The 1,104,667-nt window shown below is 38.2% G+C and overlaps 6 protein-coding genes, 4 long non-coding RNA genes, 1 other non-coding gene and 3 pseudogenes across 27 annotated transcripts in view; 5 read left to right on the forward strand and 9 right to left on the reverse strand.

The window, feature by feature from the left end:
• Positions 1–3,792: 3,792 nt before the first annotated feature.
• LOC147577175 (uncharacterized) lies at positions 3,793–9,538 on the reverse strand. Its single transcript, XR_015255763.1, has 3 exons — positions 9,075–9,538; positions 8,133–8,254; positions 3,793–4,075 (listed from the first exon to the last, which is right to left on the reverse strand). It is a non-coding gene; the product is annotated as an uncharacterized LOC147577175 (long non-coding RNA).
• Positions 9,539–67,095: 57,557 nt separating this feature from the next.
• On the reverse strand, positions 67,096–68,186 carry LOC147577176 (uncharacterized). Its single transcript, XR_015255765.1, has 2 exons — positions 68,018–68,186; positions 67,096–67,506 (listed from the first exon to the last, which is right to left on the reverse strand). It is a non-coding gene; the product is annotated as an uncharacterized LOC147577176 (long non-coding RNA).
• Positions 68,187–190,380: 122,194 nt separating this feature from the next.
• On the forward strand, positions 190,381–409,069 carry PPP2R3A (protein phosphatase 2 regulatory subunit B''alpha). Of its 4 annotated transcripts, none has more exons than XM_086674343.1 (15): positions 190,381–190,521; positions 221,547–221,700; positions 235,556–237,980; positions 267,311–267,577; positions 274,093–274,196; positions 281,343–281,445; positions 328,424–328,498; positions 337,089–337,175; positions 340,955–341,111; positions 343,785–343,833; positions 344,305–344,394; positions 379,536–379,711; positions 380,226–380,344; positions 382,886–382,992; positions 406,490–409,069. In XM_086674343.1, the coding sequence occupies exons 3-15, from the start codon at positions 235,995–235,997 to the stop codon at positions 406,620–406,622; spliced, it is 3,453 nt and encodes a 1,150-aa protein (XP_086530469.1). In that variant the 5' UTR covers positions 190,381–190,521; positions 221,547–221,700; positions 235,556–235,994; the 3' UTR covers positions 406,623–409,069. The 4 variants fall into 4 exon arrangements, with proteins under 4 accessions (XP_086530469.1, XP_086530471.1, XP_086530470.1 ...); XM_086674344.1 differs by lacking the exon at positions 190,381–190,521 and adding an exon at positions 190,656–191,099; XM_086674345.1 differs by lacking the exon at positions 221,547–221,700 and having other exon boundaries at positions 190,387–190,521.
• A 1,411-nt stretch (positions 409,070–410,480) lies between these two features.
• MSL2 (MSL complex subunit 2) lies at positions 410,481–445,853 on the reverse strand. Of its 3 annotated transcripts, none has more exons than XM_086674346.1 (2): positions 445,625–445,853; positions 410,481–413,869 (listed from the first exon to the last, which is right to left on the reverse strand). In XM_086674346.1, exon 2 carries the CDS (start codon positions 413,787–413,789, stop codon positions 412,278–412,280), a length of 1,512 nt encoding a protein of 503 aa, XP_086530472.1. In that variant the 5' UTR covers positions 413,790–413,869; positions 445,625–445,853; the 3' UTR covers positions 410,481–412,277. The 3 variants fall into 3 exon arrangements, with proteins under 3 accessions (XP_086530472.1, XP_025769833.2, XP_086530473.1); XM_025914048.2 differs by lacking the exon at positions 445,625–445,853 and adding an exon at positions 444,398–445,618; XM_086674347.1 differs by lacking the exon at positions 445,625–445,853 and adding an exon at positions 413,981–415,076.
• LOC147577177 (uncharacterized) lies at positions 434,063–444,391 on the reverse strand. Its single transcript, XR_015239993.1, has 2 exons — positions 437,481–444,391; positions 434,063–437,244 (listed from the first exon to the last, which is right to left on the reverse strand). It is a non-coding gene; the product is annotated as an uncharacterized LOC147577177 (long non-coding RNA).
• Positions 445,854–471,194: 25,341 nt separating the features above from the next.
• PCCB (propionyl-CoA carboxylase subunit beta) lies at positions 471,195–565,392 on the forward strand. 3 transcript variants are annotated; one of them, XM_025913766.2, is made up of 15 exons: positions 471,196–471,433; positions 473,815–473,934; positions 474,935–475,003; positions 477,899–477,955; positions 480,454–480,567; positions 508,311–508,421; positions 524,028–524,136; positions 527,231–527,351; positions 529,373–529,454; positions 548,561–548,684; positions 562,082–562,189; positions 562,442–562,542; positions 562,974–563,072; positions 563,848–563,947; positions 565,075–565,392. In XM_025913766.2, the coding sequence occupies exons 1-15, from the start codon at positions 471,251–471,253 to the stop codon at positions 565,194–565,196; spliced, it is 1,620 nt and encodes a 539-aa protein (XP_025769551.1). In that variant the 5' UTR covers positions 471,196–471,250; the 3' UTR covers positions 565,197–565,392. The 3 variants fall into 3 exon arrangements, with proteins under 3 accessions (XP_086530474.1, XP_086530475.1, XP_025769551.1); XM_086674348.1 differs by lacking the exon at positions 480,454–480,567 and having other exon boundaries at positions 471,195–471,433; XM_086674349.1 differs by lacking the exons at positions 477,899–477,955; positions 480,454–480,567 and having other exon boundaries at positions 471,195–471,433.
• Positions 482,555–482,657, reverse strand: LOC112850632 (U2 spliceosomal RNA; annotated as a pseudogene).
• On the reverse strand, positions 549,156–553,396 carry LOC112849383 (large ribosomal subunit protein uL15 pseudogene; annotated as a pseudogene).
• A 5,215-nt stretch (positions 565,393–570,607) lies between the features above and the next one.
• Positions 570,608–974,783, reverse strand: STAG1 (STAG1 cohesin complex component). 5 transcript variants are annotated; one of them, XM_025913742.2, is made up of 34 exons: positions 974,521–974,783; positions 858,236–858,346; positions 848,038–848,140; positions 835,175–835,339; positions 797,780–797,876; positions 754,170–754,246; positions 738,022–738,226; positions 717,646–717,797; positions 715,488–715,561; positions 695,493–695,616; positions 679,737–679,835; positions 678,898–678,977; positions 672,622–672,729; positions 669,517–669,631; positions 661,735–661,852; positions 653,350–653,453; positions 645,626–645,718; positions 645,431–645,520; positions 645,077–645,280; positions 643,811–643,881; positions 641,467–641,554; positions 623,342–623,422; positions 609,169–609,261; positions 606,697–606,871; positions 604,662–604,801; positions 601,896–601,997; positions 598,048–598,196; positions 597,195–597,323; positions 581,338–581,543; positions 577,541–577,715; positions 575,319–575,429; positions 574,641–574,755; positions 572,726–572,806; positions 570,608–572,643 (listed from the first exon to the last, which is right to left on the reverse strand). In XM_025913742.2, the coding sequence occupies exons 2-34, from the start codon at positions 858,262–858,264 to the stop codon at positions 572,620–572,622; spliced, it is 3,777 nt and encodes a 1,258-aa protein (XP_025769527.1). In that variant the 5' UTR covers positions 858,265–858,346; positions 974,521–974,783; the 3' UTR covers positions 570,608–572,619. The 5 variants fall into 5 exon arrangements, with proteins under 5 accessions (XP_025769527.1, XP_086530465.1, XP_086530466.1 ...); XM_086674339.1 differs by lacking the exon at positions 974,521–974,783 and adding an exon at positions 907,862–908,970; XM_086674340.1 differs by lacking the exons at positions 858,236–858,346; positions 974,521–974,783 and adding an exon at positions 837,489–837,590.
• Positions 646,766–652,679, reverse strand: LOC112849382 (large ribosomal subunit protein uL6 pseudogene; annotated as a pseudogene).
• On the forward strand, positions 802,882–802,988 carry LOC112850529 (U6 spliceosomal RNA). The gene has a single exon (XR_003222653.1). It is a non-coding gene; the product is annotated as a U6 spliceosomal RNA (small nuclear RNA).
• Positions 823,141–831,412, reverse strand: LOC147577178 (uncharacterized). Its single transcript, XR_015239994.1, has 2 exons — positions 825,958–831,412; positions 823,141–825,675 (listed from the first exon to the last, which is right to left on the reverse strand). It is a non-coding gene; the product is annotated as an uncharacterized LOC147577178 (long non-coding RNA).
• Positions 974,784–1,038,102: 63,319 nt separating the features above from the next.
• On the forward strand, positions 1,038,103–1,084,320 carry SLC35G2 (solute carrier family 35 member G2). 3 transcript variants are annotated; one of them, XM_086674350.1, is made up of 3 exons: positions 1,038,103–1,038,437; positions 1,040,701–1,040,962; positions 1,082,872–1,084,320. In XM_086674350.1, the coding sequence occupies exon 3, from the start codon at positions 1,082,890–1,082,892 to the stop codon at positions 1,084,126–1,084,128; it is 1,239 nt and encodes a 412-aa protein (XP_086530476.1). In that variant the 5' UTR covers positions 1,038,103–1,038,437; positions 1,040,701–1,040,962; positions 1,082,872–1,082,889; the 3' UTR covers positions 1,084,129–1,084,320. The 3 variants fall into 3 exon arrangements, with proteins under 3 accessions (XP_086530476.1, XP_025769577.1, XP_086530477.1); XM_025913792.2 differs by lacking the exon at positions 1,040,701–1,040,962 and having other exon boundaries at positions 1,038,105–1,038,437; XM_086674351.1 differs by lacking the exons at positions 1,038,103–1,038,437; positions 1,040,701–1,040,962 and adding an exon at positions 1,038,521–1,039,470.
• A 5,397-nt stretch (positions 1,084,321–1,089,717) lies between these two features.
• Positions 1,089,718–1,104,667, forward strand: part of NCK1 (NCK adaptor protein 1) — a 78,314-nt gene continuing 63,364 nt past the window's right edge. Inside the window, exon 1 of one of the 4 annotated variants that reach the window (XM_086674353.1) lies at positions 1,089,718–1,089,866. The gene's annotated coding sequence lies outside the window, so the exon portion shown is untranslated. Of the gene's footprint in view, positions 1,089,952–1,101,031; positions 1,101,839–1,104,667 lie in introns of those variants that run through there. The other 3 variants (XM_025913794.2, XM_086674354.1, XM_086674355.1) reach the window with 3 other exon arrangements.

Genomic DNA, 1,104,667 nt, shown 5'->3' on the forward strand with positions numbered 1-1,104,667 from the left:
TACTATAGCAGCGCTCTCAGAGCCAAGGATTATAGGTACTTAGCAAAGCTTGGAACAGAAATTCCTCTGACAGCTGTCTGGGGCCTTTGCTACCTCTAAATTAATGCTTTCCAGCCGTAATCTCTCATATTTTTTGTTTTTGCTTTTAAAACAACATATAAAAAACATATATACATATATACAATGTGGCTTTATAATGGAGCCATTTGTCTTGGATAAATACAATAATCTTAACAGAACACTTGGCAACACTCCCGAACACTTGGCACCTGCCGTCTGTATCATCCTTGCCTCCTCTTCATGACGCTGGTTGAGCAGTGCTTCTGACCACAGTCCAGACACTAGTGGGTTGAGCACAATCCTGTGCATGCTGTCACCTGGGACATCTCCCAGGAAGGTTGGTTCTCTCTGAGGGCTTCCATGGTGTGAGGCAAAGAAGAGGCAAGAGGCAGAAAAAGCCTCGTCCCAGAGTCCTGGTTCCTGAAAACGTGTTATGGCTCAGAGAGAGAACCAGGAACCCAGAGAGGTGATGGTCAAGGTGTCCCTGGCTCCATCTTACTTACCTAAGTCTGACCAGGATGAGATGGCACCTTAGACAGTTCTGCTATTCACTTCCTTCCAACGTTTCCTTTCTGAACCCTTCTTGTATCTGTAGCTTTTCCTCCCTACCTTTCCAGCTCTGAGATCATTCACTAAAAGCAGCTACCAACAAATTATCTGTGCTAGCAGTATACACTTTAGTGAGAACTATTTTAGCGGTGTTTTTCAAACGGGATGTTTCTTGAACATCCATGGGTATCACTCAGAACTAGTTTAGATGGTGCACAGAAAACATTAATGGTTTACATGTTTATCTTACTATCAGGTAGATAAAATAAAAGCATAACAAACTTGTGATTTCATCACTCTTATTATTAAGCTTAGTAGTTAAAATTATAATAATTTAAAGGAAAGTATTAAATAACATTATTGGTGATACTCCAGAACAACAAATATCATTAAAAAGTGGGACTTGATAACTGAAATTTGGGAAACACCCTATGGATTACCTCCTTTAGGTAACGGTACATTAAGCCTAAATGTGGTTTAGGATGAAAGGATTTGTCCCCTGTTAATTCACATCAAGCAATCCAGGAAGGTGGACCTGGGGAGGACAGCACCCACGGACCACAGCCCACACTGCTGAGATGGAAGGCTACCCTTGTTTCCACAGCACGATGATTGGGAGTTCTGCCAACAACGAAACCTACTATCCTGCAGCTGGTATCTCATTTGTATGAGTAATATGAAAAATGCAGCACAATTTAATATGCCGTCTAATACTTTTGTTCTTATCTCACCAGTAGGGCAGGTGGTAGCACACATGTTTGAAAGCCAATGCAGATTATTACAGGGGGAGGGCCCCAAGAAATGATGTTAGCTGCTATCTGAGCTGAGTAAAATGATCTGAGCACAGATATTATTTTATAAAGGCAATCTCACTTGTATCTTCGCCAGCGAGATCTTAATCACAGCACGCAATGGGAGTGGATACCTCCTTTCCTGGTTATCTGGGTGCAGGATGACAGCATCGCCATCACCGGGAGAATGGTTATCTGTTATTTCACTTGTGAGAGACCAACGAGAACATTATCGGGGCATTTGTAACCAAACGTGTACAGCTCAGAGTGATAAAAGAGGGAGGAGGCAGCTCATCTCCAAGGATGTGGAGATAATGCCACTTGCAGGGGGAGGAGATGGATGGCATTGTTGAAAGTGGTTTCAAATATTGGGAACTGACTAAGAATCTCTCACAGCAGCTCAAATTTTGGCTCAGGAAAAGAGAGAAATAAATAAGAGGACCTGGGTGAAGAAAGGAAGCCTGGATGAAAGAGTGATCTCAACTCCTTCGACCTTAAGAGAAATGTGGTTAAATAAATCTTTCATGACGCTCGGTATCTGAAGATGAACTACAGCAACCTTCAAACTACTGAGGGACACAAATAATATTTCCCCCCTATTCTCGGGCTTATTTATCTTTTCTTATTTTATTTTCTATTTAAACAACCAGGATCTCAAATAAGCCTTCAACAAATAAACCTGCTAAGATGCTAACAACAACAAAAAAAATCAGGGCACAAATTCTTCATTGTAAAAGAGAGTCTAAAAGAACCTCACTACTAAAATACTCAGCATTAACCCCAAAACAGCCCGCATCTCTAATTTATAAGAATAACGACGTCAGGTTAAAGAGCCAGACTCTACAGAACAGCATTTCTCTTTGCTCTTACTGTCTTTGACTTATGACCACTTTTGCCCGTGGTTGAGGAAATCATTGTTTTCTCCCCCATGAGGCTAAAGTCTAAAATGTTAATGCTCTAGCCTGTTTTCTCACCCTCTCTTTATCTTTCTCCCTGCCCCCCTCCCATCTCTCTTCCTTTCTTTTTTTTACTTCACTTCTACCTCAATGGAAAAATGGTATAACAATCCAAACAAAACAGCAACATACAAGAATGTCAATTCTTAGTCTTCTCTTGCCCTCAAATTCACCCCCTTGAAGTAATCAATGTCAGTAGTTTGAGGTATTTGTTTCCATAATTCCTTGTTAGGGCTTAACAATATATGCAGATTTACTGTTTGACCTAATTTTTCCCTATAAGGCGGATCCTTTCCAGCAGAAAATATAAGTCCAAGCCATGCTTTTTAGCAGTGTTATAATAGTCCATAGCGTAGATGTATTGTAAGTTATTCAATCATCTCTGAACCAATGAACATCCACATTACCCAACTCCCTGTTCCTATTTTATACAATCACTGCTGCAATAGTTACTTTTGTGTATTTCTCCCTATGTACTAGCACTTTTATTTCTCTGAAATAGTGGGATTATTTGATCAAAGGATATGTACTTTTTAATTTTTAAACTGGGTTGAAATTACTTTCCAAAAATGTTATCACTATTCACATTCCTACAAACGATGAAAGAACCCATTTCCCCACACCACCCCAAGCTTTGGCAATTCTTCTCAATTATTTTGTTTTGCTGATCAATTGAGTAAAGATGGTGTATCATTCCTTCAATTTGCATTTGCCTGATTTCCAGTGAGGCTGTCCATCTTTTCAAATGTTTACTCACCATGTTTGCCTCCTCAGGTATAACCTGCCTTTGCACTTCCTTTTTTTTTTTTTTTTTTAAGTTTATTTTTGAGAGTGAGCATGAGCAGAGGAGGGGCAGAGAGAGGGGGAGAGAGAATCCCAAGCAGGCTCAACACTATCAGCATGGAGCCCAATGTGGGACTTGAACCCATGTACCATGAGATCATGACCTGAGCTGAAACCAAGAGTCGGAGACTTAACCACCTGAGCCACCCAGGTGGCCCTGTACTTCCTTTTAATGGCTATATGCCCTTTTCTTAGCATTCTGTACAGCTTCTGAGATACTAACCTTGTGTCTATCATATGAGTTGTGGGTATTTTTCCCCTAGTGTTTTGTCTCTAGGTTTTGTTTATGGTACCATTTGACATATGAAAGTTTTAAATATTTATCTCATCAAATATGTTAATTTTTCCTTCTTTGGATTATGGGTTTCCTGGCCTATTTTAGAAGGCCTTCTCCACCCCTAGAGTATATATTGTTCTAACACTTCAGTTTTTCTTAATTCTTAACTTTACTTTGGTAAATCTATAAAATAGAGAAACAGGATATACCTTGACAGGATCAGCTACTTTTGAAGACCCGGTCTTCTTGATATCACTCTATTATAATCTGGTCCTTTTCAGCCCAAACACATGATCTTTCCATCCCTCAAAAAACAAACAAACAAACAAAAAAAACAGATTACAAATAAAACAATTGAACTAAATAAAGTATACAATCTTCAGTGAAGATGCGAGAAGTGCCCTCAAAAATAGGTAAAGCAAATAGTCAAGAGCCCAGGAAGTTGATACTCAGCCTCCACAATAGTGTTTTATCAGATTCATGGCTGCATCCCCACAGGACCTCTCCTAGGTACTTGGACAAATTAAATACTTCAACAAGTGTGCTTTTATTGGTTGGATGGATGGCTGGCTAGAAGGATGAATGGGTTTCAAATAAGCCTGTAACAAATACACAGCCAACTTGAAAACTAACCAGGAGCCAATGAGAAGGAATGAATGATCAGAATTAAACACCTACAGATACAGTCTATATGCAAATAGTAGTTTACATTTCACTCAACTGTATAATGAAATCTATCTCACAGTGATTAAATTGATTTCAAAGAAATTTTTCCAGCTTCAAGTGCCAATCAAAGAACTCTTAAGTACTAATTCTCTGAAGCAGAAACCATTGAGACCAGAAGAAATCTACTTACCCCTGTCTGGTCACTGGATGGCAAAACTTAGCTGTTCTTGATGCAATTTTCATGGCAATAATTAACAACCATGACCTTACAGATGACAAGAAGCTCTCTCTCTGTTGCCACATCTGATTTTCACAACCATTCTTATAGATAAAGGAACTGAGTTCCAAAGAAGTTAAGTGAATGGCCTGCAAAACTAAACCAAGATTCAAATCAAGGGTTCTCTCCCTCTAAATCCCATTCTATTGTCATTGGAGCAAATACATTCACCACCACCAGCCTCGTTTTCTAGCAAAGACAGAAAGCAAGATTATGTGACTATGGTCCCCCAAAGGGGCAGTTTTTACCTTCTAAGCATCTACACTTGAGATCTCTTTTTGCTTTTTTATGTGTCATAAAACCCACAGAACTATCTTTATTCTGCACCAGATTCTTCATCTTCCAAGAGACAGGCATAGTTGGATTTTAAGCAGCAGAGATTTGTGCTAAGGCAACGGATCATAAGCTATGGTTACCCCTCCACAGTAGGGAAGGTGGGAGGAAGCTGAACCCAGTCAAGTGAGGGATTCTTCAGAACAGAACTGTAGCAAATAAGAATGTCCATCCACAAACTCCATGTGTGGAAAATTATGACTCTATTTCTATCAATGAGCTTTAAGCAGGATGGGGCTGGAGTGCAGCTGTATACCTATGCTGGGATCTCTGGAGACATCTGCACCCCTTCAGGTACAGATGATCAGGCCATGCAGGTCATTGCTGGGCCATTCTTCACTCCTGACACAAGTCTCCTCTGGAGCTGGCCTCTCTCTTCTATCTCCTAGCACCTCTCTGCCAAACCCACAGTGATGCCCAGGACACTGTGTGGCTCCATCTCATCCCACCTTTGCCTCTTGCAGCTCTGAGGACCCTAGTGAAAGGATACTTTCTGTGGCTGCCGTTGGCCCTTCCCAACACACCCCACAGCTGGTCTGAGGGTCTTGCTTTTCCCTGGTTCCTATCCAGGAAACAGAATCCCTAAACCAGTGGTTCTCAGCCAGGACTATCCCATTCCCCGTAGGATATTTTGGAAATCTGTGGATGTATTAATTGGTTGTCATAATGATGGGAGTTAAATTACCCATGAATTTCATTTACTTCAAGATAGTAAATAGGACTTAACAAAATATTTACTACATAAAGGAGTCATTAAGTTTTAATAGGACTGAGGATCCCTGCCTTTAACTAACTGCCTTTCCTTCCTCTTCCCAGGATAAGTTGAAGAAGGGTGGCCACAGAGTCCCATGTTCTTGGGACCCTTACCATCCCTTCACTCCTCCCTCCCTTCTGACTCCCCTTTCCCCCTATAAGAAACCCTATCCACTCTGAGGGTTCAGAAAACCTGTGACTCCCTCTGACTTCACTATTTCCCAATGCCCCTTAGAGTCTGTTTTTTACAGCCAAAATCTGGCCAAGGCTTCTGCTGTTACCTCCCTTCTCTGACACAAGGATGCTACCCAGATAGAGGAAGGGTCACCAGGTAAGGAATGGACTAGGGAGAGCACATCTGCTATGATTTCTAAACGTTCTCCCACCACATAATGAAGAAAGATCTCCTTACAAAGTAGTCATTTGAACCAGCCTCCAGACTGGTTTTGTGACCTCATCACAGCCACAGCACAAGACAGGAGAGGTGGTGGATCTCACTATTGCTAACAGTTGCAGCACCATCAAAACACAGCAGACCCGTGGCAACTGGGTGGCTCAGTTGGTAAAGCATCTGACTCTTGATTTCGGCTCAGGTCATGATCTCAAGGTTCTGCACTGACATCACGGAGCCTGCTTGGGATTCTCTCTCTCCCTCTCTCTCTGCCCCTTCCCCCACTCATGCGGGTGTGCATGCTCATGCTCGCTCGCTCTCTCTCTCTAAATAAACATTTAAAAAAATACCCCTAAGCAAGAGGGTTCTAGTGAAGCATCTGGCTTACATCTTCTCACCCTCTCCTCCCAGAGAGTTCCTACTCACCTTCAGGGCCTTGCCACAAATTCCCCTGATCCTAATTATGCAGAACCAACTGCTCCTGTTTCTGCACCCCCATGGCCCATTTGACAGATTTCAATCCTAATGTGCTACGTGGGGTCAGAGTTGTGGGTCACTCTGCATGTCTCCCACTAGGCTCTTCCTTTGGGAAGAGACCTTGTCCCATTTACCTAAGTTTGGCACTGTACTTCCAGTTCATCCAAGGCAAAACAAATTTCAACCTAGTACAGTAAGACAGCTCGGCACCCACCCAAAAAAACATGTCTCTTAGTGTTTCTGACCACATAAATCTGATTAAGCCCCATGCACAGGGGTTGATGGGAAATTCTGAAGGACCTCTCTCTAGCTTCTTGGAGTTGCACAGGAAGCCCTGTGAAAGGTTAGGCATCCCAGAGCAAGTGGGTTACCTGTCCATTCACAGTACACAGAACCAGATACCTAATTTGTAGAGCCCAGTCAGTGCAAAATAAAAATGCAGATCCCGTGGTTCAACAATTATTATGAATTTCAAGACAGTGACAGCAGAGCATTAAACCAAGTGTAACTGCACAGGCCACATGCCCATGAAGTCAGTCCTGCCAGTGGATACCTCTCCCATGCCCCCAGCCCCAGAGCACAAGTGGTCTGTTTCATAGCCTGTGACTTCCCCGCATCCTTGACTAACTTTCCTGCCACTCCCAGGCTGCATATAAATGGGATACTGTGTAAATAGGGGCTGGGTGTCTGCCACACAAGGAATTTGTCCACCCCTTCCCAGAATGAACTCTTCCCTTTCCAGGCTCACAGAAGTCTTTCACCCTCACAGATCAGGTCACTGCCTCCTCCAGCTTGAAGCTGACCATCATCTTCTCCCCTTCAGACCCTTGTTTTGATGAGCCTATCCTTCCAAACAAAGGCCTGGGGTAGGAAGTTTCTTCACAGGACCATGGTACACAAAGAAGTAAGATCTTAAATTTGGGATCTAAACCCAGGGGACAAGGCAGGCAATACAGCCTCATTGTAAGCTGACGATGGGGAGCTATAGGTATGCTGGTAAATGTTTAACAATGGGCTCTCTGAAAGAAAAAAAAAACCTAATTTGTAGCATTTGCTAGTATTCATGGTATAAGTATTCCCACTATGGCTGATCTTAATGATATCGAGCAACCAATGTGAAGTCACTGAACACAGAGTTGAAGATGTGCACATGCTCTCTCTCACAGGCTGGCAGAAGCCAGTTCCGGCACACCAAAGAAAGGGCACCCACCCAGTAATGCCACATGGTTGGGGTTGGCAGATGAGACTGGAGGCTAAATAAATTTTCAAGTTTTATGCCTCCATTTCTAAGTATTGGCTACTAATTCAAACCTTTTAACAACACTCTGGAAGTCAAACTTCAGCAGGCCAAGCAAGAGTCCTGAGTTTGGAATCCTGACCTGGCCAGAGAGCTCAGGTGGTGATGAGATGCAGAGGGAAATTTCACCTCTTAGACTCCTTCATATCTCCTACATCATGAAAACAGAGCATTAACATTTCAGATTGCCCTACCCTGCTAGCCTCTCTCCTGCATTCACCCATCAGCCTCACAGAACATCCCAAGGCTTTCAGTTGCTCAGCCAGAACCATTTCCAGTCACTACCCTGAAAGACACCCATAGTGCTCACTCCAGCGGGACAGACACTAAAATTGGACTGAAAGAGCTCAGAGATAGAGATACTACCTCTTCGCCATCTCCCCGGTGATATCCACAAGGCCGGCAAAGTATAAAATAATTGATAACAATGATTGACGGTGATGATCGAGGATAATGACGTACTTTTAAAAGCATGAGGCTCCAAGTTTTCTGGGTGCTGTTTTTCCCTTTTCCTCTTCTCCTGTTCTTTTTGATGATGCTTTATGTATATTCCATGTCACTCAGCAGCTACGGGAGATGGATGACTATGGGAGCAAAAGATAACAGGCGGGAGTAGTGAGAATTTTCTCTTGCCTGCAGCAGACAGCGGAATACATTTTTCAAGCCTGAAACATCATAGGAACAGAATGATTTTTTAAATGCCCTTTCTTTTATTTTCATTCATTGGCTTTTTGTGGTTTTTTTAATTGCTCATTTTGCTTAAGGAGCCTCAAGGCAAGGAGCACAGCATAGTATCATTAATTAAAATATTTAAAATGATAGCAGTGGTAACTATGCTCCCGAATAAGCCTAGGCAGCACAGACAGCAAACACAATTATTATCCATAATAACAGCCAAATCATCACTACTGTGCTCTACTCAGAGACAATGCATCCTTCCCAGAGTGCTAAGTGACTGTGACAATGAGTAAATCATGACTACCTAAAATGAGAGTAGATGGGATCTCTGGGGCACTCTCGGTCTGTGCAGAAACCCTGCCATTCCTCCTCCCTCATCCTCACCCCACGGAAGGGTTTTCTAGGCAGAAAACTGCTGCATGACAGCCACTCATGCCCTTTCCCCAGCTTTTCCCCAGGAATCTGGGGGGTGCTGAGCAGTGAATCAGCCAGGCCCTAGTGCGCCACCTGGTACACCATAAACATCTTTGTGCTTTTCTTGTACCTGAAAGACCCCTCCGTAGGAAATTATTCCCATTAAATAAGCCCACTACAGTAGAAATAGTGATAATTTATGTTAAAGCTTTTAGACACAGAAATACACAGAACATAACCAATGCTATTCCACATGATGAAGAGAATTCCTTATTCATTCATTCATTAATTCAAGACTTCTTGAGCACCTACCATGTGCCAGATTCTCTCTGGGTCATTTCTTCTTCTAGGTACCACAGAGCTACGGTGATGGAAGACCGGGTCCATGTCTCCAGTGGGCTCAGAGTTTAGCAGGAGAGATGCAGACAGTTAAATACAGTGACATGTGGGTGGGTGGGAGCAAAGCTGAGAGACACTCAACTCACGAGGGGAGAAACAAATGAGGGGCCATGGAGTGCTTCCCAAAGTAGGTGATACCTGACTTGAACTCTAAAGGTACTCACAGAACGTGCCATCAGTTCCCCTCCCATATCTCCCTAACATGTCCCTGCAGGCCCAGCCTCCAAGTTCCTACTGCCAAATGCCAGCAACTGCAACTCTGAGGCCAAGGGCTTCCTCCAGCTGTGGTATAAACTCTGCCTGCTCAAGTGGCAGGCCAGAGTGCCTGAGAATTAACTCCTGAGAGCAGCCTCAGCCAATGACAGCTGGAAGTTGGTGGAATCTTGCCACTCAGGTAGGATAACTCAAAGGCCAGTTCCTCACTGTTCTACACTATTTCCCAGAGTTCTCCAGGGGGACTAAGCCAGTTTCCCATAGAGATAACTTGCTTGACTGCCTTTATTTCCCTATGTCTTACCAATGCACTTCGCTCATCTCTTACCAGCATCTCACAGTGTCATCTAAATGATCTACTTGCACTAAAATTCCTTGCCTTGAGGTGTGCATCTAGGCCATCACAAATTAAGACTGTGCTCCCATGCAGGAAAACCATAGGAAGAGTCCAGACAGAGGCAGGACATAGTTATGAACTGCAAATATTTAGCTGGGTAAGACTGAAGCAAGAGGTGAGAGAGAAGCTAGTCCCTGCAGTAGTGATGGCCAAGATCACACACCCCCCTCTTAAGGTCTTTTTCAATTTGTGCCCTTCCACAAGGAACTCTCATACACACACGTAGGTTAAATATACAAAGTTACTGACTTTGCCCCGTATGCCACTCTGGGTCTCATCTTGGCTCCCCTTCTGATTTTATCCTTTCTCAATTAAGTGGTCTGGCCTTAAACACTTTATCCTGGCACAAATGATCTCCAAGCCCTGCAGGAGCCCCAGTTGTCTCAATACCAGAACTACTGGCACAGGAATAGTGTCTGTGATTGCCAATCTTCACGATGGCTCTGAATGACCCCTATTCCACCCCCATATTTACATCTTTATGTGATCCCAACCACTTTGTTTCAGGATTGGTGTGTTATGGCCAGGAAAATACGGGAGAAGTGATAGCATGTGACTTTCAAGGCTAGGTCATCAGTGACCTTGTGGTTTCTGCCTTGCTCCTGGATCACTTGCTCCATGGGAAGCTGGTTACCATACTGGGAAGACTCTTAAAAAAGCAGCTCTTTGGTGAAATCCAGGTGGTGAGGAATGGAGGTCTCCTTCCTACAAGTACCAAAAACCTGAAGTCTCTAGCCAACAACCATGGGAGTGAGATATCTTAGAAATAGGCCCTTCAGACATGTACCCCAATGTTTATAGCAGCACTTTCAACAATAGCCAAATTACGGAAAGAGCCTAAATGTCCATCAACTGATGAGTGGATAAAGAAGATGTGGTTTATGTATACAATGGAATACTACTTGGCAATAAGAAAGAATGAAATCTGGCCATTTGCAACAACATGAATGAACTGGAGGGTATCATGCTACGTGAAATAAGTCAGGCAGAGAAAGACCGATACCATATATTTTCACTCATATGTGGATCCTGAGAAACTTAACAGAAGACCATGGGGGAGGAGAAGGGGGAAAAAGTTACAGAGAGGAAGTGAGTCAAACCATAAGAGATTCTTAAATACTGTGAACAAACTGAGGGTTGATGGGGGGTGGGGGAGAGGGGAAAGTGGGTGGTGGGCATTGAGGAGGGTACCTGTTGGGATGAGCACTGGGTGTTGTATGGAAACCAATTTGATAATAAATCATATGAAAGAAAGAAAGAGAAAGAGAGAAAGAGACAAAAGAGCCCCTTCAGCCCCAAGCAAGTCTTTGGACTACTACAGTCCCAGACAACATCTTGACTGCAACCTCAAGAGAGACTCTGAGCTAGAAACACACAGATAATCCACTCCCAGACTCCTGAGTCTCAGAAGCTGTGCAAGATAGTATTTACTGTTGTAAGCCACTAAGTTTTGGGATAAGTTGTTACACAGCAATAGATAACTAATACACCGTCATGTGCTCATTCCACATCCAACCTATCTCCACCTCTCATTCAAGGCAGATAAGAAAGGAGGAAGAGATTGTAACAGGAGATGATGAACTTCATTTTAAATGCCATGAGGAACATCCAGGAGGAGATGATTGGAAGTGGGCAATTGGAGATATGAGCCTGATATCTGTGCAGGGAAAAAACTAGGGCTGGGGCTCAAATATATATTAATGAGTTGTCAGGGTATGGGAGGTCAATGAAGACACTATTGTGAAGGAAAAGGCCCAAGAAGTGAATGTGTGGTGTAAATTGTCCAAATTCTCCCTCCATAAATACAGGTAGAGTTAGTCACTATTAACAGTTGGGTTACAAGGAACCAAATATGTGGTAGGTTTTCCTATTTCAAAGGTGAAAAACCCAAAAGTCCTAATCGGGCCTGTACTAGCTAGTACTAATTGCTGCATAAGAAATTATACCATTACTTAGTGGCTTAAAATAATAAACATTTATTATCATCTCACACAATTTCCACAAGCCTGGAACATAGGAGCCACTTAGATGGGTGATTCTGATAATATATACAAGAACATTTATCATAGTGTTGTTTATAAGAGCAAAATGTTGTATTTTTATTAAATTTAAATATTAATAAAAATGGTCAAAATGTACAACAATAGGAAACAGTAAAAAAAACTATGCATCTGCTAAAGCTGGAGTTAAAGAAACTGCTCTTAATGTCCCCAAAAAAGCATGATGTAAAATTATAGAGTATGATTCCAATTTTCTTAAAATGTTCAAATTATATAAAAAGACTAGAATTTCATGTGCCAAAATAGTAATTGTAGTTATATTAAGTTATCCATTAGTAAGTAACAGACCACCCCAAAAATCAATGACTTAAAGCAATAACGATTTACTTGCTCATGATTCTAGTCTGGATAGTTTTTCTGCTGGTCTCTCCTGAGGTCACTTATGCAGCTGCAATCACCTGGTGGCATGACTAAGACTGACCTCTAGGAGGGCTTCAGTCACCTGTTTGGCTCCTCCAGTTGGGAGGCCTGGAAGAGTTAGGGGTTGCCTGAAACTTCATCTCTCTGTCTCTCCAGCAAAGCAGCCAGATCTCTTCACATGGTAGTTCAAGGCTGAGAGAAGTATACACACACACACACACACACACACACACACACACACACTGACAAGTCTGAAATTGTAGGGCAGGCTGACAGATTGGAAATTAAAATAAGAGTTGATGCTGCAGTCTTGAGTCTGAATTCCACAAAGCAGCAGGCTGAAAACTCAGGTAGGGTTTCATGTTGCAATCTTGTGGAGAAGTCCTTCTTGGAAAACCTTGGTCTTTGTTCTTAAGGCCTGCAACTGATTAGATGCGGCTCACCCACAATATAAAGAGTAATCTGCTTCCTCAAAGTCTAGTCTGATTTAAATATTAATCACATCTAAAAAAAAAAATCAAAGTCACAGCAACACTGACCAAACAACTAGGCACCACAAATTGACAAATAAAATTGACAAAGCCTAGCCAAGTTGACAAATAAAATTAACCATCACACATGACCAAGCCCAGAGTTAATGTGGGAGGGGGCTACAAAAAGGGATGAATACCCAGAAGCAATGTTCATTGGCAACCACCAACAGAACAGGTCACAACCTCCAGATATATCTGGATGGCAGGTTTTTCTTTTTCCCTTTCTTATCTGTATGTTTCAAATTTTCTGCAAAGAACATGTATAACATTTTGGAACAATAGTTAATATTATATAATGATTCATACTCATTACTTTAAAAGGCAAGACATATAGAAAAGTACAAAAATATGTCAACAAATCACTGGGAATCTCACCAATCAGAAATGAGTAGTGTTAATATTTTGTGATCTTCTTTACATTTTTATTTATATTTATACAGATGTTAGAAAAGAGAGGAAAGGAAACATGAGATAGAGACCAAAATGAGATAACTGTATGTAAATTAAAAATTGTAATTTAATTTGTAAATTTAATTATTTTCTTGAACTTAACAGAAGAGAAAGAAACTGAAGGAAATTTAAAAGATCTATAGTACATCAAGTGCTTCTTTACCCCTGAGATTAACTTCTTAAAAATTACTCTAAGATTAATAGCACCTGGGAGGCTCAGTCGGTTAAGCGTCTAACTTTAGCCCAGGTCATGATCTCATGGTTCATGGGTTCAAGCCCCACATCAGGCTCTGTACTGACAGCTTGGAGCCTGGAGCCTGCTTCCGATTCTGTGTCTCCCTTTCTCTCTGCCCCTCCCCTGCTCGTGCTCTGTCTCTGTCTCTCAAAAATAAATAAATGTAAAAAATAAATTTTAAAAAATTTTTAAAAATTAAGATTAAAGAAAAACTTTAAATATTACAAAAAATATTAAGAGGTTACAGTGATATTTTTTAACTAGAATTTTAAGTACTATTGACTAACTCGCTGCTCCCAACAGCATGGGAGTAATAATATGCTCACATTTCCTCCAGCTTTCCCTCCCTTGCCCCACCCTGCAATGCCTGGGCTGCCCGTTTGGGTTGGCTTCATTTTGCCAAAGTTTTTTATTTATTAATTTATTTCTTTGCCAAATTTTTTAGAGTAGCATTCTATTCCATTCCATTGCCAAAGTTTTTTAAAGTAGCATTCCATTCCATTCCATCCTATCCTATCCTATCCTATCACCTGACCAAACTTGATCCCATCACCAAAGAGCTCTGGTTTCACACAAGCAGGTATAGTAAGTGCTCAAGTCTGGCTGTGATTTCATGTTTAAGACTGTAACTCTCTGGCTGCATAGACTTTTCTCAGGCTTCACTTTCTAAACCTCAGAACTTTCTAAACATCGCTCCATTTTCTTTGAAATTTACCATGGTGTATTGGAGAACAGCCAAATCTCTCCCAGTGTCAGGGACTACTCTCTGCTTAGATGCCTGAAGAATTCCTTCTTTGTTTTGTTAAGTTCAATAGTTTAACCTACAAAACTTCTTGATGGCAGCCATTCTCAATCTGTCTTCCTACACATGTGCTATACCTGGCCACCTGCAGATCTGCAGGTTTGCATTTTCTCTGAATTCTTCTTGGAAGGATTGTCTATGGCAGGGATACCCGTTACCTTATTTTGAATCATCTTTGCCTCACTTCTTCTTCTTTCTAATTAATCTCTTTTTTCACTTCTCTCTGCACTGTGATCATCTCCAGCTTTCCCTTCGTGCCATTAATTCAGTTTTTAGCTGTGTCTATTCTATTCCTTGGTATTTTATGTTACTTTATTTCAATTCATTTCCTAGGTCTGCGATCTCCTTTTATAACTCATTCTGTAGTTTTATCATCTCATCTTTCAGTTCTTGTTTTATCACATTTATATTCCTACTAATTTATTTTCTAAAGGAAAACATTCACAGGGAAGCTACTTCTATCTCCTGATTTATGTTTCTTCCAGATTTCACCTGACTTTTGACTGATTTTCCTGTGATATGTTTGCCGTGTTGGTCTGATTTTCCTTTACATCTTGCTTGTGCTTAATGTGAGCAACTTTGTCCATAACACTCTTCCCTCCTTGTATGGGGTCAGTTTGTCTGCCAGCCGCCCCACCCCCCCAACTCTGAGTTTCATTTTGAGGCCTGGGTCTCGTTGGGGTAGCTATTTTCTGCAGCCTGAATGAGGACAGAGCTCAGCCAGCAATTAGTTCAGCCTTCGATGAAGAATCTGTGCTCCGAGGTTTCTTCGGAGAGCACTAAACACCTATGACCAGGGCCCACTCCTCATAGTTGAGGGCATGGCTCACTTCTGTGGACTGCAGTTCATCCTCCAATCTAGCCCAATGTCTTAGAAGATAATAAGTCCTCCACCCTGCAGTGGAATTGCAAACTGATACCAGCTTTCCAGAAAACAATTCGGCAGTAGTATCAAGAACTTTATTTATAACATTGATCCAATATCTCTACTGAGAAAAAAAAAAAAGGAAAACAAAGATTCATTTGCAAAGAAATTATTTGGAGCATTATATATAATATCAGTAAACTGGAAACAATTTAAATGTTCAATGTCAAGGCACATTGAAGTAAAGGTTGCAGCAGATAAAAATGTTTATGAAGAGCTTTTAAAGATTAGATGCTTTTGATATAATAAGTAAAAAAAACAAAATGCATACAGTAAAATCCAACTTATGTTTTTTCAAAATGCGTAAGAATCATACCTAAGAAGAACCACTAGACTCAAAACCCCAGGAAGGTAAGAGCCATGACCGTGACTGTTCTGTTCACTCCTCTATAACCGGAAGCTAACATAGTGCTTGGCACATAACAGATGCACAATGAATATTTATGAATAAGTGAATAAAATTAATTCAGCAAAAGAAATTTATCTCATGATTCAATAACCAGAATAATTGTGTTTCTCAATGGCTTTGCTATTATAGACCTTTGATCATGCTCTGACTGGAGGAAACTATAATACATTTGGTCAGCTGAGATAGACTTTCACAAAACACATTTTGTATATCACTATCCGATTTCCTCTGCCCTTATTTTTTCTTTGATGGGAATTCTTTAAGAAAAATAGCTTTATAGGCATAATTTGCATACCATATAATTGACCCATTATAAGCATACAATTCAATACTATTCAGTAACTTTATACAGTTGTGCAACCATCACCACCATCTTGCTTTAGAACATTTTTACTACCCAAAACAAATTCCTCAAAACTTATTTGTAGTCAATCCCCATTACCACCCTCAGCTCCAGATAACCACTGATCAGCCTTCTGCCTACATAAATTTGCCTAACTGAATATTTCATATAAATGAAATCATAGAACATGAAGTCCTTGGCAACTGCCTTCTTTCACTTAATGTTTTCACTTAACATGTTGTAGCATACAAGATACCATCCATATTGCACATCATTCCTTTTCATTGATGAATAGTATATTGTTAAATGAATATACCCATTTTGTCTAACTATTCCTTGCTAATCAGTTGATGGACATTTGGGTTCTTTCCAGTTTGAGGCTATTATGAGTAATATTGATAATGAACGTTCTCATGTAAGTCTTTGTGTGGACACATGTTTTAATTTCTCTTGGGTAGACTCCTAGAAATAGAAATGATGGTCCATAGGATAAGTTGTTTTGTTTTTTTTTTTAACTTTTTAAAAAGGCCAAAGCAGCTGTACCACTTTAAATTTCCACGAGCAGTGTATGAGGGTTCTAGTTTCTCCACATCCTGGCTAACACTTCATGTCATCTGCTTTCTTGATTTTAGCTGTTCTAGTGATGGTATACAGGTTCTCACATCGTATTGCTAATTTGCACTTCACTAATGACTACTGTTGATAATTTTTTCTTGTATTTCAGAGCCATGTGTATGTACTATTTAGTGAAGTTTCTAAGCCTTTTGTCCCTTTTTTAATTGGCTTGTCTTCTCATTACTGAGTTTTAAGAGTTCTTTACATATTCTGGATGGAAATCCTTTATCAAATATATGATATGCAAATACTTTCTCCAAGTCTATAGCTTGTCCTTGAATTTTCTTAATGGTATCTTTTGAAATGCAAAAGATTTTAATTTTAATGAAATCAATTTTTCATTTTTGTTCTTTTTTGCCTTAAGCTTTTGATATCCTATCTAAGGACTCTTTGCCTAACCTAACATCACTAAAATGTTCTATGTTTCTTCCAGAAGTTTTCCAGCTTATCTCTTACATTCAGGTTTTGATAATTTCAGGTAATTTTTGTGTTTGATAAAAGATAAGCGTCTAAGTTAATTTTTATTTTTCCAGATAGATATTCAGTTGTCCCAGCACCATTTGGTAAAAGACTATTTCTCATCCCATTAAATTATCTTGGCACCTTTTTTGAAAATAGATTGATTATAAATGTAAAGAGCCTCAATTCTGTTCCATTGATCTATATGTCTGTTCTTATACCAATACAACACTATATTGATCACTGTACCTATGTATTAAGTTTACAAATCAACTAAGTCCTCCAATCTTTTTTTTTCAAAATTGTATTTCCATATGAGCTTTAGGATTAGCTTGTCAATTTCCCCAAAATTCTGGGGTTATTCAGATTGCATTAAATCCATAGATCAATTTGGGGAGAATTAAGATGTTAACAATATTGAGTTTTTCAGTTCCTAAACATGGAATTATTCTCCATTTATTTTGATATGCTTTAATTTCCCTAAGAAATGCTTTCTAGTTTTCATTGAACAAATATTATACTTCTTTACTAAATCTATTCCTAAGTGTTTTATCTTTTTTGGTCCTTTTGTGAATGGTATTAAGAAAATTTTCATTTTTTGGATTGTTTGTTGCTATGATATAGAAAAATACAATTAACTTTTATATATTAATCTTCTATAACCTCGCTAAACCTGTTTATCAGTTTTAGTAGATTCTGTGTGGATTCCTTAGGATTTTCTACATATGAGATCATATCATCCGTGACTAAAGATAGTTTTACTTCTACCTTTCCAATCTAAATGCCTTCTTTCACTCATTCACTCATTCATTTGTTCACTCATTCTTCATTAGTTTTTGCCCTATTGTACTAGTTAAAACCTCAAGTACAACATTGAACACACATAGCAAGAGAGGACATCTTATTCCAAATTTTATAGGAAAACATTCGGTCTTTCAGCATTTAATATGGAGTTAGCTATAAGTTTTTTTTATAAATACCCATTATAAGGTTGAGAAAGTTCCCTTATTTAGTTCAGTATTTTGATCATGAAAATGTGCTGATTTTTGTCAAATTATTCTTCAGTATCTACTGAGATAATCATCTAGTTTTTGTCTTGTATTACTATGATAGTATACATTAATGGATTTTTAGATATTAAACTTGGCATATCTTAGATAAATGCCATTCGATCATGGTGTATAACACTTTTTATATACTTCGGATTTCAGTTTGCTAATACTTTTAAAGTTTTGATTTATGTTCATGAAGGATATTAGGTCTTTTCTTTCTATATCTTTCTCTGGTTTTGGTATGATGGTAATATTTGCCTCATACACTAAATTGGGAATTGTTCCTACCTTCTCTATTTTTTGAAAGGGTTGAATTCTTTAAATATTGGACTGAATTCACCAATGAAACCATCTGGGCTTAGGGTTTTCTTCGTGGAAATAATTTAAATTACTAATTCTATTTCTTTGCTTATTGCCAGCCTACTCAGATTTTCTTTCTAAATCAGTTTTCATAATTTGTGTCTTTCTAGGGATTTCTTAATTTCATCTAAGTTGTTGAATTTTCTGGCATTAAGTCATTCATACTGTTCCCCTTATAGTCCTTTTAATTTCTGTATGATCAGTAGTGATTTCACCTCTTTTATTCATGATTTTGTGTTTCCTCCCTTATTTTCTTGATCAGTCAAGCTAAGCGCTTGTGGTAGGCAGGATAATGGTCCTCCAAGTAAGTCCACATCTTAATCCCTAGAACCTATTAATATATGTTATGTGGCAAAGAGGAATTAAGGTTGCAGGTGAAATTATAGATGTCAATCAGCTGACTTTAAGATAGGAAGATTATTCTGGATTATCCTAGTGAAGCCAATGTAATCACAAGACTCCTTAAAAGTAGTAGAAGGTGGCAGAAAAAGAAGAGTCAGAGAGATGGCAGTGTGAGAAGAATCTGGACTGATGTTGTTGGCTATAAAGATGTAGGAAGGGGGTCATGAGCCAAGGAAAGCCTCTTGAGCTGAAAAAAGAAAGGAAATGGATTCTCCCTAGAATCTTCAGAAAGGAATCCACCCTGCCAACAGCTTGAGATCCATGTCAGACTTCTGATCTCCAGAACTATAAGATAATGAAATTATGGATTTTAAGCCACAGACATGAGCAACAGAAAATACAGGTTTTTCTCAACTTCTTTAATCTTTTCAAAGAAACAAGTCTTTATTTCATTTACTTTGTATTTTCTATTCCATTGACTTCCACTTTGCTCTTTATTATTTACTCCCTTCTGTTTGCTTTGGGTTTAGTTTTACTCCACCTTTTCTAATTTCTTAATGGGGAAACTAAGGTAATTGACTTAAGACCTTTCTTTTCTTTTCATATACGCATTCAGAGCCATATATTTCCCTGTAAGTACTGCTTTATTTTCATCCCATAAACCATGAATATATTGTCTTTCTATTTTCATTCAGTTCAAAATACTTTCTAATGTCCTTTTCAGATTACTTTTTTGACCTGTAGGTTATTTAGAAATATGTCATTTAATTTTCAAACCGTTGCCATTTTCCAGAGGTCTTCCTTTCTTTCTGTGAATTCAGTTACTGTCTGGTGTCACTTCTTTTCAGCCCAAAGGTTTTCTTTTAGTATTTCTTGTAAGGCAGGTCTGCTAACAACAAATTCTCTCAATACTTGTGTACCTGGGAATGTGTTTATTTCACCTTGATTTTGAAGAATACTTTTGTCAGATTTAGAAATGTTTTCTTTCTTTCATCATTTTGAAAATGTCATTCCACTACCTTCAGACTCCATTGTTTCTGATGCGAAGTCAGTGATCGTATTGCTTCTCTGTACAGGAGGAATTGCTTTCCTGTTTTTACTTTCAAGATTTTCTCTTTTGTTTAGCTTTCAACAGTATCGTAATGATGTGTCTATTTGTATGTTTTTTTGTGTTTATTGTGCTTGGGTTTTATTGAGCTTGGGTTGTTTGTTTGTTTGTTTTTGACCATTATTTCCTCTTTCTGAGATGACCATTACATGGATGTTGGTACTCTTGATGTTGGCTCACAGGTCACTGAGGTTGTATTCATTCATCCTCAACCTTTTTTTCTCCCTGTTAATCAGTTTGGGTAATTTCTGTTGATTTACTTCAATTTGCTGATTCATTCTTCTGCTATTTAGCCACTCTAGTGAATTTTTCATTTAAATCATTACACTTTTTAACTAAGAATTTTTTTAATTGCCATATTTTTCTTGAGATTCACTATTCATTGAATCCTTGTTATTCTACTTTTGTTTAATTCTTTGAATGTGATTTCTTTTAGTTACTTTAAAGTATTCATAATACCTAATTTGAAGCATTCATCTATTAAATCCAACATCTGGGGAAACTCAGACAGTTTCTATTGACTGCTTTATTTTTCCATACTATAAGTCAGACTTTCTTGTTTACTGGCAGGTATCATAATTTTTTATTGAATCTTGGACATCTTAGATCATATATTTTAGCAACTCTGAATTCTAATTCTCCCTACCACCCTGCCCCCAAAGATTACTGTTGCTATTGTTGATTTGTCTGTTTGTCTGTTGAGTAACTTGCCTAGACTAAGTTTGTAAGGACTATCTTCTCCATAGCGTCTGGCTGCTGATGTTTCTGCTCACTTTTGTTCTGATTTTGTTTATTTTCATTTCTAAGCCTAGCTTCCTAAAGTTCACCCTAATGTCTGTTCAACCACAGATTAATTACAGCTGGTGTTCAAACGCCTTGAGCCAGGAAGGCTTCCATTCTCTGCTGATGAAATCAGTATGTGAACTAGGGAGCTCATTCAAAATTCAGGCCACTTTCAAGTCTCTCCTGCAGTTGCTTCCTGCTAGGCCCTCTTGGGTTGCCTCACATACTCCTCAGTACATAAGCACAGGCGCTATTGGCCAGGGATGTGCATGTGGCTTAGGTTCACTCCAGCGTCTGCTGTTTATATGCACACGGTATGTGGAGAACATATCAAGCCTATTACGGTTGTCTCACTTCCAGACCTTCCTGTTAAATTTCTAACCTGTCTGTTAGTTCATTGCATGCCCCAAAGAGACCCACAGTCTTAGACTATCAAAGCCACTAGCCTTCCCTGTTTTCTTGCTGCCAAGATCACCACTTTGACTTGATAACAGTCCAAATCAAGTAAGCTCTTCTGGAAGTGGCAGTAAAACGACTGGTTTTTATGGCCTTCCCACCTACTCTTAATGAACTACTAGTAGACGTGGAGAGGGGATGGGAGGAACCCCAGGTAAGAATACCACAGACTTCTATTCTTAACCCAAATTCAGTAGGTTTCATGAATAAATGCTTTGGTCTATTTCCAGTAAACCAAATGGTTGTTTTTTGATAGTTTATCCAGTTATATAGTTACTTGGTGGGCAGGGGGGGGAAATTCATTGGTTCTTTCACACAGGTTTGCTAGAAGTGAATCAGGAAAACTTTCAAAAATCGGTTTTGTGTTATATGTACTTTTTCTTCACCAAGTCATTTCAAAGCCCTTCTCCAACAAGGCAAAAAGGAAGGACACACACAGGAGGAAGAAAGAAAGGAAAGAGAGAAAGAATTCCCAGAGTAAGAATTTAGGCAAAATTATTTAAAAGGAGATTTCACTGGTTTGTCCTGCTCTTTTTTTTTTTTAATTTTCATTTTCCCATGTTGTAATTTTAACTTTATATTTTTTGTATTTTGTTAAAATGTTTAATGAACATGGATCAAAAATTAAATTGAAAACTAATATCTATAGTCTACCTTCCAGTCCTTTAACCCATTCATGCATATCTCACCCTATTCTTCCACTGGTCATTTATTTTATTTTTATTTTGTATTCATTGTGTGTACTGGCCAAGTTTGTTTATGTAAATGCAAGCATATATGAACATATATTTTTGTTTTTCTCCTTTTTCTAACAGTGAGTCAAAACCTAAAATATACACTGCTCTGCTCTGGCTTTTTTTCACTTTAATAGACCCTGGAAAGCTTTCCATATCCTTCCAATTTCCTCATGCTTTTGTATAGCTGCACTGTATTCCATTACAGATGTAGTATGATTTATTTGATCAGTTCATTACTGATGAATCATACACAGGAAGTCTCTGCCCACAATCTATGTGAAGCTAGGAAAAAGCCCTTCTGCTTTCAATGTTCCTCTAAGCCATTTTTCAACTAGTGGAATGAGGGAATGTCACTCCCTTCAGCTCTTCTCCTAGTCAGTTTGCCTGAGCCCCAAATGAGATCACCAATTAAAATTCGGTAAGAATAGGTGGATTAGAAGAATGTTGAGACCCCACCTCCAATGGTGGAGCACTTCCTCCTGGGAAACCAAGCCAAAGTTGACCTCACTCAGCTCCTGCACTCACCTGTGGATATGTTTCCTGACTCCCAGTTGAAAATAAGGTGCTTATTATGCAGGAAGAAGACATGAAAATATTTTTACCTTTACGATAATAATTTTTAAAAACATGCATTTATTCCCTAAGGTCGTAAGTTGAAGGTTAAGTTAGGAGTCTTACAGCAAAGATGTTTTGGGGAGGCTGATACTATCTCCTTCTCTAGCAACTTATCCCATAGTTGACATTGAGGGAAATGGTGGGGTCAGTAGGCTGCTACATTAGCACCACATGTCCTTGGCCACACCCTCCTCTGTCTGATCCAAGAATGGATAACCACCCCCAAAGAGCATAAAGCTTTGACTAGCCAGGAATAAATAAATTTTTCTCAATCAATAACGTATTCCAGAAGACAGAAGAGGATTAAGAATGTAGGGGCCACTCGAACAGAAAAATGATGTACAACATGGCTAGGGAAGGCCTCTCTGCCCAGAAGCAACATTTATGAGCCTAAATTGAAGGAAAATCCCTCTCCTTGATAACAACCTAACGCCAATTCTCCCATCTGGATCAACTTCAAAGCCCTTCTCCGTCAGCTGAGGCCACAAATGACCCCAGTCAAAGGGTGTTTGCATGGGTAGCAATGTCACAAGCTATCATCAAAGAGTATTTGTTCTGAGTAGCAAGATCCCAGCATATCAAGGTCTCCTTAGTTGCAGCCAATATCCCCCACATCACCCCCCAAAAACACCCTCTGACCAAGCCTGTCCTCCTCTGCCCTTCAACAGTCTCTCCTTTTTGCTCTCCTTTAATTGTACTTGTTTTTGAAGCCCATAGAATTTATTATTCAGAAAACAACCTTCTCTGCAATATCAACCTTAATTAACTGTGTTCTTTTTCTATCGCCTCCCACCCTTCACTTCATGCATTTGAATTAAGGCACTCCAGAGCCCCTGGCCAGCACCCCTCCCCCATCGCAGACCCATCAGTGTCTACCAGCCAACCATGACCAGATAAGGGAAAATGGAATTCCTTATCTCTGCCTGCCAATGTGAAAGGGTCAAGGTTACCAAGGAGAGACCTTCCAAAATGAAGGAGAGGAAGAAAGAAGCCAAGCCTCTCTGGTTTCCATGGAAACAGAAGGTTGAATCATGGCGCATCCCTGAGAGCCTGGCCCGCTTAGCTCTGCTGACATCTTTCCACTTCATTAGCCTCTTTATCAAGTGGTTCTGCATAGGACTAAGTGTATTTTGGTGTCAGGGTGCACTGTAGATGACTCAAAAACAGAATGACCTTTGTCGCAGATGCCCAGTGCCTTCTGGAGCCACAAACGTCTGCACCCCTCCTCCTTTCCGTATTCTCTATGGCTCCGCTCACTACTCACTCTAATCAAAGCTCCAGTACCACGACGCTGAAGCTGGGAGGTGCCCCTAACCGGCAGCCCAGGATGCCGGGACCCCAGCTGTCAGGGATGCACAGCATCCGAGCCAGGAGGAAGATTAATGACTTTGCCCACAGAAAATGGATAAAACGGGCCCCAAAAAGACAATAAACGTGGTGCCGACTGCGAGGAAGCCTCTGACAGTAACAAATACTGACTGACATGGCATTGTGTTCCCTTTCTAGATGACTCTGAGCTGCCGGTGGAAACACAGATTCATTTAATAAGCGCTTCAGTGAGACAAAGGGGCCTCTGGGGGTTAGGATTGATCTCCATCGCATGCGTGTGCACACCAACGTTTTGTGTGTGAAAAGGAATGTCCGCGTTCAGTATCTGTCCCTTTGGAAATCCAAGGAGCGTGCTGTAATTTCCCAATCTTGTCTCCACGCTTCAGCAAATTTGTCACTAGTAGGTTCTCTCAGCCATGAAAATTCTCCCGAAACCAAGAGCCCGGGGCTGAAAGGAAATCAGTTAGGGGACTTAAAACACCTTTGATAAGTTTGACCTCTCTTTCAGGAACCCTTACAGGTCGGTGTCCAAGGGAGAGACTCAGTTCCTCTTGTACATGAGCTACAGTGACCTTTACAGGAAGCATGCTTGACAAAGGAGCAGGCAAGGGAAGCCAGGAGCTGTGGGAGTGAGGCTGACAAGGCGATTCTGGGAGGCCTGGGAGCTGCCTTCCTTGTATTTTGTTTCCTTCTTTCCAAAGTAATTCACAAAGGCTGTGTCATGGAAGTCAGGGAATTTGGGTCCCATGTCCCGGTGCCGACACCACCATCATGTGCTCTTGAAGAGGCCCCTAGAAGCAGCTCTCTCCAGGCCTCACACTGCCATCAGAAGAATGGGACAACTGTACCGCATAACTGCTCAGATCCCTTCTAGCTCTGTTGTGGGGGTCAACCCTAATGTGACCCTGCCCCTCACACCCACACCTCACACGGCTTCCTAAGGCTCTTCCCAAATCCCATCACCTCCACACTATCTCCACCCTCACCTCCCCAGCTCTGAGCCTGACCAGAGCCTCCGCATCTCCTGCTGGACTAGCACCATGACCCCCTACTGGACCCACCGTCTTGCTCCCCTACCATCCATTCTCCAGAGCAGCAGTTCTCAGGGTCCAGTCCCAGGCCAACAGCAGCAGCAGCACCTGGGAACTTGTTATAAATGCAAATTCTCAGATCCTATCCCAAATCAGAAACTCCAGGCTGGGATCCAAAGGCTTGCCCCCCACCCTGCCCCCACAAACCCAGGTCAGAATAGTAAAGCCCTCTTTGATCTGACCCCTCTGGGCCTTTCCGGGTCCTTGTCTGATTACTGCCTTCCTCAGAAAGTATTTACTGTCTAGCAGCACAAACTTGTTATTGCCAAATACACTATGCTATGTCACACCCCTAGCCCCACAGAAGTCATTCCTTCTAGCTAGGATGATCCTTGGGGCTAAGTCATTCTCAAATTTTAATTCAGTGCAGATGACATCCCTCCAAAAAGACTTCCCAACTTCCCCCACCTCCAAAACTAGGATCAGCATCTCTCCCTATATTCCCAGCATTCCTTGTATATACCTCCACTTTGCACATGTCACCTTGTGTAGCAGGCAGGATTCTAAAAAGTCCCCTAAGGTTTCCTATCCTATCCTACCCCACCCTCCTGCCAGTATACACACCCTGCATAACCTCTGGGACAGTGAATATGATGGATCTCACTCCCATAATGCTGTATTGCATATGCTATGTGGTTGACTTTAAAATAGAGGGATTAAGCGGTGCCTAGGTGACTCAGTTGAGCACCCAACTCTTGATTTCAGCTCAGGTTATGATCCCAGGGTCATGGGATCAAGCCCCACATTGAACTCCACACTGAGCAGAGAGCCTGCTTGGGATTCTCTCTCTCCCCTACTTGCACACACATTCTCTCTATATATCCAAAATTTTTTAAAAAGTAAAAAAATAAATAAGAGGGATTAACCAGGTTGTTCTGACCTAAATACAAGAGCCCTTTAAAAGCAGGTTCCTCAAAACGAAGGAAGTCAGAGATTCAAAGCACAAGAGGATTCAACCCAAAGAGGTTCTACATTGCTGAGATAGAGGGAGTGTTTAAGGCAAGGACCTAGAAGCAGCCTCTAGGAACTGAGAATACTCAGCTGACAGCCAACATGGGAATGGGGACTCTACAGGCTCAAAGAACTGCATTCTGCCAACAACAAAGATAGCTTGGAAGTGGATTTTTCCAGATTATCCAGACAGGAATTTAGTCCAGCCAACACCTGGATTTCAAACAGAGCAGATATATTGTGCTGGACCTCTGACCTACAAAACTGTGAGCTAACTTTAAGTCACTAAATTTGGGGAACTTCTGATTCATAGCAGCTTCCCAACTGACTAAGCTCCTTAAAGTAGAAACTGCCTTATTCATTCATGTCTGCATCACCGGCACCTGTCCTGGGCATGCCCAGAGGTTAGTAAATGCTTGCTGGCTGGCTGAATCAATCTTAGAGCACCAGATTCCATTGTCCCAGCAGTTGCTTTGGAACGAAGAAAAAGGAATAGAATGTTTAAAAAAGAAAAGAAAATGTACATAAACAATAAAATCAGGGTGGAAAAAATGGGGTTTGCCACTTTGTTGATTTTTGCAGCATGAAGATATCTTCATCTGTTGAGAGTTTGTCCTCCATTTATCTCTTGCTGCTCAGTACCTCACAGCACCAGGAGCTAAGGATATGTGCCCTGGTGTAGACATCTGCTATTATTCTGTCTAATGCTCCTTCTCTTCGAGGTAATGCTGTTTTGTGTATAATTCTGGTTGGGTACAATGACCAGCCTCCCTACCTAAGAAGCCCAAAGAAGGGAGATTCTGCCTGTCTCAACTCCCTGGAATTTCAGACAGCTGGACTCTCAACCCAAAAGCTAGAGTGAGTGGTATGTGCCAGCCAGGTTTATTCCTAGCAGCTATGGAGATGGCTAATTCCTGGTGTCTCATGGAAGGACAAGCGGTATCCTGGTGCAGCAAATGCTGCACCCTGGCCCAGTCATCCGGTTATAAGAGGGTTCTGACGCAAGCTCTGAGTTCCTGCTTATATTCCAAGCGGGTTCTCTGGCCACCCATTGAATCTCTGAACCTCTGATAGATTTCTTTTCTGACTAAAAAAACTCACACTTAGTTTCTGTTGTCTGCAACCAAGAACCCTGACTGATACAAACTCTGATCATGCTGGAATGACAGCTGAACACTTTTCCTATTTCTAAAAGTCTCAGAGACTCTACAAGCTTTCTTAGTTACTTGTTGTACCAGTCAAAGCTCTTAACTGCAAACAAAAGAATCCTCTGTCCCTGTTTTAGGGAGAAAATAAATGTATTAAAGGATACTCAGCATCTCTGACAGGCCCTGAAGCCAGGAACAAGAGACAAATCATACCACCCTCCAGAATGCTCCCATGGGGTCCTTGCCAGTACCCCCACTGGCACAGAAACCACAGGTTCCAGCAACAACACTGCACCCAGTGTGTTTCCACCAGAAAGCCTGCCATAGCTGCCCCTGGATGCTCAATGTCTCTGCCCAGTCCTTGGCTAGAATGGATTCCTCCTGATACGTGCTTCCTAGCCTCAGTGGCTTCCTAACTGTAGCCTGACCCAAGTGCATCTGGTTGGGAGGATCTTAATCCTGCAGTCTGTTCAAGGGAAACTGGGAAAGCCCATTTCTGGCTTCTCTCTTGGGAAGGCACAGACTCAGAAGGCAAGAAATTCTTCAAACATACGAAAAGTGTCCAAGAGTATTGGGTGCCCAAGTGACTTGACAGATATCCTCTTAACTACCAGTAGCTTGACTACATCTGTTACAGTGTTAGAAACACCTTGCATCCAAGAAAGCCTTCCTAGAGGCTACCCAAACTCCCACCTGCTGCAAAAAGCACTAATTTAAACCAGAGTTCTCTGTATGCTGCCTTCAGTGGAATTCTACAAGAGCTTGCCACTGCCTTCCAAATATTTGAGCACTGACCTTGAGACCCCCTTTTGATTTCATTTTATGCTGGTTAACAAGTAACCATTATTACATCCAGATAGCTAACAGACACATGAAAAGATGCTCAACATCACTCATCATCAGGGAAATACAAATTAGGACTACAATGAGATACCACCTCACACCTATCAGAATAGCTAAAATTAACAAGTCAGGCAACAAAAGATGTTGGTGAGGACGTGGAGAAATGGGGATCCTTTTGCACTGCTGGTGCAAAAGCAAACTGGTGCAGCCATTCTGGAAAACAGTATGGAGGTTCCTCAAAAAATTAAAAATAGAACTACCCTACAACCCAGCAATTGCAATGCAAGGTATTTATCCAAAGGATATAAGAGTGCTGCTTAGAAGGGGCATGAGCACCCCAATGTTTTTAGCAGCACTATCAGCAATAGCCAATAGAAAGAGCCCAAATGTCCACTGACTGATGAATAGATAAAGAAGTGGTGTATATATACAATGGAATATTATTCGGCGATCAAAAAGAATGAAATCTTGCCATTTGCAACAATGTGGATGGAACTAGAGTGTATTATGCTAAGCAAAAAGTTAGAGAAAGACAAATATCATATAATTTCACTCATATGTGGAATTTAAGATACAAAAAAGATGAACTTAAGGGAAGGGAAGCAAAAATAAGATAAAACCAGAAAGAAAGACAAACCATAAGAGACTCTTAACTACAGAGAACAAACAGAGGGTGGCTGGAGGGTTGTTGGGTGAAGGCATGGGCTAAATCGGTGAGGGGCATTAAAGAGGACACTTGTTGGGATGAGCACTGTGTGTTATACATAAGTGATGAATCACTAAATTCTACTCTTGAAATCATTATTACACTACACATGAACTATCTTGGATTTAAATAAAAAAATAAAAAATAAAAAAAATAAAAGTTCTTAAAAAAAAAAAAAGAGGTAACCATTGTTTTCTCCTTCTCTCTTCCTTAGGGCTCCTTGGAGCTTTAGTCACCCCTGAAGCCATTCTCTCAGCTATTCAGACATGTCTCCAGATGCTCTAAAAGTTCCATTCCTTGTACTCTTCTCCACCAGATAACATAGCTGTTTTCATTTTCTCTCTTGTGCTGTCTCTCCAGTTTAGACCCTTAGCTACCTGCTTCACTGAAGAGCATCCCAAGTTGCCTGCGCTCATCCAACTTTACTAGATCGTGCTGTCCTGTGGCAAACCACATAGGAATTTTGCAGTGACCTGGTTTTATGGGGTATTCAGAGCTAAAATCACAACACCCCTTCCACCCCCATGTCACTATGTAGCTACAGTGCATTCCCAGCTCAGAGGTCACTGTGTTAACAGGGGCTCAAAGAAGGTGCAAGTGGGCACATCGCTGCTATGGAATGAAATCTTCCCCAAAGACTCTACCAGCTGTGTGACCTCAGGCAAAGCACCTTACCTCTCTGAGCTTCAGATTCCTCATCTGAAATGTTTAGATAATAATATTTGCTTCACAGAATTGTTTGGAAGGTTAAAAAAAGATGATACATCTAAAGTATATACAGTAAATGCTCAATATATGCCACCTTAGAAGGATGACTTGGAGACCCAGAGCAATCATGGGTGTAAAAAACATGTAAGAAAAACCCCATACAATTTCAGGTTGTTGTTAACACCATAGTTACTAATATTATTTCACAAACTAAGTAAAAAGTGTGGGTACAACCTTAGTAAAATGCACTTTCTAGGAGGATACTAGTGGGTTTCCATAAATTGCCCTGAGAAGTAAGAACAAGTGTGATGGTTAATTTTATGTGTCAACTTGAATGGCTTCAGGGATGCCCAGATACCTGGTAAAACATTACTTCTGGGTGTGTCTGTGAGGGTGTTTCTGGAAAATATTAGCATTTGATTCAGTAGACTGTGTAAAGAATGTGGGCAGTCCTCACCAATGTGGATGGGCATCATCCAGTCTGCTGAGAGGAACAAAAAGGCAAAAGAGCTAATTGTCTTCTCTTCTCGAGCTAGGATGTCCATCTTTTCCTGCCCTCAGCCATCAGAGTTTCTGGTTCTCAGGCTTTTGGACATAGAGGGAATTATACCATGGGCTTCCCTGGTTCTCCATCCTGTAGACAGCAAAATGTGGACTTCTCATCCTCCAAAACCATATTAGCCAATTTCTGTGATATATACATACCACAGAATATTTCTGTTTCTCTGGAGAACCATGACTAATACAGTGATTATATATATCCATTACAGACATTCCCAGAATGGTTGAGCTACCCTTGTGATGTATAGAGGCAGGAACTGAGGGCACAAGACATTGCCCAAAATGGTCAGTGGCAGAGATGATCCTTAAATCTAGTGTTCCTGGCTCAGTCAACAACAGCTCGGCAAAACAAGGCTTCCACATTGACCTTCATGTGTCAGGCAGTGCTTCCCATCTCCATTCAGACACTGCAGCCAGGCTTCCAAGAAGCGCCCAACATCCAGCCCACCCAGACCAAAGCTAACCTTCCACTAACCAGAGATGGTCCCCTTAAACATAATTTGAAGAATCAAGAAAATGTCCACACCAGTAATGCCTCCCCAATTCACCTGCCTTTGAGTCTGAAGTCCCATGCCCTTGTATTAACCTCTTTAGGAAATTTTTAAGTGCACAGAGCAATTCAAGGTGAATTCTGGAACTGTTATTATGCTGAGAATTAGTCCAGCAGATCCCTGAGTAAGAGCAAAGATGGGAATTTGTGCAGGGAGTGCGTAGAGAGTAAATATAGGTTGACATGAAAGGCAGAAAAATCATACAAAGAATATTTCTGATGTGATAAATAGGATTTCTCCATATTAAAGGCCAATGCAGGGGCCACTGGGAGAAAGCAGGAGTGCTATAAGGCTCCCTGGGAAAGTGTTAAAGAGTATCATCTCATAGCTGTCCATCCTTCCAGGCTCAACCCTGATATCCTCTCATTAGGGAGTCTTCCTGGGCCCTCCAGGATTGAGCAAGGCACCTGCCTTCAAGGATTTCATAGCATTCTGAGCCTCCCCATCATGATTCTTTCATTTCCCTAGCTGGGAGCTCTTTGAGAGCAAAATTAGGTTCTGCATCCCAAAAATGCAGCAGAGGGCCTGGTTGGATTTATGGATGGTGCCTCCAGTTGAGTCAACCTGCCTTAGTGCATTTGTAAGCCAGACTTAGAGGAAGGGACCCTTAAACCAAGGTTATTTCTTCTGAGATCTAGGACCCTACTGATGTTTCTAATTCTTTCAAATTCAGAGACAGCTCATGAGAGCATCAACTAGGCAACAAAAAGAGAAGCCTTCCTCTCTGGCTAGCCCGGGAGCCAGCACTCAGGAGCAGCAGCTTCCAACATTCTACAGAGGAAGGACAGATAAGTACGGCAAGCTGGGTGAAGAGGGGCTAGGAGCTCCCTTATCATGGAGCTGGCTTTGCACAGCTGGCACTCAGTTTTTAATGGGATTACATATTTCAGGTCAATTTTTTTTTTATTTTTTTTTTAGTTTCAAGTTTTTATTTAAATTCTACTTAGTTAGCATATAGTGTAATATTGGTTTCAGGAGTATAATTTAGTGATTCATCACTTACATATAACACCTAGTGCTCATCACAAGTGCCTTCCTTAACACGTATCACCCATTTAGCCCATCCCCCCATCTCCTCTCCAACAATCCTGTTTGTTCTCTATCTTTAAAAATCTTTTCTTGGGGCGCCTGGGTGGCTCAGTCAGTTAAGCGTCCGACTTCGGCTCAGGTCATGATCTCATATTTTGTGAGTTCAAGCCCCGCATCCGGTTTTGTGCTGACAGCTCAGATCCTGGAGCCTGCTTCAGATTCTGTGTCTCCCCCTCTCTGCCCTTTCCCTGCTTATGCTCACTGTCTCTCTGTCTCTCAATAATAAATAAATGTTAAAAAAAAAAAAAAAGTCTTTTCTCCCTCTCTCTCTTTGCCCCTCCCCTACTCATGCTCTGTCTCTCTTGCTCTCAAAAATAAACATAAAAAAAATTTTTTTTAAAAAGGTGGCACCTGGGTGGCTCAGTTGGTTAGGCATCCGACTTTTACTCAGGTCATGATCTTGTGATCCATGAGTTCAAGCCCCACATCGGGCTCTGTGCTGACAGCTCAGACTGGAGCCTGCTTCAGATTCTGTGTCTCTGTCTCTCTCTGCCCCTCCCCCACTTGTGCTCTGTCTCTCTTGCTCTCAAAAATAAATAAACAAAAAAAGTTTAAGTCTCTTATGATTTGCCCCTGACTTTTTTTTCCTCCTTCCCCTATGTTCATCTGTTTGTTTCTTAAATTCCACATGAGTGAAATCATATGATATTTGTCTGTCTTGGACTTTTTTTTTAATGTTTATTTATGTGAAAGAGCACCACATCTTCTTTATCCATTCATCAGTCAGTGGACATTTGCGCTCTTTCCATAATTTGGCTATTATTGATAATGCTGCTATAAACATCCAGGTCAATTTTTTAAAAACAAAATTTAAAAATTGCTTTTGTTTATATTTACTATAATGAGAAAATGTCAGTGTCCCTATCAAAGAATACATATTATATATATCTATATATATAAAATATGTATATAATAGATATATATCACATTTTATATATATAACATGTATATATAGTGCATCTTGGGGATGAGGGCAGTCTGGGAAGCCCCTGGGGATGAAGGGAGGCTGTGCCCGTGTCCACCCTACAGAACTGCCAGTTTCAAGGATACCCAACCTGCTGTTCTCCCACTCACTGCCTTTAACTTGAGCCACAAAATGAATCTCCCAGCTCTACCATGGGAAACCCATGGCTTTCACCAAGACCTCACAGCAGGACACAAACAAAAACCAAAGCAGAAAGAAGACACATCACATCCAAACATGGGCCCTTCTGCGGGCCCTACCCTCCACAACTCCAATTCAGGAAGCTGAATATCGATTTTCTATGGGAAAGTGAACTAGGCAAAGAAAAAGCTTGGGGGCAGTCAGGCCCGACAGAGACTAATATCTCATCTCTCTGTGTTATCTTTTTCCACAGTTCAAAAATCAATTAGTGATGAATTTCTCTGGAAACTTCTTAAACAGTGTTATTTCATTAAAGATCTGTGCAAGCGCCATCAGATTTGCTTTCCAGGTGTGAATTAGAAAATTAGCCTTGTCCTTTTAATAATTTCCTCCTTGGTAACGTTACATCAGTCTACACAACATCTAGTACCAGCTGAGCTGAAGCCAGTGGGAAGCACATAATTCCTTTTCCCCTCTAGTAACAGAAATAAAAGCAGGCAGGATGGAAAACATGGGCATTTCCGAAACCAGGAGCAGGAGACATAATACAGGAGAGCCCTGGAGAGGCTGGGAAGGAGAGCCTCAGAAGACAGATCTTCATGGCTACTGGGAGCAACCTGCCAGCAGGTAGCAAAGGAAAGGGGAAGAGGGTGAGCAATTAGGAGGGTGGCAGTACCTAAGAATGGGGCCACAAGGCAGGCGGGGGAAGCGGGCAGCCCGTTGCTCATTGCCCCGTAACGTGCTGCTGGGGCAAGGCCAGCGAGGGCATTTTCTCAGTGCTGTGTAGCTCCCCAGACCTACCCATCTCTATCTATGGGCAGCATCTCCACATATAACAGGCTGAAGACGCAAGTGCTGCTGCGCGAGCAAGAAGGACCGTCACTGTGGCCGGGCACAATGCTAGCCTGACACCACAGCAGGCAACTGCCTCATTCCCTGCTTCCCTCAACAGAGGAAGATGAGCCCTCATTAATTCAGACTAATTTGCTGGAAGGCCAACCTAATAGACACTAGTAAGATGCTCTTAAAGGATTCCATTTTATCACTTTCATTTACACATAGTAAAAAGAACTAAGTCTGCCTTTGATGAATAGATAAAAATGATTAGTAGTTAGCTCATTAAAGCACAATTTAAAAATAACTAACATTTTATCAATTGAACAAAATCACATTAAAACTGTGCCACACAGAGAAAATAACCAAGTCACCATCCCTGTCTTCAAGCAGTGTGCAGTCTGGGTAGAAGGTCAGCATCCAGGTCAGTAAATGACTACAACAGAGTAAAATGTGTTATTAGAGGTCAGCTTAAGGTGGGGCATGAAGGGAGCACAGAGAAGCAGCATCTTACCCAGAGGGACCAAGCTGGGCAGCCAGGAAAAGCTTTTTGGAAGGGCTGCTGGAGCTGGTTCTTGAAGAATAGTTAGAAGTTAGCCAGGTTGGGGGGAGGGAGACAGAGGAGGGGGAGGGAAAAGGAGGGGAGCCACATGGTCATTCTAGGCATTTATACAGTTAAGTATTATATGGTTTGCAAACCTCATAGTTTACCTCCGTTTTCTCATTTTTGACTTTGGAACAGCCCTGCAAAGTGCTGTTATTTCACCCTATTGTAGATGAAGATAGAGTCCAACTGACTCCCCCAACCCAGCTGGTGAAAGAGGAAGGAACCAAGGAATGCAGTCAAGTCCCCTCCACTCCAGACTCCACACCCTGTCAGAAATCTGATGAAAACCACAGACCCTCTTCTCAGAAAAAAATGCACATATGCTCGCACTCACACAAAAAAATTCATATACGGTTGGATGGCACTCAGAAACCCTCTAAAAAAGCTGGGATCAGCCCAAGGATCCCAGCTAAGAGCTCCTTCTCTGAGCAGGGCTGGTCTGAGCTTACACTGCAGTCACCCCACATTGTTTGCATAAAAATGCAGACTTCTGGGCCACTCTGATGATCCTACCTTCAAGCAAGTAACCGGTCACTCTTCCTCTAAATCCATTTACCTGACTGCTAGTGAGCTCCATGTCCTCGGATCAAGCAGAGTAAACCTTCAGCCCCACAATATCAGAACAATCTCAGACTTGACAAGACTTGGAGTCACATCTTATGCTATGTCCATCCAAAATGAATTCTGTCTGCTGGGACCCTGGGGATCCAGAGTCACAGGCTCAAATTTTGGAGGGAAGTTCTGGGTGCAAGGGACTGTGAGCGATCCGGTTGAGGGGGCTGGAGGTCAGTGAGAGAGGCAGGCAGGCATGTGAGGAAGGAAGCCTCTCGGTTCCTTCTCCCACCTCTAGGTCTTACAATATCATAAGCAATTCCTGGGATGACCTCCTAAGCTCCAAAACCTCACAATTCTCTCAGCAGCAGAAGAGAATTTTGAGTGTAACCACTAACCACTCCCCCCAACCCCTCACTGCTAGGAGGAAACTCCTCCTCACCTTGACTGCAGGGTCAGGGCAGTGGCACATCTTCTTGCTCACCCCATATGCGCGGTATGGCTTGGTCCCTGGCCCACAGCAGGTGGCTACTAAATATATACCAAAGTGATATATGAATGATATTCCATACCTCCCCATCACTGATTCAAAATCATCTCTGGAAGTGACAAAAAAGAAAAAGAATTGAAAAAAATCTCCTCCCCTTGAAGGTTTCATGTCTCCACAGCACATTTTCAGAGGTCCCTCTCTCTTACCTGGATATCCACAGACACGATGTTCTAGTGGGCTTGTTCATGCATCAGCTGCCTTGCAGCCGGACAGCCCTCTGCCCACAGCTAGCAAGGTTCCTGTGGGCCATGTCCACGCTCCCAGGAGGCAAAATGCGCACCCTTGTGGCTTCCGGTGAACCAGCAGCCAGCAGGCCCCACCTACAGCCCTCCTCCCCTAGGGTGAGGACACTAACTGGGAAAACGCAGAATTTAAATGATCCCACAGGAAGGAAATCAACATCTCTTAGAGAACAAATTCTAGGACTGGAGTAGAAACTGAACATTCTGGAAGCGATAATTGGTCTCATTTATCTAAATTTAGAAGGTCTGGAAAGGGAAAGAGTAACTATTAAGACAAGTTATTTAGAAGATAAGCCTTTAATCAAAGAGATGAGTCAAACCCAAACTCAAACCAAGATCCTGCTCAAATCAGGGGTTTGAAATATAAGTTCCTTTGGGGATAAAAGTCAGATTTAATCTAACTTGAAAATGAATAAGAACTTTCACAAAAAAAATAAACTCCAGCAACAAAAATAGGCCATCTGATAACTGTGATTGCCACCAAAAATCATTAGTTGTAAATCAGAAATATTTTGAACAAAGGTAATGCCTGTGTGCTGAGAGACTGGCCAAGCACTGAAAATTCACAGTGTTTTGAAATCACCTGAGAAATCAGTCCAGAACAGGTGGATTAGTCATCCACTGCCTTGCACTCTGGTATCAGCCCCATCCAGCTTGCCCTAGATGACCTTGGTCATGCCACTCACCCTCCAGGGTAGGCTCTTCTCTTACCCTCCTCAGTCTTTTCAACAGCAAAATGGAATTGATAACCACTCACATCTCCCCATCTTCAGTTCAGTTTAACAAACATTTCCTGAATGCCAGTTCTGTGCTTGTAGGTCATGCAGATGAAAAATGAATAAGACACTGTCCCTATTATGCTAGAAACCCACCAGTAATTTTTAAGAATGAGGGTAGGGAGATGTCCAGGGTGCTGAAGTAAGGGACCCAGTCTAAGGCTTGGAGGAAGTACCCAAGACGAGTCTAAGGGCTAAAGAGGAGTTGGCAGGCAAAGAAGAGAAAAGGAGAACATTCCACTCAGAAGAAACATCAAGAGCAGGACAGAGGGTGGGACATAATCTAGAGCAGCGAATGAGGATCATAGGTTATTTGGTCCTCTCAGACCCCAAAGGCAGAGCTGCAGGAAGTGGCAGGTGATAAGTCTTGATAGCTGGGAAGGCACTAGGCCAGGAAGCTGGGAGATCTGGGCTAAGCATGTGAACTTTATCCTGTGGAAAGTGGAGTATCGTTTTAGAGTTTCCACTATGAAAGTGACTTAGTCCTTTTGGCGTTTTGGAACGATCATTTTTCCACAAAAAGATATTACAAAGAAAAAAAGTGAAACAATAAGGGTAGGGGTAAATACGTGAGCTTAAAAAACAAAGTCATTATGACATTTATTACATAAGTGACCTTACTTAAGGACAGTGATCCCAGTTAATAGTGGCTCAGAGCACAGCCAGTAGGGGTGCAAGCCTGGACTTGGGAAGAAACTGAGGTCCTCCCAGCATTTCTGTCCTCAGCCCAGCTTGTGGCCACTGCAGACCCACTGCAGACTCCTACCTAGATTTTTCTTTGCTGGATCTTGATGCAATCTGTGGCCCCTGAATGTACCTTCATACTAAGTTGAACACTTGTAACCTGTGCCTGGTACAGCCTATAGGGCAAACTCAGTGTTCTCTACCAGGTCTTAGCTCATCTTTGTAAAGTTCAGAAAGATAACACACCTCAGGTCTTGTCAAAGGCACCTGAAGTGAGAGGGTCCCCGGAGCTTGGAGAGCCAAGGTCCTGGTCCAGCATGGGACACATCTGCACAGGGCACACAAGACAGGTTTCCAACAGGACCTGCCTCCCCACCTGTTAAAATGAAATTCTAAGTTCTACATTAGTCATTACTTCTACCTGTGCAGCTTCTGGAATTGAACATCTTTCCAGATATAAAATTTAGCCTCTGGATGCTACAAAATGCTTCTCTGTATCTTTATTTATTCCTCTTTACTTGTCTTCATAACACTTATCATAATCTGATGATATATTACATATTTGCTCACTGTCTGTCTATCAAACTGTGTAAGAAGAAAAGATTCTTTCTGTTCATTGCAATATCCTCAGCATAGAACAGTGTCTGGTCAAGGTAAAGCCTCAATAAATATATGTGGAATAAATAAATGAATGACCATACTACTAATGACAATAGTGCTATCTTCCACTAGCAGCCTTGATCTTTTTTTTAACTGCTCACTATTTCACAGAATGAATAATGGTACAGATTAGGGAGAAGCATGAATGACTGACAGATTTAGTTACTGTATTCATTTCATTAACTCAAAAAAACATTTCTGTAGAATTGATGATATATATGCCAGGCATTTAAAATATCTTCAAAATTTGTGTACAGCTTTAAAAAAAATAAAAGATCCTCAGATGGTTTTAAACAAAGGGAAAGAATACTTGGGAAATCTGTAGCCTTCAAAATAGGAGGTCCAGATCTCATGCACCCCAGAATGTGAAGGGATTTCACCAAAATTACTTACTCAACCACAATAGCAGATGTGGGGAAGAAAGATGAAAGCTATCGATTGCCATAAATAGCTCTCAAAATCCTTTCTTTCGTAACATCAATCATTTCAAAATAGCCGAAAAATTAGGAGAAAGTCCCTAGTCACTACAGAGGATACAGTGACTTTTAAAGAACTAAAATGCCAAGCAGAATTGGGAGCTTTCAACCTGAATACCAAATAGAAAGGTGGTGGGAATACTATTGATGGAATGCATGCAGCTATAAGAAAAGCATTTGATATAGTGGTGTAAAGTGTTACGCTCAAAATTAATTCAAATTGGCTTAGTAAGGAGCGCTGCCACATAAATTTAAAACTGGCTCAAAGTCTGCAAACAAAGGGTGATGACAAATGGGAATGTATGGAGTTGGGGGGGAAGTAGGGTGCACAGGGGTCATCTTTATTAATGATCTGAAAGAGGGAGAGTAAACAGCATGTTAATGAAACTTGCAAATGATGCTAATTTGGGAGGTGTTGCTCTGATCATTGTGGACAGAGAGAGAATGTAAATGAACCTTAAGTGGTAATAAATATGAAGAGGAAACAACACAATGAAATTCAAGTGGGAAAACACAAACCATGCCCAATGCAATGACTTGCCCACTCCCCCCACCCCCACCCCGGCCCTGAGAGCTCTTTGCCCCTTGCATTTGTGGGATGGGGCTGGGGAGGAAAAAGAATGTAACCCTAACCCAAAAGGTTTAATCTAAGTAATCCTCACTTGTGTAATTTTCCTTCACCAGTGCTTTAAATTTCCACAAAAGGCTTTTCCTGGATTCAGAGCAAGAGTGGTGCCTGCCCTTGGATGATGGGGCTCCGTAAATTACAGTGCAAGAGAGGCTGTTAAAACAAGCAAATAATGAAGGGAATGGGGAAACTGATTTATGAGAAATGACCCAAAGGGGTAGACTTTTGTTAATTGATGGCTAAGTAGTAACATGATCATGACCTGCTGAGATCTCTCTATGACAAATAACCAAGGGAAGGAAAGCTTTAGTATCAGACAAGGAGCTTCCTCCTGCCTGGCAGACAGTGCCTCCCTGTCCCTTGGGGTTTGGGATTGCTACTTCAATACTGAGCTTTACCAGCGCAGTTCTGAGGGGCTTTGCCTCTGAGCAGCCCACCTTCTGGGCCCTCTGCACCCCACCCCTGCCCCACCAGTGCCACAGGACATGCTCTCCTCACTTCTGCCCCTGACTCGATTGACACCATGAATGCAGGGGCCAAAGGGAACTCAAGGAGGGCACAGACATACTGAGAGTAGACACCCATCCCTACAAAAAGGCAGGTGGGGGAGGCAAGGTCTCAAGATGCGTTCTTCTCAAACAAGCCTCCTTGCACTGCAAGAAAATGAATATAATTGCTCTATGCAAACAGATATGATTGTATGCAAATGTAAGTGTTGATACTATGTTTATTTCCCCAGCCGGTCCAGCCACCCAGATTGGTAACTTCATCCAATGGCCGAGTGGCCCTTTGTGGATGGAAACTGTAACAATGTCTCAAGCTTCAGTTCTACTAGGAATCCCAGGAAGTCAGAGTGGAAGGAGGCTTAGAACCTATTTGTTTCACTTCCTTATTTTACACATGAAGACTCAGAACTTTGTCCCACACATTTGCACAGAGAGGCTGCCAGAGGTCATACCACATTGTTTCAGTAAAAAGAGTAGTAGCTTAATACATCTGTCAATCCCTTATTAACATTAAAAATAAAATCCATTTTGCCAACAAAAAACATGGGTTTATTTGGGAATAGCACAGAGTTGCAATTTAGGACATGCAATTTAGGACTATGATGAAACCATAGGCAAGACCAACAAAGGAGGGAGGAAGATTTTTTTACAGAGAAGAAGGAGGAAGTTGGGAGGCGTTTTAAATGAAAGTCCACTGGAAACAAGCAAGAGTTTGGGGTGATAAAGGTTTCTTCTTGGCTGAGCTGCAGGGGTAGTTGATTTCTTATAGAAGATTTAATGTGTATCTTTTCCTTGATCATTGATCATTCTTTCCTGCTGATTCTTCTGTTGGGTCTGTAATTGACAATTCTTCCTGTAATTGACATCAAGAGCTACCGACTCCCCTTTCTAGCCTCAGGATTCCACCTTAGTGAGGTTTTGCTTTATTAATTTTCACACCACATTTTGGAGAAGAGAAGCTGAAGTCTGACCAGTGAAACTTTTGCTCAAGGCCACAGAGCCAGGGTCCTCTGACACTCAGTCAATGGCCTTTCCTCTAACCCCCCTACCTCTCTAGAAACCTGGAAACACTGGGAACTTCTCCTGCAGGAGGAAGGGAACTTTCCCAGTAACTGAAGCAGAGATCTCAAAGTTGAGATTTTTGGACAATTGCTAGATGGATCTGGAATATGGGCAGCTTTGGTGATTTTTTTCATATGCCAACATTAGTACCCACAAGGCAAGTACCATGGCCCTCCATGTCTCCTTCTCTACCCTGGGCTGCACCCTCTTGCCTCTCCTTGGGTCTCCTTGGCCTGGTGTCTCTGGAGTCCTGATGCAGAGAGATACAACTCCCCACACATGGGCCAGCACCACAGAACATTAAAATCGTGTACCACTTTATCAGCTTCTCTCAGGCACCCTGTGAAGCAAGCAGGGTCGTTGTTAATAACCATCTCCATTTATTCAGTCAATGGTATTTACTGAGCATGTGCCACTACTGGGGACAGGCAATAAATGAAATAAGCAAGGTCCTCAATATCATTCCATGTGGAGAGAGGTTAGTCAAACAGAAAGTAAACAAGTACGCAAAAAGACAAGAATGAAGAAGGTTTCAGATGGCAGTTATGTGCGATGAAGAAAATAAAATAGGAAAGTAGTGTAAAAAATGACCAAACAGAGGGCAGCTTCTTCAGGAAGGAGATCAGAGAAGCCTTTCTGAGGGGGTGGTATCCAGCAATGCCTGCATGAGGAGAGGGAACAGGCTGTGCACAAATCCGGAGATGGTACGTTCTGAGAAAGAAAACAGTAAGAACAAAGGCCCTGGGACCAAAATAAAGTCTTGACTGTTTGAAGAAAAGGAATACCAGTGACAAGAAGGTAACGAAGGAGATGTTCTAGTGACAGACGTGGTATAGAAGTGGGTAGAGGCCAGATCATGAAAGACCATGCAGGATATGGAGTCTGAATTTCATTCTAAGTACTAAAAGAAGGAATGAATGATAGCCTAGCCCTCAAAGGGTTTTATCAGTATCCCAAAACATCACTCAGCTAGGCAATGGCCCAGCCAGAACCCAGGTCCAGGAACCGTGACCAACATTCTTCTCTTACATAATCCCTAAGGGGCTTTCATAAAGCAAGGAACCTTGGCTCTGTCTCAATACCTCCCCACTCCCTCTCCTAGATCTCTCATGGACCAGGAAGCAAGGGGAGGGCTTCCTGACCTATGCCATAAAACCTCGAAAGGAGGCAGTCTCCAAACCAAGCAGGACAGAATCCTTCATAGCTCCCACCAAAATGAAATGAAAAGAGGGGCAACTGAGAGTGTGTACCACCCTCTAAGGAGTAGCTCAGATAAATTCTTATTAAGTTCTAAAAGAAGTCAGTGCCCACATTACAGGGACCACCCAACACCCCCATGTCATCTTTTCATAGCATCGCCACCATGGCAGGCCAAACATGATATTCAAATGCAGCTATCTCACAGTGGTGGGGGTGGGGGCAATACAGGGAACATGGAAGAAGGGGGATCTTCTGGTCCAGGGATGACTGTCTCGCTAAGACTCTGCCCCAACTAGCTATGCCCTTTAGATCCAGCCATGGAGGCAGCACCTGCCATGATTCATCCTTTGTCTGCCCCACCCCTCCAACTTTCCTCCTGTAATAAGGGCAGAGAGACCCACACACCACACTGCACTCAGCACAGAAAAGCCAGTGAGGGCCATTACCCCTGTTCTCAGATTGTCATCCAGGAAGCCTCTCCTACTGTCCGGCTCTTAGCTTCCTGCTAATTCTTGCCTACCTCACAGATGCCATGACTCTCTACTATATGCAACCTTCATCCTTGTTTGTCTCATTCAGAGTCCCTTCTCTAGCTTCCAGACTTTAGCCCAGCAACTCTACCCTCTCTCCTAATTCTGGACGGAGGAACCTCTTCCCAGGGCCCTGTGCTCAGCCTGATGGGCTTCCTTAGCCACACTGCCAGGAGACACACCTCCCCAGCACCATATGCCTTGTGTTTGGCCCCCACCTCATCAGTTCAGTCAGTACCTGAACCTAGAAAGGACCCAGACACCTGGACTGTTGACATAGCTTGGGTGATCACACCTTACAGGCTTTCTCATAGTTCAGGATCTATAACAGCTCCCTTTGGTGTCTGAAGTCAGACAAGAACCTGAAACCAGGTAGGGCCAGAACCTCCGGTGACATTGTAAATGTCCAAATTTGCACCAGCCTTGGACTGTACAGCAGCCTTGAAAGTCAATGTTGAATCTAAACTGGCTCTTTAAAAATCTGTCCCAAGGTTTGAACTGGATTTGTAAGAAACTGAGAAGATGCCTGCATTCTGGACTAGACTTCTCCTGCAGCTTGGACTTACCTTCACCCAGCCACTTTGCTGGGTCTGCACATCTCCTCTGGGAAGTTAGTGGCAAACCAGGGATTGGGGTTTAGTAATTCCAGAGTTCGCCAAACACAGTTGTCCTCAATGGTGAGCTCTGAGGCTCTAGAAAATCCATTGCAGACTCTCACAATGGTCTTATGAAGCCACCTATGCAGCAGAATCCATTATGGTCAAAAATATCAACACAGAAGATACAGATATGCTGCTTCGAAGGGGCACATGCACCCCAATGTTTATAGCAGCACTATCAACAATAGCCAAAGTATGGAAAGAGCCCAAATGTCCATCGATGGATGAATGGATAAAGAAGATGTGGTATATATATACAATGGAGTATTACTCGGCAATCAAAAAGAATGAAATCTTGCCATTTGCAACTACGTGGATGGAAGTGGAGGGTATTACATTAAGTGAAATTAGTCAGAGAAAGACAAAAATCATATGACTTCACTCATATGAGGACTTTAAGAGACAAAACAGATGAACATAAGGGAAGGGAAACAAAAATAAAAACAGGGAGGGGGACAAAACAGAAGAGACTCAAAATATGGAGAACAAACAAAGGGTTGCTGGAGGGATGGTGGGAGGGGGGATGGGCTAAATGGGTAAGGGGCATTAAGAAATCTACTCCTGAAATCATTGTTGCACTATATGCTAACTAATTTGGATATAAATTAAAAAAATAAAATAAAATAAAATAACTATGGATAAAATGATATGTCTTGGGTTTGCTTCAACAGTGATTTAAGAGAGAGAAACGTGGGAGAGGATTTAGATAAAACAAGATGGACTATGGGTTGATAATAATAGAAGTAAAATAACTGGGAAATGGAGGTCGTTATACTATTCAGGCTGCTTTTACATATGCCCAAAGTTCTCCACAATAAAGTTGTTTTTTAACTATGTACAATGCATTTAAATATGGAAATAAAAAATGGAACAAATAAATGATACACACTAAAAAGTTAAAAAAAAAAATCAGCCCAGAAGCACACTGATGCTATAGGGATATTCAGATCAGATAAGAAGGTCAGCCTCTGGCAGTGCAGCCTTGAGCCAAGCAAGTGAGAGCAGTGCAGGCAATAGGCCTGGAGTAGTGCCCACCAGCCCTCCTGGGGGATGGAAGGAGAGAGACCTTGAGCTCTGGGTGTTCCATGAGGTGAATCCCAGGTAAACAGCATCCTCAGCCCTGGAAATGAGGACGGGTTTAAGAATGGCCACCCCATGGCAGAGCTCCTAGCAGTATCCACTCCACTTCCCTCTGGCTTGGTCCCGGGACAGATCCTCTGACTTGAGGCTGGCATTTCATCAAAAGCCATTTAACAAGTTCCAGGGCCCCTCCTGCAGTGTGCCCATGGCCACCTCACGAGCAAGAGCCTCAGGGTCCAGCTTTGGACCTTGAGCCTTGGCATCTACTGGGAACTTGAATGCCTCATGAATGAATGGGTAGCTGAAATAGCCACTTGTGCATCATGTCTTATCCACACATCCTTATTTGCTTGCTCCCGGTAAGGATGCCCCTGAACGGTCAGGAATGGTCACACCATCAGGAATGCCACAAGGTCCTCATGATTAGGGAAGCCTGGTTGGAGGGGAAATGTCAGGAGACTTGAGTTCTAACCCTGCTGCTGCCACCTATTACCTGCCACCTATTACCAAGGCAAGTCGCTGTCCCACTCTGAGTCTCTGAGGCTATAAGATACTGGAACAAGATACTGCTTCTACAATTCCTGCCCCACCACCGGTGCCCCTCTCCTGTCTGGCCCTTTCTGGGACCTCTCACTTTGGGAGACTGGACAGTTCCTGCAACCTGTCTATGGGCTCAATACCGGCTATGAGTTGACAGGTAGAAACTGGCCACAGAAACTGAGCTGAGAACCTTCTTTGGATATGGGATCTGATGGGGTTGGTGGGACCCCCCCCAGCATGGCAGCTACAAGTAGAATTTCTCATGTCTCCAAGGACTGAATGATCAGAACAACTCTCAGGTAGTCTCAGTCCCATCCCCCTAGGAACCTGAAATCTGAACAGGAAGGACCTTAAACTATATCACAGGGTCACCAGTACTTGCCTCACAGAATCATCACAAAGATTAAATGAGATACTGCATGCAAATCATGTCACACACACATTGTGAATGATCTTATCATTTCCTTTCTTCCTTCATTTCATGCTACACTTCTCCAAGTCCCTCCTCTGCTCTTTCCAGCTCTCTTGGTCCTCTTTTTTTGTGTGCTGTACTACTACTGTGACAGCATCTGTCTCCTCACACCCTTAGACTTGAGGTTAAGGGCAGCCCCTGGTTCCTCCCAGCACAGGGCCTGGCACTGGATGGTGCTCAGCCGGTAAAGGACACACTCTTTCTTATGCTTGCTCTGCTTCCCACCTACTTCTCCACCTATCATGGCAGAGGAAGGCACAGGCCACAAAGGAGGAAGAAGACCTAACATTTTGGTGATGCACCTTCAGTAGGTGAGAGACACTGTACTTACTAGGTCTTCTCTTGCTCTGTGCTGGGTCCTGGGACTGGTGCCAATGACATCATTATAGTCCCAGACCTAGAGAAGGTCAAAACCTGCAATGTGACCAGATTAGATGCATATGGACAACAAATGCCCTTCTGGCAGGCATGAATCTCAATCCATAAATTCAGGGGTATAGAAAATCGTACTCTATTTTCTGCCATTTAACTTAATTTCTAACTTTTCCACCAGGTTAGTCAGATTAGTTTGGGTTTTGCTGCCAGGAACAAATTAACCCTGAGATCTCAGTGACTTAATCCTACATTGGCTTATCTCTCATTTATGCTAGCACAGGTCAGCTAGACAGTGTGCTCTCCATAGTCACTCAGGGACCCAGGCTGTGGAAGATATGTCATGGGACACATGTAATCTCAACATGTGGCAGGAGAAGAAACTGGAGGGTCAGAGAGGTGCTTTCCTACACTTCACTATAGAAGTGATTCCTGTCACTTCTACTCATGGCTTAATGGTCAGAACTAGTCATTTGTCCAACCTTAAACACAAGAGGCTTGGAGGTACAGTCTTCCTATGTGCTCAAGAGGAAAAACATAGGATTTGGCTTCTCAAACACTAAGTAAACCACAGTTCCTGGGACTATTTCCTACTCCCCTAGGTTGTGACAAATTTCCTTCTAAATTCTTATCCCATGGCCAAGATATTGAAGAGGGAGAGTCCCACCTGACCCTTGGTCATCTGTATACATTTGTTACTAGTGTCGTGGCTACTGTCCCTGTCCACATGGCTCCTTAATCATCTACAGCTCTCTGTTTCTGTTCCAAGTGTTGTATATAAGCCTCTTTCAGAAATGTGGCCAATGGCCCAATCTGTACCACAGAGCTGCTTTTGCTGACCCTCACTGTCTCCCCAGGGCATGCCCAGGAAATTGAGTCCAGCTCTTTGTTGTCTGGGCTCCATCAACCTCTTTCCATCACATTCTCCAGCCTGAGGAACTAAGCTCTAGATTGTATTTGGGGTGGGAATTTCTCCCTGCATGTTTTTCAAAAAACTTTTAAGTTATCCTCTCCCTTTAAGAATTAGACTTCTAGAACAAAGTCCTAGAAGAAATTGTTTTGCTGACATTGCCTTTCACTCTGCCCTGTGCCTTCCTTGAAGCAATGAACACAGAGCAAGTATGAATAGGGAGAAGGAATAGGGGAAAATGCAAGAAGAAAAAGAAAAGCATGAATTAGAGTCTCAAAATCTTATCCAGACACACAAATAGCACCCTCCCAGGCTAGGAAAAGAGAGGCACTGCCCCACATGACAGGCTTGGCTTTAGGAAAGCCTGCCCCAACACCTGCCCAGTCCACCAGTGGCCAAAGGCACATTTCAGCATGCTGATTCCAGGGAGTCTTAAACCCACAAATAACAGGAGGCTCGGGGCTCTCCATCATCAAGAAATAGAACACAAAACTCACAACACAACCCCATAAGCTTGGAGCTAGGAGCACAAAGTCAGATTCTCCAAGGAGCATCACCAGCAGTGGAAATCACCATACAGAGATCTCAGGAGTATGAGCTCAGTCCCTCTGCTCAGAAAGGTGAGGTTTTAGCTGAAACACACAGCTTTGGAACCCCAAACGGGTCAGATGAGAAGCAACTAGGACACATGATGCAAGGTACAGAGTCAAAGGAAGAGCCCCAGCCAGAAAATCTGCGCCCTCTCACTTGCAAAGACTAGCCCCCCTTCTAGAGGAAAATGATGCCTCCTGTCCACTGTATTCAGTGGTTGCCCATCAGAGGCCCTTGTTCATACTGAATTCTTCCTGCATGCCTGGAAAAGGGATGACTAAATGCATAGCCACTGAGGTATTTCAGCTAAATCTAGTCTGTTATCCTCAAAGGGATTCGATTTCTTGAAAATTCACCTTGGATGGCTTAAATTCCCTTCTCTGTTTTATAGCTGACATTGGGTTCTGGGTGTGGCGATGGCTTTTAATGTTGCTTTGTTTATTTTAACCTCACCGCTGGCTTTCATGTGGATTTAAATCGAATCACTCTGCCCAGCAGTGCTCCTCTTTATTGTTTAAAAGCTGATCACATCTCTTTCTGAAAAGCACAGCGTACTTGTTACCTTACTACGAAGCAGCCACAATTTACTGGGCTAAAAATCAATATATGATTGAATCCAACTCATGCTCCTCTCTGGAATTCTTATAGCCTCTCAACTGATGGCCCCACATCACTGTCCCACCCAGGCATTTACCTTCAAAATCTGGAGGGAAAAGAATCCATTTTCCAATGAATAAAAAGAACACTAAAGGAGTGATTTTAAACACCAAAGAGAGATTCAGCATTACTTGGGAGCTGAGCAGACAATCCTTGGGCGAGAAAATAAATGACAAGTTTCAAACTAAACCAGAGGTCTATTCTATAATGTTCAGCTAGCTGGAAGGAGTCGCTGACTGGAACCTACTATGAATTTGCTTTAATGGTGTTTTATCTCTTCTATATGTTTTTAAATACATGATCTGGAAGAATTAGCAACCTTCTATGGAGACATCCTTCTAACCCACCTTGTATGGAAAGTGAAGCTGTGAGAACTGCTGCTGTCTCCTCTGTCCATGGATTTCAGAAAGGAGGAAACAAAATAGTCAGGAACTATGGGAACAAGCTCCAAGTGAAAAACATTATGCACCTGGGGTGTTTCCTGTTGGATACTGCCATCAAACTGCTTCCCTTACAGAGCAGAACCAGAGTGTGGCCCCATATGCCAGCCAGACTTAAAACAGACGACCCCGCTCCAAAAAGCACCAATGAGCTGTCTGAGTTGCCCGCCAATAGATCAGGATAAGGCCCCTCTAACCAATCAAAGCGAAGCACTTTTTCCCTCCTTTTCCTTACTAGCCTATTGGACCCAGGTGGGAACCTAAGCAGGGACTTTCTGTATATAAGCAGGGCTTCCGGCTGTTCGCAGAGGCTAATGTAACTACTCTTTGCTAGTTTCCTCTGCTAGGGTTTCCCTTCAGCTGAAGCTGGAGCCCCGATAAAGCTTCGCCAATGCCGTTGAGTTTTGGGTCCGGCCTGTCACAACCCTGAATATATGAAAGAAAAATCACCCACAGAGACTAACTTACAACCTAAATTTACTACCTATGTGAGGAATACCAACACAATGAAATATAAGGAGGAAAATCAAGGAATTTAAACTATTAGTCCTGAGGAAATAAATATAATAAAACATCTCTTATGTTTAAAGTCCTTAAAGCGATTTTTTAAATAGCATTTACAAAAATGAACCAGGATGTTATGGAATAAGAGCAGGTACAAATGAAGAAAGAACTAGTGATTATAAAAGTAAAGCTATAAAGGGGCGCCTGGGTGGCTTGGTCGGTTAAGCGTCCGACTTCGGCTCAGGTCATGATCTCACGGTGTGTGAGTTCGAGCCCCGCATCGGGCTCTGTGCTGACAGCTCAGAGCCTGGAGCCTGTTTCAGATTCTGTGTCTCCCTCTCTCTCTGCCCCTCCCCTGTTCATGCTCTGTCTCTCTCTGTCTCAAAAATAAATAAACGTTAAAAAAATAAAAAGTAAAGCTATAAAAATAAAAATATAATGAAGAAGTTAAGCTTCCAGCCAAAATGGAGTAATATGAACCAGATTTACAACCCCCCTCCCAGCTTGAAACTACTAAAAATGGACAAAATCTATAAAATCACAATTTTCAAGACATTGGACATCAGGCAATGAAAGTCAGTGATCCCTGTGAGACAATAAAGAAAGAGAAGGCCAATGAGTACCCACCTTATGTTTTGAGGGTTTCTAGGCCACAGCACAAAGAACACAAGTGATGTCCACCAGACTCCTTGAGTTGAGCACAGAGTTGAAAGTCCTGAAGACTAAGGCAGTCAGAGCTTACAGTATGAGACAGAAGAGAGCAGCAAAAAAAGAGTGCTAGAGATATGCAGAAGTTCTGCCATGAGTGTTCATCAGAGTACCGATCAGCAAATGCATGTGAGAAAACTACCTGATGCCAGGGAAAGAGCTTTCCAAAAAGATTAGAAAAGGAAGGATTTGATGGTCATACAGGGCCAGGAAGAGTGTCTGAACTGACCAGACAGACTGGAAAACCTCACATTTATGAAATGTGCAGTAGAGTACTCAAAAATCTTACCTTAGCAGTGGGAAAAAAATTAGCCATAGGTTAAATGTTGTTCTGGTTTTGTCTGACAAATCTTAAAAACAAGAACAATCAAACTGTTTCCAAGTAATTTAACTACATCTCAGGTAAAGGATAGAAATATAAAAATATCAACATCTAACAAGGTAAATTTTGCAATGTCTAAAATCCAATAAAAGGGGCACCTGGGTGGCTCAGTCGGTTAAGCCTCCGACTTCAGCTCAGGTCACGACCTCACGGTCCATGAGTTCGAGCCCCGCGTCGGGCTCTGGGCTGATGGCTCAGAGCCTGGAGCCTGCTTCCGATTCTGTGTCTCCCTCTCTCTCTGCCCCTCCCCCATTCATGCTCTGTCTCTCTCTGTCTCAAAAATAAATAAATGTTAAAAAAAAATTAAAAAAAAAATAAAATCCAATAAAAGATAACCAAGCATGCAAGGAAGCAAAAAAATATAATAATGAGAAAAACAATCAGTTGAAATGACCCAGAACTAAAGCTGAATTAACTTAGATGGACATTAAAAGAGTTGTTATAACTATATTTCAGAGTTGTTATAATTGTATTTCATATTCAAAAAGCTAAGGAAAAGGTTAAAGAGGGAATATCTTTTGAAGGTCCAAATAAAACTTCTTGAGATGAAAACATCAATGTCTGAGATTTGTTTTATAATAATACCATACGGGATTAATGGCAAATTATATGTAACAGAAGTAAATACTAGTAAACTTGAACATATAGGAATAGAAACTATCCAAAATGAAACCCAGAGAGAAAACTCAACTTATATCACTAATTATACTAAATATGGATAAGCTGAAAACCCCAAACAAAGGCAAAGACAGATCAGATAAAAATATCAAGAACCAACTATAACTGTCTACAAGAAACCTACTCTAAAAATAAAAAGACAATGAAGTTAAAAATAAAAATTAAGGGGTGCCTGGGTGGCTCAGTCGGTTAAGCGTCCGACTTCAGCTCAGGTCACGATCTCACGGTCCGTGAGTTCGAGCCCCGCGTTGGGCTCTGGGCTGATGATGGCCCAGAGCCTGGAGCCTGCTTCTGATTCTGTGTCTCCCTCTCTCTCTGACCCTCCCCCGTTCATGCTCTGCCTCTCTCTGTCTCAAAAACAAATAAACGTTAAAAAAAATAAAAATTAAAAAAAAATAAAAATTAAAAAAGGAAAAGGATATACCATACTAAGTCTAATAAAAAGTAAGCTGGGGTGACATATTCACAGAACATATTTTTGAGCAAATTATATAACCAGAGATGAACATGGTCGTTTTATAATTATAAAGAAGTCAATTCATCAGGAATAAATAACAAGCCTAAACATTTATACACCTGATAACATAGCTTCAAAATAGATAAAGCAAAAAAAAAAAATACTGGAAATGCAAAAAAAATAAACAAATCCACAATGAGAGTCAGAGATTTTCATAGCTATCTCCTAACAACAGATAGAAGTAGACAAAACATTAGTAAGGATATAGATACTTGAACAATATTATCAACAAACTCGATCTCACTAACATTTATAGAACTCTCCAAACAATAGCGGAGTACAGACTTTTTGAGTGCATACAAAAAAGTTACCAAGATATTATAGGCTATAGACAAGCCTCAAAACATTTTAAACTATTAAAATCATATGACGTATATTGTCTGAACAAAATGGAATTAAAATAGAAATCTTTGTATCATTAGATCAGGTAAATATTTCCTACATGCCTGCCCAGAAAAGTAGTGTAGTCTAAGGTCAATGGCTGGAGGACTGGAGTGAGAGTAGTGAAAAGGAAGTACCCACGAGAGATCCTACTAGAGTGGTGACTGGAAAATTAGAAGTATGGCATCATCCTGAGGGGCATGAAAATTGTGAGAGGAGTTTGAGAAAAAAGACAACTTCGGTTTGGGTCGACTGAGTCTGAGTGAGCATGAAGCCTAAAGGAAGTGCAGCAGTCAGCTAGAAGTACACAGCTAGAAACTCAGACGTGAGGTCCAGAATTCTAAATTTGAAAGTTATCAGTGTGGCTTAAGCTATAGAAATAGAGGAAACTCCAGAGGGAAAACAATAGCGAGAGAAGAGAAGTGGGCCCAGGGTAAAGGTGTCCAACCACAGCTCCGGTCAGAGAAGCAGTTGCAAGGAGGTAGGCCACATATGCAGATGGTGTTATGGCAAAAGCCAAGGAGAAAGGCAATAATTTCAATGAGCAATGAGCAGGTCAGTAACCAAATAACACAGATCAAGAAAATGAGGGTTGAGAAACTGTTGCCTCTGGGACCAGAGTTCATTAATGTACTTTCAGGAGTTCAGTTTCAATAAAGTGGTGACAACTCTAGAATGCAGAGGGCAAGTGGCAGAGAAAATGGGCCACAGGTGTAGGTCATTCATCCTGGAAGTTTGGCAATGCCTGGAAGAAGCCTGCTGCCAAATACACCAAGCATCTCAACATTCTTTAAACCCATGAGGCACTTTCACTTTTCATTCTCTTCCCACTGCCTGGAATCTTGTGAGGAAACCATGTCTTTCCCTGTTTAGTAAACCTTTCCCATTCTGGGTGCAGAACCTCTTTTTTTTTTTATTAGCATGCATGCATCATCATGGACAGAGCAGGTGTTCAGAGGCTGGCACATGACTACATGAAGAGACCATTGGCAGATGGATTTAAATGCTGGAGGACAGCACAGTGTCTCTCTCCTTGTGAGACTGGAAGTAGAAATGAGACAAAGAGGAGAGGGTGATGGAAATGAAGAGACAGAGATGACAGAGATAAAGATAGAGCCAAAGGTACTTTTAGGGGAAAGGCAGAGATTTTCCTAACATTATGTAACCCTTTGTTCCAGCCATGCCTGAAATCACCACTTCTTCCTTATAAGATAAGCTAACACAATACCTTTTTCCCTTGAGTTATTTTGAATTAAATTTCTATTACTTGCAACTGAAAAAGCCCCAGCAAACAAATGTCCTCTCCCCTTTCCTCTCCCCTACTTCCTTCACTTAGAAACCTGCTGTCTATCTTTCAAGTCCCCAGGAAAATGTTACTCTCTCTGTGATGCCCCAGAGGTGTGTTGATAAACCAGCTCTCAAAAAAAAGTTCCATTTTGTAATGTTTGCTGATTTCCATGATGTGAATGCTCCCACTATGGCCAATTTCAAGTCACTGAACAGAGTTGAGAAAAGATAAACAGAAACAGAGTTAACTCCATCACATCTCCAGATCCTGATGGCAGAACTATAGGGTGGCAGCTATAAGAAGTTACCTAACCCTTGGTGCCTGGGTGGCTTGGTTGATTAAGCATCCGACTTCAGCTCTGGTCATAATCTGATGGTTTGTGAGTTTGAGCCCCACATCGGGGTCTGTGCTATCAGCACAAATCTCCTGTCCCCCATTTTCTCTGGCCCTCCCTCCTCCTCCTCTCTCTCTCTCTCTAAAATAAATATTTTTTAAAATCTTTAAAAAATAAAAGAAGTTGCCTAACCTTGTCAGTACACACTACGTGCAAAAGTCTCTGAGAATGTCCTGTCCTGAATGTCCAACCAAGGCCACTTGTCCTTGCTCTGTTTTCTCAACTGATCTGTCTTTCCACCACCTGTGCTTCTACAAGTCAGTGCTTACTGCTATCCTAGTACAGACACTGCGTATTGGTTACACTTTTGTCTCAGTTGTAAGCTTCTCCATGACAAGAACCGTGTCTCCTCCAGGCTGGACTTAGATAAGATGCCAGGAAACACTTGTGAGCTAGGAAAGTAGCTCTAGCGATTATGGAGCCAAGTGAAGGCAGAGGGGAACCTTTGCATATGTGAAGGCAGAGTGGTTGCTAATGGAAAGGGAAATATTGGGAACTATTTTAAAACTCTGGAAAAGGAAGGAGGTGCCTCAGAGGTTAGGAGAGGTTAGTAGGAGGAGGCAGGATGGGCAATTTGGAAGGGAATGATGACAATCCAGGCATGGCAACAGAAATGTGCCAAAATGAAGAGGAGATAAATGCAGAAAATTGTTCCCCCTTCTTCCAAGGAGGTCAGAGACAGGATGGGGAGACAGAGGCAGGGCCTCAGATCAAAACATGGGGTCTGGATGTGCTGTAAAGATTCAAGACAGGCCAGAGCAAAGCTTTAGCCCAGATAAGGCTGAGCAACTTCAAATTCAGCCATTCCCACATGTGCAGTTCTGCACTGTGTTCAACCTCATGATTTCTAGCAATGACCCATGAACCATACTTAAAGCTGTAATTACTCTCTGAGAATAAAGGGCTGGGCAGTTATCCTTCTCTTCCTCCAAATACGTCTCATTCTCCTGATTTACTTTTCCAGGGCCATGCCTGACAATGCTTCCAGAGCAAGTACTCAGGGCAGCCATGCCCAGCCAACAGGGCGGCAGGGGAGAATTAAACCCAGCCAACTGCAGCAGGCCTGGAGTTACACCACGTTGCCCTGACAACTAATGGGCAGAGCTCGGGAGAGATAGATAGAGATGGCTGAGGTCAATGGGTAATAAAATCCTAGTTAAAGGCTGGTTTTTCTCTCCTTCATTTCTGCTGATATAAATATGAGAAAAAAAGAAAAAGATAATTGGAAGGCAGATTCCCTTAGAGATGTGCCAGGCAGGAACTGCAGATTCTAAACATAAGGCCTTGGGCTGAATGGAGGGTCAAATGAGGACATATCTAGAGCTTCAAAGATCCTGCCTAGAAACAATGGCCTCAAAACACAAACCAAAGGCATTGGGAAGGAAAGACCCAAGCTATTACTGAGCACCTACAGTGTACAGAATATGGCCCTAGGAAGAAGGTATAAATAAGAAGCTTTAAAGGACAGCACACGTTCTGGCAGTTCAGCCTCAGATCTCATCTGTGACATTTACTCTGCCCAAGGAACCCAGCCAGGCCAGATACCCGATACCAGCTCTATCTCAGTCTGAGTCTGTGTAAGAGAGATAACAGTCCTTGTCTCACAGAGTTGTTGGGTGATTGAGGAGATAATGAGTATAAAGGAGGTAGCATAGTCCTGGCTTGTGGTCAGCACTGAATGAAAGGCAGCCCATAATAATAGCTGACATCACTGAGCCCCTGCTCTGTGCAAGCACCATTCTCAATGCTTTATTCACATTTCCTCATAACAATCCTGTGAGATAGCTACTGCTACATATCTTATTTTACAGATGAAGTAACAAGGCACAGAGAAGTTAAGTAGCCTGCCCAAGATTACACAGCCAGTGGTGGAACCAGGGCTTGCACCAGGCCATCCGGCTCCAGAACCTGGGCTATACAACCATATCAATAACACAGAATTGTCATCAAAAATGGAGAAACAAAAAGAACATTGACAGACTATTTAATATATCCTTGCAGATGCACACACACACGCACACACACACACACACACACGAATAATAGCTCTGGAAGGATACATAATTTAAAAATTATAACGTTGCCTGCCACTAGGGAAGAGAAAGGCAAAGAAAGGAAAATTTTTACCGTATATTTACTGTGGATTTTTAACCATGGGAAGGAACTGCCTGGTTTTAAAAATGAATAAATTAAATTAAAATTTAAAAATGGAGGAGTAGGGCAGGAGAGGCCATTTTCAATATTTATTTCTGCAAGCATTTATCCCTGACATGAGGGTAGAGGAAACAGGCCCGTGGACAGGTGACTACAGAACATGGTCATAAATATCCACATATGTGAGTATAATGTGCTCTGCAGGCCCTGAGGAGAATCTGGAAAACTCTCCACATAGTCTGGGAGGCCTCAGAGAGGGGGGAGTTCTAAGATCTTGACAGAACCCATGGTCTGGAGTCAAGTCATACATAAAATAGTAGCCCATGTAAATAAGCCTTACTGCCAGGCATTGTACAAGCCCTTTGCACAGATGATCCATCTGAATTCATGCAACATCCTTTTGAGGTGAGTACCATTACCAGTACCTACCCAAGGAAGGATACATGGCTGGGTGATAGAGCTGGGATTTGAAGGTGGCCTTCACCCGAAAACACTGCTCTCTGTCACCCTAATCCTCTGGTGCTTCTAAATAGACCAAGGAAAGATGGGGTGCCCTGAGGCGGCCCCTGAACTGAAGACAGACCTAGTCCCTGCTGATGAGAGTCTAGGCAGCAGATGGGTTGTGGCCAGGCATGTGGCTGGCAGGGAGGGGACACCAGGTGGAGGGTCAGTCTAGTCCTAGAGCCCCCATTGTGTGATGCCAGGGCCCATTTCTCTGGGCTCTAATTGCTGCCCCTGTAGAGCAAAGAAATGGAAGAGATACTTTCTAAACACTGTCCCTGCTAATCCTATGAAAAATTTTTGGTTGTCTTTGAGGCTTTATGACTACAGGCCTGACCTCTTGCCTTAGAAAATTCATCTGATCTAGGGTGCCTGGATGGCTCAGTCAGTTAAGACTCGGACACTGGATTTTGGCTCAGGTCATGATCTTGAGGTTCGTGAGATGGAGCCCCGTGTGGGGCTCTCCATTGACAGCATGGAGCCTGCTTGGTATTCTCTTTCCTCTCTCTCTGCCCCTCCCCCACCTCTCTCTCTCTCTCTCAAAATAAATAAACATTGGAAGGGAGGAAGGAAGGAAGGAAGGAAGGAAGGAAGGAAGGAAGGAAGGAAGGAAGAATGGGAGGGAGGGAGGTTCATCCTGGGCTTGCATTCTCAACTCTTCACCTAAGCAGCACCTACTGGGTGCCAAGAGCTAGCTAGCTGCAAAAGAAGTAGATGTCTAGACCCTGATCTGGTGGGGAGGAGGGGTTGCCAGGGATTTACTGTCTAATGAGAAAAGAACATCCACAGAAAATACTGCAAAAATCACATGGCTGCATGTGAACCCATTCCAAGCTACACACACAAGGCTGAGGCCAAAGCCCCCTCCGTCCTTCCTAGAACACCTAGGTGTTGCTCTACAGAGGAGCTTCATGTTGGGTTATAAAGGTGTGAACCTGGATTTGATGAGAATAGGCAGGAGGACATCACAGGTGAAAATGGGAGTGAGAGAGATAAGAACAAGACCTGGGCCCCATTCTGGGCTGTACCTGAGAGTCTGTTCTGGTTAGGGATGCTAAAGGATCCTAGTAACATAGGCCTGGGAGGAGGCAGATAGGGCAGCTCAATGCAGGACTGAGGGCTACACTCTCCATAGTAAAGGGAACAGAAAGCCATTGCAGGCTCCTAAGAGAGGGAATAGCTTGATAAGAATCACCTGCAAGGAAGATTATTTCAGAGCTATTCATGTCCTAAATGGATGATAATCAGAATGTCCAAGCTGAAACCCAGGCTACATAATCTAATCACAAAAAGGAATATTTAAAGCCAGGGAAGGGGCATCTGGGTGACTTGATCCGTTCAGTGTCGGACTTCGTCTCAGGTCATGATCGAGCCCTGCGTCGGGCTCTGTGCTAACAACTCAGAGCCTGGAGCCTGCCTTGGATTCTGTGTCCCCCTCTCTCCACCCCACCCCTGCTTGTGCTTTGTCTCTCTCTGTCTTTAAAAAATGAATAAACATTTAAAAATTTTTACAAAAAAAAAACCCAGGGAAGTGTACAGTGAACACATCCTATACTTTCCTCCCTGTTCAGGATTCCTCCACCCCAGCACTTCAAAAGTACCATTTGCATAATACTCCTTCCAAAGAATGAAAACAGTTACTACATATACACATAGATATTACATATATATAGGTATTACATATATACTATATAATACATAATGATACATATATATCTCATGTGAGACATACATACAATTACATATACAATTTTAAAAATTAATACTAACTACAAGCCAGACACTATTTTAAGTGATCCACAAATATCCTTTTATTTAATCCTAGACAACTAGAGCATGTGCCATTAACATTCCCCTTTCACAGATGAGAAAACTGAAGCGCAGGTAATGTTAGTAACTTGCCCAAGATCACTATGAAGGAGCACAAGTTTATTCAGGGAAGTCTGGCTCCCAACCCTGTACTCCTAACCATCAGATTATACCACTTGTCACAATTCAGAAACACCAGGTTAGACAAAATTGAACTATTTTCCATCCCAGGAGATTTTTCAGACCCTTTTGCCCATTCTTCCCCACTCCTTCCCACTTCAGCTGTGACCCAAAACCTGTCAAGGGAGCCTCGAGGAGGTTGAGAAAGTGCAGAACCCCACAGGGCACCCATAAAAGCAGCAGGAGACATTACTTTCACACCCGCACTCCAGGACTGGCTGCTTCATGGTGAACATTGGGAGTTCGGGAAGGAGAAGGCAGATCACCAGGGGGAGAAGAGGGCTAACATAGCCATTCTGGGTCCATAAGAAGGGATGGGAGTTGGGGGCAGCTGAAGTTGCAAGTATTTCTCTAGGTGACCTCCTCTTCTGTGACTGAAGTCAGATATTGCCCCTTTGGTTGCTGGATCATGGGGAGGCCACAAGAGTTCCAAGCCCAAGGACCCTGGGAGGAGCCAGAGTATTGGTAAGGTGGTCAGAGGCAGAAGCTGTTTACTACCCAACACAGAAATGTGTCACTATTTAACAACCAGCCTTGGTTACATTTTACATGTATTCAGCTCCTGACAATATCCAAAGCCCTCTATCCCATTTGATTGATGGGATAATTCTGAGATCTCAGCAGGACAGACTTCATCATTCTCATTTTGCAGAATAGGAACCTGGGACTCAACTAATAAGTTAGAGAACTGGTTCTAGAAATGAAGCCTGAATCTGATGCTCACAATATTGCCACAATACTAAGATTCCTTCCCACCCCAAGGTTCATCCTCAAGTGGGGCATGATTGGCAGGAAGCAGTGACCCGAGAGGTATGCAGTTCTACCCCAGCCTTGTCACCTTCCAGATGCGTGATCCAACCAAGTCCTTTTAGTCCTCTGAATACCATGCCCTCCTCTGTAAGTTCTGTGCTCACTGGCACCCAACTTACAAGGAGATTGTGAAGATTAAAGACATAATATCAGACAGCCCTTGGCCCAGGTCCTGACACACACACAAGTTCAGTTTCCTCTCTGAGGCACGACCAAGTTCACACAAATTAGAAACTTTCAGTCAACAGGAAGAGACAGGTTCTGTATCTGTTCAACATCCACTGGCCCCTCTGGCACCAACATTCCACAGGTCCTTGGAACCGGTCCATTCTCAGGGGTGCTTGACCCCACCCCTGACTCAGAGATGGTCATGTGACCTGAGCAGCCAATTAAAGGTTTTTATCCCAAAGATACAGTGATTGGCTCAGAGATGAACACGTGACCCAAATCCAACCAATGAGATTCACTTTGGGTTTTATATCTAAATTATAGGTAAAAAGTTCTCTTTCTGCCGGGCCCAAGCTGGTAGAGTATAGACTTGGGCATCCCCTCCTAGGACCCACCACCCACCACCACATAGACAGAACCTGCATGTGATCCAACAGCAAGGGTGGTAGAGCTGAGAGACCAAAAGGGCACATCCCAACAGCACTGAGTACTTAAACGTAGCCATGCCTGTGAGTTACGTGTGTGCTAAAAATGTCCACTTTTACAGAACTCGGTTAAATAAATTCCATAATCCTACATATCTAAGACTAAAAGGAATACAGGGTTAATACTGAGCAGTGTGTGTGTGTGCTGTTGGCGGGGGTGGAGTAGACAGTGCTTGTCCACAGGTAAGAAAAGACAGGATATTAGAAACCCACAACTGGCAATTTTCTGATGCACCTTGTACCCCACCTGAACACACTGCATACTCCCCTACACACCAACACCACATATACCCACAGCCCACGTATGCATACACGGACACACACCACATCCTCACACACAACAATGCCCCGCTTTTGCACACGCACACAGGCACACGGCTCTGGGCTCGGGGACCACCTTCATGAGGACAGGGCCTTTCCAGCTCTGTTCTGCTCCCCGTCTCATGCTTCCATCCACAGCCCACCGCTACAGGAAGGCCACATGGTGTGCTATCCCCCTTCAGGCCCGCGATTCTCCCACTAGAATTCTCTCCCCCTTGCTCCCTGCCTGCCATGCCTCCCCCTCTCTCAGCCCCACAGAACAGCTCTCCTACCTCAAAAAGCTGTCCCTGACTCATCCCACTCCATCCCTGCCAAGTTCCTGTCACCACTTGGCTATTTTGCACTTCCACAGAAGGAATAATTTGCACTTCACCCTGTATGGTTTATACATATTTTAACATTATTTTAGATGCAGCATATTGAGGCGGGTGAAGAGGCTGGAGGCAGACCAGGCTGGGTTCAAATCCAACTGCACCTTCACACACTGCGGGACTTTGGGTAAGTCCCACCCATGCTTTGACTCTCAGGTCCCATCTTACTTCCCTGTGAGCTTCTTGCCAGGAAAGAGAAAGAGAAGGCATGAAAGCTCTCGTTAAACAGAAAAGAGGTGTCTGTGTCAGTGGTGTAGATGGGCATATGTTTGGCAGTGTGGCAGCAATGTAACCTCCTGAGGGCTCACTTCTGACCCCTTTCCCCCGCCCTTCTCCAGGTGCTCTCCTCTGCTGGATGTATAGAAGAGCCCATCAGCAGGCTCCCCAGTTAATAGCTGACTCAAGCCACCACATGCTGTGAGCCTTGTGGGTCCAGGGATTAATGACTCTTGGCCACCTGGTGGTGTTAAAAAGCCAAGCTTCCCTCTTAAAGTCTGGGTTGGTCCCTTGGAGCCAGGAATACACACAGGGGCTGAAAGAGATACTTCTACCCTCTGCCTTCACCTTGCTGGCTCTCCATTACTAAGACAGGAATTAGCAAACTGAAGAGAGAATGTGTTTGTGTGGTTTTGTACTGGAGAGAGGTGGACACACGGCTGGCCAGGGAAATGAAGACATCAACAATCTACTGCCAGTACTGTTGAGGTGACTGGCTTGTGCTCTCCAGTGGGACAGTGACTAGAGGAGAGTCTTTGGTCTCCCTCCTGGGGAAGGAGCAGATGACCTAAGGAAGACACTGTGGGCCCAAGGGAGGAGGCTTCGGTTCTCAAATGTGTCTACATTTATATCCATTCGCTCACTGATTCCTGAATTTTTTCATTCAGCAAACAAGAGTCGGGTGCGTGCTCTGTGCCAGGCATTGTACTCAGAGCTGGAGGTGCAAAAATCAAATGAAACCTAGTTCTCTATTCAAAGAAAGCCCACATAGAGTGAGGGAGGCAGATAATTAAATCAACTACTGTGAAGTGAGGTGATGAATATTATGACAGAAAGTAGAACACAGGAGGGGCTTACCCTAGCCTCGGGATTCAGGGCAGGCTTGGAGGGAGGTAATGTTTGAACTGAGTCAGAAGTTGGAGGTGGCAAAGGGTGGAGTGGAAAGAGATATAAAATAAATAAAGAGACTCCTTCTCAGAGGGTATTCTAATCTTGTGAGTAGGAGCTGGGAGATGAGGCAGAGGAGGGCTGAAGACACATCACAGATGCAGGGAAGTATGAAAGGGCAAAATTAACTGAAGATTGACAAGTAGGTTGCGATGCCCGGAGCAAAGGGCCCCAGGAGAGAGGAGGGAAGGAGCTCAGAAGGCCTTGTGTGCTGACCTAAGGAGTTTGGGCTTTCTCCTTAAAGCAGGGGACAGCCCGAAAGGTGGACATGACACGATCACATACAGAATTTCCAAGTAGTGCATGTTGTTCCAAGGAGTGCTGTTAGACTTCACCAAACAGGAAGGCAGAAACAGAATGAGGGCGATCCTCAAGGCCTAAAGAGTGTGGTGGAAAAGCCACTAGGGATAACCCATTTTCCTGGCTTGCTTCCTGCATCGGAAACCTCTCCTCCTCTTTTCTTTCTTCCTCTACTGACCTCTAAATATTGGTTTCCCTTGGGATTCTATCCTGGACCCTCTTCGAGCCTTACCTCACTCTGCGAGTGTGTCTCAAAGTGTGGGCCGGGGACCAGCAGCATCAGAACCAGCTGGAAAGTTGTTAGAAATGCAGAATTTTAGGCCCTACCCTAGGTCTACAGAATCAGAACCTCTGGAGGTGGGGCCCAACAACCTGTGCTTTAACTAGCTCTGCAGGTAATTCTACTATACTCTCAATTGGTCAGAACCCAGGGACTGGGGATGCTAATGAGCTTTCAGAGAGGAGGAAAAGAACCACTGGCCCAGAGCAGTGCTACTTGGACTTTAATGTGCAAATGGATCCCCTGGGGGCCTTGTTAAAATGTAATCTGCAATTAGACAGGCCTGGGGTGGGGCCCAAGATTCTGCTTCTCTAATGAGGAAATACCAATGCTGCTCCTCTATAAAACTCAGCTTTGAGGTTCATAAGGCCCTTTCCAGTGTCCTTGGACCATCAGCTTCAACTACCACCTGTATATTAGTAACACTCACCACATCTAGTCTCCCTTAGTCTTGAGCTCCAAACTGTAAGAAAGGTTTTCAGCCTCCAACTCAACACTTCCCTAATTGACCTCATCCTGTCCACCCTCCCCCAAAGTTCTGCCTACGCTGTGTGTCCACTATCTCATTGAGTCAATCCAATCACCCAATCCAATCACCCAAACCAGGTAAGATGGTGTCCTAAAGCCAGATTAAGACAAAGTTTTAAGAAGGTATTACTCAAAAAGGGCGATCCCAGAGCCCCAGGCACTTGCCCCACCCACTTTCCTGGGAATTCCAGCCCCCTGCAAAGGACCCTCTTGTGTTTGTGGGGTTTCCAAGAGAGCCCTTGAGTGTGCTCTGCCAAGTCTTTGGGGGCTCTGTCACTAGTCGGGGTGATGACAAAACTAAAGGTCCTTGCATGGGAGAGTGAAAGGATCAAAGGATACTTTGGGGGAAGTTGACGATGACAACTTTCTCTGACTTAATTATACTTCCCGGTGTAGTACTGCCAGCCCTGAGCTCAGACTCCCAGGCTCTGTAGGGTTTCTGAGAGCGGCCTGCAGGTGGCCCCACCAGTCTACCCCTGGCAATGACGAGAGTGCAGCAGTGTCAGTTACATGGCCACTCGGCCCTAATCCCACACAGGGCCTCCAACCACTCTTCATGCACCACAGTTTACAGGACCTGTCCTCAGGGCACCCTTTTCTAGGGGTTCTTGACTTTGTGTCTATATTCGTTTCCTACAGCTGCTGTAACAAATTACCGCAAATTGAAAGACTTAACAGAAATTTATTCTCTCAGTGTTGCAAAAGCCAGAAGTCCAAAATAAGGGGGTCTGCCAGGCCACACTCCCTCCAAAGGAACAGATTCCTCCAGGAAAGAATCCTTCCTTGCTTCTTCCAGCCTCCGGCGGCTCCTGGTATTCCTTGGACGTGGCAGCACAACTCCCAATTTCTGCCTGTCTTCACACAACCTTCTTTCCTGGTCTCTCTGCCTCTCAAATCTTCCTTTCCTCTCTCTTAAAAGGACACCAGTCATTGGATTTACAGCTCACCTTAAATCCAGGATGATCTTATCCCAAGTTTCTTAGCTTACTTACATCTGCAAAGACTCTTTTCTAAGTGAGGTCATAAGTACTAGAGGTTAGGACTTGGGCCTATTTTCTGAGGGGACACAATTCAACTCACTACTGTGTCCATCCCTATCAAAACATGGTGACCAGAAGAAAGCTCAATACTCCACTTCCCAAATATGAGTGAATGGGTACACAGGGAGGACCCTCATTTCCTGTGATCTGAATGCCATGTTATTAATGCAGCCTAAAATTGTGTCCCCTCATCCTCACCTCCTGTCACCTCTGATGATCTCATTACTGTTAAACTGCATGCAAAGTCTTCCCCACCAGACACTTGTGCACTTGGTGCTTTTGAACCTAAATATAAAAGCTTACATATATCTCTATTAATTTTCATCTTATTGGTTTCAACCCGCATTCTAGACTGTCAAAATCACTTAGAATCGCTCTTGTATTTTCAATTGTAGAATTTTTCTTTCCAACATTCTATTATCTGCAAATTCAATAAGCATGCCTGAGGCATGCAGCAGGGAAGAAGCCCTGGACTTGGACTTGGGAGTCAGCAAGCAAGACACTAGTCTTAACCTTCTACATAACCGTAGGGAAGCTCTATAACTTCTCTAGATCTCAATAAGATGACTTCTATACTCTCTGCTAGCTCAAAATTCTACAACTATGAAGTATTTAAAAGTCCTAGTCCTGGAAGCAAACAAACCTCTTTGTTTAAAGCCCAGCTCTGTGACTTACAGGGTGTATGACCTTGAACCAGCCATATAACCTCCCTGTGCGTCAGTTTCCTCACCTGTAAAAACGGGTGATGTTATAATTATATAATTATATATATTATATGTTACATATTATATATGGGCCTATTATTACAATAAATATTTAAGTATAAAGTATATAATGATAGTATCTACCTCATGAGGTTAATAGGAGAAATAATGAATTCATGTAAGGTGCTCACCTCATGCCTGGCATAGAAATAAACACTCAGTGAGGGTTTGCTATTTCATTCCAGACAAGTAATTAGTTAAAAAAAATTAGTGGGACGGGACCATGATAGAATAAGATAGAATCAAACAGTGAATCCTATAAGTGTTCTCCGGAAATACCGTGGCCAGATGTCCTGATTTTTGAGGCATGGTCCTGGTTCACTCCTGTTGTCCCAGCATAATTGGTAACAGTGCCCTGTAGCAGACTCACGATGCCCACTCAGGGGAGGACTTGCCGGGCCCCTGTAGGGAGCACTTACCTGAGGGTCTGGAGTGGTTATGTCCTGCGGGACCACTTCAGCTTCTGAGCCAACCGCACTCTGGCCAGTGACTGAGGAGGGTGGTAGGATGAGGACCCAGCTCTTTCCACTCAACACAGGACTCTTCTGATGGTCAGCATTTTCCTGCGAGCTCCCCACCAGAATGACAGAAATTTGGGCAGGTCTGCGTCATAAATCCCACAGCCCCCCATCCAATCCCACCAACCCCTCTGCTTCATTTCTTAGGTTTCACCCTACCCCACCCCCCAGTGAGACATTTGCCTCCTGACTCCTCCTCAGTGCGTGCTTCCCAGAGGACCCAGCTCAAGCTGACGCAAGTCCCCTTTCACTCTCAGAAAATGAACCCATTTAAGATGATAGATTATGTTCTCACACTTGACTTTGCCCCCACTCCACTTCAACCAGTAGAGCCCCCCCCCCCCGCCCCAGTAAGAGAGTTATGTGCAGCACGCATTTTACCATCTTGACCACAGATATATGAGACTGCAAAGTCTCTGCCTTGCTCATAACAGGGTCACACAGGGGGGTCACTTCGGCTGGCCTGTCAATGTGGAGACTGCATTATTCGCTCTGACCCAAACATGAGGGTGGTTTGACAAAGCTCAAAGAATCCGTGGTGTTCAAATGATCACATCTTTCCTGTGTGTTAACAAACTGGGTATCTAATACTCCACCACAGGAATTGTTCTGGATTCTCGGTCTGTGGCCTTGGTTCATGACTCCCAGTTCTCTCAGCAGGGCGTGTGGTTGCTCAGCTGAAGGCTCACCACTTGCTCACACCCCCCAGTCCTCAACATCATCTCTGTGCCTTCATGTCCGTGGCCCTGTGCTCCTAGCCTGCAGGGAGAACTGCAGAGTCTGGGTTCCAGGATGCACGGTCCGTCCCACAGCCCTAACCTGGGCACAGACAGGCCTCCTCTTGATGGATCTTCTCTGTGCCTCCACTTCCCTGAGCCCCTATCTCCCCCCTCCTCCATCCTCTCCTCACTCTGCTCCCCTTCTTCCCTGTCCTTCTGATCATCCAGGCTACTCTCAAGGTCCCGGTCAAGCCCCATCCCTGTTCATGAGGCCTTTCTTGCTTCCATGGTGACCGAATACCATAGATCTATTCCAGCAAACTTGACCATGCCTTTCCCTGCAGGCCACTCAGCATACTGGGTAGCTTCTCTGCCATCCTGGCTGTGTTTGCTGGACTCCCAGTGGTCTCCTGTCAGTCCTAGGCCCTGCTCACCAATGCCAGGCAGCCCAAGGGCCCAGCGGGCACCAATAGAAGAATAGTCCAGGGGATGAAGGCATTTTCTACCCACCCCCCCCCCCCCAAAACTTCCTGTAAGCTCCTTTTCTTGAGGAAGCGTAGCTTGGCTGATGGCTCTTGCAAGGCTAAGTGCTTCCTTTGTCCATACCTTGGCACTGACCATAATGTCCTCCAGTCCCACCACACCTAGAGGCCAGAGAGGTGGGTGTGGTACCCTAACTGCCTCCCTGCTGAAAGACACCAAACCATTAGCAGGGACTCTTGGTCCAGAGCACAGGAAGGAGAAGGAGGGTTGGGAAGTTTAATGATCTACTTTCTGCTGAGGTGAAACTACCCCATGAACATAGGGTAGTGTTCAAACATTCCTGCTCCTTTTGTGGCAGGCACTGGCAGTTCTCTCTCCCACAGACTCACTTGCTTTGTCACCCACAAAGACATTCCTTCTAGTCGTCCTAATCTTTTCTCATCCATTCCCTCGTTGTGCAATGTATTCAATGCCCTCAGACTTCAGCACCCAGAAACTAACTACTCTAATGGCCTCTGGAGGCATCTTGCTGATCTTCCTTCTCCTTTCCAATCTTAAATCGCCTGCTAGCAAGCGCATCATGAGACACCCTATCAGTAGAGCCTAAGAGAATTGTTCTTGAGGACAGAGTGGCCATGACTCACTAATAATATTCATTTGTTTTTTCATTCAGTGAGTACTTATTGGGTACTTGTTATGTGCCAGGCATTGTGCTGACACCTGGTATACTGCTAACCAAAATAGACATCATCCCTGCGCAGACCAGTATCTGAGAGAGATATTAAACAAATAGACCCATGAGTAAGTTTATCATCACAAATGGAGAAAAGTACTTAGAAGAAAATAACAGGCTGTGAAAGAGAGAGAATACAGAATTGGCTGGTTGGGGAAGGTCTCTTAAAGCTGAGACTTGAGGGATGGTCAGGGCAGATGGGGACAAGATGGGGTGACATCTCATTCCCTACCTGCCTTCTTCCCCCACCTTCCACCATGTTCAGGACCCAGAGCAGAGGGCCTCCCCCAGCCCAGCTTCTGCCTACAGCATTCCCTCCTCCCTTCAAAGTCCTGATCTCAACCCAGGGGAAAAGATTACTCCCAAGCTAGGTTTTATGGCATTACTTGTCTTCCAAAGAGCTATCTCATGGCATCTGTGGAAGTGCACTATCAGGCCCGGGAGAGAGGGCTAGCCAGCAGCGGCTCAGCCTCCAGCAGGCCGGGATTGCTGCCCCATCACAGGAGCGGAGCCTCCTTCCAGACAGGGTCTTTGGAATGGCCGCATTAAGAATGATTGTGGCAATAAAGTTCTATTAACCATCTGGAACACTGGCGCACTCTCCAGGGCCAGGCGCTCAGTCGCTGATGGCTGCAGACAGATGTGTGCAGAGAAGGGCTCCGAGGGACAGGAGCTGGTGACTGTCTGGGATGGAGGTCAGGTCAGTTAGAGGGGGACACCAGCGATAGCCAGTCTGAGTGGCAGGGCACCAGAACACTGCAGCCAAAACACCTGGATGAATGCTGTTTCCATCATCATTTAGAAAACAGTTTGCCTTTCCTTGGATAAACATACAAGACACAAATGAAGTATCAGGGATGATTAACAGGAAAGCTCCCTTCTCCTCCCAAGGCTGTTCTCTAACCCTCCCACAAGGGCCACCTCACTTGGGAGTCAGACAAACCCGAATTCAAACTCCATCATGGCCACGAAACTGGCAGTGTGACCCTGAGGCTCAGATAAAATCTCAGAGTTTCAGTTTCTCATTTGTCAAATGAGTACAATAACCTGTCTCTTCACTGGCTCCTGGATGGAGGAGGTGGAGCGCTTAGCCCCTCCCCCACCTTGCCCCATCAAGGCTCCTTTAATGAGAATTATTAGCACTCTTTATCAGCAGCCCTTTCAGGACTACAGTCTTGGCCAAAAGTGGATGCAAATGCAGTTGAGGCTGACAGTGAGGGAGAAGCACCGAGAGCCTTGATGTCCCTGTCCCATTTCAGGTACCTCTGTCCCACAGTTATGGGGACAGTTATTCTTTGGTCGTGTGCTTCCAACCCTCCCCTCACAAGAGTGAATTAACAGGAGCATAAACACAGGTGTCACTATGATTTATGGAGTAATTAATAAACAATTAAGGTGTCTTGGAGCACAATTACACATTTTATTTCAGCCGCCTTCTGTGGCCATGACTTTGCTTACCCGCCGTCGGGGTAGGAGACGGTGCGTGGCCCGTGGCGGTGGGTGATCTGGAAGGCTATGTGGGTTTTATGTAAAACCAAGGTGTGGGGCAAATGCTGCCTGAGAGGCATAATGTCAAATGAGCTTCTCTCAAAGGCATCCAGCCCTAAACCTGCCTTATCCAGGTCTCTGCATGGGCTCTGCTCCATCCAGTGGGTGGAGAAGCCTCTCGGGGTGATCTGCTCACGGGCTGCTAGAGCTGACCAGGAGATCCCAAGGCACACAGACCCGTGCTGTCACTGCCTGCCACTACCACGAGCATTCTTTCCAGGCTTGTGTGGAGCTCTGTTTCTAAGCTTGGCACCTGCCAAGAAGGGAAGGCACCATCGGTCACCTCCTCTCCATTGCCTGGGGGCAATGGCCTCCCACACACTGAAGCCAACAAGGCTCCCTCCCTCCACCCCCATTCTAGTCCACTTACTGGTGCCCTCCACTCAGGGGCACTGCCAGGTGGCCTTGCTGGGCATGCTCCCATCACCCTCCTGCCACACCTACTTCACCACCAAGTCCTATCACCCATGCCAACCCCACCACCACCACCACCACTCCACACCTTACAACCTTTACTGACTTCCCATTGACCTTAAGCTTACACCAGCCTGTGTGTCACCCACCCCACTTCAACTGCACGCTGGCGATTCACCTCCCCGCCTCACCCGTGACACAGCCCCGCCCTCCTCTTTATGGGGAACCTGTCCTGTGGTCACTCTGTGTGCCAAACCAAACACAAACATTCCCCCCTACTGGACCAACTCAGCTCCTGCTCTCTCCTCTGACTTTTTGGGGAGCCCCCTCATCACCCACTTCATGCTTACCCTTGCCACCCACTCCACCAGGCTCCCTCCTTCCACTGGCCCAGGTTGATGTCCTCGCTGCTCATTTCTTTTACCATCCCAAATCCAAACCCATCTGTGAGAACAGGGTTTCTGAGTTTCTTTTGCCAAGAAGCCTTCCCTGGCTAATCTGGCCCACCCTGACCTTTCTCATCCTGACCACCTCCAATGTCACAAAACCTCAGACAGTGTCAGCACTATGCCTTTGGGGCTTTTTTGGTTTTGTTTTTGCTTGCTGCACTTGACTGTGAGGTAGTATGGCAGAGAGGACACAAACTCAGCTCCCAGGCATAGGCAAAGCTGGGTTCAAGTCCTGGCTCCATCACCAGCTATCTGTATGACCTTAAGCAAGCCACTTAAAGTCAGCGTTGTTTTTTTTTTTTTTTTTCCACGTCTATAAAATGGGGATCGTTGTTTTAAAGTTTAAATGAGCTAAAGTGCTTAGCATTGTTCCTGGCATGGTAAGTGTTTGGTGAAAATTAGCCTTTATTACCACATGCCCATGCATGTGCACACACACAGTCTTTATAAAAAGATTTTTAGGGGCGACTGGGTGACTCAGTCAGTTGAACATCTGACTCTTGGTTTCAGCTCAGGTCATGATCTCAGAGTTCATGAGTTTGAGCCAAGTCCCATGTTGGGCTCTGCACTGACAGTGCAGAGTCTGCTTGGGATTCTCACCCCCTCTCTCTCTCTCTCTTTCTCTCTCTCTCTCTTTCTCAAAATAAATAAATAAACTTAAAAAAAGTAATGAGATTTTTAAATGCCACAAACATCAAGACCCATTCAAATATATCTCACACCCAGAGAGAGATGTGCTACCATTCAGAAACCACTCCTCTGGCTCCCATATTGACAATAACCCCATCTTTTGCTTTAAGGTCTCCTTGTTTCCTTCCATTGAAACTCCAATTTTAAGCATCCATCTATAAATGACATCCCAAAGTCCCTGAAAAATGTAGCTCTCCATGGCTCCAGGTTGAAAGTTAAGATGGGAATCAAGTCACAAGGTAAAATACAGGATGCTCATACAATATTTGGGACATACTTATACTGAAAAAAAAAAAATCACCATTAGTATGAAATTCAGATTTAACAGGGCAACCTATATTTTTATTTGCCAAGTCTGGTAATCATAGGTGGGAACTTCTGAGGGACTTCCAGCCATACAGCACTGTCTCATTTCTCCCATTGGGAAATTCCACTGCAACCAAATTGGTTTCCCTGGGGCCGTCTCATACAGACCTGGGATTATGTTTATTATGGCCAACTCAATTCTTCAGTAAACACATCTAAATGCAAATACGCATTAAAACCCACATCATGGTTTTAACAGCCTTCCTGACATTCTCTCTCCACTCCCTGCCCTTATGAGTCCCTGCCTTTATCACATTAGGAGCACACACACTCACAAAGGAAAAATAAATATGATTGATGGGGGCAAGCTACAATAATATTTAAGGTCACTTCCAATTTTGACCTTGCACGTAGAATGTGGTAGAATGCTCACTGGTACCTTATATGTCTAGAATACCCTAAGAGATGATAATTACCTTGACTGGTAATAGGATTCTTAGCTCATAATCCTTTTCTTTAGATGTTGGTAAATATTGTTCAATAGACTTCTGGCTTCCTGTATTGCAAATGAGTCTAATGTTCTTTCCTTTGGAAATGACCCATCTTTTTCCATCAACACCCTGTGACATTTTCTCTTTTCCTTTGGAGCTCAGTGATGCCACCTGATGTCTGTTTGCAACTATCCTGACAACCTCAGCAAGCCCATCCATACTCAAGACCACATCTTTCTTTAGTCAGGAAACGTTTCTTCTGGGATTTCCTTAATTATCATTTTTCCATACACACTTCTAGAACCCTTGGTTTGTTTGGGTGTCCCTTTTATATTTCTTAGTTATATTTCTTAACTTTTTGCCCATGAACTCCACATATTTGTTTTTACTTTGGGAGCTATTTATCCCATATTTTCACCCAGAATGCTAATTTGGTTCCCAGCAGCAACCAGTATCCTGTACAGTTTGCCCATCAATTTTTTAAATTAATAAATTGCTTTTTGGGGGCACCGGGTGGCTCAGTTAATCGTCTGACTTCGGCTCAGGTCATGATCTCACGAACGTGAGTTTGAGCCCTGCGCTGGGCTCTGTGCTGGCAGTTCAGAGCCTGGAGCCTGCTTCGGATTCTCTGTCTCCCCTCACTCTCTGTTTCTCCCCCACTCGCAGTTTGGCTCCCTCTCTCCCTCAAAAATAAATAAAGATTAAAAAACAATTTAAAAAAAAAGAAATTGCTTTTTGTTGTTTTAGAAAATCAATGTTTTCTCTAGTTTTCTTTGAGAGGTCTTCCTTCTATCCTACTAAAGTTCTCTTCTGCCTCATCATTTTGTTCTACCTAAGTAAAAGCCACCTGTTCTAGTTGTTTACTAAATTCCCTTAAGTGGATGATGAGTTTTCTTTTTCTACTCATGATTATATATTCCCTAGGCACTCAGACAGTTTGGGCGGTGGAGGGTCTCTTGAACAAGAAGGCACCAGTAAGATGGTGGATTTTTGCCTCCCAGTAGGCTGGCAGTAAATAAGCTGTCAAGTGATTACCACTCCCCTCTTTTTAGTGGGGGAAGGAAGCAGCTCTTCCCCAACTGTCCCCCCTTACAGGACATAGGGGCAGTCTTCTTCTACCCTGCACCACTGGTCAGCAAGGTCAACCAGCACTTCCAGAGACCACTTGTATCTGGCATTTGCTCTCTGAGGATCCTTTGGGCTCTCTTAACAGCTGGGCCTCTCAGGGGGTTGTAGAATCCCATCTTCTCCCCAGTCCCTGAGAAGGCAGAGCCTTCTCTACCCTGGTCATTCTGCCCTTACCTGAACCAAACTCCCAGCATCACACATGCTTTGGGCTCACCAGCAGACACACCCACCAATCTCTTAGTCCACAGATGGAATTGCCATGGAAAGCGCCTGGAGGCCAAAGGGCTTGGGGCTATCTATCCTCAGGAAACTAGCTGTCCCCCAATCTCCAGCGTAAATACTACTGTCCTACCTCCTCATCACTGTCCTGGAAAGAAAACTGTTCCTCTGGGATAGTTGAATGAAAGGAATAGTTCCTTTCAAGGCAGAGAACGGGAGAGCAGGAAATGACCTGAGTTTGGAAACAAAAGTCTTGGGCTTAAGATCCAACTCTAAGCATTGTAAATGTTGAAGTACATATGTCACCATGAATTATCTCTGTAATCATATTACTGACAAGACTCGTTCCAGACTGGGGTCCTGAGCAAGGCCCTCCCAGTGCTCTCCCAGGCAACAGTTATTTTTCTGCAGAGCACTCCACTCAACTCTTTAGGGAAGGAGAACCATGATAAATCAAAGACTAAATAACAATAGCAGAGGCTACGCCATATTTTCATAGCATGTTTATGAGGACATCATATGGAACAGAGCTAAAGGGCTTCCTGAAGTCAGGATATTTTACGTCTATTGCTTTTGCCTTATCTTCCAGACCTGTCATTCTGACATTGGAGGAAATTAAATTGGTCTGATGTGATTGGTTCCCTGCATAGTCACATTGGTTTTCATCCAGTACCCTCCAGTTTTCTGGTATTTGTAAATTAATTATTGAATGATTTGTTGCAATATCTCTCTCAGGATAATAGCGCCTGTCATAGCACATGACATTTATAATATGTTTTTGAGTTTCTTAGCAATGTGTGCTAAGTAAATGTAAATTATTATTGTTGGCCTCTATCAAAGGTGTCAGATGATCAGGCATGAGGATGAGTCGACAGGTTGGGTTTTCCCCCTGCAAAGGATATCCCACACATCAAAGAACTCTCTCTGGGAAATGGAGCTGTAAAGAAAAATTCTATCCTCATGTAACTTGTAAGATACAGCCATTTTCCCTTACTTTCCTTCCCTTTTCTCATTCCCTTAATTCACCAGCTAATGTACCTGTCCTAGAATATTCATTCAGAATGAAAATACCTTTGAGCACACCCGATCATTGGACCCAAGCAAGGTGTGAGAAGTCTCTACCTTGCCCCAACATCTGCCAATTCAGGGATATTAGAAACCAAAGCCAACTTCTCAATCACGGATATTAGAAGCCAAAGCCAACAAAGTTCAATCACTAACTACAGACAGCAGTCTGTGGCATCTTTTAGGGTATGTTGTGAAAGAGAAAGAAGTCAAGACAAAAGTGTCTTGGGCTCAATGCCCCCATACCTGTCTGGGGCAGATCACATTGTCTCTCAGGACCTATCCAATCCTATCCAATGAAGGGACTTAACTAAACATCTTCAAAGGATCCTTCCAGAGAGTCACTTGACTTGATATTGGGTTCATAAGACACAGACATAGCAGATGCACTCTTCAACCAAAGGAGAACCAGATTCTCTGAACACTGACCTGAAAGCCTAATGGCCATGCTGCCTGGTGGGAAGCCCCATGGCAACAGGGATGAATTCCAACAAATTTTGAACTAGGCAGTGGAAGTCTTTGATGCTACTACTCCCTGACATTCCCATTCTTTAGTGGTTTTCTGTCCCTTTTTCCTTTCACCGTAGGCTCATGAAACTCCCAGATAAGTGTATCTTCTCCACACAATGATCACTGCTCACATCTTTCACAATATACCTGCAGCCATCAAACTTACTTGTCCTCTGTCCCTATAGAAGATCTGTTTGGTCATTCAAACTCATCAAGAAAACAAAATTGGAAATATGTGTGACCAATAGTAGCTTATTGCTTTACATTTTAAGTGAGAACATTGGGATCTTACTGAGGTAATTTTGGGTATGTGACAGGAAAAGTGGTTTGGGTACCTCTCCATGCACTCAAAGCTCACCAGGCCAATTGTAAGACATCCTGTTTGAACTTACAGCTCATCCTCCCACCAAAGGAAGAGAGATAGGGTGGCACTAAGAAGAAGCTCAAAACTGAAAACTTACCACATTAGAAGTGAGAAAATTCCTGACTCTGCTTTGATTTCTGGGTCCCATGTACTGGAGAAGGCATGATTGAATTAAGAGTAACCCTCTTGGGGCACCTGGGTGGCTCAGGTGGTTAAGTGTCTGACTTCAGCTCAGGTCATGATCTTGCTGCTCATGGGTTCAAGCCCCGCATCAGGCTCTGTGCTGACAGCTCAGAGCCTGGAGCCTGCTTCGGGTTCTGTATGTCTCTCTCTTTTTGCCCCTCCCCCCTCTCAAAAATAAATGAATATTAAAAAAAAAATAGTGACCCTCTCTCCCAGTCTGTCATTTGGAGCTCTAGATTGCTGCAAGGTACATAATGAGACAAGCCCAAATTGGGATGGAGGAGTCCTGGGGTTCGATTCTATTGTTGCCACTTATGCACTGGGTTACCTTACACAGGATTTTCTCTTAGAGCCTGCCTTCTATGTTGTAAACCATGGAAGCTGACCGGGGGTCTCTGAAGTCCCTTAATTCTTACATATGTGGTTCTCACCCTCACTTTCCTCCTCCCAAGTGAAGAAATTATAGTTGCAGGATTGGGGGATACTTATTTGGCTACCCCTACTCCTGCTGGCAAAGGATGAATTCTTTTATTCCAGATAGGCCCTTGTAATTTCTATCAAAAGATGTACCCTGGTCTTTAAGAGCTGGTTCCTGCCCAGATTCACTTCTAAGCAGCAGGCCAGGCTTCCTCCCCTACCTTCACTTCAAAATAAATGTAAAATAAAGGTTTATTTTGTTGTTTCAGCAACAACCTACATTCAGAAGAAGGGAGCCTAGTTGTTGCTTTTGGTGATGTGCTCTGCATCCTTAATGGCCTCAGCATTCCCACTAGAAATGTGTCACCTTCACAACCCAAATTCAGCCTAAACTTCCAAGCTAATCAGATAGGAAAATGTCCCTGGTTATGGAGCAAGTGGCTCAGTCAAAGCTCCAGAGCCTTCCTGTTCCAGACCTTATGGCCCATAAAGCTACCAATCCAACATCTCCCAATCACCCCACTGGTTAGCCTCAGGAACGCAACAGCTAAGGAAGTGGCAGTGAGGTCTTCAGAGAAAAGAACTTGCTGAATGATTTCTAGAAGAGTCAGAAATTCTTGGTTCATTGTACCTCTGAGATTTACAAGCTTGTCACTTAACCTCTCTGTGCTTCAGTTTCCTTTTCTGTGAAACAGGGGTACTAACACCTGTCTTGCCTTTTGCAAGAATCAACAGAGATGACAGATGCAAAATAAAACACCTTGTAAACCAATGCTCTTTGGGAAGAGTGGCATTTTAAAATTTTTTTTTATTTTTAAAATTTATATCCAAGTTAGCATATAGTGCAACAATGATTTCAGGAGTAGATTCCTTAATGCTAAAGCCCATGCTCCCTCCCACAATGCATTTTAGTTGTCAAAGAATTGTTTCAAAATAAATATGTCAAATTCCCTTTCCCACTCTCCAAAAATCTAATTTCTCAGATCCAGGGTAGTATCTGGCCATATATATTCTGAAAAGGCCCCTAGAAGATTCTGGTCCACACTGCCCCATTGTGTGCTTTGTGGATATGAGAGGTGATTAATAGGATATGAGCTTCATTCCTAACCAGTGTCTAGATGACTCTGGAGGAAAATATTCAGAGACTTATGGATTCAAAAATCTCAAATACTCATCCATCTTAGGGAAAGGATCATTGCCCATGAGCCCTTGGAAGAGGCCAGGCCTTCTGTCCAGTTGGGAACAAAGCTAGATTAGGGCACATGAAGACAACTGAGTCAAGGATGATACATATTGTGAGATGACGGCATGGATGCTCCAAGCTAGACTTAGTTACCAACAAAAACATGTAACTCCCAGCACTTTCTGATATTTCCCCTCTTTTATTACCTTGCCAAAAGTTGATCCAGTCAGATCTTGACATTCAAACTCCTAAAACAAAAGTCTGTTCCCTGAAATTCAGAGGTCAAAACAGGAAGCCAGATGCACTAAATTTTTGTTCTTCTATCCCAGTTCTGGGATGAGATTCCACCATGCAGACATGTGAATGCAATGGATTAACCACTTCACAGCTGGTCACAGATGCCAGGCTTGTGGCTGGGCTCCCAGGCCACTCCCCAGCAGAAACATCAAAACCTGAGTCTTTCTACCTCACTAGTATCTTTGCCAGCCAATTTCAGCTCAATGATAGAGTTTAATCCCAGACTCTGGACCCTTGACTGTTGTTCACATTGACTAAACCCCTAGCCGACTCATGTGTGCCCATATTTACATATCCATTAATGCAACACAAGGCCCTTAACAGCTATCATTCGTATCCACTATGGCCTTTAGATACCTTCTTAGACACAGGTCCTTTGAAAACTTGAGTACCATTAATGATGAATATGTCAGTGATACCATGCAGGCATGCTTACATGTAAGAAGTCTTGTATGGCAGTATTAAAAGATGGCCTCAAGTCTTCGATATTTCTCCAACTAAGAGGAGGAGTCTATATCTCCTCCACTTGAAACTGCACAAACTTATGACTGCTTCAACCAGTAGAGTTTGGTAGAAGTGATGTTATATGACTTCCAAGCTTGACCATGCAGCTGCCTCTTGGATTTCTTGGAACACTGGCAGAACATTGGAACACTTGGAACATTCTGGCAGAAGCCAGATGCCATGTAAGAAGTTTAACTACCCTGAGATCATCATGCTAGAGAGATCACATGTGGGCACTCCAGTTGACAGCCTCAGGAGAACTGGGGTAGGCAGCAGTAAGTACCAAATGCAACCATGTGAGTGAGCCATCTTAGAATTCCAGGCTTATCAAGCCTTCAGATGATTCCAGCCCCAGCCAACTTCTGAAAGTCACCACATCAGACACCCCAGGAAAGAACCACCCAGCCAAACCCTTTCTAGGTTGCTGCCCCACAAAATTGTGAATGAAATTAAGTGGTCGTTTTAAGTTGCTAAGTTTTAAGGTAAGTTGTTACGCAACAAGAGTCAGTGAAATATCTTCTAATTCCATACATACAGTGGTGAATATGAGAGGTGGGAATTTGCTCAGATCACTTCATCTATCACAGGCAGGCACTCTCATAGCCTATCAGCGGGAATAAAAGTTGGTAAACCTTCTCAGAAGCAATTTTGGCAACACCCAGCAAGGACTGTAAAACACCTGTTCTCTGACCTCTAGGTTGCAATTCTAGGAGTCTGTTCCAGTGAACTGATTATAGATATATACAAAGAATTATCTGAATCAGCTGAAAGGATGCTCATTAGTGTTATCTATAATAGCAAAACACTCAGAATAACCTAAATGCTCCCCTGAGAGATTGGTTAAATAAACTATAATATATTTACACAAGAAAGTACTTTATACATGTTTAAAACCAAGTTTTTTTAAGTATTATTTCATGACAAAATATTCACCATCTAATGGGAAATAAAATTTGAGATTACAAATGATATTTTCCTTATATAAAGACTACATATATCTAGAAGGAAAAATCTCAAATTATAAAAGTGATAGTGTCTAAATACTCATCTCACCTTCTGGGTTTTTTTCTGTATTTTCTACATTAACTATAATCAAAATACATTACTTTTATTTTTTTAATGTTTATTTATTTTTGAGAGAGAGAGAGAATTGGGGAGGAGCAGAGAGTGATGGAGACAGAGAATCCGAAGCAGGCTCCAGGTCCGAGCCGTCAGCACAGAGCCCAACACAGGGTTTGAACCCATGAACCGTGAGATCATGACCTGAGCAGAAGTCAGACACTTAACTGACTGAGCCAACCAGGCACCCCAACATACATTACTTTTGTAATCAGAAGAAAAAGATATTTTAAGGAGAAAGAAAGAGCATGATGCGGAAATTGCCAAGAATGTGAAAAAAAGCCTGTGCATCTAAATACCAGCTACTTGTAAAGGGCTAACAGGACCACCAATCCTAGCTATGGGCAGAACTGAATAGGAAACTGGGGATCCTGAGACTGAAGATCAGAAACCAAAAGTTAAAGCGAAGGTGGGAAAGGAAACAGGATGGAGAACCATCCAGTCCTTTGTCCAACCAAAGCCCCCAGGGCCCTGGTCATATCACAATGAGCAGAAGGTGACACCCATATACAGTTTGCAGAACTATATGGGAAGGTAGGTACTAAGTGTGTGTCCATATGTGGGGAAGGGTTGGAGGAGCTTGAGTGGGGGCCAACGGTTATGAGTTCCTGGGGTGTCCTTGAACACTTGCATCAGCAAAATGCAGGCTCTAGCACTACTACCCATGTGAGCTATTTAAATTTAGATAAATTAAACAAAATTCAAAACTCAGTTCTGTCACACTGGCCACATTTCAAGCGGCTAATGGTTATCGTGTTGGACAGAGCAGCATAGGACTCTTCCATCATTACGGAAAGCTTTCTAACAGACGGTGCTGCTTTAGGGAATTGCTCAACTTGGATTCTTAGATTTCTACAGGAATAGTGACAAATGGTGGAAAGGTGGAATTGGTAGTGAACAGATCAGCTGACACCCAACTCTTGGAGCACCTGTGTAGCTCAGTTAAGTGTCCAGCTCTTGATTTCAACTCAGGTCATGATCTCACGGTCATGAGATCAAGCTCCCTACTGGGCTCTGCACTTACAGAACAGAGCCTGTTTGGGATTCTCTCGCTCCCTCTCTCTCTCTCTCTGCCCTTCCCCTGCTCACATGCATGTGTTTCTCTCTCTCTCTCTCTCTCTCTCTCTCTCTCTCTCAAAATAAACTTAAAAAAAGTAAAATAATTAAAAAGAAAAGAAATCCACTCTCATACTTACCAAACGTGAGATCTTGGGCTCATTATTAACCTCCCCAAGTCTCAATTTCCTTATCCAGCAGATGGGAATAATGTCTACCATATAGTGCCATGACAGAGATTAAATGATGCAAAGACCACAAACTGCTGGATCAGAACTTACACTCAGTAGGTTCTCAAACAGCAGTAGCTATTGCACTAATGAGGGTCCCTGGGTCCTTCCAAGAGCATCTCAGATATCTAAACCAATAAGACCTACTCGGAAACCAGGAATCTTTGCACTCAGAATAAGGCTAGAAATAAGAGGCCCTTTAGCTTTTTAAAAGTTTTTTAAGGTCACTTGGTGTCACACCTAATGTAAGCCCAAGCTGATGAACACCTAGAGAAGCAGGTCAGAAGATGCCTGGGAGCTCTGTGGCCATCATTTCTCCCCTTAGCAAAGCCTTTATCCCTATCCTGCAGATGGGGTTCAGCAAGGTTATGGGTGGTGCAGCTGGGTCTCAAGACCAGGTCTCAAGTGACCCACATATTCCCTGTTACCTACTAAAATATCTTAACCACAGTGGCATTCAGGAGGCCTTCTGAATCACAGTCTAAACCCCTCCTTGGGGAGGACAAGCCTGTCAGGGGAGATAAGGGGCCCCTGGATGCCTGGTCTCAGAGGAGTGGACAGCAGGATTCCTGCTATTCCCATGGAAAGATGAAGAACTGGGTATGAGCCATCGGGGGTTAGACAGAGGACACAAAAAGCACTCCCAAGCATTAGTTAGTGAGGGAAGAAAAAGAGAAATGGAACACACAGCTTGTGGAAATGGAATCAAGTGTCTACGCCAATCGGAATTGAGCACCAACCTCAGGAAGGAGGAATGAGGAATAATTGGCCTTCCAGGGGCAGGCAGCGAGTATAAACACAAGTAACGCTATTCCCGTTCAGCTCCCACATAAAGCACAGTTACGGAGTGAGGGAGCCAATTTCAGCATGACAGGAGTGGGCATAAAAAGGATATGTGGAACTGTAAGCCTCTTCCCCAGCACGGCATAACCACGTTATAACTAGACAAAATGCTCGAATGGGCGCCGCAGCTAATTAACAGTGGCCCCTTTAAAAAGAGAGCTCTGCTTATTTTTATGGACGTGCTGAACATAACTAGTAGGATTTAAAATCAGGCTCTTCTTACTCATTTGTTTTTCCCTATAACTTGAACCGAGTTTTCCCTGGGTTCCAAACTAATGAAATGCTTATTTAGAAGCTGTGGCCATCTGTGGCTGGTGCTGCCCTGTTGGTTTCTGCTCCCCGCCCGCGGGTTGATGAGGTTCTGGGCATGGGGAATTTCCCACGATGCCCGGGCCTAGGAAGCCCAGTTATGTGGGAAAGGATTCACTGGGAAGAAAGACCAGGCCCTGGTACTCCTCTGCTCCAAAGGGGCTGTCTTCCTGCTGCTCTGTGGGGAAATCCTGACAGCTGGCATGCTGGAGGCCTCGCCTGCCACTGGGGCATGTTAAGCCGCACAGGGAACTGGGAGCCTCACTCTAGCACAAGCCATAGGCATGGGCTCTGCACATTGGTATCCCCAGAGGCCGAGGGTACCACTCCCTTCTGCTCCCCACCTTGCTTTCTCCTTCCCTAGATGGGAGAGTACAAACCTATGATGTTTCATCCTTGCTGTTTGATTCTTTGCTCAGGGATGGCTTCCCTCCATTTACCCATCTGATTTTTAAAAACCAGGTGCACTACCCTCCTCTCAGTTAAAACTGTCAGCACCAGGGCCCACCTGCCATTGCTGCTCCTTGCACACTCTCCTGATAATACAACTCCTCCCCCAGCATCTCCTGACCCGTGTCCACTCACAGTGATGGCAGATGTAAACAGCTGGCAGAACACTTGTAGCCACACTTTGGGATAAGCCCTGCGGATGGCAGTCTCCTCATTAATGCTGTCCTTGCAGCAACCTAATCTGCTGTACCCCCTCCCCCAGATGCCCCCACCCACCCACCCACCCAGCCTCAGCCCACAAGATTTCTTTGTTTATGCTCACTCTTCTCCCCTCCCAGTTCTCCACTCTCTGAATGATAACAATAGACATCAACTCCCTTACTGTGCCTCCAATTCCTGTTTCTGGCCCCCTTCCCTGCCCAGCCTCTCTGGACACCACATCTTCAATTCCATTCAATGAATATTTGATGTGAACCTGCTCTGTGCCTGCCATTGTCTAGGCCATTCATCCTCCCTTTTGGCTCCACGAGGGCCAGAGCCCTGCCTGCACTGTCCCTCTCATACCCCTTGCCTGGAAAAGATGCTTGACAAGTAATTTTGGGGTAGATGAATACCTGCATAGGAGGAGACAGCCATGCATACAACCAATAAAGCACAATGTGATCTGTGGTATTAAAAAAACTGAGTACAAAGTCCTTTGGGAACTCAGAAAAGAGAGCAATTAATTCTGTCCAGGGAAGGATGCATTCCAGGCAGGGGGCACCAGACATTCAAAGGAATGACACCGCATAAGTAGAAGGGGGCCAGTGGAGTGGTCAGCACTACTAACCATGTTCTTTCTCAACAACGAAGCTATGAAACCACAAGACTGACCGTGATGTCTCTATATGGGGGTCAGTGTAAACCGTGGTTGAGGTAGCCCTGCCTTCATGATGAGCACAGAAATGCCAGGCCCTAAGGTCTGCTCTGTGCAGTCTTCTGGAATAGGCTCTGGGGACACAATGATGAATCAGACCAGTCACTGCACTCAAGTTGCTCTCTGTTGAGTGAGGGAGAAAGATTAGTTGGGAAATTATAGTAAAGTATGATGAGTATACCTGATGGTTCTGCCAATTCTGGGCACCTGAGCCACACTGGCTCCAACTGCTGTGAGCTCTGAGATGGAGGGAATGGCCAAAAATAGAATATGGAGACACATTTAGGGAGTTAATGTCTTGAGGGAATATACTCAAGAAACTGGTTTGTTTTCAGAAGGGCTGAGAAGGCCAGAGAAGGAATAGAAGATGTCTGTCTAGCTCAGGTCCACTGCCACCAGGGAATAGCCTCTGATGTTGTGAAGGGTCTGTACCCCACCCCACCCCACCCCACCCCACCCCCAATCCAAAGCTGGGCACAGAGAGAGACTGCATCTTCTGCCGGAAGGCAGACACTTCTGCTGGGCACCAGGTGACCTCATCTGACTCCCCTTCCCCTCCGCCCACAATGGTTCTCTCCCTCATTCTTTCTTTCTGGTCTTCTTCCTCCTGAAAAAAAAAAAAAAAAATAGAGGCAAAGTAGAAAGAGAAAAGGAATAGAAAGTGAGTCAGGAGAAAAAAAAGAGGAGCAAAGAAACAAGAGGGGAGAGGTGGTGGCATTGTGAAGGCCACTTGGCATTAAATCAGTGCCCCTGCAGGGCTTTTCCAAGCATACAGCTAGCTGGATCCTAGAGACATCTGATCCAGGGCCAGGCTGGGAGAGAGCCTTCCTAAGAGCCTGCTGAAAGGTCCTGTGGGGGTTAAGGTCACTGCCCTGGGTTCTAGCCTCCAGCCCCACAGGACTCCTTCCCAACACAGGAGATATTCAGCCCTCCAGAGGTACTCTGTACTCCCTCTCTGGTGCAGAGAGCCAGCCAGCAGTGAGGGTTTTGGTTCACAAAGGCTCTCTGGATTTCTCCCCCTCATTAAGTGCCCTCCTGCACCAGAATTCTAGCGAGGCTGCTGCTCTCGCCTGACTCTGAGGAGGGGCATGGTAGGATCCCAAGACCCAACAGTTTACCGTCTTCTGCTTCCGACAATTCTGCACTTCAAATTGCTTCGGTTCAAACTCCTTGTAGTTTTTCTGGGCTGCTGGGAGGAGAGTGCATTGATTCTGTTTTGATAAGGTCAGCAGTGATCAGCTCTGACAGTCAAGTGGGTAACCTGTCCCCTTCCCCCTCTACTAGATATGGTTCCACATGCAGAAAAGGAGGGAGAGAAACAAAGACGGGGAGGAGGAGGCAGTGTCCATTGTCTCCGTCTTTCTGAAAACCTCTTTAAGCCCCATCAGCAAAAGCAGGCTCCTCTCAGATTGCAGTCTTGGAGAAGCGGTAAGGGCACACTTGATCTTTTCCGTGTGCAGTTTCATTTTCCTTTCCCTCCGTGCACTCCTGCCCTGCAGTCTACTCTCCTAGATGGTGACTCACTTTCCTCCAAAGAACCAATTAAGTGCCACGTAACAGCGACAGACTCCCGATGACACTGATTAACGTTCAGAACCTGTAGGATTGTTCAGGCTGAGATGCCTGGGAGGACGGTAGAGAGGGCTCCTCTGAGGTTTCACACAGCTGATTTGAGCTTGATGAAAAAAGTGCTTGCTTGGATCGTTCCCACTTTGCTGAGGTCACGCTGGGGAGGCTGCCTGGAGCTCCCTCTCCAGGAGGAGTCCACAGCTCCACCAAAATGGTGGGCATGTTCCCAACCCAAGCTTGCCAGCCAAGGGCTGACTCTCCTTGGAGACCTCCTCCCAAGTAGCATGCAAAACAGTATCTATGTGCATGTGGATATATGCTTAGAGAGACAATCCAGAAATTTCATCAAATTCTCCAGAAGACCCATGAGCCAAGAAAGGTAAAGAATATTGTTCTATAAAATCCTTTCAAAGATCCCTTAGAAGGTGCCAGGCAGGCTCCCAAAAACACCTCCCAGCTGCAGTGCCATGGCAGCTGCCCTAAGATGTCAAAGTCCAGGACAAAGAGTATGTCTTTTTTTTTAATAATAAAATAAAATTCTGTTCCCCTACAAATGGACCTTGAGAGTTTGTTTGGAGACTCTAACAAGGGAGCACAGCCACTCATACACCACTGACCAAAGAATGGTCCTCCCCTATCAGGGAAGGTTGTCCTCTTTGAGCGAGCATGCAGCTTCAGGAGGGAGGCACATGGAGTGGTGAGGGAGGAAGGGGATACCCACCTAGCCAGCCAGATCAGCTCAGTCAGTGGAGTGACAGATGTCACAGCCAGATCACCCTCACATCCAAGAGTGATGTCTTAAGTGGATCTCAGTATGTTAATACAGTGCCACTGTCCTGGTGTTCTGAGGATCAGCTAAGAACAAGCTCTATGACCATTGACTTGATGGGCCTGCTGGCCAGTGAGAAGGAGTGTGAATACGGTACCCACATCACAAGAAGCAATGATGCCCTGCACTGCTATCAGTTGGATACCAACTACAGACCTGTATTCAGATCCAAGTTCCATTGGATTTGAACCAACCTCAATTTGAACCAGCCTCAGAGCCACTAACCAGGATAATAAAAGGTCTGAAATCACAATGTCAAACATAACAGAATCACGGCTACTGCTGAGTGGGAGCCTTCTCTGCCAGGCACAGTGTTAGGTGCTTCAGACATAGGATCTCATTCAATACTGATAACAACCTTAGAATTTCCTATATCTCCATTTTACAGATGAAGATGAGGAGGTTGGGATTCAGGGAGAATGTGTTCATGATCTCAAAGCCAGTATGTGGAGATTGTCAGATTTGAGCTGACGACTATGTAACTCCAAAGCCCATGCTTCAGGAACCATGCCATAAAAGCAACAAAGTCAGAAATAGGCAGCTTGGAGAAAAGAACCCATGAAAGCACGATAACAGTGCATGGAGTAAGCTATTGTTGCAAAGAGAAGAACTAAGGATAAGAAGGGAAGTTACTAGAAGGTAGATTTTGGTTACCCAGTGTTCTGTCAGGTTCTTTTCCTAACAACATTAGGCAGCAAGTCAAGGTAACTGCCATGCTCACAGTCCCCTTCCAAGAAAAATGTCCCCACAGAAGCCTCTGCTAAGAGAAGCCTTAGGCTGTTTTTTTAAACAGAGATACCCATGGTTTGTTCTATGTGATCCCTTTACCTGATTGGACCAGAAGTAGACTCCTAATTCTGAATAGTCAAAACTGACAGTAGGAAAACTCAGTGTTAACTGCTTGCTGCTGCAACACACAAGCCCAAACATGTATGATGGTTCAGACCTCATATAGACCTATTTCTTACTTGTGTAAAGTCCTAAATGGATGATCCCAATTGACAAGCAGGTCTCCTCTAAATGGTGATTTAGGGACCCTGACTTTCCGTCTTGTGCCTCCTCTGCCTTTAACACATGGCATCCAAGGTCACCATGCTCATTTATATCTAGCCCGCAGAAAGGGAAAGATCTCGGAGAACGTACTTGGGATGTTTTTTTCTAGGCCTGGAAATGGTGCACATCATTTCAGCTCACATTTGCAGGAACTCATTCACATGGTTACACTTAAGTGCAAGGGAGACTGGGAAGTGTAGTTTAGGTGTATGGCAGGAAGAAGAGGAGATAGTGTGGCTCAATCTTTGTCAGCCTCTGCTGGAAGTAGAGAGAAGCCAGGCGACACAGCAGAGGTATAGTTCACACGTTATTCCTGGTCCTGTCATAGTTTTGCAATTCTCTCCCTGAGGCCCTCAATAAGGAAACAAGTGTTCTTCTCTAAGACAATAATCCTCCTGAGAACTATGTACCAAATAGGAAGCCCATATGACCCAGGGCCCCACTAATAGTGAATCATACAGATGGCCATTTTATAAGTTTGTCCCCAACACTGTAGACCAATAGCCCACACATGCAAGATGGTAGCAGCTTAGATCTCTCTATTTTGAGACTTTTCTAGAAGCCTCCCAAAGGGACTCGTCATCTCTCCCTGAGACCTGCTCGTTCTCCCTGTTGGCTCCTGTCCATCATCACTCTGCTTGTCACTTTAATGTCTGGCAATGCAATCCCGCCATGTTAACTACACACTATTCACTCCACCTGCACCAGTTCACTTGGGACCTCCTATGCCCCTCGGGAGCACATCTTTCCCTCCTGCCTGCCTCCTAGAGTATAGTCCCTACTTGCCTCTAAACACCAACCTTCCGAGCCACCTGCACCAGGGCTGTCCAGTTGCACAGCCCCAGAAGCCCCATCCACAATGTAGTCTAGGTGAATGACCCCCCCCCCCCACCGCCGTCCACCAGAACTGAGCTATAGGCAGCCCTAAATTGGATCCCAGGAGAGGTGTCACTGACCCCACATGCCAACGTCTCCAAGCCTTAGTTATTCCTGCGTTAAGACCTCTAGCACATAGATTCCTCTAATTGTTCTGACTGAAGTTTAATATGGAGTAACTAAGGCAAGGAGAAGTTAAGGGTAACCCTGATAGCACAGAATGCAATAGATTAAATTACATTTCAGTTGACCTATCTCTTCTCTCCTGGCAAAGTGTAACACTGACCTTAGTTTCAAGGCCAATTAAGGTGTGTGTGTGTGTCTGTCTGTCTGCCTGACTGTCCCTCTGTCTTAACCTCATTTGACATAGAAATCAAAGTCTGATAAAAACAGAAAAAGTTAAAATTATTAGAATAGAGTCATTTACTGAAAGCACTGGTCTTTAGCCGAAAAAAAAGATCTTTATTCATGCTGCCATCCTGGTCCATAGCTATTTCCAAAAAGACTATATCCTCAGGCCCTAGCACATGACAGGCATTCAGTGAATACTTGTTGAATGAATGAATGAATGAATGAATGAAGCCAAGCTTTTACACAACTGTTCAAAACTTCCCTTAATGAAGGGAAAGGAAGTATTATCGCTGCTCTTTTTACCCAAAGGATGAAAGTAGACAAAGAATTGTGTAAGTCCAAGGCTGAGTTAGAATTCAAGCAGTTCACACTGATGGCCTCCTGCAAACCATGTTCATGCTTAGATCCCCCAACTAACCAAAGCCTCCCCCAAGCTATTCTGGCCCCAAGCACCCCCCAGCATCATCTGCACTCTCCCCACATCCTGCCCCTCCTCCCTTGCCCCAATCCAGGCAGAATTGTATGGTCTCTCACTGCCCATATTAGCTCCCAGGAACTGGTGTAGAGCCCTCAAAAGTCTGAGGGCAGGGTGGTTTAGGAGCAAATTATGAGCACAACTATCTTGGAAACCTCCTCCAACCCCCACCCCAAACAAACAAACATCCTCAATGACTTTAGCCTTTAGGAGCCTGTCAGATCCTCATTTAGGAAACGTGTTCTGGGCCCAAAATCAGAAATGGCGCATAGGCTGGAGCATCTGGGTGGCTCAGTTGGTTAAGCGACCGACTACGGCTCAGGTCATGATCTCGCAGTTTGTGAGTTCTAGCCCCGCATCGGGCTCTGTGCTGACAGCTCAGAGCCTGGAGCCTGCTTCAGATTCTGGGTCTCCCCTCTCTCTACCCCTCCCCTGCTCACGCTCTGTGTCTCTCCATCTCTCAATAATAAATAAATGATAAAAAATTAAAAAAAAAAGAAATGGTGCATAGGCACAAGGATCCACGCTTATATGCTCCAGCTTCATCAATTTAAAATATCAACTCCGAGATGTCACCCCATTTCTTTCCAGACAGAATGTGTTATCCACTCTACAAGATATAGCAGATTAGGAAAGCTAGAAAGGATTGGCATGTCCATTCCAAGTGGACTCTCTGGGGTAGCAGATCTAGAAACTGAAAACATTTCTCTTCCATTTATTGTTCAGTTTTTATTTAAAGGGAAAGTCCCCAAATGGAATTGAGAATGTTTGGGTTGTTTTAAGGGCATCTTTTCTTTCTGTGACACGGTGAGCCTGCTCTCCATTTTTCCAAGCTCCAGAGAGAAACTCTGCTTGCCAACACTTGAGTGATTTCACCTCTAGCGTTTCCATGGTGATACACATCCCCACACAGCCTGGAGAAAAGGTGCAGCTCCAAGTGATGATGAATATGAACGAAGCTCGGCAGCCTCCCTGGGCCTGGGGGGTTCTCCCGGAGGAGCTGGTCTGCATAGAGTGCTAGCTCCGCATGGTCTCTGCCTCAGATAGCCTGAGATGGCCTTCTCCTACCTAAGAGAGTGTGGATGCATTCCCAAAACCTCAGCTGTCAGGGGCCCCAGGGCCTGGGGAGGGGAGAAACCAGTTGTCCAGGAAATGTGGGGAGAGCATCTCCCACAGAGAAAGCTCTAAGCAGCATGCTGCTCAGAATTATACAGTGTTTCCATAGTCCCTGGAGCCTATGGGGCCTTGGGCTTTCTCCTGGCCCAACCCAGACTGGGCTACCTGCATGCTGCCATTACATTATCTAAATGTAGCTATAGAACAAAACCAAAACCAAAACCAAACAATCCTCAAGAAGCTAAGGCTGATCTCTGCTATTTGGTGAGCTCTGCCAAGCTAAGGTAGGGGTCAAGGTTTGGATGCCCCTCTTGCCCTGCCTCAGACAGCACTGGTAATAAAGCTGCCATTTACTGAACACTCGCTATGTGCCCCATACCACACTAAATGAAATGTATGCATTCTCTTACTTGATCTTCACAATAAAAACAACTCTATGTGTAGAGTATTATTATTGTTTCCACTTCATAGGTAAAGAAACAGGGGCTCAGAGAGGTTAGTTGACTTACCCAAGCCCACCCAGCTAGTAAGTGGTAAAGTTAATTCAAGTAGTCTCAACTTAGAGCCTGATAACAGGCATTTTCCTCAGCCTCTGTGCCTAGGTCCAGGCTGATCCTAACCCAAAAATGAACAATGACGCACTGATTTTCAGAACTCACGTTTGTTCAGCCTTCCAGTTTACAATGATACAGCTTCCACTGCTTCAGCATCTTCTATGTGCTAAATATTTATACTTAATCTGATCTGTACAAAAATCTTATAAGTATCGATAGTCCCACATTTCACTTGGAAAAGCTGAGGCCCTGAAAGATTGTTTGCCCAAAGTCTGATGAGTGTCAGAAGCTAGTTTTGAACCCACTTCTGACTCCATAGCTGGCATCTGACTGAGCTTCATTTTTCACATATCTCATTTAATCCATACCTGCCAGGTCTGAGGTTGAGTGCCCAGCTCTCCAAATTTGGGGGAAATCCAGGAGCCTAAGCAACATGGGAACACTAAAGGCAAAGCCACTCCCCTTTTACTGCCGCCTGTCTGGTCTCCTTTGGCCAACTCCCACAGGTGTAATGTATCTCTCTCTTAGCCCAGTCTTTCCTTCTCCTCTTTAACCAGTGTTAATGGAATATCTACTGTGCACGGGCCCAGTGCCAGGTGCCAGGAACACACAGAACAAAAGGCACAGTCCCTGCGTTCTCCCTCAGTGCCTGTCTGTGCACACCATCCCAACATGCAGGCTCTTACTGAATTCTAAACAGCAGCCCTGTGGGTCAGACCCTGTGATTATGCTCACATCACTGGCAAGGAAGCTGAGGCTTGCCATGGCTCCTTAATCAGTCCACAAGGTCGCAAAGCAAGTAAATTGGAAAGCCAGGACAAGAACCCAGAGTAGCAACTGGGCCAGACAGTCTCTGGAGACTTGGGCCTTGTAACCTATTGTGCCTAGCTGTGCAGCAGGGGCCACGGGCATGTGAGCACTGAGAAGGGAGCAATTCTGCCTGGGGCTTCAGGAGAAATGCCTACAGAGGATAGGACTTTGGCACAAAAAATCCAGGAGCAAGGAAGAGCAGAGGCTCCTTATTGGGGGTCCATAAACTCCTAAGGTTAATGGCTAAACCCTCAGGGATTTAACAAACCACCTGAAATGAGAGCAACAAATAGGCACCTAGGGGGAACTCTTCCTTTTTCCGAGAAGAATGACAATGATTTTCTTGGATTCTCAGAAGGGGCCCTGATCCCCCAAAATAGATTAAGGACACTGCCTTAAAATGATGCATTTGGTCTGAGGGGTGACTGATGGGAGAAAGCTGTCCCTTCAACAGATGCAGTGTAAGGATCCAGCTCACGAGGCTTCAACATCCACAAAGCTGCTCCATCAAGCTCAAACCCTTCCCACTCTGTCTCCTGGACCTCATCTTCCTATTACTGGAAGCGGAGGAAGCTGCCACAACGGAAGGGAGGGCGGGGGAGAGGTATCACTCTTTTCAGACCAGGAAGTTACCTTTCTCTGCTCTCTTTTTTATCAGCATCTGCAACCTGGACATTGTTCCTTTGGGCTCCCAGATTGCCTAAAGAGACCAGCCTCCCGCTCTGATCTGATGCATTTCAAGCTGCATGCCTAATGCCCTGTGCTTTCAAATTGAAAGCACCAGTGAAGTGACTTATTTGGAAAGGCTTGTGCCTGGAGCACTTGGTGACCAAGTGACTAATTTGGATGATGTCCACTGCAAAGATGGACAAATAAAGGCCTTGCAGGGTTAATCAGTCGGGAAGGATGGTGCAGCAGCAGCAATGGTCTCCACTGCAGAGCTGATCCCCAAGGCAGGCCCTCACCAATGGCATGGCAGAATTATGCCAAGCTCCCAGGAGCACAGGGTCAGCCTGCTTAGCTGGGAAAATCAAAGCTTTTCCATGATGATTCTGTTTGAACTATGCTCTGCTCACTGCTTATGCACACATTTACAAGGCCAGTCAGACCCAGTGCCATCATCCAATTAGCACACACCAGCATCCAGCTCCCCAGGGCTAAAATGGAACAAGTAGGTTGAGATCAAAATCTAGTCCCACTATTTTAGGGCAGATGTCCACAAGGCACAAGAGGATGCAGAATACACCTGCTGCAGGTAGCTGACAGTGTCACTCCAGCCCAGCACCCCCAGTAAAGTCTGGAGCTTGATACTCCTCCATCAGGACATCATTACTGTGCCCCTTCTCTGGGCCTGGCAGTGAGCCAGGCCCCGCAGAGTCAGAGATGAAAGACAATCTCTCTTCTGAACAAGCTCAATCTAGTGGGAGATACAGCCTGGCAAAAAGGCAATTATAACAAAGTAAGATAAGGGCTATGATAGAGTAAAGCATAGAGGACTACGAGAGTGCAGAGGAGGGGTGCCTGACTCAGCTAGAGAAGTGTCAGGGAAGGCTTCCTGGAGGAAGTAACATATGCGTTGATTCTTGAAGATGAATCAGGAGTTAGCAGAGGGAGCCCCATATTTAGCAGGCAAGTTGCTCAGTGTGATCAAAGCAGAGGGGGAAGGGGTATGCAGACAAATGAGGAAACTAGAAATGTAGATGAATTCCTAAGCCACTGATACTCACACTGTAGTGTGCCTCACCTGAAGAGCTTATTAAATAGATATCTGGGCCCCACCCCCAGAATTTCTGATTTAGTAGGTCTGGGTGGGGGGTTTGAGAATTTGCATTTCTAGTTCATTCCCAGGTAATGCTGATACTGATGTTCCAGGGTCTGCTCTTTGAGACTCTCTTACCAAAACCATTTTGAGATGTTTGGGTTTATCTTGAGGAGTGGGAAGAAAGCTATTACAAGGGACTGATTAGAGGAATGACACCAGATTTGTAATTTAAGATCACTCTGACAACAACTTCAAGGATGGATCAAATGTGATAGGATTCAGGACAGAAAGACTAGTTAGGAGGCAGTTGCAATCATCTCCAGCCAGTAAGAAGGCAGCTTCAGCTGGAAAGGAGACAGTGGTCATATGGCAGGTCCTGGGAGGATCTAGAGGTGGGCTGTGGATTGCAAGGCAACAGGGAATCAAGAACAGTACCAAAGCTTCTGGAACAGAGATTTAATCCACAGTTGGGAGCCACTTCCTAAGACAGAAAATATAGGAGGACTTTTTTTTTTTTTTGCTAGGGGATAAGGGTTTGGGGGTGATGAGTTCTTCTTAGCACATATTCAGTTTGAGATGCCTGCAAGATATCAGCAAAGCAGATATACACAGACTTAAAGATTGAGGAAAGATAGACCTGAGAGATTTCGATTTTTCTACTAGTGTGGGAAGAGAGTGAAAGACATGGAGGAGAATAAGACGATGACCAAGAGCAGTGGGTAAATTGAGAGGAAAAGAGAGCCTAGACCAGCACCTTTGAAACAGCATCATTTAAGAAGCCAGTAAAAAGTAATGGCAACAAAGGAGTATAAGGAATATGTCACTTGGATCCTCCCGCAAACAAACATGGAGATAGGAGAGAACAGAAGTTTTGCTGGGAAAAGGAAAGCTGTGAAAGGAAAAGGAAAGAAGCAGGATTAGGTGGGTAGGGGGTCAGACGGACACAGACCCAACTAAGCCTCCACCACCCAGTGAGGAGCTCCAGAGCAAAGATTTTTGCTAGAGAGTCAGCGCTGTAGGGAAATGTCTGGGCCCCTCTACCACAGTTTTGGTCAGTCATTGGTCCAGGGGCCAACCTAGAAGGGTGAGGTCTTGGCCCAAAGATGCAGGGAATCCTGAGGGAGCTTCACTTAGTCAGTGAATCCTTTCTCAGAGGGGACCTGAGTGCCGCATCTTCATGACCGCCACAAGGAATAAGTAGGAAAACACCATGGAGAATTGTCACAAAAGCCAAAGAAAGAGATATTAGGAGGGAGTCATAGACAATTTCCAAAGCCTCCCAGCAGGAAGATACATCACTTACTCCCCACAGCAGTGAGATGAGCTTTACCACCAAGAAGCATCTACAATGGAGGCAGAAAAGCCCCGAAAGGGAGGTGTCAGGATTTGGGAGAAGGATGTAGAGATAGAGGGAGGTCCAGACAGTGGGTGCAGTTAATTCTTTCAGGGAGCTCTGCTGAGGAGAGAAGGAGAGGTGGAAGGTAGAACCGGAAGGAACACTTGGGAGCCAGGGAACAGGAAGAGGACAGAGAAAAGGGGAAAGGTTCGGGACTCTGAGGTAGCTGCTGATCCTACCTCAATGGCCTCTCCCTCTCACCTGGATCCACCTGCACACCTTGGACGAGGGGGTAGTTGGCTGGCTCATGGCTGGTGAGCAGACCAGGGGACAAGCACAGTGCCCGGGGAAGGAAGCAGCAAAACCCGGCCAGCAGGATGGCTCAGCCCACGTTCTCTGCCATTGATCCAAGTTCAGCCCCTACCTTCATTCCCTGGAGGTCTCACTGAACTGCACAATCATAAGTCATTGTCCTAATAGCTTTATTAAAGGAAAAAGGCATTAAAACCCAGCTTAATGAAGCCAGGACTCAGAAGGCAGCAGGCAGCACACTCATCACCTCACTTCCTTTGGCCTCTTGGGAGTCCACCAGAAAATGCTTCAGTCTTCCGGACTGGGGCCATTAACCCTTGGACAGAAGTAACGCGAGCCATAAATATGTTGTGGGCTTGTTTTCTTCCTTAAAGGCTTTATAATAGGAACAAGCATCTCACAGTAACATGTCATCATGGGGCAAATAAAGTCTGGTTGGAGCGAGTGCCTGAAGCTTGCCTCCTCTCAAATCTCTGCCTTGATCAATAAAAGATCACAACGAGGCAGCTTAGAGCTTAATTATTTACTATTTCTGTGCTTTCGTATAAGAGAAATTTTTTCTAAAGAAATCAAACTGCCTGCTCAGTGCCATATGGAGTCAATATCCTGTGCTCTACGAGGTGTTAATGAATTAATTAATCAACTAATGGCAGTGAAGGTCTTCAGAGACCATGGATGCTCAGCTCCCGAAGGGAACACTTTTGACTTATACTGGCAATAATTTAAAATCATTCTTTATTTCCTAAAAATCCCAGATAATTTCTTAGCCAAGAGCTCGTTGGATTGTGCATATTTTCAGTGTTGATTATTTTGATAATGTTTTTCTATTTTGTTTTTCATGTCACTTCCACTTTAGAAAGCCAACTCCCAATTACCTGTGAAAATGGGAGAATGAGAGTCCATGAAGAAAGGAAACACCTCCTCTTAGCCAGTCAGTGGCAACAACATCCCCTTGGTAGAGGCATTATGAGGGATCTTTTCCCTGACTTCTCTGGAGAACAGTGAAATTAGGGAAAATTCAGGAAATGAAAGACAAAGGAGCAGATATACAGGTCTAAAATATCCCACAAACTAAATTATGAATCCTCAATGTAATATTAATAGTAACCACAGGCAAGAAGGGTAGTTTCAGGTCTTACCAGTAGCAGCAAAGGATGCATGGGCTGGACCTTGCTATCAAAGGAAACTATGAAACTTTACTGGAAGATTTTTTTTTTAATAAGAAATAAATAAGGTGATAGTACGTTGAGTAAGATGTGTGCCAACAAGAGGGATTGAGACAGCTAAGCTGATTTTAAAAGATTCCCAACACTTTCAGAAGCTTTAAGGAAAGAAGAGATTAACCTGGTGGAAGGAGGAATGGCAGGTCTCGAGATGAGAGATGAGGTATAAGGAAAGTTAGGATGGTCCTCACCAAGTGAGATAGCAGTTGTGGGAGAGGGGCAGCAGAAATCTCACTATGTTTTAAAGCCACGTTTTACTGAATGCTTAAAAAATGAAGTCCTGGTCCAAGCTTGGATTTAAATAGTCACCAAACCCCTTTATCAAACCTGTGTCAGTGGTTGGGCTATACCCAGGTGGTAAACACAGCAAATGTAATGAGAAGTGTTTGCATTATCTCCAGTTCAACTACCTGATGGGGGGAGGGCGGGTCGGGAGACAGTGGATGGGCATGGCCAGAGATGGAGATAGGCTGTCTGGCAAATGACAGTATGAGGCTTTCATTTTGGGCCAACCTAGCACTGATTCATTCTCTCTGTCTCTGTCTGTGTTTCTCTCTCTCTCTCTCTCTCTCTCTCTCTCTCTCTCTCTCTGTGTGTGTGTGTGTGTGTCTGTCTGTCTGTCTCTCTCTTTCTCTCTCTCTCTCTCTCCTATTGAGGAGAAAAATGGGGAAATTGGAAGGGCAAAAGGGGATTTTAGCTGCCAGAACCGAATGATGTGCTCTTGGCATTGCAATTGGAATTTGGAACGTGTTTTTCCATGGAAACATTGATGCAGATGGTGATTGAGACCCATCAGGAGGGCAGGGAGAGTGTGAAAACAACCAATGTGGGGGCCAAAGAGACCACAGGGTCCTGGTTTTACCATGTACATGCTGTGTGTCCTTGGGCAAGCTACTTAAGTTGTCTGAGCTTTGTTTCCTTTGACACAGAGTTGTGAGAATTAAATCATCTAGATAACATAAAGATGGAGTAAAGATTCAGGCACATAAGAGAAGCTCAGTAAGTGCGAACTGTATTTATATGGTTAGTAAGTGACAAGGCTGCAGCACACTGTGGAATATGTGGGCTTTTGTGGTCCAGATTTGGAACTCAACCACCATTGTTTCTACAAGAAAAAGCATTCTGAATTCAAGCAACCCACTTAAAAAAAAAAGTTATACTCCCAAATTAATTTACAAATTGAGCACTGTCTGTTCTTGTTTTTTAGCATCCTGTGCAGATCTAAAATCACTTGATACATTTAAGAACATAAAATGTATTATGTATAACTTGGTTGCTCATAAAATTATCATGTTTGATATATTTAGAGATGGGAAGACTAGGGAAGAAAAGAAATTCATAAATATGTGGGGGATTTATTTCCCTGTTTTTCCAGTTTGGGGAAGAAAAGGCAAAGAGCTCTAGGGAGATAAAAATTCTTAAGGTCTTTCCATCCTTACAGTGATCTAACCACCCCTCTCCCGGGCAAGCAGAATCCTGCAGTGTGAGACAAGATTCCACCAGAGGACCAGACTGGTAGACAAGTGAAAAAGGGCCACCTTGATGTGCTCCCCCAAAGAGTCCAAGTCCTTGCCATTCCTCTGAAGTTTCATGAATGTCTTGGTCCACTCTAAAGGAAGAATGGCTCTGGCATTTATCAGGTTTCCATTTCAAAGGTGTTCCTTTGGGATTGAGGAGGTTACAAAGAAGGTTTGTAGAATCCCAGTCACATACATGTCCTCAGAAGGGCAGCCGTTGTGGGATCTCTGTGGACGCCTGAGTTTTCAAGTGTCATCTATTTATTAAGAAATAAGTCTTTATAAAAGAAGGTAAGGTGAGGAAATGGGGAAAGGGGTGACAAAGATAGTGACTATATGTCAGCTTGGAATCCTTTCAGCTTCATGTAATGGAAGACAGTTTTGAATAAATGAGAATAAATCAAATAAGGGCACCTATCTCACTTAACATGAAGTTTGGAACAGGAGCATATTCAGCTTAATTCAGTGGCTCAATCATGTTATCAGCAACCCACTTTCTTTCTGTCTTTTGGCTCTGTCATCCTCAGCATGTTGCCCTTTATCTTCAGGCTTGAATTCTCATGGTGGCAAGATGGCTGCGGCAGCTCCAAGCATCATGTCCTCAAACAAAAATGTCCAAAGGCCTAGGGAGAACATTCTTTTCTTGTCTCTTGTTTAAAGAGTAAGGAAAACATTCCCAGAAATACCCCTACACACATACTTCACATCTATCTTATCGGCCAGAATTCTATCACGTGCTTATTCCTGAAACAATCCCTGGAAAGCAGAATGTAATTAATATGGTTAATTTGTACTAATGGAGATTTATCTCTTGGGGCTGGGGAGAGGCCCAGTGCCTAACAGCTAGAAACCTGAACAAAATCAATTCTGTTTGTAGGCAAGGGATCCATGCAGCGCCACTCCCAAGCCATCTGAAATGTCAAGAAAGCTAGGGAAAGACAGCACTCCCTAGGAACATGGCTCCTTCTGTACAGTCACTGTAAAAGAATGGCACTCTCTGAAATGTTTACCCAGAGCAGGAGACACGAGTGGAACCTGAATCCTCACAAGCCTATTCCTCAGACGCTGTCCCTGGTACTATACAATCTGAGGTTTCATTCAGCTAGAAAGACCCATTCCCTGGGTTGTTCCAGAATCCCTCACCTCAAGCCAAAAAGTCTGAGAGCTTTTAGGGACCAGTGCACAATATTTTTTTCCAATAATCAAAAATAAAATTTCATTCATTTCTTACTAAGGCATGAACTCATTTTTTCCCACTTCTTTCAGACCATTAAATCCTTTGAGACAAGGCATTGGATGGTAACTACCCTCCCTGGGCAGTTTCTGATGTCATTGGCAGGAGCAATACAGGACTTGCAGGCACTATCTTCATTACTCTGATAAGCATTGTGTTTAGGACTAATTCATTGGAATGATATTTCATATCACATTAGGGAATGCACTATATGATCCAAATGTGAAGGCAGTGACGATTTCTCCTCTCCTCTTTTACCTGCTGCTGCAGAATGAAAGGGCGCCATCAACCTGTAAAAGGCAACGACCTCATTCACTTTAATAACCTCTGCCCTTTTGCCCAGGATATGTTCATTCTGTACCAGGGGAGAAGAATTTATGGGCACATTTAGGTTCTAGTCCACCATCACCTTTAGCAATCCTAATTAATCTCTGAGATAATCATTCCCATTTCTTAAAAATGGGCCAAGTTAATTGGCATGAAGTTCTCTTAAAAATTCTCTCTTCCTTCAGATGTTCTACAAGTTTTTGAAGAGAGCCCCTTAGCATGAAAATTAAGATCTGAAGTTTCCCAGCAGGAGGAGATTTGCAAAAGACTCTAAAAGGTGATATATACCCAGATTTACTTTCTTTACAGTTTTAGGTTAGTGCAACGCCAAGGATTGTTCGTAGTGGGGAGGGGCTCCAAGGAGACAGCCACCAGCACCCCTGCCAGTAGGATAGATGCAGCAAAGTGGCTGCTGATGTGGTACAATGCCAAGAGCACCAGAAAATCCTTCCAAATATCTCTGCTGCTCTGAAGTACTGTACATGTCTGCCACATGGAAGAGTCGTTCCTTCCCAAGATGCAGGTGAGGTTTGAAGAATGTTCTCCAAGAGAGATAATACTCCAACAATGTAAATTAACACTGGGGTGTAATTGGCCATTAATGCAAACAAGTTTTCATTAGGGGAAGGGGTACCATGAGAAGGAGAAAAAGATAAAAAACAGGAAGTGGAAGGCAATAACAAGATTTCCTAAATCCCCTCATGGCACCTAGGCCTGTCTCTAGCAAGATTGAGGACAACTCCAACAAAACTATTCTATTTAAAAAGGTAGGGGCGCCTGGGTGGCTCAGTCGGTTAAGCGTCCGACTTCGGCTCAGGTCATGATCTCACGGTCCATGAGTTCAAGCCCCACGTCAGGCTCTCTACTGACAGCTCAGAGCCTGGAGCCTGCTTCAGATTCTGTGTCTCCCTTTCTCTCTGACTCTCCCCCATTCATGCTCTGTCTCTCTCTGTCTCAAAAATAAATAAAACATTAAAATTAATTAATTAATTAATTAATTAATTAATTAATTAAAAAAAAAGGCAGGAAAAGGCCAGACTAAATCCTGTTTCATATTAAGTGAAAAAGCCTCTGTGGCATGACTGGGGATAGAGTGATCTTTCATAGACCCTCCTGGCATAGTCATGTTCTTCTTTCCTCCCCCATTGTTGTTGATCTGCTCACCCAGGCCCTTTCTGATCACAAGCCCACTGCCCTATTTACACTCTCTTGTACTTTTATGGTAAGGTGCTGGTAGGAAACACAAGACTGCTGGGTTGGAGATGAAGGACTACTTATTACTCACAGTAATAGTAGCCAGAGAATTATCGTTTTGCACTATTCCCTGAAGCCCAATTTCCACCAGGTGATGTGAAGGACACCAGCACATGCAATGAGACATGTTACAGAAGAAGTGTATATCTTACAGATCTCAGAAGAATCTGAATCTTTGATCCTTAGCAATATACCTTCCTTTGCTCATGAGGAAGATACCTTTCAAGGCTATAAGCAAATGTGTCCTTTGCTTGGCACAAGACACTATCTCTATCTTCCAAGGCCGTTTGCTCTACAAACAACCTTGAATAGACAATTCGGAACAATAGGCAATGCGTTCTGTGCTCAGAATATGTGCAGAAATATGACAAACCCATAGAAAATTGTCTCCTAACAGAGTGCAAATTGAGAAGGATTTACTGTACCCAGCCTTGATGGGATGTCAATTAGTGATTTCTGTGACTGACTCTGGAGAATGCATTTGCAGCATTAATGCTACATTCCATATTACATGATTAGTTACCAAAAAAAGATATAAAAGTATAAGAATTAATAAGAGAGTTCAGTGGTCATTATAAAATAAATATGCAAAAAATAGCTTTCTAATATACCAGTAAGAACTAGTGAACTAGTTAGAAAATATAATGGAAAAAAAATGACATTTGAAATAACATTAAAAAATATGAAATATCCAGAGACAAAGGTAACAAGAAATATGCAGGACGAAGTAAAAAGGACCATAGATTTTCAAAAAAGGACATTAAAAATTAGAATCAGTTTAGAAACATCCTATGTTCCCGGGTAGAATTCAGTATAATCAAAATGTCAATTCTCCTCCAAATTCTTCTATCTAGTTAATGTTATTCTAGTCCCAGAGATTTGGGTGTTAGAGTTTGCAGAGGGAGGGGTGATCTTCCAGGGGAAACATTTGCTTTTATTGGTTGAGCCCTAGGTTGACGGGTTGTTCCAGTCATTATTAGTTGGCCATCCTATCTAGTTCGTCAAGTTTGCAGAGAAATTTCTTGATCTGCAACTCTCTGAGACTTAGGGAGAAGAACATTAATATGATAGATCCCTTCAAGTTCTGCTTCCTCTCTTGCTAGGAGCAAGTTCCATAGCTGTAGCCTCTGACTCTTTGGCCAAAAGAGTCTGAAGACGAAACCCTCATTTTTAAGATTTGCCCTATTGGACTCTTCCACTGTACCCAAAGTTCTGCAGTTGAGATCTTTGCAGCAGACCATATGTGCAATAAATAAGGGAGCAATAGAAATGGAATTAACTCTATGGTTCCAGCACCAATAAATCTCCAAAAGAGGTTCAATGAGGGCCTTTTAGCAGCTTATCGGTGCCCTGTGTTTTGATCTCGTGGTGTAGACTAAAATGCATCAGTAAAGCTGTTCTAATCAGCCCAACACACACCTACCTATTCCTCAGCAACTTGAGAGTTTTGCTGACCTAAAAATGACCAGGAAATGGGCACCTGGGTGGCTCAATCAGTTGATCGTCCGACTTCAGGTCAGGTCATGATATCGTGGTTTGTGAGTTAGAGCCCCTCGTCCGGCTCTGTGCTGACAGCTTGGAGCCTGGAGCCTGCTTCGGATTCTGTGTCTCCTTCTCTCTCTGCCCATCCCCCACTTGTGCTCTGTCTCTCTCTGTCTCTCAAAGATAAATAAATACATGTTAAAAAAAAAATTAAAAAAAAATGACCAGGAAAAACAATTGAGTCTCCTGGCTCTCTTATTCATAGGATGCTGTCTATTCTCCAGATTCTTCTAATGCTAACACAACAGCTATTCCCACAATTAATTCCATGTCTACCTGCATCCCCTTTGCATAACAGCTAATGTAGATCTAGCACCTGAGACAAGGGAAAAAAGCCCTGGGAGGTGATCACATCACAGGAAATTTACTCTTTCCCCACCCTCTCCACTCACCACAAAGCAGGAGAAATCCCCCTCATCTTTAAAATGGTCATGAAAGCATTTTCCTGCTCCCTGGTTTCCCTGGGCATTATTACCTCACCTCACACAAAAGTTCAAACTAATCAAGTTTCAGGAGCTTCCAAAAAAACAAAACAAAAACAAACAAACAAAAAAAAATCCACTTGTGTGGTATGCTTCCAATTCTGATCACATTTATGCAGGACAGCTACATAATTTGTGGGGCTCAGTGCAAAATGAAAACACAGGCTCCCTTGTTGGAAAGTTATTAAGACTTTCAAGACAGCAAAAGCAGAGCATTAAATCAGGGGTGAGGCCCTTCTGAGTACAGGACTCGTGCAATGGAACTGGTTGCACATCCGTGTCGCTAGTCCTACATTTACATTTTAGTATTGCCGAGGATTTGCTGCTTCAAGTTGACTCCTCTTTTCTGTAGGTTTCACAAGGTTAAGTCTCAGCTTGCATCAACAGCAAGGTTGTAAACAAAACGAACACTAACACTCCCAGTTTCTCCAGATGAGTTCAGACCTGGGGTGGGTGATGTTGGGTGGAGGGCAAGAGTCTGTGTCCAATGCAATTATTGTTGAAACATCACGTAAGCAATAGCAGGTGGCTGCAGCTATAGCCCTATTGACCCAGCCCTGTTCCAGATTTGAAACTCTGGGGACTTGTCACACTTCCAGAGAGGTAGGACTTAGAAACGACAATCAGACTATCCTGTGTGGGGTTCACTAGATGATCATGGGGCAGGAGGGCCATACACAGGATTCCTGCTTCAGAGAAGAGTATCCCAGACTGACAGCTAACAGACCTCATATAGCCAACAGACACACTTTGTTTGGCTTACCATATTTTTAAAACTGTAAAAATTCATCCTAAATCTGGATTCATATTTTCATAAATAATCAGAAGAGCTATAATTTCTGAGCCCACATCTTAGCCCAGCTAGAGTTGAGAAAACACTACCCTTAGACGATATGCTTTCCGGGTCTCCACAGACCCCAGCTTCCATATTATTCTATACCATCCTGATTAACATATGTATGATACCTTGGTTCCTCATGGGCTATTCCAACTCTGAGAAGCCACTGAGGGTCCAGTCTCTAATATGGACCAACATGGGGCAGAGTACAAGTGTATTACAATTAACTATAATTTCTATAGCTAACTATCAGACTTGCTAAATGCAACATGAACATAAGTGTAAAGTACTATTCAAGATGATGATGATGGTAGTGGTTGCCACTGTTAAGTACTTATCAGGCATAGTGTAAAGACTGCATTGTATATTATCTTCTTTAATCATGATAAAAGGTGTGACCCTTAACACAGACACCATCTGACTTAGGTGTTTCCTACTATCACCCAACTTCAGACACCAGGTGAGATACTTCCTACCCCCACTTTACCGGGGTTCACAAAACTCTGCTATGCCAACAGGACAATATATAATGTGTTGCCTTAGCAGCCAGGCCATTCAGCTTCTGCCACTCTCTTACCTGTCTGGGTTGCCGAGTTCCAGCAACACAGAATCCTGGGTCTGCTCATTGGGTCACCTAGTGACTTCTTTATGATGGACTCTCAGAGCACCACATCCACTGAATAGGGATCTACTTCCCCAGCCCAACTGACTCAGGGACTTGCCCACTGTGGAGTAGGGGCACTTCCAAAGTTAGGTGAGCAGGACCATGGGAAATACCACTGCAAGGAGCACCCAGGAGCCAAACCTGATTGGCATCCTCACCGACCAACTTCCCAGCCTCCAGACCAATGAGAACTTCCCCTTCTCCTCCCACTGTGCCATTTACCTCTCCATCTGCCCCAGGGCCTGACAGTTGTTACCCAAAAGATATACTACCAGGTTGCCTCCTAAGATATTGCTGTGTCCTGTCAGGTCCCTTCCTTCAAAGCTTCAGGACACTCTAGGCCCAAAGGGACATCCCATTCATCTAGCCTGGTAGGAGGAAGGCTTGTTCCACCTCTGTTTTGGGGCACTAACCTGAGTAAGTTCGAAACCTTCACAATGAGGTTGTGTTTAAAAAAGCTTCTGTAAGATTCTTGCTCAAACTCATCCTTTGAAACATCTGTTCTTTGAAGTTTTAGGACTAGATGGACGTGCTGGGTTCCTGGACAAAACAAGATTATGGTCTCCATAAACCACCAAGGTCACACAATGAGAAAGGCTCTTTTTCAGGGCCTCCCATGTATGACTACACCAAACGAGGGACCCAAAGCCCATAATCTGCTCAACATCTGAGCAAGATCAGGGTGTTTATCAGTTTCACCAGAGATGATCAGATGAGTGACTGAATTGTAGGAGCTGAACTCACAGAGACTGATTGATAGACCAATATTCCATATTAGCTCCCAGCAGGAGGGTCCTCACTGAGAGAACCCATGCTGGTCATCAGCACTCAGGAGGCCAAATTGCAAGTTCTCTGCTGGGTGAGCTGAGAAGATGAGCCAGGACAGCCGGATGTTCTTTCGGAGAATTACTTTCCAGCTCTGGTTGCTTGATGATGAATTGCCCTTCTCCACTGGAGGGATATTTCAGTCTGAGGAACCAGTACAGGTCATCTGAAGTCAGATCACGCTCTCTTCAGGCAACATTAGAGAAAATCTTTCAAAGTCTTAGTCTCCTGTGTTCCTTTCTCAATATTCCTTATCAGTTAACTTATCTTTCAAAGCCCCTGCCATTATGTGATCTCATGTTACAATTTCCCAGATTACTGCTTGTTCTACATTAGCTACATTTGTGATGGCTGCTTCCCAGAACAGGAAGGCCATCTCCCAATTATGGTGACTTATGACTTACTGCCCCAAGCCATCATGTTTTCATTCTTGTAGCTTCAATTTCCCAGAATGGCACTTCTTAACCTTGTTTTCCAAAGGAGGTAGGTAGAAGATAATGGAAAAAGACCAGGAACCAGAATCAGAAGACCCGGTAAGACAATTTCCTTGAAAAAGTTCTGTATCCACAGTTGTAAATGGAGATAGAAAGGCCTTGCCTGCATGCCTATCTTATTATCAAAAGAAAATCTCTTTGTAAAACAAAGTGCTAAATAAGCCTTGGGGTTATGGCTTGTCTGGGGAGGTTCAGTGGATTCCAGCTCAAGCACACAGACTCTGGAGACCCTGCTCATACCACTCTCTTCTACTGCTTCTCTTAAGCCTATCCAGCAACAAAGCATGCTCTCCCCTGCCACCCCACACCATACTCTGGTAGCTGAAAGGGCCACAGGTAGGCAAGGATGGGAAAGAGGGGAGGAGGGGATAGAAATGAAAACCACAAGCCTAGGACTAGCAAGTTCCCCAGTCATGATCTGTCTGGAGAAGTAGATCTCCACACCCCAAGACACAAACAGAAAGTAACAAAAAACAATTGGATGTTATCATCTCTCAAATCTGGGCCCCACTAACTTCTTAGCTTTGAGATCTTGGAAAAGTCACTTAACTTCTCTCAGCCTTATGATACAACAGAGATAAAACACCTCACAGGCCCTCTCTCCTGAGGATTATATAAGTTATGTAAAGCCCTGATCCCTTAGGGCAGCCCTCCCTGATTTAGTTAGAACTGTAGTCTATCCCAAGATCACAAAGCCAAGCGTTCTAGTTTCCACAGGCTTTTTCAGCAGGCTCCAATATCAATTATTTGTAGCAACTATGGACACTCTAAAATGGCATGCAAATTGTTGTGGGGGTTATGAGTGTGTTTGTTTTTCACGACAAAGGGCCAACAGCCTGTAAAATTGTCCATGAAGCATCAAAATGCCCAGAGTCTCTGCTACAGAGAATGTACCCTTCCAGAGAACAAAAATACCTCTAGCCAGGGAAAGGGTAGACCTTTCTGTTCAGACTTGAGGCTGTGCCACAGACCATCCCACCCAGTGAGTTCTATTTAATATCTTGTCTCTGTTATTTGCAAATTTCCTTAGGTAAATATAACCATGATGACAGATTAGGGTTGTTTGGGGGTTGGTTTGCTTTGATTCAGTTGTTGCTATTGTTTTCTAGCCTCATGCAGTGATGGATGGACTATGACGGCATGCAGTCACATATATTCAACAGAAAACAGACCACATATGTGGACCCACATACATACACAGACTTCCTCTGAGAACACTATGCACTCTCAATTAGAGCAGTGTGAGTTGGGCAAGTGGGAAACTGAGGTTTGGGGTTACATAACTTGTCCCTGAAAACTTATAATACTATGCACCGTTTATCTAGAGCCAATGCCTCCTGTACACCAGGTACTCTGTCTACAATATCTCAAATTTTCACAACAAACCCTTAAGATAGGTAGGTATGATTCTCTCATCATCAAGGCAACTGAAACCCAGGAGGTTAATAACTTGACAAAGAAGATTTGAATTTCAGCTACTTCCAACTGAACTGGAGGGGAATTTCATTAAAAGCCAGTAAACACAGTGTAGAGTGAGACACTTAAGGGTAAAACAGAAACCAAAAGAGCATGCGAATGGGGAAAAAAATGGAGGTGGGCATTGTATAGAGCCTTAAGTGGAGAAAGAAAAAGCTTTTCTTCCAATTACTACTGCTACATAATCAGTAATCTACTATATGTAGAATACAAATACAAATATAAATCAAATCAAATACAAATACAAATCAGATACAGTAGAATAAAACAGCAGCTATTTTATTATGCTCACAGCTTTTGTGGGTTGGAGATTTGGAACGAGCACAGCAGAGATGGCTTGTCTCTGCTCCAGCATGTCTGGAGCCTCAGCTGGGAAGACGTAAAGGCTGGAGGTGACTCAGTGGCTGGGGTCTGGAACCATCCTCGGGCATTTTCACTCATGTCTGGTGTTGATGCTGGCTGCTACCTGGGATCCCAGCTGGAGCTGTCAACCAGAGCACCTCTATAGGCCCCTCCATGTGACCTGGGTTTCCTCACAGAGTGGCAGCCTCAAGGGGGTCGACAGTTTAACGTGGCAGCCCAGAGCCTCAAAAGCAGGTGTCCAAGCAGACCAGGCAGGAACGGCAATGTCTTTTTTGGTTTAGCCTTAGAAATCACACAATGTCATTTCTGGTACATTCTATTAGAAGCAAGTCATAGCCATCTAAAATAAAACCTCACAGCCTTCTATCCATTTTCTAGGATATAAGAAAGATGTAAGAACTAGCACAGAAAAGTGATCTGGGTGGGATTTTGAGTGCTTCAGATTTGCAGAGGCCCTTGGGTGGTGATTATTGTAGAGGAGAATGAGTTGGCAGGATGCCAACAAACGTACATAATTTAAACTTTTTTAAAAAAAACTATTGATTTGGAAAATCAGAGCACAATAAATTCTTCATAGATGGGACTCACTTATTCAAAATCAGGGCTATCTGACCAAGGCTGAGTTAAAATTTCCTCATGTGCTATCTGTACATAAAGGCTTCCTCAGCAATTTAATCATGTAAACAAGATGCAGGGTCAGGGAGGGTTTGTCTATAACCTACTTAGGAAAAACTGTTCTTAAGAACTTTAGCACTTTAATCACCTTAATTGTTTGCATGCCAATTAATTGGCACTGCTAATTATAAATGAGTTATCTGTTCATTAAAGCAGGCTTAGACGAATGCCAGCTTAAAAGCACTTAGCAGTTAGTGTGGATTGTTGTGTTATCTACAAGCAAAAACCACATTCCTTTAAAAATGTCTGTATTATAAGCAAAAATTTAAAAAAAAAAACCATAATTTCTTTTCCACAAATTCTGATTCATCCTACTGGGGTAATATAGTAAGACTGTAGTATATAAAACTGGAACTACAAGTGGTGAGAAAGGCAAATCTTCCAATGAGAAGAACGGAAGACACTCCAATAGACTGACGCAAAAGCAAAATCATGGGAGGAAATGTTTTGAGCTGTGTTTGCAATGAGAGTAAAAGCTTGAAGAGTAAAGAGAGAGAGTGAAAAATAGGGGAAAAGACAAAAGAAGGCAAGTGGCAGTGGGAAGTCATAACAATGAGATCTGGGGTCCCTGTATCATTAGTCTTCTAAAGAAGCAAACTTGTTCTGATTCTCTATTGCTGGCTAACACATTACCCACAAACTGAGTGACCTGAAACAACCTTCTTGTTTGCTGTTATTTGGTATAGTACATGAGGAATGCAGGAAGAGCTCAGCTGGGCACTTCCCCTCTGATCTGCATATTTTCCGCTGTGGCAGCTGGGACAGGATGATCCACCTACAAGATAGTTTCTTCACTCACACGTGTGGCACCTCAACGTTCCTTGTCTTCTCTCTCCACATGGAGTTTTCTCCTCCAGGTTCTCCCCATGTGGCTTGAGCTTCTCACAGCATAGAGACCTCTGGGTGGTTGGGTTTCTTGCATCCTGACTCAGGGCTCCCAAGAGACCAAGGCAGATGCTACCAGTCCCCTTAGACAGAAGATCTAGAAATGCATGGCGTCTCTTACACTCATACTCCATTCATCAAGGCTGTCACAAACCAGCCCAGATTCAACGGCCAGAAAATGGACCTCATCTCTCAATGAAAGGAGTGTCAAAGAATTTGCAGCCATTTGTAATCCACCGCAGGTCCACCATGAATCTGGATGAAGTCATACGATATTTAAAGTAGACAATGAAAACAATGAAGGTATTCTCACCTGGAAGCCTTTTTTGTTTTTCTTTTTATAACAGTTCTAAATTTCTATTTTACCTAAAAAATAAAGTTAGAGTTGTATAAGTGATGACATGTTAGGCACTTATACCCAACAGTGAAAAGGCAAGCTTGGGATGTAAGCTAAGTCTTTGGAAGGAAGTTCTAGGTCTTCTCCATTTAAAGGTTTGCTTTGAATATGGCTTCAATACAAACAATCCCCTTTATATGAGCCAGAGTTAGTCTCTCACCTTGACTAAACACCTTGGTGTGCCATATTGAGAGTGAAGGTGTGTGTCTCTCCCTCTCCTCCTCCAACATACCCTTAGCAAATTAGTCACCAGGTCACATCAGTTCTTAATTTGTAGGATCTCCTGCAACTGTCTCACCCCCTCCTGTTTCCATTGCCTTGCTTTCCAGAGTCCTTATCGCCATGTGCCTAATATGTCATTAAATTTGTTACAGACCTCCCTACATTCTACAACCCCTTTTCACACTCCTGACAAATTAATACCTCTTCCAGTTTAGAAATTACATATTACATCCCTACTCTTTTAGTATTTCCCTTAAATTTTTAACATGGCTCCTTAAAGTTAATGTAGCTACCCTTCTTCTGAGTAATAAAAAGGACCTTAAATGCCTTAAACTTCTAATCCCCTCCCTTTATTCCTTTGTTATTTCTGTCCAGTAATCTATTCTATGATACTTTCATATTCTTAATCAATACTTTTATTTCTTTACCCAGTCAAGGAATCTTTAGATTTATCCACATGTTTAACAACTACTTGGGTTTGTTTCGTTTTTGTTTTTGTTTTGGGGTTTTTTTATTGAAGTATAACTGGCATACAATGTTACATTAGTTTTAGGTGTACAAAATACTGATGCAACAATCCTATAACTTACTCAATGTTCAGCACAGTAAGTGTGGTCACCATGTGCACCACGCAATATTACTACAATATTGTTGACTATATTCCTTATGCTGCACTTTTCCTCTCTGTGATTTATTTATTTTATAATGAGAAGTTTGCACCTTTTAATCCCCTTTATCTATTTTGCCCATCCCCCAAGCTGTTTGTGCATCATTATTTCTTGGGCTCAATTTCATTCTTCATGAAGTGCATCCTTTTTATACAAGTGGTTCTCAAAGTTGACATCACACTAGAATCACGTAGGGATATTTTTTAAATCCCAGTTCCCAGTCTGTACTGCAGAAGGATTAAATCTAAACTCTAGGGGTATAACACAGGTATCAGTATTTTGTAAGTGTCTTCTGATGATTCTAATGTGTAGCCAGATTGAGCACCTTCATTTTGGAAAATCCTTTAGCAAAGTTCTCTTAGCGGTAAATTGTCTCTGGTTTTATCTGAAAATGTTTATAAAGACAGTCACCTTCATATGGAATCATAATGAAGCTGAATTTAAAATTCTAGATTGATAATTATTTTCTTTTAGCATGTAAAAGAAGTTATTCCACTGTCCCCTGGTTTCTATAGTCTCTTTGATGAGGTCTGCTCTCAGGCTAATTTCCTTCCTTAGTAAGTAGTCTTTATTTGCTTTATGGTTGCTTTTATATTTTTGTCTTTGTCTTTGAGGTTTTCAAGTTTAATCAATATGTATCTGAACAGGGAATTATTTTTACTAAAAAATAAAAGTGTTTGACATTTATTATATTTCCTGGATTTAGAAATTCATGTCTTTCAACATTTTGGAAAATTCTCAAGGCGTTAGCTCTTCTAGTATTATCTTTCTCTCATTCTTTCTACTGTGTCCTCAAAAAAAATCTTATTTTCCATTTCTCAGTCTTTTTCATTATATTTCCATGTCTCTTAACCTTGTTTTCATATTTTCCTTCTTTCTAATCTCTCTTTAAATATCTTCCAGTTCACTTCCAGTTCATTCTTCATCTCTGCCTAATCTACTATTTACCTTGCCTTTTGAGTTTTTAGTTTCAGTTTTATAGTTTAATCTCTAGATGTTCTATTTTATTCTGTATAAAACTGGCTGATAATTATATATGCTCTATTTCTTTATTATATTTTTTATTCTTTCTTTTGTGTCTTTAATCAATTTAAACAACTTTACTTAGAGAATATGTCCAGTAATTCCATTATCTGAAGCCTTAGGGACTTAATTCTTTTGTCCCTTGTAGTGGGTTGTCCACTTGTGGTGGATTGGTTCCTTGCATATATGGTAATTTTGAATCATGATCTTGAGTTTGGCAGGACTTTAGCTGTAGAAATCTTGTGCAATCGAATTTAAGGGATGTCCTTCCAGAGTGGTGCTCCATAGGTGCTGCTAGTCTGGAACCAATTTCATGTTAATTTCTTTTCTTGGATTTCCTGGAGCATGAAAGTAAGGACAATACGATTGTCCTTATGAATTCTCATGAGACATTTTTCCCCACTAAGCAAAGCCATCTGGGTATTTTTATAGGGTTCTTGGGGTTTTTTTGCTTTGTTTTTTCCCAGTAACTTTTCAGTCACCATTTTACTGAGAGTGCAGCCCTTTGAAGGCTTTTTGGGGGGAGAGGGGCTTCAGTTCAAACATCTTGCTGTAAGAATGCCCAGGGCCTCAACTTCTTGTGGTCTTTAAACTGAAGTCACTGCTTATTGAGACTGGCAACACATTCCAGGGCAGCTGAACTGAATGTACATTTGCCACTCTAATTTTCTATTTCTTTTTCATGTTTTGGTCCCTGAGTCTTTCCTTTCCTAACCTCCAGAAAATTCTGCAATGCATTTAGGGTGTCCATTCCATTTTATTCAATATTCTAGTGTTGTTTTGTTGTTGTTATTGTTGTTGTTGTCAAGAGAAATTTTCGGCTTCACCAACTAATTAGTTCACCAACTTGCCATAAATGGAAATCCTCATATATATCCCCTCTAAAGTCTGAAAAGAATACATTATAATTTGCACTGTTGTTCGTATTATTAGATGAGCAATGTTATTTATTAATTGAGAGTTAAATTAGTAAGGTCACTTTTTTGTTTACCAAGAGTTTCTGTTTTCAAAGAAGTTACCCAAAAAAAAGAAGAAAAAAAGTTTTGGGCTTGAAACCAAGAAATTCTTTTCAAACTTTTAAATACTGACACAAAACTTTTTGAAAGGGAAATTGTGAACTTTCCTCTTGCCCTTTAGCCTTTAAGAACCCAATAAGGCATCTATTGAGCCAATGTGGTGAAATCACTCGCAGAGTTGTAGCAACCTAAGAAATGAGCTTTGAGCATACATTCTACTCTAGTTAAAATTCATAAAACTAGAGTGGGTATTTTTTGTATATTTTGTTAATAACCCTCAATAGCTCTGAGAAAATTTAACTTTATATTCCTGATGGTGAGATATCAACCTGGGTAGACTTACTTTGCCTTCCATTTCATAATTCATTTAGTAAAACATCAGAGATATGAATGAAATTTAAAAGGGAAAAGTAGTGATATGGGCCAAAATGAAGTTTTATTAATAAAAATCTGTGGATTCCAGTTAGTCAAATTACTTCCAACCCAAAGCAGCTTGGCCCAATGGAAGAAAAGTAAGAATTTCCAGTTAGTCCAAGCCTTCTTTGAATTATTGAAATCCCCCCACACTCCTCTTTCATCCTTCTATATACCTCACTATGGCCATATCTTCCCTTTTTATACTATCATATCTTCAACTCCAAATTCTATAGGGTTCCCTGCCCCTTTTTCCTTCTGAGATATAGATAGATAGATAGATAGATAGATAGATAGATAGATAGATATGCCAGCCCCAGCACTAAATTAACAGCAAAGATAAAGTGCTAAGGGGCTGTGAAGTTTTACCCTATAGAACTCCCATAAAAGTATGGTACAATTATTCTGGTCAGATAAATTCTGTAAAGCATTCCCATGGAGTAGACAAATTGGGAAAATGTGTGCTTCCCTCTGACTGGGTGCAGCTCCATGGACACAAAGATTGGTCAGGGGGCACTGGTGGGATGTCAGCCTTCTGTTATCACCTCAGTGGGGGAGCTTTTGTGGAGCACACCACCTGCACAATCGTATGTTCAAACCTACAAGTCTCTGATTCCAAACCTCACAGTAAGGTCTTTCCAGGCGCTAGGATTCATGACAATGATTCATGATCCCTCAGTGTTTGTCCCTAAAATAACTGGAATTTCACTTGTTTCCTCTCAGTCATCTCCAAACAAGTTAATTTTTCTTTATGGAGAGCTTGAATTGCCTGATCTTTGGATTATGGTGTCCCACTCTACTCACTCATCAATGTCCACTGCTAAAGAGGACTCCCAGAGCTCTATTTCCTTGACCTCTGAGCCATTCTGGTGAGTGGGACAATCACTCTATTATAACTAAGCAAACCACACCTCCCACCTCTCTAGAACAAACAGTGGCAACATGGCTGCACATCTCCAGCCTTAAACAAGCTCTTGCTAACGGAAACTCTGACAAATCACAAAGCATAAGCAGCAATAGCAGGCACTGGGGTAATAATTTATTTTTAATGCCATGCTGTCTTTAACAGTGCAATTTCCTCTAGGGTGTTTGCTTTGAGATTGCAAGATAATTACATCTCAGAAACCAGGCTAATTACAGTTAACAGCCTGAAAACCAAAGGAACCCTTCCCTCCACCCCCACCTTTTTTTTCCACTAGAATACTACACAAATTCCAGTTAAAACGTGCAGCATCATTTAGGAAACCAATTTGACTACAGTTTAGAGGTTCATTCTCCCCTCCTAGCTGCACATGTATAACTTGCATTGAAGTGTATCAGAGGGACCTGAGTAACACAGCCTCAGTGATTAGAATAAATAACGGCACATAGAAAGGAAACAATGACAGCAATTTTCCAATAGAGATGAAAGTCTAAATGTTTCTGGTGGAAAACCAGGGTGGGAGTGTGGATTCGTGCTGCAAAGAAGAGATTACCTGTGGCTTCTAGATACTCTTTAGGGTCTCCTGGAGTAACCAATCAACCAATTCGGGCCATTTGTAGACTTAAGGAGCTGGATGGGAGGTGAGAAATCATCTGCTCAATTGTCACTATTCCATCAAAAATGCAAAGCATCATGTGCTGGTCATAAAAGTCTTCAAGAATGGCAATTCCATGACCTGGTCATTCAATGAGAAAACATTTTCTATCATCCCATAGACACCATGCTTTGAGGTGGGAATATACAAGTGGATTTCCTGATTTTTTATAATCCTTATGTCAAAAAGTTCTCCCAATCTTAAATTTATCTTCATGCAACCTCAGACCTTTTCCTCTACTGTGTTTTAGCTGAGATAAAGACTCTCTTAAAGAGATAGAGCTGCCCCTACCCTCTCCTTTGAATGGTATAATTTTCCATTCCAAGCACTTCCCAACTTTTTATGCAATATTCCCAACATTTATGCAAATGTGCATATTATTTCCCAACTTGTCTCCAGTTTCTATTAGCTTTTGAAATGTGGAAGCCAAACATTACTAGCTCTGGCTCAGTTTGGCATCTCTTAGAAACTAGGGCCTGGATTTTTTCTTCCATTTGTGGGGAAAAGGGGACTGGACTGGGAAAGTGAAGAGGAAATCCAATATTCTGAACTTTCACATGAAAATTCGTTCCTGTTTCGATAGTGTCTCCAGAACTTGTCTACCTGACATCATAGTCTTAAACATAACATAACTAAAGCCAAGCTCCTTCTTCAGGCTTTTGCACAATACTGGTGGAATTCCTCTCCATCCACATCCTATTCAGAAAAGTGATATAGTGGCCCTTCCCATCACCCTCCTTGCTAGAGGATCCTAGTTGCTAATAACATAAAATTTGCATGCAAATGGTATCTCTCTTAGTAACAACTCCTTAGCAACACCACTTGACTTCATTCATTCTTTTAACAAACATGTACTGAATACTCAGCAAGGGAGAGAGGACTTCACCATTTTTGTTCCTATTCAGCTTCTCTTATCAGCTCTCCCTTTAAAGAGGAGGAATTGCTAATCTTATTGATCAGGACAGTCGGTGGGGCCACTTTTTTCTAGCAGACAGGATTATTTTGCTCTAAAATCAGCACCCAGGTGTAGTGCTCGCCTTTTGGCCTCAGACTCATGTAGGTCCTGATACTAGAAGTGGGTCAGCCACCATAATTTAGTCTTCTTCTTCTCTGAGACCTGGCTGGAAAATGTTCTCTGAATCACTCTTGGGACAAGCCACCTTTATCTGCTCTTTGTTTCTATCTCTGCACAGCCATGCCCGAGTATCATGGCCCGAAGATTCAGGTTAGGGGCTGACAGAGAGGTGAGAGGTCCCACTTTCTCCTCAGATCTGAGCCATGTCTCTTTGCCAGTTTCATCACAGAATCCTAAACTGGTATTTAGGTTGCTTGCCTGAGGAGCAAGCTTAATAGCTTCCCAGGAAGACCTTGGGAAGACAGGGAAGATTGACAGAGCATGATTTGAATATCCAGGCTATCAAATCATCACATTAGCCCAAAACCTCACCTCCAGTCTCTAAAATTGACTATATACCATGCCAGGTGCTAAGCTCCAAGGACACGGTTATATGAAGCACCCTCTCCTCCAGGGGCTTATGATCTAGTGGAACATTTTATCTGTCTTGGAAATTAAGTTTGCATTGTCATTATCTGAAAGAAAGCTTATCCTTGACAAGAGAACATTTGAAATGAAATCTAAGTGTGGTTTAAAAGAGATTTCATTGTGGAAATTTGGGAATTTGTGAAAGTGAGGTCAGAGTACCTGTGTTATGCTCTATTAAGATCCTTACATTTTATGGCTCTGCCTCAGAAACTTTACTAACTGGGAAAAAGGGAAGAAATTAGCAAAAGGATATAGTTCTATCTCAAACCCAAACGTCCAGGCACAATTTTGGAGCAATAGAAACAACAGCTGGTGACCAACTGGCTTTTTTTTAATGGGAGAAGAGTTTAGAACCAAGGAGTGTGTAGCTATGAGAACGTTCACATCCAGAAGAGTGTTCTGACCCCCATCACACACAGCATGGTTCCCACCCCCCAAGACATTTCTGCCTCAAAATGGGAAAATCAGAGGCAAAAGTGTGTGAATTAACTCATTAGAGTTAATGAGAAAAAAAGTTCCTACTTGAAAGGAAGCTGTGGGGACAAATGACATGATGGATGTTTAAGGATGCGTCCCTCAGAAGAGTTTTCATTACTAACCATCATCATTTTGAACAACCCTTTAGGGCAGGTAAAGGGCAGGTGTTGCTGAGTAACAAGAAAACCATTTCTGAATTGTTCTCATAAAGTTGGGTCAACAGTCAACCACTGTTACCTGCACTTCCAGGTAACTGGAAAATCCCATTATTGGGGTCTCTGCTGGTCACATGAAGTGGGCAGGCCACAGCGGGTGGTTCAACTAAACAGTCGAGCTGCAACTTACAAGATTCAGGATGAGAGAGAAAGAGTCTAATAACACTCTGGGGATAGAATTCAAGTTGGATGAAATTTTAATTGATAAATATAGGAGGAAAATGATTTGTATAAAATTTAAAATACTCTTAAAGTATCATACTAGAAATTTGGGGTGTTGTTAATTCTCTGTATGCTTTATCTATTTTAAACAATTTAAAATAGAAATCTTGTGCTTTAAATAGGTCTCCTTTGGTCCACGGAACTTAGATCATATAACTCAGTTGCAAATCATCCAAATAGCAGCTCACTTTAATGGCACAGAAAAAATGTAAGAAGAAAGCATAAAAGGACTGCATTCCTAAAGTTATAAAGGGATGATAGATGGTATAATTTTTAGGAATAACCTAGGAACATTTTTAGGCAAGGCAAAACCTACCCTAATAACTTATTTTTCCAAAATTTCCTTGATTCACTTGTAATTCCCCAAAGAGATGCCCCAGCAAGTAAGTACATCCTGTTATAGAATTCAGTAGTGTAGTAAAGATCTGCCTACACCAGGTTTCTCTCTGATCACTGTCACTGATGATTTTCTAGTCATTCATTCATTCATTCAAGAAAATTATTTTTCTCTAATTGGACCACAGATGCACAGAATTGGATTCAACATAATCCTTGATTGATGATCCTCTCATCATAGGTCCATGCCTGAGCTACTTTTATTTAGTTATTTTAAATAATGTGTGAAGCATTCATGAATGCACCACCACCCCCCCCAAAAATGTGGAACTTTGACAGGGATCTAAATCTAACCATATGCTTCCCCCCACCCCTCATTCCATCTTCCTGTTTACTTTCCCCACCTGAGATATAAGCATCCTTTTGAATCCCAATTTCATTCCCTTCCTTTCCTTTCCTTTGTATATAATTTTATTGCATTTATATGTATTATATAAGTACATGTAGAATATAAATTACATATACAAAGCATATGTATATGTGTATATATATTACTGTTTTTAACTTTATTTTTAAAAGGGGTATCATACTGTAAGTAACCTTTGGAAGACTACTTTTTTTCTTAACATGATGATACTTAGATTCATCCATATTGTTGCAAGTTACTGTGGTTCATTTGTTTTTAGATAATAACAGACAATATTATGTCATGGGAATATTTTACCATTTGCTCCCTACTCTACTAATGTTGGGCATTTAGGTTGTTTCCAGGTTTGGGCTATTGTGAACAATGCTGCTATGATCATTCTTGTAGTTGAATCTTGTTATGCATGGGACAAGAGTTTTTCTTGGATACATACCTAGGAAATTAATTGCTGAGCAATAGGAAATGTAAATATTCAACTTTAAAAGACAATGCTAAACTCTTTTCTGAACTGATTGCATGTTCACCTTCAGGAGATTATGTCAAACTCTTTCCCAGAGTTATTGCAAGCCTACTTGGCATTGTCAGACATTTTAATTTTTACCCAATTAAATAGATGTGAAATGATATCTCATCATGGTTCTTATTTGCATTATTCTGTTCACTAATGATGTTAAACATGCCTGTACAAGTTTATTGGTCATATGGTGATTTTTTTCTATTCATTTGTTTTTTTTCATTTTTCTACTGGTGTGTGTGTGTGTACATGCACTTTTCTTAATGATTTGTAGGAGTTATTTACATTTTTTAATGTTAATCCTTTGCAGCTCTATATATTTTCAGTATTTTACCTGTTTATAACTTGTCTTTCAATTTTCTTTAAGGTATCTTTCAATTTTGAATCTATTTGGAGTTGATATAGTATGAAGCAAGAATCCAATGTCATCTTTTTCCATATAAATAGTAGATAAGTACTTTTTTCCAGCTCCATTTACTGATCACTCTTTTTCTTTTACTGTTCTGATATGCCACATCTGTCACACACACACACACCCACTCTGAGGTTTCATCTGTGGTTCCCTAACCTATTCCTCTGGTCCATTTGTCTATCCCCATACCAATCTACATAGTCCTTCCTCCTTGCTCTTGCTTTTCAGAAATAACCTGAGTACTCTTGGCCCTCTACCCCTTCATATGAATTTTGGAATCACTTTATCAAATACCATGAAAAACCCTGGGGGTTTTATTGGAAATATATTGAACCTACAGGTAATAATTAAAATCTTTATGATATTAAGTATGTCTTATCCATGAACATAGTATCTTCCTTTTTATCTAGGTCTGCTTTTTAATGTTTTATTTTATTTTTTAGAGAGATGGGGGAGGAGGGGCAGAAAGTGAAGGGAACAGAGGATCTGAAGCAGGTTCTGTGCCGACAGCAGTGAGCCCAATGCGGGGCTCAAACTCAGGAACTGTGAGATCATGACCTGAGCTGTAGTCGGACGCTTAACCGACTGAGCCCCTCATGGTCTTCTTTAACATTTTTTAATAAGGTTTTGTAATTTTCCCCTAGAGATCTTTCACATCTAATGCTAAATTACTCTTAGATACTTGGTTTTTTTAATCTATTTGGATTTTAATCTATTTTAATTTTGTAGATGTCGTTTTCTCTTTAATTTTGTTTTATAGTTTTTACTGGTATAGAGGAACACAACTTATTTTCATATTAATCTTATACCCAGACACCTTACAAAACTCTCATATATTTTCCAATAATTTGTCGGTAGAGTAATTGGGTTTTTCTAACTTTTATTTCCTCCTTTCTAATCCCTATGCCTCTAATATCCTTTTCTTACTTTATTGAACTGTCCAGAATCATGAATATAGTGTTAAAAAGAAATGGTAACGGGTGCCTGGGTGGCTCAGTCAGTTGAGCAGTTGAGCATCCGACTCTCAGTTTCAGCTCAGGTCATGATCTCACAGTTTGTGAGTTTGAGCCCCACGTCAGGCTGCCCATGCTGACAGTGGAGAGCCTGCTTTGGATTCTCTCTCTCCCTCTCTCTGCCCTTCCTCTATGTGTGTTCTATAAATAAATAAATAAATAAATAAATAAATAAATAAATAAAACTTTAAATAAATAAACATTTAAAAAAGAAAGAAATGGCAATAGAAATATCTTTCATTATTCCTTCTCATTCTGCACTCTCATCCTGGGTGATCTCTTCTACTCCCATGGCTTCAACCGCTATCTAGATCTCTATCTTGACTCATGCATCCAACTGTGAATTTTGTACTTCTTGATCTGAATGTTCCACAAGTGCCTCAAATTCAATGTGCCCATAACTCACCATCTAATCTCATTTCTCAACTGATGCCTACTCTTCTTTTATTTTCTAACTTTCTAGTGGTGCTACCATCTATGTGGCCCATACCAAAAAACTTGGAGTCATTTTTTATTCTCTCCTACCACACACCCTCTCAGACAACTAGTCTATTGGCTCTAGTTTGTTAACCTAACCCCCTTTCCACCCAGTCTACCAACGCCCATCATGTCACACCTGTCCTACTGTCATAAGTTCCTAAACCATCACCTGCATCTTGTCTTGCCTTCTACCAAACCCTCTTCCATGCCAGTCTCTCTAAACTTTAAATCTGGTCATACAGTGCCCAAATTAAAATCCTCTAATGGTTCCCCATAATTTATAGGAAAAACCTAAACGCTTTGCATGGGCAAATATCCAAAAGCCAGGCCTTTTTTGCTCTGGCCCCCATACCACATCAGCCTCGTCTCCTGTTCTCCTTGCTCTTAACACTCTATGCTCCCCACCCCCCCGCCGGGGGTGGGGGGCCTTGCAGTTCCACAAATGCCTGATACACCCTCTCTTCAAGGTTTTGTACCTGCTCTTCCCTCTCTGAATAGAGTGCTTTCCCTTCTCCACTTCCTTCCATCATTTCCTGGTTAACCTCCACTCACCCTTTAGGACTCAGCCTAGACATCACTTCCTTCAGGAAGCCTTTGCCTTACTATAATTGACCTTGCCTATTTTCCCCACTCCTTGAGGGCAGGAAAAAAATCTTATTCATGTTGACATCCCTAGAACCCGGGGTAGTACCTGACATGAGGTAAGAGCTCAGTGAATACTTTGGAAATGTACAGTGAATCAGTACTGCTCCCTTTACCCAAATCTCTGATCTACATTTGTTAAGACTCTTGTCTTTCAAAACTCCTTTCAATGCCTTCCTAATCCCCCCTCTGCCCTCTGGGATGTGCCCCACCACTTTGTTTACATCTCTCCTTAGTGCAGGTCTCCTGGGACTAGGGCTTATGCCTGATCCTCTCTACCAGCTGCTTGAAGGTTAAGGTTTTGCCTCATCCATCTTGGTGTTCCTGCCACCTGTAGCCCAGAGCCTAGCACATAACTGATGCCAAATAGATATCTAAAGTAATAAAATTGAATTCCCTCCTGGAGCCACAAACCAAGCGGAGAACGTGCTTTGGATTCTTCTGTGAGCTGAATTCGTGTTCAAAGTAGAAAGATTTCTGCCAGCATCTCCACCTGCACAGCCTTCCGCCTCTATCTCCCCAGTGCTTCTTCAGTTTTATAATGGAAATCTCTGAAACAATGTCATTCATTTTACATACTATTATTCATTTCACAGGCAATGCCTCTTCATCTTTCTATTCTGTGCTTCAAGGTGCACCTGCATGTTTTCTTGGCTTTGTTTTGGACATTTTTAAGGGAAAAGACTTTATATGGCACTTATTCTAGGTTTTCCTTCCTAGAAATATCACCCCACTCCTCCGTAGCTGTTTATGAGCGTCACGCTCTGCCATTTAAATATTAATGTTATGGAAACAGAAGAGAAAAATCAGTCTCTCATCTGACATGTGATGCTGAGGGAAATTAAGATTAATAAATGGTGACAAGCTCTATAGAGGAAATAAAAGTTAAATTGCCTTGGACTATTTTCAGAAGTTGTTTGAGCAACGAGTATTACGTTGAATGCCCCATAACTATGAACGTTCTAAAAGCCTGATTTCTGACTACAGATCTCAAATGAGAACTCAAACCTTAGCATTACCCTCAGAGGACTTGCATTCTGCAAGTTCACATGTAGGGGAAATCCTTTAAGGGCCGAAACTGAGAAATCTCTGAAAATCAGGCTTTCTTTGTCAAATTTCAAGCAGCCACTGTAATTAGGGAAAAACAAATTTTACATCTAAAAATTTAAGTAATAAATATGTCTAGCAGGTAAAAATATAGGAAATTAACTAAAACTTTCACTTCATCGAGATCAATCACATCATAGACACATTGGCTTGGCCTAGCTAACTGTAGTAGGAGGGTGACCTCTGGTTCCTATTTTGGGTTTAGTTTCCAGAGCCTCTGCTCTGCTCAACCTGCTAGGGCTATTGATGAAAATGTAAGGCAGTGATTCCCAAAGTATGGTCCCTGGACCAGCAGCATCAGCATTGTTTGGGAACCTGAAATACAGATCTTCAGGCTCCAGCCCAGACCTACTGAATCAAAAACTCTGGGAGTGGAGCTCAATAGCTTCTGTTCAACAAGCCCTCCAGGAAATTTTGACGCGTCTTCAAGTTTTAGAACCACTGATTCTTAACCCTGGCTGCACATTAGTATCACCTGGGAAATTTTTCTTAAAAAACTGATGGCAAGGTTCTGTCACCCAGAGATTCTCATCAAATAGGTTTGTGGTGAAACCAGTGCACTGATATGTTTTAAAAGTTACCCCAGATGATGGGGCACCTGGATGGCTCAGTTGGTTGAGCATCTGACTTCGGCTCAGGTCATGATCTCGCAGTCCATGAGTTGGAGCTCCGCCTCGAGCTCTGTGCTAACACCTTGGAGCCTGGAGCCTGCTTCAGATTCTGTGTCTCCCTCTCTCTCCGCCCCTTGCCCGTTCATGCTCTGTCTCTCTCTGTCTCAAAAATAAACAAACATTAAAAAAAATTTTTTTTAATAAAATAAAAGTTACCCCAGATGATTCTAAAATGCAGCCCAGGTTGAGGATTTGATTTCAGGCTCTCATTTGTTACTCTGGTGATGCCAACAGCCTCAGAAAAGATCTTTAGGCTCCCTCCTTCCATCCCTCCCACACCTCTACCCAGAAATGTATCTCAAATCCAACAGTTCTCAAACTTTACTATGCATCAGAACCACTCAGGGGGATTGTTAGAAACAGTTTTCTGGGCCCCAACTTTAGAGTTTCTGATTCGGTAGGTCTGAAGGCCTAAGAATTTGCCTTTCTAGAAAGTTCCCAGGTAATACTGAAACTGCTGGTTGGGCTTCTAACCCATGTATTCTCCAGTCACTCTGGCCTTGGTGAGGAGGGAAAAGTTCTTACCAGAATGAACTTACCCTGTAGAACCTCCAGCCTCTTGCAGATCCCCCAGCCTGTTCCATGGAGTTTCCTACTCCTTACCAGAAGGCAGTGCAGGGTCATAGTCCAGAGTGCAACCTCAGGGTCCAGACTGCAGTATTTAATCCCATAAACTCTCCGTGCCTCAATACCCTATAATAAAAAGAGGGATAATATAGGACCTACCTGAAGGGGTGGCTGTGAGGATTACATGCATTAATACATGCTGTATATTTTAAGTGCTCAAAAATATTGTCATTAGTTACAAACATAAAGTTATAATTAGTTACAACTTCTAAGTAGTCATAATTAAAGGTAAAGACAGCTCTTTCTAATTATTGTATAGCCCCTCCCTCTCTAGAGTATAAAGACTAATGCCTGGGTGGTTCATGTACACCGATGAATCAAAAGGACACATATCTTGCCATCCATACTCAGAATCATTTGTACCACTCCACAAAAAAATGGAAGGGCTGTTAATGGACTGCTAGGAGCCTGAAAAGGGTTCTCTCTAGAGAGGCCCCACCCATCAGTCATGCCAAGCACTGCAGCATCTCTTGGAAGCAAGTGAACAGAGCCCCTAAACAAGTTGAAGAACCTTTACTACAGTTCAAAAGGTGAATATGCCCAAAACTATTCCATGATTTCCCACTGTCTTAGGAATAAAGGTCAAGTTTTTACCATTACTTAATGGGTCCTGGCCCCTTCCCAGCTTCTCATCCTATAACAAACCACTTGGACTTTTCTAAAAACACCCTGCCCCATGAAGTCACTGTGCCTTTGCTCTTGCTATTTCCTCAGCTGCATGCCCTTCTCCCTCCTTGCATTCCTTACATATAAATTTGCTGCTTTATATTTCTTTTTCATGTTCCCTCAAAGTCACCTCTGCCCTAAAACCTCCCTGACCCACTATGCCCCACTTCCCCGTAGGAAGAGATGATCATCTCCTTTCCTGGATCACCTCCCTGTCCTATACAATCCCCTATGAGTGCCTGGGCTGCCACTAGTTACTTACAGCCTCTCTCCACTGCTAGACTGTGAGCCAAACCAAAGAAGCAGGCATGTTCTTCTGGTCATCCTTGACCCCCCCCCACCAAGCGTAATCACTAGCCTGTATTAGGTGCTTCATTATTGAGTGAGTGTATGAAATATCCAATCAATTCTATATAAACTAAAGTCAATTCCTGGATAGTTAAAGGACACCAAGAGAGAAGAGATCAGAAGGGGTACAGAAAGAGGAAAGTGTGGTGACCACCTGAGGTGACACCAAAAATCATAGGTGCATGGGACATAGAGCTGCTCATCAAGAGGAAGGTTCAAACGACCTTTAGTTAGGGCAATGGTTCTCCAACATCTTTTACTTCTTTATACCCTTAAAAGTTATTGACAACACCAAAGTGTTTTTGTGTAAATGGTTACATCCTCCCATTTTTAACATTAGAAATTAAAATGGAGAAATTATTTTAATGTTTCTTCATTAGCTTGTTTAAAAATAATAAGCATGTAAACATAAATATTTTTTTAAAAAGCTATATTTTCAAAAAAAAACACTTTTATTGACAAGAGTGGCATTGTTTTCTTACCCTTGAAAACCTCTTTAATATCTGGCTTATGTTAGTATATCCAGCTTCTGCATTCAACCTGGTATGATATTGCTCATCATGTAGCCTCTGGAAAACTCAGCTATATGTTTGTGAAAGAACGAGTGAAAAAGGCAAATAAAGTTTCAGTACTGTTATGAAAATAGCTCTAACCTTGTGAGCCTCATGAAAGAGTCTCAGAGATCCTCCCCATGGGTTCCAGGACTACACTTTGAGAACCACTGAATTAAGATGTAGGTCATCTGTGGTTGCAGAGAATGAAATAATGGTGACTTGGAAAAGATCAACATATATTTCTATCTTGCCTAAACTTCCAGATGTAAGCAGTCTCTATCAATCATGGCACTCTTTCTGGTTGTCGTGCCATCTCTGGTCTAAAATGGCTCCCCAGGACCCCCTCTACAATCCAGCCGGCAAGGAGGGAAGAGCATGCCCTCTTCCCCTGAGTACATGTTCCAGAAGTTGCATATATCACTTCCCCTCATATTCCATCAGCCCGACCTTGGACAAAGAGTCTATTACTGAGCTTCACAGAAGACTGAGAAATGTCTCTAATCTCACTGGCCATATATTCTATCACTATAGATAAAGGTGAGAACTGATATGGGGATAAGTCTCAGTCTTTGCTACATTGACCTTTCTCCCTAGGGTCAGCTGGGCACAGTCCCAGAAAGGAGCTTAGACAAGCCAGGACTTACTTCACCCCTGCTCAGAAGGTCAAGGAAGCTGGTCCTGACAATGAGCAGAACTCACACAGCAAGATCTCTTTGCCTGTGCATCTGTCGCACAAAAACAAGGAAGTCTCAAAGCAGTTGGGCCTTCAGATAGGAAGTAGGAGCTCACATCAACAGCAGCAGACGGGAGCTAGAGATCGGTCACAATGGAAACTTACTAGTTAAGAGGAAAACCCCGTGCATCCACCATAAAAGAGACTCTGGTTACGATAAAGGCCAAAATCATCAACATAGCTCACAAGGCCCTGCATGATCTCAACCACTTTACCCCAAACCTTATCTCCAGCTACAGTTCATGCCAGTCTCTCCCTCACCTTCCACATTTTGGTCATGTTCAATTCTCCAGTTTAAAGAGTATACCTTAATCTTCCTGTCTGAGGGACTTTGCAAGTGCTGTTCCTCTCCTGGAATACTCTTTTCTCCATGACTGCCTGGCCCACACATGTTCATTCTTCATTGAGGTTTGTGGAATAAACAAACACCCACCAAATGAGAACAAGCAAAGGCTATTTATTCAGAGCTTGCTATATCAAGGGAGTCAACCACTATCACTTGGGAGATACCCAAGTGATATCACTTGGGAGATACCCAAGTGATATCACTTCGGAGATACCCAAGTGATATCACTTGGGAGATACCACTTGGGTGATATCACTTTGGCAGACTCAAAAGCAGGCAGAGGAGTGGGACAGTCTTTTTTTTTTTTTAATGTTTATTTATTTTTGAGAGAGAGAGAGGCAGAGTGCTAGCAGGGAAGGGTCAGAGAGAGAGGGAGACATAGAATCTGAAGCAGGCTCCAGGCTCTGAGCTGTCAGCACAGAGCTCGATGTGGGGCTCGAACCCAGGAACTGAGAGATCATGACCTGAGCCCAAGTCAGATGCTTAACTGACTAAGCCACCCAGGCACCCCAGGAAAGTCTTATAATGCAAAAAGAGAAGGCTTCAGGTGTGCCCTGACTGGAAGCTATTGGTATGAGAAACCAATAGTAGGCAGGATAACTAGAGTGGAACATCCTATGTGATTGGTTAAGTGTACATATTTGGCTTTCTCTGGTTGATCCTAAGTTGGAAGTCAGGACAGAAATTAGGGAAACTGTTTGTTATTAATCAAGTCCCAGCCATTTGTTACAGGGATTATTGTGTGGCTTTCTGGAGCTGGTTGCTAGAGATGGTGGTCTTTCTATAGCCTGACTTACAGATAGCAGGCTGGTTGCCTAAGTTGGTTGCTGTAGATGATGGGTTGGCTTGCTGGGCTAGTTGCTACAGATTATGGGTCAGAGTTCTATTTTATATTTGGTCTTACCATTGTCCATTGGGATATTCAGTCTCTCAGGTCTCAGCTGATAGCATATGCTCCTGGAAACCCTCCCCAGCCCCGGAAAAGAGTAGGCCCACCTGTAATATGCTCCTGAAGCTCCCTGAACCCCTCTTTGTGAACTTCCAGTAAACTTGTAATTACTTGACCAATAGGTTATAAGTTCCACAAGTGTAGGAACTCTATTTTTATTATCCATTCCTCTATGCTCAGCACCAGATGAAGTGCTTAGCCTGTAGTAAGGGTTCAATAAAAAATTATTATATGGATGGACAAGTGAATGGTCAGGTGTATGTCAAACCTTTGAAGAGCTAAAGGCAGTGTCCTGCTGCTTTTCAACTGACAAATTTCCAGGACCCTCTGGAAACAGTAGCTGAAGACATGAGTTCTGTATTAGTTTTGCATCATGAGCCATTATGGCATTTCAACAGAGTCACCTACCAGACAGGATAAGGTCCCATTCCATATTGAACCACGAAAAGTGTGAGCTGTTTCAAATTTAAACAATTCTACAACCATGGGTCCAATCTGTCTGAGATCTAACATCTACCTTGGGGTCTCCATCCTAGACTATGTTTCTTCCTAAGCATGGATCACTGACAATACCCTACAAAACATTCTCTTGGGTCTTGGTGTTGCCCATCTCATGAGAAGATTACTTGTCCTGAAGTTCTAGCATAAACTTGCCAGCTGTAACATATCTTGCTGGTCTGACCCGATGGTGACCCACGGTGCTCTGTGTATGGGCTGTTTTCTTTTATTTTCCATCCTCTGAAGATTGTCAGAATTCTGCCTGTCTAAGCAATAAATCCATCTTTTCAGGGATCAATTGCCGTGGCTGGCTGCAATGCCTGGAAATCCAATTAACTGAAAAATAAATAAAAAATGAAAAATACACTGAAGCTGTGGCATAAATCAGCTAGAAAATGTTCTGCACATTAAAATAAACAAGGAGAAATTTCAACTTCATTTGTCTTCTTTTCCTTTTTTTAAACCCTGTTATTGATAAATTTAGCCTTGGTTCCAATTTTGTCTTAGCCACGATTTGCTCAAGTATAGATCTGTTGGGATGGCTATCTCCGTTCTAATTATACCCTGCAGGCACTCTCCTTAGAGAAGCCTACTCGGCTAGGATTACCTTGTGCCATATGTAAAACTTTAGGCCCTCTCTCCCTTCATCTTTTTACACCACATGTGTTCTTAAAGGGGCATAAATCTGCTCTAACATTGTGTGGGAAATAGGAGTTATTTTGGCTTTCTGGGACATTTTGAAAAGGACAGAGTTTTCATCAGTTGGCTGAGTGAAAGGCCTTATGCCTCACTGCTACTGGGTCTACTGGGCTGGAGCCATGACACGCAGAGCCCATGGGCAATGGACTACCTTCCTGGCATGCCTCACGGCAGTGAACCTCACTCCCAGCTGCATCGCTGGGCTTCCTGTCAATGCCCTGGAAAAGGCCCCACTGGGGTCCAAGGAACCAAGCAACCTGCAAAGCCCACCTGGGAGAGAACTGACCAACAAAGACACAGAGGGATATGGCTGCTTGAGCTCCCCATCTGTAACTGGAACAATATTTGTTTCCTGTGGGTGTCACTGTAGAGGACAGATCCTTATTCACAATCATGGCTAGGGTCCAGAGTGGGAGGGCTCTGCCACTCACTCGCCATATGACTTCAGACAGTCATGAGCTGCTCTGGATGTTTCCTTGTATGTAAAATGAGCAGATTGAAAAAGATTCCCAAGGTCCCTCCAGGTCCCATTGGCCATGATTCCAGGTCTGGTGAATAAAAGCACATTTTTTATTTAAGAAACATTTGATGAAGTATAAATTAGTTCTTACATCCTTCCTTCCTTTTCTTCCTGATACCCTACCACTGTCGTCACTGAATTTGTCACCTCTGGGTTATGAGCATTACACAGACTACAAGAGTTGGTCAGTTGATGTCACCACAGAAAACAAGAAAACAAGAAATTGACTCTTTCTCAACATTTCTCATCAGGAAAGCAAAATGACACAACATTGTTCCCTCAAAAAGCATACTTTCACTTCATCCTACCTCTAAACACTCCCTGGATTAAACAAATAATATCAACAAATGTGAGAAGAAACCTCTCTCTGGCTTCAAAATGTGCCCATGTGGCAATTTTCAATTCAAACCACAAATTTTCTGTTATCTTTAGGTGGTTATTGATTTGGTTTTGCTAAAAAATATTGCTTTATCTTCTAAACTTATTTCAAAATCCTACTTACCCAAAAACAAAACCAAAAGGAGACAAATTGGATGACAAAAAGTCATAATCATTGGAGACATAGTCATGACTACCTAGAGGTAGTTCCATGATCATAAAACTACATTTGCTGCCACAAAGAATAAAAAACACATAGGGATTAAGGTCTATCCTTAAGTCAAGCTGAAGAGATCAGACTTATGCAAGGAAATTACTGGAAAACAGTCCCAATACAACAGAGGGATAAATTTACCCTCTTAGTGCCAAGCCTGATCGCTATAGTATTTATTCAATCATTTATTCTACAAATTTTTCCTGGACACTAACTCTATGCCAGGCACTGTGCTTAGCAGTGAACACAACAGTCAGAGCCTGCCTTCTTGGAAGTTTACAGGGGGTGCTGTATATATCCAGGGGTCATGGAAACAATGGGTCAATTTCAGGGGAAACAACCAGTTATTTAGCATGGTGGAGACACAGTATTGTTTTGTTAACTTATGGCTGCATTTTTCTAGTGGTGTTAGCATCAAAAAGGCAGCAGGAGCCTGAGGCTCTTATCTTTCCAATCCCTCTTTCTTCTCCAAGGCAGGTAGTTACAAGTACCAAATAAGTTTCTATTCTCACTGTGGGGTTTTTTGGTTTAAAACTGTTTATTGATCAATAAAAAAGTAGAAAATCACAAAGTCATTGCCTGGGGAAACTGTACTAGTAATTTTACAGCAGGCTAGATAGTAAGGAAAGATTACAAATGTTAGTAGGCAGGAGACCCAGCTCCTGCTGAAAACAAGTCAATTCTTAGAAATATCCAACCACCTTAGTGACCTTGGAGAGCCTGCACAAGGTCAATAGCAGAGTGAATATGATCATCCTGGTCCTGTTCCCAGTATGTTTACTAGCTCTAGAAAAAAGTGGACAGGCATCATATGTACTCCCATATGCTTAAAAGTAATAAACATTGTAAATAACAGACTCAAGTCCTCAAAGGAATGCAAAAGAGAACATACATAGAATTTAGAACAACATTTTAAAATAGATTTTAAAGTTAATCTTTAAAATAGGACTGTCACTGGGACATATTGTTGCCACTGTAACTATTTATATTAATAACTCTGACTCACCCAATGAGTCTTTGTAAGCTCAGAGTATACTGGCAGTATTCATTCATTCTTTCAGTCATCTTTTCTTCCATCTGCTCAACGAGGACTGCTATGGGTGTGAGCATCCAGAGCTTCCACAGGAATACCATTGCCCTTGTTCTTATTTCTAACAGTGATCTTAAACTTGGCTCCTTTATGGAGAACATTCATTCCAACCCACTCAGTACCTTTCCCTCCACCCACTTGCCTTACTTCTTAAGCTTCTCTGTGCCCATAACCCAGATGTTCCTAAAATAACTGGGGTCAAATATTTCCAATGCTCTCCTATGTCTGTTTGTATCCTCACCTACTTCTCCTTCCTCTGTGGCTTCCATAGGTCACCATGTTCAGTATCTTATATGTATTTTCAACTCCTCTGTTGCCTACTTAATGAATCCCCAGACTTAATTTCTTCTCTCAGCCTTCCTTACTCTAACAGATAGACAATGGTGCCTTTTCAGAGAGATAGCATGTTCTGGGTCTAAACAGTCATCCAACCATAAGTTTTGTTTATTAAGATCCCTGGAGGATGGTGAAGAGGTAAGTGAAGGATTGTCTGTTGATTGTCTCAACAGGCAGGGGCCCCATCCATTCCCAGGTGAGCCATCATTTTCATGTTCATGGTAAGGCTTCAGTCCTGAAACCCAAATGTGAGTATCACCTGCCAGTTCTGACCATATTCCATCAGGAACAGCCAACTGAAGAGATAGGACAAAGTTACTATCATTATTGAACATCTCAGCCAAAAGTGGTTCATCTTTTCCAGAAAAGGCCAGATCTTGATGGAATGGAATCCTGAACAGGTAAAATTTGGTGAGGAACAAAGAAAGAGGATAGGCTCACAACACAGGGCTGTCCATGGCTCATACCAGGTCAGGCAGCACCATCAAGAGTCTTGGAAGACAGGTGGAGCTTAGGGATACACCACCCCTCCAGTAACAGGCATTGAAGGATTGCAGAAGCAGGAAAAAAAATGACAGCCTCATAATAAAAGGCAAGTTCTCCACTTTCCACTTTGGTCAAAGGGAGCCTATCTTGTTTTATGGGAGAGCAGCAAGGCCACAGAACTGGGGACCTCCTTCCTCCTCTTCCATAATAGGATATCTTACACTGTGAGGTACAGTGAGGTAACTTAGGGTTCTCCCTTCTGATGTGGACCACATATCAGGAGCTTGTACTCCAGCTTTGACTCCATATCTAGAATTCATGGGGGTGAAGACTTCAGCTTGAGCCTTAAGACTCAAACCTAACTGATATAGTCATGTGGAGAACTAAGGACCCTCTAGAATAATCTCTATGCTGAGAAAAGAGACAAAGGAGGTGCAGAAGTTTGATTCAAGAGTAATGGATTGCAATCAGATGTGACACACTCAATGGTCCTCAATTCCAGGCTTAGGGACCTACAGCAAGACCTAGAGCAGCAGTGACAAGAGTCGGCATCCTATTAGAGCTAGAGAGAGACTGCAGGAAAAGCACCAAATGCCTATGTACTGATAAGATCTGAGTTTCCCCCAGGAACCCCCAGAGCCATTTTGGGGGTCATGGCATAGAGTCAGAGTGAGAATGCTGGCTTGTTGTCATCACCGGTATGGAAGAAACATGGAGGGGGACTGCCAGGCAAAGAGCCCCAGGTTTTCAGCTCAGTGCATCTTTTCACACAGACATTAGAGAGAGCCCTGGCTGGGATTGTGGATAATGGGTGTCAAAAAGTCCTCCCAGAAAGGAAATGTGTGACAAGTGAGTTCTCCCCACAAATGCAGGCCCTCACCTTACACCCCCCACTCCATAGATGCAGCAAAAGATGGCACCACCTGTTTCAAAGGGGCACATGCACCCCCATGTTTATAGCAGCACTATCAACAATAGCCAAAGTATGGAAAGAGCCCAAATGTCCATCAATGGATGAATGAATAAAGAAGATGTGGTATATATATACACAATGGAATATTACTCGGCAATCAAAAAGAATGAAAACTTGCCATTTGCAACTACGTGGATGGAACTAGAGGGTATTATGATAAACAAAATTAGTCAGATAAATACAAATATCTTATGACTTCACTCACATGAGGACTTTAAGATACAAAACAGAAGAACACAAGGGAAGGGAAGCAAAAATAATATAAAAACAGGGAGGAAGACAAAACAGAAGAAACTCATAAATATGGAGAACAAACTGAGGGTTATAGGAGGTGTTGTGGGAGGGGGAATGGGCTAAATGGGCAAGGGGCATTAAGAAATCTCCTGAAATCATTGTTGCACTATAAGCTAACTAACTTGGATGTAAATTTAAAAATTTTTGGGGGCGCCTGGGTGGCTCAGTCGGTTAAGCGGCTGACTTCATCTCAGGTCATGATCTCACGGTCCATGAGTTTGAGCCCCGCATTGGGCTCTGTGCTGACAGCTCAGAGCCTGGAGCCTGTTTCGGATTCTGTGTCTCCCTCTCTCTGATCCTCCCCCATTCATGCTCTGTCTCTCTCTGTCTCAAAAATAAACGTTAAAAAAAATTTTTTTTTAATAAATAAATAATTTTTAAGTTAAAAAATAAAAAAAGATGGCATCACTCCCATAATGGCTTCTTTGGCTAAAATTACTGTTGATGAACTCTGGTCAAAAAACAAAAAGGCCAAGGGGCCTGGTGAGAAACCAGAAAGACCCATATGACTGAGTTGATTTGATGTAGTTAATTAAGGAAAAGACCAAACATCAAACTCCATCAGACTCTCATTTTCCGTACAATTCTGGCCCGAATGGCTTAAGCTTGGGACTGAAGTCAGGACCACAGTTCTCCATCCTCCTCTGAAAGGTGACAAGGTCACCTGTGCCTGCCACTTAACCTCACTGACTCTCCATAACTTCAACTACGATAAGAAGAAACTGATACCTGTGAATTTCAGAAGGGGTTTCGAGGACTGATGGCATTCTCCAAATTAATTGGGGGTTAGAGGAGTAGGTATTTTCTGAGTCCCAGGTATTATTACAGCAGGATTTAGCCTTCTTAGACCTAGAAATGTTCCTTTCTCTTTATAGATCCTAGGAAACTGACGCTTAGAGCAGGAAAGTGACTTCTGTGAGGTCACATAGCCAGTCAGTGGCAGTCTCAGAACAAGCAGCCAGATTGCCTGATGCATTTCTTCTACTATTCAGCTGGGGCAACCAGATTGACCCGGTGGATTTGGGGGCAAAGAACAAACACACAAACAGCAAACACAACCTGATCCATTCATTGTGCCTGAAGAATGCAGCTTTCCAGAAAAAAACACCTTCTCAGAGCCCTCTCAACTTTGGCTTTCCTAGCCTTACTGCTACTGAAACTTCTTCAGAGAGGCCCATGCCATTTCTTTGGTCTTTTTTCCCAAAGGAATAATCACTCCTCTCTTCTAATTTCTACTTAATAATGTTGCAATAGTGAACTTTTTCCTTCCATACTTCCTCATTAAAGTAATGCTGGGTTGGTTCAGAGGAAAGATGATTTGAGGTCCTCACCTTTGTAACCAAGCCCTGGTCTCTAATGGGATCTCCTTGGCAGTATCCTTGTCGCCTGCGGCAGGAAGACTTCTTCAGCTGGGTTATGAATTCTGATGTTTTTATCTTAAGTCTCAAGGACTCCCTACAAATAAAATTTTAATATAATTGGTTTTGGTGCATCTAGGAGCCTTTTAATTACCCTCTGAAAGATGCTTAGGCAACAGCTTGCTATTAGATTAAACAGTGTCAGCATCTGTATTGTAAACACGAACAGGTTTGTTACATTTTGCAAATCAACATTTGCCTTCTATTTTTTTTATCTCTAAGGAGACTCCTTTGGGGGTACAGCTCCAATCCAATGGACAAAGTGGACACCATGTCAATTGGAACACCATCTTTTCTCTTTACTACCCTCAACGTTGGAACCTGGATATTTCAGACACCTTCATAAAACCGTGGGGCACCTTGTAATAATTCAGGGGCCGCTTACCCAGCAGGGCAGCTCCACAGGCAGGCCCTCCTCTGCTCTGGCGTTGTGCGCCTGGCTATTTCACTGCTCATTAGCCCCTTTTCCAGAGAGTGAGCAGAGAAAACAAGAAGAGATGAAATTCAAACCCATCCGTTTACCTCCTATTAGCTGCTCTGGTTAAAAGTTTAGTGGAGAAGCAGGCTGGAGTGATTAATTGATATAAAGTTTGAGGAGTATCTCTAAAGCTCATTTTTTTAAGATCTTCCTTCTTCCTGAACCATCTATGTAGTGCACAATGTACTGGCCACAGAACCAGGCTGAGGCAGTGACCGTGACCTTGCTGGCCAGAAGGAAGATGATCATGGCCAAGTGGCTGAAGAAAGAAAACCAACATCTGACTTTCTTTCTAACAAATCCAAAACTTTGTTATTGCATACAACCTTTTTGAGTTTTTTAATTAAATCCTAGAATAGACTATCTTGTGGCTAGTAAAAACCAAAATGATTGCTTCTTTCTTTGTCTATTCCATCTTTAGAAATCTTACTACAGAGAAATTCATACTTTCAGAAATAATAAATCTTAATAATGCCATCAGGAAACTGACATTTAGTGATAAAGAATTTACACAAGATACTAAGCAAACATTGCAGCAAGTTAATCTAGGCTTGAATAAACAATTAATAGTGATCATGCAAGATAAGCCCTTCAAAAAGTAGAAATAAAGGTTTGTGCTTTTCAAAAGGAATATTTACCTGTGGATAGAGAGAAATACATATTAAATTTAAAGAAATAGACAAGCTATATCTTCCATTAAACAAAAAAGATTGTTGTCTCACACTTTAATATTTGTTGGTTTATTCTGAACAGTATTTTAATATTTCATCAGAAAATTCTTTTCCCTCTAAGCATGTGTTTTTTTCTATTATATCCAAGAGTATACCCAAACCTGAAAGGTTTTACAGAAGGAATACATCTCTAATCTTTGAAAGACATGATAAAATATATGACTTTGTGAAATTCACTTTATTATCAAATTTGCAAGAATATATCCAAGGCATGCAATGAGGTTTTCCTGCACATGTGATATAGGCTCTAGTTCCCAAGTTATCTTATCTGAAACTCAAGGACAAATCACCCATAGAGCATAGAGAAATTGAGAGACTGAACTGGAATAGAAGTCAGCTGGGGTCTAGCCCTGCTTTGTCTCCCACTGGCTGTGGAAACTTGGACCAAGCTCTTCTCTCCCTGAGTCTTGACGTGTCCTCTAACTCAAAAATTTTGTGTTCTCTGAGAGGATCACATCAGAAGAAAGCCCAGCTGAATCACAGAAGTGCAAATTCAAGGTTCAGCTAAGGATATAAATGATACTACATGACAGGTTCAGAGCTGGAAACCTCTAATTAACTGGAAATGATAAGGGTGGGGTAGGGACAGCATTCTCAGTCCAGAGTCCGAAGCTCAGCACTGGAGTTTTATGAATTTTATTAACTCACTTAGATATAATCAGACTCTCAAAACTCTTTTGCAAGGGGTAGGGAGTATTTATAAGCCATAATGCCAATCTATTAACCTACCAATGGGGATAGATATTTATAGTGACTGAAATACTCCTCATAGCTATTTAGAGTGACTGTTCCTGTTATTAAGGTAACTAGAGCCCTGAACCAGTCATCAAAACATTACCCAACAAGTACAGAATTAGTTAGAGCTGAGCTGGTGCTGAGAGAGGAAGGAACAGCATATGGAACTTCTAAGGTCAGATTAAAGAAAGTGTTCATAACCAAGGGTCTCAGACCTAGGTCTGGGCTTTGAGAGATCTGTGACCCTGCAGAAACAGTATGCAAAACTGCTTATGAATGGGGCCATGTGCATTTTTCTAAGAGTGTCCATAGCATTCATCAGCTTTTCAAAGTGGCCTGTGATCTCTTAAAGTTCATGAACTATTGGGAAACACAGAAGAATACACTCAAGATAGACAGAGAGGAGTCTGAAGCAGCTCTAAGGAGTCTGAAACTAGGAGCCAGAGAGGAGTGACAGGGTGAGGATTCTCAGAGAAGGGTCAGGTCAGGAAGGTGGGGTCAAGCAGAGGCCTGGTCCAGGCCAAATGGGATGCTCCAGCACCAACTATAGGGAACCCACAAGAAACCTCACTTATAGGTAAAGCTGCAAGGCCCAGATCACCAAAGCAGGACTCCTGTACATCCTGCTGAACAGTGCAGCCAATTCTACAGGATTACTCATAAAGAGATAGGAGGCATCAGACTGGTTCCCATTTACCCCCACTTCAGTCTAACTCACACCAACCCCCTCTAACCAAGCACTGCCCCTCTAGCCCATGTCTTTCTTCTTCCCCTAAGTCCATCCTTTTATTTCTCTATGGGCAAAGGGGACACCTTAGGAAGAAAAGATAGGTCTAACCCCATGGACTCCAGTGCAACACACAAGTATTACTTCTCACGAGAGCTTTTGTCAGAGTAGATGGTTGACTCATTGGACCAAGGTAGCCATTCAAATGTAAAGTTTAATTAAAATTAAATACAATTAAAAATTAACTTCTTCAATCACACTAGCCACATTTCAAATGGTCAATAGCTACATATACTCAGTGGCTACTGTTATTGGACAACACATCTATAGGACATTTCCATCATCAGAGAAATTTCTTTTCTATATAATCCAGCACTAAACTCTATGACACAAACAGTAATTCCAATAATGATTCAAAGAAAGGTAGAGCCTGAAATGAGCAGAAATAGCTAAAATGCTTCAAGGAGGAAATTAGACTTTCATTGAGCCTCTGAGGAAGAAATGAAAGCAAGGGAAGGGGCATTCGTTCAGAAACATGCTGAGAACAAAGGTGAGAAGAAGAAGAAATGGGTATAGGCCTGGCTAGAGTCTGGAGCATGTTCATGATGAATATATACTATAGGGATGAAGGAATGAGTGAGTGACAGGAAACAAGATAAGTAGGCAGGGCGGAGGCAGACTGAATAGGAATTTCAATATCAGGCACTGTAATTTAGGCCTGCCCTTAATAGTTACCAACACGGCTACCACTTACTCAATGCTTACTGTGTTTCAAGCTTCATTCCAAGAGATATAGATACATTATTGGTAAATTATTAAAATTTATTATAATTTTATATTATTTATTATAGATAATATTTAATATACGTTAAATTAATGTATTAGTATATAACAATTATACATAAATTTATTAAAATATTAGTAAATTATTAAGTTTACTCCTCACAACACCAAGAAGTAAGTACTTTGAACTCCTATGATGGGAATGACAAAACTGATGTTCAAGGAGTCTAGGTCACTCATACCAAGAACAAGCAACTTGGAAATGGGGGTTGTGATTCACACCCTATGCTCTTGTTGCAGTGCATTTACCCTATACTTTCATGCCCCTGCCTGTCCTCCAAACATTTCTCTTTTTAATTAGGAAGGAGTTTTGCCTTCACCGTTTGCAGTGTATATCAAGTTTCCGAGGCATCTCTTCTGGAAATCACTTTCTCATTTTCTGACACTAACGAGAAAACTCTCTTTACAGGGCCCCTGTCCTTAATTGTTTAGACCATGTGACATCACCAAAAGCAGGAACATGACAGAAGGAGTTTGGAACTGGAAGAGTTTAGTCCTGCCATGTGGATAAGAAATATCTAGACAAAGAGGCTGGGATATTTGAGGCCTCAACAACTTTTCCATTGATGTCTAGGCCAAAAGTCACCTCCCTGATTCCAGAACTCCATCTGCCTATCAGGGATGCAGGACAGTATTCCTGGCTCTGCGGGCTCCTGGCACCTTTGTGGCCCCTTTCATTATCTCTCATTCCTCAGAAAAACCTGCTTGCTACCTTCTTTTGCAGGTTTGGGTTTTGGAGTTTGCACATACCGACTCTTCCCCCTCATAATTATAACTACCAGTTTTGCTGGCTGTTCCTGGAGCATACCTGGCCTTGGATTGTGACTGTAGGTTGGAACAAAAGGTTTCCCACAGGAGAAAGAGAAGTTAACATGTTTTTGCATGCCTCCGTGCTTTTTCTATAGAAATAGAATACTTCGTTAAGTTAACAAAGCATAACAATTCATCTCAAATTATTATAGATAAAAATTGATTACAGCATTTAGAGCAAGATTTACACAAATACATACACCTCGTTGCTACCTTTAGCAGTCTTCATTCACTGCTTGATCTAATCTTGGCGCTTGCTCAAAGCTTAAACTAGAACTCACCCTGTGTCGTTCCTTGGGGTTTAAATCCTGTTTGGGATTGACACTTGGCTCTTTTTTATTTGGGGTATTAGAGATTTTGGTACCAAAAATATTCCACATGGTTTCTCTCCAGCTTTACACAATTTTAGCTACCTTCACACAGCTTATCAGTAAGAAGGTGCCCTGCTACAGAATAGCATTCTAATTAACAGTCTTGCTGTCTAATCGCTCTGTTCTCCTCATGACAGGCTGACCTTCTACTCCGCACCATTTGCCAACAGCCAAGAAGAGAAATTAGAGTCAAGCCACATAGTATATATGGTGTGGAACACACACACACACACACACACACACACACACACACACTGGCTTTTCTCCTTTTCACATAAGAAGGAGGTGATTTGACACAAAGAGGAAGACCTTCTTCAACCAGCCTTTCTGTCCACAGTAGTCAACTGTTTATTATTTTCTTACTTGGCTGTTAATTAATAAGGGCTAAAGACCTCCAACTCATTCACAACCCTCGTTCTACCTACATAATATTTCAACAAAGTATAATATTTTTAAGCCAAGATTAAGAAAATTTTTTCTGCGATCTTATTTTAGTAGGTTGTCAGATATAAGGGTAAAACATCCCTATTCCTGTGCACAAAAATAGAATTCAAATTTGTACATAATGGGAATCAGTTCTTTCTGAGTTCTATGAGGAAAGTTGCTCTTATAACAAAATCAAAATTACAGGGAACACCAAATGCCAACTGGTAAATGTGGGGATTTACAGGAGTTGAGAAATCACTTTGTAACCAGCAGGGCAAAGATTGGTTCAAGCAAGAATCATCAAAGGTTGCTAAATCTGGAGGGGAATCCTGATGAGGAGCACAATATCTGCATGGTTTTAAAGGGTCTCCTTAAAGGTGGGTGAACAAAATTAGCATCACCAAAGAGAGGCAGTCAGACTATACATGCCTCTGGACGTGGCACCATCTGAAAGTTATGCCTGGAATGCATAACCTGAACCTAACTATTGGAAAACATCAGACAAACCCAAAATGAAAAATATTCTTTTTTAAAAAAATACTGAATTCTTCAAAAATACGAATGTCTTCAGAGAAAAATAATGGCTATAGTCATGTTCCAAATTAAAAGTGACTAAAGGGTTGGGGCGCCTGGGTGGCGCAGTCGGTTAAGCGTCCGACTTCAGCCAGGTCACGATCTCGCGGTCCGTGAGTTCGAGCCCCGCGTTGGGCTCTGGGCTGATGGCTCAGAGCCTGGAGCCTGTTTCCGATTCTGTGTCTCCCTCTCTCTCTGCCCTTCCCCCGTTCATGCTCTGTCTCTCTCTGTCCCAAAAATAAATAAACGTTGAAAAAAAAATAAAAAAATAAAAAAATAAATAAAAGTGACTAAAGGGGCATCTGGGTGGCTCAGGCAGTTAAACATCCAACTCCTGATTTCGGGTCAGGTCACGATCTCACAAGTTCATGAGATGGAGCCCCACTTGTCAGGCTCTGCACTAACAACGTGGGCCTGCTTGGGATTCTCTCTCTCTCAAAATAAATCAATAAACATTTTTGTAAAGTGACTAAAACAGCGTAATAATTAAATGCAATGACTGATCCTAGACTGGACCCATTACTAGAAGAGGGGAAACACTATAAAGAACATTACTGTTAAATTAATTGCGTCGTGCATTGTATTGTAATGCAAATCAATTGTATTATGGTCAAGAGGCTATTTTAGTCTGAGAAAATACACACTGAGGTAGTTAAAGGTAAAGACAGTGATGTCTACAACCTTCATTCAAATGGTTCAGAAAAAATTATGTGTGTGTATGTATGTGTTAGTGCACAAGCACACACAAATGATAAAGCAAATCCAGCAAAATGTTAACAATAGGTGAATACAGGGAAAGAGTACATGGGCATTCCATGTTCTATTCTTATTCTTGGAACTGTACTATAGGTTTAAAATTATTTCCAAATCAAAAGTTAACAACCACACACACACACACACACACACACACACACACACACAAACACACACACCCCAAGCACACACAGAAATTTGTGAAGGAAAATTCCAGGAGAACCTACCGTCTCCATCCTTAATGCTCCCCCAGGAAGGACACCTGTCTTCACTTATCTCAGCACCTCACTTCTCTAAAAGAGATGATCTCTGCCAGCATCACAATTGCTTTCGGTGGCATTTATTCTTCCTACCTATCTTGGCTTAAATTTTAATAAGCATCTTTTTTCTCTTGGTCCAACTGAGATAAAGTGAAAATTTTTTTCCAGTTTTTGTCTTTAAAAATTCTTCTGGAAGGGGTGTCTGGGTGGCTCAGTCAGTTAAGCTGACTCTTGATTTAGGCTCAGGTCATGATCTCACTGTTAATGAGTTTGAGCCACACAGAGAGTTCCATGCTAATAGTGCAGAGTCTGCTTGGGATTCTCTCTCCCTCTCTCTCTCTGTCCCTCTCCTCGTGTGCACTCTCTCTCTTTCTCTCTCTCTCAAAAAATAAACTTTAAAATAAACTTTAAAAATAAAAATAAAAATTTTTTAGGGGAAAAGAAATAAAAGGAATAGAAAACACAAGTACAAATACAGGTGAGGTTACAGGCAGATTTCTCATCTTTAAATTGCCAAATCATTGGCCAAATTTGGCCAGAACCATTTATTGCACTCACCTAAATTCACCACATCTCTTACTTATTTAACTTACCCAAAGTTAGTGCCTTCATCTACTTTTCTCAGCAAAGTTTGGGCCAGATTCACTAGTGACCATGGGACCTTATGGCCAGTGCCATCATTCCAGAATTCTCTTTGCCTCATACAAATGACCTCTCCTTCCATTAACAGTTAGAGTGCTCAGTAGTGATCAGAAATGAGGTGTAGCTCTTCATTCCCTGTCCTCAGAGCTCTGTAGGCATCTCAATGTCTCAATGTAATATAGTGTAAGTTGATGGGAGTTTTGCCCTAACCCATGAATTGGTGAGAATGAACCATTAAGTTTGATTGATTGTGGCTAGATTTTGATGAGGTGAATTTAAAGATTGAATGCCATTTACAGTTCCTAATAAAGATTTTCATTCTTTTAGTTAAAAAAAAAAGAAGTCAGTGTTCTATTGAACCAATAAGTTCCTGTTTATGGTCTGTGGAGAGGTCTGCAGCTCATTGGCAGAAGAGAGATGATAGAAATGCGCAGAGCCCAGTGGCCCTACCTGGATCGGGCACCATCTCTGCCCACTTGTCCTTGTGCTCCTGAAGACACATTCAGGAGTCATTCCATGCCCCATTACCGCTACCACACTTTACTTCACCACCACCCCCACACCACTCCTTCACCTCCACTGCCAAGGGCACAGCAAAGATGAAAGCCTCTTTTCCCATACAATATCAATGCATATAACCAGAGAGGGAAAGCCATTTGATCATAAACCTCCCCAGTCCAGATGCCTCTTTCTTAGATCCCCATCTAACCTTGTTCTCTACTTTTGTTTGTTTTTTTTTAAAGGAGACTCCACCCTCAGCACAGAGCCCAGTGTAGAGCCTGAACTCACAACCATGAGATGAGCTGAGCTGAGATCAAGAGTCAGAAGCTTAACTGACTGAGACACCAAGGCAACCCCTTACCTTGTTCTCCATCCTAGTTCCCTTTGGTCTGGTGTTCCAAGTAGTTTATTTTTTGTCTTTCTGTCCAAGTTGAATTTATATTAGTTACAGTAGGCTAAATTGCTGTAACAAACTTATTCACAAATAGAATAACTCAAACACAAAAAGAAATATTAATTTTCCCACATAATTATATGAGGCAAGCATTTCTGAATTAGCAGAAAGCTCTTTTTTTAAAGGTGACTTATTCACTATCCTTTTTTTTATGTTCCTTTTTTTTTTTTTGAGGTAGAAAGAGCAAGCAGGGGAGGGGCAAAGAGAGAGGGAAACAGAGGATATGAATCAGGCTCTGCACTGACAGCAGAGAGACCGACATGAGGCTCAAACTCATGAACCATGAGATCATGACCAGAGCTGAAGTCAGACGCTTAACCGACTGAGCCACCCAAGTGCCCCAGGAAGCTCTTCATCACATACTGATTCAAGGACCCTGTCTCCTTCCAATTTGTGGCTACATTGTCCTCTAGAGCCCCATCATCCTCTGCAGTCTCTGTATTCAGCTGGTGAAAAGGAAAAGAGTTGGAAAAGGTCCACCTGCCTCTTAAAGGCCACAGCTTAAAAGTGGTACACATCACCTCCATTCATATTCCATTGGTTAAAACTGGTCACATGGACCCAGCTACTGCAACAGAATTTGAGAAAATGTAGTCTGTGTCTGAGCAGTTCTTCCTATTAGTAAATTGGAAAAGAGAGGAGATTTTTGGTGGGCAACCGGCAGACCTGCCCACAGACCTTAAACAAAGAAAGGGGGAAGGTTTGGTTAATGGAAATCACATAGAAAAACAAAAGAAGGACTCTGATTACTTTGATTTCTGCTTATTTATTTTTAAGGAAATCTATTCTTTAAAATTATGTTCATATAATTATTTGTATTCTTTATTCTTAATTTGTTTACTAAAAGTTTTGAAGCAAGTGCTAGATTCAAAGAAGGAAAATGAATGGTATTGACTTTTGAAAATTTTTTTTAATGTTTACTTATTTTTGACAGAGAGAGCGTGAATGGAGGAGGGGCAGAGAGAGAGGGAGACACAGAATCTGAAGCAGGCTCCAGTTTCCAACCTGTGAGCCCAGAGCCCAATGTGGGGCTCAAACTCACGAACCACAAGATCATGACCTGAGCAGGAGTCGGACACCCAACTGAGCCCCCCAGGCACCCCTGGTATTGACTTTTGTTTAAGGCCAATGCAAATATTGTAGGTCAAAATGCTTTCCCAGGCAAAAGATGAGAAAACTCTTGGGCAGTTTGGTTTTGCCAGCAGTCTAGTCCCTGACTACCTCTCCAACATTATTTTCCACCCAACCTCCCCTCGTGCATCACACTCTAGCTTCACTGCCTTGTTTACTCTTCTGAGAAGAATCCAAGCACACTCTTGCTCCATGAAATTTACATTTTCCCTTCCTTCTGCCTGGAACATGTCCTCCAGATATTTCCATGGCTTGCCCCCTTACTTAATTCAAGTCACCAAACAGAGGTGGCCACTTTCAAGAGGCATTCCCTGACTTCCCTACGCAATATAAAATAGTATTCTCTCCCCAAATCCCACATAACTTCTACCCTCTTACTCTGCTTTATCTTCAAAATACCTATCACTACTGCTGTATATTAAATATTTATTCATTTATTTGCTTAAATTCATCTTCCTCATTTGCTCATAAGCTACATATAAGCAAGGAATTTGCTTTTATTTATTGCCATATCACCAGCAACTTAGACATGCTTGGCACAAAGTAGATGCTCTGTAAGTATGTATAGGATGAATGAGTGTATTTGATAGTTATGAGCAAAGCCACAGAAAGAAACAGTATCCAAACCACATTAATATTCAAAAAACTCCCAGAAAAGGAAGTTTTGGTGCCTCTAATTTTCTTTTTCTTTATTTACCATTTTTAAAAGTAAATGGGTGATGACTGGATATCCACATGCCAAAGAATGAAGTTAGACCCCTTCCTTACACCATACACAAAAATTAACTTCAAATGGATCATAGGCATAAACATAAGAGCTCAAACTATAAAACTCTTAGAAGAAAACACAGAAGTCAATCTTTGTGACACTGGATTAAGCATTGGTTTCTTAGATGTGACACCAAAAGCAAATTGATAAAATTAAAAATGGGTAAATCAAATTTACTTCATCAAAATTTAAAAACCTTCATTCTTCAAAAGACACCAACAAGAAAGTGAAAAGACAACCCACACATAATGAAAGAAATGTTTTCAAGTCATATCTGTGTTAAAGAACTTATATCTAGAATATAAAGAAATCCTACAAGTCAATAATAAAAAAGCTAATAACCCAATTTTAAAATGGTCTAAGGATAAGAATATACATCTCTCCAAAGAATATATACAAATATCTAATAAGCACATGAAAAGATTCTCAACATTATTAGCCATCAGAGAAATACAAATCAAAACAACATGAGATATCACTTAAGGCCCACTAGAATAGCTATAATCAAAAGATAAGGGTTGGCAAGGATATGGAAAAACTGGACCCTCACTGCTGATGGACATGTAAAGTGTAAAACTTTAGCCACTTTGGAAAATAATTTGGAAATCCCTCAAAATGCTAAATACAGAGTTATCATATAACCCAGCAAATCCATTTCTAGCTATATACCTAAGAAAGATGAAATTACATGTCCACACAAAAACTTGTACATGAATGTTCATAGCAGCATTATTCATAATAGCCAAAAGATAGAAACAATCCAAATATCAATCAGCTAATGAATGAATAAATAAAATATGGTTTATATACATACAGTGAAATATTACTAGGCAATATAAAGGAATGAAATATTGGTGCATGCTACTACATGGATGAACTTTGAAAACATTATACTAGGTGAAAGGAGCCAGTAGCAGAAGACCACATATTGTGTGATTCCATTCACATGAAATGTCCAGAATAGACTAATCTATAAAGACAGAAAATGTTCAGTGGTTTCCTGTGGCTAAAAAAGTGGGGAAGAATGGGGTATGGTTGCTAATAAGTACAGGGTTCCGTTTGGGGTGATGAAAGTTAACTAACAGAGGTACGCACACTGTGAACATACTAAAAACCATTGAATTATGTACTTTAAATGGGGGAATTGTATAATATGTGAATCATAAAATTTTCTAAGTAATAAACCCTTTGTTAGATTTCTGATTCAAGGACAGAATTAAATCCATATCACACTCACATTGTTGGTACTTTACCTAAACCACTTACCATGCTCTAGAGCCATGGTTTCCAAAGCACAGTCCCTGAACCAGAGACATCAGTATCCCCAGTAATTTGTTAGCAAATTCTTTGGCCCCACTCCAGCCCTACCAAATGAGAAACTGTGGAGTGGTACCCAGCAACTTGTGTTTATATAAGCCCTCTAGGTAATTGTGATGCTCACTAAAGTACTAAATCCACTTCTTAGGAGGAACCTAAGATCTCTTTGCCTAGGACAAGTTTTGACTGTACAAAATTCCTACACCACCCTCACCCTCAAGACATTGAATGGACCACTGTTGTTGTTGTTGTTGTTGTTGTTTTAATAATTAGGTAGGGCTACTCTGTTCTTTTCCTTTCTACTTTCTCCACATGCTCTCCACTACAGCATGCTACGTTGTGTCATATTGGGTATTTGATACCCAACTTATTATTGTTCCCAACTAATATTGTATACAGCTCCCCTGAAACTCTGTTGGGAAAAGAGGTGTTTATCAGGCCAAGGCTCCTAGCTGAATGACCTTATAATAATACAAAAATTTCACTTTTAGTCCCAAGTACACACCACCATGACATTTACCATATCTCTAGGACATGTACTACATTTACCCTGCTTACTAACACCTAACCCTCTTATATCAGCCTACTTTGTTTACCCACACTTCCACCTACATGATGAGCATAGTCAGTGAACAGCCATGTATAATTACCTTTACATGCTCACTGAGGCTTGGTGGGAAACTTACGGGCAAGTGTAGTTGGTATAGGGTCTCTGAGAGTCAGTGGCAGAACCCAGTGGTCTTAGGCAACCTAGCTCCAGGCCTACCCACTACAAAAAAGTAAACCCAGGGGCGCCTGGGTGGCTCAGTCGGTTAAGCATCCAACTTCAGCTCAGATCATGATCTCAGGGTCTGTGGGTTCAAGCCCCATGTCAGGATCTGTGCTGACAGCTCAGAACCTGGAGTCTGCTTGGGATTCTGTGTATCCCTGTCTCTCTGCCCCTCCCCTGCTCATGCTCTGTCCCTCTCTGTCTCTCAAAAATAAATAAAAACGTTAAAAATTTAAAAAAAAAGTAAACCCTTGTCTAAGTGATAAATATAGTTCACTTGCCCTCTCATGGGCCATACCACGGGTAAGGGTGACTTCTATCAACCATGCTAAATGTACACACATAGGTGTGTATGTAATATCCAGAGATACGGAAATAAACCCCTCACCAGCTCTTTCTGCAACAGAAAACAGAAATAGAGAAAAATTTAACAACTGTAAATCCAGAGCTAAGTTATCAGAAACCAAATTAAAGCTGTTGGTATTTTTATCGAAACATCTCTACCTCTGAAATCTAATTTCTTGCAACTTTCCATATAGGATCCTGTGTTGTATTATTTATAAGAAAATTATAAGAACCATTTCACAATATATGTAAATGAAACCATCATGCTGTATGCTTTAAACTTATATGTCAATTATTTCTCAATAAAACTGGAGGGGAAAAAAAGAAAATAATATTCTGTTCTCCCTTGACAGCATTTTCTGGCTGCAGAAACCACTGCAGCCATGAAGTAACAGAATGATTTCAGTAATGTTTCCATAGCTACCTTGCTTCGAAGTGAGGTTTATTCTGTTTTAAAGTCTATTGACCTATTCACTTTCTCATTTGAAGTAGTTTCAATCTAATTTCTTGTCTGCCTATTATTGTCTTGTGATTCCTATATTTAAGGAGGTCCTGAATGCATAAATATATAGTAAGCAGGCTTTCCAGTTAGACATAAAGCGTGATGGATTTTTTTTTTTTTCTTTTTCTCTGTTCCTTTCCGATCTGGTGAGTGTTCTTGGTGTCCTGCCCTTGCAACGCAAAGAAACGTTCCCGAGGTTTTTGAAGGTAAAGTCTGTTTAAGGTGTGCTGGTGCCCTCTTGTGGTCACTCTGACCCTGTGGGTCGTTCCCAGAAGCCTATTCTACACATAGACAACTGTCTTGAAAGAAGCTAATGAGAAAGGATCACTCAAAATGCCACTGCTAATTGTCCTTCTGTCCATGTTTTTTGCCCCCTGAAAGCATAAGGTCTGTCTAGAAGGATAGGCAGCCTTTCCTGGGTGGTAGTATAACCCTAAGGGTTACAGGACTCTGTTCTTTCCTCCAAGGCCTAGGCCTCATTATTAATGAATGCTGTTCAAGGGTTAAGCCGTGGAAAGTGACCCACACCCCATCTCAGAGGAAGATGGTACACCAAACAACTCAGAAAGGCTCTGGAATGGAGGCAACCCACAGAAAGGGGAGACAGGATTTTGTTTCAACAGAACATAGCCCATCCTCAGAGGAAAAAGCAAACCTTTTTAAAAGCTGAAAATATAAAGCTCCAGTGCTGGGTGGAAAATCAGTACAAAATAACCAATAAAATTCTAATTGATTCAATGCAACTAATTTTTTTTTTAATGACCATGAGAGTGAGTCAATGATATATGGTCCCATCATTGTCCAATAGAGCTTCCTGTGATGGTGGAAGGTCCTCTAACTGTGCTGTCCAATACAATAATCACTAGCTACATGGGCTACTGAGTACTAGTGAAACTGAGGAACTGAATTTTGTATTTCATTTCATTTTAATTAGTTTAAATACCACATGTGGCTAGTGGCCATGATTTTGGATGACACAGGTTGAGGGGAACATGGACAACTACAATATAAGCAGAGTTTATGGTATAAGAAAGTACAAAGAAAGATCCATGGTGAGAAGGATGAGTTGAGATGGTCAGAGAAGATTCCTAAAATATGAGGCATTTGAGCTACACCTTGAAAAATGGGTTTATCTCATTAGGCAGAGATGGTAAGGAAAGCATTCCAGCTAGCAGGAATGGCATGTGCAAGGTCACATAGGTGGGAAACTGTAAGTAAATGTCCAAGGAAAAGAGGTGTAGAATGTGAGGTACATGTGGCTGGAAAGAATACTGGAAACATCCATAGAAACAAGGAAATATGAAGCCTAGACTGCCTTGAATGGTATTTCAGTTAAAATCAATAGTCAGTGGAAATTGTAATAATCTCCACAGAGGGTAGGAGGGGAAATGAGAGCCTGTTCTAACACTAGGGCTCTGTGGCAGAAGTCACTGAAGGTTACCTATTGTTACCAGAGGTCTAGTTTAGGCTAATTAGCCTAATGGCTGTGTGTGAAGGGATAACAGCACCAGGGCCTCAAGACAAAGTATCAGCAGGGAACCATTGCAACAGTTGGCCCAGGGACAAACAGGAAGGGTTGGGCTCTGGGTCCCCCAGTTTCCAGCATATGATATATCAGAACTACCATGCTACTGGAAAACCCAAAAGATTCCACCTAAAAACTGCTAGAACTGATACATGAATTCAGCGAAGTCACAGGATATAAAATCAATATGCAGAAATCGGCTGCATTTCTATATACTAATAATGAAGAAACAGAAAGAGAAATCAAGGAATTGATTCCATTTACAATTGCACCAAGAGCCATAAGATACCTAGGAATAAACCTAACCAAACAGGTAAAAGATCTGTATGCTGAAAACTATAGAAAGCTTATGAAAGAAATTGAGGAAGAAACAAAGAAATGGAAAAACATTCCATGCTCATGGATTAGAAGAACAAATATTGTTAAAATATCTATATTACCCAAAGCAATCAACACATTTAATGCAATCCCTATCAAAATAATATCAGCATCATTCACAGAGGTAGAACAAACAATTTAAAATTTGTATGGAACCAGAAAAGACCCCAAACAGCCAAAGTAATGTTAAAAAAGAAAAGCAAAGCGAGAGGCATCACAATCCTGGACTTCAAGCTGTATAACAAAGCTGTAATCATCAAGATAGTATGGTACTGGCACAAAAACAGACACACAGATGAATGGAACAGAATAAAAACGCAGAAATAGACCCACAAATGTATGGCAATTAACTTTTGACAAAGCAGGAAAGAATAGCCAATGGAAAAAGAAGACAGTCTCTTCAACAAATTGTGTTGGGAAACTGTATAGCAACATGCAGAAAAATGAAACTGAACCATTTTCTTATGCCATACACAAAAATAAATTCAAAATGGATTAAATACCTAAACGTAAGAAAGGAAACCATCAAAATCCTAGAGGAGAAAATGCAGCAAGTTCAGCCACAGCAACTTCTTACTAGAAATATTTCCAGAAGTAAGGGAAACAGAAGCAAAAAATGAACCTTTGGGACCTCATCAAGATAAAAGGCTTCTGCACAGTAAAGGAAATAAGCAACAAAACTAAAAGGCAACTGACAGAATGGGACTTCTCCCATTTGCAACTGACATATCTGATAAAGGGTTAGTATCCAAAATATATAAAGAACTTATCAAACTTAACACCCCCCCCCAAAAAAAACCAAATAATTCAGCAAAGAAATGTGCAAAAGACATGAATAGATACTTTTCCAAAGAAGACATCCAGATGGCAAACAGACACATGAAAAGATGCTCAACATCACTCATCATCAGGAAAATACAAAATCAAAACCACAATGAGATACTACTTCACACCTGTTAGAATGGCTAAAATGAACAACCGAGGCAACAACAGATGTTGGTAAGGATGCAGAGAAAGAGGAACTCTTTTGCACTGCTGGTGGGAATGCAAACTGGTACACCCACTGTGGAAAACAGTATGGAGGTTCCTCAAAAAATTAAAAATCGAACTACCCTATGACCCAGCAATTGCACCACTAGGTATTTATCCAAAGGATACAAAAATGCTGATTCGAAGGGGCACATGCATCCCAATGTTTATAGCAGCATAATCGACAATAGCCAAAGTATGGAAAGAGCCCAAATGTCCATCAACTGATGAATGGATAAAGAAGCTATGGTATGTATGTATATATACATGCATATACGTATATGTATGTGTATACACACACACACACATAATGGAATATTAGCGCTGAAAAAGAATGAAATCTTGCCATTTGCAACAACATGGATGGAACTAGAGTATATTATGCTAAGTGAAATAAGTCAGTCAAAGAAAGACAAATATCCTATGATTTCACTCATATGTGGAATTTAAGAAACAAAGCAGATGAACATAGGGGAGGGGAAGGAAAAAAAAAGATAAAAACAGAGAGAGAGAGAGAGACAAACCATATGAGACTCTTAAATACAGAAATAAGCTGAGGGTTGCTGGTAGGGTGTTAGGTGGGGGGATGGGCTAAATGGGTGAAGGGCATTAAGGATGGCACATGTTGGGATGTGCATTGGGAGTTATATGTAAGTGATGAGTCATTAAATTCTATTCCTGAAATCATTATTACACTCTATTCTAACTTGGATTTAAATTTTTTAAAAAGATGAAATTAATACACACACAAAAAAATGCTGGTTCGAAGGGGCACATGCACCCCAGTGTTTATGGCAGCACTATCAACAATAGCCAAATTATAGAAAGAGCCCAAATCTCTATGGACTGACAAGTGGATAAAGAAGATGTGGTATGTATATACAATGGGAATACTATCGGCGATGAAAAAGAATGACATCTTGCCATATGCAACAATGTGGATGGAACCAAAGGGTGTTATGCTAAGTGAAATAAGTCAGTCAGAGAAAGACAAATATCCTATGATTTCATTCATATGTGAAAATTAGAAAACAAAACAGATGAACGTAGGGAAAGGGAAGGAAAAATAAAATAAGATAAAAAGAGAGGGAGGCAAACCATAAGAGACTCTTAAATATGGAGAACAAACTGAGGGTTGCTGGAGGGGAGGTTGTTGAGGGGATGGACTAAATGGGTGATGGGCATTAAGGAGAGCACTTACTGGGATGAGCACTGGGTGTTACATGTAAGTGATGAATCACTGGATTCTACTTCCGGAAACCAATACTACACTGTATGTTAACTAACCTGAATTTAAATTAAAAAACAAAACTACCATGCTACTATAACCATAGTGAACCCAAAGACTCAGAACAGCTTCACACCCTAAGATAATGCCATCTAGCAATCAAAAATTAATTTCAAAATAACTTGAGTTCTGGGGGTGCCTGGGTGACTCAGTCAGTTGAGCGTGTGCTTCTTGATTTTGGCTCAGGTCATGATCCCAGGGTTGTGGGATTGAGCCCCACATCTGGCTCCATGCTGAGCATGGACCCTGTTTAAGATTCTCTCTCTCCCCCTCTGCCCCTCTCCCCCACTCGTTCTCTCTCTCTCTCTCTCTCTCAAAAAATGTTTTTTAATTAAAAAACATTACTTGAGTTCTTTCTCACATTTCTCAGACACCTTTGTACTGCCTCTGTTCATACCCTGGCTCCCTGATAGCCACGGCACGCAAATAAATTCTCCCTACTCCCATCTACTTCCCTCATTCCCCACAGCTGCTCTGACACTTCCCCCAAAAACTATCTGGAAAACTCTTCCATCACTAGGCCCTGAGCCTCCTGTGCTTCCTTCCTCTACTTTTCCTCTCAGCTCTCCAGCTCTCTCTCTATCCCCTAGTCTCCATTTTCTGCCCCTGTAAACTTTAAGGAACTAGTTTCCTCATTGTGTAGGGGAGAGCAAAAAGCAGACTGTGCAAAGCCCAAACAATACACACACACACACACACACACACACACACACACACACACTCACTCACACATAAACAGAAGCCTATCCCAGACACAAATGAACATCCTAGAGATTCTGGTAGTTCACTGTCTCCACGCCCCATCTCCCTGCTTTTTTTCATCTTTTTCTGGAGTAACTTCAAAGTGGGAGCCTCAGACCAGCAGCACTGCATCAGCTGGGAGTTCATCAAAAATGTAAATTCGTGTGCCCTAGTCCAAACTACCTAATTACAATCTCTGGGGAAAGGGCCCAGGAAACTGTTTTAATGTGCCTGCAAGGAGATCTTATCACATTAAATTTTAAGAATCACTGGCCTAACAGATTTGAAAGTCATGACTCTCTTGTACCTGCAGAGATGCTGCCGAGTGAACTTGACTAGATCTATCTGCCCCCTCTAATAAATCTTGGGTCTAGGTAATGACAAGTTTCCCAGACAGAGACATGTCCACATTCACACTTAATCCTTCCTCCCTACAAGAGTCTTGGCTAGGGCAGTGTTTCATGACATCTTGTACATCATAGCTAATGAGGAAAATGAGAGGATTTGGAGGCACACAAGTAAATACAATATCCACCAGAGGTGTGTAGCTCTGGACTATGAGGAAGACTATGTACCTGAGAGTAAGCTGTCACAAGATTTCCCTGTCTGCCTTAAAGGAAGCAAATGTGAGACCATCTCCTAACACTCAAATGCTGGGTTCTATCTCACCCATACTGGGGTCTTGAAACACCATGAGTGGAAGCCTAAATAGCTGCCACAATCCTGTTGATGGCCCATTCTGCCACATAAGAAGCACATTAGAGGGATGCAGTTTCTAGTTCAGACCCTAAGCTGCCTCTGAGGTGGGAGAGGAGTCCTTGACTATGGATACTATAATCTACTTCTTTCCCTCAAATGTGAGCTCATTTGAAGATTTCCTTTGGGTTGTGGATGAGCCATACCCTTATCACTTTCTGCTTCCAAATCCAGCCCTAGGATCTCAGGTCTGTACTTGGTTACTTAATCCTGTTCCATGTTAGCTACTAGGCTAGCCTCCCTTTCTCTTAAAAGAGAAACCAACAAGAAGAACTGGAATGAGTTTTCAAGGTGGTGATGAAGTCCTGTATTGTTATCCTGACTAAACCCTGGCGCTTGGTTCTCCTTCCTCTTAGCAGACTACCTGCTGCAGTACTTATTCTAGTAATAACACAGGCAGGACACACTTCTTAATTACTGGCGCATGTGTATGAATCCAGCATGGAAATTATAGTTTTGGTCCACCTTACCACACATCCACTCCTGGGTGTCAGGCAGTCCTGCTCAGTAAAGTCCATCTTTAGTGAGTCTATATTTATCCTCACTTCCTCATTAAGTTGTCAATTTCAAACCACTGCTCTTCATCTCTATGATTTCTTCCTCCCCTCTCTTTTTTCCCTCAGTTATTCTCCCCTTCCGTTTTTCCTCTGCTTTCATATTTTTCCCATGAGGGAAAAAAAAGGTCCACTACATTAGCTGATGTGTACTGGAAAGAGCACCGAACTTGGAATACAGATTCCTAGATTGAAATGTCAACTCTTTAATGATATAAGATGTAGATAATGCTTTTTCTCAGAGTTCATAAAGAGTTACTAAATAGCTACAATGCACCGAGCACTGTGCTAGGTATTGGGGGTGTATTAGTGATCACTAACAATTGTATGCCAACAATTGTGAGAGGTGCTCTGGGAGATGATACAGAGTACCATCACAACATCTAGCATGAAGGTCTGTCCTTTTCAGAAGGAAGCCACAACTGAATGAAAGAACATTGTAAGCTGTAAAATCAGATGGAAATGCAAATTATAATAATTTATATTCTGATCTATTTCTCCTCTTTCTCTCTTTTCCTCATTCCTTTTCCTTCTCTTCTTTCTTTTTTTGGGTCCCTCAAATCAACTCTAGATTCTCAAGCAAGATTAAGAACTGCCAAGTACCCAAACTCATCTATAGATTCAATGCAATCCCTGTCAAAATTCAAACTGCATTTTTTTAAGAAATAGAAAAAATGACTCTAAAAGTTTGTATGGAATCACACACACACACACACAAAAACCTAAATAGCAAAAGCAATCTTCAGAAGAACAAAGCTGGAAGTATCACACTTCCTGATTTCAAACTATACTACAAAGCTATAGTCAGCCATTAAAATAGTGTGGCTCTAGCACAAAATCAGACACATAGACGAATACAACAGAATTGAGATCCCAGAGATAAACCCATGCGTGTTCAATGAACTAATATTTGACAAGGGAGCCAAGAATACTCAATGGGAAAAATATAGCCTCTCCAATAAATTGCTCTAGGAAAACTGGACAATCACATTCAAAAGAAAGAAACTAGACCCCTATCTTACTCTGCTGGCAAAAATTAATTCAAAATGGATTAGAGACTTAAATGTAAGACATGAGACCATATAACTCCTAGAAGAAAACAAAAGGAAAAATTCCCTGACATTGGTTTCAGCAATAATTTTTTGCATATGATGTGTAAAACACAAGCAATAAAAGTAAAAATAAACAAGAGGAAATAAACAAGTAGAAATAAACTACATCAAACTAAAAATCTTCTGCAGGGGTGTCTGGGTGGCTCAGTCAGTTGAGCGTCTGACTTCAGCTCAGGCCATGATCTCATGGCTTGTGAGTTCGAGCCCTGCATCAGGCTCTGTGTTGACAGCTCAGCACCTGGAGCCTGCTTCGGATTCTGTGTCTCCCTCTCTCTGCTCATCCCCTGCTCACTCTCTGTCTCTCTCTCCTTCAAAAATAAACATTAAAAAAAAATTTTAAGCTTCTTCAGAGAGAAAGAAATTGTTGATCAACATAATGAAAAGGCAACCCACAGAATGGGAGAAAATAATTGCATATCATGTATCTGATAAAGGGTTAATATCTAAGATATATAAGGAACTCCTACAACTCAATGGCAAAATAATAATAATAAAATAATGATAATAATACAATTTTAAAATGGGCAAAGGACCCAAATAGACAGTTTTCCAAAGAAGACATACAGATGGCCAGCAGGTACCTGAAAATGTGCTCAACATCACTAATCATCAGAGAAATGCAAATTAAACCCACAATAAGATATCATCTCACACCTATTAGAAGGGCTATCATCAAAAAGACAAGGAATAACAAGTGTTGGCAGAAATGTGGAGAAAATATAACCTTGTGCATTGTTGGTGGAATATAAACTTGTATAGCCACTATGGAAAACAGTATAGAGGTTGCTCAAAAACTGTAAATAGAACTACCATACGATCCAGCAATCCGACTTCTGGGTATATATCTGAAGGAAATTAAATCACTATCTCAGAGAGATATCTGCACTCTCATGTTCATTGCATTATTTACAATACCCAAGAAATGGAAACAACCTAAGGGTCCACTGATAGATGAATAAAGAAAATGTAGTATGTATATACAATGGAATATTATTCAACCATAAAAAAAGAAATCCCCGTCTTTTGCAACAACATGGATGAAACTTCAGGGCTTTGTACTAAGTGAAATAAGTCAGACAGAGAAAGACAAATATGGTATGATCTCACTTATATGTGAAATCCAGAAAAGCTGAACTCATAGAAACAGAGAATAGAATGGTGGTTGTCAGTGCTGCAGGGGTTAGAGGAAATAGAGAGGTGATGGTCAAAGGGTAAAAGCTTCCAGTTATATGATGAATAAGTCCTGGGCACCTGGGTGGCTCAGTCAGTTAAGCGTCCAACTCTTAATTTCTGCTCAGGTCGTGCTAACAGCATGGAGCCTGCTTCGGATTCTCTCCCTCCCCCTCTCTCTCTGCCCTTAACCCACTTGCACTTGTGCTCACTCGCTTGCTCTCTCTCTAAGGCACTTGTTGGGATGAGCACTGGGTGTCATACGTAAGTGATGAATCACTGGGTTCTTCCTGAAACCAATACTACACTGTATGTCAACTAACTTGAATTTAAATAAATAAATAAATTTTAATTAATTAATTTTAAAACTTTAAAAAAATAAGACCAATAAGCCCTGAGGATCTAATGTATAGCTTAGCAACTATAATTAACAATGTACCATATACTTGAAAGTTGGTAAGAAAGTAGATCTTAAAAGTTCTCACCACACACACATGTAAAAGGTATCTATGTGAAGTGATAGATGCGTTAACTAACCTTATTGTGGTAACCATTTCACAATATATGTGTATCAAATCATCATGCTGTATACCTTAAACTTACACAATGTTATATGTCAATTATATCTCAAAGCTGCAAAAATAAGGTAAAATAAAATAAATAGAACTGCTAGATATTTCTATAATCAGAAAAATATATATTTATAGGGAGAATGGGATGGAGAACAGGGTATAGAAATACAAGATGAGGGGCGCCTGGGTGACTCAATTCCTTGAGCATCCAGCTTCGGCTCAGTCATGATCTTACGGGTTGTGAGTTTGAGCCCCATACTGAGCTCTGTGCTGGCAACTCAGAGCTTGGAGCCTGCTTCAGGTTATGTGTCTCCCTCCCTCCCTCCCTCCCTCCCTCTCTCTCTCTCTCCCCTCCCCTGCTCACTCTCTCTCTCTCAAAAATAAATAAGCATTTAAAAAAATAGAAATAAAGATGAATCTTCAAGGATTTTTTAAATAAGGTAAGCATTTATTCAGCATCTATTGAATATCCATGTCTGCCAGCTGCAGTGTCAGACACTGAAGACAGAGTTAAAAAAAAAGACATGTGCCTACCCTCAGAGAGCTCACATCTGGAGAGGAGACAGTCGAGCACACAGCACAATGTGACAAATGCTTTGACATGGGAAGGACTTCAGGGGAGTACAGAGGTGAGGCTCCTCAACCTGCCTGGAATGTCAAAGGAAGCTTTGCAGAGGATACAAGGTCCGAACCGGGTCCAGAAGAATAAGTAGGAGTTAGCCAGCTGCTCAGACTAAGGGAAATACATATCACCTCAAAGCAAACATAAAAATAGCCACGGGGCAGTAAAAGTCTTTAGAGGAATATTTAGAGAGAGCATTTCAAATATTCCAAGGACCAGAATGTCCTCTCTCCCTAGAAAAGCCACCGAGGGAGAACACAAGATGGCAGTGGCGCGATGGGATTGCACAAAGCAGGGAGGCCTTGAAGCATCAGACAGAAAATGCAAATCTAATAGAAGTTGACAAGACATGGGCACTCACTTGCCCCTTGGGGTGGGGGGTGGGAGGAGGGAGGTAACACAACCTTCCTGGAGGACAAGGCATTATGTATTGAAACCCTCAAAAATGTCCATGGTCTTTGACCTAGTTATTCAACCTTTAGAAAACGATCCTAACTGAAGATTTTCACACAAGGATGTTTATAATGGCATTATTTTCAATTATTTTCCTCGGCATTTATTTACAATGCCGAGGAACTGGAAACAAGCCAAGTAATGGTTAGATGAACTGTGGCACAGTAAAATAACAGATGGCAATTATAATCGTGCTCTTTTTTTTTTTTTTAATTTTTTTTTTCAACGTTTATTTATTTTTGGGACAGAGAGAGACAGAGCATGAACGGGGGAGGGGCAGAGAGAGAGGGAGACACAGAATCGGAAACAGGCTCTAGGCTCTGAGCCATCAGCCCAGAGCCCGACGCGGGGCTCGAACTCACGGACCGCGAGATCGTGACCTGGCTGAAGTCGGACGCTTAACCGACTGTGCCACCCAGGCGCCCTATAATCGTGCTCTTAAACAGCACTTAATGATAAGGGAAATGCTCAGGATATGATTTCAAGTGCAAAAAGTAGGATACAAAACTGCATTACAGCATGGTTCATAGTTTACTAAAAATTTATGTATGTATGTGTGTGTATGCAAAGAAAAAAGACTGGAAGGAAAACATGAAAATATCAGCAGTGGTGGAATCACAAGTTGTTTTTATTTTATTCAAGTTTTCTTTTTATTCCAAACTTTTATCCTATATATGCCCTGCTATTATCAGAGAAAAATAATAAACATTATAAAAGAAAATGTTAACAGAGGCTATCTCTAGAAAACGGGGTTAAAGTTAATTTTTTAAATTCTTCGTGCTATCCAAAATATTTTCCCAGCGTTTCATACTAGGACTAGTTATGACTCTTTAAAAGAAACCATTGAAGAGCCTTTTTTACTAGGAACCCAGAATGCTTAGGGAACAAGCTGCTATTTTAAGAGATTAGTGATTAACTCACCTGCTGAGAACAGGTGTCAGCTTAGCAGAGAATGACATGGTCGTTCCCTCCCCTACCCCCAGCACCAGAGGACCTCCTATTGCCCTTCTACCTTTTCTGCCCCATGCACCTACCTTTGAGAATGAGAAGCCAGCAGGGCTTTTGACCTTGTTCTGTAATATGCTGGTTTAACTCTCTCAGGCCTTTTCTCTGTAACCTGGCATTAAGACGATTTGCAGGTGGCGGGGCAAGGCCAGCCCGTTAAGCGTGGCAGATACTCCCATGAGTGCTGGGGAAGGATAGCCCACATAAAGGGGATCCTCTAAAATAAGTACTCAAATCCCTTTGTGTAAATATCTCTTGTCTCCTGGCCATACTTCATTTCTGCACCCAATTAACTAACAAAAATTTTTCAGCAAGCACATCCCTGACAAGCAAGTATTCGGAGGCTGGACCACTTCCCCTACCTTTCCTTCTCCTCTGTATATTAGTTGGGCTCTATGGAGCTTGAAAAGCACTCTCTTGTTGGAGGGGACAGAAACAACACTCGGTGTCATTCTCCCTCGGTCTTTATCATCTGCAAACATTGCACTAAATTCCCAAACAGCAGGCCTACACCTACCATGCTCTACTTCCCCAAACATAGTTTTTTAAAACTCTTTTTCTTGTCTTTACCTTTTTTTTTTTTTAACTACAAGCTTTGGCTTGTTCTGAGCTTTAGTCTTGCTGACACTCTTCTCACAGGTATGACAGGTCTGGGCCAGCCATTGGTTCCCATTGCACCTCGTCTCCATGGGATTATGTTCACCTCACTGTGTAAAAATGTTGAATTCATTTTGTTTCTCAGGTTCTGTACCTGATCTATAGTGCACAGATCTCAAAGCCCAAGGACACTGCTTCTAACCCATTTACTGGATGCTTCCACCTGAAATATCTCTGTTTTCATATTCCTTTTGTGCTATAGTGGTTATCTTCCCTGAAACCTGGCTTCCTGGTTTTATTTCTCCCCACTCGTTCCAATTTGGGGTGGAATCTCTCAATTAGGTAGGTATTCCCTGTCAGACAAGTCTTCCCAGATTTAGTGCAGAGCACTCACTAATCTCTGCCAGAAGGGCTGGTATCAAAAGCCACCATCTAAAACCCAAAGCCTGCTAGTTAACAGTGGGAGTAGCCAATATGTCAATTTTCATTCCTCATTGCTCTTCACAAGTGGCAACCTTTAAAATTGAGGGTGACATGTTTATGGCTTCTGCCCACCTCTACCCTTAGCCTTCCATAGAGTTTATAAGGGCCTTCAAAGCCAATAAACATATATATATATATATATATATATATATATATATATACACACACACATACATACATATATATATATACATACATATACATACATACATATATATATACATACATACATACATATATATATACATACATATATATATATATACATATATATGTGGCAGGGCTCTTCTACCACCAGTGCTCCCTCCTTCATATATAAAGCTGTAGGTGTGACTGTTGATCAATAGGGTTGATATATACTGGTGGGCATCAGCTACATCCTGCTTGCCTGTGTGCTCCAGCCTGACAATTCACCCCTGCTCTCGGTGTCAGCCCACGGGGTTCCCCCGAAGGGAGTTGGTCACCAACCGCCATGACTCACCTCTTCCTCACTGGGCAGGAACAGCCTTGCTGGCTCCAGCTCCTGCCAGCACCCGTCACTGCCATGCTCTCTGGCTGTTGATGAGAGTGGGGCTGCTGAGCAGAGCACAAAGCTGCCCTCTTGGCACTAGATCTCCTCCGCAGGGCTGGGGGAGACCCCAACCAAGGCTTTCACTGTTTCTGCAGCCAGGGAGAACCCAAGGTGCCTGCAGGATGTACTGCTTGCTTATGCAGGAAGCTAAACATGGCATACCCTGCAACAATTCTCTTGGCTTTCAGACTTTCTTCGTCCTTTGTGGCTCTCCCTGTTTAAATGTGCTTGTTCACCAGTTCATCCTCTAGAAAATCCTTTCATAGTTCTCTTAAGAAAACAGCTCTTGGGGTGCCTGGGTGGCTGAGTCAGTTAAGTATCCAACACTTGATTTTGGCTCAGGTCATGATCTCATGGTTCAAGAGCTCAAGTCCTGCGTCGGACTCCACACTGACAGCATGGGGCCTGCTTGGGATTCTCTCTCTCTCTCCCTCTCTCTCTCTCTCTGTCTGTCCTCTCCACCACTTGCTCTCTCTCTCTCTCAAAATTAAATAAAATTTAAAAAAAAGAGCTCTTATTGTATGTCAACTATACTACAACAATTTTTTTTAAAAAACAGCTCTTAAATCAGCTTAATCAGAGAAAATCAACTGCCTCTCACTGTTAATAATTACTCTAGCAAGTTCTCAACTTGATTTTTTTAAATTTTTTTTTTAACGTTTATTCATTTTTGAGAGACAGAGACAGAGCATGAGCGGGAAGGATCAGAGAGGGAGACACAGAATCGGAAGCAGGCTCCAGGCTCTGAGCTGTCAGCACAGAGCCCGATGTGGGGCTTGAACTCACAAACTGCGAGATCATGACCTGAGCCGAAGTCAGATGTTCAACCGACTGAGCCACCCAGATGCCCCGCAAGTTCTCAACTTTAAATGTTTAAGAAGCAACAAACTGAAAACACAGGGACAGCTTAAACACACAATGGTTTCCTCACACCTCTTCCCACTCATGCTCATTTCCTGAGTCTCCTGTAACCAGACATTCAATAGGGGTTTCTTAAATGCCCCCACTCCCACCTACTCCATGTATTCCTTTTCCTTCAAGAGCCTCAAGCCTCATCCCTACAGCTACGGATTTGTTCATATAGAAGAGACCTCCGAGATAATCTCATCAGTCCCATCTTTTTCTGTAGCAGGTAAAAATTTTCACTCACAGACTCAGATGTGAAAAATATGACTTTCTTACACTATAACTGAACTAAGTGCTTAAGTCTTCATTTTTGCTTAATCTTGCCAATGCAGAGTAATTCAGTCACCTTCAGGTTTTTTCTCTTGGGTCCTTTTGGGTTAATACTCAACCAGTTCAGGATTCTCTCTCTGTTCTCATCCCCCAACACCCACACACAATCTAAGGTCAAGTGGGGTGTGAGGAACAGTTAATGTTCCATCCTGGCAACTGGAATGAGGAAATGGAGTGTCATAATCCTCTCTCCATGCTAGTCTCTGCCAAGATAACCAGCTTCTCCTTTGATCCTTATTGCCAGGCACTGGTATCCACTGCTGCTGTTAGGGTTCCTCCAAATTCAAATGGGCTGCATTCTCCTTAACTAGGCATAACAGATTTAGCAAATAAAAATATAGGGGGCAGAAAAAAATTTATACATATATATATATATGCACTCTGTGTGTGTGTGTGTGTGTGTGTGTGTGTGTGTGTGTGTGAGGTGGGTTAAATTTGAATTTCAGATAAACAACAAACAATTATTTTTTTGTCTAACCAACCACCAGCCCTCTCTCTCAGTACTTTCTTATAAAAAAGAAGTGGAGGGACCAAGACTTCCAGGCCTCCCTGACAGAGCCAGGCCTTGACCCAAGTCATTCCTCCTGCTACTATGTGGGTGGAAAGAAAAGCCAGAGAGAAAGCCACCCTATGTGTCTGACATTCAAACACCCTGTGACCTCCTGTAGGAAGCAAGAGCCCATACTCTAGAATCCAGCCCAATTAAAAATCCCTCTTTGGGGCACCTGGGTGGCTCAGTTTGAAGCGGCAACTCTGGGTTTCGGTTCAGGTCATGATCTCATGGCTTTGTGGATTCGAGCCCTGCTTGGGTTCTGCGCTGACAGTGAGGAGCCTGTTGGGATTCTCCCTCTCTCTTTCTCTCTCTGACCCTCCCCCACTTGCACTGTCTCTATCTCTCTCAAAATAAATAAATAAGCTTTTTTTTTAAAAAGTCCCTCTTCATGTTTAGTAGATACGGAGTTTCACTCTAGGATGATGAAAAACTTCTAGAGATGAATAGTGGTAATGGTTGCACAACGATGCAAATGTACTTAATGCTACTGAACTGTACACGTAAAACAGTTAAAATAAAACAGGTGAATTTTTATGTTGTGTATATTTTACAATTATTCTTAGAAGTAACTCTTCATGGAGACAAGGGTAGTAGGGAAAGGACAAACACTAACGTCCCAAATTATGGATTAAAAAGCAGGGATGCATTCCCCTCCTCTGTCCTCCAACAATGCCCTCCTCTATGTTTTGGTTTACTCCTCAGCTGGAGGCAAGATTGCTGCTACCAGCCTGGCCCTACAACCATATGAAACAATAGCTGTCGGAAGACAGCACCAGCGGCTGCCAGGAGCTCTCCTAGAAATTGAAGAAGTCCCTCCCCCAAGTCTCAGCAAACCTCTCCTCACATCTCATTGGCTCAAACTGGGTCACGTGCCCATTCCTTTCCCAGGTTGAAAGTTCATTGGACCAATCAGGCCCAGACTTGGAGCCAAAGCAGGAATCAACTTCCCTTCTGCAATAGATTGTGGGAGAGTAGGCGAGGAAAGGTGGCCTGTTGGGAAGGGGGAAAGGGGAAATGGGTAGACAATCCACTACGGGGGGACTAGGTACAGTGGAATTTCACTGTCTGGTACTTATTAGGGTATTCTGAAAGCTTCGAGAGGCAAGAAGCTGAGAGGCAGAAGCCAATTCTATTCTGTGACACCTCTCATGCCCACCCTCCCTACCCTCACCAAAGATAAAAATCTTGAGTAAATTCTGTTCAAGTAATTGTTGTGAGCTCTGCATGCTGAATCTTCAGGTGCTCTAGCCCTGCTCATTGTACCCCATCCCTACCCCAGCCACCATGGAGCCTGTTTTGCTCAGGGATCCCCGTCATTCCCTGATGATATGCCCTGAAGGACTGATGCCTTCTGTGTCTTCAAACCAGAACAGGTGTGAAACCAGTAGGCTAGTAAAGAAAGCTCTTTTTAACTCTAATAATGTAAACATGCAATTAGATTGATTCGATAGTGACTAAACTTTTGGAATGAGATATGAGATAAAATTACATGGGTTTGGGAGACCTGAAATGAATGTAGGAAACCCAAATGTTATGACCCACTAATAGCAGTAGAATCACCTGAAAATGAAAGTAGAATTCAGTATATAGTATTATTTCAGGTCTGGGGACCCAGAAGAAAGAAGTTTTGTAAGAAGTTTTGAAAAACCAGAGAAAATTGTAGAAGCTCATCTAATCCAACAGAGATTCTTTCTAAAATAAGAAGTGAAAAGGGTGGCTTCCCTAGGGGAAGGATGGAACCTTTCTAATAATATTTGAGTTTAAGTTCACAGGTGCAGAAATGGAGGGGGGTCTGAAAAAGGTAGTTAAAATTGACATTCTGTGCAAGAAACAAAACAGATATGAAGGAACATTCGCCTGAGGACTTTGTGCCCTACCCCCTCCAGTAAATATGTCACACATCATTTGAATACTTTTTAATGTTTAAAAATCTATAATTTTTAGAAAGTGCCTCTTTGGCATGGTAATGCAGACTTATTTGTTTGAGAAAGTGCATTAAGGACTTATTCCACAAATATTTCCTAAGCACCTACTGTGTACTAGGAACTGCCTTGATATGTGTGTCTTGCATATAAATATGGTATTATAAATGTTTAAGAACCATCTGCAGTAAAAATGTTTTTTCCACATTCTTTAAATATGTTTATACCAAGACATTTTGATTAGCTTTACCTGCTTGTTTCTCTATTTGTGCATTGAAAAATTGGACATCAACTTGTTTCTAAATTAATTTCAAGGTTTGTAGCAAAATTATAGCTTTTAAAGACATCAAAGCAATAGCTCAGAGCTATTGTAAAATAAAAATCAATACACTAAACTAGGAAAAGAATGCCATTTTTAATTGAGTTTTCCTGTTCATTATTAAATATCAGAAAAGGATAAATAATATAAATTCTTACATCACACATTTTTACTTATGAAAATAATTATTGTGATCATCTTCAGGTCTGTCATTGATCAGTTTGATAATCTGGTGCTTTATTATCTTATTACTTGTACTAAGAATTTCTGCGTGAACTTAATAGGTATTCCTTGAAAGAAGATCTACAAAAAGTCAACAGGTACATGAAAAGATGTTCAATTAGGGGCACTTGTACCCCAATGTTTATAGCAGCACTCTCAACAATAGCCAAATTATGGAAAGAGCCTAAATGTCCATCAACTGATGAATGGATAAAGAAATTGTGGTTTATATACACAATGGAGTACTACGTGGCAATGAGAAAAAATGAAATATGGCCCTTTGTAGCAACGTGGATGGAACTGGAGAGTGTGATGCTAAGTGAAATAAGCCATACAGAGAAAGACAGATACCATATGTTTTCACTCTTATGTGGATCCTGAGAAACTTAACAGAAACCCATGGGGGAGGGGAAGAAAAAAGAAAAAAAGAGGTTAGAGTGGGAAAGAGCCAAAGCATAAGAGACTCTTAAAAACTGAGAACAAACTGAGGGTTGATGGGGGGGAGGGAGGGGAGGGTGGGTGATGGGTATTGAGAAGGGCACGTTTTGGGATGAGCACTGGGTGTTGTATGGAAACCAATTTGACAATAAATTTCATATATTGGAAAAAAATATAAATAAATAAATAAATAAATAAATAAAACATGAAAAAAAAAGATGCTCAATATCACTAGTCATTTCAGAAATACAAATTAAAACCACAGTGAGATATTTTACCTCACACCTGTTAGAATGGCCATCATCAGTAAGGGGCATTAAGGAATCTACTCCTGAAATCATTGTTGCACTATATGCTAACTAACTTGGATATAAATTTAAAAATAAACTATTTAGGGGCGCCTGGGTGGCGCAGTCGGTTAAGCGTCCGACTTCAGCCAGGTCACGATCTCGCGGTCCGTGAGTTCGAGCCCCGCGTCGGGCTCTGGGCTGATGGCTCAGAGCCTGGAGCCTGTTTCTGATTCTGTGTCTCCCTCTCTCTCTGCCCCTCCCCCGTTCATGCTCTGTCTCTCTCTGTCCCAAAAAAATAAATAAAAAAAAAACGTTAAAAAAAAAATTTTTTTTAAAATAAAAAAAAAAATAAACTATTTAAAAAATAAAAGATAAAAGATAAAAAAAAATGGCCATCATCAAAAAGACAAGAGATAACAAATGTTGGTGTGGATGTGGAGAAAAGGGAACCCTTGTGGACTGCTGGTGGGAAAGTAAATTGATATAGTCACTATGAAAACAGTATGGAGGATTCTCGAAGGATGAAAAATAAAACTGCCATATGATCCAGTAATTTCATTTCAGAGAATATATCCAAATCAAATGAAAAAACTGATTCAAAAATATACACCCCGTATACACTGCAGCTTATTCACAATAGCCAAGCCATGGAAACAACCTAACTGTACATTGCTGAATGAATGGATAAAGAAGTGGTGATATATATACATACAAAGGAATATTATTCAGCCACAAAAAAAGAAAAACCAGGAAATCCTACCATTTGTAACAACATGGATGAAACTTCAGGGCATTGTGCTAAGTAAAATAAGTCAGACAGAGAAAGGCAAACACTGTATGAGTTTATTTACATGTGGAATCTAAAACAAAACAAAACAAAACAAACTCATAGAAAAAGAGATCAGACTTGTGGTTACCAGAGGCAGAGGATGGGTGGAGGGGAAAATGGAGGAAGGTGATCAAAAGATACAGACTTCCAGTTGTAAAATAAATAATTACTAGGGATGTAAAATGTATATCATGATTATAGCTAATGCTGCTGTAGGATGTATAGGAAAGTTAAGAGTAAATCCTAAGAGTTCTCATCACAAGGAGAATTTTTTTTCTTTTTTCTTTTCTTCCTATTGTATCTATATGAGAAGATGGATATTAACTCTACTTATTGCAGTAATCATTTCACAATATATGTAAATCAAGCCATCACATTGTATGCCTTAAACTTATACAGTGATATATGTCAATTATTTTTCAATAAAACCAGAAAAAAGTAATTTCTTTACAAACAATGTAAGCCAATTTTCATGTGCTATCTGATATATACTTATAAATAGAAATTTGCTACATTTTACTGTGCTTGGTAACCTTTCATAAATTGGATTTTTCATTTTCAAATTTAATCAATTCAAATTATTTATGGCTATAATTGTGTTGAGTAGGAAAGTAATTGAAGTTAAGATTTTGAAAAGCTGGCCATAAATTGAGCAACATTAGTTTTAAATGGAACTATTCCATTGTGGATTTTATTATTCAGCCATATGAATGTAATGATAGAAATTATCCATGGTGAGCATAATCGTTTTTATTTAATTGAGTTTTACCTTTGTCAATACACACTCCTGTTAAATATAATACACCTATAAAAAAATACTATTCTTTGGATGGCTGTGGTGCAATCGTGCAATCTTTATGCAATGTCAAGGCAGGAAAAACAGTGTGGAGTATTTAATGCATAGAATTTGGGTTGATACTTTGCAACCCAAATAAAATTGTGCTTACTGGGGTCTTGTGGGAAACAAATTTCACTGCTACGCCTACATCTTTAAATGTAGTTCTGAGACTATATCACTGGGTCTGGAAATGTGATCTAGCAGAAAGCCAAAGACAGAACAAGAGCCCCAACCTCAGTATCCTTGGAGAAGAAAACATCGCAATCTTATGGAGCCTGTGGTTGGATTACTTAAGGATTCAGTTTTCATCCTCATTTTGACATGTGATTAGTAAGTGATGAAAGGAGATCAACAAAGATCTGTCTAATGTAAAAGGTCTGTGCACTTCCACCATTCGCTGCCTTGGCTTTGTGTGACCAGGAATTCAGTACAGGTCACAGGCAATACGGATTTGGGGTTCACCCTTCCTACTGGCCAGTGATCTTAGACCCAATTTTGGACATTGTGTGTAGATAAGTGTCATTTCCATCTTATATACATAAGATGGAATATATACATATATGTATACACACACATTAATATATATCCCTCTTACTCTCCATATCTTTCAAATCACCCTCACCTGCCTCACTCCTCTAATTATGTCTAATTCATTTGGAAAGTTAACCCTTCTCAGTTAACATTTCATCAGCAGTGGGGTATGATAGAAAGAGTACCAAATTTGGCTTTTTATCATCAGATATCTGAATTTGGACTTCAGTGCATCCCACTTGATTTTGGGCAACTCTAACTCCCTAATTTACTCATTGACAAAATGGAGATGATGATGATGATGATGGTGATGATGATGACTATGATGATAAATGGGAATAATAATATCACCAGCCTGTAGTATAAAGGAGACCCCATATTCCAGTAACATTGACTTTTGCCCCTACTCTATGATACTGAGTTCCTGTGTCACCAGATGAAACAGGGAGACTTCTTCAGTTTATTGCTCACCTCATAAGTTTGTATATGGTGATATCTGATACATAGTTTTTTTAATATAAAAAAATGAAACCAGAAAAATACAAATATTTAATGGATTTCAGAATTAGGAAGCCTTTTCAAAGCTTAAAAGCATCAGAAGGAACAAAAAGGAAATTGCTTTTATATAATCCCTGCCTTAGTAAAGCTAATATTCTAGCTATTCTCATCTCTGTATTCTTCCAAGTAAACTCTAGAATAATTTTGTTATCATCCTCCCTAATAATCCCATCAATACTTTGACCAGGATCATGTTAAACATAAGTAGCACTGAGATCCAAGCTGAAGCCAACACCTCTTATCAAGAAAGCAAAGGTTTTCTAAGAACCCCTAGCAATTTCTGCTCAGATAGCAGAACCCAAAACTGTCACAGAAATGACTACCTTTTTTGGTAAAGGAGGTTACAAAAAGGTGGTTAGCCTCCAGCTTCTAGAATGGAGGTGGGAGAAAAGAGATGAGAATGAATGTTGAGTGACTCACCCGCAGGTGTGTCTGCCACAAAGTCACCATGGAAGAGAAGCTGCAGGAGCTATTTCCATGAGCACCTGTACAAGATCAGACACAAGGACTGTTGCTGTGGGATGCAGGCAACATGGTGCACATTGCTGAGAAGGCCACTCTGCCCCTTTTTGCTGTGGGCAGCCAAATAGCTTTGATACTCTGAGGGCTAGGAACAGCCACTCAGGAGAGTATCTGTGACTTACAGACCAAAAAAAGTCCGGAGCAGCCAGCAGAGTGGTGGTCTTGTAAGAGGCGTCTCTCAAATACCTGTGGTATTGCATCTTTGGGCAAATTTTGCTGGCTGCCTACCCAACACCCTTTTCCCCTTCTTCATTGCTAATGGAACCACAGTTTTGTTCTGGCAGCCATGTTCCCAGCCATGGATGAATCATGTTTGATCAAAACCCATCATGCAATTGCAGTCCACCTTGGCCTGATTGGTCTAGAGGTGGGCAATATAACACAGCTTTGGACAAGAAGATATAAGGAGAAGTCTGCTGGGAGTGGTTCTAGAAAGATTTGTCTTGCCTGATTAAAAAAAAAAAGAAATACACCGTCTTGTGCGAAGAAATCCTTTTCGTCCCTGTTCCCTTCTTCCTGCCTTGAATGTGGTTATATGTAGACATTATGCTTGGAGCTATGGTTCTTCTGACTTACATCCACAAGGCAACAGTCTGAGAACAAGAGAAATTTTCCCAGGTTGGCAAAAGTGGAAACACAGAGCCTAGGTCCTTAGTGATTTTGAGAAAGCCAGTGTGCATCACTCCTAGAACTACCAACCACTGCAAAGATGATGGGGAACAATTAAGTGTCTTTATTATTTAAATCACTGATGGTGGAGTTGTTCTATTACTTGAAACTGACAGGATTTCTGTTCCAGCCCTACAAAAAGGAGAGCAGAGCAGAGCATAGTGATTTGGCTTGTTCTTGAATAAAGACCTGAGAGGCAGATGTCAAAAGAAGCAAATGAGCTAGCAAAATCTAGGTATTAATATGAACATGACTTCTGCCCAATACCCACAGGCAGTGAGTCAGCTTATACCAAAAAAGTAATTTGAGAAGAAATGACATTTTTATACAATACAGACTTCCATTTTAGGAAGATTAATGTATTTCTCAATTATGTGAATCTTTCTTTCTCTAAGTTACACATTTTTGCCATATGTTCCCCACCTATGTCTTGCTAGGTTTATCCCTAGATATTTTGTGTTTGGGGATGTTGTCTCTCTCGAGATGATGGGGTTCCCTAGGGATCTGTCTTCTGCCCTCTTTCCACCCCGTAATTACCTTGGATGATAGATACCTCCTCTCCTGGCTCTCCCCTAACGACTACTTCAAGCTGTTCCTTCTCCCTTCTGGGTAAGTATCCTTAACCCCCTAGGTACACAGACTTTTGACTGGGTTGCTTTTTGGAGGTCATCCAACCCTGATTGACAGGAAAAGGTAACATTTGGAATCCAGTGAGCTTGAGGTTAAAACGTGTCATGTCAGCAATTGCTAAACAACAGTACATCAGATTAGGTCAAGAATTTGTGAAATGTTTGTGCCAAGTGAAATGTCAAAGCACAAAGTGTGTGAAAGAAAAAAATCTCTGTGCCAGTCAAATGTCATTCTGTCTTCCAACAAGTAATTTATTCCTTTCTGTCTTTATCGCTGTTCTTGTTTCACATGAATTAATGTTGCCTGTAAGTAATTGAAATTAATAGTGGCATTATCAGTGGGTAAGGGCAAAAACTAAAGAGCTAATTTAGAATCACTCAGTCAATTTGGGTTCATTTTGAAAATGAAATTTGTTAACCCAACCTTAAAAAGGAGCCCTTACCTGATTGTCCAGAGCATTCACACTGCAGCCATTATTTGTTCTGTTAATTTTGGTAGCGTGTAAAAACAAGGCACAGAAAATAGTAAAGAATAAGCATTTTTTAAATGCTGTATCTGAAAACTTGCAAACACAATAGAAATGCTATAGATATGATCACTAGATCAGGTAGCCCTCAACAAATGGAATGCCAGTAGCTCGTTGAGTTGATCATGAAGCAAAGCTCTATAATGTTCGTCACCATTTTCCTACCAGTTTTAATTCTAAATTGCCAGAGCTTCCCAGAAAATGGCTTCTCTCCATCCCATTTGCTTTCTCTGAGAGCAGCTTTCTGTTGCACAGTCCTGGCCAAACAGTGGGAAACAGGTCCTGCTCTTAATGCTACAGCTGCCTGGTTAATAAATTTTTTTAAACATTTATTTATTATTGAGAGACACAGAGAGACAGAGCATGAGCATGGGAGGGGCAGAGAGAGAGGAGGAGACACAGAATCTAAAGCAGGCTCCAGGCTCTGAGCTGTCAGCACAGAGCCAGAGGCAGGGCTGGAACTCACAAACCATGAGATCATGACCTGAGCTGAAGTCAGACGCTTAACTGACTGAGCCACTCAGGCTCAGCCCCATACAGCTGCCTGGTTAATAAACCGAACTGCTTCTCTGTAGGCATCAGGGGCAGACGAGGGCAAGACAATTGAGGTGCTCAGAGCACAGCACTTCAGGAGGCCCTCATTCTCAGGTGCCACCCTGCACTTCTATGGCACTGAGGTGAATGCTTCCTTAAATGTGTGCCTTGGGCACCGCACTTGCCTCACCCCTGTCCTGGCCCTGGTAGGCATTATTGTTGCCTTTGGGATTGAAGAAAAGGACCTGGGAGTAAAGAAGAACCCTGTAAGTCTTCTGACAATGATAACTGAGTTCCTACCCAATTATATTAATTCCACATATTAGAAATTTAACAATGATGAATTTGAAGAGTCATAAGAAGCCCATATTGCTAAGATGAGAGAAATTTCTCAAAAAAAAAGTCCAACTAATGGCTCAGAATGGGTCCAAGAGAGTGAAAGGACTGTGTGGGACCACCATGTTCCAGAGTTTGGGCCTCAAGTTTTGGAGCTCAACTTTATTAGCACAAAGATAGATGGTCAGATTGAAGAAAACTAACAAGAGAATTACAAATATTCCAGAACTTCAATTCACTAAGTTAGAGCTGTAGCTATTTTCCAGTGGCAATATCCTAGTGTTCAATGTTCAGGACACCCCTCCCTAGAGTCAGGGGATGTGGAACAAAGTGTTAATCATCAGACAACTGCAAATGAGCATGGAAAGAGAACAGAGCAGGGGAGGGGGGCTGTCAATGACAGGAATAATTCATCCAGTCCAAGAAAAAGTCCTGCCTCAATCCAGAGTACTCTGTGTATCCATTCACTCAACAAATACATATTGTGCACCTACCATGTGCTCAGCAAACCCTGTCACCTCTACCTTCAAAATGAATTCTAAATCCAGTACGTCCTGCCATCTCCACAGTAACCATTGAAATTGGTTTTTTGTGGGGAGTGCAATTGTTGAAATGACTGGGTTGGGGGTATGGCCCTAGGAGCGCTGAGTGAGGTAGGAATGGAGACAAGACCACACCTGTGACTGGCCAGGGTATCAGACAGATGATCTTTCTTAATATACCCTGGGGCTGACACATGTGTGAGTGACAACATTAGCTACTATTCCCTGAGAAATTCGAGTGTGCCAGACGATCTGTGCTTTCCTCTCCTTTAATCCTCACAACAACCCTACAACAAGCCCAAGAATCAGAGATTGTTATCCTCCAGTTGTTTTCACAAATAAAAAAAAAAAAAAATGAGGCTCATAAAGGTTCATTAACTAGCTCAGGGTAACACAACAATATGGATGCAGCATTCAGACTTGGGTCTTCTAACCCCCAGAGCCACACTCTTTCCTGTGTCTGTGCCATACCTCTTCAACCTGCAAGCTTTAGTCCGCAACCACAAGTTATAAGTGAGTTTGATCAGGAACTCTTATGGCTCAAGTTTTGTTATTTAAGCCTGAGGCAGAAGTCTGATCTGAAAGCTAGATGCTTCAGTCTCCTGAGAGAATAAGCCTCTTTTCTCCCTTATGGGTTAGTGTCGCTTTGGAGCCTTGAAAAACAACATAAAGAGGCAAGTCTAGGGGTGCCTGGGTGGCTCAGTCAGTTGAGCTTCTGACTTCAGCTCACGTCATGAACTCACGGTTTGTGAGTTCGAGTCCCACATGAGGCTCTGTGCTGACAGTGCAGAGCATGGAACCTACTTCGAGTTCTGCGTCTCCCACTCTCTGTCCCTCCCCTGCCAGCACTCTGTCCCTCTCTCTCTGTCTCTCAAAAATAAACACTTTTAAAAATAAAATAAAGGAGGCAAGTCTAACAGCTATAGCCTGTTAGGGTTTGTTTGCTTCATGGGTAACCTTAGTGGCCTGCCCCAGCAGCTACCTTTGTCTCAGTGTAGCAGGATACCCTTGGAGAATCCTGTAGCAAGAGCCAGGGTACTTCTTGGCCATTTATCACATTGTAACCCCTCCTTCATCTGGAAGAATGTGAGGCCTGATACCCTGTCCCTGGTATTCCCAAAGCATTCAACTGCAAGTCCAGGGTTTTCTATCCCCAGGAAGTAATTTCTGCAAGTGATAAAGAAAGAAAGTAGAGACATGAAAGTTTTCACAAAATTCATTTCTTGCTTCAGACGGGAGAAATTTGCATGCATTCTGCTTTGTAATAGTTCTACTAGAGAGCAGAGGAATCCTACCTCTCAGTGTTCCAAATGAGAAAATTGCAGTCGAATGTCATCACTGTGACTCATCGAGACCAGAACCATCCAATAGAAGTTTCTGCAATAAAGGAAATATTCTGTCTGTGCTTTCCAATTCAGTAGCCATTAGTCACATATGAATATTAAATACTTAAAATGTAGCTAATACAATTGAGGAACAGAGTTTTAAATTTTATTTCATTTCAATTCATTTAAATCTCAATTTAAGCCAACTGTAGCTAGTGACTACTATATTGAACTGCAAAGATCTAGATTATAAAACAAGAGGCCAAGCCACTTTACCCCTTTGCACACAGTGACCGAGTTCGCCCACAGAACCTTGCCATGAAGACCCTTGCTTAGTTAGTTCCTCCCAACAAGGGAAGGTCTTCACTGCTCACCCCTTCTGAACAAAAGACAGAAAGCCCATGTAACCATATTCTATTACTGCCATAAATTACCATAAGCTTTGAAAATTGGACCAATCCATATTTACTGTCTCACAGTTTATGTAGGTCAAAAGTCCAGGTACATGTGGGTTGACTGGATTCTCTGTTTAGGGTCTCACAAGGCCCAAGTCTAAGTGTTGGCAAGGCTGCATTCCTTTCTGGAGGCTCTGGGGAAGAATCTACTTCCAAGTTCATTCAGATTATTGGCAAAATTCAGTTCCTTGCTGTTATAGGACTGAGGTTTCTGCTTGCTTGCTGATTGTCCTCTGGGGGCTGTCCTTAGCTCCAAGAGGCCTCTCCCTGGTTCTTGCATGTGCCCCCCATCTCAGATCCAGCAATAGCACATCAAATTCTTCTCCTATGCAGAATCTCTCTGCTTCTTCCTCTGCTCTCAGCTTTGAAGAGCTCACATAATTACATCGGATTCACTCACATAATCTCCCTATTTTATGGTCAATTGGTTAGTAACCTCAATTACATCTACAAAGCCTCTTTTTCCAATTAATACAGCATAAGCACAGGAGTATTATCAGGGAGCAAAAATCTTGGGACCCAAATTCTGCCTATCACAATCAGATAGCAGAGAAAACAGCAAGGCAATCGCTAGCAATTATTCAGTGTTTTCTGGCATAGACAATAAAAAGGACTTGTTGGAAAAAAAATAATTTAAAAAATACTCTTTTGACTATTTTCTCTCAGAATCCTGAGTCATTTGTCTCACTTCATCATTACAAAAAATAGGCAAAGTGGTAGCTATCCTGATCTCTGTCGAGGATCCCCAAACATCTCAGGTTATACTCCTTGGAGGGTCCAGATCTTCAGAATGGCTTCCAGCAGAGAAAACAGAGCTGCTACACCACGTTGGAGGTCATGTCCCATCACAGCAGAACCTACCAGCAATTTTGAGCCCTCTTTCTGGTTTAGCCAGTGTTCGGTTAGATATTAAGTCTTGATAAGAACTGGATGCTGTTAATTAATGAACAAACCTTACATACAAACTAAGCTACTCAGCTCCAGTTAGCAAATTCCAGTAAGAAAGTGAAGTGAATGGAAAAATACTTCCTTCCAATTAGCTGAAAAGAGACACTGAGTTTTCAAGTCCTAAACAAAGAGCTGCTTTGTGTTTGCCCTCTCCTGCAGAGAAGGGAGAAAGATATCTTTGAGCTGGGAGTTCAGAAAGAGAGAGAGAGCTGCCAGGGAGGACCAGTCTGCCACCTGAAAGAGAGCAAATGAAGGACGAGCTGCTGCGTTTTCCAAGAGTAAGCCACTGGGTCTGGGGAGTTCCCATGAGAATTTGTTCAGGGGGCCACAATGTTGAGAACATGTAAGAACCGAGGCCTGGGCAGAGAGGTCACCAGGACAGTTCCAAGCTGTCTACTTGGTACTCACCCCAAGTCTACCAATTCTATCTTCCTTACATGAGGCTGGCCCATGCTAAAGCACAAAATAACCTTACAGCCATGTTCTATCCCTTTGGAGCTTCAGAAAAAGGCATCTGGTTGATGACTAGACCCTGACAGTGGGCAGCACCTAGCCTTGGACACCACCTGACACCCTCTCTGCAGGGGCTTAGAAATCCCTTATGCTGGAAGCCCACACAGACTCTCCAGTCTAGTTAATGCTGTCTTACTCTCCACCACCGGCACAGTTTACCTCCACCCTAAATGCCAGCCCCTCTGATGGCCTGTCTTCCTGGTACTGTCACCTCCATCTTCCCCCTTGGCTCGGCCTCTTACATTTCCCTTCCCATAAACCAACCCTTTCTGCTGGACTTCTGGAGCCCTCATCCGTTGGTAAGCTCCCTTGCCTACAATGTTAAATGTTCCTGCTGGGCTCCTTTCTCCTCCTGCCTTAACTAAAACATGACCCATGTTGAAGGACCCTGCGTTTCGCCTGGGACTGAGGATGCTTATTCTTCCATCCCTCCCACACCCCAGGTGTATGATTTGGGAAAGGGTGTGGGTACTCTTCTGGCTCCACATTACCACGTGCAAACCCTTATTCTTCATTCAGTTGTAAAAACTCTCCACCCTTCGTTGTAACCATGGTTTTCATCTGTCCTTCTCTCGGTCCCTTGTTCCACATTCACTGGACCTCAGTGAAACTCTCCTTACACGTGTAGGTTACATGTGACCTCTGCCTCCTCTCCCCTTTACCAGCCACTCCTGTGGCTTCACCCTGAATGCGATCATTACCCACAACTGTTTCAACTCTGCCCACTTAAACTCTCATACACCATAGAAAACCATTATCACACCATTTTCCAGTTCTCTCTTTTAAGGAAAACAAACAAAACCAACTACTCTTTGGCCTCATTTAAAGTGTTATCCCATGAGTTCCTCAATTCTATTCTAATCTATCTCCCATCTGCTCTCACCATCTCACCTACTTATTCACCTACTTATAAAATAAATATTAATAAAATAATACTTCTACTAGTGTTCACATTATCCAGATAATCTTAAGATTTGCCCAGGTGCTAGCTAATATTTAATGACTGCCAAGTCTGAACAAAAGCACATCAGATGCCTATAGTTAAACTCTACTTGGATTTTGATAGAGTCAGAGATGCCACCATCACCTCCCAATTAGATTTTGAGCAGTGTTGGAGCAGTAGAACTTAGAAGATCCTAGCCAGGAATAATTTAAAACTTTATTATCCAACAAATATATTTTCTGTCAGCCCTATCCTGATGCCTTCTCTTCTTAAAGAATGGTCATAATGTCTTCAGGGAATTATCTCCATCTCAACCTAACTCTCCATCCATCTTATATCACTTTTTTCTTTTACCATAACATAGAAATATATCTTAACATCAAATTATAAAGTCATTTATAGCCAATATTCTTGCCAAAATGTATTAATGCTAACCTTCAAATAAAATCTCTGGCCATAACAGGCAGGCCTTGCTGTTCAGATGTCAAGCACCATTTTCCTCTTCCTTCTTCCCTTTGAGCCATGGCTCTCTAAAGCTGATAACAAGAACTGTATAACCATGACTGTCAAAGTTTGTATCCAGTAAAGAGTTAGGCAAATGGTTGCTAGGAGATTTATTGTAAAAAAGAATAGGAATGGAGGGCAATAAATCTAGAGATGAGGGAAAAGGGGATCGACAACAAAAGACAAAAATCTGGGCCAAATGTAACAGACCAGGGGTTGTGATGGGGGCGGGGGCGTGGGAATCATAGGAAAAGCCCACTCAAAAAACTGGATCAACAGAGTGAGGGGCTCTGGGTCAAAGAGATTCATTGAGGCCTTTCGTTCACTGAGGCACAAGGGCCCAGTCTCAGGAAACAGGCTGGCAGGATCAAGGTACGAAGCAGTCCCCATCCACCTGGCTGACACACAAGGACAAGGCCTTCTACCACCACATACCACTTGGGATGCCAATGATCTGGGCACCCAGGCACAAGAGAACTTGGAAGGAATTACCACCTCCCTGATGGAAGATGACTGCAGAGAGCCTGCCACCTCTGCCTGCAGGTTTAAAAGAGCCAAAATGTGGTGACACAAAAACTATTGGTCTGCCAGTCTCTTTTTGAAAGGGATGGCACTCAAACAGTTCTGATGATTCATTTGGGTAAAGGCTAATAATTCTTCATTTATGGATTATTTACTGAAAACCCAATACATACTAAATGCAGAGCTAGGTGCTAAGGAAACAAATATGACAAAGACAAAAATATAAATGTATAGATATTCACAGCCTCCTCCTCTCCTTATAGCCACACCCTTAGCCCCTGTAAGGAGCCCACATACTAAACTTCTGGAGCCTTGTTGTGCTGATCAAGAGAATGGGTAGAAGAGATAATTGGAAGAAGTCAAAGGAGACTGTATAATAAAGACTTGAGCCACATATAACTGGAGGAGTGGAGAGCAAAGATCGGAGGAGAGGGGAGTGGAGGGAGAACACATGAGTGAGGCTGGAGTTGAGGTGGTGAGAAAATTGGGAGCATGTGGGTCAATGAATGGACTTGTGAAGACGGATCATTGAAGGCCAGAATAGCGTGGAGAGTGTGTGGGGGGTGTGTGTGTGTGTGTGTGTCTGTTTGTAATTTCTGCCCACAGTCTCTTGGAGAGTTTATGAACTTCTTTGTGATCGGAACTGTGTTTTACTCTTGGATGCCACACAATGATAAAGCTGCTAACAAAGTGACCCAACTTTTGGGAGATTATAAAATAAGACATGGCCTCTTCCCTCCAAGTGCTCAAACATTTAACAGGGGAGAACAGCCATTTAACAGGGGCACCTGAGGGGCTCAGTCAGTGAAGCATCCTACTCTTGACTTTGGCTCAGGTCATGATCTCACGGTTTGTGATTTCGAGCCCCGCATCAGGCTTTGTACAGCCTGCTTGAGAATCTCTCTCCCTCCCTCTGTCTCTGTTCCTTCCCCACTTGTGTTCTCTCTCTCTCAAAATAAATAAATAAACTTAAAAAAATGCAGGAGAACAGGCATTTAACATAAAATAACACAAAACCTTGCAAGTGGTATGTCACACATCTATATAGGCATGGGGTGGCAAATGAGGGAGAGGCCACCTAATTTACCTCTAGCTCAAGGAGAGCCAGATGTTCTCTCCACCGGAGCTTAGGAGGGGATTTTTTTTAGCTCCCAAATCAATTACCAAGAGCAACCTATGCCTCGGTGCTAGACAAGAAGAAACAGAAAATCCAAACTGCCTCCTTGAACTGATCAGAATTCTATCACCTCTAAGGCTCACCTGGCTATCAGGCAGCAGCCCACTATGACTAATTGAAGGCTTCCTTTCCTTTTTGACTAAGAGCTCCTTGGGCTGGACATATCTTCTTTTCCACTCCAGCATTACCTAAACAAAGAAAAACATGTGTAGATGGAGGTGTTAGCATGAGAGAACTCAGTACCAAACCTTGTAAGCATGGAAGGGGAAAAGGGGTGAATGCTAAATGAAGCCTGAAATTCTGTAAGTGAAACACAAAGTCAACCCCAGAGCTGCCACAGTATTATAGCTGAGGTTTGCATTGAGTCTGCTACCCCCAGGCAAAGGGAGGATTTAGAGTTTCCAAGCAGAGCTGAAGCAATCACTTTGCTGGTTTGTGCCAGCCAAGTGACTCACTCTCAAACCTGTTTAATATGAAACAGCATTAGGAGACTGGATATAGCCTCAGGGAGATCAGCTGCTAACCAGCTCAGATTATAGCTGCAATCCCTCAAACACGGCCACTTAAAGTGTCTCCACATGTCTTCAGTGGCACACAACACCGTGCAGGAAAGAGACTGTCCTTGAAGTAGAAAGATCAACGTTCTGGTTTCTATTCTGTAGAAAATTTGTCATGTGACTTGGGCCAGCCTCGTATGAAAAAAATGAAGCTAATGCCTAATACATAAAATGTGGCAATACCTTCGCTGCCCACTCCCTGTGGTAGTTTTGAGAACTGAATGAGAAATATGAAAATTAAGTGAGATGATGAAAATGGTAGAGAGCTATATACCAGGTATTATTATCACACACAAGTATCATAAATCTCCTTTTACACTTTCATTGGTACTAGAGGGAATTTCCTTAAATGGCAGGAATGAGGAAATAAACACAACAAAAATTTTGCTTCGTGCTTTAATATCAACAGCACTGAAAGCACCCATGTAGCCAGTTATTGTGGACTTTTGTCATCCAGGCAATAAATTGGGAGTCTTCACGAGATTAGAGCTCCCCTCTTCAGTGTTATCTGAAGCTATCAATTAGACCATATCTGATATTTTCCAGCAAGAACTTTAAAGAGATCCCTTTTAAGGAAATTTGTCAAACTATTTCTGCCATTTACGATTACAAGGACAAGAAAATAAACAAAAGGATCTTTCTTTGTTTTCTTTCTTTTCTTCTTCTTCTCCTCCTCCTTCTCCTTCTTGTTCTTTTTTTTTTTTCCACTCACCCCCCCCCATCCCTATCTCCCAAAGGGTAGAAGTGATGTGGGTGAAGTGAGTGAGGCACTTGCCTCAGATGAAAATTTTAATTGAGCAACAAAAAAATTCAAAAAACAAGATAAATATATTTTAATGAATATTTTTAAAACAAAATAAATGCCAAAAAGCCATGATGAGCAAAATATCAAAATTAAAAAAAATAATCAGTGGCAATGCCATGCCAAGACATATGGAAGCCTCAGGCAAAAGGAAAAATCAGTAATACTGATCCAGTTTTTATTTAAAATTTGCTTTTTTCTTCATCATGGATTTTTGCCTTAATTTTGATGTGTCACAGATAGCAATTTTTTTCTTTCCTGATAGCATCTAAAATTATAATTTGCCTTAGTCTGGATGGCATCTTAAGTTTGGTTAAATGCTTTCCACATGGTATGTAGAACAAGCAAGACTCCTGGCAGTCAAACTCCACTTGGCTTTGTCTCCCGCCATTTCTAAACATGAATTCAGTAGAAGTCACCTTCCCTGCTCCTAAATGAAAACTCTGTGTGTCCCGTGGCTCTTCCACTCACCCTTAAATAACAGACAAGTCCCACACTCATTTTAAATCACAAACACAGTCTCAGTTTAGTAATTCATAATCCCTGAGAACATCAAAACTTACAACTTTACTTAGTGGTAGATCTCCCCCTCCCCCAGCCTGGGCCTGGCAGCCCTCTGCAGGAAAAGGAGTAGGGCCTTGTGCTCTCTGCTCTCTCTACCTGTCTTCCTGTCCCACTTGATACCTCCCCTTTCACTCTCCCCCCACCAAGTAGGGACTTGTCAGTGAAGAAAGGAAGGAGATACACCAGTTCTGACTTGACTGGTGGCTTCATATTCTCTGCACCAGGAAGATGGTTCAATGGGGACTCTCTCCTTGGGCCTTCTTCACCGGCTCATCAGCACTTCCTTCTACCTTCAGGTATCTGGAGTGTTTGTGTCATTTGGATGGTGGGTACTTGGATGTTTATTACATCATTAACTCTACTTTTTTTTTTTAATTTTTTTTATTTATTTTTGAGACAGAGAGAGACAGAGCATGAATGGGGGAGGGGCAGAGAGAGAGGGAGACACAGAATCAGAAGAAGGCTCCAGGCTCTGAGCCATCAGCCCAGAGCCTGACGCAGGGCTCGAACTCACGAACCGTGAGATCGTGACCTGAGCCGAAGTCAGACGCTCAACCCACTGAGCCACCCAGGCGCCCCTATTAACCCTACTTTTATGTATGCTTATATATTCTAAAATTTCTTGAATTTTTTTTTAAAGAACTGTGAGAGAAAATAAAAGGGGGAGAATCCTAACTCTACATGAAAACCATCTTTGCTAGATAGAAACTCCTCTCTCTCTGTCTCTCTCTGTCTCTCTCTCTCATTTTACTACCAGCCATTCTTGCTCTCCCGGCCTTCATTTTTATCACCTCTATAGACCTATAAAATAAACGTTTGTCTAGATGAAGATAAACTTCCATGCCCTGTCACATGCTAGTTTATTTCTCACTCTTTCTGAATAAGCAGAGCAATCCCCCACTGGTTTCTAATTTCTTCAAGAATAAATGGCCCTGGCCAGAATCCAGGCCACTCCTAGTCCCCTGGGAACTCATCAAGAGAACTAGAACATCTCTGCCCTCAACCTCTAAGGCAGAAATCAACAAGAGTCCCACAGCAAGAAAGGCACTGTAAAAAGAGTAGTGTCACCAAAGGTAGAAAACACTTCTTGTACTTGTGCACCACTGACAGTCCCACTGTACTGCCTGTCTCCAGGCACTGGAACTGAAGACAGAAGAATGTTGCAGAGGCTACACCGTTGTCCCCACTTTAGGAAAATAATTGCCTTCATTGTTTAACTTCACAGTGCTGGTGATATATTGTTTATATCCTTGAGCACTCATTTTCCATACCAAGTCTTCAATATTTTGCTTTACTGGTAATATTCAAATATGTGGTTCTACTTTGCCTTCAAGGATCTATGGAGATTGGAACTGGAAAACAATGTGAATCCTCACACATTCCAAAGGGCCTGCCCAGATTCAGGATGTCTGAAGCAAAACCCTTTTCCAGCATGACAAGTTTCAGGATCATAAGGAAGAAAAAACAGCTAGCTGTGGGCACATCTTACAGATAAATCCACAAAACCAATTCAGAGTCCCAGAGGGGCTGTGGCTGTTTTTCACAGTTGGGGAGATGCTTGCAAACAGCTGGCTGGGCCAAGGAGGCAGAGCACTGAGTGTGGGAGTAACAGAAAGGTTGGGAGGGGGTGGGGGAGAATGACAGACATCCATTCCAGGAACCAAGTCTGCACTCACCTATCTCCTTCACTCCTTCAATCTCCTTCTAATACTCATTCCAGAGGAATTAATAAAAATTAACAGAAAATAGTAATAGGAGAGACAAATTTTAAAATGTGGAAAATGTGGAAGAATTTCAAAGAACAGAAACAGAATTCCATTATGCCATAAACTCAAATGGAGAAAAAAAATCACATCTTTATTTTCACTGACCTGTGATTGAAAATGTAGCATTCCCTTTGATTATGAATAGAGGCAGTGGGCCAGCCACAGCTGTGTTAGTAGTACTGATGGCTTTGTCGCTGATAGAAATTATAGATATTTTCAATTAATAATCTGTATGGTTACTGCAAATATCTTGAAACATCGTTTTTGTTCATCATTACTGTGAAATTATGATAGTAATTAAGTTTGTCATGAGATCTTGATATTTAATAGACAGAAACAAGCATATATAAATGTACCACACATTTGTTTTAATATTTTGCTAACTATATTTCAGTAATTGGTTTCCTTTGTGATCCTATGTGATTTATGGAATAGATTTTAGAACATTAGTATAAGAAGAGATCCATAGGTTTCACCAGACTGCCAAAGTGGTCTGTAGGGGCAAAACTGTTAAGAACTCTTTCATTAGGCAGTTGCAGACTAGCAGCATTGGGGGAAGAGGGTGCAGAATCCTATCAACCCAAATCCAAAAATGTTTGAAAAAACGTTTTGGGGGTGGGGGGGGAAGTGTTCAAAATACAATTTTAGGTATGCCTAGGGAACTGTGCAATTCACTAGGTTATGCTGAAAGGCATGTACTTAGGGATTCTGTTGGTTAAAAAGTCCAGCTATATAAGAAGGGATCTGACTTGTCAAGGTGTGGTTCAGGAGGAATAATTCTGGATGGCGAACCTAGATCCAGGGCCCGGGGCCCTAACCTTTAACAAGTAACTCAAATCTATAGGTAGATAATAGTCTCACATCTTCTCTAAGTAAATAATGTTATCTCAATCGGGTACACATCCTTTCCACTCTGGGATGGAATCTAGAAATAAAAATAATAGCAGCCTTTATAACCAATTTTCACGTAAATTATTAAGTTAACTAACATTCTCCATTCCTTCTATAAAAACTACCAACTTGTCCTAAGGCATAATGGGCACTCACAGCCAGTGGGCTTCTCTCTAGTATGCTGGCACATTCTCAAAACTCAATAATAAGAAAATACTCAATTAAAAATGGGCAAAACCCACCCAATTCTTAAGGCCTACTAGATAGCTATCCCTCTGACAATACCACACAGTAATCAACACAGTGTGTTATTGGCAAACAAATAGCCAAATGGATCAATGGAACAGAGTAGAGAACCCAGAACCAGAGCCATACAAATATGCCAAAATGATTTTTAAAAATACGTTATTTTTAAATGCAGTTTTTGATTTACAGAGAAATTAAGCAGATAGCACAAAAAGTTCCCATATAGTGCACCCAGTATCCCTCATTGTTAACATCTTATACTAGTATAGTACATCAGTTACAATTAAGCAACAAATATTGATACATTATTATTAACTAATAGTCACTGTGTATTCAGATTCCCTCTATTTTTAGTTGTCATGTCTCCTTAGGTTCCTCTTGTCTGTGACAATTTCTCAGATTTCCCTGTTTTTCATGACGTTGACAGCTTTGAAGAATATTTGTCATATATTTTGTAGGATGCTCCACTATTGGAATGTGTCTGATGTTTTTCTCATGGTAAGACTGGAGTGATGGGTTGTGGGAAGAAAGATTACAGAAGCAAAGTGCCATTTTTATCACATCATATTAAGAGTAAGTGTTTATCAACATGATTTATGATTTTGATATTGAGTTGGGCTGAGGTAATGTTTATCAGATTTTTCTACTTTGAAGTTACTTTTCCCCTATTTTCAGACTATAGTCTTTGGAAGAAGTCACTATGCACAGCCCATACCTAAGGAGTGGGGATTTATGTTCCTCTCCTTGAGGACAAAGTATCAGCATCAATCATTTGGAATTCTGAGTGGCATATTTGTCTATTCTCTCCCATATATTTATTATTCAATCATTTGTTTCATGGATTCATGGGTATTTGGGCTCTAATCCAATTCTACTTTGTTTTTTGCTCAAATTGTTCTAACCTGGGTCATTAGGAGCTCTTCTAGTCGTTCTGTCCACCTTTGACATACCCCATGCATGTGTTTTTGGTTCCTTACTTTCTAATACTACAAAATGCAACTGTATTATCTTATATATATTCTTCCCTAGTTCTAGAATAAACCATTTCTCTAAGGAGCCATATTCCTTTTACTAGAAAATGGTATTAGAAACCACAATGTGGGCTCTTGGGATGCCCAATTGATTTTTTTAATGTTTGTTTATACTGAGAGAGAGAGAGTATGACCAGGGGAAGGGCAGAGAGAGAGGGAGAGACAGAATCCCAAGCAGTCTCCACTCCATCAGTGCAGAGCCCGATGTGGGCTTGAACCTGCAAAACTGCAAGATCATGACCTGAGCCAAAATCAAGTTGGACACTCAACTGAGTCACCCAGGTGCCCCTCAACTGATTTTTGACAAACATTCAAAAGCTAGTCAATGAAGAAAGGATAGCCACTTCAACAAATGGTACTGTAGCAAGTGGACATTCAAAGGCAAAGAAAGAAAAGGAAAAGAAGGAAGGAAGGAAGGGAGGGAGGGAGGGAGGGAAACCTCACGTATTTGTGTAAAAAAGTAACTCAAATGAATCATGGATGTAGTAAAGAATGTAAAACTAAAACTGTTATTTAAAAAATAGTAGAAAATCTTTAGGATCTAAGGCTAGGCAAATAGTTATTTGACTTAACATGAAAACATGATCCATAAAAAGAAAAATTGATAAATTGGACCTCATCAAAATTAGAAACTTGCTTTGCAAAAACTCTATTAAAAGAATGAAAAGACAAACTACTACAGACTGGGAGAAAATACTTGCAAACCACATATCTGATAAAAGACTAGTATCTAGAATAAAGAAACCTCAAACTCAGCAGTGAAAAAACAGAGAATCTAATTAGAAAATGGGCCAAAGATAAACAGACATTTCACCAAACATAATATACAGGTGATAAATAAGTACATAAAAGAATGTTATTAACCATTAAAGAAATGAAAATTTAAACAACAATGGCATATCACTTTCAGATAAATGAAAACTATGCTCATACAAAAACCTGTATGCAAATGCTTCTAGTAGCTTTTTTCCATAATAGCCTCAAACTGGATGGAAACAATCTAGATGTCTTTCAATAGGTGAATATTCAGATAAACTGTGGTACATCCATAACATGGGATAGTACTAATAAAAAGGAATAGATTAATGATACACACAACTTGGAAGAATCTCCAGAGAATTATACCAAGATCAGTGGCTACCAGGAGCTGGGTCTAGGGGGCAGGGGAAGGGAAGATGTGGAGAGATTGAATACAAAGGAGTGGCACAAAGGAATTTTGGGGGCTGACAGAAATATTGTCTATCTTGATCATGGTAGTGATCTATGTTCTATTTTTGCAAGTGTTTGTCAAAACTCATAGGATTGTTCACTCAAAAGGATACATTTTATTGTACGTAAATTGTAACTTTTAAAATTATGAAAAACAAAGAAGATTTTTAAGCCAACTTTCACTCAGCTCAATCACTAGATTAACCAGCATTCTCCATTCCTTCTGTAAATATACCAGTTGGTACCCAGGAACCTCATAGCTAAGCACTTACAGCTAGTCCTTTTCTAGTATACTGACGTTTTCTGTTCCCATTACTTGAGCACAACACATACCAAGAATCAGGGGCATTTGTTTCCAGATCTACAGATGTTAATTGTGCTTACTACTTTAAATATCTAATTTAATGAAATATGACAAAGGACCATGAAATCTAAGTATGGAAAGAGGGTTGTTGTTTCTATGAAAATTAGGATGAATGCTTTGGAAAGACTAACTAATGGCAACTTACTAAAAAAATTCTTAAATCAAAAGTGGACAAGACAGTTAAAGAAAGATTGCAAGGAAATTTAAAAATTGAAAAATCAATCCACATTTATATTGCTTTGCAAGTAACTTAAACTTTTTGCTCTGTTTTAACATAATCCCAAAATTATGGAAATCCCGAGATAACGAAGGATACTACATGAGAGTGGTTTATGCAGCAAAAATGTCTTGGAACTCCAGTTAACAGACTACTCAAAGAAAGGGTATGGAAAATGAAGTGAATTTACATGTTCTACACTAAACATTTATATGTTCTAAGGATTTAATTTAAAATGTCAAACTATGTATGAACTATTATATATGATTTCTCACTTTTGCTGAATTTTTTCTAGCCAACCTTACGGTCTCCAAATAAGAGTGAAAAAGTGACTCAAACCTAAGATTTAACACCTTTTGTGTTGAATTCAAGAATAGCTTATTCTTTAATCCCCTTGGAAATTTGAATGTATTTTATATTACAGGTGGGGTACTTGAAATGTTGAGTTTAGACTTGTGATTTTAATTTTAAATGTTTAAAGGGATTTAATTTATAGTAGATTGGGGATTTTAACTTGAGATATGTAAAAGTTGAATTGATTATGATTGGATTTTTCAGAGAATCTGAGGTACTAAATCTATAACTTCAGAGTTATTAGGTTTGTAGATAGAGTTTAAGTGCTTAAGAATATTGGTTTATTAGAATTGTAAGCTTGCTTAGTGAATGTTTGAAGTGCTTTAAATAATCAAATATATTACATTTGTAGTTATAGTTTGAAAAATCTAAGAATCTAATTGAGTTGATAATAAATGTTTAGGTAACTTAATCTACCATATTTATAAACTAATTTTAAGTTATAAGAGAATACATTTATAAATAAAATTATAAAATTTTAAGTTACACTAAAGGTCTAAGAAAAACTAGATTTCAAAACTGGATACCTTTGATAAATTTGACATTTATTATATGTGCTGCCGAAGCGAGCACAATAAATTTGACATTTATTAAACAAAAGTAGCTATACATGTTTTCAGGTTTTTTTCCTTTCTGTATACAAAAGCTTGCCATGTACATTAAAAAACTCAAATGATGGGGTGCCTGGGTGGCTCATTCGGTTGGGGGTCCGACTTCAGCTCAGGTCATGTTCTCACGGTTCGTGGTTCAAGCCCCGCGTCGGGCTCTGTGCTGACAGCTCATAGCCTGGAGCCTGCTTCGGATTCTGTGTCTCCCTCTCTCTGGCCCTCCCCCGTGCATGCTCTGTCTCACTCTCTCTCAAAAATAAACATTAAAAAAATTAAAAAAAAATACTCAAATGATGAAATAAAAAATCAACTTCTCCCACATTCTGGTTCTCACAAAAACCATTCCATTAACATTCAAGCAAAGAAAATCAAACACTTTAAACACAGAGTTACCATATGACTCACAAAACCCACTGCTAGATATATAACCAAGAGAGATAAAGGCATGTGTCCATACAAAGGCTAATACATGGATGTTCATAGTAGCCTTATTTGAGAGAGCTAAAAACTGGAAGCAATGTAGATGGCCATTTACAGGTGAATGAATAAATGAACTATAGTATGGCTATACAATAGAATATTATTCAGCAATAAAAAGGAATAAAGTACTGATACATGGTTCAGTAAAACATGGATGAACCCTGAAAATATTATGCCACATATATGAGAGAAGCCAGAAACAAAAGTCACATGTCATATGATTCTATTTATGTGAAATGTCCAGAATACTTATCAATATAAAAAGTACATGAGTGGTTGCCTATGGCTAGGAGGGAGGATGAGTGAAAATGAGAGTGGCTTAACAGTATGGAGTTTCTTTGGGGTTAGTGAAATGTTCTAAAATCGATTTTGATGATGATTGTACATCTCTGTGAATATACCAAAAACCATTGAATTTTATATTTTAAATGGGTGAATTATACGGTATGTGACTTAGGTCTTTAAAAAGCTGTTATAAGAAGAAAGGAAGGAAGGAAGGAGAAAACGAAAAGAAAGAAAATCAAACACAAACTTCAGACTTTTTGGATTTCCCAGAGTAACCACATTACCACATAAGGAAACAACGTCTCTGGATTCTCTTGCAAATATATCCAATGACTTTATTGTGTTGTGTGGATGGCCTGCTTCTTCACATTGTGACTTTTTTTTTAAAGTTCATTTATTTATTTTGAGAGAGAAAGCATGTGTGTGTTTATGGGGGAGGAGTAGAGAGGTTGGGAGAGAAAATCCCAAACGGGCCCCTCACCCAGTGTGGAGCCTGATACAGGGCTTGATCCCATGACCATGAGACCATGGCCTGAGATGAAATCAAGAGTTGGAAGCTTAACTGAGTCACCCAGGCGCCCCTCACATTGTGCTCTTCTTAATTATAATCTTATGTGGTACATTTGAGTAAGCCCTTGATCACCATCCTCTAGCTGCAAAGGATGTGGGGAAAGTGAGTTCTGGATCCCACCTTAAGAGTCAGGGCTCCTAACAGTAGAGATTCCCCAAATAAAGGAAAGCTATATGACAGGTGCTGGGAAGCTATAAGAATGTGAGATTGTGCACTGTTCAGCCACATGTGGAGAGTGAGTTAAAAGAGGGCAAGATGGAGGGCAGAGAGACCAGTTAGGTGGCTAGTACAAGCCCACAAAGAGACATGGCGATGACCTGATCCACTGATCACAGAGGAAGCAGTAATAGAGGCAGAGAGGAGCAAACAGATTTGAGAAACAATTTGAAAGAAAAGTCAAAATTTGGATATTTGTCCTATGAGAAAGATGAGGGAGCAAGAGGAGTTAAGAATTTCTTCTAAGTGACTGAGTGGACAGTGAGATCTTGACCTAAGATAGGAAAGGAACACGTAAGAAGGAACAGGTTGGGGAATTAGGGGAAGGAGAAGGAAATACACTGAATTCTAGACATGTTATTGGTTTCTAATATAATTCCATTGTGGTCAGAGACCACACTTTGTATGACTTGAATTCTTTTAAATTTATTTAAATTTGTTTTATGGCACAAAATCTGGTCTATCTTGGTAAATATTTTGTGTGCAATGGGAAAGTATGTGAATTCTTTTATTGGATGGAGTGTCCTACAAATATAAATTAGGAAAGCTGCTTGATAGTGTTATTCAAGTCTTCTATATCCTTGATGATTTTCTGTCAATTTGCCCTATCAATTACTGGGAAGAAGGTATTGGAATCTACAAAGATTGATTGTAGATTTGTCTATTTCTCCTTGCTCCTATCTATATTTGCTTCATGAATTTTGAATATCTATTATTAAATGCATAAACATGTACAATTGTTATGTCCTCTTGATGAATTGATCCCTTCATAATTTGAAATGAAATTATTTACTCCTAGCGATATTCTTTATGTGAAATATTTTCTTTTGGCTAGTATTCTTATGTTTGCATGGTAAATCTCTTTCTATTATTTTACTTTTAACCTGTTTATGTCTATGCATTTAAAGTGCATTCCTTGTAAACAGCATCTTGTTGTATTTCCTTTTAAACCCAATTTCTTTCTGCCTTTTAATTGGGAGTATTTAGTCCATTTACATTTACTGTGATTATTGGTATGATCTGGTTTAAGTCTATCGTCTTAACTATTTTTTATATTTCCAATCTCTTCTCTGTTGCTTTTTCCTCTTTTTTAGATCTTCTTTTGGATTAGTTGAATTTTTTTATGTTTATATTTTAACTCCTTTGTTGTTTTATTATTGCCTTGTTATTTCAGTAGTTGCTTTAGGGTTGATAGTATAATTCTTTAACTTATCAAAATCTACCTTCAAGTGAAATTATACCACTTCAGGTATAAGTATAGTGTAAGAAACTTATACTATTATGCTTTTATTTCTGGCCTTTTTGCTGTTTTTTGTCATATATTTTAGTTATTTATGTTATAAACTTCAAAATTAGGGCTGCCAGATCTAGCAAATAAAAATACAGGACACCCAGTGAAGTCTACATTTCAGATAAATAATGAATAACTTTAAAAAATAAGTGTGTTTCATGTAATATTTAGAGATAATTATATACTAAAAAAGTAACATCTATCTGAAATTCAAATTTAACTTGGTATCCTGTACTTTATCTGGCAATCATACTCATAATACATTGTTGTTATTTTTGTTTAAGTAGTCATTTTGTTTTAATGAGATTTTAATGTCTTTAAAATGATTTTAATTTTTTATATTTTTATTCATGGCAGTTACTATTTTTGTACTCACCCTTCTTTTTTGTAGATCCATAATTCCATCTAGTTTCATTTTCCTCAGGCATGGAGGACTTTCTTTAGCATTTATTGTAGTGCAGGTTTGCTGTGATGAATTATTTTAGTTTTTGTATGTCTGAAAAAGTCTTTATTTTGTCTTCACTTTTAAGAGATATTCTAGATGACACCAGAATTCTAAATTGATAGTTTCTTTTCCAGTACTTTAAAGATGTTGCTCTACTATCTTCTTGTTTGTATTGTGTCTGACAAGAGATCTGCTGTCATCCTTTCTTTGTTCCTTTGTGCATAATACTTACTTTTTTCTCTTTGCTACTGATGTTGAGCAATTTGATTATGATATGCCTTCATGTGGTTTTCTTTATGTTTCTTGTGTTTAGGGTATGTTGAAATTCTTAGATCTGTGAGTATGTAGTTTTTAAAAATTTTGAAAATTTGGGGGAGGGCAGGATGGATGAAGTAGGTGATGGGTATTTAGGAGTGCATTTGTTATAATGTGCAGCAGGTAATGAAAATAAAAACTTAAAAACATTTTTGGAAAATTTTGACCATTATTTATCCAAATATTTTTTGTCCCATCTCTCTCCTTTGGAGATTCCATTTACATATATATTAGGCCACTTGAAATTGTCCCACAGCTCACGAATGTTTTTTCATTTTTTAAAAAATCTTTTCCCCCCTACATATGTTTAATTTTGGATAATTTATATTGGTATGACTTCAAGTTCACTAATCTTTTCTCTGGCAATGTCTAACTCACCATCAATCCTATCCAGTGCATTTTTATTCAGACATTATAGTCTTCATCTCTAGAATTACAATTTGGCTCTTTTTTAAGATCTTTCATGTCTCTGTTTAACTTTTTAAATGTTTGGAATACAGTTACAGTAACTGTTTTCATGTACTTGTCTGCCAATTCTAATACCCATGACAGTTCTGGGTCTGATTTTGAACAATTGACTTTTCTAACTTAATCATGGATTGTATTTTATTAAATATGATCAAGTCTTTAGTTCTATTATCAGTTTATGAGAAGAAAAGAGGTAGAGAAACATGTTAACACCACAGGGGTGAAATCAGCCAAGTACAGAATGTGGGGAACTCCACAGGATAAGCAATCAATTTCTCCAACATATAAAGTGCAAGGAAAGAAAAGGGTTTAAGAGATTTTAACCAAATACAATGTGAAGAACTTGTTTAGATCCTGACTTGAAGCAATAAACTAAATAAAACATTTTATAAGAAAACTGGACAACTATATGGCCAACTAATCCTCAACAAAGCAGGAAAGAATACCCAATGGAAAAACAGACAGTATCTTCAACAAATGGTGTTGGGAACATTGGACAGCAACATGCAGAAGAATGAAACTAGACCACTTTCTTATACCACACACAAAAATAAATTCAAAATGGATGAAAAACCTAAATGTGAGACAGAAAACCATCAAAATCCTAGAGGAGAACACAGGCAGCAACCTCTTTGACCTTGGCAATAGCAACTTCTTGCTAGAAACATCACTGAAGGCAAGAGAAACAAAAGCAAAAGTTAAATATTGGGATCTCATCAAGATAAAAAGCTTCTGCCTGGTGAAGGAAACAATCAACAAATCTAAAAGGTAGCCTATGGAATGGGAGAAGATATTTGTAAATGACATGTCTGATAAAGGGTTAGTATCCAAAATGTATAAAGAACTTATCAAACTCAACACCCCAAAAACAAATAACCCAGTTAAAAAATGGGCAGAAGACATTTGGCAGAAGAAATGGGCAGAATACACAATTTTCCAAAGAAGACATCCAGATGGCAAACACATAAAAAGATGCTCAACATCACTCGTCATCAGGGAAATACAAATCAAAACCACAGTGAGATACCACCTCACACCTGTCAGAATGGCTAAAATTAACAACATAAGAAACAACAGGTGTTGGCAAGGGGTGTAGAAAGGAGAACCCTCTTGCACCTGTTGGTGGGAATGAAAATTGGTGTAGCTAGTCTGGAGAACCGTACAGAGGTTCCTCAAATAAGTTAAAAATAGAACTACCCTATAATCCAGCAATGGCATTACTAGGTATTTACCCAAAGTATATAAAAATACAGATTGAAGGGTACATGCACCTCAGTATTTACAACAGCATTATCAACAATAGCCAAACTATGGAGAAAGCTCAAATGTCCATCAACTGATGAATGGGTAAAGAAAGATGTGGGGTGTGTGCATATATATATATATATATATATACACACACACACACATTATATATATATACATATATATGTATATATATGTATATGTATGTGTGTGTGTATATATATAATGGAATATTACTTAGCCATCAAAAAGAATGAAATCTTGTCATTTGCAATGATGTTGATGAAGCTAGAATGTATTATGATAATCCAAATAAGTAAGTCAGGGAAAGACAAATATATGATCACACTCATATGTGGAATTTAAGAAACAAAACAGATGAATATATTGGAAAAGGGGGGAAAAGAAGAGAGGAAAGCAAATCACAAGACACTCTTAATGATAGAGAACAAACTGAAGGTTGATAGTGGGATGGGTGATGAGTATTGAGGGCATGTGTTGTGATGAGCACTGGGTGTTGAATGTAAGTGATGAATCACTGAATTCTACTCCTGAAACCAACATTGCACTGTAAGTTAACTAAAATTTAAATTAAAAAAAAAAAAAGAAAACCGGGGACACCTGGGTGGCTCAGTCGGTTAAGCACCTGACTTCGGTTCAGGTCATCATCTCACAGTTGTGGATTTGAGCCCCGCGTTGGTTCTGTGCTGATAGCTCAGAGCCTGGAGCTTGCTTTGGATTCTGTGTCTCCTTCTCTGCTCTTCCCCGACTTGTATTCTGTCTCTCTCTCTCAAGAATGAATAAACATAGAAAAAAAAATTTAAAAAAAACTGGGAAATTTTGAACACTGACTAGATGTTAAGAAATTTTTAATTTTTAAAGACATTGTAATGGTTTTGTGGTTGTTATCAAAAATATACTGTATTGTTTAGGGATACATAGTAAAGTATTTATGAGTAAAATAATCCGCTGCTTATGATTTGCTTCAAAATAATCCAAGGAGAGAAAGAAAAGGTGAGGTTCAGAAAGAACAAATTGGCCAAGGGCTGATAATTGTTGAAACTGAGTAATGAATATGTAATAGTTCATTATATTATTCTCTTTACTTTTGCAATATTTGACATTTTCTCACAATTTAAACAAATCTGATGTTCTCTTGTCTGAGAAGTCTTGCCCTATGCCGTCCTAATAGAATAGGACACCTAATAGAATTAATTGTGCTCAGGACTGTTCCCATCCAAATAAATTAAACCCTCACTTATCTCCAAATCTTTCTCCCTCATTGGCTATAATCCCTGGAGAGCAAATATTGTGTCTTATTTATTTTATATTCTTTGTATTCCCACCACCAATCACAGAGCCAGGGTGCTCAATTAATGGTAGCAAATGGATAGCTCTCTAGCCCATTTACCAAGGTGCCCATGACAGAAAGACTGACTCCATCCTGTTAAATCAAATTTCCAGTTAGGTATTCTGTCCTTTATAAATTTAAGTCATATTGCATATAAATGTATGGCAAAGGGACCAAAAGAGTCCTTATGTAAAAACTCAGGCACTAAAACTGTCAAGGCAAATCAGGAATCCAGTAGGGATTGGCAGGGTCAGCAATACTGAAACTGTTTTATAGTTTGCTACGTACTTCTTCTTCTTACAGGTATGCATTGCACTGTGACCTTTGCAAAACCCTTCTGTCCTGCCCTGCCTTTCTCACAGGACTGCTCTAAATCTAAAATATGATACCATAATTTAAAGGGGCTTCTTTAAAACTGGAAAGCAGTATGAAGTTTAAATCATTATGGCTTCTTCCCAAGGCATCAAGATATCTCACAGAGGACATCATTTTAGCAATTCGAAAAACTGACCTTAGGTGAAATTTTCAATAGGCAAATCTTTGCGAAATAAGTACACGGCACCTATTTCATGCCTGGTGTTGTATTAAGGGCCAGTAACACAGAGTGAGGACAGCCTAGGTGCCCAGAACCTAATCTTTGGCTCCTAGATGTTCCTTACTCATGCTTTTTTGATTGATATTTGTAACTGAGAATTTTACAAATACATTCTAATTGGAGGTTTCTAATTCTGGGGAAATTTCCATTTGTTCTTGGAGAGGTTATGATTATGGGCAGATGGCCTTTGATTTCCTGTGGTAGTTACCAGGAGGAGAATCTTGGGAGGCCCTTCCAAGGCTATGTCTTCCCTGATATGGATGAACTTTTGTTTTTACCCATTTCACATAGCGTTAAATCTGGGGTGTGATTATAAGGGTGTGTATCGCATAATTATTTCATTAAGGTGTGCTTTAGGTTTACATGGCTTTCTGCATTTGTGTAAAATTTCACAACAGTTAAAAATAAATCTTCCTTCAAAATTCACACAGGTTGTACTCCTCACAAGGAAATATGGCACAGGTGCGGGCCACAGGGAGTATCAGAGCGACCAGGGGCGTCGGTCGGTAGCAAGGGCTGCGTGTCCGCCATCTCTGGCCTCCCTGGAACCATCCCGTCTCCTCCAGGAGGGTAAAAGAACCAATGAAGATAACAATAACAACGACTATAAAATGATAATCGCAATAAAATCACAGTAGTAACAAATCTGAGAGAGATATTCGCATCTGACAGATAGTAGTAAGAACGACAAATCGCGTCCCCGCGGAGCCGCCGTACCAAAAGACCCCACTGGCTGCGGATACCGCGGCTCTCGCGGCGCCCCTGGCGGGCCCCTTCCCCGCTCCGGTCGGCGGGGTGGGCGGAGCGTGGTGGGCGGGCGGGGAGGGGCGGGGCGTCAAGCCCGCGGCGGAGGGTGGGCACAAGGGGGAGGAGGGAACGGGCGGGCGGCTGGGCGGCTGGGCGGGGCGCGATCAGGCCTCTGCTCCTCACACGCCGCACTCGCAGCCGAGATCCCGCGCCGCCGAGAGTCCTGGCGGCAAGCGCCGTCTTCGAGCCGAGGCAGCAGCCGGAGGAGGAGCCGCGGGCGCTGAGGTAAGCGCGGGGACGTCCGCCGCGTGGCCTGGAGCCTCGGCGCCCCCGGCCCTGCCCGAGGGTTGTGGTGAGGCCGAGGGGCGGCGCGCGGAGGCCCGAGCGGGCGGGGCCGGGGCCTGGGGGCGGGGACGGCCTGGCTGGCGGGGCCGGAGGGGCCGCGCGGCGCTGGGCCGGCGGGCAGAGCCTTGGGAGTCGGGGTTTGAGGCGGCACGGGCGCCTGTGCACACTCAGCTCTGTCCCGGGCCGTGGCAGCCCGGGAGGTGTGGAAACCGCCTGCCTCGGGGGCGCCCACAGAGGAGGGAAGGCGGGGGACGGCCTTGTCCCTCCCACTTTCGGGGCTCCCAGGCCAGTTCGCCCGCACAGCCCTCGGGAACTTGTTAACAGGAAAGCTTGGCAGGAAAACAAATGCCAACGTTTTGGAAGAAGTGAGAGTCACGTCGTTAGGCGCTGAGGCTTTATTTTCCTTCCCCGCCCCCTCCCAACCTCAACCCGACTTGGCCAAAGAAGGATGTGTCACCAGCTCGGGGCCTCGGGCGGGATCCCCGGCCCGGCTGGAAGCAGGAGTACCTGAAACAAAGGTAAACGGAGGCCCGGCATACCCCGACCCTGCCCTGCGGCCGCCCTCGAACCGCCCCAGTGGGTCTCTCCCGCGCCGACCCTGGCCGCCGCCTCAGAGGGGCTTTCTCCCGGGGGACCTCTCGATGGAAACCAGCTGGCGGGGCTCGGAGTTGATGTTGCATCTGAACTGTCTTGTGCTCACATTATTCCCAATCCCCCAACTCTGGTAAAGCTTAAGGAAATTTTACCCGATTTTAGTGGTCAGTAAATGTAAGGGAGGATAAATTGCTGTTTGTAAATTATAAGCTATTTTCTTGTTAGCAAATGGTCCGAAACATGAAATAAAAAATCTTAACACGTAAGCAAAAAAGAGCGATTTCTAGTGCTTTCCAAAATCTGAAGAAATGTTCCTCCTCAAATCACTCATGTAGAAAACATCCCCCCAAACCTTTGGTGCCAGGCATTTTTCTTTGTTCTTTATTAGTCTCAGGCCTCAGTTTCTTGTAAACAGAGCACCCAGTGCTGAGACCCTAAGAATTGCCATACTAGGTCAGAGCATGTGCATCCTGCTCAGTAGGCAGCAGGCTTGTGTTGTAGTAAAACACGGTTTGCTTTCTTGGTGATACCGTTAAAATTATCGTAGTTTCATTCCTTTCAGAAATATTCATGACTTTTACTGAAAGCCTTTTAAAAATCTGTAGACCACTCCTAATTTATCCATAAAATGTATTCACATTTATTGCATCCAAATGGCTCTCCTATCGTTTCTGACAGAACTTGAGATACTGTGGAGGAAACTCGGATCTTTTATAAAACTGGGAGCTCAGAGATTGAGGACAGGGGGAACAAAGTAGTTTTTTAAAATAGAAAGCTTTGAAGAAGTCTTTACCAGAATCAACCTGGCTGATGAGTTCAAAAATAGTTTTATCCAGGAACAGCCTGAACATTAATCAGTTGAAGGTTTATTTGTATTCATAAGTATTTGCATATTTTATTTTATTTTTTTTTTAATTTTTTTAACGTTAATTTATTTTTGAGACAGAGAGAGACAGAGCATGAACGGGGGAGGGTCAGAGAGAGGGAGACACAGAATCCGAAACAGGCTCCAGGCTCCGAGCTGTCAGCACAGAGCCCGACGCGGGGCTTGAACTCACAGACCGTGAGATCATGACATGAGCCGAAGTCGGCTGCTCAACCGACTGAACCACCCACGCGCCCCAGTATTTGCATATTTTAAAATGCAGCTAACATTCTGGAGAGTGAAGGGGCTATCTGACTATATCTTAGTCTGAATTAGAGCTTAATGTTTTAGCTGAAACCAGCTGCCCTAAGAGAATGAAAGTTTTGTTTCAGCAAGGAGGGAATAAAAGAGATGAGTAATTTTGGAGTATGGATTACTTGAGGGGGGCTCCCGTTCAAACCATAACTTTACTTTTAAACTCTTCATAGACTCCTCATTACCTCTAGCAAACATAGTCTCCACTGTTACAGCCACAGTCACTTTTCAACACACAACCAAAGCTTTTCTTAACATTTACCTGCCACTGCTCATCCCCCAAAAAACCTTACCACCTGGAGTAGTTAATTGCCCTTTTGTGCACTACCATTGTCTAAATTAGAGGTTTTAATTCATGATACTGTTGATAATTTGGACTAGATAATGTTTTTTTAAATATTTTAAATTTTTATTCTCAAGTTGGTTAACATACAGTGTAGTTTTGGCTTCATAAGTAGAACCCATTGATTCATCACTTATATATAACACCCAGTGCTCATCCCAACAAGTGCCCTTCTTAATGCCCATCACCCATTTACCCCTTCCCCATCAACCCTCAGTTCTCTGTATTTAAGAGTCTCATGGTTTGCCTCCTTCTGTTTTTATCTTCTTTTACCTTCCTTTCCTCTATGATCGATCATCTGTTAAGTTTCTCAAATTCCACATATGAGTGAAATCATATAATATCTGTCTTTCTCTAACTTATTTCACTTAGCATAATACCCTCCAGTTCCATCCACGTTGCTGCAAATGGCAAGATTTCATGCTTTTTTCATCACTGAGTAGTATTCCAGTGTGTGTGTGTATATATACATATATATTGTTGATAGCACTGCTATAAACATTGGTGTGCATGTGCCCCTTTGGATCAACATTTTTGTATCCTTTGGATAAATTCCTAGTAGTGCAATTGCTGGGTCGTAGTGTAGTTCTATTTTTAATTTTTGGAGGAACCTCCACACTGTTTTCCAGAGTAGCTGCACCAGTTTGCATTCCCACCAACAGAGCAAGAGGATTCCCCTTTCTCCACATACTTGCCAACATCTGTTGTTTCCTGAGTTGTTAATTTAGCCATACTGACAGGTGTGAGGTGGTATCTCATTATGGTTTTGATTTGTATTTCCCTGATGATGAGTGATGTTGAACATCTTTTCATGTGTCGGCCATCTGGATGTCTTCTTTGGAAAAGTGTCTATTCATGTCTTTTGCCCATTTCTTGACTGGATTATTTGTTTTGGGGGTGTTGAGTTTGGTAAGTTCTTTATATATTTTGGATACTAACCCCGTATCCAATATGTCATTTGCAAATATCTTCTCCCATTCTAACGGGTGCTTTTTGGTTTTGTCGATTGTTTCTTTGCAGTGCAGAAGCTTTTTGTTTTGATTAGGTCCCAGTAGTTCACTTTTGCTTTTATTTCTCTTGCCTTTGGTGACATGTCAAGTGAGAAGTTGCTGCGGCCGAGGTCAAAAAAGCTCCTGCCTGTTTTTTTTCTGTTGGATTTTGATGGTTTTCTGTCCCACATTTAGGTCTCACCAGTTTTGAATTTATTTTTGTATATGGTGTAAGAAAGTTTGGACCAGATGATTCATTGTTGTGAAGGGCCATCCTTTGCATTTTAGGGCTGCATTTAGCAGCCTTCCTGATCTCTACTAAATAGATACCAGTAGTACCTCCCCCCCCACACAATTATAATAGTCACACAACCCACACAGTTATGACAATCAAAAATGCCTCCAGATATTGCCACACATCCTCTGAGAGAACCCCAAATCACCCCCAGTTGAGAACCACTATTCTAAACAGACTGTTGCCTTAACACTAGTGACCCTGTATTGTTTTCATTTGCTTGTGTGTTGATTTTCTACTGTCCTAAACTTGAGGGCAGAGCAGTCGTTCATTTATTTACCAAATATCTGAGGAAAGGCCTACTTTGCCAACCAGGTGCTAGTTTAGGTCTGGCAGTATAGTGGTAAAAGTGACTGCTGTAGTCTTTGTACTCCTGGACATTACAGATGTACCCATGTGTAATGATACAAATACCTCATAAAACTGTGATAAGTTCTGGGAGAAGTACAGGGTGCTCTGAGTACATAAAATAAGGGTCCTGACCTAGTTTGGAAACTAGGGGAAGTTTCCTGGGGAAATGACCTTTAAGTTGAGGTAGACATTAAAGGAAGAATAGAAGTTATAGGGTCACCTGGGTGGCTCAGTCAGTTAAGCATCCAACTCTTGGTTTTAGCTCACATCATGATGTCATGGTTTTGGGAGTTTGAGCCCCACATCAGTCTCTGTGCTGGCAGCACAAAGCCTGCTTAGGATTCTCTCTCTCCCTCTCTTTCTTCCCCTCCCCAGCTCACACTGTCTCTGTCTCTCTCAAAACTAAATACTTAAAAAAAAAAAAAAAAAAAGTTATAAAGTGAATTTTAGGGCGACAGTATTCCAGGCAGAAAGAATAGGGCCTTTCCTGGGACCTCAGAGGCCACTGTGGCTGGAGCAAGGAGAATGATAAGGGCAGGATGATACAAAATGAGTCTGGGAAAGTAGGTAAAGGACTTTTTTGAGCAGAAGTTCTCAGTCCAGCCTGTTCATCAGAATCAAAAGAGGCACTTAATACAGTAGTAGCGCCTGGGCCATGCTCCAGGCCCAGTAAATCAGAATGTCTGCAGTGGGTCCTGCTTCCTTCCCCAGCTGCCGTTTTCCCTACACCTTCCAAAGGGATGACCACTGGTACTAGTTTTGTGTATTGTTCTAGACATTTTTTGTGGGCATTCAAGCAAATGCATATTATTCATTCCTCCTGTTATTTACACATATGGAAGCATACTGTACATACTATTATGCTTGTTTTCAACAATGTCTTGGAAGTCTTTCGATTTTAATATATAGTTTCCTTACTCTTTAATGACTGTATAGTATTCCATTGTTTGGCTATACCACAGATTATTTAACCATTCTTTTATTGATGGACAGTTAAATTGTTTCTAGTAATTTACTATAAATAATAATACATGCATATACCAGATCACATGTCAGTATATTTGTAGGATAAATTCCTAGAAGTGGAATTGTTGGGTCAAATATGTACATACACACGTGTAAATATTTGTGTGTAAAAGATCAGTCTGATCATATTGGAGAGAATGGTTTGGAACGAAATAAGTGCTTATGGGAGATAACTGAGCCTAATTAAGGTTATTTTGTGCTATAGAATGAATTTTGTCTCCCTAAAATTAAATTTTGAAGTCCTAGCCACTATGTGACTATATTTGGAGATAGAATCTTTGGGAGGTAATTAGGGTTAAACAGGGTCAAAGGGGTGGGGCCCTAATTCAGTAAAATTAGTGGCCTTATAAGAAAAGGAGGTAGGAAAAGCCATGTGAGCACACAGTGAAAAGGTGGTTGTCTGCAAGCAAGAAAAAGAAAACTGACCTTGCCAGACCTTGATCAGGACTTCTACCCTCCAGAACTGTGAGAAGTTCATTTCTTTTGTTTAAGTAATCCAGGCTATGGTATTTTATTATGGCAGCCTGAGCTAAGACACTGTGGAGAGGTGGGAAAGAAAAGATGGTAACTGGGACCATGGTAGTCACACAGAAAATGAAAAGCGGTAGATGGATACTGGAGATATATTTAATAAGCATAACTGATAGGACTTAATAATATGCTATAAACAGTAAGAGGGAGAAATAGGTGGGTAGGATGACTCCCAGGGTTTTGGCTTGCCCAACCAGGTAAATGGTGGGGCTGTTACCTGAGGTAGAGAACACTAGAAGAATGAATAGTTTTGAAGTGGGTTTAAATCACAGTTCACTTTGGGACTGGTGAGACCTCTAAATGGAGATTGCACATAAACTTTAGATAATTCAAATCCAGAGCTTGGAGGAGTGGGCTGAACTGGGGACACAGATATTTAGGTGTAAATTGAAGGGTGTGGATGGAATTGCCAAGAGCAGAAGTTGTGAATCCAAAGCCCACAGCTGAATTTGGCTTACAGATGTATTTTGTTTTTCGCATAGGGTGGTTTTTGTTGTTTAATTTTGAGTTAGTTGCCAATAATTTAAAATCTAAAGATTTCCCATGAAAATCTAGATTTGGGGCTTTTCTTTAAAAGTAGGAAGATGTAGCACTACTGAGCTGGCTTTTCCATATGGGAACAATTGATTGGAGCTAAGTCACCACTGATCCCAGCTGCTTTCTGTTTACCAGCGAGCCCTCCGCTCCTTAAAACTTATGCCTGGCCTACTTTGTTTATTTATTTGTCAGACCCTGTAGGCACTTAAGTGTGTAATCCCTGCTTTAGGAAGACAGTATAGAATAGTGATTCTTATCTTGGCTGCACATTGGAAATATGGGATAATTTAAAAATACTGATGCTGATAACCCACACCAGAAATTTCTGTTTTTGTTTACTTGGTCAGAATTGCAGCCTTGTGGGCTCCTGGGTGGCTCAGTGGGTGAAGTGACCAACTCTTGGTTTTGGCTCAGGTCATGATCTCACAGTGCATGAGTTCGAGCCCCACACTGGGCTCCTCGTTGACAGCATGGAGCCTGCTTGTGATTCTCTCTACTTTGCCCCTCTGCCCCTCTCCACTTGCTTTCACTGTCTCTCCTGAAAAAAAAGTAAAAATTAAAAAAAAAATTGCTGCCTGGGATTTTTAAAAGCTCTTCAGGTGATTCCACTGAGCAGTAGAAGTTGAGAACCATTGACAGAGGTTAAGAAGAGAGCTCACGCCCAGTGTTTCACAGTTGGGTAAAGGAGGGTAGCTCCAGGAAAGGGATGAGAAGTGGCCAGAGAGATAAGTGGAATGGGATCTTGCAGGTAAGGTATGCAAACTTAATCCAATACACTTGAAGATGTTTTTAATTAGATGAGAGAGAATGAAGTTTATTTTGCATGTATACTTACTGTTTGTCCTGTATGTCCTGTATTATATATGCTGTTCATTACTGCGTAGAGTTTATGTACACACAAAAAAATAGCTATACTTTATCTAATGGGCCATTTAGAGGATTTCAAGAGTAATTTAAACTATGCTTGATTTTTGTCTTAGGGATTTACTTTAGAATCTAATTCCAGTTTAAGATGTGTCATAAAAGGCAAGGGAAGAGCGTATTTAAAAAAGAGAGAAGTTATCAGGTAAAGATGTAGATTGAAAATGACCTATTGAATATAGCCAGATAGAGTCTTTGACCTCAGTGAAACCATTTTAGATTGGAAGAGGCAGAAACCAGATTGAAGTAGGTAGAAAGTAAAGAAATGGAAAGAATGAATGTTGGGGAAATCTTTTGAGTTGACCCGAGAAGGGAGGTGATGAGGGAAGGTCAGGTGTCTTATATGTCTGTATGGCAGGTGTTCAGTCTGTGTTGGTTACCTAAATGCATCTAACTCTTGAGGGAGGTAACTCATTGGTACCTGATTACCCTTCTCCCCATTTTAGAGGTGTCTTGCTTGTATTTGTTTTGGAGACATTGTGCTTTACACTGAGGAGATAATTTTGCCAGGACGTTAGAGACTCAGATGTTAGTGATTAGGCCCTTAGTCTCTTTCTTATCTGAAAAGCCACAGGGCTCCTAAAGGCCAGCAGGGCTCCAGTGACTCTGACATCATCCTCCCATTGAACTGATGAACAAATATCAGATTGTTGGCTTGTTGAAAATGGAATACTTGGCTATGTCAGGGAATATGTATCTAGCTTTCAGATTCCCAGGAGCAATGTGCAGCTGTACTTTATCCATTTAACTTGATATTATAGCTGGTTTTCCAGTTGCATATATGTAAAATTTCTCATACTTTGAAATAAGTTGGAAGAGGCCCTCATTGAGCTCAAAGAGAAGAGAGCACTGAATAAACTGGTTTCCAAAAGGTTGTGTGAATGCTGGAATGCAGTTACCTTGAAGACCTTGGGTTAAAGTGGCTGTCTAGAGTCGGTTGTCATGCACATGGCCACTACCGATCTGTCTCTTAAACATCTCTGCCTCATTGGCAACTTTAACCTGGCATAGGAGGTTTAAAGAGTTTTGATCTACCAGCAGAACAGAAACCAGAACAGAACAGAACCAGCAGAACAGAAACCAGAGCGGTTGGGAAATGCCAGGGATTATTAGTGAAGAATGGTGTTGATTAGTTGAAGACATAAGCCCCATTGCTATACTCTTTTTGCAAAGAGTGTCATTCTGTGAGGGATTAGTCTTCACAGCTACTATTATTTGATGTGTTAGGTGGATGTGATGGTTGACTTCTGTATAAAGGATTATCTTTATGACATGAATAGCAGACCTCAGTCTACAAAAGTTTATATTGGGCATCTATGATAAGAAAATATTTTGTTTAGAAACTTGTATGTGCTTGGGCAATTGTAGGAATTCTACTGTCATAAATATAGTTAGGTACTGTGCCTGGATGGTGGTAAAGGGGAAAGGTCATTGCCAACGTGGTCCAGAGCTTCTTTGGTTTGCAGAGGAAATAGGATGGTTGAGTGGATAGAGCGTTTGGAGTCTGTCCTTGCATGTGAAACCATGATCTGTCAGGTGTCAGCTGTCTGATTTTTGTGTGTGTGATTTTTTTTTTTTTTGAGTTAAAGTTCACATAAAACTAACCAAGTTAACCATTTTAAAGTATACAATGCAGTGACCCTCAGTACATGCACAATATTATGGAACCATCACCATTAACTTCGGAACATTTTTTAACACCTCAGAGGGAAACCCTTTACCCATTAAGCATTCACTCCCCATTCCTGTCTCTCAGTATTCCCTGGAAACCACTGATCTGCTTCTTTCTCTATGGAGTTGCCTATTCTGGACATTTCATATAAATGAAATCATACAAATGTGAATTATTGTGATTGGCTTCTTTCATTTAGCATAATTTTTTAAAGGTTTATTCATATTGTAGCATGTATTCCTTTCCTTTAATAATCATTGCTTCCTTTGAATAATTCAGTTATATAGATGTACTATATTTTATTTATCCATTTATCAGTTGATGGATATTTGGTTTGTTTATACCTTTTGACTATTGTAAATAGTGCTAGGAACATTTATGTACAAGTTTTTGCTTGAATACCTGCTTCAGTTCTTTTGTGTACACACAAAGGAGCAGAATTGCTGGGTCATATGGTAATTCGATGTTTAACTTTTTTTTTTTTTTTTTTTTTTTTTTAAATTTTTTTTTTTCAGTTTTTATTTATTTTTGGGACAGAGAGAGACAGAGCATGAACGGGGGAGGGGCAGAGAGAGAGGGAGACACAGAATCGGAAACAGGCTCCAGGCTCCGAGCCATCAGCCCAGAGCCTGACGCGGGGCTCGAACTCACGGACCGCGAGATCGTGACCTGGCTGAAGTCGGACGCTTAACCGACTGCGCCACCCAGGCGCCCCATCGATGTTTAACTTTTTGAGGCAGCATCAAAATGTTTTCCATGACAGCTGTACCATTTTACATTTCTACTAGCAATGTTCTGAAGTTCCAGTTTCCCCATATCCTTGTCAATACTTGTTATTTTTAAAGTTTTTAATTCCAGTTAATAAACAGCGTAATATTAGTTTCAGATGTGCAGTATAGGAATTCGACGAGTCTATACATCAGTGCACTCCTTAATCCCCATCACCTATTTAACCCAACCCCCCACCCTCTGTTTTTTTGTTTGTTTTGTTTTGTTGGTTATAGCTATCCTGGTGGGTGTGAAGTTGTATCTCGTCATTTTGATTTGTGTTCTCTTAATGACTAATGATGCTGAACACCTTTCATGTGCTTGTTGGCCACCTGTATATCTTTGGAAAGATGTGTATTGAAGTTCTTTGTCCATTTTTTCATTGGATTGTTTGTCTCGTTGGTGTTGAGTAGTTGTTAAGAGTTCTTTATATATTCTGGATACTAGACCCTTGTCAGATGTATTATTTGCAAATATTTTTTCCTGTATTGTAGGCTGCTTTTTCATTTTCTCGATAGTAGTTTGCATATAAGCATTTAATTCTGATGAAGTCAAATTTATGTCCTTTTTCCTTTTGTTGCTTATACTTTTTTTTAACGTTTATTTATTTTTGAGAAAGAGCAAGCACATAGGCACGTGCAAGAGAAGGTGGGAGGGGGAGAGGGAGGGGTGGAGTGAGGGGGGGAAGAACAGAGAGAGGGAGACAGAAGATCCAAAGTGGGCTCAGCGCTGAGAGCACAGAGCCTGATGTGGGGCTCAAACTCACGTGAGATCATAACCTGAGCCACCCAGGTGCTGCTGTTTCTTAAACTTTTGGTATCATATCTAAGAATCCATTGCCAAATCCAGGGTCATGTCAGTTTACCCCTATTTTTCTTAAGAGTCTGTAGTTTTAGTTCTTACATTTAGGTCTTTGATCTATTTTGAGTTAAATTTTATATATGAGGTAGGGTCCAACTCCATTCCTCTGCATGGATATCCAGTTGTCCCAGCACCATTTGTTGAAGGGGCGTGTGTTCTCAACCCTACATTTTTGATTTGTGAAATGAAAGTGATAAAAAACACTTGTGTCACAAAGTTGTTGTAACATTAAAAAGAGAGGGTGTATATTGAACAGTAAAAAAGTCACTAAAATACTTGTGACTGTTATTGTTCTTCCACATGCATATCTCACTTGCACAAGGCCTCTATAAGTTAGTGTCCTTCATCAACCACCAGAAGTCGTCCATGTAGTGCATAGTGAGTCATGACATAGAGGACTGGGGATCATGTTGTACCCGGAATGCAAAGTCACAGGGTCGCTGATGCAGGAGGTAGTTGGAGAGATTGAACCTATCCAAAATTGAAAGTCTCTTTCCTTGTAGAGTATTTGTCAAATTCTGTTGCTGTTCCTCTCAAATTTAGGTGTCCTGGGTGTGTAAGCATAGTTTTTAAAACTAAAGAGTTTTTAGGCATCGTAGAAGAATAAAGGCAGTTCTTTTTCCTGGACCAGGAATCCTCACATTTCACAGTATCAGCTTTTAAATGGCTAGAACTGAGACTTTCCTGATTCAGTGGCTAGTAATCTCGGTTCAGTCAACAAATATTTCTTGAGTTACCATTATGTGCTAGGCACTGTACTAAATAATAGAGATATAATGCCATATCATACAAGACCAGACTCTCTTGACCCTGCATCCCTCTTTAAATCTGTTCCTTTCTATAGCTGTCTAACTTGCTGAGTCTAATTGCTTTCTCATAGTCCCTCTTGAGTCCCTGCTAATCACATCTTTACCTCCCCTCCCCAACCAAGCCTTCCACATTGTAACTCCATCCAGTGAGTCAGTTCTCAGTCTTTTACTTGATCTTTCAGCAGCATTTTACACAGTTAAGATTGTTCTTCTTTCATTTAGCTTCCAGAACAGTGCTTTCTCTGGATTTCCTCCCACCTTACTAGAGGGTTTTTTCTCAGTCTTTGTGCTAGTTCCTAATCATCTTCCTGATTACTAAAAGTTGGGAGTGCTGTTTACTCCTCAAACCTCTGTTCTTCGTTATCAACCCTATTTCCTTGCATTTCACTTGGTCTCATGACTTTAAATACCATCTATACGTCATCAGCCACATTCCAATGACTATGAGATTTTATCTCAAGTTAGACCTCTCCTCTGAATCTTATAGTCTGATATTAAAGTGCCTGCTTGATATCTCCATTTGGATATCTAATAGACCTCTCAAAACTGAACTGATTTTCCCCTCCAAAGCCCACTCTTCCTGTAGTCTGTCCCATCTCGTAAATAGCAGCTCCCTTCTAGTAGCCCAGACCAAAACCCTTGAGTCATCCTTGGTTGTTGTCTTTCTCTTTCTTCCCATATTGTCTGTCAGCAAACTCTGTTGGCTCTACTTTCAGAATGTATCTAGAATTGGTCATATACCGCTATCTCTCCTGCTTCCACCTTTTCCAAGCCATCGTATCTCACCTGAATAATTGCCATAGCCTAATTCTTTTTTCCCTGCTTTTGTCTTTGCTCTCCTACAGCCTGTTCTCAACACAGCAGCTTGAGGGACCCTATTAAAAGTAAGTTCTTCACTCAGAGGCTTTATGCTTACCTACAAGACCCTACAGAATCTAAACCCCCACTTACCTCTCTGGCTTCATCTCCTGTTCTCCACTGTGCTTACTTTGTTCGAGTCACAAATGGCACCTTGCTCTTCTTCCAACAAACCAGTTATGTTCCTGCCTCAGGGACTTTGCTTTCCCCTCATATCTACAAAGCTTTCTCCCTCACTTCCCTCAGGTCTTTGCTAAAGTTCACTTTCTCCAGTACTCCCTATCTCCTTCCCTTTCAAACTGTGCTTCCCAGAGCTCTCCTTAGTCTGGGTGCTCCTCTTACCCCACCCCCTGAGACTGAGCACTAAAGCTATTCCTCTCCCTCCTGTTTGTCTTTAAGTTTATAGTTGAAGAGTCTCTTCAGTTAAAAAAGCAATTTGAAAACTGCTTGTCTGTGAGGTTAGAAATAAAAAGCAGAGATGAGCGGCAATGAATGGAGAGGGACTTAGCAAGGGCACACTTATCCTTTCCATTTTGTGGATCAAAGGCATGGTCCCTATTTTACAGTCTTGGAGATGGATACTGTAATACTGTTCTGATGAACACAATGCTCCTATTGTATCAAGCCTTCCCCGCAAGTACTGTGGCTCAGGTGTCAGTATTTTGTCTTCCTTCCACATAGTACGTCTTGGTATTCTGGCAGTTCTGTTGGGACCTCTTCCCCATGGTAGGCCCTGCTCAGTGAGTGGAAGAGGCTCAACTGGTACTGGTAGCAGTATTGGGATCTATGTATTAAAGGCAGTTAAGAGTTACATATAATGGAGAGGGAGTGTTGATTCTACTGTGAGATGTCCAGACCCTAAAGAAAAGGGCAAACAGATCACATCTAGTGCCAGTCTCCCTTGATAGCAAGTTCAGAGGCTTCATCAGTTTTTCAACCTGTCTGCATTACATGGGTTATTGTTAGTATAGCCTGGAATGGTGCTTGTTTTGATATACCATTTTTAAAACACAGTGAATTATTTCTAATGAATTTTTAACCAGCAGGTATTATATAAGTATATTCTTCTTGCCTTGGCTCTTTTCCTAGATAAGCTGATTTTCTTTTTTTTTAAATTTTTTAAATGTTTATTTATTTTTGAGAGAGACAGAGACAGAATGCGAGTGGGTTGGGGCAGAGAGAGAGGGAGGCACAGAATCTGCAGCAGGCTCCAGGCTCCAAGCTGTCAGCACAGAGCCTGACACAGGGCTAGAACTCATGAGCTGTGAGATCATGACCTGAGCCAAAGTCGGACACTCAACCGACTGAGCCACCCAGGTGCCCCTAGATGAGCTGATTTTTCTAAATGACAAATGAATAGATAAATTATACAATTTCAGGTAGTGGCAATAGTGCTATGAAGAATATTAATGTCCCATAATAACAAACACTTGGATCATTTCCGATTTTTCTCTCTTAAACAATACTGCGATGAACAAACATCTTTGTACTTATGCAGATGTGTGATGTTTGTATTGCATAGATCTGAAAGATGGAGTTGCTGGATCATCTAATCATATAATCAAAATTTTAAAAAATACTGCCAAATTGGTCCCCAAAGTGTCTATACTAATATTATAAACATAATTAAAAACAGTAATGTGTTTCAGTTTTTCAGTAATATTTCCTTTATTTTTCAGTCACAGTAGCAGTATTGAGTACATTTCTTTATTTAAAAAAATTAACATAAATCTAAAAATCCTCATGCCTTCACTAATTAACAAATTTTTGCCTCTCTTAAAAGTTTTAAAACCTCATGCCCCCTTGTTTTCACTTTTATTTCCCTGTGGTTGAATATCTTTTCTCGAGGTTTTGACCATTTATATTTCTTTTTCTGTTTTTTTTTTTTTTTTTTTTTTGGATAGCACAACAAAGACTGTTAGTTACCTTTTATGATCCGTTCTTCCCTCATCTTCAGTAGTGGGAACCCCAGCTTTTAGCCAAGCCCATTGATGCCCATCTAGAAGACTACATTCCTTGGTCTCCTAAGAGCTAAGTACAACCATGTGAGTTTTAGCTGATGGTACACAAGCAGAAGTGTTTGGTGTGATTTTCTGAAATCTCCTTAAAGGGAGAAGGCACTCTCTTCCTCATTCCTCATACATCCTGTATTGGAACACAGATACAGTGATGGAGCTCTACCGGCCGGCTGTCCTAGGAAAGCAAAACTATCTTTGTAGCTCGATGAGCCAGAAAACCTGGGCCTCTGACCATTTGTTGGAGTCACTGTACCAACTTTTAACTTCTTTTGCATGAGAGAGAAGTTTAACTTCTATCTTGTTTAATCACTCTTATTTTTGGTTTTTCTGTTATATGTGGCATAACAAATATTTATTTGTAGGAGTTAGTTGTGTTGCAGATACTCATCTTTAATATAAAAATGGCACACATTTTTCTCCAGTCTGTTCAAGTTCTCTCCCTTTGTTTGTAATAGTTTTTAATTTTGATCTCAAATTTACCTGTCTTTGCTTTTGTGACTTTTGATTTTGCTTTTTTTTTTTTTTTTTTACTATTTAATGGACATTTTTCCTGCCCTGAAGATCTAAACATAGAATCTTATGTTTTCTTATACTCTTATAGAAAATTTTAAGTCTTTAATTATATTGAATTTATTTTTATGCATAGTGGAAGGAGGAATCTTGTTCAGTTGGCCATTCATAACAAGTAGCATGTCAAATTATTAATGAATTCTCATATGCATAGATTGGTTTTAGAACTCTGTTTAGTTTCATTGATCTTTGGTTCTTTGCCAATAATATACCTTTAGTTACTGTAGCTTTATAATGTGATTTTTGGTGAGGCAAGGTCTTCTTTCTTTGTTCTTTTTTAGAAATTAAAGGTTAAATGGCTGTAGCACAATATTTGGAAAACATGTATAAGGTGAAGAGTATAACAATACAAATGAACATTTGCTCAGTACCCATTGCTCAGTTTAAGGGACATATATTGCTATTACTTTGTCTTTGTCCCCCTACCCTAAAATTGTCTTGACTCTTGCACATTTTCTCTTCCATGCAAAATTTTAGAGTTAGATTATAAGTTGATCTTAGAATTAATTCATACCAGTGAAGGCAGTAATAGTGTCTTTATTAATAACTGCTTTCTGAAAAACAATAAACTAATTATTTAAATGCTTTTACTATTTAAAAACAATTTGATGTGATGTGAACAGTGGTTACGAGATACTAGTTGAATGTGATTATGAGCTCTAGTAGTTGTCAGTTGAGCATTTGTTTTGGTGGCTTTTGACCATTACACTGTTTTTATTGTTTTATTGAGATATAATTGACGTATAACACCATATTAGTTTCAGGTGTACAACAGAATGACTCACTGTACATATATATTGTGAAATGATCGCCACAATGTCTAGTTAGCATCCATTGCCACACAGTTACAATTTTTTTCTTGTGATAAGAACTTTTAAGACTTAGTCTCCTCAACTTTCAAATATACAATAGAATATTATTAACTGTAGTCACCGTACTGTACATTATATCCCCAAGACTTATTTATTTTATGGCTAGAAGTCTGTACCTTTTGACTACCTTCACCCATTTTGTTCACCCCCTACTCTCCACCTCTGTCAACCACCAGTCTGTTCTTTGTATCTGTGAGTTTGGGTTTTGTTTTCTTGGGAGGTTTTTTAGATCTCACATAAGTGAGATGACACAGTATTTGTCTTTCTAACTTATTTCATTTAGCATAATGCCCTTAAGGACCATCCATATTGTCACAAATGGCAGGATTTCTTCTTTTTATGACCGAATAATATTCTCGTGTGTGTGTGTGTGTGTGTGTGTGTGTGTGTGTGTGTGTGTCTGTGTACCACATTTTCTGTATCCATTTATCCATTAATTGACACGTAGGTTGTTTCCATGTCTTCGTTTTTGTAAATAATGCTGCAGTGAACATGAGGGTGTAGATATCTTTTTGAGTTAGTGTTTTTGTTTCCTTCAGGTGAATACCCAGAAGTGGTCTTGTGGGGTCGTAAGTAGTTATATTTGTAAATTTTTGAAGAACCTCTGTACTGTTTTTCATAGTGGCTATACCAATTTACTTTCCCACCAACAGTGCACAAGTGTTCCCTTTTCTCCAGTCCTCACCAGAAGTTGTTATTAGTTGTGTTTTGATAATAGCTACCCTAACAGGTGTGAAGTGATAACTCATTGTGATTTTGATTTGCATTCTCCTGATAATTAGTGATGTTTAGCACCTTTTCATGTACGTGTTATCAAAGAACTTGTTGCCTGTGTTTTCTTCTAGGAGTTTTATGGTTTCAGGTCTTACATTCAATCTTTAATACATTTTGAGTTGATTTTTGTATCTGGTGTAAGATATTGATCCAGTTTCACTCTTTGTGTATGGTTATTGACTTTTCCCATCACCATTTATTGAAGAGATCATTGTTTCCCCCATTGTTTATTCTTGACTCTTTTGTCTAAATTAATTGACCATATGTGGGTTTGTTTCTGGACTCTATTCTGTTCCATTAATTTATGTGTCTGTTTTTATTCTAATTCCACACTATTTTGATTACTGTAGCTTTGTAATATAATTTGAAATCAGGGAGTAATGCCTCCTGATTTTTCTTGTTGCTCAAGATTGTTTTGGCTGTTCATGGTCTTTTGTGGTTCCATGCAAATTTTGGAATTGAAAAATGCCATTGGAATTTTGATAGGGATTGCATTGAGTCTGTAGGTTGTGTAGTTATGGACATTTTGACAATGTTAAGTCTTCCAATATATGAGCATAGAATATATATACATTTATTTATTTGTGTCTTCAATTTCTTTCATCAGTATCTTTCAGTTTACATTGTACAGGTCTTTCACCTCCTTGGTTAAATTAATTCCTAGTTATTCTTTTTTTTTTTTTTTTTAAGAGAAAGTAGTTGTAAATGGTACTTTTTTTTTTTTTTTTTTTAAGTTTATTTGAGAGAGTGCACGCACACGCGGGAGGGGCAGAGAGAGAGGGAATCTCAGGAGGCTCCACATGGAGCCCGATGTGGGGCTTGAACTCACAAACTGTGAGATCATGATCTGAGCTGAGACCAAGAGTCAGTCGTTTAATCGACTGAGCCACCCAGGCACCCCGGGATTCTTTTCTTAATTTCTAATAGTTTATTATTAGTGTATAGAAACACAACTGAGTTTTCTCAGTTGATTTTTGAATCGTGCAACTTTACAGAGTTCATTTATTATATGAGTTTTTTGGTGGCGTTTTAGAGTTTTTTTTAATATATGTAGTATGTCATTTGCAAACAGAGACAGTTTCACTTCTTTCTTATTTGGAAGCCTTTTATAAAATTTCTTTTTCTTACCTAATTGCTCTGGCCAAGATTTCCAATACTGTGAGAAATAAATGTGGCAAGAGTGGGCATCCTTGTCTTGTTTCTGTTCTTAAAGGAAAAACTTTCAACTTTTTAACCACTTTGTATGTTGCTAGCCATGGGCTTGTCATATATGGGCTTTCTTTGTTGAGGTACATTCCCCTCTATACCCACTTTGTTGAGAGTTTTTATTGTGAATGGATGTTGTATTTTGTCAAATACTTTTTCTGCATCTTGAGATGCATTATAAGATGCAGATGATTTTAAGTTTTTATCCTTTATTTTGTTAATATGGTATTTCACAGTGGTTGATTTGTGGATGTTGAACCATCCTTGCATCCTTGGAAAAGATCCCACTTAATCATGGTAGATGATCCTTTCGTTGTATTGTTGAGTTTGGTTTGCTAATATTTTGTTGAGGAATTTTTGCATCTATATTTATCAGGGATATTGGCCTATAATTTTCTTTTCTTGTAAGGTCCTTGTCTGGTTTTGGTGTCCAGGTAATGCATGCCTTGTAAAATGAATTTAGAAGCCTTTCTTCCTCTTGTTGTTTTTTTGGAAGATTTTCAGAAGGCCCATTAGGCTGTTTTTAATTGTTGTTTCTTAGTCATAAGTATAGTTTAATTTGTACTCATAATTGGCTATTGCTTAAAAGTGGAACATGTGTGAAACAGATGTCAAAACGTCATAAATTAATGAGCATAAAAAATGATAATTCTGAAAAACTATTTCAAGATGTCCTTTATGGAATACATAAGCTGCATTCATCTGATGAAAATTTTTATGAAACATCAAGATGTCTCTAATACTAAACAAGCTACATGATTACAGGAAGCTGGATAAAGGATATAAGGGAATTCTCTGTTCTATCTTTTCAGTTCTTGAAATCTGTATTTCAAAATAAATGGGTTTTTTAAAATCATTATAATGTAGAAACATTAGCTAGGCATGCCTTATGTTTACAGTTATACATGTATTCATACATGTGTATAACTGGCATTTGCTATTGCCTATTCTTAAAGTCACTCTAGAGAAAATAATTTTGGATCGGTTCACTAAATATAAATAGCAAAGTAAAGACATGCTATTGAATCTCATGAAATATAGAAGGGGCCTAATCAAATTAAGATGGATTGTCAATTGAAAGACTCCATGTTGTATTAAATAAGGAAGAGGTTTGCTTTAAAATTTATCAACTTAACTATACAGTGGTATTGTAGACAGCTGGATGTTTATTTTATTGTAATTGATCTTCCTCTGCTTAGGTATTTAAAATTCTAAAAAGAAAAACTTAAGCAATTGAAAATGTGAAAAAGGAAAAAATATGGGGTTATTCAATCCAATTTGGCTTTTCATTTATTGGTAAGAAAAATCTACAATGTACTGTTTGCTGAGAATTTCTCTCAAAGTGTAGCATAAAGCCATCTCTCCTATGTTGACATTTTAAAACAACTAGGAGAGCCTTGGTAGCTCAGTTGGTTGAGCATGACTCTTGATTTCAGCTCAGGTCATGATTCCAGGGTCATGGGATTGAGCATGGAACCTGCTTGAGATTCTCTGTCTCTCCCTCTGCCCCTTTCACCTGCTTGTACTCTCTGTCTCTCTCTAAAATTAATTAATTAACTAATTAATTAATTTAAAAACTAACCTTCGACTTACAGAAGAATCTCAAGTATCAGTTGTAAAAATCAGTTTGTTGGGGTGCCTGGGTGGCTCAGTCGGTTAAGTGCCAGACTTCAGCTCAGGTCATGATCTCACGGTTTGTGTGTTTGAGCCCCACATTGGGCTCTGTGCTGACAGCTCAGAGCCTGGAGCCTGCTTCAGATTCTGTGCCTCCCTCTCTCTCTGCCTCTCCCTGGCTTGCATTCTGTCTCTCTCTCAAAAATAAATAAACATTAAAAAAAAAATCAGTTTGTTTATTTTGGATGCTATAATACAAATGAAATTTCAGCCTACATTTCAGTATACTTTTGGTGCTAAGTCCCCATCTTTTTTTTTTTTTTTTCCAACGTTTTTTATTTATTTTTGGGACAGAGAGAGACAGAGCATGAACGGGGGAGGGGCAGAGAGAGAGGGAGACACAGAATCGGAAACAGGCCCCAGGCTCCGAGCCATCAGCCCAGAGCCCGACGCGGGGCTCGAACTCACGGACCGCGAGATCGTGACCTGGCTGAAGTCGGACGCTTAACCGACTGCGCCACCCAGGCGCCCCTCCCATCTTTTAATTTAATACATTTGGTTAAAAATCCATCTTTGAGTTTCTTGATAATTTCACTGGACAACATATGATTTTCTTTACATGATAAAACAGTTCATCGGTGAGTAGAAGTCAAAACTTGTCCTTAGATATTATCAGCATAAAGACTTTACCATGTGAACCTTGTAACAAATCTTTAATAATATGTTGACCTAAAATAGAAAATTTTACTTAAATTTGTTTTATCATGTGTCATACAAAACTTTTTAAATTCCTAAGGAGATTTCCAATATTACTTAAAAAAAAAAAAAAGGGTTTTTTTAATGTTTATTTTTAAGAGAGAGACAGAGTGCAAGGGGGGGAGGGGCAGAGAGAGAGAGAGGGAGACACAGAGTCCCAAGCAGGCTCCAGGCCCTGAGCTGTCAGCACAGAGCCCGATGCGGGGCTCAAACTCACAAACCATGAGATCAGGACCTGTGCCTAAGTTGGATGCTTAACCGACTGAGCTACCCGGATGCCCCTGCAATATTACTTTTTAAAGCTCATTGGTCAAAAAAGGTTAAGAAACACTGATCTGCACTGAAATTGTGCTATTTGATGTCAGCTTGGGCCTGCCTGGATCCAGAATGGCCAGACTGGAAAAGACATGTACTATCATCAAAATGTAGGGATATGAAGTATCCTATGATGAGGCCCTTTAACTGAAGAGTACAACATTGCTACTCACTTTCAAGAGGGTAATAATTTCCCCATTTCAATCCATTTTCAAGAGTGGACAGATAGATGGGCATGTGTATTGCTCAGCTCCCTTCATTATAATCAAAGATTAGAATGTTCAAAAGACTCTTGGCAGCTAAAAACCATGGTAAGTATTCACTTACATATGATGGGTTTTTTGGTTACAGATTTAATGAAGAGAAAGACCAAGTGAAGGAAGGAAGTAGAGTATTATGAAAGCAAGAGCTTAAAGAAAAATAGAGGATGAAGTTGTATGAGTAGAATCAAGGAAGAATCATGTATGTTTGCATGTCAGAGAAATTGGTTTTAAAGAATAAATATCCAGTTAAAGATATGATATCCAGTTAAAGATATCCAGTTAAAGATATGATATCCATATAAAGATATGATAAATATCCAGTTAAAAAGCCTGTTTATAATAAAAATACATAGGACATATATCAGTTTGCTCTAATTTTATTAAGTACAGCCAGCTATCATGGAAATGAAACGTGCTTCTTTCTCTCTGTATTATGTCTGCTCTACTTAATACCAGCTTCTCCTGCCATGTTGCTTATAATGGATGCCCCCAAACAGTGGCCTTAGTCATCAAATCTGAAGGACCTTTAAGATCTAGAACTTTCAGCTTATTACAGTGTTTCAGTGCTTCAGTTCCAAGTAGCCAGGAGAGAAAATGTAATTGGTCTGCCTTAAGTCGTAGGCTCAATGGGGCAGTTCTGTGCATCACATACTTTCCAGTTCCTGGTTACTTTCCTGCTACCACTTCTTGTATGCTTGGCCTAGACTAGGAAAAAAGTCCTCTTTTATAACCAGTTGTGCTCTCTGTCTCTGATTTGTTATAAAGTTGCCTCTCAGTACTAGGGCATTTGTAATGGGGGCCAAGGGTGCTGGTCTTAGGTTCAAAGCATATACTAAACCTTTTCATCAGGTAAGACACAAGATTAAGCTGAGCAGTTATCAGAAATGTCCAAGAGGACCCCTTCATCCTAGATAACATCAATCAATTCCTCCTTAAATTGATGATAAAAGATGACTTTTTAACTAGTCTAGGTCTTGGCCAAGGAAACAGAATAAATAGTAACATATTAGCAAATTGCCTACCCCCTTCTTCCTTCTCTTTCTCATTAAGTGCTTCCTCTGTGCCAGGCACTGAGAGACAGTGGTGAACAGGCAACAAGTTCCTTGCTTTTGTGGAGTGGACATTGTGTTGTAGGGATAATACAGTATGTGTAAACAATAAATAAAACAGTTCCAGGTAATGATAAGTGCTATATACAGACAGTAAACTGGATAGTGGAGTACAGAGTAATGAGATGAACTTGTTCAGGAGAGAGGAACAGGCTGTTGGAGGAACTGAAAAAAGGCCAAGGAGAAAGCAGTGCAAGGTGAAGTAGGAGAAATGGTAGGCAGATTCTGGAGCTATATTAGGTTGTGGTAGAAGAGTTTAGATTTGTTCAAAATGGGGCATTTGAAACAGGAGAGCAATTCACCGTGTTATTTATCACTTTTGTGCTGTGTGGAGAATAACTGGAGTATGGAAAGGCAAGAGTGGAAGCAGAGGCCAGGTAGAAGGCTGTGACAGTAGTGCAGGTGAGAGATGATCATTTGGGCCAGCTTCTAGCAATGAGAAAGTCAAAACTGAGAGATTTTGGAGGTAGGGTTGACCTTACTGAGTGAGTTTATATTCCAGAGATAGCCTATATTTATGGCAGATAGCCATTCCACTTTTATGGACTTCTAAACACCTACCAAGGTACCGGTAAAATGCCCTCAATAACATATTCTGATTGTGTATGCACTGGACTATGAGGTGGTCTGTCTATCCAATAAGTAATTAATAGTAAACCCTTGCTAGGCCTCATCTGCAGAATAAGGAATCCCTCAGTCCCACATGTAGAATGTCAGCTGAATAAAGAACTTTAGGAATGTCTCAGGGGTCTCAGGGTACCTGAAACCAAATGACAAGTCAATGAGGTAGGTTTGGTGGCTTCTCTGACCCTAGACTTGGACTTGTCATTTCAGTCTGACATGTCACATGTATGATCAGCCAATAAAGTCATGAATAAACTTACTTGCTCTATTACAGCAGTTAGCTCTTTATTCTCAACACTCCTGCTGTCAAATTTCTGACTCTGTGCTCAGCCTCCATACCTGCTTTTGGACTTTTGGTTTGGACTTCTATCATGTCTCTTTTGGGCTTCTTGCAGTTGAGCCTTGCTCTCAGTTCTGCCTTCCTGTCTGATCTCAGTATCCACTTCCCCAGCTCCCCCACTGCCACCCCAACAACACTCCTTTCATATATATTGAATGAAAACAATTTTGTGCTGAAATCATAACTACAGAACCCCACCAGAGGTAGTGATTCAGACTTGTGCCTCACGGGTGTTTTATTTAGGGACTCCTCTTGAGCCCACAGGACTACAGCCTTTTTCTTTCGCCTGAAACTGTTTTGTAGGCAGACAGTGCTTCATGAGCTCTTCAGTGGGCAAGCTCAGAGACTTATTGGATCAATGCAAAAATAAATTATCTTATTTGTGATAAGACTTAAGATATGTCAGGATTGATTATTTAGAAGGGATCAGTGGAGCTACAAAATAAAATCCTGAGCTGTATCCAGGGCAAAACATGAGAAGTGGGGAAGCAGTGGGTTCTGTTGAAGGACACATGTGAGACCTAAAGGGACACATCTAAAAATTGTGAAAGTTGTCAGCTCAAAAGAATCTGTATATCCTTTTTACCTGGAGATATTTCCTTTGGGCTTTTGCCCTGTTCCCCTGCCCCATTTGACGTTTGGGGTACTCCACAGCATCTGACAGTTCATACATGAAGAAAATATTGTTGGGGTGTCAGTGGCTCAGTTGGTTAAGCATCCATCTCTTGATTTCGGCTCAGGTCATGATCTCAGGGTCATGAAATTCTGGTTCCATGCTGGGCTTGGAGCCTGTGTAAGATTCTCTCTCTCCCTCTCCCTCAGCCACTGTCCCACTTGTGCTTGTGGTGTTCTCTTTCTTTCTCTCTCTCTCTCTCTCTCCCGTTCTCTCTAAAAAAAAAAAAAAAAAAAAAAAAAAAAAAAAAAAAAACCCCAAAAAAACAAGAAAATACTGTTGCATCCTCTTTTATGCTGTGTGCTGGCTACATGTTGGGGAGATGAAGATGTATAAATTGCACTGGCTTTCTAACCCATCTCTGCTTCATCCCTGATTTATCACACTGCCACCTGAATCCTTTCATCTTCCTGAGAAATGATAGCAGTGCTATAAATGTCTAATAAATACTTTGTGAATAAATGGAAATTACTTCCAAGTTTTTTCTTCTGTCCAGAGAATCTTTGCACTGTGCCTTTGTATTTATGTGTCTTCTCCAAACCAAATCTCTTATTTCACTGTTGTGTTACATTTTTTTTCTTGCCCTGATAATTGCAGTTCTTCCACATTTAAAGTCTTCTGCATTTTCCATTTCTCTCCTGTTGATTTAATCTCACAGGTCACTTGTTCTGAAAAATTATGCTTTATTTGTGGCATTATGGCATGTCTTATATATAATTCTATTTCTGGATATGATCCCTTTTGTGAATATGCTTTTAATTATGTCTGAGTCAATTTTATTGTTGAACAAGCTCATTTTCTTAATTATGATTATAAAGTTTGGTAATAATAGGAATATACTTATAGTCTGGTAATACAGTCTGAAGTTCAGATAGGTAGCATTAATATTATTCATTGGTTTTATGAATCTGACTTTAAATTTTACTCCATTAACTATATCTGTTATGGTTTTCTTTTATATGTCTATTTTATGTGTCACAATTTTATCACTCACTAATAAATTTATTAGGTTTTCGAGCTTTCTAAAAAATAAAATTGGGGCTAAAAAAAACCTTGTTTTTGTAATTCAGGTTACTACAATAACTTCAGTGTTCTATATATTTGTCTCCTTCCTTCCATTCTTCCTGTCTTCTTTTTTTTTAATTTTTTTAAAATGTTTTTATTTATTTTTGAGACAGAGACAGAGCATGAGCAGGGGAGGGGCAGAGAGAGAGAGGGAGACACAGAATCTGAAGCAGGCTCCTCCAGGCTCTGAGCTGTCAGCACAGAGCCCAATGCGGTACTCGAACTCACAGAGTGTTAGATCATGACCTGAGCTGAAGTCAGATGCTCAACTGACTGAGCCACCCAGGTGCCCCCTTCCTGTCTTCTTAATGTCTACCAATATTTCAAGACCATTCTTTTCCTAGAAATTGGGAAATCTGGGAGTATGGCAGGGACCACGTACTGACTACCCCAGCTCCACTAGTCTTAATATGGACATGCTATAGGACAGAGGGGGCTTTGATGTTCGAGAAACCTGGGCCTAGATCAGTATTTCCATTTCAATTTCTCTTAGCCTCTGTTTCTTCATCTGTGGAATGGAGATAATGTTAATCTCAACGTTGGGATAAGAACATTAGATAATACCTTTAACTGCTCAGCACAATACTTGGCGTTATGCATACTTTAAAATGATGATGTAATAATGGTAATCTTCCCTTTGAGAGCCCAGTATAAGAAGGGTCAGTAGGCATAGCAGCATGCCTCTGCCTCTACCCCAACCCTTCACATATACCTCTTCCTCTCATCTAAGGAATACAAGCCCAAGATGAAAGGCCAAAAAGAGGAAGCATACCTAGTTCTTCCTTTCTTGCACTCCTTGTTCTCTGTTGTTAATGGCAGCAGAATTGCTGTAGAGGTGGTCTTATGTCTGATGTATATCCATTCCTTTGATTCCTCCAGTGGGGGCCTACAGAGGGATGGTCTTACTCTGAACTCACCAGTAAATTTTTCTTCAGGTATATGGGTATTAAAAGATACTTTTAGATGTTCTAAAAGCTTAAGGTATGACCATGAGAAAAAGTGGCTGAGACACGGTAGAAAACAATATCAACAAAATTATCATTGTGGAGATAAGGTCAAGAAACTAAGAGGCCAGGATATCAGATGGATTATCTATTTGGTGTTGAAATCAATTAGAGTGTAACAAATAGTGTTGGAGTGACAGTGAACCGAAAGCTAAACTCATCAAGGAATGAAAGGGAAACTTAAATACCATAATAAGGAAGGCTAGTGGGTGGTAGAATCTAGTGATACATAACTCTGAGCAGGGGATTTGGGGAGAGGGATTTGGACTGGAAGTTGCAATGAGGAACAAGAAAGGCATTTACCAGGCCTCGTGTTCGAATGGCATGGAAGAGAAAAAGAGTCATCATCTAAGAAGGCTACAAGGAAAGCAGTGTCCTCAGGGGGAAAGCCCAGAGCCCAGTTTCAGTTTAAATAAGAAGGCAAAGGAAGCTGAAGAAAGCTTCTGAGAAGAGGTCCAGGATATGGGGATTTTGCTGGTATCTCCCTATGAGTCCCACAGGGGTCAGTGGAAGGATTTCAGGAGATAGGAAAGAGGCTTAGATTCCATCATCAGTATTATCATCTGTTCCTTTCAAACATCCTTAATCCCTTTGCACTTCTCTCACTTCAGCAGTCTTGCTTGGCTAAACTACAGTGCTGATTAAATCTAATTCTTTGCCTGTTCCTTGCCTGTAAAACCATGCTGCTGAGCTTGCATTAAATTAATGATCATAACTTCAAGTGGACCCATGACGTTTGCTGGAAGTCATACTAGATTTCCAGTCATTTTCTGTTTCATCTCCTCCTAAATGACTATTGCATATCTTCAATCTCATCATGTCTTCACTATCTCCTCACCACTCTTCAGTTTCAACTGATGACCATGCTTCCTATTTCAGAAAAGAAACAGGAAAAAAAGAGCTTTTACAAGCTTTTACCACCACAGATACCTAGTACCTGCAGCGGTATTCATATACCCTACTTTCTCTCCCATTGCTGTGAAAGAACCAGCCTAGCTAAGGTCTTCATAACTCTTTCATATCAATTTACCCCCTTCTTAATCATTGTCTTACACATGAAAAAATAGGCTTTTATTGCTCCCATCTTCAAAATAATCCTTCTTGACACCACTTTCTCCTCTATTGTCTTATTTCACTTGAACTTCACAGTAAAAGTTGAAAAAGAAATGTCTACATTTTGTTGCTAGTTTTTCTTCTCCCATTTCTTTTTTTTTTTTTACCCAAGCCAAACAGATTTCTGCCCCACAATTCCATCAAAACTGCTCTTATCAATATTGCACTGTATGTTAACTAACCAAAATTCAAATTAAAAAAAAAAGTTCTTATCAGTTACTAGTGATGTCCATATCTGTCATTTCTCAATAATTATCTGACTTAACATTCAGGAGCAGAGTTATCACTCTCCTCCTTGAAACACCTTCTACACTTGGCTTCTAATATCAAATATATAATATCATATCGCTGTTAAGATCATGCCTTGCTTGTAATGTATGCAGAAACATGAGAGACCTGTGGAGAATTGTCTCACAAGCCCTATCTCTCTGGCCACTTCTTTTCAGACTTCTCCCCTGACTCCTTGTCACTTCTTCAAACTAGAGCTGCACTTTCCAGTACTGTAGCCACTAGATACATGTAGCTATTTAAAATAAATTTTCAGTTATTCAGTTGCCTAGCCATATTTCAAGTGCTCAATAGCCACATGTGGATGGTGGCTACCTATTGAATGGAACATATATATAAATATGTCATCATCACAGAAAGTTCCTTTGGATAGTACTGCTCTGTGTATTTGAGTACCGGAAGGCCCAGCCTTTGGATGTTTCTTCTAACAGAAATTTATAGAATCTTGTAGAATATGATATAGGATAAACATTTCTATATATTTCTTTCTCTTTTCTTTCTATATTCCCTCCCTTTATCATCTCCTCTAGTCTCAAGGCTTTAAATGTGACTCAAATTTGGATCAGCCCAAATCTCTCCCCTAAAATCTACACTTGATTCTCCAGCAGCATTCTGCATATCTGTACCTGAGTGTCCACAGGCATCTCAAAAGTAACATCCCAAACTGAACTAGTAACCTTCCTTGCCACCACTCCCTCTCCTACTGACAGTTCTGTTCTTCCTGTGGTCTTTCTAGTCTCAAAATGCCCGTTCTCTTCTTGCAGTTGTTCAAGCAAAACAAAAAAGTAACAGTTTTTAAAAATCAACCCGTAAATTCATCTTGACCTCCCTCTTTTCCACAAAGCTCACACATCTGTTCCGTTGACTCTTGTTTCAGATTCTATTTAGAATCTGACTACTACTCATGCTTGCCCTGCTACCAACTGGTCTGAACTAGCATCATGTTTTGCCTGGATTATTCCAGGCGTATTTGGCCCCTTTTTGGAGTCCCTGCTTTCTCTCTTGTCTCCTGTAGTCGACTCTTACCACAGCAACTAGAATGGTCTTGTTAAAAAGTAATTCAGATCGTGTCATTTTTCTGCTCAGAGTTCTTCAGTAGCTCTGCATCTCACCCAGCAAGAGTCCGAGTCTAGTCACAGTGGCATTCTCATTCTTGTTGAAACAGTTAAGATGTGCTCCCACCTCAGAACACAGAGCCGTTATAGTTGGTTTTCCTCGACCTCCTTTCCCCCCAGCTCATCTCCACACATGTACTTCTTCCCTCATGGTACTGGCCTATTCAACAGACCAGGCCAACTGTCGTATAAAATGATCCATACCTTGAATTTCTCTTGTTTCCTTATGGTAGTAACATATTTTGCTACTGCCCACATCTCCTATAACTGAACATTAGATCTCCAAAGTTGGCTAAAGCTAAATATTTTTGGCAAGAGAACTTCGTAAGTAATACTTTGATCTTCACATTGCATCATATTGAGAGAGGTACATACTATCTGATTGTCCCACAGCTAGTGATGCTGTGTTTAACTAGGGTGTTAGACGGTAACTTTCACATCCCTCCATTATTAATTTACGTTTTTATATTTATTAACACAATCTGAAGGGTGAACGTTATATTTCTTTAATCCTGTGTGATTTTAAGTGTATAGTTTAGCTGTGGAACTTTTTTTTTTCAAATGAAATATTTTTTGGAGATCCAATATATAAAACAGATGAAAGCAGAGCTATTCTGGTTGCAGTGGGAAATGCCTAGTATTGGCAGCTTCCAAGGGAACTCTGACCAGCATACTTTGCAACTCACAGAGCCTGCCTAAACACGAGGAAACGGAGGTGGTCTTAAGTCTACCTAGCATCTCACCAGAAAGGCTTAATATACTGTCAGAGCACAATTTGGGGGGCTCTGTCACTTCCTTGGAAAGCCGTGGTTGTGGATGACCGCTAGAATGGCACTTGGATTTTCCCTGGCAGTCCGCCCACTGTTTTTAGTTGTCTGAGTGCTTGCTTTGACATTCTATCTGTTCTGCAGATGTGAAGATTTGAAATTACTTCATTTTTAGTGTGTGCTGGGTTGCAGTCTCTTTTTTTGTTGTTGTTGTTTCCCTTTTGGAAAGTTTTTATCCACAAAGAATTTCAGATTCAGACATTATTCATCTTATGTCTGGAACACTAAAATCTCATGAGCTCCCATATGTCTTATCTCTTTCCACCTTTAGAATATTCAGAATGCTGCCACAGCTAAAGTCAGTTTTATCATTTTCTTGGTGCTTGCTTCATTTCTATGCCTTACTTATTGTACAGGATAATGTGCCTTAGTAGAGAATTCAGTAAGTAAATTTGGTATATAAGATGTATGATGTACATTTTTATTTTCATGGAAAGATGTTTCCCTATATTAAGTGGAAAAAGCAAGTAATAAACTATAATTCTTATTTTTGTTTTTAAAAAAATCATATTCATGGGGCGCCTGGGTAGCTCAGTCAGTTGAGCATCCAGTTTTGACTCAGGTCATGATCTCAAGGGTTTGTGGGTTCAAGCCCCATGTCAGGCCTTGTGCTGAAAGCTTGGAGCCTGCTTCGGATTCTCTGTCTCCCTCTCTTTCTGCCTCTCTCCCACTTGCGTGCATGTGCTCTCTCTCTCAAAAATAACCATTAAAACAAAAAACACATTCATAAAAATCCTCATATCTGTTTATGTTGTATGTATATGCATAAAGCCAAAAAATGACATTTACAAAAATGTTCACATTGATACTCTCTCTAGGTGTGTGTTTTTTTTTTTGTTTTTTTTTTTTTTTTTTACTCTTTGTGTTAATCGCATGTGTGTACTCTCTTTTTTTGCGGGAGGTAAGTTTTATTTCTATAGTTATTACTTTTATGAAGATTAAAACTGTTATTTAAAAAGTAGGCAACAGGGGCGCCTGGGTGGCGCAGTCGGTTGAGTGTCCGACTTCAGCCAGGTCACGATCTCGCGCTGCGTCAGTTCGAGCCCCGCATCAGGCTCTGGGCTGATGGCTCAGAGCCTGGAGCCTGTTTCAGATTCTGTGTCTCCCTCTCTCTCTGACCCTCCCCCGTTCATGCTCTGTCTCTCTCCGTCCCAAAAATAAATAAACGTTGAAAAAAAAAAACCAAATAAATAAATAAATAAAAAGTAGGCAACAGAGGCACCTGGGTGGCTCAGTCAGTTAAGCACCTGACTCTTGTTTTTGGCTCAGGTCATGATCTCACAGTTTGTGGGATCAAGCCCACATCAGGCCCTGCACTGACAGTGCAGAGTCTGCTTGGGATTTTCTCTCTCTGCCCCCCTTTCTCTTTCTCGCTCGCTCTCAAATAAGTAAGCTTAAAAAAAAAAAAGTAAGCAACAATTTTGATCTGTCAAATCCAAATTGCATTGAAGTCAATTCTAAGCCCCCTCCCTGGCTTTCTTACAGCCATGCCATACTTTGGGATTTTCCCCTATTCTCTTATCATCCTATTAAAGCAGTTGTTTCTATTTATTTTACTCCAGGTTCCTGGTCATCTTCTAGAATTGCCCACTTGGCTCTGACAAGCATCTCTGCTCACTTGTACCAAATTTAACTTGGCAGGAAGGGAAAGGATGATGTAAAAATTATGTTCTAACAGGAACTATCCCTAGAATGTGATCTTCATCAGGGACCAGGAGAGCCTCAATAAATACCTATTGAATAAGTTGACGTATTCTTTTTGTTTCATTTCTTTTATCCCATAAGTTCCTACAAGACAAGAGCTTTGTTTGTTTTCTGTAGTGTCCTGAACATTTTGGGTACTTAATATGCATTAGTGAATAAAATCTCTTAAGATTCATAATTTACTTAATAAAAATGAAATTAAAATCTGTTGTCAACTTTGACCAGAACTTGCCTCGAAGCCTGTCTTCATATTTGATCCTGGAATAATACCAAACTCCTGGTAGCTCCTCACACATCTCATGCCACTTCCTGCCTTGCTTTCTTTGTCCACAAGGCATTTTTCCCTTTCTTCCTGTAGCCAGCTACTTCTACTCTACCCTAGGACTAGACTTTGCAGTCCTCCTTTCTGGGATGCCTTCCTTCATATGAAGGTTAGTTGTCTTCTTTCTCTGCCTACTCGTGTTGTAAGCTGTTTGAGGCAAAAATCACTGAATTCGTGTTTTCCTCATCTTGAAGAGTACCTGGCCCTCAAGTGTTTTTTACATTGTGTTGAATATATGTTATTCCAAAGTGTCAAATTATTTTTATCAATAGAATATGATTTTATTTTTATATGATCGCCTCCAAAATAAGAAAAAGACTTAGAAAAGGAAAATATTTAAATAAAAGTAACGTGAAATACTACTGGCAGAAAGAACTATTGTTGAGTTTTTGAATATATAATAATTTTTAAAAATTATAGAATAGTAGAACTTTAACCTGTAAATTTTCCTTTCAGAGACACTAAAGGATATCAGTAGCTTTTCAATTTACATGCATTAAAAATTAATAGCCAGTTCATTATACTTTTTTCTACATCAAATAATAAAAAAAGTTTTTTAGCAAAATACAGCTATTTCCTAATTCAAAACAGGAAAAAAAAATTTGTTTTTCCTCATGTTCCCTAGACCCCAGAGCCATCTTCTGTCTTGTTTTCCCAGAAGAGAACATCAAATGCCAGTGAAGGAAACAACTTGACCAACTTACTGAGATGGTCAGTACAGAAGCTAAGCTGGGATGAGAAGCTCCTGATCACTGACCTGGCACTTTTCCCCTCAGCCATATTTCCTTTTCTCCACTGGAGTAAAAATAAAGGTAAATTTTTAAACACTTTCTAATTCCCATATGCTCAAAGTAGGCCTGCTGCTGAGATACTCTTATTTTACCTTTAGTCTTATTATTCAGACATTAGCCCTAAACCTAAAGCTTTAATTGTCTTTCATATTCATGTATTCAGTTTCTTGGAGCATCAGAAAAATCTTGCCTTCTAAGAGATTTCCTAATTTACTTTCTCACCTATTTTTGAAGTGAACATAACAAATAAAATACTCAGGTCTCCTTTTTTTATCTTCCAAGTAGTTCAATGGTATATGTTTTTGTATTCCTCTAAATTGTTCTCTTGGGATCAGTTTCCATACTGAGTCATCCACCAAATAGTGCCTGTGTTTTCTAGGCAGACTGATAGTTTTATTATTTCTAAATGACTCATTACTTCTGAATCATCGCACCTTGTGTATTCTGTTAAATAAAAAATTTTTAGGTATTTTTCTATAATTTTTTTTTTCCCTTTTGCATCTTCACGTGTCCCATCTAAATGACGTGGCTGTATTAGCCAATTTTCTTTTGTGTCTGTGATTTCTGTTGATCATTTTCTTCCTGAACCCTTTCAGCAGTTGGGATAAGCAGTGGAAGTTCTGTACCTCATACTCTCAGCTGCAGATGTTTCCTGAAATAGAACACATAAATAGCAACATAAAAAATATGTGTAACACCAATCTCTGTTTTCCATCATTACATTTATTTTGTTTAAGGTTTTAATGTCCTAGATTTTTCCATGAAATTAGGGAGAAACACCTATAAAAGAGAAGCTTTGTTTGCACGCAAAATCTTTGTAATTCAGCATGTTGAAAGAATGAAATACTTTTCTCCCTTGACTTCTGTGTTTTCTAGGCTGGTTTTCTTCCTGCCCTCTAAAAATTCATTCTCTGTCTCCTTCCTTGCATCTTTTTCGTCCCCCTGTACGTGGCAGCCTTCCTCAGAGTTTTGCCTTTGACCCTTTTCTCCATGGGTGCCTGGTCAGTGTTGTCCATGTTGTGGCTTTAAAACCACAAAGTCTGGTGCTTATCCCAAATCTTTATTTCAACTCCTGTCTCTTCACTGCCAAGTATATCCTTCTGCATGAGAAACATCTTCTGGATACTCCACCCAAACCACCATGCCTGAAGCTGCATTCATCTCCCCTATACCCTTACACACACCCACCTCACCCACCTCATGTTCACATCTCTCTCAAACTCATTTGTAATTTAAAAAATTTATTATCAAATATTATATATTATTTCTCATATTAAAGTATCAGCACTTAAAAGACTTAAATATCAGTTTCTACTCCCAAGTTGGCCCACTCCTCAGAGATAACCACTGTGGATTTGTTCTCAACTATTTCTTTTATTATTTGCCTCCATATTTATAAATGCATATATTGCAAATTTGTCATTCATTTATTTTAAACATCAGGTCTTGCCTTCCTACTATAAATTTCAGTTCTCTTTCCCCTTTTTCATCACATTAACAAAATAAAAGGTAAAAATTATGATCATCTCAATAAATGCAGAATAATGAGTATTTGCCAAAATTAAATAACCATGTGAGATTTTGTAAAAACTCAACAAATTAAAACTAGAAGAGAACTTTCTCAATCTGATAGAATACCTATCAAAAAATCTGCAGCTATCATACTTAATAGGTGAAAGATAGTATACTTTTCCCTAAGATCAGGTATAAGGCAAGGATTTCTGAACCAACCACTTCTATTCAATATTGTTCTAAAGATCCTAGCCAGTATAGTAGGCAGTAAGACAGTATATATTGTAAAGGAAAAAATAAAACAATCTCTATTGTCAGACAACATGATTGTCTACATAGAGCATCCCAGGGTATTTACCCAAGAAATACTGTAATAAATGGATTTAATGAAGTGGCAAGTGACAAGATCAATATACATAAATCAACTATGTTTCTACCTACCAGCAATAAACAAATGGAAAATGAAATTAAAATAATAGTATCGTTTGCATTAGCATCAAAAAATATGAAATACTTGGGAATAAATTTAATAAAAGGCCCATAAACATTGCTGAAGGAAATTAAAGAGCATCTAAAATCAATGGAGAGCTATGTTGTGTTCATGGATTATATAGATTGGAGACTTGATATTAAGATCTCGGTTGTCAACACATGGAGATTTAGAGTCAATGAAATTTCAATCAGAATCCTAGCAGGTTTTCTTTGTGGAATTGGCTAGTTGATTCCAAGATTGATATGAAAGTACAAAAGACCTAGAATAGCCAAAACAATTTTGAAAAAGAAAAAAAAATGAGGATTTACATTACTACGGTTGACCCTAGAAACCACATGGGAGTTAGGGGCACCAACCCTCCATGCAGTTGAAAATCTGAGTGTAACTTTTGATTCTCCAAAAACTTTACTAATAGCAGTCACTTTTTACTACAGTATGCAATTTACTGGAGAGAAGAACTACTTTCATGGAGATGATTAGTGTCATATGGCCTTTCAAGTAAATGCTTGTAACACTTGAGCTCATGGCAATAGCAACAGGAGATGGCTACAAAATTATTACAGTAATACAGTATGTACTGTAGTTAATTTTATGCAGTTATGATTTAATATTGCATCTTTTGTTTATGTTTTTCTTGACTGGGAATGGTGCCATGTATGGTTTGTGTTTGTGTGTGTTTTGATAAATTTTAACTTATCTTAATTGATTTGCATATATTTTACGGTAGTAAATGATAAAGTAGACTATCTACATATATTTTATGCATTCGTGACATACCTAGCTTTTTCTTAGTTTTTTCAATATTTCTAGGATATGGGGTTCATCTTTGAGGTTTTTCAAAGTATAATAATTAAGACAAAATGGAATTGGAGTATATAAAGACAAGAGAGTTAAAGAATCCAGAAATAAACCTATGTGTATGACTATTTTTCAACAAAGACTCCAACATGGGGATAGGCTTTGGTGGGGACAGGATAGTCTTTTGAACAAATGGCTACTGGGTGATCTTCAAACTCAACCTATTAACTACAAAAGAGAAATTGATTCATCGGATTATTAGAAATTAGTAGGATTAAGACCTCCTTTTAAAAGCTTCTGCTAAGAAACTGAAAGCCAAAGATCAGAAGATAATACTCATAGCTAAAATATACAAATGTACTTCTAGAACTCAATAATCAAAGACAGCCTAAAAGAGTTGAATAAACACTTCATGAAAGAATATATATCTAAATTGTTAATAAGCATATGAAAAAATGCTCAGTATCATTAGTCACCAGAGAAATGCAAATTAAATCCATAGTGAGATACCACTTCATATACACTAAAATGGATAAAAGTAAAGTAACCGATAAGTATCCAAAAGGATATAGAGACACTACAGCTCCCAAGTGTTGCTGATGAAAATGTGAAATGGTAGAACCACTTTGGGAAACAGTTCTACATGCTTATATAAAATTAAATGTACACATGTCATGACTCAGTAATTCCACTGTTAATTACCCAGAAAAAATGAATGTATATCCACAAAGACTTTTACTTGAATGTCCATAGCAGCTTTAATTCATGCTAACCCAAACCAGAAATGACTCAAATGTCCATCAACTGGTGAGTAGAGAAGACAAATTTTGATACATTCATATAGTAAAATATCTACTAAGCAGTAAAAAGGAATATACAACTGATGCATGCGGTAACATGCCTGAATCTCAAAACCATTGTGTTAAGTGAGAGAAACCAAACTAAAAAGTATGTGTATTGCATGATTACATTTGTATGAAGACCTAGAATCAGATCAGTGATTATCAGATACTGCAGATCAGGGGAAATGATTGGCACAGGGATATTTTTAGGATGGCGTAAATATTTTGTCTTTTTTTACGGCAGTGGTTACATGGTCCTTGTTAAATCTTATTGTACACTTAATATGTACATTTTTATTGTATGTAAATTACACATCAGTAGAGTTGATTTAAAATGAGAGTGAGGCTCCAGAAAGCTGAGAGGAAGCTCTCTGTGGGTAACATTTGTCAATTAATAGACTTCACTGTAACGTGATGTGGTTAGATGGGATTTCTAATCTCTAGTAAAGGATTCTTTAATCCACATTGGTGGATAGGAGGTAGAGGTAATCAGCCTGGTTTCTAGGGACCTAGACTTGGGCAGGGGAAAGTGGGCTTATTCAGAATGTAGACTTACTCAAATTCCAGTCCTTTACCATCCTCTCTGTCTGCCCCTGAGGTTGGTGCTTTCCTGGTTCAAGTTTTTTTTCACCAGCAAATAAACGTTCTCTCTTCAAAAGGGTGAAGGGGTGATTTTATGAGTTTGTGGAGTGAGACTGGGAAGGTCTATTCCTTTGTGGACTTTCAAACAGTCCCCCTATGTGCAGCCCTCTATCCTAGCTCATTTCTTTTTTCTTTTTTTTTAATTTTTTTTAATGTTTGTTTATTTTTGAGAGACAGAGACAGAGTGCAAGCGGGGGAGGGGTAGATAGGGAAACAATCCGTAGCAGGCTTCAGGCTCCGAGCTGCCAGTACAGAGCCCGACCCGGGGCTCAGACTCACGAACCGTGAGATCATGACCTGAGCCAAAGTCGGATGTTTAACCAAGGGAGCCACCCAGGCGCCCCTATTCTAGCCCATTTCTAAACCTAGACCTTTTTTGTGCTGTTCAGGGTGAATTGGTTTGCTTGACATTAGTATGCCTTCCTCCCCTACTCTGCTAAGTCATTTACTAATCATTCCTGCTTCTGTTTTCTATCTTCAAATGTAGTGATTTGGGGTTACAGGAGTCAGGGTCTTTGAATATGGAATTTACATTCCTGTTTTTATTCTTACTGGTTAGAGGATACCTTAAAACTGAAAATCTGTGCTGTACATTTTTAATTTCAGCAATGTCAAACTCATTATAATTCTCCAAACACACAAGGCCTTTTAATATCTCTGTGCCTTTATAGAATTCCTTTTTGAATATAAGGTCTAGTTTAATCCCTTCTTCATTATAAGCTCTTATCTTTCAAAATCCAGTTCTCTCCCTCCTAACTTTTGTCTGCAGCTTCTGTACCTTTGTTTCACAACAAATCCACTTCATCAGAAATAGCCATATAGCAGTTTTCTATGGAGGAATACATGGAGCCACTGGAAGGTACTTGTGAGACTAATTGTAAACCACTTAAAGTGGAAGAACTAATAAGAGCTGAATGAACTCTAAAGTTGGATATGAACCACTTAGGCAGTTTGTGGGTACTAAAGAACCAGGAGAGACAAAAGGCTTGGGAGGTGGGTGAGCAACACACAGACACAGCAAGACCTGAGGTGGAATCAATGTAAATACACAGAATAATTAACTAAGTTCCTGAGACATCTGTATTCTGTTCTCTACTTTCGATACAACACATGTTCAGACTGAAAAATTGTGCTGTATATTTCGAGTCAAAGATTGTTTGAAACACTCATTTCATGTGCTATTAAGACAAAAAATTCATGGGTGCCTGGGTGACTCAGTTGGTTAAGCATCCAACCCTTGATTTGATTTTGGCTCAGGTCATGATCTCATGGTTCATGAAATCAAGCCCTATGTCTGGCTCTGTGCTGACAGTGCAGAGCTTTCTTGGAATCTCTCCCTCTCTCTCTGCACCGCCCCCCCAAAATAAATAAACATTTTTTAAAGAAAAAATTCAAAACTATGATACAATGCTTTCTTATCATTTAGAACTTTTTACTTATTGAAAGAGTTTTTTGGACTTATGTTGACAGGTGTTTGTATTTATCACTCTTGTGCATACATTGTCTTTGGGACTATCCCATAGTCTGGAATTGCTTTGAAATCCCACTTGCTAAGGTTACCAGTGACCTTCACATTGGCAAATCCAGTGGGTAATTTTTGTTTTGCTTTCACGTCGCAGCAGCATCCAATATGAGTGACCTCCATTTTGAGTCTCTCCTTCAGCCTCCGTGAGACTGCTTTCTCCTGGTTTCTGTGTTACTTATTGGCTCTTCCTTCTTATGTTTCCTCTAAAAATTCTGTTCCTCTGTTTAACCCAGAAATGCCAGTGATCCCAGTTCTGTCCTCAGCCCAGAATTCTTCTCACTGTATGCACTCACCCTGAGTAACCTCTCAGGACTGCATTGCCAACCCAGTTCTTTCTGCTGTCCTCCAGATTTTTTTATTCACATGTCAGCACATTCGCCACTTACATATGCCACGGGTACCTCTTCACGCAACACATTCAGAAAAACACTCTATTTTTCTATGGTCACCCTCCCTTAAAACAAAAGCAAAAAGTCTGTATTGGGAGTAGCAACACTAGTCCCCTAAAACCCAAGCCTTAAACACAAGATTCCTCCCTCTCATTTTCTCCTCCTCTTCTGTGAATTCTTCTTCTTTGACTATCTAATCACTGCCCTCCTCTTTGTTAACTACTGCCACCTACTTGGTTTTGATTCTCACCACTTCTTGCATGGATTATTACAATAGTTTCCTAATTGATTTCCATGTCTCCATTCAGCTGCTAGAATGATCTTTCTAAAATATAAATTTGATCCTGTTACTCCCCAGGCTAAAAGGTCTTTTACTTATGATTTTCAGAATTAAGTTCAGGCTCTTCATTTATCACACAAACCAGTCTATGGTCTAGTTCCTGCTGCTCTCCTGGTTTCCTCCCCTCTTGCTTGTCTGCACACTCCCCCCCAGTGAAATCAGCTGGAACTACTTGTAGTTCCAAACTCAACTGTGCCCTGTTAGGCCTCTGAGCTTTCACAAATATGTTTTCCTTTGTCTAGAGTATTCTTCTTTCCTTTTTGTCTAATTTTCGTTGATCCTTCAAAACTAGGTACATCCTTCCCTTACTTTGGGAAGTCTTGCCTGACTCTTCAGTCTAATTTGGATGCTCTCTTTCAAAATAGACAAGAAGGTATAAAGAAAGGCTTCACAAATGAACACAAAATACAGAATGTGAGGTAAATAAAAGAGTGTTCAGGCACAATTTAAAACAATGCGCTTCCATTTTTTCATCTGTCAAGTTAGCAAAGATTTAAAGAGTGATGTCTCTCAAGGAAAACATGGGGAAATGGGTCCAATCCTACCCTGATATTGGAAGTATTAATTTGTCATTTTTCTGGAGGAAAAATTGACCTTGTATATCTAAGAATCTTTAAGATGTGTACACATACATACACAACACTGCTTTTGACTCGGCATTCTGCTACTTAGAATATATCTTAAGAAAATAGGGGTGCCTGGATGGTTCAGTTGGTCAAGCATCCGACTTTGGCTCAGGTCATGATCTCACAATTTGTGGGTTCAAGCCCCTCATCAGGCTCTGTGCTGACAGGTCAGGGCCTGGAGCCTGCTTCAGATTCTGTCTGTCTCTCTCTCTCTCTCTGCCCCACTCATGCTCTGTCTCTCTCTCTCTCAAAAATAAATAAACATTAAAAAAAAGGGGGGGGCACCTGGGTGGCTCAATCAGTTAAGCATCTGACTTCAGTGCAGGTCATGATCTCACAGCTCATGAGTTCAAGCCCTGGGTTGGGTTCTGTGCTGAAAGCTCAGAGCCTGGAGCCTGCTTTGGATTTTGTGTCTCCCTTGCTCTCTGCCCCTCCCCCACTTGCACTCTCTGTGTCTCTCAAAAACAAATAAGTGTTTTAAAAAATTTTTTAAAAAGAATAGACAACTATGTAAAGTGTATGTATAGAATGTCGTTATTTATTTAAAACAAAAAATAGTAGATAACCCAAAAGTATAGCAGTGGTAGATAGCTAAATTATTGTATCCATATGGTAGAATATTATATATCCATTAAAATGATCTAGATCTGTTTTGACATGGAAGTATATTCATGAGATATTGCTAACTTGAAGTAAGTTTTAAAGTACATAGTATTGTCAAATTTTTGTACAAAATACACATTTATAAATTTTCATAAGAAAATGTCGGTATATCTATCCATAAAAATATTAACTGGTTATTTCTGAATGGTGTTATGGGTAATTATGTTTTTTGCTTATGAACATTTTCTATCTTTTCTGAGAAGAAAAGATATTAATTGTGAGAGCAAATGGGGGAAAACAGAAGCCCAACCCTATTGCTCCTGATTCCCACTGTGCTTGATTCTCTCATTGCCCTCAAACAGTAAGTACATTCAGGGCCACTGTAATGAATTATTCTGGGCCTGACTCAGAGTAGGAAATGTTTGATGAGTGAACTAACTATACCAACAACAGCTAACAGTGATGGAGCATTTCTTTTGTCTTAGGCATTGTTCTAAGCATTTGACATGTTCACTTAGGCCTCATGTTATGGGTACTGTTATTATCTCTGTTGTGAGGGTGAAACAGCTGACAAAAATTAACCAGCTTATGTAAGGCCGTTAGTGGCAGGGTGGGGATTCAAACCCATGTAGCCTGACTTTCACTTAGAGACATAAGATAGCATGGGGGTTCTGAATTAGAAAGATTATGATCTCTCTGATTGAGACTGGTTGGATTAGATTCCATGTCTAGGATTCCAGCTGAACAATTGGGCATCAGTTAATCATGGTCTGAATACAAGGGCAGAATTTGACACCCACAGATCTGAACTAAATACCAGGGAAGTAATCTTGGTTTCTTTAGCATTTTATATTAAAAAAAAAAAAACTCAAATTATTTTAGACTGTAAACTTCTCATTCAAATTGGTGCCACCCCTTGGGGTTTGGCTTTGTTACATGCTTCCTCCCTCTTCCAGTTACGTCCCTTCCAAACTTTAACTTAGAGAACTAAATTTGCAATTAGTTCTTTAACTCTTCTTCCCACTTTTTTTCTCAGTGAAATTACCTATGGCAACTTCATCAAATTGCATTTTTAAAACCTGTCAATCTTCCTTTTTGCCATATATTTTTTTCTTCATGCTTTTATTTTTTTAATATGAAATTTATTGTCAAATTGGTTTCATACAATACCCAGTGCTCATCCCAACAGGTGCCCTCCTCAATGCCCATCACCCACTTTCCCATCTCCCCCACCTTCATCAACCCTCAGTTTATTCTCAGTTTTTAAGAGTCTGTTATGATTTGGCTCCCTCTGCCCCCCTTCTTTTTTTCCTTCCCCTCCCCCATGGTCTTCTGTAAAGTTTCTCAGGATCCACATAAGAGTGAAAACATATGGTATCTGTCTTTCTCTGTATGACTTATTTCACTTAGCATAACACTCTCCAGTTCCATCCTTTTGTTGCTACAAAAGGCCATATTTCATTCTTTCTCATTGCCAAGTAGTATTCCATTGTTGTATAAACCACAATTTCTTTATCCATTCATCAGTTGATGGACATTTAGGCTCTTTTTGTAATTTGGCTCTTGTTGGAAGTGCTGCTATAAACATTTGGGTACAAGTGCCCCTGTGCATCAGCACTCCTGTGTCCCTTAGGTAAATTCCTAGCAGTGCTATTGCTGGGTCGTAGGGTAGATCTATTTTTAATTTTTTGAGGAACCTCCACACTGATTTCCAGAGCGGCTGCACCAGTTTGCATTCCCACCAACAGTGCAAGAGGGTTCCTGTTTCTCCACATCCTCTCCAGCATCTATAGTCTCCTGATTTGTTCATTTTAGCCACTCTGACTGGCGTGAGGTGGTATCTCAGTGTGGTTTTGATTTGTATTTCCCTGATGAGGAGTGACGTTGAGCATCTTTTCACATGCCTGTTGGCCATCTGGATGTCTTCTTTAGAGAAGTGTCTATTCATGTTTTCTGCCCATTTCTTCACTGGATTATTTGTTTTTTGAGTGTGGAGTTTGGTGAGTTCTTTATAGATTTTGGATACTATAGATTTTTGGATACTAGCCCTATGTCGTTTGCAAGTATCTTTTCCCATTCCGTTGGTTACCTTTTAGTTTTGTTGATTGTTTCCTTTGCAGTGCAGAAGCTTTTTATCTTCATGAGGTCCCAGTAGTTCATTTTTGCTTTTAATTCCCTTGCCTTTGGAGATGTGTCAAGTAAGAAATTGCCACAGCTGAGGTCAGAGAGGTTTTTTCCTGCTTTCTCCTCTAGGGTTTTGATGGTTTCCTGTCTCACATTCAGGTCCTGCATCCATTTTGAGTTCATTTTTGTGAGTGGTGTAAGAAAGTGATCTAGTTTCATTTCTTCTGCATGTTGCTGTCCAGTTCTCCCAGCACCATTTGTTAAAGAGACTGTCTTTTTTCCATTGGATATTCTTTCCTGCTTTGTCAAAGATGAGTTGACCATACTTTTGTGGGTCCAATTCTGGAGTCTCTATTCCATTGGTCTTTGTGTCTGTTTTTGTCATGCTTTTCTGTTAAAGTCTTAGAATCTCTGAAAGCTACATTCCTATTCTGTATAATATGGTGGCTACTTCTATGTGAGTCTAAAATAATTTCAAAATTAAAAATTTTTTAATAAAAATAAAATTCAGCTCTTCAGTTACACTAGCCACATTTAAAGTGCCCAATAACTCCTCCATGTGGCTAATGGGATTTACATCAGAACAGATAAAGAATATTTCCATCAACACAGAATGTCTTATTGGGCAGTGCTGGTCTAAAAGCACATGTCTGTCTTAAGCCAGTGTTCTCTCTTCCTTAACTATTTCAAATTCTAATACCACATGAATACTTGTGTTTTCTGTCATGTTACCTTATCAACTGGTTGTTTTGGTTATATCAAAGGTTAGAGAAATACTTTTTTAATTTCTCAAATTTCAGAGAAATAGTCTTTATGTTAATTTAGGAATTTATCACATATTCATAGGTTTCTGGATATTTAAATTTTCTAACACTCATGTATTTTGCCTCTGAACCAGTTTTATCACCTATATTATCAAGTGTATTAGGATATAGTCCTAATATCTCTTACAAAATTATCCAAATATACTTTCTTAGTAATATCCCTTGTTTTCCTTTCCTTTCATCCCTTATCATTACCCAAAAGCTCTTGAAAAATTTTGGATTTCTAAAAGATGCATAGGTTTTCACGTTTGGTGTTATTTCTTCCCCCTCTTTTGTGCATGTCTCGGAAAGGTAATTCCTTCTATTGCCATGTTCTAGTATTTTGTCCCAAAACACCTCTTGGCTTCTTTGCATTTTCAGTTAAGAATTACTGGCCACTTCCTTTACTATGGAACTTCTTTCTGCTTCAGCTTCATCCTTCATGAGATCTAGTTCTATAGTTTTATATAAGCCACCATCTCAGATTGGAAGGCAAGGAAGTAGAGGAAAACGCAGTAACTCAAGATCTATTCACATAGCAACAAAGTTAAGACACTGAAGGATAAGAATGGGATGGGCGTGGGGGGGGGTGACACACCTGGGGAAAACCACAAAGACAGAACTAAAGGAATATTGGAATTAAGATTTAGATCTTCCTGGGTAGAAAATCTGAATATTAATAGTGATGTCAGTGTTTCTTCAAAATAATTCATAAGTTTATTGCAATTGTAATGAAATTGCAATAGCATTTTTTCTTAAAACTTGACAACTCAAAAAATACATCTGGAAGACCATCAAAGAATATTTGGAGTATAAAAAAGACAGTGGGGCACCTAAGTGGCTCAGTTGCTTAAGCATCTGAGTCTTGATTTCGACTCTTGATTTCATGAGCTCATGGTTTGTGAGTTTGAGCCCTGCATTGGGTTCCATGCTGACAGTGTGGAGCCTACTTCTCTCCTTCTCCCTCTCTCTCTGCCCCTCACCCCCTTCAATAAATAAATAAATAAACTTTAAAAAATCATAATTAGGGATATGGGAAGCAAAAACAGTAAAACTTAAAACAACCGCAATTACAATAGGGTAGGACTGGCGTAAAAACAGAGTAATCATTGAATCCAGAGAGCCAGGAAATGTACTCTAGCATAAGAATTCAACAAAATAAAAGGTTCTTCATAAGTTAATTGTATGTGTATTCACTAAGTCTGTAATACCTAAATTACCAAAAGATATGAAGAGACAATGTACCAAAGAAGAAATGTAATAAGCAAAAAAGAGTTTTCTAGGATTGAAGAAATAAAAATGAAATTAAAGTTCTTTTTCTCATTAAGTGGATAAAGATTGTCATTGTTAAAATGCCACTGCTTTTGATGGTGTAGTGAAATTGATGCTGTCCTTCATTTCCATCATCATCTCCTTACTATCATTGCTTGACTGCATTATTCTTGGTTTAGTAATACTGCACATCCATCCTTTGCAAATCCTATTTGGCTCTACCTTTGATATAGATACAGCATCTAAACTTCTCCACTATTACTCTCCTGCTCCAAGCCCCCAAGCTTTCTTGCCCAGTTTATTGCAGTAGCCTCTAATTTGTTTCTCTGCTGTTTGTCTTGCTCCTTCACAGTTTCTTCTGAATATAGCAGCCAAAATTACCAATTTAAAATGTAAGTCTGATCATGTTAATTCCTCTGCTCAGTAGCCATCAGTTGTTTCCCAGCTTGCTCAGGATAAAGCCAAATTCATCATAAGAATCTACATATTCTGCATGATTTAGACTCCCACCTTTCCTTTCTGACCTTACCTTCCACACTACCTCACTTGCATTCTCCGTCCAAGTCACTTTAGCCTCCTTGTCATTCTTTTAGTAAATCAAGCATACTCTCACCTCAGGGCCTTTGCACCTATAGTTAACTCTGTCTGAGATGATTTAGCCCAAAATACCTCCTCAGTGTGTTCTCTCTTTTCTTTCAGGTCTTGGTTCAGATGTCAGTGAGGTCTTCCCTGACTGCACATTATAACCCTTCTCATTCTTTCTGAACCCCTGCCCTGCTTCATTTTTCTCCATAGCACATGTCACCATGTTTAAGTTACATGTTTACATACATGTTGTTTTTCTTTTTCCAACTAGATTATTAACTCCATAAGAATAGGGACTTTATTTTATTCACTGCTGTATCCCTAGCACTTAACAAGTGCCTGGCACATAGTAGGCACTCAGTATGTATGTATATATTTATTTTTATGTTTATTTTTGAGAGAGAAAATGAGCAGGGAAGCGGCAGGGAGAGAGAGAGAGAGAGAGAGAGACAGGGACAGAGAATCTGAAGCAGGCTCCATGCTGTCAACGCACAGCCCAACACGGGGCTTGAACTCAACAACCGTGAGATCGTGACCTGAGCTGAAGTCAGCCACTCAACCCACTGAGCCACCCAGGCACCCCAGGCACTCAGTATTTATTGAGCAAGTAAATTGAACCTTTTTAGAAAGTATCCACAGCATGTTTTAAAAGCCTTTTTTTTTTTTTTTAAAGTCAGGATGATTAAGTAAACTCTGTCCATTTGGTAATAAGAGATCTTCATGTGGCAGGGTCTGAGAGGATAGGATCAAGAGCAGTGATGAAGGCTGTTTCTTTCTTAGGTGGTAAGAAAAGAGAAGATGATGAAAGAATAATTTCCAAGTATAGAGGACGTTATAGAATCAAGGACAAGCACTGTGTGTTGGCAGTCTTTGAGAAGATTAGGTTGATGGAAGCAAAAGGTTGGTTCAGGGCCATAGCAGAAAATAAAGTTATAGGTGGATGGGAACAGATGTTGAAAGTCTTGAAAATAAGTCAAATCGAAGTAGGATGCATGATGGAGATCAGGAGTGTGAATTCTTGAACGGTGAGGGATAAAAAAGCCATCTAAATCTAAGCTTATTGGTGTTGTGTAAGGTGGCAAGGAGGGTAGGGTAAGAAATATCAACTGGAAGGCAGTTGTAACAAGGCAGAGTTGAGGTAGTAATACTCTCATAGTAAGGAGTACAGGGTGTGATGAAACAAAGACATGAATCAAAGATAAGCAATGATATGGCAAAGAATAAGTCTTGGTGATTAACTGCAGTGGGGGGGCAAAAGAGGAAATAAAAGAACTCTCAGTATTAAGAAATCGTATTTTTAAAATTCTTTTCTTTTTTTTTAGGTTTGTCACTCAAAAAAAAAATGGATCATTTAAATCTTTGGAGGACTGAGTTATCACAATACTTCTGTACTTCCAACTAAGATTTATGATAGTAAATTTATGACAATAAGTTTCTGCATCATAGAACTGCTGAAGAACTAAAAGACGATTTTATAAACTTACAGTATTATGAGATTACTAAGTAAAACTAAAGAACACAATTAATAAATTATTAAACTTGCTAATAATACAAGCACATATGTGCAGTAGCTACTGTATCCTGACAGTTACCAAACCTCAAATTTAGATGTTTTTTTCTTTGTGGGAAAGGTCATTTTATTTGCAAGAAACCACTGAATATTGTCATCAAGTATATTTTCACCTGAGTGTAAGTTAAGAGGATTTACTTGAAATAAGTTCTAGAAAATTCCAACTCCCATCACTGAGTGGATTCGATATTATGGCAGCAACTTACAGACTTGTAGTCAGTACTGTGAACCACTACAGCAGTGTGGTGATAGACCGACGTTTTGAGCAAGCTATACATTATTGCACTGGAACCTGCCACACCTTTACACATGGAGTTGATTGCATTGTGGTACATCATAGTGTTTGTGCAGACCTCTTGCACATCCCTGTGTCTCAGTTCAAAGATGCAGATCTGAACTCTATGTTTCTACCCCACGAAAATGGGTTTTCCTCAGCTGAGGGTGACTATCACCAGCAGGCCCTAACAGGCATACCCAGGGTCAAGAAAGGATCTACATTTCAGAACACCTGTAACTTAAAAGACATTGCAGGAGAAGCAATCAGTTTTGCTAGCGGGAAAATAAAAGAATTTTCCTTTGAAAAGCTCAAAAACTCTAACCATGCAGCTTACAAAAAGGGAAGAAAAGTTAAGTCTGACTCATTTAATAGGAGGTCAGTTGATTTTGACTTGTTCTGTGGCCATTATAACAATGATGGGAACTCCCCATCCTTTGGTTTACTCCGGAGTTCCTCAGTTGAGGAAAAATCTTTGTCCCATAGAAACTCACTTGATGCAAACTTGACATCAGTGCTTCTTCACAACTTCTCTGAAGAAGACCTGGTTACTCAGATTTTGGAAAAACATAAAATAGATAATTTTTCTTCTGGAACAGACATAAAGATGTGCTTGGACATCTTGCTGAAATGCTCTGAGGATTTGAAAAAATGCACAGATATCATAAAACAATGCATAAAGAAAAAGTCAGGGAGTAGCATCAATGAAGGAAATGGTAATGATGCAATTTCTAGCTCTGAAACTGTCTATATGAATGTAATGACCAGGTTAGCATCCTATCTGAAAAAGCTACCATTTGAATTCATGCAGCCTGGGAATAATGATGCTATAGATTTAACAGAACTCGTCAGTAATATGCCCAGTTTACAACTGACTCCCTTTTCCCCAGTATTTGGCACTGAACAACCCCCTAAATATGAAGATGTTGTCCAGCTCTCAGCCCCTGACTCTGGACAGTTTCAAACTATAGAACTGCAAGATGACAAACACAGTTCTAGGAAAACAGATGCTGTAAGTTCCATTCCAAATAACTCTACAAATCCCTTATATAACTCTGAAGTAAATGATCCCAGAACCCTAAAAGATACCCAGCTTCAATCACAGTCGTTAACCATGAACCCTTTAGAAAATGTTTCTTCTAATGACCTAATGGAAACCCTTTATATTGAAGAAGAGTCTGATGGAAAGAAAGCATCAGATAAAGGACAAAGGGCAGAGAATGGACCTGGTCAGTTGTTAAATGAAGATAAAGCAGCATTTTCAAACCGTATTACTCATCTTAAAAAATGTCCTGCCTCTGTGCAAAATGAAAGTGGTAAGATATTTGAGAAACCAGTTGTTAATCTACCTGAGGAGGATTTTAAATCAAAAGTTCCTAAAGTTGAAGAGGGAGGCCACAGAGATTTTATGAATCTTAACAGCCAGGAGGAGATAGATAAATTGTTAATGGATTTGGAATCATTTTCACAGAAAATGGAGACCTCTCTAAGAGAGCCACTTGCCAAAGGTAAAAGCTCTAACTCTCTAAGTAGTCCTAGTCCATTAACTAGTCAGCTTCCTATAGATCTTGAACCTAAATCTAAAGTCTCTGCAGCCACCGAGAAAGTCTCGCCTTCCTGTCTAACAAGGATTATTGAAACCAATGGACACAAAATAGAGGAGGAGGATCGAGTCCTCTTACTACGAATTCTAGAAAGCATTGAAGACTTTGCTCAAGAACTAGTTGAATGCAAATCGGGCAGAGGCAGCCTATCACAAGAAAAGGAAATGATGCAGATTCTACAGGAAACCTTGACCACTTCCTCCCAGGCCAATTTATCAGTCTGTAGAAGTCCTGTTGGTGATAAAGCTAAAGAAAGTACTTCAGTGGTTTTGATTCAGCAGACCCCAGAGGTGATCAAGGTAAGATCCAACAATCTGGAGTCCTGACAAGTATCCACAGAAATGTTTTAATGTGTGCAGAACTTGTGAATAAATACTATTTGTGTTAGCCATTTCATATTCTACTAAAGTTCCTGCCTTACAGTAGGCATGGTCTCATTCAGTTCGTTAAAAAAAGAACTAAAAAGCAAGGGCTTTAGAGTTAGGCAGACATTTCAATTGCCCTCCTCACACCTTTCATCTCTCTAGCTCTGTGACCAAAGGAAAGTTACTTACCCTTAATATCCTCATCTGTGTAATGGAAATAATAAGGATCAAGATAACTTAGGTGAAATACAAGCAAGGTGCCTTACACAAATTAGGCATTTAATATTAATCCTTATACTTCCAGTCAGCCATGCATCAATATATGCATGTGTAGACTATAAAGTGCAGTGTGGGGTACCAAAAAAGAGAGGACATGATTCCTTAAAGACTTTAACATCTAGTTGAGAAAATGAAACAGACATACCGGAAACAGTTCATGAACATGTAGGCCCTTGTCTGAAAAGGTTGTTAGTAAAATAGGGTCTTCAAAGAAGGTAAAGACTAGAGTGTATGAGATTTGCTTCTTCATGCAAGTGGGAATAAATACCATTCTAGGGTCACAGGATAGTAGTGTTTTCAAAAGGCTTTGAATCTACCCTGCTACTGGTAGTATAGCTTTAATAATTCCTGAAAGGCAGTTATCTTCCCCCTTGGGTGTATGTGTGTATGTCTTAGCACAACAGTTATTTCTTTTTCGTTTTCTATGTCTAACATGGGTTGGCGGTAGGTTCTGCTCCACCTCACTCAGGGACCCAGGGTGATAGATGCTCTGTGTTCCTATAGCTGCCCCATTGTCCCATCTGGAATACATGACTTATAAGTTCACAGAGGATGGGGAAGAAAGAGATGTTGCTTTTTACTGCCTTATTCCCACATGTGACACACTTCCCATCCACTCATAGTCCAGTGATTTCAGCCCAAAAGCTAAGAAACACAGGGAAGCACATAGAATATACCTAGTGAGCATTGTCTCTACCACGTGAATGTATGACATATGGCACATATATCCAAATTAACAAAATAAATTGCAAAATAATGATGTGAATTATTTAGAGCTTATGTCATTGTACAAAAACTATGAAGAAATACTTGGACACACCAAATACAATGTTCAGAACAATGATTAATCTCTGGGGAAAGAAGAGAGATGGAACTGAGGAAGGATGTCCAGGGGACCTCAGTAGTGTTAGTAATTTCATAATCTGGTGGTGAATCATTAGTATTTTTATATTATTTTTATGCCATTTTGTGTGTCTTTATAGTAAATTTAAAAAAGAATAATTGGATGTTAGAGGTGGCATATATATGACCAAGTTAAAAAGTTAATTTTAACATTCTCATTAATATTTTCATTTAAGTGGGAAAAAATATTGTGATCAGGTGAATAATTTTTACATTGTATTTATTTTGTGGCTGTGCTATGCACGTTTGTAGTTATCAGCGACACTAAAATTTAAAGCTATACGTACATACTTAAGGTTATGAAATGATTTGGGTCTAGATATTCTCAAACATTCACTGAGCATTTCTGTGAAATCTGTGAGTCTCCTCATTCATTGATTTGCAACTGGTAATATCTTTAGTGAAGTTGGTCTATGCTGGGAGGAGAAAATGGAAATTAGTTACAAAAATAAGAGGAAAATGCTTTCAATGTACATAGGCAATAGTGATTTGCTTAATATTTTATAAAGATAAGAAAATACCTATATAGAAATCTCAGAATGGTAATAACATAAGAGCTAACAGTTCTTGTAAGCTAAGGCATGCTAAGATATTTAGATATATTATCTCACTATTTCCCCCTCAGTAACCTGTCTGCTCATTAAAAAAAAAAAAAAAAAAGTTCACCATCTCCACTGACCTATTTCAACATCTCACAACCATTATAACCAGAAACTTACCTTAATACAGTGTTTTGAATTTTATTTAACCCTTCTCCCCCATTATCTTCTGTGAGAAAAGAAAAAATTATCTGAAAAGAAAGTAGAAAATGTGAACCTGAGGCCAAGAATAAGTCCCATGTAATACCTCTCCTATGTCCCTGGCTGACAGCTCATGAGCAGGTCCCCTCTGACCCTCCCAATCTAAGCACACCTAACTAAAAATCCCACACTGGGCTCTAAATGAGCTTTCCAATTTTTGAACAAGTATGGACTAAGATCAAATCTTATTAAAAGAGTCTCCCATCACTCTTTTAAATAAGTCCCATTACCATAAGACAGAATAAAATTTGATGAAATTTCTTGATAAAAGTTGAAAAAGTAATTCATAAAAAGCTAATTTAAAGAGAAAAGTGATATAAAATGTTTAACTCCTGAAGATACTTAACACAAGAAAATAAAACCATTCTTCCTTGACTCAGATGCCTTCCTACTTGTTCTCTTTTTTTTAAATCTTTCTTTGCTTCCTATGAATAATAATAATTTGCACATTTCAATTAAAATGAAATAACTAGTATTTTAATTATAATAATAATTATTATTACTATTGTTGTTGTTGTTGTTATTATTTTAGAGAGAATCCTAAGCAGGCTCCATGCTCAGCACAGAGCCTGATGCAGGGTTCAAACTTAGGATCATGATCCCAGCTGAAATCAAGAGTCAGATGCTCAACCAACTGAGCCACCCAGGTGGCTCTTATGAATTATTTTAAACCAGGGTTGGTAAATATTTTCTACAAAGGGTCATTTGTAAATATCTAAGGCTTTGTAGGTCACAAGGCTTCTGTCACTTAGACTTCTTTGTTTTTTTAAACAACCCTTTAATAATGTAAAACTGTTCTTAGCTCTAAGCCTTGAAAGACAGGCAGTGGGCCAGATTTGGCCCACAAGATTGTATGTTGTCAATGCCTATTTTATTTTATTTCATTTTATTTAATTTAATGTTTATTTTTGAGAGGGAGAGAGAGAAAGTGAGAGCAGGGGAGGGGCAGAGAGAGAGGGAGGCACAGAATCCAAAGCAGGTTCCAGGCTTTGAGCTGTCAGCACAGAGCCTGATGCAGGGCTCAAACCCAGGAGCCGCTAGATCACACTGAGCCGAAGTCGGACGCTCAACCGAGCCACCCAGGCGTCCCTGTCAATGCCTATTTTAAACAAATAGAAAAGTATAGTGAATGATAGAAAAAACACTCCTTATTATCACTTATTTTGTCAAATCTTAACATTTTATCATATTTGCTTCAGATCTTTGTTTATTAATATTTGTATTATCATCATCATTGTTTAAAACAAAAATCATCTCAGATATAGTTGAAATCCTAGAGGTCCCCTCCCTAGTTTCCACATCCCGTTCCAGAAATAACCACTACCCTGAAGTTAGTGTTTTATCTCCTGTAAGTTTTTACAGTGTTATTTGTCATGTTTTTTATTCTTGAAGAGCGTGAACAAACAGTAATAGGAAATAAAATCAGAGAGGTAGGTTGGGGCCAACTTATGAATGACCTATGTGCTATGCTAAACTCTTAGAGTGGGGAGCTAAAGAAGGCTTTTGTTTTTGTTATGTTTTTTTTTTAATGTTTTTTTTTTTTTAATTTATTTTTGAGACAGAGACAGAGCATGAGCAGGGGAGGGGCAGAGAGAGGGGGAGACACAGAATCTGAAGCAGGCTCCGGCTCTGAGCTGTCAGCGCAGAGCCCAACGTGGGGCTTGAACTCACGGAGTGTGAGATCATGACCCGAGCTGGATTCGGATGCTCAACTGAGTGAGCCACCCAGAGCCACTCCAAGAAGGCTTTTGTTTTTAATGTTTATTTATTTGTTTTATGAGAGAGCACAAGCAGGGGAGGGGCAGAGAGAGGGCGAGAGAGAATTCCAAGCAGGCTCCCCGCTGAGAGTGCAGTGGATATTTAGACATGGGTCTCAAGCTCACGAACCATGATCATGACCTGGGCCAAAATCAAGAGTTAGCTGCTTAACTGATTGAGCCACCCAATGCCCCAAGAAGGCTTTTAAGTAGAGGAGTCCCACAGTATTTTTTTAAAGAATAAAACTTTTTTTTTTTAAGAGTAAAAAATGTTAAATTAGGCTCTTATTTTTTTTTTAACTTTTGACAGCAAAAATTTACCAATTGTTCAAAACATTTCAATTAAAAGCTTTATGTAATGGGGCATATAGGAGGTGCGTTGGTGACTATCCCTGAGAAGAAAGATTGACTTGATGATATTATATATAGGTCATTAGTATTTTAACATGTGTTTCAAAATAATTTCTCAAGAGGAAGCAGTATTTATTGTCCAAGTATTTTTTTGTCCAGAAATCTAATTCAAACCTGTATTGGGAGAGATAATCAAATAGAAAATACTAATATGATACTGAGGGATTGATAAAGAGGTATCTAGATACTGGTCTAGATCAGGAGTCAGCAATCTGTGGCCCAAGGGCTAAATCTGACCTACGGCCTATGTTTGTAAATAGTTTTATTGGAACACAGCCACACCCATTTGTTTATAGATGATCTGACTGCTTTTCTCCTCCACCTAAGTTAAGTAGTTAGAGACCCTAAAGCTTGAAATGTCAACTATCTGGACATTCATAGAAAAAGTTTGCTGACTCCTCATCTAGATATTATTTGATAGATCAAAAGATTTCTTTTTTAGTGAATCAATATGTATTTTAACAAGATCCCCAGATATTCACATTTAATATATACATGAAAATTTAAGACATACTATTTCCACCATATCAGACCATTCTTGATGTGATATTTTGTTAAAGGCATTGGAAGTCTTGAAAACATCATTAAATATCAATAACAAAAACTAATTATCGATGATAGTCAGATAGTATACCAGTAGAAATAGCAAAATAAGCCCAGAGTTTCAAAATTCTTCATCATGTGTTCTCATCGTGTGTTTTGGTCTACATAGCGTTTCTCCCCTTTCCTCCCTAGTCATGATCCATCTCTGACTTTCCCACTTAAAACAGTTTCCTTTTCATCTCTTTCTCACTGTTAAATTATGATATCATTGACTGGCAAATGAAGGTTTAATACATGCTTTCTTCACAAAGCCTTTAACTGACAGGAAACAACCCTGTAGGTTCTAGAATAGCTGAGGTGTGAAGATGGGCCTAAAAATGAGTTGAACAAGAATAACAGAACACCCTATAGAGGAAGGAAAGGGGGATGTGCCTGAGCTCTCAGAGGGTTTCATTATTTTGGATTAGTGAATTACTGAGGACATGTTTTGACATAGAAGGTAATATAATTTTTTAAAAAACACTTAGAAACTGTACTGCTTTGGTAATTCACATAATAAATGATACCTTAATTCTGTGTTTTATTACCACCAGCAGATGTTATTACAGTCATCTTGGGTCTGTTTTTAGCTGTATGGAGCAATAGCCTGTTAGCGGTTATTCACAAGTTAAAATAATAAAACCTAGTCTCCCTTGAAAATTATCTTTACTTAATTTTAGTAAAAAAAAAAAAAAAAAAAAAATCCAGGAAAAAATTTCTATTATTGTTTGCCTCAATTAAAAGAATGGAGGGAATGAGGCAGGATTCATCAGTGAAAGAGGAAGAATTTTTTTTAAAACTCCACTATAATATTTAAGTCTATTGAAACCTTACAAATTTTAGCTAATTGTGGGGAAAACTGTCTGAATTACTAAAAAAGTACAAATTAAAAATTTCAGTGTTTTTAAGAAATAACTTTATTAATTTCAAGAGTAAAACTACCATCAAAGAATTGCAAGCGTGAACGTTGGCTGGACCTATTTCAATAATGAAGATCAGGGTGCCTGGGTGGCTCAGTAGGTGAAGCGTCTTTGGCTCAGGTCATGATCTCATGGTCTGTGAGTTTGAGCCCCGCATCGGGCTCTATGCTGACACCTCAGAGCCTGGAGCCTGCTTCTGATTCTGTGTCTCCCTCTCTCTCTGCCCCACCCCTGCTCATGCTCTGTCTCTCAAAAATAAACATTCAAAAAAAATTTTTTTAATTAAAAAAAAAGAGGATGTTATAGGGGAATAAAGAACAAGAGCCAAATGGAAAATATCTGATTGGCGAGGGCCACACAATCAACCTTGTCTAGGTTGAGAAGGCCCACAGTTGGCTTGGCGTTGAAGACTTGACTGTGTGCGTATACTACATTTCTGGTCAGGTAGAGCTTTTACAGGGACACGAGTTATCTAAGTTTTGCTTTGCCAGGTGGCATTCCTGGCAGGAACAGCTCCATCTTGGGCTTAAAAATTTATTTCCAAAGTCCTCCATTTGATCATCCTCTTGACCATTCTAGAGGCTTCATCAAAAATATCAGTCTTAGCATGACTCTGAGTTACCATCGCCTCTTCAGGTCTCCATGTAGTTTTCACAAGAGATGATGTCAGGCTTTTATTCTAGGAGCTGGTTATGTTCTTCTGTTCTCTTTTGTCATTCCAGTCTGAGAGAGACCATCGGTCAGCTGGTCAGTGGCTCTCCACATGTATTTAAACTTTGGAGAATATGCAGTATATTAGGGAGATAATTATTATAATAATATATGAATGTAATATAGTAATAATAATAATTAGCAACAAAACAGTCCCATGGTTTGGACAGCACAAATGAGCCAGGGTACCCATAATGCAAACCAGCTAATATCAAATGAGTCAAGAAATGATCCCCAAAGTGGAGATACTTCTTTAAGCCAGTTAACCTGTTTATGTATTTTGTGTAACTGTGTCTCCACTTCCCCAGAAATGTTTATCCAGTGAGCTTGTTTCAGAAAAACTGAGGCACTGGAAAATCAGGGAGCAAACTGTAATGGACAGAGAGAACTACGGATCACCAGCATCTTTGCAAATTCAACAGGTGGGTGGAGGTTGGATTACCATTTAGCAGTGGCCTGAAATACGTGAACATGGCATTATCTTTTCAGGTTTAGACAAGGACAAGGTTGGGCAAAGAATCACCCTTGTGAGATTTAAGCAAAAGATGATCAAAGAGAGAAGAAAGAAACATTCTTGATCTGATGTCTTGGGAGGAAGCAGTCTAACTCCATGTCAGCTATTTCCTAGTCAGTTGGATTTTGAGGTCTCTGGCATTTGCATAGGACCAGATGTTGGGTAGATTTTTCCTCAGTTGTGAAGTAGTCACCCAAGGTTTGATACCTTGTAATTTGGCGGTGGTGTTGGTGGTTGAGAGTACTTGGTAAGGCCCTTTCCATGAATCTCACCTTTGCAAAAGCATCAGAGTAAAACAATAACTATCCGTAAATTACAAAAGACTTAAAAATGCCCATGATTAAAGATCTGATGAGAATCCTTTATACTAGAATTGACCAGGAAATTTGATTATTTCTGTGACATACAACATTCTAAGGTAACTGGAATTATGACTGGTAATATTATACCAGGACATATCAGATTTTTAGGAATTTAATAAAATCTAAAACACTTATATTAATAGCATGCAACCATGCAAATACAACCTAAGAAGGTTTATTATTACCACATTTGAAAATGTTTCCTGTGTGATTTAACATACCAAATAAACCCAATTAACTTAACATCTCTTTTTTACAAGGTAAGAGACAAGTCCCTTTAGATTTTCCAGGGCCTTTGGCAAATCTTACAGTCATTTTGAGGTTAAAACAAAACAAAACAAAAAAAAACTCCATTTAGAATTTGATTTTGGAAAGTTTTCAAAATGTCATAAGGTTTGAACATTAAAATAAATAAGATCACAGTTCATTATGAAATAATACTTGTCTATTTAAGCAAAGTGACAATAGAAAAATTTAAAGATAAATACATAAGGTTACACAGTTGTGAACAAAACTTGGCCCTTTTAATATTGAGAAGATTGGGTTTTCTTAAGTAATCAAAGACCTGATAAAGACAGTGTGAAACATAGTAAATTATTTTGGTAAGACAAAAAATCTTTGCTGACAAGGTAGATTACTTAAAAAGGAAAGAAAAACCCTTGTTTACAATTTTTTTTTTATTAAGAGCAGACTATTAATCTAAGAAAACACTTTGTTCTTCTAACAGAGAGAAAACCAAAATCTAATTTGCATCAGTGCATCAAAGATATTAAAACTCTTTTTTTTTAAACTCACTTTTTTAACTTAAATAAATCCATTCCAATCTTAGCCAGCTTAACCACATGTAAAGTTCTTTTCTCAGGATTCCTTTCCACACACTTTCCATGACTTTTTTTTTATATCCATTCAGATTTTGTCCTATTTTTTTTTTTCTTTCTTATTCTGGAACAGTTATTTTACTTTTGAACAAAATTACTTTTTTTCTCTTGCCAAAAAAGCAAAAAACAAAAATTCATGTCCTTCATACCCTATCTAAAAAAACACTTTCTACTTTCCTTACCAGTTTTTAATATACAATTGTTTTTCTTTTACTCTTATATTTCAGTAGTTCTCATTGTGTATATTAATTAAAATTCTTAACCTTTAGAACCCTTAATTGCTAGTGAAAACTAAGAAGCAAGCAGTAATGGACTATGGACTAGCAAATTTATAAAAACATTTCATAATTTCTAGAAGTATATGCTTCCTCCTAGTAAAATTTCAGTGTGGCACAAAATGTGTTTACTAACAAACCCAATTATTTTAGTTACTGTGTAAAAGGAAGCCAAAAGTAGATAAACTTGTGTTCAGTAATTGATGTTTCATTAATTTATCTTACTTGGAAATGATCTCCATATTCAATGAATAGCCATAATTTAACTTAATTCAGTATAATTTTAAGGTTTCAAGTTACCAAAAATATTTTGGACACTGTTTTTAAGTAGGCATACTATAGAGCATAATTATTGCTGTAAAGTCCATTTATAAACTTTTGCTTACATCCGTTTAACTTACTTGTTCTTAACAATTATGTTAAGATTACATGACACTTTAATGAGGCATTAAACATTTAACCATCATCTTAAATTGTCTTTCTTGCTGACAGATTCTGCAACAGAGATAACATGAGCTCTTTTGACTTTTAGTAAACTTAGGAAGAATAAAAGTTGTATGACTGCATTATATTTAATATTAATAGTCCTAAAGACAAGCCTGTTTCAGTTAAACCAACAAACTTAAATTAGTTTTTCTTCCCAGAGATTATCCTGGATTACGTGAACTTGAAAAACATTTGGGTTAGTTTCTGTATTTCTGAGAGTATATACTTGATTCATATAAACACTTAAAAAATTTTAAGCCAGTAGAGCTTCTTTACAAATTAATTTTGGCAGTACTATCTGGAGGTAGAAAAATATCAACCATCTATAACATATAACCATAGACATACATAAACATACAAATAGACACAAATAGAGATCTTACAGGTTTTGCTCTAAAATTTTAGCCATGAGACAGGGATGATAATGCAAAACTCACTAGTTTATAAAAGAACAATTGGATCCAATTGTGTTTCTGGCAGAAGGGATAAGTTTTAAGGTTTTCTGCACAGATAGCTTACTAATATTTATGGAGAAGACTTTTAAGATTTTTCATCCACCTAGTTTCTAAATAGCCCTTCCTCTTTCTTTCCTTCTGTTAAGAATTACCTTGGCTCCCTGTTTCCGGTTCTGTGTCTCCCTCTCTCTCTGCCCCTCCCCCGTTCATGCTCTGTCTCTCTCTGTCCCAAAACTAAATAAAAAACGTTGAAAAAAAATTAAAAAAAAAAAAAGAATTACCTTGGCTCCTAGAGAAGACCAGGTAGAACATATATTTTTCAAAGGCACAGAAAAAGAATGCAAGTTCCTACAAGAAGGACTTCTGGTTCCTAAGGCCAGAATTTTTACAGTACACTCAAGCCTTTTGAGATGAATATGGGAGGTTTGAAGATTGGTTTAAAAAAAAAAAAAAGAGGGCACCTGGGTGGCTCAGTTGGTTGAGCATCCCACTTCAGCTCAGGCCATGATCTCATGGTTCATGGGGTAGAGCCCCACATTGGGCTCTGTGCTGACAGCTCTGAGCCTGGAGCCTGCTTCAGATTCTGTGTCTCCCTTTCTCTCTGCCCCTTCCCCACTTGCTCACTTGCTTGCTTGCTCTCAAAATTAAATAAAAACATTTAAAATTTAAAAAAAAAGATAGGTGGACTTTTTCTGTTAAAAAGATTTCATTTGTAGGACAGTTGCCTTCTTCAATCTTTAAAGGAAGCAGGTTGTAACCCAGATGATGTTAATGTGTTGACCTACCCATCCAACTATGTTATTGTCATTTTGCTACTTTGTATTAGGGACATCTTCAACTAAGCTACAAATCAAAAGATTTCTGTGTTCTAGATTTAGAGCTGTTTTCCTCTTTGGAATGTTTTCCTTCCCTTCCGGATACATAGTTTCATTTAGCCTAGGGGAGAAGATCTAAAGAAAAAGTTCTATCTGGCTCTAAATATCAGCTTCCAATTTGGCCAGCCTCTTTTTTTTTTTTTTTTTTTTTTTTAATGTTCATTTTTGAGAGAGAGAGAGAGAAACAGAGTGTGAGCAGGGGAGGGGCAGGGGTAGAGAGAGAGGGAGACACAGAATCTGAAGCGTGATCCAGGCTCTGTGCTGACAGAGCCCGATGTGGGAGTCAAACTCCCACACCACGAGAACATGACCTGAGCTGAAGTCAGACACTTGACCAAGCCACCCAGGTGCCCCTCAATTTGGCCAACTTCTGACCATAGAACTACTTAAAAAATCTTTTCAAATATCTTATCAGGTTTCATCTGGGACAAACAGTAAATATTTCTGGTTGTACTAAACAACCCCTTGGATGCGAGACACATCCCCGAGAGGGTGCAAAAGATAGTACCCTCCCAAGATCCAGAGCCACTTCCAAAGATAACCAAAAGAAAGACAGTTCCCCCTAAGAGCTGGCAGCACTTGGTAGGACCCTAGCCACAAATGGCGTGCAACCCATATTTTTTTACAGCCATTCATTGGGCTTCCAATCTGACGATTGACCTGCCTGCATACACAATAACAGATAACCTCTGTGTGCAAGGCAGGCAGAAAGCTAAGCCAAGTTCTGAAGACAACAAGACAAGAAGGAAATAGCTGCCCCTGGGAGAGAAGGGATCAATAACCAACGGATACCCCAAAACCAAATTCACAAGAGTATGCATTAAAATTTTTTTTTTCAACTTTATTTTTTTGGGGACAGAGAGAGACAGAGCATGAATGGGGGAGGGGCAGAGAGAGAGGGAGACACAGAATCGGAAACAGGCTCCAGGCTCTGAGCCATCAGCCCAGAGCCTGACGCGGGGCTCGAACTCACGGACCGCGAGATTGTGACCTGGCTGAAGTCGGACGCTTAACCGACTGCGCCACCCAGGCGCCCCACAAGAGTATGCATTTAGAAAGGAGGGGACAGAGTAAAATTTGACCTTCTTTTCTTGACTGAGCACTACAGAGATCCAGAACTGACTATGGTAAGAATTCTCACCGTTTGCTGGCTTCTGCCAGTTTTCCTAAGATCTTTCTTATCTGCAGGCTCAAGAGCAAATGGGGTTTAAAGTTGAGTGTAGTCCTAGTATCTACTAGAATTTGGCAAGTTTTTTCTTTAATTTTAGTTTCCCCTTAGAGGCTTAAGGGAACAATTGGTGGCAGTTTACCAAGAGGATCCCTCAGAGTCCCATTAACTCTGGGAGGGGCCTATATGGGAATTCTCTTTCAGCAGCAGATATGGAGGCATTTGAATTGGTGTGGAAAATTTGACAAGACCTCTGAAAACTGTCTTTTTTCCCATTCCCATTGATTGCAAATGAGACATCAATTTCTGGGCCACTGTTTTCATGATGGATCCCTATAAGGATATAATGGGAGAGGCCCAAACTTTTAGGTTTCTGGCCTTGGATCCATTGCAGTTTTAAGGCCACTAATTTGGGGGACTTTTGTTTACCCTCTTATATTCTCTCCAGAGTGCAAAGACCATCCAGACACAGGAATACCAGAAAGTTTTCAAATAAAGGATAGAGGGGAGCAGTAGGAGTTACTTCAGTCTTCTAGTGTTTAGGTACTTCTCGTGTCTTTAATTTTTCATTAGCCTTTTGCAGTGAACCTTTCGGTGGAGCTGTTTTGGAATTTTGAAGTCTTTTGGAGGCTCTCACTTGAAATAGGTATCCCCTTCTGTTTGTTTGATTTGAGAACCCTTGTTTTTAAGTGAACTTCTTAAATGAATGATTGTCTAATTGGAATGCCTCCCATAATGGCCAGTTAATTCTAGGTTGTCTTTGTAAGATGTTGCCAGTTTTGTAAATACCTGCAGCTTCTAGGATCACAGTTCTTAGACATAAAATAAGCAGGTGTGTTGAAAGGTTGCATGCATAATTCTTTGAAACTTGAGGATCCCATTTATTTCACTAATCTTGGGTCTCTTGGTGCCAAATTAGTACCTAAGAGGGATGTGCTGCTGGATTGGGTACTTTTTGGTGTTTTACAGTATACCTTGTTGCACAGTTTTCTTGAGGTTGGTAGGTGACCTAATGTCAATCTAACCTTTGCCATGACCAACTTCTCCTAGCACAAGAGTCTTAGAGTTAAGTGATGCGTGCTCTACCAGGTTTTAAGTGCTTGCCCTGTGCCCACCAGTTTTGTGGGTTTAGTTTCTGAGATTCGCATTGGCAGTAGATTGAGTGTTCCTTTCACGAGAAGATTTCTTCATATTGGTGGACACCCTGATGACTCTTAATGGTCTGACTTGTGTCTACTTAGATTTTTATTTTGATGATCAAAACAGAATTTCTTCTCTTATTTTCCCAAGTCCCCCAGCAGCTTATGCTGTGAACTTGCCTCGAAGCTTTGTGAGTCCCCTAACAGCTGCCACCCATTGTGGACTCCTAATATAACTACCCCAAAACCTTTTCCAGAAACAATATAAACATATATACTTTTTAAATAAAGTTTGTTTGGACCAGAGAGATGGACACAAGGGAGTGGAGCTCAAATCTGAGTGACTTACCCCAGCTCACAGTAATGATGAGAGGAACAGTAAACTCAAAGTGTTCAGCAGGTGCCTTGCCAGTATGACTTGTGCCATAGATAGCAGTCAACTTCAGATCTCATTCCTTGTCACCAAAAACTGTTAAAAAATTATTAAAGAAGATGATTTAGGTAATACAAACAAACTTACACACTTTGTGAAGTGGACAGTCTCCTTTTGGAGAACTGCAAAATGGGACATAAGGCAAAAAGCTTTTTATAGAATAAAGAACAAGGAAGAGGCAAGTAGAAAACATCTGATTGACTGGGGCCACATAGTCAATTTGTCTGGGGTGAGGAGGCCCAGAGGTGGCTTAGCTTTGGAGGAATGGCAGTGTGAATATACTGTGTTTCTGGTCAAACAGAGCATTTACAGGGATATGTTATCTAAGTTTTAGTTTGCTTACATGGCACCCAGGCAGGAGTGGCTCTGTCTTGGGCCAGAAATTTATTTCAACATAGTTAATACAGAATTGATATGCAAAATGGAGGTTGCTAAAATACTTTAAAATGCTAAAAATAGCATAAGTATGTACAGCACACAGTAGGAGATAAAAATTAATCAGACAGGACAAGCCTTTGTGGAGCCCACAATCTAATAGGGGAGGTGAGCTATTTACTGTGAGGCAAAGTAGAAAGAATAGATTACATAAGAGACAAATGAAGTACTATAGGAACTCCCAGGAGGGAGAGATACATCCCACTTGTGGAATTCAAGGAAGTTTCCCTGGAGGAGATTGGATTTGGATATGAATACCTTACTCTTATTCAACTAATTTACTTAAGGTCCTAGTTCTTGGTGTATTACAGTGTCCATGATACTAAGATTAGAGGTCTATTTCTCATAGTGACTTAGACCAGTTCCATTCTATTCCATTCTATTCTAAGATATCAAAACGTACCTTAATCCTTTCCATCTGTCTTACATATGTAAGCATTTGGTCTCAAGGAAGACTAGATGGGTAAATCATGAAGCCATTATTTCTGTCAAACCTAAGCTCTGTAGTAGCCTAATCTTGATCAAGGGTGACCAAAATTGGTTTATCAAAACTTCCTTCTGAGAGAGTATGAAGGGAAATATCAGGTTGGTCTGCTTATATTATTTTGAATTCCCAGTTAGTAGAATCCACACTAATAAGATAAAGGGTAAGAGGGTGGGACCTGTTTCCTATCAGGTTTCCAGTTTTAGAGTCAGAATTTAAGCAAGTAATCTATCTGACAATTCATACATTGCCTTCTCTTTTTCCACTTCAGCCTCCAAAAATGTGATCTCCAGCTCCCAAATGTACACCTAATAAAAATTGAATATTAAAATAGGAATTTTCAGAGAGATTTGAGATTTGTGATTCCCCCTCAGGTTTTTGTGTTTGAGCCACTAGCTTCTGTTTGCCTTTATTTAACAAATAGTAGCATTACATAACTATTTGTTGAATGAATAAATAAGTGAATGAATAATCAAATTGAATTATTGCTTGCCTGCTTTGCCTCCTTCTCAAAAGGACACTGCCCTCTTGCCTGAATGCCAGCTCTTTCTCTGTCCTTTGATTCCCAAGGAGGGATGCAAGAGGACCTGAGGTCAGGTCCTAGTATCATCCTAGGACACGAGGACAGTACCTCAGCAAGGTTCAATATCTCATTCAGCCTCTGGCCTCTTTAATTTCTCTAGCTTTTAACACCTAAAAATCTGTAGTGTTTTGGGGAAAGTCCCATCACCTTTCCTGGCAATAGGGGAAAATCCCATAAGAGTATAGGCCATTTCCCTTTACTGCAGGTTGGAAATCTCTTGATTATAGACTGTAGGCATATTGAGGAGAGAGTGCTTTCTTGTTCACCATTGCACCGCCAGGCTCTTATTTTAGAACCTCCATACTAGCTGTTTAAACTCCAAAAATTTATCCTTGCTCTTTAAGCAATACTTACACATCTCATTGTCCTTTTCCCATTCTTATTTCCCATTCCCGTCTTCTTCTCCCTGAATTTAGGTTGGGAAATAATTTTTCAGGCCATTTCGTTTATCAGTACGAGTGGGTTTTTTTGTTGTTGGTTTGTTTTGTTTTTGTTGGGATGCCCAAGAAGGTCAGAGAAAGTTGGGCAGGATTTGTGCTGTTACTAGAACTCTGCTCTCTTCTGACCCTGATCAGGAATTTGTTTCTGAGATATCATTCTGGAAGAATTAAAGGGCCTTCCTAGGGTAATGATCTAACATTTTGGTTTTCTCAAAGTTTAGATATTGTGTAATTTTGTATATATATTTAAATGCATAATAATTATGAAAATAAACTTAAAAATATAGCAAAGCTTACTTTGGGAACCTTACTAAAAGTTTATTCTGGAGCATTTAGAATACATGCTTCCCTCTCTTTACTTTCCAGGTTGATATCTATGCCTCCATTGAGATTAACCAGTCCTATCATTGAGGGAAAATGTGTCTTCTCCCCTAGCTTTATAGGTACTAATGGTTTCTTTGGTTCAGCGTTTGAATAGAAATAAAAACACTCAGGGGTGCCTGGGTGGCTCAGTCGGTTGAGCGTCCGACTCAGCTCAGGTCATGATCTCACAGTTGGTGAGTTTGAGCCCTGCATCAGTCCCTGTGCTGACAGCTCAGAGCCTGGAGCCTGCTTCAGATTCTGTGTCTCCCTCTCTCTGCCCCTTCCCCGCTCATGCTCTGTCTCTCAAAAATGAATAAACGTTAAAAAAAAAAAATTTTTTTTAAGAAGAAATAAAAACACTCAGCAATACAGTTGGAAACCATCTTCCCTCCTATTTCATTTAATCACAGTATAGATTAATAAAAGTAATGGGATCTGGCCAGTGGCAAATACGAATTTGCAGAATGAGTTCAACCTGTATTTCCCACTCCACCTTTAGTGGCTTTTGAGGTCAGGTCGTCTTGAATCTCCATTTTTTCTAACTAATCAACATCAGCTGTCTTGGATATGTCCCCACCTGTATCCAAAAAAAAAAAAAAAAAAAAAAAAATGGTAGATACATATATACTGACGTAGAAAAATGGTCAAGATAAAATAGATGATTAAAAATGTGTAAATTGTAGGGGCACCTGGGTGGCTTAGTCAGTTAAGTATCCCAACCCTTGATCTCAGCTCAGGTCTTGATCTCAGGGTCATGAGTTCAAGCCCTGCTGGAACTTAAAATAAAAGGTAAATTGCAAGACAGATGTATCAGTGTGATCCCTTTTTATTAATATGTTTGTGTGCACACAAAAAAGTTGGGAGTAAACGTGCTTCAAATTATGCATGTTCCCCTAGAATTCTAGTAAAATTTGAGAGTCAGATATCCAGGCGCTCCTGATGAGTGTAGTCCCTCCACAACCTCCACACCACCCTTGGCAGGAGTGAACAGGAGCTTCCAGGACTCAGCTTGCTCCTGTTAAGCCCTCATGCCTCCCTCACAGGTCTGCCCAACACTCAACAGCTTCACTCCTCTCTAAGACCATCAGGGCTAATCTGATAGGCTCTTCATCCCTGTTTACACCAGTTACCAGAAGAAGTCGAGGAATCCAGATTGTCACTCTCCTCCTCACTCTCTTCTTGTACACCCTCTTTTCTCAGTCCATGTCCAACCCTCCCAGCTCATGAAATCTTTTCCCCATTCCCTCTTGACCTCATTCACTGGCAGAATCTCTTATGCCATCAAACTCTTTCTAAACATTCCCTTTACCTCCTTGTTTTAACTGACATCCATCTCTCCCCAAGGATAGCCATGTGAAATGTTGGTATTTTTTCTTTCCCAGTTCACCACCCCTCCATTGGGTCTGGAGGGGCAGTGAATGTTCTTGCCTTTTATTGCTGCTTCTGGACTATTCTTTTTTCTAACTCCCTGAAACTGTCCCCTCCAACTTTGAACTAATGTCCTCAGACTCACCCCCCCACTACCCCTCCTGATTGCAGTCATCTTCTACTCCTAGGACATTTCCCTTATTTCTTGAAGATTTTCTGTCTTGGCTCTATGACACTTTGCAATACTATTTTTGCTGCAATCGTTGTGAGTTTTCAGTAGATAAAGCATCCAATACACACAAACTTTTCAGTTCCTTGATCTCTCCAGTGAGCTTGTCCTGTCCTTCACCTACTCATTCTCTGCTTCTGTGTTTATGTCAGTGGTTTAAAAAGAATGACTCCCATCAAAGATCATCAGCATCACATCAAATCTGATGGAAATGCAGATTTTCAGGCCCCAGCCCTAAATTGAAACTCTGAGGATGGGCCCCAACAATCGTGGTTTAACAAGCCCTTCAGGTAATTCTGGTGCATGATCTTGTTTGAGAGCTACTGCCATAGTTCATCATTAAAATCACTCTGCTGAATATACTGTCTACTTCTTTGCCTTACCCTCATTCCATGGTACTCACCTGGGAAACTACAGCTTGGGTTAAGTTGTGTTCTCTATTTTGAGCTTTTATTTGTGCAGCTAACCTTGGCTTGAGAAAAATCACACAATAAAACCGAGTAGTCTTTGCATTAAATTCATGGCCACAAACCTCCAACAGGCCTTTAGTACTGTCTAGCAGTCCTACTACAGCTCCCTAATCCCTCACTTTACCACTCTGTAAATGACTCATACCTCCTCTCTTTTTGAACATCTCTTCTTCCATTCTTGCCCTTAGTTAATGACCTTATTTGCTATTTTACTAAGAAAACTGGAGCAATCAGAGGGGAGAACTTTAGCCAGCTACCTAGCCATATCAGTACCCATATACTCTCTCCCTTTCTTTCTGTTACTATACGTGAATGATCTGAGCACCTATGTAAGACCAACCTCTGTACTTGTGCTATAGGTCCATCCTCTCCTATTAACTGAGGGACTCTCCTCCTTGATTGGTCCTTTTTTTCCCTCCTGCATTCATCAATTTTTCCCCTTTACTAGGTCTTCCCATTAGCAGATAAACATGCTGCAATTCTCCCATCTTTAAAACAAGACATCTAAAAGGCACTGTGGCATCCAAGAAGCACAGCTCCATCAGCTGTTATATTTGCAATATAATACTCAACACTAGAGTTTTGACCATCAGTGATAGCCTTCTCATTTGACATGTGCGAATTCAGCCTTCACCCAAAATTACTGAGAAGTCTCCCCCTACCCCACCTCACTCTCTCTCTTACACACACCCACCCCAAAGACACTGGGGCAAGGTATTTTATAGTTCTGTCACTCTGTGTTCATTGACAGGTAACATGGTAGTGTCAGTGGATTGCAGACCTTCTATTCCTTCTAACTTCAGTTTTCTAATATATGCTAAAATGAATTCTTGTGCTTTATAATAAGCAATCTAATTGAAGTAATTCCTGAAAGAGGGAAAGAAGAAAAGCAGACGAAGGAGGACAGAGAACTCTAGGAACTAGAAATTCTAGTGATCCAAGAATTATTATGCCTAATAATTTTAGACTCTTAATTGTCTCTCCTTGCCCCAGATCCTAGAAGAACATCTGCCCCCAAGTATTAGGAATACCAAGAGGCAGAATATTAGATTTGTAGGTTCTTTCTGTTATTAGTCACGAAATATGTTCCTGTCATTTGGAGTCAACTGAAAGAAGACACAAAATGCTTACTAGATCTCCTAGTTTGCTGCATCCTATAAAGTTAAGGCTCAAGGATCAGGCCAGTAGCAAAGATGCCATAGATACTGCCACCAACCTTCTTTCCCCACTTTAGTGTCCATTCTTTAAGAGTAAAATAATATTACTAACACGAAACAAGCTATTAAACAATGAGAAATCACCAAGTTAGAGCCTAAAGGAGAAGGACATAAAAATTTAAGATTAAGAGTAATTAACTAATTAGCTTATAATCAATTTCTTCTTTTAAAGCTTATTTGCAATGGTATTTTAAACAAAGTCTATGATTCCAAGTTATTACCTCTTTTAACTACTCTGCCAATTAGAGCCAAGTTGAGGAACTCTTTTTTCAAGATATAATTCGCATAGTATAAAATTCACCCTTTTAAAGTGCATAATTCAGTAGGTTTTAATATATTCAACAAGACTGTGCAACCATCAGCACTAATTCCAGAACATTTTCATCACCCCCCAAAAACCTGTATTCATTAGTAGTTAGTCCTCATTCCCTCCTCCCCTCAGCCTCTGACAGCCACTAATCTACTTTGTGTCTCTCTTGATTTGTCTATTCTGGACATTTCACGTAAATGGAATCTTATGCTATATGCATGGTCTTTTGTATCTGGCTTTTTCACTTATCATTATGTTTTCAAGTTTCATCATGTAGCATGTGTCAATGCTTCATTCCTTTTAATGGTTAAATAATATTCCATGGTATGAGTATACCACATTTTGTTTATCCCTTCATCAGCTAATGGACATTTAGGTTGTTTTCCACTTTTTTTGGCTATTATGAATAACTCTGCTGTGAACATTTATGTACAAGTTTTTGTGTGGACAGAGAAAAAAAGTCTTTTGACTTAGTATTTTAAAATTTTTCAAAACAGCCAGCTAGCTTCCTTTTTTGAATCAGAAGTACCCTCCTGATGAAGCAAAACTTTCTCTTTAATATGTAACTTTTTTTTTTTCCTATAGTATCTTCTGAGCAGAATCTTTGGTGTCACTTCACAGTGACTCTGCTGTATTTCTCAACCTTATTCTATTACTCAGCACAACTGAGCTTACTTCCCAGGCTTGCTGTGCTATGTATTTCTGTCACTCAGATTTTCCCAGCTTTGCTGCCTGGTTTACCCCACAGGCCTTCTTCACTCTTGGTTGATGGTATCATCTCAGTCTTCATAGCCATGTTCAGCTGAGGCTGGTGAATGACTTTACAACTTTGTTTATAAAATAGAGACTAGACTTATTTTGGCACAACACACTGTATTAACTGTTTAGCAGTTTTATACAAGTCAAAATAAGTGATTTGCTTCTTCAGGAAATTGTTCAAATTTGTCACTGTCCTGTTTAATCCACCCATTTTTTTTAAACATCTCTTAGAGCTGATCCTTTCCAGAGAGAGAATTAATATTATATACCACTATTGTCTTCACTAAAAGGGGAAGGGCAGGAATTAGAATTCAGAAAGCTCTAGAAAACCAATCCTGAGTTTCAGATTAAGTGTCAAAGAATGAATTCTACAAAAATGTAATGTGTTGGGTGTCACACACAGCTTTATTCTTCTCTGTCCTTCCCAGTCTCCCCTTCCTTGAGGGCACAGGCTCTTTCAAGACTGACTTCTCAATTCTGTAGGTCCTTTCAGAACATTGTAAGGGAGTACCTTTTCTTGATTTTCTTAGAAGGCTATTCTTCAAAACAAAACAAAACAAAACAAAACAAAAAAACCCTTCGCTTTTTAGGGTGTTAGCAGAGGCCAACCTCTTCCATCTAACCCTGCCAGGGAACTTGTAAAACCCTGTAGCCAGGAACCCACCCCAGCTGGTTCTCCTTGAGAAAGATTTTCATCCTTGCTCAATCACGTTTGCTCTGGGGGAACAAATATAAAGGCAAGAAAGGAACCCCAGCCTAGATGCTGGATTTTGAGGTATCAAGTGATGGATCCCGGTCATCCCCACAAGAGAGTATGAGTCTTTTTCATGCTCTGGTCAAGCTTTCTTAACACAGTGGCCTTGAAGACCCAGGTTGAGCACATTGTCCAATCAGGACAAACCTTTATCTTCAGACAGGATATGTTCATGAATAGTCTACAGGTCAAGAAGAGATTCAGGTAACTGTTTAGGAAACACCTGTTAGCTAGGTATCTTGTTCGGATGGACTTCATATATGCTGCAGAAGGCAGGAGAAAAGATCTCCTGATTTATTCCAGAAGGACATTGGGAAGACCATTACAGTTGACTCTTTCCATTATAATTGCCCACAGTTCCAACCTTGCTGTGGTTTCAAACTGGATTTGTAAACTACATATTAATAGTTTTCTATTCTTCTTCATTCTGGTTAGTCCCTCCAAGGGAAACCTCTGACCCAGAAACACCCAGCCCCATGGATTGTACTTTTCCTATGATCAAGGTAGAGAAGATAAAGTAGATCATAAGCCTTGTTTTGTAGTGAAATTCCTGATACTTGATCGTTTCCCAGTAAAGAAGAGGTCACTCTAAAAACCATGTTCTTTGCAACTGTTTTCCGATTATATACTTGTCGAAACTAAGAAGTTTTAAGACTAACAAATTCTGAGATCCTTTCTAGAATCAAGTACGTATACTTCCATACAAACACAAATACTTCATGGTAGTCTTTTTCCATCAATAACTCCTTGATACAGACCAGTTCTTTCCTAAGCCCTTTGAAGGGCCTGGTCTTTTCTCCCTCTGATTTCTTTGTAAAGCAGTTGAGTAAATAAAAACAGGAGAGCTCACTTCATCAAAATATATGGAGAAATGTTTTCTTACTTAAGAGTGTAGCAGAGGGGCACCTGGGTGGCTCAGTTGGTTGAGCATCCAACTTCACCTTAGGTCATGATCTCACAGTTCATGGGCTCGAGCCCCACACTGGGCTCTGTGCTGACAGTTCAGTGACTGGAGCCTGCTTTGTATTCTGTGTCTCCCTCTCTCTCTGCCCCTCCCTTGCTCATTCTCTGTCTCTCTCTCTCAAAAGTAAAGAAACATTAAAAAAATTTAAAACAAGAGGTACCTGGGTGGCTCAGTTGGTTAAGCATCCAACTCTTGGTTTCAGCTCAGGTCATGATCTCATGGTTCATGAGTTCAAGCCCCACATCGGGCTCTGCGCTGACAGCATGGAACCTGCCTGGGATTCTTTCTCTCCCTCTCTCTCTGCCCCTCCTCTGCTCTCTCTGTTAAAATAAATAAACTTAAAAAATTTTTTTTTAATTAAAAATTTTTAGAAAATGTCGCAGAGCAGGCTTTTAACCACTGTTCTGACTTTGAAACTTTAGAGATTTATGGGAAATGAATGAAATGAAAATATTTGTTGTCCTTTGCTCCAAACCAGCATTGTACTAGGTATGGTAAGGAAAAGAAGAGACCATTTATTTATTATCTCCATACTCTCAGTACCCAGCAAAGTGTCTGCATATAATAAATGGCTAGAAAAATATTTGTTGAGTGACTATAAAATTGACCTTACCCTCAAGAGTTTACATTCTTTGGAAAATAATTCTCAGATTATAAAATACTGCAATAGAAGCACTTTTTACCTGAACATTATTGGGATTGATAGTTACTCAGTAGAGTATCACACATTCTATGTGTATGTACTATAAAGCATGTATATATTAAACATTTTTTTAACTCAAAACAATTTATTCACATCTTTTGATAGAGGGCCAAAGCCTTTTCTTTGAGTGTTATGATTGGAAGTTGAAGTTCCATGACATCTTTCTTTAATAAATCACACTCAGTACATTTATTGATTGATTTTCAGCTTCTTTAAAGTGACGAAGGAACTTAAGTTAGTAGTGAAGCAATTCCAATATGGACTCCTTCTCAATTTTAATGATTTTGTTCTTTATCTCATCTCCACCTAATTTTACAGCAAAAAAATTTTAGTAATAGTTTGCCTTTACTGAATCTATAAAACAGTTCAACTTAGAGGTTTTATTTTCAATTTTAGAAATTTTAGAAACAACTTTTTTTTTTTACACAGTCACATTTCGTTAATTTATGTAACATGTAATTGAATTGAATAATTACTGTAAAAATTACAACCAGTATAAACAAATGGGTACAAGCACAACCAACTCTTAATAAGCATACAACTCAACTACTGCGATAAGATATATGAGAGCATAACAGAAACTGTTAGCCATGAATCAGTGTGTTCCAGGTGTTGGGTTCTCCCTTTTAAAGGAGAAATGGGGGCGCCTGGGTGGCTCAGTAGATTAAGTGTCTGACTTCAGCTCAGGTCATGATCTCATGGTTCCTGAATTTGAGCCCTGCGTTGGGCTCTGTGCTGACAGTTTAGAGCCTGGAGCCTGCTTTGGATTCTCTGTCTCTGTCTCTGTCTCTCTCTCTCTCTTTCTGCCCCTCCCCCACTCGTTCTCTGTTTCTCTCTCTCAAAAATAAACATTAAAAATAATAATAATAGGGGCGCCTGGGTGGCGCAGTCGGTTAAGCGTCCGACTTCAGCCAGGTCACGATCTCGCGGTCCGTGAGTTCAAGCCCCGTGTCGGGCTCTGGGCTGATGGCTCAGAGCCTGGAGCCTGTTTCCGATTCTGTGTCTCCCTCTCTCTCTGCCCCTCGCCCGTTCATGCTCTGTCTCTCTCTGTCCCAAAAATAAATAAACGTTGAAAAAAAAAATTTAAAAAAAAATGCTGTCTAAAAATAATAAAGGAGAAATGGAGATCATTGACTAACCCAGAGAATAGGTTAAGTGGAGGTCATTTAAGGGTAACGCTATTTCATTAAGAGAATTGTAGTAAGAGGGCTTACATAGTCAGGGAAGCTTTCATGAAATAGGTAAAATTTGAATTGGATTTTGAAGGGTGGTTAGAGTATATATCTTTTGAGGAGGAGCATTCTCAGGAAAGGGATGAAAAGCCACCCCTCTAAGGCCACACGTTGCTGCTGGGAAGAACAGAGGGAATGTAATTTAAGATGTGGTTATTTGAAAAAGTGTTAAATCGTAGGTCCAAGACCTAGTGCCATTCACAACACACTTTTTTTGATGTTTTAATTTGGAGGTAAATAATGAAGGAAAAGATCATTCTAGGCAAGAGTATAAGAGTATAGGAAAAAAAATCACAGAACACTGGAGAGCTCAGAGTTAACATGTAAGCCCAGTGATAGGAAACGGGGGGGGTGGGGGGGGGAGAAGGAAGGGCCCAAGTTAAAGCATTAGACTAATGATTTCAGTTGTAATCTTCTGTCAGCCATACTATATATTGAAAGCTTTCATGTATGATTTTGTATGAGTGGAGGATTCCCACAGCTTGAAAGAAAAAAATTTGAAAACCACAGGTTTAGACTTTTAAGCCCAATGTACACATTATCGAGTATTATCAGAATGTCTTGAAAGGAAATCAAGAAAAAAGATAAGTTGTAGGAAACAGTGGAAATCCAAAGAATTTAATTCCCACTAAATTAGACAAAAGTTTAGGAGAAGACAGTTGTGAGCTCTGTGAGCTATTTTTGGTTTAGGGGGTTATTTGGTGATATTTAGTTTATATTTTCTAGAAATAGAAAATAAATATTGATTGAACAATGTGATTGAAAATAAATATTGAAGAGGATATTTGAAGATTTATTTGTAAATGACTAAGGCAGATATTTAGTATATAATAAAATAATAGAATATTTTAAAAATTTGCGATTTCTTTAAAGGTCCTTGAAAAAGAATGTCTCACAAATTCAAGACATATGTCATTGCCATTTGATCATTTTTTGTACCTTTATCATAGCTAGGTTTCACTCACATGTATCTAAAGCTGCTTTCTTATGGCATGCAATTGTTCTACTTTTTAAAAAAAATTTTTTAATGTTTATGAGAGAGAGGAAGAGACAGAGTGTGAGCATGGGAGGGGCAGAGGGAGAGGGAGACACAGATTCCGAAGCAGGCTCCAGGCTCCAAGCTGTCAGCACAAAGCCCCGTGTGGGGCTTGAACCCCTGAACAGCAAGATCATGACCTGAGCTGAAGTCGGATGCTTAACCGACTGAGCCACTCAGGCGCTCCCACTTTTTTTTTTTATGTTTATTTCTTTATTTTGAGAGAGAGAGAAGGAGCCGGGGTGGGGGAGGGAGGTCGGGTGGGGAGGAGAGAGAGAGAATGAGAATCCCAAACAGGCTCCTCGCTTTCAGCGCAAAGCCCAATGGAGGTCTCAAGTCATGAACCCATGAGATCATGACCTGGGTCAAAATCAAGAGTCAGATGCTTAACTGACTAAGCCAGCCAGGAGCCCTTCAGTTGTTCCACTTTCTTAACCAATACTTTGACAATAAATTTCAAATGTGCCCAGAACCAGAATCACTTCCAAAAAAGTATATTAGATAACTAAGATAGTTTTGTACACACAAGCCAGGAAAAAATGATTTAATTTTAAAATACAAGACCAACAGATCTTTCTGTATTAACATTTCAGGATGGAAGTTTGTTTTTCTCCATATTTTAACTGGATATACCTAGAGGGTTTGGGATATTTGCTTCCCTTCAAATAAGAAATAAAAAACTATTCTTAAAATTATAGATTCAAATTTGAAGTGCAGCTTGTTCTTTTTTCAAAAAATACCAAATAGCAAAACCAAAAAAGCTTTACATGTTCTTTTTCTAATAGTTTGAAGAGAAACTGATTTACATGGATTGACACCTCATATACTCTGAGTTTAAGAAGTTAGCATTATCTGAGAAGTCGCTATTTTTAGGTCCAACTGTAATGTTTCTAACTTTGGTGCTAGAGTAGTGGGTGCTTGCTTCCTTTCCCAGAAGGCTCTGTATTCTCAACATGTGCAGGTCAGTTTGACACAAAGCTATCCACAAGGAGCAACAAGCCCATTGCAGGCGTGTTTCTAACTTGAAAATTATGAGCAGGTATTGGGAGCCACTGGCTATATTTGGGAACCAGCTGCATGTCAGTACAAGCATGGATTGTGGTCCCTGGAGACTGGGAGAGCACAATGCTTGAACTTAATTTCTTTTGGAGATAAGAAGAAAATACCTTTCTACCTGACGAGATTGACAACTTACTAAATCTGACTATCTTCAGAAGTGTGCTGGACAGTTGCTAAGTAAACATCCACTTTTCAAAGATGATGATCAAGGAAACATCTCTACGAAGGGACCCGGATTTAAGGGGAGAGTTAGCTTTCCTGGCAAGGGGCTGTGATTTTGTTCTCCCATCAAGGTTTAAGAAGCGGCTGAAGTCATTTCAGCAGACGCAGGTTTGGAACTTAGGTGTTTCTTTTAAAATATTTTTATTACTAATAAAACCACCCAGTGAACTAACTTACAAATAATTTTACAGCTCACTTGATATTAGAGCAAGGAATTAATCTGTGTCCTCTATTCAGCTATTTGCAGAAAGCTATTTGTAGAGAGATTCCAACAGGTTTAAAAATAGACCTTCTGGACCTGAAGTACAGTACTCACATTTTTCTCTTGTAGAGAGGGAATCTAGTTTTAGAGACAATAAATACACCTTAACAAATATTTTACAGTTTACAAATTTTAATAGAAATCTCTGAGAAATTAGAATTTCTTGTTGGCACTTTGAATCGATAAACTATGTTTGTATTAACATACTTACATCTGTAATGAATTGTTTTTAAAGTATCAGTCCTGGTTATCTCTTTTTTTTTTTTTTTTTTGAGGGAAGGACTAGTTATATATATAGACAGTTGTGTGGGTGTGATATAATATATGTGGGTAGCAAAGGATGGCAATTAATTTCTGGGTTGTCCTCCCTCAGCACGCTGTGATAGTAAGTCATTTCTGCCTGTGATGACAACTTTGTGGAACCCATGCTTACTTGCTTATACCCATAGGGCCGGTGTTTTACCAAACAACTTGCCTCACCTTGAATACAATACAAATCAAGGGTCATATAAGTGATGGTCACCCAGAATCCAACAAGAAACCATAGTTTTATAGTTATTCTGATCCAGGGTACTTTTAAATTGAGTGAACCATATGAAGTTGCTTTAAAAAAAAAAAAGTCAAAAATGGTCAAATATTGGAAATGCTACAATGACATAATAGTGTAAGGATATCTAAATGATACTATGTTTATAGGCTAAAACTGAAATGTAGAATTGAGATATTTTACCTAGCTAGTTCTATATTAATGCTGTTTCTAAATTTGAATGATACAGTTTAATTCAAAATGAGCAGATGCTAAACTTGCCAGTAAATCTGACAAATTTCGCATTATTGTCTTTTAATCTATAATATTTATAAAGGTCAGTTTTATTAAACTAAATTATGTGTCTTTCATTGAATTCAGTGGAAAGGAAATTGATAACGCATAAAAGTACAAAATAAATGTATTCTTTTTCTTTTCCCTTTTAAATATTAACATCAATTTTATTAAATATGGATTAACCTATGAATTGATAAATACTTGCCAATCAGTGAATTGCTTCATGTTAAGAAATACAGTAAGGAGAAGAAGGTACCTTATATAATTGAATATTTCCCCTTTAAATAAAAACCGTGACAGGTAGCCAGGGTTTGCTCTCAATTGTTACTTATTTCTGTCAAAGTAAAAGTGTAGAGTTAATATAGAAGGTCTTGTTCTAAACCTTCTCCACTAGCATGTGCTCACGAAACAATTGGGCTTCATCCACACTGGCACCAGTGGTCTTAATCCTATGGTTATAACTGCCCAGGATGTCACATCATGGGAAATATTTTGGGGAAAGAAAAAAAGAATTTTCATGATTGTATACTTGTAGTCTCATAAACCTCTTTCAGCATAGAATAATAGAAAGGGAATGACAGTGATATAAATGACCTATTTATATATAAATGTAAAGCCCCCTGAAGAATTATATGCCTTCTTGTAGAAGTTTAGGAACAGTGTCTACTGTTCTTGACTCCTGGGACTGTGTAATAATATTTACAGATTTAGCATTAAAGCGGAGAGAAATGTTTACTTAGAATACATTATCAATTTGTTAAATCAGAAGTGGCTTGTAAACTTTAAAGTGTTTTACAAATGTAAATGATTATTTTATTTATTATTGAATCTGAAGGATCATGCTAAATTATGTTTAATCTTTTGAGAATCTCATGCTTTGGCCTTATGACTCATTTTCTTAAATAAGGACATATCTATGCCTAGCACTGTTCTGGACCTTTTACCTATGTTACTTCCTGTAATTTCCTGTAATCTTCACAACAACTACTAAGAAGTAGGGGTTATAATCTGCTTTATTACTAAAATTCTAAAAGGTAAAGTAACTTTCCTGAGGTCACAGAAGCTAAGCATCACTGTTTTCTGTTAAGCTTTTCATATTTCATGAGCCTCACTTCTCTCTGTGCCATTTCTTCCTTGACTTTGCTTTATAGGGGTGACATTCTGATACTGCAGTAAAGTCTTGGTGTGACCAACTGGACTTTAATGTCCCTAGTAGTAGTAATGTATGAGCAGACTCCATTCTATGTATTAGTGTCAGATATTAACCTGAGACGGGCCATGTATGACAAAAGCAGATTAAATCACATATTTGTGTGAATGAAGTTTATCTTCCTCTAATACTCATGCTTTTCAAGGGTAGCAAGATTTTTATCCTGAATGTAAAGATCATGTTATGAGCCCATATGTCAAAAGGAAATATGATATTCAAATCTACTACTTCAGAAAAATCATTATTCAAATTTTAGGAATGGCATTAGCACAATTTAAAGAAAATGAATATTTGAGTAATATTTTGTGTTCATGGTAGTTAACAGTCATGTCCATCTCTCATAGTAGTATATAACACAATGCCATGCTCATGTGCCTTGATAGATAATTTGGTCAAAATTAAGAGAAGAAATTAAAACTCTGAAAATCTTAATGGAATCTCTTTTGCTTTTTCTGTTAGGAAGCTCAGAACTAAATTTAGTCCTCAATGGTAAAGGAGTCCTCTACCTGAATGTTAGTGTACCTCCCCTCCCCTAAATCATGGATAATCTTAATCTCCTCATTGCCCTCCTCCCTCCCCTACCTCACTTTTATGCTCTCTCCTTTCTCATGTCTCCATATGGCATAACACATCAAATCCTTTTTGGAAAAAGGAATGATATAAACTATAAGTGAGGTAATAAGCTATGAATGGGGTTTGGCCGTGATGAAATCAATGACGATGATCCTTGCCTCTTAGAGGTTACCAAAAACGAGAGTAATGTGTATCATGGAAAAAAAATGGCATGCCCCAAGGGGCAAGTAAATCAGTCTGGTGGAAGATATCCCGAAAGTAAAATGCTTTAATTTTCTTCACAAGGCTTTTCTCTGCGTCATGGACTGGCAGTGATTTTACCTAGACAAAGTCAAACTAGAGAGAAAAAGGTAAAAGGATACCCCCGACCAATACATTTTAGATTTATGTATTTTGAAAGAACTTACTCTGTCTGCCTGTTGAAGGAGAGGTAGAAATATGCAGAAAGGTGAAGAATAGTCTTCAAAAAGGATTTATTATTTCCTTTTCCAACAGACTAAGAATACAGCTTGAGATTCTTAATGTGTCAACTAACATTACTCTTAAATATCTGGCACATAATTGATGGGAAATGTACTGTAGGATTTTTAAAGCATAAATCTGTGTAAACTCAGGTATTGACAGATAATTAATGTATTTATTTAGTATGGATAGGCATTCCCTAGAAGCACACTTATCATCCTCTACAGTAGAGTGAGCTCTTACTGTCTCTAATTGTGGCTGCTTGTATTTATGCCCAACTTCTTGTTACTGGTGAGGACTTTCAAGAAGTATATGCTGTTTAGAATTTCTGTGTTTCATAATCACATTCTCCTTCCAGATTCAAAATAAACCAGAAAAGAAACCTGGAACACCACTTCCACCTACAGCCACCTTTCCAAGTAGTCCCCGACCTCTCTCCCCTGTTCCTCATGTGAATAATGTTGTGAATGCACCATTGTCCATAAACATTCCACGGTTCTACTTTCCTGAAGGACTCCCAGATGCCTGCAGTAACCATGAACAGACTCTAAGCAAAATTGAAACTGCTTTCATGGATATTGAAGATCAGAAAGCAGACATCTATGAAATGGGAAAAATTGCAAAGGTAATATAACTACTAAATAATGTATAATCTCTCTTTCTCTAGCAATCCCAGTCTTCCTCTCTTCACTGCCTCTTTGCTCTCCTTTTAAGCATGGCTAGGTTTTTTCCTATGTTGAAAAAATGTATTTGATCCTGATATATCATCTGTGGTCCTATTTCATGGAACTCATAAGTTTGAAAAAAATCTTAGTGGTCTTCTAGTCCATCTTCCCATTTAAGATAGGAATTCCACCCATGACATCATTAACACATAAATTCATTCTCTGCTTGAATGCTTTCAGTGACCAGAAGCTCACTATCTTGCCAAACAACCTGTTTCATTATTAAATATCCTTACTTGTTAGAAAATTTTTCCTCGTATTGAATATGAATCTTTTTTCGTTCTTACCCATTAATCATAACTCTTCCCTGAGCCAGGCAAGGAATGATTGGGCCAGCTCAACACTAATTCTACTCAGAAATAAATGGATTTTCCGCTAGGAACCAAGTCTTTAATATTTTCCAGTATACCCAACCTGCTTCTAATTAAGATCTTAGCCTCTCATGCTAGGACAACTGAATATCTTCAGTAAGGGGATCCTCCATCTCCAGTCTTCTAGAACAATTAATACTGGGCAGAGAATCAGATTTTATTTGATCATGCCATTCCCTAGCTCAGCAGTATTCAGGGATTCCTCCCATCTATAGCAGTACTTTGTTTTGTTTGGGTTTTATTTTTATCATGCATGTAAATTGAAGAGTCAGATCATATCTCAGGATTTAGCAGTGGTTTCAGGTGGTGTTGCAAGAGGCAGAAGGATTTAGTAGACTAAGGTTTGCATGTGGGCAAGTAGGAGACCAAGTTGAAGGTCCCAAGACCCCATGCACACTTTCACAGTTCCCCTACATTCAGGAATAATATTTTAAAGTTTGGAAACTACTGATCTTGAAGATAAAGCCCAAACTACTATTACCTGCATGAGCCTGACCTACTTGCCCTCCCACAGGCATGCCTCTGCATTTGGGCTCTCATACTTCTCCCTTCCAAAATGGGCTTCCACTCCTGACAACCCCCACATAACCCATCTTTTAAGACCTAACTTCTATCATGTCTTTGGAGAAGTCCCCAAATCCCTACTCCAGTCATGCCCTGTCCTTTTCTCTACCTGCTGTCAGAACATTTGCTACTACTATTAAATAATTTGTAAATAGAGTGGTTTTAGGGGAAGTGAAAAGGAATTCTTTTATTCCCCCTTTGTTCACCCCCCCATCTTAGAACTTGCTTGTTGATCCCTCAGATGTTTCTAATGAAAAGTAAACTGACATTGCAAAAATAAGAGCTCACCTATCTCTACTTATTTTAGACATGAGGAAACTAAAGTCCCATGAGTACCTAAAGTCACAGAACTAGCACACGTCAGGAGACAAGTCCTCCAACTCCTGGCGTTGTGCTGTTTATACCATATGTTATCTCCCCTGAACATATGCTAACATACCATTAGCAAACTTCCAGTCAGTATCCACCCAAATAAATCACAGGTTCTTTCAGGGCACTGGCATTTTCTTACCCAAAGCTTTGAGAGATGGCAACTCTATGAGCCAAGATGGTAAATTATCTGAATGGGCTGGAACCATGAATCTAAATCCAAAAGACAGAATTCAGCAAGGCTGAATGAAATCTACATTTAGAGATAACATGTTAACTGCATAAATGCCAAACAGGGTTATTTCTAACCTGGAGACTGTGAGAGAGAAACAGGCAGTTATATGGACTGTTTCAGGCAGGCAGACAAGAAGAAACTGTCCAGATTAAGGGACATAGTAGTTCCCTGGTGCTGTGCTGGGCTCACATCTGGAAAGCCAATCCAGATGGCATTTAGTGCCTCACTGACAGAGACCTATAGCCTGTTCTGTTTGGAATACAAGTCCTGTAGGACTTCAGCCTTCCTCTGAATATTCCCAACCCCTGACCGAGGATCCTATTCTCCTCTGCCTTTCTGTTGCCTTGTCTCCCCACTCCTACTCTGGTCCTCCCACCCCTGTATTGTGGTAGCCCTTGCCCTGCTCCATGGTTCAGTGAGAAGAGAGCAGAAAAGCTAAGGACTCCACAGATGGTCAAGAGAGGTGTAGGAAAGAATGTAGTCCAGTCAGGGTAGGGGTCTGTGCATGCTGGGGAGTCAGAGGAAGGACTTTGCTCTTTCTAGGTAATGAGGATCAATCCGTATGTGATATCAGGAAAAACTGCCAGTGTTGAAGCTGACAACATAGAGAAATTTAAAAATTGTGTTTAGCCCTGGTAATAGTAACATATAACAATGTACCGCTTACACCAAATTGTCATGTGGCACAATAACCAGTATACATGTACTGTCTGAATAACTTGTCTGAATCATACTTGATTGTAGCCCTCCATTCCCTTCATGAGTACCAGGCATTTGTGTTCATTGCTCTTAGACCTTAATTGTCAGCTCACGCAGCAGGGTAAACTGGTCATACTTCAAAAAGTTAAAACTAACATTGCATATAAAAATGAAGATGGGTACATAGTAACCTCAGTAGGTATCACAAGTGTATTGGTTTGTCTTGTTTTGTTTTGCCTTACTCTGTTAGTTCATTTTATTGGATTTTGCCTCTTCGTTTTTTAGATCATTTATTTTTTTATGTTTGTTATTGTCGAGGTATAGCTGCAACATAGTGTTAGATATTAGTTTCAGGTGTACAACATAGTGACTTGACAAGCCTATACATTATGCTATGCTCACCACAAGTATAGCTAAAAATCATTTATTTAAAAAGTTTAGTTAATCATTTCTTCCATTTAGCTAATCCACATTTCATCCAGCATTTAGTTGGCTGTGGCTCTTAACATGCACGAAGCAGTCCTGTTTTCAGTTATTTTTTACTATGCAGATTGGTCTTCTCTGACACTAGGCAGTGGACTCTATGCCTGTAGCACCTGTGCTGCACGTGCTTGGATTCTCATGACAAGCTGGTTGTAGGTAAAGGAGAAGAAAGACAGCCTTTAAGGGACAATGAAGCAAGAGGGGGTTGGAGCAATCAGTGAACACTTCTCTGAATTCTTGTAGTCTATAAAGCTCTTTGGAAGGCCAGCTTGAGTTTGCAATCCACTCTTAGTGCCACTTAAGTGTAGCTGTAGGGACTGGGGTCTTTTTTTTTTTTTTTTTTTTTTTTTTTGAAGTGCAAAGAAAACGCTATGTTTATGAAATCTGCATCTGTTGGTGAAGTTTAGCTCATTCATCTTTGACCTCAAACAGCCCTAGAGAAGTTAATCGCACTTTCTGATTAAATTCTCAGTGTATAGTTTGTACTTTTTTCCACAGCTCTAAGTGATGACAGAGAAGAAATTAATCTAGAGAATGAATCTAAGAGAAAAGCAGTGTAGGAACATACATTGAAGAACAGTAAGAAACGTGCTTGTTAGAGACTGGGCCAGAAGACTTGCCATTGAGTTTTGGCCTCTAGCAGGAGGTTGAGGAAGAAGAGTGAGGCTGTCTACTGAACCATACACTGTCAGCTCCTTTTTTCTGGCTGAGGGAGCACTGCCTTGACCTGTCGTGCCTGTGTCCTGTAAGCCAACTTCTCTGTACCATTATTTCTTCGTCTACAGTATGGGCTGAAAATACCTGCCCTCTTCTTCGTGGGGATCATGTGATGATCGAATGAAATAACATTTTAAAATGTTAAAGAACATTGCACATGTTAGGTAATCATCTCTTCCTGTGTGACTCATTAAACAACTTGCTTTCAATTCTTTATGTTGTTGGGCCATTCTTCGATCAAATTATAGATGTTCAGTTTTCCTTGCTCCAGCAACTTTGATTACCATAGACTGACTCTTGGTACCTCCCCTAAATCTGAGTTTCCTAACCCCATTTTCTGTATCTCTCCATATCCCCACTTGTCATCCATTCTTTTCCTTTGCAAAAAGTCTTGACACTGACTTGTTCTCTCCTCTGTTAAAGTCTCTGTTCTCCTGCCCTCGGATTAATATAATTTACTTTTTTGGGCTTCTTATTGATCTCCTGGCTCCCTTTATCTTAATTCTTTGATTTTTGAGCAGGTGCAGCCGGCCATACATTTTTTTAAGTAACCAAAGTGTAACATCTGCATTGCATTTTTTTCCTTTGTCATTTTCTCCAAGGACTAATACTCTCCTGCTGCCTAATACATGGCTACTTAGGGTACCCCACTATGAGAAAAATAGGCCAGCCCTTACCAATCTATTTTAAAACATATCCATTCTATACATTATCTCTTAGAATTTTGCCTTTGATTTTGCCTTTGACATAGAAATTTATGTGTCGGTCTCTCTGTCACTTACTATTCCTTAGGAGCTGACATGTATGCATTTTAACAGAAGTCTTCTAGAGAAAAGAGTATAATTCAAGCGAAAGAAAGTTGTTTAATAGTGAAGGTAGCCCCACAGGATGTAGTCAGCACACAGCCCCAGGTAGTGTTTCAGCTAAGAATGGTAACCACTTCCTGAAGTTGAGCTAGAAGATTCCTGACCCCTTCCAATTCTAAAAAATCCATGAGTGACTATAATGGTGGGAGTTTCAAGCACTTTGGCAAGCCAGTTCCAATCTCTCCCTCTATGTACTTTCTCCGTTTGGGGCTCTACACTCTTGCCTCTATAATACAGACTATTCTTTTAAGCTTTCCTAGCAGTTGCCAGTAGTTGGTCATATCTAAGAACATTTTCTTGGCAAACTACCATTCTGCATGAAAGGGAGAATTGGAAAGTGGATTTGACAGTTTACCACCCAAAGGATATTAATTGTGAGCTTTGTACTTTGGCAATCATAATTTACACAATAAACAAAATCCATTTGGTTGCTAAGCAACACCTTTCCCTCATTCTCCACCTCATTGGTGGTATTTGACCTTTGGACTTAAGAAATCTTAAGGTCTACCCTGTTTGCAGAACATGCTTGCTTTAGTGGCCCAGGCAGGAGCAGCCTCTTAATTCTTCCCTGTACTTACCTCCTATGGCTTGAATTTCACCTTCCATATCCTCATCTCCAGCATGAATCCAGCAACCTTGGGTGTTCTGTCATCATAACTCAGAGTCATTATCTCAGATGAGATACTCTTCCGGCTTCTGTGGTGATTCCACATGCACTGAGACCTCACACCAGGAACAGCTTCTCTAGAATCCAGTATGGATTCACATCTAGTGAGCCTCCAAAGGAAAAGCTTGCATTTTTAGAATGATGAAAGCTCAACAGATTCTGTGTCTAATATGAATAATAAGACTGTCTTTAATTACAAGATGCACCTCTTTGAAGGGTTCCAAATTTGGGAGTATGTTTTATGTGCATATACAAAATTGAGAACATTCAGAGACTATTTCTCAATTTCTCTGCTATTATTTAGATATTATTACTTGAAATAATTTTCCCTCTAGGAAAAAAGTAGGTAAATTTGGTAAGAAGTCTTTCTTGTAAGAGTATAATTAATTGAAAGAAATAGCTTTTTATTGAAGAAACAAAATCAACACCTTTTAGAGTATTCATTCCCAGCACCTCCTAAGGCTTTTATTATATGTAGTCATTTGTGGTTGCTTCTAATATATAAATAAATGATAGCATTTGGTTTTTATCTTTAATCTTTTACCTGAATTATAACCATTTAGAATAGATGCCTGTCTGCTTTGGATTTTCTCTCTCTCTCTCTCTCTTTCTCTCTCTACCCCTCCCCTGCTCATGTTCTGTCTCTCTCTCAAAAATAAATAAACACTAAAAAAAAAAAAAATTGGGTGGCGGCGCCGAGTGGGGGGGAGTTGGTGCCTATGTGGCTCAGTTGGTTAAGCCTCTGACTTAGGCTCAGGTCATGATCTTGTGGTTGATGAGTTCGAGCCCCACATCAGGCTCTGTGCTGACAGTTTGGACCCTGGAGTCTCCTTCAGATAATGTATCTCCCTCTCTCTCTGCCCCTCACCCCCTCATGCTGTCTCTCTCTCTATCTGTATCTCAAAAATAAGTAAATATTTAAAAAAAATTTTTTTTTTAATTAGATGGCTATTTTCTTGAGCAATCTAGACTTTTCCAGTTCTTCCTGACCCTGGGGCTTAATAACATAATAGGCAAAGGAGAGAGGGAGATGTGTGGGAGAGTATATTAATACCAGTGACCAAGTATTAAATGTGGCTGGCTGTAGGACATATACAACCATGACATTCAGTCATTTTTCTTTTTCAAAGGTAGAAAATATATGATGTGAGAGTGGTAGGAAGGGAGACTGGTTACTTTATCAGGAAAGGGAAAGACATATCACTGTAGATGATCTTGGAGAAAAGGTCAGATGGATTTCCATTTCCTTCATTAAACATGGAATCTTCTTGTTTCCCCTCTGTCTCTTTCTGAATCTACCATAGCTGATGTATTTGCTTCTGCCCCAGTTTGGCTCCCTCAAGGACCTGTGACACAAAGGCTAAAAGCCACAAAGGCCCATTGTTTGGCTGTGTCATCATTTCAACACCCCTTGGCTTACACTGTATTTGTGTTTTATTTGCAGCTCTGTGGCTGTCCTCTTTATTGGAAAGCCCCCATGTTCCGGGCTGCAGGGGGAGAGAGGACAGGATTTGTGTCCGCACAGTCATTCGTTGCCATGTGGAGAAAGTAAGTATACGAGCAGTCACTCCAGGGCTAGGCAAAGAATTGTCTGGTTCTCACAAGGTGCTTTATAAAGGTCACTTATTTTACACATTCATTAATTTTTCTTTACCCTTTATTTCAACAAGTAAAATTCAGTGATTCACACTTATTTATAACCACACAAATTTTTTCCATAATCTTTATCTACATGTCTCTAATCAGTGAAAGAGATCTTCAAAGATAACTTTTTAGTAACTCTTTGATAGTTTCTTAGTTTTACTTGTTAAATTTGGGTCTTAGAATTTGACTCTGGTAGCAGTGGCATAAAAGTACAGTCTCCTCAGGGCACCCGGGTGACTCAGTAGGTTAAGTGCTTGACTTGATTGCAGCTCAGGTTATGATCTCACAGTTCATTAGTTCAAGCCCCATGTCCGGCTCTATGCTGACAGTGCAGTTCCCGCTTGGAACTCACTCTATCTTTCTCTCTCTCTGCCCCTACCCCACTCCCGTGTGTGCGCTCGCTCGCTCTCTCTCTCTCAAAATTAAGCTTTAAAAAAAAAGTAGACTCTCCTTTAAGGGGAGCAGACCATATGTGTCATGTGAAAAAATACAGCTTCCGGGGGCGCCTGGTTGGCTCAATCGGTTAAGTGTCCAACTCCTGATTTCAGCTCAGGTCTATGATGTCACGGATCGTCATAAGTGTACTCTTAATCCCCATCACCTGTTTCACCTCTGACAAGTTTTCTTTCATTTTAACCTTCTTTTTTTTTTCTTCCTTCTTCTTTATAAGTTATTTCTTGATATATTTATACATTTTAAGAGAATGTCACAGCTTGCCCCTTCTACCTCTTAACTGACCGGACTTCTTTATATATGTTTATAGCCTTGTTTACATGTGTTCTGCTCACATTTTTTGGGCTAGATACCCTTCCTGGTAAACTATTGGGAAGTGCCATTCACCTGTTATCCTCATTGTCGTCATCATTATTATTACTTAAAATCAACATATAATAGCAGAATTGAGCACACAGATTCCTTCTGTTCCCTTCATGCCACCTAAAAAGCCCTTAGCAGTATAATGCTTGAGAATAGTAGGTGATTGATAAGTGTATTCTTATTTTTAAAAATCTAGCAGCAAGTTGAGTTCACCAAGTTCTTTCTGCATTACATTAGAACAACAGCTATAAGAGTATATAGAACTCCTATCAGTTAATGAACTTTTTGTTAAAGAACCATACCAATGCTATATGTTAAAATGCTTCATTTGTCCAGGTGAATTTTAGTCATTTTGTTACAGGGAATAGTTCTAAGTTGTCTGAATACCAAGAACTAAAAGGGCCCTAGGAGAATCATTCCTCATACACTATCTAGTTGACACTTCACAGTCAGTGTCATGATCACCATTCCACGTCTCCTATAGCAAATAGAAAACTGCTGGATAAAATCTAAAAAATACCTTTTTTTTTTTTTAAATGTGTTGATAAGTAGTCATAAAAGTCAGGGAATTCATTAGAGGCTAGAAATAGCATAAAAGCACTAATTAACAGGAGTGAACCAGCAAAAGAATTGGCATTTCCCCTTAGGGTATTTATCATCAGTATTTCTGGCAGCCTAGAACCTACAGGAAGGAAATAGAGCCTTGGGCCTGAACAGTAGAGAAGTCAGCTTGGATTCCCTCTCCTTTTCCCACCAGTAAAGCCAAGACTTTAGCTGGGTGGTCCAATTATGTGTTAATTATTATTGTTATTTTAAATTAGCATGTAACAGTAGCCGAATTAAAGAACTTGAAATGTATACATGTTCTAACTTTTGTTCAGCTAACTTCTTTCACCCTGGTAAATATCAGGCCCTGAAAAAGCCTTAGCTGGATACAGTATGAACCAAGGGTAGAAAGAATATAGATGCTGCACAACTCTTGTCAGAGGTACCTTTAGCCATTGAGATCAGCATTGTTGGTCATCTAACAAGCTGTGAAAGCGGCAAGAAGTGAGTTATAATTGTTTCAGAAAAAAACTTGGAATAAGCTGAGAGATTGAAAAAAAAGGAAGTAGTCTATTCCAGAAGAGATTAGAGCCAGAAAGAAGTAATTATTTTAGGTCATTCTGAATATTCTAGAACCCTACATTTGTGAGCCAAAGGGTGACTATAGCAAAGGAAAACTTAACCAACTTGAGTTACCTGTAGTTAACCACATAATCTTAATAACAGCCAGGTTTTTTGTCTTAAGACTGTGTCACTGAAAAGGTGGACATTTATGTTGGTAGGTAGAGCAGCAGCAGCAGCAGCCACAACAGCTGTGTCCTTTTTTTTTTTTTTTTTTAAATATTTATTCATTTTTGAGAGAGTGTGAGTGGGGGAGGAGCAGAGAGAGAGGGAGACACAGAATCTGAACCAGGCTCCAGGCTCTGAGCTGTCAGTGCAGAGCCCGATGCAGGGCTCGAACTCACAAACCGTGAGGTCATGACCTGAGCTGAAAGTCATACGCTTACCGACTGAGCCACCCAGACGCCCCTAGCTGTGTTCTTTTATTGAGATGGATCATTTTAATTTTATCTCTAGGGAAAGGATATTTTTACAAAAGGCAAAGGGGAAAAAAGACACACAGCACAACTCTTCATTTTAGGTAACTACAGGAGACTGTTTATGAAGTCATACGGCATGACTAACTGTCCCTGTCTTTTTTCATTTGAAAAAACATTTCTGTGACTAGATTAAGTGTATGTCTGTATATTAGTCTTATTTTATGACCCACACTAAAATGGTTGGAGCGCCCTCTAGTGGGAGCTCCTTTTGGCGTTCTTAAAATGCCTTGTATTTTATTTATTTTATTTTATTTTATTTTATTTTATTATTTTATTTTATTTTATTTTATTTTATTTTATTTTATTTTATTTTATTTTATTTTATTTTATTTTATTATGTTTTTATGTTTTTATGTTTTTATGTTTTTATTTAAATTCCCGTTCGTTAACATACAGTGTGATAGTAGTTTCAGGTGTACAACACTACCATTCAGCATGGGCTTATCACAAAAAGTGCCCTCTTTAAACCCCCATCACCTGTTTCACCCATCCCTCTACCACTGTCACCCCTGGTAACCATCAGTTTGTTCTCTGTTGTTAAGAGTCTGTATCTTGGCTTTTAAAATGCCTTTTAAGGGATGCCTTGGTGGCTCCGTTGGTTGAGTATCCAACTCTTGATTTTTGCTCAGGTTATGACCCCAGGGTTGTGGGATCCAGGCCTGGGTTACCCTCTGTGCTGACCTTGGAGCCTGCTTAAGATTCTCTCTCTCCCTCTGCCCTTTTCCCCTGCTCATGCGCTCTCTCAAAATAGAATAGAATAAAATAAAATAATTAAAAATAGTAATAAAATGCCTTTTAAAAGCAGAGGTGCTTTAAGGGAGACCCAGATATGGCTATTTGGGGAGACTAAGCAGCTGAGCATGATGGTTTGAGTTATCATACTGATCTTGAAGAAGATGTGTGTTTATTTTTGCAATTTTTTTTTTTTTTTACCAATTTTGCCCTTTGCATAAGGTGACTTGGGCTTAAGTATAGTACATTAAAGCTTTCAACTACAAAAAAATTACTGGCAAATAATGACATAGAATTTAAACATATTGGCATATGCATACACAAGCTGACTTGCTCCCATAATAGGCTCTTTATATTCTTGAAAAGTGAAGTCACATGTAAAAGTCACAGAATAACAAGAAATAATTTCCCTGCTATCCCAGTACTCATGGGATGGAGGCTTCCTAGCCCTCCTCCTAATGTTTTGAGGATGAACACCTTAATGGGCTCTTGTTCCCCTGCTTCTGCCCTCCCTCCTTTCCCTGCCTTATTGCCCATTTCATATCTATACTCTGATATCTATTTTCTTACAGTCAGGACATTTTTACATTTTTAGGGGAAAGACATTGCTCCATGGCTTTTTTGAGTTCCTGGATTACCCGCTTTGTGGCAGAGATCCTCTCAGTCAGTCAAGTAATATTGATCCAGCTTCGTTATGCCTTATTTTTACTTACCTTTGAATGTCAGTGTATGATTTGTCTCTTAACAGTATTTTGTTTTAAGAGCTCTGGAAGATACCAGTTTATTTTATTTTTTTTTTTTTTTAATTTTTTTTTTTTTTAACCTTTATTTATTTTTGAGACAGAGGGAGACAGAGCATGAATGGGGGAGGGTCAGAGAGAGGGAGACACAGAATCGGGAACAGGCTCCAGGCTCTGAGCCATCAGCCCAGAACCCGACGCGGGGCTCGAACTCACAGACCGCGAGATCGTGACCTGGCTGAAGTCGGACGCTTAACCGACTGCGCCACCCAGGCGCCCCTGGAAGATACCAGTTTAAAATAGCTATGTTTACCTTCTTTCTCCAGCTTTCACAACTTTTATTTATCTCCTTTTCTCTTCCATATAGAGTTTACCGGCCACTGTCATCAGCTGGAAATCATAATTCACCTTTTCTTTCTGTTTCATGCTTCTGGTCAGAAAAAGCCATTCTTGATTTGCCTTTTTCCTTTCAGAGTATCTCTCATCTGTGCTATCCTTTCTTTATAAAAGTGCTCCTTTACAAAGATCTCACCACCTTTTTATTGTGATCATCCCAACCATTTTCTAATCCTAGGAGGTGGTTCCCATCAGCATTTATTACATACTAATCTTTTTCTGAAATGTATACATGTTTAACTGTAGAGGCCTTGAGAATGCTAAAGAATGATAAGGAGAATTAATATACAAGTTATACTATAACTTTAATAATCACAAATGAAGTCAGTTTTTAACTATACACCCATTAGATCACAAACATTTTTTGAGAATCTTCTGTGTGAAAGTCACTGTGCTGGCTGCTAAGGAAGAAAAAAGACCTGTCTATAACTGTGTCTGCCCTTTAAGTGCCAGTGAAATAAAAACAAACTAATAGTACAATGGTAAATATAATACAATAAATTAAATAGTACAAAGATCAGTAAAGAATTTAGTTATGAGAGAAGGCTTTTTGAAAGACTTGCATTATTAGCTGAACCTTAAAGAATAGCCAGCATTCCAATAGCAAAGTCAAGAGGGATGGTATTCTAGGAGAGTAGAATCATATGAGAAATGGCAAAGAGGCAAGAATGCACATGGCACACTTAGAGAATAATGGACCAGGCCAGCTGTCTGGAGTGGAAGTTTCATTTAGCAAAGCAGTAAGGTAGATAGGTAGGCAGGCTCCCATCTAGTTACAGAGAGCCTTAAATGCTGAACTGAGGCAGTTAGACTATTCGTATAAGTGGTAGAGAGCTACTGAACATTTTTGAAAAAGAGGATTATATAATCAAAGAATGTTTCGGAATGAATTGCCTGTGTTTTAAGGTTGGATGAACACTGAAATCTGTTTTGACCCTTTTCCTTCTGTTGGTCTCAGCATGAAGTAATAAGACCCTTACTGAACTCAAAAGTACACTGGCATTAGAAAAGAGGGAATGGCTGTATAAAACATTTTGAGGAAATATTCCTAAGGACTCCTGTATTCCCATCCTGTATTCCAAACACTTAGGGATCCAAGCTGGAAACCTAGGAGTTGTTATGGACTTCCCCTTACTTTCATCCCTCCACACCAATCAACTACCCTGTCCTTCTCATTACAACCAGATTTTCCCCTTTGTCTTCATCTCCCACTGCTACTATCCATGCTCAGGCCCATAGTTGGATTTTTGCTTGATATTTTTGAAAAGCACATCTGATCTTGTCACTGTCCAAGTTAAAATTCTTCCATGGAGTAGGCCAAAGCCAAGTCTTCCTGATCTAACATAAAAAGGCCAATCCTATATGCTCATGTCCACTTTTCTTACCACCCCAGTGTTTGTAGCTGCCAAAATATTCCACACACTCTCACACCAAGCATTTGTACTTGCAGCCCTCCTGACCCACAGCATCCTTCTTTCCTACTTACCAGTTCTAGGGAATCTCATTGGCCCTCTTGTGTCCTCCCATGACACCCATGCTTATTACTTCTGTCGCATGACAGAGTATAACCTGAGTATGTAAGTATAATCTTAATGGTGTAGCACTCTCATTAGACTATAAACTGTTTACAGAGCACAGAACTGTGTCTTATTTTCTCTGAATCCCAAGTATCTTCAAGGCTAGACACAAGTGGCACACAGTTAGCATTCACTAAATGTAATGAAGAAAAACAAAATGTGGAGACTAATGGGATGTGCATAAAATAAGGAAAAGAAATAAGTTTAAAATGACTTCAAATTTCAAGCCCAGATAATTTGGATATTTCCACCTTTAACAAAAATAGATGTCCAGGAAAAGGACTGGCTTTGACGGGAAGATATAAAATTTGTTTTTTGATACTTTAACTTTGTTGTCAGAGTATAGTTACTAAGTGGAAATGTCCAGTATTAGTTGGGCATGAGGAATTCATAGAGCTTAAAGACTTAAAAGGGCATTCATTCATTTTTTTTTTTCTTTTTTTATTGGCCCTTCAAAGTCTAATTTCAGAAACCCCCTATCAGGTGGGCCCTGAATATGTCTGCCAAACTGGGCAAACAGAAGTCTTTGTCTTATGTGGTGCATAGTAGACCAACTGATATATTCTCTCCTGGCTGGCAGGTAGCTCTAGAGTTCTGGGCCTGGATGTCCTGTGCCAAACCTGAATGGACATTTTCCCTCCCCTGCAATTAGTAGATCCTGTGGTCTTAGCCCCAGAAACATTTTACAAAAATAATATGCCATTTTGTTATTGAGCTTTTCTTGAGGTGTCCCTTTGACGAAATCAAGAGCATGGAGGGGCTCCTGGGTGGCTTAGTTGGTTAAGCGTCTGACTTTTTGATTTTGGCTCGGATCATGATCTCACAGTTCATGAGTTGAAGCCCAGCATTGGGCTCTGTGCTAACAGTACAGAGCCTGCTTGGGATTCTCTCTCTCCCTCTCTCTCTGGCCCTCCCTTCTGCTTGCTCTCTCTCTCTCATTCTCTCTCAAATAAGTAAGTAAGTAAATAAATAAACTTTAAAAACTTAAAAGAACATAGAAAAATTCCCTTTCTTAATCTTTGAAAAGAGAGAACTTGATTCTAGATCTAAATGGCCTTCAGTTCAGGCTGAAATTAGCAACTGTTGATATTGTAGACATTGTTCACAGTAGCCAGACTTCCTAAGCAGTTGTCTCTTTTGTAGGTTGCTGAATAACCATCATGATGATGCCTCTAAGTTTATCTGTCTCCTGGCAAAGCCCAGCTGCAACTCTCTAGAACAGGAGGATTTTATCCCTTTACTTCAGGTAATTTTCATTTCCTTTTAAAAATGGGTTTTATTTTTAGAGTTTCAGAGGTTTTAAATATTTTTCAGCTGTAAGATATGTCAATTGAGATATACAAATCTAGAAGTCAGATTTGTAGAAGAGTGGCTTTCAAGCTCATTTTAGCAATAAAATCCTCTTGTTAAATGAAAATTAACACAGAACCCATAGTTTTAATAAAACAGATAAAACAGGGCAACTCCCACTGAAGCAGAGAAAGGGGTGCCACTCACCCTCCCCCTTGTCTAACCACAGGAAACATTGAAACACCTTCTGAAACCAGACATTTGGCCTACTTGGCCTAATTGACCTATGCCCAACCGAAAGGGCCCACTTGAGGAGTATTTACATCTAGGCCTTCCAATAAGAATCAGTTACAAGCCAATATTGGATCTTTTTTTACTATAGCATTCTTCATAGCCTGATACGTTGCTTATTAATATTCTTAATTTCATGTCTAAATATTTGGCTTTCCTAAGCAGATTGCAAATTCCTTGAAGCTAAGGTCTGTCTTTTCATGTCTGTTGAATGCTTATCATTGTTTTAGTTGTTCCAGTAAATCTTTGTTGACCTGTTCATGAGGATGCCTAAAGAAGGACAGAAAAATATATTAACATAGTTTGTTTTGTTTTGTTTTTTCAGTTGTATTCATGGCTGCCATCATTTTTTGGTAAATTTTTTGTTGAAATATAATATATACACAAAAAACATACAGATCAAAAGTGCACCCAACAATCATGTTTCACACATGAGTGAAATCGTATAATGTTTGTCTTTCTGTGATTGACTTATTTCACTTAGCGTTATACCCTCTAGGTCCATTCATGTTGCAAATGGCAAGGTTTCAATTCTTTTTTATGGCTGCATAATATTTCATCGTGTGTGTGTGTGTGTGTGTGTGTGTGTGTGTGTGTGTGTGTGTATACACACACATACATATAAATATATACCACCTGTTCTTTATCCATTCATCAGTCAGTGGTCACTTGAGTTGCTTCCATAGTTTGGCTATTGTAAATAATGCAGGAATAAGCATAGGGATGCATGTATCTTTTCATATTAGCGTTTTCATATTCTTTGGGTAAATACCCAATAGTAGAATTACTAGGTCATATGGTAATTTCTATTTTTAATTTTTTGAAGAACCTCCATACTGTTTTCCATAGTGGCTGTACAAAGTTGCGTTCCCACCAACAGTACACATGAGGGTTCCCTTTTCTCTACATCCTTACCAACACTTCTTATTTATTTTTTTGATTTTAACTGTTCTTACAGGTGTGAGGTAATATCTCACTGTGGTTTTCATTTGTATTTCCCTGATGATTGATGATGTTGAACATCTTTTCATGTGTCTGTTAGCCATCTATATGTCTCTTTAGATAAATGTCTGTTCAAAAACATTAAGTTTTTTTTTTAATTTTTTAAATTTACATCCAAATTAGTTAGCATATGTGCAACATTGATTTCAAGAGTAGATTCCTTAATGCCCCTTACCCATTTACCCCATCCCCCCTCCCATAACCCCTTCCATAACCCTCAGTTTGCTCTCCATATTTAAGAGTCTCTTATGTTTTGTCCCCCTCCCTGTTTTAATATTATTTTTGCTTCCCTTCCCTTATGTTCATCTGTTCTATGTCTTAAAGTCCTCATACGAGTGAAATCATATGATATTTGTCTTTCTCTGATGGACTAATTTCGCTTAGCATAGTTCCCTCGAGTTCCATCCACGTAGTTGCACATGGCAAGATTTCATTCTTTTTGATTTCTGAGTAATCCTCCATTGTATATATATACCATATCTTCTTTATTCATTCATCCATCGATGGACATTTGGGCTCTCTCCATACTTTGTTGTTGATAGTGCTGCTATAAACATTGGGGTGCTTGTGCCCCTTCAAAACAGCATACCTGTATCCCTTGGATAAATGCCTAGTAGTGCAGTTGCTGGCTAGTAGGGTAGTTCTATTTTTAATTTTTTGAGGAACCTCCATACTATTTTCCAGAGTGGCTGCACCAGCTTGCATTCCCACCAACAATGCAAAAGAGATCCTCTTTCTCCGCATCCTCGCCAACATCTGTTGTTGCCTGAGTTGTTAATGTTAGCCATTCTGACAGGTGTGAGGTGGTATCTCATTGTGTTTTTGATTTGTATTTCATCATTCCCCTGATGATGAGTGATGTTGAGCATTTTTTCATGTGTCGGTTGGCCATCTGGATGTCTTCCTTGGAGAAGTGTCTATTCATGTCTTTTCCCCATTTCTTCACTGGATTATTTGTTTTTTTGGGTGTTGACACTGATGAGTTCTTTATAGATTTTGGATACTAAACCTTTATCTGATATGTCGTTTGCAAATATCTTCTCCCATTCTGTCGGTTGCCTTTTAGTTTTGCTGATTGTTTCCTTTGCTATGCAGAAGGTTTTTATTTTGATGGGGTCCCAGTAGTTCATTTTTGCTTTTGTTTTCCTTGCCTCTGGAGACTTGTTGAGTAAGAAGTTGCTGCAGCCAAGATCAAAGAAGTTTTTGCCTGCTTTCTCCTCTAGGATTTTGATGGCTTCCTGTCTTAGCATTTAGGTCTTTCATCCATTTTGAGTTTGTTTTTCTGTCTGGTGTAAGAAAGTGGTCCAGGTTCTTCTGCATGTTGCTATCCAGTTTTCCCAGCACCACTTGCTGAAGAGACTGTCTTTATTCCATTGATATTCTTTCCTGCTTTGTCAAAGATTAGTTGGCCAAACGTTTGTGGGTCCATTTTTGGGTTCTCTATTCTGTTCCATTAATCTGAGTGTCTGTTTGTGTGCCAGTAAAAAACATTAGGTTTTAATAACAGTTCTGTATCCACCCCTTGATCCATTCTTGACCCTGCGCCGACTCCTACAAACTACATATTTTGTGTCCTCTTCCCTGACTAGCTTATGGTTGGGTCTGGTCAGTGGATCATACTGCCAGGAATGGGCATTTCTTCCCCACTTTGTTTCAGCACAGCAACCATATCTATATGCTGCAGCTTTTGCTGAGTGGCCTCTTCTCCACAGTTCTATTGCCTACCTCGCTCCTATAACTCTTTTCCTTGCCTTGTCCCTCTGGCTGTAGGGATTGTAAGGGTATCTTTCTGTTGCTTGTTCCTGGTGCCTCACCGTTCCCTTGTGTGTTCCCTTAACCTGCCCATGACTTTACACGTAGTCCCTTCATGAAAGATTCACATGGGTGAAGTCTCTTTCCTGTGGGGACCCTATCCTGACTTTTACCAGAAGTTTTAATAAGACCTCTGACAGGAGTTTAAATTAAATCCATATCAAGAGAATTACAAATAATAATAAAACTGTAATTATGCAATAGTGGACATTTATACTTCCTTTGCTTATTAGGAGAGATTTTATTTTTCTTTAACAAATGGACTTGTGGAGTCTTCAGGTAAAGATGACAGACTGAATAGATACATTCTCCTTCCATTCTGTCCCAAACTTCTCTGAAGTTAAAGTCTAGGAGTTTAAAAGAATAAACATATGAAAATAAATAGTAAAGAAGAATGCAGGAGAAAAAAATTACTGTCAAGAGGTTACCATATTTCTTAAGGTAGAAGGCAGAAGGGGCACCAGTCGGTTAAGTGTCTGACTTTGGCTCAGGTCATGATCTCACGGTTCGTGAGTTTGAGCCCCATGTCAGGCTCTGTGCTGACAGCTTGAGCCTGGAGCCTGTGTCAGATTCTGTGTCTCCCTCTCTCTTTGCCTCTCCCCTGCTTGTGTTGTGTGTGTGTCTCTCTCAAATATAAATAAAAACATTAAAAAAAAAAAGAAGGCAGAAGCAAGCTACGGAAACCACAGCCCAGAATGAGGGGCTATGTATGGGCTGTAGTGGAGAAGTGAGCTGCTCTCCTTTATTCTCTCAGCAGGATCCCAAAGTAGCTATAAACTCAGGGTTGGCAGATCTGACGGGAACTATTAGAAATGGGGATTCATTGAAGGGTGGTATATAGAACAATGGACCAGTTGATTCTATTTGGTTCCCAAAAGTAAAGTGCAGCCTGGCATTTTATTCACAAGCATAAACAAAATAACAAACAAGAAAGCATGCTAAGACAAATTCCAATAGACAAGTATTCTAGATAGTACCTGGCCAGCACTCCTCAGAATTGTCAAGGTCATCAAAAACAAGGAAAATTTGTAAAATTGTCACAGCCAAAGGAGCCTAAGGAGATATGACAACTAAGTGTAATAGGAGATCCTGGGTAGGATCCTGGGACAGAAAAAACATATTAGACAAAAACTAAATGTGAATAAAGTAGGGTCTCTCATAATAGTAATATAATATCAATATTATTATAATAATTGCTTATTATAATAAATGCTAATGTAATGCAACATATATGGGAACTCTCATACTGTCTTCCAGATTTTTCTTTAAAACTGTTCTAAAAAATAAAGTCTTTTTAAACAATTACTATATTCAGAGAGATTATCTAAAATAAGAATAGAATATTATGAAAACAGAATGCTAACCACTGGAAAGAGCTGTTAGAATTTTAAAATGTACCAATATTTAAAATTTCATCATAAGGCCTAGAAGCTAAAGTTTAGGATATCTCGCAAGGGCGGGGGGGCAGGGGAGACGGAGGGAGGCGACATAAAGACAAGAATTTCAACAACTAACTGGAGTCTGGAGAAGAAAAAAGGACAAAATGGAGAGAAGGAACTTATCACAGAAATAATATAGAATGGAGGGGCGCCTGGATGGCTCAGCCGTTTGGGTATCCGACTTCGGCTCAGGTCATGATCTCACCGTTCCTGAGTTTGAGCCCCGTGTTGGGCTCTGTGCTAACAGTTCAGAGCCTGGAGCCTATTTCAGATTCTCTGTCTCCCTCTCTCTCTCTCTGCCTCTCCTCCACTCGTGTTCCTTCTCTCTCAAAAATAAATAAACATTAAAAAAAATTAAAAGAAATAATACAGAATGGAGAGAATTGCAGAGACTGGGGTGATGAGTCCAAAGAGCTGGAACCCAGTAGGATTCCTTGGGATCCCTGTTTCCCTCTTTGGGAGAAACACAACATGCTTGTGTAACTAGCATCTAATCAAAAACAGAAATTGACACTCCCACCCCAGTTTCTCTTGCTCCCTCCATTCTTGCCCACAGAATTAAAGAAATTATATAGAATACAAGTCTTTTGCTTGAAAAAAGCCAAGTACAATGAATAAAAAAAAAGAAACAGACATAAACATATCATCTTGAAAGTTTAGAAAAACTGATGAAAACAAGATACTAAAAGTTTTCAGAGAGAAAAACGAGGTTCCTTTAACAGGAACAAAAATTGAGGTGCTGTTAGATTCTCCTTGGCAACTCTAGGGAAATGGATTTGAAATCAGATTTCTAATATCTGCCAAGCTATCAGTCAGATATGAGGTTTAGAATAAAGACATTTAAAATTTAAGAAAGTGGGGCACTTGGGTGGCTTAGTTGGTTAAGTGGTTAAGTGTCTGACTTCGGCTCAGGTCATGGTCTCAAGTTTCATGAGTTTGAGCCCCACATCAGGCTCTGCATTGACAGCGCAGATTTCTCTCTCAAAAATAAACAAACATGGAAAAAAAAACAGCAGAAAGTTTGTCTGCTATCTTCTTAGAGTTACTTGAATATATATATACTATGTCAAATTAAGTAAACCAAGAAAGAGGAATATATGATCCACGAAACAGTGGATTCAATCCAAAGAAGCAGTGAAGGGAAGACCTTAGATGGCAACTGAAGAGCAGCCAGTCCAGAATAGAAAAGGTGATGGGGTTTCTCTGGGAAGTTCTCAATAAAAGGGAATAGGGAGGGGAGGAGCTACTCCATGCAGTACTATTATATTTGAGAAGAGAAACTAGAGGGTATGCTGACAGCACAGCATTCTGTATGAACAAGCTAAAGAAAAGCAATTCAAAACTCCCAAGAAAACTGAAAAAAACTATATAAGACAGTCATGTTTTAAGCTTGAAACAAACTGAAATATGGCATGATTATAAACAACTGATGGAGAGTAAGAAAAGAAAGTCCATTTAACTTCAGTTCTCCTTTGCCCAAGAGACACGATGTTGGACCACTAAGAAAGTAGGAAATTTCTCCTGGAATGGAAGCAGTGGCAGGCTACATTTTTCTTGCCCTCCTGCCTAGCTGGCCCAAATGTGGGTGGGTGCCAGTTCTGACACTCTGCATGTTCCTTGTTAGCACCATTTGCCCCATTCTAGCATTCCCTTGCAGACTTTCCCCAGCAGGCCCCCTCCAGAGTAGCTCCCACCCTGCCACATCCAGTAGGCACCCTAGTCTAGGAATGGCACTTGCCTCCAAAGCCGTTCCCATCCCATCATACATAGTGGGCAGCCTCAGCCAGGACCTGCACCCTCAAAAACTACTCCTACCCAGGGGAGTTGGGGACAGCCCTCCTCACAGAAGTTGTGGCCTAGCCACAAAGGGAGGGAACATGCAGGCCACACAGAGTCACCCCTGGAGATCTGGTTCTGGTGACCAGGGAAGACTGTGTTTCTGGGCCCCACAGGATGCCTTCTACATAAGGCCACTCCTTCATGACCAGGAGATGTAGCTGATTTACCTAAAACATAGAAACAAGGAGAGTCAGACAAAATGAGGAGACAGGAATGTGTTTCAAATAAAAGAACAAGACAGAAAACAACCTCAGAAAAAGAACTTTACAAAATGGAGATAAGCAGTCTAGCTAATAGGGAGTTCAAATAATGGTCATAAAGATGCTCACTAGAACTATAGAGAAGAATGAATGAACACAGTGAAAACTTCAACAAAGAGAAAATGTTAAAGGGAACCAATCAGGACTGAAGAACAATAATTGAAATGAAAAAATACACTAGAGGGAATCAACAGCAGTTAGAGGATGCAAAAGAATGGATCAATGATCTAGAAAGCAGAGTAGTGGAAATTATCCAAGCTGAACAGCAGAGTGAAAATTTTTAATATGAGAATAGTTTAAGGGACCTCTTAGACAACATCAGGCTTAGCAACATTTGCATTAGAGGGATCCTAGAAGGAGAAGAGAGAAAAAGCAGAAAACATATTTGAAGAAATAATAACTGAAAAATTTTTTAACTGAGGAAGAAAACAGACATCTGGGTCCAGGAACCTCAGAGAGCCCCAAACAAGATGAACCCAAAGAGGTCCACATAAGTCACGTAATAATTGAAATGTGAAAAGTTAGAAAGAATCTTAAAAAGCAGCAAGAGAAAAGCAGCTAGCTACCCACAAGGGAACACCCATAAACGTATGAGCTAACGTTACGGCAAAAATTTTTCAGGCCAGAAGGGGGTGGAATGATATATTTAAAGTGCTAAAAGGAAAAATGAAAAACCCCACAACCAAGAGTACTCTACCTAACAAGGTTATATTTCAGAATTGAAAGAGAGAAAGTTTCTCAGACAAAAATTAAAGAAGTTTAGCTTCTTTAATAAAGTGTTTTTAAACTTTTTTGAAGTGAACCAGCCTTACAAGAATTGCTAAAAGAACTTCTTTAAGCAGAAAAAAAGGCCATAACTAGAAGTAAGAAAATTATGAAAAAAATCCCCAAAACCCTCACCAGTAAAAGCAAACATACAGTAAAGGTAGTGGCTCAACCACTTATAAAGCTAGTATGAAAGTTAAAAGACAAATAGTAAAATCGACTATATGTACAATAGTTAAGGGATGCACAAAATAAAAAGTTGTAAAATATGACATCAAATACATAAAACATCAGGGGATGTGCAGAGGATTAAAAATATGGTGCTTTTAGAATATATTAGGACTTAAGCGACCATTAACTTAGAATAGAAAGTCCTCCAACCACCAAAAAACTACCAGAAAACAATGAACAAAATGCCAGTAAGTACATACCTGTCAATAATTTTTTTTTAATTTTTAATGTTTATTTCTTTTTGAGAGAAAGAGGGACAGAACGTGAGTGGGGGAAGCGCAGAGAGAGAGGGAGACACAGAATCAGAAGCAGGCTCCAGGCTCCGAGCTGTCAGCACAGAGCCCAACACAGCCCTCAAACTCACAAACCGTGAGATCATGACCTGAGTCGAAGTCAGACACTCAACCGACTGAGCCACCCAGGCGCCCCCATAATTACTTTAAATGTAGATAGACTAAATGTTCCAATAAAAAAACACGGAGTGACTGAATGGATTAAAAAACAAGACCTACCGGACACAGACCGGAAGATGGCGGCTTAGGAGGATGCTGGGCTCACTGCGCATCCTGCTGATCTCTTAGATTCCACCTACACCTGCCTAACTAACCCAGAAAACCACCAGAAGACTAGCAGAATGGAGTCTCTGGAGCCAAGCGCAGAGGAGAGGCCCACGGAAGAGGGTAGGAAGTGGGGAGAGGCGGTGCGCGCTCCACGGACTGGCGGGAGGGAGCCGGGGCGGAGGGGCGGCCCGCTGGCCAAGCAGAGACCCCGAGTCTGGCTCGCAAAAGCGGAGGGGCCGGACGAAGTGTGTTCCGACAGCAAGCGGGACTTGCTTATGACCTCTGGGAGGTCATAAGTGAACAGCTCTGCTCGGAAAGCGGGAAGCTGGAGGACAAAGGGAGGGAGAGTTGCTGAGCCCCAGGACGACAGAGCCCAGTTTGGCGGGGAACAAAGGCGCTCGCCAGCGCCATCTCCCTCGCCCATCCCCCAGCCAAAATCCCAAAGGGAACCAGTCCCTGCCAGGGAACTTGCTTGCTCCGTGCAAACACCCAACGCGGTGCTTCTGCGGAGCCACCCCTCCAGCAGCAGGGCTGACTCCCTCCAGCTGCCACAGGGCCCCTCCTGAAGTGGAACACCTAAGGAGAAGCGAGCTAAGCCTGCCCCTCCTGCCCCCGTGCACCTTGCCTACCCACCCAAGCTAATACGCCAGATCCCCAGCTCCACAAGCCTGGCAGTGTGCAAGTAGCCCAGATGGGCCACGCCACCCCACAGTGAATCCCGCCCCTAGGAGAGGGGAAGAGAAGGCACACACCAGTCTGACTGTGGCCCCAGCGGTGGGCCGGGGGCAGACGTCAGGTCTGACTGCGACTCCGCCCACCAGCACAGGGGAAGTGCCCTGCAGGTCCTCACCACTCCAGGGACTATCCAAAATGACCAAACAGAAGAATTCCTCTCAGAAGAATCTCCAGGAAATAACAGCTAATGAACTGATCAAAAAGGATTTAAATAATATAACAAAGTGAATTTAGAATAATAGTCATAAAATTAATCGCTGGGCTTGAAAACACTATAGAGGACAGCAGAGAATCTCTTGCTACAGAGATCAAGGGACTAAGGAACAGTCAGGAGGAGCTGAAAAACGCTTTAAACGAAATGCAAAACAAAATGGAAACAATGATGGCTCGGATTGAAGAGGCAGAGGAGAGAATAGGTGAACTAGAAGATAAAGTTATGGAAAAAGAGGAAGCTGAGAAAAAGAGAGATAAAAAAATCCAGGAGTATGAGGGGAAAATTAGAGAACTAAGTGACACACTAAAAAGAAATAATATACACATAATTGGTATCCCAGAGGAGGAAGAGAGAGGGAAAGGTGCTGAAGGGGTACTTGAAGAAATAATAGCTGAGAACTTCCCTGAAGTGGGGAAGGAAAAAGGCATTGAAATCCAAGAGGCACAGAGAACTCCCTTCAGACGTAACTTGAATCGATCTTCTGCACGACATATCATAGTCAAACTGGCAAAATACAAGGATAAAGGGAAAATTCTGAAAGCAGCAAGGGATAAACGTGCCCTAACTTATAAAGGGAGACCTATAAGACTCCTGACTGATCTCTCTTTTGAAACTTGGCAGGCCAGAAAGGATTGGCACGAGATCTTCAATGTATTGAACAGAAAAACTATGCTGCCAAGAATCCTTTATCCAGCAAGTCTGTCATTTAGAATAGAAGGAGAGATAAAGGTCTTCCCAAACAAACAAAAACTGAAGGAATTTGTCACCACTAAACCAGCCCTACAAGAGATCCTGAGGGGGATCCTGTGAGACAAAGTACCAGAGACATCGCTACAAGCATAAAACATACATCACAATGACTCTAAGCCCGTATCTTTCTATAATGACACTGAATGTAAATAGATTAAATGTGCCAACCAAAAGACATAGGGTATCAGAATGGATAAAAACACAAGACCCATCTATTTGCTGTCTACAAGAGACTCATTTTAGATCTGAGGACACCTTTAGATTGAGAGTGAGGGGATGAAGAAATATTTATCATGCTACTGGAAGCCAAAAGAAAGCTGGAGTAGCCATACTTATATCAGACAAACTAGACTTTAAATTAAAGGCTGTAACAAGAGGTGAAGAAGGGCATTATATAATAATTACAGGGTCTATCCATCAGGAAGAGCTAACAATTATAAATGTCTATGTGCCGAATACCGGAGCCCCCAAATATATAAAACAATTACTCACAAACATAAGCAACCTTATTGATAAGAATGTGGTAATTGCAGGGGACTTTAACACTCCACTTACAGAAATGGATAGATCATCTAGACACACGGTCAATAAAGAAACAAGGGCCCTGAATGACACATTGGATCAGATGGACTTGACAGATATATTTAGAACTCTGCATCCCAAAGCAACAGAATATACTTTCTTCTCAAGTGCACATGGAACATTCTCCAAGATAGACCACATACTGGGTCACAAAACAGCCCTTCATAAGTATACAAGAATTGAAATTATACCATGCATACTTTTAGACCACAATGCCATGAAGCTTGAAATCAACCACAGGAAAAAGTCTGGAAAACCTCCAAAAGCATGGAGGTTAAAGAACACCCTACTAAAGAATGAGTGGGTCAACCAGGCAATTAGAGAAGAAATTAAACAATATATGGAAACAAACGAAAATGAAAATACAACAATCCAAATGCTTTGGGACGCAGCGAAGGCAGTCCTGAGAGGAAAAGACATTGCAATCCAGGCCTATCTCAAGAAACAAGAAAAATCCCAAATACAAAATCTTAACAGCACACCTAAAGGAAATAGAAGCAGAACAGCAAAGACACCCCAAATCCAGCAGAAGAAGAGATGATAAAGATCAGAGCAGAAATAAACAATATAGAATCTAAAAAAACTGTAGAGCAGATCAATGAAACCAAGAGTTGGTTTTTTGAAAAAATAAACAAAATTGATAAACCTCTAGCCAGGCTTCTCAAAAAGAAAAGGGAGATGACCCAAATAGATAAAATCATGAATGAAAATGGAATTATTACAACCAGTCCCTCAGAAACACAAGCAATTATCAGGGAATACTATGAAAAATTATATGCCAACAAATTGGACAACCTGGAAGAAATGGACAAATTCCTGAACACCCACACTCTTCCAAAACTCAATCAGGAGGAAATAGAAAGCTTGAACAGACCCATAACCAGCAAAGAAATTGAATCGGTTATCAAAAATCTCCCAACAAATAAGAGTCCAGGACCAGATGGCTTCCCAGGGGAGTTCTACCAGACGTTTAAAGCAGAGATAATACCTATCCTTCTCAAGCTATTCCAAGAAATAGAAAGGGAAGGAAAACTTCCAAACTCATTCTATGAAGCCAGTATTACTTTGATTCCTAAACCAGACAGAGACCCAGTAAAAAAAGAGAACTACAGGCCAATATCCCTGATGAATAGGGATGCAAAAATTCTCAATAAGATACTAGCAAATCGAATTCAACAGCATATAAAAAGAATTATTCACCATGATCAAGTGGGATTCATTCCTGGGATGCAGGGCTGGTTCAACATTCGCACATCAATCAACGTGATACATCACATTAAGAAAAGAAAAGAACCATATGATCCTGTCAATCGATGCAGAAAAGGCCTTTGACAATATCCAGCACCCTTTCTTAATAAAAACCCTTGAGAAAGTCGGGATAGAAGGAACATACTTAAACATCATAAAAGCCATTTATGAAAAGCCCACAGCTAACATCATCCTCAATGGGGAAAAACTGAGAGCTTTTTCCCTGAGATCAGGAACACGACAGGGATGCCCACTCTCACCACTGTTGTTTAACATAGTGTTGGAAGTTCTAGCATCAGCAACCAGACAACAAAAGGAAATCAAAGGCATCAAAATTGGCAAAGATGAAGTCAAGCTTTCGCTTTTTGCAGATGACATGATATTATACATGGAAAATCCGATAGACTCCACCAAAAGTCTGCTAGAACTGATACATGAATTCAGCAAAGTTGCAGGATACAAAATCAATGTACAGAAATCAGTTGCATTCTTATACACTAACAATGAAGCAACAGAAAGACAAATAAACTGATCCCATTCACAATTGCACCAAGAAGCATAAAATACCTAGGAATAAATCTAACCAAAGATGTAAAAGATCTGTATGCTGCAAACTATAGAAAGCTTATGAAGGTAATTGAAGAAGATATAAAGAAATGGAAAGACATTCCCTGCTCATGGATTGGAAGAATAAATATTGTCAAAATGTCAATACTACCCAAAGCTATCTACACATTCAATGCAATCCCAATCAAAATTGCACCAGCATTCTTCTTGAAGCTAGAACAAGCATTTCTAAAATTCATATGGAAACACAAAAGGCCCCGAATAGCCAAAGTAATTTTGAAGAAGAAGACCAAAGCAGGAGGCATCACAATCCCAGACTTTAGCCTCTGCTACAAAGCTGTCATCATCAAGACAGCATGGTATTGGCACAAAAACAGACACATAGACCAATGGAATAGAATAGAAACCCCAGAACTAGACCCACAAACGTATGGCCAACTCATCTTTGACAAAGCAGGAAAGAACATCCAATGGAAAAAAGACAGTCTCTTTAACAAATGGTGCTGGGAGAACTGGACAGCAACATGCAGAAGTTTGAAACTAGACCACTTTCTGACACCATTCACAAAAATAAACTCAAAATGGATAAAGGACCTGAATGTGAGACAGGAAACCATCAAAACCCTAGAGGAGAAGCAGGAAAAGACCTCTCTGACCTCAGCCGTAGCAATCTCTTACTCGACACATCCCCAAAGGCAAGAGAATGAAAAGCAAAAATGAATTCCTGGGACCTTATGAAGATAAAAAGCTTCTGCACAGCAAAGGAAACAACCAACAAAACTAAAAGGCAACCAACGGAATGGGAAAAGATATTTGCAAATGACATATCAGACAAAGGGCTAGTATCCAAAATCTATAAAGAGCTCACCAACTCCACACCCGAAAAACAAATAACAAAAGAAATGGGCAGAAAACATGAATAGACACTTCTCTAAAGAAGACATCCGGATGGCCAACAGGCACATGAAAAGATGCTCAACGTCGCTCCTTATCAGGGAAATACAAATCAAAACCACACTCAGATATCACCTCACGCCAGTCAGAGTGGCCAAAATGAACAAATCAGGAGACTATAGATGCTGGCGAGGATGTGGAGAAACGGGAACCCTCTTGCACTGTTGGTGGGAATGCAAATTGGTGCAGCCGCTCTGGAAAGCAGTGTGGAGGTTCCTCAGAAAATTAAAAATAGACCTACCCTATGACCCAGCAATAGCACTGCTAGGAATTTATCCAAGGGACACAGGAGTACTGATGCCTAGGGGCACTTGTACCCCAATGTTCATAGCAGCACTCTCAACAATAGCCAAATTGTGGAAAGAGCCTAAATGTCCATCAACTGATGAATGTTGATAGCAGCACTCTCAACAATAGCCAAATTGTGGAAAGAGCCTAAATGTCCATCAACTGATGAATGGATAAAGAAATTGTGGTTTATATACACAATGGAGTACTACGTGGCAATGAGAAAGAACGAAATATAGCCCTTTGTAGCAATGTGGATGGAACTGGAGAGTGTGATCCTAAGTGAAATAAGCCATACAGAGAAAGACGGATACCATATGTTTTCACTCTTATGTGGATCCTGAGAAACTTAACAGAAACCCATGGGGGAGGGGAAGGAAAAAAAAAAAAAGTTAGAGTGGGAGAGAGCCAAAGCATAAGAGACTCTTGATCTCGCGGTCCGTGGGTTCAAGCCCCACGTCGGGCTCTGTGCTGACAGCTCAGAGCCTGGAGCCTGTTTCAGATTCTTTGTCTCCCTCCCTCTGTGACCCTCCCCCATTCATGCTCTGTCTCTCTCTGTCTCAAAAATAAATAAACGTTAAAAAAAAAATTAAAAAAAAAACTGAGAACAAACTGAGGGTTGATGGGGGGTGGGAGGGAGGGGAGAGTGGGTGATGGGTATTGAGGAGGGCACCTTTTGGGATGAGCACTGGGTGTTGTATGGAAACCAATTTGACAATAAATTTCATATATTGGAAAAAAAAAACAAAACAGACTTACCTGCACCCTGCCTATATGAGATTGACTTATAAGTGAAGAGATGGAAAAAGATATCCCAAGCAAATGGAAACAAAAAGCTGGAATAGCCATACTTATCATCAGACAAAATAGACTTTAAAACAAAGACTGTAACAAGAGACAAAGAAGGGCATTACATAATGATCAATCCAGTAAGAATATAACAACTATAAATACCCAATGTAGTCTAGTATTTAAATAAATGAAGCAAATATTTACAGACAATAAGGGAAGAATTGACAGTAATATAAAAATAGTGGGAGGGGGGTATTTTTCTTTTTAAGTTTTCATTTAAATTCCAGTTAGTTAACATACAAGATAATATTAGTTTCAGGTATACAATATAGTGATTCAGCACTTCCGTACAACACCACCTGGTGCTCACCACACAACAAGTGCATGCCTTAATCCCCATCACCTATTTAACCCATCCCCTCACCCAGCTCCCTTCTGGTAACCATCAGCTTGTTCTCTACCTTTAAAAGTCTGTTTCCTGGTTTGCCACTCTCTTTATTTCCCCCTTTCCTTATTTCCCCGTTTCCTTATTTCATTGCTTAAATTCCACATATGAATGAAATCATATGGTATTTGTCTTTCTCTAACTTATATCACTTAGCATAATACTCTCTAGCTTCATCCATGTCATTGCAAATGGCAAGATGTCATTCTTTTTGATGGCTGAGTAATATTCCTCTGTGTGTGTGTGTGTGTGTGTGTGTGTGTGTGTGTGTGTGTGTGTGTGTGTGTATACATATAGTATATACTATATCCATCTTCTTTATCCATTCATCAGTTGATCGACAGGCTGTTTCCATAATTTGGCTATTGTAGGTAGTGCTGCTATAAAGATAGAGGTGCATATATCCCTTTGAATTAGTGTTTTTGTATTCTGTGGGTAAATACACCGTAGTGCAGTTGCTGGACTATAGGGTAGTTCTGTTTTTAACTTTCTGAGGAACCTCCATACTGTTTTCCAGAGTGGCTGCACCAGTTTGCATTCCCACCAGCAGTGCAAGAGGGCTCCCCTTTCTCCACATTCTTGCCAACATCTGTTATTTCTTGTGTTATTGATCTTAGCCATCCTGACAGGTGTGAGGTGTTACCTCATTGTAGTTTTGATTTGCATTTCCCTGATGATGAGTGATGTTGAACATCTTTTCATGTGTCTGTTTCCCCTTTGTATATCTTCTTTGGAAAAATGTCTATTCATGTCTCCTGCCCATTTTTTAATTGGATTACTCATTTTTTGGATGTTGAGTTTTGTAGGTTCTTTTTTATTTTTTTTTTAATGTTCATTTATTTTTGAGAGACAGACATAGCATGAGCGGGGGAGGAGCAGAGAGAGAGGGGAGACACAGAATCTGAAGCAGGCTCCAGGCTCTGAGCCATCAGCACAGAGCTGGATGCGGGGCTTGAACTCATGAACTTTGAGATCATGACCTGAGCCGAAGTCGGATGCTTAACTGACTGAGCCACTCAGGCACCCCAAGTTTTTTAAGTTCTTTATGTTTTGGATACTAACCCTTTATCACATATGTTATTTGCAGATACCTTCTCCTATTCTGTAGGGTGCCTTTTTTCATTTTGTTGATTGTTTCCTTCACTGTGCAGAAGATTTTTATTTTGATGAAGTCCCAATAGTTTATTTTAGCTTTTGTTTCCCTTGCCTCCAGCAATGTTGTCTAGTAAGAAGTTGCTCCAGCCAAGGTCAAAGAGATTGCTGCCTGGTTTCTCCCCTAGGATTTTGATGGTTTTCTGTCTCATATTTAGGTCTTTCATCCATTTTGAATTTATTTTTGTGTATGGTGTAAGAAAGTGGTCCAATTTCATTCTTCTGCATGTTGCTGTCCAGTTTTCCCAGCATTATTTGTTGGAAGAAACTGTCTTTTTTCCCATTGCATTTCCTTTCCAGCTTTGTCGAAGATTGATTGACCATATAGTTGTGGGCTCATTTCTGGATTTCTGTTCTGTTCCATTGATCTATGCATCTGTTTTTGTACCTTTACCATACTGCTTTGGTCACTACAGCTTTTTAATATGACTTAAGGCCAGAATTGTAATGCTTCCAGCTTTGCTTTTTCAATGTTGCATTGGCTATTTGGGATCTTTTGTGGTTCCATACAAATTTTAGGATTGCTAGTTCTAGCTCTATGAAAAACGCTTGGTATTTTGATAGTGATTGAATTACATATATAGATTGCTTTCAGTAGTATAGACATTTTTATAATATTTGTTCTAACAATCAATGAGCATGGAATGTCTTTCTATTTCTTTCTGTCATCTTCAGTTGCTTTCATCAGTGTTTTATGGTTTTCAGAGTACAGATCTTTTACCAGTTTGGTATCTTACGATTTTTAGTGCAGTTATAAATGGGATCGATTCCTGATTTCTGTTTCTGCTGCTTCATTATTGGTGTATAGAAATGCAGCAGATTTTTTGTGCATTAATTTTGTATCCTGGAACTTTTGTGCATTAATTTTGTATAGTGTGTATACTATATGTATATACACACACACACAAACGGTATATCATTTCTAGCAATTTTTTGGTGGAGTCTTTCTGGTTTTCTACAGAAGAGTATCATGTCATCAGCAAATAGTGAAAGCTTGACTTCTTCATTGCCACTTTGGATGCCTTTTATTTATTTCTGTTGTCTGATTGCTGAAGCTAGGACTTCTAGTACTATATTAAATAACAGTGGTAAGAGTGGACATCTGTGTCTTGTTCTTGACCATAGAGGAAAAGCTCAGTTTTTCCCAGCTGAGGATATTGGCTGTGGATTTTTTGTATATGGCCTTTATGATGTTGAGGTATGCTCCCTCTATCCCTACTTTGTTGAGGGTTTTTATCAAGAACGGATGTTGTACTTTGTCAAATGCTTTTTCTGCATCTATTGAGAGGATCATATGGTTTTTACCCTTTCTTTTATTAATGTGTATCACGTTAATTGATTTGCAAATAATGAACCACCCCTGAAACCCAAGAATAAATCCCAGTTGGTCATGGTGAATGATTCTTTTAATGTACTATGGGATTCAATTTGCTAGTATTTTGTTGAGAATTTTTGCATCCATGTTCATCAGGGATATTGTTCAGTAGTTCTCTTTTTTAGTGAGGTCTTTGGTTTTGGAATGCTGGCATTAGAGAATGAGTTTGAAAGTTTCCCTTCCATTTCTATTTTTTGGAATAGTTTGAGAAGAATAGATATTAACTTATTTAAATTTTTTGTGGAATTTGCCTATGGGACCATCTGGCCCTGGACTTTTTTGTGTTGGGAGATTTTTTATTTCTGATTCAATTTCTTTGCTGATTATTGGTTTGCTCAAGTTTTCTATTTCTTACTGTTTCAATTTTGGTAGTTTATATGTTTCTAAGAATGTATCCATTTCTTTCAGATTGCCCAATTTGTTGGCATATAATTTTTCGTAATATTTTCTTATAATTGTTTGTATTTCTGTGGTGTTGGTTGTGATTTTTTTCTCTCTCATTGGTAATTTTATTAATTTGGGTCCTTTTTCTTTTCTTTTTGATAAGTCTGCCTAGGGGTTTATTAATTTTTTCAAAAAAACCCAGCTCCTTGATGGTTTCATTGATCTGTTTTACTGGGATTTTTTGTTTCTATATTAGTTATTTCTGCTCTAATTTCTTTTATTTCACTACTTCTGCTGGCTTCATTTGTTTTTTTTTCCAGCTCCTTTAGGTGTAAGGTTAGGTTGCATATTTGAGATTTTTCTTGCTTCTTGAGATAGGCCTGTGTTGCTATATACTTCCTCTTATGACTACTTTTGCTGCATCCCAAAGGTTTTGGACCATCGTGTTTTCATTTTCATTTGTTTACATGTTTTTTTTTTAATTTCTTCTTTGATTTCCTGATTGACCCATCCATTGTGTAGTAGCATGTTATTTAACCTTCGTGTATTTGTGGTCTTTCCAAAATTTTTTCCTTTATTTTTTTTTTATGGTTGACTTCTAGTTTCATAGTGCTGTGGTCAGAAAAGGTACATGGTATGATTTCAGTCTTTTTGTATTTGTTGAGGCCTGATTTGTGACCTAATGTGTGATCTGTTCTAGAGAATGTTCCATGTGCAGTTGAAAAGAATGTGTATTCTGCTGTTTTAGGATTTGAATGTTCTGAATATATCTGTTAAATCCATTGGTCCAGTGTGTCATTCAAAGCCATTGTTTCCTTGTTTATTTTCTGTTTAGATGAGCTGTCAGTTGATGTTAGTGGGGTGTTAAAGTCCCCTACTATTCTTATGTTGTTCTAAGTTCTTTTATGTTTTTTAGTAATTGTTTTATGTATTTGAGTGCTCCCATGTTGAGTGAACAAGTACTTACAGTTGTTATATCTTCTTGTTGGGGCGTCCCTTTATGATTATATAATGCCCTTCTTTGCCTCTTTTTACATCTTTGTTGTAACGTCTAATTTGTCTGATATAAATGTTGCTACTCCAGCTTTCATTTGCATGGTAAATGTTTCTCCATGCCCTCACTTTCAATCTATAGGTGTCTTTAGGTCTAACATGAGTCTTTTGTAGGCAGTGTATTATACATGGATCTTGTTTTTTTTATCCATTCTGTTACCTATGTCTTGTGATTGGAGCATTTGGTCCATTAACAGTCAAAGTAATTATTGATAGATATGCATTTGTTGCCATTTTATTACTTGTTTTGTCATTTTTCCTGGAGATTTTCTGGGATCTTTTCTTATCTTTGTCACCTTTGATCTTCTTTTAAGTCAGAGTCCCCTTTAATATTTCTTACAGGGCTGGTTTAGTGGTCACAAACTCCTTTAGTGTGTGTCTAAACTCTTTATTTCTCCTTCAGTTCTGAATGGTAGCCTTACTGGATAGAGTATTCTTGGCTGCGGATTTTTCCCGTTTACCACTCTGAATATATCATGCTACTCCCTTCTGACTTGCTAAGTTTTTGATGAGAAACCTCCAGCTAGTCTTATGGATTTTCCCTTGTAAGTTAAGGACTTCTTATGTCTAAGTGCTTTTAAGATTTTTTTCTTTATCTCTGTATTTTGCAAATTTAATTACATTATGTCTTCGTGTTGGCCTGATTTTGATGGAAGTTCTCTGTGCCTCATGGATCTGGATGTCTGTTTCCTTCTCCAGCTTGGGGAAATTTTCTGCTATTATTTCTTGAAATAAATTTTCTGCCCCCTTTTCTCTCTCTTCTTCTAAAACTCCTATAATACAAAAGTTATTAAAACAAAAGTTTGATGGAGTCACTGAGTTCCCTAAGTCTATTCTTGTGTTGCATAATTCTTTTTCTCTTTTATTCAGCTTCATTATTTTCCATTAGTTTGTCTGCTAGGTCACTAATTCATTCCTCTGCATCTTCTAGCCTGCTGCTCATTGCATCAAGCGTGTTTCCAATCTTATTTATTGCATTCTTCATCTCTAATTATTTCTTAACTCTTTTATCTGTGTGGTAAGGATCTCACTGATGTCTTGTATTCTTTTCTCAAGCCCTTATTATTGTTGCTTTAAATTCTTCATCAGTCATGTTACTTATATCTGTTTTGCTTAGATCTGTGGCCATGGCCTTATCTTGTTCTTTCATTTGGAGTAAATTCCTCCATCTTGGCATTTTGTCTAAGTCTCTGCCTTCTTCTGTGTGTTAGAAAAACCATGTATGTCTCCTGCTTCTGAAAGTAATGGCCTTATGAAGAAGAGGTCACTTAGTGCCTAGTAGATACTTCAGGGAGTATCTCCAGTGTGTGCTGCATTACTCTGCTATTGTGTGTTGTGTGTCTACTATTGGCTGCTCTGTCCTTCAGGCCAGTTACCTGCAGAGGCTCTCCTTGCCTACTGTGGGCAGTGTTTGGTGCCTGGCATGAATGTGGCAAGTTTTAACTAGGTTGCTGTGGTCTGCTTTTGCAACGAGGCCTGACACCCAACTCTATCAGAACTGAGGCTCCACAGAACTCTCTGGTTGGGAGACATGGTGTGGGCAGGGGTTTGTACTGGTCTTTTGGAGGAGGGACCCACTGCATTGGGACTGAAGCAGCTTGACTGAGAAAGGCAGTCCTACCAGTCAGAGCACAGGGGAGTGGAGCTTGGTGTAATCAACTTAGGACGCCAGTGTCAGCTCTGTGCTTCTTCCCACAGGTGGCTCTATGTTTATGCTGAGGGGAAGGGGAGGAAAATAGTGCCAGCTAGCTCCTTTGTTCCTGAAGAGGCATCTCCATGAACACTGCCTGTCAGGTTCGCACTCTAAGAAGAGCAAATAATCTCCCCACTGTGTGCTCCAGGTGTTCTTCAAATTGCTGTTTCAATACTCTTTACCTTCAGGTTGTTTGCCTGCCTTCTCTCCAGGAGCAGCACAGTCTCTGTTGGCCTCTATCCCAAGCCCTTTGGCCTCTAAAACTCCAGGCTTTAAGTCCTGCTGGTTGCAAGGACTCACAGAATTCAGCCCTCTCGTTTTCCAAGCCAATGGCTTTGGGGAAACCTTCCCCTTATACATCACCCTGTATGCTCTTCTCTCTCTCATCCTTCTCTGCAACCATGGCTCCCTCCCTTCTGCAGCACCTAAAGTCTGTTTCTCCCGTAAAGCAGGTGTGGCCTACCTTCTTCAGTGTGGCCTCTCCTCTCCTTTTAGTTATGGACTTTGTTCTGTCAGTCTTCAGGTTGGCTTCTGGGGCATTTAGGATGATTTGGCAGTTGTGTTCATGTGATGAGATGAGCCTAGGGTCTTCTGACTCTGCCGCCATCTTCCTATCTTACTCCAATTTCTCTTAAAAATAGTAGGAAATTTTAACACCACACTTACATCAGTGGATAAATCATCTGCACAGAAAATCAGTAAGCAAACAAGTGAGCTTAAACAACACATTAAACCAGATGGACTTAACAGATATATATATAGAATATTCCATCAAAAAAACAGAAGAATATACATTATTTTTCAAGTGCACATGGAACTTTCTTCAGGACAGATTGTGTTAAACCACATAACAAGTGTCAGTAAATTTAAGAAGACTGAAATCATATCAAGCATTTTTTCCAACCACAATGGTACGAAAGTAGAAATCAATTACAAGAAAAAATTACAAGACCCATCTATATGCTGCCTACAAGAGATTCACTTCAGACCTAAAGACACATTCAGACTAAAAAAAAAAAAAACAAAAAAAAACAAAAAACAAACACAAACACACAAAAAAAACCCACAAAAGCTAAATAACATAATACTAAATAACCAGTGGGTCAGTGAGGAAGTCAAAGAGGCAATCAGAAAATACTTTGAGACAAATAAAAATGGAAACACAACATTCAGAAATCTATAGGACATAGCAAAAGCAGTTCTAAAATGGAAGTTTATGATGCAAGCATGCCCTAAGAAACAAGAAAATTTTCAAATGAACATTCTAATCTTACACCTAAAGAAATTAGAAAAAGAAGAACAAAGACTCAAGTTAGGAGAAAGAAGGAAATAATAAAGATCAGAGTGGAAATAAATAAAATAGAGACCAAAAAATAGAATAAAATCAACAAAATTAAGAGTTTTTACTACATGCAATATAATGAAACTGGACTACTATCTTATACCATATACAGAAATAAACTCAAAGTGGATCAAAACCTTAATATAAGTCCTGAAGCTATAAAATTCCCAAAAGAAAACATAAGCAGTAAACTCTTAGACATAAGTTTTAGAAATACTTGTTTGGATTTGTCTCCTCAAGCAAGGGCAACAAATGCAAAAACACTTGGGGCTGCAGCAAACTAAAAAGCTTTACACTGCAAAGGAAACCATCAACAAAATGAAAAGGCAACTGTACTAAATTGGAGAAAATGTTTGCAAATGATATATCCAATAGAGGGTTAATATTTAAAATATATAAAGAACTCCTATAACTCAACACCAAAACAAACAGTCCTCAACTTAAAAAATGAGCATAGGACTTGAATAGACATTTTTCCATGGCAGATGGCCAGTAGACACATGAAACGATGCTCACCATCCTTAATCAGGAAAATGCAAATCAAAGCCATAATGAAATATCACCTCTTGCCTGGCAGAATAGCTGGTCTTCAAAAAGACCAGAAATAGCAAGTGTTGACCAGGATACGGAGAAAACAGAACTTTGTGCACTATTGGTAAATGTAAATGGTGTAACCCCTATGGAAAACACTATGGAGTTTCCTCAAAAAATTAAAAATAGAAAAATCATACAATTCAGCAATTCCACTTTTGTGTATTTTTCCAAAGAAAATGAAAACTCTTATCCAAAAAGTTATATGCACTCCTATGTTCACTGCAGCATTATATACAATAGCCAACATATGGAATGAACCTAGTGTCCATTAATAGATGAATGAGTAAAGAAGATGTGGTTTGTACACACAATTGAATATTACTCAGCCTTAAAAAGTAATGAAATCTTGCCATTTACAGCAACATGGATGGACCTAGAGGGTGAATGCCAGAGAAAAACAAATACTGTATGATTTCACTTATATGTGGAATCTAAAGCACAAAACAGAAACATACTCATAAAGACAGTGAACAGATTGGTGGTTGCCAGAGGGGAGGTGGTTGGGGAGATTGGCAAAATAGGTGAAGGGGATTAAGAGGTACAAACTTCCAGTTATAAAATAAGCAAGTCACAGGGATGTAAAGTACAGCATAGGGAATATAGTCAGTAATATATTAATCACTTTATATGGTGACAGATGGTTGCTAGATTTATCATGATCATTTATAATGTATATAAATGTTGAATCACTGCTATACACCTGAAACCAATATAATAGTGTATGTCAATTCAATTTTTAAAAAATCAGGCAAGAAATACAAAATAATGGTTTTCAAGATGCTGGATATCTAGCAACAGACGATAGTGATTGCTGAGAGACAGAAAACTGTAAACAAGGTCAGCTTTAGGATTGTCCCAGCTTACTGCCTTGAAAGAGTTTTCAGGGCACAGTGTGGGAATGGGGACTCCAGGCAGAGTCCATGGGTTTAGGAGACAGACTCCCTGGTTTTAGGAGACAGAGGTGAGAGCTAGGAGGACCAGGGTGGTGAGAATACATCTTTAGAAATACTCCATGAGTATTCATCAGAGTACTGGTCAGCAGATGTATGTGTGGAAAGTAACCAAAGCTAAAGAAAGAGCTATTCAGGGGCGCCTGGGTGGCTCAGTTGGTTGAGCGGCCGACTTCAGCTCAGGTCATGATCTCGCGGTCCGTGAATTCGAGCCCCACGTTGGGCTCTGTGCTGACAGCTCAGAGCCTGGAGCCTGTTTCAGATTCTGTGTCTCCCTCTCTCTGACCCTCCCCCATTCATGCTCTGTCTCTCTCTGTCTCAAAAATAAATAAACGTTAAAAAAAAATTTTTTTTAAAAGCAGCTATTCACAATTAGAGGGAGCAGTACCATACCTTTGGGTCACACACACAGCCAGGAATAGTATTTGTCCCTACCAGCCAGACTGGAAAACCTCATAATACACAGGACTGGGTAGAATAGTCATGGGAGTCTTGCTCCAGTAATGGAGAATAATTAGCCCTAAATTAAGCATTGCTAGGTCCTGCCCAACCAGTTTAGAAAGTAAGATCCACAAGAATGAAAGGATTTCAGAGTAACTTAACAGCATCCAAGAGCATAACTTGAGGGGGTGCCTGGGTGGCTCAGTCGGTTGAGCGACCTACTTCGGCTCAGGTCATGATCTCACGGTCCGTGATTTCGAGCCCCGCGTCAGGCTCTGTGCTGACAGCTCAGAGCCTGGAACCTGCTTTGGATTCTGTGTCTCCCTCTCTCTCTGCCTCTCCCCCACTCATGCTCTGTCTCTCTCTGTCTCAGAAATAAATAAACATTTAAAAAAATTTAAAAAAAAGAGCATAACTTGAAAATATTTATAAAAATATGTAAACATCTATCATCCAAAAAGGTAAAATTCATAATGGCTGATGTCATCAGCCATGCAAAAAAGCAGAAAAATACAATAGATAATAAGGGGAAAAAAATCATTTGAAACTGACCCAGAACTGACACAGATGTTAGAATCAGATAAGTACATTAAAACAGCTGTCATAACTGAATTCACTATATCCAGAAAGTTAGACATGGAAGATTTATATTTTAAGAGGCCCAAGTTGAACTTGCAGAGATGAAAACTAAGATGTCTGGGGTGCAGAATACACCAGATTGGTTTAATAGCAGATTAAGCATTGCAAATGATATGATTAGTAAATTTGACACAACCACTGAAAATAACAGTTACAGCTAAAAAGCAAAAACTTTAAAATTTTTTTTTTTCAACGTTTATTTATTTTGGGGACAGAGAGAGACAGAGCATGAACGGGGGAGGGGCAGAGAGAGAGGGAGACACAGAATCGGAAACAGGCTCCAGGCTCTGAGCCATCAGCCCAGAGCCCGACGTGGGGCTCGAACTCACGGACCGCGAGATCGTGACCTGGCTGAAGTCGGATGCTTAACCGACTGCGCCACCCAGGCGCCCCAAAAGCAAAAACTTTTAAATAAAATGTGTTATAAAGAGTAGTCAGTAAACTCAAAAGGAAGAAAAAGGGGAACAAAGAATGAATGGGACAAGAAACAAGATGATAAACTTAAACCTAACCATATCAATATCAATAACACATTAAATATTAGTGATGTGAATACTCTCAAAAAGCAAAGATTAGACAAAAAGCAAGACCCAAATATATGTTGCTTGAAATAAATGTACTTTAATTATAAACACAAATGGATTAAAAGTAAAAGGAGAAAAAGATATGGCATGCTAACACTAATCAAAAGGAAGCTCTTACAAATAAATGGAAAGACATACTGTGTTCATGGATTGCAAGATTTAATATTGTTAAATGCTCATTCTACTGAGAGCAGTCTATCCAGATCAGTTCAAGCTCTCTCAAAATTCCATATGTCCCCTTCCGCCACCCTCTGGCAACCACCATTCTGTTCTCTGCTTCTATGAGTCTATTTTAGATACCTCATATAAGTAGAATCATAAAGATGTTCAGTGATACAGTTTTAGTTATGCAAGACAAATTAGGTTCTAGATATCTGTACAACATAATACATATAGTTAACAGTACTGTATTGTGCAATTTAAATTGTTAAAAGGATAGATGTTAAGTATTCTTACCAAAACAAACAGACAAAAGAGAAAAAAACAACAGAAACTTTTGGAGGTGATGAATATGTTACTACATTACCTTAATTGTGGTGATGGTTTCCTATGATGGTTACATATGTCCAAACTCATCAAATTGTATATATTAAATATGTACAATTTTTTTGTATATCAGTTATTCCCCAGTAAAGTTTAAAAATACCAATGGCATTTTTTGCAGAAATATAAAAAACAATTCTAAAATTTGTATGAAATTTCAAAGGACCTGGAATAGCCTAAACAATCCTGAGAAAGGAGAACAAAGCTGGAAGCTTCACACTTCCAAATTTCAAAACATATTACAAAGCTATAATTCTTGCATATACAGTCAAATGATCTTCAGCATAGGTGCCAAGACTACAGTGGGGAAGGATGGTCTCTTCAACAAATAGTGTTGGGAAAACTGGATATCCACATGCAAAAGAGAGAAGTTACATTCTTATACCACGTACAAAAATTAACTCAAAATAGATTAAAGACCTAAACGTAAGACCTGAAACTATAAATCTCCTAGAAGAAAATATAGGGGGAAAACTTCATGACACTGGATTTGGCAGTGATTTAGTTGATATGACCGAAAAAGCAGAAGCAGCAAAAGCAAAACCAGACAAATGGGACTACATCAAACTGTAAAATTTCTGCACAGCAAAGGAAAGAATCAGCATAGTAAAAGGCAACCTGTAGAGTGAAAAGAAAAAAAAAAAAACTTGCAAACATATCTGATAAAAGGTTAATATCCAGATATAAAGAACTCCTACAGGACAAGAGGAAGATGGCGGCGTAGGAGGACGCTGGGCTCACCGCGCGTCCTGCTGATCACTTAGATTCCACCTACACCTGCCTAAATAACCCAGAAAACCACCAGAGGATTAGCAGAACGGAGTCGCCGGAGCCAAGCGCAGACGAGAGGCCCACGGAAGAGGGTAGGAAGGGCGGCGAGGCGGTGCGCGCTCCACGGACTGGCGGGAGGGAGCCGGGGCGGAGGGGCGGCTCGCCGGCCAAGCAGAGCCCCCGAGTCTGGCTTGCAAAAAGCGGAGGGGCCTGACGGACTGTGTTCCGACAGCAAGCGCGACTTAGCGTCTGGGAGGTCGTAAGTTAACAGCTCTGCTCAGAAAGCGGGAAGGCTGGAGGACAAAGGGAAGGAGAGCTGCTGAGCCCCCCGGACGGACGACAGAGCTCAGTTTGGTGGGGAACAAAGGCGCTCGCCAGCGCCATCTTCCCCGCCCATCCCCCAGCCAAAATCCCAAAGAGAACCAGTTCCTGCCAGGGAACTTGCTCGCTCCGCGCAAACACCCAACTCTGCGCTTCTGCGGAGCCAAACCTCCGGCAGCGGATCTGACTCCCTCCTGCTGCCACAGGGCCCCTCCTGAAGTGGATCACCTAAGGAGAAGCAAGCTAAGCCTGCCCCTCCTGCCCCTGTGCACCTTGCCTACCCACCCCAGCTAAGACGCCAGATCCCCAGCGTCACAAGCCTGGCAGTGTGCAGGTAGCCCAGACAGACCACCCCACCCCACAGTGAATCCCGCCCCTAGGAGAGGGGAAGAGAAGGCACGCACCAGTCTGACTGTGGCCCCAGCGGTGGGCTGGGAGCAGACATCAGGTCTGACTGCGGCTCCGCCCACCAACCCCAGTTATACACCACAGCACAGGGGAAGTGCCCTGCAGGTCCTCACCACGCCAGGGACTATCCAAAATGACCAAGCGGAAGAATTCCCCTCAGAAGAATCTCCAGGAAATAACAACAGCTAATGAGCTGATCAAAAAGGATTTAAATAATATAACAGAAAGTGAATTTAGAATAATAGTCATAAAATTAATCGCTGGGCTTGAAAACAGTATAGCTGACAGCAGAAAATCTCTTGCTACAGAGATCAAGGGACTAAGGAACAGTCACGAGGAGCTGAAAAACGCTTTAAACGAAATGCATAACAAAATGGAAACCACCACGGCTCGGATTGAAGAGGCAGAGGAGAGAATAGGTGAACTAGAAGATAAAGTTATGGAAAAAGAGGAAGCTGAGAAAAAGAGGGATAAAAAAATCCAGGAATATGAGGGGAAAATTAGAGAACTAAGTGATACACTAAAAAGAAATAATATACGCATCATTGGTATCCCAGAGGAGGAAGAGAGAGGGAAAGGTGCTGAAGGGGTACTTGAAGAAATAATAGCTGAGAACTTCCCTGAACTAGGGAAGGAAAAAGGCATTGAAATCCAAGAGGCACAGAGAACTCCCTTCAGACGTAACTTGAATCGATCTTCTGCACGACATATCATAGTGAAACTGGCAAAATACAAGGATAAAGAGAAAATTCTGAAAGCAGCAAGGGGTAAACGTGCCCTCACATATAAAGGGAGACCTATAAGACTCGTGACTGATCTCTCTTTTGAAACTTGGCAGGCCAGAAAGAATTGGCACGAGATTTTCAGTGTGCTAGACAGAAAAAATATGCAGCCGAGAATCCTTTATCCAGCAAGTCTGTCATTTAGAATCGAAGGAGAGATAAAGGTCTTCCCAAACAAACAAAAACTGAAGGAATTTGTCACCACTAAACCAGCCCTACAAGAGATCCTAAGGGGGACCCTGTGAGACAAAGTACCAGAGACATCACTACAAGCATAAAACATACAGACATCACAATGACTCTAAACCCATATCTTTCTATAATAACACTGAATGTAAATGGATTAAATGCGCCAACCAAAAGACATAGGGTATCAGAATGGATAAAAAAACAAGACCCGTCTATTTGCTGTCTACAAGAGACTCATTTTAGACCTGAGGACACCTTTAGATTGAGAGTGAGGGGATGGAGAACTATTTATCATGCTACTGGAAGCCAAAAGAAAGCTGGAGTAGCCATACTTATATCAGACAAACTAGACTTTCAATTAAAGGCTGTAACAAGAGATGAAGAAGGACATTATATAATAGTGACAGGGTCTATCCATCAGGAAGAGCTAACAATTATAAATGTCTATGCGCCGAATACCGGAGCGCCCAAATATATAAAACAATTACTCATAAACACAAGCAACCTTATTGATAAGAATGTGGTAATTGCAGGGGACTTTAACACCCCACTTACAGAAATGGATAGATCATCTAGACACACGATCAATAAAGAAACAAGGGCCCTGAATGAGACATTGGATCAGATGGACTTGACAGATATATTTAGAACTCTGCATCCCAAAGCAACAGAATATACTTTCTTCTCGAGTGCACATGGAACATTCTCCAAGATAGATCATATACTGGGTCACAAAACAGCCCTTCATAAGTTTACAAGAATTGAAATCATACCATGCATACTTTCAGACCACAACGCTATGAAGCTTGAAATCAACCACAGAAAAAAGTCTGGAAAACCTCCAAAAGCATGGAGGTTAAAGAACACCCTACTCACGAATGAGTGGGTCAACCAGGCAATTAGAAAAGAAATTAAAAAATATATGGAAACAAACGAAAATGAAAATACAACAATCCAAACGCTTTGGGACGCAGCAAAGGCAGTCCTGAGAGGAAAATACATTGCAATCCAGGCCTATCTCCAGAAACAAGAAAAATCCCAAATACAAAATCTAACAGCACACCTAAAGGAAATAGAAGCAGAACAGCAAAGGCAGCCTAAACCCAGCAGAAGAAGAGAAATAATAAAGATCAGAGCAGAAATAAACAATATAGAATCTAAAAAAACTGTAGAGCAGATCAATGAAACCAAGAGTAGGTTTTTTGAAAAAATAAACAAAATTGACAAACCTCTAGCCAGGCTTCTCAAAAAGAAAAGGGAGATGACCCAAATAGATAAAATCATGAATGAAAATGGAATGATTACAACCAATCCCTCAGAGATACAAACAATTATCAGGGAATACTATGAAAAATTATATGCCAACAAATTGGACAACCTGGAAGAAATGGACAAATTCCTGAACACCCACACTCTTCCAAAACTCAATCAGGAGGAAATAGAAAGCTTGAACAGACCCATAACCAGCGAAGAAATTGAATCGGTTATCAAAAATCTCCCAACAAATAAGAGTCCAGGACCAGATGGCTTCCCAGGGGAGTTCTACCAGACGTTTAAAGCAGAGATAATACCTATCCTTCTCAAGCTATTCCAAGAAATAGAAAGGGAAGGAAAACTTCCAGACTCATTCTATGAAGCCAGTATTACTTTGATTCCTAAACCAGACAGAGACCCAGTAAAAAAAGAGAACTACAGGCCAATATCCCTGATGAATATGGATGCAAAAATTCTCAATAAGATACTAGCAAATCGAATTCAACGGCATATAAAAAGAATTATTCACCATGATCAAGTGGGATTCATTCCTGGGATGCAGGGCTGGTTCAACATTCGCAAATCAATCAACGTGATACATCACATTAACAAAAAAAAAGAGAAGAACCATATGATCCTGTCAATCGATGCAGAAAAGGCCTTTGACAAAATCCAGCACCCTTTCTTAATAAAAACTCTTGAGAAAGTCGGGATAGAAGGAACATACTTAAAGATCATAAAAGCCATTTATGAAAAGCCCACAGCTAACATCATCCTCAACGGGGAAAAACTGAGAGCTTTTTCCCTGAGATCAGGAACACGACAGGGATGCCCACTCTCACCGCTGTTGTTTAACATAGTGCTGGAAGTTCTAGCATCAGCAATCAGACAACAAAAGGAAATCAAAGGCATCAAAATTGGCAAAGATGAAGTCAAGCTTTCGCTCTTTGCAGATGACATGATATTATACATGGAAAATCCGATAGACTCCACCAAAAGTCTGCTAGAACTGATCCATGAATTCAGCAAAGTTGCAGGATACAAAATCAATGTACAGAAATCAGTTGCATTCTTATACACTAACAATGAAGCAACAGAAAGACAAATAAAGAAACTGATCCCATTCACAATTGCACCAAGAAGCATAAAATACCTAGGAATCAATCTAACCAAAGATGTAAAGGATCTGTATGCTGAAAACTATAGAAAGCTTATGAAGGTAATTGAAGAAGATTTAAAGAAATGGAAAGACATTCCCTGCTCATGGATTGGAAGAATAAATATTGTCAAAATGTCAATACTACCCAAAGCTATCTACACATTCAATGCAATCCCAATCAAAATTGCACCAGCATTCTTCTCGAAACTAGAACAAGCAATCCTAAAATTCATATGGAACCACAAAAGGCCCCGAATAGCCAAAGTAATTTTGAAGAAGAAGACCAAAGCAGGAGGCATCACAATCCCAGACTTTAGCCTCTACTACAAAGCTGTCATCATCAAGACAGCATGGTATTGGCACAAAAACAGACACATAGACCAATGGAATAGAATAGAAACCCCAGAACTAGACCCACAAACGTACGGCCAACTCATCTTTGACAAAGCAGGAAAGAACATCCAATGGAAAAAAGACAGTCTCTTTAACAAATGGTGCTGGGAGAACTGGACAGCAACATGCAGAAGGTTGAAACTAGACCACTTTCTCACACCATTCACAAAAATAAACTCAAAATGGATAAAGGACCTGAATGTGAGACAGGAAACCATCAAAACCTTAGAGGAGAAAGCAGGAAAAGACCTCTGTGACCTCAGCCGTAGCAATCTCTTACTCGACACATCCCCAAAGGCAAGGGAATTAAAAGCAAAAGTGAATTCCTGGGACCTTATGAAGATAAAAAGCTTCTGCACAGCAAAGGAAACAACCAACAAAACTAAAAGGCAACCAACGGAATGGGAAAAGATATTTGCCAATGACATATCGGACAAAGGGCTAGTATCCAAAATCTATAAAGAGCTCACCAAACTCCACACCCGAAAAGCAAATAACCCAGTGAAGAAATGGGCAGAAAACATGAATAGACACTTCTCTAAAGAAGACATCCGGATGGCCAACAGGCACATGAAAAGATGTTCAGCGTCGCTCCTTATCAGGGAAATACAAATCAAAACCACACTCAGATATCACCTCACGCCAGTCAGAGTGGTCAAAATGAACAAATCAGGAGACTATAGATGCTGGAGAGGATGTGGAGAAACGGGAACCCTCTTGCACTGTTGGTGGGAATGCAAATTGGTGCAGCCACTCTGGAAAGCAGTGTGGAGGTTCCTCAGAAAATTAAAAATAGACCTACCCTATGACCCAGCAATAGCACTGCTAGGAATTTATCCAAGGGACACAGGAGTACTGATGCATAGGGGCACTTGTACCCCAATGTTCATAGCAGCACTCTCAACAATAGCCAAATTATGGAAAGAGCCTAAATGTCCATCAACTGATGAATGGATAAAGAAATTGTGGTTTATATACACAATGGAGTACTACGTGGCAATGAGAAAAAATGAAATATGGCCTTTTGTAGCAACGTCGATGGAACTGGAGAGTGTGATGCTAAGTGAAATAAGCCATACAGAGAAAGACAGATACCATATGGTTTCACTCTTATGTGGATCCTGAGAAACTTAAGAGAAACCCATGGGGGAGGGGAACAAAAAAAAAAAAAAAAAAAGAGGTTAGAGTGGGAGAGAGCCAAAGCATAAGAGACTGTTGAGAACTGAGAACAAACTAAGGGTTGATGGGGGGTGGGAGGGAGGAGAGGGTGGGTGATGGGTACTGAGGAGGGCACCTTTTGGGATGAGCACTGGGTGTTGTATGGAAACCAATTTGACAATAAATTTCATATATAAATAAAAAAAAAAAAAAAAAAAGAACTCCTACAACTCAATAGCAGCAACAATAAAAATAACTTGATTTTAAAAGAGCAAGGACTTGAATAGACATTTCTCCAAAGAAGATGAAATGTCTAACAAGCATATGAAGAGACGTTCAATGTCAGTAAATAAGCAGGGGAATGCAAATCAAAACCACGGTGAAATAACCCCTCATACCTGTTAGAATGGATACTATCCTTTTAAAAAAAACTGTTGGTAAGGATGTGGAGAAATTGGAATACTTACACACTGATGGTTAGAATGTAAAATGGTACAGTCTCTATGGAAAATAGTATCGAGGTTCCTCAAAAAATTTAAAATATAACTACTGTGTGGCTCAGCAATACCACTTTTGGGTATATATCCAAAAGAATTGGAAACAATCTCAAAGAGGTCTTTGCATTCCTGTGTTCATTGTGCCTTATTCACAATAGCTAAGAGGTAGAAGCAATCTAAATGTCCATCAGATGATGAACGGACAAAGAAAATGTAGTATATAATGAAGTATTACTCAGCCTTTATTTTTTTTCTTTTTTTCTTTTTTCAATTTACATCCAAGTTAGTTAGCATATAGTACAACAGTGATTTTGGGAGTAGATTGCTTAATGCCCCTTACCCATTTAGCCCATCCCCCCTCCCACAACCCCTCCAGTAACCTTCTGTTTGTTCTCCATATTTAAGAGTCTCATGTTTTGTCCCCCTCCCTGTTTTTATATTATTTTTGCTTCCCTTCCCTTGTGTTCATCTGTTCTATGTCTTAAAGTCCTCATATGAGTGAAGTCATATCATACTTGTCTTTCTCTGACTAATTTCGCTTAGCATAATACCTTCTAGTTCCATCCACGTAGTTGCAAATGGCAAGATTTCATTCTTTTTGATTGCTGTTACTCAGCCTTTAAAATGAAAATAAATTCCATCACATGCAACAACATGGATAAACTTTGAGGGCATTATGCTAAGTGAGATAAGACAGGTACAAAAAGACAGATATGACACTACTCTGCATATTTGAGGTATCTAAAGTAGTCAGACTCCTAGGAAGAATTTCTTGCCAGAGCTTAGGGTGGGGAGGGTGTGTAGGGAGTTGTTTGGTGGGTGTAGAGTTTCATTTATGCACAATTGGAGTGGGAGGGACCTGTCGCACAACAATGGGTAAGTGGTTGACAGTATTGTACTATACAGTCAGAAATTGTTGGGAGGATGAATTTTATGTTATGTTGGGTTTTTTGCCACAAAAAGAAAAGAAAGCCGGGCAGCTGTATTAGTATCAGACAAAGTTTTAAAGTAAATAGTGTTGCTAGGGAAAGATAAAGGGATCAGTTGATTCATCAGGAACGTAACAATTCATGAAGACTAAAACAAGAATGATACAGGGATCAATTCATCAAGAATATAACAATTCATATATTCAAGAATATGACAATTCAGTATAACAACATGGTGAATCTAAATGTTTATGGACCCACCCCACTCACAGCAATGGACAGATCATCTAATCAAAAAATCAGAAAGAAAACAATGGCTTTGAATGACACACTGGACCAGATGGACTTAACATATATATTCAGAACATTTCATCCTAAAGCAGCAGAATATACATTCTTCTCCAGTGCACATGGCATATTCTCCAGAATAGACCACATACTGGGACACAAATCAGCCCTCAGCACATACAAAAAGATCGAGATCATACTGTGCGTATTTTCAGACCACAACGCTATGAAACTCAATAATAATCACAAGAAAAAATTTGGAAAGGTAACAAATACTTGGAGACTGAAGATCATCGTACTAAAGCATGAATGGGCTAACCAAGAAGTTAAAGAGAAAATTAAAAAGTATATGGAAGCCCATAAAAATGATAACACCACAACCCAAAACCTCTGGGACGCAGCAAAGGTGGTCATAAGAAGAAAATGTATAGCAATCCAGGCCTTCCTAAAGAAGGAAGAAAGATCTCAGATCTCACACCTTACATCTTAAAGAGCTGGAAAAAGAACAGCAAATAAAACCCAAAACCAGCAGAAGACAGGAAATAATAAAGATTAGAACAGAAATTAATGCTATCGGAACCAAAAAAACAGTAGAACAGATCAATGAAACCAGAAGCTGGTTCCTTGAAAGAATTAACAAAATTGACAAACCACTAGCCAGTTTGATCAAAAGGAAAAAAGAAAGGACCGAAATAAATAAAACCAAGAATGAAAGATTCAAGAGCTGAAGATGCTGGCATAGAAGGACACTGGGCTCACCTCGTCTTGCTGATCACTTAGATTCCACCTACATCTGCCTAAATAACCCAGAAAGCCGCCAGAAGACCAGCAGAATGGACTCTCCGGAGCCAGGCATAGACAAGAGGCCTATGGAAGAGGGTAGGAAGGGCAGAGAGGTGGTGGTGCATGCTACACAGACTGATGGGAGGGAGCCAGGGCGTTGGAGGGGCAGCCCGCCCAGCAAGGCAGAGCCCCCGAAGTCTGGCTTGCAGAAGCAGAGGGGCCAGACTCCGTGAGTTCTGACAGCCAGCGGGACTTAGCATCTGGAATGTTAAAAGTCAACAGCTCTGCTCTCAGAGAGTGGGGAGGGTGAGAGGACACCAGGAGGGAGTGTTGTTGAGCCCCGGAAGACAGAGCTCAGCTCGGTGGGGGAACAAAGGCGCTGGTAAGTGCCATTTCCCTCTCCCATCCCCCAGATGAAATTACAGAGGGAACCAGTTCCCATCACCAAACTTGGTTGCACTGTGCAAACGCCCAACACTGTGCTTCTGTGGATCCATCCCTCCACTTCCTTCCGGTGCTGCAGGGCCCCTACCACAGGGGACCACCTACAGCAAAGCGAACTAAGCCTGCCCCTCCTGCCCCTGTGCACCTTGCAGATCCACCCTGGCTAATAACTCAGATCCCATCGAAGCTGCACCACAAGCCTGGCAGTGTGCAAGTAGCCCAGACAGGGGCCACACCACTCCACAGTGAGTCCTGCCCCTGGGAGAGGGGAAGATAAAGTACACACCAGTCTGACTGTGGCCCCAGCGGTGGGCTGGGGGCAGACATCAGGTCTGACTGAGGCCCTGCCACTAACACAAGTTACTCCGGACAGCACAGGGGAAGTGCCCTGTGGTTTGGAGCCACTGCAGGGACTACCCAAAATGACGAAATGGAAGAATTCTCCTCAAAAGAAACTCCAGGAAGTAGCAACCGCTAACGAATTGATCAAAAACAATTTAAGCAATATAATGGAACAAGAATTTAGAATAATAGTCATAAAATTAATCACTGGGCTTGAAGAAAGCATAGAGGACAGCAGAGAATCTATTGCTACAGAGATCAAGGGACTAAGAAATAGTCATGAGGAGCTAAAAAATGCTATAAATGAGGTGCAAAATAAAATGGAGTCGACCACAGCTTGGATTGAAGAGGCAGAGGAGAGAATAGGTGAACTAGAAGATAAAATTATGGAAAAAGGGGAAGCTGAGAAAAAGAGAGATAAAAAAAAATCCAGCGGTATGAGGGGAGAATTGGAGAACTAAGTGATGCAATTAAATGGAAAAATATCCATATCATAGGAATTCCAGAAGAAGAAGACAAGAGAGAGAAAGGGGCTGAAGGTGTACTTGAACAAATCATAGCTGAGAACTTCCCTGATCTGGGGAAGGAAAAAGGCATTGAAATCCAAGAGGCACAGAGAACTCCCTTCAGACGTAACTTGAATCGATCTTCTGCATGACATATCATAGTGAAACTGGCAAAATACAAGGATAAAAAGAAAATTCTGAAAGCAGCTAGGGATAAACAGGCTCTAACTTACAAAGGTAGACATATAAGAGTAGTGGCAGACTTATCTATTGAAACTTGGCAGGCCAGAAAGGACTAGCAGGAAATCTTCAATGTGGTGAACAGAAAAAATATGCAGCCGAGAATCCTTTATGCAGCAAGTCTGTTATTCGGAATAGAAGGAGAGATAAAGGTCTTCCCAAACAAAAACTGAAGGAATTCATCACCACTAAACCAGCCCTGCAAGAGATCCTAAGTGGGATTTTGTGAGTGAAATGTTGCAAGGACCACAAAGTACCAGAGACATCACTACAAGCATGAAACCTACAGACATCACAATGACTCTAAACCCATATCTTTCAATAATAATACTGAATGTAAATGGACTAAATGCTCCAACCAAAAGACATAGGGTATCAGAATGGATTTAAAAAAAAAAACCATCTATTTACTGTCTACAAGAGATTCACTTCAGACCTGAGGACACCTTCAGATTGAAAGTGAGGAGATGGAGAACTCTCTATCATGCTACTGGAAGTAAAAAAAAAGCTGGAGTAGCCATACTTATATCAGACCAACTAGACTTTAAATTAAAGGCTGTAACAAGAGATGAAGAAAGGGATTATATAATAATTACAGGGTCTATCCATCAGGAAGAGCTAATAATTATAAATGCCTATGTGCCAAATACGGGAGCCCCCAAATATATAAAACAATCACAAACATAAGCAACCTTATTGATAAGAATGTGGTACTTGCAGGGGACTTTAATACCCCACCTACAACAATGGATAGGTCATCTAGACACAGGATCAATAAAGAAACAAGGGCCCTGAATGATACATTGGATCAGATGGACTTGACATATATATTTAGAACTCTGCATCCCAAAGCAACAGAATATACTTTCTTCTCGAGTGCACATGGAACATTCTCCAAGATAGACCACATACTGGGTCACAAAACAGCCCTTCATAAGTATAAAAGAATTGAAATCATACCATGCACACTTTCAGACCACAATGCTTTGAAACTTGAAATCAACCACAGGAAAAAGTCTGGAAAACTTCCAAAAGCATGGAGGTTAAAGGACACCCTACTAAAGAATGAGTGGGTCAACCAGGCAATTAGAGAAGAAATTTAAAAATCTATGGAAACAAACGAAAATGAAAATACAACAATCCAAACGCTTTGGGACGCAGCGAAGGCAGTCCTGAGAGGAAAATACATTGCAATCCAGGCCTATCTCAAGAAACAAGAAAAATCACAAATACAGAATCTTAACAGCACACCTAAAGGAAATAGAAGCAGAACAGCAAAGACACCCCAAATCCAGCAGAAGAAGAGAAATAATAAAGATCAGAGCAGAAATAAACAATATAGAATCTAAAAAAACTGTAGATCAGATCAATGAAACCAAGAGTTGGTTTTTTTGAAAAAATAAACAAAATTGATAAACCTCTAGCCAGGCTTCTCAAAAAGAAAAGGGAGATGACCCAAATAGATAAAATCATGAATGAAAATGGAATTATTACAACCAGTCCCTCAGAAACACAAGCAATTATCAGGGAATACTATGAAAAATTATATGCCAACAAACTGGATAACCTGGAAGAAATGGACAAATTCCTAAGCACCCACACACTTCCAAAACTCAAACAGGAGGAAATAGAAAACTTGAACAGACCCATAACCAGCAAAGAAATTGAATCGGTTATCAAAAATCTCCCAACAAATAAGAGTCCAGGACCAGATGGCTTCCCTGGGGAATTCTACCAGACATTTAAAGCAGAGATAATACCTATCCTTCTCAAGCTGTTCCAAAAAATAGAGAGGGAAGGAAAACTTCCAGACTCATTCTATGAAGTCAGCATTACTTTGATTCCCAAACCAGACAGAGACCTAGCAAAAAAAAAGAGAACTACAGGCCAATATCCCTGATGAATATGGATGCAAAAATTTTCAATAAGATAGTAGCAAATTGAATTCAACAGCATATAAAAAGAATTATTCACCATGATCAAGTGGGATTCATTCCTGGGCTGCAGGGCTGGTTCAACATTCGCAAATCAATGTGATACATCACATTAAGAAAAGAAAAGAACCATATGATCCTGTCAATCGATGCAGAAAAGGCATTTGACAAAATTCAGCATTCTTTCTTAATGAAAACCCTCAAAAAAAGGCGGGGTAGAAGGAATATACTTAAACACCATTAAAGCCACTTATGAAAAGCGCACACCTAATATCATCCTCAATGGGGAAAAACTGAGAGCTTCCCCCTGAGATCAGGAACACGACAGGGATGTCCACTCTCACCACTGTTGTTTAACATAGTGTTGGAAGTTCTAACATCAGCAATCAGACAACAAAAAGAAATCAAAGGCATCAAAATTGGCAAAGATGAAGTCAAGCTTTCACTTTTTGCAGATGAAATGATATTATACATGGAAAATCCAATAGACTCCACCAAAAGTCTGCTAGAACTGATAACATGGTTCCAGCAAAGTTGCAGCATACAAAATTAATGTACAGAAATCAGTTACATTCTTATACACTAACAATGAAGCAACAGAAAGACAAAGAAACTGATCCCATTCAAAATTGCACCAAGAAGCATAAAATACCGAGGAATAAACCTAACCAAAGATGTAAAAGATCTGTATGCTGAAAACTATAGAAAGCTTATGAAGGAAATTAAAGAAGATATAAAGAAATGGAAAAACATTTCGTGCTCATGGATTGGAAGAACAAATATTGTTAAAATGTCATTACTACCCAAAGCTATCTACACATTCAGTGCAATCCCAATCAAAATGGCACCAGCATTCTTCTCGAAGCTAGAACAAGCAATCCTAAAATTTGTATGGAACCACAAGAGACCCCAAATAGCCAAAGTAATATTGAAGAAGAGGACCAAAACAGGAGGCATCACAATCCCAGACTTTAGCCTCTACTATAAAGCTGTAATCATCAAGACAGCACGGTATTGGCACAAAAACAGACACATAGACCAATGGAATAGAATAGAGACTCCAGAACTGGAGAGCATGGCCAAAAGTATGGCAAACTCATCTTTGACAAAGCAGGAAAGAACATCCAGTGGAAAAAAGACAGTCTCTTTAACAAATGGTGCTGGGACAACTGGACAGCAACATGCAGAAGAATGAAACTAGACCACTTTCTTATACCACTCACAAAAATAAACTCAAAATGGGTAAAGGGCCTGAATGTGAGACTGGAAACCATCAAAACCCTAGAGGAGAAAGCAGGAAAAAACCTTTCTGACCTCAGCCGCAGCAGTTTCTTACTTGACCCATCTCCAAAAGCAAGGGAATTAAAAGCAAAAATGAACTATTGGGACCTCTTGAAGATAAAAAGCTTCTGCACTGCAAAGGAAACAATCAACAAAACTAAAAGGCAACCAACAGAATGGGAAAAGATGTTTGCAAATGACATATCATATAAAGGGTTAGTATCCAAAATCTATAAAGAACTCACCAAACTCCACACCCGAAAAAACAAATAATCCAATGAAGAAATGGGCAGAAAACATGAATAGACACTTCTCTAAAGAAGACATCCAGATGGCCAACAGGCACATGAAAAGATGCTCAACATCGCTCCTCATCAGGGAAATACAAATCAAAACCACACTGAGATACCACCTCACGCCAGTCAGAGTGGCTAAAATGAACAAATCAGGAGACTATAGATGCTGGAGAGGATGTGGAGAAACGGGAACCCTCTTGCACTGTTAGTGGGAATGCAAACTGGTGCAGCCACTCTGGAAAACAGTGTGGAGGTTCCTCAAAAAATTAAAAATAGATCTACCCTATGACCCAGCAATAGCACTGCTAGGAATTTACCCATGGGATACAGGAGTACTGATGCATAGGGGCACTTGTACCCCAATGTTTATAGCAGCACTTTCAACAATATCCAAATTATGGAAAGAGTGTAAATATCCATCAACTGATGAATGGATAAAGAAATTGTGGTTTATATACACAATGGAATACTACTTGTCAATGAGAATGAAATGTGGCCCTTTGTAGCAACGTGGATAGAAGTAGAGAGTGTTGTGCTAAGTGAAATAAGCCATACAGAGAAAGACAGATACCATATGTTTTCACTCTTATGTGGATCCTGAGAAACTTTACAGAAGACCGTGGGGGAGGGGAAGGAAAAAAAGAAGGGGGACAGAGGGAGCCAAATCATAAGAGACTCTTAAAAACTGAGAATAAATTGAGGGTTGATGGGGGGGAGGGTGGGAGGGAGGGGAAAGTGGGTGATGGGTATTGAGGAGGGCACCTGTTGGGATGAGCACTGGGTGTTGTATGGAAACCAATTTGACAATAAATTTCATAAAAATAAATAAATAATAAAAGCTAAAAAAAAAAAAAAAAAAAAAAAAGAATGAAAGAGGTCCCTGATGAACATGGATGCAAAAGCCCTCAAGAAGATATTAGCCAACCAGATCCAACAGTACATTAAAAAAAGTATTCACCATGACCAAGTGGGAATTATACCTGGGCTGCAGGGCTGGTTCAATATCCACAAAACAATTAACGTGATTCATCACATCAATAAAAGAAAGAACAAGAACCATATGATCCTCTCATTAGATGCAGAGAAAGCATTTGACAAAATACAGCATCCTTTCTTGATAAAAACCCTCAAGAAAGTAGGAATAGAAGGATCATACCTCGAGATCATAAAAGCCATGTATGAACGACCCAGCGCTAATATCATCCTCAATGGGGAAAAACTGAGAGCTTTCCCCTTACGGTCAGGAACAAGACAGGGATGTCCACTCTTGCCAGTGTTATTCAACATAGTGTTGGAAGTCTTAGCATCTGCAGTCAGACAACATAAAGAAATAAAAAGCATCCAAAACAGCGAGGAGGAGGTCAAACTTGCACTCTTCGCAGATGACATGATACTCTGTAGGAAAACCCTAAAGATTCCACCAAACAACTGCTAGAACTGATGCATGAATTCAGCAAAGTCGCAGGATATAAAATCAACGCACAGAAATCGGTTGCATTCCTATGCACCAACAATGCAGCAACAGAGAGAAATCAAGGAATTGATCCCATTTACAATTGCACCAAAAACCATAAAATACCTAGGAATAAATCTAACCAAAGAGGTGAAAAATCTATACACTAGAAACTATAAGAAGCTTGAAGACACAAAAAAATGGAAAAAGATTCCATGCTCCTGGATAGGAAGAACAAATATTGTTAAAATGTCAATATTACCCAAAGCAATCTACACATTCAATTGCAATCCCTATCAAAATAACACCAACATTCTTCACAGAGCTAGAACAAATAATCCTAAAATTTGTATGGAACCAGAAAAGATGATGAATAGCCAAAGCAATCTTGAAAAGGAAAACCAAAGCAGGAGGCATCACAATCCCAGACTTCAAGATAGACTACAAAGCTGTAATCTACTGGACAGTATGGTACTGGCACAAGAACAGACATTCAGATCAATGGAACAGAATAGAGAACCCAAAAATGGACCCACAAACGTATGGGTAACTAAACTTTGACAAAGCAGGAAAGAATATCCAATGGAATAAAGACGGTCTCTTCAGCAAGTGGTGCTGGGAAAACTGGATAGCAACATGCAGAAGAATGAACCTGGACCACTTTCTTACACCAGACACAAAACTAAACTCAAAATGAATGAAAGACCTAAGTGTAAGATGGGAAGCCATCAAAATCCTTGAGGAGAAAGCAGGCAGAAACCTCTTTGACCTTGGCCACAGCAACTTCTTACTCAACACGTCTCCAGAGGCAAGGGAAACAAAAGCAAAAATGAACTACTGGGACCTCATCAAAATAAAAACTTGCACAGCGAAGGAAATAATCAACAAAACTAAAAGGCAACCGACAGAATGGGAGAAGATATTTGCAAACGACGTATCAGATAAAGGGTTAGTATACAAAATCTGTAAAGAACTCATCAGTGTCAACACCCAAAAAACAAATAATCCAGTGAAGAAATGGGCAAAAGACATGAATAGATACTTATCTAAAGAAGACCTCCAGATGGCCAACAAGCACATGAAAAAATGCTCAACATCACTCATCATCAGGGAAATACAAATCAAAACCACAATGAGATACCACCTCACACCTGTCAGAATGGCTAACATCAACCACTCAGGCAACAACAGATGTTGGCGAGGATGTGGAGAAAGAGGATCTCTTTTGCATTGTTGGTGGGAATGCAAGCTGGTGCAGCCACTCTGGAAAACAGTATGGAGGTTCCTCAAAAATTAAAAATGGAACTACCCTACTAGCCAGCAATTGCACTACTAGGCATTTACCCAAAGGATATAGGTATGCTGTTTTGAAGGGGCACAAGCACCCCAATGTTTATAGCAGTACTATTAGCAACAGCCAAAGTATGGGAAGAGCCCAAATGTCCATCGATGGATGAATGGATAAAGAAGATGTGGTTGATGTATACAATGGAGTATTATTTAGCAATCAAAAAGAATGAAATCTTGTCATTTGCAACTACGTGGATGGAACTCAAGGGCATGATACTAAGTGAAATTAGTCAGAAAAAGACAAATATCATATGACTTGTATGAGGACTTTAAGAGACAAAACAGATGAACATAAGGGAAACAAAAATAATATAAAAACAGGGAGGGGGACAAAACATAAGAGACTCTTAAATATGGAAAACAGACAGGGTTACTGGAGGTGTTGTGGAAGGGGGGGATTAAGAACTCTACTCCTGAAATCATTATTGCACTATATACTAACTAATTTGGATGTAAATTAAAAAATAATAAATTTAATAAAAATTAAAAAAATTAAAAAATATTAGGTAACAAAATTTTTAAAAATAAGATAAAAATAAATGTTTGTGGACCTTACAACAGACCTTCAAAATGCATGAAGCAAAATCTGATAGAACTGCAAAGATACATTCACAATTATAATTGCAGATTTCCATGTGCTGCTCTCAATAATGAACAAGTTGAGAGAAATCAATAAGGATATAGAACATTTGAACAATACTATGAACCAACTTGACCTAATTGACATTTATATTACTCTTTACCAATCAGCAGTAGAATACACGTTCCTTTAACATGTACACAGAATATTTACCAAGATAGACCATATTCTGGGCCATAGAAGAAATCTCAATAAATTTTCAAAATTTAGTTCATAAACTGAATCATCACAGAATAAAGGATTTCTTTGACTTTAATGAGATTAAATTAGAAATCATGAAAGATCTTTGAAAATTCTCCAAATATTTGATAACTAGCACTTTTATATTTTTTTTAAAATTTTTTAACGTTTATTTATTTTTGAGACAGAGAGAGACAGAGCATGAATGGGGGAGGGTCAGAGAGAGGGAGACACAGAATCTGAAACAGGCTCCAGGCTCTGAGCCGTCAGCACAGAGCCCGACGCGGGGCTCGAACTCACGGACCGTGAGATCATGACCTGAGCCGAAGTCGGCCGCTTAACCGACTGAGCCACCCAGGCGCCCCGATAACTAGCACTTTTAAATAACCCATGAGTCAGAGAAGAAATCAAAAGGAAAATTAAGAATTATCTTGAACTGAATGAGAACATGTCAAAGTTTGTGGGATGCTGCTAAAACTGTATTTAATAAGAGAGTTTGGAAAGTTTACAGATGACATGATCAGAATACAAAAATCAATTCTCCTTCCATATACCAGCAACAGAAATTGGAAATTGAATGCCATTTGTAATACCACTCAAAAATATTAAATACTTAGAGATGAATCTGACAAAGGTGTGCAAGACCTATACACTAAAAACAGCAAAACGTTGCTGAGAGACATGAAATAAGATTTATATAAATGGAGAGAGAGGTCTTTATGAGTGGGAGAACTTGAAATTGTTACGATGTCAATTCTATGTTAGCTTTGACTTGTAGAACCATAGTAATGTTCAAATACTCTCCCTCTAAGAAATAATGAATTAAAATCAACCTGTAACTGTGGGAAAGAAACTCAGAATAAAGTAATAGACAGTAGCAAATGAACTAAACTGTATTATAACCACATCAAAGAGGATGAAGGAAGAACAGAAAGAGAGCTAACCTAAGTAACCCTGGAAAACAGTATTTTAATTGGATACCATATGACTAACGACAAAAAGAACTATGCACAAATACTGTACTCTCTTTAGTAAATTTGTTTCTCAGTGCAATATAGGTTGGCCGTTCCGTTAAAGTTACAAAGGAAAGAGGGAAGGTTAGAATGAACCTTGTGGTTAGAACCCATTATCTATATGATTACATAGTTTTTAGCATAAATAGATAAATATAGAAAGAAATAGAAGTGTGTATGCGTGGATTAGTATACAGAGTTCCCCCTTTATATGCAGTTTCATTTATTCAGTTATTGAGGTAACTGCAGTCTAGAAGCAGATGATCCTCCTGACATAATGTCAGTTGGTGAGTAGTGGCCCAAGGCTACGTCACAATGCCTAAGTTAATCACCTCATTTCATCTCACCGTGAGGCATTTTATCATCTCATATCACAAGTAAAAAGGTGAGTAGAGTAGTACAATGAGATATTTTGAGAGAGAAATCATATTCACATAACTTTTATTGCAGTATATTGTTATAATTATTTCATTATTGTTGTTAACCTCTTACTGGGCCTAATTTATAAATTAAACTTTATCATATGTATAGGAAAAAACATAGTATATATAGGGTTCACTACTGTTTGTAATTTCAGGCAGCCCCTGGGAGTCTTGGAACATCTCCCCAGCAGATAAGGGGAGGACTGCTGTACATACATATATTCTTAGTTCTTCCTGCTAAGAGGGTCCAGGAGCAGTGACATCCTAGAAGTAATGAGCACATCTAGCACCCAGATTTCTACATGGTTTTTAAATACCATTTCCCAATAAAGGACCCAGGGCTATTTGGGGAAAAGGGTTGATTCCAGGATTGTAACAAGGAAAATATAATATGAGCCTGGACCATGTTGTGATACCAGAAAGTATAAAAGTGCTTGCAAAAGGATGGGGCATGTCCTGATTGAGTTCCCAGTGGCCACAGCAATATCAATTTGAGCAACAAAATAAATAATTATAGTGTTGGATTGTAACCCATAGAATAAATACCCATGAATCTATACTGATATGAACTGAACAAATAAATATGTGGGAGAGGAGGGATAGCTCTTCCTTACAAAAGAATTCTAGTTAATAAATGTACAAAGAATGAGGAAAATACAAAATAAACACCACAGTATAAATGTCATAGGTTCTACAAATGACTGCTAATATGACTGGGCAAAAATTTGCAGAGAAACAGGATATTAGCAGAGTCTCCAAGTATCTCCCCCTACAAGATTTATTAACTATTGAGGGAAAATAAGATAGCAAACCCAGCAGTCACCATTTCAGCCAAATGTGATCAACATTAACTCTACAAGATATAAGACATATCTACATCATACTCTCATATGACTGAAAAGGACACAATACCACGTCTGTCATATACCTGCTGAAAATGTGTAATCTTAATCTAATCATGAGAAAACATCAGACAAAACCATGTTGAGAGACATTCTACAGAATAATTGACCAGGACTCATTAAGAATGTCAAAATCATAAAATACAAGACTGAGGAACTGTCAGAGTTCCATGAGACAATGAGACACAAGAACTAAACTAGGATCCTGGAACAGAAAAAAACACTAAGGGAAAAGCTGGTAAAATTTGAATAATGTCTGTAGTGTAGTATTGTATCGATGTTCATTTCCTAGTTTTGATCATTATACTATGGTTTGTAAGTTGTTGCCATTATGGAAAGCTGGGAGAAGGGCATAGAAATCTCTAATATTTTTGTAACTTTTCCCTTGTTCTAAAATTATTTCCAAATAAAAAGTTAAATAGTAAGGTCCATTGCTTTGAGACTGTGTTGGTAGGTATGTATAGCTAACCATTCTGAAGAATCGAAGAAAAGAGATAATAATTGATGTCTGTCCATTTATAACCAATTAATAGATTATATCTATGTTGGCATTGCTGTTGCCTCTGGTTATTAAATTAACAATAATCATCTCCAATAGGTTTTCCAGGTTTATTCAAAGTGCTTTAAAATCTAATTAGAAAATAAAAATGGTTGGGTCGCCTGGGTGACTCAGTCGGTTAAGTGTCCAACTTCAACTCAGGTCATGATCTCGCAGTTCATGAGTCCGGGCCCTACATCAAACTCTGTGCTGACAGCCCAGAGCCTGGAGCCTCCTTCAGATTCTGTGTCTCCCTCTCTCTCTCTGCCCCTCCCCCGCTCATGCTCTGTCTCTCACTCAAAAATAAACAAACATTAAAAAGAAAAAAGAAAAGAAAAATGGTATTTCAGGGTTTTAAAATTCTAATAGTCTTCCATGAGAAAAAGCAGATTTTAAAATAAAACTATAATCCTAAATTAAAAATAGATTTGTCCACACAGTTATTCTGATGGACATTAGCTGACCCATACAATTTAACATAGATTTCAAACTACTTGGCTACATGGCTATTTTTTTTTTCTCAGATATTTCCCATGTCATTATAGTTGGCTTGTGTCTTGTCACTTGTGTGTGTAAATTTCTCTTAACCACCCCTACCCCAGAATCTGTGTGGTGAATTTCCCTGACATGCCTTGACATGTTAGAATTACATATCTCTAAGATATTTGATTCACAAACCACCAAATATAGTTAAATTACAATTTTAATGTTTTATTGAAGTATACTAGCATATCAAAAAGCACACATAAGTATGCTTGTAATAAAATTTGTATGTAATAAAGTGTTAAATTTTAAGTGCATTGTTCAGTATTCCAAAAATAGCAGGTTTGCTCAACTGGCTACTTACTCTACAGGAAGGAAAAATTCTGTTGGCGTTTAGTTTTTTTTTGTTTTTTGGTGTGTTTGTTAATTTGGTTTTGGTTTTAATCTTCTTTAGGATGTGGTAGATACACACCCTGGCCTCACGTTCCTGAAAGATGCTCCAGAATTCCACTCTCGCTACATCACCACGGTAGGCTGGGTCCACTTTTGTCTCAATATAACTCTCCAAGTTTCCTTTTTATCACTGTCTACTATTCAGGCTTTCAGATCTTTATGCAAAATAACATGGACTATAATGATTATTTTAAGTGGAAGGAAGGTACAGTAAAATTGGATTCATGATTTATGTCTATTTTCCTTCTTATAAGTACTAAGTGCTTAAGAGGTCTCTTGTCTACAAAATTAGAGTAATATATTCATCCTGTCTGGTCTTGTGAGGTACCTTTTTGCTTTGTTATTGATATTGACATTTAGCATTTGCAAATAATACTGAAAAGAAATTTCATAACCCTTTCCCAGAAAAAGATATGTCTTTCCCAGAAAAAGATGTGTCTCAAAGTTAGAACCGGAAATGATAATGAGAAATAGCTACATGTAATTAGAAAACAAATCATATAAGAATTTAACAGAACATGCTGACTAGTCATAGGCAAGGCATGAATTATGAGTCAGAGCACACAGGCCTGGAGTGCACATTGCAACCACATCGGCATCTTTGCCCAAGCTCCCAGATTATCTTTAGAGGAATTCCAAAGATGAGCCCCAGGACAAACCCCTCTGACATAGCCACACTCAAGCGAGATAGCCCTTGTATCTGGCTTACATCTTCAAATAATATTACAAGGCAGTCACCTCTGAGGAGAACCTTCTCAGGGTACTTTTTGTTGACCATGAATATCTTGGGTTCTGTCAAGCTACAGAATACTACCATTTTTCTCCTTTAGGAACTTCATTCTTGGCTTTTACATTGGCTCTCTTCTGTTGTGAAACTTTGTAAGTCTTTCTTTGAGCCAGAAGGTGTCACTGTCTTCTAAGACTGTCTCAAGTTATTTTTGACTGTTAACCACACCACTGTACTAACTTCCTGCCACCACAGTCGCCCTGGTACAGTCACCCTTGTTTCTCACTTGGATTACTTCTAATTGGCCTTCCTGCTTATACCTTCGTTGCCCTAAAGTGTAGTCCCACAAAGCAGAGTAATTCTTTGAAAATGTAAGATCATGTCACTCCTCTGTTCAAACCCTCCAGTGGTTTCCATCTCAGAGTAAAAGCCAACGTTCTTCCTTGCCAAGACTCTCCCTAATACCCCCCCCCAACCCCTGCCACACACACACACACACACACACACACACACCCTTACAACATATGTAATCTCATCTCTCCTATTACCCTGCCCCTCCTTTACTGTGCTTTGGCCATAGTGGTGTCCTGGAACAAACCAACTGCACTGCCTCAGGTGCTTTTTCTTACTCTTTCCTCTGCCTGAAATAGTCTTCCTACAGATTTCTGCATGACTTTGCTCCTTTACTTCATGCAGCTATATGCTCAGATATTCCCTTATTAGTGAGGCCTTTTCTTCTTCACCCTTCTTCTCCCTCTGCCCCCGCCCCTATACTCTCTCTCTATTCATTTGTTCTGCTTTATTTTTCTTCTTAGCTCATATATCATCTGATATTTAAATTTTAAATTCTCCTTCTCTGTCGTAGAAACTCCATTAGAGCAGGGAATTTGTCTATATCTTTCACTGCAGAATCTCCAATACCTAGAATAAGGACTAGCACATATTAGATACACAGTATTTATTGAGTGAATAAATGAAATTATATATGCTTAAGAATTCTACACATTAACTCTGGCTTCAATCCCGTAGGGAATTATTGGTTCTGATTGTTGATTGTTCTATAAATCCAGGGCATATTAATAGCATAATTTAAAATCTTAAGTGCTGGAAAAGATCTTAGAGATAATCCAGCTCAACCTTCTACCAATTCAGAAAATTCTGTCTACAGAAGAACTCTTTATTGGAATTTATTCTTAGAAAAGATGTTTAAATAATAGAATTGTAAAATAGAGATAAATTTTCTTTCCCTACACCTTCTATTTGTTGAAGTATGATCCTTGGACCCATGATGGTCTGTGGTCATCTAGCAAGTGGTCTCCAGGAAGTTTTATAATTTCAGAATAAAAAGCCACGAAACAGTTTTGTTCACATATAATTCATATTTTCCTAGAAATTCTGTCATGTTAATCATTGAACAAAGAGAACTAAATTGGTCACTTAACAGAATACAATTAATTATCTCTGCTCACACATTTTCATGGCATTTGCATATTATTTATATCTTTAAAATTTATACTCTGTTATTATTATGCTTCTTTATCCCCAATTCACAAAACTAAATCCATCATTACTCAGAAATACTGGGGCGCCTGGATGGCTCAGTTGATTCGGCTGTGCTGACAGCTCAGAGCCTGGAGCCTGCTTCAGATTCTTTGTTTCTGTCTCTCTCTCTCTCTGCCCCTCCCCTGCTCACGCTCTGTCTCTCTCTGACAAAAAATAAATTTAAAAAATAAAGAATTAAAAAAAAAAATTACAAAAGTCTAAAACAATTGTGATGAAATAATGATAACAGGGTGATTCAAAACAGCATCATATCATAAATAGTAAACAAGATCCAACTGAGACTGTAGAATATGAATCTCTGTGTACTAAGATAAGTGCATCTATTATGATAACTTCATAGTGCCATCTAAAAAAGGAAAATGCAGGGCGCCTGGGTAGTTTAGAGCCCTGCTACAGGCTCTGCACTGACAGTGTGGAGCCTGCTTGGGATTCCCTCCCTCCCTATCTCTCTCTCTCTCTCTCTCTCTCTGCCTCTCTGCTCTTCCCCACTCATGCTCACTCGCTCGCTCTCTCTCAAAATAAATAAACATTTTTAAAAATTAAATAAAGAAAGAAAATGCATGTAAAATGTATCACATGAATATCTGGAAACAGAATTTTATTAAAGGACTGGTTATCTATTCTCCCCAGTGCCTTTTCTATTGGGAAATCTGGTCAAATAATGGCATGAAGTCATTGGAACTTAAGCATTACTTCAGAGTACAGTGAGTTTTTCTAGAAGAAATGCAAAATAGGTTTTCTAGTATGAAATTAATGAAATGTTGTTAACGGCATAAAAGTGAATGAGAGAGGCATCATTCTCCATCCTGCTCGTAGCAAAAACTGATCAGATCATGCTATTTCTAAGATACTAGGAAGATCAAGCTTGAAATTTAAGACATATCTCAGAAAAATCTAAATTAATTTATTGAATGTTATATAATCTCAGTGCCATATGATGTAGAACAATTAGTATATTCTTTTGTTTGCGTGTCAGAATTATTCAGTTATTTTACTTTGTTTAGTTGGAAGAAACTGACACAAAGTATGACTCAAATATTAGCTTATGTGTGGCACTCATATGATGAAGAAAAATTGGTCAACTTTTTATTTCTATTTATCACTAAAAACCTGTGCTATAGGAAAAGACTTTTCATTTGTTTAGTTAATTATTTTGCCAGCTGTTTTTAGACGGAAGGAGAGAGCACCAACTATGCATACAGCAAAAAGAACATCACTACTCAAGAGAATGCACCCAAAATTACTCCGTATTCTTCTTTATTTCCAGAGACAAGTTAGCATTTGAAAAATAAGTCTCTTGAAAGTGAATGGAAATGAAAATTGGAAATACTAGCAACTTACAGTCTTGAGTTTGCAGTTTCACATGCCATGCAAAGAAATTGCCAGTGAATAAAAGATACTGCTTATCCTAACTGGCATATGCTGACTTCTGAGGGAAGAGGTGCTCATAGGAGTTTTTAAAATAAGCAGTGAGAGGGGCGCCTGGGTGGCGCAGTCGGTTAAACGTCCGACTTCAGCCAGGTCACGATCTCGCGGTCCGTGAGTTCGAGCCCCGCGTCAGGCTCTGGGCTGATGGCTCAGATCCTGGAGCCTGTTTCCGATTCTGTGTCTCCCTCTCTCTCTGCCCCTCCCCCGTTCATGCTCTGTCTTTCTCTGTCCCAAAAATAAATAAACGTTGAAAAATAAGCAATGAGATTGAAAATACTTCTTTGTGATATTGGTGCTGGCAGCAAAGACATTCTCTGGCTTCCTCTGATGATGTCTTAGCGATGTATTCAATGTCTTGATTGGCCTGAAGCCATCACTTCAGACCAAAATGCCAGGATTTTAATTGCTGAGGACAATGTACTGATATTTCCTAAGATGACTAAATTGTGGTGGAGACTGCTGATTACTAACAGCTTGCCTCTTTCCCCTTGAGAACTTCTCCTCTTGACAGAGAAAGGAAGAAATGTGTATTAGATTTTTTTTAAGTACACATTCTGCAGAAGACCATGAAGAAATACTTTTCAGAGCCGTATTAACCAGAGTGGATTAAGAATCTTTTCACCACTTCCTGTCGGGTAGAAGAATCATGCTTCCAGCATTTGAGTCTGTTCATCTGCATTTAGGTTACCTACAATGAGCAATCTCTAATTTCTTTGTCTTCATCCAATCCACTTGTCAAAACCTGTCTGATAGAGCCACCACACACTTACTTGCATTCCTGGTGACCTATACTTGTAAATTAGAGGTTTCCAGCTCAATAGATACAAAGCAAAAGAAAGGAAACTGATTTAAGAGTCAAACTATCAAGTTAACTGGAGATCCCTTGGTAAAAAAAAATTTGTCGAATTTCATTCCGCTCACTGCTAATAAACAATTATTTTTACTATTATTAATTTTTAAATTTTGTTTACTATTTTTAAAGTTGGGATTCATTTATTTTTTATTTACCTAAGAGTTGTAGAACAAAATTAGGGGGAAGAAAAAGGGTAATTGATGTAGAACCAAGCAGCTACATGTTCTCACCACTAGATGGTATCCTTACCTAAATAAGCTAAAATGCTGAATCAGTAATGTGGAAACCAATAAACGTGCTGATGAAGTGGGGCAACTGAATAAAGAGATTTAGACTATGGAAAAGGAATACATTTTTTAATATTATTAGATAAGTTAGGGGCTAAAAATAGGAAATGCTTAACAGTCAAAACATTAATTTTAAAAATTCTTTAAAAAATGAATAATAAGCAAAAATAAATACAGGTCAAAACTTTATGATTTTAAGTGTAACACAGTACATCCCAAAATAATATATTTGAAGAGTATATAAATACAAAATACTGGTAGGAAACTCAAACGTTAAGAAAATTTATAATCAAAATCAAATAATAAGGATAAAAATATAATCAACACATAAAACTTTGGTGTAATATGTATGGAAATTGACTTTTACTTGAGAGAGGAGTCATGGAACTATGATAAATGGTATTCTTAATGTTTATTTTCATATATATAATTTCTGTGCTAAAAAGCCTCCATCTTTTTTATATGAACTTTTGCCAAGCTAGTGTTAAGAATGCATTGTTGAGTAAGCCACATTTTCTGCCCTGAAGCACCTCAAGTCCGATTCTGAATGATTGGAGCCAATAGAGAAATTACATACCAGCTAGTCCTAGCTTGAATCTAATGCAGGAATCCTGTTTTAAATAATTGTGGTGAGAAGAAACCTTACTACTTTATACAACCCATTGCTTCATAGGGCTAATTTTAGGAAATTCTTGCTTATTTTAAAGCATTTTAGTATAAGGAGTATCCAGTAGTTTTAGTTGTGCTTCTGGTGCAACACAGAGACAAATCTCCCACCTGATAGTCAGCCATTCAGATCATGGTCACAGGTACACTCTAGTCTTACTTTTTCCTCCAGAGTAAAAATTACTAAATTAATAGTATCCTTTACAATAATTTTGAATATAGTTACCCTTCTCTGTTTTATGTTTTCTGTACACTTTATATGCCATCTATCTATCTGTAAGTCACAAACAACAGTACGGATTTATATGAAATACTAATTAGAGACCTTTCTTGGGTTGGCATCCATCTGCTACTTACAATGCTGACTAGAGTTATTCAACTAGCTACAAATCCAACCCATATGTCTTTATCACAGGTACAATATGAAAGTCTTTGTTACACAACTCTCAAACCTCATTAATTTATCAAGCAGTTTTCTAAGGAAGACATACAGATGGCCAACAGGTACATGAAAAGGTGCTCAACAGCACTAATCATCAGGGAAATGCAAATCAAAACCACAATGAGATGTCACCTCACACCTGTTAGAATGACTAATAACAAAAAGACAGGAAAATAACAAGTGTTGGCAAGGATGTAGAAAAAAAGGAACCCTTGTGCACTGTTGGTGTGGATGTAAATTTGTTCACCCACTATGGAAGACTGTATGAGATTCTTCAAAAAATTAAAAATACAACCACTGTATGATCCAGCAATTTTACTGCAGGGTATTTATCTGAAGAAAAAAAGATACCAACTCAAAAAGATAAATGCACCCCATGTTCATTGCAACATTATTTACAGTAGCCACAATATGGAAACAACCTAAGTGTTCCTCAGTGGATGGATAAAGAAGATGAGGTATATACATACAGTTGACCCTTGAACAACATGGGTTTGAACGGCATGGGTCCATTTATATGCAGATTTTCTTTATAGCACTGTAAATATATTTTCTCTTTCTTATGATTTTCTTAATATTTTCTCTAGCTTTATTGTAAGAATACAGTTATACAGTACATATACCATGTACAGAATATATGTTAATCAGCTGTTTTTGTTATTTGTAAGGCTTCTAGTCAACAGTAAGCTATTAGTAGTTAAGTTTTGGGGGAGTCAAAAGGTATATGTGGAATTTCAACTGCACACATGGCCAGGGTTGGCACCCTTAACTCATGAAATCTTGCCATCTGCAACAACACAGATCAACTCTGAAAATATTACGCTAAGTGAAATAAGTCAGTCAGAGACAGATACTGTATGATCTCTCTTATATGTGGAATCCAAAAAAACACACAAAAAAAAACAAAGTTAAGCTCATAGATATAGAAAACAGATTGGTGGTTTCCAAAGGCAGGGGGTAGGTGGGGCAAAATGGGTGAAGAGGGAGTTAAAAGGTACAAACTTCCAGTTATAGAGTAAATAAGTCATGGGAATATAAAGTACAGCATGATGACTATAGTTAATACTGTATATACTATATATAGTTAATAATATGCAGCACAAAAATACAAATATATTGCATATTTGAAAGTTGCTAAGAGAGTAAAGAGTTCTTATCACAAGAAAAAAATTCTGTAACTATATATGGTGATCATTTTGCAGTATATAAATATATGTAATCATGTATACCTGAAACTAATGTATGTCAATTATTCCTCAAATAAAAAATGTATCAAGCAACTATTAGCTATCTGATATATGCAAAGCACCATTATCAGGCACTGGGATGCAAGTCAAGAAAGACCTGGTACTTTGGAGTTTGGAGGTGATGATAGGTGTCTGACCACACCAGTGTGTTTAGAATATAACCACAGGAAGAACGGAAGGAGACTCGCATGACAATTGGAGCACAGAAGACAGAGCTCTCTCTACCCTAGTCCCTGTTTTAGGGCTTCCTGTGGAGTTGGCAAGTTGAGCTAGATTTTGAAGGGTCAGGAGTTAGCACTGATAGCAGGAGTAGGATAAGGAAAGCTGGGCAACAGAAATTTGGGCCTTCATTCTGAGGCTGGTATTTCCCTGCTCTGTTCGAGAATCACTGTCTTTGCTAAAGAATCCAGAAGGGGAATGGTGGTGTAGTCCCCCATTACGCCTATTTGTGTAGATGTCCAAATGTCTTCCCTTTTTTGTTCTTCTTGCACCAAATAACTTTTAAAAAGGATCTAATCTTTTCCATGATAAAACCGCCAATGATACAGGATTTCTGTTTTATTTGACAATCAAAATCAAAGGCAAAGTGTCAAAAACTATTCAAGTTGCTCTTGCTGCCTTTTTTTTTTTTTGAGAAAAGAAAAAAAAACAAAAAAGTAAAAAAAAAAAAAAGTCAAAGGGAAATTAAATGGGTGGGCATAACCCCAGGTAAAATTGTTAGGAATACACTGTGGCCTCCTCCCTCCAGGATGGCAGCTTTGTCTTCCTTCTCCAGTACTCTCCTGTACCACAACACACACGTTGTCAATCTCAAACACATTTGCAGTCCATTCCCTCCTCTCTCGTCCTGTCCACGGTCTTCTCCAGAGCTTCCCATCTGTTGTTAAGCTCTTTTAAAACCCTAGCTAATAACAGAATTGTTCATGGCCAAGCATGGACTTGGTAGGAGATATCCCAGATGTATTTGAGTTTCCAGAGAGAGGCTGGAAGACTGGAAGTCTTTAAGATTCTAGTGAATAAGGCTAAAATAACTAGAATAATGCCCTCTTGAATCAGACTATGTTGGGAGCCATTCTTCTGACCCACCAATTGTTAAGCCAACCCAGTGTGTATTTCCTACCTCATTTACCTTCCCAAAACATCCAGCCCAGTAAGCACTGCTTGAATCAGGCATCAATGTATGAGAGTTAAATAAAGTGACATATAGGCAGCTGGAATGCAGACTTATGAACAAAGAATATCTTTTTATTCTTCTTGGAATTATAGGGGCAGATGTAAATTACATGGTTCTAGTTTTTAAAATACAGTGTTAATTTTTATTAGAAATTACGCTTGACATAATCAGAAAACCAAAACACAGCTTTTTGTTCAAGGTACATTCATAAGATGGCTTTTGGTAAAGTAATAGTTATCTTCAATTTTTTTATTTGGTTTGTTTTCCTTTTGGATCCAGGTTATTCAGAGAATATTCTACACAGTCAACAGATCTTGGAGTGGAAAAATAACTTCGACAGAAATAAGAAAAAGCAACTTTTTGCAAGTAGGTCTCTCATTGGAATTCATGTATAAAAGCAATTAAGGGGAGCCTGGGTGACTCAGTTAAGTGTCCAAGACTTGATACTGGCTCAGGTCATGATCTCACGGTCGTGGGACTGAGCCCCATGTTGAGCTCTGTGCTGAGCATGGGGCCTGCTTGGGTTTCTCTCTCGCTCTCACTCTCGCTCTCTGTCCCCCTCTCTCCCCCACCCCGCCCTTTCCCTGCTTGCTCGCACATGCATGCTCTCTCTCTCTCAAAATAAATAAACCTAAAAAACGAGCAGTTTAAATAATACTATTAGTTCATTTAACAAGTATTTGAGCGCTTACTGCATGCAAAGCACTTTCACTACTTTCAGTCATTAAGCATTTATCAGATAACCTGAGATGTGTTGGGGGTAACAAAGGTGAATAACCAGAGATTTTTGTATCGAGGCATGTGGAGTAAAAGAAAAGCACACAGTCACACCTGAGGAAAATTTTCACAGAAATGGATAACAAATATGCATAGAAGGCCTCACAGGACTGACATGTGATCTTGACCTTGGAGGATATTGGGAGTTTATCAAAATAAAAAATTAGAAGGGGATTCCAGATAGAGGGAGCAGTATAAGCAAAGGCCCATAAGCATGAAAGTGTCTCAAGTCTCAAACGGAACAGTCTACTGGCTGGTGGCTCTGCAGAGACTGACCAGTGATGCAGCCTGGCAGGCTGGGTTAGGAAAGACCTTGCAAAAGGAATAGAGGGATTTTAACGTGATCCTTTTGACAATGAGTCTTTATCCAGCTCTTACTGGAGTGGAGAAAAATATTAAAAATTCTTTTAAGAAAGACACATTTCATTCAATTTTTTTATTTATTTTACCTACTATGAAAGTGTTGACCACTAGTGGGAGCCTTTTACTGAGGTAATCTTCATGCCTGACTGTGGAAGCTTCTGTTAATCTAAAGAATGGTTCATGGTTGAAAGGAAATATTTTATTTTCAATGAATCATACTAAATGAAGCTTAGGGTAATAATACCACCTTATGTACTCTTTTATTTTTCCATGTCTTCATCTGAGACAGACAAAGTAATGAAGACTTGGCAAAATGAGCAGCCCATAATACATATACACACCTTTTTTATTCTAAAATGAATAGTAATCATCACAGTGATTGTTAATATTTATTGAACACCTGGTGCCTGCCTCTCTCAGCAGGTAATATGGGATGGGTCAAAATGGCAGTAATTCCATAAAAAGGCTTCATACCTTGAGAATGATGAATAATCCCTCACATTCCTGAAGCACATTAGAGTTTATAGTTTCTAGCATTATTATAATATATATTTTTTTTAACTGATGATAAAATTTGAGGCTCAGATACGGTTGAATGACAGGTAAGATCACACAGCAAGTAAGTGATTGAATTGGAAACGGAACTCAAATGTTCTTCCTAGAACATGGTTTAATTTTTCCCCTTCTCCCCTACCCCTCTCCTTATTCTTCCTATTAGTGCATTATTCATGAATGTATGCTCGTAATGTATATGCTCATGAAGCATTCAAGTACGTGACATATCTAGAATAACCAGCAGAAGTCACTATCTCTTTACGCTGCCATTTCATTCCTTTTCCCAGACAGAACCCACATTATCTGTGGTTTTATTCCCTTGTATGTTTACATGAAGTATACAGTTTTATTTTGTATGGCTACTGTTACGAGGTTTTGTAATATATGAGATCATTATTCTGTTAATTTGTTTTTTTCCATTAACGGTATATCTTGACATTCTTTTCATTTCCATTCATATAAATCTATCTCATTTTTATGATTCTTCTGCATAATCTGTGGTATGGTTCTACCGTAACTAAATTACATACTCCCCTTTAGAAGATGTTGAAGTCATTTTCATATTTTTTCTTTGGAAAGATGCAGTGAATATCCCTGTACTTTCCTCCTGTTAAGAATCTTTCTAGAATAGGGGTGCCTGAGTGACTCAGTCGGTTAAGCATCCGACTTTGTCTCAGGTCATGATCTCATGGTTTGAGCCCCACGTTGGGCTCTGTGCTGACAGCTCAGAGCCTAGAGCCTGTTTTGGATTATGTCTCCCTCTCTGTCTCTGCCCCTCCCCTGCTGACCCTCTGTCTCTCTCAAAAATAAACATTAAAAAATTAAATTAAAAAAAAATTTTTCTAGAATAGACTACTGGAGGGAAAATCCTGGATCAAATGGTATGTACATTTTCAGTCTGATAGATCCTGCCAAAAACCTGTACTAGTTCACACACATTCACCAACAGCAGAAGTCATCTTTTTCATTTTATGACAATCCAGTAGGTTAAAATGAGAGCTGCTTCTCAAGATTTGTTTTAATGTACATATTCTGCTTTATACATGTTAAAGAACATTTTGTAAAACAAAACATTACAAGCCTTGTTTGGAAAACAAAAAAAATTCCTGTTTTATCACCCTAATACAACTAATAACATTTTTGTATGTGTTTTTCTTGTCTCATATATATGTGCAGATTAAATGGATTTTACATATTCTTAGTGTGTATAATTTTATATACCATATTTTGCTTTTACCATGTCATGGTTTTCCTTTGTTTCTGTGTAGACTTTATAATTTTTACTGGCAGCAGAATCTTCCATTAAGTAGTTTTAGTCTCATAATTTATGTTCTCAGCTTGTCAGGGCATATTGGTTTCCCAGTATTTACATTTTGGAACATAATTTTTTATCGAAGTAATCTATTTGCACTATGAAATATTTATCTTTGTTCCTTATAATGTTTTTCACCTTTAATTCCACTGTATTTTCTAATCATATTGACATGTTTTTTTTGTTGTTGCTGTTAAGATTTAGCTAGTAAATATTTGTCTTTTTTTTTAACTTTCCTTTTAAATTTATTTATCTCTTATGGATAGCATATATCTAGATCTGTTTTTTTTTGGGGGGGGTTGGTTTTTATACTCAATCTGAAAATGCTTTAATATGGAGACTCTATTCATTTATATTTATTGTGATTGTTGATATATCTGATCTGACTTCTGCCATCTCATTTTGTTTTTTCTATTTCCTAAGTTTCCTTATGGTTTCTTATATCTTTCTGAATTTTTCATTTCTGAAAACATCTCTATTTATCTGCCCACTTGCATGATAATTGTAAGAATTGTTAAGAAGCCTGGGTTTAGCATTATTGTTTCTGGTGTTTTCCATCAGGGTACACAGTGAATCAGGGGAGACCCCAGTTTACTTCCAGCCTAGGGCTCTGCAGCTCCATCCCCCATATTTTCCACACCAGGCCACAGCACATCAGCACAGTACCATACATAAGTCTCCTTTATAGTAAACTTGATCTCATTACAAAGCCAAACCCTGTATGTAGACTTCCACTCTACATAATAGAGGAGATGCCCAGTGTTCATAATTTTGGAAAGTTAAAAGCAATGTCAGTTCATGACCATCTATTTCAGCCTCTTGTGTGTTCTGGTTTGCTAGTTTGGGGACCTCTGACAGGATATAGTCTCCTTGGTAACAGTCCTTCCCTTTCCCTGCTTTTAAATCCTCCACAGCATCTATCCCTTTGGTAAGCATAATATAGAGTTTGTAAATGTTTATAGATTGGTCAGTTGATTAAAGGTAGGATGAGGGTGCCTGTTACAGTTCCTGGTTTAGTACCAAAACCAAAAATTTTAATTAAATTTAAAATAAAACTTCATTAGACTCTATATAATGGCCAAAGCTGGTTTTCATAATTTTAAAATAAATTAATCCTTCTCTTCATACTTTATTTCAGACTCTAGCCCTTTTGGAAGAAGAGGAAGATATAAACCAAATCACAGATTACTTCTCCTATGAACATTTCTATGTTATTTATTGTAAATTCTGGGAGCTAGATAGTGATCATGACCTCTACATCAGCCAGGCTGATTTATCTCGATATAATGACCAGGGTGAGTGTTTTATAGTTGTTAAGACTTAACTATTTTGAAGAAGGCAAGAGTTGTCTGAATTGTTACATGAATGAGAAATTCCCATTTCTTAAATTCTTTAATCCTTTTTTTAAAAAAACTTTTTTTTAATTTATTTTTGAGAGCGAGTGGGGGAGGTACAAAGAGGGAGGGGACAGAGGATCCAAAGCCAGCTCCACACTGACAGCAGAGATCCCGATGTGGGGTTCGAACTCACACCCTGAGCCGAAGTCAGACACTCAACCAACTGAGCCACCTAGGTGCCCCATCAAGTCCTCTTTAAAGAGCCAAGAATTTTTAAGTGGGAATGAGTGAAGGTATTGATTTTTCATTTAGAAGGCAAGTGTAGGAGAAGGGACTTAAGGTAAATAAGCAATTAGAGTCTTTGTTTTGATTGTCTTTGATTAATTTAATTAATTAGTATGTTTATTTTAGTTTTTGGGAGAGAGAGGAGAGAAAGAGAGAGCACGTGCAGGGGAGAGACAGAGGGGAGAGAGAGAATTCCAAGCAGGTTCTGCACTGTCAGTGCAGAGCCCCATGTGGGGCCCAAACTAAGGAGATTGAGATTATGACCTGAGCCGAGAGTTGGATGCTTAACCAACTGCACCACCCAGGCACTCTGTGGTGATTATTTTCTAGTGATGAGTTGAATTAGATCCATTCCTATGTAGTTTATTTGAAAGAGAGTGTATGTACACCCTGTAAGTTTCCCATTTTACAGTATTTATAAACAGACAAGGATGAAATAATATGCCAGTGTTTTCAAGGACTAATAACAACTTACCTTTTGGGATTTAGATCCAGAATAGATATTTTCTCCGCAGATGAATTTTGTGTGTTTTCTTTTATCAGAAAACAAAAATATTAAACATCACATGATACTACTCATTTTGCTTCATTTTTACCAGTTAGTAAACTTATAACCTATTACCTGCAAATATTCTTCCTCAAGCACCAAGATACATTGACTCATTCTTTTCTCATAAGATTGTCTCATAAGATTCTCATAAGATTGTTCTATTCTTAAATGTCTTCTCAGGCACTGCTATTTATTTTAAATCAGCCTTTAGCCCTTTAGGTGTAGCAGAGTACAAATCTTAAATACATTGAATTTCACTTCTGTTATTTGGTATCTCTGTGATTAACTGTTTGCATCTTAAGAAGAGTTTCATTCTATATGATCTTAAGTATCATAGAACTTTCCATATATAAAAAAGAGTCCTTCCTCTCTATTCTCAGGTGCCAACCAGATATCAAGAGAAAATACTCAGATGTACTTATTGATGAACAAGCATTTTAGTACTATACCTCCCTTTTTCAAGTAGTCATAATCTTGCTGTCACCAGAATAGCATAAAGATGGAGATATTCACAGGCATATCGGGTCAGCTTTATTAGCCGTGTACCTTCTAATCACCGGTGGCCAGATCATCTGTGTAACATGAGGTCATACAAACCTCTCTCCAGCTGATACAATCATAATTCTCATTAGGTTCCAAAATGTATATATACACATAACAATCCAATAGAGGGTATATTAAAGTGATGATGTCCAAATAAGTAGGCATCTAAGCCTTCATGATGAAGAGCCCATCAAAACTACATAATTGGCAATCCATCAGCCTGTCCTAAATGGGACAACATGATCTTCAATTTTAGGGTAAACCTTCCAAATGTAAAAAAGACTTTAGCTTTGGGATTAAATGTCCATGCCTTTCCTATACAGCCCTCTGTTTGTATAGTACAAATTATTATAAACCAATGTTCACCAAAGTCTAGAGGGTCCTTATATAAGCTTTGTGGCCAGGCATGGCTCTACTGACACCCATATTCCCAACATTCTTCAGCCAAATTAATTTTACCTTTAGGTTGACTATACCTAACTGTGTGCAGAAGAATTAGATGCTGATAGCTACTGTCTAATAACTTCATCACTTATTTGGAAATTTTAGTGTACATGCTATTGCCTGGGGCACTTCTTAAAACAACAGATTCTGTCCTCACCAAATCCCTAGGTCTGAGATCTATTGACATAGCCTTTTGGTAAAACTAAAGGCTTTGGTTATTTTGAACCAACAATGAGGTACACTGCTATATATTCTCTAGGATCTACCATCAAAAGCAACATGCTATCTTAAGATAAAATTGTATGTTATGTCCTGGACTGTTATGGAATAAGAATATATGAAAAGTATGTTTGTGGTATGTTTAGGTATCTTCTATAAAATTCTACTTGAAAGCATTCTCCATTGTTGTACTCAGAGTCCCTTATCTTAGGAGTTGCTGATCAGTCCCCTTGAATTTAATACGAGGATAAAATTTGTCTTGTTTTAGAGGAAAATTGTCTTAGATACAAGATCAATATAAATCCTATACGTTTTTGTCTTAGTTGTTAGGATGCTCAACTATATTAATACATCACAGCTGTCAGGCATAATCATTTGCCTATTCTTTTTTTTTAATGATTGATTATGCCACTTCAAATTCTTACTTTCAAAAATATAAATTATACATAAGTAAAAATTTAAATATTCATATTCTTGTTATAGAAGATTACTATGTTTTAGCTCATAGCTACTGAAAATAAATTTGCCCAAAGTATTGCCTTTATGGAACATGTTCCTAACTAGCTTTGTACTTTCTTATTTACATTTAGCTTCATCAAACAGAATTATTGAAAGGATATTTTCTGGGGCAGTAACAAGGTAAGAAAAAGCATCTGAGTTTAAAAATGAATTACAGGTAATACTTTAACAATCTCATTTTAGCACAGCTTCATACATGTCATGTATGACATGTATGTCATGGCTTCATACAAGACAGCAGTAATTCTTTATATACAGACATTAATCCTTTACCTAAGTATAGGTAAAGGTATTTGATCCTGGTGATTATTTGCATTCAAATTAGAAACGAGACTTCTTTTTTCATACCAGCAAATGTCTTCTGGTTTCACCCTTCTAGGCCTTTGAAAACAGGATAGGTTTTGTAACCTTTGTAAGATTTCCAGCCTTCTAATTTTTTTTTTTTACTTTTTATTTAAATTTTAGTTATAGCCTTCTAATTTTTTTAACTTAATTTCCAAAGAAGGTGTTGCTTTATTTCTTAGTCTGTCATCCTACTAAATTCATCCGAGTAATTGCTCAGGAAACTTGATAATGATATGTTTTCTTCAGGGGAAAAACAGTACAGAAAGAGGGAAGAATGAGCTATGCAGATTTTGTTTGGTTTTTGATCTCTGAGGAAGACAAAAGGAACCCAACCAGGTACGACTTCTTAAGATTCCTTTGCCAGTAACATTTAACACTTAAACAAAGCTTAAAAAATTGATGATGCATATCCATTGGATGCCATCTTGATGTAGGGGTACCAAGGTGGATTAGACTTATTCTCTGCCCTCTTAGACTGAATCCATAGTCATAAAATATCAAGAGAAGTATTTTTACCCCCAGAAACAAAGGTGAAGTAACATGTGAGCTGGCTCTGAAGAATAAGTAGGACTTATTTATACAGAATGTAGGAATATATATTGTGAATTTTGTTGTTTTATGATCTTGATGGTTCAGTAATAAATCAGAGAGAGAAAGAAGAGCAAATTGTGGATGACTGGTATAGATAAATTAGAATCATCTTTCCCTTTCCTTGGCACTCTCAAATGTACCTTGATTTGTAGTTTTGAGTTTACATGTGTGTTTCTTGCCACTAGTCTCATGTTTAAGCCAAAAATCTAGGCCCCTCTCTTCTTTTTATTCCCAGCTTATATAATGACACAATACCCAATACATAGTTTGTGCTTAGTACCAAGGGAGGGAGAGGCTACAGTTTTTGGTGCTCCTTGCTAGTATAACTGACTCAACTGCGTGCATGTTGGTTGAAGTATTTATCTAAATATTGGATATGTGGTTTAGAGCTCAGTGAAGGTAGTGGGGCACCTGGGTGGCTCAGTGAGTTAAGCATCTGACTTCTGCTCAGGTCATGATCTCTTGGTTCATAGTTCAAGCCCCACTTCGGGCTCTCTATATTGACAGCTCAGAGTCTGGAGCCTGCTTCGGATTCTATGTTTCCCTCTCTGTAACTCCCCCACTTGTGCTCTTTCTTTCAGAAATAAATAAACATCAAAATTTTTTTAAAAAAGAATTCAGTGAAGTAGAAATCTAAGCTATTTATTGGGCAGCCTATTAGATTATTTTTAAATAACTTTGTTTTCCATTTCAAACAATAATTTATTGTCCATTAGAGACAGTTTAGAAAACATGGGTAAAAAGAAGAAAATAAATTTTAATTCTAACACTCAGAATAAGACACTATTAAAAAAGTTGGTATATATTGTATGGTCTATTTCATATATTGTTACATACATGTTAGACATTAAGATTAGCTCCATTGGATTAAGTCTTAATTACCATACACTCCAAAATTTTGATGGATTGCTTTCCAAAACAATAGTTGCAGCTAAACAGTTGTAACACTCACTACTTTTTTCATTAAAATAAATTTTCCAGGGGCGCCTGGGTGGCGCAGTCGGTTAAGCGTCCGACTTCAGCCAGGTCACGATCTCGCGGTCCGTGAGTTCGAGCCCCGCGTCGGGCTCTGGGCTGATGGCTCAGAGCCTGGAGCCTGTTTCCGATTCTGTGTCTCCCTCTCTCTGCCCCTCCCCCGTTCATGCTCTGTCTCTCTCTGTCCCAAAAATAAAATAAACGTTGAAAAAAAAATAAATTTTCCAAGGGGTACCTGGGTGGCTCATTCACTTGAGCATCCGACTTTTGATTTCACCACAGGTCATGATCCCAGTGTTGTGGGAATGAGACCCTCATTGGGCTCCATACTGATTATGGAACCTGCTTGAGATTCATTCTCTCTCTCTCTCTCTCTCTCTCTCTCTCTCTCTCTCCCCCCCTCCCTCCCCCCCCCCCCCCGCCCCTCTCCCACACTCCTGCTTTCTCTCTCTAAAATAAAATTTAAAAGTTTTTTAAAAATAAGTAAATAAGTAAGTATTCCTAAATGGAATTGTTAGGTTAAAAGGGTATAGATATTTTGGGGGGAATTTATAAAAATTATTGAGTTGGTCTTTAGAAAAGTTTTGTCACTTTATACCTTTATCAACAAGATACAGCATATTACTAACACTAGGTATTTTCCACTTAAAAATATTTTCCAACTTGATAAATTAAAAATTCAGTATTATGTATATTGCATTTCTTTGATTACTAATGAGGCTGAATTTTTTCATACCATTCAGCCTTTTTTATTTCATTTTAGCCAACTTGCCTTTTCATGTCTTTTGCTCATTTCTGTTGTTATTTTATAACAAATACAAAAAATATTAAAGTTTTTTATATTTAATAATGAAGCTATTAAAAATATATATAAAATAAAAATATCTAAACTACATACATTCAAAAACCTTAATATGAAATTCACTCATAATTCCATGACCCATATTTAATATTGGTACATATCCATTCACTCCTCTTTCTCCCTTTCCTTCTCTCCCGACTCTTTCTCCTCCTATTCCTCCCTGCACCAAAAGATATATTATGCTAAATGGTATCATATTATATAGATTTGTGATACACTTTTTCACCTAACAATATATTTCCATGCCAGTAAGTATGCATGGTTTTTTTCCTCTTTTTTTAATTTAATTTTTTTAATTTACATCCAAGATAGTTAGCATATAGTGCAACAATGATTTCAGGAGTAGATTCCTTAATGCCCCTTACCCATTTAGCCCATCCCCCCTCCCACAACCCCTCCAGTAACCCTCTGTTTGTTCTTCATTTTTTTTTTTCAATGTTTATTTATTTTTGGGACAGAGAGAGAGCATGAACGGGGGAGGGGCAGAGAGAGAGGGAGACACAGAATCGGAAACAGGCTCCAGGCTCTGAGCCATCAGCCCAGAGCCCGACGCGGGGCTCGAACTCACGGACCGCGAGATCGTGACCTGGCTGAAGTCGTACGCTTAACCGACTGCGCCACCCAGGCGCCCCTGTTCTTCATATTTAAGAGTCTCTTATGTTTTGTCCCCCTCCCTGTTTTTATATTATTTTTGCTTCCCTTCCATTGTGTTCATCTGTTCTGTGTCTTAAAGTCCTCGTATGATATTTGTCTTTCTCTGGTGGACTAATTTCGCTTAGCATAATATCCTCGAGTTCCATCCATGTAGTTGCCAATGGCAGGATTTCATTCTTTTTGATTGCTGAGTAATACTCCTGTGTGTGTGTGTGTGTGTGTGTGTGTGTATACGTATATATATATATGTATATATACACACACACACACACACCACATCTTCTTTATCCATTCATTCATTGATGGACATTTGGGCTCTTTCCATACTTTGGCTATTGTTGATAGTGCTGCTATAAACATTGGGGTATTTCAAACAGCACACCTGTATCCCTTGGATAAATACCTAGTAGTGCAATTGCTGGGTCATAGGGTAGTTCTATTTTTAATTTTTTGAGGGACCTCCATACTGTTTTCCACAGTGGCTGCACCCGTTTGCATTCCCACCTACAGTGCAAAAGAGATCCTGTTTCTCTGCATCCTTGCCAACATCTGTTGTTGCCTGACTTGTTAATGTTAGCCATTCTGACAGGTGTGAGGTGGTATCTCATTGTGGTTTTGATTTGTATTTCATCATTCCCCTGATGATGAGTGATGTTGAGCATTTTTTCGTATGTAGTATGCATGTTTATAATTTATCATTAATTTACTATTTTGAAAGCTTAGGTTGTTTCAGTTAGATCACCTAAATTTCCAAAGATTTGAAGGCTATTCTTTTTTCTAATTCTTGCCTTCTCAGTGTTCTGTTAACTCTCTCAACAACCTTTTATCTTTCATATTTCCTCAGTTATGAAAAAGCTTTTCTCAAATAATTCTCATCTATATTATCCCATTTCTGGAACCTTATTATCCCATAAGGACAAATGAAGAGAGCTAGAAATGGTAATGAAGATTAATATAACAAACGACGAATATATAGTTCTTCAGTCTTCTCTCAGCTTCTTTAAAAAACATAAGTTACATAAAGTAATAATTAGACCAGTGTAGTTTTGGTAATATATATATAGTAATGTGTGTGTGTATATTAATTAATATTATAATATATGTATTATATATTATATATATAACAATAGAAAAGTATAATTAAAAGTAATAATTAGACCAGTATAGTTTTGGTAGTATATATACTAATTAGTATATATTATATATTATAATATATAATTAATATATATCATATATTAATATAAATATATTATAGTAATATATATAGATGTAATATGAATAACAATAGTAGCATAAAAAGAAGAAGGAAGAGAGTTATATAGGAGTAACATTTCAGTATCTCACTGGAATTAAGAATAAATCTGGGGGCGCCTGGGTGGCTCAGTCGGTTAAGCGGCTGACTTCGGCTCAGGTCATGATTTCGTGGTCCATGAGTTCGAGCCCCGCGTTGGGCTCTGTGCTGACAGCTCAGAGCCTGTAGCCTGTTTCGGATTCTGTGTCTCCCTCTCTCTGACCCTCCCCCGTTCATGCTCTGTCTGTCTCTGTCTCAAAAATAAATAAACGTTAAAAAAAAAAAGAAGAAATCTGAAGTAGATTATAAGATAAAAATGTATATGGCAAGCCCTTAGAGAAACCACTAGAAAATTAATTCAAAAATGTATAGTGAACAAAATCATTAAATGAATTAGAATGTTACACTTAGAATCACTTAATGTAATCACCTAATCACTTAATGTAAAAGAAAGCAGTAAAGGAGAAATAGGAAAAATGCCACACAGATAGAAAACAAAAAGTAAAATGGCAGACATTATTCCAACTATATCAATAATAACAATTTATAAATGTGAATGGATTAAATATTCCATCAAAAGACAGAGGTTTTCCAGACTGGATTTAAAAACCAATATACAATTGGGGCGCCTGGGTGGCTCAGTTGGTTAAACCTCTGACTTCGGCTCCAACTTTGGCTCAGGTCATGATCTCGCAGTTTGTGAGTTTGAGCCCCACATCAGGCTCTGTGCTGACAGCTCGGAGCCTGGAGCCTGTTTGGGATTCTGTGGCTCCCTCTCTCTCTGCCCCTCCCCCACTTGTGCGTGCGCGCTCTCTCCCTCTCTCCCTCTCTCCCTCTCTCTCTCTCTCTCAAAAATAAATGTAAAAAAAAAAAAAACCATTATATGCTGTCTATATGAGACACAGATTTAAAGATCCAAAAGGGAGAAAAAGGAAAAGGAAATATAAAGATATGTCATGCAAGCAACAACCATAGGAAACTTAAAGTGGTTTTATAAATATCAGAGAATGTAGACTTTAATACAAAAAGAATTACCTGAAACAAAGAAGGACGTTTTATATGATAAAAGGGTCAGTCCAACAGAAAGACTCTACAATTAGAAACATATGCACCTTACAACATCAAACCCTAAAATACATGAAACAAAACTGACAGAATTGAAATAAACAATTCAACAATAATAGCTGAAGACCTCAATACCCCACTTTCAGTGGTGGATGAACGACCAAGAGGAAGATAAATAAGGAAATGGAAGTCATGAACAATAGTACAAACAAAACTATAGACCAAATAGACCTAACAGATATCTATAGAATACTCCACCTAAGAACAATAGAATATATATTCTTGTCAAGTACACAGGGAATATTCCCCAGGATAGAACATATGACAGGCCGTAAAACAGTCTCAAATAAATATAAAAAGAAGTAAAATCATACAAAGCATAGTCTCTGACCATAATGAGATAAAATTAACAATAACTTATAGGAACTTGGGAGTTTACAAACATATAGAAACAACACACTGCTTAAATAACCAGTGGGGGAAAAAAAACTAATACATCAAAAGAAATAATTTGAATCTCTTGGTAGATTTTTTTTTTTAATTTTTAATGTTTATTTTTTAGAGAGAGAGAGAGAGACAGATTGTGAGTGGGGGAGGGGCAGAGAGAAAGGGAGACACAGAACTCAAAGTGGGCTCCTGGCTCTTCACTGTCAGAACAGAGCCTGACACAGGGCTCGAACTCCCAAACTATGAGATCATCTCCTGAACTGAAGTCGGACGCTAAACCAACTGAGCTACCCAGGTGCCCCAAAAGGAAATAATTTGAAAGGAAGGAAAATGAAGGAAAAAGTAAAAAGCTTTGTTTAAGATGAATGAAAATGGAAACACAGTATGCCAAAACTTATGGGATGTAGCAAATGCATTACTAAGAAAAATGTGTAGCTTTAAACACGTATACTAAAATACAAGAAATGTCACAAATCAATAACCTAACTTTCTACTTCAAAGACACTGGGAAAAAAGGAGGAAATTAAGCATAGCAAACACAAGGAAAGAAGAAAGACTGAAGTGGATAAATTAAGTAGAGAATAGAAAAATAATAAAGAAAATCAATGGAACCAAAAATCAAGATTTTTTAAAAGAATTAATAAGGCCTTAGCTACAGGACACCTGAGTGGCTCAGTCGGTTAGGTGTCTGACTTTTGATCTCGGATCAGGTCTTGATCTGAGGTTTGTGGATTCAAGCCCAACATTGGACTCCAGGATGGGCGTGAAACCTACTTTATGAATGAATGAATGAATGAATGAATGAATGAATGAATGAAGCAAGCAAGCCTTAGCTACACTGATCAAGAAGAAAAGAGAACATTCAGATTATTAAGGTCAGAATAAAAGATGTAACATGAATGCTGACCTTACAGGAGTAAAAAGGATTGTCATACACACATATATAACAACTTTATACTAACAAATTAGATAACTTAGACAAAATGGGCAAATTCTTGGAGGGACATAAACTGCTATACTGGTTCTAGATGAAATAACTCTGGCTAGGAAAAATAATCCCAGGCTGAGATGGCTTCACTGGAAAATGAAAGGAATTTCTTTGACCTGATTAAGAAAAACCCAAAGCTAACAACTAGTGAAAGGTGAAAGACTGAAATCTATTTCCTGTGATCAGAGAAAAGATAAGGATGTCTATTCTTTCAACATTGTACTGAAGGTTCTAGCCAGGACTATCAGACAAGCTAATGAAGTAAAAAGCATCCAAATTGGAAAGGAACAAGGAAAACTATCTATTTGAGTATAGTTTATACAGGAAATCCCAAGAGATCGACTAAAAAACTACTAGAGGGGCACCTGGGTCAAGTGTCTGACTTTGGCTCAGGTTATGATATCACAGCTCATGAGTTCAAGCCCCGCATTGGGTTCTGTGCTGACAATGCAGAGCCTAGAACTTGCTTCAGATTCTATGTCTTCCTCTCTCTGCCCCTCTCCTGCTTGCACTGTCTTCTCTCAAAAATAAATAAACGTGAAAAAAAAAAACTGTTAGAGCTCAGTAAAGGTTAAATAAGGTTGCAGGATATAGTATCAATTTATAAAAAATCTATTTCTATGCACAAGCAATAAAAAAATTAAGGAAATAATTCCACTTATAATAGCAAAGAGAATAAAATACCTAGAAATAAGCTTAATAAAAGAAGTATAAAACTTACACTGTGAAAACTATAAAACGTTGTTGAAAGAAATTAAGGAAGATCTAAATGAAATGAAGGCATCCCATGTTCATGGATCAAAAAGCTTAAAATTGTTAGAATGGCAGTACTCTGCAAATAGATTGGTAGATTCAAAGCAATTCCTAACATAATCCCAGCTACTTTTTGTTATTTGTTGTAGAAATGAAAAAGCTGATTCTTGAATTCCTATGGAACTAAAAAGGGATCAGAATAACCAAAACAATCTTGAGAAAGAACAAAATCTTAGGATTCATACTTACTGACTGCAAAATATACAAAGCTGAAAAAGAAGACAATGTGATCCTGGGATACAGATTGACATGTAGATAAAGAGAATTAAGAGTCTGGGAATAAATCCTCACATTTATGACCACTTGATTTTTTAACAAGGATGCCAAGATAATTCTAATGGGGAAGAAATGGTCTCCTAAGAAATGGTGTTGGGAGCTGGATACCCACATAGGAAAGAATGAATGTGAACCCTACCTCACATCATACACGAAAATTAGCTCAAGTAGATCACAAATTGAATGTGAGAACTAAAGCTATAAAACTTTTAGAAGAAAACATAAGAGTAAACTTTTGTGGCCATGGTTTCTTAGATATGACTTCAAAAGCACAAACAAAAGAAATGGATGAATTGGACTTCAAAAAAATTAAAATCTTTCATGCTTCAAAAGACAACATCAAGAAAGCAAGAAGACAACCACAGCATGGGAGAAAATATTTATAGATGATATATCTGACAAATGACTTGTATCTAGAATACATAAAAAGAACAACTCAATAATAAAAAGACAGATTAATTTAAAAATGAGCAAAAGATCTAAATATTTCTCCAGTGAAGGTATATACATGGCCAATAAGCCTGTAACAAGATTCTTGATATCATTAATCAGGGAAATACAAATAAAAACCATAATAAGATACCACATCATATCCACTAGGATAGCTATAATCAATAAGTGTTGACAAGGATGTAGAAAAATCAGAACCTTCAAATGCTATTGGTAATGTAAAATGCTGCAGCCACTGTGGAAGACATTGTGACAGTTCCTCAAAGAGTTAAACTTAGAGTTAACATATGACCCAGCAGTTCTACTCCTAGGAAGATACCCAAGAGAAATGAAAATATTCACACAGAAATTTATACACCCATGTTCAGAGCAGCACTATTAATAGCCAAAAGAGGGGACCTGGGTTGGCTCAGTCAGTTAAGCAAGCAGCCACCTCTGGGTTTCAGCTCCGGTCATGATCTTGTGGTTAGTGAGTTCGAGCCCTACTTTGGGCTCTCTGCTAAGGGTGCAGAGCCTTCTTGAGATTTTCTCTCTTCCTCTCTGTCTGCCCCTACCCCACTCACTCTCTCATTCAAAAATAAATAAATGAACATTTAAAAATAATAATAATAGCCAAAAGATAGGAACAGCCCAAGTATCCATCAGCTAATGAATGGATAAACAATTGTGATATATCCATATAATGAAATATTATCCGGCAGGTGAAAAAATCTACTGATGCATACTAAAACATGGTTGAATCTTGAAAACGTTATGCAAATTAAAAGACAACAGTCACAAAATACAACATATTATATAAATACATTTACATGAGTTGTCCAAAATAGGCAAATCTACAGATATAGAAAGTAGGTTAATGGTTGCCTAGGCCATGCTATTATATAATGTGCTTATTTTAATAAAACTGTTTTAAATTCTAAAAAAAAAAAAGAAAAAATGAGGGACCTAGGGGAAAATGAGGAATGAGTGCTAATGGGTATGGAGTTTCTCTTTGGAGGTGATGAACATCAATTGTAGTGATGGTTATGCAACTCTGTGGATAAACTAACAACCACTAAATTATACATTTAGTATAAATAAAGCCGTTAAAAAGAGTTGGAATAGTACAAAATATATTACCTAACCATAATGGAATTGATATAAAAATAAGAAAATAACAATAAAAATAAGAAAACGACTGGAAAATCTCTACCCACTTGGAAATTAACCAACACACTTTTTTTTTTTTTAATGTTTATATATCTTTGAGAGAGAGAGAGAGAGAATGTGAGCAGGGGAGGGGCAGAGAAAGAGGGAGACACAGAATCCAAATCAGGCTCCAGGCTCTGAGCTATCAGCACAGAGCCCAACACGGGGCTCAAACTAAAGGACCGCAAGATCATGACATGAGCTAAAGTCAGGTGCCCAACCAACTGAGCCACCCAGGCGCCCCTAAACAACATACTTCTAAACAACCTGTGGCTCTAAAAATATGTCTCGAGAAATTACATAAAAGTAATGACTTAAGTGGACCAATTCCTTTAAAGTCACAAATTAGTAAAACTTATGCAGGAAAAAAAACATAACCTGAATAATCGTTAGGGATTCCACATCCTAGCTGTTAAGGAGATAAACATGCAAACATGCTATCTCATATAACAGACCATACATCATATTGATAAAGAGCCCAGGATTTGGAGTCATACAGAAAATTCATAAGTCATAATTGAATTCATAATTAACAACGTTCTGAAAAATAAATGTTGGCTCAGATAATTTCACTATTACAGTCTTCTAAACATTTGAAAATGAAATACCAAATTCTATACCACTTCTTCCAGAAAATAGAAAAAGAGGGAATAATTCCCAACTCATCTTAAGATGCCAGTGTTATTTTTATACCAAAACCAAACACATGCAAAAAAATAATAAAACTATAGCCCAACATCCCTCATGAAGACAGACTCAAAATTCATTAACAAAATAATAGCAAATCAAAGCTCAGCTTCTCTAGCTCTGCAAAAAATGCTGGTGGTATTTTGATAGGGATTGCATTAAATGTGTAGATTGCTTTGGGTAGTATAGACATTTTAAGTGTTTGTTCTTCCAAGCTATGAGTATGGAATGCTTTTCCATTTCTTTGTTTTCTCTTTAATTTCTTTCATAAGTGCTCTATAGTTTTCAGAGTACAGATCTTTTACTTCTTTGGTTAGGTTTATCCCTAGGTATCTTACTGGTTTGGGTACAACCGCAAATGGGATCAATTCCTTGATTTCTTTTTCTGCTCCTTCATTATTGGTGTATAGAAATGTGAAAGGGTCACATGCAACCCAGTGTTTACAGCAGCATTATCAACAATAGCCAAAATATGAGAAGATCCCAAATGTCCATCGATGGATGAATGGATAAAGATGTGGTGTGTATGTGTGTGTGTGTGTATCTATCTGTACACACACACACACACACACACACACACACACACACACACACAATGGAAGATTACTCAGCCATCAAAAAGAATGAAATCTTGCCATTTGCAGCTATGTGGATGGAGCTAGAATGTATAATGCTAAGCAAAATAAGTCAGTCAGGGAAAGACAAATACCATATGATTTCACTCATATGTGGAATTTAAGAAACAAAACAGATGAACATATGGGAAAGTGGGGGGGGGAAGGAGTAGGGAGGGAAGGAAACCACACGTGACTTCTTAATGATAGAAAACAAACTGAAGAATTGATGGAGGGAGGTGGGTAGGAGATGGGCTAGATGGGTGATGAGTATTAAAGAGAGCACTTGTTGCCTTGAGCACTGGCTATTGTATGCAAGTGATGAATCACTGAATACTGCTCCTGAAACCAGTATTGCACTGTATGTTAACTAACTAGAATATAAATTAAAAAACAAAAAAAAACAAAACAAAAAAAACCCCTCAGCTTCTCAACCTCTCAGGCTCCCCTTCCAGAATCAGCAGATACCCCAAAGGAAAGATGGTCCCAAATACTAGGCTACTCCTCTCAGGATTTCCTTCTAGACCTGGATGCCATAATTCTTCACTGCCCTGTTAATTTAGTCCACTGCCTTCAGACAGTATTTTTCCTCCAAATTTCATCAATGGGAGGGTTAATCCAAAATACTTAGTTTATCATTGCTAGAAGCAGTACTCTTAAGGTCATCTTGTCATATCTTGATCCATAACTGGATCTCTACTTAAAGGAATTTCACCAAAGGAAGTTTTTAGGATCAGAAACTTTTTTGTGTGCCCCTTTTCTGCCATGCCTCTTGCCTTTCTCCTGTTTAATAAGCTAACATATTGTTGAGGCTTTATTTTTTGCTAGATGACAGGTGTTTTATATGCAATGGATTATTTAATCCTCATATTGATGAGGTTTTGGGGTGATGGTGGGGTGGTCTAGAGCCAACAGCCAAGAAAGAATTGAAGATGTCTTTGGTGCAAACAGGTGATTTCATGAAAGCATGATGACAGGACCCATGGGCAGAAAGAGCTGAGCTGGGATTGTGAAGAGTGGCTAGTTATAGACTATGAAGTTGGGGAGGTAAAGTCAAATGGGTGGCCTCCAGAGGGACTTGGATTGCTAAAGAGGACTCCTAAGATACCTGAGCATGGCTTTTGTCAAGCTAAGGTTGTTTTTCCCTCTAGCAAAGCATTAACATTAGGACAGCAAGGGGTTCCTGGAGAAATGTTACACTCTGTATTTGCCTCAAGTATTTGTCCATAGGCTGCAAGCTATAAGGAAATTTAATTTTATCTATATTTCCTTCTTGCCTTTGTTCCCCATATCACTATGGGGTGATGTTGGAGCTCCGGGGAAACTGAGTCTATAGGTTTCTGGAGATTAGGCTATTGATAAGATTGCCTTTTTCTTGTAATTTACTAAGATATTTGATACTCATGTCATGCAGGACTGTGATCTCTATCAGCTGGCCTTTGGTTTTCTTTCCTTTGCTTTGTCCTTGGGCAGCTGAGAGTGCCTGAGGAATATCACACACATCCAACCTGGTGTGGGTGAGGGAGGCTAGCTTGTGCTTTGTTCTCAGCCCGCCCCACGCTCCCTCATCAATATCACTATAAATTTAGTGATCCCATGTTACCGTTGAGGAAACAAGCTCTGAAACCTTGCACAGATAATATGTGACCTAGCTTGGATTCAAATCCAGGTCTTTATGACTCCAGATCCTGGGCTCTTTATCACTGTGATGTATGGTCTGTTATGAGACAGCATGTTTGCAATGTTTATCTTAACAACTAGGCTGTGGAATCCCTAATAGAGAGTTCTCTTGGTGTCCTGAAATGCTTAAGAAACTAAAAATTTGGCCAATCGTGAAGAACTCCTCTAATTTTGACTTGTTGATGTGTTTCCTTGGCTTCTATTGGCACTTACTAGGCACCCAGTATGTGTATTGTTAATGCTCATGTTGCCTTACTAAAGCAGAATGTAAGCAGAAGCCAATTAAGTCTCACTGTTAAAAGTAACAAGCGAAATGTCTGTATCAAAACCAAACTCTTATGTAACAAAACATAATAAGCAACAGTTTGCAGAAATCAAGTTTGTTCCTTATGAAAGATATGGGTGGAAAATTTAGTTTCTTGAAAAAAGTAATGCTATAAACTGTGATGAGTGCTGTGTAAAATACTACTTATAAAATTCAGATCTTGAGTCTTTCCTATGTCTGGTTCTGTCAGGGTTAGATAAGGAAATTATCTTTGGATAGATTGTTTTTTGTGAACAGGCTCTTACAACCCTTCTTTTGATGTAAACTTTAACCATCCTTCTATACTGTTTTTTCATTTTTGTTTTGTTTTTTGTTTTGTTTTTTATCACATTCTGCTTATACCTTGGTTTTTTAACTAGGTGTCCTCATCAGCAACTATCTCCTTCACCTTTATGTCTGAGAGGACTAGGCCAGTGCCTTTGAAGTTATAGGCACTAAAATATTTATACTGAATATTCAAAGGAATGTATATTTAGCTAATCCCTAAGTAATAATGGAGCTTCCTATAACTTTCCTCTTCAGTGGCTTACAGGAATTATCAGGGGTAAGAAATGTTTGGTCCAGAATTTTATTTCATTCAGCCTGAGGACAGGGGCAGAAAGTAATCTTGTTTATATCTACAGTTGTATAATTTGTCATATAATTATGCTTTAAAACCAAAAATCAGTGGCAAATATAGTAAAAATTTAACACTAGTTCTCTCTGGGTAGTTATTCCTTTTGTGTGCTTTTCTGTTTGCCCATTTTCCTACAATGGATAGTCATTACTTCTAGACTCTGAGAAAATACTACCTTTAGTAGAGAAAAAAAAAATCTGCATTGGAAGAGAAAAAGCTTTAAAGAGTACCTGGTATTTCCAATAAGAAAATCCCCTCAGAACATGTCCTATATGGCTGGTTTAGCCAGCCAGCAGCCTCTGCTGCTAAACTTTCAGGGACAAATAACTAAGGTATGTTGTTCATTTTTCTATCTCTAAGCCTAAAAACATCTCTCTTTTGTACACTGATCCTTTTTATGCTAATATATATTTTTTAACATTTATTTTTGAGAGAGTGAGAGCATGAAAAGAGAGAGGGGTGACAGAATCCAATGCAGACTCCAGGCTCTGAGCTGTCAGCACAGAGCCTGATGAGGTGCTCAAACACACGGACCGTGAAATCATGACCTGAGCCAAAGTCAGACACCCAACCAACTGAACCACCCAGGCACCCCTCTTTTTATGCTAATATTCACTGAATTATATCTTATTCATCTATTCATGATACTCTCAAACATTTAAAGGCAGTTGTCCTGTCACTTTGGCAAATATCAAGGCAATAATATATGTCTCTTTGCCTCCTAGCTTTCTTTATCTCTTACGTGTTACAAAGATTTGCTAAAGTGTCAGTTTAAGCTTTATCATGTAGACTCTTTTATCTTTGTTCTTAAAGTGCAACTGACTATAGTAGTTTATATTTCTCAGTAAAATAAGTTGCCTTTCACTGCAGTCCTATTAGGTACTTGTCAAAACTAAGAGTCTTCCTTCTGTCCTAGTTTTATTAAGATAAGTAATAAGTAATTTGAAGACTAAGAGACCTTAGAGACTGGTCAAACCCCTTTTCATACAACACAAAACATTATTTCTAAAAAAATAATGACACATGGTATAGCAACCACATATTGCCACATTTATTGTAACCCTCTGCTCATGAGATCTATCTCCTCAAGGTTTTTCTGACAATCTGGAAATATTTTAAAGTGGGGTAGTATTCTTTTGAAACTTCTAAAACTCTTAGAGTAGATGTGATATGACTGGATCTCACCACATCCAAACTATTGCCTCATGTTCATTGTATCCAATGAATGTCCCCTCTGTTCTTTAATGGTATCATTAAACAGTCAGCTGATAGAATTTTTAAATATAGGTTTCCCAAAAGAAATTTGCAAGTATTACTTATTGCAATAGTAGAAAATAAATCTCTCTCAATAAAGGTACACATAGATTTTAGTGTGACTTACTTGAAAGTAATAATCACAACTTAATTAATTTCACCTTACTCTCCTCAAAAGATATTTTTTAAAACCATTAAATATATCGAGGACTACAAATGAGAATTTAACCAAGAGTTTCCTAGAACCTTATCTTGAAAAGTTTTACTTTGTACCAGGAATCAGTGGTCTTTTAGAAATATTTTTCCCTGTCACCAATTAATGCTGTTGGCTTCATATTTTGTAATTAATTGATGACATGACTAAACTTGCTATTCCAAGTGATAATGCTAAATGATAGTGGCCATAATATAGCATGAATAACTTACCAAGTGAAGATAGCAGTTTAGTTATATGTAGTGCTTTTGGTTCCTCTTGAAATTCCATTAAAATGACAGTAAAGAGAATTTTTCTAAGTAATAAATTCATGGGGTGCCTGGCTGGCTAGTTGATAGAACATACAACTCTTGACGTCAGGATCATGAGTTTAAGCCCCACATTGGGTGTAGAGATTTTTTTTTTTTAATTTTAAGAAAAAAAGAATAAATTCATAATAACAAAGGAAAAAAGAGAAAACAAGTATTTGGAAACTGAAAGCAAATAAAGTTAGCAGACTACCTAAATCCTAAGTTAACAGAGCTAAAGACCAGGAAGCAACTGTATATACCTAGCAAAAACCTCCAAACATTCAGGACTTGGGGGACCTTGGAAGTGGATGAGTGGAATAAAGGTAAAGCCAAAAATCAGGAGAATTTAGGAAGGTTTGTTTGAACAGTTGATCTCCAGATCATCTCTGCCCAGGCAGAAGACTGGTACTTTATTCCCTGGAAAATATAAAATAGAGGGCCTCTAAACTGGGGGACACAATTGAAGGTATGAGTAACATATTGAAAACAGAATAAGTGAGTATATACATACTGAATGCTGGGATGCCCAGTCTTCATTCCTCACTCAATGTACAGAATCCAAGCAACCTGTTCTGAACCTCCATGCAGGTGACTAAAAGATGCTTTTCTGGAGAATCCAGAAACTAAGAATAAAGACCTGAAGATTTGACATTGGATCATTTCCAAGGAAAGAACCTAACCAGATTACTTTATAGTAAAGCTCAGAGTCAAGAAACCCATAGATCAGAACTTCCAATCACCTTTTTAGCATCCACCCTTTTTAAAAATTTATTTATTTATTTATTTATTTATTTATTTATTTATTTATATTTTTTTTATTTAAAAAATTTTTAGAGCTAGAGAGCAGGAGCAGGGGAGAGGAGCAGAGAGAGAGAGAATCTTAAGCAGGCTCTATGCTCAGTGCAAAGCCTGGCATGGGGTTTGATCCCATGACCTTAGGATCATGACCTGAGCCGAAATCCAGAGTTGGACACTCAACTCAGTCAGTTGCCCCAGTGTCTATTCTTAAATATGAGCAGAGTACAAAGGATCTCTGAATATCTGAGTGAAACCTCTTACATAAAAGGTAGAGAGACTAGGGGCTCCTGGGTGACTCAGTTGGTTAAGCATCTGATTGTGGCTCAGGTCATGATATCGCAGTCCATAAATTCGAGCCCCACATCAGGCTCTGTGCTGACAGCTCAGAGCCTGCCGCCTGCTTTGGATTCTGTGTCTCTCTCTCTTTCTGCCCCTCCCCCACCCACACTCTTCTCTGTCTAAAACATAAACATTAACAAAAATAAAAGGTAGAGACCAAACAGAAGGGGTGAAAAGCAACATGGATGAAACAGACAACTTCAGGGAAAAGAAACCTACAGCAGCAATAACAAGACACTGTAATAGAAGAAATTATATTCACAGAACATGAACAGAATGATACTTTTTATAAAAGGAATATTCAAGGAACCAAAAACCATGGAAAATCAGAACTATGATAGCAGAAATTTAAAAAAAACAGAATGTTCAGTAGATAAAGCTAAATAAACCTCTCAGAAAGAACAACAACAAAGATGAAACAATAGAAAATAGAGACAAAATACAAAAATTAGAGAACCAGCCCAAAAAGTTCAAACACAACTGGAAACTGAAATATGATGCAAGCCATGCATGTAATTTTGAAATTTAGCTGCAAAAGATTGATGACAGCAAGATGGCCGAATAGAAGTTTCCGTTGCTTGTCTCCTCACAGAAATATCAGTTTGAACAACTATCCATGCACAAAAATACCTTCAGAAGAGCTAAGGATTGCAGGTAAGAGATTGCAGCACCTGGATGGAACACAGAAATAACAAAAGATGAAGAGGGCAGAAAGGAAAAACCTCACATTACTTGTGTCACCCCATCTCCAAAGCCTAAGCAACCCAGTATGAAGAGAGACATGGGGGAAGGAGTGAAGTGAGCACCCAACTTGACTGTGGACCCCAGCACTAGAACCTCCCAAATAAACAGCAACACCAGGCTAGCACCAGTGGACCAAGCCCCTATGCCCACCCCAGTGTCAGGCCAGCCCCTATGGACCCAGGCTCCAGACCCACACCTGTAGTCCCAGGCTCTAGGCTCACTCTAGCACCAAGCCAGCCCTCACAATTCCAGGCTCCAAACAGACTACTGCAGAACCATCCACCATATTCATTCAGCACCAGGTTGGCCCTTATAGCCATAAGCTTGCCCTAGTGCCAGACCAGCCACTGGCAACCCATCTCAAGCTCCAGCAAAATGCAGTAGACCTCAACAATGGCCAGTCCCCACAGACCCAAGCTCCAGGTCCATTACTGCAGACCTATATTTCTGACATCACAGACCCATTCCAGCAACAGGCCACTCCTTGCAGACCTAGGCTCCAGACCCACTTAACTACCAGGTCAGCCCCCATGGACCCAGGCACAGGCCTGCTCACCAGCTGGCCTGGGCCTCCTGAGGACTCCAGCCACAAACTCGCCCACAGACCCCATCAGACAGCGTACCCAGAATTTCTGAACAAACTGCCAAAGGGCTTTCCTGCCAAAGTCAGTCTTTAAAGACTGAAAGAAGGACGCCTGGGTGGCTCAGTTGGTTAAGCATCTGACTTCAGCTCAGGTCATGATCTCATGATTCACAGGTTTGAGCCCTGTGTTGGGCTCTATGCTGACAGCTCAGAGCCTGGAACCTGCTTCAGATTCTGTGTTTCCCTTTCTCTCTCTCTCCCTCCCCTGCTCTTGTGTGTGTGCACACACTCTCTCTCTCTCATACATAACTAAATTAAGTAAATAAATAAGATGAAGACTGGAAGAGATACCTACTACTTCAGATACAGAGACAACAATGCAGTGTCACAAGGATCATGAATAACCAAGGGAATGTGACACCACCAAAGGAACAAAATAAAGCACCAGTAACTGACCTTAAAGAAACTGAGATCTGCAAACTGCCTGACAAAGAATTCAAAATAATATCTTTTTTTTTTCTTTGAGATTTATGTTGAGAGAGCAAGCAAGAGGGGAGGGGCAGAGAATGAGAGAATCCCAAGTAGGCTCCACCATGGAGCCTGATGCTGGGATTGAACTCACAAACTGTGAGATTATAACCTGAACTGAAACCAAAAGTGGGACCTTAACTGACTGAGCAACCCAGGCGCCCCTTAAAACAGTCATCTTAGGGGTGCCTGGGTGGCGCAGTCGGTTAAGCGTCCGACTTCAGCCAGGTCACGATCTCGCGGTCCGTGAGTTCGAGCCCCGCGTCAGGCTCTGGGCTGATGGCTCAGAGCCTGGAGCCTGTTTCCGATTCTGTGTCTCCCTCTCTCTCTGCTCCTCCCCCGTTCATGCTCTGTCTCTCTCTGTCCCAAAAATAAATAAATGTTGAAAAAAAAAATTTAAAACAGTCATCTTAAAGATTCTCAATGAACTATAAGACAAAACAGAGAACTAAGCAAAATCAGGAAAACAAAACATGATGAAAATGAGAAATGCAACAGAGAAACCATAAAATCCAGCCAAACAAATTCTGGAGCCGAAGAACACAATAACTGCACTGAAAAATTCCACAGAGAGTTTCAACAGCAAACTCAAGCAGAAGAAGGAATCTGTGAGCATGAAGACAAGTGAACTGAAATTACCCAAAGGAAAGAAAAGGGAAAAAAAATAATGAAAAAGAGGGCAAAAGGCTTACAAGACTTATGGGACACCATTAAAAGAAACAATAAACACATTATAGGAGTCCCAGAAGAAACAGATAAAGAAAAGAGAGAAAACATATTTAAATAAATAATGACAGAAAGGTTTACTAATCTGGAGAGGGAAATGAACATCCAGGTTCATGAAGTCCAAGGAACCCCAAACAGATAAAATATAAAGAGATCTTCACTAAGACACATTATAAGCAAATTCTGAAAAGTCAGAGACAGAATTTTGCGCACTCTCTCTCTCTCTCTCTCTGCTCCTCCCCCCCCAAAAAAATAAACAATTTTTAAAGTTTTTTTAAAGGAGTGGGAGTACACCTGGGTGGCTCAGTCAGTTAAGCATCAGACTTTGGCTCAGGTCATGATCTCACAGTTCTTGGGTTCAAGCCCTGCATCAGGCTCTGTGCTGACACTTCAGACCTTGGAGCCTGCTTCAGATTCTGTCTGTCTGTCTGTCTCCCCCCCCCCCCCCGCCCCCGTGCCAGTCTGTCACTCACACTCTGTCTCTCTCAAAAAGAAAACATTTTAAAAAAAGTTTTTAAGTCAAAAACATAATTTGAAACAGCAAGAGAAAACCAACTCATCACATACAAGGGAATCCCTAGTAGTAGATTTCTTACTTGACTACTTTGCCGACCAGGAGAATGGGATGATACATTCAAAGTGCCAAAAGAAAACACTGCCAACCAAGAACACTATAGTTGGCAAGGCTGTCCTTCGGAAATAAAGAAGAGACAAAGGCTTTCTCAGTCAACCAAGATCTGTGGGAGTTCATCATAGTAGAGCTCCTTTACAAGAAATGCTGAAGAGAGTTCTTCAAGCTGAAAGGAAGAATGCTAACTAACATCAAAGTATGAAACTCATTGTAAGGGCAAAAATAAAGTCAAATTTACAATAATAGCATGAAAGTGCTTAAATCATTTTTAACTCTGGTTTTAAAAGACAAAAGTATCAAAAAAACTACAATAATTAGATACCAGATATACAATATAGAAGAAAAATAAGTTGTGACATCAATAACAAAACGTTGGAGAAGTTAAAGCATACAGATTTCATATGCAATTGAACTTGTTATTGTCAACTTAAAATAGATTGTTACAACTAGGTTTTAGGTAATCTTCATGTTAACTAAAAATAAAGTAGATACACAAATGATAAATTAGATACACAAAAGATAAAGGAACCAAAGTATACCACTACAAAAAAAATCAGTGAATGACAAAGAATCACAGCAAGAAAGGAATAACAGAAATACACAAGAGTTGAAACCAATTAACAAAATGGCAATAGTAAGTCCTTACATAAAAATAATTACTTTAAATGTAAATGGATCAAAATATCCAATCAAAAGACACAGAGTGGCTAGATGGATTAAAGACAAGATCCCACAATATGCTGCCTACTAAAGACTCTTATAGCTCTAAGGACACATATAGGCTAAAAGTGAAGGGATAGGAAAAAATCTTCCATGCAAATGATAACCAAAAGAGAGCAGGATGGCATTACTTAATATCAGACAAAATAGACTCCAAGTCAAAAACTGTCACAAGAGACAAAGAAAGTCAGTATATAATGATAAAGGAGTCGATTCATCAAGAGGATATGACAATTATGAATATATATGTACCAACAATGGAACACCTAAGTGTATAAAGTAAGTATTAACAGATTTGATGGGGAAAATAGCAATACAATAATAGGGGACCTCAGCAGCCCACTTGCAACAATGGATAGATCATCTAGACATAAAATTAGGAAACAGCAGACTTGAACAGCACTGTAGACCAAATGGACCTAACACGCATATGAAGAACATTCCATCCAACAGCAACAAGATACACATTCACAAAGAGAATTCCCCAGGACAGATCATATTTTAGTCCACAAAACAAGTCAATAAATTTAAGTATATTGAATTATAACAAGTATCTTTTCCAACCACAATGGTATGAAACTAGAAATCAGTAGCAGGAGAAAAACTGCAAATATGTGGAAAGTAAAAACACTCATGATCAATTAATCAAGAAATCAGAAGAGAAATCAAAATATCTTGAGACAAATGAAAATGGAAATAAAATATATCAAAACTAATGGAATGCATCAAAAGCAGTTCTAAGAGGGACCTTCAGTAAATGCCTATAGTAAGAAAAAGATTAAACAACCTAGCTTTATACCTCAAGAAACTAGAAAAAGAACACACTAAACCCAAAATTAGCAGAAGCAAGAAAATAAGATCAGAGAAGAAATAAATAAAATAGAGACTAGGAAAAGCAGCAGAAAAAGATCAGTGAAACTAAGAGTTAGTTTTTTGAAAAGATAAAATTGACAGATTTTTAAGTAGACTAAGAGAAGACTCAAATTATAAGTGAAAGAGGAGACATTACAATCAATACCATAGAAATAAGATCACAAGCTACTATGAAGATTTATATGCCAATAAATCAAATAATGTACCAAGAATGGATAAATTCCTAGAAACCTACAATCTGCCAAGACTGAATCGCGAAGAAATGGAAAATCTGAACAGACCAGTAATGAGTAAGGAGATAGAGTCAGTAATCAAAAACCTTCCAAAACAGAAAAGCCAAAGACCTGATGGCTTCATAGGTAAATTCTACCAATTAAAGAAAAATAAAATGCAGTGCTTCCCAAAGTCTTCCCCAAAATTGAAGAGGAGGGAACACTCCCAGACTCATTTTACGAGGCCAGCAATATCCTTAGACCAAAACCAGATAAGGACACTACAAAAAAAGAAAATTATAGATCAATTGCCCTGATGAACATAGATGCAGAAGTCCTCAACAAAATGTTAGCAAACCGAATTCACATTAAGAGGATCAACACCATGAGTAATTGGGGTTTATCCCTAGAATGTAAGGATGGTTCAGCTACACAAATCAGTAAGTGTCATATACCACATTAACAGAAATGTAAATATTGTATGAACCACTCCAAAGATGCAAAAAAGCATTTGACAAAATTCACACTATTTTCATGATTTAAACACACACACACACACACACACACACACACACACACACACACACACACACACTGGGTAGAGAAAGAATGTATCTCAACAAAATAAAGGTTGTGTATATGTTCATAACTACCATCATACTCAGTGGTGAAAGCTGAAAGCTTTTCCTCTAAGATCAGAAACAAGGCAAGGATGCCCACTCTTGCCACTTTGATTCAACTGGGAATTCTAACTAGAATTTTTAGGCAAGACCAAGAAAAGGCATCCAAATCAGAAAGGAAGAAGTAAAGTTTTTTCTTTTTGCAGAGGACATAATATTACACAGTTGACTCTTGAACAACATAGGGGTTAGGGGTACTGACCCACCACAAAGTCAAAAGTCCACATTTAACTTCTGACTCCCCCCAAATTTAATTACTAATATCCTATGATTGACTAGAAGTCTTACTGATAACATAAACCATTGATTAACACATATTTTTTTATGTTACATGTATTATATACTACATTCTTAGAATGAGGTAAGCTAGAGGGAAAAAACTTAAGAAAATTATAAGGAAGAGAAAATACATTTACAATACTGTACTGACCAAGAAAAATCCATGTATAAGTGGACCCATGCAGTTCAACCTGATGTTGTTCAAGGGTCAATTTTATATATAAAACCCTAAAGACCACCAAAAAACTATTAGAACCAATGAACTAATTTAGTGAAGCTGTAGGATACAAAATCAACCTACAAAAATCCGTTGCATTTCTACACACTAATGATATCTGGAAAAATAAACCCATGTACAACAGCATCACATAATTTTTTTTTTAATGTAGGAAGACATTTAACCAAGGAAATCAGAGATCTGTACACTGAACTCTATAAAATCTTGATGTAATAATTTGAATAGGACACAAAAAAATGGAAAGCTATCCCATCTTCATGGATTAGAAGAATTATTATAATTAACAATTGATATTATATATATAATATTATATCGTTAAAATACTACCTAAAGCTATCTACAGATTCAATGCAATTTTTGTCACAATTCTAATGACATTTTTCACAAAAGTGAACAAAACAATCCTAAAGTTCATTTGGGACCACAAAAGACTGAGAAATGCAAAACCAGTCTTGAGCAACAAGAACAAAGCTAGAGGCATCACACTACCTAATTTCAAAATATACTACAAAGCTATACTATTCAAAAAAGCATGGTACTAACATAAAAATATAGACTATTGGACCAGGGTAGAGGGCCCAGAAATAGATGATAGTGGTGCCATGAACACACATGGGGATAGGGCAGTCTCTTCAATAAATTATGCTGGGAAAACTGGTTATCCTCATGCAGAATGAAGTTGGACACTTGTCTCAATTTTAAAAATATCTACTCAAAATGGATTAAAGACTTAAATGTAAAGCCTGTAACTATAAAACTACTAGAAGAAAACAGAGAACAAGTTTCTTGACATTGGTGTGTGCAATTTGATTTTTTTATATGACCCAAAAGCACAGGCCAATTAATAATAATAATAATAATAATAATAATAATAATGGGATCGTATCAAACTAAAAAACTTTTAGTAGGAAACAATCAAGAGTGAAAACAACCTACAAAATGGAAGAAAATATTTGCAAGCCATATAGCTGATAAGTTAACATCCAAAATATATAAGGAATGTAAATAATTCAGCAACAAAAAAACTCAATTTAACAGTGGCCAAAGGTAAAATCAATGTACAGAAATCCGTTGCATTTCTGTACAAGTATGAAGCAGCAGAAGGAGAAATCAAGGAATCAATTCCATTTACAATTCTACCCAAAACCATGAGATACTAGACTAAAACTAACCAGAGGTAAAAGATCTGTACTCTGAAAACTATTGAACACTTATGAAAGAAAGAGGACACAAAGAAATGCAAAAACATACCATGCTCATGGATTAGAAGAACAAATATTGTTTTTTTTTTTTTTTAATTTTTTTTTTCAACGTTTATTTATTTTGGGGACAGAGAGAGACAGAGCATGAACGGGGGAGGGGCAGAGAGAGAGGGAGACACAGAATCGGAAACAGGCTCCAGGCTCCGAGCCATCAGCCCAGAGCCCGACGCGGGGCTCGAACTCACGGAGCGCGAGATCGTGACCTGGCTGAAGTCGGACGCTTAACCGACTGCGCCACCCAGGCGCCCCGAGAAGAACAAATATTGTTAAAATGCCTATATTACCCAAAGTGATAGACACATTTAATGCCATCCCTATCAAAATACCACCAGCATTTTTCACAGAGCTAGAAACAAACAGTACTAAAATTTGTATAGAACCACAAAGACCTCAAATAGCCAAAGCAATCTTGAAAAAGAAAAAGCTGGAAGCATCAGAATTCTGGACTTCAAGCTATATTACAAAGCTGTAGTGATCAAGAAAGTATGGTACTGGCACAAAAACAGACACATAGATCAGTGAAACAGAATAGAAAACCCAGAAATGAACCAACAAATGGTGTTGGGAAAACTGGACAGCAACATGCAAAAGAAAGAAGCTGGGACCACTTTCTTTTTAAAAAAAATTTTTTTTAATGTTTATTTTTGAAGGAGAAGAGAGAGCGTAAGCGGGGGTAGGGGCAGAGAGATGGAGACACAGAATCTGTACCAGGCTGCAGGCTCAGAGCTGTCAGCACAGAGCCTGACGCGGGGCTTGAACCCACGAACTGTGGGATCATGACCTGAGTCAAAGTTGGACGCTTAACCGACTGAGCCACCCAGGCGCCACACTGAGACCACTTTCTTTCACCATAAGAAGTAAACTCAAATGGATTAAAGACCCAAATGTGAAACCTGAAACCATAAAAATCCTAGAAGAGAGCACAGGCAGTAATTTCACTGACATCAGCCATAGCAACATTTTTCTAGATAGGTCTCCTAAGGCAAAGGGAAAGAAAAGCAAATATAAACTTTTGAGACTACATCAAAATAAAAAGCTGCACAGTGAAGGAAAGAATCAACAAAACTAAAAAGCAACACACAGAATGGGAGAAGATATTTAAACATGACTTATCTGATAATGGGTGAATATCCAAAATATATAAAGAACTTCTAAAACTCAATACTGAAAAAGTAATCCAGTTTAAAAATGGGCAAAAGACAGAAATAGACATTTTTCCAAAGACCAAACAGTTGGCTAACAGACACATGAAAAGATGCTCAACATCACTCATCACTCATCATCAGAGAAATACAAATCAGACCTACAGTGATATATACCACTTCATGCCAGTCAGAATGGCTAAAATTACCAATACCAGAAACAACAGGTGTAGTTGAGGATGTGGAGAAAGGGGAACCCTCTTATACTGTTGGTGGGAATGCAAACTGAGGCAGCCACTCTGGAAAATAGTGTGGAGGTTTCTCAAAAAGTTAAAAATAGAACTACCCTAAACAACAATTTTTGTGCACTACTAGGTATTTACCCAAAGGATACAGAAATACTAATTCAAAGGGGTATATACACAACAATGTTTAGAAGAGTATTACCAACAATAGCCACATTATGGAGAGAGCCCAAATGTCCATCGACTGATGGATAAAATGGATGTAGTATGTATATACAATGGGATATTACTTAGCTATCAAAAAGAATGAAATCTTACCATTTACAACAATGTGGATGGAGCTAGAGAGTATTATGCTGAGCAAAATAGGTCAGAGAAAGACACATAGCATATGATTTCACTCATATTGAATTTAAGAAACAAAATAAGTGAACAGGGAAAAAAGAGACAAAACAATAAAGACTCTTAACGATAGAAAACTGATGGTTACTGAAGGAGAGGTGATGTGTGGGGGGGTAGATGAGTTAAATAGGTAATGGGTATCAAGGAAAGCACTTGTGATGAGCACTAGGTGTTGTAAGTAAGTGATGAATCACAAGTTCTATGCCTGAAACTAATATTTCACTGTATGTTAACTAGCTAGAATTTAAAAACTGGGGGAGGCGGGGAGGAAGAGATATATAAAAGTAAAAATGGGCAAAGGCTCTGAATAGACATTTCCCAAAAGACCTATAAATGGCCAACAGGTAAATGAAAAGATGCTCAACATCACTAAGAATTGGCAAGAATGTGGAGAAAAGGGAACCATGGTAGACTGTTGATGGGGATATAAATTGGTACACCTATTATAATAAACAGTATGGAGGTTCTTCAGAAAATTAAAAATAGAGGGGTGCCTGGGTGGCACAGTCGGTTAAGCGTCCGACTTCAGCCAGGTCACGATCTCGCGGTCCGTGAGTTCGAGCCCCGCGTCGGGCTCTGGGCTGATGGCTCAGAGCCTGGAGCCTGTTTCCGATTCTGTGTCTCCCTCTCTCTCTGCCCCTCGCCCGTTCATGCTCTGTCTCTCTCTGTCCCAAAAATAAATAAACGTTGAAAAAAAAGAAAATTAAAAATAGAACTAAACCATATGATCCAGTAATCTCACTTCTGTATATGTATCCAGAGATGATGAAATCAGTATCTATCTTTCTTTTCATTTACCGTTACTGTGCCAAAATGGAAAATATGCTGGTAGCAAATGGGACAATTTCTGAGGTTCAAAAAAAATCTATCTTTTCTCAAATTATGACTGATTTGTAAGCAAATGTAATGGTGCTTTTAACCACAGTAAATAAGTAAAACAAATTTTTTTCTAACTTGAGGCTCTTAAAAGTACAGGCTGCAAAGACTGACCTCAGATTACTTCACTACAATTCCAACTTCTTTTCTTAAAAAATTATTTTTATATTGAGGTATAATTGACATGATAGTTTTAGATGTACAACATAATGATTTGATATTCATATATATTGCAAAATGATCACTAACGTGAGTCCACTTAACATTCACCACTATATACAGATACAAAATTTTTTTTCTTGTGATAAAAACTTTTAAGGTCTCTTAGCAACCTTCAAATATGCAGTAAAGTCACCATGCTGTACATTACATCCTCAGGACTTACCTTATAAATGTAAATTTGTACATTTTCACCACCTTCACTCTGTTTGCCCATCCCACCCTCCACACTGGTAACCACCAATCTTTTCATTGTATATGTGACCTCAGTTTTTTTTTTTATTTTTTCTTAGTTTTCAAATATAAGTGAGATCATAAGAGTATTTGTGTTTGACTTATTTCACCCAGCACAGTGTCTTCAAGGTCCATCCATGTGGTCATAAACGGTAGAATTTCATTCCTTGTTTTTTTTTTTTATATTAACATATGGTGTTATATTTGTTTCAGGTATACAATATAACTATTTCACAATTCTATACATTTCTCAGTGCTCATCAAGATAAGTGTACTCTTAATTCCCTTAATTTATTTCACCTATCCTGCCAGACCCACTTCCCCTCTGGCAACCACCAGTTTGTTCTCTTTATTTATGAATCTGGGATTTTTGTTTGACTCTTTTCTCTCTGCTTGCTTGCTTTGTTTCTTAAATTTCACATGTGAGTGAAAACATACAAATTTGTCTTTCTCTGACCAACTTATTTAACATTATACTCTCTACTCCATCCATGCTGTTTACAAATGACAAGATTTCATTCTTTTTTATAGCTGAGTAATATTTCATTGTATGTATAAACCACTTCTTCATCTATTCATCTGTCAGGGGACATGTGAGTTTCTTCCATGTCTTGGGTGTTGTAAATAACACTGAAGTGTACATGGGATACATATATCTTTTTGAATTAGTGTTGTTTTAGGTAAATACCAGTAGTGAAATTATTGGATCATATGGTAATTCTATTTTTAATTCTTTGAGGAACCTCCATACTGTTTTCCACAGTGACTGCACTAGTTTGCAGTCCCACCAACAGTGCATAAGGGTTCCTTTTTCTCCACATCCTCGCCAACACTCGTTTTTTCTTGTGTTTTAGTTTAGCCATTCTCACAGGTGTGAGGTGATATCTCATTGTGTTTTTAGTTTGCATTTCCCTGATGATTAGTGATACAGAGCACATTTTCAGGTGTCTGTTGGCCATCTATATGTCTTCTTTAGAAAAATGTCTATTCATGGGGCGCCCGGATGGCTCAGTCAGTTAAGCATCAGACTCTTGATTTTGGCTCAGATCATGATCTCATGGTTTGTGGGATTGAGCCCTGTGTCAGGCTCTGCAGAGCCTGCTTGTGATTCTCTCCCTCTCTCTGCCCCTCACCTGCTTGTGCTCACTCTCTCAAAACAAATAAACATTTTTTTAAAAAGTCTATTCAAGTCTTCCACCCATTTTTTTAATCAGATAATTTCTTTTTTATGGCTGAATAATATTTAATTGTGTATATATACTGCATTTTCCTTCTTTATCCATCAATGGACACATAGGTTGTTTCCATACCTTAGCTGCATGGGGTTGAAAATGGGGGGGTAGATATATCTTTTCAAGTTAATGTTTTCATTTTCTTCAGATAAATAACCAAAGGTAAAATTGCTGGATCATATGGAAATTCTGTTTATAATTTTTTGAGGAACCTCAATATAGTGTTCCATAGTAGCTGCATTAATTTACTTTCTCACCATGGTGTACATAGGTTCCCTTTTCTCCACATTCTCCTCACCAACACTTGTTATTTCTAGTCTTTTTGATAATAGTCATGCTAACAGGTGTGAGGTAATACTTCATTATATTTTTGAATTGCATTTCCCTGATAGTCATGTAGAACATCTCCTCATGTACCTACTAGCCATCTGGGTGTCTTTGGAAAAATGTTTATTTAGACCCTCTGCCCATTTTTTAATCAGTTTTTTTGTTTGTTTGGTTTGGTTTGGTTTTTGCTATTGAGTTGTATGACTTCTCTATAAATATTTGGATATACACCCCTTACCAGATATATACTTCGCAAATATTTTCTCCCATTCAGGATTGCCTTTTTATTTTGTTGATAATTTCCTTTGCTTTTGGTGTTATAGCCAAAAAGTTATTGCCAACACTGATATCAAAGAGTTTGCTGCTTATATTTTCTTCTGGAAGTTTTATACTTCTGTTATGTTTTTAATGAATTTTGAGTTGATTTTTGTGTATTGTATATGATAGTGGTCCAGTTTCATTCTTTTGCATGTGGCAGTTTTTTCCAACACCATTTGTTGAAATGACCGTCTTTTCTCCATTTTATTTTTTTTTAAGTTTATTTATTTTGAGAGAGAAAAAATATGAGCAAGGGAGGTGCAGAGAGAGAGAGAACCACAAGCAGGCTGCATGCTATCAGCTCAGAGCCTGATGCAAGGCTTGAACCCACAAAACTATGAGATCACAACCTGAGCCAAAACCAAGAGTGAGATGCTTAACCACTGAGCCACCCAGGCGCCCCTCCTTTCTGCATTTTATATCCTTGGCTCCTTTGTCATACATCAATTGACCATATATATGTGGGTTTATTTCTGGGCCCTCTATTCTGTTACATTGACCTATGTGTTTGTTATTATGCAAATAACATACTGTTTTCATTACTATAGCTTTGTAGTAGATTTTGAAATCAAGTAGTGTGAAATCTCCAGCTTTTTTCTTGAGCATCTTGTTGCTCAATACTGCTTTGGGTATTCATGGTCTTCTGTCATTCCATACAAATTTTAGGATTGTTTGTTCACTTTCTGTTAAAAAAAAAATGCCATTGGAATTTCTATAGGGATTGCACTGAATCTGTAGAATGCCTTGAGTAATATTAACAATATTCTTCCAATCCATGAACATAAACTGTCTTTGCATTTATGCAGGTATTCAGTTTTATCAGTGTCTTAATAGTTTTCAGTGTACAAGTCTTTCACTTCCTTGGTTAAATGAATTCCCAGGTATTGTATTCTTTTGGATGCAGCTGTAAACAGGATTGTTAATTTCTTCTTCTGCTACTTTGTATTGATTTTTGCATCCTGCAGTTTTACAGAGTTTATTACTTCTACACTTTTTTTGGTGGAGTCTTCAGGGTTTTCTGTATATGTCATCTGCAGAGTTAACAGTTTTACCTCTTCCTTGTCCAGTTTGGGGAAAAAAGGGAAATCCTTCCCTTTTATTTATTTTTCTTGTTTAACTGCTCTGTCTAGGTCTTCCAGTACTATGTTGAATAAAAATGGTGAGAGTGGGTATTTTTGTCTTGTTCTAGATCTTGCAGGAAAAGCCTTCAGCTTTCTACCACTGAATATGATGTTAGCTATGGGCTTCTCATACATGACCTATTATGTGGAGATATATTCCCTCTGTCCCCACTTTGTTAAGAGCTTTTATCAGACATGGATGTTGAATTTTATCAAATGCTTTTTCTACATCTACTGACATGACCATGTAATTTTTATCCTTCATTTCATTAATTTCATCTCATTGATTGATTTGCAGATGTCGAGCCATCCTTGCAACCCCGGAATACCCACTTTATCATGGTTTATGATCCTTTTAATGTACCGTTGAATTTCAGTTGCTAATACAAGTAAAACCTTGGTTTACGAGCATAATTCATTCTGGAAACATGCTTGTAATCCAAGGCACTTATAGATCAAAGCAAATTTCCCCATAAGAAATAATGGAAACTTGGGGCGCCTGGGTGGCCCAGTCAGTTAGGCATCCAACTTCAGCTCAGGTCATGATCTCACAGCTTGTGGGTTCGAGCCCCATGTTGGGCTCTGTGCTGACAGCTCAGCCTGGGGCCTGCTTCTGATTCTGTCTCTCTCTCTCTCTCTCTGCCACCCCCGCTTTGTGCTGTTTCTCTCTCAAAATTAAAAAAAAAAATTTTAATTTTAATAAAAAAATTGAAAACAGAAATAATTGAAATTCAGATTATTTATTCCACAACCCAAAGATACTCATATAAAAATGATTACAATACTATAATCTGATACAAAATAATAAATGTAAAGAAAAAAGAGTTAACTGGCACTTACCTTTGAAAACCTTCATGGCTGGTGTGAGGAAGACAAGAGAAAGGAGGCTTATTGTATAGGATGAATTTCACTATCGCTAACAGAATCACTGCTGTCTTGGCTCAGTGGAAACTTTTTCTGCATGGGAGCCATTGTATATGCTCACATGGATGCTGACTAGAGTACAGTATTAATAAATTCTTGTCATATACTATATTTAATGTAACTGGCAATAAGGCAGCAAAGGAAAGGGTCTATATCTGTAGGCAGCCTGACCTGGAATGAAGTAAAGCATTCCTAAGCTTAGTCTTGCATGGAAAAGCAAAGGACTGTCCATAGGTGCTTTGTAGTGACAAAAAAATACACTAGTACCAATTGTGGGCACCTTCCAACATTCTGAAAAATCACTGATTCCTGCCAAACACCACAACCTGAGACCGAGCATCCAAAAACAGGATACAATCCCACCAAGAGAGGGAGGGAGGGAGGAAAGGAGAGAGAGAGGGAGGGAGGAAAGAACCATTGGCTCAGTTGTGATCATGTGACATTCGGCATCACGTACTACTCATATTTCAAGACATTGCTCGTTTATCAAGTTAAAATTTATTAGAAATTTTGCTTGTCTTACAGAACACTCACAGAACAAGGTACTCGCAATCCAAGGTTTTACTGTATTTTGTTGAGGATTTTTGAATCTGTATTCATCAGTAATATTGGCCTGTAATTTTCTCATAGTGTCCTTGTTCTGTTATCAAGGTACTGCTGGCCTTGTAAAAGGAGTTTGGAAGTATTCCCTAATCTTCTATTTTTTTCACATTTTTCATTCTTTTTTCTTTTTGCTGCTCTGATTGAGTTCCACTGCCCTGTATTCAAGTTTACTGATCCTTTCTTCTGCTTTATCTAGTCTGGTTTCAAACTCTTCTGATGTATTTTTCAGTTCAGTTATTATATTCTTCAGCTCTATGACTTCTGTTAAGTACATTCTTATATTTTTCATCTCTGAGTTCTGTCTTCATCCATTCATCTCCCAAGTTCAGTGAGCATCTTTGTGACCATTATTTTGAACTCTTTATCAGGTAGATCACTTAACTTAGTTTTATTAAGGAATTTTTTCTGACGTTTTCTCATTTTTTAATTCAGAACATATTTTTTTGTTTCATCATTCTGCTTGACTGTGTTGATTTCTGTGCATTAGATAAAATAACCACCTCTCCAAGTCTTGAATAGTAGCCTTGTGTAGTAGGTAAACTTTATTGTTCAACCCTGTCCTAGCCCTTGTATCTTAAACCTTTTAATTGTCCAAGCATCCTCTTTTATTTTTAATGGCTCCTAATAGTCGAGGTTGTGCCAAGACCTGTCATTATCCCAGAGGGGAAGATTTCAGCACCTAGATGGAGGCTGGTTGTCATCTTTTAAAAGTATGCACATATATACAGTCCTGTGGGACCACAAACATAAGCCTCACTGGCCACCAGAGCTAGGCAATCTTAAGTATCCCCTGGGCATCAGTCTCCAAAATTGGGGTACCATACAAGTGCATAAGCTCCTTTCTAAAAGATACCAGCAGCTGGAATGAGACAAAGGGAGAACACAAAGATGGCATCCACTTGCCTCCATACCCTGAAAGCAACTCCATAAGCTCCTAGATGTGTGCTAAACCTGAAACCTACATTTTGGGCTGAAACTCCAACACAAGCAAATAGCCCTCTTTCACAGAAAGCCAGGAAGTATGTTTCAACCTCTTGTCTGTGCAGTACCCCGGATATAGTAGCCTGCTAAGAACTAGGTCTCCTATTGTTACAGTCTCATGGGGCCCAGGAACACAAGCCCCCCTGGCCACCAGAGCCAGGCTATCGGTGAGCATCCCTGGGTGGCAGCTGCAAATACCAGGCAGGGCTCCAGACATAAAAACAGGGCACCAGATGCATGTAAAAGCTCCCCTCCAGGAGATAGTGGCACTGTGTAGTGCAGCAGAGGAGAAGAGTGAACATGGTATGCTCTAGCCTCTGTCCCCAGAGAGTACCCCAGGAGGCCCCTAGATGTGTGTTTTAAGTTAGATGCCTGCCCTTAGGCCAAGGCTTTAAGATAAGGAAATGAGTGTCTTTCACAGAAAGTCTGGGTGTCTATTGGCTGCTTCTGCACTGGTCGCTAGCATGGGTGAGTCCAAGCACATAAGCCCCTTACGAGCCATTTCTCACTTAACTGTACCCTTTTGGGTCTCATGGACACAAGCTCTATAGAGATTTCCAAAGCTAGATGTTTTAGGGAGTCATCTTTTAGTTTCAGGTCTTAAGAGTTACGGTGCCCAGTATGAGATTCAAACCCTTCACTCCTCGGAAGAAGTTCCAGGTTTTAAGTTTCCTCTTGATTGTAGGTCACCATGACAGAGGTGGGGATTATAGTGAGATTGTGTGTCAGCCTGTCCTACCCACTTAGATGTGGGGTTTTCTTGTCTGCACAGTGTGTAGGAGTTACTCAGTTCTAAGGAGTCTTTTCAGAAGAACTTGTTCCATATACAGCTGTAGATTTGGTGTGTCTGTGGGAGAAAGTTCAGGATCTTCTTACATTACCATCTTGAATCAGAACTCTGAAATAAATATCATGAAGAAGTACCTGCACTCCTATGTTCATTGCAGCATTATTCACAGTAGCCAAGATATGAAATCACCCTAAATGTCCCTCAGTGGATAAGTGGATAAAGAAAGTGTGGGATACACACACACACACACACACACACACACACACACACACACACACACACACTGGAATATTATTCACCCTTTAAAAAGAAGGAAATTCTGTCATTTGCGACAACATGGATGATCTCAGAGTACACCATGCTAAGTGAAATAAGGCATGCACAGAGACACAAATACCACATGATCTCACTTACATGTGAAATCTAAAAACTGTCAAACACAAAGAGTCATAGAGTAGAATTTTAGTTAGCAGGAGTTGAGGGAAGAAGGAAATGGGGAAGTACTAGTCAAAGGGTACAAAGTTGCAGTTAGAATGAAACATACAACATGGTGAGTATGGTTAATAATACTGTATTAAATATTAGAAATTTGCTAAGAGTAGATTTCAGGTCTTCTCATCCCCCTCCCCCCCAATATAACTAAGTGAGGAGATGATATGTGAAATAATTTTACTGTAGTAATTATTTCACAATGTATATATTATCTCATTGTACCCCTTAAATACAGTTTTTACTAAAAATGTTTTAAAAAACTATAAAGGAAATTTAGCCACAGTGAAGATGTAGAAAAACATAAAATTAATTGTAATTAAATATCTTATTTAATCCACTGTATCTAAAATGTTATTGCAACATCTCATTAATATAAGAATATTGATGTTTTACTTTTTTTTCATATTAAGTCTTCAAAATCTGTTGTGTATTTACACTTAAAGATATCTCAAATTGGACTAGGAACATGTGGATAAGTGGCTACCATATTTGACCATGCAGATGTGAATAACAAGAGTTCCAGAAAAAAAGAATGGATAAGGGTGAAAAGAGGCAGGGAAGAAATAAAATACTTTAAGAAAATTTCCGAGAACTAAAGAATACTAGCTTCCAAATTGTGTAAGCTCTCAGAAAGCCCAAGAAAGTAGATGAATTAGACCCAGACCAGGATACTTCATCATGAGATTTCAAAATACCAAGGACCCAGAGAAACCTCTATAGGCTTCAAAGGAAAAAAAAAAAGTTATTATAGTCAAAGGATCAGACATCAGCACAGCTTTAGACTTCTCAACAATAGTGGATAGATAGAAGATAGTGTAGTGAATCATTGCCTTTAAACTTCTGAAGGAAAAGCACCACCAAGGTATAATTCTGTAACCAAAATATCAACCAAGTTAGGAGGTAGATAAACAGTATTTTCAACTATCTAAGATCTCAGAAAATGTATGTGCCTCACTCCCTTTTTTTAGGAAGCTGCCGAAGAATATGTTACACTAAACAAGGAAGTCAACCAAGAATGAGGAAAGTGTGAGATACAAGAAATAAGAGAAAGGTGAAAGGAATCCCTGGGATGAAACCATGAATCCAGTCTAGAGAGCAACCAGTGCAGTTAAAGTAGGTCAGAAGGAAGCAAGAAAGACTTCATCAAGAAAATCCAGTTCATAGAACCCTGATGAGAATGATTATGGATGTAGAAAACTGGCATATGTGGGCACTGAATAGTAACATGTACACAGAAATCTAAGCAAATAAGAGATAAAAGAAGTTGAGTAATTTATATTACGAGGTTCAGAAGGGCATGCAGGTAAAGTAGAAAGAGAGGTAGAAGAGCTAAAACCTCATTTTTCATTGTATGAAATTAATACACAGTTCTTAAAACAGAAATGTAAGGAAGGAGCAATATAGGCATCTTATCTGAAAATATAAAAACCAAAATAATCAGGTATTGAAAGTGGTTGATTCTGGGGAAGGGAAATAAAGGGAAGAAGGGGTCTGGCCAGTTTTTCTAACAAATTTTATAAAACTGTGTTCCTCTAAGTCTCAAGTATACACATATTAACTTATTTTAAAAGAAAATATACACATACTAACTTATTTTAAAAGAAACATGGGCAGTAATAAATCTGGGTGAATGAAGGACCTTACCAGACCATTGCTAACGAGTGTCCTTATCTTCTAGCATTGAGTATTGGTTCCGCTGCATGGATATGGATGGAGATGGTGTACTCTCCATGTATGAGCTGGAGTACTTCTATGAGGAGCAATGTGAACGGATGGAAGCCATGGGCATTGAGCCCTTGCCATTCCATGATTTGCTGTGCCAGATGCTTGACCTGGTGAAGCCAGCCAGTGATGGTAAGATTGAGTAAAAGACCATCTGCACTACTCACCTATGTAACAGAGGGGGGCCTTTAATCCTGGATTGTCCCAAATTACTGAACTTCCAGAGTCTTCCATACTGGCTTCCCAAATACAGAAATATTTAAGTTTCTCCTTTACCATTAGTTTAGAACCAACAACTAATGGCAAATCAAGTTTAAGAAATTTCCCCATAGAAACAGAAGGCAGATTAGTGATCGCCCTAGGCTGGGTGAGGAGATGGGGAAGGTCTGCTTGATGAGTACAGAGTTTCCTTTTGGAGTGAGGAAATGTTATGGAACTCGGTAGTGGTAATGGTTGTACACACTGTGAATGTACTAAAAGCTGCTGAATTGCACACTTTAAAATGGTAAATTTTATGTCCATTTTACCTAAAAAAATGGGATTTTATATAATAAAATTGGCATATTCATATACTCTTAAACTTCAGTAAAAGTTTTTTTCACTTGCCAAAAAGTTCTTGAAATTTACTGGATTTGTTTTTACATAGGCAAAATAACACTACGAGATCTGAAGAGATGCAGAATGGCACACATTTTTTATGATACTTTCTTTAATCTGGAGAAATACTTGGACCATGAACAGAGAGATCCTTTTGCGGTCCAGAAGGTACTGGTTTTAACTTCCCTTTGAAGGCTGCAGTATCAGGGGTTGTGTGCTACAGATAAAAACTGTCTTTCCCTGTGAGAATCTTGTATTTAAAGGGGTAACATTTAAAACATTTTCTCTCCTACTGAAAAGAGAGAAAAAAGAACCTAGAGCACATGTCTCTCCATAGCTAATCTTCAAGTTTAGGTAACCTGCATCTGCCTATCACTGAGTGAATTTTGTGGTCTGTATCCTTATATATTAGACACTAGTTACAAAAAAGTTTTGAAAAAAATTTGTCCTGTTTAAAAAAATGTATCAATAGAACCATCTGTATTAGAAAGTATATTGGGGTTAACTGTACCACATTCATTTCCAGGATTACATTGTAAATAGCTCTCCCTAATGAAAACTAGACGTTCTCCATAATAGACAGCCCTCCGATAACAAAACACTTTTTCAAGTGTTAATGACTATTGTGCATGACTATCAGTTTGAAGTCATTCTACACCTGAATAGAGATGAGCACCCTTACGCGTACACAAAAACCTGTGGACCCTCAAAAAGCCCTGAACATATGGTCTATGTCAAAATAATAATAATAATAATAATAATAATATCACCACTTCCCCTTCTCTTGTTTAAAAAGTAAAAATTATGTGGGGGTGCCTAATGGCTCAGTCGAGTTGGTTAAGCATCCAGCTCTTGGTTTTGACCCAGGTCATGATCTCATGGTCCTTGAGTTCAAGCCCTGTGTGGAGCCCCACATTTGCACTGACAGTGCAGAGCCCACTTGGGATTCTCTCTCCCCCACCCCTGCCCCCTTCCTTGCTTGTGTTCTCTTTCCCTCAAAAGTTTAAAAAAAATTTTTTTTTAATTCTGTTAGTAGAAAAGGACTGTTTGAGTTGAGTCCTACAGGAATACCAGAAACTACCAGAAACTTTCTTTTTCTTCTACATGTTGACCTAAATAGTAGTAAGAATACAAAGATCACCTTATTATTTTTTAAGTTTATTTATTTGTTTTTGAGAGAGACAGAGACAGTCACAAGTGGGGTAGGGGCAGAGAGTAAGACAGAGAATCCCAAGCAGGCCCCACGCTGTCAGTGCAGAGCTGATGCAGGGCTTGAACCCACAAAACTGTGTGATCATGACCTGAGCCAACACCAACATTTAGACATTTAACCAACTGAGCCACCCAGGCACCACATACGTTATTTTTTATTTTTATTTATTTTTTTAATTTTAGAGAGTGCAAGCAGGGGAGGGGGGCAGAGGGAGACAGAATTTCAAGCAGGCTCCACACTCAGTGCGGAGCCAATGCAAAGGTCAATCCCATGACCCTGGGATCATGATCTGAGCTGAAATCAAGAATTGGACACTCAACTGAGCCACCCAGACACCCCCAAAGATCACCTTCTAAAAACAAATATTCTACGCCTGATCTTGGGGCATATCAAGGCACATTATCACTAGCTTTAAAAAAAAATTTTTTTCCCGGCACCTGGGTGGCTCAGTTGGTTAAGTGTCCACCTTTAGCTCAGGTCGTATCTTGTGGTTCGTGAGTTTGAGCCACGTCAGGCTCTGTGCTGACAGCTCAGAGCCTGGAACCTGCTTCGAATTCTGTGTCCCCCTCTCTCCCTGCCCCTCCCCCACTCGTGCTATCTCTCAAAAATAAACAAACATTAAAAAAAATTGCCAATTATAAACCTAAGATGTAAGTTTCAAAGATGTCAAAAGGATGGAGTAGGGGTTCTTAAAATGAGTTAAGTATCATAATCATATTGTATGGTCAGTATTTAGGTATTTACATTCTTCTGGGCATGACTAACCTTACATCTGAGGGCAATGCTAATAACTCATTTTAATCATGGAGAAGCATTTTACCTGGAATATATAATCCAAGATACTGCCCAGATTGGAGAAGGAAAAGAAAATGTATATAGCCTTTTCCCCCTTTATAAAATTTGTAAGAGATGGCAGTATATCAAGATTTATTCTGATCTGCAGAGAACATTTTTAGTCAAAAAGTGCTCAGTAAATTCCAGTGACTGTGTTGAAGAGACATATGGTCATATAGAGATAAAAAGAAGAGCAAAAAGTAGCAATCGAGCATGTACAGTATAGCAAAGGAAATTATTTGGGGGAGAAGGGCTCTTTCTAGGAAAATAGCACAGATGACATGGTATCTGAGCTGGCTTTTACAGAAGCAATAAAAATATGCCAGGGAGGGGAGGAAGCGGTGGTCTGTTTCAGGTGGGCATATGTAAACCACAATCACTCCAGATAGCTGGTGTGCAAAGTGCCAGGGAGAAGAGCCCAGACAAAGGTCTCTGATTATAAGGCTAAAGAATCTAGACCTAAAGAATTCACTGCTGAGGAGTTCACTATAATTTTATGATTGGAGGCATACAAATCACTTTAAGAGTGTTACTTCAGCACCTCTCTTAACATGTTAAAATGAAATATTTTCAGGCAGGTCATCACAAATGTTCACTGAAGAAAACCAATCTCCAATTCTTTGTCTTTGATTATTTTTGTTTCCTTTCCTCTTTGCAATCAGGATGTTGAGAATGAGGGGCCTGAGCCCTCTGACTGGGACAGGTTTGCAGCTGAGGAGTATGAGACTCTTGTTGCAGAGGAATCTGCCCAAGCACAGTTCCAGGAAGGGTGAGTGAGGTCCCTGGGTCTTATAGAACTTTTTTAACAGGGGTAATCATATCAGGAATGGTAAAACCATCTTTAAAAAATCAAACTAGTAATCCTTTCTTATTTTTGGATATCCTGAGTGATTATAACCAACTTTAGTTGAAAGAATATTTTTCCAGCAATCTTCCCTTCTTCACTAATTTCCTAAAACTCTTCTCATGTCCCATTTCCTTTAATGGAGTTGTACTTTTCACTGGAAGCTAAGATCATCGTGCAGTCATTCTACTTTGTTAGTGATACCACATGCTGTAAAAACATTTAGCATTTACTAAAATGCTGTAAATACAGGATGAGACTAAAAGAACTGAAGCTCTTTTAAATAATCAAGGTGACCATGTTTAAAACAAATCTTTACCATACATGTTTTTTTGTATTCAACACTGAACAAGAATTTACTTCTACAACAAATTTGTAATAGGATATATATAATTCCATAAAGGGATCATGGTAAGAAACTATTCAAGACTTTCATTGCTTAGATCATTTCAGCAACTTTATAATTTGTTGGCTCTTTCCACCATCTTCTAATGATTTCTTTTGTAGTTCCTCTAAGGCTCTTAATGCTTATTAATGTAATATGTTTTGAACAGGTAATATATTCATATATTTTAATATTCAAAGAAACAAGGATAGTTTCCTACTGCCCAGTTTTCCTCCCTAGAAGCAATCACTGTGACCTTTTTTTTTTTTTAATATCTATTTATTTGGGGGAGGGTGCAAGCAGGGGAGGAGCAGAGAGGGGGACAGAGGATCAGAAGCAGGCTCTGCACTGACAGCACCAAGCCCGATATGGGGCTCAAATTCACGAACCATGAGACCATGATCTGAGCCGAAGTCAGACACTCAAACCGACTGAGCCACCTAGGTTCTCCCACATTTTCTTATTACATGTCCTTCCAAAGACACCCTCCACTTTATTTCCTATAGATATATATACACATACATATATTCATATACGTGTGTATATATAAAAAAGCACATATACATTCTTTTATTTCTTTTTTCTGTACACATATGGTAGGATATTATATTCATTGTTTGGTACTTTGCTTTTTCCACACTTATGTAAAGTTTCTGTTATAGAAGATGAGTAAGTTCTAGAGATCTGCTATACAACTTAGTGCCCATAGTTAAAAATGTGGGTATTCTGCATTTTAAAATGTTAAGAGATGGGGCGCCTGGGTGGCGCAGTCGGTTAAGCGTCCGACTTCAGCCGGGTCACGATCTCGCGGTCCGTGAGTTCGAGCCCCGCGTCGGGCTCTGGGCTGATGGCTCAGAGCCTGGAGCCTGTTTCCGATTCTGTGTCTCCCTCTCTCTCTCTGCCCCTCCCCCGTTCATGCTCTGTCTCTCTCTGTCCCAAAAATAAATAAACGTTGAAAAAAAAAAAATTTTTAAATGTTAAGAGAACAAATCTCATGTCTTCCTACAAAACACACACAAAAAAATACCATGAAATTTTTGGAGGTGAACAGATTTTTGGAGTACTGTGATTGTGGTATCACAGATGTATGCATATATCCACACTGATCAAGGTGTAATTGTTAAATGCATATAATTTTTGTGTATCAAACCTAAATAAAGACAAAAACAATAACAAAGATTGGGAAGACAACATGGTGAACCAAAAACACTTGTATTTTACAATTACTGAGGTATAAATAAGGCTTCACAAATATTTTGGGGGCCTTGAGTACATGAAAAAATTTTTAAAAGCCCAACAAATGGGAGATTATTTCATGCATGTATCTGATGAATGTTCTAAGTTTTTCTATAGCTGCACAATATTCTACTGTACAGTTATGCCACTATGACAAATAAAATGTTCTAATGAATAATCTTACATACATGTAATTTTATACATATGTAAGACAAATTTCTATAAGTATAGCAAACAGAGGAGGGTTTCAGAGAAACCAACAAGAAATAATGCAGACACCCAGAACTAGCAACAGTGGGGAGCCACTTCCATCCTTAGGTCTAAAAGGACAAGGAGATAAAACCATCATCAGAACCCAAATAGAGTAAGTATATGGAGAGAGCTGACAGGAGTTGTGACCTTCAGTAATGGAATTTAGTCAAACTATGGCAATCTAGGTGAGAGCTGCTAGAATAAATACCCAATTTCACTTTGCTCATATCCCTTAGTATCCTGCTGGCACTTCTCATTGGTTTCCAACCAGAAACAAGAAGATAAGAGAACTGATGTAGTCTGTTTGGATCAGCCTCCTTATCCACCTAGCTAAGGGGAGAGTAGATATAGAAGGATAAACATCAAATATCCAGCTCAGTACAAATGCCAACAGAGATTCTACATTTCACACCCTTACCATTAAGTCTTCAATATCTTTTTTGAGAGTACTGAAGAAGCCATCACCAAACTACTTTCTTTAATCTTGAGATATCCTTAATATGCTTATTCACAAAACTGGGGTCTTATTTTTATGTCATGGACCCAGAAACCCAGAAAAATCATTCATCATTATTTTAAGCCTGACTGAATAAGAAGGGAAGATAGGCAAGTGTATTCATAAGCATAATCTAAAATTTTTTTGGCACTGAGCTTCCTTAGTAGGAATTAGAGTAAGGTTACTTATGAAGCAGCATCACTACTGTTAAGAGCATCTGTGGTTGTTTATAATAGTGAAAAATTGAAGGTCTGATAGGAAGATTAATAAAATTATCCTGCATATACATAGTATAATTCCATGTAAACATTACAAGTCATTTTGTGGACATATATTTCTTGACTATTATAAAGAAAAAATTAAAATGTGGAGGAAGGCTTTAAAAGATCAAGTAAGGGGGAGCCTAGGTGGCTCTGTTGGCAAAGCATCCAAGTCTTGATTTTGGCTCAGGTCATGATTTCACAGTTCATGAGATCGAGCCCCATGTCAGGCTCTGCACTTACAATGCTGAGCCTTCTTAAGATTCTCTCTCTCCTTTTCTCTCTGCCCTTCCCCCATTCATACATGCATGTGGGCACTCTCTCTCTCTCTCTCTCAAAATAAGCAAACATTTAAAAAAGATCAAGAAGGAATAGTAAAGTGTAAGAAAGAAAATTAGGTATACATAAGGAAAACAACAGGGATCTTAGTATGTATTAGACAACAAAGCAAATGGAACACAAAAAATTCAAAGATAATAGAAAAACTTTTTTTTTTTTAAATAAAGGTCCTGAAATCCAAAAGGTCAGAAGTCATACCATATCCAGGAAATACTGATAATGATTGATTCCCAATATATGTCATGAATTTGCCGGAGTTCAAAGATAAATATTGGATAAAGGGTTAGCATCCAAAATCCATAAAGAATTCACCAAACTCAACATCCATAAAACAAATAATCCAGTGAAGAAATGGGCAGAAGACATCCAGATGGCTAACAGACACATGAAAAATCATCAGGAAAATAAAAATCAAAACCGCAATGAGATACCACCACACACCTGTCAGAATGGCTACAATCAACATGGGGAACAACAGATGTTGGTGAGGATGTCGAGAAAGGGGGACCCTTTTGCACTGTTGGTGGGAGTGCAAACTGTTGCAGCCACTCTGGAAAACAATCTGGATATTCCTCAAAAAATTAAAAATAGAACTACCCTACAACCCAGCAATTGCACTACCAGGCATTTATCCAAAGGATACAAAAATGCTGATTTGAAGGGCACTGTGCACCCCAATGTTTATAGCAGCACTATCAACAACAGCCAAAGTATGGAAAGAGCCCAAATATCCATCCACTGGAAAAAGGATAAAGAAGATGTGGGGTGTGTGTGTGTATATACATATAAACACACACACACACACACACACACACACACACACACACACATATACATACAGTGGAATACTACTCGGCAATGAAAATGAAATCTTGCCATTTACAACTATGTGGATGGAACTAGAGAGTATTATGCTGAGTGAAATCAGTCAGTCAGAGAAAGATACCATACAATTTCACTCATGTGGAATTTGAGGAACTCAGCAGATAAACACAGGGGAAGGGAAGGAAAAATAAGAAAAACAGAGGGAGGCAAACCATAAGAGACTCTTCTATACAGAGAACAAACTGAGGGTTGCTGGAGGAGAGGTAGGTGAGGGGATGGGTTAAATGGGTAATGGGCATTAAGGAGGGTACTTTTTGGGATGAGCACTGAGTGTCATATGTAAGAGATGAATCCCTGGGTTCTACTCCTCAAGCCAAGACTACACTATATGTTAACTAACTTGATTTTAATTTTAAGAAAGAAACTTTAATTGGGTTTCTTTTCCACTTAAAAAATTCAAGTCCTCAGACAAGGGAAAAGTAAAATCACCCTCGCCTCAGGTACCTCCATGGTAAAAATGAATATTAGAAGATCATAAAACAACACATACAACTTTTTCAGAGAAAAAATTTCTAAAATCTCAAATTTTATACTAACCCCAGATGACATTCAAGCATGAAAACACAAGTGGGTATTTTCAACATGTAAGAACTGAAGGGAATATAGCACCCATGAGCTCTTCTATAAAAAAGACAATCATAAAACCAAGAAACAAACCAAAATAAAGAGTCTGGAAATGTAGCAACCATTGGGGAAAAGAAATAAATAGCATTCAATCCATTCAAATGTAGAAAGAATAGAGATCTGGAAAAAAGAAATGTAAAACTAGGATGTAGAGAGGAAGAGGAAATATATGTATAACATCCTAGAAATAACAATTTAAATGAAAATGGGAGGTAGAGAGGAGGAAGAAAGTATGTGTAAATTTCATTGGCAAAACCTCAGTAGATACCCTTTAAAGCTATAAGTCAAATTGAGGGTTTAGGAATACTAATTTAACACTTGAAAAACCAAAGCTAGACTATTCCAATTCAATCAGAAAATGTGTATACAGAAAAGAAAAACACAGACCACAAAGCCTGAAGATGACAGAACTAAGGCAATTAATGTAAATGGAATAAACTCACTTATTAAAAGAAAAGGATTCAATTTTGTAATAACAACAAAGGTTGCATTAAAAACGAATGAATGCTTTGGAGCAGCCACTCTGGAAAACCACAAGGAGGTTCTTCAAAAATAGAACTACCCTACGACCTAGCAATGGCTCTACTATGTATTTAGTCAAAGGATACAAAAATACAGATTTGAAGGGGCACATATACCCCAATGTGTACAGCAGCACTATCAACAATAGCCAAATTATGGAAAGAGCCCAGATGTCCATCAACTGCAACGACGTGGATAGAACTAGAGTGTGTTAGGTGAAGCAAAACCAGTCAGAGAAAGGCAGATATCCTATGATCCCACTCATATGTGGCATGTAAGAACAGAACACATGAACATAGGGGAAGGGAAGGAAATATAAGATGAAAACAAGGAGGAAAACCATAAGACTTAACTATAGAGAACTGAGAGTTCGTGGAGGGTTGGTGGGTGGAGGGAATGGATTAAATGGGTGTTGGGCATTAAGGAGGGTACTTGTTGGGATGAGCACTGGATGTATATGTAAGTGATGAATGACTAAATTCTCCTGAAGCCAATACTACACTATATGTTAACTAACTTGAATTTAAATAAAATCTTGGAAGAAAAAAAAATAGTCAAAAAAAGCTATGCATCTGACAGCATCAGATTTTTGAAACAAAAACTCCAAAAAGAAAATAAAAGGAGAAATTGGAGCCTATTATTGCAGCCATAGTAAACTATACCCTGAAAATAGGTAAAATATCTTTGTAGGTTTTGTCCATAGACCATCTACAAAATATATATTAGGCTACAAACAAAACTTCAGTGGACCTCTAAAGAGTAACTGTAATTCAGACCAGCTTCTCATTTTAAGGAGGTAGTCTGAAAGCATACTGTAGTTTTCAGTCTCTTCACACCATTTGAAAATACAGAGCACCACTTAAGAGGAGAAACTTTCAGTGGACTAAAAGACGAAAAGGAGATGGGATCCGATTGAAGAGGCAGTCTATGCAGCAGCATGCAGAAGATAATTGCTACAAATAAAGGAAGCAGCACTTAAGGATGATCCATACCTGAATTTGGCTGAAACTCCACACAAGAAGGAGATGAGAAGCAGCAGTGTCCAGGTAGGTCAAACCTTGTATATCTCATCCTATTCCTAAAGGAAAGACAAGAGTGTGGGATCTTGGAGCAGAGAAAGCACAACCACTGAAATATCCACACCAGCAGCATGGTCCATCTAGCCCCTCATTCTCATTGAAAACACTAGCAACCTCTCATTGCCCCCTCCTAATAAGAAGCCAGTGCAAACAGAGGGAGTGGTCTGTTCCCAGCTACATAGAAAAATGGACAAATATCAAACAGTTGGAAGTAATAAAATACTCAACAAATGGAAGAACTTTCACTCTTGGAAGGCGATTTACTACAGCAGTCAGAACAAGACCTCAAGTTGAGTATTATTTACCATTTTTGGAGTGGTAAGAGAATACTGCCCTCTTGAAACAAGACTGACCAGTTTCTTGGAAATTGAAAAATTTTTAAATGAAAAACACAGTCATTGAGCTGAATAATAGAATGGACACAGAAAAAAAGTTTTTGATTTGGGATATTGATTATGATACTACGGTAAGAAATCTTTATAGAAACCAGTAGAAATAACAGCCAGATAATTCCCAGAATTCTGTTTAAACAAATAAAAATATACCCAGGGGCCAGCAAATTTTTTCTGTCCAGGTAGTGAATATTTTAGGCTTCACAGTTCTGTTAAAACTACTTACCTCTGACATATATATGGCTATAACAGTAGCCATAGAAAATATGTAAGCAAATGAATGTGGCTGTTTTCCAATGAAATTTTACTAATATGCCCTGAGATATAAACTTTATTTTTTCACATGTCCTGAAATATTCTTGTGATTTTTTTTTTTTTTCAAATTTGAAAAGGTAAAAACCATTCTTAGGTCACTGGGCTATACCAAAACAAGTGGAGAGATTTGGCCCACAGACTGTAGTTTGCCAGTCCTGTACTAGAGTAAAATTTCAGAACATAAAAGATAAAGAACTGAAAATCTACCAGACAGAAAAAAAACAGATTACCTACAAAGTGAATGCAAAAAGAAATGGAGCAATATCATTCAATTACTGCAAAGAAAATAACTTTAAATCTAGAATTCCACTCCTATTTAAATATGAGGGCCCAATAAATACATTTTCAGACATCCAAAGATGCAAAAAGTTACCAACCACAGACTATCTCTGAAAGAAGTATTAAGGGATACTCTTCAGCAAGAAGGTAAACAGATCCTCGAGGAAACAGTGGGACGCAAGAAACAAGCATGAGCAACAAAATTAGTAAAATCTATTCTTAGAACTAAAAAATATTGATCACATACTATTAAGAGTAAAAAGAGGTCATGGAAATACACTATGAATCTTTATTAGAGAGTATTAACACTGATGAATTTATATTTCTCTAATGACTAGTCTAATGACTAGAGAGTTAAAATATGTGTATTAAAAATTTAAGGTCAACCACTAAGAATAAAAACAAAATGGAAAACTCTAATCATTTTTTTAGAAAAAGACAATAGATTATTAAGCTGACAAAAATTGGGTAAAGAAAACTCAATCTGCTAAACTCAAATCTACTAGAAGACAAGCGTGTTATCAGCATTGTTTCGGTGGCAAGTATCCTAACCATAAGCCAAAACAAAAAACAAAACAAAAAACCCAGAAATACTGGCTTACAGAACTGAAAAGTCCAGGGGGGTAGTACTAACTTTAGAGACTCAGATTTCATCTCTTTCATCTCTTAGATAATATTCTTCTTTCATCTTTTCACTCTTAGCAAGTTTTTCATATGTGGCAGCAAGATGATCACTTAATAGCTTCAAGTTCAAATAAATGACAAAATCCCTTTCCCCTAAGTTCCATCCAAAGCCTAGGATTTATATCCCTTTGGCTCTAATTGGCTTAGTTTAGGTCCAATCCCTGAACCAGTTCCTGAAGGAGGCCTAGAACCAAGCTTCTACAAGGGTCAGGTCTATCCAAACCATGTTTTCCAAAGGGATATCAGAAAATATGGCCATAGGGGCACCTGGGTGGCTTGGTCGGTTAAGCGTCCAACTTTGGATCAGATCATGATCTCACAGCTCATGAGCTGGAGTCCCGAGTTAGGCTCTGTGCTGACAGCTCGGAGCCTGGAGCCTGCTTCAGATTTTGTCTCTCCCTCTCTCTGCCCCTCCCCCACTCGTGCTGTATCTGTCTCTCAAAAATTAATAAAAACATTTAAAAATTTTTTTTAAAAAGAAAATAATGGCCATAAAAAAGGAGAATACTATTCCAATAAAGGAACAATGTATGTCCACCATAGTAAGAAAGAAGAGACAAAAAGATATAGACAGTACAAAATAAATGGCCAGAATAAGTGCAAATATAGTGTCAATAACAAAATTCACATTGAATTAAAAATCAAACTGTATACTATTCTTTAGATCCATCCCTAACACAGAGTTAAAAGTCAAATGAATAGTAACAAGAATAAATCAGGTATGGTAACATTAATGAGACAAGTAGAATTCAAAGCTTTAAAAGAGACTTCCCCGTATTTCAACAGTTGGCTATGAAAATAAATTCATGAACTTTATGCAACATAAAATATATCTGATAGAAATACAAGGAAAGATTGACATCGCAGTCTTGTAAAAACCAACAAATCAAATGGACAAGAAAAAAAAGAAAGAAAGAAAGAAAGAAAGAAAGAAAGAAAGAAAGAAAGAAAGAAAGAATATAGGAATTAGAAAGTTTTCAAAGAGGTACTCAACAGTATACCTGGTACCCAAGAAATACACATGGAGCCATCACAAAAGTGCCTATTTATTAAGGCATGAAGGAAATTGCAACAACTTAAAATGTAACCTGAAATTAACAACAAAAAGTTAAAATACACATACTAGAAAGTTAAAAATAAAGTTGAAAAATACTCTAAATATATTTCAAAATAACTGTTAAAGTGGAAGTCAAAATTCAAATTCTAGTCTTTTTAGAACTATGCATTATATATTTATTAAAACATGGGATTTGGACAAGGGGAAATTTGTAACCTGTGGACTAAATTGATTAGGTTTTACTCTCAAAATGCATGAGAAAGGATGACAGTATAGACCTAAGTACATAGAAGAAGTTAAATAATTTTATTCAAACAAAAATAAATCTATTAATTTATAAACACAAACACACACACACACACACACACAGAGCACACTATGTACCAAGCACTAGTCTAAATATTGTAATTCATTGGGTGCTCACAAACCCTTTTTTTGTAGATGCTGATACCCCATTTACATATGTGAAAACTGAACCACACAAGGTTAAATAAGTTGTCAAATCCACCAGTATATAAAAGAATACATCATAAGTGGGGTTTATGCCAAGACTGCTACAGTGGTTCAACTTTGTAAAATCTGTCATTAACAAATTAAAGAAAACAAACACAAAATATAAACTGATTCTCTGAAGGCATATGATAAAATGTAATACATTTTCTGGTTTGGAAAAAAATCTTAAAACTAAGCAAACTGGAGATGAGTACCTTGTTAATGATAAAGATGGTTAATCCCACACCCCAGAAATAACCAGTTATAAAAATACAATAGGGAAAAATCCCATTCATTAGTATCAAGAAGAAAAGTGACTTGGAAAATATATATGAAGAAAATATAAAATTTTACTAAAAGGTGTAAGACAATTCACCATGTTAAAATTAATTCGTTAATTTGATATATTCCCCAAAATATGTTGTGGAACTTGATAAGCTAATTCTAAATAGAACAATAAATATACAAGAATAGTAATGAGTTTAGGAAAGAAAGGTGTGGTGGACTACAAGGGCGTGTGTGTATGATAAAGACAGTGTCTTAAATGTGTCATGAAAAGACTAGTCAGTAAAATGTTGCTCTCTGTGGTGGGTGAAAAAAAGTGCATATGAAACTAATGTGTGCGTGTTAGGTAAATAGACTTTCAGAGCTTAAAAGTAATGGGAGAAATTTATAAGGAAATACTTTCTAGATGTGACATTTAGGAAGTGACAAATTCTGTATCACAACCAAAAGACAAACAAATTGGACTGCATCATATGATCAATAGTATTCTTTTATAAATCAGATTCTTCAAGGGGTGCCTCAGCCGGTTAAGGGTTCTACTCCGGCTCAGGTCAGGATCTCACAGTTTGTGGGTTCAAGTCCCATGTCGGGGTCTTTGCTGACAGCTCAGAGCCTGGAGCCTACTTTGGATTCTGTGTCTCCCTCTCTGTCTCTGCCCTTCCCCCATTCACACTCTCTCTCTCTCAAAAATAAATGAACATTAAAAATTATTTTAAAAATCACATTCTTCAAAATCAACAGTAAGAACATGAATATTGACCACTTCTAAAACAGTCAGAAGACAGAAATTTCACCCAGGAAAGAAACAGGAAAATTCCCACTTCACCAACAGTTAAAATACAGTAGCCAAATTATAATAATTTTAAATGTATTTAAATATTGAACAGAATCCCCAAAATATATGAAACAAAAATTGCCAGACAAGTCAGTATAGTTGGAGATTTCAACAACTTCTCTTTCAGTAACTGACAGAACTAGATAGACAGTAAGGATACAGAAGAATTGAACAACACAATGTACTTTAATCAATATATAGAGAACCCTCCACAAAACAATAGCAAAATGGGCATTTTTTTCAAGTGCACATGAAACTTCTCCAGGACATACCATATGATAAGTGAGTAAAATAAGATCCAATAAATCCAAATGGATTACAGTTACATAAATTATGTTGTCTGACCATAATAGAATTAAAGTAGAAATCAATAACAGGAATCGGGGAATCCCAAAATATTTGGAAATTAAATAACACTTTTAAGGACACATGGGTCAAAGAAGAAACCAAAGGGAATCTGAAAATTATTGTGAAATGAATGAAAATAAAAGAACATATGAAAACGTATGAGGTGCAGTCGAAGCAATGCTTAGAGGAATATGTATGCCTCAAGTCTGACATCAATAATACAAGTTTCCACCTTAAGAAACTAGAAAAAACCAAACCAGAGCTTAAATAAATAGAAAGAAGGAAATAATAAAAGACCAGAGTAGAAATCCATGAAATAGAAAATAGGAAAACAATATGAAAGAGTTCATGAAACCTAAAGTTGGTTCTTTGTAAAGATTTTAAGATAAATCTTTAGCTGGATTAAGGGGGAAAAAAAGGCATACATTAACAAAATTAGGAATAGAGGAGGCATCACTACAGACACTACAGAACTTAAAATAATTACAAAGAAATATCATGAACTTCATCCCAATAAATTTCACACCTTAGATGAAATGGAACAAAATCCTAGAAAAAGTCAAATTACCAAGACTGATTTAAGAAGAAATGGAAAATCCAAATAGACTATATATCAACTAAAGATAATGAACTAGTTATTAAAGGTCTTCACCAAAGGTCCAGGTCCAGATGGTTTCACTGTTAAATTCTGTCAAATAGTTAAGGAGAAAAAAATATCAGTGTTTCACAAATACTTTCAGAAAATAACAGTAGAGGGGAACACTTCCAAACTTGCTTTATAAAGCCAGTACTACCCGATACCAAAGCCAAAGATACTACAAGAAATGAAAATTACAAACCAATATCCCTTAAGAGCTTCAATACAAAAATTATTTTCAAAAAAATTAGCACATCAAATCCAGCAATATATAAAAAAGATTATATACTTTAAGTGGGGTTCATCCCAGGAGCAGAAGGCTGGCTTAACACCCAAAAGTCTATTGATTTAATATACCATATTAATAAATGATAAGGATGCCTGGGTGGCTCAGTCAGTTAAGCGTCCGACTTCGGCTCAGGTCATGATCTCACCATTTGTTAGTCTGAGCCTCGAGTCAGGCTCCGCGCTGACAGCTTGGAGCCTAGAGCCTGCTTCAGATTCTGTCTCCCTCTCTCTCTGCCCCTCCCCTGCTCATGCTCACTCTCTCTCTCTCTCTCTCTCTTCTCTCAAAAATAAACATTAAAAAAATTTTTTTAATAAATAAATGACAAAAGTAATCTCCATAGACACACAAAAAAGCATTTGACAAATCAAACATCCAGTCACAATAATTCTCACTCAAGTAAGGATAGAAGGGTAGAAGTAAGGATAGAAGTAAAGATAGAAGTAAGGATAGAACGATCCTTAACAGGATAAAAGGAATCTACAGTTAAATCATATGGTAAAAAACTGAATGCCTTCCCCCCCTAAGATCAAGAACAAAGCAGGGATGTTTCTATTCATAATTTCTACTCAGCACTGTAACTTAGGTCCTCCTATCTTCTGCAGTAAGACAAGAAAAAGACACTGAACGTGTTCAGATTGAAAAGGAAAAAGTAAAACTATTCATAGATTATGTAACCTGACAACAGTAAATACTAAGAAGTCTACCTGAAAGCTATCAGAACTAATGAATTAGCAGTTATCAAGATCTCAGAATACAAGTTCAATATGCAAAACTTAGTCGTATTTCCATATACTAGCAGTGAATAATCCAGTAGGGAAATCCAAATAAAAAGAATAATTCTACTCACATTAACATCAAAAAGAACAAAATATTTAAAAATTAACATAACCAAAGAACTATAATACATGCACACTGAAAACTGCAAAACAGTGCTGACCTAAATGGGATTAGGAAGTTAAGTATTGTTAAAATGTTGGTTCTCCCCAAATTTACAGATTTACCAAAATTCCCTATCAAAATCCCTGCAGGCTTTTGTTGTAGAAATTGGCAAACTGATCCTAAATTTTATGTAGAAGTGTAAAGTACCTAAAATAGCCAAACTCTTTTTTAAAGGAACCAACTTGAGGCACCTGGGTGGCTCAAACATCCAACTCTTGATTTCGTCTCCAGTCACGATCTCATGATCAAGTCCTGCGTTGGGCTCCATCCTGAGTGTAGGGCCTGCTTGGGATTCTCTCTCTGCCCCTCCTCTCCTGCTCACACTCTTTCTCTCTCTCAAAATAAATAAACATATTTTTAAAAATAAAAAATAATAAAAGAACAAAATTGAAGGACTTAGTCTGCCTGATTTCAAAATTTACTATAAAGCAAACAATTGAGACACCTTAGCATATTAGCATGTATATACATAGATCAATTAAACACTCTAGAAATAGACCCTATTATGGATGGCAAATTTTTAATCAGTGGAGAAAGAATAGTCTTTCCAAAAATGATGTTGAAATAACTTGATATCCATAAAAAAAAGGAACCAAAATCCATACCTCACAGCATATGCAAAAATAACTACACGTGGATAAAAGACCTAAATGTGAGAGCAGAAACTCTAACACTTCTAGAATAAAACAGAGGAGAAAATCATTGTGACCTTGAATCAGGCAAAGAGCAATAAAAAATTACTTTTAGATTAAATGGACTTTCTTTAAAATTAGAAACTATTGCTCTTCCGAAGGCACCATTAAGAAAAGGAAAAAATTGGGAGAAAATATTCCCAAAACATCCTGATAAAGGAAGGATTCATATCCAAAATATATAAAAAGTTTTCTTACAGCTCAGTAATAAAAAGACTAATAACCTAATTTTTAAACAGACAAAAGATTTGAATAAATACAATTAGAGATACAAACAGCAAATAGCTATATGAAAAGATGCTCCACATTGTTAGACATTAGAAAAATACAAATTAAAACCACAGTGAGATATACCACAGTGTAGATACACCAGCTAAAATCACTAGTTGGCAACAATGTGGAGAAGCTGGAACTTCATACATTGAACTGATGGTAATGTAAAATTATATATTCTCTTTAGAAAATTTTGTCAATTTCTTAACAAGTTAAACATACACTTATCATATGAATCAGCAGTTGCACTCCTAGGAATCTACCCAAGAAAAATGTTTACCCAAAGACTTGTCCGTGAATGTTTATAGCAGCATTATTCATAGTTGCCCAAAACTGGAAATAATCCAAATATCCATCAAACTGGTAAACTGATAAAATATATCCATAAAATGGAATGCTACTTAGCAAAAAAAAAAAAAAAAAAATGAACCATTGATAAACACAGTATGAGTGGATCTCAAAATAAGCTAAGTGAAAGAAGCTAGACAAAAAAGTAATCCATTTGATTCCATTTATTTAAAATTCTAGAAAATGCAAATTAATCTATCATGACAACAAACTAGTGGTTAACTTGGGGGAGAGGAGCAGTGATTATATAGGGGCATGAACTTTGGTTGGGAGGCAAGGGAATGGATAGTTTTGTGATCTTGAATGTTGTAATGCTTTTACAGGTATATACACAAAGTCAAAATTTATAAATATAAGTAACCCACTGTATGTCATTTATATGTCAATAAATAGAAGAACTAATACATGCAGTAACATGGTTGAGTCTCTCAAAAATAACACTGTGTGAAAGAAGCCAAACACTAAAGACTACATATTATATGATTCCATTTATATGAAATTTCTAGAAAAGTCAAAATTATATAGCCAGAAAGCAGATCAGTGGTTGCCTAGTTCCAGGAATGAGAGTGGAGAGTGAATCCAACAGGCACAAAGGAGAAGAGAGGCAGATGGAAGAATGAAAATTAGATTGTGGTATTGTTTGCACAACTGTAGAAATTTACTAAAACACACTGAACATTTAAGATCAGTGAATTACATATGTCATGTACGTTATATTTCAGGAAAATATTTAAAAAGCACAAGTCAAAAAGTTTTTGGCTTATTGGCAACAATCTTTTAAAAGATAATTTGTTAAAGGATAATATTAATTCAGTAAATGATTGCTGTCCTACTATATACTAAGCATTATCAGATATTGGAGAACAGACAGGATTCCTGCCTAAGCAGGGAAAACAAACAGATACAATTAAAGTATTTTAACTGCTTCTCATAGAAGTATTTTTTCCAGTTGTGGTTCTCAGAGTGCTTCTCATAGAAGAAGCACACCTACAGTAACACCTCACTCTAGGCTCACTGTCCAGTAAGATAAGCACTTTCAGATATTGTTGGTAGAAAAATTGGCCCAACCTCCGTGGAAAGGAATTTGACAATATGTAGCAACAGCCTAAATTTATACCCTTTCACTCAGGATTCCAGTTTGGGGTATCTATTGTAAATAATCAGAAATTTGGATAGAATTGTTCTATCCAAACTGGCATTGGCCACTGGTCATTCTAAAATTTAAAAATCAAACTAACACAAATGTATAATAATAGAGTAGTTCAATAAATCATGGTGTCTATGTGTCATATTATGCAAACATTTAAATTTTGTGCTTACACAAAAACTAACATGGGGGGGTTAGAAAATTATAATTTCATTATTACAAATCTGTACATCTATATATACAATCTAAAAGATAAGGCTACAAAATATTAACTCTGGGCTGGGATTGCAAGTATTTTTTTTATACTGTTCTATATAAGTTCTTTTAACAAACATACATTACTTGAATAAATAGGAAAAAGAAGTGTTATCTGTTTACATAGGTAATATGTTTAAATATGTGATACACAGGTGATATGTATACACAGCAAAAGAGGTAGAAAATACAGATAAACAAAAAAACTTCATCTAAAATCCACCATTCCAGGGATGCCTGGGTGGCTCAGTTGGTTGCGGGTCCGACTTTGGCATAAGTCATCACCTCACGGTTCATGAGTTTGAGCCCATTGGGCTTGCTGTTCTCAGCACCAAGCCCACTTCAGATCTTCTGTCCCCCTTTCTCTTGGTCCCTCCCCTGCTCATGCTCTCTCTCAAAAATAAAAAATTTAAAAAAAAATTTTTTTAGTGATAAAATAAAACCCACCATCCAGAGATAGCATAGCCTGTCCTCCCTTCTAGACATTTCAATGCAAACAGATAATTTTACAAAAACTGTAATTTATACTGTTTTGTAACCTGCCACAAAAGGAGAAAACAGAGATAGCAGGCATCACTACTTAGAAGTTTGTTAGTCTAAAAAGAGAAACTGATGGCAGCTAGAGAGTAAATAACTGGCTCAAGCAGAAGTTTTTTCTAGTTGTGGTGCTCAGAGAAGTGTGTCTGGAGGGAAGAGAGGGGAGGCATAGGGATGCAGACAGAAGTACAGGTGAGGGGTCACAAGAGGAGATGCAGGGACCAGGTGTAATGAAATTCGACCAGTGTATATGAGAGGCTTCTGCTGGACATTCCTCATGTTGTAGCAGATAAGATAAGGCCTCCATACAGCACACGTGGGTGATGAGGTCCTGCGGGCAGAGAAGGCTTACAATAGCCATACCCTGTAGAGTGAGAACTGGAATGTCAGAGGAATAGACCGGTTTACAGTTGTTAATAGCTGACTGATGTGGTTTTCAAAAGTAAGGCCAGACTCAGAATCCCAAGGTTACACCACCTTGAGATGAAGCCCTCAAGAGGAATTACAAATACATCAGGGTGAGTCTGTAAACAAAAATTACCAGACTCAAATATTAGAAATGGAGGAAGAATGGCAGTACTATGGAAAGAGCAGAGGCTTAGGAAGGAGCCAGATAGATCTGGTTCTACCTACCACTCACCAGATGGGCAGGTTATCTGACTCCTGAGGCTTAGTTTCCAAAGACACCAGCAACTACCTTACAAAGTGGTTGTGAGAATCTAAGATAATATATCTAAACACCTGGCACATAGTAGATACCTGATAAATAGTAGCTATTACTACTGTTACTACTCCCTGTATGGGAAGAGACGAGATAGAACATCATGGTTAAGGACATGGAATTTGGAGTTAGACAAACCTAATAATTTCAAACCCTTGCTCTAGCACTTACTAGCTGTGTAATCCCAGGCATCCAAGCCTCAGCATCATCTATACAACAAGGATACCACCTGCCACACTGAGCTGTTTAAATTGAAGGATTAAATAAGACCATGTGTAAATATCTTTATACTTTGCACTTAGGGATAGTACCTATGTAATCAATAATAAACAGTGGATATTATTACTACCACCTCTGTGATCTTGGCCACATTACATAACCTCTCTGAACTAAAATTTAATCAGCTATAACATCACCATTCCACTACCCACCTTATTCCCATCATTCCCAGGGCACACAGTTGGCACACAGTAAATATCTGTTACCTAAACAATGGGACTATACTGAGGATTGGAGATAATGCATATAATGTATCCAACAATGGCATATAAATGCTGGAAAAAATGGAGTTGTTTCCCACTAGAACCTGGGCTCCTCCAGGGCAAAGAACATTGTTTCATTCATCTGTTAATAACAGCACCTAGTAAAATGTTAGGGACGTAGGAGATCCTTAGCAAATGTTTACTGAGTGACACAGAAGGCAACAATCATCCAGCAGCCACCCTCACCTCACTATAAGGATAACTGCAGGAGTCCAGACATTTTGACCCTCTAAGTACAACTTGAAATTCTCCATCTACTTTATCATCTAAAAAACACCGTAAGTAGCCTTTGTGCCAGGAACCTGTACCACCTGATTCAAGGCTGGTACTTAGGTGATGCTTTCAAGAATAACCTAGTAATGACTCCAGATTTCAATGAGGTGAAAGACTGCAAACACAGAAGCTGCAAAAATTGTGAATTATCACTTCTAACACACAACGTGATCACAGCATACAACACCATTTGTATAAATCCAAGGTAATGAATGGTCATAATAGAGGAAACCAGATAGGGTACCAGTTACATAAACCAGTTCAACTGTATGTGCCACCTATATGAAGATAATAGGTTAGGATGCCAAATTTCTTTATAATTAACATTTTTATGATTTCTGCAATAAAGAAATTGCAGAAAAAACTTCAGCAATAAAACAATTACGTAAAGCAGGCAAAAGGGTCCTCCATGTTGTTATATTAGGAAACTGAGACCTGTTTTGTGTTTTTATTGATTAGTAGAGAAATATAAGCTTGCTGCACAAAAATTGTAAAATATAAAGATTTAAATCACCCTTGGTTCAATCATCCAGAGATAACCATTATTTACACTTTAGTATACTTCTTTTTGATGCTTAATTCTACTAGGGTGTTCAAAAATATGACTTTTAATGATTCAGAAGTGTTCTCAAGCAGTAACTCACATCCATTTCCCTATTATTGGACATTTAGAGAATTCAGAACTGTGCACTACTGAATATTTTTAAAGGTGGTAGCTTTTCCCCTTATATTAAATATAAATATATGAATTATTCCTTTAAAGAGTTGTTACTTCCACCAGCTTTGGAAAAGAAGGTGCTGTAGGCAAAAAAGGCCAGTCCCAAACCCACCAGATCATCTTCCAGGACTGCAGCTAATAAGAGTCAAGTGTGGAGTAAGGAGTTGTGTGGAGCCTGACTGTCCTCAGCAAAGTGGGAAAATTTAAGAGGAGCAGGCATAATGGGGCAGGAGGGGGAAGGGGAGGTGACATGTATGTATATTGGGGCATGAGAAGAGAAAAAGGAATGACAGGAATTCATATTCTAAAGCATGAGTTACAGCCTTAAAAGAATAGTTCTAAGTTACGTTTTATAGTGCTCATTAAACAGCACCTTTATATAGACCTGAATTTAATAATATAGTTTTAATTTTTTTCTGCATTGAACAAATCAAAGCCCAATTTTATTTCAACAGATATTCACTGGCACTTACTCAATGCCAGGCACTGTGGTTAGTAATAAAAATGAATGAACCCTATTCCTCCCTTCAAGTTCATAATTAGAATATATTTAAACCCAAATTTTTATGCTATCTACACACGAACTAAGTAAGAATAAACAACAGATGGCTTAGACCCTAGGGAACTGCAAGAGACCAAAAAGGAAGTGCGATCAACTTCTGAGGCAAGAAGAGTGGGTAGTAGTACATATTAAGAAACTTTAGCAAGAGTTGGAACAAAATTTCTAGTTACTGAACGGGTCAATAGGGAAATTCATTGATCCAAATGTCCAACTTCCCAAGTATTTCAGTTAATCCATTTTACGTAAGTGCTTTAGGATTTAAAGGTGTAAAGGTAAGATTGATCCACTCCTATTTCTAAAGCATTAGAGACTCCAAATTAAAGAACTACTTAACATTTTATTCTATGCTTATAGCCAACATGTGTCTTAAATTTCCTCAAACCCTGAATCAGATATTCTTGCCCTTTACCCCTGAAAATAGAATCCCAAAAATAGAATCAGACCACAATTCCCAAATAAACCCTGAAACCGCACAAATCCTTTTTCTGACCATATATGTGCCAATCATTATTTCTAATTCCAGGAATCAGCAGAACCAGCCTTAATACTTTTGTCCAGAAATTGCTCATCTGAGAGGGAAAAACTTAGGGGAACAGGTTTTTAAAGGCAACATATTGCTAGGAAAAATATATGACCATTATTTTTCCTTATACTAACAACACTGTTAATACTAGGTTAAATTTCTTCTCAGTTTGATACGTAGGCTTTCTAATGAACTATTTGTGAACCCAAGGAGTTCTGCTTCAATCCTCTGACCCTGCTACTCATTCAAAAATAGCCAGTTAACAGAATATTTCATAAAATCTTCATTTGTGCCCAGAGGAATCCCAGTTACCTACAAGTAAACCTCGAAGTGGTCATTTAGAAGGAATCAGCTCGCTCTCTCAGGAATTTTTCTAGAGAACAGGATAAAGTTTAGACTCTCACAGTTCTAACTCAAGTGACTTCAAGATGACTTTTGCACTCTCACCATTTTACTGACTTCAGCCTTCCCTGACAACTCAATGTATCATTTCACAAGAGCCTTACTTAGGACATCATTTTTTATTAATCATTTTGAGCATCTAGTGCCAGGCACTATTCTATAGCCCAAGGAAATTAGTGAGTTGGCAAATGGATATTTTATAATCAAGTGGAGAAGACAGACATTTAATTATGTAATTGTGAAGGAAACAGAGTGAGCCAATAATGGAAAGAGACTTACTATTTAGGGTGCTGAGAAAAATTCCTGAGATGATGAGAACCTACAGGTTAAGAAGGAAATCGCTCTGAAAAAAGCAGGGAGCAAAAATGTTCTAGGGAGAGGGAAAAATATATTCAGTGGCTCTGAGTCAGGAAACAAACAGTCTGTTGAGGACATTTTAAAAGGCCAGTATGACTGGAATATAATGGCCAATAGGGAAATACAGCTGGAAAGATACACAGGAGCCAGATCATGCAGGGCCTCGGGAAGGTATTGAAAAAGAATTAAGAAAGTAATATAATCCCATTTCCAGTTTTTGAAGATAGTAATCTTCAAATTGCTAGTGGTACAAGAATAGAAGCAGGGAGACTAATAAGGAAGCCATTGCAAACATCTAAATAAGAGATGGTCATGGGGATTAAAGAGGGTGCTTGTGATGAGCACCCGGCATTGTATGAAGTATTTAATCACTATATTGAACACCTGAAACTAATACTACACTCTACGTTTACTGGAATTTAAACAAAAATTTAACAAAAGAGATGGTGGTTACTCAGGCACTGGGAACCAAGAAACTTTTAAATGACCTTTCAGATTGAAAGATGAGAACAAGTTAACCAAAAGGTAAGGTCACTGCAGGCCACAGAAGAACATGTACAAGGGCATTAGGTCCCAAGACCAGAACCCATTTTGACCAGCTAAAAAGCCTGCTATGGCAATAGCAAAGGGTATGTGACAAGAGTGAAGGCAGAAGACCAGTTGTTAGAAAACTATTGCAATCCAAGCAATGAAATACAGTGCCCTGAACTAAATCAGTGGCAATGGGGAGAGAGGGGCAGGACTGTGTCCATGTATTATTCTAAGTGGTATAAGAAACTGGCTGGATTTGAAAAGGGGAAGGCAAAGGAGGGAAGAGAAACTTGGGAATCACTGGATTTCTGGCTTTAAAGGGGTAGATTATGGTGGAGCCAGGGTGTGGGAAGGAGGAGTTCAGCTTTGTATATACTGCCATAATGGAAGGGCCATAAGAGTAGGTAGGTGGATACATGGCAGTCTCCAGCTTAGAGGCTGAGGCTGGATTTGTACATTTAGAAACTGCAGGTAAACAAGTGGTGGATAAAGCCCTAAGAAAGAATGACCATCCAGAGAAGTACAAAATAAGAAGAGCTTAGTCCAGAATGCGGGGATGCATTAAGACTGAAGGGGCAAGAGTTAGAGCAGTGTTTCTCAGTGCCACTGATGTTCTAAGCTGAATAATTCACTTGTGAGGTGTTGTCTGGCACATTATAGGATGTTTAGCAGCATCTCTGAACTCTACCAACTAGATGTCAGTAGAGAACCCACCCGGTTGTGACCATCAAACATGCATCCAGACATGGCCGAATGTCCCAGGGTGGGGGGAATCGCCTCCATTTGAGAAACACTGAGGTAGAGTACGAAAAGTCTCCAGGACACTGATAAAAAAATTCTAGGGGTGCCTGGGTGGCTCAGTCCATTAAGCATCTGATTTTGGCTCAAGTCATGATCTCACAGTTCGTGAGTTCAAGCTCCTCATAGGGCTCTGTGCTGACAGTTCAGATCCTGGAGCCTGCTTTGGATTCTGTCTCTCTCTGCCTCTTCCCTGCTCATGTTCTCTCTAAAATAAACATCACAAAAAAAAAAAAAAAGACAAAGATTCTAAATGAGCTCCCTCAATCCAGAAGATTCCTCCAAAGCTTCCATGCATAGTACTGCTCTTGGTGCCTTGAAAGTACAAAAGAAATGCAGGTGGCTCTCCTCTGTATACAACCCACAGGGCATTAGGATATCTTTATGTACTAGATTGGATCAAATCCATTGCTAGAAATCCCATTTCTGGTATGAGGCTACAGTGGGAAAAAATACTTTGGTAAAAATTTGTATTCACAAATAACATACACAATGTGACCCTGACCCCTTAATAGGATTAGGTGTCACCATCCTGCTCCAGTAGTAAGCCCGAACACTTCTCTATCATGAAAATAGTAGGTCCTCTCACCCAATCTCCACTTGACCCTTATGAGGGGGTAGGAACTGCTATTACCTCATTAGTTCAGGAAACTGATGCAGAGGTGTTAACATACCCAAAATAACATTAAGTGATCAAACTGAGATTGGAACCTGACTTTTCCAAAGCCCATGCTCTAAAGCTGTAAACCACTTAACCATTATTCCAGATGGCCTCCATTATAGTACACGCTTGGTAGGAAGGGGCTAGATATTTATTGAACGAGTCTTAGTTCAGACCTCTTGAACTTACTCCCAGATCTGCACTGAGAAGAAAATGTCTTTCACTCTTGACAGGAAATAAGCACAACATCTGACACTGCATTGCTAGAATTAGCTTTTGAGAATTTTGGTCCAGTAATGGAGGCTCAACCATCAACCCTTAAAGCAAAGTTACCCTCCCTTCTGCCTCCTTATCCAACAGATGCCAGTTACACTGAGGCCTCAAGGAGATGGGGAGAAGAGTAGAAACAAAGTGTAGAATGGGGTATTTCTGCAAAATGATGTTGTAAATAATATTTGATAGGATCATGAATTGGTACTCAAGAAGTTTTCTAAACATCAGCTAGGCTTTTTGTTTGTTGGTTTAATATTCTCTACCCTCTATTCAAAAATGTTTTAGAGCTAAATAGGTACCACCTCTACTATTGGGTATACCTGTCTCACCATAGGTTACATTAGCCAGCCTTGGTACCTTTTTGATGAAAGAACTATTATGTTCAGGAATTTCTGCACAGATACTGTGTAAAAAGTCCTTGCAAATGGTAAGGTTTTAATAAGCCTGGTGATGCCAAATACTGTAACATTGGTAATAACTATCATGTATATTTCTCTGGGCCTAGATGTAGCCTCAGCATATTATTTATCAATACTTCAAGCAGCCATCATTCCCACTAGATATAATATTGTCATCCCTGCTTAAGGCCACCCTCAAGAATAGCCTGGAAAATAACGGAACTCAGGGGATTCCAAGAACTTCTAAGGGGAGTAGGCAGAGGGAATATGCTGGGGAGTTCTGTAAAGAATGGAAGGAAATCCATGAATAGGCTTTAACCTACTCTATGTACACACTTGCACATCTAAATGTACTTCTTGGAAACCAAAGAAGCTATAAAGCAATTTGAGCTGAACATTCCCCACTCTGCATGAAAGCCACTTCAATGAAGGCAGTCATATAAAGTTGTACTTTATGGACCTCACACCCTCCCTAACCTAGTCGCCTCCATAATGCTCTCATTCATACCAACGCTCCTAGGAAAAGCTAGATACAGCACATTTTCAACAAATCCTAACATGAACTTGGGCTTTAAGGAACACAGAAAGTATGTTTTCTATTCTAGATGAAACCATGGTCTCCTCCAGCATGGTTCAGTTGTTCACAACTGTCATTTAGCAACTGAGGGTACTTTTGCAAGCTGGTGGTTTCCAGTCTCTAGTTTGCCATATCGACTTCTACCCAAACAATGGTTTTTTTTGTTTTTTTCAATCGGTAACTCACTTTTGTTTGTTCTTTCAGCTCCTTTGAAGATTATGAAACGGAAGAACCTGTCTCTCCCTCTGAAATTGGAAACAAAGGCAATAAAAGTCAAATAGTAACCTCAAGCCTTTCAGAGAAATGTGGAAAGCTTCAGTCAGTGGATGAAGAATAGCTGCCAAGGTCTACATGAAAGAGATATGTATTTTAAATCTTTTTCTTGTGGAGATGCTCCAGTTTGCATACTGCTTTTTAAAGGCTTTGATTTCTGCAAGTGTGTATCTGCACTAGGAACTTTAAGACATTAAGCAATAGATCTGGATACACATGCTCAATTTGGGGGACTCCTCCAGTTTGCCTCGAACCCCTTACAAACCTTTTTCTCCAAACAAATACAGTGATATACATCACCTTCCAAAGTCTGTGAATCTGCACTCTTCACCCCTGAATGTACCAGCGATCTCTTGGGGACAGTGCCAAGCACAATTCTCTGCACAAAAGCAGGAGTTGCCTCTGTTGTCCAGCATCCCTGAGGTCCCTCAGGGCTCCTATGGAGCCCAGAAGCCTTCACTTGCAGAAAACTTGAGTCAGAAAAACTCTGGAACTTGAGAAAGCAGTTAAAGGGCCTCCAGAAGTGACTTACCCCTGGTAATAAAAGCACTGCCAGAACATCTCAGACTTTTTAATATGTGTACTGGAGTTCAAAGATCTTGAACTTATTACTTGGTTTAACGTAATTTCACAATGACCTGCCAAACTGCTAGTCACTTTACATCCTCAGGTATTGTAACCACTGGGCCTTCCAACCTTGCTGGCAAGCTCTGCATAATCTCTCCCCATCCTGACTGTGGATCTTATATAAAATAGGATGAAAAACACTTCTAAGTACAGAATTTGACTCATACTTGAAAAAATTTCCTTTTAACTTATCTAACATTTGTGGAGAATTACTGAATGACTTATTGACCCTCAAATTAGTTGATGCCCCCCCCCCATCTACACTTCCTAGCAGAAGGCCTACTTGAAGACTTAGTGATATATGAAAATTTTTACTAGATGTATTCATCACTGAATATTACACTAAGCCAACAGTAAAGGCCTCAATCTAAACATTATCCATTCATGTTGAAAACAAACTATTTCAAATATTCCATCACCTCAGTATTTAGCACAAAAATGGAAGAAAACCATGATGCCACCCATAAAGGAAACCAGTTTCATCTTTACTATATAGTAGATGTGTTCATTACAGAATTCTACCTTTTTTTTAGCAAGCCACAATGCAGCCAAATCCTGCAATATCCTTAAAAACTGAAAATAAATTATTTAAAAGGATGGAAATTTCTAATAGCGTTAAGTCAAAGAAACCCCCAAGAAACTTTTTAACAACTATCTCTGTCAAAGTCATCACCTTTTCCCTGGGTTTTCTGCTTTAACCACAGTCCTGAATGTCAGAATAGCTTCCCTTGCCACCCTGCTTTGGTTCCCCCTTACTGGTATGAAAAGTCAAACAATGAAATAATCAAACCATGGGCTATGGTAGGCAAAAAGTGGAGATAAGGGCAATTTAGGAAATGCACCATCAACTGAAAGTTATTTTACTGATACAGTTTGCTGTTATTTTACCTTTTATGATCAGAACTAATCTTCCATTTAACTGTTACAGAAAACATAAATATTAAAATTTGGTATCTAACAGTTCACAAAGAACTAAAAGCTTAAAAATGACTAAATTTTTAGGAAAAATTATATGCAGTAACTTAAATAGACTAGTAAATTAGGATTAAAAGTTTATGTATTTGTGATACATGAACTTTACCATCTATCTCATCCACCCTTTTACCAGGGAGAGAAAGCAATTTTATTTCACATAAAATATTAAAAATAATTTTTAATTAGCCAAGATAGGATTTAAAGGTTTTATTATCCATAATGGTCTAAAATATTTCTAAGCCTCAACAAAAAGTAAAAAAATTCAATATACATTTGATTTTTTTTTAATACTATTTGGCTTTTTACCTCTGTACCTTGTGTCTCCTTACTGAAATCCTCTTGCTTTTACTTTGGTCTGTACTTTGTTTCAAAAGTCTGTAATTATAAAAAGTAACAGCTAACAGTATCATTCCATTTAAGATAAAGCTATTTTAATTTAGGTTACCCAAAGTATCGTATTTTCAGACAGAAGCGTTTTACTGTACTCCTAAGAGTTGAATGCAAGAAATGTGAATTCTGAGAACTAGGACAGTATATATATGACTTTCTGGTAAAGATTTCACTAAATATAATCATTACTGCCCAACTGGAAATTTCAAGTTTTTAACAGTATCTCTGACTCCTTGATAAAAACTGAAGGTTATCATGGTCTTAATGCTAGTCAATGAAAAATGAATTTCATAACATTAATTGCCGAGGTAATCAAACTAATGAAATTCCGTGTATTTTCTCTGCATCTTATCTATGTCACCGTGTCAAAGTATTTATAAAATTCTAGAATCTAATGAGGTAAGGCATTTGCTCAGTTTTTGGAAATGTTAAAGTGTGTTTGGGTGGAGAAACCTGCATGACTTGTTTTTGTTTTTCCCTTTTTGCAAAACTAAATAAAGACAAGTTGTCAAATATGAACCATGTTCACGAAGATAATCACTACACACTTTTGGTTTTATTCACTCTTGCAACTCATTTTTATGTTTGAGAGAGTAACACTGTAAATTTGAGTTTCAAAGAATAACTCTTTGAACCCCTGGGGAAAACTATAAAGAAAGATTTAGAAGGATAACACCTCATAACTGAGAAGGGATTTCCTCTGGAGAGGAATAAGGAAGAGGACTAGATATTGGGAATAAGAGGTTTACAAGGATCAAAAACTTTAGCCTTGTATATAATGTATTCTTTTTAAAAAACTGTACCTAAACTTTTTTAGAAAGGAGGGAGAAAAGTTAAAATATCATCCAAGTATTAGATTCCAACACTATACTTTGAACTCAGTATTCTCTAAAGCATTTTTGTATTTGTCACCAATGATACGGGAAAGAAAATTTTATTTTTCATCTAAGACTTTTCTTCAAGGTCACCACAGAATTGTTTCAAGAATACTAAGAACAAAAAGAAATTCTTTATCCTAGATCCATATTATAGCTCTGCACAGAAATGTAGACTTAATGAAAAAAAGATAAATCACCAGCTATAAAAATTCTCTATCAACTAAGGTGAAAGATCATTTGATTACGTACATTAATAACAAAGACTCAAAGAACAAATGAAGATGTGTCATATTAAAAGCTGTTATTGTTTTGGTGTTTCAAATCCTGATAAAGTAAATCCAGTTACTTCAGTAATAATTTCTTAATCATCCCTAGTTAGCCATTGGTCAGCATTCCTAAATAACTCATGGTATAAAGAAAAACAATATAAAAATCAAGGCACTGTAATTAATTATTCTTCCCCAGATGTATATAATATAGGCCATTCAGAGCATGCTATCCCAAACTCCTCAGTATTCTACAACATAGAATTAGAAAACTAACATTTATTGATAGAATTAAGGTGTAATACAGGTTTCCAAAAATGTGGCAGTGAGAATACCAGCATAAAAAAGAGAAACTTGTGCTAAAAACAACCTGAATTCATCATTGGCAATATTACATAACAATCAAGGCCCTCACATACTAATGATTTCCGCTTTGTCTATATTGCCAACCTCCCATGCATCAAAAAACACAAAACTAAAATTATCAAACTTGGGAAGCAATAAAGTATTCTATGAATTTTAAGATCATAATATTAGGAAAGTTTGGGAGATGTGCAAAATATATCCTAATCATCCATGTGTACAATCTCAGTTCTAGTCATTTTTGCAGTGATCATTAGTGAATAAAGAACAGATTTACAAGTTTATATATCAGGGCATCTGAGTTCAACACAAAACTGTTACAAACTTTAGGCAAATACATGTTGCATAAGACACTGCTAACACTTAGAGGAATTAAATAAAATTCCAAAACTTGGAAAGCAAATAAAGACAAGACAACTAAGAAGCATTTTCCACCATTTACTCTTGTTATCAAAAATAGTTCAACTCTTCTTGCAAAACAAAAACAAAATAGTACATACTGGACACATACATCACATTTTCTTCCTATGGCTTTAGCCCACCCCCACCCCACCAAAAGAGACAAAAAAAAAAAAAAAAAAAAAAAAAAAAAAAAAAAAAAAGGCCCAACAACAACAAAAACAACTCTACCTGACCACATTCACAGAAAATGACACCAGGATACACTACAAAACAGAAGGAGGTGTCATCTGCTCTGTGTCCAAAGGTTTCTTCTCCATGTCTTGTACTAGGTGAGTAACCATCATTGAACATGCTGTGTGCCAAATCAAAACATAACTTCAACATGTCAGATCTCATCAGAGATGGTGAACGTAGTAGAAATTGGAAATTTTCCAGCAGTATTTTTCTTTAAATAAGCACTGTCAAAACAGCAATTCTTCTTTTAAATCATAAGGTCATTTCTTTACAACCTAGTCAGTCCTTGTTTTGTTTGGGCTGTGCTCTTTTCAAGCAACTGACTAGATTTCCCTTCAACAGAATGTTTGTACTTGTCTCCCCCATAAAAATTAAAGGGAAGACATGCATTTAAACTGAAACACAGTTTGTGCTTTACATGCAAAAGAGCATTCTAAAAAAAAAAAAACAACCTCCTAGCTTCAAACCTACCTAAATGCACAGGCTTCATAAAAAGGCATTTTTATTTGGCCTCTATAAAGAAGCCTTCATAACAAATAGCACCGAAAGAGAAAGAAAGAAAAGAGAAGGGGCATATTCAAAATAAAGGATGAAACTATCAGAGGAACAAAAAAAAAAAAAAAAAAAAAATCAAAGAAGTGGCCAATAGCAATAAATACAATGCATAAATCTGGTTAAGTTTTGGGGCATTATTCCAAAATTATTTTAAATAAATCCCAACTTCTAAATAAAAATTTTTATGATTTTTTTTAAAATTCTGTCACATTTTATAATCTAAATTCAATTACCTTCAGAATAAAACTGCTCTTCTCCACTTATCTAATCATAACATTGCTAAAAGTGAAGGAAGGATTTCAAATTTTTTCCTAGAAATGAGTCAGACGTGAACTATAAAAGGGACTCAACTCAGAAGAGTTCTATAGCATAAACAGCTAAACATCTGCAGTCTGACAGAATTTCAGTTTGTTCACTTTTTAAAAGACAGATTTCAACATTCTAATGAGGGGCAAATTTTCTTTCATAATACTGCTGATTTAAGAACTGCTACATACACCAGTAGCCAATTTTCATGATCAGAAATGGTATTACATCAGCACAAAGGTTGAGCTGGACACATCAGCTTTTCAACAGGAGAAACATCAATAGCATCTGAAGGCAGCACTGAGTCTCCTGAACAAACTAATGGCTACTTTTTCACAAAATATTAGCACAATCTTTATGGACTGACTAGATACCACTTCCTTACATTTTAATCATAAACTTTGATTATGCACAAAGCATGACCATAAACAATGAGGTTAATGTTATTTTCCTTGCCAAAGTTCATTTTGTATAAATCAGTTGCATCAGCATTTGTTCTCAAACTATGAGGTTCTGTAAGAACTAAGGACATATAGTTGTAGGGTTACTCCTCCATTATCTGCAAACTATTTCCCCGACACTAACACATATAACTTAGCAATGAAAACACTTGATACAAGTGATCTATATGCAGGAGCTCCGGCAAGTTAAACCAACAAAACCATAGCTGCCGTAAAACTGTAGCTATTTCCCTACCAGAGGTAGGTTTAAAGACCAACTGATTTAACAGTCGAATCTCATGTCTATAGCTTCATCCAAACTTTTATCATCGTGTGTACTGGCAGCTAAAAACGTTGTTACTGGGGACCCTGTGACATTAATTACACTGGTGCTGGTACTAGCATTGCGTACAGCAATGCTAGTCACATTAATGCCCAAAGTGAGCCTGGTCTGCTCCAAGGCCTTTTCTGGCACAGCAAATGCCTCCAGCTTCTTCTCCCCATTGGCCATATAGGAGTTTTGGCAGCCACGACATATACAATCTAAGCAGGCTTTGCGGTTAGAGTAGCAAGGGCAGCGTTGGCCGCGGCATGTAAGAACACTTGGATTTTGAGTAGCACGCCCACATTTACACCCTTTCTTTTCCTGGGGTTTTTTATACACAGTCTTGGTAGGACTTCCTGGCATAAAATGGTGACTAGGAATCTTTTCCTTTACTGTTTTGTCTTTTTTAAGAATACCTGGCTTGGTTTTAGAGTGAGATTTCTTGGATCCATGTTCATGACTCTTTTTCATGCTTTTAGTAGATAAAAGTACAGTTTTGCTGATTTTGGGTGTTGTGCCTCCATTGGGAACAGTTGCTATAGGTTGAAGAGAAATTTTGCTCTCTCGTTTCACTGTCACAGGAGCAGATGCCCCCAACGTTGGGCCTCGGATAATAGTAGAAATTGGAAGTGGCTGAACTTTCTCACTGTCACTTTCTGATCTGGATCGTTTTCTATTCAATTTTGCTACTTTCGGAGTTGCTGCCGTACATGATAACCCATGAAGTGCAGGGCTGGTGGACATAAAAACATTATGGCTAAGAGACTGGGAAGAAAGCTGCAGAAAAGGTCCATTGGATACAGTGGCTTCCAAGTTGGGCTGCAAATTAGGGCAACAAACCTCTGTATTTGAAACAGTTTCTAAGCTGCGAAGCACTTCCTCAACACTCAGTAATAAAGAATCACCAGGTTTTATATCTTCACTGAAACTGCAGATATCAATGCCTGTGGAGCATAAGTCAGTGGCTACTGTGTCACAGACAGGTGGCAAGCTGTCGGACAGATCCTCAGTTTTTATGTCAACAGTGTTACATACATCAATTGTGTTTGAATGTTCAGGTGAAGGAATATTTATACCAAATCTATCTATCGAAAGCCCATTATAAGTAGGCAAACCATTGATAACAGAACTGCCAATAGCAATGCTGAGGGTGCTTTCAGATATTGGAGATAAACTAGCTTGAGGATCAGCTGTGGGTTCTGAGGTCGAAGGTAAAGGGGAATGTGTTAAACACAAAGTAAAGGATGAATCTGAGGGTTTTTCTGTCTCCTCACAAAACAATGATCCATCATTAAGCAAAGCCAAAATATCAGAAGAACAGTCGACCGCTTCTATTATATCCCGTGCCAATGTAGTCTGTGTTATATATTCACATAGTTTTTTGTAGCAGTTCACTAGGATGCTTAACTGCTTGTTTTCCTCAAATTGCTCATAGTCTTTGCACCAGCTACATGAAGGTTTCATCATCATTTTCTTGCCTTTACAAGGTTTGCAGACATAATGTTGGCAGGTGGAGTTGGTGGGTGCAATAGGATCTTGTAGCAAATGTCCTAAGAGGGAAAAAGGAGGAAAGCAAAGATTTTAGTAAAACAAACTTATGACTTCATATACTGAAGTTAAGATGAGATTTTAAGTAATCTATTGAGATGGGTTAAACTCACCAGACCAGGTAACAAAAAACAGATCTTACAGGAAATGGAAAAATACTCAATAGTGTACTTCACTTCCATGCCATATTCCCCATTCCTTTATCTCAAACCAGAATCTTCCTTGATTCTATGTTTCTCTCCCAAACAGTATGTTCTGGTCCACTTTCTTATGCTCTTCTCCAAAGGCTATAAAGAGGTGAAGATCAGTCACCAAAAGCACAAACTAAGCTTAAAACCCTTGGAACTTCAACCTAATGCAACACAATAATGCTACAACGTACTGAACAAAATCATACTGTTTATTTTGTATTAAACATTGGGAAAGAGAGACACTTAGTCCCCACCCTCATTAAACTCTGTTGAAGGGTATTAGTACCAAGGCATCTTCACCCAAAAAAGTATAATTTCAAAACATTTTACATTATATACACTAATCATAAACTAAGAAAAGATTAAAATATAGTTAAGATGAAAAAGAACTATGTTCATGTATCAAAAGAAAAAAGGAAGTACTACACTAAACTCAAATTGTTCTCCAACAGAAAATCAAAATACAATGACAAAAAAAAATTATGTTTAAATGTTTCAAAAGGAAAAAGGGGGCATATTACCTGACTCAAATTCTTCTGACAAAATACAAAACGATCCTAGTCATAAACCACAAATATCTGAAGTAAAGCAGTATCGTATAAAAGTGAAAGTAGTCTTCCAACCAGATATAACTCCCAAATTAAAAAATGACCTGTGTAGGTTGTGTGTCAGGAAGGGGAAAGCAACTAGATTCAGTCCCTATTTCCATCCTACTCCTCAAAGAAGCAATGTGCTTGGTCCTCAATTCAGGACAAATAGTTAGCAATAAAATCAAAGCAGCACCTATTTTCTCATACAAACTATGTAATTTAAGACTCAGGCATAGGAAAGAAGGTACTTTGAATTATAGGCAAGTGGAATCAGCAAACCTTCTCCCTTAAAAGCAATTATAAACCTGAAATTCTTTTTACAAAATGAGTCATTTTCATTTCCAAACACATAAAATTATTTGAGAAGCATTTATGTTTGAAAAATGCTTGATTTTTATGCTAATATGGATGTAAATTAAAAAAAATAAAATTTAAAAATAAAAATATTAAAAAAAATTTTTAAATAAAAAAATAAAATAAATAAAGTAAAATAAAATAAAAAAATAAAATAAAATAAGCTTGATTTCAACTAACAACATTGAGAATCTGTGGTGTTCTGGTCTGGGGCTGCCCAGTTCTCCCTGACCACCACCCAGCTCCATCAGTGTTATCCTATGAGGACCAGAAGCTGCTGTGATGGCAGGGGACTCACTCCATTTTTAGTGCAAAGGATAAAGCCAAGACCCAGAGACACAATCACTCAAAGTGACTTCTCGGAAGCTACTCAGCTGGAGAAGGCAAACAGCACAGTTCTTAGCAGCCTGAGGATGCATAAGCCCAGGTTAAACACAAGATGAAAATTCACCCCGGGGCGCCGATGGTTAAGCGTCTGACTTTGGCTCAGGTCATGATCTTGCAGTTTGTGGGTTTGAACCCCACGTTGGGCTCTGTGCTGACACCTCGGAGCCTGGAGCCTGCTTCAGATTCTGTGTCTCCCTCTCTCTGCCCCTCCCCTGCTCATGCTCTGTCTAGGTCTCTCAAAAATGAATAAATGTTTAAAAAAAAAAAGTTAAAAAAAAAAAGAAAATTCATCCCAAGTTGATCTATAAATTCAATGTAATCCTTATGAGAATCTCAGGTGAGTTGTTTTGTTTTGTTTTTTTAATTGATAGATTGTTTCTAAAATTCTTAGGGAGTCAGAGGACCTGGGATAGCCAGAACAATTTTTTAAAAGAGCAAAGTCAGAAGACTTATTCTATCAAATTCCAAAATCATCTTTAAAGCTACAGTAATCAAAACAATGTGGTAGTGCCAAAAGGATAAGCATATAAATGAATGGAAAAGAGTCCAGAATGAAAATTCTTTATAGTCAACTGATTTGTGCAACAAGTGCCCAGATAATTCAAAAGGGAGAGTATTTTCCACACATCACGTGGGACAATTCAATACTCAAATGCCAAAAACAAAAACCAACAACTGTTCAGATCCTTATCTTACAACACACACAAATATTAACTCAAAATGAATCACAAACACCTAAACGTAAGACCTAAAATTCTAGAAGAAAAACACAGGAGAAAATCATAACTTTGGGTTGGGCAAAGTGCTAGATGTGACATCAATACACAATCTTCAAAAGGGAAAAAAATATAAAATGGATTTCCACAAAATTAAAAATGTGTGCTTCAAAAGACACCATTAAGAAAATGAAAAGATAATCCACAGACTGTGAAAAAGTATTTGTAAATGTATTTGTAAATACATTTGTATTTGTATATACAAAAAAGTATTTGTAAATGTAAATTTGAAAAAGTAAATGATAAGGGGCTTATAACATATTAAAACATTTCATACAAATGAGTAAAAAGACAACTCTATTTTAAACATGGGCAAAAGATTTAAAGAAACATTTCACCAAAAAAAATGAATGTCTAATAAGCACATGAACACATTCTCAATATCATTAAAAGTAAAACCTTACCACACTGCTACACACCTATTAGAAAGGATAAATTCAAAATGACAGAAAGTACACCAACAGTTGGCAGAGATGTGGAGACACTATAGAACCCTTCTGTATTGCTGGTGAGAATGTAAAGTATAAATCACATTGAAAAACGGTCTGGCAGTTTCTTTAAAAAGTTAAACATACACTTTACCATATAAACCAGGAATTCTGCTCCTAGGAACCTTCTCAAAGAGAAATGAAAATATACATCCATATAAATGTGAATATGCAAAGCTGCATTACTCACAATAGACAAAAACTGGAAACAATCCAAATGTCCATCAACTGGTAAGATAAACAAAATGTATATATTCATACAACAGAATACTGTTCAGCAATTAAAAGAACCACTGGTATACATGCTACAACATGATTAACTTTAAAAACATGCTAAGTGAAAGAAGCCAGATGTAAAATAGTACATTACTGTATTATTTCATTTATATAAAATATCTAGAAATAACAGAAAAGTGGACAGTGGCTGCCTAGGGCTGGGACCAGGAACCAGGATTAACTGTAAATGGGCACAATGGAACTTTTTGGCCGTGATGAAAACGTTCTAATATCCTGGCAGGGTGATGGCTGCACAACTCTAAAATTAAAAAAACAAAAACAAAAAAAACAAAGCACCAGTAGTTATGAAATCCAACCTTCCACTCAATATAAGACTTCTTAGAATAAATACCCTTGAATTTATTTAAGGTAGGATGGGGAAGATATGAATATAGAGATATATATGTATATGCTTAAAAGAGTAAGCTGTAAGGTTAAAAGAATACCCTACCTATTGGAGAGAATGAACAAAGCAAACAGGGAAAGAACTACACTATTCTGGGTTTAACCTGTTTTGTAGCTTTTAACTTTCAAACCATGTAAATGTTTTACATAATTATATAACAAACTATTTTTTTTTATTTTTTTTTTAATGTTTATTTATTTTCGAGAGAGAGAGCGGGAGACAGACTTCTTCAATGCAGGTTCTGCAATATCAGTGCAAAACCCAACATGGGTAAGAACCAATGTGGGTAAGAACCCACGAACCATGAGATCATGACCTGAGCCAAAGTCAGACACTCAACCAAAGCCACCCAGGTACCCCACAAACTAAAATTTTAAAAGAAATCCCTAAAAATGAAAAACAAGTAATTATAATATTATACCAAACTGATGGTATAACCATTCAAAGATTAACTATTTTAAATGACTTTTAACACAGAAAATTGACTAATCCTAGCATCCTTGTTTTGTTTTTTCAGTAATCGCAATGTTGGTAAGTGTCAGTAGTTACTGTGAAAGTGTTGATGTCTATTGTAGGATAAAGTAAATGTGGATGTCCTTGAAAGTCTGTTTTTTGTAGTTTTTGTAGTAGGAAGAAGTCAGAAGATAGAAAAAGTTAAGCAGAAAATCCTGTAGTTCTGAATTTCAATTGATTTATCAGTATAAATTCATGTTTTCTTCTTAAATATGGAGATTTCCTAGCACTACACACTGAAAAGGCCTGGAAGCAAGGGACTAACCCCAGTAGCAATAAACTCAGATAATGGTACTGAAAAACAATTTCCTCTTCAAAGGAATCAGGGCTTCTTGGACAAATAACTGTTTCCAGAACTGTGACAAATTAGACAAGATGAATTTTGATTACCTTGTTACTAGAAAGCAAGGAAATTATCAAAGATCATAACTGTGTTAAAGGGACTCAGGAGCAAACCTGAAGAGGTTCCTGCTGACCAAACATGAACAAATCTGAACATGCATAAATAAAATGGAATGAAGCATATCTAAAAAGTTCAAATCTCTGAGTTCATGGATGGATTTAAGGGAGGGAGGGAAGAAGAAAAGAAGGAAGGAAGAAAGGAAAACTCAGTTTCAGGATGCTAGTGAACCAGCTCATTACTTTCAAAAGTGGTAAATAAAGAGCAAGCATTCTTCAAGTATTCTGACTTAACTATATATCAACTACACTACCAAGTAACCCAATCATAGATGAAAAGTTTCTCTTTACAGGAATAATGCAGCTAATAAATGAAGAACACATGATACAATTTGAATGTCATCATTTTGTAACCCCTAACAATATGCAAATTGTACAAGCTAAGTGGTAAGGACTGCCTTCATTCTATCACTGATCTTTACAACAGTCACTTCAATCAAAACTCCCCCTGAAATACCAAACACCTTAAAGGATTTATACTTACACATCTTTGTATCCCTTTCTGAGGTATTAGGAGAGTATGTCTAATACTGAGAACTGAAAATAGACTAGAAAACATCCAAAAACTCTGATTCAGTATTCCACCACCACTGAGTTCTTAAGAATCTCCATTACCTGATTTCATATTACCTACTGGATGTCCAATCATTCCCCAACACAAATACTTCAATCTGTAACGTACCATTAAAAGATGCCTTTAGGCAATCTTGTTTTATGCACTCAGCTAATCATCCTAACTCCCAAAAGCTTCCCAGAGAGTTCTTTACACTTCACAACAAAGGCAGCTCCAGCAATAGGAGGAAGAATTGAAAAAGATTCAGGGGGTTCTTAGAGTTAGGTAAGTGTTAGCCATATACCTATTATATGCCCCCAAGGAAACTCCTCCCCACCATCCAAAAAAAGAAATGTTAGATAACACTTATACAACTGTAAAAATACATGTTATCATAGAAAATAAAATGGATGGGCATTATGAATCAAGGGGAAATGTATCACTCACTGCAGACTCTACTATAAAAACTGAGGAGGAAGGACACCAGAGTGGCTCAGTTGGTTAAGGATCTGACTCTTGATGCTCAGGTCATGACCTCACGGTTTGTAGGTTTGAGCCCCACAGCGGGCTCTGCACTGACAGCACGGGGGAGCCTGCTTGGGATTCTCTCACTCTCTCTGTGCACCTCCCTGGCTCGTGCACACTTGTGCTCTTTCTCTCTCAAAATAAATAAACTTGGAGTGCCTGGGTGGCTCAGTCGGTTAAGCGTTCAACTTTGGCTCAGGTCATGATCTCATGGTTCGTGGGTTCAAGCCCTGTGTCAGGCTCTGTGCTGACAGCCCAGAACCTGGAGTCTGCTTCAGAGAGCCTCTCTCTCTTCCCCTCCCCGACTCACACTGCCTCTCTCTCAAAAATAAACAATTTTTTTTAATAAACAAAGTTAAAAAATTTTTCTAAGTTTAAAAAAAACTGGGGAGAATTTGCAAAGTTTAATTTTAGCTTTGATCGTATTCCACATAGTTTCACATTCAAGTGCAAAAAATAACTTGCTCAAAAAACACATCTGATTTCAAAAAATGTATTGTTCGTGATAGAAAAATTTCTCACTGCATTGCCTTGAATCCTGAACCTGCAATATATCACAGGAAATATTTCCTTTACATAATGCAAGTTGTCTAGTAACTAAATGAATTTGATAATATGTGCTCTGTTTTAAACATTAAATGATGCTATACTGACCCCAAAAGACTAACGACTCAATACTCATATTTTTACTTCTCAACTAAAAAAAGTTACTAATTGTTTATCTGTTCTCCCTCTTATTAACTGTTCCCATCCCCAAATCAGCCAATTATAATTTGAAACTAAGTCTTAGTTTTAGATTACCACAATGGCAATTCTAGGAATTTCTGGGAATACAGAACTGCAGGTAATTAATTTACTAATATACGTAATACCAGATTTTTTAATGTTCTTAATTTTGTGAAACTTTTTATTACAATAAAATTTTCAGACAAAATCAGAAAATAGTACAATTACCCCTCATATATTACCACCCAAATTTAATAATTATCCAGATTATGCTACATTTGCTTCATATACCCTTTTGTTAAGTATTTCAAACAAGTCCCAGATCGTTAATTCACTTCTCTATATATATACATCAGTATTAATCACTACAAAATACTTTTTCTTCTAAGCTGCAATGCCATTATCACACCTAAATCAACAATCTAAGTAATTTTTAAGCCATACTTAGCTTTGAGAAAAAACTTTTAAAGCACTAGAAAAGGGCTTTAATTCAGCCATCAAAAACATATTTCATAGGGGCGCCTGGGTGGCTCAGTCGGTTAAGCATCTGACTTCGGCTCAGGTCATAATCTCACGGTGAGTTCAAGCCCCCCATCAGGCTCTGTGCTGACAGCTCGGAGCCTGGAGCCTGTTTCGGATTCTGTGTCTCCCTCTCTCTGACCCTCCCCCGTTCATGCTCTGTCTCAAAAATAAACGCTAAAAAAATTTTTTTTAAACAGATTTTATAAATTATACTTTTCTCAATAAACATGCTTTTTAGCCATAAAACTTTCCCACAGATTTAACATACATCATTCAAATCATTACTTTTCAGTATTAGTATATCAAAGCTAGCATTTGGATTGGTTGCCATGCATTTTATCCCTACCACTGAAGAGAATAAATGCATCAAGATTTACAGAGCAGCTTAAGTTTGAAAGACCACCACCACCAAAATAAATAAACATTTTAACTAGGTCCCACATCAGCTTGCCCCTTCTCCATTCAAGGAAAAGGTACTCCTCCCTGGCATAAGCAAACAAGAATATCATTAATCTCTGAGCAAACTCTTCTAAACACATAAATGATCCCAATTTTTAAAAAAGCAACTAACTGGCAATTCATTCACTTCAAAATACCACTGGTAAAAGTAGCCATACTATACATTTTATGTTGACATGCAGACTACCAAGTAAATTAGGTCTTACTCAGGTACAAAAGCAAGATCTGCTTCTCCACTTTAACTGTGACAGCACTTAATTCCACTAATATTTTCACCAGATTACTGGGGAAAATTAAGTTTAGGGAGTGCAGAGAGGGGACACAAGAAAAAGAAAAACTGGTTATTGCTCAAATGTTTAGCAAAAGTTGTTAATGACTAAAAAATGATCCAGTGAACACTGGAACTGGCAATAACAATAAAATAAAACCTACAATGGCAAAAGCTACTACAGGTTAAAATGTAATATAAACAAATTAGACATGAACAACAGAGGGACTAAAGAATCACTGGTTCTCATTTTAGAGTTTATATGGGAAAAAAAGATCCCAATGTAAGTAATTTCTGTAAAACGAAAACTGATTTAAAAAAATGGAAAATGGTGGGGCGCCTCGGTAGCTCAGTCAGTTAAGCATCTGACTCGATTTTGGCTCAGGTCATGATCTCAACTGTTTGTGGGATTGAGCCCTGCAATGGACTCTGAGCTGTCAGTGTGGAGAGCCTGCTGGGATTTACTCTCTTTCTCTCTCTCTCTCCTCCTCCTCTCCCTCCCTCCCTCCAGCATGCACTCACTCTCTCAAAATAAATAAATAAACTTAAAAAAAACAGAAAATGGTTTAAGGAATTAATCTATCTCAATGGCTTAATTTTGGCATTTGACAAAAATGGATCATATAATTCTAAGTAAAATGGCATATGCACAAAAAAAGCATTTATCAGAACCAAAACATTCTGTATTTATCACCAACCCCTCTCCAGAACTCCTCCCAGAAATGCTTCTATTATAGCAACAAGGATTGCCTAATCAATAACCTCAAATAATGCAAGTAATTTTATATAAATCTTACTTGTATCTGAGATGATACTTGAGGATCAGGAAAAATTAGCCAAAGACTCACATGAACAACATCCTGAAATGCCACTATCAGAAAGTGAAAAATGCACACAGGCAGGTCATGGTTAATGATTAAAACCATAATACCACTTCTCAAGAAGCATTCTTGGAAACTAGAATATTAAATACTAAGGAATCCACAAGAAGACACAAATCTTACCATACTTATATATATGGGAAAATATCTGGGAAGAGGGGAAAAAAAGATCAATCTTTTTAAATAATACCTCAACCAGTTTTACCAAAATAATGAAAGAGAAAAATTAAAATAGTACAGAACCCTCAATTGTATAACATGTGGCATCCTACAAAAGACAGGAAGCAGTTTTTTGTTTTTGCTGATAACGCAAGCAACATAGAACAGAAGAGATACCACAAAAGATACATTCCTATATATTAACTCAGTAAAATGTTTCCCTAACAATCTAAATTTGCTTTCCAACAAATGGACCCATATCAAAACTAATTAGAAAATAAAAAGCAACCATTAACTCTTATTAAAGTTATAAAGCAAAGGGAAGAAAAGAATAAATGACAAAACTTTACTTGCTAAAATGAAATCATTATATTCCACAAGATTTTCTTAAAATCATTCCTGAAGAAACTTAAGAAAAAAATAGTACTAACTGGTTATCTTAAAATACTCAAAAAAAGTAGAGTTCTTAAATAGAAAGTTTTCCAGTTTCACGCATATTACTGAATCAAGTAATTATTTCTGAATAAGTTAAGGTACATTTCATCAGCCATTCCTTTCCAAATGGCACAGATAACTTCATTGACCACCTTGAGTATGTCTACAGTCACATAAACAAAAAGAAATACTGATAAAGAGAGGGGAGCTTTATTAAAAGGAAGAAGAATGTTGTTGCCAGTCAAATGACATTGCTCTGAAGCTTTTGGATCCAAGACAGGATGGTAACTTATAGCAATGACAAAACATTTGACTGAATGATGACAGGTGGCACACTTGATCTTGGAAAGGCACTCTCAAAATGCTGCAGGCAGAAAATCAAGTATTTTGTTTAGGAATGTAGTCTTGGATTCTGCTAGGCACATCTTTCCTCAACCATGAGGGCAAGACTTTTGTATAGACTCAATCTAACCGTATTTGTTTCAAATATACTTCATAGACTTCCATTCTCTACAGTATGACCACAAAAGAAAAATTGGCCATATTTTTAAAATTCTCAAGAAAAATCAATGAAAACATGAGTCTGATCTCAAATGGGGTGAAGGTCAACTTTCAATTTACATAGGCAATAAAAACAAGACAGCAGAAATACAAACAATGAATGATGGGAGAAGGAGGGAAAAAGCTAACTAAATGCCAAGATCTTTGTTCAACATGTTTAAGAAAGTATTCCTCTTTTTATCCCATCCTAAAACAAGTCCTAATGATTTTTTCTGTATGTTTGGCACTATAAAATTAAATTTTTTATTACATTACTACACAATTTTATCTTTCAACATTTGCCTGGATATTTCCCAGAAACATGGAAAACTGGTAGATGTTAATCCTTTAAAGTTTGGCAAATCTGTTATAAATCAAAAGAAATTTTAAAGTTCATCAGTGTTGGAAGTCAGGTCCCTAGCCACTCAAACTCTTAAGTGTGCCAGAAGTTTCCCTGGGGCACTCAGGATTACCACTTGCAGAGAAAGGAAGGAAAAGGAAGGAGCTGACAAAGATCAAGTTGGGCTGGGATAGAATCACAACAAAGGCCTCAGATGACCCCACTGGAAGCTCTGAAACTCAGAACTAAATGGGGCTTAAGGATGCCCTACGTTGAGGCAAGGGACCCAGGTCTTTAATAGACTGGTCTTCAGACACAGGCTACTCCCAGGAAGGGGTGTGAGCTTGACTGAGAGGTTCTCTTCGTCCAAGGGCAATTCCCAGGAAGGTCTGACAGCCCCAGCAACACTCTCAGTGATTAAGAGAATGAAGTCTTTCAATCTTGAGTGGGGATTTGGGTAGTGCATATATGGCATTCATTATAATTAGTTAATTCTGTTAACTGTCCAAATCTGATCAATTTTGAGTAAATATATGTAATGAATAACAATGATGTGCTTTTAAAAGAGACTTGGCCTGAGGTGCCTGGGTGGCTCAGTCAGTTGAGCATCTGACTTTGGCTCCGGTCTTGATCTCATGGTTAGTGGGTTTGAGCCCCGCTGTCAGGCTCTGTGCTGACAGCTCAGAACCTGAAGCCTGCTTCAGATTCTGTGTCTCCCTCTCTCTCTGACCCTCCCCCGCTCCCACTCGCTCTCTCAAAAAAAAAAAAAAAAAAAAAAAATTAAGAGACTTGGTCCTCCATTTATTAAAGCTATAAAGGGACTATCTAGGTTCTTTCCAGTCCTAAAATTTGAGGATTATAAGATTTTATGGCAAGATTCATAGAGTGTATCAAAAGTCTTACCGTTGGCTATCATTAATTATTGAGGTCACAGGAAGTTCTATTTGGTATGTTGAAATTTTCTATAAAAGTTTCAAAATAAAATCCAATAAATGTGCAAATTACCAGAGGCTTTACATATTTAAATATTCTCCCTCTTTCCCCACTTCCCACTGTCCTCACACCCACTCCTGTCCAACATACACACACACAAACACCCTTTTCTTCTTTCCTCCAAGATAAGTCTTCCATCCTCTACTGCTCTGGCTCCAAGCCTCCCTTCATCAGTTACCCACCTAACTATTCATACCTTTTCACATTTCTACTTTCAACCTTCCTTCCCTATAGCAATTTCCCTTCCAGTTGTTCATATACTAAAGTATTTCCCTAGACTCAATCTTCTAAAGGAAGGTAAAAATTGCTGCTCTCAAACCAATGGGCATTTCTTGTTGATCATTCTTCCTTAAAAGGAAGGGTTGCTCTCCCCTGTTCTCTCCTAACACTGTCTCCTCAACGTCTTACATCTTCTTCTTCTGTTGTCTCCTTAATTTCAGTATTCCCCATGTTTCTGTATTAAGATCCATCCTTCTTACTCCATTCCAGTGTTCCACAGTAATCTTGGTTCACAGACCCCTTTGAGAATCTCATTATACACACAGGCAAAAAAACAAATTGCTGTATGGAATCTCATAGGGATCATGAATCTTTCTGAAGGAGAGATACGATACCCCAAGTTAAAAACTGCTCCACACATTCCTTCCAGAGTGATTTGCCCATAAAGCTGGTTCAATTACCATTTATAAACTAAATCTTTACCTCTGGCTCTAATCTTCTCTCCTAAGTCCAGACCCATTTATCTAACTGCCTACCAGGAATCTCATCTCTCCTTTGATCACTCAAACTTAACAAGGGGAAATATAAACATACTTCCCCTAACCTCCCACCTAAAAACCTGCTCCTCCTCCTGCATCCCTTATTCTCTTGGATGCTGACATTATTCACCCAGAAATCAAACCAGATAAACTTGATACACCATCTAGTCTCTTCACCAGAATTCCACATCTGGGCTCCAGAGTCTCACTGCATGTTTCTAAGTCTGCCAGGTCCACCCTTCAGGTTTTATCCCCATGACTACTCCTGCCTTAACTGAACCCTCATCATTTCTCACCCTGAATACTGCAAGTTTTCTAGCTTCTCTTCCTGCCTTGACTTCACCTGCTCCAGGCCACCTTCCACACTACCACCAAGTAATCTTTCTAGAACACAAGTCTGATTTTGTCTCTCTTTTCAAAACCCTTCATAAAGACATAAAAAATGTAAAACAAAAAACCTTTAACCAGCCTTTAAAACCTTTAAGCAGCCTTTAAAAATCCAAGGATCTTTCAGAATGTGGCCCCTACCAAGCCTCCCCACCCAAAACTTCATACCATTAAGCTTTTTCCATCTCCATTCCATTCCATACAAACTCCATATTCCATCCTCAGCTACCACTGGACACTCCAAAACATGCCATGCTTACTCATTCCTCGGTGAACTGCTCTTCCTAGAATGTCCTTCCTTCCTTGTGAAGTAAACTATTCTTAAAAATCAACTCAAGGGGCGCCTGGGTGGCGCAGTCGGTTAAGCGTCCGACTTCAGCCAGGTCACGATCTCGCGGTCCGTGAGTTCGAGCCCCGCGTCGGGCTCTGGGCTGGTGGCTCGGAGCCTGGAGCCTGTTTCCGATTCTGTGTCTCCCTCTCTCTCTGCCCCTCCCCCATTCATGCTCTCTCTCTCTGTCCCAAAAATAAATAAAAACGTTGAAAATTTAAAAAAAAAAAAAAAATCAACTCAAATATGACCTCCAAGAGGAAGCGTTCCTTAATTCCTACCCCGCAGCTTATTTAAAAAGCACTCTGCACAGTCGCCTAATATATCACTTCTCACAATATATTGTCACCATTCACTTGGTTTCATTCAAGGCTAGAAACTTATTTAGCTCTCTATTTTTAAGCCCATGTTGGCACATAAGCCAGCACCTAATAAAGTACAATGAATGAATTACAAAAAGCACATTAGAGCTGGGAGCGTCCTTAGAAATCAACTTGTGCCATTTTAACCCAGATGGACTTTCATAAGATTACATAGCTTGTTACTGACAATAAGAAATAGAAGCAGATACTGATTCCCAACCTAGGGTTTTTTCTACTTACCCAGCATCATCCCTACTTCTGCTATTAAGTCCATGACATCCACTGAGACATTTCAGTTTCCTTCATCAAAAAGAATGATCACTGAAACTGGACCATAGAAGAATCAATAATTAACCATAAGATGTGAAACCTTTTGAAGGGAAAGAAGAAACAGGCATGGGTACTGGCAATAATGGATAGTGGGGGGTGGGGTAGGACAGAAAAAATGACAGTAAGGGGAGGATGGATGCTCAACAATAGTTTTGTGAGGGTCAGGAAATCCTTACTGCACAGAAACTGAGGCTACAAGAGTCCTGCCTGGATTCTCTATACACCAACTTCAATTTCTAATGAAGTTCAATTTCTAAAGTTAAGCTTAAATGTTCCAAGTGAACACATATGCTATATAAAGCATTGCACTATGTTCCTACAAAGAGATTCCAACAAAAAAGCTTAGTCTACGTACCAGTCTAAGAAGTTACAACATTAGAAACCTTAAATGAAGACTCTGTGTATACATTAAATGTGTACATATAACCTATCATACAAAATAAGTAAATACATACGTATTAAACTACTATGATTAAAATGAGATAGTCCAGCCTACATTCAGTCTCCAAAAGCAGTATTAATGTACACGTAAGGAGTGGGAAAATACACTTCTAACCAGTGTCAAAAGTCTGACATAAGGTCTCAATAATCCTTCCATAATCCAACCCACTGACCTAAATATCCCCATTCTTCACCTTTGCTAAAGAGTTAACTTTTTAGGCTACCTTCATTTAAGAAAGCATTTCTCTTTCCTCAATCCATTAAACAATTTCTGAGGCCCAGCTACATGACACTTACTGTGATAGATAGAGCCTACCACTCCCCTTTAAAAAAGGATTCTATGACCTTTTTTACATCTCTGAATTACAGCACCAAAATTACACTCCAAAACTAAAGATGTAAAGAATGTTTTCAAAACAATAACTAGTAGGATATCTCCTAGAAACATACAAGGAAATAATCTCTGGATTCAGTTAAGAACAAAAATGACAACACCATAAGAAGATCATACATATCACTTAACAAATGAACACAAACGAATTAACTGTTTTGGACAATTACAACTGTTCTTAAAGCCAGTTTTTAGTCTTGCAAAAAAAAAAAAAAAACCTGTGCCAAATATAGTTTTGCAGGCATATGCTGAAGCCTAAACCTCTTAAAAATCTTTTCATTAGGCAAAATTCATAAGCATGACTGCTACTATAAAGAATAATGAGCTCAAGTCAAAGAGAAAGGAATTTCAGATCACAGAACAACTCTCCTAAGCACTATTTTCCTCTTGGTAGAGACTCCTGATCCAGGTCTGTTTTTCTTAAGTCTTTGACTGAAGACTGAACAGCACTTAAAAAATAGGTTCTCTTACACTTCGAAACGTTTATTTTAGTAGTAAACCAAAAAGCAAATATATGCCTCAAAATATCAACAGGTTAATAAGATAACAAACTAAGGTTTCAAAAAAAATATTAGTTCTCTTATTCAAGCAGCCACACCCATTAGCTCCCTAGTATGACAAAAAAATATGCATTTTAACTAAAGATAGGAAGGAAAGAATATGACACATATGCATAAATCATTAAAAATGGTGATACAGAGTAGAGTATCTTGGCCAATAATTATAAACTTGACCAATTATTATAAAGTTTATTACAACAATTACATCATTTTAAGTAAGTACTACTACAATGACACCAATGACAGCTAAACATGTATGCCAAGAAAGCAGTGAGGTGAAAAAGAAAAATCTATTTCCGGTTTGTGGAAAGGAATAAAACTAGTTTGCTGTGAAATGAAAACTAACAGTCAAATTTTAAAAGAATGAACATTACTCAAGCCAAGCTCTTCACCAAACATCTGAGTGGTCAAACTTCATAATTTCTTTAACTTTTATGTCTTTGGTTAACCTAAAACTATGAAAAAATACTTTCTGATACTCTTGGTGATGTCAATAGTTTTTATACAAGGTAAGCTTCACCAGCCAACTACTATCATAAACTAAAAAAAACCCAAACACACCACAGATTATTAAATGAATGATGTATAACCACTCAGACCCACAACATATTCATAAACTCAAGTTATACCTCATTTCATATTCTATTAAGATAAGTGATGTCTGACATTCTCTTTTAATTTTTAATAATTACACGAGAGATTTTTATAGTGTTTTGCAGTTACAGAGCACTCTGGTAATATTCCACTATTTTCGTATTTTAGCAAAGCAATGATGGTCTTTATTAAATTATACCAGTAAGAACACAGGCTGGTCAATTAGTCACAATTAAGTTGATCAACCAAACATTAACCAAATTAGTCAATATAAATCTAGATCCAAATTCCTCAAACTAGTGTTCCACTGAACCAGAAGACATAAAGAGGTTTATCTTAATAACCCTTGGAGAGTATTCCCAAAATATGTTAATGTCTTAAAACTGAATACTATCAAGAAACTGGCCTAATACAGCATTGTTACTTTTTTTTTAAATGCACCTATTAACTGGACATGAAGAGTATTCCAATACACACTACTGTCATCCAGGGGCTAATACTAGAATCACCTATGTGGCCTACTCCAGAATTTCTGGAGAAGCTGCCCCGGAATATACATTTTTTAAAAAAACGTTTATTTATTTATTTTGAGAGAGACCGAGAACACGAACAAGAGAGGAGCAGAGAGAAGAATTCCAAACAGGCTCCACATTGTCAGCACAGAGCCCCAAGTGGGGATCGATCTCACTAACCCTGAGATCATGACCTGAGCCAAAATTGAGTCAGATGCTTAACTGACTGAGCCACCCAGGCACCCCAGGAATGTACATTTTTAAAATCTTCTCAAGTAATTTCCTGTACACAAACAGAATTGGGAACTACTAAATACTTTCACCTTTTTTGCCTTAATGCCATCTTTCACAGTAACAAGAATTTGGGAGGATTTGTTCTAATCATTTACGTGGGAAATCTGATGAAGTAATTTTGGGGCAAAAAAGTTTTAACCAGGATTTTAGTAAAGACTATACTATGAAGTTCATTTTAAGAAAACCTACAAATTCTTAACTTCTAACAAAGGCTACATCCTGTTTTATTTAAATTGTGTTACAAAATGCATTTGGGTGACATTTCTACTCTAAAATGATTTATCTTGTCTATAAACTCATGAATGTTGAAAACATATGTTAAAATTGAATACATTATACAAGGATAAAACTAAGAATGTGACTTAGCGTTTGGAATTCTTGTATTTTTTACTAAAAATATTTTTTAACCATTTCTGTGTTTTGTCACTAAGTGATGAATTAAGAGTGACTTCAGATTGGTATTTGCTAACACTTCAAATAACACACTTCAAGTGTAAGTAATTCTTATTCTCTAAAAATAAAAGGCCACAATGCATATCACATTTTCTTTTAACATTGCTTTTTGAGTAATTACCAATACACTGTCTATATTATATGCAGGATATTAGAACACAGACAATTAAAAGAGCATGAATAATAATCATGAAGCAAATATTTAGAATCAATATTTTTATGCTCCTTACCCAGTATTTCAATACCAACTTAATTTTCTTAATGTTTCTGGTCCCTAACCAGTGGCCCATTGAACGGATATAGGAAGAATTAAAAGAACTAAAATAGTATGACCAAGAGATAACAAAATAATATGACTAACAATTTAAAATACGCATAGCAGATGAGATGGAAGGATTCCAGAGAATCGTTAACTGGTTATGGCACCACTATTTGGTCCAGTATTCACCTGGCATCTCCTCAACTGCCTTATTTTAAAGGAATAAAAACAGTTAAACCACTTCTTTTTTATTTTTAAGCTTTCCATTTGTACGCAGTGATGGGTAAACCGTGTAAGCACACCTTCTTTTTTTTTTTTTTTTAAACATTTATTTATTATTGAGAGACACAGAGAGACAGAGCATGAGCAGGGGATGGGCAGAGAGGGAGAGGGAGACACAGAACCCAAAGCACACTCCAGGCTCCAAGCTGTCAGCACAGAGCCCAATGCGGGGCTTGAGCCCACAAACAGCAAGATCATGACCTGAGCCAAAGTCGGATGCTTAACCGACTGAGCCACCCAGGCGCCCCGAAACACTTCTTTTTTAAATATCAGAAACCTTTTAATACACGAACATTGTGGAACACTTTGTTGAATCCAATTCACTAATACAGATTTGGGGAAATTGTCTATAAGCATACAGTGGTGAGCTCCAGTGATCTGTTCATAACCCCATCCAGCTAAATGTCTTAAAACCAAAACTTGAGGGGTGCCTGGGTGGCTCAGTCAGTTAAGTGTCCAACTTTGGCTCAGGTCATGACAGGTCAGAGCCTGGAGCCTGCTTCAGATTCTGTGTCTCCCTCTCTGCCCCTCCCCTGTTCAAGTTGTCTCTCTCTCAAAAATGAATAAACATTAAAAAATAAAAATAAGAAAGTAAATAAAATCTTGAAATGAAACGAGTGAAGGCACTTTTCAATGCTCATGAACAAATCCAAGTTCTCTTATTGTAATAGCACTGTCCAGTAGAACTTTTATGCAATGATAGGAAATGTTTTATATCTGCAACATTCAGTGAGGTAACCATTACCTACATGTAGCTACTGAGCACTTTAGATGTAAGCTAACTATAACTAAGAACTGCATCAACTAAATTTAATTAAAATTTACACCATCACAACAGCTGGTGGCTGCTATATGGGACAGCATTAAGTTTAGAATATAATCTCTTTTCAGACAAAATGGAATATTTAGATTTATTCTTCTACCTGAAGTAACAAAAAACTGAACACAACAATGGTTTTCAGATACTGGGCAACAGAACAGTTATGGTGAGAGGGTGAACAAACAAGCTGAGCCATACAACTGCCCCAGCTTGCTGCCTGGAGCACTTTCAAACCACAGAGCAAGGAGGAAAAACCCAGACAAGCCTCATGGTCTCCCTGAAGTGAGAGAACAGAGCTGGAAGGACAAGACACCTTGACTCCTGCAGGCAGAGTACTAGAGATGAGAGATGCACAGTGAAAGAGCACTAGAGATTTATAGAAGGTCTTTCTTTTTTAAATTCCAGTTAGTTAAAATGCAGCGTAGTATTAGTTTCAGGTGTACAATACAGTGATTCAGCATTTCCATACATCACCAGGTGCTCATCACAAATCACTCCTAAATCACCATCCTTCCACTTGCCCCCCTTCTGGTAACCATCAGGTTGTTCTCTATAGATAAGTGTTATACAAGATCTCTTTCAAGTCTTCAGCTGAGTACTAACGAGCACATTTGTATGAGGAAACTACCTCAGGCTGAAGAACCCCCAGAAAGGAGCAAAGAGGACAATGCCTATAACTCATAGGCAGCACCTATTCGCATCACCCAGAGTGAGAAAACTCATAATTCACAAGGGATCAGAGAGAGTACAGACGGTTCTTGTCTCAGTAGTATGAAAAAAAATTAACTCCCGAAGGCTGCTTAAAAACAAGTCTCAAAAGGATCAAACTCTTTCCAAGTAATTTAACCTTATCCCAAGAACAAAGCTCATCCCAAGAATAAAGAACAGTTACAATAGAAAAATATCCATCAGTAAGGTAAAATTTTAACAAGGTAAAATTTGTAGTATCTGGCTTTGAATCAAAATTAACTGGGCACGCAAAAAAGTAGGAAAATATGACCCATAATGAACAGAAAAATCAATAAACAGCAAACCTAGAAGTAACAGGTGACAGAATTAATAAAAACAGAGTATTAAAAATTATATAACCATGTTCCACATATTCAAAGTTGTTTTATGTACCTAAAAACAAAGTTTCAAAATACATGAAGCAAAAACTTATGAAACTCCAAACTGACAAATCCATAATTATAGAGATTTCCAACACCTCTCAAAAACGGACAAAATACAAATCAGTAAGGATAGAGAAGATACGGACAACACTATAACCAACTTGTGAAAATGTCTTAATTGTTCTGAAATACTATGAACCAACAAATGTCCTCTGACTGCATAAGATAAAGCAGTCTTGATTCTGATCCAGGTTAAGGTTTCACAAAATAATTCAAGATCACAACATCAGAATTCGATGGCTCAAGATAGTATCTAGGGCACAATAGACCTTACAAAATCCTCCATTCCTGAGGATTAAGAATCCTAATGCCTATAGCGACAAGCATGCAAAGTTAAAAAAAAATAAATGCAACAAAGGTTAGGTGAGACCAAGGGTAAACTGGAGAGGGCAAACCTCCAACCCCCAAGACAAACCCCCTCTCAACTACAGTCAGTGATGCCATGCCACAAGGTATCCACTGCTGCCAGACTTTACAATTTTCCAGGAGATACCTAAAATTTGGGGTTTTAAGTGAACTCTAGATTTTAAAACGTTGGCCACCAACTCTATAAATTTTTAGCCAAGCTAAAAAATGTCTGGGAGCCAAGTTCACAACCAAATCTCTGCTCTACTCCAACAACTTCATCTTACAAATGAAAAAGAGAAATTAAATAATTCGCCCAACAACTTCATCTTACAAATGAGAAAGAAATTAAATAATTTGTCCAAATTGTCAAAGTAGATAATGCCATCTAACCACCTCCAAAATACTATGGGCATGGACACCAAAATCCACACTTTCAGAGGAAACAGAAACCAGGATGCTTCCAGGACAGGTAATTTAGTGATGCTTTAACTTCTCAGGAAAAACATGAAAACTGTCTTCAGTCAGTTAAGCATCTGACTCTTGATTTCCGCTTAGGTCATGATCTCACGGTGAGTTCGAGCCCCACATTAGTATGGAGTCTGCTTGGGATTCTCTCTCTCCTACTCCTCCCCCAATTGCACTCTTCTCAAAAACAAAACAAAACAAAACCATCTTCCAAACAGTTGAAGGTCAAAATTTTATCAAAGACTTCCTGAATTGTTCCAGAGAACAAAAAAAATCAGTGGGAAACAATTAAAAAAGGAGGCTTGGGAAAATGGAAAGAAGAACTTTCTAAAAAGAAAGTTCTTTTTAAAAGTTGTCAATGAGGGGCGCCTGGGTGGCGCAGTCGGTTAAGCGTCCGACTTCAGCCAGGTCACGATCTCACGGTCCGTGAGTTCGAGCCCCGCGTCAGGCTCTGGGCTGATGGCTCGGAGCCTGGAGCCTGTTTCCGATTCTGTGTCTCCCTCTCTCTCTGCCCCTCCCCCGTTCATGCTCTGTCTCTGTCTGTCCCATAAATAAATAAAAACGTTGAAAAAAAAAAAATTAAAAATAAATAAATAAATAAAAGTTGTCAATGATATAGTTATTTCGTAGAACAGAATTTAATTCAGCTCCCTACCCTAGAGGTATTCAAGAAAAGCCTTGGATGAACTTTCAAGAATATTACAGAAAAGATTATTTGATGTGAAAAAATGGCTGTATGATTTGTGGTCCTTTCTGCCTAAAGCTTTGTAAATTGTCATCATGAAGAACAACCTAGTAATATCTTCCTTGTGTGACCGATGTAAAAATTGAGCTGGTAAGCTCAATGACACCATAAAGGGATCCCTCAGACAGCCCACAGCTTCTGATGAGTAGGACATCATATGTCATACCCTGAATATGTTCAGTCACAGGCCAGACAACCAAGTGATTAACTGTAAAGGGTATTCAGAAATCACAAGGATGCCTGAATTGGAATGCTCCCTTCTAATCCTAGATTTCTATATTATATCTGGCCAGAGTCCCAAATTTCACATCAAGTAGACATTTACATTTCAAAGGAACATAATTTAGCAAGATTGACTAGGTTATACACTAGACCACCCACCTGTTCTTTATGTATGCCTTTAATGGTTATACAAAAAATTTCAAAACCACTAAGCTCTGCCAGAAAATATTATTTCCAAATTTCAGACCAGACATCATTTTAAGTGCACATTTTCTGTGTGTTTTAATAAAGAAAATGAACAAAGGCTGACAGCTAAAGTCAGCAACACAAAACACAAAAGCTAGAAAATTATATTAAAACAACTGAGGGGCGCCTGGGTGGCTCAGTTAAGGTTAAGCATCTGACTTTGGCTCAGGTCATGATCTCATGAGCCCTGCATCAGGCTCTGTGAGGACAGCTCAGAGCCTGGATCTTGCTTCAGATTCTGTGTCTCCCTCTCTCTCTGCCACTTGCACTCTGTCTCTCAAAAACGAATAAGCGGTAAAAAATAAAATAAAAATAAAAGACAAAAACTTGAGAAAACCAGATATTCTAACTTCAAAAATTCAAAGTATCTGGAGTAGAAAGGCAATGAATGAAAATAATTCTGCTGAAATATTATGGACTGAGAGCAAATGAAAGATAAGGTATACAGGAATTAATGTAAAATTTTATCTAAATTAATTTCCTGATAAGGGAACAAAATATTAATCTTTAAAAGAGAAAAGTCAAAGGTGACAGTTGGACACGGGAAAATGAGAAACTAGAATAAAATTTTGAAATATCACTTTTTAAAATAAAAGATAAAATTTAGAAAGTACATCAAAACTCACAAAACCTCCAATTAATCACATATAAAAGTAGCCGAGTGGACTCTGAGAGAAGCCAGTATAATAAGGCATTAGCCAATTATTAAAGTCATGCTATGCAAGCACAAAGAAAACAAGGAATGCAAAAAAAGGAGGACAGGATGTTATAATTAATCTGAGAATGACAACCAAAACCTCAAATCTCAGAAGGTATGTTGACTGTTTTACTGTATCAAACATATAAAACTATTTTCAAAATCAACGTTTCCAACAAAAATAACATAAAAACAGGGAGGGGGACAAAACATAAGAGACTCTTAAATATGGAGAACAGAGGGTTACTGGAGGGGTTGTGGGAGGGGGGATGGGCTAAATGGGTAAGGGGCATTAAGGAATCTACTCCTGAAATCATTATTGCACTATATGCTAATTTGGATGTAAATTTACAAAAAAAAAAAAATTAAATTAAAAATTCTGAACAGACAAAAATCAACAAAAAAGGGCACAAAATAAAAAGATTATAAAACAAATACATTGTATTTCTATCCTTTCCTAATTTCCAATACTTCTTTATAACCCCAATCCCCAGGGACCATCATATTATTCAACAATGTCTCATCCTTCTCAGGCCCACACCTAATCCACTCTAATTCCTATCCTACCTGCAACCTCTCCTGAACACCTGACCAAAATCCTGTATCAAACTGCTAAATCCCTGGAGAATATTTTATTAGGTTGTCTTTATATTATTCCAAACCAGCCTATCTAAATACTTCATGTCCTTCCAAAATCAATGTCCTTCCTGACTTCACTTCTGATATCTAAGCTACCTTTGCCTCCTTTAATCTTTCCCAAGCCATCTGTATTAAACTGCCAGATTTTGTCAGTTCTTCAATACAATTCAGGGCACTTTATCAGGTGTTATGTGAAAGCACTGTGCTAAACATTGTAAATTTGAGGGTGGAAAATGTACTCATTTCATCTATTCACAGTAAAATATGCCTAACCATAGCAAAGTATAATACATACAGAACAAAGAATTCAAATGTTATGATAACCACAGCCATAATTATCTGATGTTGTTCCTTTTCCACTCCCACCACTATTCAGGCTTCTATCTAATACAAATACATCTGTTATCCTTCGTAATTGAAAGTTTCACCATACTCTAATAATCAATACCGTATTCTACCCCCAAATTAATCTTTCCTAAAACAATTTTTTTTATTGTTTGTTGATTTTTGAGGAAGACAGAGTGCAAGTGGGGCAGGGGCAGAGAGAGAGGGAGACACAGGATCTGAAGCAGGATCCAGGCTCTGAGCTGTCAGCACAGAGCCCCACGCAGGGCTCAAACCTGTGACCCTCAAAATCATGACCTGAGCTGAGGTCTGACGCTTTACGGACTGAGCCACCCAGGCACCCATCCCAAAACAGAATTTCAAACACAACACTCTTTTTAAAATGCCATCTCACAGGCACCTGGGTGGCTCAGTCAGTTAAGTGTCTGACTTAGCTCAGGTCATCATCTCACGGTCTGTGGGTTCGAGCCCCACGTCGGGCTCTGTCCTGACAGCTCAGAGCCTGGAGCCTGCTTCGGATCCCGTGTCTCTCTCTTCCCCTCCCCTGCTCACACCCTGTCTCTCTCTCTCAAAAATAAACATGAAAAAAAATTTTTTTTTAAATGCTGTTTCTCAAATGCTTACAATAGTGATTTGCAAAACCCCCTCCCCATATCAAGATGGTAAAGGTGAAACACATATTACAAGAACCTACTCACAGAGTTCCAATTCAATTAGTCTGATATGATAAGTTGCAATCTGGATTTTATGGAGCCCTTTAGGTGATTTGATTTAGGTGGCCCACAGAGCATATTTTGGGGGGTATCAGGGCTCATCAAACAAAGACCCCTGAGTCTCAACAAACAGGGCAAGGTCTCTCCTACAAGAATTCCAACTACAGGGGCGCCTGGGTAGCCCAGTCGGTTAAGCGTCCGACTTCAGCCAGGTCACAATCTCGCGGTCCGTGGGTTCGAGCCCCGCATCAGGCTCTGGGCTGATGGCTCAGAGCCTGGAGCCTGTTTCCGATTCTGTGTCTCCCTCTCTCTCTGCCCCTCCCCTGTTCATGCTCTGTCTCTCTCTGTCCCACAAATAAATAAGAAGAAAAAAAAATTTTTTTTTAAAGAATTCCAACTACAGATAAACTTGACTTTCTGCAGTCAACTGTTCTCTCCCTCTAACCTTGCTGAAAATGTCCACCAATTTCACCATTCTTCTTGGCCCATCTCAAGCTCCATACTTTCTAGATCTCACCAAACTGAAACAATTTCTACTGCCTAATTCTACAGTACTGTACTGCTTGTCTTGAACCATTATTTAAACTAGTATTTATTAACACTTCAGGTGGTTATGTCATACGACAATGAACTGTGGATCAAACCTCTTTTCATCTCTTTCAGCATCTGGAACACACTTAGAAGGACTCAGAAGTCCTTTCCCCAAGGCAATTTCATTTTGCATAAACATACCTAAGTAGGAATGAATAAATGAACTAGTTTTTAAAATACCAAAAGGGAAAACTATAGAAAGGAGATTTTTATTAGAAAAACAGTTAAATAAATATATCTGGAATAAAAGTATATCTATCTGCCAAGACAAATTAGTAAATATTGTTCTTCCTTATCAACCTACCAAATAAATGCTCCATAAAGAACTTAAGTCCCAAGAAAAAAAAACTGGTAAACCACATTCTGCTTAACACCAATCAGGTATGTTTAAACTCTGACCCAAACAGGTATTCAAAAAACAAGCTACATGGAGGGAAAAATTCACTTGTGATTAATTTCTGAAACTTTTACACATGCAACAAAAGCTAACTTACAAATGTTCTATTATGATGCTTGAGATTTTGGCATAAGTGACTCTAGCACAACACCTCGGCAGTAATTGTTGGTCTACTCATCTGTCTTCTCCGTAACAATGAGTAACATGGGTAATAACGATGTGTCTTATTCATCTTACTATTCCAGCACTTTGAACAGGTAATTAATAAAGATGTAATGAGTTATCTTTTCAAGGTAAAAAATGATAGTGATTTTCCAAAAATAACACTAATGGCCCACAAGCATATCAAAGGATAATCAACATCACTAGAAAAATGGAGATCAAAACCACCACGATATCACCTCATGCCCATTAGAATGGCTACTATTAAAAAAAAAAAAAGTGGGGGTGCCTGGGTGGCTCAGTCAGTGTCTCATGCTCTCTCTCTCTGCCCCTCCCCCCACCTGTGTTGTCTGTCTCTCTCTCTCTCTCTCTCTCTCTGTAATAAATTTAAATTTGTTTTTTTTACAAAGCGCTGGCAAGGATATGGAGAAATTGGAACCCATGTACTATTGGTGGGATTGTAAAATGATGCAACAACTATGGAAAACAGGAGGTTCCTCAAAAATATTAAAATGGAAATACTATATACACAATCCAACCATCCCATGTCTGGGTATATACCCAAAAGAACTGAAAGCAGGGTCTTGAGAGTTGTTTGCACACCCATGTTCACAGCAACATATTCACAAGAGCCAAAAAGTGGAACAACCCAAAAGTCCATTGACTGATGAATGGATAAACAACTGTGGTATACACATACAATGGAACATTAGTCAGCCTTAAAAAAAAGGAAAATCCTTGGGGCGCCTGGATGGCTCAGTCAGTTAAGCATCAGACTTCAGCTCAGGTCTGATCTCATTCTGATCTCTGAACCATTCATGAGTTCAAGCCCAGTATCCAGCTCTGTGCTGACGGCTCACAGCCTGGAGTCTGCTTCAGATTCTGTGTCTCCCTCTCTCTCCAACCCTCCCCCATTCGCACTCTCGTGTGTGTCTCTCTCTCAAAAATAAATAAACAGGGGCGCATGGATGGCTCAGTCGGTTGAGCGTCCGACTTCAGCTCAGGTCATGATTTCGCAGTCTGTGAGTTTGAGCCCCAAGTCGGGCTCTGTGCTGACAGCTCAGAGCCTGGAGCCTGCTTCGGATTCTGTGTCTCCCTCTCTCTCTGCCCCACCCCCGTTCATTCTCTCTCTCTCTCTCTCTCTCTCAAAAACAAACAAACATTAAATAAATAAATAAACAAACAAACATAAAAAAATTAGGGGCGCTTGGGTGGCTCAGTCGGTTAGGCGTCTAACTTCGGCTCAGGTCAGGATCTCATGGTTTGTGGGTTCGAGCCCCACATCAGGCTCTATGCTGACAGCTCAGAGACTGGAGCCTGCTTCAGATTCTGTGTCTTCCTCTCTCTCTGCCCCTCTCCCATTCATGATCTGCCTCTCAAAAATAAATAAACGTAAAAAAAAAATTTTTTTTTTTTAATTAAAAAAAGGAAAATCATTACACATGCTGTATGATGGATGAAACTTCAGGACATTATATTAGTCAATCACAAAAAGACAAATACCTTATGATTCCATTAATATAAAGTACCTAGAGTAGCCAAATTCAGAGAGACAAAAAGTAGAACGGTGGTTACCAGGGGCTGCAGAGGAGGGTAGTTAGTTGATGAATACAGAGTTTCAGATTTGCAAGATGAAAAAGTTCTGGAATTCTGTTTCACAACGTAAATTTACTTAGTGTTATAGAACTGTACATTTTAAAATGGTTAAGATGATCAACTTTACACATTCATTACAATCAAAAATTTTAATTATGCTGACTTTAAGTACAATAAAAATAAATTCTTACGTATCAAAGAACTAATGCTTGAAAATATGTAAATATAAAACAGCATAAGATCTATGTATAATTATTCAAATGGCCTTTTAATTTAGCTTCCACCTAAGAGATAAGCAGCTTAAAAATAAAATATAAATAGCTTAAAATAAGTCACTCTGGAGGCACCCGAGTGATTCAGTCAGTTAAGCATCCAACTCTTAATTTCAGTTTAGGTCATTATCTCACAGTTCATGGGATCAAGTCCCTCATGGGGCTCCACACTCACAGCACGGAGGCTGCTTGGGATGCTCTCTCCCCCTTTCTCTCTCCCCCTCCCCTGCTCCACTCAAAATAAATCTCTCTCCCCCAAGATAAATAAGTAAACATTAAAAAAAAAAAAATCACTCCAAGCTGTATGTTCAAATTTCACTGTAGAAGTTTCTTGCTAATTATAAATTGTATGCTCAGCCAAAAAGTATTTCTGGTAAAAGAAGACAATTCTGTAACTGAAAAATATTCTTGGGATCATCTACTACAGTAATTATAATGTGGGTCCACAAACAATGGCAAAGGAGAATAGTAAGGAAAATTAAAAGTAGTTTTTCATAAAACTAATCTACTTAATTTTAAGGCATATACTTTATTCTGAGACCACATCTCCCCTACTCTGAAACTTTCTTTTGAATGCTAATTTCATCCATTCAACAAAAACGTGTTGAGCCAGTAACTCTCAGGTGCAATGCTGTTAAACTGAATAGAAGCAAGGTGCTCACCCTCAGGGAACTATCTCCTTTCTAGTGGAAAATAAGAATAGCAATTGTAAAAGATGATAGGGTTTTAAGTCTTTAACACTCAAAACAAAAACCTGGTCAGCATAAGTAACCCTATGTCAGTGGGAAACACTAATCTATAGCCCCCTTCCATTTTATAAATGAGAACCTGGATGCCCAAAAGGTTTCACAATTTCAATAAATCCAAAGCCAAAACCACCTTGTTTCTAGACTCTAAAACACCAAACTATCCATGTGAGTGAGTAGAGATTCAAACATGATTATTTACAGGACTCCAAATATCTCAGACTAATATTTTTCTACTTACTGTGTCCTTCCAATTCTAAGAGGATTTGATTCTATATACCAACCTTGTATCATTTGTGGACTTACAAGTTTAATGAAAAACTTAAAATCCCTAGGGCAGAATTTATCAAATCTCATGCCAGCAAAAGAAATTCTACTTTCTGATAAATGATAAAGCCAAATCCAACATTGTAGAACAAGGGGAAAGAAGAGACACAAAAATAGCATCCACAGTAATACTGTCTTGGTCACTGTTTCTTTGGCCTAGAAAGTACAGTAATTCTCTGGAGCACTGCTATCCCATTCACTAGAAGCCTTCAGACAGTTTAAATACACAAAGGAACTGAAAAACAAATAGTGATAATCAGCTAATTAACATTTCAAAGTACCACAATAACAAAACTTGTAGTTTCAGTGAATAATCTAGGTTTGACAATAACTGACCTGACAATACAGTCTCTTCCCTCACCTCCTCCTACCTTTCTCTAGTTGTGTACAAGGGTGGAATACTAAGCTTATAATACGTGCCAGACAACAAGTCCATAGGCTTGTTCTCATAGGTTCAAAAAGTTTTTCTCCACTTAAAAATAAACCCATGTATAATACAAATTTGGGGGAAAAACTTGAAGGTGTAACTATCCCCTTTCATAAAGGAAACTGAGCCACAAAGTTAGAGACTTCCCCACACAGTAAGTAGAAGAGCCAAGATATGAACCTAACTGCAAAGTTTGTAGGACTCTCATTTTGTTCCCGAATCTGTCATAAACACAAGTGCCTGGATAGGAGAGAGTGGATGAGGCAGGTGAAACACAAAAATGTACAAAAATATTTTTCCCTGAGATATCAGAAGAATTAGATACAAAAACTGCACTGGAAGAGTTCTAAGTGCTTATGACTGGAACAAAGGGTTACAGAGGTTCAAAGGACAAACGACTTTTTGCTTGCAGTGAGCAAGGAAGAATTCAGTGAAGAGGGAGGAAATTGAGGAGTTAGACCACAGAGGAAAAAAAAGTGTATTTTAGGCAGAAGAAACTTCAGAGAACAAAAGCGGGGTAAAGAGGAGGAAGACATAGGGCATTTATGTTTAGAAAAAGCAAAACAGCCTGGCTGAAGCACAGAAATTATGTAAGAGAGCAGTTAAATGTAAGGCTGAAAAGGTAGGACTAGGTCAGACTTCAGACAACCTGGTGAAACTCCCTATTTACAGCACCAGGATATAATTAAACTTTTACGTATTTGTTATCTTCATGAAATAATACACATGGCCTATTAACTTGAATGAATTTATGCTTTTCAGCTAAGAAAAGGAATCTAGGACAGCACCTGATACAAGATGATTAAATGCTGGATCTGAATTCAAATAACCAATTTTCTTCTTCCTATCTCCTGACAACTAGAGACTTATGGGGGGGAGGGGGATCAGAGAAGGCAGGCTGAACCTACACCCAGATTGCTGAAATTTATGGCAGCTACTCAATATAACTGGGGAAAAAATAGAACCCACAAATCTTTTCCATAGGAAAGCTTGAACAGAAAGAAATAATGACCAAAAAATCCCCCTCGTATTGACAAGACTAGCTTAAAAGAAAAATAAAGCTGCAATTGGATTTTTTTAAAGTAACTTTATCTTTAATTTCATGTTTTAAAATCCAAGCTAGAATTTGGAAAAATGTTCATTTAGACCACAGCTATCCTGAAGCAACTGATAAGAAATTAAAATTCCAAACACCTACTCGATTCAAAACTACCACTTCCCCCTTAAATTAGAGGGTTAAGTCCCATCCCCCTAATAAAAAGGAGACCTACTAGATCTTTAAGTGTTACCTGGATAATGATATCACTCTCTATTGCTGTTCTAACAGGCCAGGGTGGGCTACCCTTTGCCCTCTCTTTCCCATACAAGAGTAGCGAACCCCGCAAAAGAAAAGGAAGTTATAGCAGCTCTATCTTCTCAGTTCAAAAACTATCAAAAGCTGTTAAGACATAAAAAGAAGCACTCCATAGAAAGTGGAAGTGGAGTGGGGGAGTACACTGAAACCAAACAAATTCTTATTTATAAAATTTAAGTTGAAACTTGGAATCTAGCCCAAAGCTCTTATTTTACACGTTAAGAAACTGAGGCCCAAGGCAGTGGTGATTTGCCCAGGGCAAACGCTTCCCTATAAAGGTGTTAAGTGTCTGTTACCAGTCACAGTAGCACTTAATCACATTCTAACAGTTACTTAAATGTTTATGAGATTAAGTACCTGGGGTGCAAAAAACACAATCTTCACCTCCTCTGCATCCCCTTCAGTGCCTTGCCCCACGCCCCAGAGCTATTCAGAAAATCCTTAAGAATTCTCAAATGAATACCATGTCCTCTTTCTGATACCATAGCTACAAAATTTATTTTATTTAATATAAAGTGAAAGGCTGAAATGCTTAATCAAGTTCTGACTAAATGAGTGGATCAGCAAAACCTCAAAATTTGGGGCAGAATATGAAATGGAATATAGTACTGCTTCTTTTTTTTTCCTCTTTGATAGTTGCCATTTCCCTTGTATTAATGTTTTTAGTCCAGGTTTTATGAAAAACAACTATCATAGGTGCAAAATTAATCCAAATTATCAGTGCTTTTGAGACATTTCGATTTATTAAACAACTTAGCGTATCTTCATCTCTCAAAAATAACTTGAAAATATCCTACCCAGCACAAATTAATATTTTCGGGGGGGGGGGGACCTAAAATAACGGTCTACCAGTCCACAACGTATTAAAACCACAAAACAGAAACACTCCTGTAAAAATCCCACCAGTTAAAGAGTACTATCAGTCTTCCTTGGCTCACTGCTTACCGTCAAACTGTCAAAGCATTTGTTGAAGAACACGGGGGAAAGTTCTGCACCGAGTTCACAGGCTGTGGGTGCATCAGATTATACCACCACCCACACATAACACCAGTTTGGGGAAATGCAAACACGCCACATGTACATGTTTTAACCAGGCTTAACCACGTTTAACCAAGGTAGGTATTGTCAGCTCTTGTATCAAAGGTTTAAAAAAGGCAGCAATATGCAAACATACTTCAACTCATTTATATCATCACCAGAAATGGCAAGGAATTGACCCGAGACGAATTAAACAGTTCTGAACCTTAAGGCCGCCGTACAAAACAGTTTAGAAGGGCTGTCTTTCTGAAAAGTCGGGCAAAAATCCTTTTAAGAGTTTGAAAACTAATGACCATACGCTAATGCACAAATAACAAAAGCTTAGTACAAACCACCATGCCACCAAACCGTTCTTGCTACCACTGCCCAGGTTTTCTAAAACAAGCACTGAAAGGGAACAATAAAAAGCGTCTCACCGCAAACACAGCAAGAGAGGGACTGTCGGAAGTAAGGCAAGAGCCTGTTAATCTCTGTAAACGCCTTGGGGTCTCCGGGGTCGTAGTTGAGCACTAGGCGGCTCGCGGAAATGTAGAGAGCAGTAGCATTCACGGGGTTCATTGCAGACACTTCGACACCGATGGCTCCCGGTTGAAAAAAAATTCCGGATCCAACTTTGTAAGCAGCCAGGGAACAATGGCGAATTTGCAACAATTCGGAGGAAATCAGAGAAGAACCACTGGCCAAAGTAGTAACCAAAATCCGCACAAGTTTGTGGAGCTGAAGCAGTACTCCCACACATGGGGCCTTGGCGCCCCTCCTCCGTCCCTGAGACTTGCAGACGAAAAAAAAAAAAAAAAAGGAGAGAGAGAGAGAGAGAGAGAGAGAAAGCAAGGGAAACCAGCGTTCGAGTTTGTTCCAGTCAGCCTCGGGGCGAACGAAGAATGCAGCAGCTTCGGCGCTCGGGTCAGGACTCGGCGCTCAGTCTAGCCCCGCGGCTCGGCGGGCGGCCTTCGCTGCATCTCCGGACACGGAGGCACCTCCTCAGGGCGAGCTGAGCGGGCGCAGGCCCCGGCCCGGTCCGAGGAGCGGGCACGCTTCTCACGCGCTGCGGGGTCCTTACTCCATCACAGCGCACGACGCAGAGGTAGGGGCGACCGCAAAAAGGACGGCTCGGGCGTCGGCTTCCTCAATCTAGTGCACCAAGCCGCGGCGGCGGCGAACGTTGCAGTTGCGGCTGGCGGAGGCCGCCGCCGCTCTCTCCATATCGGACGCGGGGCCGGACTGCGCCTGGCTCTCCGCCCCGGCGGTTACAGCCCCGCGGTTCCCTGAGGTGGCGAAGCGGGCAGGAGAGTCCCCCACCCGCTAGGGGAGGGCCGGAGAGGAAGTGCGCGGGCCGGAGAGGCCGGCGGCGGCAGCGGGAGGGGGCGGGGAGCAGGCCCGGCCGGGCCGCGGCGGCGCCCCTTGCTCCTCAGTCGCTCACTCCGAGGTCACCAGGCGCAAGCGCCGCCCCCTCACTGCCCAGCCATCTTCTCCGCGCCGCGCACACGGAGACCTCCGCCGCCAAGCACGACGGCCGCCGCCGCCCACGGCTCCCGCCCGGCCGCAACTAAGGCGAGCGCTCACACCGCCAGGCCCCGCCGCCGCCCAGAGCACACGGCAAGGCCCCGCCGCAGGCCCCTCCCCCCGTGCCTTGCCGCCCTCACCCTGACTCCACGCGCCACTCTAACTCGGTAGGGCCCAGGCTGCTGCGGCCTTAATGAATCCCGCGGGCTGTGCGGCGCCTCAGGCCCTGCCGGCGACGACGACCGTTACCCCAACGGGCAAAGCCACTGTCATCCCCGAGACTCCCCCGCCGCCGTCGTCGCTAGCGCCCGCACGCATGCGCAGAACACACTCTCACCCCTCCCCCCGCCCTTCCCTTTCCCTTCGCTTCCCTTTTCCCCTGCTTCTCCTCTAAGAGCCCCCTCCACACCCTCCCAGAGCTACCGGCTCGCTCCGCGCATGCGCATTCCACTACCCAGCTCCGCTGCCTTTCGCCCTTACGCGTGCGCTTTGACCGCCCACCCAGAAAACCGGATAAACACAGCAGCCAGCTCACGCCAGCCCCTCCCGGCTGCCAATCCACCCTCGCCTCACTGCGCATGCCTGGCTCTCCACTTACGGCTCTTAGAACTGAGCATGCCCTCTGCAAGCCGCCTGTTCTCTCCGCCCCTCCCCCAAGCACTCTCAAATTCCCTCTTAGGCGTGTGGGCTGGGGTGAAACATTCGTTGGTTGACCCATCTTTCCACGGCGTGGACTGTAGGCTTCTCGCACTACATTGCTTCCTCGGTGCCCGCCAACGATGAGCCTGGCCTTGGTCGCGCCATGTGGCGCTCCGCCCTGACAGCCTCTCCTCGCCCTGACTGACCAGTGTGTGAGGAAATAGTTCCACACTGCCCCAAGCCCCGCCCTCGCGGCCTTTCTCCTAGAACCGCGCCTGCCCTAGCCGGAAAGGGCGCTGCCGGCGTCTGTTTGCGCTCCCGGAGTAGCGTAGGCCCGCAGCAATCTGCGTGGCTGCGCGCCCAGCCGGCGTGCAAGCGACATTCGCTAGGTTAGGGTCTCGTCCTGCGTCGATGGCAGCCTGAGGTCACTAAGACCCCGACCGGCGGTCTGTAAGCGTTGGGCTCGGACCCACCTCCCCTCTCCTGTCCATCAGAGCAGGGCTCTTCCCGCGGCCTATGGTCTTTGGAGTCGGACGGACGCTAGCGGCCCGATCTTCCGGGGGCGCCGATCAGTACCTCACCGAGCTCCTACGGAAACACTGTCCGGTTCCAAAACAAAACGAACCCCTCTTTTGGCTCCTTTAGCCGACCTAACCCTTCTTTGTGAATAGATCTTTTCAGGAAGCCACGGTCCTGCTTCAGAACAGACCCAAGTCCTTGAAAGTATTGGGTTTGTTTTAAAACAAGCTTTTGCTTGTTGTTTCTGCAGGAGACCAGGACACATATAAATAAACAAAAGCTTAACTTAACGTCGGATTCCCCTCTCCTCAAAAAGTACAAAACCGCACAGGAACCATTTTTTATCTCTGGATAACACCAAAGCTCTTCAGCATAGTTTTTTGCACAAAATAAATGTGCGTGCACACACGCTTGCAAAGCGAAATTTATGACATACCTTTTGGGGCACAAATAGTTTTAGGGACTTGCTACTTAAAGTAGAAATTGAGAAGCCATATAACTTCCGATAATTTCTAGTGCCACTTGAAGACAGTTTTATTTTAGTATGTTATCTGCACTTACATATTAATAAGAATCTAACTTCTAATTTTGTTAGGTAGCAAGCAGAAATTAAAGCTGTGCAAAGTATATTTGGTCATCTTGTATCTGGAAACCGACAAGTGTTCTCAAATTCATTCTCTTGTTTAAAAGCCCCATCTTCCTTGGGTTGGTTGGTTGATAAGTGATGTTTTCTAAGCTCACCTTCAAGTAAAACTGTTACATTATACATTTCTATTTTTATTTCAGACTCTAACTTCTTCCACAAACCACAGGTTGTTTTCCTCCAGAGGAGCAACATGGAGAGTAAAATAATCAGTACTGTTTTCCATTCAGACAACATAAATTATCAAGTGATTACTTGCAGGCCCTTAACCTTGCTGATTTTCTCATAACTGGATTTTTTTCAATCACTTGAGATGTGCACAACCCAAATTAAAATTAATTTTATTGATGGTTTGTGTGGGGGGGGACTTAAACCAGTTTTTTTAGGGTCTGAAATTGCTTACAACTGGTGATAGTTTATGGCACTGAGAGGCAAAGCATCTCATTGAAATATAGTACCTGGTTTAACTATTTGGTTGCTGGAGGCTTGCCTAAAAATAAAATAAATGAACTATTTATAGAAAATGAAGTGTTTGGATCAAATATTTAGGAGAAATCATATATAATGTAACTCAAATCTCAAGTTATCAATTGAATATAATTTTTTCATATTTTATGTTTAATTATTATGTGGCAGTAACAATGTTAGGGTTGCTAGATCTAAGGAATACAAGATACCAGTTTAAAAAAATTTAATAAGCTTTTTACTTGAGAACAGTTTTTAATTTTCAGAATTATTGTACAGATAGTACAGACAGTTCTCATATATTCCATTTCCCCTATTATTAACATCTTACATTAGTATGGTATATTTGTCACAATCAATTAACCAATAGTAATACATTATTATTAAACAAAATCCATATTTTATTCACGTTTCTTCAGTTTTTTCCTAAATGTCCTTTTTCTGATCCAGGATCCCTCCAGGATATCACATGACATGTAGTCATGTCTCCTCAGGCTCCTCTTGGCACCCAGCTAAATATTCATTTCAGACGAACAACAAATACTTGTTTCCTTCTTATTGTCTGTATTTCCTACCTATTTTAAGTTAAAGCTCACCTTTTCCATCCTCCATTGTTGCCAACTCCTTGCTGCTTTTATTGCACTTCTCAAACTACATGGCAGTTGTTGGCTTTACCCTGCCTTCTCCCTATCATACTATAACTACTAGAAAGTCAGAGTTTCTCCCTCTTTGCCTTTTATCATCATTGCCTAGCATAGGGCTTGACATATAATGAGTACTCGGTAATTGTTAAAACAATGATAAATTACTAGAAATGCAGTAATGTAAGTAAACTCCCCAGTACAGTGTAAGATGCAAAATAGGCATGGACAAGTGTTTGCCTTTCCTTAGGGAGATACACAAAATGTCTTATAAATTTAGAGACAGTTCTTATCTCAGCTTGATCAATGTCGATTCTAAGATCCTTAATAAAACCAGAAGTGTGGATTGATTTGAAATACTCAGAATAATCAATCAACAAGTATTTATTGATTGTACTTAAGCACTTTGAGGACAATGAAGGAAATGCATAAGTAGTTGTAGCTATACTTTCAAAGAACAAAGATCAGGTTGGCAGTAAGTCAGAGGGACTTTATGAGTGGTTAGTCTCTTTATAAAATTATGAAATAGTTTGCCTCCCTTCCCCCCCCCTTTCTCTGCCCCCACCCTTTTTCTTTCTCCACCAAAAGTATCCAGAAGTTATGTTCCCTCTCTCACCTTCCCAGGTTGCATTCTCCCTGACCTCCTAGTATCTCCACTCCACTGCCTTCAGTATTATCTTCATCTCTTATGAACTGAATGTTTGTGCCCTCACCTGCTCCCCAAATTCACGTACTGAAATCCCAGCCCCTACATGATGGTATCAGAAAGTAAGGCCTTTGAGGGGCAATTAGGTCATGAGAATAGAGCCCTCATGAATGGGATTAGTGCCCTTACAAAAGACCCCAGAGAGCTCCCTCAGTCTCTCTGCTATGTGAGGATAAAATGGGAAATCAGCCTCATCTTCAACCCAGAAGAGAACACGCACCAAGTGACCATGCTGGCACCCTGATCTCACACTTCCAGCGTCCACAACTGTGAGCAGTGTTGTTGCTGTTAAAGCCACCCAGTTTATAATATTGTATTACAGCCACCCAGGTAAAACACCATCCCTACCAAATTTTAAGAAGCACTTACTGTCATTGTGGAAAGAAATCAATCTGACCAACCTCAATCTATGGGAGAGTGATAATACTTTAATCTAAACTAACAACAAATCTTCAGAGACTGGCCAGAGCAAATACCTCTTTACAGAGAGCAATAAACCAGGGGAAAGTAAATCAGGGCCTAATCCCAACCAGTCCTTTCATTTTTCCCTGACCACTGTTCTCTGTTACCAAATCTTATCTTCTCCTTAGCTGTGGTCATACATCTCCCCTCCTTGGTCTTAGAGCCCCTGAAAAGAACTGCTTCCCTTTGCATATCAACTCCTGTTGATATTTTTTCTGTGACTTTTTTCAAATCTGTACATCTATCCACTTGCTTCATCCAAAAACATTTTTTAAGCAAGTCTAGCACCCACTTTATACCTTAAATATTAAATTGCCTCCAGCATCTTCCCTACCTCTAGCCCAAACAAAGCAGTTTGCTTTATTGGTCATCTGCCTAATACAGTGCCAGACACTTATTAAGGTACCCACTAAATGTTACTGTTTTTATTCCCTAGCACACTTTCAACTCTATTCAAATGCCTATTAAATTTGTTCATTCATTTATGCAACCAACATTTATTGTCAGTTATATGCCAGGCATTCAGAACACAAAATGAATAATTCAACAGTTTCCAGCCCTCAAAGGGTTCACAGTCTAGTTGAAGTGGCAGCTACGTACATAGCTAATTTATAATTCAGAGTGGTAAGGATTTAGGGATGCACTCAATGTAAATCCAAAATGTCTTAGCAGATATTTCTGCAACATTATGGGTTAAACAAGCTTGTGTGGACTTCCCTGGGAAAATAACTGCAATTATTCATAGCATTGTTTCTAAGGGAAAATGTGTTCTGCATTCCAAACAGTCAATTTAAAATTGAATTTTTGGAACACAGCCCGTTTGTCCCTGGAGGCTATTTCTCCATTATCTAAGGTCTCTATCTGTCTTAGGACAATGTATATCTTTTTACAACTCCCACCTGTTTCCATACGGCCAGGGGGTGCTAGCTGAGGGTTGCTGGTCAACTTACTTTCCAGGGCTCAACGCTGCACAACTGAGACTGCTCTGGTCAAGTAGGTTGAGTCAAGCAGGGGATCAAAGGAGGCTCAGTCTTAAATTTGTTCAACATTTTGCTCTTTTACTATTAGGGAAAGTAGGAAAAAAAGTACATTGAGTGAGTGCTGAAAGTTTGAAATTGCTGCAATATGAAATGAGAAAGGGAGCTGCTTAGGGACAGGAAAGGACCTTATCTCTATTTTAAGGAGAGAATCAAGACCTTCTCTACATCAAATGTTCCATAATTCCCCATCACTCATTCTTCCCTTCTGTTTCTGGATTCCAGAGTTTTCTTCAATGGTTTTCCCAAGGCTTACTTCTTCAGCCTGCCACCCCTCTTGCTATAGATATATATATCCCCCCTTCTGCCTTGCTATGCCATATGCTTCAAAAACCATCTTTCACATATTCTCTCTTTCTCTCTAATCTGTCAAACTTTTGATAGAGCTCAACCTCATTTCCTTTCTTTCATTAACCATTAATTTCTTGACCTCTTTTAAAAAAACTTTTTTTTAGGGGCGCCTGGGTGGCTCAGTCAGTTGAGCGGCCGACTTCGGCTCAGGTCATGATCTCAAGATCCATGAGTTCAAGCCCCGCGTCGGGCTGTGTGCTAACAGCTCGGAGCCTAGAGCCTGCTTCTGTTTCTGTTGTCTCCCTCGCTCTCTGCCCCTCCCCCATTCGCGCTCTGTCTCTCTCTGCCTTTCAAAAATGAATAAATGTTAAAAAAAATTTTTTAAAAACCTTTTTAAAATATTTATTTACTTTTGAGAGAAGGAGAAACAGAGACAGAGAGACAGAGTGTGAGTGGTGAGCAGGGGAGGGGCAGAGAGAGAGGGAGACACAGAATCTGAAGCAGACTCCAGGCTCTGAGCTGTCAGTACAGAACCCGACACAGGGCTCAAACCCACAAACTGTGAGGTCATGACCTGAGCCAAAGTCAGACGTTCAACCAACCAAGCCACTGGGGGACCCCTTCTTGAACTCTTGAAGTAAGATATCTTTCTCTACCACTTTGCTGAAACTATATTCTTCAAAACCGCAGAGTGTCCCACTGTTTGACTTATTTATTGTTCAATCACTGCTTTCAAAAATGTCACATTAAAATGTCCTTTCCGGGGTTGTCTGGGTGGATCGGCCTGTTAAGTGCCTGACTCTTGATCTGGCTCAGGTCATGAACTCATGGTCCATGAGATGCAGCCCAATGTTGGGCTCTGTGTAGTCAGCCAGAGCCTGCTTGGGATTCTCTCTCTGTCTCTGTCTCTCTCTCTATCTCTCTATCTATCTCTATCTCTGTCTCTATCTCAAAATAAATAAACTTTAAAAAAAAAAAAAAGAGGAAAAGGGACAAGTGCAGTAGCATTCTTAGGCCCAGACTAGAAAGGGCAGTTGTGGCAATGCCTTTCTTCCTGTCAAGTTGAGGCGTCCACAGAGGAAAAGAGATTTGCCCAAGACCTGAGAAGTGGTCAAAAGACAGCAGTTGGTAATAGAGATTGGATGTTTGGGTTGAGGTGAGGCCAGTTAGTATCCTTGAAGAATGAGAAGGAGTCAAGGTAGGAAGAGAAGGGAGGTGATCCAGGATTTATGGTTGGCAGACAAATTCTGCCACATTCTGGAGTGAGACTCTGAGGATTTCAAAAATTCTAAATTCAAACCTGGCCTTTCATGTTGTTTTGAAAATATACTTGTCAGAGTAGGAGGATGAAACATATTTTATTTAAAATTTTGTTAGTTTGATTTATAACTTGTAAATTTGTACACATATGGTATGTGGGCTGCCAGTGGTACTCTTGCCCTGGGCCCTGCAAATGATCAGGTGGACCTGTACAATTGTCTGCTCAACTGAGAAGGACTGCATCTCTCACTAATGGTTGCCACTGCTTGTCTGGCTAATGTTAACTACCAACTGAAGTTCTGAGTGGCAGGCATCCAAGTTCAGAGTCTCTCTTAGGGGATGCATCTGCTTTTTTCTAGGACTACTTCTGAATGTTCACTCCCATGTACCCTCATGTGGGAGAATTATCTCTGGCTTGGCCACTTCCAGAGCCTCTTTGGTTCCCATTCCCAACACTCTATCCCATAGCCTCTTGCAGCTAGGACCCTTTTGTGGTGATAGATCCCTTAAGTGGGGTATTGCCAAAATGGTTCAATCCAAGTTACTTTCGTTAAGGCCCATCAAATAGGAAATACTCATCTTTGCTATGACAAAATGGTGGGACCTTAGACTAGACTATTCCATAGCACACCTCCAATCCCTGCTTGACATCTCTCTTCAGTTTCTTTGCCTTTGCTCAGATCGAATCACCTGCCTAAGAATATGTTCAATCAGGAATCAGCTTCCCCTTCCCACCCACCTCCACTCCAGCCTCACTTGATGTTGGGAATAGAGAAAAAGCATGGCTTCCCTGTGAGAGGAACCAAAAGCCTCTTGCCATAAACCCACAACCGTAAGGCTGGACTCTGACTCTCTATTTCCTCTCTCCTTTTCTGTGAACTGGGAAGAGAGAAAGGGTTGGGGTGGTGGCTGCTGGTGGCAGGGCTAGTTTTATTGTCTCTTGGTCCTGAGGAAGATGGTTGCAACGTTTGAGGTCCTCAGCTTCATTGTCCCTAGCTGCGGGCCCTAAGTTCCAATCCTGGAATAAAGGATTGGCAGCATTCAACAATATCAGCCTAATTTACCAAATCTTAACCCTTACTTTCTTTCACTGCTCTGTCTGAAAAAAAAAAAATTATCATATTACATCTCCCTTCTGAAAACATTCTCCATTATTCTGTGATTTTGCACTGTTTTCCTATTTCTGTGTATTCTCTTTCTCTTTCTCATTTGCAGATTATTTCCTCCCATTTCAGTTTGATATTTAAGATACCCCTAAATTGAAATCAGCTATTTACATCTCTGCCTCACTTATTAGACTGTATCTTGAAAGCTTGAAATATTAGTTCATTTATTTTTGAATGAATGAATGAGTAGTTGAAAGAATGAATTCAGGCCACAGTCATTAGCCCTTCTTATTTCATACTCTCACTCTGGCAACTCATCCACTTAAATGGTGTAAGCTATTCCTTCTTCTTAAATAACCATTATATCAATATCTCTACTTTGATATCTCTTCTGAGCTTCAAATTCATGTCTCTAACTTCTTGCTTCCATTTTCACCTAGATATTCTGCAGTGACCTTAAAATGCATATATCCAAACCCAAATCATGATCATTTTCCCAATATCCAGAACTTACTTTACTCTTTTCTATGTCTTTTTCACTTTCTCTTTCTCTAAAGCGTATAACCTTGGAGTTCCCACTTTGACCACTCCCCACAAGTCTTATCAATTCCTTTTCTTAAAAGCAACAGCAAATCACTTTATTACAATTATTATGATTTCACTTATATGAGGTATTTAAAAGACTGAAAGTATAATAGTGGTTGTCAGGAGATGAGGAGAGGGGATAATAGAGAGTTATTATCTAATAGGTATAGAGTGTCAGTTTTACAAGATGAAAAGAGTCCTGGGGATGGATGGTGGTGGTGATTGCACAACAATGTGAATGTACTTAATACCACTGAACTGGACACTTAAAAATGGTTAAGATGGTAACTATTATGTTATGTGTGTTTTACCACAATAAAAAAAAGTCAAAACAACAAACTACTTTATTATAAATGTTAACTACAAACAATTTACAAACATAAAAGAGACCTATAAACAAACCTGTTAGCAATTTGTTTGTCTTAAGAGACTTCTACTGATGTGTACATAAATACATATATTTTTCTACCAAAATGAGATCATGACTATAATTTTATTTTGGAATCTTTTTTTCAATTGACAATATGCTATAAGCATTTTTCCATGTCGTTAAATTTTCTTCTTCAACAGTGGTTCTCAAATTGTGGTCCTTGGCAAAATCAGCATCATCTAAGTACTTGTAAATACAAATTCATTTTTTAATATTTATTTATTTTAAGAGAGAGGGCTTTGTGAACACAAGTGGGGGAGGGGCAGGGAGAGAGAGAGAGAAATCCAAGCAAAGAGAGGACAAGTGGGGGTGGGCAGAGAGAGAGAATTCTTTGCTGTCAATGCAGATCCCGACATGGGGCTCCATCCCACAAACCATGAGATCATGACCTGAGCCGAAATCAAGAGTTGTATGCTTAACAACTGAGCCACCCAGGTACTCCAATGCAAATTCTTGCTCACTGCCCCAGACCTACTGAATCAGAAACTGCAGTAGCTCAGTAGGCTGTGTTTAAACAGACCCTTCAGGTAATTCCGATGCACTCAGAAGTGTGAAAGCCTCTGTTTTACAAATGTAACTTTTTTTTAAATTGATTTATTTATTTGAGAGAGAGAGAGAGAGAGAGAGAGAGACAAAGCGCAAGTGGGGGAGAGGCAGAGAGAGAGGGAGACACAGAATACAAAGCAGACTCCAGGCTCTAATCTGTCAGCACAGAGCCCAACATGGGGCTGGAACCCACCAACTGGGAGACCATGACCTGAATTGAAGTCAGACTCTTAACTGACTGAGCCACCCAGGTACTCCTACAAATGTGCCTTTTTAAGAGGTGATGGCTATTCCATTGAATAACAATGCCACAATCTACTTAAATATACTGCTATTGTTGGATATTGAGGTTATTAATTTATCACTATTTAAATAATACTCTAGTGAATATTGTTGCAGGTAATTTGTTTCATCTCTACACCTAACGTGGGGCTTGAACTCACAACCCTGAGGTTAAGAGTCACTCCCTCTTCTGACTGAGCCAGCTGGGTGTCCCTGTTGCAGGTAAATTTTGAAGACATCCATGAGAGAGAAATACACTTTTATTTCATTGAAGCCATTGTATTTAGGGGTTCTTTTATACAGCAACTTAGCTTATACCTTAATACACTGTCTTTACCTCTGCCTTATAATTGACTTCTAACCAGACTCTGTCATCTAAATCTCTCTAACCTATAATTCGTTTTAACCAGTATTTACTTATTAAGTTATCTGAAACTCTATTTTGCACAAACATCACCACCCTCCTCTGCTCAAGAACTACTGATCATTCATTCATGAATTCATCATCTATGGTACTATGCTAAATATGTTTTAGTTGTTGTCCTAAGTGATAAAAAAAGAATAAAAGTATAGACACAGTGCTTGCCCTCATGTGTCTTTACAGCATAGTTAGAGAGACTAACACCACTGACATTAATCAGATATTCACACAAATAAATATAAAATGATAACTTTGATAATTACAAATAAAAAGAGCACAGTACTGAGGCATATACAGAAGATCTGATTTCGGTAAAGAAGTAGGGAAGGCTTCTGTAACAAGTGTCACACTGAAATATGAGGTGAGCCTTCCACCTAGTGAAGGCAAAGACCCTGCAGAAGGACAAAGATGGTGATTTTGAGGAGTTGACAGAAGACCAGTGTGACTGGAACAGATATTGGGGGATGGTACTTGATGAATCAGAGCGATCAGTAGGGTCTAGGTTGTGCAGTGTCTTACAAGCCATATTAAGAATATTTGTCTTGGGGCGCCTGGGTGGCTCAGTCGGTTGAGCGTCCGACTTCAGCTCAGGTCATGATCTCGTGGTCCGTGAGTTTGAGCCCCGTGTCAGGCTCTGGGCTGATGGCTCGGAGCCTGGAGCCTGCTTCCGATTCTGTGTCTCCCTCTCTCTCTGTCCCTCCCCTATTCATGCTCTGTCTCTCTCTGTCTCAAAAATAAATAAACGTTAAAAAAAATTTAAAAAAAAAAGAATGTCTTATCATATGAACATTGAGAAGCCATTAAAGAGTTCAGGTTTGAGAGTAGCATTATCATGAAATATGTGCCTGGATAGATTGATTAATGAAATAACTAATTAATTCTACCTGTAGACCTCTGCTCTACTCCATTTATATTCTCACTTGGGCAAACCACCCACTTTCAAGTCATGGGAGACTGCACAAAGGAGACTGAGAATGAGTGGCAAATGATACAGGAAGAAAGCTAGCAGTATGTTACACCGAGGAAGCCAGAGGATTTTTTTGGAAGGAGGAAGTAAAACAGGACAGAAGGATCATTAGTTTTTAGTTCTACTGAGAGGTTAGGTTAAATGTAGATCTACTGTCCATGGCTTCCCAATGCCTATAGGATGCAGTCTAAATTTCTTACCCTGGTAATCAAGGTATTCTATATTTACCTACCTCTCCAACATTTTTTCCTAAGACACTGCTAAAATGAGGCTTTTAGATAAGGTGTCCTTCAGATAAGGTACCCTATTTATTTTATCTAGAACACAATAGTACACTCTGCCTACCTATCTATGGTCAGTGAATGTATCTTCTGCCCATCACCGCTTCACTAAATCCTACCTATTTCCTAGGCCCTGATCCTATTTTGCCTCCTTCGTGAAGATTAATGTGGTGGCCATGAGGATACACTTCTCAGATCTCTGAATGCAGTGAGCATAATTGACTGAAAGCCTCAGCTACCACCCTCTGAAATTTATCACTGTGTTTGTGCCATGGTTCTTCTTCCTTGGGCTGCTCCCAGCCAATGACTGAGCATGGCAGATATACTAAAACAGGCCCATTCCTGGGAGATACCAGAGTCCTCTGACAAGTGACTGAGAAATCCCAAACGATCCTGTTAACTTGCTTTAGAACTGCACTGGGATGTAAGATGCTTCCATCCAAACTTCCTTCCTTCCCTCCTCCCTTTCTTCCTGGCTTCCTTCTTTCACTCAGGAGCAGACTTGCATTGTAGTCTCTTGGCTTTCGAAGCCTCCTTTATTTGCCTCCCCATTTTCTTTTATAGGCGTTTTCTCTAATAAATTTCTTGCACTGTTAATCTTTTAAAAAATTTTTGTTTATTTAAATTCAAGTTAGTTAACATACGATGTAGCATTGGTTTCAGGAGTAGAACCCAGTGATTCATCACTTACATATAACACTTGGTGCTCAGTGCCCAGTGCATTGTTAATCTTATCTGGCATCCATTTCTTAGGGACCCAGACAAACACAAGTGGTACCGAGAGTGGTCCAAGAAAAAAGGGGTAAGATAGGAATTTGGACTCGCTCACCTACTGCCCATCAGGCAAAGAGGTTGCCACCCTGGTTAGTAAATGAGACATAGGTACTTCCTGGAACAAATGGTAGCTCAACTGCTGAAGTTTTCACCAGTGTTGACCTGGGAGAATGTCCCAGTGGAGAGGAATGTTGTGGCAGATGTGATGATGCAGGCATTTGAAAAACATGGGGCAGGGGGAGGGACAATGCCTACAAAGATAGTAAAATTGGGTGATCACTGTAAGTTGTATTGACGTCTTGCAGAGAAATCATGAGGGACTGAGGGCCATTAATAAGCAGTTTTTGGTTAAGTGAAAGAGCCATAGGGCCTTTGGGAGAGCTTACAAAGAGACCTTTATCTCTGTCAGGGGAAGGGAATGCACAGCTGAGTGGCAGGATGAAGACCTAATTGTTAGAGCAGCAGAGCTCCAGAGACATTAAAATGCTCAGCCAAAGCAGGTCTAAAATGACCTAACAGCACTGAAGTACAGTACAGAGGCAGCAGTCTGGATTGAGAAGTGGGGCCCTATAAGACGCAGTATATGTTTTTTTTCCAATGTTCATTTTTGACAGAGAGAGAGAGAGAGAGAGAGAGAGAGAGAGAGAGCATGAGTGGGGGAGGGGCAGAGAGAGGGGGAGACACAGAATTTGAAACAGGCTCCAGGCTCCGAGCTATCAGCACAGAGCCCAACGCAGGGCTTGAACTCACGGATAGCGAGATCATGACCTGAGCCAAAGTCGGACGCTCAACCGACTGAGCCACCCAGGTGCCCTGGACACAGTGTATGTTTTAAATCACAGACCTCTATAGAGTGCTGTCTTCAATAGTGAGAATACGTGGGTCTGGGAACCAAGAGATAGAAGCAGGAGTGACTCTACTTACTATCACACCAAATGCCCCATGGAGGGATTTTTTTGTGCTTCCTGTCCCCGCAACTCTTAACTCTGCAGGATTAGAGGTCCTAGTCCCCAAAGACAGCATACTTTTGCCAGGGGATATAGCAAAGATCCCATTGAATTACAAACCACAGCTGCTGCCGAGACACTTTGAACACCATGTGTCCAGGAACCAACAGGAGAGAAGAATTATCATCCAGCAAGGGTAATTGACCCTGATCAGCAGCGGGGGTTGGGGGAGTGCTTTTATACAATGGGGACAAGGAGGAACACATATGGAAGTCAGGTACTCCACTTTGGTGCCTCCTGGTATTCTCTTGCTTTGTTGTAACTATCAATGGACATAGGAAGCAACTCTGCCTTAAGAAAGGTGTGATTACCAACACCTCAAAACCTTACAGAATGAAATTTTGGGTCACACTACCAGGTAAGTCACCAATACCTGCCAAGGTGTGGGGATTTGAGAATGGATAGTGAAGGACCAAGAGGATGAGTACCAGTTATGACCCTGAAGTCAACTGCAGCAACAGAATTCCACTAAGTACCTTCAGGAAGAAAGGACCACAGGAAGCATGGAGGAACTGATTCCCAAACCTGTGGGAAAGAGGTAGATCTGTGTGAAGCATAGAGTAGGCTATGATGGCCATGAGAATGTACCTCTCAGAACTCCACTTGCAAGGAGAGTAATTGACCAAGGGCCCCAGCTTCAGCCCTCTGAATTTTCATGGCTGGTTCACTCTGAGGCTACATATCTTGCAGGCTGCACCCAGGCAATGCTTGACTGTAGCAGGGAAACTGAAGCAGGCCCCTCCTGAGAGATGTGGGACTCATCTGACAGGTGATTTTGCTCAAGGATTCCCTTGATAGTCTTTTTTTTTTCAAGTTTATTTATTTTGAGAGAGAGCACATGTGCACAAGTGGGGAAGGGGCAGAGGGGGAGAACCCCAACCAGGCTCCACACTGTCAGTGCAGAGCCAGATGCAGGGCTGGAACTCACAAACCGTGAAATCATGACCTGAGCTGAAGTTGGACACTTAACGACTGAGCCACCTCACTGCCCCTCCCTGATGGTCTCTTTCCATTTTCCTTAACCTGCTCTACAGTGTAAAATGCTTCCACCCAGCCTGACTTCTCTTCATTCCTCTCTCCTTCATTCAGGGTCAGATTTGCCTTATGTTTGCAGTCTGAAAGCTCTCCCAGACTCCCATGGCTCCCTCCCCGTTTTCTCTCACAAGCACTTATCCTAATAAATTTCTTACACATTCAATCCTATCTTGGCATCAGCTTCTTGGAGGACCTGGACTAAACACATGCCCTAAGCTTCCAGCTGTCAGTGATAACTTCCCACTTTGAACCCTTAAAGTGTAGTACTTCCCACTACTTCCCAAATGCTACCCAGAAAACAAAACTTATCTTTCTATGTACGTATCTTCCCAATTAGTTTAGAAGCATTCTGGAGATGGTTACCATTATGTCACCTTTGCTAATCTCTGTGCTTCACCAAGTGCCCTGTACATAGAAGGATTTCAATTCAACTGTCATGGGAAAGAAGTTGTTAAGGGTGCTGAGTTGTTCAGACAATCCTATACCCTAGAATTAATGTTCCCCACCTACTTCAACTTCTCAACGTATTATCCTGTTTCCCACTCCCCAAGTCACCTACTCAAATGGTTCCTCGTCTTCTCAGGGTCCTTTAATCCTCAATTCCCTGCCCTACTCCCTATATATTTTATCATATGCATTGACCCAGCAGAGGCCGTGGCATAGACAGCTATTCACCAACCAAAGGTTAGTGGATCCCCACCTCCTCCCACCCCCCGCCAGCCACAAACTTTCTATAGTGTGGAGTTGTTGCTGGAAAGTGGCTGGCCAGCAAGGGACTACATTCCCAAGCTTGACCCTATATCAAGTGGTAGCTAGGGTGTTTAAGAAGCAGACCTCTTCCTGGGTGCTGGGTGGCTCAGTTGACTAAGCATTTCACTCCTGATTTGGGCTTAGGTCATGATCTTGTGGTTTGTGAGTTCAAGCCCTGCACTGGGCTCTGTGCTGACAGTGCAGAGCCTTCCTGGGATTCTCTGTCCCTCCCCTTCTTGCTCTCTTTCTCTCTAAACAAACAAACAAACAAACAAACAAACAAACAAACATTTTAAATAAACATTAAAAAAAAAAGAAGCAGAACTCTTCCTCTACCTATATCCTTCATGGTCTCCAGTTGAATACAGAGGACTCTAGGGATGGTGAGGCCACAAGATGAGAAAAGCCTGTGTTCCTGAACTCCCACATGGAGGAAAGCTGCCCACTGGAATGTTACATGAGTGAACAGTACTGCCCTACACTGGAATGTTACATGAGTGAACAGTAAGCTTCTCTTATTTACATTAGGTCACTGAAATTTGGGGTTTTGTTATAGTCGTTAGCATTATACTAAAGAATACAGATATCATTGTCCTTCTTTTGGCTATTCCCATCTTTAAATTTTTCTTTAACATTTATTTATTTTTGAGAGAGACAGAGCATGAGCAGGGGAGGGGAAGAGAAAGAGGGAGACACAGAATTCAAAGCAGGCTCCAGGCTCTGAGCTGTCAGTGCAGAGCCCAATGCAGGACTTGAACCCATAGACCTCGAGATGGTGACCTGAGCCGAAGTCAGATGCTTAACCAACTGAGCCACCCAGGTGCCCCTTGGCTACTTCCATCTTAACTCCCTTTTATTTAGAAGGAGTCTCCCATTATGGGATTCTTGATGCCAAACGCGTTAGATCCTTCTCAGGCTGGGGTGTAGGCATGTTACTTAGTCTCTGACAATCTGATGCATTCCCAGTCAAAACTATGAATGTGGGAGTAATGCAAAAATACATGACAATATAGAAACTATTCACAGTGGTGGTATGGCCTTGAGAATCCAGGGTCAGTGGCAGCAAGGCCTGGCAACAGTGGTTTTAGGTCAGTATCCTAACCAGACTGTTCTTGTGGCATGAGCTTCTCTGTGTTTTCCTGCTTCTCAATTCACTTGATTTTTGACTTTTTTTTCCAGCTTTCTTTGACAATTTCCTCCTTCCAATAATTAATTTTCTTCTTCATATATCCAGAACCAATTTCCATCTACACTATCCGTCCCATCTATACTGTACTCTCCTCCCAAACTAGAGTCACTAGGATTACCATTTATTAAGCACCTAATACATACCTGCCACTGTGATAGGCACTTTACATATGCTATCAAACTTAATTCTTCCAAGTATTCTATAGTGTCAGTGTTATTATTGCCATTTATAAATATGACAATTATAGCTCAGAGATTGATTTTCCTGGTTACACTGCTTGTGAGTGTCACTTGGCATTCAGTTTTGATGGCATCAAGCACGTTCTTACATTGCACCAGAAATGCTTCACCAAGTTTTAAATTACTGCAGTACTTCTTTCTAGGGCTTCTTACAGCCTATGACCATTTGATTCTGTAAGTGAAGACTACATCAGCATTTACTTAATCCCTTCCCTTTCCTCCTTCCTTGCTTTCTTTCTCTCTTACCCTCCCTCCTGTTCTCTGTCCTTCCTTCTCGACAAAATAACAAACCATGTGTGATGGCAGAGAGTACATAGTGGCAATCAGTTCTCTTGCTGACCTTCCTTAGACTGCATTGCAATCTAAGATGTTTCCTCCCAAGCTTCCTTCCTTCTTCCTCTCATTCATTCAGGGCACACTTGCATTAATTATAAGGTTGAAATCTTGGGGGAATTGGATAGTATGAACTATACCTTGATGATACTCATTACTTTTGATGTTCCCCAGTAAGCGTGCCTCAAATGTCAACAACACCTTCAGAAAACAAGGTTCCCCAAGCCCCATGAGAAAGAAGCTGCCTCTAGTGATGGAGGTGAGGGTCAGATCATTTCATTTTTCAAGAGAAACTGGAGTAGGGAGAAACACAATTCATTCAGTGATCGAATATCTTTCATATATCAGGACCCATTGGGCAGTGGAAACATGGAAATATAAATTATAAAATCCTTCCTCTAAAATTTTTTTTTAACGTTTATTTATTTTTGAGACAGAGAATGAACGGGGGAGGGGCAGAGAGAGAGGGAGACACAGAATCAGAAGCAGGCTCCAGGCTCTGAGCCATCAGCCCAGAGCCCGATGCAGGGCTTGAACTCACGGACGGCAAGATCGTGACCTGAGCTGAAGTTGGACGCTTAACAGACTGAGCCACCCAGGCGCCCCTAAAATCCTTCCTCTAAAGAAGCTCATAATCCAGTAGAGTCATATCTAGTTAATTTTTCCAGTTCTAGATGTTAATTGCAATTGCTTTAGAACAGCATAATTCATACCAAGTGTTTAAAATCATCTATTGTAATAGAAATGATTGTGAAATTAGTATAATCCATAGAGACTTTTAGAATTGTAGCAGGAATTATGAAAGAAAAAGAAGTTAGGAGGCTAAGGCACTCATTAAAAGAAACATTTATTAATCTAGTATCATGACTCTTAGACTTTTTAAGTAGTTGGAAGAGGGCTAGGAAGGAGGAGGGTGAGAGAAAAAGGAAGAGTCCTTGTTGTATCATGGCTTCATTTTAGCTTAAATGCAATATACAATATCTAGAATGCAAAATCCAGTATCCAGAAATGTAGAGAATCACTAAGACTCTTTTGGTTGAGAAGAGAAAGGGCATCCTCAAGGGTGGTAGAATCACTATATTCGAAAGGCAATAATGGAACTGTCCTTGTGAGCTCAAAGACTCTTTGAATCTCCATCCCTTTTCATACCTTTAACCATTGCAGCTAGTGTACCCAGTGTTTCACTGTTCTGAACACATAAATCCAAACCTCAGGTATAGCTATAAACTATAACATGAGTGGGAAGGGTGAGGTCAGCAAAACGTGAACAATGCAACATATTAAGCAAGTACTCATAGAAGTAGGGACAAACTGTGGGAAAAAGAGAAGAGTGCACAACTTTTGTGGGATTAAAAGCTGTTGGGTATCAGAAGGAAGTGAACTAATACCTCAAGAAAATCCAGGAAGGTGAACAGTATTCTTGGAGAAAGTGAAGGATATCTAGTGGGTCAGGTACAGAGGTTGGAGTAGACCTCCAAGGAAGTACTGAACTGGTGGAGCAGAGAATAAGGAAGCAACTGGTGGCCTAAGGGGCAGAACTATGCTTCACAGGTCTGAAAAAGGTGGGAGACTGAGAGGGGGAAGTAGAGAAGGGGCAGGTTGCTGAGCAGAGGACAGGGGAAAAGGAGAAGCTAAGAGGCAGGAATGCAGGGAACTGCTTAGGGAAGAGGAATCACTAAAGTTCTGTTGGTTGAGAAAGACAGGGACCTTTAGATAGAGGGACCAGGGCAGCATGTTCAGTGATGGCAGGAGCAACACAAATGATTCTAGCCAGACCAAAGTTTCCAAAGTGAAATTTGCCGATGGGACAGTAGGGAAGCACTTTCTGCAATCCAGGTAGCCAGAGAAAGTGTAAAGCTCTCTCATATAGATAGCACCCATACAAGGTAGAAACTGATGAGAGCCATAAATGAGCAGGGGGTGGGGTGGGGAGCAGATGTGAGTTTAGAGAAAAGAGAAGTTACTTATAATGGGAAATAGTGGAAGAGGTGATGTTTAGAATTGGATACATTAGATTTGGATACACAGAGATGGGGTTGAAGAGAACAGCAAGGAATAGCAAGAATCATCCGTGATTTATTATAGTGTAGTGAATTGTGTCCCCCCCCCCAAGAAGACATATTTAAATCCCTAATCCCTGGTGCCTGTGAATGTGACCTTAATAGGATAGAGTTTTGCACATGTCATCAAGTTAATGATCTCAAAATAAAGTCATCCTGGATTTGGGGTGGGCCCTAAATCCAATGAATGGTGTCCTAACCAGAAAAAAAAAAAAGGAGAGGGAGATCACAGACATGGAGACAAACAGAAGAAGGGTGTGTGAAGATGGACAAGAGATTGGAGTTCCTCAGCCCCATGTTAAGGAACACCAGGAACCTCTGGAAGCTGGAAAAGGCAAGAAAGTATTCTCCTCTAGAGACTTTGAAGGGAGAGTGGCCCTGCCAACCTTTGATGTTGGATTCATGGCCTCTTTCTAGAACTGTGAGAATAAACTTCGGTTGTTTTAAGGCACCAATTTTGTGGTTATTTGTTGCAGCAGTTCTAGGAAATTAATATAACTGGTATGATTTCTGTGACTTCTGCCAGCAACCGAGGGTGTCTCTGACTAAAGTCAGAGTTATCTAAAAGAAGGGTTGGGCCTTCACATGGTGATCATGATGGAAATTCAAGGGTTTGAGAGACAGGAGTGTTAGAGCAGGCAGAGTTTAAATACTTACACAGAGGGAACCAAAGTGTTATATTGAGGGCATGGACCAGGTGCAGTGTGAAGAAAGGGTTTGGGAACAGTAGGAGGTGAGTTGAGAAAAGTGCCTGGTTCCGGCTCTTAGAAGTGGAGCAATTTTTAGGGATTACAAGGTCCAGTGTGTTGGTGGCTGAAGTGGTTGAGAAAAGTGCCTGGTTCCAGCTCTTAGAAGTGGAGCAATTTTTAGGGATTACAAGGTCCAGTGTGTTGGTGGCTGAAGTGGAACAGAGTTGAAGGCCTTTCATGTTGAGAAAGCTGAAGAATTCTGAGGCCAGGGAGCCAGGGCATATCAGCATGATGGCTGAATGGACTCTTTAAGAATGGTGGTGGACATGCATCTTTTCCTGCCCTAGGACGTCCATGCTCTAGTTCTAATACTTTCAGACTCAGATGCAGGCTTACGCCATTAACCCTCCTGCTCTCCCTTTCTCAGACCTTTGGACTCTGACTAAATTGCAACGCAGGCTTTCATGGTTCTCCATCTTTTTAAAAAAATAAAACCATCTGATCTTTAATATTCATTGATATATATGAAAAACATGCAATAAACTATAAATATTACAGAGCACTTTTTATTGAGGTATAACTGACATACTATGTTAATTTCAGGGGTACAACATAATAATTTGATATTTGTATATATTGCAAAATGATCACTATAACAAGTCTGGTCACCATACATAGTTACATTTTTTTCTTGTGATGAGATTTTTAAGCTTTACTCTCCTAGCAAGTTTCAGTAATGCAATGTGGTATTATTAACCACAAGTCACCATGCTGTACGTTTCATCCCCATGAGTTACTTATTTTATAACTGGAAATTTTTACCTTTTGACCCTCTTTGCCAATTTCACTGACTCCCCACCCCCCACCTCTGGCAACCACCAATCCATTCTCTGTATCTATGAGCTTGGTTTTATTCTTTTCTTTTTCTTTCCTTCTTTTTTTTCTTTCTTTCTTTCTTTCTTTCTTTCTTTCTTTCTTTCTTTCTTTTCTTTTTTCTTTCTTTCTAGATTTCACATATAAGTTAAATCACACTGTATTTGTCTTTCTCTGCTTAATTTATTTCACTTTATGCCCTAAAGATCCATCCATGTTGTCACAAATGGCAAGATTTCATTCTTTCTCATGGCTGAATAATATTTTGATATTATATCTCATAACTCCTTTAGCTATTCATCTGTCAGTGGACACTTAGGTTGTTTCCATGTCTTGGCTATTATAAATAATGCTTCAATGAACATGGGGGTGCATATGACTTCTTGAGTTAGTATTTTTATTTTCTTTGGATAAATACCCAGACATGGAATTGCTGGATCATATGGTAGATCATTTTTTAATTTTTTTTGAGGATTATCCATACTGTTTTCCATAGTGGCTGCACCAAATTACCCTCCCACCATCAGTACACAAGGGTATTTCCCATCCTTACCAACACTTGTTACCTCTTATATTTTTGAAATTAACCATTTTAACAGGTGTGAGATGATACCTCATTATGATTTTGATTTGCATTTCCCTGATAATTAGTGATGTTGAGCATCTTTTCTTATACCTTTTAGTTATCTGTTTGTCTTCTTTGGAAAAATGTCTATTCAAATCTTCTGCCCATTTTTATTTTTATTTTATGTTTTTGGCAATTTTTAAATTATTTATTTGAGAGAGAGAGGGAGGGAGAGAGAAAAAGGGGTAGATGAAATCCCAGCATGGAGCTGGACATGGGACCCCATCCCATGACCCTGGGACCATGATCTGAGCTGAAATCAAGAGTTGGATGCTCAACTGACTGAGCCACCCAGGTGACCTGGTTCTGCCCATTTTTAAATAAGATTTTTTTTATTGAATTGTATGAATTCTTGATATATTTTGAATATTAGCCTTTTATTAGCTGTATGATTTGCAAATATTTTCTCCCACTTAGTGGATAGCTTTTTCATTTTGTTGATGTCCTTTGCCACACAGAAGACTTTTAGTTTGATGTAGTTCCACTTACTTTTGCTTTAGTTGCCTTTCCATTTGGCATCAAATCAAAAAATCATCGCCAAGGCCTATGCCAAAAGCTTACTGCTTATGTTTTTTTCCTAGGAGTTTTATGATTTTTGGGTCTTATATTCAAGTATTTAATCCATTTTTAGTAAATTTTTGTGTATGCTATTTGGTAGTCGTCCCAGTTTCATTCTTTTGCATGTGGCTGTATAATTTTCCCAACACCATTTATTGAAGACATTGTCCTTTTACCATTGTATATTCTTGGATCCTTTGTCATAAATTAATTGATCATATGTGTGTGGGTTTACTTCTAGGCACCCTGTGTTTTTTCCAATACCATACTGTTTTGATTACTATAACTTTGTAATATAGTTTGAAATCAAGGAGTGTGATGCCTCCAGCTTTTTTCTTCTTTCTCAAGAGTGCTTTGGCTACTTGGGTTTTTTCGTGGTTCTATACAAATTTCATATTTTTTAATTGTATTTCTATGAAAACTGCCATTGGAATTTTGATACAGATTGCATTGAATCTATATACTGCTTTGGGTAGTATGGACACGTTAACAGTATTAATTCTTCCAACCCATGAGCTTGGAATCTCTGTCCACTTATTATGTCTTCTCCAACCTTACATTAACCTCTTACAGTTTGAAGTACACAGGTCCTTTATCTTGGTAAAAATTATTTTCAGATATTTTATTCTTTTGATGCAATTGTAAATGGGATTGTTTTCTTAGTTTCTGATAGCTCATTGTTAGTGTATAGAAACACAGTGGATGTTTGCATATTGATTTTATCCTGCAACTTTGCTGAGTTTATTAGTTCTAATGTTTTTCATTAGAGTCTTTAGGGGTTTCTCTATATAATTTCATGTCATCTGCAAATAGTGACAGTTTTATTTCTTTCTTTCCAATTTCGGTGCCTCTTGAGTATTTATTTTTTTCTTGCCTACTTGCTCTGGTCCATCTTTCAGATGGAAGAATGCATGACTTCTTAGCCTCAATAACAACATGAGCCAATTCTTACAATATATCTATTCATATATATATCTACATATATCCTAATGGTTCTCTTTCTCTGGAGACCCCTGAATAATACAGCAGGAGAGAGGAGGAAAGTGAGCCTTATGTGGAAATCACAGGAGAAGGGAGAGGGGTGTGTGTTATGGAGGTCAGAAAATGCTGAAAGGTGGCACCAACAGATGGCAAAAACTTCAAAGAAAGAACAGCTCAACAATGGTGGAAGAATGGTCTGGAAGTGCCTCTGGGAAAAGGTACAGAAGAGCTCTGCTCATTTCCCACAGAGCTCAGGGAGTCAGAAAAGATGAGGATTTTGGTGTGTGGTGTGGGAAAACCAGTTTCCAGTTCTTAATAATTACAGTTTCTTTAAAAAAAAAATTAAATGTTTATTTATTTTTGAAGGAGAGAGAGACATAGCATGAGAGGGGGAGGGGCAGAGAGAGAGGGAGCCACAGAATCCTAAGCAGGCTCCAGGCTCTGAGCTGTCAACACAGAGCCTGACGTGGGGCTCGAACCCAGAGCCGTGAGATCATGACCTGAGCCAAAGTCGGATGCCCAAACAACTGAGCCACCCAAACGCCCAATAATACAATTTTAACTGAAATTTAAAGACAGGGTTCTTATGACCCAATCTTAGCAGTCCAAGGCACGCAGTCTAGAAAAAAAAAAAGTAACTAAAGCATTTCATTTTTTTTCCATTAAAAAATAAAACACTAAGGAGAGAAGTACATTCATAAGGCATAAGAAACATCTTAAAAATCCTCTCTTCTCATACGGATGGCAGCTCCTCTCCAAAATTTCCTCTCACACCCTTTTACTTTCAACCACCTCAAACTTGCTAAAGTGACAAGACACCTGGATTGCATTAAGAGTAATTGATTGATCTGAAATTAATTGCTGCATTTGTACTGAGGCCACACCTCTCATGGGCTGCTACCAGCCAAGCACGGGCAGGAATATTTTGGCTCTAGGACTCCTTGACAGCCTTGCTGAACTTTCCTTAAACGTGCACAGTAGTCTAAGGAGCTCCTAATCACCTTTTTTCCTTCCCTTTCTCCTTGGCTGGGGTTCAGACTTGTACTGCAATCTGATAGTTCTCCCAGCCTCTCCCAGCTGCTGCCCCATTTTCTCTCACAGGTCGTTCCCCTAATTGATTTCTTGCACATTTAATTCCTTTCTTGGCAGCTGCTTCTCAGAAGATCTGGATAACACGCTCACCCAAATATGTGTGACCTTTTCCAAATTTACTCCTTCCTTCCATTTCACCCATCTTCACTGACAGTGATCACTGACTAGGATAGAACAGCTAGGTCAGGGTGACTTCTGTTTCAAAATGGAGAAATAATGCAAGCAAGGAGGACTAGGGGCAGGAAAACAGCCCGGAGTATGCTAGGATTCCAGAGGGTAATTACCAGGTAGTTCAATCCTCCTTCTACCCCACCTCCACCCATCCTAGGCTGGGAATTCCATCTGAGGTAAAGAATAACAGTATAGATCTATAGGACTGTATATATAATACCCATGGTAGGGCACTAAAACAGTGAGGAGGAAGAATGAGAGGAGGGGAAAGGGAAAGTGGAGAGAGAGGGAAAAATTGGATTCAGTCTAACAGTTATTTATGGATCCCTCCTGGGCTTTCTGCTAAGCACTGGTTATTGAAAGTTAAATAACAAAAACTTCCTTGCTTTCCTGAGGGACTGATACTTTCCCTAACCTAGGCAGAAGGGGGATCAGAGTACTGCCTTGAGGAGATGATACCTGAGCAGAGCTTGGAAGGATGCATAGGTGTAGGAGAAAACCTCTTGAGCCACATGCAATTGCCTATCTGCTAGCTCAATTCAATTCTGCAAATACATTCTGAAGGCTTCCTATGTACAGGGCCTTGTTCTAGGTGCAGGGGCTACAGTGGTGAGCAAGCCAGCCACAGTTTATGCCCTCTGACTTGGGAATCTAGCTGAGAAATGAGCTAACCAATCTTACCACAGTGTGAGATGTGCCACTGGAGAGGGATCTGCAAAGCACGTTAGAACAAGAGTCTCATGGCCCCCAGCCCAAATGAACTCCCAATTTCTGAACATGGCAAAATTCTTCATACTTTAACTCTGTTACTGCTTTGCAGTCTCATTTACCACCATTCCCAAAAAGTGGATGGTAGAACCATATGGGAATCTGAATATGCTACATGCAGTTACATTTCAGAGCTACTCTTCTTGACACATCCAGCCTTGCCCAAATTCTCCCCTGTGCTACCAGGCAGATCCTTTGTCTCTCTCTCCAGGTTGATGAGGTTCTTAAAGCAGGGACCCAGATGCCGGGCCAACAACATCTACTATGGGGTTAGGCACATGCAGGTAGGCTTTGTCCAGTCACACAACCTCAGACTTTGGACCCTCAGCTTCCTTGCATGCTAGGTGAACAATTCCTACTCCAGGAAATATGAAAAACACTGGTGGTTCTTGGCACATAGTAGGTGCTCAAAAAGATTTGCTGAATTGAATTAACATCAAAGTCCCAACCCAGAATTTGGACTTTATGAAGGCTCTAGCTGTGAGCTGGAGCTTGGAGAGTTTAATGATCAATTTTAGTTTTCTGTAGCTAAGAATGCAAAATAGACACCTTGCACTTTGCCTTAAAGAGCTGCTTGTTAGCTGGGGAAACAGATGGACAAGCTCCTAAGAGTTCAGTTCTAAATTCCTAGAGGAGTAGTTCTCAAAATCTAGCAAGCGTCAAAATCACCTAGAGGTCGTCTGGTGAAACAGATTGCTGGCTGCTCCCTCAGAATTTAATTCAGTTGGTCTGGGGCGGAGTATGAGAATTTGAAAGTCTGCATTTCCCACTTTTTCCCACTGCTGGGCTCACATTTTGAGAACTACCCACTAGAGGTTAAGTGACCTGTGCTCAATATGCGGCACATAGTTGGTCTGTGTGTCTGAATCCTGGTTCCACCACATCTTTAGTGTTGGCTCTTGATCAAATCACTCTACCTCTCTGTGCTTCACTTGCCTCATCTGTGAAATCAGGATAATAAGCTAATGCACGTGAGTGCTTTAAGCCACACCTGGCAGTGTTTAATACATGTTGGTTAGCTCCTATTACCTACTCATTTTCTGGAGGTGGTGGGACGACCAAATTCGAGGTCAAGGTAGCCAGAGAAGAGCAAGGATTAAGTCCATCTTCTGTGCAGCAAGGAAGGCACCAGATCTGAGGACAGTACTATCCTTCTCAGGATGATGTCCCAGAGCGGTATGGAGTCTCGAACTCTCAGGCTTTTCTTCTAAGCGCGCTGAGACGTCCAGCCCATAGGCTCTCTACGTCCCACCCATGCTGCGCAGGCGCAGAACCCGATACCCACGCTTGACGCAGAAGCGTACTCAGGCGCACCGGCTGGGAGCTCGCCGCGGAGCAAAGATGGCGGCGGCAATGCGCGTGGTGGCGGCTGGAGCAAGACTCAGCGTTGCGGTGGGCGGTCTCCGCGGTGCGGTCCGCAGCCTGTGTAGCCAGCCCGTCTCGGTTAACGAGCGCATCGAAAACAAGCGCAACGCCGCGTTGCTGGGAGGAGGCCAGCGTCGCATCGACGCGCAGCATAAACGAGTGAGTCCTAGGGAGACCCGACCATCCCCCTGGCGTTCGCAACCTATTACAGAGTTTCCGGCTCGCGGCGCCCCAGTCCTTTCAGCCAATCCGCGCGATGCCGAGGAGGGGCGGGGACGAGAAGGTTCACCCTGACAACCTGTAGCCTTTCACCAAATAGCAGGTAAAACGAGAATAAGTACCTTTGTGCCTCATTGCCCTGTCCTTTACTTCTGGATTTTTAGTCGCAGCTGCTCGGCCCCAGACAACTCACCATTTAACTTCTATAAACTTTTGGACCAGTTAATCACTAGGAGTCAGTTTATTGAAAGGAGAAAATAGTATTTTCCCCCTCACAATCTTATTGGTAGAGCTACAGAAGCGATGACGGGCACTTAATAAAAAAACGAAACAAAAATTCTGCGTGTTCTTCTCATGCCCGGAGGAAGAGTGGTAGGTAGTATACGGTTCTTGCTCCATCATGGTAGCAGGAAAATCGAAGCATATGGTGGGGGAAGTAACTTGGGCAAACTCTCACATTAATCTGGGGTGGGTTGAGCTCCCGGATCTTGTGGGAACTTCTGCCTCCTCAATGCTGGCTGAACGCCTTTAGGATCTCAGCATGCATAGACATGCTGGGTAGGAAAGGCACGATGCGCGACGGAGGCAGGGAGGTTTTTGAGGCGAGAATTACAGCTGGCCTTCAGAGATAAGGTGGGTGGCCATTTATCAGCAGGAGAAACTGAGACCCAGATGGGTGACCAGGGACTTGGAAGTAGGCTCACGCGGTGCGTCACTGATATGTGTGTGAAACTGGACCTTTGTGCTGGGTGAGTTAAATAACCGGGAAGATGCAGAAGTGAAATTCTTAGCGGTGAAGGGCACCGAGGCACATGTCAAGCCTGGGGGTGGTGACTGGGGTGGAAGGCTGGGCGTCTTCAGTGAGGAAATTCGAACTAGTTCTTGATTGAATTCTAGGTGTTGATTTAGATGGAAATCCCCATTTGACAAGAGCATGAAGGTGACCATTCCTTTTTGACAAGTTACTTAATCCTGAGGAGTCAGTTTATTCTAAACAGAAGATAGTAATAATTCTTACCTCTTGGGAGCAAGATGTAAATTTGGTTGTGTGTGGTGCCAGGAGTGCTTTCCCTTCCTCCCCTGGGGTGGCTCTGTCTGGGTTGAAGGAATTTTTACATCATACTTTGGAAAGGCCTGGCAGTGCTCCTGTGCACGCTTTGTATTGGGGCCCATTGCTGAATTCTCCCTGGAACATCACCCCACCTCTTTGCTAGGTGGACCGTACTGGGTTTTGATGCAGGCTCCAGAAGCTATTTTTCTTTTGCCAGAGCTGACTTAGGAGGCTGACTTGATTTAAATCCCCCACTCCACCCCCTTTTCAACAATTTTTGGATGACTTCCATAGGATAGATTTCCAGAAATGGAATCACTGGGTCAAAAGATAGGAATATTTTGAACACTCTAATATATGTTGCTAAATTGCTTTCTGGAAAACTTACTCCACACAACAGTGTATATGTTTGTCTGTTTTAAAACGACCTCAGTGGCTTTGGCTGCTTTATTATGGGGGGAAAAAAGAGCCAAACTTGAGGTTTTTCCCTTGGGTGGAGAGAGGGCAGAGGACAGTAGGCCTGGGTGTTTGGCTTAGTCTAAGGGCTTGAGAATCCAAGCAACAGAGGCTCTTGATAACTTGAAGGTTCCAACCTCATCTCCAAGAAGCATTTTTTCACTCCTCTCACATGAGCTCTTTACCACTCTGTTTAACTCCTTTTCATCTCAGGCACTACCTGCTGTGGGGTTGTTGCCATATTATAGTATCACTGTCAGGTGTGGGGTTTCTAAGCCGAGCCCCAATGTAGGATAGTAGGAGAAGCCATGGAAGAGGCAGAAGAACCAGGAAGTAGTCCTGAAAGTGTCTTTAGGGTTGGACACTAGTGAGGTGAGTTTGTGTGGGGTTCCCTAGAAGAAACTTGTGAATGTGGGGGTGTAGCCTTAGGCCCTTCAGTAAGCCTGATTTAGTTTTCCACCTCCTACTTTTCCATTCTTCTTTTTATTACTCGTTAGGTCTCCAGTAAATGTTTGTGGAACTAGTTATCTTGTTCCAGGGTCAGGCTCTCCTTACCCCCACTTCTCTCCATCTTTTCCTCTTCCTACTTCCTTATTTACCCTCCACAGTTGGTAGCTCCTGGAGTAGCCTGTCTGCCCTGATTTACTTACTGGCTGATATCTACTGATAACACCAGTGTTTTGGGTGGGTTGATGGAATAGAGGCTTTCATGTGAGGTGAAGGGGCAAAACCTGTCTTCGTGGCCCACTCACAAGCACTCCTTGCTTACTGACCTCTATGATGACATGACTGAATGGTTTTTGTTGTATTTTAGGGAAAGCTGACTGCCAGAGAGCGGATCAGCCTCTTGCTGGACCCTGGCAGTTTTGTTGAGAGCGACATGTTTGTGGAACACAGATGTGCAGATTTTGGAATGGCTGCTGATAAGAATAAGGTATCTTTTTACAATGGTGGTGTGAGCCTCTAAGTTGCACTGTCTAGCCGTGGCCCTGCTGACCTACTCATTAGCCTAATAATGAAGGCCATCTGGAACTCAAGGTACATTTAATAGTTTTCAAGTTAGAAGCCTGAAAGTGTAAGAGTGCCTCTGAAGAAGTACTATTGGGCCTCCAGATTCCCCCAGTTACCTTTGCAGATGAAGGAATGGAATGGGACTGTTCATACCTTGTGCAGTGTGACTATGGCCCAGTTTCCAGGTCTCTGGTTGTGGGTTCAGAGTTCTTGCAGGTATGGAGTGACAAACTTAGAAGGAAAGGCGAAAATGTCTTGGTTGTGTTCTGGTCCATCTAGGCACCAGAGACCCCTAAAGCAGGACCACTTGCCTCTTTTGACACTTTGACTTTATGGAGTTTTTAAAGTCAGAGTCACTGACACTTTTTTTAATTGGATGTTCTCCATGGGTATGCAGAGTTCTCTGTATTCACTTTTGATCAGTTTTCCTCAGGTCTGTATATATGCTGTTATTCACCAAAGATTTGTGAACTTGGCATCGCATCAGCTGGCTCCGTTTGAGTCATTATGGGCTACACAGAATCCCAGGATTCCAAGCAAAATGATGGGTTTTCCCTAAGGCTTGGAGGTGGGGTGTGTGGCTTTCTAGAGTTGCCATGTGTCATTATATGCCCTTCTCCTTCCTGTGGCATTTGGTAGCAGTGGCCCTAGGGGGAGTCTTGATTATTTTACTGTTAAGAAGGAAGATGAAGCCTAACTATAGTGCCCGTTACTTCTGTTGATGAACCAGTAGCCTAGTGCTTGCTATTGCAGAGCTGAGAAGGGGAAGGGGAGATTCCTTCATGTTCTTGATTCATATTGAATTTTAAGAAATTTAGGGTGGGTTATTTTATTTTTTTGTTCTTTCATTCGGGCATAATTGTCAAATTCATTAAAAGATGTATTTGGTTTTTTTAACTTTTATTTTTCTGTTTTTCTGGTAGTTTCCTGGAGACAGTGTGGTCACTGGACGGGGCCGAATCAATGGAAGATTGGTTTATGTCTTCAGTCAGGTATTTAATAACTCGAATAGGCTGAGCTTTCCTGGAGGGCAGAGCCAGGACCAAATATGTGAGAAGAAAGTCTTGAGGAATGAAAACTTGCCTGTAGTGGGGGCAGAAGAGGGATATACTTTGTTTTTCAGTGCATGTGTCCAGAATATTCTACCATAGTATGTGTTTTTCTCAGAATCCTGAGTCTGTTTTAGGGATAATCACAGGGCACTAATCATGTAAAAAGTCCCAGGAACCAGGAGTTTATTCTAAGTGAATGAGATGTTTCTTGGTGGGTTGGGTGTGTGCCTGGAGGGCATCCATGTCCTGGGCAATGTGTGGGCCTAAGAGAGTGCTGTGAATGCAGCCTGGGTGGAAGGGACTTGAGTCTCAGGAACATAGGCCCCTCAGTTTTGGGCTTCATGAAACTATTCAAACAAGTTTTGTTAGGCTTCATAAGGATGGATACAGTTTCTTCACACTGAAACCATAGGAAAATATAGTAGGCAGAATAGCTCCCAAAGATGTCCAACTCCTAATTCTCAAAACCTGTGACTATATTACCTTACATGGCAAAGGGGAATTAAGCTGCAGATGGAATTAGTGTCACTGATTAGCTGGCCTTAAAATAAAGTAGGCTGGGTTACCCAGGTGGACACATATAATCACAAGGGTCCTTAAAAGAAGGAGAGGCAGAAGAGGAGGTCGGAAGAATGTGCTGAGAAGGGCTTCACCTGCCATTGGTGTTTAAGAAGATGGAGGAAGGAGGTCATGAGCAAAGGAATGCATTTGGTCGCCAGAACAGGGAAAAGGCAAGAAAACAGATTCTCACTTGGAGCCTCCAGAAAGACATCTAATCATGCTAACCTTGAGAGTAGCTCAGTGAGGCCCATGTAAGACTTCTAAATTACAGAACTGTGAAGAGAATAAATTTGTGTTGTTTTAAACCACTGAATTTGTGGTAATTGTTACAGCAGCTAATAGTAAACTAACACTATATTATTTTGGGTTTGATTACCACCCCTCTCCACCTCAAGACGTGGAAGAATACGTATAATTCTAAATACTTAGTTCCTTTTACAGATCTAACATTATAAAGCTTGTTAAATATTAAAATTATGGGTTCAGTATTAAATAACTGGTTAATTTTAAATGTACTTAGTACTCATTCACTTAATGAATTACCTTTGACATGTTTTAAAACTGTTATAAATGGGTCTACCAACTACTTAACTAGAAGAAATTATGAGAGCTAGGCAAAAACTTGTACAGAAAGATGCAAAAACGTGTACAGAAGGAATTATTAATAAGATAGCTAGAACAAAGTAAGTTATTGTACTTTCTGGACTCAACCTTCTAACTTTTGAGCAAATACAAAATTCATTGAATTGATACTTTTGATTACTTCTTATGCCCATGGGGTAGGGTAGGATGAGGATTGGGGGCAAGGAGAGGGAGATGACTGAGCCACAGTTCCTGCCCTGAAGAACCTAATCTCATTTTGTAGATAAATTGGGGCAGAACAGGAGTTCTGTACAGATGAGGGCAAGAGTGATTCTGGGTAAGTGCTGTGGGCCCGGGACAGTGGATGATCACATTCAGCCTTGAGGAATGCTTTAGGGAAAATGGGGCATTTGAAATAAGCCCTGAAGGATACTTAGGGTAGGGAGTGATGAGCCAGTTTTTTGTACTGATCCCCAAAATGTTAATATCTGCAGTTGTTTTTTCTGGGGATCTTCTGCTTTTCTGAAGAAGCAGCCTTAGTCTCTTGACTGATAATTGTTCATAGGTATGTTCTGGGGGAGGACAATCTATTCTTGTATAGGTTCCTAATCTCAGATGTTTTTAGCCTCACCTTTGCTTTCTTTTGCCACTGGTGATTGTGAATCCAGAGTCCTTCTGGTGAAATTGCTTTAGACAATAAATGTTTCCTCTTCTCAAGGTGAAGGAGAGGCCCTGTGGGGTCCAACTGCTCCTAACCCAGAGTTTTTATCAGTCTGTTCCCCTGCCCCCCCCCCCCCCCCACTTCCTATAGTTCCTGGGTTGTTCCATCCTTGTGGTTACTCCCCCTGCAGTATATAGGCTTCCATTTGCTCCAAGTCAGATACTCTTTTTGTGCTTTCAGTTCCCCTGAGATTGTTGTTCACTCTCTCCTCTGCCATTGTTTCCTCTTCCTTTTTTGTCCTCCTGGGCTGACTCTGTTTTTAATTACTCGCTTTTTGAGGTGGTTTTAGAAAGGAGGTCCTTCCCACAAGAAGCCCTTTATATCAGAAGGTAATGAAATTCCATAAGCAAGAGGAAGCCGTGAGGGCTCTGATTGTCTTTTTTTTTTTTAACCTCTTGTCAAAATGGCAAATATTTCTTTTTCTTTTTTCTTTTTTTTAACGTTTATTTATTTTTGAGACAGAGGGAGACAGAGCATGAATGGGGGAGGGTCAGAGAGAGGGAGACACAGAATCTGAAACAGGCCCCAGGCTCTGAGCTGTCAGCACAGAGCCCGACGTGGGGCTCGAACTCACGGACCATGAGATCATGACCTGAGCCGAAGTCGGACGCCCAACTGACAGAGCTACCCAGGTGCCCCAGAATGGCAAATATTTCTAGTAATAGAAATGCCTGCCTGACATCTATAGAATCTGATTTTTCAGGTTAATTCTGCATGAAAAGTTTTCCTTAGAGAGCTAGGATTCATTTTTGTAGAGCAAAGACTAAGTCTTTTGCTGTTGACAATACATGAATTCCCTCTAAGGTACAAATTACTCCATAGAATAGTGAATAAAAGACCATTCCTAATTTTTTGAACTCCTGAAAATCCTTCAAAAACTTTTGACTAAGAGTTTTTCATTTCGTCTTCCTCCTGGCTTTTCATTCCTGGCTAGTGACTATATTTTATTTGTTGATTTGTTTTCTTTTTAGGATTTTACAGTTTTTGGAGGTAGTCTGTCTGGGGCACATGCCCAAAAGATCTGCAAAGTAAGTATTTAATCTTGAAAACCCAGTACTTTCATCAGTCACATAGTTCATATTAAATATTGGGGTGCAAGACAATGAGCTGTGTATGTGGGGTGGGTGCAGACCCAAACATCCCTTTAGTCCAAGGCAGGAATTCTTCACATTTTTTGTATCATGGATCCCTTTGGCAATCTGGTAATGATTTACATGCATAAGATATGTAGGATTACAAAGAATTAAAAAATATTAAAAAAAATTACAATTGTAATATTCATGCTTTTTATGTTTGTTTATTTTGAGAGGGAGGGAGAGAGAGAGAGAGAGAAAGAAAGAAAATCCCAAGCAGGCTCTGCACTGTCTGCACAGAGCCTGATATGGGGCTTGATCTCCCCAACTGTGAGATCATGACCTGAGCTGAAATCAAGGCTTGGATGGTTAATCAACTGAGCCACCCAGGCACTCCTATTTGTAATCTGTGTGCTTTCAAATTTATCAAATAACAAGATTTAGCTGTGCATTTAAACCTCTATAGTTTCAAAGTAGGCATGAGTGAAAATGCTACTTCAAGGGGCGCCTGGGTGGCTCAGTCGGTTGAGCGTCCGACTTCGGCTTGGGTCATGATCTCGCAGTCTGTGGGTTCGAGCCCCGCATCGGGCTCTGTGCTGACAGCTCAGAGCCTGGGGCCTGTTTCAGATTCTGTGTCTCCCTCTCTCTCTGACCCTCCCCCGTTCATGCTCTGCTCTCTCTGTCTCAAAAATAAACGTTAAAATAAAAAAAAAAAAAAAAGAAAATGCTACTTCAAGATACCTGCAACTTTAGTGTGACATAAAAATATCCATGGCTTCTTTTAATATAAAGTCACAGGTATTTCTCATAAAATAATGATTTTGTTTCCTGTGTTCATAATTAAAAGGTATGGTAAAGATCAGCTAGAGTTAATAAAGGTAAAGAGTAAATTTTTTCCCATCCAAGCAATGCATGGATGAAATCTATTACAGACCCCTTGGGATTCTGAAGACTCCAGGTAAAGAGCCCATGATCTAGGTGGAGAATCCAGGTACTAAAGGATAAAGAACAGTGCAAGGATTACATGATGGTATTTTAAAAAACACTGCTGGGGCACCTGGGTGGCTCAGTCTGTTGAGTGTCCAACTTTGGCTCAGGTCATGATCTCACAGTTTGTGGGTTCGGGCCCCACATCAGGCTCTGTGCTGACCACTTGCTCAGAGCCTGGAGCCTGCTTCAGATTCTGTGTCTCCTTCTCTCTCTGCCCCTCCCCTGCTCATGCTTTGTCTCACTCTTTCTCAAAAATAAATCAATGTAAAAAAAATAAAAAAAAAAAACTAAAAAACCTCCACTGCTAGTGATGAGATGCTCTGGAGATGAATAAAAGTATAGATCATACTTGGAGAAATGTGGAATTAAAGGTACGGTTGACTGTTAATAGTCAAGCAGTGCTTCCCTGTGTAATGGAAAACCTGGATTCTAGATGTGATCTTGTCATGTATTATTTCTGAAACCTTGGGCCAATCACTTAACTTTTAATCCTCTCTAATTTTTCTTTTCACTGCCTCTGTTATCAGGTTGAATGAGATAATGGAAGTGGAAGTACTTTGTGAACTGAAAAGCGTTCTTAGGAATGTTGCTTATTAAGCCCTCAACTACTGACCCATGAGGAAAATATGCCTTATTACAAGTGAAATCAGGCTTGGGCCTGGCTCTGGTTAACAGATGGATCTACATGTACTTTCATAAAAATACTATTTTGTTATTGTGTTTAGTGTCAGTTCTTTCAAAAGAGTAAGGGGGGCGGGGGTAGGTGGTGATGCCTGACTGGCTCAGCCAGTAGAACATGTGACTCTTGATCTCAAGGTCATGAGATCTCAAGGTCGTGAGTTCTCAAGGCCATGCCCAATCCCTACGTTGGGCATGGAACCTGCATGAAAAAAAAAAGTTGGGAACAAACCTGGATACTGGAAAATATAGCCTGGGCCTGTGGCTCAGAAATGGTTGCTATGAGCAGTCTTATCCCCTGCTGGTGGGAAGTGCTTTGGCTCTTGGATGCCTGAAGGGCTTTAATCAGCCCTTAAAATTTTGGTTCTGTTTTCCATGGAGGTACCTAATCATCATGGGGAATGAAGCCAGTGTTAATGATTCCTGTTTTGAGAAGTGTAATTAGGGGCACCCAAATGGCTCACTTGGTTAAACATCCAACTCTTGATTGCGGCTCAGGTCATGATTTCATGGCTCATGAGATTGAGTCCTGCATCGTGCTCTGTGCTGACAGTGTGGAGCCTACTTGGGATTCTCTCTCTTCTCTCTCTCTGCCCCTCTCCCTATTCACATGCGCATGCTCTCCTCTCTCTCTCTCTCTCTCTCTCTCTCTCTCTCTCTCTCAGAATGAGCATTTAAAAAGAAAAGTGCACTTGGAACATTTTCCAGAAAACACCATGGTACTTTATAAATTGTTTTTGATAAAAGGATCAGTTGTCTCATAAAAGATTGCTTTGCTGTCTCAGATCATGGACCAGGCCATGACAGTGGGGGCTCCAGTGATTGGACTGAATGACTCTGGGGGAGCACGGATCCAAGAGGGAGTAGAGTCTTTGGCTGGCTATGCAGACATTTTTCTGGTAAGAAACCTGTTAATAGTATTTACAGAATAAAACAATACAAGGCTTAATTTCTAAGCTGTGCCCTGGTTAGAGCTTTCCCATCCCTATTCCTTGTTATCTACCTTGTGTCTGTTCTGTGGCTTCTTCCTGTGTCACTGGGGAAGGCATGGAAGGTGTACAAAAAGCAAGAGAGTAGGTGGAGAGGGTTTACTTTTTTTTTATCACAGAGGGCAACTCTTAGGGGAAAACAAAATTAAAGATCACTTATAGGGGAAATCACCTAATTTTTCTCAAAAGCAAGGGACATGGAATATTATGAAAGTTTAAAATGAATTGATTTGCTAGAATTAGGAATTAAAAAAATAAGTAGTATTTTATTTTGTTTAAAACACAATAGCATCATATGAAGTTCAAGTTGTAGTACAAAGAAGAAAAATCAGCCAAATCCCACTATTCGGAAACATTTGATGAACAGTATATCAGATCTTTCTGCTTACTTACAAACTAAAATTACAAAGAAAGAAATGAAAAACACAAAAGTAGATTAGATGTATTACTTGAAGTAGGAAGTATGTTATAAGAAGGTAAAGGAGGTTGGGGTAAGGGAGAGAGATACTGCCAGATGGAAACTTGAGGAAAGGGAGAGGTCTGTATTTCTGGGGAGGGGAGGAAATAGGGAGAAGGCAGGAAAGAGACAGGCAGACATTGTTTCTAATCAGGCCAGCTGTTCTTGTCATCTCCCTGGCCTGCAGGCTTATGAATGTTTTATCCCTGGCTACTGCCCTTTGTGATCCATCAGAAAAATGTGTATTTGTGTAAGCTGCTCTGCTAGTTGTGGGAATACACATGTTCGTTGAGAAGCCACTTTGTGAACCTACTTTTTAATCTTTAATCTTGAGCTCTAGGAATAACCTACTGGGGAGAATTAGCACTTTGGGTGGCATAGTCAGAACAGTTTAGGCCTGGAAAATCTCCTTTGCCCCCTAACCTGGTAGTCATGCCTGTGTTGGAAATGAAGGAAAGAAAGCATGGCCATAAGAGAAGTGGCAGTAAATCCCCACATTTTAGAGGTTATCAGGGTTTTAGAATATCTCCTAGTCTAACCCATCTTTGTGAGTATAGGCTGCAGGTTGTGTTGTGTTTTCTTTTCAGGAGATAGGCTTCAGTGACTTTAATAAATTATTTACTAATGCTGCTTGTCATTTCTACACCTCCAGCCACTTCCTGCTACTGTACTGTTTAAAATTTTTTTTGTAATTTTGATAAAATTTCAAATTTTACATAAAAAATGCAAAAACAGTTCAAGGAACTCCCTGTATGTCCTTTACCCAGATTCACCACTTGTTTACATTTTGCCCATTTGCTCTATCATTTCTCTCCATAAGTATATATTTGCAGGTTATATTTCTCTCTGAAACATTTGAGAATAAACTGGAGATTGTACCTCCTTTAGCCCTTAAATCCTTCATTGTGTGTTTCCTGAGAACAAGGGCATTCTGTGATAAAACGAGTACAGTAATAGAAATCAGGAAATTTAATATGAATTCATCAATATTTTTATCTATGGCAATTCAGATTTCATCAAGTGATCCTAATAAAGCCTTTGGTAGCTGTTCTCCTGTACCCCTATGCCCCATCCAGTCCAGGATTAAGTACTGTATTTAGTTGTATTTTTTTAATTTCCTTTAATTAATTTCCTTTTTATTTCCTTTAATTTGGGACAGTTTTAGGGGCGCCTGGGTGGCTCAGTCGGTTAAGCGTCTGACTTCAGCTCAGGTCATGATCTCATAGTCATGAGTTTGAGCCCCGCGTCGGGCTCTGTGCTGACTGCTCAGAGCCTGGAGCCTGTTTCGGATTCTGTGTCTCCCTCTTTCTCTCTCACCCTCCCCCGTTCATGCTCTGTCTCTGTCTCAAAAAATAAATAAATGTTAAAAAAATTTTTTTTTTAATTTGGGACAGTTTTTCTTTTTCCTCTATGACCTTAACATTTTTTTGGAAGTTTTATAAGAGGTATAATTTACAAACCCTAAAATCCATCCATTGTAAGAATGTAACTCTGAAAAGAACAGATACTACACTTGATCTTAGCCAAAAGGCTGAGAAGAATGTAAGCATGTAATTCAGTGACTTTTTGAATTCCAGTAAAATTAACAACAGCATTAGTTTCAGGTGTATAATGTAGTGATTTAACAGTGCCATACATTACTCAGTGCTCCTTACTGATAAGTGAACTTTTTTTTTAAGTTTATTTATTCTGAGAGAGAGTAAAAGTGCAAGTGGGGGGGGTGGAGACAGGGGGGCAGAGGATCTGAAGCGGGCTCTGCCTTGACAGCAGAAAGCCCGATGTGGGGCTCGAACTCATGAACCATGAGATCATGACCTGAGCCAAAGTCAGACACTTAACTGAGTTGAACCACCCAGCTACCCCACAATAAGTGAACTCTTAATCCCTTTCACCTATTTCACCCATCTGCCTCCCCCAACTCCTTTCTGGTAACCATCAGTTCTGTATACTTAAGAGTATTTTTTGTCTTTTTCTTTTGTTCATTTTTATTTATTTATTAAAAAAAAATTTTTTTTAACGTTTATTTATTTTTGAGACTGAGAGAGACAGAGCATGAATGGGGGAGGGCCAGAGAGAGAGGGAGACACAGAATCTGAAGCAGGCTCCAGGCTCTGAGCTGTCAGCACAGAGCCTGATGCGGGGCTGGAACTCACAGAGCGTGAAATCATGACCTGAGTCGAAGTTGGACACTTAACCGACTGAGCCACCCATGCGCCCCCATTTTTTTTTTTTTTTAAGTTTATTTTTGAGAGAGAGAGAGAGAGAGAGACAGAGATGAGTGGAGGAGGGACAGAGAGACAGGGAGACACAGGATCTGAAGCAGGCTACAGGCTCTGAGCTCTCAGCACAGAACCCAAAACGGGGCTTGAACTCATGAACCGCAAGATCGTGACCTGAGCTGAGGTCAGACACTTAACTGAGTCACCCAGGCACCCTGCGTTTGTTTTGTTTCTTAAGCTCCACATATGAGTGAAATCACATAGTAGTTGTCTTTCTCTGACTTCTTCCACTTAGCATTATACTCTAGTTCCATCCATGTTGTTGCAAATGGCAAGATTTTATTCTTTTTTTATGGCTGAGTAATATTCCTGTGTGTGTGTGTGTGTGTGTGTGTGTGTGTGTGTGTGTGTGTATCACTTTTATCCGTTCATCTATTGATGGACACTTGGGTTGCTTCTCTAATATGGCTATTGTAAATAATGCTCCAGTAAACATAGGGGTGCATATATCCCTTGGAATTAGAATTAGTGTTTTGTATTCTTTGGGTAAATACCCAGCAGAGCGATTACTGGATCATAGGGTAATTTTGTTTTTAATTTTTTTTGAAGAACCTCCATACTGTCTTCCACAGCGGCTGCACAAGTTTGCATTTCCACCAGTGGTGCATGAAGGTTCTTTTCTCTTCGTGTCCTTGCCAACACTTATTGTTGTGTTTTTGATTTTTGCCACCTCACAGGTGTGAGGTGGTATATCATTATGGTTTTGATTTGCAGTTCCATGATGATAAGTGATGTTGAGCATCTTTTCATGTGCCTGTTGGCTAAGGATGTCTTCTTTAGAGAAATATCTGTTCATGTCTTCTGCCCAGTTTTTGATTGGATTATTTGTTTTTGGGATGTTGAGCTATATCAGTTCTTTATATATTTTGGGCACTAACCCTTTATCAGATACGTTATTTGCAAATATTTTCTCTCATTTAGTAGGTTGTTTATAGTTTCATTGATTTCTTTCTTTCACTCTGCAGAAACTTTTTTATTTTGATGAAGTCCCAATAGTTTATTTTTGCTTTTGTTTCCCTTAGGAGACCTATCTAGAAGAATGTTGCTATGGTCATTATCAGAGAAATTACTGCCTGTGCTCTCTTCTAGGACTTTATTATTATTTTTTATATATTTCTTAATGTTCATTATTTATTGGTGAGCAGGGAGGGGCAGAGAGAGAGGGAGACACAGAACCCTCCAGACTCTGGCTGTAAGCACAGGGCCTGACATGGGGCTCGAAATCACAAACTGTGAAATCATGACCTGAGCCAAAGTTGGACACTTAACTGACTGAGCCACCCAGGTGCCCCCTCTTCTAGGACTTAAATGGTTTTAGGTCTTTTTTTTTTTTTTAATGTTTTATTTATTTTGAGAGAGCATAATCAGGGTGGGCCAGAGAGAGAGAGAGAGAGTGAGAGAGAATCCTAAGCAGACTCTGCCCTGTGAGGGTAGAGCCAGATGTGGGGCTTGATCCCATGAACCTGTGAGATCATGATCTGAGCCAAAATCAAGACTCAGACACTTAACTGACTGAGCCACCCAGGCACCCCTAATGGTATCAGGTCTTACATTTAGGTCTTTAATCCATTTTGAGTTCATTTTTTGTGTGTGGTGAAAGTGGTCCAGTTTCATTTTTTGACATATAGCTGTCCAGTTTTCCCAATACCATTTGTTGAAGAGACTGTCTTTTTCCCATTGCATATTCTTGCCCCCTTTGTTGAAGATTAATTGACTGTATAATTGTGGGTTGATTTCTGGACTTTCTAATGTGTTCATTGATCTAAGTATTTCTGTGCCAGTATCCTATTGTTTTGTGTACTACAGCTTTGTAATAAAACTTGAAATCTGGGATTGTTATACTTCCAGTTTTGTTTTTCTTTTTTATTGCTTTGGTTATTCAGGATTTGAGTGGTTCCATACAATTTAGGATTATTCTAATTCTGAATTACTGTTGGTATTTTGATAGGGATTACATTAAATCAATAGACTGCTTTGGGTAGTATGGACATTTTAACAATTTTTCTCAGTCCATGAACATAGTATATATTTCCATTTGTATTGTTTTCAGTTTTTTTTTTTCTTTTACCAGCATTTTATAGTTTTCACAGTACAAGTGTTCCACCTCATTGCTATTTTATTCTTTTTGGTGCAATTGTAAATGTGATTATTTTCTTAATTTCTCTTTCTGTTACTTCCATTATAAGTGTATAGAAAAATGCAGTGGGTTTCTGATGCTGATGTTGTATTCTGTGACCTTATTGAGATCATTTATCAGTTCTAGTAGTTTTTTGGTGGAGTCTTTATAGGGTTTTCTGTATATAGTATCCTGTCATATGCAAGTAGTGATTTTTTCTTCTTCCTTACCAATTTGGATGCCTCATTTTTGTTGTCTGATTGCTGTGGCTGTTTTGTGTGCTGTATTGAATAAGAGGGGTGAGAGTGGGCATCCTTGTCTTGTTCCTGACCTTAGGGAAAAAGCTCTCGATTTTTCATCATTGAGTGTAATGTTAGTCCTGGGTTTTCATATATGTCCTTTATTATGTTGAGGTATGTTCTCTCTGACCCTATTTGTAGAGGTGTTTTTTTTTTTTTAATTTTTTTTTTAATGTTTATTTTTGAGAGAGAGACAGAGTGTGAATGGGGGAGGAGCAGAGAGAGAGGGAGGCACAGAATCCGAAGCAGGCTCCAGGCTCTGAGCTGTCAGCACAGAGCCTGATGTGGAGCTTGAACTCACAAACTGCGAGATCATGACCTGAGCTGAAGTTGGACACTTACCGACTGAGCCACCCAGCCAACAAGGTGCCCCTTGTTGTTTTTAATCATGGATGGATATTGTACTTTGTCAAATGTTTACTTCTGCATCTTTTGAAATCATGTGGTTTTTATTCTTTCTCTTACTGACCTTATGTGTATCATGTTGATTTTGCAAATACTGAATTACCCTTGCAATCCAGGAGTAAATCCCATCGATGGTGGTGAATGATTTTTTTAAATGTATTGTTAGACTTGGTTTGCCACTATTTTGTTGAGGATTTTTGCATCTATATTCATCAGAAATATTAGTCTGTAGTTCTTTTTGTTGTATCATCTTGGTTTTGGTATCAGGGTAACGCCTCATAGACTGATTTTTGGAAGCTTTTCTTCTTCTATTTTTTGCAATAGTTTGAGAAGAATGGTTATTAACTCTTCTTTAAATGTTTGGCAGAATTCACCCATGAAGCAGTCTGGTGCTGGACTTTTGTTTCTTGGGAGTTTTTTGATTACTGATTTAATTTCCTTGCTGGTGATTGGTCTGTGCAAATCTTCTATTTTTTCCTTGTTCAGTTTGGGAGGTTAAATTTCTAGGAATTTTCCATTTCTAGGTTGTCCAGTTGGTTGGCATATAATTTTTCATAATATTCTGTTACAATTATTTGTATATCTGTGGTGTTATTTCTCCTTTTTCATTTTTTTTATTAAAAAAATTTTTTTAACATTTATTTTTGAGAGACAGAGATAGCATGAGAGGGAGAGGGGCAGAGAGAGAGGGAGACAGAATCTGGAGCAGTCTCTAGGCTCTAGCTGTCAGCACAGAGCCTGACACGGGGCTCGAACTCACAAACTGCAAGATCATGACCTGAGCCCAAGCAAGTCACTTAACTGACTGAGCCACCCAACCACCCCTCTCCTTTTTCATCTCTGATTTTTGAGTCCTCTCTTTTTTTTGATGAGTCTGGCTAAAGGTTTATTACTTTTGTTGATCTTTTCAAAGAACTAGTTCCTGGTTTCATCGATCTGTTCTATTAGTTTTTTTAGTTTCTGTTTCACTTATTTCTGCGCTACTCTTTAATTCCTTCTGCCGGTTTTGGGTTTGGTTCTTTTTATAGCTCCTTTAGGTAAGGTTAGGTTGCATATTGGAGATTTTTATTTTTGCGGTAGGCCTCTATTGCTATAAATTTCACTATTAGAACAGCTTTTGCTGCATCCCCAAGATTTTGGACTGTTTTCATTTGCCTCCATGTTTTGTTTTGTTTTTTTATTTTGATTTCTTTGTTGACTCATTCATTGTTTAGTAGCATATTATTTAACCTCCATGCTTTGTGTTATTGACAGATTTTTTTCTTGTGGTTGATTTCATAGTGTTGTGGTTGGAAAAGATGTATATGACTTCAGTTGTTCTGAATTTGTTGAGACTTGTTTTATGGCCCAATATGTGATCTATTCATAGAATGTTAAATGTGTGCTTAAAAAGAATGTGTATTGCACTGTCTTAGGATGGAATGTTCTGGCTATGTATTAGATCCATCTGGTTCAGTGTTTCATTCAAAACTATGGTTTCCTTGTTGATTTTCTGTTTGGATGATGTATCCATTGATGTGAGTTGGGGGTTAAAGTCCCCTGCTATTATGGTTTTACTATAGAGTATATTTGTTATTAGCTGCTTTATGTATTTAGGTGCTTTCATGTTAGATGCATAAATATTTACAATTGTTACATCGTCTTGTTGGATTGTTCTATTGATGATTATATAGTGATGATTATATAGTGTTCAAACTTATGAACCATGAGATCATGACCTGAGCTGAAGTTGGATGCTTAACTGATTGAGCCACCCAGGCACCCTGGTCTGCATGTGTCTTTGTCTGATATGAAGGTAGCATGTTGATTGGTCTTGATTTTTTATCCATCTGTCATACTATGTCTTTTGATTGGAGTGTTTAGTCCATTTACATTTAAAATAATTATTGATAGGTATATATTGCTATTTTGTTACTTGTTTTATGGTTGTTTTTGTAGTTCTTTGTTTCTTCTCTTGCTCTTTCATAGTTTGCTGGCTTTCTTTAGTGATATACTTGGATTCCTTTCTCTTTATTCTTTGTATATCTATTATTGGTTTTTGGTTTGTGGTTACCACTGGGTATATAACATCTGCATATAACAGTTTATATTAAGTTGATGATACCTTAAATTTGAACCCATTCTTTACTCCTCTGCCCCCCACGTTTTAGGTATATGGTGTCACACTTTACATCCTTTTACTTTGTGTATATCTTGACTGATTTTTTTTATAAATACACTTAATTTTACTGCTTTTGTGCCCCCTACTGACTCTTATGATCTGTCCTTTCTATTCAAAGAGTCCCCTTTAATGTTCCTTGTAGGGCTGATTTAGTGGTGATGAACTCCTTTGGTTTTTGTTTGAGAAACTGTATATCTCCTATTTTGAATGATAGCTTGCTGGATAGAGTATCTTGGTTGCAGATGTTCTTCTTTTTTTTTAAATTTTTTTTTAAATGTTTGTTTATTTTTGAGAGAGAGAGAGGGACAGAGTGTGAGCAGGGGAGGGGGAGAGAGAGAGGGAGACACAGAATCCGAAGCAGGCTGCAGACTCTGAGCTGTCAGCACAGAGGCTGGTGCGGGTCTCGAACTCAGAAACCATGAGATGATGACCTGAGCCCAAGCCGGATGCTCACCTGACTGAGCCACCCAGACGTCCCACAGATGTTCTTCTTTTAGCACTTTTTTATTAAAAAAAATTTTTTTTTCATGTTTGTTTAATTTTGAGAGGGAGAAAAAGAGAGAGCAAGGAAGGGTCAGAGAGAGAGGGAGACACAGAATCTGAAGTAGGCTCCAGGCTCTGAGCTGTCAGCACAGAGCTGACATGGGGCTAAGACTCACGAACTGTGAGATCTTGACCTCAGCCGAAGTCAGACGCACAACAGACTGAGCCACCAGATGCCCCTCTTTTAGCACTTTGAATATATCATGCCATTACTGTCTGTCCTGTGAAGTTCCTGGTGAAAAATCAGCTGATAGCCTTAAGGGGTTTCCTTTGTATCTAACTGTTCTTTTTAAATGCTTTTAAAATGCTCTGTTTGGGGCGCCTGGGTGGCGCAGTCGGTTGAGCGTCCGACTTCAGCCAGGTCACGATCTCGCGGTCCGTGAGTTCGAGCCCCGCGTCGGGCTCTGGGCTGATGGCTCAGAGCCTGGAGCCTGTTTCCGATTCTGTGTCTCCCTCTCTCTCTGCCCCTCCCCCATTCATGCTCTGTCTCTCTCTGTCCCAAAAATAAATAAACGTTGAAAAAAAAAAATAAAATGCTCTGTTTATTGCTGCTTTTTGCCATTTTAGTTACAAGGCTTTGGTGTGGACCTCCTTTGCTTGATTTTGTTGGGGACTCTCTGTGCCTCCTTGATCGGGATTTCTGTTTTCTTCCCCAGATTTGAGAAGTTTTCAGTTATTCAAGTAAATTTTTGTCCCCCTTTCTCTTTCTGGGATCCCTATAATGTGAATGTTATTTTGCTTGATGGTGTTGCTGAGTTTTTGTCTCAAAGGTTTTTGTATCATTTTTCACTTAACATAATTTTTTTTGAGGTTGATTCATATTGTACTTTGTGTCAGTTGTCATTTTTTTATTGCTGAATAATGTTACATGGATATACCACATTTTATCCATCTATCAGTTGATGGATGTTTATGTTGTTTCAACTTTTTGGCTGTCATAAATAATGCTGTGAACATTTGTGTATCACTCTCTGTGTGAACACAGTTTTTCATAAAGAGTGGAATTATTGGGTCTGATAAGCTTATGAGTTTTTAAGAAATTGCCAAATTTTTTTCCAAAATGACTACCAGTTTACATTACCACAAGCAATATATTCAGGGTTTCATGTTCTTCACATCCTTGTCAACCCTTGAGTATTTCAGTTTTTTTCATTATGGTCATTTTTATGGTATGTTGTAGTAACTCATTGTGGTTTTATTTGTATTTCAATGCTGACTAAATCATGTTGAGCATCTTTTCATGTACATGTTATTCATATGTATGTCTTTTACAAAACATTTTTTCTGATATTTATTTTTGAGAGACGAGGATGAGTGGGGGAGGAGCAGAGAGAGAGGGAGACACAGAATCAGAAGCAGACTCCAGGCTCTGAGCTGTCAGCAGAGAGCCTGACACGGGGCTCAGACTCACGAACTATGAGATCATGACCTGAGTCAAGGTCGGATGCTTTACCAACTGAAGCACCCAAGCATCTTCCTATGTGTATCTTCTTTGCTGAAATGTCTATTTAGATCTTTTGCTCCTTTTATAATTGGGTTTTGAGTTGTAAGAGTTCTTTATATCTTTTTAATACGAGTCCTTTATTAAATACATAGTTTGCAGGTATTTTCTTCTAGTCTTTCGGCTCTTCTGTTTTCATTTCAAATGTCACCATTAAGAAAGAAATGTTTTAAGTGTTGAATTCCAAAAACTCAGTTTGTTTCCTTTGCAGATTATACTTTTATTGTCCTATGTAAGACAATAGTCTTTTTATTGTCCTATATTTTATTGTCCTATGTAAGAACTCTGTGTAATAATACAAAGTTATGAATATTTTGTCCAGTCTCTTTTATGTTAGGTCTGTGATACATATAAAATTTTTGTCTATAGTGTGAGGTCAGGGTCAAAATTCATCCTTATTTCACATTATTGACATGACTATTCTGTCTCCATTGAATTGTCCTGGCACTTTGGTGCAAAATGAATTGGCCATAAAGGTAAAAATTTCTGGACTCTGTTCTTTTCCATTGATCTATATGCTTATCTTTATAAAACAACCCCTCCCCCCCCCCTTTTTTTTAATTGAAGTATAGTTGATGTATAATAGTTTCAGGTGTATAGCATATTGATTTAACATTTGCATAAATTATGAAATGCTTGCCATGGTAAGTATAATTAATGTCTGTCAGCATACAAAATTGTTACAATATTGACTGTATTTGTTTTGCTGTATTTTTTCATCCTTAGGAGTTTATTTTATAATTGGAGGTCTGTATTTCTGAATCCCTTTCACCTATCTGGTTCCCCCACCCCCTCTAGCAACCATTAGTTTTGCATATTAGCATCTGTTTCTGTTTTGTTAATTTAGATTCCATATGTAAGTGAAATTATATAGTATTTGTCTTTCTCTGACTTAATTCCCTTAGCATAACACCCTCTGGGTTCATCTGTGTTGTTGCAAATGGCATGATTTCTTTTTTTTTTTTTTTTTACACACACACACACACACACACACACACACACACACACACACACATTACCTCTTTAGGCATTCCTTTACCTTAGGTTGCTTAGGGTACTTAAGTTGCTTCCACATCATGGCTATTGTAAATAAAGCAGTGAACATAGGGGTGCGTATATCTTTTTGAATTAGTGTTTTCATTTTCTTCCCATAAATACTCAAATGAAATTGCTGGATCATATGGTAATTCCATGTTTAAATTTTTGAGAACCCTACATACTGTTTTTTATAGTGGCTGACCTGATGTACATTCCATCAATAGGGCACAAGCGTTCTCTTCTCTCTATGTCCTCACCAGCACTTGTTATTTCTTGTCTTTTCAATCCGAGCCATTTTGATAGGTACGAAGTGATATCTCATTGTGATTTTGATTTGCATCAAAAATGTTGAGTATCTTTTGTGTCTGTTGGTCATCTATATATCTTCTTTTGAAAAGTCCATTGAGGCCCTCTGCCCATTTTTTTTTTTTTTAATTTTTTTTTTTTCAACGTTTATTTATTTTTTTTTTGGGACAGAGAGAGACAGAGCATGAATGGGGGAGGGGCAGAGAGAGAGGGAGACACAAAATCAGAAACAGGCTCCAGGCTCTGAGCCATCAGCCCAGAGCCTGACGCGGGGCTCGAACTCACGGACTATGAGATCGTGACCTGGCTGAAGTCGGACGCTTAACCGACTGCGCCACCCAGGCGCCCCTGGTTTGGTTTTAAATTAAAGGAGTTCTTGATATATTTTGGATATTAACCATTTAATGGATATGTGATTTACAGGTAACTTGACCCATTCAGTACTCTTTTTGTTTTGTTGATGGTTTCCTTTGCTGTGCAAAAGCTTTTTAGTTTGATTTAGCCCTAGTTGTTTGTTTTTGCATTTGTTTCTCTTGCCTGGGGAGAAAGATGAAAAAGATAATGCTACAACTGATATCCAAGAGTTTGCTGCCTTTGTTTTTCTTCAAGAATTTTATACTTTGGGTATTCTTACATTTATGTCTTTAATCTATTTTGAGTTTATTTTTGTGTGTGGTGTAAGAAAGTGGTCCAGTTTCATTCTTCTGCGTGTCGCTGTCCAGTTTTTCCAGTGCTATTTGCTGAAGAGACTGTGTTTTTTTCCATTGGATATTCTTTTCTGCTTTGTCGAAGATTAGTTGACCATACATTTGTAGGTCCATTTCTGGATTCTCTGTTGATTTAAGTATCTGTTTTTGTGCTGGTATCATACTGTCTTGATGATTATAGCTTTGCAATACAGCTTGAAGTCCAGAATTATGATGCCTACAGCTTTGGTTTTCTTTTTTCTTTTTTCTTTTTCTTTTTATTTATTTATTTTTTTTAATATATGAAATTTATTGTCAAATTGGTTTCCATACAACATCCAGTGCTCATCCCAAAAGGTGCCCTCCTCAATACCCATCACCCACCCTCCACTCCCTCCCACCCCCCATCAACCCTCAGTTTGTTCTTTTTTAAGAGTCTCTTATGCTTTGGCTCTCTCCCACTCTAACCTCTTTTTTTTTTTTTTTTTCCTTCCCCTCCCCCATGGGTTTCTAAGTTTCTCAGGATCCACATAAGAGTGAAACCATATGGTATCTGTCTTTCTCTGTATGGCTTATTTCACTTAGCATCACACTCTCCAGTTCCATCCACGTTGTTACAAAAGGCCATATTTCATTTTTTCTCATTGCCACGTAGTATTCCATTGTGTATATAAACCACAATTTCTTTATCCATTCATCAGTTGATGGACATTTAGGCTCTTTCCATAATTTGGCTATTGTTGAGAGTGCTGCTTTAAACCTTGGGGTACAAGTGCCCCTAGGCATCAGTACTCCTGTATCCCTTGGATAAATTCCTAGCAGTGCTATTGCTGGGTCATAGGGTAGGTCTATTTTTAATTTTCTGAGGAACCTCCACACTGCTTTCCAGAGCGGCTGCACCAATTTGCATTCCCACCAACAGTGCAAGAGGGTTCCCGTTTCTCCACATCCTCTCCAGCATCTATAGTCTCCTGATTTGTTCATTTTGGCCACTCTGACTGGCGTGAGGTGATATCTGAGTGTGGTTTTGATTTGTATTTCCCTGATAAGGAGCGACATTGAACATCTTTTCATGTGCCTGTTGGCCATCTGGATGTCTTCTTTAGAGAAGTGTCTATTCATGTTTTCTGCCCATTTCTTCACTGGGTTATTTGCTTTTCGGGTGTGGAGTTTGGTGAGCTCTTTATAGATTTTGGATACTAGCCCTTTGTCCGATGTCATTCGCAAATATCTTTTCCCATTCTGTTGGTTGCCTTTTAGTTTTGTTGGTTGTTTCCTTTGCTGTGCAGAAGCTTTTTATCTTCATAAGGTCCCAGTAATTCACTTTTGCTTTTAATTCCCTTGCCTTTGGGGATGTGTCGAGTAAGAGATTGCTACGGCTGAGGTCAGAGAGGTCTTTTCCTGCTTTCTCCTCTAGGGTTTTGATGGTTTCCTGTCTCACATTCAGGTCCTTTATCCATTTTGAGTTTATTTTTGTGAATGGTGTCAGAAAGTGGTCTAGTTTCAACCTTCTGCTTGTTGCTGTCCAGTTCTCCCAGCACCATTTGTTAAAGAGACTGTCTTTTTTCCATTGGATGTTCTTTCCTGCTTTGTCAAAGATGAGTTGGCCATACGTTTGTGGGTCTAGTTCTGGGGTTTCTATTCTATTCCATTGGTCTATGTGTCTGTTTTTGTGCCATGGTTTTCTTTTTTAATTGGCTTTCAGGGTCTTTTGTGGTTCCATACAAATTTTAGAATTGTTCGTTATACCTCTGTGAAGAATGCTGGTGTTTTGATAGGGACTGCATTGAATGTGTACATTGCTTTGGGTAGTATTGACATTTTAACAGTGTTTGTTTTTCCAATCTGTGAGCGTGGGATGTTTTTCCATTTCTTTGTGTCTTTAATTTCTTTCATAAGCTTTCTATAGTTTTCACCATACAGATCTTTTACCTTTTTGGTTAGGTTTATTCCTAGGTGCAATTGTAAATGGGATTGATTCCTTGATTTCTCTTTCTGCTTCATTATTGGTGTATAGAAGTGCATCTGGTTTCTGTATGGTGATTTTATAGCCTGTGACTTTGCTGAATTTATGTATCTGTTTTAGCAGTTTTTTCTTGAAGTCTTTCAGGCTTTCCATGTAGAGTATCATGTTGTCTGCGAAGGGTGGGAGTTTGACTTCTTTGACAATTAGGATGCCTTTTATTTCGTTTTGTTGTCTGATTGCTGAGGCTAGGACTTACAACACTGTGCTCAACAGTAGTGGTGAGAATGGACAACCCTTTTGTGTTCCTGACCTTAGAGGGAAAGCTCTCCATTTTTCCCCATTGAGTAAGATAGTAGCTGTGGACCTTACATATATGGCCTTTATGATCTTGAGGTATGTTCCTTCTATCCCTACTTTCTTGAGATTTTTTTATCAAGAAAAGCTGTTGTATTTTGTTGAATGTTTTTTCTGCATCTATTGAGAGGGTCATGTGGTTTTTATATTTTATTTTATTAATGTGATATACCATGTTGATTGATTTGTGGATATTGAATCACCCCTGCAGCCCAGGAATAAATCTCACTTGATCGTGGCAAATAATTCTTTTAATGTATTGTTTGATTCGGTTTGCTTTCTTGGGAATTTTTGCATCCATTTTCATCAGTGAGATTGGTGTGTAATTCTCCTTTTTAGTGGGGTCTTTGTCTGGTTTTGGAAACAAGTAGTGCTGGCCTCATAGAATGACTTTGGAAGTTTTCCTTTTATATTTTTTGGAACAAATTCTAAATAATAGGTATTAACTCTTCCTCAAATGTTTGGTAGAATTCCCAGGGAAGCCATCTGGCCCTGGACTTTTTTGTTGGGAGAATTTTATTTACTAGTTGAATTTCTTTACTGATTATGGGTCTGTTCAAATTTACTTCTTCCTATTTCAGTTTTGGTAGTTGATATGTTTCTCTTTCTCTGTCAGAGGGAGTGCTTTTCATGCATGATTTTGATGCACTGCACTCCCCCCTGACCTTCTCTTTTTCTCTCTGACCTCTCTCTGCAAAAAAATGGCTCCCTACCCTCTGTCGCTCTGTGGCTTTTCTCTCACCTCTCCACACCATGTACCTGCCAAGTTCTCTGGTTCCAATTATGCATATTGTTCCATTAATCCTCAGATCAATTTCTTAGGTGTTCAAAATGGTTTGATGCAAATAAAGCTGTGTTTCAGGGATGAGACAAGCTTAGGGTCCCCGTGATGTTCTGACATTTTTAACTCCTCTCCACTCACTGAATGTTTTTTTTTATTCTGTGTCCTCATCTCTAAAGTGAGGTTCCTGTGGAAAAATATGGAGATATTTTAATTTAATTTAATTTTTAATTTTTTATTCAATTTATTTAAACTTGAAAAGCATCCTCCCAATCTGTTTCCCTGTCTTCCCCACCCCCATCTGTTCTCTGTATCTGTAAGCTTCTTAAATATATATATACATTTATTTTATTTAGTTTCCACATATATCTTATTCAGTATTTGTCTGTCTTTGTCTGACATTTCACTTAGCATAATGCCCTCGAGATTCATCCATGTTGTTGCAAATGGCAAGATTTCCTATTTTATGGCAGAATAATATTCCATTGTACCTATGTACCACAATTTATCCATTTATCCATTGATGGACACTTAGGTTGTTTCCATATCTTGGCTATTGTAAACAATGCTGCAGTGAACTTAGGGGTGCAGATATCTTTTCAAATTAGTGTTTTGGTTTTCTTCAGATAGATACCCAGTAGTTGAATTACTCGATCTTAGGGTAGCTCTAGTCTTAATTTTTGAGGAACCTCCATAGTGTTTTCCATTGTGGTTGCACCAATTTACATTTCCGCCAACAGTACACAAGAGTTCCTTTCTTACACACCCTCACCAACACTTGTTAATTCTTGTCTTTTTGATAATACCCGTTCTAGTAGGAGTAAAGTGACCTCTCATTGTGGTTTTGTTTCGTGTTTCTATGATGATTGGTGAAGCTGAGCATCTTCTTTTGTACCTGTTGGCCATCTGTATGTCTTTTTTGGAAAAATGTCTTATCAGATCTTCCCATATATATATATATATTTTATTTTTATTTTATTTTATTTATTATTTATTTATTTATTTTATTTTTTTTTGAGAGAGCGAGAGCAAGTGGGGCAGGGGCAGAGAGAGGGAGACAGAGGATCCAAAGCAGGCTCTACACTGACAACAGTGAGCCTGATGCGGGGCTCAAACTCATACACCATGAGATCATGACCTGAGCTGAAGTTGGATGCTCAACTGACTGAGCCACCTACTTGCCCCAGAGCTTCCCATATTTTAATTGATTTCCCATGTGTAATTTAATTCCCACGTTCTGTTGAGTTGGGTGAGTTCTTTATATATTTTGGATATTAGCCCCTTACCAGATATGATTTGCAGATCTCTTCTCCCATTCAGTAGATTGCCTTTTCATTTTGTTGAAGGTTTCCTTTGCTATGCAGAAGCCGTTTAGTTTGATTTAGTCCCACTTGTTTATTTTTGCTTTTGTTATTTTTACTTTTGGTGTCAGAGTAAAAAAACTATTGCTAAGACCTATGTCAAGGAGCTTATTACCTATGGTTTCTTCTGTGAGTTTTGGTTTCTGGTTTTATGTTCAAGTCTTCAATTCATTTTGAGTTGATCTTTGTGCATAGTGTAAGACAGTGGTCTAGTTTGAGTCTTTTGCATGTGGGTTTCCAATTTTCACAACACTAATTACTTAAGAGGCTGTCCTTTCCCCATTATATATTCTTGGCTCCTCTCTCATAAATTAATTGACCATATATGTGTGGTTTTATTTCTGGGTGCTCTCTTCAGTTGGTTTGTGTCTTATCTTTAATTCAGTCCTATACTGTTTAGATTATGATTGCTTTGTAATATAGCTTGAAATACCTCCAGGTTACTTCTTTCTCCAGATTGCTTTGCCTATTTTGGATCTTTTTTTTTTTAAGGTTTTTTTTTTTTTTAAATGATTTTATTTATTTATTTTGAGAGAAAGAGAGAGCGAGCATTAGTGGGGGACAGGCAGAGAGAGAATCCCAAGCGGGCTCCACTTTGTCAGCATGGAGTCTGATGTGGGGCTCAAACTCAGGAACCATGAGATCATGACCTGAACCAAAGTCAGACACTTAACCAACTGAGCCACCCAGGTGCCCCTGTTTTAAATTTAATTTTTTATTTATTAAAATTTACATCCAAATTAGCAAATAGTGCAACAATGATTTCAGGAGTAGATTCCTTGGTGCCCCTTACCATTTAGCCCATCCCCCCTCCCACAACCTCTCCAGTAACCCTCTATTTGTTCTCCATATTTATGAGTCTCTTCTGTTTTTTACCCCTCCCTGTTTTTATATTATTTTTGTTTCCCTTCCCTTATGTTCATCTGTTTGGTCTCCTAAAGCCCTCATATGAGTGAAGTCATATGATATTTATCTTTCTCTGACTGACTAAATTCACTTAGCATAATACCCTCGAGTTCATCCACGTAGTTGCAAATGGCAAGATTTCATTCTTTTTGATTGCCGAGTAATACTCCATTGTGTGTGTGTGTGTGTGTGTGTGTGTGTGTGTGTGTGTGTGTGTCTGTGTGTGTGTGTGTATATACACATATATATATACACACACATATATATACTTCATTGTGTGTGTGTGTGTGTGTGTATATATATATACACACACATATATATGTATCTATATATATATCTATATATCTCACATCTTCTTTATCCATTCACCCATCGATGGACATTTGGGCTCTTTCCATGCTTTGGCTGTTGATAGTGCTGCTATAAACATTGGGGTGCATGTGTCCCTTTGAAACAGCACACATGTATCCCTTGGGTAAATACCTAGCAGTGCAATTGCTGGGTTGTAGGGTAGTTCTATTTTTAGTTTTTTGAGGAACCTCCATAGTGTTTTCCAGAGTGGCTGCACTAGCTTGCATTCCCACCAAAAATGCAAAAGAGATCTCTTTCTCCGCATCCTCGCCAACATCTGTTGTTGCCTGAGTTGTTAATGTTAGCCATTCTGACAGGTGTGAGGTGGTATCTCATTGTGGTTTTGATTTGTATTTCCCTGATGATGCGTGATGTTGAGCATTTTTTCATTTGTCGGTTGGCCATCTGGATGTCTTCCTTGGAGAAGTGTCTATTCATGTCTTTTGCCCATTTCTTCACTGGATTATCTGTTTTTTGGGTGTTGAGTTTGATAAGTTCTTTATAGATTTTGGATACTAACCCTTTATCTGATATGTCATTTGCAAATATCTTCTCCCATTCTGTCGATTACCTTTTAGTTTTGCTGGTTGTTTTCTTGGCTGTGCAGAAGCTTTTTATTTTGATGAGGTCCCAGTCATTCATTTTTGCTTTTGTTTCCCTTACCTCCGGAGACGTGTTGAGTAAGAAGTTGCTGCGGCCAAGGTCAAAGAGGTTTTTGTCTGCTTTCTCCTCTAGGATTTTGATGGCTTCCTGTCTTACATTTAGGTCTTTCATCCATTTTGAGTTTAGTTTTGTGTATGGTGTAAGAAAGTGGTCCAGGTTCATTCTTCTGCATGTCGCTGTCCAGTTTTCCCAGCACCACTTGCTGAAGAGACTGTCTTTATTCCATTGGATATTCTTTCCTGCTTTGTCAAAGATGAGTTGGCCATACGTTTGTGGGTCCATTTCTGGGTTCTCTATTCTGTTCCATTGATCTGAGTGTCTGTTCTTGTGTCAGTACCACACTGACTTGATAGTTACAGCTTTGTGGTATAGCTTGAAGTCTGGGATTGTGATGCCTCCTGCTTTGGTTTTCTTTTTCAAGATTGCTTTGGCTATTCGGGGTCTTTTCTGGTTCCATACAAATTTTAGGATTATTTGTTCTAGTTCTGTGCAGAATGCTGGTTTAATTTTGATAGGGATTGCATTGAATGTGTAGATTGCTTTGGGTAGTATCGACATTTTAACAATATTTGTTCTTCCTGTCCAGGAGCATGGAATATTTTTCCATTTTTTGGTGTCATCTTCAATTTTTTCATAAGCTTCCTATAGTTTTCAGTGTGTAGATTTTTCACCTCTTTGGTTAGATTTATTCCTAGGTATTTTATGGGTTTTGGTGCCCTATTTTGGAACTTTTAAAGTTTCATAGAAATTTTAGGATTCTTTGTTTTTGTTTCTAAAAAAAGTGCCATTGGAATTTTGATAAGGGATTGCACTGAATGTACATATTGCTTTTGGGTAGTATGGACAATTTGTTCTTTCCATCTATAACTATAGAATATCTTTCCATTTGTGTTTTCATCAGTTTCTTCTATTAATGTTTTGAGGCTTCAGTATATAGATCCTTGGTTAAATTTATTCTTGGGTATTTTATTATTTTTTTAATGTTTACTTTTGAGAGAGAGAGAGAGAGAGAGCATGCACACATGAGTAAGAGAGGGGCAGAGAGAAAGGGAGACACAGAATACAAAGCAGGCTCAGGCTCTGAGCTTTTAGCACAGAGTCCAACATGGGGCTTGAACTCAGGAGCCACGAGATCATGACCTGAACTGAAGTCAGGTGTTCAACCGACTGAGCCACTCAGGTGCCCAGGTATTTTATTTTTTATTGATGTAATTGTAAATGGGATTATTGTTATTTTTTCTAATACTTATTAATGTGTAGAGATGCAGCATTTTTTTGTGTCCTGCAACTTTACTGAATGTATTCTAATAGTGTTTTCTGGTAGAACCTTTCAGTTTTAGGATTTATTTATTGTTTTTTTTGAAGGCCACTGATTTAATTGATTTAAAAAACTTTATAAGGACAGTGACTGTTCTGCTAAGAAAGGAGCCAAAGAACATAAAACAGACCAGAGGTGGAGGTGGGAGTGGGAGGTCTGGGAGGGGCCAGGAATCCACTGGAAGAGGCTGAGAATTGTTGACATGAAACTGGCAGGGGAAGGAAAAGGAAGACTCATGCAAGAGGGAGAATTTCCGGAGGGGGAGAGAACTTCCAAAAGATTTTGAAGTACAGCAGAGGTTGAGTACAACAGAAATCTCTTCCTTTGTAGAGGACAGGGGAGGAGTCCCTACATGGCTGCAAACTCTGAGACTCAATGCTGGGCCTTGGGGCTGGGGGCTCCCCAGAGAGCCTCACAATAAGGCGTCACAACCACTCTTGAAGGCACCTAAGCAGTCCTGGGACTGTCTGGCCTGGCACTGCATGTGTCCTTTAGCCATTCCTGGAAGAGATCTTCATCTTTCTTTAGCACGAGAAACTGGCCAAGGACCACATAGGCCTTGTCAAAGCCCCTTTTCTCCAGCTTCTTGCCCAAGACTTCACCAGTCTCTGCTGGCTCCCCACTGGCTTTTCCCCCATGGGCTCTGTCACAAAGTCTCCGTGCTTGATCAGCTTAATAGGCAACTTTAGCTTCTGTAATGGCTCCTTCTACCACTCGGCTGCTCCCACTGATACCTTGACCCACTAGAGGGTTCAGTGTTTATATCTATATATCTATATCTATATAAAATATGTCATCTGCAAATAGTTTTATTTCCAATTAGGATGGTGTGTGTGTGTGTGTGTGTGTGTGCGCGCGCGCGCACGCGCGCGCGTATGTGTGTATAACTACTTGCTCTGGTTAGTACTATGTTGCATAAAAATGGTGAGAATGGGCATCTTTCTTGTTGCTGATCTAAGAGGAATTGATTTTAGCTTTTCATCATTCAGTATGATGTTAGCTGTTGGCTTGTTATACGTGGCCTTTATTATGTTGAGGTATGTTCTCTGTATACCTGTTTTGTTGAGAGATTTTATCCTAAATGGATGTTGAATTTTATCAAATGTCAAAATTTTTCTGCCTCTGTTACGATGATCATGATTTTTATTCTTCATTTTGTTAATGTGGTATATGCTGGTGACTGACTGTAGATGTTAAACCAAGCTTGCATCCCTTGAATAAATCCCACTTGATCATGGTATATATTTTTAATGTATTGTTGAATCAGGTTTGTTAATATTTTGAGTGTTTTTGCATCTGTGTTTATCAAGAGTATTGGTCTGTAATTCTTTTTTTCTGTCATTTTTGGTTTTGCTATCAGGGTAATTCTGATCTTGTAAAATGAGTCTGGAAGAATTCCCCTGTCTTCTGTTTTTTTGGAGGAGTTTGAGAAGGATTAGTAAACGTGTAAAAGCTCTCCTCCAGGGGACAGTGGTAAACTGGAGCCTGTTAGAGGTTGAGTGCAAAGATACTGCCTGCCCTTTGAGGTCTCTGGAAAGGATTACAGTTGGCCCCAAGATATATCCTTAATTAAAAAAAAGTCTGCCCTCAGACTGCAATCATGATGATGAACTAACAGTCCTTCACAGACAGTTCCTGGGCCTGTTGCTCCTTGTAGTGCATTGTAGGTTATGGCTGCTTAAGAGCTTTTTCTCCTTGGTTACAGTCCTGCAGATCCTAGGAGTCTAAGTCCTACTGGCCATCAGAGTCAGGTGATGTAGAGGTGTCCCCTAGAAACAGTCGCAGAAATTAGGGTCCTCAATGGTGTGAGCTCCTTTCTGGGTCACACCAATTATTACAGTCCCATGAGACCAGGAATGTAAGGTCCTCTGGCCTCCAGAACCAAGTAAGCAAGAGCGGTCCCCTAGATGGCCCCTGCAAAAATTGGGGCACCAGGTGTATTCAAGAGCTGCCTTCTGGGAGACGCCGGTGTTCTGGAGCATGGCAAAGAGACCACAAGGATGGTGTCCCCTCAGCCTCCATTCCTGTTGAGTGTTCAGGCAGGCTCCTAGATATGTGTGTGTGTGTGTGTGTGTGTGTGTACGTTTGCCTCTCAGGCTGATGCTTTTATATAAGCATGTGAGCCACCTTCACTGTAAGTCTGGGTGCAATTTGCTGCCTTTGAGTTGTGCTTTGGGGTGAGTTTGAGGGTGTGAGCCGCCCTTTAAAAATGGTTTTCCAGATAGCTTCAGTCTTGTGGGTTTCAGGACATGAGCCCTGGTAAGTTAAAAGTTAGGTGTTTTGGGGGCTTATCTCTCAGGTGTTTATCCTAAAAGTTTGGGATTCTCAATTTGGGGTTCTAACTCTTTGCTCCTGAGGGAGAAGGTCCAGGTTTTGAGTTCCTTCCTAGGTTGTGGGACACTGTGCCAGAGGTGGGGTGGAGTTTATGGTGATAGTGTGCCTCAGTCTCTCATATCTGCCTATGTGTAGTTTTCTTCTGTGTAGTTGTCACTCATTTAGCCTTTATGTGTGTGTGTGTGTTTTTTTTTTCCTTAGAGGAAATTGTTCCATATGTAGCTGTAGACTCACTGTGGTGTTGGGAGGGGGTGAGTTGAGGATTTTCCTTTATTACCATCGAAAACTAGATTTTTATTTTACTTGCATTTATTTATTTTTTAAAAACTAGATTTAAATCTAATCTATATTAATAGAGGAACTTAATCCATTTACATTTAATATGATTACCAATAAAGGGTTTATTTCTGCTATTTACCTATTCTCTGTGTTATGTTCTTTTGTTCCTCAGTTCCTCTATTAATCTTTAGTGTCATTTTTTTAAGTGTGCTGTTTGGATTCACTTCTTTCATTTTCATCATTCTTCCCCTAGTAATTACCTAGGGAATTACAATTACCACCTTAAATTTACAGCAATTTTGTTTGAATAATACTAGTTTAGCTTCAATAGTGTGTGAAAGTTCTGCTTTTATACATCTCTATTCCTTCTCCATGTTGTTACCATAAGTTATATTTTTATATGTTGTGTACCCAAACATATTTATATTTGTTTTGTGCATTTGCTTTTTAAATACCTTAGGAAGAAGGAAGATGTTACAAATCAAACCAAAGTACCAAAATAACACTGCCTTTTATGTTTACTTAGGGAATTACATTTACTAGTGTTTATTTTTTCTCATGATGTCAGGGTATTTACTGTGGTCCTTTCATTTCAGGCTGAAGGACCTGTAGCATTTCTTGTATGTCTACTGTAAACAACCTTCAGCTTTTGTTTGGAAATGTCTTAATTTTTCCTTTATTCTTAAAGGATAGTTTTGCTGGATATATTTGACAGTTTTCTTTTTCCTTTTGAGACTATAATATCCCACTGGACTCTATGATTTCTTTTTTTTTTTTTTTAAGTTTATTTATTTTTGAGAGAGAGCGAGTGAGCCAAGTAGGGAAGGGGCAGAGAGAGAGAAGGGAGAGAGAGTCCCAAGCAGGCTCTGCACTGTCAGCATAGAGCCCAATGCGGGGCTTGAACTCATGAACTTTGAGATCATGACCTGAGCCTAAATCAAAGTTGTATGCTTAGTGACTGAGCCACTGAGGCACCCCTGGACTCTATGATTTCTGGTGAGAAGTCAACTGTTAATTTTATTGAGGATTTCTTGTATGTGACAAGTTGCTTCCTCTAGTTGCCCTCAAATTCCTCTCCTTGTGTTTAGGTTTCACAGTTTGAATGTAATGTGAGTTTGGTGTGGATCTGAGTTCATCCTATCTGCATGGAAATTCAGAGATTTTTGGATGTGTATATTCACATCTTTCATCAAATCTGGGAAGTTTTCAGCCATTATTTCTTGAAATCTTTTGCTTCTTCCTCTGAGATAACTGTAATGTGTATGTTGGTACCTGTCATGCATCCTTACAGATTCCTTAGGCTGTTCATTATTCTTCATTGTTTGCCTAGCTGCTCCTTAGACTGAACAGTTTCAGTGTCTTCAAGTTCTCTGAATTTTTCTTTTGCTTGTTGAAGTCTGCTTTTGAACCCTTCTAGTAAGCTTTTAATTTCAGGTCTTGTCCTTTTCAGCTTCAGAATTACTGTTTGGTTTCTTTTTATTTCTGTCTCTTTACTGGCATACTCATTTTGTCATTGTTTTGCTGATTTCCCTTTTTTCCCCCCCTCATGATTTCCTTTAGCGCATTGACCATTTAAGACCATTGCTGTAACATCTTTGACAGTTCCAATGTTTTAGCTTCCTCAGCAATGTTTTTTTTTTTTTTTTTTTTTTTCCTGTGAATGGCCCATAGTAGCCTGTTTATGTGTTTGGTAATTTCTTTGTTGAGTACTGGAAATTATGTGTATTTCTGGTAATGTTGGAAATCTAATTCACTCATTAGAGACTACAGGGTTTTGCTTCTTGGGGGCTGAATCTATCCATTTGTGACTTTCTGAGCTGTTTTTGCAAAATATGTTACATGTTTAGTGTGGTCACTGAAGATTCTGGCAGCCCGTCAGTGAGCTGACAAAGATTTCCTGAAAAGTCTGGCTCCCAGAAGAGAAACTGTCTCTTTAAATCCCATCTCAGCCAGAGAGCTACTTGAATCTGTCAGGGTTCAAACAGTTGCCAGCCTCTCTGTTGGTCCCATATTGATCAAAAACCATGATCAGTAATCAGTACACATAACTCTGAGTTTTGGAGGACAGGGTTCTTATTGCTTACTCTGACACCAGCTAGCTGCAGTAGGAACATAGGCTGCCAATCCCCTGGCAAGGGGTTGCCGGGATGGGGGAGGGATGGTTCCACTACACTCTAGGGTTCCAAAATAGTTGATTCAGACAGTTCCTGCTAGCTCAATAGTGGGTTAGAGGCATAGATTCTTAGAACTTCTTGTTCTAGCATCTTCTATGATGTCACTCCAGTTCTTCCATGTTACGCACATATTTTTAGTATACCTTTCTAATTCCTCTGACTTAAAAAAAACAAAACAAAACTATGTTGAGTTAATGGGTGTTTGCTCTAAGGGTTACAATATGTATCTTAATTGATCACAGTCTACTTCAAATGAAAACTGACTTAATTCTGGTAAAATCTAGGATCTTTGATCTGATATAGCTCCATTTTACCCCCCTTTGTTTTCTTATTAACACTTTGCTGCTAGGTTTATAAGTTATTTAAAATTATGGCTTTATATAATCTTTTAAAGTATCAAGACAGAACTATATTTATACAGTATTATATATTTAATCACATGATGTTACTTCTTGTGGATTTTAATTACCATCTGGTATTATTTTCTTTTACCCTGAAGGACATTGAGCTGGTTTGGGCAGTGGTAGCAGCCTGAGTTAAGAATGCTACTGCTCTTAGCTCAAGTTTAGCAGGTTTTTTTTTTTACTTTAAATCAATAAACACTTCTCAAGTTGTTAATATTTGGTTGGGTTCCTAAGCCTTCAAATGTTTGTTTTTGATAATTCTTACCAGTTTTATAGTTGTTGTTTTGGAGGAGAGTTTTCTAAACTGTTCACTCTGCCATAGCTGGAAGTTCACCTGTGTACCTTGATATTTTTTGCATAGTATAGACAACTTTTTCAACTTTTTTTATTGTTGTAAAATACACTTGAAATTTACCAATTTAACCATTATTAAGTGTACATTCAGTGGTAGTAAATACATCCATAATGTTGTGCAACTATCACCAGTATTCATCTGGGTAACTCTTTTCATCTTGCAAAACTGGAACTCTAGGAGTGCCTGGCTGGCTCAGTTGGAAGAACATGTGATTCTTGATCCTTGGGGTTGTGAGTTCGAGCCCCACATTGGGTATAGAGATTACAAAAACAAACAAACAAAACCAAACTGGAACTCTATACCCTTTAAGCAGTTTCCCCTATTATTCCCTCCCCCAGGTCCCTGGTAATCAGTCTTCCACTTTGTCAGTATGATTTTGACTACCTTATATAAGTGAAATAATATTGTATTTATTTGTGTCTTTGTGAATGGCTTATTTCGTTTAGTATAATGTCCTCAATGTTTATCCATGTTGTAGCAAGTTTTTTCTTTTTAAGGCTAAATAATACTCCACTGTATGTACATATCACATTTTGTTTATTCATTCATCCATTGATGGGCAGTGGGTTGCTTCTGTGTTTCAGTTATTGTGAGTAATGCTGCTATGAATATAGGTGTACAAATATCTCTTTGAGGGGCGCCTGGGTGACTCTGTCAGTTAAGCATCTCTCTCCCTTCCGGTGATGATCTCCATGCTGGGTGTGGAGCTTGTTTGAGATTCTCTCTCTCCCTCTCGCTCTCCCCTGTTCATGCACATATCTCTCTCTCAAAATAAAATTTGCTTCTTACAATGGTTCAAGTGATGGAATAAATTCTAAAAACAAAACAAAAAAAACCACAACACAAATATGCCTTTGAGACCCTCGTTTCCATTCTTTTTGGTATATTGCTATAAGTGGAATTTCTGGATCACATGGTAATTTTTAAATTTTTGAGGAACCTCTGTGCTGTTTTCCACGGTGGCTGTACCATTTTACATTCCCACCAGCAGTTTGCAAAGGTTCCAATTTCTCCAAATCCTTGCCAACATTACTTGTTTTCTGTTTGATAGTAGCTATCCCAGTGTTTCTGTTGTGGTACCTACAACACAACCTTTTAAAAAAATTTTTCTTTTTAATGTTTATTTTTGAGAGAGTGCGTGTGAGTGAGTGGGTGGGGTAGGGGCAAAGAGAGGGAGAGACACAGAATCTGAAGCAGGCTCCAGGCTCCAAACTACAGCACAGAGCTCGATGCGGGGCTCGAACCCATGAACCGTGAGATCATGACCTGAGCCAAAGTTGGACACTTAACTGCCTGAACCACCCAGGTGCCCCTGTGATACCTCATTCTAGTTATGATTTGTATTTCCCTAATGATTAGGGATGTTGAGCTGGAATGACAGGGGCTTGGGGCAATGAGGTAGGGAGGTAGAACCACAATGGCCACCGTCCTTTCTAACTACATTTGTGTAATCAGAATCTCAGCAGTGGGCAATCCGTGATATTTGGAGGACAGAGTGCTTTTTGTCTACCTGGGCTCTTTTTGAAAGCTCTGTATAAGCTGCTCCAGGAATATGTTTACCGCTGCCGGCCTTGTGGCTAAGGGGGCAGAGGATGTGTAGCTGCTGTTGTGCTAAGAGCTAAAATTGACCGAAATTAACTGCAGTTTATTCCCCAAAGTTTCCTCTGGGAGTTGGAAGCCTTCTATAGACTCTAGAGTTTCAAAAAGTTTTTTCACATAGATTATGTCAGTCCAGGTGTTGTCTAGGTGAAGACAGATTCCTGGTGCTTTCTGCTCTGCCATCTTCCCATAATCCTCTCTATTAGATGGCTTTTTGTGCTATTCTCAGCTATGTCCTATGATTTATAAAAATTGGGTTCAGAGCCTAGACATGGCTAAAAGTGGACATGCTTCTCTTATGCTGATGGAGCCGAGGGAAAGGAAAACAGTTGGGAGTTGGGCAAGGAGTCATTGGAGTATCATCTTGCTTGGGTCTTTCAGTCCCATTCCTTTCTTTCCCAGAGGTGGCCTGATGCTTGGCCCTTTACATACCTTTTCCCCCATTGAAACATTCTGGCTTCAGCTGCCTCCCTTTCTCCATATACCCTGTCTAGAGGTGGGCAGACATTGAAGACAGAGAGTAAAGTTGCACCTGCTTCTTAACCTTGCCTTGTAACTGCTGGGTACCCTTTGTGGTTGGTGTGAAGGAACTCCAACTAGAGGTCATGGCTCCAGGGTAAGTGTTGGCTCTGTACATCCTGCCTAAGGCTTTCATTCATTTTTTCAGCCAGCTTTGTGAAGGTAGGGATGCTGGGCTTGAGGTGTGTTTGGGGCTGGGGTGAAATTGATGGGAGTCACTCCGAGCTCATGTCCTGATGGAGCTTTTGGGAAACTACTGTCAGGGAGGGGAGAGAGGGTATTTGCCCCAGAAATTAATATGCCAATAATCCCACCTGTTATGTGGAGAAATTGCACGTATATAATTCTGGAAGAAACTGTACTGATTAGGTCTCTTGCCTCCAGGATAGAATTTCTGTGACTAAAAGCCAAATGTAATTTTATTATTGCCTTTATTTTTCTGCAGTTAGTGCAATGAACACCTCTGTAACAAGATGCCTTGTCTTTCTCTTTTGGCAGAGGAACGTCATGGCATCTGGAGTCATCCCTCAGATTTCTCTAATCATGGGCCCATGTGCTGGTGGGGCCGTGTATTCCCCAGCTCTAACAGACTTTACGTTCATGGTAAAGGTAAGAAGGAAGGGCCTGTTTCTCCTGCCCTTTGAGAGTTGTTCAGTAACTCACCTGCAGTAAAAAGAATCCCTGACCTAGATCTGGGTTATCTGCATTGTCATTGGCTTTCAGCATAGTAATGATAAGATGTTAGTGGAGAGAAGGTTTTGGCATGAAATCTGTAGCTTATGGGGCTTCTGTGGCAGAATGTGTTTGTGTACTTCATTGGTGGGTGATTTTACTTGTTGATTTGAAATGCAAATGATTTCCAAGGAATCAAAGGATCCTATCTGCCCAGACAGATGATTGTTTACTGAATCCTTTTAAGAAGTTTCTCACGGTAGGCTTTCCTGTAATCTATTGGGAAGTTGTTTCTTATGTCCTACCTTTATTTTTTCAGCTTTTTGCCATTTCATTACATACTGTTTATAATCGTAATGGTAAATCTGATTTCTAACTTCATTTTGAGAGGTGCATATCTTTAGTACAAAATTTTTATGGAATGATATTTTTAATTTTATTTTACTTATTTTTTTGAAAAAAATTTTTTAATTTTATTTTCTTAAAATTACATCCAAATTAGTTAGCATATAGTGCAACAATGATTTAGGAGTAGATTCCTTAATGCCCCTTACCCATTTAGCCCATCCCCCCTCCCACAACCCCTCCGGTAACCCTCTGTTCTCCATATTTATAAGTCTCTTCTGTTTTGTCCCCCTCCCTGTTTTTATATTACTTTTGTTTCCCTTCCATTATATTCATCTGTTTTGTCTCTTAAAGTCCTCATATGAGTAAAGTCATATGATATTTGTCTTTCTCTGATGGACTAATTTCGCTTAGCATAATGCCCTCGAGTTCCATCCACATAGTTGCAAATGGCAAGATTTCATTCTTTTTGATTGCCGAGTAATAATCCATTGTGTGTGTGTGTGTGTGTGTGTGTGTGTATGTATATATATATGTATATAAATATGTGGTGTGTGTGTATGTATGTATATATATATATATACACACACACACGCATATATATATATATATATACACACACACGCGCACCACATCTTCTTTATCCATTCATCCATCAATGGACATCTGAGCTCTTTCCATGCTTTGGCTATTGTTGATACTGTTGCTATAAACATGGGGGTGCATGTGTCCCTTTGAAACAGCACACCTGTATCCCTTGGAAAATACCTAGTAGTGCAATTGCTGGGTCGTAGGGTAGCTCTATTTTTAGTTTTTTGAGGAACCTCCATACCATTTTCTAGAGTGGCTGCACTAGCTTGCATTCCCACCAAAAATGCAAAAGAGATCTCTTTCTCCGCATCCTCATCAACATCTGTTGTTGCCTGAGTTGTTAATGTTAGCCATTCTGACAGGTGTGAGGTGGTATCTCATTGTGGTTTTGATTTGTATTTCCCTGATGATGCGTGATGTTGAGCATTTTTTCATGTGTCGGTTGGCCATCTGGATGTCTTCCTTGGAGAAGTGTCTATTCATGTCTTTTGCCCATTTCTTCACTGGATTATCTGTTTTTTGGGTGTTGAGTTTGATAAGTTCTTTATAGATTTTGGATACTAACCCTTTATCTGATATGTCATTTGCAAATATCTTCTCCCATTCTGTCGATTACCTTTTAGTTTTGCTGGTTGTTTTCTTGGCTGTGCAGAAGCTTTTTATTTTGATGAGGTCCCAGTCATTCATTTTTGCTTTTGTTTCCCTTACCTCCGGAGACGTGTTGAGTAAGAAGTTGCTGCGGCCAAGGTCAAAGAGGTTTTTGTCTGCTTTCTCCTCTAGGATTTTGATGGCTTCCTGTCTTACATTTAGGTCTTTCATCCATTTTGAGTTTAGTTTTGTGTATGGTGTAAGAAAGTGGTCCAGGTTCATTCTTCTGCATGTCGCTGTCCAGTTTTCCCAGCACCACTTGCTGAAGAGACTGTCTTTATTCCATTGGATATTCTTTCCTGCTTTGTCAAAGATGAGTTGGCCATACGTTTGTGGGTCCATTTCTGGGTTCTCTATTCTGTTCCATTGATCTGAGTGTCTGTTCTTGTGTCAGTACCACACTGACTTGATAGTTACAGCTTTGTGGTATAGCTTGAAGTCTGGGATTGTGATGCCTCCTGCTTTGGTTTTCTTTTTCAAGATTGCTTTGGCTATTCGGGGTCTTTTCTGGTTCCATACAAATTTTAGGATTATTTGTTCTAGTTCTGTGCAGAATGCTGGTTTAATTTTGATAGGGATTGCATTGAATGTGTAGATTGCTTTGGGTAGTATCGACATTTTAACAATATTTGTTCTTCCTGTCCAGGAGCATGGAATATTTTTCCATTTTTTGGTGTCGTCTTCAATTTTTTCATAAGCTTCCTATAGTTTTCAGTGTGTAGATTTTTCACCTCTTTGGTTAGATTTATTCCTAGGTATTTTATGGGTTTTGGTGCAATTGTAAATGGGATTGATTCCTTGATTTCTCTTTCTGTTGTTTCATTGTTGGTGAATAGGAATGAAACCGATTTCTGTGCATTGATTTTATATCCTGCAACTTTGCTGAATTCATGAATCAGTTCTAGCAGTTGTTTGGTGGAATCTTTAGGGTTTTCCATATACAGTATTGTGTCAAATGGGAAGAGTGAAAGTTTGACCTCCTCCTGGCTGATTTGGATGCCTTTTATTTCTTTGTGTTGTCTGATTGCAGAGGCTAAGACTTCCAATACTATGTTGAATAACAGTGGCGAGAGTAGACATCCCTGTCTTGTTCCTGACCTTAGGGGGAAAGCTCTCAGTTTTTCCTCATTGAGGATGATTTAATGTTGGGTCGTTCATATATAGCTTTTATGATCTCGAGGTATGATCCTTCTATCCCTACTTTCTTGTGGGTTTTGATCAAGAAAGGATGCTGTATTTTGTCAAATGCTTTCTCTGCATCTATTGAGAGGGTCATATGGTTCTTGTCCTTTTTTAATTGATGTGATGAATCATGTTAATTGTTTTGCAGATATTGAACCAGCCCTTCATTCCAGGTATAAATCCCACTTGGTCCTGGTGAATAATTTTTTTAATGTATTGTTGGAGCCATTTGGCTAATATCTTGTTGAGGATTTTTGCATCCGTGTTCATCAGGGAAATTGGTCTATAGTTCTTTTTAGTGGGGTCTCTGTCTGGTTTTGGAATCAAGGTAATGCTGGCTTCATAGAAAGAATTTGGAAGTTTTCCTTCCATTTCTATTTTTTGGAACAGCTTCAAAAGAATAGATGTTAACTCTTCTTTAAATGTTCCGTAGAATTCCCCTGGAAAGCCATCGGGCCCTGGACTCTTGTTTTTTGGGAGATTTTTGATTTCTAATTCAATTTCTTTACTGGTTATGGGTCTGTTCAAGTTTTCTATTTCTTCCTGTTTCACTTTTGGTAGTGTATATGTTTCTAGGAATTTGTCCATTTCTTCCAGATTGCCCATTTTATTGGCATATAGTTGCTCATAGTATTCACAATAGTATTGTTTGCATATCTGCTGTGTTGGTTGTGATCTCTCCTCTTTCACTCTTGATTTTATTTATTTGGGTCCTTTCCTTTTTCTTTTTGACCAAACTGGCTAGTGGTTTTTCAAGATATTTCTAATTTTAAATCAGGCCTACTTGCATTTATACAAGAACTTGCATTATACTTGAACTTGATAACATTTTTAAAAAATTAGTTTTTCTTTATAAAATACATTTAACAGTAATGAGCAAATAAATTCCAAGACTGATTGGGAGTAGGATGGGGAGAAAAGCTAGTCTTCTAGTATGAGGAGAACAATGTAAATGAGGGAATGTAAATAAGGAACACTTTTTTTCTCAAGGGTAGTTTGGCAGTAGGAATTGACAAGTTTTGAAACTTTGATCCAGATATTCTGTTTTTCTTGATGGATTGAAAGCAATCTGTATGTTCAACAGAGGTGGTTTTAACAATGAAGATGACCACTTCTCTTCCTGAACAAAGCAGAATTCCCTATACTTTGCCCACTCAGTCAATATATACAATACCTATCTGAGCTAACCCAGCCTTCTTCTCCCTGCCAGGAACAGAGGTGTCAATTCTTTTGGCTAAGGACATTCTCTCCCGCTCTCCCTACATTCATGCACATTGTGTAATAAGACTCCTCACACTTTTTCAGTAGCCAGACTTATGTTTGTTCTCTTTCATCTACTGTTTTCAGCCTCTCCCTTTGTACTGGATCCTCCCATCAGAACTAACCCATGTTCAGGTATTTCTTATCTCAAAAACTAACACAAAAGTCCTCCCCTAGTCTGTATCTGCCTGTGGCTATTGCCCTATTCCTATCTTCCCACTTTCCTTAACACATTCCAATTTGGCTCTGTCCCCTCACTCCACTAAACCTGTTTTTTTAAAGGTCATCAGTGATTTCTGTGTCACTGTAAGTGATCTTTAGCATGCATTTCCCTCCATGTGTTAGCAACATTCTTTCCCTTTGCTTCTACTCTGTTGTCTCTGGCCTCTCCTCTCCCCTCTCTGGCTGTCTTGGTGTCCCTTGTCATCTCATGCTATTCCATTCACTGTATATGCTGGGTTTCATTCTACATGGCTTTCTCCCTCTTTCTTTGTGGTTATTTTCCAGCTTTATTGAGAGATGATTAACATATAACATTGTATAAGTTTAAGGTGTATGATGTATTGATTTGATAAACTTATATTTTGCAAAAATAATTACCATTGTAGTGTTACTTAGCTAACACCTCCATCACCTCAGATAATTACCATTTCTTTTCTATGGTGAGAACATTTAAGATCTACTCTCCTAGCAATTATCAAGTGTATAATACAGTATTAACAGTAAGAGTCACTCTGCGCGTATGTGACATCTCTAGAACGTACTCATCTTATAACTGCAAGTTTATACCTTTCACCAGTACCTCCCTCCCCATTCCCCCAGTCACCAGCTGCTGGTAACTACCATTCTACTCTGTTTCTAGGAATCCAGATTTTTTGCTTCTTTTTAAAGAATATTTGTTTGTTTATTTATTTATTTAGAGATAGGGCACTCAGGTGAGTGAGCAGGGGAGGGGCAGAGAGAGGAAAAAGAGAGAGATTCCCAAGCAGGCTCTTTGCTGTCAGTGCCGAGTCCAGTGTGGGATCTCACAAACCGTGAGATCATGACCTGAGCCAAAATCAAGAGTCAGACATTTAACCAACTGAGTCACCCAGGCACCCCTAGGAGTTCAGCTTTTTAGATTCCACACATAGGTGAGATCATACATTGTCTCTTTCTGGTTTTATTTCATTTAGCATATGCATTTATACATGGCTAATAATAATAAGCCATGAGTGAAATGCTCTCAAGGTCCATCCATGTCACAGATTGGCAGGATTTCCTTTTTTCTCATGGCTGAATAATGTGCGTTTCTTATTTTCTTCATTTATCTGTTTTTGGACACTTAGGTTGTTTCTGTATCTTAGCTATTGTAGTAATGCTACAGTGAACATTGGAGTGCAAATAATATCTCTTTGAGGTGCTTATTTCATTTCCTTTTTTAAAAAAATTTTAGGGGCGCCTGGGTGGCGCAGTCGGTTAAGCGTCCGACTTCAGCCAGGTCACGATCTCGCGGTCCGTGAGTTCGAGCCCTGCGTCGGGCTCTGGGCGGATGGCCCAGAGCCTGGAGCCTGTTTCCGATTCTGTGTCTCCCTCTCTCTCTGCCCCTCCCCTGTTCATGCTCTGTCTCTCTCTGTCCCAAAAATAAATAAACGTTGAAAAAAAAAATTTTTAAAAAAATAAAAAAAAAAAAAAATAAAAAAATTTTAATTCTGGGGGTACCTGGGTGGGTCAGTTGGTTAAGCATCCAACTCTTGATTTCTGTTCAGCTCATTGTCTCATCATCGTGGGATTGAGTTCCATGTTGGGCTCTGCACTGGGTGTGGAGCCTGCTTGGGATTCTCCTACCCACCCCTTCCCCCCACCCCATGACCCTACCCCAGGCACACACGCTCTCTCTTTCAAAATAATAAAATAAAATTTTAATTCCATTGTAGTCAACATACAGTGTTATCTTAGTTTTGAGTATACAATACAGTGATTCAATAATTCCTTATATTACTCATTGTTCATCATGATGAGTGTACTATTAATTCCCTTCACCTATTTCACCTATCCCCCCACCCACCTTCCTCTGGTAACCATCTGTTCTTTCTAGTTAAGAGTCTGTGTTTTGGTTTGTCTTTTTTTTTCTTTGTTCGTTTTGTTTCTTAAATTCCACCTGTGAGTAAAATCATATGGTGTTTGTCTTTCTCTGACTGATTTATTTCTCTTAGCATTGTACTCTCTAGCTCTTGCAAATAATAAGATTTCATTCTTTTTGATGGCTGAATAATATTTCATAGTATATATACATATATACATATACACATACATATATATACACACACATACACACACATGAACGCACGCATGCACACACACACACTGCATCTTCTTTTTTTTTTTTTTTTAATTTTTTTTTTTTCAACGTTTATTTATTTTTGGGACAGAGAGAGACAGAGCATGAACGGGGGAGGGGCAGAGAGAGAGGGAGACACAGAATCGGAAACAGGCTCCAGGCTCCGCGCCATCAGCCCAGAGGCCGACGCGGGGCTCGAACTCACGGACCGCGAGATCGTGACCTGGCTGAAGTCGGACGCCCAACCGACTGCGCCACCCAGGCGCCCCAACTTATTCATTCTACTACCATTTGTGTTTAAAGACTTCTGCCGTTGCCATTGATGCTGATATAAGCATTCTTATAGTTGTATCTCGATTTTAGGTTCTCAAGGGCACAGTTATGTCATAGGATGTACATACCTTCAACTTTTTTAGGTAATGCCTGACTCTTCTGTAAAGAGGTTGCAGCAGTTTACATTCTCTTTGTAATGTTTGAGAATTTCACTTGTTCCACATCCTTGCCAGCACCTTTATTAATATAATTATGCCAGTTTGCATGTGGTGTGATTTCTCATTGCATTTCCATGACTAATGAGCTTTAGCACCTTCTCATGTTTCTTCTTTTGTGGCATGCCTGTTCATCTATTTTGCCCATTTAAATTTTTTTAATGTTTATTTTTGAGAGAGAACGAGGGAGCACACAAGCAGGTAAGGGGCAGAGAGAGAGGGAGACAAGAATCTGAAGCAGGCTTCAGGCTCTGAGCCGTCAGTGGAGAGTCTGATGTGGGTCTCGAACTCACGAACTGTGAGATCATGACCTGAGCCGAAGTTGGATGCTTAACTGACTGAGCCACCCAGGCACCCCTATCTTGCCCATTTTAAAAATTGTGGGTTTTTTTTTTTTCTTATTTTTAGGAGTACTTTGTATGTTCTGGATTTAAGTTCTTTATCAGTTGTGTTGTACCTGTCTTCTCCCATGCTGTGATTTTGCAATTTTCCTCCCCTTAATGCTAGCTTTCGAACAGATTTTTTGAAAAGTCTTTATTTTAAAATTCATACTTGCAGAATTCTTAACCATTTGTGTGTGTGTGTGTGTGTGTGTGTGTGTGTGTGTGTGTGTGTTTTAGAGTGTGAGTGGGGGAAGGGCAGAGGAAGAGGGTAAGAGAGAATCTTAATTAAGCAGGCTCCATGCCTAGCACGAAACCCGATGAGGGACTTGATCTCAAGACTGTGAGATTATGACCTGAGCCAAAATCCAAGAGTCATATGCTTAACTGACTGAGCCACTCAGGTACCCTAGAATTCTTAACCATTTGTGAGTGGGTGGTACATATCATGTCTCTTTACTGCTTAATGCTTTGGTATATAATTCTTAAGAATTAGGATATTTTCTTACACAACCAGTTATTCAAGGAGTTTAACACTGACACAGTACTTCAAAAGAATTGTGGTAAAATACACAAAAAAGTTTACAGTGGTAAATTTCAGTTACATTTCTGTTGCATTAGGTGCAATCACATTTTTGTGCAACCATCACCACCATCTATCTCCAGAATTTTTTCATCTATCCCAACTGGAACTTTGTACTTACTAAACACTAGCTTACCATTACCTGCTACTCCTAGTACCATTCTGTCTCTGTGAATTTGTGGAATCATATGTCATTTGTCTGTTTGTGACTGGCTTATTTCAGTTAGCATAATGTCTTCAGAGTTCATCCATGTTGTAACATTTATCAGCCTTCCTTTTTAAAAAAAATTTTTTTTTTTTAATTTACATCCAAATTAGTTAGCATATAGTGCAACAATGATTTCAGGAGTAGATTCCTTAATGTTCCTTACCCATTTAGCCCATCCCCCCCCCATCCCTCCAGTAACCCTCTGTTCTCCATATTTAAGAGTCTCTTATGTTTTGTCCCCCTCCTTGTTTTTATATTATTTTTGTTTCCCTTCCCTTATGTTCATCTGTTTTGTCTCTTAAAGTCCTCATATGAGTGAAGTCATATGATTTTTGTCTTTCTCTGATTAATTTTGTTTAACATAATACCTTCTAGTTCCATCCACATAGTTGCACATGGCCAGATTTCATTCTTTTTGATTGCCAAGTAATACTTCATTGTATATATATACCACATCTTCTTTATCCATTCATCCATCAATGGACATTTGGGCTCTTTCCATACTTTGGCTATTGTTGATAGTGCTGCTATAAACATTGGAGTGCATGTGTCCCTTTGAAACAGCACACCTGTATCCCTTGGATAAATACCTAGTAGTGCAATTGCTGTGTCGTAGGGTAATTATGTTTTTAATTTTTTGAGGAACCTCCATACTGTTTTCCAGAGTGGCTACACCAGTTTGCATTTCCACCAGCAGTGCAAAAGAGATCCTCTTTCTCCACATCCTCTCCAACGTCTGTTGTTGCCTGAGTTGTTAATGTTTACCATCTGACAGGTGTAAGGTGGTATCTCATTGTGGTTTTGATTTGTATTTCCCTGATGATGAGTGATGTTGAGCATTCTTTCATATGTCTGTTGGCCATCTGTATGTCTTCTTTAGAGAAGTGTCTATTCATGTCTTTTGCCCATTTCTTCACTGGATTATTTGTTTTTTGGGTGTTGAGTTTGCTAAGTTCTTTATAGATTTTGGATACTAACCCTTTATCTGACATGTCGCTTGGAAATATCCTCTCCCATTCTGTCGGTTGCCTTTTAGTTTTTATCAGCCTTCCTTTTTAAGGCTTATTAGTGTTCTTTTGTATGATACACCACATTTGTATATCCATTCATTGGTCAGTGAACACTTGAGCTGTTTCCGTCTTTTGACTATTGCACATAATACTGCAACAAATGTTGGTGTACAAACATTTCTTTGAATCCCTGTGTTTGTTTTTTGGGGCATACACCTAGGAGTGGAATTACTGGATCAAATGTTATTTCTCTTTAATATTTTTAGGAAAAATCATGCTGTTTTACGCAGTGGCATGTCAGGAAAAAATTCTGGTCTTGTATAATTCTTTTAAAATGTCGAGTTAGGTTTGTCATTATTTTGAGTAGTTTTGCATCAGTATTTCTATAGGATGTTGATTTGTAGTTTGTTTTTGTAGTGTCTTTGGCTTTGGTATTAAGGTAATGCTGGGCCTTAAGAAGTGTTCCATTTACTTTAATTATTTTGGAAGTATTTGAGAGGGATTGGTTTTAATCCTTCTTGAAGTGTTTGGTAGAATTCACTAGTGAAGCCATTTGTTATTGATTTAGTCTTGGTAAGTTGTTTCCAGGAATTGTCCATTTCATCTAGGTTATCCAATGTGGTGTAGAATTGTTCATAGGGCTCTTATGTATGTATGTGTGTATGTATGTGTTTATTTTTATTTCTTGTAAAATTGGTAGTAACGTCCCCATTTTCATTTCTTATTTTAGTAATTTGAGTCCCTTTTTCTTAGTCCACCTAGCAAAAGATATGTCATTTTTACCAGTCTTTTTGAAAAATCAACTTTTGGTTCCCTTGAGGAGTGTGTGTATATATCTATCTATATCTTGCTTTTCTATTTTTCATGTATCTCTGTGCTGATCTCTGCTAACTTTGGATTTAGTTGGTTCTTCTTTTTTCCTTAAGGTATAAAGTTATGTTATTTGGGATTTTTCTTCCCTGTTGTGTTTTCACTTCAGTTTATCTCAGGCTATTTTCCTGTTTCACTTGATTTTTCTCTTTGACACTCTTTTTTTTAAGTTTATTTTCTTTTATTATTTTTTTTAATTTACATACTAGTTAGCATATAGTGCAATAATGATTTCAGGAGTAGAATCCAGTGATATATCACTTACATATAACACCCAGTGCTCATCCCAACAAGTGCCCTCCTCAATGCCCCCTGTCCATTTAGCCACATCCCCCCAACCAAAACCCCTCCAACAACCCTCTGTTTGTTCTGTGTATTGGAGTCTCTTAATGTTTTGTCTGCCTCCCTGTGTTTATATTATTTTTGCTTCCCTTCCCTTATTTTCATCTGTTTAGTATCTTAAATTCCACATATGAGTGAAGTAATATAATATTTGTCTTTCTCTGACTAATTTCACTTAGCAAAGTACACTGTAGTTCCATCCACATTGTTGCAAATGGCAAGATTTCGTTCTTTTTGATTGCTGAGTAATATTCCATTGTATGTATGTATATGTGTGTATGTATACACACACACACACCCCACATCTTCTTCATCCATTCATCAGTTGATGGACATTTGGGCACTTTACATACTTTGGCTATTGTCAGTAGTGCTGCTATAAACATTGAGGTGCATGTGCCCCTTGAAAACAGCACTCCTATATCCTTTGGATAAATACCTAGTAGTGCAATTGTTGGGTCATAGGTTAGTTCTATATCTCATTTTTGAGGAACCTCCATACTGTTTTCCAGAGTGGCTGCACCAGTTTGCATTCCTACCAACAGTGCAAATGGGTTCCTCTTTCTCTGCATCCTTGCCAACATCTGTTGTTGCCTGACTTGTTCAATTTAGCCAGGTGTGAGGTGGTATCTCATTGTGGTTTTGATTTCTGTTTCCCTAATGATGAGTGATGTTGAGCGTCTTTTCATGCGTCAGCCATCTGGTGTCTTTGGAGAAGTGTCCATTCATGTCTTTTGCCCATTTTTTCACTGGGTTTTTTTTTTTTTTTTTTTGGGTGTTGAATTTGGTAAGTTCTTTATAGATTCGGGATACTCACCTTTTATTTGATATATCATTTGCAAATATCTTCTCCCATTCCATCACCTTTTAGTTTTGCTGATTGTTTCCTTTGCCATGCAGAAGCTTTTTATCTTGATGATGTCCCAGTAGTTAATTGCTTTTGTTTCCCTTGCCTCTGGAGTCATGTTGAGTGGGAAGTTGCTGCCTCTTAGGTCAAAGAGGTATTTGCTAGGATTTTGATGGCTTCCTGTCTTTCGTTTAGGTCTTTCTCTATTTTGAGTTTATTTTTGTGTATTGTGTAAGAAAGTGATCCAGGTTCATTTTTCTGCATGTCGCTGTCCAGTTTTCCCAGCACCATTTTGCTGAAGAGACTGTCTTTATTGCATTGGATCTTCTTTCCTGCTTTGTGAAAGATTAGTTGGCCATATGTTTGTGCGCACATTTCTGGGTTTGCTATTCTTTTCCATTGATCTCTGTGTCTGGTTTTGTGCCACTACCATACTGTCTTGATTACAGCTTAGTAATAGATCTTTAAGTTTGGAATTGTGATGCCTCCAGCTTTTGTTTTCTTTTTCAGGATTGCTTTGGCTGTTTGGGGTCTTCTCTGGTTCCATACAAATTTTAGGATTCTTTGTTCTAGCTCTGTGAAGAATGCTGGTGTTATTTTGATAGGGAGACACAGTGGTTTTTAAAAAGTGTGATGTTTAATTTTCACATACTTGAATTTTCCAGCTCTTCTTCTTTTTCTAGTTTCATTCATTGTGATTTCAATACTAAAAACTGTTTTATCATCTTAAAAACATTTTTTTTTAAAATTTTTTTTTTCAACATTTATTTATTTTTGGGACAGAGAGAGACAGAGCATGAACGGGGGAGGGGCAGAGAGAGAGGGAGACACAGAATCGGAAACAGGCTCCAGGCTCCGAGCCATCAGCCCAGAGCCCGACGCGGGGCTCGAACCCACGGACCGCGAGATCGTGACCTGGCTGAAGTCGGACGCTTAACTGACTGCACCACCCAGGCGCCCCTAAAAACATTTTTTTTTTAATGTTTGTTTATTTGGAGAGGGGGCAGGGGGAGAGAGAGAGAGGAAGAGATAGAATCCCAAGCAGGCTTTACGCTGTCTGTGCTGAGCCCAATGGAGGGCCTGATGTCATGTACTGTAAGATCATGACCTGAGCTGAAATCAAGAGTTAGAAGCTTAACCAAACGAGCCACCCAGACGCCCCATCTTTTTAAATTTATTAAGACTTGTTTTATGTGTGCCCAATATGTAATCTACCTTTGTAATACTTTTTGTCTACCATTCAGATTCTGGTTTGGTCAGTTGTCCCAATGATGTCCTTTATATCATTTTCTTTGTCCAGTGCAGGATCCATTTGGAGATCACATATTGCATTTAGTTGTCCTATCCTATTAATGTCCCTTAATCTGGAGCATTTCTTCAGATTTTGTCAAGGTGCTGACATTTTTGAAGGCTACAAAAACAAATTATTAGGTTGTTCCTCAGTTGTGTTTATCTGATGTTTCCTTATGATTAGATTCAGGTTGGGTAACCCAGTCTGTCTGCTACATAAGCAATGTATCTTGGTCAGTTGATCACATCTAGAGACAAATGATGTCTATCTTCCCCTCACTGGCAATATTAATTTGATCACTATTCATTGAAGGTGTTATTTGGTTTCTTTGTGGTATAGTTACTGTTTGTTTTTGGGTTTTTTTTGGTAAGTAATTAATAGTCATTGGGAGATACTTTGACATCATCCAAGCATGCTATTCCACATTATACTTTCCTCCTCGATTTAGCATCTATTGAAGATACTTGTCCAAACGAATTTTCACAAAATTGATATTTATCAACTGTACCATTTGTCATCCATCTCTAAGGAAGAGCCCTATATTCTTGGGCATTTCTTTATTTCATGGATTTATTATTATTTTTTTCTTAGTGTGTGAATAAGTAGGGAAGGGACAGAGGGAGAGAGAATCTTAAGCAGGCTCCTTACCCAATGCAGAGCCTGATGCAGGGCTCAAATCTTATGATGATGAGATCATGACCTGACTGGAAATCAGGAGTCGGACTCTTAACTGAGCCATCCAAGTTCCCCTCATGGATTTATTATTAATGTGGGTTCATGGATTTCCTATTTTACTCAGTGGTTTCTAATTCATTGTTAGCATTATTTGTTTTCATGCTCAAATTGCCTTTCTCTTAGTGGGAGTCCATTTAGGTTTGCTTCTGTGTCCTTTTTATATGAGAACCAAAGTGAAATTTATACTTTATGGGTAATGTGTTTTAGTTCTTGAAGAACTTTTTTCAACCTCAAAGTCATGAAGATTGTTTGTTTTCTAAAAGCTTATTTTGCCTTTTACATTTATGTTTAATTCTAGTTGGAATTAAAATTACGCATAGTATGAAATAGAGGCTAGTTTCATTTTATTCAGCATGGTTACCTAGAGCCTTTTATTGAAAAAAAAAAAAAAAGTCCTTTCCTACTCTGCAGCACCACGTGTATCACGAACCAAGTGTCTGTATACAAGAGTGTTTCAGTGAGCTCTTTTGCTCTGTTTGCTTGTCCGTGTGCGAGTACCACACTGTCTTCATTACACTGGCTGCATAACAAATGCTGGCACAGCAAGTTGTCCCTCCTTATTCTTCTTCAAGTGGCATGGGATATTCTTGGCTCTTTGCATTCCCACAATTTTTGCAACTTGGAGGCATAATTGTATCATGAACTGCACATATTTAAGTTGTGCAGTTTGAGTTTTGACACATGTATACAGTTGTGAAGCCATGACCACGGTCAAGATAATAAACATAGCCACCAACCCCCTAAAGTTTCCTCCTGTATTTTTGTAATCCATTTCTCCTACCTCTCAGCCCTGTCTTTAGGTAAACATTCATTTGCTTTCTATCACAATAAACCAATTTGCATTTTCTAGAATGTTGCATAAACAGAATCATACAAAATGACATTTTCCATGTATAAAACATACAAAAACTGTATACCTTTTTGGGGGGGGGTGGAATGGATGGATGCTGGCTCTTTTCACTTGGGATAATTATTTTGAAATTCACCTGTTGATGGACGTTGGGTTGTTTTCCCGTTTGTGACTGTTACAAATAATGCTTCTGTGAACATTTATTTATAAGTCTGTGTGGAATAGGGAAGAAAGACCTTTCTAGTAGCATTCCAAACCAAGGATCCATAAAATAGACTGATAAAACACACATAATAGTCTAAGGACTAATTCCTCAGTACACAAAAACAAATTTCCAATAGAAAAATGGGCAAAGAAAATGAACAGTGAGCTGAGAGAGATGACTCTAGTAAGATATTTACTGTAGAAATGCTTGTTATAGCAAAATACTGGACATATTCTAAATGACTTTTGGTAGGTGACAAATTATTATATGTATCCTACTATACTGATAGGGAATGGTTTTCAAGAAGATTCAAAACTGTGTAGAACACTGGAAAGAAAATAAAAGGACAGATTATCTATCTATCTATCTATCTATCTATCTATTATTCTTCACATATGTATGGATGTTTTGTAAGGAGAGAAACTGATAGTAGTTGCCTTTGGGGAGGGAAATTAGAGGCCTGGAAATAAGGGCTTGGATATAGACTTACATTCTACTCTTCTATTCTTTTTAAGTTTTTTACACTATACCTTTATCTTAAAAGTTTTTTTATTGATTATTTTTGAGAAAGACTGAGTGCGAGTAGGGGAGGAGCAGACAAAGAGGGAGAGTCTCAAGCAGGCTCTGCGCTGTCAGTGCAGAGTTGTTGTGGGGCTTGAACTCCTGAAGCTATGAGATCATGACCTGAGCTGAAATCAAGAGTCAAATGCTTAACCAACTGAGCCACTCAGACGCCCCTCCCTTCATCTTTAAATTAGAAACTAAAAAGTCTGTCACCCTCTTGAAACACCAAAGCATTGATTATCATGGTCTTCAAATGGCTTCACTTATGATGGTTGGTTAATTTTAGGTAAACTGTATACTGTCACAGTGACTCAGTTTCCTCATTTATAAATGGGGGTGATAATAGTACCTAGACTTTAAGGACAGAATCCCATGAAGTGCTTTAGAAAAATGGTGGTGCCCAGTGATCTCTGAATAAGGCTGCCCGTTAAGGTGTTTACAGATGAATGACCCTGAAATGTTAGCCACATGGCTGATAATTTTGCTGAGACAAAACCATGCAGTGAAGATTTTGTTAGTTGTGGTACCTGGCTGGCTCAGTTGGTAGAGCATACGACTCTTGATCTCCAGGTTCTGAGTTCAAGCCCCATGTTGGATGTAGAGATTACTGAAAAATAAAATATTTGGGGGAAAAAACAATTTTGTTGGTAGTGAGACAAGGAAACTTTGAGTCTTTAGTTTGGATAGGTATCTTTGAGTGACCTCCTAATCTGGTTCTGTCCCCACATCACTAACTTCTCTGCATTTGTCTTGGCTGTGTAAATTCTAAGGCTCCATGTAGCTCTCGTGTTCTGAGACTGATTCTTTTGGAATTCTGATTTTAGGACACCTCCTACCTATTCATCACTGGCCCGGATGTTGTGAAGTCTGTCACCAATGAGGATGTTACTCAGGAGGAGCTCGGTGGTGCCAGGACCCATACCACCATGTCAGGTTAGAGGCCTTGAGGCTCACCTTACTGTTTTTAAACACTGAGAAGCGGGCACTGCCCAAGAGAATAGTTATAATGTTTTATAAATATCACTTAATTGAGAATTTGAGAGGGCTGTGGTATGGTATATTTACTATAGATATAATAATAAAGAGATTTAGTAGCTCAAATTTGTTCAAACAAAAACAGTTACTACTAAAGCTTTGATATTATTTAAAATTTTAAAAGTAACTGGAATGGTGGTTATAACATTTGACCTTCAAAAAAAAAATAGTGTGACTTTAAAAAAAAAATTTTTTTAATGTTTATTTATTTTTGACACAGAGAGAGAGAGAGAGAGAGAGAGAGAGAGAGAGAGAGAGAGAGCACGAGCAGGGGAGGGGCAGAGAGAGAGGGAGACACAGAATCCGAAGCAGGGTCCAGGCTCTGAGCTGTCAGCACAGAGCCTGACACGAGGCTCGAACTCAGACCGTGAGATCATGACCTGAGCCGAAGTCGGACGATCAACCAACTGAGCCACCCAGGCGCCCCTAGTGTGACTTTTTTTAATCCAAAGTTGGGTATGTCTGAGATGGCAGTGTTACCAATTGCTTTTGGTCAGGTACAGTCATAATGTGATGGTCATGGCCCACATTTTCACCTCTTTGGGGTTATGTGTTACACATGCTGAATTCAAAATGTGTAAAGATTATTCTGTACATGGGCGTTGAAACAAAGGGTATTGTTTATGTAGAGTGGCATAGAATTTGGTGCAGGGAATGAACCTGACATTAATGAAGACATTTGTTGTTAGAGTGATATTTGGAATTTCATATTTTCTTGGAAGAAGACACCAAGTTGTGTAAGGATTGTATATGACACCAGAAGCAGTATAACTGAAGGCAGGAGAAATTGCCTCTTGGAAAGATTTCAAAGCAGTGAGAAGCCGGTGTGACCAATTTATACATTTCCTCTCCCACCTCAGGTTGGCATCAACTTTGACTCATTCCTTTCCCTCAGCCGTCAGCTCTGTTTAGCAGTCTCCAGCACACAGCTAGAATCAGAACCTTCTCATTGCTGATTCTCCCACAGCTGGTCCTCTCACTCTTGTCTCAGGGCTTAAATGGCAGCAGTATTTTTTATTTATTTTTAGAGCGTGTGAGCGGGGGAGAGGGGCAGAGAGAGAAAAAATCTTAAGCAGGCTCCATGCTCAGTGCAGAGTCTGATGCAGGGCTTGATCTCGCGACTGTGAGATCATGACCTGAGATGAAATCAAGAGTAGGACTCTGAACTGACTGAGCCACCCAGGCACCCCAGGTGTTTTTCTTTTTCACTGGGATCTAAAATAATGTTAAGTATTGGTGACATCTGAGGTATTCACCTGTATATCTCCAGAGCAAGACCTATACATATTTTTTTTCTTTTTAAAACAGCTTTATTGAGGTACAGTTTACCTTTTATATTTGTGACATACTCATTTAAAGTATATAATTCAATGATTTTATGTGCTTAGTGTTTTTCAGTTATCACCACAACTTTAGAACCTTGTATTGCCCCTCAAAGCCCTGCATCCATTAGCATATGCTCCCCATATTCCCCCAAATAGTCTACCTCTAGGCAGTCACTGATCTACCTTCTATTCCTTTGTCTAGGAGTCATGTGATAATGGTCTTTTGTGAGCAGTTTCTTATATTTAGCATAACATTTTTAAGGTTAATCCATGTTGCAGCATGGATCAGTACCTCATTTTTATTGCTGGATAATATTTCAGAGTAGGAATATACCACATTTTATTCATTCATCACTTAAACACTTGGATTGCTTCCACATTTTGGCTGTCGTGAACATGCTGCTGTAAACATTCATGTACAAGTTTTGTGTGACATGTTTTTGTTTCCCTTGGAGTGGAGTTTCTAGGTCAAATGGTAACTCTCCCTTTTTGAGGAACTACCATGCTGTCCTTCAAAGTGACTGCACCAATTTATAAGTATTTCTTGAATAAAAGAATTCTGTGTTGAACACAAAACATTCATTCAGCATATATTCATTGAGTGCCTGTGTGTCAAGCATTATTCTATGTGCTAGGAATACCTTTGTGAAAGAAACAAAGATCCCTGCCCATATGGGGTTATATTCTAGTACAGGATGTAGACCATAAATAAACTTAAAATAAGGACATTGTATAGTATGGTAGAAGATAATCTGTGCTCTGGAAAAGTAGAACAGGGCCTGGGGTTGCTGTAGTTTGAAATAGGGTGGTAAGAGCAGGCCGCACTGTGAGGGTAACAGTTGAGCAGATCTGAAGGAGTTAACTGCATGAACACCAAAGGGAGAAAAGCTGCAGGCAGAGGGGATAGGCAATGCAAAGGCCCTGAGGAAGGGAAGTGGCTGGCATGTTGAGTGAACAGCAAGAGGGTGTTTGGAGACATGACATAATCTGGCCCAGTTTGGCTGCTGTGAGAAGAGATGGTAGGGGAAATGGTGGAAGCAGGGATTCTGGGAGAGAGTTTCTGGCCCTACTTTGTCACGTCTGTGGCGTTATTTGGCTTTTCTGTGATTTCAGAGTATTCTTGAGGAATGATGGCTTCATTCCTCACTAGGGCAGGTGGTTCCCCACCTTCCCCTCCACCGTTGCTGAGTACCATGACATTATGTACCAGCCATTATTCTTTTATTTTTTTGTTTTTCAGCTGTATTGAAAGCTAAGTGACCTGTAGTGAGGTGTAATTCTTGATGTGGGACTATAGTGGTTTAAGATGGGCCTGTTCTCTACCCTGTTAGAGCTGATATTCTAGAGGAGATGTCATGCAGGAAACAAGGAAATGGACAGACCAGTGCTGCAGGGAAGGGTATGAAGAGAGCTCCCACAAGGATGGGGAGGCACATGAGGGCTGCAGGGAATAAAGAAAAGAGTGACCTTGCAGAGGTGTGGGTACAGAGCAGAGGGAACAGATTGCATAAATTGGAGGTCAGCCTGAAGATGTGTGGTATCCCATCCTCACAGAGGTGTTACTACGGTCTCCTGCCAACATGCCCTAGGAGTGGCAGGTGGACACGAAACAGCATCTGTGGGCTGACAGGTGTCTAGGCCTATTATAGCCCCTCTTTTTTTTTCAGGTGTTGCCCACAGAGCTTTTGAAAATGATGTTGATGCCTTGTGTAATCTCCGGGAGTTCTTCAACTATCTGCCCCTCAGCAACCAGGACCCAGCTCCCATCCGTGAATGCCATGATCCCAGGTGAGTTACAGGCCAGGGCACCAGCTCTCGTTGTGCAGGTTGACTTACCCTTTTCTGGCTCCTCTGCCCTGGCAGCACCTCCAGGCTCTGCCCTATTGGGCAGCTTGGAGTGGATTGTGGAGTGGAGCCAGCGAGGCTCCTAGGTGTTGGCATGGTGGTGGCATGTCTTGGTACAGGAGCAAAGAAAAGAAAAATTTTATTTGTATTCATTTTTTTTCCTCTCGGTAATATCTGAAAAATAACTTGGGAGTAAAAAGTGCCCCCACCCCCAGTTCTATAAGTCTTGATTTGTCCAGAATTGGAAATATTTTTTGTTCTGCCATGAAATGTGAAATGATGTAGACAGCATGCCCTTTTGAAAATGTGCTTATGCCCACCTGCTTGTGGCCAGAGGCCCGGGCAGTCCAGGGGAAGGTGTATATTGTTGGCCACCTAGTAAACACTTTCTCTCCTTTATTATTGGGGCCACTGCCTCATGGGGTTACATCATCAAGTGAGCCAGAGGCTCATTTGGGGAACTATTGTTCCAGATCTCTGGCTGTTTTCTTCTCCATTCTGTTTCCATTCTGAGATTCAAACTTCAGACTCCAACTACTTCAAACTCACTTGGCCTGGACTTTGTTTTGCAGAAAAAATTTAGAATTCTGTCTCCTAGTAAGAAGCCATTTTTAGACACTGTTCTGTGGAATGGACCTGAGCTTCCACATGCCTCAGCCCCACTCTTCAGGGGACCTAACCAGTGGTATATTATGTGTAGGCTTGAAAAGGAAGGTGGTCATAGGCCCAGAACGATGGACACAGCGTCCTTTTCTGAGCAACTGTACTATTTGGGATTCTTGAAAAATTTACGACATCATTTGAAGGTATTAGGGCCCAGGGGCTTAGGAATGACTGAATAGCCTGCTTAGCTCCAGTCATATCTCCTCTCCATTGATCCAAGAGTAGCTGTATGTATAAGTAGCAAATGAAAAATAAGGGAGGACTTTATCTGGTAGGGCTGTACCCAGTATCCCCCTATGTGGAGTTCTCTGGGAAGTTGGGCTTGAGGCATGTGGCTTTTACCAAAGTCAAACTTCAGCCCAGCTGTACATGTCAGGGCCAGAACAGTCCCTGCCTGCCTGCATGAGCAGGAGGGGATGAGAGCATGTGGGAGAGTGACACATTGCTGCTGAGCCTTCCTATGGTGTGGGTGTGGGCCCTGTCAGGCTCTCTGCTCAGCCACAAAGGTGCATGAGGAAGCAGAACGCCATGAGCCTGGGTGACTAGTTAGTCCTCAGTGATTCTCCCCACCAGGGGGGCTACAGTTTTACTTTTTTAATATTTAGTTTTTAAAAATTAAATGTACTGTATCTCATTTTTTTATTGAGAGAAAGAAAGTATGAGCACAAGAGAGGAAGGGCAGAAAGAGAGGGAGGGAGAGAACCTTAAGCAGGCTCTGTGCTCAGAGCAGAGCCTGACATGGGACTTGGATCTCATGAGTTCATGACCTTAGCTGAAATTAAGAGTCAGATGCTTAAATGACTGAGCCACTCAGGCACCCCAGTTTTGCTTTTTTAAAAAGGAGCTTTAGCAGGTTTATTTTCCAACAGGGAATATGAACCCACAATGTTGAGTAACAGAACTCTGCCTTTGCATTTCCAAGTCCTTGTTCTTTTATTTTCAGTGTCTCAGAAAGTGAGAGTAGGACTTGCTAGAACAGTGTCTTGTTCACTACAGTGTCCTGTAGTGCCCCATACTGTACCTGGAATGTAGGAGGTATTCAGAGGGGATAAATGAAGGAACCACATTGAGGAGAATAAGCTCGTTTCTTCCCTCTGAATGAAAACAAAGATCTTTTGGGTTAATATCAAACTCCTTTCAGTTTGATATGGTGGTAAGAAAGGAATGCATCTTTTGGGACTACTTTGCAAGCCCAGCAGGGACAGAATCAGCTCTGCTCCCACGTTTCTCCCATCCCCCAGCCACAGAAGGCAAATGGCTCTTCCTGTCTTGATTGTATCTGCTTCTTTTTCTGTCCAAAGTGACCGTATGGTTCCTGAGCTTGACACAATTGTCCCCTTGGAATCGACCAAAGCCTACAACATGGTGGACATCATACACTCTGTAAGTGCCACATCTGCTGGTTTTGTCTGTGCTAGCTCAGCCACATCCATGGTCCTGTGCTTTGGCGTATGGAGGAAATGCCAAATCCACAGGCTTTAACATTGGGCAACAGAGGCAGAGCATGGGTTGGGCACAGAACAGGGGCCACTCGTTAGTGTGTTCTAGGAAGAAATAGTGGCGGTAGCCTTTCTACTGCTTCTCCTGGACCTGAGGGCTGGGGGTAGGAGGAGCCACTTGGGTCAGGAGGTTTCAGGGGTCTTTAGACAGCACTGTGAGGTGCAGGGAGAAGAGTCGATGACCCCAAAGTCTGGAGTTGAAACCAGGGAGTCTTTTTGTTAGTTATTTTTGGAATCTTATGCCTAAGAGGGCATTTGTTTCTCTAGAGATACACAAGGTATCCTTTGACAAATTAGAGGGGGAATGTGTGGTTCTGAGGATGATAAGAGTCATTTGTACCACCTTTTTCTCGGTGTGGCAGATTCCTGGATCATTAAGTGAAACAGTGTTGGGGCAAGCTGGGACATGGCCATTGTCTCCTGCACATTCTTAGGTGCATGCGGTGCTCTCAGCAGTCCTTGCTTGATGTGCCCAAGAGCCATCTGTGTTCCAACCTTTCCCAGACTTACGGCTACCCTTCTCCTGTATTTTGGGGAACCAGCATGAGCCAGCAGCAGTGGCCAGATTCAGCTCCTCCTCATTGCTCAGTTCTTCAGCCTGTTGAGCACCATTTGAGCTGTGAAAAATATACCTCGCTAGGAGCATGCCCTTCTCTGACCTCAGCCTTCAGGACTCTCCATATCTGCATACTTGCCCCTGTCTCCCTCCCACTGCCTCTGCTCCCTGACTCTCCAGTTCCACTCTTGCCATTCCTTTGGAGCCCCTAGTCCTCCTGGCCTCTGCCTTTTTGGTCCAGCTTGGGTTCTGCCATTCTGCTGGATACTAATGTCCAGGCACTGTTCTCAGTGCTGTAACTATAGGACACCATGAAGGGTAAAATCCCTGCCTCAGGAACTTCACTGTGTGATTGAGAGAGATGGAGAGCAAAAGTATACATGGCATTGGTAGTTTTAAGTCCAAGAAAAGTTTTAAGTTTAAAGAAGGTAAAATAGGGTCTCTGTCATCAGGTCCCCTGATTCTCCTTTTGCTGCATCCCACTGTCCTTCCATGTCTCCCCAGACTTACAGAATGAGGTTCCTCTACCTGAACTTCTGACACCATCCTTGCCCATCTGGGGTCTTGCTTGATTGATTGATTTGTATAAATCTCTTAACTTCTTCTCCCTTTAACTTGTCCCGCTAGCAAAACCCCCTCTTAACCCATATATGTGTTTAATTGCTGTCCAAGTCTTTTTCTTCCTTTTCATTTAAACCTCTTTTGTCTCTTTTTTCCTCCTCACTGGAATTTGGCCTTTGGTTGTCTCCCTCTCTAGCTACATGCATATCATTGCAAATGGCAAGGTTTCATTCTTTTTCATGACTGAATAATATTCCAGTGTGTGCGTGTGTGTGTGTGTGTGTGTGTGTGTGTGTGTGTGTGCATGTGTGTGTGCGTGTGTGTGCGTGTGTGTGTGTGCGCATGCGCGCGCATGCATGTTTGTGTGTACACATACATTTCTTTATTCATCTATCGATGGGCTGCTTCCATATCTTGGCTAATGTAAATACTGCTGCTATAAACATAAGGGTACATGTATTCCTTTGAATTAGCGTTTTATGTTTTTTGGGTAAATAACCCAATAGTGCGATTGCTGGATTGTAGGGTAGTTCTATTTTTAACTTTTTGAGGAACCTCCATACCGTTTTCCATAGTGGCTGCACCACTTTGTATTCCCACCAAGTGCACACGAGGGTTCCTTTTTCTTTTTAAAAAAAAATTCTTTTTTTAACCTTTATTTATTTTTGACACAGAGGGAGACAGAGCATGAACGGGGGAGGGTCAGAGAGAGGGAGACACGGAATCTGAAACAGGCTCCAGGCTCTGAGCTGTCAGCACAGAGCCTGACGCGGGGCTCGAACTCAGGGACCGTGAGATCATGACCTGAGCCGAAGTCGGATGCTTAACCGACTGAGCCACCCAGGCGCCCCGAGGGTTCCTTTTTCTTTACATCCTCGCCAACACTTGTTTCATTCTGACAGGTGTGAGGTGATATCTCATTATAGTTTTGATTTGCATTTCCCTGATGATGTATGATGTTGAGCATCTTTTCTTGTGTCTGTTGGCTATCTGGATGTCTTCTTTGTGAAATGTCTATTCATGTGTTCTGCCTACTTTTTAATTGGATTATTTGTTTGGGTGTGTTGAGTTGTATAAATTCTTTACATAGTTTGGATACTTTGTTCACATGCATATGCTGATCAGCAGTCAGATTAAGATTCAAGGGGGTACAACCTTAAACTTACACAGTATTATATGTCAATTATATCTCAGTACAGCTGGGAAAAGATTCAAGAGGAATCCTCTGAAGCTCTCAGGAACCCTGTTGCTCTTGCCTGTTTGGTATGCTGGGCTGCAAACTTTAGCTTTATCAGATATGTCATTTGCAAATATCTTCTATTCAGTAGGTTGCCTTTTGGTTTTGTTGATTGTTTCCTTCACTGTGAAGAAGCTTTTCATTTTGATATAGTCCCAATAGTTTATTTTTGCTTTTGTTTCCCTTGCCTCAGGAGATCTATCTAGAAAAATGTTAGTTGGTATGGCCAATGCCAGAGACACTACTGCCTGTGTTCTCTCTTAGGATTTTTAAGGTTTCTGGTCTCCTATTTAGGTTTTAATCCATTTTGAGTTTATTTTTGCGTATGGTGTAAGAAAGTGGTCCACTTTCATTCTTTTGCATATAGCTGTCTGGTTTTCCCAATACCATTTGTTGAAGAGACTGTCTTTTTCCCATTGCATATTCATTCCTCCTTTATCGAAGATTAATTGACTATATTGTGGGTTTATTTCGGGGTTTTCTATTCTGTTCCATTGACCTATATGTCTATTTTTATATACCATATGACAACTGGTGTTACTACAACTTTGTAATATAATGACAAGTCTGGAATGGTATCATCTCCAGTTTTTTTCTTTTTCAAGATTGTTTTGGCTATTTGGATATCTTCTGTGGTTCCATACAAATTTTAGTATTCTAGTTTGGTGAAAATGCTGTTGGTATTTTGATAGGGATTGCATTAAATCTGTAGACTGCTTTGAGTAGTATAGACATTTTAGCAATATTCTTATAATCTATGAGCATGGAATGTCTTTCCATTTCTTTGTGTCCTCTTGAATTTCCTTCGGAGTACAGGTCTTTTACCTCTTTGGTTAAGTTTATTCCTAGATATTTTATTGGTTTTGGTGCAGTTGTAAATGGGATTAATTTCTTAATTTCACTTTCTGCTGTGTCATTATCAGTGTATTGAAATGCATCAGATTTCTGTATGTTGATGTTGAATCCTGTGACTTTACTGAAATTGTTTATCAATTGTGGTAGATTTTGGTGGAGTCTTCAGAGTTTTCTATGTATAGTATCATGTCATCTGCAAATAGTGAAAGTTTACTTCCTTCCCAATTTGGGTTTTTTTTATTTATTTATTTATTTATTTACTTACTTACTTACTTACTTATTTAGATGTCTAATTGCTGTGGCTAGCACTTCCAGTACTATGTTGAATAAAAGTGGTGAGAGTGGACATCCCTGTTTGTTCCTGACCTTAAGGGAAAAGCTCTCCATGTTTTCCCATTGGGTATGATGTTAGCTGTGGGTTTTTATATGAGGCCTTTATTATGTTGAGGTATGTTCCCTCTGAAACTACTTTGTCAAGGGCTTTTATCATGCATGTACTTTGTCAAATGTTTTTTCTGCATCTATTGAAATGCTCATATGGTTTTTATCCTTTCTTTTATTGATTGTTTTACAAATGTTAAACCACTGTTGTAACCCAGGAATAAATCCCACTTCATCATGGTGTTTGATTTTTTTTTTTTTTTAATGTAATGTTGGATTCAGATTGCTAGTATTTCACTTTTTATACTTTCGAGACCTATGGTCTCTTTCCCACTCAAAGAGTCCTCTTATATTTCTTGCAGGGCTGCTTTAGTAGTCATGAACTCCTTTCGTATTTGTTTGTCTGGGAAACTCTTTATCTCTCCTATTCTGAGTGATGGCCTTGCTGCATAGCATATTCTTGGCTGCAGATTTTTCTCTTTCAGCACTTTGAATATGTCATGCCACTTCCTTCTGGTCTGCAGTTTTTCCTTAAAAATCCACTGATGTTATGGGGTTTCCCCTTATATGTAACTATTTTTTTTTTCCTCTTGGTGCTTTTAAAAGTTTTTCTTTGCACTGCTTTTGCCATTTTAATTACTGTGTGTCTTGGTGTGGACTGCCTTGTGTTGATTTTTGGGGGCAGGGGGTGCTCTCTGTACCTTTTGCATCTGGATATCTGTTTCTTTCCCAAGATTAGTGATGTTTTTAGCTATTACTTCTTCAAATAAATTTTCTGCCTGCTTTGTCTCTTCTTGTGGATCTGTAATGCAGATATGATTATGCTTGATTGAGTCACCGAGATCTCAGACTGTTTTCAATTTGCATAATTTTTTCCTTTCATTTATTCAGCATGGTTACTTTCCATTACTCTGTCTTCCACATCATTAATTCGTTCCTTTCTCCAGTCTATTTATTCCATCAAGTTTATTTTTAATTTCACTTATTGTGTTCATAATCTCTGATTCAGTCTTTATATCTTTGTGTTTTTAAAGTTTTTAAAAAATTTATGTTGAGAGAGCACAAGCATGAGTGGGGGAGGGGCAGAGAGCAATGGGGAGAGAGAGAAAATCCCAAGCAGGCTCTGCACTGTCAGCTTAGAGCCCAATGAGGGGCTCAGACTCCCAAACCATGAGTTAATAACCTGACCAAAATCAAGAGTCAGACACTTAACTGACTAAGCCACCCAGATGCCCCTAGTCCTTATCTCTTTGTTAAGGGTCTGACTGATGTCCTCTACTCTTTTCTCAAGTTCAGTGAGTATCTTTATCATGACTTTATATTCTCTATCAGGCATATTAGTTATATCCTTTTCACTGAAGTCTCTTGGTATGGTTTTGGCCTATTCTGTCATGTGGGACATATTCCTCTGTCTCTTCATTTTATCTAACTCTGTGTCTTTTTCTGTGTGTTAGGAGAATCAGCTACGTCTCATGTTCTTAAAGGTAATAGCCCTATGAAGAAGAGATCCTGTAGTGCCCTGCAGTGTAGTGTCCCTGTTCGCCAGAGCCTGGTGTTTTAGGGGTGTCTCCTGTTTGTGTTGCGTATGCTCTTCTATTGAGTCTTGGTCTCTTTTTCCTTCAGTCTAGTTGTCTGCAGAGACTGTCTTTGCCTATTGTGGGCACTGTTTCATCCCCAGCAGGGCTGGGATGTATTTTAACCAGGTGTGTGCTGGTCTGCTTATAAAATGAGACCTGCCACTGCTGCCAGAACTGAGGTCCTGCAAAATGTACCATTTGGGAGACGAGTTGGTGTGGTTTGTGCCAGTCTTCTGGGGGACTGAAGCAAGACTGACTGGGATGGGCAGATCCACTGAAGCACAGAGAGGGTGGGGCTTGGTGTAAGTAAGTTTGTGTCCTCACTGCAGTGATCCCCGTAGGTTGCCCTGTGTTTGTGCTGGGGAGTGTGGGGGAGAGAAATGGCACATAATAGCTCCTTTGTTCTTGGAGGGGTCTCCCTTTGATCCCTCTGTCTCTGGGCCTTGCTCTGAGATGAGTAAATCACTCTCCCTCCTGTCTGCCCCAGCAGTTTTCAAACTGCTTTTTCCAGGCTGTATATCTGAGGGCTGTTGTGCTGTATTGTTAAGGGTGGGGAAATCTAATTCCTAAGCCCTCCTGGCTCTCCCAGAGCCCAGCCCTCCAATTTTAAAAATTTCAGGCTTTGGGGCACCTGGGTGGCTCAGTCAGTTAAGTGTCTGACTTAGGCTCAGGTCATGATCTCATGGTTCATGAGTTGGATCCCCGCATGGGGCTCTCTGCTGTTAGCATGGAGCCTACTTCAGATCCTGTCTCTCCCTCTCTCTCTGCCCCTCCCCTGCTTGCTTGTGTGCTCTCTCTCTCTCTCTGTGTCTCAAAAATAGATAAGTATTAAAAAATAATAAAATAAGAATTCCATGCTTCAAGTCTTACTGGTTTTAAGAACTCACAAAATTCAGCCCTTTTCATTTAAAAAATTTTGATTTAGTTTAGAGAGAAAGCAGGAGTAGGGGCGAGGGGAAGAGGAGTAGAGAGAAAGAGAATCTTAAGCATGCTTTATACTCAGTGTAGAGCCTGACATGGGGCTCAGTCCCATGACCCTGAGATGATGACCTGAGCCAAAATCAAGAGTTGGGTGTTCACCTGTGGACTCCAGCCCTTCTCACTTACAAAGCCAAATATTATGGGGATTCATCTTCCCTGTGTGGGCTTCTCAGTGTGAAAGTGTTTTTCACCCTTGTCCAGCCACTGGTTTTCTCACCACCATGGATGGCCACAGTCTGTTTCCCTTCTGACAGTGTCTTTACCCTTCCTACCTTCTTTGATGTGTCTTCTTTTCTACCTTTAGTTGGGGAGTTTTGGCCAGTCTTCAGGTTGTTTTCTGGATTATTTATGCTAGTATGAATGTTACTGTGTTGTATATGTATGGGACGAGGTGAGCTTAGGGTCCTTCTACTTTGCCATCTTCTCCAAATGGTAATTACATGAAAATAGTTCTATCTTTTCCTTGGCAATTATTTTTGCCCTTTATTTTTTATTAAGAAATTTTTTTCTTAACATTTTTATTTATTTTTCCAAGACAGAGCATGAGTGAGGGAGGGGCAGGGAGAGAGATGGAGACACAGAATCTGAAGCAGGCTCCAGGCTCTGAGCTGTCAGCCCAGAGCCTGACATGGGGCTTGAACCCACCAACTGTGAGATCATGACCTGAGCTGATGTCAGATGCTCAACCGACTGAGCCACCCAGGCACCCCAATTTTTGATTATTTTTTAATGTAGGCTCCATGCCCATCTTAGGGCTTGAACTCACGAACCCAAGACCAAGAGCACAAGTCACATTCTAGTGAATAGGTCAGATGTGCACCCCCATGCCCTTTCTTTGTCTTGTCCAGTTGAGTTGTCTATAGCTCCAAAATTTTTTTCATGTTTATTTATTCTGAGAGAGAGATAGAGCATGAGCAGGGGAGGGGCAGAGCGGGGGAGAGAATCCCAAGCAGGCTCCACGCTGTCCGTACAGAGCCCATCAATGGTTTCAAACTCATGAATCATGAGATCATGACCTGAACTGAAATCAAGAGTCAGACGCTTAACTGACTGAACCACCTAGTGCCCCTGTAGCTCCAGATTTTATCACAGTGACGAGTAATGGTTGTGATAGTGGGCATATTTGTCTTGTTCCTAACTTCAGAGAGGCTGCCATTAGTGTTTTCTGATTTATCTTTTTTTCATGTTAACAAAGCTATGACTGGTTTCTATTTTAATTTTTGTTCTTGTTTACCTGTTTTTTCTTAAATCAAGGAAGTATTGATTATCTTTTAAATGCTTTCAGCATTTATGGAAATGATCTTTTTTCCCCCTAGATCTATTTATAAATTTATCTTAATAGATTTACTAATATTAAACTCTTCTTACATTCCTGAGTAAAAGGAATTTGATATTTTGTTAATATCTTATTTTGGATATTTGCATCAATGTCATGTGATATGAGCTGATTTGCTGATTTTTTTTGAGGTATTTAAAAAATTTTTTTATGTTTATTCATTTTTGAAAGAGAGAGACAGAACACAAGCAGGGGTGGGGTGGAGCGAAAGGGGGATGCAGAATCTGAAGCAGGCTCCAGGCCCTGAGCTGTCAGCACCAGAGCCCGACGTGGGGCTCAAACTCACGAACCGCGAGGTCATGACCTGAGCCAAAGTCGGATGCTCAACTGACTGAGCCACCCAGGCGCCCCATTTTTTGATGTATTTTAAAGTTAGGTTTTTTGGGGCGCCTGGGTGGCGCAGTCGGTTAAGCGTCCGACTTCAGCCAGGTCACGATCTCGCGGTCCGTGAGTTCGAGCCCCGCGTCAGGCTCTGGGCTGATGGCTCAGAGCCTGGAGCCTGTTTCTGATTCTGTGTCTCCCTCTCTCTCTGCCCCTCCCCCGTTCATGCTCTGTCTCTCTCTGTCCCAAAAATAAATAAACGTTGAAAAAAAAAAAAAAATTAAAGTTAGGTTTTTTGGTATCCATGGTGTGCTTATTTCATGTATTAGTCTGTTAGCGCTGCCATAACAAAATACCAGACACTGGATTGCTTAAACAACAGAAATTAATTTTCTCATATTTCTGGAGGCTAGAAATCCAAGACCAAATTAACAACAGGCTTAATTTCTGGCGAGGCTTGTCTTCCTGGGGGTGTAGATGGCTTTCTTCTTGCTGTTTCCTGTTGTAGCCTTTCTTCTGTGTGTGCGAGGAAAGAACTCTCTGGTGTCTCTTTCTCTTATAAAGACACCAGTTCTGTCATATTAGGGCACCACCCTTATGACCTCATTTAAATAACTTTATCTCCTTCAAGGCTCTCTTACCAAATACAGTCACATTGGGGGTTAGGCTTCAACCTATGAATTTGGAATGGTGAGAACACAATTAAGTTCATTAAGTGTCCTAAAAGAATTTTGCAGATTTTCTATGTTCTAATAATTTAAATGGCATTGGGATTATCTGCTCTTAAAAGATACGGTAGAGGTTCTCTTGTGAAATTGTCAGGACCTAGTGTCTTTTGTGTAAGGGAGGAGTGGCTTTTTGATAACTTCCTCTAGTCTTTAATGTTAATGGCTCTTTAAACTTTATCTTTGGGATCAGATGAGGTAAATTTGTAAAAAAAAAAAAAAAAAAAAAAATTATTTCTTCTAGGTATTCCATTTTATCTGCATAGGGTTTTGCACTGTAGTCTCACAAGTTTAATGAAATCTATTACAGTGGTTGTCTCTGATATTTCTTGTTTTAGCTTTTTTTTTTTTTTTAACTGGGGTATGGTTAACACAAAGTTACATTAATTTCAGGTGTAGAACATAATGAGTTGACAACTCTGTACACTATGCTGTGCTAATAACCACATGTGTAGCTGCCATCTGTCACTGTAGAATGCTGTTCGAATACCTTTGACTGTATTTCCTGTGCTGTACCTTTCATCCTCATGAATTATTCATTCCACAACTGGAAACCTATACCTCCCATTTGCCTTCACCCATTTGGCCCATTACTTACACCCCTCCCCTCTGGCAACTACCAGTTCTTTGTATTTATAGGTCTGTTTCTGATTTTTGTTTGTTTTGCTTTTTAGATTCCACATATAAATGAAATCCTATGGTATTTGACTTTGTCTGACTTAAGTCACTTTCTAGGTCCACCTATATTATCACAAATAGCAAGATCTCTCATTCTTTTTTTTAATATTTTGAGAGAGAGAGAGACGGGAGTGGGGGAGAAGAGAGGCAGAAAGAGAGAGAGAGAGAGAGAATCTTAAGCAGGCTTTATGCTGTCAGTGCAGAGTCTGATGTGGGGCTCAGTCTCACGAACCATGAGATCCATGACCTGAGCTGAAATCAAGAGTCAGATGCTTAACTGAGTGAGTCACCCAGGTGTCCCTGGAACATATGGTATTTCTATTTTTAATTTTTTGAGGAACCTCTATACAGTTTTCCACAGTGGCTGCACCAGTTTACTTTTTCATCAACAGTGCAAAAGTGTTCCTTTTTCTCTGTATCCTTGCCAACACTTGTTATTTCTTGTCTTCTTGCTCCTATCCATTCTAACAGATGTGAAGTGATATCTCATTGTGGAAATGATTTACATTTCCCTGATGAGTGAAGTTGAGCATCTTTTCATGTGTCTGCTAAGTCTGTATGTCTTCCTGGAAAAATGTCTATTCAGATCTCTTTTTTAATTGGATTGATAGGTTTTTTGGTGTGGAGTCAAAGAAGTTCCTTCTACAGTTTGGATATTAACCCCTTGTTGGATATATCATTTGCAAATGTCTTTTCCCATTCAGTAGGTTGCCTTTCATTTTTGTTGATGGTTTCTCTTGCTGTGCAAAAGCTTTTTTATTTTGGTATAGTCCCAGTAGTTTATTTTTGTTTTCCTTACCTGAGGAGACACATCTAGACAAATGTTGCTAAGGCTGATGTCAAAGAAATTACTGGCTATGTTTTCTTCTAGTAGTTCCTTATTTTCAGGTCTCATATTTAGTTCTTTATTTAAGTTTGTTTTTGTCTATGATGTAAAAAAGTGGTTGAGTTTCATTCTTTTGGATGTAACCATTCAGTTTTCCCAGTGCCATTTATTGAAGAGACTGTCTTTTCCCCATTTATTGCATAAGTGAGAGTTTATTTCTGGACTTTCTATTCTTCCATTGATCTATGTGTCTGTTTTTGTGCCAGTACCATCCTGCTTTGCTTATTATAGTTATGTGATACAGTTTGAAATCTGGGATTGTGTTACTCCCAACGTTGTTCTTTTTTTTCTCAAGATTGTTTTGGCTATGTTTAATATGAATTTAATATGAATTTCAGGATAATTTATTCTAGTATTGTGAAACATACAATTGGTATCTTTGATAGGGATTGAATTGAAACTGTAGATTGCTTTGGGTAATGTGGGTATTGTAACGATAGTAATTTTTCCAGTCCATGAGCATAGAATACATTTCTATTTGTTTGTGTCATCTTTAGTTTCTTTCATCCGTGGTTTATTTATTTGTTTATTTTTAATGTTTGTTTATTTTTGGGGAACAGAGCACAGGTGGGGGAAGGATAGAGAGAGTGAGAGAAGGCGACATAGAATCCAAAGCAGGCTCCAGACTCTGAGTTGTTAGCACAGAGCTGGACGCGGGGGTCAAACCTACAAGCCATGAGAACATTACCAGAACCTAGTTGGATGCTTAACTGACTGAGCCACCCAGGTGCCCCATCATCTTTTATCAGTGTTTTAGTTTGTAGGGTACTGGTCTTTCACCTCCTTGCTAAGTTCATTCTTGTGTATTTTATTCTTTTTGGTGCAGTTATAAATGGAATTTTTTTAATTTCTCTGCTACTTTGTTACTAGTATATGGAGATACAAGAGATTTCTTTGTATTTTGCATCCTGTGACTGCTGAATTCATTTATTCTAATAGTATTTCAATGGAGTCTTTAGGATATTCTATGTGTAATATCATTTCAGCTGCAAATAATATTTCACTTCTTCCTTATAATTTTGATGCCTTTTATTTCTTGTCTGATTGCTGTGGCTAGTACTTTCAATACTATGTTGAATAAAAATGAGAGTGTAGATTTCCAACTTGTACCTAATCTTAAAAAACTCGCAGTTTTTCACCATTGAGTATGATGTTAGCTGTGGGTTTTTCTTGTATGGGTTTTATTATGTTGAGGTATGTTCCCTCTAAACTCATTTTCTTGGGTGCCTGGGTGGTTCAGTTGGTTGGGAGGCTGACTCTTGATTTTGGCTCAGGTCATGATACCACAGGCGTGAGTTCAAGCCCTTCAGTGGGCTTTGTGCTCACAGTGTGAAGCCCGCTTTGGATTCTCTGTCCCCCTCTTTCTTCCCCTGCCTGGCTCATGCTCGTTTGACCTCCCTCCCTCCTTTGCCCCCTCTCTCAAAAATAAATAAACGTTAACATTTTTTTAAACTAATTTTCTGGAGTTAAAAATTTTTTTTCAAATGTTTAAATTCTAGTTAGTTGACATACAGTGCAATATGGTTTCATGGGTAGAATTCAGTGATCCATCAAATATATACAACATCCAGTGCTCATCATAACAAGTACCCTCCTTAATACCCATCACCCATCTAGCCCATCCCCCATTCACCTCCCTCCATCAACCCTCGGTTTGTCTCTAAATTTTTTTTGTTTTTTTCAACGTTTATTTATTTTTGGGACAGAGAGACAGAGCATGAACGGGGGAGGGGCAGAGAGAGAGGGAGACACAGAATCGGAAACAGGCTCCAGGCTCTGATCAGCCCAGAGCCTGACGCGAGGCTCGAACTCACGGACTGCAAGATGGTGACCTGGCTGAAGTCGGTTGCTTAACCGACTGTGCCACCCAGGCGCCCCTTACCCTCGGTTTGTCTCTCTTGTTGAGTCTTTTTGGTTTGTTTCCCCTCTCTCTTTTCTCCCCACTCCCATGTGTTCATCTCTTTGGTTTCTTAAATTCCAAATATGAGTGAAATCATATGGTATTTATCTTTTTCTGACTTATTTTGCTTAGCATAATATACTTTAGCTCCATCCATGTTGTTGCAGATGGCAAGATTTCACCCTTTGTGATGGCTGAGTAATATTCTATTGTGTATGTATACCTTATCTTCTTTATCCTTCATCAGTCTGTGGACATTTGGGCTCTCTCCATAGTTTGGCAGTTGATAATGCAGCTATAAACATTGGGGTGCATGTTATTACTCTTTTGAATCCATATTTTTATACCTTTTGGGTAAATACCTAGCAATACAACTGCTGGATCTTAGGGTAGGTCTATTTTTAACTTTCTGAGGAACTTCCATACTGTTTTCCACAGTGGCTGTACCAGTTTGCATTCCCACTAACAGTGCAAGAGGGTTCTTGTTTCTCCACATCGTTGCCAACACCTGTTTCTTGTGTTAATTTTAACCATTCTGACAGGTGTGAGATTGATCTCATTATGGTTTTGATTTGTATTTCCTGGATTATGAATGATGTTGAGTATCTTTTCATGTGTCCAGTAGCCATCTGGATGTCTTCTTTGGAGAAGTGTCTATTCATGTCTTTTGCCCATTTCTTAACTGGGTTATTTGTTTTCTTGGGTGTTGAGTTTGATAAGTTCTTTATAGATTTTGGATACTAACGCTTTATCAGATATGTTGTTTGCAAATATCTTCTCCCATTCCATAGGCTGCCTTTTAGTTTTTGAGTTTTCATCATGAACAGATGTCTAATTTTGTCAAATAGTTTTTCTGCATCTATTGAGATGATCATATAATTTTGTCCTTCATTTTGTTAATATGATGTATCATGTTATTGATTTTGTGAATATTGAACCATTCTTGTTTCCCCAGAATAAATCTCACTTGATCGTGGTGAGTGATCTAGTTAAAATAATGTATTGTTTAATGAAGTTTCCTATTATTTTGTTGAGGATTTTTGCATTGATGTTGATCAGGGGTATTGGCCTGTGGTTTTCTTTTTTTGTGAAGTGTTTGTCTGGCTTTGGTATGACAGTATGGTATGGTATGGATCAGTATGGTAATACTGGCTGCATAAAATGTCATTTGGAAGCTTTCCTCTCTTTTTTTTTTTTTGTACTTTGTGGAAAATAGGTATTAATTAAAACAAATTTTTTTTAATCTTTATTTTGGAGAGAGAGAGCGAGTGAGCACATGGGGAAGGGGCAGAGAGAAAAGGGGGACAGAAGATTCAAAGCAGGCTCCATGCTGACAGCAGTGAGCCTGATGCAGGGCTTGAACTCATGAACTGCAAGATCATGAACTGAGCTAAAGTCAGATGCTTAACTGACTGAGCCACCCAGGTGCCCCAGTATTAATTCTTTAAATGTTTGGTAGAATTCACTTGTCAATCCATTTGGTACTGGGCTTGTGTTAGGGGTTTTTTGATTATGAATTGTTTTGATACTAGTAATTAATCTGTTCAGATTCTCAATTTCTTCCTGATCCAGTTTTGAAAGGTTGTATGTTTCTAGGAATTTACCCATGTTTTCTACGTTATCCAATTTGTTGGTGTATAATTTTTCCTAGTAGTCTCTTAAAATACTTTGTATTTCCATGGCATGGGTTGTTACTTATTTTTGATTTTATTTCTTTGGGTCCTCTTTTTTTCTTTTTCCTTCATGACTCTGACTAAGGTTAACCTCTTTTATATTTTCAAAGAACCAGTTTTTGGTTTCAGTGATCTTTTCTATTTTTTTTTTTTTAAGTCTCCATTTCTTTCTGTCCGATCTTTTATAATTTTTTTCTTTCACTTATACCACTGGAATAGATCAGACAGAAAATCAATAAGGAAACAGTAGCCTTAAATGATACATAAAAATACACATATATAGTATATTTCATCCAAATACAGAATACACATGCTTTTCAAGTGCACATGAAACATTCTTATCTTAAATTCTTTTTTTTTTTTTTTACGTTTGTTTATTTTGAGAGAGAGCGCGAGTGAGGGAGGGGAGAGAGAGTCCCAAGCAGGCTCTGCATTGTCAGCATGGAGCCTGATGTGGGGTTCGATCTCACAAACTGTGAGATCATAACCTGAGCCAAAGTCGGATGCTTAACTGACTGAGCCACCCAGGTGCCCCCTCAAGTGCCCATGAAACATTCTTAAGGAGAGATCATATGTTAGGTCACCAAATAAATCGCAATAAATTTAACAAGACTGAAATGTCATTCATCTTTTCCAACCACCACAGTATGAAACCAGAAATCAATTACTGGGGTGAGGTGGGAGGAACAAAAACTATAAACAAATGGAGGCTAAACAACATGCTATTAAAAAAATCAGGAAGTCAACAAGAAAACCAAAGATAAAATAAAAAAATACATTAAGAAAACTGAAAATACAATGGTCCAAAGTCTTTGTGACATAGCAAAAGCAGTTCTAAGAGGGAAATTTATAGGGATATAGTCCTACCTCAGGAATCAGAAAAATCTCAAATAAACACTATAACCCTAGGCATAAAGGAGCTAAAAAAAAAAAAAAAAAAAAAGCCCAGTTAGTAGAAGGAAAAAAATGATAAAGATCAGATAGAAATAATTGGAGACTTAAAACAGAAAAGATCACTGAAAACAATAGCTGATTCTTTGAATAGATCGACAGAATAGGTAAACCTTAGCCAGAGTCATGAAAGAAAAAGAAAAGAGACAAAAAGGCCCTTACATAATGTTAAAGAGACCAATCCAACAAGAAAATATAACAATTTTAAATATCTATGCACCCAACCCTGGAGCACCTAAATACATAAAAGCAAATGTTAACAGACATAAAGAAATTGACAGTTATGGTAATAGCAAGGAAATTTAATACCCCACTTACACCAGTGGAATACATCATCTAGACAGAAAATCAATAAGCAAATGTGAATATTGCCTTAAATGATATAAAAATAGACATATATAGAACATTTCATCTAAAAACAGAATACACATTTTTTTCAAGTACACATACTGCTCCCTTCTGTCTACAAAGTTGGAATCCTAATATTTCCACTATTAACATTTTACTAGAGATATTAGCCAATGCAATGAGACAAGAAGTAGATCACCTAAAGGCAAAAGCCTTGGAAAAGAAGCTAAGCTACATTTGTAGTTGATCTGGTATACTAAAAAATGCTACGGAATGTATGATGAAACGGAAACAATAACCAGGGAAAAAGATATAAAATTGACATATACATATTGTCATCAACACAATAACCAATTATGGTAGCATACAAAGAAAGAAGTTTAAGTATTTAGTAGTAACCCTATGGGAGAAATTTTTAAAATTCTGAAAGATATAAAAGTAGACGAACAAATGAAGAGACATTCCTTGTTCTGTTTGTTGAGTTAACATCATAAAAACAGTTCTTCCTGAGGTAGTTTGTAAATTTAAAGCAATCTTTAAAAAGTTTTCTTAATGTTTATTTCTGAGAGAGAGAGAGAGCAAGCACGCATGTGAGTGCAATTGGAAGGGGTAGAGACAGAGACCCAGAATCTGAAGGGGCTTCAGGCTCCCAGCTGTCAGCACAGAGGCCGATGCAGGCCTTGAAACTCATGAACCGTGAAATCATGACCCGAGCTGAAGTCAGGTGCTTAATCAGACTGAGCCACCCAGGTGCCCCTGAAACAAAAATTTTAAAATACATCTAGACAAGTTCATAGAAAAGTTCATAGGGATTCACTTCAACTTGTTTTTAAATTAGACTGATTTAAAAAGAAGACTAAAAGGGTGCCTGGGTGGCTCAGTTGGTTGAGCATCTGACTTAGGCTCAGGTCATGATCTTGCAGTTCATGGGTTTGAGCCCCTTGTCAGGCTCTGTGCAGATAGCTCAGAGCCTGGATCCTGCTTCAGATTCTGTTTCCCTCTCTTTCTTCCCTCACCTGCTCGTGCTTGTGTGCATGCTCTCTCTCAAAAATAAATAAACATTAAAAAAAAAATTTTAATTAAAAAAAAAACAACCCTAAAGTTTCCCTTAGTTTAAGAAAAAGATGTTCATATGAATAAGAATAACTAGGAATATACTACAAAAGAAAGACTATGGCCATATCCCATATTAAAGCATACTGTAATTAAAACAGTGTGGTGCTGTTCCATAAACCAGTGGGACAGAATAGAGAATCTAGAAGTAGATCCAAGTACATATAGAATATAGATAATATGGTAAGATTATCTCAAATTCTAGGAGCAAAGATTAGCTTTTTAAACTTTTTTTTTTTTTTAAGTTAGAGGAAGAGAGAGGAAAAAAAAAAAAAAAGAGCCAGGGAGGGGCAGAGAGGGAGAGACAGAATCCCAGGCAGGCTCCATGCCATCAGAGCAGAGCCCAATGTGGGGCTCAAAGTCACAAACCAGGAGATGATGACCTGAGCAGAGATCAAGAGTAGGACACTCAACCAACTGAGCCACCCAGGAACCCCAAAGATTAGTTTTTTAATAAATGGTGGTGAACAACTAGGTAGCTAGCTGGTTAGAAAAATATAAAATTAGATTTGTACTTTATATCATACACAAAAATGAACTACAGATAGATCAGAGAACTAAATATAATAAGTGAAATTCATGTAAGCATTAAAAGAATGTATAGATGGATTTCCTTAACTTCAGGGGAAGGTAACGAAAGGATTTTGAATATGACTCAAAATCCAGTTTCAGTTTTGTTTAAAAAAAAGTGGTAAGTGTGACTGTGTAAAGAATTTAAAAATCTATAAAGAAAGTTAAAAGACAACCAAGTAGGAGGAAATATTTGCAGTGTACATCACAAATAAAAGATAATATCCCTAATATGTTTTTAAAAACCTCTTAAAAATTGAGGAAATAAAGACCAAAATTGATAGAAAAAAAGGCAAGAAACATGGATAGCTCACAAAAATGTATATAAAATAGACCTTAAACATATGGAAAGATTTTCAACTTGACTCATTATGTTTGAAATGAAAGCTAAAATTACATTGAGTCATCATTTCTCTCATCTGTCAGATTGGCAAAAAATAAAAAACTTAAAAACGTTTTCCATTGGTAAGTCTGGCAAAGCACCTGTCATAAATTACTGGGAAGGGAATGTAATTGCTAAGACTGAATGGGCATATTTACATGTGAACCCCGCAGTTCCCCTTTCAGGTGTTTACACTGAACATATACTGATTCTCATCATCCAAAATTATAGATGTACAAGGTTACTACTGTTGTGTTATTTGCAATTGCAAATATTCTGGGCATCTTGGATTTAACTTTTAAGTTGCTGTGAACAACACAAAGGAGATTGGTTGAGTAAACTTAGTACATCCACACAGTCGAGTAGTAGGCAGGAAAAAGTGAGCATGATCTCTGTGAACTGATAGGGAGTGATTCTCGGGATATATTGTTAAGTGAGGAAACCTGAAGTGCTAAACAGTATCTGTGTGTAGTAGGTCACTTTCCATTTGTGATAGAATTGGAAATTAAAATGATTTGTTTTCCAAAACAAACACAAAACGAAACAAATACATGTATTTGCTCATTTCTATATTGCACACATGAGAGATAAATCAGAAAATAATGGCAGGATGGATGGAAATAGGGGAGAAAGGATGGGGAGTGACATTAAATTATATTAATGTTTACATGTTAAAATCAAGACCGAGGGAAAACCTTTAAGATAAAAACAAATTAACCCATATTTCAAATGAATAACTTTTGAACATGGTATTTTGACTATATATCTTTAGTCCAGTAACAAATAGTTGTAAAGTACTGAATTTTAGTGTGTTTTTTTTGGCAGTCATATGGGGTAGCAGTTCTGACACCAGTTTCTCAATATTTGAGGAATCAATAAGTCCATTTGGAAGATAATGGGAGTCTGATGTCTACTGTAAGGGGGAATCTAGAAATGCGGTCATTAGTATGAACCGAGCATTTTCTTACTACTTTTAGAAATGTGTGTGTGTGTGTGTGTGTGTGTGTGTGTGTGTGTGTGTGTGTGTGTGTGTATTTGTGGATTTCCTAGCTCTGTCCTCTGGGACAGCTTCTTGTTTTTGTTTTGAGAGAGAGAGGGAAGGGGAAGGGAGGGAGGAAGGGAGTGGGGAAGAGGGACAGAGGGAGAAAGAGAATCACAAGCAGCCTTCTGGCTCAGCATGGAGCCCCACTTGGGGCTTGATCCCACGGCCCTGCGATCATGATGCTGGCCGAAGACAGAGACAGACCATTGCAAGCACATCGTGCTCTCAGGTTAGGCTCTAGAATCAGACTGTTGTTGCTGTAAAGGGTATTATTGCAATAACTGGCAAAATTTGAATAAGGTTTTGTAATAGATAGTAGTGGTGTTACTAGTTTCCTGATTTTGGCAATCTGATTGTAGTTATGAGAATGTTCTTGTTCTTGGGAGATGCATACTGAGGTATCTAGAGGTAAAGAGGCATCATGTCTATAACTTATTGTCAAATAGTTGAGAAAATTCATATATATGTACATATGTAGAGAGAGGTGTGTATATATAAATACATAGAGAAAGGGGAGGTAGGTGGGAGGGATAGGGAATGACAAAGCATATGTGGTAAAATGTTAAGAAATGGAGAATCTGGATATATACTTTTTATTTTATTTTTTTACTATTCTGGAAATTTTTATGTTAAGTTTGAAATGATTTCTAAATAAGGTGAAAGAGTAAAATAATGCCAAATTCAAATAGAACCCTTAAAAAAGGCTGTGCTGGTATATCTTCCCCAGCAGTGTGCAAGAGGGTTTCCCCTCCAGCAGGGAATGGGTGCTGCCACTGCCCCCAGTCCTTTGTACTTGGAGAAACTGCAGTGGGGTCGGGGGCTATCCAGCTCGGTCGTTCTGTACTGTGTCTGTCATTCTGTAATGTTGTATCTGGCTCTTTATCATTTTGAGCTCAGGTGTAAATTTATCCCTGCAGGTTGTTGATGAGCGAGAATTTTTTGAGATCATGCCCAATTATGCCAAGAACATCATTGTTGGTTTTGCAAGAATGAACGGGAGGACTGTTGGAATTGTTGGCAACCAACCTAAGGTGGCTTCAGGTAGGTACAAGAGGCTCTCACAAACCTCAGGTGGCAGTTGGGGGCCATGGCTGCGGTGTGGTGTCTGCCTTCTGCCTTTTCCTCAGATGAGTCTCCATGGCCAGAGAAAAAACTCAGGGAAATGTTGTTGTAAAAGCTCTCTTCTTGGGGCGCCTGGATGGCTCAGTTGATTAAGCATCTGACTCTTAATTTCTGCTCAGGTCATGATCTCAACTGTTTGTGGGATTGAGCCCTGCTTTGAGCTCCTCTCTCTTCCTCTCTCTCTGCCCCTACCCATGCACTCTTGTGAGCACTTGTCTCTCTCTCAAAAAAAAAAAAGCTCTTTTTTAATTGTTCATAACTCACAATGCTTCTCTCATAATGTTATTTTTTAAGGGTTTATAGACAACTTTCTTCAGCTTAAGATGGTTTTTACATTTTCAGAGGTCTGCTTTCTGTCTCCCTTAGTTAGATTCATGTCTCGCCCCTAAACTATGAGTTCAGTGAGGGTGGGGGTGTTGGTGTCTTATTCGTAGTTTTAAATCCACTGTCTTCAGTGGTATCAGGTACAGCATCTTCCTGTGTCTTCCAGTGACATGGCCAGAGCTGAGCTACAGCCAGGTCAGGGGCACTCTTCTGTGGTTGTGCCCTGGGTGTGGCTGGAGGTGTGGGATGGGGACTATAGACACTGCTTTCCTCCTATTTCCTGTGTAGGTTTGTTTTGAATACTGTATAGGAGAAATATGTACTCCCTTACTGACCCAGACTTATCTTTTATGTCTGTCATGGCAATTTTTCCTTTTCTTTAGAAAAAAAGTTGTTGTTTTTTTTAATTTTTTTTTTATCATGGTAAAACATGTGTATAACAAAGTTTGTCATTTTAACTATTTTTAAGTGTATAATGTAGTGGCATTAATTACATTCATACCGTGTGCTGCCATTACCACTATCTTCCAAAAATTTTTCAAGTAGAAATGACTCCCTTTCCACCCTACCCCTGAGTCCTTGGTAATCTAAGTCTCCTCTCTATGAATTTACCTATTATAGATATTCCACGTAAGTGGAATAATATAGTAATTGTCCTTTAGTGTCTGGTTCCTTTTACTTAGCATATGTTTTCAAGGTTCATCTATGTTGTAGCATGTATCAGAACTTTATTTTCGGGGCGCCTGGGTGGTGCAGTCGGTTAAGCGTCCGACTTCAGCCAGGTCACGATCTCGCGGTCCGTGGGTTCGAGCCCCGCGTCAGGCTGATGGCTCAGAGCCTGGAGCCTGTTTCCGATTCTGTGTCTCCCTCTCTCTCTGCCCCTCCCCCGTTCATGCTCTGTCTCTCTCTGTCCCAAAAATAAATAAACGTTGAAAAAATAAATAATAAATAAATAAAAAGAACTTTAACTTTCATGGCTAAGTAATATTCCATTGTATGTATATACCACATTTTGTTTACTCATTCATCTGTGATGGACACTTGGGTTGTTTCCACCTTTTGGCTATTGTGAATAATACTGCAGTAAACATTGGTATACAAGTATCTGTTTGAATCCCCGTTTTCAGTTCTTTTGGGTATACACCTAGCAGTGGAATTGTTGAGTCATATGGTAATTTTATGTTTTTGTTTTTGTTTGTTTTTTTTAAGAAACATCATACTGTTTTTCACAGTGGCTGCACTGTTTTCTCAGTAGCAATGCATGAGGGTTCCACTTACTTTACACTGTCGCTTGAACTTGTTATTTTCAGGTATGTTTTGATAATAGCTATCATAATGGGGTGTGGAATATTTTCTCATTATGGTTTTCATTTAAATTTCCCTAATAATTAGTGATGTTGAGCATCTTTTCATGTGCTTATTGGCCATTTGTATATCTTCTTTGGAGAAATATCTATTCAATTCCTTTGTGCATTTTTAATTGTTTTTTGTTGAGTTGTATGAGTGCTTTATATTCTGGATATTTATTAGGCCTTTATCATCTATGTGATTTGCATGTATTTTTTCCCATTCTGTAGGTTGTCTTTTCACTTTCTTGATAATGTCATTTGATGCACAGAAGTTTTAAAATTTGATGAAGTCCAATATACAATTTGTTTGTGTTTGGCGGAGTACCTGTTGACAAATCCAACATCATGAAGCCCCTCCCTGTGTTTTCTTTTAGGAATTTTATGCTTTTAGCTTTTACATTTAGGCTTGACCAATTTTGAGTAAATTTTTATATATGGTGTGCATTAAGGGCTCAACTTCTGATTCTTTTGCGTGTAGAAATCTAGTTATCCCAACACCATTTGTTGAATAGATTGTTCTTTCCCTATTGAATAGACTTGGCGTCCTTCTCAAAAATCAAGGGGCTGTAGATGTATGGGTTTTTTTCTGGACTCTTAATACTATTTAAGTGGTCTGTTTATGTTTATTCACATGCTGGTTTTGATTACTGCAGCTTTGTGTAGTAAGTTTTAATATCGGTAAATGTGTGTCCTCTCATGTTCCTTGTAAAGATTCTTTTGACTTTTGGGGCTCCTTGCAATTCCAAATGAATTTGAGGATTGGTGTTTCCATTTCTGCAAAAAAGGATGTTGAGGTTTTGATAGAGATTGCATAGAATCTGCAGATCACTTCAGGTATCTTTCCATTTATTTTGGTCTTTTAATTCTTTTGGCAGTGTTTTATAGTTTTTAGTGTATAAGTCTTTCACCTCTTGGTTAAATTTACTTTTATGTATTTTATTCTTTTAGATACTATTGCAAATGGAATTGCTTTCTCAATTTTCTTTTTGGAATGTTCATTATTATTATATGGAAAGATGACAACACAACTGATTTTTGTTTGTTGATCATGCAACCTGCAACTTTGCTGAGCTTATTAGCTTTATGAGCTTTCTTGTGGATCATGTTTTTTGCAAATAGTGTTTACTTCATCTCCAATTTGGATACTTTTTATTATTTTTTTCTTGTCTAGTTGCTTTGGCTAGAACATCTAGCACATTATTGAATAGCATTGGTGAAAGCAGGCATCCTTATTTTGTTCCTGATCTTAGGGGAAGAACTTTGTCTTTGACCACTGAATATGATGTTAGCTGTGGGTTTTTCGTAAATGCCTTCATCATGGTGAGAAAATTTCCTTCCATTCCTAGTTTTCTGAGTACTTTTTTTTTTTTTATGAAAGGTTGATAGATTTGTATACCTTTTCTGCAACATTTGAAATGATCATGTAGTTTTTGTCCTTCATTCTATTAATGTGGTGTATTGTTTGATTTTTTTCTACGTTGAACCACTTTTGCTTTATTGGAGTATATCTGAGTTGGTCATGGTATATAATCCCTTTGGTAAAATAAATTTTATTTTTTGGAGCTCTTTAAGTTTCAGAGCAAAATTAAGTGAAAACTGCAGAGTTCCCATAATACTCTATCACACATACACAGCTTACTTCACTGTCAATATCCTGAACCAGAGTAGTATATTTGTTACAATTGATGAATGTACATGGACACACCATAATTACCTTAGGTCTGTATTCACATTAGGGTTCACTCTTGGTGTTATATATTCTCTGGGTATGATAAGTGTATAGTATGTAACCCACCATTGCAGCATCATAAAAAATGGTTTCACTGCCTTAAAAGTCCTAAGTGTTCCACTTGTTCATCATTCCTTTCTCCCAACCCTGATAACCTAGTAACCCCTGGCAACTACTGATCCTTGTACCCCTCCCATAGTTTTACTTTTTCTAGAATATCATATAGTTGGAGTTAGAGTATGTAGCCCTTCCATATCAGCTTCTTGCACTTAGTAATATGCATTTAAGCTTCCTACATGTTTTCTCATGGCTTGATAGCTCATTTCTTTTTAGTGTTGAGTAATATTCCATTGCCTGGGTATACCACACAGTTCACTTATCTGTTCACCTCCTGAAGGACATTGTGGTTGCTTCTAAGTTTTGGCAATTATGAGTAAAGCTGCTGTAAATGTCTGTGTGCAGGTTTTTGTGTGGACATAAGTTTTCAGCTCATTTGGGTAAATGCCATGGAGTATGCTTGCTGGCTTGCATAGTATGAGTATGTGTAGTTTGTAAGAAACTGCCAAACTGTCTTCCAGAGTTGCTGTACCATTTTGCATTCCTGCCAGCAAGGAGTTACAGTTCCTGCTGCTCCACATCCTTGTCTGGATTTGGTGTTGTCAGTGTTCTGGATTTTGGCCATTCTAATAGGTGTGTAGTGGGATCTTTTTTTTTTTTGTTTTTCACTTCACTTGTAAGTATTTAATGAATCTCCCTCCATGTGGCTTCAAGCTACCAGGACACAGGTGCCCTCCCCCCCCCTCCACACACACACCCTTAACCTTCTCCTCAGCAATTCTACTGAAGATTTTGGCCCTCACGATGACAGGCTGTTTGGGGAGCTTTCCCTTTCCCAAAACTTTGTAGTAGCATGAACACACCACATCAATGATAGGAACAAGTCCAGTCTTGTTTTTGGCAGCATTACCCGTGTCTGCTGACTGACCAGGGTCCACAGTTTAATCAAGGTTGACAGTTGGGTAGAATATCTGGTTCCTTTTTAAGTAGTAATGCCTCATACCCGCTTTTCCAAAGTAACCTGGATGATATTTGTCAAAGTTGATCCTGTGATGATGCATGCCACCAGCATTACCCCAGCCTCCTGGGTGCTTCCGGTGCTTGCTGATGCTGCTGTGGCTGTGGCTTACATGACCCCCAAGTTTCCAGGTCTTCCTCAGTCTGGATGGCATGTCAGCAGTCCAGACAAAAGACCTGGTATCGTCTTTTAATTTGCATTTCCCTGATGCCATATGACATAGGGTATCTTTCCATGTGTTTATTTGCCATCTGTATGTTTTCTTTGGTGAGGTGTCTGCTCAGATCTTTAGTGCCCCCCCCCTTTTAGTCTATTTTTAATCAGATTTTTTTTCTTATAATGTTTATTGTTAGAGAGAGAGAGAGAGAATGTGAGTGGGGGAGGTGCAGAGAGACTGGGGGACAGAGGATCCGAAATGGGCTCCGTGCTGACAGCAGACAGCCTGACATGGGGCTTGAGCTCACAGACTGTGAGATCATGACCTGAGCTGAAGTTGGACACTCAGCCAGCTGAGCCACCCAGGTGCTCCTGTTTGTTTTCTTATTGTTGAGTTTTAAGAGTTCTTTGTGTATGTTAGATAGCAGTTCCTTTATCAGATGTGTATTTTGCAAATGTTTTCTCCCAGTCTATGGTTGTCTTCTCTTTCTCTAGACAGTGTCTTTTGCAGAACAGAAGTTTTTAATTATGAGGTCAGCTTATCAATTATTTCTTTTTCATAGATCATACCTTTGGTAGTGTATCTAAAAAGTTACCACCAAATCCAAGGTTATTTGTTTTCTCCTGTGTTATCTTCTAGAAGTTTATCACTTTTGTGGTTTACATTTAGGTCTCTGGATCCATTTTGAGTTAGTTTTATGAAATGTGTAAGGTCTGTGTCTAAATTTTTTTGCTTGTGGATGTCCAGTTGTTCCAGCACTACTTGTTGAAAAGACAATCTCTCTTCCATTGTATTGCCTTTGTTTTTTTGTCAAAGATCAGTTGATATTTCTTGGGGTCTATTTCTAGGTTCGCTGTTCTGTTCCATTGGTCTGTTTGTTTTTTTTCATCAGTACCACATGTCTTGATTACTGTAGCTTTATAGCAAGTCTCGTGGCTAGGTGTTGTCAGTCCTTCAACTTTATTTTGTCCTTCAATACTGTGTTGGCTATTCTAGGTTTGTTTTTGTTTTTTTGTTTTTTGGGGTTTTTTTTGCATCTCCATAATACACTTTAGAATCAGTTTGTCAACATCCACAAAATAACTTGTTGGGATTTTGATTGGAATTGTGTTAAATTAAGAAATCAAGTTGGAAATACCTGCCCTCTTGACAGTATTGAGTCTGCCTATCCATAAACGTGGAATATGTCCCCATTTATTTAATTCTTCCATTTTGTTCATCAGAGTTGTGTAGCATTCCTCATATAGATTTTATAATGTGTTTTGTTATTTTATGCCTGTGTATTTCTTTTTTTGAATGGCGGGTGCTAATGTACATGGTATTGTGTTCTTTGTTTCAAATTCACTGCTGGTATATAGGAAAGTTATTAAGTTTTGTATATTAACTTTGTATTCTGCAACCTTGCTATAATTGCGTATTAGTTTCAGCAGTGTTTTTGTCAATTCTTTAGGATTTTCTACATAGATTATTATGTCATCTGTGAACAAAGACAGTTTGATTTCTTCCTTCCCAGTCTGTGTACCTTTTGTATATTTTCTTGCTTTATTGGATTAGGTATGACTCCCAGTACAGTTTTGAAAAGTGGTGAGAGGGGACATTTTTGTCTTATGCCTGATCTTAGTGGGAAAGCTTCTAGTTTTTCATCATTATGTGTGATGTTAGCTGTAGATTTTTTGTTAGATGTTCTTTATCAAGTTGAGAAAGCAGCCCTGTATTCCTAGTTTGCAGAGGGTTTTTAATCATGACTGAGTGTTGGATTTTGTGAATCCCTTTTCTGTATCTACTGATGTGTTCATGTAACTTTTTTTCTTTAGCCTGTTGATATAGTAACGTTGCTGGGTTTGATTTGCTTTTATTTTGTTAGGGATTCTTGCATCTGTGTTCATGAGAGTCATTGGTCTGTAGTTTTCTAGTAATGTGTTTGTCTGGTTTTGGTAATAGCATAATGCTGGCCTCATAGAATGAGTTAGGAAGTATTCCCTCTGGTTTTTCTGAAAGAGATGGTAGAGAATTGCTGTAATTTGTAGAATTCATCAGTGAAACTTTCTGGACTGCATTTGTTTTTTTAATCACATAAGAAATAAAAAATGGTTTTACAAATCAAAAATATCCTGTGTTTTATGTTTCCTTGTGTAGTTACCTTTACTAGAAATCTTTATTTCTTCATAATTTGTGTGGTACTGTCTAGTATTTTTTTTTTTTTTTTCATTTCAACCAGAAGGATTCTCTTTAATATTTCTCGTAGGGTAAGCCTAGTGGTAATGAACTCTGCAGCTTTTGTTTATCTGGGAATGTCTTAATTTGTCCCTCATTTTTCAAGGACAGGTTGCCAAACAGAGTCCTTGGTTGACAGTTTTATTCTTTCAGTGGTTTACATCATTCCATTGTCTTCTGCCTCCGTGGTTTTTCTACTCAGAAATCAACTGATAATCTTATTGAGGATCTCTTGTATATGGTGAGTCACTTCTCTCTTGCTGCTTTCAAGATTCTGTCTTTACCTTTTTTTTTTTTTTAAGTTTATTTATTTTGAGCGAGAAAGAGCATGAGTGCAAGAGGGGCAGAGGGAGAGAATCTCCAACAGGCTTCCCACTGACAGTATGGAGGCCCACGTGGAACTCAAACCTGAACCGTGAGATCATGACCTGAGCTGAAATCAAGAGTTGGACACTTAACTGACTGGGCCACCCAGGTGCCCCCAGATTCTGTCTTTATCTTTTAATAATTCGATGATAATCTGTTTCAGTGGGGGTCTGTTTGTGTTTATTCTACTTAGTTTCTTTGATTTGTTGCTTCATGTCTTAAATTTGGGAAGTTTTTGGATGTATTCAGATAATCTCTGTCCCTTTTTCTCCTCCCTGTGGTATTGCCTTGCTGCAAATATTGGTTCAAGTGATGGTATTTCGTAGATCTGTAGTTTCTGTTCACTTCATTTTTTCTTTTCTTTTTGTTAAGACTGGGTAATAATATAAATTATCTTCAAGTTTCCCAATCGTGTCTTCTATTTTCTCAAATCTACTCTTGAACCCCTGTAGTGAATTTTTTATTTCATTTATGGTAGTTTTCAGCCACAGAATTTGTTTGGTTCCTTTTTATAATTTCTTTCTCTTTATTGGTATTCTCATTTTGTTCATACATTGTTTTCATGATTTTTAAAGTTCTTTGTTCATGTTTTTCTTTTTTTCTTTGACCATCTTTAAGATAGTTATTTAAAAAATTTTTTAAATAAACTTTTTGTTTTAGAGTTGTTTTAGATTTATAACAAAATTTCTAGATAGCACAGAGTTTCCATGCACTCCACACTTAGTGTTCTCTGATTCTTAACATTTTACTTTAGAGAGCACTGTTATCAGATATTTCACTCTAAACAAAGAGACAGTGGGTGACTAAGCTAGAGGGAAAACTGAGGTTAAATGGTTTTGCTGTTGGACTCAATCACTGGTTCCTTTCATTGGTTTTGTTTATCTGTCTGTTGGTTTAAGATGGAACAGACCTGATGTGTAAACAATTAGAATAATTCTGAAGACAGAGGATGACGATGGCTTTGAGATGTGACTTCTTAGCTTATAACTGACATTATTGATGCTTTTAGACAAAACTGTTAAGCTATTTGATTTAAATTTTTTTTTTTAATCTTTATTTCTTTTTGAGAGAGAGACAGCATGTGAGCAGGGGAGGAGCAGAGAGAGAGGGAGACATAGGATCTGAAGCAGGCTCCAGGCTCTGAGCTGTCAGCACAGAGCCCGACACGGGGCTCAAACTCATGGACCGTGAGATCATGACCTGAGCCGAAGTCAGATGCTCAACCAACTGAGCCACCCAGGCGCCCCAAAGCTATTTGATTTAATGCACACTACACTGTCAGGAATAGTTTAGGGAAGCTCTAGTGTGACTCTCCTATTCTAAAAAAATGGACATTGGCCTTATATCTGAAGTTATTATTACCAGCTCATGTGCACTTTGACTCTGATGGTACTTCTGTGTACCAGGCTGTACATAGAAGTTCATTTCAAATCCTTGGGTATTTTTTCATTTGTTTACTTACAAATTTAAAAAAACTTTTTTAATGTTCATTTTTGAGAGAGAGAGAGCACAAATGGGGTAGAGGCAGAGAGACGGAGACACAGAATCCGAAGCAGGCTCCAGGCACTGAGCTGTCAGCACAGAGCCTGACGTGGGGCTTGAACTCACAAACCATAAGATCATGACCTGAGCCGAGATCAAGAGTTGGATGTTTAATCAACTGATTCATCCAGGCACCCCTATAAAAATCTTTATAATGTTTATTTTTGAGGGGGGGAGGCAGAGAGAGAGGGAGACACAGAGTCCAAAGCAGGCTCCAGGCTCTGAGCTGTCAGCACACAGCCCGATTCAGGGCTCGAACCCACAGACTATGAGATCATGACCTGAGCCAAAGTTGGCGCTTAACCAAATGAAGCACCAAGTTGCCCCCAAGACCATTATTTTAAAGTCTTTGTCTAATAAGTTCAGTGTCTGGGCTTCCTTAGGGACAGATTCTGTCAGTTAATTTTCTTCACTTGAGTGGCTTTTTTCCTGTTTCTTTGTAAGCCTTGTTATTTTTTTGTTGAAAACTGGACATTTGAATATTATGAGGTGTTGATCCTGGAAATCATATTCTCTCCCTTTTCTAGGTTTTGTTGTTGATCACTGAATGCTGTAATAGCCATTGTCTAGTGCCGTTTTCCAATTATTTTTGCAGACTATATTCCTTGCTGTAGGTGGTCATGGAAGTTTCTTTGCCTTAGCTTGTGTCCAGCTAGTGTTTTGACAGAGATATCCTTGAATACCAGTTACTAAAACAGGCAAACAAGAAAGTACCTCATCTAGTCTTTGAGAATTGGCCCTGTGCTGGGGCTCCTCTTCAACACTTGGCCAGATTAAACTGAACTTAGGGGTCAGCCCACTGTTAAAACTTAAGGTCTTCTTAGGTTATTTGTTTTGTAAAGTATTTTCATTTTCATTCCTCTCAAGATATTTTCTAATTCCCTTTTCCTGGGTCTTTTCTGAGCATGCATCTGGTCCTAGGCATATCTGTGTCTTTCTGAAATGCCCTGTGTACACAGGTGTTCTTGAATGCCCTAATTTTCTAAAGAATCTCTCTCCCTGGTTCTTTCCTCCTAGGCCTTAGGCAGTCTCAAGCATCTGCAGGTTGTTCTTTGTTTTTGAGCAATGTCTGCCACTTTCTGGCCTGGTGAGCTCCATGTTAGGTAAAGCAGGGATGAAAATCCCTGCCATATGCGTATCTGACAAGATAGACAAATTAGAACACACCTATGTGATAATTTGTGACTGACTCTTTATTCCCTCTAGAACTAGGGAGAGAGTGGGGCAGGTGTAATTAAGAATGTCACAAAGCTTTCCTACTATTTTTAAGTTGCCTGTTTCTTGATTTGACTTTCTCTTGGTGGTTGGTAAACCTTCACTTGTTCCAGGGTTTCTGATTCTTTTGTGATGTTTTTGTTGGAGGGTAGGAGTTTGGAGCTGACTTCCCCCCCCCCCCCCATTTTGTTGTTGAGAAAAAGTGTTTAAAAGTCAGGAATTCACACACACTGAAACTGCATTTTGTTCCTCCGGTAAATTCTTAACTGTTGATACATCCTTTTAGTTTCTCCTTTGAGCTGTGTCAGTCACTGGCATGGACTTCACATGATTTCTTGTGTCTGCTTCAAGATCTTTCTCATCCCATGACTACCTCTGTGGGTCCTGATGGCCTGCAGCACAGGTTGACTTTGACAACCCCACTTTTTAAGAAACTGCTTGGCTTGTCCTGGAAAGTGTATCTATAGATATCTAGGATGTCCGTCCCACTGCCCAACCTGGCTGGAGCCTGAACGCTTGATTCCATGGTGGTTCCTTGACTTCCCCTTTTCTTAGAAATTCTTTGTTATGTTTATGGAGTGGCAAGTTGTGGAAGTTCAGTAGATTACTGCTTTTTTGGAAAAAAGCTTCATGCATTTTATGGACTTAATCATTCCCTGTTACTAAAAGACAGCTTCAGAGGCTTACATAGGGGGCTTCTGTTCTAGGTCTCATTTTTTCTTAGAGGAATTAGTCAGTGCTCACTGGGCTCTCTCTGGGTACCAGGCGCTCAGTCTAGTTCTGGGACGAGGCCTCAGATGCTAAGACCTGGCCTCTGGTCCTGGAGCCCGTCCCATGGCCACTCGGGCTGCAGGTTTTCCATTCCTGTGTTGATTTCCCCAGTGATTCCATCATGTTCTGGTTGTCGGTGCCCATCTTGGTTTTCAGTTTAAGTATAGCTTCTGGATACTTTTTGCAGTTTCTTAATTTAGAATTGTTTTTATTCTGGGACTTACCACTCAGATTTTTTATTTCAGGTCATTAACATAGATTTTGAGGAGAGAGGAAAGAGGGGAGATTTAAAACATTTTTATTGAGTTACAATTTACACACAGTAAAATGCACAGGTTTCAAATGCTCATTTTAATAGGTTTTGATAATTTGACAGTAGTATACAACCTTGTTATCACCATCCAAAACAAGATACGGAACATTTCTGTCCTCTCAAAAAATGCATTTAGTAAGAGGGAAGTTTTGCCAATTTTTCTTTTTGAGTTCTTTTTGTTTCTAGCATTCTTTATATATTTTGGATGGGAGTCTTGTCAGATACGCATATTGCAAATATATTTTTTTCCTGATTTGTGACTTCTTCAATAAATTGTGTCTTTTGACTCACATATTTTTAAACATGTGATGAAGTCCCATTTATCAGTGTTTTTTATTTATGATTAGAACTTTTTGTGTCCTTTCCAAACAATCTTTGCCTATGACAATGTTGCAAACAAAGATAGTCCGATATCATTGGCTAGCTTTGTAGTTCTGGGTTTTATGTTAAGACCTATGATCTATTTTGAATTAATTTTTGTATATAGTTTATAGAGTGAAATAGTCTACTTTCATGTTCCCCCTCCCCCCCATATAGACAGTTAAGTGTTCCATCACCATTTGTTAAAAAGACTTTCTTTCCACAGCGAATTGGTTTGATACCTGGTCTGAAATCAGTTGTGTGGGTCCATTTCTTCACAATGTATCCATTACCATTTTGTCTACCTTGATGCCTGTGCCATACTGTCTTGATTACTGTAGCTTTATAGTTATCAGCTTGGGGCAGTTTCAGGATCCTGGGGACACTTGACAATGTTGGAAACCGTTTTGTTTGTCACAGGTGTGGGTTGTAGGGGAGTGAGTGCTACTGGCATCTAGTGTGTGGAGGCCAGAGATGATGCTAAACATCTTCTGCACACAAGACAACCCCCCACAACAAAGAATTACCCAGCCCAAAATACAGATGGCCCTGAGGTTCAGAAATCCTGCTTTGTAAGAAAGTCTTGAAGTCAACTAGTATAAGTTTTCCAATTAAAAAAAAAAAAAACAAAACTGTTTATTCTGTTTCCTTTGTATTACCATATGAATTTTAGAATCTGCCTATCAGTTTCTGTAAGAGAATGCCTACAATTTTGGTAGTAATTGCTTGAAAATCTAGATCTGTTCAGTATGATAGCTTAGTAAACTTCAAGATAATTAAATAGTATAGACAATTAAAATTGAATGCAGTTAGAGACTTAGTTTCTCATTTGTGCTGTTTTTCAAGTGCTTAATAGCTTTAAGTGGCTATCATGTCAAATAGCACAACCAGAGAACATTTCCATAATTATAGAAAATTCTTTTGGCCAGTACTGGTATAGATCATTTAGGAATTTATTTATTCTTATCAATGAGTGTATAAGCTTTTTTGTAGATACTCTGTCAGATTATGAAAGTTCCATTGTATTCCTAGTTTACTGCTTGTTTTGAATTATGATTGAGTATTGAATTGTCAGATGTGTTTTGTCTGTTGAGAAAGAAAAGCCTATAGGGTTTTTCTCCTCTATTTAGTAATTTTGTTGGTTTTTTCACATATTAGATCAGCCTTGACTTCTTGGGATAAACCCCACTTAGAATGCATCAGTGTTTGATTTCATAATATCTTGGGGATTTTTGCATCTGTGTTTGTGAGGGATTTTGTTTGGTCTGCATTCTTCTTTTACGATGTCCTAATCTTGTTGTGGTATTAGGGGAATGTTGGCCTCATACAGTATGTTGGGAACTATTCTAGGAGAGGAGACATATTAGTGACTGAACTCTTACTCTGCACACATTACAGATACCACCTCCTTAAATCCTTGAAACCATGGTAGGAGGTAGTAACATCCCAACTTTGCAGGTGATGAACCTCAGGCTCAGAAAGGTAAAGTCATTTCCCAAGGGCACATAGCTAAACTGGTGAATCTGATTCCAGGCTACCGGGAGTCTCTAACAGCAGCTCTTGAATGATACTTGTCACTACTGGTTCCATGGGGACAAGTCAGGCTGTACCCCAGGTGGGTACATAAACCTCAGTTAATGAGGCAGAGTCTAGCTGCCTGCAATAGACTGTGCTCCCAGCAAGAGAGCCTGAGGGTCCACTCTTGGACCCTCTTTGGCCACTGCCCGGTGGGTTCTCCTGTCTTTCCTGGAGTGTAAGGATTTCCCTTTACATTCCCTGGTGAGGAGACTTTGGTGCCTCCATAGAAATCAGCTCTGAATGGTTGCTGAGGGCACATTCCCGTTGGGGGTAGAGCTGGGAATTGCCCAGAAGCTCAGCATGGATAATCTCTCTCATTCTAGGATGTTTGGATATTAATTCATCTGTGAAAGGGGCTCGTTTTGTCCGATTCTGTGATGCATTCAATATTCCACTCATCACTTTTGTTGATGTCCCTGGCTTTCTGCCTGGTAAGTCATTGATAGGAGGGGGGCGAGGAGAGGTAGTTTTGCCCAGTAAGGCACCCACTTAATTTGGAGGTTTTGTAAAATTCTCTAAGGATTTGTGACTTCTCCATATTCTAGGTGTCTGGAAGATGGGGATGTGGGGGGTGAGTGGCTCTCTCCTGGCCCTCTGGGGAGCAGGGGAAGACCTCATAGCTGAGAGTGACAAGCATACCTTGTAAGGACTTCTGTATCTCGTAACTCTTCCTCATGACATAGGCACAGCACAGGAATACGGGGGCATCATCCGGCATGGAGCCAAGCTTCTCTACGCATTTGCTGAAGCAACTGTGCCCAAAGTCACAGTCATCACCAGGAAGGTGAGAAGAGCTGGTATCAGAGGCTGTGAGCCCACACACTTCTAGCAGCATGGCCATGGTTGGAGGTCTGGCCAAGAGTTTCAGGGGGGCTGGGAAGAGGAGTACACCTTGCTGACCCTTAAAAAAGATCTTTGGAGCTCAGGCAACATTTATAGCCCTGTGGACACACCCTGCAGATATGTTGGTGGTCACGTCTGGGAAATGAGAGCATCAGTGGGAAAGAGCCAGGAATGACAGTGAACATTAGTTGTGAAAGGCCTCTGGACTGTGCCTGTGTTTTCTCTGCGCTGGCTTCCCAGCCTCAGAGACACTGGGCCTTCAGTAGCTCAGGAGGGCTTTTCCTTTTGTCCTCATTTCACTTGGCTTCCTAGAGTCTTTCAGGGATATGATCTGATTCAGGCTCTAACATTCAGCATTTGGGTTTGTTCTAGGCCTATGGTGGTGCCTATGATGTCATGAGCTCCAAGCACCTTTGTGGTGACACCAACTATGCCTGGCCTACAGCGGAGATTGCAGTCATGGGAGCAAAGGTGAGGACCTCTAGCTTTCCCTTTTCCTGGATCCAGGTAATGGTCGTTTGCCAGCAGGAGCTTGTAGTTACGAAATGTGGAGAGAGGCCCGGACCCCTTGGATGGGCCAGGATTCCAGGGAGTTGGGACCTAGACCTTGCCGAGTCCCCACCTTGACCCCTGGGTCAGCTCTGGCTCCTGTCCTGCACTGTCACTTTAGGCACATGCTGGTGTCTTCATGCTCGGGGGGTGGGGGTGGGGAGGGGGGGATGCTGAGTGGGTTTTGAGATGGTCAGTAAAGCAGAAAGGGTTGAGTCAACTGAACTAGCCTTTGGGAGGATTGGACATTCCCTGTGATCCCATTCCCATCTCCTCTCCCAGGGAGGGCCCCGGAGCCACTGAATTGTGTACTGAGGATAAGGAAGAAGGAAAACAGCATTTTACTTCACCTGATTCAGGGGACCATGGATCTAACTATGGAAAATGGGCAAAACATCTTGGCCTGAAAGAAGGATAGATGCAATTGGATGGAATAGGATGGAATTTGGGGAGACAAGTGACTGGCTTTGCCTGGGCTGCCTGTTGTTGGGGCAACACTGAACATTGGATCACAGCCCGTGGGATCGTGCTGGTTGACTCCAGCAGTGCTCACCTCTGTGCCCTGGTGCCTGGAGCCGGCATTTCTCGCCAGGGCACTGTGGCCTCGAAGTTCACAGCCACACACTGTGATAGTGGTTTGAGGGAGGTCGCCTGGGTTGGGACTGCCAGTTAAGTTCATTAACTTCTCCTATGACAGGGGGCCGTGGAGATCATCTTCAAAGGGCATGAGAATGTGGAAGCAGCTCAGGCAGAGTATATTGAGAAGTTTGCCAACCCCTTTCCTGCTGCAGTGAGAGGTAGGGACTGTGGTGGGGAGGGCGGTGTTGGGCATTTGTTGGGTCACTTGCTCATCCTTTTGCTCCAGAAAGTCTCACATCACTGCCCTTTGCCCTCACTGTGGAATCTGGAGACTGGTGAGGGTTGGGGGTTGTCTCTGGACATTGTATATAACTGCTTTGGTCACCAAGGACTGAAACAATATTGCTGAAATGGCTAGTGGTGTTCAGTTACCTAATATTGTGTAAAAGTCCACTGCTAAACAAAGTGGCTGACACAGCCAACTTTTTCTTTTTCTTTTTTTTTTTTTGCTCATGTTTCTGAGGGTCGGCAGTCATTCACAGATAGTTGGTAATTCGGGGCCGGATAGTCCAAGATGGCTTCACTTACATGGTTGGTAATGGCAGTAGGCATTTTCTGCACAGGTTGCTTATTTATTTTTATTTTTATTTTTATTTTTATTTTTATTTTTATTTTTATTTTTATTTTTATTTTGAGACAGAGGGTACAAGTGAGCAAGGGACAGAGACAGAGAAGCGGTGCTCACCTGAGGTGGGGCTCAAACTCTCAAACTATGAGGTCATGACCTGAGCCGAAGTGAGATGCTTAACTGACTGAGCCACCCAGGCGCCCCATGGTTTCTCTTTCAGAACCTGGCCACACCATGCTTGCTGGTGTCCTGAGCACCTTGAGACCTAGATTTGGAAATTGCATAGTGTCATTTTTGCCACATTCTGTTGGCCAAAGCAAATCACAAGGACAAGTAAAATTGAATCCAGTTCTTGGTATGAGGGGTGATGAAATCACATTACAAAGGGACTTGTGTTACAGGGGTAGGAGGAAGGTGTACTGATTGTTGAAAATACAGACATATTTTCTTAATTTTATTTCCTGTTGACTTCATCTTGGCAGCAAGGGGGTCAGATTGCATTTTTTTGCCAAGTAGTCCTAGGCCAGAAGTTGAGGTCCTGCCAGAGGAACGGGGATGCTCCTGGGATGTGGGGGAGGGTTCACAGGGCCCGTGCCCTCTCATATCAAGTTGGGTCCTGCTCACACCCCAGAGATGGTGCCCAGGCTGAGCACAGATTGGGGGGGTGGCCTTATTTGGGGATGCACATGATCTACTTCCTTTTCTATGCTTCACCAGGATTTGTGGATGATATCATCCAGCCTTCCTCCACACGAGCCCGAATCTGCTCTGACCTGGATGTCTTAGCCAGCAAGAAGGTACAGCGCCCTTGGAGGAAACATGCAAATATTCCATTGTAAACCAATCAAAGGAAAATAAACCAAGAGCCAGTTACCGCCTGGCCATTTGCACCCATCTCTGCCTTTTGCAATCATGAAACCTGGAAATCTAAATATCAGTAATAACTTGAAATGGCTGTTTATTAAATCCTAGGAAGATTTCATTTGTGCCTTACTGTAAAATTAATTGCTTTATTAAAAATTTGTTTAACTGGTATTTTTTGAGCACAAATTTCATTTTTTACGGTATAAATCTGAAAAATCTAGAAAACAGTGTATTGTCACTTAGAGCTGACCCTTATTTGACACCTCTGTGTATTTTCCTTTTCCCCCAAGATGTTTTTCTTTGTAGGTGAGATAATAAGCTTTTAGGGCAACATACTTACCTGGTTAGCCTTCATTCCGCACCCCCCTCCCTTTTTTTAAATGCTTATTTGAGAGAGAGAGAGAGAGAGTACAGGCAGGGGGAGGGGCAGAGAGAGAATCCCAAGCAGGCTCCTTGCTATCAGTGCAGAGCCTGACGTGGGGCTCAATCCCATGAACCGTGGGATCATGACCAGAGCTGAAATCAAGAGTTGGATCCTTAACCGACTGAGCCACCCAGGCGCCCCTATTTCCTTATTTTTTATTTTATCTTATTTTTATTTTTTTAATGTTTGCTTATTTTTGAGAGAGAGAGAGAGAGAGAGAGAGAGAGAGTGAGAGTGAGAGCAGGGGAGGGGCAGAGAGAGAGAGAGAGAGGGAGACACAGAATCCCAAAGCAGGCTCCAGGCTCTGAGCTGTCAGCACGGGGCCCGATGTGGGGCTCAAACTCACGGACCGGGAGATCATGACCTGAGCCAAAGTTGGACACATAACCGACTGAGCCACCCAGGAAGCCCATAAATAATATTTAATAACATGCCCTCAATTCCTCTAGGAATCGTTGAGGATGTTTGTAGTTGTATCTGGCAGAATAGATGCTCAGTCATATGGGATATAGTACCCTATATTAAATGCTTTTCAGAAATGTGTTGTCACATTTTAGAAAACTTAGTTTGGAAAATTTCAGACCTGTAGAAATGTTGCAGGAGTGGTATTTGTATATCTTTCACTGAGGGTATCCACTTAATTTTCTACATTTACTATATGTATAATAGCATATGCTATTATGTATGGTATATAGAATGTAGTATAGGGGCGCCTGGGTGGCGCAGTCGGTTAAGCGTCCGACTTCAGCCAGGTCACGATCTCGCGGTCCGTGAGTTCGAGCCCCGCGTCAGGCTCTGGGCTGATGGCTCAGAGCCTGGAGCCTGTTTCCGATTCTGTGTCTCCCTCTCTCTCTGCCCCTCCCCCGTTCATGCTCTGTCTCTCTCTGTCCCAAAAATAAATAAACGTTGAAAAAAAAAATTAAAAAAAATGTAGTATATAGAATACTATGTATTCTCTTCCATAAATACATAATTATTATTTTTATTGACCCATTTAAGTAAGTTGTAGAACCATGACCCTTTGTCCCCCACCCTGCCAAATGTATTTATTTCCTAGGAAACAAGGCTCATTGCCTTACAGTCTTTCATTACATTGACAATTTGGAAGAATGGTTGCCAGTTATTTTGTAGAATGTCCCTCAATTTGGGTTTGTCTGATTGTTTCCAGATGTTCAGACCAGGTAAGAATGTTCTTTCTATGTATCACATAAGAAGCACATGATGCTAGTTTTTTCCATTATTGATGAAATTGACTCATCACTTGGTTAAGGTGGTGGCTGCAAAGGTTACCATTTTTTCTTTGTAATTAATAGCTGATCTGGGGGCATTCTTTAAGCCCGTCAACAAATTTTCATCCTGTACTTTTAGTACCTATTGATGGTTCTTGCCTCTCAATCAGCCATACTGTAGAATCTGTTGATTCTAAAATGTTGCATTTGTTAGTTTGTTACTGTGCCAGAAGAGGTTTCTTTTCTGTTTTTAAGTATTTGTTAGACTCATGGATTCTTTTTTTTTTTTTAAACATTTTTTCCTGAAATAATTTTTTTTCTTACCATGCTATCACCCTGTCAAATTTTCAAACACTAAGTACTTTTGCAGGTGTCCTTACTGGTGTTTCTCTGTGGCCTACCCTTCAAGTTAGAAATCTTGTTCCAAGTTAATACACTAATTTCAGGTCTGGATTTTCTTGCATTCTTCTGCTCTAGCACTTCCAGTGCATAGGGCCTTTCACTCTGGTCATTAGCCCACAGCCCTGTCACCTCCCCCGTGGGACATCCTTTTGCTAAATAGCTCCAGTTTGCTCATGCTCAAGGACGTTAGTTCCTCTCAACCTGTGAGCTAGAACTGATTTTGCTTATTGCAGGTTTTTTTTTTTTTTTTAAGCATCTGAGTGTGCATTTTTTTTCTCTGTATATTTTTATCTAAGTAGATGGTGAGTTTCAAGGGGGCAGAGACTGGACACAAGTTCTTTATGTTCCTCTTTGGCACCAGCAGAAAGGTTATAAACTGTGGGAAAGGAGTTGGCCGATTCTTGGGCTTTTAGAGGTCTCCTAAGAAGCCATGCAGGTTGGTTAGCATGTGGCTCAATTGCTTAAAATTGATTAGCGAATCCAATTTCTGGGGTCAGCTAACCTAGGATTTGGAATGCTTGGAGGATGACTGTGCTATCATCTATATGAAAATAATACATAAAAGTTTGTGGGGTTTTTTTTGTTTTTCCTTTTTGAGGAAGGGGTCCAAGATGTGTTTTACTAGGTTGTGAAATCTGGATGCTGAGAAGGGCTTGTTCCTGGGCCTAAGAGATAGAGGAACCAGCCTAATAAAACACTTGGGCAAGAGACTTCTGGGAAGCCTTGGAATGGAGATGGTTAATAACCGATAAACAAAGCTGGTGGCCAAGGAAACAAAAAGCTGCAAGACCTTGCAAGTAGACCAGCCTCTGTGGATGACAGAATGCCATGAGAATGGTGGCAGAGTATTTTCAGTGGCTGTTGTTTAGGAATGCCTTTCCCAGGTGGTATTCGGTCTTTAAGGGGAAAAAGAAAACTGTGGGCTTTAACCAGAGGACTTGGGTTTACTGAGCAGAGCAGTGGCAAGTGTCTCTCTTTAGACTGAGAGCAGGTAATATGGTGAGAATGGAGATGGAGTTTAAGAGGTACGGAGGGTCCTGTTGCACCTGCCCCAGCTCCTCTTGCCTTAAGTAAACCAGTTTATCCTGAGCTACGAAGCTAGGGTGGCGAAGCTGCGATTTGAACCCAGGCAGATTTGTCTCAACTCCACATGTCTCTATAACCAGTCAGAACACTGCTTTCCAACTGATGTAGTAGGTGGGATGAACTCCTAAGAGGGGAGTGAGAAAGGTGGTGGCTCGCTCCACTGGAATTGTCTCACCCTGAAGAGCTATTAAATTTAGAAAGCTTTCCTACCTTATGCATGATGGCCTGTCAGTCCTTACTTGATTTGCTCAAATAGGGAGTAAATTCACAATGCAGCCTTCCAGTTGCTTGTGTTTGCAGAAAGTTCTCCTAGCTTCTCTTCTGATCATGTTTTGTCTCCTTACTGAGTCCTCTGCCTGTGGGTTCACTGATGCTTTTGGCTGCTTCGGGGTGTTTTAGATACGGTCTACCTAGAAAAGACCGTGAAGGACACTCATCCATATATTAACACTTTAGAGCAAGCAAGTACGGGGAGAGAGTCAGGGAGAGTGGGCGAGAATCTTAAGCAGGGCTTAAGCAGGGCTCCATGCCTAGTGTGGAGCCCAAAGTGGGTCTGGATCCCACAACTCTTGGGATCACCTGAGCCGGCATCAAGAGTTGGACGTTCAGCAGAGTCACCCAGGCGCCCGAGTTAACACTTCTGATGTAGTTGAAGCAACCTAGACTTAACCTGTTTGACAGATATGAATATTTTATGTCTTTCTTGTTCTAAAGGATTTCTAGACAGCTGTGGCTAGAAACTACTGGTTCTCATGCTGTTGGCACCTCTGTGGGTGTGGGATCTCCACCACAGGACCTATGGCCACTTTAACGGGCAGAGCCTCAGTTTGGGGCTCCTATGGAGTCTAGCCAGAACATTTGGGTAGATGTAGCAGTCTTAGTAGGGAAGTTCTAACCATGTCCACACTCTCCTAGGTGGTGAGTAAAAAACCTCCTTTACATGTCCTTGGGAGCAGAAAGCCGTCCTTCAAAAAGTGATGTGTAATAAAGACCCTGATAGAGCAAGGCACTTAGGAGGGCAGGGCTGGAACCTTACTGGAGCTTGGTCTGCTATGAAAAACCTAAGGGGGAGGCACTAAGCCTTTATTTTCCATGAAGACACCGTTCGTTTGATGGATTCTTTTCTGGAAGCAGGGCCAAAAGAGTGAGTGAAGTCACATCTGGGAGGTTTCCAAGTTTGTCCCAAGGTAGAGCTGCACTGAGTAAAGCCCTGGTCTAGTCTCATAAGCTTGTAAAGATGAGAGCTGCCGGAGACCCATCCTTGTTATCTTCCTCCTGTGCCCAGAGAGCTCACCTGCTGATTTAGCCATTATAGCCCTGCTTTTCCTGCAGACATTTTAGGCCATCTAACAAACACAGCCCGAAGAACATGGCCAGGCCCATGAAGTGTAGGGCATGACTTTTTTTTTTTTTAGTTTATTTTTGAGAGATCAAGAGAATGGCAACTGGGGGAGGGGCAGAGAGAGGGAGAGGATTCTAAGCAGGCTCCATACTATTAGTGCAGAGCCTGACACAGGGGCTCAGTCTCACAAACGGGGAGATCAGGACCTGACCTGAAATTAAGAGTCCAATGCTTAACTAAGTCACCCAGGTGCCCCAGGGCATGACCTTTGTAAGAGTGATGTCTGGCACCAGTATCAAGAAACTCTCACATGGCCCTATAGAATCCAAGTAATCTTTAAAAGGCCACTGTTTGTTAGGGGGAACCATGCATAAGCCTCGGTGCTGGATATGTGGCCAGGGCAGGATCCAGGCTACAAACTCTGAATGCCTCCTTCAGAATTCAGCCTGCAAGAGACCTCCTCTTGAATCATAGACAACTCGGCCTACCCACTTTCTCCAGGGAAATCCAATTAATGAAAGATAATGAACTAGTCCTAAATTTCTTTCCTTTAAAAACAAAACAAGGGGCGCCTGGGTGGCGCAGTCAGCTAAGCGTCCGACTTCAGCCAGGTCACGATCTCGCGGTCCGGGAGTTCGAGCCCCACGTTGGGCTCTGGGCTGATGGCTCAGAGCCTGGAGCCTGTTTCCGATTCTGTGTCTCCCTCTCTCTCTCTCTGCCCCTCCCCCGTTCATGCTCTCTCTCTCTGTCCCAAAAAGAAATAAACGTTGAAAAAAAAAATAAAAATAAAAACAAAACAAAACTGATACAGTTAAATGATTAGAGTGAGCAAACTCTCAAGAGCATTGGGACATAAAATCATCTCTGAAGCTTTACATAGTAAGAACAATAGGATGACAAGCCTGATTTTGAATAGTTTATTAAAGGAAAGGTGAAGCATCAGTTTCAAATTGTACAAAAGGAAAAAAACCTCATATTGCAAATGTACAATTTACAGAATTACTAGCAAAACCAATCAAGGAGACACTGAAAATACAAAAATTCGATTGACTTCAAACTGAACTGCAAACCCATTTGAGTAGATATTAAGCCTTTTTTTTTTTTTTTTTTTCTTTTTTTTGTTGCATGTAGTCTACAATTCTAAGTCAGCATCTGATTTCCACATGAAACTGTCAAGCAAAGGATCAATCTGTGCATGTGCCAAAGCACCTCCCAGCTTCCTCCCTGGCCAGAACCACAGGCAGGGGTGACGCTGGTGGACGGTCCAGTTATTCCTGCCCCTTCATGTCCAGTGAGGTCCACATTTCTGGAAGAAAGTGAAACCCCAACCCCTCAAACTGGAGCCCAGGAATTACTAAATTAGCAGATAAAATATTTTTGGTGACCAGGTTTTTTTTCAGAACTGTACAAATATTGAGAAAAATCTGTTTTGTGTTTACTAAAAGAATGAATAGAATAATCCATTTCCTTTCCCAACAAAAGATAATCAATTATTGGGTGCACAGATTAGTAAAAAAAAAAAAAAAATCTTTTCATTTTTGGTAAGAAGGGAAAGCCTCATGATTCCATTGCAGCTACTTTAAAAACCAGCCCAGAAACAGCTGTGGATGGATTGGTTTGGAATTGAGGCTTACTTTTAAAAATCAGAAAGAAACTAAGTGGGCTTTTTAAAACAATAGCAGCAAGTCATAAAAGTCTAAGCAGAATGTAACTCTAAACCATTGAAGGCTGTCCTGAAGATTCATAATTTCTTTCCCCAAAATAATTAATATGCACATTTAACACTGAAATGTAGCTGTATTTCAAGGTAAGCTTAGGAACTTCACCCTCTAAGCACAGACTTCTATGCAGCACATACTTCTATAATTGGTAAACTTAATTCACAAAATTAGCGCATAAGGTATTAAGTGCATGGGAAGTAGACACAGTTATGTTACACTTAAAATTACTTTTGAATGGCAAAGAAGTTCTTCATGATTATCTTTTTAAGAAAACGGAAGTTTATGTAACTTGAATTTGGCAGGGCATGAAATAAGTAGTAAAAACAGCAAACTGATAACTTGAGAACCATTTTTTTCTGAGAATACTTTATTTGCTGGTAGAAGTTGCTAAAAATGCACAGAACAAATACCAATAGAAAATGTACTGTATTTGAATCTCCCTATTCTATATAAAATGAATGGTGCACAGCATCTGTTGGAAAATGGCTGCGTGGACATTTCTTATTTTATGCCCCCTTATAAATAAAAATAAACCTTTTTATTCAAGAGTATATAAAATCTGGGAATCCATATCCACAGAGGGTGTGTGGTTTTTGGCAGAGATGCACTGTCAGAATTTCATCTTAGCTTGTCGATATTCTGCTCCTCCGCATTTCTGTATTCCACAAGGTCAACCAAATCCAGTGAGCTCCAAAACACTCTTCGGCAATTAGGATGAGCTGCTTACTCATAGGTTTAATAAAAATGGTTAGCTTTTAAAACATAAAAAGGCAAAATGTTAAAACGGTTTTTAAATTGTACAACAGGAAAATAAAGTTAAAAATATTTTTTTTTACTCAATGCTGAGTTTCATAAAACAGGTGTATAACAGTGTTTATCTTGACAGTTGTTTTAAAAATTTAAAATTTTTTCCTCCCTCCAGAAAAACACACACATCTGTATTGGGATAAGTCCAATATTAGGACACAAATGATTTTTCAGGTCAGTCTTTCTGAGGTGACATTCACCAACATTCCCTTGGGTAATTTACATGCTCCTCTTCTGTCACTGCAAAAAGGGATTGACCTCAATCATTTGATTAAAAAACAAATCAGATCACATCAAAAGTGTTTTTTCCCCCATACAAGCTATCACAGTATATAGGCCTCTAGCTCTAAATAATAGAGTTCCAGATTTGTAAATTTTCTTCAGACTTCAGAACATAGGCATTCCAAATCCCTAGAAAAATGAAAAACACAATTAATTTCATGCATACGCAAGACCTAGAAACCATAAATAAAAGTAATAATTTAACATTTACTGAATCGTCTTCTATGATAGCTGCAGAATCAAAGAAATCTGGCCTCAGCTCAGCTCTCTCTCGCCGATTTCTTGATGGGGGCTAGAAAAAGAAGCCAAAATGTTTTCCTGAGATATAGTAAGACAATGAACTGTGATAATAAGCAGCTAATATTTCTGATGGTATCACAGAATAGAGCTACTAAAGATATAATTTTGAAATGAAAAGAATGTGGCTTTTACATGGAGCCCACCTTAAAAAAACAGGATTTCAAATTACAATGAATAAGCTGAACAAGTAAATGCATGTAATTTGGGGGCCTACAAACATACAACATGCCTTTGAATCATAGAATGATTATAAAAATTGATCCCTAAATTCCCCAAAGCAGGTAGATGGAAAGCTACTGATGGGAGGGGAGAGACTAGAGGCATATGATCTCCTTTACATTTCTTAGAAAAATTTTTCATTATGGAACATTCAAAACCTGTAAAGAATGTTATAGGCTAAATTATGTCCCTCCCCCCGCCCCTGGCAAATTCATATATTGAAGAGGTACCCCCAGTACCTCAGAATGTGACTGTTATTTGGACAGAGAACCTATAGAGAGGCTATTAAGGTAAAATGAGGTCATATGGGTAGATTCTAATTTTTAAAAAAATTTATGGGCACCTGGGTGGTTCACTCAGTTAAGCATCTGATTTTGGTTCAGGTCCTGAGTTCACAGTTCGTGGATTCGAGCCCCGCTTTGGGCTCTCTGCTGACCACTCAGAGTCTGGAGCCTGCTTCGGATTCTGTGTCTCTCTCTGCCCCTCCCCTGCTCACACTCTGTCCTCTCTTTCTCAAAAATGAATAAAACAAAAAATTTTTAACTTTTAAGTTTATTTTACTTATTTTGAGAGAGATCATGGGTAGGGAGTCAGAGAGAGGGAGAGAGAATCCTACTCAGGCTCTGCATTGTCAGCACGGAGCCCGATGTGGGGGCTCAAACACACAAACTGTGACATCATGACCTGAGCTGAAATCAAAAGTCGGTTGCTCAACCAAATGAACCCTCCAGGCACCCCAATTCTAATCTGATTCACATCCTTATAAGGAGACAGAGGAAAGATCACATGAAGATAAAGGGAGAAGATGGCCATTTACAAATCAAGGAAAGAAGCCTGAGAATGAAATAAATCTTGCTGACACCATGATCTCAGACTTCTAGCCTTCAGAGCTGTGAGAAAATTTCTATTGTTTAAGCCACCTAGTCAATGGCATTTGTTATAGCAGCCCTAAATACATAAAGTGGTATGATAAACTACCATGTACTCATCACCTAGCTTCATCAACTGTCAAATCTTTGACCAATCTGTTTCATTGAGTCTCCTCACGGTTTTTTTTCTTTTCTATGTCATTTCATCTATAACTACCTTCAATATGAATCTCTGATGGAAATTAAAAAAAAAAAAACATAACCACCATGCATTACTATTCCTGACAAAGTCAATAATTTCTTAATATCACCTACACCTAGTCCATATTCAGCTTTCCTTGCTTCAAAGATGTTTTTTCCACACTGAACAAATATGGTCCATATTCTGTGTTTGGTTGCTGTGCTGGAACACACTCTATATATCATCAGACTCCAAGTTAGTTTAAGAGACCAGATGTACACTATACTGAAAGGCAGATCTAGTGAGAGCCCCTTCTCAAGAAGGTAAGGAACCAGTTTCCATTACTGCCAGAAATTTACAATCTGACTGCTTAGAAAGTAAGCTTGAGAAACACAGCTCATCCAAATGCCCTAATAAGTGTGACATTGGTCCTGCCTGCTGCTATTCTATGTTACCACCTCCACACCTCTCTCCTCGGGCTTCTGGAAACAAGAGCATCATCTTACACCGATGTCTTCACATATTTTAAAAGAAGAAAATGTACTGAGTTTCTTTACCAGATCAATAACCATGGTGTCTTCAAATTCTTCATTCATATCTTCTAACTGGCTCCGGGATGACATCATCACATCTTCAAAGATGGGCTCAGCATCTTCCTCCATTAGGCCCCGACTGATAAGGAAAAACCATCGTCAGAAGACTGTTCAGACTCATCGAATGTGGAGTCCTGGCTCTTATATTAGGTCTTATAATCAATGAAAAGCACATCTTCCAGTTAAAATCCATGGGCTGCACAAACTATGATCCTGAACTATTAAGATAATTAAGGATCATTCATTTGTTTCATTCAAGATTTCATCTCAACTCATCAAAAGGAAGTATAATTTAAATGCAATAACAACAAAAGAAGTTGACATTTATTTAGCTATGTGTCAATTTCCACAAAACTATGTGATTGGTAGTATTATCCCATGTTTACAAATGGAGAATCTGAGGCACAGAGGTTTCAGACTTTGCCCAATGCCACATAGCTGGCAAGTGGCAGCACTAGCATTTAAATGCTGAAAGCTTCAGAAGCCCACACCCTCCATTCCTATTCTATACTGCACAGGAGATCCTGAATTATGATCTTAACTCCTTTTCTAAGACCAAATGTCAAAGGAAACCAGTCATTCCACAAAATGACCAGCATCACATAGTCATTATGTTTTTGCAATACTTGATGTAACACTTACACGGCATGCCTTACTCCAGTTCTCACTTTCATGTAGTTCATTCCTGTTCTGTCCTTCCGATTTAAGTCTTCTAATTTCGGCTGGCCTAACCAAGAGATCTGCATCTGAGGACTAAGGGAATAGGAATACATTATTCATTTATGGCAGAAGATGAATTTCGCTCATCAGTCCCATGCTAAGAAAGCCACCGTTGGCTTGCCTAATCCCCGAGTATGGGGAGTTAGCTGGATTTACTTGAGTCAAGGGTGAGACAGACCATTACTGAAGGATCTACCTTTGCAGAAATGGCATTTAGTTGCTCAGAGATGCTTAAGTCTCTAAGAGAAGCTGGCTGTGGCCAGTTGTTAGCTGTAAAGGAAACCAAAGTATGTCACCCCAAAATACTGCTTCTGAGATAAAAGTTATTTTGAGCTGAAGGCAATTAAGAAGTGGTAAACACAGAAAAAGCTCCTTTTCTGCTTAAAGGCAGAATTCTTGTTTTATGGGAGACAGACTCTTATCAACTCAGAGATGGTACCAGAGCAATCTGCAAACAAACCTTCCTACTAGTTAAACTAACCCTTACCTTCCTAGTTGAGGAAAATGTAGACTACATAGTCTCAGTTAAACTATTCCTAGTACAAAACCCTTTGTCTTGTCAATTCTTCAGGCCTTCATTCTCTGCTGAAAGCTCCCCTGGACATGTAAAACACTCAATAAAATGTGTATCCTTTTCTGTTGATCTGTCCATTTAATTTTCAGACCCAGTTAGGGATCCTAAGAGGATTGGATAAAACCTTTCCCTCCCCTACAGGTGCTTAATTTATCAGCTTTGTTCCCCAAATCTCTGCCAAACAAGAGACTGCTTCTGAGACCTCTGTATCCAGCTACTGCCCTGGAACAAGTGTTCCTGCTTGGACAGCCAGTCCCCTAAGGGACAGAAAGGATGCTGGCCTTGTGGGAAGAGCTCTTCAGAGTTGGACAAGGAAAGGTATTAACACATTTTTTTCTCAGTCCTTCTGAAAAAATTTGGAGTCAGGTGCATGCTGGGTCAAATTTTCACCTGTCCTCTATACTTACTGGTACATGGACACTTGCATAAACATGCCTCCTGGGAATTTTACAGGATGTAAACCTTAATGATTTTTAGTAGATAACATCTGTCACATGAGCAGCTGTCTTTATATCATATAGTGTTACCACCTTGATTAAACCTATAAACAAACCTACAGCAGGGAAAGGAAAGTAGACCACAGAGGGGAGGAATTGACAAGTGGTAAAGTCAGGGAAGTAAGACAGGCTGCTCAAATAAGGAAGAATCCACCCTCTAAGAAGCAGGGTGAGAATGCTGGTCATAAGGCAAACTACCCTCTAAGAATGCTGTTACGCAGTGGCTGTCTGACAATGATTATCCTTTTAGCTTTGAAGAAAGGTAGATCCTCTGAGCAAAGAGGCTTTCTGAAAACCCAGGATCTGAAAAATTCTAACATTTCCTCTTTCCATTTCCAACCTGCTAAATTTGTTGATTTTAACTGAGAATTCTCTTTTCCATCAGAGTAAATCACAGCATTTTACCCCAATGAGTAGAAACATAAGAAACTAGAAGAATTACATAGTTGGATAGAAAACAACAAAGAAAAAGTTCTTTTATAGCAAAAGTCGTACCATTATCTTGCCTTTTCCAAAATTTTTGGGGCCATGGTACTAGAAAACATACTAATTACTACTAGCATGGAAAAAGGTAAGACTTTGATTCTCTCTTAGAGAAAAGGCAACTGTTCTCAGAATTTATCAAATATCCTGACAAATACCTTAATCCCTAACAGTTTAAGTTTAAAATATAAACTTGACCAAGACAAAATGCTATTAATGAATGAAAAAGGAATAGTCTATTTGTTCAGACTAGTACAACCTTAGCAGAGACTCTTATAGGCTTTCTTTCCAAGGAAGTAACTTGCATGTCTTCTTTGCAAGTCCCTGAGAAAAAACAGACCTGCCCAATGATAATCTGTAAACTCCAACTGAAATCAGCACTTAGTGATGCACCATGGTTTAAAGGTCTTTGGGCTTTGAGTAACTGATATCCACAACTGTTGGCAGACTTATGTATCTTCTAATACAAATTATTTAGCCTCTGCTTGTGGTTTTTCCTCATGAACTGACCAATAACATGCTTTAAGAAGGTTTTTCTTTTTTTAACAATTAAAGGTTTTATACCAAGAAAATAAATTTTTACTACTTACTTGTGTAAAAAGTCAGGTTCAGAACCATGTTCAGACTCAGGTTCCTGAATCTGTTCTCCCACGGGCCTACTATTCTCCCGCAGTACAGTGGAAGTGAGCTGTGGTGCTGGCAGGGGCCCAGGAGTCTGAATCATGGTGTCAGTCCTGTTTAGCCATGTATTATCCAGACTTTCATCTGTAAAATTCCAGTTAGAGTCACAACATATCATTAGTGGAATGAACTCTGGTAGAAGTTCTAGAACAGACTAGAAGAGCGTGGCTTCTGGGTTAAACTGTCTAGTTTGAATTCCAGTTATACCACTCGCCTGTGTAACTTTCTGTAAGTTACTAAACTTCCAAAACTCCGTTTTCTTATATATTCTTACATTATCCTCTCTTCTGAATCCCTCCATCTATAAGGATTAATTCAACCACAGGAAGGGAAGAATGGGGCCAGCCAGAGATCCCTCTAACCTTGCTTTACTCAAGCAATAAAGGGCCTATTTGCTGGGTCTTAGAGGGGCCCCAGGTAGCAGCACTTAAAGTCTGGTGGGCCTTTACTGACAAATCAGCAAACCCCACTGCACAACTGGGATATTGGAGAAATAACTTTTTTCTAGGCAATTCAATATGGGGATGGGTTAAGAGGCTCACTGTTTTCATGCTTCTAAGTTCTACCTCTTTAGGGAAGCCCTCCTCATTCATCCTACCCAGCCCCCACTTCCCATTCTCCTTTAACTTCTAGAGGAAATAGAATCATTCCTACTTACTAAGGATTTAATTACACACTGGCCTGTGTTGGCAGGTCATCTGTCAACTGTATAGGTTATCTCTTTAATTAAAATTAAATTTTGTCAAGGGACCAGGAAGTGTTTCTTCCTTTTTCTGAAGATCATTCATGAAGATCTGAACAGATTAAAGCATTATTTGCATATGTAAACTATAGCCTGATATAATGTTACATAATTATAAAGTTTCTACTACAAACATTCTAAGTTATTTTCCTAATATGGGAAGACTTAAAAGTATTACTGCTATGCTTTCCCTTCTGAAGAATTAAAAAAAAATTTCAATCACAAAGTACACAGTATGAATCTTACTGTTTTTCTTCCTCCATTAAGTCTCAGACATGTGTGCATGTTAGGTTCTGTATTTGCTATCAAGCATCCCACCTCTCAGTGTTTCAACAATTGTCAGACATATGTATATGTTCTGGATCAGCTTCTCAGTTCCTGAAAATACTTACCTATTGTCTTGTTAATGTCATTCCAGTGATCTGAAACTCACTATTGAATCTTTTCTTTAATCAGCAAAAAGAGGTTTCATCTTCTTTTATTCATACCACTTTTGTTTCAACATTTAATTCCTAACTTTTATCTTCTGCTGCACTTAAAATTTTGTAAAAATGGTACCACTTAGGTTCTTAACCTGGTAAACCCATGTTTCAGCTCTACTACATACCATATTTTACAGAAAATCTTTCCTGATTCATTAAGAGTTCGATCACTCCCTGTATGTACCCAGAAAATCTTTTTGGCCCATCAGAGCACTTCCCTTGCTGAATTAAAATTGCCTGCTTCTGTCTTCCCATCTGTACTATGAGCATTTTTTAAAGTAAGTTTCATGCCTAGCACAGAGCCCAAAATGGGGCTTGAACTCATGACCCTGAGATCAACAGTTAGATGTTTGACTGAGGTGCCCATGTACCCCTGAGCATTTTTATTAATACTTAATCTCCAGCATTTTGCAGGTCTTTGAAAGGTGCTTGGTAAAGACTTGATGAATGAATGACTAACTTCAGGAAGAACTCACTCTTCTTGAGGAGATCCTGCTAACCCCTAAGGGTTCCTCAATGAAAACACTTCTTACAAGGCTTTCTCTCATCTTTATTCCAAACAGATGAAACTGCTGCCTAAGGATTCTGGGCACATGACCTATGTTAGTCGCTTGGTAAATTTCAAACTGACATACAGCAAGTTTTCTTTTTTTCAGTCATTATTTAGAGAGAAGTTTAGGATTCTACACTACAGAGAGGGTTTAGTATTTTCATTCTCTGAACCAAAAGATTTTAAATCCCAAAGACAAAACTTGACACAAAATCTTTAACATTAATTCTGTAAATATTTTTTTCTTTTTTAATTTATATCCAAGTTAGTTAGCATATAGTGCAATAATGATTTCAGGAGTAGAATCCAGTGATTCATCCCCTATGTATAACACCCAGTGCTCATCACAACAAGTGTCCTCCTTAATGCCCATCCACATTTAGCCGATCCCCCACCCACCACCCCTCCAGCAACCCTTAGTTTGTTCCCTGTATTTAAGACTCTCTTATGTTTCCCCCCTCCCTGTTTTTGTATTATTTTTGCTTCCCTTTCCCTATGTTCATCTGTTTGTATCTTAAATTCCACATGTGAGGGGCGCCTGGGTGGCGCAGTCGGTTAAGTGTCCGACTTCAGCCAGGTCACGATCTTGCGGTCCGTGAGTTCGAGCCCCGCGTCAGGCTCTGGGCTGATGGCTCAGAGCCTGGAGCCTGTTTCCGATTCTGTGTCTCCCTCTCTCTCTGCCCCTCCCCCGTTCATGCTCTGTCTCTCTCTGTCCCAAAAATAAAAACGTTGGAAAAAAAAAAATTAAAAAAAAAAAAAAATTCCACATGTGAGTGAAGTCATATGATATTTGTCTTCCTCTAATTTTGCTTAGCATAATACCCTCTTGTTTTATCCATGTTGTTGGAAATGGCAAGATTTCATTCTTTTTGATTGCCAAGTAATAGTCCATTGTGTGTGTGTATGTGTGTGTATGTATATGTATATATATATATACACACATACCACGTCATCTTTATCCATTCATCAGTCGATGGACATTTGGACTCTTTCTATACTTGGTCTATTGTCGACAGCGCTGCTATAAACATTGGGGTGCATATGCCCCTTTGAAATAGCACACCTATATCCTTTGTATAAATACTTAGTAGTGTAATTGCTGGGCTGTAGGGTAGTTCTATTTTTTTTAATGTTTATTTATTTTTGATAGAGTGTGGGCAGGGGCAGAAGCAGAGAGAGAAGGGGGCAGAGAGAGGGAGGGAGACACAGAATCCGAAGCAGGTTCCAGGCTCTGAGCTGTCAGCACAGAGCCCAACACGGGGCTTGAACTCATGAACCATGAGATCATGACTGGAGTCAAAGTCAAATGTTTAAGTGACTGAGCCACCAGGTGCTCTGAGTTTTCTTAGTTTAAGAGTAATGCTCTAATAAAGCAATTTTTAGTCTTTTTGAATATATGAATAATTACGCATTTTCACATTTTCATGACAATTCAACTCCTTGTTTCCCACAGTCCATGAGGTATGTTATAAAACCAGAGTCAGCTATCATTATTTTAATGCACAAGAATAAATTATATTCCTGGGGTAGAAATCGAAAGTTGTTTTGGTCATGTTCAATTTGCTGCACAGGTCTACCCTTAGCTTATCAGAATCTCTTCTATATTAGGATGAATTGTGATAATTAATGTTATGACTACACCTTATTTTAAATTTTAATGTATTAGAGGGTCTATGATATGGAGATCAATTTTATAAACCTTTGTAACTGTTTTCTCTTTTTCTCTGTACCTTTCTCTGTGTTTCATGCTCTTCTAACTTCTTTCTCCTTGACCCTTTTCTGTTCCACTTTGTTCTAACCTTTGAGTATGTGTCAAATATACAAGGAAATAATATGGTTAACAGTATTACCTTGCTTCAACAGATCTGTCACTTTATTTACCTTTGCAATAGTAAACAAACTACTTGTCTCATAGGTTAAAGGTAGACTTACCTTCTACTCGTTTTTTGTGAAGTGGGGGTCGTCCTTTCTTATTCCTTACTGAGGAGGTTTTGCTGCTGCTACTTCCACTGTTAACAGACATCCTATCATCTTCACCTCCAGTGACTAATGAATTTCTATAGGAGATAAGTGGAAGCCACACATCTTCTCTCCTTTCCATCATCTGCTCCGTAAGGAATTTTTCTAGGTATGAATGACTAGAAACACAACAAAGGAAACAGTGATTTTTCATAGAAGCACTTCATGTATCACTTATTTAATTTTTTCATAGACCTAGGCTGTCTCTCTGCAAGTTCTGAAGAATCCCTAAGGGTACATATTACATTGTTAACAGTGGTTACCTTTGGAAAAGAGGGATGAGAATGTAAGGTTTTGCTGCACATATTCCTGGAATGCTTTTATTGTTCCAATTTTAGTACATGTGCTGAAGTGAGCACTGGAATGCTTTTAAATAGGTGAATGTATTACTAAGGCTGTGTGTGTGTGTGCGTGTGTGTGTGTGTGTGTGTGTATGTGTGTAGTCCTTCCTAGGCCAATGTTCAAAAAAAAAAAAAATCAGAAGTTTAGCTCAATAGGCTATTGAATTTTTTTTTAAACTGTTTAAACCAGGGCAGGATTTCTATAATGGTGGAGAGAGGAACTAGGCATATCCTCTTCCCAGCAAAACAATTTTTTAACTGGTGAAAATGATAAAAGACAATCATTTAAAGTCTTAAGAAACTGTCCTAAGGGCACATAGCAAATGGAGAAACATTTACTCAAGAAAATTCCTAAATCTCAGTAAAAACAGAGTTTGTTGCATTTGCATCATAACCTGTTCCCCTCCTTTGTCCCCTCTTCTCCACCACTGTGCTGTGCTATGAAGGCATTACTCCAGGAGCTCTACTCTGGGTAGACATGGATAAGAAGACAGGGTTTCCCTCTTTCTTTCACTTCTCATCCGGAGCTGCCCTGGAAGAAACACTATTCTGGACAGCAGCTGGGAGGAAGGAGGCTTCCTTCTTCCCCATCCTCTACTTGTCAAGTAGTGACTCTCTCTTAGGCACAGCAGGCAGAGACCACCTGGAGGGACAAGCTGACAATGAGGGGTTACCCCTGGTCCCCTGCTCACAGAATAGAGGTGTTATTCTGGGAGAAGAGGGATGCTGTCCCACCCCCAGTTCCTGTTCAATGGCATAAAAGTTCTGCCCAGCAACCAAAGAGAGTAGATAAGCCAGAAATTTAACAGAGAAAACGAGAGAAAAGCTAGCCAAGAAGAGCCCTAAGACAATCTTGGAAGTTGGGAAGGCTCTGCACATATGCTTAAGCTGCACCTACTCATGGGCAAAAAGAACAGGGAATGAGGGCAGTGTTGAAATCATTCCCCAGGCCCCACACTGACCTATCAACACAGGGAAGAAGCCTCACTGGCACCAGGGGCTTAAGCACAACTGCTAACCAAATACTAGTTGAACAATAAGCTGCTCTGACCCAAGAGCAACTCTTAGAAAGCCAGATTTAAAGATAAAATCATAGTAGACTATTTTCCAGTTCTGCATATAAGGAGTTTCAAAGTTGTCACTGCATCCTAACAAGTAAAAAGCTCAATAGACTAAAAAATCAGCAACTTCCTGGATCCATAAGAGAGGAAAATAGCTGTCCCCAAGACTGGGAGATATATGTGAATACAGGAGGCAACAGCTTATTGGAACAAACTCACTAGTGGAATCTAACTTGAGAACCAGTGCTGGAGTAGGAAAACCTGAGCTGTAATTCACAAACTGGGGGTGCCTGGGTGGCTCAGTCCGTTAAGCATCTAACTTCGGCTCAGGTCATGATATCACTGCTCTGAGTTTGAGTGCCCCATCAGGCTCTGTGCTTGATAGCTCAGGGCCTGGAGCCTGCTTCAGATTCTGTGTCTCCCTCTCTCTCTGCCCCTCCCCCATTCATGTTCTGTCTCTTCTTCAAAAATAAACAAACATTAAAAAATTTTTAATTCGCAAATTGTTGGAGGTTCACTGTGGACAAGTCTGAGAGTTCAAAATTCCAGGAGGACCCAGTCCAGGGTCCAGTCCAGGGGGACCTCCCCATAATATGAGATTTACCTCCAGAAGTTCAACCACGTTTCCACAGTAAACATTAGAGCAAACTCCTCTGTGCTTCCAGCAAGGGGAGAGGAAAAGGATATCATTTTGAAATCTGCCAGAGTATATTGTTTTTAACAAAGCCTCTCCTCAGGGGAAACTGGTAAAGCAGAGCACAGCTTACTGGGATATTAGTGGATGTTAACCAATCTGGGGGAAGGGAAATATCAACTCCAGCCCACTCCACCCATTATGTCCCAACTATGGGTTAAGAAAAAAGTGAGAAATACTTGAGGAGTTCACAGTCCAGAGGCACAGGCTCACTAAGACACAAACCTATAATCTGAGATTATAGATTGCTTCCCCTCCTCCCATACCTCATTACCATATTACTAAAGGTATATTTATAGCAGTTCCTTCTACCCAGTACATCACGTCTGCTAATCAAGAAAAAATTATAAGGCATACCAAAAGGCAAAATTACGATTCAAAGGACAGAGCAAACATCAGAATCAGACATGGTAGAAATATGAGAATTATCAGACTGGCAATTTAAAACAACTATGATCAATATGCTAAGGGCTCTAATGGGAAAAGTAGACAGCATGCAAGAACAGATGAGCAACAAAAGCAGACAGATGGAAATCCTAAGAACAAAAAGAAATGCTAGAGATAAAAACTGTAAAAGAAACAAAGAATGCCTCTGATCGGTTTATCAGTAGACTGGACACAGCTGAGGGAAAAGCCTCTGCTCTAGGGGACACAACAACATAATCTTTGAAAACTGAAAGCAAAGAGAATGATGATGGAGGAAAATAGAATATCCAACTATAATACAACTACAAAAGGTGTTAACATATTGAGAATGTCAAGGGGAAGCAAGAAAAGAACAACAGCAACAATAATTGAAAACAGAAATGGCAGGGGTGCCTGGGTGGCTCAGTCTGTTAAGTCATCCAGCTTTGGCTCAGGTCATGATCTCATAGTTTATGAGTTCGAGCCCTGCGTTGGGCTCCTCACTGACAGCTCAGAACCTGGAGTCTGCTTTGGATTCTATGTCTCCTTCTCTCTCTGCCTCTCCCCCATTCATGCTCTCTCCTTCAAAAATAAACATTAGACAAAAATTAAAAAAACAAACAAACCCCGAAATGGCAGAGAATTTTCCCAAATTAATGTAAGATACCAAGCCACAGATCCAGGAAACTCAGAGAATACCAAGCAGGATAAAATGACAGAAGAACTATATCTAAGCATACTGTTTTCAAACTATAGAAAATCCAAGGCAAAGGAAAAATCCTGAAAGAAGCCAGAGGAAAAAAAATGCTTCATACACAGGGGAATAATGATATGAATTATACCTAACTTCTCAGAAACCATGCAAGCAAGAAAAGAGTGGAGTAAAGTGTTAAGAGAAAAACCCCACCAAACTAAAATTCTGTGCCCTACAAAACTCTCCTTCAAAGTGAAGGAAAAATTAAGACTTTCTCAGGCAAATAAAAATTGAGAGAATTTGTTGCCAGTAGACCTGCTTTCCAAAATTTGTTAAAATAAGTGCATTAGAGTGAAGGAAAGTAATATAGGTCACAGACATGAATCTATATAAAGTAAGGAAGAACAATGAAGAAGAAATAAGTGAAGGTAAAATAAAAACTTAAAATTTTTAAAAATATTTATTTATTTTTGTGACAGAGAGAGAGAGAAAGGGAGCGAGCATGCAGGGAGGGACAGAGAGAGAGGGAGACACAGAATCTGAAAAAAGGCTCCAGGCTTTGAGCTGTCAGCACATAGCCCAGCGCGGGGGTTAAATTCATGACCCATGAGATTGTGACCTGAGCCGAAGTCTGAGGCTTAACTGAGCCACCCAGGCACCCCTAAAATAAAAACTTTTATTTTTCTTAACTGATCTAACAAAGGAAATTTTTGTTCAAAATAACACCAACAATGTATTTGATTATGTATGCTTATGTACATATCACATATATGCATAGATATATATGATTACATATGCTTATATATTAAATGAAAAGAATGACAGCAATGATACAAGGGAGAGGAGGGAGAAATTAGGATTATTTTGTTATTATAAGGTACTCATACTACTCATGAAGTGATAGAGTACTATTTAAAAGTGGATTTGGATTAATTGTAAATGCACATTGCAAATTTTAGGGCAACCACTTAAAAAAAAGTATCAATATGCTAAGAAAGTAGAACAAATGGTATCATAAAATGCTTAATTAAAACTTTTTACAAACAGCAGAAAAAGAGTGGAAGACAAAAAATAAGAGCAACAAACAGAAATAGTAAGGAATATGGTAGGTATTAATCCAACTGTATTAATAATCAATCTGAACATCAATGGTATAAAAGTGCACCAAGTAAAAGATTGCCAGAGTGGATCAAAAAACATGACCTAAGTATAGGCTGTCTACAAGAAATCCACTTTAAATGTAAAGACATATAAAACAAAAGTAAGTAAATGGATGGAAAAAGTTATACCATGCAAACACTAATCAAAAGAAACCAAGAGTAGTTACATTAATTTCAGAGCAGACTTCAAAGTACAGAAAGTTATCAGGGATAAAGAAGGGTATTACATAATGATAAAGGAGTCAGTTCTTCAAAAAAGGTAATAATTCTTACCATGTATGTGCCTTAAAACAGAGCATCAAACTATGTGAGGCAAAACTAATTGTAAAGAGAAACTGCAATTAGAAATACATGAATCCACTATCACAGTTGGAGACTTAATCCTCTATCAGAAATGGACAGATTCAGTAGCCAGAAAAATCAGTAAGGACATAGTAGAAATCAAATATACCATCAGTCAAGTGGATATAATTAACATCTACAGACTAATCCCATCCAAAAGCAGAATACGTATTTTTTTCAAATTCACCTGTAACATTCACCAAGAGATCACATTTTAGGTCATGAAACACATCTTTTTTTTTTTTTTTTAAATGTTTTTATTTATTTATTTTGCAAGCGAGGGAAGGAGGGAGAGAAAGCGAGCCCATGCACTCAAGCAGGGGAGGGGCAGAGCGAGAATCCTGAGAAGGCTCTGAGGTGTCGATGCAGAACCCAATGCGGGATTTTGATCTCAGGAACTGTTATATCATGACTTGAGCCGAAATCAAGAGTTGGACGCTCAACAAACTGAGCCACCAAGGCACCCCAGTCACAAAACACATCTTAACAAATTTAAAAGAACAGAAATCATACAATGTCTGCTCTTAGATCACAATGGAATTAAACTAGAAATCAGTATCAGAAAGATACATGGAGATTAAAGAATATACTTTAACACATGATACAAAGAAGAAATCCCAAGGGAAATTTTAAATGAAAATGAAATGAAATGAAAATAATAGCACTTCAAAATTTGTGTAATGCAGTGAAAGCAATGGTTAGAGGGAAATTACAGCACTGAATGCACATATCAGAAAAGAAAAATCCAAAATCAATAATCTAGAAGCTTCTACCCTAGAAAACTAGAAAAAGATGGCCAAATTGAATCCAAAGTAAAAGAAAAGAAACACTAAAAATTAGAGTAGAAATCAATGAAATTAAAAACATAAAGCAATACATAATATCAGCAAAATCAAAAGCTGGTTCTTTGAAAAGATCAATAAAATTGATTAGTCAGCCAAAAAGAGTTGGGGGGAAGAGAAGCTACAAATTATTAATACCAGAAATTAAAGAGAAAACATCATTACAGATCCTATGGACATTAACAGGAGAATAAAGGAATACTATAAACAAATCTGTGCCTGCATATTTGATAATCCAGATGAAACAGACCAATTCCTTGAAACACACAACTTGCCAATTTCACACAAGAAGAAATGGACAATCTGAAAAGGCCTATATCTATTAAATAAATTGATTCAATAACTAATAACTTTCCAAAGCAGGAAGCACCAAGCTCAAATGAGTTAACTGGTGATTCTACCAAACGTTTAAGGAATAAACCTACCAATTCTCTACAGTCTCTTTCGGATGACAAAAGCAGAAGCAGTACTTTCTACCTCATTCTACGAGGCCAGCATTATCCTAATACGAAAATCAGACAAAGATATTACAAGAAAACTACAGACTAATATCTTCATGAATATAAAGCAAAAATCCTCATCAAAATATGAGTAAACTGAATCCAACACTGTACTGAAAAATAAATATATACACTATGATCAAGTGGGATGTTACCCAGGTATGCAAAGCTGGTTCAACACTTGAAAATCAATTAATATATTCCATCACATCAACAGGCTAAAGAAGAAAAATCAGTATCTTATCAATAAATATAGAAAAAGAATTTGACAAAACCCAACAGCAATCCTTGATAAAAACTCTCACTAAATCAGGAATAAAAGGGGATTTTCTCAATTTGATAAATACAATCTACAAAAAACCGTATAGCTAACATGCTTAATGGTGAAAAACTTGAAGATTTCCCAGTAAATCAGGTATAAGACAAGAATGTCCCTGCTCACCAATCCTTTTCAACACTGTACTGGAAATTCTAGTTAATTCAATAAGACAAAAAAGAAAATATAAAGTATACAGAGTAGAAAGGAAGAAATCAGTTATTATTTGCAGATGACACGATTGTCTATGTACAAAATCCTAAAGAACTGACAGAAAATCCCTCCTGGAACTAATATGCAATTGCAGCAAGGTTGCAGGATACAAAGTTACAAGTGGAATTTGAAATTAAAAACATAATGCCATTTACATCTGCACCCCTGAAAATGAATTAAGATATAAATCTAACAAAAAATATACAATACCTATATGAGGAAAACTACAAAACTGATGAAATGAAAGAACTAAATATATGGAGACACGTTCCATGTTCATGCCTACAAAGACAAAGTACTAAGTTCTTTCTAACTTGATCTATATAGTCCATGCAGTTCCAACCAAAATCTCAGCAAGTTATTTTGTGGATATTGACAAGTGGATTCTAAGTTTTATATTGAGAGGCAAAAGACCCAGGATAGCCAGTACTGATGGAGAACAACTAAGTTCGTAGACTGACACGATACAATTGTAAAACTTACTATAAAGCTACAGTAAAATCATTTTGCAAAATATAAGTATACCATCATCACACTGTATACCTTAAACTTATACAATGCTATATGTCAAATTTATCTCAATAAGGCTGGAAAAATGAGAAAAAAAAATCTATAGTAACTAAGATAGTGTGGTACTGGCCAATGAATAGACATATAGATCAAAGGAACAGAAAAGAGAACCCAGAAACAGGCCCACATAAATATAATCACCTGATCTTTGTGACAAAGGAGCAAAGGTAATAAAATGGAGTAAAAGCAGTCTCTTCAATAAATGAACAACTGGATGTGCAAAGCAAATAAATGAGTTGAGACACAGAGCTTACGTTGTTCACAAAAACCAACTCAAAATGGATTATAAACCATTTTGTAAATGTAAAATTTATAAATGTAAAATGTAAGACTATAAAACTCCTACAAAATAATATAGGAGAAAACCTAGATAACCCAGGGTATGGCAATGACTTTTTACAACACCAAAGGCAGGGTCTCTGATAAGGCAGAGTTAATTAAAATTAAAAACTTCTGTTCTGCAAAAGACACTGTCTAGAGAAAGAGAAGACAACCACAGACTGGGAGAAAATATTTGCAAAATACATATCTGATAAAGGAACTGCTATCTAACATATAGAAACAACTCTTAAAACTCAACAATAAGAAAACAAACAACCTAATTTAAAAATGGGCTACACATCTGAACAGATACCTCACCAAAGAAAATATACAGATGGCAAATTAAGCACATTAAAAGTTGCTCCACATCATATGTCATCAAGGAAATGCAAAATTAAAATAAGACACAACTAGGGGCACCTGGGTGGTTCAGTGGGTCAAGCGTCTGACTTCAGCTTAGGTCATGATCTCAGTTTGTGAGGTCAAGCCCCGTGCTGGGCTCTGTGCTGACTGCTTGGGGCCTGGAGCCAGCTTCTGATTCTGCGTCTCCCTCTCTCTCTGCCCCTCCACCACTCACGCTCTCTCTCAAAAAATAAACATTAAAAAAAATTAAAAAAAAAATAAGACACCTATTAGAATGGCCAAAATCTGAAACAATGACAACACCGAATCCTGGTGAGGATGTGGAACAAAAGAAACTCTCATACATTGCTGATAGGAATAGAAAACGGTACAGCAACTTTGGAAGATAGTTTTGCAGTTTCTTATAAAACTAAACACACTCTTACCATGTGATCCAGCAATCACAAGCCTTAGTATTTACCCAAAAGACTTAAAAATTTAAGTCCTTACAATTAGCTACACAGGGATGTTTATATCAGCTTCATTCATAATTGCAAAAATTTGGAAGCAACCAAGATGTCCTTCAGTAGGTAAATGGCTAAATCAATTGTGGTATTTCTAGACAATGGTATAATTCTAAACATGAAAAAGAAATGAGCTTATCAAGCCATGAAAGGACATGGAGGAACTTTACATGCATATTACACTAAGTGAAAGAAGCTTATCTGAAAAGGCTACATACTTTGTGATTCCAACCATATAACATTCTGGAAAAGGCAAAACTATGGAAACAGTAAAATCATCAGTGGTTGCTAGGGTTTGGGGGATGAGAGGAAAGATGAACAAGCACAGCACAGAGGATTTTTAGGGAAGTGAATAAAATACTCTGTATGATTCCATAATGATGGATGCATGTCATTATACATTTGTCTAAACCCACAGAATGTACATCAAGAATGAACTATAATGTAACCAATCATGAACTTTAGTGATTATGATATGTCAAGGTAGGTTTATCAATTATAACAAGTGTATCATCTTGGTGGTAGATGCTGATAATGGGGAGACTATGCATGTGTAAGGGCAGAGTGATACATGGGAATTCTCCTTCCCTTCCCCTGAATTTTGCTGTGAACCTAAAACTTCTCTAAAAATTAAGCTAAATCAAATCAAATCAAATCAAATCAAATCAAATAGTTCTCTGTTAGTTTGGAAGACTGCACATACCCAAGGCTGCCCCTTCTCAGGAGCAATGAGAGAGGGAACTTCCAAGCTGCTAGTCTTCTGGCTGACTGTGGAGCAAAATAACACCCCTGAATTGTGACAGCAGTCTTCAAGCGACACACACAACAAAGAGTAAAAAGTAAAAATCTAAATGGCCAAGGAGGTTTAAGCACGACCTTTGATTAATGAGTCTAATGCTGACATAGGCTTGACTCCTGGGAATTCAAGCCAAATGATAAAAAAAAAAAAAAAAAAAAAAAAAGACAAGGGGAAAAAAATCTGAGTAGGGATAGCAGAGGCTGCACACTGTAAGAAAAATAGACTTCATAGTTTGTTCATCCAAATCTCTAAACAAATGACCAAGCAAACAACATCAATCTCTAGGGGTGCAGTGAATTGGTATGAAGTGTACCTAAATTATTTCACAACGTATCATGTATGCAACATATTATCTAAATTGTTCAGTTTTAAACAAAAAATTTTGAGACATGCAAAGTAATAGGGAAATATGACCTACATGTAGCAGTAAAAAAGTGAGCAATAAAAACAGTGGCTCATAAAGATTGCAAAGCAATATTTTAAATATGTTCAAAGAACTAAAAAAATATATACATAAGGAATGAAAAATATGTCACTATCTCATTAAATAGAGAATAAGAAGAATAAAAAGAAATGATAAAAAGAGAACAAATGGAAATTTTGCAGTTGCAAATTACAATAACAAATTAAGAATTCTCTATAGGAGCTCAACAGATTTGAACTGGCAGAATAAATAGTTGGTAATCTTGAATATACATCAGTAGAAATTATGTATTCTGAAGAGCAGAAAGAATAAAGAAAAACGAACAGAGCCTCAGAAATGTGCGATACCATTAAGTGCACTGATAGGTGTAGTGGAAATACCAGGAGAAGAAAGGAGTAGAAATGCATTTAAAGATATAATAGGAAAAAAAAAAAAAAAGATATAATAGTTAATACTTCCAAATTTGGTGAAAAACATTAATCTACACATTATCAAAGCTCAACAAAGTCCAAGCAAGATAAATTCAAAAAGACCCACACCCCGATGCATCATAGGCAAAATGCTAAAAGCTAACACTAAAGGAAAACTCTTGAAAGAAGAGCAAGTAACTCATGATTTCTCATCAGATGCAACGGAGGCCAGAAGTCAGTGGGGTAGTATCATCAATGTACTGAAAGTAACACACTATCAAATCAGAATATTTTATCTAGCAAAACTATATTTTAAAGCTAAAGATAAAATAAAGACACTCCCAGATGGAATAAAAATAGAGAATTTGTTGCTGGCTGACCTGACTTAAAAGAAACAATAAAAGATGTTCTTCAGGCTGAAAGCAAATGATGCCAGAGAATACACATGAAAAAACAAAGAGAGCTAAACGGTAATTATTAAGTAGTTATGAAGGCCAACATAATTGCATATTTATTCTTTTCACTAATTTAAACAAGAATTGTATAAAATAATATGTATCACTGTATTGTTGAGCCAATAACATAGAAATGTAATATATTTGGTAATAAATACAAAAGAAATAGGTGGGAGCAAAGATATATTAGTGTAAGGAAATGATGCCAGATGGTATATCAAATCCACAGAAAGAAATGAGGAGAACCAGAAAGGGCAAATGAGATTAATAATATAACAGGCCCCTGGGTGGCTCAGTCAGTTAAGTGTCCAACTTCAAGTCAGGTCACAATCTCATGGTTTGTGAGTTTGAGCCCACACTGGGCTCTGCTGTCAGAGCAGAGCCCACCTCGGATCCTCTGTCCCACTCTGTCTCTGCCCTGCCCCCACTCACACTCTGTCTCAAAAATAAATAAACATTAAAAAAAAAGGTTACTATAACAAACTCTATAATAAATGTATACTTGGCTCCATTTCTTCTCTCAGTGTATTTAAAAGACATACAATTATATCAAATATAATTATAATGATGTATTGTTGGGTGTGTAACATATTTAGATGCAGTATGTGTAACAATAATGGCACAAAAAAGAATAGAAATGGAGCTATATAGGGGCGCCTGGGTAGCTCAGTCAGTTAAGCATCCGACTTCAGCTCAGGTCACGATCTCACGGTTGGGCCCCGCGTTGGGCTCTGTGCTGACAGCTCAGAAGAGCCTGGAGCCTGCTTCGGATCTGTGTCTCTCTCTCTGTCCCTACCCTACTCATGCTCTGTCTCTCTCTCTTTCAAAAAAATAAATAAACATTAAAAAAAGAAAAGAAAAGCTATATAGAAGTAAAGTTTTTATATTTCCCTAGAATAAATTTGAAGAAATTTTGATAAGATGTATATTTTAAGGCCTACAAAAACCCACTAAGGACATAACTAAAAAAGTACAATTAAGTAATTTTGAAGTAAGGGACACCTGGGTGTCTCAGTCAGTTGGGTGTCCAACATGATTTCATGGCTTGTGAGTTCATTTAAAATTTTTTTTTTTCAACGTTTTTATTTTTATTTTTGGGACAGAGAGAGACAGAGCATGAACGGGGGAGGGGCAGAGAGAGAGGGAGACACAGAATCGGAAACGGGCTCCAGGCTCTGAGCCATCAGCCCAGAGCCTGACGCGGGGCTCGAACTCACGGACCGCGAGATCGTGACCTGGCTGAAGTCGGACGCTTAACCAACTGCGCCACCCAGGTGCCCATCATGGCTTGTGAGTTCAAGCCCTGCATTGGGCTCTGTGCTGACAGCTCAGAGTCTGCTTCAGATTCTGTCTCCTCCATCTCTCTCTGCCCCTCCCCTGCTCACACTCACTCACTCTCTCTCAAATATAAACATTAAAAAGAAAAAAATTTTAAATAATTTTGAAGTAAAATGTTACACTAGAAAATATCCACTTAATATAAAAGAAGTCATGGCCAACTAATCTTTGACAAAGCAGGAAAGAATATCCAGTGGAATAAAGACAGTCTCTTCAACTAGTGGTGCTGGGAAACCTGGACAGCGACATGCAGAAGAATGAACCTAGACCACTTTCTTACACCATACACAAAACTAAACTCAAAATGGGTGAAAGACCTAAATGTAAGACAGGAAGCCATCAAAATCCTAGAGGAGAAAGCAGGCAAAGACCTCTTTGACCTTGGCCGCAGCAACTTCTTACTCAACGCGTCTCTGGAGGCAAGGTAAACAAAAGCAAAATTGAACTATTGGGACCTCATCAAAATAAAAAGCTTCTGCACAGCCAAGAAAACGAGCAAAACTAAAAGGAAACCGACAGAATGGGAGAAGATATTTGCAAATGACGTATCAGATAAAGGGTAGTATCCAAATCTATAAAGAACTTCTCAAACTCATCACCCAAAAAAAAGATAATCCAGTGAAAAAACGGGCAAAAGACATGAATAGACACTTCTCCAAGGAAGACATCCAGATGGCCAACCAACGCATGAAAAAATGCTCAACATCACTCATCATCAGGGAAATACAAATCAAAACCACAATGAGATACCACCTCACATCTGTCAGAACAGTTAACATTAACAACTCAGGCAACCACCGATGTTGGCAAGGATGCAGAGGAAGAGGATCTCTTTTGCATTGCTGGTGGGAATGCAAACTGGTGCAGCCACTGTGGAAAACAGTATGGAGGCTCCTCAAAAAATTAAAAATAGAACTACCCTAAGATCCAGCAATTGCACTACTAGGTATTTATCCAAAGTATACAGGTGTGCTGTTTCGAAGGGGCACATGCACCCCAGTGTTTACAGCAGCACTATCAACAATAGCCAAAGTATGGAAAGAGCCCAAATGTCCATCGATGGATGAATGGATAAAAAAGATGTGGTATATATATACAATGGAGTATTACTTAGCAATCAAAAATAATGAAATCTTGTCATTTGCAACAATGTGGATGGAACAAGAGGGTATTACCCTATGTGAAATTAGAGAAAGACAAGTATCATATGACTTCACTCACATGAGGACTTTAAGATACAAAACAGGTGAACATAAGGGAAGGGAAGCAAAACTAATATAAAAACAGGGAGGGGGACAAAACATAAGAGACTCTTAAATATAGAGAACAAACAGGGTTGCTGGAGGGATTGTGGGAGGGGGGATGGGCTAAATGGGTAAGGGCATTAAGGAATCTACTCTTGAAATCATTGTTGCACTATATGCTAACTTGGATGTAAATTAAAAAATAATTTTAAAAAATATATAAAAAAGGCAATAAGGGAGGAAATAGCAAAAATAGATCTATAGAAGCAAACAGTATAATGGCAGAAAGTGAAGTGTCTGACTCTTGATCTCAGCTCAAGTCTTGTTCGATCCCCACAGTGGGCTCTGTGCTGGGTGTGAAGCCTACTTAGAGAAAAAAAAAAAAAAAACAACCCAAAACATGATCAAACTACACGCTATCTATAAGAAGCAGAGTTTACATTCAAAGACAAAAAGCCAGAAAGTGAAAGGATGGAAAAAAAGTATACCATGCAAACAGTAAATAAAATACAAATGGAGTGGTTATATTAGTATCAGACAAAATAGAATTTTAAGACAAAAGTTACTAGAGCCAGGGAATGACATTTTATAATGCTATTTAAGAGTCAATCCATCAGGAAGGCACAAGTATACACATAAATACACCTAACAAAAGAGCTATCCTCAAAAGGCATGAAGCAAAAAATCGACAAATTTGAAAGGAAAAATAACAATTCAGTAATAGTTGAGGAGACTTCAATACCCCACCCTCAATAATGGATAGAACTAGACAAAATATTAACAAAGAAATAGAAGACTTGAACAACGCTATTAAAAAAAAAAACAAAACCAACCATATGCCACCTGACCTAACAGATACCTCAACACCACTGAACACCAGCAGAAGAATACATATTCTCCTGAAGTACATATGGAACATTCTCTAGAACAGACCATATATTGGTCTATAAAACAAGCCTGAATAAATTTGAAAGGATTAAATTATACAAAGCATGTTCTCGGGGCATGTGGGTGGCTCAGTTGGTTAAGCGTCCAACTTCGGCTCAGGTCATGATCTTACAGTTCGTGCCGGCAGCTCAGAGCCTGGAGCCTGTTTCAGAATCTGTGTCTCCCTCTCTCTCTGCCCCTCCCCTGCACACTGTGTCTCTTTCTCTCAAAAAAATGAATAAAACATTAAAAAAATTAATTAAAAAAATGCATATTCTCTAACCACAATGTAATGAAATGAGAAATCAATAATGGAAGGAAAATTTGGAAATTCACAAATATGTGGAAATTAAATAAAATACTCCTTAATAACTAAGATAAAAGAATACATCACAAAGAAAATGAGAAAGTCACGGAGATGAATGAAAATATAAATGCAACATATCATAATCTGTAAGATGCAACTAAAGTAATGCTCAGAGGAAAATGTATATCTGTAAATGCCTAGAATAAATAAGTTTTCAAACTAACCACCCCCCTGCCCCCCCCCCCCAAATACCCAACATCACTCATTCTCTATCATATTATTCTATTTCAGTGCCTAAGACTCTTGTTCCTATGTTATGTTGTGTCCCCCTTACATTAGAAACTTTGTATTGTTCGCTGCCTGGCCATACTAGAATAACAGTTATACAACAGTACCTGACCATATTGTTTAATAAATCTTTTTTGACCAAATGAAGTCGGCATCTCTCCTTAGAATTATCAGTCATATTCATATGATTTTTAACTGTCTCTCCAAATTTCTGTTCATTTAACATTATTACAACTGATATACCTTTCTACCAAATTCATAAAATTCAGTATCCCATCAATATTTTTTATGAAAACTGCATATACTACTTCTTTAAACTATTATCAGTTATCAAAAATAAAAAATAGAAAAAGAAATCAATCTTCTTGGACCAAGTCAAATAAAAAATTCAGTTTACCTTTGAACATGGATTTGAATTGTGCACGTCCACTTAAATGTGGATTTTTTTTCAATAAATACACTACATACCATAAATATATTTTCTCTTATGACTTTAACATTTTCTTTTCTCTAGCTTACTTTATTATAAGAAAGCATAAAATATATATAACATATGAAAGATGTTAACTATTATCGGTAAGGCTTCTAGTCATTAATAGGCTACAAATAGTTAAGTTTTTGGGAAGTCAAAAGTTACACAGTACAGCATAGAGAGTATAGTCAATAATACTGTAATAATGTTGTATGATGACAGTTACTAAATTTACCATGGTGAGCACTGTGTTATGTATAGAATTCCTGAGTCACTATATTATATACCTGAAACTAACATAATATCATATGTCGACTATACTTAAGTAATAAAAAATAACATTAAAAAAGTGTGAAATTTAAAATTTAATAAATACCCTTTTATTTTAAATTAAAAAAAAGTTAAAACACGATTTTTGATTGTGAGGAGGTCTGCACCCCTAACCCATGTTGTTCAAGAGTCAACTGTAAAACTAAAATATAATTAATGTAAGAGGGAAAAAAGAAAGGGTTACACAATGGCTAAGCCAATGTTCCTACTTCTTTGAATTGTGGAATAAGAAAAGAAATCATTGCCCACTTACTCAATTTAATCTTGCAAATTCTAGAGTACTAAAGGTGAACAGTGAAAGAACAATTATATAGATGCTTGAAAGAAAACTATGGTTCCTTAAAACAATCAGAGCATATGTTATCAACAGTAATTATATCTAGATGACTAACATTTTTCCAAAAAATAAAACATTTAAAATTACAAGGGTATCATGATGAAAGTAACTTACACAGTCTTTTTGTCCTGTCGAAGAAGTTTAGAAGAAAATTCACTTAATACTTCCAGGAAAGCCAGATTAGGAGGGGGATATTCTTGTCCTTTCTGATTTTGGTATTTAAAGGCAAACTCTATGCCATCCCTGAAGTAAAAGAAAATAACTTCTTATTTTTCCAGATAAGTAGTGTAGTTCTCTGAATGGGTTAGAATTTCAAAGTAGTTGGAAAGGCAGGAAAATCATCACTGAAGGAAGTAAAATCCGATAAATTTGAAGGGCAAAACAATGTTAACTTGTATGACATATATACCTACTAGTATTCTATTATTTACAGTAGAAAAGTATGAGTTGTAGCAAATAATATAAAAAATAGCTGCATAACCACAAAGCTCAATTCCTGTATGTATCTTATAGGGGTAACACAATACCCTGGAAAGGGCATTAGACTGTCAGAAACTTTGGTTCTCAGAGTTGGGTCACGGGACCAAGCAGCTATATGAGGTATTTAAACGTAAGGTATTTAACATTTTCTGTCATTCAGTTTTTAGTTATGAAATAAGGTGGACCAAATTAGTACAGTGTTTTTAAACCCATGTCTCCTATAACATTTTCTCACTGACTGACCAGATATTTTGTTAAATTTTACTTTCTATTCTTTATAAATGAAAAAATAGACAGTTGAAGTATTTTTCAAATTCAAAAGGCCCTCCTAGTTGAGAATAACTAGATGACACAACCTCTGAAGTTATTGTAACTTAAAAATTCTATCATTTGTCACTTTAAAAATGGGCCAAATAACATTTATTTCAGTTAAATTCCAGTAAAACTAAAATCTTTATAACATAAAGGGTTTATTCAGCTCACTCACTTGTGAAGTGTGGCAACTGCTTCTCGTGTCTTGATCTGATCCAGTCCGAACGTAAGGGCAAAACGACGTGCCAGTTCTTTAATGCCACTGACATGGGCAGATGTCCTATCTAGATTGGGACCTTGCTCTTGGACAAGTTCATTAAACAACTGGTTGAAAGAAAAAAAGAGGAAAAAATCTATAGCTAAGAAATATTTATTTCATTTATTATTAGAATAGGTAATATAATTTAAAAATATTTAAAAGGCGCATGGTAAAATTTCCCTCCTTATATTTAACCGTAGTCACACTGTTCCCCTTCTCCAAGTCATCTACCATTACTAATTTCTTGAGCTCATTTTCATGCTACTTTTGTGATTAAATGTGAACAGGAATTTCTTTTTTTTTTTTTTTTTTAAGTTTATTTATTTATTTTGCAAGAGACAGAGACAGCACGTGTGGGGAAGGGGCAGAGACAGAGAAACCCACACAGGCTCATACAGCCCATGCTGCCAGAGCAGAGCTTGACGTGAGGCTTGAACTCATGAAACTGGGAGGTCATGACCTGAGCCAAAAGCAAGAGTTGACACTTAACCGACTGAGCCACCCAGGTGCCCTAGGAATTTATTTCTTTTTAACAAAAAAATAATATATTTTAGGCTGGGGGAAAAGAAATATGTTTATAGAAATATACTTTATATTCATAAACATTTACGTGTTCTTTTTGTTGTTTCATAAGGATGGCAATATATGATATATAGGGTTCAGAACGTTGGTTTTTTTCACTGATTATATCTTTAGACAAGAACACTATGTAAAAAAAAGACATTTGGATATATGGGGTGATTTTTCCTACCCACCAACAAAATATACAAAAAGGTTCTTAAGCTGGGTGGAGGGATTTTATAAATTACACACAGATTGCACATATTGTATCAAAATAACAACAACGAAATAAATCTGGAGTACTAAAGAATATAAAAGCTATCATTGTTCTACCACCAAGGTCAGACACTTAAATTTATCTATACATATCTGTCTTCCCTACAAGATATGAATAGTCCAGGCTTTCATCTAAAGCCACTTCCTACTTATTTACTAGATCTCACTCCATTTTACCTATTTAGCAATTTTGCTCTCATGCTTACTGCTCTGTCCTGCATCCTTAACTATTCCTTCTCTACTACCTGCATGCATCTTAAAAAGAAACCAACATTAAAAAAAAAAAAAAAAAAAAACCATAACTTAACTCTATCTCCTATGTCAGCTAGTAACACATCGTTTTGATTCTCTTTATGGCAAAGATCCTAAAAAGGATTGTTTACAATGTTTTTCTTCACTTCCTCACTCCCAATCTCTCAGTTCACTCTAATCATACTATTCCATTGAAATGGCTCTTCTAGTAATTATGTTGTCCACCTTCTCATTTTCTTCACCAACAGAGTGCCATGACTAGAAACAGCAGGTCTTCAAAAGATTTTCAAATTTATTTACAGATAATTACTTATAAATTTTTAAACTTCAAAATGTTTTCAGAAATGGTTGTACACAATAGCCTTAAATTTTAAAATGTATACTTAAAATGAATACAAAAAATATATCTCTGTGCAAAATTCAAGTAATATAAAAATAAAAGTTCTCCTTCCTCTGTCCCATTAAATATCATTTTTCTCTCCAAAGGTAATTTATGTTAAAGTTTCAAGGTTTTCTAGACTAGTTTAGACACACCAATATATCACATACACAAAACTTCTAATATAAATGGTACTATTCTATATATTTTGTCCTGAAACTTGCTCCGTTTTTTCCCGTTTTTTCAAGTTTTTATTTAAATTCCAGTTAGCTAACAGAGGGCGTAATATTAATTTTAGGTGTAGAATTTAGGGATTCATCACTTACATACAACACCCAGTGCCCATCACGAGTGCCCTCCTTACTACCCATCACCCATTTAAGCCATCCCCCCACCTACCTCCCCTCCATCAACCCTCAGTTTGTTCTCTGTTAAGAATCTGTTTTGTTTCTTAAATTCCACATGAGAGAAATCATATGGGGTGTCTCTCTGACTTGTTTCGCTTAGCATGATGGTCTCTAGCTCCATCCACACTGCTGCAAATGACAAGATTTCACTCTTTTTTATGGCTAAGGAATATTCCATTGTATATTTTTGTGTGTGTGTGTGTGTGTGTACCTCTTTGAATGTGCGTGTCTCTTTCAATTAGTATTTTTGTATTCTTTGGGTAAATACCTAGTAGTGCAATTGCTGGGTATTGGACAGTTTTATTTTTAACTTTTTGAGGAACCTCCATACTGTTTTCCAGAGTGGCTGTACCAGTTTGGATTTCCACCAACAGTGCATGAAGCTTCCCCTTTCTCCAAAACTTGCTATTTTTCACTTAATATTTTGTCTTAAAACTTTTAGCTACTTCAGAGTTTCACACTTTAACCAATCTTCTGCTGAATCTCCAATCTTTCAATATTATAGACTGCTACAATAAAACATATTTTACATACATACCTTTGTGTGTACCTGCATGTACCTCTAAAGACACCTAGCAGCAAAAAGTGACTTTTCAAAGGAGTATTTATCTTCAAGTTTGATATATTCTGCAAAATTGTATTTCAAGAAGGCAATAGAATTTTCTTAAAATTTTTTTTTAAGTTTACTTCATTTATTTTTAGAGAGAGACAGAGAGAGAGCACGGGAGGGGCAGAGAGAGAGAATCCCAAGCGGGCTCTATGTTGACAGTCATGTGGGGCTCAAACTCACGAATTGTGAAATCACGACCTGGACTGAAATCAAGAGTCGGACACTTAACTGACAACTGAGCCACCCAGGTGCCCTGGCAATAGCAATTTCTTTCACAAAAGACCCTTTTTCTCTACATCTATATCAACTGTTGGTATTAACAATGATTTAAATTCATGCTAATCTGTTCATCAGTGATAAATATCTCTTTGTTTCAATTCGTATTTCATCAATTATTTAAAAAAAATTTTTTTAATGTTTTATTTATTTTTGAGAGACAGAGACAAAGCGTGAATGTGGGGGAGACACAGAATCTGAAGCAGGCTCCAGGCCCTGGGCTGTCAGCACAGAGCCCATCACGGGGCTCAAACCCACAGAACGCGAGATCATGACCTGAGCCAAAGTCAGACACTTAACCAACTGAGCCACCCAGGCATCCCTTAATGAAGTTATGCCTCTTTTCATAGGGTTATTGTTTTATAAGATTTCTCTTCTGAAAAGTAACTTTTCATATCCCTTGCTCACTTTTCTAAGGAATGTGTTTTTGTTATTGATTTGTAGGATTTATTATGTATGATTGAAAATATTTCCCCCAACCTGTCATTTGTTTTTTAACTTTGTTCATAGGGCTGGTTGACATATAAATGTATTTAAAGTTTACATACACAAACCTAAGGCCCCACCTACCCCCTGAAATCTCTGTATTAATTCATGAGGCATTTATTAGGGACTCTGATTTATATATGTGACCAATTTCATTATTTGAATACTATTCTTGCCCTTTCTTCATTAAATATGTTAAAAAAATATTTATGTATTTTTCTTTTTAGATGAGTACTTTTTAAAATATCCATTTGCATTTCATCTGGTCCAAGAGTAGATCACTTTAGGATTTCATTATTTGAAATGTGTACTATAAGACTATCTTCCAAAAGAAAAGACAGATAACACATGTTTTTGTACCAGAAAGTATCCATAGTAATGTACTGATTACTACTTATTATTACTTAAACAATGACCTAGTTTAAGTGAGGTAAAATATACCTAGTACATACTAAGCACATAAAAGTGCTCAGTAACATTAATTCTAACCTTTACCTCTTTCCTTTAGATTTCTTACCTGCTGTAAACTGAGAATGAGGGTCTTGGCACACTGAATTTTATCAATCTGTCTGGTTTTACTCAGTGTTTCCTTAATAATATCACCATAGTCATTGTAATACTATGAGAAAAAGAAAGAAAATACAGCTTTAAAATTATTGAAATTTCATGAGACAAAGTAGATTGGTGAAAAAAATGGAAGGGGGAGTTCAGAGATGTTTAATTTCTTCATCTTAAACATAATGAGAGACAAAAGATATTGTCTAAAGTTAAAGGAATACACATTTGATATTTAAGATTAAGAAACAGTGAAAGTTAACGATAAAACTGAAAACCGGGAATTGTAGAAGAGGAAGATAGGTAAACAAAATTCCTTATTCTCTGTAATACAGATTCAATAGACATCACTTAAAAGGTAACAAATCAACAAACAGAACTTTGGTAGAAACTTAGCAAAGAACTAAACCAGAACAATTAAAACTGCTTACCTCTGGGGAGTGAGCCTAAATAAGTGGGAAGGGCAGATTAGGGTCACAGACTTAACTTTAAATACTTTTGTGTTGTATCTCATTCCCTGTCACCACCACATGTGTGTATGTTACTATTATAAAAAATAAAAACAATAACTTGTTCGATAGTGACTGAGAAAAATCTAATTTCCTTATAATTCAGTTTTTTGATATAGGATTTAAAAAATTTTCCTTGTGAGTAAATAATTTAAAAAACCCTTATTTAAAGCCATTAAATCTGGATGTTATTTCCAAGTGAAAGCTTAAAAACCTACAACTTATGTGAAAAAGTAATATATTAGCTTAGCAACTGGATTTTTATAATTTACAAAAACGATGGCTATGCGTCCATGATATAAAGTGCAAAAAAAGAGAAAGATACAATAATACACTAAAGTGGTTAAACAGGGAGATCTCTAATAAATTCAGATTTGTAATGGTCATACAGAGAACTGGGGCAAAAAGCTATATATACATACCTAAGGGTATATAACAAAGACTAGTAAATAACTATCAGAATACTCTCAAAAAGATTACAGCTTTTAATGAGAAGCACAACAATTGCTAAGGATGATAATAAATTTTGGATAAGGCTCATTTCTTGAAATCAATACAGTATTATAAAGGGATGAAAAGGAAAAACCATGGTATACTTATATTTATCCATCCAAACATAATGTTTAGATATTATGCTAGGAAGCCATCTCAGACTCCTTTCACTTAGGTCTCTCTCTATATCCTGTGTTTGCTTTGTAATTTGTACATCTACCACTACAATAATTGTGCTGAGGTTTTATGGTCTAGTGGGAAGAGCTAAGCTTGGAAGCTAGACAAACCTAGAATCAAATTCCAGTTTTTGCTATTTATAATAGTTATGTGACCATGGAAAGTTACTTAACCTCTTTGAGCCTTAATTTCCTTATCTGTAAATGACAGGATTACTGTAAACAACAAACATTATGAAAGAGCCTCAGAAGAGTATCTCATATATAAATTGCACAGAACAAAGGCAGCCACTCATTATTACCATGTTACATTATATTATGCTTGTATTTCAGCTTCCCTATTAACCTGTAAGCTCCTTAGTGCAGAAATCATGTTTTATTTAAATCTCTGGCTATCGACACAGTGTTGGTCACACGGCAGTTGTTCAGCAAAATATGATGAATTAATTACTATTTATCCTACCTAGAACTGGACCATACATAACTAAACATGGATAAAGATGCAAGTGGATCAATGGCACACACAATATTCTGAACATGCGCAAAACAAAACACTATCTGTGTCAGGAGAACAAGGTAAAAACACATAAACTGAGAAGTCTGCCTGTCATAAAGATTTCTGAGCAATGCTTTTTTAGAGGGTCGGGAACAAAATGGAGCTTAAGGAAAGCAAATAGCCAGGAAGGTGAGTACCTACCAAAATCCTATCATATGAAGAATGGTTTAAAACCCTTCAGCGTTTCCTTACCACCCTGAGGAAAAAAATTCAAGCTTCTCACACAGCATACAGTCACTAATGACACCTTCTTTAAATCTTATCTCTTGCTCCACTTTCATAAGCAATCTATGTTGTCACATCAAATTACTTGCACTTCCCACAAAGAATTCACATTCCTTTGTCTGTACATGAAGTTCAATCTGCCCACAAGTCCTCCCACTATTTCTTTGCTTACTAATTTATGCTTAGTGTCTTAGACTTAGTTCCGAAGTCACCTCTAAGCAATTTCCATTAACCCTTATATTTCTTTAGAATATATAAAGAAACATATATTGTCTGTTTTATATATTTCCAGGAACCCCTATACATACCTTGGTTATACTATATAATGCAATTGTCTAATTGTTGACAGTCTTTTTGCCTTTAGACTACTTTAGAATGGAATTAAAGAAAATCTTTATAACTTCAGTGCCTGGCAGGCAGCATGGTATATAGTAGGCATACTTATAAAAATGTCTTGAAGAGATGTCATAAGGAAGAGAGATTAGGTTTCTTCCATGTTATCAAGAGAGTCTATAAAGCTTCATGGAAACAAAAAGGTGTTCTTCCCATAAATGTGAAGATCTCCCACATTATGGGGTTGATATAATGGAACAGACTGACAAAAAGCTTATACTTCTATAAAAGAGAGAAACTTTAAATATATCAGAAAATCATCAACAATACATAGGTAAAAGCTGTGAATTTTAGCTTCTGTTCTCATCTTTTCATTTTAATTGCAAATTTCTCTGCCACTGAGATGGAAGGAGAAAAATAAGGATATGAAACTATACCTTCATGTAGTGTTTAAAGATGTCTGCAGCTGCATGCATGTCAACAATATCATAAATGATAAGTTTGCTGAAGGCAGCAAGTAGATTCCTTCTTTTATGTAAGGCCTCAATTTTATTAGCTTCATCTTCTTCATCACCCTCTAACCACAGAAAATAAATTCGTTATGAACTTTGGCCCTTTATACAAGGCAAAACAAAATAGACAATCTGTATAATCAAACACTGGCTTATAACTTTACAAGTAGTACCATTCAGTTTTAGATAAGATAAAAATTGTGATTATTTTAGGGTGGTATATTTAGTTGCACTGATTATACATTTAGTAGGTACCAAGGTTCCTACTTCCAAGAGACTGTCACAGCAAAGACTGCGTAAGATAAGCAAATCATATATAAATTCTTTTTCTGATATTTTTATCCTAATAATACTGTTGTCTGTCAATCTTGAAGATGCTATCTCTTCTAATTTCAATTACATGCTATTAGCTATATTTTAACAGAGAAGAAATTTCTGGAAATGTTTAAGACATAGAGAAAAAGTTTTCTTTTAGAAAGAAATATGCGGGGAGTAATGGAAATATATGGAGGTGTTAGTTTTCAGTGCTTGTCCTAAACATGGTTACATTATACATTTTGCAAAACATTTATGCATATATACATTTTTTAAAACAAAGCTTACTATCAAATACTTTCCAAATGAGAAGTGTTTCTTCCTCAGTTTTTTAATTCTCAGGTCCCACTGGCTTATCTTTGATCCCTGAAAAAATTTCTTCATAAGGCTCCAGATGTTCACATGTTAATGTTTGTTTTAGGCTCTGTACTGATGCTCCTATGTCTTGGCCTGCCCATATTTGGAGAGTGTTCTTTCTTTCCTTCTTCACATGTATACATTCAGAAAAGAACTTACTCAACTTTTCTCTTCCCTTTCCATTAATTACTCCTGCTGTGAAGCACCAAGGCTTCAAGAAGTTGGAAATATTTTTGCTTAAAACAAGTAGTAGGTAAATTTTATCTCCTGTGATTAAAATGGACTCTAGAGATTTTGTTTCACAACTGAGTATTTTCTAAAATGTTCTGTTGAGTAAAGAACACTCTAATAGCACCAGACAGATCTGCAGATTAGATATACAGATCTTAAACAGCTGAAATAATCTATTTCACAAATATCCTATATAACATTTATTTATAGTCAGCCTAATTATGCTATGTTATCATTATGCAGGTTTAGCATAATTTTGACTGGTAAGGTTTGATAACAGTCTTTTAGCACTTAATACCTTACAGTTACATTTTGTTAAGAAATATATGGTGATTCTCAGGAATAGAAAGGAACTTGGATGCTTTCCTTTAGAGAAATTGTGAACCTGGACATAGTTCAATTAGGAACATATCTATCCTATATATACATTTTGCACATGTGGGAAATGACAAATGTACACATTTACTGTAGTATAATTTATAATAAGCAGAAGATTGAAAACTAGGGGTGCCTGGGTGGCTCAGTCTGTTAAGTGTCCAACTTTAGCTCAGGTCATGATCTCGCAGTTAGTGACTTTGAGCCCCATGTTGGGCTCTGTGCTGACAGTTCAGAGCCTGGAGCCTGCTTCAGATTCTGTCTCCCTCTCTCTGCCCCTCCTCCGCTCACACGCTCATGCACACTCTCTCCCTCTCAAAAAATGAATAAACATTAGAAAAAAAAGATTGGAAAGTAGCCTAACATCAATCAATAGGAGACAGATGACATAAATTATGCTATAACGAATAATTATGCTATAGCTGTTGGAAAAAGAATAAAGAAGCTCTGTATGTAGTGACAGGGAAAGACCTCTGGGGTACTATTCTAAAGAAGGGAGACTTTCACTGTGTACATTTTTATTCTTGTTGGTTCCTGAACCACATGAATGCATTAACTCTTTTTTAAAAGAGAGAAATGCTAGTACTTTTTAGGACTGAATTTGAATTTTTTCCTAGTATCTTTTGTGATCGGTTAAAAAAAAAAATCAATATTATATTGATGAGATAATAACTACAAATACCCATGCTCTGGTTCTCTTCGTCTTGGTCAATGAAAACATGATCCATCACAAAACTGAGGAGTTCAGACTGGAGTCCAGTATCTGGATTAAACACCAAAGGCTGGAGGCCTTCCCTGCCACCTGTCATTAATTGGTGGCTAAATATCATCAGAAGATCACAGAGTAACATGAATGCCTAGAATGCAAAGGGAATTAATTCATCAGTAATGTAATATATAAATATAACTATAACTAGAGATCAATGTTAATGAAAACATACTAAATTAAATGTACTTCATTAACAATACCATAACAGAAACTGAGTAGTTTTAATTTCCAAACTTATTGAATATACTTTTTCTCATTAAATACTAGTCCCATTTAAGACTTTTCCTCCCTAAACATAATCTATTTCTTTTACATAGCTGTATTAACTCAAAACAGTTAAGAGATTTTGACTTGAAGTTAAGAAAAATGACTTAAAGCTAATTGTGGAAATACAAAATGAACAGAATAAATTATGACAGAGGACAGAAATCAATCATACACTTCTTAATCAAATAATAAGCATAAATCTTAAGACAAACTGTATTATTCAACAAATTACAATGCAGTACTCTAAATCTTAAAGCTACTATTTAAGGATTCTGCTTTAAAAAAATCTAACGTGGGGGCGCCTGGGTGGCTCAGTTGGTTAAGTGTCTGACTTCAGCTCAGGTCATGATCTCATGGTTCATGGGTCTGAGCCCTGCATCAGGCTCTGCTGACAGCTCAGAGCCTGGAGCCTGCTTCACATTCTGTGTCTCCCTCTCTCTCTGCCCCTCCTCAGCTTGTGCTCTTTCTCTCTCTCTCAAAAATAAACTTAAAAAAAAAAATCTTTCAGTAGGTTTAAAATTGAATTTAAGACCATTCACATAAAAATCACTATATGAAAGCTTGCCACAAGTTTAATCACATAAGGGAATTTTCAATACATTTCCTAAAGAAACAGTATGATAATGTTGTCAAATTTGCCCTATTTAATGGATGGTATGAAATGAGTCTGTGTTATCAGTTTACTGTAACTGAATGATTTTGTTGTAGGATAATCGAGGGCTCTGGTAACTCAAAACAATTCACTTACCCTGTTCTAAATATTGATTTCTATGGGAAAACACAATTTTGGTATGTATTTGGAGATGAGTGCATACTTGGCTGTCTACCTCCAGCAAGAATCATGGCAGTTCATGCTCTGACTACACCACCATGAACTACTAAATGTCTAAAGATATTCAGAAAGAGCCACTTGAAAAGGGGAGCATGAAGAGAATCCAGGGGGATGGATATATAGAGAGAGAGAAAGAGAGAGGGAGAGGGAGAGGGAGAATCCAGGGGGAGGGAGAGGGGGAGGGAGAGGGTGAGGGCAAGGCAGAGGGCAGAGGGCAGGGGCAGAGGCAGAGGGAGAGGCAGGCCACAGTTTTGGACATCACCAATGATGATGCACAAACAATGAATTTTTGGTTTAAATGTCCTAAGCTAGGTAGTTTTAGACAGCACTCACTGATGGGGTTCAGCAGGTTTAGAGAGTAAGGTTTAGAGAAGACCATCTCTGTTCCCATTTAAGTTAGATGCTGATAACTTAATAGATAACTAATAGATGTGATAACCTACTTAGAAGGGATAGCAAAATGTGAGTACTACAGTATTCTAATTAACTAGACATTTTCTAGTCCAACATTACGATGAAAAGAACAATATGGAAAAAAGTATTCTTTTATATAAAACAGTATACAGAAGTTTTTATATAAAACAGTATATAAAAGTACTTACCAGAAGAATAGTATAATTAAACAGTTTTAAAAAATCGCTTCATGGAAACAGTACTGCCTCGGGCTCTGCTTTGACCCTCTTTGGGCTGTGCTGCCCTTCCCAAGGATTGAGGAGTCTGCTAAACCAGTGGGATATATCCACCTGCACTCCTACTATCCAAGTACAGGGACTCAGGGATTCCTTGCCCTAAGAGACCTGATTCTGCTATCAAAGCCTGCACAGCCCTCTTCTCTGGGGAGACTATATCATTTGTGTGTGTACTCCAGGTCTCAGGGTGGCTGTTTGAGGGGATAATGTTGACAGTTTGGATTTATGGGCTGAAGTGTTTACATGCATGTGTGAGAAGTTCTTCCTGGTGTGATGAGAAGAGGGTAAGGTCAGAGGAGGGTGGACCACAGGCCAGCTTCAACCCTCCCAGTTTTGGGATAGAAGTCCCAGGAATCAGGAATTATGGAACCAGGTCATTATGATAGTGTATTTGTCTAGATAAAAAGACATAAAACAAATCTGTTAGCTTGCTTTGTTAAGTTAAATATTCAGACATCCATATTTTTGTCCCAGGTTCCATAAATGTTAGGGATAGATCTGTATGTTAAGAACTGTCATAAAAAATTTACATCTTCTTACTGTTCTTCAATGAATTTAGTTATTTTTACTGAGAGCTCTTAACTGATAATTTCTTACCTGTTCCTTCACTGGAGTATTAACATTAGATAGGCACTGTTGGCAAACAGCCAAAAAGGATTTCACTGTTTTCCTCAATACCAACAAATCCTCCTGTAAGACACATTCAAATTTGCAAACATGAATTACAATATCCTATAAACCTGATCCGTAAGAAATAATAAATGGAAATAGCCAATTGACTTACTGTTAAGGAAATTCATAAAACCAAATTTATTGTTGGGAACCAAATCATATAGTTATTTCCTAGTTATCCTAATGGAAGGGGCATAATCCCAAACACTCAATTCTATTTAGCTATGGAATGCTCAGTATGATTTCCTCCAACATGTTTTCCTTTATAAATATGGTTTACTTGGGTTAATATTAAAATTGTTAGACATTCCAAAATACATACTAGTTGGTAGTAAGGTGAGGGGGCAGAGCAGCACACTGAAAAAAAATCATTAAGCAACAAATGTGCACTTAATTTCCCCCATATTCTCAGCACTCTGCAAAATGTCAAGGGAAGAAAACTAAATGTTTTTTGAGAAAAAATAATTTTAAAAAAGTGTCCTTGCCCTCAAGGGGTTAACATCCTAGCAGGGAATTAGGCTAATCACAGAGTAATTAAATGTTCAATTTTTTTTTTTTTTTTGTACTACCTCTACCTCTAACTGTAGCAGAGAGAGCTGAGCTGGAGGGACTTTTATAAAAGGATGGGCTTTAATTTAAAATTGAATGAGTAAACAGGATTTAATTAGATGGCCATATAATATTCAATGTGAAACATTTAAAAAGTATAAAAGGAAATTTAAATTTATCAAGCACCTAAATGTGTCAGGCACTGGTTTGAGGGCTTAGTGTTACATAATCTAACATTTATATTGATTGGTAGTAGTCATTATTAGCAAGAGTTTGAAGCCAGGATTGTCTGATATCAGAGCTCATATTCTCACTAATGAGGAAGACACATGAGATAATTCAGTATTACATCGATATTTAAAATAGTAATGAAGAGTAATTAAATTAGGCTGATGTAGAAATCACTTCTAAAAAGTATTCTGTTACTAAAGTTCTTAAAGCTACTCTTTGTGCAGATGACAGGACTAATTCCTTTTGGGGATCTTCACATCCCAAATAAAGACACTTAAAAAATTATACACATTTCCTTTTGCTATCATGAGTGTAGTATTTGGAAGAAGGAATAAGCTCATTTTGTGCAGAATAGTAAAACAAAAAAAAAAAAATGCTGTCTTAAAAACTTTTCATGTTCCTGCAGATGAACACCCAATAACCAAAACTCAACATTCTTTGACCTTCTCTAATTTCAAAGATTCATTATACATTAGGGGAAACAGACAAGAGAACAGCCAGCTGCAACAGAATGTAAGAAATACTATGTTGGAAAGCCTAATCCAGAGTCAAAAGTAGTCACAGAAGGGCTCCCAAAGAAGGTAACATGTAAGCTGAGCTCTGAACAACTAAAAATTATCCAGCTATATAGAAAAAGGTATCCCAGAGGGCAAAATGTTCAAAAGCCTGAACATGCTTGTGAGAGGCTGTTAATTTATTGTGGCTGGGACACAAATACGGAGGTGAGTGGCAAGAGAGAAAGCTGAAGAGGAAAACAGGATTTATTTCCATTTAAACAGGAGATCACTTAAAATTCTGTGTTAAATCATCTGGTTATTATCCTACTAGCAATAACGAACTACTGTAGAAGAATCTTTATTATGAGAGTGCTACAATTTTGTTTTAAAGAATAATATTATAAGCAGAATGGAGAATGATATTGAATAGGGAGGCTAGTTAATAAATACAATCTTCTGCTGAGTGATAATTATGTACTAAGTACTGTGTTCTACGGGCCATAAATTTAAATCTCACAACCACCATATGAAGTAAGTGTTAATATTTCTTTTATACCCATGAGGAAACAACTTCAGAACACCCATGGATTCTAAGTGATAGGGTAAGGATCCAAATGTAGGATTATCTTACTCTTGTGACTCTAAAGTAGTCCATGCTCTTAATCATTATTCTTTGGTTCCCTTACATATTAACAAAGGCCATAGGAATAATTTAGAATGAGGGTCTGAAAATAAAATGTTGGCAGTGAAGATGTGAATAGACTGAAGAGAAATTATAAAGCAGCAGCATAGAATTTAGGAACTAATCAGAATGGGGCTGTTGATGAGTCCTAAATTTCCAGGTAGTCACCTATTAGGTGGATTATGGTGTTTATCACTGAAATAATTAATGTAATAGTTCACAAAAATGCTAACATAATAGTTCAATTTTAGAGATGATGATCTGAGATTCCTGAAAAATATCCTACTGATGTTTAGTAGGCCATTGAATATAAGAGTTCAAAGGCCATGTTGTTCAAAGAATTTAAGCAAGAATAAAGATTTGGCAGTCCTTGGCATTTAAACGGCAACAGACATGATGGAAGAAGATGAGATCACTCAATGAGGATATGTAGAGAAGGTAGACAAAAGTATCTTGGGGAACACCAACATTTAACAGATGGATAAGAAAGAAGAGCATATGAAGAAATCTAAGAAATGGTATGAGTAGGAATAAAAACCAGAAGAATATGGCATATTCTGGAAAGAAAACATTAAAAAATGGTTTTCTAAAAAATGTTTATTTACTTGTTAAAGTTTACTTATTAAGAGAGAAACCAAGAGCAGGGGAGGAGCAGAGAGAGAGAATCTCAACTTGACTCCAAGGATCGAATTCACAAACCATGAGATCATGACCTGAACCAAAATCAACAAAGGCTTAACCAACTGAGCCCCTCAGCTGCACCTAAATGTTTATTTTGAGAGAAAGGGTATGCACACATGTGAGTGGATGGGAGAGGCAGAGAGAGAGAGAGGTAGAGAGATAATCCAAGCAGGCTCCATGCTGTCAGCACAGAGCTAGATGTGGGGCTCAATCTCACAAACCATCAGCTCATGTCCTGAGCTGAAATCAACAGTTGGATGCTTAACCAACTGAGCCATCCAGGTGCCCCAGAAAATGTTTTTAAGGAAAAAAAAAACATTAAAAAATGGAGATAGTAATTTAATAGTGACAAATGCCATAACAGAAAAGACAAGCTAAGGATTAGAAAGTATCCCATAAAACAATGATGAGGTTGTGAGTGATCTTGGGGAGAAAACTTTTAATGGAATTAAAAGGGCTGAAGTCAGACTGCAGTGGAAATCTTCCATTTTCTTGAATGGAAGAAAAAGAAGGCAACTCTTTGCTGAATAAGTAACTGAAAGAAAAAAAGCAAGCCATGCTACTGACTAGCTCTATGATCTTAGTCAATTATTTTATGTCTCAGAATTACAGAGTTTAAAAATCTATAAACAAGACAGCTGAACTATGAGATTCTATGGTACTCTGTGATTCTGCTGAATTCACTCATAGGCACTCAAACGAGAACAAGACAGGTGCTAAGTGATAATAAACCTCCCACTATTCAAAGAATGAATGTTCACTGTTCCATTGCTAGTACCTAGAATAGTGCTTGGCACACGGCAGGTGTTTAATAAATACTTACTGAATGAAATGCAAGTATACGTAATACAGATAATATCACAATCCTAGGGTCAATGTGTAATATCTTCATTTTATCAAACTCTAAACAGAGTTTGAAAAAATGGTGCTAGGAGGTATTAATGCTCCTTTATTTCCTTAAATTTCTCAGCGTGCAAAGAAGCAGTCTAGGGAATCAGCTATCTTTGGAGTTGAAACCAAATATTCCTTTAAAGGTCGATCATAAAGCAGATGTGTCTTATGTAAAATGGTAACTTGCCAATTCTTTTGAAGAATTATAAATTTAACATCGCAACTAAGTAAGCAGCCTACCAATGACTAATCAGTAGAAGTATTTTAAGAAGAAACTGGAAATGGGAAGCAACCAAGAAAATAGAAGCTAAAGGCCTTTAGCAGTAAAGTTTGCACTAGATTTGGATGCAACTTAAATATTATCTGAGTGCTCAAGAAAATTAATTTAATTATAGTCAGTTCGATTCCATTAAGAGAAATATAAAACTAATAGTTTTAGGTAAATGGGCAGAGATACTATATATTTTAACTAAATCTTATATGGTAAAGCCCTTTAAACAGCTGGGAAGAGACAGGTTCTTGTAGATTTCAGAATACAGTGCTTTTATTCACTTTACAATATTTCATTTGATTAAAATAGTTGGAATGATGACTCCCAAGGCTGTGATGGTGCTAAGTTAAGGCAGGCAACCACTTCTGGGATATGTGGTAATAAATATCTTGAGAAATTTTCAGGATGTTCAATCAAAACTTTAAAAGAGGTTCAGGGTTTGCCAGCTTAAAGCTCAAGTATTAAGGTAAGTTTCACAGAATGGGCTTTATTCTTAATGTCTCTTAAAAAACAAGAATAAGGATAAGAAAAAATAAAAACATAAAAAGATTCTAAATAGGGCCAATAATAAGAGCTTAGTTTCAAAAGCACAAAAATTAGTAATTTACTTGAACTCCTTTAAAATATAAACCACTGAGGGGCACCTGGGTGGCTCAGTTGGTTTCAGTATCCGACTCTTGGTTTCAGCTCAGGCCATGATCTTACAGTTCGTGAATTCGAGCCCCATGCTGGGCTCTTGCTGACAGTGCAGAAGCTGCTTGGGATTCTCTTACCCACAAGCCCTCCCTTCCCCACTTTCTGCCCCTCCCTGGCGCACTCTCTCTCTCTCAAAATAAAGAAATAAACTTAAAAAATTTAAATATAAGCCACTGGCTATTTTAAAATTTGAGAAAACTTATTACATTCCACATATTCTGGAATGAAATACTTTTTCTCCTGTTGTAATAGTTGCAAAGTCATTGTGAAAAAAATTAAATATGTTCAACTTACACTGAATAAACAAGAGCATTTTGTATGCGGTATTTTTCTGGGCTAGAATTCAATAGTAATAAAGTTAACATTTACTGGCACTTACTGTGTACCAGGCACTAATCTTAGCTTTTCATGAATTAAATTCAACTAATCCTCATAACTGTGATGGGTACTGATATTATTATCACTCCCATTTTATATATGAAGAAACAGGCACAAAGATGTTAAATGCAGGCCCAAAGACCAAAGCAGTGTGCCTCTAGTCTGTGCTCTTAACCATTTTGCTATAATGACTTTTTTCTATAAATTGAGAAAATTACTATGTTGAGGAAACAGGCATTATGGAGGTAAGATATTTGAAACTCAAATTACTCAAGTATATTTACATATAAACAAAACAGCCAGTCAACCTGATGGACTCTGAAAAACAATAACCCAAGAACAAGATATACTGATTATCCAGACTGCAATTTTAAGAAACTAGAATATTTAGGGAGTACCTCTACAACTTTTAATAGGATGGTACTTTACTTATAAATTCCCTTACAAGCCAGAGTACCTGAATTACAGAGGTGAGAACTAAACACAGTGAACAGAAGAGTAATCTGCCACTTAGTCCAGGATAAGCTATATATAAACTAAGTATATGGTACTTCTTTTCAAACACTTTTTCCTAAATGAAACAGTATTGTCTCTTATTTTCAGAAAGCAGCTTGGCATCATGAACACTTTTCCCTAAAGTAGCTATGGAAAGGAATTCAAATGGGTCAGGTGATAAGATTATACTGAGACTTAAGTTATATCTTGGGGCTAGATTCTTTCATATCCATTTTGCAAGCTGCTTAACTAGCCTGGCTGAAGTTTTTCATTTTTTGGTTTTTTCTTCCTGGTAGTACTGAAACCAAAATTTCAAGGAATTAAGATGTTTTACACCCTGGTCGGCAAAATCTCAACAATGAAAAATTTTCAACAAGGCTGGCATAATTAAGATGGTGAATTTATCATATAAGCCATATTAGAAAGAAGTTTTCTCAAAGGCACAAAGGCTCAAAGTTGACTTACTCTAACATCTTGAGAAGAAAAACAGATCTTAAATGTAGACTGTGCCTTAAGAACCAAGTATCTCAACATGATTATAGTCAGTGGAGAAAGGTCAGAGTTTAGTTCCTACACACACGAATATGTAGCTACTGTAGATCTGACATGCAGCATGGTAGATTTTGTCCTTCATCTGCATTTTGGAATAATGTTGGAAGTTAAGTTTGTCCCTTTGGTCCTAACAGTCACTATTTTGCCCCTATAACTCTGACTTCTCCTTTAGCTTTCTTCATTTTTGTGATTCCTTTTTATTACGTATCACAACTTTACATGTCGAGAGAAAGACTAAATTTAGTTGTCCTTTTATCTACAGCTATGAAATACCCTTAAGATAACCACAGCCAGAAACTGAAGCCACAGAAAAACTAGTAGTACATCCATAAAACTCATTCAGTATTACCTGCCAAATACACATTTTTAAAATGGGCATAAATAGAAAAGTTGTAAAATAAGGACCAAGACCAGGTCAAAGATGTCAGGATATGAAAATAAAGCCTGTAAAGAATTTGGTGATCAGTGTTCATGACAAAAAAGGGGCACAAGACTAGTTACCCAGAAAAGACAAATAGGGTTATTGACAAACAAGACCACGGGGTTACCTTACGAAGCCAGGGATTGGCAAACTTTTTGTGTAAAGGGTCAGATAGTAATATTTTAGGCTCCATCAGCCATGCAGTGTCTGTCCCAACCACTTAACTCTGACACTTAATATAAAAGCAGCCCTATATAGCACATAAATTATTGAGCATGGCTGTGTTCCATTAAAACTTTATTATAAAAACAGGGGACAGGCCACATCTGGCCCATGGCCTGTAGTATGTCCTGTCTGTACTGGGCTATAAAGCTCTTTGAAGTATAAACTGTGTTATGTTTACCTGTATTTAGCACCCTTACTAACACATAGTGAGGCTCATTATTTTTCAGCCCAGTAAGTGATTATTCACATTAAATATGATAAAAACAAATGAAACTATATTCGTTCACTTGGGATACATCAGTGAGCAAGAGACATAGTAAAAAGTGTCACCACTGTAGTGGGGTACACACTATGTTTAAAACTGCTTTCGTATGTTTCAACCCCATGTTTAAAAACCCTTTAAAACTGCTTTCTTGTATGAATAGCTGCTATTAGCTTCTCTTTTGGGGGATGGGGACAGGGTGCGCCCCTTCTGTGAATACACAGTAAATTAACTACTGAATATTTAACCCCCAAATGTAATACTTAGTTTTCAGTGTTGTTGCTGTTCTTGGTAATTTGAATCCCCACCTGCTGACTCTTGCCATTGCCTCAGATTAATCCATTTATGATCCAGGTACCCTTAAACTGCCTACTGTAGTTCCAAAACATCTTCTGACTTCCTTCCTATAGTGTACCAAGATGAAGGAAGCTAAAGGAGGAATCAGAGGGGCAGGGGAAAAGTAGCGACTGTTAGGACCAAAGTGAGAGACCTGAATCCCCAAATCATTCCAAGATACAGATGGAGAACAAACAACTACCATGTTTTCTCTACACTAGCTACTGGGCATGTTTACCCACTTCCACAGCCTAAGATAATAGTTCATTTAGCACCCATTCTTGGTTGTGAAAGGGGAGACTAGGAAAGCATAGACAAGGACTCAGTTTAATGCCATCAAAACAAAGTTATTGTTTGCTGAAACACTCTTTTCAATTCAATCTTCCCAACAACCATATCCAACAGTGATTGATCACATACCCATTAGGAAACTCAGGTTCAAAGGTGAAGTAACTTGCTTATCTTTGCCACAGGAGGTAAAAAATGGCACCAAAATTCAAACTTACATTTAACTCCAAAGATAATGCTCCGACACAAAAAATTCTGGAAATATACCTTATTTACAAAGTAGGAGCTTCTTATATATATATGAATTGGGTATGTGACAAGAAATCATATAACAAATACCTAGAAATTTTAGAATGGCTGCTGGAAAAAACATTTTAAAAACAAAAAACCTATTGTAGGAAGGAAAAGGCATTATGATATCAGAGGATATTAAGTAGAATATAAAACACACATTTCCTTTCTATTCTAAATGGACAGAGGAAAACAAACTTCTTTTATCACTTATTCTGGTGAGGCAAATCACCAGTCTCTGTACAAGAAAGTGGGAAATGTTATGTTTTATTTAAACATTCTTAAAACTGCTTTAGACCTCAGATAAGCTCTGTTAAAACATACTTTTACATTATAATAACTGTTACTTAGAACAGATCTTCTCAGTCCTGGCTTACTACTTATATGAAAGGCATTATATATGTTAAGGAGTTTCAGTGTTTATAAATTAGGTGCTTTAAAGACCACTGTCCCCGTGTAAGTAGAAACAGCACCTGACTGGACAAGCTCGTAAAGCTTGAGGAAGACTTACATGGTCTTTCCCCACCAGACAGCAATGTTCAAAACTGGAGACCCAGGAGGAATAGGGTTGCAAACAGCATGTAATTCTTAATGGAATGTTAGAATCATGGCTTGTAAGTTCTTTTCTAAGTTGAACATATTTACTTCTGATTTCAGAGATTTTTAGAATGTTATATAAAATTTTGGAGAAGTCCGGAATCTGGTATAAACAGTCATCTACTTCAGTATTCCAGACTTTTTATTTTTCCTTCAAAGAACATTCTGAGAGCTGAACAAGAAAAGGGTATTAAACAAGATCTGGATCCTTTCCCCCTAACTTTCCTAAGGCATAAGGCACCTGAGATAGGACTTAATATTAATAGAAACATAACTATCAAAGAATGACTATGAAGTCTTGGAACAATCAAAAGGAAAGGCTTTAAATTAACTAGATACTTACTGAGGATGGAATTCTCATGAAATAAAAGGTAAGGGTTAAAGATTTAAGAAGAAAAGAATGAAGTAAAATGGTTATATGCTACTAAAAATTTGTTCCTAGAGAGACAACTATTACTTCCCATTCTTGGCCCCATTCCTTCCCCATACAAAGCAGTTAACTCTGCAGATGGAGAGGTATTTTATGATTCTAGGATTCTGGAGCAAGGTCCCAAGTGAGCTCTCTTATTTTTGTTATTTTAAAGGACTAGGAAGGGAAAAGAAAGAGGTGTAGAAAGCCGCCTGTAGATTTTTACACATTTTAAGACTATTTCTAGTACATTTCTAAAAATGTATGTTTGTACAAAGAATAGCAAGGTTAAACATGTCTCCTCACTGAGCTTGGCCATCTTCAGGTCCCACCTTCACCCTAACTCTTCCCTTCCTCAGTCTGTTTGGAGGTAAACAAGTTGGACTCTGCAGAGGAGGCTCTTCAGTGAAGAAGGTAATGGAGGAATAAATTTTGCAGCTAAATACCTCAATAATAATGTGACTTACAGTTACCTGAGGGATGCTGATTTTCTTTAACTTTAAAGATTAGGGAATAGGGCCAGGGTCCAAAAGGCAGGGATGTCTGCCCCAGGCCCTGTCTACCACTGTCTTAGGAACATGCAGGGTAAGGGAGAGAGCTACAAATTTAAGATTAGAGAGAGTAGGACAGCTCCTCCCAGGAGGGAAAAAAATACTTAGGGTAAATTCTAGATCCCCAGGCCAAAAACGGCAATAGGGGCATTATATTAGCCCTAACTCTTATTTACCTGGCTCTTTAAATGTCTTTGTATATGTCCAGAAGGAGCTGAAGGAAGAAGGATGTTTTCTGTTAGAGAAGAGAAACTGAAGGCTGCTTCTACAGGACCAGCACTAGGGGGCACCGGAGCAAAGTATACTGAGCATGACCTGTGTGACTGCCAAAGAGCTTCAACTCTGGAAATTAGGGGAACAGAGGAAATACCCATTGGTGAAACCCAATGCACTTCCAGTTCAAATAAAGATCTAATCCTGTTCTTGATATAGTCTTCTCACATACTTAATTTTATAAAAGTGTTCACTGTTGTGTTGAATTTAAACTTCAAATATAACTACCATTCATAAATTTCTGAATGACCATGTTCATGACAACAGAAAAGAAAAATAAATTTTAGAAAGTACTCTCTGAAAGGCAATTTGGCAATATAAATCAAGCCTTAAAAGTATGTACCATCTTTGACCCAGCAGTTCCATTTCTAAGAATATAATACAGGATGAAACAATGTAAAACACAGAACAAACTTTTGTACCAGAATGTCCATCATGGCATTAATTTTATTTCTTAACATGCTTAAACAACCTAAATATCCAAGAGATAAGAGTGGTAAAATAAATTATGGTAGAGCTATACAATGGACTATCATGCATACATTAAATATATTATCTATAAACACTTAATAACTGAAGGAAATGTTGATTGTAGAGGAGACACAAAATTTTGGAAACTGCAAACACATTATGATTTCAATAAGACTGAAATATGTTAGAAAAAGTATTGAAGGAAAATACACCAAAATATCAACAGTGGTTATCCATAGGTGGTAAGATTCAGAAATTTTATTTATATATTTTTTACAATGAACAAGTACTCCAATAATAGAGGCCAAATTTATGAAAACCTTTCTGCTTTATATTATACACCAAACACTAATAAACAATTTATTAATCAAAAACATAAGTTGACCTCATAACTGTATACTTAAACTGTAACCCACTGGGCATTACAAACTGAGGCATTTAAAATCACAGTCACTTCTCATTTAAATGTATCCTCTTCAGGGATACAGAATGATGAAAAGTGGCTATATAACATAACTTCAGTATCCAACTGATTAACACACATTGTTAGCTTGTGTTCAGCAAGTAGTCAACCAATGTGTCCTTAGAAAATTTGTTTAACAACAACAACGACAACAACAAAACTCTCTAGAGCTAGTTGTATTAAAATCTTAATAACGGAAGAATTTAAAAAGTGCTAACAGAAGAACTACTCGATTGAGATTCAAAAGAACAGTGCTCTAAGTTTCCGATCTTAGTCAAGTCCCAATGTTTCTAAGTATCAGGTTCCTTATCAGTACAATGGGGTTATCATAACATCCACTTTAGAATTATTAGGAAGACTTAATTAAAGCATTTAATTCAAGTGATTTACAAAATCACTTGATGTAAAACATCAACAAATATTAACAGCAATGTCCTATTCTAGGCCTTATCTACAACAGGTTCCATCAAATCACTTCCAAACTTCCTTATAGCTTTAATATCACATTTATAAACAATAGAATAATGTTGCTACAACAAATAAGATACAGGACACATTAGGCATTTTTCTAGTATTCATCCAAGTTTAACAACTCTGTGAGTTATATATGATAAGTCAAAACGTAAGATTCGGATGGAGAATCAAGATGTTTTTGTACTAGTAGTTTTTGAAAGTTGTTGTGATAAAATTATCACTGTTAGATATCATCAATAAAAACAATCCCTCAAACAGTATCAAAAGGTATAAAGCAAAAAGTAAATTTATCTCCTTATGCCTGCCCCCAAAGAATTTCTATTTCCTAGAGCCAATCACTGTTGAGATTCTTATATATCTACCAGACATCTGCCGTTAAGGAAGTTATTTACCTTAGCAGATTGAAGAATTGTAGAGCTAGAAAAAATTGGCCCAATATAACTTTCAATTTTATAAATAAGTAACCTGACACACGTAAGTGATTATTTTAGTTGTTATTAATACCTGGAACGCAATTCACAATAGATAAAATGCTATGACATAAATTACTGGTTTTAAAATTATCCAAGTGATTTGCCTCAAGGTTATTTACACAACAAGCTAATGATGTGGCTGGAACTACAGTTAGGAAGCTGATAACAAATGGGATAGTAATAATATATATTAAATGCATACAAAGCTTACGTTTTTAAAGTTTCAAAGATCTTAAAGCTTCAAAGATATTCTACATCATACAGCGGATTACAAAGTTTGGCAATTCATGAACTAGTTATTACTATGCATAAAAATCAATACAACTGTTTTATAAGGAGAAATCTTAGCAATGAGAGACTTTTAAAGTTTGCCTGTGTTTTGAAGATTCACGCTTTTCAAGATTATCACTTAGAGAATTACTTTTAAATTATAGATATAAACAACACACAATGATTAATTACTGAATACATTTTGGTTAAAAAAAAACCCAACAACTTCAAAATGAGAAGAAATAATGTGAGAGAGACACTTAAAGTAAGGAGAATTTCATATATGATATGAATGCACACAAGACTATAAACAGAAATCAACTGAATAATAAAGCACCTAAAAGATCCTGCAGCATTCTTTCTAGCATAAAGAAAATCAGTGTTGACCACAAAAGCTGCATTGCCACTGTGGCAATGACAACTACAAAATCTGTATTATGACTAATGACAAAAAAGGAAGATATCTTTTATTAGAAGAATGTGTGAGAAATTAAACAGAAAGGTAAGGAATCTCAAAATAATTCTACCGTAACAGGATTTAAAAAAACAGAAAACATTCAAAGAAGTGGGTTCAAGAATAAGTCTCACTCCAATTATGGAATATAGTTATAAAAGAACAAAACTGAAATTAAACTTAATAGAGGAATTAACCATTAATTATGCTAAATTTTTAACAAGTATATATTCCAATTTACTTAAATACAAGTATCAATATCCAGCCAAATTATAAAGAGCTCAGATAACCTAAATAATCTAAGTGGAAAAAAAATGAATGCCAAAATCAGATGGAAAAATCAAAGTAAAAATTAAGTAATTGTGTGTAATATACACACTCTTGCTATCAAATTATAACTTACATATATTCAAGCTCCTTTAATTTTGCCATATTAAAGAACATTTCAAAAACATGAAAATGTAATACACCTTTAAATGACTTTTGTTACTAACAAAAGGTTAACTCTGATTTTTGCTTTTTAAGACTAACACTGTCAATAAAGTAGAAAAATGAGGCGGCTAACCAATATATTACTGTTGTTCTAACTGAAAATAAATAAAACCCCAAGTATTTTCTAAAGGCAGAAAAATCCTCAAATTATTAACAGGAAAGAAAAGAATGCTCCATATCAAGTTGTTGGTTCTATGATGTATTATTAGCCTTCTTTACTGGTTGAATAGCACCTGTTTTATTAAGAGGAGGATATGTAAACATAATATTTTTATTTGGTTCTTTATCAAGTATTTGTTTTTACTCCTATGTTCAAGCCTTTCTCATTTCATGAGACAACTGAAATATATTTATATTTGTATCAGACAGTTCTAATATATAAATAGTATTTTTTTGGTCTGATTCTCTTCATGGTTCTGTTCATGGTTTCTCATTTTCTTTTTAGGTGAGTAGTCTTTACTATAAGCTCATTTTTCTTTAAATTTTCTTTGCCTCTTAGAGGCAAATTCCTTCAAAAAGGAATTACATTTGATTCTATTAGGTGCTTGAAGATATCACTACCACAAATATTTTAAATCAAAATCTTAATTTGCTTTAAAATTTTTTTTTTAATGGAGCACTGAAGTAGTATGAATTTAGGGTGGGAACCTATATGAAAATTCGCTCAAGGCTATCAACTTTCATGAAAGACGTATTTTCTCCCATTTAATCAATGACAAATTTTAAGACAGGCTATTTTCCTTACATCCCCCCATGAATGGAGCTGGTGTGGGCTTATTTCTAATTTACCCTTGTGTGGGAAGTAGCTCTTTAGGATCCCAAGTTTATCAGGGAGATGTGCTACCCATTAGATATTCCACCTTGGAAGGGCCTTGGGATTTGTCTAGATTAGACAATATCCTCAAGGTTAACTAGGCTTTAGGCTCTGATTTGATTCTCTTAGATCCTAGTTTCATTTTAATCTCTGATTTGTATTTCCTTTATTTCGAATGGCTATGCATAGATTAAAATTTTAAAAAATTTATCTAACAATTTCTTTTTAACAAGAATGTTGTTTAGTTTGGGCCCCAAGGGGCCATAATTCAATAACTAAGAGCTACACAGTATTACCTTCAATATTTTTCTTTTAAATAGCATGCCATTTATCAGAGCTCTTGTGGTTTCCACTACAATTATTCCTTATAAGACTTTTAACTTGGTGTATCTATACAACTCTGCATCTGTTGAAGAACTGGTTATCTTCCAAAGAGGTAAAATATACTTACTCATAGGATAAAGCAAAATTGATAACAATAATTATTATATATTTTATTAAAAATTATAATTTATTATAATAACTGGTAACAATAAATTATTAAATAATGATTTAAACAAGGTTATTTTGTTTTAGTAATAACCCTTCTGCCTTCAGAAACTCTTACTTACTTTGGAAGGAGAACCATCAGTAATTTTCACCAACTGCCAAAGAATCGAGTAATGGGAACACTGCAGTGCCTGTACGACTATCTGTATCAAATAAAAAAATTCAAACAAATGAGACATAATTTATGTTTGTACAGTATTAACAATGTTTATCATAGTTTTTTTCTTATAATAAGGTTTCAAGTCCAAATTTTTGTAGAATTAATGGAATGTGTAAAATAATATTTGGTTAAAAAAAAGACAAACCAACATATCAATCTAGAGAATAAAGATATAACATGTCTTGATAAATATGGACCCAAATAACACTATGTTTTAAACAAAAATCTACTGTTATGAATAGTTTGCACAGATTTTTAAAGGGAGACTGAAGAAATAAGTTTTATCCAAATTTTATAATGATTACTTTTGTTTTAAAGCATTTTTACTATGAAATAGAACACTTATACAGAAATATACATAAAACATTTAATAACTTAATATAAAGAAAGTTATCTATGTAACCACCACCCAGATCAAGAAACAGAACATTGCCAGCAATTTCTCCCAATATTTTTCTTCCCTCTAAGGAAGGGTAATAGTCATTTTGACTTATCAGGCAGTCAGTACATTTTATCTACCTAAGTCTCCATCTCTAAATACTGAGTTTATTATGTCTAGTTGTGAATATTATATAAATGGAATCATGTAATATGTATTACTTTGATTCTGATTTCTTTCATTTTAACATTTATAGTTAGGATTCATACACATTGCTGCATATAGCTATAGTTCATTATTTCTTTATACTATATTTAGAATATCCTCCTATTTATTCATTCATTCCATTGTTGCTGAGCTTTTACAGTGCTTATAGTTTGAGGCCATCATGAATAATGCTGCTATGAACATTCTTATTCTATGTCTCCTGGTACCCATACATGCATTTGTCTAGCTAAGAGGTTCTTGAAGTTTTTAGTTCTCAGGACCTTTCTACACTCTTAAAAATTACTAAAAAATTCCTTTCAAAGAAACCTAAATTGCTTTTGTTTATGTGAATTATATAACACATTTATCATATTAGAAATTATAAGTAATGTTTCAAATACACATTAATTCATTTAAAAATTAATAGAGGTGCCTGGGTGTCCCAGTTTGTTATGTCTGACTCTTGTTACCGGCTCAGGTCATGATCTCACAGTCTGTGAGTTCAAGTCCATGTTGGGCTCTGCACTGATGGCATGCAGTCTGCTTGGCATTTGGTCTCTCCTTCCCTCTGCCCCTCCCCCACTTATGTGCTCTCTGTCTCTCTTGCTCTCAAAATAAATAAGTAAACTTAAAAAAATTAAAATGAACAAATTATATAATAAAGAATACATATTTCTGAAAAAGCACTAAATTTTCTAAAATGAAAATCATTTAGTGGGAAGAATGGCACTGTTTCACAGTTTTGCAAATCTCTTTAATGTCCAGCTTAACAGAAAAAAGGGTTTCAAATCTGCTTCTGTATTTTATTAAAATATGCTGTTTTGATTGAAGTATGTGAAGAAATTCCAGTGTCACAGATTGCTGGAAAAAGAATTACATTTTAGTAGTCTTTATAGATAAATGTGGATATTCTTTGACATGACACCAATACTTCAATGTACATTTGTAAGATAATAAAAGCAAATAATATCTTCCTCTTATCATAAAAATAGTTTGATCTCAAAGACCTGTCCTGGAAACTAACAGGGCTCTCCAAACTACACTTTGAGGGCCACTGCTGTACGAATAGGATTGCTGGATTATATAGTGTGTGCATGTTTAACTTTATGGTAGATAGTACCAAGAGTACTATCTTAATGTAGTATTAACTTACATTTCTCTAAATACTAATGGACATAGGCACATTTTCATTTTCTATTGGCACTGAATTCTTGTTCTATGAAATATCTGTCCCTATTTTCAGAGACAAATAACAGAATTCAGGAAGATAAAACTGGTTAAGAATCATAACTATAGAATAATTTCATTTTGGATAGGGCTTTTACTACATTTTTGTTTGAATACATGATATATTTTTATTGCAATAAAGCATTATCTAATAATATATTCCATCATTATAGTATCTCTATTATCTTCCCCACTTGATAAACTATAAATTATAAGAAGAGATATATGTAGATAATAAATCAAAATAGAAATCAGTAAGTAGAATGTGAAGAAAGTGGTTAAAATTTCAGCTGGTTTGAACTTCAAAAATTTTAGGATCCAGATCACATAAGCAAAACATATCTCCAATACACCTATTCACCACTGAAAATAACTCATCAGAATTAGAGGGATAAGTAGTGCTGCCTTTGATGTAACATCAGTAAGATGATGTCAGGATCTTATCAAACATAGTAATAATTAAATGACTGACTCATGTCAGAAACAAGACTACTGAAACACTGTCAAGTTATGAACATTAATGCTAAAGAAATCACCTCATTATACTCAGGAAATGCTCAATATGCGTACATATACTGGTTGAGACATACTGTGATAACCTTTAATTTAGAATACAGGTACACTGGTAATGTGATTTGTGTGGAAGGAAAAGAGAATATTAAAAAAAATTCTTATTTGAAACAACCTGAATTGTTAAACTACCGGAAAAGTAATATACAAATAACATTATCAGTAGGAAATTAAGATATAGAAAAAAGTAATGTTGAAGAATAGCTTAATTTTAACATTTCTCCTAATCATCACAAATATAATTTCCTTTCCTTCTACATTTCTATTGACCTATATACTAGGAAGTTATGCAAACTGTTCCAAAGTTTTGCAGAAGTATCTTAGAAATGGTTATGAGGGAAGCAGACACTTGTCCACTCCAATATCTATTTCAAATACAGCATCCCCATTTTATTTTTTCATAGGTCAGTATTCATCATGAGTTTACTTCAAAAAGGCTCTATTGCATTATTTTAAAATAAAAAGCTCACTTTCACTGACTAGGAAGCATTCTGTCTTCTCACAGGTATAATTATATAACAATATACCTGATCCCATTTCAAAAGAAAATTTAGAATGCTTTCTTCCTGGCTTTACATCATTATCCTCCATACTAGTGATGTTATACTAACTTGTCCAGACATCATTTATTCAGCAACTTAATTTTTCTGTAGTAGAGACAGATGAAACAAGGACAAACAACAAAAAACAGAAAAAGCCAAAAGAGATTGTTTTAACTGGTGAGGACCACAGTCCTTCTCCCTTTCCTTGACTCCCTGGAGAGGGTCTTCCAATAATATATCAAGTATAAGGCTGATGACAAAGAATTTCTTCCAAACCTACCCCTCTGTCCTCCTGTTTCCAAGAGCTAACACTGTTCCTGGGAGAACACAGTAATGTATACTGCACACTTCTGGGCAAAAGTAGTTAAGAAGCAGGAGTGCCTATTCTATCTTCTACTCTCCTATCTGCCAGCAGGATACCAATGACCCAGGAGACCTTGGGTCCTTGAATGACTGGGTGGTGCAGTGACACCCCACTTCCCTTAATTGCACTTTATAAGAGTGAGAATAAATTTCTATTGTGTTAAGCCACTGAGATATTGAGATTAATCTATTATAGCAGTTAGCATTACCATAATCAACATAAAATTATTTATTAGCCCTTTTCCTTAATAATTACTTTTACCTATTTAAAGGAACAACAGCTCTTTATCTTTGATTAACAGATTGAATTAATGAGAGTCAATCAACTTCTGGTTAATGATATCACATATCCTAAAGATGAACTGTAGGATTATATGTAAATAAAGAAAGGTGGTGGGGAGGTGCCTGCGTGACTCAGCTAGTTAAGTGTCCAACTCTTGGTTTTTGCTCAGGTCATGATCTCATGGTTTGTGGGTTTGAGCCCCATGTCAGATTCTGTGCTGACAGTGCAGAGCCTGCTTGGGATTCCCTCTTTCCTTCTCTGCCCCTTCCCTGCTTTCTCTAAGTAAATTATTTTAAAAAATAATTAAAAAATGAAGACTAAATGACAAGCTCCTAGAATGTTTATGTTTTGAAAAACTGAATTTTTGGGGCGCCTGGGTGGCGCGGTCGGTTGAGCGTCCGACTTCAGCCAGGTCACGATCTCGTGGTCCGGGAGTTCGAGCCCCGCGTCAGGCTCTGGGCTGATGGCTCAGAGCCTGGAGCCTGTTTCCGATTCTGTGTCTCCCTCTCTCTCTGCCCCTCCCCCGTTCATGCTCTGTCTCTCTCTGTCCCAAAAAAAAAAAAAAAAAAAAAAAAAAAAAATTGAAAAACTGAATTTTTATGGGAAATACAATATGACTATAGAATAATAAGAAAAATGATTATGCATACGTAATATATACATGTGTAGATATATATTAACTACATGCATAGGGCATGTTTAAAATACTGAAAATCCACATAATGACTGTGGGATAAATTGGGGTTGTTTCACTTTTCTGTTTGCAAGAGACTTTAAGGGGTTGGAGGATCAATTTTTTTTAGTGGCTATATGCATGACAAGAGAGTAAATTCAACCTCATACTAGTCTGCTTTTCATATCCAATACTGGTTTTTCTATCATATTCAGAGTAGGTTAATGTGCGTGACAATATCCCCTTTAAAAAAAGTCTTTAGATGCAAATTGATAATCAACATGGCTGTACCAAGAAGAATGTAAGGCTGGCAAATAAGCACATGAAAAGATGTTTAACATCATTAGCATTAAGGAAATGTACATTAATTAAAAGCACAATGAGATACCACTACATACCTACAAGGAGGGCTAAAGTAAAAACAAGCGCTGCTAAGGATGCGGAACAAATGGGACTTTCGCGTTGCTGGAAGGAATGCAGAATGGTGCAGACACTCTGGAAAATGGTGTGGCAGTTTCTAATAAAGTCAAACACAAACTGATACCCTAATACCTGCAACTATGCTCTTGGGCATTTACTTTAGAGAAGTGAAAACTTATGTTCATATAAAAAGCTGTACACATATGTTCACTTTAGTTGTGACAGCGAGAAGATGGAAACAACCCAAATGCCTTTCAACAGGTGAATGAATAAAACAAACGGCTACACAATGGAGTAGAATTGAACCAACGATTAATTAAAAAATGAACCAACTACTGATTCAAACAATTTGGATTAATCTCAAAGGCATTATGGTCAGTGAAGACATTATGCTCACTGAAAGATTTTATGTTCTAAAGGGTTACAACACTTTATGATTTCATTTATTTGGAAACCTTAAAAAGACAAATCCATAGTGATGGAAAACAGAGCAGTGGTTTGCAGGAGTTGTAGGTAGGGCAAGCATCTAATTATAAAGGGATCGAATGAAGAAAAAAGTAGATATGTGATATCCCTTGTGATGGTGATTATATAAATCTATGCACATGTTAATTTACCATATAATAATTAAAAATAATAGTCAATATGGCAAAGAGTTTGCAGTAATAATTTTCTTGAGAAAATGCTAACAAAAGCAAAAACATTAAGGCAAGTCATAGTGATAAGTAACAAATAATTCTTTAATAGAGAAGAAAGATTCCTAAGTTCTACATGTGCTTTGAGAATGAAGAATCATCCCATGCATTGTATTACCAGTGGCTGTAGTATACTATACATTAAAAAAAAAAAATCATCGTAAGGGTAAAAAACAGAGTTAAAAATACAAATAGTAAAAGATTAACTTCTGCAACTAAGAAATTAAAAGACTTCTCAAGGAATGGATTACACAGCAGGCTAATGCATATTAATCCTTAACAGTTTTGGACCCTGGAATTCTGCTGTCAAGCTTTCTCATAAGTTCCAAGTAGTATTTAAAACAAGGAAGAGTGGGGCGCCTGCGTGGCTCGGTCGGTTAAGTGTCTGACTTCGGCTCAGGTCATGATCTCGCAGTCCGTGAGTTCGAGCCCCGCGTCGGGCTCTGTGCTGACAGCTCAGAGCCTGGAGCCTGTTTCAGATTCTGTGTCTCTCTCTCTCTCTGACCCTCCCCCATTCATGCTCTGTCTCTGTCTCAAAAATAAATAAACGTTAAAAAAAATTTTTTTAAAACAAGGAAGAGTATGAAGAAAAATGTGATATGTCAATGATAAGGTCCAGTGTGGAATATTATAATCTCTTTTAGTGAGATTTCTTCATAGTGATCTCCAAAAGAGGGTTTGGCATATAGTGAAAAGGACACTGCCCAGGCATTCACATCATACAACCTTAGGCCTACTCTTAAACAGTTCATGTGTACTAGCCTTTTCTTCCCAAACAACGTAGGCTTTAACATCAAAAAAGATCTTGCCACTTTTCATGTCATTGATCAGCTTGAAAGATCCAATGAGCAATTTCTGCTGCTGACCTTGAAATTCTCTAGTAATACAAGCAAACAATTGTCCAAACAACATATACAACATCTCAACCATTCCTAAATCATTAAGAAACCATAACATCTGGGGCGCCTGGGTGGCGCAGTCGGTTAAGCGTCCGACTTCAGCCAGGTCACGATCTCGCGGTCCGTGAGTTCGAGCCCCGCATCAGGCTCTGGGCTGATGGCTCAGAGCCTGGAGCCTGTTTCCGATTCTGTGTCTCCCTCTCTCTCTGCTCCTCCCCCGTTCATGCTCTGTCTCTCTCTGTCCCAAAAATAAATAAACGTTGAAAAAAAAAAAAATTTTTAAAAATAAAAAAAAAGAAACCATAACATAATACTTAGTGGAGACAGGATTTTGGTCCACATAAAATGGTGAAAGTAGGGAACATTCATAATTCCAAGAGAAGAATAGTCACTTAAAGACATATTCAAAGTAAAATGAATAATTTATGCAAATAGATTCCAAACATTTTTTTTTTTAAGTTTATTTATATTGAGAGAAAGAGAAAATGCAAGTGGGGCGGGGGCAGAGAGAAAGAGAGACAGAATCTCTTTTCGTGGGATTTGATCTCACAAACCGTGAGATCATGACCTGAGCTGAAACCAAGAGTCAGATGCTTAACCGAATGAGCCACACAGGTGCCCCCCGTAAACATTGTAAAAAATAACACTATTAAAACACAAGAAAAAAAAGAAGTGAATATTTAAATGACTTAGAAATGTGTGGGAAGGCTTTCCAAGTAAGACATCAAACAAAAAACTGATAATTCTGATTATATAAAGAATATTTATATACCAGACAAGATATAATAAAATTAAAAATTCCCATTGGTAAATTACTGCAACAAATGACATAAGCTTAAGAACATTAATATAAAGAACTTAAAAAGTAAAATGAAACTGGAGATCTGCCATACAACATTGTGCCTATAGTTAACAATACTGTACTAGAGACTTAAAAATTTGTTGAGAGTAGACTTCATGTTATGTGTTTTTTACTATAAAAATAAAAAAAAATAAAATTAACACAACAAAAAGATAGGGAAACATAAAGAAAGGTTATTTTAGAGAGGCATATAAAAACTAATCAGAGATATAATTGTACGGCAATTTAAAACTGTAATCTGAAAAATAAGAGCTCTGTTTTTCTAACAGATGTTTTACTCAGTATCCAAGTCTTCTACTAGACTAGGAGCTTAAAACAAATATATTACCTGATCTTAGAGAATAATCTAGATGGAAAATAAGTTTCAACTGTAGCAATTTAGTAACTGGTGTGACTAAGTGTACACATGCAGGGTCAGGTGTTAAGGGGCAAGAAGAAGGACTCCTGTCTTAGCCAGGAAGAGTAATATGGTTAGGGAAAACTTTCTAGAGAAGCAAAAGTGTATACTAAATCTTTAAAGAAAGATGTAAGATTTAACCTGGCAACAAAGGGACAATGTAAGTTGAAGAAAAAGCAATTTCAAAAAAAAGCCTCACCAATAAACTGTGAACAGTCTGATACAGAGTAAGTATAAGCATATACTGAGGCTAGATCAGCAAAAACCAAATCACAGAGGGCCTTATAAAAGAGTGACTATATATACTGGTTTATACCTATGTCTTGGAATAATCATTAACAGTACTCCTTTTCACTTTCAAAAGTACACTTGTTTGGACAACAACATGGTCACCTCAGTATGACAAAAAAAATCTGGGTGTTATCCTAAGAATGCTAGGTAATGCACAGATAGTAACATGTTCATATCTGAACAGAAGAGTAACATGATCAGGTGTTTCAAAAATATCCTACTAGCAAGAACAAAGAAAAGTGCTTCCATTTGTTCTTTGTTAAGATATTTTAATGTAATATTTGATACTTAAAAATAGTTGTATTATAAAGCATAATAATAAAATTAACCTATGAACAGACTACCAAATTTAAGAACTACTATGATATCAATAATTTGGTATCCATCTATGATCTCTTCCCCTATTCCTTAAGACTGGCAAACCATTCTACTAAATTTCATATATATCATGTCCTGGCTCTTAAAAAAATAGTTTTATCACATATACATATCATTGGAAAATACACTGTTTGATTTTTCTAGTTTTTCAACTTTTAAAACATGGTATAACACTATATGTTGTCTTCTAAGAGAGCAGATGTACTTCACTCTAGCCATGCTTCTGAAGGATCTATGAAGATTAAAAAATAGAAATTTTCATGTTGCACCCCTGAAGATTTAGTCAACAAAAACAGTCCAATAATCGCTTTAAACAACTAATTTTAATTTAAATAATATCGGCAGCCATTATATATAACTTTGCTAGAGAGCTGAAAAATAAGAATGAAGGTTATATCAAACTTTTCTACCTAAGGCTCTTGGTTCTGAAATTTCCACCATGTGATAAATGTTTTCTTTTGTTCTTATGGTTGCGTTTTGGTCCGGGGCTTTCTAAACTTCAAAACATACATTGGTCAGGCTTTGAAATGGACTTCATTAAGTATGAGCAATAATTACTCTTATTTTTGTCCTTGTGCATTAAAAAAATTAAGATATAATTTATATACAAAGAAAAATTTACTGTTTTCAACATACAGTTCTGCAGTTTTGACAAATGTATCATCAGGTAGTCATCAAAACAATCAAGAAATAGAACAGTTCATCATCCTTCAAATTCCCCCATACCCTTCTGTAGTCAGCTCCCTGCACCATTCTGGATTTCTGTTTTCTGACTCTGTAAGTTTTGCTTCTTCCAAAATGTATAATAAAATTGTACAGCACATAGCTTTGTGCATCTGGTTTCTTTGACTCTGTATGTTACTGAGACTCATCCATGTTGTTGCATGACAGTGGTTCAGTGGTACCTTCCATTTTATTGCTGAGAAGTATTCTACTGTATGGATGATAATATAATTTGTTTTTATACCTTCACCACTTGATGGACATTTGAGTTGTTGGCAGTTTGGGGCAATTATGAATACAGCTGCTATACACATTCCAGTATAGGTTTGTATGTGAAAAAAAAGTTTTTATGTGAAAACTTAAGTTTTCATTTCTCTTGGATAAATACTCAGGAGATGGACTGCTGGGCCTGATGGTAAGTGTGTATTTAACTTTATAAGAAATTGCCAAATTGCTTTCTGAAGTGAATGTACCATTGTGCATTCCTTCCAGCAACATACAAGTTCCACTGCTTTCTAAATCTCATCATGCTTTTAATCTGCATTTCTCTAATGACTAATGAGATAAGCTGCTTTTCATGTGTTTTTCATCTACCTTCTATGGTGAATTATCTGTTGTTTTTACCACTGAATTTTGAGAGATCTTTATCATTTTGAGTACAAGTCTGTTATCAGATATGTGATTTGTAAATATCTTTTGGTCTTATATGCTTGTATTTTCAATTCTCTTAACACGATCTTTCAAGAGCAGAAGTGCTTAATTTTGCTGAATGTGTATTTTTGAAATTTTTAAATTATGGATCATGCTTCTGATGTTGTATGTAAGAAATCTTTGATTAACTTAAAGGTCACAAAGATTTTCTCCTGTGTGTACTTTCAGATGTTCTATACTTGCAGGTGGTGCATTTAGTTTTATGGTCTAAAGGTCTATTTTGAGTTAATTTTGTAGATGGTATGAAGTGTGAACTGAGATTCTTTTTTCTCCCCATATATATATATATTCATTTTAGAACCATTTGTTAAAAAGGTTATCCCTTCTCCAAAGAAATGCCCTAGCACCTCTGTCAAAAATCAACTTACCACATATATGTGAATGTATTTCTGGATTCTCTATACTGCTCCTTTGATCTATGTCTAGCCTTTCTTCAGTACCACACTGTCAAAGTTACTGTTTAGTCTTTAAGGTAGTGTGAATATTCTACCTTTGTTCTTTTTAAAAATTATTTTGCCCTTCAATATATTTTTTTTTTTACATTTATTTATTAACGAGAGACAGAGAGACACAGAGTGTGAGCAGGGGACAGGTAAAGAGAGGGGAGACATAGAATCCGAAGTAGGCTCCGGGCTCTGAGCTGTGAGCACAGAGCCCAACGCAGGGCTCCAACTCACAAACTGTGAGATCATGACCTGAGCCGAAGTTGGTCGCTTAACCAACTGAGCCACCCAGGCACCCCTGCCCTTCAATATAAATTGTATGAATCAAGTTGTCAGTTTCTACAAAAAATCCTGCAGAGATTTTAAATGGAATTGTGTTAGTCAACCTAAGATCAGTTTGGGGAAAAGTGACATCTTAACAATATTAAGTCTTCTAATTCATGAACATGATATAATCTTCATTTATTAAAATCTTTGATTTCTTTCATTAGTGTTTTGTAGTTTTCAGCATACAGATCTTGCACACATTTTGTTGATTTATGCCAAAGTTATTTCATGTTTTTTGGTGCTATTATAAACCATACATAGTTTTTAATTTTTTTAATGTTTATTTATTTTTGACAGAGAGAGACAGAGCATGAGCGGGGGAGGGGCAGAGAGAGGGAGACAGAATCTGAAGCAGGCTCCAGACTCTGAGCTGTTAGCACAGAGCCTGACACAGGGCTCGAACTCACAGACTGCAAGATCATGACCTGAGCCTAAGTTGGACGCTCAGCCAACTGAGCCACCCAGGCGCCCCTAAACCGTACACAGTTTTCAAATGTCAATTTTGAGTTATTCGTTACTCAACAACAGATTTTTAAATTTAAAAAGCAATTGATGTGCATAGTGAAATATCCAACAGTATAATGGTGTACAATTCAAACTAAGTTTCTTGAACACTACAGATCTCTAGTTTTCCATTAAGAAAGCCATTGTTCAACAGTTCCTTATGTATCATCCCAGATACAATCTGTCAATTAACAGGTGTCTGTATATTGAAATCTTATCACCTCTTTAAATTTATATAACCATTCTACTCCTTGCCTTTTGCATTAAATTTTCTCACATAGAATATTTAACATAAATAATATTAACACTTTAAAATTTACAGTGACCTAGCACTGCATAGAATCAAAACTATCCTACCAAAGCTAACTGGTTCTCTCCTGATCAAAATTTAGATTATTTCAAGTTGTAATTTTTTATAAGTAATGCTACGATGAACGTCTTTGAACCTATGTCTTTTTACACATCTCCAAGTATATATCTGTAGTCTAAATTCCTAAAATATAAATGTCAATCAAGGGTATATCTGCTTTTAATTTTGATAAGAATTTGACAAGTAACTTTCTAAAGTGATTACACCAATTTAGTCTACAATGGTATTTGAAAGTATGTGAGTATTTAAAAACAAAAAATAAAACATCCAACAACTCCATAAGGTTTTCTGATACATACATACAGTTGAGAATTACTAGAAGAGCCTAGATTAGAAAAAGGTTAAAACTAAGATTACTAAGACAAAATAGGTAACTACTACTGTGATTCACAAGAGAAAATATGAAGGATTAAACTAAGAAAATGATAGTAGGGCTAAAAGAATGGTGGCAAAAGAGATATTGAGGAGGTAGAATTTTTTAAAAGATAAAAATCTCTTGAGATTAAGGATGCTTCTAATATTCCCTCCCTTAGGATCTGACACTCAAACACATTTTTGATCAATAATAAAAAGGTAGGTGGTAATCTGGATGTATGTGGGGGTGGTAGCCAAATTTTGATATAACATGCCCAAGGAATAGTCAGGAGTAACTGAAATAATTTCTAAGTTCAGTAAAGGAAAAAAGTGTGTAGTCTTCTAAGGAACATATCAGCATTCTTCTAAAGACAGTATGACTGCATTATTTACACAGAAAGTCATAATCTATCCAACAGCAATAATGTTACTGAAGTTAAACTCAACCTATGTTCATTCTAAAGAAATGTGTTGATTACGAGTTCATGATGGTAAAGTACAAGCATTTAATCTCTCCCCACAATTCCCACTGAAAAAATACAAAAGATGTTTAGACAAAATAAAATGATTAAAAAAAAAAAAAAGAGTTTGACACGGGGCAAACATCAGAAGGGATGCGATAGCAAACAGCAGTAGCAAATTAGTAGCAAGAAATGTGAAGAGACACTGAAAAGAATTTAAAAGCTTGGTTTGAGTGGATATGCAACAGCTATGTAACATTAGGCAAGTTATTTAATATCTCGATGTTTCAGTTTCATCATCAATAAAAATAGTATAAGCATACATATCCCATAGGGTTGTCATAAGGCTTAAACAAATGTATACATGTAAAGACTTAAAATATTACTATATGTGAAAAGTACAAAAAAAATTTTCTATTATTGATGACTTGAGAAGCCCAGAGTTAGTGACCTGTGATTATATTCCCTTCCTCTTTATGGGTTTACTCTCACTATCTTGTTATATAGCAAATATTTACCAAAACAATTCACAAATGTTCTTTACTGGCTTTCAATTTGTAGGATCAATTCAGACAATTCTGGAAACTATATATTAAAGCAGAAGTTTAATATTTTATTTTTGATAGATGTTATCTAAAACAAGGTATAAACTTACAAGGACACCAACAGGCAATAGGCATAAAATCACAAAACAAAATAGGGAGAATTTAAATATTTCTTGCCTTTATTTTACAAAAAATTATATGAAGAAATACTACAAATTGGGGCACCTGGGTAGCTCAGTCAGTTAAGTGTCCAACTACTGACTTCGACTCAGGTCATGATCTCACTCCTCGTGGGATTGAGCCCTGCGTCAGGTTCTGCGCGGTCAGTAGAGCCTGCTTGGGATTCTCTTTCCCTCTCTTCTCTCTGCCCTTTCCCTGCTGGTGTTCTCTCTCTCAAAATAAATAAACTTAAAAAAAAAAAAAGAAAAGAAATACTACAATAAATTCTGAAATGTGGATTGTTTACTGTGTTATAGAACTGTAATAATTTTTAATACTTTTTGTAGGTTAAAAACTCATTAGAATAGGGGAGGACACAAACAGATGCCAGATGCCATATTCTTGCTCCGAAGTGTTCAAAAAAATATTTAAAAGCACACAGGAGGAGGAGGTATCAAAGCAACTCCCTCTGTCTAATTCTACAACAATTTGAACACCAAAATAAATTAACAATAGAACTCAATTTTAACCAGCTGGACAGAATAGGAATAAAGTGGTAATCCACGAGTCTATATGAATTTTAAAAAATGAATAAATGAATGAAGAAGGGCAAGTTCTTCTTTATAGCAGAGGGCCAACAAATAAATAACATAAATAAATGACATAAATAAATGATGGAAAGTCATTATTTACTTCATTTGTGACCATGAGAGAAATAAATGACTGAGGCAAGAATCATAAATGGATGCTAACATTATATCAAAGTTTGATAAGAAACAGGAATATTCTTAAGGAATCTTTCCACATTAAAAAAGAAAATGGAAACTCTACACAGGATAGACTTGGCAGAGCCTACCTTATTAAAGTGATCAAAGTTAATATCACAATAGGAAACAAAATGACATCATGTGCCTCCTGATGTGATGCACTGAGGGCAGAATATCATTTACTGTAGCATTCTACCGAGAATGCATTATATGAATGAATCTAAACATGTAGATTAGACAAAACTAAGTTGAGGAGATTCTTTTATTATTTTTTTAAATATTTATTAATTTGAGACAGGGAGAGTGTGTGTAAGCCAGGGAGAAGGACAGAGGAAGAGAGAGACTCTTAAGCCCCAAAGTGGGGTTTGATCTCACGACCCTGAGATCACAACCTGAGCCAAAAACCAAGAGTCAGACGCTCAACCAACTGAGCCACCCAGGCACCCCAGTTGAGTACATTCTATAAAATAATTAGCCTGTATCTTCAAAGTGTCAATGTCATGAAACACAAAGAACAAGAAAGCATTCCAGATTAAAAGACCAAAAAAAAAAAAAAAAAAAAAGACATTAAAAACTGGATGCAATGTATTATTATTGCTTGAATTCTGGGCTGGGGGAAAACTGCTATGAAGAATATCATTAGGGGTGTCTGGAGGCTCATCGGTTGGACTTCTGAGTTTGGCTTAGGTCATGGTCTCACAGCTTGTGAGTTCAAGCTCTGCGTTGGGCTCTGTGCTGATAACTCAGAGCCTGGAGCCTACTTCAGATTCTGTGTCTCCCTCTCTCTCTCCCCCTACCCTGCTTGTGCACTGTCTCTCTCTCTCTCTCAAAAATAAAACATTAAAAAAGAGTATTACTGTTTTACATATGCATATTTATATGAAAATAAAATATATATATGGAGAGAGAGAAAGTGAGAAAGCTTGCGAGTATGCAACTGTGGAAAACTTGTGACAATAGATGAATCAGATGAAGGAAATAAGAGTTTATTTTTCTATATAACTCTTCTATAATTTGAGTTAAAAGATTATTACACACAGGTAAATTCTCCTAAACTTCAGTCTCACATATTCTAAACCTGTAATAGTTAAAACAGTATTGGCATGAGAAAAGAGATCAGTGGAAGAGGAAAGAAAAAAAATAACTCAGAAGACTAGGAAACTTCTAGTTAAAACGGTTACCATGGAAAACAAACAGTCAAGCATATGGACAATACAATTACCCAAAACTGCTAGACGATTAATTTTAAATTATCTTCAGAATATTAAGCATAACTAAAGGTAAGCAATCACAAACATTCTGGTAGTTATTTGTTATCTTTACTCAAAAAGGGTATTTTCTCTGAATTTTAAAGTACAGAGTGGCAATCTACAAAAGTGAGCCTGTATGGTCTTATGAAGAACTGGTTGAATTCTGTATACTTTTCAGATTTTCAATTGTAGGTATCTAAAGACATGTTTCTAAGAGCTGCTGACTGCTAAATAGTTTCTATTGCTAAAACAAACAAGAGCACAATCTAGTAGTGATGCACTAAAACTTCATATACATGATTAAAGTTTTAAGGACATGTCTAACGACACAAATAGAAATATATTCCATGATTGTGGATTGGAAGAACCAATATTGTTAAAATGTCCATAGTACCCAAAGCAAACTACAGATTCAATGCAATCCTTATCAAAATACCGACAGCATTTTTCACAGATCTAGAAAAAACAATCCTAAAATTGTGACAGAAGATCCTGAACAGCCAAAACAACCTTGAAAAAAAAAAAAGAACAAAACTGAAGGGATCACAATCCCAGATTTTGACATAAACTACAAAGTTGTAGTAATCAAAGCAGTAGGGTCCTGGCACAAAAACAGACATACAGATTAGTGGAACAGAAGGGAGAGCACCAAAATAAACCCATGATTATATGGTCAATTAATCTTTACAAAGGAGGCAAGAATATGCAATGGGAAAAAGTCTCTTCAACAAATGGTGCTGGGGAAACTGGACAACATGCAAAACAAAGAGGCTGGGACCATTTTCTTTCACCATACCCAAAAATAAACTCAAATGGATTAAAGATCCAAATGTGAGACCTGAAACCATAAAAATCCTAGAAGAGAGAACAGGCAGTAATTTCGCTGATGTCAGCCACAGCAACATTTTTTTAGACAGGTTTCCTGAGGCAAGGGAAAGAAAAGCAAAAATAAACTATTGAGACTGTATCAAAATAAAAAACTTCTACACAGCGAAGGAAACAATCAAGAAAACTAAAAGACAACCTACGGAATGGGAGAAGATATTTGCAAATGACATATCTGATAAAGAAAGGGTTAGTATCCAAAATGTATGAAGAACTTACACAACTCAACACCACAAAAACAAATAATACAATTAAAAAATGGGAAGAAGACAGAAACAGACATTTCTCCAAAGGAAACACACAGATGACCAACAGACACATGAAAAGATTTTCATCATCACTTATCACTAGGGAAATGCAAATCAAAACTTCAATGAAATATCACCTCACACTTGTTAGAATGGTTAAAATCAAACAGGAAACAACAAGTGCAAACATGGATGTAGAGAAAAAGAAACATCTGTGCACTGCTGGTGGGAATGCAAACTGGTGCAGCATTCCTCAAAAAAATAAAAATGATCCAGTAATTCTCCTACTGGGTATTTACCCAAAGAATACAAAAATACTAATTTGAAACATTTGCACCCCTATGTTTACTGCAGCATTATTTACAATAGTCAAATTATGGAAGCAGCCCAAGCATCCATCAACTAAATAAATGGATAAAGAAGATGTGGTATGTATGTATGCATGTATATGCATGTGTGTTTACACACACACACACACACACCAGTGGAATATTATGGTTCATAAAAAAGAATGAAATCTTGACATTTGCAACAGCATGGATGGAGCGAGAGGATGTAATACTAAGAGAAACAAGTCAGTCAGAAAAAGACAAATACTATATGATTTCCCTCATAAGTGGAATTTAAGAAACAAAACACAGAAACACAAAACAAAAAAAGAGACAAATAAAAAAACAGACTCTTCACCTTAGAGAACAAACTGATGGTTCCCAGAGGGGAGGTGAGTGGGGGGATGGGTGAAGGAGGTGAAGGGGATTAAGAGTACACTTTTGATGAGCATTGAGTAATGTACAGAACTATCAAATCACTATATTGTACACCTGAAACTAATATAACACTCTGTTAACTATACTTGAATTAAAAAAAAGAATGTGTTAAGATTAACAAAGTATAAGCAAATGTCACATGTATGTGTTCTCTTACTCTAAGAAATTAAAAATAGAAGAAATAAGAAAATAAGTAAGAGAAAACCAAGATAATCAAAGACGACAACCAAAGAAGTCACAAGTCAGTTCTACAACAATAAATGATGGTATAGTGAATTAAAAATAAATTTTGACATAATTATAATCCCCAGATGAAACAGAGTTGTGCTATTCTCATTATCTTCTTGAGGAAAATGAGGAAACCAAAACAAGGAATACCTCAACTCTATCCCTTTCAACTTTAAAGAACAGCTTGAGAATATAAACAGAGCAATGAGAAAGTATACTTCTGTGATTAACTTTTAATATGAAATCATAATTGTTATGTCTGCTGAAATTCTTACTGCTTTAGTATTTAAGCATTCATTACCAAATGGAAATACATGAGACCACCCCTAAACACCACCTATACTTCACTATTGGTTGATATTTTGGTCTAATGAATGAGTATATGCAGTATACAAAACAACTCTTAATTCTTACAACAGATTGTTATTGCTAAGTAACAATAACTATATGTAATTGTCAATTAAAATTAACTACATTACATGTAACCATTAACAACTGTAGTAACTGTAACTGTTAATTAACAATTAACAACTTAATTCTCATATAGAATTGACTATTTTAAGTGTCTTCCAGACTAGAGAAATTTGGTGAATTCCTGCCCTTTCCATTCCAACTTACATATGAAGGCAAAAAGGTCTAAAATCTAAATAGAGGCTCCAAGTTTACTTAGCTATGGTTCTACTATAAAAAGTAAGCCGTACCTCAGGCTTACCATTATCAATATCTAGAACAGTACCTACAATATAGCCATAATTAGGAATTTTCATCAAACTGAATCAAGTTTTGAAGTTACTACTATGGAAATTAATGGGATTTTTCCTAAAAGAACAATAATGTTTAGTATTAAATTTTTAAAATACATTATAAAAAAGTTTCTCTACTTTTTTCTGTTCAAACCTGAAGATATATTACACCTACCAGTAACATCCAATCATGAACACCTACCAGTAATATTCAATTACTATAGCAATAATTCTCAAAAGAGGCATCTGCATTTAAGGATTATACTTTCTATGTAAGGCTTTTAATAATCCTGTGTGATCTCAGAGAAGCTTCGTCTTCTAAAATGGACAAAGAAGGAATATCAACAAACTCCTACCTGTTCTGGCATAGCTCCATGTTCAATTCCAGTCTTCAATAATCTGTAGCAATTACCAAATAGATCCCATTTTGTGAGATCATGAGCACTAAAATAAAAAAAAATGCATTAACTTTATTCTAGAGTAGAAGAAAATTGAAATTTGAACTCAGTTTGAGTAGGTAGAAGTATAAACTAACTTCATTTTCTTACAGAATCAAAAAAGATGGATAAAAAATGTTCAAGTACTCAGAAAGAAAGGAAGAACTAAAGAGGATGGAAGTAGAGAAAAAAGGAAGGAAGGAAAGAAAAAGGAAGAAAAAGGGAAAAGGGAAACAGGGACAAGGACGATGAAGGGGGAGAGGAGACAAAATATATAAGCTGATATTAGGAATTAATTAAAAGAAACTAATTAACAATAAAAATTCGCACCTTTCAATGAAGGTTACTACTACATAGTCAACCTAAGCTTGTATTCCATTTCATTCTTCCTAGTATATTTTAAAACACATTTTAACAAATCCATTCATAATTTCAAAACATAAAAATACATATGTATTTTTTTTTTATTTTTTTTTAACGTTTATTTATTTTTGAGACAGAGAGACACAGAGCATGAACGGGGGATGGTCAGAGAGAGGGAGACACAGAATCTGAAACAGGCTCCAGGCTTTGAGCTGTCAGCACAGAGCCCGACGCGGGGCTTGAACTCACTGACCACGAGATCATGACCTGAGCCGAAGTGGGCCGCTTAACCGACTGCGCCACCCAGGCGCCCCCATATGTATTTTTAAAAGAAATTTGTATTCATAAAATAGAGATAAAGACTGGGGCGCCTGGGTGGCGCAGTCGGTTAAGCATCCGACTTCAGCCAGGTCATGATCTCGCGGTCCGTGAGTTCAAGCCCCGTGTCGGGCTCTGGGCTGATGGCTCGGAGCCTGGAGCCTGTTTCCGATTCTGTGTCTCCCTCTCTCTCTGCCCCTCCTCCCTCGTTCATGCTCTGTCTCTCTCTGTCCCAAAAATAAATAAAAACGTTGAAAAAAAAAATTAAAAAAAAAAAATAGAGATAAAGACAGAAATGGGGGAAAGGAAATATGGCAAAGCTTGAAATTTAGTGTGGCTATAGGCTTCTTAATTGAAATAATGCTGACATTTTATTTTCTCATGAGTTCTACTACTAAAAATAGATCAGTGAATGTTAACTTTCATTTTTTTTTTTTTTAATTTTTTTTTTCAACGTTTATTTTATTTTTGGGACAGAGAGAGACAAAGCATGAACGGGGGAGGGGCAGAGAGAGAGGGAGACACAGAATCGGAAACAGGCTCCAGGCTCTGAGCCATCAGCCCAGAGCCTGACGCGGGGCTCGAACTCCCGGACCGCGAGATCGTGACCTGGCTGAAGTCGGACGCTTAACCGACTGCGCCACCCAGGCGCCCCATTGTTAACTTTCATTTTGAAATGTCAAAATATTTTTTAAAATAGGAGTTTTGACATTAGTTGTCAATTATTATTTTGAAATGTCAAAATATTTTTAAAACTAAGAGTTTATTTCTCCATAGAAGTCTAAAAAATGTACTTGTGTAAAAAGAAAATCTAAAAGTCTTAGATTTTACACATTGCTTTTGAAATCTGAAGTGTTCATTAATGTAAGGGCTACACTTAAACATTCTTTAGACAACAAAGATCTTTATTTTCCTTTCTTTATGGAGCAAACACACTTCATTAACAAGGGACATGTAAATTACAATTTGAAAATGACACTTAGATGAACTTTCATGGCTTCCTCCCAAATTTTTTTCTTATTAAGATTTCTAAAAGCTATCAATTGAAAATTATACCTATAAAACTCTATCTAGCTTATGGGGCACCTGGGTGGCTCAGTTGGTTAAGTGTCCGACTTCGGCTCAGGTCATAATCTCAAGGTTTATGAGTTTGAGCTCCATATTGGGGTCTGGGCTGACAGCTCAAGCCTGGAGCCTGCTTCAGATTTTGTGTCTCTGTCTCTCTCTCTGCCCCTCCCTCACTCATGCTCTGTCTCTTTCAAAAATGAATATTAAAAAATTAAAAAAAAAAAACAACTCTAGCTTATAGAGTAAGCCCATCTAATGTGTTAATAATATTGATTAACAAATTTTTACAGTGTACAGTGTACATCTGTTACACTTGAATGATAAATCTTACTCCTTAAATAATCAATAAAAACCAATAATTTATAGAGAGAAAATCTGAATAGTAAAAAAATCATAACATCTCTATATTTGTCTAAAAATTTCCATTGTTATACAGACGTCAAATGTTATCAAAACAGTCTATTTTACGTTGGCTAATATATGTTATTAACCAAATCTAAATAAAATGACGTACTTATGAAAAGAGGTTAACCGCTTTAATGTAGAAAGAACATTGTAAATATCATCATCATCAGCTTCTTCTCCCTATAAATAAAAAAAAGACATCACTTCATTACCATAACTTTACTTACCCTCAAATTCACACGAAAGTCTGTTAATGCTTACTGCCTAAAAGAATTCTTTTTTATTATATAAAGAGTACATATTCATTGTTGGTAAGAAACAAGGTACAAATAAGCAAAAAAATAAAAAATAACAGCCATAATTGTAATACCCAGAGATAACCATTTTTGCATTTTAAACAATGTCATAAATGTTAACTTTGTACATTTTTTTGATTAATACTTTAGCATAAATTCACTGAAACTGCTGAGTGAAAAGGTACGTGCTTTAAAGATTTTAATGGTTACTTCAAAGATTTTACTGTCAGTTCCTTTGGTAGCTCAAAATCACAATGAAAAATAAAAAATGGTTGATAAAACTCAGAAGTTAAAATTAAAAATTAGAAGTTGGAAAAATTGGTTACATAGATTAAAAAGAAAATCCTATCAGTCTGGCCATCAGAGCACAGAAATCTGTGGGGGTTCCAAATTGCCTTACAATGATTGGAGGAAGAGGGCAAGAAATGGGAATCACAAAAGTAATTATAAAAATAACCAGCTGGAGAAGTGCCTGGGTGGCTCAGTTGAATAAGTGTGTGACTCACTTATCATGACACAGGTCATGATCTCACAGTTTGTGGGTTCGAGCCCCATGTCGGGGCTTCAGATCCCCTGTCTCCCTCTTTCTCTCTGCCCCTTCTCTGGTCATGCTCACTCTCTCTCCTTCAAAAATAAAATAAACATTAAAAAAAAAAAAAAAAAACAGTTGGGAGAGGTCTGCTGCTATCCTGGGCACACCACTGGTGAGTGGCTGTTCCTTATAAGTACACTTAATTTTTATGTTGTATTCGTTAGCACATTATAGGAGTTGAATAATATTAAAATATAATTTAGGTTCCAGGAATAAAAAATGAAAAAATGAATTAAGAAGAGCCAGACCTTAAAAAGGTATTTCTTAAAAGAGAAAAGATTTAGCTTTTATGAAATAGGTGTTTAAAATAAAGTATAACCAAGGCTAATCTTTACAGGATGAACAGCTGCAATAATGCTAAGATCTGAAAGAGGTAGGGAATTCTACTAGATTTTACTTTAAAATGGAAACAATTTACACATTCAACAACTCTGAATAACTATTAGCCAAAATTATCACATTTATACACATTAACTTTAAAACAGACCTCTTGCAGTAGATCTTCCACAGAATGATTGAATCGATCTACAAACTCGTCAATTAGCTGACTTCGAGCTATGTCAACTCTGTTCTGGATGGTATACTCTTCACTGCATAATATGCTATAGGTTTTACTGCAGGCTTCTAGAACATCTGATTCTACATGTTTCTCCACAACAAATTTAATCTGTTTTAATAAAGCATCCAGATGCTGAGGAGGAAAAAAAAAAAAAAAAAACTATGATATTTAGATTAATAAAAATAAGCATCTGTCAAATTATAAGCCTATAGATTACATGAAATGAAATAATCTAGTTAATTAAACTGACTATAATAGAATTTCAATTTCACAGTGTCTTACCTTTTCCATTCTACCTGTGCTATAAATTTCTAGATCAAAATACTGTGGGATTTGTAGCAAGTTTGCTACCTTCTCTGCATCTGCAGAATACTAGAAGGAAGAGAAGAAAAGAAAAAAGAAGTGACTACTTTAATAGTTCAGTGTAATAAGCAAACTCAGTGGCATATTAGCACAGAAATGTAAATGAAACTATACCTTTGATAGCAACATAGGAAGTGTGATAATAAAATGCTCAGTCAATTTGTTTCTATCATCAATTTGAGTTTTTCTCTCTTTGGCAGTTAGCACCTAGAAATAAATTTAAATGGGCAAAGAACATAATGTCACATACTAATTTATAAATCTAGAATGTTACACAGAACAATGAAGCACTGGCAGATAACGTTCCCGAGAATTTTCAGAGAAGCTTAACAAACTAATTACTAAAACAAATATCTCTAGTTTTATGCTTATTTCTAGTTAACATGCAGTATTACTTTATGAAATAACTACTTATTTAAGAATCACCCAAATTTAGATAAATTACTACTTGTTTAGGTTAAATAAAACAAAAACAAACACTTCTATAAAACCAATTATCAACATAAAAATATTAGAACTAATGGTGAAACAATTTTTCCAGAGTTTTAACCTCAATATGTTAACAGTAATCTCCCCTATGTTAAATACACTTTTCTGAAAATACTTTAGAAAGTAATGCTTTTATATTATCAGCAGCTAATAAATTTTCACTTATTTTTTGACGCATATACTAACAATATCTCTGCATTCAAGATAATCATTTCCCCAAAATATTCTGCACTTTGTATTTATCTTGAAGGAACTTAGGATCATAATGTTGAATGGTATTACAAAACAGAAACATTCCAATATAAATTACCACTTTATAAATGTAAACCCTCATTTTAAAAAAAATCAATACAGCTTTTATTGTATCTTTAAAACACCACAAATAAGTCTGAGAAATCATTTGGCACCTTGCTGTTTCTGTAGCTGGGACATCTTTTCTATTGTCTGAGAGTGAGAGAGTGCGGGGAGGTGCAGAGGAAGAAGGAGAGAGAGAATCTTAAGCATTAAGTTAGATGCCTGGAATGCCTAGGTGGATCAGTAAATTAACTATACTTAAGCATTCAGGCTCAAGTCATGATCTCATGGTTCTTGAGATCAAGCCCTGCGTCAGGCTCTACACTGACACTGGGATTATCTCTTTCCCTCTCTCTGCCCCTCCTCTGCTCACACTGGTGTGCGCACGCTCTCTCTCTCAAAATAAACTAGGAAAAAAAAAAAAAAAAGAGCTGACTTTTAACCGACTGAATCACCCAGGCACCCCTGGAAAACTTAGATCTTATTCATCAGGCTGCTGAACTGTTTTTTGTTTTGTTTTGTTTTGTTTTCACAGATACCATCCCAACATTTTCTGATATTCTTGTTTTTAACTGTTGTGGCTTTCTGAATCAAAGCAGCTGAATCTGACACAAGTTCACTGTCATTTCCTTAACGAATTAACTCATCTTTCTGGGCCTGAGATACTCAACAAGCAACACCTTGGCCTCATCCGAAGCTTGCAGATGTATTTTTCACTCAAGAAATTTCAGACTTCAACAAGAGAACCACTGTGCCGAATAACAATGTTGTTGGGGAAGTGAGCATACAAAGACCCTCCCTTGTAATGGAAGCCCAGTGTAACGCCCTCGATCATGTTCTGCACATGACTACAGATAATGCGACCCAGAGCCATTTCTTTTCTATTTGCCCACCATTTGTCAATTTGGAGCCTCTTCTTTTTCTTTCCAAGGAGACTGAGTCTCTTTGCAGGGTTTGTCTGGCATCCTTCACAATAGTAGTGCATCCCTTCAGAGCGATGTCAACATTTTTTGGAATGTTGATAGTTTGCTGAGAATGGTCTTCATTCTCACAGATGTTTGAGAATGTGAAAGAATAGGGCCTCCTATCTGATTCTTCTTCCAGGAACTTAATATTGTTTTTCTACCTCTTAAAATACAAAATAATCACTCTGGAATGATTTACCAAGTATTGTATTCAGTTCTGCACAAAGTAATAAAAAGGACTACATATAAAGTGGAATATACATCTAGGAATGTATTCAGGGTATTGAGAAGTCTTGAAATTCATTTGATAATGTATGAAAGGTCTAAGAATATTGATTTTAGGGATAAAGCTGTCTTTGATTGAGTGATCATGTTAGGCAGTCTACATGCACGAACTCAGTTAATCCTCACAGTATCTCTGATGGGATGGTAAAAATGGAATACCACGTATGAAGGGAGACTTTGCCAGTATCTAACAAAACTGTATACATATCTTTCCTCTGATCTAATGATCTCACTTTGAAGCAATCTACCCCACCAACACACATGGTACAAGTATGAAATGACACAAGATTATTCACTACACATTATTTCTAATAGTAAAAGACTGGCAACAACCCAAAAGACTCTCAGTAGTGTACCCACATAATGGATATTATGCAGCCATAAAAAAATAAAGATCTCCAAATACAGTTATGGAGTGATATCTAGGATATACTGTTAAATAAAAAATGTAAGGTACAGACACTGTACAAAATATACTATCTTTTGAGGGTGAGAGAAAGGAGGATGGAGTACATGCATTTACCTATACTTGTAAAATGAAACACTGAAAGGATAATCTGAAAACAAATAAAAATGGTTACTGGTAGCAGGGAGAAACGTGTATCAAAGACTTCTCTGAATGTTTTTTTATTTAAAAAATTTTTAAATTTATATCCAAGTTAGTTAGCATATAGTGCAATAAAGTTTTCAGGAGTAGATTCCAGTGATTCATCCCCTATGTATAACACCCAGTGCTCATCCCAACAAGTGTCTTCCTTAATGCTTCTTACCCATTTAGCCAGCCCATTCCCCCACCCACAACCCCACCAGCAACCCTCAGTTTGTTCTCTATACTTAAGAGTCTCTTATGTTTTGTCCCCTCTCTGTTTTTATATTATTTTTGCTTCCCTTCCCTTATGTTCATCTGTTTTGTATCTTAAATTCCATGTATGAGTGAAGTCATATATTTGTCTTTCTCTAATTTCACTTAGCATAATACCCTATAGTTCCATCCATGTTGTTGCAAATGGCAAGATTTCATTCTTTCTGATTGCCGAGTAATACTCCTCCGAATGTATATTTTTACGTTTTTCACCTTTTAACTACATAAATGTTTTACATATTTCCAAAAAATAAAAGAAAAAACATACAAAATCAAAGAGGGAAAAACCTTGTTATGCTAAATTTAAGTCATAAATATCAACATAAATGTGTAATTTAGTATATATGGATATATACAGAGAAATATATATATATATATATATTTAGCTCTGTATACTCAAAATGCCTATCAGAAATAATAATCAATTGACAGTGAGTACTCTTAGGTACAAGATTTTAACTTTAAATACTACTCTATTAAAAGGAACCAGGGTTTCTTGGAGATTCCTATGCTAGGGTAATGTAAGAATCAGCCGTCAAGTGACACCCAGTAACTCCTTCCTGGTATTCATGCCCTTGTAGTCTCTTCCCACAGTGACTAAGGCTGACATGTGTAATCAATAGGAGATTGTGGAAATGATGTTGTGTGACTTTTGACAACTAGATCATAAAAGACACAGAAGTCTACCTTACTTTCCTTTGGTTCATTCATTCTGCTTTATTCTCACTTTGATCATTCACTCTGGGAGCAGGGGGAGGGGGTAGCAACCATGTCCTGAAAGCACTCAAACAGTCCTACTGAGATGTCCACATGGTGAGGATCTAAAGCCTCCCACTAACAATCAACACTAACTCGCCAGTCATGTAAGTTAAGCCATTTATAGAAGCAGTAAAATAACAATAAAATCTTCAGAGGCTAAAGCCCTAACATCTTAAATGCAAACCTATAAGAAACCTTAAGCCATAAGAACAGCTAAGGCACTCCCAAGTTTCTGACCCACAGAAACTGTATGAGACTATAAAGCCTTATTGTTTTAAGTCTCTAAGTTTTAAAGTAATTTTTTTACATAGCAATAGAAAACTAATATAAACAGTAAAGGTAGAAAGTGAACTTGTTGAGAAAGCAAGAAGGTGCTTAAAAAATGATTAACACAAGTCAAAAGGGTAAGAAATGTTTAGCCTGAAAGGGCTCAGTTAAAGTTGGAACAACACATAAAGTTTTTAAAACTTTTATTTTGGAAAAATTTGAAAAGTACTCATTCTGTCACTATTACTTCATTAATTTCCTAAAGACTTTAATTTCCTGTAGCATTTTAAGGCAAATTCTTGGTATATCATTTCACTTCACCCATAAATATTTCACTGTATGTTTTTAACAGATGAAGACTTAAGAATAAAACTTGCCATCTCCAACAAAATTAAACAATAACTCCTTACTATCTTTCCATAGCCAGTCCATAGTTTTTTCTATTTTTATTTTTTGGATTTCTGTACATTCATATTTAATGTAAGCTTTGATATGGTTGCATTTATGTCAGCCATTTTGTTATCTATACATCTCATCTTTTTTTGTGCATTCCTTCTTTATTATGTTTTTTGGAGTTAAACATTTTTTAGTATACTATTATAATTTATTTGTTGATTTTGCTTTCATTTTCTTTAGGTATCAGTAGTTGCTCTAGGGATTATAATATACTTCTTTAGTTTACTATAATCAACTTTAGATTAATATTGAGTTACAGCAAAATACAACAATTTTGCTCCGATATAATTCCATTTCCTTTACCCTTATTTTATTATGTGTGTTATTATATATGTTATTGCTGTAACATATATCTGCATATCTTATAATCTTAATGCTTTAGTGCTATAATTATTGCTTTTATTAATCTTATGTCCCTTTAAAGAAGAGGAAAAAGAGATATATTAATATACATGGCCTTTTATAGCCACCCACATAGTTACTATTTCTGGTGCTCTTCATTCTTTCCTATGAATTAGAATTAACATCCAGCATTACTCTTTATAGCTTAAAGGACTTCTTTCAGTATTTCTTCTGAGGCAGGTCTTCCAGCAACATATCTCTAAATTCTTGTTTATCTGGGGATGTTTTTAATTCACCTTCATAATTGAAAGGTAATTTTACTGGATTTAGAATTCTTGGTTGGCAATTTTCTTTTCTTTCAGTGAATATTTCATTCTGTCAGTCTTCTGGCCTCTACTGTTTTATAAAAAATTAATTAGTAATCTTATTACAATTGCCCTCTACATGACATGTTTTTCCTCTTGCTGCTTTCAAGATGTTTTCGTCTTTGGCTTTCAACAGTGACTATCCTGTCCAGAGATGAATCTTTTGTGTTTACACTACTTGAGTTTTGTGAAGCTTCTTTTTCTGTGGATTATGTTTTTCACCAAATTTGGGAAGTTTCTGGCAATTATTTCTTCAAGTGTTTTTCTTTCCTCTTTCTCTCCTTTCCTTCTGGAACTCTCATTATACAAATTTGATGCACTTAATAGTGTTTCACGTATTTCTCAGGCTCTGTTCATTTTTCTTCAGTCTTCTTTACTCTCTGTTCTTCAGAATGATTTTTATTAATCTAGGTTCATGTAGGATGTTTCTTGTCATCTCAAATGTGCTGTTAAACCCAAATAATGAATGTGAAATGTCATTGTACTTTTCAACTCTAGAATTTCCATTAAGTTTTTTCATTATTAAGATTCCTTATTTGTTATATTTTCCTGTAATCCTTTGAACATATTTTCCTTTAATTCTTTCAACATATTTTCTGAAGTATTTGCTAAATCCAATAATTAGGCCTATTGAAAAGCCATTTCTATCGTCTGCTTTTTTCACCCAGAGTATGGTCACATTTTACTGTTTCTTTGCATGGCTGTAATTTTTCTGGAAGAGTCAACATTTTTAGGTAATACGGTGAAGCAATTATGGATTTTTAACTGATTTTTCTGAGTTTCATTACTTAAAAAAGTAATCTTAAACCTGAAATGTATATATAATCTGTCTCTCCCATGATGTATGTGGCCTCTGCTTAGAATTTTCATTATTTTTGTTTTAAAGCCTGTTTGTTTCCTAAGAGTTTTCAGTTATTTCAATAGATTCCTGGTCAATCAATGATTTGGGCAGAGTTGGTGCTTAAATACTTCCAACAAATAAGGCTTCTCCCCTCTGAGACCTGGGTTAGAAAGTATATTCAAAGATCAGCCACTTCTTCAAGAAACAACAAGTGTTGGCGAGGATGTGGAGAAAAAGGAACACTCATGCACTGTTGGTAGGAATGCAAACTGGTGCAGCCACTGTGGCAAACAGTATGGACATTCCTCAAAAAGTTAAAAATAGAACTGTTCCACAATCTAGTAATTGCAATACTGGGTAAAATGCAAAAAACACAAAAACACAAACTGAAAGGGATACATGCAACTCTATGTTTATTGGAGCATTATTAAAATAGTCAAATTATGGAAGCAGCCCAATGTCCACTGGTAGATGAATTGATAAAGAAGATACTGTACACATACACAATGGAATATTATGCAGCCATAAAAAGGAATGAAATCTTGCCATTTGCAATGACATGCATGGAGCCAGAGAGTATAATGCTAAGTGAAATAAGTCAAGACAAAGATAAATAGCATATGATCCTACTCATAGGTAGAATTTAAGAAACAAAACAAACGAGCAAAGGAAAATAAAAAGAGACACACACAAACCAAGAAACAAACTCTTAACTATAGAGAAGGAACTGATGGTTACCGGAGGGGAGGTGGGTGGGGCATCTGGGGATTAAAGAGTACACTTATCATCATGAGCACTGAGTAATGTACAGAATTCCTGAATCACTATATTGTACATATGAAACTAATATAACACTGTATTTTAACTGTACTGGAATTAAAATAAAAAACTTAATAAAAAAAAAAAGTCCAGCTAATACCTAAGTTTGCTTTGACTTTTATTTTCCATTGGGTTTTCTCAGGTTCTCAGTCAGCCAGTGATGTATGGAGAGCTCATCTCATCCTTTTATGGCTTTTTCATTTCCAGGATTTTTTAGATTCTTGGCTGGTCCACTGTTCTTCCCATCTGGGACCACAACCTCTGAATATCACAGCTGTGGGTTTTCCTTGTTTGTTTCTACCATGTTTGCCATTTTTAGTTCACAAAGCTCTGGACTTTTGCCATTTGTACCATATTGAGTCTGCCCCCTCTGCAAGCAAAGCTGCTGTTTTTTGCAGACAGTACCACTCTGGTAACACGACATCAACTTTGTGGATGGGTGTGTGTGCATCATAATCCCAGGCAAGAAGGCAGCAGACTCCTGTTGCTTTTACCTGAAGCTTTAGCAGTTTTTCAAAAACAAATCCTTCAATTTGTTTTTTTATCTCTGGTGAACTTCCAGAGCTCTTTGATAAGTTTTTTTTAACAAATTTTGCAGTTTCATTTTTTCTTTTTTTGTAGAGAGAAATTACCTACCTCTGCACACCACCAGAGCTGGTCTTTCCATCAATGACTATCTCAATTCATCTTTATAACCAATAAAACTTGCATTATTAGCCCCATATTACAAATAAGAGAATTAACACACAAAGAAAATAATCAACTATCTGAAGATTAAATAGTTGTTAAATGGAAGAGTAGAGTTAGGCAGTTTGCTTTCAGAGCCTTTCTGCATTTTTAACAGATATGAATGTGAAAATTATTAAAGTACTAGAACAGAAGCAGGTACAGGTGCTTTGGAAACATGGAAGAAAAGAATCTATTTTTGAAACCTAAGTGCAGTAGACAGTATATAATGACAAAGCACCACAGCATGTATCCTTTACAGAAATTCCATGTTTTTATGCATACATATACCATCAAAATTTTCAAATATTTAAGACAGTTAATTACATTAAAAGTCTTTTGGTAGATTTCTCACTAATTTAACTTACTCTCTTGCCAGTACCCCTTCCCACTGGAGGATGTGCCTCAGCAGCTTGACGAATTGTACAAACCATTAGCTCTATAAGAGCACTCTCTTGACGGTCAGACATTGCTAAAGTGAAACAAAATGCATTAGTATGAGTAGACAGTTTTATAATAACCATGTATTAAAGAGAACACACAGTTATAAAAAACTGCAAACATATTCTATTACTGGTTATTTTAAAGACCGAAGTTAAGCTTGCTTATCCTAAGTCAAACATGAAAGAGAATTAGAAAGTAAAGAAAAAGAGGACACTGGTTTCTTCTAATACCCAGTCTAAGACCATATTTCTGAATTAGGCAATACCAAAATTTTACCATATTTCCTTCTCATCATTTAAAGCTCATACAATAAGATATCTTTTTCTAAATAAAAAGTGAGCTCTACATATTTTTAAAAAATAACAATAGATTTTGAATATCTTTCAAGTCACTATGTACACATTATGAATAATTTCTTAAATAATTATAAGTTATTACATAATAGTGTTCCACAATTTAGTCAACCTTCTTCTACCTTTTACTCAAATTGTTTCCAAATTTTTGTCACTATAAACAATGCAGTAACAAATATCATTAACACACATATATTTATGTAACTGATACTTATGTTTCTGTAGAATAAATTCTGAGACAGGGTAATGGGTCAAAGGTTAAAATAAATATAAGGTTATTTATGGAAATTCAAACCTCCAACTGCAATGATGTTTGGTTCTTCATATCCCTAGCCAGCACTAAATGTCACAAATCCCTTTAATTTCTGCCAATTTGAAAAATGGTTATTTCGTTATTTTGCTTCTTCCTTTGTACTAATCAGTGAAATGTATTTTCTTGTTTTATTGGCTTAGAACTTTTTTCTGAGATTTTTATATTTATTCTTTGCCCATTTTTCTACTGCTATTCACCTTTCTTGAATTCCTGCGTATAAGGAGTAGTAACTTTGTCTTTTGAATGAGGCAAATATTTTCTCCTAGTTTGTCCTTTTGATGCCAGAATCTTCAGGGTATCTTTTGTTAGACTTTTTTTTTTACAGAAATTAATTTTTACAAAGTTACATCTGTACTGTTTCATGGCTTCTGGCTTTTTTTTTTTTATCTTTCTAGTTTTAATGAGATATAACTGACATATAACACTGTACAAGTTGTACAGCATAATGATCTGACTTACATATATTGTGAAATTATCACAAAGTTAACAAACATGTATTATCTCATACAGATACAAAAAGGCTCCTGGGTTTCTTGCATTGCTTTCAAAGATCTCCTTGTCCTAGAGATTATTGGAATATATTTTCTTTAATTAAAAAAAAGTTTATTTTTGAGGGAAAGAGAGAGCAAGCAAGGCGGGGGGGGGGGGGAGGGACGGACAGAGAGGGGGACACAGAATCCAAAGCAGGCTCCAGGCTCCGAGAGATTAGCACAGAACCTGAAGTGGGGCTTGAATGCGTGACCTGCAAGATCGTGACCTGAGTTGAGGTCAGATGCTCAACTGAGTGAGCCATCCAGGCGTCCTTAAAAATATATTTTCTAATTCATTTTCTTCTCTCTCTCTAGCTTTTATAAATTTATTCTGTCTGAAATTTATTTCTGCTGGTTGCATGAATATGGCCTATTTATTCCTACACCAGATGAACAGCCAATTATGCCTCCACCATTGTTAAGTAAACCAGCTTTCCCTGCATTTAAATGTCCCACTTAAACATTTAAAAAATGTTTTAGGCTCTCATATATGGTTAGATGATTTCTGGATTCTTTAGGTTCACTAATCTATTTGTCTATTTCTATTACAACGCCATCCTATTTTGATGATAGCTGCTTTATAATGTGTTACACCTTAATATATAACTTAATTCAACTAATCTGAACATTTAGTTGAACAAGATTCCCTTACCCAGGCCTTTTTCTAATATTTTCTAATTTCTATAATGTTAATAGCAAACAATTAATTAAGCACTGAAAAAAAATTTTTTAATGTTTATTTTTTAGAGAGAAAGACAAGAGCATGAGTGGGGGAGGGAGACACAGAATCCGAAGCAGGCCCCAGGCTCTGAGCTATGAGCAGAGAGCCTGAAGCAGTGCTCTAACTGTGAACCGCGAGATCATGACCTGAGCTGAAGTTGGACACTTAACTGACTGAGCCACCCACACACTCCTAATTAAGCACTTATTATGAGTAAGGCACTGTTGTAAGTGATTTGTTTGTTAACTTGTTTTATCTTCAACACAATTCCAAGAGATAGAACTAATATCTTCACACTTTACTGATAGGGAAAATGAGCCACAGAGTTAAGTAACTTTCAAAGTACTCAGGTAGTAGTGGAGTCAAGACATGGACTCAGGTAGTCTGATTCCTGGGTCTGTGCTCTTAAGCACTATCCTTTTAAACAAAAGAAAACATTTTATATGAAATCATTTTGCTTAGTTCCTCCTCTCATCTCATCTTGAAGAACTTGCAGAAACCCACTGAGATTCAAACTGGTATTTTATTTTATTTTCTTATTTGAGAGACACAGAGAGAGAGAGAGAGAGCGAGAGAGCATGAGTGGGGCAGAGGGAGAGAGAATCCCAAGTATGCTCCATGCTCAGTGTGGAGCCTGACGCGTGGTTTGACCCCATGACCCCAGGGTCATGACCGGAGGCAGAATCCAGAGTTGAGTGCTCAACTGACTGAGCCACTCAGGCACTTCTTGCATTGGTATTGGAAAAAAAAAAAAAAAATTATATACTACACGGAAAGAATGGACATTTTTGTAATATTTTCAGTCAGGTACATAGCATAGCTCTTTATTTTTGAGATCTTATCTAATGTCAAATTAACAAAATGCTATGGTTTTCTTCACACTGATTTGGTACTTTTCTTATCGAATTCATTCCTATATATTTTTAAAGATAGAAATTTGACACTGATTTGAATAGCTTAATTCTATCTGTCTGCCTCTCTCCCCCTTTCTCTGTATACTTATTTATGTTAAAGGCTAAAAGATACGGGGATTATAGAGACAGACTTAGGTATAAATTACAAGAGATTAAGCCTTAGAAGTTATATTATTAAAAAAATGGGCAATATCAATGAGAAGGAAAAGACATAATAAAATCCTGTCCTTTTTATTCTATACTAAAATCATCCTGTATAATATGATGTATGGATATCTTAATGCAATCATTTTTTGGTTTTAACATTTTAATTGTCTTAGGAAAAACACATGAAGTTCAGCCTGTCTTAGGAAAGCCACATGAAATAGCTTCAGCTCTTCCATTTATACTCCTTGATCCAAATAAAAGGAAAAAAGCTTCCCACTCAATAAAACAACTAAGTTTCTATTTTTATGATTCTAGAATTTTATACTTTTTCACATTTGATAAAAGGAATGACAAGTTTGTCTATGAACTAAATGTATTTTCTTTTACTTATGAAGAAAATTTAGTTGTGTAGAAAATGAGGAGAGACGGGGCGCCTGGGTGGCGCAGTCGGTTAAGCGTCCGACTTCAGCCAGGTCACGATCTCGCGGTCCGGGAGTTCGAGCCCCGCGTCAGGCTCTGGGCTGATGGCTCGGAGCCTGGAGCCTGTTTCCGATTCTGTGTCTCCCTCTCTCTCTGCCCCTCCCCCGTTCATGCTCTGTCTCTCTCTGTCCAAAAATAAATAAATGTTGAAAAAAAAAAAAATTTAAAAAAAAAAAAAAAAAAGAAAATGAGGAGAGAGAACTTATCAAGTACAGAAACATTCCCCTACTCTGTATAAAAATCCTTAGTGTTGAAGAATAACCCAACCTTACAGTGTCCAATGACATTAATTTTGTTAGTTTATAATTTTGAATCATCTATTTAGACATGGTAAACTCAAAACAGTTAAAATTTAATTGGAATTCCCTTTGAGATATGACAGCCAAGCCAAATAATAAAATTTGAAAGCATAACAAGCCATAAGTCACAGACAAGAGCCAAACAGCCACAGTGAGGGTAAGAAATTGGTAGCTGTTTGCACTATGAATTAGCAGGTAACTATACAACTTTCTAAAGCTTCGGAAACCTCTTTGTACATTATCTCCATTTCCTCACTAATGTTTTATTCACATCACCTTGAACTGTGGCTTCTTTCCCTGACTACGATCGAAAAGAAATGCTTAAAAGTCACCAACAACTTAAATCACCACTAAAACTAATAATCTTTGCAGTTTTTCTTCTTCTCTGTAATATATGTTATTAACCCCAGGTCTCTTGAACATCCTCTTTACTGAGCTTCTATAGGGTATAATAATTTCTTACTACCTTTTTTATATAGCTTGCTAGAGGCTCTTAGTCTCTCTTGCCCTTCCTGCTTTTGTCCCCTACCCACAATCTTTAAAACTCAGCCATGGGCTCTTTTTTTTTTTTTCTTTATAATTCATCTTCCTCTTCTATATTTTTATTATCATTTCCCATACAGACCATCACGGCAGTTTCCGAACTGGTCTTCTGCCTATTCCAAATGATGTTTGCAAATATCACTTTTCTTAAAATATGAATTGGATCATATCACTCCCATGTTTAAAATCTTTGCATGCCTATTACTTAGAATGAACTAAATAAATCTCCTTACAAGCTAAAATGTTCTACATTATCTGGCTTCTGCCTGTATCTCATCTTGTGCCATTGGTTCACTACACTCTAGCTACTGCAGCTCCTGCAACATAATATCATTCATGCTTCAGATCCTCTATAATTGCTATCTACCCTACCTAGGAGGCTCTCTTTTGACACTTCCCATGGCTAGCCTCCTCATCCTTCAGATTCTTTTTTTTTTTTTTTAAATGTTTATTTGTGTGTGTGTGTGTGTGTGTGTGTGTGTGTGTGTGTGTGTGAGAGAGAGAGAGAGAGAGAGAGAGAGAGAGAGAGAGAGAGAGAGAGAGAAAGCATGAGCAGGGGAGGGGCAGAGAGAAAGGGAGACACAGAATCAATTCAAAGCAGGCTCCAGGCTCCGAGCTGTCAGCACAGAGCCCGATGTGGGGCTTGAACCCATGAACTGCGAGATCATGACCTAAGCGAAAGTCAGGTGCCTGACTGACTGAGCCACCCAGGCGCCCCCTCATCCTTCAGTTTCTTGACTCACAGGTGGCCTCCTCAGCGAATTCTTCCTTTAGGGATTCAGTCTAAAGATAGACCCCTCATAATATTATCATCCATCACACTTATTAACTCCTAAATTATTCTTTTACTTGGTTTTGATCTGCCTTCGTTAAGAGAATGTAAACTTCTTATGGGCAGTGAGCTGACCTCGCTCAGGAATTCACCCTGAGTGCTTAGTGTTACAGTTAGAATACAGAAGGTGGTTAATAAATATTTTAAAATTGTAAATAAATTAATGATTCCTGCTTTGAAGAATTCCATTTGCCCATATATACTTTATCCAGTACCTAGATACTAGAATTCTACTAGCAGAAATGACCACAGAAGATTATCTACACTAGATTTTTTGGGATTTTCTTTTTAACAGATGAAGAAGCAGAAAACCACATAAGTCAAATGACTTAGTTATGGTTTTGTTACCTGGCTACCTGTTACCCAGGCCCTCATATTATACTAAAAATTTATCCAGTAATTTGATTCTGCTAACACACACACACACACACACACACACACACACACACACACACACACACACATCAACAAAACACCACCACCACCATCACCACCACAACTTGACCCTTAAAAACACCATGAGGCATTCTTTAGGATATGATGATTTAAACTGCTATTGTAAATCTTTAACAATGTGTCTGTTTCCCCAAATTTCAGTCCTCTGTCTCCAACTGTTAACTGAACTTTCATCCACTGTCATACTCCACCTACCTAAAACATAACTTAATTTCTAATCACTCTCAAAAATAAAGGTTACTAGTGGTATTTTGTTACCAGAAAATACAGCTAAATACTAGCAAAGAAGATTGCTTTGGATGCCATTCCATTGCCTGAGCTAGTATGTGGTACAGCATGCATGTGAACAAATGTGTGAAAAAAGTGGAGTCATGATATAGATACAGTTTTGTGCTTGTTATTCATAATCTCTTCAGCCTTGCCTTCATATCCTAAAACTTTGGTTCACTTAAAAACTTTTTCCCCATTTTATAACTCACTTTTCTAGCTAAAATCAAACTAAACAAACCTATGTCACGCCAAACCAAACTAACTTCTTGACTGAAGTTAAACCCAATGTCTTAACTAAACTTAAATCACAAAACATCTAAGAGTACGTAGTTATTTCAACAAGATAAATCCATGCAAAACACCTTGACAACTGACATAGTAATTACTATTTACTGACTGACATATCTTATTTAAATGAGTAAAAGGTTAAAAGTACCAAAGCATAGCACTTTGTCTATTCTTTCCGTAATTTATATTCCCCTGCCTCCCTTCTTCTCCTTGGAAATAATCTTATAGAGCATGGGATGACAAAAAGAAAAAACAACAAGTTCTAACCCACTCTGATAATACGCTGATTCTATGGAAACAGTCAAGGGTAAAAAAATGAATGGAACGTACTACTATATACTATGGCAGGCACTTTGCTCAAGTGTTGACTGGACTGTATTTTATTAGAGAAAATGGTAAGATTCACTAGAAACAGAATGCATAAAGTCAGTGAATGTAGCAGGAACCCGTGTAAGTAAAATAAAGAGAAAATTTTGGAGTAATGTTGAGAGTTTGACCTAGTGAAACTAGTTGGACCATCAATTTTGAAATAGGGCCATCTTCTTAACAAGGATATCCAGGGAGAAAAACACATGAGAATAAAGTAAATTATAAAGTAGGGTCAAATGTACTATAAATACCTGCACCTTAAAAGAAGGTCTGGGAAAATTTGGGGAAGGATTTTTGTTACAGATTAAGAATGAGGTGTGAGGCAAATATTTGTTTAAACGAGGCAATGTGAGCCACTTTACTGGAGTGTATTTGTATATGATGTATACCTGTTGTTTCTCTCACTGAATTTGTTGAAGTCAGAGTAGATAATGCCAATTAGCATCACTGCTTAGAAAGAACACTAGGGGATGATCACTTTCCTAGTGACCTGTTCAGGTAGTCTATTGCAGGAGATGGCTCATTTTATTCTTATATCCCAGAGGGCTAAACCACACAGAAAAAAAAAAAAAAATAGGGGAAACCGAAGAGGAAATCAAAAGTATACTGCCTTATTTAATCCTCACAAAACCCACATAAGATATGTAAAGAAAATAACCTCTGTATTATGAAGAAAAAGAAGCTAACAATCAGAAAAAAATGAGAATTCTAGTGACAAAAGGTAAGAGTTAAAAATCTGAATGTATTTCTTTTGATTCAGAAGTCCATGTTTGGTTCACCCCAAGTGTCACTTATATCAAAGTGTCCATATTCCAGGTCTGTTGTATGGATTAAGTAAAACAGCAGTTCTTTAAAGTATTTTCATGGGTTAGTTTGAAAAACAAACCATTTGTAGGAAAAAGCATTTCTAGTTTTAAGGAGCTCATATTCATATAAGCTTTTAGAATTAGAATATAAATACTTTATTAAATATACATATCCATTTTGCTGTTCATATTAATTATGTAACATGTAGTAAGATACATACTTCAGAAATTTTCATATAACAATTATTTCTATTTCTTGAAACTAGGTAAATGACTTTTTATTTCCTGGTTTTAATATTTAAGAAAATATAACAAAAGGGGATGGCTCTGGTCTAATTAAATCCTTATGTGTCAAAGCCTTTTCCAAATTCACACATAAATACAGTAAAATTCTAGGGGCACATTTTTTTTTTTTTTAAATGAAGTACATCAGTATTTTGTGTCTTAAATCAGCATAAAGAAAATTTTTTTGAGTATTACACAACACATGGATTTTTAAAAACTGTGCAGCATGGTAGCAGTCTTAATCTAGAACGATGTTATAAACTCTAAAAACTATAGATGTTGGGGCGCCTGGGTGGCGCAGTTGGTTAGGCGTCCGACTTCAGCCAGGTCACGATCTCGCGGTCTGTGAGTTCGAGCCCCGCGTCGGGCTCTGGGCTGATGGCTCAGAGCCTGGAGCCTGTTTCCGATTCTGTGTCTCCCTCTCTCTCTGCCCCTCCCCCATTCATGCTCTGTCTCTCTCTGTCCCAAAAATAAATAAATGTTGAAAAAAAAAATTAAAAAAAAAAAACAAAACTATAGATGTTATAAACTTTATAAACTATAGAGACATTCTTACTTGTTACAGGAAACAAATTGTTCTCTTTGCAAAAAGACACACAGTGTGCTTACATATATTTAATTTTAAGAAGTGACCTATATAGGATGGTATGATTATTCATGAAAACCCAAACACCATGTAAATCAACTTGTCAAAATACTATACCTTCCTCTCCTTGAACAGGTTCTTCTAATAGCAACTCTGTCATACATTCCCAGTCTTTCAATAGTTCTTGAGAGCTCTCCCACAAACTGTCCACCAAGTAGGCTGCATGTTCATGTAACTAAAAATAACAAATCAACTGTGACTGAAGAACATTTAATGAAGAAACTACTAATAATATTTCAATTTGATAAACCATTTTCTTCATAATTGAAACGGCTTGGTCACAATATTTCCAAGAGCCACTTAGAAAACAATAAACATATTTGTATGTCATTGTAAATAATGGGGATGCAGTATGAAGACTTGATAATTTTTTGTTTTTTCCAGTGTAAGGTTAAGGATCTATCTCCTAGTCCAACGGCATCATTTATAGATGAGGAAACTGAAAGTATAACTAGTTAACAGAATTCCTGAAATTATAAATTAGATCAAGGTCACTTTTCATTATTCTTGATTTGTTTCTAGAACTAGCTTTTTTTAAAAAGGGACATATATTCCTTTCTCCCAGAATTCCATTTGAAAATTTGGTGTCAGAATTATTTACTTTACATCTCTCATCTTGGTCAAGGGTCAAAATGTTATGTTAAGCTACTGTATTTCTTTTCTTTCGTATTGTAATTTCCATTTAACTCAATGCATTCCCATCTCACCCCAAACCAATTTTTTGCTGCTCGTTACTCTTGACAATCTTCTTTGGAATCTATGTTTCCACAGTAACAAACACTCTCATGTTCCTCATCAAACACTTCACAGTATACTCTCTACCACTTGTTAGTTATTACACCATGAAGAATATTACTCAAAAAGCTCCTCGGAGAAGGTAAGCAGAGATGTTGGTGTTGTTCTGATTTCTGCTACTACAACTAACTTCTCCACCCTTATTGTAAAAAAGTTCTTCCACCCTTGAGGCTCATGACATCCAGCGAAGACCAAACTAGTTTCTTGTTAAAACTAATTTAATACATTGAGACCAATATTTTTTATATAGCACATATAAAGTTTAAGTACTATTTCATACAATTCTTACTTCAGTTTTATGTGCTTGTACTAGTGAGAGACAATAGTTTTCACATCACGAATACTGGTCCCAAAATGTATAAAAGTGTCCTTTCTAGATGTACTGGTTGTTTGCTGATATACTGGCATAACTGAGAAGTGAGCTGGTTTTCATCCTCACTCCTAATTCTATCATTAATTCTTCTATGTGCATTTTGATGATATATTTAAAGTTCTGCTTCATTTGCACTCCTTAATTCTATACTTCATTTCCATCGTATTTCAAATCTTCCATTCCTCAAATGCCTCAGGAAAGCCACACATACATATGCACATGCATATGCACACACAGTTTTCCAATGATTTTCTCCAGAGTAGATAATACTTATTACTATCTCTGCTTAGAAAGAACACAGGCAAAAGTTTACAGCAAGATACATTCAAACTTTCCAAATTTACATATCTTAGAAAACTATTCCTAGGCCATCAGTAACATCATTCCAACAATGACAGGTACAAGTGGTGTACAACCTGGTTTCAAAAATGAAAATTAGCAGCAGAAAACAGAAAAATCAATCATTTTCAAGTTGTAGCTATTAAAACCTATGCTGGAATGGAGTTATTATTTAAGGGTACAGAGTTTCAGTTCAGGAAGATTTTTAAAAAGTTCTAGAGATGGATGGCATTGATAGTTGCACAGTCATGTAACTGTACTTAATGCCAATGAACTATACACTTCAAAATAGTTAAAATAATAGATTTTATTGTCTACTTCATCACAATTAACTCCTCCCCCATGTTCAATAAACTTGCTTTTACGCCTATGTGCACGTTACATATGTCTGTAAAACAGGTGTAAAAAAGATTCACAATTATATTTTTGGTGGATTAGACCTTCAATACATATAAAACCTCCTTTCTCTTAATATATTTGGTTCTCAATTCTGGCTTATCTTATATGATACTGTCTCCCCAGCCTTCTTTAAGCATTTGTTAATTATATCTAGCCTTTATTCAGCTTGTTTACTTCCTGTGTTGATTAATGTTTTAAAAACAATACTTTTCATTTTATTTCACCCTAAATGACAATCTGCCTTTTATAAAGCATGTTAATCCAATTATACATTTACTGAGATAACTGATATTGGAAATTCTCCTGGCAACTGATTCCCTGTGCTCTACTGATGACATTTTCTTGTCTTATCTGTGCTTTTTTCAGTTTATTTTCTAACATCTATTTTCCATCACTAAGGTCGCTAACACATTTATTTACTTCTCTTCATTTAAGTTTACATTACACTCCCACATTTTAAGAATAATTTTAGGTATTTGCCTTAAGTTTCACTACCATATATTTAGGTTTAGTTTTAGTTTTTTTCAGATTTATTTGCTCACCAATGTTACTGACATTTCTTATTTTCCTTTTAGTGTATTTGTTTTTTATTTTTCTAGAAAACATCCTCAAGTAATATCTGTATATAGGGTACATGGGTAGTAAACATTTTAACTGCCTGTCCTTAGATTAGTTCCTCTTTTCTATTCTCTCCACAGAACTCCTAACTAGATGATAAAACTTAATCTGTACTACCTGTCTTTTAATTTCCTTCTCACAATTCTTTTGTTCCATCTTCTGGAAAAACCCCATGGTTTAATCTATAGTCAATCTTTGACTAGGTTCATGTGGGCCATTTAATGAGCTGCTTCACCTCTAAATTTTGGAAATCATGTTTTTTAAGTTCTATGAACTCCCCTCCTCTTTCATAATAACCTCTTACATTCAGGGGAATTAATCAAAAATTTTCATCAGTATGTTGGGTTTTATGCTTGCTCAAGTTTCAGTGATTCTTGGTTGCTAGTTCATGTAATGTTAATACTCCAGATTCAAGAATACTGGTAGCTAGAATCCCTTTCTTAAGTCTGATTGCAAGGTCCTGGGTTCCTTGGTTGTACAGGGGAAGTGAAAAGAGAGAATCTAGAATCTATAATCGGGCAGCCTTTTCCCTCTAACCTGTAGGTATGCAATGTCTTTTGAATGCCAAAGTTCCCTGTTCCTCCTGGTGGCTATAAATTATCTGGGGCATACATCAGCTCCTTTGTTCTCAGACCAAGGTCCACATCCCAAATATACTTGTATAGTGAAGAATAAGCTCAACTAAAGGCAGCCACTTAATTACTACCTATAGCTTAATCCTTTTACTAGCCTTTTACTAGCTCTGTTCTTTGCTTTATTTCAGATATCTACCAGGAAACCTCTAAAAATTTCCCTCAATTTTTGTGCCTTGTATGGGACTCCGGGTTATTTAACTCTAATAGAATTCATAATAACGTACTTTATAGCTTCCACAAATTCCTCACAGTTCTTTCATCTTGAGATATTCAGCATGAAGTTTTCAGGTGAATGAGTTGTTGGCACAATTCAAGGCTTTAAATAGTATAATTCTATTACCATTGGCATTTTAAAAAATGATTTCTCTATGCCTTGAACCACAGCATATTAAAACTTAGCTCAGGTATGTATGTTGTCATTGTTCCAGAAATTTTTTTGTATGTGATAGCCAATACTCTCAATGTAGTTGCTAACTTCTTTGACAACTTCCTTATCTTTTAGATTAGTTAAGATGGTGGCTTAGTAGAACCCTTCTGTTAACACCAGTAACCACTTCATGCAAACTGAATGTGTATACTAGAAGGACATGACAATGTGTTGGCCCATTTTCTGATTATGAGTTTCAAATTCACCAATATTAGCAACAATAATTAGCATAACATGATCAGTCAGGAATTAGTTTGACATAATGTTTATGATACAGTCTATCTTGGGGCATCTGTGAAGACCACATAACTTGCTAGTTTCAAATCTCCTCAAGAATACCACGTAAGTCCATGTCTGATAAAAAAAAATTCTAACATGGCCAGTAAAAGCTTGTAATCATCTTTCAGACACTTTATACCAAGGATCTATTGGTAGTGAAAGATAAAGCTATTGAAAGGAAGGCCTTGAAGCGTTCTCAGTGGCTATAAAAAATCCTGGGAATAAAAAGCATGTGGAGCACTAACAATGAAACAAAAATAAATTTTCTAAAAATAGTTTCTGGTATCATAATTTTATAAAAACAGCATGAAAATCAAGTATCTGGAAGCATACTTCAGGAAGCATTCTTCAGGAATTAGATTTAAAAAACAGTAACTCTATAAAGAGTCACTGTGTATCAAAATAATTAAAATTACATTTAAATTTATTTATAAATTATATGTAACATATAAATTAAGATTATATATAAAATTATATCTATATCAAGGTGGATTTTACTCTTCTATATCTGAGTGTAATTTATTTCATAGGTTCTCCTTTAAACCTATATGTAAGACAAATTAATCTCATTTCCCTGGTGAGTAATTATAATTTTCTGGGTACATTCTGATTCATCTTTAATTGGCTTCAAAATTACTCATAATATTTTAACTGAAATTTTCTCTGCCTGCTGACTTTTCTGCCAAGTAGTTAAATACAATAAGGAGTTCACTGTATAATGGAACCTTATTTTGATTCTTTTTATGAAAAATCATTCACAGTGCAAATAATTATCACAAGTTACTAAGCTTAAAATTCTAAATACTCTTATATGGGGTTTTATTCTCTGCTGAAATAGAGCCAGTTATTGTTGTATCTTGAATACATAAAAAAAAAGTTATCATTCATATACTATCATTCATGATCACTCTGTAGAGATTTCTTGGATATGTCAATAAATCTGTTAATTTTCTGTCTTAAATGACAGAATGATATAATTACAGAATGATATAATGACAGAATGATATAATTAACTTCATCATTTCATATGCTTAGAAGGAGGGTGACCATACTTCTGTATATTATCTAGCAATGTCTTAGGCTATGCTAGTTGCTGTGGAATAATTATTAATAACATTTTTGTCACTCTGAAAAGCCTCAGTTTCTATAGTAAGTTCTATGGTCACATTAGGAACCTGGACTTACCACATTCAAGTACTGATTGTCATACGTCTAAAATACACAAGGTATTTTATCATTGAAATCACTGAATGCTATAAAGGTTGTATTGGCTTTAAAATGTTACTTTCTGATACAAAAAGAAAAGAAAATTAACAACTAGTTTAGACCTATCTCTTAATCTCCATTATTTCACCTGTAATTCATGGAAGCTACTCCATGGACTATAAACTTCTTTTAATTCAGTATTTTAGAATTCTATTACTAAAATGTCACTCTTGTCATCCAGTAAAAAAAAAAAGGAAAGCAATAGGATAATCCTTCCAGTTAATCCTAGTTAATTGACTAGTTAACTCATCTATAAGTTAGACTCATTCTTTTTTAAAATTTTTTAAATGTTTATTTATTTTTAAGTGGGGGTCGAAGGGCAGAGAGAGAGGGGGACAAAGGATCTGAAGCAGGCTCTGCACTGACAGCAGAGTGCCCAATGCGGGGCTTGAACTCATGAACTGAACTGTGAGATCATGACCTGAAACAAAGTTGGACGCTAACTGACTGAGCCACCCAGGTGCCCCTAAGTTGGATTCATTCTATGTTATGACTTCTAGGGTCTCTTGCAACTCCACTTTATATAAGTCTATTACTAAAATATTACTAATTAATGTGTTGTAGTAAAACAAAGAATAATTCAGAGTAGGACACCATCAGAATCCCACCCTAAGAGTATGGCTTTAACAAGCATCCGGCTCCAGGTGTACACTAGTTTTATAGGGCAAGAAGGAAGATTTTAACAAACAAGGTTTCTTATGAAACAGAGGAGGGCATAAAGAGCATATTATGATTATGAACCAGCTAAAAAATAAATATGATTTGCAGTCATTCTGCAACTGAAAAGAATGCCATAGAGGAGTGGGAAATATATTTTAATCTTCTTATAACATTTCAGTAAACAGCGGCAAACATAGGAATACAGTAATGCCACCTGAAAATAGAACAGCAATATACATTATAAATTACTGCTTTAATTAAAAAAATGAAACTATAAAACTAAGTACTTATACCTTTTAAAATATCAAAAAGTCCTTGAGCTTTCAGAGATTTGAAAATTTTTCCTTCAATTAATAATCAAGATCAGTTAGTCCAAATTATCATATATTCCTTAAACTTTTCAACAAATAGTTTAAATAGTATTTGCATAGGGGTGCCTGTGTGGCTCAGTTGGTTAAGCGTTCAACTCCTGATTTTGGCTCAGGTCATGATCTCATGATTCCTAAGACTGAGCCCTGAGTCGGGCTCTGCATTGACAATGCAGAGCCTGCTTGAGATTCTCTCTCTCCCCAACCTATAAATAAATAAACATTAAAAAAATATCATTTGCATATCTCATCCCTATCAATTTTTGAAACTATTGTTGTTACTAAAGTCAAATTTTCATACAGAACCTGATTTTCTGTAATACTTTTAATCATGCTCCTTTAAAACCTATATGGCTAAAGGTATAACTTGAAATGGCCTATCACAAGGGTGATATTTACTGAATATTTAGTGTTTTATCTTAAACCTTACAAGTATTTTGTATTTTACACCATTCTATATCTACACTTGCTTTGTTAAGAAAATGTTTTAAACCCTTACAACATAAAGTGTAGTCAGTCTCTGGACCAGAGGCATAAACAACATAAATATGCATCTAAAAATATTTAGAATATGCTACACCACATCCCAAAGCTACTGAATAGAACTGGTATGCTATTTAACAAGATCCCCATGTAATTTCTATATGTATTTAAAACACTGTTCCAAAAACATCCTTTACTCGAATGTAACTCTCCAGACGTTTTGTTTCTTTATTCATTTTCTGTTCATTCCAATTTGCTTAAAAAATATCAGTAACTCTTCTGCCCTGTTTTGCCCTAACTCCACTCATTCCATTGACACAGTTCCTAATTCTCTCTGATCTCAATTTTCATATAAGCTGCCTGTTTGTCTATTTCTCATTCCTACAGTTTCTTCAGTACTTTCAAATTTGAATAAGAATCTTTGAAGTATCTTACCTTCCTGGACATTCGACACAAACCAAAAATATTTTTCCAAGTAAAATTCAGGGTCCAAGATTTCTAGATTTTCTCCATTTTAATTCTGTTCCCACTCATTTCTAAGACAAGTAGTTTATTCATTCAGGGACTCTCTTTAGGTTTAGTTTACCATTCCCTCAGTGTCATACTAGCAGTAGGAAATATAGTTCTAATACCAAAGAGCATTTTAGTGGGCAAACCAAAGTTCACTTGTGGAAGCAGATTCTGATTGACACTACATTATGAATGTTAATTACAAAATTATTTAAGGATAACTGACATCAAAATGTCACATGGAAATACTGCTAATGGAGATTATAATCTTTCAATTAAAACATTTAAATTCATATTTTTATTTGTCTTTAAAAAATGTAATTTTCAAACAAGTTAGAACTAATTTACAACCTGACAATTTTCACAGGCTCTTTATATAATTTAAAAGCTACAGGCAGAAATTCAAGAAAAACAAAGAGGAACAACAAACAGGTATGCAGTACTATATTATAAAAGTTTAAAAACTGTTAGCCTCTATTCAGTGTTGACCCACACCTACATATGTACTCCTACAAAAGGCAGAATAGAGATTCTATAATCAGGAAATCCATGCAGGCAATTCTGTAAGAAACAGGCTTATTTTCATAGGATTGAAAAATAGCAATTAATTGCAATGAATTAAATGACAATTTTATTTAAAATTTAATCTAATACAAAAATAAAACAAAGAGCTATGTTAAAATTTACCTCACTTTCAAGAAAGAAAAGAACCAGCATTCTAATGAGGTTCCCATTTGGACTATTCCTTCCCCTCCTCTTTGCTAATGCTTCTTCTGCTTGTGGATCATGTCTGCTAAACAGCCTAGAAATAAGTAACAAAACAAGAGTGTTACAAACCTGCATAGATATGCATTTTAGTCTTTTCCTTCACTGTGCAAATTATTTCAGTGTTAAAAAAACAAACTATCAGAGATCAGGTTACTGATTTATTTCAAACCATGTAACTGATATTTTTATAGGCTAAAAAATGGTTAGATCTAAAGAATTTTGTACAATTCAATCATATATACACTGTAAAAGGAAGCTTTTTAACTTACCAGTATTCAAGTATTTATGAAAAATATAAACTGTTTTATCCTATATGATACTAGAATATATAATTTTAAATAGTCCTATTTTCTTAAATATTAATTTCAGAGTCAAGTTATTAAAGAATTTAACCAAATGTTCTATCAACAATTATAAAAATTCACACTTGTAACAATTGTTTCTAGCATTCTTTTCAGCTCATTACCTAAAAACAGTACTAACTACAAAATAAAATGACATAAACTGGAAATTTTAAAAAATATCACTTAGTGACAAAACTTCTAAAATATGATGAAGATATGACTTGAAATTTTTCATTGGCTAATAAGATTTATTCTAAAAAAAACCTTAAGGACTGCTATAGGTGCCTTATTCCCAGGCATTGCTCTAGCTAAATGGGATATAACAGTGAACAAAGACAAACTTCCTATTCTCACTGAGCTCTCACTCTAATGGATAGAAATAAATAGTAGGTAAATATATGCTATCTCAGGTGTTATAAGGAAAAACAAAACAGTAGAAATAGTGATATAGTATATGATGGTTTAATTATGGAAATTACAGTGGGCCTTTCAGATGAGAGGCTAAATAACTGAATAAAGAGAATAATTTCATATAACATAAAAATAAACCAATCTCAAGCAGAAAATGAGTACAGAATAACATAAAAATAAACCAATCTCAAGCAGAAAATGAGTACAGAGAAATTGAGTTTTGGGGGAGAAGGGAAGGGGAAGCTATATGGCAGGGGGAAAAGATTAGAGCATTACTTTGAAGCTACATCAGCATAGCTATCAGACTGGTTTAAGAGAAAGTTCTGTTTGCTTGGGTGGCTTTCAGAGGAAAGAATAAATGGGAAAAAAATGAGGGTCCTTTATAACTAAAATGTACAAAATTAGATAATTATATCAGGTACTGAGGAATTAACCTAATTTTTCTAAAACTAAATTATAGTCTTTTGATGACATTAAAGTACTCATTTCAGATATGTTTTACTAATTTATGGATGTATGGTTAACCTTGTGTATAAGCTTATAAACTAAGCTGCTAAACAGACTAAATGTGTATGTGCATGCATGCATATTTTCTTCTAAACTTAATCATAGAACTCCTGGGGCTATTCTACAGCTTACTTGTTAAGATTTTAAAGATCACAATATTAAATGATGGGAGAATGCTCAAAGACATCATTAAGAATCAAAAGTTCTCAAACTGTATCTCAAGGGCAAGGGCATAGAACAAGCTTATTGAGTGAACCTTCCATTTGAATAGGAATTGGCTTCATTTTCACAAAGAAATAAGAAATAACAAAGGCTTATTACACTTGTGGCTTTTAATGTAGAACATTCCAATTTTAAACTTTTTAGCAAGTATTTCAAACTTAGCAAAATACAATGTAGATAAAATAAGATATATCAAAGGGTCTTTCTGACACAAGTGCTGCCAGTTTATGGCCTCTATTCTGTAGAGAACCAACCAACCTCTATAATCTATTTTTTTCACAGAAACTATAATAGCAATAAATTCTAAAAACACAAAGCTTTTTGAAAAGTAAAGTAGAGAACAGACGCTAATGAGAATATAACAGTCCTGGAAAAGGAAGAAAAGTTAAGACTATAGTACACCCTTGATATTTGTGACAGACAACACCTCAAGATAAATATGGAAAGAGAATGGTTCTATTAGCCATAGATGTCACAGTCAGTGGCAAATTCAATATATTACTTTAAAAAAAGTCATGCTTGAAAAATCTGGACATTCTTCCTTACTTTCATTACCAGCATGTACTAGTAGCCAACTTCTGTCTTAAAGAAAGATTTTTCACATAGAAATAACTTTTCCCACTTTGAGAGGTACCAGTGAGTACACAACAGTTTGTTGCTGCAGCACTGAGATGCAGATGCTGAATGGGGGGCTAGGCCTGCTCATTATGAAAGTTAATCACCCATGCACAACAGATGCCTGGTGCATGATTTATATCTGTGCTTAGCATAGTCACAAATTACTACATGTAGTAGACTTTTGGGGTTCACCTGCCAATGATCAAAGTCACTAAGTTAAATCTACAAACGAAAAAACAAAAACAAAGTAAAACACAGCCCCCTCCCAAATATGTTTATACTTTAAGAATGATTTACTAATAAATTATAGAACATACAGTAAGCCACCATCAAAATGTACTGCATAAGAACAATTATACTCATAAAATCTCATTAGCTCAAGCCTTTTCAGTAATAAGATAAAAGTTTTGCTTTTTAATTAAACCGCAACTGTATAGCTTTCAGAATCACTATAAATTACTGGTCAAAATAATCTTCACCCCCATAGAAAGAGTGAAAACAAAACATGAAAAGTTGGAAGGCATTTTGAAGGTGATTTTAGATTACAAATGTTGAGAAGGTGATGAGAACTAAGAATTTTAAGAGAGGGGAAAAAAAACCCTGGTGAAATGAAATATAAATTATAAACTTCATGTGGAGCTTTTATAAACTTCATGCACTTCCCCAATCTCCACTCACACCTCTAGCTGAGAACCATCCTTTTAGATTTCAGGGAAAAGGAGTATGTCACAAGGGACATCAGTCTTATGCGGATCTGATTCGTGATATGCACATAAGGTTGTAAGAAAATTATAGTCCCCAGAATTTGAAGTGGCCACTTGTAGCACTGTTTTTAGTCACTATTACTTTCTTCCACTAACTCTAAAACAACAACAAAACAAAATGCAAAATTAGAAACTGTTTTCAAAGATCATTAACTCACTTTTTGTGAAGGAATTCTCCAGCTGCCACAGCAACAGGGCGATGTGCTGAGTACACCAAGTGGTAAACATTTTCACAGTCTTCATTGGAAAGAGCTTCTTCACTTCCACTGAAAAATTCAGAAAGCAACATCTGAGCCAAAATAAATGTTTACTTTCAGTTCTATCTCTATTTAAATTTTGTAAAGTTCATAAAAGCTCAAGGCATACTGACTTTATTTTGGTCTCTTTTAATCTTACTTTGAAAGTATATTTCTCTTTCATTATAAAATATACCTAATCATCATTATGTAAAATTCAGAAAATACAGATAAAATAAGAAAATAAAATGTCCACGTTTCTTTCCACACATAGACACCCATGGTATGTACACCTTGGGATACAGCAGCCCAAATTAGCTAAATTTCTTTAAATGTGCCTAACATTTTTGTTGACAGGCACTAGGAATATATCTGTCCATTTCACAGTTAAATTATTATTATAGTAGGTAACTCTTCTTTCCAGAATTGTCTTTCTTTCCTTACTTCCTTGCTCCCTCTCTCTTTCTTTTTAAGTAATAAGCTCTACGTTCAATATGGGGCCTGAACTAACGAACTCGAGATCAAGAGTTACATGATCCACTGACTGAACCAGCCAGGTGTCCCAGAAAAATGTCCATTTTAAATTATATTTTATCACTATATTTACAATACCACTTTGTCTTCTTTCTATATAAAGTGGATTCAGTAGTCAAAACCATTCCTTCACTTACACAAATTCCTCATCTTTCTATTCATGTATTCTTAAAGTAGGAGCCATTTCAGCAATGTGTTTTTAATTTTTTTTCCAAAAAAGGAACATCCATTTCCTGACTATTAACATGTTTAAAAAGGTCTGATACAATTAAAGATGAACAACGAATAAAGTACAGAATTCTCAGGCTGTACAGGTACTTGACAAGATGTAGGGGTATAAGTTCATTCCTCAGAATTCAATCCTAGATATGCCTCAGAAGAGGAAGTTGAAGGAACTGTCAAATAACCAGAAAATCAGAGTAACCTTTGCAGCAAAAGAAGGTAGTTGCATCACAGTATAAGAGGCTGTAGTTCTGAATGAAAAAGGGCTGCGTATCAAGGATGGCAAACAGGTTAGAGCATTTTTTTTTTTAAAGTATATTTTTCCCCCTCTCATCAATGCCTGTTCTAATTCCACTGTGAAGCAAAAACAGTAGCCAAATATAGCATGAGAGGGTTACAATAGGGTTGTGTTGGAACCAAGAGGCACTGAAAAATTAACAGTATGTTTAGGCAGACTGGCTAGCCCATGACCTAAACGTCCCTGTATTTCCCTTCCATACTCTGAGAGGCATGAGATTACCACTGAAGGAGACAGTTTTAACACTGTCAAGGAGAAGTTACAAATTATAACCAGAGGTTTTCTGTCTTGAAGCAGAAATGTTTTGCCCATGTCCAACTCATACCCTTAAATTATGAGGAGAGGTACAAGGCTAAGGCCTAAGTTTTATTCCTTCCCCCAATTATATGATGACATCAGCTAAATTAGCTAATACCTTTACGAGAAAGTTAAACTCACAGGAAACAAAATTTAATGAGATAACTCAGGAACCCAAATTATAAGTGAAAAGAAAATAATCTATACCCAAAGAAGGAAAATTAACAGATAGAAAAAGAATTTAATGGAGATATAACAGGATTACATGTGACTTTACATGTTATTTTGATAGAGATCCCATAAGCCAAGAGAAATAAGGCCAGATCATTTCATACAAACGCTGTCAAAGACTAGAAAGCTGGTTTTGTGATCCTCAGCTCATTACTCACAAAAATAATATACAAATAGAAATCAGGGGATTGAGCAATACAATGGATAGAGAGTATTTCTTTCAAGAGAAAATGTCAGAGTATTGTGTAACTCCGAAACCTCCCCCAGAGAAATTAGAGCCAAAGTTTCAGAGAACCACTATAAAAATTTTATAAACATCCCTTACAATTGTGAGGAGGTTTAAGGAAATGGTACCAGGTGTAGAACTTAAAAAAGTGTAAATGTGAAAAGCTGACTGGAGCAACACATGGAAGTAAATTAAGATGAGAAGGGGTACAAGGGGACCATTCATAAATGGCTGTGTTACCTGTAGGCTGGATACGGAATACTTAAAGGGAGCCAGTCTGAATAGTTTTAAAAGACTTTGCCCAACAAGACTACCTATAGGGCAAGCAACTCCAACAGAGGAAATATGAAAGTCAGGGGCTGAGACTCAAAAGTAAATAGCCAGAGGAGGTACCATCTACTCGGGAAATTGAAGTCACAAATACCTAGAGTGGGGAGATATCTCTGAGGAATCTCCCTAAAAGGACCAATGTACCTAATGAATCAGGATATCTGATAGAGCTGGAGGGCCATAACTGTACCTTTTAAAGAAGGTTGTACCCAAATCTCCTCCAATGAAAATGGAGAAAAGAACCTTAAAACTAGACTTTTGAAACCAGCCAAACCATTTTCTGAAGTGTGAAGAAAGTAGGATTTTTTAGCCAACAAGGTCTCAGATGATTTGAAACATTCTTCAAGAAATAAACCAGCAGGAGAAATAATCTTGGAGAAGTCTACGAAATAATTACTCTTCCACAGAAACAAAGGATGAAGAAATATCAAAGAGAAGTTTACTCTTGTCTAAATGAGCAAGTATTGAAATTAGATGGATGGACACACACACACACCCTTAACAATACATATCTTAAACTCCAGATAATTCCAACAAAACAGACAGGTGAATGTCAAGTATTTTTTTATTTGAGGGAAAGATACTGGTAAGTTTGTGAAATTTACAAGGAAACAATAACTAGGGTGTCAAATATTTTAAAATAGACTTGAAAAGGAAAAAAGTTCAAAGATATAGGTAATTTAAATAAATTCAAAGTAATGAATATAAATACATAACTGTACACGCAGTTAGTTGTTTTTAAAACATATTTAGAAAATACAGAAAAATGACCAAACCACTCAGAACACATTCTCAGATAATACAATAAAATAAAAAAGGACAACTTAAGACAATCTGATTTGGAAGGAACAGAAACCTACCACTGAATAATCCATAATTAAATCAGTAATCATAAAAATAATCAAAATATTTTTCACTAAATGTATATACAAACACTTTAGGTCCAAATTTTTTGAAAAGTAGTAAAAGAGTACTTAAAAGCGTATTTATTACTTTAAGTATAATTATTAGAAAACATGAAACAAATGACTTAAAGAAGCTAGTTCATTAAAAAGAAGGTAAGATAGGGGTGCCTGGGAACTCAGGCAGTTAAGCATCTGACTCTTGATTTTGGCTAAGGTCATGATCCAATGGTCATGATATTGAGCTCTGCGTTAGGCTCTGTACTGAGCATGGAACCTGCTTAAGATTCTCTCTCCTTCTGCCCCTCCCCTGCTCAAGTTCTCTGTCTCTCAAAAACAAAAATAGTAAGACAGACATGACTGATCAACAAAAAGAGGATACAAATAAAATAGATGAAAAAGAGAAATAGCACAGTTTTATAGAGTAATAAAAATATCAATTGTAAAATTTAAAAACTGTGATGAAACTGATATATAAAAAATGTTTCTAAAAGCCAAAATTAGTACAATAAGAAATAAAAGTTAATTTAGACAGATAACCAATGAAGAAGTAAAAATGGGAATCAAAGACTTTTTTTCCTCAAATTCAAAAGTAACATGGCTTTGATAAGAGTATACTCTCAAAATTGCAAGGAAGTATTAATCTGTCACAGAACATTTGTTTCAGAAAGGGAAGGCAAGAAATTACTGAAGATAATTTTACAAAGAGGATAAAACCTAGATTTCAAAATTGGATAAAGGACAAAAAAATTCTGTCAAATTTAGACATAAACACAGATGTGAAAATCCCAAGATATTAAATATGACACTGTATTCAAGCAAAGCACAATAAAACCAAATATATTCTGTTCAAATATGATTTATTCTAGAAATGCCAGGGTGATTTACCACCAAATTATTAATTTCATTCAGTCTCATCAATACATGAAAGGAACCTCCCAGAAAACTTATAATACAAAGGGATTTCTATCATATATCAAAAACCTATCTTAGAAATCACAGCAACAAGAACTTTAGATGCCATCCTAGAACAAGAACAAAAAGATTCACTCTCAGTGGTACATTACAGTGCTCAAAGTCCTGCCTAATGCAATTAGCACGAGAATGAAGCCAAAGTTTTAAGGGGAGGAAATGAGACAAAACTGAAATTGTTTGCAGGTGATATATAATCATCTACATAGTAACTCTAAAGAATCGACAATTCATCAGAATACATGAGAGTTCTAACAGGTTGCACGTAAAAGACTAACATAAAAATTAAACATTTCTGTGTCTCAGCAATAATCAGGTAGAAAATATCATTAACACTAAATACTAATCATATAACAACAAAACCATAAAATATTTCAGAATTGACCTAAGAAATACTTTTATGAAAAAATTAAACCGTATGTAGAATATCTAATGAGATTTGAATAGAGAAATGCATCATTTTAATGCATAAATGACACAAAATTGTAAAAAACTGAATTTTCTCCTAAATCTATCATAAAATTCAATGTGTTAGCCAGCCCTTTTCCTCAACCACAGACCTCAATAGTTAAAACCAAAAACAGACAAGACAGCTTAACTCTCACCAAACATGTTCTAACCAAACCCATTGTGATGATTTCCTATCACAGCTTCTTGAGGCACCACTGCTAAAGGTGTTTTGCAATGACTGGAACATCCTTACTGCCAGACCAGAAAAGCCCTGATAGTAACAGAATGCCTGGGAAGACCACACCCCACACATCCCTTCCCTGTCCATGATGGTGGGCTGAACACATACTGATCCTTGTCCACGATGATGCGCTATTTGCCTGCTCTCTTGTACGTACCCCCCCAGAGCCTCTCCCTATAAAACTCTAGGTGTCCATCTTGCTGATGGAGAAGTCAGTTGGTAAGACCTGAGCTTGCCATGTCCCTCGGCTGCCAGCACCCCGAATAAACTTCTCCCTTTCTCTTTTCCAAGCCCTCATCTCTTTGAGTACTGGCTTCTCTTACAATGAGTTTCTCTGAGTTCGTTTGGCAACAGTGTTGGCAAATCTAGACAGGAGCTATGCTTTCGATTTGTCCAGTTGCTTCATTATTCCTCGGGAAGAAGTATGGCTGCAGCAGAACACTAAGGTTTACTCATTTGGCTTCCTGAGTTAGCAGTTAGGAATGAAAGATTGTTCGGTAACAAATGCAGTTCTAATATTAAAAAAAAATTTTTTTTAACATTTATTCATTTTTGAGACAGAGTGTGAGTGGGGCAGGGGCAGAGAGGGAGACACAAAACCTGAAGCAGGTTCCAGGCTCTGAGCTATCAGCACAGAGCCTAACGTGGGGCTCGAATCCATGGACCGCAAGATTGTCATGACCTGAGCCGAAGTCAGATACTTAACCAACCGAGCCACCCAGGCACCCCAAATGCAATTCTAATATTTAAAATGCCGAAGTTTTTGAGGAATTAGACAAATGTACTTAAAAAAATCATACAGAAGAAAAATAATCCACAGGTAGCTAGTGGTTTTAAAAAGAAAGGCAAAGAAAAAGGAATCAACCAAAAAGGGGAGGTCTTGCTTATAACATATATCATAAAGCTACAATGATAAAGAATATGGTACTAGAGCATAAAGGGGTAAAAAAGATCAAAACAGTAGACATGGTACAGATGGTACATGGTGTATGATAGAAACAATGTAACAAACTGGGAGAAGGATTTGTAATGATTTTGCTAAGACATGCATTCTCTCACATGCATTCTTCCCAGTTTTTAGTCAAAGCTCTATAGATAAAAACTACTGCTATTAAAAAAATCTCTATCATACGAATGACACAATTTAAATGGCTTATTTCCCTTCCCCTACTTCTATACCATTCCAAAGAAGCCTATTTGAAAAACCTATCCCTTTGGATACCTTCTCTTTCTTGCTCTCTTTTTAAAAATAGAAAGGTATTTACTTTGCTGATATTTCCTCTGGACTGCAAAAGAAAACTTTTACATTGAAGAAACAAACAAAGTCAAAATAAAAAACAAAAAGAGAGAAAAACAGAAAACATTTCCTTAAAATGTAAAAGTAGAATCTAATGTGATAACAATATATATTAGGGTTACGTATGTGAAGTACATCAATAAAGCTGGGAAAAAGACATTAAAATATCAAGATTAAATTATTAACAAATATACTTACTGAAGTATCAGAGTAACCAATCGAATAGCTTCCACAGCAACATCATATTCCTTATCAAGTGTCATTGATACAATGCGATCCTGAAAAAAAAGTTAAAAATCAAATGAAACATGAGCAGAAAATAAATTGGGACTGACCCAAGAGAATATCTTTGGGAAGTATATGCAAGATTAATGGTAGATTAAATAGAAAGCTTTACTCTTAAAACCATATTATCATAGTCTTACACATATAAAGGAGGTGGTTAGTATAAATGTTCATAATCTAAAATCTTTCTCATCAACTGGCATTCCCTAACACCGAGACTAGTAACACTTCATGTACAAAATTAATATAATTATAAAAAGTTGTATATAAAGAAAATATTATTTTAAAGCAGGAGAGCCTTCTGCTGAAGGCAATACATAAGAACTCATGTTGGTAATATCTTTTGTAAAGCAGAGATTCATTAATCTATTTAATACAGGCTTATTTAAAAAATATGTAGAAAAGAATATGAGCTAAACACTTGTTATGGTAAGGTTATTTGCTAAACTAGCTAGAACTAGCATGTTAAAAGTAAAAAACAGGGGCGCCTGGGTGGCGCAGTCGGTTAAGCGTCCGACTTCAGCCAGGTCACGATCTCGCGGTCCGTGAGTTTGAACCCCGCGTCAGGCTCTGGGCTGATAGCTCGGAGCCTGGAGCCTGTTTCCGATTCTGTGTCTCCCTCTCTCTCTGCCCCTCCCCCGTTCATGCTCTGTCTCTCTCTGTCCCAAAAATAAATAAAAACGTTGAAAAAAAATTTAAAAAAAAAAAAAAAAAGTAAAAAACAAAATAAGCTAAGCATTTTTGATGCTTACCTTGAATCGGTTAGTGAATAACTCCAACTTGGGGAATAATTCTCTATTGGTATATAGACTTTGTAGAGCTTTCAAACATTTCAGTCTGACTTCTCCTTGCTTCAGAAATACAAATAAAAACACAACAGAAGAAGTCAATTCCACACCACAAAAGTTGAAAAGATTTAAGTCTATGTGAAGACTAAAGTAATTTTCAGCTTAACTATTCAATTTACATAATAATGTAACTCAACATAGGGTAGAACTGAACAATTGTATAGTCTGTGTTGCACTTCTATTTAATTAAAAATGCACTGAAAATCCCTTAGTTGCTTGAGAGTAAGCTACACCTTTTTCAAACATTTATCAACTCTGATTCAACATAGAGTATTTCTCCCACAGTACTGTGGCATTTTGGGAAAATGTTTAACCTATGATTTTAATTAGAGCAGGGTATGCTAACTTGCCCTTTATGTAACTATTAAATAATCCCATAGAAAAAACTAATTTCATATTATAGGGTCATCATTTTTTCATTTAACAAATATTTTCTGGGTGCATTTTACATTCCACAAAGAGGAGTTAGGAAAGAAAACAGGTAAAGAGAAGAATGCTTAAAACAGAAACAAACTGATAAAGTGAAATGTCCTGAGGCTGCTATTTACTAGAGGAGTATCTTCAATAAAGCCATTAACTTGGAATAGAAAATGTTTGTGATCAAAGTATATTGACGATCACCTAGAAATTTAGCCAACTCTCTCAAAGGATTCAAAAAAGAAAGCAATGTGCTATAACAGAAATCCACATTCTAGAATCAAACAAAACTAGATTTAATTTCGAATTCTATAGCTTATTAGCAACATGAGAGATGGCAAGTATATTAATCACTCTGATCCTCAGTTTTCTCATTTATTAAATGGTGAAACCAACTTCATAAGGTTGTAGCAAGGATTAAATACAGGTGTATGCTGGTCAAAATTTGAACAACCAGTTCTGGGGGATGGGGCCCTGAACTGTTGCATTTGCAGATTTCTGTGATGTAAATACTCCATCTACAGTCAGTTTCAAGCTACCAACAACAGATGTTATGGAACTCGTATTTGCAAGGGGATGTGCACAATGTCTTGTAACCTGATTCAAGTTATCTCTAGCATATCACTGAATGAGATGATGTTTGTTGGTAAAGTCTCGACCACATAGGAGGAACTTGAGACACCTGTAGTAGATGCTGTTGATGCCCCGCCCAGATCCCCATATCTTAATATACAAGGCTAATCTTCCTACTTGCTCCTGTGTTGACTGCTAATGGTTCATAGCTGCACCTCTCTCTAGAGAAATGACCATGCTTGAAAGGAATCACCTGGCACAAAGATTCCTGGGAGGTTATGCTCCACAGTGTCCTCCTGTCTAAACCCTTTCCCTCCTCCATGATAAGGCCTACAGCCAGTGGGGAATGATACAGGATAAAACAGCCCAATCTCCTTGCTCCAGGGCAGGACGACCTCTAAGATGACCCTTAATATGAAATTAGTAACTCAATATATGCTACGGAGTGCTATAGGAAGGGGGCAACTTGAACCAGCAAGAACCAGGAGAATATGTCGGTGGTTGCTGAGGGTGTGGGAACAGAAAACAGAATGTGGGAGACTTTTTGGATAAAGGGCAGTCTCCTTTGAAAGAGGATGTAAGGCCCTGTAAGCGCCTTTGGAAACGGCCTAACACATTGCTGGATAGCTCTAGGAAAAAGCAATGGTGAATATTAAATGAAACAGAGATGCCAGAATCACTGTGGCACAATGAGAAAGGAAGAAATTTAAAGACAAAGAAAAGCATGCCGGATAGGATCTATTATATAAGCTCAGAAGACCTACCAGTTGAATATGTTCCTCATAAGGGCCCAGAGAATACTCTGTTTACCAAGGTAATAAGGAAAATACTGGTGATGGGTGCACAGACATTACTGAGAAGATCCAGAGTGATAGTGTTCTGTAGACTAGGGCTGACAGGAGACACTCAAAATTTAGCTTCTGGTAGCGATGGAGATAAGAGCACAGAATAGCAGAGACAAGGTAGAATTACGTAACCATTAGACGCAAGGGAGGCATAAATATGTTAATGAGCAGCAAAGTCAAAGGGCAGTCCAGAGATTCATGGAGATGGCTCAAAGAAGATGGTCTTCCTGGAGGCAAGATAGGGAGAAACCCAAAAAAAGTATTATGTGATATATTTACTCCCAAGAAATCAACAATGGATGAGCCAAAGACTAAGGAGAGCTGTCCCAGCATAAAATCACAACCCCAGATCTAAGATAGCATATAGGTAGTTTCCTCACTTCTTTCCAATTATAGATTTGAAAATAGGCCATCAGGGCGTCTGCGTGGCTCAGCAGGTTAAGCATTTGACTTAGGCTGAGGTCATGATCTTGTGGCTCATGGATTCAAGCCTTGCATCAGGTTCTGTGCTGTCAGCTTGGAGCCTGGAACCTGCTTCAGATTCTATGTCTCCCTCTCTGCCCCATCCCAGCTCACGCTCTGTCTCTCTCAAAAATAAACATTAAAAAAATAAAAGAAAAAAAAAAGAGAAGAAAGCCATCAAAGATGAAATGACTATCCAAGTTCCACAGCCAAATATAGGTAGAGCAAAGACACTAACTGAATCATACTTCACTTTATCCAGTCATGCCTCTCAACTGACTGCCTCTCTTCCTAAGTCTTGGTTCTTTACCTATAACATGCCCTGCCCACAATGCAGGAACTTAATTAAATAAGATGGTACCCATGACAGCACTTTAGAAACTATAAAATAACTTAGATGAAAACTCCAGTTGCCTTTTTGGTAATGGATCTATTTTGGGTTTCTACTATACTCTGAAGCTTATTTCTATTATACTATCTAAAAGCATTGTTGTCTTCCATTACACAAAATTCTATTCAAATGTGAATACTGTTTAACACAGTGCCTAATACATAGTTGCTTCTCAATAAATAATTTTGAATGAATAAATATACAACTATATGAAAACAGGAAAGAAACACAGATGAAATGATTTGCTGAACGAAGAGGCTGGGCATATTTGTCAGATGCTCTAACTAATCAACATTTTTGCAAAATTCCTTTTGAAAGAAAATGTTAAGAGCTGTAAAAATTATTGTGTAGCATGATATCATAATGAGTTGTGTTTTTTTTTTTTTAATTTTTTTTTTTTCAACGTTTATTTATTTTTGGGACAGAGAGAGACAGAGCATGAACGGGGGAGGGGCAGAGAGAGAGGGAGACACAGAATCGGAAACAGGCTCCAGGCTCTGAGCCATCAGCCCAGAGCCTGACGCGGGGCTCGAACTCCCGGACCGCGAGATCGTGACCTGGCTGAAGTCGGACGCTTAACCGACTGCGCCACCCAGGCGCCCCATGAGTTGTGTTTTTAAGGGACAATAATTCATGCTTCTAGAAGAAATGCTAATTTTTACTAAAATGCATTTGTGTTATATGAATACTCCCAATAGGAATACAGTGAAAGAGTTAAAATGAACCAAATGCAGGTGGCCTGTCAAGAAGAGGATGTGTTTGCAGCAGAAATACAAACAATAATAAGACATTATTATGAGCAATTATATGCCAATAAAATGGGCAATCTGGAAGGAATGGGTAAATTGCTAGAAACATATACACTACCAAAACTGAAACAGGAAAAAATAGAAAATTTGAACAGACCCATAACCAGTAAAAAAATCAAATAAGTAATAAAAAAATCTTCCAAAAAACAGGAGTCCAGGGCCAGATGGCTTTCCAGGGGAATTCTACCAAACATATAAGGAGGAGTTGACACCTGTTGTCTTGAAACTGTTCCAAAAAATAGAAATGAAAGGAAAACTTCCAAACTCTATGAAGCCAGCATTACCTTGATCCAAAACCACACAAAGACCCCACTAAAAAGGAGAACTATAGACCAATTTCCCTGATGAACATGGATGCAAAAATCCTCAACAAGATATTAGCCAACTGGATCCAACAATACATTAAAAAAATTATTCACCATCACCAAGTAGGATTTATACCTGGGATGCAGGGCTGGTTCAATATCCACAAAACAATAAATGTGATTCATCACATCAATAGAAGAAAGGACAAGAGCCACATGATCTTCTCAAAAGATGCAGAGAAAGCATTTGACAAAATACAGCATTCTTTCTTGATAAAAACCCTCAAGAAAGTAGGGATAGAAGGATCATAGCCTGAGATAATAAAGCCATATATGAAAGATCCAACATTAATATCATCCTCAATGGGGAAAAACTGAGAGCTTTCCCCGCTAAGATCAGGAATAAGACAGGGATGTCCACTCTCGCCACTGTTTTTTAACCTAGTATTGGAAGTCTTAGCTTCAGCAATCAGACAACACAAAGAAGTAAAAAGCATCCAAATCAGGCAGGAGGAGTTCAAACTTTCACTCTTCACAGATGACATGATACTCTACATGGAAAACCCCAAAGATTCCATCAAAAAACTGCTAGAACTGATCAATGAATTCAGCAGTCACAGGATATAAAATCAATGCATAGAAATCAGTTGCATTCCTATACACCAAGAATGAAGCAACAGAAAGAGAAATCAAGGAATTGGTCCCATTTACCATTACACCAAAACCCATAAAATACCTAGGAATAAATCTAACCAAAGAGGTGAAAAATCTATATATACTGAAAACTATAGAAAGCTTATGAAAGAAATTGAAGAAGACACAAAAAACTGGGAAAAGATTCCATGCTCCTAGAAAGGAAGAATATTGTTAAAATGTCAATATTACCCAAAGCAATCTACATACTCAATACAATACCTACCAAATAACACCATCATTCTTCACAGAACTAGAACAAACAATCCTAAGATTTGTATGGAACCAGAAAAGATCCCGAATAGCCAAAGCAACCTTGAAAAAGAAAACCAAAGCAGGAGGCATCACATTCCCGGACTTCAACCTATATTACAAAGCTGTAATCATCTGGACAGTATGGTACTGGCACAAGAACAGACACTCAGATCAATGGAACGGAATAGAGAACCCAGAAATGGACCCACAAACATATGGTCAACTAATCTTTGACAAAGCAGAAAACAATATCCAATGGAATAAAGACAGTCTCTTCAGCAAATGGTGCTGGGAAAACTGGACAGTGACACGCAGAAGAATGAACCCGGACCACTTTCTTACACCATACACAAAAATAAACTCAAAATGGATGAAAGACCTAAACATAGGACAGGAAGCCATCAAAATCCTCGAGGAGAAAGCAGGCAAAAACCTCTTTGACCTTGGCTGCAGCAACTTCTTACTCAACACGTCTCTGGAGGCAAGGGAAACAAAAGCAAAACAATTGCTGGGACCTCATCAAAATAAAAAGCTTCTGCACAGGGAAGGAAACAATCAGCAAAACTAGAAGGCAACTGGCAGAATGGAAGAAGATATTTGCAAATGACATACCAGATAAAGGGTTGGTATCCAAAATCTATAGAGAACTTATCAAACTCAACAGCCAAAAAACAAATAATCCTGTAAAAAAATGGGCAAACGACAGGAATAGACACTTCTCCAAAGAAGACATCCAGATGGCCAACTGACCCATGAAAAAATGCTCAACATCACTCATCATCAGGGAAATACAAATCAAAACCACACTGAGATACTACCACACACCGTCAGAATGGCTAACATTAACAACTCAGGCAACAACAGATGTTGTTGAGGATGTGGAGAAAAAGGATCTCTTTTGGGGGTGCCTGGGTGGCTCAGTCGGTTAAGCGGCCGACTTCGGCTCAGGTCATAATCTCATGGTCCGTGAGTTCGAGCCCCACATCAGGCTCTGTGCTGACAGCTCAGAACCTGGAGCCTGCTTCAGGTTCTGTGTCTACCTCTCTCTCTCTAGCCCTCCCCCCTTTGTGCTCTCTCTTTCTCTCTTGTTTAAAAAAAAAAGAGGATCTCTTTTGCACTGCTGGTGGGAATCCAAACTGGTGCAGCCACTCTGGAAAACAGTATGGAGATTCCTCAAAAAATTAAAAATAGAACTACCCTACAACCCAGCTATTGAACTACTAGGTATTCATTCAAGGGATACAGGTACGCTGTTTCTAACGGACACATGCACCCGAATGTTTATAGCAGCACTATCAACAACAGCCAAAGAGTTGAAATGTCCACTGATGGATGAATGAATGGATCAAAAAGATGTGGTGTATTTATATACAATGGAGTATTGTGCGGCAATCAAAAAGAATAAAATCTTGCCATTTGCAACTACGTGGATGGAATAAGAGGGTATTATGCTAAGCAAAATTAGTCAGAGAAAGACAAAAATCATACGACTTCACTCATATGAGGACTGTAAGATACAAAACATGAACAAGGGAAGCAAAAATAATATAAAAACACGAAGGGGGACAAAACATAAGAGACCCTTAAATATAGAGAACAAACAGAGGGTTGCTGGAGGGGTTGTGGAGGGGGATGGGCTAAACGGGAAAGGGGCTTAAGGAATCTACTTATGAAATTGTTCCACCATGTGCTAACTTGGATGTAAATTATAAAAAATACGTAAATTGTATAAAAAAAGATGTGTTTGTATGCAGCAAGTGGAAGAGAGTAGAGAGAAGGAAGTCTTTTTTATTTTTAAGAATTTTAGTGAGACATAACAGATACACAAGGAAAAAATTCATGTTTGTTTGATGAATCTGGACATATGTGTACATGCATGATATTACAATCAAGGCAATAACATATCCATCACTTCCAAAAGTTTCCTTGTATGCATTTTTTTCCTTGTTCTTTTTTTTAATTTGGTAAGAAGAGAGGAAGTAATATTGAAAGGGACTTGTTATGTACCCTTGGGTAAGGCAGTCTTATGCATGCCGTCTTTAGACCCTCAACTTGGTAAAGACCCCCAACTTAGCTGCATAAGAATGGGCCTTGGGCCTGGAATACTTCCTTACCAAGAGATCCAGAGCTGCTAATAAAACACCATGAAATGGTGGACACAAAAGGGCTAGCCCCACTGAAAAGACTTGCCAGTTCTGTAGATGGGGTAGTAGTGATGGACTGACTGAACTACTGGTCTCTCCCTCTGGACATATGATGACAAATGGGATATGGATTATCTAACAACAAGGATGAGCTGGTGCAATGGATGAGGGTGGAAATGTGAGGTGGGTTCTCAAAAGAGTATGGAAACTATATTCTGGCTTTTGACTGCCTTCCTGCTCTCATGCCAACTCCCAACTCACATGGTGTCTTAGGGGTCACAATTGATTTCTGAGAGAAGTAAAGGGGTCCCATGTAGGAAATGTCTCCTGATCCTGGCTTCCTACACACATCAAATAAGATGAGTTTTCACTTAGTGTGAAACCACTGATGGCATTGCTGAAAACAAAACTGTTGAAATGAACTCCTTCTCTGTAAGTGGAGGACAGATGTGGATGGACCCAGGGGAGCCTCATGCACCCTGGCTGGTGCACGTTTGATGATGGGGCATAGTAGACTCAAATGTCTACAGCACAGTTAGGGATGGGGCCAAGGTCTCTGAGTCCCTACCTGAAACTAGAGGCCCTATGCCCCTGTCAGGACAGAATGAAAGGTGGAGGTGGAATTCAGAATTTTATGGGAGCCCTTGGGTACTGGTACTCCAATGGCAATAATTTTAGGTCCTCGTAGGAGTAGCTTTTGGTGGTTGAGGATGGTGTAGTTACCCATGATGGATAAGTCCACGTGTGTTTGTGGATAGGGTCCTCTGGACCATTTTGTGTGCTGATGATTATAGTCCCCACCACTAAGTATATAATTAGGTTATTAATATTCTGACTATGTGTAGTATTGAATGCCATCGCCACCTCAAGGGGTATGCACCACAACAAGGACAGACTCAAGCATAATGGGCCAGGTACATTCCTTGCAAACTACAGAGTTGCCCAAACCACTGCATACTGTTCAACAAAAATACTGAATCCATGATGGGGAAAAGGACACTATTCTGTTAATTCAAGACAAGATAAGCAGAGGAGCTGATAGCCATCCTGCCATAATGTAATAGCCCTGTCTGGCTAGTTAGGAAAGCCTCAGAGCATGGAGGTTGATAGATTTTCACAGGTTAAATGGAGAAGTTCCAGCTTTGGCCCCTGATATTGTCATCAGTATACAATGGTGGCAACCCATAGGGAAAACTTGTACACTGTTACTGATCTGGCTAATGACTTTTACTCAGTCTCTTTGCATGAAGAGGATTAGGACCAATTAGCATTCACACAAAACAGCCTGCATACACTTTTACTCTATTTCTTGTAATATGTCATTATTGACTAGGGCTTGATCTTCAATAAGCCCAAGTCCTCATTGACATTTTAGTCATCCATTACATTTATAACATTCTGACAGTAGGGCTAACTGAAAAACATGTGGCTGCAGTGCTATACTTAAGTCACTGATGAAATGATTACTGCCAATGTGACTATAAAACTAGATGAAGTCCAGGGCCTGGCGTATCAGGTGCAATTATTAGGGGGCACTTGGGTGGGAAACTAAAGAAGTATCCCAGAGACAATCAAACAAAAATATAGGCATCGGCAGCACCCATTAATAAAAAGGAATCCCAACAGCAGTGGGCCTCTTTGAGTAATTAAAGAGCATGTGTCCCACCAGGGTGCTTTCTTGGCTCCTTTAATTGAGATGAACCACAAAGCAGCCAATTTTATTTATTTTGAGAGAAAAACAGAGTGCGCGCACACACACACACACACGCGCGCACACACACGAATGGGGGAGGGGCAAAAGGGAGAGGGAGAATCTCAAGCAGGCTCCACCATCCAGTACAGAGTCTGATACAGGGCTCAATGTCTTGACTGTGAGATCATGACCTGACCTGAAATCAAGAGTCAGACGCAACCCACTGAGTCACCCAGGTACCCCTTAAAGCACCAATTTTAAATGAAGTCTTTTGCTGCAGCAGGCCTTGGAAGCTATTCAACAAGCCATGGCCCAGACACAGCTTTGGGGACCTTTGAAACTTGCTAGACTGATGGAACTGCAGGTTTCCACACACCCCTAACATACTGATTGGTCTGTGGCAGCAGGAAATTGCCACTGTGGTGCCCTGGCTTCTTGGACTCTGGATCTGCAAAATTCCAGAAGCTACCATCCAATACACCCCTTTTGAATGACATTTCCTTGCTTGCTATTGGGCACTAATAGAGATGGAGCATCTTACATCCAGAGTGCTATACACAAACACTACAACTTGAACTGTCTATTTTCACTTGGGTAATTACAAAGCCTACCAATAAAATTAGAAAGGTTCATACCAAAGTTCAATCATAAAATGGAAATGGTACACCCAATATAAGGCCTGGACAGAATCCCAAGGGACTAGCAGGCTCCATAAGCAAATAGCCAGCTTACCAGAAAGGCACAAAGAACCTATAGGGGATGCTCTGGCCTCTCCTAAGGCTACCTAGGGCACAAGATTTTAAACTGTGCCTGGTGACTGCAAGCCATGGTTTACTGACTGCCCTGTGGAACTTAAAGCAGATAGGGTCTGCTGGGTTGCAGTTGCCACCTGGCCAAGAGATGGCCATCTTTCGACTGAGACAAGATGTGGATGTTCTATCCAATGGGACAAGCTCTGTGCTTTGGTGATAGCTGTACAGGCCACCCCTACCACCATGCCATGATACATTTTTACCAACTCACAGGCTCTCGTCAATGGTCAGGAGAAGGGCAACTAAAAGACTAGACTGTTAAGGGATGTCCCATATGGGAAAAAGAACCAAGGCAGCAGCTTACTGTCTATAAAGAAAAAAATATGTCACTCATGTGGATAGTCAAGACAAAAGACCTTTTAAAATAAAAGCATAAGTAGGACTCTTATGCCAATCCACCCTGTGCCTTGCAGGCTGCAACAATCTCTCACTGGGTATATCTATGAACTGGACATGGGAGTCCACTGCATATGTGAAAAATGCGGCAAAGCCCAAGGGATAGACCAAGACACCAAGACTAAGGATGCAGTGCAATCTTATGATTCTTCTCAATATACTCAAATCATCTAGAGAGAACTGGGACACATTAACCAAGGACTGGGACCCACCTGGGTCTAGTAGATTGATCACACTGTATCCCCAACCCATAGCCATGAGCACAGATGCTGCCTCACTGCCATTAACACCTACTCAGACTATGGTATTCCTATTCCAGTCTGACATTTGGACGCTGACTGAAACTATCATAGCTGTCCTTGAACAAACCTTATGTCATATTTTTGGATGCCCTAAAAGATTTCACTCTGACCAAGGAATATCCTTCATTGCCCAAGCAAGACAACAATGGGTATATATTCTCATGGAATATGAACTTTTTATGCATATTATCACTTTCATGCCAATGGAGCCACTAAATGAATGAATGGGTGACTTACACAGCAACTAAAGAAAGAATACCAAGACAGCCTGCTAAGGAATTGGTACCCCCATCTGACTAGGGCTGTATGGCTACTAAACAGTGCACGGCAGTACAAGGGGAAAATGGCACTATGATGCATGCTGGGAAATACTGAGGTTAGATGCGGTGGAGGGCAGGGAGTAGGCAGCCATGTGTTTAGGCTATGCCTGCAAAATACCAATCTCAGTATAGCAGTCATTCTTTTTTCCCCTTGGTGTACTGGTTTGCAGTTCTGGCTGCCACAGCACACCGGACGTGGCCCCCTGACCCTACTCTGGATGTGATGCTTCCATTGGGCACCTCCCTTCTACGGGAAACCATAAGGGTAGGAGACAAAACCAAGAAGTACCACAGTGCTAGTGTCCTTCAGATCAGGTGGGTGATGTTACTGGAATGTCAAGTATGTGCAGCACATGACCTCCCTTTCTGGATTGGCCAATTAAGGCCAAAAAGTATGGATCAAGCAACAATGACACTGGGTGCTCAAAAAGATAGTACCATCAGGATTGGGACAGATAGCCTGGGTTGCAACACCTAAGTAATTAGCACCACAAGTAGTAGACCAGAGCATCTTTGGCCTTAGGAGGTTCATGGAGTAGAAGACAGGGAGGAACATTACTCTTTCTTCTCATTCCTACAGAATCCTCTACTACAGAATGCCTGGTAAAACAACAACTTGATAAAAATCTGTACAGCCACAGTAAGAGAAGGGAAACTTAACCAATGCTGGATTTGTCATTCTGGAATAAAGTCCCTCTTGCCCTGCATTCCCACTATAATGTCCTGACCAATTACAACTATTCAGACCTTCCTTAGTTCTCAATGGGTCAAATCACTGGGTGAGTCCTTCAATACAGTCCAGATGCAAGCATACTCTGGAGTCTCCTGCTTTATTTTTTTTATTTTTGTTTTTAATTTTTTTTAACGTTTATTTATTTTTGAGACAGAGAGAGACAGAGCATGAACGGGGGAGGGGCAGAGAGAGAGGGACAAACAGAATTGGAAGCAGGCTCCAGGCTCTGAGCCATCAGCCCAGACGCGGGGCTCGAACTCACGGACCGCAAGATAGTGACCTGGGCTGAAGTCGGACGCTTAACAGACTGAGCCACCCAGGCGCCCCTGGAGTCTCCTGCTTTAATATCATCTATGATGTGACAGAAAAAAGACCCCTGTACTAGAATGGTTATTACTAATCTTTATTGAAATTCTGGATGTGGACACCCAATATGTAACTTTTCTTTCTTGGTAACCACATGGCAAAAGCAGGCTGAGATGAGTCAGCATTTTGAGAACAAATCCCTGGTGGATGTCACCCACACTCTTGTATTACGTATTTCTCTGTGGACTCCAATGGACAACAGAATGTATGCCTCCAAGGGAAAGATTTTATTGCCTCACTGTCCATGTCAGGACCTGCAGAGAGGGCTGGAAAGGACATGCTTTGCTGACACACCACAGAATGGTGCACAGTTCCCTCCTGGGAAGACAAATTAACCACCGGTTTCATTCAATTATATAAATTCTAATACTGGGTATAGGTATGTAGCCCTAGAAAAAATGGTATACAACCTGTCCTTAACCATGGCAGAAATAGTTAATGCTACTGTGTAAGCCATTCAAGATCAACAAGACTCAATGAACTCACTAGCCAATGTGGTGACAGCCCTCGATCATCTGGTGTAGAAAAGTGTGGCATGTGTGTACATATGTCAATAATTCAAGTTAAAAACTGAGCTGGTGAATATCCACATTCAGATGGGATGGTTATTAGCTGTATATTCACAGGCCCTCAGACTTAGTTTTTAACCTCTTTAGTTGGCTTAATCTAGGCACTTGGGGTTTCTAGTTGAGCACCATCCTCCAGGGAAGCCTGATCATTCTCCTGGGTCTGGCTCTCTTAAGCACCCTGGTAAGTGCCATCTCCAAATGACAGGGAAGCTGTATGAGCAATCCACATCCATATAGGTTGTTCAAGGACCCTATCGGACCTAATTCTGTCTTCAGGTTTGGAGCGGGCAATGGTCCTACAGGATATGATTTGCTTTATCTGCCACTTTGATGACCAAGCAGGGGTGAGGTGTGGACTGCTGGGAAAGGTAGTCTTCTGCATGCATTCTTTTGACCCCTACTTGGCTGCATAAGAATGGGCCGTGGGTCTGGAACATTTCCTTATCAAGGGATGAGTCTTTGCAACCTGTGCTGGGATAACTGCCTTTTGTGGAAATATCGTTCCTATTTCAGACTCATTGTAGGTCCCCATGGTCTTCTTAACCATGTGAGTCACAAGGCACCTGGCCAAACTCACTACTAAAACTATCTCTTCAGGGGAGAGGACAGGGTCCTTAGTTTTGTGGCATAAGAGAGGTACATGCAGGGCAACTGCCCCATGCTGATTTGCTGGTTGGAACCTGCTGGCCATGGAGGACCAAGGCCCACTAGTGAAGTCGATATTGTTCTGTCCCCTCTTATGTGAGTAAAACATTGCTCCATCCAGTGCTTGACTGTGTTGTCTTTTCCTTGGCAAACCTGGTTTCAAGATACAGTGGGCATAAGTGTTTGAACTTCTACCCTGGTGATAGGCGTCAAGTATCATTTTGCTTGACATATAAAGAGCTAAAAAGGCTTTAGATGAACTTAAAGAGGATATGGGATGAGTCAACACAGAGAAGAAGAAATGGGGTGGAACAACAGAAAATAGGTTCCACCCAGGCACTATAGAGATTCTGATATGAGGTATCAAGCATAGGCAAGAAAGAAGAATTTTACAGAGCGCTAAAAGCAAAAACAATAAAGAGCAATACTGACAAACCGTAAAGGAAAGTGAAAGGTAATCTAGTGTCATGAGCATAAATGTAAAGAGACTAGGTTATTTAGTCTAGAACACAGAGATTACCACCGATGAATTTAAATTAGACCTATTTTGTGTCACCATCAATGAAAGAACTAAAAAAACCAACGAGTAGAGAAATTAGAAATAAGTTTTGGTCAATAGAAAGACGAACTGAATCTCTAATAAATAACTCCTTTAGTTAGAGACTGCTTGTCTTTCTATTGACCAAAACTTATACAACAAAATTTAAATGAACTTGCAATATTAAGAAAAAAGTTTGTCTTATTGAGGAATGTGGACTGATATTCTGAAATCAAGACATAGGAATATCAAATCTTTATGTTGTACACCTTAAACTAATACAATGTTATGTCAATTATATCTCAATAAAACAAAAAATGCAATTTATAATTAAAATGTAATCTTAAAAGAAGACAGGAATTTTATCAGCTCATTTGAAAAGGCACAGGACAGGTTGGAAGGCAGAGGCCACAGCCTATAGAATAAGCACTTTCAAACAGATGATTAAAAGGAGATAAAGAAGGGCGCCTAGGTGACTCAGTTGGCTAAGTGTTGGACTCTTGATTTCGGTTCAGGTCATGATCTTGCAGTTCGTGAGTGACAGCCCTGTGTCAGACTCTGTGCTGACAGTGTGAAGCCTACTTGGGGTTTTCCCTCTCTTCCTCTCTCTCTGCCCCTCCCCTGCTTGTGCACACGAGCTCTCTCAAAACAAATAAACACATTAAAACAAATTTTTTTAACAAGGAGAGAAAGCAAATGACTACAGTCCTCATATGGAAAAAAGTACAACATTTCAGTGATATTACAGTAACAAAAAGGAAAGCTTAGAAGGGATTACTTACTACTGACACTCTTTTCTAAATAAAGTAATTGTAAAAGAGGTTTATAAAAATGTTCTACTGAAAATAGTATTCTCATATCCTTTTATCAACAATGTACAAAACCTCCCTCCCTCTTCCTTTATCTGGACAGAAAACTTCTATAAACATGGTTTTGGGATTTATTTTAAAGTAATGGTGGTTTGTATTTGGTAAGTCCCAACAAATATGTCTTCCCCAGAATTTGCAGCCCTACATAAATTCTGTTAAAACTGGCAATGTTACTGTTACTTAAATTTAGTAGGATACTCTATTAGGGAGATAGGAGGAGGGAGGAGAAGAAGGAAAACTGGTATGGTAGTGGTGAGGAATAAAAATACAAGACTTTAAATTTATTCCTACTAAAAAGTTTGTCTTGTTGGATTTAGCCATGCGTGTATGCTTGTGAGGACACACTGTATAATTCTTTCTCTCAAAATGCATAAAATTTAATTGGATAAACCTGAGATGAGGCTTAGCTGTGAAAGTCCTGAATTCCACACGAGGATTAGAAGAAAGAAAACATAGGATCAAGCTTGGGATTTATTAGTGTAGAGAAAAGGATTCTGAATTGCAGCAAAGATAAATATTCAGGAAAAAATTCACTGTGTACTAACTGGATATTCCTTCAAATAAGGTAGGGGATAAGAACCCCTTATAATCATCAATTAAACATTAGTAATTGTGGGGTTGAACAACCAACGGGTGATGATCTCCCTATACTCTGAACTATTTCTTATAGCAAAAGTGGTCTGTAAAATCCTCTGGGCTGTTTTATTATAATATATGAAATTTTATGGTTTTCAAATTATCTTTGGTAATATTTAGCATGCTTTTATTTAAAAAGTAAATGCCCTACAGGCTGATAATGGTAATACATAAAAAATAAGTCTTAGAGTATTACCAAAATTGTCTTAAAAGTCTAATAATATAATTGCATTTAAAAATTTAAGATAAATTGTAAGGTTTCTCTATTCGTGAATATCTGGCAATTTAAGTTATAGAATATCAGGTCATTCAATATAAAAATTCCAATAATTTGTCACTCCTCCCCTTGGTTATTTTGAGGATTACTTATTCAGCATTTGATAATGTGGGATTCCTTTCAAAATGAGCGCCTTTTCTAGGAGCACAGAAATAAAAATGGATTTTTAGATCAAATATTCTAAAATCCAACAAATCTACTCAACTCTTATAAAATACTCTACTGTCATATGGCTTTAACAAATTCAAAACAAGAAGGTTTTGTTGTTGTTGTTGTATATTAAGAGAAACAAGGAATCTCTTTTGATTCCAAGCTAGAAAAAGATAATTAGCTTCTTGGGATGGTATATTCTCTTAAAACCTTAGATGTACTAGGTTGTCAACTTGGTTTAAGATGGTATTACAGTAAGTTAAGACAGAATTTCCACACAGGCCAATGTCTCAAGTTTTGTCATGGCCATCAAATGAACAATTTATTTAGGTGTATCATCTTAAATTTTCATATTATTACAACTCTTAAAAACAAAAACTCAACTAATGCCATCATAATTCCTAGCATTCTAGTATTGAGACAAGCATATCTTCTATCAAAGTCTGAAACAGTAACTTACCCTATCATGAAGAGTCCAGCCAACATATTTTAGGTAACTGTCATTTAGGAAGGCATCACTATACATTTTCATCCATACTCCAATTTCTTCAATACAAATGGCTCTAATCTCAGCAATAGCATCACTAGAGAAGAAAACCAGACAAACCTCAGATTAACATCCAAAGCTAGAATGTACTTCATACTCATTTACAGCAAGTAAATATTAACATTTTTCCTAATACTGTATTTATATCTGCACTCTAAAAAATCCTCCAGTTTTAGTATATTCTGTTTTTTAGATGTCTTCTATAAAATAAAAATTACCAGTACCAAACTGAAAAAAATATGCTTCTGGAAATCATCTAATTTTTATTTTACTTTCATTGGACTAGGAAACCTGGGAGCTTTCTGAAAGCCTCACAACTATTATGGAGTCAAGAAACATGTTAAGTCTGAGGAAACCAGCATACCATCATCTAAACACAGAATAATATGGAACTCAAAAATTGTTTCTCTAAATAATTATGAATCTTTTAAGCTAGCACACATCTACTGAATTAAGAGAAAATAAACATGACCAAAACACAAACTAGTATCTTTAAGGGAAAATGATGGAAGCATATATTATTTGAAAATGTACAATAGTATAAAAACCAAAACCTTGAAGTAACTGCCCTAATAATTCACAGTCAAAATGGGAACAATCCTGGTGACTACACTGTGAAGTGTACCAAGTCAGGTTTCTGGCACCGTGCCCAGATGGCTTTTCATCTCACTTTAAGCATTTAATATAACACTCCTGGGATGATTTTCATACTGTAAGATTTGTGAACCACGAACAAATACAATTTTAATATTTTTACTTTATCTTTTAACAGGTTATTAGTTATAGCTTTAAAAAATCATATTAAAGATCATAAGATAAATCTTAACTTTCTTTTGTAGCTCAATCTTCGAGGTTTCTGATTTACCATATATAGGTAAGTTAAAATTTTAGGTAATTTTAATTCTCCAATTTAAAAAAGACAATCAATCGTCTGTTAATTAATTGCTAATCTGGCAATAATTCAGCTAGAATTTTACTGTTAATTCGGGAGCTTTTCTTAGTTTCTCTTTTATGACAAAAGAGAATTCAGAATACAGAATTCTGGTATTTGATTCTCTGTTTTAATAAATCTCAATTCCTTCTAAGTCCCCTTGTTCAAGAATAAAAATGTGAGAAATTTTCTTTCTTTTTAAAAATTTTTTAACGTTTATTTATTATTGAGAGACAGAGCATGAGCATGTGAGGGACAGAGAGAGGAGGAGACGCAGAATCTGAAGCAGGCTCCAGGCTCTGAGCTGTTAGCACAGAGCCTGATGCAGGGCTCGAATTCCCAAACTGCAAGATCATGACCTCAGCCAAAGTCGGACACTCAACCGACTAAGGCACCCAGGAGCCCTGATATTTTCTCTTTCAAAGCCATTCTACTAAATTACAATCTTTAGTTTTCCTACATATTTTTAATGCCTTTTTCTTACGGAAAGATCCTATTGCATAGGCTAATGGTACAGACTCTGGAGCATGACATACTAAGTTCAAATCCTAACTCCACTATTTACTAGCTATGTAGCTTTAGGCAAGTTACTTCCCTCTTAGATTTTCTCAATTGTAAAATAGTTATAATAACTGTACCTAGCTTAGGGCTCAGAGTTACTGTGAGAATGAACACACCCGGAACCTACTAAACCTTCCATAAATGCTCCCTTCTGTATCTTTATGCTTTAAGTTCATATATATAGCTTTACAGATTTTAAAGCTTTACATAAATAGTATCTTGTAGGTATCCTCTCCAAAAATGATGTTCAGTTCTCCTTTCTGCATATAGAGAAATTATTATAAATTATTTATACATTTTCTCATTGGCAGACATTTAGGCTGTTTCCAAGTTTTTGCTTTTATTAACAATGAATGCCATAAACATTCTTGTATATGCCTTCTTGTGCACACATCTGAAAGTTTACGTAGGGTAGTGTTTTCAAACAGTATATGACTATCAGCACATTATGAAATACATTTATTTAGTGAAAAACAAAGGATTTAGGATAGAAAATATGAAAAAGTGTCACATGAGGTAAGCCAAGTGAATATTTTTTTTGAACTATTGTGTATCTGATGTTAGGATATGGTCAACTGAGTCTGTAACACACTTTTTATACCTAGAAGTGAAATTTCTGGAAAAGGAGTAATATACATCTTCTGCATTCTTAGATATTAACAATCTTTTCCATAAATTAGCATTTCATATCCTTACCCAACTTGGTATTATTCTACTATTTAATATATATTTCCATCTCTGTGAACTACAATTTCACGTATTTTGTCTTCCACTGGGTTGACCAAATGAAAACAATAACAGCATAATTAAAACAATCACAAAACACCCAAATCTTATCACTTTACTCTCCCAAAGGTATGTTACACTTATTCTCTACTGTATTACCCTTGTAAAAATCAATCCTAAAAAACAAACAAACAAAAAAAACAAAAACAAAGCAAAACAAAAAACCACCCAAAATCCAGAAAGTTAAAAAACAGGCTAAGTTTTTGTTTGTTTGTTTATTACACAATACTATGAAAGCAGCCTGAAGACAAAATGAATAGGTATAGTACGTTGATGAAAAATTACAAAGACTGTGGGCTCCTGGGTAGCTCAGCTGGTTGAGCATCAGACTTTTGATAGTCCAACTCTTCTTTTTTTCTTAAAATTTTTTTTAACATTTATTCATTTTTGAGAGACAGCGAGCGAGCAAGCAGGCAGAGAGAGGGAAACAGAATCTGAAGCAGGCTCCAGGCTCTGAGCTGTCATCACAGAGCACAATGAAGGGCCCAAACTCATGAACTGGGAGATCGTGACCTGAGCCAAAGTCTGATGTTCAACTGACCAAGCCACCCAGGCGCCCCTTAATAGTCCAACTCCAGATATCAGTCCAGGTCATGGTCTCATTGTCAGTGCTTCACACTCCCTTAGTATGGCTCTGCACAGAGCTATGTGGAGCCTGCCTGGTATTCTCTCTCTCCGGCTCTATGCCCCTCCCTCTCCCTCTCAAAATAAATAAACTAAAAAGAAAAAACAAAACCTACAAAGACTACTAAGTATGGTAACTGCACATATACACAGTTCAAACATTCTTCCATTCATTGCCACTGGTATTACCAATACGAATACCATTACTATTGGTATTAACATCATGAGTGTATTGGTATTAAGATCTAGAAATGACAAAGGCTTATAGCTTTCAGGAGAGAAATCTTGTTCAAAATCTTTTTATAACCATCTTTATGTCTAAGTCTAATTTCTAATGATTATTAGTCTTACCATTCTCCTAAAAGCTTATGTTCTTGGAAATAGATCCTCTCTGCATGCACAGCCAACATTTTGATACAACTCGTCTTCTTGGAATCCCAATCCTTGTCTATTTCAGATGCCAGTCTGACCCCTCCCCCCCTTAACTAAAGAATTTTTAATATCCAGGGCTCCTGGGTGGCTCAGTTGGTTGAGCATCTGACTTCGGCTCAGGTCATGATCTTATGGTTTGCGAGTCTGAGCGCGTGTCGGGCTCTGCGCTGATAGCTCAGAGCCAGGAGCCTGCTTCAGATTCCGTGTGCTCTCTCTCTCTGCTCCTACCCTGCTCATGCGCTGTCTCTGTCTCTCAAAAATGAATAAACATTAAAAAAAATTTTCTTAATATCCTTTCTAGACTTACAATTTGACTATGTGTGGTCAGACAGCACATTCTGCTACTATTAAAAGTCCCGAGGCAATTTGTTTCCTGTTCAGGTTTTGAAATTCCAATCCACTTTGCCTGCTGATACTATCCTGTTAGACTAATCATTCTCTATGGGTAATTATATTATGTAATCACAGATTATACATAAAATTAGAACTCCTTTGTGGTACTTTTAAAATATGTCCACAAATTCCTTGTTAATTGTTTTTCGTAGAGATACATTCTTATTTTTTTATTTATTTTTTTTTTAAGGAATCTTTTTTTTTTTATTTATATATGAAATTTATTGTCAAATTGGTTTCCATACAACACCCAGTGCTTATCCCAAAAGGTGCCCTCCTCAGTACCCATCACCCACCCTCTCCTCCCTCCCACCCCCCATCAACCCTTAGTTTGTTCTCAGTTCTCAACAGTCTCTTATGCTTTGGCTCTCTCCCACTCTAACCTCTTTTTTTTTTTTTTTGTTCCCCTCCCCCATGGGTTTCTCTTAAGTTTTTCAGGATCCACATAAGAGTGAAACCATATGGTATCTGTCTTTCTCTGTATGGCTTATTTCACTTAGCATCACACTCTCCAGTTCCATCCACGTTGCTACAAAAGGCCATATTTCATTTTTTCTCATTGCCACGTAGTACTCCATTGTGTATATAAACCACAATTTCTTTATCCATTCATCAGTTGATGGACATTTAGGCTCTTTCCATAATTTGGCTATTGTTGAGAGTGCTGCTATGAACATTGGGGTACAAGTGCCCCTAGGCATCAGTACTCCTGTGTCCCTTGGATAAATTCCTAGCAGTGCTATTGCTGGGTCATAGGGTAGGTCTATTTTTAATTTTCTGAGGAACCTCCACACTGCTTTCCAGAGCGGCTGCACCAATTTGCATTCCCACCAACAGTGCAAGAGGGTTCCCGTTTCTCCACATCCTCTCCAGCATCTATAGTCTCCTGATTTGTTCATTTTGGCCACTCTGACTGGCGTGAGGTGATATCTGAGTGTGGTTTTGATTTGTATTTCCCTGATAAGGAGCGACGCTGAACATCTTTTCATGTGCCTGTTGGCCATCCGGATGTCTTCTTTAGAGAAGTGTCTATTCATGTTTTCTGCCCATTTCTTCACTGGGTTATTTGCTTTTCGGGTGTGGAGTTTGGTGAGCTCTTTATAGATTTTGGATACTAGCCCTTTGTCCGATATGTCATTTGCAAATATCTTTTCCCATTCCGTTGGTTGCCTTTTAGTTTTGTTGGTTGTTTCCTTTGCTGTGCAGAAGCTTTTTATCTTCATAAGGTCCCAGGAATTCACTTTTGCTTTTAATTCCCTTGCCTTTGGGGATGTGTCGAGTAAGAGATTGCTACGGCTGAGGTCAGAGAGGTCTTTTCCTGCTTTCTCCTCTAAGGTTTTGATGGTTTCCTGTCTCACATTCAGGTCCTTTATCCATTTTGAGTTTATTTTTGTGAATGGTGTGAGAAAGTGGTCTAGTTTCAACCTTCTGCATGTTGCTGTCCAGTTCTCCCAGCACCATTTGTTAAAGAGACTGTCTTTTTTCCATTGGATGTTCTTTCCTGCTTTGTCAAAGATGAGTTGGCCATACGTTTGTGGGTCTAGTTCTGGGGTTTCTATTCTATTCCATTGGTCTATGTGTCTGTTTTTGTGCCACATTCTTATTTTTTTAAATGTGGGTATACTTAGTAATTTGTTTCTAACAAATACAGTGTGGTAGAAATGATGGATTTTGACTCGAGGTTAGGTCATAAAAGAGATCGTGACTTCTGCTTTGTGACTTCACTTTCTTGGATCACTCTCTCTGAGTCATGTCCTGAGGACATTCTAGTTGCCCTACAGAGAACTCCACATGGTGAGTAACTGGGGTCTTTCTGCCACCAGCCACCTAAGTAAGCCATATTAGAATCAACCACATGGAGTGGTTTGTTACATGACAAAATATATCATTACTTTCTACTATTATCGAAGACCCATACCAATAACCAATCTTCTAGTCTGGTCCGTGAGTGAGTTCTTCCTTAGTCCAAATAGCTTAAGTGCATCAGTATCTACATGTCTGTGGTCATCTCTATGCTTACAATGCCTTCATTTTACTCTAAATAACAACACTGATTGTTCTTTCAAGCTCCTGTAATGTTAGTTCTGTCATATCCTCTTATTACCAGATATAGCTTTCTTGCCCTCTATGAACATTTTGAGCAAAGTGTACAATAAAAATGCAGTATGTTTTTGAAATATTCCACTAACACTTGATTTTCATATTAAATTTCTTTTTTAACACCTTAATATCTATTTCCAACACCCTGAGTCCATTTGGAAAAGTAATGTTTAGGGGTGCCCAGCTGCCTTAGTTGGTCAGGCATCTGACTTCAGCTCAGGTCATGATTTCATGGCTCATGAGCTCCAGGCCCACACTGGGCTTTGTGCTGACAGCTCAGAGCCTGGAGCCTGCTTCAGATTCTGTGTCTCCCTTTCCCCAATTGTGCTCTGTCTCCCTCTCAAAAATAAACATTAAAAAAATTAAGGGGCGCCTGGGTGGCGCAGTCGGTTAAGCGTCCGACTTCAGCCAGGTCACGATCTCGCGGTCCGTGAGTTCGAGCCCCGCGTCAGGCTCTGGGCTGATGGCTCGGAGCCTGGAGCCTGTTTCTGATTCTGTGTCTCCCTCTCTCTCTGCCCCTCCCCCGTTCATGCTCTGTCTCTCTCTGTCCCAAAAATAAATAAACGTTGAAAAAAAAAAATTTTTAAAAATTAAAAAAAAATAGTAATGTTTACGTGATATTTGGGAATTTCCAAAGCAAAGATTAAAAGGGGTAAAAAAGTTAGTACAACAGGGGAAGGTGTAAAGGCAATCATAAGATTAACTAATTTTCATAATTGTGGTATTGCAGCCTTGAAATGAACAACTAAAACTGAAGTCAGGTTCACTTTACTTTTGAACTCAAAAAGAAAAAAAAAACCTAGAAAATAATAATTCTGTGGTGATCAATCATTTGTTGTAACTCTATGTCACAGCACAAAAAAATTATGTTCATTTCTATGAAAAACTTATCTAATTGACTGACCTTCACAGTTAGTATGCGTTTATGGGAGATGTGGCTCTTTATTTATTTATTTATTTATTTATTTATTTATTTTTCAACGTTTATTTATTTTATTTTTGGGACAGAGAGAGACAGAGCATGAACGCGGGAGGGGCAGAGAGAGAGGGAGACACAGAATCCAAAGCAGGCTCCAGGCTCTGAGCCATCAGCCCAGAGCCCGACGCGGGGCTCGAACTCCCAGACCGCGAGATCGTGACCTGGGTGAAGTCGGACGCTTAACCGACTGCGCCACCCAGGCGCCCCAAGATGTGGCTCTTTAATATATAGACTTTAAAGTTTTCATTTTGAATTGCTTTCTTGGCAGATGGAATTCAAATTATTTTCTGCTTACAACAAAATAAATTTTAACTCCAGTGTATTTTAATGAAATGTTTCTTGTACTACTCTTACAGATGCTTTCCCAGTAAGGAAGTAGACTAAATTAAAATGACTGCAATACAAATTTTGGAGAATAACTCTTGGCTAATATGGGCATTTTGACACTTACAATTATCTCTCATGTACAAGGAATCTCACGAGAGCTCTAGAGTGAGAAATAATTACAAGTGCCAAGAAGGCTGCTATCTAAATTGTAGCACAAAATGAATTCATGTCTCAACCAATTTTGTCACTAATATTTGGCTAAAAAAATTACATTTTCTAAACTAGAACTTAAAGAATTAAAAAAAAAAAAATAGCCCAAAAGCGAAAGGAACAGCTAAAGAATTACTGAAAAGTCATATTGTATCCTTTATTAGACTGAGAACAAGAACTTAATAAAGACCTTAACTTACAGAAAGATGCTTAAAATAAATTATCTAAGCAAATGATAAATGTTAGAAAGGGCAGTACAGGGAATACAGAGGCATAGAAAAATGTTAGAGGGGCGAAGATGGGGTCAAGGAAGGATTCTGTGAAGCAGTAATGTTTAAAAGCAGACCTGAAGAGCTGCAACTCTCCTTTTTGTTAGTTAAATCCAGATTTTTCATTTAATTATTTCAGGATAATCAAATAACGATCAACCTGGATTATCCAGGATGATTAAAATGCATTAGAAATACAATAGTTTAATAAATTGCAAATATTTTTCACCTCATTTTTATTCCATTATCCTTTAGTGAAAATAGTGACAAAATGAAAGGCACTACATCACTGAGAGTTTCATACAGAGCAGGTGACATGGCTATCTGCTATCCTGCATTACTATTTTACTATTAACAAAAGTTTAAGGCATAAGATTAAAAGTTGAATGTGAAGAATACATTAACTTTTAAAGAACATTATCTTTAATTTATATTCACATTTGAACTATCAACCTGACACACAGGTTAAGTAAAAAATGAAAAATATTAGGGGTCATGGGTGGCTCAGTCGGTTAAGCATCGGACTTCAGCTCAGGTCATGATCTTGCGGTTCATGGGTCTGAGTCCTGCATGGGGCCCTGTGCTGACAGCTTATAGCCTGGAGCCAGCTTTCAATGTGCATCTCCCCTCTCTCTGCCTCTCCCCCACTCGTGCTCTGTCTCTCTCCCTCTCAAAAATAAATGTTAGAAAGAAATTTAAAAAAATATTAGGAAGATGACTAAAATTTTTAAAAGATGGCAATCTGCTCAGAATATATCATAACACAGTATTGTATAAGAATAACTCTGAAAACATTATTACAAAATGTTTCACTATAGTATAAAAAAGTAAAAGAGAACAAAAGACATCCATTTTTTGTCCTCTCAAATTATTGCAATCTTTCCTCTGTTACCTCCTCTTCCATTGTTTGTTCTTACGGTGTGTTCCACCACTGAAATAACAGTCTTTTTTTTGGTTGCTTTTAAGATTTTCTCATAATGTTTCATGTTACGCACTTTTACTATGGCATGATTAAAAGTGAAATATTTTCTTAACCTACTCAATACTCATTAAGTCTTTCCAATCTGACAATTCTATTTTAACCGATTTTATAAAATTTCAGCTTTCTCATTAATACTACTTCTTTCCAATACCTTTCTCTTCTTTTGGAATCCTATGTAAAAGACTTATGAAGCCTCTCAAACAATCCCACATGTATTAGAAATGTTATTCCATATCTACTTTGCTGGGGTTAAATCCTCAGTATTATATTCTAATTCACTAATTGTCTCTTCAACAGTCTAGAGTGTATTTTGTTCACTAAATATCTATCTATATCATAAATATATTTTTCATATCCAATATTTTATATTGTGTTTTTATACCTACTTGTTCTTATTATATGCCATTTATTTGTTGAAGGAAATGGGTCAATTTGGTCTGTATAATTCATTACATTCTGGGCTAAAATGATACCATGAAGACGGAGTCATACAAAAGCCTCTTCTATTTTCCATTATCTCCTATAAATTAGTAGTTAGATCTACCAGCATATAGATTAATATTCAATATTTTTATTTTATAATTTTTTTAACATTTATTTGAGAGACAGAGACAGAGCGTGTGAGAAGGGGAGGGGCAGAGAGAGAGAGGGAGACACAGATCTGAACCAGGCCCCAGGCTCTGAGCTGTCAGCACAGAGCCTGATGCGAGACTCGAACTCACAGACCGTGAGATCATGACCTGAGCCAAAGTCAGACATTTAACCGACTGAACCACTCCAATATTCAATATTTGTCTGACATTAAAGTAGCATGTGAGACTCAAGGCATTAAAGTGCCATCACCGCACAGCACCTTCTATTTCTAGTACGTACATGCAGTAACATCACCCCTTTACAGAGTAAGTAATACTTCTGGAAAAATCAATGATTGGTACCTCTAACTGATAACTTTGGAAGGCAGGTCACATTCTCAACTGTTTGTAATTCTGGTTCACACAGCTAAAATTTTAATGTATCAAAAGTAAGCTGTGACAGATGAATACTAGTTTATTTAAGGCCTCATTAAATAAAAATCAATAAGGTAACAGAAAATTAAAGAATTGTTGTTTTTATGAGAATGATTGGTTGAAGCTTTGGCAAGATTCAATAAGGGTGAAACTCTAAAATAAAAATTACGTAATGTTAGCATTGAAGACTAAGGTAAAATAATGAAAAATAATATGGATTCCGTACTAAGATTGCATGGCTGAGTCACGATGGACAGGATTTATATACCCACTTGAAAAAACTAAAAACCTGAGTAAGATATATAAAATAATGACTTTTAGATGTTGGCTATTAGGCAGAGCAGGACAGTAATCTTTGAGAGAGGGTAACAAATAAGGTAATTCAGAATGCACCAGATTGGTGCCTGCCAGGTAGCAGTATTGGCAGAGGAACCAAGACAGAGCCTGGGTATATCCCTGAGTTGAGGAGAAAGAGTTGGGACTCTAGAGTACAAAGTGGCTAGGTTTTTACAAGGCATAGTATCAGAGGGGAGAGATGTACATAGACAGTAACCTCTGAAGATCTGCACAAAGACTGTATCACCTCATCAGCTGAATACTAGAAAGCACACACACACACGAACGAACCACCTAAAGCTGGAGAAAGAATGGGGAGAGGAGATAGCACATGCAGAGCTGGGAGTATTTTGTGTCCCAATGAGCCAGAGCAGAAAAACCTTGTAATTCACAGGGCTAGAGTTCAGAGTAGAGTTCAGTTCAGAAAATGCTATTATCTTAGTATTGGGAGGAAATTAGTCTTAGACAAAATACTGCTCTGGTCCATATAACAAACCTTAAAAATAAGGATTACACATAATCATGTCTAAGAAAAAAGTAGATGAATATTTATAAAAACATTCAAACAGTTGTTATAACAAGTATTATGTTTGAGGAGAGCATGGAAGAGATGAAAGAAACATTAAGAAAATGGCAGCAAAGAACAGTGTAACAGAATAGGTTAACAGCATTGGTTATCTCTACTAGTTGTAGCGATAAAACTTTTAAACGCAATCACAGCAAAAAAATAACCTATAAAATATGTAAGAAAAGAATGACAGATTTCTTTCTAGTTGGAAACAAGGGAAACCAAAGAGAGTGGATCAATTCCTTTCAAGTGCTAAAAAAATCCCAAAATGTCAACCTAGAATTCCATAACAAGAGAGAATATCTTTTAAAAATGAATGTGAGGCAATAGGAGAGTGAAGTGGTTGGGAAATGTTTTCTCCCAAAAAAGAACTATGAAGACAAAAACAATCATTTCAGCTTCCTGGAAATCAACCAAAAGAACTGAGAAGCATTTATTCAAAAAAGTTGTCAACCTTTGGGTTAAAACAGCAGAAACCTATGGCATTTTGGCATGGAACTATTTTTTTTTTCAATAATTCAAAAGGACAGGGAAAAAACAAGTCCCATTAAATGTAAAATGATTGAAATCCCTTAGAGTATGTTTAATAACCACAACAAAGTTAAATTAGAAATTAATAATAGAAATTAATGGAAAATCTCCAAATATTTAAAAATTAAACAAAAGACTTAATAACCCATGAGTCAAAGAAGAAATCTCAATACAGAAATAAGGAAATGATTTGTATGGAATAAAAATTAAAATATATCATTATCAAAAATCCTGCTATGTCACTAAAGCAGTGCTTTGTGGAAATTTATAGCTTAAAATGCTAGATAAGAAAGGAAGAGGGATATAAGATCAGTAACCTCAGTTTCTACCTTAAGAAACTAGAAAGAGATGAATAAATTAAAATGAAAGCAATCAGACAGAAAGGAAATAAGGAATAAAGCAAAAATCAGTGAAATAAAAAATACATAAATAATGTCAATGAAACCAAAAGTTCAATCTTGGAAAAGATCAGTAAAATGGATAAACCTTTAGCTAGACTAAGACAAAAAGGAAAGAAGATACAAAAACAAAAATCAAATAGGCATCACTGCCAATCCTACAGAAATAAAAAGGATTCCAAGGAAATATCTATCAAAAGCCACACTATGCCATCAAATCTGCAATATACATGAAATGGACATATTGTCTGAAAGACAAAAATTACTACAATGAATCAATAAACAGAAAAACCAGAGGCACCTGGGTGGTTCAGTTGGCTGAACCTCTGACTTTGGCTTAGGTCATGATCTCATAGTTTGTAAGTTTGAGCCCCGCATCGGGCTCTGTGATGACAGCTTAGAGCCTGGAGCCTGCTTTGGATTCTGTGTCTCCCTCTTTCTCTGCCCTCCCCTACTCGCACTCTCTCAAAAATGAATGAATGTTAAAAAAAAACAAACAAACAGGAAAAATGTGTGACAAGATATTTAATCAGTAAATGAAAATCATCATCCAAAAATACCAGCTAGGCTTAAAGGGCTTCACTGGTGAATTCTATCAAATCAATAAAAAAGAAATAATACTAATCTTTCATAAACTCTTTCAGAAAACAGAGCAGAAGGGAAGACTTCCGAGATATTCTATGAGGCCAGTTAGCAGATTAATGCCCCCCTATGAGAGGAGACACAAAAATCCTTAACAAAATATTAGCAAACTGAATCCAGCAGCACGTAAAAGGATTATGTATCAGGATGATGTAGAATTTTTACCAGAATGCAAAATTGGTCTACTACCTGGAAATCAATTAATATAATTAATATAATGCACTATCTTAACAGAATAAAGGAAAAAGTCTGTATTTTCATCTTAACTGAAACAGAAAAAAAATAAAATCAGTCAATCATGATAAAAACAACATATGAAATAAAGTTATAAGGGAATTTCCTCATCTGACTAAAGGGTATCAATATAAAACTTAATAGCTACTGACATTAAAGGCTGTTTTCCCCTTAAGATTAGGAAAAAAGGAAAGCTGTCCTCTCTTACCACTTTTACCCAGTTTTGTAGTGAAGTTATATAGCCAGTGCAATAAAGTTAAAAAAAAAAAATTAAAGACACAGAAATAGAAAGTGTTTAGACTTAGATAGAAAGTAGGAATTAAAATGGTCTTTATTCACATATGACATGACATGTTATGTAGAAAATCCTAAATAATCTACAAAAACAAACAAAATCTCAAGACTATAGAACAATGAAAGTATCTTGTAATTCTGAAGGAATAAAAAAAAAATCACCTGTATTTTTTATACATTAGTAAGGAAGAATCTAGAATAGAAATTAAGAGAACAATTTCATTTACAATAGAATAAAACATGAAAACACTTGAACTAAATTTAATGAAAGCAGTAGTGTAAGATTTGTACTTGAAAAATCATGAAAAACAGCCAAGAGAAATTAAAGAATATCTAAACAAGTGGAGATAACAATCTATATTCATAGATTGGAAGATTCAAAATGTGAAAAATGCAATTCTCTCTGCATTGGTCTATAGAGTCATATTCTCCATCAGAATTCCAGCAGGCTTTTATGTAAAAATTGACAAGCTGGGGGCACCTAGCTGGCTCAGTTGGTTAAGCATCCGACTCTTGGTTTCGGCTCAGGTCATGATCTCACAGTTCATGAGATCAAGCCCCATGTTGGGATCTGTGCTGACAGCGTAGAGGCTGCTTGGATTCTCTCTCTTGCTCTCTTTTTGTCACACCCCTGCTTGCACTGTCTCTTTCTCTCTCTCAAAATGAAGAAATACAAATTTTTTAAAAATTGACATGTTGACTCTAAAATTTACACAGAAATACAAAAATCTATAATTGTCACAACAATTTTGAAAAAGAACAAAGTAGGAGGATTTAACACAACCTAATTTTTTAAAGGTACTCTAAAAAAAGACAAGTAAGCATGTTCTACTTATACATGGAATCTAAATAAGCCAAACTCAAAGAAATAGAGTAGAATGGTGGTTGCTGGAGGCCGGGGAATGACAGAAATGGAGATATGTTGGTCAAAGAGTACAAACTTCCAGTTATAAGATGAGTAAGTTCTAGAGATCTAATGTACAGCATTGTGACTATAGTTAACAAAGCTGTATCTATTACATACTTGGAAGTTGCTAAGAGAGTAAATCTTAAATGTAATCACCACCACACAAAGAAGGTGCTTACGTGAGACAACTGAGGTGTTAAGTAACCTTACTGTGGTAATCACTTCACATCATATATGTGAATCAAATCATCACATTGTACAACTTAAACTTACAGGTCCTACATCAATTATGTATCAAAGCTTTAATCAATACAGATGGTATGGGTATAAGGACAGATTAGAAAAATCCATAAATTAATCTTTGCATTCATGTTCATTTAGTTTTCAAGAAAAGCTCCAAGGAGGGGTACCTGGCTGGTTTAGTCAGTACAGTGTGGGACTCTTAACCTAATCTGGGGGGTCATGAGTTGGAGCCCCACATTGGTTGTACAAATTACTTAAAAAAAGAAAAAAAGCTCCAAGGCAATTCAATTGGAGGAGGGTAGTATTTCACCAAATGGTGCTTGGACAAATGAGTATCTATACGTAAAAAGTGGACTTATACCCTTATATCCAAAAAATACATAATAGTTAACTGTATATATATTTTAACTTATAAGATTAAGTTATTGAATTTCTAGAATAAAACATAGAAAAAAATTTGGGGTTAGGAAAAATGTTCACAGATATCAAAAGCATGTACACAGAAGAAAAGTGAGTAAATTACTTCATTCAAATGGAATACTTTTGCTCTTCAAAAGGTAAGGTATCATTAAGAAAATGAAAACAAAGCCACAGGCAAGAAAAAAAATTGCAAACCATTTATGTGATAAGGGACTTGAATCAAGAATACAAAAGTACTTCTACAAAAACCCTCTCAATATTGGTTAGAATAAACAGACAGAAAATCAGTAAGGATAGAAATTACTTGAACAACACTAACAGATTTTGACCTAAAAACAAAAGCACAGTATGTAATTTTTCCTGAGTAAATAGAACATTTCTTAAGATAGACCATATTGTGGGTCATAAAACACAACTCAATAAATTTGAAAGCATTCAAATTACACAAAGTATGTTCTCTGACTACAATGGAATTAAATTAGAAATCAATAACAGAAAGTTCTCAGATGTTTGTAAACTAAATACTTTCTTCTTGTCAAGGAAACAAGTCAAAAAGGAAATTAGAAAGTATTGGAGCTGAATGAAAATGGAAACACAACATATCCAAATTTAGGGGATACAGCTAAAGCAATACTAAGAGAGATTTATAGCAGTAAACTCTACTGTTAGAAAACAGGCCTCAAATCAATTACCCCACTTTCCACCTTGTGAAGCTAAAAAGCAGAGTAAATGAAACCCAAAGTAAGCAGAAAAAGGAAATAAATAAAATTGCAGAAATCAATGTGATAGAAAATAGAAAAATAATAGAGTTCAATGTAACCAAAATCTTATTTTTTAAGAAAAATAAATACAATCGGTATGAGAGATGTGAAACCAATGATATTTTATGAACAACTTTATGCTGATAATTGTTGAATATAATTCAACAACGCAGACCAACGTATCATTTTCTTGATACTGAAAAGACTTATATCTATTAAAGAAATTTAATTTGCAATTAAAGACATCCCTACAAAGAAAACACTCAGTCCCAATGGTATATAATGCCTATGTGAAAAAAAAAAAAATTATTAAACTCTTCCAGATGATTAAAAAGGAGATAACACATTGCAACTCATTCAACAAAGCCAGCATTTCCACAGTACCAAAAGCAGTCAGAGACATTCAATAAAATTAAAAGTTAAGAGATACACATCTCTCTTGGGGACCCTGGGTGGTGGCTTAGTTGGTTGAGTGTCTGACTTTTGATTTTGGCTCAGATCATGATCCCAGGGTTGTGGGATCAAGCGCTGTGTCAGGCTCCGTGCTGAGCGTGGAGCCTACTTGGTATTCTCTCTCTCCTTCTGCCCCTATGCCCCTCCCCCTTGTTGATGCACATGCTCTCTTCTCTCTCTCAAATTTAAAAAGAAAAAAAATTTTAAAAAAGATCTATATAGATCTCTCTTGAACACAGAACTATAATTCTTAGGAAAATTTTAGCAAATTTATTTAGAAAGAAAAATTTATCATGACTGTGGGTTTTAGCCAAAGAATTTAAGGCTAAGATTATAAAATCAACCAATTTAGTTCACATTAACAGTCTTAAAAAAGAAAAACCATATATACCAACCTCCACAGATGTAGAAAAGTATTTGACAAAATCCAAGATTCATTTCTAATAAAAAGTCTCAGAAAACTAGGAACAGAAGGGATATTTCCTCAATCTGATAAAAGGCATATGTGAAAAACTTATTAAAACTCATGAAACTTATGAACACTAATTAGGCTTAGTGAAAAAAGTCAGATGAAAACAACAACAAAAATCAGGAATACATACTGTGTAATTCCATTCCTATGAAATCCTAAAAAATGTAAACAGTTAGCAAACTGATAATTGATTGATTCTGGGGAGCAGGAGAAGACTGGAAGAAAGGGAGGTAGGGAGGAATTACAAAGTGGCAAGAGAAAATTTTTGAGGATGATGGATATATTCCATTATCTTGCTTGTGGTAGTTGTACAGGTGTATATATGTCAAAACTTAGGCACTTAACTGTGTCTGACACCAACTCTTTTTGGGTTCCTGGACCCAATTTGAATTTGGGGCATGGGTTTTTGCCTGCACGCACACACACACCAACAATACCTACTGGTTTCTGAGAATTCAGCTCAATTCTGACACTATCTACCTGGACACAGCATCAGACTCTACAGGTTAAGAGCTCAGTCCTTCAAGATTGTCCTCTATCCTCCACTTCAAATGCCAATCATAAGCCCTAGGCTTTTTGTTACCTGTGCTTGTGACCCATGGGCTATTAGACTGGAGGTTCCAACCACATCCTCTTTATATTCTTTTAATATGCAAGAGCAGCTCATAAAACTCAGGGGAACAATTACGTTAACCAATTAACTAAAGGATATGATAAAGGATTTGAATCAATAGCCAGATGAAGATATACACGGGGCAAGGTATGGAGAAAGGGCACATAGCTTTCATGCCCATTCTAGGTGTGTTACTTTGTTTGTGTTCACCAAGCTCTCTGAACCAGTCCTTTGGATTTTTATGGAGGTCTCACTGAATATTCATGATTGACTAAGCCACTGCCATCAGCTGATTCAACCTTCAGTCCCCCAGCCCTCCAGTGGTTGGCAGGTATGACTAAAAGTTCCAAAGGACCAAATATATAGGTCTTATAAAAAATTATATAACATGTAATTTGTTTTACATTAATTATACCTTTATAAAGTTATAATAGAAAAAGACTACATGGCAAATATATGGAAATTCTTGTTTTTTAAAAATTTTTTAATGTTTATTTTTGAGAGAAAGAGTGACAGAGCATGAGTGGAAGAGGGGCAGAGAAAGAGGGAGACAGAATTTGAAGCAGGCTCCAGGCTCTAAGCTGTCAGTTCAGAGCTCAATGCAGGGCTTGAACCTACGAATTGTGAGATCATGACCTGAGCCTAAGTCAGACACATAACGGACTGAGCCACCCAGGCACCCCTGGAAATTCTGGCTTTTTAAAAAATTAACTTTTCCATAACTTACTACATGTGTAGTTTATGAACAAAAGAGAATATGAAATTATAATCAAATATCCCATACTGAAATTAAAGGCCTTGGTCCTATTTTTTTTTTTTTTTTTTTTGGTGAAATAAAGAGTTTTTCATATAAAAAAATAAAACAGGCAGAAGTAAAGCAATAACAGAGAAACTCAGGAATGAGGAGACCTGGAAATGGTAAATTTGTGAGTAAATATAAATAATTTTGTTTTCTTATTCTTAAGTTTATTTAAAAGACAGGTGGCTTTTTTCCTTTTCTTTTTTTTTTTTAATCGATTGGTTTAGTTCCCCAAATCCCAAACATCTCCAACTTCAGGATGTGTGTCCCTATCAGGCTATACAGTCTCTCTCAGTATCTTTTTTTTTTTTTTTTTTAAATTTTTTTTTCAATGTTTATTTATTTTTGCGACAGAGAGAGACAGAGCATGAACGGGGGAGGGGCAGAGAGAGAGGGAGACACAGAATCGGAAGCAGGCTCCAGACTCCGAGCCATCAGCCCAGAGCCTGACGCGGGGCTCGAACTCACGGACTGCGAGATCGTGACCTGGCTGAAGTCGGACACTCAACCGACTGCGCCACCCAGGCGCCCCTCTCAGTATCTTTTTTTAATCAGCTATTAAACACATTTTCCCAGTGCGTTAAAGAAAAAAAAAAAAAAAAAGGTTTATTTATTTTGAGACAGCATGAGCAGAGAAGAGGCAGAGAGAGAGGGAGAGAGAGAGAATCCCAAGCGGGCTCTGTGCTATTTCATGAATCATGAGATCATGACTTGAGCAGAAATCAAGTCAGACACTTAACTGACTGAGCACCCCAGATACCCCTTCCCAGTGCATTGTAATCTTCCAGGTTTCTTCTAAAAGTTCTATTATTCATTCAAGAAGTTAGGTGCGAATTTATTAAACTTGCCTAAATTTCCTAATACTACAGCAGATAGTCACAAATTACTAGATAACAGCAAGCTAACTTCTGGTGCTGTTCAGTAGTTCATCTTTTTTTTATCCTTTTTACTTTTTGACCCCCTTCACCCATTTTCCCCATCCACCCATTGGCAACCACCAATCTGTTTTCTGTATCTATGAGTTTGTCGTTGTTTTTAGATTCCACATATAATCCACAGTATTTGTCCTTCTCTGCTTGAGTTATTTCACTCAGCATAATGTTCTTGAGGTCCATCCATGTTGTTGCAAATTACAAGATTTCATTATTTTTTAATGGCTGAAAATATTCCATTGTATATATAAAATTTCTTTATCCATTCATCAACCTATAGGTTGTTTTCATATCTTGGTTATTATAAATAATGCTGTAATTAACATGGGAGTGCATATCTTTTCAAGTTAGTGTTTTCTTTTTCTTTGTATAAATATCAAGAAGATTTAAAAAAAAGGTAGGGGGTGTGTGGGTGGCTCAGTCCGTTGAGCGACCAACCCTGGATTTCAGCTTAGGTCATGATCTCATGGTTTGTGGGATTAAGCCTCACATCAGGCTCCATGCTATGCATGGGTTTCTCTCTTTCCCTCTCTCTGCCCCTCTCCCACTCACGTGGCGTGTTCTCTCTCAAAATAAATAAACATTAAAAAAATTACCAAGAAGATCAAATGTCTTTTTCATACTCTGAATTAAAACAAGACGTTTAAGTTAAAATATCAAACTACATTTCTTTTTTTTTTAATGGATTTCCCTGTTTTAACTAACTTTTTAAATTAACTGGCCAATTAAAAGTCTCAAATGTATCTAAAAACAGTGCTTCTATTATCTGTGTCTATCTACCTAAACATACATCATGCCTAACTAAAAGAACGTAGCAAGTTAATGTAGATGATTCATTAATTCTCTGTGAAATATGCTGCTTAATAATGTAGTCAACAATTAAAAACTTCACAGAAAGACTAAACTGGCTTGCCATGGAGCATGACAAAAATACTTTGGTTCTATTTTCATGTGTATAGATGAAGGTAAAGAAGAGTTGTTGATTATTTACAGAGGTGCCCTTTTTTTGTCAACTTTTCTCCCATCTTCAAAGATGTATTTTTAAAACACTCCTGGTTAATTTGACCGTGAAACAAGATGAGTATCACAGGACAGGAAGCAGGGCATTGAATTTTTTCAAATATCAAGAACATCTTGATATCATCTGTGATATCAATATTATCTGTGATTATCTGTGATTATTATCTGTGATAATAATATCACATCTTATTAAGGCCACATTAATTTAATGATATCCTATTAATAAATACTCCATCAGTATAAATCCAAAAATACTGAATGCTTCTAACAATATATGATCTGAACTTAAAAGAGTATGGCAGTGTTACAATTTCTTCCACAACAGGGGTGCCTGGGTGGCTCAGTTGGTGCAGCATCTGACTCTTGGTTACGACTCAAGTCATGATCTCATGGTTTGTGGGTTTGAGCCGCATATTAGGCTCCATGCTGACAGTGCAGAGCCTGCTTTAGATTCACTCTCTCTCTGCCCCTTCCCCACTTGTGCTCTTTTTCTAATAAACTTAAAAACAAAAAACAATTTCTTCCACAACAGTAGTATGACATTTATTTAGCTTTTAGAGCCAAAGCTGTTTCCCAAAGAACAAAACAAATAGAGAGTTTCCTATTTTTATAATTACCTAGGACTACAAAAAAAGCAATAAATTATTTAAGTTAAAAATCTAAGTGATTTTTAAAATTCCTTACCGGTATCTATGAACAAATATACCCTTAAAAATAGAATTCATCATATTTTCAATTTCATCCTGGTTTTCCTGTAGCTGAAATGAAAAAACAAAAAAAGTTAAATCCTGATCATCTTATTTGAAATGAACAGTTCCAGTTATTTTTAATTCCCAGTTATTCCCATTCTGAATAATAATCAATCCTTTTTTTCACTTATTGTGCATCACTTGTTTGAAATTACCAGTACTACTGCATTACTTCAAAAGCTTTACTAAACTGACTTCAGAACCTCTTTGTCTCTCTTTACACATACATACACACAGTAACTAACAAAAGTGTGATGTGGCTAAATGTGGCCAGATTCCAATATCCAAAATACTACCTGCTTTGAGAAGAAGCCTCAATTGCTTGCTTGCTTCCTTCCTTCCTTCCTTTCTCTTTCTTTCTTTCTTTCTCTTTCTTTCTTTCTTTCTTTCTTTCTCTTTCTTTCTTTCTCTTTCTTTCTCTCTCTCTCTCTCTCTCTCTCTCTCCCTCTCTCCCTCTCTCTTTCTCTCTTTCTCTCTTTCTTTCTTTTTAAGAAGTCTCAATTTCTATACCTCTTCCAACAAAGTCTGGCCCCTGACTTGTTTTGCCTCTCTTGGTAACAGGCCATCCTTGATCATATTTGCCACTGTAAAAGAAACTTACTATTCGACCTAAAGTATCCAAATATTACTCTGCATCTGTTTAGCCCATAACTGAGACTAGGCCAAGTTCCCAATACAGAAGGCATAATTGAAGATAGAAACAATCCTCGCCATTAGTCACAGAATGCAGTAACAAAATAAAATAGTCTAGTAATGATATAAAATTCAGGAAATACTACTGATCATAGTTAAAGTTTGAGCTTAATTACTGCTCAAGAGGCACAAAAGCACTTGTACAAAATTACATTCCAAGTGATATTTCTTATTATAATCTCTTGTGTAGTAATACTCAGTGAAATAATTTGCTTTTATTACATATAAGAGTGTGAGAATAAAATTCCTTCAGACTTGCTCTTTTGCTGTATGCTTTATTTCAGTTTTACTGAAATAATTTTTTTATTTTATGTTTTATTATATAAAAATTTAATTTATAAGAGGCATACAGTTTGGTTAATAGTACTTACTGACGCACAGTTCCAAAATTTACTTTCACAAAATTTCAAGTATTATATATGATTGTAACTGTGTTCCTCAGAAATTCATATGCTGAAGTCCTAATGCCCCAGTACCTCAAACCTTATTTGGAAATAGGATTGTGTCAGATGTAATTAGTTAAGATGGGGTCATTCTAGAGTAAGATGGGCCCTGAATCCATTATTACTGGTGTCTTTATAGAAAGCAGAAATTTAGAGACAAACACACACACGGAAGTCATGGAGAAACTGGAGTCATCTTCAACTTGAAGCCACTTAGTCTGTGTTGGTATCTGTTATAGCAGCCCCAGCTAGCACCCTAATACAGCATGGGTAATAATTTAAAATTAGTTTGCGTTTCGTGTTGCTTGTTATAACCCATTATTCATCAGTAATTTATTTGTAGCAATGTGATATTATTCTGTTTTCAAGTTAAAATACTGTATATTTAAAATTTGATTTCCTATTGGGCAAATAAAAATATTACCTACTAAAAACCCAGTTTAAAACACTTTCAAGATATATATATATATATATATATATATATATATATATATATATATACATACACACACACATGAAAATTGCAGTGTAAAACTGAGACCAATCTTATTTATAGGAATGCCTTATTCATCAGCTAATAAGTAGTCTTTGGCTTCCTTCTAGAAGGGCAGCTTTGCTAGCACCCAGCTCTGACCATACTATTTATTATGCTTTCTGAATTCACAGCCTGATAATCTTTCTGAGTTACCTGACCCCTAGACTACCTTCTTTCAAACATAGGATTGTTTTATGATTCTCTTCAGCCATCAGACAGCACTCAGATAATCAATGGCTAAACATTCCAGTTTAATTTGAAACCTTGAGATCACACATCTGACTTAAATAATTTAAAATACATACAACACACTTGCTCCCTCCGTCCCTCTGTCTCTCTCTCACACACACAGCCACACGCAGCCCCATCAAAAACAAACAAAAAACAAAATCACACATACCTTAAGATAGTATGAAACTTACCTCTTTGCGTTTCTGAAGAAGTAACTCCAACCTTTCATTGGCTCTCTTCCCAATCATTTTATTTCTCTCAGCTTCATATTGTCTTTGTGTGTTATCCTGATGAATACTGAGGTTTAAGGCAACATTCACCAACGCAGTCATGAGCTTCATGGCTATGAAATAAAGGAAGATTACGGTTTTCACCTATTAATCAGATTTTCATCCGTAAGATAACAAATGTATAATGGAAATGGGTGAAGGAAACAAATAGTCAGTTTCTATGTTTTTACAACTCCGGCATAACAAATTAAAAAAAGAAAACTTAACTTTATAGAAATAAAGTCACGATCTTAGGCTGCAACATAATTTTCTGTGCCTTAGTGTCTCTATAGCTTAGTTCACAACATTTTCCTCCTTAAAATCAGCTCCATCCTAATTAGCAGCAGGAAGAATTTAACACCCCCTCTTCCCAACCTTCAAACATGCATGTTAGGTTTTTCTCCTGCCCATGAGTTCTGTGTATACAATTGCATCTTTAATACCTTTAGACACTTCAAAGATGGCTTAGATATTTACAATCAATTCACGGCCCTTACCCACAAAGATGGTTTGTTCTCAGTGAATAGCCTAGCTCCCAAACCCTGAAATATAGATCCTACCAAACTCATTAATCAAAAATGTACCCCATGAACTTCTGATTGACCTATTTTCCTCACAGTGTTAATGTACTTTTAAATGTTCACTTGGATTTGCAAATCTTTAAATATTTTCAAACTTGTGTTTCAAGTCATCTGAAAAACAGGTATAACACAAACCTTAAACTTTACTCATATTTATTTTCATTATTGATAGTGTAGAAAAATACTGACAAAGGACTAAGAATTTGTGCTGGTAAAAAAAACTTCCTTTTTTTTCTTTCTAGGTTATTTATTCATCTGCAAGTATGAACGAATGTGCAGTTTTAAAAAATGAACTGATCAATGTTTTGGAATACTGATCCACTTATCGGCAAACATCCATAACTATATAGGAGCATGCATGTCTCTTAAAACTTATGATTTCCCTTTAAACACATCTATTATCTATACGCACACGCGCGCGCGCACACACACACACACTATATATATATATATATATATATATACACACATACACTATATATATATATATGTATATATATATATATATATATATATATATATATATATATATATATATAATGTTAACCTGAAACTCTGCTTTTTGGCAACCCCATGTTAATAGTGATTGCTGCCTTTAAGCTAAAATATAAGACAAGATGTAAACAAATATATTTAAGTTAGTGACTACTTAGAAATACATTTAATTAAAATACTTTTTTCCTAAGATACAGTGTCTCACAATAATAGTAAGTTGAGAAATATTCTCATGTTTCAAAATACAGGCTAGTGATTTTACAATATTTTACACACTGTCAGGGTATCTGATGATACTGTGAAAGTTAAAAGTACTTTTTTTTTTTAAGTTTATTTATTTTTGAAAGAGAGACAGAGCACAAGCGGGGAGGGGAAGAGAGAGAGGGAGACAGAATCCAAAGCAGGCTGCAGGCTCCGAGCTGTCAGCACAGAGCCAGAGGTGGCGCTCTAACTCATGAAGTGCAAGATTATGACCTGAGCCGAAGTTGGATGCTTAACCGACTAAGCCACCCAGGCACCCCTAAAAGTACTTTTTAAATTAATCTGTATAAAAAAGGAGAATAGCTCAAAGAAAAGGGGGATCTGGGGCATTCACACTGCCCAAAGTCATGGAAAATAGTGTAATAGAGTTTGTCCTGAGCATACAAAATCATACCCTTTGGAGTTTTAATTCAGGATATACCTCCAGGTCCCCAAAACAAAATGACTTATATGTCAAGGAGTTGAAAAGCTTTAAAATTAACACCAACCCTGGATGGAATTCCTTAGTGGAAGCTGAGACACAAATTTTCTTCAATTTAATGATTTTTGCTTTTAGCTACATATCTCCTTATGAACCCAGATCCCACACGCCAACTGCCACTGTGTAATGACCCTCTTCCCATCCTAGGCATATAAACATAATGCAAAATGGTCAATATGTTTTCACAAAAAGACAGGATATAACAGTATTTACTGAGATGAAATGCTTATTGATCTGTAAAACAAATTTCAACTGAAATTTTCATTTCATTTACCAACAATTAGCAAATAAATGGCTACTGAGAGACTGCTAATTTAACGACACATACATAACATGGGGACTGTGATGTCTGAGTCTATTGAAAAACACTCATTCCTACATAGAGTGAGCACTAATTAAATTTCACTGGTATTACTAAAGGAATTATTTTATAAATTAATAATTCTACAGGAATTCAGCCGGGTTCTGTGACACTGGCTATGAAGTAGTTTCTCCTTGTTTACCGAAGAGAAGAATACTTCATTTAGCCTTCAAATTTTAACTACTGGGTATAGAAGGGCAAACCTGTTTTAATGCTGTGCTACTCATAGTATGGTCTGCAAATAGGTGCTGACCACAAATGGTTTATTCACAGTTGATTATCAGTACAATTCGAAAGTTTTTAGAAATTTTCTTAACAATCTGACAATGATTGTATGTCTACTGACTAATAATATGACACTAAGAAACATATAATTCATTTGCTTGCATTTTACAAAAGTATTAGCTTGTGAAAGACTGGTAATTAAAAAACTACCCTTAATACCACAGAGTTTAATAAAAACTTATTTAGTGCTTCCTCATTCACCTATCAATCCAGTATGTACGTAACCACTATTCTACTACAAACCAGACGTACAGAGGTGAATTAGAGTATCTATCTTCGTGGTTATTACATTCTAAGTTAGTGAACATAATAAACTAATACAGAATATACAAATGAAAAAAGTATGCCAGTTAATAAAAAATCTATAATGAAAAATACAGAATTTTTAAAAAAAGTATGGTAAAAAGGGTAGTCACAGGCAAGAAGGCCTCTCTGCAGAGTTCACATTTGACCATTAAGTGAAGGGATGAGTATATGATTATATGACAGAACATTGTTCCAGGGAAAAGGAGTCCAAAGGTTATAAGATAAATTGTTATGAAGAGGGCACTCATAAAAGAGCAAGGTATTTAATGTGGCTGAAGCACAGAAACAGAGGCAGGAGATGAGAGTAAGAAAGAAATCAAGAGACCAGTTTACAAGAGTTCTACTAGAATCTGGTCAGAACTCAGGAATTAAATCTAAAGCAGATAAGACCCACCAGAAAATATGGTATGGGTGAGAAATAGTTTGATTTGCATTTAAAACCGCTGTGCGAACAGATTATAGAAGAGTAAAAGTGGAAGAAGGAAGACTAAATAGGAGAACTATTTAGGAGAACTAAATAGGAGAACTAAATAGAGAATATTTTGCCAAAAGTTTGGAATAATGATTCTCAAGTTGTTGGCTTTCAGCAACTCAGTACAACAATGCTGGCGTGAAGTAAAGTGTTAACCAATAGGTAGAGAGGTTCTGAAGATTTAGCTAAAAAAAAAAATTATAGATTATAATGTAGGAAAATAAGATCAAAAGAAAAGACAAGGGTAATTAGAAAGCTTTGATTTTATTAGGTATCTAAGTGGAAATATCCAGTAGATATATATTTGAAGTCATCATCAAAGACATTATTTAGAGCAAATAAAACAACACATCATCCAATGAAAAATGAGGCATGATTTATGTGCTGAAAAGAAAAGCTTATCAAGACATTTGTTGATGGGGGAAAAAAAAGCAAGAAGCTTGTATGTATACAATGCTATCATTTATGAAAAAAAGGAATGTTATTTATTTTTATGTGCCACTCTTGTAAGCTCTTTACACATACTTAGTCATTTATACCTCATAACTCAAACAAGTAAGTATATTAAAACTATTCTTTTTGTACATAGGAGAAAACTGAGACCAAGATCAGCTAAGAGACTTGAAAGTTAGGGGCGCCTGGGTGGCGCAGTCGGTTAAGCGTCCGACTTCAACCAGGTCACGATCTCACGGTCCGTGAGTTCGAGCCCCGCGTCGGGCTCTGGGCTGATGGCTCAGAGCCTGGAGCCTGTTTCCGATTCTGTGTCTCCCTCTCTCTCTGCCCCTCCCCCGTTCATGCTCTGTCTCTCTCTGTCCCAAAAATAAATAAACGTTGAAAAAAAAAAAAAAAAAAAAAAAGAAAGTTACACAGCCAGCAACGGGGCAGAGACAGAATTTAATTACAGGGAGTTATGCTCCACAGTCCAAGTTCTTAAGCACAATATCACATACTGCCTCTCAATCAATATGTATGTGCTATTATATTCATAATCTTTGGAAAAAAATTTATGAGACTGCCAAATTTGGTTGCCTTCAAGAAGATAATTTGATAGCTCAGAGCCATGGGTGAATGACATTTTACCATATATATAAATCATGTGACTATATTACCTCTTCCACCATCATTATTTTCTAACAAAAATAATAAAATTATGGAATTGGTTTTCACTTTATTCACCAAAGAGTGAATAAAGACAGGAAAGACAAAAAGGTCTGAAGACTGAGTTCTGAGATAATTCAGTATTTACAGTTTAGCTTTTTAAGATCCATTATGACAGTGTGTATTCCAGAGAACAAGTTCAGACAGTGACTTAAGAAGGAAGAAGTAGCTATGTCTACTGAGAGAGAAACATAATACCTGGGAGCTTCCCTGTGATTTGGACAATAAAGAGGTAACTGCTGACTAAGAACAGAAACACTGAAGTGGCAGAAACAGATATCTGACTGGAGTGTGTTTAAAGAGAATTAAGAAGACAAAAAGGAGTGAACATAAATAATTGAGATTTGCTGCGAAGAAAAGGAGAGTATTAGGACTGTAGGAAGAAAGGCATGAGGAAACAAGGGAGAATGTAATGGTCAGTCTTATGTATCAACCTGGCTAGGCTACAGTATCTAGTTATTGAATCAAATACTAATCCAGGTGTTACTGTGAAGGTATTTCATGGATATAGTTAACAGCGACATCAGCCAGTTTTAACTAGAGGAGATACCCTCAATAAGGTGGTGGGTTTCATGTAGTCAGTTGAATACCTTAAGAAGAAAAAACTAAGGTTTCCTGGAGAAGGAAATTCTGCATCAGGGCTGTACAACTCCAACCTCCCTCTAGCTTGCTGTCCTACACAGATTTCAAATTTGCCAGTTCCCACAATTGTGTCAGCCAACTTACTGAAATACATCTCCCTGGCACAGATCCCTCGCACGCACCAAGTCTACTGATCATAGAGTGTTGGAAAGCTTCAGTTTGAGGGGAAACAGGATCTATCTTCATTCTTTTTTCACCCTTGGATCTAGCTTCTTTTAACAAACAAACCAAAACGCACCTAGAATCTAGCTTCCTTTTCTGGGGGCTGGTGGGGGGGAACCTCGTCTTAATATAGCCATTACTTGGAAGAGTACAACGGTCTTTCCTAACAATCAAATGCAGAAAGTAACCCAGACAAAATGAGAAGACAGGGGAATTAACCCCAAAAGAAAGAACAGAGAAGTCACAAGGATTTAATCAATGCAGATAAAAGTAAGATGTCTGAACCAGAATTTAAAACAGTAATCATGAGGAAACTAGCTGGGTTTGAGATAAGCACAGAAGACACTACAGAATCCTTTACTGTAGAGATAAAACAACTAAAAACTAGTCAGGCAGAAATAAAAAAATGCTATAACCAAGATGCAAAGCCAAATGAATGCAATGCTAATGAAGATGGATGAAGCAGAATAGCAAATCAGCGATACAAAAGATAAAAACTATGGAAAACAATGAAGCTGAAAAAGAAGGAAAGAAAGGTATTGGATCACAAATGTAGACTCAGGGAACTCAGCGACTCCTTAAAGCATTATAATGTTTGTATCACAGGAGTCCCAGAAAATGAAGAGAAAAAAAGGACCAGAAGGTTTATTTAAGCAAATTATAGCTAAAAATCTCACTAATCTGGGGAAGGAAACAGACATCAAAAAACAAGAAGCATAGAGACCTCCCATTAAATTCAACAAAAGCTGCCATCACTAAGACATATCACAGTGAAGTTCAAAAATACACAGTCAAGGAAAGAATCCTGAATGAGGAAAGGGAAAAAAAAAGTTGTTAACATACAAGGGAAGACAGATCAGGTTCGCAGCAGATCTGTCCACAGAAAACTGACAGGCCAGAAGGGAGTAATATGATATAGTCAACATGCTAAATGGGAAAAGTAGGCAGCCAAGAATACTTTATCCAGCAAGGCAATCAGAGTAAAAGGAGAGTTTCCCAGACAAAAAATGAAGGAATTCATGACCAGTAAACAGACTTTCAAGAAATATTAAAGGGAACTCCTTGAGTTGGGGGGAAAAAAGACCAAAAAAGCAACAAAGACTAGAAAGGAACAGAGAACATCATCAGAAACACCAACCTTATAGGTAGCATAATGGCACTAAATTCATACCTTTCAATGATTACTCTGAATGTAAATGGACAAAATGCTCCAATCAAAACACAAAGAGTATTAAAATGGATAAAAAAAGAAGACCCTTCTATATGCTGCCTATAAGAGACTCATTTTAGAACTAAAGACATCTGCAGATTGAAAGTGATGAGATGAAAAACCATATATAATGCTAATGAATGCCAAAAGAAAGCCTGAGCAGCCATACCTATATGAGACAAACAAGATTTTAAACCAAAGAATATAGCAGATGAAGAAGAGTATTATACCATAATTAAGGAGTCTATCCATCAAGGAGATTTAACAATTATAAATATTTATGCCCTCAACATGGAAGCACTCAAATACATAAATCAATTATTAACAAATACAAAGTAACTCAATGGTAATAATACAATAATATTAGGGGACTTTAACACACCACCTACAACAATGGACAGATCATCAAAACATAAATCAACAAGGAAACAACAGCTCTGAATGACACTGCACCAGATGGACTTAACAGATATATTCAGAACATTTCATCCTACAGCAGCAAATGCACATTCTTTTCAAGTGCACATGGAACATTCTACAGAGCAGATCACATACTGGGTCACAGATCAGCCCTCAACAAATAAAAAGACTGAGATCAAACCATGCATATCTTCAGAACATAAAGCTTTGAAACTTGAAGTCAATCACAAAAAAAATCTGGGAAGACCACGAATACATGGAGATTAAAGACCATCCTACTAAAGAATAAATGAGTTAACCATGAAATTGAAGAAGAAATTAAAAAATACATGGAAGCAAATGAAAACGAAAACACAAAAGTGCAAAACCTTTGGGTTGCAGCAAAGTCAGTCTTAAAGGGAAGTATATTGTAATACAGGTCTATCTGAAGAAGCAAGAAAAGTCTCAAATACACAACCTAACCTTATACCTTAAAGGATCTAGAAAAGGAAAAGCAAGGGGTACCTGGGTGGCTCAGTTGGTTAAGCATCTGACTTTGGCTCAGGTCATAATCTCACAGTTTTGTGAGTATGAGCCCTGCCTTGGGCTCTGCACTGGCAGTGTGGAGCCTGGTTAGGATTGATTCTCTTTCTCTCTCTGTGTCTGCCCCTCCTCCTCTTGCACGTGTACATGCACGCTCTCTCGCTCTCTCTCAGACTAAATAACCTTAAAAAAAAGGGAACAGCAAATGAAGCCTAAAGCCAGCAGAAGAAGGGAAATGATAAAATCAGAGCATAAATAAATATAGAAACAAAAAAATCACATCAATGAAAATAAGAACTGTTTCCTTGAGGTGATAAACCAGTAGACTAGACTTATCAAAAAAAAAAAAAAAAGAACCCATATAAATGAAATCACAAACGAAAGGGGAAAGATCATAACCAATATCATAGAAATACAAACATTTATAAGAGAACGTTATTAATAATTATATGCAAAAAAAAAACTAGGCAATCTGGAAGATATGAGCAAATTCCTAGAAACATACAAACTACCAAAACTGAAACAGGAAGAAATAGAAAATTTGAACAGAGCCATAACCAGCAAAAAAATTGAGTCAGTAATCAAAAAACTCTCAACAAATAAGAGTCCAGGGCCAGATGACTTCCTAGGGGAATTCTACCAATGTTTTAAAGAGTTAATACCTATTCTTCTCAAAATGTTCCAAAAAATAGAAAAATAAGGAAAAACTGCAAACTCATTCTACAAGGCTAGCATTACCTTGATTTCAAAACCAGACAAAGATCCCACTAAAACAGAGAATTACAGGCCAGTATCCTTGATGAACATGGATGCAGAAATTGTGAACAAAATTCTCACAAATGAAATCTACAGTACGTTAAAAGAATTATTCACTATGATCAAGTGGGATTTATTCTTGAGCTGCAGGGGTGGTACACTATTCACAAATCAATCATCATGATACACCACATTACAAAAAGGATAAGAACCATATGATCCTCTCAATAGATGCAGAAAAAACATTTGACAAAGTATAGCATCCATTCCTGATAAAAACCTTCAATCAAGCGGGGATAGAGAGAACATACTTTAACATCATAAAGACCATATATAAAAGACCCACAGCTAATATCATCCTCAATTAAAAACTGAGAGCTTTTCTTCTATGGTCAGGAACAAGTCGGGGATGTCCATTCTCACCATTGCTATTTAACACAGTACTGGAAGTATGAGCCACAGCAATCAGACAATAGAAAGAAATAAAAAGCATACAAATTGGCAAGGAAGAAGTCAAACTTTCACTATTTCACAGATGAGATGGTACTCTATGTAGAAAGCCCAAAAAATTCAACCAAGAAATTGCTGGAAGTGATACATGAATTCAGTAAAGTTGCAGGATATAAAATCAACATACATAAATAAGTTGCATTTCTAAAGACCAATAATGAAGAAGCAGAAAGAGAAATCAAGGAATCTATCCCATCTGCAACTACACCAAAACCTGTAGGATACCCAGGAGTAAACCTAACCAAAGAGGTAAGAAGTAAAGGTCAAAAATCTATACTGTGAAAACTATAAGCACTTATGAAAGAAACTGAAGAAGACACAACTAAATGGAATAACATTCCATGCTCATGGATTGGAAGAACAAACATTGTTAAAATGTCTATACTAATCAAAGCAACCTTCACATTTAATGCAATCCCCATCAAAATACCATGAGCATTTTTGACAGAGCTAAAACAAACAATCCTAAAATTTGTATGGAACCACAAAAGACCCTGATTAGCCAATGCAATCCTGAAAAAGAAAAGCAAAGCTGGAAGCATCATGATTCTAGACTCCAAGTGTAATACAAAGCTATAGTCATCAAGACAATAAAGTACTGTCACAAAAACAGACACATATAGATCAATGGAACAGAATACAGAACCCAGAAGTGGACCCATAACTACACAGTCAACTAATTTTCGACAAAGCAAGAAAGAATATCCAATGGAAAAAAAAAGACAGTCTCTCCAACAAATGATGTTGGGAAAACTGGACAGCAACATGCGGAAGAATGAACCAGGACCGCTTTCTTACACCAAACACAAAAATAACTTCAAGATGGATAGAAGACCAAAATGTGAGATAGGAAACCATCAAAATCCCAGAGGAGACCACAGGCAGCAACCTCTTTGACTTCATTGGAGCAACTTCTTAATAGACACATCTCTGGAAGCAAGGGAAACATAAGCAAACATGAACTATTGGGACTTCATCAAGATAAAAAGCTTCTGCACAGCAAAGGAAATAATAAAACTAAAAGGTGGCCTATTGAATGGGAAAAGATATCTACAAATGACGTATCTGATAAAGGGTTAGTATCCAAAATCTATGAAGAACTTATCAAACTCAACACCCCAAAAATAAATAATCCAGTGAAGAAATGGGCAGAAGACATGAATAAACATTTCTCCAAAGAAGACATCCAGCCAGACAGCTAACAAACACATAAAAAGATGCTCAGTATCACTCACCAACAGGGAAATACAAATCAAAACCACAATGAGATACCACTTCACACCTGTCAGAATGGATAAAATTAACAACACAGGAAACAACAGATGTTGGTGAGGATGTGGAGAAAGGGGAACCCCCTTCCTATTGTTGGTGGGAATGCAAACTGGTGCAGCCTCTAAGGAGAACCATATGGAGGTTCCTCAAAAAATTAAAAAAAGAACTACCCTATGATCCAGCCATTGCACTAACCAGGTATTTATCTAAAGGATACAAAAATACAGATCTGAAAGGATACATGCACCCCGATGTTTACAGCAGCAATATCAACAACAGCCAAACTATGGAAACAGCCCAAGTGTCCACTGACTGATGAATGTGTACACGTACACACACACACACATCCATCCATATCCAATGGAATAGTAGCCATTAAAAAGAATGAAATCTTGCCATTTGCAATGATGTGGATGGAGCTATACTGTATAAGAGAAATAGTGCCAAGAGAAATAAATCAGTCAAAGAAAGGCAAATAACACATGATTTCACTCATATGTGGAATTTAGGGAACCAAACAGACAAACATATGGGAAGGGAAAGAAAAAAAAAAGAGAGGGAAGCAAATCATAAAAGAGTCTTAACAACAGAGAACAAACTGAGGGTTGAAGGAAAGATGTTGGTGGTAGATGGGCTAAAACCCAGTGATGGGTATTAAGGAGGTATGATGAGCAGTGGGAGTCATATGTAAGTGATGAAATCACTAAATTCTATTCTTGAAACCAATACTACACCATAAAATTTTGGAAAAAAAGAATTTCATTATTAAAACATTTGTCTTCTGAGAAAAAAAATAATTAAAAATAAACTTAAAAAACCCCTCCCCCTCCTCAATATATATGTGTGTGTGGGTATGTATGTATGTATCAGTAAGTACATCTTCTCTTGGTTCCGTGTCTCTAGAGAGCCTTAACTAACAGAGAATGTTTCTAAAAGATAAGAGCAACTACGGCATATTAGTATAATTATAAGAATTATCTAATAAAAGGGGGGAACTGAAGCCAGTAGAGAGAAAAGAGCAAAGTTCTTGAGGGAGAGAACAGGGCTCAGATCTACTGAACAAAGGCAAGGACTGACCTTAGAAGTAACTGTAGTAAGAGAAAAAGTAGAGAATATGGGTATAGCTGCACCTAGATTAGTAGGTTTAATCCTTGAAGAATTCTCTGTTGACTCTATTAAGCAATTAAAATAATCAGCTAAGTGTGAAAAAAAGATAATAGGAGATATTACAGGTCTGAGGAGAAGGTATGAAATAATCCTGTAAGAAAGGAGGAATAATATGGAGTAGAATGCTGTAATGGGATTTCTAGGCAACATTAAAGGTCCACTTGTGAGAAAAATCTAAAGCCTAGCCATTACAAGTATATGTTTTTCTTCAGCCACTTTCAAGCGCTCTGGTACAGGTACGGAGCAGGTGGTAATATAGGGTTTTCAAAGGAGGCATGATGGAAACAGAGGCAAGGATGTTGAGGATATGAAGACGGACAGGATTATAATAAATCTAGTTGAAAATGATCTATGCTAGGAAAACTGAGGAAATGAGGAAATGGTGAAGAACACTAAAACTATGGCATCAAAGGATCTGAAGTCCCAATGAAAGAAAAACAATACTGGAATTGGGAACACAGAGGAAAAACACTGAAACAAAAAGAAGTGGTTACTGGCAAATGGGATGGTTGAAATTAAGATTGTAGACATCGACTCTTTCAATCAATATCCAACAATTTATATTTATGTGTTCCTAAACATAAAAACAAAATCTAAAAAAACTGCATTTATATTTAATGATCTATTTCTGAAATACACTTTAAAAAAAAAATTTTTTAATGTTTATTTATTTTTGAGACAGGGAGAGACAGAGCATGAACAGGGGAGGGTCAGAGAGAGGGAGACACGGAATCTGAAACAGGCTCCAGGCTCTGAGCTGTCAGGACAGAGCCTGACGCAGGGCTCGAACTCACGGACCGCAAGATTATGACCTGAGCCAAAGTCGGCCGCTTAACCAACTGAGCCACCCAGAGGCCCCTGAAATACACTTTTGAAAACTAATACTGTATACCAAAGAAATATGTTTGATAATGGGACAAACTATATTTTTAAAAGAGGGATGATTATATTCCTTTAGTTTTAAAAAGCTTATTTTAACAAACAAAAAAGCTTACAAAAAGCTTCCACTTTACAAATAACAGTTTGTTTTTAATTTTTCATTTAATTTTATTTTTAAGCAAACTCTATGCCAAACATGGGCCTCGAACTCATGACCCTGAGATTAAGAGTTGCATGCTCTACTGACTAAACCAGCCAGGCACCCCCATAAGATAGAGATTTAACCATTCCCTTTATCTCTTAAAACCCAACCAAAATAATAAGGAGAAAACAAATTTCACCTTCAATAAATTAAGAAAAATACTGGTAAACCCAAACCATAATATATGTATGTATGTGTACATGGAAAGCAGGACAGTAAGCAGAGAGCATACAAATCACACCAAGTGGTCAAAAAAGGAAATACAACTAGGTATATCTAAAAGAAGATAAAAAAGAAAAAAACACACAAACAAACATTTCATTCTGCAGAACCCAGAAGCATTCAGGAATTAGAAATACCAGGGTCCATAGAAGAAGGAGGGAAGTAAGGTCTAAAGTCAAAGTTTATAAAATAAGTAATTAAATCCCTAAGGCTCTACTCCAACAACCAAGGGCAGTCAAGCAATTTTTCCCCCACACACCCATCTTGAAAGTCCAGAAAGTTTATTCTCTCAACAAAATTAGCGAGAGATTTGGAATCATCAAAGAAATCAGAGGGATATAAGTGAAATCCAGATTGCCCTGGATGCTGCTTCACCCTGCCAAACTCCCAAATGGTAGACAGCAACTAAACTTAAGTAGATTGAAAGATCCTCCTGCAAAGAAGCTGAACTTTCCCAGGGAAAATAATTATCAACAGTTTAGGGTCTACAATGAAAATGCCAGGTGACCACATAACCGTCCTACAGTGATGCTCACCAAAGAAGACAAAGCCACTGCCTTACCCTGTCAAATACAACACATTCACAGAGACACACACAGCCCCTCTGTTAACTGCCTTTGTAGTGCCATATTCTAAGCAACAGAATACCAAGAAATAGCTATTTGAGGAAAGGTTCCAACATGAAAGAGAGTGATTGGAGCAGAGAATCAGAAGAAAAGAGTAGAGAGCAGAAAAAACTTCAGAGTAATAATAATGAACAGTATCAAAGATATAAGAGAAGATATTACATCCATGAACTAATACTTAAAAAAAAAAACCTGGAGAAAGAACTCTTAGGAAACTTATATGATGGTCAAAATTAAGTTCAATAAATTTGAGGAAGTATAAGAAAAATGTAAAAAAACACTAAGAAATGGAAAATGGAAGAGAAATAATAAGACACTGAGGATTGATTAAAGAGATTAATATCTAAGCAATAGGTATTCAAAAAAGAGTACCAAGAATAATGAAAGGGAAAAAATAAATACACATCAGAGTGTATCACCATGCTATCTCAGAACACGAGGAATAAAGAGAAAAATCTAAAAGCTTCCAAAGAAACAGGATCAGAATCAGAAGCTGAAACAGCACTGGACTTCTGACTTGTTAAGAAATGATAATCAGCAACAATGGAAGCTAGAGGAAAAATTCTGAAGATAATTTTCAATGATGAATTCTATATTGGGTCAGAGAATTAAACATGAGTATATAATATACTTTTCAGGCATGTAAAATCTCAAATATATACTTCCCCAATACCTCTTTTCAAAGCTATCAAAAAATAAGCTAACCAAAAAGAAGAGAATAAATTAAGAAAGAAAGCAAAAAATGATAGGGAAAGATGGAAAAGTGGTCTCAGTATGCTGGGTAGCCAGTCTTGACCGCTGGTGAAGTTAACAGGTCACTCTCTTTTCCAAAAATAGGTCACCATCTTTTCCAAAAAAAAGATGAAGGATTCAAATAATAGCAGAAAACTTAAGAAACTTAAAGGACATCAAGATTTTAGAAAATGAGCCTGCCTTATCATACATGATTATAAAAATTAAAAGCACAGAAAATACATGCTATAAAATTGATACTACTATTTGCTTAAAAATGAAACAAAAAACCCTCAAAACTATGCTTATGAGGAAAAAAACTAAAGGAAATACAAACATATTCTGGGCACAATGATAAGCAGAACTATGGGTAATTTTTATTTTTGTACTTTTTTCCTTTTCTGAATATATCACTATAGTAATTTTATATGCACAGAAAACATTTAAATGTACAATATGGAAATGTTAATGAAATATATACAAAAAATTTTCTCAATTTCTCTGCCCTCTTTAGAACTAAGCCAAGTAAGCTCTGTCATTCTGTTGTAGTTATAGTATCAATTTTACTGGGTGACTTTTATATGTTAAACATTTAACACGAATTCATTTAAGCCTTTCATTCCTACAAGATGGGATTATTAGTATTAACAGTATACAGATGAGGAAAGTGAGGCACAGAAGTGATTTGTCTAAGGTCACAAAGCTAATAGATAATGATAAGCAATGTTTGTAAAGTGATTTTAAAACCATGATTTCTTTATAAAAGCTGGCCCCCAAAAGAAAGCTAATTTTCATATCTGATGAAAAAGATAAACCTAAGAAAATGATAGTTAACTAGAAAACTTAACATATTACTATAGATACCCATATTTACATATTTGAAGTAAATATTTATATCACTGCATTTTTAAAGTTTACTGTATTTTACAGATACAGCTAGAGATATAGTGGCATTCACAAATTTGGTCAATTATTGAGAACACTTAAGGTCTATTCACAAACTCTGGAAAACTGGGAACTGTTATCTTTAGGGGAGAGGTTAATAAAAACAAACAAAGGTTATGAAGTAAAAAAAACAAAACAAAAAATACAATGGTAAAAGTACAAAGCAATGAGAAAGTAAGACTTTAGAAGAACAAAAAAATGAACATAAGAAAAAATGAAGAGATTATTTATACTCTATAGTCTGCTTTTTGATGATGTCAGACCTAAAATTTTCAAGCCCTAACCATAGAAACCAAAAATATTCTGTCTAGTTAAGAATTCCAAAACACTTAACTGAATGTAATAAAGAGAATTTGTGACAAAATTAAAATAAAAGATAAAATAAAATAAAAGACGAGACAAAAAATAAAAATGCATGCTATTAGTTTTGTTTTTATTATTTTTTTAATTATTTTTTTCTTAACAGTAGTTTTTGAAAGATCTAATTTGTTTCTGATTTCCTCATTGGCAATGTCTTTTATTACTAAGAGTAGGTGTTCAATATATTCTGAATAAAAACATGAATGAAGTGAAACACTGCCAACACTATTAGCTCTTCTTGTCATTACAGAATAATAGGAACAGCTTATTAAATGTCAGGCACTGGTCTGTGCTCTCCTAATTTCTTTCTTTTAATCTTTTTTATTTATTTTGAGAGAGAGCAAGTGTGCCTGAGCAGGAGAGGGGCAGAGAGAATCCCAAACGGCTTGATGCTCAGCATAGAGCATGACAGGGGCTCAATTCCACAAACCATGAGATCATGACCTGAGCTGAAAAGAGTCAGATGCTTAACCAACTAAGTCACCTAGGCCCCCGACTCTCCTAATTTCTCTTAATGAGATCACTATTATGATATTCCTCACTTTGCACGTGAAGAAAGTGAGGCCAGGAAAGTTAAAGATTTGTCCAAGTTACCAAACCAGTAAAAGGCAGTGGGGATGTGGATCCAGACAGTCTGGTGTGAACCACTATATTATATGGTTTCAGCAACTGAAAGTGAAAGAAAAGATGCCAATTTACTGATGCAAAGTGATGTTCAGTCTATGACTGGAGAGCAAAGCAATTTCATATATTGTATATTTCTTCAGAGTAGAAGTCTAGAGACTGTGACTTCGTAAGAAATGATAATCAGCAATGAATCATACGTCAATATAAAATTAACTATATGTAAACATAATAATGTTAAACAATAAGGTATAAAGAAATGTTTATTCCCCCAAGGGTCTGAGAGTGACCGATTAACTTCACCAGTGGTCAAGTCTGGCTACCCAGCATACTGAGACCACTTGACTCTCATATGATGATCTTAACCACATTTTCTAATTTTCCCAGAATTCATCTCAGAAAAAAGTAGAATAAATCACCATGCTATTATTAATATAATTTTGTGTTCTTAATCCTCTTTGTCCAAATTTGCATTTTCACCTTAGTAGTGAGTGGTAGCCAATATTAATCTATTTGTAATATAATAGAAAATCATATCGGTGAGAAAACAGAAAAAAAAATGTTACATCAACATTACTTATCCTACAAATTACCACCTAACAAAAATTAGAAATAAACACTTTATGAAGTATTGGCATACATTTTTAAAGCAAATGTCTAAAAATAATGTAACTATAGATCTGAAAAAGATTCTTTGAGAGTAGAATTATCTTCATAACACCAAACAACAAAGCTATTTTTTTTTGACCTTCGAGGAAAAAAGACAGATTATTACCTCATGAAAAGTTCATCAAATTGAGGAATAAATAAATGTGCCCAGTCTCAGATTCTAAATCCACCAAAATAAGGACAAAATGTTATTTAAATTACATCCACAAACTATGTTCCAATATGTGCAACTGAGGAAGCTATTTAGAACAGAAATAAGGGCACTTAATTCTAAAGATTAATAGTTAATGAAAACTGTACTGCAACCTGAAGTACTACCTCAAACAAATTGGAGAGCATGTTTTAAAATTCCAATTAAGAGAACAGAAAAAATAATAAGGAAAATAGAAAATGTAATAGCTAACACTGTGTTCAAATTTAACAGCAAAAAGAATTTCAATAAAGAGGAAACATAGTTTACCTCCAATGGAAAAACGAGACTACTGTAACTGTAGAATAAACAGACCTAAAGAACTACAGAATGATGAAAATTTTCAATAAAAATATGGTAAAAAGTATACAATTAAATGCAATGCATAAACACTGACAATACGGGAGACATTATTTAACTGAATAAGAAAATGAGTTATCTGGAAAACCAATTAAAAGTGCTACTGATAAGATCACTCTGATGACTTATCAAGCTCTGCAACTCATCACATCTGTACCCTACAGAACAACTAACCTGATTGTCTCTCTTCTCAGCTAAGATATAAGCAATGTCAAGGAGCATTTTATTCCAAAGCCGATAATCATATCTGGCCATAACTGCCTTGTAACTGTCCATGCACATAGTCTTTGAAGCAGAGGATTAAATGTTCCTGCCCATTTTATCTAGTCCCCAAGACTCGTCCTGCAAAGTGAATAAAAATGATTATCTTTTAATCTGCCCCTTGCATACATACCATTAAAAAAAAAAAAGAGAGAGAGAGAGAGAGAGAGAGAGAGAGAGAGAGAGAGAGGAGGGCAAAGATGAGAAAAAAAAAATTCTTGAAAATATGGATAATTATTATCTAGTCTGGAATTAAGTCCTCAGTAAGAGGTGGGTGGGTGGGTGATATGTCCCACATTTTATGAAACTGGGCCTTGGGAGATACGATCATTAATTAGTCATATAGTAATATTTTGAAGTAAATTTGAAAATGACTTGAAAATTAAGTTTCTACTTTTGAAAAATCAGTAGAAATACAATGTTGATCTCCTTCCATTTTTCTTATCATATTTTTAAAAATAATTTCAAATTGAAATAGGCTAGATCATGATATACAAAGAGCTTAGGTAAAAACAAAATGGCATTTATCAAGCAGTTTCAAAAGCTATCATGATCACGGGTAAACTGTGGGAAAAGAAAGACAGAAAGGCACTGGAAGGAGGAGGAAGCTACTCAACTCAAAAGGAACAGAAGAGCCATAATTAAAATATATTTAAGAATATTTAAAATTAACATATATATAGGTCATGAAAAGGATAAAAATAGGGAAAACAATAATAAAAGTCACTAAAAACAGGCCAATGGAAAGGAGGTGGAATGGACCATTATAAAGTCAGTAAAAGAATGTAATACTTTGTTTACACTGTAGTGGAGAACAAATGCAAATGAAAATTAAGTGCATTTTTCAGGAAACTGAGACATTTTAAAAGTCAAAATATTCTATATTATTCTCTTATGTTCTTAAATACAGTATGTGGCATATATTTAATCTTTTATACAGAATACACACAGGTTTCTGGATTAAAGAGAAGTACCTTGCCCCTACAGAAAAGCTCCAGGTTATTCTCTCTCTCAATATCTGTAAGCAAAATCTTTTGTTTTCTTTTTAGTATAAATTATTACTTCATAGTTCTATCAGCAGGACAGCATTTAACATTTGCCCTCCACTGGGCATTCCTTCATTCCTCCATTGTTGGTTCTCCTTTCTCTCCTGGTCTTATGAGATGAAAATATAAACTTTTTATGAGAGCAACTTGGACTATTTAGAAGGAATTTCTATTTTATGTTTAGTTCCATTTATTTCAAACTGCTGCATTTACCATGCATCTGACAACCAGCTAAATGGGCATTACTGCATAGGAGGAAGATGAAAACTAAATAGAACATATAAAGAAAAAAAGAGCAAACTAAAATGCAGAAGATAGCAAAAGTCATGAAATTAGAAAGGAAAATGTATAACATCAGATAATTTAAAAATAATAGTGTATTTACAGTATCTTTAAAGGATCTTGGGTATAAGATCTCTTTTTCTTCCTAATAATGAGGAAGAAAATACTCTCAAAACACAGAATTTAAGGTATCTGATGTGTGTCCTGTACAGAAATTTTTTTCAGCAATATAACTGTATTTTTATTTTACCTTTTTAAAAAAAATTGGGTAGATATTCCTCTTTTCCTAATAATAAGAAAAATATTACTCTCAAAAGCAAATATAGTAAAACCTTGGTTTGCAAGCATAATTCATTCCAGAAACATGCTTGTAATCCAAAGCACTTGTATATCAAAGCAAATTTCAAGAACCACTGGCTCGGTCATGATCATGTGACATTTGGGGTCACATACTGATGCCGTATTGCAAGACACCATTCATTTATCAAGTTAAAATGTATTGGAAATGTTTGCTTGTCTCAGGGAACACTCACAAACAAGTTACTTGCAATCCAAGGTTTTACTAAACTGTTTCATGTTTCATACAGACATGTAACTAAAAGAATAATGGACACTAATATGGATTAATCACATTAAAATAAGAAAAAAAAGAGAAATGAAAAAAGAGAAATGGACAAAAATATGGATGACCCAAGGTAATATACAGCTTTAGGCAACTGATTACGCCAGAATATGACAAAATTTTAAACCAGGGGTTTGCAATGTGTATTCCCCAAAGTATTAGCATCAGTATAACCTAAAGTTAAACTCTGGGGGTAAGTCCATGCAATCTGTTTTAATAAGCTCCACAGATGATTCTGATGCATGCAAAAGTTTGAGAACCAAGGTTTCAAACATATTTGATAAATGAGAAATACAAAGTAAATGCAAGATGAAATGTAATTAACAAAATTAAATTTGGCGTTTCTTATGATAATGTGTAAGATGAATATAAAGTCACTGCTACTAAAAAGGATGTAATCTGGGAGTATTTACACATAGGTGCATGTACACACACACGTGTGTATACTCAACATCACAGATCAAAAAGAACAGTCATTTTAGGTAAGCAGAGTTAAAGTAGTTGAGGGAAAATAGAACAATTGCTAAATTAATAAAATTGCCTTGTTATGGAAAGAAACAAGGAAAAAATGAATATACTTAGCTGAGAACTCTCTAGATAATTCTAAAATGAAAATAAAAGTGAAAACTAATCTGTCAATTCCTCAGATTATCTATAGCTAACCTAAATGAACTGACTGCAGAGACATTACAGTTAGATACAATCAAGTTATTACAGCAGGAGAAGAATGCTGGCTGTGCAGTGATTGCAATTAGATGGAATTGTTTCAAATATAAAAACAAACAAAAATTTATACACTTAGGTATAATAATGAGCAATAAAGCAATGTAATTAACTAAAAAAAAAGACTGAATCTCAAACTTCAACTACTAATTTTGGGGTTTATCAAAGAATATGGCCTAATGAACTCCTAAAATATCCTGAATTATGAAATAATGATATATGAAAGTAATTAAATGTTGAGAGACAAATTTACTGAAATTTGCCAGAAATTTTCCATTTTCATTCTCAAGGCAATCAAATGCCAGTTATCAAAATCGGCATATTTCTTACCTAAACAGATAACATAAGCCATTCAGATGAATTTGGGGGAGGGGAGAGATGGTATTTTTCAGGAGCACAGCAATTAATTTAAATACTTAATCTAAATAAATTTTAACTGGAATAGAACATTTAACAAATCTAACTGAAGAAGAAATAAAATGTTGGTTACTTACCAGCAAGGGTACTTGTATGCCTAAAAGCTCTGACCTGGGAGTCTGACAAACCAGTCAAAAGGGAAATTACTGTGTCCATCATATACTCATCATAAATTATGCTATACTGACATTGTCGAATCAGGACTCCAATAAATTCACAAAAGTTTGAACGAAATTTTTTCCATTGAGGTCCAGGCATGGTAAGGGGATAATCACCACTGTCCTAAAAAGGATAAAAAGGACATTATTAAATTTGACATATGATATCAATTTGATCAAAGTTTTTTTCCTATGCATAAACCAACATTTTTTTCTCAAAAGTAGATGTGGACAGAAATTGAAGGTACACTGAAGACTTTGTATTTATTGTTTGTTTTGATCTCCCACAACTAAATAATTCATAAAGTATTCAAAATTGTTACTGAGAACCAGAATTTAATTCATTATTCTAAGCCAACATTAAAAAAAAAAAAAGTGATTCCAATTTGTATCCTAGTTGAGATAATTTGAAGTAGGAAACAAAAAATATTAAAGAAGTTTAGACTAGAAAGGATATCTGCTACTGAATTCAGGTCAAACTAATCATGATTCCTGTAGCATACAGCATCTTTCAGTTATTTTAAATAGAATTTTTAAGAATTGAGAGATTCAAAATATAAGCATTTCATTAAGAAGTCCAAACCTAATTTTTCACATCCGAAACTGCAACCTTATCTCTTCCAGTTTTACAATATACGGGTTCTATAACTCTATTTTACGGAGCAGATTTATCAACTTTTCAAAGAATAAAAATCTAATATGGGCTCTTGATATTACCAGATTGTGTCATCTTGTTTAAAACATGAAACTGACAATGAACCCAATTAGAGGTTTCCTACTCTAGCCTAAAACATTTTGGTAGAGAAATGTAAATTCACAAGGGCAAAGAATGAGAAATTCTGTGAACATGGTGCCTGAATATTCTCATTTTATAGCTATTTGGTTTTTTCTAGGCCAAACTATGCTAGAAAATTAGTTATGAGTGAAGTTATTAGCTGCATATATTTAATATTTTCTTTTTTTAATTTAAATACTTCTTTAGAAAGTTTTTTTCATGTTTATTTTGAGAGAGAGAGACAGACAGAGCACGAGCAGGAGAGGGGCAGAGAGGGGAGAGAGAATCCCAAGCAGGCTCCATACTGTCAGCAAGCACAGAGCCCAACACAGGGCTCAAACCTATGAATTGTGAGATCATGACCTGAGTTAAAATCAAGAGTCACTCAACTGACTGAACCATCCAGGTACTCCAAATACTTTTTTTAAGTTTATTTACTTATTTTGAGAAGGACAGAGATAGCGTGAATGAAGAAGGGGTAGAGACAGGGAGGGAGGGAGGGAGAATCCCAAGCAGGCTCCCTGCTGCTAGCACAGAGCCTGACATAGGGCTCAAACTCACCAACCATGAGATCATGACCTGAGCTGAAATCAAGAGTCAGATGCTCAACGGACTGAGCCAACCAGAGACCTCTAATATTTTCTACCTTAATTAAACAATTCAGCTAATGAATCGAAGGAAAGAATAGTCCTACTAATGATAGGAGATTCGTTAGTGGTCTGGAAAATAATGTGCAAGAAATATCTGAGGAAAAAACATGTATTTGGTTAGGTGGGGCTTCTGGAAAAGCCTTTAACATGACCAGACTAGGTAAGTATGACATCTTCAGTCCTTTGTCCCTTCCCCTCTCAGTGATCTAAAACTCATGTGTAATGCTGGATGTTCAACAGTGATTTTGCAACCATCAAGGGGACAAGTATGGAGATAAAAATGACAGAAGGAGACGGAAAAACTCTAGGTCTCTGCACTGCTGAGATGCAGTACAATAATGTTTTACCTACTCCCAGATTTATTTTGCATAAGACAAATATACTCCTGTGAATTCAAGCCATTACTGGTCAAATTTTCTACTACTTACAGGCATCAATCCTACTGTTATGGTAGAATTATAAATAGTGGAGAAAGATGAATTTTTCAGTGAGTGATTTTGGTGCATTTGGCTTTTCGTTACAAAGAAAATGAGACAGATATTGCACCTTACACCAAAATTAATTCCTAAATGAATCAAAACACCTAAAACCAGTAAAAAAGAAAAAAAAGGAAAAAATAAAAGAAAAATAAATGGCAGACAACATGGGAGAATATTCTCAGGGTGAGGAAGTCTTTTACTAAACACAATACAAAAATTAGAAGTCATAAAAGACCAATAGGTTCAACCACATAACATTAATTTTTGTATTTAAAAAAAAAACCATTAAAAGCAAATCCAAAAGCATAACAATAGGGTTTGGCTTTCACTTAGAATGTGGAAATCTACCAACAATGAGAATAAGCTGAATCAACAACAACAACAAAAGTTTTCTTGAGCCCATCTTGAACTGAAGTAATTATCATTCCAAAGAATAAGCCCCTCCAAGAAGAGATCAAACAAACAAGCTCTATCATGTATGGCACAGCCTAAGAAGAAAAGGTGGTCTCCACAAAAATGAGTAAGAAGATATGAGCCTAAAATTTTAAGGAACTATCAAAGATGAAGTGTGAGCTAGTTTGTCACAGTGGTACAACAAGGAGTTTACACTCACTCAAAAGCTCTTTTCCATAGGTCTCAAGTGGGTACTTAAAAACAAATTCTGAGACAGAGCAGAACACAGAGCACCTCTCTTGGTGCAGACTTGCAGGTGATGATCTTCAATTGCTGGGGGAAAGGTAAGAAGCCTAGCTCACATCTCCAGGCTTTTCGTCCCCTGCAAACTAAAAGACAATCTGATGGAGGTGAGTCCGCAAACTGAATCACCACCATAGCCAGGCAAAGAATCACTGCAGCTAGGAGAAGGTAAAAGAAGAAATCTTCCATCTGGGGGAGAGAATAAGACAAAACACTGGCCTGGACCCTGAATCCTAATACCAATATCAAACCAGAGGTTTGATAGCATTGGGAAGGGGACAGGAAACCACCTGAGGCCTGTCACAGAAATAATGGCCAGGAAAGCTGAGAGGGTCCCTCAAGGGCTCCAGGCACAAAAGGCATGATTAAGACTCAGCACTAGGGGCACCTGGGTGACTCAGTCAGTTAAGCGTCCAACTTTGGTTCAGGTCATGATCTCATCGTTTGTGAGTTCGAGCCCTCCCTGCATCAGGCTGTGTGCTGACAGCTTGGAGCCTGGAGCCTGCTTCAGATTCTGTATCTCCCTCTCTCTCTGCTCCTCCCCCACTCATGCTCTATCTCTCTCAAAAATAAACATTAAAAAAAAAAAAAAAGACTTAGCACTAGGACAATAAAGAGTCCTCATGCCCTCATTATAATAGAAGGCAATAAAGCAACACCAGTCTACCACTAGATGGAGGGGCAAGAGTGTGGGGTAGGAGTGCTCTGTGCCACAAGAGAACAAGAGAGCTGAAAGCTGAGGGTAGAGCATGAGTACTGAGAAAATCCCCTTTGGGTATCCTATGAACAAGGCAACAGCAGTTACTGTTAAAATCTGAAAAACAGGGGCGCCTGGGTGGCGCAGTCGGTTAAGCGTCCGACTTCAGCCAGGTCACGATCTCGCGGTCCGTGAGTTCGAGCCCCGCGTCAGGCTCTGGGCTGATGGCTCAGAGCCTGGAGCCTGTTTCCGATTCTGTGTCTCCCTCTCTCTCTGCCCCTCCCCCGTTCATGCTCTGTCTCTCTCTGTCCCAAAAATAAATAAACGTTGAAAAAAAAAAAAAAATTTAAAATCTGAAAAACAGAGAAATATGAAGATTATGGCACACTAAAGACGGTATCAACAGCAGAACACAAAACTAGCTCAATTCCTAACTAAACTGACAATGTATACTATTATATCCTTTTTAAATTTCTGTATCGTGCAAAAAGTTATTAAAATGAAAAACATTTTTAAAAAAGAAAGAAAAATCTGTATCTACTTCAAAAGACAGTTTCTTGCTTTACTCTAATACCAGTTATAAATTTCTCTTTGTTAGACACATTTATACATGCCATGTAAAAATAATTGTCTAGGGGCACCACGGTGACTCACTCAGTTGTGCATCAGACACAACATGATTTCGCCTCAGATCGTGGTCTCATGTCTCAACGCTCCACGTTGTCAGCACAGAGCCTACTTGGGATTCTCTCTCTCCCTCTCTCTGCCCCTCCCCAACAAACGCACACCCATGCACACACAAATGCTGTCTCTCAAAATAAATAAATAAACTTAAAAAAAAAAAAAAGAACTGTCTAGAATTGAAGGGCAGAGGTATACTGAAAACTAACTTCCTTCACAAGGCAATAATTTCTTTTTTTAGCAAAGCTAAGAAAACAAAATAATAATAGCAAAATAAAGATAATAATCAAGTAGCCTAAATACCTTATCCACAAGTAGTATTTAAATTCTTTGAGTGCAGTTTTACTATGATGCTCTGCACAAGGAAATTATTGAATAAACTAATGAAAAGAAAGCAATATCAAATACGAGACAAGTATAGAAAGGAAGAAAGATGCTCATGGTGCAAGAGTATCAGGCAGAAATCTGCAAGAAGGGTAATAGAGAGCAAACCAAAAAGGTCCAGTAAGAAAGCAGTTTCTCCAAATACATTTAGATGACTATAAGGGGAGAAATTTCCATGTACAAAACATAACATAGCTAGGATTTATATTGTATGCACTTTTCACATCTGTAATTTTGTATTATCAGTATACTGTGGTAAACACTGGTATATATAAAGATAAGAGAAATAAGATCTTAAGAAGTTGTCCTAGGTAACAGACATACAGGGTTCTAGTTCTGGGACTGTGAAGTCCACGTATTCTTAACTCTACAATGGAGCTTCATCTAGTTTACTATAGGAACCTTGGAGGACATAAGGATTATCTAGTAATTGCTCTTCCAAGGAAGAACATTAGAGTTCTGCTAACAAATGGACACACAAGCAACTAATGGAAAAGTTTATTTTGGAAGTTTTGGGGACAATGATGGGGGAAAGAAGTAAAAGGATACCAACCCTCAGAGATAAGAGCCAGCAACAAAAAGTACAAAATTTAGAGCCCCTGAGATGAGAGCAACAATCTTAAGAGAGGTCCACTGCAAGGTAGAGCTCATTCAGCTGACAGAGTTGGAAGGTTAACTACCTAATCCCTAAACATTTGATATTTGGGAACCCAATCTGGTCACAAACTATAGATAGCTGAAGAGATAAAATACTCTTTTAAGAGTAAATCCAAGAGAAGAGCAGCTGGGTGGCTCAGTGAGCTAAACACCTGACACTGGATCATACCATGATCTCATGGTTCAGGAGTTTGAGCCCCCACACTGGGCTCTCTGTCAGCACAGAGCCTACTTCGGATCTCTCTGCCCCTCCCCTGCTCAATCTCTCTCTCAGAAATAAACATTAAAAAAATAAAAATAAGCTAAACAAAAACAAAAAGAATTGTTTAACTCAGCTGATGGACAATGTCTCTCTCTCTCTCTCTCTCTCACACACACACACACACACACACACACACACACACACACACACACACACAAAATCACCGGTTTTTGGTGAAACTGGCTTTTGGTTACCTAATTTCAACATACTTACCCAAAGACATATTACTATGACTGCTTAAAATGGTGATGTGTAAACACTTACTTGGAGAAAGTATCCATCCACCCAACTGTCCATCTACTCAGGTATTTACTAAGCAATAAATATGCTCCAGGCCCTATGCCAAGTTCTTAACATACAAAGATGAACGCAACAAGGATCTTCTCCTAAGAACTTCTACTTTATTTTTTTCCAGCCTTACTGAGATTTAATTGATATATAACACTGTTAAGTTTAAGGTATAAAAGAAGCTGATTTGATACATTTATACACTGCAAAATGATTAACACCACAGCATTAGCATAACACATCCTATCACATTACATTACTCACTTCTTATTTTTTGGTGAGATCATTTAAGATTTCTTAACAACTTTCATGTATATAACATAATACTATTAACTATAATCACCATGCTGTATATTAGATCCTCAGAACTTATTCAACTTATACACCTGGAAGATTATACTCTTGGCTAACTTCTTCCCATTTCCCCCCATACTCCAAAGAACTTCTACTTTAGTTGAAAAGAAGGACACATAAAAAATAAACAAGTAAATTAAGTACAATGATAGGAACGTTACAAGGGTACACAGTACTACTTAGGAAGGAATGTCAATTCTCTGCAGAGGCAACTGGGCAGGGGAAACAGGGTCAACAGCATTCTAAGCAATAACATTAGCAAGTGCCTATAAAACAAAGCTAAGCTATGACAATGAGATTACAGAACTACTTTAAATTTGGCAACCTAAGCCAGATTTTGTGGTGGTAACCAAGAGAAAAGATGGGGCCAAGTCACAGGGAGCCCCTTCCTCCTATAAAGTCTTCATTAAAATAAAGCCAAGCTTTATTTTAGATATAGAGATATATAGATATAGAGATATAGAGATAATGGGTGGCCACTGAAAAATTTTGGGCAAATAAGGATCATGAACATGTGAGCTTTAAAAAATATTTCTGGTTCCACTGTGGAGAGTAACTGGAAGTAAAGGTGAAGGAAATGGAGCAAGGAGACTGCTGCCAAGAGATCCAAAAACGAAGGAGGCAGGACAGAGAGCGCCTAACTAATGTAGTAATGATGATGATGGACCAAATAGGAGAGATGTGATATATACTCAAATACTAATAAAATAAAATCTACTGAAGTAAATGACTATTGGACAAAAATGACTTATTTCTGGTTTGATTAACTGTTGGGTTTATTCACAACTGGAAACAAAAATGAATTGTTTGCCCCTGACTCCCTGCAGGAAGAATAACTCTTTCGTTTAGGGATGTCTAATTACTAAGTCCCATAAGAGACCAATACCCTTTAATAAACAACTGATACAGAATCTCCTGTTTCCAGACTTTAGGACACACTGGTTTCTACATTCAAAATAAATAAAAAATTTCAGAAACAGATCGATGGATATTAAAACCACTGAGTGGCAAGTTGAATGGCATAAGCGTAACAGAGTACTAATATTTGATAGTTGCAAATGTAAAGCATTTTTACTAAAAGATTCAATGGTGATCACAGTAAACAAGTGACCAATTGTAGCAACCTACCTGAACAACCTGATATTGCATATACTATCTACAGTGACCTAACATGCAGTACACAGCATCATCTATGAAATTTCCTTGCAAAAAAATCTAATGAAGTCATTAGACCTAACTTTCAATTATAAAATACAAGAGATTTAGGAACAAGTTAAATGAAACCATGAGGAAAAAATTAGAGGAACAAAAATGGGGGATACTTTACAAAACAACTACATTGTGGTCAATTAAAAGTTAATGCCATGCAAAGAAAAAAAATGTGAAGGAACTGTTTTATATCTTGGAAAAGTACTGACAACAAAGCAATCAAATGCAACATATAAAACAGTGCACTCTAGCCGCACTGGCTTCTTTGTTGTCTCTAATACCCTAGGTATATATATATTTCTGCCTCAGGGCCATTTGTGCATTTGAAATTTTCTCTTCCCCTAGACATACCCATGGTTGCTCAATTATCTCCTTCAAGTCTTTACTTAAGGTCACATTCTTAGGTTTTCCTGACTATCCTATTTAAATTCATTCTTCCACTCCCAATCTCTTCGCCCTTCTCTGCTTTATTTTTCTGCATAGCATTTACTATCATTTGTCATACTATAATATTTTGCCAATGTATTTTATTCACTGGCTGATTCTCTACTCATCCATAGATCTTCACAAACATTTTGTTAAAGGTAATAAATGATCTATCAAAAAGAAAAAGAAAACTTTATAAAATTCAAGATTTTGATTACCTCCAGAAGCACTGGAATGGGAGAATGGAGGAGCATAAAGATATTTGGGTAGTATTAGCAGTATTTCAGTTAGGTTGGGGGTGGCAGATTTATATACATATATACATATATATATACATATATATATATATATATATATATATATATATAACATATATTCTTTTGGGTATATCAAATGACACATGATTTCTTTAAATGAGTACGTTAAAACGTGTTTGAAACTATCCACATTAACATCCTTGAGAATACCATTTCCTGAAATTACTAGGAGAAATTCCAAATTCTGGAGTACCATTATCTAAATTACCACAATGTTACAGTCAGTATTTAAGATGCAAAATCACCTGTGAATTTATATATCACAGTGACTGGATGAGTTTTTCACTTTTGCTTTCCCTCAAAAAGTTAGAATGCATAAAAACTGTGTGTCAAGGGAACAAAAAAAAAGACATATTACTTATCCTTGGAAAGATCCAGTGGATTTTTATAAAACAAAATTCTGAGTGGCCTAAATAAAATTGGTTATTAAATATATTGTTTGAGCTTTTGTTTTTAAGTTAAATAGCCATAAAGATTAATTATTTAGACAGATTATTTTGGCTGACTGCCATAATGCAATTAAAGAGAAAATGCTCTTTACTATCAGACCTCTGCTAATTAAACCTAAGATAACTCTTCCAATTCTGGCAAACCTCAGCCTTAAAGTATCAAGAAATTCAACTGGTATATATACACCAATTAAAGAAATAATGCAAAAATACATTTGGAAAGAAAAATTCTACAAGTCAATGCTATAACATTTTTGTTGTAATTTTCAAACCTCTATCTTATCTCTGTAAGTCCAGCATTTATCTAAGACATTGTCTAGTGTGCTCAGGAGCACAAAAATGTTTTGGGGATGGCTTATTTGTAAGTATTAAATACAATAGGGGCACCTGGCTGGCTCACTCGGTGGAATGTGAGACTCTGAATCTTGCGGTTGTAGGTTCAAGCCCAACAATGGGCATGAGATTACTTTAAAATATCAAGTAAAATCTTAAAAAAATATTACAGTTACCATAATCTGTATTTTCCAGTTTCGTATCTGTTTCCTCCTACACATCCAAACTATGTCTTTCTGATAAGCTCCTTCCTGGTTTTTCTGGTGAACTTCTATTGATCTTTCAAACCTAGTTTTAGGGCTAAGTAACTTGTGATGCTCCCACATCTCAGAAAATTTAATTCACCCTATGGGTTCTCACGGGGTGTTATATTTCTCAACTACTGAATGTGTCAAGGTATTACTGCTATTAGTTTACAATGCTTTCCCCCCATTTAAACATGAACTCATTTTCTAGAGCTATAACCTTGTTAATCTCTAAATATACAGTTCCTAAGACAAATGTTATGTTCAATGGATGTTTACTGAAGTGAATAAAGTGAATATTAAAAAATAAATCCTGTATAAATAAGTCTGAAAGACTAAATAGTTCATTTAGCAGCTGTTAAAATAAAAAGTTATACAAAATCAATAAAAGATATAGAGCTTTTACAAAATGTTTATTTATTTTGAGAGAGTGCACTTGAGAGGGGGAGGGGCAGAGAAAGAGGGAGATAAAATCCCAAGCAGGTTCCATGCTCAGCACGGAGCCCAACTTGGGGCTTGATCTCACAACCATGAGATCATGACCTAAGCCTAAATCAAGAGTCGGATGCTTAACCAACTGCACCACCCAGGTGCCCCAAGAAATAGAATTTTTAATACCTAGCTTTAGCTAGATAATTTAAAAGGTGTCCATAATGATTAGCAAATATAAATGTGGTTCCTTTACATCGCTGTAAAATCATGTTTTATAGACATATTTTATTTATTTATTTATTTATTTATTTATTTATTTATTTTTATTTTATTTTATTTTTTTTTTAAGAGAAACAGTGAGCAGGGGAGAGAGCCAGAGGGAGAGAAAGTGTGAATCCTAAGAAGGGTTCATGCTCAGCACAGAGTCAGACGCAGGGTTGGATCCCACGGCCCTGGGATCATGACCTGAGGCAAAATCAAGAGTCAGATGCTCAACCAACTGAGCCATCCAGGCACCCCTCTAGATATATTTTAAAACTGAAAAATAAAAATCTTGAAATGTCCAGGGTGTAATTACAATCTCAATACGTAGTTCATCATGACTAATCACAATCAGATGTGGATTTAAGCCAGTACCCACTGACACAAATGTTATTGTTGGCTTATGATTACTTCATTTAAGCATTTCTCATAATGAGAGTTGATGTTTCAAACAATATAATGGAATGGCGTAACTCCAAAAAGATTTAACATATATCAATAGAATATAACTGGTCCTTTCAAAAAGATACTAATTTAATTCCATAACTTATTTGGTCAGTCATAAGACATCTGGTAATAAAAACAGCTGGAAATTTATTATATGACTGAAGGTATCTAAGTGGAGAGAGCAAAATTTGTTACTTGAGTGACCCTTTCTCCAGCTACTTCAGGTTACATACTTGCAGTTGTATACTAGGCAGAATAGGGTAGTGGTTATAAGTATGAATTCAGGAGCTAGATGGTTTGAGTTTAATTCATTTACTAAGTGGTGGGACCTCAGGCCAAGTTTCTTAACCCCTTTTGCCTCAGTTTTCTCATCTGTAAAATGGAGATAGTAATGATATACAAGACCTATCTCATAAAATGTGTATTATTAGATATATGTAAAGAATATACAACAGTGCCTGGCACAGAGTAAGCATAAGTATTTACTATTACTTTCATTCAACATGTTTCCTCTGGTCTCCAACCTATTTTGTACCTTTTCACCGTACAAAAGATTACAATTTCTTGGATCTTCATGAGTTTTTCTATGTGATTATTCATTTTCTGGGCACTTCTCACCTCCAACTTTGCTTCCTTTCTTTAATATTCTGTTTACCTTCCTCAATGTGAAACAGACTCCAAAGTGATATGTACAACACAAACTGAGTGGTGTACTGCAAGAAAATATTAAAACTGCTCTTTAGTTTTAATTAAATTAAGAAATCAATTACTACTAATATTTAATATATAGAATAAGCTTTGTATGCCCTCACTAGGTCCATATTTTAAACTGGTTTGTGTCACAAAGGTATCTGAGGTAGCCCAAGAGAAAAGAGTAAGAAGAGTTCAATGCTCAAGGGGGTTAGTATTATAACACTTACGTTAGTATTATGACGCTCTTTCCTGGTTTATTCATTTTGTAAGTTGCATATGACCAATGCAATGGATATAAATATATTTTAAAATATTTATTTTAACTCTTCAGAAAATGGAAACAGATTTCGGGAAAAAACAGAAACAAAAAGAAAAATCTGAGTACGTAATAACAAGTGAATTACAAAAAATATGAAGGCACTAACATTGCTTTTATAAGCTCATCTTACACCACTATTAAAGTTAAAGCCACGATGATCTAATAACATGATAAGAAACTGATCTAGCAATGTATGCATTTAATTCTATAAACAAACATATGCTGCAAACCACACTGTAATATAAGAAATGAGGTCTATATACTCAGTCTTCTGATTACCAAAGATAGAAGGAAAAAAACCTTTTGTCTATTTTTATCAGATATTTAGAAAATAAGGTTTAGTTCAGAACTAAGGTAGTTACCAAGTAGTTACATCTGTTTTATAAAGCTAGATTGAGACTTTTAATTTGCAACAGAAAGACTTAAGAATAACAGACAATATCCATTTTAGGGTGAGTTAACCAACATAATTTTATTAGATATTCAATTTCATCTTTTAAAAATTTTTTACTGATCCATTTCCTCTTTCTATCATGATTTGGATTTCCTTATAGATATGACTTAGGATTGACCATTTATACTCTTTACAACTATTTTCATTGTAATCTATCTTTCTAAATTACTAAACTAGCATTCTATTTCTGTATTGACTTTCTGAATGGGTTGAACACAGGAGACATTCTGACTATGAAATCACATACTCATACATTCTGGTATATAAGAGCTATTTTAGAAAGTTACTTCTAATTAATACATTGGAATGCTGTTGATATAAATAACTCCTACAAGCAAGATTTAGGTTTATATCAGGTAGTTACTTCTTAAGTACTCTCCCTACAAAATAAGAACTCTACCCTTTTGAGAAGAAGCATGGAGTAGAGGGAGAAGAGGGGAGACTAATAATTTAGTTTTATCATAGGTATTCACTATTAAGACAACAGACTAAAAAATATTTTATTGATGGAGTATAAAATAAAAAATTAGACTTTAATTTGGGACTGGAGATAATATCTTTGGCATTTCCTTTTTATTTTCTCAGTCTGTATAATATTTAACCATTTTTACATTTCTTAAAATTTTTAATCCTTTGATTAGTAAATGCTCAAATGGATAAACAAATGAAGAGTTCTATACTTAAGTTTAAATAAACAAATCCATAGAAGCACACAAGATTAGAAACAAGAGGAGAAAAAACAAGACTCTGGATAAGTTGGACTCATTACACAAGGGCACAATATATAAAACTCTGTGAGCAATATAACACAAAATAACACAGACAAGAATTTAAGGCACTAAGTAAGTAATATATTGTGTTGCAAAGTTTCCCTACACATAGATGCCACACTTCCATATATGAAAACCATGCAAATTGGCCTTTGGAACACATAACTTAAGAGTTTACATTTGCAGATGTGACTCTAATAATCTAATAATAATAGCAGTAATACTATTACATTTTGCTTTATGTGTTGGGCTCCAACAGGAACTAAATGTATCTACCAACTCTAAAGAGCTACAGACTGCTCCAGGAATTAATATATTTCTAAATTAGGTTGCCATTACAATTACAAAGCATTTTGGCTATGTGCAGGTTTGTAAGCCTTAAAAAAAAGTAATGAACATCAGAATAGAATCAGTTTGTAATAAGGAATAGTAGCTACACTATACTTTCTCAGTCAGTAACATACTCTTGGACCACCTTACCCAAATATAAACACCTTCAACTGAAACTATTTCTAATTTATCTAATCTTTATTTTGCTATAATATAATATATAGATTTATGCAACAAAATTTCAATGGCTACTCCCTATGAAGCAGACATTGCTCTAAGCTCTCAGGATCCAGTGGATCTTATTATCAGATCTTTCTGAATTTTACTAAAAAATACAAATTACCAGGGTACCTGGTGGCTCAGTCAGTTGAGTGTCCCACTGAATTCAGCTCAGGTTATGATCTCACAGTTCATGAGTTTGAGCGCCCTATCTTGGACTCTCTGCTGTCAGCACGGAGCCTGCTTCAGATCCTCTGTCTCCCTCTCTCTCTGCCCCTCCCCACACACTCACTCTCAGTCTCGATCTCTCAAAAATAAACACTGGGCCGCCTGGGTGGCTCAGTAGGTTAAGTGTCCGACTTCACTTCGGCTCAGGTCATGATCTCACAGTTTGTGAGTTCAAATCCCGCACTGGGCTCAACTCAGAGCCTAGAGCCTGCTTTGGATTCTGTGTCCCATTCTCTCTCTGCCCATCCCCCACTTGTGCTCTGTCTCTGTCTCTCAAAAATAAATAAATGTAAAAAAAAAAAAAATTAAAAAATAAAATAACCATTAAAAAAAAAATACACTTCACCAAAACTAACCTCCTTCCACTCCCAGGGGACTAAATGACCTATACAGTATTCTGAAGAAACAAAAACAATAAAATACTGTATATTTAACAATATGTAAGCATTTAAACGCAGTTTCTTGCTAAAATGCTTAGTTATAAAATGAATAGCCTTAGAAAATAATTAATATATAATTCTTCTTTAAATGAATATATTCTAATAAAACTGTGTTAGCTGTACTGTCAAACAGGACAAAAAAATACTTTTTTTAAAGAATCTTTCCTATTTTCATTCATTGATTTATATATTTTTATTGAAGTATAGTTGACATACAATGTTACCTTAGTTTCAGGTGTACAATATAGTGATAAAACAACTTCATATGTTATGCTATGCTCACCACATGTGTAGCTACCACTGTCACCATACAACCCTATTACAGTATCATTCACTATATTCCCTATGCTGTCTGTATCCCTTTAACCTCATGAATTATTCATAAAATGGTGGTTTTTAAAAAATTCTTTTTTGATTTAGTCACTATTCTCAAATATTGGGAGAAAAATATTTAACCATATGAACACTTTTTGAGTAATTTCATTTGCTGCATTTAACTATCAGTTTTGATAACAGTTTACTATTCTTCCAATACCTGAGTATTTGACAATATTCACAGGAATATTTTCTTGGGTACATCATAATCTTCATTTTGCTGAATTCCTCATCTTCCCCAATTTATCTCAATATCTTAATACAAAGCAATAATAATCTTGTTTTGAATTTTCAGTGTATTTTCTCTCATACTATTTTCCTATATGAAGTGTTTTTATAACTTAAATCTCAGTTTTTTCTCAAAATCTCTCCCGAACTTTGCTGTGCATTGGAGTCAGCTGGTGACCTTTTAAAAATCCCTATGCCCTGGATGCATGCCTTAAAATTTAAATAAGAAGGTCTGGGGATAAGGGAGAGAGTCAGGTGTCAGTTTCCAAATATACCCAGGTGTTATTAATATGCAGCAAACTTTGGGAACTACTGTCTTAAACTCTTATATAGTACCCTGAAGGTCCAATATGCATACTATTTAATCTGTGACCTCAATCACTTGTGTTGCAAGCCTGGCATGGTAGTTAGTACAGTAGTTGGTGAGTAAACCTACTACTTGCACCTTAATCTGGCTTGGTTATCTTCTATTTGCCACATATAAACTCACAAAGTTACAATAAAAACCTTAGTTTTAAATGAAAAGTAATTTCAAGAATTATTTCAGAATCCAGAAATTTTTGAATTTGAGAAGTTAACATAATGCATCTCTTTTAATTCCATCACAACCCAAGAGAATTTGGGGCAGCCCCCTGTAATCGAGAACCTTAATATTTCACCAGGAATAAATATAAATATTCACGCTGACTGAGGTAATAAAAATTGTAATGAATAGCCTCAGGTAAGTTGGGGCTAGGTTTTGCCACCATTAAATTGCGGAAGAAAGTCCTTTGGAATTTCAGAACGTTTTGGATTGCAGAAATGAAGACAAGTGATTATGGACATATAGACATAGGTCACAAAGTAAGGTCTCCCCTCCCTCCCAGAGAATGTGACTAAACAGCATGAAAGTCACTGATGGAATGTTTCTGTAAAGATGCACACGACAATGTTTTGGTGTGTATCACTAGAATAAAGGTGAACACCTGATGAGAAAGATATGTATTGTGTGACATGTGTTTGTTTTACCATGCATGTGTAATACTTTTGTCAATTAAATATAAATATTCCTACTAAAAAAAAAAAAAAAAGCCTGAGCCCACCTCACTGACAGAGTGGATCTGGAAAAAAAAAAAAAAATCTTTGTTATTAGTTTTAAAGTTAAGAAAAGGGAACACCTACAAAAAATAGAAATCTTATTTAAATCAAAAGGCAGAATGTTAAAACTAGAATTAATGGTGGCACAGAGCATGACATGAAATGAGTTCACCATAAACAAACAAAATTGTGAAAGTGTTTACACATTTCATTAGTGTAAAGTTGATTAATCTGTGAAGACTAGCAAAGAAAACACATACATTTTTTTCTTTTAAGAAAATACGTATTCTAAGTGGAAATCAGAATATTTTAAAGTAGACTGCCCCAAACAGAAACTGAAGTTTTACAGGAATACAGAAAAAGGGAGTGAGGGTGGGGAAGTAAGGAGAGATGCACATCATTTTAGGAATTCTGGATTACATGAAGTTAAGGAAGCTATTTTTCCATCAGGATTTCTAAGAACCTTAAATAATGTACTTTGACAATCTCTAAACAGGTATAACATGCAGGCTATTAACACTTATTTGACCTCTAAATCCTTTTTTCTTTAAAGCATTTAATATGACTAATTCCACAGAACATAAAACTACTGGAGATGTATTTATAAATTTAGGAATTTTAGATGGTCTTCAAGAATGAATGTCCAGAACCAACTTCTACTTCACACCACTAATTTTATTATCCTTATCAGTTACCAGTCATTAAGTGATACCTCCATACAATGCAATGAAATCCCCAAAGATCGTTAACTATGGAATTAGTAGCACGGATTATTACATAAATGAGAACAGAGTTATCTTCTCTTAAACACCGAATCATAATAAAACTTAAAATATATTCACCATTTTAAAAGTGTAAGTTGGCAATTTGTATAAATATTGAAATGCTATACCTCATCAAATTCTTCAGTCATTTTTCTGATGATTTCTGCATTCTGCATATTTCGAAACATCTCTATTCTCACAGTACCTGTGGAACAACAGATTTTACAGTTAATCCTTTTCTATCCCATGCTAAACATTAAATTTAATCTGACCAATGTTTGAAAAATTTTATTTGAAAGTTTTTGGGGTTTTCTCCTCCCCCAAACTCCTACCTAAAGGAATCCCTTAAGAGCTTCAAAGTTCTTTAGACATTTTTAAAAATCCCTGAATATTCTGCGAATAAGTATGAGGGGGGAAAAACTGAGAGGAGTGTTGGGGCAGGAAAAGACAAAAAAACAATATATTTATATAAGGATTGACTGGTGCTATCCAGACATATAGCTGATATTCTTTATCATCAGAATATTCTTCTATAAATTAAAACTAAGTGTTCCTTAATCTAATTAATACATGTCAGCTAAATCTGTTTTCTGTTAACATGAAAAATAGCTCAGTAACTTCAACCTAAGTATCAAACCAACAAAAAACAAAGTTAACCCCTTTCTCTCTCATTCTTTAGTATTACTTTTACGTTAGCTATATAATTTTTATCTCAAGTATGGCTATATAAATATTACCACTCTTAAAATAGTAAGAGTGGTTTATATCAAAGACTTGTGTTAAAAATTAACATAATTTAAATAAAATAAAATAAGGTTCAAAATCTACCTTGAGTACAGAGAATATTGAACTAATAACTACATAAGGTTCAGTTTCAACTCTATACATGTCAATATTCAAGATAAAAATCACAGGAATAAGACTCAATGAATCAATAAGAAAATACTTTATACCCTCTGACAGATTCCTTGCCAATGATTAGCAGCTCCAATTCAAATCACATTTAAGAATGTAAGAAGGAAAAGTCTCTAAAGTGTACTGTACTTTTACAAGAAAGAGCATGGAACAACTGACAGCCACTAAAAGTCATCAAAGTGTGCTCTTCATTTAGAGTCCCAATAAAAGACTACAGTGGCACATTTCGCATGTCAAACTTAATTTGACTTTTTATTAATCTGTAAAATGAAAAAAACGAGACCTTTCTCATCATTTTAATTACAACCATTTCTAACCATGTTTTAGTTACTTGATATATAGCTCTTTTGTTCATTTTCAGTATAATGAATTAAGTACTACCAACAGGTATCCCTACACCAAGCTGTAGAGATGACAAGTAAATCTACTCTCATGAAGTACTAAGCAAGCAAAAGAAATAAAATGAGATTTTTAAGTTATTAAACATGAGAAGAATTAGTTGTTCTTGGAAAGATGGAAATATTTTATGTTTTGGAGTGTCATTAAATAGCTATATGCATTTCTCAAAGTCATCTATCTGTACACTTAAAATGTGCAACTTTTAATGTATGGAAATTATAACTTGGTAACACTGATTTTTTTTTAATTTTTTAATTTTTTTAGATTTACATCCAAGTTAGTTAGCATATAGTGCAACAATGATTTCAGGAGTAGATTCCTTAATGCCCCTTACCCATTGGCCCATCCCCCCTCCCACAACCCCTCCAGTAACCCTCCATTCGTTCTCCATATTTGAGTCTCTTATGTTTTGTCCCCCTCCTTGTTTTTATATTATTTTTGCTTCCCTTCCCTTATGTTCATCTGTTCTCTGTCTTAAAGTCCTCATATGAGTGAAGTCATATGATACTTATCTTTCTCCGACTATTTTCGCTTAGCATAATACCCTCTAGTTCCATCCACATAGTTGCAAATGGCAAGATTTCATTCTTTTTGATTGCCAAGTAATACTCCACTGTATATATACACCACATCTTTATCCATTCATCCGTTGATGGACATTTGGGTTCTTTCCATACTTTGGCTATTGTTGATAGTGCTGCTATTTAACATTGGGGTGCATGTGTCTGTTCAAAACAGCATACCTGTATCCCTTGAATAAATACCTAGTAGTGCAATTGCTGGGTTGTAGGGTAGCTCTATTTTTAATTTTTTCAGGAACCTCCATACTGTTTTTCAGAGTGGCTGTACCAGTTTGCATTCCCAGGTAATACTGATTTTTTAAAGAACTCAAAAAAAGGACAACACTAATCATACCAGTTCACTAAAAAGTGACACGTTATTGTTAATTATTAAACAATGTTCTATTTTATTTCCATGACTGATATCGTAGTTTTCATATACAGTGGAGTCTTAACTATAATTACAATGGACTACCAAGTTAGTTCATAAAGGGAGGAATATTTTGCTGCATTAATTTAATATTGTAAAGTGAAAGGCAACAAAACAACAACTAGCATTAGAAACAACATAAAAACCAGTCTCATGCTTAGCATCTTTAAAAATGACTACCATATTTAGGGGCACCTGGTGGCTCTGCCGGTTAAGCATGTAACTCTTGATTTCAACTCAGGTCATGATCTCATGGGTCATGGGCTCAAGCCCTACTTGGGATTTTCTCTTTCTTTCTCCCTCTGCCCCTTCTCTACTCACTCTCTCTCTCAAAATAAATAAATAAACTTCTAAAAAAATTGACTACCATATATAAGTAACAATTACTAATAAAGTAAAATCAGATGTTTAAAGCTGTAATTTTGAAAATGAACAGAGCCTGTCACTGAAAATTTTTTAAAGAAGAAAATCCTGCTGCTGTCACAATGACTTTTGATACATAGGCCTATTTACTTACTACGTTCTACCTGTTCATTCTTCTTCATTAGGTCCAACAACTCTACTGAAACTGCTTCCTCACACCTATTATCTGCTAATTGTTACATCAAGCAGTCTTTCTTTAGTAATACCCTACATATTCTATTGAAAACATTTGCCCATTATATTGGTTTCTATTAACACTATATCCTTGTACTGTATTCTCTAATGGCTTACTTTCATTTCTTTCACTTTTACTTACCTGAATACAGGTTATTTCCAAAGTTCTGTCCTACACATTTTTTTTGTCCTTTTCTACATTTTCTAACCTGGAAATGGTTCACATCTAGCTTACCCACCAGAGAAAAGTATGGCAGAATACTACTTATTAATCTTTGTATTCTCTATAGTTCCTTGAAATATGCCTAACATCTTAAGTCTTCTCTCTACTATTTTAAGCTTTGACAATGGATAGCTATTAAAAGTAAATTAAAGGGGCGCCTGGGTGGCTCAGTCAGTTAAGCGGCCGACTTCGGCTCAGGTCATGATCTCACGGTCCGTGAGTTCGAGCCCCGCGTCGGGCTCTGTGCTGACAGCTCAGAGCCTGAAGCCTGTTCCAGATTCTGTGTCTCCCTCTCTCTGACCCTCCCCCGTTCATGCTCTGTCTCTCTCTGTCTCAAAAATAAATAAACATTAAAAAAAAAATTTAAAAAAAAATTAATTAAAGATCTGAAATAATTCAGATTCAGAGAAATAGAAATATTTGAAAATAAGGAATGAAAAAAAAATAGATTATCTTCCACTCTCTAAAACACTATCTGCGAGAATCTTCAAATAATCTACCAACATACGTATCTTACATTAAAAAATAAAAGATTGTTTGATCAAGCCCTACTGACAGGATTATACCTCTAATGAAGATAAAGGAAGATCTTTCAAAAGTGTCATTTTTTTTTTAAATTTTTTTTTCAACGTTTATTTATTTTTGGGACAGAGAGAGACAGAGCATGAACGGGGGAGGGGCAGAGAGAGAGGGAGACACAGAATCGGAAACAGGCTCCAGGCTCTGAGCCATCAGCCCAGAGCCTGACGCGGGGCTTGAACTCCCGGACCGCGAGATCGTGACCTGGCTGAAGTCGGACGCTTAACCGACTGCGCCACCCAGGCGCCCCAAAAGTATCATTTTTAACTATCAATAATTCCAGAAATAGAATAACATCAAAAAACTACCATCAAGTTACTGATCACTTAAATTTTATCAAACTGCTGGAGAGAACATAACTTGATACAATCCCTATGGTATGCAATTTGGCAAATATTACCGAAATTACAAATTTACATACTCCTTGGCCTGGATATTGTACTTGTTGTGAAAAATCCATAAACTCACACACATATGAAATAACGAAGGTACAAGGTTATTCCCTGAAACACTGTGATAGCAAAAGGAAAAATGCATATACCCATAAATAAGATTCTGATTAATAACTGCAAGTGTTGATGATAATGACGATGGTGGTGGCAGCTAACACTTGGGTGCTCACTATCTGCCAGACGTTGTTCTAATAAATATGCCCTATTAAATAAGTTAAAACATTTACTTTTCACAACAATAGAAGAATGTACTACTTTTCTCTCATTTTATAGAAGAGAAAATTGAGGCACCTAGAGATTTAGCAACTTGCAAACAGGGTTTCCCAGTAGCAGATTCGTGGTCTATACGCAGACAGTCTGGCTACAGGGTCCATGACTAACCACTACTTTTAACTGACTAAAATCAATGGAATCCATGCAGCTGTCAAAAACAATAAAGTGGTCTACGCTTGATATGGAAAGATCTGTAGGATATATTCATAAATGAAAAAGGAATATTTATGTATTTGATAATATATGATTTAAAATATTTCTATAAAGATACACAAATATCTGGCACAAGTGGTTGCCTCAGGGAAAGAGAAATATGTGGTTGAGGTTTAGGGATATAATGGAGGTATTATATTGCATACCCTTTGCATTTCCTGAAATTTGAACTATATAAATGTATTACTCAAAATAAGGAATGAATACATTTCAAATAAAAAATAAAATGTTAAAAAACTAAACTGAAGGACAGACTGCTATTAATCTTTTCCTGTCAAGCATTTGTGTAGTCACTACCAATATGCACTCATTAGAGGGTAGGCTAAGAATGCTCCATTTCAGTTTGCCAGAAATGTGAAATTTTATGTTTTCCTTACCAGGCTATTATAGAACACAAAAAATGAAATTGAAAAGCAATATGAAAATGAGGCTGGAGAACATATCCTTGGCAAAATTAGTGACATGGACACAATGAAAAGAAACTTTAACTGTGGTTATAGCAACCACAACATTTAGCAGAACCCTCAAGAAGTCATCGCAGGGTCATTTAAAATCTTTGGCATTAGACACAGTAGGGTTTAAGTCTCAGCTCCCCCAGTTACTAAGCTATAGGAGACTGAAAAAATCAATTGTTTTCTATAAAACTCAGATTTCTAATCTTTAAAGTGGTGAGAATACCAATGCAGGGATTTTTTTTTGTTAAATGCTGTAATTCCTAGTACATAAGCAGCACTGAAAAAAAATGTGGAACAAATGACTAAGGATGATATGAGAACAAAATAAGAAAACAAGTATAAAGAATTTAGTATTGTGCTTATAGCACGTAAGATGCAAGATGCATGTAAGATGCTCACCTACTTTGAGCATTCCTTTTTTGAAAGATTATCCTGCCCATTTAGAGGAAAGCTAAAAGCTCGAGTTTTTGGGCTCTACTGAAAGCCAGATCCCTAATTGTGCATGTTGTCAGATTATTGCCACTTGAAGAATGAGACCAGTCATCTCTTTTATTCCAGAACTAAGCAAAGTCAGCAGTTTTCTAAGCACCCAGACCAAAGCTTTTACTTCCAGACACTAACCATCTCTTTCCAAAATGTCTAGAATCCACCATAACGATGAGTTAAGGTGATAAAGAAGTCAATGCCGAAGAAGCAGGAACCCACAAATTCTTATCCCCATTTACACGAACCCCATGGTTTAGAACACGGTCTCATCTCATCCTCTTCATTTTGAATTTTACCCTTACTCTATTCTATGATGAGATCCAAAGCCAGAACTCCAGCCTTGTTTGTATCCTTCCAACTAGGTACAGAAGCAGACAGAAGAGAAAACTGAAAGCAGAGAGAACTTTCTTTAAAAATATTTTTTAATATTTATTTATTTTTGACAGAGAGAGAGAGAGAGAGAGACAGAGAGACAGAGTATGAGCGGGGGAGGGGCAGAGAGAGAGGGAGACACAGAATCTGAAGCAGCTCCAGACTCAGCTGTCAGCACAGAGACGGATACCGGGCTCAAACTCACAGACTGCGAGATCGTGACCTGAGCCAAAGTTGGACGCTCAACGGACCGAGCCACCCAGGCACCCCACATACAGAACTTTTTGAGCAGCAAATCAACTTACCCAAATACAACAAAAGGCCCTTCTGGGTTTATACCTTTTATGACACTAACATTCTGGTTCCCTCAAATTACTGAACCTGGCTCCCTTAAATTACTAAACCAAACCAATTACTGGTGTTATATACTAACACTGCCTAAGAGTGTTTAACAGAGAGCCTTCCTAAGAGCTTTCTTACTCATTGTACCATGTATGAAACAGCTTTCTATTTTAAAGCTTTTATTGTAAAGACTGGATTATAAAGTATTAATTTAAAAACCTAATCTGGTGATGGACCAGAGATAATTCATACATATAACAGGAAAATTTTTGGTAGCCTCATCTTCTGCTTCATTTTTACTGTAAGTAACAGTACATTATACATCAAAATAAAGTGGAGAAAGACTGAAAAAAGTATGGATAAATTACAAGACAAAATCTAAGTCAAAAAGGAGAAGAAATGCTGAGGCTACTAAAACTGAGAAGTATTTACTAAAGAAACACTGCATACCAGAATATAGAATTTAACAGTTACCTAAGATTGCAGTGACTGTTGAGGAAAGGGAATGGGGAAAGATAAAGAGACAAATACTTTGGTTGCTTTTTAATGATCACTTCAAGCTTAATACTGGAGCTTGGTTTAGCCATGTTAGTATAGCCCAGGAACAAAAGCAAGCATTGTCTTATAACGGTGATGTTTCAAACTACTTTCACCAAATCTTCCAACAACTATTAAAATATCCTCAAGGGACGCCTGGATGGTTAAGCGCCTGACTTCGGCTTGGGTCATGACCTCATGGTCTGTGCCCACGTCAGGCTCTGTGCTGACGGCTCAGAGCCTGGAGCCTGCTTCAGATTCTCTGCCTCCTTTCTCTCTTTACCCCTCCCCTGCTTGTGTTCTCTCTGTCTCTCTCAAAAATAAAATAAATAAACATTAAAGATAATTTTTTTTTTAATATCTTCATCTTCAGTCCACATAAGAATTAAAGGATGGGGCGCCTGGGTGGCGCAGTCAGTTAAGCGTCCGACTTCAGCCAGGTCACGATCTCGCGGTCCGTGAGTTTGAGCCCCGCGTCAGGCTCTGGGCTGATGGCTCAGAGCCTGGAGCCTGTTTCCGATTCTGTGTCTCCCTCTCTCTCTGCCCCTCCCCCGTTCATGCTCTGTCTCTCTCTGTCCCAAAAATAAATAAACGTTGAAAAAAAAAATTAAAAAAAAAAAAGAATTAAAGGAAACGGCAATGAAAAAAATAAACATACTTTTTAAAATGTCCATCTGCTACCTCAGGCATTACTACTAATATTAACATGATTCAAGAGAAGCAGGACTTCTTAATCTATGGCACATGGATTCCTAAATATCTATGGACCTTTTGTATGAAAATTTAGGTCTATGCAACTTTTGTGGAGAAAGACCCAAATTTTCAGGTTATTATTAAAGGAATTGGAGAACTCAAAAAGGTAACAATAGCACATTAGAAGAAAAATATCAGCCAAAGATTTTTAGTCTTAGGGAACTGAAGACAAAAATTAAATTGTGGCAGTAAAGAATAGCTCTAAAGAAGAATTACTCTTCATAGCATGGTATGGAAAAGCAAAAACTAGGGACTGAGAGATGTAGGGGAAAAAAATGCTGAATTATGTTTCTTTCTCATAAATTAGACCACGAGTGCAATGGTTATCATCTAAGTAGAACCAGGTTTCATCTCCAAGTAGCAAAGGAAAAAGAGCACAAGAGAACTTCCCCATAACGTTGTAAGAATCCATAAATTAAAGAGTGAACATTTTTATTTATAAGTAACTTGTTTAGAGCCAACACTACATATCTGACTTCAGTTACATAATATATATAAGATGATTTAGGATTTAAATGTGTGAGATAATTTAGGATTACTTTGTATTTTCCTATCAAAGTGCATATAAATGATCAAGTCATACTCTTTAAGCTGTACTTCAAAGGTGTGTCACTACAAGGTCCCAAATAATCTCAAGTATACTTTTGCAAAGACTCTCTCACAATTTATTTGCCACTAAGGCTTTCTCATCTTTCTCTAGAGCACCACTCTTTTCTATTTCATTGAACTTCTATGTATATGATAAAAAAGGGGCAAAAAAAAACTAGGTGGTTGGGTTTAATAAGAGTCTCAAAGAATTTTCCTTAAACTGAATTCCACAATGTTTTAAAAAATACATACTTTTTATTTTAGAATAGTTTTAGACTAACATAAAAATTACACGGTGCAAAATGTTTCCATAAACACCAAAACCAGTTTCTCTTATTGTTAGTATCTCATATTAATATTGTATATTTGTCACAGCTAATGAGCAGATATTAATAACATTTTTGTTCTTCCCCTAGCTTCACTGAGAAATAATTGACATACATCACTACAAGTTTAAGGTGCACCGCATCATGGTTTGATTTACATATATTGGAAATGATTATCACAACAGGTTTAGTTAATATCCATCATTTCTTACAGATATAATTAGAAAAGTAATTTTTCCTTGTGTAGAGAATTCTGAGGATCGATTCTCTTAACAACTTTCCTATGTATCATACAGCAGTATTAACAGTAGTCATTCACTTACACTACATCCCTAGTACTTATTTATCTAGTAACTAGGAAGTTTGTACCTTTTGATAGTCTTTCTCAAATTCTTTCTCCCCTCAACCTGATAATATTAACTAAAAGTCATATTCAGATGTTCTTACTTTTAACCTAATATCCTTTTTCTGTTCCAGGATCTCATCCAGAATACCACAAAAGGTGGTAGTTGTCATGTCTCCTTAGGGTACTCTACACTGTGACAGTTTCTAACTTATTTTTGATCATCATAATGGTGTTACGGAGCAGTAAGGCAGTTTACAGAATGTCTGTCAATTTGGGTTTGTATGATGGTTTTCTTATGGTTAAATACGGTTTTTGGTTTTTGAGAGAAAGATCAAAGAAAAAGTGCCATTGTAATTGTATCAAAACAAAAGTATTTTTTAATCATATGCTTATTAATCATGATCATCTAACTGAGGTAGAATTTGTCAAGTTTCTCCAAGGTACGTTATATTTTTCCCCTTTTTCCATACTATATTCTTTGGAAAGAAGTCACTATGTACAGCCCACACCTAAACGTGTAAGAAATTATGCTTCTTTAAGTTTATATATGTATCTATATAAATTACATTGAATTCTTCTACATGAAAGATTTGTCTATTACCCATTTGTTCCATTTTCAATCATTTATTTATAACATGGACTCATGAATATTTTATAGTTTACATTATAAGCCAATTCTACAGTATTTTGTTGCTCAAATTGTTCTACTTTTGGCTACTGAGTAGGGTTCTTTTCAGTTGGTTCCTATGTCCTTTTGACAAACCCTCACTGTCGTTTTGTTTTCACTGAGCACTTATTTACTTTCAAAAACTATGAAATGCTTCAGGTTCACCTTGTATATTCCCTGTCCCAGTCTTAGAATCTAATATTGCTGTAAGGATCCCTGACTTCCTCAACTGGAGAATGGAATAAGAAGCCAAGATTTATATGCTAAGTGTGTTCCTTGCTACCGGCTCATTGTTAGTGTAATGTCATTTCTTTTAGGCCCTCTCGGCTTAAAGAGCAAGGAAATATATATGTATGTAACTACTTCTGTATGTAGCCATATGTATCTATATTAAGCTATATATGAGTTATACTAATATCTTCAACTCCATGACCACACACCACACAGAATATTCCAGAGTTCTCCCCTTGCTTTTATCTATGATTTCCTACAGTGAAATCTCAAACAGTGAAAACTCTGGTTCCCACCATCAACTATCTACTTACTTAATTTTTTAATTCCAGTTATACATATGTATAGTGATTTCAAAATTGTATACACATGTATAGTGACTTCCATACCACAATGGAAAATAACTGCCAACCAGAGTACCATCCTTACATACAGTTCCTTTTGCCTTTAGTCTTATAATCTCTACTCTTAAGTATTTAGGACAGTACTTTTATCCCAAACCCCTGCAGTGAGGTTATTTCATGTGTTTGTAATACAGTTTGATTCTTTTGTTAGTCTGACTTCAACTGGGATGACCTCGTTAAGTGGTTTTTTTTAAATTTGCATACATCAATGTTTACTTTTTGTTCTAGCAGTTCTATGGGTTTTGAGAAATGCACTGATCATGTATCTACCGTTACAGCATGATACAGAATAGTTTCACCACCCTAACCCCTTATGATTCACCTATTCAACCCTTCTTCCTCCCCAAAGCCCTGGCAAACATGGATCTATTTACCATCTCTATAGTTTTCCCTTTTCCAGAATGTAACAGAAACTGGAATCATAGTATGTAGCCTTTTTAGACTGGCTTCTTTCACTCCACAATACCTACTGAAGACTCATCTATGCTTTTTGCATGGTTTGAGAACTAATTCCTTCCTATAACTGAATAATATTCCATTTCATGGATGTACCACTGTTTATCCCTTTCATCTACTAAAGGACACCTTGATTGCTTCCGATTTTTGGTAATTAATGAATATAATTACATTAAACACATGCAGGTTTTTGTGTGGGCATGTTTCAGATGAGTTGGGTAAACACCTAAGAGCACAATTACTAGATTTTACAGTAAGGTTATGTTTAGTTTTGTAAGAAACTGTTACACTGTCTTCCAATATGGCTACACCATTTTGCATTCCCATCAACAATGATTTCCTGTGCCTTCACATCTTGACAGTGATCAATACTGCCAGTTTTTTGGACTTTAGTCATTCCAATAGCTGTGTAGTGATATCTTTTTGTTGTTTCAATTCACATTGCCCTTATGACAAATGATGTTGAGCATCTTTTCGCATGTTTAATTGCCATCTGTGAAATGTCTTATTCAGTGAAATGTCTATTCAGGTGTTTGCCCACTTTTAATTGGGCTGTTTATTTTCTTATCACTGAATTTTTAGAGCTCCTTGTATATTTTAATTACAAGTCCTTTACCATATATGTGTCTTGCAAATATGTTTTCTCAGTCTGTGATTTAATTTTCTCAATAATGTCTTTTGCAGAGCAGAAAAATTTTAATAAGGTCCAACTTGTCAATTGTTTCTTCCATGGGCTTCCATGTACTCTTGGTTGTTACAGCTAAAAACCTCAAAACCTCATCACTAAACCTAAGGTCATGTAGTCTTTCTCTTACGTTTTATTTTAGAAATTTTGAGTTTTACATTTCACTTAAGAAAGGGGTAAGATCTTTAAGTTCATTTTCTCCCCATGGATATCCAATAGTTCATGTACCATTTGTTGAAAAGATGATTATTTCTCCATTTTAATTGCCTTTATATCTTCAAATAAAAAAATCAGTTGACTATATTTGTGTGATTCTTATAATATTTTTAAAGAATAATTTAGGGCACAAAAATTTGATATATATACAACCCTTCAGAAACCCATGGGGCCTAGAAAAATGAGGCTAAAATATACCAAAATATTTCTCGTTCCATTCTCCTATTTTAATAATTCTTATTCTGTACTCTGTATAACCAACAGCTCTTCCTAAATAATAAACTCATCAGGATTATCTGTGGTTTTCATTGCACAATTCCTAAAACAATATCTGAATATGTCTACATTTGAAAGTTCTTCCAAAAACATAAGAATGAGAAATTAAGACTTTAAATAGTGCCAAGAGACTAGAGTCCATGAAAGTAGAAACTGCAACAATATAAAAGATAAATATATGAAATATGTCCAAAGCGTGGAAAGTTCAAAATTATGGCCTACATTTACACATACACAATTATCCAAGGGAACAAATATGTTAAGTTGGTATATAAAAGTTTTGATTATGGTAGTACTATATACAATATTATTTATATAAACAGTTTTCCTGAAATGCTAATAAAAACATGAAAAACATTTTGAAAAACATCTAAAACCTTGAGGATAAAGACAAACTAAAAGCAGAAAGCAAGATACAGAAAGAGCGCTAAAATCACTTTTTCTCTGATAATATTTATTGAGCCTATAATGCACAAGCTGGGACTTCTCAGGTGAAGGGTCTAAAAGAAACAACTTTTTTATGAAGTGGGGCTCAAAGGATTTCATTTGTAAGATAAAGTTAAACGAGCAGTAAATCTAATACCTCATACTTTGGGATCCATAAAGAAAGCTTTAAAAAAAAAAGTTTATGTATTTATTTTGAGAGAGAGAGAGAGGGAGAAAGGAGAGAGAATTCCAAGCAGGTTCCGCATTGTCAGTACAAGTCTGACACATGGCTCAATCCCACAAACCATGAGATCATGACTTGCCCTGAAATTAACACACTTACCCAAATGACCTACCCAGGTGCCCCAAGAAACCTTTTTATAATACAGATACCTGGGAGATAGAAGTCAAACATTGGTGCTCTCACAAATATCCTAAATTCACTTAATCTGATCCAGAAAACTGCAAACTTGACTTAGGTGTAAATAGTCGTCGATTTGTAGTACCCTTGGATACCTGTCAAGCAAATGCTAAATCTTCTCTAGAGGAATGTACCTTACTTAGGTTTCTAATAATTTGGAGAGAAAATGTGGAGCTTGGAATAAAAAGTAACTAAACACTCCAAGAAGAAAGGAATGCAAAGGATATGCAAAGGAATAAGCAAAAATGACTGTATAAACAGACTCACAAAGACTTCAAGTATTAGAATTATCAGATATAGACTGTAAAAAATTCACCATATTAAAAAAGGAAAATACAAAACCAAATGAATAGCCACAGGGAACAATTCCATGGACTTCTTTTCCTATAAAAGAGAGACACATAACTCTAACTTCTAGAAATGACCAATACAGTAACTGAAACAGACTGGCATGGATGAAAAAAAAGTAAGTGAACTGGAAGACAGGGGAAATATTACACAGAAAGGAATATAGGAATTCAAAAATGCAAAAAGGTACAAAGAAAACAATAGGCAAAGTTTAAACAAAGTTACTGAGGGAGAAGAGAAATAAAATGAGAAGCAGCAATATTTTAAAAGATAACTGAGGAAAGACACCAATCTAAAGAAATATGTTCTATACCTAGAACATAACAGTCAGACTGCAGAATACCAGAATACAAAGAGAAACGTTAAGCTTTGGGAAAAACAAGTATTGAAAGAAAGGAAAATTATTATTCCTAGTTCTCAACAACAATCTAAGCCAGAAAACAGTAAAATGTCTTCAATATGAAGACGGCCAATTGTTATATGATCTATCTATCAAAATATACTTTCATAAATAAAGACAAGTTAAATAAATCTTTAAAAAAAGTCCAACAGAGCCTATACAATCCCTGATAGAAGATCAATGGAAGTTCTAAACGATGCATTTTAGGCAGAAGTGATCTCAGATATATATGACATTAAAAAAAGAACAAATACAATGGTACGTATAACAGTAAAACTAAAAAAAAAAAATTAACTACCTTATCTCTTTAAATAATAATGACTAAAGGGAAAACTAAATAGATTTAAATTACAACACAAGGAAGGAAGTAAATAGAATTATTGCTTTAGGTCCTTGTACTTTCTAGGAAAAGGGTAAAAGTGGTAATTACATTTTAGATTTTGTTACATTAATTATGATTTTTATAATCTCTAGGGTAACCATTAAATGCATGCAAAGAGTACAAAGTGTCCAAAAAAGTAGAGGGGGGGGAATGAATTCTTTTGAATTCAAAGAATCTAAAGGCAAGAAAGAAAAAGCAAAATAAAAAAATACATAGAGCAGTCAGGACAGAGAACAAACACTGGTTCGATATAAATCCAAACATCCACTGTTTACATTAAATGTAAAAAGGATTAAGTGATACAGTTAAAAGAAAAATAGTTTTCTGACTGAATAAAAAAATACCATCCGTCTATTTGCTGTTTACAAAATGCATCTAAATAGTAAGGATAGAAGAACAATGAAAGGAAAAAACCAGAAAAAGTTGGGCCAGAAAAAAGCCATAAAAGGAGGTATGCTTTATTAATATTCAAATAAATGAAATACGAGAAAAAAGCACTACCAGAGATAAAGAGGATCATTAAATAAATGTAAAACATTTGAGTTCTAGAAAATATTAGAGTATTTCTAGGCACCTAATAACAAAGCAGGTGATGGGAGAGGACATGAAAAAGAGAATGATGGAAGGGGAAGGCCTTCAAGGAGAAATCAAGAAGAAATATATAAACCTACAATCATGATTCTAAAATACGTCCCTGAGTAACTGCTAGAAAAGTAAATAATAGGTTAAAAGGATATGAAATATGTCAACACAATTATTGAACAATCTTAACCTAATGGACACAACTGCACTTAAAATATGCATAAGGGATGCCTGGATGGCTCAGTCAGTTGAGCATCAACTTCAGCTCAGGTCGTGATTTCAAGGTTCGTGGGTTCGAGCCCCACATAGGGCTCTGTGCTGACAGCTCAGAGCCTGGAGCCTGCTTCGGATTCTTTGTCTCCTTCTCTCTCAGTCCCTCCCCCGTTTGTGTGCACTGTCTCTCAAAAGTAAATAAAAGTTAAAAAAAAATTTTTTTTTAATGCATAATACAGACAGATTTCAAACACATGTGAAACATTTGCAAAAACTGACCAGAGGACCTTAAAACAAGTCTACACAAACTAAAAAGGATGAAAACCACACAGATCATTTTCTCTGGCCTCAAATTCAATTAAGCTAGGGAGAAATCAGTAACAAAAGTTAACTAGAAAATTCCATGTTTGGAAGTTAAGGAATATGCTTTTAAAATAATCCATGAATCAAAGAAAAAAACAATTAGAAAACATTTTGCATTGAACTAATGAAAAGGAATATCACAAGAAGTTATACACACTATAAAAAGAGAAGGGGCTATTACACCTATTACAAATAACAATATTAAATAAGTTTGCAAATTCAAAAAGAATGGATAATTTCCTAGAAAATATAGCTTGTCAAAAACAAACAAATCTGAATATTGCTAAATCAGTTTAAAAAATTGAATCAGTAATTTAAAATCTTCCAACAAAAACAAAAAAATTCAGACCCATATGGTTTCAATAGCAAATTCTACCAAATGTTCTGGAAACAATTCCAATCCCAAATACTCTTCCAGAAAACAAACAAAAAAAAGATGATATTCTCCACAACTCACTTCATAAAGTTAGCAAAGCCTTGACAATAAAATCTGAGATGGAAAGAATGAAAAAGGAAAACTGCAGGCCAATCTCATCAATGAATACAAATATAAAAATCCCTAAACAAGACATTAGCAAACCAAACCAAGCAATAATTTAAAAGATATAACACATCATGATTAAGGTGAATTCATTTTAGAAAGGCAGTTAGACTTAGCATTATGAAATAATGTGGTACTCATCGCTCAGTCAGTTAAGCATCTCTTGGTTTCAGCTCAGATCATGATCTCCCTGTTTGTGAGTTCAAGCCCTGTGTCGGGCTCTGTGCTCTTGATGCAGAGCCTGCTTTGGATCCTCTGTCTACCTCTCTCTCTGCCCTCCCTCACTTGCACTCTCAAAAATCACTAAACATTAAGAAAAAAAAAAGGGGGGGGGTACTCAAGAATGAGGGGCGGGGAACTGTGAGTGGAAAGAGATATCCAGAAGAAAACAGTGGAGCTTTTTAGAGCAATTGAAACTATTGACTTTGATACTAGAATAATGGATATATAACATTATACATTTGTACAAATCCACAGAACTTTGAAGCACAAAGAGAGAACCCTAATGTAAACTATGAACTGTAGTTAATAATGTACCACTGGTTTATCAATTGTAACAAATGTACCAAACTAATGCAAACATGTTAATAATAGGAGAAACTTGAAGGTTAGAGAGGAAAGGAGAGGAAGTGGGAATTTTCCATAATTTGGGGTTTTTTTTTTTGTAAATCTAAAACTCATCTAAAAAATAAAGTCTACTTTAAAAAAAGACACTATTTATAATAATTTTTTAAATGTTTAAATCCAAAAATACAGATTTTAGTAACAGATGTATGAAACCTTTTCACTCATACGCAAAAATACCCTCTAAAAGACTGAAAACATAAAGATGTAAATGGAGAAATATACGCAAAGATCATGAATTTGAAAACTTCATTTTATAAAGGTGTAAATTCACCCCTCCTTATTTATACAGCAGTAGTTCTCAACCTTTGCTTCTCACTCCCCACAGATAGGAACAACTGAAGGTTGGGGTAGGGTGCTACTGACATTTAGAAGTAGAGGTCAGAGATGCTGCTAAATATTCTACAATGCAGGAAAGCTCCCCATAACAAATAATTAGGCAGCCCCAAATGTCAACAATTATGGAGATTGAGAAGTTTGTTATACTGTACAAATTAAATATAATTTTATTCAAAACTCAACAGTTTTTTTTATGGAATTTGACAATCTAATTCTAAAATTAATACATGTGAAAATACAAAAAGACAAGGTATTTCTACAATCACTTCAGAGAACAGTCTGGCATTACCTGGAAAAGCCACATCTCTTATATCCCAGTAATTTCACTTCTCAGTATACAAACTATAGCATCTTATATATATGGACACTGCATTAATATGTACCAAAGACAGCTAGCTTATAGTAGCACTGTAGATCCTATCCAAAAGCTGGGAACAACCCAATTACCTTCAAGCATGGGAAATTTAAATAAAGTAGTATATTCATATACTAAATACTTTAGGGCAGTTCTCACATTATGGGAATTTGGCCCCTCAGGGGACTTTTAACATTGTCTGCAGACATTTTTGATTGTCAAGAGGAGAAAGGGCTGTGGAAGGAGAGACAGGAATGTGTAACTGGCATCTAATGGGTAGAGGCCAGAGATGCTCCTAAACATTCTACAATACAGAGAAAAGCCCACCAGACCAAAGAATTGTTTGCTTTATATCAATGAAAATAAGTGAAATATAAATGAATCTCATAAATAGAACAAATATATGAGTGGGAAAAGACAAAGAGTAGGTACAGTTAATTATGTACAAAAGAGAACATACAGTTAATTATCTAAAGAAGAAAGAAAGGCAAAACTAAACTGTTTTAAGGATAAATCCACTTATGGTAAAACTATAAAGAAAAGCAAGGAAATAATTATCACAAAATAAAAGTAGTATTTATCTCTGTGGAAAATGGAGGTGGTTTGATAGAGGAGGAGCACACAAGACATAAGAGAAGGAGTCTTCTGAAGTCCTGACAATGTTATTTTCCTTGAGCGGAGTACTGATTACACTGGGATACAGAAAATAAATACTCTGTAAGAAGTATATCTATAGTTTATTTAGTCTTCTGCGTAAATAAGATGACACAATTAAAAAGGATTTAAGAAAAATAATATTGATCTATATACACTGTGTATGCAAAGAATTCATTAAAGTAGACTTTGAAACAGCATATGGATTGATATGTAATAAACCATAACAAACACCTGCTTCTATCTCCCAAAGAGACTGAGACTATTAAGATACCAGTAAAAGTAATTTATTTGGGGGAAGATCCCATATAGTACTGGTAATGGATTCGGGAAATGAAACAAGTTGAGAAAGGCAGACAATAACAAGTGCATTATCTGGCCAATCACTGCCATGGATAACTGGAGCCTAATTAAACTCCTTGGGAAACTGAAAATCTGAGTAGGTCATGGACTTCACAGTTATCTCACCTGAAGGGCAGAGGAATTGGGGTATTGTCAATCACTGGTTAAACTGTGAACTGAGATGCCCTTGGCTACCAGAGCAAACTCATACGGCAATTGTGAGGTATTTTAAATTTTCAAAGAGAAACACAGGAAAATCAAACATTTGTCAAGCACAACAGGAGCTATTAGCATGAGGTAACTTCCAGTTTCAAAATCAGATCATACTTTATTCGTTTTGATTATATTCTATCATTGAGTTCTCATAAATACTGCTGGAAAACCAATACAGAACAGGAAAGGAGAGTGTTTCTAAAGTTTAATAAGTTGTACAGTACCCAATGGGTACATATATCCATTAGTAACTAATTATGGTTATTTAAGAATAGCATACAATTTTTATTTTCATTTCAATTGTGTTTATTTTCCAAAAAAACTCCTAAGTTGTTAGGACACAAATAAATACGCTGGAACTAACTACCTCAAAAAGGAAGTGGCTACAAACACCATGAAAATATTACTGAAACACTAACTGGCCTACAAAATGGGAAAGTTCAGGACACATTAGGAGTTAAGTAAGTGTTCCTTAGAAGGAGATCCCTAATAATTCTCTAGCAAACCTGCACTTCTAGAAGACCCTCATGAATCTAGAAGTCCAATGTTAGGCACAAACACTGCATAACGGAGCCATTACTTGTTATAACCAATTAAGAAACAAGTTACTTATAACCTACAAATCACAAGTTTCATAAACACACCCTTTATTAAGTAAAAACCAGCACATTTGTCAATGAAAACTCTTTATCAATACTCCTAATATATATTTCTGAAATGTATTATATACTGGTATTAGCATATACCCAAATACGTATGCCTATATCATGGGTGTATTAAGCAATAATAATATTTAAATACAGGTAAAACCTATCTTTATTTTGGTATGCATAGTATCATAAATATATCCCATCAATCTATGTTGTCTTCGTTGCTTCCTAAAAATTTGTTCCTATGAACTTCTATTAAGTTCTATAGCTTTAAAGTGCAATTATAAGTCAAATCAACATTTCCTTTCCCATCCTTCCTACTCCACTGATATTAGATACATTCTATTATTACACACTTACTCAGTCACTATACTCTAAGAATTCCTAGCAATAAATGCAATTCACTCCAAATGATTCAAATGAAGAGGTTTTAATGAGGACACTACAGATGTGTGGGCAGACTTAAGGAAACAAACAGGGGTGATGATGCAACTTAAGATAGCTAAAGTAGGAAACCAATAATATCCACTAGACTCCAGGGTAAAGATGAGAAAGTGGTGAAACTAGAGCCACAAAGAAGAAGGGCTGCCCAGAGTGGAGAGAAATGGAGAGAGAGAATCCCATGCTGGCTCTGTGCTGTCACCATGGAGCCAGGCATAGGGCTCCATCTCACAAACTATGAGATCATGACCTGAGCCAAAAATCAAGAGTCAGATGTTTAACTAACTGAGCCACTCAGGTGCCCCTTCCTTATTTTTATCTTAAAAAGGGAGTCTTTGACCTATACGCTGAAAAAATTAAACACTGATGAAACAAAACTCAAGATGACATAAACAAATGTAAAGACATTCCAAGCTCATGGAATAAAAGTAAAAATATTATTTAAAATGTCTATACTACCAGGGGTGCCTGGGTGGCTCAGTTGGTTAAGCGTCTGACTTCGGCTCAGGTCATGATCTCACGGTTCATGAGTTCGAGCCCCGCATCTGGCTCTGGGCTGACAGCTCAGAGCCTGGAACCTGCTTCAGATTCTGTGTCTCCCTGCCTCTCTGCCCTGCCCCCGCTGGCATTCTGTCTCTCTCAAAAATAAATAAACATTTAAAAAAGTATGTTTAAAAATGTCTATACAACCCAAAGCAATCTACACATTTAATGCAATCTCTATCAAAATATCATCAGCATTTTTCACAGAACTAAAACAGACAAACCTACAATCTGTATGGAGCCACAAAAGACCACAAATATCCAAAGGAACCTATTTTTTTTTTAAGTTTATTTTTATTTACCTTGAGAGAAAGAGAGAGAGCGATGGGGGAGGGAGAGAGAATCCCAAGGAGGCTCCACGCTATCAGCACAAAGCCAAATGTGGGGCTCCAACTCATGAACCAGAGTTCATAACCTGAGCCAAAATCAAAAGTTGGACGCTCAACAGACTGAGCCACCCAGGCGTCCCCAGCCAAAGCAATCTTGAAACAGAAAAACAAAGCTGGAGGCATCACAATTCCAGACTTTAACCTATATCACAAACCTGGAGTTATCAAGACAGTAGAGTGCTGGCACTAAAACAGAAGCACAGATCAACAGAAGAGAAAACCCAGAAATGAGCCCACAAATGTACGGTCAATTAATCTTCAACAAAGCAGGAAAGAATATGCAATGGAAAAAAAAAAAGTCTCTTAAAAAAAATGCTGTTGGGGAAACCAGACAGCCACATGCAAAAGAATGAAACTGACCATTTTCTTACAACATGCATAAAAACAAATTCAAAATGATGAAAGATCTAAATGTGAGACAGGAAACCATCAAATTCTAGGGGAGAACACAGGCAATAACTTCTTTGACATCTGCTAGAGCAACTTCTTTCTAGATAGTTTCCTGAGGTTAAGAAAACAAAAGCAAAAATAACCTTCATCAAAATAACAAGGTGCACAGTGAAGGGAACAATTAATAAAGCTAATCTGGCAACCTACAGAATGGGAGAAAATATTTGCCAATGACATATCTGATAAAGGGTTAGTATCCAAAATCTATCTAGAACATATAAAACTCAACACCCCCCCAAACAAATAATCCAATTAAAAATGGGCAGAACACATGAATAGACATTTTCCCAAATAAGACATACAGATGGCCAAGAGACACATAAAACTATGCTCAACATCACTCAAAATCAGAGAAATACACATCAAAACTACAATGAGATTATCACTTCACACCATCAGAATGGTTAAAATCAACAACACAAGAAACAATAGGTGTTGGTGAGGATGTGGAGAAAGAACACTCTTGCACTGCTGATGGGAATACAAACTGGTGCAGCTACTCTGGAAAACAGTATGGAGGTTCTTCAAAATGTTAAAAATAGAACTACTGTATGATCCAGTAATTGCATTACTAGGTATTTATTCAAAGAATATAAGGGGCACCTGTGTGGCTCAGTTGGTTGGGCATCTGACTTTGGCTCAGGTCATGATCTTGCAGTCCCTGGGTTTGAGCCCCACGTTGGGCTCTGAGTTGATAGCTCTGAGCTTGGAGCCTGCTTCTAATTCTGTCTCCCTCTCTCTGTCCCTGCTCCACTTGCACTCTGTCACCATCTCTCTCTCTCTCAAAAATAAACATTAAAGTTAAAAAAAATACAAAAATATGAATTCAAAGGTATACATGCACTCCTATGTTTATAGCACCATTATCTATAATGGCCAAAATATGGAAACAGCCTAAGTGTCCATCAAATGATGAATAGATAGGGGCGCCTGGGTGGCGCAGTCAGTTAAGCGTCCGACTTCAGCCAGGTCACGATCTCGCGGTCCGTGAGTTCGAGCCCCACGTCGGTCTCTGGGCTGATGGCTCAGAGCCTGGAGCCTGTTTCCGATTCTGTGTCTCCCTCTCTCTCTGCCCCTCCCCCGTTCATGCTGTCTCTCTCTGTCCCAAAAATAAATAAACGTTGAAAAAAAAAAAATTTAAAAATGATGAATAGATAAAGAAGATGTGGCACATATATATAATGGAATATTATTCAGCAATAAAAAAGAATGAAATCTTGCCATATGCAACAACATGGATGGAGTTAGAGAGTAATAAGCAAAATAAGTCAGACAAAGACAAATACCATATAATTTCACTCATATGTGCACTTTAAGAAACAAAACAAGTGAGCAGAGAGAAAGAAAGAGAGAGAGAGAGAGACAAACCAAGAAACAGACACTTTAGAGAACAAAGTGATGGTTACCAGAGAGGTGGTGGGTAGTGGAGATGGGTGAAATACGTTATGGGGATTAAGGAGTGCACTTGTGATAAGCACCAGGTGTTATATCAAAGTGCTGAATCACTATACTGTACACTAAAAACTAACATTACACTGTATGTTAACTAACTGGAATTTTAATAAAAACCTAAAAAGGGAGGGGGAGGGATTTCTATTTAATTCCATTATCTCTTCTAACTGGCTATTCTTATATAAACAAAACATTTTAATTGATCTATATTGACTCTACAAGCCCAATAATTTACTGAATTATTTTACTCATTGTATTAATACTGCAAATTCTGTTAAACTTTCTAAATATTCAACAGTATTTTGAATTAGGTATCATACTTACTTCATTTTATTGAAATGTGTTGACTTGTATCACCAATGTAATGCTAAAGAGTTGTGAGAGTGGGTGTCCTTGCTTGTCTGACTGTGAAAATGACTCTACTAGTTTCCCTTGAGCATGATGTTAGCTTTACGATTTAAAATTTTTTTCCTTTCTTCTTTTTAACTTTGACTTTTCAGACATTACAAAAAAGTTGTAAGAAAGGTCCAAAGAATTTCTCAATACTCATCACCAAATACCCAGAAGTAAATACTTTACATTTGTTTTATCCCTCTTTCACTCTTCACATATCACTTTATTCTTTAATACTTCAGTAGTATATTTACCCCAACCAAAACAATCTATTTTACAACCACAGCATAATCACCTGAACCATGAAATTGATGACACAGTACGCATTATGTTCTAATGCACAGAACTAATTCAAATTGCAGTATAGGTATTTGTCTCAATAATGTCCTTTATGTCAAAAGAAAAAATCTAAAATTATACACTGCATTGATTTGTCATGTTTCTTTAGTCTTTAACCTGGAATAGTTCTGAGTAATTAAGTTGTATTTCACAACATGACTTTTTGAGGAGTATAGAGTATTTATTTTTAACAATACCTCAATTTGAGCTTGCCTGATGTTTCCTCATGAGTAGATTCAGGCTTTGCACTTTGGGCAAGAAAACTACAGGAGCAAGGTTGAGTTCATCTTTTAAAAAAAAAAATTTTTTTTTTTTTGACATTTATTTTTTGAGAGACAGAGCGTGAGTGGGGGAGAGACAGAGTGAGAGGGAGTGAGATTCCTAAGTAGGCTCTAGGCTCTGAGCTGTCAGCACAGACCCAGACTCAGGGCTCAAACTCATGAACCAGGAGATGATGGCCTGAGCCGAAGTCAGATGCTTAACTGACTAAGCCACCTGGCTGCCCCAAAGTTGAGTTCTCCTAATGCATTCTAGGAAGCACATGCTATCGACTAAATAACTGGAAATATCTGCTTTCATCATTTGGTTATGGTGGTATCTATTGCTTATACACTGTAAGATTATTATTTTACCCATTGTAAATAATAGGTATCTTGCAAGAAGACATTTTGAGACTAGGCAAACTAGTCTGTTTTCCTTAAACATTATCCTACTAGTTTGAAAGCCTAAAAACTGAATTCTAAAGTTACTTTACCTTAGTACTTTTTACACTATAAAGTGTGGCTGTTATTTATGGTATGGCAAGGTATATGGTTTCTCTTTTCATTTGCATACAACTTAGGACTTTCCTTACATCTTTGGTTGGTTTGTTTGTTTGTTTTGAATATGTGAAACATTAAGATAACTCCAAAAGTCAGGAGTATCCAACAGAATGTTCGAAGAGTTTGGGAGGATCCCAAAGTATAAGGATCCTGAGTTCACTTCCTCCCACAGACACACCAAGGCTACAACTGCATATATACTACAACTCACTCTGAAAATGACCTGAAGCCTGAACAGCTCTTCCACAGCTAACAATATAAAGAAAAAGCCACCTGGAGAAGGGTAGGAAGGGCAGGGCCCAATCAGAAACAAATGATAGCAACCACCAAAACAAATCCACAAAAAGCAAAAAACAGTGCAACAGCCCAACAAGCAAAAGGGTTATCACACACACAGAGAAATGAGAGGGTCAAATCCCACATCACTCAATACCGACACCCTGTCAATCTGTATCACGAAGATGAGCCCCATAAAGTCTGTCTTTGAAAATCAGTAGAGCTTAACTCTGGAAGAGCAAGACGACTATAGGAAACTGAGAATATTCTTAATGGGCTAGTACACACTATCATTCATTCTGAGATCCAGCATTGAGATAGCAGTGTGCAAAGCACCTGCACTGCAAAGATTTATTGACTAATTTTAGAGCAGGTGCCAGAACAGCAGGGATCTGTAGGAACTTCCTCCAGGAGCGGAAGTGCTGGCAGGCACCATTTTTCCTGCTCTCCTTCAGCATAGGTGAACCAATGAGATGACAAGTGCCAGTTCTAACACTCTCCATCTTGTTGGCACCCCTTGTCATGCCCTGGTGATTCCATGGGGACAAGCACCATCTGGCACACACCGAAGCAGCTCTTGCTCAGTCATACCCAGAAGGTAACCTCAGTTGAAACCAGTGTCCCCACAAAGTGACTACTGCCCTGTCACACCGGCAAGTAGCCCTGGTCAGGACTGGGATCCTTGCAAAGCAACTCCTGCCCTGGTAAGGGGGAAAAACCCTCACCACCAGCATTAAGATAGCTGCAGCTAGGCCTCTCAGCCAGCTGTGGCTGCGGGCTAATCACACCCAAAAGAACAATGGCAGAAGCTGCAGACAGAACAGTGAGCCAGTTCAGGAGATGTTCCTCTCCACTAGTGTGCTTACAGTAGATAAAAAAACTAATTGCAGCTGGCTGGGCTAGAGGCCAACCACACCACAAAGCACAACCAAAGCAGACACAGCACAGTCACAAGAGAAGGCACATGCAGCCCACACAGGGGAAACCCCTCAAGTGCCTAGTTTTGGTGACCTTGGGAGATTGAGTTAAGGGGCCCCACAGAATGCTTTCTACATAAGGCCACTACTTTCAAGACCAGGAGATGTACTTGACTACCTGATATATAGAAAAATACACAGAGACTAACACATAATGAAGAGACAGAAAAATGAAAAAACAAGACATCTTAGAAAAAGAACTAAATGAAATAGTGATAAACAATCTACCTGATAAAGAATTCAAAATAATGGTCATGAAGATGCTCACCAGAAATAAGACAAGAGTGGATAAACTAAGTGAGAACAAAGGATAGAAAATGTAAAAAAGAACTAATCAAAGCTGAAGAATAACTGATATGCAACAGACAACAGAGGGAATCAGCAGCAGATTAGAAGATGCAGAATGGATCAGTGATCTGGAAGACATCCATGCTGAAACGAAAAAAGAAAAAAAGAATTTAAAAAATGAGAAGAAGTTAAGGGAACTCTGCTTAAACATCAAGAGTATCAGTATTTACATTGTAAAGATCCCAAAAAAGAAGATAGAAAAGGATAAAAAACTAATTTGAAAAAAATAGCTGAAAATTTCTCAAAGCTAGGCAAGGAAATCAACATCCAGGTACAGACAGAAGAGTCCCAAACAAGATGCACCCCAAGGAGACCCACAGGAAGACAAATAACTAAAATGCAAAATTTAAAGATAAAAAGAGGAGTTTTAGGCGGTAAACAGGGTGAAGAAGTAGGGGGACCCAGAGTTCCTTCGGTCCTCAAACACAGCAGTGTTGAGGCCAGAGGACTTGGAATTCCAAGTCTGGGCTGCAGAGTGACAGAGACATCTCCAGGAGCCCACAGGACAACTTGGCGGGCCATAGGTGCATAATTGTTAACTGGGAGAGATAAAATGGGCAGCATAAGAATGGAGGGGAGAGATCACCTTCTGCAGAGAGGCAAAAGGAAGAGAAAGACAGTCTGTGGAAGTAGAGGATTGTATTTGGACAAGAGAAAAAAACACGGATGGGGAACAGAAAAATGGAGAAAGAACCAATTTCTAAGTGGCGCTTTCTCCAGACTGGGGCTGGCTGCCCTGTTGGAGAGCCTGGGGAGGAGGGGAGCTAGCCACAGGCTGGGTAACTAGCTCAAAAGTGCAGTCTGCAGTCAGAGAAACAAATCCCCTCCAGTGAGTGCTGTGGGAAGAAGGCAAAGAGCTGTTCCAAGGACAAAAGACCCTGCTTGTGCCTGCCAGCCAGAGGTCCTTTGTTGGCTGGCTGGGCACAGTGGCACTACCCCAGAACTGTGCGGGCAGTATCCTTTAAGATATGGGGGTCTGAAACCCTTTAAGATATGGGGGCACTACCCCAGAACTGTGCGGGCAGTATCCTTTAAGATATGTCTGGGAGGCACTGAAGATGGTGGAGTGGAAGAAACCAGCCCGCTGGCGCCTGGCACAGCACTGTGAAAACAACTTGAACAGAGTGGTTAGGGACACCTGGTCTGGGGAAGAGAGACTGGGGTGTCGCCATTCTTCTCCCCATCACCGACAAGGTGGGGCTTCAGACAATGCACAAGGGACCCACAGTGCAGGTGCACCAGCCTACACCAAACCATGACTCTCAGCGCCTGTTAACTGTGTATCTACTGGAGCAAGGTTGACACTGACCACACCAGACAGCCCCTCCTCCAGACCAGCGCAACCACTGGTTCATATATATATATATATGTTGTTTTTTTCTCCTTCCTTTTCTTCCTCTTATTTCTTCCCTTCTCTAGTCTGGTTATTCTGGTTGTTGGTTTGTTTAAGCAGACATACTTAATCTATTCTTTTTATACTTGTACTGTATCTCCTTTTTATTTTCCTCTCTCTCTCTCTCTCTGGATTAAGCCATATAGTTTCTCTGCCTCGTTAATCTTTTCTTTTTCTCTGCCTCTGTCACTTCTCTTTTTGTATGGAACAAGACTTCTTCCACCATCCCCTCCCTTTGTAAAAAAATTTTTTTCCAGGGTTACTTCAATGAACATATCAAAGCACACCTGGTGGAAGGTCCAAACCATGCCTATAAGTAGGGAGATAAAGCAACCAGAGTTGCAACAATACAGAGCACATAATACATTCCAAAAACACCTCCTGAACAGCCAGTCCTGGGATAGTTTATGACCACTTTTTAATACACTAGTGCTCGCAGGTGCAGGACACATAACAAGCTATTACAACACCTAAGGAACAGAAAACTAGCCAAAATAACAAAACGGAAGAACTCTGCTCAAAAGAAATTCCAGGAAGAAATGACAGACAATTGCTAAAAAAAGATATAAACAATGTATATGATCAAGAATTTAGAATACTAGTCATAATATTAATCACTGGGCTTGAAAAAGCATAGAAGACAAAAGATAATCTATTGTTGCAGAGATCAAGGAACTAAAAAATAGTCACAATGAATTAAGAAATGTAAATGAGGTGCAAAATAAACTAGGTGCAGTGACAGCAAGGATGGAAGAAAGAGACAGGAACATAAGTGAAAAAGAAGATAAAATTATGGAAAATGATGAAAGAGAGGAAAAGATATATAAGAAAATACTAGGGGCGCCTGGGTAGCTCAGTCGGTTGGGCGGCCGACTGCAGCTCAGGTCATGATCTTGCGGTCTTTGAGTTCGAGCCCCCCCATCAGGCTCTGTGCTGAGCGCTCAGAGCCTGAAGGCTGCTTCTGATTCTGTGTCTCCCTCTCTCTGCCCCTTCCCTGTTTGCGCTCTCTCTCTCTCTCTCTCTCAAAAATAATAAACATTAAAAAAAAAATTAAAAAAAAGAAAAGAAAAAGAAAATACTAGACCACGAGGGGAGAATTAGAGAACTAAGTGATTCAATGAAATGTAATAATATCCGTATCATAAGAGTTCCAGAAGAAGAGAGAGACAAAGGGGCAGAAGGTTTACTTGAACAAATTGAGCTATAATCTGGGGAAGGAAGCAGACGTCCAAATCCAGGAGGCACAGAGAAATCCCTTCAGATTTACCAAGAACAGGTCTTCTCAACAACATATCATTATGAAACTGGCAAAATACAAAGATAAAGAGAGAATTCTGAAAGCAACGAGGGACAAATGGGACTTAACCTACAAGGGAAGACACATAAGGGTAGCAGCAGACCTGTCCTCTGAAACTTGGCAGGCCAGAAGAGACTGACAGGAAATATTCAATGTGCTGAATAGGAAAAATATGTAGCCAAGAATCCTTTATCCAGAAAGGCTGTTATTAAGAACAGAAGCAGAGATCAAGGCTTTCCCAGACAAAAACTGAAGGAATTCACGACCATGAAACCAGCAGTGCAAGAGATCCTAAAGGGGACTCTGTGAGTGGAATGCTGCAAGGACTACAGAGGACCAGACATAACCACAAGCATGAAACCTACAAATAACACAATGACACTAAATCCGTATCTTTCAATAATAATGCTGAATGTATAGGGACTTAATGCTCCAATCAAAACACACAGGATATCAGAATGGATAAAAAAACAAGATCCACCTATATGCTATCTACAAGAGATCCATTTTAGACCTGAGGACACCTTCAGATACAAAGCGAGGGATGGAGAACTATCTATCATGCTACTGGAAGTAAAAAGAAAGCTCGAGTAACCATACTTCTATCAGACAAACTAGATTTTAAACTAAAGGCTGTAACAAGAGATGAAGAAGGGCATTATATCATAAGTATAGGGTCCAACCATCAAGAAGAGCTAACAATTATAAATGTTTATGCTCCCAACTTGACAGCACCCAAATATATAAATCAATCACAAACATAAGCAATCTTATTAATAAGAATACGGTAACTGCAGATGACATTATACCCCACTTACAACAATGGACAGATTATCTAGGCAGAAAATCAATAAAGAAACAATAGCCCTCAATGATACACTGGACCAGATGGACTTGACAGATATATTCAGAACTTTCTATCCAGAAGCAGCAGAATACACATTCTTCTCCAGTGCACATGGAATAGTCTCTAAAATACATCACATACTGGGTCACAAAATAGCCCTCGAAAATACAAAAGAGTTGAGAACATGCCATGCATATTTTTAGATCACAATGCTATGAATCTTGAAATCAACAAGAAAAAATTTGGAAAGCCTCCAAATGCATGGAGGTTAAAGAATATCCTACTAAAGAATGAATGGGTCAACCAGGCAATTAAAGAAGAAATTGAAAAATATATGGAAGCAAACGAAAATGAAAATACAACAATCCAAATGCTTTGGGATGCAGCGAAGGCAGTCCTGAGAGGAAAATACATTGCAATCCAGGCCTATCTCAAGAAACAAGAAAAATCCCAAATACAAAATCTAACAGCACACTTAAATGAACTAGAAGCAGAAAAGAGCAAAGAAACTCTAAGGCTATCAGAAGAAGAGAAAATAAAGATTATAGCAGAAATAAACAATATGGAATGCAAAAAAACAAAACAAAACAAAATCGGTAGAAAAAAAATCAATGAATCTAAGAGTTGGTTATTGGAAAAAAATAAAATTGATAAGCCCCTAGCCAGACTTCTCAAAAAGAAAAGAGAGAGGACACAAATAGATAAAATCATGAATTAAAAAGGACAGATCATAACCAACACCAGAGAAATAAAAAAAATTATCAGAGAATACTATGAAAAATTATATGTCAGCAAACTGGACAACCTGGAAGAAATGGAAAAACTCCTAGATTCCCACACATTACCAAAACTCAAACAAGAAGAAATAGAAAATCTGAACAGACCTATAACCACTGAAGAAATTGAATCAGTTATCAAAAATCTCCCAACAAATAAGAGTCCTTGGCCAGATGGCTTCCCAGGGGAATTCTACCATACATTTAAAGCACAGTTAATACCTATCCTTCTCAAGCCATTCTAAGAAAACAGTAACAGAAGGAAAGCTTCGGACTCATTCTATGAATCAAGTATTACCTTGACTCCCAAAACAGAGGCCCCACAAAAAAAGAGAATTATAGGCCCATATCCCTCATGAACACAGATGGAAAATTCTCAACAAGATACTAGCAGCAAATCAAATTCAATAGTATATTAAAAGAATTATTCATCATAATCAAGTGGAATTCATTCCTGGACTGCAGGATTGGTTCAATATTGACAAATCAATCAATGTGACACATCACATTAATAGAAGAAGGGATAAGAACTGTATGATCCTGTCAATGGATGTAGAAAAAGCATTTAACAAAATACAGCATCCTTTCTTCATAAAAACCCTCAAGAAAGACAGGATAAAAGGAACATACCTTAACATCATAAAAGCCATATATGAAAATCCCACAACTAACATCATCCTCAATGGAGAAAAACTGAGTGCTTTCTCCCTGAGATCAGGAACAAGACAAGGGTGTCCACTTTCACCACTGTTGTTTAACATAGTATTGGAAGTTCTAGCCTCAGCATTGAGACAACAAAACGAAATAAATGACAAATTGGCAAAGAAGAAGTCAAACTTTCACTTTTTGCAGATGACATGATATTCTACATGGAAAACCCAAAAGACCATCAAAAAGCTGCTAGAACTAATACATGAATTCAGCAAAGTTGCAGGATACAAAATCAATGTACAGAAATCAGTTACATTTCTATACACCAATAATGAAGTAACAGAAAGAGAAATCAAGAAATCGTTCCCATTTACAATCACACCAAGAACCATAAAATACCTAGGAATAAACCTAACCAAAAATGTTAAAGATCTGTATGCTGAAAACTATAGAAAGCTTATGAAGGAAACTGAAGAAGACATGAAGAAATGGAAAAACATCCCATGCTCATGGATTAGAAGAACAAATATTGTTAAAATGTTGATACTACCCAAAGCAATCTACACATTCAATGCAATCCCAATCAAAATTGCACCAGCATTCTTCTCAAAGCTAGAACAAAAAATCCTAAAATTTGTATGGAACCATAAAAGACCCTGAATAGCCAAAGTAATGGTGCAAAAGAAAATCAAAGCAGAGGGATCACAATCCCGGACTTTAGCCTCTACTACAAAGCTGTAATCATCAAGACAGCATGGTATTGGCACAAAAACTGACACACAGACCTATGGAATAGAGAACCCAGAATTGGACCCACAAATGTATGGCCAACTAATCTTTGACAAAGCAGGAAAGATTATTCAATGGAAAAAAAGACAGTCTCTTTAGCAAATGGTGCTGGGAAAACTGGACAGCAACATGCAGAAGAATGAAACTAGACCACTTTCTTACACCATACACAAAAATCAACTCAAGATGGATGGAAGACCTAAATGTAAGACAGGAAACCATCAAAACCCTAGAGGAGAAAACAGGCATCAACCTCTTTGACTTCAGCTGCAATTTCTTGCTTGACACCTCTCCAAAGGCAAGGGAAATAAAAGCAAAAGGACTAATTGGGACCTCATCAAGATAAAAAAGCTTCTGCACTGCAAAGGAAACAATCAACAAAACTAAAAGGTAACTGACAGAATGGGACAAGATATTTGCAAATGACGTATTGGATAAAGGGTTAGTATCCAAAATCTATAAAGAACTTACCAAACTCCACATCCAAGAAACAAATAATCCAGTGAAGAAATAGGCAGAAGACATGAATAGACACTTTTCCAAAAAAGACATCCAGATGGCCAACAGACACATGAGAAGATGCTCAATGTCACTCATCATCAGGGAAATACAAATCAAAACCACTGAGATACCACCTCACACTGGTCAGAGTGGCTAAAATGAACAATTCAGGAAACAACAAATGTAGGCGAGGATGTAGAGAAACAGGAACCCTCTTGCACTATTGGTGGGAATGCAAACTGGTGCAGCCACTCTGGAAAACAATGTGGAGGTTCCTCAAAAAATAAAAAATACAACTACCCTACGACCCAGCAACAGCGCTACTAAAAATTTATCCAAAGGATACAGGAGTACTGATTCATAGGGGCACATGTACCCCAATGTTTACAGCAGCACTTTCAACAATAGCCAAATTATAGAAAGAGCCCAACTGTCCATCAACTGATGAATGGATAAAAAAGATATGGTTTATATATATACAATGGAATACTACTTGGTAATGAGAAAGAATGAAATCTTGCCATGTGCAACAACATGGATGGAACTGGAGGGTATTATGCTAAGTGAAATAAGTCTGTCAGAGAAAAGACAGATATCATGTTTTCACTTATATGTGGAACCTGAGAAACTTAACAGAAGACCATGTGGGAAGAGAAGGGGGGAAAAAAAGTTTCAACCAGTGAGGGAGACAAACCATAAGAGACTCTTAAATACAGAGACAAACTGAGGGATGATGGGGGAGGAGTGGAGGAAAGGGGAAAACAGGAGATGGGCATTGAGGAGGGCACTTGTTGGGATGAGCCCTGGGTGTTGTATGTAAGTGATGAATCATGGGAATCAACCTCCAAAACCAAGAGCACATTGTATACACTGTATGTTAGCTAAATTGACAATAAATTATATTTTAAAAAATATTTTATATTTTAAAATAAATTATATTTTAAAAAATAAATAAATTTAAAAAAATATATAAAGACAAAAAGAAAACTCCTAAAAGGAATAAGAGAAAAGCAATTAGCTACATACAAGAACACCAGCATAAGACCATAAACTGAGTTTTCAAGAAAAACTTTTCAAGCCAAAAGAAGTTGCATGATACATTCAAAGTGCTGAAAGGAAAAAACCTACATCCAAGAATACTCTACCTGGCAAGGATATCATTCAGAATTAAAGGAAAGATAAAAAGTTCCCCAGGCAAAAGTTAAAGGAGTTCATCATCACTTAAAATTCTAAAGGGACTTCATTAAATGAAAAGAAAGAATCATTACTAGAAGCACAAAAATTATGAAAATAAAAGATCTCACTGGTAAAAGTAAACACACAGTAAATGAAGTAGATCACTCATAAAGCTAGTATAAAGGTTAAAAGACAAAAACACTAAAATCCATTTTACCTACAATAATTCATTAAGGAATACACAAAATACAAAGATGTAAAATATGATATCATTTACATAAAACATGGAAGAGGAAATAAAAGGTAATCTTTTACAATGTGTTTATACTTAAGCAACCATCACCTTAAAATAGTTACACATAAAATGTTATATATGAACTTCATGATAACCACAAACCAAACCTACAACAGACATAAAAAAATTAAAGACAAAGAAAAAAGCATATACTAAAAGTCATCAAATCAAAGGGAAGAGAGTAAAAGATAGGAACAGGGTAGAACTACAAAAATTACCAAAAAATAGTTAACAAAACAGCATTAACTACATACCTATAATTAACCCCTTCAAATGTAAATGGAATAAAATGATGTAATCAAGAGACAGGGCAACTGTGTATATAAAAAAGACCCATCTGGGGATGCCGGGGTGACTCAGTCCATTAAACATCTGACTCTTGATTATGGCTCAGGTCATGATCTCACAGTTCGTGGGAATGAGCCCTGTGTCAGGCTCTGTGCTGATAGCATAGAGCCTGCTTGGGATTCTCTCTCTACCCACCCCCCCCAAAATAAATAAACTTAAAAAAAATAAAAAAATAAAAAAGATCCATCTGTATGTTGACTACAAGAGATTCACTTCAGATTTCAGAACACCTACAGACTGAAAGTAAATAAAGAGACAAAGATATTCTATGCAAATAGAAACAAAAAAAAATTTTAAAAAGCTGTGGCAGCAATTATTTAGATCAAACAAAATAGACTTCAAAACAAAGACTGAAACAACACAGAAAGGCAATACCTAATGATAAAGCAACGTATCTAGCAAGAAAATGTAACTATTTTAATTATCTATGTACCAAACATAGGAACACCTACATATATTAAGTATTTAGAGACATAAAAGGAGAAACTGACATTAGTACAGTTACAGCAGAAGTCTTTACAGCTCACTTACACCACTGGATGAACCATTCAGCCAGAAACTTGGCAGCTAGTAGAAACACTGGCTTTGAACAACACAATAGATGAGACAGGCTTCACAGATATATACAGAACATTCCATCAAAACTCATGAGAATACAGTTTTCAAGGGTATTTAGAACACTGTCCAGGATAGATCACTTGTTAGGTCACAAAAAAACCCTCAGTAAATATAAGCAGACTGAGATCATATCAAGCATCTTTTCCAACCACAACACTATGAAACTAATGATCAATTATAAACCAAAAACTTGAAAAAACCCACAAATACATGGAGGCTAAAGAACATTGTACTAAACAACCAATGCATCAATAAAGATCAAACAATACATCAGAAAATACCCGAGTCAAATGAAAATGGAAACACAGCAGTTCAAAAATATTTGGGACCCAACAAAGTCAGTTGTAAAAGGAAGTTTATAGTGATACAAACCTACCTCAAGAAACAAAATAAAAGCTCAAATAAACAAATGTAACTTCACACCTAAAGGAAACACAAAAAGAAAAACAAAGCATAAAGTCAGTAAAAAGAAGGAAATAATGACGAGAGTGGAAAAAATTACTGAGTAAAGAAAAGATCAAACTAAGATCTGATTCTTTTCAAAGAATCAAGTAAATTGATAAATTTTAAGTCACACTATAAAAGAAAGAGAAAGGACTTAAAAAAATCAGAGATGAAAGACAAATTACAACCAACACCATAGAAATACAAAGGATAAGAGACTCCCACAAAAAATTAAACACCAACAAACTGGACAACCTAGAAGCAATGGATAAATTCCTACAAACAATCTTTCAAGAATGACTCAGGAAGAAAAAAGAAAATCTGGACAGATTACCTGTAATGAAACCAAATGAGTAGCCAAAAACTCCTAACAAACCAAAATCCAGAATCAGATGGCTTCAGAGGTGAACTCCACTAAACCTCTTAAAAAGAGTTAATATCTGAGGCACCTGGGTGGCTCAGTTGGTTAAGTATCCCTGATTTCAGCTCAGGTCATGATATCTCACAGTTGATGGGTTGATTCCCACATTGGGCTCTGGGCTGACATCTCAGAGCCTGGAGCTTGCTTCAGATTCTGTGTCTCCCTCTCTCTCTGCCCCCTCCCCTGCTCCTTCTCTCTCTCCCTCTCTCTCACAAATAGATAAACATTAAAAAAAATTTAAACACTCAATACCTATCCTTCAGAAACTATTCCAAAATATTCAAATGGAAAAAATGTTTCTAAATTCATTCTCCAAGACCAGGATTACAAATATACCAAAAGCAGACAAAGACACTAAAGAAAATGGCAGGCCAATATCCTTGATGGAAATATATGCAAAAATCCTAAACAAAACATTAGTGAACTGAATAAAACAATATATTAAAGGCCCATTAACTATAATCAAGTGGAATTTATTTCATGGATGCAAGCATGGCTCAATATCTGCAATCTGCAATCAATCAACCCATGTAATAGACCACATTAACAAAATAAAACATAAACATAAAACAGTGTGCCTAGGTGGCTTAGTTGGTTGAGCGTCCAACTCTTGATTTCAACGCAGGTCATGATCCCAGGGTCATGGGATCAAGCACAGAGCCTGCTTAATTAAGATTCTCTCTCTCTCCCTCTTCTCCTCTCCCTGGCTCACCTCTCTAAAAAAAATAAATAAAAATAAAAAATAAAGGATAAAAATCCTATGATCATCTCAAGAGATGCAGAAATAGCATTTGGCAAAATTCAACATGCATTCATGATAAAAACTCTGAACAGGATAGAGAAGAAACACATTTCAACATACTAAAGGCGATATACAACAAATTGGTTAACATCACAATGGTCAAACAGCTAAAAGCTTTTTCTTCAAGATCAGGAAATAAACAAAGATGTCCATGCTCACCATCTTTATTCATTATAGACTAGAAGTCAAAGTCACAGCAATCAGGCAAGAAAAAGAAAGAAAATTCATCCAAATTGGTAAGGATGGAGTTAAACTGTCAGTATCTGCAGATGACATGACACTATATATAAAAGATCCTAAAGACTCCACCAAGAAACTATTAGACCTAATAAACAAATTCAGTAAAATAGCAGGATAAAAAATTAATATGAAGAAATCTGTTATGTTTGTATATACTAGTAAGTAACTAGCAAAAAGAAAAATTTGTAACTGCATCAAAAAGGACAAAATACCTAGGAATAAATTTAACTAAAGAGGTGAAAGACCTATATTCTGAAACTATTAAGATATTGATAAAGGAAACTGAAGACAACACAAATAAATGAAAAGTTATGCCATGCTCAATGACTGAAAGAAGTAATACTGTTAAAATGTCTATACTACCCAAAGCAATACACAGATCCTACACAATCCCTACCAAAATACAAACAGCATTTTTTTACAGAACTAGAAGAAATAATCTCAAATTCAAATGGAACCACAAATGACCCCAAATAGTCAAAGAAACTTAAGAAAGAGGAACAAAGCTGGAGGTAACACACTTCTGGATTTCAAACTATATTACAAAGCTATAATAATCAAAACAGTATTGTAATGGCACAAAAACAGACACATAGATCAATATAATAGAGTCCATTATAATCTCATATATATACGGTCAATTAATCTCTGACAAAGGAAGGAAGAATATACAACAGTGAAAAGACAGTCTTCAATAAATGATGCAGGGAAAACTGGGCAGCTACACATAAAAGAATAGAACTGGACCACTTTCTTATACCATATACAAAAATAAACTCAAAATGGAGTAAGGACCTAAATGTAATACCTGAAAACATAAAAGTCCTAAAAGAAAACATAGGCAGTAAACCTCTGAACAGTCTTATCAGTATTTTTTGGGTTCTACCTCCTCAAGAAAGGGCAACAAAGGGCATAATAAACAACTGGGACTATATCAAACTAAAATTCATTTGCCCAGTGAAGCAAACCATCAATAAAACAAAAAGGTAACCCACCAAATAGGAGAAAATATTTGCAATCATGGTCCTTTGGATTAATGTCCAAAATACATAAAGAACTCATAAAATTCAACTCCCAAGGAACAAATAATCAGATTTTAAAATGCGGAGACGGGGGGCCAGGTGGCTCAGTTGGTTGAGTGTCCAACTCTTGGCTGAGTGTCCAATTCTTGATTTCAGCTCAGGTCGTGATCCCAGGGTCGTGGGAATGAGCCAAACATCAGCTCCATGCTGAATGGGGAGCCTGCCTGAGATTCTCTCTCTTCTCCTCTGCCCCTCTCCCCTGCTTGCACTCTCTCTCTCAAAATAATCAATCAATCAATATTTTAAAAATGGGCAGAGAACCTAAATAGAATTTTTCCTAATAATACATAAAGATGACCAAAAGACACATAAAAAGAGGATCAACATCACAAATCACCAGGGAAATGCAAATCAGAACCACAATGAGATATTACATCACACCAGTCAGAAGGGCGAGTATTAAAAAGACCAGAAATAAAAACTGCTGGCAAAAATGTGGAGAAAAGGGAACCCCTTTGCATTGTTAGTGAAAATACAAATTGGTAAGCCACTAAGGAAAACAATGTGGAGGTTCCTCAAAAGATTAATGATAGAAATATCTTATTATCCAATAATTCTACTTCCAGGTATTCACCTGAAGAAAATGAAAATATTAATTTGAAAAGATATGTGCTTGCCTATGTTTACTGCAGCATTATTTACAATAGCCAAGACACAGAAGCAACCTAAATGTCCATCGACAGATGAATGGATAAAGAAAAAAATGTGTGTATGTACACACGTGCAATAGAATATTACTCAGCCATAAAAAAGAATGAAATTTTGCCATCAGCATGGTAAATGGATGGAAATCCATTATGACAGGGATAGACCTAGAGGGTATAATGTTATATGAAACAAGTCAGACAAGGAGAGATACCACATTTTCACATATACATGGACCCTAAAAAACTAATCAAATGAACAAAGAAAATAGAAATAGCCTCACAAATACAGAGAACTGATGGTTGCCAGAGGGGTGGAGGAAGGAAGTGGGGGAATGGGTGAAATAGGTGAAGGGGATTAACAGATAAAAATTTCCAGTTATAAAATAAGCCACAGGAATGTAAAGTACAGCATAGAAAATACAGTCAATAATATTGTAATAACTTTGTATAGGTGAGAGATGGGAACTATACTTATTGAGGTGAACAGTGCATAATGTATGTAAATATGAAGCCATTATGTTGTTATACCTGAAACTAGTACAATATTATATGTCAACTACACTTCAATTTAAAAGAAGGGATTTCAAATTTAAGTATCATCCTTTCACCCCAGTTCCCTCTAGGCTTTCCACTTCATCTATATATATACACACACCCTGCAGGTAGCCAGTCAATATTCTTTTTTGCCTTTCCTCTGTTTCTTTTTGCTCAAAAGAAAAGATACACGTTTATATTCCATTTTTCCCTTCCCAAGAAAGTTGCATTCTTTAGACACTCTTTGGCACTTTGTATTTCATCCTTAAAAATGTATCCTGAGAGTCTCCCTGCATCAGTCCAGAGATCTTCGTCATTCTTTTTGACAATTTACTTAGTCACTCTCCTATATATGAGCATTTAGGTTGTTTCCAATATTTTGAAAGGACAAATAATAATGTACTGAGTAACCCTGTGCATTTATTTTCTTAATTCTAGAGTTATATCTTCATGGCAAATTTACATTAGTAGGGTGGCTGGATAAAAAACAAATGTAGTTTTGATAGATATTGCCAAATCTCTTTCTATCAGAGATGTATCAATTTTTATTCCAGGAAGCAGTATAACAGTGACTATTTTCTAACAGCCTAACCAAACTGTCATTGTAATTTTTAAAGTTACCAACCTGAGAGGTGAAAAATAACATCTCAGTGTAGATGTAATTTGCCATTCTCTTCTTTCATATGTTTTCAGATATACTTACTAAAATTTCATTAGTACTTGGGTATATTTCTGGATTTTTATTATATTCCACTGATGCGAAAACAGTGTGCTTTCTTTGTTAATCACAACAAGAAAAGATCTTCCTAGGAGCACCTGGGTGGCCCAGTCAGTTACGTATCTGACTCGATTTAGGTTTAGGTCATATCTCACAGTTTGAGGGATTGAGCCCCACACTAGGCTCTGCACTGACAGAGCAGAGCCTGCTTGAGATTCTCTCTTTCCCCTGTCTCTGCCTCTACCTTGCTCGTGCAAGTGTACACACACATGCTCTCACTCTCTCTTAAAAATAAACATTTAAGGAAGCACCTGGGTGGCTTAGAAGGTTAAGCATCTGACTATTAGTTTAGGCTCAGGTCAAGATCTCACATTTTGTGAGTTCAAGCCCTGTGTCAGGCTCCATGCTGACACTGCAGAGCCTGCTTGGGATTCTCCCTCCCTCTCTCTCTCTGTCCATTTCCTGCTCACATGCGTGCAAGCTCTCTCTCTCTCAAAATAAACTAAAAAAGGTTAAAAAATAAACATTTAGAAATGAGAAAAGATTGTTCTGTGACTCATAGCAAAATATTTTAAAATCCATTTTTTTAAGATGCCTCTTCAGAAACTAAGAGGACACCAGAAAAGAAAATTGGCAAAGGACAGAAACAGAAAATTCAAAGAAAAAGTAATAGAAATAGCTCTCAAGCCTCACTCAGATGAGAAATACAAGTTAAAACCATCCATATAAAAAATTACCCAAGATCAACAACCTAATTAAAAGGCTGAAATTATAAAACCACAGATCTTCCTTCACTTATTATGGGGTTACATCCTGATAAACTCATCATATGTAAGTTGAAACTATTGTTAAGTCAATAATGTACTTACTATATCCAAACCACCAAATATCACAGCCTACCTTAAATGTGCTCAGAACACTTCATTAGCCTACAGACGGGCAAAATCACCTAAGACAAAGTCTATTTTATAATATAGTGTTGAATTTCCCATGTAATTTATTGAATACTGTACAGAAAGTGAAAAGCAGAATGATTGTAGAGGTAAAGAATGGCTGTAAGTGTATTGGTTGTTTACCCTCATTATTGTGGGGCTAACTGGGAGGTATGGGTCAGTGTTTCTGCCCAGGATCAGGAGAGAGTATCCTATTATGTATCTCTAAGGCAAGAAAAAGGTCAAAATTAAAAATTAAAAGTACAGTTTCTATTAAATACATATTATTTTACACCATCATAAAGTTAAAAAATCATAAGTTGAACCATAATAAGTTGGGGACTGTCTGTATTTGAAAAATATATAGGGATAAATCTTCATGCCCTTTTATTTAGCAATGGACTCTTAGATTTGACATTACAAGCATGAGTAAAAATAAATAATAGATAAAATGAACTAAATTAAAATTTAAATGTTTTAAGTATGAAAGGACAGCCTTCAGAAAGTGAAAAGACAAGCTACAGAATGGGAAGGAAATTGTTCCAAGTTATATATCCGATAAGGGTTTAGTATTCAGAATATATACAGAACTCTTACAATGCACAACAAAAAAGAAACCATCTAAGTTAGAAATGAACACAGGGCTTGAAAACACATTTCTTTAAAGAAGACATATAATGGCCAAAAAGCACATGAAAATATGTTCAAGATCATTGATGAGATACCAATGAGATACCACGTCACACCCACTAGGACAGTTAAAATTTAAAAATTAGAAAATACCAAGAGTTGGCGAGGAAGTAGAGAAAAGGGAATCCTAGTACACTCCTGGTGGGAATGTAAACTAGCGCAGCCACTAAGGAAAACAGTATGGAGAGGATGTGAAGAAGTAAGAGTTTTCATACATTTTTTTGAGGAATATAAAATGTTGTAGATGCTGTAGAAAATAATTTGATGGTTCCCTAAAAAGAAAAAGCAGAATCACCATATGATCTGGCAACCCCCAAGTACTCAAAAAGAATTTGTTCATAAATCTTTATAGGAGTAGTATTCATAATAGCCAAATGGTAGAAATAACCCAAATGTCCACTAACAGATAAATTAAAAAATTGTGATCTACACTACCAAGTTATTCTGCCATAAAAAGGAATGAATTATAGATACATGCGACTACCTCGATAAACCTCGAAGGCATTATGGCTAAGTGAAAGAAATCAGACACAAAAGGTCATATATTGGACAACTACTTTAATATAAAATGACCCAAACAGTCAAATCTACAGGAACAGAAAGCAGATTAGTATTTGCCAAGCATTAAAGGAGGGAGGACAGACGAATGGGGAATGATTACTTAATGAATATGAAGTATCCTCCTACAATACTAGAGAGTGATGAAAAAGTTGCAATACTAGAGAGAAGTGATGAAAAAGTTGCGATACTAGAGAGAAGTAGTTCAACATTGTAAACATGCTAAAAGATACTGAACTGTACAATTTAAGATGGTTAATTGTGGTGCCCCCAGGTGTCTCAGTTGGTTAAGCGTCTGACTCTTGGTTTTGGCTCAGGTCATGATCCCACAGTTGAGGAGTTCTACCCCTGCATCAGGCTCTGTGCTGATTGCAGAGCCTGCTTGGGATTCTCTATCTTTCCTTCTTTCTCTGCCTCTCTCTCTCAAAATAAGTAAATAAGCTTAAAATTTTTTTTTCATTAAATGGTTAATTATAAGAATAAAAATAAAACTAGATCAACAAAATGGTTGATTGTATATTAAGTGAATTTCAACTCAATTAAAAAAAATCACACTGGTACATCATTTTTCAATCATTTATAAGACCAACTCCAAAATTTGATAAGAACATTTTGTTGAAAAAACTGAAAGGAAACAAACATTCTCATGTATTACTAATGGGAATAAAAATGGGTACAATCCTAGAGCAGGAGTTTGGCAATATCGAACAAAATTTACAAATATATTTTCCCACAGACATCCTTCCACAAAGAGCAAATAAGGTATACACAACATAACTCATTACAGTACTGTTTGTAATAGAAGAAGACTACAAATAATGAAAGGGCCTGTTAATAGAAGACCAGTTAAACTAAATTATCATACATAAAAGGAGTGCTATGATCCTGGATTGAAAAAGCTCCCAATATACCACTATCCTTTGTGTAAGAGTAGTGGGGAAGGAAAGAATATATATTCCTACTTACATGTATGGAAATTAGATAAATAATGCAGACAGACAGGCAGACAGATGATATACAACAAAATAGTTAAAAGCAGTTAACTCTGGAGTAGATGGGAAGGCAGGAAATGGTAAAGACTTTTTGCTTCATATCTTTTAAAGCTTTTTGGTTTTTTGATTCCTGGGAATTACAAAAGGAAAAAATTCAGAGACTACCAACTGTTTTAAAACCAAAACCAAAACCAGCGTGCCTGGGTGGCTCACTCAGTTAATCGACCACTTCTTCCTTTCAGCTCAGGTCATGATCTTGCATGGTGGGACTCAGCCCCACATCTGGCTCTGTGCTGAGCATGGAGCCTGCTTGGGATTCTCTCTCTTCCTCTCTCTCTGCCCCTCCCCCACCCATGCTCTCTTGATCTCTCAAAATAAATAAATTTTTAAATCAAAACACAATCCAACAGAACACTTCCATAGATGAGATAGTTCACTTAAAGTATGTCACTCGTGCTTTGACTTACCAATTTTAAGACTGCAAAATTAACAGTCTTTTCCCTCCCAACAGCATAATCTCCTGCCACTCTTCATCAACTTCAATGCTCTAAGATTCAGGTTCAAACTCTATGTCCAAGAGAGTACCCTGCTTTCTTGTCTTGAGGCATTTATACCCAATCTGTTAACTTTGGCCTTTCTTGGCCCTCTTAACTTTCTTTTACACAGTCTCAGTCTCACCACAGAGATTTTCCTCTAAGATGCACTTTTCTTACAAATACTCCCACATTCACACATACATAGAGATACAAAGCCTAGGCTAGATAAGAAGCCCTTCCTTGGTATTCCCACAGTATCCTGTCCTTAGGGACACAGACTCCAGATTGAGACAAGCCTGACTCCGAAACTTGAGTATGGCACTTAAACTAACTGTATGATGTCCAAAAATTTCTATAAAATCATATCTGCCTGATAGAACTGTTAACCAATATGTTAAATGAGTTAATGTATGTAAAGCACAGAGCATGACACATTAAATTGTCATTAAATAGTAACCAGTGTTATTACTCTTTAGGTGGCACTGAGCACTTTATACTAACTACTGGAATAATTTCCCTCTTTGCTCCTTGTAATAAAGCCTCCTTTGAAAACTATACATACTCTAATACTGACTGGGGCAGAGACTATCTTCACAACATTAGGTATATTCTGGAACAGTGCTTAGTACAAGATAGAGGTGTTCTGTAAACATTTGATAAACAACTTGTGTCAATACTGTGAGTGACAAATAAAAATAAGAAAGTCTTCAAGAAATCAACTGAATCAGTGATCTCAATAAAAGATCACTGTACTTTCTGCACTAGAAAGCAAAGAATGCTGATTCCCAATCCCCCCTCTCATGTAACACAGCATAATCTGTTAGGATTTATCTATTCTTGAGAAGAAAAATATCAGTTATCTATTAATACAATAAAAATAAAATTACATTTTATTTTAAAAAACTATCTATAGATATCAAACAGATGATAAACTTAAGAAACCAGATTCTGGTGCTTATGTTACCTTAAGCAAATTATTTAAGGTCCACGTACTTAATCTATGCAATGAGGACCAATATACATACTGACAAGAAAAAAAATAATGAATACTAGGAACTACCAAAATTCCTAATACAAAGCACAAACAGAAATACTATCAATCAGTAAATATTAATTATAAAAATTTATGATATAAAAAGTCAATTCAAATTCTTCAAATGAATTTTAGATTTCCTTGAAAATGTCATAAAATTTTATAGATCTGTTCTTTCGTAGCAAAACTGAACCAAAAAAAATGAAACAGCTTTAAATAACAATAATTTTCTTTATGAGAAAAAGATCAGCACATTGTACTAGGATGGATTATATATAATGAATGAAAGGTGAAATAATTTGACACTGCTGGACTGACAGACTCAATGTACATTATTTATTCCATCATTATGTACCTCGACATCCTGAACACTGGATAAAAAAGTTGATCAAATCCAGAAGTGCGATGTCCCTGTCTTGTTTATATGATTCAATCCAGTCATCCACCACAGACTGTAGGAAAAAAATACATAAAAATGAAAACTCAAAAAAATTTGTATTACAACCAATAAATTTTTTAAAGTTTGTGATTTTATCTGTGTGTGGTCTATTTAAAATACTTACCCGAAATCATTTCTCTGTAGCCAAATAAAAGTAAAGATTCCTTTATTTTTCAAGAAAATTAAAAGATGAGTTACTAGGTTTCAAAAACTTGTTTAAACTGGAACACAATACAAAACTGACTAGTTCAATAATTATTAAGCAACTATAGATACCAATATTCAAACCACATTGTGAAAATACAAAAGCTAAACTAAATACACTTACACATAGAAACTGTTCATATATCAAAAAACCTATTTCATTAGTAGTGCATAAAAAGAATACACACCTTATATAAAATGCATTTTTGTCAGGAATGAAAAAATGAGTTAATATTAGGAAATCAAATAATTCAATTATAAAGGAGAAAAAATTAAATGAAATTACTAGATCTCAAAATGGTATGTGACAAATAAGTACAGCCACCAAGCTTAATACACAACTTCCAGAAAAAGTAAAGTTAGATGAAATATATACAAACAAGATACAAAGACTAAAATATATTTATTGTTGAAATGCTCAAGACATTTCAACTCAAAATGGAACAAGGCAAGGATGTATCCTTAATTATTTGACACAGGTTTTAAGTTTTTAGTAAAACCAAAAATTAGTTAAATGATAAAGAGAATTCTCCCTTTCCAAAAGTTGGAAAAATACCTAATAGTCTCTAGTAAAGGGACTCAAAAGATTCCTACCGGAAAAAAACTGATTAAGACAGATGACAAAAGATAAATGTGCAAAATAACTTTTAGATATTGCAAATGTATAAGAAACATAAATGGATGAGCAATCTGTTCACACCTAATTATAAATTCAAGAAAGGTATGTTGATGAGGAAAATTATTAAACTAGAGGATATAGGAAATCACCTAAATAAGTTTTATGTATTGAGTTAAAATTAAAAAAACGCTTCGAGTTCTATCAATAAAGTCTTTCCAGATTGTTAGCCAATTTAATGTGATTCCATGAAGCCTACTTGTAGGCTACATTGTTTGAGGTTTGTTTGGGTGGAGGAAGGATATTATAGAAAACGTATGAAAATAATTTTAAATACTTTTAAAATCAATTTTTACTTTTGTATGTAAGTACAGTTATACACAGTAAGATATAGGAAACTTAAGTTACACCTTGATGAAATTTTACAAATATATACACATCTGTGTAATCATAACCAGTATGAAAATATAAAACCTTTCCAAAACTGAAATGGCTCCCTAATGCTCTCTTCTAATCAGTAACCATTCCAAGCCCAGAGGGTTTAACCACTATTCCTTAACAGTGGACATGTTTTTGAAACTCATATAAATAGTATTATCTTTTATGTCTGACTTCTTTCAATCAAAGTTGTATCAGCTGTTATGTGTACCACTACTTCCTTTTTTTGAATTTCCAGATAGCATCTGATTATTTAACATACCACAATTTATTACCCATTGAACTGGTAAAGGACATGACTGCTCTTTCCATTTTAAAGCTATCATGAATAAAATTGCTGTAAATATGACTGTACACATATTTTGATGGACATCAACCCTTGTTTCTGTTGTATATATACCCAGTAGCCAAAGTATTAACACATGGAACACATGTATGTAGATAGTTAATAGACGATGCCAATGTTCTAAAACAGGTGTATTAAATTATACATCCACCAACAATCTATGAGATCTACCAATGTATGAGACTGGGTGTTCCACATCCTCATCAATACTATGTATTATCAGTCCTATTAATTTAACCATTCTGATTGAGCACATACCTTCTTTAACAACCTCTTCTAGTGAAGAGCAACCACATTCCCTTCTTCCATGTGAAAAGAGAGAACTTTTTTTTTTAATTTTTTTCAATTAATTTATTTTTTTAATTTATTTTTTAATGTTTATTTATTTTTGAGAGACAGAGAGAGACAGAGTGTGAGTGGGGGAGGAGCAGAGAGAGAGGGAGACACAGAATCCAAAGCAGGCTCCAGGCTCTGAGCTGTCAGCACAGAGCCTGTTGTGGGGCTCGAACTCACAGACTGTGAGATCATGACCTGAGCCAAAGTCCGCACTCAACCAACTGAGCCACCCAGGTGCCCCAAGAGAGAACTTTTTAAAACTGCTCATGAACACTATGTATCTCTACTTCTTCATATTGATGTCTGGGAGGATTTACTTTAAAAGTAAACAGAAAATTAGAAAGAATACATGGTTGTAGAAGAGGGTTAAAAAAAAACTAAAAAAAAAAAAAAGAAAGGATATCATAGTATCTGTTGAAAGTTAAGCTCGGCAGAATAATGTGTCAAGGACATGATTGACTAAGAATGGTGGTGAAGACAAAGAATGGATAAAGCAGGTCAAATGATTTTTAAATCGATGACCCAAGCAGAAATGCTTTCTGAACAAAGTAAGGAAGTATGGCACAAAGCTAAAGAGGAACCATTTCTCCACTTCTACATGGGGCCCAGCATTGTGAAAACACTCTGAAGATGGTGAGTACATTTTCTTCAATTCCCAAAGTGAAAGTGTCAATTTATAATCCCACCAGTTATATGTGAGGAGCCCAGAAACATTCTGAATAAAACTAGTGAACAGGGAATTGCATAAATACCAAAATTTAACACAAAGACACTGAAAACAATATAGACTGAAAATAACACAGAACTAGAAAAGTAATGTAAGAAAATAGAGTGCAGAAATAAATCCAGGTATATTATATATAGAACTTAAGCTGTGACAAAGAGGATACTTAAGTTTTTGAGGGAAAAGGTGGTAAATTTAATAAATGATTCTTGTGTAATTGGTTATTCATCTTAAAGGACAAAAATTATACCTTTTAAAAGAGTGGGGTGGAGGCAAAAGAATCTAAAGAACTGAACTCCAGAGAGATAAATCCTTCTTGGATTGGCAGACACTGGTGATTGTTAGAGGCACTGCCAAGTATGGGCATAGGTGAGTGGATTATACAGTATTTCATAATATACAAGGCCTTGGGCTGTGAGACAGGATAAAACAGAAAACTTATATAAGGCACCTCAAAATTAAATTACGGGAATCTTCAATAGAGAAAAATTTTTAAGTAGCCATAGGGTAAGGATAAGGGGACCAAAGGATAAGAATATGGTACACATCTCATCAAAAAGAATGAAAGCCAGGGGATTAAGGAAAGACATATTTAAAGTGCTGACAGAAAAAAAACTGCCCATCAGTTGGCAAAAAAACCTAGCTTCCTTCCCTATGATCCCACAAAGATCAACAACTGGACAGCAATACACAAACAGTCCCAGGAGACCACTAGAGTCCACACAGAATGTTTTAACAATACGTTAAAATAATCACAGAAGAGAAGGAAGGCAACTTCATCTTGCCTGCACAATCCCATCCCCCAACCTAACACAGTTCAAAATGCTCAGAAGAAATCTCCCAGCCACCTGAGTGGCTCAGTCGGTTAAGCGTCCAACTTTAGCTTAGATCATGATCTCATGGCTCATGAGTTCAAGCCTCACATCAGATTCTGTGCTGACAGCTCAGAGCCTGGAGCCTGCTTCAGATTCTTGCCTCATTCTCTCATAGATGTACTGAGCCAGCTATGAACAATGAATAAAAGCAGAAGCTATTAATAGCAGACAAGCACCAGGAGCCATCATGGTTCACAGAGACCTGCTCTGCAGACAAACTCAGTATATTTCACAAGTGACAAAGCCAAAGGCTAGCACAGCCACTGTGGACTCCCACAGATATTGCCAGCTTCCCACCCTTGGGTAGTTTTGTTAGCTGAAACCAGCTGCATGAGTCCTTTTCTAAAACCTTCCCCTGCCACCACCAGATCTGTACCACAGCCATGCAGGATTTCTATGGCTGCATAAGTATAAGAAGCCAGTCACCTAAGTCCTTCCTAAGCCACACAGGAGCCAAGGGGCTGCACATGCAGCCAACTTGAGCTTCTACAGCTAGATGAGTATAAGACACCAGCCTAGTGCACCCCCCATCTCTGAACACTGTTGCCCATGCTCAGAGCTAGCCCCTCTAGCTGTGAACCACTGTCCTAACACCCATCACTGACCTGCACTGCAGCATGCACGCACAAGGTGGGGGAAACATACAGCCACTGGTGAATATACAGAAAGCCATGAAACCCTGCAGCTCATATCAGGTCCTGCCTTCTGTCACTGTCCAGTACCACCTTGCCCACCTGTACCTAGCTCCTCCAGGCTGCATATCTATACTCCCTCACTCAAGCTCCCTTCCATGGTCTCCACTGCAGAGTGCATGCCTGGAGGGAGAGTGTGCAACCACAGGAGGGGCATTGTCAACCAGGGTCTCCACAGTTGCCAGGGAGCCCATAACTGGCTTTAGGCCTTTCTACCTGCACTGATACTCACCACTAAAACTGTGTCTGAGACAGGTCTCCTCCACCACATAGATACCTGAAGCTGCCCACCACAGCTCAGTGTGTGCACACCACTGGCTCTGGCTACCACCACTGCTTGCTTTGGTCCCTAGCTACCAAACCTGGAAGTGTTGCTTAGGACCCCAACAGCTCTCACAGGCACTGCAGATCTTTCACAGTGCTCACCAAAGATCAATCGGTTCAATGCAGAGGAACCTGGTGGCCTGAGCATGAAAGACATCGTGCCTTCCTGAACCCAGTGCCACCATACGCCAGATTTCTCACCCTACAACACTAGACCCAGGGTCAGTGCATGATTAAGTGTGCCTTCACACAAAGGTGAAAGGTTCCCCATATGGAAATGCCTCTTTCGTCTGGAAGAGGTAACTGCTTCTTCAAATACATAGACATGAAAACATGATTCTTCATGATTATGAAGAATCAGGAAAATATGTCTCCACCAAAGGAATACCGTATACCTCTAGTAACTGGCCCAAAAAAATGCATATCCAGAAAATGCTGAATAAAGAACTCAAAACAGTTTCTCATGCTCACTGCTGCAGCACATACACTAAAACTGGAACGATACAGAAAAGATTAGCATGGCCCTTGTGCAAGGATGACATGCAAACTCATAACACGTTCCATATTAAAAAAAAAATTCTATAGCTAGTCAGAAAGCTACAAGAGAACACAGATAAGCAATTAATATCAGAAAAAAATATATAATAACAAAATGAGAAGTTCAACAAAGAAAGAAAACATAAGAAAGCACAGAACAGAAATTCTAGACCTGAAGAATACAATGACTATAATGAAGCATTCGATAGACAGTTTCAACAGTGAGCTTGAAGAAGCTAAAGGGAAAATCAGTAAGCTACAACACAGATCAAGTAGAATTATCTAAATGCAGGAGCAAAGAGAACAGTGAAAAGGAATGAAGGAAGCTTATGGGAATTATGGCATACTGACAAAAGAAATAACATATGCATCACTGGAGTCCCAAAGAGAAATGAGAGAAGGAAAATGTAGAAAGCTGGTTTTAAAAAATAATGGGTCAAATTATTTTTTAAGTTCTCTTTTGATTTCTTTTGACACATCTGATTGTTCAATAGCATGTTGTTTAATCTCCACATATTTATGAATTTTCCAGTTTTCTTTGTGTAACTAATTTCTAGTAATTCACACTACTGTGGACATAAAATATATAACTTGGTATAATTTTGATTCTTATTAAGACTTGTTTTCTGGACTAACATATGATCTTGGAAAATAGTTCTATGTGACTTGAGAAGAATGTATATTCTGTTCTTTCAGACATAATGTCCTGCAAATCTGTTAGGACCATTTGGTCTAACCTGTCATTTAAGGTTTCCTTATTGATTTTCTGAATAAATGATTTGTGAATTGATATAAGTGGAGTATTAAAGCCCCCACTAATACTGTATTGCTGAACATTTCTCCCTTTAGGTTTCTTAATATTTTCTTTACATCTTTAGGTGTTTCTATGTTGGGGGCACAAATATTTACAAATGCTAGATCTTCTTACTGGATTAACTCCTTCATCATTATGTAACATGACTCAATGTCTCTTATTATAATCTTTATTATAAAATCCATTTTGACAGGTATAGTTATAGCTAATCCACCTTTCTTTTAGTTTCCATTAGCATGGGATACCTTTTTCCATCCCTTTGATTTGTGGCCCTGTGTGTCCTTGTATCTAAGGTAAGTCTCTTACAGCAACAAGTAGATGGGTCTTTTTTTTTTTTTTTTTTAAATCCATTCAGCCACTCCTTGTCTTTTGATTGGCAAATTTATCATTTACATTTAAAGTAATTACTGAGGGGCGCCTGGGTGGCGCAGTCAGTTAAGCGTCCAACTTCAGCCAGGTCACGATCTCGCGGTCCGTGAGTTCGAGCCCCGCATCAGGCTCTGGGCTGATGGCTCAGAGCCTGGAGCCTGTTTCCGATTCTGTGTCTCCCTCTCTCTCTGCCCCTCGCCCGTTCATGCTCTGTCTCTCTCTGTCCCAAAAATAAATAAACGTTGGAAAAAAAAAAAATTAAAAAAAAAATAATAAAGTAATTACTGATAAGTATGGGCTAATTGCATTTTGTTAGTGGTTTTCTAGCTATCTTTGTAGTTCTTCTCTATTCCTTTCTTCTTCCCTTGAGACACAGGAAAATGGAAAGGTAACACCAAAATGTATGGGATGCAACAAAAGCAGTTCTCCAACGTTTTTTTTTTTTTTTTTTTTTTTTTTAATTTATTTTTGGGACAGAGAGAGACAGAGCATGAACGGGGGAGGGGCAGAGAGAGAGGGAGACACAGAATCGGAACCAGGCTCCAGGCTCCGAGCCATCAGCCCAGAGCCTGACGCGGGGCTCAAACTCACGGACCGCGAGATCGTGACCTGGCTGAAGTCGGACGCTTAACCGACTGCGCCACCCAGGCGCCCCAACAAAAGCAGTTCTAAGAGGGAAGTTTTCAGTGATAAATACTTACACCAAGAAACAAGAAAAACCTCAAATAAGCAAACTAACTTTACACCTAAAGGAACCAGAAAAAAAAAAAAAAAAAGAACAAATAAAGCCCCAAAATTAGAAGAAAAGGAAATAACAAAGATTAGAGCTGAAATAAAGACTAAAAAGATAACACAAAAGATCAGTGAAACTAAGAGCTGCTTCTCTGAAAAGATAAACAAAATTGACAAACCTTTAGTTACTCATCTAGAAGAAAAGAAAGATGACTCAAAATCAGAAATAAAAGGAGATGTTATAACTGATACCATAGAAATAAAAGGATTATAAGATATTACTATGAACAATTATATGCTAACAAATTGAACAACCTGGAAGAAATGGATAAATTCTTAGGAAAGAAACCTCCCAGATAGAACCATGATCTAACAGATAATCTGAACAGACCACTTACTAGTAAAGGAGACTGAATAAGTAATCAAAAGCATCCTAAAAAACTGGTCCAGGACCAGTCAGCTTCACTGGTGAATTCTAGCAAACATTCAAAGAAGAATTAATATAAATCCTTTCTAATAGAAGAGGAGGGAACTTTTCCAAACTTACTTATAAGGTGAACATTACCCTGATACCAAAACATGACAATAATGCCAAAAGAAAATAAAATTACAGGCCAATATCCCTCAATCCCTCATGAACATAGATGCAAACTGACTAAGAAAATATGAGCAAACTGAATTTAACAATATATCAAAAATACCATACACAATGATTAAGTCGAGTTTATTTCAGGGATGCGAAGATGGTTGAACATTCACAAATTGTCAATGTGGTATGCCATATGAACAAAATGAAGAATGGAAATCCTATGATTTTCTCAACAGATGCAGAAAAAGCATTTGAAAAAATTCAACATCCATTTATAATAAAAACTATCAACAAAGCAGGACAAAGGAAATGTACCTCAACATAATAAAAGCCATATATGACAAGCCCACAGCTAATAACATACTAAATGGTAAAAAGATGAAAGCTTTTCCTCTAAGATCATGAACAAGACAAGGATGCCCACTATCATCACTTTTATTCAATACAGTAGGGGAGGTCCTAGCCAGACCAATTAGGCAAGAAAAAGAAGTAAAAGGCATACAAATCAGTAAGGAAGAAAGAAGTAAAACTTTCACTATTTGCAGTTAATATATACAGAAAACCTTAAAGACTGCATCAGAAAATTGTTAAAACTAATAAACTCAGTAAGGTTGTAGTATATAAAATCAATATGCAAAAATCTGTTGGTTTTATACACTAATAATGAACAATCAGAAAAAGAAATTAAGAAAATAATCCCATTTATAATTATATCAAAAAAAAATATGTATAAAAAAATAATGGCAAAGAACTTCTCAAACATGGTAGATATCTGGACATCCAAGTTCATGAAGCTAAAAATTCATCTCAAAATTTCAACTGAAAAGTCTTCTCCAAGTCACATAATAATAAAAGTGTCTAAAACTGTAGAGAGAGAAGTTTAAAATAGCAAGAGAAAAAAGTAATTCTCTCATAAAACAAAACCCCAATAAGGCTATCAGCTGATTTCTCAGCAGAGATCTTACAGGCCAGGACAAACTATAATGATATATTCAAAGTGCTAACAAGAAACTGTCAACCAAGAATACTTTACCTAACAAAACTGTCCTTCAAAACTGAAGGTGAAATAAAGCCCTTTCCTAAACAAAAGTTGAAAGAATTCATCACCACTAAACCTATATTACAAGAAATGCTGAAAAGAGATCTCTGAGCTGAAACAAAAGGACACTAATTAGTAACATGAAAACATGTGGCAATATACAACACACTATAAAGGTAAGGAGATAGTTAGATTCAAACCCCTTAATATTGTAATAGGATAGAGTGTTGACTATTTTAGTATAAAGATTAAAGGACAAAAATATTAAAAATAGCTATAGTTTTAAATTTAATGAATACACATAAAAATGCAAATGTGACATAAAAAACAAACATAAAACAGAGGGATCTTGTAGAGATATCTGCACTCTAATGTACACCGCACCATTTTTCACAGTGGCCAAAATATGTAAACAACCTAAGTGCCCATCAACAGATGAATGAATAAGGAAAATGTGGTATCTAAACAACAATAAACAAAAACAAACAAAAAACAAAAATGGAAAATGTGGTTATCTATACACTGGAATACTTTTCAGCCAAGACAAAGAAGGAAATCCTGTCACTTGTGACAACCCAGATGAACCTTCAAGTCATAATGCTAAGTGAAATAAGTCACAGAGAGAAAAATATACACTGTCTGATATCACTTATTCCATAGGAATCTAAAAAAAAGCCAAACAGAAAAACAGACATAGAGTGGTGGTTACAAAGGACTGGGAAATAGAGAAAATGGGAAGGAATCAGTCAAAGGATACAAACTTCCAATTAGAAGATTAACAAGTTCGGAGGCAACATAGAGAATGGTGATTATAGCTAGTAATACTGTATTCTATAATCTTAAATGTTCTCACCACAAAAAAATAACTGGAAATAATACAAGGGAATGGGGGTGTTAGCTAAACTATAGTAGTAATCTTTTGTAATATTCAAATATATCAAGTCACAATGTTGTACATCAATTGTATCTCAATAAAGTAAGGAAAAAAGGAAAAAAATGCAGAATTTTTTACCTAGCAAAAAATATCTTTCAAATAAAAGCAAAATAAAACCTTCTCAGACTAACAAAACTAAAAACCAAGCAAATGGACTGAACATTCCCTCTAAAAAACAGAGACCACCCAGACTGTATAAAATGACCTAATCACATATATCTACAAGACACACTTTAAATATAGAAACACAGACAGGTTATACTGAAAGAATGAAAAAATATATATCCTGCAAACTTTAACTATAAAAAAGCTGTTACAACCATTTTTATATCACAGTAGAAACCAAGACAAGGATTAGTATAAGTATTAAAAGACAGATTTTATAATAATAAAGTGGTAAATTCATCATGATGATATAACAGCTCTGAAGTTTTATACACCAAATAAAAAGATTCTTAAAATACATAAAACAAAAACTGAACTTAAAAGAAATATGCAAATTCATAATCATGTTTCATATTTTAAATATATCTCTCAGTAACTGTTAGAATGAACATAAAAATAGTAAATATATAGAAGATTTGAAAAGCACTAATAATATATCTATAAAACACAACACGAACAATTGTAGAATACATATTGTCTTTAAATACATTTTTGAACACTTACCAAAAGACCAAAGAGCAAGTCTCTATGAGTTTTTAAGGACTAAAAAAATACAGAGCACATACTTTGACCATAATGGATTTAAGTAAGACATCAGTCTTACTGATGTCACAGTAAGAACACATCTAAAATATCCTCAAATGTTTGGTAATTAAAAAATGTTCTGAGCTGAATGATAATGAAACACATTATCAAAATTTGTAGAATGCAGCTAAAACAATGCTTAGTGGGAAATATACAGCTTCAAATACTTACAAAAGAGAGGTCTAATTCAATGATTTAAGCTTCCACCTTAAGAAACTATTACATTTTCTTATATAAGTTGTCCTCATTTAGGGAGTAGGGAAAGATAAGCAGTATAATTTCAAGATTCTCAGGAAGAATACTTCATTTTCTTTTTTTCTAAATAATCTCTATGCAGACCCAACATGGAGCTGGAACTTACAACCCTGAGATCAAGAGTCCCGTGCTCCCCATTCCCCATGTCCCTCCTCTGAAAAAAAAATTTTTGGGGCGCCTGGGTGGCGCAGTCGGTTGAGTGTCCGACTTCAGCCAGGTCACGATCTCGCGGTCTGTGGGTTCGAGCCCTGCGTCGGGCTCTGGGCTGATGGTTCAGAGCCTGGAGCCTGTTTCCGATTCTGTGTCTCCCTCTCTCTCTCTGCCCCTCCCCTGTTCACGCTCTGTCTCTCTCTGTCCCAAAAATAAATAAAAACGTTGAAAAAAAAAATTTTTTTTTAAATAAAAAAAAAAAAATTTTTTAAAAAGGAGTCACATGCTCTACCAGCTGAGTCAGCCAGACACCCCACAATGATAATATACCTACAATCTCTCAAAGAGAAGGTCTAGACAGAATATCTATATTACTAGTTATAGCTACACAATCATTCCAGCACCCAAGCTGACAGATGCTCTGTTATTCTGTATAAGAGGCTTCCAAGGTTGACCCTGAGAAATCAGTATCTAGCTGATGGAAAACAAAAACACAGAAAAGCATGGCAAATGTTTATAATTCAGGCTTAGCAGTCATACATATCACATTGGGTAATACTTCATTGGCAAGAACTTGTTAACTAGCCACATTGCAAAGGAAGGGGAGTGGAGACACTGAGTCTCCATTTGCCAATACCCTCCTTGAACTTATTCCACTATGAAAAGGGAAAAATAAAACTTTGGTAAGTGGACAGTAACGTCTGCCAAAAGCTGCCCCTCTGGCTACAAATATTCATATGCAGGCTTCTTCCTTCATAGAAAAAATACTTGCATGAATACTGCAGTACTATTTACTGGAGCAAAACAGCTTAGCAATCTATCTACAAAGGAATGTTTCACTAAATTATGATATATACATACAGTAAAATGAAATATAACTATTAATACAAATGAGCTATACCAATGGTAGCACTAATTCCATAAAAGGTTGTTTATGACATACTAAGTGAAAAAAGAAATATATATGATTCTACATTTAAAACAATATCACATACACATACATATAAAGTAACATGGAAAAAGGTATGAAAAAATTCAAACTGTGACACTGATAGGCTTGCCCTCACTTCATTCCAAAACGTTCAAGTCTGAGACTTTACTATAAAGAAAATCTCTAAGAACTTAGCCACATATTCTCATGAAAACCATACGCAGCATTTGAATCACAGATTACAGTAAAATGAGAAAAATAATTACATTTGCTGTAACAGTTTTCTCATATTCTATTAGAGAAGAGTATAATAAATAATTTTAGGCAGTTAGAAAAATAACATTCTAAAAACTGGGAAAGAACTAAAGAGAAAACAACAAAAACAAATCAGGGTTTCAAAGAGAAAATACAAATATGTGGCACAGAATAAGTCAATGTTGTAGTTAAAAATGAGTTTTAAATTTTCTTCTAAGGTTTTAATAAGCTAAACCTAAAGGAAAGCTCAATCAATTCAATCTGGATCTCTACACAGTACAGTGAGTGCATATTCTTCAAACTCTAGTAGATAAATGTAGTTCTTTCAACAGGCTATTTGATAAGACCTTGGTTAAGCAGACAAGGACACAAAGAATTAGTATTCTATACTCTTGCTTAAGAGTAAATTCATTTGCTTTGGAGAAACAAAAGCAGATGGCACAGATAACATGCTACATTGTAAACTAAAGGCCCTAACTAGAAATCTTAAATAAATAACTGTATAATAATTACTATTTCAATGATTTTTTTCCATGTAGCTTTTAGCAATATGGAGTATATGCTTTCCATAAATGTAAATGTAAATACTGCACAGGCAGACTACAGTTATTACTCCAGGAGACTAGACTGTTATTTTACCCTCAGGTATAAGCTAAAATGTTCAGGTTTTCAGAGCTCTCCAAAGACTGTTTTTTTTCTGTTGTTGACTCTTTTTTGTTTTGGTTTTTTGTTGTTGTTGTTTTGGTTTTTTAAGTTAACACTTCAAGGGAAAAACGGATTGATCCTCCACATGTAACGCTATTTCTTTCATTCCCACTCCTTTTCCTCCCATATTAACTAACTGCAGTGTCTGGCCAATGTGATCCCATCACTGCCTTTCTACTTAACTATATTATTGCATAAATTAAGAAAAATTTGATTTTAAGCTCAGGTAAATGCTGTGACCCTTGAAGTGGCAGGACAGATTTTATTCCATAGTTAGGAAAGGAATCACAGGTTACAACAGCATTTCAATACCATTTTTCAGACAAATAAACATAATGTCCCATACACAGCAAATTTCATACTTCCACTTGATACTAGTTTTGTCTTTTGTTTTATATTATCTGATTTGAAACAGAAAGACATTATCAACAAGTATACTTTTCACTTTAATTTGGTAACCTACCTAGGTTTAAGCCTGAGTACTGTAATAGTGTATCTAAATAAAATGGTACAGGAATGGCACATAAAAATTAAAATAACACATTAAGTATCATTGCTCTTAATGTCAAGATTTTATAATTTCTCTCCAGTTCATAACATGTCTTTACATTTGTGATATTTATCTTGCAGAAGCTCTCATCTGAGAAATTTTGGCAAATAAAGGCCTGAATATAAGTTGATGCACTCTCCCTCTCCATCACACTTCCATTCAGGACAGAACTGCTAGGGCAAGCAAGGTAGCAAAGCCTTCAGGGTGCAAGCAAGTCTATGGATCCTTTTAGGGGTTGTCAGAGAAAAGTAACAGCACAAAATTAAGTTACTTTTTGAGCTAAACATGAGATCAGTAGATACCGGCCCAAAGGGTTTCAGGAAAAAAAAACCTAGAAAGATTGCAACTTCTTGTTCCTTCAAAAACTGGAGGCTTTAGAGATTACTTAATCTTCCTTGGGACAGTAGAAACCCTGTGGTATATGGTCCTAGGAGGGCCTCCTATAAACTCTTGGCCTCAGGGGCATCTAGATGACTCAGTCCACCGAGTCCACTGAAACCACTCTTGGCTTCGGCTCAGGTCATGATCTCACAGTTTGTGGGATCAAGCCCTGTGTCAGGCTCTGCACTGTCAGCGCAGAGCCTGTTTGGGATTCTCTCCTCTCTCTCTGCCCCTCTCCCTGCTCACTCTCTCTCTTAAAATAAATAAATAAACATTAAAAAAAATAAATTATTGGCCTCAGAAGAACCGCAAGGGATCACTATAATAAGATGAGTTACCTCCTAGTCTTAAGGCTGGGAAAGTACTATCCAATTAGCAGAACTGTTGTTTAATGTGATACTCATAGGAATGAAGACTATGACAGTATTTATATGTGAATTTGTGCCAAAGGAGGGATCCTAATAATTTGACGTAACCACCCAAACTGAAAAAGCCTTAAGAAGTCAAAGCAAAGGGCACCTGGGTGGATCAGTCAGTTGACTGCCAGACTCTTGATAGCAGCTGAGGTTATGGGGCTGAGCCCCCTGTGGGACTGGCTTCATGCTGAGCTTGGAGCCTGCTTGGGATTCTCTCTGTGAAATATTCTCTCTCTACTGGTGCTCTCTGTGTCTCTCTCTCTCTCTCTCCCAAAATAAATATTTAAAAAAAATAGAAGTCAAAGCAAAATAATATGCCTAAAAGACTTACCAAACACGAAGGAGAAAAAAAACATTATACTAGGTATATTTGAAACAGATGGAAACTTTAAAGAGCAGAAAGAACGTTCTAAAAGTTAAAAAAAAAATCAAATTTAAATACTCATCAGCTGAATGAAAGAATAATCACTGGAGGAACCTGGCTGGCTCAAATCAGTACAGCATGTGACTCTTAGTCTCAGGGTTGTGAGTTTCAAGCCCCACATTGGGCATGGAGCCTACTTAAAAAAGAAAAAAAAAAGAAGAAAAGGAAAAATGAATTTAATGGAAAATGAATTTAGTGTCCTAGAAGTTCAGTGGGGGGAAAAGTCTCAACATAAAAGAAAAATACACAAAAGGAATTCACAAGGAAAGGAGTAAAATACTTGGCAAACGTATATAGGAGATCTAACATATATAAGTGTTTAAGAAGGAAAGACAAGGAAGAAACACAATTAAGCTGATCATTTTAAGAGGAAAATCTACCTTATCAATAAAAGATTTAAATCTGAACATTAACATGGCTTATCTAGTTTCTGTCAGAATTAATGGGAAAATGACACATATAAGCATAGGTAAAATTTATGAATTCCAAGGAAAAAGATAAAATCTTACAAATATCAGCACCAATAATTAATCACAACATATACAAATTCTACCTCCACATAGAGCATCCATCTACATTCAATGCCTCTCTTTTAAGATATGCAAATAGGGGCGCCTGGGTGGCTCAGTCGGTTGGGCTTCCGACTTCGGCTCAGGTCATGATCTTGCGGTTTGTGGGTTCAGGCCCCACGTCAGGCTCTGTGCTGACAGCTCAGAGCCTGGAGCCTGTTTCGGATTCTGTGTTTCCCCCTCTCTCTCTGACCCTCCCCCATTCATGTTCTGTCTCTGTCTCAAAAATAAATAAACGTTAAAAAAAAAAAAGATATGCAAATAGCTGCTACCACCAGACACTTGAGGAAAACCAATTTATTGTGCCTCAGCACCAAAATTACCCCAGCAGTATCTGCTCTGTAATAATGGACTAGACTTTACAAGCACTTCTGCTTCACAGTAAGCACTATGTTAAGCTTTAGTAGCACAGAGCTCTGGAAGGACAGTCCAGGAGGAAGGGGGACTTCTTTTCCTGGTTTCAAAATGTTAAGAGTTTTGTGTTTTTATTCTTGCTGCAAAGTCCAACGGTGGTGGTCTGTCTCTTCTTCATGCTAAGAGTGTGCAGTTCTTTGGAATTTTTGTGCCCCAGATTAGGATTGGGTGATTATCCTCTTGATGCAGCCCTCCTAACACTGACAATGGCCTGCTCAAAGTTTCATCTGACAGCAGTACCTCAACTTCCATTGTAGTACTGTCCACCACAACCAACACAACTGTATCTCAGAATGTTGTTTCCTGCTGCCTAGCAAATGTAAACCAGCTCTGGCTAAGGCATAAGGCAACCCAGTGAACTCTGTCAGTCAATAGGCTGCAAACCCACCTTCTCCAACAAGGTCCAAACCCAAGCCTGAGGAAGGGGACCCCCACGAATCCAAGTTTTTCTCTCCTTGAGAAATTTCTTTAAGCCCTAGGGTCTCATTCAGAGTTATCCTTACATCTTTAGGGGCGCCTGGGTGGCTCAGTTGGTTGAGCGCCCAACTTCAGCTCAGGTCATGATCTTGCGGTTTGTGGGTTCCAGCCCCGCGTTGGGCTCTGTGCTGACAGCTCAAAGCCTGGGGCCTGCTTTGAATTCTATGTCTCCCCCTCTCTCTCTGCCCCTGCCCTGCTCACACTCTGTGAATCTCTCTCAAAAATAAAAAAAAACATTTTTAAAAAATTAGAGTTATCCTTACATCTTTATAGTTATTCCTTTACCATAGTTTGCTAATTATATATAATTATACCAATTCAAGAAACTGTGTGGTTTCTGACTCCTGATTCAATCCAGAAAGGTTCAGAACCAGGAGTGGTTCTAGAATATAAGCCAGTAAAGATTAGATTTGGGGACTGGTTTGGTCATGTGTTTAGGATTAAGCATAGGGCTGAGCTCTTTGCCAAGGAAATGGGATGATCGTAATCTATGGCATGCAGTAGTTTCAGAAAACCAATCAAGCTATCACCTATGGTACACTGTGATGAAGCACCAACTCAAGCACATTCTTTGAAAGCTTAAGTGGCCACTATATTTGCCATTATGGCAGTAATGATGACTATGGACAGGAGTACAAGTTGTTAAAGTTAAAATTGTTTCACAATTGTTAAACAAGTTGTTACAAGTTAAAATTGTTTCATTATATTACTCTTTATATTTAATTCTTTACTACATCTAGACTTTGGTGTATGGTATGATGTAACAAATCTATCCTTCTGTGTATACCTGAGAACTTAGAAAATGACAGGTTCAAGTCCACTAACTCTCACGCTTAAGTGACAATGAAAGAGCCAGAGAGCTTCTAAGATTCCCCTGAAAGAATTATCTTCTTTCTTGTAGGTATGGGACTGATAATGCTGAAAATCAAGGCAAAAATTTATTTGTGTAGGTTGCTGAGTTACAACAACAGGTGAATTTCAGTCTCATCAAGTTTCTCATTTGAAAATTAGGACCTGGATCAGGAATAAATGAGATTCTGAAACTGAGAACAGAGATATCTGGTTTGTCCTAGATGAAACTTAACAATTTTGAATCTGTCCTCATTCCCAATTCCCCTAAACTGCACTTATAATTGGAAGCCTCCAATACCAGTAAAAGTAGTTTGCTTTCCCAGTGTCTGAGAACACTAGCTTTCCTTGGCTTGAAAAATCTGATTATTTCACATAAGCAGATGCCTTGAAGGGGGATGCTCATTCTTTAAGACCCACAACCAGCCCCATTACCACTATATCCATAACTAGGGTCAAATCTCAGTATGCTCCAGGAATACATGTACACACAACGACACAGCAGGAAATAGCTTACATACTCAATGGCCACATGTGGGAGTGGATTCTAGAAGCATTTGACCAAGGAGGATGGAATATAATGCTACATCAGGCCAAACTAATGGATATGGGTGCACTTACTGGAGACTCCAAATTTAATGTGTTAGTTCACGTAGCTAGAAATGACTGGTTGGTGAGCTAAAAGTAGCCTTTAAAGGTTGAGGGACAGAGCTTCCCTGGCACTGATATGGAAGGAGTAAAGAATCCAATGATTTAGGGATTTAGGAATATGGGACTGGAATTATGTAAGAATTTCATATCCCTTTTAAAGGTCTGTGGTTAGTCTCCTATGTAAGCCAGGTGTAAGTATAGGGGATGCAGCCATTAAGAAAACCTCTCAGGTTTCAGTGGAGATGATGGGATCCAAGGTAACACAGCCCAAGTGGCCACACTTAATCATTAAAGATAAGGTAGGAATGTAATGCTGTTAAGAGCAGCAGGAACATAGTGGTAATCAGAATGTCCTGATCTACAGAGATCTTTGGCAACAGATGATGACTGGAGTACACCTAGGAACAAAACTATGAACAAAACAGGCCAAAGGCCTCCATAATACTATTTGATACATACAACAGAAAAAATTCTAGATCCAGTAGCCAGAAGTCCAATTTGTATTAACCAACACAGTGGAGAATTATAACTTTCTCACCACTTGTCAATTAGGGGTTAGCTCACAGATCCAGAATACACTAAATGAGATGGAGACCAGGTCCCTTGAAGACAAATCTTGCATAACTATTACACGCACACACCACACATCCTCTAATCCTTCCCCAGAGACTTGCAGCCATTAATTAAAGGTACTGAGCATTGTTAAAAGGAAACATCTAGGGGCGCCTGGGTGGCGCAGTCGGTTAAACGTCCGACTTCAGCCAGGTCACGATCTCGCGGTCCGTGAGTTCGAGCCCCGCGTCGGGCTCTGGGCTGATGGCTCAGAGCCTGGAGCCTGTTTCCGATTCTGTGTCTCCCTCTCTCTCTGACCCTCCCCCGTTCATGCTCTGTCTCTCTCTGTCCCAAAAATAAACGTTGAAAAAAAAAAAAATAAAAAAAAAAAAAAAAGGAAACATCTACACATTTCATGTATAAACAAAGTCTCTCAAATGACCTTAAATTCCTGGGGATTCAAAATGCAACCGTGGTCTACTAGTTAAATTAGGGGCTTATGGTGGTCAGGTGATACATGGGGATGTAAATCAAGTCTGGATGATAGCATAAATTGTCCAATGACCCATCCTATGGTTATTTCCTTGGTTTCTAAATATTTACTTGGAACAGACATACTTGGCAACTGGAAGAACCCCAACATGGACTTTACCCATTAGGTAAGGGGTATAATGGTAGGAATGTCTGAAGTTGACAGAACTTCCCTCTATTACCAAAACAATAAAACAGAAGCAATACTATATCCCTGGAGTGAGTGCAAGGTTTCATCGAAGACTTCAGAGAAACAAAGGTGGTGAAAACTATCACATCCCTGTTAAACTCACCAGTTAGGCATACATAAGAGTCAGACAGATCATAGAGAACAACTATGGATTATCATAAACTTAATCAGGTGGTGACTTTCACTGTAACTGCAATCCCTAGCATTTGATATGCAGCTACTATAACCAAGCTAATGCCTTTTTCTCCAATTAAAAAGGACCAAAGCAAGTCATTACATAATGCCTAGAATAGATGAAAGGATACCTTCCCAGTGTTGCTTCTGTGCTATGTTAATTTTCCTGCTCTCCGTGTAGTTGTCTTGGCCATCTATTGTCTCACAATTTCTGTGATTCAGAGTCTAGACCCAACTCACCCAAATCTTCTGGTTAGGGTCTCACATTGCTGCAATCAAGGTGTTTACTATTCTATATTCTTATTTGGAGGCTCAAATGGGGAAGAATCCATTTCTAAGCTTGTTTACATTGTTGAAAAAATTTATTTCCTTGTACCTGACCTTCTGCTGGTGACTGGACACAACTCTCCAAGCCAAGAAGATACCCATAGTTCCTTGTACATGGGTTTCCCCAACATATCAGTTTGTCAAACCAAGAAGGAAAATCCCTAGAGCAAGTGTGCTGGCAAGACAGCATCTTATATAACATAACGTAATCAGAATCGCCCTCCCCTTATCTTTGCTAGAATTGATGGTTAGAAGCAAGCCACAGGTCTCAATGCAAAGGAAGGGGTAAAGAGCATGAATAATACCAAGAGAAAGGAGTAATGAGGGTCACAGTTGAGTCTGTCCACCACAACAGTCTACAGATACCTTCATCATCTTTACATTACACAAAATTATCATGCTACTTCACTACTTTTATGACATATCCCCAACCATGGAATGGCAAGATACTTCACTGAGATAGCCACTGGCCTCTACGTTATTTAGGGGGTTATCTCCCAACCTCTATTTTACATATGTCTTACTAAGGCTTTAAATGTATTTGCTACTTCCTGATCATCCTATTCACTTAATACAAGGTTGTCAAAATTAAAATTATGTGGAATAAATACCAGAAAAAAATGAAAAGAAATGAAAACTTTAAGGAGCATGACTGGGGGTGGGCAGGAAAAGAGAGAGGATGGCTATGTGGGTCACTGTGCCATTTGACTTTTCTTTTAAATCATGTACATGTATTGCTTAATAATAAAGTTCGGTTTATAAAAAGAATATAAAGATGTAGATAAAAAATAAATAGAAACAGAAAGGCTGAAATGGCAAAATTAACACCAAACTGACATTAAAGATTAGAAGCACTAAACAAAAATAAGTATTATATAATGGTAAGAAGCTAAGTATTGAAGGTATTTAAATAAGTAAAATATTTACTTCGTTTGCTTTTGTAGCCTTATAAGCCTTAAATCCAGTTTTTCATCTAAATTTTTTTCTAAATTTTTTAAAATTTTTTGCTCTGAAGTATGTTATTGGAATCCTTTTGACAAAACCAAGTATTCGTTTATGATAAAGAAGTCAAAGTGGTCTAAATGATATGTAACAGTCTCAAAATTTCTAGGCAGTTTTTCCCCTCCAGTAAGGTGACAGCTGCTCACAGGCTAATGCAGTAAAGCTAGATGAAGTTCCTAGAATTTGCCAAACACCAGATAGGAGACATCCTCTGTGTTAGCAAAATGCAGAGTAGCCACAGAGAAAGGATGTGGCTCTTCACTTCTCATCACAGCCTGTAGATTAAAGTGGCAGGAGGCATTATGTAGGCATCCCAGACATCTCAACAGCACTTCTCCAAGAGGGTAAATCCTCAATTTCAGCCCTTCAGTCACCACATTACTGCCTAACCTGTGAAAAGGTACTGCCCCACCTAGGCTTCAGAATAACCATACTTTATTCAGAGGTAACATGATGGACATCTTAAAACACCTGAGTTCATCATCACCCCCATGTTCTGTCAGGGCCACCATCTACCACTCCATCTCACACAATCCACTCACCACCGTGGCACTGTGGACCAGCCTGCAAAGACCAGGGACATGCAGGAAGCAGTGCAAAGACAGAGCAGAAGGCCAAGGCTGCTGCCTCCCGGAGTTGTAGGGGAGGGAGCCATTGCACCCCCCCAGGCACAATGCAGCATGTACACATCCTCCAGCAAGGCATTCATCGCAGAGAGAGCGTTTAAAATTGCCTCATTATATTACTCTTTATATTTCTTTACTACATCTAGGCTTTGGTGTATGGTATGATGTAACAAATCTATTTTTTTCAAGTTGTTAATCAGTTATCAACTACAAAGAGAAAGGAACAGATGGAACACAATTTTTAATTATTATATATACTTAGGTCTGCTTGTGTTCAACTGATTCATCTGCCAGTTGTTGAACCAATGACTAACACTAATATTTTTTGTAGTTTTATGATACAGTCTACTAATTAGCAGAGTGAGCTCCTCATGTCATTTTCAGAATTTTTTGGCTAATTAACTTTAACTTATAAGTCTCAATCCAAAAATAATCCCTAAAGTTTTTATTGGTTCTGCATTATATAAATTTTTTAAAACTTTTAAAGGAAACATAATTGGACAATAAATATTTCAGAAAATATTTCTTTTAATCAAAGAAACAAATTTCTGATAATCTGAACTGCCACCATTTTTCTCTCAAAATGACAAATACTATGTTAAAATGGTGAGTCTTAGTGTTACCAAGGTTTTGGAAAATGAATTTTTAATTCAAGTACAATTAATATTCAGTGTCATATTTGCTTGAGGTGTACAATGATTCAACAATTCTATACATTTTTCAATGTTCATCAAAATAAGTGTACACTTAATCCCTTTTATCTATTTCACACCCTTGACCCAAACCGACTCCCCTCTGGCAACCACCAATTTGTTCCCTGTGTTTAAGAGTCTGTTTTATTTTATTTTTTAGCCATTCTTTGTTTACTTGTTTTGTTTCTTAAATACTTTATGAGATCATACAGTATTTGTTTTTCCCTGTATTTCATGTAGCGTTATACCCTAGGTCCATCCAATGTTGTTGCAAATGGCAAGATCTCACTCTTTTTAAATGCCTGTGTAAAATTGTGTGTATGTGTATGTGTGTACCACATCTTCTTCATCCATTCATCTATCTATGGACACTTGGGTTGTTTCCATAACTTGGCTATTATAAATAATGCTGCAATAAACATAGGGAAACTTTTCAAATTAGTGTTTTCATTTCCTTTGGGCAAATGCTCACAAGTGGAATTACTAGATCATATGGTAGTTCTATTTTTAATACTGTTTTCCATAGTGGTTACACCAATTTACATTCCCACCAATAGTGGATAGGGGTTCCTTTTTCTCCACATCCTTGTCAACACTTGTTATTTCTTGTATTTTTAATTTTAGTCATCCTGACAAGTATAAATGTTGGTATTTTGATAGGAACTGCATTACATCTGTAGATTGCTTTGGGTAGTACAGATATTTTAACAATATTGGTTCTTCCAATCCATGAGCATAGAGTATCTTTCCATGGGTTTGTGTCACGTTCAATTTCTTTCATCAATATTAAGTAGATTTCAGGTCAGGATACAGGTCTTTCACCTCCTGGTTAAAGTTATTCTTAACTATTTTATTCTTTTTGTTGCAACTGTAAATGGGATTGTTTTCTTAATTTCTATTTCTGCTACTCCATTATTAGTGTACAGATATGCAACAGATTCCTGTATGTAAATTTTTTATTCTATGACTTTACTGAATTCACTTATCACTTCTGGTAGTTTTTGGTTGGAATCTTTATAAAGTTCTCTCTCTATATAGTATCAGGTCACCTGCAAATACTCAGTTTTACTTCTTTACCAGTTTGGATGACTTTTATTTCTTTTTCTCCATTGACTGCTTTGGGTAGGACTTCCAATGCTATGTTGAATAAATATGGTAAGAGTGGACATTCTTATCTCTGATCTTAAAAGCAAGGGGCTCACTTTTCACCATTGAGTATAATGTTTGCTGTGGGTTTTTCATATATAGGCTTTATTATGTTCAGGTATGTTCCCTCTAAACCTACTTTGCTGAGGGTTTTTATCATGAAGGGATGTTGTACTTTCTCAAATGCTTTTTTCTGCAACTGAGATGTTTTTTATCCTCCTCTTATTATAAATGTAATGTATCACTCACTGATTTGTGAATACTGACCCACTCTTTGCATCCCTGGAATAAATCCCACTTGTTGATGGTGAATGATTTTTATAACGTATTGTTGGATTCAGCTTGTTAATTATTTTGTTAAGGATTTTTACATCTATGTCCATCAGAGCTACCGGGATGTAGTTTTCCTCTTTGGTAGTATCTTTACCTGATTTGGGAATCAGGGTAAAGCTAGCCTCATTGAATGAATTTGGAAGCTTTCCTTCCTCGTATTTTTTGGAATAGTTTGAGAAGTATAGTTATTAACTCTTTAAATGTTTGGTAGAATTCACCTGAGAAACCATCTGGTTCAGGACTTTTTTTTGTTGTTGGGAGTTGTTTTTCTTTTTTTTAATTACTGATTCAGTTTTATTGCTAGTAATCAGTCTGTTCACATTTTATTTCTTCCTGAGTCAGTTTTCAGGTTTTTATGTTTCTAGGAATTTCTTCTTTTTTTCTAGGTTGTCTAATTTGTTGGCATTGCAAATTATGTATTTTTTTTTCTAAATGTTTATTTGAGAGAGAGAGAGTACGTGAGAGCAAGGGAGGGGCAGAGAGAGGGAGGGAAGAGAGAATCTCAAGCAGACTCCACACTGTCAGCAGCAGAGCCCAATGCAGGACTCAGTCCCACAAACCATGAGATAATGACCTGAGCCAGAATCAAAGGTCAGATCCTAAACTACTGGCCACCCAGGTGCCCCCAAGATAGATATTTTCAATGCTGATAGGATTAAGGGGCTATTTGGAAATATTTCTGCAAAACCTTTAAAATAATGTATTTTGATCCAGTAGTACTAGTTATATGAATCACTTATAAAGAAAATGATATGGATGGGGCGCCTGGGTGGCGCAGTCGGTTAAGCGTCCGACTTCAGCCACGTCACGATCTTGCGGTCCATGAGTTTGAGCCCCGCGTCGGGCTCTGGGCTGATGGCTCGGAGCCTGGAGCCTGTTTCCGATTCTGTGTCTCCCTCTCTCTCTGCCCCTCCCCCGTTCATGCTCTGTCTCTCTCTGTCCCAAAAATAAATAAACGTTTAAAAAAAAAAAAAAAAAGAAAAGAAAAAGAAAATGATATGGGCATCAAGATTTCTAAATGTCTAATTTTATTTAAAATGAAAGTTACAGGGGTGCCTGCGTGGCTCAGTCGGTTAGGCGGCCGACTTCGGCCCAGGTCATGATCTCGCGGTCCGTGAGTTTGAGCCCCGCGTCAGGCTCTGTGCTGACAGCTCAGAGCCTGGAGCCTGTTTCAGATTCTGTGTCTCCCTCTCTCTGACCCTCCCCCGTTCATGCTTTGTCTCTTTCTCAAAAATAAATAAACGCTAAAAAAAAAAAAAAAAAAATTTTAAATGAAAGTTACAAAACAATCAAAATGGAAACACAAATTATGAAACACTGTGTGGTGAAAAGCCCTGTATTCAAAAAATACCAAAATAAAATAAAATACCAATAGGGAAAGAATCATTCTACTTTGATACAACAAGTATAATTTTAATATAAATCTAGAACAAACACATAGAAATACACCAAAATATTATTTTTTAAGATTTTATTGATTTATTTTTAGAAAGCAAGCGTGAGCAGGGGAAAGGGGCAAAGGGAGACAAGGAGAATCTTAAGCAGGTTCCATGCTCGGCACAGAGTCTGACACAGGGCTCGATCCCACGACACCAGGATCATGACCCGGGGATCATAACCCATGTGAAATCAGGAGTCAGATTACTGACTGAGCTACCCAGGTGCCCCTAAAGATTTTATTTTTAAGTAATCTCTACATCCAACGTGGAGCTTGAACTCACAACCCTAAGATCAATAGTCATGTGTTCTTCTGACTGAACCAGTCAGAAGCACCTATACCAAAATATCAAAAATTAGGATTATGGGTAGTACTTTTCTTCCTCTAAAATTTTTTCCTAGCTTTTTGATAAGAGTTTAATGCACAATAAATAAAAAAAGTAGTAATATTTTAAAATTACACATCAAAAAAAACTCTGTCAACAATTTACTAGGTGCTGACTATATACATTTTACTATGGAAGGTGATATGATGAATACAAAAAGTGCTTACAATATTTCCTGATAATCAAAAACAATCTAGGGGGAGTAAGGAGGCATCCAAAGTATGTACCTAGTGTCTGGTATAAGAGAAGTTCATGCATTAAACTAGACTGGAGAAGGCCCCCCACGCTTTGAGCAAAGCTAAGGGAGTTTGCCTCATATTGAATAAGAGGCTTCTCAAATAATAGTTAACTTTTACCCCCTATTTCTCAGTATGCCATCAGCAGGAGCTGTTAATGAAAAATAAAAGCAAATGTTCTCTGCTACTTGCTAATGGTATGATATTAGACTTTAAGTTTGGATTCTATAATTTAATAATTCAAGATGTTAATATTTCATGAATGAGCAAATCTCAAAATATAATTTGAGAGATCAGAATGGGATGCCAACAATTTAATAGTAAGAAAAAAGGGAAAAAAGGAGGAAGAGACACTCATTATTACATGCCTATATTTTTCTCTTTTGTTGGAATTAGTATCAAAGAATTTGTGGAACCATTCTCAATTTGCTATGCTTCTTTATACAGTCACATCCCTTCTTTAATATAAAAGATAATGGTATCAAAAGAAATCAACTAAAAATGTCCAAATGAGTTATTTTTATTAAACTAAGCATCTTATTCTAAGCAGCACTTTCTTAGGTAAGTTTTCTAATACATGTATTAAAAGAACATGATTAATTTGGGGTAAGGGACATTACATATGTTTGTCAAGGCCTTTCCTGGATCAAAGCATGACTTCTCAGAATCCTTCTCCTTGTATCTCTTCCCCAGCCTTAACCTAAATTTTAACATAACATATTCTAGAACTCAATAAAATATCTATTTTTATTTATAAAATATCTTCAATATAAAATACCTTCAGAATCAGAACCACATTAAGCCACTGAAAAGCAAGCTCTAAATTTCATAATATAATTTGTCACACAAACAGGACGCTTACTAAAAGATGAAGGATGGTGCTATTAATAATTATGCTACAAAAAGCCTATCCTAAATCCTACAATATGTCTTTCAATCTCTTAAATTACTTCCAACTGCTGTGTGTTCAGGCTAGCTTCAACCACCAATAGAACGTTATCCTGGAACTTCTGCTCAAGTAGCCGAAAACCTGGAGTTTAAGTTAACCTAGCTGTATTTTTTTCTCTTCCATCTTAATCTGGGATTCCTTCTGGAATCCTTCTGGAATTTATGAAGAGACTAAATACGAGAAAAACAAACAGATCTAAAAGGATTTTTAAAATAACATCTTAAAAAAAGATATCCTGCCAGTGTTTAATAACTGAAGAATAATCTGCTGTTGTATATAGTATGGGGTGAAGGTGTGAAATGCCTAGTTCTGAATGATGAGGAAGTGATATAGCAGATAAATCTAAGAAATACGGATGGATATGATGGAATGCAAAGCCTAGCAAATATATAGTAAGGAATTACCTCAACATATATATAATTTTCTTCAGTTTAAAAAGAATTTGTAAAGTGTTTTGGTGGGTAGGGGAAAGAGATCTGCACTATATATGATTAAAGTTAGTACACAGCATAATAAATGGTACAAGCACACTCAATTATTACTGAAAGTATAAGTAAGGTATTTTAGCCAGAAGCATTAAAATAAGTTAGGTCCCCCTCTTTGATAACAAAACTAGTAGAATTACCACACTTCATGTATTATTTCTTATATTAACATATTTCTTATATTAATAATAATACAAATACTTGTAAGAATGTACATAAAGGCATTTTTCCTAAAAATGACTTCATAAAATGAAACCATTATATTGATATAAATATATATAGACACAGATAGTAACAGTCATATCTTTACTTACTTGTCCAGCCTTTGAACATCTGCATAAAAGATGACATAAATGTGGATGATGCCTTTGGAAGATTAGGGGATATCATGAAGAGAATTAATAATACCTGGAACACCCAGGTTTAAGGCACAGCTTGACATAAGTACTGGAACAATACAGCAATGTATTTACCAAAGCTAAACATGTGAAAACTGGTAGGTACCTTTGGATGTAACTGAATAGAGGCTATGAAAATTCTTAGAGTTCCTAGCTTTTAGGACTTAAGTTCTAAATAACTCATACACAATTAATGCTCTTATCCTAGCACTAACCAGCTTTTACAATGTACTGTCTTCTGAAAAAAATAAAATATTTACTGCATATCTTTCACTCTAATTATAAAAGTAAGTGTGGCATGCAGATTTGTGTTCTCCTTTCCAGAGTGTGTACAAAAATGGGAAAGCAAGTACCTAGCCATGAATTACATTACCCAGATCACCATCACCTTCATAGCCAAAAGCTTCTAAGAAGTAGGTACTACTCCATTCTCTCTATCCTTCCACCCACTGAATGCAAACAACATTGTGGCTCTAGAGGAAAGAGGGACCAAAAAATGGAAGGAGCATGATCCCTGAATCACTATATGAAAGAAAGATGTCTACCACTAATTCTGGTACAGAATGGTTAGAGAATGAGAAATTATGTGTGTCATGCATTTGAATTTTAACTTTTATAGCATGTAAAATTACTCTTATATAGCTGCTAAATTGTTAAGAACAGGTTAAAATACCACAAAGTTAATTTCAGAGAGACATTCTAATTATGTGTAAAAAAAACAAACAAACCCAAAACCCTACTTTTAAGTAAAAACCCTACTTTTAAGTGAATATCAACCTATCATTTGAGGATTTTCAAATGGTTATGAAATAAAATAAGCAGTTTACATTTACTGCCCTAAAACATTCTGTATATATTACTTTTCATTCTAAGAAAGTAGGGGAAATCAAGACTAAAGTGCTTTGAAAAAACAACTAATTAAAATACTATGTAACAAAACACACACAAAAACTGGAGCCAAAGTTTATGTTTAGAACTTCCTTACTCTTCTTCTCAAACAACCTAAGAGTTTTGTTTTTTTTTTTTAATTTTTTTTTTTTTTTAATTTTTTTTTTTTTAATTTTTTTTTTTTTTCAACGTTTATTTATTTTTGGGACAGAGAGAGACAGAGCATGAACGGGGGAGGGGCAGAGAGAGGGAGACATAGAATCGGAAACAGGCTCCAGGCTCTGAGCCATCAGCCCAGAGCCTGACGCGGGGCTCGAACTCACGGACCGCGAGATCGTGACCTGGCTGAAGCCGGACGCTTAACCGACTGCGCCACCCAGGCGCCCCACAAACAACCTAAGAGTTTTAAGGCTCTAAATTGTGAAATATCCTGACCAGTTCTTATCCTTGTAGAAATTACGAGCAGGGGACATCCATGGAAGTGTATATTGAGACTGCTTTCTATTGGGAGAGTAATTCATCCCTGGCCCTCTTCTCAAAATAGGCAGAGCTAGCAACGTCCATCTCATTAAGGATCTTAACACTTACTGAAACTTTCAAGCTTTGCAATGAACATTTAGAAACTCAAACGTTATTATATAAACACTTTTATCCATTTTAGTAATTACTCAGTGGTGCATGCAATTTCCATGAAATCATTACATAACTTAGCAATTCAAACACAAGTTAACAGGTAAGATTTAATAAATAAACTCAAAGGTGCTTTTTCGCATTCTTTGGTGTAGTCACAGAGTAAAATGCACTCAGCCAAATCTTGGGGAAAAATTCCTCTGCATTTTATATGTTGAGATTTGGCAACAACTCCATTTGTAAATTAGAGACTAGGAAAAAATCAATGTCCTTTAAAAGTCCAAGTTTTCTTTACATCAGAACAAAGCTCCCTCTTTGACAGACTATTCTCTAAGACACCCATATCTCTTTCCAATTATATTTCTTTTTAAGTTATTTATTTATTTATTTTAAGAGAGGAAGTGAGTGGTACAGGGGCAAAAAGAATCCCAAGCAGGCTCCGTGCTCATCACACAGGGCTCAATCCCACAAACCATGAGATCATGACCTAAGCCAAAATCAAGAGTCAGCTATTCAACCAAGTGAGCCACCCAGACACATGGCAATCATATTTAAATGGATAAAACCAGTTTTCCTTTCAGAGTCAGAGAAAGATACCATACGTTTTCACTCATATGTGGATCTTGAGAAACTTAACAGAAGACCATGGGGGAGGGGAAGGGGGAAAAAAGTTACAGAGAGAAAGAGGTAAACAATAAGAGACTCTTGAATAATGAGAACAAACTGAGGGTTGATTGGGGGGGGGAGTGGGTGATGGGCATTAAGGAGGGCACTTGTTGGGATGAGCACTGAGTGTTGTATGGAAACCAATTTGACAATAAATTATATTTTTAAAAAAAGCAAAGAGAAGACTAAACTGTGTCATTATGTACATTTGATTTACAGTCTGACTCCAGTTTCTTATTTATAGAAGTTATTATTAGTACACTAAGATGATTACTATTAATCTATAGTTTCTCATGACATATTACCAGATCATTTGATTAGTAGAATGGATTTCCTTTCCCTTGTATGATTAGAAAATCTATGAAGGCAAGGATCGGGCAAGTTTAGTTCATTTATATCTCTAGCACCTAACCCAATGCCTGAAAATAATCGGCTTTTGAATTTTTGTTGAATGAATAAAATGTAAATCCAACGTTTTTAGTTGACATCTGAAGGTACAAAATTCAAATGCCAATGGATTATAGACACTCATTTAAATGCTGACTAAGCCCATAACTACTACAATGACAAATATCCATTACATTAAGTAGCATGAATGCTCCAAAATTCAACATGTGTTTCAAAGTCAAAATGCCCAAACCAAATTATTCCCATACCTATCCTCCAACACCTCTCCTCATGCAAATTTTCTTTCAGTGAACACCACCAAGTCAAACAACTAGAAATTATCTTAGATTCCTTCCTTTTTCTCATCTTTCAGAATCATTCCAAAGCCTTAATATTTACAGAATCTGTCAGTTCCTCTTCATCCTCACTGATACTCTATAAATTTGAACTTGCATTTCTTTCCAATCGGATCAGTAAAAAAACTAGATTAGTAAGAAAAAAAGTCTGATTCAAGCCCTACACCCTCCAAATCATTATCTAATCTGCATCCAGAAAAGTATTTCTAAAAATGCTAATACGATGAAGTCTTTTTCGTTGTAAAATGCCATCAATTTCATAAAAAGTCAAAACACTCAATGTTCATAATCTAACCTCTCTCAGCTCTATTTTTACTAGAATATCTTATGCCATCTGTGGTAAGAGGTATAGATCTCATCTTGTCCTGTTTCTACTGTAAGAAATACTCTCTGCCACTGCATAGCTAATTCCTACTCCTGTGTCAAGTCTCAGTTCAAGTTTTATCTATTCAGGCAAGGCCTTCCATGACCCTGTTTCTAGACAGGCCTAAGTGAACTTTTAGTGTTTTCAACCCACCCTGTATATTCCTTTCACTAAAGCATTCTATTACATCTTTTTCCCATGAGAATATATTCCATGAGGATGAAAGTGTGGTTTTAATTCTGAATATAAAGCCTTGGATTATAGGAGGTACACAAGTCTCTATTTAGCTAGTGAAATGGATTCTTTACAATTCTGATCGGGAGAAAAGATAAGACGACAGTAAAGTCATAAATAGTTGTAGGAATCAAGGATGCTGAATAAACAAAAGAAATCAGGTCCTTTAATACAAATTTTATCAAAGCCTTCACATTTTGTACCTCTCCAAAGGGGAAGGGATATGGTCCTTTTCCAAACACACTGAATACAGAAGTCCTCCTTTGGGGAAGCATTTCAAAAACACCTATTTTTATTTCAGATAATAAACAAGAAAGGAAGGTAAAGAGCACTCAGGTTCAAAAACACTTAACATTTTACAACCACACTTGTTTCTTTTTGTTTCTCTTTCAGTTTCAGTTGGAGCACCCCACATACAACTCTCTAATCCCATTCTCTTTATCCTATCTTCTCAGTAAGTAACCAGTATCAACAACTTGATTTTAAATAATCTCCTTTTACATAAGTGGAACAGTGTATTATGTATCATTCTGTAGCTTGCTTTCTCCTTTAAAAACACACTTCAAAGGTAAGAGAATTAAAAGCAAAAATGAAGTATTGGGACCTCATCAAGATAAAAAGCTTCTACACTGCAAAGGAAACAATCAACAAAACTAAAAGGCAACTGACGGAATGGGAAAAGATATCTGTAAATGACATACCGGATAAAGGGCTAGTATCCAAAATCTATAAAGAACTCACCGAACTCCACACTCGAAAAACAAATAATCCAGTGAAGAAATGGGCAGAAAACATGAATAGACACTTCTCTAAAGAAGACATCCGGATGGCCAACAGGTACATGAAAAGATGCTCAATGTCACTCCTCATCAGCGAAATACAAATCAAAACCACACTGAGATACCACCTCATCCAGTCAGAGTGGTTAAAATGAACAAATCAGGAGGCTATAGATGCTGGAGAGAATGTGGAGAAATGGGAACCCTCTTGCACTGTTGGTGGGAATGCAAACTGGTGCAGCCACTCTGGAAATCGGTGTGGAGGTTCCTCAAAAAATTCAAAATAGATCTACCCTATGACCCAGCAATAACACTGCTAGGAATTTACCTAAGGGATACAGGAGTGCTGATGCATAGAGGCACTTGTACCCCAATGTTTACAGCAGCACTTTCAACAATAGCCAAATTATGGAAAGAGCCTAAATGTCCATCAACTGATGAATGGATAAAGAAGTTGTGGTTTATATATACAAGGGAATACTACTTGGCAATGAGAAAGAATGGAATATGGCCTTTTGTAGCAACATGGATGCAACTGGAGAGTGTTATGCTAAGTCATACAGAGAAAGAGAGATACCATATGTTTTCACTCTTATGTGCATCCTGAGAAACTTAACAGAAGACCATGGGGGAGGGGATGCGGGGGAAAAAAGTTACAGAGAGGGAAGGAGGCAAACCATAAGATAAACTGAGGGTTGATGGGGGGTGGGAGGGAGGGAGGAGAAAGTGGGTGATGGGCAATGAGGAAGGCACCTGTTGGGATGAGCACTGAGTGTTGTATGGAAATCAATTTGATAATAAATTTCATATTAAAAAAATAAAAATAAAAAAAAGAAAATGCATTTCTGAAATATATCCATAATGGTGCCTAGAGCTCTAGTTCAATCACTATAAAGAATTTAAGTGTTCCAATATACCACATTTTATTTATCAATTGTCCTTTTCATAAACATTTAGGGTTTTTTTAAATTTTTTGCTGTTACAAACAAAACAGCAATAAAAATTCTGCATTTGCCTCCTTTATATATACCAAAATTTCTCTAGAGGTTACATCTAGGAATTGAATTGCTTTTCTTCAAAGTAATTTTTTTCTTCAATAAAAAAATAAAGAAAAAAAAGTGGCTTCCACATTGTAGGTACTCCTTATATATTTACCAAATGAATGCAAAATGAATAGGTCATTCAACTTTTCTTAATACTGCCAAATTTTTCTCCAAAGGGGTTATTTCATATTTATACTCAGAACAGTTGGCACTCTAGTGCCTTACTGACTCTTAGCATCTTCCATCCTTTTAATGTTACTCAATCTGATGAGTGTGACACAGTGTTTTACACTGTTACAGCCAAAATTTTATTCTCTCATCCTCAGTACTTTATTTGAATGGGCTCTTATTTCCTATCACATGTTCTAATTGATTATTACTGCTATACAGAAGGCTGATTTTTTTTTTAATGTTTATTTTCTCTCTAGGAATTGTGCCCAATGAACACTTTCATTAGTTCTAATGGTCTACAAAGACCATTTATCCCAAAATTTCTACAAAGACAATTATGTATTCTGTGAATATAAATAATATTATATCTCCCTTACCTATATAAGGAACTTCTCTCTTGTTCCTAATGCACCAAGAGTTATTGTTCATCACAAGCATCACCTAAATTTTATCAAATGCTTTTTCTAAACATTTCGCATCAGTTCAGATAAGGCTCGGTTCCCGCTTCCATTTGGTATATTATAGTAAAAGATTTGCTAATACTAAACTATCCTTGCATTTGTAAGATAAAACCTCTAGGTCTTAAAAATGTATTGACCTCAAATTGTTAATATTTTTATTTAATTTTCTACTACTTTTTCTATTTAATTTCCATTTCAACTTTAATTATCTTTCTTCCTAAGTACTTTTAGATTTGCTGTTTCTTCTAGTTTCTACTGCATTTGCTAATATTAATACATTTAAGACAGTATATTTATTTAAGTAGTACTTTAGCTGGTCCCACTATTTTTACTAGCAGTACTTTCACTAACATTCACTCAACTCTGTATATTTCCTCTTTATCACATGAATTACTTAAAAGTACCTTTTTACATTTGTAAGTATAATTTAGAAGGGGAATTTATTTTTTGTATTTCAATATTACATGTACTGGAGTCAGACAATAGGATCAAGTATTCCTTGATGAAGTATTTCAAGATTTTCTTTTAATCCTCCCTGTTCTGCAGTTTTACTATACTATTAAGAGCTATGTAATTATTTTCACTTACCTTGCTCACTTCTGAGAACAAACTCTAGATCTGAGGAAATATGTCAAAGAAATTTTTCCAAAATTATCTCTTCAAAAAACAATGTCTTTTCTATTCCCTTTGACTTCCTCCTCTGGCATATTCTGGAACCCTTCACAGCTGCTGTTTCCTATTTACTTCTCTGGGCTACATTATAAATTATAATACATTATAATTATATACATTATAAATGTATATAAATGTATATAAATTATATACATTATAAATTAAATACATTATAAATGAATGCCTAATGAAGGTCAATTCCTGAATTCTACATTTGATGGCATCCATTTCCTTCAGCAAAACTAATTTACTAAATCTACCCCCTTTTTGTGTTACATACAATTTCTTCTTTCATCTCTCCAGTATCTTAAATATACTTATTTATTTCTTTTACTACTCATCCCTCTGCATCTAAAGTTTTTGTGATCACCTCTGCTCATTGCGGTCACTCCACTGCAGAACTAGATCATATAATGTGGGCTTAGAACTTCCTGCTCTAGGGTAATATTGTGAATTTTTAAAGACCCAGTCACCATAAGTGAAGCAGACATTTCAATCCAGGTCCTGGTTTTAAGAACTGTCTGCCTTCTCCCTTTCTTTAGCCCTTGATTTCCCATTAATGAGGTTTTAGAGCAAGTTATTATCCAAATGAAGACCCTCCTGAGTATTAAAAAGGTCTCTACTATTAATAACTACATAGACAATAAGCATAAACTAGGGGTTTGAAAGGTATCCTGAGATATATGATCACCCTAAACAGAAGCTTTAGCTTATGTGGCAGTTATCAGTGGCTTTCTTCAGACTCCTTTGCAACTGTAGAGAGTCATGTTAGGCCCTGGCTTCATGTAATTAGCCTGACTCTATTCCTCTATGTTTCATGAAACATTTTTATTCCTTTTAACACACAAGAACCAAACTCTTGGCTACAAGTACCTGCTTCTCTACACTAAACCCAATACTATTTATCATTATATGTTATCTTCTACGTTAAGCACAGAAACATTTAGTTTCTAAACTCATTAATGTCTGCATTCTTTTTTTAAAATTTTATCTATCATTACTTTCTGTTTGAAATGAGGTAATAAACAGCAAGATTAGTGTGCTACTTTCAACAAAAGAATCTTATCAATTTTTTTAAACATGTATTCCCTTTATTCAGCAACTACTTTCAGTAATTTGTTACAAAAACACTCCCACATGTAGATTTCAGGAGGATATAGGAGGATTCAAAGAAGTACTATTTTTAATAGAATAAAACTATTCTAGTTTATATGGATAGTAAATTAGTTTTAGTAGTGTAGTTTGTACCTTACTTCTTTTTTAAGAATAAAGCAACCCAAATAAAAACTGTTTAAATAAATCATGGCCAAGCCATGTTAAGAAACAGTATACAAACATTAAAAATTACAAAGTAAATTCACAGAGGAAAAAAAATCCCACAATAGAATGCTGAATGAAAAATAAAAATCACAGAAGTTTGTAGATTAATTTGAACATAGCTAGGAAACAAAAATATAATATGAATAATAAAAAATTATACCAAAGTAAAAAATGTTTGAGGCAGAGGTCAAGGAAGAATAGAGACAAAAAGTTGAAAAGGTGGGTTAAAACCAAATTATGGAAAGCATTAGTGTCTGAACTACTTATCTTTACCTTTCACAAAATGTGGGTTCAAAAGAATTTAAGCAAAGATTGTTAGTATGAAGTAGCATTAGGGAAGAGTAATAAGAATAAAAAATACAGAACTCTGGACAAAAATGAAAAATTTGTTTTAGTTCCTGTTTTGTTTCAAATACTAGGCCAGATTTTATTGACATTAAATTTCAAGGATTTTGGGGGCGCATGGTTGGCTCAGTTGGTTAAGCATCCAACTTCGGCTCAGGTCATAATCTCATGGTCTGTGGGTTCCAGTACTGCACTGCACTCTGTGCTGACAGCTCAGAGCCTGGAACCTGCTTCAGATTTTGTGTCTCCTTCTCTCTGTCTGCCCCTCCCCCTGCTTGTGCTCGTTGTCTCTCAAAAATAAACAAACATTTAAATATTAAAGATGTTTTCATATTTTTAAAAAGCTTGTATTGACCTTTAATACTATATACATTAAAAGTATCTTTATATATACAAATATCTTGCAAAATAAAGTTTTACGTGAAAAAAATGAAAGCAAAGTACAGAAATGCAATGTTTAAATTTACACATAAAAATAAACTTCCTTCATTTTTCTACTTGTGTTTCCACCTAAAGGTGGAAAGCCATAAGGCAGATCTCAAAAATAAAACATCTATTATTTTTAAATCTTATTTATGTAACTTACAGTTTGTTCATTCCTTCAGATAACTGGAAGTTCAGTGTTTCTTTTACCATTAGCATCATCACACTATTCCACCTCCCTCCCTTCCCACACAAATTCCAAGACTCCTGATCATATCAATCTGGTAACATACATAAAAAGCAGTAAAGACTAAACTCCCTTAAGGCAAAAGGATATACAGGGAGAAAATAAAAAGTATACTAAATAAAAAGTTGTAAGAGTAAATCTGTTTCATAAATTACCTAATTTAAAAAGAAATTTTAATGTTTATTTTTGAGAGAGAGTGTGAGCTAGGGAGGAACAGAGAGAGAGGGAGACACAGAATCTGAAGCAGGCTCCAGGCTCTGAGCTGTGAGCACAGAGCCCAACACAGGGCTCGAACTCATGAACCGTGAGATTATGACCTGAGCCAAAGTCAGACACTAAACCGACTGAGTCACTCGGGCACCCCCATAAATTACCTAATTTTAAAGAAATTAAAAATGAAGTATCAAAAATGAGCAAATAGTGAATAAAAATATATAACTTTTATCAATCACTGGTGATCAAAGAAATGCAAATTATTCTGGATTACAATTTTCACATATGTTATCAAATAATTCCTAAATTTAAGTGTTGCTAGGCACACTTCTGGTGAAAGATACACCAGTAAAATTTTGGGGGGAGTAATATGATATTTATCACACAGTTAAGAAATACCCTTTCACCAAATTACTTTACCTCTAGTGTTTTAAAATGAAAAAAAGAGGGGCTCCTGGGTGGCTCAGTTGGGTAAGCGTCGGACTTTGGCTCAGGTCATGATGTCTCAGTTTATGAGTTCGAGTCCCACATTGGGCTTTGTGCTCACAGCTCAGAGCCTGGAGCCTGCTTCAGATTCTGTGTCTCCCTCTCTCTCTGCCCCTCCCCTGGCTTGCACTCTGTCTCTCTCTCTCTCTCTCTCTCTCTCTCTCTCTCTCTCTCTCAAAAATAAACCTTAAAAATATTTTTTTAAGTAAATAAATAAAATGAAAAAAGATCTGAAGACATAAATACGAACAATGAATAAATTCTGTAACAGTAAAAAAAAATGTAAGGACGTACTAAAAGAATAGTAAAATAAGGTTTATCCTTATAATGAATTAGTTAGAAGTCAATAAATAAGAGCTTTTGCAGAATATTTAATATTTGTTAATGAGAGAGGAGAGAGTAAGAAGGTTAAAAAATCACATACACACATAAAATAATCATGAACTATTAATTGTGGTTATTCCTAGTTCACTACATAGGAATTCTATTTTATAGCCTTTTTTCTTTTAAATATTGTTCAATACACATATGTTACTTATATTAAGTGAAATTCTAAAAAATAGACTACAGCAATAAATCTTCTCTTAGGCAGCTATCATATGCAAGTCATTTTACTCAGTACACTGTAATCGAAAGTGCATCTTACCATTAAACAAAATGCCTTTTGACAGTGTTTACAAAACAAGTAAAACAAAGACAAACTTAAACTTCTTAATTATACCATCAGCAGGAATATATAAAACATCACTTAACAGGTTCCACATAGATTAGTGACTATATTGCTTTGTAAATAAAACAAAAATACTTAAAATTTACCTGCATTGCACTTTTCCCCAATTTCACCACTTCAAATAGTGTGACAGGCTCCCCTTCACCATTCTGTTGAGGGTGCCCATTAGCTCTTCCACGGCCTGTTCCTCTAACAGTAGCTTCAATTCTACTCTTCTCTCCTGGAGATTTTCGAGGTTTCTTGTTTGTAGACTGAATAAAAGATGAGGAAAAAATTCAATTAAATACAGGTACACTTCGCTTTTATGCAAAGTACCGGTGAAAGGTACTAAGAACTACTACACATAAGAGACTTAATTCCTGACCAAAGGAAGCTTTACAATTTGTTTTCCGTAAATTAAAGTGCAAATGGTAGTTTAAGCTATATAAGACAGGAAAATTTATAAAAAGATTTAGTGTTTTACACAACAATAATGCCAATGCTGAAGATTTTAATCACGCCCTCTTTTGACATCTCCCTCTTTATACTTTCAATTCTTTCCTATTTCTTCAGAAACTTTATTCAATAAAACATTGCTTGGAAATACTGTATATTCAACTTCTCTCTCTACAGAGGTCCTCAAATATTTCTTATCTAGTCATGTAACAAATATATAGTGAACATACTTACAACTATTCTAGGTACTAGAAATTCAACAATAAATTAAACAAATATTCCTGCCTGACAGAATTTACTCTTCAATTAACATCACATCCCATCCCATGTTCCCATCCCCCAATTTTTCAAAAAAAAGTCAACATCAGCTATACCCACCTTATCTATGTCACACCTTTCAGCCAAGGGTAATTTGAGATAACTGGCCACAGTCACTAATATCATTCCCATAAATTTCATTCATATATAAACTCATCACAGTTGCTGCTTCACCAAACTTACCAATGAAAATAGTGTTACTAAATGTAACAGACATGTCTTGAAACTCTTTCAACAAGCCACATGATTTCATCCTCTCCTTTCAGGTATCTTTTCCCTCCCTATCTGTCTTACCTGTTAGGGTTACCTTGGGTCTCTATTTAACACCTTTTTTCTCAATCTTTATAGTCATTTTTGAGGGACTTAATTCATTCTCACAATAGCCTGTTTCAGTTATCAAATTATCAATTTATCCCTCATCTCCAAATCTACCCTTATTTGTCCCACAGTGTGATCCTGGAGCTGGACCCTGTAAACATTTTTCTTATCTGCTGCAGTGTTTGGCTTTGTACTAGAGGGCATTGGAGGAACACTACAAAGTATGGCATGTAGAGACTTCCCTCCCTACTTAAAGTATGTGCTCCCTTCACTTTCTATTCTTGTATTCTTCATAGTACTCTTTTAACTTCTCTTAGTTAACAGTCTTACAGCCATTTTTGTGTGTGGATTAATACACAATAAATTTACTATTTATTTTTAAGTATATCATTTTAGAACAGTTTTAGATTTACAAAAAAAAACTGACGACAGTACAGAACATTTCCAAATACATCATATCCACTTACCCTTATTATTACCTCCTTACCACTTGTATGGTACATCTGATACAGACAGTGAACAAATACTGATAGATTAACAAAAGTCCATACTTAGTTCAGATTTTCTTAGGTTTTTGCCTTATGACCTTTTTATGTTCCAGAATTGCATCCAGGATACTGTATTACATTTATGTCATGTCTCCCTAAGCTCCTGTTGGCTTTGACAGGCTTTCCCTGGTTTTATGGTGACTTTGACAGTTTTGAGGATTACTGGTCAGGTGTTTAAACAACGCTCCTCAACTAGGTTTTGTCTGATGTTTTTCTCATCACTACATTGGGCTTAAGGGTTTTAAGAGGAAGATGTAAGAGATAAAGTGTTATTTTTATGACCTCATATCAAAGGTATATACTACCATAATGATTTCTTACTGTAAATGTTGACCTTAATCATTTGAGGCGATATTTGTTAGATTTCCCCACTGTAAAGTTACTTTCCCTCCTCTTTCCAATGTACCTTTGGAAGAAAGACAGCATGTGCATCCCACATTTAAGGGGCAGGGAGTTATACTCCACCTTCTTGGGTGGAGGGGGAGGGTAGTATTTACACAAATTACTTAGGAATTTTTAGTATGGGATTTTTGTTCTCACTCATTTATTCAATTATTTAAAGTAATGGACTCATCAAAATTTATTTTATACTTTGGGGTATACTTCAACACTTTTATTCTGTTGCTCAGCCTGTTTCAGCTCTGACCACTGGGAAATCTTTCATGGCTCCTGCATTCATTTCACATATTCTCATCTATGTGTGTCTTACTGTTTACCTTCTGGCAGCACAATATTCTGCAGGCTCATCTTGTATATCCCCTTCCTCAATTTTAGAACCAACCAATATTCCAAGGAGCTCTGGTTCCTTTTACCGGAGAATGACATTAGAGATGAAGATCTGGGCTAGGTTTTGCTCCTTGATACTGTGTCCTTCTTCTAGGCTCTTAAGCAGACAAAGAAATACATGTTCCACAGACATACACATAACTATAAATATCTCTGTATGTAATGACTTATTATCTATGTTAAATATCTCTGTATGTAATGATATATTATCTATGTTAAGCTAAATATAAATTCATATTGGTATGTCCACCTCTAATCCATTACCATATGTACGCATCTTCTGCATTACTAATCAATATGGTCCCGCCTCAACAGTGAGAAACCTGGTGCCCACTGGTATACAAATGTAATAGTATTAGAGCTGTTAAATCATACCCCAACAGAAACAATTTTATTAACTAGATTACATTGCTTATATATACAATATAGTTTCTTTGATTTTAGTCTTACAGATTCATTTCAAAAGTTACTTAAGTCAGCAACTTCCTGCCCAACTTCCCTCAGTGACATTGTTTCAAATACTTCAAACAGCATTAGAATGCTTTATCATATTCTACATTCCATCCTGGTATTCACTTAAACTCCTAAGTGACTTTTTAAAATCTGTATTCATAAAATTCACTTTTTCTGTAAAGTTCAATGAGTTTTAACAAATGCATAGTGCCATGTATGTACAATATGGTATCGCAGGGAAGCGTTTCACCACCTTAAAAAATCCCTGTGCTTCTCCCATTCAATCCTCCCACTTCTCTTTGGCAAACAATGAATTCTTTTACCTAACTATAGGTTTGGCTTTTATAGAAAGTCATATAATTAAATCATATATTATGTAGCCTCTTCAGACTGGTATCTTTCCCTTTAACAATATGTATTTAAGATTTATGAATGTTTTTTAGTGGCTAAATAGCTAAATTTTTAATTCCTAAATAATATTCCATTGTCTGAATGTACACATTCTGTCACCCATTTACTCAATGATGGACATCCTGGTCACCATTTCTTGACAATTAGGAATAAAGCTGCTATATGTATTCACGTGCAGGATTTTGTGCAGACATAATTTTCAAATGAGTTATGTAAGCATCTAGAAGCATGATTATTGAATCATATGATAAAACCACGTTTAGCTTTGTAAAAAACTGCCAAACTGTTTTCCAAAGTAGCTGTAACATTTTGCATTGCCACCAGCAATGAATGAGAGTTCTTGATGCTTTGTAACCTTGACAGCTTTGTACCTTTGTCAGGTTTTTGGATTTCAGCCATTATAATAGGTATAAAGTTGTCTCATTGTTGTCTTAATTTGCAACTCCAGAATGACAAATGATTAAGGACTTTTTAATAATTAATCATTCTTGACATTAAATTTTTCTGTTCCAATTACTGGAACAGATACTGTCTTCTAACTACACTCTGATTCTGTATACTTGTACTCTCTAACATGGTAACCACTACTCTCATGTAGCAAATTGAGCACTTGAAATATAACTAGTCAAAAACGAAATGTGCAGTAAGTAAAAAATATCCTCAAGATTGTAAAGATTTATGAAAAATCACATATGAAATCTCATTTATAATGCTATATTGATTACATGATGAAATAACATATTATACTGATTAAATTAATTGCATTACCCATTTTTTTGTAACTCACTAGAAAATATTAAGTTGCAGATGCAGCTCATATTCTATTTCTGCTGAATAATTCCACACTATTCTAATACTATAAACACATTAATTCTTGTAATACAAACCTAATCCCATCACTTCCCTGTTTATTTCTCTGCTCTTTAGTCACCCTCATAACCAGCAATCAATAAAAAATCCAAACTCCTCAGCATGGCAAATAAAGTTATCATTTACTACCTGTTCAGTCATCTACCATATCAGCTCCCTCTTTACAGGATGATAAATTTTAAGTTGCCTAAATCCAGCATTATTTCACACATTCATTCTTTTTAGCTGGACTCTAGATTTTGGCTCCTCCTAATAAGTCTTCTTTCTGTGCTCACTCTTTAGAGTGATAGGATTTTCCCAGTATTGTGTATGCACACAAGTGTGTGTGTGCATGTATGTGTAGGCACATGTGTGTGTGTGTGTGATGAGAGCAAGAGGGAAATGTTATTTTTCCTCATTAAATAATACATTCACATGGCCCAAAATTTAAAAGGTGATTAAACTTTTACAATGAAAACATGCCCACTCCTGCCCTCAAGCCACCATCTACTTTCCTAAGAGGCAAACAATACTATTCATTTCTTAGACATCATCTGATCAAACTGCATGTGAAACTAAAGAATAAATAAATGGAAACCCATTCTATGTTCAGGTACTTGAAGAGTTAATATTAAGATGTCAATACTCCCTAAAGCAACCAACATACAGATTTAATGCAATCTCTACCAAAATCCTAATGACCTTTTTTGCAGAAACAGAAAAACCCATTCTATAATTCAAAGAGAATCTCAAAGGATCTCAAATGACCAATTCTGAAAAAGAAACCAACACTGGAAGATACATACTTCCTGATTTCAAAATTTACTACAAAGCTACACTATCAAAACAGTGTGGTGCTGGCATAAAAGCAAACATACAAACCAGTGGAATAGAATAGCCTATATATGTGAAACAAACCCTCACATATATGTTTTAATAATTTTCGACAAGGGTGCCAAAACCATCCAGTGGGTAAAGTGCAGAAGGCAACCCACAGAATGGGAGAAAATATTTGCAAATCATATATCTGATAATGGATTAATATCCAGAATATATAAAGAACTACTAAAACTCAACAAGAAAAGGAACCTGATTTGAAAATTGGCAAAGAATTTGAATAGACATTTCTCCAAAGAGGATATCCAAAGCCCATTAAACACAAGAAAAAATGCTCAATATCACTAATCATTAGAGAAATGCAAATCAAAACTACAATGAAATGGAACCTCACACCTAGTGATAAAAAGAGAAAAAACTTCTTAGAGGGGATGTGGAGAAATTAGAATTCTTGCACTGTTAATGGGAATGTAAAATGGTATGGCCATTGTGGGAAACAGTACATCAATTTCTCAAAAAATTAAAAATAGAATCACCATATAATCGACCAATAACTCAAATAAATATATACCAAAAAGAACTGAAGGCGGGGACTCAAAAAGTTATTAGTACACTAATTGTCACAGCAACATCATTCACAGTAGTTCAAACTTGGAAACAACCCAAGTGTCCATTTGATGCCATGAATGGATAAGCAAATGTGGTATATACACACAATGAAATATTTTTCAGCCTTAAAAAAGAAGGGAATTCTGGCATAGTCTATAACATGGATAAACCCGAAGGACATTATGCTAAACGAAAGAAGCGAGTCATAAAAGCCAAATATTTGTATGATTCTACTTATATGATGTACTTAGTAAAAAAATCACAGAAACAAAAAGTAAAATGGTGACTGCTGGGGGCTAAGGAAAGCAGGAATAGGGAGTTACTGTTTAATGGGTATAGAGATTTACATTTTTGTTTTCACTGAAGTGTAGCAATATTATATTAGTTTCAGGTGTACTACAAAGTGAGTCAATATTTATATATAATACAAAGTGATCTGGGCGCCTGGGTGGCTTAGTTGGTTGAATGTCCAACTTCAGCTGAGGTCATGAGCTCATCAATCCCGGGTTCAAGCCCGACATCAGGCTCTGTGCTGACAGCTCAGAACCTGGAACCTGCTTTGGATTTTGTGTCTCCCTCCCTCTCTGCCCCTTCCCAGCTGACTCTGTCTCTTTCTCAAAAATAAATAAACCTTTAAAAAAAAAAAAAAGTAAGGGGCATCTGGGTGGCTCAGTCAGTTAAGCATCCGACTTTGGCTCAGGTCATGATCTAGCAGTTCGTGAGTTTGAGCCCCATGTCAGGCTCTGTGCTGACAGATCGGAGCCTGGAGCCTGCTTAAGATTCTGTGTCTCCCTCTCTCTCTGCCCCTCCCCTGCTCACGTGCTGTCTCTCCCTCTCTCAAAAATAAACATTTAACAAAAATTTTTTAAAGTAATCATTACAATAAATCTAGCTATCACCTGTCACTATACAAAGTTCTTACAATACTACTATTTCCTATGCTATACATTGCATCCCTATGTCTTATTTATTTTATTAGAGTTACAGTTTTAAAAAATGAAGAAAGTTCTGGAGGTGGTGGTGATGACTGTACAATATTATGAATGTATTTAATACAACTGAGGGTACATGTTAAAATGGTTAAATTGGCATTTCTGGTGTATTTCACCAGAAAAAAAAAATTGGAAAAAACCCAAATGCATATATGTATTTCCAAAGACCTATTATATTTTAAGTTATTTATGCACAGCTCTGCATCATTCTATTTTCACAATTTTTAATCTACAGTATGTCCTAGAAAATATTTTTTTCATAAGTTTTTCATTTTGGGGGAGGGGATGAAGGGCAGAGAGAGAGAGGGAGGGAGGGAGGGAAGGAATCCCAAGCAGGCTCCATGCTGTCAGTACAGAGCCTCATGTGGGGCTTAATCCCACAAACCATGAGATCATGACCTGAGCTGAAATCAAGAGTCAGACACTTAATCGACTGAGCCACCTAGGTGCTCCTGTCCTAGAGAATATCTTAATTCCTTTTCAAAAGCTGCAGTGTTCCATTGCACAGATGTACATAAATTTTTTTTAGCTATTAACCCACTGACAATCAACATTTCTTTCTTCTGGATCTTTTACAATTACAAATAACATTCTATTACAAGTAAGTTTGTATATGTGTAGAAATGTTTGTGTGAGTTACACACATGTACATTATTATACATATATAGTATATAAGTAGTATGAACTAAGCTCCATAAATACGGGAAATAAACCACAATTCTCACACCAGGAAACCTTTACCATTGGTTATAAAGGAGGTAGGGAGTAAGAACATAAAAAATCCATTTGATCTTATCTAAGGTCTATCTATTTTATCCTCATTATCCCCAGAGTGATTTTCCCATGACAAACCCAGATAATAATATAAAGAAGTTCAGAAAGATTGCCCCTAATAAAAATAAGAGGGAAGATAATGACATATAATTAAAAGAAAACCAGAAACACAAATAACTGTAAAATAATATAATAAAATATAGTATGTAAAAAAATATTTTTCACAAAAATGTGGTTTAAGTGATAGAAGGGTTCTATTAAGAGACAGATAATTTCTAGTAACAGATAAATAACCAGAGGAAGTTTCACAGAAGAGATGAGCCCCATTAAATATCTAAATGAAGATGATCAACAAACATGTGGATAACTTTGGAGTCTAAGTCCAGCCTGGAGACATAAATCTGAGAGACATAAACTTAGACATGGTACTAAGTCATGAGATTGGATGTGATCACCAAGGGAGTAGTGTGTGTAGACCAAATAATGTCTAGCATTTGTTAATACAATCATAGGGTTAGTATAAACATGACACAATGTTTGCTAGAGATTGTTAATCATTTGAGTAGAGAGCTACAATAACAAACATCAATCAGGACAACTACAAAATAAGAGTAGTTGTTTAATAATAAACATAAGTCTCTGAAATAATAGTATACCAAAAAGAAATACCAACAATGAGATGCCCCCTAAGAATTTGGAAATGAAAACAATACTACCTATAACAGAAAGTCCTTATACTATTTGTTTTCATATGGCTGAGTAAAAAAAACCAGAGATCATGAAGTCTTCTCAAATATAAACAGTATTAAAATGGCTAAACAAAGCATGTATCAATTGAAACTCTGAATTGTCAAAAGTGGAGCCAGCTGACTGAAAATGTTTAAGCAATCTTCGTAACAGGTACTGGAGCAAATGTGTCAAATCTGATCATACTGACAATCAGATCTCTCAATATAAATTAACAGCTTGGTAGTTCAGCATTCTTTTTTAAAAAATGTTTATTGGGGGGGGGAGAGGGAAAGAGGGAGGGAGGGAGAGAGAGGGAGAGGGAGAGGGAGGGAAAGCGCGCACACAAACAACCTGGCGGCTGGGGGGGGGGGGGGGAAGGAGGGGGAGGGTAATTCCAAGCAGGCTCCATGCTGTCAGCATAGAGCGCAACACTGGGCTTGATCTCACAAACTGTGATTAAGACCTAAGCTGAAATCAAGAGTTCAACACTCAACTAAGTCACCCAGGTGCCCCTGGCATTCTTGAGATAAGGACTTTCAGAAGTTTAAGATGTGAGTTCAAAACTTAGCATTGCCATTTATATGCTATGTGTGACCTTGGGCAAACTACCACTTCCTATTTTTGTTTTCTACATTGGAGATCACTTATAACACAGTTTCATAGTACTGATGTTACAGTTAAATGACATAAACAGCATCAGCTTAGTGCAAAGCCAGAGTAGAAATTCAGCAAGCTGCGTTGTTTCAAACATTAAGAAATGGGGTTGAGGTAGGTGGGAGTATAGATGCCCATGTGAATTAATAAGTGTGAAAATATGGACGAAAGTCTAACTAACACAAGTCTCTAGAATGTACCATCCTATCCTGGTAAAATCCTTTTCAATTTTATAAATATGGGATGAACGTATACTATTTACCTATTAGGATTATGGGGTAGTAATTTTAGTAAAAAAATCATACTTCTACCCATAAAACAGCTAAATTAGGATATGCATACTCCTTTTCAACAAGGAAAGCAAAAATATTACAGGAATGCGGTTACTGACATATCAAAATTAGAGAGGTTCTAAAGAATAACACAATAGCCTGCTGAAGGGGTGAGAAATTCTTTTAGAAAAAAAAAAAAAGGTTTTCTTGAAGAAGGCAGCACTAAAGCACAATCTTATGAAGTAAAGAATTTCAATTGGAGGAGAACAAATTCAAGTAAGCAACCATATAGACAGTTTATTCTCCTACCTTCAATCACATTTAGTCTTATTTCCCATTTGCACCTATAACCCACAAATCCTAGTGAAAACAATGTAACTTGCCACTGCCTCAGAAAAATCATATAGTGGTAGTAAGGGGAACTAGAATAGTCTCCAGCTTCTAAGTGTAAAACTTTCATTTTTCCCAAAATGCTTTTGTAAGGAGTATTCTACCAAATATTCTAACAGAATTAAGAGGTGTTATAAAGAGTGATTTTAATGTATGTCTTTTCCTCCACAATTTTTTCCCTCTAAATAAAGGTGGAGGACAAAAGCAAGTATAGAGAAAAATGGTAGAAGTTATCCTTTCATCCTTTCTTTTAATTTAAGACTTTGCTCAAAAATTAAAGGTTATGGAGTTTCACTGAAGCAAATTAAAAACTAAGGCAAACACGGACAGAACAGCAATAACATAAAAAAAAGAAGTCTTAAGTCACAAGGACATATATACAATAATTGGTTGACATAATCATCAATTGCAACAAGTGGATCTTATCTGCATCATGATTCAAACCAACAAACTGTAGTTTAAAAATTGGGGTGCTGGGGTGGCTCAGTCAGCTAAGCATCTGACTCTTGGTTTTGGCTCAGGTCAAGACCTCACATTCTGTGAGTTTGAGCCCTGCATGGGGCTCTGTGCTGACTGTGAAGCCTGCTTGAGATACTCTCTCTCTTCTTCTCTCTGCCTGTCTCCTGTTCTCTCTTTCAAAAATAAATAAACATTAAAAAAGAAAAAAATAAGTAAAAATTATAATATTTATGAAATGATTATAAACTTTAAACTGATTATTTGGTGCTGCTAATATAATATTGTTATCTTGAGATATGATAATGATACTTAGCATTTAATAAAAAAAAATTAATCATGCCCCGGGCAGAGACCTAAATAAACATTTTTCCTAAGAAGACATACAGATGACCAACAGACACACGAAAAGATGCTAAACATAGGCGCGCCTGGGTGGGTCAGTCGGTTAAGCATCCAATTTCACTCTGGTCATGATCTCCTGGGTCCATGGGTTTGAGCCCCGTGTCAGGCTCTGTACTGACAGTTCAGAGCCTGGAGCCTGTTTCGGTTTCTGAGTTTCCCTCTCTCTCTGCTCCTCCCCAACTCGCATTCTGTCTCTCTCTCAAATATAAATAAACACTTAAAAAAAAAAAGATGCTGAACATTAATAATTGTTAAGACAATGCAAATCAAAACCACAATAAGGTATCACATCACACCAGTCAGTATATCTAATATTAAAAACAAACAAACAGAACAAAACAAAAAGAAAAATCAAGAAATAATAAGTGCTAGTAAGGATGTGGAAAAAGGGAATTTTCATGCACTGTTAGTGGGAATGTTTTTGGTACAGCCACTATGAAAACCAGTATGGAAGTTCCTCAAAAAAATTAAAAATAGGGGCACTTGGGTGGCTCAGTTGGTTAAGTGTCCGACTTCAGCTCAGGTCATGATCTCACAGTTTGAGTTCAGGCCCTGCATCAGGCTCTGTGCTGACAGCTCAGAGCCTGGAGGCTGCTTTAGATTCTGTGTCTCTCTCTCTCTCTCTACCCGTCCCCTGCTTGCACTCTTTCTCTCTCTCTCAAAAATAAATACACATTAAAACAAATTTATTAAAAAAAAAAATTAAGAATAGCAATGCCGGGGCGCCTGGGTGGCTTAGTCAGTTGAGCTTCCGACTTCGGCTCAGGTCATGATCTTGCAGTTTATGAGTTCGAGCCCTGCGTTGGGCTCTGTGCTGACAGCTCAAAGCCTGGAGCCTGCTTCAGATTCTGTGTCCGCCCTCTCTCTCCGCCCCCCACCCCTCACTTGTGCTCTGTCTCCCTCTGTCTTTCAAAAATGAATAAACATAAAAAAAATTAAACAAAAATAGAAATGCGAAATGACATTCCACTACTGGTAATTCCACTACTGGGTAGTTACCCAAAGAAAATGAAAACACTAATTCAAAAAGATATATGCATCCCAATGTTTATTGCAGCATTATTTATAATAGCTAAGATTTAGGGGCGCCTGGGTGGCTCAGTTGGTTAAGCGTCCGACTTCGGCTCAGGTCATGATCTCGCGGTCCATGAGTTCAAGCCCTGCATTGGGCTCTGTGCTGACAGCTCAGAGCCTGGAGCCTGTTTCAGATTCTGTGTCTCCCTCTCTCTCTGACCCTCCCCCATTCATGCTCTGTCTCTGTCTCAAAAATAAACATTAAAAAAAATTTTTTTTAATAGCTAAGATTTAGAAAAAAAAACTCAATTGCCCATTGAAAGATGAATAAAGGTGAGACACACACACACACAGGAATATTACTCAGCCATAACAAAAACTGAAATCTTTCTATCTGTATAGCAAATGAATAAACATCCATCCCACATGGATTGATCTACAGGGTAGTATGCTAACTAAAATAAATCAGATGGAGAAAGACAAATACCCTATGATTTCACATACATGTGGAATCTAAAAAACAAAACAAAGAAGACAGAAAGAGACTCATAAATACAGAGAATAAAAGTAATGGTTGCCAGAGGGGAAAGATTGGCAGGGTGGGGAAGGGGTGTGTGTGAGCAAAATAGGTAAAGGGGATTAAGAGGTACAAACTTCCAGTTATAAACTAATCACAATAATAGAAAATACAGCATAGGAAATACAGTCAATAATGCTGTAGGTACACTGTATAGTGATAGGTAGTAATTACATTTATTGTAGTAAGCACTGAATCATGTATAGAACTGTCAAATCACTATGTGGTACACCAGAAACCCAAAAACATTCTATGTCAACTATACTTCAATAAAAAAATTTTTAAAGAAAAAGGAAGCTCCTATCTTTTAGAGATACATTCTGAAATATTCACAGATGCAATGAGGTCTGCATGACCTTGAAAATAACATGGGAAGGAAATAAGGGATGGAGAGATAAAACATGATTAGCCATGACTTGATAGCTGTGGTAGCTGGGTAATAGTTATATGGAGAGTTCATTGTAGTATGTCTCTCACAAAAGGAGAGTGAAATTTTCCATAACAAAAACTTTCATGAATAGAAAAAAAATTGTGAAGACCAAATCAGATTGTAAAATTGAGTGCGAAATAGTACAAACCTTAACCCCTGACACAGTGAATGATACTACGATCTCTGAGACCTTATGCTACCTTAAATTAAATAATAACCAGTGTACTCACAATACATAAAGATACCCCCACAAAGTAAGGACACCCAGAGTTCTTCTAAACTTCTCAGTCATGTATCAGTAAGAATATATTCTGAGACTGGGTCCAAATCCCAAACTAATACTACCAAAATGCACACTTAGGAGCTCACAACAAATCAGAGTTGCATCTAAAAAGCAGGAAAGTCATAACTAACTACATCTCATTTCATGTTAATCTAATCATCTTCTCCACGTCTTCACATGGATCACAATTTATTTACAAGGGAAGCATGGAGAGCAGAAATGATACTAAAATCAAATTCCTTTTTCAGATCATTGTCAATCCAATTCATGAAGCAAAGTTTTCAAGAATCTCTAATATGCTGCTGAAATTTTAAAAGATGTATTAACAGAACTAGAATTAACAGAAAGCTTATATCAAGCTCCTTTACTCAGTAACCATTACAAGAACAAAGGCAAGCATAATACATACTGGAGGCCGACCAGGACGACCCCTTTTTCTTTTTCCTTTGATCTCAGTTTCTTCAAGTTCGCTGCCAGCATCAGAATGGGCAGTAGTTTCATTAGTTGAATCCCTAGAAAATGTGATATATTATTTTAGTGAACAAAATTAATTCATATATACAATGCAGTTCTATTCCACTACTTTCCTTACTTCCTGGTATACAGCTGATAAGAAGGGTTTTTCTTCCATTTGCAGAAAAAATCTTTAGGGAAAGGAAAATATTACCCTTCCTGCCAATATCACATAATATTGAGTGACATGAGGGGCGCCTGGGTGGCGCAGTCGGTTAAGCGTCCGACTTCAGCCAGGTCACGATCTCGCGGTCCGGCAGTTCGAGCCCCGCGTCGGGCTCTGGGATGATGGCTCAGAGCCTGGAGCCTGTTTCCGATTCTGTGTCTCCCTCTCTCTCTGCCCCTCCCCCGTTCATGCTCTGTCTCTCTATGTCCCAAAAATAAATAAACATTGAAAAAAAATAAAAAATAAAAAATAAAATATTGAGTGACATGAATCCCCATATCGATACGGAAACAAAGAGGAGGAAATCATTGTGGAAATGGCAGCTGCTATACAAAATATAAATGAAAATTCAGTTATGAAAGATGAATTATTCAATAGAAAAAACAAGTCTTGGGAGGAATTTTATTTTATAAAATCATGAATAGTTAGTAGCATGCTAGTAAAAGTTTAACAAATGGCTCCTCAAAAAAATTATGCACGTTAACAATTAGAAATTTTACTGAAATAATGGTTCTATAAAACGAATTTACTGACAATAAAATACACAATATTCTTTTGGTTTTTTTAAGTTTATTTATTTATTTTGAGAGAGAGGGAGAGAGAGCTCCAATGGGGTAGGGGCAGAGAGAGGAGACAGAATTCTAAGCAAGCTCCGCACTGTCAGCACAAAGCTCAACATGTGGCTCGAACTCACAAACTGTGACATCATGACCTGAGCAAGATCAAGAATCGGATGCCCAACCAACTGAGCCACCCAAGCACCCCACATAATATTATAAATCCCATACAACTAATTGATTCACATAAAACAATAATTTTGTCACAGATGTATCTATAGCTAACCTTTGATTGTAACTGATGAACAAACAGGATCCCTATATGAACAATCACGGATATCTTTGTTCACTTAATGAATAGGATACAGGTGATATGACAAAGACATTTGTTAGAACTTCACTCACTGGTCAATGTTGTGGACAATGTCTTTACTGAATCAGGTAACAGTTCTCAAATAGTGGAAGGATACTTCCTCAATTATTTTTTCTATCATATTGTAATGGATATAAACTGATACACCTTTCCATTTAATCTGCATTACTAACAGTATCTCCATAACTTAATAAAGTTTATAGAGAAATGAAAGAACAATAAATTGAGCCCTGATGTGTAGTGTTTGATTTTCATAATGTAAATATTACCACAGCCAATTTCAAACTGCCAAAGTGATATCAACAGAGTTGAGAATAAACAGCAGTAGTACACACTAAATAAAATAGGTGTATACAAATACACACATACATACAATAGGTGTAAATAAAAACTTCCAGAGCGTAGAAAACAGTAACATAAAATAATCAGGAAGTGATGAGTTTTGAGGATTTATTACTTTTACTTTTATTTTTAATATGATTTATTTAGTTTTAAGTTTATATAATTTAACTTTTTATAAAGACATTGTTATTTTAGTAGGGTCACAAAATTCCTGGAAATTTACTTTTCAGCTCTCCAGGACAATATAAGATGGCTCCAGCATACCACTGCAATAGTATTAACAACTTCTTTGCTAGAATTTATACTACTAACAGTATAAAAGATCTATAAAACTGCAAACACAATGAAGGGAACACAGCAAACAGTGAGTCCAACACACAACCTATTATTTCTTCATCTGCTTCAACAAATGCTCTCAGTTCCATTTCCTTTTTGTATTGATTCGTTAAAGCTCAAGTCTGTAATGTCTACCACTCCTCCCTTCATACCACGTTCTCTGGAAGATCTCATCCACTTGATGTATAGCTTCTGTGCAAACAACTTCAATATATTATCAATGGGCCTGATCATCTACAATTGAAGATTTTTAACTTCACATGTTAACAGCTTCTTTGAATGCCTATCAAATTCACCAAATACCACATACAAAATTAAGTCCAACACTAACTTATCTCTAGCTCTCTGCTCATGGCAATACAATTAACAAACTGATTTAATTAATGCAGGAGTGTACTTTAAGTTGTATGCAAATTTATTACGGTCACTGCTATCCTGTCTTATATTCTTAGAATCGTATCAATCTTCCTCTTGTGCCATCAGCTAACAAGGGCAATCATGTTACCTTCCATATAATAATTCTCCAAATTCTTTCCATGATTATTACCATAATCACCACTCCCTGAATTAATCTCAACTTATCTATTTCTATCTCCCTCGTCCAGGACATTCTACACATAATGCCAGTAACATTCTTGTATCGTGATACCTCCCTACTTGCAAATCTTCAAAGATGACCTGGTATTTAAAACTGTGCCCAGAAAAAAGAACTGAGACTTCTGGGAAAGATGGAGGAGTAGGAAGAGCTCACCTCAACCTCTAAATACATGCAAATAATACCCACATCAGCATATATAACCCAGAAAACTACCTGAAGACTGTCAAAACAGACTCTCTATAGGTAAATGTAGAGAAGAGGCCATATCCAAAAAGGTAAGAAGGGCAGAGAACTAACTGGGAGCCAAATGGACCCAAAGGAATGTCCATGGAAGGAAGGGATGCTATAGGCACAGAGAGGATATTGGACACCACACTAGGCACACCAGGCACCCAGAACAGGGGACCTGCATTAGCAAGACTAATCAACATAACGTTTGGCTTTGAAAATCCGAGAGGCTCAACTTTGTAAGTTCTTACAATCACCAGGGATTAATACCAGGAACTTTAAAAATCATCAGGCTGGCACTGGGAAGGCTAGAGGGCAATAATATACTAGGTCCCCACCCTTTAAAAAAAAAAAAAAAAAAGCATCAAACAGCCGTGTGGAGATATAACACAGAAACAGTAGGTTGAAAAATGACTTGGGTGTATGAGAGGGAGATTTGTTTACTAATCTCAAAGCATTTGCTGGAGAGGTATGGATCTTTGGGAGATTTCTCCAAGAACAAAACTGCTGGCAGACACCATTTCCCTCACCATCACTCAGCCTAGATACATAGACACTTGCATAACCAGTGCAAACACACTCTCCTTCTAGCTTACTAACAGCACCTTCAAGTCTAAGATCTCTTGTGGACCCACCCCCTCCAACCCAGCCTCCACAGGAGTCTATCCAAAGCAGTATCACAAGCATAGCAGTGTGCAAGCAACCCCAATAGGGACAGAAACACCTCAAAGTGACTCCTGCCCTGGGCAAAGGGGAAGAAAATGACCCACACCAGTATGACTCAGGCCCTGGCAGTGAGCAGGGGGTAGACAGCTGGTCTGACTGCAGGCCTTGCCCACTGATGAAAGCTTCTCAGGGAACAGCAAAGGTAGAGTGCCCTGCAGTTCGCGGTCACTACAGCTCTGGCAAATGCCCAGTCTGACCCAACTCAATCCCAAGGCCACCCCAGACAGGCCCACTAATGACAGAGAAACCAAAACCTGCACATAAAAAGACAAGGAGAGCCACTACAGATGACCAAACTGCAGGCAAATACAGCTCAGCCACAAAAGTAAGGCAATACAACACACAAACGAGACACCACTGAAATGAAAGGTTCAGGTGAACAGGGAACACGGCACTGTACACTATAGGACCTCTTCTTCATAAGGCCACTACTTTCAACAGGAGATGTAGCTGCCTTTCCTAAAACACAGAAACAGACATGAACCATTAGAAAAGGTGAGAGAAAAGAGGAATGTGTCTCAAAAAAAAAAAAAAAAAGACAAAATCACAGCAAGAGATCTAAACAAACAGAAAAAATATGTCTGAGAAAGAATTTAAAGTACTAGTCATAAAGATACTCACTGGACTTTAGAAAAGACTAGCAGACCTCAGAGAGAGCTTTAACAAGGAGATAGAAAATATGAAAAAGAACCAATCAGAAACGAAGAACTCAATAACTGGAATTAAGAATATACTAAGGGAATAAATAGACTAGAAGAAGGAGAAGAACGGATCAGCGACCTGGAGGACAGAGTAATGAAAAGGAATGAAGCTGAACAGGACAAAAAATAATAATAGTAATAATACATGAAAAGAGACTTGGACTTAGTGACACCATTGAGCATAATAACATTTGCATTAGGGATCTCAGAAAAAGAAGAGAGAAAAAAGGGGGCATAACATTTATTTGAAGAAATAATACCTGAAAATTTCCTGAATCTGGGAAGGAAACAGAAATCCACATCCAAGAGGCACAGAGAGCCTCCAACAAAACAAACCCAAGGAGATACATACCAAGACACCTAGTAATTAAAATGGTAAAAACTAGTGATGAAGAGAAAATTATAAAAGCAGCAAAAGAAAACACTTACATAAAAGGAAAACCCCATAAGGTTATCTGATTTTTCAGTAGAAACTTTGCAAGACCGAAGGGAGTCACAAAATATATTAAGAATGCCAAAAGAAAAAAACCTGCAACCAAGAATTATTCTATCCAAATAAATAAAAACGTTGAAAAAAAAATTAAAAAAAAAAAAAAGAATTATTCTATCCAGGAAGGCCATCATTCAAAATAAAAGGAGAACTAAAGAGTTTTCCAGAAACTCTCTGAATGGAAAGGAAATACCCTAAAGCAAGAGTAAGCAAGAGTAAGAAATGTAGGAAGCAGTAAAAATAAGGCCTATAAAAATCAGTCAAAGGATTCACAAAAGCAGTGAATATTATATTTTACACCAGAAACTAATATAACAATGTATGTTAATTATACTGGAATGGAAGTTTTTGAAAAACTTTTTAAAAATAAACATAAAATTATAAATAGGGGCACCTGGGTGACTCAGTCAGTTAAGCATCCGACTCTTGATTTCAGCTCAGGTCATGATCCCAGGGTTGTGAGACTGAGTCCCACATCAGGCTCTGTGCTGAGAATGGAACCTACTTAAGATACATTCTCTTTCTCATTCTCTTTCTCTTTCTCTCTCTCTCTCTCTCTCTCTCTCCACCCCCACCACCCCTCTCCCCTGCTCACGCTCTCTCTCTTTCTGAAAATAAAATCTTTAGTATTCATAAAGGCAGGTGTCTGCACAATTAGCAGTAGTTGATTCCTGATCTAGCTGATCTTACTCATCTCTACTAAAGAGTAATAAATCAGGGATACTTGGGTGGTTCAATGAGTTGAGCATCCAACTCTTGCTTTAGGCTCAGGTCAAAATGTCCTCATTCATGGGATTGAGCCCCATATTGGTCTGCGATGATAGCATAGATCCTGCTTGAGATTCTGTCTCTGTCCCTTTATCTCTGTCCCTCCCCCAGTCACATGTGCACAGGTTCTGGCTCTCTCTCTCTCTCTCTCTCTCAAAATAAATAAATTAAAAAAAAAAACAAAACAATAAGTCATACTGCTTTTTCCTCAATATGCACCAAATAGTTTATGTTTACATATATGTACTGTGTGCTTGTTTCTATACATGATCTAGAATAAACATGCACAAAAACCTTGTAAGAAAACACAACTGTATCAATTACAAAAATAAATGAAAGATCTGAAAACATGATAATCTTGTCCATAGTCATACACCTAGTAAGCACCACAGTCCACTTAGATCTCAAGGTAAACCTGAATTCTCTATGTCCATGTCAGGACACTAGAATGCAAATATTATGTTTTCTATTTATCTTGTGTGGATAGAATCTACTAGTGCTTTTGATGCTTGCAATCACTAAGCAACTACAGGAACAGGTTTGTTCCACCATAGAATATGTGACTCATTAGTGAAAATAATTTATCCTTGAGCACTACACGTTACTCATAGAAGAGTAAGGTACAACTTATTTTCTAATTCTGACAACTGCAGTGAGTTTAAAAGGTGATGACTATTACCAACAAATAACTACTACATTCCAATTAGTATACACATGTGTATACATGTTTATTAGAATATATGATACATATTTTTTAATTTCAAGCAATAGAGAGAATATACGAGTTTCACATCACCACACCCTAACTCTGAATCTCAATGTGCAGACTAACATTACTGATGGTTTAGATCAAGACCTAATTTTTTTTTTTTTTTATATTTGAGAGAGAACATGCATGTACAGTGGAGAAGAGGGCACAGGGAGAAAGAGAGAGACAGTAAGAGCGAGAGAGAGAGAATCTTAAGCAGGCTCTATGTTTGTGGAGTCTGACACGGGGCTCAATCCCAAGACTCCGGGATCATGACCTGAGCTGTAATCAGCAATCCAACACTCAACTGACTGAGCCACCCAGGTGCCCCTTAAATTTTTTAATTAACAGGAATCTTCATACAAATACACAGAATTTCTGAATAGTATCCCATAATATATGTGAAATTTATTTAATTACTTCCCTGTCAATGAGCACTTAGATTGTCTCTAGCTTTACAGTATTACAGAACTAAAACAACTGTCTTTGTACACTACCTCTTATTACACAGCAACAAATTTCTCTCTAGGATAGACAAAGAATACTTGATCAAGGGTAGGCAAACTCAAACTTTGACTAACTGCTATAAAAGCCTACAAAAACCCTGCCAATCTCTAATGTTCGCATTTATAGACATAAAAGAAAGAAAAAATCAGATGAAATCTTCTAAGAATGAATTTTTATCCCCTAAAACTCTCTAAATTCTGTCTATCTCTATTTGCACTGTAATCACTTCAGTTCAAGTTATCAACATATCTGGCCTGCATACTACAATATCCTCCTAATAGGTGTCCTTGCTTCTATTCTTGCCCCTCCCAAATAATCACTATACTGCATGAAGGGTGATTTTCTGAATCTCTCCCATGCATCTCTTCCATGCTTAAAATCTGACAGTGACTTCCTACTGCTCCTAAGAAGAAAAACTCAAAATTCTTGCCATCATTTAAGCAAGTCCCTGTACGATACAGCCCCACTCTGCTCCTAAGCCTTAATCTCATGCCACTCTCTATCACCAACCCTGAAAAAAGAAAAAGTACAGTTTTATTTCACTTTATCAAATATACCATGATTCCTCCTAACTCAAGGTCTCTGTACATACCATATTCCTTCAGTCTGGAATTAACACCATTATTCCTTCTTCTTCCCCCACAGTGTTCCTTCAGTTCAGAGTTAAGCTCAACTGTCTTTTCCAGAGAAAAGAACACTAAATGAAGGCATGTGGTAAAATTCTCACAAAATTCTCTAATTTAACTTCCTAGCACCCATAATAGCAGCTCTATATATCTGCGATTATTTCATTAACATATATTTATTATACAAGCTTCATGACAGTATGGACTGAATCTCTACTATATGCTTTCTCCTCCAGAACTTAACATACTTCCAAGAACTGTATTATGTAGTAGAATATAAAAATATATGGTAACTGATAATATTTGACAATGCTTAATAGTAAATAGCACTAAGGTCACAAATTTATCAGTGATAATAATATCTAAGTGAAACAAGAAATAACAAGGTCATTCACTGGAATTACCTTTCTCATGTCTACATTAAAAATCATTCTAAATGTTATTTATTCTGAGAGAAAGAGAGCATGAGCAGGGGAGGGGCAGAGAGAGAGAGGGAGAGAGAGGATGTCAAGTAGGCTCCATGCTGTGAGTACGGAGCCCAATATGGGGGCTGAATCTCAGAAACTGTGAGATCATGACCCAAGCTGAAGTCAAGAGTCAGACGCTTAACTGCCCCAGAAAAATCATTCTTGAAATAAACATTAGGAATTGCCGGATCAAAATATTTTTGTTTGTTTTTGAGGAGACTGTAGAGATCAGTTTCTAATAAACTGTCTTCACTTTACAAATGATAGAAACTCAAGTTTACAAATACTAAGAGACATATTTCCTTTCACTTACAAAGCAAACATGACACTGCTGGCTGGATGGATTAAACAAGATTATATATGTTGCTAAAATATGTCAAAATCCTCAGAAAACTTTATGGCCTCAATAAATGTTTCTCAGATCTCAACTCGACCAAGAGTACTATCTCCCACTGACGGACTGAAAGCAAAGTTCATTCACCCACCTCACAGATCACCACTATCCACTACCCATAATCATAATACAGGTTTTCATTCTATGAAAAAAAATCAGTTACACACAAAAAACAATGTGAAATACCACTGTGTCAATACAATTTCTCTTTAAATACAACAGTTATTGAAATACAATCTCTGTGCCATATTTAATCAGAGATACTAACTAAGGGCCTGCCTAATATACAATAGTATGAGATAAAAAAGTGGGGGCACCTGGGTGGCTCAGTCATTTAAGTGTTTGACTCTTGATTCTGGCTCAGGTCATGATCTCATGGTCTTGAGATTAAGCTCCACACTGGGCTCTGTGCTAGGCATGAAACCTGCCTAGGATTCTCTTTCTCCCTCTCGCTCTGCCCCTTCCCCACCCACACACTCTCTCTCTTTCTCTCTCTCTCTCTCTCTCTCTCAAAAAAAAAAAAATTAACAAGATGAAAAGGTGCAGTTCAGGCAGAAACAACAAGAGTTATAAAACATTAGGTTAAGTATGGTGCTGGAAGAAAAAGCAAAGAACATTACAGGAGCACAAAAGGAAACCTACCCCAACTTTGAGAGGGAAAAAAAGCTTTTCTGGTGGCATAATACATCAGCTAAGACTTACAGGATTAGTGGGTTGGCCAGGTAAGAGCACAGGTGAGTACGCACTGCAGGCAGGACAAAGATTTTAAAGAAGAAAGAAAATACTATGTGAGGACCTCCAAACTTGGTAATACATTTAAGTTAGGGAGTAATAAAGACACAGGAGTTAAGTAATTAGAAAGGGCTTAAATTTAATCTCCTATATTTGGGAGAAAGAAGGAGGATAGGTATTGATGATTTTCCAAGCAGTAAAGAAATCTAGACAGCCTTTTTTGTCTTAGATACCTGGAGGAAAAACACAAGGCCCGGAAACCAATTAAAAGGTGCCTACAATCTCTTGGGGAAAGAGGTATATAAATGAACAGGGGCATTAAAGGGGCGCCTGGGTGGCGCAGTCGGTTAAGCGTCCGACTTCAGCCAGGTCACGATCTCGCGGTCCGTGAGTTCGAGCCCCGCGTCAGGCTCTGGGCTGATGGCTCGGAGCCTGGAGCCTGTTTCCGATTCTGTGTCTCCCTCTCTCTCTGCCCCTCCCCCGTTCATGCTCCGTCTCTCTCTGTCTCAAAAATAAAAATAAAAAAAAAAATAAATAAATAAAAAAAAAACGTTGAACAGGGGCATTAAAAATTATAAATAAACAAACTGTTGATCACTTTCATTGTATCTAAACCACTGTTCTCATACAGGATCACAGTATGCAGACTCTAATTTGTATCTTGATGAAACCTCTAAAAGGAAAAGTATCTGCTACTACATTGATCATATTTCCCAAAGAAAACAAAATAAAACCCAATTCTAGATCTGTCCTACAACTCCAACAAATCTAATGAGATGCCATCAGAAATGCCAACTTGGTATATCCTTAATATTACTTCTGGCAGCCAGAATGGTCCAATGATCTGAATCTCAGGGAAAATAAGGTGGGGAGAGGTGGGAGGGTATGTGTTGGGAGAAACCGTAGGATATAGGATAGGAGTTTATAAACTACTGTAAATGGTCCAACAAAATATTTACACTTTGCAGGCAATTCATTCTCTATCACAACTTGTAGCACTAAAGCTGTCAAACAATGTGTAAAGGAATGAGCATGGTTCTGTACCAGTAACACTTTATTTATAAAAATAGGCAGCATGCCAGATTTGGTCCATGGATCATAGTGTGCTGACCCCTGAGAAGAAGAGTAACCTCTTCTTTGCTCAATACCACAAAAATACTCCTATAACAATAATAAGAGCCCTGGATGGATATGGTAATTGTACAGTCTAACTGCTGTTTGACTTCAGACATATTGTTCAACTATGAGAGAACCTATTTGATGTGATGACAGAAGTATTTCATGTACAAAAGTGTCATGTATTTTTTTTAAATAGAGGAAAAGTATAATACTTACTGTAATACTGGTAACTCTGAAGTAATCATTGCTGAAGAGGTCTTTCCACAATGTAGCAAAAGAATCAAGTGCTGTACAACTCAAACTTTTTAAATAACTTCAAAGTCAATCCTGTTAATTAAAAAAAAAATAAGACAATTATTTTATTTCCAATTTTATGGAGGTATAATTGACAAATTGTATGATATTTAAACCACATGTGATGATTTGATATACGTACACATTGTGAAGGTCTTCTACCCCCCCCCCATCAAGTTAATCAACATATCTATCACCTCACATACTGACCTTTTATGTGTAAAAACATTTAAATTCTACTCTCTTAGCAAATTTTGATTATACACTTCAGTGTTATCAACTATATATTACCATATTACACAAGGTAATGTTACACATTAGACTTCAGACCATATTCATCTATAACTGAAAGCTGTACCCTTTCACCAACCTCTTACTACCTCCCCCACCCCCTAACCCCTGGCAATGACATTTCTACTCTGTTTCTATGAAATCAACTTGTATATGTGACGCCATGTGACATTTGTCTTTCTCTCACTTCTTTCACTTAGCATAAATGCCTCTAAGTCCATCCATGTTGTCACAAATGACAGGATTTCCTTTAAGACTGAATACTGTTCCTATACACAAATAATGTACCAGGTTTTCTTTATTCATTCATCAACAAACAGGTTTTCCATACAGTGGCTACCGTAATGTTGCTATGAACATTTGAGTACAGATACGTCAGGATAATAATTCCATTTCCTTTAGAAATACACTCAGAAGTAAGACTGTTAGATCATATGGTAGTTTTAATTATTCACAGAACCTCCACACTGTTTCCCATAGAAACTGTGTTAGTTTACATTCTCATTAGCAGTATAAAAGGTTCCCTTTCCTCCACCTCACCACTATTAACCTCCTGTCTTTTTGATAAGAGATATCCTAACAGCTGTGAGGTGATATTTCATTGTAGTTTTGATTTGCATTACTCTGATGATTAGTGATATTCAGCACCTTTTCATGTACCCACTGGTTATCCGTATTTCCTCTTAGGGAAAAAATATATTTAAATCCTTTGAAAAAGAAAATTATTTTAAAGTGAAATGAATATGCTAGAATATTTAGACTATATCAATCAGTACTATCAAACGCAGTCATTGATATTTACCAAATAAATTAAAAACTTATGTCCACACAAAAGCTTACACAAAGATATTTATAGCAGCTTCATTTAAAGTTGTCCAAACATGGAAGCAACCAAGATGTTCATCAGGAGGTGAATGGATAAACAAACTGTGGTACAGTTAGAAAATGGAATATTATTTGGCACTAAAAAGAAATGAGCTAGCAAGCCTTGAAAAGACATGGAGAACGTTCAAATGCTTATTACTAAGTGAAAGAAGCCAATATGAAAGATTTACATACTGCATAATTCCAACAACATGGCATTCTGGAAAAGACAAAACTGTGGAAATGATAAAATGATGAGTGGTTGCCAGAAGTAAAAAGTACATAGGGAATAAATAGGCAGATACAAAGGACTTCTAGGGCAGTGAAACTATTTTGTATGACACCATTAAGGTGGCTGCATGTAATTTTTATACGTTTATCAAAACCCATAGAATATATAACACCCAAAGTGCACCTAATGTAAGCTATGAACTTTGGATGATAATGACACGTCAATGTAGGTTCATTGATTGTAACAGATGTACCAGTCTGGTGTGAAAACCTGAAAGTCAGAGAGGCTTGATCCATGTGAGAACTAGGGTATAAGAGAAATCTCTCTACCATCTGTTCAATTCTGCTGTTAACATAAAACTTCTCTAAAAAATAAAGTCTATTAAGGGGGAAAAAAAAAAAGGGCAGGGAAAGTGGGAGAAAACAGAGCATTCAAGACAGACCATGACACAGTATCAAGGGAATCACGTAAGTATATAAAACTGGAACTCCAAGAGAAAGAAAGTACAGGGTAAAAAAATAATAGAAGAGAACTTTCTCAAAATAATGTAAGATACTGAAACACAAATACAGGATCAGGGAATTCCCAATTAGAATAAATACTATAAAATATATATACTGCTAAAAACCAAAAGTTAAGGAAACAAAAAGGAAGTTAAAGGGACACCTGGGTGATTTACTCAGTTAAGCGTCTGACTCGACTTCAGCTCAGGTCATGATCTCACAATTTGTGAGTTCAAGCCTCATGTCAGGCTCTGCACTTACAGAGCAGAGCCTGCTTGAGATTCTTTCTCCCTCTCTCTCTGCCCCTCCCCTGCATACTCCCTATCTCTCTCTCTCAAATAAAAATAAACTTTAGGAAAAAAGGAAGCAAAGAAATAGGTTTTCTCACACACTGAAACACAAAGATAAGAATTTTATCAGACTTTTTGTTGAAAACTATATAAGCTGAAAGTCAGTGGAAGGACATCTTTGAAGTGCTGAGAGAAAAAAATAAACATTTGATTTATATACTCGGTGACAGTCTTTGCAAATCGAAAGGACAGACTGATCTCATGGAAAACGGAGTAGAAAGCTCCATGAACCAGCCCTTCCAGTAAAGCAAGTCTTAGGTTTGTGAAACTGACAAAATCAAATTTTACAGACATCTGAAATTTAAAACAAATTATAACAGAGAAAAGAGGACCTAACAAAGAGCCTGCTAAAATGTGGTAAGGAAAAGCACTGTGCGGGCATCTGAGTGGCTCAGTCAGCTAAGCGTCTGACTCTTGATATCAGCTCAGATCATATCTCATGGTTCGTTAGACCAAGCCCTGCATCGGGATCTGTGCTAACAGCAGAAAGCCTGCTTGGAATTCTCTCTCTCTCCCTCTTTCTATGCCCCTCCCCTGCTTGAGCATTCATGCATGTGTGCTTTCTCTCTCAAAATCGTTTTTGTTTTTTTTTAAAGAAAGCACTGTAGAATTTTGTTTTTCTACCAACTCCCCTCCCCCCACAATCAACAGTATCCATAGGGACGACAGACCAATTTCCTGGTGCATCTTTCTGGTAGCAAAAATATGAACATGGATCTTGTTCTCAAAAACTGTGGTTGTGTGTTTTGAAGGGATTCTGGACTACCATCTTTCCAAGGAAGCTGAAATCATACACTACAAACAGGTGAGGCAAGAGACAGTGGATGTGACAAAGAGCAGACAATCTGAAAAGCTTCAGAATAAGGAGGCTAAGGAAGAAGATATTCTGGGGATCAAGGGCTTTAAAGAGTTAATCACATATACCAAGAAACCCAAAGTGCTACATACATGCCCAGGGCCAGAAGCATATTTGCAGAAGACATGAGAGGACACAGGCTTGCAACTCTAGCTAATCTTTGGGTTCTGTGCAAGCACAAAGTGAAGACTAAGGCAGAGCAGTAAGCAACCTGGCTAACCTTTGAAGGAATACCTCAGCTACAGATAAATAGCCAAGACCAAAAGACTGCTTTTCTTCCTTTTGATTCCCATTGGCTCAAAATATCTGTAAGTTAACTGCTGTCTACGGATATTATAAAATTTCATTAACCATACATGACAATGAGTACAGTAATTGAAAACAATACTTTAGAAAAGTCACTACACACATGGCTGTAGCCCTCAAGAGGCAATAAACCTCAGGGAAAAGGAGAGAATCTAGTGTCTAGAGTTATCATATTACGATACTGAAAAAAAAAATTTTTTTTTTGAGAGAAAGAAAGACCATGCACAAGCAGGGAAGGGGCAAAGAGAAGGAGACACAGAATCCCAAGCAGGCTCCGCACCATCAGTGCACAGCCTGACACGGGGCTCAAACTCATGAACACACGAGATCATGACCTGAGCTGAGGTCAAGAGTCAGATACTTAACCAACTGCGCCACCCAGGCACCCTGAAAATGTCCAGTTTTTAACATGAACAATCACAAGGCATACAAAGAAAAAAAAATACGGCCCATTAATAGGAAAAGAGGTTGACAGAAATCATCTTTGAGTAAAACAAAACTTAGGCTTAGACTTTCAGAGGACAAACTATCAGAAGAATATAGACTATCTGAAAACGTGCTGATGAAAAACTTTCCAATTTTTATACAAAAAGAAATCTACAAATTCAAGAAGGTCAAACAACTCTAGATAGGACAAACTCAAAAGAGATTCACAGATACAAATTACAATCAAATAATGAAAGCCAAAGACAATGAGAAAACACTGAAAGAAGTAAAACAGAAATGACCCATAACATACAACTAACTAATCCTCATTAAGAATAACAGCCAACTTCTCATCAACAACTATGCAAGGTAGAAGGCAGTAGGATGGCATATCTAAATTGTCGGGAAAAAACTGCCATACAAAAAAAATTTGTTTTAATGTTTATTTTTGAGGGAGTAGCAGCTGATGAGGGGCAGAGAGAGGGGGACAGAGGATCCAAAGCAGGCTCTTCACTGACAGCAGCAAGCCCGATGTGGAGCTCGAACTTACAAACCACGAGATTGTGACATGAGCCAAAGTCAGATGCTCAACCAACTGCGCCACCCAGATGCCCCGCAAACAAAAATTCTATATCCAACAAACTATCACACAAAAATGGAAAAACTTAAGACATTCCTAGAAAAACAAAAATGGAGGAGACTTGTTGCTAGAACTCACCTACCATACAAGAAATGGTAAAGAAGTCCTTAACAGACAATAAACCCACAATAACTTGAAGCCATACAAAGATTAAAGAATACTAATGGGGCGCTGGGTGGCTCAGTCGGTTGAGCGTCCGACTTCGGCTCAGGTCACGATCTCGCGGTTCGTGAGTTCAAGCCCCGCGTCGGGCTCTGGGCTGATGGCTCAGAGCCTGGAGCCTGCTTCCGATTCTGTGTCTCCCTCTCTCTCTGCCCCTCCCCCGTTCATGCTCTGTCTCTCTCTGTCCCAAAAATAAATAAACGTTAAACAAAAAAAATTAAAAAAAAAAAGAATACTGGCAAAAGTAACTACAGAAGAAAATGCAGAAAAAAATATTTACAGAAGAAAATATTTTTTGCCTGTAACTTATATTTTTGTTTCCTGTAGGATTTAAAAGACAAACTTTTAAGACAATAACTATATAACTACTATGTTGTTGGACACACATGTATAAAGATATCGTTTATACTTTTGGGAAAACTGGACAGCTACATGCAAAAGAATGAAACTTGACCACTTTCTTATACCATACACAAAAATAAACTCAAAGATTAAGGACCCAAATGTGAGGCCTGAAATTTAAAAATATCCTAGAAGAGAAAGATATTGGGACTTATTTGGGACTTATTCCCAAACTTATTGGGACTATATTGAAATAAAAAGCTTCTGCACAGTGACAGACTAAAAGACCTCTTATTGAATGTGAGAGGATATTTTCAAGTGACATATCTGTTAAAGGGTTAGCACCCAAGATATATAAAGAACTTAGACAACTCAACACCCAAGATATATAAAGAACTTAGTCCCAAATAATCCAATTAAAAATGGACAGAATAGGGGCGCCTGGGTGGCGCAGTCGGTTAAGCGTCCGACTTCAGCCAGGTCACGATCTCGCGGTCCGTGAGTTCGAGCCCCGCGTCAGGCTCTGGGCTGATGGCTCAGAGCCTGGAGCCTGTTTCCGATTCTGTGTCTCCCTCTCTCTCTGCCCCTCCCCCGTTCATGCTCTGTCTCTCTCTGTCCCAAAAATAAATAAACGTTGAAAAAAAAAAAAATTTAAAAATGGACAGAATAGATGAACAAACATTTCTCCAAAGAAGACATGAGGAGGGCCAAAAGACACATGAAATGATGGCTCAACATCACTCATTGTCAGAGAAATGCATTTCAAAACCACAATGAGATATCACTTCACACCTCCTAAAATGGTTAAACTCAAAAACACAAAGAAACAAGTGTTGATGAAGATGTGGAGAAAAAGAAACCCTCATACACTGTTGGTGGGAATGCAAACTGGTGCAGCTACTATAGAAAACAGTATGGAGGTTCCACAAAAAATAAAAAATGAAACTACCACATGATCCAGAAATTCCACTAATGCATATGTATCCAAAGAATATGGGAACGCTATTTCAAAAGGATATGTGCATTTCTACATTTATTGTGGCATTATTTACAATAGCTGAATTATGGAAGTAGCCCAAGTATCCACCAGTAAATAAATGCATGAAGTATAGGTGATATGCATAATCAAGTATTGAGCCATAAAAAGGAATGAAATCTTGCCATTTGCTACAACATGAATAGACCTAGAGAGTATAATGCTAAGTGACATAAGTCACTCAGAGAAAGACAAATACCGTATGATTCCACTCATATGTGGAAATTTAAGAAACAAAACAAACAAGCAAAGAAAAAAAGGCAACAAACCAAAAATGTACACTCTAAACTACAGAAGTAATGGTTACCAAAGGGAAGGTGAGTTGGGGTGGATAAAATAGGTCAAGGGGATTAAATGTATCCTTACCACGATGAGCACTAAAAATGTAGGGAATACTGAATTACTATATCGTACACTTGCAACTAATATACACAGTATGTTAATGATATGTGAATTCAAAAAAATTTTAAGATATAATTTATAACAATAACATAAGGAAAAGGGATAGAGATAGTATCAGAAATTTACAAGCTATTAAAGCTAAGCTACTTTCAATTCAAACTACTGGTGTATAAATTTGGAATGTTAATTATGATTACCAGGATAATTACTAAAAAAATACTTTTAAAATATAGAGAAAATGAAAATGGTATACTAGGAAAAGATCTAACACAAAAGACAGCAGTTTTGGATAAACTGCGCAACAAAGAAGATGTAAGACATAGAATACAAACAGTAAAACAGCAAAAATCCTTTCTTACCAGTGATCACTTTAAATATATTTGTGAAATTAATAAAAGGAAACAACACTGGAGGGGCACCTGGGTGGCTCAGTCGGTTAATGGTCCGACTTCCGCTCAGGTGATTATCTCACAGTTCCTGAGTTCAAGTCCCAAATAGAGGTCTCTGCTGTCCGCATAGAGCTGGCTTCAGATCCTTTGTCCCCCTAGCGCTCTGCCCCTCCCCAACTTGTGCTCTTTGTCAAAAATAAACATTTAAAAAGTTTTTAAAAAGGAAATATCATTTAGAATGGTTTTGGGAGCCCAGCAAAAAAGAACACTCTCACAACCAGTACCCAAAATTAATTGCAGATCCAGCAAGAAGAGATGGACATCGCATTACTACTTTACTATCTTAGCAGAATGGAAAGTTTCTTCCTCCACCTGCAACAGACTAGCCAATCAGAGACACTCAGAACTCAGCCAATAAGAAGCCATTATACTTAGAACTCTGAGTTTACACCAATGGAGTTTTTAACAGCCCTCCCACTATCTCCAACTCCTTTCCTTTGTTTTCTCAACTTCCGTATAGTTTTGCCATAACTTCTTGTCTCAGATTGCAATTCTCTGTTATTCCCAAATAAACCTCTAACTTTTGCTGGTAAAATAACTGACAGTTTTACTTTTAAGGTTAACATATCAAACTCATCAGCATTAAGAGACAGAACAGCATAATATGGATTTTTAAAAATTGATCCAATTACATGCTGTTTACAACAGATTCATTTTAGACTTGGATACACAAAGAAATTGAAAATAAGAACATGCAAAAAATATATATTCTAGGGGCGCCTGGGTGGCTCAGTTGGTTAAGCATCTGATTTGGGCTCAGGTCATGAACTTGCAGTTTATGAGTTCGAGCCCTGCGTTGGGCTCTGTGCTGACAGCTCAGAGCCTGGAGCCTGCTTCAGATTCTGTGTCTCCCTCTCTCTCTCTGCCCCTTCCCAGCTGGTGCTCTGTCTCAGGCTCTTAAAAATAAATATTAAAACAAAGTTTTTTTTAATGTTCTATTCAAAGACTAAACAAAAGAAAAGCTGGAGTGGTTGTGCCAATATGAGACAAAATAAATTTTAAGTCCAAACTTTTTATGAGAGACAAAGAACAACATAAATGGGCAGAATTCATCAGAAAGATATTACAATCATGAACATACATTTACACCAAACTGCACAGTTCCAAAATATAAGAAACACAGAACTGGAGGGAGAAATAGTACTATAATAATGGTGATTTCAATACACTACTTTTAATAAAACACAGAATTAGATCAATGAGGAAACAGAGAACTTGAACAGCACCATTAACCCACCGGACCTAACAAATATATATATAACACTCAATCCCAAAAGAGAATACACTCTTCTCAAGTACAAATAAACATTCTCCAGGATAACTAATTAGGCCACAGAAAGTCTCAATGTCAAAATAGGAGATGCAAAAGCAGTGCTCTGAGGGAAATATTAGGTGTAAACATGTGCATTTTTAAAAAAAATTTCAATTCAGTAACCTAACTCAGTTGAAGAAATGAGGAAAAGAAGAGCAAGCTAAAAGAAATAATAAAAATTAAAACAAACAAAATGGAGACTAGAAAAATAAGAGATAATTAATGAGATAAAACTGGTTCTTTGAAATGATCAACAAATCTGAAAGACTTTAAATACCAAAGACAAGATGTAAATAACTATAATCACAAATGAAGGTAGGAATATTGCTATCAATCTTATAGAAATAAAAAAAAATTACTAGAATGGAGAGTTTTATACCAACAAATTACACAACTTATTATTAAATGGACAAATTCCTAGAAACACACAAACTGCCAAAACTGGCTCAACAAAAAATAGAAAATCTGAACAGATTATACTGATGTAAAAATTCTGGGGCAGGGTGGGGGTGGGGAGACAAGCAAACAGAATACAAGTACAAATTAAATGTAAAATATATCATGGGCAAGTGTGATTTATTCCAGGAATGCAAGAGTGGTTCAACTTAGAAAAATCGGTGGATTTAACACATCAATAGAAAGAAAGAAAAATGAACTATATGATCATCTCAAATTATGACAGAAAGTATCTGGCAAAATCCCAAGGGAAACCAAAAAGCCAAAACACTCTTCCATGATAAAAGTATTTTAAAAACTAAAAAGGGAACTTTCTTAATATGATAAAGGGCACTTATGAAAAATATATAGGGGGGATGCCTGGGTGGCTGAGTCGGTTGAGCGTCTGACTTCCGCTCGGGTCATGATCTCAGAGTTTGTGAGTCTGAGCCCCGCATCGAGCTCTGTGCTGGCAGCTCAGAACCTGGAGCCTGCTTTGGATTCCGTGTCTCCCTCTCTCTCTGCTCCTCCCCCACTCATGCTCTCTCTCTCTTTCCAAAATAAATAAAAACATTAAAAAAATTTTTTTTAAAAAGAAAAATATATAGGTGGCTTCATATTCAAAGGTGAAAGACTAAAATAAAAGCTTTCCCCCTAAAATCAGGAAGAAAACAGTAATGTCCATTTTCACCAAAGCTTTAAAAATGTACCACTATATGTCCTAGCAAAAAAGAGACTAGAGACAATTAGGCAAGAAAGAGACATAACTGAATCCAAACAGAAACAGAATTAAATTATCTCCATTCAAAGATGCCATAATATTTTATATACAGAAAATCTCAAAGAACCAAAAACAAAATACTAGTAAATTAAAACTGCAGAGTGCAAATAACACAAAAATTGTTTATTAACTAACAAATTTATCACTGTTACATGATACAAATAAAATATGCAAAAATTGTTTTTGTTTTTGTACACTAACAACAAACAAGTCAAGAATGGAAATATAGGAAAAAATTCCACTTACTACAGCATCAGAAAGAATAAAAAAATTAAAAATAAACAACCAAGGTGAAAGACGTGTACACTGAAAACTACAAAACACTGCTGAAAGAAATGAAAGAATATACCAATAAATGAAAAGATACTCTGTTCATGAATGGAAAAACTTAATATTGTTAAGAGGTCAACACTGCCCAAACAATCTACAGATTTGATGCACCTGATATCCATATACCAATTACTTTTCTGCAGAAATAGAAAATTCCATCCAAAATTCGAGTGGAATCTCAAAGGAGAGACTCTTAAAAGCCAAAACAATATTGAAAAAGAGGACCAAAGTTGGAGGTCTCACACTTCGTGATTTCAAAACCTACTACAAAGTGACAATATTCAAGACTGTGTTTCTGGGATAAAGACAAACAACAATGGAATAGAGAGCCCAGAAATAAACCCTCACATAAACCGTCAAATGAATTTTTATAAGGGGGTCAAGACCATGCAATATGCAAAGGACAATCTTTTCAATAAATGGCACCTTCGATACTCCCATACAAAAGAATGAAGGTGTACCCTGACCATACACCATATACAAAAATTAACTCAAAATGGATCAAAATCTAAATGTAAGAGCTAAAACTATAAAACTCTTTTTTCAGAAAACATAGGGCAAAAGTTTCATGACACTGTATTTGGCATTAATTTCTTACGTATGACACCAAAAGCACAGGCAGCAAGACAAAAAGTGGACAAGCTGGACTTCATCAAAATCAGAAATTTCTGTGCATCAAAGGACACTATCAACAGACTGAAAAGGAGAGCCAAGGAATGGGGGAAAAATATGTGCAAATCATGTATCTGATAAGAATCTAGTATCCAAAATACATATTCTTACAACCTACCAAGGAAAAAAATCCAATAAAAAATGATCAAAGGATGTAAGTAGACACTTCTCCAAAGAAAATATATAACTGGCCAACAAGCACATTAAAAGAGGCTCAACATCCTTAGTCCCTAGAGAAATACACATCAAAACCACAATGTAATACCATTTGCACCTATCGGGGTGGCTATAATCACAAAACTGGAAGATAAAAAAGTATGAGAATAGCTTTGTCATCTTGGGTTAGGTAAAGAGTTCTTATATATGACACCGAAAACCATCCATCAAAAAATATATACATATGACTTGGACTTCATCTTTTCTCTCTGCAAAAGACACTGTTAAGAGAATGCAAAGACAAGTCATAGACTGGGAGAACACACCTGCAAATCATGTATCTGACAAACAGCTTATAAAAATATATAAAGACCTCTCAAAGTCAAAAATTAAAAAAAAATTCCAACATATTTTAATGAGTATAAGATTTAAAAAAAATTTTTTTTCAACGTTTATTTATTTTTGGGACAGAGAGAGACAGAGCATGAACGGGGGAGGGGCAGAGAGAGAGGGAGACACAGAATCGGAAACAGGCTCCAGGCTCTGAGCCATCAGCCCAGAGCCCGACGCGGGGCTCGAACTCACGGACCGCAAGATCGTGACCTGGCTGAAGTCGGACGCTTAACTGACGGCGCCACCCAGGCGCCCCAAATGAGTATAAGACTTAAACAGACATTTTCACCAAAGAAGATAAATGGATGACAAATATTAAGATGGATGCTATTTATTTACCATTAGGGAAATGGATATCCAAACTACGATGAAATAATACTACAAACATTTATTACAATGACTAAAATTAAAAAGATAGAGCATTTCAAACATTCGTAAGGAGACAGAACAATGGAAACTTTCACATATGGCTAAAGATAATAAAAAATAGTATAAACCCTTTGAAAAGAAGGTTGGCAGCTCCTTAAAAAACTATATACACATTAACCATATGACTAAAGAATGCCTCTGCTAGGTATTTATCCAAGTGAAAAAAAAGCCTACATTCATACACAAACATATATTCATATGTTTATAGCAGCTTTATTCCTAATTACCAAAAACTGAAAACATCCCCCAAGATGTCCTGAAACAAATGATTGGATATATGATAAGGTACATTCATAGGGTGAAATATTATTCAACAATTAAAAGGAAAAGACTACTGATTAATACATGCCACAATATTAATGAATCACAAGTGCAGAGACTATACACATACTATTTACTTCCATTTATAAGATATTGTGGGAAACTACAGAAACAAAGAACAGATCAGTGGTTGTTAGAGGCTGGGAGACAAGAGGACGAACTAAAAAGAGACCGCATAATAGAAACAGAGGGTTAATGTTGCATGCAAATTAACTTTTCTTTTCAATCCAACTAGGATTTTTTGTAGAAATTATTGAGATTATTCCCAAATAAATAGGAAAAGAAAAAGGAACTACAAGAACCAAAACAATCTGGAAAAAGAACAAAGTCAGAAGATTCCTATTACCTGATTCCTATAAACATACAAGCTTACACAACTTTATATAAAATTGAATGTTTTACATATTTCTATGCAATTTGCATTTTACACTCAGAAAAGTATTGTGGACATTCTACCTCATTTGTTTTCTTTATTAATACTTATACACTTTAAAATGGTCTCTTAAAAAATTGAAAACATTCCTTAGTGAAAATTTAGCATGACTCTAATTTTTTACTACTGTAAACAATGCTGTCATCTATCCTTCCTCAATTGCACAAACATATTCATAGGACATATTCCTTGTGTTGAACATGTATAAAAATTCATACAATTTTTTACTGCCAAATTTCTCTCTAAAAATACCGTACCAATATACACTCATTTTACCAGTATACGTTGAATTAGTTAAATATAAAAGTATACTCCCTATATATTTAAGCTTACTTAAACTAGTATGGTTTCAGTTTTACACCAATATACCTTTAGAAGGTAGCACACATCAGTTCACCTTTCCTGCTCTAGCCTGTAATCACCTTGCTTTGAAAAAAAAGTGCACACCAGGCTTTTAGATCATACATCAACCAGGCTTTTAGATCATACACCAAGATGTCTAATGATGATTTCAGGACATTTGCAAGATTTCAAAAATCTCAATTAATGGATATTTTACTTAAGAAAAATAATCTGGTGCATTCTTATTCCCTACTCACTCTTTTCATTGAGTGTCTTATTTTATTGAGCACACCCAACATTATCTTAGAAATCTATATATTTTGACTCATGTACTCTGCACGGCTTTAAAAATATTTCCTTAATGGAGAAGATGTAAATACATGATAAATTCCAGTCTTTCACTTTACATTATGCCAACACTTACCTAATTATTTTGTTCTAATCATAGCTTTAAAAGCCTTGTTTGTATTGAGTATATTTTTCATAAGTCATCCTAACATTACTGCTATAGTTCTATCAATTTTATAAATCATCCTTAATCACATACAAATCCATTCCATTTTATAAGTTGTCTTCCTTAAACTGGTATTGCTCTGTAACCATTTGGATTTCCTTTTATTCCTTAATATTGCGAACACCCAATATTCATTAAATAAGTATCTACTGAGTACTGCCCACATGCTAGGCACTGTGTTAATTTTGATTTTCAAGAATGAAAATTCCCCATTTTTTTCCACAGTTAGCTTGGTTTTGAAGATACTCTACATAAAAAAAGAAGTCTCTTCCTCCCTCTCCTCACTCCCATCTCTCTCTGGAAGTTTTTCTAATATCTAAAGTACATTTCTCATCATCAAGAATGTTGTCCTCCATCCAGATGGCCAACCAACACATGAAAAAATGCTCAATGTCACTCATCATCTGGGAAATACAAATCAAATACACAATGAGATAACCATCTCACACCTGTCAGAATGGCTAACATTAACAACTCAGGCAACAATAGATGTTGGCGAGGATGTGGAGAAAGAGGATCTCACACACACACACACATACACACACACAATGGAGTATTACTTGGCAATCAAAAAGAATGGAATCTTGCCATTCCCAACTACATGGATGGAACTAGAGAGTATTACGCTAAGCAAAATTAGTAAGAGAAAGACAAATATCATATGATTTCACTCATATGAGGACTTTAAGACACAGAACAGATGAACACAAGGGAAGGGAAGCAAAAATAATATAAAAACAGGGAGAGGGACAAAACATAAGAGACTCTTAAATATGGAGAACAAACAGATGGTTCCTGGGGGGGGGGGGGGTGCTAAAGAGGTAAGGGGCATTAAGAAATCTACTCCTGAAATCATTGTGGCACTACATGCTAACTAACTTGGATATAAATTTTTAAAAAAAGAGGAATGTTGTCCTCTAGGCTAACCTGATTACCACTTCAAAAGGTTCATCATGACCCTTCTGTTTCTCCAGTCAGTTCTCACCCTCAAAATAAAGTGCAAAAGAGTTGTTTCCCTCATTCTGTCAAATTTCTAAGAAATGTCAACAATAGGAAACAGCAGGTAGAAAATCACTAAGGACACAGGTAAACGCAGTAACTTCACCAATCAACTGGATATAACTAACGTCTATGCACTACTTCATCCATTAATTCACATTGTTCTCAACCTCACTTAGAACAGTCATCAGACGGACCACATTATAAGCCATTAAATACACATTAGGAAACTTGAAAGAATAAAAACCATACAGTGTACACTTCACACTATAATGAAATTAAATTAGAAATCACTACCAGAAAGATAGCTGAAAAATCCCAACACACTTGGAGATTAAACAACACACTTAACACTATCAAAGAAATCTCAATGGAAATTTTAAAATACTTTGAGCTAGGGGCATTTGGGTGGCTCAGTCAGTTAAGTGTCTGACTCTTGATTTGGGCTCAGGTCATGATATCTCATGGTTCGGGATATCTAGACCTGCTTTTTGCTCTGGGATTTTCTCTCTCTCTCTCTCTCTCTCTCTCTCTCTGCGCCCCTCCCCCGCATGCATGCATGCACACACACACTCTTTCTCAAAATAAATTTAAAAACTTAAAAAAAAATAAAATATTTTGACCTAAATGAGTATGAAAATACAACTCGAAAAATTTATAGGTGCAGCCAAACACAGTGCTTAAGAGAAATTTATAGCACTGAATACATACATTACAAAAAAATCACCTAGAATCAATCATTTAAGCTTTCATCTTAGGAAACTAGAAGGAGAGCAAAAGCAAGCAGAGGAAAAATAATAAAAATTAGAGCAGAAAAATCAAAGAAGTTGAAAACAGTGAATGAACAATGAAAATAACTAAAACCAAAGCTGTTTCTGAGATCAATAAAATCAATAACCTCTAACCAGGCTAGTTAAGAAAAAAGGAGATAAAGACACAAATTACTAAAATCCAAAATGAAAGAGGAAATATCAGTACAAAATCCCATCACAGTAAAAGGATAATAAAGGAAAACCGTGAACTATTCCCACAAATTTGATAACTGAGATGAAATAAACCAATTCCTTGAAAGACACTACCTGCAAAAAATATGAATAGGCCTATTCTATTAAAAAAAACTGAATCAATAATTAATAACCTTGCAACACAAAAAATACCACATTCACTAGGTTCACCAGGTTCATCAGTAAATTCTACCAAACATTTATGGAAGAAATTACCCCAATTCTATACAATGTCTTTTAGAGATATAGAGGAAATACTTTCTAAGTCATTCTATGAGAACATTACCCTAATACCAAAACCAGACAAAGTCATCACAAAAAAAACTATAGAGCAATATCTCTCCTGAACACAGATGTAAAATACCTCAACAAAATATTAGCAAATTAAGAATTTTAAATGTATTAAAAGAATTATTCACTACAACTAAGTGGGATTTACCCTAGGTATACAAGACTAGTTAACTTTGAAAATCAAATAACGTAACCTATCACACATCAATAATAAAAGAAAAAAAATCACACGGTGATATCAATAGGTGAACGAAAAGCATTCTGACAAAATCCAATAGCTATCCGTGATTTTAAAAACAAACAAAACCTCTCAGCAAGTAAAATAGAAATCTTCCTCAACTTTATAAAGAACATCTACAAAAATCCTACAGCTGACAACCTACATAATAGTGAAAAACTAGAAACTTTCCCGCTGAGAATAGGAACAAAACAAGGATAACTCCTCTTACCATTCCTTTTTACCAAAGGTCTAACCAGATGCATTTAAACAAGAAAAGGAAATAAAAGGTATACAGAGTGGGAAGGAAGAAATCAAGCTTTCTTCTCTATGGGAGTCTGTGTAGAAAATCTGAAAGAATAAATAAATAAAAAACCCTCCTGGAACTAATAGCAATTACAGTAGGGCTGCAGGACATAAGGCTTATGTATAAAAGTCAATAACTTTCATATAAGCAAACAATGAATAATTGAAATTTGAAATTAAAAACACAATACCATTTATGTTAGCACCAAAAAAACAAGAGAAAACAGGTATAAATCCAACAAAGTATGGATAAGACCTATATAAGGAAAACTATAAAACTCTGATGAACAAAATCCAAGTACTAAGTAAATGGAGAGCTATTTCATCCCAGATAGGAAGACTCAATATTGTCAAGACATCAATCCTTCCCAACTTGATCTATAGATTCAACACAATTCCAATCAAAATCCCAGCATATTATTTTGTGTATACCACAAACTGATACAGGCAAAAAGACCCAGAATAGTCAACACAATATAAAGGGAGAAGAACAAAGTTAGAAGAGTAACACTACCCAACTTACTATAAAACTATAGTAAACACAACTGTGTGACATTACCAAAAAACCAAACAAGCAGATCAACAGAAGAAAGGACCCAGAAATAGATTCACACAAACACAGTAAGCTGATCTTTGACAAAGGAGCAAAGGTGATAAAATGGATAAAAGACAGTCTTTTCAACATATGGAACTAGGTATCAATATACAAACAAAAACAAAAACCTTAAACACAGATCATACATTCTGCACAAAGTTAACTCAAAATGGGTCAAAGACCTAAATGCAAATTCAAGAGTATAAAACCCTTAGAAGATAACATAGGAGAAAATCTAGATCCCTTGAGTATGATGATGACTTTTTAGATACAACACCAAAGGCAAAGCTATGAATAAATTTTCTGATAAAGTGGACTTCAACAGAATTTAAAATTTTTGCTCTGCAAAAGACACTGTCATGAACATGAGAAGACAACTCCCAAACTGGTAAATACTATTGCAAAAACATTTTTGTTCTTTAAATTTCTTAAGTGTCATTCAAAATATACAAAGAGTTCTTAAACCTCCACAAGAAAACAACCTATTTAAAATACGGGCATAATATATGAACCAAGACCTCAATGAAGAAGATACACAGATGGCAGTTAAACATATGAAGATACTCAAACATGTCACTAAGGAACTGCAAATTAAAAAAAAAAAAAAAAAAAAAACAGTGAGATACCCCTAAACACCTACTAGAATGACAAAAATCCAGAATTATGACAAAATCAAAGGCTGACAAAGATGAGAAGCAAAAGAAATGTAAAGTGATACAGCAACTTTGGAAGAGAGCTTGGCAGTTTCTTTCAAATTACACTCTTGGAGCACCTGGGTGGCTCAGTCAATTAAGCATCCAACTCTTGATTTCAGCTCAGGCCAGGATCCCAGAGTCCCGGGTTTGAGCCCTGCATAGGAGCCTGCATAGGATTCTCTCTCTCCCTCACTCTCTATCCCTTCCCCACTCACCTGTTTTCTCCCTTTCTCTCTCTCAAAATAAATAAACTTTAAAAAAAAAAAAAAAAAAACTGGGGCACCTGCATGTCTCAGTCAGTTGTGCGTCCAGCTTTTGATCAGGTCATGATCAGGTCAGTTGGTGAATTTGTGCCCCGCATCAGGCTCTCTGCTGTCAGTGTGGGGCCCACTTCAGATCCTCTGTCCTCCTCTCTCTATGCCTCTCCCCTACTCACTTTCTTTCTCTCTCTCTCAAAAAATAAAAACATTAAAAAAATAAAAATTAAATATACTCTTAAAATATGATCCAGTAATCATACTCCTAAGGTAGTTTATTCATCCAAAGGAAGTGAAAACATCTCCATACAAAAACCTGCACACAGATGCTTTCAGCAGCTTTATTAATAACTGCCAAAGCATGGAAGCAACCAAGCTGTCCTTCAGGAGGTGAATAAATAAACTGTGGTAGATATACACAATGGAATATTACTCAGTCCTAAAAAGAAACGGGCTATCAAGTCGTGAAAGTCGTGAAAAGCCATGGAGGAATAGCCAATGTATGTCAGTAACTGAAAGAACCCAATCTGAAACTGCTACATACTATACAATTTCAACTACACAGCATTCTGGAAAAGGCAAGACTAAGAAAACAGTAAAAAGATTAGTGTTTGTCAGCAGTTAGGGGGCAGGAGGAATGAACAGGCAGGGCACAGAGGAATTTTAGGTCAATGAAATTTCTCTATATCGTATTATAAAGATGGAAGTGTCATTATACATTCACCAAAACCCAAAGAATATATAACACCAGCAGTGAACCCTAATTTAAACTATGAACTTAGGGGGATAATGATGTGCCAATATAGGTACACTGACTGAACAGTTGTACCATTCTGCTGTAAGATATTGAGAGTGGGGAAGGCTGTATTTATGTGGGGGCAAGTGGTATATAGGAAGCCCCTGAATCTTCTGCTCAATTTTGCTGTGATCCTATAAATGCTCTTGAAAATAAAGTCTCTTTTAAAAAGAATTAATTAATTAACTTATTAGTAGCTTAATGTTTTCAACAAATGCTAATTTGTTTTTATACCTTAACATTACTTTTCCCTGGACAATCTCATATTTTATGTGGACTTAAAAAAGTACACATCCATAGGGCACCTGAGTGGTTCAGTTAAGCATCCAACTTCAGCTCAGGTTGTGTGATCTCATGGTTCATGGGCTCAAGCCCTCCATCAAGCTCTGTGTGGACAGCTCAGATCCTGGAGCCTGCTTCATATTCTGTCTTTCTCCCTGCCCCTCCCCCACTCATGCTGTGTGTCTCTCACTCTCTCAAAAAATGAATAAACTGGGGCGCCTGGGTGGCGCAGTCGGTTAAGCGTCCGACTTCAGCCAGGTCACGATCTCGCGGTCCGGGAGTTCGAGCCCCACGTCAGGCTCTGGGCTGATGGCTCAGAGCCTGGAGCCTGTTTCCGATTCTGTGTCTCCCTCTCTCTCTGCCCCTCCCCCGTTCATGCTCTGTCTCTCTCTGTCCCAAAAATAAATAAACATTGGAAAAAAAATTAAAAAAAAAAAATGAATAAACATTAAAACAATTTTCTTAAATAAATAAAGCACATGTATGCAAGAGTACATGTGTATTCAGATACAGAGGCACAATGCCCTTTCTACTTAAACATTCAGTATCTCCGTTTGTCATGAACTCACTGCCACAAATGAGGAGAGAAGAAAGATGCAGAATATAATTCCTAGTCTGTTCATTTCCGAGTATAAAACTGTTTTATAAATTCTTATTACCTGAATTAAGGACAAAGTTCAAAGACCAATATCAGCAATATCTGAAGTATAGTTACTAAGTATAGTTACTAAGTATAGTTACTAAGTATAGTTTCTAATTAGATGCATTTTCACCTGTACAAGATCCTATTCATTAATCAGAGGAATTCACTCTGTAGGCAAAGACACAGAATACAATCTAATTCAGACCCCTCTTTTATCATTCCTAATTTTTTAACCTAAGTTGTCTTAAAGAATGTCTTAGCAGCAAATCTGTATGTACATGCATACACAGATAGACAGACACACAGACACACAGACACACAGACACACACACACACACACACACACACACCCAGGTAGTGGTGGGGTACCACATGATTTATAAGGCAATGATTAAACTGGTATTATTGTTTCTAAAACTGCTTTTCAACAATTTGAGTAAGTACTACACTGTGCCAACAAAGAAGGAATATGTTCACTTACTACTTTTACTAGAATTAGGATTCTGTTACCTGTTTATGATATCAAATTAAAGATGTTAACAAAAATTTTTGTCCAGTACAACACCCTTGAATATATACTTCATATTATAAAGAACTTAACTACAATTTATTTTTTTTTTATTTTTTTTTCAACGTTTATTTATTTATTTGGGACAGAGAGAGACAGAGCATGAACGGGGGAGGGGCAGAGAGAGAGGGAGACACAGAATCGGAAACAGGCTCCAGGCTCTGAGCCATCAGCCCAGAGCCTGACGCAGGGCTCGAACTCACGGACCGCGAGATCGTGACCTGAGCTGAAGTCAGACGCTTAACCGAATGCGCCACCCAGGCGCCCCATAATTTAATCAAGAAAATAAAATCTGAATCTCTCTTCCCAGTAAAATTTAGCCCATACAGTTGACCCTTGAACACAGGTATGAATTGCACAGGTCCACTTACACATGGATTTTTTTTCAATAAACACAGCACAGTACTATAAATGTATCTTCTCTTCCTTATGATTTTCCTAATAACATTTTCTTTTCTCTAGCTTACTTTACTGTAAGAACACAGTACAGAAAACATGTAACATACAAAATATGTGTTAACAGACTGCCTATGTTACCGGTAAGGCTTATGATAAACAGTAGGCTATTGGTAGTTATGTTTCAGGGCAGTCAAAACTTATATGGAGAATTTCAACTACAAGAGGGATTGCTAACTCCCTAACTCCCATGTTGTTCAAAGGTCAATTATAAATGAGAAAATTTTCTAGCTCTCCTACTGAATAAAAAGAATGCCAAAATAGAACGGATCCTCCAAGGTACTTAGCAATTCATATTACAAGATGGCCCAAATAGGAAATAGTCAACATTAAGATACAAGAAACGGGGGGGTAGTAAACTTTTGAAAATATTAATCTAAAAAATCTCAAATATTAGACAGAAGGATAACTTACAACAAAACTGAATTATGTGCTCAACAGGACAGAGATAAAAGGTTCATCAGTAATACCAAGTTGATTTGTTAGAGTGCTTTCTCTTCTAATTACGTATTACAAAAAGGTATCCTTCTTAGCATTTCTGAGTAACATAACCTTAAATATCAAAAGAAATATAGCAGAGTGGTTTCAGAGTTTATCCAGGCTCTTAAAACAGATATGCTTTCTAACTGAACTTACTATGCCTCAGTATTCTCATCTCTCAAAGAGGAATAATAAAAGAAGCAAACTTCAAATGGTTATTGAGAGTATTTCTAAGAGTGCCCATAAATAAGTATTAACTCCTAGCTATAGGAGGAAGGAGCAGACAAAAATGTAAAGGAATGTCAGCTCTAGGAGGGCAACTATTTTTTTTTCTTTTTCATTCACTGCCATATTCTTAAACCCTGAAGCTTAGTAAATTTTTGTCAAATAAACAAGATTTGCATGCATGCATATACATATATTTTTTTAAAGCAGAGAATGAAAAATTGAACATGAGGAGAGCCCCCAGAGTTAACAAACTAACCAAAGATAGGAGCTTTTTCTTTAAATAAAAAAAACAAAAAGAGGTAAGATTTGAATTCTCAGTTAACTCATTTAGCAGTGACACCTAAAGCTGGTGAAGTGGGAAGATGGAAGGCAAGCAGGGGCTAGAGGATGAGACCAAAGAGTAGGGTACATCAGAATGGAAGACAATTAAGTGTGATAAAGTCCCCACAAATAATCTTATACACATACAATATACACAACTCAGATGAACTAATGGAAAATGCCAAGCTTTTAATTTTTTCTGTATTAACTAGTCTCTCCCAAAAGCTTTACACATTAAGCTCTGAAAATTCCATGATAAACATATTAAATTTCATTCCCAAAATCCTGCCTCCACATCTTCTCTTTATCTACTCGTATGTTTTTCTTTTACTTTGAATATTCCCCCAACATTATCTTCTTACATTCCAACACCATGTAATTGCACCAAGAACCTTAACACTCTCCTACAATCTCAACTTCAGTGCTCCTCTCCCATTACTCTAGTCTTAATTCCAAAGTGCTTATTATTTCTCTTACAAAACCACTTCTTTTGCTTCTGCGTATGTGCACATACTACCTCATGCTACATAACCTATTCTTCCTGAAGCAAACTGGGAAGCTCTAATATTGAAACCTAGGCAGAGTTAGGTCTGACAATTAAAAGCTTTCACGCCACATTGTACATACGACTGAGGCACTTTTTGCCACACATTCTGTCTGTGTGTAAATGTATTATTTTGTAATCAGGAGTGTTACAAATTTCATTCAGTTCCTTACTTTTATGACTCCATGTTAGTCTTTTTTTAATTAACAAACTTTATATTTTTTGGAGTAGTTTAAGTTCACAGCAATTTACCACATATTTAATTGACATTTCTAGCTCTTCAGGAGATTTATGATCTTTTAGAAAGAACTGTCCTCTCTTTCTGCTTCTAAAGAATTGTATAGTACCTGGCACCCAGAAAAGGGGCTTATTAATTAGCAACTGCAAAACATAAAGATGTACCATGCCATTAGGATGTAACAATAAAGTGGTAAATAAACAACTAATTAAGTAAGCTTGTTCTTAATTCTATTATGCATCAGGTCTTTTTTCATTATGATTTCTAACTGCTTACATAGCTATTATATAATTTACCTTTTAATTTAACTGTATTTCTGATTTCTGGACATCTATTGAACACTGGGGCCACAAAAGGAAGTCAGATCATGGCAAGCTCCACATCTGGTTCCTCTCTATGGAATAACGCATCCAGGCCAAAGTAATGAGTTGGGTTTCAGGAATACAACTAAGGCAAGTATAATAAGTGAAAAGGCAGAAAAACCTAAGAGCACCAATTGGATAGATCCAAACTCGAGTTTTGATGAAGGATAAGAAGTTACAAAATAACAAATCTAACAAACAGGAGTCAAATTAGAAAAACAAAGAGGAAGCAAGAGAAAAGAATCAAATATAAAATACTGTACCAAACACCAGAGCACGTTGGAAACAAAGTTCAAAGACTACAGGAGCTTAAAAGATAGATATGTGGCAGACATTCACTCATATCTCTAGTACTAATACAACTCAATCAAAATTTAAGAAACCACTGTAAATACATGATCATTAGCATCTTTAAAAGAAAATTTTTAACTTAAATAAATGTATGTAAATACTAAGGTTTCCAAAGTTACCTACGTCATGTAAAGGATATAAATAATTGCTCACAAATAGACATGTTATTGATTGGTTGCTCTAAATTTAAAAGAACATTAAAAATGCCATCAGCCTTTTTCTTTAAAGAGAAGGGAGGATGATGGCAGAGTAAGAGAACTCTACGGTCACTAGTCCAACGAATACAATTAAATAACTATCAAATCATCCTAAGTACCCCAGGAATCAATCTGAAGAATGGCAGAAGAAACACCACAACTAAAGGTAGAGAAGAGGCTACACCAAAGAAGGTAGGAAGTGAAGACACACAGCTTGGGAGAGAAATGGACTATGGCTGCTGCAGGGAGCCACGGTTGTGAAGAAGGAAGAGAGACAAACTAGCACACAGGGGAGCACATGGGGGAAAACGAATCCCCATAGCAACTGGCTTGGAAGGTGAGAGGGCCCAAAAATCCTGAGTTTCTACAGCCAGTGGGGCTTAAGGACTGGAGTAGTAAAGGTCACTAGGTTTGGCTCTCAAAGACTTCCAAGGGCAGTGCACGACACCTGGAAAAAAGGCAGGGGTAAACAGTCTGTGGACTTACAGCATAGAAACAGCATTATGAAGAGTGCCTCAGGCACACAGTGAGGAGGCTAGCTGTTCATCTCAAAGTGTGTCCCTGAGAAGCGTTTACAGGGTGAATCCTCCAGGAAAAAAAGAACTGGCAAGGGCCATTTCCCTCCCCCTGCCCCTCAGCATAAATACAGAGCCATGAGCAGGAACCAAAGCAACATGAACACGTGATACCTAACTGGCTTACAACAAGCCCCACCCCACAGCACTCCAGGAGAATTGCTATTCCCAGGCACACCTGCCTCAGTCCCAAAGTGGTGGGCCCCCTCCACAGGAAGACTGGTCTAAACCCCCCTGCCACCACCAGGTCTCCCCATCCATTTCTGTCAAGTCACCATTTTGGTGGCAGCAAAAGGTCTCATTTCACAAACAGACCAGAGTACACCTACTTAAAACAAACCACATTTAGGCCAAGAACCAAACACTGCCAACAACAGGCAAAGAGAACCTCTGCAGACGACTAGCCTCAAGGATAAAATGGCCAGAACACAAGAGTAGAGTGCACAAAGCACACAATGGAGATACTCCTGGAAGCGCCAGGTCCTGGAGAACAGCAGACACTATACTGCAGGGCACTACAGGACTGCTTTTTCATAAGGCCATTATGCTCAAGAAGAGCAGACACAGGAGACCTTCCTAACACACAGAAACAGGAACAGAGACTTAGACAAAATGAGAAGACAGAGGAACTTCTCCCAAATGAAAGAACAAGACAAGGCCATGTCCAGAGATCTAAGCAAAACAGATGTAAGTAACATACCTAATGGAGAATTTAAAGCAATAACCATAATACTCACTGGGCTTGAGAATAGAGTAGAAGACATCAGTGAAACCATTAACACAGAGATAAGAAATAACATAGCAGAGATAAAGGGCTCAAAAACAAAATGAGAAACACACTTGATATAATGAACAACAAGCTAGAAGAAGCAGAGGAATGAATTAATAACCTAGAAGACAGAGTAATGGAAAGTAATCAAGCTGAACAAAAAAGAGAAAAAAAGAATTATGCAATAGGAGAATAAACTTAGGGAACTCAGTGACTCCATCAAACCTAGTAACATTTGTATTACAGGAGTCCCAGAAGAGAGAGAGGAAAGGGGACAGAAATTTTATTTGAAAAAATAATAGCTGAAAAAATCCTTAATCTGGGGAAGGAAAAAGATATCCAGACCAAGTAGGCACAGAGATCTGCCAACAAAATCAACAAAAGCAAATCTACACCAAGACATATTGCAAATTACTAAGAAGAATATATTGGGGAGCCTGGGGGGGCTCAGTTGGTTAAACATCCAACTCTTGATCTCAAGAGTCATGAGTTCAAGCCCCACATTAGGCTCTACGCTGCACATGAAGCCTACCTGAAAAAAAGGGGGTGGGTGGAAATATACAAAGAAAAAGTATTAAAAGCACTAAAAAAAGAGTAAAAAAAAAAAAAGACAGTTACCTATAAAGGAAACCAGCAGAAGGAAATCAGCAGATTTTTTAGCATAATCTTTCTAAGTCGGAAAACAGTACCATGAAAAATTCAAAGTGCAGAATGGGAAAAACCAACAAGAATACTCTATCCAACAAGCTATGATTCAGAATAGAAGGAGTAATAAAGAGTTTCCCAGATAGGTAATAACTAAAGGGGGTTCATGAACATTAAACCAGCCCTGAAAGAAATATTACAAGGGACTCTTTGAGTGGAAAGGAAAGACCAAAAATGACAGTATGGAGGTAGGCAACAAAAAAAGAAATAAAATTATTTATTTCTGTAAAACAAACAAACAAACAAAACTCAACATGGATGAAAGACCTAAACATGAGACAGGAAGCCATCAAAATCCTAGAGGAGAAAACAGGCAAAAACATCTTTGATTTTAGCCATAGCAACTTCTTACTCAACGTATCTCCAGAGGCAAGGGAAACAAAAGCAAAAATGAACTATTGGGACCTCATCAAGATAAATAACTTATGCACTGCAAAGGAAACAATCAACAAAACTAAAAGGCAACCAACAGAATGGAAAAAGATATTTGTAAATGACATACCGGATAAAGGGCTAGTATCCAAAATCTATAAAGAACTCACCGAACTCCACACTTGAAAAACAAATAATCCAGTGAAGAAATGGGCAGAAGACATGAATAGACACTTCTCTAAAGAAGATATCCAGATTGGGGCGCCTGGGTGGCGCAGTCGGTTAAGCGTCCGACTTCAGCCAGGTCACGATCTCACAGTCTGTGAGTTCGAGCCCCGCGTCAGGCTCTGGGCTGATGGCTCAGAGCCTGGAGCCTGTTTCCAATTCTGTGTCTCCCTCTCTCTCTGCCCCTCCCCTGTTCATGCTCTGTCTCTCTCTGTCTCAAAAATAAATAAACGTTGAAAAAAAAATTTTTTTTTAAATAAAAAAAAAAAAAAAAAAAAAGAAGATATCCAGATGGCCAACAGGCATGTGAAAAGATGCTCAATGTCACTCCTCATCAGGGAAATACAAATCAAAACCACACTGAGATACCACCTCACACCAGTCAGAGTGGCTACAATGAACAAATCAGGAGACTATAGATGCTGGAGAGGATGTGGAGAAACGGAAACCGTCTTGCACTGTTGGTGGGAATGCAAACTGGTACAGCCACTCTGGAAATCAGTGTGGAGGTTCTTCAAAAAATTCAAAATAGATCTACCCTATGACCCAGCAGTAGCACTGCTAGGAATTTACCCAAGGGATACAGGAATGCTGATGCATAGAGGCACTTGTACCCCAATGTTTATAGCAGCACTTTCAACAATAGCCAAATTATGGAAAGAGCCTAAATGTCCATCAACTGATGAATGGATAAAAATATGGTTTATATATACAATGGAATACTACTTGGCAATGAGAAAGAATGAAATTTGGCCATTTGTAGCAATGTGGATGGAACTGGAGGGTATTATGCTAAGTGAAATAAGCCAGGCAGAGAAAGACTGATACCGTATGTTTTCACTCTTATGTGGATCCTGAGAAACTTAACAGAAGACTGGGGGGGTGGGGGGTGGAGGGAGGGTAGTTACAGAAAGGGAAAGAAGCAAACCATAAGAGACTCTTAAATACTGAGAACAAAACTGAGGGTTGATGCTGGGGGAGGGGAGAGGAAAAAGTGGGTGATGGGCATTGAGGAGGCACCTGCTGGGATGAGCACTGGGCGTTGTATGGAAACCAATTTGACAGTAAATTATATTTAATAAGAAAAAAAGAAAAAAGAAAAAAATTCACAGCTAACATTAGTAGGGAAAAACAGAGTCTTTCCCCTAAGGTCAGGTATAAGACCAGGATGTCCACTCTCACCATTTTCATTCAACATAAAGTCCCAGCCACAGCAGTCAGACAACAAAAATAAAAAGAGTAAAAGGCATCTAAATCAGTAGGTAAGTAAAACTTTCACTACTTGCAGATGACATGATACTAAAATAAAAAATCTGAAAGACTCCACCAAAAAACTGCTAGAATTCATAAACAAATTCAGTAAAGCCACAGGATATAAAATCAATCTATAGAAATGTTTCATTTATATACAACAATAATGAAGCAGCAGAAAGAGTAACTAAGAAAACAATTTCATTTACTACTGCACCAAATATAGTAAGAAAGCTAGGAATAAACCTAACCAAAGAAAGATCTGTACTCTGAAAACTATAAAACACTAGTGAAAATAACTGAAGATGACACAAAGAAATTGAAAGACATTCCATTCTCATGAATTGGAAGAACAAATATTATTAAAATGTCTTGGGGCGCCTGGGTGGCTCAGTCGGTTAAGCGTCCGACTTCAGCTCAGGTCACAATCTCGCGGTCCGTGAGTTCGAGCCCCGCGTCGGGCTCTGGGCTGATGGCTCAGAGCCTGGAGCCTGCTTCTCATTCTGTGTCTCCCTCTCTCTCTGCCCCTCCCCCGTTCATGCTCTGTCTCTCTCTGTCTCAAAAATAAATAAATGTTAAAAAAAAAAATTAAAAAAAAAAAAAAAATGTCTTTACTACTCAAAGCAATCTACATATTCAATGCAATCCCTATCAAAATACCATCTGCACTTCTCACAGAACTAGAACAATCCTAAAATTTGTATGGAACCACAAAAGAAGCTGAATAGCCAAAGCAATCTTGAAAAAGAAAATCAAAGCTGGAGGCTTCACAATTCCAGACATCAAATTATATTACAAAGCTGTAGTGATCAAAACAGGATGGTACTGGCACAAAAACAGACACATGTTTCAACAGAACAGAACAGAAAATCTAGAAATAAACCCACAATTATATGGTCAATTAATCTTTGACAAAACAGGAATGAATATCCAGTAAGAAAAAGAGTCTCTTCAACAAATGGTGTTGGGAAAACTGTACAGCAACATGTAGAAGAATGAAACGGGACCACTTTCTTATACCATATACAAAAAAAAAATCTAAAATGGATTAAAGGCTTAAATGTGAGACCTGAAAGCATAAAACTCCTAGAAGAGAGCACAAGCAGTAATTTTTCTGACATCAGCTGTAGCAACTTCTTTCTAGAGGTCCGCTCAGGCAAGAGAAACATAAGGAAAAATAAACTATTGGGACTACATCAAAATAAAAACCTTCTGCACAGAGAAGTGAACAATCAACAAAACTAAAACCTACAAAATGGGACAGGATATTTGCAAATAACATAACCGACAAAGGATCAGTATCCAAAATCTATAAAGAATTATACAACTCAACACCCAAAAACGAATAATCCAATTAAAAATGGGCAGAAGCCCATTGAACAGACATTTCTCCAAAGATGACATCCAGATGGCCAACTGACACATGAAAAAATGCTCAACATCACTCATCATCAGACAAATGCCAATCAAAACTATGAGATATCATCTCATACCTGTCAGAACAGCTAAAGTCAAAAACACAAGAAACAACAGGTGTTGGCAAGGATACGGAGACAAAGAACCCTCATGCACTATTGGGAATTCAAACTGGTACAGTCATTGTGGAAAACTGTATGAAAGTTCCTTAAAAAGTTAAAAATAGAACCCTAAAATCCACTGATGGTATTACTGGGTATTTACCCAAAGAATACAAGAACACTAATTCAAAGGATACATAGCAGTTTATAGCAGCATTATTTACAACAGCCAAGATATGGAAGCAGCCCAAATATCCATGAATTAATAAATGAATAAAGAGTATGCATTATATATACACAATATTGACTAAATATTATTCAGTCATAAAAAAGAATGAAATCTTGCCATGTGCAAGATGGAGCTATAAAGTATAATGCTAAGTAAAATAAATCAGTCAGACTAAGATAAATACTATATGATTTCACTCATGTGGAATTTAAGAAACAAAACTAATGAGCCAAAAAGAAACAAAAAAAAAAAAAACAAAATACAAAAAACAGAAAGTGAGAGAAAGAGACAAACCAAGAAACAGACTCTTAACTACAGGGAACAAACTAATGGTTACCAGAGGGGAGGTAGGCAGGGAGGGGGTTAAATAGACGATGGGGATTAAAAAGTGCACCTGTAGTGATAAGCACCGTGTGATTAAAACAAAAACTTAAAAAAAATAATAATAATCCATCAGCTAGCAAGAAAAAGGAACCCCAAGAAAAAAAAGTTGCCTTACATGAAATCACACTGTACTACAATATGTAAGAAAAAAATGCGTGCAAACAGAAAATTGACAGACGTTTGTCAAAATTGGAACTCATGTTTATATTTCCGTGTGCTTTATATGAAAACTGCATTATGATCCTTTAAAATTACAGTTTGTCCTCACCTAAAATTTACATTCATAAATATTTTCCTAATGGAAATACTGACTCATACAAATAAGAGTTGTCTGACAACTAACAACTTCATTATGAAAAACAGTATATATCACCAATTTAGTGACTACAGATGGGGAACAATAAAAATATTCCAAATATGTTCTCTGTCTAAAACATATCTACTGTTAAAAGAATTTCTGCAAAAATAAAAATACTTATGGGAAAATGACTTTGTAAAAAAAAAAAACATCAAAATAAGCTGTATAGCTCCATGATTTTCATATAAAAATTATTTCAAGTGTGGAAACAACCATCACCTGACTACAATCCTAAGGAAAAAAGTATAAAATTTTTAAATAAACACAAATGGTAATTATTTTTAATCTGGTGAAGAAAACATCACTAAAGGCAAACCTTTTTTTTTTCCAGTTACCTTCAAAATATGTGTGAGCATATTAATCCAGTAAATAAAACTTTGCATAAACAAAAGCTAAAAATTAAAATTTGAATGGGGCGCCTGGGTGGCTCAGGCCATTAAGCATTCGACTTCGGCTCAGTTCATGATCTCATGGTTCATAAATTCAAGCCCCGTGTAGGGCTCTGTGCTGACAGCTCCGAGCCAGGAGCCTGCTTCAGATTCTTTGTCTCCCTCTCTCTCTGCCCCTCCCCCACTTGCACTCTGTGTCTCTTCTCCAAAACAAACATTTAAAAATTTTTTTAATTAAAATTTGAACCATAATTTATAGATCAAGTCAATACCTTATATAATCCACTCTGTTTCCATATAATCACTATCTCCATCTTTTATTAACTCAGGTTGTACAGCATTAATTTGCAAAACTGGCTCTATGTCACTAATTCTAATTTTGAAACAAAAACAACATAATAAACCTTTCCCACTGCAACGAGCACATTTCTGTTTTCTGGGCTAAATATGAACATGTAGTCTTCAGGAGACATTCTCCAATAGTTTTCTATATGCTTAGTTTCAATGGGAAAAAACACCCACAAACTTAAAAATGTCTAAATTATGGCACCTGCTCTTAAGAACTTAAAATTCAGAAAGACAGAAAAAATACAAAGAGACCATGATAGGTAGATTCTAAATTTCTTGGAGAAAGAATATATGCTTATTAAGTTTGATGAAGCAGCAGAAAAACAAATTCTGTGGGAACATGATTAAGAAGAAACAGGTTCTTAATTAATTATTAAACTAAACTAACTTTAAAGAGTGAAGTCCAAACCATATAAAAAATATAAAATTTTAGTGGTTCATTACTTTGTGGCTTGGTTTGGAAATCTCTTTTACAATTGGAAATACAATAACCAAATGCTGGTGATTGAATTAAAGTATATAATTGTGTGTTGTTACTTTAAATCTAGGGAGAGCTATGTGTAAGTTCTCTTCATATCTATTGATCCAGGGCGCCTGGATGGCTCAGTCAGTTGGACTTCTGACTTCGGCTCAGGTCATGATCTCACAGTTCTTCAGTTTGAGCCCCTTGTCGGGCTCTGTGATGACAGCTTGGAGCCTGGAACCTGCTTTGGATTCTGTGTCTCCTCTCTTTCTGACCCTCCCCCACTTGCACTCTGTCTCTCTCTCTAAAATAAAAATAAAATGTTAAAAAAAAAATCTATTGATCCACCATCAGGTAACATTTTATCTTAAATTCTGAAACATCTTTGTACACGGGAATTAGAAAAACCTGACCAATAATGGAATAGAACCACAGAATAGGACCATTATCTAAGATTCCATAATGATGTAAATAAGAAATTATATGAAAAATTACACAGGGGGAAAAAAGAGAAAGGTTTTTTTTACGGTAGCAAAAGTAAATGTAGAAGGCATGATAGAAATAGAAAAATCATCATTTGATAAACATAATTTCTTTCAGACAACAATCATTAGATACTAAAACTGGTAGGCAAAAGTGTAGTAAGAAACTTACACACTATCCCAAAGTATCTCCCTACAAGAGATTAATTATTAGAAAGAAGAAAATAGTAATATTACAGTGGAGAAACCTGGCAACCCTCTCCTTAACCAAGGGATCATAGTTAACACCACGAACATTGAGATATATCAGCAGGGGCCTCCCACCAATACAATGAACAAAGAAGGGAACCTTCAGTTCCACGGTCTTCTTGCCAAAAAGGAAAAACTTGAATGTAATCACAGGATAACCCAACCTGAGGGACATACTACAAAATAATGAGCCAGTACTCTCCTCAAGTGTCAAGGTCATGAAAGACTTAGAACCGTGCTATGTTAGAGAAGAAACATGACAACTAAATGCAATCTGTGACCCCAGTTTGGATTCTGAATCAGAAAATGTACGTCAATTGGACAACTGATAAAATATGAATAAGGTCTGCATGTTAGTTAATAGTATGGTATCAGTTAACTTTCTGGTTTTGATGATTATGTTGTGGTTATGGAAGACAGTGGCAGATGGAGAAGCCATGTGAAGGGTACAGAAGAGAAACTTTTTTTTGCAACTTAAAGACTAAAATTATTTCTGGAGGGAAGGAGAAGAATCCAAACTGCCCAACTGTACACTAACGTACAATACAACACGTGAAAACATCCCAGAACATGAAGAAAACCAGGTAACATATTGTACCAAATTGATATTCCCACTTTCTCCCCAGGTTCAAAACATGCGTTTATACTTAGTAATTTTACTAAGTATTCTTAGTAAAAGCTGGGCATCTGTGCTATGCAGGTTCCCCTTCCCCTCCCTTACTCAATATGGTCTCTATCTCCTGAAGATTGAGACTATGATAACTATTTTAACTAAGTATAATCAAATTGCACTTAAACAAAACTATTTTCCTATCCCATAGAGTTCTATGAGACTGTTAACGTGGAACAAATGAAATTTCAATAAATCCTTGCAGAGGTTTAAAAAAAAAAACTATCTATTAAAACCAATGATATTTTTACATGCCTCAAAATATCAAAAATGTTCAAACCCAGGGGTGCCTGGGTGGCTCGGTCAGTTAAGCATCCAACTTCAGCTCAGGTCTCATGGCTTGTGGGTTCAAGCCCCGCATCAGGCTCTGTGCTTTCAGTACAGAGCCTGTTTTGGATCCTCTGTCTCCCTTTCTCTCTGCCCCTATACCCTGCTCACGTGATTTTTCTCAACAATAACATAAAAAAAAAAAAAGATGGTATTTCTAGTTCATAGAATCAGACAATAAATAAAAGGATAAACATGACAATTTCAGATTGTGAGAAGTACATTAAAAGGAGAGTCTTAGACTTTCTAAAGCAATCCCTAACAAAATAACACCCATTTTTTCACAGAGCTAGAACAAACAATTCTAAAATTTGTATGGAACCACAAAAGGCCCGAATAGCCAAAGTAATGCTGAAAAAGAAAAGCAGGGGTGCCTGGATGGCTCAGTCAGTTAAGCATCCAACTCTTGATTTCAGCTCAGGTCGTGATGTCACATTTCATGAGACAGAGCAGAGGAGAGCTGCTTAGGACTCATTCTCTCTCTCTCTCTCTCTCTCTCTCTCTCTCTCTCTCTGCCCCTCCCCTGCTCACGCGCACACTCTCAAAAAAGAAACAAACGTCAAAAAAAAGAAAAGAAAAACAGTGCGGGAGGCGTCACAATTCTGGACTTCAAACTATGTTACAAAGTTGTAATCAAGACAGTATGGTACTGGCACAAAAACAGACACACAGATGAATGGAACAGAATAGAGAACCCAGAAATGGACCCACAACTATACAGTCAACTAATCTTTGACAAAGCAGGAAAGAATATCCAATGGAAAAAAGTCTCTTCAACAAATGGTGTAGGGAAAACTGGACAGCAACATGCAGAAGGATGAAACTGGACCACTTTCTTACACGATACACAAAAATAAATTCAAAATGGATTAAAGACCTAAATATGAGATAAGAAACCATCAAAATCCTAGACGAGAAAATAGGCAGCAATCTCTTCGACCTCGGCTGCAGCAAGTTCTTACTAGACATGTCACTGAAGGCAAGGGAAACAAAAGTAACAATGAACTATTAGGATTTTATCAAGATAAAATGCTTCTGCACAGTGAAATCAACAAAACTAAAAGGCAACCAACAGAACAGGAGAAGATATCTGCAAATGACATATCTGATTAAGGGCTGGTATCCAAAATCTATAAAGAACTTATCAAACTCAACACCCAAAAAATAAATAATCCAATCAAAAAAACAGGCAGAAGACATGAACACACATTTCTTAAAAGAAAACATACAAATGGCTAACAGATACATGAATAACTATTCAACCTATAATCAATGAAATACAAATGAAAAACCACAGTGAGATACAACCTCAAACATGTCAGAATGGTTAAAAATTAACAACTCAGGAAACAACAAATGTTGGCGAGGATGTGGAGAAAGAGAAACACTTTTGCCCTGTTACTAGGAATGCAAAGTGGTGCAGCCACTCTGGAAAACAGTATGGAGGTTCCTCAAAAAATTAAAAATAGAACTACCCTCCAACCCAGCAATTGCCCTACTAGGTACTTATCCAAAGGACACAAAAATGCTGATTAGAAGGGGCACATGCACCCCAGTATGTATAGCAGCACTATCAACAATAGCCAAAGTATGGAAAGAGCCCAAATGTCCCATCAAATGATGAATGGATAAAGAAGTCGTATATATACACAATGGAATATTACTCCACCATCAAAAAGAATGAATTCTTCCATTTGCAACAACGTGGATGAAACTAGAGTGTATTATGCTAAATGAAGTAAGTCGGTCAGGAAAGACAAATGCTGTATGATTTCACTCATATGTAAAATTTATGAAACAAAACAGATGAGCATAGGGGAAGGGAAGGAAAAACAAAACTAAAATAAAAACAGAGGGGGAGGCAAACCATAAGAGACTCTTAACTGTAGAGAACAAACTGAGGGCTGCTGGAGGGAGGTGGGTGTAGAGATGGGCTAAATGGGTGATGGACATAAAGAAAGGGCACTTGTGGGGCACCCGGGTGGCTCAGTTGGTTGAGCGTCCAACTTTGGCTCAGGTCGTGATCTCATAGTTTGTGGGTTAGAGCCTGGAGCCTGCTTTGGATTCTGTGTTTCCCTCTTTCTCTGCCCCTCCCCCTCTCACTCACACGCGCACACGCACGCGCGCTCTCTCTCTCTCTCTCTCAAAAATAAGTAAATGTAAAAAAAAAATTTTTTTTGAAAAGAAGGGCACTTGTAACAGGTGCTGAGTGTTATATGTAAGTGATGAATCACTAAATTCTACACCTGAAACTAGTATTACACTATATGTAAACTAACTTGAATTTAAATAAAATCTTGGAAGGGGGCACCTGGGTGGCTCAGCAGGTTAAGCATCCGCCTCTAGCTCAGTCAAGATCTCAAGGCTTCTGAGTTCAAGCCCCTCATTCCAGCCTGCTTCAGATTCTGTCTCAGTCTCCCTCTGCCTCTCTCCCTCCCGTGCATTGTCTCTCGCTCTCTCTCAAACATTTAAAAAAAAATAAAAATAAATAAAATCTTGGAAAAAAAAGACTTCCTAAGGGAGTAATATTGGAGCTACAACTTAAAGAATGTACAAGTGTAATGGCCAAGGTAAAAGGCGGGAGCATTATTCTTGACAATGGAGGTATTTGTTTACTTAAATAACATGGCCATGTGGCAATGGCAGAGACAGCGGACAATTTAATAGGCCTAACTTTGAACTACGTGATTCTTTTTTTTATTTAAACTTTTTATGTTTTATTTATTTTTGAGAGAGAGCACGCACAGGAGGGACAGAGAGAGAGAGAGAGGGAGACACAGAATCCGAAGCAGGCTCCAGGCTCCGAGCTGTCAGCCAGAGCCCGACATGGGGCTCAAACTCACAAGCTGTGAGATCATGACCTGAGCTGAAGTCGGACGCTCTACCGACTGAGCCACCCAGGCGCCCCTAAACTACGTGATTCTTAACTCTTTTTTACTTTAAGAGAATCTTGTCAGATTTTGCACACCAAAATGTCAGACACTTAATTTTTATATTATGCTATTTCATTATGGATAATTAACATTTTTATAGCCCATGATCACACCATGAGATTTGGCTGATCACAAACCATGAGTTCCAAAGGACACTAATTTAGTCACTGCAAGCTAAGTCAAAATAATGTATTGTTATGATATTAAACTGTAGATTATAAATTGTAATATTTACTGATAAGTAAATAGTATGCTCACAACTAGGAGAAAATTAATTTGAGGAGAAAAAAAAACTTTTAAGAAGAGGTATTCCAATAGAAAGCTTCTCAGAATCCCAGGGACTATAAAATTGAGGGTGCAGAAGAAAGTTAGGTGAAGTGTATGTATCAAAATCTCAGAACAATCATAACCATACGCTTTGATAACTACTCACAGGAGCACCGTGCCTGCCAGCTGCCCCAGGCAATCATCTTGATTAAATATACTCCAGGGACGACTCTGGTCAGATTCCTTTATTTCTCTAGCATTCCCCACTGCCAAGCTTACTACCATCAATGATAGTGATTCAGGGAGTTAGTGAAGATACAAAAACTATTGTACTAAGTACAAAATTCTAGGATATTGTTGTAGCTTAATATAGTTTAACACAATGATCAAGTTAATGCAGGCTGATACATTTAATTACCAGTCTACTACAATCATCTGTATCAGTTCCTACACACATGAAATATTTCAGTCATGTGCTTATATTAACCATTAGGTATTCCAGAGACTACAGCAAAACCTCTACTAACCAGAATCTGTAGATTATAAATGATTCCATGTTATAAATGTCTAGGAAAACTGATGTTTTACATTAAGTCCCAAAACACTTACGCAAACCAAATTATATACTAAACTCTCCCTTGATTTCACTTCTCAGAGCTACAATGCTGTATCTCCCCATCACCAAAAGGGTTTATAAGGGATATTCTTTTATGGGAAAAGCAAGGTTTTACTTAGGAAAATGTAGCGAAAAGGCTAAACATAAGGTAAGTTTTTTTGGTGCTAAAACTTACTACCTTTCTTCTCCAACGACCCCCTACCCACATGCTCAATAATATGTAAAATGTTAGGTTTTGTGGTCTTCCGCCCCAATTGCCTGTGCTCATGCCATTCCCCGCCTCCATATCAACTATACCACCACCACATTTCCCTCTTCTTCCATATTTCTGTATCTCTTGAACATTTCAAATGTTACATTAGCAGAATCAAGTGATAAATCACCAAGATTCCTACAATTTTACAGACCATGGCATTCAGGGGACCTATTTACAAAATTGCCCTGTTTTATACTTATACATTACTATGTTCAGCTTTATGGGAACAAACAAGGTCTCAGACGTTTTCATGTAGAAACATCTTAGTTATCTGGAACACAGATGAAAACTAGAATATTATCCCACACTCTGAATTCTCTTGGTTACCCACTGTCTCTCCTAAATCATTATCATTCCCACCCTCCACAGGGATACCACCTTCTAATCTTATTCACCACTATCATCTACTCACTTCCTGACCACCTAGCACCGCTCTTCACATTTGTTGAAGATGTTCGCATGTGGGTCAGATTTCTGTCCTACCGTATGTCCTACCACCATGGGCAACATTTATCTAGAGCTCAAGTCTTGAGATTCCTGAACCTTATCAATTCCAAAGACCTTCACACAGCCTTTGGACTTCATTTATTAACTTTCACAGTCATACACTTTACCAATCTGATTCCATCTTCCAGTATTTACAGCTTCTTTGTGTCAGCTCAATTTCATACACACAGCCTAGCACTTACTCCTTACAGTTTACTTGTCCCTTTGTCACGTCCTTTCCTGAGTAAGCATATACATGAATGTTCCTCTAAACCACTTCCTCACAAACACATTTTGTCCCTGGGTTCTTCCATAGGACTTGTAATATAAAAGTCTAAGCCTAAAATAATCCCACACACTATCTTCTCTTAAACAACCAAGCAATTCTGTGGTGTTGGGAAAAGGATCACAGAGACATGAAAGTTTCTACTACTCTAAATTTTGATTTCTAATTTCAGGTGGAATCTTAATCCCACTAAAGCAATCTTTTTATTTGTCTATGATGGATTCCCTCTCCCATTCTCTTCAACAACTATTCCAAATTCTCACTCTTCTTAAGATCCTTTCCTACGGGGCGCCTGGGTGGCGCAGTCGGTTAAGCGTCCGACTTCAGCCAGGTCACGATCTCGCGGTCTGGGAGTTCGAGCCCCGCGTCAGGCTCTGGGCTGATGGCTCAGAGCCTGGAGCCTGTTTCCGATTCTGTGTCTCCCTCTCTCTCTGCCCCTCCCCCGTTCATGCTCTGTCTCTCTCTGTCCCAAAAATAAATAAACGTTGAAAAAAAAAATTAAAAAAAAAAAAAGATCCTTTCCTATAGCCAACCTCCACCCTCCCTGAAGTTCATTAAAAAAAAAAAAAAAAAGAGGTCAATTAGTATGAACTATCTGCTCAACTTTTTGCCTCTTCCTCACTTATTCTCTGTCCTTGAAATGTTATCACAGTAAATAAGATATCCTTCCTCCTGCTCCTGTTCCATCCCCCCATGTCAATATTGCATTCTCTACTCTTCCCCCAAACCTACAAACCACTCAAGTGTCCCCATCACTTAAAACAAAGACTATAACTCCCTATCCTTCTTAAGTACCATACTCCTTGTTTTCCTTCCTAGAAAAGCAGCTTTGATTTTCTCATTCCCTCCCCTTGTTTAAAATTTTTATTTTACTTCTAATTCTCTGCTGAAACTATGTTTTCAAATCACTAGGAAATATTTTATGATGTTATAAAATGATTACTGATGCTTTTAATGTTTCTTGAAGTTACTATCTTTAATAGACACCAACTAAATTATTTACAGATGAAATGATACAATGTCAAGGATTTGCCTCAAATGAATAAAGAATCAAAAGTTTACACATGAAACAATACTGAGTTTATTAATGTTGAAGCTGGGTAATAGCTACAAAGTGATTTACTATACAATTCATCTACTTTTGCAAATGCTTGAAATTACCCTTAATAAAAAGCTCATAATAAAAAAAAATACCCACATCATAGTATCCCTTTCAACTAGACCATGGTTTGTTTTTTTTTTAACTTGTAAGATATTTTTATTGAATTATGATTGATATACAATGTTATATTAGTTTCAAGTGTGCAGCATATTGACTCACCAGTTTTATACATTATTCAATGCTCACTACAATAAGTGCAGTCGCCATAAAATGTTATTACAATATTGACTTTTTATCTCCATAACTCATATATTTTATAACTGGAATTTTATGCCTCTTAATCCCCTTTACCTATTTCACTCATTTCCCCACCCACCTCCCTTCTAGCAACCATAAGTTCTCTATATTTAAGAGTCTGTTAGTTCATAGACCATGGTTTTCAACCACCACTAAAGTCACTAAGTCACCTAGGTTGGGAGAGCATGCCTCTCTTCCAACCTCCCAAAACATTCCCCAACTCTTGCCCTGCCAACATTAAACTGTTTAACCTATGGGATATGGACATGATGAATCCTTTAAGTATGTTAGGCAGTTAAAAAGGCTGTAAATGCAGGGGGCCTGGCTGGCTCAGTTGGTGGAGCATACCACTCTTATTCTTGGGGTAATGAGTTTGAGCCCCACACTGGATGTAGATATTACTTTAAAAAAAAGGGGGGGGGGGCGCCTGGGTGGCGCAGTCGGTTAAGCGTCCGACTTCAGCCAGGTCACGATCTCGCGGTCCGTGAGTTCAAGCCCCGCATCAGGCTCTGGGCTGATGGCTCGGAGCCTGGAGCCTGTTTCCGATTCTGTGTCTCCCTCTCTCTCTGCCCCTCCCTCGTTCATGCTCTGTCTCTCTCTATCCCAAAAATAAATAAAAACGTTAAAAAAAAAAATTAAAAAAAAAAAAGGGGGGGGATGTTAATGCTAATTTTTAAAAGTATCTAAATGACCACAAAATATTTCAGATCTGATTTTACCATTGCCTCATATACACATTTTGTTAGCCGCAAAATTAAGACTTTTAACATGACATGCCATAAATTGAGCTTTTCTTCTCAAGAATACACCACCTCCCTTTCAAAAAAATAATAATTTAATAAATTAAATTTTAAAATTATGTTTTCCCTGGGTGCCTGGGTGGCTCACTCGGTTAAGCGTCAGACTCCTGATTTTGGCTCAGGTCATCACAGTTCATGGATTTGAGTCCCACATGGGGCTCCACGCTGACAGTATGGAGGCTGCATGGAATTCTCTCTCTGCCCTTCCTGGCCACATGCACACATACATGTGCACCCTCTCAAAATAAACTTTAAAAAAATAAAATAAATTATATTTTTCCTTATAATTATTCATATCATCATCTTGTCACACAAGCTAAAAATTCAGAAACCCTGAGATCAGGGTGAACTCCCTTGAATCTTGCCCATTTTACCAGTAAAATGTATCTTAAATCTATCCCTTCGTCTCTAATCCTATTCACACTGGGTTAATAAAGGCTCCCAGTGTCCCCATGAATATTTCAATAGTCTCCTAACTCTTCTTGTTTCCCACAATTCAATCCTCCATCCTATACCCAGACTGGATTATTTGAAATATTAATTTAATCACACCAGATTCCTGTTTAAAAATATTCCAAATATATATCATTTGTAGAATAAAATTCAAGTTCCTAAACACAGCAAGCAAAAATCTTAAGAATCTGGCTCTTCCTAGCCTTAATTCCAACATTTCAAATTAACATTTTAATTTATGTCTCCGGTAATACCCAACTACTTGTAGTTCACTGTAAGCACCTGTTTCACACCTTCATGCCTTTGCTCATATTATTTTGTACCTGAAACATTCTATTCAACATTGTTTGTTAAATTGAAAGATTCCAGTTAGAATTAATAAGGACTTCAGTAAGAGAGCTAATAAAATATAGAAAAATGCATAAATTTCTATAGAAAGAAAATAAAAATAATAGAAAATAAAGATTCCAAAGTTCATAACAACACAAAACTTAAAAGTTATGTACAAACTAAACAAAACACACATAGGATAAATATGAAAAAAAAAGTCAGCTCTTTTGTAGTTCATTTTTAAAAGACCTTACTAATAGGGCACCTGGTTAAGCATCTGACTTCAGCTCGGGTTATGATCTCACAGTTTGTGGGCTCGAGCCCCACATTGGGCTCTGTGCTGACAGCTCAGAGCCTGGAGCCTGCTTTGGATTCTGTGTCTCCCTCTCTCTCCACCTCTTCCCTGCTCACACTCTCATTCTCTCTCAAAAAAATAACCTTAAAAAAAAAAAAGACATGACTAATGATTATCTCTGAAAAGTAAAATTGGACATTTATTCCTTGCTTTTGCTTCTCTGTACTTACTGTAAATAAATATTACATGTAATAAGAATAAAATGTAAGATTTTTAAAAAAGATCTATCAAAACCTGAATGTAACTTGGTAGGAATACATTACTATATTACGTATACATACACTTACATATACACACCTCCCAGAGCCTAGCCAAATTGTGAAAGGCCTTCAATGGCAGTTCAGGAAACTTAAGACTTTTGTCCAATGAAGCCATATTTTATAAATATTAATTTCACGCAGGATACAGGAAAGACCAGAGGGATTAAAGCCTAGATACAAGAAAACCAATTATAAGGTAATTATAGTACTGGCAGGAGATGTGAAGAAACTCAACCATGGTGCTAGCAGCAGACAGAGAGAGAAGTTCAAGAAACCATATGAAGGCCAAACTGGTAACTCTTAGCAGTAAACTGGATGAGATGGATCAAAAAGTGCCACTGAAAGCAATTCATTTCTAATTTTACACATTAGAGAATGGTGGATGAACACAAAAGACAAAAAAAGGAAGCTGAATAAAGAATTGAGGAAGGAAGCACTCTCCCAGGAGAAACAGTAAAGGTAATAGGCTCAGTTTTAGAAGTGAAAGTTAATAGTGGATCATTCAGTCAGAAATGTAAAAACAAAAATAATCTGGGTAGGAAGTCTAGATCCCTGTACACTTATCAAGCCTGAACTTCAGTGCCATGTCACCAATGGCCCCTAAGGTACCTCCATAAAATCCTGAGCTCTCTGTAAACCAATGGGCAGAGGGCAAGGGAACAAAGTGGATAAACAAGGTTATATTATCAATCTACCACTTCAGGAAAAAAAGTAAAACCTGAAGTGAGGTGGGTGATTTAGAACAAAGGGAAAAAAATTGGTAAGCATAGCCTTGTTTAACCAGGAAAATGTTACTGACAGAAGAAAGTTTTAAGAAATTAAGAATCTTCTTGTGCCTAAAAGCAATAAAAGATCTTACCAAGGATAAGATTAGACTTCATTAAAAATTATATTTCTGCACATCAAAACAAATAAGCAAGCTAAGGAAACAACCAACCACAAAAAACAGCCAATGTGTTAACATTTCAGTAAGTCTTAATTTATAAAAACAAAGAAACAAACTAAAAAACTGGTTAAAGACAAAAATACAGAGGAAACATGACCAAAGCACTTGTAGAAATATTCTTAATATCACTAGTGCAATACAAAATATCACTTCATTATTGCTTTATTGTTATATCTTTGTTCAATAATGAAGTTAAGCATTCTTTCCTCAAGAACACATCTTTAGTGGTAATAATAATGGCAAGGTAAAATGAGATTGATACCCTTACATTTTTGGTGTTACTTGATGTTAAGAAATTTTAAACTCTTTCCATAAAGCTGGGAACACGACAAGTATACCCACTATCACTGCTACCATTTAATAGCAAAGGTCTTTGACAGTACTATAAGAGAAAGAGAGATGGAGGGGACGCCTAGGTGGCTCAGTCAGTTATGCGTCCCACTCTTGACTTTGGCAGAAGTCATGATCTCAAGGTTCATGGGATCAAGCCCCGAGACGGACTCTGCACAGACTGTGCCAAACTGCTCTCTCTCCCCCTCTCTCTGCCCCTCCTCCACTCACGTGTGTGCTCACTCTCTCAAAATAAAGATTAAAAAAAAAAAAAAAAAAAAAAAAAGGCGATGGGGCACCTGGGTGGCTCAGTTGGTTAAGAGTCTGACTGCAGCTCAGGTCATAGTTTCACGGTTCGTGAGTTTGAGCCCCACACTCGGTTCTGTGCTGACAGCTTGAGTTGGCTTCAGATTCTGAGCCTAGAGTTGGCTTCAGATTCTGTGTCTCCCTCTCTCTCTGCCCCTCCCCTGCTCACGCTCCCTCTCTCAAAAATAAATAAACATTATGGCACAAAAACAGACACTCAGATCAATGGAACAGAAGAGAGAACCCAGAAATGGACCCACAAACATATGGCCAACTAATCTTTGACAAAGCAGGAAAGAATATCCAATGGAATAAAGACAGTCTCTTCAGCAAATGATGCTGGGAAAACTGGACACTGACATGCAGAAGAATGAACCTGGACCACTTTTTTTACACCATACACAAAAATAAACTCAAAATGGATGAAAGACCTAAATGTTAAGACAGGAAGCCATCAAAATCCTCAAGGAGAAAGCAGGCAAAAACCTCTTTGATCTTGGCCACAGCAACTTCTTACTCAACACGTCTCCAGAGGCAAGAGAAACAAAAGCAAAAAGGAACTATTGGGACCTCATCAAAATAAAAACCTTCTGCACGGCGAAGGAAACAATCAGCAAAACTAAAAGGCAACCAACGGAATGGGAGAAGATATTTGCAAATGACATATCAGATCCAAAATCTGTAAAGAACTTATCAAACTCAACAACCCAAAAAACAAATAATCCAGTGAAGAAATGGGCAAAAGACATGAACAGACACTTCTCCAAAGAAGACATCTGGATGGCCAACCGACACATGAAAAAATGCTCAACATCACTCATCATCAGGGAAATACAAATCAAAACCACAATGAGATACCACCTCACACCTGTCAGAATGGCTAACATTAACAACTCAGGCAACAACAGATGTTGGCGAGGATGTGGAGAAAGGGGATCTCTTTTGCACTGCTGGTGGGAATGCAAGCTGGTGCAGCCACTCTGGAAAACAGTATGGAGGTTCCTCAAAAAACTAAAAATAGAACTACCTTACAACCCAGCAACTGCACTACTAGGCATTTATGCAAGGGATACAGGTATGCTGTTTCAAAAGGACACATGCACCCCAATGTTTATAGCAGCACTATCGACAATAGCCAAAGTATGGAAAGACCCCAAATGTCCATCGACAGATGAATGAATAAAGAAGATATGGTACTTATGTATATATATAATGGAGTATTACTCGGCAATCAAAAAGAATGAAATCTTACCATTCCCAACTACATGGATGGAACTAGAGGGTATTATGCTAACTGAAATCAGTCAGTCGGAGAAAGATAAATATCATATGACTTCACTCATATGAGGACTTTAAGACACAGAACACAGGAACACAAGGGAAGGGAAGCAAAAATAATATAAAAACAGGGAGGGGGACAAAACATAAGAGACTCTTAAATATGGAGAACAAACAGAGGGTTACTGGAGGGGTTGTAGGAGGGGGAGGATGGGCTAAACAGGTAAGGGGCATTAAGGAATCTACTCCTGAAATCAGTGCTGCACTATATGCTAACTAATTTGGATGTAAATTAAAAAAAAAAAAAAAGAAATTAAAAAAAAATCTAAAGAATGAAAAGCAGCAACATTTGTTAGAAACTAAATTCCATCTTTTTATTAGTGTATTTTAAAATATATATTCAATTGCATATATTAAGTAAATTATATTAACAATGTTATATTAACTATATTAAACTAAATACATTATATTAAATATAGTGAATACATATAATGTAATAATATGGAATAAAATATTGAAATATAATACATAATGAAAATGAAAAATAAATAAACATTAAAACAAAAAGATGAAGGAGAGAAAGGAAAAGAAAAAAGAGAAATTAGAAGGAGAGCAGAGCATCTACATAGAAAACTTATCAGAATCTACAGACGAGAAAAAATTCAGCTGGATTGCCAGATACAAGGTAACAGAAAAATCTGTAACATTTCCCTCAAAAAGCAATAACCAATTAGAGAATAAAAATAAACACCATTCACAACATCATATCTAAACAGAGTTTCTTAACCTCAGCATTATTACATACTGAGCTGATAACTGGGGTCTAGCCTGTGCTCTATAGGATGTTTAGCAGTATCCCTGGCTTCTACCCAATAGATGCAGTAGCATCTCCCAAGCTGTGACAACCAGAAATATCTCCAGATAATATAAAATCTGGAATATCAAATACAAATTTTGTGCCCCCACAAACAAAATTAAGAGCCAGTGATCAAGAACAATAAGTACCATGGGGGCATATGGATGGCTCAGTCAGTTAAGCATCTGATTCTTGATTTTTGGCTCAGTTCATGATCTCACGGTTGATAGGATCAAGCCCGGCATCAGCACAGAGCCTCCTTGGGATTCTCTGTCTCCCTCCCTTTGTGCCCCTACCATGTGCCACGTGCATACTAGCTCTCTCAAAATAAATTAAAACTTAAAAAAAAAAGAATAAGTATCATGAAGAAACAAAAGACAATCTAATCTCATTAAAATACATAGAAAGTTTTGATCACTGGAGAGCTATTCCATGCACTTGGATAGGGCAAATTATGATGTGATTTCTCCCTCAAATGTATCAATTCAATGCAATTCCATTCTAAATCTCAGCTGGATTTTTTAAACTTTGGTAGCATTTACTGTGGGCCCAGCCACTATTCTAACATTATACATGTATTCACAAAGGCAGAAAACTTCCCCTAAGTTCATTTTACAAATCACAAAACTGAAGCAACCCTATACAAAGTGCAGGGTCACCCACAATTACTAAACAACAGAGCCAGGATTCAACTCCAAACTGACTGGATCCAGAGTATATGCTCTTAACCACTTCACTATTCTACTTGGCAAAAACACTGCAATGATACCAACCTGGAAAGACTGAAGAGAAGTTACTAGAAAACAATTACACTTCTGCAACCTGGAGGTAAGTAGCTAGATTAAAAAAATTATGCCTACCTTTCCTACCAATTTTGATAGGACTCACCACACTGGTATTGGGATTTATCTATAGTAGAAATACGGGAATCCTCATATACCCCTACTGCAAGTAAAGACTGGTACAATTACTCAGAGGAGAAATCTGGCAGTATTTAGTGAAACTGGGTATGTATACATCTAATCCAGTTGAATAATACATATCCATAAGGGGATTATGTATAAAGATGCTCTTTTTCAGAAATGTCTGCAATAGCAGAGAGCTGGAGGAATCACAGTGTTCATCACCACACTGGGGTAATGGAAACATGGCAGATGCACACTATGGAATACTAATGCACACTATGGAAGCCATTAGATTCAATGAAACAAGACAGGCAAAGTGCAACATGAATAGTACTTTAAAACACAATGCTGCATGGGGTGGGGGGAGAGTAAATAATAAAAGGATGCCAATTCTACTCTATGTTTGAAATTGAAAAAACCCACACAACATGTTTTATAAGAATGCATACCAATAAACGTATGTATGTATGTATGTATGTATGTGTATATGTATACAGAACACACATATATATGTATATTATATATATATATATATATACACACATACACACACACACACCTCAAGCATATTAAATGAATGCCTATGAGAGGAGAAGAAAAAGAGCGGATAATGCAGATAAAAGGAAATAAAATGAAATCAACCCCTTGAACTAGCCAAGAATTACCATGTGTTATGAACAGAGAACAAAATTGATTCAACCCTCTGCAATTGAGGTCCACCAAGTACATTTTTTAAATTTCCAAATCAAAAATATTATAAGTTCTTCTAAAAAGCAACTAATACATATTGAAACGTTTGTAATTCAATAATCTTTTATTCTGTAATTCCTATTCTATCATTCTATGCTAAAATAAAAAGAAAAGTAAACATATTTACTTGGAGAAAAGCTGTTTATCTGTTCTGAACTAGCAAAACAAAACAAAACACCTGAAAGAACCTAAGCGCTACAAATGGAGAGCATTTACTTGTGAAATATTTTTATGTATCATTAAAAATATTTCTAGAAAATTAAACATGAAGTGTTTATGATATATTACAGAAGGCAAATACACAAAGGATGGTCTCCACTATATGTTTTATATACATTTGTGCACAGAAAGACTGAAAAGGAAATGCACTAAAATGTTGACAGTGGCTACCTATGAGTTACAGATTTATACGTGACTTCATTTACTTTTCCTTGTATTTCCTGATAAAATGGGAGCACTATCAATAATTATATTAGGTAACAGCATAATCCACTACTACCAGAAGTGCCAAGGCAGACCTGGACCTATAGTCACCAGGCATTTAAAAACAAAGTGATTTTTGGGTGCCTAGGTGGCTCAGTCGGTTAAGCATCTGACTTCGGCTCAGGTTATGATCTCAGGGTTCATGAGTTCGAGTGCCGCGTCAGGCTCTGCGCTCACAATTCAGACCCTGGAACCTGCTTCAGATTGTGTATCTCCCTCTCTCTCTGCCCCTCCCCCACTCATGCTCTGTCTCTCTCTGTCTCTCAAAAATAAATGTTAAAAAAAATTTTTTTAATTATTTTTTAAAATATTTCCACAGGTCATAGTGATGATGAACTTACAGATTTTGGAGTTTAAGTGTTTACTGAACCTCTAAAGTGTTTTATCAAAACTCTATACTTATATGTAGTCTATTATGAAAAGTGTTTCTTTAATATCCCAAAGTATTTCCTTAATAAAGGAAATAATAAACATAATTTAGGGTCTGAATAAGTGCTGATTAATTTTTTAATCACCAGGTTTTTTTGCAAGCAAAATTAGAAAATCTAATCTAATCCATACCAACAGTTATAATTTATTTAATGTATCAATGTCAACACTACCACCATAATCAATTTTTAAAAACCCTAATATAAAATAGAAACAGCAGATACTTAAAATAAGCTACATGTCCTAGTCCTATTTCCTATACTTGCTGAACTAGCCAGTTGACATGGGTTTTACAAAGTAAAAGTACTCTAAAATGATGTTAACTTAGTATTTTAATGCATTTAATCTAAATTTTAAATTACACAATGTAGTTTAATTACACTTGATATTATGTAACTGCCAAAATTGGTAAAACTGTCTTCATTCTAGCACCACAGTTACAAAGGAGGTGGGTGGTAGGTAGATGCTGATGAAAACTCCATCATTTAACAAGACAGGTATTAATGTGTCATTTGCGTGACTCTATTAATTTTACTACGGCAGTTCTCAATTAGACTTCTTTCTACTTACTTTATAGGCCTCAAAACCCCAAAGTACATACCACCACTTCCCTTTTCACACCATTCACATACCCCTAAGAGAGGCAGGTTCATAGGACTACCTTAAGAATTCAAGTCAGATCAGACTCTAACTCATATGACCAGAGTAAATTTAGACATGATTCCTGATACTACCATTCTTTCTGACCCAGCACAATTAACAACCTTCTCATGACTCAAGCTAATTAATGCCTCTGAGGTAGGTGCTACAAAGGGTAGAATACAAAATGTAACTGATAGCTGTGAAGAGTGTTTCTTTAAACAATAGTAAAATGAAAAAAGGTGACAGGAGAAGCTTTCAACATTCTTCAAAGGGTTTGGAAAATTGTTTTTTTCCAAAAATTCGTCCTGTCTCACCTTCGTTATTCATAAAACTACTTCCAGTACAATTATATTAACAGTAATACAAGTGTTAAATTTTTATGCGCTGTTCAGTTAAACTTCAAGAGGTTTAAGAGGATTCCTTCAAAACCCTCTTTCATTTGCTCAATTCTCTTCTCAAGCATATTAGACTCCATTAACAGCCAATCATGTAAGCTGAGCTGCAAGTGACCCGAGAGTTGCCATAGCAACAGCTGCTTTCCGAAATACGTGTTATGCATTTTAACAGCTCTCGCAGAGAGGATACCACATCTATCAATTAACAACTAAAGCTCAACATAGCATATTACCCAAATGAAACAAAAAACTCAACTACCTTAACAGAGCAACTACTTCACTGCAAAAGAGATACTTGATATTCTAAGTAGCATTCCAAATGCTACTGTAGTTATAAATTTCAAAATCAAGCCTATAATTAATAACACAGAACGAATGAATACCATGCTTAGTAATGTACAAAACTGATAAAGAATGATCAGAACTACATTCAGCAATGGATCATCAAGAGTAACGAATGAACGAACATGTGCTCTAATAAACTGCCAAATTTTCATGCAATTTTACTAATGAAAGTGTTGGCCTTAAATGTGGTAGACCAAAACGTTTTTCAACATCCATATGGCATGTGTGTGCATGCATGTATGTCACATGCATGTATTAGATGCAAAAGAAATATCTACCGTTTTCCAGAAAAATCATTCTTTTAGCAATCTTCTTCAGAGTATCCCGGGGAAATTCCCTCTCATAAAGAGATGGCACAGTTAGCCAGAGTTAACCAGCAAAGTCATTTAAACAGTGTGCAATTCTGTAATAAAAAAACCTTCCAAAAAAACTTGTCTCTGCAAAGTAACTTCAAAATTGATACTAAATGAACGTCCATAATTAAAGGGAAAAATAGTAAACAAAACTTAGATTTATTGAGAAATCTATTTCCAAAACTATACTCAAACATCTAATTTATGTAAGTAAACAGAATAATAAAAAGTATTACTCAAAGTGTTATGTAATTAGGAAAAAATTGCTACGAATAGGATTATTAGATAAAAACATACCGGGATGTCTAATAACTTCACTCTAATACTCAAAAACTGGAGAGGAAATATTCTGAGTAATAAACTCTACAAAGAAACTATAAACTGTAAAATGATATAAGGTTCTGTTTCTTACATATTTTAAACTTTAAATTTTGTACAATTTCAAAGGAAGGATTTTAAAAACTCAGTACTAACTGGCTAGCTGTTGAAAGAAATAGCAACAAGTTACCTTAGCAATGACTAGGTGTGGTTCCTAAGACCCTCCAGGAACAACCTTAGGCCCAATGACTGAAGTACTGCTGTTTTAATGTAGTATTTACTAACCTAGATAATTCCTTTGTCCTAAATGCTATTCCATCTTTAAAGAATGGAAACAGTACATTTCTCTTTTCAATATAAAAATCTCACCCTTTATTTCAACCCTGCATTCCTAATGCTTACACAAACTCTAAACAAGAGACCAAACCCTAAATTCAAAATCCTAGGAAAATATTAACACTACTAACAACTAAATACATCTAAGCAATTTTGTATGTGTTAATTCATGGGATATTCACAATATCCCTTATTATCTCCACTTTACAGATAGTCAAACTGAGGCACAGAAAACTTAAGTAACTTACCCAAGGACATATAGCCAGTATGTTGCAGGATCAATATTCTAACCCACTCTGTTTCTATATCCCTTACCTTTATTATCCATGTAGCCCATGTAAGTGAATATGGTTGGCAATCTCCAACCCTTCATCCTAACAAACTGATGTTTCTCTAGTCACATTTCACCTTTCTCTCCTTGATTCAGCTCATTCTTAGTTATGCCAATATCCCACCTAAAAATTCCAGCAAAACAAAAATGAATTAGGCTTTTTTTAATGAAAATGAAGTAGGCTGAAAACAAAGGAACAACTGGCTCAACTATGAAGCCTAGATAAAAGGCATTCAAGAAGATAAAATATACGTTATTTTCTTTTTAAGAAAGAGAATATATATGTGTGGATGAGTATGGTTATGATGATGATATAAACAAATAACATTAAATTCTTAGTACATGACAGGCACTGTCCTAAGAGCTTTGTTCACATGCCTTAACATTTAATTATCACAACAATCCTATGAAGTAGATACTGTTATCCTTGCTTTAGAGTAAGAAAACAGGTACAGCAAATTAGGTAATTTGCCTAAAGGCAAAGAGCTAATAAGTGGCAAAACTGGAATTCAAAAACCTCTGACACTTCACCAGAAACAGCCTCACTTAACCATGACCCAACAAATTAGTACTAATGAAAAGGGGAATTAAAGATTTTACAGGTCACACAAGTATATATGTCACATGGGTAGTCAACATATTAAAATCATTCCTAAAAATAATCATGGCTATGCATGCAGTTTAGCAATAATGAGCTTTTAGAAAAACTGGATAACACCAAAATATAGAACACATGCAAACTGTTAAATAAACTACAGGACTTCCAATTCAAGATGGCAGACTGAGCTGAGCACAAAAAATGTGTCTTTTCTCCCACTCCTGGTTTTCAGGTAGACAGGAAGTTGTTTTGTTCTATTTTTAAACAAACTCAAAGAAAATAAATCAAATTATAAATGTATGGGAGAAAAAGCATTCTGTCAACAGGTCAAAAATTCTGGGTAACACCTTGAAAATACAGAACAAATGAGATCAGATTAAGAAAAAGTGAGCAGGGCACCTGGGTGGCTCAATCAGTCAAGCATCCCACTCTTGATTTTGGCTCAGGTCATGATCTCAGGGTTTACGAATTGGAGCCCCACATAGGGTTCTATGCTGACAGTGCCAAGCCTGCTTGGGACTCTCTCTCTGCCCTCCCCATCCCCCCCCCCCCCCCCAGCACTCTCTCTCAGAAAGAGAAAGAAAGAGTGGAAGAGTGGAAGAAAAGGAGGGGGCGGTGGGGGGGGAGGGGTGGGGAGAGGAAAGGAGAGGTTAAAATATAACCAGCAAGAGGTAGGGGTGGGATTTCATCAAGGATATAACTAAGTAAATCAGTAATTAAAAAACTGCATTCCAAATGATTTAGTCAACTTGGCCTCTCCTCTCCCTGCTTAAAGAGAAAGAGCTGAGAGCAACAGCTATCAGCCTCAGGATTAAGTCCAAGTAAAGTGTTCTTCAAACTACAGGTGCGAAATAATTTTGGTGGGTTACAAGTAGCAATTTTTAATGATCTAAAATAGAACAGAAAATACAGGCATGCCCGGGGTGGCTCAGTCGGTTGGGCAGCCAGCCTCAGCTCAGGTCATGATCTAGAGGTTCCAGTTCAGAGCCTGGAGCCTGCTTAGGATTCTGTGTCTCCCTCCTTCTCTGCCCCTCCTGCACGCGCGCACGCGCTCTTTCTCTCTCTCTCTCAAAAAAATAAACATTAAAAAAAAGTGTTTTAAATGTGAGAAAATACAGAAAATACAATCTGAGGTATGTACAGTTTCATAAAACTTTTGCTCAGTTATGTATTTATAAATTTGTAAATACATGTGTATACTAAGTTACAGTATAAAACATTTTATACTATGGATCACAAAAAAAAGAAAACTAATTCTTTAAATACAGTGTGCACTTCAGTGGAGGGCTCCTAGGGTGGATGTTGAGGCCTGAAAGAAAAGCAGAGCAGCACTTGAGCCACTAAAGCACTCCATTCTCCCAAATAAGCTATGATTAGTTTGACAATTGTAGGTACATAACAGTCTGCCTCCTCCTCAATCATGTAAGTACTATTTTTCCACATTTCTTTCCATTATTGACCTTCAAGTTTTTTTTTTTTTTAGATATTTACCCCCAACCATACCCTCCAAGAAATTTTAGTACCACATATGTACTGCATGTTTGTATACTGTATGTGTATCTGTGGCTTATCCATAAAAAATTTTTTTACTCTGCCAATTGATATGATATCCCTTTGAGAATGCATGTCTTAGAATAAATAAAGAACCCTACTACATGCCACAGTCTAGAGACAAACACATGACTGAAAAAACCTGCAGCAGAGAAACTCCCTCCAGTTACGCTAAACCGACCAACTTAACCTTTCTTTCATGAGTATGCACAGACAACCAAGATTTAGCAAATCTGAGGAAGAAAAGATGGAAAACCTACAAAAGTAACCAGAGAGGGTAAGCCCAGAAGGTAAAGCTGCAAAATACAAAGATTTATTCCCAGGCCTTGAAATCTAGTGGTGTTTCCTAGCTGGCTTTTGAAATTACTAAAGACTTGACTCCTATTTTCTATTTTCTCCCTTTTTGAACTAAACTGTCTATAACTGTCATCCTAAAGCTGTACCACCATTGTATTTTTGGATGAAATTATTTGTTTCTTTAGTTTCACAGGTAGGTCCACAGATAGAAAGTCTCCTTCATATCTGATTTAGATGCAAGACTTGGGACTTAGGAGCTGATGAGATTTAGCTGAGCTTTTAAACTTTGAATTGATACTGTAATAGGATGAGACCCTTGGAGACCGTGAGATGAGGTGAATGTGTTTTTTATGAGATGGATATGGATCACAGAGGCCTAAAGGAGCATCACGGTTAGGCAACATTCTGGCCCCACCGTTACCTTTACTCTCTGCTGTTACTCTTGTGTATGTCTCACTACACAGCAAAAGAGTTAGGAACTTAAAAATAGGGAGATTATCAGAGATTACACAAGTAAACCTAAATGTACTCACGTGAGTCCTTTTTTAAAAGTAAAAGAAGAAGGCAGAAGATCAAAGATCAGCAGAAGCAGCAGGAGAAATTTGAAGCTCAAGAGGAACTCAACCCTGCATTGTTGTTTCTCAGCTGAAGGGGACCATAAACCAAGGAATGTGAGTGAACTCTAGAAGCTGAGAATGACAACAGTCATTCTCATGTCAACAGTCAAAAAAGAAACTGGAGTTCAGCCCTACAACTTCTTAGACATCAATTCTGCCAACAATCTAAATGATCAAGAAACAGTTTCTCTCCAAAAGATTCCAAAAAGGAACCAGTCCTACCAACAGATTTGGCCCTTGTGTAAGACTTTACAGATACTCAACCTGACCCACTGAATTTCTCAAATATGAATACTATAAGTTGTTACATTGTTGTAATTTGTTACAATGGCAATAGAAAACTAATATAAGAACTGTTATGCCAATTTTGCAATTCAGAGAGCTTAACTTGTTCAAGATCACATAACCAATAACTGCTGAAGCTGGGATTCAATCCCAAGTAGTATGGCTTATGTTCTTAACCATTAAAGAGGACAACATGAACAAAAGGAACAGACATAGTTGATCATCTAGAATACAATTTGAAGATTTTCCTTGGCAGAGCTAATGGAATTACATTCCTCCCTTATATTTCAATCAAATCAGCTGGTTCAGGACTAAATTATATTTAACTAATTATAATATGGTAAATGCTATTACTGATCTTCAATCTTTAAGATCAATTTATAGTCAAAGCAAAGTCCAAATTATAGATACAGTTAAGTGAAAACAAAGCCTTGACAAGGTAAAAATAACAACATCACTAGTTAAAAATTAAAAGATGGGGAGGAAAGTAAAAGAAATTTTAAATACACTAATTCCCTTATATTTCACAAGAGTAAGATAATAGATAGTACCTAAAGTTGATAAATCAGGAAATCATTATATTAGTGAGAATATGACATAGGTATAAAAATAAGGATTGCAGGGGGAGGCGCCTGGGTGGCTCAGTCAGTTAAGCATCAGACTTTGGCTCAGGTCATGATCTCACGGTTCTGGAGTTCAAGCCAGCTGTGCTGACAGCTCAGAGCCTGGAGCCTGTTTTGGAGTCTGTCTCCCTCTCTCTCTGCCCCTCCTGCCACCTCCCAAAAATAAATAAACAGAAAAAAATTTTTTTAATGAGGGTTGGGAGGAGGGAGGGTATTTTAATTTTAATTTTGAACATTTCTCTGCTTTTTTAAAACTATGAACACTATTATCTACAACTCTTAAAAATACTTATTTAAGGGGCACCTGGGAGTCCCACATTGGGTAAGCATGAACCCTGCTTCTCTCTCTCTCTGTGTCTGCCCCATATGGGATTCTCTCTCTCTCTCCCTCTCTCTTTCTGCCTTTTGCTCACTTGCACCCTCTCTCTCAAATATATGTATACCTGTACATATATATGTATATTTATTAAAAAAAAAAACACATACACCTGAATGCGTGTCATATTAAGTTGTCTGGTGAGAAGAACCAAGATGGAGTTAGAAATTAAGAAATTCATTGGTAGAAATGCCTACGAAGAATGAAAGGGAGAAGGAAAAGTTGAGCAAGCAGAGAAAGCCTTCTGGCTGTGATGCAGGTCTGACATGACTATGTTCAGTCTCAGATCCCTGCAGCTCCTCTGCCAGCCCAATAAGCAACTCAGATGCAAAGACTGACCATAAAGTCCCAAGTTCAGATGAAATGGCTACACCCTCAGTTTGTTATGCTCAGTTACTGGCAAGGAGCTGCCCAGGTAGAATGTGGCCATGGCTCACTGCCGCAACAAATCCCAAAATCTCTGTAGCTGGAGTCCGTCAGCTAACAACATTACTCCAGGCAGGTTTCTTTCAAGAACACAGCTAAGCAGAACACCTACAAGACCATCACAGATGCCATATAAGGAAATACTCTGCAGCCATTAAAAATATTTAGCAAGGCGCACATGGGTGGCTCGGCTCAGTTGGTTAAGCGACCAACACTTGATTTCAGCTGAGGTCATGATCTTACAGTTCCTGAGTTTGAACCCATCGGACTCGCGTGGACATCGTGGAGTCTGATTGGGATTCTTTCCCTCTCCCCCTCTCTCTCTGCCCCTCCCTCATTTGCGTGCATGTGTGTACTGCACATGCACTCTCTCTAAATAAATAAATAAACTTAAAAAAATATTTAGTAGAGATTTTCAACTATGCATCCTATACGAAGGCATAGAGTTCTTCAAAGGTACCTCTAAGACAGACTGTCTGGGCTAGTAAAGAAAGCCAAACACTGAAGCTTTGAATTTCTATCCTACCTTCAACCAGAGCAACTCCACATTTATCTGTTTTATTTACCATATTTCTCCCTAAGATGTGTTTGAACTAAGAACGGCAATGCTAAAAGGAATCCAAAAATCATCTGTCACAAAAAGTACCTTTTAAATGAAAAAAGTAATAAACATATTTAGAATTAACTTTTGTGTTTGTGTATAAGCCTGATCCTGCAACACATATAAAGATTGGAAGGATAAACATCAAAATGTTTTAACAGTGGCTGGTAAGAGTATAACTTTTTTTCTTTTTGCTACTTATATTTTCTAGACTGTTTACAATTCATATTATGAGATTTTGGTAAGTAGGAAAAATAAATTCCTTCAAAATTTTACATTAATAAAAAGGTCCTGAACTAACAAACTGATTCTTCTCAAAACTTCAGAGCCATATTACTACATAAAATTATTTAGTTTCTTATTAACAAGAAAAAAATCATTTAAATTCTAACATCCGCTACAAATAACACTCTCTCTGTTAAAACATAATATATGCCTTTAATTATTCCAGATAACATCTTTACATTTGACTAGTGGAATCATGGCACTTAGCACAAAAGTAACTAAAACATATATAATTTTCAGGAAACTTTCAATGATCTCTCTATATAAACGTCAGCAATAATTTACAGTCAAGTTATTCAGTAATCACTTCAATTTTATAGAATCATTCAAAATAACCAGCAACATCTGTGGCTAAAAGCATATAATTACACATTATCTCTTGGTTTTCTGAACCCTGTAGGCAAGAAAACCCCTAGTACTACCATTTAATAAATGCACAATTTGATGTACGAGGTCAAGGTCACCAAGCAAATAAGTGGCAAAGCCAGGGAAAAACACTGATTCATAATTAAGTGATTTTTAGACTGCACTGCAGTATTCACACATTCTACCAAGATCCTAATTCACCACAACAAAAATATATTCAATTTGAAGAGCTTAAAAAAAAAACCTGTTTTTTTAATCAACCTGTATTTTCAATAAGAATCATGTATCCTAACACATGTTGCCATGTATGTTAATTGACCCATAGTGAGGGGTTTCAATAATGGATGGATTTTCCTCTTCTTGGTGGATTTTGTATGTTTTTGTTTTACATCTACAAAAACTGTGCCAGAACCACACAAAAATAAGCTCTTAATTTTTAAATGAGATTTTTTTATCTTTAAAATAAACTGCAAAATAATGTGTATATATATATATATATATATATATATATATATATATATCATATATTTCCTATCTTTTCTCTTCTAGATGCTTTATAAATCTATGACAAGCACTAGTACTCTAATTGTTTCTCAATACCACCTACTATCTTCACAAATGCAGAGAGATATAAAATAAAGGCTCAAAGTCAGTATCTGGACCCAATGTATCTCTAGATAACTCCTTTGAAAGGATTAAGAAAAATGTAAAAATAAAATGGAAAGTCTCAAAAAAAAAAAAAAGAAGGGCTTTTAAGAAGGATTTTAATGAGAAAGTAATATACTGAAATGATGAGCAGATACAAATGAACATATATAAATGAACTCACTGATTTAAGAACCAAAGAAATAAAGGAATAAATTAACGTTCTCACTTGAGTGACTTCCAAGGTGCTAATAAGTTGAGATGCTGAAACATGAGCTGACTCACATAACCCACTCACCAATAAAACACTTTTCTAGAGTTTCACTCAAATGAATATTCAGAAACACTTCTCTACTTTTTTGTTGTTGTTAAACTCCTTACCAAAGCAAGGATTTCCTTGACCTGCAACTGGCATTTGTAAACAACACATATGTGCCCAACTAGAATAACAGAAATGTCATGAGAATTCAGACTAGCTCACAAAAGTAAAACCTACGAAATGAAAATTTCTGCTCCTGCTATAATGCATCAGTTAAGGTGGAAACAGCATTTTATATATTTTTTAAATACATTATTATTGTTTTTTAGAGAGTGCACCAGCAGGGGAGAGGGGCAGAGGAAGAGAGGGGCAGAGGGGGGGGGGGGGAGAGAGAGAGAGAGAGAGAGAGAGAGAGAGAGAATGAGAATGAGAATGAATCTTAAACAGGACCCATGCTCAGCATGGAGCCCTATGCAGGGCTCAATCCCATAATCCTGGGATGATGACCTGAGCCAAAGAGTCAGGCGCTCAACAGATTGAAGCACCAGGCACTCCAGAAACCTCATTTTAAATGGGTGTGTGTGCACACACAGATATGCGTGTTCTGACATGACAAAAAAATCTTAAATTGGGGGAATGGAGGTGAGAAGGTAAATAAGGATACACAATATAAAGTAAGACTTTTACAATCCATGACCCCAGAGGTAACTGGACTCACTGTGACCAATTTGTATCTTTCCAGACTTACTACATGCCTAAACAGGTGTGTGTGTATATATATATATATATATATATATATATATATATATATATATATATATATATATATACACTGAATGTTTTTTTAAACAATGCAATTCAGAGAAAGAAAAAGACTATAACAAAATCTTGCTATTTTGTATTTTTGACATCCACACATATCCACTGAAAGTTTACAATGAAACACAGAAATTAACATGTTGTCATCACGATGTAAAAATCAAAAACTAGAGAACCTGGAACAAAGTAAGCATTTAGCAAATGTACCAACCCCTCCATTCCAACCCCAACACACACATACACACACGCAAACACACAGGCCATGTGTGCATACATGCACCCACAAGTTAGTCACAGGAAGATACAAAGAAATTAGTACAGCAAATAAACTTCAGATTTTGAAATACAAGTGTATTGTTAGACAAAGGCCACAGTAAAGAGGAGACCTAAACTGGTAATTCAACATGAGCATACCAACATGGAGTATTCAAGCTCATTAGCCCAGAAGGAAGATGGAAGAACACCTGATTCCCAAAACCAAAGTGTGATGTTAGCTACTCCTATAGTGGCTTTACCACTGTCATTACACTTTTAGCATGATCTTAATAGATTGTACATCCGATGGAGATAGCTACTTTCCACCAAATTGGAAAGTGAAATAAGGAAGATAACAAAATACAGAGCAACCCTACAGAGGGTGAACCAGTTTACTCTTAAATTTCTAGGAACAGCAAAATTAGATGTAAACCAATTAAAGCTGCATAACTGGGTTGTCAGAAATGGGGGGAAAATCTCAAGAGTATCAAAAGGTTAGAAATAAACAGATAAATGCCAACAATTCCAATAAATACACTGCATTTATGTATGTATCTATGTATTTTTGTAATTAACTGCAATAAATGCAAAACGAGGGGCACCTGAGTGGCTCTGTCAGTTGAGCTGCCGACTTCGGCTCAGGTCATAATCACAGTTTGTGAGTTCAAGCCCTGCTATCAGGCTCACTGCTGTCAGCGATGAACCCGCTTCGAATCATCTGTCCCTCTCTCTCTGCCCTTCCCCTGCTCAAGCACGCACGCTCTCTCAAAAAAATAAAAAAAAAAAATAAGTAAATAAACAAAACATAAAAAAACATAAATGCAGAAACATAAGATATAACAAAGCTAGTACTAGCTTTCAAGCATACTAAATGACTGTGTTTACTGGAGATTCTTAGTTATAACTAGTTTTTACCTTAAAATCTCTTTACCCTGTGATAAAGCTGAGTATGCACTGAGCCCAGGAGGAATACATATTTCCTTTCTTAGTTTATTTTGAAGAGGAAAAAGGGGTACTAATTTTAATACAAGTAGGACATATGAGTGGTAAAGATCTAAAAAAAAAAATTGAAGGTTATACCAAGATGAATTTTAGGTCATCAGAAATGACTGCTTGATATAAAGTTTAGAAAACTGTGTGGGGTACCTGGGTGGCTCAGTCAGTTGAGTGTTCCACTCTTGATTTCGGCTCAGGTCATGATCCCAAGGTCGTGGGATCGAGCCCCCCATCAGGCTCCACACTGAGCATGGAGCCTGCTCTTTCCCTCTGTCCCTCTCCCCCACTCACACTCATGCTCTCGCTCTCTCTCTAAAAAAAAAGTAATATAATTGGACCCAAAGACCTATAGTATGCTGTATGTATATGCTATAATGTCACTACCTTAATATTTCAATCTTTTATCATAACCAATATCTAAGAAGAGAAAAAAGTTTTCATTTGAAAGCCTATTCACTGAATGACACTGCTTCTTGGTCTCCAATTTTGTTGTCTCCGTGCATAAAAAAGAAACCCACTGGCTAAATTTCGAACAATGTTAACACTGAAAGTAATAACTATAATTGATTACAGAAAATATAAAAAAACATAAATCCACAAAGGTACTCAAAAAAGACAAAGAGAAACTGAATTGCTATAATAAGAATGTACATAAGAAAAACTCCTTATTCTGAATAAACTATTAATTAAAGGTAAAGAAATAACCATTTTCCCTGCATTTTTAGACAGAGCTATCATTCATCCCTGGTTGTAGAGGGAAAATTATTTTTAATAAAAAATGCCAGCAAATAAATGTAGATGAAACAGAAAAATTAGCAAATTACCATTTTACATTCCCTAATGTAATAACTGATTCAAGTAAAGATCATCCATAAATCTGACACCATTACATGAAAGATATTGTCAGTAGTGGTATCACTTTACAAATTGCAAAGGGAAAGATCTGGCAAATATTACCATCATATTAAATAAATGAGCAGATCCATTATCACAGTGGGAAAATACTGACATTATGTTCCCCTGAAGTGATGAAATATAAGTTACACAACATCATCCATAAACTACCTCTGCAACAATAACAACAAAAAAAGTTTGACCATAAATTAATCAAGGGCTTAGGCTGAATTTTCAGTTCACAAGAAATACAGAGATAAAGTAACAAGCTAAAGAACACCTCTAAAACATTTAGAGAAAAAAAATTAAAAACAAGTTAGGGACATTTAAAAAATAAGCAGCCTTGTCTATTTAAAACGTCAATATCTTAGAAGGAGAGAGTAATTTATTGTACATTAAAAGAAAACAAAGACACAACAACCAAGGGCCTTGACACAGTCCATTAACCACACACACAAAGGGGGAAGGGCACTATGAAAGACTTCCAGAATCAACTGAATAAACATGAATACAGAGTAAATTATTATAGTAAAACATTACGGTGATGTTCCTTAGAGTAATAATGGTAATATAGTCATACAGACGTATCAGTAATGTAGACTGATGTTATTTAGGGAAATGACAACTTACAACCACACAGACTTGTACACAATTGTTCAAGAAGAGATTTATTCATAATTTCCTCAAACTGGTAACAACCTAAATGTCCAACAGGTAAATGAATAAACACAATGGAATGCTGTGTACTAATAAAAAAAGAATGAACTACTGAAAAATGCAATATGCATAATTCTTAAAAGACACTGCCTCACCAAAAGAAGCCAAAAGAAAAACAGTAATGTACACAATATGATTCTATATACCTACATGGAATTCTATTTAAACCTGGAGCCTACTTCAGATTCTGTGTCTCCCTCTCTCTCTCTCTGCCCCTCCTCCACTCTCTCTTTCTCAAAAATAAGTAAACATTAAACAAAAAAATCTGTCCCACATAATGAAAGAATGTAAACCTGTGGATGCTTAAGAGAAGAGTAGTAATGGGGTAAAGGACTGGGAAAGGGCATAAGAAAACTTTCTAGAGTGCTAGAAATAGTTTTCATTTTACCTAGCGGTGGTGGTTACAAACATGTATACGTCTGTCAAAAGTGAAACTACTACCTGTACACCTGAAACTAATGTAACATTGTGTGTCAAATATACTTAAAAAAAAAAAAAAAACACTTAAAAAATCACACATTGTATAAACACTATTTCCCCAGTAAAGCTGACTGTAAGAAGTTATCAAAAAAAGAATCCAGGGATGCCTGGGTGGCTCACTCAGCTAAGTGTCCAACTTTGGCTCAGGTCACAATCTCGCGACCCGTGAGTTCGAGCCCTGCGTTGGGCTCTGTGCTGACAGCTCAGAGCCTGGAACCTGCTTTGGATTCTGTGTCTTCCTCTCTCTCTGCCCCTCCACCACCCATGTTCTGTCTCTGTCTCTCAAAAACGAATAAACATTTTTAAAAAAAATTTTTTTAGTTTTAAAAAAAGAGGACACTAATATTTTAAAAAGCATCTTGATTGAGGTGGCTATTTCCATAGGTGTACACTTATGTCAAAACCTAATAAATTGTACACTGTAAATATGTACACTTTATTGTATGTCAATTCTAATTCAAAAAAGCTCTTTAAAAACATAAAGCTAAATGGAGTCTTGAGTAATTAGTTCCTTCTTTCCCTTTAAAAGGGACTTTGAAAAAAGAAAAAAACTGAGTGAACTAGGAAAACTTCTTAAATATAAATGAGACTATGAAACCAACAACAAATGTCCTTTTCAACTGTGAAACATTAAATAACTTCAGTCAAAATAAGGATCTAGACAGGAAAGCTCAGGGTCAGGAAGTTTCAGATCTAAATCTCATTCCCCACTATCTTTTCCCCAAACAACTCCGAGCCACAAGTGGCCATTTAACATGGTCCAGACACGGAGACATGAAGACTCCTTTGGAGTTCCTGGTACAGTCATTGTTGCTTCTTCTCCTCTATAATCCAGTCCCTGAAGCCATAACAGCCATATGCAAACATGAAAGAGAGGCCAAGAATTAATCATGGAAACATCTATTATAATATCATTGTAATAATGAATCGACAGTAACAAGTATGTAAGAAAGATAAAATCTATTTTATCAAGCCAATGAGGTCTGGTTTTCTGTTATCTAATACCAAATTCAACCCTAAGATACAATTACATTCGCTGCTACATTCTAAAAACTGAGATATAATTCACATACCATAAAGTCCTTTTAAAGTATACAATTCAGTTTTTAGTTTATTCACAAGGTTGTATAATCATCACCAATTCCAGAATATTTTCATCATACCAAATCACTAATCTACTAATCTTTCAATCACTAATCTACTTTTCATCTCTCTGCGTTTACTTACTCTCAACATCTATATAAATGGAATTATATACTACATGAACTCTTGGGTTTGGCTTCTTTCACTAGGCATAAAGGTTTCAAGGTTCATCCATGTTACAGCAAGAAACAGAATTCATTCCTTTTTATGAGTAAATTATATTTCATCACATGAATATACCACATCCTGTTTATCCATTCACCAGTTGAAGGCTGGAGAAAAGAGCAATACACAAAATCAATTGCTTTTATACTGGAGAAACAACAATCACAGAAATTGAAGTGACATTAAAATAGTCTCACTACAACAGCAACAAGACCTGTATAATACTTGTGAATAATAAAATAATTTGGCACTAATACACAGAAATGATACACTCTTATTTAAATGCATCAACACTATGATATATTTGGAAAGCACTATCATAGAAATGTCAGTTGTCCCCTGTATTTGTAAATTCCATGTAACTCAAGTTAGAATCCAAATAAAGCGTTTTATTTTGTTTTTATAAGGAAGAAATTATCACATTTATATATAAGAACTAATGCTGCAGACCAGCCAAAGATGAAAAAGAAGTTGAACCTGATTTAAGTATCAAAACAGATCATCAAAGAAAACAACTCAATACAGTATTGATATACAAACCAACTATTATCAATAAGGGCAATCACTCATCAGTAGAAAATGAATGACCTAATTTTTTTTTTAAGTGCGAGTAAGCTTCCAGGAAAAAATGGAGTGCCCTAACGTTGTAAGACTTACAAAAATAAACTCAAGATGAACGTGAATTGTGAAGAAAAGACAATAAAATCTGTGGGAAAAGAGTCTGGGCAACATCATATTCACAACTCAAAACTAAAAAGTATAAGGGATTTATATAAAAATTAAAAGTTTTGTAAATGGGGAAAATAAAAGCATTTGCAACACAGGTAACAGGGTATAAATGTTTTAACATACGGTGAGCTACTATAATTTTTAAAAAACAGACAACAGAATTTGGGCAAAGGATATGAAAAGAATGATTCACTAAAGAATGTAAGCAAATGTTCACAAACACAAGATGCTCAAAATCATTAACACTCAAGAAAATTCATATTAAAAGTGTAACATCACCCTATTAGACCTATATAAGTATAACATTACACCTAAAATCTATAGCCCAATTTCTGGCAGAGACATACAGAAAAAAGGATTCTCACACATTTCTACTAGCAAAATTTGTGGAAAGCTATTTGGTAAAATCTGCCTTCAACCCAGCAATTGTACTTCTGTAAATCTATCCCACAGAATTATAAGCATCTGGAAGTAAGGACATATATTCAAAGAGGCAACCTTGATTAATACACCGAAAAGCGGGAAACAGAATATTCTCATAAATGTGGGAATGGTCAAATAAATTTTACACAACACACCATAAAGCCTTCATTATGGCATCAAAAATAATGAATCAGAGTTATGCATTAGATGGACAGTAGAATTATACCTTAGATGTGGGATTTCTCTGAGACATCAGTGAAAACAGAAAGGTGTAGACAATTATATATAATGATCCATTTATTTATTTATTTATTTACTTACTTACTTACTTAAGAGTGCAAGCTGGTAAAAGGGGCAGAGGGAGAGAATTTCATGCAGGCACCACAGTCAATGCAGAGCCTGACAGAGGTCTCAATCCCACGACCTTGGGATCATGATCTGAGCCAAAATCAAGAGTTGGACACTCAACCAACTGAGCAATTCAAGAGCTCCTTGATCCCATTTTTTTAAATTCATCATGACAACAATTGGGAATATAAAATCTGCCTAAGATTATATGAACACAGAGATGATATATGGGGCAATATAGAATACTATGCTATTTATACAGATTTAGTCTGAGGTGAGTGTAGATTTGACACAATAGGAAGCAAAAGTTGAGAACCAAGCCAAAAGAATGGCACAGGGGATAAATTCTTATTTATGTCTTTATGTAAAATGATAAACTAATACTTTTTCGTCTTAAGCAGATACGTCAAGATATAAATTTTGCCAAATATAAAGGTGAAAGAAATACACTTACATATAATTTAAAAAAAAAAAAAACACTAAACATTGGTTGTTGCAGCATACACACAAAAACTTTAGTGTTAAGAATACATAAATATGAAAAATGAAGTATCAACCAATTATACTGAGGAAAATAAATCATTTAATATGTATATTAGACTATAATAATGTGTAATAATTAGACTATATAATATGTAATATATTAGACTAAAATTATATTAATCTAAGAATTGTAATTCAGAATGTTATAAATGACAACTTACCTATGTACTACTTGCAGAATATGCATCTTTCATACTAGAACTGAAAACTGTATCAAACTCACCAACATTTCATTATGATTTAAGTGAGCATATGTGAAATTAATCCCTGCTGTTCATGTGAAATTAAGCCATTCAATTATATTATGGATCTGCCTACAAGGCATATAATCCAAATAAGGCAGTATATAGGCATGAGGTCAAAATTAAGAAATACCAGGCAATACAAACTCATTTAAAAAAATGAACATAGCCCTTGGCATTTGCTAAGACTAGAGTATATAAACAAAAATAACTTTTTTTTAATGTTTCAAGACTCAACTGAACACTAACAAACTCAAGAGCATATTAGAAGGACTGTATACCATAACGAAATGAGATTTATTCTTGGAAAGTAAAGATAGTTCAACACATGAAAATCAATGTAAGGCACCACACTAACTGAATATAATCTCTACACTCAATGTGGGGCTCAAGCTCACCATCCAGGGATCAAGACTCACATACTCTACCAACTAAGCCAGCCAGGTGCCACTCTACAATAACAAAATGAAAGAAAAATATTACATGACCATATCAACTGATGCAGTTAAAGCATTTTTAAAAATTCAACACCAGGGGTACCTGGGTGGCTCAGTCTATTGAGTGTCTGACTTTGACTCATGTCATGATTTCATGGGTCATGAGTTCGAGCCCCACGTTAGGCTCTATGCAGACAGCTCAGAGCCTGGAGCTTACTTCATATTCTGTGTCTCCCTCTCTCTCTGCCCCTCCCCCATTGGTGCTCTGTCTCTCACTCTCTCTCAAAAATAAATATAAAAAATTAATGTCTTTTAATAAAAATAAAAAATTCAACACCATGGGGCACCTAGGTAGCTCAGTCAGTTAAGTGTTCAACTCTTGATTTCAGCGCAGCTCATGATCTCACGGTTTGGGAGTTTGAGACCTGCATCAGGTTCTGCATAGTGTGGACCCTGCTTGGGATTCATTCTCTATCCCCCCCCTCCCTCCCTCTCCCTCTTGCACTCTCTCTCTCCCCCCCCCCCCCTCCGGTGCTCACACTCTCTCTCTCAAAATAAATAAACATTTTATTAAAAAATCAACACCCTTTCATGATTTAAAACATTCAACAAATGAGGAATAGAAGGAAATACATTAACATAATAAAGACCATGTATGAAAAACCCATAGCTAACATCACACTCAGTAGCGAAAAGCTGCAAGTTTTTCTCTAAAATCTAGAAGGGGTTATGGATGCCTACTTTCACCACTTCTATTCAAAACAGTGGTAGAAGTAGAAGCCACAGCTAGTAGGCAAGAAAAAGAAATAAATGGCATCCAAATTGGAAAAGAATTAAAACGGTCTTTGTAGATAACATATTATATGTAGAGAATCCTAAAGATTCCACACAAAAAACTTTTTAGCATTAATAAAAAGAATTAGTAAAGCTGTATGATACAAAATCGATGCAGAAATATCACCTGTTTCCATACACCATATGTGAGTCACTTGAAATTAAACTAGGAAAACAATTTCATTTATAATATCAAAAGAATAAAATACTTAAGAATAAATGTAATGGAGGCAAAAGCCTTATACTCTAAAAACTACAAAATGCTGCTGAAAGAAATTAAAGAGGGCATAAATTATCCAGCAATTCCACTTTTGAGTATATACCCAAAGAACTGAAAGGAGGGTAAGAAAGAGGTATCTGTAACCCCACATTCAGAGGGGCATTATTCACAACAGCAAAATTTGGAAGCAAACCAAATGGATGGATGAATCGATAATAATGTTGGTGTTGGTGGTGTGTGTGTGTGTGTGTGTGTGTGTGTGTGTGTGTGGTGTGTGTACACACATGTATAGTGGGGTATTATTCAACCTTAAAAAGGAATGAAATACAGTAGCTACATCATAGACGAACTTTAAGGACTGTACTAGGTGAAATAAATCAATCTCAAAAAGATAACTATTCTATGATTCCCCTTATATAAAGTTCCTGGACTAGTCAAATTCATAGAGGCAGATAGGAGGATGGCTGCCAAGGTCTATGGGGAGGAGAAAACAGGGAGTTGTTTAATGGATATGGTTTCAATTTTTCAACTTGAAAAGAATTCTAAGATTGGTTGTACAACAATGTGAAAAATACTAAACACTACTGCAACATACACTTAAAAATTCAGATGATAAATTTTTTGTTATGTATATTTTAACACAATTTAAAAAAAAAACCTACAGCTAAACTCATACTTAATGGTGACAAACCAGAAATTCTGCTAAAATAAGGACAAGGCAAGGATATCCCTTCTCATCCCTCTTTTTCAACACTGTAGTAGAAGTCCTGGCTAATGCAGTAAGAAAAACAAGGAAATTAAAGATCTACAGAATGGCAAAATAAACAAACAAATGCCTTTATCAGCAGATGTCATGATTGTCTATGTAGAAAACTGAAAAAATAGAAAAACTCCCACATTAATAAGCTATTATAGCAAGGTTGCAGGATACAAGGTTAATATTCAAAAGCCAATCACTTTCCCATATGCCGGCAATGAACAAGTGGAATGTGAAATCAAAAACACAATACCACTTATACTACTACCAAAACAAAACAACAACAAAAATACTTAGATATAAATCTTAAAAACTACAGACAAGATCTATAGGAGGAAAACCACAAAGCTCTGAAGAAATTCCAAAACCAAATAAATGAAGAGCTATTCCATGTACATGGAAAGGAAATCTCAATATTTTCATGTTGTCAGTACTTCCCAAATGATCTGTAGATTCAACACAATCCCAATCAAAATCCAAGCAAGTAATTCAGCAAGTATACCACAAACTGGTTCTAAATCTTGAATGGGGAAGCAAAATACCCTGAATAGCTAATATTAAAAAAAGAACGAACTCAGAAGAATGACACTATCACTAAAATTTAATATAAATCTACAATAACCAAGACAGTATGACACTGGCAAAAAAGCAGTCAACTAGATCAATAAAACATTATACAGAACCCAGAAATAGACCCACAAATATAGTCAAGCCATCTTTGACAAAGGAGTACAGATGATAGATACAATGGAGAAAACATGAATCTTTTCAACAAATGGTACTGATACAAATTAACACACACACATGCGTACAAAGAATCTAGACACACATCTTATAGCCTTTGTGCAAATTAACTCAAAATAGATCACAAACCTAAATAAAATTCTCAGAAGATAACACAGGAGAAAATGCAGGTGACTTTGGGTTTGGAGACAACATTTTAAATACAACACCAAAGGCACAATTGAGGAAAGAAACAATGATAAATTGGGACTTCGTTCAATTAAACACTTCCACTTTGCATAAGACACTGTCAAGGGAATAATAAGCAAAGCCACAGACTGGGAGAAAATATTTATAAACAATATATCTGACATAGGACTGTATCTAAAATATACAAAGACCTCCTAAAACTCAACAGTAAGAAAAATGAACAATCCAATTCAAAAATGTGGAGAAGATTTGATTAGATACCTCGTAAAAGATACACAGGTGGCATATAAGCATATGAAAAGACACTAAACATCAATAAAACAAGATATCACTAACACATTTATTAGAAGAGCCAAAATCTGGCTGCTTTCACTCTCCCACAGTACTTCACACTTTCTTTCCAACCAGGGCCTGTCAGAATAGCTCCCACAAGGAAAGTGGCAAGGAGAAGGGCCTTTCTGCCATCAACGAGGTATGACCTGAGAATACACCATCAACATTTACAAGTGCATCCGTGGAGTAGATTTGAAGAAGCATGCAACCTCAGGGCACTCAAAGAGATCCAGAAATTGGCCATGAAAAGGATGGGAACTCCAGATGTGTACACTGACACCAGGCTCAACAAAGCTGTCTGGGCCAAAGGAAAAAGGAAGGTTCGACACCATATCTGGGTGCAGTTGTCCAGGATAAAGGATGAAGATTCACCAAATAAGCTCTATACACAGGGAGCCTATGTACCTGTCACCAAGTTAAAAAATCTATAGTTAAATGTGGACTAATCACTGATTGCCAAGTAAAGATATAAAACTGAAAAAAAAATCTGTAACACTGAAAATATCAAACGCTGACAAGAATGCAGATCAACAAGAACTCTCTTACACTGGCTAGCAGGACAGCCACCTGGAGGACAATTTGGCAGTTTCTTACAAAACTAAACATACTCTCACCATACAATCCAACAACTGAAAGTTATTCAAATGAACTGAAAACTCATATTCACACAAAACCCTTCACATGGATGTATATAGCAGCTTTATTCATAACCGCTAAAATTTGTAAGTAACCAAGATGTCCTTCAGCAGGTGAATAAACTGAGGTATTATTCAACAATTTTAAAAAATGAGTTACCAAGTCATGAAAAGATAAGAAGAAGCTTACATGAATATTACTAAGACAAAAAAAGCCAATCTGTATGATTCCAACTATATGACATCCTGATAAAGGCAAATCTATGGAGGACATTAAAAGATAAGTGGTTGCCAAAGATTGAAGGAGTGGAAGGGATGCACAGGAAAAGCACAGATTTTTAGGATAGTGAAATTATTATAAATGATACTGTAATGGTGGATTCATGCCATTATACTTTTATCAAAACTCATAGGGGCACCTGGGTGGCTCCGTCGGTTGAGCATCCAACTTCGGCTCAGGTCATGATCTCACGGTGTGTGGGTTCAAGCCCCGTGTCAGGCTCTGTGCTGACAGTTCAGAGCCTAGAGACTGCTTCAGATTCTGTGTCTCCCTCTCTCTCTGCCCCCACCCCCAACTCACACTCTGTCTCTCTCTCCTTCAAAAATAAATAAACATTAAAAAAAAAAAAAAACCCTCACAGAATGTTCAATAGCAAGAATGAACTAGGATTCATCCTAATGTAAACCACTAACTCTGGGTGAAAATGACATGTCAGGCTGATTAGAAACAATAAGCCACTGTTGCTAGTGAGAAGGGTGTGTATGTATGAAGGTAGGGGCTCTGTGTAAAGTCTGCACTTTCACCTCAATTTTGCTGTGAACCTAAATTGCTGTGGAAGGAAGGAAGGGAGGAAGGAAAAGGAAAGAGAAATGAAGGGAAAGAGGGAGGATGGAGGATAAACACAGCAACATGAATGAATCTTAAATGAATTACACTTAGTGAAATGTAAGAAACTAGAGTGAAAAGGTTATACACTAGATAATTCTGTTTATAGGACATTCTGGAAGAGGAAGAGCTGTGAGGTGAGAAAAGAAACCAGACACTGCCAGAAAGTGAGGTTGGAGCAACAGCTGACCACACAGGGACATGACAGATTGTTAGAACTCCTACATTTTGATTCTGCTGATGGTTGCACAACTAATCCATTGGTCAAAACTCATGAAAGAGTAAATTTTACTGTAATTTACCTCAATAACCCTGACAGAGAAAGAGAGATAACATCTGTTTTCTTTAACATCTATGGAGAATCTTTTTGTTAAGTTACTATCTATAAGTTCATTATAAATGAACTTTAAAGATTTAACACTCCGGGAAACAGTATGCACGTTCCTCAAAAAGTTAAAAATAAAATTACCCTATGACCCAGCAATTGCACTACCAGGGTTTAATGCAAGGGATATGGGTATGCTGTTTTGTAGGGGCACATGCACCCCAATGTACACAGCAGCACTATCAACAATAGCCAAAGTATGGAAAGAGCCCAAATGTCCATCAATGAATGAATGGATAAAGAAAATGTCATGTGTATGTGTGTATACAATATACAACACACACACACACACACACACACACACACACACACAATGGAGTATTATGCGGCAATCAAAAAGAATAAAATCTTGCCATTTGCAACTATGTGGATGGAACTAAAGGGTATTATGCTAAGCGAAATTAGTCAGAGAAAGACAAATATCATGTCTTCACTCATATGAGGACTTTAAGATACAAAACAGATGAATATAATGGAAGGTAAACCGAAATAATATAAAAACAGGGAGGGGGGAAAAAAACATAAGAGTCTTAAATATGGAGAACAAACAGAGGGTTACTGGAGGGACTGTGAGAAGGAGAATGGGCTAAATGGGCAAGGGGCACTAAGGAATCTACTCCCGAAATCATTGTTGCACTATATGCTAACTTGGATGTAAATTAAAAAAATAAAAATAAAAATTTAAAAATAAATAAATTTTTAAAAAGCCATGGAATGAATCAAATCCTCAGTATCAGAAGGAATAGCTTATACAGGAGTTTCTTACCTAATTCATTACTTAATTTCAAAGTGGATACCAAGTGGCAATTCAATTCAATATGCCTATTTTCTCTTAAATCTATTATTATAGACAAAAGCAATAAGCCTTTCTTCCTCAATTATCTTCATTTAAAAACATCCAAGATGCCCTTGAATATGTTGTTAATTCAGACCATCATGATGATTTCTTTTACTTTCACAAAATACAGGATTTTTATTATGAAAGGTTGCTGTCATGGTTTACATCCATACTTTCACTGATAAACTAAGCCATAATTTTCCTAAAGAAAACATAAAAGATGATTTCCCAACATTGTGAGAAAAAGATAAAAGGTATCTTTCAGGCATTAAATCTACACACACATAAAAGAGTGGAGTTTTAAATTAAAAAAAAAAAAAAGGAGGGGGGAGTAAGAAAATTAGAAATCTAGACAGAGGGTTCAAAGAGTGGTGTGACAATTCATATCTAGAACTCAAAGTTTTAAGCGGTAAGAGCTGCATTTCATACCAAAAGTGGTTTTCTAATGGTCACAAAGTACCAGTTTTCTGTGAGTTAAACTGTTTTATCACTGCAAGACTACTTGATATTTTAAGTTCGGTAGGTCAAACTACATTCACAAGTTCTACTTTTGACCTCAAAGATTACAAAGCCCTTTTTTTTTTAAAAAAAGCATTTTATATTAGGGTAGGCTTATTCTGTCATTTGATTAAACTAATAAAGGAAGATTAACTGTTAACTGCAAAGAAAAGAAGGTTATGCATGTCTCTTAAAAATACACTTAAAGTCTGGGCACCTGGGTGGCTCAGTCAGTTAAGCATCCAATTCTTGATTTCAGCTCAGGTCATGATCTCACGATTTGTGAGATTGAGCCCCGTGTCAGGCTCTGCACCCACAGCAAAGAGCTGCTTAGGATCCTCTCACTCCCTCTCTCTCAAAATAAATAAACATTTAAAAACTACACTTAAAGTCTATTAAATAATTGATACTTTCTTTTAAACAATCAGCTTCATTTTTAGGAACCTTTACAGTCAAAAGCGTGACAAAATATTTAATTTCATTAGCAATTAGAGAAAAGCTAAAGAAAACAGTAATATACTATTTTTTATCCATCAGATAAATTAAAGATTCTAATATTCAGTGTTGACAACACTCAAACTAAAGGTGGGAATATAAATTAAAAGTCTTTTATGAGGGCATATTTCGCAGATCTAGGAATTAGACAAATATACTTGAGCAACAAAGATCTAAAACCAAAATTCTTTATTGAAGGATCAGAAATTAGAAATAAACCAAATGTCCATGCTGCACAATGCATGAGCATGTCATACATAATAGATCCATCCTACCAATATACAATGTAATTATTATAAAAGAACAAAACTTATCCTACACAGTAACATGAAAAGTACTCAAGATAAAAAATTAAAAGTTGTAGAAAGAAGTGTATAGTACAAGCCTGTATTAATTCTGTAGGACTGCTATAACAAATAATCACAAATTTGGTGGTTTAAAATAATAGAAATTTACTCTTCACAGTTCTGGAGACCAGAAGTACAAAAACAAGGAGTAGGCAGGGCCCTGCTACCTCCAAAGGCTCTAGAAGAAAATTCTTCCTTGCCTCTTCCAAGTGTTCCTTTTACTTGTGGCTTGCTTGATTTCAATCTCTGCTTTCATCTTCATATCATCTTCTTCCCATGTTCACTATCATCACATGGTCTGCTTCTCTGTGTCTTCTCTTCTAAGGAAGATTCGGTGCCACCCTAATCCAAGATAACCTTATCCTGAGAGCCTTAAAATTATATTTGCAAAGACTCCTCCTCCAAAAGGCACATTCACAGGTTCCAGTAGTTAGGGCTTGAACATATTCAACCCTACAGAGCCTAGTTGTATTTTATTTTTAATTGTATGAATATACAAGCACATATTCATAAGTAGGTACAAAAAACAGGATGTAAGGACACAGACAAAACCATCAATAGTAGTTACCTCTTCAGAAGGTAAGTAGATAATAAAGTGAATAAAGTGGATCTCATATTCTATTTTATATACCTCTGAAAAAATAATGAACATCTACTTTCCCATTGTCCTGGACAACCATTTCACCCACATTAAATCTCCCTTCAATCCTACAATAAATGTTCTCCCATCTTTGCTTAGCTCCCTACTTCACAGAGAAAACTGAAAGCATTATAAAAGTTCCACAAATTAAAAACCCCGTATCTACCCACACACAAGCAGCTACACTTAGATCCTTTGCCCCACTTCCAGTTACCTTGGAAAGATGTGTCCCCACAATTTCTCAACCTTTTTCCTACATCAGTTTTTCACTCACTACTCAATAATTAACCTCAGCATAGAAACACATTTTCAATTTCTTTTAAAAACCTTCTCTGGAGTCCACTGTTTATACTTGCTATTTCCAACATCTGTTGTCTCATTACCACCTAATCCCACTACTATAAACCTAGCTGAGATCACCATTAACTTCTTGTTGCTAAACCCAATGGTCAATATTCAGTCCTCATTTTAACTTGACCTATCAGCTATATAGTCAAAAATGAAAATATCTGTTGGCTTCCATGTCTTCTAACTGTGCTCCTTTGCTGGTAGCAACTTTACTGGATCTTCCTCTCTCCTCCCCAACCACTTAAGATTGGAGTACATATCCCAGCACCAAATAAAAACCATCTATACTCACTGCCTACAGATAACCCCATCTGGTCTTATAGTTTTCAATATCATCTAAACAGATTATCTCAATTTTATATCTCTAACCTAGAAATCTTTCTTAAAACTCTTGATTTGTATTATGCAACCTCCTACACTGACATCACCACCAGATAATCTGAAAAGCTCTTTCTCCACCAACAGATATCTACATCAGATATTTACTCCTTTGGGTCTTTGGTTCAGTAAGTTTATTCTTACCGCTGTAATAAAATTTGCAACCTTTTACCACCCAGCAACACTCTCAATTCCCTTACCTTGTTCTACCTTTTCTTTTACAAGAGTATCAATTCTCAGTTTAGTTACGCTTACCTATTGTTTATACTGTGCCCTCCTCCCCAAACTGAAATTTAACTTCCATTAGGACAGGTATCTTTGCCTTCTTTGTTCACAGATTTACCTACAATAGAGCCTGTCACCTAGTAAACATATTTGAATTATTTTTTAATTAAAACAATTTTTTAAATATGGGGCGCCTGGGTGGCGCAGTCGGTTAAGCGTCCGACTTCAGCCAGGTCACGATCTCGTGGTCCGTGAGTTCGAGCCCCGCGTCGGGCTCTGGGCTGATGGCTCAGAGCCTGGAGCCTGTTTCCGATTCTGTGTCTTCCTCTCTCTCTGCCCCTCCCCCGTTCATGCTCTGTCTCTCTCTGTCCCAAAAATAAATAAACGTTGAAAAAAAAAAATAAAAAAAAAAAAAATATAAAGGCCATTTCTCATTCTATCATTTGTAGTTCATTTGCTACTCAAATTTCACTTCTGTGTACCTGTAAAATTCACTACTTCTATTTTTTTTTTCTTAAACATAATTGGACAAATCCTCCTCCCCAATACATCATTCTGTGTCACATCTCCTCTCCAAAACAACAATCTGTTTCCGTCTTAAGTAAACATATTTTAAAGTTCCTACCCTTCATCGTTATTTTAAAGCTTTCTTGCTCAGACTCCAGCCAAATTACTTTTCTCTATTTGACAGATATTTTTATATTAAATACTTTAATGAATGAAGTGAGTATATCAAGTAACTTAATTTTTTGAATGAATTATACTTGACACACAATGTTACATTAATTTCAGGAATACAACAGAGTGATTTGACAACTCTATACATTATGCTATGCTCACTAAAAGTGTAGTCACTATCTGTCACCATTCAATGCTATTATAATACCATTGACTATATTCCTTAAGCTACATCTTTGACTTATTCATGCTATATATAACATGACTTATTCATTCCATTACTGGAAGCCTGTATTTCGACTCCCCTTCACCCATTTTGCCCATCTCCCCACTCCCTTCCCATCTGGCAACTATCAGTTTGTTCTCTGTATTTATAGACCTGTTTCAGCTTTTTGTTTGTTTGCTTTTTAACATAAGATTTTAGTTTGATTTATTCATTTTCTTTTTTAACTCCTTTTTTTGGTAAGCAGGTAATGAACTGATGCAGAGCAAGTCCCCTGGGTAGTTTTTTCCAAAATACAAGTAGCATCTTCCTCTCTACTCTGACTCTACACATTTACGTATTCTGATTTATCAGAAGAAGACATAAATGGGTATATGATTTTCAAAAACCCTCCCTAGACCTACATTTTGATGTACTACAATCACTAGATTGATGGCCACTGAATTAAAATATACAAAATGACAACTACAGCTTGTGATTCATAATCTGTAAGTCTCTACATCCAGGCTTTTCTAAATGAAAAATATTTTCAGAGGAACCAAGAAGTTAACAGCAAACAGGTTTGATTAATCCTAAGAAATAAGTAGTGATGGCATGTCTACCTATAACCACCTTCAAAATTCTATGCTTGTTACCATGTTACATCCTTTTCCAGTCTTCCTCTTACCTGCTAATGCCTATAAATTTATAATATTCAAAACTGCACTGTTGTTGAAAAGGAATAATTTCTTCTTCCCTTTCTCTGATATGCTATGTTCTTCTATATGTCTATAATATGACAATGTCCTTCTAGGTCCTCTCGTTTTTGGCATACTTCCCAAACTGTTTTTTTTTTTTTTCTCTGTCTAGAAAACTTCGACTAGAATTGTTAAAGAAAACAATTTCTGGATACTCACACTAGCCTCCATTCCTAATCTTGAGCAATTTAGAAGACTTAAGAAAAAGGATCACCAGAGAGTGGGTTTCTAACCTCAGTAACTCAAACTCAGTTTTCTCCTCCATTAAATGGGTATATAGAACTAAATTATCTCAAAAGTCTCTTCCAGCTCTAGAATATATGAACCAATTATTCTGTTATTTATAATGGGATTACTAGCAAGAAATTGGAAACAAGGTCCCTCAAGAACCATTTAAAAAAATAATAAATGTGCTATCTCAAATATTTTAAGTAAACATAATCCTTATCTTGAGTGGCTACATCTTTAAAAAGGTTTAAGTATATTCTATTTTTAAAATACCCAATTTATCTGGAAAATATATTGAACTTTTTATAAAAATGGATTTTTATCTTTTAACTGTTTGATTCCTGATTAAATCCTAACCCCTAGGTGACATAACACCACCAGCAGTCTATCCTCAACTGTCTATGTGTGTATACACACACAGTTCACCCTTGAACAATGCAGGAGTTAAAGGAAGCACACCCTGAATCCCTCTCACACAGTAAAAAATCCATACATACCCTACTGAACTGGTGAAGTCAAGTTTTACTGATGACATGAAGAGTTGATTAACACATATTTTCTATGAGGTATATATTACATACTGTATTCTTATAATAAAGCTAGAAAAAAGAAAATGTTAAGAAAATCATAAAGAGGAAATACATTTACAGCACTTTGCTGTATTCATCAATACTGTAAGTTACCTCGTTCATTTATAAGATGAATCGTCTGTCAGTACCTAAATCCGTATTGTCTTATATGATACAAAACACTGTAGATGTTATACATATTAACACTAGATATCAAAAATGAAAAAATAATACAAAACAGAAATTCATAGTTATTTACAAATATAACAATTCATCATTGATAGCAAAGAAATAATATGATTTCTTTATGGTAGCCTAGCATAATCAGTGCAACTGCTTCATGGTAGCCTAGCCTAGACACTAAAGAATGAGTCATTATAAATCTGTTACGACATACAATATTGAAGTCATGTTCATAACACAGCATTAAAAACATTGCTACTTTCAGGGGGTGGGGACACCTGCGTGCCTCAGTTGGTTAAGCGTCCAACTTCAGCTCAGGTCATGATCTCACTGTTTCTGGGTTTGAGCCCAGGGTCAGACTCTGTGCTGACAGCTCAGAGCCTGGAGTGTGCTTCTGTTTCTGTGTCTCCCTCTCCCTCTCCCTCCCTCCCTCTCTCTCTCTCTGCCCCTCTCCCACTCGTGCTCTATCTCTCTTAAAAATAATTAACACTGGGGCGCCTGGGTGGCGCAGTCGGTTAAGCGTCCGACTTCAGCCAGGTCACGATCTCGCGGTCCGTGAGTTCGAGCCCCGCGTCGGGCTCTGGGCTGATGGCTCAGAGCCTGGAGCCTGTTTCCAATTCTGTGTCTCCCTCTCTCTCTGCCCCTCCCCCGTTCATGCTCTGTCTCTCTCTGTCCCAAAAATAAATAAACGTTGAAAAAAAAAAATAATAATTAACACTTAAAAAATTTATTTTTAAAGAAACATTGCTACTTAAAAAAACTTTCCTGTGATGACAGGCTGATACACAGTTTCTCCAATTGTGAGAGAGAGACATATTGTACAGTAATGTAATTCTCTGAAAGCAAAATTTTAAAACAGTGGGGAAACTAAAACATTATTAATATGATATTAAATATCACTCACCTTATTGATTCCTATGTAAGGACAGGCTATCCATTTCCATACAAGTCTTGCACACAATGTCCTATATAATAAATACTTAGGCGACAATGATGATGACACAAAAGCATCTCATACAATTCTTGCCATCCATTTTTTAAAATTTTTTTAATGTTTGTTTATTCTTGAGAGAGAGACAGAGTGCAAGCAGGGGAGGGGCAGAGACAGAGGGAAACACAAAATCCAAAGTAGGCTCAGGCTCTGAGCTGTCAGCACAGAGCCCAATGCGGGGCTCAAACTCACGAACCACAAGATCATGACCTGAGCCCAAAGTCGGACGCTTAACCGACTAAGCCACTCAGGCACCCCTCTTGCCATCCATTTTCAATGGCGTAATCTTTCCAGACTTTCATGTTCTCTCTTTCGGGGTTTTCTTCCACAATGTTAATGATCCTTTCCATCACGTACCATGTAAAATAAGCTTTAAAGGTCCTTTTGACCCCCAGATTTACAGGATGAATTAGAAATGTGTTTGGGGACAAACAGACCACTCCAACGCCACTGGTATTCAACTCATGGTGTTATGGGTGGCCACAAGCATTGTCTGATATCAAAAGAACTTTATTTAAAAGGCAATCCCTTCTGGCAAAGGTACTTCCTGACTTCAGGGACAAAGCACCAATGAAACCAATCCAAAAAAGGGTTCTCACCGTCCAGGCCTTCTTGCTATACAACCAAAAGACTGGCAGCTGTTGGCTGTCCTTTTCCTTCAAGGTTTGGGTGTTAGTGGCTTTACAGATAAGGATAGTCCTGATCAGTTAAGTTAGCCTATCCATCCCAGCCTTAAATCCTGGTGCTCGCTGCTTTCCTTACTAATAAATGTCCTTTGTGGTTTCACACCCTCCCTCTAGAATAAGGATTTTCTGTCTGTATTAAAAACCTGTTCAGGCAGATATCCCTTCAATGATTTTCTTAATTCCAACTGGGAACTTGTCTTCTGTCCTTGGTCAACAGAAGCAGCTTATCTTGTTCTCTTTGACATTTTTTAAGGCAACCCACTTTCTAAAATTGTCAAACCAACCTTTGCTGGCACTAAATTCTCCAATTTCAGGTCCTTAACCTTCCTTTTGTTTAAGGATGTCATATAACGACTTCCCTTTTTCTCAAGTCATATTAGAGTCTATATAGGTACACCTTTCTTACAGAAATCACGCATCCTCATAAAAGCTGCATTTTCAATAAAAAATAAGGTATTTTTGCAAAAAGTGCAAGGTTTTCATGCCTACTGGCGTAACTGCAGCAACAACTTCATGAATTTTCTTTTTTCTTAACAATGGTCCTTACACTAGAATCATTTATATTGAAACGGTAGGCAACCCAGCTACAGACCTCAATCTACAGTACATATCAAGCAATTCAAATATTTTTTATAAAATGATGACTCTTCTCTGTTTCTTGGAAGCACTTCCAACATCACTAGTGGCACTTCATATGGGTCCCATGGTGTTATTCAAAGTTTATGGCATTGTGCTAAACATGATGAAAAATAACACAAGAACCACAAGAGATCACTTTTTACTGTGATATGCAATTTACTGGAAAGATGAACTGTTCATGCAGAGATGATTAACATCACCTGGTGTTTTAAGTAGATACTTCCAACACTTGAGTTCACCAGAACAGCAATATGAGGTCATTATGAAATTATCACAATAGTACCATAGGTACCACAGTTAATTTTATGCAGTTACGACTTAATGCTGCATTTTTATATTTATTTACATTTCTTTTGACTCCAAATGGTACCATGTATGATCTATAAGTATTTGTGTGCCTAAGTTTTGACAAATTTTAACTTTTTATAATAGAATTCTACACATCTTATGGTAGCAAATGATAAAATAAACTACTTAAGGATATTTTACGCATTCATGACATGCCTAACATTTTCCTAACTTTTTCAATAATTATAGGGGCGCCTGGGTGGCTCAGTAGGTTAAGCGGCCAACTTCAGCTCAGGTCATGATCTCGCGGTCCGTGAGTTCAAGCCCCGCGTCGGGCTCTGAGCTGACAGCTCAGAGCCTGGAGCCTGTTTCAGATTCTGTGTCTCCCTCTTTCTCTGACCCTCCCCTGTTCATGCTCTCTCTCTCTGTCTCAAAAATAAATAAACGTTAAAAAATAAAATTAAAAAAAAAATAATTATAGACTACGTGGTTTGTGAGCAAGTTTTTTAAAACTGTCACAAATCTCTAAAAAATCTTCCACTATCTTTATTGGAAAAAAGTCAGTATATACAAGTGAGCCTACATAGTTCCAACCTATGTTGTTCAAAGGTCAACTAGTGAAAAATCTTTTTAAAAAAGAATCTTTACTTCAGTGAAAACATCAGTACCCATTATCTCATTATAGGAAAATTGTCCTACAGAATAAGTAGTTCTCATTCTACCCTTTCAGATAAGTTCTAAGTCATTTCATGCCATTATTTAAAGCAGCTGAAAAAAGTACAAACAGCTACAAAACTTGTACTTGTTTCCTACCTCTGTGACTGAACACCTGGTATGCTGCTCCCTCCCTCTCTGCAACCAAATAAATACACTTACCTGCCTGAGCATCAACCGGAAAGATAAAATGACTATCTTGTAGGGATGATATGAGGATAAAAACAGATCTAATACATCTTTTGATGTCCTGAGAATATAGCAGTCACTCAATAAAGGCTAGCTAAAATCATTTTACAAATCCATTTTTTTTACCCTTTGAAACTTCAAATGAAGTCCACCAATTAATATAAGATATGAAGAAATATTTCTTTGCCCTCATAATTTTACTATATAAGTTAAATTCTGATTGATTCAAACCTAATATGGCTATTGTTTTACATTTATTTTTTAAAATAAAAATCACTAACAGGTGGCACCTTGGTGGCTCAGTCGGTTAAACGTCGTCTGACTTTAGCTCAGGTCATGATCTTGCGGTTCATGAGTTCAAGACCCGCGTCAGGCTCTGTGCTGACAGTTCAGAGCTGGAGCTCCTTCAGATTCTGTCTCTCTCTCTCTCTCTCTCTCTCTCTCTGCCTCTCCCTGTTCATGCTCTGCCTCTCTCTCTCTCAAAAATAAATAAAACATTAAAAAAAATTTTTTTGAAAATCACTAATAGCTAAAATGACCAACCAATATTGGTCAATATTAAGTGATTAAATTAAATCAGCGAATATGACTTTATAAATTGTTACATGTTTGCTTATAATTAAACTTAAAATTCACTTCAATTATCCAGGTTCATTCACAGATTTTAGGCCAGCAAATTGTTTAGATAAAATATCAACAAGGTTGACCCTTGAACAACAAGGGGGTTGGGGCAATGACCTGTGCAGTCAGAAAAATCCACATATAATTTTGACTCCCCAAACCTTAACTACTAACAGCCTACTATTGACCAGAAGCCTTACCAATAATATAATAGTCAACTAACACATATTTTGCATCTTGTATTACATACCATATTCTTACAATAAAAGCTAGAAAAAAGGAAATGTTAAGAGAATCATATTTTAAAAATCAAAGTAAATACTTTATAGTACTGTACTGTATTTATCCAAGAAAGTCCACATATAAGTGCACCACACAATTTAAACTCATACTGCTCAAGGGTCAATTGCATATAAAAGTAAAGGCTAAGGTGACATCACAGAAGATGGTAGAGAAAGAATCTCCAAGAATCAGAACCAGCACTGAAACAATATTGAGCTGGCAAGAACTATGAGAATCAACTATTACACAGGCGCCTGGGTGGTTCAGTCTGTTAAGCTTCCAACTTTGGCTCAGGTCACGATCTCATGGTTAGGAAGTTTGAACCCTGCATAGGGCTCTCTGCTGTCAGCAAGAGCCTGCTTCAGATCCTCTGTCCCCCCTTTCTCTCTGCCCCTCCTCTGTTCATTTTGTCTCTCTCTCAAAAATAAATAGACTTTAAAAAAATCTTAAAAGAATGAATTATTTTGGAACTCTGGACTCTAGTCAAATGATTGCAATAAAGCAAGAGTTCTTAATAAGAAAGAGACTGGTAAACCTTGGTTAATTTCTGCATTTTGTGTAGCAGCCACCATCCCCTCATCTACCAGCATGGAAGCAAACACCTTGTACGTATGGCAGCTTAGGTTCCTGCTGAAGCTTACTGTGCTAGGGTGGGCAGTAAGGACTTACTCTCTCCAAAAAATGGGGTTATGTGTTTTGATCTGCCTGCCAGGTAACTGTAAGACTAGCACAGAGGCTGGCCATTATTTCAATTCCACGGGGCTAAAGTGGCTTCCTGGACAGCATTTATCAAAGAAATGTAAGACTTTTTCCCCCCCTTTCATTACCAGATCAAAGCTCAAGGAACTATCAGGTCACTGCCTGACCATGAAGATAATAAAACAGAGACTTCAATGACCACATATAAATAGCAAAGTGGTGGTAGTTCTTAGCAGTAAATACTATAAATGTAAAAGGCTTAAACGCATCAATTAAAAGACAGAGATCAGTGGGGTGCATGGGTGGCTCAGTAAGTTAAGCATCTGACTCTTGGTATTGGTCAGGTCCTGCATCAGCTCCAGACTAGGCATGGAGTCTGCTTAAAATTCTCTCACTCTCTTTCCCTCTGCCTCTTCCCCCCTCCCTTGTGTTCTCTTTCTCTCTCTCTCTCTCTCTAAAAAAAAAAAAAAAAAGACATAGATTGGCAAAACGTATTTAAAGCTATGATCCCACAATATACTCCTTATAAGAGACTCACTATAGACCCAAAGAAACAAATAGTTTGAAAGTAAAAAAAATGAAAAAAGATCTTTCATGCAAATAGTAACCAAAAAAAAGCTGGTGTATCAATATTAATAGCAAACAAAACAGATTGTAAGCCAAAAATTGTTACCAACGACAAAGAAAAATATTACATATTGATAAAAGGATTAATTTGACAAGAAAATAACAATTATAAGCAAGGGAAAAGCCCCAAAACAATAAGAACTGAAAGGAGAAACAGGTAGTTGAATAAGTAATACTTGGGAGATTCAAAAGGCCCACTCTCAGAAACAGCTGAAACATCTAGACAGAAGATCAATAAAGAAACCAAGGACCTGAACAATATTATAAATCAACTAGATACTACAGACATGTGCTCAACATCCCCCTGCCCAACAGGAGCAGAACACATATTCTTAAGTCTACATGGAACATTCTCCAGGACTCTATGTTAGGCAACAAAACAATCCTCATAAATTTAAATTCACTGAAACCTACAAAGTATTTTCTCCAACCACAATGGAATGAAAAACTAGAAATCAATAACAGAAAAAAAAACTGGAAAATTAGCAATATGAATCCACTCTTAATAAATACTTCAAAGAATAAATCACAAGGAAAATTAGAAAATAACTTGAGGTTAATAGAAATGAAAATAGAAATGTTACCCAAACATTAGGATACAACAAAAGCAGTACTCAGAAAGTAACTTACAGCTTTAAAGGCCTACATTCAAAATGAAGAACTATCTCAAATCAACCTAAATTTATACCTTAAGAAACTAGAAAAATAGCAAACTAAGCCCAAAGCCAGCGTAAAGAAGGAAACAATAAAAACTAAAGCAAAGATTAACAGAGAACAGGAAAACAATGGAGAATCAATGAAACTAAAAATTAGGCTTTTTAAAAGATCAACATAATTGACAAATCCTTAACTAGACTATGAATAAAATAGACAAAATACAAATAAATAAGATCAGAAATGAAAGGACATTGTAATAGTACCCCCCAGCCCCTACACCCTTATTGCTTTCTGCTATTTCAATTACCTGTGGTCAGTCATGGTCCAAAAGCAGGCGATCCTCCTTCTGACTTATCAGAAGATAAATAGTAGCCTAATGCTACGTCACAATACCTATGTCATTCACCTCACTTCTCTCATCACAGAAGCATTTTATCATCTCATCATGTAGGCATTTTATCATCTCACATCATCACAAGCAAAAGGGTAAGCAAAGTACAATAATATATTTTGAGAAAACATTCTCATACCTTTTATTACAGTAAATTGGCTCTTATTCTATTGTACTTTTAGTTATTATTAATCTCTTACTTTCTTCAGTGATGGTCAAGGAGCTTTTGAGTAAGAGTAATCTCTTACTCTCTTGCCTAATTTATAAACTAAATATATCATAGCTGTGTTTGTATAAGGAAAAACACTATATGTAGGGTGGGGTACTACATGTAATTTCATGCAGTCACTGGGGGTCTGGGAATGTATCCCCCTAGATAAGAAGGAACAAAGGACTACTTAATTTCACAGAATATAAAAGGACTGTAAGAGACCACTATGAACAATTACACACTTATGAATTAGATAATCTAAATGAAAAGGACAAATCTGTAAAAACATGGAAATTACCAAAACTATCTCAAAGAGAAAAAAAAAACCTCAACATGCCTGTAACAGGAAAGTGAATACTCAAAAACTCCCAAAGAAAAGCACAAGTCTAGATGGCTTCACTGGTGAACTCTACCAAACATTTTAAAAAGAACATTGGAGGTGGTTCAAGATGGCAATGTGGGAAGATCGTGAACTCACCACCTCCCACAGACACAAAAAACCTACAGCTACATATAAAATTACCTCTGAAAAAGATATGAAAACTAGCTGAACAGCTCCTCTAAAAACAAAGGATAAAAGTGATACATTAAGACATGAAAGATAGGGAAAGTCTCCTCAACAATCCTCTCTCACCCTCCTTCACCCTCAACAATCCAACTCCCACCCCCCTTCACCCCAGCATTACAACCCACAATCAGGAAGGATCTCACAACTACAGAGTTTCTCTCTGAGAAGCAAAGGGGTGTGCTCCACACCAGACACCTCAACCCTTGGGACCTTCACCAGAGAGATAAGCCCCCAACATGTCAATCTTTGAAAACCAATGAGGCTTATGGTCCCAGAGGACCAAAGGACTAGAGGATTATAGGAACAGAGATTTCACTATTAAAGGGCTCACATAAAAACTCAACTGCCCTGGGGGCCAGCACAAAAGGGATAGTTTGAAAAGCTCCTTGACCATCACTGAAGAAGACTCATTTGCTAATATTAAAAGCATCAACCATACTGGCACAAAAACAGACACTCAGATCTATGGAACAGAATAAAGAACCCAGAAATGAACCCACAAATGTATGGCCAACTAATCTTTGACAAAACAGGAAAGAATATCCAATGGAATAAAGACAGTCTCTTCAGCAAGTGGTTCTGGGAAAACTGGAGAGCAACATGCAGAAGAATGAACCTGGACCACTTTCTTATACCATACACAAAAATAAACTCAAAATGGATGAAAGACCTAAATGTTAAGACAGGAAGCCATCAAAATACTTGAGGAGAAAGCAAGCAAAAACCTCTTTGACCTCGGCAGCAGCAACTTCTTACTCAACACATCTCCAGAGGCAAAGGAAACAAAAGAAAAAATGAACTACTGGGACCTCATCAAAACAAAAGTCTTCTGCACAGCGAAGGAAACAATCAGCAAAACTAAAAGGCAACCAACAGAACAGGAGAAGACATTTGCAAATGACATTATCAGATAAAGGGTTAGTATCCAAAATCTACAGAGAACTTACCAAACTCAACCCCCAAAAAACAAAGAATCCAGTGAAGAAATGGGCAAAAGACATGAATAGACACTTCTCCAAAGAAAACATCCAGATGGCCAAGTGACACATGAAAAAATGCTCAACATCACTCATCATCTGGGAAATACAAATCAAAACCACACTGAGATACCACCTCACACCTGTCAGAATTGCTAACATTAACAACTCAGGCAACAACAGATGTTGGCGAGGATGTGGAGAAAGAGGATCTCTTTTGCACTGCTGGTGGGAATCCAAACTGGTGCAGCCACTCTGGAAAACACAGTATGGAGGTTCCTCAAAAAATTAAAAACAGAACTACCTTATGACCCAGCAATTGCACTACTAGGTATTTATCCAAGGGATACAGGTATGCTGTTTTGAAGGGACACATGCACCCCAATGTTTATCAACAATAGCCAAAGTATGGAAACACCCCAAATGTCCATCGATGGATGAATGGATAAAGAAGATGTGGTGTGTGTGTGTATATATGTATATTTATACACACACACATATATATACATATATATATACACGCACACACACACACACATATACATACAATGGAGTATTATGCAGCAATCAAAAAGAATAATATCTGGCCATTTGCAACTACATGCATGGAACAAGAGGATATTATGCTAAGCAAAATTAGTCAGAGAAAGACAAGTATCATATGACTTCACTCATATGAGGACTTTAAGATACAAAACAGATGAACATAATGCAAGGGAAGCAAAAATAATACAAAAACAGGGAGGGGGACAAAACATAAGAGACTCTTAAATATAGAGAGCAGAGGGTTGCTGGAGGGGTTGTGGGAGGGGGGATGGGCTAAGTGGGTAAGGGGCTTAAGGAATCTACTCCTGAAATCATTCTTGCACCATGTACTAACTTGGATGTAAATTATAAAAAATGAATATAGAAAGTAAAAAAATAAATATAATAAAACTAACTTCATATCTGTTACCAAAAAAAAAAAAAAAAAAAGCATTAGCCTGAGGTACAGGAGACTATTAGAACTCCCTCCAGGGACAGAGGCATTGACAGATACCATATTTGCATACTCTTCCTACCTTGCCAGCGCCAGTGCTGGCAGGAGCCGTATCTGTACTCTCCCTCTAACCTGCTAACACTTCCAAGTGTGCTCTGCTCCCATATGACCTCCACTATCCTGCCAAAGCCAGAGGCTGTGTGTAGGCAGGGTACACCCTTTAATGCCTAGCCCTGATGTCCAGAGAAGATTGTGCTTCTGGGGTCCATGGATCTGAACCAGAGAGACAGTTCTTGGCAGTCTACCACTCCCAGGGCACTGCATAGACAGCAGACTGAAACACATCCCAGTCTTTCTGTGCAAAGGTCTATTTACTTGCACTGAAGCTTCAGCCTAAAGAGCATAATTCAGAATTGCCACTCACAAAGAGGCTACAAATGTGCTCTTGGGGAATGTAGGTCAGTGGACACCATCTTTGTGTTCTCCCTTGGCCTTGCTACAGCTTGCCGTTATCTAACACAAGATATCATACTCTCCAAGAGCCCCAATTTTTGCAACTGTCACCAGGAGGACACCTCTAGATTGCCTGGTCTGGAGTCCAGCATGATTTATGACTGCCATCCCACTGGACTGTGTATATCTCTGAGAAGTTAAAAGCCTCTCCCCACAGGTCTAGCTTCTAATTAGCCTGAAACCAGAGGTGGACTGAGATCCCTCCCTCTGGAATACTCACAGATCTTGGCACTTCCTCAACAATTGGACTTATAAAGAATAAATTAGGCTGCTTAGACAATTACAAAGGCTAAAGAGAAAGCCAAGAGCTAGGGTAAGTTTGTTTAAAGGATAAGATTTATCTCCTACACAAGGCCACTCCTTCAGGACTGGGAGAGATAGCTGTTTTGCTTAATACCCAGACAAAAACATGGAGAGTCGGGAAACAAAAGGGACAGAGGAAAATGCTCCAACCAAAACAAGATAAAACCCTGGAGAAAAACATTAATGAAATGGAGTTAAGTAAATTTACCTGATTAAGAGTCCAAAGTAATGGTCATAAAGATGCTCACTGAACTCAGGAAAAGAAATCAATGAACACAGCAAGAACTTCAGCAAGAGACAGAAAATAGAAGGAAGTACCAAAGAGAATTCCCAAATCTGAAAAATACAATAACTAAACTGAAAACTATAGTAGAGGGGTTCAACAATACGCTAGATGAAGCAGAAGAAACAATCAGTGATCTGGAAGACATGGCAGTGGAACTCAACAAAACAGAAAATAAATATAAAAATAATCATCATCATCATCATCACTATTATTAGTGATAATAATGATTATTATTATTATTATTTGAAAAAGCATATCAAGCTTAAGGAACCTACAGAACATTAAGCAGAATAACATTCACATTATAAGGGTTCCAGAAAGAAAAGAAAGGGACAGAAAACTTAATTTTAAGAAAAGGCTAAAAACTTCCCTAACCTCTGGAAAGAAACAGACACCCAAATCCAGGAAGCCCAGAAGAGTTCCAAACAAGATAAACCCAAAGAGACCCACATCAAGACACATTATAATTAAAATGCCAAAAGTGAAACAAAGAATCTTAAAAGCAGCAAAGGCAACAACTTCTTATATATAAGAGAACCTGTATAAAGCTATTAGCACATTTCTCTGAAAAATCTTTGCATACAAAAAGGAAGATACAAAATATACTGAAAGTGCTGAAGGGAAAAAACTTCCAACAAGAATATTCTCCCAGCAAAGCTATCATTCAGAACTGAAGGAGAGAGAACAGTCTGTTCAGACAAAAAACAAAAAAAAGGCTGAGTCCATTGCAACTAAATCAGCCCTACAAGAAATGTTAAAGGTTGTTCTTCAAACTGAAAAGACATTAATTATAAGGGAAAACACACACACACACACACACACACACACACACACACACACACACACGAAAGTAAAAATCTCACTGGTAAAGGTACATATAGGATAAACTAGTAGGTTCATCTCTTATAAAGCTAATATGTAGGTTAAAAGGTAGAAGTGGTAAAAATAACCAATTACAATCATTAAGATATGTACAAAATTTTAAAAAGTAAAATGTCACATTAAAAACATTAAAAGGGGAGGCAGTAAAAACACAGTTTCAGAATGCATTCAAACTTAACTATCATTGAAAGTAGGAAGTTAACCTGCTATCCTTAAACAGAAAGTCATCAAACCAAAAGGGAAAAAGCAAGAGAAGAAGAAAGGTATAGAGATGAACTACAAAACAGAAAACAATGAACAAAATGACATTAAGTACATACCTACTAATTAGTTTAAATGTAATGGAAGTAAATATTTTAAAAGACACAAAATGCCTGAATAGATTTAAAACAACAAGGGGCACCTGGGTGACTCAGTCAGCTAAGCAACCAATTCTTGATCTTGGTTCAGGTCATGATCTCAGGGTTCATGAGATGAAGCCCCACATCCAGCTCTGCACTAGTAGCGCAGAGCTTGCTCGGGATTCTCTCTCTCTCTCTCTCTCTCTCTCTCTCTCTCTCTCTCTCTCTGCCCCTCCCCTACTCATATGTGCACTCTCTACTCTCTATCTCAAAATAAATAAAAAACAACAACAAAAAGGGGCTCCTGGGTGGCTCAGTTAGTTAAGCATCTAGGCTCCACACCGGGCATGGAACCTGCTTAAGATTCTGTCTCTCTCCCTTCCCCTCTGCCCTTCCCCTGCTCAAGCTCTCACTCTTATATACATATAAGAAATGGAAATGGAAACATACATATATAGTATATATATACAGTATATATATACTATACATATATAGTATAGTATAGTAGTATAGTATACTAGTATAGTATAGTAGTATAGTATACTAGTATAGTATAGTATATATATACTGTATATATAGTATATACATATATAGTGTATATATATATACACTATATATATATATATAAAGAAAGTGAAGAAATGGAAAAGGAAACAGGCTGAAAGTAAAGAAATGGAGGTTTCATGCAAATGGAAACCAAAAGAAAGATGGGGTACTTATTGCTTTTGCCAGACAAAATAAACTTTAAAACAAAGACTGTAATAAGACATAGATGGGCATTACATAATGACAATAGGGTCAATCCCCAGTAACAAGATACAACAGTTCTAAATATTCATAAACACAACACAGGAACACCTTAATGTATAGAGCAAATATTAGCATATCTGAATGGAGTAATTGATAGCAATGCAATAATAGTAGGGGGATTTAATACCCCACCACTCACATCAATGTAACCATCCTGTCAAAAATCTATGTAGTCAAAGTTGAAGAGTCAATGTAATTATCTAGTTAAAAAAAAAAAAGGAAACAACAGCCTTAACACATCAGTTCCATAAAAACTTAACAAACATATACAGAAAATTCCATACAACAGCAGAATATAGTTTTTCTCAAGTGCACATGGAGTATTCTCCAGGATAAGTCATATATTAGACCACAAAAACAAGTCTCGATAAATTTAAGAAGACTGAAATGTATCAAGCATCTTTTCCTATCTCAATGATCAGAAACTAGAAATCAACTGCAAGAAAAAAAATTAGAAAAATCACAAATAGGGGCACCTGGGTGGCTCAATTGGTTAAGTGTGTGACTCCTGATCTCGGCTCAGGTCATGATCTCACAGTTTATGGGTTCGAGCCCTGTGTTGGCTCCACACTGTCAGCAGATTCTCTCTCTCTCCGTAACCCCTCCCCCCACTCAAGTTTTCACGTGCGCACGCTCTCTCTCTCAAAAATAAACTTAAAAAAAAAAAAGACTACCTAAAAACTGTTAGAATAAATGAATTCAGTAATGTCGCAGGGTACACATATGCTGCATTTTTATAATCACTTACTTTTAATGTTTATTTACTTTTGAAAGAGAAAACATGTGCAAGAGCAGGGGAGGGGCAGAGAGAGAATCCCAAGCAGGTTCTGCCTCCTGAGCATAGAGCCTGATGCGGGGCTTGAACTCACAAACCGTGAGATTATGACCTGAGCCAAAACCAAGAGTCTGATGCTTAATCGACTGAGGTACCCAGACGCCCTGGATCATAGTTTACTTCTTAATACCACTTTAATAATGGAAACAAACATTAACTTCACCCTTACTTACTCATGACCCTGAGATCATGACCTGAGCCAGAATTAAGACTCTGAGGGTTAACTGACTAAGCCACCCATGTGTGGCTTATCATTAAGCTCAATTAATAAGGCAAGGATAAACAGACTAATTTAACAGGACGGAGGATCAGAGACAGACCACGCATATATGGATATATATTACAAAAAGATGACACTGCAGAGCAATGGGACAGCTTTGTGACACTGTGTCTCATTATTTATAAATGGTGCTGGAACAACTGGATATCCATCTATATGAAAAAAAAAAAAGTTAAAACCTGACCTAACACTATACATACACAAAAATCATTTCCAGATGAAGTACATCCCTAAATGGGAAAGGTAAATATTTCTTGGTGATATAGGAGAATAACTTCATAATTTCCAAGTAGGGAAAACAATTTTTACACAGGGCAAAAAAGCACTAAGCATAAAGGAAAAGACTGAAAAATGTAAATATATAAGAACTTCTCTGCACCAAAAGTTAGCATTTAAGCACCTCACCCAACTACAGAATGGAAGATATTAGTAATCTATTGAAACTGACAAAATGCTCCTATTCAGATTATATAAAGAACCCCTATGAATCAAAATACAGACAATCCAAAAGAAAAATGGACAAGTGACAACAATCACTTTACAAAACAGCGTATCAAAAAGGCCAAAGTTGAGGTGCTCAACATCAATAATAGCGAGTAAAAATACAAATAAAAATGCTCAAAAATGGCTAAAACTTTAAAAGGCTGGCAACAAGTGCTCAGGAGAAAATTAAGGAAAGGCAATTCTAATATACTGCTGGCAAATTTAAAGTCTGGTAGAACCACCTTGGAAGCAACCTGTCATTTTCTACCCTGGTCTACCTTAGGACCAAGAGATTTTATTCCTAGACATGGATCCAAAAGAAATGGCTACACATGTGCATTAGAAAGATACAAAGCAGTGTTTTAAGAAGCATTATTTGTAATGGCCCCAAACTGAAAATTATCTCATGCACATCAAGAGTAAAATGGATAGGGGCGCCTGGGTGGCGCAGTCGGTTAAGCGTCCGACTTCAGCTCAGGTCACAATCTCGCGGTCCGTGAGTTAGAGCCCCGCGTCGGGCTCTAGGCTGATGGCTCAGAGCCTGGAGCCTGCTTCCGATTCTGTGTCTCCCTCTCTCTCTGCCCCTCCCCCGTTCATGCTCTGTCTCTGTCTCAAAAATAAATAAACGTAAAAAAAAATTTTTTTTAAAAAGTAAAATGGATAAACTGTGGTATAATCACACAATTGAATACTAAAGTAATAAAAATGAACTACAGATCCACACAACATGGATAAATCTCAAAAATGTGCTACTGAGTGAATGAAACAATACTCAAAACATACAGCGTGATTATGTCTACATGAGATCCAAAACCAGACAAAGCCGAACTATACAGCATTTAGAGATACAGACTTAGGTAGAAACGTTTTTTTTAAACAAGAAAATTATAAACATAAAAGTCAGGCTAATGGTTCATTTAGGGGAAAGAGGTAGAGCTTTAATGCAAATAGGCATGCCATGGAGGAGTTTCTTCAGTGCTGGCAATGTTCTAGTCCTTGACCAAGTAAGAATTTCATAATGTTTACTTTATAATTATTTAAATAGTACATTTATGTTTGATGCACTTTATGTGCTTTATTTCACAATTAAAAGTTCTCAAAAGGCTTATTAATGTGAAAAGTCTACTAGACATTTCAGACAATTACTGTAGCTAAAAAAGATATATATCAAAGGTGTGTGTGTGTGTGTATATATTGACATGAATAACTTATAATGGTTCCCATCACTTAGATAAAGACATCACTTTTGGTCTGATTACAAATGGTTTCTGCTCTGGCCTTGCTCTTGCTTAGTAATGATGAAGTATAGAAGCAGAAAAATGTTTACCTTTAGCCTGTAAGGCTGACCTACGGCATGCAAGTTTCGATAAGAATCAAATACGTGCTGGTTACTACATCCTTAAAGGGTCTCATGACTGCCTGCATATCTCACCAATAGTTAATATCAAACTGAATGATAAGCACCAGAGAAATAATGCTAAAGTAGTTTTATGAGTAGAAAATCAAAGAAACATTTATGATCTAATACTCCCTACACATCCCCTCTCCCTTGAGCACTAAGCATATAACCACCAGCCTCATACAGCACAAAGGGCAGTCCTTTCTGCCCATGAGTCCTGTCTCCATCCTTCTTAAATAAACTTACTAAATTGCACCATACAACGTCTCAAGAATTCTTGACCATCGCGCTTCACAACCCTACTCCAATACAAATGCCTGCACTTTCCTTCGATCAATCTTTACCAGCTTGTTTTATCTTGGAAAAAGATAAAATCCTTAGGGTTAAATCTTCCAAATAAGGGTTTTCCAATGAGCGGTAATGCAAACCACTAGTATCTAAGTAGTTTTGGGTGCTATGCTAACCAAGTTTTTAAAGTTATACTTGTTTACTGATTTTAAGTTATTTTTTATTTATGGCAAGTGACATTAATTTCCCACTCACTATAATAAATATATATTCGTTTCCTTTTGAAATGAATTCAGAGAAAAACAACAATTTTAAAAACACACTAAGTAAATAACAGCAATGGTAGTAAATACCTATTGCAAAATTGATGACATTTGTACCTGAATAACCGAAGTTCTGCAAATACTACTATGATCCATAACTTTGACCATGTGCTTCTATGATGCTTATCCTACAAACCCAATTTAGCCATGTAGACAAGAAAACATGACTCAAACAAGTTCTCTTCTGTAAAAACAAAATAAATTACTGACTAAACCCACAAATATGGCTATATTACAACTACCTTCTAATTAGCTAACTGGCCAAAGCAGCTTTTAACATTTCAGTGCTTGGGCGGGGAGGGGTGGAGTAAAAACATCTGTTAATTCTCTCCCTCTTATACAATGGTCCATAGTAGAAAGAAGCATAAACTTTTAAATTAAAGCTGTCCTGGGCTCCAACGCTGACAGTAACTAGTTGTAAGCTGACTTTCTCCAAATTATTACACTTCTCCAAGCCTTAGTTTTCTCATATAGTGAGGAAACAATATATCCCTTCTGCAAGTTATTTCACATTTCTGAACCTTGGTTTGGAAAGAAGATAACAATACATCCCTTCCAGCATTGTCCTATGGATTAAGTTGGAATTTATTTAAATGGCTCATCACAATTGCACTTAACAGGAACTTAATAAATAGTTGCACTCTGTCTCTCGTCTGGTCTTTGCTCTTCTTTATAAATGCATAGAGCATAAAGCCACACAGTATTGGTAACCCTGTCCCAACACCTACACCCAAAAAATAATCCACATGTACTTATTTAACTTCTTCATTTTATCCTCTGGACAATCATGAGTGAACTAAGAACAGATATTATAATATCTCCACGTCACAAGTCAACTGAGGCTCAAAAAAAGCAGAGTACCCATATAGGTCAGCAGAACTAAAATGAAAGCCCTACATTTACCATAAATAGGTACCATTGATTTTGATGTTATAGGCATTTTAGTCCTAATAGACTAAATATAGTCCTACGTATCAGGAAAAGAAAACCTATAGTGTTTTGAGAAAACAAACAAAACAGACCATGGATCTGAGATCTGAGAGTATCCACGGACTCTATAATCCAAATCAGGAATCACATTATAGAAAGTAACACTTAAAACTTTAATTTTTAACGCAAGTGAATTCTGAATGTAAATGATAAAAGTCATTTTCCTAAAACAGTAATAAATTCCAACTAGAATTGGCAGATTCCAGGGGACCTGGCTGGCTCAGTGGGTAAAGCATGTGACTCGATCTCAGGGTCGGTAGTGAGTTCAAGCTGCGCGCTGCGCATGGAGCATACTTTAGAAAAAAAAAAAAAAAGTGGCAAATTCCTAACCTCACTCCGTGTTCCAAACATACTTATCCTCATGTAAATGGCCCAAATGGTAATACAACCCAGCCTCCCTCAAAACTTCAAGATTTTTTTCCCCTGGAGGTGGAGAGGAAAATATACAATCTAAAAATTCTAAAAAAGGAAGAGATTTCTTAACAAACAAAAACAAACTCATATGTTTATATAAAAGCATTCCAGGGGCGCCTGGGTGGTTCAGTCGGTTAAGCGGCAGACTTCGGCTCAGGTCATGATCTCACGGTCCATGAGTTCGAGTCCCGCGTCGGGCTCTGTGCTGACAGCTCAGAGCCTGGAGCCTGTTTCAGATTCTGTGTCTCCCTCTCTCTGACCCTCCCCCGTTCATGCTTTGTCTCTCTCTGTCTCAAAAATAAATAAACGTTAAAAAAAATTTTTTTAAAGCATTCCAATTCCTCAGATTAGAGATCTGTTTTCAGTATTTACCTTTTCAAATAAAGATAGACATACTTCAACTTTTCTTTCTGCATCTCATTCTTCAAAAGTAACAAATTATTAGTAGTAAAGAATTACTATGATCAGCTGTAGGTAGGACAATGGCAATGTTTATCTTTAAGATGTCTAGAATTTGCTTCAAAATAATATGGGGGAGAGGGTTGCTAATATGGGTATAGATGAAACAAGACTGGGCATGACAACAAATTTGAAGCTGGGTGATGAGTATGCAAGGATTCACTAAACTCTTCTATCTTCAGATGCAGATTTTAAGTTATCTAAAATTAAAAGTTAAAAAAAAAAGTTATTTTTAACAAAGTGATAAATTTTGACCACTGTTCTATGGGAGTCCTTTGACTTACTGTATTGAAATTTTTCTTTTTGTACTGAAATTTTTCAAATAATCACATTCACCTAGCAGAAAATCTGGGTTTTTAAATATTCAGCATTATATTTTTGCATTTAAGTGGAATTTTAGTATTTTTTTCCCAGCTGGAGTAGTAAAATCATGAGATGCTAGGATTTTTGTTTGCTGACAGCAGTTAATGTCATGTGATATTGTAATCTAATCAAATACACATCCTAAATATTCTGATAAAAAAAAGGCAGGCAAGCTGAAACTCTCATACACTGGTAAGCAGAAACATAAAGTGGTACAACGACTTTAAAAAGAGTTTGGCAATTTCTTAAAAGCTAAACATAAATTTACTAGATGATCCATCAATTCCTTCCACTCCTAGGTATCACCGGAAGAAAAATGAAGTATGTCCACACCAAGATTTTTACACAAATAGTCATAGCAGCATTACTTACAACAGCCAATTGATAAATGGATAAACAAATGGAATACTCTTCAGCAATAAAAAGCAAAGTACTGAAACATGCTATAACATGTATCATCCTCAAAAACATTGTTAAATTTGGGGCACCTGGGTGGTTCAGTCGGTTAAGCCTCTGACTCTTGATTTCAGCTCAGGTCACAACCTCACTGTTGTGAGACTGAACCCCGCGTCAGGCTCCATGGTGAGGAGCCTGTCTGGGATTCTCTCTCTCTCTCTCTCTCTCTCTCTCTCTCTCTCTCCCTTTCTGCCCTTCCACTGCTCACACGCACACACGCTCAATTGTTCTCCCCCTTTCTCTCTCTAAAACTAAAGGAAAATAAAGTAAAACTGAAGAATAACTTTTTAAAAATTAAAAAAAAAAACCCACATTGCTAAATGAAAGAAGCACAACAACAAAATATCACATATTGCGTGATGCCATTTATATGAAATGTCCCAAGAAGGCAAACTTATACATACAAAAAATTGTTTAGTAGGAAAGTGCCTGCAAATGGTGTGGTTTCCCTTTGGGGTGATGGAAATATTATAAAATTAGATTGTGCTGATGACTGCATAGTTTTGCAAATTAACTAAAAATCCCTGAATTATATACTTAAAAATGAGAGTATTTCATGTTGTAAATTACATAAGTGTGATGGAGAAGGGGAAGTGGAAAGGAGGAGGAGGATTATGGTGCCTCTGGGATAAAAGATAAGTAGATACACGGATCTTAAAGAAGTTAACTTGGGGGCACCTGGGTGGCTCGACTGGTTAAGCGTTTGACTCCTGGTTTCAGCTCAGGTCATGATTTCACAGTTCATGAGTTCAAGCCCTGCATCAGTGTGGAGCCTGCTATGGATTCTCTCTCTCTCTCCCTCTCCCACCTTCAATAAATAAGTAAATAAGGGGCACCTGGGTGGTTCAGTTGGTTGAGCATCCAACTCTTGATTTCAGCCCACGTCATGATCCCAGGGTTGTAGGAGCGAGTCCCGCATCAGGCTCCGCACTGAGCATGGATCCTGCTTAAGATTCTGTCTCGCCCTCTGCCCCTACCCCTCTCTGTCTCTCACCAAAAAAATAATAAAATAAAATAAAATACTGGGGAAAAATAAATAAACCAACAAAACTTTGAGAATCAAATTAGGAAGAATCAAACATAAGATAAATCATCTGTAGAATGAAGTAAATACACAAAATCCAAACAAGGTGGCACAGAAAGCAGAAGCCAAATCTTGCCCATGACTAGATGAAAGCTGAAACCAAATAAACTGAATAGTGAGGAGTGTTCAAACAAATTAAATTTGGCAGTTTGTCTCCAATACTGTCCCTGGATAGAGTGTACTGACCCAGATCTGCTACAGTGCAGACAGATTTGTCAGGCTATCACAGCTCAGTAACACTGACAACTAAAATGATCCAACTCGCTTTGGATTCATTCCAGGTTTCCTGGTCAATCTTCAGATTATAATCTGTGTCTGATACAGGTCTTCCTACAAGAGAAGGCACTGTTGGTGAGCACAGTCTATTTCATTTGAAGTTACATTTCTCAATGTATATCAATAATGTGATACTCCAGACTTGAAAACACCTGAAACCTGTATCACTCCAAGATGTAAAGAAAGTGAACTTCTAAACATATCAATTCTGAGACCAGAGTCTGATACATAGTTCATCGGTACCTGTCACGCTTAAGAACTGACTCATCAGGCAGTCAGCCTTCCCTAGAGACACACTACTGCCCTGCTGCATGATTCTGAAAACTGCAACTTGTATTTTGTTTTACAAACTGGATGAAGGCTGCTTACAAATCTGCAAACGTACAAAAAGGTCACCCAAAAAAGACAACTGCTTATATTCATGTTTCATAGTTTACAGAGCACTGTTACATTAGCTCATTTACTAGCCAACACCCTCTGAAATGACCAGGATTACATGTTTATTTCCAATACAAGTGAGGGAGTAAGGTAAAAATAATTTACAAAAGGGCATGCTGCTAATAAACACACTGACCTGGATTAAAATCCAGGTCTTTAGTCTCTGAATCCAGTACTTCTACTTTATTTACTGCAGTCTCTAAAAGGCCAACCCAATAAAACCAAGGCGGCCTATGTTTCTGCCAGGAAAACCAATGATTATTTTCTGCAGTCTTATGAGCAATCAGAGAAATTCTCTAATAAAGAAGATAATCTTACTGGGATCAGAACAGACTACAACAGAGGAAAATGTTCAAATGTGAATAAAGGAATAAAATATTTATAAACAATACTGAGGGAAGTACTAACGGAAACAAGTAGTTTAATTTGGATCAAATGAAGAATTCTAATTTCACATGTAAATGAAAACAAAAAAGTGCCTTCTTTTAGACTCTTGCTACAAAATCTAGTTAATGCTCTCTTTGTATTTTTTTATCCTTTATCAAAAGGAATGACACTGCTTATAGATAAGTAAGGGTGAAGTTAATGTTTGTTTGCATTATAAAAGTGGTATTAAGAAGTATACTGTGATCCAGGCCTCCTGGGTGCCTCAGTCGGTTAAGTATCAGACTCTTGGTTTTGGCTCAGATCATGATCTCACCGTTCATGAGTTTGAGCCCCACATGGGGCTCGGCGCTGAGAGCGCAGAGTCTGCCTGGATTCTCTCTCTCCCTCTCTCTCTGCCCCTCCTACTCTCTGTCTCTTAAAATAAACTTTAAAAAAAAAAAAGTATACTACGATCCAGCATTCCACTGTAGATATAATCACCCAAAAGAAATGAGAGTTTATGTTCACCACGAAACTTGTATAAGAATGTTCACAACAGCTTTATCACAATACCCAAAAAATGAAAACAGCCCAAATGTTCATGCACAAAAATTCACACTACCATAGCAATAAAAAAGAATTGCTGATACATGCCATTATATGGATGAATCTCACAAAAATCATGTTAATAAGTAAAAGAAGCCAGACAAAGTACAAATTTAACTGGTGGCTACAAAAGTTGGAACACAACGTGGGAATGGGAAAGTGAGAACTGAGAAAAGATAGAGAAAACTTTCTGGAATGCCAGAAATGTTTTATAAACTGATGTAGGAGACTGCATAGGTAAAAATTCATCAAGCTTATAAACAGTGTACTTTATGTACTAATATGTTATACTGCAATTTTAAAAAATTGGCATAAGACATTTATTTGGAACCTTTTCTATAATATAAAAGAACTTCCTTTAATCTTCAATTTCAAAACACAAAACTACTCTGAGAATATAACTGTAATTGAGAAAAAAGTGATTTTATACTAAAATTAGTTCACAGTAGAGTTAACCAAAATTACCCCGAAGATACATATTTCAAATTCTGTTCTAAAATGTGTATCTTAGCATCCTATCGAGGTTGCCAAAAAAATAAATTAAATTAAATTAAAATATCTTAGTTTATTGCATGCCTCCACAGGATGGGCACAGCAAATGTCAGGGTAATCTCTATCCAGCCTCGTTTCAATCATTTCAGCATCTTCCAGAACTAAAATAATTAAATCTAAGTTTCTCAATGAATAGATGAGATCATCTACTGAGAGAGATGAAGGGTGCTATAAGAAGAGTAGAAATTTTTAAATAACTTCTATAAGAAATGAGAAAGAACTAACTAGGAAAAAAAAGGATTACTGGGTAATGATGAGGGTCCAATTAAGATCGGAGAGCTGGATATTTAGTGGCTCCAGTCTGCAAAGTTGTGATTTTCTCCAGATGTGCTTAGTAGCCAGGCATATAGAAATAAAAAGATTAACTGATCTATGGTTGAGTGTTGGACAAATACAATAAAGAGACAAAAGTACACCGCAGCTCAACATATCTCAAAAGTTAAATAAGGTGCCAGGCTAGCTAAGAAAATTAAGGCAGAAGGGAGAGAAAAGCTATCAAAGGACTAAAAGACTCTTTAAGACTGAAAACAAACTATTGCTATGTAAAAAAATAAAATAAAAAAGTTCAACAACATACAAAAATTAATGAATAGGTCTTTTATAGCAAAGTACTATTTATTATTTTAGAAACTGGAATGCTCCTCACAATTCTACTTTCCTTTTTTAAGAGAACTAGAAAGGTTCAAAATGCAAACATCCAAATGTTTAAAGTATTCTAATTGCAAATCTATTTGTTCCTCAACGTTTCTATGTAAATCCAATGATACTTTCAATCAACAAAGGAACCTTCCAAATATCTTGGTGCATCAGTGAACCTTTACCAAAAATATTAATTGTAATCAAGCTAGTCACCCAACACATCAATACGATACCTTTCAATAGACAAGAATTTGTGCGTGTTTGTATCCGCTTAAAATGAGGTAAAATGTCAAAAGAATTACTTCCTATTTCCAAGTTCTGTCTAGCTTGACCTTAGAATGAAACTGGCCAGTAATAGCGTGTAATAAATGAATGAATAAAGTAAGCAGGAAAAGGTGGCTAAAAAGATTTAGAAACAAATAGCACAATAACAGAATCTGACGAAAGAATATTATCAGCATATATAACGTAACAATCACTAATTAAAAGACTTAAAGTAGACCAACCAAGCATAGTCTATGGTAGAAATCAAATTGCTCAATTTGGTTGAACATAGTACTATTTATTGAATACCTATTACTTTACCCAGCACTCTGCTATGTATGTGTGCTATGGAGCACACAAAAGCACATCTCTTCCCTAAAGACACGTAATAGTACAGAAAGGAAAACCACACCTGAATTATCAGTTTCTCACAATACAAACCATACTTAAGTGCCAAACAAGTAAAACAATGTCATAGTAGGGTATTTGCAACCTAACCAATGAATTATTTTTCTCTGAAAAGGTAATCTCAAAAAAAAAAAAAAAAAAAGACTATGATTTGGGCGAAATTAATTAGAAAAAGTGTCACTATCAGACCTGAGAGGAGTATCTGATGTTTCTGTGATGTCTGGCTATGGCTTGAACTAAACGGTCACAGCTGTGTTCCTGCTGAAAAGTGGTGGTAGTAAGAGATTTGGGTTTTGTACATCGAAGAAATTATATTCACATACACATGCATATATGCGCCATTTATACATACAGGAACTCTGCTTTGGTTAATAAAATTTCAGTATATCTGTTTTAGGTGACAGTTACCATCCTTTTAACATAACACAGCCAAACTATTAGCAAACTGGTTTTTCAAAGCTATGTAAATTAAACTACAACTTACAGTGTAATGTGAAAAAAATGGCAGTTAGGTTGTCTGGCCAAAATTAAGATATATTTGCCTACAACTTTGTACTAACTGTGCTGCTAGTACTGGCATACACCCTCAAAACACACATGTACACAATTTCATCACTTTTATTTCATCACTTAGCTTATATAATATTGCCTAAGCACTATTTCTTAACTTGTTGCCTCTTTACCCATTCAACAAATTCTAACACTAGGTAAACAGCTCACTGCAAATGCAAATTTTCACCTCCCACTGATTTCCTTAAAAGGTAAGCTTCCATAACACAAAACCATTCCTACTGTGAACACTAGTACCATTATTACCCCTATTCCCAAGGAACTATCACACTAATACAACCTAACCCTCCCCTCCTCCATTCCACCCCCATTGAAAATATTCACACAGCAGGTGAAGTGTAAGTTCTCCACCTTGGCACTATCAACATTTTGGGGTAATAACTCCTTGTTGTAGGGGGCCATCCTGTGCAGTGAATGTTTAGCAGCATCCCTGGCCTCTACTCACTGATGCCAGTAGCATATACCATCAGCCCCAGTTGTATAGACCAAAACTGCCTGCAGACACTGCCAAATGCCCCCTGGGAAGAAGCAAAGTAACTTGTTGAGAACCACTGAATTAGAGGGATGTTTTTAAATAATAAAATGCACACTCATTAGAGCCCTTACTAACCTACATATACCCTACATAATCCCAACTCTGGCCTACCTCTCTAACCTCATGTAATACCACTAACACTCTTCCTGCATTATGCTCCCTCTATAGTCACTATGACCTTCTCTCACTTCCTAAAATACCACAGCCATTTCTGGTATAGAAATTTTGCTTTTGCTCTTCCTTGTGCTTGATTCTCGCCCAGGTTCTGTGCATGTCCCAGCTTAAATTTCATGCCCTGGAAAATGCCTTTCCTGACTGTATATATGTATATATCCCATTATTACCCATTACAGTAACTAATTTATTCCCTTTATAGCATTCATCAGTACATGCATCAATATAGCATAATCACTACACGATTATTATGTTTACCTGATTCTTGACTGTCTCTCACATGAGGACATATCTCGTCTGTCTTATTTCTAGTAAGTAGCCAAAATGAAATGAACAAACATATAACTGGAGAATCTTAAGTACTAGATGAACTGGCATCAATGATAACCTCAGCACAACCCCCACTGCATTCCCCACCTGTATTTACCATCATTCCCCCTTGAAGTGGAGGGGAGGAAAATGCAAGAAAGAGGAAGAGCCAACAATGCTCGTTTGTAAAATATCTTTGCCAACATCATATTCTCTGAAGGGCTGTGCAGAATGCCATATGTAATGAACCTAAAGCACTGGAAAGGTGTAATAAAGAGCCTGTATTCAATAAATGATGGCTATGTATGTAAAGCACTAAGCACAATACCAATAGCAGATAAATGAAAAACACCACTTTCTCTTTTTAAAGTAGGCTCCATGCCCAATGTATGGCTTGAACTCACAACCCTGAGATCAAGAGTCACATACTCTGAACCAGCCAGGCGCCCTGAAAAATGCCACCTCTCTTGCCCCTTTTTATTTTTTAATTTTTTTAACATTTTTATTTATTTTTGAGAGACATAAAGAGAGCACGAGCGGGGGAGGAACAGAGAGAGAGAGAGACACAGAATACAAAGCAGGCTCCAGGCTCCAAGCTGTCAGCACAGAGCCCAACACGAGCCCAAACCCAGAAACCGTGAGATCATGACCTGAGCCGAAGTCAGACGCTCAACCGACTGAGTCACCCAGGCGCCCCCCATCTCTTGCCCCTTTTAATCTCACTCTACCACAAGCTTGCTCTGAATATGGTTAAGAATAGAACTCCGTCCCCAAAAGATATTTCCCTTTCTGCACCTCCACGAACATACTGGGTGTAACATAGATTAGTTATTCATATACACTGACTAGGGAAAGCCAAATATCCATTAACCAAAACCAATTCATCACAAAATGAGCTCAGAAGTACATTGCAATTAATGTCAGTAAACAAAATAATCATATTAAATATTCAGTCTTTGGACCCAGCTTTAAATTAACCTTGGGTGGGGAGGGGGGATCAAAATTGCTGTTTAATAATATCAGTGTTGGTTACTAAAAATACCTACTACATCTAATACAAGTCTACTTATAGGAAATAAAATAGTAAACTGAGTTCATGATTAGACTCAAATAACAAAGAGCAAAATACTATAAAGTACTACATAATATTTAGTTAATAATTAGAACAAAATTATTTCTCTTAAATTACCTTTAATATACTATTTCTAACAGCATTCTGTAATGCATTTGGGGGTTTGAGGAAAGTGGTATTACAAAGGGAACATAAAGGAAGCCAAATAGCCAGTCTGAATCCTCGTCCTGCTAATTACTAGTTATGTGACCTTTGGAAAATCACTTAACTTCACTGGGTCTCAGTTTCCTCATCTAGAAACTGAGGCTTAACCATAGTACCCACCTCACAGAGTTGTAAGAATTACATAACATATTAAAATGCTCAGAACAGTGTTTGATGTATAAGAAATCCTATTAGCAATATTATACGATATTATTATATTGCTGTTAACTACTATGATATAATTTTGTTTCTTAAACATGTGCATCACTGCATAAGTTCTATTGAACAACACTGTATCAGACCACAGGGTAGTTATAATGCCTGGTGAGATAATGCGTATCTTTTTCTTCTCTAAGTTTTTTAGGAAGAGCTTAGAAAAAAAAGCACTCTAAACCCAAAGCATTTTTTTTAATCTAGTAACTTTCACATGTAACAAAGAATTTGGGTTTCAGTCCTATTTAACAAGTCAAAGAAGAGTGGGGAAGAAAAGAGACTATCTCTAAGGATCTCTTTTCTGAGAGATAACCAAATAAATGGACTTTTTCATTCCCTGTCCACCCTATACATCAAGCTATCCACTAAACTCAGCAAATGGTACCATGCTTAGTTAAGGAATTACCTATTATATTCAAATATAATTGTTAACAAACTAAAAAAGCAAATTTGTGATGTAGTAATATAAGCTTCTCTGACACAGTAAATAAAAGATCTAAAGTTGCATCTAACAATTAGCCTGATTTTTAAAGTACACATTATGATAAATGGTTTTTAGGACAACTGCAATATCTGCAACTTAAAAATACTTGATTTCTATTGGTAACAAAACCACAAGTATTGCTAGTGCATCTGTGATTTGCTGCCCACATTGGAAATCAAAGAAAATGCCAAATCTTGCCTATAGGTTAATGAAGATAAACACGTGATTATGTTCTAATCAAAGTTCATGAGCCCTGGTTTAAAAAGATTGCTTTAAGGGGCGCCTGGGTGGCTCAGTTGGTTAGGCATCTGACTTCGGCTCAGGTCATGATCGTGAATCCAAGGCCCACATCAGGCTCTAAACTGACAGCTCAGGGCCTGGAGCCTGCTTCGGATTCTGCATCTCCCTCTGTCTCTCTGCTACTCCCCCACTGGTACTGTCTCTCTCAAAAATAAACAAACATTACAAAAAAAAAAAAAAAAAGGGTTGCTTTCAGAGATTAGAGTCACAAAACCCTGTATTCAAACTCACCACTTCCTAGCTAGGTAATACTGGGAAAAGGTACTTAACCTCTCTACCTAACCTGTGAAATGGGAATAATACAAACATAAGACTTCTGTGCTATCTAGGGGCACCTGGGGGTGTCTCAGTTGGTTGAGCATCCTACTCTTGATTTTGGCTCAGGTCATGTTCCCAGAGTTGTGGGATCTTAAGTCTCTCTCTTTCTCCCTCTGTCCTTTCCCCACCTTGCGCTCTCTTTAAAAAGAAAAAAAAAAAAAGATTGCTGTGGCATTTCATTACTATTATGCTACTAGATACAGTATTTAACACACCTTCAAAAAACATATATACTATTATAATCAGTAACCAAGGTCTAACAATTATATAGTTCATAACCCTCACTGTGCATCAGAAACTCAGATTTGTGGAAGTTGATCTGAGGTAGATCCCAATCACTGGTATATTTTTAAAGCTCCTACATGATTCTAATGTGCAGCCACTGGCCTAAAGACAAAGTTCAAACTCTTTAGTTTGGCACACTAAGAATTCTTATCACTACTTACAGCTCTGTATTTTAATCACTCCTCCACAGGTAACCAATACTCTGAACACACACTGAACTAACACTTCCTCAACAAGTGGACTATAGTAGTACCTCTCAAACTTCAGCGTGTATCAGAGACATCAGAAAGACCTGTTAAAAACTGATGTCTCTCTGCAAAATTTCTAACTTAGGTGGACTTGGGAAAGGTCCAAGAAGATGTATTTCTTAACAAGCTCCCAGATAATATTGACACTGCTGCTGCATGGACCACACTTTGAAAACCACCAGGCAACCCTAGATCACAACCCTGTCCCTTTATATTCACCTAAAATGGCATTCCTATCTCCACCATCCCACTCTTGACTGGCTAACTATCACTTTTCTTTCAAAACTTACTTAAGAATTCACTTTCAGGAAGCAATTGCTCATTTCATCAAATCACCTCAAGACACTTATCACATACTATAAAACTTGACTAGGAAAAAAAACCACTATAGAATGTTCTTAATGGTACACTAATGCTAGCATATGCGACTACAAAAGTTAGGTAAAGAGGCCTCCTTTGGATAAATTTTAAAAAGGTGAAAAAGGCAAATGGACAGTCTCTCAAACAGAATGAAATCTGGATTTCAGCCCCCACCTACTTCCTTGGCCAGACACCTTTATGCAGAGCACCAATTCTACAATCAGTCATTACAGCCCTGGCATAGCATTACTACTAAAACACAAAGGAAGTACACCTAGACCAACCCCGGATATGAGGAAAGGAGGGAGAGAAGGAGCAATAAGGCTATCAGGAAAGGATGGAGAAGGTATCAGTTAAGTACTAAGTCATGAGTTATTTTCTCTGTACATAGAACAACAAGAACTGTTTTAATGTCTTTATACCCACAGTGTATGGCTCACTGTAAATTTCAATAAATGCATGAATGACTTACAATGAATAAAATTGTATGAAAACAGTTGCTAATATAGCTCTTTCTCACCAAATAAAGAAGCAAACACACACCCATAGCTGGCACCAAAAGCTATAAATAACAATCTAAATAGGGGCGCCTGGGTGGCGCAGTCGGTTAAGTGTCCGACTTCAGCCAGGTCACGATCTCGCGGTCCGGGAGTTCGAGCCCCGCGTCGGGCTCTGGGCTGATGGCTCAGAGCCTGGAGCCTGTTTCCGATTCTGTGTCTCCCTCTCTCTCTGCCCCTCCCCCGTTCATGCTCTGTCTCTCTCTGTCCCAAAAATAAATAAAAAAACGTTGAAAAAAAAATTTTTTTTAAATAAATAAATAAATAAAATAACTATCTAAATAATAACGTTTTGGTCTGTACACTTATCAGCTAGAAGAAAGCACAAATTTTTCTAATAACCAGATGGGAGATCAGAAGGCATAAGGAGCCTGCAGAAAATACACTTAGGTATTTCAAAATTAAAGACTTTCAAATCAAAACCTATGCGTTACCTGATTCAGAGTTGATTTCCTGAGTATTTTTCAGTAGACACTAAAAAATGTACAGGAATCTTGGAAATAGGTCCAAGACACTAATTTCACAATGAAGAAACTGAGACCCAGAGAAGTAATGATTCAAAAACACATAGCTAATTAGTGGTAGAGCTGTAATTAAAACTCAGGTCTCTACCCCTTCGCTAGTTTTCTAATACCATGCTGCCTTTACATTTATAAAATAAAACACTAAATATTCATAACTTAAAAACTTGAGGGTTTTGTTCCTTGTATCCCATTTTTATGAAAGAACAAAGCAGTCACTCACCATCTTATTTTGTCTAAGAATTTTCTCAAAGATGTAACTTTGAACATAAGTTCTGCTCTCGGTAAAATTCATTCCTAATCTTTTTGTATGCAAAATTACACATGCAAAACTATTATTTGTAAATAATAATCCTGGTACTACAACCATCAAAATTTCTCAATTACCAAAAAAGGATTCCAATACCTTTACAGGAAGCAGTACATTCTTAAGAAAGAAAAAAGATAGGGGAGGGTGGGTGATGGGTATCAAGGAGGGCACCTTTCGGGATGAGCACTGGGTGTTGTATGGAAACCAACTTGACAATAAATTTCATATATTGGAAAAAAAAAAGAAAAAAAAAGAGCCTAATTTTTGAAATATGTTTAACAATAAGCAGAAAATTCTGGCTATAAACCTCATCTTAGTTAACCAGAATATCTCATCCTCTAACCACTCTTATTAATAGTTTTAATCTAATACTACTTCTATGTGCTGATAAGACAAAATTAATTAAAATTCTTTGCTTCTGGAAAGTAACCTCATCATTTATAATTTTATTCACTTTTTAAATGCAAAATTAATGTCCTTTGAATTTATGTGCAATGCAATACAGTCTAACAGTTAAAAGCTAACTTTTTAACTTCTACAGCAACCCATGACAGAGGTATGTTTCGGTTTTTGGTTTTTTTTAAATACTTATTTTTGAGAGAGAGACAGAGTACGAGGAGGAAAGGGACAGAGAGAGAGAGAGACACAAAATTCATAGCAGGCTCCAGGCTCTGAGCTGTCAGCACAGAGCCTGACACAGGGCTGGAAGTCACTAGCTGTGAGATCATGACTGAGGTGAAGTCGCACAACTTCACCCACTGAGCCACCCAGGTGCCTCCAGAGGTATGCTTTTATTCCCGTTTTAGAGATGAGAAAACTGAGGGTTAGAGAAGTTAAAGAACTCACCAAGTTTACATACCTAGGAAAGGGCCGCATTACAATTTAACAGAGGTGGGGTGCCTGGGTGGTTCCGTCAGACTCCTGATTTCAGCTCAGGTCATGACTTAGCAGTTTGTGAAATCAAGCCCCTTGCTGGGCTTTGCATGGATAGTGTGTAGCCTGCTTGGGATTCTCTCTCTCCCTCTCTGCCTGTCCCCTGCTTGTGCACATGCTCTCTCTCTCTCAAAATAAATAATTAAGCATTAAAAAAAAAAAAAGATTGGGGCGCCTGGGTGGCGCAGTCGGTTAAGCGTCCGACTTCAGCCAGGTCACGATCTCGCGGTCCGGGAGTTCGAGCCCCGCGTCAGGCTCTGGGCTGATGGCTCAGAGCCTGGAGCCTGCTTCTGATTCTGTGTCTCCCTCTCTCTCTGCCCCTCCCCCATTCATGCTCTGTCTCTCTCTGTCCCAAAAATAAATAAACGTTGAAAAAAAAAAAAATTTAAAAAAAAAATAAAAAAAAAAAAAATAAAGATTTTAATACAGGCAGTGTGACTCAGGTGCTAGCAATTCTCTTAGACAATGGCTTTCTTGGCCATTTATCATGGGATAGTGCTTCCTTCACCTGTAAACAAAGAAACTTTTTGACTATCCCTAACAATGTAAGACACACACAAATGCATTTTCCTCCCAAAATGGAATTTAAGCTCTAATAATAAAGTAGAACACAACTTAAGATATTTTTAGCTTTTATATCCTCCATTATGTCATAGAAATTTCTGCACATTTGCTACTTTATACTATCTTTACTAGAGAACAGAGGACACCTACCTCTCAGTGCTATACATGAGACAGAAAAAATAATAACCTGATATAATCAGGGTCAACAGAGCTTTGAGAGTAAGAGGGAATCAGGTACCTCAAAAGAGACAACCAGGTCATGTTCATGCTTGACTATGTATAAAGCCCATTTTGTCTGCCTCTCTAAGATTAAGAAGATAGGCAATGATCTCTCAAATCTCTACCTGGACCTTTAAACCAATTCAACAATCAGAAGAGAAATTTTGTCAGAGAGCCTAAAAACAGTACCAGTAATATTTAATTATTAATGTCACCATGAATAGAAAAGAAAGGGACTCTGGTGAAAAACTCTTTTGACTCTTGTTTGTGGCTTCCATTTACTATTTTGGGGGGGGGGAGCCAGCTCCCCATAATGCTTCCAAAGTATCTTGAACCTAACCCCCTCCACAACATTTCATGTATTATTCCTGTTGGTTTCTTTTACTGCTTTGGGGTTTTTGTTTTAGTTTTTAATCTCTCCTAATAGAACAGAAACTTAAGAGCAAAACCTATGTATTTATGAACTTTATATACTCACTACTCATCATGGAGTCGACCTTCAAAAATATTTATCGAAAAAAATCTTAATTGGATTCCCATCATAGAGATAAGACAACGAAGACCTCCAGAAATTAAATGTTCCACCCAAGACCACACAACCATTAGATGGTGGAACAGGGAAGAAAACTAAATCTCTATAAAATAAACTTCAAAATGCAAAGGATTTCAACATGCAGAAATGAGGCTGAGAGAAAAATGACCTTTTAAGAGATTTAGAGTCTGGATTCAGAAAGTAAGCCTGGGCTGGCTTAAATACTGGCTGTATCATTTATTAGCTGTACAGCCTTGGGACAATCAATGTACAATACTACACAGGATACTGTGCCTCACGAAGACTACCACTTATCAGACCTTGTGATGCCAACAATAAATGCAATAAAACAATTGGAACAAATGAAAATATAGAGAGGATGATAAGTGCTGGCGAAGTTATCAGGAAAGATTTTACACAGACAGATACTACAACTCAGTATTTACTTTTTATTTTTTTCTTTGTGAGCTGTATCAATTATGCAGTACAACACATAAAATCTCAATAACAGTTTAAAGAACTGTTTGCTTTATAAGCAAACACGCCACATACCCCCTACTAAGGTCAACAAACAATACTCCAAAGATTTCTTTACATTGTGCCCCTCTCCCATCACAAACTTGGGAAGTTTAATCTAATTAATATTAAATTTAATCTAACCTATAAAATGGATAATATAACAATAACTACCTCATCAGCTTACTGCAAAACATTTATTGATACATAGTAAATGCTCAATACACATATAAAACAGAACAAAGATGGGAAGATAGGCTAGGATACAGGTATGTTAATCCAATTTGCGGAAAGCAAAAACTCAAAGATAAGCATAGTACAGAGACAGAGCTGAAAGGCTAGGTTGTAGCCATATGAGAAATACAAGGAAAACTAAATCACAAATAACATAGGGAAAACTAAGAAAATTCACTGGGAAGTTTTGGGAGACAATCCTCCATGGGTCTCTCACTTTTCTGCATATCTTCAAAACCGAGGCACTGAATGCCCATGTCCCAATCTTTTCAAGAATATTAGTATAGTGAACAATCTTGGAAAGACAAACAGCATCTCCTTCAAAGAAAATGGGAAGCATGCTTACCATTTATCATAAGTTCAAGTTTCCCCACTGCATATACAGATCTTAACACTACCATAGTGCATAAAAACTGGGGCTCAGAGATCTGATGCAAATGCTGATTCTGTCATTAACTAGCTGTATGGACTTGGAAAAATTAGTATACAACACTACCCAGGATACTGTGCTTTATAAACACTGCCACTTACCACTAATGGTATTGCTGTAATGCATTGTTCTTTACCTCTGATCAAGGAGCCCCATGGCTCCTACCAGCATCCATTAAACTGTGGCAGGTTAACTTGTTAGCCCTCAAGTAGGGTAAAATCTCAGGCCTTTCACCATTCATGACATTACCACATAATCAATGTCTATTGTAAGTGAAAGATTCCACTTCCATATTATCAGAAAGAAGAAAAAAGCAAAACAACTACATGCTGCCTTCAAGAGGTATATGTAAAATACAAAGAAAAAAAGTTTTTTAAGTAAATCAGTAAAAAAGATATACAATGAAAAGAGTAAGCTCGAGAAAGTTGAAGTGGCTATATTAATATCACATAAAGTAGATCTGAAAAGTATTACCACGAATAAAAAAAAACATTTCTTAATGGTAAAAAGATCAATTCATCAGGAAGACATATTATAAACTGTATGTGCCTAAAAACAGAGTTTCAAAATACATAAAACAAAAATTGACAAAATTAAAGGAGAAATAGATAACTGTAAGAAATAGGCAATTATGACTAAAGTCATAGTTGTATATTTTAACCTCCCTCTCAGCAACTAAAAGAACTAGACCTCTCTCCAAAATTAAAAAACAAACAAAAATAACAGCAAATACACAAATGACTTGAAAATGCTACACCTTAATCTAATTGATATTTACAGAACACTACACTCAACAACTGCAGAATACACATTGTTTTCAAGTGTGAAAGATACATTTACCAAGACAGACCATGAAACAAGGTTCAATAAATTTAAAGGAATTAAAATCATACAGTATATTCTCTGACCTCAAAATGAAATTAAGTTAGAAATCAATAACAAGATCTCTAAAATCATCCCAAATGTTTGAAAATTGAACACATTTTTAAGTAATCCACATATCAAAGAAATTACAAAGCAAATAAACTATTTCAAGCTGAGTAACAAAAATACAACATATCAAAATCTGCAGAGTACAGCAGTGTTTATAGAAAAATCGATAGTTTTCAATGTTCATATTAGAAAACAAGAAATGTCTATGGAGCACCTGGGTGGTTCAATCAGTTAAGTGTCAGACTTCAGCTCAGGTCATGGTCTCACAGTTCATGAGTTCAAGCGTAAAGCTCTGTGCAGACAGCTCAGAGCCTACAGCCTGCTTCAGATTCTGTGCCTGCCTCTCTCTCTTCCCTCCCCCCACTCACACTCTCTTTCTTCCTCAAAATAAACATTAAAAAGAAAAAGGAAGGAAGGGAGGAAGGGAGGAAGGAAAGAAAACAAGAAATGTCCAAAATTTATGACCTAAGGTTCCACTTTAAGAAGCTAGAAAAAAGAGAAGGGGCACTTGGGTGGAGCAGTCTGTTGAGCAGCTGACTCTAGATTTCAGCTCAGGTCATGATCTCACAGTTCGTGGGACTGAGCCTCTCATCAGGCTCTGTACTGAACATGGAGCCTGCTTGGGATTCTCTCTCTCCCTCTCTTTACCCCTCACCCATCTTTTCCCTCTCTCTCTCTCTCTCTCTCTCTCTCTCTCAAAATAAATATTTTAAAAAGAAACTAGAGAAAAAAGAGCAAATATGTAGAAGAAAAAAAATATGAGGAAAAGAAAAAAATGAGATAGAGAAGATGAATGGAGAAAAGTAGCAATGTTATTACCTGAAAAGACAGTAATACTGGTAAACCAAGAATGAAAACTGGTCAAGAAAAAAAGAAAGTACACCACCAGAAATTAAAGAGAAGATACCACTACAGATCCTACAGACATTAGAAGGATAACAAGGGAATCTTGTAAACAATTTATATCAATAAATCAAATGAGATGAACAAATGTCGTTTAAATACAATTTATCAAAACTGACATGATGAAAAAAAAATCTAAACAGCCATGTCTACTAACAAAACTAAATTTGAATGTTATCAAAAACCTCCCCCCCCCAAAAAAAATCCGTATCTAGGCGGTACCATTGGTGAATTCTAGTAAACACTCAATTCAGAATGAATATCAATGCTAGACAAATTATTTCAGTAAACAGACCTATTTTATGAGGCCATCATAACCATATACTGAAACCTGACAAAGACATTACCACCAAAGAAAACTACAAAGCAATATCCTTTATGAATATCTCCAAACCCCTAAACAAAACATTAAATATGAAACATGAAATACTGCGACCAAGTGAAAATTATCCTAGAAATCAAGGATAAAACAAATTCTTCTGCAAAATAACTGTGTCAATTTATACCACTGCCAAAAGCAGGAGTATAATTTCTTCACATTCTCACCAACACTTGATATTATCAGAATGTTTAATGTTTGCCAATTTGACAGAAGCAAAATGGTTTCCTCTTATGGTTTTACTTGGCACCCTCCTGATTATCAAGGTATAATTCACTGCTCTCCAGTTCGAAGTCACGGTATCACTTAGGTGAGATGCAACCAACATTCTTTAGTTAAAAAACAAAATCTGAAAATATCTGAGAGCACAACATAAAGGCTAAATACTATTTCATGAAACTTTTATTTCTTGTGTGTGTGTGTGTGTGTTTGTATTGGGTCACAACGTAAAATTTTTTTGCTACCTGTGAGCTTCTAGCAAGTTAAAAGCTATTACTGTAGCTGTTTAATTTTAGCAAAACTCTACGAGATATTTGGGCAACTTAATAGTGCACCCTTTCTGCCCACAGCACAAAGGAATGTATTTTATAAAAAAAAAAAAGTAGGATTTAAGATGTCCTTCAAGCACAAACTGGCAAAAACAGAATTAAAAGAGGAGGAGGAAAAACCTAAGGGAAGCAATAAGGGATGAATTATATGGAGAAAAGATTCTATAAAACCAACTGGTCTATGACCTACTTAAAGCTCACTTTAAAAGAATCACATTTCTCAATAAAACAGGGTTTCTCTCAGCACTAAGGTAGGAAGCTAGGATCCTATCCTCTTAACTATTGAAATGACAGAAAGCTAACCCCTCCTTCTCTGCAGGCATTCCCCTAATTCCCATCTCAAGATTCATCTCATCCTGGGGCTTAAGTAAGAATATTCTTTTAGGTCTCTACTTCCTGCTTTAGGTAGAAATACCTTAATTCTAAAAATTTATATGCTTATTCGGCTAACAAAGATTTACCAACCCCCTATTATATCACCTCTCTATTAAGAAATCAAATTGTATCCCCCTAACAATTTTAACTCTTTATATTGAAGAGCTATATTCTTTAAATTCTTTATATATTCTTTAAAGCTTGATATCCTTAACTATAAATCTCCTAATTGCCTCCTCTTGAAAATATTTTGCTTCTTAGACTCAAACCATCCCACATACCACCTTCTGCTACCTTCTTTGTTCCACCAACAATATCTCTGACCCTTACAAATAACTATTTTCGTAAGAACAACTTCTTTACAATCTGCAGACCAATCAAGCCACAGCAATTGCCTGCTGCAATCAGTATGTGAATCTACCTGTCACTTAATGGCTTAAGCATTAAAATCTCTTACCTTATTAGATTCAATCTTATCTCTAAAATGGGTAAAACAACAGGTATGAAGGAATAATGATAATTTCCTATTGCCTTATTACCTGAAGTTTTTTAATTCTAGTTTTTAATTTCTTTTAAATGCAATAAAATATTTTTATAGAGGGAGGCACTTAAAATGAGGTACGAGGAAATAATGGGAAAATAAAAGGTTTAAAGACAAGTAAGTATGAGTAAATTTATCAAGTGGGTTATTGCTCTCCCTCTGTGCTCTCCTTATATGTCTGGATTCTAAAGACACAAACGTAAAGATACCCCTTTCCCAATGGCAGGCAAAATTCTAAGAACCCTCAATGACCCACATCCTATAAATTACCTTCCCTTTGAGTGTAGGGGACCTGTAAACATAATAGGGTATCATTCCAGTGGTGGTTACATGGCAAACAGATTTTGCATATGTATTTAAGGTCCCTAATCAGTTGAGTGTGCCAAAAAGGAAATTATCTTGAGTGGGTCTGGCCTAAGGAGATGAGCTTTAAAAAGGGGTCTTAAAGGGGAGTCTAAAGGTCAAAAGAAAATGAACATACTCCGGGGCGCCTGGGTGGCTCAGATGGTTGACTGCCCAACTTCCACTCAGGTCATGATCTCACTGTTCATGGGTTTGAGCTCTATGTCGGGCTCTGTGCTGACAGTTCAGAGCCTGGAGCCTGCTTCAGATTCTGTGTCTCCCTCTCTCTCTGCCCCTCCCCGCTCGCGCTGTCAAAAATGAACAAATGTTAAAAACTAAAAAAAGAAAAGAAAGAAAGGATGAAAATGAACATACTCCTTTACTATAGGATTAAGCAGCAAAGAAAAAAGGGGAAAAATCGAAGAAGAGAACTTCCAACTACCTCCATTTTGACATCAGTCTGTACTTTCTAACTGATTAAACCCCTCTTTCCAGCTCCTCTCTTAAATCAGGCAAAACATCCAAAAGGCAAAGCATCCCCTGATGGGACCAAAAGTACACCCACAAGCAATAAAGACTGCACTGAGCCAGTAAGACCCATTGTGACTGATGCCTGGAGCCAGGTGCTCTTGTACCCATGCACCCATGCTGCAAAAAAGATGTATCTTTTTCCCCAGTACACTATATGCAACTGCACTGATTATGAAGATACACAGATCCAGACTCAAAGGGAAAAGCTAAAATTGTATAAAATGTTTAAGCTTTGTTAAACTACCCTATACTTTATAATCTTCCATTTTAGTGATGAGAAAAGTAAGGCTCAGAGAGTGATATTCCAAAGACAATAAACCTGGGGAATGTTTAAAGTAACTTCCAGAGCTCTTTCCCCTACACCACACCCCCCTTTAAAGCTTTAAAAACGCCATTGAAATCAACAGTTAATTTTATTACTGTCTTCAAAGGAAACAATCCTAGTAACATAATTTCCCACCTTTCACATCTATTTCAGTAACTCAGCTTTGTCAGAACATCAAAACTAAAGTGGATACTGAGAAATTTCCACTCAAAAGTAGTCTGGCTGTAAAAATGACCATCAGTAAACTGCTTGAATAAATTTAAAATACATTTATTATAAATGTGAAGAAAAAAAATTAGCAAAACACCTGTAGGTTTCCCAGAACTTTATTTAGAAAGCAAACAATCAGTGTTACGTGTTCACAAAAATCAAAAGCAAGTAGACACCCTTTCCATATCTGTCAGTATTTCTACCCTTGTGCAATTTTTTAAATCTGAAATCATCACTGTAAATATGAGAACATGGCACAATATTTCGTACAATAAATAAGTCCTTTTATGTTCACTGTTGTGTATATTTCACCATAAAAATTTGCAATTTTCTTAAAACACACATGGAAAACTAAAAGGTAGAGTCGTATTCGAATCCCACAAGTTACAAATCACACAACTTTCTTTATACTAATTCAAATACTTTCACAAACACTGTATTTCCTAGGAAGATGAAAAATATAGTCCTTTCTAGTCACGACCACGCGAAGGAATAAACTATATTCATCACCTTAACAAGAACTTTAACAGCAAATAATTCGCTACCGTCACATACAAACAGCATTGTTTTGAGTCTATAAGCTTCCAAAACCATCCCATGATTTATACGCTCCGGGCACGATTCTCTGCAATGTGAAGAGAATCGATAACATTTCAAATGTGGGTAGAAAGGGTGACGTGACAATCCTAAGACCTGAAAATTTTTTAAGTCCCTAGAGCACACAAGAAGCACCCAGTTCAGACACTCCAATCGAGGCCCAGGTCCAACTCCAGGCACTCCAGTTTCCCAGCTCTTCACCCCGCCCCCACCCCGAGAAAGGAGGGAAAACAACTTTTATTGGCCTCTTCTCCCAGGGAATTGGCAAACTAGCGGGGCAGTGCTCCAGTCTGGACACGTTTTACAGTGAGGCCTCCGTCGGGGGCGGGGAGGGCAGATAGCGGGAAAGCCTGGCTTCGAAGCCCCCTCTCCCCCAGTCGCAAGCCCCCTGCCCCACCCCACCAAGAAGAGGCCCCGGCCGGCCGCCACGCCGAGCGACCCCCAGGCCCCTCCGCTGAGGCGAGCTTGTTGTCATGTGACGACGCCGCCGCTAAAGCACCGCAGAAACGCAGGGCGGCGGGCGGCGAAAGGCATTCGCACCAGCCCGCCTCGGCCCGGCCCCGCCGGGCGCGGGCGAGTCCCGAGAGTCCGGGCGGGGGGGGGGCGGAGGGCGGAGGGCGGGCTTGGCGGCGGGCCCGAGCGCGCCACAAAGGCTCCCGCGCCCGTCGCTGTAGTGCCCGAGCGGGCGGGGGCACGATTTTCAGGCCCGCGGGAGGGGTGGGGAGGGACGAGGGCTCTGGGGTGCCCGCCGCGCCCACAGCCGCCCCCTGGGCGCCCGGACGGCCAGCGACCGCCGCGCCCCGCACAGGCCCACGCGGCCTCCCTCCCCCGCGCGGGGCCCGCGCCCGGCCCGCCCGCCCGCTCGCTCGCTCCTCGCTCGCGCTCTCTCGCTCTCTCGCTCTCGCCCGGCCTCCATCTTGGATCCGCGCTTCCAGCCCCCGCGCCGCTGCCGCCGCATTCCCCCTTTCCCGCCCCCCGCCGCCGTCGCCGCCGCCCGCACTCACCTCAGCTGCCCATCCGGGCGCCGCCGGCCGTCGACCTAGTTTCCCCCCAAAAGTCTCCGGTGTGTTATTCCCGATGTGGGGGGGTTGTTACGGGGTGGTCGCCGGGGGTTCGGGAGCGGGGGCCGCGCCTTCAACGGAGCTGCAATCCTAACCCGCCATCTGGTGGCATTTTCCACACGCCAATGGCGCCGCTGCAGACTTGGGTCCGGACCGCCCTCTGCTGGCCGCGGCGCTTACTGCCTAGCTGACGGGACGGGCCTGCCCGGAAAGGGGAGGGAGCTGAGGCGCGAGCTGGGGACCGCAGCGGGGACGCGCGCAAACGCTTTCCTGTGGGGATTGCGCGCACGCGCACCAGCGGGGCGGGAAACGTGGCCGCTGCGTGGAGACCCCGCCCCCACACGGAGCCGTAGCCTAGCTCAGCCAATCGCAATCGGCGGATACCTCTTGGTGAGGGCGCTGTGGACGGTTCTTGGGCCGCCTGAGGCTGGCAGAAAGACGGCCACGGTGGCGCCTGCGCGCCCTGCTAGCCGAGTTGCCGCCCGCCATTTTCGGAGCTTTTCCGAGACCTGGGAGGGAGGCCCGCCCCCGGCCGGTTCACTGAAGCCCCTCCCCAGGTCGCGAGACTGGCGCTTCCCTGCAGCCTCGTCTGACTTGTGCTGCCTCCACCCCACGTCCGGGAAGCGCTCTGCGGAAATAGGAGGGAGTGAAGGTGCCAAGCTCTTCATCCAACTCTTCTGGGTCTAACGAGGGCCTCTGAGCTTAGCATTGTATTAGCTACCTTTTGTTGACTGTTGGGAAGACGGTTTTGCGAGCGAGGGTGAAAAGGTTTCGAGAACTGTTTAGGCCCTCCCTTGCCGACCTAGACGCTACAGTGCCTGCCCCAGGCCGATTGGCGTCGTCCCTGCCTCTGTAAAGCAGATCCTCTCCGTAGTGCCGGCTTTGCATAAGGCGGCAGCATTGGCTAGTTAGTGAAAAAGGAATGTAGCTGCACTGGGAAAATACAGCCTCAGCTTTGAGAGTTCTCTTCCCACAGCGTAGGACAACTCTCAGTGGCTCTGAAATGAACGTATTGACTAACGTGAAATGTAACCAAAATATGTCCTTGAACGTCGCCTCTTCTACCCGCCTTTCTGTGGCAGTGGCTCCTACATTTCACCTGCTCACAACTTTTCAATACAAAAGTGAATCCTTAATCTACCTGGTCAGCAGCCCCATTCATGAAAATTCTTTATTGCTAGAGCCAGCTCTGTTTTAATATTGCCTTAGAATCCCTCAAATCCTTTAGTCTTCAGACCCAATTTCCAATAAATTACCCCTATTACCTGTTTCTTTCCCAAAGGTCACAAAGTGTGTGGCTGTTTCACTGGAGGAAGTCACAGTCGACCTAGTCGGGTATGAATTCGTGACTGGCCTCCCATCTATAATTTTTTTTTTTTTTAACTAATCTCTGGTTGACTTCTCATATTTTCCTCAAAGGCTTTACAGCTTTCCTTATTAAAGGTTCCAGTCCCAATCCATACTAATAGGTAACTTCATTTAGTTTCCTGGAATCTAAGCTCTGGAATTCCCAATTCTGGTTTGATATTCTCTCCATCTTAAAATATCTGTAGTCACATTCTGTTCATGATCTCAAAAATTCTCATCAAATTAGCCTGTTCTCCCCTTCTCTCCAAAGCCAGTCCTCCCTGGACTATGAATGCTATCCCTTCCCACTTCCTTCCACCACTACTTTCTTCTTGTCCTTATCCGTCAGTTTCTTTTCTGCTTTTCAACACACAGTGTCCATTGTCTTTTTAAAATTTCAGTGCTACTATTCTCTTGAGTAACGATACTATCAACCTTCCTTTCACTGTCACATTTCTGACAAGGTGTAATCACCACCTCCATTTACACTTTATTCCTTAGCGTGTATTAATCAGACTTTATAATAGCAAAATGAAATTACACTTTAAGGTCAACAGAGTTCTAATTTCCAGCCATTCTTTCATTCCTCATTTTCTTGGCATACCAATCCCTATCCTCTCTTTAAAGCCCTATTTCCCTTTATTGTAAGACAATTCCTATTATCTACAACCCACCTGGTTTACTGGTCTTATTCCTTTGCTAGCTCCTCCTCTTTCTTCCATCCAATAATTCAACTCCTAGCTCTCTGTTCTTCTCCACTATATTCTTTCACTTAGGAAGTCTCCCAAAATAGGGGTGCCTGGATGGCTCTGTAGGTTAAGAGGCCCACTCTTGACTTCAGCTCAGGTCATGATCTCACGGTTTGTGGGTTTGAGCCCCACATAGGGGCAGGCTCTGCACTGATGGCACGGGGCCTGCTTGGGATTCTCTCTCCCTCTCTCTGCCCCTCCCCTGTTCTCTCTCTCTCAAAATAAATAATCTTTAAAAAAAAATTTTAAGTCTCCCAAAATTACTGTTTCTGATTTTTCCTTAACTAAGATTCCTCGTGTTCAGCTTACTTGCCAGGAAGCTCCAGCTCAAAATTTAAACATTTAAAATAAAGCATTTGGGGGGCACCTGGGTGGCTCAGTGGGTTGGACGTCCAACTTCGGCTCAGGTCATAATCTCACAGTTTGTGGGTTTGAGGCCCACATCAAGCTTTGTGCTGACAGCTCAGAGCCTGGAGCCTGCTCCAGAGTCTGTGTCTCCCTATTTCTCCTATTTCTCTGCCCTTCCCCTGCTCATGCTGTCTCTGTCTCTGTCTCTGTCTCTCTCTCTCTCTCTCTCTCTCTCTCATTCTGTCTCAAAAATAAACATTTTTAAATTTTTTTAAATAATGCCCTTTTCTTATTCAATAATAGCATTGTAATCTCAGGACTCGGGAACCATACTGCTCTGGAAAGCTGTGTGATCCTAGACAAATCTCTTTGTGGCTTAGTTTCCCTGATTGTTGGAAATAACAGTAGTACCTATCTTATAGATTTGCTATGAGTATTAAACAAATTAACATTTATAGAAATGCCATTGGTGGCACAAAAACAGACACATAGACCAATGGAATAGAATAGAAACCCCAGAACTAGACCCACAAACGTATGGCCAACTCATCTTTGACAAAGCAGGAAAGCACATCCAATGGAAAAAAGACAGTCTCTTTAACAAATGGTGCTGGGAGAACTGGACAGCAACATGCAGAAGGTTGAAACTAGACCACTTTCTCACACCATTCACAAAAATAAACTCAAAATGGATAAAGGACCTGAATGTGAGACAGGAAACCATCAAAACCTTAGAGGAGAAAGCAGGAAAAGACCTCTCTGACCTCAGCCGTAGCAATCTCTTACTCGACACATCCCCAAAGGCAAGGGAATTAAAAGCAAAAGTGAATTACTGGGACCTTATGAAGATAAAAAGCTTCTGCACAGCAAAGGAAACAACCAACAAAACTAAAAGGCAACCAACGGAATGGGAAAAGATATTTGCAAATGACATATCGGACAAAGGGCTAGTAGCCAAAATCTATAAAGAGCTCACCAAACTCCACACCCGAAAAGCAAATAACCCAGTGAAGAAATGGGCAGAAAACATGAATAGACACTTCTCTAAAGAAGACATCCGGATGGCCAACAGGCACATGAAAAGATGTTCAGCGTCGCTCCTTATCAGGGAAATACAAATCAAAACCACACTCAGATATCACCTCACGCCAGTCAGAGTGGCCAAAATGAACAAATCAGGAGACTATAGATGCTGGAGAGGATGTGGAGAAACGGGAACCCTCTTGCACTGTTGGTGGGAATGCAAATTGGTGCAGCCGCTCTGGAAAGCAGTGTGGAGGTTCCTCAGAAAATTAAAAATAGACCTACCCTATGACCCAGCAATAGCACTGCTAGGAATTTATCCAAGGGACACAGGAGTACTGATGCCTAGGGGCACTTGTACCCCAATGTTCATAGCAGCACTCTCAACAATAGCCAAATTATGGAAAGAGCCTAAATGTCCATCAACTGATGAATGGATAAAGAAATTGTGGTTTAGGGGCGCCTGGGTGGCGCAGTCGGTTAAGCATCCGACTTCAGCCAGGTCACGATCTCGCGGTCCGTGAGTTCGAGCCCCGCATCAGGCTCTGGGCTGATGGCTCAGAGCCTGGAGCCTGTTTCCGATTCTGTGTCTCCCTCTCTCTCTGCTCCTCCCCCGTTCATGCTCTGTCTCTCTCTGTCCCAAAAATAAATAAACGTTGAAAAAAAAAAAAAAATTTAAAAAAAAAAAAAAGAAAGAAATTGTGGTTTATATACACAATGGAGTACTACGTGGCAATGAGAAAAAATGAAATATGGCCTTTTGTAGCAACGTGGATGGAACTGGAGAGTGTGATGCTAAGTGAAATAAGCCATACAGAGAAAGACAGATACCATATGGTTTCACTCTTATGTGGATCCTGAGAAACTCAAGAGAAACCCATGGGGGAGAGGAACAAAAAAAAAAAAAAAAAAGAGGTTAGAGTGGGAGAGAGCCAAAGCATAAGAGACTGTTGAGAACTGAGAACAAACTAAGGGTTGATGGGGGGTGGGAGGGAGGAGAGGGTGGGTGATGGGTACTGAGGAGGGCACCTTTTGGGATGAGCACTGGGTGTTATATGGAAACCAATTTGACAATAAATTTCATATATAAAGAAAGAAAGAAAGAAAGAAAGAAAGAAAGAAAGAAAGAAAGAAAGAAAGAAAGAAAGAAAGAAAGAAATGCCATTGGTATTGTTGCAGTGTTGTTTTTATCTTGCTAAGAACTTTTTAGCAATTTTTTTTTAATATCCAAGAGCATGGGTAATCAACTTTCTGAGTTTAGAGAAATCTAAAATTTTCTTTATTTTGCCCTCTCACTTAACTCAATAGTTAAGCTGGTGTTTGTAAATAATTACCTAGTTTCCTATGTTCTGAATTGTAGAGCTAGTCTTGACTCTTTTCCTTCAAAATAGCCAAACTCCCATGATATTGTTATTCAGATTCCTGGCTTTTTCTCCCACTGCTTTTATCCTTATTCAAGGCTGGCCCTCCTCACAAACTCCCATTGTCTTACACATAAGAATCATGATAGCATTCTAAACAGTTGACGTCTTTCATGCATCACCCTTTAAAAAAATGGGCAAAAGTTTTCAATGATTCCTGGTTTATAAAATATAATTGAAAATACTTAATGATATTCAAGAAATGCCTTGATCCTTTTCCAGATTCTATTTTCTTATAAATTCTTCAAATTAGTTGATTTATTCTGAAAAATCATAAATGTAAACAAAGGGTAGATACATTTAAAGTTTAGCTATTTGGTAAAATAAAGTAATAGGTATCATAATGAGTTGACTTTGTTACAGAATCACACATTTCCCATGAGCCTTTGCTTTTGTGAAATTCTTAATCAAGATTCCAAAGTTCTTGGCAAAGATTTTCAAATACCACAATTTTCATGAACAGCTTCAAACCATTTTGTATGAACAAAATATCAAAAAAGGATATCTGACACTAGTGTGAGGAGGAACTAAGGATTCTTATCTATATCTTTATGTGTGTGTGAGAGAGACAGAGAGCCAGGAGCAGAGAGAGAGAGAGAGGAAGAGAGAGAATCTTAAGCAGGCTCCACACCCAGTGCTGAGCCTTACATGGGGCTCCATCCCACCACCCTGGGATCATGACCTGGGCCGAAATCCAGAGTCAGATGCTTAAACAACTGAGCCACCCAGGTTTCCCAGGAGCTAAGGATTCTTAAATATTATTTAGAGTAGGAAATAAAGTATCAGTACAACAACCATTTGCTTAGTCCACATTTCTTGGAAATCTACCTCATTGCTCATTTCCACTGATCTGAGATGAGCCCTGACCACTTTGAAGATTCACCTTTATAGGTTAGATGTCTAGAGAAGAACACACATACCCATTACACTTTTTTTTTTCATGTTTATTTCTTTTGAGAGAGAGAGAGAGCCCACACATGTATGTCGGGGAGGGGCAGAGAGAGAGGGAAAGAGAGAAAGAGAGAGAGGGAGAGAGAAAGAATTCCAAGCAGGTTCCTCACTGTCAGCACAGAGCCCAATTCGGGGCTTGATCTGTCACCAACTGTGACATCATGACCTGAACCAAAATCAAGAGTCGATGTTCAACCTACTGAGCCACCCAGGTGCCCTTTTGCACCCATTACACTTTTATTTCAAATCAATTTCTTGGTCTTCCTGGTACAAAAATAGACATTTAAGGGACACCTGGGTGGTTCAGTTGGTTAAGTGTTGGTTCATTTGGTTAAGTTTCGGCTCAGGTCATGATCTCACAGTTTCATGGGTTCAAGCCCTGTGTAGGGCTCCATACTGATAGTGTGAAACCTGCTTGGGATTCTCTGTCTCCCTTGCTTTATGCCCCTCCCCCACTCATGCTGTCTCTGTCTCTCTCAAAATAAATGAATAAACTTAAAAAATTTTTTTCACCTAAAAAAAAGGTATCTAATATTATATATTTGAAAATTGCATTTATAGAGTTATACATCAATGTATTATAAGTGTAATGTAAATATAATATAAATGCATTGCAGAATAAATGGTTAACGTTTATTAACAAAACATGAACTTTCCCTTATAACACAAAGAGTCAGTTTGTGACTATTTAGATGGCAGAGTAACTTTAAAATTATCTGTTTTTCCCTCTCTGAATAATTTTAGCATGAGGAAGATTTGAAATTATTCCATTGACCTTAGAGTTCTGCTTAAAGTGAGAGATGTTCAGCCAACTTGTTTTCATAACGATAAGGATGGTATTCCTTTCACAGAAACCTTTTTTTATTTTAATCACTTTGTGTTTTTAGATCAGTTTTAGGCACAACAAAATCTAGAGGAAGATATGGAGATTTCCCATATACCCCTGCCCACACAGGCATTGCCTCCTTCCCTATTATCAACATTACTCACCAGAATGATACATTTGTTACCAAAGATGAACCTATATTGACACATCATAATCACCCAAAGTCCATAATTTACTTTAGGGTTCACTCTTGGTATTGTATATTCTGTGGGTTTGGACAAATGTATAATGATATATATCCATCATTATAATAACATACTAGTATTTTCATTATCCAGAAATATTCTGTATAATATTCTGTATAATTCTCTCTATATTCATCCCTCCTTCTCCCTTACCTCTGACAACTACTAATATTTTTATTGTTCCCATAGTTGCGGTTCTCCCAGAATGTCATGTAATTGTAATCACAGTATGCAGCCTTTCAGATTTGCTTCTTTCACTTGGTAATATGCATTTAAGCTTCTTCTATGCTTTTTCATGGCTTGATAGTTCATGTTTTTTAGTGGTGAATAATAATCCATTGTCTTGATATACTACAGTTCATTCATTCATGTACTGAGGGACATCTTGGTTGCCTCTAAATTTTGGAAATTATGAATAAAGCTGCTATAAGCATTCCTATGCAGGTTTTTTGTGAACATGTTTTCAACTCATTTGGATAAGTACCAAGGAGTGTGATTGCTGGATCATATGGTAAGAGTATATTTTGTTTTGTAAGAAACTGCCAAATTGTCTTCCAAAGTGGCTAAACCATTTTACATTCCCAACAGCATTGTAAAAGAGTTCCTGTTGCTCCACATCCTTGTCAGCATTTGGTGTTGTCAGTGTTCCAGATGTTGGCCATTCCAATGGGTGTGTAGTGGCATCTTTCTGTTGTTTCAATTTGCTTTTCCCTGATGACATGTAGTAGAGCTTCTTTTCATATGCTTATTTGCCACCGTATATCTTCTTTGGTGAGATATCTGTGAAGATCTTTGGCCCATTTTTTAATTTGGGTTGTTTGTTTTCTTACTGTTGTATTTTAAGAATTCTTTGTAGGAGCACCTGAGTGGCTGTCAGTTTGGCTCTTGATTTCAGCTCAGGTCATGACCTAATGGTTCCTGAGTTTGAGCCCCATGTCAGGCTCCACACTGACAGTGTAGAGTCTGCTTGGGATTCCCTCTCCGTCTCTCCCTCTGCCCCTATCCCACTTGCTCGCTCTCTCTCTCTCTCTCTCTCAAAATAAATAAACTTAAAAAATTTTTTTTTATTTTTTAAAAGACTTTTTTGTATATTTTGGATAACAGTTCTTTATTGGATATGTCTTTTGCAAATATTTTTTCACAGTCTGTGGCTTGTCTTCGAAATCTTTTTACATTGTCTTTTGCAGAGCAGAAGTTTGTAATCTTAATGAAGTCCAACTTATTGATAATTTTTTTCATGGATTATATTTTTGGTATTGTATCTAAAAAGACATCACCATACCCAAGGTCATCTAGATTTTCTCCTATGTTATCATCCAGGAGTTTTATAATTTTTCATTTTACATTTAGGTCTGTGATCCATTTTAAGTTAATTTTTTGTGAAGGATGTAAGATCTATGCCTAGATTTTTATTTATTTATTGCCTGTGGATGTCCATTTCTTCCAGCATCATTTATTGAAAAAACTACCTTTTCTCTATTTTGCCACCTCTGTTCCCTTGTCAAAGACCAGTTAACTATATATAGGGGGTTTATTTCTGGACTTTCTATTCTGTTCCATTGATCTATTTCCATTGATCTATTCTTTTGCCAATATCACACTGTCTTGACTACTGTAGCTTAATAGTAAGTCTTGAAGTCAGATAGCTGCAGTCCTTCAGCTTTGTTCTCCTCCTTTAATATTGTGCTGCCTCTTCTGCATCTTTTGTTTCTCCATGTAAACTTTATTCTTTTTTTTTATTGAAGTATAAAACGTACAGTGTTATATTACTTTCAGGTGTACAATACAATGACTCAACAATTCTATACATTACTCAGTGCTTATCAAGATAAGTGTACTCGATGCCCTTTATCTATTTCACCCTTCCCCCACCCTGCTTCTCCATATAAAATTTAGAATAGTTTGTTGATATCCATAAAATAACTTTCTGAGATTTTAATTGAATTGCATCGATCTATAGGTCAAGTTGGGAAGAACTGATATCTTGATATTGGTTTTTCCTATCCATTAACATGGACTATCTCTCCATTTATGTAGTTCTTCTCTGATTGCATTCATCAGAGTTTTGTAGTTTTCCTCATATAGATCTTATAAGAAAGACTTTTCAAAGTAACATTTTACTCATGATTTTTCCCTTCCCTGCCCCCTTTACAGAGTTCTAGGTGCAGCTCCTAGATATTTAGACCAAAGAGAGGTCTCCTGACTATGCTTTCTCACTCTTCACTTTCATTACGTCTACAAAGCCTGCGAATATCTGTAACATAGTATTTTAGGGATTATGACCACTGTCTCATTTTACTCTCCCAAAATAAAGTATTCTTCCTTTGCATTTTTGCTTGGTTATAGGACAATTGTTATTGCTTGTATTGCTACACCTTTGCAAAAATCAGAAACAGTTTCCCTTTCTTTCCTACTCTTGCAAATAAGGTGTGCTGCCAACTGTTGGTAATAATGTGTCATGCCTAACTATCAGAATAACCCATGGTTTTTCCATTCCTTTTTTCATACTAGAAACACTATTCCTTCTAAACATGAACAATCAATTACCAACGTTGCTAATAAGAAGGATGAAAATACTTCCTTTTTCAGAATTAGTAACCTGGTTGCAGGCAAAACCCTATCCCCCCAAAATGGAGGACCAGAACTTCTCAGAAAGAAATCTCATAAGCAGATGGCTAAAACTAGTGTGGATAGAAGCTAAGGGTTCTTATATATTCCTTAGGGTAGGTAATAAAATATTAGTAGAACAACCACTTGCTTACTCCAAGTTTCTGTGTGTCCTTGGAATTTCCACCTTATTGCTTATTTTAAAAGATCTGGAATGAAGCTTGACCCACTTTAGGGAGTCATCCTTGATAGGATAGATGTCTAAAATACTGTTTCCATGGGCACCTGGGTGGCTTAACCAGAAGAATGTGTGACTTTTGATCTAGTGAGTTTGAGCCCCACATTGGATATAGAAATTACCTAAATAAATAAAACTTTAAAAAATATATTGTTTCCATATAAACAAACAAACAAAAAAAACAGCATCTATTTTTTTTTCTAGTCAAGGAAATGCACACATGGCAACAAATAGAAGGAAACAAATTAAATTGTAATGGATCAAATAACACAAAAGAATTTATGATGAAAAGCAACAAACATCATAACGCTTTCTACTTCTAGAATCAATCTCTGGGGCCAACCTCTTTTACATGTTTTCGTTTGTGATTACTTAAGTATTTCTAAATATGCTCATATCAGCTATAGAATATCTAATGACTTCCTGGCATAAAAGGTAAGAATTATGCTAACATCTACTTCTCCAACATTTAACAGTTACATTAATTTTACCTTTTTTTATTGGTTATCTTTACAACTTTTAATGATATACTATAAAACTCTAAATAATATTTCAACCTGAGGTAGATACTATTTCCACACTCCAATTTTAATATTGCCATTCTTCCTTCTCACCTTTCACTCACCTCCCTTGAATATAGTCAATAAGTCTTTCGTATTCTGTCCATAGGTTGACTCATCAAAGTTAACAGCCAACTTCAAGGCTAAGGAGAATGCCAAGATTGCATTTTCTGCTCCACAAGACTTCTGTCAGAACCACTAGAAAGTCACTCAAAGGAAAATGTGCAGAACATCAACATCAAATGGATTCTCTTCCCTTACTATCAATTGCATAAGTATTTATGCTTCATATTTGGGCCACAAACTCTTATATGGCTTTGTTTTTCCTAGAGTTTCAAATTGCCTTTTTCCCCTCACTGTGTATTTTACCTAATTTGTCATATCAAGTTTTTTCATTTTCCCTACTCTTTTACAGAGATATTCTCTTTCTTTGGCCCCCTGGTAATTGCCCCTAATCAGCTAACGAAACTTTGGCTTTCTGTCCACTTAATCTAATTGTTCTTTAACCCTGCTACTCACCTGAGAACTTCCCTTTACTCTGCTCCAAGGTTGGAGCCACTCTTTTCTAGAATCCATGTCTACTTTTTTGGTTTATCTTCTTGGTTTTTTAGAGAACATCCTTGCTAACTACTTATGAAAGAATGGGAAAGAAACTTTCGGTTTTTTAATATTTGCAAACATTTTCATTCTGCTGGGTCAGTAGATCTGATTTACTTTCCCTCAGAACTCTAAAGGCATTATCTGCTGTCTTCCAGTATTCAGTGATACCGATAAATTGGATGGAAGTGTGGTCTTATTCTTAATAAATGACTAGTTTCTTAATTTGCTCATCACCACCAGAAGCTTATACACTTTTAATTTACTTTATTTGCTATAAATCATCTCTGGGTTAAATTATTTTATGAGGACACCTGGGTGGCTCAGTCAGTTGAGTGTCCGACTCATGTTTTTGGCTCAGATCATGATCCCAGGGTCATAGGACTGAGCCCTGTGTTGGGCTCCACTCTGGGTGTGGAGCCTGCTTGAGATTCTCTCTCTCTCTCTCTCTCTCTCTCTCTCTCTCTCTCCCTTCCTTTCCCTCCTTCCCTTTGCCGCTCCCCTGCTCTGTCTCTCAATAAAATAAAATATTTTATGAAAACCTATTCAAATCACTTCCTATAATCTTTTAGTGCATGTTTTTTGTAATCAAGTTATTTCTAAAAAAGAACTTTTTAATATAAATATCATATGCATGCAAACTAATTTAAAAAGTGGAAGTTACTTGCCTTTCCTTTTCCCTTGACATCTTAGTTCTCCTTTCCAGAGGCAGCCACTATTATCCATTTCCAGAAGGTTTTAGACTATCTCTTTAATCTGAGTGTTATAACATTCCTAGGGATAAAAATTTAATAGTAAGCAATCAAGATCAGAAATGCAGATTTTTGTCTCTGAATCAACAAGAGTATAAATACCTTCTGTCAGTAACATCTATGTAGAAATTTATTAAGCACCTACTAGTATAAATGGCAGATACTTGGTGTGTGTGGTTTTTGTTTTTGTTTTGAGTTTTTTGTTTGGTTAGAGCTTTGTTAAGGTGTGATTGACATATAGTAAACTGTGCATGTTCAAAGTATGTGATGTAATGAGCTGTGACATAGATATAAACCTATAGAACCATCACCACAGTCAGGATAATAAATATACTCATCAACTCCAAAAGTTGTAATTCATCTCCCCCTGCCTCACTTATTCATCCCATCCCCAGGCAGCCACAGCTCTGCTTTCTGACTACTGGTCACTATAGGTTAATTGCATTTCCTAGACTTTTATATAAATGGAATAATACCATATGTACTTTTTTTGGTCTTATTTCTTTACTCAGCATAACTGAGATTCGACCATGTTGATGTATACATCAATCATTCATTTCTTTTTAGTGCTGCTGTAGGTATTATATTGTATGATTATATTACAGTTTATCCATTTACCTGCTGGTGGATATTTTGTACTTTTTTTTTTTGTCTTATAGTAAAGCTGCTGGATGCTCAGACACTGTGATTATGTTTCACTGAATTTGGTCGTTAGGTAGACTATAAAAAGCCTGTCTTTAGAGCAAGGGCCAATAATTCAAATGCCTACAGGAGCCAGACAGATAACATAAGTAAGTAGAGGGAAGGGGGGAAACTCAGTGTAATAAAAGCAAGAATTTAGGCCTTATGGTGAATGACAAACTGACAGTTGGCCTCTGTGTGGGGAGGGGTAGAGATTATGACTTATGGGGGAGCTCATACTCAGTCTAAAAGAGGTACCTGCTTCTCAGAGCCAGCTGGTTGTTGCTATGTTGTCCACGGTTGCCAGGTTTTCTTTTTTTCTTGTCCCTAGGGGCAGTCACAAATCCAAATTTTATGTAAAGCTTCTTGATTTTTTTTTTTTAATCTTTAAAATGGCACTACTATTTTATTCCCATTCCAAGTATGGAAACAAATGGGAAATAAGATTCAGCAGTCAGACAGAAGAAAATTAAAATATTGACTTGAATAAAAAATCCAGACGTTTGTTTAATTGGATGTTTGTTTAATTGTTGAATATATTCTCACTCATTATATTATTCTCTCTCCTTTTGGTCATGTTTGAAATTTTCATAATAAATGCAATTTCTAAAAATTAGCTTGGATAAAGTCAATTAGAGAAAGAGGTTTGGTTTGGCAAATGGGTTTGCTATTGGTCTCCTCACTGTGACCCACAACTGAATACATCACCTTGTCATAGGCAGAGCTGGACAAACTCAGGTGTTCCCATGGGATTCAGGCCTGCCTCATAACACAGAAAAGCACAAAATTTCTTGAATCCTACTGACAAGCCAGGTAAAAAGAAAGCCAAAGAGAAGGGGAGTGAGACAAAGACAGAGACAGAGAAAGCCCAGAAAGTGTTTAGTCTTTCAAGCTTGACTCCTTTTCATAATCTCACCTATCAGAGAAATCATTCCTACTTCCCTGGGGAGAGAGACACTGAAGAGTACTTCTCATTCTTTTTCCTCGAGGAGAATGGAAATTCTCTCCCCTCTATGGAAACAGAAGGAGTGAGACATTTAAATGCTTCACCCCTGTGATGAACATTGTGATCCACTGCCCAGATCCCCCTACAATAAGGACTTGTCCCAGGAACTGGGTGTACTGTTAACAGAGCCTTTGGTATCTTCAGGATTGCTACAGTTGCATAAAGCTACATTGCTGGAGTTTAGGCCCCCTCCCATGTTGTCCCACATTCAATTACTGAACAAAGTTGGGACATAAGAACCTGACTCTCTTAGCCAACCTGAGACAACTCTGAAGGTCAGTTCTTTTCTCCTGAGTTCCCTATGGAGCATGCAACTCAGTTTCTCCCTCTGCTCAATCTTGCTTCTTTCCCCTCCCTTCTACAACTATTAATCCTAAGGGCACTCCTTAATAAATATCCAGCCTTTTAAATTCTGTCTCATAATCTTGTTCCCTGAGAACCCAACCTATGACAGTAGGTGCCAGGACTGAGATCTGAGAAAACAGGCACAAAGATGGGGTTTTGGAGCTTGAGCATTAGCTGCCTACCTACCTGACAATAAGGACCCCTATCACAAGATTACCATCCAGTTGTTGAAACTTTCACGGGCGCTGAATCAGGTTGGTATACCAGCGGAAAGGTATGTATTAACTGCTGTGATGTATCAAGTATTTCAGAAATATGGGGAAAATAGTAACTATAAGGACAGTGAAATTGAGTGGTACTATGGATTCCCCAACATTCACATGTTGAAATCTGAATCCCCAGTGTAGTTGTATTTAGAGAGAGAGCTTTTAAGAGGTAATTAAAGTTAAATGAAGTCATATGAGTAGGAGCCTGATCTGATAGGATTAATGATCTTATAAGAAGAGAAACAGAGATCTCTTTCTCTCCCTCTCCCTCCCTTCTTCCTCTCCCCCCTCCTCTCTCTCTCTTTTCCTCTCGCTACGCCTCCCACACTCTCTCCCTCACTCTCCATGCATGCCAGAGAAAGGCCATGTGAGCACATGTGAGAAGGCAGCTGTCTGCCTGCCAGGAAGAGAGTTCTGAGAACCAAACTGACCAGCAGGTACCTTGATCTCAGACTTCCCAGAACTATAAGAAATAAATTTGTTCAAGCCCCTCAGTCTAATGGTATTTTGTTATAGTAGTCTGAGCTGACTAAAAGAGGTAGCTATTTCTTAGACAGATTGATGTGCTAGAAAAAGATAATGAGAAGCTAAGAGTGATTAATCATCAATTGAAAGTTAAAAGTAAAGACTACAAAGTCTTTTCAGGAGCATGTAAAGTGGCTCTCATCTCTTGCAGTGGGAGACTAAAGTGAGCTAAAGAATAACTCAGTCATGGTGAACTATGCTCCAAAAATTAAATTTCTAATCAAATAAGTACGCTAAGCCAAGGTCAAGGCTTTGGGTGGGAAAGAATGAGACTTAACACAATAGATGAGGATATTCCCAGGAGTGGCCCAAAACTTCCCTATTAAGACCTATCTCTTCCTCATTGTTCAGAGATGATGAAAGACCTCTTCCTATCAAGACAACTAATGACCTCCCTCTCAAGTTTTGCTCCTAGGATGTCTCCTGTCCAGTAGGCCTTAATGATGTTAAGTCTCCATATGCTGGAAATGATAATGGAGAAAAGGAACTATACCCCAAAGGAACTTGAATAGCTAGTCAACATAAACTGAGATTGTATGTATAGAACTGAATTTTGAGGGCGCTTTATGAAAAGAAAAGGAACATAAGATGGAAAACAGAGAAGTAAGATTTGGGAGCACTTTCCCCATACTCAAGATTTAACATTATAATGAGAATCCCAGGAGACAGTGTGAATTTGCTATTAGGACAGTTTCTAGAAGCATGGAAAAAGTGATGGTCCCATACTAAATGAGGTTAAAATGTTATAGTTGCCATGACAGACACTGGAAGAAAGAATTTAAAAGACCAGACAACTGGTTATGCTGGAGACCATGTACTATGTAATGATGAAAACCCCACCAGATAATTCATTTACAGAAGGTCAGGAGGCTGCACCATATATCAAGGACATAAGAAATGTACTGTTGTGAGGGGCACCGGTCTCATTAAAAGGCTCAGTTGTGACTTTTTATAAGCCAGATCAGATGGTAAAGGAAGCCATTAAAGAACTGGGTTTACTGATAGCAATAGAGATAATAAGACCCCCAAATTATAGAGGCTAGATTGTGGTGTTTAGTGTACAATTATTGTAATATAAAGTCAGAAGAACAGTCAGAGGGAAGTGATCCACAAAGAATTATGGAGATAATTAATATAACATGGTGTCCTGAGGGGAAAAATAGATGAGTAGCCTATGAGGGTACTACTCAATTGGTATTATCAGATGAATTAAAAAATATATAGCCAGGAGACTGAGTCAGTCACCCCAATTAACATCATGATTCCTTACCAAGTTTCAAAATGTGAATCTGTTTTTAGACCTGGAGCCTATTAACTGAAAAGACTGTGTCCCCATGAGGAAGGAACCTGCAACACTATGGCAAATGTACACAGTAATGATTTCTCAGTCTTTCCCCCCAAATTGTTCCAAAACCTTTGTACCTAAGGTCATTTACTCAGGCAACTGTACATTGGGAAAATAGGAACATGTAAATATTTCAAGGACTGTGATCACAGAGTCTGAATTGACACTGATACTTGGAGACCCAAAGACTCGTCATGGTCCCCTTGTGAGAGTAGGTGCATATGGGGGTCAGGTAATAAATGAAGTCTTATCCAAGTCTAGGTTACAGTCAGGTCACTGGTTATAGACCCACATGTTACTTATTTCCTCAGTCATCAAATACATAATCAGAACCTATATACTTCATAGGTGGTGCAAACCCCTCTGAGTCCTTGGCCTATGAAGTAACAGCTATCATAATGGGGAAGCTACCAACTGGAAGCTTCTGAAACTGCCCCCTCTCCTAGCCAAGATACAAATAAAAAACAATATTGCTGGGGGGAATGGTGGAAAATAGTGCTACGTTTAAAGAGCTAAAGGATGCAAAGGTGGTGAATCCCTATCATTTTTTTAAAAGTTTATTTTGAGAGAGAGAGTGAGTGTGCATGCATATGCCTGAGCGGGGGAGGCAGAGAGTGGGGGAGAGAGAGAATCCCAAGCAGGTTCTGAGCCATCAACGTGAAGCCCCATGTAGCACTCATTCTCACAACCGTGAGATCGTGACCTTAGCCAATAACAATAATTGGACACTTACCCAACTGAGCCACCCAGGCACCCCAAGAATCCTTATCATTTTTATTCACTGGTCTGACACTGCAAAAACCATTGACTCTGGAGAAAGATACATCTTGTACAGAGTCCATGGACTCTGTACTTTTACAGAGTAACATGGACACAGGTATATGCTATATGATCTTTTAACTGACAAGTATATTCTTTTCCATCTATCTCAGAAAGGAGAAACAGTTTTCATTGATAAGGAATGGATAATAGTATATATTTACATTTATGCCCCACAGCTATGTTAATTCTTTCACCCTTAGTAATAACATAGTTGTCAAGAACTGTGAAAGGTCTGAGATTTTACCCTATTTGCAAGCTAACAAGCTAGTCTGCCACTCTTATGAATGGTGGCAGAAGACATGAGACTCCTGGGTCAGAAACTGGAGATTTTATTGCTCACAGCACAGCAAGCATCATGAAACTTATGTTTGCATTGGTTTTCTTTGTTCCCCAAGTACCATGAGGAAGATGTGGAATAACCTAGATAGACCCTGTGCATGCACTGGGTTTACATCATGGCTGAGGTACTCTGATCTTTTATCAAACAATCTTCCCAGTGTTTCCCCAGAGGGAGACATAATCTTTATTATCCTGGACAGTAAATAAAGCTGTCTTTTATTCTGAAGAAAGAAGCCACCTCCACCTCTATCTTCTAAGGCTGTTCAGTATACCAACATCCTTGAAAAGATAGCTCAGAACTAAAGCTGTTGGTGTCTTCTTGCAAGATGTGCAGAAATGTAAGAGATCCATGGTAAATTGTCTCTCAACTCTGAGATCTGCAGGATTGGAGTTACAGGTCTCCAAAAGGAGCACAATTTTACCAAGGAACACAGTAAGACTTCCACTGAACTACAAGGTATGGCTGCCAAACTGAGCTCTTTGTGTTCTTTGAGTCCAGAGACCAGCAGGCAAGAAGAGGAGTTAACATTTTGGCATAAGAAGGTTATATACAGAGGCATGGAGGAATATGTTTGGCATTCAGATATCACAACTGAATACCTCTTGGTGATGTACCCTTGTCCAATTTTGACCATGAATGGACAGGTATGGCACTATCAGCCCAAGACAAGCATAGTGACTAGGAGTTTGTACCCTTGAAGGATGAGGGTCTAGGTCATGTCACCAGGTAAGCCACTGAGACCAGAAAGAGTGATAGCTGAGGGTAAGGGGAATCTAGAATGGACAGACCAAGAGGGAGATAATGAGTATCAGTTGTAGCCCTAAGACTAGCTGCTAGGCCAGGAATTATAGATTGTTTCGTCAACCTTCTTCTTTTTTTTTTAAGTTTCCCAAAGAAAAAGCGGCCCACCCTAACCGTAGTGTTGCTGTTCCCAGAACATGTATGAAGAAATATATCTGGATAGAACAAAGGGTAGACTGGTGGATATTGACCATCATATACAGCCCACATCCCTCTTTTCCTTTTTTTAAAAATGTTTATTGATTTATTTTGAGAAACAGAGAGAGAGTGTGCATGGCATATGTATGTGGGGGAGAGGCAGAGAGAGAGAGAGGGAGAGAATCTCAAGCAGAGCCTGACAGTGCCTGACTGGGGGCTGGATCTCATGAACTGTGAGATCATGATCTGACCTGAAATCAAGAGTCAAATGCTTAACCAACTGAGCCACCCAGGCACCCCTGCCCACATCCTTCTTGAGTGAATAATTTGTTACCCTAACTCTCTAGGAATGCTGCTAGCTGCTTCAGGGATTGCCTCAGCTGCAGGGAAGCATGTGCCTTTCTGGGATGGCCCATATCCATGACTGATCATTGCCAGGCTATAAAAAGGCCTGTTCATCTCTGCCCAATTTGGGATAAATCTGAGAGGCTAGTCCAGCACCAGAACTTCTTATGAGGTCATCTGAGGCTCTTTAGTTGGCTTGCATCGCATTTTAACTTCTCCCCCTGTTCAATTCTGCTTCCTTTGCCTCCCTTTCACAGATGTTGCTATGAAGGGCACTCCTTAATAAATGTCTTGCATCTTAAAATTTATCTCAGAGTCTGCTTCTCAGGGGACACAATCTGAGACAGCCATTTATAGTATATCTTTATACTAGATTACTGCGTACCTATTAAAAAGATACTATATCCCCATATTATCTATTGGCTTGGAAAGAACTATTAAGCTAAACAAAATCAGGTTACTATATATAAAAAAAAGTCTGGATATATATTTTTGGTGTTAACAGTAAGTATCTACGGAGAGTGATTTTTCTTTTTCTTTTTACAATTTACTGTTTCTGAATTTATATATTTAATGTATATTAATTTATAATCAAAAAGTATAACAAAGGTATTTTCATTTTTAGAAAATCAACTTTATAGTGAATACACAATCTCTTCCACACCTGGGATGGTGGAATTATTCTGGAAAATAACTTCACATTATATATAAAGACTCTTAACTGTCAATAATTCTACTTTGCATAATTTATACTAAGAAATTTTAAAATGAAATTAAATAAATTACTAGAATCAATTATGTATAAAGATATTTATTATAGTTTACTTATTTAGTCAAAAAGAAAAGATGAACAAGATAAATGATTCACACATATACACAGACATGTGTGTAAACATTTTTATAGAAATTCAAATATTCTTTGTTTTCCAATAATACTGACATAAAAAATATCATAATATAATAATAGTAAATGGTAGAAGTTAGTATACAAGATTAAAGATACAGTTTGATACCAATTTTGACACTATTTTGGGATTGTTTCTTATCAGCACATATACATGGCTGGCTATGTATATATCCACACATACCTATGTATACACACATAAAGGAAAGGACTGGGAGAAAATATGTCAAAATGTTAACAGTGGACATTGCTGAATATTAGAATTGCAGGGTCCTTCTAAACATCAGGAATTGGGGATCATTAAGGCCATCCCAGAAGTCTGCCTACCACAATGGGACAGGAGAGATGTTTTCACAATGGCCAGAGAGCAGAAATGAAAAGAAAGCTGAGGCAAGTGGATAGCTTGTGGTTCCCACATGTCTGGAAACAAGAGGTCAAAAGTCCAGCATGTAGAAACCTACAGTAGATTGCTGAACAAGACCAAGCAGCAGAAAGTTCTGTAGTAAAATATAGCACAAAATTCATTTTTGTTTGCTTTAAGGTTTCTTGTCAGTAGAAATATTGGCTGCCAGTTATATTTATATTGCATTTTCACAGGGAAACAGAGTTTACATGTCACTAAAACTCAAAAGCATTTCTCAGTTTTTCTTGACTTGCTGACCATTGCTTTTCTCTCCTTCAAGAGCCTTACTTTCAATTGGCCACTTCTGAAATGTAGGTGTTGCCTATGGTTGAGAATTGTGCTCTTTTTTCCTTTCTCTCATTTCTCTCCCTCACAATTCTTTCACTTTCACCCCATTAACAATGCAGGAAGAAAAATTCCAGATCTACCTCATTAGCTCTCACTTCTCCAACTGCCTATTTAAAATATCCAGCTGTTTCTTGGAACATTGCCACCATCATAATCCTCAACTTAATGTGTCTCAAGCCAGAGTCATCATCTTTCCCTTAAAACCAATCCTTCAAATAAACACACGGAGGAAATCACTAACCATGGTTAACTGAATAACTATGGGGTAAGGGATTGGGGCTTCAGAGTGGGGGAGATTCTTACTTTTCATATTAAACCTATCTATGCTATTTTTACTTTTCACACAAAGCACATTTAATATCAAAAGAAAATAATTAAAAAGAGATCGTATTTTAAACCCAGCCAGCTTTTCCTTCTGATTTAAGCTGTTGTGTTTCTAGTCATTGTTTCCCATCCCTGGTGACCTAGACTCTATCTTCTCTGTGATTCTCTCTCTTTCAGGTTCTATTCAAGTGTCTAAAGTTATGAACACCGGTGTCACTTCCTACAGTGACAATAGTGAGGGGCGATCAAAATGCAAACTAGAGACTCAGGAAAAAAACATAAACCTAATCAGAACAGGCTTTGGGCATGGATACAGGACAGAAACTCTTGAAGTATGCATTATTTTGATATTGTTATGGTGAAATTTTGTGCTCATCTGAGAGGGAAAAGACCAGCAAATTAGGAAGGCAGTAAGAGTGGGTAGGTCAGAGGACTATGTGGTGAGTTCCTGAGATCAGCATTAGGGTCAAGGCCAAATCTACAAAGGCAGATTTATCGTGAAATCATAGAGCTTAAGCTTCAGGCACCCTGACATGTACAGACCTTTTCCAGAGTTCTGGGAAGGACCCTAGTAATATGTTTTTATGGAGATATATTTTTGTAAACCATACAATAATAAGGGAATGATTTTCCATTTTTGATTCTCCTATGTTATACTTCTTGAATTGTTTAGTGTTGGAATAGTCATGAGCATGTTGGGGATCTGGTTAAGAGGAAGTTGATTTGGAGAAACACTTAGTTTGAATTTTTAGTGAAGTGTATTTATATGCTCATCAGTCAATTTCATACGTAGCAATTTATTATTTGCTGTCCTGGTTAGAAGTGGTTCCCTAAAATCTCCTATTGCCCAAAATGCTGACTCACTTGGCTTCATGATATGAAGGCACTGGGTTAGAGGGCTGATTACCATATGAAGTTGTCTACAGAACCTGGCAATAGAAGTGTGTGGGTAGTGGAAAGATGATTTGAAATATATAGATCTGTATGTTAGTCTGTGGAATATTTTAGCAATCATTACACATGAACAATTGTAAGCAGGTAATTCTATTGTCATCCATGGATTTGGGGAAAATACTTAGTAACAACATTTATTATTTTTTTTATGGAATCTCTATGAACTAGAATTTGTCAGAATTTCTGTATTTAACTTTCTGGCTGATTGAATGTCAGATATCAATATACACAAAGACAATATAAGATGCAAAATATACCACACTACAACTGGAACATTGATAACATACCAATGAGTGAGTGTCTTCAGTTTAAAGGTATTTAAGATTAGCTCCTGTGTTAGTTTACTAGGGCTTGCCATAATGAAGTACCACAAACTGAGTGGTTTAAACACCAGAAATTTATTTTCTCATAGTTTTGGTGGCTACAAATCCAAGATCAAGGTGTCAGCAAAGTTTTGTTTGTTTTTTTCCCCCAAGGTCCATTTCTTTGGCTTGTAGATGGGCATAAATGGAGAAAAAGCATATGACCAAATACCAGTTCATGATTAAAAAATTCTCAGCACATTAGGAATAGAAGGAAAACTTCCTTAATTTGATAAAGAACATCTATAAAAAACCTACACAGGATAATATACTTAGAGGAAACTCAAAGCTTTCCCACTAAGATCAGGAAAAAAGCAAAGATATTCCCTTTCATCACTGGTTTTTGAAATCATATTGGAAGTCTAGCTAATGCAATAAGACAAGAAAAGGAAATAAAAGACATATATCTTGGGAAGGAAGAAATAAAACTTTGTTCAGAGATGACATGATTATCTATGTAGAAAATATGAAAGAGTCAACAACAACAAAAATCCTCCTGGAACTAAGCAGCAATTATAACAAGTTTGTGGGATACATGGTTAACACACAAAAGTCCATTTCTTTCCTACATGTCAGTGATGAACAAGTAGAATTTGAAATTAAAGACACAATACCATTTACATTAGCACCCCAAAAATGAAATAATTAAGCATAAATCTAACAAAACATGAATAATATCTACACAAGAAAAACTGCAAAACTCTGATGAAAAAAATCCAAAAAGAGGGGCAGGCACCTGGGTGGCTCAGTCAGTTAAGTATCCTACTCTTGATTTCCGCTCAGGTCATGATCTCATGGTTTGTAAGTTCAAGCCCCATATTGAGTTTTGCAGTGACAGCATGTAGCCTGCTTGAGATTCTCTGTCTCCCTGTCTCTCTCTGCCCCTCTGTCTCTCAGAAATAAATAAGTAAACATTAAAAAAAAAAAAGAAATCCAAAAGAACGAAGTAAATTAAGAGCTAGTTCATGTTCATGGATAGGAAGACAATATTGTCAAAGTGTCAGTTCTTCCCAACTTGCTATATAGATTCAACACAATCCCAATAAAAATTCCAGCAAGTTATTTTGTAGATACTGACAAATTGATTCTAAATTTTATAAGGGTGATGTCATCAAGGTAACAGTGTAGAAAATCCCAGTATTGAACCCCTCCCAATCAACAATTAGACAAGTGTCTACAGACAAAAATAACTCCGGGAGAGCTCAGGAGTCCACTTAAGAAACCTCAGCAAAAGGGGTGCCTGGATGGCTCTGTTGGTTAAGCATTTGACTTTAACTCAGGTCTGTGGGTTCAAGCCCCACATTAGGCTCTGTGTTGACAGCTCAGAGCCTGGATCCTGCTTCAGATTCTGTGTCTCCCTCTTGCTCTCCCTGTCCCTCCCCTGCTCACACTGTCTCTCTCTCTCTCAAAAATAAACATCAAATTTTTTTTTTTAAAAAAGAAACTTAAGCAAGATTGGAACAAAAAACCTGAGAACAACAACACAAAAAGAGAAGAAAGAACAGATTCATTTTGCCTACATTATCCCATCCTCCAGACCAGCACTGCTCAGTGCCAAATGAGAACTCTCCAGCTAGAAAGAGTTTTTCTCCAGTAAAGGGAGAGTGGGATGAACAACCAGCATCCCCAGCCTTTTGGGGCAATATATAAAGGACCCATTTCAGTTTCACCCCACTGTCAAAGTTGAAACATACAGAGATGGCTAGGAATAAAGAAGAGCAAGGGCTACCAGTAACAGCCATACAGTGGGAGACACTGTGATTTCCAGTGACCTGCTCTGCAGAGGACTCCAGCAGCTTATGTGACTGAAGAAACCAATGGCCAGAACAGCCACTGAGAATGCCTTGCAGATTTCAGTGGTTTTTGCCCCACAGATTTTCACATTCAAAGACATCAACTGCCTGAATACCTCCTCACTCCTTCCCCTAACCCCCTACCTGAACCCTCCCAGCCCAAGATCCACACTGGTAGTCAACCCCTATTTCTGCAGCTCCATGAATGTAAGATGCAAGCCTAGACCCTAGGGCTGACCTCCACCACTGTGCATTTGCTTGTGGCAAACTCCTATAGCCACAGTAGTATATGCTGACAGCCAAGGCCCCCAAAGCTGCTTGTGGACCCAGACCTGGCCCTATCTCCTGTCACTGGCCTGTGTTGCTGGATTCATCTGCAGCTGCCCCCTCCAGCTATGTACTTGCCCCTGCTGGTCTGTGTCCTGTCACTAGCCTCCACTGCCATGCATCTGTGGCAAGACTCTGCAGCTGTTGGAGTCCAGGTCAACAACCAGAGTCCCCACAGCTGCTTGTTGACTCAGATCAAACCCTGTCTCCTGTCACTGGCCTGAACCTTTGGAATCATCTGCAGCTAGCTCTTCCAGCTGTGCAATTGTACATCACTGGCCCAACTCCTGTCACTGGCATCCACTGTTGTGTAATGCCTGTGGTGAGTCCCTGTGGTCACAGAAGTGCACGCTGACAGCTGCTATATACCTGAAGTTGGCTCTGGTCCTTGCTGCTGGCTCTGGCCCTTGCCACTATACGTGTGTCTGCAACCAGCGCCTGACACCACATAGGCACCTATAGCTGGCCCAGACAGGCAAGTGCACACCCCTGGCTGTAGCCATCCCCAGTGCCTGCTCTGATCTTTAACTGCTGGACCTAGAAGTACCCAACAGTCCTTACAGGCATTGTGGACTCCCCACAGCATTCACCAAAGACCACACAGTTGTTGATGCTGTGGACCTCAGCTGCCTGAGCCATTATCATCATGCCACCCTGGGCCTGGAGCTGCCACATGCCCCCATACCCTTCACAACTAAACCTGCAATCACAGCATGCTCCAGTGTGCCCCTGTCACAGTGAAGGTCTTTTTTTCCAAAGTCCATCCAGAAATTCTAGAAGAGGCGACTGCTTCTTCAAATGTGCAGACATGTATGCAAGGTTATGAATGAAGATCATGAAGAATCAGGGACACATGACACCACAAAAGAAACAATAAACTTCTAGTGACTGACCACAAAGGAATGGAGATATATGAATTGCCTGACAAATAATTCAAAATAATTGTTCTAAAGATGCTCAGAGAGCTACAAGAGAATATAATAAACAATTTAATGAAATCTGGAGAACAGTATAAGAACAAAATAAGGGGGCACCTGGGTGGCTCAGTCAGTTGAGCGTCCAACTTCGTCTCAGGTTATGATCTCATGGTTTGTGAGTTCAAGCCCTGTGTTGGGCTCTGTGCTGACAGCTGGGAGCCTGGAGCCTGCTTCGGATTCTGTGTCTCCCTCTCTGCCCCTCCCACTCTCATGCTCTTGTCTCGCTCTTGTCTCTGTCTCTCAAAAATGAATAAACGTAAAAAAAAATTTTTTTAAAAGAACAAAATAAGAAGTTTAGTAAATAGATAGAAAACATAAAAAACTCCCACAAATTTTGGAGTTGAAGAAAACAATTACCTAACTGAAAAATTTAATAGAAAGCTTCAACAGAAGACTGGACCAAGCAGAAGAAAAAAAATCAATGACTCAAAGACTGATCATTTGAAATTATCCAGTTAAAAAGACAACAACAATAAAAAAAGGTGGGGGAGGATGAAGAAAGTCTATGGGACATCATTAAGATAAACAATCTATGCATTGTTGAAGCTCCAGAAGGAGACGAGAAAGAGTAAAGGATAGAAAGCTTAGTCAAAGAAATCATGGCTGAGAACTTCCCACAACCTGGAGAGAAATTTGGACATCCAAGTTTATGAAGCTAATGGGTCACCCCAAAATTTCAATCCAAATCAAACTTCTCAAAGATGCATTTTAATAAAACTGTTTAAAATTAAAGACAGAGAAAAGATTTTTACTTTTTTAATTTAAAAAAATGTTTATTTATTTACTTTGAGAGAGATAGAGAATGCGAGCAAGGGAGGGGCAGAGAGAAAGAAAAAGAGAATCTGAAGCAGGCGTGGCACTGTCAGCCTGGAGCTTGACTTGGGGCTGAATCTCATGAACCAGGAGATCATGACCTGAGCCAAAATCAGTACTCAGATGCTTAACCAACTGAGCCACCCAGGCACCCCAAAGAAAATATTTTTGAAGCAGCAAGAGGAAAAAGAATTCTCTCATATAAGAGAAATCCCCATAAAGCGATAAATGGGTTTATTAGCAGAAACCTTGCAGGAGAGCAGGATGATATATTCAAAGTGCTGGGAAAACAAAAAATAAAAAACAAAAAACTTGCTACCAAGAATGCTTTACCGGGCAAAGTTGTCCTTCAGAAATGAAAGCAAGATGGGGCACCTGGGTGGGTCAGTTGGTTAAGTTCCAACTCTTGATCTCAGCTCAGGTCCTGATCTCAGGGTTGTGAGTTCAAGTGCCATGTTGGGCTCCATGTTGGGTGTGAAGTCTACTTAAGTAAAAAGAAAGAGAGAGAGAGAAAGAGAGAGAGAGAGAGAAATAAAAGGAAGATAAATACTTACCCCAACAAAACTAAGGATGTTCATCACCACTAGACCTGCCACACAAGAAGTGATTAAAAGAGTTCTTCAAACTGAAAACAAAAGGATGCTAATTAGTAACAGGAAAATACACAACATTGGCAAAGGTAAGTGTATAATCAGATTCAGAATACTCTAATAGTGTACTATGGTGGTGTGTTAACTTTTTAACTCTAGAATGAAGGCGAGAGAACAAAAGTATTAGAAATAGCTATAGCTACAATAATTTATTAATAGAGACACAATGTAAAAAGATATAAATTGTGACATCAAAATCATAAAATGGAGGGGGTAGTAAAAAGGTAGAGATTTTGTATATGATTGAAGTTGTTATCAGCTTAAATAGGTTATTATAGATACAAAACATATCAAGTAAGCTTCAGAGTAACCATGAAACAAAAACCTATAGTAGGTACACACGAGATAAACACAAGGGAATCAAAGTATACCACTATCAAAAATCATCAATTCACAAAAAAGGCTGCAAGAAAGGAAGAAAGAACAAAGGAACTACAAAAAAACAACTAATAAGATTGCAATACTACATCCTTACCTATCAATAACTACTTTAAATAGATATAAATAAAATTCTCTAATCAAGAGGCATGGAATGGCTGAACAGACTTTTATTTTTTATTTTTTTTAATATGAAATTTATTGTCCAAATGGTTTCCATACAACACCCAGTGCTCATCCCAACAGGTGCCCTCCTCAATACCCATCACCCACCTCCCTTCCCTCCCACCCCCCATCAACCCTCAGTTTGTTCCCAGTTTTTAAGAGTCTCTTATGTTTTGGCTCCCTCCCTCTCTAACCTTTTTTTTTTATTATTCCTTCCCCTCCCCCTTGGTCTTCTGTTAAGTTTCTCAGGATCCACATAAGAATGAAACATATGATATCTGTGTTTCTCTGTATGACTTATTTCACTTAGCCACTCTGGAAAACAGTATGGAGGTTCCTCAAAAAAATAAAAATAGATCTACCCTATGACCCAGCAATAGCACTGCTAGGAATTTACCCGAGGGATACCGGAGTGAATAGACTTTTAAAAACCAACTAAATGCAGCCTACAAAAGACTCATTTCAGCTTCAAGGTCACACATAAGCTCAAAGTTAAGGGTTGGAAAAATGTTCCATGCAAATGGAAACCAAAAGAAAGCAGGGATAGCTGTACTTATTTCAGACAAAACAGACTGTGAATAAAAAACTAGAGACAAAGGAGGTCATTATATAATGATAAAGAGATGAATTCATCAAAACTATATAACAATTATATATGTATCCAACATTGGAGTACCTAAATATATAAAAAAAAATTGCTAACAGATCGGAAGGAAGAAACAGATTATATAATAGTGATAGGGAATTCCAATACCACTTAACCAATGGAAAGATAATCTAAACAGAAAAATAATAATAAGGAAACACTGGACTTGAGCTATAATTTAAAACAAATAGATCTAACACATGTATATTAAAACATACATCTAAGAGCAGTAAAATACACATTCTCCTCAAGAGCATATAGAATATTTTCCAGGAGAGATCGTATGTTAGGTCATAAAACAAGTTTTGGCAAATTTAAAAAGACTGAAATCATACCAAGTATCTTTTCTTTTTTTTTTTTTTTTTTAAAAGACACATTTAGTCAGCGTCATGATCAGACTATTACATTTAACAATCAACAGCATGGGTGCAAAAAAACCCTACATTAAAACTATGTGTTGCAATGTTTTACACTTTCCACAGAACAGAAATTAAAATAGCCTGTTATACAATTAGTACAAATACAGCCCTTGAGTTTTTTGCCCATACATATGAGTATTGTCTAAAATATGTCTTCTTTGTGGCAGCGAGGCCCTGCCACCACTGTGCTTGGCTGGGTTCACAAATCTGTTGTAGCCTGTAGCTTCCCTGTCACTTCTCTAGCTCTCCTCTCCTGCTAAGCTTTGTTTCCTGGCAGTAATTAAAACCTTCTGCCACTGCCATAGCTACTGCTGCTCCTGGAACCACCATACCCACCTTGGTTTCATGGTTTGCCAAAACATTGGCCTCTACCACCATAGAGGACAGTTTCTGCCTCCGAAATTTTCTTCTTTCATGGGCCCAATATTTGAAGATTGATTGTTGTAATTGCCAAAATAATTATAGCTTCCACCACCTCCAAAGTTGCTTCCATCATTACCATATCTATTATAGCCATCCCCACTGCCACCATATCCACCACAACACTGACTGCCACCAAAGCCACCTTGCCCTCTAAAGTTTCCTCTACAACCAAAGTTGTCATTTGCACCAAAACCACCTCCACGACCACCACCAAAGTTTCCAGGACCACTTCAACATCTTTGCTTGAAGCACTAGCCATCTGTTGCTTAGATAGAGCTCTGCTTACTTCACAGTATGACAATCTTGTCCAAAGTCATGTTCATCAAGTGTTACAAAAGCAAACCCTCTCTTTTTGCCACTGCCTCAGTCAGTCATGATTTCAATTACTTCAATTTTCCCATAATGTTCAAAATATTCTCTTAGATGATGTTCTTCAGTACCTTCTTTAATGCCACCAACAAAACTCTTTTTCACAGTTAAGTGGGCACCATGTCTTTGAGAATCTTCTCTTGAGACAGCCCTCTCTGGTGCCACAATTCTTCCATCCACCTTGTGTGGCCTTGCATTCATGGCTGCATCCATCTCTTCCACAGTGGCATTCGTGACAAACCTAAAACCTCTGGAGAGCTTGGTGTTTGGACCTCATTACTACACAGTCTGTGAGTGTTGCCCATTTCTCAAAATGGCTCCTCAGACCCTCATTGGTTGTTTCAAAGCTCAAACCTCCAATGAAAATCTTCCACAGTTGTTCAGGCTCTTTGGGAGACTCTGACTTAGACATGACGGGGTGGGAGGGGAGGCTTTAATAATGCTTACTTGGCGGTATCCATGGGCAGAAAGAGTCAAGTATATTTTCTGATCACAATGGTATGAAACTAGAAATCAATAACAAGAGGAAAACGGGAAAATTCACAAATATGTGAAAATTAAACAACACACTCTTGAGCAGCTAATGGGTCAAAGATGAAATCCAAAGGGAAATAAAAAAATACCTGAGACAAATGAAAAGGGAAACTCAACGTACCAAAACTTATGGTATATAGCAAAAGCTGTGATAAGAAAGAAGTTTACAGTGAGAAATATCTACATTAAGAAGAAAAAAAAAGAGGAGGAGGAGGAAGAGTTAAGATGGTAGAGAAGTAGGGGGACTGGGATTTCCCCGGCCCTCAAACACAGGTGTATTGAGGCAAGAACACTTGGAACACCCAGGAAATCAATCTGTGGAGTGACAGAAAATCTCCAAAGGTGGAGGGAGACAGCTTGGCAGGACACAGGTTCGTGTACATGAATTGGGGGAGATAAAACAGCATAGGCACAGAGGGGAAGGACAAAAGGGAGAGCAAAACAGAGTCGGTGGACTGCGGTATTGTGTTAGTACAAGAGAAAAACCTCTCCAGGCCATGGACTGGGGAAGGAGAAATACGGAGAGCGTCACTTTCTACTTTGCAAACAGCCTTACGGGCTGAATATCAGAGTTTTTAGGTGTGCACGACTTTCTCCAGACCGAGGCCGCCACCATGTGCATGCTCCTGGTGGGTAGGCAGCCAGCTCTGGTGTGGGGTAGTGATCTCAGAGGTGCACCGAGAGAGAACAGTCCCTTCCTCGAGTACTGTGGGAAAAGGGTTTATTGCCCCCTCCCCAAGGACAAAAGACCCTGAAGGTGCCAGCCAAAGGCCCTTTATCGGCTGGGTGAAGTGGTGCTACACCAGAACAGAATCCATGCAGTCATGCAGTGCAAGGCCCCTTAAGACTTGGGGATTTAAATCCCCGACGCGTAGGAGGCGCAGGAGATGTGGAGCAGGGCAAGCTGACCGCTGGTGCTCCTGTGTGAGGGCTGCCAGAACAGCATGGTTTGATCCACCCGGTCCAGAGAAGAGAGATTGGGGTGTTGCCATTTTTTTCCCTATCCCCAACACTGTGGGGCTTCAGGGAATAGGATAGTGGCCCTGCCAATGGAGGTGGGACCGCTTATACCAAAGCCCGCCCCTCCATTCCTGGCAACTGCTTATCTACTGGAGAGGGACTGACACTGAGTGAACCAGAGGGCCAACACAGTGACAGGTCCCAGGCACCAACAGACAACTGTCCTGTGGTTGTGTATGTTAATCTGTTTCTTTCTTGTTTTTCTTTTCTTTTCTTTTCTTTTCTTTTCTTTTCTTTTCTTTTCTTCTCTTTCCTTTCCTTTTCTCTTCTTCTCTTTCCTTTTCTTTTCTTCTCTTTTCTTTTTCTTTCTACCCTCTTCTTTTTTTTTTCCTTTGGAATCAGGTTCATACTTTCTGATTTGATTTTTGGTCAATTCTCATTATATATGTATTTTTTTCTTTCTCTGTTTTCTTTGTTTAATCAGGCATTTTTACTCTATTCTTTTTATACCCTTTCTATATCTTCTTTTTCTTTATTTTCTTTTCTCTCTTCCTTGATTAAGCCTTATAGTTTCTTTGATTCTCTGCTTAGTCTCCCCCCCCCCCCATTTCATTTTTTTCTTTGTATGGCATCAGTTTCCCTGCCCTTTCCTTTTTTCCAGGGTTACTTCAATGAACAAATCCAAGCACACCTGGTAGAAGATCCAAACAATCCACAACAATGAGCAAGGAGGAGCTTTGTAGAGGACTGACCAGTGGGATAGAGCAGCCAAATACACAACAACAGAGGGCACACAACACACTCCAAAAACATTTTCTGAAGAGTCATGCCCTGGGCAGTGTATGACCCCTTTTTAATATTGTAGTACTCACAGGTGCAAGACACCTTTAAAACACGTAAAAGACAGAAACTTAGCCACAATGATGAAATGGAAGAATTCTCCTCAAAAAAAAAAAAAAAAGAAAAAAGAAATCCAGGAAGCAATAACAGTCAGAGAATTGCTCAAAACAAATGTAAACAATATATCTGAATAAGAATTTAGAATAACAGTCCTAAGACTAATAGTTGGGCTTACAAAAAGCATAGAAGACAGCAGAGAATCTATTGCTACAGATATCAAAGACTGAAGAAATTGTCATGATGAATTAAGAAATGCTATAAATGAGATGCAAAATAAACTAGATACAGTGACAGTGAGGATGGAAGAAGCAGAGGAGGGAATAGGTGAAATAGAAGATAAAATTATGGAAAATGATGAAGCTGAAAAAAGAGGGAAAGGAAATTACTAGACCATGAGGGGAGGATTTAAGACCTAAGTGATTCAATGAAATGAAATAATATCCATATCATAGGAATTCCAGAAGAAGAAGAAGAGAGAGAAAGGGGCAGAAGGTTTATTTAAACAAATTATAGCTGAGAATTTCCCTATCTGGGGAAGGAAACAGGTATCCAAGTCCAAGAGGACCAGAGAACTCCCTTCAAAATCAACAAAAACAGGTCCACACCACAACATATCATAGTGAAACTGCAAAATACAAAATTAAGGAGAGAATTCTGAAAGCAGCTAGGGACAGACAGGTCTTAACCTACAAGGGTATACACATAAGGGTAGTAGCAGACCTGTTCACTGAAACTTGGCAAGCCAGAAGAGAGTGGCAGGAAATATTCAATGCGATGAATAGGAAAAATATGCAGCCAAGAATCCTTTATCCAGCAAGGCTGTCATTCAGACCAGAAGGAGAGATAAAGACTTTCCCAAACAAAAACTAAAGGAGTTCATGACCACTAAACTAGCCCTACAGAGGATCCTATGGGGGACTCTGTGAGTGGAAAGTAGCAAAGACTACAAAGGACCAGAGACATCACAAGCATGAAACCCACAGATAACACAGTGACACTAAATCCATATCTTTAAATGATGAACCACTCTGAATGTAAATGGACTGACTAAATGCCCCAATAAAAAGACATAGGCTATCAGAATGGATTAAAAAACAATATCCATCTATATGCTGCCTACAAGAGACTCCTTTTAGACCTGAGGACACCTGCAGATTGAAAGTGAAGGGATGGAGAACCATCTATCATGCTACTGGACATCAAAAGAAAGCCAGAGTAGCCATACTTGTATCAGACAAATAGATTTTAAAACGAAAATTGTAACAAGAAATGAAGAAGGGCATTATATCATAATTAAGGGGTCTATCCATCAAGAAGAGCTAACAATATTGTTTATGCCCCTAATGTGGAAAACCTAAATATATAAATCAATTAATCACAAACATTAAAAAATGTATAGATAATAACACCATGATTGTAGGAGACTTAATACTCCAGTTACAACAATGTACAAATCATCTAGGCAGAAAATCAATATGGAAACAAGGTTATGAACGACACATTGGACCAGATGGATTTAACAGATATATTCAGAACCTTTCATCCAAAAGCAACTGAATACACATTTTTCTTGAGTGCACATAGAACATTCTCCAAAATAGATCACGTACTGGGTCACAAAACAGCCCTCAACAAGGCCTCAAAAAGGATTGAGATCCTACCATGCATATTTTCAGATCACAATGCTATGAAACTTGAAATCAACCACAAGAAAAGATTTGGAAAGCCCCCAAATACATGGAGGTTAAAAAAAATCCTACTAAAGACTGAATGGATCAAACAGGAAATTAAAGAAGAAATTTTAAAATATATGGAAGCAAATGAAAATGAAAACAAGACAGTCCAAACCAGCACACCACATTAATAGCATGAAAGACAATAATTTTACAATTATCTCAATAGATGCAGAAAAAGCACTTGGCACAATTCGACATACTTTTATGATAAAAAAAAAAACTCTCAGAAAATTGGGTATAGAAGCAACATATCTCAACACAGTAAAGCTTATATATGACAAATCTACAGTTAACATCATACTCAATGGTAAAAGGTTAGAGCTTTCTTTCTAAGATCAGGAACAAGACAAGGGTGCCCACTCTTACCATTCTTATTCAACATAATATTGGAAGTCTTAGCCAGAGCAATCAAGCAAGAAAAAGAAACAAAAGGAATCCAAATTGGAAGGGAAGGAGTAAACTTGTCTTTATTTGCTGATGACATAATCTTATATATAGAAAACCTTAAAGAGTCCGCCAAAACCTATTAGAGCTAATAAACCAATTCAATAAAATCTAAAGTCAACATATAGAAATCAGTTGCATTTCTATACACTAACAATGAACTATCTGAAAAAAATAAAGAAAGAAAACAATCCTATTTACAATAACATCAAAAGCAATAAACTACTTAAGAATAAATTTAACCAAGGGGGCACCTGGGTGGCTTAGTTGGTTAAGCCTCAGACTTCAGTTCAGGTCATGAACTCATGGTTCATGAGTTCAAGTCCTGCATTGGGTGAGCTTGAGCACTGCTTTGGGTGAGCCCTGCCTCTCTTTCTCTCCCTCTCTGTCTCCCTCTGTCTCTCTCCCTCTCTCTGCCCCTAGCTCACTTGTGCCCCCTCTCTCTCTCAAAAAAAGAGAATAAATTTAACCACGGAAATAAGAATTCTATATACCAAAAACTATAAGATACTGATAAAAAAAATTGAAGAAGTTACAAATAAATGGAAAGATTTCTTATGTTCGTACATTGAAAAAGTTAATATTATTAAGATGTCCATACTAGGGCCACCTGGGTGGCTCAGTTGGTTAAGTGTCTGACTTCGGCTCAAGTCATGATCTCACTGTCCTGAGTTTCGGCCCCACGTCAGGCTCTGTGCTGACAGCTCAGAACCTGGAGCCTGTTTCGGATTCTGTGTCTTCCTCTCTGTCTCTGCCCCTCCTCTGCTCTTGCTCTGTCTTTCTCTCTCTCAAAAATACATAAATAAACATTAAAAAATTAAAAAAAAAAAGATGTCCATACTATCCAAAACCATCTATAGATTCAAAGCAAAAATCCCTATTAAAATTCCAATGATATTTTCACAGAAATAGAAAAAGCAATCCTAAATTCATTTGAAACCACAAAATACTCCCTAACAGCCAAATCAATCCTGAGAAAGAAAAAAGATTGAAGTATCACAATTCCTGATTTCAAACTAAAATATAAAGCTATAGTAATCAAAACAATATGGTCCTGGCATAGAAGCAGACACATAGACCAATGGAACAGAATTGAGAGTCCAGAAGTAAATCCACACATATACTTTCAATTACTATTTGAAAAGAGAGCCAAGAATATGCAATGGGGAAAGGATACTGTCTTCAATAAAAGATGTTAAGAAAACTGGATATTTACAAAGAAAGGAATGAAATTGGATATCTATCTTAAACCACTCACAAAAACTACTTTACAATGGATTAAAGACATACACACCAGCCTTGAAACCATAAAACTCTTAGAAGAACTCGTAGAACATATAGAAAAAGCTTGGCATCAGGCTTGGCAATGATTTTTTGGATCTGACACCAAAAGCAAAAGGAACAAAAAGCAAAAATAAACAAGTGGGACTACATCAAACTAAAAAGCTTCTGCACAGCAGAAGAATCAATCAATAAAATGAAAAGGTAACCTAAAAAATGGAGGAAATATTTGTAAACTATATATCTGATAAGGGGTTAATATCTAAAATATACAACTCAAGAATAAAAAGCCTCCAAATAATCCAATTAAAAAATGGGCAAGGAAATGAAATCACTATCTTGAGAAGATATCTGCTTTCATATGTTTGTTGCAGCATTATTCACAGCAGCCAAGACACGGAAGCAACCTAAGTGTTCATCAATATATGAATGAATAAAGAAAATGTGTGTGGCACAGGTATATACACATGTACACATATATAAAATATTACTCAGCAATAAAAAAATTCTGCCATTTGCAACAATATAGATGAATACTTAGTGAAATAAGTCAGATGAATACTGTGTGATCTCACTTATATGTGAAATCTAAAAACATCAATATCAGGGCACCTAGGTGGCTCAGTTGGTTGAGCATCCAACTTCAACTCTGGTCATAATCTCACGGTTCATGGGTTCAAGTCCCATGTCGGGGTTTGCACTGACAGCTCAGAGCTGGCTCCGGATTCTGTCTCCCTCTCTCTCAGCCCCTCCCTCACTTTCAAAAATAAATAAACATTAAAAAAATAAAATAAATAAAAACATCAATGTCATATAAATAAAGAATAGATTGATGGTTGCCGGGAGCTGGGCTGAGGGAGGCATACAGAAATATTGGTCAAAGTGTACAAACATAGATGAATTAGTTCCAGGAATCTAATGGACAGTGTGGTGATCATTGTTAACAATATTATATTGTATACTTGAAAGGTGCAGTTAAGAATAAATCTTAAATGTTCTCATCATAAGAACCACAACAATAAGACCATAGAGAACAATGAAAAGTCAACCTGCTGAATGGGAGAAGATAGTTGCAAATGATATATCCATAAGGGGTTAACATCCAAAACATATAATATATTATATATCTACATCTCTATCTTTATCTCTATCTCTATCTATCTATCTATCATCTATCTATATCAAAACCACAATGAAATATCACCTGTCAGAATGGCTAGAATAAAAAAGACAAAAGGTGTGCCAGGGTGGCTCAACTGGTTAAAGTGTTTGACTCTTGATTTCTGCTCAGGTCATGATTTCATCATTGGTAAGTTCCAGCCTTGAATTGGGTTCTGCATTGACAGTGTGGAACCTGGATTCTGTCTCCCCCTTTCTCTCTGCCCCTCCCCGATTCATGTGCACACACGTGTGTGTGTGTGTGTGTGTGTGTGTGTGTGTGTGTGTGTGTGTGTCAAAAATAAATAAGTAAACTTTAAAAAAAGACAAGAGGGGCGCCTGGGTGGCGCAGTCGGTTAAGCGTCCGACTTCAGCCAGGTCACGATCTCGCGGTCCGTGAGTTCGAGCCCCGCGTCGGGCTCTGGGCTGATGGCTCGGAGCCTGGAGCCTGTTTCTGATTCTGTGTCTCCCTCTCTCTCTGCCCCTCCCCCGTTCATGCTCTGTCTCTCTCTGTCCCAAAAATAAATAAACGTTGAAAAAAAAAAAATTTAAAAAAAAAAATAAAAAAAAAAAATAAAAAAAGACAAGAAATAACAAGTGTTGGTGAGGATGTGGAGAAAAGGAACCTTCATGCACTGTTGGTGGGAATGTAAATTGGTACAGCCACTGTAAAAACCAGTATGGAGGTTCCTCAAACATTAAAAATAGAAATATCATATGATCCAGTAATTCCACTACTGGGTATTTACCCAAAGAAAACAAAAATACTAATTAAAAAAGATATATGCACCCCTGTGTTTATTGCAGCATTATTTAGAATAGCCAAGATATGGAAGCAACCCAAGTGTCCATCAATAGATGGATAGATAAAGAAGATGTCACACACACACACACACACACACACACACACACAGACACACACACAGACACTGGAATATTACTCAGCCATAAAAAGGATGAGATCTTGCCGTGTGTGACACCACGGATGGATCTAGACAGTATTATGCTAAGTGAAATAAGTCAGACAGAGAAAAATACCATATGATTTCACTTACATATGAATCTAAAAAAACAAAGCAAAGGAATAAACAAACAAAAGCAGAAACAGACCCTTAAATACAGAGAACAAACTGAGGTGGCCAGAGGGTAGGAAGTTGGGCAAAATGGGTGAAGGAGAGTGGGAGATACAGGCTATCAATTATGGAATGGATAAATCATGGGAATAAAGGTACAGCATAGGAAATATAGTCAATTATATTGTAATAGGACTGTAGGGTGACAAATGGTAGCTACACTTGTAATGAACATAGCACAATGTATAAACTTGTCAAATCACTATGTTGTATACCTTAAATTAATATAATGTGTGTCAAATATATTCCAACAAACAACAAATAACAAAAATGGTAATTATGTGAGGCAAAGGATGTATTAACTAACCTTATTGCAGCATATACTTTGCAATGTATATGTCTATCAAATCATCAAATTGTACATCTGGAACTTATACAATGTTTTATATGAGTTATATCTCAATAAAGCTGGAAAAAATACATTTAAATTTAAAACCATAAGCAAACAGTTTATACGGAAAGGCAAAAACCCAGAGTAGCCAATACAATATTGAAGGAGTAGAAAAAAGAAGGACTGACATTACCCAAGCTCATGATTTAACAGTAAAGCTACAATAATCAAGACAGTGCAATATTGGCAAAAGAATAGACAAATTGATCAGAATAGAGAGGCCAGAAACAGACTTTCATATAGTCAACTGATCTTTGACATGAAGCAAAGGTGGTACAATAAACAAAAGATAGTCTTTTCAACAAATGGTTCTGGAACAACTGGATATCCACAGGCAAAAAACAAAAAACAAAAAACAAAAAACCTAGATCTTATATCCTTTACAAAATATTAACTCACAATGGACCAGACCTAAATATAAAATGCAAAATTATAAAACTCCTAGCTGATAACAGAGGAGAAAACCTTTTGACCTTGGGTATGGTGATATCTTTTTAGATACAACACCAAAAGATATAATCTGTGAAAGAAATAATCAATAAACTGGATTTCATTAAGATTAAAAACTTCTGCTTTGCAAAAGACAATGTCAAAAGAATTAGAAGACAAGTCACATTGTGAGAAAATATTTGCAAAAGACACATCTGACAAAGGACTGTTATCCAAAATAGACAAAGAATTCTTAAAATGCAAGATGTATGAAAGTTCTTAAATGTAATTTAAATTACATTTAAATTTAATTCTTAAGAATAAGTAAACAACCCAAATTAAGAAAAATGTAAGAAAACAAACAACCCGGGTTAAAAAACAGGTCAAAGATCTTAACAGATATCTCACCAAAGAAGATATACAGTGGCAAATAAGCATATGAAAAGATGCTCTACATCATGTCATCAGGGAAAAGCCAATTTAAACAACAGAAAGATCCCACTACACACCCATTGGAATGGCCAACATCTGGAACACTGACAACACCAAACGCTGACAAGGATGTGGAGCAACAGGAACTCTCTTACAATGCTGTTGGGAATGTAAAATGGTTTAGCCACTTTGGAAGACAATTTGGCAGTTTCTTACAAAACAAAATATACTCTTACCATATGATCTAGCAATCACACTCCTTGGTATTTATCCAAATGAGTTGAAAACTTATGTTCACAAAAAACCTGCATAGGAATGCTTATAGCAGCTTTATTCATAATTTCCAAAACTTGGAAGCAATCAAGATGCCCCTCAGTAGATGAATGAATAAGTGAGATTTGTATATCCCGACAATGGACTACTATTTAGGACTAAAAAGAAATGTGCTATCAAGCCATGAAAAGATATCGAGGAAGCTTAAAGCATATTATCAAGCGAAAGAGGCAATCTGAAAAGCCTACATACTGCATGATTCCAACTGTATGACATTATGGAAAAGGCAAACTATGGGGACAGTAAAATATCAGTAGTTGCCAGGGATAAAGGATGGAGGGAGGGATGAATTGGCAGAGCACAGAGGCTTTTTAAGGCAATAAAACTGCTTTGTAGGACACTATAATTATGGATACATTTGTCAAAACCTATATAACCCCGATATAAACTATGGACTTTGAGTGATAATAATATGTCAATGCAGGTTTATCATTTGCAGCAAATGAACCATGATGGTGTGGGATTTTGATAATGGGTGGGGGAGATTTTGATATGTGTGTGGTGGGCTGAGAGTATATAGGAAATTCCTGTTCCTTCTGCTTAATTTTACTGTGAATCTAAACCTGCTGTAAAAAAAAAAAAAAAATGTCTATTTAAAAGTTGAAAAAATATGGGAACAGTTTACTATCTCAAATTATATTTTCTAGGAAGCAGATCTTGGGGGGAGGTTAGTGTGCTGGCTGTTTACTGGGAAGTGCCCTTGGGATCAATTCCTGCTGAAGGAATAGGAAGGAAGCAGGAGCTGACAGGGAGAAATCAAACTATGTTGCAAGCCCAACAGTAGCCTTGGCTCCTTCAAAGAGAGTTTCAGAGTGAGGATGGCCTTTCAGAATTTTCCAAAGTTAGGCTTAAGTGGCCAGAATTTTATTTCCTGCATCTTTATTTACTGGGCATGGCCAGCCCTGAAGAACTGACCTTGGTTGAGGCTAATCTCTACAGATGAGACAATTCCTGAAGGGACTGATGGCTAAAGACTGTTTGCCAACAGCACTTCAAGCAGTTGGGTCAACAATCCTGCATTGAAGGGGATCTTAGTAGTATTCACCATGGCATACCATGACATTCACAAAGGAGAAACTCACCAGAGCTGAATGGCCCAGCTGTCTGGATGGAAGGGGGTAGCCTTTGACATTGTATTTAAGAAAAGTAAAAATACAGTTGGAGAGGGTCGCCTGGGTGGTTCAGTCAGTTGAGCATCTGACTTCGGCTCAGGTCATGATCTCATGTCTCATGGGTTTGAGCACCATATCTGGCTCTGGTGCTGACAGCTCAGAGCCTGGAGCTTCAGATTCTGTGTCTCACTCTCTGTCTCTGCCCCTCCCCTGCTCACACTCTGTCTCTCATTCTCTCTCAAAAATAAAATAAACATTAAAAAAATAAAAATAAATTAAAAAAGATAGTTGGTGAATCCTAATTTCAATTATTTGCTAATTAATAATAATAATAATTAATTATAATAATTAATAGTGGGCTCCAATCCCAGCATGGGGCTTGAACTCAACTCTGAGATCAAGGCCTGAGCTGAGATCAAGAGTTATCTCTTATCAGCTTAACTGACTGAGCCATTCAGGCACCTTCTAACTTCAATTTTTTAAAATTTTATTCGAATTTCTTATGCATCACTAACTAGTGTTGAAAAAATATTGCTGATACTTGGAGGATATGTCTCAAAAGTAACATTTTCAAACTTTGGGGTATGAAGAAGGGAGAGAGAAGTCATTGCTAGGTAACCAGTTGGCCAACAGCTTGAAACTCTATAGTCTCTTCAAGTTTGGATATTATAATTTTTTTTAATTGGAGTTTTCTTTTGCACTCTTGATTCTGGCACTATCCTTGTTCACTTCCAGAAATTCACTTATGGTTAATTCTTCTGTCTTTTTGACAGCAACAAAGGAGCAGTGAAGCATATGTTTCATATTCCTTAATGGGATCTTCTTCTGGCCCTCAGCCTACTGGCAGCTCCTTGAAATGCAAGAAATACAGAGCCAACAGAGGCTGAGTGAGTGCAGCTAGAGCCTCTGAAAAGGGCCTCTCTCTGCTTACATACAGAGGCAGAACTGACAGGTCAGCACAGAAGATTGCCCTCATCCTGTCTCAATTCTGTTTTGAATAGGACACAGAATCACTCCAAGAGTCAAGGGAGAATTGGCAGAGGGCACAGGAATTGGTGATCTCCAGGGCTGGTGGGAGCCTCAAAGGATATCTTCAATGCACAAATGCTCCATAAACTGGGATATACTGGACAATCACCAGGAGATTTTTGTGTTTCTCTTACAGTGTGGCTGCCCTTGTTAAATAAATACTCTTTCCTTGAAAAAGAATTTTAGTCCCTTCTAAGAGCTGGGGGTAGCCTGGTGCCCTGAACGTGTCCTCAATTTCAGTCATGAGGTTTGGATTCTAATCCCCAATCTCTTCCACCTTAATCTCACTTAATTTTTCCTCTGAAGTGAGAAAATCAGAGTCCATGACTACAGGGTCCCCTCCTAGCTAGGTTAAGCTGATGTGTACTGAAGGGCACGGACACATTGGGATTTAGGATATATGCAGAGGAAAGAACACCAACTAGAATATGGAAGACTTAGTCCTGATTCATTCTTCCATTAACCAGCTGGATGATCTTGGGCACACCACTCAAGCTCTCTCAATATCAAATTGGAAAATAGAGATAATATAACAGATTTGATGATTTATTATGAGGATTAAATAAAGTAATTTATGTAAATTAGCTAGCAGTGCCTGGTTGCCTTCTTAACTATCTCTTGGCCTAGCTGTGGCAGAAAGAAGGTAGCTGGCACTGCTTTCCTGTTAGGCTCCAAAATTCGGCACCTGCTATAGATAAGCTCCACCAACCTTGTTAGGGTTGAGCCATGAGATTGAAGAATGATGTCTTTAGAGTGAGCAGCAGAACTAAAGCTCATGTGTCCAGTGGAACTTCGTGACAGCTGGGATATTATGAGGCCTGATGCACAAAGCTGGGCCCACCACACAGGTCCCCTGTGAACTGAGTGGAAGACCAAGGAAATGTCAGTAAGTGTAGGAAAGGTACAATAGCATTATTGGGCTGAAATGTTCCAGGAATTGTCAGTGTACCTGCCAGTGAGCTACAATCACAATAATTCTTTGTGGCAACTCATCCCAAATTCATTTATTCTTGCTTGTGTGTCTGGGAGTTGACTGATCTAGACTGCATTTAGCTGGCTTCCTCTGCTTCAAGCTGTGGGTTCACCTGTGCTTATCTGCTCATTAAGAGTAGGGCTCAGATATGCTCCATATGTGTTCACTCTGGGGCTCAGGCTGATAAGCCAACCACTCTGGGGACAGTTTTTCTCATGGTGATGGCAGAGGTACAAGAGAGCAGGCCCAACTGCATAAGCATATTTTAAGCTTCTGCTTGCATAATGTCTGCTAATATCCTTTTGACCAAAGGAAGTCAAGAGGCATTTCACACAGTAAGGAGAAACACATTCTGCCTCTAATGAAAGGAACTTTGAAGTCATATGGCAAGGGGTGTGGATGCAGGTACAGGTGAAGGCTTGGTGCCAATAAATCAATCTATGATACTGTCTAAATGTAATACACCTCCATTTAATGGGCTACATAGTTGTGATAAGCATTCTGTCACATATTTCAGACAGGACTCATAATAGAAGAGGTCACTTGAGTTCGCTTATATGAAGGATGCATTATTGTAAGAGGTCAATGGACAATGTCCTGAGCATCTGGGGGCAGGAAATGAGGCTGTACTTGTGACACAGGATTGAAAACAGAAAGTCAGGACCTGAAGCTACCCTTCTAGTTTTCATGAAGTTGCATGACTCTTAGTATCTGCTTTTTTTGTATTTGCTCTATTAACCTGTTTCTCTGTGAGGACCAGTTTCTTCTGTCTTTCCAAGGTGCCTCTTCTCCCACTATTTTACCTTTCTACTGGTTGTGGTGCTGGTTTGTCCCTGTGCTGATTTTGGTCTACACTCTATGGCTTTTTAAATTAAAGTGTCCATCAGAGACAATCACTGGACTTCTCAGCTTAAATTACCAGGGAATTTGGTTGCCTTTAGGTCATTTTCATTGGTTCTAAGAAAATGTGACCAGAGGAAGTGGGATTACAGGAGGAGTAGGAGCTAAACAAGGCATCAAAATCTCTAAGAAGGAAGGATTGTCTTGGAGGCAAAAATAAACATGTCCATTTCACAGTTCCAAAAGATCTGGAGAAAGGGGAAATGTGCCACCCTGAAATATTTCAGAAAACTAATTCCCCAAAGGAATTTATGCAAGCCTTACTGACATAAGCTCAAAACCTCTTCTTATATTTGGCTCTTACTTCTCTGGCCTCCCAACATCTTCCATAAGTGCTCCTTCTTGGCTCTTCCTTCAAATATTTGTGCTCCTGGGACTCCTGCCTAACTGGACATCACCTGCAGTCAAGGCCATCTGCCTGATTGTACAGCTGGTTGTGAGGTTCAAACAATGTTTTCAGAATTCTGTCTTTATTTCTCTAAGCTTGTTTCCTCTCAGTTGACTGTGGGCTTAAGCAGTTGCAGGCATGCAGCCTACTAATTTCACAATGAGCGAAAGGAGAGATTATTTTCCCAATGGTTCCAAAAAAACTTTCAGAGTAGACTCTCACTGTCTAAGATTAGCCTGGTTGGAACAATATAGTAGTAGATGGTTTTGGCGCTCCACCCAGATCCACTCTGTCAGCTGGTATACCCCTTTCCTTCCTTACCTCTCTTCCCACCACCTATAGCTGTTTCAGAGCTGTGGCTAACAGCTTAAACCTGTGACCTTGACTTAATGAGAGTTGCCCTTGGCTGATAAGAACCTCTTAGCCCAAAGATGCCTGGAAGGTTACACAGCCTCTCTCTAGACCAATGACTGACAGATAAGAAGTTACAAAAGGTCAGCCAGCCTTGACTCACGGCAGAAACAGCTCTGTAGTACAATTTGTGTTCCAGAGGCAAGCTTCCCCTTCCACATACAAAATCAGGCCAAATATCAGGCCTGAATGTTCAGGCTTTATCTGAAACTACTTCTCTGCTTGGGTTCTTTCTCTTCTCTGTCTTGCTTCCCTCACTCCCTTGCATGTTTCTCCTGAGAGCACTCCCTGTCTTTCTTACCTCTGAATCCTTGCTTCAAGCTCTGCTTAGAGGGAACCCCATCTAGGACACTTGCATATTTCTGAGCCAGTTATTAAATGGGTACTTAAGGGGATAGATTATATTAAGGGATAATCCAGATCATATGCCCACCTATACCACATAAACCTGAATTCCTGAATGTTTCATCAAGGACTTTGATTTGTTCACTGCTATAAGACCCTATGTCCAGAATAGCACAGAGTAGACATTTAATAAGCCTATAAATAAATTGAGTGGGCTGGGTGTATATTTATTATTTCCCAAGAAAGCTGGAGAGTGGGGAAGGTTGGTGGTAACTGTTACCAGAGGAAAGGGGATTGAGTGTAGGAATGTGAAATGATAGATATGTACTACAGAGATGAACAAACAAGCAGAACTTGACTTCAAAACCAAAATCTCTTTCTCTCTGCCAAAGGCCAAGTTCCTCTCAATGACAAAATGTGCCAAGCATTTGTGATCCTAAGCAGTGTTTTCATTTTAGGATTTAAAACACATTCTAAGGAATGTGTTTGTTGCTTTTTTGCCATCTGGTGAGTAGTGGAATTCAAGTGGATAATGAGAATCTGCTTTTTTATTTAATATGGGAATTATAGAGAACAGTAACTAAAATCCAGGAAACACATTTTTTGCTGAGTCATTCACCCTTGCTCAAGACAAGCTTTCCTTTTCCATTGAATTTTAATGTGATGTTTCTTCATTGTCTCCTACCCCTCTCTTACTGTCAGTAATTTCTCCGGGGCTGGCGTGACATTGCCCTTCCAAAAGGATCAGGCAAACTCTGCTGAGACACTTTCAGGGATCCTCATGCCTTTTCACTTCCAAGTGCATATTCATGATTTCTCCCCCAAGAGAGAAAGACCTCATTGCAATACAAACTATGCATCTGGAAGAAAAATCCACTTGTTTTCTCAAAATACATTAATTGTACCAAGCATGCTAGCACAATTCCAGCCCAAAGTAAAGCAGGTTTAATTTACTTGCCCTGAGTAAATGTATGCTTCCCATCAGGCTTTATGACATAATGAAAATTTTGGGAGTCACTGAATATCCTTATTCCAGGGAGCTGTATTTGCAAAGATTATACTGGGTTGGATGGGAGCAAAGTCAAGTCAGGAATAACCACCAAAAGACTTTTGGTAGTCCAAGAGAGAGGTTGTTAACTTTTTTTTTGAGAGAGGGAGAGAGGAAGTGTGGGTGCGGGTGATCAAGGAAGGGGCAGAGAAAGAAGGAGAGAGAGAATCTGTTTTTTTTTTTAATATGAAAGTTATTGTCAAATTGGTTTCCATACAACACCCCATGCTCATCCCAACAGGTGCCCTCCTCAATGCCCATCACCCACTTTCCCCTCCCTCCCTCCCCTCATCAACCCTCAGTTTATTCTCAGTTTCTAAGAGTCTTTCATGGTTTGTGGGAGAGAAAGAATCTTAAGCAGGCTCTATATTCAGCACAGAGCCCAACACAGGGCTGGATCTCACGACCGTGAGATCATAACCTGAGTCAAAATCAGGAGTTGGGCCCTTGACCAACTGAGCCACCCTGGCGCCCGATGTTAATTAAAAAAAAATTTTTTTTAAATCTTTATTTATTTTTTAGAGAGAAAGAGAGAGAGAGAGAGAGAGAGACAACAGAGTGCAAGTGGGGGAGGCAGAGAGGGAGACAGAATCCAAAGCAGGCTCCAGGCTCCAAGCTGTCAGCAGAGAGCCTGACATGGAGCTTGACCCCAGGACCGTGAGATCATGACCTGAGCAGAAGTCAGACGCTTGACCGCATGAACAACCCAGGTGTCCTTCGTGCTGTGCTAATTTTGTAAAAATTGTCAAAAATGCTCCTTGGAGTAAAATTGACCACCTCCAAGAATCTGTCTTGACTGTACTATATGGGGGGACCATATATGGGAGACTGGAACTAACAAGACTCTCTGAGCCACTATACTCACCATTTCACCTGAATAATCTCTGTAGCTGTCACCAGGTGGCAGAGGTTGGGAACCTGGGTCCTACATGTAACATTTGTGGTTAGGTGCTCAAAGCCAAGGACAAGTGAAAGAAGTTCAGTCCATATGATTTGGTCCTTAAATACAAAACTTATCGGGGTGCCTGGGTAGCTCAGTCAGTTAAGCATCAAACTCGTGACTGACAGTGCAGAGCCTGCTTGGGAGTCTCTCTCTCTCTCTCTCTCTCTCTCTCTGTCTCTCCCCCTCTCTCTGCCCCTCTCCTGCTCTTGTGCACATGCTCTTTCTCTCTCTCAAAATAAATAAACTTTAAAATTTTTTTCAAAAACAAAAATATAAAGCTTATCATTGATATGAATTAGTCAACTACTTGCTACTAGCAGGACTGACTTATGACTTTCATGGGCCCTGGGCACTTTTGAATTTTGGGGCCCCTTCCCCCATAAAAACATTTTAAAAATTATATTTTAAGACTGTGTTGTCAAACCAACCAACCAACAAACAAACAGAAAGATACACAAGTACAAACTAGTGGTTGCCAGAGGGAAGGGGGAGATACAGGCTTTCAGTTATGGAATGAATAAGTCGCAGAGATGAAAGGTACAGAATAGAAGAGTCAATGGTATTATAATACTAACATATGGTAACAGACGGTAGCTACACTTGGGGTGAGCATAGCATAACATGTAAAATTGTTTAATCACTATGTTGTACTGAAACTACACTTGACACACACCTGTGTGTCAACTCTTTCCCAATTAAAAAAAAAAAAAGACTGTGTTGGAATAAAGGTTAATATAATGCAGGCTGGATTTACTTTTTTTGTTGTGGTAAAATATACATAATATTAAATTTACCATTTTAGTCATTTTTAAGTTTACAATTCAATGGCATTATGTATATTTATGTATTTGTTATTACTATATTTTATTTTTATTTTAAAAGAGAATTAAAATTAAAATTTTCATGGACCCTTAAAAGTATCATGGATCCTATAGGCTTTACTTGCTCTGTCTAATGGGTATGTTGGCCTTACTATAAGGTGGCAAAAAAGGGCAAAAAAGAGCAAAATTGAAATGCTCTCAAATTCACTTTATAGTTCACACACACAAAATGACATTCAAATTTACCTTTTCTTTCTGCAGGGAAATACTAATCCTGGGAAGTCACATGTCTGAGTGGATGGAGGCAGACTGAGATCAAGCCCTATCTGTAGCCCTTACTAGCTGTATATCACAGCCAGCACAGCGGGGGCTAGAGACAGGCCCAGTGAGAAGCCTTGGGAACAGGTGGGGATTGAGGGGGACAGTGCCAGCAGGCTCAGAAGTAGTGCCAGCTCCTGGCCAAGAAGTCTGTGCAGAGACTCCAGATGAAGCCCGGGACAGTCCCCAGGATTCCAATGGGGGAGAATCCAGAGTTCAGTGGAGGACATAAATATCAGTCACAGTTGCAAACTGGAGGACAGAAACATACAGGCAAAAGGGAGACCTAGGGGAGAGGAGAAAATGCCAGCTAGTCCACTGCTGAGTACTGCTTTTCAAGAGTCTCCTTGTTCTTGCTGCAAGTGCCACCTGTTGCCTGAAACTGTGTGCCCGTGGGCACTTCTCAAGCCTCAGTTTCCCCATCTGTGCAATTAGAAATCAGACTAATGACCCCTAAGTCTGATGAGCCATTTGCCTATTCCCAGTTTCCTAATAGCTCCAAAACTTTTTTTTTTCCTGTTTAGAGCTCGTTGAAACTCAGAGCTTAATGTCTGTCCAAGTTCCTTAGCTAGCAGAGGTTGCAAATTGTTAGCTGCTGGGCCAAATCTATCCCACAAGTGGGCTTTGTTTGGCCTGCTCAATGTTTTTAAACTTTGGCTTAAATGCCAGCACCCCTGAATCAGGAGATGCTTCATAGAACTCTGAACTTCTGCCTTCTCTTGAAAAGTTGGCAGTGTTCCCTTGCCACTAACTACCAAGCCTTGATTCTCTGGTCTTTCTGCCACCTGCGTGTCATAAGGGGAGGCTGGTGTACCATGTTTACTTAACAGAGGTGGAGAGATAGAGAAGAAGAGAAGGCAATTTGATCTGCATCCTGCTAGTAGAATCCAGTATCTTTTTCTGTATCCGAATAATTCAGAATCAAGGAAGCTTACAAAAAGCTTCCCAGGGAGTGGACTACACTCACTCATGCTGCTTCTCCCCTCCCCCACTGCTTGTCCCCTTCGGTCCTTTGTGTGAGCTTCATTTGCAGCACATGGCACACTAGTATGCCAAACTTTTTCAGTTCCAAAAAGCTATAGATTGTAAGATGTTTTTTAATCTATTAAATTAATAATAGATATCTAGGTCAGAGGACCCCAGGACATTAAATGAACTCATCCATCAACACATGATTTCAGAAGCGTTAAGGTGTAAAGGGAAAAAAAAGCATTTTTAAATCAAGGAAAATAAGGTAATGATTATTTTACACTCTTTCTCTCCAACAGACTTGTGAACTTGGTTGGGTCAGGGACAGTACCTTTTTGGCCCTCTCCCTTTCCTGCTCCTGCCATGCCTATTGATGCCCTGAATGAATGTTTCATTTGGAGAATTTTCTAGATGCTCCCTTAGTTACCATGGTAATCCAAAATTGGTTTCACAGTCCTGTGCACCAAGGGGAGCCCTGCTGAGGAGGGCTGCCTGCTGACCTGGACCCTGAACCGTGTTGAAGTTGCTGGCTTTCCTTCCTGGGCAAGCAGAACATTGACGGAAATCAAACACTTGCAATGAAAACTTCAGGGATAGCCTTGTGAATATAAAACAATTTATTTAAAATAATTCTGTTGTCAATTGTCAGATTTTATATCAATGCACACACACAAAAAAAAAACCACCAAAAAACACAAAAACAAAACTGTCCTTTCAAAGTGGTTTCTCAGTGAGCCTTAAATAATTTGAACAAAAGACTCTCAGTGGAGAGTTGGAAAATCTATTCTCACGGTTCAGCAATTTGTTGAACTTCTGTTGAATCCAGTTATTCTAAGAAAGAATGCCTATAAATACAACAATACCTTCCATTTCCTAGGTGCCTATTAATGTTCCAGGCACTTTGCATACACTTACTTGACAAGCACTAATGCATTAATTCCTATGTGCCAGGAACTGTTCTAAGCACTTTGCACATAGTAATTCATTTAATTCTCATAATGAGCCTATGAAGAAGCTTCTATTGTTATCCCCATTTCACAGATAAAGAAATTGAGGTATAAATAGGTTAAGTGACTTGCCTAAGGTCACATAACTAGTAAGCTATAAATGCAAAATTCAAACCCTGGTTGCCTAGCTCCAGAATCTGTGCTCCTAATCAAGTTGTTACACTACCTCTCTTAATCCTTTCAATAATTCAATAAAATAGGTGTTACTATGGTTACTGTACAGATTGGATACTGAGGCAGTTAGGTAGTATGTCTCTATGGCTTCTCTCTCTTCCTGACCACATTCTGATCTGGGGAAATTCTGGAAACTCTCCTAAGGGTTAGACTCAACCCTCCATCTTCTACCTCCCCCAAACACATCTTCATACATTCACAGAAAATTTATAATGCTTCTCTCAAACTTATTTTTAGGAGATTAGGAGCCCGATCTTTGTAGACAAATTATTTTGAAGTGATGATCTAAGGCATGCACTGGTAGGAACTGAATATGCACATTTAATGAATTTAATTAATTAGAAGAGAGTGTTTCTTTTAAGATCACAAAATAACTGCTTTTTGAAGTGAGAGCTGGGCACTGGGTGTTGTATGGAAACCAATTTGACAATAAATTTCATATGAAAAGAAATGCAGTGAGAGCTGGTAATTGGGAATATAGTAACTTAAATGCTTAAAGCATCTGAATTGTATTATCCTAGGAAAGTGCTCTTGGAATATGGAAGAGTGATTGTCTTGAACAGGTGAGAAATCTGTCAGAAGGGAGAAAACATAAATTAACAACCTAAAGTTAGGGTCACTTTTCTGAGACAAATTGTGAGTCCCTTGAACATGTAATAACAGAGGGGCCAACCAGGATGGAACTGTCTTGATTTTAGCACTGAAAGTCCCTCATTCCAAGGAAATCGCTCAGTCCTAGGAAAACTGGATGGTTGGTCACCCTAAATTAAGGTCAGTTATGGATGACAATTTATGGGAGAAATCCACTGTTGGACAGAGAAGAGGAACTGAAGGGAGAGGGGAATGGCATCTTGGGCAGAGAGAGCAGCTTGAACAAAGGCCAGAGGTATGAAATGGAGGTTTTGGGGAATTGCAAGGATCCTGTATAGCTCTAGCTTGGAGTTGACAGAAGAGGCAGAGTGGAAAGTAAGGGGAAGAGAGGTGGCTGGCCAAATATCAAGTGATGGAATGTGAAATGGGCAGATAGAATTCTATGAGCTTGGCTCAAGGCTGAGAAGCTTATCCTTGGTACTAACAAGCAGTTATCAGGACCAGGAGCCCTTTTATGGTGGTGGTTTTGGGTCTTGGGTCTTAATTTAAGACAAAACAAAATAGAAATTGGCTTGGCTTGCAGAATCTTAACTCAGTGGTAGTCAAACAATTTTATTCCTAAGTTCCCTAAAAGAATTTGAAAACTATGCATTCCTTTGCGTATTTTTAAGTTGATCTTTAAAATGTTTATCAAAAGTTTAATCATTCCATAGGATATACTTTCTGGTACTTTATGAATATTGGAATTTTAAAATGAATGGTTATATAATTTTTTAAAATGAATCCAATGCAATCTAAATACCAAAGCAACTAGGTACCCTGCTTCAACTAATATCTGCTTCAGACATATATGATTAACCTCTTTATCAAGGGGAAATTTTAAATCATTCTTTTTTAGCTCCTTTTTTTCAAAGTTTATTTATTTATTTTGAGAGAGAGATAAGGGGAGGAGCAGAGAGAGAGGGGAGAGAGAGAGAGAATCCCAAGCAGGCTCTGCACTGTTAGTGTGGAGTCCAAGGAAGGGCTCGAACCAACAAACTGTGAGTTCATGACCTGAGATAAAACCAAGACCTGGCTGCTTAACTAACTGAGCCACCCAGTGCCCCCCCCCCTTTTTCCTCCTTTAACTTATATTTCCATTTTACTTTTTACACAGAATTTCATCCTAATATATCTTTATACTTGAAAGGCTTTTATTGATTACAATATTGTACTTCTTCATGACAAAAATTATGTATATAAGTGGAAGTTGAATTTAAAAATATTTGCTATGACCATTAGACTTTAATTATTTAAACATTGCTTCTGGATTGAATCATCATTACAATTACTATAAGCACATAATCAATCAAATCAAAAAAATATCACAAACTTTGATAAATAATATTAAACATAAAAATAAAAATTTATCAGAATAAGTCTATTATAATGAGGTGAAGGGCTATTTAAAAACTTGGTTCATGGGGGCGCCTGGGTAGCTCAGTCAGTTAAGCCTTCAACTCTTGATGTCAGCTCAGGTCTTGATCTTAGGGTTGTGAGTTCAAGCCTTGTGTTGGGCTTCATGCTGGGCGTGGAGCCTGTTTAAAAAAAAATTAAAAATTGGTTCATGAATGCATGGCTGGAAATTACTTATTGCTTGAATCAGACAGCATTCAGCATCAATCACATTTTTTGTTTATATATAAACCTTGAGAAATCTTTTTATTTTTTAAAGATTTTCTTTTTAAGTAATCCCTACACCCAACATGGGGCTCAAATTCACAACCCTGAAATCAAGAGTCACACACTCCACTGATTGAAACAGCCAGGTGCCCCAAGCCTTGGGAAATCTTATTTGTGTAAATAAGATGATAGAGGGGCACCTGGGTGGCTCAGTCAGTTGAGCTTTTGACTCTTGATTTCAGCTCAGGTCATGATCCCAGGATCATAGGATTGAACCCTGAGTGGGGCTTCTTGTTGACTACAGAGCCTGCTTAAGATTCTCTCTACCTCCCTCTGCTCCTCTCCCAACATCACGTGCACATATTCTCTCTCTTCTCTCTAAAAGGTAAAATAAAATAAGTTGATGGAAACGGAAGGCATTTTGTTATTAACAAATGTCACTGAATGCTTCAAACTCCTCTTAAATTGTAAGCCCCAAACTAGCCATATGATATAAAAAATTATTTTTGTTGAGATATCAGCTGATAACTTTGATTAGATCCTTCAATTTTGTTGAAGAAAGGATAGGAAACAACTGGCTCACAGAAAGCTTTTATCCAATGGTTCACTTTCTCAGCACCAACACCAAAAAATCAAATCCTAAGAGAGCCAAAGCATGAGAGACTCTTAAAAACTGAGGGTTGATGGGGGGTGGGAGGGAGGGGAGGGGAGGTGATGGGCATTGAAGAGGGCATCTTTTGGGATGAGCACTGGGTGTTGTATGGAAACTAATTTGACAATAAATTTCATATAAAAAATAAAATAAAATAAAAAAATAAAAAAAATAAAAAATCAAATTCTTCACAACACAACACATGCATACTTTTTTGGGGGGAACCACAGTGAGATTCAGGATGGGTGAGGAGTGTGCCTTTCTTCTGTAAAGAGGGAGAAGAATAACTATAAAATAGTAGGTAGGAAAAGAGAATGTGCAGGATATCAAACCACAGCAATCATTTAGAACAAAAGAAGACAGTTGAGGATCTGAAAATTCTTCTCTTAGAATCATCTTGCCTTTGAACCCCTTGGAAAGTCTTCATGGACCTCTAGGGCAGCACGTGCCTCCAGTTGAAGACCACTGTCTTAGGAGATGTTATTGCTGACCTGTGTGGGAGCTGGGATGGGAATGTCTGCCTCCTCAGTCCAGAGCAAACTTTGTAAATAAGAATTTCCTAAGAGAAAGAAATCCTCTTCTTGTGTCTTGCCATGTTGGCCTTTGCCTTAAACTCGAAGATGTTTGTCTTAGAAGGGTTCCCATACCTTGAGCTTTCTGTGTCTGTATCATGACCCTCATTCAGCTCTACTTCTTAATCTCGGGCCCTCTGCTGGGTGGCTGTTACCAATAGATGCAAAATACCAGGGTATGTCTTTCCTATCCCTACCCTGATTCACAGGGGCTAACCCCAGGAAAAGATTCCAATGGAGTCATTATCTTTGGTGATCATGGGCAGATTCTTATTTTGAATCTACTGAAAGGGAAATGCAAATGGACCCAGAAGTCTGATATTTTTCAGGCTGTGTCCTTAGCACAATTTTCCCCAACTCTGACCATGAACACCTCTCATCCATCTATAGATCACTCTCTCTCTCTCTCTCTCTCTCTCTCTCTCTCTCTCTCTCTGACACACACACACACACACACACACGCGCGCACACACACACACACACACACACACACACCAAGACTAAAAGCAATGAGACAGTGAGACTATTTAGGAGACCATTATGGTCCATGCAAGAGATGATAATGGCCTGAACTCAGGCAGGAACAGTGGAGATGGAAGGAATCAGTAGTCTTGGGAGATGTTGAAGAAAAGGAAAGGACTTATTCAACTTAATGACCGATTTGATTGATCAGAGACAGAGCGGGGTTCATGATGAGTCCCACTTTTCTGATATAAGTAACTAGATAAAAGGTAGTACATCCACCAATGAAATACAAATAAAAAATGATTTGAAGGGAAGATGGCAAGTTCAATTTTTGCGTGATTAATTTGAGGTGTCTTCTGGATAGATAGGAATAATTTTTTTCATTTTTTTAATGTATATTTGTTTTTGAGAGAGAGACAGAGCACATGTGGGGGAGGGGCAGAGAGAGAGAGAGGGAGAAGGAAACACAGAATCTGAAGCAAGCTCCAGGCTCCAAGATGTCAGCACAGAGCCCGACATGGGGCTCAAATCCATGAACCTTGAGATCATGATCTGAGCCGAAGTGAGATGTTCAACCAACTGAGCCACCCAGGTGCCCAATAGGAATAATTTTAAAGTAAGCTGTTAAGTACATGGGTCTGGAGCCCAGGAAAGGGGTCTGGGTTAAAGATACAAGTTTAGGAAATCAATACTCTATAGGTGGATGTTCAAGTCATAGAAGAGGATTAAATTACCAGACAGAGGATGTAGAAAGAGATGAGGAGAGTACCAGGTGCAGAATCCTTAGAAAAACAAACACTTAAATCTGGGCAAAGAAGAAGAGGAGCTAGCCAGAGATGATAAAAACAGAAGAAAGGTGGAAAATGAACCTAGAAAGGGAGGGGAGCTTCCAGAAAGACATAAATGGTCCCAGAGTTTAATGTTTAAAAAATATGCTTTGGATCTCTCCTAGATAGATGCAAACACATTTTCCCCCCAATCCCATTGCCCCATTAATAATTCCTCCATTTCCTTCCCTTGTCTAAATGCTAAAATTCTGGAAGGAGTTGTTTTCTATTTTTGTCTCCAATTCCTCATTTCCAGCCGTCCCCTTAGAATCCAGCAGTATGGCTTCTGTCTATTGTATTCTACTGATCTTGATCTTTCAAGGACCTTCATGCTGTTTTATCAATGGCCGTTTCTTATTTCAGTCATGTGGAGATGATGCCAGGAAGTACCAGTAGAAGTGTAGGGAAGTGAGAAAGAAAAAGGAAGGAAGCCAAAATAAATGGTGCTCTATCAAGTCAGTAACCACTGTGAGTAACTAAAACTAAATCTTGCCTGGGCACTCTAAGAATTGGCATAGAGCATAAGCCCAAAGTTATCGTAAGAGATGTGGGATCTGGGGTGTTTATACATCTACTCTAGTCAGTCATTGGTTGAGAGTTGCTGTATTGGAATGAGGACAGAAAAGCATCAATTCCCCCAGTGTTTCTGGCTTGATACTGATGGCTCAGAGTGGTTTCCAGCAGCCAAAGGCCCTTAGACAATTGGAATCAGGAGTCCTATCATGTAACTATAAGACCTGAAACTATCTGGATAGGGCACTGACTAGGTCTGCTACATCCCTTCTTGGTCTCCTCAGCATATTTTATTCTGCCCACTACTGTTTCTTCAGGTAATCTCTTTAATTTCTGTCCTGGTAAGCTAACCAGGTTCTTATTCCCATCTTTGCCCCCTCTCTTTCTATGGATGGTTATTTCTTCCTTCTGTCTCAAACAAGAGCAAATTGGAAGGTGAAACTCTAGTCCTCAGCTCTCTTGAGGAGAGAGCTCATCTCTCTTGAGGAGATGAGGAGATGAGAGATGAGCTTTCTGTACACACATACTTGATATTTTTTCTGTCCTCATTACTTCAACCCTTGCTTCTATGCAGATTACTCCCAGTGTGTTGCATATAATTATGTTCAATGACTTAACTGTTGAGATAAAAATTTATTTAAAGGTCTTCAGGAAAAAAAAGACTTTGGGTGTCTTTTATAACTCAACAGACTGAAAAATCTATAAATGTCTGCTGGGAGTCATTCAGGAATTACACTTCCCGCTGACAGTGTGAGAAGCAGGCTCAATATATGACTCAGCTTGCAATCAATGGAGCATTATGCTTGAAGGAAATGGGAAAGTCTTATACCAATTTAGAATTTGTCACTAAATCTAGCCTGATTCTTTGTCCACAAAGAAGTGCAGCTCCCTGCTGTCAAGCCTGAGCTCTTGGGATCTTTGCCTATTTCCTTGGCAGAGCCATAATTAACAATGTTCGCTATCAAGAAAAGTAGCATGATTGAAGCCCTCAAGTCAAGGCAGTGTGACAGAGAGAGAGAGAGAGGGAGAGGGAGAGAGAGAGAGAGAGAGAGAGAGAGAGAGAGAGAGAGAGAGGGAATGGGGCAATGAGTGCAGAAGAGTGGTTATTGCAGAGGTGGAGCCTAAGGGAAGAGTAAGGGGAAGGCTTCCAGGCAGGTTTTTGGCTCTTGCTCCATCCATCCCTGTGGCTTCTCAGGGAGTAGTGGAGAGGAGAGGGAGTTTTAGACTTTTAGACTGGACTCAGTCTTCTGCTATCATCATTTACAGTTTTCCTTTGGCTTCTGTCTTTAACTCACATCTGTGTTTTTAACTATTTAAGAGTGGAGCACTGAAAATTTGGTTGGAATCTCTGAGCACATCACAGGGGCTTTGTTAAGAAGCCCAAGAATTCTGATTCCTGATTTTTTTTTTAATATGGCCTATTTAAAATTTTTTGTTTATTTTCTTTCTAGAAGATACAAGATGTTCTGTTTGTTCCCAGAGTTCTGAAATTTCACTAAGATATGCCTTGATGTGGGTCTATTTTAGAGTACTGTGCTGGGTACTTTATAGGCCCTTTCACTTTGTAAAGTAGGATATTATCCTGAATTATTTCAAGAATTATTTCCTTCCCAGGGTGCCTGGAGGAGGAGGGCTCAGTCAGTTAAGTATCTGACTCTTAATTTCAGCTCAGATCATGATCTCATGGTTCATGAGATCGAGCCCTGGGGTCAGGCTCCTTGTTGACAACACGGAGCCTGCTTGGGAGCCTCTCTCCCTCTCTCTCTCTGCCCCTTCCCCATTGACTCACATGTCACACACTCTCTCTCTCTCTCAGAATAAATAAATAAACTTAAAAAAAAGAATTATTTCCTTCCCTCTGTGTTCTCTGTTCTCTCTTTCTGGACTCTTTATTTGGATGTTGGACTTCCTGAGCAGGTATTTTAATCTTCTTACCTTTTCAGGTTTTTTGACCTTCTAATTTTCTTATCTTTTCTTACCAAAATTCCATCTTACTGTCCTTTTGCTTCCATATCATGGGAGACTGGCTCTTTCAATCTTTTTATTAAGTTTTTAAAACATTTGTACTATCGCATTTAAAATTTTAAGGCTCCTTTTCTACAAATACACCCTTTACCTTTTTGTAAATACTTCCTTTCCGGGGCATCTAGGTGGCTCAGTTGGTGGAGTGTCTGACTCTTGGTTTCAGCTCAGATCGTGATCTTGGGTTCATAGGATTGAGCCCCATGTGGGAATCCACACCCAGCATGGAGCCTGCTTTGGATTGTCTCTCTCCCTCTACCACTCGTGCTCTCTCTCTCTTTCTCTCTCTCAAAAATAAAAAAGCTTATAAATACATCTTTTTCTTATTTTAATGATGTAATATATCCATCTGAGAAATTTGATAATCAAAAACTTTTTTTTTTTCTTCCCTGGATAGGCTCTGTTTCCTCTAAGTTATCTTTATGTGTTTGTTTCTTTTGATCCATCTGAGGCTTTCCTTAGATGTGTGGTGATCTTTGGTTTCCACTCATATTTAAGGATGGGCCATAAAAAGCTGACTGGAAACTCTAAGAACATGAATTGGGGCTTGTCAGTTGTGGATTTCACTATACAGTGGTCTAGTAGGGCCAACTGATTAGCAAATCCCTATGTCAGAATTTGAAGTCTTTCTCTTGAGCTTGTCAGAATAATCAGAGAAAGATCTTCTAGTCTCCGGGACAGTACAGACCTGGCTCCCAGTCTTCTGGGGGCTGAGAGGGAGAAGAGGGCGGGTGGTTTCAATATTCACTGTGTAAACATTCACATCCTTCTGTTTTCCATATGGATCTTCCTATCCTCAGCTGTGCCTGATGTCCCCCAGAGTAGACCTTCAGATTTGTCTTCTTCAGGGAACATTCCTCTTTATTCTCAGAGGAAAGGTCTCCAGCCTCCCTCTAGGGTTGGAACCTGTGATTTTTAATTTTTTGTTTGGCATTAAGTATACTTACATTGTTGTGCAATCATCAACACTCTATTTCCAGAACTTTTTACCTTTCCCAACTGAAATTCTATACCCATTAAATATTAAGTCCCAATTTTCCCACCCATCCTGCCCCTGATGCTGCCATTCTGAAACAGTGTCTATGAATTTGACTAAGGACCTTATGTAAGTAGATTCATGCAATATTTGTCCTTTGTGAGGCACCTGGATGGCTCAGTCAGTTAAGTGCCTGACTCTTGGTTTCTACTCAGGTCATGATTTCATGGTTCATGGGTTTGAGCCCTGCATTGGGCTCTGCACTGATAGTGCAGAGAGCCTGCCTAGGATTCTCTCTCTCCCTCTCTCTTTCTCCCCCTTCCCTGCTTACTCACTCTCTCTCTCTCAAAATAAATAAACATTTTTTAAAAATTTGTCCTTTGTGACTGGTTTATTTTACTTAGCCTAATGTCCTTAGAGTTCATCCATGTTGTTGCATGGGTCAGAATTTCCTTCCTTTTTAGGGCTGAACAATATTCCATTATATGTATGGATCACATTTGGTCGATTCATTCATCTGTCACTACATATTTGCTTCTACCTTTTGGCTATTGTGAATAGTGCTGCTATGAACATAAGGGTATAAATATTTGTTCAGGTCCCTGCTTTCATTTCTCTTGGGTATGTACCAACAAGTAGAATTGCTGGACCATATGGTAATTCATTTTTAATTTTTTGGGTAATTGCCACACTACTTTCCATAGTGGCTGTTCCACTTTACATTCCTACTAGCAATGCACAAGGGTTTCAATTTCTCCACATCCTTGGCAATACTGGCTATTTTCTTTTGTATGTTTGTTTTGTTTTTTATAACTAATTGTTGTGAAGTGGTATCTCATTATGGTTTTGATTTGCATTTTCTTAATGATTAGTGATACTGAACATTTTTTCATGTGCATATTGGCTATTTGTATACCTTCTTTGAAAAAGCATCTACTCGAGTCTTTTGATAATTTTTTATCAGTTTTTTTTAGCTGTTGTTGAATTAAAAACCTTTCTCAGATAAATTATTTGCAAATATTTTCTTCCATTCCATATGTTGTTTTGGTTCACTCTATTGACAGTTTATTTTGATGCATAAAAGACATTTAATTTTGATTTGTTTCTTTGGTCATCTAAGAAATCAATGCCAAGTCCAATGTGGTAAAGTTTTTTGCCCTATGTTTTCTTCTAAGAGTTTTGGCTCTTATATTCAGGTCTTTGACCAATTTTGAGTTAATTTTGCACATGGTTTAATGTCATTTATTTGCTAGTGGATATCCAGTTTTCTCAACATCATTTGTTAAAAAGATGTCCTTTCCCCATTGCATGGTCTTGGCACTGTTTTCTTGACCATGTACGTAAGAGTTTATTTCTGGGCTCTCTATCTTACTCTATTGGTTTGTAGGTCTCCCTTATGCTACTACCACACTGTTTTGGTTACTGTATGGTTTGGTTTAGGATATGTGAGATTTCCAATTTTGTTCTTCTTCTTCAAGATTGTTTTGGTTATTCAGGATATCTTAAGTTTCCATACGAATTTTAGAATGGAATTTTCTGTTTCTGCAAAAACATCTTTGGGATTTTGATAGGGATTGCATTGATTTGTAGATCACTTTGGGTTGTACTGACATCTTACTAATTTAAGTCTTATAGTCTGTGAACATGGGATGTATTTCCACTTATTTTTGTCTGTAATTTCTTTCAGTGATGTTTTATAATTTTCAGTGTACAAGTTTTTTGTCTCTGTTGTTAAGTTTATTCTTAAGCATTTCATTCTTTTTGATGTTATTGTAAATATAATTATTTCTTAATTTCCTTTTTAGATTGTTCATTGTTAGTATATAGAAATGCAACTGATTCTTAAGCATTGGTTTTGTGTCCTTCAATTTTGCTGAATGCATTTATTAGTTCTAACAGTTTCCTTTGGTAGAATATTTAGGGTTTTATACATAGAAACTCATGTTGTCTATGAACAGAGATACTTTTATTTCTTCCTTTCCAATTTGGATGCTGTTTCTTTTTCTTGCCTAATTGCTCTGGCTAAAACTTGTAGTATTATGTTGAATAGAAGAGGTAACAGTGGGCATTCTTGTCTTATTCCTGAGGAAAAGTCTTTCACCATTGAGTATAATGTTAACTTTGGGTTTTTCATATATGGTCCTTATTATGTTCAGATAGTTCTTCCTATTCCTAGTTTGTTGGGTGTTTTTATCATGAATGTATTTGCATTTTTAATAATCAGAAATTTTCACACACAAAAAACAAGGTTTCTACCCCTTTTTAAAAAAATCTCAAAATCTTTTAACACTGAATTTACATTTCATTATGGTTTCTGAAGCCGAATTAGCAACTACTCTCTTTATACAGCATGTTCTTTAGACATAATCTCCATCTAAACTTTTTCACTCATTTTACATATCTAGGGGGATTTACTTTTTGGCCTCTGTTATCATAATAGCAAACATTTACTTAGTGCTTATTGGTGCCAGATACTGTCCTAAGTCTTTTGCATATATGAGTTTAATCTACACGATACCCCCATGTGGTAGTTGCTATTATCCCCCTTACCTGATAAAGAATCTAAAGCACAGATCTAATAAGTGGTAAAGTGAACGTATATGGTGGTAGATTAGTAAATGATAATGAAGAAAGAATTGATTGGGGAGAACAGATATGTATTATTTTATACATAATTTTTTAAAGTTTATTTATTTATTTTGAGAGAGAGACAGAGAGCACACATGAGCAGGGTGGGGGCAGAGAGAGAGAAGGAGAGAGAGAATCCCAAACAGGCTCCGCACTCTGAGCACAGAGTCTGACATGGGGCTCGAACCCACAAACTGTGAGATCATGACCTGAGCCCAAGTCAAAAGCCAGACACTTAACCAAATGAGCCACTCAGGTGCCCCAATTTTATATATAAATTGAAGACTAAGGCAAGCGCTTATACGTTGTGACAGTTAAGTTGCCTCATTTATTTCAAGATGTGTGGTTATGTGCCAGGTACTTGAGGCTGATAAAAGTCTGAATGCACCTTAAATGTGGTGTTACTGTGTGCCTTCCTGCGTGGGTATACAAACCAAATCTTAGTTGTTTAGCCCAGAGTGCTATAAGTACTGAGATTTGTGTCTGATTGCAAGATTGAAGTAGTGGTGCTGATGGGAGAAGCAAGTATTTCTACAACGGTAATCAGAAACTCTAGAAACTTCTTTGGACTTTGAGGGATCTGAATTGTTTCTGGGACTAGAATATGGACCTCTTCACTTGTTTTATTTTACTGTTTTTAAAAATGCTTATTTATTTATTTTGAGAGAGAATGAGAGAGAGCATGAAGCAGGAACAGAGAGAAAGGGAGAGAGAGAGTATCCCAAGCAGGCTCTGCGCTGTCAGCACAGAGCCGTACACAGGGCTCAATACCACAAACCATGAGATCATAACCTGAGCCAAAATGAAGAGTCAGATGCCAACCTATTGAGCTATCCGGGCACTGTGACCTCTGTACTTAAATAAAGGCTATGTGTGTATGGAAACTCAGAACAAAATACATTAAAAAAATCTTTTCTGGTACCTCTTCGTATAGGAATGGCAAGACATTTCACTTTATTTTTTAGGTCAAAAGAACATTTAAGCTGATTTGCTGCTCATGTCAACATGTTTCTTTTCAAAAGAAACACTAGTCCGGTATAAAAAAAAAATTGAAAAGTAATATAGATCTTAACTGAAGTTTCTTTGAGAAATACCTGTAGTAAACATGTCCTTTTTCACCTGCCCGTCACTATATGATTTCTTCTGATAACAGAACCTTGATTTTCCTTTGGAGAATGAGCTCTCCTCCATTCTTTGTGCTCAGACTAAGGCATATGGTTGGGTATATGATCCAGAATGCTAATGAGACATAATTCCAAGACTTTGTTGGAATTACTCGGAGGTAAATGCTCTGTTTCTACTTGAATTGTTATCTATGAGGATGGCATAAATTGAACACTGGGGAAAGGTGGGAAGGTGGGAAGAAATCACTAAATGTGAATAAACTCTTTGAAGTCAAAGAGAATAGAGACCATATCCTGATGACATTGTTTGCACTCTGGTTCTGGCCATACCTGAAGCTATCTATACAGATATGTAATTTTCAAATATTAAGCTACAAATATTCCTTTTCTTAAGTCAGTTTGAGTTTGAGTTTTTGACACTTGCAAGAAAAATCCCTCAATGCAAAAAAGAAATCAATTTGTTACATATAAAGAAACATCTAAAAATCCTTTCCCTTGTTTCTCAGTATCTTTCAGCATCATTCAGAAAGGCAGCTATTTTAAATACCTAGTTTTACCCTCTCAAATCTCTCAGAAATCTTCTCTCCTAAACTTGGCTCACTCTGCATCCTCGTTTTTCTCACTCCAAGACTCAAAACTTTCCTGGCTCTTGTCCTCCCTTCCCCTTCTTCCAAGAGAAACATAAAATCTAGCTGAGTTTTGTAGATTGGTCTAGCCTTCTGAGGCTTCTTTGCTTTTGTACCTCTTCTCCTTATCTAGATCAGTGCAATTAATGTCCAAGCTGTTTTCTGAACAACAAAGGATCTTTTCTCTTTGAAAGGGTGAAAGGCTGAAAATATATGTTAAATTTTCTATTCTGGTGTCATTTATATTCAGTACAAATAGTGTGTTTACTTGGATGTTAATTATGTTTGCAAACAGCTACTCCTGGGGTTCTTTCTCTTTGGGTAAGTTTTGCAACAATAGTGCCTTTTTTGTTTTGTCTGTGTTTTTTGAAGGGGAGTGGGGGAAAGAAACTAGTTAAACCAATTTGATTGCTTTTAAAAGCCAGAGAAATGATCAGGCCCTGGATTTAAACCAACCTGATATGGAGTGCTAGGGGCAATGTAATGACTGTTACTCTATTGCTTTTTATTTCTCCCCTCTTTGGGAGCATTCTTTGGGTTTTTACAGAAACAGCCAGATACTCTCATTGACAATTGCCTCACTCAGCAGCTCCTTCATAAACACATTTTTCAGACACTGTATCCAGGACTCTTTTAAGTGTCCTAAGAATATTGACTCATTCAAAAGCAACTCAGCTGCAGTTGGGAGAGCACCAGCACTTGCTCCATAAAGATCTGGATTATCTCTTCACATCAAGAGGCATCCAAAAGTTCTATTATGCTGGACAGTCAGATGATCCCCAGCTTCTTCATGAACACATTGGTTACGAGTGGTCTGAATTCCTTTCTTGGGTCTAGTCAAATTGTCTTTGGTGCCCTCACACTGGGGGACCCATTGGGGAGACCACCTAGCATGATGGCTGCCTGGAGCCCAAAAAACTGTCAAGATGGCTGCGGGAGACATCTCACCTTTAAAAAAACACATTTTTCTTTAACATTTTTTTTGTTTTTGTTTTGTTTTCTCATGAATCTTCCCAACCACAGTGAAGTATAAAATCAATTATAGTGCCCTGGAATGGTAAGAAAAAGATGTCATGCCACACCCATGGGTAGTTGAGAATTTAAGGAAGAGACTTTAAAAAAATTTTTTTAACGTTTATTTATTATTGAGAGACAGACACAGAGCGTGAGCAAGGGAGGGGTAGAGAGAGGGGGAGAACAGAGTCTGAAGTAGGCTCCAGCCTCTGAGCTGTCAGCACAGAGACCGACACAGGACTCAAACTCACAAACTGCGAGATCATGACCTGAGCCTAAATCGGTCGCTTAACCAACTGAGCCACCCAGACGCCCCTAAGGAAGGGACTTTTAAAGGTGTGGGAAAGGTTAAAGGAAACCTCTGTGAGCTATTACTAGCCCCATTCCTAAAGGGGCAGGGGCAGTGAGTGATAACCAGATCCAGAGAGAACTGTAGGAGAGGGCCACAGGATTGGAGTAATGGCTTTCAGATAAAGAATACAGCCACTGCTAACAGAAGGGCCCTCTGGGGAAATGGGGAGCTGTCCTGAATACTATCCTGCTCTGTGATGTCCCGCAGATGCCTCCCATTGGCCAAGACCAAGTGAAAGCTATTGAACAACAACTGATGTAGTTCATAAAGGTCAGCCCTGAGTCACAGAGCAGGATGGAGAGTGGATCTGGGGAGACAGAAGAAAAACCAGCAGTCACGTTCTGTCTTTTCCCACAGCTAGCACCTTGGTTCAGTCCACATTCTTTGTTGCCTGGCCTAGGGTAGTAACGGCCTTCCTGCCTGTCCTCTTGACCCATCTAGACCATTGCTTTTATGACTAGGTCTGTTTCCAAGAGACTATATTCATTTCGCACGGGATGGGGTGTATAAACGTGAGTCCAGGAACCAGCTCAGCAGTGTCAAGACCCTTATGTCAGAGATCTCATCGGTAGAATGCCAGGTGGACTCAGGGATGCCCAAAGCCCTTTCCCGACCACGATTTACCGATGCTAGACATATTTTTAAATACCGAGGCATCGACTAGCTACTTTTAAACACAAACAGATGGGTGGAAATGGACCGAGGCTGCCTCCCTGCCCCCTTCCAGAAGACCACGTCATCCCAGCTGACGAGCGATTGCTTCAATCCTGCCGTCTCCAAGGGCGTGGGCTAAAGGGGTCCGGGGCAGGCAGTTTCCCGGCGCCTTGGACCCTCCCATCGCGCGGGTAGGGGAAGTCGCGCAGCTCAGGCACAAATCCTGGGCGTCCCGGCGGTCTTCAGCTCGGGCCCTGGCCGCGTTGGGGGCGGGGGAGTGGGCAGCAGAGAGCGCAGGCGCAGTGTCCGCACCGCGGCGCCCCTCTCCACGCCCCGCCTGGCGGCCTCAGCGGCCCTGGCCACGTTTTTTCCTGGCGAAGCGCGCGGCGGACACAGCCGTCCTAGAGGCTGGACTAGGCGCGCGGTAGCGGGCATCCCGGGCCGGAGCGCCGCGCGCCCCTTCTTCGCAGTGAAACGAAGGTAACCGGGCCCGGAGCCAGGCGGCAGCGGCAGATTTGCACCTTGACGCTGCCTGCCAGGACGCCCCACCCGAAAGGAGTGAGAGCCGACCCCGAACCCCATACACCCACTTTTAGCCATGGTACCTAGGGGGCAGAGCCCCTCTTTTGGGGTTGGGCGGGGCCCAGGGCGAGGCACCCCGCCCTCCTTCACAACCTTCGTATGGGGCTCTGTTGGACGTCAGAAAGGCCGCGGTCCCCTCACTGCTCTCCTGGAGAACCGGGACACCGGGTCAGCCGGGGTCAGCGTCAGCTAGGGCCCCTGAGCCCCCCGTGTTCTGCCACCGTCGCACCTATTGGGCCCTTCCCCAACCCCCTTGATAAAGGCTAGGGTAGTTGCTTTCCTCTGGCCGAGGAGCCCACCCAAGTGAGTCCCTGTGGCGTCATGAGGTCAGTTTCAAACCCAAACTTTAAAAAATGCTGAATGGTTTTAGAAACAGCCAAGAATTGGTAGTTTTCTTTCTTCTCTTATGTGTGTGATTCTGGAATGCCAGTCCATATGGGTTGAAATTTTCGTGGAGAATAGATGGCTTGTAGAAATTTTTCCACAACGAAAGGCGAAGGCAAGGAATAGTTGGAGGAAGGGCGGGCTATGGCCAGGTGTGCTGGCTAGAGGAGCGGGGCAAGTCCATTCAGCTTCCTCAGCTCCGGGGAGGGAACCACGAACCCTCCCTGACCGGCCTCTGGGCGCTGAAGAATTTCCACACTGCGCCCGTTTGGCCTCTTTTGAGAGGAGGAAGAGGATGGAAGGGTCGCGCGGTCCAGCCGGAAGGAGACTCGTGTTGGGGCGAGTGGGGCCCTGCATCTCCATCCAGGCTTTCGCGGGGTTTGGCGAAGAGCGAGACGGAAAGACTGCCTCCGGGTGACGATTGAGGGTCCGGAGATAGTGACGCACTGGGCGGAGTGGGCTGGGGGCGACTGGAGAGAGGCGGTTTCCGCTGGCAATTCTGCCTTAAAGGACTTTGATTGGCGTTGCCCGTGTCCTTGGTGCTGAAGTAAGTGCCTCAAGCGCCTTCGTTGGCTCACTTCTCGGGCTAGGGCTTCCTGTACCCTTGTACTTTGCACCTTTGCCAAAAATAGCCCATCTCCAAAGCAGGTGCCAGAGTGGAGCCTGGCCGACACTGAATCCCTTTGTAGATGGCTTAAATGCTGGTTTCCTGAAGATAAGGTGAAGGCAAATGTAGCTCCCTTTTGTGGATGCAGATAAAGCATTTGTGTAACAGGTTTGATTACTTACATGCAAGTACTCACGGCGACCTTAAACATGAACTCTCACGTATGCATCTGTAGGATTCAAGTATGTGTATATGCACGCAAATACAATGCACATGTAAATACACTTACTGTTTTCAATGCCATCGCACGCTGCAAGTTACACTTTTTTTCCAGAGCTTTTTCGTAATCCATCTTTATTTTCTGACACCTCTGGTGTTTCTCAACTCTGCAGAACCATTTTCATAATCATCTGTTCCAAAGTACAGAGCCTGTGGATTAAAGTGTTTGGTATTATGCTGAGCAATTAAGTGTTTATGCATATTTTAATTTGAAACAAAGATAGTCTAAAAAGATGTAAAGTTGATATACAAAAAATGTTCTTAAGGGAAGTTTAAAAAAAGAATTAATGAAAAATTTAATAGAGAACAATAGCTAGATAACATCTTACGGAAAGCTGTAATCTGAAGAAAATATGACTAAGATGTGTCATAATGCTGACAATTTCAAATATACTGGTGGTATATACTTTGTGGACTCAATAAAGATTATATAATGTATTTTTTAAAACATCAATATCTATGATTTTTCTCTCATAAAATGTATGCTTATTGTAAGGTATTTAGGTAGTAGAGGAATGCATAAAACCAGAGAAACCACAGAAAACCATTGTAAACAGATTTTCTTTTAGGTGAACATACATGCATTTTAAATAGATCAATCTTCTGTTGGTTGCATTTGCATTATAAAATTTATCACCAATATCTTTCAAAACAATACATATAAAAACTAGGTCATCATTCTTAAGGGTTGCATAATATTGCACTATGTGGATAGAACATAATTTATTGATTTAAACAATGCCATAATTATGAATATTTATGTATTTCCAGTTTTCTGCTATTACAGACAGCTCTGCAAATAACATATTTGTTTTTACTTCTTTCTTTCTTTCTTTCTTTCTTTCTTTCTTTCTTTCTTTCTTTCTTTCTTTCTTTTCTTTCTTTTTTTAGAGAGAGAAAGCACAAGCGGGGAGAAGTACAGGGAGAGGGAAAGAAAGAATCTTAGGCAGGCACCAGGCCCAGCACAGAGCCTGACACCCACTGGGCTGGACTATGATGAGATCATGACCCGAGCCAAAATCAAGAGTCAGATGCTTAACTGACTGAGCTACTCAGGCACCTCTGCAAATGACATATTTGGTCAAACATTTGTGCACTTGTTTTGTTCTACTCTTAGAACAAATTCCTAGAAGTGAAATTGTCAGTTCAATGGGTAGGTACATTTTAAACACATTGATTTGTTCATTTATTTGTTCAGTAATTTCCTGTCTCCTCTTTTGTCTGTTTCATTCTTTATCATGTTCTCAGCATCTACAACAATGCTAGATATATAAGTATTCATGAAATATGTATTGGAAGAACACTATTTCCAGATTGTGCTACAGAAAGTGTGTATTAGTGTATATCACTATAAATACTGAATTAGAATGTTGGTATCCTCACACTATCACCAAAATTAGGTTATTAGGTTTTATCAATCTTTTAAAAGTATTTTCCAATTGGATAAGCCAAAAAGAACATATTTTCCATATGTTTGTATAGGTCATGCTTATTGTTTCTTCTGTGAGTTTCCAGCCTTATTTTTCTATTGGTGTGCTTGTATTTTTTCTTGTTTGTAGGAGCTCTTTGTGTACTGAGGACTTTGTTACATATGTTGCAATTTTTTCTTGATTTTTTATTTTTAAACTTTGTTTATGGTATTTAAGCTGCCATAGAAAATTTTAATTTTTATGTAGTCATATATATATATACACTATATATACACTATATATATATTATTTTCTTTTAATTTCTGGCATTTATATCAGTATTTCACTTTTCTGTATTAAAAGATAATCTGCCATATTTTATGGTTTTATAAAAGATTATATTTTAGACTCTAGGTTATACTTCCTTTTTAGTAAATTCATTGCTAAATGTAAAATTCTATTGACGATTGCTTTGTAAGAAGTAGTTCTGGGGTGCCTGGGTGGCTCAGTCGGTTAAGCGGCCGACTTCGGCCCAGGTCACAATCTCGCGGTCCATGAGTTCGAGCCCCGCGTCGGGCTCTGTGCTGACAGCTCAGAGCCTGGAGCCTGTTTCAGATTCTGTGTCTCCCTCTCTCTGGCCCTCCCCCATTCATGCTTTGTCTTTCTGTCTCAAAAATAAATAAACGCTAAAAAAAAAAAAAAGAAAAAAATTAAAAAAAAAAGTAGTTCTTTATTTTTAACTCACATATGCACATGTCCTCTATAAGAGGTAACATATCACTCAGTTTGAGCTCTTTAACATGATGTATTTAATTTCTAGATACTTAATGAAAGTGTTTTTCCTTAAAATGCTTTTTAGTCTGTATGATTATTCCTTAAAATGCTTTTTAGTCTGTATGATGATGATTATTATTATTATTACTATTTGAGAGAGAGAGAGACCGAGAGAGCAAGCCAGGGAGAGGGCCAAAGGGGGAAGAGAGAGAGAGAATCTTTTCTTTTTTTTTTAAGTTTATTTATTTTGAGAGGGGCAGGGTTGCAGATAGAGGGAGAGAGAGAATCCCAAACAGGCTGTCAGTGCAGAGTCCAATTTGGGGCTCATACTAATGAACCATGAAATCATGACCTAAGCCGAAATCAACAGACGCTTAACCAGCTGAGCCACCCAGGGGCCCTATGAGAGAGAATCCCACAACCCTGGGATCATGACCTGAGCTGAATGAAATCAAGAGTCAGACGCTTCTGCCCCTAGTCTGTAGTATTTAAAAACATTTTTTTTTTAATGTTTATTTATTTTTTAGGGGGCGCCTGGGTGGCTCAGTTGGTTAAGTGTCCAACTTCGGCTCAGGTCATGATCTCACAGCTTGTGAGTTCGAGCCCCGCGTCAGGCTCTGTGCTAACAGCTCAGAAACTGGAGCCTGCTTCGGACTCTGTGTGTCCCTCTCTCTCTGTCCCTCCCCTGCTTATGCTGTCTCTGTCTCTTTCTCTCTCTCTCAAGAATAAACATTAAAATAAAAATAAATAAATAAATAAATAAATGTTTATTTATTTTTGAGAGACAGACAAAGATAGAGCACTAGTGGGTGAGGAGGAGAGAGACACAGAATCCAAAGCAGACTGCAGGCTCTGAGCTGTCAGCACAGAACTCACAAACCATGAGATCATGACCTGACCCAAAGTCTGATGCTTAACTGACTGAACCCCCCAGGCACCCCTGTAGTATTTTTAAACTGTTAGTATGCAATCTTTTTAAAAAGGAGCTATTCTTTTTGTATTTTGTTATTTGTATAAGAAGGAAAATATGACAAAGTCTACTTTTTAGCCAAATTAAGAATTGATGTCATTGAAATTCATAAGAATGTGCACACATAAGTTTGGTCAAATACCTTAAAAAATTAAAAAAAAATACTATTTTTTGGTATCTGTCATGGATCAAAATAACTTTTTCCAAAAAACAAAAGATTGGTTATTGGAGCATTGATGAGCTATTCTGTATTATTTTTTTCCTGGGATTTAAAAACCTTTTAGAACAGCAAAATGGGAATAATTTTATTGTTATTATGGAATAAATCCTAAGATGTAGCTGATTATAAAAAATGAGATCAACATCAGAATAGAAAATAAAACCCTCTAGTAAGACATTCTCCACAGGTAACTATGCATATTGGTTTGGAATAAAGACTTCCAGATTATTAAATTTATAAATAATGATACATTTCATTGAATGTAAGATGTTGTCAATTGTTTTTTTTTAATTACAGTTATTTTGAATGTTTATTTATTTTTGAGAGAGAGAGACAGAGTTTGAGCAGGGGAGGGACAAAGAGAGGGAGACACAGAATCCGAAGCAGGATCCAGGCTTTGAGCTGTCAGCACAGAGCCTGACGCGGGGCTCGAACTCACGAGCTGTGAGATCAGACCTGAGCCGAAGTTGGACACCTAACCAACTGAGCCACCCAGGTGCCCTAATGTTTATTTGTCTGAGAAAGAGAGAGAGAGACAGAGCATGGTGGGGGAGGGGCAGAGAGAGAGGGAGACACAGAATCCAAAGCATGCTTCAGGCTCTGTGCTGTCGATACAGAGCCTGATGCAGGGCTTGAACTCATGAACCGGGAGATCATGACCTAGGCGAAGTCAGATGCTTAAGCCACTGAACCACTCAGGCGCCCCAAGATGCTGTCAATTGTAAGATGCATTTTAATTTTACGAATGTGAAAAAATGTGCATGTTAAATTTGGTGTATCATAAATAGAATCATACTGTATCTATTTTTCTGGTATTTTTTCCACACAGCTATAGATATGTTCTTATCTGATACATGTAAGTATTGAATTAATCAACATCCTATTTAAGTTCAGATTATTTACAACTTTTGCATAATATAAACAATGCCATATTGAATATTCTTTTAATATACATCTGTGTAATGATATTCCTTCCTTAGGATAAATTCTTAAATGAAATTTATAGGCTAGAGAATTAATACTTTTGGTGCAAAATTAACATTTTGGTGCATATTGTCTATTCTCCAAAATTCTTATAACAATTTGCCCTGCAAAAAATAGTGCATGATGTTCTAGATTCTTCATTCACGCCAGAGATAATCAGCTTTTCCTATTTTCCTCACCTAAGAGGCAAAACAGGTATCTCACTGTTTTTTAAATTCTTGTTTTTCTTTTATAGAAATGTGCATATATGCATCTTTCCATATGTCTATTGGTTATGTGTATTTTTTTGTGTGAATTGCCTATTCATGGGCTTTGTGCAATTTTTTTGAGTTTTTAAGAGCCCATCTTGTATGAAAGATGTTAACCCTTTGTTGCTATTGTTGTTTTTAATTAGTCATTTAAATTTTTTTATGGTTTTTTTTTTCATAGATGATTTAAATTTTCATGGAGTCAAACCAGTCCATTTTTTCTTTGTGATTTTTCACCTTGGTGTTACACTGAGAACACTATTCTAGTTCCCCAACCCAAGATTATAAAAATATTCTCTGGTGAGGGAAAGAGCACAATTAAATTTTCAAAGGAGTAGAACTTAGAACCATATTATATTTAGATATCACCAATTCTGTTTCTAAATAGGATTTATTAAGTTTTGTTTATTTGTGTTGGTAGATCTATCAATTGGCTCCAGCCAAGAGGTGGGTAGTTGTAAGTAGAGGGGCCAAACGACCTGAAGAGGGGCAATGGTCACACACTGGTTTCATTTAACTAATATGGTTAACATTTTTGCTTTACCTAATAGAAATGGGAGTTAGTGAATTTAGTCACAAGAGAAAATAGTATTTGGGAGACTGTCAGGGAGATTGATTAATCATACCTTTTTCCATATTTTTATATAAATTAGAGTCTTTTCAAAGACACAAAATTAATGAGAAAATGTAAAGATGTAAATAATTCAATTATTAAATTTAAGTTTGATTGGAGTTTTTGTAAGGTTCACAATATTTTAATTCAGGTGTGAATAGCTGAGTTCTCCAGTACCTTTTAACTTGGATAGCTTTGCTATCCCATGCTTCAGACCTAGCTAATCTCAGCAGTTGTTGACCTATCTAGCAATCTGACAGTTTGTGGTTATCATGAGGATTAGACACACCTCCCACCCCCGATTATTAGATGCTTGAAGAGTCTTTGCCTCCTGGTGACCTGAGTAGAAATATAATTTTCCAGTTTGGCATTGGAATTTGTTGGTGAGGAAAAGATGATGTCATTAATCCTACTCTAACTAACCAACCCTTTTATTCTGAACACTTTTTTTAAGCTTATTTTTTTATAATACATTTTTAATTTTTTATTAAAAGTTTTTTAATGTTTTTATTTATTTTTTGAGAGACAGAGTGTGAGTGGGGGAGGGGCAGAGAGAGAGGGAGACACAGAATCCAAAGCAGGCTCCAGGGTCTGAGCTGTCGGCCCAGAGCCTGACTTAGGGCTCAAACTCAGGAGCTATGAGATCATGACCTGAGCTGAAGTTTGATACTTAACTGACTGAGCCACCCAGGCACCCCTTTTCATGTTTATTTTATTTATTTATTTATTTATTTATTTATTTATTTATTTATTCATTCATTCATTCATTCATTCATTCATTTATTTTGAGAGAGACAGAGAGAGCCCGAGCAGGGGAGAGGCAGATAAAGAAGGAGAATCCCAAACAGGCTCCAGGCTCAAACCCATGAAACTGTGAGATCATAACCCAAGCCAAAGGAAATCAAGAGTTGGACGCTGAACTGACTGAACCACACAGGTGCCCCTGAATGCTTTTAAGCACTTCATTGGCAGTGAGAGTCTTGTTTCATCTTCCTTGCTGAGGCCACCTTGCACTATGGATGGTATTTCTTAAACACTCTGATAAATCATAGTTCCAGGATGTTATGGGCCACTACTATATCTTCCTTCTTATTTCATGTTTCTCCTGCATTATTTTGATTGTAAAATCAGGCAAAGTACCCTTATTATCACCACACATATTTTTTTTTTCCATCCTGCCCTTAGTAATAATTCTCCAAGTAACTAAAGTGTTACATCAACAGTCACTGTCTGCTGGCTCCTGGCTTAGGTATGGAAAGGAAAATGATGATCACTCTAGTATCTCCTTTCTTACTTTTCATCCATCTACCTTCTAGTCTAGACACAGGAAATAGCCTTCTATTTGGTAGGAAATGTCAGAGATAAGTTGAGGTCACAGTTTTATTTTTTTTCTTCTGAGGACCAAAAGTTTATTTTGCCCTATAAATTTTATTTTATTTTTTTTCAACGTTTTTTAATTTATTTTTGGGACAGAGAGAGACAGAGCATGAACGGAGGAGGGGCAGAGAGAGAGGGAGACACAGAATCGGAAACAGGCTCCAGGCTCTGAGCCATCAGCCCAGAGCCCGACGCGGGGCTCGAACTCACGGACCGTGAGATCGTGACCTGGCTGAAGTCGGACGCTTAACCGACTGCGCCACCCAGGCGCCCCTAAATTTTAATATACATATATAATTTAAAATTTTTGGCTTATATACCATTACACATGTTAGATTGTTTATTAATTCTGGTTTCTCTTACAGTCATTGCTGTAATAGAATTGTATGTGATCAATGGGCACTTAACACTATTTCATAGTTAAAATTATATAGGAACTTAATTCATATACCTGTCATCTTTACTAAAGTTCATTTAATCATTTTCTGACTATATCAAAATCACTTGGTTTGTATCTCTTTACTTTTATCTAAGATCCCAAAGTATTAGCAGGTTTACTGAACTTTGACTTTAACTTTAAGAACTTGACGAAGCAATGAAGAAATATTAGGTAATTTCCCATTTATTTTGCCCTGGTCTCTGTGTAACTCTAGCTGAGCCATTGTTCTAAATGGGAGTGAGAATCCCAATGGTAAGGCTTCTGAGGGTGGTGGTGAACCAAAGCCAGATACTCACATTACTTCTTGGATTCCCTTAAATTAGGGTTAGGAGATAGAAGATAGAGTCAGGTTGCAGGAGTATGATTACCAAAGCTCAGCACCACAACTAATCAGATCCAGTATTAGAAGTCTCTGTTAAGAGGGTGACTTTCTGCAAAGCAGGCCAGCTATGTCAGAGGACTCCCAACATTTGTTGAGTTCTTGGAACAGTAACACTTTATTGGTGATTATATAATTCATAAGTTACATATGCAACTCACAGCAATACCATACGGCAAGGACTCTAACAGAGTCCTGTAGAAAGTGTGTTTTCTTTTTAATTTTTTTTTTTTTTTGAGAGAGAGAGAGAGTATGAGCAAGGGAGAGGGGCAGAGGGGAGAGAGAGAGGGGGAATCCCAAGCAGGGTCCATGCTGAGCATGGAGCCCAACACGGAGTTTGATCCCATGACTATGGGACCATGGACCTGAGCCCAAACCAAGAATTGGATACTCAACCAACTGAGCTGCCCAGGTGCCCCCAGTAGAAAGTGTTGTTTTTTTTTTAATTTTTTTAATGTTTATTAATTTTTGAGAGAGAGAACGCGCAAGCAGGGGAGGGACAAAGAGAGAAGGAGACAGAATCCAAAGCAGGCTCCAGACTCTGAGCTGGCAGCACAGAGCCCGACATGGGGCACGAACCCACAAACCGTGAGATCATGACCTGAGCCGAAGTCGGACACCTAACTGACTGAGCTACCCAGGTGCACCTAAAGTGTTCTTAAACACAGGGAGGAACAATTGGTTACTGAGAGGCTTCTCCAATTAACTCACCAGGAGCATTGTGAGGTTGTGTTTAGAGATTTGCCAGAGATTGCTTTGTGGGGTTGATGGCCTCAAGTTGGGCTGGAAGCTGAGGGTTTGGATGTGAGGCCTGGCTGTCATGTTTAGCACCTTTGGAAGCTTGGGCAAGTCACTGTACCTGGCTGAGGTTCACTTAATTTTTTTTTTTTTTAAGAGCAAATAATATTAGTGCCTACCTTGTTAGGGTTCTTATGGGATTAAGTAAAACATTACATGTAAAGCACTTGGTATAAGCCTGTAGTAGTCTAGTTTATTTGTTTATTTTGCCTTTATAGAGCTGCATGTAAATCACTCTGGACAATTGATTTTTGATTCTTTTGTCAGAGTTTTCAATGGCAAAATGGACTATATAAACTCTTTGTGTCTTCCGGATCTGTATGATAATTCTCTTAATTTGGAATTTTCTCTTTTAATGTAGCTTAAACCCCAACCTTCTGCTTTTTATCAATTCTCTTACTGTCCCAAAACAAAATAGGCCTAGTGTGGCACTGTCATGACTTTAGCGTTGTCCTTTAGTACTCTGATGTTAGACTCTGGTCTAACTCTGATGTTCCTTCCTTTTACTGTATATAGAAGTTTCCATGTCTGTTTTGTGGCATTTGTAACTATATATTGTTTCTCCCAAACTAACGTGCATTTTTAAGAGAAAGCTTATGTCTTCCTAATCTTATCTCTCATAATGTCTCAGACTAGTGCCTTCCACGTCATAGGCACTCAGTAAATATTTTTTTTTTTTTTTAAATTTTTTTTTTTCAACGTTTATTTATTTTTGGGACAGAGAGAGACAGAGCATGAACAGGGGAGGGGCAGAGAGAGAGGGAGACACAGAATCAGAAACAGGCTCCAGGCTCTGAGCCATCAGCCCAGAGCCCGACGCGGGGCTCGAACTCACGGACCGCGAGATCGTGACCTGGCTGAAGTCGGACGCTTAACCGACTGTGCCACCCAGGCGCCCCGGCACTCAGTAAATATTGACTGAATGAAGGAATAAATATGAATGCATGAGGCTGCCAGAATACCTGGTGTGATCTCAGGCTGCCCCCATAGAAACAGAGTCTCCTGAATAGGAGAGATTATAAAAACCTGGTGTATGTTCAGAGAAGAGTGGTTAAGATGGTGAGAGGACTGAAAACCATGGTTACACATGAAATAATTGAAAAAAAAAAGAGGTTTTCAGTTTGGAGAAAACTCATAATGGGGGACTTGCAATAGGGAAGGCAGAAGGCAGGAAATAGTTCCTGATATTGAAATGTTGTCATGTGGAAGATGGAATTGATCAGTGACCCCAGAGGAAATACATAGGAACAGCCTCTGGAAATTATATGGAGAAAGATTCTAACACAATGTTAAAAAAATAATTTTCTAGCGATCAGTATGACTCCCAGGTGGCTGCCTTGGGAAGGAGTGAGCTTCCTGTCATTGTAGGTGTTCAAACAGCGTCAATGCTGTCTGTCCACTGGAGATGCAGTAGAGGATATACAGATGGTCCCTGACTTAAAAATGATTTGACTGGGGCGCCTGGGTGGTGCAGTCGGTTAAGCGTCCGACTTCAGCCAGGTCACGATCTCGCGGTCCGTGAGTTCAAGCCCCGCGTCGGGCTCTGGGCTGATGGCTCAGAGCCTGGAGCCTGTTTCCGATTCTGTGTCTCCCTCTCTCTCTGCCCCTCCCCCATTCATGCTCTGTCTCTCTCTGTCCCAAAAATAAATAAACGTTGAAAAATGATTTGACTTATAATTTTTCTACTGTATGATGGTGCAAAAGCCCTATGCATTCTGTAGAAACAGTACTTGCAATTTTTATTTTTATTTATTTATTTATTTTTAAGTAGGCTTCATGCCCAGTGTGGAGCCCAATGCAGGGCTTGAACTCACTACCCTGAGATCAAGACCTGAGCTGAAATCGAGAGTCAGTTGCTTAACTGGCTGAGCCACCCAGGTACCCCTCCAACATTTATTTTTTATTCATTAGTTGATATTTTATTATATAAGGAAGAGTTTTCTCTTCTTCCTTTTTATTTATTTATTAATTCACTTATTTACACCAGCATGATTTGTAGATTTCTGTTTTATTCAATGGGTTATAACAGACTGTCATTATTGATTTCAATGCTAAAATAAATGGTCAGAGATTTGGCCATTCAAATCTCACTCAAGCTGATTCTTGGGTTCTTTTGACATCTCTTATTTTAATCTTGGAGTACTTTCTGGTGTAAGATGTTTCAGGCTTATCTTGTACTTTTCTTACCCAACCATTGCAGTCATTTCAAAAGCTATTTCTTCAGGAAGCCATGGTTCCTTTTAGTAGCCAATGCAAGATCTAGGTGCTAGGTGTGGTTATTAACACTGGGGTGTCATCACTTTTAGACCATCCTAGCAGACAGAGCCAGGAAACTTACAAACACATAAACACATGCATCTATATCTATTTCTATATCTCTTCATCTACTTATATTAAAACCCATGAGTTTAGTCTAATATCTCCAACTCCACTAAATACCACAGGCTTCATTCCAGTCTATTTGTAATTTCCTTTCTGATGATAAGAACTTTGGCCCCCATTATCCTCAATATTTAATTATTGGTTCATTCTCCTGTTATATAACCAATACCCTGGCCTCATGGGCCACCTCCTTGGCCCCAACTCCTCCTCAGACTCTTTCCTGCTGGCCCCTCCAGCCTCCTCACAGCCTTAAGTCACAAAGCTGGAAAGTGGTAGAGCAGGAAAAAAAACCCCAAAACTCTGACACGCTGCTAATTACTTGACAGAGAGTCCTTTTTTGAGTCTCCAAGGGCATCTATTTGTGAAAATGCTCCTGTAAAGATGTTGTAAGGAAAAAGGGCCCTTTAGCTAATGAGATGAAGATTTAACCAGGTAGAGTGGCAGTCCTCAGGGATGCCCCTTCTGTGAGAAACTTGGAAAATGAAGGGTGGAGACAGCCAAATGCTACCACCGGCCAAAAACCACAATGAAGGAATTCTCCAAAATTGGTTTGGTTCAGGGTTCAGTCAACCACTATCTCCAGTGCCACTAATCTCTCACTATGTTTTGTTACTATGTCAAGAACACATTCCATTAAGACAGAAACTTATCACTTTCTAAAGAGGAAAATATTGCTTTTATTAGGAGCTTCTTAAATTGAAATTGAAATTGAATTTAGGAGATGGATGATAGTGCCTGTTGTTTTAGTGCTGACTTCATTTCCTGGTCCAGAAGATCAGAAATCTGTTTATGTTTTAGAAAACAGCATGAGGTCCATCTGTTCAGGTCAGATTTCCCCAACACAAAGACTTATGGAGTGGTAACTTATGTAAAAAAAAAAAAAAAACCAATGGTAGTTATATTATTTGTTGCCATTTGGAATCATCATTATTTTTTGTTAGCCATGAAAATATGGTAATAGACACACAAATGTGCACAATGAATTACTTTCAAATACTATGTATGATAAAGGCATCCTCCTAAGTTTATGTAGCGTTTCACTTCTGTTTTGTTTTGTATTCTAGACACCATCCATTCAAATTCTGTGATACTGTTTATCCACAGTTTTGCTTTCAACAGAAGGTACAGACACACACACAAGAGCTACATTTGGCTTTCTCGGTGACTATTCTGGTCTGACTGAAATATAGAATAATGATTTTTTTTTCCTCTGATGAAAATAGCTTGATCCCCCTACACCCCGGTTTTGAAGTAAACACATACTTAGAAAATTTTTTAAAAAGTATTAAGTACCAAAAAATTGAAGTTCTACCATCCACAGTATAAATTGTTTTATATTTAAAAAAATCATACTATGAATAGTTTTTTATGCCTTTTTTTTTTACTAGCAATGTGACATGAAGTTTTTTTTTTATGTCATCAGGTATGCATATATTCTCTTTTTGGATGACTGCATAATATTGCATTGATGTTTTCATTTAGCCAGTCCCCCATTAAAGGTTAATGAGGCTATTTTCAATTTTTTTTATTGTGTAAAGAAAGCCATGATGAATATCCTTGCATGCCATCTTTATATATTTCACTAGTTATCTCCTTAGGATATATTCCTATAAATGGCATTCCTGGGTCAAAGAGTACACACATTTAAAATTTTGATACATGTTGCTGGTAAAAGTAACTCTTACTGAGATAGATTATACTACGCTTGTCCTTCATTTACAGTGTCTCCGCTAATGATGAGACTTTGCAAAGTCTCTTTTCAACTTTGCAGTAGTATTATAAATATGTGTGTGTGTTCTCTAATAGACATTTAAGGGAGTGATTTTAATAAATCTAGGTATGCAGCTTAACCAACCAGGTGTTGTCAGGTTTCACTCAAAATATGATTTTTGGTTCGGTTTGGAGCAAGATGACATTTGGTCACCCTTTCTTTTTCTTTTTCTTTTGTAAAGTAATCTCTACACCCAACGTGGGGCTCAGACTCATGACCCCGAGATCAAGAATCACACACTCTTCTGAGTGAGCCAGCCAGGCACCCCTGGTCCCATTTCTTAATTGTTTTTTCTTATTTGAGTTTAATGAATTATAGTATATGGTATATATGACTAATGTAATTTCATGGAGTGATGTCTATAGTGTGCAGAATCAGATATGATTAAATGAAACCAAATTTGTGAAATTTTGATCTGATTCATTTGGCATTTTCATATGTCTTAGCCTCAAGAGGGATTTCAGGCTTGGCTTTCTCATGGATAAACAGCAGCAAGAACAGGGCAAATGTGACCAGGTAGTGTATGTAGCATTTGAGGGTTTTGAGAGTAGACTCTGTTGATCCTTGGTGTTCCTTTTTTTTTTTTTTTTTTTTTTTTTGTTCAGGGACTGGTGCAAGTCCTGTGGTGGTGGGGGTGGGGGGGGTGGGGGGGGGTGGGGGGGGCGGGGTTGGTAGGCTTCTTTGAACTCACCTGGACTGTTTGATACTTTCTCATGAGAATTAGGTGAAGGATAAGCAAGCAATCATACTTCAACAAGCAAATCAGAACAGCCCTAAAATCTGTTTTACATTTAATTAGCATCTAATGTAATTGGTGGTTTAACCACTTAGGCATGTACAAAAATAGAAAAGGATCATTTTATTCCTGCCCCTCCCCCTTCTAAGGATGGCTCCCTGCCACTCTTAACAGATTTACTCAGCACAAGTGATTTTTAAAGGTGCTGATTCACTGCAGACTGATGCTGCTTTTTTTTTAAAGACTGTAGAAAAGTAAGTGGTAGAGGATAAATTCATCTTTCAAATTCACAGTGTTCAAATTCTCAGTGTTCACTGAGAATGTCATAGTTTATGCAAATTGATAGGTCCACTGCTTCAGAGATTAGAAAAGCTCTTTCCTGGAAAGGGAAGTGTCGATTATAAATGGTGAAAGACTCTTACATTCCAGCAAGTTCTTAGCTGCCAGCCGACATATTCATCAGAGTGTGCCAGACTGGATTTTAAAACGGTACAACATAAATTGCTCTGCTCCAAATCAGGCATCATTGCCTTCACACAAGCCAAATCAACCTGCTTGTTTGAAAACTGCCAAATAAGGCTTTCTTTCAATCTCAGTTAACTTTTTCCTTTCTTGGTGTGCATAGTTCATTACAGCCTACTAAAGTCATCAACCACAATTGAGTATAGAGGAACCAGGCTCCTCACCTTGATTTTGCCTACACAGCAACAGGTGCAGTTGCTTCCAAGCTGATGGCAGGAGAGAATGTTTAGCTTAGCTCTCACCAGATTGATAACTCCCTTCCCTACTTCCCCTTTTCCACCCCTTTTCCCCTCCACTTTCTGCTCTTATTTAGTTCTTTTCTTTTTCTCACTTGTTCCTCCCAGAGCTAGCTGTTGATTCCTAGCAGCTCTTGCACCGTTGATAATCCCCGAGTATCCCTTCAGTAACTTTCTGCCCTAGAACTGTCCACTGAGTCTCTAGCTCAAACTTGGGCTAAGCCTCCTGTTTGGTGCATCTCTCCCATTTCTCCTTTCTATCTCCCGCCCCGACTCCACACCCATCCCATCAAATCTCTTTACCTGACCTTATCTCCAAGTCTCTTAGCTGTAATTTTCTCCTCTCCAGGAAAAAAACTGTCTAGGATATATATCCTAGACTGACATAGCCCAGAAAAATCCTCAGGTCTCTCTCCTATGTTCTCATATCCCACACCTTAGCTCACTTCCTCCCAGCTCCCTTGCTCCTCCCAGTCGGGCCCCCTTTGGAATCCAGTGTCCACTGCCTTTCCTAGTTCAATTCAGCAGCCTTCATCCCCAGCCCATCCTGCTATACCCCTGGCTTCAGCCTGGCTTAGCCCTATCAAAGCAGCCTTAACCCACACCCTCTTGGGCAGCTTCTGCTTTTCAGTGCAGAATAAGGTTTCTTTCATGCCTAAGTATCTCTTTGTTGAGCTTATGTTAGCTAACATGCTGAAGAGCTTATCGTTGAGTCTGTGTGCCTCAAATCTATTTCTAGCCTGGAATGGGTGAGCTGTCGTGCAGTTTTGGTGCTGTTGTGCATTTATTAGCACTGCAGGGAATGAACCTCACAGGAATTGTCACCTCATTGACCTGTCACCAGCAAAGTATAGTGGTGACAGGGCAATTGGATTTATTCTTCCACATTCATCCCTTGATTTTTCTTTCTTTCTGTTTTTTAATGTTTATTTACTTATTTTGAGGGGAAGGGGAGGAGCAGAGAGCTAGGAGAGAGAGAATCCCAAGCAGGCTGTGGACTGTCAGTGCAAAGCTTGACATTGGGCTTGGTCTCACAAGCCACAAGATCATGACCTGAGCTGAAATCAAGAGTCGGACAATTAACTGAGCCACCCAGATTTTCTTCCTTTGATTTTTCTCAGCAAGAAGATGCATTTGTAAGATGGTCATCAGGGTCAGGAGGTGCAGTCAGTGGCTATAGAAACAAAAGCTAGCTATTGCTCCAGTAGTACAGAACTGAGCCTTATCTAAGGGCTGGGCTGTCAAGGTGAGAGAACTAATACCAGATTCCAGAATGCAACAAATTTGCCATTCCTCAGACTCTAAAAGTAAATTATTTTCCCTCAAGAACAAGATGCTTATGTGTAGCATGAAAGACTTTCATATCCTACTAATTTTTGAGCCAAGATGTTTCTTACTGGTAAATAATGTGAACATAAAGACCAGAATTCATCCCCAGCAACCCCCCAAATAACATTTTTAGGGTACCTAAAGAGTTTCCACCATATAGTCATGTCTACAAATCATATGGGAAATACTCAAGTTTATAGCCAGTTTAAAGTCCATTCTAAAATTAGAACAGAGTTGCTGGATGGGAGGATAGTGGGGGGTGGTGGACTAAATGGGTGATGGGTACTAAGGAGGGCACTTGTGACAAGCACTGGGTGTTGTATGTAAGTGATGGATCACTAAATTCTACTGAAATGAATATACTATATGTTAAGTAAATAAAATTTAAATAAAAACTTTGAAACATTAAAAAAATGTATCTTTTTACTCCAAAAAATCTAAAATGTGGAAGGTAATCACTTCTGGCTAGTATAAATGAAAGGTACTAATTAAGCAATCATATTTAACACAGAGTTTAATAAAATGTCATAAAACTTCTGGTAAATATTTAGATGATGACTGAAGTGTTTTGTAATAAAGGAAGATACTACCCTTATTTCATAAAGCTATGTCTAATATATTAATACTTGTTGCCCTTAAGGGAATTCAAAGTATAGCTTATTCTAGCCACCAAAACATTTTGAAAATGGAAAAAATAGTAACACCAATAATTTTTTGGTCTTTTATATTCCAAATACTTAATGCCAGTCTTTCCATGAATATGCTTACTCCATTCATTCAATCTGATCTTATTGCCATTTCCTTATTTCTTCCTTGCTGGATAGTTCAGGATCAGCTTCAAATGACAAGGAGATATGAAAAATGAGGTTCAAGGGCTTTCCTATTTTTAGATTGAAAACTCTTCAATGAGATAGCACAAATGAAAGTTCTCTCAACCCAAGAACTCTGCAGAGACGTTGTCCCTTCTCCCAGGTGAATCCTTGCTGGGTTCTTCTGACAATTCTGGGCCAGCATGGGGCCAACATAGACTCAAGGGCAACCCAGACCAGGAAGGATTCCTCAGCGATGTAGAGCCAGTGTCCCAACACAGAGAGTCAAAATTGCAGCTAAATGACAAAGATAACAGTGTGAGGACGATCTCAAAAGTAAAATCAGGACAGAAGTAGAATGAGCAGCAGACCTGTGAGACTGTGAGAACTGATACCAAGATGGGACAGAGTTCTAGGAGCAGTTGTAGAATGCAGTTCGGGACTGACCTTTTTTTTTTCCCCATATGAGCATTTATTAAATGTGTTATGTGTGCTAGGAACATAAATATTAATGAGAACTCTCCCTCTCTTATTCATGGAACTCCCAGGCCACAAAGGAGATACTGACTTTGGCATGCTCCCTTTAGATGGACCTGAATCTGTTGAGGGAGTGGATGCGGCAGATTAAAGTAGCCACCTTAGGCTGTGCACAATCCAGATCACTTGGGATGTGTTGACAAGTTCTGCCCAGCATGAATGTGGGAGGAGGTGGAGTCATACAATGGCAGCTTCTAACTTTTCTGTGGCTCTGAGCCTTTTCAGAAAGAGCACTTTAAAAATCAGAGGTCTGGGGGCACCTGAGTGGTTCAGTCAGTTAAGTGTCCAACTTTGACTCAGGTCATGATCTCACAGTTTGTGAGTTCAAGCCCCACTTAGGGCTTTGTGCTGACAGCTCAGAGCCTGGAGCCCGCTTTGGATCCTGTGTCTCCTTCTCTCTTTGGCCTTCCCCTGCTCACGTTCTGTCTCTGTCTAGCTCAAAAATAAAATAAACATTAAAAAATTAAAAAATAAATAAATAAATAAAAATCAGAGGTCTGGGTACCTGGGTAGCTCATTTGGTTAAGCATCTGACTTCAGCTGAGGTCATGATCTCACTGTTCGTGAGTTCACGCCCCACAATGGGCTCTCTGCTGTCAGCACAGAGCCCTTCCCCTGCTTGTGCTGTCTCTCTCTCTGTCAAAAATAAATAAACATTGAAAAAAAAAAAGAGGTCTGAGTGAATTTTTTTTTAATGTTTTTATTTTTGACAGAGAGAGACAGACAGAGCATGAGCGGGGGAGGGGCAGAGAGAGAGGGAGACACAGAATCCGAAGCAGGGTCCAGGCTCTGAACTGACAGCACAGAGCCCAATGCGGGGCTTGAACTCATGGACGATGAGATCATGACCTGAGCCGAAGTCGGACGCTCAACCGACTGAGCCACCCAGGCGCCCCCTGAGTGAATTTTAATATTTGCCCCTTGGCATGGAATTTGCTAGGTGGGCCTAGATGAAGATTTGAGTAGAAATGCTTAGGGGAGGGGCACCTGGGTGGTTCAGTTGGTTAAGCATTTGACTCTTGATCCCAGGGCTTGATGTCAGGGTTGTGAGTTCAAGTCCTGCATTGGGCTCCATGCTGGGTGTGGAGCCTACTTAAAAAAAAGAAAAAAAAAAAAGTGTTTGAGAGAGTAGATAGAGTGTGCAAGGGAGTTAAAAGAAATCAAATTATCTTGATAACTGCATTTCCAGAGAACTATCTAACTAATCACATAAAATTTAAAAGGTTCCCAGTAGAAAATGGCTTGAAGGAGTTATTCAGATTCTGTCCTGTAATTAGCAGCCCTAAGTCCTTATTTACCATAATTGACATGTATTTCTTCAGTATCAGCTCAAAGTGCTGTCTACCCATCTTCAAGGAAATCTTATTATTATGCCAGACTGCCAACCAATTCTGGTTGATTCTTTCAAATATCTACTCTAGCTTTCTTGGTAAATTGTAGGCTATTTTCCCCAAACAATAACCACATGAGGATCAAAATGTAGACAAATTGTCTGCTATGAATTACTGTTATATATCATCCTATGCCATCAAGAAAATAATTTAAGGCATTATCTTCAGTGTTTGATTCATTAGACCACCATTATGTGTGAATGAATACTTTTCCATAAATTTCAAAATATTAATGCTTTATTAGCATCTGTATTAAAATAAGTATTGTTAAGAGCAGAATAGGCAGAAAAGGTTCCTTGATTGATGGGATTCAATTTTAAACATTACATGGGATGCTAATGTATATGCGTATGAGACAGGGTTTAGTTACAAGTAACAGAAGTTCTTTAAATCAGAAAGAGATATAATACAAGGAATCTGAAGTTTCTGAAATCTGTAGAAGGGCTGGAGGAGCAGATTTCTTTAAAAAAATTTTTTTTTTTTAACATTTATTTATTTTTGGGACAGAGAGAGACAGAGCATGAACGGGGGAGGGGCAGAGAGAGAGGGAGACACAGAATCGGAAGCAGGCTCCAGGCTCTGAGCCATCAGCCCAGAGCCCGACGCGGGGCTCGAACTCACGAACCGCGAGATCGTGACCTGAGCTGAAGTCGGACGCTTAACGGACTGAGCCACCCAGGCGCCCGAGGAGGAGCAGATTTCAAGCTGGGCCTCCAGGCATACTTCCCTGAATGCATGATTTTATCCTTAAAAAATTCTTAATCTAGCAATTCATAACCTGTATATAATAACCTTCTTGCTATAGAAACAGCAGAGAGGAAAATAAGCCTCTCTTCTATGCTAATGTCAAAATCTTCATAGTATTTGACAAATAGGAAGCAAGAAAGCTAGTATTTATTGAGCACCTGTTATGTGCCAGGAACTGTTCTAGATGCTTTTCATCTATATTTTCATTAAATCCTTATTTATAATCTTTTCAAGTCGGTAATATCAACCAATCTTACAGATGGGGAAACTGAGGTTTAGAAAGATTAGGTGATGTATGCACAGGTAGAAAATGATAGAGGCATAATTCAAACGCAGATTTGCTGCCTCCAGAATTGGTTAGACTTGTTTTCCAATATTGGTTATTAATCTAAAATCCTATTTGATGGCATCCAACCAAAGTTTTGATTCAACATTTAATAACTACATCCAGCAGGCCAGTTAGCTCAACCATTAAGAGATGTTTTATAATTGGGGCACCTGGGCGGCTTATTCAGTTAAGCATCCAACTTTGGCTCAGGCCATGATCTTACAGTTTGTGAGTTTGAGCCCTGCATTGGGCTCTATGCTGACAGCTCAGATCCTGGAACCTGCTTTGGATTCTGTGTCTCCCTCTCTCTCTGTTCCTCCCCTGCTCACACTCTGTGTGCCTCTCTCTCTTTCACAAAAATAAAGATTTTTTAAAAATTTAAAAAACGAGATGTTTTATAATTCACTTTTCTAATATTTATTTATTTTTTTTTAATTTTTTTTAATGTTTACTTATTTCTGAGACGGAGAGACAGAGCATGAACAGGGGAGGGTCAGAGAGAGAAGGAGACACAGAATCAGAAGGAGGCTTCAGGCCCCGAACTGTCAGCACAGAGCCCGATGCGGGGCTCAAACTCACAAACCGTGAGATCATGACCTGAGCCGAAGTCGGACGCTCAACTGACTGAGCCACCCAGGCGCCCCAATTCACTCTTTTTTAGATGATCCATGTGAATGTGGTTCTTTTTTTTTAAGTTTATTTATTTATTTAAGTTTATTTATTTATTTTAGTTTATTTATTTATTTTAAGTTTATTTATTTATTTATTTATTTATTTATTTATTTATGCAAGTTGGGGAGGGGCAGAGAGAAAGAGAGAAGGAGAGAGAGAATCCCAAGCAGTCTCCATCCTGTCAGTGCAGAGCCCAACATGGGGCTCCATCCCATGAACTGTGAGATCATGACCTGAGCCAAAATCAAGAGTCAGATGCTTAAACCAACTGAGCCACCCAGGTGCCCTGAGGATGTGGTTCTTAAAAACAAGACTTTTCAGACAGTATTTCAGGGGGCAAGCAAGCAGCAAGTAGTTTCTATCTTAGGCCAAAATAATCTTGTCCATGTCACTTGACCTAGAACTTTGTAGTCTTATCCAACATTTTTGTAGATCTTAAGAAGATCAGAAATTATTTTGTAGGAAAACTCATGGGTTTACATGCAGGCAATTTTTTTGTTCACATTTGTACTAAATGTGTGGGTCTTCTGTCTAAGAATACAATTGGATCTTTAGACACTCACAGAATGATGGTTGTATGAGTTTTGTTTGCTGCTATAACAAATTACCACAAACTTGGTGGCTTAAAACTACAGGAATATTATGTTACAGTTTTGTAAGTCAGCGGTCTAGTATGGATATCACTGGACTAAAACCGTGGTGTTGGCAGCGTGTATTCCTTACTGGAGGATCTAGGGAAAGATCCATTTCCTTGCTTTTCAGAGGCTGTCCACATTCCTGGGCTTATGACCCCCTTCTGTCTTCAGTACCAGCAACAGCAGGCTGAGTTCTCACATTGCATCACTCTGACCTTGCTTCTGTTGTCACATCTCTGATTTTTCTGTCTCTGTCTTCCACTTTTAATCACTTGTGATTACATTAGGCCCAATCAGATAATCCAGGCTAGTCTCCCTATTTTAAACGCAGTTGATTAAAAGCTTAATTCCATTTGCAACCTTAATTCCCCTTTGTCATATAAGGTAATGTATTCACAGCTTCTGGGAATTAGGATGTGGACATTTTGGTGGGGATGTGAGTGGGGCATTATTCTGCCCACCATGGATGGTTACTTTGCAGAGTAGTACAGAAGAAAGGGCTTGGGAAGGCAGATCTGGATCTGAATTTTGTCCATATCATTAACTGGTTATGTCACTCACTAACTGGCAAGTCACCCAAACTTTCGGAACCCATTTTTTCATATGTAGAATGGAAATTATAATACCTACTTCATAGAGTTGTTTTTTACCTTTAATTGAGAAATAAAGTTCTTAGCACATGCCTGGCACAGAGATAGGGCTAAATAAACATAGCTATCATTATAGTTAGAGAATCTAGAGCCATATTCAGGACCAAACAATCCAAAAGAGTGCATCCCAGGTGTATGGAAGTGTCTCTGCTTGATATTTCCTGTGGTTTTATTTTTCTTTTAACCCTCATTGAATGATTACTGCAAATCCTTTCAAAACCAGTGTGTTGATCCTAAATAAACACACAAAATATGAATGAAGACACACTTTATTTTACTTTTAGTCTCAGCTAGTTTCTCTCCATAGATGATGTTGTGAATGGAGACCAAAGAAGCAAACATGAATAATCTTGATTTATCTCCTGTTTGTTCTTTCACAATTTTCCCCTAGCCACCAAAACCTATTTCTTCATTTACATTCAGTGGGAAAACTTCACAATTTTTTCTGTTCATTTTCACGTATGTGGCTTTTCCCATGATGGTTATGGATGTATCCCTGCACAAAGAATCAGTGACAGTGGTCATCCCATTTGCCTTTTAGCTCTCAGAAAGCTAATGAGTGACTTATTATGTTCAAAGCCCTTGTTAACTAGCCATTAAAAATGATATTATAGAATATTTAGTGACATGGAAAAATATTTACAATGTATTGATAAGTAGAATGGGGGAAGTTATACACTGGGATATAGTGTTTGATGCCTTTTTTTTTTTTTTTTTTTTTTTTTGGAAAAAAAAAAAATGTTCACAAATAGAAAAAGGCCTGGAAGGACCAGTGATTATCTCTGGGCGATTACAAGTGGTTTTGTTTTATTTGTTTGCTTTTCCACATTTCTGAATTTTGTACAATAAAAATATATTGCTTTTATAATAAGAATACAATTTTTTTTTAATGTAGAGATCTGATGGTGATAAATAGCTTCTGAGTCAGAAGCTTGTTTTGACAGGCCCAGGGAAGCCTGATGAGGGACTGCAGTGACTTTGTGGTGGTGGGACTTACCTGACTGGGCCAAGCTGTGAGGTGTGCACTGGGAAGCAGGGACATAGCAGCTAAGTTCAGCCTGGAAGTGCTGAGAGACATGTTTCTTCAGCACCCTTCCTCAGTATTGAAAATGGTTTATTTAAGAAAAGGAAATACACATTACTTAAAGAACACCTCCAGTTATGCCTGGGAAATTTAATATTAAAGAAATATGGGAGACGTATCAGCAGAAACAGAGGCAGAGGTAGAGAAGCTAAATAAACAAATTATCTTAATAGCCAAACTGCACACTGTAATGTGTATTCTTGAAATATTATTAAGGACTGTAAAGTGTTTTAGTGGATACAGTTCCTTACTTGAGTTACATGAGCCATTTAAATCCATTTAAATATGTTACTTAACTTTGTTCTTAACAAAATTTGCTTCATTAAAAAAAAATAGTCCATTAATTCATTCAACAGCACTTACTGAACACCTGTCTGTTGCCAAGCACTGTGGTGGGTGCTGAAAATACAAAAATTAGAAATGCCTAATTTTAATACCTGTGGGGTTAAAACTCTCATGGGTCTAGTGGAAGAGAAAGACAAAAACATAGTTGTAATTCAGTGCAGTAAATTCTATTATTGAAGGTATAATGAAAGAATGAGGGTGTGGGCACATAACGTAGATGGAGGTAAGAGGTAGGCCAGAGAATTTTGCAGAGAAGGTGGTATTTCATCTGCACCTTGAAGAATAAGCAGGAATTTACAAGGTAAAAAAGCAGGAAAAAAGTATTCCATAAAGGAGGAATAGCATATGTAAAAATCCAGAGGTATGAAATAGCATGACATTTTGAAAGAGTTTCCTGTAGTTTGAAATAGCCAGAATTTTTGTGCATGTGGAGGACAACCAGAGGATGAGGCTGTGATAATTTTATGTGTCAACTTGGCAGGCTAAAGACTATTCTACATGTTTCTGTGAAGGTGTCTTTGGATGAAATTTACGCTTAAATCTGTGGGATTGTGGGGTGCCTGGGTGGCTCAGTCAGTTAAGTGTCTGACTCTTGATCTCAGCTCAGGTCTTTTTTTTTTTTTCCAACTCAGGTCTTGATCTCAGGGTCATGAGTTCAAGCCCTGTGCTGGCCTCCACACTGGGCTCTGCCCTAGGTGTGAAGTCTACTTAAAAAAACAAATGAAAGAAAACATTAAAAAAAAAATCAGTGGAATTGAGTAGATTGCCTGCCATGATGTGGGTGGGCCTCATCCAATCAGTTGAAGTCCGTAAAAGAAAAGACTACTATCCCCTGAAAAGAAGGGACTTCTGCCAGCAGACCATTTGGACTTGAGCTGCAACTCTTCCCTGGGTTTCCAGTCTGCTGGCCAACCCTGAAGATACTGGTCTTGTCAGGCACCACAATCACATGAGCCAATTCCTTAAAATAAATCTCTCATATGTATATGAGCATGCCTAATTTATTGCACATTTCTTTATTGTGCATTTTTTACAGATTGAAATCTTGTGGCAACCCTGTGTCTACTGGTATCATTTTTCCCACAATATTTGCTCATTTAATGTCTGTGTCACATTTTGGTAATTTTCACAATATTTCAAACTTTTTCATTATTGTTATATTTGTTATGGTGAACTGTGATCAGTGATCTTTTATGTTATTATTGTAATTGTTTTGAGGTGCCATGAACTGTGTCCATATAAGATGGCAAATTTAACAAATGTTATATGTATTCTGACTGTTCCACTGACTAGCTGTTCCCCCACATCTCCTCAGGCCTTCCTGTTCCCTGAGGTATAATATTAAAATTAGGTTAATTAATAACCCTACAATGGCCTGTAAGTATTCATGTGAAAGGAAGAGTTGCACGTCTCTCACTTTAAAACAAAGGCTCGAGGGGTGCCTGGGTAGCCCAGTTGGTTAAGCACCCAACTTCAGCTCAGGTCATGATCTCATGGTTTGTGAATTCAAGTCCCATGTTAGACTCTGTGCAGACAGCTCAGAGCCTAGAGCCTACTTAGGATTCTGTCTCCCTCTCTCTCTGTCTCTCCCCCATTTGTGCTCTGTTTCTGTCTCTCTCTCAAAAATAAATAAACATTAAAAACAATTAAAACAAAGGCTTGAAGTGATTAAGCTTAGTGAAGAAGGCATGTTGAAAGCCAAGATAAGCTGTAAGGTAGACCTCTTGTGCCAAAAAGTTAGCCAAGTGGTGAATACAGAGGCAAAGTTCTTGAAGGAAATTAAAAGAGCTACTTCAGTGAACACACAAATGTTAAGGCAAAGCAGCCTCATTGTTGATATGAAGAAAGTTTGAGTAGTCTGGATAGAAGATCAAACCAGCCATGGGGTGTCTGGGTGGCTCAGTCGGTTAAGCATCTGACTTCGACTCAGGTCAAGATGTCATTGTTCATGGGTTTGAGCCCTGCGTCAGGCTCTGTCCTGACAGCTCAGAGCCTGGAGCCTGGTTCAGATTCTGTGTCTCCCTCTCTCTCTGCCACTTCCCCGCTCACACTCTTTCTCAGAAATAAATAAAAAATAAAAATGTTAAAAACCAAAAAGATCAAACTAGCCATAACATTCCCTTAAGCCAAAGCCTAGTCCAGAGCAAAGCCCTGACTCTCCTCAGTTCGTTGAAGGCTGAGAAAGATGAGGAAGCTATTCTCAAAAGAATATCTTGAAACTAGCAGAGGTTGGTTCATAAGGTTTAAAGAAAGAAGCCATCTCCATAACATAAAAGTGCAAGGCAAAGCAGCAAGTACTGATATAGAACCTGCAGCAAATTATCCAGAAGATCTAGTTAATTAATTAAGTTAATTAATGAAGGTGGCTGCACTAAACAATAGATTTTCATTGTAGATGAAAACAGCCTTTTATTGGAAGAAGTTGCCATCTAAGGCTTTTATAGCCAGAGAGGAGATGTCAATGCCTGACTTCAGAGCTTCAAAGGACAGACTGATCCTCTTGTTAGGGGCCAATGCAGCTGGTGACTCTAAGTTGAAGCCAGTGCTCATTTACCATTCCGAAAAACCTAGAGAGCTTAAGAATTATGCTTACTTACTCTGCCTGTGTTCTCTAAATGGAATAGCAAAGCCTGGACAACAGTACGCTTGTTTATACAATGGCTTACTGAATATTTTAAGCCCACTATTGAGAGCTACTGCTAAGAAAAAAAGATTCCTTTCAAAACATTACTGCTCATTGACAATGCACCTTGTCACCTAAGAGCTCTGATGGAAGATAATACAACAAGATTAATGTTGTTTTTCATGCCTGCTAACACAACATCCACTTTTTTTTTTAGTTTTTTTTTTTTTAATTTTACTTTTATTTTTTAAAACTTACATCCAAATTAGTTAGCATATAGTGCAACAATGATTTCAGAAGTAGATTCCTTAATGCCCCTTACCTGTTTAGCCCATTCCCCCCCCCCCACAACCCCTCCAGTAACCCTCTGTTTGTTCTCCATATTTAAGAGTGTCTTATGTTTTGTCCCCCTCCCTGTTTTTATATTATTTTTGTTTGCCTTACCTTATGTTCATCTGTTTTGTATCTTAAAGTCCTCATAGGAGTGAAGTCATATGATATTCATCTTTCTCTGACTAAATTCACTTAGCATAATACCCTCCAGTTCCATCCATGTAGTTGCAAATGGCAAGATTTCATTCTTTTTTATTGCTGAGTAATACTCCATTGTATATATATACCACATCTTCTTTATCCATTCATCTGTGGATGGACATTTGGGGTCTTTCCATACTTTGGCTATTGTTGATAGTGCTGCTATAAACATGGGGGTGCATGTGTTCCTTCAAATCATCACGCCTGTATCCCGTGGATAAATGCCTAGTAGTGCAATTGCTGGTTGTAGGGTAGTTCTATTTTTAGTTTTTTGAGGAACCTCCATACCATTTTCCAGAGTGGCTGCACCAGCTTGCATTCCCACCAACAATGCAAAAGAGATCCTCTTTCTCTGCATCCTCGCCAACATCTGTTGTTGCCTGAGTTGTTAATGTTAGCCATTCTGACAGGTGTGAGGTGGTATCTCCTTGTGATTTTGATTTGTATTTCCCTGATGATGAGTGATGTTAAGCATTTTTTCATGTGTCGGTTGGCCATCTGGATGTCTTCCTTGGAGAAGTGTCCATTCATGTCTTTTGCCCATTTCTTCACTAGATTCTTTGTTTTTTGGGCATTGAGTTTGATAAGTTCTTCATAGATTTTGGATACTAACTCTTTATTTATTTATTTTAAAAAAAAAATTTTTTTTTTTCAACGTTTATTTATTTTTGGGACAGAGAGAGACAGAGCATGAACGGGGGAGGGGCAGAGAGAGAGAGGGAGACACAGAATCTGAAACAGGCTCCAGGCTCCGAGCCATCAGCCCAGAGCCCGATGCGGGGCTCGAACTCACGGACTGCGAGATCGTGACCTGGCTGAAGTCGGACACTTAACCGACTGCGCCACCCAGGCGCCCCGGATACTAACTCTTTATCTGATATGTTGTTTGCAAATATCTTCTCCCATTCTGTCGGTTGCTTTTAGTTTTGCTGGTTGTTTCCTTTGCTGTGCAGAAGCTTTTTATTTTGATGAGGTCCCAGTAGTTCATTTTTGCTTTTGTTTCTCTTGCCTCAGGAGACATGTTGAGTAAGAAGTTGCTGTGGGCAAGGTCAGAGAGGTTTTTGCCTGCTTTCTCCTGGAGGATTTTGATGGCTTCCTGTCTTACATTGAGGTCTTTCATCCATTTTGAGTTTATTTTTGTGTACGGTGAAAGAAAGCACAACATCCACTTTGAACCCCGTGGATCAAGGAGTAATTTTTACTTTCAAGTCTTATTATTTAAGGAATACATTTCATAAGGTTATAGATGACATACATAGAGATTTCTCTGGTGGATCTGGGCAAAGTAAATTGAAATCCTTCTGGAAAAGATTTGCCAAAGCGGGGTACATGCTCACCTGATGTGGGACTTGAACTCACAAACGGTGAGATCATGACCTGAGGCAAAGTCAGATGCTTAATGCCTAAGCCACCCAGGCACCCCAAAGATTTGCCATTTTAGATACCATTAAGAACATTCATTAAATAAATTTAAAAATATTTTTTTAATTTTATTTTTTTAAATTTACATCCAAATTAGTTAGCATATAGTGCAACAATGATTTCAGGAGTAGATTCCTTAATGCCCCTTACCCATTTAGCCTATCCCCCCTCCCACAACCCCTCCAGTAACCCTCTGTTCGTTCTCCATATTTAAGAGTCTCTTATGTTTTGCCCCCCTCCCTGTTTTTATATTATTTTTGCTTCCCTTCCCTTATGTTAATCTGTTCTGTGTCTTAAAGTTCTCATTGAGTGAAGTCATATATTTGTCTTTCTCTGACTGACCAATTTCACTTAGCATAATACCCTCTAGTTCCATTCATGCAGCTGCAAATGGCAAGATCTCATTCTCTTTGATTGCTGAGTAATACTCCATTGTATACATATAGCACATCCTCTTTGTCCATTCATCCATTGATGGACACCTGGACTCTTTCCATACTTTGGCTATTGTTGATAGTGCTGCTATAAACTTTGGGGTGCATGTGTCCCTTCGAAACAGCATCCTGTATCCCTTGGATAAATACCTAGTAGTGCATTTGCTGGGTCGTAGTGTAGTTCTATTTTTAATTTTTTGAGGAACCTCCATACTGTTTTCCAGAGTGGCTACAACAGCTTGCATTCCCACCAGCAATGCAAAAGAGATCCTCTTTCTTTGCATCGTTGCCAACATCTGTTGTTGCCTGAGTTGTTAATGTTAGCCATTCTGACAGGTGTGAGGTGGCATCCCATTGTGGTTTTGATTTGTATTTTCCTGATGATGAGTGATGTTAAGCATTTTTTCATGTGTTGGTTGGCCATCTGGATGTCTTCCTTGGAGAAGTGTCCATTCATGTCTTTTGCCCATTTCTTCACTAGATTCTTTGTTTTTTGGGTGTTGAGTTTGATAAGTTCTCTATAGATTTTGGATACTAACCCTTTATCTGATATGTTGTTTGCACATATCTTCTCCCATTCTGTCAGTTGCCTTTTAGTTTTGCTGGTTGTTTCCTTTGCTGTGCAGAAGCTTTTTATTTTGATGAGGTCCCAATAGTTTATTTTTGCTTTTGTTACCCTTGCCTCAGGAGACGTGTTGAGTAAGAAGTTGCTGTGGGCAAGGTCAGAGAGGTTTTTGCCTGCTTTCTCCTGGAGGATTTTGATGGCTTCCTGTCTTACATTTAGGTCTTTCATCCATTTTGAGTTTATTTTTGTGTATGGTGTAAGAAAGTGGTCTGGGTTCATTCTTCTGCATGTCGCTGTCCAGGTTTCCCAGCACCACTTGCTGAAGAGACTGTCTTTATTCCATTGGATATTCTTTCCTGTTTTGTGAAAGATTAGTTGGCCATACGTTTGTGGGTCCATTTCTGGGTTCTCTATTCTGTTCCATCGATCTGAGTGTCTGTTTTGGTGCCAGTACCATACTGTCTTGATGATTACAGCTTTGTAGTATAGCTTGAAGTCTGGGATTGTGATACCTCCTGCTTTGGTTTTCTTTTTCAAGATTACTTTGGCTATTCAGCATCTCTTCTGGTTCCATACAAATTTTAGGATTATTTGTTCTAGCTTTGAGAAGAATGCTGGTGCAAGTTTGATTGGGATTGCATTGAATATGTGGATTGCTTTGGGTAGTATTGACATTTGTTCTTCCTATCCAGGAGTATGGAATCTTTTTCCATTTTTTTGTGTCTTCTTCAATTTCTTTCATAAGCTTCCTATAGTTTTCAGTGTATAGATTTTTCACCTCTTTGGTTAGATTTATTCCTAGATATTTTATGGTTTTTGGTGCAATTGTAAATGGGATTGATTCCTTAATTTCTCTTTCTGTTGCTTCATTGTTGGTGTTAAAAATATTTTTTAAATTAGTGTCTGGGTGGCTCAGTTGGTTAAGCGTCTGACTCCTGGTTTTGGCTCAGGTCATGATCTCACGATTTTGTGAGTTCGAGCCCCACATACAGCTTCATGCTGACAGTGCAGAGCCTGCTTGGGATTCTGTCTCTTCTCTGTGCTCCTCCCCCACTCATGCTGTCTCTCTCCCTCTCAAAAATAAATAAATAAACTAAAAATAAAAAAGAAGAACATTGGTGATTCATGGGAAGAGGTCAGAATAACATTAACAGGAGTTTGGAAGAAGTTGATTCTAACCCTTGTGGATGACTTTGAGGGTTTCAAGACTTTAGTGGAGGAAGTTGATCACAGATGTGGTAGAAATAGCAAGACAACTAGAAGTGGAGCCTGAAGATGGGATTGTGTTGCTGCAATCTCATGATAAAACTTGAATGGCTAAGGAGTTGCTTCTTATAGCTGAGCAGAGGAGTGGTTTCTTAAGATGGGATCTACTCCTGGTGAAGATGTCATGAAAATTGTTGAAATGACAACAAAGGATTTGGAATATCACATAAACTTAGTCTCTGGATCATTTGAGGGGATGACTCCAATTTTGAAAGAAGTTCTGCTGTGGGTAAAATGCTATCAAACAGCATCACGTGCTACAGAGATCATTTGTTAAATGAGAGTTAACAGATGCAGCAAACTTCATTGTCGTCTTATTTTAAGAAATTGTACCAGACACCCCAAACTTCAGCAATCACCATCTGATCTGTCAGCAGCCATCAACACTGAGACGCTCCCTCCCCTGCTCACTCTCTCTCTCTTTCAAATAAACATTTTTTTAAAATGTGAGATCATGACCATGAAGTAATGACCTGAGCCAAAATCAAGAGTTGGGCACTTAACAGACTGAACCACCAGGGTGCCTGTAAACATTAGTTTTATACACATGGGAAAACCAAAAAAATTGTTTGATTTGCTTTATAGCAGTATTTGCTTTATTGGGATGGTCTGGAACTGAACCTTCAATTTCTCCAACATATGGCTGATATGCACATCCTATTGATTCTGTTTCTGTGGAGAATCCTCACTAATACAGAGGGTAAAGGCACAAAATAGGGAAAATTTCTGTAGTGTTATCAAGGGAAGCAAGGCTTTCAGTCACCCAAGACTATTAATGATTGAGTGGATATCTGGGCCTACGAGATCCTATAGAGATGTCAGTAGTCTTTTTTCCTTTATCTTTTTTATTGAAGTATATTTGACATATAATATTCTACTAGTTTCAAGTATACACCATAGCAGTTTGATATTTTTAAACATTACAAGTTGATCCTCACAATAAGTCTAGCCACCATCTGTCACCATACAAAGTTATTATAATATTATTGACTATATTCCCTATGCTGTATTTTTCATCCTCATGACTTATTTATTTATTTTATAAATAAAATAGTTTGTTTCTCTTAATACTCTTTACCTATTTTACCACCCCAAACTCCTCCCCTCTCTGGTAGCCAACAGTTTCTTTCTTGTATCTATGAATCTGTTTGTTTTGTTCTTTAGATTTGTGAAATCATATCATATTTGTCTTTCTCTATCTGACTTATTTCAGTTAACATAATACCCTCTAGGTCCAGTCTTACAAATGGTAAGATTCCATTCTTTTTGAATGGCTGAGTCATATTCTGTGGTGTATATATATATATATATATATATATTCACCATATATATAGATACACATATACATATACCATATATATATATATATATATATATATATATATATATATATATATCACATCTTTATCCATTCATCTATCAATGGGAATTTAGGTTACTTCCATATTTTGGCTATTGTACATAATGCTGCAGTGAACATAGATTGGTGTTTTTGTTTTCTACAGATAAATACCCAGAAGTGGGATTGCTGGGTTGTATGGTAGTTATATTTTTAATTTTTTGAGGAATCTTCACACCGTTTTTCCATAGTGGTGGCACCAATTTACATTCCCAACAGTGTTCGAGGGTTCCCTTTTCTCCACATTCTCACCAACATTTACTGTTTTTTGCATTCCTGATAATAGCCAATCTGATTATATGTGGGTTGTATGAGTGATATCTCATTATGGTTTTGATTTGCATTTCACTGATGATTAGTGATGTTGAGCATTTTTTCATGTGCCTGTTTTCTATCTGTATGTCTTCTTTGGAAAAATGTCTACTCAAGTCCTGTGCCCATTTTTCAACCTATTTTTTTAAATATTAAGTTGAATAAGTTCTTTATATATTTTGGATTTTAACCCCTTATAGGTTGTATGATTTGTAAATGTCTTCTCTGAATCAGGAGTTTGCCATTTTGTTTTGTTAATGCTTTCCTTTGCTGTACAAAGGCTTTTTAGCTTGATGTAATCCCCTTTATTTTAGCTTTTGTTGCCCTTGCCTAAGAAGACTAGCCCAAAAAGATATTTCTAAGACCAGTGTCAAAGAGTTTACTGCCTATGGTTTCTTCTGGGAATTTTATGGTTTCAGGTCTTACATTCAAGTCTTTAATCCATTTTGAATTTGGTTTTGTATATGGTGTAAGACAGTGGTCCAGTTTCATTCTTTTGCATGTAGCTGTCCAATTTTCCCATTACCATTTATTGAAGACACTGCCTTTCCCCCTTGTATACCCTTGTGTCCTTTGTTATAGATTAATTGGCAATATATGTGTGGATTTATTTTTGGGATCTCTTTTCTATTCCATTGATATATGGGTCTTGATTACTGTAGCTTTGTACTGTAGTTTGAAATCTGAGAGCATGACATCTCCGGCTTTGTTCTTCTTTCTCAAGTTCGCTTTTGCTATTTGAGATGTCAGTAGTCTTAACATCATTCCCTATTCTTTTCCATGTCTCCCTCTTGGTTTTCAAATCCATTTCATTCCAGCCAACAAATATTTACTGAGTGCCAGGATGTGCCAGCTACTGTGTTAGGAGCTGAGGATAAAATGGCATGAAAGTCTGCTATCCAGAAGTGTACCATCTGGTGGGAAAGATAGGATAGAAACAAATGAATGTAGGGATAGTGAGGGCACAAAGGTGGGAGAGGTCAAGGAAGACTGCAAAGGAGGAAGTAACACTTGGGCAAACCACTAAAGCACACATGTGAACTCAATAGATAGACAAGGACAAAAAGGAGGACCAGATCATTCCAGGCAGATAGAATAATGTGGAAGAAAAACTAAAATTAATTGAGCACTTGCTCGATGTCAGATACCAAGTCTTTGTATTAACTGATTTAATATTCCGTCTACCCTATGAGGTAATATTATTACCACAATTTTACAGAAAAAGAAATGGGCAAAGAGGTTAAAACAAGTTGCTGAAAGTCATAATTTTAATAAGTTCTGTAGCTAAGATCCAAATCCAGGCAGTCTGGCTTCACTATCTGTTTTGTTTTGATTTGTTGTAACTTTCTAGCCCTGTGCTACTGTCTTCTTCAGTTATGCAGTAACACATTCGTTAGATCTTAAAACCAGAAGGGCCCTTGGATAATTTATTCAGGTGGTTCTTGCACAAGGAAATTATACATTCGGATAACTAGGGAGGTTTTAAAAAATACCAGTGCCTAGCACTGCCTCCCCCCTCACCTCCAAGCCACACAGGAGGAACCACAACTCCCTCACACACCGCCCCACCCCCGCCTTTTTAAATTATAAATTAAAAAAATTTTTAATGCTTTTATTTATTTTCGAGAAAGAGAGAGACAGAGACAGAGAGAGACAAAATGCAAACGGGGGAGGGGCAAAGAGAGGGAGACACAGAATCTGAAGCAGGCTCCAGGTTCTGAGCTGTCAGCACAGAACCCAATGCTGGGCTCGATCTCATGAACTGCTAGATCATGACCTGAGCCGAAGTCTGCTCAACCAGCTGAGCTATCCAGGTGCCCATGCCTTTTCTAATTTTAAAACTTGTGGTCAAATATGCATAACACAAAAATTACCATATTTGCCATGTTTAAGTGTATATAATTCAATGCCATTAGTTACATTCTCAATATTGTGCAACTGTCACTACTATTTCCAAACCATTTTCCTTATCCCAAACAGAAACTCTGTAACTATTAAGCATAATTCCCCATTTCCCATCCTCCCAGCCCCTGGTAACTTCTAATCTATTTTCTGTTTTTAACAATTTGTCTATTCTAAATACCTCATTTAAGTGAAATTATACAATAGCTATCCTTTTGTGTCTGGCTTGTTTCAATTAGCGTAATGTCTTCAAGGTTTGTCCATGTTGTAGTATTTGTTAGAACTTCATTCCTTTTTATGGCTGAATAATATTCAATTGTATGAATATATCACATTTTCTTTAGCCATTCATCTGTTCGGGCACATAGGTTGTCCTCTCCTGCTCCCAACCCTGCCCACCAAAAACACATGGGGGAACTACTACTTTTTATTTTTATTTTATTTTAGTTTTTTAACTTTTTAAATGTTTATTTATTTTGAGAGAGAGAGAAAGAGAGGGGGGTGGGCAGAGGGAGAGGGAGACACAGAATCCAAAGCAGGTTCCAGGCTCGAAACTGTCAGCACAGAGCCTGACACGGGGCTTGAACTCATGAACCATGAGGTCATGACCTGAACTGAAGTCGGATGCTTAACCGACTGAGCCACCCAGATGCCCCAGGAACCACTACTTTTTAAAACTTAACATTGTCATACACAAAGAGAACAAAATGACAAAAGGAGGCAGAGGCTGAGTACCAAGTGGCACAGGGAAAAGGCCCAAAGGAGTGAAAATGTGTACAACTAGTTTGGATGGCAATAAGCCATGTTTTCGGGTGGGATTCTCTGTGGCAGAAGTGGTCTTGTGATTGAGATTTTTCTCCTACTTTCCATACAGGTATTTTGTCATCATCACTCCTATTACCTATCAGAAAACTTACGATTTTTGGAAAATGAAAATAGTTTTGTCTACTATGAAAGCAGAATGTGATCCTGATGGTGATAATACTTTGTCATTAAGGCAACGAGATAAATATTTTTCCCGAGATTATTTGCATGAAAGCAGCTACTTCCAGGCTAGAATGTCAGACAGGGCTCCTGTGGGAGACAGGAGTCAAATTGAGAATGTAAAGTAGGGGAAGAGGGAGGGAATTGGGAAGAGGAAAGGAGAGCAGAATAGGGAGGAGAGACTAATTTTGGGTACTGTGTGAAAAAGTTCTAAACAACCCTCTGGCACAAATTCTCTTCGACAATAGAACCTACTGACCTGCTCTGTGCCACATAGCCTACCTGGTGTCCTTCACATGGAGTGTGTTCAGTAATGTCTACCAAATTAGTTTCTTTTACCTCCTTTTAAGTTCTTTCAGTTCAAAGTGAGGTAGGCCATTAGCTTTCTCCAAATTTTTAATTGTTTCTTCAATGCTTCCCTACTCCTAAACCTCCTAAGGTTTCACTTCCTCTCAAAGCTGAGTTAACCCATGTTTAGTGCTTAGCACGGTATCTATACAAATGTAAATATCAGTATACCTGGCTATTGATGTTATTACTGTTACTGACTTCTTCCACCTTTCCTTCTTCCTTCTGTTTTCACTAGATTTTAGAGCCATTAGTTTTGCCTTTCTTTATTCTATTTGATTTTCCATTCTTGCTTTTATCCTATTTTGATTGTTTCTGTTAGAGTGCTGAAAATATTGTTGTGGTGTCTGGCTAGATCAAGGTTTTCTGTGTCTTCTTAGTCTCTTTCTGATAGCTCATTGCAAGGATGCTTTAATCTAAGTATTACAAAAGGGGAAATGATTATTTGCCTTATATTTTGTTTTCCTAAGTGAGAGGTCGATGGACTTTTTTTTGTCAAGCAATAAACTGTTGCAATATGAGTGATATTTGTATTACAAGTTCTGCCACTACATATACTATATATGTCCTAAGTAATACATCTGATTTTCAGAATTTGCTCCAGAAATTTCCTTTTATATTTTTATAGAGGTAATATTCAGTTGGTTCACCATAGGAGACTACTATATGACTGTAGTATATGTCTATACTATAGGAGACTATATGTCTCCTCTTTTATTATTTATTCTTCTGTCAAATCTGCCTATGGTGGGCTCCTATATAACCTGAGTATTTGATTGAAGTCTTACACAATTAACTTTTCCTGTAGGCCCTCTTTTACATCTTCATAAACTGTTCAGTTTCATGATTTGATTTTATTATTTGCTACTTACATGCAACATGAATATTATCACACCTTATAAGAAAGGCAATTACTTCTGATAAATTCTTCACTTCCTAAGTGTGCCTGATGCAAGAAAAGGCATGTCCTTTATCTTCTACTCTGTTATTTCACACTTATTATCAATATTCTTGTCTCTCAAACTCTATTAGTTTAAGAAGTGATTTTCTAGTTTGAGAGATGGGAGTTTAGAAGCAAGTTCTTTTTTCTCTAAAGCAGTGTGCCTTTGCACACAGAGGTGCAGGCTCAAGGAGTATTAATAAATTACAAGCAAACTTAAATGCTGCCTCTAGCCACCCTGACCTTTAGGAATTGCAGTGGGGAAGGGAGAAGAATCCTTATTCAAAGAGTGGTGTTAAGAGTTATGCCAGCCAGGGTTCAGCCTAAGGATGGGTAGAATCATGCTGACAGCCCTTGGGGCCTCAGAACATGGGCCCCCATCATCATTTTGGATGGAGGAATGGCTTCTCTTAGGAGGTATATTTAACAGCACAGAACCTGTGCATGTCCTAATGTCTCACGATGTCCTGGAAAGGTAGTTGTTGTGTCCTCCCTTTTAGGTGATCGGTTAGGTGATCATTTTCACTCAGGGGCAAGACTGTCAAAGCAAATCGGGTTAATAAGCTATTATAGGGCGAGGCTGCTCAGGTTTAAGGTACTAACCTATTAGTTCTTTTTGTTTATTTAAAAGCCAATTTTATTCATATGTGTCAAATGTTACATTAGTACCTACATTTAAACCACTAATATTATAATCAAATTGTAGTTGCCAGTTTTATAGCTAATACTTTTTACCACTGTAGGGATCAGTCTGGTCACTAAAGAAAGAAACTCTCACTACCAAGTAGCATTTGCTTAAAGTATAATAAGGGTATTGACCCAAGGATTCCTACCAAGACAGTAGGGATGTCAGTGTTAATTTTCTCAAACTTGGGAGAGAATTAATGATGGGCCTTATGTTGCGGAATGTAGCTTAGGAAACAGAGCCTCTTTTGGAAAAAAATATTGATTTCAGGCTGACCACACTGATTTGTCCCCATTGTTCAAGCAGACACCAAACTGTGCATCCTTTTAATCCATTTGTGTCAAGCATTTTAGCCTTGTGTCAGGCTCTGCACTAACAGCACAGAGCCTGCTTGGGATTGTCTGTCTTTCTCTCTGTCAATCAATCAATCAATCAATCAATAAACATTTAAAAAAACACAAACTGATTTTAAAGAGAGTTGAATCAAAAGATCACAATGAATACCATCTAAAACTCTTTCTCTTGAAATAGAATAATTATTACTTTAGCTGGTGGCAGAGCCAGAACTAAAAACCAACTTTTCTGACTTTTAAATTTCTTATCTCTAGAAAAAAATTTTTTTCTCCTTTTTATTTGACGAATTGTCACATATGCATAAAGTCCCAATTCAGGTATCCTTTTCACCTGGAAACTTGCTAAGATTCCCCTTTATCTGAGTTAGATGCCCTTTGTATGTGCTCCAGCCTCTCCCTGAACTTCATATAGTTGCTTGCATTATTAACTTATTAAAATAATAAATTTGACTTTACTTGTCTCTTCCACTAGTCTATGAGCTCTCTGAGTGAAGGAACCGTGCCTATTTTGTCTTTATATTTATAGAGCCTAGCATGATGCTGAGTTTATGGTACCTCAATTAATATTGATTGAAGTGAATACATGTTGACTTACATGTGCAAAAATGTAAGAACTAGTCAGGATTTCAGGTTCTTTTCAAAAACTGTTTTTTATGAAAACTATAATTAAATCAAAACTAGAGAGACTGAAGAAGATTATTATGTATCTCTTTAGTATAAGATTGCTTTTGTATTTTTTAAAAACTGTTTATTTATTTTGAGACAGAAAGGAAGAGAGAGAGAGAGAGAGAGAGAGAGAGAGAGAGAGAGAGCTCCCATGCACCCGGGGGATAGGCAGAGAGAGAAGGAGAAAGAGAATCCCAGGCAGGCTCCATGCTGTCAGTGTGGGGCTCAATCCCATGAGCTGTGAGATCATGACCTGAGCCAAAATCAAGTCGGACACTTAACTGACTGAGCCACCCAGGCACCCCTATAAGATGGTTTTTGAATCAGTGGGACACAATATAAATTTAATAGTGTTGACAGATACCAGTAATATATCTGTCATAAACTAATTCATGAATAGAAATGAACAAAAAGTTCACCATGCGAATAATAGTTTAAAGTATGCAGGTGGACTAAGGTTAAATGCACTAATGTATGCCTAATAGGATGTAGAATAAAACTTTTATCTTGGAATTAGTGTCCATGATCTTACAATGGAGGGCAAAATGCTCCACTTTTGAAAGTCCATCAGTTAGGGCCAGATATAAGAGGCCTTTCCTTTAATTATCACTGAGATCCCTACTCCTTCCCATTCCTTAAAATACTGGGGAAGGCACTGGATAACTGGTGTTCCAGGTATCTACCACAGGTAACAAATCACTCCAAAGCTGAGTAACTTAAACAACAATCATTTTATTATCTGTCATAGTTTCTGTAGATCAGGAATTTGGAAAGGACTTGGCAGGGAGATTCTGACTCAGGGTCTCTTATATACTTGAAATCAGATGGGTGGCTACAGTTGGAACAGCAAGGGAGCTACAGTTGGAGCAGCTGGGGGCTGGGGCGTGGCCAGGCATTTCTCTCTCTTTATATAGTTTCAGAACCATTCTATGTGGTTTCTCTACATGGGCTAGTTTGAGCATCCTCACACCTTGGTAGCCTCAGAGCTACCAGAGGAAGGCATAGCGGTTTCGCTTCTTATGACCTCACCTCAGAAGTCACAATATGCCACTTGTGCCATACTCTATTGGTTGAAACAGTCACGGAAGCCTACCTACTTTTAATGGGAGGGGATATAGACCCTACCTCTCTATTTAATAATGTCAAATTCACATTAAACAAAACAAAACACAACCAAACATGTAGTATAGGAGATATTAGATTTGTGGTTCTCTTTGAAAAATACTATCTGTCACAGGGATCATATTATCTTTATGGTCTTTGGTTTAAGAAAAACGTTATGCTTTTTCCTAATGGGAGAAAGGAGAGGCAAGTCCCCTCTTATAGCTGACTGAGGGTAAAGGTTACCAGATCGTTATGTATGATGCTTGAGTGTGCCTTCTCATTCTCCATTTCTAAGTCTGCTTAGATAGCACATTTTAATTTGCCCTTTGCTTGTTTGAATGAAGAGAAATAAAGTTGGAGAGAAGGGGACAGAGGCACACTCCACTGAGTGGTAAGGGTATGTGTTTCCGGTAAATACTGTTGGTGCCTGCCCAAGAGAGATGTCCTCCAGGGAAGAGGACCTAGCAGCAAAAATCTGTGGGCCATAAGCCCTAGGGGAGGAGGTGCTGTCACATCAGGGATTTATGCACTGGGGAGGCCCTACAGAATTTTCCGAAGATAGCCTGAATTTGGATACCTACAACCTAGAAAGTACCAGTGACCTATCAGAGCTAACAGAGAAACAAAGACAACAATTAAAGAATGAATTCCAACATGTTGTCAGAATCAGGTTCAACCTGAGACTCAGAATCAGTAAGAGATTTATTACAAGGAATTGGCTAATATAATTGTGGGGACTGGATAAACAAGTCTGAAGTCTGTAGGGCAGGCAGTCAGGAAGAGAAGATCAAGAACATGTTGGAATCCCATGAGCACAGGCTGAAGCTTTGCCCACTGGCAATGAGGAAAGAAGATCGAGAGTAGGCTGTAACCCTAAGGGAGTTAAATATTTGGAATATCCAAACCCAAGAAAAGCCTAAGCCCTCTTTTAAAGGGCTCACCCAATCAGGTCAGGCCCATACAGAGTACACTTTCTTTTGATTAGCTTAAAGTCACTGATTAGGGATTTTTCTCACATCTGCAAAATACCTTCACAGCAACACCCAGATTAGTTTCGATTAAATAACTAGGGAATGTAGTTCGGCACAGCCAAGTTTATACATCAAAAAGCCACATAACTGGAGCCAATATAAAACATGTGTTCTTTTCCTTTTCCTTTCTCCCTGTGCCAATATACCAGGGGAGCTAGAGCCTAGAATAGGGAGATGGAAGAGGTGTCCCAGAGGCAGAGTCACCACCGTCCCACAGACTCCAAAGGGAGGGAATGGGAGAAGGAGCAAAATTGCAGAACACATTTTCTCCCTGCCCGTGCCCCTGGAGCTATAAATCTGGCCTGCAATGGGAAGGAGAAAGCTTTTAATGGATATAAGACAAAACTTTAACAATGGGTAGCACATGAGAAGTTATGCATTCTAACAGAGATGTCATCAAGATACTTGCTGACTAGCAAGGAAAGGAGATTAAAAAAAATTTTTTTTATCTTTATTTTTGACAGAGTGCGCGTGGGAAGGAACAGAGAGGGAGACACAGAATCCGAGCCAGGCTCCTCTCTCTGAGCTGTCAGCACAGAACCTGACACAGAGCTCGAACTCACAAACTGTGAGATCATGACCTGAGCCGAAGTTGGACACTTAACCTACTGAGTCACCCAGGTGCCCTGCAAGGAAAGGAGATTTTAAGATAGAAATTTGAGTAGAGTAGCTGGAGATGAAATGCCACCGAGTTGAGACAACTAAATAATAAAATGATTAGATTACAAAAATTAGAAGAACTACTGCAGATGTTAAACAAGAAAGGAAAAAAATAAGAGGCTAGAGTGACCAGGGAAGGCTTGTTTCTAAAAGGCAAAATTTGGACTGGCCCTTCTTAAAAAATGAGCAGTGTTTAGAAAGTTGGAGCAGAGGAAACTCATGAGTATAAGACTTAGACATGTACATGTAGGGAGTGAGGTCAGGGAGGGCACTGGACTGATCACAGCAGTATGTGTGTTAAGGAGGCAAGTACTGATAGGGGCTAGATGAGGTAGGGTCTGGAGAGCCAAGCAAAAGAGTTGAGATTCAGTGAGGTAGCCAGGAAAAAAAAAAATCACTGTAGGTTCTTAAGTGGGGAAAGCTTAAGGGAAATTTTTGTTTTGTTTTGAATCTTTTAAAGACAGCCTAAGTGGCAGTGGTACAATATAGACGGATTTTAAGGGAGAAGGGTTAGGATTTAAGGGGTCTAGTTAGGATGCTGTTGCAATATTCTAGATAGGAATTCACAATAACCTGATCCAGAATCACAAAGGTAAAATGGAATTGGAGAAGAAAGGAAAAATCAGAAATATTTCAAAGACAAGAACAGTAAGATTGATGACCAAATGGAAGTATAACAGCAAAAAGGATAATTGAGAGTATTCCCTGGTTTCTAGTTTGGGGAACTGGAGAAATGGTGGTATCGCAAACAAAAATGAGGAGGTTAGGGAAGGAAAATCTATGTGGGAGATGAAGACTATTCAATTTGGGATTATTGAAGCTGAAGTCACAACATGATAAAAGTTGGAAGAAAAAAGGAGTACCTGGGTGGCTCAGTTGGTTAAGCATCTGGCTCTTCACTTTGGTTTGGGTCATGATCTCACAATTCATGAGTTCGAGCCCCACGTTGGTCTCTGCGCTGGCAGTGTGGAGCCTGCTTGGGATTCTCTCTCCCTCCCTCTCTCTCTCTGCCCCTCCCCCACTTGTGTGTGTGCTCTCTCTCTCTCTCTCTCTCTCTCTCAAAATAATTTTTTTTTAAATTTTTTTTCAACGTTTTTTATTTATTTTGGGGACAGAGAGAGGCAGAGCATGAACAGGGGAGGGGCAGAGAGAGAGGGAGACACAGAATCGGAAACAGGCTCCAGGCTCTGAGCCGTCAGCCCAGAGCCTGACGCGGGGCTCGAACTCACAGACCGCGAGATCGTGACCTGGCTGAAGTCGGACGCTTAACCGACTGCGCCACCCAGGCGCCCCTCTCTCAAAATAAATTTTAAAAAAAGTTGGAAGAAAAGAACATCATATTGGCTTGATAGCAATATGCAGGAATGACTGCAAGTAGGAGGTCCAGGCTAGGAAAGTGAAAAACTTGGATGTACAGGTGGTGTTTTTTAAAATGACTTCTTCCAACTGAAGATGGTGTTGTTTAGAAGAGAAAAGAGTAAAGAGGAATGAAACAGTTGGCTACCCAGATGGTGTCAAAGAACAAAATAGGATTTGATTTCTAGACCATGGTTTAAGATCCTGGAACTGGTGAGTTTTTGGCAAGGACAGGGAGTATGTTATACGGACAAAAAAATAAAAAGGTTTCCTTTTTTTTTTTTTAGAAGGGAGAAATCATTGGGAAGGAAATAGGAAATTGTTCTTAGAAAAAGAGACAGAGAATGAACAGAAAAGAGAACTGAGTGAACAGATACAAGTCTTGAAGAAAGAAACAATGTAGAAGATACCTAGTGTTTTAAGAGAGTTAATTATAGGTAAAAGGAAACTGAATTCTTGTCAACATTTATTGAGGATTCATGATGTGCCTGCACTGTGCCAAATTTTTTATATGCATTATCTCATTTAATCCTTACAACAAGCTTTTTTCCTACTCAACAAAATGTCATGGACATCTTTCAGTGTCAATAAAGATCTGTCTTGTTTTTAATGGATGTATAGCATAGTATTTTAATTTATGAAGGGACATTGGGGTAAGCTACAATGAACCCTCGTATTCATACATTTTTTTCCATAATTTTTTGTATGCTCTTTTTCTAAAATAGCAGAACATTTTGTTTTAGTTTATAATCTAATTTTTGGAACAATATTGTGATTCAAAAATAAAAATACAAAAAAGTATACAGTAAAAATGTTTTCCTCCATTCTTGTTCCTTGTTCTACTCTAATAATTGTTAGTTTACTTTGTATCTTTCCATAATTTCTGTATGTTATATAAGCACATATAAAAATGTATTATTTTTCCTTTTTTAAACACATAAGATAAAAAGCATCTTGTGGTCAATTCTTCAGGATAAAATCTTAGAAGTGATATTGCTGAGGGGTGCCTGGGTGGCTCAGTTGGTTAAGTGTCTAACTTTGACTCAGGTCGTGATCTCACAGTTCATGGGTTCGAGCCCCGTATTGGGCTCTACGCTGACAGCTCAGAGCCTGGAGCCTGCTTCAGATTCTCTGTGTTCCTTTCTCTCTCTGCCCCTCTCCCCACTTGTGCTCTCTCAAAAATAAATAAATAAACAGTGAACAACAACAACAACAACAACAACAACAAAAAACCTTGAAGCTCCTTTAAAAAAAAAAAGAAGTGATATTGCTGAGTTAAAGAGTAGTTTCAGTCAAAATCTTAAAACATATTAACCAATTGCTCATCAGAGATGTAATACACACCAACAATGCATGACTGTCACTAAATCCACTTATTTATTTGTTTGTTTGTTTATTTTATTATTTTTTAAGTACCCTACACACCTAGCACGGAGCCCATCGTGGGGCTTGAACTCATAACCCCTAGATCAAGATCTGAGCTGAGGTCAAGAGTCAGATGTTTAACTGACCAAGCCACCCAGGCACTCCCATTTTATTTATTTTCTAATTTTTGTCTATCTAAATATGTATGGGGAGCCCAGAATAAATGTTTAAAAGACAATAATTAGTAATATAGAGCTAAATGTGATATTATACAGAAGGGATTATTCAAAAAACATTGGACTTATCCATTTAAAATTTATAATAGACAAGGAACACAGTAGAAAGGAAAGATTTTATCTAAGTTGTTATTTACTTTTCTGTGTTTTTCTTATTGGATGAGTGGAGAAACACGTAGGAATGAAAAGATGGGAAAATATCAGTTGTTTGAGGTGTAAACATAAGCAACGGGGCTGCACGAGACAAAGAATAAGCAGAATGAGAAATAGCGGCAGACATAGAATAAAAGTGAAAAAAGTGCAGACGATTTCCTTGGGCCTCCTACATCTAATAAGGCACAGCCAGATCTTCTCTTCCTATTACTTTTTTTAAAAACTCCTGTTACAACCTCTACTTTCTATTATTAAATTGGTGTGTATGATTATAATAGAAATTAAAACTAAATTTCCACCAAATGAATATGTACATTTGTCTTTTTTTTTCTTAAATAGAATTGCTTATCTGAAGAAATGGATACCTCTCCCTCCAAAAAACATCCAGTTAAAAAACGGGTGAAAATACATCCCAACACTGTGATGGTGAAATATACTTCTCATTATCCCCAGCCTGGGGATGATGGATATGAAGAAATCAATGAAGACTATGGAAATTTTATGGAAGAAAATCCAAAGAAAGGCCTACTGAGTGAAATGAAAAGAAAAGGAAGAACTTTCTTTGGAACCATGGATACTCGACCTCCACCAACGGAAGACCCAATGACGGATGATATTGGACAATTCCAGAGCTTTGCAGAAAAAAACATTTTTCAATCCAGAAAAATGTGGATAGTGCTGTTTGGATCTGCTTTGGCTCATGGATGTGTAGCTCTTATCACTAGGCTTGTTTCTGACCGTTCTAAAGTTCCATCTCTAGAACTGATTTTTATCCGTTCTGTCTTGCAGGTCTTGTCTGTGTTAGTTGTGTGTTACTACCAGGAGGCACCCTTTGGACCCAGTGGATACAGATTACGACTCTTCTTTTATGGTGTATGCAACGTCATTTCTATCACCTGTGCTTATACATCATTTTCAATAGTTCCTCCCAGCAATGGGACCACTATGTGGAGAGCCACAACCACAGTCTTCAGTGCCATTCTGGCTTTTTTACTTGTGGATGAGAAAATGGCTTATGTTGACATGGCTACTGTTGTTTGCAGCATCTTAGGTGTTTGTCTTGTCATGATCCCCAACATTGTTGATGAAGACAATTCTTTGTTAAATGCCTGGAAAGAAGCCTTTGGGTATACTATGACTGTGATGGCTGGACTGACCACTGCTCTTTCCATGATAGTATACAGATCCATTAAAGAGAAGATTAGCATGTGGACTGCACTATTTACCTTTGGTTGGACTGGGACAATCTGGGGAATATCTACTATGTTTGTTCTTCAAGAACCCATCATCCCACTAGATGGAGAAACCTGGAGTTACCTCATTGCCATATGTGTCTGTTCTACTGCAGCATTCTTAGGAGTTTATTATGCCTTGGACAAATTCCATCCAGCTTTGGTCAGCACAGTGCAACACCTGGAGATTGTAGTAGCTATGGTCTTGCAGCTTCTAGTGTTACACATATTTCCTAGTGTCTATGATGTTTTTGGAGGGGTAATCATTATGATTAGTGTTTTTGTCCTTGCTGGTTATAAACTTTATTGGAGGAATTTAAGAAGGCAGGATTATCAGGAAATCCTAGACTCTCCCATCAAGTGAAGACTTGATTATTATTTTGTTAACATTCACTTATTCATAGGTACACTGCCATTTTAATGTTTACCTATAAATGTTTTGTGTTGTATAAGTGACAGAATGCTATATAATATATAATTAATATATGCAGATGTAGAAAATTCTAGTCTAATATATTCAAAAACAAATATTAATAAATATGTGAAACATCATGAACCCAGTGTCTTTACTGTTATTAACAAAAGGTAATTGTGGTAGGAGAATGTTAACTTTCATCACTAAAGAACATAAGACTTGAGGAAATGACCCCTTTTGAATGGAACGTCTGTTGTCCTAAAAAAATGTTCATGCCCAATGTTCTACAAGTGTTCAACAAAAATCCTTCAATATTCAAAAATATTCATTTTTGAAAAGTACACAATAAGGTAAAATGCTTAATACCAAGCCCTGTTTTGTCACCTATTTATATTAGAAAACTAGAGGTGAGGGGTGCCTGGGTGGCTCTGTTGGTTGAGTGTCTGACTTTGGCTCAGGTCATGATCTCATGGTTTGTGGGTTTGAGCCCCACATCAGACTCACCGCTGTCAGCACAGAGTCTGCTTCAGATCTTCTGTCTCCTTCTCTCTGCCCTTCCCCTGCTTGAGATCTCTCAAAAATAAATATACATTTGGAAAAAAAAAACATTTAAAGAAAAAAGAAAACTAGGGGTGATTGGGTTGGGTAAGGAAGCTTGAGTTGAGGCAAGAGGGAACAAAGGAATAGTGTTGCTTTTTCAATGACCATAGTGGTTGTCCTACTTTCAAATAGGAAATTTGTCTTCTCTTTGCTAAGGCTACATTAAGTAATGCATACAAAAGGGAAGTAGGGAGAAGACTGGATTCTTGACAGCTCTACTTGGTCTATGCCTTTTTGTGCCTAATTGTGGGAGACGTAATGTGGGAGCAGGGTCTATTTATCCTCAGTTTTACACATCTTTTCCAAAACTGTCCTTGTTTTTGATTTTGTAGCAAGTACATATGTGAGCTGCCGTAAAGGTACTCTTTACTAAAGACAGTAACAGGAATCACAGTATAGCAGAAAATTGTTATAACATGGTAACTTGAAATTCTTTTCAGAGGGGCATACAAGTCTGTAAAAGCATATAAGCATACCAGTATAAAAGCATACAAGTCTGTAAAAGTATTAATTTGGGTCTAATTTGGGCAATTTTTACTAATTTAGCACAACAAATGTTAATATGGTTATTAAGATATTGTTATTGAGGTATCTTAGCTCCAAATTCACCCTTCTGTACTTTTCTCTGTGATGCAATGGCTCAGACCCTGCAAAGAATATTTTTCCTGTGCCAGCTGGTGTCTCACTAGGTCCCACCAATAAAAGCCATTGGAGGGAGACTGGAGGACAGAAGGGGAGAAAGGATTTCCACCTTTCTATTTGTTTGCAGTTTCTGTCATTGTTACCCAGCGGTAAGCAATAGTCCTTTGCTTCAGCAGCAGCAATTGATCTCAGCCTTGAGCTTCTTTTGGCACTCCTCCATCCCCAACCAGCTTCATCTTATCCCTCTCAGTGGTTGGAGGACCAGTTAAACAGCATCCTTTCAGGGAACTGAGCTACTGCTCAGCTGGGTCATTCCTCTGAGTGTCTGAGACCTTATAGTCCAGCCTTGACCCTTCTTTTTCAGTTGCCCTAATGGTCATAGCTGCTCTGTACAGTTATCCTTCTGGTCTACTGCAGCGCTCCCTTTTTGCTTTTTCAGTCCTTCAGTACCCAATATCAGATTCTCTCTGTTGTAATATCTTGTGATTTCTGTCTTCTTGACTAATATGTCTCTAAACTTTCCTCAAAGGAACCCGCAGTCATTAATAGGGTCACTGTGCTTTTGGGAAAATGTTAATGTTCAGATTTTCAGGAATTACCAGACACTGGATCTCAATTATCTAAATTGAAGAAATTATCCAAATTGAAGCACAGAAGAAAAAAGATTTGAAAAAAAAAAAAATGAACAAAGCCTAGAATGACTGGTACTAAGGACAAAGAAGTCTAGCATAAATGTAAATGTCTCAGAAAAGAGAGGGAAAGGGGCAGAAAGAAATATTGGCCAAAAGTTTTCTAAATTTGATAAAAGGAAACAGCAACAACAAACAGCAATCCACAGATCTAGAGAAATAGGTGAACTCTAAGCTGCATAAATACAAAGAAAACCAGCCACACCTAGAAACATAGTGCAAGTGCTGAAAAACCTAGAAACAAAACTTTAAAAGCAGCCAGGGTGGGGGTGGGTGGGGGGAAGACATACAGGAAAACAATGAAACTTACGGCTAGCTTTTCATCAGAAACAATGGAGGCCAGAAAACAACAGAATGAAATTTTAAAGTGCTGAAAACAAACAATCACAAACAAAAAAACCTCTTCGATGGCTCCTGTCACCTATAGAATCAAGTCCTTAATTTCTATAACCTGCTAGTGCTTACATTTCTAGTCATCTTCAGCTCCAGCAATATTGTGTAATACCTTTTTGATTGTGTAATACCTTTTTCAGTGCAGGCCCCTCTATGTGGAAAACCCTTCTCTTCTTTGCCTTCTTATTTGCCTGACTAGCCTGACCACACAACTCTCCCTGTGGCTTAATGCTCCCCTGTACGTATCTATAGCTGTATTAACTATATTAATAATAAATATATTTAAAGCTCATTCTCTGACACTGGATTGAGCTCCTTTCAGTTTAAGACTGATCTTCAGATCTCTAGCACCTATTGTAGTGCCTACCACAGAGAGGACTCAATAAATTTTTGTTGAATTTAATTCCCGTAAAGGCATAACAATACTCAGTCCAGATATTAAATTTAGTTACCAGGGTCCCCTAATTTCTATACTTCACAGTCAAGCTTGTGATTAGTTACTTCTTGTTGATTAGCAGGTATGACTTTTTTTTCATTGTTGTTGTCCTAAACTGTCCTACCCAGCAGTGATGCTGAAGCAGATCATTGTCTCATCATTTCTAACTATAAGCTATCAAGTCTCCTGGGAAAAGTCTTGAGATATGGAGGCTTGATTTTCCCTTCTTTGTCTTCCCAAATCCTTTCCTTTGGGATTAATGAAGTGAGCTGCCTGCATGTTTTTATCCTAGACCTGCTATTGCTTACATTTCCAAAGCCCCATTTCCAGTCCAGAGGTCATATGTTTTGGCCCAAATTTTATTGTCATCTGATTCTGGCTAGTGCCTGGTCCACTCAGCACTAATTAGCAGGGGTGATTCCCATTTTTGGTTTGAGTTCCGCTAAAAGAGAGGAAGAAGAAGCCATGCGCATGTTTATGTTTGGAAGTTGGGGAAAGAGAGTGTGTGAAAGGAAGTCTCTGGGACAACTCCCACCCCATGACAACATGTACTCCATTCCTTCTAAGTCACCATAATGCAATTTCATACATGATTTTTGCCTATCTACCCTTTTCCAATGCTTTTTTGTTTCATCATTATTTTTGTTTCATCATTATTTTTATTCAACTTTTTCTCCTTTTCATATTTTTTTGAACTTTTCTTTTTTTTTTTTTTTAAGATGTCCTGGTAAGAATGGGTGATGAGGAAACTTGAAGAAGGACCACTAAAAGGAAAAAACAAAACAAAACAAACATGTTTATAGGGAACTAAAAGCCTTTTTAAAAAACTCTTTCTCTTACTTCTTCTATTGTTTAAATAGGTGACACACAGAACTCAAGACATACATATTCCCTTACACAATAAAATCTAAACTTATGACTTCAGCATATTTTTCTGGGTTTATTTTCCCTACTTAAGGCAGTGGTTAAGACAGAGCTACCTGATGGCAAGAACCACTTTACCTGTAGTATTTGTATTAACACCTCCAACCGCATCACATGTCAAATATGTAAGTAGATTTGAACTGAGCCACATTTTGCTAATAGTTTGTTGTATGATTTTGGAGAAACAGCTTTAACCTTTGAACAATCCTTTCTCCAGCTTCAAAAATGAGTATAATAGTATCTCAATCCATAACTTTATAAGATGTATCAACAAATAAAACTATTGTGTTAGCTTGGGTTCCAATAACAAAATACCAACAACTAGAAGCTGAAGTCCCACATCAGGATGCCAGCATGGTCAATTACAGGGGAGAGCTGTCTTCCAGGCTTGCACATGGCCCCCTTGCCACTGTCCTTTCATGGTGGAGATAGCAAGCTCTCTGTTATCTCTTTCTATAGGAACACTAATCCTATAGAATTGGGTCCCCACTCTTATCATCTCAAAAAGTCTTAAGTGCTTCCTTAAAGGCCCTATATTCAAATACAATCACATTGGAGGTTAGGGATTCAACATACAAATTTTGGGAGGGGATATAACTGCAACAGCCACTATAAAATATGCAAAGGTATTTAGACCCTTAGAATAAATTTAAAATCACTTCCATTATTCATTTTGGATGCTAATAATGGGATATAGACATAGAATAGCTGTTGTCAAGAGTTTCATGGTTTACTTGCTGGAGCCAACTTGAAGCCAGGAAGGGGTCAATAGGTGATTTGTGCTTGACCTTGTGATCCTAAATAATAGCAACCAAACCATACATATCAGCACTCAAATGAATAATTTTGAAGTTAAATGCAGAAAAGTGTGAACTCTTGGGAGTTACGGTCAGGGCCAGGATTAAAGAAGGGATAGGAAAATGTATTAATTTTTACTTAAACTATATTTACTTAACGATCTATCAAGTACTAGGCAGTGGAGAAAAACAATACTGACATGGTTCCTGACTTAATAGAGTTTACCTTCTAGGTACGGATACGGACAAGCTCTTTTAACAGCTTGGGTGGGGAAAATACCAGTGCTTCATGAAAGGTACCTAACACAGCAAGCTTCCTTGAGGAGGCAAGGAAGCGGAGCCACAGAGTTGGTTCGGGAGTAATAATGCCCGCTGAGGGCGAGGGGCTGTAGTACCGGCGTGGGGAGAACCAACTTACTGATGACCCGGCAGGTGGCTGGGGCTGGGTCCCCAAGAATGGGCACACCTGGCACCGAAGGTCATTGTCCTCCTCACAGAATGGCTACCACAGAGACTGGAAAGCTATCCACGCACCAGGGCACTTACAAGGCCCTCAGACTCAGCTTATTTCGGTTTATGGCCCAAATTAACCATACGTCTTCTATTTTTCTCTCAAGTCGTCATTTCAGGCCGTTTGGTTTGTTTTTCGTTTTTGCTCCCCGCCCTTAAAAATCTGCTGGCAAGACCCTCTTTCAGGTGCCGAAACCAGAAGGGAGTTCCCAGAACAGTTGGGGCTTAACTTGGGAAGCAATAATTTCTGCTGTGGAGTCCCTAATGTGGCACTGAGGAAGAAAGGCCCAAAGTAATCAGCCAGAGCAACCGAAGAGGCAAAAGCGAAAAGAGTCAGGGTCAGGCCAAGCGCTTCCCAACCTCTCGCTCTCTCCCCGCGGAGCTGCTTCAGCTAGCTCCACGCCCTACACACCGCTTGATTGACATGCGGACACGAGCAATCCGAGCGCGGCGCAGACAGCCCTCGCTTCAGGGATAGGAGGGAAGGGAGCGACTGAGCCTATCGGATTGTGCCGGGAGGGGGTTTCCTGCCCGCGCGGATCCGCCCGCCGCCTCCCGGCCAGTCGGTGCTGGAGCCCCGCCCGCTCGCCGCGCGCCTCCCGCCCCTCTCCCGAGAGCTACGCGGCGGCAGAGCGGAGGCCTCGTGCCGTAACGGCCATCGCGGCGGCCGCGGCGGCGTCCCGGTGCCCTCCTGAGGTGAGCTGGGGCCGCACGGACCCAGCAGAGGGAAGGTGAGACAGTCCTGCCGACAGGCAGACGGCAGACAGCGGTTCCTTCCCCCGTACGTCCACACAGCCTGTTACTCGCTGCGTCGCTTCCTCTTCTCCGGCGAAGTTAGCTCCCCGGGCGCCGTCTGCCGGCCCGGAGCTGAGCCGGAGGGGGCGGGGAGGCCGCTCGGCCGGGCCTGGGCGTTTGCACCGCGGCTCCGCGCGACCCTCTGGTCAGTGCCTCGGGTGGCGCAGCCCCAGGCCTCGCTCTGGCCGGCCGCTCTTGCAAGGCTGGGAGGTCGAGGGTACGGCGTGCGCGCTCCCCCGGTTCTTTTTCCTCCCTAAAAAGTCCTGTTGGCTGTTGTGGCGTAATCCGAGGCCGGGAAGGTAGGGACCTGGTAGAGGAGGGAAGGGGCACGCTCATCTCCAGCGCTAGAGAAGGGGAAGGACCCGCAACCTGTGTTGAGGGTGGACATCCTTGGGATGCGCCCTGTGCCCCTCCCCTCCCCCCCTCCGCCGTTTCCCTCGTTCTCGGGAAATCTGGGTTATTTTAACTGTGTGGTCCTGCTGTATATACGTACGTTTGCTTGTTGCTTGCGCTGTGAGCTTTTGACTTTAAGTGTAATATACCCGGTAAAAGAAAGAAATCTCAATAGTTGGTTTTGTACTGTTTTCTTAGGCGCTTCCATAAAAGTTAAATTTGCAGTTAGAAGCTTGGGAAGCTGGATTTTTTTTAGGGCTGAGAACTGTAACATTATAGGAGCTAAAGTTAATGTCGAACGGATGAGCTGGTCACCTAAAAATAATTTTACCCGTTAGATTTGGTAAGAAACCGTAGGAGTTAGGAAAGAATGAAGTTGAGAATTTCTAATCCCATCTTGGATGGTGAGCGAAGAAGATCACTGTTTGATCAAAACGGGTAAATGTTGCAAGAGGTACTCATTTTTAGAAGGCCTACTTTGGTAAATTTATGAAAAACCAACCATACAATTTGTTAAGCATTTGGAAAGCACTTTTTTTAGAATCTCAGTCTTCATCGAGGTCACAAAGTAAATGGAGAAATAAGCCAAGAAGGTTTTGTTTGTTTGATAATTGTCAGTAATGTTCAGTTCTTAAATAGGCTCCCATTCACAGTTTGATAGTAACTCAAGAACTAAGCATTGGTTGTTTAATAGTAGTTTTATTCCATCTTGATCACAGACTCGAATTTTCTTTTTTGGGAAAATTGTGATCTGGAGGAAATAGTTATAATACCTGTAAACACTATTTGCAGAGTACTCAAGATTTAGCTGTCCTTGTTCACATATTACATTTTAAATTTCTGCTTTATTTTTCTGCACATTATCTTTTAATCCAGGCTTCACCAGTGCTTTCAGGTCCATGTAAATAAAATTTCACACATACACAGAATGTTTTGTTAGATACCGAATGATACTTTATGCCTATGGGTTTATTTTCTTTTGGACCTTTGAGAGCTTTCTTGCCAAAAAGCTCAAGGTAGATTTGATGTGATTATTGTTATAAATCTCTTGTTGGAAAGGCCTGGGTGGCTCAGGTCATGCTATCACGGTTCATGAGTTCGAGCCCCACATCTGGCTCACTGCTGTCAGTGCAGAGCCTGCTTCTGATCCTCAGTCCCCCTCTCTTTCTCCTCTCTCTCTCTTTCTGTCAAAAAGAATACATATTAAAAAATAAATACACGATACAGTCCATTTTTTCCTATCGTAGTATCACAGTTTAACAAGTTTCACAATTTACTTACCTTTATAATGTGGAAAGATACCAAATGTTCTCTACCTACATCAGGAGATTAAATGATTATTTAGTTGCTAAGTAAAATTGGAGGAAACTCCGTGAAATCACTAAGCATTTAACAAATTCCTTGTAAGTACTTGGCTGTGCTGTTTTAGGAAGACAACTGATGTTTAAAGATCGTTTAAGGCAATGATTCTATCTGGATGATCCTCATTTTACTGATTCCATATATGCTTTGTTTTGGTATACCATACTTTCAGCTATCCAGACACAAACCTTGTGTCTTTGACATCTTTCATTAATATAACATCGGCAAATTTTCATCCACCATTTTTTTGGAAATTTCTTTCGTATATCTTTTCCTTTAGCTTTTAACTAGGTTTTCTGCCTACCTTTTCTCTCTATTCAGTATGTTCTGCCTTCTGCCTTAATCTTAAAATAATGCTTCCAGCACGTCCGTCACTGTGAAACCAGCAATAGCTCCCTGTTACCTACAGAGTATACTTCAGAATTCCTCATCTTCTGATAGTCTGCTCAAAGCCTACTTTTTTTCATATGACAGTGGTATTTCTCTATGGGAGCTGTCCATCCTAACTAAACCAATCTCTCATTCTCATTTAGACTTTGTGTTTGTCTACCTTCGTATCTGTTGAAAATTTGATTGCCTATCCATAGCCCTCTTATTCTTTAAAAGAAATCCCCTCAAACCCCCCCAGATTATTACCAAAGTAGCAAATGAAATCCTATTTTGTTGAAATTTAATTTTTAGTCCTGAAGTCAGTGCAGCCTTCCAGAACTTTCTGTTCCCTGTGTTGTTGCTTTCCTTTGAACCCATAGCCTTACTGTTTTATCATTCCTTTTTTTTTTTTTAATCTAATGTGGGCTTGTGTCATGATATGAAGCAATATGAAGGAATATGACATTGGAATTCCAACCATTTGATTTATAGGTAAGGAAAATGAAATCCATACAGAATAACTACACTAAAATTCACACATCTAGTGATGATGGCAGAGCTGAAACCCAAACATTGATTTCCTAAGTCAACTTCTGTGTATTTGGTTTTTTTTTTATTCAATTTTAATTTTTTTTAATGTTTATTTTTGAGAGAGAGAGAGAGAGAGTGTGCATGCATGCACGTGCCAGCAGGGGAGAGGCAGAGAGATAGAGGGACAAAGGATCTGAAGTGGGCTCCGTTCTGACAGCACAAGCCCAGAGCCCAATTCGGGGCAGAACTCAGAAACCAGGAGATCATGACCTGAGCCAAAGTCGGATGCTTAACTGACTGAGCCACCCAAGTGCTCTTTTTTTTTTTTTAAAGTTTATTTAGAAAGAGCGCGAGAAGGGGAGGGGTGGAGAGAAACAATCACACAGTCTTAGTGCAGAGCCTGATGTGGGGCTTGAGCCCAGGAACTGTGAGATGATGTCCTGGGGCAAAATCAGAGCTGTTAAGCTTAACTACTGAGCCACCCAGGTGCCCCAAGTTCTTTGTATTCTTTAAAAATTTTTTTTCCTTTGAATTTTTTTTAATGTTTATTTATTTTTGAGAGGGGGGAGGGAGAGAAGGAACAAGTAGGGGAGGGACCAAGGGAGAGGGAGACAGGATCCAAAGCGGGCTCTGTGATGCCGGCACAGAGCTGGATGGGGGGCTGGAACTCATGAACTCACAAACCTCAAAATCATGACCTAAGCCAAAGTTGGACACTTAATCACCGAGGTGCTCTTCTGTGAATTTCTTATGAAGTTATACTACTTCTCATATTTTGCAATGTAGTTTTGTATTATTTGCTTCACATTACTTTGCACTTTGTGTTTTTATGCCTTCTCATTTAGATTCAAAACCTGTACGTAAGGGCAGTGGAGTCTTTATGACTTGGATTGTTTAATCATTAAAACTGATTTAAAGTCTTTTTTCTATGCTTGTTAGCTGTATTAACAGCATTAACAAAAATAATATTGTCATCTCTATAGTTGAGTCCATGATTCATTAAAAAGTGAGTGGATCTCTTAGAACTATTACTACTGAAGGTTAGTTTGCTTGACTCTCTTGACTCAAAGAGACTGAATGTTTGGGTGTCTTCAGAGTAAATGTGAACATTGCAATGGTTTGGAGGAAATCTGCAGGGTTTATCACATAACTATATTTAATGATCTAGCTAAATGTTCTTTTTCTCTTTTAGTTTCTTAGAACAGCAACACTTTTACATTTTTCTACTTTGTCATCTTGTTCATCTGTCAGGAAGCAGATTATTGAGCAATCTGCTTATTGAGCAAAGTATTCTGCAAACATTTCCATTTCGGGAGTCAAAGCTTTTTTATATTTGTTCTTGACATTTTTTTCTCCTTTTGGCTCTAAAGTTTCTGTTAATAGCATCAGCATAGTGTTGCCTTGGTATTTTTTTTTTTTTACATTTATGTAGTAAGAGTTAAATGGTGTAATGTAGAACAGAAAACTGTCCGGTGAAATATCTCTGGAGGGAATGTTTTCCTCTTTTGGTTTGAAACAGGTTAGAAGCTGTTTTTCTTTTATTTCCTGGTTTATAATTGTTTTCTAAATTATTTTTTATTAAATTTTTTTTTAGTGTTTATTCATTTTTGAGAGAGAGAGAGAGAAAGAGACAGAGCGTGAACAGGGGAGGAGCAGAGAGAGAGGGAGACACAGAAACCAAAGTAGGCTCCATGCACTGAGCTGTCAGCCCAGAACCCAACGTGGGGCTCGAATTCATGAACCATGAGATCATGACCTGAGCTGAAGTCAGACACTTAACCAACTGAGCCACCCAGGTGCCCCTATAATTGCATGTTTTTTATTTGTTTAAATAAATTATCTGCTGTGGGGTGCCTGGGTGGCTCAGTTGGTTAAGCATCCACCTCTTGATTTCAGCTCAAGTCATGGTGTCACGGTCCTGGGATCGAGCCCCATGTCAGATTCTGCGCAGATAGCAGGGAGTCTCTCTCTCTTTCTCTGCCCCTCCCCCCTCAAAATAAATAAATAAACATTTAAAAATAAATAATCTGCTAAAATAAACTGTTGAAATACTATCTTGTTCTGTATTCCTGAAATTGTATTTAAGGATTGCTGAATTGTATGGAAGTATGGTATGAATAATTTCTGCTTTTCCTCAAACAGACCAATTGAATAAAGCAGTGAGAATATGGCTTTTAAAAAATGGATATGTCTAAAAAGGTTTTTAGTTATTGTTGTTGTTTTAAGAATTGGCCTTCCAAAAATTTCAGTACATACTTCCAAATCATGTTACATTTAGATCAACTCAAATAATTGATATAACAAAGAATTAATATGCCCTGTATTTTGAGTATTCTAGCAAAATAAAAATTTATATTTACAAGAGAAATATTCCATTAATTAAACAAGGCATTGGAAAAATTTCCTTAGAAATTTTTGATTGCTTACAGGTACTACATGTTCTTGATAACATTTTTTATTTTTAGAAACATTTAGAATACTTCGTGTACAGTCCCATTCGCTCCCCCCCGCCCCCCCCCCCCCCCAATTGTGCTGCCCAGGGAAGTCACTTTAATTTTTCTGTGTTTTTTTTTTATTTCCCATTTCCTTTTCATATTCTTTTTTTTTCTTTTTAAAGATTTTAAGTAATCTCTGCACCCATTGTGGGGTTCGAACTCACAACCCCGTAATCCAGAGTCGCATGCTCCACTGACTGAGCCCGCCAGGTGCCCTTCTGTATTCTTAAAAAGGCCTATAAGGCCTTCCGTTATTTGGCTTTTGCCCACTTCTAGCTGCATCTCTTGCCATTTTCCCTTTCCTTTAGGCTGCTCTTTGGGCCTTCTATTGCCAGGCTGGGTTTGGTTTTTTTTTTGGTCTTGGAACCTGTGAACATGCTCTTTCCTATGGGCAGATGGCTCCCTTAGGTCAATTAGTATTAAATTTGGCTGCTGCTAATAGAAAGAGGCCAAATAATTTCTCTCTCACACCAGAGAGGTCCAGCATTTGTGTGGCACTCATTTACTAAATGTTATTTCCAGGTGTTTTTTTTTCCGTAGTGTAAATAATTGTGAAATACAGATCTTTGTGTATAAAGCCTTAATTTTTTCCCCCTTTTGATTAATTCCTGTTACGGGATGCAATTGAAAATGTCATTAATTTCCTTAAAAACTTTTTAGAGAAAATATGGTTAAATTTTTTAAAATAGCAAAGTACACAAATTTCATTGTATAACTCAATGAGTTTTTATATTTGTAGACATACACCCATCACCCAGGTCAAGTATAGAACATTTCCAGTGCTCCAGAAGGCTCTGTCATATGTCCTCCCTATCATTATTTCTTGTCCCCAAAAGTTAATTACTGTTCTGACCTGTATCATTACAGGTTATTTTCCCCTGATTTTGAATTTCATATATCAATAGAACCATACACTATACATGTTTTGTGGGTGACTACTTCTGCTTAATATTGTGCTTATGAGATTCATTTATGAAGTTGGATGTAGCAGTAGTGGGGTCTTTCTTACCAAGGGTAGTATTCTGTTGATGAAATCTACAATTAAAAATTCACCATTAATGGATACTTTGTTCCAATTTTTTTTTTTTAGCTATTATGAATAAAGTTGCTATATACATTTACTTACGAGTCTTTCAGTGGACATACACACTCATTTCTTTTGTGTATGTATCTGGGAGTATAATTATTTTCTTGTCTACCAGTTTTTGAACGTGCTCGGAGCAGCTTTCTGTCTTGTCCATGGCAGTTTTGGTGATTTCTCTCTCTGCCATAAGGCTAGTGATCCTCCTTGCCTTTCTCCTGTGTTAAATCTCTTAATTCCTGTGAATCATGTCGCTTTGACCCCACAGTAGATTGCTGTTAAAGGCTGAGATCTCGCATGAATGAATGCAAGATCTTTTTTTTTTTTTTTTTTGGTCTTCCCACGTGATTTTGGTGAGTGATGAATTTAGGTTGGAAATAATTTACTTTCAGAATTCTGAAGACCTCGCCATTGTTTTTGGCTTGTGATCCTTTTGAGAATTTCGAGGATATTCTGATTCCTGATCCTAATGTTTTTTGCTTTTTTTGGAATTTTGTATCTCTTGTATTCTGAAATTTCATGAGGGTGTGACTTGGTGTACATGTATTTTTGTGCGTTTTCCTGGACATTGATTGTTCCAGCCAGATCCGCAAAATTATGTTTGTTAGTTATGGGAAATTCTTTTGAATTATTTCATTGATCATTATATTAGTCTGCTAGGGCTACCATAAAAAAATACCAGAGGCTGGGTGGTTTAAACAACAGAAATTTATTTTCTCACAGTTCTGAAGCGTAAGAAGTCCAAGATCCAGGTGCTATCAAGGTTGGCTTCTCATGAGATTTCTTCCTGGCTTGTAGACCGGCCTTTTCACTATGTCCTTACAAGGCTTTTCTGTAAGGAGAGTAGTCTATCTCTTCCTGCTCCGCTTCTGAGGACATCAGTCCAATTGGATTAAGGCCCCACTCTTATGACACCTCCTAAAAGCCCTTTCTCCAAATTCAGTCACATTGGGAGTTAGAGCTTCAAGATGGATGTGGAGAGGGGGAAACAATTTATTCTATAACAGTGGTTTCCTCTCCTTCCTTTTTCTTTCTGAAAATTTTATTTCTGCTAGTCTATTTGTATATCAGACTACTCCTTCAGTATTTGTTTTTCTCCTTTTTCATTTCCTACTCTGTTTGCTCTATATGAGAGGTTTACTTTATTTCCTGAGCCTTCTGTTGAATTTTTCATTTTTGCAAGCAAGATTTTGATTTCCCAAGAACTCTTTGTTCTCGTAAAAATTTTTTTTAATAAGGAGCATTCTGTGCTAGTTTCATAGATACATTTTCTTCTCTAATTTCTGAGACTATAAAATGTCTTTTTGTTTTGTTTTTGTCTTTTTTTTTTCCCCTTGTTTCTTGTTTGTTCTTGGAGACTCTCTTCTAAATTGGTCTAAGTTTTATGTTGGAGGTTTGCTTCAGGTGTCAGTAATCCTTGGATGTTATCGCGAGATTGAAAGCTTGAATTAATGGGGACTTAAAGACTTTGAACTTTATTGCATGGTGGTCCAAGTGAGCCTTTTTTTTTTTTTTTTTTTTTAGAAAACCCTGAAGGTGTTTTTTTCTTAAGGGAAAACAGTTCTGTTTGAAGGCTAAAGTTTTGACTGCCTTCTTTTTTTTGGTGTAAGGGACTGGTTTCTCATTCCCCACATTTGGTAGGGTACACAGATCTTTAATTATATCTGGTGATCCTCCAGTTCAGAGTTAGGTAGCCAACCATCAGGTAGATTTGGGGAGGAAACTTCTAAGTTTTTAACCACTTCTTAGCTTTCACCCAGTCTTCCTTACTTAACTCCCTCTTTTCTTAGTTTAAGCAGTAGCAGGTGCTCCTAGTTCCTGACTCCTTTGAGGTTTCCAAGGTATAAATTGGGTTTTTCAATTACTGGGTTAGGCTTCACCTTTCTGGAATTCGCTGAGGTAGTTACCAGTTGTCTCTTTTTGGTTACAAAAATTTGTTGCTATTGTTTGCTTTCCTGTATGTTTTGCCTTCTGTGTTAATTTTCTTCAAAAAAAAATTAAGTGTTAAATCCACTATTTTGATTGAAACCTCTCAAAAACCTTATTTGTACTGCCCTAAGCTAAGAATGATTTTACATTTTTAAAGGGTTATAAGAAAAAAGTATGTGACAGAGACTGTGGCTCACACAGCACAAAATATTTACTATCTGGTCCTTTAGAGAAAAGTTGGCTTGCCCTGTCCCTTGTTATAGTTTCTGATTTCCTTTTTTTTTTTTAATTTTTTTTTTCAACGTTTTTTATTTATTTTTTTTGGGACAGAGAGAGACAGAGCATGAACGGGGGAGGGGCAGAGAGAGAGGGAGACACAGAATCTGAAACAGGCTCCAGGCTCCGAGCCATCAGCCCAGAGCCCGACGCGGGGCTCGAACTCAAGGACCGTGAGATCGTGACCTGGCTGAAGTCGGACGCTCAACCGACTGCGCCACCCAGGCGCCCCTCTGATTTCCTTTAATAAAGCTGTTTCTAGACTACTACTTTACTCCCACTCAAGCTTAAGTTTACAATTTTGGAACTTCCTGAAGCTGTTTATTTTAATTTAGTCTAGTGCACATCATGGAAGTTATGACTAAGAATTGGTAGGTTCTACTCAATTATCAGAGATGTGGGATAATTGTAATGTAAAATCTCAAGGAGTAGGATAGCAAAATATTGAAGAAATAAGTCATGGAACATGCAATATATACATAGATACATTGTTCTTTGTCACTTAAGTGCAGAATTTAGGCACCAGTACTTTTAGTAATGGGAAGAGGGACAGTTGTCATAATGACAATAGGCTCAAGTCTTATTTTAAATGAGCCCTGTTCGGGGCACCTGGGTGGCTCAGTCGGTTAAGCCGCCGACTTCAGCTCAGGTCACCATCTCGCGGTCTGTGAGTTCAAGTCCCACGTTGGGCTCTGTGCTGACAGCTCAGAGCCTGGAGCCTGTTTCAGATTCTGTATCTCCCTCTCTCTGACCCTCCCCTGTTCATGCTGTGTCTCTCTCTGTCTCAAAAATAAATAAACGTTAAAAAAATTTAAAAAAAAAAAATGAGCCCTGTTCATCAGCCCTCTCTAGTTGGTAAATCATAACTGGCAGAATAGTTTTGGCTCTAGGCAAGAGGCTGTTCTAGGCAGTAATATATATACACATATAAGTGTGTGTGTGTGTATGTATGTGTATATATATATATATACACACATATATATATGTATTTTTCTACCTGATGCCAGAAATGAGAGGGAGACTTCATTTGAGCCACATGTCAAAATGGGAGAAACAGGATTACATTGTTGTAGGAAAAAAAAAGTTTTTTTCTTTAAGTTCCACTGCCAAAAAACTCAATTATGTTTAGTCTTAATTGGTTTTTATATTTTAAAATTTTAACATTTATTTTTTGAGAGACAGAGAGAGCGAGAGACAGCGAGAGAGCAAGCGTGGGGGAGGGGCAGAGAGAGAAGGAGACACAGAATTGGAAGCAGGCTCCAGGCTTCAGGCTGTCAGCGCAGAGCCCAGTGTGGGGCTTGAACTCACCAACTGTGAGATCATGACCTGAGCTGAAGTCAGACGCTTAACCTACTGAGCCACCTGGCGCCCCTGTTTAGTCTTAATTGTATGAGCAGTCTCATCACAGATTGCTTGTATAATTATCTTTAATTCCTATAAATGGTATCTTGTTTTAGTATTTATCACTGTTATTTTTTGTATGTTCCAGAATTATTTCTGTGAATATACAAACTCATGCTCACTTTTAATTTTGCTCAGGGGCGCCTGGGTGGCGCAGTCGGTTAAGCGTCCGACTTCAGCCAGGTCACGATCTCGCGGTCCGTGAGTTCGAGCCCTGCGTCAGGCTCTGGGCTGATGGCTCAGAGCCTGGAGCCTGTTTCCAATTCTGTGTCTCCCTCTCTCTCTGCCCCTCCCCCGTTCATGCTCTGTCTCTCTCTGTCCCAAAATAAATAAACTTTGAAAAAAAAAAGTTAAAAAAAAAAATAAGCTCATATTCTACATCTTATTTTCTAATTTAGAGATTCTGGAGTCAGCCTAAATTCCACTGTAGGCTTCATCACTGTTTGTTTGGGGTTAGACCTCTATAAGCCTCATTTTTTTCTCCTCTGTAATACGGGATGATACCTAATCAAAGGATTATTATAAGGATTATTATAAATGCAAATTCATTTCCAGGTTCCACTTGATTGCTAAGTAGTGTTTTGTGCGACTGCTCAAGGGTATGGGTTTCTTTCTGGTGGGGTAAAAATGTTCTAAAATTTATTGTGTTGATGGTTGCACAACTCTGAATATATTAAAAACCATTAAATTGTACACTTTAAATGGGTTATTGTATAGTATGTGAGTTATATCTCAGTAAGGTATTACCAAAAAAAAGGAAAAAAAGCTGCTCAAACCTAGATCGCTTCATCAGTTTGTATAGCTAAGTGCCTGTTCTCTTCCTGCTTCAGCAGGAGATTGAAGATTTATCCTCTGTAAAGGACAAAATAGTGTCTCTGAGAGAGGGGTGGGCACTAGACATAATTGAAGATGAGGTGTCCCATGGAAAACACCTGAATTACCTGAAGTAAATGTACTCAATGTTGGGACCCTTATTAAGGCCTCTTCTCCTTTTTGGCTCCCAGAATTCTGGCTATCAGGTAGGAACTTACAGGATGCTTCTTTTAACTAGCCCCAGAGGAAAAACTGTAATTCACCATCAGCTTTTAGGGTCTTACTATTATTTTATTTTACTTTACTATATATACACATACATATACATATAATAAACATATTGAACAAGTACCAAATGTAAACTTTATGCTAAATGCTCTGTGGGATGTCAAAGAAATAGAAGACTCATGATTTGTAAGAGTTCATAATCTAGCTTTAATTAAAGAACAGTCCTAAGAAATACATTGACAAAGACAAGTTTAAGAAACATCTTACCAGAAGTTCTCAGTAAATAATTGGGGTTGATGGAAGGCAAGTGAGGCCAAATCAGTCAGGTAAGTATAATCAATAAAGGAATGATGTTCCGTATATTAATAAATTTTCTCTTAAACACCTGCTGAATATCTAGGCTGGTGATACCCATATGGACAATGAGGACTTCTGCATTTTCCATGAATTTTTTATCTTGGAAGTTAACAAATCTTTCATAACCCGGGGGGGTCATCCCTGCCAATTTATCACTTAAAATACATGACTCAAGCACTCCAAAAACACTCCTTGACCCCTGAATTCTATTTGTCTTACATCTGGCTAAATAAACGATCCTTCCGCTGTAGTAGCAAGCAATAATCAACTATGACAGGCATCCTGTCCTGAAAATGCTGCTCCATCACTTAGATTTTTCCCTGGTCTGGACACTCTTTCAGAGCTCTTTCTACATAGTGGGATAGATTTCTACCATCTTATCTGGAACAATAGCCTTTCACTTACTGGTATCCCCTGATAATCCCACAACTCTTTTCGTTTTCCTTCACAGAAAGACCATGCAAGAGCTTAAGACTTCTGTAAGACAGTCTTGTTTCAGGAGATGACCCAGTCTCTCCAGCTTATCGTCACATAAACAGAGTTTGTCTCCAAATGAAAGATTTGACCACCATAGCTACTGGTAGATTGATAACAAGCCTTCTCCAACCAAAGCCAGTGCCTGGCTGACATTTCCTGTGGTAGCTGGTGATTTGAAATGGCTGCTGTTAACAGACCAACTGAACTTTTGAGATCTCCACTGTTTCCAATTCCTCTTGAGTCTGCTGGTCAATCAACTTGTCTGTTCAACTTGTCTGTTCAAGAGTACAGCTGTGCATGAATTTATCCAAGTAAGGTTGATGAAATCATAGTATAGGTGAAGATTTTTTTTGCTTATTAGTAACATATCTTGCTCCAGTTTCATCTCTTAACCAATAGAAAATGAACAACATCTCGGGGCGCCTGGGTGGCGCAGTCGGTTGAGCGTCCGACTTCAGCCAGGTCACGATCTCGCGGTCCGTGAGTTTGAGCCCCGCGTCGGGCTCTGGGCTGATGGCTCAGAGCCTGGAGCCTGTTTCTGATTCTGTGTCTCCCTCTCTGTCTGCCCCTCCCCCGTTCATGCTCTGTCTCTCTCTGTCCCAAAAAAATAAATAAACGTTAAAAAAAAAAAATTAAAAAAAAAAATTTTTTTTGCAACAGTCAGAACAAAAAATAATTCTTTAAAATTAGAGCATAATAGTAAGAAAAAACAGTAGAAGAAAGGAAGTTGAAGTAGAGATCTTTAATAAAGTAGAGGAAAATATGGAAAATAGGTTATAAAAAGAAAAAAGGTCAGTCCAGGAGGTGAATTTCCGTATAACAGAAATGCCAGTGAGAAAAGAGTGGAGAAAAATTATCAGTGAAATAATGAAGAAAAATCCCCAGAGTTGAGGAACCTCATTTTACAAATTGAGAGGCCTTTTGGTACTCAGGAAAATGGATGAAAATAAATGCATACCTTCAATCTGGGACTAGTCAGGAAAATGGAGACCACATTACTTATTATAACAGAATTTAAAGAGTTGTTTAGCTATATTATGGGTTGAATAGTGTCACCTCAAAAAGATATGTTGAAGTCCTAGTCCTTCAGCATCCCAGAATGTGACCTTATTTGGAAATACAGACTTTACAGAGGTAAATCAAGTTAAAATGAGGTGAGTGGAGTGTGCCCTAATCCAATATGATTGGCATTCTTTAATAACAGTGGAGGAATTTAGACAAATTTGGATGAAGACAGGCATAGAGAGAACATGGCCATCTATAGGCCAAGGAGTGCTTGAGGCTACCACAAGCTAGGAGAGAGTCCTAGAACAAATCCTTACCTAGTTACCTAGAACATTGCCAGTACCTTGATTTTGGACTTCTGGCCTCCACAACTGTGAGATGGATATTTGTGTAAGCCAACCTAGTTTGTGTTTCTTTGTTATAGCAGCCCTCAAAAACCAATACACTAGATAACTGGAGAACTGAAAAGACACTAAGGGAATACTCAGGTATCATACAGATAGTAACTATAAGAAGTAAATTACTAGCTTCTAGGGCTGGAAGAAGATCTTGGGATTATTAGAATTTAGAAGCATGAAGAGTGGTCTGGAGGAGCCGAAACTGAAACTTCTGAGGAGTTGCTACCTGCTCAGAAAGTAAAGGTATTTTAGGGTGGTCTGTGAATGGCAGGAAAAGTACAAAAGCAAAAAAAAATTGCCAACTGGAGCCAGTTGCTGCTGCTGGAATCATTGCTGTTGCCAGAGTGAAGTTTGTTGGTTGATGGTTGTTGGTTGATGCTGACCTGAAGGAGTATCTCCTTGTTCCCTCCTTTAGTCTTCTAGTGTCTTTCTTGTATGGAGAATACAGAGTCTGATAGGGAGTCAGCTAGCAAAGGAGATATGTGATTTATAGGGTTCCAGCCTCCCAACATTGCAGAGTAGAGAACTAGGTTTGAAGCCAGGAGCAATAACTAACTAGTACACATAGACACTGAGGTATGTCCTCATGAAAGTTTGAAGTACATAGAACAAAGAACATCCAGAGGTAGGGGAAATGAGTCATTACAGAGATTCAGTATTCTCAACTGCAGACTCACAAGCCAGAAAGTAGTGAGCAATGCTCTCAAAATCTGAGGAAATGATTTCCAAGTTAGAATTGTTTTCCCAGTCAAATTAAGCATAAGTTTAGAGTGTAGACATTTTCAGACATGCAAGGTCTCCACAAATTTCTCTTCCCTACTTCCTTTCTCAGAAAGCTAATGTGTGATTTGTTCTACCCACCAAAAGGAAGGAGAAAACCTCCATAAAAGAGAAGGTGAAAGATACAGGAAACAGGAAATCAGATTTTAGAGAGACAAAGGGAATCCTAAGGTGATAGTAAAGAGGATTCCCTGAATGCTGATTATCTAATAAAAGAGCAGTAAGTCCAGATTGTACCAGGTAAGAAGGCATTGGTAGCTGTATGACAGTGAAATTAATAGAATACCTGATGTCTGCATATTTAATTTAGGAAATTTGCAAGGAATTTGGAGTTGAATAAGTGATATCTTTCCTTTGCTTAGTTTTTTATATTGGCATTTTAGAACTTTGTTCTGGAATTACTTCCCTCTTATACTCAGTCCTGTGACTTTTAAGTAGTATCAATAGGTGGATGCTTTACAAGTTTATATCTCTAGGAAAGATCTCTACCATTTTACATTCCCACCAACAGTGCACATTTTACATTTCCATCAACAGTGCCCAAAGATTCCAATTTCTCCAAATCCTTACCAATCCCTTGTTATTTTCTTTCTTTCTTTCTTTTTTCTGATAGTAACCATCTTAATGGGTATAGGGTTTTAGCTCATTGTGGTTTCTGTTTGCATTTTCCTAATGATAAGCAGTGTTGAGCATCCTCTACTATGTTTATTGGCCATTTATATATCTTTGGAGAAATGTCTAAGTTCTTTGTTTTTTCATTGGGTGGTTGTTGAGTCTTGACAGAAATGTATCAGTTGTGGTTTTTCT

Source organism: Puma concolor, chromosome C2 (genome assembly GCF_028749965.1).
Source record: "Puma concolor isolate L17-30 chromosome C2, mPumCon1.1.hap2, whole genome shotgun sequence".
NCBI lineage: Eukaryota > Metazoa > Chordata > Mammalia > Carnivora > Felidae > Puma > Puma concolor.

Bases quoted from the DNA above. Each gene is read 5' to 3' on its own strand.
- MSL2 (XM_025914048.2), bottom strand. From the start codon at position 444,539: ATGAACCCCGTGAATGCTACTGCTCTCTACATTTCCGCGAGCCGCCTA. The intron at 413,870-444,397 runs GTGAGACGCTTT...TTTCCCTCTTAG, and splicing joins CCTCTCTTGCTGTGTTTGCG to GACATTTGCTACAAGATCCT.
- STAG1 (XM_025913742.2), bottom strand. From the start codon at position 858,264: ATGATTACTTCAGAGTTACCAGTATTACA. The intron at 679,836-695,492 runs GTAAGTTACTGT...GTATTTCTGAAG, and splicing joins GCTGGACTCTTCATGATAGG to CAAGGAGAAGTCAGACTGAA. The intron at 645,719-653,349 runs GTAAGTTAAATT...ATTTATTTCTAG, and splicing joins GAAGGGGTACTGGCAAGAGA to GTGCTAACTGCCAAAGAGAG.
- PPP2R3A (XM_086674343.1), top strand. From the start codon at position 235,995: ATGGCAGCAACTTACAGACTTGTAGTCAGTACTGTGAACCACTACAGC. The intron at 337,176-340,954 runs GTAGGTCTCTCA...ACTTTATTTCAG, and splicing joins GAAAAAGCAACTTTTTGCAA to ACTCTAGCCCTTTTGGAAGA. The intron at 344,395-379,535 runs GTACGACTTCTT...CTTATCTTCTAG, and splicing joins GACAAAAGGAACCCAACCAG to CATTGAGTATTGGTTCCGCT.
- PCCB (XM_025913766.2), top strand. From the start codon at position 471,251: ATGGCGGCGGCAATGCGCGTGGTGGCGGCTGGAGCAAGACTCAGCGTT. The intron at 508,422-524,027 runs GTAAGAAGGAAG...TTCTGATTTTAG, and splicing joins ACTTTACGTTCATGGTAAAG to GACACCTCCTACCTATTCAT. The intron at 524,137-527,230 runs GTTAGAGGCCTT...TTTTTTTTTCAG, and splicing joins GACCCATACCACCATGTCAG to GTGTTGCCCACAGAGCTTTT.
- SLC35G2 (XM_086674350.1), top strand. From the start codon at position 1,082,890: ATGGATACCTCTCCCTCCAAAAAACATCCAGTTAAAAAACGGGTGAAA.